At 48.0% G+C, this 1,016,958-nt stretch overlaps 346 protein-coding genes, 1 non-coding gene and 4 pseudogenes across 351 annotated transcripts; 167 read left to right on the top strand and 184 right to left on the bottom strand.

Moving 5' to 3' along the window:
• Positions 1-7,372: 7,372 nt before the first annotated feature.
• Positions 7,373-8,165, top strand: EV420DRAFT_1476890 (uncharacterized protein; the record flags this gene model as incomplete). Its single annotated transcript, XM_060469365.1, has 4 exons — positions 7,373-7,496; positions 7,581-7,736; positions 7,799-7,894; positions 8,011-8,165. The coding sequence occupies 4 exons, from the start codon at positions 7,373-7,375 to the stop codon at positions 8,163-8,165; spliced, it is 531 nt and encodes a 176-aa protein (XP_060334628.1).
• Positions 8,166-8,429: 264 nt separating this feature from the next.
• On the bottom strand, positions 8,430-8,718 carry EV420DRAFT_1523120 (uncharacterized protein; the record flags this gene model as incomplete). Its single annotated transcript, XM_060472277.1, has 1 exon — positions 8,430-8,718. The coding sequence occupies one exon, from the start codon at positions 8,713-8,715 to the stop codon at positions 8,485-8,487; it is 231 nt and encodes a 76-aa protein (XP_060334627.1). The 3' UTR covers positions 8,430-8,484.
• A 12,705-nt stretch (positions 8,719-21,423) lies between these two features.
• On the top strand, positions 21,424-21,857 carry EV420DRAFT_1264702 (uncharacterized protein; the record flags this gene model as incomplete). Its single annotated transcript, XM_060467240.1, has 3 exons — positions 21,424-21,510; positions 21,606-21,707; positions 21,759-21,857. Coding segments are annotated over 3 exons (288 nt in total), but the record flags the coding sequence as incomplete, so codon positions are not given.
• A 4,380-nt stretch (positions 21,858-26,237) lies between these two features.
• On the bottom strand, positions 26,238-28,238 carry EV420DRAFT_1639258 (uncharacterized protein; the record flags this gene model as incomplete). Its single annotated transcript, XM_060476950.1, has 9 exons — positions 26,238-26,433; positions 26,482-26,627; positions 26,675-26,699; positions 26,763-26,803; positions 26,855-26,993; positions 27,042-27,241; positions 27,292-27,445; positions 27,493-27,615; positions 27,673-28,238. The coding sequence occupies 9 exons, from the start codon at positions 28,236-28,238 to the stop codon at positions 26,238-26,240; spliced, it is 1,590 nt and encodes a 529-aa protein (XP_060334625.1).
• A 347-nt stretch (positions 28,239-28,585) lies between these two features.
• Positions 28,586-29,416, top strand: EV420DRAFT_1639257 (uncharacterized protein; the record flags this gene model as incomplete). The annotated part of the gene is made up of 2 exons (XM_060476949.1): positions 28,586-28,798; positions 28,856-29,416. The coding sequence occupies 2 exons, from the start codon at positions 28,586-28,588 to the stop codon at positions 29,414-29,416; spliced, it is 774 nt and encodes a 257-aa protein (XP_060334624.1).
• An 11,941-nt stretch (positions 29,417-41,357) lies between these two features.
• EV420DRAFT_1476887 (uncharacterized protein) lies at positions 41,358-41,834 on the top strand (the record flags this gene model as incomplete). Its single annotated transcript, XM_060469364.1, has 2 exons — positions 41,358-41,672; positions 41,697-41,834. The coding sequence occupies 2 exons, from the start codon at positions 41,358-41,360 to the stop codon at positions 41,832-41,834; spliced, it is 453 nt and encodes a 150-aa protein (XP_060334623.1).
• A 10,460-nt stretch (positions 41,835-52,294) lies between these two features.
• Positions 52,295-53,860, top strand: EV420DRAFT_1639248 (uncharacterized protein; the record flags this gene model as incomplete). The annotated part of the gene is made up of 1 exon (XM_060476948.1): positions 52,295-53,860. One exon carries the CDS (start codon positions 52,295-52,297, stop codon positions 53,858-53,860), a length of 1,566 nt encoding a protein of 521 aa, XP_060334622.1.
• Positions 53,861-54,880: 1,020 nt separating this feature from the next.
• On the top strand, positions 54,881-56,268 carry EV420DRAFT_1476885 (uncharacterized protein; the record flags this gene model as incomplete). Its single annotated transcript, XM_060469363.1, has 3 exons — positions 54,881-55,172; positions 55,368-55,578; positions 55,605-56,268. 3 exons carry the CDS (start codon positions 54,881-54,883, stop codon positions 56,266-56,268), a joined length of 1,167 nt encoding a protein of 388 aa, XP_060334621.1.
• Positions 56,269-67,150: 10,882 nt separating this feature from the next.
• EV420DRAFT_1523107 (condensin complex subunit SMC2) lies at positions 67,151-71,577 on the bottom strand. Its single transcript, XM_060472276.1, is given in 16 exon segments — positions 67,151-67,417; positions 67,446-67,587; positions 67,641-67,793; positions 67,847-67,977; positions 68,056-68,119; positions 68,139-68,180; positions 68,281-68,477; positions 68,531-68,646; positions 68,701-68,794; positions 68,849-69,013; positions 69,066-69,803; positions 69,854-70,318; positions 70,365-71,072; positions 71,120-71,269; positions 71,320-71,459; positions 71,515-71,577. 16 exon segments carry the CDS (start codon positions 71,540-71,542, stop codon positions 67,274-67,276), a joined length of 3,477 nt encoding a protein of 1,158 aa, XP_060334620.1. The 5' UTR covers positions 71,543-71,577; the 3' UTR covers positions 67,151-67,273.
• Positions 71,578-71,722: 145 nt separating this feature from the next.
• Positions 71,723-73,678, top strand: EV420DRAFT_1304193 (epsin domain-containing protein). The gene is made up of 6 exons (XM_060468447.1): positions 71,723-71,920; positions 71,971-72,049; positions 72,106-72,623; positions 72,674-72,845; positions 72,902-73,065; positions 73,121-73,678. The coding sequence occupies exons 1-6, from the start codon at positions 71,766-71,768 to the stop codon at positions 73,515-73,517; spliced, it is 1,485 nt and encodes a 494-aa protein (XP_060334619.1). The 5' UTR covers positions 71,723-71,765; the 3' UTR covers positions 73,518-73,678.
• Positions 73,679-77,340, bottom strand: EV420DRAFT_1523105 (uncharacterized protein). The gene is made up of 6 exons (XM_060472275.1): positions 77,081-77,340; positions 76,419-77,058; positions 76,172-76,369; positions 75,198-76,126; positions 73,974-75,148; positions 73,679-73,919 (listed from the first exon to the last, which is right to left on the bottom strand). The coding sequence occupies exons 1-6, from the start codon at positions 77,181-77,183 to the stop codon at positions 73,686-73,688; spliced, it is 3,279 nt and encodes a 1,092-aa protein (XP_060334618.1). The 5' UTR covers positions 77,184-77,340; the 3' UTR covers positions 73,679-73,685.
• A 78-nt stretch (positions 77,341-77,418) lies between these two features.
• On the top strand, positions 77,419-78,428 carry EV420DRAFT_1523102 (peptide methionine sulfoxide reductase). The gene is made up of 4 exons (XM_060472274.1): positions 77,419-77,685; positions 77,735-77,974; positions 78,027-78,089; positions 78,141-78,428. The coding sequence occupies exons 1-4, from the start codon at positions 77,607-77,609 to the stop codon at positions 78,359-78,361; spliced, it is 603 nt and encodes a 200-aa protein (XP_060334617.1). The 5' UTR covers positions 77,419-77,606; the 3' UTR covers positions 78,362-78,428.
• On the top strand, positions 78,429-82,276 carry EV420DRAFT_1627970 (uncharacterized protein; the record flags this gene model as incomplete). The annotated part of the gene is made up of 17 exons (XM_060476052.1): positions 78,429-78,618; positions 78,666-78,801; positions 78,854-79,125; positions 79,176-79,299; positions 79,356-79,844; positions 79,894-80,031; positions 80,082-80,169; positions 80,217-80,318; positions 80,368-80,693; positions 80,747-80,846; positions 80,901-81,007; positions 81,062-81,185; positions 81,237-81,659; positions 81,710-81,834; positions 81,890-81,989; positions 82,041-82,114; positions 82,187-82,276. Exons 1-17 carry the CDS (start codon positions 78,470-78,472, stop codon positions 82,274-82,276), a joined length of 2,967 nt encoding a protein of 988 aa, XP_060334616.1. The 5' UTR covers positions 78,429-78,469.
• A 540-nt stretch (positions 82,277-82,816) lies between these two features.
• EV420DRAFT_1618940 (galactose oxidase) lies at positions 82,817-83,935 on the bottom strand (the record flags this gene model as incomplete). Its single annotated transcript, XM_060475414.1, has 5 exons — positions 82,817-83,016; positions 83,072-83,221; positions 83,271-83,581; positions 83,616-83,733; positions 83,788-83,935. 5 exons carry the CDS (start codon positions 83,933-83,935, stop codon positions 82,817-82,819), a joined length of 927 nt encoding a protein of 308 aa, XP_060334615.1.
• Positions 83,936-84,505: 570 nt separating this feature from the next.
• Positions 84,506-87,816, bottom strand: EV420DRAFT_1639232 (uncharacterized protein; the record flags this gene model as incomplete). The annotated part of the gene is made up of 7 exons (XM_060476947.1): positions 84,506-84,614; positions 84,665-84,972; positions 85,027-85,321; positions 85,364-86,169; positions 86,219-86,515; positions 86,565-87,428; positions 87,478-87,816. 7 exons carry the CDS (start codon positions 87,814-87,816, stop codon positions 84,506-84,508), a joined length of 3,018 nt encoding a protein of 1,005 aa, XP_060334614.1.
• A 400-nt stretch (positions 87,817-88,216) lies between these two features.
• EV420DRAFT_1158643 (uncharacterized protein) lies at positions 88,217-89,087 on the top strand. The gene is made up of 4 exons (XM_060466132.1): positions 88,217-88,264; positions 88,325-88,617; positions 88,672-88,770; positions 88,817-89,087. The coding sequence occupies exons 2-4, from the start codon at positions 88,347-88,349 to the stop codon at positions 88,990-88,992; spliced, it is 546 nt and encodes a 181-aa protein (XP_060334613.1). The 5' UTR covers positions 88,217-88,264; positions 88,325-88,346; the 3' UTR covers positions 88,993-89,087.
• An 80-nt stretch (positions 89,088-89,167) lies between these two features.
• Positions 89,168-90,843, bottom strand: EV420DRAFT_1264919 (hnRNP A1-gamma isoform; the record flags this gene model as incomplete). The annotated part of the gene is made up of 5 exons (XM_060467247.1): positions 89,168-89,644; positions 89,693-89,944; positions 89,989-90,114; positions 90,166-90,190; positions 90,509-90,843. 5 exons carry the CDS (start codon positions 90,841-90,843, stop codon positions 89,168-89,170), a joined length of 1,215 nt encoding a protein of 404 aa, XP_060334612.1.
• A 102-nt stretch (positions 90,844-90,945) lies between these two features.
• On the bottom strand, positions 90,946-93,537 carry EV420DRAFT_1523086 (uncharacterized protein). Its single transcript, XM_060472273.1, has 9 exons — positions 93,436-93,537; positions 92,927-93,389; positions 92,762-92,879; positions 92,673-92,709; positions 92,455-92,623; positions 92,343-92,404; positions 92,011-92,289; positions 91,661-91,957; positions 90,946-91,612 (listed from the first exon to the last, which is right to left on the bottom strand). Exons 1-9 carry the CDS (start codon positions 93,493-93,495, stop codon positions 91,043-91,045), a joined length of 2,055 nt encoding a protein of 684 aa, XP_060334611.1. The 5' UTR covers positions 93,496-93,537; the 3' UTR covers positions 90,946-91,042.
• EV420DRAFT_1523074 (glycoside hydrolase) lies at positions 93,538-95,461 on the bottom strand. The gene is made up of 4 exons (XM_060472272.1): positions 95,180-95,461; positions 94,986-95,127; positions 94,770-94,942; positions 93,538-94,723 (listed from the first exon to the last, which is right to left on the bottom strand). Exons 1-4 carry the CDS (start codon positions 95,415-95,417, stop codon positions 93,585-93,587), a joined length of 1,692 nt encoding a protein of 563 aa, XP_060334610.1. The 5' UTR covers positions 95,418-95,461; the 3' UTR covers positions 93,538-93,584.
• Positions 95,462-96,341: 880 nt separating this feature from the next.
• On the bottom strand, positions 96,342-97,519 carry EV420DRAFT_1761443 (P-loop containing nucleoside triphosphate hydrolase protein). Its single transcript, XM_060480659.1, has 3 exons — positions 97,316-97,519; positions 96,732-97,259; positions 96,342-96,678 (listed from the first exon to the last, which is right to left on the bottom strand). Exons 1-3 carry the CDS (start codon positions 97,408-97,410, stop codon positions 96,537-96,539), a joined length of 765 nt encoding a protein of 254 aa, XP_060334609.1. The 5' UTR covers positions 97,411-97,519; the 3' UTR covers positions 96,342-96,536.
• Positions 97,265-98,838, bottom strand: EV420DRAFT_1732696 (uncharacterized protein; the record flags this gene model as incomplete). The annotated part of the gene is made up of 7 exons (XM_060479944.1): positions 97,265-97,744; positions 97,806-97,925; positions 97,973-98,182; positions 98,232-98,264; positions 98,308-98,375; positions 98,429-98,535; positions 98,587-98,838. 7 exons carry the CDS (start codon positions 98,836-98,838, stop codon positions 97,677-97,679), a joined length of 858 nt encoding a protein of 285 aa, XP_060334608.1. The 3' UTR covers positions 97,265-97,676.
• A 375-nt stretch (positions 98,839-99,213) lies between these two features.
• EV420DRAFT_1232451 (uncharacterized protein) lies at positions 99,214-100,352 on the top strand (the record flags this gene model as incomplete). The annotated part of the gene is made up of 4 exons (XM_060466551.1): positions 99,214-99,344; positions 99,396-99,435; positions 99,482-100,016; positions 100,069-100,352. Coding segments are annotated over 4 exons (990 nt in total), but the record flags the coding sequence as incomplete, so codon positions are not given.
• A 274-nt stretch (positions 100,353-100,626) lies between these two features.
• On the bottom strand, positions 100,627-100,960 carry EV420DRAFT_1264955 (costars domain-containing protein; the record flags this gene model as incomplete). Its single annotated transcript, XM_060467250.1, has 3 exons — positions 100,627-100,698; positions 100,756-100,805; positions 100,861-100,960. Coding segments are annotated over 3 exons (222 nt in total), but the record flags the coding sequence as incomplete, so codon positions are not given.
• Positions 100,961-101,969: 1,009 nt separating this feature from the next.
• Positions 101,970-103,910, bottom strand: EV420DRAFT_1618935 (phosphoribosylaminoimidazole carboxylase; the record flags this gene model as incomplete). Its single annotated transcript, XM_060475413.1, has 5 exons — positions 101,970-102,161; positions 102,215-102,957; positions 103,006-103,448; positions 103,477-103,780; positions 103,877-103,910. The coding sequence occupies 5 exons, from the start codon at positions 103,908-103,910 to the stop codon at positions 101,970-101,972; spliced, it is 1,716 nt and encodes a 571-aa protein (XP_060334605.1).
• Positions 103,911-107,823: 3,913 nt separating this feature from the next.
• On the bottom strand, positions 107,824-109,969 carry EV420DRAFT_1639223 (uncharacterized protein; the record flags this gene model as incomplete). The annotated part of the gene is made up of 5 exons (XM_060476946.1): positions 107,824-108,424; positions 108,473-108,567; positions 108,634-108,745; positions 108,813-109,857; positions 109,909-109,969. The coding sequence occupies 5 exons, from the start codon at positions 109,967-109,969 to the stop codon at positions 107,824-107,826; spliced, it is 1,914 nt and encodes a 637-aa protein (XP_060334604.1).
• A 357-nt stretch (positions 109,970-110,326) lies between these two features.
• EV420DRAFT_1639222 (uncharacterized protein) lies at positions 110,327-111,017 on the top strand (the record flags this gene model as incomplete). The annotated part of the gene is made up of 5 exons (XM_060476945.1): positions 110,327-110,390; positions 110,467-110,478; positions 110,533-110,541; positions 110,591-110,762; positions 110,819-111,017. 5 exons carry the CDS (start codon positions 110,327-110,329, stop codon positions 111,015-111,017), a joined length of 456 nt encoding a protein of 151 aa, XP_060334603.1.
• A 1,694-nt stretch (positions 111,018-112,711) lies between these two features.
• Positions 112,712-113,305, top strand: EV420DRAFT_1476873 (uncharacterized protein; the record flags this gene model as incomplete). Its single annotated transcript, XM_060469362.1, has 3 exons — positions 112,712-112,814; positions 112,892-113,054; positions 113,104-113,305. 3 exons carry the CDS (start codon positions 112,712-112,714, stop codon positions 113,303-113,305), a joined length of 468 nt encoding a protein of 155 aa, XP_060334602.1.
• An 879-nt stretch (positions 113,306-114,184) lies between these two features.
• On the top strand, positions 114,185-114,686 carry EV420DRAFT_1639220 (P-loop containing nucleoside triphosphate hydrolase protein; the record flags this gene model as incomplete). Its single annotated transcript, XM_060476944.1, has 3 exons — positions 114,185-114,326; positions 114,380-114,420; positions 114,489-114,686. 3 exons carry the CDS (start codon positions 114,185-114,187, stop codon positions 114,684-114,686), a joined length of 381 nt encoding a protein of 126 aa, XP_060334601.1.
• A 3,510-nt stretch (positions 114,687-118,196) lies between these two features.
• EV420DRAFT_1618934 (uncharacterized protein) lies at positions 118,197-119,384 on the top strand (the record flags this gene model as incomplete). The annotated part of the gene is made up of 6 exons (XM_060475412.1): positions 118,197-118,302; positions 118,324-118,394; positions 118,449-118,493; positions 118,550-118,808; positions 118,865-119,028; positions 119,082-119,384. 6 exons carry the CDS (start codon positions 118,197-118,199, stop codon positions 119,382-119,384), a joined length of 948 nt encoding a protein of 315 aa, XP_060334600.1.
• Positions 119,385-120,543: 1,159 nt separating this feature from the next.
• On the bottom strand, positions 120,544-122,978 carry EV420DRAFT_1732692 (uncharacterized protein; the record flags this gene model as incomplete). Its single annotated transcript, XM_060479943.1, has 9 exons — positions 120,544-120,847; positions 120,945-120,991; positions 121,093-121,149; positions 121,285-121,469; positions 121,541-122,170; positions 122,228-122,347; positions 122,511-122,610; positions 122,769-122,792; positions 122,857-122,978. 9 exons carry the CDS (start codon positions 122,976-122,978, stop codon positions 120,744-120,746), a joined length of 1,389 nt encoding a protein of 462 aa, XP_060334599.1. The 3' UTR covers positions 120,544-120,743.
• A 16,291-nt stretch (positions 122,979-139,269) lies between these two features.
• On the bottom strand, positions 139,270-139,367 carry EV420DRAFT_t88 (annotated as a pseudogene). The gene has a single exon. The product of its transcript is annotated as a tRNA-OTHER (tRNA).
• A 2,416-nt stretch (positions 139,368-141,783) lies between these two features.
• On the top strand, positions 141,784-141,881 carry EV420DRAFT_t91 (annotated as a pseudogene). Its single transcript has one exon. The product of its transcript is annotated as a tRNA-OTHER (tRNA).
• A 4,341-nt stretch (positions 141,882-146,222) lies between these two features.
• EV420DRAFT_1234959 (uncharacterized protein) lies at positions 146,223-146,558 on the bottom strand (the record flags this gene model as incomplete). The annotated part of the gene is made up of 1 exon (XM_060466573.1): positions 146,223-146,558. A coding segment is annotated over one exon (336 nt), but the record flags the coding sequence as incomplete, so codon positions are not given.
• Positions 146,559-148,985: 2,427 nt separating this feature from the next.
• EV420DRAFT_1745638 (uncharacterized protein) lies at positions 148,986-150,115 on the top strand. Its single transcript, XM_060480142.1, has 5 exons — positions 148,986-149,155; positions 149,186-149,283; positions 149,459-149,622; positions 149,647-149,819; positions 149,867-150,115. Exons 1-5 carry the CDS (start codon positions 149,126-149,128, stop codon positions 149,876-149,878), a joined length of 477 nt encoding a protein of 158 aa, XP_060334597.1. The 5' UTR covers positions 148,986-149,125; the 3' UTR covers positions 149,879-150,115.
• A 432-nt stretch (positions 150,116-150,547) lies between these two features.
• EV420DRAFT_1732682 (uncharacterized protein) lies at positions 150,548-152,203 on the bottom strand (the record flags this gene model as incomplete). Its single annotated transcript, XM_060479942.1, has 3 exons — positions 150,548-150,724; positions 150,851-152,062; positions 152,096-152,203. The coding sequence occupies 3 exons, from the start codon at positions 152,201-152,203 to the stop codon at positions 150,548-150,550; spliced, it is 1,497 nt and encodes a 498-aa protein (XP_060334596.1).
• Positions 152,204-154,163: 1,960 nt separating this feature from the next.
• Positions 154,164-155,207, bottom strand: EV420DRAFT_1639210 (uncharacterized protein; the record flags this gene model as incomplete). The annotated part of the gene is made up of 4 exons (XM_060476943.1): positions 154,164-154,540; positions 154,595-154,888; positions 154,952-155,046; positions 155,101-155,207. 4 exons carry the CDS (start codon positions 155,205-155,207, stop codon positions 154,164-154,166), a joined length of 873 nt encoding a protein of 290 aa, XP_060334595.1.
• Positions 155,208-155,830: 623 nt separating this feature from the next.
• On the top strand, positions 155,831-157,268 carry EV420DRAFT_1618933 (ras family-domain-containing protein; the record flags this gene model as incomplete). The annotated part of the gene is made up of 7 exons (XM_060475411.1): positions 155,831-155,842; positions 155,901-155,946; positions 156,003-156,077; positions 156,129-156,210; positions 156,383-156,576; positions 156,625-156,769; positions 157,181-157,268. The coding sequence occupies 7 exons, from the start codon at positions 155,831-155,833 to the stop codon at positions 157,266-157,268; spliced, it is 642 nt and encodes a 213-aa protein (XP_060334594.1).
• Positions 157,269-158,212: 944 nt separating this feature from the next.
• EV420DRAFT_1522995 (uncharacterized protein) lies at positions 158,213-159,345 on the bottom strand (the record flags this gene model as incomplete). The annotated part of the gene is made up of 2 exons (XM_060472271.1): positions 158,213-158,764; positions 158,820-159,345. Coding segments are annotated over 2 exons (686 nt in total), but the record flags the coding sequence as incomplete, so codon positions are not given.
• On the bottom strand, positions 159,346-164,980 carry EV420DRAFT_1522991 (uncharacterized protein). The gene is given in 7 exon segments (XM_060472270.1): positions 159,346-160,238; positions 160,276-160,317; positions 160,337-160,363; positions 160,413-160,523; positions 160,558-161,012; positions 161,050-162,914; positions 162,973-164,980. 7 exon segments carry the CDS (start codon positions 164,658-164,660, stop codon positions 159,396-159,398), a joined length of 5,031 nt encoding a protein of 1,676 aa, XP_060334592.1. The 5' UTR covers positions 164,661-164,980; the 3' UTR covers positions 159,346-159,395.
• A 199-nt stretch (positions 164,981-165,179) lies between these two features.
• EV420DRAFT_1618930 (permease for cytosine/purines, uracil, thiamine, allantoin-domain-containing protein) lies at positions 165,180-167,388 on the bottom strand (the record flags this gene model as incomplete). The annotated part of the gene is given in 11 exon segments (XM_060475410.1): positions 165,180-165,350; positions 165,404-165,532; positions 165,588-165,668; positions 165,730-165,733; positions 165,872-166,231; positions 166,434-166,540; positions 166,560-166,679; positions 166,822-166,823; positions 166,877-166,932; positions 167,015-167,116; positions 167,174-167,388. 11 exon segments carry the CDS (start codon positions 167,386-167,388, stop codon positions 165,180-165,182), a joined length of 1,347 nt encoding a protein of 448 aa, XP_060334591.1.
• Positions 167,389-168,330: 942 nt separating this feature from the next.
• Positions 168,331-170,316, top strand: EV420DRAFT_1618929 (kinase-like domain-containing protein; the record flags this gene model as incomplete). Its single annotated transcript, XM_060475409.1, has 7 exons — positions 168,331-168,366; positions 168,424-168,481; positions 168,537-168,655; positions 168,763-169,249; positions 169,290-169,520; positions 169,557-170,130; positions 170,187-170,316. The coding sequence occupies 7 exons, from the start codon at positions 168,331-168,333 to the stop codon at positions 170,314-170,316; spliced, it is 1,635 nt and encodes a 544-aa protein (XP_060334590.1).
• A 291-nt stretch (positions 170,317-170,607) lies between these two features.
• EV420DRAFT_1627961 (Thioesterase/thiol ester dehydrase-isomerase) lies at positions 170,608-172,557 on the bottom strand. The gene is made up of 12 exons (XM_060476051.1): positions 172,366-172,557; positions 172,286-172,313; positions 172,022-172,234; positions 171,847-171,972; positions 171,653-171,795; positions 171,498-171,605; positions 171,402-171,448; positions 171,257-171,372; positions 171,161-171,209; positions 170,947-171,105; positions 170,755-170,887; positions 170,608-170,696 (listed from the first exon to the last, which is right to left on the bottom strand). The coding sequence occupies exons 1-12, from the start codon at positions 172,517-172,519 to the stop codon at positions 170,614-170,616; spliced, it is 1,359 nt and encodes a 452-aa protein (XP_060334589.1). The 5' UTR covers positions 172,520-172,557; the 3' UTR covers positions 170,608-170,613.
• Positions 172,558-172,965: 408 nt separating this feature from the next.
• On the top strand, positions 172,966-175,493 carry EV420DRAFT_1157501 (uncharacterized protein). Its single transcript, XM_060466131.1, has 14 exons — positions 172,966-173,212; positions 173,261-173,554; positions 173,615-173,635; positions 173,687-173,823; positions 173,878-173,907; positions 173,968-174,039; positions 174,090-174,258; positions 174,309-174,377; positions 174,431-174,493; positions 174,552-174,704; positions 174,759-174,782; positions 174,833-174,945; positions 175,005-175,126; positions 175,179-175,493. Exons 1-14 carry the CDS (start codon positions 173,162-173,164, stop codon positions 175,328-175,330), a joined length of 1,470 nt encoding a protein of 489 aa, XP_060334588.1. The 5' UTR covers positions 172,966-173,161; the 3' UTR covers positions 175,331-175,493.
• A 4-nt stretch (positions 175,494-175,497) lies between these two features.
• EV420DRAFT_1522957 (DUF89 domain-containing protein) lies at positions 175,498-177,900 on the top strand. Its single transcript, XM_060472269.1, has 17 exons — positions 175,498-175,599; positions 175,650-175,655; positions 175,706-175,906; positions 175,955-176,065; positions 176,115-176,123; positions 176,172-176,281; positions 176,342-176,447; positions 176,505-176,517; positions 176,564-176,735; positions 176,792-176,802; positions 176,856-176,926; positions 176,978-177,305; positions 177,356-177,366; positions 177,419-177,427; positions 177,480-177,532; positions 177,581-177,707; positions 177,761-177,900. The coding sequence occupies exons 1-17, from the start codon at positions 175,550-175,552 to the stop codon at positions 177,795-177,797; spliced, it is 1,425 nt and encodes a 474-aa protein (XP_060334587.1). The 5' UTR covers positions 175,498-175,549; the 3' UTR covers positions 177,798-177,900.
• Positions 177,901-178,002: 102 nt separating this feature from the next.
• Positions 178,003-179,896, top strand: EV420DRAFT_1618926 (uncharacterized protein; the record flags this gene model as incomplete). Its single annotated transcript, XM_060475408.1, has 11 exons — positions 178,003-178,052; positions 178,089-178,259; positions 178,320-178,423; positions 178,470-178,556; positions 178,608-178,714; positions 178,767-178,823; positions 178,873-178,998; positions 179,024-179,251; positions 179,301-179,405; positions 179,457-179,718; positions 179,766-179,896. 11 exons carry the CDS (start codon positions 178,003-178,005, stop codon positions 179,894-179,896), a joined length of 1,428 nt encoding a protein of 475 aa, XP_060334586.1.
• Positions 179,897-180,239: 343 nt separating this feature from the next.
• EV420DRAFT_1476860 (uncharacterized protein) lies at positions 180,240-181,425 on the bottom strand (the record flags this gene model as incomplete). The annotated part of the gene is made up of 8 exons (XM_060469361.1): positions 180,240-180,278; positions 180,337-180,353; positions 180,379-180,610; positions 180,689-180,761; positions 180,786-180,853; positions 180,913-180,990; positions 181,074-181,127; positions 181,261-181,425. 8 exons carry the CDS (start codon positions 181,423-181,425, stop codon positions 180,240-180,242), a joined length of 726 nt encoding a protein of 241 aa, XP_060334585.1.
• A 90-nt stretch (positions 181,426-181,515) lies between these two features.
• EV420DRAFT_1157426 (uncharacterized protein) lies at positions 181,516-184,496 on the top strand. The gene is made up of 12 exons (XM_060466130.1): positions 181,516-181,827; positions 181,878-182,204; positions 182,259-182,374; positions 182,427-182,502; positions 182,555-182,743; positions 182,798-182,866; positions 182,913-182,975; positions 183,023-183,175; positions 183,229-183,252; positions 183,305-183,407; positions 183,457-183,588; positions 183,643-184,496. Exons 1-12 carry the CDS (start codon positions 181,762-181,764, stop codon positions 184,155-184,157), a joined length of 1,833 nt encoding a protein of 610 aa, XP_060334584.1. The 5' UTR covers positions 181,516-181,761; the 3' UTR covers positions 184,158-184,496.
• A 159-nt stretch (positions 184,497-184,655) lies between these two features.
• EV420DRAFT_1639201 (uncharacterized protein) lies at positions 184,656-185,359 on the bottom strand (the record flags this gene model as incomplete). The annotated part of the gene is made up of 4 exons (XM_060476942.1): positions 184,656-184,688; positions 184,745-184,870; positions 184,921-185,160; positions 185,210-185,359. The coding sequence occupies 4 exons, from the start codon at positions 185,357-185,359 to the stop codon at positions 184,656-184,658; spliced, it is 549 nt and encodes a 182-aa protein (XP_060334583.1).
• A 65-nt stretch (positions 185,360-185,424) lies between these two features.
• EV420DRAFT_1732633 (uncharacterized protein) lies at positions 185,425-186,558 on the top strand (the record flags this gene model as incomplete). The annotated part of the gene is made up of 5 exons (XM_060479941.1): positions 185,425-185,628; positions 185,686-185,703; positions 185,754-185,880; positions 185,930-186,174; positions 186,238-186,558. 5 exons carry the CDS (start codon positions 185,425-185,427, stop codon positions 186,556-186,558), a joined length of 915 nt encoding a protein of 304 aa, XP_060334582.1.
• A 105-nt stretch (positions 186,559-186,663) lies between these two features.
• EV420DRAFT_1157285 (phosphatidic acid phosphatase type 2/haloperoxidase) lies at positions 186,664-188,514 on the top strand. The gene is made up of 7 exons (XM_060466129.1): positions 186,664-186,980; positions 187,031-187,155; positions 187,204-187,301; positions 187,353-187,679; positions 187,731-187,943; positions 188,003-188,125; positions 188,176-188,514. Exons 1-7 carry the CDS (start codon positions 186,768-186,770, stop codon positions 188,262-188,264), a joined length of 1,188 nt encoding a protein of 395 aa, XP_060334581.1. The 5' UTR covers positions 186,664-186,767; the 3' UTR covers positions 188,265-188,514.
• EV420DRAFT_1639198 (amino acid/polyamine transporter I) lies at positions 188,480-190,729 on the bottom strand (the record flags this gene model as incomplete). The annotated part of the gene is made up of 14 exons (XM_060476941.1): positions 188,480-188,623; positions 188,679-188,786; positions 188,837-189,081; positions 189,133-189,178; positions 189,228-189,249; positions 189,310-189,451; positions 189,513-189,620; positions 189,673-189,735; positions 189,790-189,881; positions 189,935-190,036; positions 190,093-190,219; positions 190,278-190,425; positions 190,477-190,578; positions 190,634-190,729. The coding sequence occupies 14 exons, from the start codon at positions 190,727-190,729 to the stop codon at positions 188,480-188,482; spliced, it is 1,545 nt and encodes a 514-aa protein (XP_060334580.1).
• Positions 190,730-191,236: 507 nt separating this feature from the next.
• On the bottom strand, positions 191,237-193,673 carry EV420DRAFT_1639197 (uncharacterized protein; the record flags this gene model as incomplete). The annotated part of the gene is made up of 13 exons (XM_060476940.1): positions 191,237-191,456; positions 191,512-191,646; positions 191,706-191,899; positions 191,957-192,018; positions 192,073-192,204; positions 192,260-192,389; positions 192,446-192,606; positions 192,654-192,730; positions 192,786-192,842; positions 192,897-193,302; positions 193,359-193,385; positions 193,434-193,510; positions 193,561-193,673. The coding sequence occupies 13 exons, from the start codon at positions 193,671-193,673 to the stop codon at positions 191,237-191,239; spliced, it is 1,791 nt and encodes a 596-aa protein (XP_060334579.1).
• Positions 193,674-195,035: 1,362 nt separating this feature from the next.
• Positions 195,036-198,228, top strand: EV420DRAFT_1522929 (laccase 3). The gene is made up of 23 exons (XM_060472268.1): positions 195,036-195,535; positions 195,591-195,711; positions 195,765-195,814; positions 195,867-195,941; positions 195,993-196,060; positions 196,114-196,155; positions 196,207-196,291; positions 196,346-196,359; positions 196,414-196,448; positions 196,503-196,683; positions 196,741-196,804; positions 196,852-196,886; positions 196,938-197,044; positions 197,104-197,130; positions 197,178-197,225; positions 197,278-197,388; positions 197,443-197,448; positions 197,502-197,556; positions 197,605-197,619; positions 197,673-197,759; positions 197,813-197,847; positions 197,894-197,922; positions 197,984-198,228. Exons 1-23 carry the CDS (start codon positions 195,417-195,419, stop codon positions 198,132-198,134), a joined length of 1,560 nt encoding a protein of 519 aa, XP_060334578.1. The 5' UTR covers positions 195,036-195,416; the 3' UTR covers positions 198,135-198,228.
• A 32-nt stretch (positions 198,229-198,260) lies between these two features.
• EV420DRAFT_1618923 (uncharacterized protein) lies at positions 198,261-202,451 on the bottom strand (the record flags this gene model as incomplete). The annotated part of the gene is made up of 21 exons (XM_060475407.1): positions 198,261-198,683; positions 198,738-198,988; positions 199,058-199,195; positions 199,249-199,541; positions 199,569-199,612; positions 199,706-199,793; positions 199,847-200,106; positions 200,155-200,212; positions 200,262-200,412; positions 200,545-200,707; positions 200,758-200,829; positions 200,882-200,916; positions 200,966-201,000; positions 201,052-201,134; positions 201,188-201,241; positions 201,294-201,425; positions 201,477-201,508; positions 201,562-201,621; positions 201,670-201,738; positions 201,792-202,174; positions 202,216-202,451. The coding sequence occupies 21 exons, from the start codon at positions 202,449-202,451 to the stop codon at positions 198,261-198,263; spliced, it is 3,060 nt and encodes a 1,019-aa protein (XP_060334577.1).
• Positions 202,452-204,277: 1,826 nt separating this feature from the next.
• EV420DRAFT_1156955 (PIN domain-like protein) lies at positions 204,278-206,036 on the bottom strand. The gene is made up of 3 exons (XM_060466128.1): positions 204,592-206,036; positions 204,475-204,538; positions 204,278-204,415 (listed from the first exon to the last, which is right to left on the bottom strand). Exons 1-2 carry the CDS (start codon positions 206,002-206,004, stop codon positions 204,488-204,490), a joined length of 1,464 nt encoding a protein of 487 aa, XP_060334576.1. The 5' UTR covers positions 206,005-206,036; the 3' UTR covers positions 204,278-204,415; positions 204,475-204,487.
• A 3-nt stretch (positions 206,037-206,039) lies between these two features.
• EV420DRAFT_1732575 (heat shock protein 70) lies at positions 206,040-208,547 on the bottom strand (the record flags this gene model as incomplete). Its single annotated transcript, XM_060479940.1, has 8 exons — positions 206,040-206,347; positions 206,403-206,716; positions 206,770-206,973; positions 207,025-207,299; positions 207,351-207,901; positions 207,954-208,076; positions 208,176-208,373; positions 208,427-208,547. The coding sequence occupies 8 exons, from the start codon at positions 208,545-208,547 to the stop codon at positions 206,247-206,249; spliced, it is 1,887 nt and encodes a 628-aa protein (XP_060334575.1). The 3' UTR covers positions 206,040-206,246.
• A 263-nt stretch (positions 208,548-208,810) lies between these two features.
• Positions 208,811-209,457, bottom strand: EV420DRAFT_1618921 (uncharacterized protein; the record flags this gene model as incomplete). Its single annotated transcript, XM_060475406.1, has 3 exons — positions 208,811-209,036; positions 209,059-209,204; positions 209,230-209,457. The coding sequence occupies 3 exons, from the start codon at positions 209,455-209,457 to the stop codon at positions 208,811-208,813; spliced, it is 600 nt and encodes a 199-aa protein (XP_060334574.1).
• A 534-nt stretch (positions 209,458-209,991) lies between these two features.
• On the top strand, positions 209,992-210,855 carry EV420DRAFT_1639191 (uncharacterized protein; the record flags this gene model as incomplete). The annotated part of the gene is made up of 3 exons (XM_060476939.1): positions 209,992-210,193; positions 210,490-210,542; positions 210,604-210,855. 3 exons carry the CDS (start codon positions 209,992-209,994, stop codon positions 210,853-210,855), a joined length of 507 nt encoding a protein of 168 aa, XP_060334573.1.
• A 198-nt stretch (positions 210,856-211,053) lies between these two features.
• EV420DRAFT_1639190 (Alpha/Beta hydrolase protein) lies at positions 211,054-212,210 on the bottom strand (the record flags this gene model as incomplete). The annotated part of the gene is made up of 5 exons (XM_060476938.1): positions 211,054-211,348; positions 211,406-211,889; positions 211,941-211,953; positions 212,016-212,032; positions 212,084-212,210. The coding sequence occupies 5 exons, from the start codon at positions 212,208-212,210 to the stop codon at positions 211,054-211,056; spliced, it is 936 nt and encodes a 311-aa protein (XP_060334572.1).
• A 916-nt stretch (positions 212,211-213,126) lies between these two features.
• Positions 213,127-214,809, bottom strand: EV420DRAFT_1156568 (uncharacterized protein). Its single transcript, XM_060466127.1, has 4 exons — positions 214,455-214,809; positions 214,139-214,402; positions 213,638-214,066; positions 213,127-213,582 (listed from the first exon to the last, which is right to left on the bottom strand). The coding sequence occupies exons 1-4, from the start codon at positions 214,684-214,686 to the stop codon at positions 213,269-213,271; spliced, it is 1,239 nt and encodes a 412-aa protein (XP_060334571.1). The 5' UTR covers positions 214,687-214,809; the 3' UTR covers positions 213,127-213,268.
• On the bottom strand, positions 214,739-215,531 carry EV420DRAFT_1732556 (uncharacterized protein; the record flags this gene model as incomplete). Its single annotated transcript, XM_060479939.1, has 3 exons — positions 214,739-214,866; positions 214,916-215,323; positions 215,375-215,531. The coding sequence occupies 3 exons, from the start codon at positions 215,529-215,531 to the stop codon at positions 214,739-214,741; spliced, it is 693 nt and encodes a 230-aa protein (XP_060334570.1).
• Positions 215,532-217,572: 2,041 nt separating this feature from the next.
• Positions 217,573-219,259, top strand: EV420DRAFT_1522895 (membrane bound O-acyl transferase family-domain-containing protein). The gene is made up of 3 exons (XM_060472267.1): positions 217,573-218,360; positions 218,410-218,437; positions 218,486-219,259. The coding sequence occupies exons 1-3, from the start codon at positions 217,660-217,662 to the stop codon at positions 218,891-218,893; spliced, it is 1,137 nt and encodes a 378-aa protein (XP_060334569.1). The 5' UTR covers positions 217,573-217,659; the 3' UTR covers positions 218,894-219,259.
• Positions 219,260-219,474: 215 nt separating this feature from the next.
• On the bottom strand, positions 219,475-221,723 carry EV420DRAFT_1522892 (uncharacterized protein). The gene is made up of 10 exons (XM_060472266.1): positions 221,646-221,723; positions 221,546-221,592; positions 221,407-221,489; positions 221,231-221,322; positions 221,114-221,169; positions 221,026-221,049; positions 220,800-220,960; positions 220,240-220,745; positions 220,092-220,182; positions 219,475-220,035 (listed from the first exon to the last, which is right to left on the bottom strand). The coding sequence occupies exons 1-10, from the start codon at positions 221,664-221,666 to the stop codon at positions 219,950-219,952; spliced, it is 1,167 nt and encodes a 388-aa protein (XP_060334568.1). The 5' UTR covers positions 221,667-221,723; the 3' UTR covers positions 219,475-219,949.
• Positions 221,724-223,884: 2,161 nt separating this feature from the next.
• Positions 223,885-225,465, top strand: EV420DRAFT_1732548 (uncharacterized protein; the record flags this gene model as incomplete). Its single annotated transcript, XM_060479938.1, has 2 exons — positions 223,885-224,722; positions 224,785-225,465. 2 exons carry the CDS (start codon positions 223,885-223,887, stop codon positions 225,294-225,296), a joined length of 1,350 nt encoding a protein of 449 aa, XP_060334567.1. The 3' UTR covers positions 225,297-225,465.
• On the bottom strand, positions 225,353-226,357 carry EV420DRAFT_1639184 (uncharacterized protein; the record flags this gene model as incomplete). Its single annotated transcript, XM_060476937.1, has 9 exons — positions 225,353-225,496; positions 225,555-225,582; positions 225,632-225,698; positions 225,752-225,759; positions 225,828-225,975; positions 226,030-226,052; positions 226,109-226,230; positions 226,282-226,292; positions 226,339-226,357. 9 exons carry the CDS (start codon positions 226,355-226,357, stop codon positions 225,353-225,355), a joined length of 570 nt encoding a protein of 189 aa, XP_060334566.1.
• Positions 226,324-227,568, bottom strand: EV420DRAFT_1156069 (uncharacterized protein). The gene is made up of 10 exons (XM_060466126.1): positions 227,346-227,568; positions 227,151-227,291; positions 227,041-227,093; positions 226,973-226,989; positions 226,856-226,921; positions 226,786-226,799; positions 226,698-226,726; positions 226,556-226,639; positions 226,424-226,506; positions 226,324-226,368 (listed from the first exon to the last, which is right to left on the bottom strand). Exons 2-9 carry the CDS (start codon positions 227,239-227,241, stop codon positions 226,429-226,431), a joined length of 432 nt encoding a protein of 143 aa, XP_060334565.1. The 5' UTR covers positions 227,242-227,291; positions 227,346-227,568; the 3' UTR covers positions 226,324-226,368; positions 226,424-226,428.
• A 463-nt stretch (positions 227,569-228,031) lies between these two features.
• EV420DRAFT_1265093 (uncharacterized protein) lies at positions 228,032-229,047 on the top strand (the record flags this gene model as incomplete). Its single annotated transcript, XM_060467254.1, has 4 exons — positions 228,032-228,126; positions 228,176-228,285; positions 228,333-228,720; positions 228,780-229,047. Coding segments are annotated over 4 exons (861 nt in total), but the record flags the coding sequence as incomplete, so codon positions are not given.
• A 586-nt stretch (positions 229,048-229,633) lies between these two features.
• Positions 229,634-231,194, bottom strand: EV420DRAFT_1155988 (uncharacterized protein). Its single transcript, XM_060466125.1, has 2 exons — positions 230,176-231,194; positions 229,634-230,126 (listed from the first exon to the last, which is right to left on the bottom strand). Exons 1-2 carry the CDS (start codon positions 231,134-231,136, stop codon positions 229,735-229,737), a joined length of 1,353 nt encoding a protein of 450 aa, XP_060334563.1. The 5' UTR covers positions 231,137-231,194; the 3' UTR covers positions 229,634-229,734.
• A 96-nt stretch (positions 231,195-231,290) lies between these two features.
• EV420DRAFT_1522819 (surface antigen-domain-containing protein) lies at positions 231,291-233,251 on the top strand. The gene is made up of 9 exons (XM_060472265.1): positions 231,291-231,322; positions 231,370-231,505; positions 231,560-231,889; positions 231,940-232,164; positions 232,226-232,314; positions 232,362-232,560; positions 232,618-232,753; positions 232,810-232,941; positions 232,994-233,251. Exons 2-9 carry the CDS (start codon positions 231,371-231,373, stop codon positions 233,176-233,178), a joined length of 1,431 nt encoding a protein of 476 aa, XP_060334562.1. The 5' UTR covers positions 231,291-231,322; position 231,370; the 3' UTR covers positions 233,179-233,251.
• On the top strand, positions 232,948-234,148 carry EV420DRAFT_1155923 (uncharacterized protein). Its single transcript, XM_060466123.1, has 2 exons — positions 232,948-233,434; positions 233,484-234,148. The coding sequence occupies exons 1-2, from the start codon at positions 233,337-233,339 to the stop codon at positions 234,118-234,120; spliced, it is 735 nt and encodes a 244-aa protein (XP_060334561.1). The 5' UTR covers positions 232,948-233,336; the 3' UTR covers positions 234,121-234,148.
• A 79-nt stretch (positions 234,149-234,227) lies between these two features.
• On the bottom strand, positions 234,228-234,979 carry EV420DRAFT_1639179 (uncharacterized protein; the record flags this gene model as incomplete). Its single annotated transcript, XM_060476936.1, has 2 exons — positions 234,228-234,841; positions 234,892-234,979. The coding sequence occupies 2 exons, from the start codon at positions 234,977-234,979 to the stop codon at positions 234,228-234,230; spliced, it is 702 nt and encodes a 233-aa protein (XP_060334560.1).
• A 504-nt stretch (positions 234,980-235,483) lies between these two features.
• Positions 235,484-235,928, bottom strand: EV420DRAFT_1155965 (uncharacterized protein). Its single transcript, XM_060466124.1, has one exon. The coding sequence runs from the start codon at positions 235,830-235,832 to the stop codon at positions 235,539-235,541; it is 294 nt and encodes a 97-aa protein (XP_060334559.1). The 5' UTR covers positions 235,833-235,928; the 3' UTR covers positions 235,484-235,538.
• A 26-nt stretch (positions 235,929-235,954) lies between these two features.
• On the bottom strand, positions 235,955-236,955 carry EV420DRAFT_1155878 (uncharacterized protein). Its single transcript, XM_060466122.1, has 3 exons — positions 236,578-236,955; positions 236,364-236,529; positions 235,955-236,313 (listed from the first exon to the last, which is right to left on the bottom strand). The coding sequence occupies exons 1-3, from the start codon at positions 236,869-236,871 to the stop codon at positions 236,078-236,080; spliced, it is 696 nt and encodes a 231-aa protein (XP_060334558.1). The 5' UTR covers positions 236,872-236,955; the 3' UTR covers positions 235,955-236,077.
• Positions 236,956-237,092: 137 nt separating this feature from the next.
• On the top strand, positions 237,093-238,535 carry EV420DRAFT_1155820 (high mobility group box domain-containing protein). The gene is made up of 6 exons (XM_060466121.1): positions 237,093-237,283; positions 237,536-237,569; positions 237,925-238,069; positions 238,121-238,179; positions 238,230-238,292; positions 238,343-238,535. Exons 2-6 carry the CDS (start codon positions 237,543-237,545, stop codon positions 238,394-238,396), a joined length of 348 nt encoding a protein of 115 aa, XP_060334557.1. The 5' UTR covers positions 237,093-237,283; positions 237,536-237,542; the 3' UTR covers positions 238,397-238,535.
• Positions 238,536-238,897: 362 nt separating this feature from the next.
• Positions 238,898-240,959, top strand: EV420DRAFT_1639176 (uncharacterized protein; the record flags this gene model as incomplete). Its single annotated transcript, XM_060476935.1, has 4 exons — positions 238,898-240,065; positions 240,116-240,242; positions 240,298-240,415; positions 240,465-240,959. 4 exons carry the CDS (start codon positions 238,898-238,900, stop codon positions 240,957-240,959), a joined length of 1,908 nt encoding a protein of 635 aa, XP_060334556.1.
• Positions 240,960-241,074: 115 nt separating this feature from the next.
• On the bottom strand, positions 241,075-242,278 carry EV420DRAFT_1155207 (uncharacterized protein). The gene is made up of 2 exons (XM_060466118.1): positions 241,423-242,278; positions 241,075-241,369 (listed from the first exon to the last, which is right to left on the bottom strand). The coding sequence occupies exons 1-2, from the start codon at positions 242,219-242,221 to the stop codon at positions 241,191-241,193; spliced, it is 978 nt and encodes a 325-aa protein (XP_060334555.1). The 5' UTR covers positions 242,222-242,278; the 3' UTR covers positions 241,075-241,190.
• Position 242,279: 1 nt separating this feature from the next.
• Positions 242,280-244,130, top strand: EV420DRAFT_1155408 (cysteine proteinase). The gene is made up of 9 exons (XM_060466119.1): positions 242,280-242,423; positions 242,486-242,563; positions 242,625-242,668; positions 242,732-242,891; positions 242,952-242,975; positions 243,030-243,367; positions 243,423-243,546; positions 243,607-243,757; positions 243,813-244,130. Exons 1-9 carry the CDS (start codon positions 242,390-242,392, stop codon positions 243,847-243,849), a joined length of 990 nt encoding a protein of 329 aa, XP_060334554.1. The 5' UTR covers positions 242,280-242,389; the 3' UTR covers positions 243,850-244,130.
• On the bottom strand, positions 244,008-249,109 carry EV420DRAFT_1732498 (RAD26-like SNF2 family DNA-dependent ATPase; the record flags this gene model as incomplete). The annotated part of the gene is made up of 30 exons (XM_060479937.1): positions 244,008-244,303; positions 244,353-244,433; positions 244,486-244,718; positions 244,773-244,912; positions 244,965-245,004; positions 245,054-245,182; positions 245,239-245,338; positions 245,398-245,569; positions 245,620-245,631; positions 245,684-245,707; positions 245,760-245,852; positions 245,904-245,948; positions 246,005-246,116; positions 246,167-246,265; positions 246,320-246,342; positions 246,395-246,488; positions 246,538-246,681; positions 246,735-246,759; positions 246,813-246,865; positions 246,918-247,240; positions 247,298-247,388; positions 247,439-247,656; positions 247,841-247,973; positions 248,030-248,223; positions 248,276-248,347; positions 248,401-248,601; positions 248,660-248,707; positions 248,760-248,924; positions 248,973-249,002; positions 249,058-249,109. The coding sequence occupies 30 exons, from the start codon at positions 249,107-249,109 to the stop codon at positions 244,213-244,215; spliced, it is 3,237 nt and encodes a 1,078-aa protein (XP_060334553.1). The 3' UTR covers positions 244,008-244,212.
• Positions 249,110-249,264: 155 nt separating this feature from the next.
• Positions 249,265-250,488, bottom strand: EV420DRAFT_1522744 (ubiquitin-conjugating enzyme). The gene is made up of 8 exons (XM_060472264.1): positions 250,296-250,488; positions 250,197-250,245; positions 250,129-250,146; positions 249,978-250,075; positions 249,888-249,922; positions 249,758-249,835; positions 249,611-249,707; positions 249,265-249,556 (listed from the first exon to the last, which is right to left on the bottom strand). Exons 1-8 carry the CDS (start codon positions 250,396-250,398, stop codon positions 249,498-249,500), a joined length of 537 nt encoding a protein of 178 aa, XP_060334552.1. The 5' UTR covers positions 250,399-250,488; the 3' UTR covers positions 249,265-249,497.
• Positions 250,489-250,526: 38 nt separating this feature from the next.
• EV420DRAFT_1522735 (uncharacterized protein) lies at positions 250,527-254,997 on the top strand. The gene is made up of 15 exons (XM_060472263.1): positions 250,527-250,795; positions 250,849-251,390; positions 251,443-251,925; positions 251,985-252,466; positions 252,532-252,803; positions 252,856-253,296; positions 253,350-253,429; positions 253,497-253,909; positions 253,964-254,037; positions 254,085-254,138; positions 254,192-254,317; positions 254,373-254,379; positions 254,431-254,467; positions 254,526-254,799; positions 254,856-254,997. Exons 1-15 carry the CDS (start codon positions 250,703-250,705, stop codon positions 254,901-254,903), a joined length of 3,426 nt encoding a protein of 1,141 aa, XP_060334551.1. The 5' UTR covers positions 250,527-250,702; the 3' UTR covers positions 254,904-254,997.
• Positions 254,998-255,050: 53 nt separating this feature from the next.
• On the top strand, positions 255,051-255,951 carry EV420DRAFT_1265180 (ubiquitin-conjugating enzyme/RWD-like protein; the record flags this gene model as incomplete). The annotated part of the gene is made up of 8 exons (XM_060467257.1): positions 255,051-255,126; positions 255,178-255,204; positions 255,266-255,283; positions 255,337-255,386; positions 255,442-255,474; positions 255,527-255,608; positions 255,641-255,781; positions 255,839-255,951. 8 exons carry the CDS (start codon positions 255,051-255,053, stop codon positions 255,949-255,951), a joined length of 540 nt encoding a protein of 179 aa, XP_060334550.1.
• A 140-nt stretch (positions 255,952-256,091) lies between these two features.
• EV420DRAFT_1618910 (L-gulonolactone D-arabinono-1,4-lactone oxidase) lies at positions 256,092-257,756 on the bottom strand (the record flags this gene model as incomplete). Its single annotated transcript, XM_060475405.1, has 5 exons — positions 256,092-256,350; positions 256,401-256,612; positions 256,664-256,852; positions 256,918-257,397; positions 257,466-257,756. The coding sequence occupies 5 exons, from the start codon at positions 257,754-257,756 to the stop codon at positions 256,092-256,094; spliced, it is 1,431 nt and encodes a 476-aa protein (XP_060334549.1).
• Positions 257,757-258,206: 450 nt separating this feature from the next.
• On the bottom strand, positions 258,207-261,968 carry EV420DRAFT_1154681 (uncharacterized protein). Its single transcript, XM_060466117.1, has 21 exons — positions 261,928-261,968; positions 261,859-261,867; positions 261,070-261,804; positions 260,993-261,012; positions 260,861-260,941; positions 260,639-260,812; positions 260,482-260,584; positions 260,161-260,426; positions 259,991-260,098; positions 259,887-259,938; positions 259,781-259,834; positions 259,613-259,721; positions 259,537-259,558; positions 259,376-259,483; positions 259,174-259,314; positions 258,937-259,118; positions 258,863-258,886; positions 258,793-258,815; positions 258,584-258,742; positions 258,456-258,531; positions 258,207-258,405 (listed from the first exon to the last, which is right to left on the bottom strand). The coding sequence occupies exons 3-21, from the start codon at positions 261,536-261,538 to the stop codon at positions 258,381-258,383; spliced, it is 2,196 nt and encodes a 731-aa protein (XP_060334548.1). The 5' UTR covers positions 261,539-261,804; positions 261,859-261,867; positions 261,928-261,968; the 3' UTR covers positions 258,207-258,380.
• Positions 261,969-264,418: 2,450 nt separating this feature from the next.
• EV420DRAFT_1154455 (Noc2-domain-containing protein) lies at positions 264,419-267,281 on the bottom strand. Its single transcript, XM_060466116.1, has 12 exons — positions 266,964-267,281; positions 266,843-266,912; positions 266,715-266,793; positions 266,428-266,663; positions 266,265-266,370; positions 266,125-266,215; positions 265,888-266,074; positions 265,724-265,837; positions 265,480-265,668; positions 265,260-265,426; positions 264,608-265,202; positions 264,419-264,549 (listed from the first exon to the last, which is right to left on the bottom strand). The coding sequence occupies exons 1-12, from the start codon at positions 267,164-267,166 to the stop codon at positions 264,514-264,516; spliced, it is 2,073 nt and encodes a 690-aa protein (XP_060334547.1). The 5' UTR covers positions 267,167-267,281; the 3' UTR covers positions 264,419-264,513.
• A 594-nt stretch (positions 267,282-267,875) lies between these two features.
• Positions 267,876-270,014, top strand: EV420DRAFT_1154324 (uncharacterized protein). Its single transcript, XM_060466114.1, has 3 exons — positions 267,876-268,202; positions 268,264-268,685; positions 268,740-270,014. The coding sequence occupies exons 2-3, from the start codon at positions 268,312-268,314 to the stop codon at positions 269,839-269,841; spliced, it is 1,476 nt and encodes a 491-aa protein (XP_060334546.1). The 5' UTR covers positions 267,876-268,202; positions 268,264-268,311; the 3' UTR covers positions 269,842-270,014.
• On the top strand, positions 269,990-271,106 carry EV420DRAFT_1154375 (ER-to-golgi vesicle protein transport Sft2). The gene is made up of 8 exons (XM_060466115.1): positions 269,990-270,090; positions 270,140-270,304; positions 270,357-270,428; positions 270,483-270,509; positions 270,562-270,588; positions 270,640-270,757; positions 270,810-270,851; positions 270,908-271,106. The coding sequence occupies exons 1-8, from the start codon at positions 270,038-270,040 to the stop codon at positions 271,016-271,018; spliced, it is 615 nt and encodes a 204-aa protein (XP_060334545.1). The 5' UTR covers positions 269,990-270,037; the 3' UTR covers positions 271,019-271,106.
• A 12-nt stretch (positions 271,107-271,118) lies between these two features.
• Positions 271,119-277,987, bottom strand: EV420DRAFT_1732312 (nucleoporin Nup186/Nup192/Nup205; the record flags this gene model as incomplete). The annotated part of the gene is made up of 11 exons (XM_060479936.1): positions 277,770-277,987; positions 277,275-277,718; positions 272,887-277,230; positions 272,668-272,832; positions 272,350-272,621; positions 272,161-272,302; positions 272,009-272,110; positions 271,846-271,950; positions 271,509-271,823; positions 271,273-271,460; positions 271,119-271,214 (listed from the first exon to the last, which is right to left on the bottom strand). Coding segments are annotated over exons 1-11 (6,345 nt in total), but the record flags the coding sequence as incomplete, so codon positions are not given.
• A 469-nt stretch (positions 277,988-278,456) lies between these two features.
• On the top strand, positions 278,457-282,789 carry EV420DRAFT_1639164 (P-loop containing nucleoside triphosphate hydrolase protein; the record flags this gene model as incomplete). Its single annotated transcript, XM_060476934.1, has 5 exons — positions 278,457-279,945; positions 280,010-280,877; positions 280,932-281,503; positions 281,563-281,899; positions 281,955-282,789. 5 exons carry the CDS (start codon positions 278,457-278,459, stop codon positions 282,787-282,789), a joined length of 4,101 nt encoding a protein of 1,366 aa, XP_060334543.1.
• A 376-nt stretch (positions 282,790-283,165) lies between these two features.
• On the bottom strand, positions 283,166-284,590 carry EV420DRAFT_1153980 (uncharacterized protein). Its single transcript, XM_060466113.1, has 3 exons — positions 283,889-284,590; positions 283,699-283,835; positions 283,166-283,646 (listed from the first exon to the last, which is right to left on the bottom strand). Exons 1-3 carry the CDS (start codon positions 284,163-284,165, stop codon positions 283,542-283,544), a joined length of 519 nt encoding a protein of 172 aa, XP_060334542.1. The 5' UTR covers positions 284,166-284,590; the 3' UTR covers positions 283,166-283,541.
• EV420DRAFT_1476827 (uncharacterized protein) lies at positions 284,354-286,260 on the bottom strand (the record flags this gene model as incomplete). The annotated part of the gene is made up of 19 exons (XM_060469360.1): positions 284,354-284,509; positions 284,558-284,585; positions 284,637-284,703; positions 284,757-284,764; positions 284,815-284,843; positions 284,893-284,975; positions 285,027-285,049; positions 285,103-285,169; positions 285,218-285,277; positions 285,338-285,371; positions 285,422-285,435; positions 285,483-285,512; positions 285,574-285,605; positions 285,662-285,691; positions 285,747-285,748; positions 285,804-285,897; positions 285,957-286,022; positions 286,077-286,146; positions 286,203-286,260. The coding sequence occupies 19 exons, from the start codon at positions 286,258-286,260 to the stop codon at positions 284,354-284,356; spliced, it is 951 nt and encodes a 316-aa protein (XP_060334541.1).
• Positions 286,261-286,859: 599 nt separating this feature from the next.
• On the top strand, positions 286,860-287,452 carry EV420DRAFT_1304115 (uncharacterized protein; the record flags this gene model as incomplete). The annotated part of the gene is made up of 3 exons (XM_060468446.1): positions 286,860-286,970; positions 287,024-287,311; positions 287,366-287,452. The coding sequence occupies exons 2-3, from the start codon at positions 287,186-287,188 to the stop codon at positions 287,450-287,452; spliced, it is 213 nt and encodes a 70-aa protein (XP_060334540.1). The 5' UTR covers positions 286,860-286,970; positions 287,024-287,185.
• Positions 287,453-288,108: 656 nt separating this feature from the next.
• EV420DRAFT_1639161 (uncharacterized protein) lies at positions 288,109-288,582 on the bottom strand (the record flags this gene model as incomplete). Its single annotated transcript, XM_060476933.1, has 5 exons — positions 288,109-288,168; positions 288,221-288,244; positions 288,295-288,347; positions 288,398-288,420; positions 288,473-288,582. The coding sequence occupies 5 exons, from the start codon at positions 288,580-288,582 to the stop codon at positions 288,109-288,111; spliced, it is 270 nt and encodes an 89-aa protein (XP_060334539.1).
• A 67-nt stretch (positions 288,583-288,649) lies between these two features.
• Positions 288,650-289,384, top strand: EV420DRAFT_1153757 (ATP synthase complex subunit H-domain-containing protein). Its single transcript, XM_060466112.1, has 4 exons — positions 288,650-288,710; positions 288,769-288,823; positions 288,880-288,935; positions 288,995-289,384. Exons 1-4 carry the CDS (start codon positions 288,678-288,680, stop codon positions 289,229-289,231), a joined length of 381 nt encoding a protein of 126 aa, XP_060334538.1. The 5' UTR covers positions 288,650-288,677; the 3' UTR covers positions 289,232-289,384.
• On the bottom strand, positions 289,306-294,143 carry EV420DRAFT_1153744 (DNA/RNA polymerase). The gene is made up of 11 exons (XM_060466111.1): positions 293,420-294,143; positions 293,081-293,369; positions 292,257-293,032; positions 292,004-292,206; positions 291,600-291,949; positions 291,277-291,549; positions 290,759-291,223; positions 290,390-290,705; positions 290,245-290,336; positions 290,055-290,192; positions 289,306-290,002 (listed from the first exon to the last, which is right to left on the bottom strand). Exons 1-11 carry the CDS (start codon positions 294,019-294,021, stop codon positions 289,538-289,540), a joined length of 3,969 nt encoding a protein of 1,322 aa, XP_060334537.1. The 5' UTR covers positions 294,022-294,143; the 3' UTR covers positions 289,306-289,537.
• Positions 294,144-295,405: 1,262 nt separating this feature from the next.
• Positions 295,406-297,295, top strand: EV420DRAFT_1522643 (uncharacterized protein). Its single transcript, XM_060472262.1, has 3 exons — positions 295,406-296,709; positions 296,760-297,142; positions 297,203-297,295. The coding sequence occupies exons 1-3, from the start codon at positions 295,854-295,856 to the stop codon at positions 297,215-297,217; spliced, it is 1,254 nt and encodes a 417-aa protein (XP_060334536.1). The 5' UTR covers positions 295,406-295,853; the 3' UTR covers positions 297,218-297,295.
• Positions 297,296-297,715: 420 nt separating this feature from the next.
• EV420DRAFT_1304107 (histone 2A) lies at positions 297,716-298,792 on the top strand. The gene is made up of 4 exons (XM_060468445.1): positions 297,716-297,793; positions 297,850-298,165; positions 298,219-298,348; positions 298,407-298,792. Exons 2-4 carry the CDS (start codon positions 298,052-298,054, stop codon positions 298,601-298,603), a joined length of 441 nt encoding a protein of 146 aa, XP_060334535.1. The 5' UTR covers positions 297,716-297,793; positions 297,850-298,051; the 3' UTR covers positions 298,604-298,792.
• Positions 298,793-300,085: 1,293 nt separating this feature from the next.
• EV420DRAFT_1522633 (CAMK/CAMKL/Kin4 protein kinase) lies at positions 300,086-304,231 on the top strand. The gene is made up of 4 exons (XM_060472261.1): positions 300,086-300,672; positions 300,736-303,303; positions 303,364-303,692; positions 303,749-304,231. Exons 1-4 carry the CDS (start codon positions 300,169-300,171, stop codon positions 303,768-303,770), a joined length of 3,423 nt encoding a protein of 1,140 aa, XP_060334534.1. The 5' UTR covers positions 300,086-300,168; the 3' UTR covers positions 303,771-304,231.
• Positions 304,232-304,870: 639 nt separating this feature from the next.
• On the bottom strand, positions 304,871-309,028 carry EV420DRAFT_1153347 (putative aminoadipate reductase). Its single transcript, XM_060466109.1, has 13 exons — positions 308,615-309,028; positions 308,213-308,564; positions 307,860-308,161; positions 307,584-307,808; positions 307,425-307,528; positions 307,173-307,373; positions 306,955-307,116; positions 306,744-306,905; positions 306,138-306,693; positions 305,805-306,083; positions 305,603-305,752; positions 305,317-305,553; positions 304,871-305,261 (listed from the first exon to the last, which is right to left on the bottom strand). The coding sequence occupies exons 1-13, from the start codon at positions 308,912-308,914 to the stop codon at positions 305,052-305,054; spliced, it is 3,240 nt and encodes a 1,079-aa protein (XP_060334533.1). The 5' UTR covers positions 308,915-309,028; the 3' UTR covers positions 304,871-305,051.
• Positions 309,029-311,037: 2,009 nt separating this feature from the next.
• On the bottom strand, positions 311,038-312,977 carry EV420DRAFT_1153076 (uncharacterized protein). Its single transcript, XM_060466108.1, has 13 exons — positions 312,721-312,977; positions 312,650-312,662; positions 312,546-312,600; positions 312,439-312,492; positions 312,244-312,390; positions 312,106-312,188; positions 312,006-312,050; positions 311,903-311,959; positions 311,792-311,851; positions 311,576-311,736; positions 311,499-311,519; positions 311,210-311,444; positions 311,038-311,161 (listed from the first exon to the last, which is right to left on the bottom strand). Exons 1-13 carry the CDS (start codon positions 312,759-312,761, stop codon positions 311,066-311,068), a joined length of 1,068 nt encoding a protein of 355 aa, XP_060334532.1. The 5' UTR covers positions 312,762-312,977; the 3' UTR covers positions 311,038-311,065.
• A 663-nt stretch (positions 312,978-313,640) lies between these two features.
• On the bottom strand, positions 313,641-316,357 carry EV420DRAFT_1639153 (GMC oxidoreductase-domain-containing protein; the record flags this gene model as incomplete). Its single annotated transcript, XM_060476932.1, has 18 exons — positions 313,641-313,721; positions 313,776-313,807; positions 313,859-313,949; positions 314,002-314,021; positions 314,081-314,307; positions 314,359-314,444; positions 314,496-314,556; positions 314,605-314,742; positions 314,799-314,847; positions 314,910-314,999; positions 315,051-315,277; positions 315,324-315,400; positions 315,449-315,470; positions 315,532-315,548; positions 315,601-315,795; positions 315,852-315,970; positions 316,023-316,259; positions 316,309-316,357. 18 exons carry the CDS (start codon positions 316,355-316,357, stop codon positions 313,641-313,643), a joined length of 1,818 nt encoding a protein of 605 aa, XP_060334531.1.
• A 1,187-nt stretch (positions 316,358-317,544) lies between these two features.
• On the bottom strand, positions 317,545-318,666 carry EV420DRAFT_1618899 (sure-like protein; the record flags this gene model as incomplete). The annotated part of the gene is made up of 5 exons (XM_060475404.1): positions 317,545-318,013; positions 318,064-318,100; positions 318,151-318,273; positions 318,321-318,456; positions 318,505-318,666. The coding sequence occupies 5 exons, from the start codon at positions 318,664-318,666 to the stop codon at positions 317,545-317,547; spliced, it is 927 nt and encodes a 308-aa protein (XP_060334530.1).
• Positions 318,667-319,084: 418 nt separating this feature from the next.
• On the bottom strand, positions 319,085-320,983 carry EV420DRAFT_1745596 (uncharacterized protein; the record flags this gene model as incomplete). Its single annotated transcript, XM_060480141.1, has 6 exons — positions 319,085-319,195; positions 319,279-319,457; positions 319,507-319,557; positions 319,620-319,801; positions 319,850-320,126; positions 320,179-320,983. 6 exons carry the CDS (start codon positions 320,978-320,980, stop codon positions 319,085-319,087), a joined length of 1,602 nt encoding a protein of 533 aa, XP_060334529.1.
• Positions 320,984-321,838: 855 nt separating this feature from the next.
• Positions 321,839-323,516, top strand: EV420DRAFT_1618896 (glycoside hydrolase family 5 protein; the record flags this gene model as incomplete). Its single annotated transcript, XM_060475403.1, has 6 exons — positions 321,839-321,930; positions 321,982-322,001; positions 322,054-322,136; positions 322,186-322,282; positions 322,332-322,496; positions 322,552-323,516. 6 exons carry the CDS (start codon positions 321,839-321,841, stop codon positions 323,514-323,516), a joined length of 1,422 nt encoding a protein of 473 aa, XP_060334528.1.
• A 133-nt stretch (positions 323,517-323,649) lies between these two features.
• Positions 323,650-325,142, bottom strand: EV420DRAFT_1152794 (uncharacterized protein). Its single transcript, XM_060466107.1, has 4 exons — positions 325,099-325,142; positions 324,482-325,046; positions 324,270-324,428; positions 323,650-324,220 (listed from the first exon to the last, which is right to left on the bottom strand). The coding sequence occupies exons 2-4, from the start codon at positions 324,962-324,964 to the stop codon at positions 323,783-323,785; spliced, it is 1,080 nt and encodes a 359-aa protein (XP_060334527.1). The 5' UTR covers positions 324,965-325,046; positions 325,099-325,142; the 3' UTR covers positions 323,650-323,782.
• Positions 324,834-326,579, bottom strand: EV420DRAFT_1152744 (uncharacterized protein). Its single transcript, XM_060466106.1, has 11 exons — positions 326,292-326,579; positions 326,213-326,236; positions 326,057-326,123; positions 325,925-326,008; positions 325,792-325,869; positions 325,655-325,735; positions 325,350-325,383; positions 325,219-325,296; positions 325,099-325,167; positions 324,986-325,046; positions 324,834-324,933 (listed from the first exon to the last, which is right to left on the bottom strand). Exons 1-10 carry the CDS (start codon positions 326,535-326,537, stop codon positions 324,986-324,988), a joined length of 822 nt encoding a protein of 273 aa, XP_060334526.1. The 5' UTR covers positions 326,538-326,579; the 3' UTR covers positions 324,834-324,933.
• An 802-nt stretch (positions 326,580-327,381) lies between these two features.
• On the bottom strand, positions 327,382-328,194 carry EV420DRAFT_1522590 (uncharacterized protein). The gene is made up of 2 exons (XM_060472260.1): positions 327,670-328,194; positions 327,382-327,614 (listed from the first exon to the last, which is right to left on the bottom strand). The coding sequence occupies exon 1, from the start codon at positions 328,052-328,054 to the stop codon at positions 327,815-327,817; it is 240 nt and encodes a 79-aa protein (XP_060334525.1). The 5' UTR covers positions 328,055-328,194; the 3' UTR covers positions 327,382-327,614; positions 327,670-327,814.
• A 480-nt stretch (positions 328,195-328,674) lies between these two features.
• EV420DRAFT_1639149 (uncharacterized protein) lies at positions 328,675-330,210 on the bottom strand (the record flags this gene model as incomplete). The annotated part of the gene is made up of 2 exons (XM_060476931.1): positions 328,675-329,519; positions 329,577-330,210. 2 exons carry the CDS (start codon positions 330,208-330,210, stop codon positions 328,675-328,677), a joined length of 1,479 nt encoding a protein of 492 aa, XP_060334524.1.
• A 530-nt stretch (positions 330,211-330,740) lies between these two features.
• Positions 330,741-332,001, top strand: EV420DRAFT_1476814 (sure-like protein; the record flags this gene model as incomplete). The annotated part of the gene is made up of 5 exons (XM_060469359.1): positions 330,741-330,881; positions 330,939-331,074; positions 331,125-331,247; positions 331,303-331,339; positions 331,425-332,001. 5 exons carry the CDS (start codon positions 330,741-330,743, stop codon positions 331,999-332,001), a joined length of 1,014 nt encoding a protein of 337 aa, XP_060334523.1.
• Positions 332,002-333,110: 1,109 nt separating this feature from the next.
• EV420DRAFT_1152681 (uncharacterized protein) lies at positions 333,111-334,873 on the bottom strand. The gene has a single exon (XM_060466105.1). The coding sequence runs from the start codon at positions 334,559-334,561 to the stop codon at positions 333,245-333,247; it is 1,317 nt and encodes a 438-aa protein (XP_060334522.1). The 5' UTR covers positions 334,562-334,873; the 3' UTR covers positions 333,111-333,244.
• Positions 334,874-335,341: 468 nt separating this feature from the next.
• EV420DRAFT_1152461 (pectin lyase fold/virulence factor) lies at positions 335,342-337,463 on the top strand. Its single transcript, XM_060466104.1, has 11 exons — positions 335,342-335,695; positions 335,754-335,848; positions 335,901-336,020; positions 336,072-336,239; positions 336,293-336,309; positions 336,373-336,414; positions 336,477-336,672; positions 336,727-336,824; positions 336,876-336,985; positions 337,041-337,133; positions 337,196-337,463. The coding sequence occupies exons 1-11, from the start codon at positions 335,494-335,496 to the stop codon at positions 337,435-337,437; spliced, it is 1,383 nt and encodes a 460-aa protein (XP_060334521.1). The 5' UTR covers positions 335,342-335,493; the 3' UTR covers positions 337,438-337,463.
• A 1,017-nt stretch (positions 337,464-338,480) lies between these two features.
• EV420DRAFT_1639145 (pectin lyase fold/virulence factor) lies at positions 338,481-340,219 on the top strand (the record flags this gene model as incomplete). Its single annotated transcript, XM_060476930.1, has 11 exons — positions 338,481-338,592; positions 338,645-338,704; positions 338,761-338,918; positions 338,969-338,992; positions 339,047-339,407; positions 339,460-339,716; positions 339,773-339,845; positions 339,895-339,939; positions 339,997-340,019; positions 340,072-340,106; positions 340,159-340,219. The coding sequence occupies 11 exons, from the start codon at positions 338,481-338,483 to the stop codon at positions 340,217-340,219; spliced, it is 1,209 nt and encodes a 402-aa protein (XP_060334520.1).
• A 614-nt stretch (positions 340,220-340,833) lies between these two features.
• EV420DRAFT_1639144 (galactose oxidase) lies at positions 340,834-342,333 on the top strand (the record flags this gene model as incomplete). The annotated part of the gene is made up of 4 exons (XM_060476929.1): positions 340,834-341,341; positions 341,401-341,874; positions 341,931-342,080; positions 342,134-342,333. The coding sequence occupies 4 exons, from the start codon at positions 340,834-340,836 to the stop codon at positions 342,331-342,333; spliced, it is 1,332 nt and encodes a 443-aa protein (XP_060334519.1).
• A 743-nt stretch (positions 342,334-343,076) lies between these two features.
• Positions 343,077-344,839, top strand: EV420DRAFT_1522526 (fatty acid desaturase-domain-containing protein). Its single transcript, XM_060472259.1, has 5 exons — positions 343,077-343,880; positions 343,931-344,146; positions 344,201-344,367; positions 344,418-344,565; positions 344,613-344,839. The coding sequence occupies exons 1-5, from the start codon at positions 343,229-343,231 to the stop codon at positions 344,675-344,677; spliced, it is 1,248 nt and encodes a 415-aa protein (XP_060334518.1). The 5' UTR covers positions 343,077-343,228; the 3' UTR covers positions 344,678-344,839.
• A 3,960-nt stretch (positions 344,840-348,799) lies between these two features.
• On the top strand, positions 348,800-350,654 carry EV420DRAFT_1522512 (delta-12 fatty acid desaturase). The gene is made up of 5 exons (XM_060472258.1): positions 348,800-349,651; positions 349,708-349,863; positions 349,918-350,088; positions 350,142-350,243; positions 350,298-350,654. The coding sequence occupies exons 1-5, from the start codon at positions 348,968-348,970 to the stop codon at positions 350,457-350,459; spliced, it is 1,275 nt and encodes a 424-aa protein (XP_060334517.1). The 5' UTR covers positions 348,800-348,967; the 3' UTR covers positions 350,460-350,654.
• A 4,470-nt stretch (positions 350,655-355,124) lies between these two features.
• Positions 355,125-358,315, top strand: EV420DRAFT_1152216 (GMC oxidoreductase-domain-containing protein). Its single transcript, XM_060466103.1, has 18 exons — positions 355,125-355,257; positions 355,307-355,543; positions 355,592-355,710; positions 355,765-355,959; positions 356,009-356,019; positions 356,077-356,113; positions 356,171-356,247; positions 356,300-356,526; positions 356,576-356,662; positions 356,717-356,765; positions 356,818-356,955; positions 357,008-357,068; positions 357,120-357,205; positions 357,261-357,487; positions 357,541-357,560; positions 357,616-357,706; positions 357,762-357,793; positions 357,851-358,315. The coding sequence occupies exons 1-18, from the start codon at positions 355,209-355,211 to the stop codon at positions 357,929-357,931; spliced, it is 1,824 nt and encodes a 607-aa protein (XP_060334516.1). The 5' UTR covers positions 355,125-355,208; the 3' UTR covers positions 357,932-358,315.
• Positions 358,316-359,056: 741 nt separating this feature from the next.
• EV420DRAFT_1522484 (uncharacterized protein) lies at positions 359,057-360,851 on the top strand. Its single transcript, XM_060472257.1, has 10 exons — positions 359,057-359,166; positions 359,221-359,348; positions 359,396-359,449; positions 359,507-359,653; positions 359,703-359,830; positions 359,881-359,937; positions 359,989-360,048; positions 360,104-360,264; positions 360,316-360,336; positions 360,389-360,851. Exons 2-10 carry the CDS (start codon positions 359,306-359,308, stop codon positions 360,663-360,665), a joined length of 948 nt encoding a protein of 315 aa, XP_060334515.1. The 5' UTR covers positions 359,057-359,166; positions 359,221-359,305; the 3' UTR covers positions 360,666-360,851.
• A 2,197-nt stretch (positions 360,852-363,048) lies between these two features.
• On the bottom strand, positions 363,049-364,893 carry EV420DRAFT_1732172 (uncharacterized protein; the record flags this gene model as incomplete). The annotated part of the gene is made up of 14 exons (XM_060479935.1): positions 363,049-363,244; positions 363,303-363,570; positions 363,624-363,644; positions 363,695-363,782; positions 363,832-363,847; positions 363,910-363,969; positions 364,031-364,087; positions 364,138-364,182; positions 364,237-364,319; positions 364,372-364,518; positions 364,567-364,617; positions 364,674-364,728; positions 364,782-364,794; positions 364,853-364,893. 14 exons carry the CDS (start codon positions 364,891-364,893, stop codon positions 363,182-363,184), a joined length of 1,008 nt encoding a protein of 335 aa, XP_060334514.1. The 3' UTR covers positions 363,049-363,181.
• Positions 364,894-365,976: 1,083 nt separating this feature from the next.
• Positions 365,977-368,887, top strand: EV420DRAFT_1745584 (adaptin N terminal region-domain-containing protein). The gene is made up of 10 exons (XM_060480140.1): positions 365,977-366,143; positions 366,193-366,581; positions 366,642-366,923; positions 366,974-367,266; positions 367,319-367,484; positions 367,545-367,736; positions 367,792-367,968; positions 368,096-368,274; positions 368,339-368,413; positions 368,442-368,887. Exons 1-10 carry the CDS (start codon positions 366,020-366,022, stop codon positions 368,809-368,811), a joined length of 2,247 nt encoding a protein of 748 aa, XP_060334513.1. The 5' UTR covers positions 365,977-366,019; the 3' UTR covers positions 368,812-368,887.
• Positions 368,888-368,962: 75 nt separating this feature from the next.
• EV420DRAFT_1152125 (glucan endo-1,6-beta-glucosidase) lies at positions 368,963-372,017 on the top strand. The gene is made up of 18 exons (XM_060466102.1): positions 368,963-369,408; positions 369,456-369,609; positions 369,671-369,705; positions 369,755-369,878; positions 369,933-370,043; positions 370,091-370,189; positions 370,250-370,548; positions 370,603-370,653; positions 370,706-370,718; positions 370,774-370,791; positions 370,841-370,866; positions 370,914-370,930; positions 370,987-370,994; positions 371,047-371,202; positions 371,265-371,444; positions 371,500-371,570; positions 371,620-371,665; positions 371,727-372,017. The coding sequence occupies exons 1-18, from the start codon at positions 369,340-369,342 to the stop codon at positions 371,864-371,866; spliced, it is 1,617 nt and encodes a 538-aa protein (XP_060334512.1). The 5' UTR covers positions 368,963-369,339; the 3' UTR covers positions 371,867-372,017.
• Positions 372,018-374,430: 2,413 nt separating this feature from the next.
• Positions 374,431-375,293, top strand: EV420DRAFT_1265217 (uncharacterized protein; the record flags this gene model as incomplete). Its single annotated transcript, XM_060467258.1, has 3 exons — positions 374,431-374,557; positions 374,612-374,968; positions 375,022-375,293. 3 exons carry the CDS (start codon positions 374,431-374,433, stop codon positions 375,291-375,293), a joined length of 756 nt encoding a protein of 251 aa, XP_060334511.1.
• Positions 375,294-375,785: 492 nt separating this feature from the next.
• On the bottom strand, positions 375,786-379,682 carry EV420DRAFT_1522446 (Na+/solute symporter). The gene is made up of 26 exons (XM_060472256.1): positions 379,226-379,682; positions 379,146-379,175; positions 378,998-379,092; positions 378,921-378,941; positions 378,844-378,866; positions 378,712-378,789; positions 378,557-378,653; positions 378,410-378,500; positions 378,311-378,355; positions 378,208-378,259; positions 378,092-378,158; positions 378,025-378,041; positions 377,779-377,974; positions 377,689-377,727; positions 377,544-377,627; positions 377,363-377,487; positions 377,262-377,315; positions 377,200-377,208; positions 377,037-377,145; positions 376,955-376,984; positions 376,884-376,897; positions 376,687-376,832; positions 376,523-376,627; positions 376,215-376,463; positions 376,077-376,149; positions 375,786-376,023 (listed from the first exon to the last, which is right to left on the bottom strand). Exons 1-26 carry the CDS (start codon positions 379,257-379,259, stop codon positions 375,903-375,905), a joined length of 2,004 nt encoding a protein of 667 aa, XP_060334510.1. The 5' UTR covers positions 379,260-379,682; the 3' UTR covers positions 375,786-375,902.
• Positions 379,683-380,690: 1,008 nt separating this feature from the next.
• Positions 380,691-383,703, bottom strand: EV420DRAFT_1639134 (uncharacterized protein; the record flags this gene model as incomplete). The annotated part of the gene is made up of 14 exons (XM_060476928.1): positions 380,691-381,023; positions 381,066-381,074; positions 381,133-381,331; positions 381,394-381,611; positions 381,669-381,768; positions 381,819-381,979; positions 382,037-382,172; positions 382,295-382,497; positions 382,547-382,726; positions 382,782-382,973; positions 383,054-383,070; positions 383,131-383,436; positions 383,490-383,634; positions 383,695-383,703. The coding sequence occupies 14 exons, from the start codon at positions 383,701-383,703 to the stop codon at positions 380,691-380,693; spliced, it is 2,208 nt and encodes a 735-aa protein (XP_060334509.1).
• Positions 383,704-384,428: 725 nt separating this feature from the next.
• EV420DRAFT_1639133 (uncharacterized protein) lies at positions 384,429-385,971 on the bottom strand (the record flags this gene model as incomplete). Its single annotated transcript, XM_060476927.1, has 2 exons — positions 384,429-385,363; positions 385,419-385,971. 2 exons carry the CDS (start codon positions 385,969-385,971, stop codon positions 384,429-384,431), a joined length of 1,488 nt encoding a protein of 495 aa, XP_060334508.1.
• Positions 385,972-395,862: 9,891 nt separating this feature from the next.
• EV420DRAFT_1639127 (uncharacterized protein) lies at positions 395,863-396,328 on the bottom strand (the record flags this gene model as incomplete). Its single annotated transcript, XM_060476926.1, has 2 exons — positions 395,863-396,212; positions 396,268-396,328. 2 exons carry the CDS (start codon positions 396,326-396,328, stop codon positions 395,863-395,865), a joined length of 411 nt encoding a protein of 136 aa, XP_060334507.1.
• Positions 396,329-398,911: 2,583 nt separating this feature from the next.
• On the top strand, positions 398,912-401,630 carry EV420DRAFT_1732137 (uncharacterized protein; the record flags this gene model as incomplete). The annotated part of the gene is made up of 7 exons (XM_060479934.1): positions 398,912-399,127; positions 399,178-399,474; positions 399,525-399,795; positions 399,837-399,929; positions 399,955-400,823; positions 400,930-401,070; positions 401,118-401,630. 7 exons carry the CDS (start codon positions 398,912-398,914, stop codon positions 401,628-401,630), a joined length of 2,400 nt encoding a protein of 799 aa, XP_060334506.1.
• A 344-nt stretch (positions 401,631-401,974) lies between these two features.
• EV420DRAFT_1639124 (uncharacterized protein) lies at positions 401,975-403,745 on the top strand (the record flags this gene model as incomplete). Its single annotated transcript, XM_060476925.1, has 6 exons — positions 401,975-402,034; positions 402,088-402,117; positions 402,148-402,564; positions 402,617-402,877; positions 402,929-403,054; positions 403,101-403,745. The coding sequence occupies 6 exons, from the start codon at positions 401,975-401,977 to the stop codon at positions 403,743-403,745; spliced, it is 1,539 nt and encodes a 512-aa protein (XP_060334505.1).
• A 1,528-nt stretch (positions 403,746-405,273) lies between these two features.
• On the top strand, positions 405,274-406,347 carry EV420DRAFT_1151393 (uncharacterized protein). Its single transcript, XM_060466101.1, has 6 exons — positions 405,274-405,587; positions 405,641-405,654; positions 405,706-405,841; positions 405,901-405,938; positions 406,061-406,072; positions 406,239-406,347. Exons 1-6 carry the CDS (start codon positions 405,530-405,532, stop codon positions 406,311-406,313), a joined length of 333 nt encoding a protein of 110 aa, XP_060334504.1. The 5' UTR covers positions 405,274-405,529; the 3' UTR covers positions 406,314-406,347.
• Positions 406,348-407,828: 1,481 nt separating this feature from the next.
• EV420DRAFT_1761372 (uncharacterized protein) lies at positions 407,829-409,523 on the bottom strand (the record flags this gene model as incomplete). Its single annotated transcript, XM_060480658.1, has 7 exons — positions 407,829-407,942; positions 407,997-408,164; positions 408,213-408,560; positions 408,608-408,775; positions 408,831-409,159; positions 409,208-409,277; positions 409,329-409,523. The coding sequence occupies 7 exons, from the start codon at positions 409,521-409,523 to the stop codon at positions 407,829-407,831; spliced, it is 1,392 nt and encodes a 463-aa protein (XP_060334503.1).
• Positions 409,524-410,545: 1,022 nt separating this feature from the next.
• Positions 410,546-412,283, top strand: EV420DRAFT_1639121 (uncharacterized protein; the record flags this gene model as incomplete). Its single annotated transcript, XM_060476924.1, has 5 exons — positions 410,546-411,146; positions 411,204-411,350; positions 411,406-411,682; positions 411,731-411,912; positions 411,976-412,283. 5 exons carry the CDS (start codon positions 410,546-410,548, stop codon positions 412,281-412,283), a joined length of 1,515 nt encoding a protein of 504 aa, XP_060334502.1.
• Positions 412,284-413,412: 1,129 nt separating this feature from the next.
• EV420DRAFT_1151361 (uncharacterized protein) lies at positions 413,413-415,470 on the bottom strand. Its single transcript, XM_060466100.1, has 6 exons — positions 415,107-415,470; positions 415,003-415,056; positions 414,438-414,947; positions 414,334-414,375; positions 414,218-414,278; positions 413,413-414,163 (listed from the first exon to the last, which is right to left on the bottom strand). The coding sequence occupies exons 1-6, from the start codon at positions 415,300-415,302 to the stop codon at positions 413,611-413,613; spliced, it is 1,416 nt and encodes a 471-aa protein (XP_060334501.1). The 5' UTR covers positions 415,303-415,470; the 3' UTR covers positions 413,413-413,610.
• Positions 415,471-417,475, bottom strand: EV420DRAFT_1151255 (uncharacterized protein). The gene is made up of 7 exons (XM_060466099.1): positions 417,228-417,475; positions 417,149-417,172; positions 417,039-417,089; positions 416,472-416,984; positions 416,375-416,416; positions 416,263-416,326; positions 415,471-416,206 (listed from the first exon to the last, which is right to left on the bottom strand). Exons 1-7 carry the CDS (start codon positions 417,334-417,336, stop codon positions 415,639-415,641), a joined length of 1,371 nt encoding a protein of 456 aa, XP_060334500.1. The 5' UTR covers positions 417,337-417,475; the 3' UTR covers positions 415,471-415,638.
• A 1,362-nt stretch (positions 417,476-418,837) lies between these two features.
• On the bottom strand, positions 418,838-419,584 carry EV420DRAFT_1522398 (uncharacterized protein). Its single transcript, XM_060472255.1, has 3 exons — positions 419,446-419,584; positions 419,355-419,388; positions 418,838-419,300 (listed from the first exon to the last, which is right to left on the bottom strand). Exons 1-3 carry the CDS (start codon positions 419,574-419,576, stop codon positions 419,187-419,189), a joined length of 279 nt encoding a protein of 92 aa, XP_060334499.1. The 5' UTR covers positions 419,577-419,584; the 3' UTR covers positions 418,838-419,186.
• Positions 419,585-420,598: 1,014 nt separating this feature from the next.
• On the bottom strand, positions 420,599-422,300 carry EV420DRAFT_1151186 (uncharacterized protein). Its single transcript, XM_060466098.1, has 3 exons — positions 421,157-422,300; positions 420,738-421,104; positions 420,599-420,676 (listed from the first exon to the last, which is right to left on the bottom strand). The coding sequence occupies exons 1-2, from the start codon at positions 422,010-422,012 to the stop codon at positions 420,791-420,793; spliced, it is 1,170 nt and encodes a 389-aa protein (XP_060334498.1). The 5' UTR covers positions 422,013-422,300; the 3' UTR covers positions 420,599-420,676; positions 420,738-420,790.
• Positions 422,301-423,867: 1,567 nt separating this feature from the next.
• EV420DRAFT_1639117 (uncharacterized protein) lies at positions 423,868-426,151 on the bottom strand (the record flags this gene model as incomplete). Its single annotated transcript, XM_060476923.1, has 5 exons — positions 423,868-424,541; positions 424,592-424,899; positions 424,948-425,183; positions 425,221-425,651; positions 425,707-426,151. 5 exons carry the CDS (start codon positions 426,149-426,151, stop codon positions 423,868-423,870), a joined length of 2,094 nt encoding a protein of 697 aa, XP_060334497.1.
• Positions 426,152-428,493: 2,342 nt separating this feature from the next.
• EV420DRAFT_1151037 (uncharacterized protein) lies at positions 428,494-429,344 on the top strand. Its single transcript, XM_060466097.1, has 3 exons — positions 428,494-428,648; positions 428,694-429,015; positions 429,064-429,344. Exon 2 carries the CDS (start codon positions 428,698-428,700, stop codon positions 428,992-428,994), a length of 297 nt encoding a protein of 98 aa, XP_060334496.1. The 5' UTR covers positions 428,494-428,648; positions 428,694-428,697; the 3' UTR covers positions 428,995-429,015; positions 429,064-429,344.
• Positions 429,345-429,749: 405 nt separating this feature from the next.
• On the bottom strand, positions 429,750-431,837 carry EV420DRAFT_1476790 (uncharacterized protein; the record flags this gene model as incomplete). Its single annotated transcript, XM_060469358.1, has 7 exons — positions 429,750-430,399; positions 430,450-431,095; positions 431,323-431,379; positions 431,431-431,452; positions 431,526-431,581; positions 431,739-431,760; positions 431,794-431,837. 7 exons carry the CDS (start codon positions 431,835-431,837, stop codon positions 429,750-429,752), a joined length of 1,497 nt encoding a protein of 498 aa, XP_060334495.1.
• EV420DRAFT_1522358 (uncharacterized protein) lies at positions 431,711-433,917 on the top strand (the record flags this gene model as incomplete). Its single annotated transcript, XM_060472254.1, is given in 6 exon segments — positions 431,711-431,931; positions 431,966-431,975; positions 431,983-432,009; positions 432,112-432,985; positions 433,038-433,369; positions 433,599-433,917. 4 exon segments carry the CDS (start codon positions 431,983-431,985, stop codon positions 433,914-433,916), a joined length of 1,551 nt encoding a protein of 516 aa, XP_060334494.1. The 5' UTR covers positions 431,711-431,931; positions 431,966-431,975.
• A 386-nt stretch (positions 433,918-434,303) lies between these two features.
• Positions 434,304-437,350, bottom strand: EV420DRAFT_1745575 (uncharacterized protein). Its single transcript, XM_060480139.1, has 3 exons — positions 436,527-437,350; positions 435,342-436,472; positions 434,304-435,291 (listed from the first exon to the last, which is right to left on the bottom strand). The coding sequence occupies exons 1-3, from the start codon at positions 437,293-437,295 to the stop codon at positions 434,591-434,593; spliced, it is 2,601 nt and encodes an 866-aa protein (XP_060334493.1). The 5' UTR covers positions 437,296-437,350; the 3' UTR covers positions 434,304-434,590.
• A 1,552-nt stretch (positions 437,351-438,902) lies between these two features.
• On the bottom strand, positions 438,903-441,016 carry EV420DRAFT_1150872 (uncharacterized protein). The gene is made up of 7 exons (XM_060466096.1): positions 440,731-441,016; positions 440,624-440,677; positions 440,500-440,568; positions 439,896-440,444; positions 439,799-439,837; positions 439,691-439,751; positions 438,903-439,632 (listed from the first exon to the last, which is right to left on the bottom strand). The coding sequence occupies exons 1-7, from the start codon at positions 440,876-440,878 to the stop codon at positions 439,380-439,382; spliced, it is 1,173 nt and encodes a 390-aa protein (XP_060334492.1). The 5' UTR covers positions 440,879-441,016; the 3' UTR covers positions 438,903-439,379.
• Positions 441,017-441,445: 429 nt separating this feature from the next.
• On the bottom strand, positions 441,446-443,235 carry EV420DRAFT_1639111 (uncharacterized protein; the record flags this gene model as incomplete). The annotated part of the gene is made up of 7 exons (XM_060476922.1): positions 441,446-442,007; positions 442,065-442,128; positions 442,181-442,219; positions 442,277-442,735; positions 442,793-442,825; positions 442,877-442,948; positions 443,001-443,235. The coding sequence occupies 7 exons, from the start codon at positions 443,233-443,235 to the stop codon at positions 441,446-441,448; spliced, it is 1,464 nt and encodes a 487-aa protein (XP_060334491.1).
• Positions 443,236-443,912: 677 nt separating this feature from the next.
• On the bottom strand, positions 443,913-446,517 carry EV420DRAFT_1150815 (cytochrome P450). The gene is made up of 13 exons (XM_060466095.1): positions 445,904-446,517; positions 445,716-445,848; positions 445,624-445,659; positions 445,419-445,571; positions 445,288-445,364; positions 445,165-445,240; positions 445,001-445,112; positions 444,809-444,943; positions 444,583-444,749; positions 444,420-444,524; positions 444,258-444,365; positions 444,057-444,200; positions 443,913-444,004 (listed from the first exon to the last, which is right to left on the bottom strand). The coding sequence occupies exons 1-13, from the start codon at positions 446,163-446,165 to the stop codon at positions 443,959-443,961; spliced, it is 1,554 nt and encodes a 517-aa protein (XP_060334490.1). The 5' UTR covers positions 446,166-446,517; the 3' UTR covers positions 443,913-443,958.
• Positions 446,518-447,447: 930 nt separating this feature from the next.
• EV420DRAFT_1732074 (cytochrome P450) lies at positions 447,448-449,863 on the bottom strand (the record flags this gene model as incomplete). The annotated part of the gene is made up of 15 exons (XM_060479933.1): positions 447,448-447,507; positions 447,563-447,706; positions 447,761-447,865; positions 447,919-448,023; positions 448,079-448,245; positions 448,303-448,437; positions 448,492-448,603; positions 448,659-448,734; positions 448,794-448,870; positions 448,921-449,073; positions 449,123-449,158; positions 449,208-449,340; positions 449,390-449,545; positions 449,615-449,627; positions 449,705-449,863. The coding sequence occupies 15 exons, from the start codon at positions 449,861-449,863 to the stop codon at positions 447,465-447,467; spliced, it is 1,614 nt and encodes a 537-aa protein (XP_060334489.1). The 3' UTR covers positions 447,448-447,464.
• A 1,909-nt stretch (positions 449,864-451,772) lies between these two features.
• On the top strand, positions 451,773-452,780 carry EV420DRAFT_1761357 (uncharacterized protein; the record flags this gene model as incomplete). Its single annotated transcript, XM_060480657.1, has 1 exon — positions 451,773-452,780. The coding sequence occupies one exon, from the start codon at positions 451,773-451,775 to the stop codon at positions 452,676-452,678; it is 906 nt and encodes a 301-aa protein (XP_060334488.1). The 3' UTR covers positions 452,679-452,780.
• A 1,148-nt stretch (positions 452,781-453,928) lies between these two features.
• EV420DRAFT_1304042 (uncharacterized protein) lies at positions 453,929-455,248 on the bottom strand. Its single transcript, XM_060468444.1, has 5 exons — positions 454,839-455,248; positions 454,770-454,780; positions 454,565-454,710; positions 454,310-454,507; positions 453,929-454,262 (listed from the first exon to the last, which is right to left on the bottom strand). The coding sequence occupies exons 1-5, from the start codon at positions 455,001-455,003 to the stop codon at positions 454,102-454,104; spliced, it is 681 nt and encodes a 226-aa protein (XP_060334487.1). The 5' UTR covers positions 455,004-455,248; the 3' UTR covers positions 453,929-454,101.
• A 2,225-nt stretch (positions 455,249-457,473) lies between these two features.
• EV420DRAFT_1150360 (uncharacterized protein) lies at positions 457,474-458,225 on the top strand. Its single transcript, XM_060466094.1, has 4 exons — positions 457,474-457,579; positions 457,632-457,706; positions 457,761-457,823; positions 457,888-458,225. The coding sequence occupies exons 2-4, from the start codon at positions 457,635-457,637 to the stop codon at positions 458,080-458,082; spliced, it is 330 nt and encodes a 109-aa protein (XP_060334486.1). The 5' UTR covers positions 457,474-457,579; positions 457,632-457,634; the 3' UTR covers positions 458,083-458,225.
• A 313-nt stretch (positions 458,226-458,538) lies between these two features.
• EV420DRAFT_1228626 (uncharacterized protein) lies at positions 458,539-459,646 on the top strand (the record flags this gene model as incomplete). The annotated part of the gene is made up of 7 exons (XM_060466527.1): positions 458,539-458,590; positions 458,646-458,843; positions 458,894-458,976; positions 459,026-459,130; positions 459,181-459,240; positions 459,291-459,378; positions 459,435-459,646. Coding segments are annotated over 7 exons (798 nt in total), but the record flags the coding sequence as incomplete, so codon positions are not given.
• A 3,118-nt stretch (positions 459,647-462,764) lies between these two features.
• On the top strand, positions 462,765-464,770 carry EV420DRAFT_1476779 (uncharacterized protein; the record flags this gene model as incomplete). Its single annotated transcript, XM_060469357.1, has 6 exons — positions 462,765-462,786; positions 462,871-462,908; positions 462,960-463,161; positions 463,339-463,456; positions 463,669-464,447; positions 464,703-464,770. 6 exons carry the CDS (start codon positions 462,765-462,767, stop codon positions 464,768-464,770), a joined length of 1,227 nt encoding a protein of 408 aa, XP_060334484.1.
• A 1,164-nt stretch (positions 464,771-465,934) lies between these two features.
• On the top strand, positions 465,935-467,225 carry EV420DRAFT_1149910 (uncharacterized protein). The gene is made up of 3 exons (XM_060466090.1): positions 465,935-466,006; positions 466,065-466,167; positions 466,221-467,225. The coding sequence occupies exons 2-3, from the start codon at positions 466,117-466,119 to the stop codon at positions 466,854-466,856; spliced, it is 687 nt and encodes a 228-aa protein (XP_060334483.1). The 5' UTR covers positions 465,935-466,006; positions 466,065-466,116; the 3' UTR covers positions 466,857-467,225.
• A 427-nt stretch (positions 467,226-467,652) lies between these two features.
• On the top strand, positions 467,653-468,673 carry EV420DRAFT_1639103 (uncharacterized protein; the record flags this gene model as incomplete). The annotated part of the gene is made up of 4 exons (XM_060476921.1): positions 467,653-467,742; positions 467,801-467,917; positions 467,971-468,150; positions 468,215-468,673. The coding sequence occupies 4 exons, from the start codon at positions 467,653-467,655 to the stop codon at positions 468,671-468,673; spliced, it is 846 nt and encodes a 281-aa protein (XP_060334482.1).
• Positions 468,674-471,479: 2,806 nt separating this feature from the next.
• On the top strand, positions 471,480-471,725 carry EV420DRAFT_1233935 (uncharacterized protein; the record flags this gene model as incomplete). The annotated part of the gene is made up of 1 exon (XM_060466562.1): positions 471,480-471,725. A coding segment is annotated over one exon (246 nt), but the record flags the coding sequence as incomplete, so codon positions are not given.
• Positions 471,726-472,535: 810 nt separating this feature from the next.
• EV420DRAFT_1522263 (uncharacterized protein) lies at positions 472,536-473,973 on the top strand. Its single transcript, XM_060472253.1, has 2 exons — positions 472,536-473,830; positions 473,879-473,973. Exon 1 carries the CDS (start codon positions 472,612-472,614, stop codon positions 473,785-473,787), a length of 1,176 nt encoding a protein of 391 aa, XP_060334480.1. The 5' UTR covers positions 472,536-472,611; the 3' UTR covers positions 473,788-473,830; positions 473,879-473,973.
• Positions 473,974-475,540: 1,567 nt separating this feature from the next.
• On the top strand, positions 475,541-477,269 carry EV420DRAFT_1149858 (uncharacterized protein). Its single transcript, XM_060466089.1, has 11 exons — positions 475,541-475,652; positions 475,707-475,956; positions 476,014-476,047; positions 476,095-476,157; positions 476,207-476,260; positions 476,316-476,389; positions 476,449-476,507; positions 476,566-476,675; positions 476,790-476,824; positions 476,875-476,912; positions 476,971-477,269. The coding sequence occupies exons 1-11, from the start codon at positions 475,628-475,630 to the stop codon at positions 477,009-477,011; spliced, it is 783 nt and encodes a 260-aa protein (XP_060334479.1). The 5' UTR covers positions 475,541-475,627; the 3' UTR covers positions 477,012-477,269.
• Positions 477,270-477,680: 411 nt separating this feature from the next.
• EV420DRAFT_1149808 (uncharacterized protein) lies at positions 477,681-480,485 on the top strand. The gene is made up of 3 exons (XM_060466088.1): positions 477,681-478,504; positions 478,559-479,689; positions 479,740-480,485. Exons 1-3 carry the CDS (start codon positions 477,736-477,738, stop codon positions 480,396-480,398), a joined length of 2,559 nt encoding a protein of 852 aa, XP_060334478.1. The 5' UTR covers positions 477,681-477,735; the 3' UTR covers positions 480,399-480,485.
• A 304-nt stretch (positions 480,486-480,789) lies between these two features.
• EV420DRAFT_1639099 (uncharacterized protein) lies at positions 480,790-482,822 on the top strand (the record flags this gene model as incomplete). The annotated part of the gene is made up of 4 exons (XM_060476920.1): positions 480,790-480,904; positions 480,960-481,104; positions 481,158-482,048; positions 482,180-482,822. 4 exons carry the CDS (start codon positions 480,790-480,792, stop codon positions 482,820-482,822), a joined length of 1,794 nt encoding a protein of 597 aa, XP_060334477.1.
• A 924-nt stretch (positions 482,823-483,746) lies between these two features.
• Positions 483,747-485,463, top strand: EV420DRAFT_1149802 (uncharacterized protein). The gene is made up of 11 exons (XM_060466087.1): positions 483,747-483,926; positions 483,978-484,028; positions 484,077-484,175; positions 484,230-484,234; positions 484,284-484,369; positions 484,427-484,569; positions 484,622-484,664; positions 484,720-484,746; positions 484,796-484,865; positions 484,920-484,985; positions 485,047-485,463. The coding sequence occupies exons 2-11, from the start codon at positions 483,987-483,989 to the stop codon at positions 485,375-485,377; spliced, it is 912 nt and encodes a 303-aa protein (XP_060334476.1). The 5' UTR covers positions 483,747-483,926; positions 483,978-483,986; the 3' UTR covers positions 485,378-485,463.
• A 570-nt stretch (positions 485,464-486,033) lies between these two features.
• On the bottom strand, positions 486,034-487,834 carry EV420DRAFT_1149756 (uncharacterized protein). The gene is made up of 4 exons (XM_060466086.1): positions 487,591-487,834; positions 487,469-487,523; positions 486,551-487,409; positions 486,034-486,498 (listed from the first exon to the last, which is right to left on the bottom strand). Exons 1-4 carry the CDS (start codon positions 487,623-487,625, stop codon positions 486,152-486,154), a joined length of 1,296 nt encoding a protein of 431 aa, XP_060334475.1. The 5' UTR covers positions 487,626-487,834; the 3' UTR covers positions 486,034-486,151.
• Positions 487,835-487,884: 50 nt separating this feature from the next.
• Positions 487,885-489,025, top strand: EV420DRAFT_1149655 (uncharacterized protein). Its single transcript, XM_060466085.1, has 2 exons — positions 487,885-488,077; positions 488,129-489,025. The coding sequence occupies exon 2, from the start codon at positions 488,132-488,134 to the stop codon at positions 488,837-488,839; it is 708 nt and encodes a 235-aa protein (XP_060334474.1). The 5' UTR covers positions 487,885-488,077; positions 488,129-488,131; the 3' UTR covers positions 488,840-489,025.
• Positions 489,026-489,887: 862 nt separating this feature from the next.
• On the bottom strand, positions 489,888-493,207 carry EV420DRAFT_1149611 (MFS general substrate transporter). Its single transcript, XM_060466084.1, has 23 exons — positions 493,031-493,207; positions 492,677-492,977; positions 492,613-492,621; positions 492,488-492,555; positions 492,423-492,437; positions 492,341-492,369; positions 492,255-492,284; positions 492,184-492,202; positions 492,108-492,127; positions 492,034-492,057; positions 491,909-491,983; positions 491,702-491,855; positions 491,602-491,650; positions 491,475-491,546; positions 491,351-491,427; positions 491,259-491,301; positions 491,181-491,205; positions 491,117-491,131; positions 491,008-491,066; positions 490,757-490,949; positions 490,573-490,706; positions 490,334-490,515; positions 489,888-490,268 (listed from the first exon to the last, which is right to left on the bottom strand). Exons 2-22 carry the CDS (start codon positions 492,924-492,926, stop codon positions 490,340-490,342), a joined length of 1,536 nt encoding a protein of 511 aa, XP_060334473.1. The 5' UTR covers positions 492,927-492,977; positions 493,031-493,207; the 3' UTR covers positions 489,888-490,268; positions 490,334-490,339.
• A 1-nt stretch (position 493,208) lies between these two features.
• EV420DRAFT_1149552 (uncharacterized protein) lies at positions 493,209-495,239 on the bottom strand. The gene is made up of 6 exons (XM_060466083.1): positions 494,656-495,239; positions 494,331-494,602; positions 494,105-494,273; positions 493,744-494,052; positions 493,509-493,684; positions 493,209-493,456 (listed from the first exon to the last, which is right to left on the bottom strand). Exons 1-6 carry the CDS (start codon positions 494,887-494,889, stop codon positions 493,408-493,410), a joined length of 1,209 nt encoding a protein of 402 aa, XP_060334472.1. The 5' UTR covers positions 494,890-495,239; the 3' UTR covers positions 493,209-493,407.
• Positions 495,240-498,293: 3,054 nt separating this feature from the next.
• Positions 498,294-500,081, bottom strand: EV420DRAFT_1522208 (uncharacterized protein). Its single transcript, XM_060472252.1, has 3 exons — positions 499,469-500,081; positions 499,244-499,259; positions 498,294-499,195 (listed from the first exon to the last, which is right to left on the bottom strand). Exons 1-3 carry the CDS (start codon positions 499,814-499,816, stop codon positions 498,396-498,398), a joined length of 1,164 nt encoding a protein of 387 aa, XP_060334471.1. The 5' UTR covers positions 499,817-500,081; the 3' UTR covers positions 498,294-498,395.
• A 648-nt stretch (positions 500,082-500,729) lies between these two features.
• EV420DRAFT_1522207 (uncharacterized protein) lies at positions 500,730-502,914 on the bottom strand. The gene is made up of 4 exons (XM_060472251.1): positions 502,634-502,914; positions 502,436-502,582; positions 502,268-502,411; positions 500,730-502,108 (listed from the first exon to the last, which is right to left on the bottom strand). The coding sequence occupies exons 1-4, from the start codon at positions 502,649-502,651 to the stop codon at positions 500,843-500,845; spliced, it is 1,575 nt and encodes a 524-aa protein (XP_060334470.1). The 5' UTR covers positions 502,652-502,914; the 3' UTR covers positions 500,730-500,842.
• Positions 502,915-503,065: 151 nt separating this feature from the next.
• On the bottom strand, positions 503,066-504,662 carry EV420DRAFT_1522201 (uncharacterized protein). The gene is made up of 5 exons (XM_060472250.1): positions 504,428-504,662; positions 504,218-504,326; positions 504,090-504,169; positions 503,307-504,039; positions 503,066-503,266 (listed from the first exon to the last, which is right to left on the bottom strand). The coding sequence occupies exons 1-5, from the start codon at positions 504,559-504,561 to the stop codon at positions 503,222-503,224; spliced, it is 1,101 nt and encodes a 366-aa protein (XP_060334469.1). The 5' UTR covers positions 504,562-504,662; the 3' UTR covers positions 503,066-503,221.
• A 431-nt stretch (positions 504,663-505,093) lies between these two features.
• Positions 505,094-506,410, bottom strand: EV420DRAFT_1761340 (uncharacterized protein). The gene is made up of 7 exons (XM_060480656.1): positions 506,346-506,410; positions 506,021-506,280; positions 505,795-505,970; positions 505,627-505,734; positions 505,434-505,563; positions 505,334-505,384; positions 505,094-505,276 (listed from the first exon to the last, which is right to left on the bottom strand). Exons 3-7 carry the CDS (start codon positions 505,957-505,959, stop codon positions 505,251-505,253), a joined length of 480 nt encoding a protein of 159 aa, XP_060334468.1. The 5' UTR covers positions 505,960-505,970; positions 506,021-506,280; positions 506,346-506,410; the 3' UTR covers positions 505,094-505,250.
• Positions 506,411-507,484: 1,074 nt separating this feature from the next.
• EV420DRAFT_1149181 (plasma membrane proteolipid 3) lies at positions 507,485-508,266 on the bottom strand. The gene is made up of 2 exons (XM_060466082.1): positions 507,947-508,266; positions 507,485-507,892 (listed from the first exon to the last, which is right to left on the bottom strand). The coding sequence occupies exons 1-2, from the start codon at positions 507,983-507,985 to the stop codon at positions 507,740-507,742; spliced, it is 192 nt and encodes a 63-aa protein (XP_060334467.1). The 5' UTR covers positions 507,986-508,266; the 3' UTR covers positions 507,485-507,739.
• Positions 508,267-511,070: 2,804 nt separating this feature from the next.
• On the top strand, positions 511,071-512,830 carry EV420DRAFT_1149170 (uncharacterized protein). Its single transcript, XM_060466081.1, has 11 exons — positions 511,071-511,478; positions 511,534-511,584; positions 511,641-511,739; positions 511,802-511,806; positions 511,862-511,947; positions 512,001-512,143; positions 512,195-512,243; positions 512,300-512,326; positions 512,380-512,449; positions 512,499-512,565; positions 512,633-512,830. The coding sequence occupies exons 1-11, from the start codon at positions 511,413-511,415 to the stop codon at positions 512,735-512,737; spliced, it is 768 nt and encodes a 255-aa protein (XP_060334466.1). The 5' UTR covers positions 511,071-511,412; the 3' UTR covers positions 512,738-512,830.
• Positions 512,831-513,499: 669 nt separating this feature from the next.
• Positions 513,500-515,869, top strand: EV420DRAFT_1148894 (uncharacterized protein). Its single transcript, XM_060466079.1, has one exon. The coding sequence runs from the start codon at positions 513,800-513,802 to the stop codon at positions 515,501-515,503; it is 1,704 nt and encodes a 567-aa protein (XP_060334465.1). The 5' UTR covers positions 513,500-513,799; the 3' UTR covers positions 515,504-515,869.
• On the bottom strand, positions 515,527-517,338 carry EV420DRAFT_1745552 (uncharacterized protein; the record flags this gene model as incomplete). The annotated part of the gene is made up of 12 exons (XM_060480138.1): positions 517,177-517,338; positions 517,101-517,116; positions 517,029-517,051; positions 516,959-516,972; positions 516,772-516,900; positions 516,663-516,711; positions 516,585-516,611; positions 516,459-516,528; positions 516,334-516,399; positions 516,075-516,279; positions 515,967-516,020; positions 515,527-515,604 (listed from the first exon to the last, which is right to left on the bottom strand). The coding sequence occupies exons 3-12, from the start codon at positions 517,030-517,032 to the stop codon at positions 515,527-515,529; spliced, it is 696 nt and encodes a 231-aa protein (XP_060334464.1). The 5' UTR covers positions 517,033-517,051; positions 517,101-517,116; positions 517,177-517,338.
• An 817-nt stretch (positions 517,339-518,155) lies between these two features.
• EV420DRAFT_1148977 (uncharacterized protein) lies at positions 518,156-520,116 on the top strand. Its single transcript, XM_060466080.1, has 4 exons — positions 518,156-518,613; positions 518,671-518,951; positions 519,004-519,406; positions 519,459-520,116. Exons 1-4 carry the CDS (start codon positions 518,449-518,451, stop codon positions 519,993-519,995), a joined length of 1,386 nt encoding a protein of 461 aa, XP_060334463.1. The 5' UTR covers positions 518,156-518,448; the 3' UTR covers positions 519,996-520,116.
• Positions 520,117-520,190: 74 nt separating this feature from the next.
• On the bottom strand, positions 520,191-522,396 carry EV420DRAFT_1522154 (uncharacterized protein). Its single transcript, XM_060472249.1, has 14 exons — positions 522,261-522,396; positions 521,960-522,204; positions 521,842-521,892; positions 521,691-521,789; positions 521,630-521,634; positions 521,513-521,575; positions 521,435-521,457; positions 521,244-521,386; positions 521,142-521,184; positions 521,060-521,086; positions 520,934-521,003; positions 520,811-520,876; positions 520,467-520,749; positions 520,191-520,403 (listed from the first exon to the last, which is right to left on the bottom strand). Exons 2-14 carry the CDS (start codon positions 522,158-522,160, stop codon positions 520,302-520,304), a joined length of 1,176 nt encoding a protein of 391 aa, XP_060334462.1. The 5' UTR covers positions 522,161-522,204; positions 522,261-522,396; the 3' UTR covers positions 520,191-520,301.
• A 1,981-nt stretch (positions 522,397-524,377) lies between these two features.
• EV420DRAFT_1522147 (uncharacterized protein) lies at positions 524,378-525,817 on the bottom strand. Its single transcript, XM_060472248.1, has 6 exons — positions 525,502-525,817; positions 525,194-525,443; positions 525,111-525,144; positions 525,010-525,066; positions 524,907-524,960; positions 524,378-524,859 (listed from the first exon to the last, which is right to left on the bottom strand). The coding sequence occupies exons 2-6, from the start codon at positions 525,433-525,435 to the stop codon at positions 524,668-524,670; spliced, it is 579 nt and encodes a 192-aa protein (XP_060334461.1). The 5' UTR covers positions 525,436-525,443; positions 525,502-525,817; the 3' UTR covers positions 524,378-524,667.
• Positions 525,818-526,882: 1,065 nt separating this feature from the next.
• On the bottom strand, positions 526,883-530,772 carry EV420DRAFT_1522136 (potassium transporter). Its single transcript, XM_060472247.1, has 22 exons — positions 530,646-530,772; positions 530,245-530,585; positions 530,154-530,197; positions 529,348-530,107; positions 529,187-529,299; positions 529,077-529,136; positions 528,987-529,024; positions 528,892-528,932; positions 528,827-528,834; positions 528,752-528,766; positions 528,611-528,688; positions 528,547-528,561; positions 528,447-528,497; positions 528,356-528,387; positions 528,176-528,305; positions 528,089-528,119; positions 528,028-528,036; positions 527,947-527,975; positions 527,740-527,897; positions 527,530-527,684; positions 527,415-527,476; positions 526,883-527,361 (listed from the first exon to the last, which is right to left on the bottom strand). The coding sequence occupies exons 2-22, from the start codon at positions 530,530-530,532 to the stop codon at positions 527,205-527,207; spliced, it is 2,274 nt and encodes a 757-aa protein (XP_060334460.1). The 5' UTR covers positions 530,533-530,585; positions 530,646-530,772; the 3' UTR covers positions 526,883-527,204.
• On the bottom strand, positions 530,773-532,313 carry EV420DRAFT_1522134 (mitochondrial tricarboxylate transporter). Its single transcript, XM_060472246.1, has 10 exons — positions 532,126-532,313; positions 532,045-532,077; positions 531,943-531,997; positions 531,736-531,894; positions 531,655-531,685; positions 531,540-531,600; positions 531,371-531,491; positions 531,153-531,319; positions 530,966-531,104; positions 530,773-530,916 (listed from the first exon to the last, which is right to left on the bottom strand). Exons 1-10 carry the CDS (start codon positions 532,158-532,160, stop codon positions 530,848-530,850), a joined length of 870 nt encoding a protein of 289 aa, XP_060334459.1. The 5' UTR covers positions 532,161-532,313; the 3' UTR covers positions 530,773-530,847.
• A 738-nt stretch (positions 532,314-533,051) lies between these two features.
• On the top strand, positions 533,052-533,729 carry EV420DRAFT_1264878 (uncharacterized protein; the record flags this gene model as incomplete). The annotated part of the gene is made up of 4 exons (XM_060467246.1): positions 533,052-533,332; positions 533,380-533,443; positions 533,510-533,621; positions 533,674-533,729. 4 exons carry the CDS (start codon positions 533,052-533,054, stop codon positions 533,727-533,729), a joined length of 513 nt encoding a protein of 170 aa, XP_060334458.1.
• Positions 533,730-534,695: 966 nt separating this feature from the next.
• EV420DRAFT_1522115 (uncharacterized protein) lies at positions 534,696-536,242 on the top strand. Its single transcript, XM_060472245.1, has one exon. The coding sequence runs from the start codon at positions 535,182-535,184 to the stop codon at positions 536,160-536,162; it is 981 nt and encodes a 326-aa protein (XP_060334457.1). The 5' UTR covers positions 534,696-535,181; the 3' UTR covers positions 536,163-536,242.
• A 2,426-nt stretch (positions 536,243-538,668) lies between these two features.
• EV420DRAFT_1148175 (uncharacterized protein) lies at positions 538,669-539,349 on the top strand. The gene is made up of 2 exons (XM_060466076.1): positions 538,669-539,094; positions 539,148-539,349. The coding sequence occupies exons 1-2, from the start codon at positions 538,706-538,708 to the stop codon at positions 539,167-539,169; spliced, it is 411 nt and encodes a 136-aa protein (XP_060334456.1). The 5' UTR covers positions 538,669-538,705; the 3' UTR covers positions 539,170-539,349.
• Positions 539,350-550,353: 11,004 nt separating this feature from the next.
• On the top strand, positions 550,354-552,796 carry EV420DRAFT_1147754 (uncharacterized protein). Its single transcript, XM_060466074.1, has 7 exons — positions 550,354-551,114; positions 551,169-551,609; positions 551,660-551,756; positions 551,806-551,935; positions 551,984-552,459; positions 552,532-552,675; positions 552,724-552,796. The coding sequence occupies exons 1-6, from the start codon at positions 550,481-550,483 to the stop codon at positions 552,584-552,586; spliced, it is 1,833 nt and encodes a 610-aa protein (XP_060334455.1). The 5' UTR covers positions 550,354-550,480; the 3' UTR covers positions 552,587-552,675; positions 552,724-552,796.
• Positions 552,797-552,848: 52 nt separating this feature from the next.
• On the bottom strand, positions 552,849-554,058 carry EV420DRAFT_1618876 (alpha/beta-hydrolase; the record flags this gene model as incomplete). Its single annotated transcript, XM_060475402.1, has 6 exons — positions 552,849-553,081; positions 553,132-553,234; positions 553,285-553,403; positions 553,426-553,504; positions 553,568-553,670; positions 553,742-554,058. 6 exons carry the CDS (start codon positions 554,056-554,058, stop codon positions 552,849-552,851), a joined length of 954 nt encoding a protein of 317 aa, XP_060334454.1.
• A 675-nt stretch (positions 554,059-554,733) lies between these two features.
• EV420DRAFT_1147723 (uncharacterized protein) lies at positions 554,734-555,914 on the bottom strand. The gene is made up of 5 exons (XM_060466073.1): positions 555,797-555,914; positions 555,652-555,743; positions 555,391-555,575; positions 555,321-555,338; positions 554,734-555,274 (listed from the first exon to the last, which is right to left on the bottom strand). The coding sequence occupies exons 2-5, from the start codon at positions 555,733-555,735 to the stop codon at positions 554,938-554,940; spliced, it is 624 nt and encodes a 207-aa protein (XP_060334453.1). The 5' UTR covers positions 555,736-555,743; positions 555,797-555,914; the 3' UTR covers positions 554,734-554,937.
• Positions 555,915-555,979: 65 nt separating this feature from the next.
• On the bottom strand, positions 555,980-557,593 carry EV420DRAFT_1147761 (uncharacterized protein). Its single transcript, XM_060466075.1, has 3 exons — positions 556,461-557,593; positions 556,330-556,408; positions 555,980-556,272 (listed from the first exon to the last, which is right to left on the bottom strand). The coding sequence occupies exons 1-2, from the start codon at positions 557,234-557,236 to the stop codon at positions 556,405-556,407; spliced, it is 780 nt and encodes a 259-aa protein (XP_060334452.1). The 5' UTR covers positions 557,237-557,593; the 3' UTR covers positions 555,980-556,272; positions 556,330-556,404.
• Positions 557,594-557,674: 81 nt separating this feature from the next.
• On the bottom strand, positions 557,675-559,263 carry EV420DRAFT_1147720 (uncharacterized protein). The gene is made up of 6 exons (XM_060466072.1): positions 559,171-559,263; positions 558,746-559,045; positions 558,265-558,694; positions 557,938-558,215; positions 557,750-557,884; positions 557,675-557,697 (listed from the first exon to the last, which is right to left on the bottom strand). Exons 2-5 carry the CDS (start codon positions 559,031-559,033, stop codon positions 557,765-557,767), a joined length of 1,116 nt encoding a protein of 371 aa, XP_060334451.1. The 5' UTR covers positions 559,034-559,045; positions 559,171-559,263; the 3' UTR covers positions 557,675-557,697; positions 557,750-557,764.
• Positions 559,264-559,793: 530 nt separating this feature from the next.
• EV420DRAFT_1761324 (CHAT domain-containing protein) lies at positions 559,794-563,747 on the bottom strand (the record flags this gene model as incomplete). The annotated part of the gene is made up of 10 exons (XM_060480655.1): positions 559,794-562,423; positions 562,482-562,707; positions 562,758-563,006; positions 563,055-563,177; positions 563,228-563,314; positions 563,369-563,401; positions 563,460-563,513; positions 563,568-563,579; positions 563,632-563,688; positions 563,736-563,747. The coding sequence occupies 10 exons, from the start codon at positions 563,745-563,747 to the stop codon at positions 559,794-559,796; spliced, it is 3,483 nt and encodes a 1,160-aa protein (XP_060334450.1).
• Positions 563,748-564,041: 294 nt separating this feature from the next.
• Positions 564,042-565,149, top strand: EV420DRAFT_1476750 (uncharacterized protein; the record flags this gene model as incomplete). Its single annotated transcript, XM_060469356.1, has 6 exons — positions 564,042-564,146; positions 564,201-564,394; positions 564,429-564,664; positions 564,716-564,950; positions 565,003-565,048; positions 565,105-565,149. The coding sequence occupies 6 exons, from the start codon at positions 564,042-564,044 to the stop codon at positions 565,147-565,149; spliced, it is 861 nt and encodes a 286-aa protein (XP_060334449.1).
• Positions 565,150-565,176: 27 nt separating this feature from the next.
• On the bottom strand, positions 565,177-568,377 carry EV420DRAFT_1745537 (uncharacterized protein; the record flags this gene model as incomplete). The annotated part of the gene is made up of 6 exons (XM_060480137.1): positions 568,202-568,377; positions 567,945-568,143; positions 567,729-567,892; positions 567,452-567,680; positions 565,375-567,411; positions 565,177-565,301 (listed from the first exon to the last, which is right to left on the bottom strand). Exons 2-6 carry the CDS (start codon positions 568,138-568,140, stop codon positions 565,177-565,179), a joined length of 2,751 nt encoding a protein of 916 aa, XP_060334448.1. The 5' UTR covers positions 568,141-568,143; positions 568,202-568,377.
• A 420-nt stretch (positions 568,378-568,797) lies between these two features.
• EV420DRAFT_1147599 (uncharacterized protein) lies at positions 568,798-569,743 on the bottom strand. The gene is made up of 4 exons (XM_060466070.1): positions 569,646-569,743; positions 569,420-569,569; positions 569,161-569,361; positions 568,798-569,108 (listed from the first exon to the last, which is right to left on the bottom strand). The coding sequence occupies exons 1-4, from the start codon at positions 569,646-569,648 to the stop codon at positions 568,893-568,895; spliced, it is 570 nt and encodes a 189-aa protein (XP_060334447.1). The 5' UTR covers positions 569,649-569,743; the 3' UTR covers positions 568,798-568,892.
• EV420DRAFT_1147617 (uncharacterized protein) lies at positions 569,744-570,636 on the bottom strand. The gene is made up of 2 exons (XM_060466071.1): positions 570,508-570,636; positions 569,744-570,449 (listed from the first exon to the last, which is right to left on the bottom strand). Exon 2 carries the CDS (start codon positions 570,367-570,369, stop codon positions 569,914-569,916), a length of 456 nt encoding a protein of 151 aa, XP_060334446.1. The 5' UTR covers positions 570,370-570,449; positions 570,508-570,636; the 3' UTR covers positions 569,744-569,913.
• A 1,592-nt stretch (positions 570,637-572,228) lies between these two features.
• EV420DRAFT_1618874 (protocatechuate 3,4-dioxygenase beta subunit) lies at positions 572,229-573,373 on the top strand (the record flags this gene model as incomplete). Its single annotated transcript, XM_060475401.1, has 5 exons — positions 572,229-572,249; positions 572,296-572,583; positions 572,645-572,764; positions 572,785-572,910; positions 573,068-573,373. The coding sequence occupies 5 exons, from the start codon at positions 572,229-572,231 to the stop codon at positions 573,371-573,373; spliced, it is 861 nt and encodes a 286-aa protein (XP_060334445.1).
• A 698-nt stretch (positions 573,374-574,071) lies between these two features.
• On the bottom strand, positions 574,072-575,445 carry EV420DRAFT_1147550 (uncharacterized protein). The gene is made up of 2 exons (XM_060466069.1): positions 574,707-575,445; positions 574,072-574,653 (listed from the first exon to the last, which is right to left on the bottom strand). The coding sequence occupies exons 1-2, from the start codon at positions 575,335-575,337 to the stop codon at positions 574,211-574,213; spliced, it is 1,074 nt and encodes a 357-aa protein (XP_060334444.1). The 5' UTR covers positions 575,338-575,445; the 3' UTR covers positions 574,072-574,210.
• Positions 575,446-577,908: 2,463 nt separating this feature from the next.
• EV420DRAFT_1639066 (uncharacterized protein) lies at positions 577,909-580,119 on the top strand (the record flags this gene model as incomplete). Its single annotated transcript, XM_060476919.1, has 11 exons — positions 577,909-578,156; positions 578,211-578,264; positions 578,321-578,390; positions 578,442-578,736; positions 578,797-578,821; positions 578,876-578,964; positions 579,009-579,167; positions 579,229-579,479; positions 579,528-579,713; positions 579,767-579,858; positions 579,921-580,119. The coding sequence occupies 11 exons, from the start codon at positions 577,909-577,911 to the stop codon at positions 580,117-580,119; spliced, it is 1,668 nt and encodes a 555-aa protein (XP_060334443.1).
• A 521-nt stretch (positions 580,120-580,640) lies between these two features.
• EV420DRAFT_1147412 (CHAT domain-containing protein) lies at positions 580,641-584,131 on the bottom strand. Its single transcript, XM_060466068.1, has 3 exons — positions 583,905-584,131; positions 581,356-583,849; positions 580,641-581,294 (listed from the first exon to the last, which is right to left on the bottom strand). Exons 2-3 carry the CDS (start codon positions 583,845-583,847, stop codon positions 580,877-580,879), a joined length of 2,910 nt encoding a protein of 969 aa, XP_060334442.1. The 5' UTR covers positions 583,848-583,849; positions 583,905-584,131; the 3' UTR covers positions 580,641-580,876.
• EV420DRAFT_1731858 (caspase domain-containing protein) lies at positions 584,035-586,309 on the bottom strand (the record flags this gene model as incomplete). Its single annotated transcript, XM_060479932.1, has 5 exons — positions 584,035-584,360; positions 584,408-585,300; positions 585,355-585,764; positions 585,815-586,250; positions 586,299-586,309. The coding sequence occupies 5 exons, from the start codon at positions 586,307-586,309 to the stop codon at positions 584,035-584,037; spliced, it is 2,076 nt and encodes a 691-aa protein (XP_060334441.1).
• Positions 586,310-588,428: 2,119 nt separating this feature from the next.
• On the bottom strand, positions 588,429-589,621 carry EV420DRAFT_1476743 (Alpha/Beta hydrolase protein; the record flags this gene model as incomplete). The annotated part of the gene is made up of 4 exons (XM_060469355.1): positions 588,429-588,806; positions 588,857-589,075; positions 589,127-589,250; positions 589,305-589,621. The coding sequence occupies 4 exons, from the start codon at positions 589,619-589,621 to the stop codon at positions 588,429-588,431; spliced, it is 1,038 nt and encodes a 345-aa protein (XP_060334440.1).
• Positions 589,622-590,182: 561 nt separating this feature from the next.
• On the bottom strand, positions 590,183-590,779 carry EV420DRAFT_1521988 (uncharacterized protein). The gene is given in 4 exon segments (XM_060472244.1): positions 590,183-590,343; positions 590,354-590,375; positions 590,444-590,516; positions 590,554-590,779. 4 exon segments carry the CDS (start codon positions 590,571-590,573, stop codon positions 590,198-590,200), a joined length of 261 nt encoding a protein of 86 aa, XP_060334439.1. The 5' UTR covers positions 590,574-590,779; the 3' UTR covers positions 590,183-590,197.
• Positions 590,780-591,609: 830 nt separating this feature from the next.
• EV420DRAFT_1745531 (uncharacterized protein) lies at positions 591,610-592,503 on the top strand (the record flags this gene model as incomplete). Its single annotated transcript, XM_060480136.1, has 5 exons — positions 591,610-591,826; positions 591,858-591,938; positions 591,982-592,044; positions 592,173-592,211; positions 592,266-592,503. 5 exons carry the CDS (start codon positions 591,610-591,612, stop codon positions 592,349-592,351), a joined length of 486 nt encoding a protein of 161 aa, XP_060334438.1. The 3' UTR covers positions 592,352-592,503.
• A 246-nt stretch (positions 592,504-592,749) lies between these two features.
• EV420DRAFT_1618872 (FUN34 transmembrane protein) lies at positions 592,750-593,671 on the bottom strand (the record flags this gene model as incomplete). Its single annotated transcript, XM_060475400.1, has 5 exons — positions 592,750-592,879; positions 592,936-593,037; positions 593,090-593,243; positions 593,299-593,471; positions 593,529-593,671. The coding sequence occupies 5 exons, from the start codon at positions 593,669-593,671 to the stop codon at positions 592,750-592,752; spliced, it is 702 nt and encodes a 233-aa protein (XP_060334437.1).
• A 1,713-nt stretch (positions 593,672-595,384) lies between these two features.
• On the bottom strand, positions 595,385-596,300 carry EV420DRAFT_1476740 (Gpr1 family protein; the record flags this gene model as incomplete). Its single annotated transcript, XM_060469354.1, has 5 exons — positions 595,385-595,514; positions 595,572-595,673; positions 595,723-595,876; positions 595,929-596,101; positions 596,158-596,300. 5 exons carry the CDS (start codon positions 596,298-596,300, stop codon positions 595,385-595,387), a joined length of 702 nt encoding a protein of 233 aa, XP_060334436.1.
• Positions 596,301-598,129: 1,829 nt separating this feature from the next.
• EV420DRAFT_1521951 (Endonuclease/exonuclease/phosphatase) lies at positions 598,130-600,771 on the bottom strand. Its single transcript, XM_060472243.1, has 9 exons — positions 600,436-600,771; positions 599,868-600,387; positions 599,689-599,815; positions 599,510-599,636; positions 599,187-599,458; positions 599,035-599,136; positions 598,772-598,985; positions 598,468-598,719; positions 598,130-598,417 (listed from the first exon to the last, which is right to left on the bottom strand). The coding sequence occupies exons 1-9, from the start codon at positions 600,577-600,579 to the stop codon at positions 598,340-598,342; spliced, it is 1,836 nt and encodes a 611-aa protein (XP_060334435.1). The 5' UTR covers positions 600,580-600,771; the 3' UTR covers positions 598,130-598,339.
• A 321-nt stretch (positions 600,772-601,092) lies between these two features.
• EV420DRAFT_1476738 (uncharacterized protein) lies at positions 601,093-602,344 on the bottom strand (the record flags this gene model as incomplete). The annotated part of the gene is made up of 6 exons (XM_060469353.1): positions 601,093-601,235; positions 601,354-601,426; positions 601,638-601,712; positions 601,909-601,943; positions 601,979-602,205; positions 602,271-602,344. The coding sequence occupies 6 exons, from the start codon at positions 602,342-602,344 to the stop codon at positions 601,093-601,095; spliced, it is 627 nt and encodes a 208-aa protein (XP_060334434.1).
• A 575-nt stretch (positions 602,345-602,919) lies between these two features.
• On the top strand, positions 602,920-605,780 carry EV420DRAFT_1521942 (velvet factor-domain-containing protein). Its single transcript, XM_060472242.1, has 7 exons — positions 602,920-603,037; positions 603,232-603,296; positions 603,352-603,560; positions 603,613-603,776; positions 603,944-604,023; positions 604,075-604,163; positions 604,213-605,780. The coding sequence occupies exons 1-7, from the start codon at positions 602,976-602,978 to the stop codon at positions 605,461-605,463; spliced, it is 1,920 nt and encodes a 639-aa protein (XP_060334433.1). The 5' UTR covers positions 602,920-602,975; the 3' UTR covers positions 605,464-605,780.
• A 1,221-nt stretch (positions 605,781-607,001) lies between these two features.
• Positions 607,002-610,176, top strand: EV420DRAFT_1521937 (uncharacterized protein; the record flags this gene model as incomplete). The annotated part of the gene is given in 19 exon segments (XM_060472241.1): positions 607,002-607,082; positions 607,126-607,161; positions 607,190-607,372; positions 607,428-607,528; positions 607,580-607,787; positions 607,834-608,253; positions 608,305-608,320; positions 608,340-608,599; positions 608,687-608,793; positions 608,878-609,010; positions 609,032-609,175; positions 609,221-609,361; positions 609,395-609,474; positions 609,499-609,529; positions 609,566-609,634; positions 609,674-609,808; positions 609,836-609,865; positions 609,887-609,949; positions 609,983-610,176. Coding segments are annotated over 19 exon segments (2,364 nt in total), but the record flags the coding sequence as incomplete, so codon positions are not given.
• A 74-nt stretch (positions 610,177-610,250) lies between these two features.
• Positions 610,251-611,927, bottom strand: EV420DRAFT_1146894 (uncharacterized protein). Its single transcript, XM_060466067.1, has 9 exons — positions 611,812-611,927; positions 611,608-611,751; positions 611,352-611,549; positions 611,211-611,290; positions 611,086-611,153; positions 610,897-611,036; positions 610,753-610,841; positions 610,589-610,701; positions 610,251-610,535 (listed from the first exon to the last, which is right to left on the bottom strand). Exons 2-9 carry the CDS (start codon positions 611,629-611,631, stop codon positions 610,393-610,395), a joined length of 855 nt encoding a protein of 284 aa, XP_060334431.1. The 5' UTR covers positions 611,632-611,751; positions 611,812-611,927; the 3' UTR covers positions 610,251-610,392.
• A 479-nt stretch (positions 611,928-612,406) lies between these two features.
• On the top strand, positions 612,407-613,466 carry EV420DRAFT_1146874 (uncharacterized protein). The gene is made up of 3 exons (XM_060466065.1): positions 612,407-612,488; positions 612,543-613,358; positions 613,422-613,466. The coding sequence occupies exon 2, from the start codon at positions 612,556-612,558 to the stop codon at positions 613,213-613,215; it is 660 nt and encodes a 219-aa protein (XP_060334430.1). The 5' UTR covers positions 612,407-612,488; positions 612,543-612,555; the 3' UTR covers positions 613,216-613,358; positions 613,422-613,466.
• Positions 613,358-615,033, top strand: EV420DRAFT_1146884 (uncharacterized protein). The gene is made up of 3 exons (XM_060466066.1): position 613,358; positions 613,422-614,437; positions 614,499-615,033. The coding sequence occupies exons 2-3, from the start codon at positions 613,654-613,656 to the stop codon at positions 614,933-614,935; spliced, it is 1,221 nt and encodes a 406-aa protein (XP_060334429.1). The 5' UTR covers position 613,358; positions 613,422-613,653; the 3' UTR covers positions 614,936-615,033.
• A 382-nt stretch (positions 615,034-615,415) lies between these two features.
• EV420DRAFT_1521926 (uncharacterized protein) lies at positions 615,416-616,607 on the top strand. The gene has a single exon (XM_060472240.1). The coding sequence runs from the start codon at positions 615,491-615,493 to the stop codon at positions 616,433-616,435; it is 945 nt and encodes a 314-aa protein (XP_060334428.1). The 5' UTR covers positions 615,416-615,490; the 3' UTR covers positions 616,436-616,607.
• A 331-nt stretch (positions 616,608-616,938) lies between these two features.
• On the top strand, positions 616,939-618,327 carry EV420DRAFT_1521925 (uncharacterized protein). Its single transcript, XM_060472239.1, has one exon. The coding sequence runs from the start codon at positions 617,040-617,042 to the stop codon at positions 618,258-618,260; it is 1,221 nt and encodes a 406-aa protein (XP_060334427.1). The 5' UTR covers positions 616,939-617,039; the 3' UTR covers positions 618,261-618,327.
• A 129-nt stretch (positions 618,328-618,456) lies between these two features.
• EV420DRAFT_1521924 (uncharacterized protein) lies at positions 618,457-620,214 on the top strand. The gene is made up of 4 exons (XM_060472238.1): positions 618,457-618,503; positions 618,560-619,407; positions 619,456-619,839; positions 619,894-620,214. The coding sequence occupies exons 2-4, from the start codon at positions 618,564-618,566 to the stop codon at positions 619,899-619,901; spliced, it is 1,236 nt and encodes a 411-aa protein (XP_060334426.1). The 5' UTR covers positions 618,457-618,503; positions 618,560-618,563; the 3' UTR covers positions 619,902-620,214.
• An 857-nt stretch (positions 620,215-621,071) lies between these two features.
• EV420DRAFT_1745520 (uncharacterized protein) lies at positions 621,072-622,500 on the bottom strand (the record flags this gene model as incomplete). Its single annotated transcript, XM_060480135.1, has 2 exons — positions 622,301-622,500; positions 621,072-622,273 (listed from the first exon to the last, which is right to left on the bottom strand). The coding sequence occupies exons 1-2, from the start codon at positions 622,476-622,478 to the stop codon at positions 621,072-621,074; spliced, it is 1,380 nt and encodes a 459-aa protein (XP_060334425.1). The 5' UTR covers positions 622,479-622,500.
• A 1,274-nt stretch (positions 622,501-623,774) lies between these two features.
• On the top strand, positions 623,775-626,978 carry EV420DRAFT_1521921 (uncharacterized protein). Its single transcript, XM_060472237.1, has 7 exons — positions 623,775-623,891; positions 623,959-624,067; positions 624,120-624,798; positions 624,857-625,506; positions 625,558-626,109; positions 626,160-626,441; positions 626,497-626,978. The coding sequence occupies exons 3-7, from the start codon at positions 624,125-624,127 to the stop codon at positions 626,697-626,699; spliced, it is 2,361 nt and encodes a 786-aa protein (XP_060334424.1). The 5' UTR covers positions 623,775-623,891; positions 623,959-624,067; positions 624,120-624,124; the 3' UTR covers positions 626,700-626,978.
• Positions 626,979-628,829: 1,851 nt separating this feature from the next.
• Positions 628,830-631,761, top strand: EV420DRAFT_1639049 (uncharacterized protein; the record flags this gene model as incomplete). Its single annotated transcript, XM_060476918.1, has 22 exons — positions 628,830-628,941; positions 629,000-629,030; positions 629,082-629,188; positions 629,242-629,257; positions 629,315-629,343; positions 629,400-629,457; positions 629,508-629,720; positions 629,778-629,894; positions 629,951-630,047; positions 630,101-630,167; positions 630,218-630,310; positions 630,368-630,399; positions 630,458-630,537; positions 630,597-630,609; positions 630,657-630,694; positions 630,747-630,949; positions 631,006-631,135; positions 631,183-631,262; positions 631,321-631,343; positions 631,392-631,464; positions 631,516-631,619; positions 631,672-631,761. 22 exons carry the CDS (start codon positions 628,830-628,832, stop codon positions 631,759-631,761), a joined length of 1,806 nt encoding a protein of 601 aa, XP_060334423.1.
• Positions 631,762-631,975: 214 nt separating this feature from the next.
• On the bottom strand, positions 631,976-633,538 carry EV420DRAFT_1146679 (uncharacterized protein). The gene is made up of 6 exons (XM_060466064.1): positions 633,271-633,538; positions 632,848-633,212; positions 632,714-632,790; positions 632,635-632,658; positions 632,370-632,577; positions 631,976-632,307 (listed from the first exon to the last, which is right to left on the bottom strand). Exons 2-6 carry the CDS (start codon positions 633,124-633,126, stop codon positions 632,215-632,217), a joined length of 681 nt encoding a protein of 226 aa, XP_060334422.1. The 5' UTR covers positions 633,127-633,212; positions 633,271-633,538; the 3' UTR covers positions 631,976-632,214.
• Positions 633,539-633,756: 218 nt separating this feature from the next.
• Positions 633,757-635,849, bottom strand: EV420DRAFT_1521877 (uncharacterized protein). The gene is made up of 2 exons (XM_060472236.1): positions 635,376-635,849; positions 633,757-635,179 (listed from the first exon to the last, which is right to left on the bottom strand). The coding sequence occupies exons 1-2, from the start codon at positions 635,404-635,406 to the stop codon at positions 634,107-634,109; spliced, it is 1,104 nt and encodes a 367-aa protein (XP_060334421.1). The 5' UTR covers positions 635,407-635,849; the 3' UTR covers positions 633,757-634,106.
• Positions 635,850-637,531: 1,682 nt separating this feature from the next.
• On the top strand, positions 637,532-639,103 carry EV420DRAFT_1146595 (uncharacterized protein). Its single transcript, XM_060466063.1, has 3 exons — positions 637,532-637,677; positions 637,736-637,950; positions 638,002-639,103. Exons 2-3 carry the CDS (start codon positions 637,746-637,748, stop codon positions 639,045-639,047), a joined length of 1,251 nt encoding a protein of 416 aa, XP_060334420.1. The 5' UTR covers positions 637,532-637,677; positions 637,736-637,745; the 3' UTR covers positions 639,048-639,103.
• Positions 639,104-639,524: 421 nt separating this feature from the next.
• EV420DRAFT_1146527 (uncharacterized protein) lies at positions 639,525-641,133 on the top strand. Its single transcript, XM_060466062.1, has 2 exons — positions 639,525-639,617; positions 639,674-641,133. The coding sequence occupies exon 2, from the start codon at positions 639,856-639,858 to the stop codon at positions 640,918-640,920; it is 1,065 nt and encodes a 354-aa protein (XP_060334419.1). The 5' UTR covers positions 639,525-639,617; positions 639,674-639,855; the 3' UTR covers positions 640,921-641,133.
• A 213-nt stretch (positions 641,134-641,346) lies between these two features.
• Positions 641,347-643,412, top strand: EV420DRAFT_1639045 (uncharacterized protein; the record flags this gene model as incomplete). Its single annotated transcript, XM_060476917.1, has 9 exons — positions 641,347-641,568; positions 641,623-641,737; positions 641,784-641,936; positions 641,985-642,124; positions 642,174-642,238; positions 642,298-642,370; positions 642,425-642,578; positions 642,633-642,778; positions 642,843-643,412. 9 exons carry the CDS (start codon positions 641,347-641,349, stop codon positions 643,410-643,412), a joined length of 1,638 nt encoding a protein of 545 aa, XP_060334418.1.
• An 896-nt stretch (positions 643,413-644,308) lies between these two features.
• On the top strand, positions 644,309-645,236 carry EV420DRAFT_1146462 (uncharacterized protein). The gene is made up of 2 exons (XM_060466060.1): positions 644,309-645,064; positions 645,129-645,236. The coding sequence occupies exons 1-2, from the start codon at positions 644,549-644,551 to the stop codon at positions 645,153-645,155; spliced, it is 543 nt and encodes a 180-aa protein (XP_060334417.1). The 5' UTR covers positions 644,309-644,548; the 3' UTR covers positions 645,156-645,236.
• Positions 645,235-647,372, bottom strand: EV420DRAFT_1146475 (uncharacterized protein). The gene is made up of 4 exons (XM_060466061.1): positions 647,179-647,372; positions 645,950-647,128; positions 645,738-645,885; positions 645,235-645,676 (listed from the first exon to the last, which is right to left on the bottom strand). The coding sequence occupies exons 1-4, from the start codon at positions 647,191-647,193 to the stop codon at positions 645,318-645,320; spliced, it is 1,701 nt and encodes a 566-aa protein (XP_060334416.1). The 5' UTR covers positions 647,194-647,372; the 3' UTR covers positions 645,235-645,317.
• A 722-nt stretch (positions 647,373-648,094) lies between these two features.
• On the top strand, positions 648,095-648,559 carry EV420DRAFT_1639042 (uncharacterized protein; the record flags this gene model as incomplete). Its single annotated transcript, XM_060476916.1, has 3 exons — positions 648,095-648,121; positions 648,170-648,415; positions 648,467-648,559. 3 exons carry the CDS (start codon positions 648,095-648,097, stop codon positions 648,557-648,559), a joined length of 366 nt encoding a protein of 121 aa, XP_060334415.1.
• A 303-nt stretch (positions 648,560-648,862) lies between these two features.
• Positions 648,863-650,344, bottom strand: EV420DRAFT_1639041 (kinase-like domain-containing protein; the record flags this gene model as incomplete). The annotated part of the gene is made up of 7 exons (XM_060476915.1): positions 648,863-649,036; positions 649,085-649,105; positions 649,158-649,502; positions 649,556-649,594; positions 649,648-649,941; positions 649,989-650,231; positions 650,279-650,344. The coding sequence occupies 7 exons, from the start codon at positions 650,342-650,344 to the stop codon at positions 648,863-648,865; spliced, it is 1,182 nt and encodes a 393-aa protein (XP_060334414.1).
• A 534-nt stretch (positions 650,345-650,878) lies between these two features.
• On the bottom strand, positions 650,879-653,112 carry EV420DRAFT_1521804 (uncharacterized protein). Its single transcript, XM_060472235.1, has 4 exons — positions 652,974-653,112; positions 652,849-652,925; positions 652,617-652,798; positions 650,879-652,567 (listed from the first exon to the last, which is right to left on the bottom strand). The coding sequence occupies exons 3-4, from the start codon at positions 652,641-652,643 to the stop codon at positions 651,185-651,187; spliced, it is 1,410 nt and encodes a 469-aa protein (XP_060334413.1). The 5' UTR covers positions 652,644-652,798; positions 652,849-652,925; positions 652,974-653,112; the 3' UTR covers positions 650,879-651,184.
• A 3,362-nt stretch (positions 653,113-656,474) lies between these two features.
• EV420DRAFT_1731822 (uncharacterized protein) lies at positions 656,475-659,541 on the bottom strand (the record flags this gene model as incomplete). Its single annotated transcript, XM_060479931.1, has 18 exons — positions 656,475-656,937; positions 656,995-657,098; positions 657,150-657,222; positions 657,275-657,297; positions 657,344-657,423; positions 657,476-657,605; positions 657,668-657,870; positions 657,927-657,964; positions 658,021-658,033; positions 658,090-658,249; positions 658,308-658,400; positions 658,455-658,521; positions 658,575-658,683; positions 658,721-658,837; positions 658,889-659,101; positions 659,149-659,205; positions 659,258-659,352; positions 659,401-659,541. The coding sequence occupies 18 exons, from the start codon at positions 659,539-659,541 to the stop codon at positions 656,848-656,850; spliced, it is 1,806 nt and encodes a 601-aa protein (XP_060334412.1). The 3' UTR covers positions 656,475-656,847.
• Positions 659,542-660,884: 1,343 nt separating this feature from the next.
• Positions 660,885-661,667, bottom strand: EV420DRAFT_1639038 (uncharacterized protein; the record flags this gene model as incomplete). Its single annotated transcript, XM_060476914.1, has 1 exon — positions 660,885-661,667. One exon carries the CDS (start codon positions 661,665-661,667, stop codon positions 660,885-660,887), a length of 783 nt encoding a protein of 260 aa, XP_060334411.1.
• A 191-nt stretch (positions 661,668-661,858) lies between these two features.
• EV420DRAFT_1146133 (uncharacterized protein) lies at positions 661,859-665,318 on the top strand. The gene is made up of 23 exons (XM_060466059.1): positions 661,859-662,084; positions 662,142-662,386; positions 662,447-662,477; positions 662,537-662,632; positions 662,688-662,703; positions 662,757-662,785; positions 662,840-662,897; positions 662,954-663,166; positions 663,227-663,343; positions 663,397-663,493; positions 663,549-663,615; positions 663,659-663,751; positions 663,803-663,834; positions 663,883-663,959; positions 664,012-664,024; positions 664,082-664,119; positions 664,173-664,375; positions 664,428-664,557; positions 664,614-664,693; positions 664,753-664,763; positions 664,824-664,896; positions 664,943-665,046; positions 665,101-665,318. The coding sequence occupies exons 2-23, from the start codon at positions 662,348-662,350 to the stop codon at positions 665,182-665,184; spliced, it is 1,701 nt and encodes a 566-aa protein (XP_060334410.1). The 5' UTR covers positions 661,859-662,084; positions 662,142-662,347; the 3' UTR covers positions 665,185-665,318.
• Positions 665,319-665,417: 99 nt separating this feature from the next.
• On the top strand, positions 665,418-666,254 carry EV420DRAFT_1521772 (uncharacterized protein). Its single transcript, XM_060472234.1, has 3 exons — positions 665,418-665,757; positions 665,808-665,983; positions 666,036-666,254. The coding sequence occupies exons 1-3, from the start codon at positions 665,443-665,445 to the stop codon at positions 666,214-666,216; spliced, it is 672 nt and encodes a 223-aa protein (XP_060334409.1). The 5' UTR covers positions 665,418-665,442; the 3' UTR covers positions 666,217-666,254.
• Positions 666,255-666,919: 665 nt separating this feature from the next.
• Positions 666,920-668,897, top strand: EV420DRAFT_1639036 (cytochrome P450; the record flags this gene model as incomplete). The annotated part of the gene is made up of 10 exons (XM_060476913.1): positions 666,920-667,080; positions 667,131-667,364; positions 667,421-667,546; positions 667,600-667,752; positions 667,806-667,899; positions 667,950-668,178; positions 668,233-668,354; positions 668,402-668,448; positions 668,501-668,623; positions 668,675-668,897. The coding sequence occupies 10 exons, from the start codon at positions 666,920-666,922 to the stop codon at positions 668,895-668,897; spliced, it is 1,512 nt and encodes a 503-aa protein (XP_060334408.1).
• Positions 668,898-669,612: 715 nt separating this feature from the next.
• EV420DRAFT_1476717 (cytochrome P450) lies at positions 669,613-674,464 on the bottom strand (the record flags this gene model as incomplete). Its single annotated transcript, XM_060469352.1, has 21 exons — positions 669,613-669,942; positions 670,000-670,017; positions 670,135-670,144; positions 670,490-670,761; positions 670,821-670,845; positions 670,958-671,003; positions 671,027-671,147; positions 671,197-671,210; positions 671,276-671,396; positions 671,450-671,711; positions 671,769-671,893; positions 671,932-672,141; positions 672,299-672,351; positions 672,820-672,945; positions 672,996-673,143; positions 673,221-673,244; positions 673,566-673,765; positions 673,805-673,813; positions 673,867-673,902; positions 673,947-674,047; positions 674,322-674,464. 21 exons carry the CDS (start codon positions 674,462-674,464, stop codon positions 669,613-669,615), a joined length of 2,394 nt encoding a protein of 797 aa, XP_060334407.1.
• A 1,281-nt stretch (positions 674,465-675,745) lies between these two features.
• EV420DRAFT_t92 lies at positions 675,746-675,843 on the top strand (annotated as a pseudogene). Its single transcript has one exon. The product of its transcript is annotated as a tRNA-OTHER (tRNA).
• EV420DRAFT_1731804 (cytochrome P450) lies at positions 675,756-680,594 on the bottom strand (the record flags this gene model as incomplete). The annotated part of the gene is made up of 22 exons (XM_060479930.1): positions 675,756-676,153; positions 676,207-676,269; positions 676,343-676,533; positions 676,581-676,594; positions 676,655-676,775; positions 676,831-677,095; positions 677,147-677,282; positions 677,336-677,388; positions 677,436-677,457; positions 677,537-677,620; positions 677,680-677,896; positions 678,030-678,053; positions 678,626-678,878; positions 678,932-679,013; positions 679,072-679,261; positions 679,314-679,327; positions 679,380-679,500; positions 679,548-679,736; positions 679,866-679,890; positions 680,058-680,147; positions 680,250-680,358; positions 680,408-680,594. 22 exons carry the CDS (start codon positions 680,592-680,594, stop codon positions 675,973-675,975), a joined length of 2,631 nt encoding a protein of 876 aa, XP_060334406.1. The 3' UTR covers positions 675,756-675,972.
• Positions 680,595-693,991: 13,397 nt separating this feature from the next.
• EV420DRAFT_1521732 (uncharacterized protein) lies at positions 693,992-695,211 on the top strand (the record flags this gene model as incomplete). The annotated part of the gene is made up of 1 exon (XM_060472233.1): positions 693,992-695,211. A coding segment is annotated over exon 1 (928 nt), but the record flags the coding sequence as incomplete, so codon positions are not given.
• Positions 695,212-695,475: 264 nt separating this feature from the next.
• On the top strand, positions 695,476-697,439 carry EV420DRAFT_1145930 (L-Aspartase-like protein). Its single transcript, XM_060466057.1, has 8 exons — positions 695,476-695,739; positions 695,806-695,856; positions 695,908-696,085; positions 696,138-696,162; positions 696,214-696,618; positions 696,675-697,009; positions 697,059-697,197; positions 697,248-697,439. Exons 1-8 carry the CDS (start codon positions 695,652-695,654, stop codon positions 697,389-697,391), a joined length of 1,365 nt encoding a protein of 454 aa, XP_060334404.1. The 5' UTR covers positions 695,476-695,651; the 3' UTR covers positions 697,392-697,439.
• On the bottom strand, positions 697,440-699,679 carry EV420DRAFT_1145936 (uncharacterized protein). Its single transcript, XM_060466058.1, has 3 exons — positions 699,506-699,679; positions 699,300-699,444; positions 697,440-699,242 (listed from the first exon to the last, which is right to left on the bottom strand). The coding sequence occupies exon 3, from the start codon at positions 699,228-699,230 to the stop codon at positions 697,488-697,490; it is 1,743 nt and encodes a 580-aa protein (XP_060334403.1). The 5' UTR covers positions 699,231-699,242; positions 699,300-699,444; positions 699,506-699,679; the 3' UTR covers positions 697,440-697,487.
• A 68-nt stretch (positions 699,680-699,747) lies between these two features.
• Positions 699,748-701,969, top strand: EV420DRAFT_1521727 (uncharacterized protein). The gene is made up of 4 exons (XM_060472232.1): positions 699,748-700,460; positions 700,516-700,650; positions 700,698-701,000; positions 701,055-701,969. The coding sequence occupies exons 1-4, from the start codon at positions 700,193-700,195 to the stop codon at positions 701,831-701,833; spliced, it is 1,485 nt and encodes a 494-aa protein (XP_060334402.1). The 5' UTR covers positions 699,748-700,192; the 3' UTR covers positions 701,834-701,969.
• A 746-nt stretch (positions 701,970-702,715) lies between these two features.
• Positions 702,716-703,583, top strand: EV420DRAFT_1145805 (uncharacterized protein). Its single transcript, XM_060466054.1, has 4 exons — positions 702,716-702,828; positions 702,887-702,935; positions 702,991-703,094; positions 703,151-703,583. Exons 2-4 carry the CDS (start codon positions 702,906-702,908, stop codon positions 703,179-703,181), a joined length of 165 nt encoding a protein of 54 aa, XP_060334401.1. The 5' UTR covers positions 702,716-702,828; positions 702,887-702,905; the 3' UTR covers positions 703,182-703,583.
• Positions 703,584-704,099: 516 nt separating this feature from the next.
• Positions 704,100-705,191, bottom strand: EV420DRAFT_1639022 (uncharacterized protein; the record flags this gene model as incomplete). Its single annotated transcript, XM_060476912.1, has 3 exons — positions 704,100-704,254; positions 704,310-704,643; positions 704,700-705,191. 3 exons carry the CDS (start codon positions 705,189-705,191, stop codon positions 704,100-704,102), a joined length of 981 nt encoding a protein of 326 aa, XP_060334400.1.
• Positions 705,192-705,675: 484 nt separating this feature from the next.
• On the bottom strand, positions 705,676-707,691 carry EV420DRAFT_1145841 (P-loop containing nucleoside triphosphate hydrolase protein). The gene is made up of 7 exons (XM_060466055.1): positions 707,560-707,691; positions 707,400-707,511; positions 707,187-707,349; positions 706,796-707,131; positions 706,510-706,740; positions 706,049-706,461; positions 705,676-705,997 (listed from the first exon to the last, which is right to left on the bottom strand). Exons 1-7 carry the CDS (start codon positions 707,581-707,583, stop codon positions 705,981-705,983), a joined length of 1,296 nt encoding a protein of 431 aa, XP_060334399.1. The 5' UTR covers positions 707,584-707,691; the 3' UTR covers positions 705,676-705,980.
• A 494-nt stretch (positions 707,692-708,185) lies between these two features.
• Positions 708,186-709,854, top strand: EV420DRAFT_1639020 (uncharacterized protein; the record flags this gene model as incomplete). Its single annotated transcript, XM_060476911.1, has 3 exons — positions 708,186-709,262; positions 709,312-709,465; positions 709,517-709,854. The coding sequence occupies 3 exons, from the start codon at positions 708,186-708,188 to the stop codon at positions 709,852-709,854; spliced, it is 1,569 nt and encodes a 522-aa protein (XP_060334398.1).
• Positions 709,855-710,419: 565 nt separating this feature from the next.
• EV420DRAFT_1745502 (uncharacterized protein) lies at positions 710,420-711,347 on the bottom strand. Its single transcript, XM_060480134.1, has 6 exons — positions 711,217-711,347; positions 711,087-711,166; positions 711,012-711,034; positions 710,887-710,959; positions 710,730-710,833; positions 710,420-710,672 (listed from the first exon to the last, which is right to left on the bottom strand). Exons 1-6 carry the CDS (start codon positions 711,339-711,341, stop codon positions 710,583-710,585), a joined length of 495 nt encoding a protein of 164 aa, XP_060334397.1. The 5' UTR covers positions 711,342-711,347; the 3' UTR covers positions 710,420-710,582.
• A 696-nt stretch (positions 711,348-712,043) lies between these two features.
• Positions 712,044-713,508, bottom strand: EV420DRAFT_1639018 (uncharacterized protein; the record flags this gene model as incomplete). Its single annotated transcript, XM_060476910.1, has 10 exons — positions 712,044-712,126; positions 712,186-712,252; positions 712,310-712,406; positions 712,466-712,582; positions 712,635-712,847; positions 712,899-712,956; positions 713,008-713,036; positions 713,087-713,102; positions 713,161-713,268; positions 713,406-713,508. The coding sequence occupies 10 exons, from the start codon at positions 713,506-713,508 to the stop codon at positions 712,044-712,046; spliced, it is 891 nt and encodes a 296-aa protein (XP_060334396.1).
• A 991-nt stretch (positions 713,509-714,499) lies between these two features.
• EV420DRAFT_1145387 (uncharacterized protein) lies at positions 714,500-715,521 on the bottom strand. The gene is made up of 2 exons (XM_060466053.1): positions 715,002-715,521; positions 714,500-714,951 (listed from the first exon to the last, which is right to left on the bottom strand). The coding sequence occupies exons 1-2, from the start codon at positions 715,428-715,430 to the stop codon at positions 714,721-714,723; spliced, it is 660 nt and encodes a 219-aa protein (XP_060334395.1). The 5' UTR covers positions 715,431-715,521; the 3' UTR covers positions 714,500-714,720.
• On the bottom strand, positions 715,420-716,095 carry EV420DRAFT_1521692 (uncharacterized protein). The gene has a single exon (XM_060472231.1). It carries the CDS (start codon positions 716,086-716,088, stop codon positions 715,573-715,575), a length of 516 nt encoding a protein of 171 aa, XP_060334394.1. The 5' UTR covers positions 716,089-716,095; the 3' UTR covers positions 715,420-715,572.
• Positions 716,096-716,464: 369 nt separating this feature from the next.
• EV420DRAFT_1145291 (uncharacterized protein) lies at positions 716,465-717,643 on the bottom strand. Its single transcript, XM_060466052.1, has 4 exons — positions 717,369-717,643; positions 717,067-717,318; positions 716,813-717,019; positions 716,465-716,761 (listed from the first exon to the last, which is right to left on the bottom strand). Coding segments are annotated over exons 1-4 (585 nt in total). The 5' UTR covers positions 717,371-717,643; the 3' UTR covers positions 716,465-716,637.
• A 4,894-nt stretch (positions 717,644-722,537) lies between these two features.
• EV420DRAFT_1761276 (uncharacterized protein) lies at positions 722,538-724,737 on the bottom strand (the record flags this gene model as incomplete). The annotated part of the gene is made up of 11 exons (XM_060480654.1): positions 722,538-722,675; positions 722,728-722,828; positions 722,884-722,903; positions 722,959-723,090; positions 723,142-723,238; positions 723,289-723,462; positions 723,520-723,810; positions 723,870-724,150; positions 724,208-724,286; positions 724,336-724,496; positions 724,556-724,737. 11 exons carry the CDS (start codon positions 724,735-724,737, stop codon positions 722,538-722,540), a joined length of 1,656 nt encoding a protein of 551 aa, XP_060334392.1.
• A 4,133-nt stretch (positions 724,738-728,870) lies between these two features.
• EV420DRAFT_1521647 (uncharacterized protein) lies at positions 728,871-732,148 on the top strand. The gene is given in 15 exon segments (XM_060472230.1): positions 728,871-729,182; positions 729,232-729,427; positions 729,483-729,550; positions 729,605-729,820; positions 729,913-730,216; positions 730,236-730,261; positions 730,328-730,431; positions 730,466-730,530; positions 730,584-731,131; positions 731,166-731,172; positions 731,224-731,374; positions 731,431-731,499; positions 731,568-731,610; positions 731,670-731,763; positions 731,813-732,148. The coding sequence occupies 15 exon segments, from the start codon at positions 728,952-728,954 to the stop codon at positions 731,920-731,922; spliced, it is 2,232 nt and encodes a 743-aa protein (XP_060334391.1). The 5' UTR covers positions 728,871-728,951; the 3' UTR covers positions 731,923-732,148.
• Positions 732,149-733,283: 1,135 nt separating this feature from the next.
• On the top strand, positions 733,284-735,133 carry EV420DRAFT_1731756 (regulator of chromosome condensation 1/beta-lactamase-inhibitor protein II; the record flags this gene model as incomplete). The annotated part of the gene is made up of 6 exons (XM_060479929.1): positions 733,284-733,299; positions 733,347-733,481; positions 733,554-733,723; positions 733,775-733,978; positions 734,031-734,482; positions 734,535-735,133. The coding sequence occupies 6 exons, from the start codon at positions 733,284-733,286 to the stop codon at positions 734,716-734,718; spliced, it is 1,161 nt and encodes a 386-aa protein (XP_060334390.1). The 3' UTR covers positions 734,719-735,133.
• A 1,710-nt stretch (positions 735,134-736,843) lies between these two features.
• Positions 736,844-737,281, top strand: EV420DRAFT_1639011 (uncharacterized protein; the record flags this gene model as incomplete). Its single annotated transcript, XM_060476909.1, has 1 exon — positions 736,844-737,281. The coding sequence occupies one exon, from the start codon at positions 736,844-736,846 to the stop codon at positions 737,279-737,281; it is 438 nt and encodes a 145-aa protein (XP_060334389.1).
• EV420DRAFT_1144962 (uncharacterized protein) lies at positions 737,206-737,970 on the top strand. Its single transcript, XM_060466050.1, has one exon. It carries the CDS (start codon positions 737,342-737,344, stop codon positions 737,810-737,812), a length of 471 nt encoding a protein of 156 aa, XP_060334388.1. The 5' UTR covers positions 737,206-737,341; the 3' UTR covers positions 737,813-737,970.
• On the top strand, positions 737,920-738,988 carry EV420DRAFT_1144992 (uncharacterized protein). Its single transcript, XM_060466051.1, has 2 exons — positions 737,920-737,938; positions 737,990-738,988. The coding sequence occupies exon 2, from the start codon at positions 738,077-738,079 to the stop codon at positions 738,875-738,877; it is 801 nt and encodes a 266-aa protein (XP_060334387.1). The 5' UTR covers positions 737,920-737,938; positions 737,990-738,076; the 3' UTR covers positions 738,878-738,988.
• A 1,215-nt stretch (positions 738,989-740,203) lies between these two features.
• Positions 740,204-740,745, bottom strand: EV420DRAFT_1639009 (uncharacterized protein; the record flags this gene model as incomplete). Its single annotated transcript, XM_060476908.1, has 2 exons — positions 740,204-740,606; positions 740,660-740,745. The coding sequence occupies 2 exons, from the start codon at positions 740,743-740,745 to the stop codon at positions 740,204-740,206; spliced, it is 489 nt and encodes a 162-aa protein (XP_060334386.1).
• Positions 740,746-741,724: 979 nt separating this feature from the next.
• EV420DRAFT_1761270 (uncharacterized protein) lies at positions 741,725-742,965 on the top strand (the record flags this gene model as incomplete). Its single annotated transcript, XM_060480653.1, has 2 exons — positions 741,725-742,020; positions 742,324-742,965. The coding sequence occupies exons 1-2, from the start codon at positions 741,979-741,981 to the stop codon at positions 742,963-742,965; spliced, it is 684 nt and encodes a 227-aa protein (XP_060334385.1). The 5' UTR covers positions 741,725-741,978.
• Positions 742,966-746,254: 3,289 nt separating this feature from the next.
• EV420DRAFT_1745492 (uncharacterized protein) lies at positions 746,255-747,483 on the bottom strand (the record flags this gene model as incomplete). Its single annotated transcript, XM_060480133.1, has 4 exons — positions 746,768-747,483; positions 746,665-746,711; positions 746,353-746,520; positions 746,255-746,301 (listed from the first exon to the last, which is right to left on the bottom strand). The coding sequence occupies exons 1-4, from the start codon at positions 747,334-747,336 to the stop codon at positions 746,255-746,257; spliced, it is 831 nt and encodes a 276-aa protein (XP_060334384.1). The 5' UTR covers positions 747,337-747,483.
• A 796-nt stretch (positions 747,484-748,279) lies between these two features.
• Positions 748,280-750,851, bottom strand: EV420DRAFT_1144895 (uncharacterized protein). The gene is made up of 4 exons (XM_060466049.1): positions 750,839-750,851; positions 750,284-750,784; positions 749,949-750,232; positions 748,280-749,899 (listed from the first exon to the last, which is right to left on the bottom strand). Exons 2-4 carry the CDS (start codon positions 750,650-750,652, stop codon positions 748,435-748,437), a joined length of 2,118 nt encoding a protein of 705 aa, XP_060334383.1. The 5' UTR covers positions 750,653-750,784; positions 750,839-750,851; the 3' UTR covers positions 748,280-748,434.
• Positions 750,852-752,299: 1,448 nt separating this feature from the next.
• On the bottom strand, positions 752,300-754,114 carry EV420DRAFT_1476697 (uncharacterized protein; the record flags this gene model as incomplete). Its single annotated transcript, XM_060469351.1, has 9 exons — positions 752,300-752,343; positions 752,387-752,403; positions 752,429-752,626; positions 752,765-753,004; positions 753,127-753,212; positions 753,262-753,441; positions 753,651-753,732; positions 753,793-753,974; positions 754,037-754,114. The coding sequence occupies 9 exons, from the start codon at positions 754,112-754,114 to the stop codon at positions 752,300-752,302; spliced, it is 1,107 nt and encodes a 368-aa protein (XP_060334382.1).
• Positions 754,115-754,187: 73 nt separating this feature from the next.
• On the bottom strand, positions 754,188-755,039 carry EV420DRAFT_1144818 (uncharacterized protein). The gene is made up of 2 exons (XM_060466048.1): positions 754,671-755,039; positions 754,188-754,619 (listed from the first exon to the last, which is right to left on the bottom strand). The coding sequence occupies exons 1-2, from the start codon at positions 754,888-754,890 to the stop codon at positions 754,390-754,392; spliced, it is 450 nt and encodes a 149-aa protein (XP_060334381.1). The 5' UTR covers positions 754,891-755,039; the 3' UTR covers positions 754,188-754,389.
• Positions 755,040-756,218: 1,179 nt separating this feature from the next.
• Positions 756,219-760,817, top strand: EV420DRAFT_1639005 (RNA dependent RNA polymerase-domain-containing protein; the record flags this gene model as incomplete). Its single annotated transcript, XM_060476907.1, has 29 exons — positions 756,219-756,315; positions 756,354-756,493; positions 756,543-756,596; positions 756,641-756,678; positions 756,747-756,927; positions 756,983-757,268; positions 757,319-757,349; positions 757,391-757,523; positions 757,561-757,631; positions 757,686-757,746; positions 757,797-757,873; positions 757,924-758,051; positions 758,102-758,204; positions 758,254-758,361; positions 758,420-758,528; positions 758,579-758,875; positions 758,929-758,962; positions 759,018-759,036; positions 759,092-759,198; positions 759,247-759,370; positions 759,417-759,439; positions 759,487-759,523; positions 759,577-759,683; positions 759,722-759,826; positions 759,879-760,017; positions 760,064-760,180; positions 760,232-760,319; positions 760,377-760,670; positions 760,725-760,817. The coding sequence occupies 29 exons, from the start codon at positions 756,219-756,221 to the stop codon at positions 760,815-760,817; spliced, it is 3,201 nt and encodes a 1,066-aa protein (XP_060334380.1).
• A 525-nt stretch (positions 760,818-761,342) lies between these two features.
• Positions 761,343-762,730, bottom strand: EV420DRAFT_1144732 (uncharacterized protein). Its single transcript, XM_060466047.1, has 3 exons — positions 762,235-762,730; positions 761,365-762,177; position 761,343 (listed from the first exon to the last, which is right to left on the bottom strand). Exons 1-2 carry the CDS (start codon positions 762,612-762,614, stop codon positions 761,547-761,549), a joined length of 1,011 nt encoding a protein of 336 aa, XP_060334379.1. The 5' UTR covers positions 762,615-762,730; the 3' UTR covers position 761,343; positions 761,365-761,546.
• Positions 762,731-763,001: 271 nt separating this feature from the next.
• EV420DRAFT_1639003 (uncharacterized protein) lies at positions 763,002-763,691 on the bottom strand (the record flags this gene model as incomplete). Its single annotated transcript, XM_060476906.1, has 3 exons — positions 763,002-763,333; positions 763,373-763,484; positions 763,548-763,691. The coding sequence occupies 3 exons, from the start codon at positions 763,689-763,691 to the stop codon at positions 763,002-763,004; spliced, it is 588 nt and encodes a 195-aa protein (XP_060334378.1).
• Positions 763,692-764,066: 375 nt separating this feature from the next.
• On the top strand, positions 764,067-765,723 carry EV420DRAFT_1476694 (uncharacterized protein; the record flags this gene model as incomplete). Its single annotated transcript, XM_060469350.1, has 8 exons — positions 764,067-764,286; positions 764,340-764,477; positions 764,513-764,695; positions 764,907-764,959; positions 765,002-765,164; positions 765,210-765,262; positions 765,334-765,569; positions 765,627-765,723. 8 exons carry the CDS (start codon positions 764,067-764,069, stop codon positions 765,721-765,723), a joined length of 1,143 nt encoding a protein of 380 aa, XP_060334377.1.
• Positions 765,724-766,187: 464 nt separating this feature from the next.
• On the top strand, positions 766,188-768,788 carry EV420DRAFT_1521574 (uncharacterized protein). The gene is made up of 16 exons (XM_060472229.1): positions 766,188-766,264; positions 766,317-766,572; positions 766,630-766,655; positions 766,784-766,826; positions 766,999-767,132; positions 767,354-767,379; positions 767,434-767,468; positions 767,700-767,717; positions 767,773-767,814; positions 767,861-767,916; positions 767,977-768,036; positions 768,086-768,116; positions 768,165-768,245; positions 768,338-768,448; positions 768,498-768,563; positions 768,614-768,788. Exons 2-16 carry the CDS (start codon positions 766,534-766,536, stop codon positions 768,668-768,670), a joined length of 825 nt encoding a protein of 274 aa, XP_060334376.1. The 5' UTR covers positions 766,188-766,264; positions 766,317-766,533; the 3' UTR covers positions 768,671-768,788.
• Positions 768,789-769,328: 540 nt separating this feature from the next.
• On the bottom strand, positions 769,329-773,000 carry EV420DRAFT_1144460 (TKL/TKL-ccin protein kinase). The gene is made up of 11 exons (XM_060466046.1): positions 772,308-773,000; positions 772,102-772,257; positions 771,102-772,044; positions 770,784-771,047; positions 770,591-770,724; positions 770,478-770,540; positions 770,234-770,419; positions 770,152-770,182; positions 770,057-770,094; positions 769,770-769,997; positions 769,329-769,721 (listed from the first exon to the last, which is right to left on the bottom strand). Exons 1-11 carry the CDS (start codon positions 772,689-772,691, stop codon positions 769,482-769,484), a joined length of 2,667 nt encoding a protein of 888 aa, XP_060334375.1. The 5' UTR covers positions 772,692-773,000; the 3' UTR covers positions 769,329-769,481.
• Positions 773,001-773,309: 309 nt separating this feature from the next.
• EV420DRAFT_1618859 (ubiquitin-conjugating enzyme/RWD-like protein) lies at positions 773,310-774,297 on the bottom strand (the record flags this gene model as incomplete). Its single annotated transcript, XM_060475399.1, has 3 exons — positions 773,310-773,989; positions 774,042-774,119; positions 774,195-774,297. 3 exons carry the CDS (start codon positions 774,295-774,297, stop codon positions 773,310-773,312), a joined length of 861 nt encoding a protein of 286 aa, XP_060334374.1.
• Positions 774,298-775,130: 833 nt separating this feature from the next.
• Positions 775,131-777,026, top strand: EV420DRAFT_1521563 (uncharacterized protein). Its single transcript, XM_060472228.1, has 6 exons — positions 775,131-775,530; positions 775,576-775,764; positions 775,819-776,272; positions 776,328-776,502; positions 776,552-776,771; positions 776,822-777,026. Exons 1-6 carry the CDS (start codon positions 775,303-775,305, stop codon positions 776,873-776,875), a joined length of 1,320 nt encoding a protein of 439 aa, XP_060334373.1. The 5' UTR covers positions 775,131-775,302; the 3' UTR covers positions 776,876-777,026.
• On the bottom strand, positions 777,023-779,262 carry EV420DRAFT_1521559 (uncharacterized protein). Its single transcript, XM_060472227.1, has 6 exons — positions 779,218-779,262; positions 779,041-779,165; positions 778,579-778,991; positions 778,505-778,525; positions 777,735-778,454; positions 777,023-777,682 (listed from the first exon to the last, which is right to left on the bottom strand). The coding sequence occupies exons 3-6, from the start codon at positions 778,781-778,783 to the stop codon at positions 777,333-777,335; spliced, it is 1,296 nt and encodes a 431-aa protein (XP_060334372.1). The 5' UTR covers positions 778,784-778,991; positions 779,041-779,165; positions 779,218-779,262; the 3' UTR covers positions 777,023-777,332.
• A 70-nt stretch (positions 779,263-779,332) lies between these two features.
• Positions 779,333-780,327, top strand: EV420DRAFT_1521557 (uncharacterized protein). Its single transcript, XM_060472226.1, has 2 exons — positions 779,333-779,894; positions 779,943-780,327. The coding sequence occupies exons 1-2, from the start codon at positions 779,351-779,353 to the stop codon at positions 780,170-780,172; spliced, it is 774 nt and encodes a 257-aa protein (XP_060334371.1). The 5' UTR covers positions 779,333-779,350; the 3' UTR covers positions 780,173-780,327.
• Positions 780,328-782,539: 2,212 nt separating this feature from the next.
• Positions 782,540-785,621, top strand: EV420DRAFT_1627897 (uncharacterized protein; the record flags this gene model as incomplete). The annotated part of the gene is made up of 15 exons (XM_060476050.1): positions 782,540-782,556; positions 782,669-782,797; positions 782,851-782,908; positions 782,957-783,103; positions 783,162-783,231; positions 783,281-783,300; positions 783,346-783,477; positions 783,526-783,859; positions 783,907-783,985; positions 784,034-784,256; positions 784,312-784,351; positions 784,401-784,570; positions 784,621-784,792; positions 784,841-785,181; positions 785,232-785,621. 15 exons carry the CDS (start codon positions 782,540-782,542, stop codon positions 785,247-785,249), a joined length of 1,950 nt encoding a protein of 649 aa, XP_060334370.1. The 3' UTR covers positions 785,250-785,621.
• Positions 785,622-785,995: 374 nt separating this feature from the next.
• On the bottom strand, positions 785,996-787,891 carry EV420DRAFT_1638995 (uncharacterized protein; the record flags this gene model as incomplete). Its single annotated transcript, XM_060476905.1, has 5 exons — positions 785,996-786,197; positions 786,251-786,735; positions 786,788-787,113; positions 787,164-787,248; positions 787,301-787,891. 5 exons carry the CDS (start codon positions 787,889-787,891, stop codon positions 785,996-785,998), a joined length of 1,689 nt encoding a protein of 562 aa, XP_060334369.1.
• A 1,753-nt stretch (positions 787,892-789,644) lies between these two features.
• Positions 789,645-790,755, top strand: EV420DRAFT_1521524 (uncharacterized protein; the record flags this gene model as incomplete). Its single annotated transcript, XM_060472225.1, has 3 exons — positions 789,645-789,958; positions 790,011-790,501; positions 790,554-790,755. The coding sequence occupies exons 1-3, from the start codon at positions 789,776-789,778 to the stop codon at positions 790,753-790,755; spliced, it is 876 nt and encodes a 291-aa protein (XP_060334368.1). The 5' UTR covers positions 789,645-789,775.
• A 2,768-nt stretch (positions 790,756-793,523) lies between these two features.
• Positions 793,524-794,873, top strand: EV420DRAFT_1521510 (uncharacterized protein). Its single transcript, XM_060472224.1, has 3 exons — positions 793,524-793,837; positions 793,890-794,374; positions 794,429-794,873. The coding sequence occupies exons 1-3, from the start codon at positions 793,655-793,657 to the stop codon at positions 794,628-794,630; spliced, it is 870 nt and encodes a 289-aa protein (XP_060334367.1). The 5' UTR covers positions 793,524-793,654; the 3' UTR covers positions 794,631-794,873.
• A 260-nt stretch (positions 794,874-795,133) lies between these two features.
• On the top strand, positions 795,134-796,299 carry EV420DRAFT_1618857 (uncharacterized protein; the record flags this gene model as incomplete). Its single annotated transcript, XM_060475398.1, has 5 exons — positions 795,134-795,204; positions 795,253-795,322; positions 795,375-795,416; positions 795,475-796,212; positions 796,273-796,299. 5 exons carry the CDS (start codon positions 795,134-795,136, stop codon positions 796,297-796,299), a joined length of 948 nt encoding a protein of 315 aa, XP_060334366.1.
• A 93-nt stretch (positions 796,300-796,392) lies between these two features.
• Positions 796,393-797,969, top strand: EV420DRAFT_1143745 (uncharacterized protein). Its single transcript, XM_060466044.1, has 2 exons — positions 796,393-796,692; positions 796,745-797,969. Exons 1-2 carry the CDS (start codon positions 796,486-796,488, stop codon positions 797,852-797,854), a joined length of 1,317 nt encoding a protein of 438 aa, XP_060334365.1. The 5' UTR covers positions 796,393-796,485; the 3' UTR covers positions 797,855-797,969.
• Positions 797,970-798,083: 114 nt separating this feature from the next.
• On the bottom strand, positions 798,084-799,540 carry EV420DRAFT_1476683 (uncharacterized protein; the record flags this gene model as incomplete). Its single annotated transcript, XM_060469349.1, has 5 exons — positions 798,084-798,283; positions 798,341-798,604; positions 798,656-798,928; positions 798,978-799,271; positions 799,318-799,540. 5 exons carry the CDS (start codon positions 799,538-799,540, stop codon positions 798,084-798,086), a joined length of 1,254 nt encoding a protein of 417 aa, XP_060334364.1.
• Positions 799,541-801,681: 2,141 nt separating this feature from the next.
• On the top strand, positions 801,682-806,176 carry EV420DRAFT_1329569 (heme peroxidase; the record flags this gene model as incomplete). The annotated part of the gene is made up of 19 exons (XM_060468797.1): positions 801,682-801,724; positions 801,785-801,978; positions 802,039-802,389; positions 802,449-802,733; positions 802,810-802,931; positions 802,990-803,086; positions 803,138-803,218; positions 803,268-803,440; positions 803,494-803,927; positions 803,978-804,317; positions 804,370-804,421; positions 804,472-804,569; positions 804,622-804,706; positions 804,769-804,981; positions 805,048-805,216; positions 805,274-805,542; positions 805,598-805,810; positions 805,866-805,934; positions 805,995-806,176. The coding sequence occupies 19 exons, from the start codon at positions 801,682-801,684 to the stop codon at positions 806,007-806,009; spliced, it is 3,303 nt and encodes a 1,100-aa protein (XP_060334363.1). The 3' UTR covers positions 806,010-806,176.
• Positions 806,177-806,704: 528 nt separating this feature from the next.
• On the top strand, positions 806,705-807,907 carry EV420DRAFT_1618855 (MAGE-domain-containing protein; the record flags this gene model as incomplete). The annotated part of the gene is made up of 4 exons (XM_060475397.1): positions 806,705-806,776; positions 806,972-807,152; positions 807,203-807,804; positions 807,827-807,907. 4 exons carry the CDS (start codon positions 806,705-806,707, stop codon positions 807,905-807,907), a joined length of 936 nt encoding a protein of 311 aa, XP_060334362.1.
• Positions 807,908-807,984: 77 nt separating this feature from the next.
• EV420DRAFT_1143650 (kinase-like domain-containing protein) lies at positions 807,985-809,306 on the bottom strand. The gene is made up of 5 exons (XM_060466043.1): positions 809,152-809,306; positions 808,764-809,100; positions 808,581-808,708; positions 808,343-808,532; positions 807,985-808,164 (listed from the first exon to the last, which is right to left on the bottom strand). The coding sequence occupies exons 1-5, from the start codon at positions 809,215-809,217 to the stop codon at positions 808,127-808,129; spliced, it is 759 nt and encodes a 252-aa protein (XP_060334361.1). The 5' UTR covers positions 809,218-809,306; the 3' UTR covers positions 807,985-808,126.
• A 27-nt stretch (positions 809,307-809,333) lies between these two features.
• Positions 809,334-810,364, top strand: EV420DRAFT_1143504 (uncharacterized protein). Its single transcript, XM_060466042.1, has 3 exons — positions 809,334-809,547; positions 809,603-809,653; positions 809,703-810,364. The coding sequence occupies exons 1-3, from the start codon at positions 809,476-809,478 to the stop codon at positions 810,051-810,053; spliced, it is 474 nt and encodes a 157-aa protein (XP_060334360.1). The 5' UTR covers positions 809,334-809,475; the 3' UTR covers positions 810,054-810,364.
• EV420DRAFT_1143498 (uncharacterized protein) lies at positions 810,138-812,068 on the bottom strand. The gene is made up of 12 exons (XM_060466041.1): positions 811,828-812,068; positions 811,723-811,773; positions 811,564-811,664; positions 811,407-811,506; positions 811,228-811,356; positions 811,129-811,174; positions 811,048-811,074; positions 810,921-810,990; positions 810,801-810,866; positions 810,545-810,743; positions 810,416-810,493; positions 810,138-810,364 (listed from the first exon to the last, which is right to left on the bottom strand). The coding sequence occupies exons 1-12, from the start codon at positions 811,879-811,881 to the stop codon at positions 810,269-810,271; spliced, it is 1,017 nt and encodes a 338-aa protein (XP_060334359.1). The 5' UTR covers positions 811,882-812,068; the 3' UTR covers positions 810,138-810,268.
• A 1,360-nt stretch (positions 812,069-813,428) lies between these two features.
• Positions 813,429-814,704, top strand: EV420DRAFT_1265229 (SEP-domain-containing protein; the record flags this gene model as incomplete). Its single annotated transcript, XM_060467259.1, has 7 exons — positions 813,429-813,541; positions 813,598-813,681; positions 813,731-813,858; positions 813,905-814,037; positions 814,091-814,402; positions 814,456-814,515; positions 814,572-814,704. 7 exons carry the CDS (start codon positions 813,429-813,431, stop codon positions 814,702-814,704), a joined length of 963 nt encoding a protein of 320 aa, XP_060334358.1.
• An 870-nt stretch (positions 814,705-815,574) lies between these two features.
• On the bottom strand, positions 815,575-817,015 carry EV420DRAFT_1521483 (PUA-like domain-containing protein). Its single transcript, XM_060472223.1, has 9 exons — positions 816,955-817,015; positions 816,814-816,909; positions 816,642-816,767; positions 816,575-816,591; positions 816,501-816,523; positions 816,388-816,450; positions 816,267-816,337; positions 816,181-816,217; positions 815,575-816,124 (listed from the first exon to the last, which is right to left on the bottom strand). The coding sequence occupies exons 1-9, from the start codon at positions 816,963-816,965 to the stop codon at positions 815,927-815,929; spliced, it is 642 nt and encodes a 213-aa protein (XP_060334357.1). The 5' UTR covers positions 816,966-817,015; the 3' UTR covers positions 815,575-815,926.
• A 1,696-nt stretch (positions 817,016-818,711) lies between these two features.
• Positions 818,712-820,401, top strand: EV420DRAFT_1638982 (kinase-like domain-containing protein; the record flags this gene model as incomplete). The annotated part of the gene is made up of 11 exons (XM_060476904.1): positions 818,712-818,719; positions 818,775-818,797; positions 818,863-818,868; positions 818,921-819,077; positions 819,128-819,254; positions 819,603-819,773; positions 819,829-819,842; positions 819,869-819,997; positions 820,054-820,195; positions 820,256-820,292; positions 820,349-820,401. The coding sequence occupies 11 exons, from the start codon at positions 818,712-818,714 to the stop codon at positions 820,399-820,401; spliced, it is 867 nt and encodes a 288-aa protein (XP_060334356.1).
• Positions 820,402-820,774: 373 nt separating this feature from the next.
• Positions 820,775-822,370, bottom strand: EV420DRAFT_1761248 (uncharacterized protein; the record flags this gene model as incomplete). The annotated part of the gene is made up of 12 exons (XM_060480652.1): positions 820,775-820,913; positions 820,967-820,992; positions 821,042-821,082; positions 821,142-821,151; positions 821,215-821,331; positions 821,394-821,473; positions 821,536-821,667; positions 821,724-821,760; positions 821,892-821,983; positions 822,049-822,184; positions 822,236-822,249; positions 822,310-822,370. The coding sequence occupies 12 exons, from the start codon at positions 822,368-822,370 to the stop codon at positions 820,775-820,777; spliced, it is 885 nt and encodes a 294-aa protein (XP_060334355.1).
• Positions 822,371-823,614: 1,244 nt separating this feature from the next.
• Positions 823,615-824,478, top strand: EV420DRAFT_1731635 (acyl-CoA N-acyltransferase; the record flags this gene model as incomplete). The annotated part of the gene is made up of 2 exons (XM_060479928.1): positions 823,615-823,674; positions 823,721-824,478. Coding segments are annotated over 2 exons (633 nt in total), but the record flags the coding sequence as incomplete, so codon positions are not given.
• A 160-nt stretch (positions 824,479-824,638) lies between these two features.
• On the top strand, positions 824,639-824,710 carry EV420DRAFT_t93 (annotated as a pseudogene). Its single transcript has one exon. The product of its transcript is annotated as a tRNA-OTHER (tRNA).
• Positions 824,711-825,156: 446 nt separating this feature from the next.
• EV420DRAFT_1264920 (uncharacterized protein) lies at positions 825,157-825,945 on the top strand (the record flags this gene model as incomplete). Its single annotated transcript, XM_060467248.1, has 3 exons — positions 825,157-825,585; positions 825,637-825,740; positions 825,795-825,945. 3 exons carry the CDS (start codon positions 825,157-825,159, stop codon positions 825,943-825,945), a joined length of 684 nt encoding a protein of 227 aa, XP_060334353.1.
• A 128-nt stretch (positions 825,946-826,073) lies between these two features.
• On the top strand, positions 826,074-828,120 carry EV420DRAFT_1521460 (uncharacterized protein). Its single transcript, XM_060472222.1, has 8 exons — positions 826,074-826,251; positions 826,308-826,392; positions 826,484-826,627; positions 826,681-826,753; positions 826,801-826,962; positions 827,011-827,080; positions 827,138-827,519; positions 827,573-828,120. The coding sequence occupies exons 1-8, from the start codon at positions 826,166-826,168 to the stop codon at positions 827,975-827,977; spliced, it is 1,407 nt and encodes a 468-aa protein (XP_060334352.1). The 5' UTR covers positions 826,074-826,165; the 3' UTR covers positions 827,978-828,120.
• A 1,530-nt stretch (positions 828,121-829,650) lies between these two features.
• On the top strand, positions 829,651-833,221 carry EV420DRAFT_1329560 (translation initiation factor eIF3a). Its single transcript, XM_060468796.1, has 6 exons — positions 829,651-829,757; positions 829,817-830,349; positions 830,401-830,973; positions 831,026-831,895; positions 831,952-832,447; positions 832,506-833,221. Exons 2-6 carry the CDS (start codon positions 829,822-829,824, stop codon positions 833,060-833,062), a joined length of 3,024 nt encoding a protein of 1,007 aa, XP_060334351.1. The 5' UTR covers positions 829,651-829,757; positions 829,817-829,821; the 3' UTR covers positions 833,063-833,221.
• Positions 833,222-840,802, bottom strand: EV420DRAFT_1745469 (Ion transport protein-domain-containing protein). Its single transcript, XM_060480132.1, has 26 exons — positions 839,938-840,802; positions 839,717-839,887; positions 839,039-839,669; positions 838,903-838,985; positions 838,640-838,850; positions 838,498-838,587; positions 838,270-838,445; positions 837,775-838,216; positions 837,432-837,717; positions 837,110-837,381; positions 836,881-837,056; positions 836,723-836,831; positions 835,775-836,691; positions 835,490-835,720; positions 835,399-835,442; positions 835,073-835,337; positions 834,846-835,022; positions 834,760-834,789; positions 834,599-834,710; positions 834,521-834,545; positions 834,315-834,472; positions 833,962-834,260; positions 833,757-833,911; positions 833,483-833,708; positions 833,359-833,432; positions 833,222-833,300 (listed from the first exon to the last, which is right to left on the bottom strand). Exons 1-26 carry the CDS (start codon positions 840,762-840,764, stop codon positions 833,260-833,262), a joined length of 6,228 nt encoding a protein of 2,075 aa, XP_060334350.1. The 5' UTR covers positions 840,765-840,802; the 3' UTR covers positions 833,222-833,259.
• Positions 840,803-842,656: 1,854 nt separating this feature from the next.
• EV420DRAFT_1142985 (uncharacterized protein) lies at positions 842,657-845,741 on the top strand. Its single transcript, XM_060466040.1, has 10 exons — positions 842,657-843,368; positions 843,423-843,569; positions 843,622-843,879; positions 843,936-844,020; positions 844,070-844,255; positions 844,308-844,371; positions 844,422-844,583; positions 844,630-844,699; positions 844,757-845,129; positions 845,183-845,741. Exons 1-10 carry the CDS (start codon positions 842,788-842,790, stop codon positions 845,585-845,587), a joined length of 2,331 nt encoding a protein of 776 aa, XP_060334349.1. The 5' UTR covers positions 842,657-842,787; the 3' UTR covers positions 845,588-845,741.
• A 1,810-nt stretch (positions 845,742-847,551) lies between these two features.
• EV420DRAFT_1142950 (uncharacterized protein) lies at positions 847,552-849,147 on the top strand. The gene is made up of 4 exons (XM_060466038.1): positions 847,552-847,603; positions 847,653-848,091; positions 848,140-848,959; positions 849,015-849,147. The coding sequence occupies exons 1-3, from the start codon at positions 847,589-847,591 to the stop codon at positions 848,898-848,900; spliced, it is 1,215 nt and encodes a 404-aa protein (XP_060334348.1). The 5' UTR covers positions 847,552-847,588; the 3' UTR covers positions 848,901-848,959; positions 849,015-849,147.
• EV420DRAFT_1142951 (uncharacterized protein) lies at positions 849,148-850,212 on the top strand. Its single transcript, XM_060466039.1, has 2 exons — positions 849,148-849,428; positions 849,486-850,212. The coding sequence occupies exons 1-2, from the start codon at positions 849,339-849,341 to the stop codon at positions 850,080-850,082; spliced, it is 687 nt and encodes a 228-aa protein (XP_060334347.1). The 5' UTR covers positions 849,148-849,338; the 3' UTR covers positions 850,083-850,212.
• A 664-nt stretch (positions 850,213-850,876) lies between these two features.
• On the bottom strand, positions 850,877-852,574 carry EV420DRAFT_1476666 (uncharacterized protein; the record flags this gene model as incomplete). Its single annotated transcript, XM_060469348.1, has 4 exons — positions 850,877-850,881; positions 850,930-851,085; positions 851,140-851,936; positions 852,042-852,574. 4 exons carry the CDS (start codon positions 852,572-852,574, stop codon positions 850,877-850,879), a joined length of 1,491 nt encoding a protein of 496 aa, XP_060334346.1.
• A 140-nt stretch (positions 852,575-852,714) lies between these two features.
• Positions 852,715-853,668, top strand: EV420DRAFT_1142937 (uncharacterized protein). Its single transcript, XM_060466037.1, has 4 exons — positions 852,715-852,796; positions 852,852-853,172; positions 853,223-853,240; positions 853,287-853,668. The coding sequence occupies exons 2-4, from the start codon at positions 852,973-852,975 to the stop codon at positions 853,468-853,470; spliced, it is 402 nt and encodes a 133-aa protein (XP_060334345.1). The 5' UTR covers positions 852,715-852,796; positions 852,852-852,972; the 3' UTR covers positions 853,471-853,668.
• Positions 853,669-853,865: 197 nt separating this feature from the next.
• On the bottom strand, positions 853,866-855,196 carry EV420DRAFT_1265287 (dehydrogenase; the record flags this gene model as incomplete). The annotated part of the gene is made up of 6 exons (XM_060467261.1): positions 853,866-853,910; positions 853,962-854,129; positions 854,203-854,556; positions 854,607-854,803; positions 854,852-854,989; positions 855,043-855,196. The coding sequence occupies 6 exons, from the start codon at positions 855,194-855,196 to the stop codon at positions 853,866-853,868; spliced, it is 1,056 nt and encodes a 351-aa protein (XP_060334344.1).
• A 2,232-nt stretch (positions 855,197-857,428) lies between these two features.
• On the top strand, positions 857,429-859,049 carry EV420DRAFT_1142781 (uncharacterized protein). Its single transcript, XM_060466035.1, has 8 exons — positions 857,429-857,685; positions 857,738-857,810; positions 857,862-858,093; positions 858,146-858,307; positions 858,358-858,430; positions 858,487-858,594; positions 858,647-858,748; positions 858,802-859,049. Exons 1-8 carry the CDS (start codon positions 857,584-857,586, stop codon positions 858,838-858,840), a joined length of 891 nt encoding a protein of 296 aa, XP_060334343.1. The 5' UTR covers positions 857,429-857,583; the 3' UTR covers positions 858,841-859,049.
• A 540-nt stretch (positions 859,050-859,589) lies between these two features.
• Positions 859,590-861,325, top strand: EV420DRAFT_1142787 (RTA1 like protein-domain-containing protein). The gene is made up of 9 exons (XM_060466036.1): positions 859,590-859,767; positions 859,824-859,931; positions 859,987-860,131; positions 860,184-860,296; positions 860,354-860,376; positions 860,432-860,549; positions 860,599-860,809; positions 860,858-860,928; positions 860,982-861,325. The coding sequence occupies exons 1-9, from the start codon at positions 859,752-859,754 to the stop codon at positions 861,122-861,124; spliced, it is 948 nt and encodes a 315-aa protein (XP_060334342.1). The 5' UTR covers positions 859,590-859,751; the 3' UTR covers positions 861,125-861,325.
• Positions 861,326-861,956: 631 nt separating this feature from the next.
• On the bottom strand, positions 861,957-863,145 carry EV420DRAFT_1618842 (kinase-like domain-containing protein; the record flags this gene model as incomplete). Its single annotated transcript, XM_060475396.1, has 3 exons — positions 861,957-862,097; positions 862,191-862,528; positions 862,584-863,145. The coding sequence occupies 3 exons, from the start codon at positions 863,143-863,145 to the stop codon at positions 861,957-861,959; spliced, it is 1,041 nt and encodes a 346-aa protein (XP_060334341.1).
• A 943-nt stretch (positions 863,146-864,088) lies between these two features.
• On the bottom strand, positions 864,089-865,172 carry EV420DRAFT_1618841 (uncharacterized protein; the record flags this gene model as incomplete). Its single annotated transcript, XM_060475395.1, has 2 exons — positions 864,089-865,012; positions 865,062-865,172. The coding sequence occupies 2 exons, from the start codon at positions 865,170-865,172 to the stop codon at positions 864,089-864,091; spliced, it is 1,035 nt and encodes a 344-aa protein (XP_060334340.1).
• Positions 865,173-867,409: 2,237 nt separating this feature from the next.
• Positions 867,410-868,479, top strand: EV420DRAFT_1476660 (uncharacterized protein; the record flags this gene model as incomplete). Its single annotated transcript, XM_060469347.1, has 3 exons — positions 867,410-867,792; positions 867,858-868,139; positions 868,278-868,479. 3 exons carry the CDS (start codon positions 867,410-867,412, stop codon positions 868,477-868,479), a joined length of 867 nt encoding a protein of 288 aa, XP_060334339.1.
• On the bottom strand, positions 868,386-869,336 carry EV420DRAFT_1142361 (uncharacterized protein). Its single transcript, XM_060466033.1, has 2 exons — positions 869,097-869,336; positions 868,386-869,046 (listed from the first exon to the last, which is right to left on the bottom strand). The coding sequence occupies exon 2, from the start codon at positions 868,950-868,952 to the stop codon at positions 868,503-868,505; it is 450 nt and encodes a 149-aa protein (XP_060334338.1). The 5' UTR covers positions 868,953-869,046; positions 869,097-869,336; the 3' UTR covers positions 868,386-868,502.
• A 5-nt stretch (positions 869,337-869,341) lies between these two features.
• Positions 869,342-870,229, bottom strand: EV420DRAFT_1521386 (uncharacterized protein). The gene is made up of 3 exons (XM_060472221.1): positions 869,898-870,229; positions 869,596-869,843; positions 869,342-869,531 (listed from the first exon to the last, which is right to left on the bottom strand). Exons 1-3 carry the CDS (start codon positions 870,173-870,175, stop codon positions 869,467-869,469), a joined length of 591 nt encoding a protein of 196 aa, XP_060334337.1. The 5' UTR covers positions 870,176-870,229; the 3' UTR covers positions 869,342-869,466.
• A 94-nt stretch (positions 870,230-870,323) lies between these two features.
• On the bottom strand, positions 870,324-873,089 carry EV420DRAFT_1142267 (general substrate transporter). The gene is made up of 12 exons (XM_060466032.1): positions 872,643-873,089; positions 872,347-872,592; positions 872,130-872,295; positions 871,994-872,081; positions 871,613-871,945; positions 871,506-871,557; positions 871,342-871,456; positions 871,169-871,283; positions 871,061-871,115; positions 870,848-871,008; positions 870,714-870,793; positions 870,324-870,661 (listed from the first exon to the last, which is right to left on the bottom strand). The coding sequence occupies exons 1-12, from the start codon at positions 872,657-872,659 to the stop codon at positions 870,473-870,475; spliced, it is 1,617 nt and encodes a 538-aa protein (XP_060334336.1). The 5' UTR covers positions 872,660-873,089; the 3' UTR covers positions 870,324-870,472.
• On the bottom strand, positions 873,083-874,221 carry EV420DRAFT_1142715 (mitosis protein DIM1-domain-containing protein). Its single transcript, XM_060466034.1, has 6 exons — positions 873,649-874,221; positions 873,553-873,596; positions 873,445-873,492; positions 873,359-873,386; positions 873,236-873,305; positions 873,083-873,186 (listed from the first exon to the last, which is right to left on the bottom strand). The coding sequence occupies exons 1-6, from the start codon at positions 873,859-873,861 to the stop codon at positions 873,161-873,163; spliced, it is 429 nt and encodes a 142-aa protein (XP_060334335.1). The 5' UTR covers positions 873,862-874,221; the 3' UTR covers positions 873,083-873,160.
• Positions 874,222-874,985: 764 nt separating this feature from the next.
• EV420DRAFT_1521375 (uncharacterized protein) lies at positions 874,986-878,497 on the bottom strand. Its single transcript, XM_060472220.1, has 5 exons — positions 878,341-878,497; positions 878,019-878,285; positions 877,792-877,956; positions 875,499-877,741; positions 874,986-875,443 (listed from the first exon to the last, which is right to left on the bottom strand). The coding sequence occupies exons 1-5, from the start codon at positions 878,440-878,442 to the stop codon at positions 875,176-875,178; spliced, it is 3,045 nt and encodes a 1,014-aa protein (XP_060334334.1). The 5' UTR covers positions 878,443-878,497; the 3' UTR covers positions 874,986-875,175.
• A 220-nt stretch (positions 878,498-878,717) lies between these two features.
• EV420DRAFT_1521367 (Prefoldin subunit-domain-containing protein) lies at positions 878,718-879,594 on the bottom strand. The gene is made up of 5 exons (XM_060472219.1): positions 879,402-879,594; positions 879,247-879,349; positions 879,085-879,191; positions 878,830-879,033; positions 878,718-878,773 (listed from the first exon to the last, which is right to left on the bottom strand). Exons 1-4 carry the CDS (start codon positions 879,477-879,479, stop codon positions 878,866-878,868), a joined length of 456 nt encoding a protein of 151 aa, XP_060334333.1. The 5' UTR covers positions 879,480-879,594; the 3' UTR covers positions 878,718-878,773; positions 878,830-878,865.
• Positions 879,595-879,721: 127 nt separating this feature from the next.
• EV420DRAFT_1638961 (uncharacterized protein) lies at positions 879,722-881,798 on the top strand (the record flags this gene model as incomplete). The annotated part of the gene is made up of 7 exons (XM_060476903.1): positions 879,722-879,752; positions 879,806-879,877; positions 879,925-879,994; positions 880,044-880,362; positions 880,414-880,744; positions 880,796-880,989; positions 881,052-881,798. 7 exons carry the CDS (start codon positions 879,722-879,724, stop codon positions 881,796-881,798), a joined length of 1,764 nt encoding a protein of 587 aa, XP_060334332.1.
• A 380-nt stretch (positions 881,799-882,178) lies between these two features.
• On the top strand, positions 882,179-883,218 carry EV420DRAFT_1618836 (DHS-like NAD/FAD-binding domain-containing protein; the record flags this gene model as incomplete). Its single annotated transcript, XM_060475394.1, has 5 exons — positions 882,179-882,275; positions 882,324-882,367; positions 882,432-882,514; positions 882,575-883,025; positions 883,048-883,218. 5 exons carry the CDS (start codon positions 882,179-882,181, stop codon positions 883,216-883,218), a joined length of 846 nt encoding a protein of 281 aa, XP_060334331.1.
• Positions 883,219-884,040: 822 nt separating this feature from the next.
• EV420DRAFT_1521359 (caspase domain-containing protein) lies at positions 884,041-886,798 on the bottom strand. The gene is made up of 9 exons (XM_060472218.1): positions 886,678-886,798; positions 886,516-886,545; positions 886,437-886,466; positions 886,349-886,384; positions 885,863-886,283; positions 885,465-885,802; positions 884,546-885,399; positions 884,264-884,489; positions 884,041-884,235 (listed from the first exon to the last, which is right to left on the bottom strand). Exons 1-9 carry the CDS (start codon positions 886,740-886,742, stop codon positions 884,172-884,174), a joined length of 2,064 nt encoding a protein of 687 aa, XP_060334330.1. The 5' UTR covers positions 886,743-886,798; the 3' UTR covers positions 884,041-884,171.
• A 73-nt stretch (positions 886,799-886,871) lies between these two features.
• EV420DRAFT_1521353 (CHAT domain-containing protein) lies at positions 886,872-889,411 on the top strand. Its single transcript, XM_060472217.1, has 4 exons — positions 886,872-888,246; positions 888,293-888,428; positions 888,493-889,094; positions 889,147-889,411. The coding sequence occupies exons 1-3, from the start codon at positions 887,102-887,104 to the stop codon at positions 889,033-889,035; spliced, it is 1,824 nt and encodes a 607-aa protein (XP_060334329.1). The 5' UTR covers positions 886,872-887,101; the 3' UTR covers positions 889,036-889,094; positions 889,147-889,411.
• On the bottom strand, positions 889,285-891,094 carry EV420DRAFT_1521346 (uncharacterized protein). The gene is made up of 10 exons (XM_060472216.1): positions 890,898-891,094; positions 890,677-890,837; positions 890,601-890,623; positions 890,464-890,546; positions 890,293-890,406; positions 890,187-890,233; positions 890,104-890,134; positions 889,875-890,049; positions 889,707-889,830; positions 889,285-889,655 (listed from the first exon to the last, which is right to left on the bottom strand). The coding sequence occupies exons 1-10, from the start codon at positions 890,944-890,946 to the stop codon at positions 889,416-889,418; spliced, it is 1,047 nt and encodes a 348-aa protein (XP_060334328.1). The 5' UTR covers positions 890,947-891,094; the 3' UTR covers positions 889,285-889,415.
• Positions 891,095-891,368: 274 nt separating this feature from the next.
• On the bottom strand, positions 891,369-894,438 carry EV420DRAFT_1521340 (general substrate transporter). Its single transcript, XM_060472215.1, has 18 exons — positions 894,293-894,438; positions 893,940-894,233; positions 893,826-893,884; positions 893,698-893,763; positions 893,631-893,642; positions 893,472-893,576; positions 893,357-893,419; positions 893,190-893,306; positions 893,104-893,140; positions 892,812-893,042; positions 892,661-892,760; positions 892,590-892,604; positions 892,420-892,534; positions 892,192-892,365; positions 892,112-892,132; positions 892,000-892,058; positions 891,838-891,949; positions 891,369-891,784 (listed from the first exon to the last, which is right to left on the bottom strand). Exons 2-18 carry the CDS (start codon positions 893,986-893,988, stop codon positions 891,602-891,604), a joined length of 1,518 nt encoding a protein of 505 aa, XP_060334327.1. The 5' UTR covers positions 893,989-894,233; positions 894,293-894,438; the 3' UTR covers positions 891,369-891,601.
• A 306-nt stretch (positions 894,439-894,744) lies between these two features.
• On the top strand, positions 894,745-895,548 carry EV420DRAFT_1638955 (Chloroperoxidase; the record flags this gene model as incomplete). Its single annotated transcript, XM_060476902.1, has 2 exons — positions 894,745-894,887; positions 894,942-895,548. The coding sequence occupies 2 exons, from the start codon at positions 894,745-894,747 to the stop codon at positions 895,546-895,548; spliced, it is 750 nt and encodes a 249-aa protein (XP_060334326.1).
• Positions 895,549-895,615: 67 nt separating this feature from the next.
• Positions 895,616-896,564, bottom strand: EV420DRAFT_1141969 (inosine triphosphate pyrophosphatase-like protein). The gene is made up of 6 exons (XM_060466031.1): positions 896,501-896,564; positions 896,347-896,442; positions 896,234-896,298; positions 896,001-896,184; positions 895,833-895,944; positions 895,616-895,780 (listed from the first exon to the last, which is right to left on the bottom strand). The coding sequence occupies exons 1-6, from the start codon at positions 896,514-896,516 to the stop codon at positions 895,684-895,686; spliced, it is 570 nt and encodes a 189-aa protein (XP_060334325.1). The 5' UTR covers positions 896,517-896,564; the 3' UTR covers positions 895,616-895,683.
• A 581-nt stretch (positions 896,565-897,145) lies between these two features.
• Positions 897,146-899,224, top strand: EV420DRAFT_1521327 (uncharacterized protein). Its single transcript, XM_060472214.1, has 5 exons — positions 897,146-897,204; positions 897,255-897,289; positions 897,353-897,629; positions 897,686-897,986; positions 898,037-899,224. The coding sequence occupies exons 1-5, from the start codon at positions 897,180-897,182 to the stop codon at positions 898,905-898,907; spliced, it is 1,509 nt and encodes a 502-aa protein (XP_060334324.1). The 5' UTR covers positions 897,146-897,179; the 3' UTR covers positions 898,908-899,224.
• Positions 899,225-899,315: 91 nt separating this feature from the next.
• Positions 899,316-900,572, top strand: EV420DRAFT_1264721 (ribonuclease H-like domain-containing protein; the record flags this gene model as incomplete). Its single annotated transcript, XM_060467243.1, has 6 exons — positions 899,316-899,372; positions 899,422-899,645; positions 899,698-899,891; positions 899,941-900,029; positions 900,085-900,234; positions 900,288-900,572. The coding sequence occupies 6 exons, from the start codon at positions 899,316-899,318 to the stop codon at positions 900,570-900,572; spliced, it is 999 nt and encodes a 332-aa protein (XP_060334323.1).
• A 1,542-nt stretch (positions 900,573-902,114) lies between these two features.
• On the bottom strand, positions 902,115-904,753 carry EV420DRAFT_1521306 (extracellular triacylglycerol lipase precursor). Its single transcript, XM_060472213.1, has 13 exons — positions 904,598-904,753; positions 904,390-904,537; positions 904,157-904,350; positions 903,988-904,106; positions 903,834-903,931; positions 903,695-903,773; positions 903,481-903,642; positions 903,348-903,434; positions 902,960-903,290; positions 902,701-902,910; positions 902,527-902,649; positions 902,288-902,472; positions 902,115-902,237 (listed from the first exon to the last, which is right to left on the bottom strand). Exons 3-13 carry the CDS (start codon positions 904,278-904,280, stop codon positions 902,130-902,132), a joined length of 1,626 nt encoding a protein of 541 aa, XP_060334322.1. The 5' UTR covers positions 904,281-904,350; positions 904,390-904,537; positions 904,598-904,753; the 3' UTR covers positions 902,115-902,129.
• A 624-nt stretch (positions 904,754-905,377) lies between these two features.
• Positions 905,378-906,410, top strand: EV420DRAFT_1521305 (uncharacterized protein). The gene is made up of 2 exons (XM_060472212.1): positions 905,378-906,204; positions 906,250-906,410. Exon 1 carries the CDS (start codon positions 905,433-905,435, stop codon positions 906,201-906,203), a length of 771 nt encoding a protein of 256 aa, XP_060334321.1. The 5' UTR covers positions 905,378-905,432; the 3' UTR covers position 906,204; positions 906,250-906,410.
• Positions 906,411-906,635: 225 nt separating this feature from the next.
• On the bottom strand, positions 906,636-909,304 carry EV420DRAFT_1745448 (uncharacterized protein; the record flags this gene model as incomplete). Its single annotated transcript, XM_060480131.1, has 11 exons — positions 906,636-906,749; positions 906,827-906,953; positions 907,196-907,274; positions 907,562-907,610; positions 907,817-907,900; positions 907,927-908,105; positions 908,387-908,466; positions 908,900-909,004; positions 909,114-909,152; positions 909,198-909,231; positions 909,278-909,304. The coding sequence occupies 11 exons, from the start codon at positions 909,302-909,304 to the stop codon at positions 906,698-906,700; spliced, it is 855 nt and encodes a 284-aa protein (XP_060334320.1). The 3' UTR covers positions 906,636-906,697.
• A 1,199-nt stretch (positions 909,305-910,503) lies between these two features.
• On the top strand, positions 910,504-912,221 carry EV420DRAFT_1141726 (uncharacterized protein). Its single transcript, XM_060466030.1, has 4 exons — positions 910,504-910,635; positions 910,690-911,943; positions 912,004-912,095; positions 912,180-912,221. The coding sequence occupies exons 2-3, from the start codon at positions 910,700-910,702 to the stop codon at positions 912,056-912,058; spliced, it is 1,299 nt and encodes a 432-aa protein (XP_060334319.1). The 5' UTR covers positions 910,504-910,635; positions 910,690-910,699; the 3' UTR covers positions 912,059-912,095; positions 912,180-912,221.
• Positions 912,222-913,592: 1,371 nt separating this feature from the next.
• EV420DRAFT_1521290 (glycosyl transferase family group 2-domain-containing protein) lies at positions 913,593-917,754 on the bottom strand. Its single transcript, XM_060472211.1, has 16 exons — positions 917,442-917,754; positions 917,170-917,369; positions 917,012-917,120; positions 916,541-916,958; positions 916,372-916,481; positions 916,279-916,316; positions 916,086-916,226; positions 915,552-916,026; positions 915,429-915,498; positions 915,121-915,362; positions 914,947-915,055; positions 914,511-914,871; positions 914,362-914,455; positions 914,134-914,306; positions 914,044-914,074; positions 913,593-913,986 (listed from the first exon to the last, which is right to left on the bottom strand). The coding sequence occupies exons 1-16, from the start codon at positions 917,487-917,489 to the stop codon at positions 913,948-913,950; spliced, it is 2,658 nt and encodes an 885-aa protein (XP_060334318.1). The 5' UTR covers positions 917,490-917,754; the 3' UTR covers positions 913,593-913,947.
• Positions 917,755-920,505: 2,751 nt separating this feature from the next.
• Positions 920,506-922,840, top strand: EV420DRAFT_1638947 (GH16 beta-1,3-glucan recognition protein; the record flags this gene model as incomplete). The annotated part of the gene is made up of 10 exons (XM_060476901.1): positions 920,506-921,308; positions 921,373-921,759; positions 921,810-921,816; positions 921,876-921,936; positions 921,992-922,043; positions 922,098-922,247; positions 922,299-922,462; positions 922,516-922,608; positions 922,664-922,745; positions 922,810-922,840. 10 exons carry the CDS (start codon positions 920,506-920,508, stop codon positions 922,838-922,840), a joined length of 1,830 nt encoding a protein of 609 aa, XP_060334317.1.
• A 123-nt stretch (positions 922,841-922,963) lies between these two features.
• Positions 922,964-923,813, bottom strand: EV420DRAFT_1264969 (uncharacterized protein; the record flags this gene model as incomplete). Its single annotated transcript, XM_060467252.1, has 3 exons — positions 922,964-923,139; positions 923,200-923,416; positions 923,484-923,813. 3 exons carry the CDS (start codon positions 923,811-923,813, stop codon positions 922,964-922,966), a joined length of 723 nt encoding a protein of 240 aa, XP_060334316.1.
• Positions 923,814-927,277: 3,464 nt separating this feature from the next.
• EV420DRAFT_1265279 (SAC family polyphosphoinositide phosphatase) lies at positions 927,278-930,430 on the top strand (the record flags this gene model as incomplete). Its single annotated transcript, XM_060467260.1, has 14 exons — positions 927,278-927,554; positions 927,603-927,810; positions 927,858-928,051; positions 928,103-928,203; positions 928,254-928,394; positions 928,442-928,511; positions 928,573-928,804; positions 928,864-928,980; positions 929,031-929,242; positions 929,300-929,431; positions 929,477-929,747; positions 929,796-929,862; positions 929,939-930,120; positions 930,172-930,430. 14 exons carry the CDS (start codon positions 927,278-927,280, stop codon positions 930,428-930,430), a joined length of 2,463 nt encoding a protein of 820 aa, XP_060334315.1.
• Positions 930,431-930,513: 83 nt separating this feature from the next.
• On the bottom strand, positions 930,514-932,596 carry EV420DRAFT_1627869 (P-loop containing nucleoside triphosphate hydrolase protein; the record flags this gene model as incomplete). Its single annotated transcript, XM_060476049.1, has 8 exons — positions 930,514-931,058; positions 931,110-931,227; positions 931,280-931,401; positions 931,450-931,645; positions 931,697-931,941; positions 931,995-932,313; positions 932,365-932,441; positions 932,572-932,596. 8 exons carry the CDS (start codon positions 932,594-932,596, stop codon positions 930,514-930,516), a joined length of 1,647 nt encoding a protein of 548 aa, XP_060334314.1.
• Positions 932,597-934,694: 2,098 nt separating this feature from the next.
• On the bottom strand, positions 934,695-936,914 carry EV420DRAFT_1521261 (uncharacterized protein). Its single transcript, XM_060472210.1, has 2 exons — positions 936,866-936,914; positions 934,695-936,817 (listed from the first exon to the last, which is right to left on the bottom strand). Exons 1-2 carry the CDS (start codon positions 936,866-936,868, stop codon positions 934,871-934,873), a joined length of 1,950 nt encoding a protein of 649 aa, XP_060334313.1. The 5' UTR covers positions 936,869-936,914; the 3' UTR covers positions 934,695-934,870.
• Positions 936,915-938,809, bottom strand: EV420DRAFT_1521260 (uncharacterized protein). The gene is made up of 3 exons (XM_060472209.1): positions 937,787-938,809; positions 937,280-937,726; positions 936,915-937,228 (listed from the first exon to the last, which is right to left on the bottom strand). The coding sequence occupies exons 1-3, from the start codon at positions 938,547-938,549 to the stop codon at positions 937,185-937,187; spliced, it is 1,254 nt and encodes a 417-aa protein (XP_060334312.1). The 5' UTR covers positions 938,550-938,809; the 3' UTR covers positions 936,915-937,184.
• Positions 938,810-938,847: 38 nt separating this feature from the next.
• Positions 938,848-938,953, bottom strand: EV420DRAFT_t87. Its single transcript has one exon. It is a non-coding gene; the product is annotated as a tRNA-Cys (tRNA).
• Positions 938,954-940,534: 1,581 nt separating this feature from the next.
• On the bottom strand, positions 940,535-941,698 carry EV420DRAFT_1638942 (terpenoid synthase; the record flags this gene model as incomplete). Its single annotated transcript, XM_060476900.1, has 4 exons — positions 940,535-940,870; positions 940,922-941,210; positions 941,265-941,321; positions 941,373-941,698. 4 exons carry the CDS (start codon positions 941,696-941,698, stop codon positions 940,535-940,537), a joined length of 1,008 nt encoding a protein of 335 aa, XP_060334311.1.
• A 3,459-nt stretch (positions 941,699-945,157) lies between these two features.
• EV420DRAFT_1140551 (major facilitator superfamily domain-containing protein) lies at positions 945,158-947,895 on the top strand. Its single transcript, XM_060466029.1, has 20 exons — positions 945,158-945,412; positions 945,460-945,489; positions 945,538-945,555; positions 945,615-945,640; positions 945,696-945,746; positions 945,805-945,874; positions 945,927-946,008; positions 946,059-946,089; positions 946,138-946,161; positions 946,219-946,353; positions 946,404-946,430; positions 946,483-946,567; positions 946,627-946,698; positions 946,750-946,915; positions 946,974-947,048; positions 947,105-947,232; positions 947,282-947,335; positions 947,388-947,517; positions 947,572-947,589; positions 947,640-947,895. Exons 1-20 carry the CDS (start codon positions 945,257-945,259, stop codon positions 947,813-947,815), a joined length of 1,554 nt encoding a protein of 517 aa, XP_060334310.1. The 5' UTR covers positions 945,158-945,256; the 3' UTR covers positions 947,816-947,895.
• A 79-nt stretch (positions 947,896-947,974) lies between these two features.
• On the bottom strand, positions 947,975-949,636 carry EV420DRAFT_1476633 (uncharacterized protein; the record flags this gene model as incomplete). The annotated part of the gene is made up of 10 exons (XM_060469346.1): positions 947,975-948,125; positions 948,182-948,244; positions 948,298-948,498; positions 948,549-948,613; positions 948,661-948,696; positions 948,754-949,028; positions 949,081-949,097; positions 949,152-949,222; positions 949,273-949,436; positions 949,495-949,636. 10 exons carry the CDS (start codon positions 949,634-949,636, stop codon positions 947,975-947,977), a joined length of 1,185 nt encoding a protein of 394 aa, XP_060334309.1.
• A 655-nt stretch (positions 949,637-950,291) lies between these two features.
• On the top strand, positions 950,292-953,447 carry EV420DRAFT_1521231 (major facilitator superfamily domain-containing protein). Its single transcript, XM_060472208.1, has 20 exons — positions 950,292-950,966; positions 951,016-951,045; positions 951,102-951,119; positions 951,172-951,197; positions 951,254-951,304; positions 951,353-951,422; positions 951,483-951,564; positions 951,616-951,646; positions 951,702-951,725; positions 951,777-951,911; positions 951,963-951,989; positions 952,038-952,122; positions 952,181-952,252; positions 952,300-952,465; positions 952,517-952,591; positions 952,636-952,763; positions 952,815-952,868; positions 952,926-953,055; positions 953,107-953,124; positions 953,179-953,447. Exons 1-20 carry the CDS (start codon positions 950,787-950,789, stop codon positions 953,364-953,366), a joined length of 1,590 nt encoding a protein of 529 aa, XP_060334308.1. The 5' UTR covers positions 950,292-950,786; the 3' UTR covers positions 953,367-953,447.
• Positions 953,448-953,556: 109 nt separating this feature from the next.
• Positions 953,557-954,875, top strand: EV420DRAFT_1521227 (BAR domain-containing family protein). Its single transcript, XM_060472207.1, has 6 exons — positions 953,557-953,740; positions 953,798-953,858; positions 953,910-954,344; positions 954,396-954,516; positions 954,566-954,696; positions 954,752-954,875. The coding sequence occupies exons 1-6, from the start codon at positions 953,587-953,589 to the stop codon at positions 954,768-954,770; spliced, it is 921 nt and encodes a 306-aa protein (XP_060334307.1). The 5' UTR covers positions 953,557-953,586; the 3' UTR covers positions 954,771-954,875.
• A 1,911-nt stretch (positions 954,876-956,786) lies between these two features.
• Positions 956,787-958,056, bottom strand: EV420DRAFT_1140473 (Alpha/Beta hydrolase protein). The gene is made up of 4 exons (XM_060466028.1): positions 957,728-958,056; positions 957,536-957,672; positions 957,467-957,477; positions 956,787-957,410 (listed from the first exon to the last, which is right to left on the bottom strand). The coding sequence occupies exons 1-4, from the start codon at positions 957,899-957,901 to the stop codon at positions 956,872-956,874; spliced, it is 861 nt and encodes a 286-aa protein (XP_060334306.1). The 5' UTR covers positions 957,902-958,056; the 3' UTR covers positions 956,787-956,871.
• Positions 958,057-958,621: 565 nt separating this feature from the next.
• EV420DRAFT_1476630 (uncharacterized protein) lies at positions 958,622-959,173 on the top strand (the record flags this gene model as incomplete). The annotated part of the gene is made up of 4 exons (XM_060469345.1): positions 958,622-958,698; positions 958,757-958,790; positions 958,916-959,069; positions 959,118-959,173. The coding sequence occupies 4 exons, from the start codon at positions 958,622-958,624 to the stop codon at positions 959,171-959,173; spliced, it is 321 nt and encodes a 106-aa protein (XP_060334305.1).
• A 1,820-nt stretch (positions 959,174-960,993) lies between these two features.
• On the top strand, positions 960,994-962,556 carry EV420DRAFT_1476629 (uncharacterized protein; the record flags this gene model as incomplete). The annotated part of the gene is made up of 6 exons (XM_060469344.1): positions 960,994-961,464; positions 961,493-961,629; positions 961,859-961,916; positions 962,066-962,260; positions 962,329-962,364; positions 962,407-962,556. The coding sequence occupies 6 exons, from the start codon at positions 960,994-960,996 to the stop codon at positions 962,554-962,556; spliced, it is 1,047 nt and encodes a 348-aa protein (XP_060334304.1).
• A 505-nt stretch (positions 962,557-963,061) lies between these two features.
• Positions 963,062-965,084, top strand: EV420DRAFT_1521214 (uncharacterized protein). Its single transcript, XM_060472206.1, has 11 exons — positions 963,062-963,259; positions 963,318-963,465; positions 963,525-963,686; positions 963,739-963,786; positions 963,841-963,981; positions 964,033-964,122; positions 964,197-964,238; positions 964,292-964,423; positions 964,483-964,560; positions 964,620-964,700; positions 964,766-965,084. Exons 1-11 carry the CDS (start codon positions 963,137-963,139, stop codon positions 965,014-965,016), a joined length of 1,296 nt encoding a protein of 431 aa, XP_060334303.1. The 5' UTR covers positions 963,062-963,136; the 3' UTR covers positions 965,017-965,084.
• An 879-nt stretch (positions 965,085-965,963) lies between these two features.
• EV420DRAFT_1761209 (uncharacterized protein) lies at positions 965,964-966,894 on the bottom strand (the record flags this gene model as incomplete). Its single annotated transcript, XM_060480651.1, has 2 exons — positions 965,964-966,592; positions 966,643-966,894. The coding sequence occupies 2 exons, from the start codon at positions 966,892-966,894 to the stop codon at positions 966,161-966,163; spliced, it is 684 nt and encodes a 227-aa protein (XP_060334302.1). The 3' UTR covers positions 965,964-966,160.
• Positions 966,895-969,887: 2,993 nt separating this feature from the next.
• Positions 969,888-970,614, top strand: EV420DRAFT_1521208 (uncharacterized protein). Its single transcript, XM_060472205.1, has 2 exons — positions 969,888-970,055; positions 970,111-970,614. Exons 1-2 carry the CDS (start codon positions 969,961-969,963, stop codon positions 970,376-970,378), a joined length of 363 nt encoding a protein of 120 aa, XP_060334301.1. The 5' UTR covers positions 969,888-969,960; the 3' UTR covers positions 970,379-970,614.
• Positions 970,615-971,076: 462 nt separating this feature from the next.
• EV420DRAFT_1140296 (uncharacterized protein) lies at positions 971,077-972,359 on the top strand. Its single transcript, XM_060466027.1, has 2 exons — positions 971,077-971,252; positions 971,317-972,359. The coding sequence occupies exons 1-2, from the start codon at positions 971,241-971,243 to the stop codon at positions 972,178-972,180; spliced, it is 876 nt and encodes a 291-aa protein (XP_060334300.1). The 5' UTR covers positions 971,077-971,240; the 3' UTR covers positions 972,181-972,359.
• A 17-nt stretch (positions 972,360-972,376) lies between these two features.
• EV420DRAFT_1521201 (uncharacterized protein) lies at positions 972,377-972,779 on the bottom strand. Its single transcript, XM_060472204.1, has one exon. It carries the CDS (start codon positions 972,749-972,751, stop codon positions 972,539-972,541), a length of 213 nt encoding a protein of 70 aa, XP_060334299.1. The 5' UTR covers positions 972,752-972,779; the 3' UTR covers positions 972,377-972,538.
• Positions 972,780-973,253: 474 nt separating this feature from the next.
• Positions 973,254-974,747, bottom strand: EV420DRAFT_1521198 (uncharacterized protein). The gene is made up of 4 exons (XM_060472203.1): positions 974,331-974,747; positions 973,890-974,285; positions 973,677-973,841; positions 973,254-973,622 (listed from the first exon to the last, which is right to left on the bottom strand). The coding sequence occupies exons 1-4, from the start codon at positions 974,622-974,624 to the stop codon at positions 973,518-973,520; spliced, it is 960 nt and encodes a 319-aa protein (XP_060334298.1). The 5' UTR covers positions 974,625-974,747; the 3' UTR covers positions 973,254-973,517.
• Positions 974,748-975,383: 636 nt separating this feature from the next.
• On the top strand, positions 975,384-976,401 carry EV420DRAFT_1140288 (uncharacterized protein). The gene is made up of 4 exons (XM_060466026.1): positions 975,384-975,969; positions 976,021-976,192; positions 976,258-976,331; positions 976,380-976,401. The coding sequence occupies exons 1-3, from the start codon at positions 975,556-975,558 to the stop codon at positions 976,263-976,265; spliced, it is 594 nt and encodes a 197-aa protein (XP_060334297.1). The 5' UTR covers positions 975,384-975,555; the 3' UTR covers positions 976,266-976,331; positions 976,380-976,401.
• A 1,049-nt stretch (positions 976,402-977,450) lies between these two features.
• On the bottom strand, positions 977,451-978,928 carry EV420DRAFT_1140194 (uncharacterized protein). The gene is made up of 4 exons (XM_060466024.1): positions 978,450-978,928; positions 978,022-978,402; positions 977,803-977,973; positions 977,451-977,745 (listed from the first exon to the last, which is right to left on the bottom strand). The coding sequence occupies exons 1-4, from the start codon at positions 978,723-978,725 to the stop codon at positions 977,620-977,622; spliced, it is 954 nt and encodes a 317-aa protein (XP_060334296.1). The 5' UTR covers positions 978,726-978,928; the 3' UTR covers positions 977,451-977,619.
• Positions 978,929-979,470: 542 nt separating this feature from the next.
• On the bottom strand, positions 979,471-979,967 carry EV420DRAFT_1140200 (uncharacterized protein). The gene has a single exon (XM_060466025.1). It carries the CDS (start codon positions 979,903-979,905, stop codon positions 979,564-979,566), a length of 342 nt encoding a protein of 113 aa, XP_060334295.1. The 5' UTR covers positions 979,906-979,967; the 3' UTR covers positions 979,471-979,563.
• A 1,457-nt stretch (positions 979,968-981,424) lies between these two features.
• EV420DRAFT_1745430 (uncharacterized protein) lies at positions 981,425-983,723 on the bottom strand (the record flags this gene model as incomplete). The annotated part of the gene is made up of 8 exons (XM_060480130.1): positions 981,425-981,615; positions 981,664-981,827; positions 981,879-982,043; positions 982,098-982,547; positions 982,599-982,722; positions 982,904-983,000; positions 983,056-983,266; positions 983,322-983,723. The coding sequence occupies 8 exons, from the start codon at positions 983,721-983,723 to the stop codon at positions 981,474-981,476; spliced, it is 1,755 nt and encodes a 584-aa protein (XP_060334294.1). The 3' UTR covers positions 981,425-981,473.
• A 1,060-nt stretch (positions 983,724-984,783) lies between these two features.
• EV420DRAFT_1745429 (uncharacterized protein) lies at positions 984,784-986,350 on the bottom strand (the record flags this gene model as incomplete). The annotated part of the gene is made up of 4 exons (XM_060480129.1): positions 984,784-985,361; positions 985,419-985,589; positions 985,638-986,018; positions 986,075-986,350. 4 exons carry the CDS (start codon positions 986,348-986,350, stop codon positions 985,227-985,229), a joined length of 963 nt encoding a protein of 320 aa, XP_060334293.1. The 3' UTR covers positions 984,784-985,226.
• Positions 986,351-989,688: 3,338 nt separating this feature from the next.
• On the bottom strand, positions 989,689-990,759 carry EV420DRAFT_1140094 (uncharacterized protein). The gene is made up of 3 exons (XM_060466023.1): positions 990,515-990,759; positions 989,775-990,464; positions 989,689-989,714 (listed from the first exon to the last, which is right to left on the bottom strand). Exons 1-2 carry the CDS (start codon positions 990,649-990,651, stop codon positions 989,780-989,782), a joined length of 822 nt encoding a protein of 273 aa, XP_060334292.1. The 5' UTR covers positions 990,652-990,759; the 3' UTR covers positions 989,689-989,714; positions 989,775-989,779.
• A 2,530-nt stretch (positions 990,760-993,289) lies between these two features.
• On the bottom strand, positions 993,290-994,080 carry EV420DRAFT_1745427 (uncharacterized protein; the record flags this gene model as incomplete). Its single annotated transcript, XM_060480128.1, has 3 exons — positions 993,290-993,518; positions 993,572-993,632; positions 993,662-994,080. The coding sequence occupies 3 exons, from the start codon at positions 994,078-994,080 to the stop codon at positions 993,438-993,440; spliced, it is 561 nt and encodes a 186-aa protein (XP_060334291.1). The 3' UTR covers positions 993,290-993,437.
• A 1,742-nt stretch (positions 994,081-995,822) lies between these two features.
• Positions 995,823-997,169, bottom strand: EV420DRAFT_1139939 (uncharacterized protein). Its single transcript, XM_060466022.1, has 7 exons — positions 997,122-997,169; positions 996,956-997,063; positions 996,805-996,899; positions 996,429-996,746; positions 996,218-996,382; positions 996,054-996,169; positions 995,823-996,004 (listed from the first exon to the last, which is right to left on the bottom strand). Exons 2-7 carry the CDS (start codon positions 996,966-996,968, stop codon positions 995,971-995,973), a joined length of 741 nt encoding a protein of 246 aa, XP_060334290.1. The 5' UTR covers positions 996,969-997,063; positions 997,122-997,169; the 3' UTR covers positions 995,823-995,970.
• Positions 997,170-999,386: 2,217 nt separating this feature from the next.
• Positions 999,387-1,001,287, bottom strand: EV420DRAFT_1139860 (uncharacterized protein). Its single transcript, XM_060466020.1, has 5 exons — positions 1,000,775-1,001,287; positions 1,000,540-1,000,723; positions 1,000,223-1,000,489; positions 1,000,077-1,000,171; positions 999,387-1,000,026 (listed from the first exon to the last, which is right to left on the bottom strand). Exons 1-5 carry the CDS (start codon positions 1,001,195-1,001,197, stop codon positions 999,592-999,594), a joined length of 1,404 nt encoding a protein of 467 aa, XP_060334289.1. The 5' UTR covers positions 1,001,198-1,001,287; the 3' UTR covers positions 999,387-999,591.
• EV420DRAFT_1139890 (uncharacterized protein) lies at positions 1,001,186-1,002,890 on the bottom strand. Its single transcript, XM_060466021.1, has 7 exons — positions 1,002,872-1,002,890; positions 1,002,268-1,002,817; positions 1,002,039-1,002,210; positions 1,001,896-1,001,988; positions 1,001,718-1,001,840; positions 1,001,460-1,001,658; positions 1,001,186-1,001,405 (listed from the first exon to the last, which is right to left on the bottom strand). Exons 2-7 carry the CDS (start codon positions 1,002,682-1,002,684, stop codon positions 1,001,318-1,001,320), a joined length of 1,092 nt encoding a protein of 363 aa, XP_060334288.1. The 5' UTR covers positions 1,002,685-1,002,817; positions 1,002,872-1,002,890; the 3' UTR covers positions 1,001,186-1,001,317.
• Positions 1,002,891-1,004,996: 2,106 nt separating this feature from the next.
• Positions 1,004,997-1,006,030, top strand: EV420DRAFT_1745424 (uncharacterized protein; the record flags this gene model as incomplete). The annotated part of the gene is made up of 3 exons (XM_060480127.1): positions 1,004,997-1,005,309; positions 1,005,359-1,005,768; positions 1,005,831-1,006,030. 3 exons carry the CDS (start codon positions 1,004,997-1,004,999, stop codon positions 1,005,873-1,005,875), a joined length of 768 nt encoding a protein of 255 aa, XP_060334287.1. The 3' UTR covers positions 1,005,876-1,006,030.
• A 2,087-nt stretch (positions 1,006,031-1,008,117) lies between these two features.
• Positions 1,008,118-1,008,885, top strand: EV420DRAFT_1618817 (SH3-domain-containing protein; the record flags this gene model as incomplete). The annotated part of the gene is made up of 2 exons (XM_060475393.1): positions 1,008,118-1,008,735; positions 1,008,832-1,008,885. 2 exons carry the CDS (start codon positions 1,008,118-1,008,120, stop codon positions 1,008,883-1,008,885), a joined length of 672 nt encoding a protein of 223 aa, XP_060334286.1.
• A 977-nt stretch (positions 1,008,886-1,009,862) lies between these two features.
• On the top strand, positions 1,009,863-1,011,807 carry EV420DRAFT_1139600 (uncharacterized protein). Its single transcript, XM_060466017.1, has 8 exons — positions 1,009,863-1,009,904; positions 1,009,952-1,009,989; positions 1,010,049-1,010,597; positions 1,010,653-1,010,824; positions 1,010,877-1,010,969; positions 1,011,020-1,011,142; positions 1,011,202-1,011,400; positions 1,011,455-1,011,807. Exons 3-8 carry the CDS (start codon positions 1,010,178-1,010,180, stop codon positions 1,011,540-1,011,542), a joined length of 1,095 nt encoding a protein of 364 aa, XP_060334285.1. The 5' UTR covers positions 1,009,863-1,009,904; positions 1,009,952-1,009,989; positions 1,010,049-1,010,177; the 3' UTR covers positions 1,011,543-1,011,807.
• EV420DRAFT_1139700 (uncharacterized protein) lies at positions 1,011,527-1,012,474 on the top strand. Its single transcript, XM_060466018.1, has 2 exons — positions 1,011,527-1,012,067; positions 1,012,119-1,012,474. The coding sequence occupies exons 1-2, from the start codon at positions 1,011,645-1,011,647 to the stop codon at positions 1,012,326-1,012,328; spliced, it is 633 nt and encodes a 210-aa protein (XP_060334284.1). The 5' UTR covers positions 1,011,527-1,011,644; the 3' UTR covers positions 1,012,329-1,012,474.
• EV420DRAFT_1139731 (uncharacterized protein) lies at positions 1,012,475-1,013,582 on the top strand. The gene is made up of 6 exons (XM_060466019.1): positions 1,012,475-1,012,632; positions 1,012,684-1,012,778; positions 1,012,829-1,013,152; positions 1,013,199-1,013,327; positions 1,013,383-1,013,411; positions 1,013,460-1,013,582. The coding sequence occupies exons 1-6, from the start codon at positions 1,012,620-1,012,622 to the stop codon at positions 1,013,491-1,013,493; spliced, it is 624 nt and encodes a 207-aa protein (XP_060334283.1). The 5' UTR covers positions 1,012,475-1,012,619; the 3' UTR covers positions 1,013,494-1,013,582.
• Positions 1,013,583-1,016,958: the final 3,376 nt, after the last annotated feature.

Genomic DNA, 1,016,958 nt, shown 5'->3' with positions numbered 1-1,016,958 from the left:
AATAAAGATGTTAGTGCATGCCAAAAGACCTAGAGTGTCAAAGGACATGGGATAGATGAAAGAGAAGAAAAAAAACAAAGATTAAAAAAGAAGTAAAGTCATGCAACATACACAGATGAATCTTAATGAGTAAGAAAATGTGAAGAGAGTGCACAGTCCAATTCATGAAGATGTTGATGTTGAACTAAAAATAATTTAATATTGATCACAGCTGTCAAACCCTGAAAATCATTACATGAAATTGTTTTGTAAGATAAACTAATGATACCTCATGAGGATTTCAAACATGAAGTACAAGTACATCTAGAACTTGAAAGAATAAAAAAAGAAAGTATCATTACACTTCACTACTAGGTCATGACAAGACACATCCTTAAGATCCTGTGCAAACTGCAGTATTTAATGGAATACTGCATAGTGAGTTATACATATAGAATAAGGAGTCCCTACAGACCATTAGAGCATTCCTTAACAATAGAATAATCTCTAGCTGTTTTGTCAAACTGAATAGAAACCTCAGAATGGTGTGATCCTTGTAAAATAATTATTTATCATTTATATTGATACCCAAGCTTGTACCATAATCACATTTAGATATAAGTTCCTATATTTAGACTATGAATTATATAAATTAGCAGCAACTAGATGCATAATGGCAGGAAAGCATTCCCCTGCATTTGTGCTAGTAGTCTGTATAGCTACTTAATCAATCACTGGTTTTATTGCATATGTCATCCCCACATTTGCATCTTGCTAGTTAATTGAACTGCTCTGCTGTTAGGATCATGCCAATAGAAATGTGGCAGAGATTGCACATAGCAGAAAGCCACAGAATGCATTGGGCATAGGCAAAGCTATTAGCAATGCCACCCCTGAGCTGAAGCCCTAAGATGAATACTGATGGAAGTCTGCAGAGTGACAAAGATGAGGTAAGAGATAAGTCCAATGGATTGGAGTTCTGTGGACTGGAGAATGAGAGTTTTGACTTAGAGTCAGAGAGAGAGATTAGGCAGAACCAAGTTGATATTTGAACTGAGTATCTATAGTGTAATTCTAAGGCTTATATACTACTTAAGAGTCTGATCTAGTTCCTACTCAGAGTGGTCTACATTCTAGGGTGGTCGATAGTTGTAGTTTACTGGTCGGTAGCCTATATATGAAATAGAAACTGAGAATAGGGATCTATAGTATTCTGAAATGCAGTTTGTTGGAGTTGCTTGAGATTAGATTCTGTCAGCATGCATATTACAGTATTCCCCTCTTAGCATTCTTGTCCTCAAGGATGCAGATTCTGATGGCCAAGTGTGACCACATGAAATTTTTTGAGGCTGATCATGTGAATTTTCACCTCTTGACTTTTAACCACCATCATCTCCATTAATTCCTTAACTTTGTCATCATCATTGATCATGTTTTCCATAAATGAATACCATCTTTCTGTATCTTCTGAGCCATACAAGACTCCACTGATGCTGACTGATGCTGCTCCCAATGAGCTGAAGTCCTTTTTTGAGCAATGGGATGCTGAGATTGAGGCATATAACAAAGCTGTGAAACACTGCAGTGAATATAAGGTGAAGCAAGATAGGGAGACTAAGTTAAGAGTTATAGAATTGGCGAAGGAGGAAAGGAAAAAGGAGAGGGCCTTGAAGCTTGAGAAGGTGAAGCAGGTGGCTGCTGAGAAGCAGCAATTAGAGGAGGAGAGAATAGCCATGGAAAGAAAACAGCAAGAGGAAGAGACAGAGGTGAAACCGTTGGAGAAAGAGAGGAGGGCCATGGAGAAAGATGAAGAGAATGAGAGGTTATTGGAGGAGACAAGGTTGGCTATGGAATCTGAGGAGAAGACCGAGAGTGAGACTGAAGGGGATGACAAGGAAGAGAAAGAGGGAGAGGAGGAGCAAGAAGAGGAGGAAAATTCTAAGGCTGCAGCTATAAAGCAGTTGGTGGAGAAACAGAGGGAATTGAAGGATAAGAGTAGGGCAATGAGTTTAGCACCCATGGAGGCTTCTAGGAAGCAGAAGTTGAAGTCAGATTCAGTCATGGTGACAAGTGGTGATGAGAAGGTAGTGAGGCTATCATCAAGGCCCATAAAGAAGTTGAAGATGAAGCCTGAGATGCAGGCAGATGATCAAGAATACAAGGACAATGGTACATATTCCTATGGGTTTTGAGTATTTGCTGACTTGTAGTTGTATAGAGTGCTGTGGACATTGCAAGATTGATGATGTCAAATATTTTATTAGGAGTGGTTGTACTTGCGAGCAGTGCAAGTTAAAGAAGACAAAGTGCATATTCAATTATGGTGAAAGATCAGGAACTGCAGGGTCTGATGAGATCTTGGACCTCCTGCAGAAGATGTATGACAAGATGGAGATGTTTCAGGAAGGGTTGGAGCATATAGAGGGAAAAGTGGATTTTCTCAGAAGCCACATTGATGACTTAGTCAATGATTTTTATCCTGACAATGAACTAAAGTATCTGCAGGATTTTTTCACTGAGGAGTGCAAGTGTGAGATTCAGTCTTTGAAGGTCAAGTTGGAAAAGCTCAAGAATGTCAATATGGAGGCCCTTTGGAAGGCCATACAAATGCGACTTGACAAGGATGTCACACAAGTATGGCATGCACATGTTATGGGCCCCAATACTTTTGATGGTAGTGACTCCTTTGAATTGGCCAACATGCATTTTTGGTATGGTTACTATGGTGAGGATGGTCTCAAAAAAGCCTTGGAGGCATGTGCCAAGTTTTTGGATACAAGAAGAAAGTATTATGAGCACAGTGGCCAATGGGGCAAGTGGGCATTGTGAAAGTGTTATTTGCAGCATGTGAATGGGTTTTTAGTAGAGGATTCAGAGGGAGAGTTTGATGAAACAGAGGAAAAAAGGCCAGCAATGTTACTAGAGGCACGTTCTACCAGGATTCCAATCTTAGATGAGTTGGAGTTGATTGAGATGCTGGTAGAAGGAGAGGAACAGCAAGGTGGAGAAGAGGATAAGGTGGATGAAGACATGGTAATGGATGAGTTGGTGCCCACAGACTCCTAAATCTTTTGGACTTGGATAATTTTTTATACACAGATTTTGATAGCACAGGCCCCAATGGGCAATATATATATATCTTGACTTGTATACTTGAGTGAGTGAGAGAGGAAAGTAAGGAAAATCAAGAAATAGATGTCCATTAGGCTCTGTTCCCAATTAGAATTCAAGGAGTGAAAGCTGTAGGACACCAATAATTTAGGGATAGTTTAAGAAGTAATGGATGAGAGTTTAAGGGAGACTTTGTGGATAGTGACTTTGGATAACAGACCTGGTTTGTCTGGGTAACGATGGTGGAAATCTTCAATATATTTGTCCATAGAGAATTCTGTAGTGAGGATCCAGGCAAACTCTTCATCAGTACCTTCATAACCCAACCATTGGACTTGGTATAGGAGGGGACAATGGAACTAATGGTCAAGCTTTGAGTCAAGAATTTGAGTGATCTTATACTGTTCTTCACTGTCAACTTTGACTGGAGATGGAGGAGATTTGTCATGAATCCACCCCTATTTTTTGCTTTATCTTATCTGATCTCATCAACTCATCATTCAACTCTCGTCATCATTTCTCATACCTGATCTGCATCATTCATGACCTGATTGATCACATGCATGATCCATTTGATGGCCCATAGATCCGATCACACAACTATGGGCCCAACCCTCCTTTACCCAGTCACGCTTCTTTAGGTTGACTCTGATCACATCCTAGGATGGATAGGGTGCCATGTACGCTCATCAGAAGCTAGCATCACCCCTCTGACTTGCAGGCTCGCTTCTACCATATCAATGCTATACGATACAGAGGACCTAGAAGACAGCGCTGCATTGGGACCTTGCATGACACGGGGAAGGTACAACACTAGTAAATACTATAATGTATTTAATGAGCCTCACTGTGGTCTTATACCTCAGCTTCAGCTAAAGTTATACACTCCTAACTTTTCATGCAGAAACTCCTTGCTTCAAAAGACTAAGGACTATTGTCCCTAACCTAGTGTTTGCAATGCCCTCCATCATACTGAATCACTGAACGTGAGTGACAGTTTGGAGGTAAATGTCCAGCAATCCAAGTTAGTGCATTACAAGATTGAGTATGGTTAGGAATAGTGTTGATCTCCACAGGTTCGAGTTGAGAGACTGGGAAGACTGAGTGAATGGAATGGAGGTCTGATGGGAGTTTGAGAGTGAAGGAATGGGATCCAGGCTGAGCAATGATATTGAATGGTCCTAGGAATTTTTTAGCAAATTTCATGGTAGGGCAAGTAGTTCTGATATGTTTAGAACTGAGATAGACTTTGTCACCTACTTTGAAGTCAGAGGCTGAAGACCATTGCTTGTCTGCTTGGAATTTGTAATGAGACTGAGCATGAGTGATCTCATCATGGAGGATTTAGTGAAGCTCATCAAGGTTAACAATGAAATCACAGGCCTGAGTGGAGACAATATTGTGTTCAGGATACATAGTAATATTGGGGTGGTAGACTTTATTAGCAAAGAATGGAGAGATTCTGGTGGAGGTGTTAGAAGCATTGTTGTAGGCAAACTTGGCAATAGGTAGTAAGGTATCCCAATTGTCTTGTTGATAAGAGCAGTAAATGTGGATGTACTGTTCCAGAGTTTGGTTAGTGCATTTAGTTTGTCTGTCAGCCTCTGAGTGATATCCAGAAGTGAAGTGAAGTTCCATATCCAAGACTTTAGCAAGAACACACATGAACTCGGAGACAAATTCAGAGCTAAGATCAGAGGTTATATGATTGAGGACACTATGCTTAGCAAACACATGGGTAACAAATAACTGGGCAAGCTCCTCAGAGTTGATGGTGTTGTGAGTGGGAATGAAAATTGCTTGCTTACTTGCACAGTCAACCACTATGAGAATAGTGGTGAATCCATTGGAATCCAGTAATTGTTCAATGAAGTCCATAGAAATGGAATCCCATGGATGCTCCAGGACTGGCAAAGGTTTGAGTAAGCCAAAAGAGCAGTGTCTAGGTGCTTTGTTACATCTGCAGGTAGTGCAAGATTTGATGTAATGGTGAACATATTCATGCATCTGTGGCCAGGTGTAATTCCATTGGACAAGTTCAAGAGTCCAGTTTTGACCAAAATGACCTGCCAAGATGTGGTTGTGTTTGTTTTAGAGGACACAAAGATGGAGATCATTGGAGTCCAGGACATAGATGCAGCTGTCAAGATGTAGTAGTTTTGATTCATCCATGAACCACCAAGAGGGATTGGAAGGGAAGGATGCAAGTTGAAGGCCTCCAATGGCAGTGGGGTCTGATGACTGTGTGTTCTTGATATTAGAGTGGAGTTTGTTGATGTCCATGATAGCATGTAAGACAGGATCTTCAAGGAATGTAGTGCAGAGGGAAGCAGAGAGTTATTCTTGAGTGAAAACAGGTCAGAAATTATGAGGCATCCAGTTTCCCACCAAGTTTACCTGGTCAGAACCAAATAACAAGGTTGAATTAGGAGAGGAATTTAGACCAGTGCACTTGATGTCAAGTAAGGATCTTAGTTGTAGAAAAGTATTCAAGGTTCTTGTGATCTGTAACAATGTCAACAGCTTCCACAGAGTCTTTGAGATAATGGCACCAATAGTTGAAAGCTTGAAAATAGCTAGAAGCTTTTTATCATGCATATTGTAGTTGAGTTTGGTGCCATGGAGACTGCAGGACAAGAAGGAGATTGGATGAATCTTGCCATCATCAAGGTAGATGGATAGGATGGCAGCAATAGCATAGTCAGAAGCATCAGTTTCCACAACAAATTGGCAGTTGAGAAGCCAGTGGATAAGGATAGGTGCATGAGTAAAAGCCTGTTTTAACTTGTTGAAAGCAGATGTAGTAAACTCTCATATCTATATCACACTAGGAATAGCTGATGTAACTGGCATCCGAGTTACAACATCATTAAGTAGCAGTAGCAGTAGCAGGAGCAGGTCAAGTACAGTCATTGGTGGAGATGCTAGTGCAAGCAGTGAAGTGGGTGATAGTCCTATAAATGTCAATAGCAAGAGGCAGATAGCAGTGAAGATAGTGGATCTACCATGGGGGCAGGTGAGTAGTCATGAGAGGCTTCAGTGCTGAGTAAGTTTTACTCCCTCTTGAAGTCTCATTTCCATCCAATCCATGGCTCTGATTGCTACTCAACCCAGCATGTCCTGTCCTTTCTCCTCAGCTTCAGTCAGAGATCTGACTCTTTTTCTACGAACAACATGATCTCCTGATTTGACCACTGTCCCATTCACAGTTTAACAACCAGACTGTCAAGCCATTCCTCTCTCCCACACCTTATATCCTGCTCTTTCATGGGCCTTCGATGCTCCAAAAGGCTCGCTCCCCTGCCCCCTCCCCCTCCTCCTCCCAAGCCCAAAAAACCAGCACCTGCATGTATCCCCCATCCATTCGACACTCTCAATGACTTGCCACCCAACCCTCTCCTACTCCTCCTGCTCCTCCTGCTCCTGCTCCTGTTTCCAACACTAAAAAGCCCCAAGCATGGCCACTGACACCCATCCTACCACCTTCCGTTGGGCATGACTCATCGTTCCACCCTCCTGTTTTTGACCAACTCAGTGCAGAGACCTTCGCTGCAGAACTCGACCTTGATGCCCCACTACCAGAAGATCTCAACTAGGCTCTTCTCATGCCCTTGGTCATCATGCTGCCAGAGATCTTTGACTACGATATCATGTGGACTCTCATCATTAATAGTCAAGCATTTTGACAACTTGTCTCATATGATCCAGAGGATCACTGCCTTATAGCACATCCATAGTAAGATCCCCTTCTATGCTTTTATTCTGCCATCCTCATTCTGTGTATAGTCCTGGCTCTCACAATGTCAATGGTGACCTCACTTACCTTCCATACAACTCTCTCATCAACTTTTTTGTAAGCCCACACTATGCATTTACAAAGTTCTCAACACTAATTAGCTGCAGACCAAAAACAAGAAGCTAGGCCTTAAAACTCCTTCCTGTATATGCAGCCCCCTCGCAGGTGATTGGGACCAATACACTCCCACTAGATTGCTATAGATGTCTCAAATATGTGAACAGGCAGAAAACTGTGGACAACTAGCCTTCGTGTGTGCTAAAGGGCAGAGAGGCTGTTGTTGGTGGTGTATGATCCAATTAATTCTCTTCCTACATGCGCTAACCATGTTCATCAGAACCCATTGTCCATCTCTTTGCAAACAACCAAGGACCTGCAGATGTTGTGCCCTGCAGCCTCTTGCCCAACTAAAAAAGCCCAGTTGTCATCCAAAGCATCTTCTCATTCTAAGGCCACCGCTCATGGTATATTACTTTTCATAATACCATGCCTCTGCCTCCCTTGTTCAATGATGACACAGAAGACTGTCCACCCCCTCGGACAATTGTGCTATCCCCATTTTCTCTCAATTCAGCATCCCCTGACCATATCCCTGAGCACCAGGAGGATAGTCATTGATCATCAGTGGATTTTCAGCCTGAGTGTGAGTGAGCACTTTAGGACTGGTCATCCTTCCTCATCCTATGTTCCGCAGGCAATGACCAATTATCCTTTGGGAACATTCAAGATCATACCCCAAGCAACCATGGAACTCCTTCAGATTATTATCTAGCATCACTCCAACTCACTGCATCCAGGTCGACAGTGACTCATATGCAATCCATGCCTACTCACTCATCAGACTTACGATGTAAGTTGACAACCCTCCCCCCTCTCCTCACCCTAATCTTTCTCCACCTTTCCCACTTATAGGTCCCACCTCAGAATTCTCCCCTGGAAATTCCAGTTCCAATGAGGTCATTGAGATTTCGAGTGACTTCAAAGAGGAACCTCCAAAAGAAGGCTTTGGTATGTCATTTTTCCATGAATCCCCACTGGAACATTTGCAAATAACCTCGCAGTCATTCAAACCTGGTGTTATGGCAAATGATGTGTACATATGAAGCAACCTGCTACTGAACTAGCACACCTCAAGCATGTGCTTCTGTTGCCTGATGGGATGACCCTGAAAATTCTGCAGTGCATAGTGACTATGTGTGATGGGTGCAAGTTCTATTACCTGACCATTTTCTGTGGGGGAGAACATCAGTGTGCAGCAGTTGATCTCACCTTGACCTGAACATGTCACTTCAAAATGTACATACACCAATCTCATGTTCTCAGGCATATCCCCGGCCACCTCAAAAATGTAAATACAGTTATTTACCGGTCAATGAAACAGCAAAATTGGATATTTACTGTAGGTTCCAATTGGTTGGGAATTTTGACTAGGTTTGAATGTAAGAATGTGTAATACTATGCAACAATAAGATACAGTAAAAAAAAGATGCTCAAAGGTGCAGGTACAAGTCCGCTTTCACAGCATTATTGTGGCGTGGGTATTCTGGGCTATTTTGAGTCATTGAAACAGTCCGGCCCATGTACCCAAACCTCATTAGTCAGCAACTTGGAATCACTCGAGTGCTATAAGAAAGCGAGATCTCCTTTCCAGTCTCCCTCTGATATACAGCCTCGAAATCTTTGCAGATTTTTCTTGCATCTTTCTGAGGAGCACCGGGTAGTTTGGCAAGCTCATTCTTGTGTGCAATGACTGCCTTTTCCATTAGCTGGTCATGGCATTTGCGAGTAATCTGGCACTTTTTCAAGTTTGATTTAGCATGTCCAGGCATAGTAAAAAATTGAGCAAGAGGAGAAATAAAATTCGGAGGCAATGGGGCAATAATAGGCGCATTGGACTGTCAGACTGTCCATCAAAGGCAATAGCTTGGCAGAACCACACTTTTATCTATGCCCTAGACTCCTCAGATAATGGGCGCCTGGTCTCAAACTTGTCATACAGGTTCTTCAGAAGGTCATTAACATTATTGAGGCCTTTGTGGGTGATTACATTCAGATGGAGGACACACATTTCTGGGTCAGATTTTGAGTTCATGAGAAAATAGATATTTTTAGAACAGAAGCCTCAATTTCTCGGAATATTATCCATGTCACATATGAAGAATTACTGTAGAACATGAAGATACAATACACATCAGCAATGCAATACAAATTAATGATGAAGGATGAAGGGAGGGAGAGCAAGAGGCTAAGTGTTTCATTGAACCATGGTGTTGCAATGACCGGTAAATAACTGTACATGATGTTATCTTACTATGTAATTGAACACTTCTTGAACCTTTTGGACTTTTGCATGACGGTTGTCAACCAGACTCAGCAGAAAAATTATTTTCATTTCTACAGTCACTGTAACCTGACAGTGACTGTGAGACACCATGTCATCACTTGTATTCCCTCACTACTGTACACTTAAACCTCTCTATTAGTGCCTCACGCACTATGCACCCACCAATGCATGTCTTTGCCCTGCATGATGACAATTTAGAGGTCAGATATTTGTGATTCCTCATGATCACTTTCTCATAGGGAGGATACAGGACCTTTTGCAGCTTTTACTATTTGAATTCATTGCTGTTGCATGGGAGGGATTAGCATGTTCTTCCCCCCATGATCCCAGACATAATCCTTGCTCAAAGTAGTCTTTCCATTGTTAGTGGGATTCTCATTTTCCACACTCCTTGGTGTCCTTCTTTGAGGCTACTATGACTGACTCAGAGCTTATGCACGCATGAACAGGAGGTAAGACTCTATCCTACACCTCATCTTAGTGTAATCCAACCAACCTCTCCAGGCACCCACATCTACTACCATCTTCAGGTGGCTGTCACAGATCTAGCAACCCACTGAGAATCTCAAATCTATTCCCAGTTGCTGGCTTGGCTGTTTGCTATCAATGGCCCTCAAACTCAACTCATCACTTCCTCCCAGCCCAATAACAGTCCATATCACTCTTATCAGGATCTACCCATGGAACTGCTCACTGAAATATGCAACCACATGCAACCACAATCACTCTTAAATCTCCAGCATGTGGACCAGGCCTTGCAGGCTGCTGCATCACCTCATACTCATACTCATCTCAAGCTCAGTCTGCCTGCAAATTGGCAGAACAACCCTACCATATCCTTAAATGACTATCAACTGAGCTGTTTAGATGAGCAGCTTTCCATTGTGATATATTATCTTTTGGAACATCAGGAACTGGGCCATATCCCTTCACCTCATCAATTGGCCAATGACTAGCCTGCCCTTCTTTTACCATCTTTTACCATGACTGAAAAACCTTGTGAGTGAGTCATGTTAAGGGCAGGATGATCTCACTGTACTTGTGAATGAAACAGCAGTAGAAATTAGTGAAGCCAAGGAAGGATTGGATGTCAGTTATTACTCTCACCACTTGACCATTGATGATGCCAATCACATTAAGGGCATTTACCTTTTTCAGAGCTGCTGGTAGTGCTAACTCCTCCCCACATTCAATGCCTGAGCCTGCACAATGTGACCTTCTTCTCATTTGGTTGCAAGGCACACACTCTGGAAGCTATGATCTGCTCAGGGACTCATCTTGTTGCCATCAATCTTGTTACTGCTCTTCAGCTAGATCCCAATATCCAAAGGGCCAATATTGAGCAGCAATGCTGGAGATGTGATGAATTTTGGTAGCACACTAAAATAGTTGCATGTGACCTTGTACCATAGTACTACAATCATCTTGTCCCTTACTTACACAATCACTTTTGATGTCCTCTCCTTGATGTTTGCTGTCAGTCTCGTGTGGGAACGACCACTCAAATCACATTAGTGAGGTAAATACATTGCAACCACATGATAGTGCTACTGTAGTGCTTTCAAATTATGTACCTTCAGGCATGGCACTGCAAACAGTCTCTGGGGAACTCATACCAACCCTTTGACAAATCTCAAGGGTTCTGAGTGGGTCCTCTTCACTGTTCTGGAGCTGGTGCTAGCATCTGACCCAACTTATGCTTCTGTGCTGCCCACCAATCCTCTCTACTCAAAGCTCAAGCTTTAATTGGAGACCTACCATTGTTAGTGATCAATTACACAAACAAGATCAAACAGTACAGCATGACTCGCACTTTGGTCAGGTGCTAATACTGAAGCAGGTTTGTGTGCAGGAAGCATGTATGCTTAGTATTTGAGAGTGAGTTTCAGACTAGTTATCAGGTGAATAAACTTTAGTTCGAGACTGAGGTTTAGGACCTACAGTCGAGATACTTATATACACTTTTGGGTATTCTAATAATACTACAAGAGTCCTCACATGTGTTAATATGCAGAGCTCTGTGCGATTAGCATCAGACATTTAGCATAGCAGCATTATGATGAGTAGATAAGATAAGGGTGAAATCATAATAACCATGGACCTCAAAGAGTTCTTCAGGGTTATAGTCCACGTGTATGTCCCTGCCCCAGTCTTCCTGATCCTCTTGCAAAGCTGGAAGGTTCTCTCTCCCCAAATCAACCTCAGTGTCTTCAGGAACATCTAGCAAGACCATGTGAGCAACATCCTAGGCCAACTATAAGCACGACTCATGCTTCCACAAGCAAATCTCGAACCCCGGGGACCAGAGGAGGAGTGGGCACTCAGTTATCTCATCTCCCATCGCATCAGCAACATCCAGGTCCAAGTTTTCCCTGAATGCCTCCATAAAAGCCTGACAAACATCACCTTGTAATTGCTGTTCATTCATTCTGTAGGCCTTTGAGACCTGGTTGAAGGTCTCCTTGTTCTGCCTCACAACGTCCTTATAAGCCAGTAGGGCCTTTCCGAATCATCTCACAGACTCTGAACTGATGTGTTGAGCCCATCAGATCCTCAAGAATCAGGTTACCATCCATCCACTTCATCAATTCACCGTATGCAGCCACACCCAGCTTGACCTCCATGACATTTGAGTCTTCATGGAGAGCCAGAGCATGACCATAAATGAGAAGATTTCTCATGGCGACTATATCCAGGAACCCGTCTCGGAAGGTGACTTGAGGAATATGTTTGCCTATCATGTCTCATTATTGCACACCCCTTCTGTCAGGATGATCTCATGCACTACATTGACTGTTGTGTATCCTACATGACCAGATGCACATCATACGTATAAGTAAATGGCGCATATCCCTATGCTCTGCATTGGTTATTAAGGTGCTAAAGAACTGAGTGCATACCCAACCGACCAGGTATTCATCATCAAATTTCCATGGAGTACCCTTGTGAGTGAGTCATGTTAAGGGCAGGATGATCTCACTGTACTTGTGAATGAAACAGCAGTAGAAATTAGTGAAGCCAAGGAAGGATTGAATATCCTTGACCTTCTGCAGGACTGGCCAGTCAGTAATAGCTTTGACCTTGTCTTTGAACATGTGTAAGCGTTTGGGTGAGAAGATATAACCAAGATATTTAAGGGAATCCTGATGAAATTTGCACTTTGAACCCTTGCAGTAGAGGCCATTGGCTTGGAATCTGCATAGGACTTCACATATGTGTTTTCAGTGTTCCTTGAGATTGTCAGAGTAGATAACAATGTCATTGAGGTATACGACAATGGATACATTGAGCATGTCAGAGAAGATGTTGTTGACAAAGTCATTGGTGAGTCCAAATGGCATGACACACTATTTGAAGAAACCATAGTGGATCTGAAAAGCAGTTTTCCATTCATCACCCTCAGCTATGCAGACAAGATGGTAGGCATGACAAAGGTCTAGCTTGGTGTAGAGACAAGCAGAATGCATGGAGTTGAGGAGGTTAGAAATAAGGGGCAGAGGGCAATAGTCTTTTTTAGAGATTTTATTAAGTCCACAATAATCTACAGAGTCTAAGTTCACCAGTCTTCTTCTTGACAAACAGTACCAGAGCTCCATGCAGAGAACAGGAAGGAGTGATAAAACCATTATGGACATTATCATCAATGAATTCACATAAGGCTTTTAGTTTGGATTTGGAAAGAGAATAGATGGGACTGAGCAGAGGAGTGGAGCCTTCCTCAATGTTGATCTTGAGGTTGTAAGGGTGATGCTCAGGGAGTTTTTCAGAAAGGGAATCACTGAATACATCAGCAAATTCATGGTACTCCAGTGAAATATCAGGTAAATCAGCAGAAGCCATAGAGATAGCCTTGCCACTAACACTAAGCATAAAAGGCTGCAAGGTGAACTGCTGAGCACCTTCTTCTGCACAAGCTCAGACATCCAGAGCAGCAGCATTGAGAGTTATAATCTCTAATGCACAATGACAGTCAATGCAACATTGTCCCAGTGTGGAGGATACAGAGTTGCTCTCTAGTTTTCTGATTCTGAAGAAACCAGTTCAATAGAGGTGGTGGACTTGGGAGTAGAATAAATGGTAGCAGCATAGCCCTTACTAAATGATGGGATGTCTACCCTAAAGAGGGGGATAGTCAATATGCTCAAGTCAACCATGAGTGGAGGCCATAGCTTTGCATTTGTTGCAGTCTTCAGTTTTGTGCTTACCTCCATGGAACATGCAGAGGTTGTTCTTCTGATAGCAGTTCTTTTCTTCTTGAGTAAGACAGCTATCCTTGCCTAGCTTGTCAGCATAGGGCTTGGGGTTGGAAGAGGAAGATGTGTTGTTGGAGGAAGATGAGGATAATCCTGCAGAGCCTGAATTAGAGGACTTTTGGCCCACAGAGTTAGAGTTGGAAGATGAAGAGTTAGAACCCTTTAACTTGTTGCTGTTGTTAGAGGAGGAGGGATTGCTGTGATTTTCTCAGGAGATTTCAGCCCTCTGAGTCCAGTAGTGAGTGTTGAGCTCCTGAGTGAGATTCTGCATATCACAGAGATTATCAGGTTTCCTGTGGTGAGCCATATCATCCTTGATGCATGAGCAAAGACCATGGTAGAAGGCATTATGGAGGGAGTTGTTGCCATAGCTGATAATGGCAGCATACTGATTGATTTTGACAATATACTTCATGATGCAGTCTCCATTGTGCATTTGAAGATTTTCGAGTTCATCTTCAGCATCACTGACAGTGTCAAAGGGGCTGAAGTTGGTTCAGAGTTCTGAAAGGAAGGCAGTATAGGAGTATACCCAAGCAGAGGGGTTGTGGTGATTAGGGTGGGAGATATCTGGTTCCAACCAGTTGAGAGCAACACCAGAGAGGAAGGAGATAGCATAGTTGACCTTTGCCATATCTGATCAGAATGTGTCAGGACAATCATTGAAGTTCAACTGGAGGGAGACAATGAAAGCTTTAAGTTTTTAAGAGTCCAAACCATTGAAGGTATCTGGTTCCTTGACCTTGGTGCATACAGCATGCTGATAGTTGCCATTGACAGCATTGGAGATGCCACAGAGGATGTTCATGAGTTGAATGAGAATCTGGGCATCATTATTAAAGGGGTTAGGATTGTTACCAGGATTGTTGTTAGGTCCTCCCCCAGGACCACTGGAACCACCAGGGCCACCAGGATTGGGTGAGCCACTGCTAGAATTGCCTGACAGGCATCCTCAGTCATTTATTGGGGTATGAGGAGTGAAGTCCCCATCTTCTGAACCTTGGTTGTCTTTCTCATCTCAACTTGAGATGTCATTGAACAAGGACATAGGTGGATTCCATGGAGGATTGTTTCAGTACTCGTCCCAGACATTGGACTCTGATTGCTGGGCTAAGAAGGGGTTAGGTGATCTGTTAGTGTCAGATTGGTGAGCAGTGAAACCACTGTGCAGGTAGGTTTCCCTATGAAAGTGTTGGGAAGGAGCAGAATCTAATCCAAAGGAAAGAGGACTCTCTTTTAAGGCAGAGGCAGAGATACCTTCCATGGTGTAAGTTCAGTTGTTGGCCATGGAGTTGCAGCTGGTCTCTGGAGGAAGGGTAAAAGAAAAAGACATGATTTTAGAAGAAAATTTTGACTCAATGGTTTGAGTTTGAATATACTGTTAGGATCATGCCAATAGGAATATGGCAGAGATTGCATGTAGCAGAAAGCTGCAGAATGTGTCAGGCATAAGTGAAGCTATTAGCAACATCACCCCTGAGCTGAAGCTCTAAGATGAATATGGATGGAAGTCTGCAGAGTGACAGGTGAGATAAGAGATAAGTCCCACAGATCAGAGTTCCACAGACAGGAGAGCAAGAGTTTAGACTTAGAGTCAGAGAGAGAGATTGGGCTGAACTAAGTTGATATTTGAACTGAGTATCTACAGTGTAATTCTAAGATTTATATACTAGTTAGGAGTCCAATCTAGTTCCTACTCAGAGTGGTCTACATATTAAAGTGGTCAGTAGTTATACTGGTTGGAACCAGATATCTCCCACCCTAATCACCACAACCCCTCTGCTTGGGTATACTCCTATACTGCCTTCCTTTCAGAACTCTGAACCAACTTCAGCCCCTTTGACACTGTCAGTGATGCTGAAGATGAACTCGAAAATCTTCAAATGCACAATGGAGACTGCATCATGAAGTATATTGTCAAAATCAATCAGTATGCTGCCATTATCAGCTATGGCAACAACTCCCTCCATAATGCCTTCTACCATGGTCTTTGCTCATGCATCAAGGATGATATGGCTCACCACAGGAAACCTGATAATCTCTGTGATATGCAGAATCTCACTCAGGAGCTCAACACTCACTACTGGACTCAGAGGGCTGAAATCTCCTGAGAAAATCACAGCAATCCCTCCTCCTCTAACAACAGCAACAAGTTAAAGGGTTCTAACTCTTCATCTTCCAACTCTAACTCTGTGGGCCAAAAGTCCTCTAATTCAGGCTCTGCAGGATTATCCTCATCTTCCTCCAACAACACATCTTCCTCTTCCAACCCCAAGCCCTATGCTGACAAGCTAGGCAAGGATAGCTGTCTTACTCAAGAAGAAAAGAACTGCTATCAGAAGAACAACCTCTGCATGTTCCATGGAGGTAAGCACAAAACTGAAGACTGCAACAAATGCAAAGCTATGGCCTCCACTCATGGTTGACTTGAGCATATTGACTATCCCCCTCTTTAGGGTAGACATCCCATCATTTAGTAAGGGCTATGCTGCTACCATTTATTCTACTCCCAAGTCCACCACCTCTATTGAACTGGTTTCTTCAGAATCAGAAAACTAGAGAGCAACTCTGTATCCTCCACACTGGGACAATGTTGCATTGACTGTCATTGTGCATTAGAGATTATAACTCTCAATGCTGCTGCTCTGGATGTCTGAGCTTGTGCAGAAGAAGGTGCTCAGCAGTTCACCTTGCAGCCTTTTATGCTTAGTGTTAGTGGCAAGGCTATCTCTATGGCTTCTGCTGATTTACCTGATATTTCACTGGAGTACCATGAATTTGCTGATGTATTCAGTGATTCCCTTTCTGAAAAACTCCCTGAGCATCACCCTTACAACCTCAAGATCAACATTGAGGAAGGCTCCACTCCTCTGCTCAGTCCCATCTATTCTCTTTCCAAATCCAAACTAAAAGCCTTATGTGAATTCATTGATGATAATGTCCATAATGGTTTTATCACTCCTTCCTGTTCTCTGCATGGAGCTCTGGTACTGTTTGTCAAGAAGAAGACTGGTGAACTTAGACTCTGTAGATTATTGTGGACTTAATAAAATCTCTAAAAAAGACTATTGCCCTCTGCCCCTTATTTCTAACCTCCTCAACTCCATGCATTCTGCTTGTCTCTACACCAAGCTAGACCTTTGTCATGCCTACCATCTTGTCTGCATAGCTGAGGGTGATGAATGGAAAACTGCTTTTCAGATCCACTATGGTTTCTTCAAATAGTGTGTCATGCCATTTGGACTCACCAATGACTTTGTCAACAACATCTTCTCTGACATGCTCAATGTATCCATTGTCGTATACCTCAATGACATTGTTATCTACTCTGACAATCCCAAGGAACACTGAAAACACATATGTGAAGTCCTATGCAGATTCCAAGCCAATGGCCTCTACTGCAAGGGTTCAAAGTGCAAATTTCATCAGGATTCCCTTAAATATCTTGGTTATATCTTCTCACCCAAACGCTTACACATGTTCAAAGACAAGGTCAAAGCTATTACTGACTGGCCAGTCCTGCAGAAGGTCAAGGATATTCAATCCTTCCTTGGCTTCACTAATTTCTACTGCTGTTTCATTCACAAGTACAGTGAGATCATCCTGCCCTTAACATGACTCACTCACAAGGGTACTCCATGGAAATTTGATGATGAATACCTATCCGCTTTCAACAAGTTAAAACAGGCTTTCACTCATGCACCTATCCTTACCCACTGGCTTCCCAACTGCTAATTTGTTGTGGAAACTGATGCTTCTGACTATGCTATTGCCACCATCCTATTCATCTACCTTGATGACGGCAAGATTCAACCAATCTCCTTCTTGTCCTGCAGTCTCCATGGCACCAAACTCAACTACAATATGCATGATAAAGAGCTTCTAGCTATTTTCAAGCTTTTAAATATTGGTGCCATTACCTCGAAGGCTCCGTGAAAGCCATTGAAGAGGCTGGCTGTGGGCACCTGTGGAATAGTGAGCAGGCTAAAAGGTGAACCTCAAAAACCCACACACACACTCACACAACTACACAAACTACAATCACTCTCATAAATTCTAGAGGGAGCGATTATTTCTAATGTGATCTGACTATACTTCAATATCTTGAAGAGTTTCTCTTATTCTCAGTGCTCTTAGTGAAGCTAAGCTTTCTCTAATGAATCCCTAAGTCTAGGAACTTTTACAGGAAGGTCGTTCACTGGCACAACGCAACCTTCAAGGCAGATTTGAGTTATAATACACAAGGGACACTGATCCCAACAGAAACAGAGGCAATACATGCCGAAACTTCAGTGAGCTCACTAAAAGAACATCACAGGCAAGCACTGACTTAGCCCACTCACTACACAACTGTATGTAGGGGTTCTCCAACTAACTTCAACAGATGATCTCGACTCAAGAACACTTCAGAAGTGCTTGGAAACAGATTCAGAAAATGGAAACTCGAAACAGAACTGATGCAGAACAGACTGAACAGAACCAGAACAGAACAGATCTCACTTTTCCTCTTCAGAACATACTCCGAACAGACTTATCAACACTCAATGGAACAGAACAGCTTCACTGATTCTTATTCTCTTGGAACTAAGTGCACAAAAAGTCTTTTCTCAAGGGTATCTCATATTTCTCTGAGTGAGCTCGCTAACTCTATGCAAAGCTTGAAGTCACAAACTGATCCTTTGTTACAGTACCACCTTCAACATGTGTATGGGAACTCGGGGGCTCAAAACTTGGCTTCTACCTACTGTAACCAGCCTACTTATACTACAGGGGAATTAGAATTACAAACGTCATGCAGTACCCAGACTCCTACATGTATAGCATGTTGCCACCACCACCTTACTGAGCATCTGGGTCGGACTTCCCAGTTTTAGTCTCATTTCTATAGTGAGCTCACTAAATGCATGCCAAGAGGTGCTCTCCCGACACCCACGGGCTTGTTCTCTAGCGACCAACAGGTCTAGGTGCACAGAAATATCAGTCCTGGCATATGTTGTTCAAGACTTCTTTCTTGGATTCACAGAGGCTTCTTGTAGACATGGCAACAAGTGAGTCTTCTAACAATGGGATGTGGGCTCGCAGACTTCAGCCGAAGCCTATTGCCCAAGTTTGTGCCAGTGATATCTGTCATCTCGCTTAAGGATTTCCCCCAATTTTCAGGTATGACGTGTCACAGTTAGTGAGCACGCTATGTATTCTCAGTGTCACTGCAATCTTCAAGGTTTTATCTAGCTCCTACAAGCATGCTTGTAAGTTAGAGCCTAAGGCATTGGGTATAGGGTTTGGCCTTCTCATCATGCATGCCTGTCAGGTATAGTGCTGTGACTAAGTCCTGTTTAGAATCCCATTGCTTCTTATGCCATAAGTTATATTCCATATCATTGCACTGTGTAGCATTAGTGTTGATGCATAGTTTTAGTCCGCTTGCTCACTATATCTCAGTATGCGTGTAAAACACGTTAGATTGCAAAATTTCATGCGTAAATAGGCTGCAGTCGCAACACCGTTGATGAGCCTAAACTTCCATGGCAATAGCAAAAACCAAAACTCTAGAAGAGTTCATGGCAAATGGCTTGTAGCAGCAATAAAGGCTTTAGTTGTTGTGTGAGTGTTTCAGTGCACCTCCGTGCAATGAATTCCTCAAGAACACAAGTATACACTGCGACTTTTCAGTCAGCGAAGTAGTACCCTTAATGAACAAGTACTAGAAAGTGTTGGCTGTAAGCCGGGAAAGGTCTTGATGTACAAGAAGGAACAGAATCCAGTATAACTGGGAATACTGGCAAACTGTGAATGAAGTGGTGGCAATTAACTAGTAAATGCCATTGGCAATGTTGGTGGAATTAGAGAAAATGCCATCAAAGGGAAATACCAGCAAGATAACAAATACCATGATGGCAATAGATGAAGACTGTAGTCAAGAAACTGGCAGTAAAATGAAGAGAGACTGGCTGGCAGAAATATGAAGAGAAAGCTAGTGGCGGTGATGTGCTCAATAATGACAAGTGACAAAAGGCTGATGAATGGATATGAGCACCACAACACCAAAACCTCCTACTACTCTACACAAATCACCAAATATATTGAGCTTAGGATGTTTCGAGTACAATAGAAGCACTCTACAGACTTCAATAATCAAGGGAAGTTGTGATAGAGACGTTTATTTGTTACTAGTGAGCTATACAAAAGTACTACTCGCACTAGTGAGGTTGTTAAGACACAATTGAATGAAATAGTGACTTGTTTGGAGCTACTGCACTCGCTCTGACTGAAACTGCTTTGAAACTAGTGGCTCTCTTGGCTCTATACTGCTTCCTACAAGTGATAGACACTTGACTAGTTGCTCTCTCAGCTGACTAGTGGCACTCTGGGCCTAAGAATAATACTTTAAACTTTGAGAACTTGCTTAAACTAACTTTGAAACACTCTGGGCCTATGCAGGATGCAACAGTGGACTCTAACACACTTCTATTCACTCAATACTATGGGATAACTCAGCGACTAGTCACCGCTTTGTTGAGGTTAAGCATAAAAGCCTTTAATTGGGGCACTAGTTACTGACTAGTAGATCACAATCATGGGGATGGCTTGCCTGCCTGCACATGCACCTACTCTACTACTTATATGCTGACTAGTAAGGTACAATTGAAGTATAAATAAACTGGATAAAGGGGTATTATTGATAAGAATTTCTTGGCTAGTCATGAGTAAATGGTGAATAATCATGCAATAAGGCAGTCTAGAGGTAGTTTCTTGCTTACTAGTGAGCCCAGGAACTCCACAAGTGGTCCTGCTTCTGCATCCCTCAGCCCAACAGTGCTCCACTAGTGTCATAGAATAAGCTCCTGAGTCCAGCAGTTCATGCCTGTAGCAGCTGTTTGATCATGATCAAAGGTGGAGCCCTGCTATACTAGTGCCAATCATAATAGATCTCAATTGCACTAGGTCAGATCTAGGCTGCTTTGCTTCTTTTGCTAGTTCATCTCTAAGTCCCATTAGAGACTGCCACATGACTAGTCGACCCGTCTTAGGCAGTCTTGGCTTGACTAGTAGCTTCCTGGCCTGACTATCAGCTTGAAGCCTCTGCTATAGTCTTCTAGTTATGACTAGTCTGGGATAGATATACATTAGTATTACTACAAAATCGCAAAATCAAGGTGTGAACACATGGCTAGTGTATCAGCAGCAAAACAATGACTGATACTGGGCAAGGCTGAGACTAAAACTGGGCTGAGGTTAACTGTGGTAAAATGAAACTGATCCTGATCCTGAGTCTGCAGACCAGGCTTACTGGAATGTGTGAGGTGTTGTGTCGCATGTCACCAGTGTATGCTGTTGCACTGCATCAAGGTATGGTTATTGCTTTTCGAGGTCAAGTTGAATTAACTTTTTGATGTAGCATTGGACTGGATAGTACTTCAAGAAGAAGAGCCTCAAAAAGCTGGGATTATGCATACAGCTGGGTCACACTGATGACCTGCATCAACCCCTAATAGGCATCTGAAGATTTCACTGTCTTACATCTGAATGGCATCCATAAAGTGGCAGTCAACTTCTGTGGATGTGAATTCCATACTCCTTTTTGAGTCCAATGCTTGCAGTTTCTCTGGTATCTGGTGACAGTGCACAGACCACAGATGTGTGCTTTGTTAGCCTTGTTGAAACATTTTCATATGCAAACACTTGCTGAAAAGATATTGGCTTATGAATACTATTGCAGTCTGTGCCATGCCACAGATAATACAGAGATAACACTACCCAAGGTGCATCTTTGCCATGAATAGCTGGCAATATGAATCTGACAAATAACATAGACACAATATTGTTTCTTCTTCTGCATGAGCTGGCAATATTATCATCTGCAGCTGATGAAGCATGCTGGATGTGGGCACATCTGCGATGGAATCAAAATGATGGGACTGGATGCTCTTGCTATCTGATGTCTTGCTTGTCCTCATCCAGGAGTGAATTTTCCAGATGGATGGAAAAATGCCTCACAGGAGAAAAAGTTCATAGCAATTCTTTGTGTACTTGGGAGACAGATCTCATCATCAGAAGCAGGTATATTGAGCAATTGGTAGTAGCTCTTGATGCAAATTTCAGAATGTGTAGCTGGGATAAGTCTGACAATGTCAAGGATCCTGGTTTGCACACTGGCAAGGTGTACTTTGTGGAGCATGATGGATATTTGACTCACATGCAAAAATACATGACCCAAAAAGATGTGAGTCTCCAACCTGGATATGCTTGGCAATGGAGCTGATTGTGATGCTAGATCAGTAGCTGTAGTGGTTTCCAAACTTTAGCACATGCAGAAAGCAAGAATAACAAAGGTCTACATGTGACAGGCATTGGCATATGTGTGTGTGCGTGACATGAAATGGTTCTCCCTTTGGCTGTTGGAGATCTATAGATAGGAGAAAGGTATGAGTTTCTTGGAAAGATATCAATGTGGCACTGACTATAACACCAGGTATTGTAATATAGATTACATCACTGGTTCAGCTCTGAAATGCTATGATGAGTGCCCAGAGGTTTTTTTTTCATATGATATCGCCTGTCAGTGAAAGAAGAACCTTCATGATTGGATGAAGAAGATGTCTGCCAAAGCACAGATAAGGCTGAACCTGGTACTTGATTTCAGGGTGCCAAAGCTGCACTACAAAGGGCACAAGTATGCATGTCAGTGCCAATTCTCAATGAATTTAAAACCAGGAGTTGGCCAGACTGATGGAGAGGGAATTGAACATACTTGGGATGATATTAATCTGTGTGCTTCTTCCATTGTTGGAATTATTGCAGTGGGAGGCTTGCAGTAGGAATAATACCTAATTGTTAGCTACTAGAGCTCCTAATGAGCTCTTTATATACTACGAAAAATATCTAGAATATTCTACCTAAAGTACTAAATATATCCAAGTATTGTGACAAATGAGTAAGCCGAAGCTTCGGGAATCTTCTAGTACAAGCTTGAAGTTGTAAATCCCAACATCCATAAAGGAGATAGGGCCAGGAGCAGGACACAATACTATAGATGACCAGTTCAGCAGTCATAACTGGAGGAAAACTGTATGGTTAGGTGAGTGAAGTTTGCATTTGGTTTGGAGGCATGGTGCTTATGATTATGTTTTCCTAGGCATGCTTTTGCATGAGAGATTGGCAGTCACTATCAGGCAGGCTGCTCATCAAGCAGAGATGTATACTCTATTCATGGAGGCTTTACCATCAGACTATAACTATATGCAGGAGTGGTTAAAACAGGTGGTAGCATGGAAACAAAATTCAGAGGTGCAGAATCCTTATTTTTGGGAGGTCAAACATATGTTTGGCACCAACTTGGCTATAGTTGAAGTTTACAATTTGTTTCAAATGTCTTGGAGGCAGTTGTAAAACTGTGGCTGAAGGAAAAGGATCATCAGGCAGCAGCAAAGGGAGCTGTGGCTCTACACACATGTGGACCAGGTGCAGCAGTAGGCATAGGCCTGCTGATTGAAGAATCACAGTGAGTGTGCTTGTTACTGTCTGGCTGCAGGTAACTGATTTAGTCTGTGATAAGATGACAGCTGTTACAGGATTATAAGGATACTGCTGAGGATCCATTATCAGTTTCTGACTATCAAAATTTACAACACCATCAGACAACACTGAGAAGACAATTAGTGCAGTTCAGGGAGATGCAGGCTGCATACATGCCTTGCATTGTGCCGTTGATCAAGGAGGCACCCATATGTGTCAAGGATTTATTGGATATTGAACATGAACAGCTGTGGATGCTGTCTGCATTGACACTGCTGCAATGGTCAGAGGGATGCAAGGCAGGTGTGGATTCAATAGAGAAGCAGTTACAGGAGGCTCAGTGCCTCAATGCACTCAATACAATAAGAGAAATCACATGATCTCAGTGGGCTTTGTGGGCATATCATGATGCCAACATGTGTGGTCAGGTTCATATGACCAGTGCAGTGAGTTTTATGGAACGTCTGCAGCATCAATTGGACATGGCCATGGTGAAGTACAATGCTGCTCATGCTGTATTGCTGAAACTATGGGGAATGGGTGATTGGGAGAAGACATTGAAAGTGCTTAGAACAGCTGATGTGACAAATATGAAGGGGGTGGTTTTCAGCATTGACAACAACAAGGAGTCTGAACAACATTGAAAGAAAAGGAAGACACTGCCACAGCAAGTCATGGGCACAGCTGAAGATTATCGAACAGTTTCATGGATATCACTGCTGTGATGTACCAGTCTTTTGGTCCAAAATTCTGTGCAAAAAAACCAGTACAGTTTTTATACAAGTCTTTAGTCTAAGATTTTTTGGTCTCGAATGCATTAACAAAAAGAGCTAATTTTTGTATCAGTCTTTTTATGAATCTTTTAAAATGGTTTTATACTCCCAAAGACCTATATAAATACATCTAGGCTTTGTCTTAATCTTTTGGTTGGTTTTTCGCTGCAAAAAGACACCAGATCTTTCGGACTAGTTTTTGGTTAGATCTTAGATTTGATCTTTGGTAAGGAAACACATGTGAAAAAACCCTGATCTTATGACAGGTCTTTGGACTGGTCTTTGGATCAGTTTTTGGATGCAGTCTTTCGGTTCCAACATGTGGACCAAAAAACAAAGGAAAGACCACCAATTTTTGGTTTGGTCTTTCTGTCCAAAAGACCAGGTGAGTCACAAAGTGATGCACCTTCAAGTCACTCAGTGACATGCCCTCGAGTCACAGGTGAGGCGCTCTTGATTCCAGACACTCTCCCCGCCTCCCAGTCACTGTTGATCACTTTGTGACTCACCTGGTCTTTTGGACAGAAAGACCAAACCAAAAATGGGTGGTCTTTCCTTTGTTTTTTGGTCCACATGTTGGAACCGAAAGACCACATCCAAAAACTGATCCAAAGACCAGTCCAAAGACCTGTCATAAGATCAGGGTTTTTTCACACGTGTTTCCTTACCAAAGATCAAATCTAAGATCTAACCAAAGATCAGTCTGAAAGATCTGGTGTCTTTTTGCAGCGAAAAACCAACCAAAAGATTGAGACAAAGCCTAGATGTATTTATATAGGTCTTTGGGAGTATAAAACCATTTTAAAAGATTTATAAAAAGACTGATACAAAAATTAGCTCTTTTTGTTAATGCATTTGGGGTCAAAAAATCTTAGACTAAAGACTTGTATAAAAACTGTACTGGTTTTTTTGCACAGAATTTTGGACCAAAAGACCGGTACATCACAGCAGTGTATGGATCATGGAAGGCACATTCAATAAGGCAGACAAGAAGGAGATGAAAGGTAGTATGTTGTTTTTTGGTGACTGCCACAGATGTATATGCTGATATGTCAGTTTCTCAGTTCATGTTGAATGATTGAAGAGCTGGGCACATGTAGAATATGGGCACAAACAGGTGGCTACAGTGAAGGCTGAGATAGATTGATCACTGATATCTCTGGAATACCATGCAAAACAATGGGAGTCCCTATGCATTGAATGCAGGAGTCTCGGTGGATCAGACCAATTAGCAGAAGGCAGAGACTTACCATGCATTGGGAGATTCTTTCAAGTTAATGTGGAGTCAGCCTTGGGTGGAAAGCAGACGACTGGCATGGAATGTGGATGAGGCTGCAGCATTAGAGGAAGAGGATGAAACAGCAGCTGATACTGCCATTGATGATGCTGATGCTGTAGCTAATTTGTGAATATAGAACTCCCTTTTTAGAGCTGTATTTGGATAATCTGTAAATTGTATCATTTTTGAACAGTGTGCAAAAGTTGGTAGGACAATTAACCATGGAAACTCATGGTTATTACCTTGAGTGAACTCAAAAGGATCAGGTTTGAGTGGGTTATTGGTCCATTTATGATCATGGATATTATCCATGCTATTGTCCTACAGTAGTACAGATATAATCATGTGGTTAGGGCTAGAGATGCAGCCACCTGTGTGAAGTAGTACCCTTAATGAACAAGTACTAGAAAGTGTTGGCTGTAAGCCAGAAAGGGTCTCAATGTATGAGAAGAAATAGAATCTGGTATAACTGGGAATACCAGCAAGCCATGTAAGAAGTGGCAGCAATTAACTAGTAAATGCTGTGGGTGATGTTGACAGAATTAGAGAAAATGCCATCAAAGAGAAATACCATTGACAAGATAACAAATACCATGATGGCAATAGACAAAGACTGCACCACAGAAAAAGCGCATCATATACTAACACATATATACCAGGAATACTCTTCGGAAAGGCAAATAATCAAGGGATACCATTATAAACGCAGCCAACGATGACTTAGGTTATACAGCTATCCCACATAACTGCGATTTTTTATAACCATTATATATGCCGCAATATTATCACTTATAAACCCAATGAACAACAGCATAGCCTTATAGCCTGACCTGCAGGGGACTTGAGGTAATATCCATTGATCAATGTTCAAGCAGTTTACAAATGTATTGCGACAGATGGTCTTCTCTTATGAACACTTGCCAAGAAGAGGTTCTTCAGTACTCTCAATTCAATCATGGTCATAGACAGGCCAAGCAAATACATTATGAACTACAGTGAGACAATATTCAGTACAGTAATGTGAAGCAATACAAAGAGCAATACAGGTACAATGAGCAAGCGATTGAATGCAGTCAAAACGGGGCTTGAGGATATGCAGCAAAATAAACTTTAAGATGTCAATCAGAAATAGACTACAGCAATGAGTGAAAAAAACGTACAAGTCTAAGTGCCTTAGCATCAGTGTCTAGTTGGTTTCCATGGCATTATCATCATCGTATTCAAGGGTAGCATCTTCAATGGCAGCAGCAGTGGCAGCATTGACCCAGGCTTTAGCACGAGCCTCTCGACGAGCAGCCATCCTCACAACTGTGCTCTCGGGAGGGTGGATGTCCTCTGATTTGTCCGTGTCTGTACATCCGTTAGGGTCCCCAAACACTTGCCTAGATAATGTAAACTTGCGAACAACAAAGAGAGCATGCAGTACATACTCATTCCACCAAGTGAGAGTCTCGAGCGCCCACTCATCATCAGGGTGACTCTCAAACAAATCGACGATACTATTGTAGAAAACAGGAAGGTCGAATGCACCGTCTTGTTCAGTCCATCCATCCTTGGAAGATAAGGCATAGTGGCCCTATGTCAATTCATCAGTGCTGGTTGGTGGTAGGAAAATGAACTCACTTGACAGGCCACATAGGCAATTTGCCTACCCGTGACTGTGGATAGGCCATTGATCTTGGAAATACTGCCTCACTTGGGGCCATCTCACTTTGTTGGGTCGCCGTTGCTGCAAAAGATGTGTAGATATACCTGTGGTGGAAGGTTGGCAGTCAGACAAGATAACAGAAGAAAATGACATACATGCAAAAGGAGGAATCCTCTCATCAGCCTCTTTTCCTCATCCTCCGGGTCGTACAGAGCCTGGTCATACAGAAAAGAGGGCCATTCAGAGGCGGTAACTTTGACCTTTCCATTTGCTAGGTCGTAAAGAAAACGGTCACTGTATTCAATCAAGTAAGCATTTGTCTGAACAGAATAAGAAACATACCTTTTGTTAAATTTCTCGAGATAGATTTGGGGACAGAGAAGGTGCCCTGTATCTATATGGTTAAAGCCTTGTCCTGTCTTATGCGCTGGTTTTGGAAGTGTGAGAGCGTTGTTGACCAGGTCTTCGAGGCAGAGTGTCAGAATGTTGTACTGAACCTTGTTGGTGTCGGTGCCCCGAGATTCCTTTATGCCAAGATGAAACTAGGGGAGAGACAGAAGTAATATTCAATGAAAAAGCCCATAGGACTTACCTCTTTGATCATTGCGGTCATTCCAATCTCAGTCTTAGGAAAGCATCCTAGGGCCTCCCAGATCGTCATGCCATGCTCTAAGATTTCAGTGAGAATACTGAATGACTTCTCGTTCGGAGTAGTGTACGGAAGGTCCTTAATATCTATTTTCAGTCTAAGACTTTGTCAGTGATGATTAGCGGAGAAGAAACAAGTACACACACGATAGCCTTATTGGAGTGCTTGGCACCTGCCCACATAATATCGTCTACTGGAGTGAATAGTGATATGGTGCGAGGAATAAGCTTGCCAATTGTGTGACACATATTGAGGACCCAATTCTGTCTGAGAGGCAAAGAATTAGTGTGATATATGCACATATATCCTGTAAAATGCATGTACCTCTTGGAGTATCCATGGCGATACCTCTTCTTCCTAGGGCCCACTTGGTTCTTCTTGCGGCACTTCTGTCCAACTTTGTTGCCATCCTCATCATCATTACCACCCTCTCCTTCATTCTCACTCTTGCTCTCATCTCCAACATCATCCTCACTCCCGAATCCTAGCTCATTCGCACTCTCGTCACCCTCCTCGAAGTCTTGACCTTCATTCTCAGATACTTCTTGTGCATGATCCTCCAGGTCTTCAGGTTCGATAGCGTCAGATGTCTGAGGCATTGGAAACCATCGTCCGAGTGATTTGTTGGTATCCTTAGGTGCCAATACTCGTTGAAGAGGTACTGCCGCTCCCTGCTGGGCTTGTGGTTTTGGCACTGCATGGACTGGTCCCTTGCTTTGAGCTGATTTCGCCTGCGCTGTCTTGCTCGATGGCTTGATGTCCTTGGTTGATGACTTGACAACATTGCTCGATGGTTTGGTGGCCTTGTTCAATGGTTTGTCAGCCTTGCTGGAGGGCTTGATAGCCTTGCTGGAGGGCTTGGAGCGGGAGGAGGCAGGAACCACAGGCATAGCAGCAATGGGGGAAAGGAAGAAAGATTATTGAATGTGACTTTGTGATGCATCAGTCGCATCAGTCACAGCTGTCACAGTGACCGGCCAGTAGTCACAGCATGACTCTCCCGCTTGCACCTTGTGCACTCATCGTTGTTACTGTTGACGTGCACTGTAGCACGTTTTCGTGGGGCAGCACTTTATAGCAGGTATGTTTTAGCTTAAAACTACTATTCCCGTAAAATGTGGCTCACCATACTGCATTGCAGGTCATGCAGCCTTGGCGACACCCTCTTTTCTGGGTTCTCCTGATCTTTGCCATCAACATCATGGTATCCTACGTGTGCAATTCATGTGGAAAGTCAATGGCCAATAAAGCACACATCATCAATGGACACAAGTCAAGATGTACGAGGCATGCATCAAGAAACCGGAGTATTGCAGCGAGGCTGGGAGAGATTGGGGTAGTGAAGAAATGGTCGACTAGCAGTGGACAAGGGCTTCAGGGCTTGGCTCTACGGTCAAAGAAGGGTAAAAAACCGAGCTCATCAACCCGAGGAGACGATATTCCTATGACTGTGAGCATTGTTCTACCCTTTTTTCTTGTTAGATATTAATTTTCCGTGTTCTTACAGAGTAATACAGCTGTAATAGATGACGACATCGAAATAGAAGACCATGACATGCATCCACCACTGCCTGAACCAGAAGAAGAACCTGCGCAACCCGAATACTTGGAACGAGGCCAGCGAAACCGCATGATTCCCTGTCATTTTCAAGATTACCTTCCTGCAGCTTGTATTGCTCTCTTACAACAGTATGCTGCACTCAGACCACCAGCCCCTCCTCTACCAGCTGCTCCAGCAGTGATAGCTACTCACTCTCAGTCAACCTCTCATGCTTCTACACCCGAATCGCTGCCAGGCATTGAAACAGAACCAAACCTGTTTGGCCTCTATTGGCAATACAAGACTCTGCCTTCGTTTGACCCTGACGATGCTACAACCATCACAAATCTCTGTGACGCACCTACATTTGCCATACCTCCAGATACCCTACAGCAGCAATCGCCACTCAGTGTATATGGTGTGCACAGTCTAGAGCCAAATGCAGCTAATCTCTCCACCGAAACAGAAGCCCTAGACTCTGGACCATGGTTTGCGCCGTTCATGAATCCCACCATTGTTAGCCACTAACTCTATCGACTTAGATCGTACTAGGGTCGCTACTCGCACTTCGGTAGACGACGCTCTAGCAAGTCAAAGGTGATGAAAGTCGATGGGACAGATAGTCACAAAGGACGGAGTTCGATGTTAGGTAGATTAAACCTTAGCCGAAGCTGAGGTTTAGACCAGCTGAGGCTCTACTTAAATACAAATGGGTGTGCTAATAATAGTACTGTGAGAAACAGTCCGTGATGATCATTCTTGTGTAATCATGCTGAGTAAGAAAAAGAAAAAGAAAATGAATAATCCATAACATTACCCCCTCCCTAAGACTCGTTTGTCCTGAATGAGTTGTTTGAGTTCTCTCCGTCACTTGAGGTTGATTGTCGTGACTGTGAGTAGAAGGACCAGGTATCGGAGTCTGTGTCCTCATCCTCATCGGAGTCTGTGTCCCAATTTTCCCGTATACGCTCGAGGTTTTGGAGATTAACTTCTTCTTCCTCATCAGGGCAGTCGTCGGGAAGGTCAATGTTGTCAATAATTTCGGAAGGGGGATAAGAGTCTTGTTGGGCGTCGGAATGTTTCGGGTTCGTACAGTCAGATGAGTATACCGTTTGGATGTCGGTGACACATGGGGTGTCAGGATCATGGTATTCGACCGGCAAGTTACGAGGTATTTTGTCGTCGAATCCGATTGTTTTCCCCTTTTCGTTTACTGTCCACACGACTTTTCGAATTCGTGCTTCATAGTCGTTGACGAGCTCTTCGGCATTGGCCATGTCGGAACGCTTGACCCACGAATTCTCCTCTATTGGGTATCCTCTCCATTTCACCAAGTACTCGGTGATGGTACGACGGGTTCGCCCGCGGCCGACGGCGCGGTCTCTCTCCCCTACTATCTCCTCAATTTCGTACTCCTCCTCATCATCAATGAGCTCGGGAGGCAGTCGTTCAGGACATGGCTGGTCGGGAAACTCAGGGATGTGATATGGAGTGAGTAGGGACTCATTGAATCGATTGTGGATCCGCCATTTTGCGGGAAGTTTCAGCTCGTAGGCTGAAGCCCCCTTTTTGGCAACGATAGCAAATGGTCCTACTCGTCTATCCCCTAGTTTCTTCGTCGGGCAAGGGAGGTTGAGATGGGTAGAGTCTAGCCATACCCTGTCGCCGACTTGGTACTCCAAAGCCTTTCCTTTATGCTTGTCATATGCTTTCTTCATCGACAAAGCCGCTTGTTCTAGCGATTCCTTTGCTTTCTCCTGCACCTCCTGGATTCCTTCGACCAATTTGGACGCCGCTGGTACCATGTTTGGGTGTTGAGCAGTTTTAATAACTTGCCCGTCGCGCCCGAAGACAACTTTGTATGGAGAAAAGCCCGTAGCGGAATGCTTACGGTTGTTGTGGGTGAACGCGGCGAGTGGTAGCCATTCGCTCCAATCGTCTTGTTGGTAGCTGACGAACATTTTGAGATACTTTTCGATCTCCTGGTTGACCCTTTCTGTCTGTCCATCGGTCTGAGGGTGGTAAGCCGTCGAGGGATTCCCGGTCACCTGGAGGAGGGCGTAGAACTCTTTCATGAATTTCAATACAAAGACGGCACCCCTATCTGAGATGACTTTTTCTGGCATCACGCCGTATGGTACGTAGATGTAATCTCGCAGGATCTTGGCGAAGCCTAGGGATGAGAGTTCCTCAGTGCATGCAAGGGGTATGATGGTCTTTGAGAACCTGTCGACCAGGACAAGTATGGAGTCATTCCCTCTCGAGTCCAGAAGCTTGGTAATCATATTGACCAAGATGTGCGTCCATGGTCGGTCCGGGATTTCATTCGGGTGAAGGGGGGCCTTCCTGGGACGACGATCCGCCTTGGTCCTTTGGCAAACTTCACATCCTTTTACGTAGGCCTCCACTTCTGAACGCATCCGAGGCCACCAGTAGTCCCGTAAAATGAGTTCTTTCGTCTTCTCGATCCCTGGGTGTCCTGCCGTTACATGATCGTGGCGTAGGGCAATGATTTCGCCTCGTAGCTGCTTGTCTCGGGGTATATAAATACGCCCATCGTACCATAATAGATCCTGGACTCGGGAGATCCCCTTTTCGTGATTAAGGGAATCGGAGATGCCTCGGTCCCACTTACAGGGGTCATGAGTGGCCAGCTTGATCTTTTCGTGTAGCTCCTCCACGGTGGGCATGATAAGGGCTCTAAAGTGAGCAGGCTTCAGGACGATCACGTCTCTGTTGTCGTCCTTCCCCTGATCGTGATCCGCTCATCGGGACAATAAGTCAGCCTTGCGATTCTGGGCCCCAGGCTTATGGTGCAACGTGAACTGGTATTCGGCCAGCTCCGTCACCCACCGGGCTTGTTGTCGATTGAGCTTCTGGGGCTTTCGGAAATATTGAAGGTTGGAGTGATCAGTCCAGATTTCAAAATCCTCTCGTGCACCCATGAGGTATTGTCGCCATTCCTCTAACGCAATCATGATAGTGAGGAGCTCCTTGTCATAGATCTCATAATTGCGTTCCGTAACCGATAGTGCCTTGGAGAGAAAGGCCACCGGCCTCCACTTCTGCTCCTGCCATTGGGATAGTACCACACCAATTGCTCCCTCACTAGAGTCGGCCTCTACTCGGAACTTTCTGTCATCGAGCGGGATGGCTAGAACCACATCCTCACGGAATAATTCCTTGATCCTCTTGAATGCCTGTTGCTGAGCTTCTCCCCATTTCCACTCCACTTTTCCCGTAAGGGCCGTAAGGGGCCTGACGTGCTTGCTGTAATCATGGATAAATCGTCGGTAAAAATTGCAAAAGCCTAAGAAGGACTGTAGCTCTTGTTTCTTTGTTGGAACAGGCCAGTCCAACAGGCCGGCAATCTTGACGGGGTCCATGCGAATTCTTCCTTCGCTGATGAGTACGCCCAAGTACTCCGTTTCTTCTACTTCAAATTCGCATTTCTCCGCTTTGAGAAATAGCTTGTGCTCACGGAGAATCCGGAGTACCTCTCGTATGATGCGATAAGGATGTCGTCAAGGTAGACGGACACCTCCCCAGCGGTGATAAGATTCTTGAAAATGTCGTTCATCATCCACTGGAAGGTGGCCGGCGAGTTCGTGAGCCCAAAGAACATCACTAGGGGTTCATAGAGACCGCGATTGGTTCAAAAAGCAGCCTTCCACTCATCCCCTTGCTTTATTCGGACATTGTTATATCCCCACCGTATGTCCAACTTGGTGAAATACTTGGCCTTTTTCAGCCAGTCCATGAGTTCCCCGATAAGTGGCAACGGGTACCGATTTTTGATGGTCATCTCATTGAGTTTTCGATAGTCCTGGACCGGACGGAGCTTGCCGTCTTTCTTTTTGACGAAGAAAAACGGAGAGGCCATTGGGGACTTGGAGGCCTGAATGCACCCAGTGGACAAGTTCTCATCCAAAAACTTGTCCAGCTCCTCCTGCTCAGTGGGATTGAGAGGGTAGACTTTGCAGTCTAGATTGGCATTGGCATTGGGGATTAACTCGATGGCATGGTCCCACGGTTTCCGTGGGGGTAACTCATCAAAGTTCTCCTTAGCGAATACGTCCTCGAAGTCCCTGTACTCGGTGGGTACTATCTCTTCAAAGGACTTCGTTCCCTTACGAGCGTTGGCCTGGGCAGCTAACTCATTGGCTTTAGTACCCATTGCTCGTACATGGAACGCTTCTTCAAAATCGACCACTAAAATCGTGTCCCCTTCCTCATACTCATCCCATCAGGACGAGGGGTCCGTATCAGGGAGGTAGAAGGGTATCTTTCGGCACGTGCAGCGGGCCAAGGTGACCGCCCCAGTGTCCCAGTCGATCAGCGGGTTATGCCTCTGTAACCAATCGTGTCCGAGGAACAGGGGGGTGGAGCCCAGATCTACTACGGCTAGTTCGATCCGCTCCACGTGGTCCCCGATGCGTAGCCATACCTCAGCATACTCGGTGATGTCCCCACCTTTGTTTCGGGTGCCATCAGCGTTATAAACCGGGATGGGCCGGGCCGCCTTTTTGAGGTTGAGGGCGTGTTTCTGAGCCCAGGCACGGTCTATGGAACTGCCGGTGGCTCCACTGTCCACTAGCGCCTTCACCGCATGCACCTCTCGGGTGTCTAGGGTTTCCAATTGTACGGTAATTGATACATTGCGTCCTTTTCTCCCTCGTATGTACATGGGTGGCTTCGTGAGATCCTCCATCCACTCCCACTTACTTCTGGCTTCTGCGGCCGTCTCGGGCTGCTCTCGGAGTGCCTCCCATAGCTCTACCGTTACTTCTTCCTTGCGTCGAGGGTGCACCCATCGGTTAAGGGTGGCGAAGGCGGCCGACTCGTTAGTAGCGAGTCGCAGGGCCCTTCGGGTCCATCGCAGCCCGAAAGGCTCGTAGTACGCGTCTGGAATGGGCTTCTGTTCCTCGACTCGTGGGGTAACGTTAGGGGTCACAGGAGACTTCCCTCGTGGCAGGCAGACGGGAATGTCGGACCGTAGATGGGCTTCCTCATCCTCGACTTCTTCCACCGAAACGTGGGATTTCGTACTCATGAGTGGCATTTGGTCACCGGGCCGGTCGATAGGGCCCCTCGGCGGCACTTGGTCACCTTCCGATGAGTTGGTGGAGGAGGGCTCGCTGCCCTGTGTTCGGCCCTGGCCAAGGGCGTTTGCGCGCGGCGTTGTAACCTCCACGGTGATTCCGTACTTAACCTCATTCCTAACACCGGCGGTACTCTTGGAAACTCGAGGCAGACGCACACATATTGGCTCGTCAAGGGGGTCGGCATCGTTTGCGGATGAGTCCACTACTAAATGTAGGTGGTCCCCTTGAGTCCTGGCCTCAGCTGCTTTTCTGCCACTGATGAGAGGAACAACCTGGCCTACATATGGACAGGAAGGCCCTGTCGTCAGAGTCGTCGGCCGATTCTCCCTGCCGGGGCGACGACTACCACGTCTGGCATCCATCTTGTCCTGACCTGAGGCGCTCGCTGGGTACTCCAGAGCTTTCCCCGTTCGGTCAGGCGGGGGTGTCAGAGGTGGACCGGCCCCTAGGGGTTCATTGCCCATCGCTGACTGCGTAGGGCGGCGGGAATCCCCTCCTACACCATCAGCGTTTTGCGATTCTTCATCCTTAGTTTCTTCCACAGGTAACGCGGCAAAAATATTGGTATATTGTTCAAATGGAGTACCTACATACGTAGTATAAGTCCGACTAGAATTACATGAGTGCGCACCCTTAGAAACTAAGTCCTTTGCCGACGCCGTCGAATCGCTTACTTCGACACCGGCTCGTCTTTTGACGACTTCTCCTCCTTGACCTCCTCAATCTTCGTTTCCTTCCCGTTCTCTTCTTTCTCGGCTTCCTCGAGTAATTGACGCAGGCGTTGGACGTTGGGCTTTTTGCGAGGTGGGAGTTTGATGGGGAGCCACTTCGACTTGTTGTCGGGGCATTTATGCTTCGGGCTCCACCCGGTGTTCCCACACTTGAAGCACCGCTTGTCGGATCGAAGCTTGTCGATCTCCATCGGCTGACCCGCGCCACCATATGTGGTTCCAGTGGCGTCCTTCTTATCGCCACTAGATCCACTTCCCTTCGATTGGTTTTGATTGCCTCGACCGGAACCGCCTTGGTTCGGGGAGGTCTTACTGGCAAGGCCTTGGGCCACGTCGTATCGATAGTTGGCGTCGATCCTTAGGACTCGTGCCTTCCACTGTGCGTAGGTCGTGGGGCGCTCGTTGTTCCCATGCATAACCGTCTTGCGCACTGTTGGCCTGATGGCCGCTTCCACTGCCTCAAACATCTGCTTCTCATCTCCGAATTCTCCGCACTTGTGGGCTAATCGTTCGAACTTGGTGAAGAACTCGACTGTGGATTTGAACTCCGACTGTCGAACCTTCTTCCATTCCGCCTTCCAGATCGCGACCTCTGCTACTTCTCGGAATTCCTGCGTGAGATCGCGGGAGAATTCCTCCCAGGTGGGGAAACTCCAGTGTCCTTGATCGTCCCAGTAGCGATAGTATTGGTCACCCCACCACTGCTTGGCCTTCTCCCGTAGATACCCTTGCGCGAAGGTGATGCGGTAAGGGTTTTGGCCCTGGTCGTTCATCGTGAAGTGCAACGGGAAGACTTGGAAGTACATTTCACAGTGATGGAGGAATCGATTGATGTCCTCAGATTCCCCTGTGAAGTACTCGGGCTGCGTGATCAACTTGGGCTTCACGTCATTCCACGGGTTGTTATCTTTTCTGGCTGCTAGCATCCATGGAGGTATAGGGTCCGGGGGTGAAGGTGCTCTAGGTGGGACTGGTGGATTTGGCGGTCGTGGGAGCGATCGCAGACGATAGTTCTCTCCGGGCGGCGGATAATCGCCCTGGATACGCTGGTCGATGCGGGGGCTGACTCGGCGGTTGTGGTGGGACCATGGACTGCTTTCCCTTGTCCGAGGGTCCTGCACCGGGGTTATCCATGTCGTCGTCATTGGGCCCCGTGCCAGCCCAGAACTGCTCAGTTTTGAGCGGGTTGGGCATCGGTTGGGGTCGACGGTAAGGCGCGCAGCCCGGCTGGTTAGCGTTTGGGAACACCAGGTTCCAAACCACGGCGGCCTTGTGCCACGTCTCCACTTCCAGGATGTTCTTCATGAGGTAGACGTCCCCCATGGATTTTGCATATAGATAGTCCTCCCCTGCCTCGGAGAGGAGCCACTGCGAGTCTTTCTCCATATCCTCCATCATTATCTTGTATAATCTGTGCCATGGTAGGATATTAAATATTGTTGGGACCGGAGCCGCGGGGTCGACCAGAACCGTTCGGACCACCCTCATCACCTCGGTTTCGAGGGAACTGTTTGGCGGCCGACTCAGCATCTGCGGCCTCCTTCCTCTCTCGGGCGATTCGGTCGATCTCCTTGTTCCTTCTCCACCTCCCGATGTCGGAGTCGGGGTCGCTAATTTCGGCCTGGTAGGCGTTCCAGGCTCTTCTTCTGGCCTCAAGATTGGTACCCGCTCTTTGAGCGGCTCCTGAATATCAGACGGCGGCGGCGCGGATTCGGTTTTCCACCTCGGCGTCGGTGGCGTCAGGCTCGAGGGGTAAGTCCCACCAGCCATCGGGTCCGAGGAGGGTGTCCTCTTTGGCACGTCGAATGCGTGCGTCATGCGCTCTACCTCGCTCCATTCGGGCCTCGATCTCTGGGGCGAGCCAGGCATTTCGAGAGAGTCCGAGGGACTCGACGTACGTGTGATAGAGGAGGGGCCATGGATGCTGAGAGGCCGGTACCGGATCGGTGAAGGCTCTCGACGCGACAGATGGCTCCCAGTTGGAGACTCCAGCAAGTCGCTCGGAAGCGGTAACTGTTCCAAGTTCCTCGGCGTCATAATCTGGGAACTCGCTCCAAAGCTCCCCACTCGTCGGCTCAGGCAAGGAGACGGTGGAAGGGAGCGCCGGTATCTCCTACTCTCACCTCGCCAGACGGCATCCGTCCACTTATTTCCTGACCTTCCGCTGTAGTTGTCTCCGGTATAGGTCGCATTTTCCTCCTCGTTCGGGTAGAGGTCATCGAGTTGGGTTCTCTCCCACTCTGTGAGGTCATCCCCTTCGAACTCGGTGTCAGGGCTTTCTTCGCCCTCGTCCAGAGGCCTGGTGCCTTGTCCTCCGACTCGGTTGGGACTTGACTCGCCTTCGACTGGAGACTGATCGAAGAGGCCTGGTATGGGCGAGTCTCCTCTGTTGAGGAGTACGCCCCGGGTATCGGTGATGTCGACTGAGTCAGCTGACTCGTCGGTAACGCTTCTGTAGGAGTCGGTGCTCGACTCTGAGGATCGCGAGCTGGGTCGCGACGATGTGTAGAGGGATCCTCCAGGTTCCCTGGAGGCGTTGGACTCGACATCTCCTATCGTCTGCTGAGATGCCACGGGAATGTGAATTATTGGCGGGGGATACGCCGGGGTGCTGGGAACATAGTGGAATGGAAGTTGTGCGCGTACTTGTCTCTGTTGAAGACAGCGGCGAAGTCGGTACAAAATAATGGACAAGAAAAAGAGTATAAAAGTCGCGAAGACGGCGAGAATGGAGTCAGACCAGGGCATCCGTGAGTGGATCTATCCTTGGCGTAAGTCGACGATTGACCATGCAAGCTGATAGACAGCGAGTATGGTAAGGACAATAAGAAGGGCGATAATCAGACTGAGGTCGGTCTCGTAGTTGGAGCCGTTCATCAAAAGGATTTCGCAATTTTCGGAGGTGCTCGTCAATATCAACAATAGGATTGTCAATATGGAGGCGAGCTGGAGGGCGAGAATAAAGGGTTTCGTGTTTTCAGTAATGGTGCAGAAATCCGACCCAGAATAACAGGAGTAATCCTGCAAACACTGGGGATGGGATGTATGCGCAAGCGAGAAAGACTCGGAGGATGGTCACTATGACCAGTCTGAGTGGGTCGTTAAGAAGGAATCACAGCACGGAGAGTGTGACGACAATTAGAAGAATAATTGGGAATATGTTGGGCAACGGTGAGTCGTTGGGCAACGCAAGACGAGCTTCGGCTAAATGTTAGCCACTAACTCTATTGACTTAGATCGTACTAGGGTCGCTACTCGCACTTCGGTAGACGACGCTCTAGCAAGTCAAAGGCGATGAAAGTCGATGGGACAGATAGTCACAAAGGACGGAGTTCGATGTTAGGTAGATTAAACCTTAGCCGAAGCTGGGGTTTAGACCAGCTGAGGCTCTACTTAAATACAAATGGGTGTGCTAATAATAGTACTGTGAGAAACAGTCTGTGATGATCGTTCTTGTGTAATCACGCTGAGTAAGAAAAAGAAAAAGAAAATGAATAATCCGTAACAACCATATGCCGACTAATGCACTGGTTCTATTCGACCACAACCAAGATGTTAAACGACTTGAACCATCTGGTGCAAGAAGTTATTCTGGCACCAGACTTTTCTTCTTCAGATTTGCAGAACTTTGATGCCAACCGAGAGGCTAAACGTCTAGACACAAATTCTGTACCCATGGATGGCACCGACAGATGGTTTCATGATCACATTACACTCCATCTTCCTCAGAAAGATGTTTGCCATAATTCTGAGCAGGAGGCACCGACTCTTGATATTCCAGATGTCTGGCACCATTCTATGCTTGACGTTGTTCGCTCAGCATTTCAAGATGAGTCGTTTTCCCGCTTCCATTTGAAAGGGTTCAAGCAGATGTGGCTGTGCCCTGATGGCAGGACAGAGCGGGTGTACGGCGAGGCATATACATCTGATGTCTTTCTCGAAATGGAGGACGAGATCACCCCAGAGCCGGGATGCATGTTGGAAACGGTAGTGGTGCCAATGATGCTTTATTCCGATTCGACATGTCTCACAAACTTTGGCACGGCGTCACTTTGGCCTGGATATCTTGGCATCGGGCTAATGTCAAAGTATTTTCGAGTGCTACCTTTGTTCTTTCAAAGCCATCATCTCGTGTACTTTCCTGTGGTTTGTATGATTCATTTCTTAGTTATTTTAACTTGCTAACATATATCTTCAGTTGCCGGATAATATTCAAGACATGTACATGAAGACATTTGGTTCGCCTGCCTCAAAGGAGCTCCTCACTTTCCTGAAGCGTGAGCTCATCCAAAAAATATGGGAGCTACTCTTAGATGCGGATTTTATGGAGGCTTATGAACATGGCATCATTATTGTGTGCAGATGGCATCCTACGTCGTGTCTACCCACGATTTTTCACATATTCTGCGGATTACCCTGAAAAGCAAACAGATTCGTTCTACTGTCCCAGGGATTGACTTCAAGTTATGTTAGAGTCCTGCTTGCGAGTATCAAATCCCTCGGGCGGTGTCTCTGTCCCTGGTGCCTCATTGTTAAGGAGAAAGTTTTAGATATGGGGATGAAATGGGACCTCTCTAGTCATCAAAGGAATGCTCATGTTGATTGTGAACAGCACCAGCAAGAGGTCAAAATGGTTCGTAAATGGATCTTTGAACGAGGATATGCAGTTTCCAGTAAACGAATTGAGAATGTCCTTGGTAAGAGATCAAACACAGCAAATCGGGTAAGAAAAACATTTAACTTACCATTTCAAACATATCGCTGACTCTCCCTTGCAGAATGCATTTTCAACAGCTTTATTATGACACGGCTTCAACTACTATCAAATGCTTGTATCGGATCTGATGCATGAGTCTGAGTGGCAGCTGGAAATCTTTATTCACTCACCTTGTTCACATTTGCCATGAGATCCCAGGAGCCATTCAACGATTGAACAAACGGTATGTATACATTAATCATGAATCTCGTTGATGCTGCTGCTAACTATTGAATAGATTTCGCTCGCTACCAACATTTGGTCGTTCAACCATCCGGAAATTCAGCAATGATGTTTCAGGGCAGAAGAAGTTTGCGGCGAGAGATTATGAAGATGTTCTCCAGGTATCTATTTCATTCTGGTTCGAGGTACATTGACTAATTGTGTGTTCTCAGTGTTCTTTTCCCTGTTTTGATGGACTCCTGCCTGATAGCAAGGACAATTCGATTGTTATGGACACCTTATTCATATTTGCGACGTGGCATGCCTTTGCAAAAGCTCGCATGCATACAGACTCAACAGTTCAAGTTCTACGTGCAGTTACATCATTACTTGGTTGTCAACTTCAGCTCTTCTCATCCAAGGTTTGCCCAAACTTCTGAACAAAGGAGACACCTTCAGAAATGGCCGTGCGTGTCCGTCGACTGATATGCACAACCAAGAAAAAAGCAGCAGCCACTTCTGTCACTGGTGGGATCTACAAGTCAGTCAAAGCCTTCAACCTCTTCACATACAAGAACCATGCTCTTGGCGACTACCAGTGGACAATTCTGAGGTTTGGGACTACTGATTCATATAGTACTCAGATTGTAAGTGATAACTATGAGTTTCCCTATGTGATTATTATTAATATGCTCTCTAGGGTGAGCAAGAGCATCACCGAGTCAAACTGTTCTATGCACGGACCAACAAGTGAGGCCATGTAAAGCAAATAGCCATTCTTGAGTGCCGCCAGCGATGACTTCGACGAATTCTTGCTGGGCGTATATCCAATCTGAAGGCTTCATCTAAGATGTCTCCTAGGATGCATCCAAATGAGAAGGACCCGCTTCCCAAAGGAGATCCAGAAAGCCATTATCAGATGTCGCTGTCCAGGAACTACCCCCTTGATCTTCACCGATGGCTTGCCGAGAATGAAGGAGATCTTGCCGTGGTTGTAAGAGGCCTTCTTTGTTTCCTCTGTACATTCTAATGGTAGCTTTTTACTACAGGACTTCATCCCGAAACTCAAAGAACATATTCTTTGTCGACTGTTTGTTCATGAGATTGACCTGGGCAATGAGATTACCCCAGAACAGTTAAGCCGACTACACATCATCAACGACTGAGTATTCTGCCACAAGGTTCTTAGGATCAATTATACAACATATGATGTTCGTCGCAACCAAGACTCCATCAATCCTCACACACATTCTGATGTTGTCATTCTCGCTAATGACCTGGAAGCAGAAACAGTACATCCATACTGGTACGCTCAAATCATTGGACTTTTTCACACCGATGTTCGCTACAATGACCCTGACGGTGACTATGAAGACCAACAGGTGTTTTATGTCGATTTTGCCTGGGTTTGTTGGTATGGGTTTGATAGTGACCATCGTTCTGGCTTCACTGCAAAGCGTCCCCATCACATTGGATTTGTTGATGGAAACGACCCAGGTGCCTTTGGTTTCCTGGACCCAGATGATATTATTCACGCAGTTCATCTACTTCCAGTCTACAGGCTTGGTCAAACTACGGAGTTCCTACCACCATCAATTGCTCGAAGACCTGAGGAAAATGATCACGACTATGAGCGGTACTCCGTTGACATGTGCGTGACTTCATTTCTTTTTGACTATCATTAATCTTTGGTTTCAAGATGGGTGGATCATGATATGACATTCCGTTACTGCGGTCTTGGAGTTGGCCATCAGAGCACCTGGGACGCAACTCGTCTCTTTCGTGATGATCTCTGCAAAGCATACAATCTTCCACGCGATTTATTCAGTACAGAGGACTCGGAGGATGTAGAGATGGCCTGTTCCGATGATAATAGTGATGGCGAGGCTGCAGAGGAGGATGAAGATGATGACGAAGACGAAGATGAGGACAGACCTGGATCAGATGAGTTGGAAATGGTCAATATGCCAGATGAGGAGGCTGAAGCAGATGGGGACCAGTGCGAAGATGCTGAAGAAGAGGATTCAGATGTTGATGATGATGATGAATGAGAGACTGATGAGGAGGCTGAAGATGAAGACGTGGTGGATGCAGAGCTAGACAATGATGCTGAGGCAGAACTGGATGACGTTTGTGACGATGATGACAACGAGATGGGTCTGGAACTAGATTTGGGCTTTGCTGCATTGTAAACTAGTTGTCAATTCATTATGATTCTAAATAAACCTTACTCAAGATATGCTGTAGTTAAAATGCCTTGTAATCCCGACTGAGGACCCTTGAAATACATAATAACCTACAGTAACCCTACACCTTGTTTATTAACATATACCACTTCGCTTAATATTTGTATTGGGATATATACAAAGCAAATGTATATAAAGGTAGGTAAACTTTCCTCGCTTTTTGTGGTGTGTAGTTGAGAAACTGGCAGTAAAACAAAGAGAGACTGGCTGGCAGAAATATGAAGAGGGAATTAGTGGCAGCAAATGATGGACTGAACTGAGTGATGATGAAAACTAAAACTGGACTGAGGTTAACTGTGGTAAAATGAAACTGATCCTGATCCTGAGTCTACACAGAGACTATTCTATACTGAAACTGATGGCAAGATACCAAATGCTGTGACTGACAATCCTAGGTCCACATGGGGACATAACTGTACTGAGCTGAGCTGGGGTAAAACAATGGTGATGTAGAAAGTGAAAGCTAGTAAAACAATGCTGACTGGTGAAAGTGAAACAATGCTGGCAGAATAAAAGATAAAAGCAAGTTGTGGACACAAAATTCCATGTATTGGTGCAATATGAGCATACACCAATACCATTAGAAGAAAAGCTGTGACAGAGAGTATAACTCAGAGTGACTATGTTGTTATTGTCTGTCTCCTAGTGGATACTGGTATAATAGCCATAGTAAAGACTGAGGAAAGGTCATGGCATTAGAGCTAATTGTTAGGATCGTGCCAATAGGATTGCGGCAGTAAGTGCATGTAGCGGAATGCCACAGGATGCGTCGGGCATAGGCGAAGCTATTAGCAACGTCACCCCTGAGCCGAAGCCCTATGATAGATACGGACAGAAGTCCACAGAGTGGCAGAGACGAGGTAAGAGATAAGTCCAACAGATCGGAGTTCCACGGACTGGAGAACGAGAGTTAGACTTAGAGTCAGAGAGAGAGAGATTGGGCTGAACCAAGTTAATATTCGAACTGAGTATCTACAGTGTAATTCTAAGGCTTATATACTAGTTAGGAGTCCAATCTAGTTCCTACTCGGAGTGGTCTACATTCTAGGGTTCTTGGAGGATGTAATCTACTGGTCGGTAGCTGATGGGGTCCGATGACATGTTTGCTACTGATGTCGGCTATTGATAAATTGTAATGGAGAAGTGAAATATAAAAAGGAATATGAAATGGAATATGAAATAGAAACTGGGAATTGGAATCTGTAGGATTCCGGGCTGTGGTTTGTTGGATTGAGTGGAGGTTGGGTTTCCGTTGGCATGCTCATTACAGTATCCCCCCTTAGCGTTCTTGCCCTCAAGGATGCAGATCCTGATGGCTGGGTGTGACCGCGTGGAATTTTTTCAGGTTGGTCAAGTGGCTTTTCACCTCTTAGCTTTCTACCACCACCATCTCCTCTATTTTCTGAATTTCATCCTCATCGTTCGTCATGTCATCAACCATCGAGTACCGTGTTTCCATGACACCTGAACTGTACGAGCCTGCCCCGACACCTGAAGATATTCAGCCTGAAGACCTGGAAGCCTTTTATGACGAGTGGGACGCCACAGAGAAAGCTAGGAAGGATGCCGCAGAGGCTCATGAGGCCTGAAAAGTGCAGAAACAAAAGGAGGAAAAGAGGCGGGCTCTGGAGTTGGAATGGTGAGAGAAAAAATTGGGGCAGGAGAGGAAGGTTGCAGAGGCCAAAGCAAGGAGGGAGAGGGAGGAGTGGGAGGCCGTGGAGAAGAAATGGCAAGAGGAGGCAGAGGCAGCCGCCACGGAGCAGCAGAGGTTGGAAGAGGAGGCCAGGGCCTTGGAGGAAAGGAGGGCCACAGAGAAGTTAGAAGGTGAGGCCAAGGCCAAGGCTTTGGTGGAAGCTAGCAAGGCTGCGGAGGCAGAGAAGGAGAAGGAAGATGGGAATGAGGGGAGCAAGGTTGGTAGCGGGTCCGATGGAGATGACAAGCGGAAGAAGGCCCTGAAGGAGAAGGCGTTGAGAAAATTGGTAAAGCAGAGGAAGGATAGGAAGGGTAAGGGCAAGGCGACCGATTCGGAGGCCGCAGATGTTTCGAGGAAGCGTAAGATCAAGTCTAGTGCGGTGGTGGTCAGTGGGGAAGAGGAAGTCACGGGGCTGTCGGGAAGGCCTTTGAAGAAATTGAAGACCGAGCCTGAGATGCAGGCAGACGACGAAGAATATAAGGGTAACGGTAAGTGACTTCCATAGGGTCCCGTCGCTTATGCTGACTTGCTCTGTATAGAGCGTTGTGGACGTTGTAAGACAGACAACGTAAGATGTTTCATTCGCCGCGGGCGTACTTGCGAACGGTGCAAATTAAAGAAGAACAAGTGTGTGTTTCCACAAGGTGAAAGTTCAGGATCCATGGGGTCCAGTGAGGTCATCGACCTCCTACAAAAACTCTGTGACAAGATGGATGATTTCCAGGAAGGCTTGGAGAGGGTAGAGGGAAAGGTGGATTTTCTCGGAAGCCACGTCGATGACTTGGTCGATGATTTTCATGAGGGTGATGCTCCGGAATGGCCGTCAGATTTCGTCAAGGAGGAGTTTAGGGAGGAATGGGCAGCATCTAAGGTCGAGCTCGGAAACCTCAAGAACGTGAACTCAGAGGCCCTACGGATCGCAATGCATATGTGACTTGACAAGGACGTTGCCCAGTTGTGGAATGCTCACGTGATGGGTACCAAAACTCTCGATGCCGCAGATCCCTTCGAGGTCGCCAACATGCAAGTTTGGTACAGCTGCCTTGGGAAAGACGGTCTTCGATTGGCCATCAAATGTCGCGACCATTTCTTGGACACAAGGGACAAGTTCTATGCGCTTGGAGGCCGTCGGATTGAGTGGGCATTGTGGAAGAGGTATTTGGAGGATGCGGATGAGTTTTTGGTAGAGGATTCTGAAGGGGAGTTGGATCCCGAGGAGAAGAAGAGGGATGAGATGTGCCCGGGCGCGGGTGCCATTGGTGTTCCGGCACTGGATAAGCTGGAGCTTATTGTTATGAGTGATGAGGAGGAGGAAGGAAGTGGAAGGGAAGATAGGGTGGATGAGGATGTGATGATGGGAGAGTTGGTGCATGCGGAATCCTAGGCGTGGTTCTTGGACTTGTATATATTTTTTGGATGTTGTCTTGTACACAGATTTTGAAGCGCAGGCCCTGATGGGCATAAATGTAGGTCAAGAAGCAATGGGTGAGGGTTTGAGGGAGACTTTGCGGATGGTGACTTTGGATAGTGGTCCTGGTTTGTCTGGGTAACGTTGGTGGAAGTCTTTGATATATTCGTCCACGGAGAATTCTGTAGTGGGGATCCAGGCAAACTCTTCATCGGTACCTTCATAACCCAACCATTGGACTCGGTATAGGAGTGGACAGCGGAAATGACGGTCGAGTTTAGAGTCGAGGATTTGAGAGATTTCATACTGTTCTTCACCGTCGACTTCAACTGGAGGTGGTGGAGATTGGGTATGGTTAGGGATAGTATTGGTCTCCACGGGTTCAAGTTGGGAGACATGGAACACAGGGTGAATGGAGCGGAGGTCCGACAGGAGTTTGAGAGTGAAGGAATGGGATCCTGGCTGAGCAATGATATCAAATGGTCCTAGGAATTTTTCGGCAAATTTTGCAGTAGGGCGAGTAGTTCTGATATGTTTGGAACTGAGGTAGACTTTGTCACCTACTTTGAAGTCAGGAGCCGGGGACTGCCACTTGTCCGCTTGTAGTTTGTAATGGGACTGAGCATAAGTGATTTCATCTTGAAGGAATTGGTGGAGCTCATCGAGGTTAACGGTGAAGTCACGGGCCCAAGCGGAGGTGATGTCGTGTTCAGAATGTACGGTGATATTGGGATGATAGCCTTTGTTAGCAAAGAATGGAGAGATTCCGGTGGAAGTGTTGGGAGCATTGTTGTAAGCAAACTCGGCAATGGGTAGTAAGGTATCCCAATTGTCTTGTTGATAGGAGCAGTAGATGCGGATGTACTGTTCCAGAGTTTGGTTAGCATGTTCAGTTTGTCTGTCGGCCTCCGGGTGATATCCGGAAGTGAAGTGAAGCTCCATATCCAAGGCTTTGGCAAGAGCACGAGTGAACTGGGAGACAAATTCGGAGCTGCAGTCAGAGGTTATATGATTGGGGATGCCATGTTTTGTGAACACATGGTTAACGAATAACTGAGCGAGCTCTTCGGAGTTGATGGTATTGTGGGTAGGAATGAAAATTGCTTGCTTACTTGCACGGTCGACCACTACAAGGATAGCAGTGAATCCGTTGGAATCCGGTAATTGTTCAATGAAGTCCATGGAGATGGAATCCCACGGGTGTTCTGGGACTGGCAATGGTTTGAGTAAGCCAAAAGGGCGGTGTCTAGGTGTTTTGTTACGTCCACAGGTAGTGCAAGATTTCATGTAGTGGCGAACATATTCACGCATCTGTGGCCAGGTGTAATTCCATCGGACGAGTTCAAGAGTCCTATTTTGACCAAAATGACCTGCCAAGATGTGGTCATGATTGTTTTGGAGAACGCGAAGACAGAGATCATTGGAGTCCGGGACATAAATGCTACTGTCAAGATGTAGTAGTCCTGATTCATCCATGGACCACCGAGAGGAGTTGGAAGGGGAAGATGCGAGTCGGAAACCTTTGGTGGCAGCGGAATCCAACGGCTGTGCATTCTTGATATCAGAGTGGAGCTTGTCGATGTCCATGATAGCACTAGCATGTAAGACAGGACCTTCATGGAATGTAGCGCGGAGTGAAGCAGAGAGTTGTTCTTGAGTGAAAACGGGTCGGAAATTGTGAGGATTGACTTGAGCATATTGACTATCCCCCTCTTTAGGGTAGACGTCCCATCGTCTAGTGAGGGCATCCGGTTTCCCACCAAGTTTACCCGGTCGGAACCGAATAACAAGGTTGAATTGAGAGAGGAATTCAGACCAGCGCACTTGATGTCGAGTAAGGACCTTGGTAGTAGAGAAATACTCAAGGTTCTTGTGATCTGTAACGACATCAACGGCTTCCACGGAGCCTTCAAGGTAGTGGCGCCAGTATTTGAAAGCTTCAAAGATGGCTAGAAGCTCTTTATCGTGCGTATCGTAGTTGAGTTCAGCACCGTGGAGACTCCAGGACAAGAAGGAGATTGGATGGATCTCACCATCCTCTAGGTAAATGGATAGGATGGTGGCAATAGCGTAGTTGGATGTGTCGGTTTCCACAACCAGTTGATGGTCGGGAAGCCAGTGGGTGAGGATAGGGGCATGAGTAAAAGCCTGCTTCAACTCATTGAAAGCGGATAGGCATTGTTCGTCGAATTTCCATGGAGTTCCTTTGCGAGTGAGTCGTGTTAAGGGCAGGATGATCTCACTGTACTCATGAATAAAACGGTGGTAGAAATTAGCAAAGCCGAGGAAGGATTGGATATCCTTGACCTTGCGTGGGACTGGCCAGTCGGTAATAGCTTTGACCTTGTCTTCAGACATGCACAAGCCTTCGGGTGAGAGGATGTAACCAAGATATTCAACAGAGTCCTGATGGAATTCACATTTGGAACCCTTGCAGTAGAGGCTATTGGCTCAGAGTCTGCGAAGGACTTCGCATACGTGTTTTCGGTGATCCTCGGGATTGTCGGAGTAGATAAGGATGTCATCAAGGTATACGACGACAGATACATCAAGCATATCAGAGAAGATGTCATTGACGAAGCGTTGGAAAGCCGCAGGAGCGTTGGTGAGTCCAAATGGCATGACACGCCATTCAAAGGAGCCGTAGCGGGTCCGAAACGCGGTTTTCCATTCATCACCCTCAGCTATGCATACGAGATGGTAGGTGTGACAAAGGTCTAGCTTGGTGTAGAGGCGAGCGGAACACGTGGAATCGAGGAGGTCGGAAATGAGGGGCAACGGGTAACGGTCTTTTTTAGAGATTTTATTAAGACCACAATAATCTACACAGAGTCTAAGTTCACCAGTTTTCTTCTTGACAAACAGTACCAGAGCTCCGTGCGGAGAGCGGGAAGGAGTGATGAAACCATTACGGACGTTATCATCAATAAACTCATGTAAGGCTTTTAGTTCAGATTCAGAAAGGGAATAGATGGGTCCGAGTGGAGGGGTGGAGCCTTCCTCAATATTGATCTTGAGGTCGTAAGGGCGATGCTCAGGGAGCTTTTCAGAAAGGGAATCACTGAATACATCAGCAAATTCATGGTACTCCAGTGGGACATCGGATAAGTTAGCGGGAGCCACGGCGGTCCCCTTGCCATTGACACTAGGCATAGAAGGCTGCAATGTGAACTGCTGAGCTCCTTCTTCTGCACAAGCTCGGACAAAAGCGGCAGCCGAAATAATAGATATCTTGGGGGCGGCCGAAGCACCAAAGGAAGGAATGGTAGGATAGGAATAGATAGGTTCGTAAGGTGGCAGAGCCCATCGGGATCTCGATTTTGGGGTGGAAGATGATGATTGGGATGGTTGGATTGGACTGGAAGAGTCCAAGCGGACTGGCACATGTGTGTTGGCAGCCGCAGAAGCGCTTGATGAAGAAACAACCGATAATGGTGAACGGAAAGTGATACTGTGCTTTACCCAGTCAATTGATGGATTGTAGCGGGAGAGCCAGTTGTATCCCAGAACGACGTTACAAGATGAATCTAGACGAGTGACGTAGAAGTCAATAGGAAGGGTGTCTCTGGAAGGGAAATGGATTGGGAGATCTGAGATCTGATGGAGCCATCGAGAAGCTGAAGTTGGACAGGTGGGATAGATTTGGTAAGGAGATTGTGATCCTCAACATACTTCGAATCAACAAAGCAGTGGCTAGAGCCAGAATCAATGAGTGCAAGAAAACGAAGGATAGTAGAAATGGGAGAACCATCGGACTCCGATCCAGAGCTGACTTCAGATGAGAGAGAGACAGTTAGGGAATGATTGGACAGAGCAGCAGCATTGAGGGTTATGATCTCTAGTGCACTGTGACAGTCAATGCAACCCTGTCCTAGTGCAGAGGATACAGGGTTGCTCTCTAGTTTTCCGATTCCGATGGAACCATTTCAATAGAGGCAGTGGACTCGGGAGTAGGGGCTGGAGTAGCTGCGGCTGCATGACCCCGAGCGGAGGCCGCGGCTTTGCGCTTGTTGCAATCTTCGGTCTTGTGCTTACCTCCACAGAACATGCAGAGGTTATTCTTCCGATGGCGGTCCTTTTCTTCTTGAGTAAGACGGCTGTCTTTGCCTAGCTTGTCAGTGTAGGGCTTAGGGTTGGAAGAGGAAGAGTTGTTGGGGGAAGATGAAGATGATCCCGTGGAGCCCGAATGGGAGGACTTTTGGCTCGCGGAGTTGGAGTTGGGGGACGAAGAGTTAGAACCCTTCGCCTTGTTGCTGTTGCTGGAAGAGGAAGATGGGTTACTGCGATTTTCTCAGGAGATTTCGGCTTTCCGAGTCCAGTAGCGAGCATTGAGCTCTTGAGCAAGATTCTGCATATCACAGAGATTATCAGGTTTCCCGTGGTGGGCCATATTATCCTTGATGCGAGAGCAAAGGCCACGGTAGAAGGCATGACGAAGGGAGTTGTCGCCATAGCCAATAATGGCAGCATACTGATTGAATTTGACAATATACTTCATGATGCGGTCTCCGTTGTGCATCCGAAGATTTTCAAGCTCATCTTTGGCATCACTGACAGCATCGAAGGGGCCGAAGTTGGTGCGGAGTTCTGAAAGGAAAGCGGTATAGGAATATGCCCAAGCAGGGGGGTTGCAGTGATTAGGGTGGAGGATATCTGGTTCGAACCAGTCAAGGGTGACACCGGAAAGGAAGGAGATAGCGTAGTTGACTTTTGCCGTATCCGATCAGAAGGCATCGGGACAGTCGTTGAAGTTCAACTGGAGGGAGACGATGAAGGCCTTAAGTTTTCAGGAGTCCGAACCATCAAAGGTATCTGGTTCCTTGACCTTGGTGCGTACTGCATGTTGTCGATTGCCATTGACAGCATCAGAGACGCCACGGAGGACATTCATGAGTTGAATGAGGATCTGGGCGTCATTATTGGGAGGATTAGGGTTGTTACCAGGATTGTTGTTAGGTCCTCCGCTGGGACCACCAGGACCACCAGGACCTCCGGGGCCACCAGGATTGGGTGGGCCACCACCAGGATTTCCCGATGGGTTTCTGTGGCCATTCATTGGCATGTGAGGGGGGAATTCCCCGTCTTCCGAACCTTGGTCGTCGTTGTCATCGTGACCTGGGATGTCATCGAACAGAGAGGTAGTTGGGTTCCACAGGGGGTCACTTCGATACTCACCCCAGCCATTGGATTCTGATCGCTGGGCTAGAAAGGGGTTAGGCGATCGGTTAGCATTGGATTGGCGAGCAGTGAAGCCACTGTGAAGGTAGGTTTCCCTACGGGATTGTTGGCGAGGGGCAGAATCCGATCCGAAGAGAAGGGGACCCTCTTTTGAAGCAGAGGCAGGGATATCATCCATGGTGTAGGTTCGGTTGTTGACCATGGAGTTGCGGCTGGTTTCTGGAGGAACAGTGAAAGTAGAAGACATGGTTAGGAAGAAATTTCGACTCAAGGGTTTGAGTTCGAATATACTGTTAGGATCGTGCCAATAGGATTGCGGCAGTAAGTGCACGTAGCAGAATGCCACAGGATGCGTCGGGCATGGGCGAAGCTATTGGCAATGTCACCCCTGAGCCGAAGCCCTATGATAGATACAGACGGAAGTCCGCGGAGTGGCAGAGATGAGGTAAGAGATAAGTCCAACAGATCGGAGTTCCGCAGACTGGAGAATGAGAGTTAGACTTAGAGTCAGAGAGAGAGAGATTGGGCTGAACCAAGTTAATATTCGAACTGAGTATCTACAGTGTAATTCTAAGGCTTATATACTAGTTAGGAGTCCAATCTAGTTCCTACTCGGAGTGGTCTACATTCTAGGGTTCTTGGAGGATGTAATCTACTGGTCGGTAGCTGATGGGGTCCGATGACATGTTTGCTACTGATGTCGGCTATTGATAAATTGTAATGGAGAAGTGAAATATAAAAAGGAATATGAAATGGAATATGAAATAGAAACTGGGAATTGGAATCTGTAGGATTCCAGGCTGTGGTTTGTTGGATTGAGTGGAGGTCGGGTTTCCATTGGCATGCTCGTTACACTAATGCCATGAAATTGCTATTTGAGCTGCAGAATTGTGGCTGTGCTAGGCAATCAGATGGGTTCTGACCAGGTAAACTTGGTGGGAAACTGGATGCTCTTACTAGATGATGGGACATCTACCCTAAAGAGGGGGATAGTCAATATGCTCAAGTCAACCCTCACAATTTCTGACCCGTTTTCACTCAAGAACAACTCTCTGCATCCCTCCACACTACATTCCTTGAAGGTCCTGTCTTACATGCTAGTGCTATTATGGACATTGAACACTTCTAAAGTGTTCTTGAATCAAGATAATCTGTTTGAGTCAGTTGGAGAACCTCCTACATACAGTTGTGTAGTGAGTGGGCTAAGTCAGTGCTTGCCTGTGGTGTTCTTTTAGTGAGCTCACTAAAGTTTCAGTATGTATTGTTAGGAGGAGAGGACCTTATTCAATAGACAGAGTTGGGTTATGCACATGGGATGCATGTGATCCCTGCCAGACATATATGTACTTCGTCTTCCTTTCCTTTCTCCTCAGTTGCTACTACATCATCCGTGCACTGAGGAGGTACATCTCTTGTTTATTCTTTCATATCACCTTTCATACTTACCTTGGTACCTTAGACTTACGTTCGTGTATTCGGTACAGGTACCTAGGGCTGACAGGTTATGGGTTTTTACTTAGCCTGAACCTACCGGATCATGACACAGATACTTTTCTTGCGACTCGCCATTGTCTATTTCCCTGCTAGCTTCGTTTTTACGTCTGCAGCACCTTATTCTTTACTCTCTTGGCATCAGAAGAACATTCCTCTTGCCTTGGCTGCTGTGGAGGACCATACCTATGAGCCACCTACACCTGTTTCTGGGTCATTCTCAATGCATATATGCACATATACTCTATGTATCAGACACCGCCAGCTCTGCAATGGCCCTCAGTTGCACCGGATGTATTTTGGCCACCGGTGCCTCCTGGCTCCTTGTCCTCTCAACATTCTGCTCACACATTCCCGCCTTCTGGTTCACTATCTAGTCAATCATCACAACTGTCATTTCAGCACTCCCACTCGTCATGGCTGCATGTGTACCCACTGGTTGCTCTACCCTCGTTTCCATCATTTCATTCTTGTCCTGGTCTATATGTAAATAATTTGTTTAATCTGTCTCATTGCACTCCTTCATCCTTGAATAATCCTTTCTGTCAATCACCACATATTCCTGTAGTACCACATCTCCCTCCTCCTGTGCAACCTTCCTATAACGTACCTACTTCTTTTTCTTTTCCTTCTAGTATGCATTCTCAAAATCAACAGCCATCCACGAATATACAGAATAATCACAATAATACTGTCAATAATAACAGTCATCTGATTCAAAATACATATAATTACTATCTCCTGCATATCATTGAGGACCTGTTGCCTGGGGTTGTTGTCCTTAATCCTATGCGAGTGCCTTCATATCCTCCTGTTCTTCATGATGCTTCGATGCAACAGGATTGGGATGCGTTTATGGCTTGGCATCGTAAAGATGCAGCGATGATTCACATCCTTATGTCTAGACTGTCAGCCGATGTCTCTGCCATACTCCCCATGGTCAATGATCATGGTGGTGCTGGTAGTGAATACACCATGCGTACCCTGCTTGCCATTCTGCATAAGCATTTTGGATTGGGTCAGCCGGTGCAGGCTCATGCGACATGGGAAGTGCTGCGGACTTACACTGTGGATATGCAAAATGTGGTGAAGTATGTTCAACGCTGGCACTCCACTATTCTTTCATTACATGCAGAATGCTATCCTATCATTTATTTCGATGCTGCGTTGAATTTCATGCATAACCTGCCGGAGGAAGGGGGTTGGTATCTCCCGATTCATCAGGACGTGACCAGGGACTGTGGACAGTCCCCAGATGTGATAGACTTTGGCTATTTCGACAACTTGTTGGATCGTGTCATTGATTTAGACATGCAGTGGCATTTGTCTAAGTTCTCCAATAGAACCAGTTGTCGGAAATGTGATATTTGCAGCCAACAAAGTCATTCGACAGACCAGCATGATCCATCCAAGCAATGTGCAGTAGATTCGATGTCAAATGGTCACCCTCCTCCATGTCCAGCAAATTGTCCTCCTGACAAGACATACACCACTCCTCACGCAAACCTTGCAGATGCAAACCCCAACTCCGATTCTTCAGAGCAGCACGGCACAACCTCAGAGGAGGAAGTACATGCAGCTGTTAGCAAAATACCTACTTCCGATTGTACAGTCGATACCTACAATGCAGACAAATTTTTCATTTGCACGAGTGCCTCCTTCTTAAGTCCTATCGATTCGGCTTCAACCTGGTATCTGGACGTAATGCATGAAATAGCTTATGTCCTTCTGGCTCAGTCTGTGAAGACTTTGTTTGATTCCGGTTGTACCACACATCTCTTCAAGGAATGGTGCTACTTCTGGTCATATCACACTGATCTGGCTGTGGATGTCAAGACTGCGAACTGCGGTGTCCTCAGCACTGAAGCTTGTGGGGAGATTAGAATTCACATACATTGTGTTAATGGTGCACATGTCATGATTTGTCTTCTTGACTGTTTGCATGCCCCAAGTGTTCCAATGAACCTGATCTCGGTCAGAGCACTGATAGAATGGAACATATTCCTTCTCTTCAGGAAAAACTGGACTACTGTTATTACAGTTTTACCCCTATTTTCCTTATCTTATCTTATCCTTATCCATCGGAACCCTGGACCTGCCTATCTTATCTCTCAGACCCATGATATTCCACCGGCACACTCTTTACCCGGTTACCCAGCTGCCATCACCCCAGTTTATGCTGCTGCCCCCCCAGATGACTAGTGACCCACATGTGCCATCACACTTCTCTTGATGGCATCATGCTTCTTAGTAGTTGGACAAGAGTCGACCACCAGTCGAGGGCGGTCTACGGGATGCAGCCTATTCAGATGGAGTCCCATGCAGATGCAGGTGATATGCACTCTTTACTCTCATTTGTCGAGAGTACACTTCTTTTAGTGTCCTCACTCCTCATTTGTTGAAAGGCGCACTTCTCATTGCACGTGCCCTTGTAGATACTATTCTTAGTACGAGTCTAACATGTATTTAAGCTAGCCTACGCTGTGGCCTTAGACCCCAGCTTCGGCTAAGGTTATATACTCCTAACTCTTACAAGCTCCTTGCTTTTGCTATAAAGTGACGCCTAACTTCTTGCAATCTACCAACGCCTCTCTAACACTGAATCACCAAATGCGAGTGACAGGATAGAGACCAGCTTTGGCGAAGGTTCGAGTTAGTGCTTAACAATTAGCCGAAGCTTGCCCTTACTACCCTTACCATTGTCAACGGTAACTGTACCGCTTCAAGGCAGTCACTGTTATACTTCCAAAGAAAGGACATCTTCAGCCCATTATCTAAAACGGCACCCACCATACCTTGAGATTGTAAAATACTCATTGTAATACAATGAACTTTACGCCTCTCACCCCTTCAGACCGCACCGCCATCATCTTCGAAAGTACCTTCAGTATTTTGATACTATTAACTGCAGTCGCAGTTATCCACATTCTCCGACCAACCCGTACCCCACAAAGAGTACCAACCCCTGCTAAGTGGGCAAGTAATGGGCTCTACCTCAAAACTGCACTTGTCATTTTCATTAACAAGTACAACTGCAGTAATCTGGAGCATTCAAAAGGGAATCCTTGTCATTATACGACAAGTCCTTAGGTTGCTCACCCCTACAGAAACATTTCGTACCCTCGTCATTGTTCAACGATGGTATGAACCCAACAGGCTCCATCACATGCCAAACCCCCATTCTGGAAACTTTACTATCCCTAGTAAAGCACCCCCTGCACCATGGTGCTCGATCCTACCCGCAATCACGAGATGGATCAATTTCCATTCACCCCATCACAGGAGGAGACCGCCAAGCTCCATCTAATGGATCAGAGCAGGACCTTCAGACCCACTACCCTGGAAGTCCACAATTGGCAGCAGGATACTGGGAAGATACTGAGGGATCCTGGGATGATCCCAACACCCCCATCACCCCCAATGTCTAACAGTTCTACACTGATGAGTACAACTGACTCATCAATGAACAAACTCTGGAAAAGGATGATGGGAATGTCGCTGATGGAACAGAGTGGTGAAGAACCACCTTCGAAAGGATCAACAATCCTTTCCTCCCTACCTGGGGAGTCAATCAAGAAGGCAGACAAACCATGATCAGGAGAACCGACGCAGGAGGACATCGAAGAGATGAATCCCCAGAATCATTTGGAGATACCGGACTGATGCTCCACACTTCAGAGCATGACAGGGGAATCTACTCCTCTCTCAGAACTCCAAGGGAGGCATGAAGAGTCCACACTCGGTCAGATACTTCTGTCGGAGACTCCTATATCCAACGGGACGTCTCCGGTTGGAGTCCGAACACTAGTTCTCTATGGGGACCAGAAGTCATCTGGCTCGAATCCGAAGTCACCTCAAAGAGATCCACTGGCCTCTGTAGCCAGATATATTGACGGTACCATCAAGTCGCTCTCCAAATTGTGGGCCAAATCCACAACCTGGCCAGGAAAGAAAGAGGAGTGGCCGAGGAAAAAGGGATACTGGGTTGGGGGACCATCTTTCCAGTGGATTTCTGGATCACCCCCAAAGAGGGATCCTGGGATCTACCCCCCATGCCCTCCAACTCAACTGCCGACAACACCTGGCACTTCGTTGCTGGGGACAGTTGGGAATCTCCCTGGCCAGAAACCTCTTATGAGGCCTTTCCATGGGAGAATGAGCAGTATGAGGCCATCTGGCCCAACCCGATGGCCAGAACGCACATTGATGAAAACCTATGGGACTCACTCCCCACCCCCTGTTCATGGAGGAAGAATACTGAACAGTCCCAGAGGCAGAAGAAGGCAGCCATACCCTCACCGACACCCCCTCTGATGAGGATGAGACCATCCGCGTCTTTAGTGCTGAACTTCAGCACTGAAGACATCTTCAATACGAAGAAACCTGGGAGAGACTGGACTAAACCACGCCTACCATCCGAAGTGTTTTGGACCACGTCTCTGGACCCAGAACTAGGAAAGAGGGTCCCCTCTCTTTCCCAGTACAGGGGCACATCATGCCCTGAAAGGATGGACACCGATCGTCTCAAAAAGGAGAGCGCTCTGCTTAGAAGGCAGAGCAAAAACCCCTCAGCAACGAACGCTGAGGGGAGGGTGTCGACAAAGAACTAGGCCAATCTGCCTAGGACTAACGCCTTTCCAGCCAAAAGGAATTGACAACAGACTGGGCAATCTGCCCTTGTACACCAAGACTTATGAATCCTTCGGTAAACATTTATCCAAGAATTGTTATATTAAAATCGTATCTGTAGGTACCACTATGGACAAATCTGTCATATGAACACAGACAATAAATCCCTTTTGTCATGACTGTATAGGAAAGGAGAAAACCTTTAAAAATCAGAAGACCAACCATCAAGTCCTCTGAGGAGTTCGAACAGTTGACCGTGGAAGACAAATGCTCCCACAACAACGGGAAAATGGAGGAAGTCGTCACCCTCGTGATCTGGCCCAACATTATCATGGGTGGAGACAATATGCAGCCTACCACCTACTGGGAGTGGAGGTGCAGGGTCCTACCAATGGACGAGAACCACCGAGTTCATCTCGCTCAAGGTGGGAAGTATCCCAGTGAGACCACTGGTTCCAAGCCTGGAACAGCGGGGGGCTCTTTGAGTGGCTCGAAGGGCAGAAGAGATGCCACTGAATTCACCTACGGTGGTGAAGGCGAACCTATGGACATCGATCGTCTCAAAAAGAGAAAAGCGATGTTTCCAGTGCGGACACACCAGATACCAGAGGCAGGACAATAAATGCCTGCCTGACAAGTCGAAGGGGCTAAAATTCCTGAAGAAAAAGCCATCGACTTTGTAACCCCTCTCCAAGCCGTTCTAGCAGAAATAGAGGAAGAAGACCTCGCTAGCTCAACAGAGATCAAGGAAATAAAGGAGATGCCGGCGTAGGACTTTGTGATTCTACTTCGTCAGCTGGGGTTTATCATGGTGCACCTTATGACACGAATGTTTCTACTTATGCTGTATCTGTAGATACTTGTAACAATACATCGCATTCATCTCGCATTATGAAGGAATCACAAAACAAGAATGGTGTATCAGGGGATTACCACCGCCCGTCGGGCAACGAACCCCAAGGGTTGGGCACGAATGAACCCCACCAGCCAAGTCCTAGTGCTGGTGGTACCTGCTGTGTCCAAGCCACTGCAAATACCCCTTTGGGGCGCACATACGACACAGAGGAGCCTACCGGTTCGACAGGCAACCAAGGGTGGAACCTTGGGGGTGCGACGTCATTGTTCCCTGCAGGTGATATCTGCCATACAGGAGGTCAAAACGAGGACTATATAGTCCAACTCCCAGGAAAGTTGCATATAGCAGCAATGGATCCAGACGATGGTGAACTGGCATCTCCTCTGTGCATCAAGGTTCTCCAACAACAGACCACTTCAGTGATGGTGAGGTTGGAGAATCCAGGCGAGCCTAGGGACGGAGCCGAGGGCTGGTGGAGCCCAGCGGACCCGATAGCAGACTGTTGTAAAGCCTCTGGAGATAACCCAGCACCACACGTGGAACCAAGTAGAAAGGATAACCCAGGAGCGGCCACCTCTATCACAGAGGACACCGGCTGAAAAAGCTCAATCGCCCACAAGGAACAAGTGGGTCGAACAGGAGAGAGAGACTCCCCCTTTCAGGTATGTCTCCCCTTTAAGGATTGCACTAATGGTGAGAGCAATCCTAGTTATTTAAAGAGTTTATGGAACTCTCCAAAATCCAGTGAAGTCCCAACTAACCCGAATGGGTGTCCGCACCGAGGTGAAAGGGAACTGACTGGTCGCATGGTCATAGGAGCAGGGCCTTTGCGGCCTATGGACTGTGACGATGAGAGGAAGGCCCTGATGCCGCCAGCGTCGGTGGAGTACTCTCAAGACTTCAAATGGCTGAAACCCTTCGGAGCCACCTGGACTCGGCAAGCTATGCAATTCGCCAAGACCCCAGGAGAGAAGGTGTCACTTCTCAAACAGTGGGTCCACCCCCGACGACTAGCGGAGGTGGATGAGCCACTGGCTGCCGACTTGGAACACCAAGTCGGGGAGTCCTATCTGGACAAATACCAAAAGCTGGAACATATGGACCAGCTTACCAAACCACCCCAATATGTCTGAGGAGTGAAGGGGCAAAATATCACAATCACCCTACAACTGGAGACCTTTGATACTATGGCCCATCACTCTGCGAAGGCCCTGATCAGACGAAGATCCAGAACAGCAGTGGGGAACCGAAGTCGAGGATGGGGATACCATCCTCATCATAGACTTTGAGGAAGCCTTTCATATACAAGCGGTGGAGCATAAAGCCAATGACTTAGCAGCCAAGGCCAACGAGGGAAAGAAGATAAAATCATTTGAGGAAATTGTCCCCGAACATTATCGGGACTTCATTGATGTCTTCGCTAAAGAAAACTTCGATGAACTTCCCCCTCGCAAACCTTGGGATCACGCCATTGAGCTGATTCCCAATGCCAATGCCAGTCTGGATTGCAAGATATACCCCTTGAACCCAAGGGAGCAGGAGGAGCTGGACAAGTTTCTGGATGAGAACTTAGCCACTGGCTGAATTCGACCCTCCAAATCTCCAATGGCATCTCCTTTTTTCTTTTGTCAAGAAAAAGGATGGAAAATTGCGGCCTGTACAAGACTACCGCAAACTTAATGAAATAACCATTAAAAACTGCTATCCTCTACTGCTTATCTCCGACCTTATGGATAAGCTAAAGGATGCGAAGTATTTCACTAAGCTAGATGTCCATTGGGGATACAACAATGTTTGAATCAAGAAAGGGGACGAGTTCAAAGCTGCATTCCACACTAACCGAGGGCTCTATGAGCCCATGGTTATGTTCTTCGGGTTAACCAATTCACCGGCCACGTTGCAGTGGATGATGAATGATATCTTTAAAGATCTCATTGCTCAAGGAAAGGCCACCATTTATTTGGATGACATCCTCATCTTCACCAAGGACAAGGCCAAACACCGAAGAATCATGCGGGAAGTCCTGAGGATTCTGCACAAGAACAAGTTGTTCTTGAAAGCAGAAAAGTGTGAGTTCGAGGTACTTGAGACAGAGTACCTCGGAGTCATTATCAGTGAAGGATCCATTAAAATGGATCCAGTAAAAATCGCTGGTATCATGGACTGGCTGGCACCCTCCAAGAAACAGGAACTACAATCCTTCCTGGGGTTCACCAACTTCTACTGGCGATTTATCGGGCACTATAGCGCAATCGTCAAACCAATGATGAAACTCACAGGGAAGAACCCTTGGACATGGGGAAAGGAGCAACAAGAGGCGTTTGAGGAACTCAAATGTCAATTTGCAACGGGAGTTGTTTTGGCGATGCCAAACGACTACAACAAGTTTCGCTTGGAGGCGGACTCCAGCGAAGGGGCAATCGGGGCTGTCCTGTCACAGGAACAGGAAGGAAAATGGTGCCCGATTGCATTCCTATCAAAATCTCTTTCCACGACAGAACGGAATTACAAGATTTATGATAAGGAATTGCTAGCAATAATGATCACCTTGGAAGAATGGCGACATTACCTTATGGGTGCCCATCAAGATTTTGAAATCTGGACAGATCACTCAAATCTGCAATACTTCTGCAAACCCCAGAAACTCAACTGCAGACAAGCGCAGTGGGTTACTGAATTAGCGGAATACCACTTCATGCTCAACCACAAACCGGGAGCATCTAATAGGAAGGCTGACCTTCTAAGTCGACAGGCCAACCATGACCAAGGCAAGAAGGACAATGACAATATTGTCCTCTTGAAGCCAGAATTCTTCCACGCCTTGATAATGCCCACAGGGGAAGAAATTCATGGCAAAATTCGGAGAGCAACCAGTGATCACCAACAGTGGGACCGAGGGATCGCTTCAAGCCTCAACCATGAGAAGGGGGTCGTTGAGAAAGACCACCTTCTATACTATGATGGATGAATCTACGTTCCCCATGACCACACCCTACGAGGAGAACTCATCTCCCATCGCCACAATCATATCTCTGCAGGACACCCAGGCATTGAAAAAACCAAGGAACTAGTCTTAAGAGACTACTGGTGGCCCAAAATGCGAAGAGACGTGGAAACCTACATACGAGGATGCGAGGCATGTCAAAGAACAAAAACCAACACGCAGCGGAAGGCAGCACTGCTACATCCCAATGCTGTACCATCTCAACCTTGGGAACACATCTCAGTCGACATGATCACCGGATTTCCAGAATCCAAAGGCTATGATGCAGTGCTAGTCATCATAGACCGATTCTCAAAATACATCGTGCTGATTCCATGCACGAAGGAACTCTTGTCAAGCGGATGGGCTAAAATCCTACATGACGAGATCATTTGTTGATTCGGGGTGACCCCCTCTAAAGTCATCTCCGACCGGGGGCCTCAATTCGTATCAAAATTCATCACTGAGCTGTACGTAATGATGAATATTCAAGGAAATCCGTCAACAGCCTATCACCCTCAGACAGATGGGCAAACGGAACGGGTTAACCAAGAACTCAAAAAATACCTTTGAGTCTTTGTTAACCACAAACAGGATGACTGGAGCAAATGGCTGCAGTGGGCAGCATTCGCTCACAACAACCGCCAACACTCTGCAATGGGCTTTTCCCCCATCAAAATCATCTTTGGACGAGATGGGGAAATTCGCCCAACCACGGTGAGGCAGTTGGAAACACCGTCAGTAACTGACTTCGTCGAAAGCCTCCAGAGAGTGTGCAGGCAAGCGGAAGACTCTCTGAATAAAGCTGTCGAAGTTATGAGAAAGGCTTACGACAAACACACTCACCCTGCGCAGGAGTACCAACCAGGAGATAAAGTCTGGTTGGACTCAACCAACCTTCACCTCCCCCGACCGGCAAAAAAGCTAGGCGACAAACGTGTCAGCCCCTTTGAAATAGTTTTCAAAAAGGGGCCCTCCACATACGAACTAAAGCTGCTGCCAGGATGGAAAATCCACAACAAGTTCAACAAATGATACCTAACTCCATACGTCCCCCCGGAGTTTTCCAACCAGAAAAAACCTCCGCCACCCGAGCCGGAACTCGTGGAAGGCGAGGAAGAATATGAAGTAGAAGAACTACTTCAGGACCGCGACCGCATCGTCGGTCAAGGACACAGCCGGAGGACCATAACAGAATATTTGGTCGAATGGAAGGGATACCCAGTGGAGGAAGCTACCTGGGTCAAGAGGAGCAATCTCGCCAATGCCAAAGAACTCATCAAGGAATACGAAAACAAGGAAGACTGCATACAGGATCACGATTTGCGACACTTGGAAAACAAAGGAGGGTGCATAACCATATCATCTCCTGGCTCTTCAGCAACTGAGAGCTCAACACTCTTTCCAGTCTCGAATAGGAATCATACTGATCCATTATCCTTGGACGAGCAGGACTTTTATTCATCAGACACAGATGAAGACATCTTCGAGGACGAGCATTCCATGTCTCCTCTAACAACTCAGACAGACCCCAGCTTCCTCCTAGAAGAATGGGGCATGTCTGCTTGGGAACAAAACAAAGACTATGAATCGGATATGGAATCTACTAACTCCCTCAACTTGGGGAGTGAGTACATCTAAAGGACTGTTGGGACGACAGTCTTAGTCGGGGGGTATTATTATGGTTTTACCCCTATTTTTCTTATCTTATCTTATCCTTATCCATCGGAACCCTGGACCTGCCTATCTTATCTCTCAGACCCATGATATTCCACTGGCACACTCTTTACCTGGTTACCCAGCTGCCGTCACCCCAGTTTATGCTGCTGCCCCCCCAGATGACTAGCGACCCACATGTGCCATCACACTTCTCTTGATGGCATCATGCTTCTTAGTAGTTGGACAAGAGTCGACCACCAGTCGAGGGCGGTCTACGGGATGCAGCCTATTCAGATGGAGTCCCATGCAGATGCAGGTGATATGCACTCTTTACTCTCATTTGTCGAGAGTACACTTCTTTTAGTGTCCTCACTCCTCATTTGTTGAAAGGCGCACTTCTCATTGCACGTGCCCTTGTAGATACTATTCTTAGTACGAGTCTAACATGTATTTAAGCTAGCCTACGCTGTGGCCTTAGACCCCAGCTTCGGCTAAGGTTATATACTCCTAACTCTTACAAGCTCCTTGCTTTTGCTATAAAGTGACGCCTAACTTCTTGCAATCTACCAACGCCTCTCTAACACTGAATCACCAAATGCGAGTGACAGGATAGAGACCAGCTTTGGCGAAGGTTCGAGTTAGTGCTTAACAACTGTTCACTTCCCAAAGGATCACCCAAAATATGGTGGACTGAAGTTCTCTGCTAAAGTACTGGGTCGTTTATCTTTCCTGGACTGCGAAATCCTAGAGCCTCCTGTGGATCAGTCTTCCCCTACTGTGCCTACTCCTTCCTGCACAATGGCAATGCTGACTCCGTTCAAATGAACCAAACCTACATGGCATATCTGGCATTGTCGCCTAGGTCACCCTGGTCAGGATACTATGACTGAGGTGATAAATGGAACCGCTGTCACTGGTGTTGTTTCCCATAGTCTGAACACGAAACTTGTCTGCCCTTCATGCCTGATTGGCAAGCATCCTCAGCATCCTTACGATCATAATGGTCACTGTGCAGAGGACGTGTGTGAACTGGTACATATTGATATGTGTGGGCCATTCCCCACAGCTTCTCCCCAAGGAGCAAAGTATTTTTTCGTGGTGCTCGAAGACATGATGATGGCTGCAGAAGTTCACATGCTGAAGCACAAAAATGAGGCATTCAGTCATTTCCAGGAGACTATCACAAAGTGGGAAAAGGTGTCTGGTCATCCAGTCATGTTCATATGGTCCGACAACACTCCAGAGCTCATGGAAGGCAAGATGAGGGAATATATCTCCATAAAAAGGGTATTTGCTGTCAACTGTGTGTTCCATATGCACATCAGCAGAACGGGAAGATAGAGCACTTCATATGTACCATTGAAGATCGTGCACTGGCTCTTCTGGCTCACTCTGGACTCCCTGCTTCTTTCCTAGCTGATGCGATCCTAATGACTGCTTATCTCTATATGCGACTTCCAAACTCCTCCATTCCGAAAAACATGACATCCTATGAACAAATGTACAAGAAGAAGCCTGATTTATCACACCTCCATGTCTGGGGGTGTCACTGTTGGGTTACAATACCTAGAGAGAAACATATCAAGGGAGGTGCAAAGATGTTTGAGGGGATATTCGTTAAGTATGAAGAGGATAGAGTTGGATGGTGGGTCCAGAATTTGAAAGGAAAGTACCATTTCTCGCAGGATGTGGAGTTCGATGAAGAAACACTGGGAAAGTTGAGTTCGAAGAAGAAGATGATTGATACTGGAGTAGACGAGGTCACAAGCTCTCAAGATGGTACACAGGTTTCCACAGAGGTACAAGACTACAACGAGCCAACTGCATGTCCAACACGGGTCAAGACAGCCACGGAGAAAGGTGAAGCATGGAAGACCCAACTTGAAGAGACAGAACGATGCCTTCAGAAATGAAGAACAACAGCAGCGGCAAAGGCAGTGGCAGATGCTTCAGCACTTCTGGCTGCACATGAAGTCGATCCCCCCAAAGATTACTTCTCTATAGGCTCGCTAGACTCCTTGGTGGTAAGTTGTGATGGAAACAGAGCATACAGCGATGGTGGAGAAAGGAGTGTTTGATCCAGCACCTGTGATTGATCTTCCTAAAGGAAAGAAAGCCATTGGTCTTTGCTGGGTATTTGTTTGGAAAGATACTGATGACAAAAAGATTGCAAAGGCTAGAATCGTGGTGCAGAGACACACACAATGTCCCAATGATTGCGGCAACACCTATGCACCTGTGGCAAAGATGACGAGCATCCAAATAGTTCTTGCATACACGGCTAAAGAAGATCTCAACCTATATACCTTTGATGTGCAGACCGCCTTTCTGAGTGCACCTCTCAGTCAAGAAGTCTATGTGAAGCAAGTTCCTGGTTTTCCCCTTGCAGATCCTAAAGCCTTCCAACGTCTTCGTAAAGCAATCTACAGACTAAAGCAATCTCCTCATGAATGGTTCTGTGAATTCTCCTCGGCGTTACAGAGCCTGGGTCTGTCATCTTGCCCTGTTGACGAAGCAGTGTTCACAGCCAGGTGGTCAAAGTCAAACCCTCATCCTGAAGTACCCATGCCATTAGATGGTTCCGACATTTTCATAATAATTCCAGTTCATGTCAATGATGGTCTTTCTGCTACCAATTCACCTGCACTTTACTCTTGGCTCATCTCTGCTCTGAACAAGTGATTCTCCATCAAAGATCTGGGACTGGCATCTATATTCTTTGGGATACACATTGAGAGAGATAGGTCCACCAGAAAACTATGGTTATCACAAAAACACTTCATCCAGGATCTACTAGCCTCAAACAACATGTTACAATGCACGCATTCATCCGTTCCCTTACACACGAAACTAGATAAACTCCCAACACCTGCTGACAACACGCTTCCTGACATCGCCGACAAGGATATCCAACTCCTCTATCAAAGTCTAACTGGGTCATACATCTACCTGGCAGTAACTACATGCCCAGATCTGGCTTATACTATGATGGCTCTGGGTCAGTATAATGCTCATCCTACTCGAGCTCTATTGGCTGCAGCAAAAGGCATACTACGATACCTCAATGCTATGTCAGATTGGGCTATAGAGTATGGGGGTGCATACTTGCAGGAGAAAGTGGGGCCAGATGCCGTTGTTTGGTCTGACCTTGCACTGGTGGATGCTGATTGGGTGTCCGACGAAAGGGATAGGAAGAGTATCACTGGCTACAGGATTTTCCTCTATGGGGGACTTGTATCGTGGTCAAGCATAAAACAAAAATCAGTCTCCTTATCATTGATGGAGTCTGAATATATGGGACTTACACACATCTTGAAGGAACTCCTGTGGATCCACATGTTCCTACGTTTACAAATGCTGCTGATACCCTGCCCTTTCCTTATCGGATCTGACAACCAAGCCTCTCTGGAAGTCGCGTCCTCATATAGCTCAACTGCTCACATGAAACACATCGACATACACTATCACTTTATTCATGAACACCTATGAACAGACAAATTTCATACTCATTGGATCCTGACATTGGAGATGACTGCAGATATCTTAACAAAACCACTTGCGCCACCACTACACTTGAAACACTGCATCTTCCTAGGGCTGATCAAACAGTGATGGTCCATCGAATGGGGGTGTGTTAGGAGGAGAGGACCTTATTTGATGGACAGAGTTGGGTTACGCACATGGGATGCATGTGATCTCTGCCAGACATATATGTACTTTGTCTTCCTTTCCTTTCTCCTCAGTTGCTACTACATCATCCATGCACTGAGGAGGTACGTCTCTCATTTATTCTTTTATATCACCTTTCATACTTACCTTAGTACCTTAGACTTACGTTCGTGTATTTGGTACAGGTATAAAAGTCACTACTACATCATCCATGCACTGAGGAGACTTACGTTTGTGTATTTGGTACAGGTACCTAGGGCTGACATGTATCATCTCTGTTTCTGTTGGGATCAGTGTCTCTTGTGTATTTTAACTTGAATCTGCCTTGAAGGTTGCATCACACCAGTGAATGACCTTCCTGTAAAAGTTTCTAGACTTAGGACTTCATTTGAGAGAGCTTAGCTTCACTAGGAGCATTGAGAATAAGAGAAACTCTACTTGATACTGAAGTATTATTGGGTCGTACTAGAAATAATTACTCCCTCTAGAACTTATGAGAGTGATTGTAATTTGTGTAGTTTGTGTGAGTGTGTGTGTGGGTTTTGAGGTTTGCCTTTTAGCCTGCTCACTATTCCACAGGTGCCCACAGCCAGCCTCTTCACCAGCAATCACCCAACCTGGCAACCCAGCATGACCTGGCCTACCTGGGCTGTACACTATCTGCCAGTGTGAGCTTTCTGCCTACTTAGTCCTCTCATCCTCAATCTAAATACTGATGGTATACAATTTTTCTGCTAGCAATGACACTTTCCTACTGTACATGACTGACACTTCCAATTTTGAATCTGTCAAACTTGACCAAATATTTTTATAACCACTAACTCAATTCTCACTAATCCTGCCAATATCCAGCAGCATGCCATTGGTGCTTTGAGCCTTTGACATCATTTTGACTGCTTTTCTCAAGGAGAACGCGGAATTAAAAATTTGGATATCAGGTATCCATGGGAAATAATTATGTGATCAACATATATGGTGTGTCACGCTCCTTTTATGGAAAATTTGTGACTCGGTCGGTCGGATTTTTTGAGAACAATTTTTTGAAAAGTGCTTGGAATGTTGTAAAACACCTAGGAAAATAGTCAAAATTGGGGGTCAATTTTTTTTGATGAATTTGCTAATATCGCCATCCTCAGTGATAGTTAGGCACTCAAAATCATACTTCAAAGCTTTGTTAATGTGTATCTTACATCTTAGGACCCGATATCCAAAATTTTAATTCCACATCCCCCTTGGCTTTTCTGGCACTCTTTGGGCCATGTGAGGTCATTACCATACATATATCAGCTGAAATAAACATCTCTAGGAGCATCTGGGTCTCTGGATGCTATTTTATAAGAGGGGGGCAAAAAAATTTTAAGGACCTTTTGGACCAACCAACCAACCTGATGTGCTGACTTGCCAGGCCGCAACCCCCTTGGGTTGATCATTGATACATATTTACCCATAGCCTCTCACTTACTGATATTGACTGCCTCTGGTTTCCTTTCTCCTCAGTAAAGGAAAGAATCAGGGACCAGCATGGAACTGTCACTGCTATAGGGATATGGATAGGAAGTTTCAGGTTGGGTAGACCATGCTTACCAGCAAGGTAACACCTGTCAGAAACAAGTGCCCTCTATCTTAGCAGGAATCCTTTCACTTGTCATTATCATGGTACAAGAGCAATGTTTTTCCTTTTGCCTGGTATAAGTCTAATACTAAGATGATGACCAAGATTGCAATACTATGAGCGATCCACGTTTGAATGTTATGGTCAAATCATACAATACACCAAATACATATTACCTAGTAAATAACTTATCCTGCAAGCCAAGAATCATCTTCTCCTGCCTCCCCTTCCCTCCTGCCCCTCCTCCACATACAGTGTCGATCCACTCCTACTAGCGGTCCGCTCCACAATTGATGTCCCATCCCTAAACCTTGCCCTGAACAATACATTTGCATTTGTAAATAACCCTTCCTTCAATGACACCACAATAAACTGCGACCCCTTTGAACCGCGTCCGGAATAGATGCCCAATATGCTGCGTATGTGACAGATCTAGCGCCGCATCAATCTCGTCGAGGATGTACATTGGCGCTGGTTTGAATTGGAGCAAGGCCATGATAAGCGACAGTGCAATGAGGGATCTAGAAGGGTGTCAGATCCACGTAAACGAGGAATAGCCTTGGTCCTCGCGTACCTCTGTCCTCCACTCAATTCCGTCAAGCTCTGCTTCCACACTGTGCCAAGCTGGACTTTGACTTCTAAGCCTTCAGTCATGTCGAGGCCTTCGGGCGGTTGGAGCTTGGCATAATTTCCTGGCAGGAGTTCTCGGAAGATTTCGCCAAAGTCTCTAGTGTATGATGTCAACGTTGTAAATCAAACAAACGTAGCCAAAAGACCTACTTAGACACCTTTGTCCACGTATTCTGAAGTGCATCCCTCTTATATCGATCGAGCTCCTCAATAGTCTGCTCAATCTTCTTCTTGTCCCCCAGTACCGTCTCAAGCATCTTTTGTAGAGACGACTCCTTCTTCTCGACGCTACAAGTTCCCAATGAGCCAGCCGTAAGGAGAACAAATACGAAGATGCTAACTCAGTCAATCATATTCACCACCTTATAATTAACCTTCTTCTTCTGCACCTTCTGCTTGTTCTCCAGCTCAATAACCTCCTCCCTGAGCTTGCCCATATCACACTTGCCGAAAGTCATACTTGCCTCCAGGCCTGTTGAACTGACTAAAACGGGAGACATATTCAGCCCGAGCTCTCAGAGAAGAAGTAAGGCCTACTCGTGCTCTTGCAAAATCCACTCGTAGTTCTTCTCTAGCGAATCAACCTGATGGATCCTGCGGCTTTCCGCTCCTTATCCAAATTCTGTATCGCATGGTCCAACTTGGTCAAATCAGCATCAGCGTCAACGAGAACCTTCTTCTTCGCCTTGATGACCCCTTCGAGCTCCTTTAGTTGGCCGTCAAACCGGGAAAGCGTCGCCCGTTCCTGTTCAAGCTCCTGGTATGCCGTCTCATACGACCTCTATTTACGACGCTGAGTCAGTATTGGCCACGAAAGCAACATGATCAAAATACCTGTTCATTCGCGACGCGCTGTACGAGTTTCTCGAGCTCCTTTCGTAGTTTAGCACCCCCGGCGACAACATCCTCAAGTGTGGCCTTCGCAGTGTTGATATCGATTTGCATTTGCTCTGAAGTGACCATCAACATTTCTTCATCTACGGCGGAAAATGGAAATGGCAGACCTAGCTCCAGCATCGCAGTTTGCAGCTCCTTTTGCGTTTCTTTCACCACTACAGCATGCTTCTGTAGCGCCGCCTTTTGCTTCTGAATACCGGTCTGAAACAATGCATTAGCAAATACCCAACAGCAAGCAGGATTGCAGCTCAGCACCTTTAGCTCATCGATCTTGCCATCCTTGTTGTTCTTGAACTCGTCCATATCACGTTGAAGCTTCTTGCATTCCTGTTCGGCCGCCTTTTGCTTCTCCTTCGCATCATGGATGTTCTTCTGCAGCACTTGAATGCTCTGTGATAGTGTCTTGATATCGTCCTCGAGCTACATATAGTCAGGAGCAGTTCGTACGAGGATGAGAAGTATGAAATCTTACCCTACCAGCAGTACTTCCCCCAACTTGGCCTTCTAGCAACTGTAACTCATGCTCCTTCATCTCAATCTGCCTTTCCAAAGCCTTCCAATCATCCCTCTTCTTCCGGTTCTTCTCTCCGCCTGTTTCATGTGCTACCAGCTGGTCTTGGACATCAGCTAGCTTCACCTCCGCTTCAATGAGCTCCTGCACCCTCAACAACACACCACTACTCTGCGACGCCGACCCTCCACTCAAAGTTCCTGAAGGCTCGTACACATCACCCTCCAACGTCACGGCGCGCGCTCCGATCTCCCTGTTGAACGTCACAGTCTTCGCTGTCTGAGCGTCCTCGCAGACAAAGGTGCTTCCAAACGCGTATGCCATGGCATTCTTCACCTCGTCAGGGTAACTAACCAACGAGAGTGCAACCTTGGCTTTTCCCGGCACGAGCTGTTCTGCCCGAGAGACCTTTTGGGGAGGGACTGAGGAAGGCTGGATCTTGTTGAGAGGAATAATCGTCACTTTCTTTCGAAGGTTCCCGTTTGTCAGTAGGTCCTTGCCGACTTTCTCGTCCTTGACGACGACGTTGTACAGTCGTCCACCAGCTGTAGCCTCTAAAGCGGTGGCCTTGTGGTAATTGTCCTTGTCGAGAGAGACAAGTGTCGCTAGACGACCCTTAACGTTCCGCCGGTCGAAATTAAGTGGTGCCTGATAATCAAAGTCAAGTCCTCCTAGATTCTGCTTGACGTAGTCGCGTCTCTGTTCAAACGAGGTCACAAAAGTATGATTCGCAGAGAGAGGCGACTTACCTCGATGAGCTGGCGGACAAGTGCTTTCAGCTCCTTAAGTCGGCCCTCGAAAGTCTCCTCCATTACTCTGTTCCATCCGCATCTTTCGACCTGCAGCTTATATCGTTCGAGGTCAGTCTTGAGCGCTTGGATCTTCCGCTTGCCTTCCTCCGCATCACGTTCGACCTCCTTCCACCGATTTTGTCGATCCTGGAGGTCCTTCTCCTGCATCGACAGCGTAATTTTGCCCTGTTCTTCCTCTGCTCGCGCCTGGGCACCCCTGGCTCGCGCCTCCGCAATCTGGCCCAAGTATCCTCCGCCGTTAGTATTCGTATTGCTGGAAGAAAGCCCTGTCAGCAATGACTGCAGCAGCTCTTCATCAGATGTGAGTTTTTGCTGAATTTCTAAGTGGACGTCCTTGACGGCAGTATGTTCGGCCGTAATCTTCTCCACTTCAACCTGCTGCTGGGCTAATGAACCTTCGAGCTGGTAACCGTAAGCTCAACGTCTCGCAAAAGACTGAAAAACGTACCCGCCGGATCTCAGCTTTGGCATTTTCGACACTCTTGTCATCGTCCATGATAGAGCTCTCCTTGAGCTGAACTTGCATTCGTAACTTTGTGAGCTCCTTGTCCAGCTCTAGCACGTCTGCCTCCAACTTGCTTAGCTTGCCGCCCTTTCGCATCTCAGCATCCTTCTTCTTCTGCACCTCTGAGGCATCATCCTCGGCGGCCTTCAAATCCCGTATCGCCTTCTTTTTCTCATCCTGCCTCGTCTTGACCTCTTCTCGCTTTTGCTCGGCCTCTTTCTCCTTCGAGTCGACCCTCTGCTTCGCGTCGTACCACTCTAACGCGTGCAGTTTCTTCCCGAGAAGCTCTAGTTGCGCTGCAGCCTTTTGGTAGTCCAGGAATGCCTTTTTCTCCTTTCGAAGCTTGTCGAGCTTAGGTGCAATTTCTTCCTGCAGCACCGCAGTGATTTCGTCAACGCGCTTCTCCTTCTTTGCCATTGTCTTCTTCGCCTTGTCCTTTCGATCCTCAAACATCCGCGTTCCGGCGGCTTCCTCGACCATGCCCAGAATCTCCTGAGGCTTCATATTGAGCACCTTGGTGATACGTCCTTGCATGATGACGAAATTAGGGTTGTTGATGTTGAGCTGAACGGACTGGAAGAGATTTTGGATGGTTTGCTGAGGAGCTTTGTGGCCGTTGAGGAGATATTTTGAAACGTTAGGAAGCGCCACCTAGTTCTCATTAAAACGGCCGATATCCTAAACAAAAAGTCACACACCTGACGAGTAACGGTAATCTGCTTTTGATCCTCCAGCCCAAGGGGGCTCTTGGAGCGATCTGAATTGTCGAAGACGATAGTGACACTTGCCTTGGTGACCCCGGCCTGTCCGCGCTTATATATGAGGTCTTGTTGGTTTGCCGCACGCATCTATGGCATTGTTGGAACACAAAGACAACAAAGAACGCCGGTCTACGCACCACGGACATGTTGGTTATCCCAAGTACAAATGCAATCGCGTCAAGAATGTTCGATTTTCCGGATCCATTGAGCCCAGTGATCGCGTTGAAAGACGGGTCCCAGCCAGTAATTTGCGTTCGAACAGGGTATGACTTGAATCCTTAACGGGAAGACATCAGAAAGCACCACAAGACTGACGGGGGAAATCTCCCCACCTTCCAGGACAAGTTCTTCTATCCTCATCGTTGGTGGTCGCGAAAGGTTGAAAGGTTTGAAAGGAAGGGGTCGTTACTGTCACTCATCACGGTTGTCACTAGCGGCACTAGCGCGTCAGTCATGTGACTTATGCGGGGTCATGCCGGAGCATAGGAATCTGCCGAGCCCCGACACGGCATAGGAGAAGCACAGCCACCCGCAGTGAGCCTGACGCCATTTCGCTCCCACTGGACATCTTCCTACAGCCAACATGCAACACTTTGGAAAGAGTGTTATCCGTGTCACCAAAAATTATACGAAAGGTTACTCTGATACACAAGCAAAAGTCCGCGATGCGACTAGCAATGATCCTTGGGGCCCTAGTGGCACGCAAATGAACGAGATAGCCCAATTGACATACAATCAGTCAGTGAATCTGCTGTCCGTAGGACCTGCGCTTAATATCAGTCATACAGGAACGATTTCGTGGAAATAATGGAGATGCTTGATAAGAGGCTGAATGACAAGGGCAAGAATTGGCGGCATGTGTTCAAGGTGAGAGGACCTTCCGGCATCTCCTTTTGCTCGCAGCTCGCTAATGCGATGGCCAGAGTCTCACCGTGCTTGACTACTGTCTTCACCAAGGCTCCGAAAACGTTGTCATCTACTTCCGCGATAACGTATATATCATCAAGACCCTCAAGGAATTCCAATACCTTGATGAAGAGGGGAAAGACCAGGGCGCTAATGTGCGTCAGAAGGCGAAGGACATCACTAGCCTGCTGCTTGATGAGGGTCGACTTCGTCAAGAAAGGAGGGCTCGGGCGAGCATGCGGGACCGGATGATACGCGGTGCTGGAGGCGACTACGACGAACCTGACAACGATGCCGACGAAAACCGCCACCGCCGTAGCCTGAATGGCAACCTGCCGAATAGGAGGACTGGGGATGAGGACGATTTGAGAAAAGCCATCGAAGAGAGTAAGCGAACGTTGGCGCAGGAGCGAATCACCGCGGAGGAGAGGGACCTTCAGGAGGCCATCAAGCTCAGCGAAGAGGAGGAGGCGAAGCGGCATAAGGCTGTTGAAGACTCTAATTCTTCTGCTCTTTTCGATGACCAGAATCAGCTGTTAGCACCCCTTTCTTATCTTTCCTTTCGTTAAACTCACTCTGGCCCAGATCTGCGCCTATCAGCAACAATCCCTTCCCAATGAACAATATGAGCGACCCTACGCCGTATGCTGTCGGCCTTCAACCGCAATTCACGCAGGTCCAACCACAATTCACTCAAATTCAACCGCAATTCACTGCGTTCAACCCATATCAGCAGCAGGCACAGGCCGAGCAGGAGGTAAGCGACCTTTTCCTGCGTCAATCTTAGTCACATCTTTGATGATACTTATCTAGATGCTTATGCAACAGCAGTTCCTATTGCAGCAGCAGCAGCAAGCGCAGAACGACGAGTGGATGAGGCAACAATTACTATTGCAGCAGCAACAGCAACAACAACAACAACAGAGTATGTTCTTGCAGCAACAGCAGTCAATTATGGCGCAGCCGACGGGTCTTGGGTGGGTTCCTTAGTATACGTTGTGGCGATTGGACCACTGATGAAGAACGCTTCAGGTCGAACAATCCCTTCGCACCCTCTCCTAGCCATTCTCAGCCTGGATCTTCGCCTTCTCCTCATCCTACCCCTCAGTTTAACCTTCAAGGCACATATGCCAACAACAACCAGAATGTCGACCTTTCCTCCTTCAATCACCATTCAAACTACTCCTCTCCATCTCCCGGACCATCACCTGTCAACAATAATCCCACTAGGCCTGTAGTCAAAACACGGCAGGATGAAAACGAGCACTTGGCGAACCTTTTCGCAAACCGAGACGATGGCCAAGACACGTTTGGTAATGTAGGCGCGTTGAGATACGGTCAGACAAGGGTGGTGCCAAACCAGATGACGGGGCATAATCCGTTTGCGAAGCAGCAGCAACAGAACGAGCAGCCTTTCTTCAGTGTTTGAACCACGAGATAACTCATGACGATTGATTTGTGATGCAACGGATAGTGGATGCTTTTTTTCTTTCCCAACTGTTGCTATCCTACTAGGTTACCTTTATTTTAATTTTAAAGCACAGTTGGCTCTCTTGAAACAGGGAATCGAACTTCTATATCATTAAATCTACAGCCCCTATACATTCCGATACTCAAATGCTGGGCATCCTGGCTCCGACGACTCTATTATGCTCTTCGTGAAGCCAGCCTCCTCTTGCTTCTCTAGCGCCTCCTCAACGCTCAAAATATCAACATCAACTAAGGAAAGGGTTTTCTTCAGATATGACAACATCTCTGCCAGGATCGCGCTCTCAGAGAATGGCAAGGTGCGATGGAATGCTATCTCTGCGCCAAACTGTTGTATGCGTTTCTAGGTGACAATGAGCAGGCATTAGACCAGACTTGTAAAATCCAGAAACCTTACCTTGAAACCCTGTATGAACGGCATTGCCCTCTTGTCCTTAATCAGCCCTTTTTGTATTAACAGTTCCTTGACCTTAGCATCGTCGAACTTGTCCGACTTTTCGTCATAGACCTCCCGCAAGATGCCAACACACGTGTCCTGCCACTCAGGGAAAGATTTCGCCACGTAAATCCTAACACTCTTTGGCTTCTTCGGGTCAAAGGTTTGCTGCTGAGACTTGCCCCCCTTCCCGCCCTTGTTCAACTTGGCAAGCATCTTCAATAAACTCGTCTCAGCATCTCGAATCATTTTGGTTGTGCCGCGCATGTATTGCCCCGCTTCGATGAGAGTCCTATCAACAGGTTTCGAGGGAGTAGGCCACAGGGCTAGCTGTATGGACGTCGGGTTCTTGAGAATCGCAGAGTGGATGTGTTCAGCGAAGTGAGGTGCAATGGGAACGATGAGCAGGGAGGCGATTTTAATCCAGTACTTGACAAGATCACCGTGCATTCCCGTGTCGACGGTGACTTCTCGATACCAATCCCGCACGCTTTGGAGCTCGTAGAAGCCATATTTTAGGGCGTCTTTGTAGTTGGTTGCTTCATAATGACTTCGTGTAATGTTGATCAGCTCGTTGATTTCTTCTTCGAACACCTGGTCGTGATACAACTTCTCGCCGTGGCGTAGGTTCTTCTCCTCCTTTATCATTTCCTCGCACCATCCTAGTAAGGTGTGCACCCTCAAGATGTTAGCGTTCGCTGTCTTCTCTTCGAAGTTCGCATCTTCCATACTATCACCAGCGTCCGCCAAGCTGAGCCGTGTCGCATCTGCGCCAAACTTTTCCGTTGCCTCCCTGAGAGTCAGAGAGTTTCCGGTACTCTTACTCATCTTCTTTCCATTCAGCATTAGATGACCATTTGTGCGCATGCTCAAAGGCCACTTGTCCTCGGGGAAGATTGCGACGTGATTGTACAACGCGAAAGTCAGGTGATTGCCAATAAGGTCCTTCGCAGACGACCGTATGTCGAAAGGATAAAAGTAGTTGAATTCGTGCTTTAAGGCGTCGGCTTTTTCCTGGGGCATAGGTGCGGGGTTGGGCCAAGGACCGTCACAGAAGACGTACTCCCAAATCTCGTCTGTCATCTGGTCGGGTTTAATGCCTAGAGGACCCGGCTTCGAGCCATCGATACTGTTTTCTACGCGATGGTCAGATTAGCTATGTCTATCTCCAAAGAGCACACTTACCATGCAGCAACTGCGCTACAGTATAATAACTCATGTAGATAGTGGAGTCACTTAGACTCTCGACCATGAAGTGAGGATCCCAAGGCAAATCCGAACCAAGTCCGTACGTCCTAGCGCAAGCCCACTTGTTCAGCCAGGCCAATATCTTTTCAAACGCGTTCCTCGTCTCGTGTGTGTACATCTCCATTCTGGCGACCAGCCTCTCCGTCTCGGCCCGCCAGGCAGGTTCACCATAATCGATATACCACTGGTCCATCAGCGCAACAACACAGTCGTCACCACTCCTCGAGATAACAACACCTTCGGGCTCAGCGTACGCAAACGCAAGACCCTCAGCAATCATATCCGCCCTCACCTTTGGCTTAGCGTCCTGGACCGACTCGCCCTTATATTTACCGACGAGCATGACACCGCCATAAAAGCCCTCCTTGTACGCAATTTCCTTCGCCTCGGCGAGCTGCTTCGTATCCTTCTGGCTATTAATCTTCAGCTTCTTGACAACCTCGGCAGCAACCATATCACCGTAGCTCGTCTTAATTAGCGGCACGGCTTCTCGACCTGCTAGCCAGTCAGGACTGACGCCATAGTACTCGGGCTTTTTCTTGAGATCGGCGACGGTGGCCCAGTCATCAGGAGAATCGGAGGGGACGCTGGTGACTACGCCAGTACCTTTGGTGGCTAGGACGCCGTCCATCGGTAGGACATAGACACCCTGGGTGTAGACGCTGTACGGAGCGCTCACTTTGGTGCCAATGAGATCCCGACCTTCTACTTCTGCAAGTTGCTCGAGAACGCCATGTTCTTTGGTAATTTTTTGGAATATCATGTTCCTCATAGCGCGGTGCGTGCATAGGAATGCTTCTGTATCGTTGACTGCATACACGCCGTACTTGAGGGCGGTACCCACGAAGCAATTGGTCTGGCCGTACCTAGTCGCACGTGAGCAAGGAAGACTGAATAATAGCGAAACGTACATCGTCTCCGGTCTCAAGGTCGCCGCTACCATATACACCTTCCTTCCTCCAACCTTGCTTTTAATGACCTCTGTATTCGGTGCCCACTCTAGGACCTCGAGCTTGATGCCTGTGTACTCCTGCGGGCCCACACCCTCGCCATCTTGACGATCATGATCCATACATGGTTGGCCATCCTTTTCGCTATATATGGTATACCTACAAATTGTCAATACGTACTCCGTTCGAAAACATCCAGGTGTCGTACCTCTCTCCAAATTTGATTCTATCCTGTTTATGCAGCTTGTTAACTTGCCATCTCACGAATGCATCATAGTATGGGTTCGCCTGCGTCGTCAAAAAACGGCGTCTCCAGTCGATCCGCGAACCAAAAGCATTGTTGTCCTGGATTGCAATAGGAGGGAAATACTCCAGCCAGTACAATGGATCCGCAAACTTGCTGATCTCAGATTTGGGTACTCCAATACTCTCCATTATCTGGAACTGATATGTATGGCCAGTGGATTTTGCCTGCAGCTTGCCCTTCTTCGCCTTGGACTTGTCGGCAGCAGCGGGATCCCTGACTTCCTCCTCCTTCTCTTTAGCCTCCTTCTCGGCCTCTAATTTGGCCTGGACCTCTTCAAAGTTTTCAAATTCCGTGCCAAAAAGGCTCATCTCCCGGATGATTTTGTCCGAGCTAGCCTTGATGGGCATACCGGTGACATGGAAACCATGGGGGAACAGGACGCATTTTCCAAGCATACGCTGATAGCCAGCAGCGAACTCGATTTTGCTGATGGTGAACGCATGTCCGAGATGTAGAGAGCCATTCATGTAGGGATAGGGAAAGTTGCCGAACCACTTGGGGAACTTTTCATGTATTTGCTCTTTGGACAAGCCGGCAAGTTCTTCAGGCGACGGTGCGTTGACCTCGAAAAGCTTTTTCTGCCTGCCATTTTCCCTGGTATTTTTTCTCGAGGTCGATGAGGTAGTCTCGTTTCGCAGTCTGTGCGAGCTCGATGGTATTGGACATGGCAGAGTAGGTGCGAGATATAAAACAAGATCGCGTCGCCAATGAGCAGCGTCGCAGGAGCGTAGTCGAAAGGGTATCGCCTAAATCAGGAGAGCCTGATCGTCGGCGTGCAGAGCAAAGATGAATCGATCAGCAAAAAATTCGAGTCAGATCAATGTCCTTTTTCGGCGACTCTGAAAATATCAGATTAGATAAGATAAGATAATAAACGCTTAACAGTTAACGCTGATTGATTTACAAAGTTGACATCGTACACTGGAGACATTGGCGAGAGCTTCCGAGACTGCTTAATTTAAAAGCGCACACTGGATTGAGTAGCCCAATAAAATCTTGCAAGGAACGGCCATATATGGTGTCGTTGGGAAACGTGTAGAACAAAGATGAAGAATTCGATCAATATAGGTAATCTTATCTTCCTCTTCCATGCTTGGTCGGTTACAGGCCTTGTTCTCTAGCAAACCCTTCGACGATTCTTTGTATCGTGCATTTGGATCCATGGGCGGTTTGTATACTGCTCTATTGCCTTCAATATCATACTCACTTTTGTCCAGCTGCGACCGAAATAGCCACATTTGCCTCTGGATGCTTCTGGGGAGTGGAGCACATCTTTTTGAAGCACTATCCCCCCTCCCAGGGTAAGGGAATTATCAAGACTAGCGTTGGATATACTGGCGGCAAGGAGGCCTTTCAAAATCCGGGGTATAGGGATGTGTGCTCTGGCGAGACGGGTCATGCAGAGGCGGTAAAGATTGAATTCGATCCCGCCATTGTCAAGTACGATGAACTTGTCGGTGCGTTGAAGATATATCTGCCAACTGGCGCCCTCATGACCATAGCTCACAGAGTTCTTCTATCGCACCCACGACCCTACAACGGTGAACAGGCAAGGCGCGGACACCGGTACTCGTATGTGGCTTATACCGCCTTTCCCTCTCTTTTCCTCTGACCCTGTCGTAGAGTATCGCTCGGCCATATTCACACACTCGCCTGAGCAAGAGGAAGTTGCGAAGCGGGTAACGGAGCAAATGCAGGCCAAGCACTTCACTCCGAAAGGAAAAACAATTGTCACGGAGATTCTCGAGGCAGGACCGTGGTGGGACGCGGAGGAGTATCATCAGCTGTACTTGTTCAAGAATCCCAGCGGGTACCAGTGCCCAACCCACCGTCTTCACTGGTAATGTATGTATATACGTAAACAGAGTGTACCAATAGGTTTCGAATTTCAATACATATGTACGCGATCCTTATTTCCTTTTATTACCATCATCACTTCGTCCTCTTCTACTATGTTCGACGAACATGACGGCGAAAGCGATGCTAGTGGCTCCTATGACTCGGACGTGAGCAGCTCTGGTGACGAGAGCAATGGAATCGAACAAACCGTTCTCAGTCCAGAGGAAGCCTTTGCCGAAAGAGAGATCGAAGGCGACTTTGAGTGCGTCCACCGTTTGTCACTTTCTCATCTGTACTCACGTCTTGCAGCCGTCTAGTGAAGAATATTCAACGGAGCGATGCTCCTGGTCTAACCAAAGACTGGGATTTCAATATCGAAGACCGCGATGCTGAATTTCGCGATGATTTGAGAGCAGCTTCAGGCATTGGTCGCAGACATAAAAAGGTTAGTATCGCCTTTTACTTACTTATACGCTGATGAGCGACCTCGCAACCAGAAAGGACGCGCTGCAGGCCCTGCTTTATCTCAACAAGTTAGATCTCTCATTGGGGACGGTAATCAGGCCTATGTTGACAACAACCTTCCTGAGGCTATACGTATCATGCAAGAAGTCATTCGTATCGAACCGCGTGCAGTCTCTGCCTGGTCCGTGTGGGCCCAGTGCTGTGCCGACATGAATCAAGAACATAGAGCTCTTCAGCTTCGCATCATGGCTGCTCATCTCAGACACGACGCTGAAGAATGGGATCGATTGGCCCGGCAGTCCAAGTAAGTCGCTCTCTTGTGGACGTCCTTTCCTTGTTACTTATTCCCTGCAGAGACCTTGGTTACAACCAGCAAGCATTGTACTGTTTTCGAAAGGTGTACAGTCTTGACCCATCAAACATTGAGGCGCTATGGGACCGCGCCACGCTTGCTAAGGACACTGGAGATTTGAGAACTGTTGCGTCCTGTCTTATTCTTTCCCTGCTCCATGACTAACGACTAACCATGAGTAGGCCCGTATTGCATACAAAGCTATTCTCAAGCGGTTTCCCCACGATCTGACAGTCCTGTCAGAGCTCAGGACCATCCTTATCGAACTCTCCGATCTTACAACATGCGCATCTCTCTTTCAACAAGCATTTGATCATTACCAGCAGTTATATCCCTCAGGTCGCGGGCCTTCGCCTTCATCGACTGGCGAAATACCTGGTGGTGGATATGGCTTGATGGAGGTGCTCGTACTCGCTGATCTATACAACACCCTTGGAGAATACGAGAGCGCTATTGATGTTATCCGGAAAGGATGTCGGTGGCTTCAAGGACGTGCTGATCAGAGATATTGGGATGTCTGTGACGACGATAGGGAGTATGATCTACCAGACGTCGATATCCCACGACGAGCAGGTGGTACCATAGATCCAGGAAGGTATCCTCTCGACGTGAATGCCAGACACCGTCTTGCTATTGCCAGAATCAAGATGGGCGAGGTAGAAGAAAGCAAGGCAAGACTCCCTTTCTTTTCCAGTGGTGCATTTCTGACTCGCAGACCAGATGCACGCCGATATCATTCTGAGCGAAGACGTCCTTGATTACGCTGCCTTGTTTGTAGAGATTGCTGACGCCTATTTCGAACGAGAGTTATATGCTGATGCTCGCCCTATCTATGAACTTTTGGGCGCAGACGCTAGTGTAAGTTGATATTCTTCATTCGATCGTCTTTCTTTGACAGCCTTCTCTAGACAAGCAGTTTATATATCCTGCTTCAAACAGCCGCTTGCCTTCGAATGCTGGACGAGTTGCGTGAAGCGGCTGAAGTATACGAACATAGTATGTTACGTCGCACTGAAATCCAATTCAGAATTAACGCCCAGCAGTCAAGCTTGCTGATCCCACACACAACGAAGCCAAAATGAAGCTCGCTGAGATCTACGAAATCTTGAATGAACCGAGGAAAGCACTTGAATTGGTCTACGAAGGTACAGAAATCAAGTAACTCGTCGGTAATAACACTTATCAGTACCCAAGTTATTGATTCGCGGAAAAAGAGACCGAAGGACAAGACTGCAACACAAGCCGAGGACACAGCAACCGCCTCTTTGTTCCCTGAAGAAAGGACGCAGCCAAGAACCAAACCTCCCACTGTCAAGGCACAAAACCGATTGACTCATGCACAATTGCGAGAATTGGAGGTCGAAAAGGAGAAAGAAATTGTCAGGGGATACCGAAGATTGCAAGAGGTATGGGCGAAGATGATGGAAGGTGACGAAGTTGCGGAACGGGAATGGGTGGTTGAAGCGGAAAAAATGGTCGAGACATTTAGGGAGACACGGAATTTGTTCATGACTAGTAGGGTGAGGCTGATGTTCTACTTTTCGTGGCTTTACCAGCTCAATGATGATATTAGAACAACCCCTTCCGAGGAATGTTCCCACGACGCCCCAAGAAACAGAGAGACCACGAAGAAGACGAAGACCGTATGGTTTCGCGTCTTCACCTTGATCTAGGTAAAGTAGCTTTCCTTCTGATGCTCTACGCGAATCTAAGACTTCCATGCCCAGAGAACGATAGCATGGCCAAGAAGGCGTCAAGGAGCGACAAGAAGGACGAAAAAGTAGACATATTTCGAGGCGTCTCCTTTGATGATTGGTTGCGTGTGTTCATGCAGGTTGGTTGCTCGCTTATACCAAGAAATACATAACGATAATTATCATGTTTTCAGTATTGCTTCATACTAACGAAGCGCGGACAGTATGATCTAGCCGACGAAGTCCTTCGCCACATTCTCCTATCAAATGCATATCAGTCCAAAGAGCTGCAATCCACTATTCGGCTTGCTTTACTCGGTGATATATTTTCTCTCGATAATCATCCCTCAAGCACTAACCCCCAATAAGCATGCGCTATCGCGTCGAAAAATTATGTCGTCGTTGTCGAACTCTGTCGCAAGTTGATCAACGTCTATCAATTCAATAACGAGCCCTTGCGTCTACTTCTTGCCACGTTGTCGAGCGGTCTGCGCCCAACCGATGCTTTCATCACATCCACTTTACAGAAGCATCTCTTCCGGGAGATGAAGTTGGGAGACGCGGCTGTGAAAAATCCGGAAAGTCTACGATGGAATCAAACCAATAAACGTTATGCCACTATAAACCAGGCCAAGGCAGATGATGATGACGTTGAGGATGAAGGCGGTGGTAATGCTGAGACCGACAATGGGAAGGGGCCAGTACCTGAGCTGCCCACAAAACAAAACCCCGTCATCGTGGCCATTTATGGTCAGATATGCATTGCAGCCAAAAGCTATCAGAGTGCGATCTGTAAGCTCTTTGTTCCTTCTACATGGATTTAATGCCAACTGCTATTTCAGTTTATCTCTTACATGCGTATGACTATTGCCCCGACGACCCTATGATTTGCTTGTCTCTAGCAATCGCATCTCTGGGTCGTGCCATGCAACGACAGTCAGATAATAGGCACCATTTGATTGCACAGGTACCAATGCTTGTGACTGTACAGCTACCCCTTAGTTAATCCTCCTGTTCTGCAGGCCTTAGCCTTCCTATCACGGTATAGGATCATTCGAGGAACCAACCTCCAAGGACAGAGCGAGGTCGAATATAACTTTGGCCGTAGTTTCCATCAGCTTAGTATGTGCCGGCGGTGTTTATTCGGATGCCTTCTCAATTATCTTTTCTTAGGCCTGTATAGCTATGCTGCAAAACATTACGAACGAGTACTCCAGCTCGCAGAGCAGCGACCATCAGACTCGACCGTAAGTCGTTAGTACAGGGTATATACTGCTTCTTTCTTATAACTTCACTCTAGGAGGAAACGTTTTGCAAAGGAAGCTGCATATAATCTTGCATTGATCTATGTTATGACTGGCGCGACTCCACTTGCGGCTGCGTTATATGACAGATGGCTATCGCTTTGATCGTGAACTGGAACCAAGACTAGCTTGTAGTGGTTATCTCTACTACTGAAATGTAAAATAAGTAAGGTCCTTGTTCAGAGTTGCAAGTGGCGCATTAGCGTGTTAGACAGCATGTGATCGCGCGATGAGACCCCCACCTTTCTGCTCAGGCGAGACTACTATAACTGCGTCTATCCTTCCTCTTTCCTGCAGATACCGACGCCTTGCTATCATGTGCATTTATAAGACCCTTCTCCTGACCTGACATTCTCTCTCCGTAGAGGTGCAAACCCAATCGCTTCAAATTGCCATGATGGCGTGGGTATGTTGCGCACGAGGTATCACTGAAGAAGCAAACCGTGTAAACCATATCAGCCTGTACGGAAATAGAACACAATTGCAGTCACCACCTGTAGTCGTTGAAGCTTGAAGCGTCGAAAAGCTAAGGGTAAGAAAGATATTCGAGGGCTTCCGTCAACACATATGTCGTAGGATAGAAGCTCGTACATGCAATCGAATTAATCGAAGATAAAACAGACCTTGCTACAACCCATACGTAGACTACAGAACAATATCAAAGCTCGTTACTTGAGGTAGAAATGCTGAGCCAGCCAGATCAATCAGATGGACATCATCAAAGGCCGTCATTCCGTTGTATCCACCAAAAAAGAAGAGTCGACTGTCGGCAAGCACAGCAACATGATATCCTCGCTGACTGGGTGGTCGACCATATATTGGTCGACTCTCATACTGAAAGTTCACTGTTAGAACAATGTTAATATCCGTAATAATAGGCAGAAGAACACTTCAACTTGCCAAGGCTAAAGCATTTCACGTCAGACGTGTATTCTGATCCGTCATGCCCACCTTGAACGTAAAGATAAGTTCCCACTTGGGTTGATGTATGAGATAATCGTTTATAGGATTCGTTTTCAGGGAGGTCTATTAGAGTCCACTCAAATGTTTCTGTGGGATGTTGAGAGGTCCATGAAGTACGACATTCAATCGCACTCACTGAGATTCAAAAACCATATTTCTGCAAAACAGTCGGCTCCGTCACTTCCTCCAATGATGATCATGAAGTGGTCAGCGAGGTTTGCAGTGTGGTATCCCCTGGGCGTTGGCTGCTTTTCTCCATGTGTCGTTATCTTCTCCCAGCGCATTTCGGTCATATTGGAAACATCTAGTGTCCAGACATCATTCAATGCAGTCATGCCGTTTCCGCCACCAAAGATCCAAATCTTGTTCTCGTAAAGAATGGCGGTGTGTGCTCTTCTCTGCGGCGGTATATCCCCTACAATTGTAGGGCGTGACCACGTTCGAGTTCTTGTGTCAAAAACATAGACAACCATCGTAATACGTGCCGCCTTGTCCGCCCCCATATACAACGATTTGACGGTCGACCATGACAGCTGTGTGAGCCCGTGAAGGAGGAGGTGCGTCGCCAATGGTGTCTGGATGCGACCACTGCATCGTATCTACCGGTTGGACTCAGTCAACAGCGTCCGTGCACCAGAACAGCCGCTACACACCAATGTCAAAGCAATAGATATCCCGTGCCGTATCCTTATCGTCACATCCACCAAAAATCCAAGCGACATTATCCAGCAGTGTCACGGTATGGCCTCGCATATTTCTTTGAGGTATGGCACCGTAGACCGGGGCACGACTCCAGTACATGACAGCACTGGGAGCGTCTTCTGCATCTCGCTCATGAGGTAAACGGGGCGTGCTTCTTATTCTGGGGATATTTCCGCTCCGGCCAGCCTTGCCATCCTTCGTCGCTGCAACCGATGCCGCCGACACATTTGAAAGTGTTCGCTTCGACGTCAGGTTCTCAGCCGACACTCGCCCAAGACGTGAAGACGACTTTTTCAGACTTGCCGAACGAGACGACGACTTGCTGTTCGAGCCTGTGGGGTGCAGAGTAGATGTTGAGGCTGTTGCAACACTTGAGGAGTCGAAATAAGGAGAGGTCGAGGGTGACGACAGGTACGGTTCCTCTTCGGGTACATCGTGAAGGCTGCGAACCGTGCTCATCGTCGTCGTCGTCGTCAGGGTCGATGTCAAGGGGCAAGAACGAGCAGAACGGCTGTCAAGGGTGATGGTAGGACGGACAGACGCGTACAGGTTATTGTGCCCACGTGCCCGGCCCTATACAGCGATCAGAACAGCTACTACCCTGAGTCGAACTAAAATACAATTATCCCAATCGATACAATAATATATACTATAGTGTAGGAAGCATGGCTATCGTGGGGAATTACTGCCAGGAGAACCGGCGGCCCTATTAGCATCAATAACATCGTTCAACTGGTGACTCCTCCTCTGTGCTAGATCCAGCTGCCGTTGCAGGGCCCTGTAACCATTCATCAGAAAGATCAGCAAAGAAGAGGATAATGAACTCACTTGATACTACTCTCCAGCTCCGCAACTCTTTCCTTGCCGCCCTGTCTTTCTCTCTTCACTCTCTCTTCAGCAGCCTTCAACCGCGTCTCATACTCTTTCACCCTTGCCTCCCACTTTGAATCCGCTGCAGAACTCTTCTGGCTCATCTGGGCCATCTTCTCCTCTGTTGCTAACAGCTGGTTCTGCGCATTGTTAAGCCGTCGTTCAGCGTTCACCGCGCGCGTGCTCAGCGACCGGATTTCCATCGAGTCAGTTTGACCCGGACGCCTCATACTCGCCAGCTGTGCCGCCATCTCGGCGTTCGTTGTCTGTTGAGGATACATTAACACCATCAAAAATAAGCCGACGAAGAAAATACAAACCTTGATTGCTTCCAGCTCGCCTTCCTTTGCGCTGAACTTGCGCCGCCAACCAGCTTTGACCTCGGCATACGCTTTGACACTCATCTCGAACTTATCAATCTGCTTCCACCGTGTATCGAGCTGTTTCCGCATGTCCGTAAGTTTCTCCATATACCGTCCTTCTACCTCCTTACATCGCTTGTCAAAGTCCAGCTGGATTTGGCTGAGTGCCTTTAGCCGAGTTATCAGATTGTCATGGAAGACGCTGAAATTCGTGAACGGCTTTGTCTCTGCATGCCCGCCTTTTTCTGCGGCACTGGGCATCAATAAAGAAAGAAAAACGGAGAGAAGAACTTACAGGTGTCTTATCGACGCCCATATCTTGTCCATATATTGGTAGATCGTCAGTAAAAGCGTGTTTCTTTCTGTGAGCTGATCCCGGTATTGACTCTCGGCATTCAACAACGACCGCTGGTCCTTCCCTAACCTCGCCTCCAATTCAGTAACTCTTGCCTTGAATGTGGCAACCTCTGCCTCTGACGCGCGTAAATTACTTTGGACCGTGTCCAATTTCTCAGACAGATTCAACCGCGCCTGCGTCTGAGCAGCAAGCTGCATCGACAGCTCCCTATTTTCGCCGTGCAACTTATCCAAATCACTGTCTCTATCGCGACCCTTGCTCTCCCTATCGTTAAGTTCCTTCCTCGCCCGAGCCAACTCATCCTCAACTCGCTCAAGGTCTCGTTTGAGACGATCAACCTCGAGTTGCAAGGAGAACTGTGCGGTTGTGTGCGTCTCTCCGGCACGCTTGGACTCAGACTCCAGCGTCCGCAGAGCAGTCTGAACAGCCTGAAGATCCGTTTCCCTCTGGCTCAAGAGGGACTGTGCGCGTGAAAGATCATTCAGCGCACTCTGGAGCGCACTTTCTTTCGCTTCCAACACTCGTCGCTCACGTCGAAGATCAGCTTCACCTTTCTTCTCGACTTCCTCCAACGCATTTTCCGACCGTTCGCGCGCTTCACGTTCACGCTCTACTTCTTCGACTAATTCTTCGACATGTTGCGCGAGTTCCTCTTGTCGTGCACGATGCGCATGTATTTCTCGGCTGCATGTCTCATATGCTTCGGTCATCTCTTGAAGTTGAGCTTTCACCTGGGATAGTTTCTGCGGCGAGTGAGCAGATAACTTGCAGTAAAGAAAAGAGGAGACGAACCTCTTTGAGTGCGGTCTGAATAGCCTCCAGACGCTCCTTCTCTGCTTCGTCGTCCTCTCGTAGCCGATCTGCTGCGTCACGTATGCGATCCCGCTCATCCTCCAAATTGTAGACCTGTTCACCAAGCTCCTTGACAGCCTCGGTCAAAGTCTCAATTTCGTTATCCTTCTCCTCTGCTTCTTGCTCCAGATGACCCAACGCAGCCTCAAACTTGGTATGCAGATCCTCGGTATTGGCCTCCAGTTCGTTGATATTGAGTCGTAGATCTTTCGATTCAGCATCACGTTCAGCGAGGACCTGCATGTGAATCGAGACGCGAGAAAAGGATAAAAAGAAAAGTGCTCACGTCCCGTAATTCTTCCACTTGACTTCTCGTCTCCTCTACCTCTCCTCGCCACTGCTCAACAATATTCTCGTGTTGAATGACCAAGTTGTCCAGTTCCTCGTTTTTCAAGTCGATTTCGTCGTCTTTTTGCTGAAGCTCGATCAATGCAGCAGCCAGGCGATCTTTGACTTGGTTCAAGTCGTCCTCGACAGCCTCTCTTTGCTCTCTTTCATCGAGCATCATGGCGCGGCTCTCACTCCTCTCCTGCATCTGCGCCTCGTTCCTGTGCTGGAGTTTCTCGATCTTCAAGCTCATCGACTCTATCGATCCAACCAGCTCCTGCTTCTCTTCTTCATAGTCATCTGCCATGTTCTGCATCCGCTGTTGCCACTCTTCATTCGCTGCCTCCAATTCAGCAACGCGCTGCTTCAGCTGGCTGTCCCCGGGATCCCCACCAGACTCCACCATATCCCTTAGACGCTCAATCTCCGCGTTGTTCTCTTCCAGCAAATCTCGGGCGTCCTCCAATTGCTCTTCCAGCTCAGCAGTCCGTTCGTCATGTCCGTGACCATTCTGATGCTGTTGCCGTCGCCGTAATTCTCGGATGTCGCGATCTCGTTCCTCCAGTTTCTCTTCCAACTCTCTTTCTCGACCACGAGCACCACCTGCACCGCGCTGCATCCTCTCCAGCTCTCGCTCGAGTTCAAGTAGGAGTTTCTTCAAACGCTTAATTTCCTGCCCACGCGCCGACAGCTCTATCTTGAGATCGATATTCTGCTTCAAAGCGGCATCCATCTGGTCGGGAGCGAGCTGCGCGAGGCGTTCCTCAAGAAAGTGGCACTTTATCTTGATATCAAAGTTCTCCTTCTTGAGGTGGTCAATGTGCTGCCCCAGTATTAGCAGTACGTCGCGTACATAGGCGCATACCACGGACCTTTTCCTGATCTCTGAGAGTCAGAGCACCCTTGGCACCAGATTTGCGTTTTGCGCGTAGCACAGCTGGCGTCTCGGTGGCGTCCTCACTCCATCGTGGCTTTGAGGTACCTGGAGTGTCCATAAAATCGGCATCCGTCTCATCGAGATAAGTTGACGCGCCAACATTTCTCCGTGAATAATCACCCTTCTGTTGAACAACCGGAGTGGCCAAAGGATTCGCGTTGGACGTATTAGATGGCAGTCGAGGTGGAGAGAAACTGGAGTCGAGTGATCCGAGAGAGATGTCTGGTTGTGATCCAGTGGATTGCAGAGAAATGTCGACCTTGTCGGTCGACATGTATGTCTACGTTGTTGATTAACCTGAACAAGGTGAGATGAGCCGACTTGTGAATATCAACAGAGCGTACCCTGCTACTTGAGTAAATAATATCAGTATCAGTATGTTGCTGTTACATCAAGCAAACGATGGTAAAGGTTAAAGACAGCAAGACAGCCTCATTGAACATGCATGTGTCGCCGGCTTCTGTTCCCAATATGGACAAATAGCTCCTATCCGATTTCATGGGAGCACCAAACTGGTCAAATGGGAAATGCCGGATCAATTCAAACACCGATCGTTCACGGTACTCTGAGCTTAGTCATCGCCTTGTAGGCTCGTTTACCAGCCGGCGTTTCACCCACGTGGCTGCGCTATCACTTTTTCGCAAGCTCACCTCTTCACGTCAAAACATGTCAAACTTCACCAAACAACCAAACAACCGTATACGGAATTTGCATTACGAGGTGTAAGCTTGCGAACGTCGACTGGCTAGCGAGTCTAATCGCCTTGGTGTTGGCTTGTACAGGTCCAAAAAAAATCGCTCTACCATGATAACGACAAGGACGCACTCAGTATTCCGTTCGCTCTCCTGGTCCATCCGATTTAAATCGTCCTCGGCTAGACCCGAAAATTCCTCTTTTTACAAACCCCTTCTTGGGCGATATGATTACTTACCATGCGAACTCTTCCGGATAAACGCCTCCAAGAAAATTATCTTGCGGGACTACAACAAGCAAATTGAGTCGGGAAGGATTTCCTACGATCTGCGTACACACGAGGATGGCTTGGTTCATCCTAAGCCTGGTCCTATGTTTGAAGGTGCGTCACAAGCTTTTTCATCTTCGGTGGTGACATCAACACACTATTTACAAGGTCCTAATGGTGCATCTGTTCGACCCAATGGTGCTTTCTTACAAGAACTTGTTCGTACCTTCCGAGGGAAGAATACCGTGATATATCGCCTACCAGAAGGTATGCCAGAGTCAATCTTACTGGCCGTTTTTTTATATTATATCAGGTACAAAACTTCCCTCGGACCTTGTTTGCCTGCACGAACATACAGATCATCACTCGATACAATGCGCCGTACCCATGACGCTCCGTGAACTTAATGCCAAAGTCACTGAATTTTGCCATAAGTATGGAGAGGCGATGACCAAGGAGGAGTTCGTCGAGCGTTATCCATTCATATGATCTGTAGGGATGCCTTGCGTGTACATGGATTGAGTTTCCATAGCTCCTTTCTCCGTTTTGATAAACTTGGTTTGTGTACTCGATGCTGCGAGTGATATGGATTACTCAACATAGGTATTGGGGGCTGTTCTCAATATTCGAATCGTGAGAAATAAATTCACAGAGGGTATCAAAATCACCGCGCATAAGGATGGAAACTATGCTGTCCTCTCGTCATCACCCGCGACGGCCCGACCCCCCCACCCGTCGTCACCATTCTTCCCACCGGTCCGGCCACCCGATTCATCCCAGGCATGCCCCCGCGAACGCCCATCCCGCCACTCATCCCGCCCATTGGCCCCATTCCGAGCCTCATCCCGCCCATCCCGTTCATCGCCCCCATTCCCATCCCGCCCATCATCCCCATCCCCGCCATCGGGTGGAACTGGCCCATCATCATTGGGTTCATGCTCATCATCGGCATTCCACTAGGGAGCATGGGCATCCGCTGATACATCATCGACATTGGGTTTGGCTGCTGTGAGATAAAGGGCATCGGCGGCCGCGCCTCCTGAGCGTTTGTAAACGACATATTGCCCATGTTGCCGACCCCTGCATTTGCATTGCGTGCTTGTTCGCGCTGACTCCGCGGTTGCGCCGTCTTGACTTCAATCTAACATGCCTGTTAGGTCAAGTCCAAGAATAATAATTATCACTTTACCTGCTTATCGTCCAGGACTAGGTTTTTACCCACCAGCTGATCCGAATTGGCTGCGTCCTCAAACGTCACAAAGCCAAACCCTTTTGACCGTCCGGATTCACGATCAAGCATGACCGTCGCGTCCACGACTTTACCATAAGCGGAAAAAAACTCCTTCATCGAATCCGACGTTGTCGACGGGGCTAGACCACCAACGAAATAGCGTGTGTTGCGAAGGTGTTCTTCACGTGGGATCGCGCGTTTGGGATCAATCTAAAAGGTGAATACCTGCCCAACGAAAAATTAAACAAACATACCGCTTTCCCATCCAAAAAGTGGTCTTGCGCCGTAACAACTTGTACTGCTGACGGATCTTCAAAGGTCAAAAACGCAAAACCCCTCGACGTCCCTGACGGGTCTCGCATAATAGTCACCGCATCGACCTCAAAGACGGCGGGGTAAGAACACGAGAAACAACGGGTGCAGCTAGCTACCTTTCCAAACTGAGAAAAGTAATCCCTTAGCCCTTCTGAAGAACACGCACAGAGTAAAGGGATCAGCACTGTATAGCATAGATATGTATAAAGATAGAAATAAGTACCATCTGTTGTATCCCAATTCAGTCCTCCAATGAACATTTTGCTACATGTGCCACCACGGTATTGGAGAGTATAGTGATCGTAGAATAGACAGAGAGTAGAGAGGTAGTAGCGTGAGCATAGGCGAATAATTAGTACACAAAAAAAAACAAGGAATGAGGAGGGGAGTAGTAATATGTACGACGGCGTGATAGTATCATAGACCGTGTCCAAGTAACAACAAAGGAAGCAGGCTTACCCCGCATCATGCATTTCGGAAGGCTTTTTTCCAAAGATACTGTCTGTCATAGTAGGTATTGACGATGGACCTGCCTTGGGCGCAGGCTGCCTTTCTTGGCTGGGAGTCTGCTGATACGACGAGAACTGCTGTGCTATCTGGGCGGAATACGACAGTGACCCTGACGAGCTTTGTGGCTTGGCGGGAAGAGAGCTCGATGTGGTTGGTGAGGGTTCATCTGGTATTGTAGTTATTGTCGTCGCCGTCGTCGCGTTCGACATAGGCTGATCCTCGGGTTCTTCCATGGGAATGACAAACTCGGACTCCTCATCTCCATAAATATCTACAATTTCCATCAGACACCAGTAGATGGCATACAAGGAAACATACCGCCATAGAGGTCCGAGTCGATGGCAGCTATCTTGTTCGACATGTTGGTCGTGAAGAAGGTTGTGTCAACTGTCACGGTCACACTTAGCCTCGATGCATTGTTCGGTTTCGGCATGGTTGAAATGTTATTGTACAGTACGATAGTCTCTCACTAAATCCTCTTATCTAATGTACACCGTTTACAACCAAAGCATGTCCTTTTTCTAGCCTTTGCCTCGTCCTCTCGGCTGCTGCATCGTACACAAAATGCACCGGATGAGCATTATGCCACCGCACATCGCGACTATCGTCCGAATCCGAGTCGTTCCGGTCTTCAACCGGAAACTCGTCCCTGTTCTCGTAAAAGAGGTCGTCTGGATCGAAGGGGTTATCCGCTTCTTCTGCTTCTATTACTCTCCGTTTCCCAAGTGCTTTGGCGCTAGGCTTGACGGGTGTCTCCACCGAGTCGTCGCTTGACGAAGAATACGAATCTGATCCATTGGCCAGTGTCGCGATAGTCAGTTCCACATTCGGTGAAGAAGTCCGAGAATGCACAGATGTTTGGGTTGGGGACCTTGGGCCATGAGGCGCGGGTGGCGGAGCCAGGGTCTGTGCTGCTGAAACATCAGAATGAAGTAGCGATACTGGTCGAGAACGCGATGAATGAGCCGGAGATGGACTGCGTGATGATGACCCGCCGATATGGACATCAGCCATAGCCGATAGCAGTTCTTGCTGTTCCAATAGCTGCTTTTGCTGCAAGAGACGTCATCAAAAAGTCATCAAACAGGTGCTAAACCTTACTTTAGGATCCATCCGTACATCTCTACGGCTGTTTTCTTCCGCCTCGCGCTCCAACCCTACTCTTTCAAGGTCATCATACTGTTGCAGAGCATCTGCAATCTCTTCATTGGCTCCAAGCAAGGCTGCTAACAGTTGCTCCTCCGTTGTCAGCGGTACTGGAGCGTCGTCGAGGAGAGAGTTATCTGATAGTGTGCGCTTTCGTTGTTGCTCTGCCCTGGATCTTTCGGCACCAGCGGTTGCCCAAGGAATTTGAGCGTAAATGATTTCTTGGGATTGCCGACATTTCAAATAAAATTCCTAGCGTGGCTGTTAGCACGGTTTCGGTCGGCGGTCGTGAGGGGCGACCTTACCTGTATGACATCCTTCTCGCGAAGATCTTCGGGGCGTGCAAGCGCCAAAGCCTGGGAAAGCAAGCTGGCATTACCCTGTCCGATTTTACATTCTTGGAAAAGACGTTTAATATCTTCCTCTGGTGGTATGATACGATTCCGCGTGGGTGATTTGCGTTTCCGGTGATTATGCGTTGTACGAGGCACCGGGTCTTGAGCAGAGACTGGATTCTCATAATGAGAAAGTCTATTATTGACGGGAGGGCTGAACATGGCGTCATCGGTATCAAACGGGATGCCCTGCAAGATTCAAGCTTAGTTTCGAAAATATGAAACACAGTCAAGACACGCGCCTCGTCGGGTTTTTCTGGGGATTTGACCTTTCGCCAAAGTGCCCTGAAACCAGTGTCCTTTCCTAGGGGAGACAAGAGTGAGCCCTGAACGAGTGGATTGGTAAAGGCTCACTTGTTCCGCTGGCGTATGCGGCAGCAGCAACAACGTCCATCACTCGTTCACGAACGACAGGTGACGTTCTCGGAGATGTTATAACATCTTCCAGTGTGTCGAGAAACTTTTTTGACGTTGACTGTGAGATGAATGTGTCGGTAGAATTGCGTAGCATGATGGCCCATAGCTGGAAAGGGATGATTGGATATAATTGAGAGACAGAAACGAAAACATACCCTTGCGGCGGATAATTGGGCGGAAGGTTCGCCATACCTAAAGACGAATTGATGGATGGGAAGAAAGAAAGAAGAAGCGAGCAACCGACTTGAATTCTCGTCTTAATGCACGGACAGCCTCTTTCGCATTGGTGTCACTGGCTGAAGAGCGCTCACAGACTTCAAGTACCATGCTCCAGTCCTCCGAGGCGGTAGCAGTGAGGAAACCTAGACATGTTAAGTACGAGATGAATACGAGAAACAAGCTGGGTAACCTATCATCCTAGTGATAGTGGGCGGGTCATCGTCTCTTAGGCTTTCATGATGCTTGTCCTTTGTCCAAAAGCGATTTTTCCTGTCGGAATGGCCGTGGTCAGAGACCGATGAATCATTGTTGTTGTGAGCGGTGCCATCGAGGCTGTGAGGATCAAGAGCTCTGAGTATGCCCAAGGCTGGTGTCAAGGCAGACTGTTTCTTCTTCCCTGCTGCAGTGAAAGGTGAAGGGGATCTTGGTGCCGGTATTGGAGGTGAAGCGCCGGGTGGTAAAGAACTAAAGGACGAATTGCGAGAAGGAGATAGGCCTGGAGCGCGTGGCTGGTCATTAGTGTCGACGACCTCCCAACGGTCTTCGTCAGAGGTCGGATGCCTGCTATCCCTCTGATTTTGCAGAGACGGGGCGCTGTGCTGGTATAATGCATGCTGCTGGTGAATCGGAGTCGAAATCGATGGGTGCTGGTCCTGTTGTAGATGAGTATTTGGCTAGTCAGAGGTAGCTGGGAACAACCTCTTGCTGGTCTTTTATCTTTGCTGGCTTGGTCTTGTCTCTTCCAAATAGTTTCTTCATGTCGTGAGCTCCGTGTAAGAAGGAAGACTGGTAAGTAGGAGACCAACAGAGGCTATGTTCAGCACGTGGGAGATTAGATCGAGTCTAAATTAGGTAATTACGGGCGAATGTCCTTCGGCACGTGCCTCGCCAAAAATGACACGAGCTGCCGCGTCGAATGCAGGCACAGTAAACTCAAACGTCGCCAAACATCCCTGCTCGACGTCGACTCCGTTCAAGTCGTACGGCGTGCAGCAAGATACCAGCACCATATTTATCCCTCTTTCCGCTACTTTCTTCATCCATTCCAGCTGCCAGCGCGACCTATCCGCGTTCCTCAAGACAAACACGATACCAGACACGTCGTTCCAATCGATTGGATCGTCACTAGGATACACGACATGCACGCATTTTGTTCTCTTGGAGATGGACTGAGCCAGTGCAGCAAATGATGGTCCAGCGGTGTTTCGGACTCTGCCAGCACCGTCCCTCAAAACTCCGTCAGCGTCATCGATGGCCTTGTTCAAGCTTTCTGGTCGAGGGGTGTAGCACACGACGGTGCCAGTAGCTTTGAGCCAGGTGCCGTTCTGGAGGATAGCAGTGGACTTCTGGTACGCCTCCTCGCTGAGCTTTTTACTCTCAGCCTTGACCGTGTTCCAGTCGTCTGCAGGAAGAGACCAGTCAGTGAACCGGTCCTTCAAGACCTTCACTCTATCGCCACTGCCCTTCAAGTGGTCGACGCTGATTCTTCCTGCCTGGACCGCGTCGTACACACGTTCAATGGTGCCCACTTGTCTCGCCATCGTATGACATATCATCACGATATCTGCACCTGCCTCCAGTGCGCGAACCGCGCCCTCTTCGACGCCACAGCCACCCTGGTTCGGTTCAGCAATAGCATCCATTTCCAGGCAGTCCGTCACCACCACGCCCTCGAAACCCAGATCTTCTCGCAGCCACCCCGTTGTAATCTGCCTCGACAACGAGCAAGGTATATCCCCGCCGGTCACCAAGGGCAGCGCCATATGTCCCGTCATTATAGTAGCACACTTCTCCTCAATCACCCTCCGGAATGGAATCAGTTCCGTCAGCTCCATTTCCTCTCGACTTTTGTTGATCCGCGGCAAGGCAAGGTGTGAGTCAACATGGGTATCACCATGCCCAGGAAAGTGCTTTGCAGTAGGTGCGACATTCGACGACATGATGCCCTGGGTCGCTGCTACAACATATTTTGCAACCTCCTCGGCATCTACAAATTGTTATTGCAATGATATCCACGACACATCATGACGCACCATTTCCAAAGGATCTCACTCCAATAACCGGATTTTTCATGTCGGAATTCACATCCACTACGGGACTGTATGCCCAATTGACGCCAAGCAATCTCAACTCCTTTCCGGATGCTGCGTACACATCTCTGGTCATCTCTGGCGAGCCCGTAGCTGCGAGAGCCATGGCACCGGGGCTAGGATGATCAGCTCGATTATCGCCAACATCAAATTACCTACAATTGCGTCGCTGCCGTGGACGAACTCATCGCCGACACCATACCATTCTCCTGATCCGTTCCAATCAGCAATGGCCTTTCGTGACCTGCCTCCTTCGCGATCGTTTGCAGCTCCGATACCATCCTCTTAATCTGCTCAGCATCTACGTGAGGCTAATGAATGGACGGACATCTCTGCAGCTCAGACACACCCACCCTTTACATTCCTTTTCATCAGAATCACGCTTCCCACAAAGTACGTCTGTATCAGTCTCCGTATGTCATCGTTCACTTCTTGTCCATGAAATCCCACTACGAAATGTTGCCCAATCTCCCGTCGGAGTGAATCTGAGAGCATTGTAAGGAAGATCGGTCCGAACTCCCGTAATCCTAGATGGCTAAATGGCACATCGTCACTGGTTTCTTCGTTCCGGATTTCCGAGCTCCTGCCCATCTTCTGAATCTCTTATATGCCACTGTAGCAAACATACAATATCGAACCACGGTAAAGAACATTATATGAAAGAAGCATCTTTGGTGAGTTCTTGAACTGCGTCAACGTCAATCCATAACTGAGTCAGAACGCAATTCTTCTATTCCTTTTCCTCCTCTTTATCCAATATTCCATCCTCGCGTTCTTTTTCGTAGTCTTCACTTTCCGCTTTGCCACAACCCTCTGTACTCCACTCCAGGATGAAAATTCTTCGTGATCTATCACTGTTTTGGCCTGCTGAGAAACTCCCATCTCGAAGCTGTGAAAAACTCGTCTGTTCCTCAGAATATGTGCTGGTTTCTCGATCCGGTACGTCCTTGCTAGCGAACGATCACGGGATGGGGACCTTTGTCCTCTCTTTCCTACTCTTCTTCGGGCGTTTGTCGGGCTTCGCGTGACAAGCGAGGACGAAGTCGCCTTTGGAAGCGAACGTGAGCTAGATCGACCCTGAGCCCTGCATGTCCTATTGAATAAGCAATTCTTTCTTTATGAAGAGTACATACACTGAAAAATCCCACTCGTTTATGACCTCCTTCCTGTGCTTGACTTGGCTCAATAAGACCGCCCTGGACGATAATCCATGAGCTATTTCACCGTCGTTATCTATCCACTTACAAAAGTGCGACAAGGGCAGCCAAGATTCCGAAGACCGTCACGTACACAGGATTACTCTTCATACCTCCCAGTATAGCCACAACGGTAAACAAAAATACTAAGATTTGCAGAATGTGCTGAGTTCTTCGTTGCCGACATAGAGTAGAAACGTTGATCTTCATGTCTCTAGTGCGCAGAGAGGTGGTAAAAGTAAGGAGCCCTTTGTCTTTCGGTCAGGAATTAATTAAATGCTGCGCCTCGCCGCCTTGCATTGTAATGCATAAAAACAAGCTGTGAACGGTTATCCTCACGCAATACACCTATCTCTCACGGTAACTTTCTAGATACAGAGGAGTCCCATGAAAACAAGACATCAAAATCCTATAAGGCTAAATCAATTACAGCACCGGCCATTCATGAAGCGCCGATCCACTGCTTCATCTGATAGTGGGCGCGTACACTAATACTAGATCCTATTTGCCTGAGTCAGAAGACCTCTGTCGAAATTCTAGCCTTCATGCGAGTATACCCCAAAACAGTGGGAAGGAGTTGTTGCATATTCACCCTTTGCACAACCACCACATGCATCCCAAACTTTCCAGACGCAAAACGCATGAACGTTCGGGATCTACAGACAAAGTATATATCAGGGAAACAGGGGAAAATGCGAATAAGACCTACGCCACGATTCTCTGTTTCTCACCACCCGAGAGCTGGAGGTTCTTATTGAGCCTTTCCAGTATAGCCTGTAACGGATGCTCCTCGTTCTCTGGAATGCCGAACCCATATGCCTCGGTCATCGCCGCTAGCATCGTGTCTTTTCCCTCTGTCAGTTTGGCCAAACAGTGCGCTGCTCCACCGAGCTCGGCAGCACGGTCAATCATCTCTATGTCTCTTACATGCTGAACACACCCTACACCAACATTCTCACCGAGCGAAACGGGGAAGAGCGAGTGGTCTTGCGTCAGTATGGCTGTCTCCTCTCGAAGCTCAGACATTCGGTACTGAGATATTGGTATGCCATCTACAATGAGTGAATCGGGGCCCGACGATGGATCATAAAGGCGCGCGAGGAGCTTGATAATTGTGGATTTACCGCTGCCATTAGCGCCGACGATTACAACGAGCTGTCCGGCTTTGATGGAGAGGTTGATATTTGACAAGGCAGGTTTGGTGGATTGCAACCCGGGGTAGGAGAAGGACAGATCACTGAGTTCGGAGAGTAATTAGGTACGGCGCCGCTCTAGCTGAAAAAAGGGGCTTACCGAAGCTCGAAGGACATTCCTTGTAACTTCTCCGAGGGGTAGGACAAGCTTCCATCTACGAGTTTATTACTGATCTTATCTGCTTCGTAAAGCATCCTCAGCTGTTCGCATTGCGTTCAAAACTGGGCTACGTTGCGCAGGATTCTCTGCAGTGACCGTTCCAAGGTTTCAGACGACTGAGTCAGGATGGCGATGGAGGATATAGAGAATTTTGATGGTTTCATGATCACTGCCAATGAGTAGTAAATCTAGAGGGCATGAGGTTAATATGGTCTAACCCATTTCTGAAAAGGATGCGATATTATACCATAGGAATATCCCCCATGACGGCTTCAAATATTCTCATCAAAGGGTCAGTGCGTCAAGAGTATTGGACTTCAGGCCAGTCATCAGATGTGAGTCCTAGTGATGACGTCGCCTTCTGATACTCTATGCGAAAGCAAGTATTAATATTGTGCGGAACAGGCAAAAATACATAGGACAGATGTACCTCTGATAATATAACTGACAAGGTCGCTTCCCAAGACTTCTGACCTATATGCATCGGAGGCCATCTGAACCAAACTTTTCATCCTCTGGAAGAACTTGTTATCCGTGTAACCGATGTGGGCTGAAAATTGTAAATAATCAGACGAAGTCATCAACTCAAAAGCATACCTTGGTTGTATAGTGATCTCGTACCAAAACCGTGATACAGAGGTTTTGCTATGCATAAAACCGCGAATAGCGGGGATTCGGTTGCGCGACAAGCCTGCACGATGAGAGCCAGCTCGCTCCCCGTGGTTACTATTTGCTGAAGGGAACACACCACGTCTTCGAATGCTCTCCATGCATGTTGTGCAGAGGCGTTGGATTTACTTTTAGTTTCTACGATAGAGTAAGATAGTTGTTATCGTATTATCGGCGACAAAAATACCTTGGGAGGTGGGATTGTCGATGCGCAAGCGAGCTAAAATAAACACATCTGTGAGATGATGCAGACACTTCCTAACTGCTTTGCATGAGGTGCAGCTCAAAATGTGTCGTAACACGAGTTCTCAAGACTGGATGAATACCGCCACTGGACATTATTCAGTACGCCGTCATACCAAGAAGAAACATCCGGAAGCATACCTTGCCCATGACAGGATTGCGGCCAGGACAACGCAACATAGACGCATTGCCACGGCACCCAGGATTGCAAAAGAATCCAAAGTCCCAGAAATGAGTCCCACCTCGGTCTGATAATTGGGATGAGCCACGCAGAATGTAGAGTATGGAATGATACGTACGATCCGCAAAAGACGACTGGAGAGGTAGAGCAAAATAGCAGATTCTACGCCCGACCATATTTTTTCCAAGATAAAGAGAATCGATAACGTCGGGTCTAAGGTATAAACGTCGATAGCGAGTCTTCGAAAGAGGGGAAACGCCAGCAATAGGTTGTTCCATCTGCTTCGATAATCCCAGCGCGCATTGTTCAACAGCACAACTTTCCATACGCCAAGCTCGACTGTGCGTGTTTCTGGCACTGCAGTCTTCATCATGGTAATGACATCACGGAATGCCTTTCTCTTCTTGATTGTCAATTGATATGTATCATCTTAAAATGTGCCGGTTTACATTTAAACTAGTGAAGTTCGAACAAGTTCGAGAATTGAGTTTGAAAGACTTAGAGTGATGCCGCACCGGCAAACCACGTGAGAGGACGCGTGGCGGAGTTTCAATTGAAAGTCTGTTTCTTTTTTTGGGCTTTTCACCTCCTACCACCACTTGCCAACTTTCCCCGTTTTCTCGTCATGCCTCTGCTTGCGCCGTCGTATTCTCCTTCGAATGTCGATTTACCTGTACCTGTGTCTACTCAGCGACCGATAACAAATACCCCAGCGGCGAAAACAGTCGAAGAGAGTGGGGGCAAAGACGCTGTTGTTGAGGAAAGCAAAATTCCATCGGTACAGCTCGACATGGACTCAATAACGGATACTCTTGCTGCAAGTATGGCCTGCAGTCTACTAGGGCATGTCCTTTTCCTGAAAAATCAGGTCCCTTTGTAAGTTGAGTGTGCTTGTGGAATCGATCGGTGACTGAAGGATGCTATAAGACCTGTTCCACAGCTGGCTCGGATATCGATCACGGGAAAGGTGTGCAGTCTTTTTATAAATATGCCTTGAACTTACAGAATGCTAGGTTAACGTCCGTACTACGAAATTGCGGACAGAGTTACTGGATTCTTTCGACACGTTGCTGTCGCATCTAGGGACGACGTTCACCGCTTTATCTACTGCTTTTGCTCGATGTTTTCCTCAAGAACAACGGCCTGGAACCGTACATACAAGTAGAGCGTACATGGCGATCTTGATGGGACCTAGCATCGGATCCGCAAAGTCAAAGGTCATGTTGGCAGTGGATGGTTTGGAGGCCAAGGTATGGGGACAGAGAGATGATCTACGTCTGGAGGACGAAGGTGGAAACAGTGAGAGCGATGACGATGAATGCGATAACGATGACGATCAAGAAAGCCAGAGCAGTGACGGTGACGCAGAGGGACCCTCCGACTCGGACGAGAGTGATGCGGACGACGACGAGAACGACCGGGCATCTTCGCCACCACCACCATCCGCCTTCGCCGAGGAGCAACGTATCCTTCGGACTGCTGACAGACTACTCTCGCGAGCGCTCGTATCGGCGGACTGCGATGGAAACGGATTGGCATCTGAGATCAGTAAGTCATTCTCTACGCCGCATCTTTTTGTCATTCACGAAGACCACTGTAGGTCCTACGCAGACACATATATTGATTCGCGCCCCAAGACGATTTGTCCATCCCTCGTGGATACCTCGACAGAATGTTACGGCCTCTATGGATAACTTTCTGGAGCAGTTTATCGGGGTCGCAGGGCATGGACCGAGGACCAGCAAGAAAAAGACGAAGGTCGAGGGTTTGTGGGTCGCGTGTCAAAAGCCGAGTACGGATCTGGGAACCGACGTGAAGAATGAGGAAGATGAGATGATATGGTGGAGCTGGGACGGTAAGCTTGTAGGGTTCGCTGGTTGGTAATGGTGTATATACTCATTGCGTTGATTAGTTGTACGGACATCGAGCATCATTATACCTGTATACATATACCTTTTTGACACTATCTGGATAATTATTCCTGCTACAACGGCTCGATGACATCTGAAGTGGAACTTCATAGTACATGTTGTTATTGTTACAGGCTCCGTTGTTTTGTTATGTCTTCATTTATTCTCCGGTGCTGTCGAGTCTTACTACATAACACGCTATATAAGATCCTGCTTCCTGGAATTGTAAGTGAATAAGAAACTATTGACTACGCCTCCAACAGAACAACTTGTACATCTTTATCTCTAGGCATCATCAGCAACTCGCCGTCGAAGGCAATCTATACGTGACCCAGTACCGCTAGAGTAAGAGTTTGAGGAAAGGCTTAGATTAAAACTACCTTCTTCTGGCGCTTTGCTGCGCGTAACGTTCCGTTCAATGCCTCCACTTTGAAAGCAAATCATGAAGACATTTTATTTCGACTCGGAAAAACCAGACATACGGGTATTGGCGGTCTTATCAAAGAGTACGCCGTAGGAAACACTGCTCTTCCCATCGGTGTTGAGAGAGCCATGCTCCTTTATGGCCTCTGCACATAATCGTCCGATACTTCAGGGTTATCGACATAATGATCATAAGGGAATATCTCACCTTGGAGGATTTCAATCTCGCCAGTAACGTTGACTAGAGCACATGATTAATCTTTTGCTGGTCATTACTGACTGAAGTCATTTCCTCACCCATGATTGTTGGAAGAAGGAAGGAAAGGAGGATTTTGACAAATCACGATCAGATCACGCCGAGATCTTTACTGCTTCTTTTCTTTTTGACTTGATAAGATTCTTTTGTTTATTTCCCAGCGATTGATAAGCCTGACAACTATTTCTACCGCGACGTGTCCTTTAGAACGAAAGAGTCTGGCCAGCGTTCGACTGGACGTACGACGCAACCTTGCTGGTGGCAAGGAGCGTGTAAGAGTACCCGAGGCTTGAAGCAGAGATCGTTCCTGTTGGGGCGGTATTCTACCGTCGTCACCAAAGTCTGTGTGATAGTACTGTTTAGACAAGTGTAGTGGGAAATGAAGGATTAACCTACCATTTCCAGAAGCAACGGCGTAGCCGTTATCAGTGGAGTAGATAGCATCTTCAGTGCCTGTTGAATCGTAAGTATGGATACTGCTAGCACTGGGAAACTGGATAGTTGCCGGTGAAAACCTTGTTCTCGATAAGGAGTTGTGCCTCATCTCGGGTGTTGATGCCGTCGTTCAGATCGACATAGCTAAAAATGATGAGCTTACATCTCGAACCTCATAAGAGCGGCTCACAGCGGGATCAATAAGGCTTAAGTCTGATGGCGTTTAAATGTTGCAAAGATGCACCATGGCAGTTCGCTGCGGACAGCAACGACTACATCCATACGGTTGTATCGCGGATAATCGAGGTGAAGCCAAACGCCAAGCTTTTGATATAGTCAAAATGGCGAAAACTAGTTTTATTGTGCCTCTATGGCGTGACAAGATACATAGACGTAAATTCACCTTGGATGAAGGATCAGGATGGGTGAAGCGAAGAATGGCAATGACACTCACGTTTCATTCTCTTTTGTCTTTCATCATGGCTTGTACGCCTCCCACCCTATATTCTCTAAGCGCTCAACTTTGCCTAGGACCTCCTTCTCCAACCCCTTTAGGTAGCCGTTCATCTCTTGAATCAGATGAGGCTGGCCAGCGGAGAGAATCCTCACGGCGAGTAAACCAGCGTTGGTGCCGTTGTTGATGGCTACAGTCGCTACCGGGATACCTCGCTGAGTGCGTATGAGGGAGAGGGTAATCAACCCAGGACAGGGCGAAAACTCACAGGCATTTGGACGATACTATGGAGAGAGTCAACACCATCGAGCGAACTGCCCTTGACGGGCACACCGATGACGGGCAGAGCAGTCATGGCAGCGACCATCCCGGGGAGATGAGCAGCACCCCCTGCTCCTGCTATGATTGCGCGGAGACCGCGTGACGAGGCCGAGCGGGCATATTCCACGAGTCTGTCGGGAGTACGATGCGCTGAGACTATGGTGAGTTCGTAGGAGATATTGAACTTGTCCAGGATGCGCGCGGCGGGAAGCATAACTGGGAGGTCTGAGTCGGAGCCCATGATGACCCCGACGAGGGGGTCCTTGTTGGAGTGGCCAGACCCGGGACTTGGAGGGACAGGAGTGTATTTTTCGAGCTCCTCGGGGGTGCTTCCTGGGGTGACATCAAGTAAGGGACGGAGTTTGGCACAGAGAGACGCGTCTGAGTTGGCGACGATGGTTATGTGACCCATTTTGCGGCCTTTCCGACATTCTGCCTTGCCGTAAAGGTGAGTAGAAGCGCCGGGGACCGTCAGGGCAACATCTGTGATGCAAGTGATACTGGACATGGAGGAGGAAGAACCGATCAAGTTTAACATCGCGGCAGAAGGGACTTTGAGGTCCGTGGAACCCAGTGGTAACGATAGAATACTCCGTAGATGGTTTTCGTATTGAGACGTTTCGCAGGCTTCTATAGTATAATGACCAGAATTGTGTGGCCGTGGAGCGATCTCATTGACGTATACATTACCTGCAAAATGAGATCAGGAAATCTCTGAGGAATCAGGTGAATGCTCACCATCTTCCATGAGGAACATCTCGACGCCGAAAACACCAGCGCCCTCAAAGGTCGCCACTGCAGCTTCGGCAACTTTTTGAGCTCTCGAAGAGAGATCAGGGTACCGGCTACGGAGAGGTGCGAATACCAGGTGACAGACGTTCTCTTTGTGAACGGTTTCTACAGCAGGATACGACCGAACCGTCCCATCCGCCGATCGTACCACCATGACAGCGATTTCCTTGATGAACGGTACCCACTTCTCTGCATATAGCGGCCGTCCACCTAGGGCGGCGAGAGCATTTTCCGCGTCTGATATGTTGCGAAGGACGTAGTTTCCCCGACCGTCGTAGGCCAGTGTTCGACTTTTTAGCATGAGAGGGAGACCGAGTTCGGTTGATGCAGAAGTAATAGCATCAACAGACGATTGAACCTCTCTGAAAGCTGACACCCGGAACTCCATGCTCCCGGAGATGCTCTTTTTGGCGGAACTTGTCTTGTATTATCCGGATCGCTCGAGGGCTGGGATGGATAGCCAAGCGACCACTTGTTGCAGCAGCAAGGTTCTCCAAGGCATCGACATCGATGTGTTCGATTTCTACGGTCAGGACATCTACTTTCGATGCGAGTTCGCGTATCTTTTGAGGATCGGTAAATGAACCATCGATATGCGAAAGATTGCCGCTGTGGGCGATGACTTGCTTGGCAGGTGCAGAATCTCCAACATCGAGAATAACTACAGGAATATTTAAAAGAGACGCCGATGCGGCTAGCATGCGACCCAGCTGGCCACCACCTGCGTGAAGTAGATATTTAGGGTTATTCCAGGAATATTGCAGAGAAGTCTGTGGAATGTTAAGTAACCTGCTGACAGATTAATAGTAGGACTTACTCCCACCAAGGATCCCGACGACTTTCTTCGACATTGTTACAGAGATGAAGAGGAGGGCGGGGGGGGGGGGGGGGGGGGGGTGGGGGGGGGGGGGTGGTGAAAGAATTAATGATGTCCAAGAATCGCAGTGACGGAAATTTTGTATTTGGTACCAAAGGTGATGTCATTGGACCCAAAGATAGATAGATAGATAATAGATAACCGGGCGAGGTCCCAAAAAGGAACGCCGGGGTTCTGTGCCGACACAAAACGTGCCACAGACTACACACTCTCATGCCGCTGTGATATCCTCAGTTGCCAGCCAAGAACGTCTCACGGATTTGAAGGAAATGCAGGGACAAGCAAATGCAATATCATAGGGAACAAGAAGAACATTGCATGTACTACCCAATGTCTGTTAACGACAACCACAATCTGTTGGGATTTGCAACTTCAGGCTCATACTAGAAGATTCCCGAGGCTTCAGCTTACTCATTTGTCATGATACTTGGATATATTTAGTACTTTAGGTAGAATATTCTAGATACTTTCTGTAGTATATAAGGAGCTCATTAGAAGCTCTAGTAGCTAACAATTAGGTATTATTCCTACTGCAAGCCTCTCACTGCAATAGTTCCAACACAATCAATACTCGAGGTGTTCACATATCTTCTGATGAAGTCATGCCAGTGCAAAGAGTCAGTGGTGGTATGTAAACAGGGACACTTCGGAAGATTTTGAAGACATGATGAACAAACTGTGCTAAAAGAGGCTCTACAGCAGGTAACTGCAGCAGGCAAGCCAAGCGGTCGTCTACTCCCAATGTGCTCCAAGCATCTCGCAAATGAGGACATATCTGAAAGATATCCACCAAAAAATGCTGTTGTAGGGAGGTGAGACCAGTTGTGACTTGACAGAAGCAGCATAAATGCCAATCCTAAGGAATGTATAGGCAGTAACACTCTGACCACTGAAGGACTTTGACACTGAGTACATGGGAGGACATGAGCAGACGTGTGAGTGCTTTCCAATGCACTGGGATCAGTACATTGAGATAAGAATGATGAGACAACTTGTTCTTGCGAAGGTGCAAGCCAATGACTCAAGGAATATACTTCATGGATAGATGAAGCATGGAGCCCTTTACCATGTGGTTGATGTCATCATTTAGACAATGCAAACAACCATTTTCAACATCAGTGATGAGAGATGATATCGATGATATAGACAGGTTGTGGTAGTTGAGGTTAATGGAGGGAGCCAACCATTTAAGGACATGCTGCAAATCTCCAAACCAAGAAGGCTTCCTAGTTGTGTGAAGGGCCAAGGACTCATGCAATGCAAGAGCACCAAGATGATCATCAGGCAGCTCCAAGGGCACTTGATTTATAGCTGTAGGGTTTTTGTGGGAGTTGAATTAATTAAATTAATTCAAAGAGAGGAGAGAGAAGTTAAATATTGGACTACTGAGAGGTCCCTATCCTCTGTCAGTGTTAGTATATGTCCTAAGACCCCAAATATACTGTCTTGTGAAGCCCTTTATTTTTTCTTTCATGCTTTGCACAGTAATACATCACAAACATTAAAATACGTGTTTTCAGTCTAATTATTAGCACAGATTAGGTCCTGATTAGACCTGAACTGGTCCCTCTTCTTATGAGCCAAACCTCACTAGAGAGACCTGTAAAACTCATGCCAATCATGGCATAGACATTTATGGGTGTTGCCGGTGTCTGAATTGGGAAGGTGTTTCTGGATTTGGGTTTTGGTGTAGCTATGATCATTTACATGTTGCATCGCATATATACCTCTTGTCTGTCTGTTGACAGCTTTGTATCTCATCATGGAGCCTCAGAAAAGGTACCAAGATGTATTTAGATTAGAAAAATTCACTCCCAACTTGAATTCCTTTCCCAATCCCATCCAAATGACCCCTGACTTGTTCTCCCAGCAATCAGTCTGTGCTGTTGTTGTGCCTGCAGCCTGTTTACACATGTAATTTTGCAATCTGACACATTATACATGCATACTGAGATACAGTGAGTGAGTGGGCTAAATGGATGCATTGACACTGAAACTATGCAATGTATGGAGACGATAACTAGTGGTATCATAAGAAGTATGTGAACATTAACAGGACTTAGCCATAGCATTGTACCTGATGGGCATGCTTGACAGGAAGGCCACACCATAAACCCAGTTGCTGCATGATACGACTAGAGCTCACTGTTATGGGAGCTGATAAACCAACTCAGATTGTATAAGGATTGATGATATTTAGCAAGCTCACTAACTATGATGCATCATACCTGAAAATCTGGGGAAATCCTTATGTGAGATGACAAATATCACCAGTGCAAACTTGGACAGTGGGTTTTGGCCAAAGTCCACAAGCCCACGTTCCATTGTCCAGAGTCCCATTGTTCAAAGACTCACTTATTGCCATGTCTATGAGAAGCCTCTGTGAATCCAAGAAAGAAGTCCTGAAGGACATATGCCAGAACTGATAGTTCCATATGCCTAGACCTGTCGGTCGTCAGAGAACAAGCCTGTGGGTGTCAGGAGAGCATCTCTTGGCATGCGTTTAGTGAGCTCACTATAGAAATGAGACTAAAACTGGGAAGTCCGACTCAGATGCTCAGTAAAGTGGCAGTGGCAATGTGCTATGCACATAGGAGTCTGGGTACTGCATGATGTTTGTAATTCTAAATTCCCTGTAGTATAAGTAGGATGGTTCCAGTAGGTAGAAGCTAAGTTTTGAGCCTCTGAGTTCCCATGCACGTGCTGAAGGTGGTACTGTGATAAAGGATCAGTTTGTGACTTCAAGCTTTGCATAGAATTAGCGAGCTCACTCAGAGAAATATGAAATACCCTTTTGATAAGACTTTTGAGAACTTAGTCAGAGTGAATATGAATCAGTGATGCTGTTTCTGTTCTGTTAAGTGTGATAAGTAGGTTTATATGATGTCTAGCGATGGTCTGTGGCCTGTGACCGGAATGTGACAGGGATGACAGGGAAGGCAAACAGGTCCTGCTGAGATGCCGAGACCAAGGTGGCATGGCAATGTGCTTATGTGAGATACGCATGACCCCCAAGACACACCCCAATGCCACACGCGACGCGACGTGAACCCGCCCGGAACGCAATCGACAGACTGGACTGACTGGAGAGAGAGAGGAGAGAGAGAGAGGACGGATGTGAAACACGAGAAAATAAGGTATAGAGAGAGAGAGACAATAAAAGGGAATGCGAGGAAAAAAAGGGAACGCATGTAGTATTAGTATGGACTATGGAATGAACGAACTCGACTGTACAGTACAATGTGAGAGAAAGGGAATGAAGAACTCATGAATCAGGCCAAAAAAACCGAGGTGCCATGAGGTAAAGGTAAAAACTGCAGAAAGAGTGAGTGAGTGGGACAAGCAAAGGGCAAGTGAATGAACAAAGTAATGCGAAGCCAAATGCTCTTTATACCATACCCTGCTACTGTACTGCTACCCTGGAGTGTGAGTGTGTGTTGTTGGATCTGGTACCCTGGTACCCTCTACCCTGGAGTGTATCTAGGGGATCTGCCATACATAGCTCAAAAATGTCTTTGATTTTCTCGGACCGCACCTGAAATGTCTTTATGTGCACTTCCTATGCTTCCAAACCACTGTCAGTCCCTGCCAAAGAAGATTGGAAGTTCTCTCGAGCCTGAAAAATGACGTTCACTACACCTCCACAAGACGTTCAGCCCAGCCTTGTGTCCTGTTGATGTCGTATTATATTTCGGTCATGTAGGTTCCTTCCCACCCTGACACCCTGACTGCCTGAGGTACAGTGACAATTTCTTTTTCACGTCCGCCACTTACAGTCCCAATCACTCTTGTGTGGTGTGTGTACAGTTCAGTTGTTTTTCAATCAATTTATTTATTTTGAATGTCTGTACATTACATCAAGAATACAAGAAGTGCATAAAATTTATTCAATGTGATTTATCTGCTGGCTTATGGCGGGGGAGCACTGGAGGTCGACCAAAGAAGTCAAAGAATGTCTGTGCATAATGCATGGCCAAAGCCTTCTCCACAGTTAAGCCACCTTCCGTTTCTGTTGGACCCATCAAGCCCTTGCACTCCATAGGCAATGGAACTGACCAGCCTTGCATTAGGTCCCATAGATTGCGGAGTCGTTCTCGTTGTTTCTCCCATTCGCCGCCAAATCCATCATCATCCAATAGCTCTCCTGCTGGTGGAATCAGTGAATTCCCAGAAAAGACCACCAAGATCGCATTCTGACAGTTAGAATTGGAATCATTGATAGCACCCATAGCAGTGGTGACTTCCATGAGTACCTCTGCCGCACAAAACACACGATGATCCAGAGCTAGAAGCTCATAACGGAAGTTAAGCTTGCAGAGCTCCCAAATGAGCTGATGACCACGTAGGACATTGAATGGCTGCTCATCAGAGGAGGATGGTGGTGGCACCAGCTGTACCTGGACTTCTTGGCCTTGCATGCACAAACCTAGCATCTTCTCAGCCACTTCAAAGGCCTTAATGGATGGAGAATGCGTTGATTTGCTTGAACTAGCATTACCATCAGCATGTTTGAGGGAAAGAGCCAACACATCTCACCATTGCTGAGGGCAGAGTGGTACTGCATCAGAGCCGATAGCAGTTGCCTGGAACTTGAGTGCATCAAGACAGTGGTCAAGTTGCCGAAGGTATGCCTTTTGTCATATCGGTTTTGCATTGGTTATCAGCGCTGGTCCTGGAAACATGTAAGTTTCGGTAACCGGCTCGGGGAATGATGCTGTCGCACGTTCAGATCTTTCATTGATCGACATTAATGCTGTCGACCAAGCAGGGAGAGCAGGAGGGGCATAATCACCACCGATGTCATTGAACCTATCTCAGCTCATATCTGTTCTGCCATGAGTATACAATGGATTGATAAAAAGAAGCCATGGCTCACAGCATGTTTTTTTTCAGGCGCGAGGATTGAAAAGACAGATTTGAACAATGGGAAATATTGCGCTCCAGGCATATGGGTCCAATGCTCGAAGATTTGGCTGCCGATGCAGACGAAGTATCAGTCTCGACAGAACGAATGGTACAGAAGTTGAAAGGATCACAATATCCCTGGAAAAGGTGTAGACATTGATGTTGGGCTACATATTTCCGAGGATCTGATGGTTTTCCAGTGAATACAGTAGGATATGTTCGCTTGGGATGTTTGGAACAGATATTGGGTGAGGACAGGTCGACAGCCTGCAATATTACTTGATTAGCAAAAGAATCGAGAGGATGGACAAAGAACACAGGTATCTGGGCTTTGAAAAAGAGCTGTACAGTGCCTACATCCCAAGTGAATGCTCCAATCCGATATTCAGATCTGTGGGCTGGGTCCAAGGACTTAATGCCATCCATGACTGGCTTGCACCAACCCATGTAGTCCAATGCAGCAACGATCTCAAGCCAGAATCGCTGAGCAGTCGTGACTAGAACTTGAATAGTGAAAGTATCCATCGCAACATGCCCTAGGCGGTCGAGTACCGCTTGCAAACAGGAAAGTAGTATGGTGAGCAAATCACGGTAGTCTGATGATTTCATCCTATCTGCTAGAACATCCTGACAACGACCATCAATGTGATTGAAGGCATGGAATAATTGGTCGCACCATGGTCGTTTCAACAAGCCTATTCCTTGGATGGATCCAGTCATCCATTCGATATCATTGTTGCCATCTATGTCGTCCCACATATATGTGAACTCCTGGTAAGGATGGCTGACTGTGAGCGAAGTAGGCCAGTGCGGGATGAGAGGGAGGTGGCAGTACGCTTCTTCATAGTACTGTGGGGTGCAGCCATAGTCATGGTCTCCAAAGTGACCATCAGCATACAGGCGAACTTCGTTGGTGGTTGAAGGTGAAGGAATGAACTTTGAAGTCGGCGACGTGATGAAGAACTGGGGGTCTGGGAAGAGAGCTCCTACGAGACCATCGTTGAAGGATATGGATCCTGTAGCATGTGTGAGATGTGGGTTTTCTATGAGAGCACAAGATTACCTACCAGAAAACATGCGTGAATTCTTCAGCAAATCATCCTTTCGAAAGGCATGGACAACATTCATTTTGCTAGAGGGGCTCTTGGAGGAGGAAGGGATATAGTGGTGCAACTGTCTTTACACCAGTAGTAGAAACAGAGGAAAATGTCAAGTGCACCAGTGCACTCGACGCGAGAATCAGAAACACCAAGAGTTTCTGTTGTCATTGTAGGCTGCTGTAGTTCTGAAAATTTGACAAAGGAAATTTGAGCTGAGAAAAGAGTTAGTTCAAAATGGAAAACGAAAAAAAAGATTTGAGTACTCACCGAGACTTTGAGGAGAGAGAGTGCAAAGGCAAAAACGCGAGGAGGGACTTTGGCATTATTTTGTTGACCACCTTCCTTTCTGGGCTGCCAGTGCCAGTACCGATTTCCTCTTGCAGTCATGTCCCTTCCTCGCTCGCAACATTCTGTCCTAAATGCCCTCTATCCTCAACCTCAGGTTCAAGGTCAGTGCTCGTTGTCATTGCCATTGTCATTGACATGCTCATTTACCATTTTTCCTCTTTTTCTTGCCGTTGTCAGCCATTCTGCAGGGTAACGAGTTTCATGGCATTCAGTAATCTTAACGATAGTGAGTCTCTCACCAAGACCTGGAAGGTACGCTTTTCTTCTTGGCCTGCATGAAGGTAAGCTCAGCATTGCGTAGGTCTGCACAAAGGTAGCCAGGTACCTCAAGCAGGGACAGCGTCTCGAGAATCTCAGTTGGTGGCTATAGCACCCCCAGATTCTTATGGTCGACACGACAATGCCAAGTCCAAGCGGGAGTTCAAGAAGCTTTCGAAATGTATGGGCGACAAGCTGGACAAGGAGAAGGGAAGGTATGTTGCACCTATCACCTGTTTTCTTTGACTGTTGCCTTACCGACCCTCTGTAGCAGCATTGAGGAGCTCGCAGCCCCAGTCTTCAAGTCCAGCCATTTGATAGAAATCTTCTGCCAGCGGGTGGAAGAGAAGGAGTGCAGTCGAGAAGCGAGTCAGAACGCGAAACCAGGCACCATTAAGCGCATGCAGCTCACCTTCAGCATTGACCAGCCTCCGCCTGTCACTGGAGCTCTCTGTACATGTCCCCGATAACCTTATGTGCCGAATTGCCGCCCTCTTCCACCAACAAAACCCCAGCCATCAAGCGAGCTCTCAATGCCCAGGGCAACTCAATCTTGGCATGAGACAATGCATTTTTGCCCAGGGAGTAGTATCTTGGGTCCTTAGAGGCAACACCATGCTCGTCGCTGATGGGAAACGAGGTTTATGGTGTGGAGGAAGACCCTGTGGACATCCCAAGTGAGTGTTTTCACATGCCAAGTGATGTGCACATCCTGACCTTCCTAGCACAGTGTTCCCTCCCTCCACTATCCTTGCGGTGACGAGTCGACGGTCCATCCAACTAGCAGCCCACAACAATGATGTCTCTGCCATCCCGAGTTTGCTTCAAGACAACGTATCGCCATCTGGCGAGCAAGCCTATGAGGCCAATAAGTTGTACTGTTACACTCGATGAGGAAGGGAAATGTGACCATTTGCAGGAGGTGTTGGAAGCACGGGAAGAGACTTATAAAAATGAGGGTAGGTTCTCTTTCTCGCTGATAGTCAGGGGTACTCACAGCGATCCAGATCTGTTGCCTCTTGATCAACGCAACCTTCAATGACATGCCGGCTAATGGTGAGGATCTCAAGTTTGCGCTGAGACAATGTATTCGGTGAGCAGGACCTGTATGAGAGTGAAATGGAGGTAGCAGGGACCATGAAGCAGCAGGAGACGTGCCAGAAATGGGTAAGTACCTCCCTTTTACTTGCATTTTTGGGTGCTTACCAATCTGTAGACCTATCTCAGGCAATTTTGCCTCGAGGCAATGTATCTTCATCCAGCGAGCAGACCCTTGAGGCGACAATGGCGGGAATGAGAGGGAGGATGGTGGCAGACCCATTGGGAATGGGCAGGTCACCTTCTGTTCACTTCACATGTGCACATATTAACCCCATCCTTAGCACGATCACTCTGGTATCTATCCACGCAACTCTCTCCTCAAAACCACGACCTCAAGCACCCCAAACCGGACCAAATGATGTATTGAGCCCCATCAAATATGAGCTTGGGTACGGTTGACTGGATTTGGTGCAAGGCATTTATTGCAGGAGTGCATTTCAGGCCCTTCAAATTTTAAAGAAGGTACATTTATCTCTAGTCCCTTGCTTAGACTTTTCGCTAAGTACTATTTGATACTAGAATCAATAAATGACGTGGGCATGAACTGTGGGCTCAGACTTCTGGTGTCTGGGTCTAGCATATGGGCTTTTGGTGCCCATGTGCTTCCACTAGCATTCTCCTTCTGGTGGAGATTGCTGTTGGTACAGCTTGTGTTTGTGGGCGCTTTGCTCTCATCCGGGGTCAGAGTTTTGTGTGCCCAGTAAAGTCGACACACTGGCATCTGATACAAGTGTCATGGCGAGACTCCATCCTTTCCCTTATACCACCATCAATGCATTGCCCACATCACTGATGGTCGATACTGTCACATCCCATGAGCTTGACCCGTCGCCATGCACTTCTGTCTATTCTGACAATGATGTCAAGCATGATTTCAGCAACTCGCCGGCCACTTCTACCTATGAGAACCCTGTCCCAGCATCCCCCATTATTAACCTCACCATTAAACCACCACCTCCGCCTTCTCTTTGAACACTGTTCTCTCATATCACCTCGCCGCCACTTTTGCCTCCTTTTTCCGGCTATCATTTCCTTGTTCATCTCAGGCGGCATTGCACCATTTATGACAGTTGTCATTGGTCAGGTTTTCAGTGTATTTGCCACCTATCCAAAGTCGAACTCTTCTCAGGAAGCCAAAGATACCCTCATGCACAGTGTCGGGATAGGTTCGCTTGAGCTGATTGGCCTGGCCATAGATTCATTGGCCTTAGAAGTCTTACTTCTGGCCTGTGTATCCCTACAGGTGAACACAATGTCATGAATCTTCGGAAACATGTCTATTTGGCCATCACATCGAAGAACATGACATGGTTTGACACGAAGATGGGTTCAGAGAGCACTGTTCAGTCTACAGATAACAAACAAGGTCCAGTTTGGGCTGGAGGGCTTATGGCTAAATTCACCAGGTAAGTATACTCTGAGTATGGGCTTATCCTGATACTTATCATTACTTAGGGAAACAGACGAAGTTCGTATGGCTTCATCTCTTGCCTCAGGAAGAATCATCCAGTATACAACCACCTATGACACATGCTTTGTTCTTGCATTTTCACATTCCTGGGCACTCACGCTCATCATCCTTGCCTCTGTCCCTGCTCTGGTTCTAGTACAAGCCTTCTCCCAAGCAGTAGCCGGTCCTCTCCTTTCTATCGAATGATCCCAAGAATCTGTCGCAGCCATGCTTATTGATCGCACTGTGTCTGCAACTGCTGCTGTCAAAGCGTTCAATGCAGCATCTCGGGAACGTGACTCTCTCTAAGCACTGTTCTCGACCACGTCAAAGTTGCCGACAAAAAACTCGTTGCAGTCTGGGGTTTTATGTCAGGCCTGTTGCAATTCATCATGATGTCCATGTTCATGCAAGCCTTTTGGTTTAGGTTGAAGCTAGTCAAGCAAGGCAAAGTGGAACCAGGGGATGTTATGGCCGTATTTTGGGCTTGCCTCATTGCGACAAGTAATTTGCAGATGTGCATTCCCCAGTTCATCACATTGACAAAGGGAAATTTTGCCATGGTGGCCTTGCTTGCGCTTGCTGGCTCAGAAGAGACAGGTCTTTGACCCCCGTATCTTCATTGTATCATTCCTGTGCATCGATCTTTCATGGTCACCCAGTAAGGTCAACACATTTGCATGGAATCATACTGTCCAAGTGTCATGGTGGAATAGCACTCCATAACATCACCTTCATGTATCTGTCATGACCTTCCATACTGGTCCTGTGAGACGTCTCCATCTATCTTCCCATTTCAGAAACCACTTTTGTTGTAGGTGGCTCCAGATCCAGAAAGTCGACCATTGTGTCCCTTCTCCTCCAGCTGTATAAACCCCGGAGCAGGCAGATAGAGCTTGATGACCAAGATATTGTCTACTTGGACGATAACTGGACGACTGAACACATATCTGTCATTTCCCAAAACTGCATCCTATTCGACATGAGCGTTCATGACAATGTTGCCATGGGACAAGCCGGAAGTGAAACTGGGAGAAAGCCGGAACACCGATGAGGGCAGAAGTCATGCAGGCTTGCCAAGCCACTATGATTCATGATTTCATCCGTGATTTACCTGATGGATACGAGACGAAGCTGGGCAATGGAGGTGCAAACTTGAGCGGTGGTCAGAAACAAAGGCTGGCTATTGCACGAGCACGATTAAGGAATCTTGCTGTGTTAATTCTCAGTGAGTTTCTATCCAACATTTGAATCCTGTCGTGTTCTTATCTTTATTACCAGATGAAGCTATTTCTGCCTTGGATCCCACTTCTTGTGTCTTGGTGTTTGAGGCATCAAGCAATGGCGGAAAAACTGCACCACCATTGTCATCACTCACGACCTGTTGCAGATCACATCGAAGGACTTTGTCTATGTCTTGAAGAATGGTACCATCATTGAGCAAGGCTATCATGCTGACCTTGAGCGATCTGAAGGTGAATTCAAGGCAATGGTGGGCTCCCAAGTAGTTGCAGATGTGTCAACAGTCGACAATGATGAGCACCCAGAATCGGCAACAACGGAGGAGGAAAAGGACTCAGTCTCCTGACCATTCTCGTATGTTCCAACCACCCTGGTGCTGAATAGTGCCATCCTTGGTCACTGGATGTTCAATGTGGTGGTGGACTTGACATCGAAAGACAGTGGACTTATGCCTTTCCGTCCCACTGTCGTTCGATCTCGAGAGTCTCAACGACTTAGTCGCTTTGTTCCTGCTGACACATTCACAGCCCAGCACTTCAGAGAGACAATGATGACCTTCCAGCGTTCAGGTTATCCCTGCATTTCCGCCACCCCCTTCTCAGACTCTCATTACTTATACACCCTGATACAGCCCTCGATTCACACCAACCTTGCCAGCATTCTCTCGCCATTCTGCAACCTCCTTGTTGATCAAGAAGGATAATTCTGCTGTGACAAGATGGAGGTTGACTAGACATTCTCGCATGAGCCAACATAGGGCAACTCTTGTCGACATGTACGGGTTACTGGATCTGGTCATAGATATCAAGGTGGAGAAGAATTTGATATGAAAAGAGTCTACATCTGTCTCCCGACAATGAGCGACCCCATTCTTTTTTGGCTTTAATGAGGGATGTCTATCCGACTGTACCCTACAAGCCGCTCATTGTATTTGGTCTGATCATTTGCTTGTTAGGCGGCACTGTCACACCTATTTTCTCCTTTGTCCTTTCTCGACTTTTCTTTGAGGTTTCTAATGGAGCCAAAAATACCTGTGTCATCAACACCTTTGGTGCCATCATTCTCAGCATCGCAGCTGTGGATGGTCTTCTCATGGGTTTGAAGTACTTTATCATGGAGACCTGTTAGTGTGACTAATACTACTACTACTACTATGATCTGGATTACAGAGTAGTTATTTTAAGTTATGAGGGCTCTCAGACAGCCCCTATAGTAACCTCTTCCTCTTACCATGGGTGTTAAAGGCAGCTGGGATGTACATTACTTTTTCTCCCATGATTTCTATGCTAGTTCTAACATCTTCTTTTGCAGCTTCTGAACCCTGTAAGCCCTGTATCATTCGTCAACTGGTCTTCTTAGAAAATATCTATGGGTACTGTACATGAGCTTGGTCCACGTATAGGTGTAGATGCTAGGTAGTTATATCTAGTGTATTCTACCTATCAAGTCTAACAAGTATTGACTCTTTCTAGTGGATGGATGTGCGCAGCAATGTTCCATCATGGGCAGACGAAGAGCCTGGCCCAAGCATCACTTTTCAAATGACTGGGACATCTGTTTCATCTCCCGGTCATACCTTTATTTGTGTTTGATGGCCCACACCACCCTGCTAATAAGCGTAAAAAGATGGTGAAGAAGATGCCAGTCTGGTTAACCAATGATTTCAAGCGGCTGCTTGAAGGATTTGGGTTCTCCTATTGGGAGGTATGGGCCTCTTCTTTTCATGTCATTTCTCTTCCTGACATGAAACACAGGCTTCAGGCGAAGCAGAGGCTGAGCTTGCGATGCTCTCATGCCTTGGCCAGATTGATGCTGTGATGTCAGAGGACTTCAATATGATGATATTTGGTGCTCAACAAGTGATTCGGATGTGAGTAGCAACAGCTTCTTCACTTTATCAGTGTAATTTCTAAGCATATTCATTAGCAAAGAGGAAAGTGACTCTAAATATTTGATCGAGATTCATGAGGCTGGATCCCAATTCTCCTGCAACAATCTTGTGATGATCGCATTACTTGCAGGGGGTGATTATGATGTAAGTTAAGCCATGTTCTCGGCTGACATAGACTCATCCTTATGTGATAGGATGGAATTCAAGGATGTGGCGTCCGAACTGCAGCTGATATCGCACAGTCGAGTGTCAGAGAATGACTATTTGATGCCCTTGAAGCATCCGAAGTTGATGAGTATGCTGCTGTTGTCTCTGCATGGCATCAGGATCTTTGCACGATGCTGGAAAAGCAGGGAGCTGGCCATCTTCATTCTCGGCACCATTTGCTAGCTTCATGTATCCCACTTGACTTCTCCAAGGTGTCTATTCTCATTCAATATATCCACCCAGTGACATCCCAGTTCAATGGGGCAGATAATCTGCCTGCCGCTCCATCGCTGCGTCAACCGAATATACCCCACCTTGCAAAGCTATGTGAGGAGCTCTTCGTTTGGGGACACTCGATGTGCATCATCCGCAATTTCTGTGATCATGTTTTCCCAGGATTAGCCACCCGTGAGCTGCTTCAAGACCTATGTAAACGATGGGGACTATTGCAAGCCAATGACACTCATATCTCCCAGCATTCCATAGTTTCCAAAGTATGTGCTGTACGTGCAAATCAGCGTGAATGATCACATTCAGAGATCTTTGTATCTCTCATCATTCCCAATGAAATCCTAACTCAGATCACCTCTGCAATTGATGGGACATATGATACCAATACCACATTAGACCAGTTTGATCAGTTTGTGAAGAAACCCGAAGTTCATGTATGGCTCTCTCGCATATTGGCCTTTCATGCGTGGCCAAACATCTTGGACAATATGCAACATCAGACTCTCAAAGCTGGCAAAAAACATAAGATGGTCAAACCACGCATCAAGAAAATGAAGCTCATCGAAGCGGAGCCAAGCCTCGCTCAGCCAGTTGGTATGTCAAGTATCCCTGCCTGTCAAAAATCTCTTACCATAACTTTTACGATACTCTAGCTTTGACTTCCGTCAATCTACCAAACACCAGTCAAGGCTCAGCAAAACAGAACAGGTCTTACTCAGTCTTAGAGATATCTAGTGACGAGAGTGGCGAGGAAATGACAGGCAGGGCTCATTTCAATGTCATGTGTGGCCCATTTCTTACAGTTCTTTTTTCAAGAAGCTGCTCCGAGAAAGCACCAGAAATGTGCCTCATCCCCAAAGTACCAAATCGAAGTTTGCTATTCAGCAAAAGGTGAGATCCTGGAGTTATGCACAGATGACGAGGGCAGATTCTAAATAGGGGCACCTACCCCTCTTCTTCATGTATATATATAGTGTATCATGGACTTTATACCTTGACTTGCTTTTCTCTCCTCCTCTTAGTATCATATGGACATGAATATGACCAACAATATCACAAATGCACCAGGAATTTGCAAGGTCCTGGAGACCCAATTCTCAGATTTAGAGATCATAGATGACATCGAGGGCAAGCAGGAGACTTGTGGTGTTTCCAATGACTATGGTGGTAGTACGCAGATGGACCTGAGTGCATCAGATGATGTTGAGGAGATTTTGGCCAATATTAGTGCAGCATCAAAGGGTGTTCAAGAAGGCACTGCTGCTGCATATGAAGGGTCAACTGCCGTTCCCAGTTTCTGATGTCCCTCGTTATTCTAACATGTTGGCACTTATGCAGGGTCATGACAATGTTCAACAACTTTCTCATCCAGGAGAATATCATCCAGCTGGGCATGAATATATTCCATCCTCAGAAGCTCAACTCAAATATTGACTACTACATTGTTGGGTTCATTATGCAAAAGTATATCTGTGTGTTTGGTCTCTATCATGTCTATCTGACTTGACAAGGTGTGACGATGTCAACATGCATGGCACAAGCAAAGGGCTCAAAGATGCCCAGAGGAGCTACTCACATGCTCAAAAGCTCAGGGCAGGCATCACCTATGGCTTCTGTAAGACTGGTCATCAAGGTAAGGTGCCCTGAGACAGAGCTACGGCACTTGGAAACCCTTCAATCTCTGATCTTGTATCGTCGTACATGCTTGGTCTTCACAAATGCAAGGTATGCTGTAAAACTCATTGGTAATATAAATATGTAGGCTGATGAGAAATGCAGACTGCCAAAGGAGAAACTTCAACTAGCGCTCAAGCCATTGGTCCTGTACGTCTCTGTTGCCAAGTCTGTTATCAAAACCCATTGCATCTTTTGCTTTCTAGGATACTCTGAAGCGGCTCTACATACATAATCATAAGTGTGAAAACTGGGATAATAATCAGCTCTCTTCAGGAAACTGGTGTGGAGGAAACACGCGGTGGCTGCTTCAGGCTATCTACCTTGTAGCATTTACATGCTTACTCTGCATTGATGAGGTGTTGAACATCCAGGCCCATGAGGTCAATCTCTACAAGGATGAAGTTGATGGTACTTCCTGTGCTTCAATCACTCTTCCTTTTCATAAAAATTCACCATTTGGAGGTAAACACATTGAGCTGCTACAGTGCCATTGCCTGCTGACTTATTTTGGATAACAGACATACCTCCGTTTGTATTACGGAAACTGCTAGAACATATGGTGCATCTCTGCCCTGTTCGAGCTCTCAGCATGTGGGTTGCTACTGCGAGGATCAACAAGGGACATCTTTTCCCCAACATCAATAAACGCAACCGTCCCATCACTGCCAAGAATGCTGCAATGGTAAAGTATGGGTTCTACATGAAGTCGTTCATGCTCATTCAGAACTTTATTAGAAACCAGAGGTGTTCCTGCAGCTCTTTCGGAATAACTTGTGGGACTTGGATATCACACCGTATCCCTATGGTACACATTCCTTTCACCGTGGGGGATGCCAGTGGTTCTCATGTGATCTTCATTGGTCAATTCGGCAAATCTGCGAGTGGGGCGGTTGGAGCTCAGACTTCTCATACTTGACAATTGTCAAGTATCTAATTTCATCAAATGACAATCTGACACTTCGTCGTGATGAGTTTGTTAAGCTTGACCGCCAAGTAGTCAAATGCCTGACCTGTGGACGAACTTGCCCATGTGCCTAATTTTAATGTTGTAGTTCTTTTACATCACAAATCAAATAAATGAGAAAGCTGATGATGAGCCTCAAGGCTCTGTATGCTCAGAATTCACAGATTTTAGCATTATAATAAATGCCTTGTCCACTTAGCAGACTTTCACTAAGTCAACAATTGCAATCACGGCAATACCCACTTTTACCGCCAACTATCCATCCCAACTCGTATTCCGCATCAATATGTGCCACTTCATTATTGCTGCCAGGCACCTGATTGCAGATCTCACAGAATTAGGACCATCATTGATCACCTAGCACAGCCATCACTGACATCAGCATCAAGCGTCACTTAATAGAATGCCGCAGCCAAAATACCTATTCCACAGCAAAAGACTTAATACCATGACCTTTCCACTAGCTTTACTAAGGCTGTTATACTGCCAAGAGATTGCTGCAAGCATCTACTTCAGTACACTTGCTTCAATGTACTTTGCCGCAGCAACATAGCAGCTCAAAATTCCGGAGATTGGTGGCATTCTTGCTAATCACTTCATCTATATGCGGTAAATCCATATGGATGCTGTTACTTTTGAACCACAGTACACAGTAAAACCATGTGGGTGCTGTTACTTTAGAACCTTGGGAACATGTGTTTGGCATCATTTCTTACCAATCTATGTACTATGGACTTACTAAGGACTCGCTTCAAGTATTCTAAATTTATTCCGGAATTGTAGTATAAAAGCTAGTATACACCACGGAAAATAGGGAGTTGCTAGACACACAGGTTACTGCACACTAGCCATCATCCACGTTATCGACCACCATTATTGCTTGTATTCGCTAGGAGATAGACAATAACAACATAGTCACTCCAAGTTATACTCTCTGTCACGGCTTTTCTTCTAACGGTATTGGTGTATGCTCATATTGTGCCAATACATGGAATTTGGTGTCCACAACTCACTTTTATCTTTTAATCTGCCAGCATCGTTTCACTTTCACCAGCCAGGATTGTTTTCATCAGTTTTCACCTTCTACATCGCCATCGTTTTACCCAGTTCAGTTCAGGATCATTACGTCCCCGTGTGGACTCAGATTAGGATCGTTATTGCTGCCAGCAGCATCTGTCACGGAATTTCAGTCAACAGCTTCAGTATAGGATCATCAGTCATGGTATTTGGTATCTTGCCATCAGTTTCAGTATAGGATAGTCTCCATGTAGACTCAGGATTAGTATCAGTTTTGTTTTGCCATCGTTAACCTCAGTATAGTTTCAGTTTCAGTCCAGCCCAGTCCCAGCCATCGTTTTGCCGTCACTAGTTCCCCCTCATATCATCACCAGTCCGTCTTATCTTCGTTTTACCACCAGTTTCTCATTTCTCGACTACAGTCTTCGTCTCTTGCCATCACGGTATTTGTTATCTTGCCAACGGTATTGCTCTTTGACAGCATTTTCTCTAATTCCATCAACATCACCCATGGCTTTTACTAGTTAAATTGCTGTCACTTCATTCACGGTTTGCCGGTATTCCCAGTTATACCAGATTCCGTTCCTTCTCATCTATCGAGACCCCTTCCGGCTTACAGCCAACGTTTTCTAGTACTCGATCGTTAAGGGTACTACTTCGCTGACTGAAAAGTCGCAGTGTATACTTGCGTTCTTGAGGAATTCATCGCATGGAGGTGCACCGAAACACTCGCACAACAACAAAGCCTTTATTACCGCTACGCACCATTTGCCGTGAACTCCTCTAGAGTTTTGGTTTTTGCCGTTGCCACGGAAGTTTAGGCTCATCACCGACGTAACATTTCAAAAGTACGACATGAACTATAAACTAGACATCATCATCATCACCACAACTAATTCCCATCTTCTTCTTATACAGTTGGACTATTGCTGGAGCATCCGTCATGGGAGTCAATACCTTTTTTTTTTATACCCGAAGTGATTGATAAAATCGTCACCATACTCCTTCCTCACTTTTTTGGCTAATTTGAAATCCACATCCTTTCGTCGATCCAAAAGAATCTTTTTGATTGGAGAATATTTCAGCCTCTGTCCTTGATAGTCAGAAAACTCAGCCCAGAAGGCTTCAGGCATCTCATATGCCTGATATGCTTCCATAAAATATTGAAGGCAAAGAGTGAGAAAGTGAACAATAGAAAGAAAAGTGGATGTACTTTCCAATACAACCAGTCATTTTTAAGTTTTTCCCATTCATTCCCAGTCTTCTTGTTGCGCTTGTAGAGATCTTTCCAGTACTTGATTGGAATCGGGTGACCATGGATGATGATTGGGTAATCAGCAGATGGGACCCAGTCTGGACTATGATTGTCCCAGCTCCGAATGAGATTTGGGAAATTTGATGCATAGCAGAAAGGTTTGGTCGGTGGAACATCGCCTTGATGAATGGCTAAGGTCTCACCATCAGCAAAGACCAACAAGCACTGGATTGGGTTATGGGCAGTACCATCAGATGATACCAGAGCATTCTCATCGAGTTCAGATGTCGGTGTTTGCATTGTCTGAGCTGGTGGACAGAGCAGCACGAATGGTGAAGTCATCCATGTAGGCTCAAAGGATGGTAGGGTCAGTGAATCTGGTAGGCCTGCATCACCAGAGAAGACTTCAGTAGAATTTGCGGTGAGCCCCATAGCAGTCATGTCAAAATCCATAGAGGGATGGGGAATTTTGGATGATAAGGTTGAAGACAGGGAAAAGGACCCAATGAAGGAGTTTTGATGAGCAGCCAACTGCTCCTCGACAATAGAGGTAACACACTGGACAAAATCTGGGTTTACAAAAGGATCCTAGGCCTTGAAGATGGCTGTTAGGTAGAATTGACATTGAAAATTAAAGACGCATACCATAGGTTGTTGCGCACCATGGTTGTGGATCCTGTTGACCCTCAGCTCTGGAAGATGGGTATGGCGGAGATTCTGCTCACATTCTTCTTCTTCCAATATCTGGGCCACAACATCCTCAGCCTGAAAACCATGATCAATAAACCGAGCCTGACATGATGAAAGGGAACAAAAACAGATGCACCCATGGTATGAAACTGTCTATCTTGGCCTGGCTACAGGTGTCCATGGTAGATCTTTCCATGGGTAAGAGTGCCTCTTGAGGGACGCTTGCTGGTATGCTCACATCATAGATGCGTTGTGCTCGACGTGTCAACTTTCTCTTCATGACACTGCCATCCCTCACCCTCACCCCCTTATGATGAATACACATCGGAGTGAGAAGACTGAGAGGAGATGAGCTCACATCTGTGCTTAGCATGAATGAACCTACTTCACCTTCCACCTTTCCATCCTGGCTTGACTAAACTCCACAAGCCGCTCTCATTGTGTCGTTTTGTTGCCTGCATGTCTGAGTCTGAAATGTTGGCAAAGTTCAACAAACCAAGGGTTCATGTGTTTTGGAGACCTGGAGAGAGAATGGAGAATGGCATCAGTCAAAACAATGCCAATATATTCAAGTAGCAACATACAGGTTGATTTCCTCTGTTTGAAAGTTGCCATTTTCATCAAGCCAATCTCCATCCACATGATGAGGGAAAACATATGGCTGCTGCTCTGGTGGCAGCATGGCTGGGGGCAGCAGAAATTCCATGATAAGTCCGAGTGTGTTGATGGATGCATGTTGCTGCTGTTTGAATAAGTCGCCTCCTCCTAATGAAAGCAAAAAAGAGGAAAGTGAGGACGACGATGCTGACACAGGACCCTGCCGGACAAGCGACAAGACTCAGGCCATGATTGGTGGCACTGTCGTTATCCTCCCTAGCAAAGTGTCCGATTTTAGTCAGGGATATGTGAGATGAACAAAGAGGATGGAAAGGGGATGGAAAGGGGAGAGAAAGGAAAACAGGAAGGGAGCCCAAAGTCCAAAAACAAAAAGAAAGAGAGGAGCGAGCGAGAAAAACCAAGCATCCGAACAAACAGGAAAGCACTGCACTGACATATGGGCGCCAGTAGCCCATATGTGGTGGGAGGAGGATCTCAGACACCAAGAGTCTGAGACGCCGATGTGCCCCTGTGCCCCCATGGAGGCAGTGGGGGAGGGAGCCAAACAGACTGTTGAGATGGTCGCAGAGGATGGGAAATGTCTGTGCAGCTGTGATGCACCATTGATCCCGGGAGTTGCCACATGATGGAACTGTCATTACTCAGAGAGAAGTCAGTTCAGAGAATGTGTTGAAGTGGAAATCTGAGATCTGTTCTGTTCTGTTCTGTTCTGTTCTGTTTCAGTCTGTTCTGTGTCAGTTCTGTTTGAAGTTCCATTTCTGAATCTGTTTCCAAGTGCTTCTGAAGTGTTCTTGAGTCGAGATAACCTGCTGGAGTTAGTTGGAGAATCCCTACATACAGTTGTGTAGCAAGCGGGCTAAGTCAGTGCTTGCCTGTGGTGTTCTTTTAGCAAGCTCACTATTGTTTCAATGTGTATCGTCTCTGTTTCTGTCGGGATCAGTGTCCCTTGTGTATTTTAACTTGAATCTGCCTTGAAGGTTGCATCATGCCAGTGAACGACCTTCCTGTAAAAGTTCCTAGACTTAGGAATTCGTTAGAGAGAGCTTAGCTTTGCTGAGAGCATCGAGAATAAGAGAAACTCTTTGAGATATTGAAGTATAGTTGGATTGCATTAGAAATAATCACTCCCCCTAGAACTTTCAAGGGTGATTGTAGTTTGTGTAGTTGTGTGAGTGTGTGTGTGGGTTTTTGAGGTTCACCTTTTAGCCCACTCACTATTCCACAGGTACCTACAGCCAGCCTCTTCACCATAGATAATACTTGACATATACCTTCTCAGCCTTCTTTCAGGGTGACAAACTATCACAGTAGTACATATATAAGATACTCTTGAAGTCTTATTCACTGCTATGATGTTCACATTGTTTTAGCGATAATTTAACCAGTCTAATGTCACCTCTCACCGAAATAGCATTACTGGAGCCATTCACTCCTTCTTCACAGCCTGAAAATCATTTTTCTGGTCTTCTACTCTCTGAAGGATACCCAACTTCTCTGCATGACCTGCATACAATAAGTCCTAAGCTCACCTTTCCAATATCACCACCATTGACAGATGGATTGCTGTCACCAAATATCTTGACTATTGAAGGACCAGAGACAATGCTAAATCATGCAGATGACTCTCCTGGGAGTTTCCATTCCTGATCCTCATCTCCAAATGATATCTCATCTCCTGTAGCAGCAGTCAAGACCCCAGATACAAAGTCAACATTTCAGTCCTATGTTCATGTGGAAAAGGCAAAGTCTGCAGTTGCTTTCCTTCAGGACCTGAACCTGTCTCCTTTTGATCTTCTTCTAACTCTTCTGGACCCTACAAACTCCTGCTTCTTGCTGTACCAGAATGGTTTCTACTGAAAAGACTCACATAAACTGTCCAGTCTCTTGTCAATGATATACTCGCACTCTAAAGGAAAGCCTGGCTTGTTGGAATGGATGCCATCCACCCTGGTACTAGAAACATTTTGCAAGAGTGTATCTGAGGATGTTGAGCAGGCAAAGCACCATTTCATGATGACTATGGGTGAAGTGGCTCCCAAATTTTTGGCAACTTTTGATCTTGAGTTGGACATTGGAGCATATGCTGACACCAATATGCCCAATTGGATGGCTGTGGACTACTCACTTTTCATCATCATTGAGAAGAATTAGAAAAGCCATGACATGAGTTTTGCCAGCACCTGTGCCTGGCCTGCAATGAGAAGAGAATCTTGTTCTACTGCAGATAGCACTGCTTGGAACTGTAGTTCTCTGGGAAATTTGGTCCTATGCATAGAGTACCAGGCCAATAGGCAGAGTCAAAATGCAGTAGTGCGATCCTGGTCATTAATGATGCAAAAAAATATTATGACTTCACCCTTATTTTCCTTATCTTATCTTATCCCTATCTCTCAGAACCCCGGACCTACCTATCTTATCTTTCAGACCCATGATATTCCGCTGGCACATCCCCTACCCATTTACCTGGTTGCCATCAACCCAATTTACAGCTGCCATACCCTGGATGACCAATGACCCTCATACACCATCATGCTTCTCTTGATGGCATCATACTTCTTAGTGGTTGGGCCCAAGTTGACTGCTGGTCAAGAGCAGTCTATGGGATGTGGCCTATTCAGATAGAGTCCCATGCAGATGCAGGTTGATATGCACTCTTTACTCTCATTCATTGGGAGTGCACTTCTTTTAGTGTCCTCACTCCTCATTCGTTAGCAGGTGCACTTCTCACTGCATATGCTCTTGTAGGTACTATTCTTAGTACAAGTCTAACATGTATTTAAGCTAGCCTATGCTGTGGCCTTAGACCCCAGCTTTGGCTAAGGTTATATACTCCTAACTCTTACAAGCTCCCTGCTTTTGCTATCTAAAAGTGATGCCTAACTTCTTGCAATCTACCAAATGTCTCTCTAACACTGAATCACTGAACACGAGTGATAGGATAGAGATCAGCCTTGGCTCAGATTAGAGTTAGTGCTTAACAAAAAAGTAGATGAAGGAAGCAGCTCTGTGGGTATATGTTGAATTTGAGCCTCAAGATCATCATAGAGAGCATTTCTGATGGTTCTGAGGGACTCTAAATGTCTGTGCCATGATCAGCACAAGTTTTACCAAGCCCTCTAATGAGGTTCTCCTTGTTAGAGGGCTTGGTTATCAGGCTAGGTCCTGATAGACTGAAAACTCTGTCAGGGGAGGTATAATTCCCCTGCTATGCTATGCATGGCATACAAGCATGAATTGTATGATATTATTTGCCATCACTGCTGTAGCAGGAGAAAAACTGCTCCTGCTTGGGTGAGATTTGCTTTTTGTTCATTTAAAAGGATGCATATTCTTGGAATGAATACATGCCAAGCATTTAGGCTATACAACCTATCATTTCACAACTTTGAGAACATGCAACCATGAGCAGCAGCTACCAGACAGGGCTGCTCACTCTGAGACATCAAGATAATCTTGCACATATGATGCACTCACAGATAAATTAAGGCCTTTGATGAGCTCAAACATTCAGAAATACATTATGAACTTCTATAGATACCCCTGCTGAGCTGAAGAGATGAAGGTGAGGCAAGCACAACTGCATAAGCTGCCTTGATGCTCATACAGGGAATTAATTAATTCAAACTCCAACATCTGAATTATTCTAGGACTTATTTGTACATAGTTAGGTCCTATTTAGGTCCAGTTTGGCCTACACCCATAAATCAACTGTCACCTCAAGCAGATAATGCAGATAACATAATGTCAGGATGAGGCAGTAAAAGTCCAGGGGCATAATGCCTTGAGTCAATTGATCAGGGTATGAAGACAGAGTATCATAGGGATCTCACCAGTCTCAGCATGCAAGAAGCTGACACCTGTCTTGGGATGAACACCCAGCAAGTGACAGAAATGTCAATGAGACTTGGCAAAGCACCTTCAATACACAAGGATCATCAAGTACAGATCCACTTTTACCATGTATAAGACAAGACCTTCTTTGACTGGCAGGGAACCAACATGGTTCTTGATGCAAGAGAATATAGCATCCTTTGTAAGGCATGCTTGCTTCACCTTCACTCTGTAATGTTTGTTGTACATATATGGGCATGACAAATTGAAGCGAATGCTGATGAAGTTATACTCAGTTGCATACAAAAGGGCTTGATTTATGACAAGTACATGTGGTATGGCATCAGGGAGAAGCATGAGAGAGGTCCAGATATGTGATTTCAGGACTGAGATTGTCATGAAGTTGTTGCAGCACCAAGAATTCAGATAGTTGAGAGCATGCTGGAGCCTCTGTGGTGAAAACAACATCAAGACAATGTCATCAGCATGCTCAATATGAGAGATGTGGACCTCCTCCCAGATCACATTGTCAGGATGATCTGGCACAATGAAGTCAGAGAAGTAAATATTCCACAGAGAAGGAGACAAAGTGTCTCTAGGGATGCCCACTGTACCTATATATAGGTATAGCCATAAGGTTTACAGTGATCTGACAGGTATGAGTCACCTGTATCTGTACCATATCCACCACATCAAGCAGGCTCGACAGTATGGTATACAGTATAGCCATAATATGGGTGTACAGTACATACGGCCACAAAGGGCAACCATTGGCATCAATTCATACCTGGAGATATGCTTAGCTGTTAAGCACTAACTCTAATCTGAACCAAAGCATGATTGTTAGTGACCAATTAATCCAAACAATAACAAATAAGCCCAGTCACTCACGTTCGGTGATTCTGGGTCTGTTGCCTTGCAGGACTAGCCACTAAGTTCTAGTTTGCGAAGAGTGAGCAATCACTGCTGTGGTAAGCCGGTATTTTGAGGGGGTCAAATACCTTTGTGTTTTTTGCACTGTATTTTAGTCGCAAATCCACCTGAGAAAAGATTGAGCCAAAACCTGACTGTTTTTGGAAAGAATTTACCTAAGAGGATTTCGGGGGTAAATCCCACTCAAAAAATGATGTGTATTTTGATCTGTATTTGGAAGGAAAGTTTTGGCATACAAAGACAGATAAAAATATGGACTGTCTTTGTTCTGGGATTTACATAAGGGATTTGTTGGGGATTTGGGCTCCAAATCCCAAACAAATACTCAACCCTTTGTCTGTTGGCTGACATAGGTATTTGGTTTGGGATTTGGAGCTCAAATCCCCAACAAATCCCTTATGTAAATCTCAGAACAAAGACAGTCCATATTTTTATCCGTCTTTGTATGCCAAAACTTTCCTTCCAAATACAGATCAAAATACACATCGGTTTTTGAGTGGGATTTACCCCCGAAATCCTCTTAGGTAAATTCTTTCCAAAAACAGTCAGGTTTTGGCTCAATCTTTTCTCAGGTGGATTTGCAACTAAAATACAGTGCAAAAAACACAAAGGTATTTGACCCCCTCAAAATACCGGCTTACCACAGCAGTGAATGGATATTGGGTGTATAAACTTTAGTCCAAAGCTAAGGTCTAGGATCATTGCTGAGGACTCTTAAATACATGTTCAGGTATTCTAATAATAGCTACTGTACATGTATTACAGTTTTACCCCTATTTTCCTTATCTTATCTTATCCTTATCCCTCAGAACCCCAGACCTGCCTATCTTATTTCTCGGACCCACAATATTCCACTGGCACACTCCTTACCCGTTTACCCAGTTGCCGTCACCCCAGTTCACAGCTGCTGCATCCTGGATGACCAACAAGCTGCATGCACCATCACACTTCTCTTGATGGCATCATGCTTCTTAGTAGTTGGACAGGAGTCGACCGCTAGTCGAGGGTGGTCTACGGGATGCAGCCCATTCAGACAGAGTCCCATGCAGACACAGGTGACATGTGCTCTTTACTCTCATTCATTGGGAGTGCACTTCTTTTAGTGTCCTCCCTCCTCATTCGTTGAAAGGTGCACTTCTCGCTGCACGTGCCCTTGTAGATACTATTATTAGTACAAGTCTAACATGTATTTAAGCTAGCCTATGCTGTGGCCTTAGACCCCAGCTTCGGCTAAGGTTATATACTCCTAACTCTTACAAGCTCCTTGCTTTCACTATAAGTGATGGCTAACTTCTCACAATCAACCAACACCTCTCTAACACTGAATCACCGAATGTGAGTGACAGGATAGAGATCAGCCTTGGTTCAGATTAGAGTTAGTGCATAACAATTAGCCGAAGCTTGCCCTTACTACCCTTACCGTTGATAATGATAACTGTACCGCTTCAAGGCAGTCACTGTTATACTTCCAAAAGAAAAGAAATCTTCAGCCCGTTATTTAAAATGGCACCCACCATACCTTGAGACTATAAACACTCATTGTGGTACAATGAACTTTATGCCTCTCACCCCCTCAGACTGCACCACCATTATCTTCAGAAGTACCTTCAGTATCTTGACACTATTAACTGCAGTTGCAGTTATCCACATTACCTGACCAACCCGATGCCAAAGAGCACCGACCCCTGGAAGAGGGAGAGTACATGGACTCAATGGCTCAGCAACAGGAACCTTGCAAACAGGAAGCACCATCCAGCTCAGGTCAGTCACACCATGGCCAAGGGGGGAGTGAGACACACTTCGACCTCCCTTATCCGATGGAGAAGACCAAGCCCCCACACTCAAGCTTCAGAGCGAGGATCAGCGAGACGGTGAAGGCGAAGAATCCCTTCAGGAAGAAGACCTCAGATGACTCAGCATCCCTCCAGATGACAGAGACGACCGAGTTGACCCCAGGTTTACTACCGAGTACTGGACCAATACGAACGGGTCCTGGGATGCCATGACCTGGGGCGATGACAATGACTCCAGGAAGCCATCAATCTCCTCCACAGAGTTATCAGCAGCCATCCCAGGGTTCGACAATGATGGAAGGCATCTCTATCGAAGGGGAATGAGTGGGTTCTACATCAACATATTCAACCGAATCGTCCATGGACGAACCCGGCGAAGAACCACCTTTGAAGAAGGTGAAAACCCATTCCTCCCTGCCCAGGACAGAGGAGACGTATGGGGAGTGGGTGACGCAGGAGGACATCGAAGAGATGAATCTCCAGAGCTGGAGTGGCATGACGCTCCAACCTCTCTCTTGTCATACACCCCCGATGGAACCTATAGAGTTGAAGGACCCCCTTCATGGTGGGACGACAATTCTGTCCATGAGTCAGACTTTGTCTGGCCATCTCCCCAACCCGATGATGTGCTCAGTAACGGGCAGCGCACAAATGAAACAAGCATCTAGATCGTCAATCTAGATATCAAATCACACACACACACTATCACTAATGTATATAAGTTCAAGGGTGAGTATGATAGAAGCACTTGCGATGTACTTAGATTTAGATAATCTGGTGGGGTTTTGTCTGAAACCAACTTCAATTCTTCTTTCAAAGTGTTTTACACAAAGTACACTAGTCCGCGATAGCAGGGTTTTATGAACTGGTTTTGTAAGGTATAGTCGAGCAAGTTATACTCATTTCAACGTCATCTAGAAGAGCTTCTAGCGGACACTTCAAATAATCAAACAACCAAAGACTCCGAGGTCTACAAAGAGTGCAAAATCACTCTACAAAGAACGCTCAGGTTCTGACTTCAAGTACAAGACTTGCAAAGAGTACACAGACTCTGGAGTTCCTTGAACTTGACGATTGTTCGAACTTAAAGTGTTCTAGGGCTTATTTTACTTCAACTAGATGAGGTCTTTTGACTTAAAGTCGACTCAGCACGTCTAGATCACTAATCTCGGAGAGAGAGAGCACGAGGCCTTTGTCCGCAGAGCAGTTCAATTAACTAGCAAGGCACAAATGCGGGGATGGCTCTACTTCCTATTTAACTCTTCTAGATTACTGTAGTCACCCTTATGGGTTGACTTTGGTAACTTAATTCACTTCAGTCGAGGATATGCAATAAAACCAGTGATTGATTAGGTAGCTATACAGACTACTAGCACAAACACGGGGGAATGCTTTCCTCCCGTTATGCGTCTAGTCGCTGCTAATTTATATGATTCATGTTCTAGGTATAGGAGCCCGTATCTACAGTAATTATGGTACGAGCTTTGGAATTAATACAAATGGTGAGTCACTATCCTACAAGTATCACGCCATCCCATAGTTTCTATTCAGTTCGACACGACTGCGCCAGGTTATTCTGTTGCCGAGGAGTGCCCTACTAGTCTGTGGGTGCTCCTTCTTCCATCTGCAAGGCTTGCCACGTGCTGTATGTATGAAATACTGCAGTATGCGCAGGATCTCGAGGATGTAACCACCAATCGCGATTGACTGCAGGTCCAAGATTATATTCTGTTGATCACTGCACGATCAAGATCGGTCATCTTGGTACCCAATGCGGCTATTCATTCTTCCAAGGTTATTCCTTTCCTAGCCTGAGTTGATCTCGAAGGCTGATCTGTTTCTCGACTTTAGCAATTTTTCTTGACAGGTTCTTTCTACTCGTCGAGGTGACGAGGCATCTAGTTCATTCCATTCTTTAACTTCTTGGTTTTTATACTCCATACAGACGAGTCCCCAAGATTTGACTGTAATAGTCTTGTTTAGGTGGGGCTTAGCTTGGCGTGTTGACGGCTGGTAGAATTGACTCTTCGAGACGTCGTTTCTAAGTCCGTTCTGTACTGCCGTGCTTTCATTCTTTATGTAGTATTTAGCTACCAGCGCGAAGCCTCCACTGTAGCTCTCTGTACTGCTTGTAGATTGCATAAACTGATGTAAAATCGCAAAATCTATGGGTAGCCTGATACCAGGCATATCACCGAGTCCGAAGTTCTCCCCCAGACTCTTATCACCATCGCCGACCTCAGAGATTTTGCAGAGCCACGTTTCGCCCACATCTCAGAGACTTCCACAAATGACGCCATCGAAGATGGACCCGACGATGTCGTATTCACCAAGTACTCTGACAGTAATAATGAGGAGCTCCCAGAGTACTACACCCACCCAGGATCCTCGATTAATGGGGGCCAGTGGGTCATCTTTCCAGGAGACACCCCAGAAGGAGACAGAATCCTCGACTGGTTTGCCAGAGACCAACCCTTTCTGGACCCTATCATCCTCCCGAACCGTGTCCCGAGAGAGCTTGACCAGACCCCTCCCCATCCATACCCCTACTGCAACTGCCCCATCTGTCGCCATCTCAGAGCCCTGGCCACGGTCGAGTACGAGGGAGCAAAGCCCCCTGCCGAGCTTGAACCCTTCCTTGCACCAGAGGGAGGATTCTTACCCGACAGTTATGATGGAGGTTTCCTCCCTCCCCGAGGACTATGGCCCTGGATCTGGAGATGTGAAGACGCCCTGGAGATCTGGGATGAGTACTGCTGATACTTCTGGGGCGTATGGCAGTGGAACGATGACTGGTATGCAGGATATATGATATTCTCCAGATACCAGGTCATTGGCTACCCGCCCAATCACGACAACAGGTCAGATCCCTGGACCAGAGCCGGGATGGTCATCAAACAATGGCTCCAGGAGGATGAGCCCAGTAGCCCCCATAGCGGAAGCCCCTCCGATGACCCACCCGAGTTCATCCAGGGCTCAAGCACAGGGGCTTATGGACCAGCAAATATATGATCTAACATGGCAGCAGATGTTAGAATGGACAAGCAGACAATTGCGGTACAATGTGGATTGGACCATGTCTGACCAAGGACAAGCATACAATGCTGCAGAACTAGGTTCCACACTGGAAGACAGGATACTTCACACCGAAACATGGTATCATGCCACCATTGACTGAAACAAATTACATCCCGACCACCCCGTAGCGCCAGGAAGGTGCTACGGTGAGGAATTGTTCCCTAACCTGGGAATAGTAGGCTCAGAAAACCTAATTCTGGACATTACCTGGGCACCTTCCAGCGCCTTAGGACTGGAAGTGGCAGGAGGAGGCACCTTCCATGCCCGTAGCATGGTCGGAGAATCCTCACAAACGGCGCCAATGGGAAAAACAGGTGAACCAGCACCTGCAGTTCCCAGAGGAGGTGGCAGTGGCCCAGGAGGACCAGGAGGAGGTGGAGGAGGACCTCCACCCATACCACCTCAACCTCCGGCGCAACCACCGTCACCCTGTAGTGATCAAAATCTCTGATCACTACCACGACCTACCAACCCCCCTCTGCCCCCCGACCCGCCAAATGGATGGGTTATCCCCGATGGACAACCCAACCCTTGGGGAAATGTAAAACTGACGCTGATAGAAGTCCCCAACAAATTCCATGGGAAGGCCAGTGACTTAGATCGCTTCTTTAATCACTGCGAATACTACTTCGAGGTCTTTGCCCAATACTTTGCACTTAACGAAGCATATGGGTATGGCCCAAGTCAAGTGGTCTTTGCAGCCCACCAATTTGGTGGGGAAGCGATGACCTGGTGGGTCCATCAGCAACGACACTACAAGGACCCACACAGCAGGAGACTTCGCCTCCCCTCCTGGGAAACCTTTCAGGAGAATGTCCGAGTACATTTCAGGGAGGTAGCGGAGGTCCAAATCAAGCGAATGCAATGGAAGAAACTGCAACAAGTGCAGTTCAAGACAGCCATCAAACTCTTCGAGAGATTCGAACAGCTGGCTGTGGAAGCCGAGCGCTTCCACAACGACGAGGAAATGGAGGAAGTCGTCGCCCTCGCAATCCGGCCCAATATCAAACAGATTATTATGGGTGGAGACAATATGTGGCCTACCACCTACTGGGAGTGGAGGCGCAGGGTCCTACAAGTGGACGAGAACTATTGAGTTCATCTCGCCCAAGGTGGGAAGTATCCCAGTGGGACCGCTGGTTCCAAGCCCGGAACAGCAGGGGGCTCTTTGAGTGGCTCGAAGGGCAAAAGGGATGCCACTGGATTCACCTACGGTGGTGAAGGTGAACCTATGGACATTGATCGTCTCAAAAGAGAAAAGCGATGTTTCTGGTGCAGACACACCGGACACCAGGGGCAGGACAATAAGTGCCTGCCTGACAAGTCAAAATGGTTGAAATTCCCCAAGAAAAAGCCATCAACTTTCACAACCCGCCTCTGAGCCGTTCTAGCAGAAATAGAGGAAGAAGACCTCGCTAGCTCAATAGAGATCGAGGAAATAAAAGAGATGCTGGCATAGGACTCTGCGATTCTACTTCGTTGGCTGGGGTTGATCATGGTGCACCTTATGACATGAATATCCACACTTATGTTGTATCTGTAGATACTTGTAACAATATATCATATTCATCCCACACTATGAAGGACTCACAAAACAAGAACGGTGTAGCAGGGGATTACCACCGCCCATCGGGCAATGAACCCTGAGGGTTGGGCACAAAAGGGTTGGACCTGACTAGCAACTCGAGGCTGTACCAGTGCGGGACAGATCTCGATCAGTCAATCGAGGATCCAGAAGCAACTCTTGATCATTCAATCAAGAACCCAGATCGAATTCTCGATCAACAGATCAAGAGTCCAGGTATGACCAGGAATGAAGCCCAGGATTGACGGGGCTCCTCGTGCCTGTCCCAGCCATCCGACGCTTACTTAAAAGCAGGAGGGGGACCCTCGAGTTTGCTCATCAACAGCATACATGGGATTTCTGCTGCTTTCACTAGCAATGAACCCCACCAGTCAAGTCCTAGTACTGGTGGTACCGGCTGTGTCCAAGCCACTGCAAATAACCCTTTGGAGCGCACATACGATGCAGCGGAATTTACCAGTTCAGCAGGCAACCAGGGTGGAACCCTGGGGGTGCGACGTCGTTGTTCCCTGTGGGTGACGTCCGCCATATGGGAGGTCAAAACAAGGACTATATAGTCCAACTCCCAGGAAAGCCACATATAGTGGCGGTGGATCCAGACGATGGTGAACTGGCACCTCCTCCATGCACCAAGGTTCTCCGACAACAGACCACTTCAGTGATGGTGAGGTTGGAGAATCCAGGCGAGCCTAGGGATGAGGCCGAGGGCCAATGGGGTCCAGCAGACCCGATGGCGGACTGTTGTAAAGCCTCAGGAGGCAACCCAGCACCATACGTGGAACCAAGTAGAAAGGATAACCAGGGAACGGCCACCTCTATCCTAGAGGACATCGGCTGAAAAGGCTCAATCGCCCACAAGGATCAAGTGGGCCAAACAGGGGAGAGAGGCTCCCCTTCCCAGGTACATGCCTCCTTATAGGATGATGCTAACGGCAAAGGCAATCCTAGTTATTTAAAGAGTTTACAGAACTCTCCAAAATCCAGTGAAGTCCCAACTAACCCGAGTGGGTGTCCGCACTGAGGTGAAAGGGAACTGACCGGTGTTGCGACTGCAGCCTATTTACGCATGTAATTTTGCAATCTAGAGTGTTTTACACGCATACTGAGAAATAGTGAGCAAACGGACTAAAACTACGCGTCGACACTAATGCTACGCAGTGCAATGATATGGAATATAACTTATGGCATAAGAAGCAACGGGATTCTAAACAGGACTTAGTCACAGCACTGTACCTGACAGGCATGCATGATGAGAAGGCCAAACCCTATACCCAATGCCTTAGGCTCTAACTTACAAGCACACTCGTGGGAGCTAGATAAAACCTTGAAGATTGCACTGGCACTGAGAACACTTAGTGCGCTCGCTAACTGTGACGCGCCATACCTGAAAATCCAGGGAAATCCTTAAGCGAGGTGACAGATATCACCGGCACGAGCTTGGGCAATGGGCTTCGGCCGAAGTCCGCGAGCCCGCGTTCCATTGTTCTGAGTCCCATTGTTTGAAGACTCACTCATTGCCGTGTCTACGAGAAGCCTCAGTGAATCCAAGAAAGAAGTCCTGAATGACATACACCAGAACTGATAGTTCCATGCGCCTAGACCTGTCGGTTGCTAGAGAACGAGCCCGCGGGTGTCGGGAGAGCACCTCTTGGCACGCGTTTAGTGAGCTCACTATAGAAATGAGACTAAAACTGGGAAGTCCGACTCGGATGCTCAGTAAGGCGGCGGTGGCAATGTGCTACGCATGTAGGAGTCTGGGTACTGCGCAATGTTTGTAATTCTAATTCCCCTGTAGTATAAGTAGACTGGTTACAGTAGGTAGAGGCCAAGTTTCGAGCCCCCGAGTTCCCGTGCACGTGTTGAAGGTGGTACTGTAACAAAGGATCAGTTTGTGACTTCGAGCTGTGCATAGAATTAGCGAGCTCACTCAGAGAAATACGAGATACCCTTTTGATAAGACTTTTGAGAACTTAGTCAGAGCGAATATGAATCAGTGATGCTGTTTCTGTTCTGTTAAGTGTGATAAGTCTGTTCGGAGAATGTGTTGAAGTGGAAATCTGAGATCTGTCCTGTTCTGTTCCATTCTGTTCTGTTCTGTTTCAGTCTGTTCCGTGTCAGTTCTGTTCGAAATTCCGTTTCTGAATCTGTTTTCCGAGCACTTCTGAAGTGTTCTTGAGTCGAGATAACCTGCTGGAGTTAGTTGGAGAACCCCTACATACAGTTGTGTAGCGAGCGGGCTAAGTCAGTGCTTGCCTGTGGTGTTCTTTTAGCGAGCTCACTAAAGTTTCGGCATGTATTGCCTCTGTTTCTGTTGGGATCAGTGTCCCTTGTGTATTATAACTCAAATCTGCCTTGAAGGTTGCGTCGTGCCAGTGAACGATCTTCCTGTAAAAAGTTCCTAGACTTAGGAATTCATTAGAGAAAGCTTAGCTTCGCTAAGAGCGCTGAGAATAAGAGAAACTCTTCGAGATATTGAAGTATAGTTGGATCGCATTAGAAATAATCGCTCCCCCTAGAACTTACAAGGGTGATTGTAGTTTGTGTAGTTGTGTGAGTGTGTGTGTGGGTTTTTGAGGTTCGCCTTTTAGCCCGCTCACTATTCCACAGGTGCCCACAGCCAGCCTCTTCACCGGTCGCACGGTCATAGGAGCAGGGCCTTTGCAGCCTATGGACTGCGACGATGAGAGGAAGACCCCGATATCTCCAATATCGGAGGAGTACTCTCAGGGCTCCCAATGGCTAAAGCCCTTTGGAGCTGCCTGGACTCGGTGAGCTATGTGACTCGCCAAGACCCCAGGAGAGAAGATATCACTTCTCAAACAGTGGGTCCACCCTCAATGACAAACAGAGGTGGATGAGCCACTGGTAACTGACCTGGAAAACCAAGTTGGGGAGTCCTATCTGGACGAATACCGAAAGCTGGAACATATGGACCAGCTTACCAAACCACCCCAATATGTCCAAGGAGTGAAGGGGCAAAATATCACAATCACCTTACAATTGGAAACCTTCGATACCATGGCTCATCACTCTGCAAAAGCCCTGATCGACAGTGGCTGTACAGGGAGCACTATTGACTGACAGTGGACCCATGATCATGGCATTACCACACATAAAGCAGCTCACCCCACTCTGGTCTATAATGCAGATGGTACCCAAAACAAAGGTGGTGATATCACCAAGTTCGCTGAAGTCCGACTCAAGATCAGAGATCACAGCGAACGTATCGAGTTAGCAGTCGTTGATCTAGGAACCACACCCATCTTCCTAGGACATGATTGGCTACAAAGGCACAACCCACTCATCGACTGGGACACAGGTTCAGTAACTTTAGCATGATGCGATTGCCGCAAGATACTGTTCCGCCTTCCAGACAAGGATCCAGAACAACAGTGGGGAACTGAAGTCGAAGATGAGGATACAATCCTCATCATAGACTTTGAGGAGGCCTTCCATATATAAGCAGTGGGGCATAAAGCCAATGACCTGGCAGCCAAGGCCCATGAGGGGAAGGAAGTGAAATCATTCGAGGAAATTATCCCCGAACATTACTGAGACTTCGTCAACGTTTTCGCCAAAGAAAACTTCGATGAACTTCCACCCCTCTAGACTGCAAGATATATCCCTTGAATCCAAAGGAACAAGAGGAATTGGACAAATTCCTCAATGAAAACCTGGCCACTGGCCAAATTTGACCCTCCAAGTCCTCTATGGTGTCCTCCTTTTTCTTTGTCAAGAAAAAGGATGGAAAGCTGCAGCTAGTACAAGACTACCGCAAGCTTAACAAAATAACCATCAAAAATCGCTATCCTTTACCACTTATTTCCGACCTTATGGATAAGCTCAAGGATGTGAGGTATTTCACTAAGCTAGACGTCTGTTGGGGATACAACAACATCCAAATCAAGAAGGGAGATGAATTCAAGGCCACATTTCACACTAACCAAGGACTCTATGAGCCCATGGTCATGTTCTTTGGACTAACCAATTCACCTGCCATGTTCCAGTGGATGATGAATGATATCTTTAAAGATCTCATTGCTCAGGGGAAGGTCACCATTTATTTGGATGACATCCTCATCTTCATGAAGGACAAGGTGGAACACCAAAGAATTGTGCGAGAGGTCCTAAAGATTTTGCGCAAGAACAAGTTGTTCTTGAAAGCAGAACAATGTGAATTCGAGGTACTCAAGACTGAGTACCTTGGAGTCATTATCAGCGAAGAGTCCATTAAAATGGATCCAATAAAAATTGCTGGTATCATGGACTGGCTGGCGCCCTCCAAGAAGCAGGAACTACAATCATTCCTAGGATTTACCAATTTTTACTGACAATTTATCTGGCACTATAGTGCGATTGTCAAACTGATGACAAAACTCACAGGGAAAGTCCCTTGGACATGGGGGAAGGAACAACAAGAAGCATTTGAAGAGCTCAAATGTCAATTCGCAACGGGAGTCGTTTTGGCAATGCCAAATGACTACAACAAATTTCACATGGAGGCAGACTCCAGCAAAGGGGCAATTGGGGCCATCCTGTCACAGGAACAGGAAGGGAAATGGCATCCAATTGCATTTCTATTGAAGTCTCTTTCTGCGACAGAATGGAATTACAAGATTTATGACAAGGAACTACTAGCAATAATGATCGTCTTGGAAGAATGGCAACATTATCTCATGGGTGCCTGTCAAGATTTCGAAATCTGGATGGATCACTCGAACCTACAATATTTCCGCAAACCTCAGAAACTCAATCGCAGACAAGCGCGATGGGTCACTGAGTTGGCGGAATACCATTTCACACTCAACCACAAACCAGGAGCGTCCAACAGGAAAGCTGACCTCTTGAGTTGGCAGGCTGATCACGATCAAGGGAAAAAGGATAATGATGATATTATCCTCCTAAAGCCAGAATTCTTCCATGCTCTAGTAATGCCAATAGAGGAAGAAATTCACAGCAAAATTTGAAGAGTGACCAGCAATCACCAATGATCAGCCTGGTCTGCTAGATTTCTGTTTGAAAGGTGTTAGTTGACAGTTAATTGTGATACATCAGGAGTGTCAGTTTACATCCAGCCCATATACAGTAATTCCATCAGGATGACAAAGTGGCTTAGTAAGCTTCCCAATCTGTGTCAATAATGGCATCATTAGAAAAGAGAGCAATTCCGGGAATTGAACCCAAAACCTCAAAAATAAATCCAATAATGTCACAGGACTTTCTCGAGCAGGCATGCTAACCACTACACCATACTGGCATTATATATCTTTTCATCCCTTAATATTCATGACCTCATATTGATGCCCTCCCTTTGCTCCGCTCTGGTGCGCTCTTTTGCCTTTTTAGGCTCCCCAAATCAGCCCATCAATTTTGGCTGGATCCAGTGGCAGTGCCGCATTTTTAATACCCAAAATAGGGGCTATTTTCCGGTCAAAATACCTATTGGGCTATTCTCAGGCTACTGGCTGGGCCAGGGGATGGCACTATAATCTGTATAGACATAAACAACATAAAATAGAGCCCTCTAATGATGCATAGGAGCCCTGTATAGTGGGATAAAAGGGTAATATAATGAAAATCGCATAAATATTCGCTTTTGGGGGCTGCTGCATGCATTGGATCAGCTGGAGGACTTCACCAATCGATTCCCTGACCTTGAAAACACCCAAACGACCCCTCCACAGTACTTTTGGCACACTTTATTCCTGGAGATAAACGAAAATATTCGCTTTTTAGGGTGCAGCATGCTCCAGATCGCTTTGAAAACATTACCAGTCGAATCCTATGCTATAAAAACCCTAGAATACATCCTCCTTCGTAATATAGGTCCAGTATAATACAGTATAAAAGGGGGTATTAGGGGGCATACATCGATTATTTTGTTTTTCGCACTTCGGATGGCCTGGGGAGCATCACCAATGGATTCCCTGGTATTAAAAACCCCAAAACAACTCCAGCCTTCATTTATAGGGTCTCAAAAACGACAGAAATAATGCAGTTTAGGAGGAGCACATGTAATAAATCCTATTTCTGGGCTTCGGACCACTTCTGAGTTTTGTCTATTGTGTTTATTGACCTAAATAACACTCAAATGACCCCACAGGACAAAGGAAACCATCAGAAATACATGATAAAAAGAGTAATAGGGGGATGGAGGAGACATACCTTATATTTCGCATTTCTAATAGTTAGAGAGGGTATTCTTGTTATATAACAGACTATATATATTGTACAATGGTGTGTACGAAGCCCCATGGATATCCGAAATGTATTGAATGAGATATGAGCAGATCATTCTGTAAAACAGGAGGAGCACATCCCATATTTCGATGTTCTGCTCATTCTATGGCCTGGGGATCATCAGATTCGGATTCCTTGACCCAAAAAACAGTAGGGCCACCTATCATCCATGGTATTCAGATGTTCAAACTCCGAAGTACAAGATGTTCTCTCATTTGTTACTTATATTGTCCTGTAGCTACATATGGCTGTATGTGTTATCTGGGTAAAATGGCTCCTATGGATGACAGGTGGCCCTACTGTTTTTTGGGTCAAGGAATCCGAATCTGATGATCCCCAGGCCATAGAATGAGCAGAACATCGAAATATGGGATGTGCTCCTCCTGTTTTACAGAATGATCTGCTCATATCTCATTCAATACATTTCGGATATCCATGGGGCTTCGTACACACCATTGTACAATATATATAGTCTGTTATATAACAAGAATACCCTCTCTAACTATTAGAAATGCGAAATATAAGGTATGTCTCCTCCATCCCCCTATTACTCTTTTTATCATGTATTTCTGATGGTTTCCTTTGTCCTGTGGGGTCATTTGAGTGTTATTTAGGTCAATAAACACAATAGACAAAACTCAGAAGTGGTCCGAAGCCCAGAAATAGGATTTATTACATGTGCTCCTCCTAAACTGCATTATTTCTGTCGTTTTTGAGACCCTATAAATGAAGGCTGGAGTTGTTTTGGGGTTTTTAATACCAGGGAATCCATTGGTGATGCTCCCCAGGCCATCCGAAGTGCGAAAAACAAAATAATCGATGTATGCCCCCTAATACCCCCTTTTATACTGTATTATACTGGACCTATATTACGAAGGAGGATGTATTCTAGGGTTTTTATAGCATAGGATTCGACTGGTAATGTTTTCAAAGCGATCTGGAGCATGCTGCACCCTAAAAAGCGAATATTTTCGTTTATCTCCAGGAATAAAGTGTGCCAAAAGTACTGTGGAGGGGTCGTTTGGGTGTTTTCAAGGTCAGGGAATCGATTGGTGAAGTCCTCCAGCTGATCCAATGCATGCAGCAGCCCCCAAAAGCGAATATTTATGCGATTTTCATTATATTACCCTTTTATCCCACTATACAGGGCTCCTATGCATCATTAGAGGGCTCTATTTTATGTTGTTTATGTCTATACAGATTATAGTGCCATCCCCTGGCCCAGCCAGTAGCCTGAGAATAGCCCAATAGGTATTTTGACCGGAAAATAGCCCCTATTTTGGGTATTAAAAATGCGGCACTGCCACTGGATCCAGCCAAAATTGATGGGCTGATTTGGGGAGCCTAAAAAGGCAAAAGAGCGCACCAGAGCGGAGCAAAGGGAGGGCATCAATATGAGGTCATGAATATTAAGGGATGAAAAGATATATAATGCCAGTATGGTGTAGTGGTTAGCATGCCTGCTCGAGAAAGTCCTGTGACATTATTGGATTTATTTTTGAGGTTTTGGGTTCAATTCCCGGAATTGCTCTCTTTTCTAATGATGCCATTATTGACACAGATTGGGAAGCTTACTAAGCCACTTTGTCATCCTGATGGAATTACTGTATATGGGCTGGATGTAAACTGACACTCCTGATGTATCACAATTAACTATCAACTAATAGTGTTTGATGCATCAAAGTAGCAGCTACAGGTGCAATGATGGGACAAAGGAATTGCTTCAAGCCTCAGTCATGAGAAGGGGGTCATCGAAAAGGACCACCTTTTCCACTATGATGGATATATCTACGTCCCTCGTGATCACACACTACAAGGGGAGCTCATCTCCCATTACCATGACCACATCTCAGCAGGACACCCAGGAATCGAAAAGACCAAGGAATTGATCCTAAGAGATTACTGGTGGTCTAAACTACAAAGAGATGTGGAAACCTACATATGAGGATGCGAAGTGTGTCAAAGGACAAAAACCAACATGCAGCGGAAGGCAGCCCTGCTACATCCCAACGCCATACCATCTTGACCTTGGGAACATATCTCAGTCGATATGGTCACTGGATTTCCAGAATCTAAGGGCTACGATGCAGTGCTAGTCATTGTAGACCGATTCTCAAAATATATCTTGCTGATTCCATGCACGAAAGAACTCTCATCGAGTGGATGGGCCAAAATCCTATGTGATGAGATCATTTGCCGATTTGGGGTCACCCCCTCCAAAGTCATCTCTGACCAGGGACCCCAATTCGTATCGAAATTCATCACCGAGCTATACGCAATGATGAATATTCAAGGAAATCCGTCAATGGCTTATCACCCTCAGACGGATGGACAAACGGAATGGGTTAACCAAGAACTCAAAAAGTACCTTTGAGTTTTCATTAACCACAAACAGGACGACTGGAGTGAATGGCTGCAGTGGGCAGCATTCGCTCACAACAACTGCCAACACTCTGCAATGGGCTTCTCCCCCATCAAAATAGTCTTTGGACGAGATGGGGAGATTCACCCAACCATGGTGAGGCCGTCGGAAACACCATCGGTAACTGACTTCGTTGAAAGCCTCCAGAGAGTATGCAAACAAGTGGAACACTCTCTGAATAAAGCTGCCAAGGTTATGAGAAAGGCTTATGACAAACACACTCATCCTGTGCAGGAATACCAACCAGATGACAAAGTCTGGTTGGATTCAACCAACCTTCACCTTCCCCGACCGGCGAAAAAGCTAGATAACAAACGTGTTGGCCCCTTTGAAATAATCTCCAAAAAGGGACCCTCCACATACGAACTAAAGCTACCGCCAGGATGGAAGATCCATAACAAGTTCAACGAACGATACCTAACTTTGTATGTCCCTCCGGAGTTTTCCAACCAGGAAAAACCTCTGCCACCTGAGCTGGAACTCATGGAAGGTGAAGAAAAATACGAAGTAGAAGAACTACTTCAGGACCATGACTGTATCATCAGCTGAGGACACAGCCAGAGACCATAACAGAATATTTGGTCAAGTGGAAGGGATACCCAGTGGAGGAAGCTACCTAGGTCAAGAGGAGCAATCTCGCCCATGCTGAAGAACTTGTCAAACAATATGAGAACAAAGAAGACCACGTAGAGGATCACAATTTATAACACTTGGAAAACAAAGGGGGATGTATAACCATATCATCTCCTGGCTCTTCAACTGAGAACCCAACACTCTTTCCAATCTCAAATAGGAATCATACCGATCCATTATCCTTCAACGAACAGGGCTTTTATTCATCAGACACAGATGAAGACATCTTCAAAGATGAGCATTCCATGTCTCCTCTAATGACTCAGACCGACCCCAGCTTCTCTCTAGAAGAATGGGGCATGTCTGCTTTGGAACAAAACAGGGACTATGAATCAGATATAGAATCTACTAACTCCCTCGACTCAGGGAGTGAGTACATCTAAAGGACTGTCGGGACAACAGTCTTAGTCGGAGGGTATTATTACAGTTTTACCCTTATTTTTCTTATCTTATCTTATCCTTATCCCTCAGAACCCCAGACCTGCCTATCTTATCTCTCGGACCCACAATATTCCACCAGCACACTCCTTACCTGTTTACCTGGTTGCTGTCACCCCAGTTCATAGCTGCCGCATCCTGGATGACTGACAAGCTGCATGCACCATCATGCTTCTTAGTAGTTGGACAGGAGTCGACCGCTAGTCGAGGGCGGTCTACAGGATGCAGCCCATTCAGATGGAGTCCCATGCAGACACAGGTGACATGCGCTCTTTACTCTCATTCGTCGGGAGTGCACTTCTTTTAGTGTCCTCCCTCCTCATTCATTGAAAGGCACACTTCTCACTGCACGTGCCCTTGTAGATACTATTATTAGTACAAGTCTAACATGTATTTAAGCTAGCCTACGCTGTGGCCTTAGACCCAGCTTCAGCTAAGGTTATATACTCCTAACTCTTACAAGCTCCTTGCTTTCGCTATAAGTGACGCCTAACTTCTCACAATCAACCAACGCCTCTCTAACACTGAATCACCGAATGCAAGTGACAGGATAGAGATCAGCCTTGGTTCAGATTAGAGTTAGTACATAACAACATGCGACTGTCTGTTGGTACTCGTCTATTAATGTGTTAGAGTGTTGCAGCTTGTAACGAGCCATAGTAAAGCATAGCAGTCCATGGTGTTCGTGTGGGACTGGTAGGACAAGCTCATGCTAGAATAACTGCTCTTCTCCTAAGCATGCAGCAAGATAAAGTATAAGCACTGTCAAGTCCAGATAAGATAAAGAAAAATTGTAACAATGATCTCTATCCTGTCACTTGCATTCTGTGATTCAGTGTTAGAGAGTGTTTGGCAGATTGTGAGAAGTTAGGGCATCACTTAAATAGTGAAAGCAAGGAGCTTATAAGAGTTAGGAGTGTATAACCTTAGCCAAAGCTGGGGTCTAAGGCCACAGCATAGGCTAGCTTAAATACATGCTAGACTTGTACTAATAACAGTGCCTACTAGGGTGTGTGCATTGAGAAGTGCACTCTGTAGCAAATGAGGAGTGAGGATACTGAAAGAAGTGTGTCCCCAGCAAATGAGAGTAAAGAGCACATATCACCTGCATCGACACGGGACTCCGTCTGAGCAGTCCCCATCCTGTAGACCACCTTCAACTAGCAGTCTGTATTGCTGAACCACTTGGAAGCATGATGCCATCAGGAGAAGCATGATAGCACATGTGGTACATTGGTCATCTGAGATGTGGTGATGGGGTGTACCCCGTTTTGAACTTGGATTATGTTTTCTTTATAGTAATATTCAGTTAGCCAGATTTAGTAGTTACAGATAGTTTAGTCCAAGTTTAGAAGTAGATTACCTCAGCAATCCACCCTTTGACTCATACTACCACCTCTTCCCGAAGTACTTGCAGGATGAGGCATTGCTCTAGCACCTATAGAGCATCTCATTCACATCAGCGGCAACTGGGTAAATGGATAGGAGGTGTGCCAGCAGAATATCGTAGGTCTGGGAGATAAGGATAAGATAAGGAAAATAGGGGTAAGGCCATAATATTAGCACTTCTCTTTGTCAAAAAAATTAAGGCTCTATGATCTTGTGCATATCTTAAGGCTTACCATCATACAAAAGGGTTGAATATTCCAGCAGAGAAGTTGAGACTTTCACACAGAAGAGCCGCAACAAAGCCATGTGTTAAGAACATTGCCATACTGCCATAGATGTCAAGCAGTGAGTTGAATAGGATGTCGTATAGCAAGACATGATTTAATACTTGGTCAGAGATATGCAAGGAGCATCTCCAGCATCATAAGAGAGAGGGTGTTAGTTGTCACTGTCACCACATTAGAGATAGTGGTGGTCAACAAATGGCTGCTTTGTGCCCCATACTTCCTAGTCATTTGTGTGTGGATATCATTGTCATACCTAGGCAAAATGCATGACCAGAAGAAAAAAGGAGGTGTCAGAATAAATCAGGATATCAACAATGTATAGTAGAACTTGAAATTACTGAAAATAAGGGTGTAAAATGAGAAGGAAAGATGACAAGAACCCTGCATGGCTAGGACAATGATGTGTACTCACCCGTTTTGGGAGAAATCTATTGCTATTCTTGGATGCCATATTTACAGCCATAAACCCGTATTATGCTATGGGTTATATGGGCCATGGCCATACCATACAACTGTTTTTAAGAGGTTCAACAGTACAGGTACGGGACCATATATATGGTACCCATATCCACCATATGTATGGTGACAGTGGGCATCCCTAAGTGTCTCCAGTGAGAACACCAATGGAGGAAGTGAAGATGGCATGGCAAGACCTGCCAATCTTGATGACATACTTTATATCTCTGTACATTTGCTGAATCCAGTCATACATGAGGCCTCCAATGCCAAGGCAATGCAGCTTATTCCAAAGAACAGATAGATCCATTGAAGAAAAGGCATTTTCAAGATCAATAAAGGTGACATATAAAATGTGGCCCTGAGTGTGGGCATGATCAATAGCCATGTGGAGAATGAAGGAGTTATTATGAGTGCAATTTCCATGACAGAAGCTATTTTGGGAGCAAGGAAGAATATTAGCATTGTCCATCCATTCTGTCACACAAAAGTCGATGATAAGTGTGAGGAGTTTCATCAAGCATGTCAAGCATGACTGAAGTCTGATAATATGGTAGTTCTCTGGCATGGTGAGGTCTCTATTCTTCTTGGGTACAGCTGTCAAGAGACTGAGAAGCCAGGCATGGGGAATCTCATTATTCTGCAGACAATAGTTGAAGAGGTGAACAAGTTCCTTAATGGGAATAGCAAGGACATCCTTTTGACTGATTTCATCAATCTCAGGGGTGGTGCTAGCCCTATTACTAATAAGATGGTCCAAACCATGTTAGATGTCATCAGTAGTGTTGTGAAAGGCCAGGCTTCAAGCCTTAAGCCCAGCCCAGCCCAGCCCAGCCTGACCTGGCCCTGAAAAGCCCGGCCTGCTAGTAAGGCTTGCTCAAGGCTTGGGCTGAGGCTTGGGCTTGAGAGGTGGTTAATACTCATTCTTAAAGTCAATTCTTATGAATATAACACATTCCAATATTATCTGATAGTTTGATTTACCATGCTTTCATGATAGAACTTATCTATGTGCAAGTTTTTATTGATTGAGAGTGGTAGTGATGTTATCACAGCATGTTTTCTTCATGATGACAAGTCCAATTGAGTGAAAATGGCTTCATAGATGCTCTGTGTGATTCAATAGATAGTATATTAAACTCACAAAATGATATCTTAATGGATACTAACATATAATGACTCCAATGAGCTGAAATATATTTTGAGTCAGAAGCCCAGGCTTGAGCCTGAGCCTTGTAAGGCTTGGGCTCATGAATGTACTGAGCCTGAACCTGCTCAAGCCCTGCCTGAGCCTCAAAAGCCCAGCCCAGCCCAGCCTTTCACAACACTAGTCATCAGCAACAAGTACTCATGAGAAAGAATGAAGTGGAGAGTGATCTTCTGTGTGGTCAGGCAAGCTCTCAGCAAGCAGATCAGCCACACTTTTGAGAAGAGGATCTATGTGAGAAGGTGGAGAAGAAGGTGGATTCATGTGATGATGAAAAGTATATTCAAAATCATCAACAGATATGGGGGAAGACCATGATTTTGGGGAGCTCCACTTACACACAAGATTCCACATCTGGGAACCAGAGGCACATTGAACTAACTGTTGCAAATTAGACCACATATGCTCTTGCACTTTGGCTCAGCCATGATGAGACTCAGAATCATCATCAATATCAGCTGTTAAGGGCAGAGGAGGGGAGTGTCACCATTTGCTCCCAGTTTCAGGTGATAAGATATCAGTACAGACCTTGGAAGTGACAGAGCCAGTTGCAACAAGATCTGCATATTGGTCAGGTGGGACAGGAGGAGGGACACAATCCACAGCTCCAAGAAATATGCTATGAGTTGCATTGTGCTTGGCAACAACGTTCCTGGCAAGATGGGCAGCATATGCAGACTGCAAATCTGTCGCTGATTTGCTGGAGGGAATCCGGAACTCAACCAGGCAGATACATTCCTTCAGTACAAATATGAGAATAGACAGTAAGTCATGGTCTGGGCAAATCACTCCATACAACACATTTTCAGGGGCAAAGGTACAAATGTTGTGGATCAAAGGTTTACAGGGGACATAAAGCAGTAGAGGGGATAAGCAAGGTGCATGACTAATTGCGAGAGATATTCCTGCTAATAAAGCCTGATGATGAAAGATCCTGTTACTTGGCTGAAACCTTGTGAGAATATTAGGGAGTGCTCGATGGTACAGTACAGCATACAGTACAGCCATAATATGGTACTACAGGTCATATGGGCAAATCCTGGTATAATAAATATAGTAGGCAAGGCAAAATTAGTGTAAACACTCATGAACAGGATCATGTTATTAACAAGTTCATACCAAAGGCTGCCAGCTGACAGCCCATGCATGGTTAGGCATGAATAATAGTGCAGCTCATCGAAAATGATCTGTAAAGGGTAGAGATCGTGTTTAGTCCATTTGCACATCAACACAAGCTGAATAACGCACCTTTCTTTGCCATAGCAGACACAATTTACCACCTGAAGAAAGGGACATTAATTTAGTTGTCACGGAATTTGGGTCCAAGGTTTTGACAGAGGCAAGAGGGGCTCAGTTGAATAATACTTGCATGAATGACCAAGAGGGAGAAGGAAGTGATCAAATTTGAATATAATCAGTACTTGAAGATCATTAGAACAGGCTTCTAATGAGTTGTGGGGTCATATTTGGGGGTAGAATAAGTAGAAATGTATTTTTCTAGTGTACACTTTGAGGGCCAAGGTTTTGAAAAGGTATTCAAAGCGAAAGACGGGAGGGAAAGCATATCAACATGACTGAACATGACGGAGAGGCAAAACAATACCCCAGTCATACATGGCAGCCAGGCACTGCTGTTGCCTAAATGAGATGCTGTATTTATGGCTGTAAAGCCATATTATGCTACAGGTTATACGGACCAGATCCATACCATATACCGTACCGTATAGCAGCCTCTGGAGGGCCTGATGGTATGGGTATGGGCCCGTATATACGGTACCCATATCCACCATACATACGGGTACGATGGGCATCTCTAGAGAATATAAGGTTGTCCTTATCGGTGATGATTGTGAGTACATGGATCATCCCTTTATTCTAGCAGCACCTTAATTAACCGTACATAACAGAGGTTGGGGCAATGACATTATCTCTTCAGTTCCTTCATGGTCCTTACCTGGATTATATCAACCCTGGTAAGTATGCCCAATAACCACTCTTTCCAGGCTATCATTCAATGTGGCACAGATATTTCTCACAAGAGCTGCATGATTGATGATGAGCCCACACTGATCGATGTATATCAAGTATCTAACAAGTTTGGGTGAGTCTTCCTGATCTAATTTTGACCCTTTCCCCATGCTTCAAGTCTCAGTCTCCATCCACCATTCAGCATACTGCCATCATCTGTTCTCATTCACACAACGAAGACATATTTCCTTCCATCATATCTTGTACCATCACGTTTTATGATCTCAGTCCTAACAGGGTGCTTTTAGCATCATGAGGGAACAGTGGATATGTGTCAGCAAAGGATTTCTCTTGGTCTACTCCATCACATCTCGAAAATCATTTGAAGAAATTAATGCTTTCTATGCATGGATTTCTCAAGTGAAGTTGGATGAAGACACCTTCCCTTGTATCATCCTTGTAGCCAACAAATGTGATTTGGAACACGAATGACAAGTTAGCACTAAAGGTACCCCTCCCCCATCTTCAACCCAAGACAGTACTCTGATGCCCATGCGTCGATGCAGAGGGCCGCAAGCTTGCCAATATATTGAAATGTCTGGAAAGCAGCAGATCAATGTCGACAAGGTTTTCAACAATCTTGTCCATGTAATCAGGAAATACGACAAGGTATGACATTTTTATATCCCCAAATGTATCAACTGAAACCAATGCAGGCTGAGGAATGAGCTCATCAACCTTACACGATATCGGGTCCTTCCCATAGCCAGCATGATACAAAGGTAAATGAAGAGTGAACCAAACACCAAACTGGTAACTCCTCACCCATCTGGTATGAAGGTAGACAAGGAGAGAACCCCAGAACCTCAGTGCATCGTAGCCTGATTCTTTTCTCCTGCATTGCATCCCCCATCTGTCACATTCAATTTGTCTGGTCATTGGTTTTCCCAGCCTTCGAACCCTTTATCGAGTTTCACAAGTTGATCCCTCTATGTGTCTCCAAAAACAGGATGATTGTATACTTATGCTTGACTGTATACTGCTATGACTATTACAAACATCTATAGTTTATTCATCTCATGTTATTCTCTTTCCTGACTTGGAAAAGATAGGATGCTAACATGAGGTTAATGATAAAATCGGTGTTCGATTTTTTTTTTTTTCCATTTCAAGGTTAACAGTACGATATAATCTGCCTGAAATGATGAAGCCCAATCTAAAACTGCACGATTTCCCAAACCAAGATAACACCCTTCTTCTTACTTGCTCTTCAATCTTTTCTTCAGCAAGAAAGAAGGCCCACAATTCGAGTCCAGCAAAATATCAGTATACAATCCAAAAGCAAACCAGAAATACAATCCAGACTGGGTATACCAAAAACGTGTACAAAATTAATACTATTTCTTCTTCATCCCCTGCAATAAAGACTTGCGACTCGGAGTCGAACGAGTGCTTTCCCCCTCAGCCTGAGAGGGTCCTCCTTTCGACTGAGAAGACTCCTTCCGAGTCTTAGCAAATGAGAGTAACGGCCGCCCCTCTGACTTTTCCATCCTAACCTTCCTGGGAGACGAGTCCTGCAACAAAGGACTCGAAATCAGCCTCACTCTCCAAAAAAAAACTACCAAGTCAAGTCACTCACCTCGTTGTCTTCCGCAGGCTGACATTTGCGCTTCGTCTTCTTTCCTTTCTTCTCCTCACACCTTTTCATATTCCTTCACCAATCCCACATCCGCGTGCTGTACCATTATTTCAGGTATCCAAATGCGCAAGGGTTGTTGTGGATGTATCCTCTTCTTCTTTCCACCTTTTTCTTGCTTAGACACCTCTTCTCCACCATCAACCTCCTCCTCCCCATCCCTCCCTTTCCCCTCTCTCATCCCCTCCAACCCAGCCTCTGTCCAAGCTATCAACATCCTCATATCAACTACAACTCGATACTCGCACGTCCCATCATTCAAATCATGACTCCTCTCACCCACAATCCTATCTACCACTCTCCCAGCCTCACTGTCCCCTCCAAAATGCCTGAATATCTCGTTATCCAAAAGGGAGGGACAAAGATATTTTTGTCGCAGAATCCGCAGAGCGATGGACCCCCAGATAGTGCTGTGGAACCTCACCAGGATTCTATCCTTCCAGCCCCACTCGAAGTACTTTTTGCAGATACGTGCGAGCTTGGGGAGGGATGGTTCTTTGTCCATCCATATCCTGGGAGGGTATGTTTCAGCTGGCTGGGCTGAAATGCATGGATGAATGAGGGTTGTGAGAAGGGACAAGTCCGGGAAGTCTTTTAGAACATGGTAGGAAGTGTCTTTTAGATGTGGACCAAGTCGAGTATGCCATTCAGGCAAGAATTTCTTCAAGTCCTTGCTCAGGTGAGCAGTCACTTCACGGTAGATCTCCTCTGTCAAGTCAGTCTTAGCCAGACGTAACAAGGTTCCTGCATCACACCAATGACCGTGATGGCAGAGTAGAATCATAAGCATCATGGAACAGTGCTTGTCCATAACAGTACCATCATAGAACTTGCACAGGTTCTGTTTCTCCAAAGGCTTCGCTTTCAGATGAGAGGACGAAGGGTTCCTCCAAACAGTCTTTGTGCCAAACACCCAGATGGCCACATTGTCAGTCATCACCGCATCAATAATCCCTTGCTCATTCAAATGCACTAATTCAGCAAGGGGATCCCCTGGGGCATCTCTCCACTCAAACTCAAATGCCTCGATAATATCAATGAACCCTTCCATCAGCTTCTCCATCTGGGGGTGATTATCCCTATGCCTCTTTGGATTCTTATCAAACATAAACAGAGGGAGGATAGGATATTCCAAGAGATGCTTGCACCGAAAGAAGAGGAGGCGCAATTGCAGGTTCTCTCCCTCCTTGGAACTATCACTATGGTGAAACCATGGCTGGACATCGATTCCCAGTCAAAAACCCTTCACAGGAGAATCAAACTTGGAGAGAGAAAGCGCAGTGAGGGACTTGTACTCTTGAATGTGTGCAAGGAGGGACCAGTCGTTGCCATTGTCATTGTCCGCCATGGGAGTCATGAAGAGGATTGTTGTGCGGCCATTAATTCAGGGAGGACAATAAATAAACCCATTATATTAAAATTAATCAAAATGTATACCACACTTCAGATCTGCCTTTCTCTTCTGTACTGCCTTCTTCACCTTGCGCTCTGGTCTGATGACAATAATAGGAATCGGGGAATGGATAAGCACATATCTTGACACAGACCCCATAGGACCCTTGCCTATATTCTGCCACGCCCTACACCATATCAGCCAACATCATTCACAAAGCCATATAATGCACTCACTTCCTGCCTTGGAGGAGTCATAAAGTCAGTCCATATGATCGTTGTTAGCAAGGCATGTGACATCATTGATAACTCTAGTGCTGGCCAGGGTTTTCCATCCATTTCACTGGGTGTCGGAGGTCCCAAAAGGAGAAAAATAATAAAAAAAGAAAGATTTCGCATGCCAAAATGGGCGACCACCGATGTTTGTTTGTTCATGTTATATTTAAAAGACAACACTGATCACTGTTCATTTGCCTCACTCTCTGCCTCGACATACACTAATTCAAGCCTGGGGGGCCATGCATTTTTTCCCTCCATCGATGCCCCGACATTCATCCAGTCTCCTGCACCATCGGCAAGGTATAGTGCATGCAATCTGACACCGCAAAATGTCATTACCTCTAGGGCAAGTCTCATTGCAGCAGTGTCGACAGCTATGGATATTACAGCATTTCCTCTCCTCTGTGGGTATGGTACGTCTTCTCTTGCTCTCTCTTTCCATGTCTATGTGCTGATGGCTGCTGGAACTGCCATTTCTAACAACTATGGACAGGGAATCCGATTGAGGCTCGCCTAGTGGCTGATTTTGGGCCAGTTCAGTACGGGATGCAGGAATTGGATGAGGACTTGTAGGAAGCTCATCAAATGTAGCAGGGATAGGTGCAGGGGACGGAGTGGATCGAGGTGTGCCACCGCTTGTGAGATGGGTGGATATCAGTGTATCAGTAAATCAGGAAGAATGCGAAGCAGTGGGAGCTGTCGAAATTGACAAATTCAGAGGGAGTGACTGTTCTGAATCTATTTCAACCACACCTTGACTTGGATGAGTGAATGATGCATCTCCAGCCAAATAATCTGGGAATGGAAGATCTGCTGCTGCAAATACTTCACCACTGCGACATACTTCTTCAAGCCCGTCAGACATCAAGTCCACCATTGCTCGGATATTGTTTGCTTTCTCCCATGATTTTGAATATGCAGCCAGGACCTCTGGAGAGACATAAACATGCTTAGTTCCATCTGCCATCTGGTTCCATTCCTGAGCAAATGCTTCATAATCAACTCTGCCTTTGCCATCAGCACTTGCATTCACAGAGAAAATGCGTATCTGAGCAAAGAAGTAGCGGCAAGCTTCTTGAGTGGTTGGAGGAAGAACAGGCAGAGCTAAGCCCTGTCACTGTCACAGCCAGTTGTTACTTGCATTGAGTTTATATGCCTTGGCAGACCTTGTGAGAGTCACCAATAGCCAGCTGGTCTGGTTCAAGTAAAGATGTATGCTGGTTGGCATCAGCTTCATCCCGTTCAATGGCTTTATTCAACATGGCAGTAAGATAGTGTTCACTGGGAATGAAGCCACCATAGCCATCTACATCACTGAAATTTCCGATCAAAGGGACTTTCATAGAGGCGTCAAAGTAATTGCGCAAATCAGCATTGGCTGATTCTCGAGTGTGAAGCCACTCAAAGATTGACTCTAAATACTGGAGCTGTATTACATTGAATCGATGGGTGTGCATTTCAAACAGTAGTGAGTGAACACCGGATGGTCCCATCTTATGCTGATTGCCAACACGGAGAGTCCTGACAACATTGCATGACAGGCCTATTTTGTGGGAGAGCACAGCAGGAAAAGCCATATGCACATATGGGGGTAATGAGTTTAGAAGATGCTGGCTCCACCCATGAAAATGTGAGCAGCAGTCCTGTCAGCAATAATATGCCCATGCAATGATGTAGAATGAATCTTCAAGGTCTACGACATGATGAGGTGGCAGCGCACCATTCTTTTCAAGTGGTTTTCCATATTGGGGACAAGATAATACATCGACAAAGAAATGTACAAGCCAAAGCAAGACATGTAGGCGGAAGAGAAGGGTGGGCTCAAACCGATGCACAGAGAGAGACATGACAGGTTCCGGAGAATGGATCCAGAGTGTTGGCAGGGCATAAGGTTTAGACTCTGTGAATGTTGGCGGTGCAAGCAGGATCTTGCCGCCATTTTTATTGTGGATAAGCGGGTGTATAACTGTAGCAAAGTACCGGTACAGCCAGTCTTGCATATATTTTGGCTTATCGAACCACACTAGTGAAAAACGTCTCAATTTTTTTACAAGGAAACTTCGAAGGTGCGACATACCTCCAGGTTCGTCATTTGCATTAGGTCTTTGCGCCGCTGGCTCATCCCCGGTATTGCGACTGACATGTAGTGTCTCAGCTTTGTTTTGGGAGTCCAAGTGCTCATCCTCGTCACTCGCCGCATCAGAGAGGGGTCCTGCAAGTGGATTAAAGAATGGTTCTATAGGAAAATATGAGTATCCCATGTTGCAATGAAAAGAATGGTTCGTACAGCTAAGCGGATCATTCACAGCCTCCTGCAGGTCTACAAGACATTTCTTGCAGGCGTCTGCTTCTGCTTTCAATCGCTTGAGCTCTGCATTAAGAGGCAGCCAGAAAATCAGGAAAAACTCCGAAATTGAAAGGAGAATCAACTTACTGGCTATGGCATTGCTTTCAGCCTTATCCAGCCTCCTCAAAAACTCCTCCGAGTACTCCTCATCATCAAATTCGTATTCGTCATTGCATCCGAGTCTACAGATGTCGCATACAGTGAGTAGAATATCTGAACTCCGGAATGAGACATACTGACCATTTTCCTCCTGGGATGGAATATCTCGTGGCTTTGGTGGCCATCCTCTCCTTGGAGCATTGTCTGGTCTCGGTCCATCCTTCACACTGCTTGGACATGCCATGCTGCAGGAGACAGAGCTTGAAAAATGAAAAATGCGAGCTATTTATGAAAAGAAGTTCTTTCAGCATGTGTACCCACATTATATCACAAAAAGAACATACCAGACTGACACAAACACGTCACTATGATAGTAGCAACTAAGCGACATGACTAGGGACAGAATACGTGACAGGAGTAGAGAAAGAACAGTCGCGCAGGTGAAACTCGGGATGATGGCAGATAACTATAGGGGCTGATGGCAGATAACTTTGGCGGGGAATTGTGTGTTGAGTGAATAGCGTTATCCTCATCGCGTTTTGAGCCACAAATTTTTACTGCATGGTTTATATGAATATATTCAATTTATATATACAAGACTTATGAGGGTCAATGAAGAAACGACCTCAAAATAAATTGTTGAATGCGTGGGGCCCACCTGCCCAGTATGGGCATGGCAGATAACTGGCAGGTAACATGGCGTGGGAACCCAGTGAAACCGGCGGTAAACCCTGGCCAGTGATGCACTGATTGTACTTCCAGCACCTGATACTCCCGTGGGTATATGCAGGCCTCCGAAGACCATGGTCCTATTACGCTTCCTTCCTTCCCCTTTCCTTCCCATTACACAAAAATTCTCAAGGAGGGATGGCGACTAGGGTGTGTAATGCCATTCTTGTCTTGGTCTCTTTGATCTAATCGGTACGGGGTCTGGCAGGCCCAATTCTTGCGAGAGTATAAGCTTGTCGTCGTCGGTGGTGGTGGTAAGCACATGGTCAGCCTTGTACTATTCTAGCCGCACCTTACTCAACCGTAACAGGTGTCGGCAAGTCCGCAATGACCATTCAGTTCATTCAAAGTCATTTCGTGGAAGACTATGACCCTACTATTGAAGGCACGTATTCCAATAGCCTCACCCTTTCCTGTCGTTTAATACAGCATACAGATTCTTACCGCAAGCAGTGTGTGATTGATGATGAGGTCGCACTGCTCGACGTGCTCGATACAGCTGGTCAAGAAGAACGTGGGTGAGCCTCATGTTTGATCATATTTTGACCCCTCCTCCAGGCCCCCAATCCCTATCCACCATTCAGTGCTGCCACCATCTGTTCTTGTTCATCCAAAGAAAATCTATTTCCTTCCATCATATCTTGCACCATCACGTTTATGATCTCGGTCCTAATGGGGTGCTTCTTTCAGTGCCATGAGGGAACAGTACATGCGTACGGGCGAAGGATTTCTCTTGGTCTACTCTATCACGTCTCGAAATTCGTTCGAAGAAATAAGCACCTTCTATCAACAAATTCTTCGAGCGAAGAATCAAGATACATTCCCTGTCATCGTTGTGGCCAACAAGTGCGATTTGGAATACGAACGACGAGTTGGCATGAACGGTACGTGACTTCCATCCACAGTACTCTGATGTTCATGTGTTGACGCAGAGGGCCGCGACCTTGCGGCGCACTTTGGCTGCAAATTCATCGAAACGTCTGCAAAGCAACGGATCAACGTCGATGAAGCTTTCAGCAATCTCGTACGTGAAATCAGGAATTACAACAAGGTACGGCGTTTTATATCCCCTCACTTGTATCAACTGACACCAGCGCAGGAACAAGCTCGTCGATCTGAGATGATATTGGGTTCTGGCGGAAGTACTTCTGACCCGAAGTTCGGTATGATCAAAGAGGGAACTGACCAGGGAATTGGTCACCCTGGGATGATGATGAATTCTGGCGGTTGCACCCCTGACTCGTACGGCACGAATGGAGAGGGAACTAAACAACAAAATGTTCAAACTGGGATGATGCCGGGTTCTGGCGGAATTATCCCCGACCCACCCGATATGAAGGTAAATACAGAGATAACTAAACATATTGGTGAATCGGGAGGGATGCCTGGTTCTGGTGGAAGTACCTCTGACCCATGCGGTACGAAGGTAAACGAAGAGGTAACCAAGCAACAGACTGGTCAACCTGTGGTGGTGCCAGGTCCTGATAGAAGTCCTCCTCACCCGTCTAGTACGAAGGAAACCGAACAGAGGACTCCAGGGTACCAGTGCACCGTAATATGCTGCGTCGTAGTCTGATTCTTTTTGGTTTCTCTTTTCACTCTGATTTTCCTTCATTGCATTCCCCATCCGTCACGTTCGATTTGGTTGCTCGTCTTTGCTTTCGAATCTTCACTGAGTTTATCTCTCTATACTTCCCCGAAAGCCAAATAAATGGTAGTGCATACTTATCCTTAGACTACTGCCATGATTATTATGAAATCTCTACTGCTTACCTGTCTCATATTTCCCATCTTCTGGATGGCCTTTTTGACCCTTGCGCTATGGCCAGGCGACGGTAATGGGGAATCAGCGGGATGAAAAACTAGCAGGAAATTGGTTACTGCGACAACTTGACGATAACTTGCTCATCAACAGCTCGAGGTCAGTAAAAAAAACGTAAAAGCACAAGGGAGGTGACTTTGAAAACGTGTATATCTAGCGTCTCAGGCATCCAGGTATCTACATCCATTATGTTTTTAACGTACGAATTGGCTGTCGAGGGGCTGGGATACGACCGGACGGTTATCGACCAAGAGCTATGCGAACTGTGCAAATAGTTGCTTTCATCAGCCAGTCGTAATGAAGTCCCTGCACCGCATCAACATGTCTGACTCAGAGTTCAGAGGGCTTCGTAGACCTCCCACGAGCCCCCTGCAATGGATATCTGACCTCTGGATGGAGCGAAGGCCGAGAAGAGTTCCTCCAGTGCGGGCTACTCTGGTCAAGTTCCACCGCATGTAGTAAACCACCATAAATCCGTCTCTCACATTATCCGAGAGAAATAAAACACCATCCTTTCGGTTTGAGACCGAGACAAAGGTAGCAGGCAATTTTGGAGACTCGGCCACAGATAAGCTCCTAGCTAAATATCAGAAACGGGTGAAGAATAACGACGCCCCCGCGTTTAGAATGAATCTAGAGCATGAGGTGTTCAGAACATTTTTCAGCAAGAAGGGATTGAACAACGTAAGAAGTGGGATGAGTTTGGTGATAAAACGACATCCCAGCATATGGACAGGAGACAGTTAACAAAGAACATTGCGCTCCAAGAGACGAATAACATACTCGAAGAACATCCAGAGAATGGGTCACACTAGCAAGATGATCCTCAGCGTGAAGAAGCAACTCAAGGCCGCCAACCACTCAAGGATCGAGCGCCTGAAATCCAGGAATCAGATAGACATTTGACTTGGCGGTTGAAAGCAGAACTGGAGAAACAAAACGACAAAGGCGATTCGAGAAAGGGAGTGATTGTAACTGCCCAGACACTCGGTACATTTTGATTTGAGATGGAAGTGTATTAGAGCGGTGCAAGTAAATCGACCTGCTTGATATAATAACAGTTCGCAAATATAAAGACAATACAATACGTTTAATCAAAATGTATACCGCGCTTCGGATCAGCCTTTCTCTTCTGTACCGCCTTCTTCACCTTGCGCTCCGGTCTGACGACAATAATAGGAACCGGCGAATGTATAAGCACATATCTCGACACAGACCCCATAGGACCCTTGCCTATATTCTGCCACGCCCTGCCAACCGCCCAATCAGCCAACATCACTCACAAGGTCAAAGCAAAGCACTCACTTCCTGCCTCTAGTCCCAACAACAACCGAATCCGGACGATACAGCGCAATAAGCCTATCGAGCGTATCCGTAATCCTCCCAGGGACATACTCCAAGATCAACGACAACTTCCTCTCAGGATCCACCTCGCTCGCCTTTTCCTGAATACGGCGCATCAGACTCCGCGCCTCGTGCCTCAGCACATCATGGTCCTTCGCACCTAGCTCGTCCTCGTCCACCCCCCGACACACGACAAACTCGTCCCCGTCCTGCACGAGCGACTCGAGGGCCCAGTCTAGCGCCTCGTTGCCCGTCTCGTCAGGCGAGGCCGCACACAGGAAGACGCGGGTACTCTTGGTCCGTCGATAGGCAGATGATTTAGCCGAGAGGGTGAACGAGAACATTGAAGCCACGGGGTTCTCGAACGTGTCAAAGGACACTTTCGGTGTGTAGGGTGACGGGGAGGGCGGCGAGGACGGGAGAGGAGACACTGACAAGGCAGGGGACGCGGACGCGGAGGGCTGTCTCATGGCTGAGCGAAGCATAGTGGCAATAAATAGACACAAATAAGTAATACAGATTATTAGTTTCAAGTTATTAAAATACAAGGTCATCCTGGTCAGCTAATACAGCCTTGTCCTTGAATCTGCCAATAGCTTCCAACCGTTCCTGCCAGTTTGTCTTCATCTCCACTCTCTCTGTATCCATCCCAGTCCGAGAAAACACAGACGCGTACCAGTCAGCCAGCAGACTCAACTGCCGGACCAACAAGGGCAGATTCTCGGCAGACACGAGCCGGTACTCTCCCACGGGTGCAAACTCCATCATCCCCTCCGCTCGCTGCACCGTCACCTTGAAATACTCATTCTCGTGTAAATTGTTTGAAAACGCCGCAATGGCACCCAATGAATGAGGCTCCACCACAATGTTCACAAACTGAAACTCTGTCGACAGAGTATCGAATCGGTAAGGTCGACCTCCGTCGTTCCACACAATGCGCACAAAGTCGTTGCCAATGTGCGCCTTTTTGTTGGTGCAAGCGGGATCCGTCGGACGCGTCGGCATCATCGTCGCAGTGTGATACAGGATCTGGCCAATATCGTCCCACCACGCATACGCGTACTCGCCATCATCATCCGCGTTCAACCCGCCCGCGTACACATCAATCTGGCCTCTCAACTCAATCAACCGCCCGATCCCCTCCAAGAACCGCGTATACGCAGGCGACCCATGCGTGTTTTTCAGAATCTCAACCTCGTTCACCTGTCCCGGCGCAACATACAAAATCCCGACCTTGTGCGTATCGATCACCGGCATCCTGTCAAAGGCAGATAGAAACCGCCGAAGTCCAGCTTGGTCCGAGACTAGTCGCGACGACGACCGAACTTTTGGGTATCCAGAAAACTGCAGCGCAAAGTACGCCTGGGTCAATAACCACCTCTTTTCGCCTCTGCGACGGTGCTGTCCGACTCCACACGTATCCAGTAACAGGATCTGGTCGAGGCGTCGAATCGTCGTCCTCTTCCTCCTTCTTCTACCGACACCAACTCACGAACATCCTCATACTAAATCATCGTAATCAGCAAAAGAAACATCCGCCAAGTTGTCACCCACCTCGCCATCCCTCAACTCCCACCTCTCGGAGGATTCCGCTCCTGCCAACACCACAGCCGGCACCGACCACACATCAGGCTCAACATCCCCAGGCCTCACCAACGGCGAATTCTCCAAGCGGCACAAAAACTTTGTAATCCCAGACTGGCCTCCTCGACACCACCTTCAATCCAGCCCCAACCTCAGTCAGCGTCTTGACCGTAACGACCGCATTGCCCACAATCCACGTCTTCTCACACGTCGTCGCCGGCTCACCACTCTTGCACGGTGTCGGGTTCATGATCATCTCGCTCAGTAGGGAATTCGCAGGACGAGGATCAGCACTCGCATACGTGTACCGCGCCAACCAGTCAAAGCACACCTCTGTCGCATTATTCACATCCTTCCTCCCCTCATTCGCCAACAAGAGCTGTCGAGTGATATACGGGATATGCTGCGGTCGATCCGGAAGCTTCACAGCCAAGAACCAGACATACACAAGATAATACGAAAGTATCCGCACATGCTGCGAAAGCGCCCACGACACCGTAGGACTCTGGCTCTGCTCGTTGTAATGCTGCAAATACTGCAACGCTACCCCAAACACCATCTTGAAATCCCCTTCCGTGAAATTCGAATACAGCGCAGGAATGAGAACCGATAATCGACAAGAACCCCAGAATATGAACAGCCATATCCGGATTGGACATGATCTGGGAGAGCTTCTCGAGGATACTCGACATGTACTTTGTCGTCGAAGACTGCAGTTCAAACGCCGTAATCGACAACGAGTGCAAACACGTCTTGACCGTCATCGGCTGCCCGTCAAGTCCCCCAAGGAAGACCTCCACGAGCGTATGCTTCTGCCGAAGATCAAAACACCGCCGATAACTGATAAGCACAGCAAGGACATGATACGCCAGCCCATGCGCATCCCGAACCTTCAACCCAACAGGCCACCGATCAACCTGCATCGCAAACCCTCCCTCCATAATCCCATTACACAAAATATTCAACATCCTCGAAACCACTCCCCGACACTTTGGTCCACAAAACAGGTGCTTGTTCGCTAGCTGCACAGGCAGATGACACAGCACATACGACAGGATCTCCCAGTTCTTCTCGTGCTCCAAGATATCGCAAATCGCAGCAAGGTACTTTGAAATCGGCAACACAGGAACGCGACCCGGACCCAATGGATCATACGTGATGAGGGCCTCACTCGGCGTATCCACCTCTGCAAACCCAAACGGGACGTCCTCAGGAACGTACCACAGCGGGTCCCTGGGTTTCACAGGGGGCGCAAGCGCAGGAGGGGGGACGCGACTCCGACTCCGACTGCCCGTATTCGTAGACGCCCCGCGGCCCCTCCTCTCATGGGGCATCCGCGCGCGCGCCTTCCGCAGCTCAGACACCGCATCAGCCACATACGGACCCACCCGCGCACCCTGCTCACTGCCCTCCCTCAGCCTCGCAATAGACCCGGCCAGCGTAGACACCTGTCCCTCCGTATCATACCCCGTCTTCATAAAATACACCCTATGATCCCGGTCCGCACGCAATCGCATAAAGAACTGCAGCACCGTCAGCCGCACCCTCGCATGTTTGACACTCCCAAGTATATCAATAAGAGTATCATACACAGAAAGCGCCTGATCCAGGTTCTTCGGCCTCAGTGAAAACGGTGTGAACGACAGCTGACTGAAGATACTAATCAGCGCAGTGACCGCCCCAACAGCCCTTGAAGCCGTATTTTCATGCGCCACAGGCCGAGTATCAGCAGCAGGCGCCTCTTCAATAGTCTGCGGATGAATAGACTGCGCCCTCGACACCGAACTCGAAGTCAACGAGGATATAATCGACAGGATCCCAATATCCTTACTATCCCGGTACTGCACATCGCTGTGCAACCGCGTAGGACCGATCTGCGGCGAGGGCGAGTGCGTGTCCACAGAAACCGTATCCGCATCCTCGTCGTCCTCATCCTCATCCACCGCCACACTGAACAGCAAATCTAAAAACCTCCCCACGCTCTCATCCTCTTCCACGATCCGCAGGACGACTTCATCTCCGAGGATCTTCCACATCGCATCACATTCCTCCGTCTCGCTCTCGCTCCCACGCTTCTGACGGTACTCGTACACAACATCCGCCAACGCTCGCCTATAACTCCGCATATCCCTCACACTGTCATACACATTCGCAAGTGCAGCCATCACAGACGCAGTCGTAATCGGCCGTCGAGCACTAACCATCACCGGGTTATTCAGCATCGTCCTCCAATTGTCAAGCCAATCAGGAGACGTCGGAGATATATCGTGTTGCTCCAACATCACAGTCGGAAGCCTCGATGCATCCAAATCAGTAAGATGATCAGAAATATGGAGGAGTGTCGAGGAAAGCAGCGGTCTTAGATGTGTAGAATGATCACGTGCCAATAGAGAGCTAAGAATGCGAAGAAAGGGTGTCGGTGCCGTGTTGGGCTGAGAAAGCGGAACCACAAATGGGGTACCGTCCGGGTTTCTGTGAACGAAAGAGAATAAGCTTGCACATCGGGGAGGGGACCCATGTAAAAACTCACACGAGGGGGTTAATATATCCCGCGAGACTATACAAAGTTTCGCCTACAGCATTAGCCTCCTCCTCTTCAAACGACCCGCTCCCAGGGTCTCGCTCATCAAGCTCCTGAAGAACATCCTTCAAAGTACCCGCCGCCTCAGCCAGCACCTTCTCCTTACCAACCTCCAGCCCCTGCAAATCACACCCAATCCACGACTCCACACTACCCGCCATAGCCCTCCCAACTCTCGACGCATCCCATCCATTCAGCGCAACATCGTCTTTCGGCCACGCCCGCTCCAAAAGGTCCTTCTCAATATCCATATTCCCTGGTGCACCGGTATGTGAATAACTCAACGAGCTCTGTCGAGATATATACGCACGCGCAAGTCGGGTGATGAGGGCTCGACGGATATGGTTCCGCAACGCGCGCTGCGCACCAAAGGACGTCTGGGTGGCCTTGGACATCTCACGCGGGTCGTCCTTGCGATTCGGGGAACCATTTTGAGCCTCTTCCATGCGACTTGCGTTCGATAGTGCCGGCGTAGGATACAGATGCTGCTTCAAGATCATCATACACGACGACGAGTAAGGTCCAGCGAGTAGGGAATCGAGCATCCCTTCAATCTTTTCCTCCGAAGGGTGTTTTTTGAGTGACTGCGAGTAGACCGTTAACCTTGGCAGAGGTGTCGCACAAAAGGCCAAGGCACGGAACAGAAGCGGGAGAATAGAGGTCAATGACGAGGGAGAAAGAGACCTCATTTGTGAATCGAGATGCTTCAGATACAGACCAATCGCGATATCTGCAGGCTGCTTTGAAGGGTGAGGCGTAGGTGGTAACGACGGCGACATTGAAAACGTAGGTGACGGCAGAGAAGATATCGAGATCGACGAAGCATGTCGCCTATGCGCATTGGGAGACCGCGATGGAGTATTAGTACGCGACACCTGATCCGAAACCGGTAGCACAGACGCCTCCCCCGGCGTGTCAATAACACGATCCACGAGCACAGCATAGAATTCCACCACGCCCTGCAACTCCGTCTCTGAAATCCTCGCCACAATCTCCGGCCTGTCCGCAATCGACGTAAGAAATTCCGACAAGATACTTATACTCCTCTCCCTCTCCAGCTCTTCGCGATGAGAAATAGCCTCCGTACCCAGTCCCTCGAAAGCACCCATGATCCATTTCTTGAGAACCTTCAGAAACTCCGTCTCAATCCCGACGATTTCCGTGCCGTATTTCGTTAGGGCCCGCAGGGCCTTGAAGCGGGGTTCCCAGAGATCGATACTCCACGCTACGCCGGGTCCGAGGAAGAACGAGAAGAAGGATATCCTATCCGCAGTTCCTAGCGTGGGGGCTTCGTGGTTTTCCCAGTACGCAGAGAGGATGTCGAATCCCGCGACCTGGTTCGCCTCAGAGGAAGAAGAGGCCAGGGAAGCCAGAACAGGGTTGAGGAGCGTGTAAGGAGGGAGAGGAGACAGCGTAGGCAGCATCGCCGCCAGAGCACGAGCATATTCCGTATTAGGAGCCGAGGGCGGGGTTAATGCCGAGATGAGCGTTTCCAGAGGCAACGACGGAGGTGAAACCGTAGTCGGTGTCTGAGTCTCCGTGCGTTGTCGCCGCCAATTGAAAGGAGCGAAATTGGTGTTTGCACGGGGCCGAGATCGTGTGGGGGGTGTGGTTGTGTCTGCATCCTGTCGGGACATTCAATGTTATGGGTTGTCGCCAGGACAGACGGTGGGTCGTGCGAGTCGTGATGGTCGTTTATGAGACTCCCCATCGAGTCGCCCAAAACGATGAGCTCCGGGACCAGTCATGTGATCGATTTGCCACGAGGTATTATTATGTAAATCAATTATAGTCCATGTCAATTTAGGATTTGCTTCCGCCTTTTCCGCGAAGCACTCCACCCCATACGCCCCTAATAAGGGTCGGCGCGCTAGTACAGATTTGATGGTGGTGACAATAGCGGTACCTGTACAGCAACTCGGAGCAGACCTCGGTAGTAGTGAAAACCTTGAAGCATCAAAACTATTTCAGGCTTTGGCAATCAAAGGCACACTCGCACGTTCTTGCATCACTTTCTTCTGCTCGCGAAACTTTCATTATAAAAATACATGCAACACCTCATTTCGAAGCCCCGCGCGTTTATGGAACTGATGTCTCGACAACGTGCTGATAATCACTATAAAGGTGACACCACGATGGTCGTGGAAAATTTAATATTATACATGACTCACACTACTAACTCCAACTTTCTCATCCCCAGTTCCATTTTTCAGATCCAAAGAAGCCGTAGCAGACACATCCAAATTCTCGTGATCTTCCTCCACGAACGTTTCGAGAGGTGGGAAAATCTTGCTGAGGGTCCAATACACAGTCGATGCCGTGAAGAACTAAGTAGGTGGCGTGAACAATTGCTTAGCAACACAGAGAAAGTTATACGTACCCCGTACAGCCATGCAATGTCAAAGACGTGAGAAACCTTGCCAGGATAGATGGATGGGTTGACACTGTATATAAGACCGGGGAAACTGGGCGGAACGGCGCATAAAAGGGCTACCACAGCCCTCCAATTCTAGATAAACCGCATTAGCATTGATATTCTGTTCTGGTGGATGAAACCACCATACAATTCCATTCCAATAGCGATACCGTCCATGCGGGTCGTACATGGCTCTCAGATCCACTTTACATTTATGCACGAACCAGTACTGCATTTCATGAATCAGAACATACCCGCACAAAAAAAGCGAAGAGACCAACATCTGTAACCATTCTGTACACAACCCATCAACAAGAGGATAGAGAAAAACAATCAACACCACACTCACATCCCAGCAAAAGGACCAAGAAACACGGTATACCTATCCACAAATAAGCCTCAAAGCCTCCAGCTCTCAAAAACCCCACTCACCCATTCATAAACGTCAAAAACCCCGGCGCAGACGCCAAAATCTCCCAGGGACACAGCGCCCACCCCCCCAAGATCGCACAAATAACCTGCCCCCTCCTAATATTGATATACCGCGGAAACAGCACAGTCATATCATTAGCAGCACTCAAACTATTCGCCGAAATGTTCGTGCCGAGAGTCGCTATAAAGAAACTAAACGCCGCGAAAAAAGCCGCGGCGCGATTATCCCACTTGTCGATGAGCTTGAGAGGGTCCCAGAGGGTTTCGCCATAGAGAACTTCTCCGGCGGAGGTTACTGCGATACCCACGAACCCGATGAGAGTGAATACGGTAGGAATAATAAAGAGTTGCACGTATTGACTAGATTAAAAGCAGTCAGTAAAGTTCAACGCTCCACTGGATAGACAAAAACATGTGCTGGTCCGTGCAAACCAGGAGTTGGTTTCGGTAACGCAATCGAAGACGACAACTTTGGACTTACGCTTGTACCGTAGTCGAATATCTTGAAAAAAACAACATCAGTCAACTTGCCCCTTCCAGATCCCAAGAACAAACACCCCACCTCGTAAAATCACTAACATTAACCGCAAGAGTCGCATAGATACCAAGAGCACTATTCAACGCGCTCAACCACGCCCAACTCAGCGCACTCCCGCTAACTTCCGCATGCTTCGGGTTGCAGAGATACACTCGGCGGCGCCTTGACCATCGCCCAGATCAGGATCGCGAGCCACGCACATGGGACAATGAAAGCCTTGGCCATGAAGAGATGCCGAATCTTCTGCGGAGAAACGAGCATGAAGGGGAACTGGAATAACCAGTAGAGGAAGTATGTCATCATTCCGACGGTAGGTTAATGTTAGCGCCCTCGGGGAGATGGTTGGGTATACGAGCGGTCCCTGGCCATATGGCCTTCAACATTTGGTATACGCATTCAGGAGCCGGTATACGTCTATCACTGGTGCCGTCAACAAGTGGACAGATGATAGAGTATGCAGTACGCACCTGTATCCCAGTACCAAAACATGGCAAGAATGACCCGACTGACCACGCTAAAGTAGCTGAACCAGAATCCCAAAGGACGAACGGTTTATCACTAGCGAGAGTCAGCACCTAGACGCGTCGTGATAGAATAACACGTACCTGGAAACTGCAATGTGTAAGCGCGCACCGATAGTCCCATTCAATACAGTGACTATTGCTATGATAACATGGCCGACAGCAATAGCAGGAAGAGCTTGACGCCTAAAGAAACAAGAACCGATAAGCTACGCTCCTCGGCCACATCAAAAAAAACCATACCACGAAAGCCCAACAGCCAACATAGAACTCGCAAGCTCCCAAACAGCCGTATTCGTCGCGTCCGATATCCAATAAGCCACATAATTCCGAGTCGACCAAGTACGTAAATGCGGGGGTACAGGGTCCATATCCTTGTTACTCCATCTCTCTTTCCCAGGGGGGGCCAACGACGAAGCTGCCGACTCCAATGCCCAGTGCGAAGGTTTGTACCACATTCTTGATGCGATGCTGATGGTGCGAAGCAAAGAGTGCCGCGGGAAAGACTTAGATAGAGCTTTTTTAACTACATCCGGATGCGCCGGGGGCGACCATATGCTTCTGTCGCACTGATAAGGACGATAGTAGGGCGCGGCCTACCAGGGGGGCCTAGAGATACGACGGTTATCACGATCAGAATGGAAACTGGCAGAAAAACAGGCCGGGGTTTGTGGACGACGATTGGGATACGATTGTTGCTGCAGCGTGCAAGACTTGCATTGGACCCTGCCAAGGTTTGTGCGATGGTTCCTGCCAGCGATAGCTATGACAAATAATAATCGTCTTTTTTAGTCAAGCGGAAATTGAAGCTTGTTACAGCCCAACCAGCCTTTACGAAAAGGGGTCTAGCGATCTCAGCAAAGAAAAGACACGAAAAGGTTTGATTGCTGGCTAAGGTTGGTAGCATTCAAGGTGTCCATCAGTTTGTGGAGGCCCGGTTCCCTTGTAGAGGTAACTCATGACGAAATTTCCCTGACTTTATGTGACAGCGTAGGACTATAGAATTAGTTGAAGTCAGGCAGACTGTATACGTTAACGTTGAGTTGATAAGAATAGATTTACTATTCATTCTTCAACATCCCAGGCGGCCCAGAAGAGGCAGCAACGGAGGCGCATGGGAACTTCACTAGCAACGGCTTCGAAGAGCAAAGCGAGAAACGAGTTGTAGTGTCAGAAGGAAAGAAATCCAAATTGAAAAGATGGAATCGTCAAATTGCATCAAGAAGGGAGGGTAGCCGCCGCTAAGTACCTCGAAATGGCCGCGGGCAAATCACGTGTATTGACGATCCGGAGGCGCTGACTACTTAGCGTTTCAAACCGCAACCCTCATCCCTGACTTGCTCATCGTTGTGGTCGGTCTCGCCGTCTTCGTTTCTTCACTTTCTCTGTCTTTACTTACGATGCACTCGGATGCCTTCGATGTGATTCCTTATGAGGTCGGTAGACGCTTCATGAGCCCTAGTATCCATTGCTCATTCAATTTCATCCATTAGGACATCAAAGGAGACTGGGTCAGACTGGGATCCGGGTCATTTGGGAACGTCTACAAAGGTATGTCCCGTATATCTCGGCGGATCAACAGCGACCTCACCGACGGTGATTGCAGGGAAATATCTGGGCATCGACGTAGCCATCAAGGAAGTTCTCCCATCCACCGAGTACGACGTCGGCAAATACTTTGAGCGAGAATGGCGGTTGATGAAGGAGTCTCGACATCCCAATATTGTGCTCTTCTTGGGTCTTTCGCGGGCGCCAGCGCCTGACAACCGAATCTTCATCATCTCCGAATACATCGACAACTGGAAACCTTCGTCTGTACATTCCACAACAAGTCCAAACCATTTCCCTGGCGCCTTCGTCTCTCCTTTGCTACCGACATCGCCCGTGCTCTCGCCTACCTGCACGCTCGCAAATGTATCCATCGCGATCTCAAAGGCGAAAATCTGTTAGTCACTTCCAACGGACGCCTCAAGATCACCGATTTTGGTTTCGCTCGCATCGCTGCTCGAAACGAAGAAGAGCTCAAGCGTCTAACCTTCTGTGGTACAGACTCGTACATGTCCCCTGAAGTCTTGCTTGGGGATGAGTTTGATCTGCCCACCGACATCTTTTCCCTTGGAATTATATTGTGCGAGATCGTGTCACGCCAGCTGGCGGATGACAGGCATTTCAAGAGGACCCCTCCCACATTCGACATCGATGTAGACGAGATCCGCAAACTCGCAAGCCCGGGCTGTCCTCCCGACATGATCGCCTTGTGTATCGATTGTCTTGCGACGGATCCCGCTGCGCGACCTGTTACCCGGGATATCCTTGAGCGTCTTCGCCTCATTGAAACGGAAGTGCTGGCACGTCCGAGCGAGGGATGAAGATGCTCATGTAGGTAGCATCAAGTTCATGACAGGTGGCAAGCGACCATCCGCCGGCCCGCGCATTCCCAGCTTCGGAATGGGAGTCGGGAAGGACATTCGATCCAGCGGGTCTTCCACTGATGACAGCGATGACGAGCTGATGGAAGCAGTCATGGGTCTATCCAGTGTAGGAGTCAACAGTGATTGGAGTGACTCGACTGGTGGTAAGTTTGCTTCTCGTTTGGAATCTGAACTGCTTATCTATATTAATGTAGGCGGTAATGAGCCTCTTCTGAACACCGGGTCATCCGAATACAGTACCACTGTTATCCGTTCGCATCCCTCGCAGCAAACAATGCCTCCTTCCCTTTCCTCTATCCTCACCATTCGTGCTTCCCCGAATCCAAACGAGACACCAGACCCAGTGCTACCAGCGTCAAACAGTTCATCTTCATCGCAACCTTCAACCATCATGGCCCAGCGTGCTGAAGGGGAAGATCTCCTGGGTACTTCATCCATTATGTCCATTGACACACTTGACTCGTACCACACGGCGGCCGGCGTGTCAGCCATCTCCAGCGCACTGGCGACAGAAGGAGGATCCACTATTCGCACTCTGAATGGCAACTATGTTGCCCCTCTTGTCCACCGCTTCACCCTTCTTAAGCCTGGTGGTGCTAAGCCCAAGAAGAACAGCATCAGCGGTACCATCTCACCCCCGGGTGAAGCTGTCACATGGAACCCACTTGACTTGATCTTCTCGAGTGGTCTCTTTGTGGCCAAGTGCGATGTATGTACGAAACGACTCGGATGGAAACCCATTTTGGAGTGCGATGACTGTGGACTGAAGTATGTTCTCTCACTCCTTTCCTATCGTCGCGGTGTCACTGAAGCATGCTGTATAGGGCCCATATCAAGTGCGGCGAGGTTGCTCCGCGCGACTGTGGTCTTCGACCCTCTTACCAAGATCACACCACAGGCACGTCTCCGGTTTCTAAAGTAAAGCAAGGCGGCAAGGCAAGCCCGACTAGATGATCGCGGCTCTAACCTTCATTTCCATGATAATCATTAACGACCTTTTACGACCATTCCTGCTGCAGACGACTTCCATCTCATCATGACCACGCATGGACAAATAATTATAAGGCATTATTTCATACTTGGACTCCCGGCATATTTTCAGCTTGTCATTAGTACAAACATCAACGTCTTGTATGTGATTATATTATTACGATAGGATTCATTTAGTTTCCCGTAGCGGTGTTGTATCCACTCGATTTACAGCGTTTCGGTAATATGATTCAGATATCGTTGATTTGTATCGATATCTGGTTATTCCTTGATATAATTCCGCATACCACGGATCTGATCTCCGAGTTCAAGTGCTCTCTTTCCTTCAAGCCAGAGCATCGCCTCTGGAAAGGTATGCTTCAGCATCGAAATAGTGACGAGCTAATACTTATAGGGACCGACCTTTATAGGTCTTTGGCACAACCTTTCGGGAGAGATGGTGTCCCTCTTCTTTAGCCCAGGTAAATCTAAACTCGTTCGTCGTGTGCTCGGAGCCGGTCTTCACATCTACGACGTTGGCTGTGACTCCGACGTGCTATGCGGTGGAGTCTAAGATAATCATAACAACTTTGAAACCATGATCGTAGTACTTACGGCGATCATGGGAAACTGGATTGATGTGGTCGAGTGTAAGATGTATGATGTCAAACGGAGGATGGACCCGATGGGAACAGGCTGAGCGAAGGAGATACCGTCCAGCGACAAGAAACGTATGGGGCCTCGGGCGAACATGCTGCAGTTGGCAAAGCCGAGCTACATCGCTCGTCAGTCACACAAACAAAAGAAATCAAACGCAGTGCGAGCTGACCTCATATGCCAATCTCATAAGGTATCCACCGAAGACCTTTTGATGAACACTACAAATGTTCAGAAGAAACCCGTCATGGAAGGCATAGGTACTAACTTCCGTTCCTGTGGAAACATGAGCATGCACTTTTCTACGCGAGTGTCTCCCATCCAGACACGATCGATAACCTTGGCTTCGTTTAGCCCATAGTTGAGATAGAACGAAGTGCAATGCTTCAGGCTTCCTCCGAGCTAGGAGGTACACGGTCTAGAGAACGCAGGGCTACTGACTGACGTCGCCGTTTCATGTCTATCGGGATGTGTTAGAGGATGGATTACGGCAAACTAAGCGCATCTACCTTCACCCATAGCATACAATGCTTCTTCTTCCGGAGTGCTGATAATCAGAGGGTTTACTTTTCGCGCTTTGTGGGTGTTGGCATCGCGGCATACCATAGAGAAACGGCCTAGAAAACGGGTTGGCTACCGAAGCGGAAGAATTCATCGAACATACCAAGAAGTACAGTTTTTTCAAACATTCCACCGCCAATACTTTCCATTTGCACAGCTACTTCCATAGAGCTCTTGCCGGTGTATATGACCTGACCGCTGAGACGAAGGTCTCTGGTGGGGTCTAAGCTGGCGAGCATATCAAGTCTAGGTATTGCCTGTCAGGAAGCTATGCATGCAATGTATGTGACTTCGAACCTGTCCACCGACGCAGTAACGATGTAGAAACCCCTTTCTTTAATGCGACCAAGGGTCTCAACGCCTGGTCCAAGCGTATGTTTGTAGGAAATTGACCCTGCCAGTGAATCGAGATGCTCCATGAGCCTAGATATTAGTCTTAGAATGTCTGCGGTAAATTACAGAGCATACTTACTTGCCGGTTCTTATCGTGCCATGGGCGTTTGTGTATTCTTCCAATAATTCCGGCGAAGACCCAAATGGAAGTATGAGCTCTGAGTAAGAGTCATGCATATATCTTGGAGTCAAATCGATAGGCGTTGACTGAACAGTAGCCTCTTCTCCAGGCTTAGGCGCAGTATTTAGCAATGTCTCCGACCACCTGACTGGGGTCCGCATGGGCATAATCCTATGAGTATAGTAGTTAGGACCGATCCACGAAGGTAGAAAAGGTGCATACGAATGATACGCAGGATCGGAGCGGGTCCCTGGAGTAATGAGTGTTATATCGAAGGTCAAACAGATAAAAAAAATACTCACTAACCACTTTCAATAACTCGTCCATGGTTGTTACATCATGTGTTTCTTCGGCAACGGAACGCAGTGGTAAAGCTGAATTAGAATCCCGAAGAGCAGCGCGAACCGAGAAAAGCCTTCTGTTACGAACTGCGCGTCTAGAAAATGTTGTGAACATGGTGACACTTCTAGCAAGTTGGTGGCGGATAGATGGTCGGAGGCCGGTTAATCAACAAAAGCATGTGATACCCCGGGCCAAGGATCCACCAATCACGGGGGAGTTAGTCACCAACACGCGGCAGCCAATCAGAACTTGTGATTCACCATCATTGCATTCTCGTACTGCCAGTGCTGGTTTCCAAGTCCTGGACCCCCTGTATCTGATGTACATATCAGTCAGTATGTACCGCCCTCGGATTTTGTTTTGACCCCCCGGACGGGACTAGTACACCTGATCATCCTGGGGGCGAACTGGAAACGAATTAGGCAGAACAAAATCCCAGTGTCGTTCAATGCGGAATCGGGCAAGCTGTGGATGCTGGCAGCGAAATGATGGCCCACTTCGCCTGTTATGAGACCAGAGTACAGCTTATATCTCTTGGATGGATACCATTCAAAATTGAAATCCGCCGGTCGTCTCATCGCGACTTCCGCTGGCAAGATCACTAGCTGGTGATCATCAGACGCGAAGCTGTCAATGCTACGATGTTCCAATTGATGTGCTGAATACCCCCCCGCATCCTTTCACGCACTGCTTACCCTTCCACCTCCACCTCCACTGATCTTTCTGACTCGCTATACCTCCTCGTGACGATTAGCCATGTTTTCGACATGGAAACTTGGAATTCTCAAGAGGAAAACTAAATCATTGGTTCGTGCCTAGTTTCTTCGTTGTTTCTGGACACTTACCGTAAGACAGTACACGCGCATCACACGCAATCGTTTAACGTTCACGTTCTTTCTCTTTGGTCTCTTCCACTGTTTTGCTCAAGGAATCATGCAATCGTTCCTCTTTACCATCGATTCGGAGTACAGCTCGTTTCTCTCCAAGATTGTACACGCGGCCGACGTCCCTGCAAGGAATCATACCTTCCTGGAAGGATCGAGCGGCAATTATCGGTTACGGATGTGCAATTATATTCCCCATTTCGACTCTAACTGCACGGACATCTTTGAGTCTCACCATAGTGCCTCTAACTTATCTGCTGAAGACGTTCGTGACTTTGTGATTTATCTTCATTCCCTTCGCTCTTACATTGTCCCTTACCAATAGTCAGCTACACGTGGTAGCTTGGTGCGTGTGATCTCTCCTACTGGAACACTTCACTTAGCTTCTCACTCTCAGCTACGCACTAATATCGGCAAAAACACGCCGCCAGTGCTGCTTCGCAATGAAACGGGCATCACGATCGAATTTCAGGATGGTAAAGAATTGTTATTGAACACCCAGTGTGTCAAAATCCTCGTATTTCCTTCTCAAGAGTACTCCTTTCCATTGCATATTGTTTTATTTGTAACTAACTGGCCCTTATGCAGCTTACGAGACTATGCGAGGGAGGACCTTGCGTTCGTTTCTGCTTCCCAAATGTCTCCCATGGTTGCGAACTTACAAATTGCGGGCATTAGATTGGTCTTCATTCAATTCTGGCTTTTCGTAATATCCGTAATCGCCATGGTATATGATTCTGTGCCTCACATGTAAGTGAGACTCGATATCAATGGCTGCTTTGCAATTTACACAAGCTTAGCGTTGCAGGATTTTGCGCTCGGGCACTTCTTTCTTCTTGGTCTGCATATGTTCTTTGGCGAACCCATTCAAAGAAATCCATCTACCAAGAGCTTATTGGTGATGCTCATACCCCCTGCTCAGTTGATCTCTTCAATGAGGATTACTTCCGAGTGAGAAATGGTTACGAGGTGAGGTTATCCCGCATTATGTCACAGTATCTCACACACCCATACTTCAGATACCGGATTTGATCCTCAATTTGACTGCCTTGTCTATTGCGTGTTTCTTGTCCTTGACACTTTTCAGGGTAAGTGTCAAGATTTATCGTGCTTCCACTTGCTCATGGGCCTGTTGCCTCAGGACTACAACAAACGGTCTTTTAAATGTGTTGGCGCCCCAAAGCGCATTGCAACTCTGTACAAGGTATGACTATCCATACAATCTATCATCTCATTTCTATTGCTGACATATACGGCACCAGTATTTCATGGCAGTTCAAGCATGTTTGCAGCTGGAACTCTACGTTCTCATGGCAAGTATGGGGCTCTGGATTGATCAACTATTCAATACATACATCGGAGCAATATCGGAACACACCTTTGTCTATGAGGGTGTGTTCATATTCTACACCGTCGTACGTCATTTAAATTCCTAACCTTATCATATACTGATCCATCAGTTCTTGCAGCTTGTTATTCCGTGGCTTGTTTTGGTCAGACTGTTGTTTTTTCCCCTTCTCGCTACCCCTGACAACTGCCGTAGGGATGGTACGCAATTCGACACGAGAGGAGGCTCTTGATGGCTCTTTTCATTTTCGCTTCCTTTGTTTTCCTATTCACTACGAGCATCATGTTTTATTCTCAAGTCTTCCGATGGCAAGCTGTGTTTTCCTTTCGAGTTAACCACGCGATCCGACCTCTTTCCCTTCATACAGGACGTTTGTCAGCTGGGCGAACTTGGCATGTTTTACTGTTGTCTCCATGATTCTTATGGGTGCTTGCATGATTCTAGGCATTATTTGCCTCCGCAATTTTGGCGAGGGTCTTGCCCATTATTGTGCGATTTTTGTCTACTACGCTGAAGAACACGGAACTAACGTTTTTCACAGTGCATGCAGACTCTACTCTAGAGTCGTTGAACTTTGCCCCGGCCGTTTTCGAGAACGATATGGATTACCATGTTGACTCCAAAGCGGAGCATGACAAAGCTATCAATTACCTCGAAGCCACTTTCAAGCTGCCTACAACCCGTGAACTTTAGTTTCAGCGCGGCGGGTCCGCCTGAACATGGATGGTATTCAGATTTGATATCCTCCATATATTTTTGCTTTCTATAAATGTAAAAGTGGACCTGTGTACATATTACCAGTTGATATTTTGACTCTTTGGATCTGAGTATTCCCTATATACGATTAAGTCCCGATGGATTTCAGTTGAGGTCGGGCCGGAGTCACCGGCCTCACCTTTGACCCAATCTTCAATGATGTTTCAAGCACCGTATCCACCATACGACCCCACTGACAAGGACGGGTAGGTGTTAAAAGTCTTCTTTTCCGATGAAGTCTGACCAAGTCTATCAGATTTTCGTGAGTCCGTCATCAATTTTATCTTTGAACGATCAGTCCAACAATCATAGCTACGAAACTGTACAAAAACGATGGCCGATCATCCTCACTGGAGTCGTGAACCAGCTTCATTTAGAGAACCACGACATTTTTGTTGATTCAGAACACGCCGATGGCAAGAATCTAGAGGAAGGAAAACTTGCTGAAGGGAAAGCTCTCATTGAGAAGGTTAGCAAACTCAAGTATGAGATGGCGCGAGATCGTGCATTGGAGTATGTTCTCTTTGTGGCCTACCATCGATATCCTTGACCAAGTTTTAGACCTCTCTCTCAAGACGGCGGTTCGCACATAGAGACGTATAACACGGAGTTGGAACGACTAGCATCCATCTCGAAGAATACGTGGTTTACTGCTCCATGGCTGTTCGCAGAGTAAGGCTCGGTTTTCTTCAATGTGAATGGAGAACTTACCACCTTCTAGATGTTATCTGTTTGTACATCATTCCTATCTATCTCAATACATCTAATGCGCGCCTAGCTATCGTCTGATCTGGTCTTACCTCTTGCAAACCACGCACTGGCGCCAATATGATCCTTTCCGTGCTCAGAAGATTGACGCATTTCAGAAATCTGGCGTCGCAATACATAGTGAGTGATCCTTGGGGTGTCACCTCAGCTCAGAATGTTGGGTTACTCAATAGAACGCAGAGATCGCGACCATTGTCTATGAATTAGACCACGAGAAGAAAAACTTAGAGGATAATGTCGATAACCTCAAGGTTTTGTTTCAAGAGATGACGCAGATGTGCCTATGGTAACTAAACCTTCTAAACTTTCCGTATCATATAGTGATAGTATGCTCGTTCTTCAGGGGAAACTCTATCGTTTGTGGACTGCTTTACGCCTTAGCCTCTTACTGACAGCTCTTAGGATTTATCTCTATTAACAAACCTATCCTTATCGGACATGGAGCATCTTCAAGCCGTTGGCAAAGATGCTCAAGCAGCTAGAGAGGCGTTCATCTTGAAAGACGATCAGGAACCTTTGTGGAACCATCTCAAGTCTCTGGAGGATGGGAGAATAGATTTTGTGCTTGATAACGGTTAGACGAAGGTCCTCTCCTTAATCCAATTGACAAACGTTGTGATCCCATTACAGCCGGTTTTGAGGTAAGTCTTAGTTGAGAATAACATTTCATAGTTGTACCAAATACCTTATCCAGCTTTTTACGGATCTGGTCTTCGCCGACTTTCTAGTCACTCATACATCATATGTTTCTAAGGTCGTTATGCAGTACGTGGTCTCTTTAATGCGTAAACATCCTTGTGTCTGATTTGAATAAAGCCCCAAGTTAATTCCATGGTATGTATCGGATGTAACACCGTCCGACTTTTCGCAAACCCTTGATCTTCTCCTTGACGACGCGTTTCTGGCTTCATCGTCACCGACCGAAGCAGAGAAAAAGCACCTTCAGTATATGACGACCAGGTGGAAAGATTATGTAGAACGAGGCATCTTCTCGTTGTCCGTACCGATAAGTACAGCTCTGGGAGCAGAAATAGGTTCCACAGCTGATTTTTGGACGACTCATTTACCCTACTGGGATATGAAGATCCATGCTCAGTCTTTGTGGACCGATCTGCATCTCAACAGTAACCTTGTTATTTTCAAGGTTTGTCTCCACTCGACCTAATGCTTCGATCAGACTGACACATCATCTAGGGAGACCTAAAGTAAGTACGATCCTCGTGCTACCACCTTTACGCGCTTATCTGAGCCTCTCAGTTACCGAAAGCAAGTGGTTTCCTTATCTTGGGGCGTTTCTGGAATTTGATTGTGCCTGTAGATTGACGGGGGATATAAGCTGGCCAACGTCGACCCCATTTCGGGAAGCCATAGGTAAGGTGGCTATTCATGATGCGAGTATTTTCTTTCACACTGTAATAGGACCTTTGGCGGGATCTTTCCCTCTATTGAGTCTTCGTACTAGTAAGGCTGATGTTGTTGCGGGAGTTAGTGATGAGGTAGCTGCGCAGCTTGATAAGACCGACAAGCACTGGCGAGTCAGTGGGCGGTAAATTCTAGCTTCTTTTTGACGTTTCCGGTCTCTCATCGGTTCCTTTCCAGGTATGCCTTGATATCCTTCGAGGAGAAGTCATGCTAGACGACTGCATAAATGTATTTATTGGGTCCGCGTGCTCATCAGTTCAAATACAATCCCGTCGACCCGTGTCAAGGAACCTTCTTCCGAGAAGCGCATGCTGAGCACACAGATATGAAGACTTTAGATCTTGCACTTGCCGTTTCACCGGCAGCGAAATACATATATAAGCTGAGTGCATAATTTCACTCCTTATCTCCTGTCCAGGATGATACTTGCACCCGCTTTGACTGCTTCCCTCGCCCTAGTAGCGAGCGTGTCAGGCTCTGCCATTCCTAGGGTCAATGAATCCAGTAACCCTCGAGTGCTCATTCTCGGTGGAGGCGTTACCGGTGTCATTGCTGCCCGGACTTTGCACGAAAACGGCATCGACAATTTCCTAATCGTTGAAGCTCGCGACGAGCTTGGCGGACGACTGAAGAGCCAAACCTTCGCCGGCTATACGATCGAACTTGGCGCCAACTGGTGTGTATCCAGGAATACCTTTAATAACGTCCAATGGGCTGATACTGCTATCGACCGAAGGGTGCAAGGGACGCAAACGGGAACAGGCCCGGCTAACCCAATTTTTGAACTGGCCCTGAAGCACAACATCACAACGCAGTACAACGATTTCTATGGAAGTTTAAGTGGGTGGCCGCGGCCGTTAACTTCTCACTGACTAACCGGTCATAGCGACTTATGATATTTCCGGCGAAGTGGATTATATTGATGTATTTAATGATGCTGTTGACGCTTATACTGCTTTGACCGTGACTGGAGGTGGGTTTAATCTTAGCAGATTTCACCTTCAGTGCTCAATACAGGTTGCAGGTGTGCGTGTCAATGGATCACTAGTGGATTTGACTTCAAAAACCGGTTATGCACTAAATGGAGTCAAGCCACGAGATTCGTATGAGATGGCAGCAGAGTACTATCAGGCGAGCATTTCCATAAAAATCACATGCAAACTTGTATAACCCTGAGACGCAGTTTGATTGGGAATATGCCCAGAAACCTGATCAGACCTCGTGGATTGCATCGTCTTGGGCACGTAAGAACACTCGCTAAAACAGTTCGAAAGCTGAAGTCAGTTTAGGCCAATAACTTCACCTTTGATGCGGACGAAGGCGGCTTTTCCGAGGACAATCTTCTCGCCATCGACCAACGGGGGTTCAAGGCTCTGATCCAGTTGGAAGCTCAAGAATTCTTACGGGCCGAACAAGTTGCACTGAATTCAAGCGGTCAAGGCCATTGCGTATTCCGGCGATGGAGTCCAGATAACGCTGACAAGCGGCGAAACGATTGAAGGAGATTACGCGCTTTGCACGTTCAGCCTCGGGGTATTGCAGGACGACGATGTGACATTCGAGCCTCCTCTTCCAGACTACAAAATAGAAGCAATCCAAAGTATGACAATGGCTACATACACCAAGATATTCCTAAAGTTTCACAAAAAGTTCTGGTTTGATACCGAGGTCAGTCCGTTTCTCCCGTCACATGCAAGTGGGCGTTGATGTCGTATAGTTGGCCTTGTATGCGGATCCCACTCGCGGCACTTATCCAGTTTGGCAATCGTTAGACCACCCGAACTTCTTCCCAGGCTCCGGACTGATCTTCGCCACCGTGACGGTTAGTATGCGACCTTGAAAGCTTGCGGCCCTCTCATGGTTTATTCTGTAGGGAGATTGGTCGCTGAGAGTAGAGGCGTTGTCAGATCAGCAAGTACAGGATGAAGTGCTAGACGTCCTCCAGAAGATGTACCCAAATATTACAATTCCTGAACCGACCGAATTCCTCTTCCCTCGATGGAATTCTGATCCTCTTTACCGAGGATCATACTCTAATTGGCCCCCATCATTTTTTAGTCAACACCACGACAACCTTCGGTCAAACGTTGATCGGTTATACTTTGCTGGCGAAGCGACGAGCCAGAAATATTTCGGTGAGCTTGGCGTGCTGTGGAGCAGACGCTTGATGCTTAATTTTCAGGCTTTCTGCACGGTGCGTACGACGAAGGATTGAAGGTAGCATCTGTCATGGCGGAATGTATGAAGGGCGATGGATGTGTTGCATTGCAACATGTAGAGGATGTGAAGAACGCATTTCCATACGAGATATGACACACTGAACAAGTATATCTTGTGTTGACTGTCAAGGACGGCTGATAGTATTCAAGGAGAATCGAGATGAGGTCGGATGGCGACGTGTCGAGAATGGCTGCCAAGCAATCGAGGACTACGCTCAATGTGCTACTTTTATCCCCTTCAAATTCCCGTCTACCAGGGGTTTATTTTGACCCAGGGATATCAAGCATAGTCTCATGGGAGCGAAAGCTCGGATCACCACGACCTGTAGGTGATTCTGCCTCACTGGACGGTCTGATCCACTAGTATATTGCTTGCTTCAAAGTAACGTGCGAGTGGTTCCAAATCAACAAACAAAGAACAACGCCTATGTACACGATCACAGAGATTTCCAGTCTGGCGTCCTGCGCTTCGGATGCTATATTTTATGAGCTGTCAGTACACGCGATCCACCGTGGGAGCGAGCTTTCACAAACCTCGTCCGGGAGACATCCTGCATCCGAGTCAATGGCACGGACTAGAACAGCTTTCAAGCTTGGGAACGACAGACGCCGCGAATGCGTTCATTGAAGCACTTGGTCGCTTTTGTCCTCGCACATCTTCGCCGTCAAAGCCCTTCGTTGGGGGAACACCATCGTCCAAAAATTCCACGCGAGTCGATTCTGCAGATTGCGGTCGAGGATGAGATACCTCCTCGACCAAGTAGAACTTTGCATCTATTTCTCGCCGATGCCGCCGCATGAGATGTTCCTAGTTCGCACCGCACTACAGAACTCCGGTGGTCCTTATTTGGGACTGCGTACGCAGGTTTTCTAAGATGTTGCTTACTGTATGGATACTCAGACGGACCATTCTTAGGAACGCGGCAGTTGGGAGAGGGGGTAACTTTTCGGTGAGTACTCTGTCTTGTTTCGTTCGCTCTCACCTCGACAAAGATGCTTCTCTCACAGTGTCACCCGTTCTCCAACGATCGCGCTCTACAGCACCTCTTTTCTTTAAGATAAATACCACCTCAAGAGCTCTGCCCTTGACACGCCTTCACTAGCACGTACCCTGCTGATGCCACCATCATCGATCGTCACATTCCCAAGCTTTCCCGTCGTTTTACGCGAGGGAAAAATGATGCCTCTCTATAATCGCAAAGTCATTGCATATAATATATTGTCAACTGTTCAAATAACTTATCTGAGGTGAGCCTTATATCCGTACGTACTGGGCCAAACTTCGTGCATGTGATGTAGTCCACGACTGCCGCTTTCACGGAATACTACTAGGAAGAGTTTGTTGCTATCAATCGTGGGTGTCTGTTAGGAATATCAGTACAATGTTAGTGCATGTATTAGTTGACAATCATTCAAAACAAAGCCCGATCTGTACAGGTTCATACTACGGTAATTGACCGATGTACGTCCGACTAGGGCAGGTGATCGACGTGATATTTGCACGGTGCATCCAATGAAGGTGTCAGCGTAGCGAAGGAGATTGGGGCATGCATCAAAGGCGACGAATGCAGTGTGTTGAATTGCAACATGTGAAGGATGTGAAGAACGTATTCCCAACCACATATGAGGCCTAGGACTGAGCCAGCCTGTTCTGTACTTATTATCGCAGTCGGATACGGCGGAAGTTGCGAAGGCGAATGATGGTCTATTTGATCAAAATGTTGTTGCCAAGCCGTTTTGTGCTACGGCCCTTCGTCTAGAATTTCAGATTCTAATTATGCCATCCCCACATGCACGCGACACGTTTATTACTTCTTTCTTTCTTACTTTCACCACCTTGCATGTATTTGCATTACTGAGCTGGTCTAATAACGCTCTGGGTGCGTTTTCTGACGACGTCGTGCTGCCATTCTTTTCTTCAAGTTCTTCCCCATACGACTGGTTCGTCGACGTTGAGCGATGCTGAGAAAATTGTCTCGTAAATTCGTGAAAAAGGCTCTTTGGTGGTCGAGGCTGAAGCTGGTGGTGCGTCTTATATTTTTTACTACATCCACCTTTTTCTAATTGCTCCACAGTATACTAGGATCACCTTGACCAAGTTCACATTGCTCTACTCCATCGTTGCTCTCTTGACTTGTATTGTTTTGACCAGTCTCCAAGGCCTGGCGTACCATGACAACTCCAATGCCGCTAATCTCATCTCTGACATTTTAAACACGGCCAATGTTACCAATGGTTTGACGATCCTATACGACAACCTGTTGCAATATTGCTATGATATTCCAAGCCAGCCTGATTCCGACTGCGTTCCTATCCGACCTGGTAACTCGACCTTTGCCGGTACTGAGAACACGACAGATGATTTCGTGCAGCACCATGTTTCGGCCCACTCTTTCGCCAAGGTGCGCAGTAGCTACTTACAGCAGCCTGTTATTGTTTCTAAATGGACGTACTAGCGCGATCACCCTGCTATCGTACCGATTATCATCAACGGAACTACGGTCGGCGTCAAGGTTGCGGACGGTGTATTACCTGTCCCATGTTTGAGAGCTTTCCATTGGCTTGGGGATGTGTGGGTTTTATTGTTCCATCGTTGTAACGTTGGACTGAACTCCGGTGTCAAGCTTTCAAGACTCAAGGAGAGAAGATGTGGTTGCCCTGCTATACCAGATATGGATGCTAAGCCTCTCAATCGTCGTCGTTCGTTATTGTCCACTACCAATTGTTCCCGTTTCGTGATACCAGTTTTTAGATATTGAACGAGTCCCTTCCTCATCTCGGAGCATCTTTGGCTGGTCACGTACTCGGGACGGCCTGGGCGGGTTTCCGCGTTTCAAGCTCGAAACATTTACAGGATCGATATAACCAGTTCATCGTACATGGCACCTGTGATGGTATCGATCTCTTGCAAGATTGGTGGCCTCTTCGAACGAGACATACGGTATGATCATCTACCGGCATGTCATCTAGGCCTCGAACTGAGACTTTTTAATAGGTTCCCGTTGTCATCCTCAATGCTATTGCGCTTCTGACACTGCTTTACTTGTCCGCTAATCTCTACAAGGTAGGAATCCGTCATGTAAGGAATGGTCCTTTGCTTATTGTTGTAGGTCTACGCGAATCAATCGTTTAGTCGTGTTGGTGGTTCACCTGAGATCAACAGAATGTACAAGGTACGTTGTGCTTTGATATATCTCAACTCCTCTGACATTTACTCTAGTTCGTTCTTCTGCTTTCCGTAACACTGCAATTGGCCGGGTTTTTCTCTCTTGCTGCCACTGGGATGTGGATTGACAAAATTTCGGGAGGCAGCATCCGGCGTGTTGCCAGACATCTTCATCTGTATCTTGCTGTTTTTGGCGTAACCGCAGTGGTAAGTACGTGAAAACATGTCGCGTACACATCGCTAATAAGTCTCGCCTGTAGTGTGAATTTCCGTGGGTAGTTCTGGTTCGTTACAAAAGGCTACTTTCCGTTCATTCTTTGACAAGTGAATCTCCAGGGGTGGCTTTCTGTGCGGCGAGAGTCTCGTCGCTTATTTATTATCTTCGGTGCCCTTTCTGTCTTTCTTCTAGGCGTTTCGACGTTCATGTTTGCCAGCGCACGTACGTACCCTTACATTCTCTATATCATCTTGGTAACATTGCGGTCCAGTTTATCGTTTCATTTTCATGGCTTGGCCCTTTTTCGCCACTATGACGGTGACCACTTATGTTCTCCTCGTCGCCACCTCAGCTTTGGGTGTGATTTGCCGCCTTCACTTTGACAAAGGTCTGGCGCAGTTTTGTACGTTGTCCTTTTCTCTCGATATCTGCTCGGATATTGATACCGTCGCTCCAGTGAGAGTCAGCGATGCCCTCGAGGGCATGGATTTCACACCGGCATACTTCTCCAAGAACGTCAACGATGTCGATGACATTGTCGGACTCAAGCGTTCTGCATCTGAAAAGTCATACACGTCGTCGAAGAAAATCCCGATAGACGAGAAGGAGCTACCTGAAATTGAGCAACCGGCGGCAGCTCATTTCGAAACGAGAGCGGCTCATTCACTTTCGGTGTATTCTGATACCAACCGTCCTACCATGAAATTCACCTCCACTCCGAAAGTCGCACGGAGTCAGCGTGCCTCTACTGTGTCGACAGCTACTGCTCTCACGACCTCCACGACATCGACTTACAGCAAGCAGCCACGTTCAACGACCAAGGCTGCATGGAAGGAGCACTCTAACAGGCCTGCGACTCCTCTAGGTTCCCGTTCCACAACAAGAGGACGCAGAGACCGCGCCTTCGGAAGGACTCTGTCACCACCCTTGTTCGCAAAGATTCGCCAGTTATCAGCGCCCCCAAGAGAATGAGATCTGCACAGGCTAAAGACACCGGTATCAAGTCGTCTGCGCCTGTTTCCCCAAGTTCGCCTGTCTCCAAGGAACCGACCCCACAGCCATCTCCAGGAATCCCGTCTTCTTTTCCCACCGGTATTCGTCAGGGCACCCCTGATAGTCTACGTGGACCGAGATTGCCGGCGTCCCCTCGCCCCTCGAGGCCTTCGTAGTTAAGAGTGGCTGCTATTCATCGTCGTGGAAACATTCCTTTTTTCACATTGACACTTGTTCCCATCGTTGTGTACTGGTAACACTGTTAGTATGGTTTACAGCATGTAGTGTATACAAGATAGATTCTTGTTGGATATCCGTGTCAACGTCACATCACTGGTGTAGCCTAATCCCAGGCTGCTCCTGAGAGTATCCATCCACATCGCTCTGATCCTGAAACCCCGGGGGCGCTCATTCAAATCATCCGCGGCATAAACCAGAATTTCAAGTTGAATTTAATTGGCACCTGCTGGCGGAACATTATCGACTCCAAGACAACGTTCGTATCGTCGCCTGTTACTATCCATTAGAAAAGTATCCGGACTCAAAAAAAGATAGAGAAAACATACTCTACTCCAAGATGACTTCCATCTCGTTAATAGCAGCTTTCGAAGATGTGGACTGTAAACACCTCGGCAGCCTGAGGCTAAAGAATCTATGAGTAGAGAGAGACGAGCAGCACCCAGGTTGGGTTCCTATTGCAAGTTAGAGCAGTTCTCTAGGGATGCAACCCAACCCAACATACCTTTCGTATTTCTTCCAAATCATCCCGGAAGCCATCAGCCACAGAGGCCATCCAGAATTTTCTGAACCTATCCTTCAACTCTTGCTCGTTGGCTGGAGCGGCCCCCGCGGCGGGTATGAAGGAAGGGATTTCAGTCGGAGGTGGCGAAGGCGAAGGCGATTGTCTCTTCTGCGCACGAGGGGGCCTCCGCAACGGCTTCAGGGCGTCCTCTGGTAGGGACGTCGCTTTCAGAGTCCGAGTCTGAGTCCGAAGAAGAGGAAGAAGAAGATTCTGATGATTCTTGGGGTACCGGAATGGGTTTTTTAGGCTCAGGTTCGTCTTCTTCTGAGCTCGACGAAGACGAAGATGAGGAAGATGAGGACGAGGACGCTGCCCGTCTTTTTCTTTTTCTGTTGCGCTTTTTTAGTGCCGGTGGCTTGACTGCTGCTGCTGCTGCCATCGCGGTGCGAGAAGAAATTGAAAAAGGTAAGTAGCCGGGTTAGATGCCGGACACCTCTTGACCAGATGCCATCATCTCCGTCTGCCAGCTCGCCACCAGAAGCGCAGCAAAATATCGATATTCAAACTGCGGTTCTGCACCTTCTCGTATCTAAATTTCAGCCTGGCGCTCTGAGGACCTTTGAGGACTACATCGAGACCTGTCAGCACGCCACCAACATCGTTTCTTTCCTCGATTTCCAAGCGCTTTCAGACGTGGAGCAGAATCTGGTTGGTTCGCGTCGTTCACGCGTCTTTGTTCATTTTTGCTCAGTACCTCTTTTCTAGGTCGTCGATATTCTGGAGGTACGTGAACGGCCGTCGTGTTTCTTGTCTGGTCGAATAGAACTGCCTAGGCTGCTGTCACCAACTTGAACAGCGTCTGTCTCGACTACCATATGCGAATGCTGGAAGTGCTGTTTTTCGACTTTTCTGCGCCGTGGAAAGACAGCTTGGGGAGTATTCCCACTACAAACTCTACCTGTGCGTTATATTTCTCTTTGAAAGGTACACAAGCTTGATATCGCTCTAGTCCGAGTCGCAGCCATTGAAGTTCTCATGACGGAACCGCCTTCGTACCTGGAACAACCTCCCGCTCTCACCTCCGATTCAATGCATGCTCTTTCAGCTACTCAAGCCCCTCCTCGAACTACAAGACCTCTTCTCGAATCTCAATATCTCCAGGACTCCTTCGCCGTGTCCTTTCAAGCTCTCCGCTTTCATCTCTCACAAGTCTCTTCCTCTCTGCGCAACTTTACATCGTCACCTTCAGAAATGGTCTTAGATTCGGCGGCATGCTCACAATGAATCCGCCCTTAACTGCATCGTCTCCAACGAAAGCCTCGCATGCCTTGGACAAGTACCCATCACCAGCGGATACGGACTCGTTGCATATGCCGCTTGCTGCTCCAGACACGGAGGATAGATACAGGACCGCCTAGTACAAATTCTCTGTGCCTCACGCTGTTTCCCACTGAAAACGTCCTCGCTGACGATGTCGCTTCCTTGGATAACTCTCAGTCTCCCACTGCCAGTGATGATGATCTGGAGAAGAAGAAGGTTCGGTCGCGGAAGCCTTCTGGCGTCGCAATGAGTCGCAGGAAGAGGGCTGTTTCAACGCGAGAAGATAAAGAGAACCTGGACATGGACATTGCTTTGTAAACGAGGCGGACGGTGCATACACCGTCTGTATAATATTGTATCCTTAGAGTTTAGAGTTATATGATCCCAAAAGTTTGTTGTCTACGAACAATGTCGACTAGTTTAGAAGACTGTTCGCTACCTCCGACTCCCATCAATTTCTAGAATTCTTCTCGTCTTTGCCGAATGCAGCAGCAGCGTCGTTGTAGATATCTTCCTCCTTCCAACTTATGCACGACACAGTGACTATACGCGAGCCAAAGGCCAATGGTCTCAAAATGCACCCTACAGCTGTAGAAGCCGATGAACATGCCACGCAAGTCGACATCAGCGCTTTGAAGGACAAGGACTACGTAAAGGCCTTGGCTCCCTGGCGTTATGCCATTAGAACCAAGCTCGTTGAGCGCGTCAAGGCTGAATCAAAGGCAGTAGCCCGTCTTCAGGTAAGTTCTTAGTACAAACTCGTGACGACGGTTGCCGATGACTGCTACAGAGAACAATACGCACATCTTGGCTCGATACTTACTTTGTCTACTCTTCGTACCTCGGGACTGACACCTTCTTCCTTGTCGTCCTCCCTGCATTCTTTTTCTTCGGATACGATGACTTTGGTAGAGGGTACGTGACATTTCCTTGCACACCGCGGCTTGTCTCATTTCTCCGCAGGTTGCTGATGATCCTGGCCCTCGGCGGCTACGCCTCTTCTTCACTCAAGGATCTTTTCTGCTCGCCTAGGCCATTTTCTCCGCCAGTGACGCGTCTTAGTACGTGATAACGTCTCGTCGTCGTGGCTCGTCATTGATGGAACTCGTCAGCTCTCCAAGACCATCATTTGGAGTACGGCTTTCCATCAACACATACCACGCAAAGTTCCTCAATCGCTCTCTACTTCCTTCTCCATGTTCCGCCTGCATATCGCCCCTACCTATTCATATACGCCTTCACCATCATCTTCGGCCGACTGTACACCGGAATGCACACCTTCATCGACTGCATTACCGGCTGTATGCTCGGGGCTTTGGCAGTTTGGGTACATAGTCTTCCTATGTTCCAGTACTTTGAAGCTTGGGTGTTCACCGGTGGCTTGGCCGTCCCACTAGTCCTCATTTCTCTGTTCTTGTTCCTTCTCGAGATGCACCCTCGTCAGTAATCCTCAACTCTACTGGAATTGCTCTAATCATATACGGTTATAGTTCCTGTAGATCCTTGTCCTTGTTTCGAGGATTCTATTGCTTCTGGGAGCGTCGCACTGGGAGCTCTGCTCGGGAGATGGGGTGTCAATTACTTCGGCATGGATGGCGCGCTGGAGAAAGTGATCATGCCCGGAAGCTCGTGGGCCTTTGCTTCCACATCAATAGACATCCTACAAAGCTCGTGGGTACCTGCCGCTTTGAAGATGTTCACAGGTTGGATATTCTTCGTTTTCCTATCTGGGCTTCATCTCAGCTGACGTTGTCTGGAAAAGGCATGTCGGTTATCTTGTCGTGGCGTTTGCTTGCCAAGGCGGCGTTAGCACCTGTAATGAGGTACGTTTGGAGGGAAGAGGTTGCAACAAGTAGGGCGCAAGTTAAACGCTGTAGAAGTTATGGTGTGTCATTATGTTGGTTTAAATCGGGGGATTTCGCTCACAAAATGCAGTTCTCACAAAGGTTGTCGTGTACGCTGGAATTGCGACACTGGCGTGTGATGTACTGCCTCCCGTCTTCGATTTTCTTGGCTGGGCGTAAGGCCAGACCTTGACGTCTCTAACACGCTCGATACGTTTTTATACCAAAGTAGCTTATCACGGTTCTTTCGACTTTTATATGATTCGAGTGTATTGGAAGCTTTTTGAGTTTTTGGAAGTTTGAGATCATGCTTCTATTACTTAGATGTCTACATTATTAGTTACGGAGGCCAAGTCAATTTCCCTTGGCCTTTTTCATAAGTAATTCATTCCAGTTTAACTATCCTCCTCCACAGGTTCTGTATGGACCCGCGACCTGACTTTTTTCAAGTCGTCAGGATCTGACGACTCTTGTGAGTCAATACCCGGAGCATCCGAGAGCGTAGCAACGGGACCCGTGAACCAGTAAACTCCGCCATACTTGGGGAAGTAATACCACACCAAAGAGAGAATAAATATACCGCCAAGTAACAACCACGGCGTAGTTCATATCTTGAACGGTCGTCACCGGCGTCGAAGGGAACATGAACACGACGCTCATGAACGTCATGAACGCGACGGCTATGATGGCAATCGGTAAACTCTACAGAGGTTGTTAGATGGTGCGAAATTCAGAAAAAAAAAGCTACTAACGAAAACACCCAAAGTAAACGGACCGGGTTCAAAGTCGTTGTCGCCTAAGAAGCGCGCGGCGATGGGGATGCTGTAAGCGACGTAAAGTGCGATGACTGATATAGAGAATACGGCGTTGATGGCTTCCGTTCCAGCGAAAACCAGAAGTCCGAGGATCAAGGCCCAGCCAGCATCGAACCAGACGGTGTTCACGGGAGTTCCAGTGAAGGTGTTCATTCTGTAAAGCCAGTTTGAGAGGGGGAGCGCTTTTATGCAACATGAGCACATAAAGTCTCAGCAAAATAGTCAAAGACAACCTTTATCTCTGCTGAAGGCGTATGTCTGCCTACTTGCGGCTAATAACTGGAAGACAATCTCAGAACAAAGTGGGTGACACCTGGAATGAACTTACCATACTAGAACCCATCATATACCTAGCAAAAAATGAAAACTCGTGAATAACGCGCAGTATTTCGACTGAACAGTCAACTCACTGCACCAGAACGACGATAGCCCAAATACCCAAAGTCCCCTTTTGCCCGAACCCATTGAGGAAAATCTGGGCCATGGGCTGGTCGCTATCATACAGCATCTGCAGATCGGTGCCCATGCAGAACGCCAGCGCCACATTGATCGCTGGGAATAAGACCTTGGAGTTAGCTCTTCTGCACGCGAAACAAAAGATCATCGGACCCACCCCAGCCAAGCACTCCAGCTATAGCGATTGCCATGACAATTGCCCAAGGAACAGCGGTCGCAGCATTTGCAGCCTCTTCACTAATGTGAACACTTGAATCGAAAGAGCCTAGCCCATGGTTACTTGCGAAATAAGACAGGCTGAAAAAGTGCAAGCGTACAGATGGTCCACAGGGGCGCTAGGAAACTCAGGATAAATGCGTAGCCATTGGGCCAACCGTCAACTGTCACGGGAGTGATGAGAACTGCGCTAAAACGTAAAGATAAAAGAGACTAACGATTCACGAATTCCCATAAGGCAAAGCGCGCGGTATTCTTATACTCCGCCGGAGTTACAATGGGTAGGGCGATGATGACAGCAAGGCATAACCTGTAGCACTTCAGGACAAGGGAAAGAGACTAGGGAATATAGAAGGCACGTACAGGACATTGAGCAGTACATATGCCGATTGTAGTCGCGCCAGGATCGTTGTACCCAGACAACAAACGACCGCGTGGCTGAGGACAACTGCCGCGTAAACACCACTATCGTAAAAGCATATTTAACGCACGACGCCTAAAGGATAAAATAAATCACGGACTAAAGTTGTGCACTCGTAGCCTCGAAACTCTGGTCTGCGGAACCAATCCTAGCAGCAGCCATGACTTGGACAGCACAACCCCAGTCGATGGAGGCTACGGATGCTATCGATCCGATGGTGTTCATGTCTGTTATGAAAATGTGTGAATTTGGCGAACACAAAAGCCCCTGGCTTGAGAAACTGACATCCCACGATCCACGATAGTAAATTGCGCCAGCGGGGCGACGAAAGGGAATGCGTCCAGAAGTAAAGTCCTCCCGAAGTGGGTGCAGCACTGGCAAGTTCCGCCATTGACATACCCACGAAGAGAATGAAGACACTAGCGACGGCCCACTGCAGCATCTGCTCAGTTGCGTCCCCCAAGATTTCGAGAATATAACGCACCCCCCATGTCATAGCAGGCCCGCCTCCATTCGGTATCGCGTAGAACAGAACCGATGATATTGACGGTAGAAGCCCGATAATAGAGAACGCGATGCCGAATACCTAGCAAACGTTGGTTCAAACACCATTCACTGGAAGAACCGGTAGCATTACGTACTTCAATGGGTGTGAAAGCACGGCGAAACTCTTGCTTGTAGCCCAGCGACGCTAGTAGTTCTTCATCAGCTCGTTGTACAGCCTCCCTCGTGCCCATGGCGTAGGATGTGGGTAAGAAGTGGGTTAGAGGCGCTTAATGACAGGAGGCTCCATGATATATCTGCGGCGCCGCGGCAGTCAAAAAAAGGTCATGCATGGCAGTAAGATAAGGAATAGAATCATCGGGGTAACTCACATTGTTCGGGGTCCAGAAATATCACACCTATCTTTGCTTGTCCAAATTGGATAGATAAGGGTGTAAAAAGGCACTGATGCGAGTAACAGTTGCGCATGACCACCTGGTCGGCACATACGGCAACAACGTCTGCCATAATGGAAAAAATAGCGCTTGTATCCTGCTAGACATTCAACGCGGTCATGCACTTTTCACCAAAAACGTCGGTTTGTAATTTCTTCTCAATGATCTGCATCTAAACGAAATACAGGAGGCTCTATTGTTAGAATCATCGTACCTGGGTCGATCATCATCCAGTCCGTCAGGGCGCATATGAGCAAATAATATGGCGGTTAGCTACCGCCAGAGGAGTTGGCCTCGAAACTGAAACTAGACTTGGGCGTTAACTGCGGCGTCCCTTGGCTTCGCCAGGTCGGACGCGAGTGACCGCTCCGACTCTCCCCTACTATGAGTCCACGCGGAAGAGGAACCAGACTCTCGCTTCATCAAGAAAACCTTGTCCATATCTACGAGTGACTCCTGTACGGCTGGCCGTTGACATGAACGAGACATATTCCGCGCGATAGTCCACACCGCGTGAGACCCTTGGCTATAAAAAGGCTAGTTATACGATATGGAATTCAGAAAAAAGCGAAGATACGCACATTTGAGTTGCCATAAGAACAGTGCAAGCGAGGACCAGCATGACACTGAGAGCGATATCGAAATCCTTGTGATATTTAGCCAGTTTCAAGCCCCACCACACCAACAACCACACGAGGAATACGGTTTTGCAGACGCTTTCCAAGGTAATGATCAGCATCTGGCAAGGGGGGAGCCGGTTTCAAATAACACATACAAGGATTGTACCGCGGCGAACTTCAACATGGGTTCTACTATACGCCTGGGGTATTTCAGCCGATATAAAAGAAGCCCGATGAAGATGGATTGTTCGGTCGTTGCTTGGAAGAGCCAGAGCAGTCCGGCGCTAATGATCTCGACATGCATGGACATCTGAAGCATGACTTGTAGGAAAACTATAGAGAACAGGGCCTGGAGTATTATGGCGTCAGAAATGATTCTTGAATAAAGATAGGACGCAGAGCGTACACTGAAGTGATGTGTGAGCAAAGGGCGTCGCATTTGTTTCCGATATGCAAGCTCAAAGACATCTTTCCCTCAAAGATCAGCTCTAAGTATAAACAAAGAGGGCAATGAAGACTCACACAGTCCAGAGATGACCACACAGGCTACTCGTATCTCATCGACGCGTTCAGAGGTATAGCGCTCTCCCAAGGTTGGTGATGCGAGTAACTGCAAGGCCAACGCAACGAACGTCCAGAAAGTATTCAAAACATCTTCGCACCAGCTGTCAGTTCTCATCTGACAGAAAAAATTCGGGAACTGGCTCACAGGTGACCGTGTTCCTCTGATTCTCGAAAGATAGTTTCACAAACTCTTTCGAGAAACGAAGCAGCACAAACTCAACGCAATTAGCACACATATAAAGAATAATCATGTAAATGAAGGTCGGTATAGGATACTAGAAAAACGACGCGTTTATCAATCGAGAATGAATAGGGGGGGAAGCAAACGTACAAAAGCAACAGTAGTTGGATAAACTATTGCCATGTTGATCTTCATTACTTCATCAAAGGCCTTGTCTGATAAGCCTGCAGTGCTTGTGGTAGAGACATTCGGCGCAAAGAAACTGGGCACAAAGGGATACTCGACTGTAGCCTCAGCGTAAGGCTGGGCCGCTGACGTCTATCAGGACAGATCTCAAGTCGATCTCGACATGGCTTACCGCAGTCACCTTCATTCGGTCCAAGGCTTGCACAATGTACATCGGGCTGGGACCGCACCAAGTTCTTGAACATGTATCTGTTTCGTCAAGCGTAAGTCATCGGGGTGCACTTATACTGAAGACTGAACGAACCGGCAGATGTTTGTATCGGTCTCTGAGCTGGTAAGCGAGTCCACACATGAGCTTTTACTACACAGACTTCAGTTCCCGGACTTCAGTTTCCTTGCGAAAAGGCCGACGTACGAATCATACTGCTGGTTATTTCCAGTGCAATATTCCAAAGCTGCCGTGCATACATCTTCGAAGACTTTTTGCGACATAACACTTGTAGCGTTATCCTTATCGTCTAATGGTATTTCCAAAGAAATCTGATCCAATAGGATGAGTGCTGCGCTAGCAAGGAATTTGTCTATCTTGCGGGGCATGAAATCGTAGGCGTCGATTTGCAAGTCTTCGTTGAAGTGCAGCCACATATCGACCTGCAGTGGAACGACCTGGGAAACGTTGCCATAGTACATGGAGAAAATGGCAGTAGCTGATACTACAGAGAGCTGGATTGCAAGCGCTTCGACGACGACATTCGTAGGATATCCGATCAACTGGGTGGAATTGGCCTTTGCTAGGGCTGCGGGTACGCCATAAATGAATTCTGATAAAAAGGTTGAGAACGATGAATCTCAGTAGTGCGAACAAGAGGCGACTGACCCGTATTGTTATCTGAGCCTCGCAAAACTGTGACAATATGTTAGAGCGTTCTCAGAGACACTGTGGGTGACTGACTGGTCATCGCGTTGATTCGTCCGATACAATCAGGTGCAAACACAGAAGTGCGTTCGTCATTTGTATGATCGATAAACCTTGTTAAGGAAACTGAGAACACGGCCTGTCAGAATTCAGAAGTAGATACCCTGTCAGGAAAGTCTCGAAAGCGTCGAAGAGCTCAGATGGTTGGCGTGCTTGAGCTCCGGTATACAGAACGAGGATGATGAGGGCAAGCAGACGGAACAGCATTGATCGCATGGAGAAGTATGGTGAAAAGTATTGATGGGATTCGCAATGGACGTGTTTTTTACTATCTCTGTCGGATTTTGAGCATTTTTATACTGTAACAAAAGTTCCCACTGGAAGAAATCGGATCCAAGAAGATGCTGTATAAAATCATGGGTACTCCGTTCAATGGACCAGGATAAATCTAGCGCAATGTTTAGGCCAATCTATTTGTGAAACAACTAGTATCATTGTATCATTCGCGCATATCATTAGTGATCCGATAATTACATAGGGCTAGAGAAGCGTAATTCTGCAGCAGCCGTTAGTCCGCAGTTCTCAGTGCATGCTGAAAAATTTGACGTACCAGCTTGAACAACGGAGAACCCAGGATAATATCGTGCTTCCCTCAAAAACTTGGAGAATCGGAGCACAATTATGTCTCGTCGGAGAACGGCTATGATTGGCGCCCCCATGGCAGATGCCATGGGCGCGAGGTTGATTCAATACAGGGAGGCCAGACCATTAGATGTACCACGACGCAGATGCACAGCGAGTGGTGTGCTTGTGGGAGATGGAACCTGATGTTCTTGAAACCTTTGGTCACTAGGGCTCGTCGACATCAGCAAGCGGCAAACACAGAGAGATCCGTTGACGTCAATGTCTAGTAAGCCAATCACTGTTCAGATAGCTAGACCAGGACCGGGGAATTGAGGGCCATTGGAACGCCGTTATGTGAATATCCTGATGTTGTCCACAAGGACGAGAACTCTGTGTGATAGAGATATTGAGGCGCGTAGTGTTGGTGGTGGTGATGGTGCCGGCGCCAACGTCCCAATAAGAGACGCGATAGCGTGGTAATTATTTTCTATCTTGAGCCATGCCACCCTCTAACCCAAATATTGATCTTCCGACGTCGATGTTACACGCAAAGAGCGTATCGAAATTTATGCAGGTCCTTTGGCCGTAAATCAGTGTGTCTATGGCTGTCAGCAGTGAACAATGGTGGGGTGCGTCACGTCATCCACTATGATATACTACTCCCTTCACTGACCTGCCATTCTACCAGATCGGAACTGTAGATTACCCAATGCTGCTCACTTCAAAGTTTGAATACTACCTAAATTCGCACTCCCAGCTTGGCAATGCGAGACTACATGGGAGTAAGCAGTGGATATTTGCTACAAATGACGGAGAAGACCATCTGGTAGGTTCGGGGAATTGAATGCCCACACGGGCCCAAGCAAATGTCACCAAGTGTCGCGGTCCATAAAAGCGAATCATAGCCAGTCAAGAACAATCGCCTGTGAAAATATGGGGTGCTGAATTGAGGCCCATCATTGTAAATTGCCAAGTAAGGCACTCCGGACATGATTATACTTCTTTATTCCAGCCAAGCAGGGGAAAAGGTCAAGTAGCGCCCCCGTGGGCATCAGAGCTAATCTCTTCCTAGTAAATGTTCTCGCCGTGGTGGGATTTCTACCACGGACAGAAAGCTTTACCACAGAGCTGCAGCAATGGTCCGCAATGTTCAATATCTATGCATTACACGCCGCCGATCACCTCGCCATGACTTCCATACGGCTCGGGAAACTGTTAATATTGGCCTCCCATCGAAGAGACTGTTCCACTTTATCTTTTTCCCAGTATTCGGCTATTGAACCACCCGCTTCTCACTATCTCGAGCTTTCGGTCTTGGAAATAAATGCCTCGTCTATATAACTCGGTTTTTCGATGCAATAATGCCTCGTCCCCGTTGTCCCCCCCACTTCTAAGATGGACTTCACAGTGGTCTTCTTACTTGTCTCCTTCCTTTCGTCAGTCTATAGCAAGACTCATCACTTCCCTCTCAGTATTGACACCAAAGTCATTGCTCCCGACGGTTTTGCTCGATCGTAGGACTCAGCTGCATTGATATGCTCCTTTTCACTAACAGTGTATACATTGTAGTGCCATAACACCAAACGGAACCTTCCCCGGGCCAACGTTTAAAGTCAACAAGGGCGACGATGTCCACATTGTAACCACAAATAATCTTGCTGACCCTGGGATGCGACGAAGTACCTCGATTGTAGGGTTCTATAGTGTCAAAGTATGCACAAGTTGACTATTTTTGTCCTCCAGCATTGGCATGGCTTCTTCCAAGCTCGTACGTCAGCTATGGATGGACCTTCGTGAGCGCGCCATCTCTTATATCAAATTTGAATCAATGCTCAGTAGCCCTAGTTTCGTTAACCAGTGCCCAATTCCGCCAAAATCCACTTTCGACTATGCTTTTAGCACCATTGGACAAAGTGGCAAGTACGTATAGTTCCGATATCAGAGTATTGGTGATCTCATAGGTTCGGTTAGCTACTGGTACCATTCTCATCTTTCGACACAGTATTGTGATGGTTTAAGAGGGGCATTCATCGTCTACGGTGGGTACGAAACTTGTGTCCTATCGCGGAGATTCTCAGCTCTCTATGTGCAGACCCGCATGACCCTCTTGCCCATTTGTATGACGTGGATGACGGTATGTTATCATCATCCTTTACTGGCGTGCAATATACTAATGGACGCATAGACAGCACTATCATTACGCTCGCAGACTGGTATCACGACCTTGCACCGGACGCTCAGAATAGGTTCTTCCAAACGGGTACTGTCCCGTAAGTTTTAACTGTCCAAGATTTGCGAGTTAGCTGACCTTTCCTGGTCTTTAGTATTCCTGACTCCGGTACGTAGCTACATTACACCTTTGCATTCCTTCATCATTTACCTTGAATCACAGGTCTTATCAACGGCGTCGGGCGCTACAATGGCGGCGTCAGTCTTGTAACTCATTACTTCTTTACCCTAAAACTCACTCAGCGTCAATAGCCCTTAGTCCCTTACTCCGTAATCAAAGTCAGAAGAGGCAAACGCTATCGTCTGCGTCTCATTTCGCTCTCCTGTCGCCCATTCTTCACTTTCTCAATCGACAACCACAACATCAGTGCAATGGAGTTCGATGGGGTTGAGCACGATCCGGTCACGGTGCAGAACGTTGATATCTATGCCGGTTGGTTCCCGTCTGGATATTTTCTGTGCACTCACTAACACAGACTTGGCCGCCCAGCACAACGTGTCTCCGTTATTCTCGAAGCAAACCAACCTATTGATAATTATTGGATTCGCGCGCCGTAAGTCTCGACTTTTATCGTACCGAACTCAAATTTATCATCGTTAGTCTCACTGGTGGGAACCCGGCTGGAAATCCCAATCGCAGGAGTCTACTATTTTCTACCTCTTTTCCTCCAACTCATTACCCTATAGTCAACCCTGACCTTACACGCGCTATTTTGCGGTACGAGGGCGCGCCCATCAGAGAACCCACCACAAACAATACGCCTGGTATTAAGCTGGATGACGCCGATATGCATGTTCGTTCCATCGCCCGATATTATCCAAGCAGATCCTGACCAGATTTTCGTAATTGCAGCCCATCGCTGAAGAAGGGCCCGGAAAGGTATGTACTACACGTATTTCGATTTGTACAGGCTAAAGTTTTCTTAGTTGGGAGATGGTCCCCCAGATGTTGCTTATACCTTAAGTATCACACAGGTTCGTAATATCCTCTTGCAATAGTCCCGTCAGTAAACGTGCCAAATACCAGCCAAATCCACCATTCTTTGATATCAATGGCATCTCCTACATTTCGCCTCCGGTTCCTGTCCTCCTGCAGCTCCTAAGTGGAGCGGCGCGGCCACAAGATTTCCTTCCTTCGGTAGGTGCTTGTGGTCTTTTACTCGTGTATCGACTAATATCTTTACGTGTTCAGGAACAAGTAAGTCTCGCACACCAAAACCGTGAAATTACTGTTATCAAGCCGTTAATAAGATCTTCCTTCTTCCACCCAATAAAACAATAGAAATTTCGATCCCTGGAGCTGGGGGTAAGTCTCATGCGCCTTTCCCATCTCCATGCTTATCTCTTTTGGCAGCTCATCCGTTCCACTGTGCGTTCCCTTCTGAATATTCGAGCATTCATTTGTCAACCAGTTATGGACAGTACACGGACACAACTTTGACATTATTCGTACGTCCAACTCCGCCGTGACGAACTATGTCAACCCGCCAAGGCGCGACGTCGTTCCCAGTACGTCACCTCCCTTTGAATGCTCTTTCATTGATATCAACGTAATCGCGCAGTCAACGGCGGAAACACCACATTCCGATTCTTCAGCGTAAGTCTACGCGAAAAACAAAATACATTTCTAACAGTGGAAACAGGATAATCCAGGAGCCTGGTTTTTGCACTGGTGAGAAGTCCATGCTTAATTCATCAAACTATAGACCATCTGATGACTGAAAATCTCGCAGCCACATCGACTGGCATCTGGAAGCCGGGCTAGCTATAGTTTTCGCAGAGAGTCCGGCCGACAACATTGAGGGCCCGCACGCCCAAATCACGCCTCAAGATTGGCTGACGTTGTGTCCGGAGTACAACGCCTTGTCGTCAGACCTGCAATAAAGAAGTGTGCTCGAGAGTCACTCCGTACCAATGTGCTAATTTCTGGCTGTCATTTTCATCTTCAACTTATTAATAATACATTTGAATCTTTACTACTGACATCAGACAAGGGTGAAATCGTCTCGTTCAGACAATGAAACCAACGCCTCGCCAGTAATCCAACCACTTGTCGACATCTTCTATCCCGAGCTGGCGTAGGTTCCCAAGAATCGCGGTTTGTCCCAAGTTCGTCGTCTGCAGACTCGGGAAACCGAAGGCTTCCCTATTATTCGTGTCGCCGCTACCCTGAAAACAGAAGAACTCTAAGAGCCGAACAGCTGGAGTCTCGGAAGTGACGCGATGAGACCCTTCCTCCTGAGGGGTTTGCTCAATAGCACCAATCCACTGAGAGTACGGTATGAGGGGAATACTCAACGCAGAAGAGACATGCTGGAGAATAATTGATGCCGCCAAAGGTTTGGGATGCAGAAGATGAATGTAACGGTGCTTGCTCAGGCGTAACTCGACAAGGGCCTTGGCGGCTATGTCAATAGGAATCCACGACGCAGACTAAAATGAATCCATTAGCAAAGATACAGGAAAGACACTGAAAAGTAAACGTACGCCCGGAATGTCAGGAAGACATTTCATATCCTGACTCGATTTCACCAGGGACGGGAACCACTCCTTGACATTCCATGCACCATTAGCACCTCCGGTGAGTTGTCCCGTGCGCACAACCACAGGCATTAGTGCCGTGCTTTTGGAAACCTCTTCCAAAATGTACTCCGCGACCCACTTTGACTCGCCATAGCCCCAGCCAGCAGAAATAGCAGGATCAGCAAGAAACTCTTCTACTGCTACGCAGTCAGAGCCTTTCGTGTCTATTTTGAATCCAACGCTAATCAACAAGTCATTCGTGTACGACAGACAGATAAACGTACTCCTGAAAACACCAGCTGAACTCGTGAAGACAAATCGTGGTACCACGCGACACAACAGAGCAAAATCAACCAGACATCTAGTACCACGGACCAGAGGCTCCAGAGATGCAAGTGAAACATTGAAGTCGACGTGCCAGGCTGTGAATCAAGTTCAGGAGAGAATTTTCCTTTCCAGCCCTTCCAGGACTGACCATTGTGGATAACGCATGTTATATTTTCGATGAGCTCGTGGTAGACCGAGTAGTCTAAACCAAACAAGTTTGCAGCCAGATCACAGTCCACAAATACAACCTTCGAGCTTGTAAGGATGTCTGAGTCCAATCCGCGTTCAATGAAAGCGTCAGTCTGCCGTTGAAGAGATCCAGAGGGGCCTGAACGATTCAACGCATAAACCTTGATGACATCGTCGGAACGGAGAAGTGCATCCAGAATATAGCTACCAAAGGCACCCGTTGAACCTGTAAGTAAGACGACCTCCCTGGAGCTGTCAGGGACCAAGCGACTCGCTGACATGGGGAAATCAGTACTGTACTTCCTTGCCATATCCAGCATGGTCTGTGTCTGGTGTTTGATATCCCGCAAATGAGACCCTTTAGCCACTGTTACTAAGTATTGACTTAATCAATGGATTGTGGGATTCGCGTAGACGAAATTGTGTGGGATATCACGGGTATTAATTTTAGAGGTCGAGCGCAAAGCATGAAGAATTGTGTTGCGGATCCATGTTGCTTGGAGGCTAATACCAAATCAGTAACAAAAAGGCGATAATAGCAAAATGAAAATCCACACCTGTCACAACCATTTTGGAAGAAGTCGTCATTGTCTTCGACCATGTTCGTCAGGACCTTCTCTACAGCCTCACGGACGAAATGCAAGCTGTTTGAGAGCTCCCATTGAACTGGCGCCACCAGATGAATCTGAGATGACTGCTTCACAGCCTCGTAGGCTGTGTCAATCTTAGCAGAATAGGCATTCAGCACGGCTTGTCGTCTTGGAGTGCCCTTAGGAGTAAATTCAAACGGCTTGGATATATCTGCAACAAGGATCATCTGCAATAGAAATTGAATGTAGTGAAAAACAAGAAAGAGCGCCTCTACCTCTTTGAAAATTCTGGAATGCTGAGGTGCAAGCTGATTTGCTTTTTCTACCGTGGGCCTGAATAAATATTTAGGACATTAGATGTTGATATAATGAGCGGAAGTACCAGATTGCATTTCGGTACCGGGAAAGCCAGTTCTCGTCATTTGGCGAGACTTGCTCTTCCGGGGCAGGCGTGATAATAACGCCAGCATGGAACCGACCGCGTCCGAACATTATGGAACTAGATACCCTAGGATTTTTATTCAGTATGTCCTCTGAACATTTTGGCGACATTAATCAACACGCGAAATGACGACGATATAAAACACATACCGATAGGGACAGGATTCGTCTACACCGCCAGAGGCTTTGATGAGTACAATCAATCCGATACATGCATATTTGACTCGCCTTCTCCCCAGATGAATGCATAATTTGGTCGTCTCCTCGTCCGTGCACTCGCCACAGTTCTGGGTTTGTGGGATGTCTGGCTATGAGATCGTTGGTATCCAGGGCTGGAACACCATCTATTTCGGTATTCAAGATGGCAGGCTGATGCGTCGGGGTTGTCTGTAGATCGATTAGAGTATCCTCCCGTCCTTTTAAAGACAATCACTTACCTTGAACACGAGACGGTAAACCCTACTTTCTTCTTCGAAAGTCACGAAGGTTGGAGTACAATGAGGGGAAAACTAGAAAGAAAAGATTAATTGAAATTTGATTTCTGTATGTCGTGGTCTTCACCCTCCAGTAATCCCAGCCTTCGGGGGGGAGCCGCTCTATGATGGACAAATTAGACAGGCCCTCAGAGAGCAGGAAAATACTTACTCGGAAGGAAAAGTGTGACGGTCGCGGTCTCGGTCCTGGTAACGGTATGAGTACTGCATGTTTAGCGTCCGCGGACAGGGACTTACTGTCCATACAGAGGAACCAAACAGACGCCTTGCTGAGTAAGCCTATCACCCACCGCAGATTGCAGAGGGCCGCCAGCAAATATCTAAGAAGCCATGTATTAGTAGGTAGGACATGCACTGTATTGTGACAACTCACGATTGTTTTGAAGTTTGCTAATTTTTCTACTCTTTGAGGAACCTTCGCCCAATTCTGCTCGAAATTCGAATTTAATCATGGGTGGAAAAACGGTAGTCATTGTTACATCCAGGAATGCCGGGACGCAGAACATCAAGTTGCATTTTGTCGCTATAGGCCCAGAAAAGACTCTATCAGGCGTCGGTATGATTGGAGGCCAGCCAGGGCGAAACACGGCCATAATTACACCAGTATAAGCCTTAGGACAGAAAAATTAGCTTCATCTTAAGGAGGTTACAGCCATACTTACGGTCCAAGCAATTTGAACGGCACCCATAAGATCTGGTACGGCGTTTCGGTGAGCGAATTGAGATCGAACAAGTTCATTGACCCACGAAACATTGGAACAGCATGTGCGGAAAGTATGTCTCCGCATATGTCGACCTCACCAAAATCTGTGTTTCATTAGTGAGGACGAACGTTTAAATACTCGACAAACTTACAAGGTAGAAGACCAGATTGCATCATGATCTTGTATGTAAAAGGGATAGGTTTCGGAAACGCCATGGAACCTAGAGAAAGATACGTCGGCCTGAGTCTTAGGTTAGAATAGATAGGGACGAACCAGATGAATGCATGATGAGAGCCTGAGCCTCCAAGTCGCTATTCTTGATTGAGGGGAGCAGGTCCGACGGCTCAACTGTCTCGGGGTAGAGAGTTTCGAACGAAGGCATTGGCATCATCCTGAAATCTTGTAGTCCTTCATTTTCTAATTTGTATAGTGCAGCGTCGGCAAGCTTCTGCATTCCAGGATCCTGACTCAAAAACATGTACTTAGCGCTAGTAGATCGAATTAGATGGGCGACTCCAGTGTCTGAATTCCGGACAGATATTGGGAAAGCGATACAGCCAGCGCGCATGATGCCCGCGATCGTCGTATAATATGTCACGGAGTCTATGGGCGTTTCAATCAATGTCAAATCCGAGGCAGTAGACATCCCACCGTACCTGCAGCAGCTAGGATAGCGACTACTGGACGCTCATTGGACACCATACTGACATTGTTCAGGACCATTTGAGCGACCAAATGGATAGCGGGAACGGCCCTTCCCCAGTTGATGTCAATAACCTTCCCCGTATCGTCTTCGTAACGAAAGAGAGGATGGTCTCGGCTCTTAACATAGTGATGATCAAATATTTGCACGAGGGTTAAGGATCCATCGATCGGAGGAGTGAACGTTGAGTTCAGAGTTCCTTGGGGTGTCGGAAGGTCTGCGGTAGCCATTATGTTGGCCTGTGCTGTCGTGATGACCAGATAGTGTATCAAAGACCCTCATTCATATAAGTACTCGACCTGTCTTGGATCAGTGGTTACCTTTCTTGGAGAGCCTTCCCGGGGAACCCTTGGCCGCCGTAATCTGATTCGACGTAATCGGCGGCGTCCTTTGCATGGGAATAATCCTCAACACGTCACGATGTATTGGTGAGAAGAGTGAGAAAGAATTAGAAAGAGATGGATGATGGATCTTTGCCGGAATTCCCTGTCGCAGATATCATGATCGCATGTTGACCGCAAACTGAAAAACCGCGATTAACCATGCGGCCATTATGTATCCAAACCGAGTGAATAGCCAGACTCCTTCCCATTCGCCTCTACAGAGAACAAGTCCAAAAGAAACAGCATATTGGAAATGGCTTTAGAGAAGTTTTTCAGAAGAAGCAGTCCAATTGAAGGGCCAGGAGTTTCGACATGCCACCGGCACCGACCAACTGTCACATTGAAAATTCAGCTCAGTAGATCTTGCAATAACAGCACGGTCGTGTTCCTTCTGAGACGACAAGAACACCGAGGTTCAATGTACCTATTTCACAGGTATCAGCAATGCGTCGAGGCCCAAATAGAATGTGACGTTAATAATGCCCTGTTCCGGCTAAGGCCCGTTATACATAACCATTGAATATGTAACTAAAGTCTCGAGCTCGCTCTTTATGGTGTTTCTGCATAGGGGAACTTCGCTGGGTTGGTCGGCGTTCTTAGAGTTTGTTCCGAGTCCGACCCGTGCAGGGTCCGGTTGAAGACCTAAGTATCGCTCGTATCATAATTACCACCCGTATAGCGGGTATTACGCCGAGTCTAGCGCGAGACCCACAGTACACCATCAGCACCTGGACACTACTGTAACTTCAATTAGATTCGGACCCAATCACAAACCTGAAAACGTTTTGGCATCAATGCGAGAAACGAAGCTCCAAATTGCTCAGCGATTGACTTACAGTTACCCGCTTGATTCTGATATTTTTCATCCTTCATACGAAGGCACCAAGCGTGTTTATAACACTCCGGCTGTACCCCTCTGAGTGTCTGTAAGCGTAGGGAGAAATAACATCAAGTAATACCTCACTAAAAATTTCCCCCATTTCTTGACCTCGATATGTTGACAGAAATACCACTCGACAAAGCTTCTGTGAGTAACCTGTGCACGCTCTGAGGAGAGGTTAATCACCATCTAGGAATTATTGTATTGCGCATCCGGTTCGGCTTTCATGCATGATGTTGTTGATGTTACTGCAGGTGCTTTCACTGTTATTCATTGAAATCTTGTGGTTGGAACAAACAGCCGCTACGTACCGATGCCCCGTTATTTGCCTCGTGGCTTCTGTAGATCTTGCGGTGACAGGGTTTGTCGCGACACATAAATTTACCTTGGTTAATCTAGGTAGTGAACGTGAACTCATGCGAGGAATTGAAGGAGCGCTTACCTCCGAAATATCCTGTAGTGGCCAACAGCCTCCAACAGAAGATAGGTCATGTTGCACACAAACACTGAGGACGATTTGTCTTCGATTCTTCTGAATCTCAGCATTGGACACGGCGTTGGCGGCGTACAAACCCCCTCCCCGAGACCGATTAATCTATATCCGATCGCCTGGTATGTTATCCAGGGAGTGATGCCAGGGTGATCAGTCTTCGCTTATTAGATACGAAGATCTCTAAGGGTAACACCATAACGACTGGGTCAGAGCATCTGGTAGCCAGCTAAGAAGTGTGAAACTGGAGATATCAATACCTTACTGTGAAGCGCCATTGTTGTAAATTATTCAGTCCAAATGAGCGCTCGCCGGAAATTATTGGGGCTCGGATAGACGCTTGCTCCTCTTTGCACGTCAAAATGATAGCAATGTAGTAGCATTCTCGTCATACACCAGCGCGTTCGCCAACCCTTCTATTAGTACATAAATAACCCAGATCTGTCAAAAGATAACCATTAACCAGAAGCACGAAATAGCACAACACGAACGGAGCGCACCGTATAAATATAACTAAGCAACCTTCAGAGCTTTTGTAGCTGCAGTCTTCCCTGTGGATCGACGCTTCTGAAAATTGGTAAGGATCAGTCTCGGGGCTCGTTCAATCCTCGTCTGACCTTGGAAACCGAGTCCTCGTTCTCACCCACCCTCTTGCTCTGTGCACGCGATTGCTTTGCCTTCAGGACAAGCGACTCTTCATACGCCTGCACCAAATCAGGCCGCGCCTCTCGCACTAACACAGCAGGGAGCCACATCTTCAACGGGGACATCGGATCCACAGGCTCCTTCGGGGCCTTCCAATCCGGCAACGGACGCCGCGTACCCTTCACACCCGCCTCTGCAAGGTACACCAACATCCTCGGATCCACCTCCACATAATACAACAACTCATCATTGAAAAACGCATCCTCCTTCTTACCCGTGACCCTCAATATCCAATCATTATCCACCCCTACGCGCTGGCTCCCCGCGAACATCCCCCCGAGCGTGAACACTGGCTGGTCAGGCGCCATCGCGTACCGCCGCATCGCCCGAATCACAATCGATGGCCACATAATCGTCCTAAACCGCTTCACGATCTCCGACTTCCAGCCCCACTCAAAGTAGCGCTCGCATATCGACGCGAGGGCGGGTAAAGACGGTTCGCGGCGGGACCATTGTATGTCGTGGGATATGGTGATGGCGGGGTTGATGTAGGCGAGGAGCATGTTGACGTCGGGGAAGAAGGAGGACACGCGGGCGAACTGTGCAAAGTGGGCTAGGGAGGGAGAGAAGGCGTCGGAGGGTGTAGTGAGCTCCTGGATGAGCTCTGCGCGCCAGGATGGTATGAAGGCTTCTAGTTCGGTTCGGGTCATAGTGGTAGCTGCTCTCAGGAGTGAGTCGGCGAAGCCCAATCGGGTGAGCTCAATCGCGATTTCCATAAAGTTGCAGTCGAATGCTCCTGTCTGTGTGCAAAGTCGTGATATGAATATAAGACTTGCTCTATTATATCCAAGGTCGGCAAGGCGATGGACGAGATACCGTTCTTGTTTGCCCTTATCGTTCGGTGGACCGCGATGAGTCGAGGACGGATTCTGAATGACAGTATGAGCACCGTACAGAAAGGCCTCAAAGTCATCGGTTAATATGCCATCGATTACGCCGTGCGCGTTGAGCAATGCGAGATCGACGACAGCATCACCCGACGCAGTCCTGTGTTCGATACCGAACGCCTCTGCCAACTCCTTCATGCCACTCGTCAACTCCTTCTCCATCGGATGGCGTTCCTTTGCTGCATGTGGTCCATCGAATACGAACAGAGGAAGAACTGGGCGCTTTAGAAGTGCAGCGATGCGAAAGAACAATACTCTTAGCTCTTTATTCTCGCCTGCCTGACCATATTCTGAGTGCTTGAACCAGGGAGATACATCAATGCCGAGTCGGAATGCACGTAATGAAGGGTCGCCGTGGCGAAGAGAGAAAGCAGTGAGCGAATTTATAATGCCAGAATTTTTGAAGAGCAGCCTGAGCCAGTCTCTCGACCTCAACATCACCGTCAATTCAAAGGCCACATCACTTGGCAACCGTGGAGAAGCACGACTACCTTCCAATCAGACGCGAGGGACAAAATTGCACTGGTTTCTAACTTTTTTTTCTCATTTTATATGCTTCAATGAGGGCCATGTATGCGCTGCTACTCAACAATAATTAATGCCGTCGAGCGCGTATCGTCTAACCGCCACCGCGCTACGATAATATAAAGTAAAGTATTGGTATGTATACAGAGAATCCTTTAGAGCTCATCGTGGTCTCGGAACGCCTCCTGGTCGTCATCAGAGGGTCCAGCAGCGTTATACAATTTTGTCGTTATGGGGTTGACGATGGCTTGGACCTCTGTAGAATACGTCATTAGAACTGATCATCACAAATCAAAGAGACGAAAACGTACCAGCCAACTTCTCTTCAAGGTCCTCCTCAGTCGCTGAAGAGCCATACTCATCCAACCAGTCAGTCGTGTCCTTGACGGCGTCAAGGATGGTTTTCTTGTCCTCATCGCTGATCTTTCCTCCTAGACCCTCCTGGTCACCGATCTGAGACTTCAATCCGTACACAAAGGCAGATAGGGAGTTCAAAGCTTCGATGCGCTTGCGCTGGGCCTCATCCTCAGAAGCGAACTTCTCAGCCTCAGCCACCATACGATCAATCTCTTCCTGTGACAGACGGCCCTTTTCGTTGGTGATAGTGATCGACTCTGACTTGCCACTATCGAAAATTGTTAGTAAGAAAAACGAACGAAGCATCAAAAGTCCACTCACGTTCCCTTGTCAGCGGCGGCGACCTTCATGATACCATTGGCATCAATCTCAAACGTAACCTCAATCTGGGGAACACCACGAGGCGCGGGAGGGATACCGGACAACTCGAACTTTCCGAGAAGGTTGTTGTCCTTGGTCAGGGAACGTTCACCTTCGAAGACTTGAATCAACACAGTGGGCTGGTTGTCAGCGGCAGTCGAGAAGCTAAGGCAAGCCGTCAGCCTGAGGGACTCGAAAACACATCAAAAAACTTACATCTGGCTCTTCCTGGTGGGAATGACAGTGTTCCTAGGAATCAACTTGGTGAAGACACCGCCAGTGGTTTCGATACCGAGAGTGAGTGGGCAGACGTCGACGAGGACGACATCGGCAGTTCCTTCCGCACCTGAGAGAATACCACCCTGGACGGCAGCACCGTAGGCAACAGCCTCATCGGGGTTGATACCCTTGGAAGGCTCCTTGCCGCCGAAGTACTCCTTAAGGAGTTGCTGGACCTTGGGAATACGAGTCGATCCACCAACGAGCACGACCTAGAACGATGATAAGTATGAAAGTGAAACAAGAAAAACCAAGGCACTTACTTCGTCAACGTCTTCCTTCTTAACACCAGCATCCTTGAGAACCTGCTCAACGGGCTTCATCGTCTTCCTGAAGAGATCCATGTTCAACTCCTCGAACTTGGCCCGGGTCAAAGTCTCAGAAAAGTCATTGCCATCCTCGAAACTCTCGATTTCGATACGGGTGCTCTGTTGGTTGGAGAGCGTCCTCTTGGCCTTCTCAACCTCCCTCTTTAGTTTACCCATAGCGCGGAGGTTGCTCGAAACATCAGTGCCGGTCTTCTTCTTGTATTGCTTGACGAGGTACTCGATGACACGATTGTCGAAATCTTCACCACCAAGGTGAGTGTCACCAGCGGTAGCCATGACCTCGAAGACACCGTCATCAATAGACAGGAGGGAGACATCGAAAGTTCCACCACCGAGATCGTAGACGATGATCTGGGACTCGCCACCTTTCTTGTTGAGACCGTAGGCGATGGCGGCAGCGGTGGGTTCGTTGATAATACGGAGAACCTGGAGACCGGCGATGGTTCCGGCATCCTTGGTAGCCTGACGCTGAGCATCATTGAAGTCTGCGTCAAAAAGTGAGAACAAGTCGCCGGAGAGTATAAAGAAAAGGCGCACAGGCAGGGACGGTAACGACGGCGTGGGTGACCTTCTCTCCAAGGTATGCCTCAGCGGTCTCCTTCATCTTAGTAAGGACCATAGGCGCTGATTCTCCTCGGGAGTGAAGTCGCGGGTTTCGCCCTTGTACTCGACAGTAATCGCGGGTTTACCACCCTTCTCCTGAACCTTGAAAGGCCAGTGCTTGATGTCCCGTTGGATGTCACCATCAGTCCATTTTACGACCAATGAGACGCTTGGCATCGAAGACAGTGTTCCTAGGGTTGGAATGGAAGGCGTTCTTGGCGCTGTCGCCAACAAGACGCTCGTCATCGGAGAAGGAGACCCAAGACGGTGTGATACGGTGACCCTGGTCGTTGGCGATAATTTCTACCCGACCGCCCTTCTGAACACCGACACATGAATACGTCGTTCCAAGATCTGTTCCACAAAAATAAGGAAAAGACATCACTCAAAAAGAAAAAAATGCTCACCGATTCCAATGACAGTTCCATATTCTGCGTGTGCCTCCTCTGCACGTACAGAGCAGAAAAGGGCTATCAAAGCGAAGAAAGTGAAAGAAAGAACGGATACCATCCGTCGTGTCGACGACATTTTGGGGAGGAAAAAGAAAGTACAGTTCGATGTGATGGCGGCTGTCCTTTATAACAGGGAAAGGAAACGGGTGACGTGTCGCTGCGTTGGCATCGACGTGAAAGGCACTAAGTTCCCACGAAAGAGACTTCGCGCATGACGATTCTCGCATACTTGCCGGACAATTAACTGGCAGTGCGTCCGAACACAGGATTCTGCCATATGGTACACAATACGTGTTTCAGTAAATCTGCTGGAATCCTTGGAATCCCAGGCCACCCTTTTCAGTGCTCCTTGCCAGTGTCTACGTGTTCTTTCAAGCTGGCTCTCTTCTGCAGCTCTCTCACCCCGTCGTCCAATATAAACCTCGCATACATACGATGTGCCCATTCTGCCCATCTGGGGAGAACCTTGTTGTCACCGTCGAGCACAGCATAGTTATGCGCACTCGAGAAACCAACAAGGACATCATCACCATCCCTTTCGACCGGCATCTCATGTCTTCCCTCCCTCCATCAGCCGCCACGGATACCCATATCTCGCGATGGTCTCGAAAAATCTGATGCTCCCCTCAGGAATAGCCCAACGAGTCGTCAACTGCGATGTCGAGCTGGGCGGCTGCACGACCTCCAATGCGCCACCAACCAGCTTAGCTCCTGGCTTCATCTCTAGTTGCTTCTTTGGCGCCGTTTATCCACCCAACCAACCTGCCTTCTAGACTTAACAAGCTGCCGTTCAAGAGCGCATCGGCCCATATCCTTCTCGCTTCTTCGAGGCTGAATGGCTGGGGAAACAGGCTGGCCGGCATGCGGGCGTAGTATGTAACAGGGGAGTCAGCGGGTACGTATGTCGGTCGACTCGCGTCCTGCTTATTGGGGACCCAGAGCTGCGACGTCGGTGGTGGTGTATGCGGAGGGTATTGCTCCAACATGCTTTTACATATTTGAGTGGACTCGTATACACCGTAGGCAGCCACCACCGCCCCAAAGGCTCTGATCCTTGTTTGCGTGATGAAAAGCATGTTTATCGTCGTGGTCGAGGTCCGCAGCCTTCAAGCCAAGTACCGTCCTTAGATTTCCAATACAGAGTCCGAATTTGTCCGAAACGTGCCGCGAACTGTGAGCAATTCAGTCCTTGTGCCCAAAACTTTCCCGCAGGGCCCTTAGAGCCAAGACTAATCTTTGATGGAATGACGAATGATGCACTGATGCACTCAATCAAGCTCCCGGCCCGGAATGAAGAGTCCTTACTTAGTGCCTCTTCCTTTTAGGCGCCCGGTAAACCCTATACGAAGTTTCTTTTTCACTGAAAACCTTCGCGGTATCCTCAAAATCCATATGTCCAACAACCAGCCGCCCAGAAACTTCGCGTTATTGAGATTTGTTGTGCAACACCCTCTACCACGTGAATAACGTCACGTTCCCCTCCCTGCCACGTCCAATCTATCTTCCTTCCCACATTCATCATGACCTCCGAAATTATGTACCGCCAGTATATCGGTGAATCCGACCTTCCCCACGTCATGGCGCTCGTTCAGAACGAGCTCAGCGAGCCATACGTTATATACACCTTTCGTTATTTCCTACACCAATGGCCAGTCCTCCATCCCTCTATCTATATCGCAACTAACACCATCCTCTATCTACAGGCCTCACCTATCCTTCCTGGTAAGCTCCTCTACCTGCGAAGCACTCCAAATACCTAACTTCATTATCCCAGGCCTACCCCAGCGATCCGTCCAACTCGGACCCAATAGGCGTTATCGTCTGCAAACAAAGCATGCACCGTGACACCTACAACTAGAGGCTATATCGCCATGCTCAGCGTCAGCAAATCCTGGCGGAAAGCGCGGAATCGGTTCGTCCACCTTTCCAGCTCTTTTGCTATCCTCACGTGAAATTCAGATACTTAAAACCCCTACCAATTTTTTTTGGTGCGGTTTTCTGTTTTCTCCTCTAGCTAGTGCGCTTGTCCGAAACTCTATTCGAGGCGATGAAGGAGGACGGAGTCGAGGAGGTCCGTTCTGTCTTTTTCGGTTCTCCCCAAACGTCATTTCTTATCAATACCCCTTCTACAGATCGTATTGGAAACCGAGTATGATAACCATGCCGCGCTTTCACTCTACGAATCCCTGGGCTTCATCCGTGAAAAACGGCTCTATCGCTTCTACCTGAATGGCAAGGATGCTTTCCGCCTGATTCTCAGCGTTCCGCCCAGTGATAATGTTGCTGCTGGCAAGGTTAGGAGGGGAAATGTGTATGGGGCTATCCAGGTGTCTGATTATACCGACGACGAGGATGATGATGACTCGAGTGTGTCGGAGCGTTAAATCTAGTTTGCTCTTTGGGTGACTACTGCTTTATCTTCCATCCTCTTTTTTTGGTTTGCTTTACTTTGGTCTTACTACCATTGTTGTTACCCTTTATATTTGTAGCATCTGTACTTGTACCCTATAAATCACTACTCAGTCTTGCTTAACGGTTTTTGCTACTACGATCGAGTTGGCATATATATACTAGTGCATAAATCAAAGATTACCAAAAACTCTATGTATGAAAATATACATATTCTCCATGTTGCAGGAGGGATCCCTGTCGAACAAATGATCCACACCTTCCAGCTCATCATACTGTACACCAGCATCAGGACCAGCAGCTGCAACAACATCTCTAGCCTGTCGGACAGTAACCTTATCGTCAATATCCCCATGAACGATATACGTTGGCGGTAGCGCAAATTCGCCAGACTTGAGAGTGGCAGCAATACTATACGCCGAAGGCTTAATCGACTCCCCCGCCAACAAAAGGTCCGCCAGAATCCCTCTAAAAACAAAGTCAAAACCGCCCCCAAGGCAAAGAAACAGAAAAGCCACGACGTACTCTTGTATCATATAATGATAGAACGCGTTTCTCGGGCTATCCAACGCAGACGAAGTCATGATCTCACCCTTATGATCAAGGAACGACCCCAGCTCCTCCTTATCTATGACGCGTTTAAAGTATGACACCGGGTACTGCTTCGTCGTCCAAAACGGATCCAACAGATCCGTAATAGGATACAATGCCGCGATACCCTTAACACGCCCCTTCCCAGGCGGGTCCAGCCCACTCGCCTTGAACCCGATTCCCGTCCCACACAGGAGCGACAACCACCCGCCGGCAGAGCTCCCACTGAGAATGAGCTTGTTGGGATCGACGCGGTTCCCCGTGGCAGAGGCGAATTCTGGGGTGAAGAGAAAGTCGATTGCGGCTTTGCAGTCCGAGAGGATGGCTGGGAACTTGACTTGGGGTGCTAAGCGGTAGTCTGCAGAGATGAAGCAGATGTTGTGGGACGAAGGCGAACGGAGCTGGTGAGACGAGGGCGCTGAGAAATGTATGAGTGACTGACTCTGTAACGGTCTTGATTACTTCTGACCTTTCCGTGTTCCCTAGATGTCAGTAGCGCGATGAGCATAAGCGAACCCTTCAAAGAAGTTCTGACAGAGCTCACCTGCAACAATCCCCCTCCTAGTTCTCTTATCAGCATACCAAATGACACCGATAACGGTAAAAACTCACCATGCCACCACAGAACAACCGGCGCAGGAGACTCAGGCGTAGCAGATTCCGGCACGTACACGTCCATGGCAATATTGAGGCCACCGACATGTTTAAAAACGATTTCCAAAGGCTTCACTGAATCCATAGCGATAGCGATAGTAGTGTGAGTCGTGCTGACTGAGCACGGGCGTCTTTATTTGAAGATTTCCCGCGTTGCTGAGATAAGTTAACATTCATGCATATGCGCTAGTTGCCGGTGTGAAACAGCGCGCGGTGAAAATAGCGCTGTACACAGTGCCCGAGCCGTCTTGGCGAAACAGAGACGCGAGCAGGAATAGCATTAGGGAGGACAAGGCAAGATATCAATGATCCTTGACCAAAGGAGAAAGACTTGCATGTTTCGGCGTAGTGACCATGAGGGATAGCTCGCTGCAACGCAATACGAATGGACTACAAGAAAGACCGCCCACCACGACGGAGAAAGAAAGAAAGAAAGAAGAAAGAAAGTGAAGTCACTCCTAGTGTCAGTAATCTCGGACTTGCGTGTGGCACGGTCCAATTACCAAAAACAGCCATGGTCCGTGCACCCACCCTCGGAAATACATAAACCCCATCCCGACATCCGAAAACCTTACCACTCTGGCCTTTTGGCTTAGATCAAGTGTAGTATCTGTTCTTAATAGTTTAACCACTATTACGGAGGCACCGCCTCCCGTATTGGTTATCTAATTTTTGCCGCCCTTGTCCTCTGTGCTCTGCTTGCAACGCGGAGGCGCGATGACCTTGCCACTGCAGTACTGGCTTGTGTTGTCGGGGGATCCCTTTTTTCTTTGCTGTTTATTTACGAAGACTTCCAGTTGGTGGTCTTCGGGTTGCAGCAAACTAATGGGGCATTTGTTGTGTTCTGAAAGTTGGAAGTTTGTTATCTGTATATTTTCGTATTTTGTTTTGGTCATGTCAGAATTGACGGTGCTGGTTATGCAGTTGTATCGTCCGTAAGTGACTGGTGTGGTGTTGTATTGGCTGGGCCTCTTGTTTTGTGTTTCGGTTGGTGATCATGTCAGTGATCCGTTAGCCAAGTACCAATGAATTCATGGTGATATCCGCAACCTTGTAGCCATGTATACAATTACAATGCCTAAGCAAAATGAATATGGTACATCAATGCTATGGTCCAAAATAAACAAAACTACTAAATCCACCTCAACGAAGTGTATACACCGGCGGCAGTTCATCCGGGACAAGTGTTGTCGTGTCAATATCCTCCGCCGACGGCCCACCAGCAGGATCATCCGTATACCGCAACCCACTATCCGTATGCACAATAGGCAGAGTCGACGCCGACATACCCTCTCTCGAAAGCGTCACCAGTGTATTCGGCCTTTTCAGATCATCATGATCAAGCCCCATGAAATTCTCGCCTCCGACTTTCCGCGTAACACGTGTGCCCTGAGACTGAGCCAGGAGGAAACGAAGACGAATGACGAAGATCCCTGGAATAGGTAGGGGACGGGGGGCTGCGACAATTCACGATCAGACTACCTTCGCTTGCCAGGAACTTGGAGGACTTACTACTCGGCATACTATGGGATGATTCTCCTCCATACGCCACCGATTCCCTCGGTGGTTGGTCTCGAGGGACTTCCGGTAACCGTCGCCTTTTGAGATCAGAGATCGACGGGAAATAATCGTCGGTATCTATCGTTGTGACGCTATGCAGAAGGTTTCGGCTAGACGGTTCGCCAGATGGTTGGTAGGACGACACGCCAGGGGACATGGGGGGCGACCTCAGCCCATAATCTGGAGGATACGACGGCCCACCATCTGATAGGATATGCCTATGTGTGTGGGATTTACGAGGCGAGGAGGAAGGGAAAAAGCGTGAAAATGCAGACCGTCCGGCAGGTGGGGATTCAGGTATGCTCGTGAGAAGAGGCGACGAACTGGTGCCCGAGGTGGGAGTTCTTGGTGTGGGTGGTTGAGTGGGAATGATATTGCGAACTAGGGGGATTGGAAGGGGGGAAAAGTTGATTGATATAACCGAAATTAATTCCAGAAGGCGAAAGGACTTACAGAGATCAACGGAAGCGTACTTGCCATGGGACGATACGATGGACGAGCCTATCGAGAAACGCGATACCAGCCGTCTCTCCGTTTTTGGGCCGGAGATATTATCAAAATCAGAATTACTAGGCGAAGTATGAACGCTCCGCATGCGCGTATGCTGGCCATGATGGGGAGACACCACCCCGGAGAGCGAATAACTCCCGTCTACGGAGTTCCTGACCAACACGGTGCCTCTTCTTCCGGTCCCAATCCCTGATGGCGGCAGGGTCACTTCCGAATAACGTTCAGATTGCAGACAGGGAATCAAGACAATCGTGCGTACGTGAATTAAGATCTTTGTTTTTCCCCGGTCGCTTCCCTCGCGTGAGAAGAAAGTAGATAATAGCAGCGACAGCTACGATGCCTACGACTGCACCAATCGTCCCTCCGACGATAGCTCCAGTACGATGTGACCTCCCAGAGGATCCAGCCGAGCTCCCTCCAGAAGAACCAGAATGTGTGGACCGAATAATAAAATAGTCGATATAAATAGCTGCGTCCGACAGCGCGGTCATTGTAAGAGTATGCTCCTGCTGGGGAAGTGTCCCGGACGTGAAGAACTGTTCGTTAAAAACAGTGGCGTTTTGAGCTGGAGCGTTGTAGGTTTCTCCAGCGCCAGTTGTCAATGGCGAATGCCGCAGAGGTCAAGGTGTTTGTGAGGTTGTCCAGCCGGCCATAAACTGTAATGGCTGAGCCTACAGCGGGATGTTAGGAGCATGAAACGACAGAAAGGAGGGAAGGTACCGGTGAACTGAAGTTCGAGAGAAGCACCCTTGCTACTCGCATGGGCAGTGACATTAAAGTCCCCGTCTACCCCAGTTCGCGACCAGTTGCCTGCCCATTTGATATCCGAGCTGGTGTCGTCAACAACGTACTTGGCGGCGGGGAGGGTACCGGGAGAAGGCTGATACAAGATATAGTCGAACCAGCCGTACGTCCCAGATGAAGTAGCATTGTTCCTGTGACACGAGTCGACGGAATAAACGAGTGTGTGGTTGCCATCGCTCAGCTGTGAGGATGCCCATATCTGCCGGTGGTGCGCTGTCGCGTTGATCTGTGGAGTATTAACCTCCGTTGACTTTCCATCCAGACTGAAAACCAAAGAACACGAGCCCCTTGGGTCGTAATCGCCATAGACAGAGATATATGTCCCTCAAAAATAATATCAGACAGGAACGTATTCCTCACACCGACGCGGCGCACCTGTGAAATTATACGACATCGACGCCCCCGTCTCATTAGAAGCGTGTATCGTCTGGCTGTACTCCATCGCAGACCCAGCGGACGTCCATGAACCAGTATAAGCTACATCCGCATCCTGGTCGTCAACTATGATCAAGCCGCCATCGACACTGGACATGAGCTAGAAGGAGTGACAGTGGTGGGTAGCGAGCGAGAAAGAACAAAAGAGCGAACATCTTCCCTCAGCCCTGGGACAAGGGAATTTTTAGTTTGATCTCGGCTCGTCGTTTCTGATTGGCGCTCATTGAGGAACGCCGATTAATGTTTTGGGGGAGCGTTCAATGTCCTCAAAAAGGAACGAGGACCCTGTGGTGTGGGTATTTTAATTCTGTCTATTGATGTATGAACTTCGATGGTGGACGTCTGGCTTGCTGGCCACTACTGGCTTCTGTGTGTGCCGTTGTACATACAGGGTCCTCCGAGTATTTCGTTTTCGATGCTTCAGGAGGCTGCTCGGTCCAGGCCTTCAGACATCTACATCGACATAATCAGCGATCGGGATCTGTGAAGGCGAGTGTTTGAGATCGGGAGTAGGAACTGCCTGCTTGCCAAGATGCACTTAGAAGAAGGCACCAGCATCGGTGAGGGGTGATGAACTTGAGGCCGAGAAGCTTTCAGCAAGTGTAACGTGTCGCTCATTGCCAGTATGCTTGCGATGCGCCGACATCGTGATGATGATGGCGCAGTCTAAATCAGATTAGAGCGCATGGGTTTGAGATAGGCAAACTAATATGAACCCTTTCTGACAGCTCACACGCAAATCTGGGGGAGAGCATGTAAGATGAAACACAGAGGAGGATAAGTAGTACCGAGTATTGACCGAGTTCGTCGCTCGAAGGGGGAAGGTCGGTCTTTGCCGTTGATCTGACTGAAGCTCAACAACAGACCGCGAGGAAATATCTCGCCTGACAGCCGAATCTTCAAAGGCCGCCTAGGGACGTTCAGGTGCTGGACTATCCTCCACGTCCTGCTGAACGTCATCGGATATCCTTTCCTCCCTCATACTCCTGGCGTCCGACAGGCTTGAAGTATATCTTGATGAACGGATCGGGAAAGACCTTGTGCGCACTGCAAGGTGTTGTAGACAGTTTCTTCGATTAGAGCCGTGCCAGGCACAGAGGTGGACATGCTTTCCATGCCACATCCTTCGTGACATGCTATTTCTGCCATGTCCTTATCAACGTGAATGAAAACAGGACCTATGGCATAGTAGGTCTTCCCCCCTGCTCCAGCGCACTGATTCTTTTCTCAGACTCAATGGATAAGGCGGTGGACAAGAGGTAGTACTTATCAGTTTCAGGGTCGATCGTGCGGTAGCTCATATTGAGGTTGCTGTGGCATGGGGAGCGGGCCAGGTCCAGATTATCTCCCTTTCAGCGTTAGGTTTCTGGCTACTAAGATGTTGCTTTTTTTTTCTGTTGCTGTCTTGACGGCACCACATCCTGTAGTGTCTGTCTACTCGAGACCAGCCACATCCGTGATCTGGACCCAATGGTATTCTTTGGATAGTCATGGACTCTGAAGTGTTTATAGTTGAGTATTTTTTCGTATCAAACCTCTAAGCTGAGATCTAACCTCCGTCGATAGCCTGTGATCTGCCAAACTTGTTGCGCAATCATGAACTCGATCCTTGACACTAACCAAAGGGACTGATGCCGTTGTATATTCTCCGCAGAAAATGCACTGTCATCTTCAAAAGTTCCCACATTTCCTTGGATAGATGGTCTGGGAATTTCTCTGGCGTATGCTATTTCAATGCTGCATTGAAGTCAGGCGCACCTCTGACATTTCCTCATCGCCGCTACCTGCGAGGAACGTATCGTAAGGTCTCGTCATCCGTAGCATCGTCCCCGGCGCTCGAGGCCTGGCAGGTCGATTTTCCTCGTCGCTGGGATGTTGATTTCTCTTCTTGCATCGTTTATTGCTGTTGCGACACTTTGTGCCTGGCTTAAATTAGTAGTGATCTGGTAGTTTGTTGTTGCATTTTTCTTCAAGCATCGTGAGAATAAGACAGGCGACTTCGTCCATTGTAACGGAAGCTTGGTGGGAGGCATGCACTTCGGTTCGTATTACAAATCGGGCGAAGTTACATAACTTCTCCATCACGTGTGCTAGTAGGAGTGGAGTTTTCGGCCTAAATTAAAAGTAATCGGACGACGTCTAAACCAAACATCCATCATGACATCCCTTGATCCCGAACAAAGTCCACTTTATTTCCTCTATTTTCCTTGTCGGGAACGTTCGCAATGGCAGACGAACGCCATCCATTTTCATACCCGCTGCATTCGCTCCTTCCCGTCCTCTTGCTTGTATCCATAACAATACGCCCAGCACCCTACCGACGCCTATTATTTCTACCCATCTTCAGTATCGCCTACTACCTCGTCTACCACACGACCACAGGCGAGATTATCTCCAACCTCTCCATCGGCGCGTCCATCCCACCCATCGTCGCCACAGCCCTCGACTACATCCTCCTCACCGACCCCCAAACCGAACTGTTCCAAAAAGGCCAGACCACCCCCCAGGCGTCCTTCCCAGACTTGAAATCGCGTCTCAAATGGAGCTTATCTCTCTTAACCAGCCAACGAGGCATCGGATGGACGCACGAGCCACCTAACCTCCCGCCATACACCACTCCCACATCCCGATGGTGCTTCGTCGTCAACCGGATAGTACAAAGTGCCGCGATGTTCATTCTCTGGGACGCCGCGGCAACGTATACGCGGTATCGACCCTCCTTCTACATCGACGGGCCCGAGGAAACGACTTTCCTAGGGAAATGCGCCTTCGTGTGGGGCTGGGCGGTGCCAGCTGTTGCAGCCTTGACGATGAATCACGCGCTGTTCAGCGCAGTAATGGTAGCTTTGGGCATTTGGGACGTCCAGACGTGGCGACCGCTCTACGGGAGCTGGTTAGACGCGTATACCATACGCCGGTTCTGGAGGTGCGTCGTCGAGCTGATTATTACGGTCACCGCTGAAAATTTATTCTAGCCTTACCTGGCACCAGCTCCTTCGAAAGGTACATCCAGTCTCTTGCATATATCAACCTTTTCACACCGTTATATAGAACATAACCACCCCAGGCGACCGCCTCGTCTCCCGCCTCTCCCTCCCGAAAAACTCCATCCTCGCCTCGTACATCAGACTATACATCGCGTTCTTCATCTCGGGATGGGTCCACCACAGCTCTGACTACATGGTCTTGGGATACCACGGTGGGGCACTCAAGTTTTTCATGTCCCAGGCGCTCTGTATCACCGTAGAGAGCGCCGTCATCGCCTTGGGTCGGCGCTTAGGGTTTACGGGCAGCCCTAATTTCTGGCGCATCGTCGGGTATATCTGGGTTCAATCATGGTTCGCTATGTGTTTGCCCATGTACATCAACCCTCAAAATAGAGCGGGGGTATCAGAGGCTGGTGTTAACTCGGGAATCATCGAAGGGCTCTGGAAATGGTGGATTACCACTTGGCAATAGATAATCTGGTATTCTTAAATTTTAAACTCGGCTATAGAGCGACTTAACTAGGTCTTCGAGATATACAGTAAATCCTGGGCACTTACTCTCTTCTCGTCGATAAACAGAGCTACGGCGGTCGTATGGCGGTCCCTATGTGCGCCTACGCAAGCATACTCCCACTGCCTACTCGAGCATGGAGGACTAGGACTAGGATGACCAACATCTTGAACAAATTCAGACAAATTTACTATTAACTTCTCTCTGCCAGATGTCGTCTTTGGACGCTATTTCTTTATTCATTGTTCGTGCAATGCTTCGTCCAAGGGACTTCGTCTAATGACCCCGTCTTTGCTGTCGTCTTTGACGCTATTTTCTTCTTTGCTCGTTGAAGACTGCTGAGCCTTTTCTTTGTACACAGATCGCACACCTCTTCATTTCATATCCTAGTATGCTATCCTTGTTGCTGCTCCCCACATCGTTCCTGATGTTACACTGGCAATACTCTGGGGACTGACTGTCACATCTTTCCTTCTGCCTACTGTTCATATACATAAGCGGGCGGATGTGAACCGACGATAAAGTGTAATGACGCGGGATGCCGGTAGACTGGCGACCGTTTCTCTGATCACAGTTCCTTGCTTGCAACGTCAAGTGTACAAAGGCGAGTCTAGGATGTCGGTGCCTTGTCTGTACATGGTACATATTATACATATTTTCTGTGATATATTCACTTGTCCCTGCAATTCCCTCAAATCCGTGAGATGTTCTTGGCTGGTGACTGAAGATATCACAGCGGCATGAGGGATTGTGGTCTGTGACACGTTCTGGGATTTAGACCGGTTATCTAAGTATCTATCCATCTTATATCTTTAACGTTAACTCGATGTTACAGAGCGACTTATCTAGATCTTCGAGACATATAGTAAATATCGAGCACTTACTCTCAAAAGATGCAATTGTACTTTCCTTCTATTATATGAGTAAACGACAGTCCAGAAAGGTATATAGAGCTCTCCAATTACAACGCCATGAATATTTACGCTAGCAGTAGAATGTACACAGCCTTCGAACTGTCTAACCAGATGCGGGCCAACTATCTTGGAAGACATATGCGTCTTCCGTGGGAGGACTGATCCTGGCAATCCTTCCTAGTCGTTCATCTACCAAAAAGATACGTCAGAATCGATACAGTCAGCAATCTCGGAAACGAGCACACATGTAGGATCATTATCGATATGCTCAAAATTCTTAAGCTTCCAGGTGGTCTGGGCCGCCACTTCGTCCTTCCTCCTCTGCCTCTGATCATTCTAAACATATCCATCCCATCATTAGACAGAAATAGAACAGATAAACACGGTACTCACCTCAATCTTCGTCTTTTCCCTGCTCGCCAGATCGAAATCACCTTCCCTAATACCCTTCGCCACAAGATTCCACAACTTTCTCGTCTCAAACTCGCCCATCTCCCCACCTTCCTCACCACCTATAGCCGTCACCTCCTCTTTGGGACCCGTGACGTCGTGGAACTCCTTCCCGGATCGAGGACCACCAATAAACTTGCTAGTCGTATGCCACAGCCCTTCGATGACGTGATCTTTCCCGGCCCCACCACATCCAGGTGCTGGAGTAAGAATGGCCTTGAACGAGTGAGACTTGCCAGAGAAGTAGCCCCGGCCTTTGTAATCGATCGTCGCGACGTAGTTGCCTCCGATGATGTAGGTATTTTCTGCAAGCTCGATATAGGGTGAGCCGTACCACAAGCCGTCTATTCGTAAACGAGGGAGCGTGATAAGATACTCTATGGGCTTTCCGGATGGAGGCGTTACGGTAAGGATGGCATGTCCAATTTGCTTGACGATGATAGAACCTCCTGCACGAACTCATACATTCAGTCGGCGACACAGTGTATGCTGTATACGCTTACCACTGAAGCTGGTCTTCTGGGCGTTGTGTCCCACAAGCTTGACACCCTTGCTCTTGTTCTGGATAACATACGCGGTTATCGGTGGATGGTGTGATACTTGCTCAACCAGTAGATCCGTCTGGCCACGTCCGTTTCGATCAGGCCATTGACCATAGAACAACCTGAATCGCCACAGGGGTCAGAAGCCGGTATGAGGAGGTATCATATGGAAAACGCGTAGACTGACTCTCCAAGAACCGGATTCAATGGTCTGCGAGGAGATTAATAGCTAGAGGATGAGTGATCGTTCGATGAATAAAGCGAGGACGAATCACTTTTTCTCAGAGCCCATGGATTCATTTCGTGAGGTATACTGGCCTTTGAGGGTGCTCTGTAGCAAGACAATCGTGGATTACCAGAAGCTTTAAGCATCAAGGAAGCAAGAAACGTACGACGAACCACTTGAGTACAGCAAGCGCGCGCTCTTCGTCTGTCGTCGCATCCGCAATGGCCGCAAACAATTCTGGTCGTTCACACCAGTATGCTGGAGAAAGCGTAAGAGCGAGAAACGAGAATAACGCCCGGATACATAAGTAACATGCAACCATCCCTATACTGAACCACGTACCAGGGAATTCAGTCAGGGACACGGGCGAGAGGATAAACGGCGGTGCAGTCATCGATGAGAGATCCCCAGAAAAAGAGGCGATCCTGTATACACAATTCCTCAGTTCGGCCTGCAACACGACACTCGATGCAGCACGCACGTTTTGAGAAACGATGTCCAGCTGCTGCGCTGGGCGGCAGGGACAGCCTAGAGACATCATTGTTCAACAATTTTGGCGACGGAGAGCAGGGAGAGCGTACTTCTCCAGCTTGGTCAGACATGGCAGCAGCGGTGATGATGATGGTGGTAGTGGTGGTGGTGGTGGTAGTGGCGTGAGGTGAGGTGCTAGATGGATGATCAGGTTGCCGGTTTTGGCAACCCCCGCTGTTACGTCATGCGTCGACGATGGATCCCTAATATCGTAGACGCTTTATTGTCTGCGTCGAGGGCCTTGTCGCAGTCGCCCTCGAGAAGAAATCCTATACTCAGCAAATTATAAACCATTCAGCCCTGTGACGATACATGGGTATAAGCTGCACAATCATTGTGGCCCATGGTACAGTTTAGCAGTATCATTACTCAGGCTTCCTTAGCCTTCCTACCGTTTACATATAGCCCATACAAATATCCCTCTGGGTTACGCAGCCACCAGAAATCCTCGGTTGATATTCATTGGGAAACATCGTAGACATTCACATCAGTGTCTTCCACGAAAATGACCTCTACAGTACTCGGCCGCGAGCACTGGGTCTAGCACATGTACATCTCTATCAAGACTACAACTGATCTGAACATAAGACTGGAGGTCGTTTGACCCTCAGATCCATCAGGTGGTCGGAGGGTAATATAGTATCACGAATCTCTGGCACTGGAATAGTAATGATAGAAGGCGAATCTGTGTTTTGATATACTAGACTTGCGATCGAAGTACTCAGACAATCTGGAGCAGGAGAATGCTGTATGCTCGGGGAGGGGAGGTTGCATCCGCAAGAGTTTTAGTAATCAACAGTGCATTTCCTGTGGATGGACGATGAAGCGGGAGAAACGGATCGATCGCCGGCTGCATGATCCTGAAGAGAGAGAGAACTTTTTTTTTTTAACTGACTGATGCCAAACATGGTCCGTCAAGACGAGGTGAAAAGTGGCCGAATCTCGAAGAGATCTGCCATGGGTGCTGAAAGAATCCCTCGGAGCGGATACTGGACACAAAGGCACGAGGCAGAACAGACATGAGAACGTGAAGGCGGAGTTAAGCACCTTCTGGCAACCGAATCTAGACAAGACAAGTACTTCCGTGGACCAGGAAGAGAGAAACTAGATCTAAGATGTGAGGTTCACATTCCCACACGAACTAACGAAAGAAAATAGACAATAAAGACCAACTCGGAGATAGTACAGCTGTTTCACACGAGATGAAATCTAAGAAGGGACAGAAGCGCGAGCTGCAAGTTGATAGGTTGACCGATTCTCATGTAGATGTTGGGAAACTCCAGACTCGTCCAGAGTCCAGACAAAGATGCCGTCGGAAGAGTAGAAGACCTTCCTCAATCAACGTAATAACTTGGAAGAGTGCCTTCCCTAGCGAAGATATTCAGCAGTTACCGCCTCCACCATCTGCACGGGGTGAACAAACACTGAAGCTGAAGGGTTGGAGAAGAAACCAGACCCTGCAGCCGAACTTAATCGGCTAACGGGACAATCGGACCGATGTGCCGGTTCGATGAACGGCCTCTCTTCCATCTACCACCACAAAGGCTTAAAAACGAAAGCAAAATTTCGCTATACGCTATACAATAGTCTCTACTCGGTGGATGGCCAGACAAATGGAACTCCTAGTCTAGCTTTTTGCTCTGCTTCATTTTAGCTTATTTAAAGTGATACAGTCTTGAATTTTCTTTCACCTATGACAAGGTTGCGCCCTCGACGAGATAGGCTAGTCATTGGTGATTCAGAGGGAATTCTGTCTCATGGATTGCTTCAGCCATCCCTTCAGAGCCCGTGTATATCCTACCGATGAAAGTGTATCCGTTACTGGGGTTGCAACGATGAATTTCGGAACTTCGACTAAGAAAAAGGGACTGCCTTCTCCTCTTACGCAGTCCATCGCTTCTTATATTTTAACAGTGAGTTGCGACTGGAATGCAGTAATTGGGTATAATTCAGCCTCTCCACGTTATACTCCGTAAGGGTAGGGGCTCCATGAAAAAATATTTATTCATCGCAAAGCATAGATTTAAGTATCACCTATGCTTTCTACCTAGACCCGTAAATACTGCACTCAGCACCGAATTATCATCCATTTTTCCCTCCAGATACCAGTAATGACAGCATTGTAATTAAATTGTAGGTCTCACCTCGGGCTCGGGCACCCGAGTGTTCATCACATACGTCAACGACGCTTCTCTACCTTTGTGCAAATCCCAGGAACACTTGAAGGTATTGTCTTATTTTGTAAACTACGGCATGTAATACCTCAATCCCCGCAGGTCTACCGCACCCATGCCCAAGATTGTCCATTCCCAGCTGCCTAACGAGACCTGGGACACGATTATTGATTTTCTACATTCGGATTATCCTTCCCTCGTGGTCTGCAGCCTTGTTTGCAGGTCATGGCTCCCCACGAGTCGATACCATCTATTCAAAAGAATAGTGCTTCGGTCTCAACATAACCAGCAAAAATTCTTGAGGTCGACCACTGGCATGACATTGCAGAATTGCACATTCGGGGGATACACCCACCGCCTCGAGCTGTACGGGAACTGCGCCAAAAGCCCCTGGGTCCCAGACAGAACCACGCTGTTCCCTTGGGATTTATGTGAGCCCATCATCTCACGCCTCCCACTCTTCTCCGCAGTCACTTCCCTCCATCTGAGCGGCATCAATTGGGACCAGATGCGCGACGTTGTCGTTCCTTCTGTGATGTCCATATTCTGGAACATCACAGAACTGGACCTGACTGACATGCTCTGGGAGGACCCCGTTTGTCTCATTCAGTTTCTGGTGGCGTTTCCCATGTTAGAACAGCTTCGCATATGCGCGGGTGGATTGATAACAGATGAACCTCCCGAGAGGGTGGCTTGCTATAGGCTAGGAACCCGTCTTCGTCGTTTGGTTCTTAGAGCTATTCTGATTGAAAGTCGCGTGGCAAATTTCGGCTATCTTTTCAAGTGGCTGTCGAGGCAGCGTCCTCCACTTGACTATCTCGAAATTGACATGTCCTTTCACTCGCCCATGGTGCACCCTGGCGGTCTAGCTGATTGCACAGGGTTCATCCGCAACCTTCGTGATGTCCGGCATTTTGTAGTGGCACCACCACAAATGGATAGGTCGATCACCCGTGAGTTTCCTGAATTCTGGAGTATATGAGGGTTTTGGTCTTGACTGATTACGGCGATGAAGTATCACAGCCAATCTTGGATCTGTCACATTGGACTAAATTGCGCGTATTGCATTATCGACAGTACCCCTCAGATGTGCTTTATCCATGGCAACATCATTTGCAAGAGTCTATATCCAAGATACCGCAGCTACAGGAGTTGAGGATACAACTGTCATTTGGATTGTACGACTCGACGTCTCTCGTTAGTGTCTTCCGCTGGGAAGACCTGGATAATGTCTTATCAGTTCTGCCGAATTTAATTATGGTACAATTCGCTTTGAAAGGGATAGAGTCGGAAACTGCAGACCTGAAAGGTGAAAAGCGGCTCCTCAGTTATAAACTCCCTCGATGCACTGCTCGAGGTCTCTTGTCCGTAACAGAGGTAGTTGATGATTATGGTACGTGGTCCCTCCCTGACCAACGAACTATTGTGCTTAAGGTTGCTGGCCTCAGTTTGAAGTACCGGGTATTTATCGTTGTTGAATACGTTGGATTTATTCCATTGCATCGGCCGAAGCCCCTTCGTTTATAGATAGCATAGTAAATCGACGGATAATTATAATATGAAATGTACGAACAACCAAATCTCTATACAGGGTTGTCGTCCAATGGCACATCGGCTGTTTGTGTTCTCTGGGAAACCGGATGTGCGAATTCAAGCGTATCATTCCACGTCGGAGTGGCGTTCTGCCCGAGAACACGCGACCGGAGGTTGAGGATGAGGTGTGCTCCCTGCCAAGTCAATAGTTAGGTCAATAAGGAAAACGAACCGCTCAGAATCGGTGCGCACGGAATAAGAATAAAATGCCATGGTCCACCTGCGAATCCGGTTAGTTTATGCATGGTTGTTGTAAAATTGAGACTTACGGTAGAAAAGCTGATTGTATAGGGCCACTAACAGCGAAGGAAGGGATCATACCAATGACAAGCGCCGCTATTGGTGATGAGATTTTTTTCTTTGATCGGCGATATAGAATTAAAACATACCGGCAATCCTGTCGATCGCGGAGAAAAGATTCAAAATGCGGAGACCTTTCAAATGGGGAAAGAGAAATTGACCCACAATGCAAAGAAAACGCTACCATCTGTAACAAAGGCCATCAAAAGTGGAGAAACGGACTCGAGCTCGCGCATTTTCTTCAACGTAATGCCGCCGTTCAAAGACCTATGCGTTTGGAATAATTTCCATAACGTCAGTCCCAGGAATAAGACTGTGAGATCGGTCAGTTCAGGTGCTCGGTAGATACAGTCATATTAATACGAACGGGCAAGAGTCAAAGCTGGAACACTTTTATCCCAGAGAATTAACAAACGCTTGTAGATAGGAAGAGAAATAAAACGAACTATGCCGATAGAACGAATTCAAATTGTGGAACTGGCGCTGCGCAGCCTTGCCAAGGGGCTGGTATGGAATATACCCCTGCAGCAAGATCGATGGCTAGCCTAGAACATGCATAGAGAGCACCCTATGAATAAACGTTCAGCGCATGACTAGTTCTCCGTTGATGAAGACCCACCGTTGCGTCACCTATCGGAAATTAAATTCGCATTCAGTAATGTGAACCAGACCGTACCGATAACAAAGAGAACCATGAAAGTCAGCACTAGTGCATGCATGTGAGCGTTGCAACACACACAAAGACGGACGTGTTCACGTACGCCATCTATTCCGGTTGTATAACGAAAAGACCCGAAGAAGCAAAATGATGTCCAATATTATGATCACGAAAGAGGGACCGCCGCTAGGATGGGGTTAGTTCACGAAGACGGCGGGAAGGCACAACCACTCACATTAAAGACCAATACCAGTAGGCCTGACAGCTGGATCGATGGCGCTAAGAAGTAAACCTTAAACGTAAACGCCATAACATACAACTACGCAGAACGGTATACATGTAAAGCCAAGTCAGTCAGGGTAGCTAATCGAACTCACTCTTTTTGGAATGTCAGTAGCAAGGGACACTATGACATATTCATATGAGATATGCGGAGATAGCAAGCGCTATGCAAAAGACCCGTACTGATGTTCGCCCCACTAGAACCAATGTCATTTGTTCGTCCAAGATGGGAAGACTCAACAAGATTACTGACATGAGATAGAGGAACGGGTAGTAACGTGCAAGGAAATACATCAACTTGGGTATCGACCATTGAGAGCTTTGGAGAATCATGGGTGATGCCAAAACATGTATCAATCACAAGACTTACACCCAGATGTAGTTAACCTAGAGAACGGCTATTCAGAGAACCCAATGGTAAGAATACAGACGGTGTACCTCATCCCCGAATGACACAATAATGTCCCATGTCAAAAAAGACAAGGCGGAAACTACGTTGTCACTATCAGAGAGAAAAAAAACACGAAAGGGGGCGCCACGACACGCACCATACGAATAACTGCTCTTTTTGTTCTCGTAAAGGTTGTTGACAAAGGCCTGGAACGCGGCGATGGCAGCGGAAGCATCCGCATCCGACATTTTTTAATCAATGTAGAAGTTGTGGGTGTGACGGTCAAAAAGCAGTTTATCTGTGTAATTTGACGAATCTTATACCTGCACTAAGGCTAATATAGTAAATGTACCTAGGTTCATCGGCGAAACAGCCCTGCATTCAAAGCAGGGATGATGGCCGTTTTGGGACCTTGTACATGTTGATCGGCTCCTGGGGGTGTAGCAGACTACCGCAAAAAGATGGAAATGATGATGGGATCAAAGCGACCAAGTCGTTGATAGTGGCTCATCGGAAGTCACAGACTCCTTTAGGAAATCGTTAGCAAAAGCAACGAGGCAGTGGGGATCCGCAACTGTGCCTAAGTACAGGGACGAATCAATATCAAGGCATGGAGCGATTGAAGCTCCTGGAGACGAATCAGAGAATCAGTTTCACATGCGCAGTAGTATATTGTACCTCTGGGCAATGTCCGAGACTCGTACAGGACATTTCTGCCGTGGCCAAAATTTTCGGGGTTGTAACCTTTCATCTTCAAGCTCACTGGAGGCCGTCGGAAAGTGACGGTTCCTGGGTGCGGAAATTTCGGACCGCAGAGACATTGCCAAATAGATACTAACCAGATACGAGTTCAAAAAATTTCTCTTCACGTCCACTCCCGGTAATCTCCAATGTTTTGTCGAAAATGAAATGAAGACAGCGCAAGCGGTGCGAAGCAGGGATGGTGGTTATGCCTATGTCTCTGGCTCAAGTTTCGAGAACTTCAGTAGGATAAAATCCTTTCTCTCCACCCGGACTTAGCTGAATGTGTCTTTACAGATTTCCGCGTTCTTCAGGGAAATATGCTACAATTCTAGAAATACACATAGAGCCCATCTAGAAAGAGTATATGATATCATTTTAGAACCATGTTTGTGAGAATTTCTCAAGTTACTCAGTGTGTCGAAATCGACCAATATCTAGGGCGAATAAATCCCACTATGTCCGTGGCACCCAAAACAGTCTATCTACAGTACATGTCCAATACCACGATCACTCCAATCTCGCTATTCCAGACTTTTTTTCCGGGCTTGGTGTGTCTAACATTATCCTTCTCTTCGCCTCAACTCAGTTTTGTCAGGATACGTCCTGGCCCACTTCCATCCATGCCAGTCGTCTCACGATCTGAAATCCCTCACCCAACTCCTCAGCCAATATTCCGAGTGGTGCCGTATTTCTGCAACCCTACTCGAGGTGAACCCGCCTACAGTCGTCCAGCTTCTCTGGTCCATTAAAGGTCGCAGATTCAGTTTTGCGTCAAGCGTATCGGCCGGGAAAGGCGACGGACGTGACGAAATTCGGGAGGAACGCGTCAAGTCGCTCGAGGCCGTCTGGCCTGAGCCTTTGATGACCCCGACTCCCGTGCAGCAGCAGCATGCACTGGCAGGGACGTACAAGGTGGTGGATTCATCTACGGAAATTTTTGGTACACCATGGGGGCACTGTGGCGAAAGTCTATCCTTTGCTTCGTGAGTATTTTCCGTTTGAAATCTCTGCTATCGTCGGCTAACGTTTTGAGAATATTCAGACTCTTTGAAGCAATCCATAACGCGTCTCCACTTGCCACTCTCGCGTTGAGTGTTAAATCTATGAACTCTATGATTCCAGGGACGAATATCGTTCCCGTTCAAGTCATACCGCATCTCAATCGCATGTGCGATATTGTCGAGGTCCTTCGTGTTTCTGGATCATTACGCCCGATGTGTCTTAACTGCCAACATTTGGCAAAAGGGAGAGTCGACGACTACGCGCACCATTTTATGGCAAAAGATTATTGCATCCACACTACGATATAATCGGTGTCCTTTGCATATCCGCATTAGAAAACTGGCAGAAGAGTCAAGAACATATTACTGGCGTGCCTACAGCTGATATCAGTTCTACCATCCAGCCTTTTCGCCCCTTCTCTTCCTCACACTGCGCCTCCAGCACCTTCGATGGAGTACTTAGTCCTCGGCCAGACGCCAGACACCCTAGGCACTCTCCAGATCCGACAAAGCTCGTCATCGAGGCCACATCACTCCAAGGGAGGTTTCTGAGGAAGACCCTCCCCGACAGCCTTTTTTTCGTGGCTGTTGAGCTCGTCAATGAGTAACAGGTATCCGAGACTAAGAAGTAGAACTGGTGTTTGTCAAGGATGGAGTTCTCTTGACGCAAGGAAGAGGAAGCGCCTAGTACTTAAACTCGCTCTCTCTAAAGCTCCAGGCAGAAATGTCGACCTCTCATGGCTGGGTCGTCGGGATTCCACTGTCGAGAATGCGATGAGGAACAATGCTTGCTGAAAATTAGGAATCCCTTTTGAGTACGTTTTGTGCAGGTGTAGGAAGAAAGCATAGATGATTTACAAATCTAGTTACGCGTGTATAATGTTAAATGAATAGTCCTGGTTTCGAAGTGGAGGTCAAGTATATATCTATATATCTGCGCAATTTTCCTGGAGTTACTCTGGAATATAGGAAAAAGAAGACACCAAACGGATCCTCTCATTCTGTGAATAAGCATGAATTCTGTACAGGAAGAAACTCGAAATGAAGGATTCCCTTGGAATCGCAGTCGGCGAGCCTACTTCGGTAGAATTCCTCTGAAGGTGTTAGCTTGTGATAGTAAACGGAGAATTTGATCGTTTGCAAGCCCGAGAGATACGACGACGCTAAAACCCGGGCGAGGGATTCCCACTGATCGTCACCGAGGCTATCTAGAACCCCCACACCAAGCGAGAATGACAGCGATTCCATGAAAGGCGAGCGGATCTGCGAGAGCAGCATAAAAGCGGTGGAAAGCTTGGCACAGTCACAGGCTTCCCAGCCTACTTGACGAAAGTGAAGAGACCGGAGACTCGCAAGACAAGAGAGATCAATATATTCGGATATCTGGCCTGAAGAGGATGAGTGAAATGGTCTGGTGTCGACTAGATATGAACTCACTTGCAAGTGTGAAGATTGTCAGGAATGAAATTGTCAAGGTCTCGATGCTGCTACCAATTGCCTGGAGCAGGCGACCGCACGACTCCAATTCGGCAGTAGTGATGGAGTAAAGCACTAGATCACGAATAGCTGGTGCGGGTAGAAAATAGGCCATCCAGAGAAAGATTTCCTGTCTTGAGGAGAGATTGAGACCAAAGACGTCGAAAAGATGTCCCTGGGTAAAATGCAGAGTAGAAAGCGAAGGCCAGAGAGGTGTGTCGGTTACACAACCAAAAGGATGGATCTCGTCCTCAATCATGACACCCCCTCCATCTACTTCATCGACAATCATTGACGTCAAATCCTCGTCTTCATCATTAGGGAGCAGGTCGTCATCGACAAAAGAAAAACAGATGGCGATAGACAAGTCTTCCAGACGAGGAAAACTGCGAAGAAATTGGATGACCTGAAGGTTGTTGTCAAAGGAGACATTGGACAAATGGAGAGTCTTGACTTCGGAGAAAGTGTGCAGGATGGAAGACGACCATTTCATATCATGCAGAAGTCCCCAAGAGACTTTGCTCAAGCGAAAGGAACGAACGCTGTTAAGACGTCGGCCAGACAGATAGGGAACAATGTTATCCCATCGAGTCCAAAACTTTTCATAATGAGTGAATTTAGTAAAGGCGTTTTCGATCTCGACGTTTTGGATGTACGGCAAGAACGTGGAAGAATAGGAAAGAAGGATGAAGAAGCCGTCGATGTTGCATGGTGCGAGTTTGAGAGTGTCCCAGAGGTGGAAGCGGCTTGCAGGGAGCCAAGATCTGCATACGAGGCCGCAGGACATAAGCGAGGTCCTGTCTGTGTGAAGGAAATCGATAACGATGTCGCAGAGTTCCGGTGGCAAGATCTGATTGGGCAGCCAGCACCCAACCGGCTCTTCGATTTGTGGAGGAATACTTTTCAGCAGCAAGGAAGACATTGAGGGATATCGCTTTTGTGTATCGCAGGGAAGAGATAGTGGTTCAGGTTCAAGAGTGGTCAGGACTAATTGAACTTCGTGCCGCTATTCCGATCCACGTGATCGCAGCCCTTTACGTTTTAAATTTCTGCCGAGCGAATTCCTTCTCTTCGCACTACGTATTTGGATAGTGCCAGCGGCCGACGCGTCTGTTTTTTCCTCTTTTGTTCCTGCGCTGACCTAACATATCGTAGAATGGCAGCAGACTCCGCAGCTGGCGCGGATGATGACCCAGATGATGCGAAAAAGCTGTTGAAATGGCAGGAAGAACGTATCGCCCGACGGCTACGAGGACAATACGAATCCGCTACTCTCCACCTCTCGGAGCTGGTGCGTACGATTTCTCTCCTCGGTGACTGGATAAAGTCAACAGCAACCTCCTAGATACACAACAACCTCTCGACCCCGTTGAATATTCACTCAGTACGGGTTGAAGGTGCAAATAACACTCGAGGATCGTTTCTCGGCTTTCTGATTAACCCCGTTCTGCTCTCTGAGCCTCACACCGATGTGCAGTCAGTCCTACACGCTACACGATCTATTGCCGACGTCCTCCTACGAACGGAAACATTCAGCTCTGTAGAAGCCCGCATAGAGCATGCAAGAGACGAGATAGCAGGCCCTAGGGATGTCGATCTTGTATTTAAAACCCGTGAAAGAGGGAGGTGGTTTGTCAAGTCGGCTACGGAGTTCGGGAATAACGAGGGGAGCGCGGTGCGTTGTCCTATTATCTTCCATGTATAGATATTTAACGTTATTTCCAGAGTATAACTGCCCGTATGCTCAACGTACTTGGTGGTGCTGAAACCTTTGAGGCAAACGTATCCGCCGGAACAACTACACGCAAATCTTTCCAAGGAACATTATCTGCCCCCATGACCTCTGACCTCAATTGTCGCGCTGACTTCACGGTGTTCGGACTACATAGAGATCACACAAGCTTCGCGAGCTGCTCAGAGATCTTACGTGGCGCGAAAGCTGTTGTCAGGGTGAGCTAGGTCAGCTTGGTGCCCCTCATGTGACCTATCGTTTTTATCGCGATTTGTCCAGGGCGGGAAACCAATTTCTGGGATGCACGAACTTGCCTACGAAGCAGTTATCAGAAATATCGGTGGGCTGACGCCTACTGCTTCGATGAGGTTCGTGTTACCCAGATTCCTAGCACTAATTCCTTACCGTTAAACAGCATGCGAGAAGCTGCTGGTACAACGTCCAAATCGGCGGTGTCATACACATATACACTCGATACGAGAGACGATCGCGTTATGTCAACGCGCGGAATGTATGGTAAAATATACCAGGAACTGGCTGGATTAGGCGGAGACGCGTCTTTCTACAAGGCTGAGGCCGAGAGTCAACTGTCACGGCCATTACTGCCAGGCGTCGTGAGTATTATGTCTTTCCCTGAGATTTTTGTTGAACTAGCGCTCCCTCTATGGTAGTCAGGATCGATTGCCCTGCGCTCGGGTATTATGTGGGCCCTCTCAAAGCCAACCCTGTTCCCCGATAGATTTCAACTTGGCGGACCTCTGTCTGTACGCTCATTTCAGTCAAATGGTTTGGGTCCAAGAGATGGACGTGAGTATTTCTGCTACTACATGGATAATCCTTCTGACGTTCAATCGACGTCACAGCCGATTCCTTGGGTGGTGATATTTATTGGTCCGCAGGCCTCAGTATAATATCGAACATTCCGAAGAAGGCACACTGGCCGGTTAAAGCCCACGTCTGGTTGAATGCTGGACGTCTGGATGCCATGAATCGATGTGAGGCTCGCTTATTTCATTCGTTGATAACTATTCACACCAGCCATTTTAGCCCGTTCAGTGGTCGAGAACATCAAGGACACTGTTACACGACCGTCCGTGTCTGCAGGTGTCGGTTTGATATATAAATTTGACCCCGTTCGTGTGGAGGTCAATGTCGGTGTGCCGTTGGTAGCGAGTCGGAGTGACGGGACTAGACGAGGCGTGCAGGTCGGAATAGGGTTAGAATTTTTGTAAAAAATCAAAAGGGTACTTGATTTTGACGCGATCTGAAACGGTAACCACCAAATATTTGCACCCTGCCGGCGGGTCAACGCTATAGATAGTTTCATCACCATCACTTCGTCTCACCATATGAATTGTGACACACTAAGTCAGGGCATCTAATCCATTCAATGGAATCGACCTTTCTACACAAACTACGAGTATGGTGCCTGTTCCAGCCCAGAGACTGGGTGATTAGGAATACAAGACTTGCACAGGTCCTGTGGATGTAGGCGACATACCACTCACTATTCATCCTTTTACTGATCACTTCGTAGGAGTGAAAACCGTCTACGAATCCTTGTGTATCTATTTTGGCCATACCCTTGGAAATTTCGTCCTTCTTTTCTCTCCATACCAGAGCTACAAGCCAGCCCGGGAATCATAGCGAGACGCAGGCAGGAAATGGAGATGATCGGTCTCAAATGGACCAGCCTGTTCTGCCTCCGCGATACCCCACTATGTACGCTTTATCGCCTCTATGAATGCACTGTCGACTTCAACGAGGACGAGATGATGATAGAATCTCAATACTGGTTCCACGACCAGCCAACATGGCGTCTCGCCGACATTCCAGATCCAAAGGATCCTGACGCCACCCGGTACGCTATCCTGGCGGCCTTGGCTGAAGCACTTGTGCAGGCGTTCAATTATAAAATTTCCCTTGGCTTACGCAGGGGGGTTACACGAGATGATCCTTTTCTCATGCGCAAGTTCAAGAACGATGCCAATCCACCCTGGGAGGAGTGTCCTTGTTGGACTAGCGATGTAGGCCCCCTCCCACAGGTTCTGCAATTATATCCTCCCCTTCCACTTGGAAACGGACTAGAGCCCGAACCCATCACTGCAACAGGCACAAACCCATTCTTGCTGCGCAACATCCGGGCAAACACTAACCAGTTACGAAACATATGAATTGCGTTTTAGAGTTCATAGCCATGAGTGCGTCCGACTAGTAGGTGCCTATTATTATTATATGGAAGTGTAAGTTACTCAACTCGAAAATTATAGATTACAACCGATTAACTTTTGCCTTCTTCGTTCTCCCCAACGCGATCTGAGATCCCAATACGCCCAAACTTCTGCCAGTACGCTTCATTGATATACTCAACTTCCTTGGGACCCATTCGATACCCATAATAATACCATTTCTTCATATCCGAACTCCTCTGGTTCCTTCCATCCTTCACATTCAGGATATGCAGTATATCAACTGCATCATACAAATCCTTCGGACTAGGCTCATGATCCAAATACGCGTCATATGCCCTTCGAATCTTCCCAACCAACTGAAACCTCCAATCCGCGGCGTAAACTTTGAAATTGCCCGACGAGTACACCATGATGCCCTGGGCGACGGAGTTTTGGAATAAACGCTCGCAGCCTTCGTTGTTCAGCACGTATGCCACCATCTCGGCATTAATCCAGTTAACAGGCCAGTGCACGCTGTTCGGACAAGCTCTCCCGGCTGCGAGGACGTCTTGCAGCTGAATAGCGTCGTCGCAATATATGTCGATGTCCCGTGTACTCGTCCTGTTCCTCAACAGAAGGACCGAGCACGTACCTCCAGATACGACAATTCTGAATTCCTTCCCCGGTCGGTATTCGTGTAACCACCGGGAGATAAAATCAAAACCTAGAAACGTCTCAGCATCGTCAGGATATACATGGAATATTGGAACACACCTTGCAGAATGTCCGCCACATCTAAAGTAGTTTTTCGGGACGGTGGAGGCTGGGGATGGGGCCCACGTTTAAAAACATTGAAGGGCATCTCTCGTGAGTCGCACTGCTACAAGAAGCCCGGCTCTATTTATGTAGAAAAATCAAGTCTCGTCCTATAGTCACACGACAGAGGGTTCGGCGTCCTCCTTGAAAAGGGGAGCGAGGCACGGCATCGAGGCGGTCGGTTTTGCAAAAGGAGAGAAAAATCCAATTTGCATATCCAGCGATAAATATCATATGGTTTGTATTACCGGCTGCGACCCATTTTCTCAATAGTAGAGCGTTCATCGCTGGCTTCCAGACCGAATGCTGAAGCGTGTGTCGGTGCTTTTGAACTAGTGATGGGTGCTGGAGGTTTTCGGTATGACATTGTATCAGTACTGACGCTGCGCGCGTTATTAGTCTAGATCAAATTAGTATCAATGTGCATGCCGTCGGAAACCTTCGTGATCGGGAGTTGTTGGCCTTGTCGGGATTATATTGCCATTGCCTAGGGCTGGGCAAAGGAATAACGGAGTATCTGTTTTCCGCCCGGGTATGATATGGTACAAGGTCCAGCCATTAGCTATCTACATTCTTAGAGACGCTGAGAACATCACCTATGCACCCTATAGTCTTTGAGAACGAGACATAGCTGAGAAGCGTCTTTGGGTACCTTGACAAATTTTTGCCAGGTATTTGCCATAAGTACCATCTGGATCAAGGTAGTACCTGGCAGTATCGACTCGGAAAGCACCGCTGGCCCTGCAAGATGGGCGCAAATCCAGATCAATTCGGAATTCTTCCCCAGTGCTGTGTATTCCCATTTGAATAAGGATGGAAAATCCTATGACGCCACGAATCGCTGTGAGCTGGAGAAGGCTGGAGACCGTCCCGTACATGGATGACAACCAGAATAGCATATCACAGCCTTTTCCCTGTCATGCGAAAAAAATACGCAAGAGGCGCAAGAATTTAATCCCGCAGTCTTTACGTCCAGAGTTGGCTAAATCTACACAGAATGCACATGAGTAGCGAATGTCCGCGATTTATTCAAATAATGATACATCCAGAGCATAGAACACGAAAGCAATCTGAGCTTTGATTAAACAAGAAGAATCAAGTGTAAGTGCAAAGAACGCGTACATATATACAAGATTGTCACGATTCATGAATCCAGATCCATATCAGGAAAACATAGTTGGGCAAGACCCAGATCGTATAGACGCGTCATGCGAACGAGCATGCTGAGCCCTGTGCTAAGCTCACCGTGCTGGTCGCTCTGAAGAGGTGCATTGAGCATGGACCACGCCGTGTCGTCCATCTCGTCCTCGGTATGACCCCATGCGGATTTGATGGCTTCGGGAAAGTTACACGAAGCAAGAATGAAGCAAACCGGCGAGCCTGAAACAGTAATCAGCAGGGGTGAAACAGGGAATACAGAGGCTACGCACATAATCCACTAAGCTCCTGTTCCCTTTGTAGCTGAGGAAGACGCCCTTTCTGCGAGTCCTCCGCTTCTTCGCCCATGAGATTGGGCAATGCGTCACCAAGATGATACAGCCGCTGACACGCTGGGCATATCCTACTCGTCGCCCGACTCTTGTTATACCACAATATCTAAGCAACAGTGAGAAAGACCTTTACTTTCATCGGACTGCCACGTACCAAAGCAGTCTCTTCCGGCAACACAGTAGAAAGCATCTGCCGTATCTCCTCCTGGGCAAACTCTGCGCACATTGGAATGTCCATGGCCGGCGCCTGTGCAAAGAAGGACGAGAGAAAGGAGCTGGTGTCGCGTACGCGAGGTCCGTTTCCTGGGTCGTAGATGAATGGCAATTTGGGGATGACATCGTGGTCAATGGGAGTAGGAGACACGGGTTTAGGCGGAGGGAGGGGCAGCGGCTTTTTTGCCTTCTTTTTTGCAGCTTTGTGCCTTCTGTGGTTGGACGGACCGGGCATGGAGGCATTCGATGGTGGATATTTCGTGACAGGCTGTGACCGGCGCTTGAGCCACGTGATCTTGTTTATTGTACGTCAGGAGGTAGCCGGGCCGCCTGCCGAGGCTTGACTTGGCCTGTTGGGTTCTCTACAAGGTAGCGAATAATCTCATCGATATTGACTGAGATTTTTCCCTGTGTGAATATAAATATTTTGGAGCCCTCTGGGGCCTTGTAGGACGTGTGGCTGACCGTAAACATACCCAAATTAATTTGATTTACAACTCCGCTCGGCAAAGGCCGATTGCGTCTGTGCGCAGTGCAAAAATTCGGTGGTCGCTCTGTTCTCGCAGCCAGCTCTTGCCCACCAGCCATCTGCCCACCACTTTTCTGATAAATTCTTCCTTACTCCCTTGCCCTTCCATTCGTGCACAGTAAGTTGCAGCTTTATTTTCTCATCGCTTATCATCCGTTATCTTTGCTGGCCGGTGTCGTCGTCGTCGTCCAGCTCGCCGTCGTCGCTCTCTGCCAGTGAGCGCGTTGTTTGTTTGGCCCCTAGACGCGTCGCGTCTCGTCTCGGCTGCGGCTCATTCGTCTTCCTCCCCTCCGTCGCTGCCTCATCGCCTCTTCTTTTTGCTGTCTATGCCTCTCTTCGTATCGATCTGTGCTGATCATCGCGTTTCTCGTCTTCAGATGCCCAAGGAAGCTACCAAACCCAAAGTGAGCATATCTCTCTCCGGCTTTGTGTCCTACTCTTTCTCTTCTGTTCTTGGCCTTCTTATGCGTCGGTATTGCGGGCATACATGCATATATGCGGCTTCATCGCCCTTCAGGCCGTGAACACGCCTTGTTGATACGTTGATTTTTCCCACATTTTACTTTGGATCGCTTTTCTCTCTTCGGGAGGCATCGCTTCTCTTCTTGCACTGCTAGATGATGATGTCTTGTTGGTGTCTCACCATTTTCGTCATCATCGTCACCGTTGTCGCGCTGGTAACCGCTTCGCTGGCCATCGTGTTCTCCTCCAGACTCTCTTCACATATCACTGGGGGGTTGCTTACCCAATGTTCGTCAGCGCAAAGCAGCGGAGAAGGCTGAAAAGGCCCCGCGTAAGGCTAAGAAGGACCCCAAAGCCCCCAAACGGGCTCTCTCTGCGTACATGTTCTTTAGTCAAGACTGGCGTGAGAGGATCAAGAACGAAAATCCCGATGCGGGATTCGGTAAGTGATCCCATGATCTTCGCCGCGATATTCGTCCTGATGTGTCCTTAGGTGAAGTAGGGAAGCTCCTTGGTGCTAAATGGAAGGAGCTAGATGATGAAGAGAAGAAGGCATGATGTGCTCTTCCCATTCACGTTTTGATGCTAACATTCAATCACAGCCTTACGTTGACCTCGCAGCGAAAGATAAGGCACGGGCCGAGGACGAGAAGGCGGCCTATGATGTATGTTGATTCTGCCATTGTTCCCTGTGCATATACTGATACGTTTGCAGGGTGGGAAGAAGAGTGCGGCTGGCAGTGGAGAAGACGAGGAAGATGAGGACTAGTTGTGCTATAGACCTACCGCTAATGCCCTTCCCTGCTCACCGTTTCTTTTTCCGACTGTACTCTGGTATGATACTATCTGCTCATTCGTTCGTCGTGATGTGTTTATCTATTGTGCTAGTATACTAGTATAGGACCACGACCTTTGCTGTAATTTATCTCGGCTTGTTCATTTACTATTTCTCAGTAACCTGGTGTGAGTTGGCAATACCGTGGTTCCCTTCAGCTTTTGTTGTCGCCCTTTCTCGTTCGGCTTTCTGTTGGTTTGCTTGTTAACAATATGGGAGACGCCCTTTTTGTATGCACTATTAGCCGTCCCGTCCGCTTCATCCTGTCTACGTCGCTATCATCGGCCACGGGAACATATTGGCAAACTATTCAGTCAACCCTTTCAGCCTCTCAATCGTCTCTGAAACAGTCTGAGCAGCGAAGGGGCGCACGGCGGGCGAGTCGCTTACTCTGTGCCATTGCCAAGTTTGGTAATCCCCCTATTCGACATCTTTATGGATCTCCTCTTCGACACTGTCTACCAATCGCAAGATCTCCCAGAGAAACTATGGTCGATATCCGCACGCTCTCGACGCGTATCCAACTGGGCGGAACGGCGTGCCGACGCTACGAAGGTCTCCACTGCTGGCGTTGCAGCAGACATCCTTCTCTTGAACGACATTCTGCGTCGCGCCCCGGCGGCCGCCAGTGATATATGCTTCAAAATTTGCGACAACGCAGAGGGCTCAGACAACTTGATTTGCGTCCAGGATAGTTGGTTTGAGTTGTTCGAACAAGCGGCGACATATGGGAACAAGCTGCTTCACTCTGGTCGATGGTACAGCATGGTCGTATGCTATCACAGTACGAAGCACCAGCTACGATTCTGCTTCTTCACTATACAAGGAATGTTCGTCACACCAGTGCTTCGCTTGGCTGTTCAATCTGAGTATGGCCAGCTTGTCGATGCCCTGTTTGCTTTTTGCGACCTAACGCCATACGAACGCGGAGTCCACCCACTCTTCATTGATCATCCTCAGAAGTATATTCTTCTTCCTTTTGATACCGGGGGATCTACTGCTTGGTGGAAGGTAGCTTCTGTACTCTCTGTGCGGATTGCATTTCGTGGTCGTAGGTCGATGGTCGCCGTCATCAATCAGAAAGACACGGGCCAGGCTATCCAAGACGAAGAGGTTTCGTCAACGCCCCGGAAGCCACTGGTGAATGATGAAGGCTTCCTTTTGGATGAGAGGCGACGATGGCTCGATAACACTTTAGCCAAAACCGAGTACTTACCCCTCGGTTTGGATGAATTTCTCACTGAGTGGAAATCCTTCGTCCGGCTGGCAGGCCCGCACATGCATTTCAAGGAAGGCATCCTCAAGATGGGATATTGCCTCCAAGAGGATAGCGATGTTCAAAAAGAGATTTTTCACTGCACGGCTGGCCAGCATGGAATACCGGATGTTCTTCCAATCATGGAGCTCAAGCATGGCCTGGGTATCTTTCGCGGTCTAACATGCAGTTCATGTCCAGATTTCGCTTCATTCCCTGGTCAATTCAAGATCGAGGTTGAGGATCGAGTCGAACTAATCTCCATCTGCCTTGACAATGGTCAAAGTCTTCTTGGAGAAGACTTGACGATGCGTGGCTGGATCAGATGCTTAATAGACGGGATCGTTGGTAGGTTCGCCTCACCAATCCTTTCTTGCCCGTCACTGAGGCAGACGTAGGCTGCTTTCATCTATTCTTATCTGGATATCTCCACCGAGATATATCCATTGGCAATGTCCTTTGTCGGAGAGTACCTCAGAGCCGCGACAAGTTGCGAGATAATAACCATCCCCATCTCCGAACAGAGTAACAGTTCTCTGTCAAGTGTTGCTTTTTGTGTTCTAGCTCACCTCAATTCTAGGCGCTTTGCATTTATGAACAACGTACTTGACTCTTGTTCTGGTTTTCTCATCGACTCAGACACAGCCATAAAGTGGCGAAGTAGCGGATACGCTCAAAGCGCGAACCGACGTTTCTATGTAAATGGATGTTCACCTGCCTTTGTTATTGTTTAATAGTCTCTACCAGGGCACACGACAGTTCATGTCTCGCCGTCTACTGTTCATGTGGATATACGGTAAAGATCCTGTTGTGCACACTGTCTTTGACGACCTAGAGTCATTCGCCTGGCTCGCGCTTTGGATTGCCGCATCTAAGGACCCAGACGGCCCGCATTCACAGAAGTATATCGATTTTCTTGACAGTGATGACTTCGAGATGCTGTTAAGTCACAAAATCACAACGGCACTATACTTTACCAATGACACAAGATGGTGTACTGCAGACCGGGGCAAGCCGGAGTCGGCTATCCGTACGATCAGGCCTTTGCTCAAGGAATGGTTCAGCATCATTGACAAGTATCATACTGAGTCAATAATGGCGAATTGGGATGAGGCCTACGTGGAGAATGGCGAGGGGAATGGGTTTTTTGATAAACTGCAGACACTGGGCGAACAGGTTTGCTGTGAGTACTTGGAAAAGGCTGTTGAGTTTTTAGATACTCTTCCTCTTGATCCCGAATAGGATGCTCGCATTTGTAACATGCTGAAAACTCTAACCACACATCATAAGCAGCGGTGAGAGGCGCAACGCCCTACTGCCATTGGATATTCCATCTTTCCTCACGTATAGGGCAGAATATGCAGGAACGGTGCCCTTTTGGCGGTGAAAATATGAAATGTGTTGGCATGCACTACTAGAATTATAGGTGAATACTGTGAAATGAACGAATATAGACACAATACTCTTCGTTTGTTATCCTATTACTAAGGCCATAGTGTTGCGGTTCACCCAGGTGCGGGTTTTAGTGTCTTGTAAGCGCCCACCATGACCGACTGCTAAGATGTTTATCCACACGCGGATCTCGCACCCAATGTGAGAATTGAAGCCCCAATACAGATCCTCATATATTCCCGAAAAAAAGGTCTTGAAATCTGATTACGAAGATAAATTAAGCAGAAAAGATCACCAGAAAACCGTTCCTTACTCATAGGCTTTCTGGCTGCTTTCGAGAACAGATAATTGATGTCCCATAGGTCACCTTTTCGTTCTGGACAATAGTTGCGATTTTGGAAACGACGAACCCCCTCACAACATGTTGAACCTCTCATCGCGGGGCTACAGGAGCCCCAACCATATATGTTACCTAACTCCCAACGCCATTGGATCATGTCGTGGGTGATATCCATAAGGAATCCCCCCCATGTATTGCGAATATTGTTGAAATCAACTTCATCGATATCTGGGGCATCACTGGCAGCTATGCACCAATCCACTGGTAAAATACTAAGTGCCGCCGCTTTATCGAGCCCGATGGAAAGTCGAGTTCGGATGAGTTGGCCACGATATAAGGAGGGATACCGATCAGATCTAATGCGAAAACTGATTTTGAGGTGGATGTGTTTCATGTTGGGGAAACATTTGCGAAATCCGATATAACTGGGCATGCTGCAGAAGACTGAGTATGGGTGCATGGCGGTGTCCTTGTCTGTTTCGGTGAGATCGACATAGCAGGTCATGGTAAGGGTAGATTCTGGGAGAAAATGGTGGTAGATTTTAGACCGTTTGAAGCGAATAACAGAGCTGAGATACAGAAGATAGGGAACTGTTGGAATGTAGATGTCTCGAGAAGTAATATATGCATATACGTCCCTCCAGAGGCGGCTGATAAGGGGGCACGCAGTCATAAATAATATACGGTCCTCTGAAGCGTGCTCAGAAAACCAAAACTCGGAGATGATAATCTCGACGAGCTCGAAGGGAAGCTGGGTGCTTGAATCATGCATGGTGGTAAGCAGTGATGATCCGAGCTGCCGACTCGGAAAGGCGAATGTTCGGACCGGTATACCGAGAGCAGTGGCTGCGTATCCAAACTGCTATTGTTCTCTATCTACCACCACCACGTACGCAAGGAAACTAAAATTTGCTAGGTATATTGCTAGAACAACGTACAAATGACAATGCCGCCACCCAGTCCACCTACAGCGTGTATGTTGTTCCTGACAGGTTGAGCCACATAGCAGCATTCTGATACTATTGAACTTTTACAGCGCGATTACGGCCTGCTGCTCTTCCGGAAATTCAAGGTGATCCTGTCCAACCACCGGTACAAGTCACCGAGGATACAGGTGCGAGCCTTTCCATCAATCCGGTTCGAATTCAGACCAAGTGGCTCGGTCTACTCGGTAGATATTTCGACTTTATCGACCGCCCAAGTCTTTGATTTGAACCAGGTGCATTCATAGTTCTTTTGATGTAAGGATAACATGTTTAATTACGCTCTTGAAACTCTTTAGAGTCTCCTCGACGAAGCTACAGGTGTAACGCGTCCGCTGATCGATGAGATTGCTCCGATATCAGCTCTGCGCGCCGAGTATGAGAAGGGCAACCCTGTATTCGTCGAGCAAATAGACTGGCTGGCTGCCAAGGGCTATCACTACATCAGAAGAACAAGAGGTGGGTGACGTGCCGCTCGTTGACCCACTCGGAAGGAGCTAACAATTCCCCGACAAATAGGCGACGGAGATTGTTTCTACAGATGTGAAGCTATACTTTGTATCATCTTTGTTGTTCTCACGATGTTTAGCCTTACAGCCGTGGCATTCGCATATGTAGAACGCATGATGCACGCGCTAAATCCGGAACAAGCCGTGCAAAAGGGTGTTGCAGCGCTAAAATCCACTCTACCCATGCTGGAGAACGTGGGATTCCAAAAATTGGTGTTTGAGGATTTTTACGACGTGCTTGAATCACTCCTTCTCAGTATTGTCACACCACAAACTACCGGCAAAACACTGAATGCGGTCGGGCTTCTTCAAGCGTTTCAGTCTCCCGAAGGTAAGCTGTATCAATCGGAATTAAAGAGATCTCCCCCTTCATCTTCTGGACCCATAGTATCAAACTCTATCGTGGTTTACTTGAGATTACTTACTGTGAGCATTTTTTTTTCCTGTGCAGCATGATGACACTTGACACCTTCCCAACTAGTCGGCCCAAATACGCATCGACCCTGACGCGTTCGCTCCGTTCCTTTTCCATCCGGAGCTAGGCGAACCAATGGAAGTGCGCGAATTTTGTGAACACTTTGTAGAGGCCGTTAATAAAGAAGCAGGTGAGTGGTTTACAAATTGCCTCGACATCTCGAATGCAAAGATAATTTAACACGGCCTAGACCACGTCCAAATGACTGCCCTGTCGAGAGCGCTCCAAATTAACGTGAATGTTGCTTATCTCGATGGCAGAAACAGTAATGGGCTAGTTGATTTTGTCGAGTTTCGGAGTGCGCCTGATGTCAATGAGACACCGCTCACGTTGCTCTACAGGTGGGTAGAATTAAGTTTAAGGGTCGTATGTTTCCGTTGATGGTTGTATGTTTAGACCCGGACATTATGATATCCTGGTGAACTCTGAATGAAGCAGGCGTAGGTGTGGGAGTGTGAAGAACGGAATGATATCTTTGTACAATGTCCTCTTAAACTTAATTCCCTGTCATTTTTATTCCCTAATACACGGAAACTAGGTGCACATTTGACCCTCGCTTGCAATCAACGTCACAATACTGAATTGGAACGTAAAAGAGTCCACTAAGACCTGCACCAAAGTGTATGGCAGATGGAATAAGTGCCACTACAGCACGCCGGTAAACATCGACGCCGGCTCGCCCTGAAGAAAATAATGTGCGGTTCAAGTCAAAAGGAAACCGGAATACACTAAGACAACCGGTTCATGTTGATACATAAGTAGAAATACTAATAAAAATACAACATGCTCTAAAGATCTAGTCTGAAGATAGATCCGGAGGGTACTTCATTGCATGCTCGTCCAGCATACGCAGAATGTTTGCTCGAGCGTCTTCGGGTTGATTTATCCTGAAGTCAACGTCAGCGCAGTATTCAGTATCAAAGTTAGCCGACACACAGATTAAGAGCAAAGGCAGGCATGTCATCAGGGGACTTGAGCCACCCAATTTCAATCAATGCACGCTGGCGATTGGCTCGCCTGCAACGAATTTTTTTTAGGTGTTATTGACCACGGGCAAAAGTGTACGTACGTCTCCTCGGGGGTCCAAGCAGGATTCAAGGTTGAAGGCTCATCAATTTGTTGCGGCCCAGGGGTCCTATCTGTGGTCTTTGGGGGTGCCACCAGCTTGGTGGTCCGGTGGTGCACCCCATGTCGAATGGGTGGCCACGAACTCCGTCGTTCCATGGCCTGTTGATCTTTCCGAGCTGTCCTGCCTGCCGATGTCCGAGGCTTAGATTTGACGCTGGCGCGTTTCTTCGTCTTCTAAATTGAACTCTAAAATAGTAGTGAACAGTGGAAGGACTGGTAAACACTTACGGCTAGTACATTTTTGGCGCGCACCGCTCCGATCTTGCTAGGGGCAAGGATATGATCATTGCGGTGGCTATATTGCACACCAGCGGCTGCAAGTATTTTTTCGGCCTCAGTCATTGGCTTCGCCGAAATTACTGGCATAGCTAAGGCACCGAGAATGTGAATTTGGTCCGTGTCGGAGAAGATCAAACTTACCCTCGTCATCGAAGAAGAGAGCGGCAAGACCACGCAAACCCTTCACCGGATCATTAGTGAACGGCAATGAGGCCATAAGGAGGACCCACATCGTCTTTATGAGACTCTGATTTCTCAGCGTCAAACAGTTTTTTCTGTTCGTCGGACATTTTCCGCTTTTTCTCCGGATTCATATTGGCGAGTGCCCAGTCCAACTCCGCAATATTAGCTTTTTCGATCTGATGCATGTATGCTCACAGCGACCGCGAAATGAACGAACGGATACAATCCTTACCGTCATTTTGGTCGATAAGCCTTCGTTGAGTTTGAATATGTTCTTGATACCAAAAAGTTCTCCTTGTCTTTGCGCGTCACCCTGAACACCATCAAAGTATCTAAACAAAGGTCGATCATAAGACCTAGGGAGATAAGGACGAAGATGGAGAAGAGTTACCTGGTTTGCACACTGGCTTCATAACCAATCGCCATTTGTTGTTGCTTATACAGTTGCCGTCCATAGATTTGCTCTTCTAGCGACCCACCCCCAAGCAGTCGATATACTTCAACATCTCGCGTTTGTCCCAAGCGGAATGCCCTATCCATTGCCTGGAGATCATGTGCAGGGTCTGTATATAAATGAGGGTCCATTTGACAGATAGGCGAGGGAAGAACGCACTCCAATTAGGATCTAGAAGCTCACGTCAGCCACGAAGAGGTACGCCACACAACTAGAAGCTCACCAAAGATAACTACTTTGTTCGCCTCTGCAGCAGATATGAGCGTCGGCAATATCACCATAAGACCAATGGAACTCACTAGTCAAGTTCAATCCGGTCCCACCGGCCAGAGTCGAGATGAGGAAGATGTAAACGTCTGGATCGTTTTGGAATTGATCAACGTACTCCATCCCTATGGCGCAGAGGTGAAAAAGCTGTAGTATCACAATTGTCAGATGCTTACGAGTTTCTTGCTTAGTGTTTCCATCGAGTTTGACGAAGGTGTAGCCTGGAAGGAAGATGTTAGAGATTATTCGATGCAAAAATAAGGTAAGGAGCACTTACTGCGAACCTTGAGCAGATGTTCCAGCATCTCGATGAGTTTAACTGATTTAGTAAAGATGAGGACTTTGTTCGTCGGATCCTTCCTCCATTTTCCGAGTAATAATTTCAAAGTCTATCCGGTCTTCAATACAGGTTGAAAAGGGCGGGAAAAAAAATACGTACAAGCCACTTCCCACAGTACTTCGGATTCAACGTCGCCTCGACGTACATCGGTGCACCGTCCGGAAATGCAATCTCCGATAGTTGGCGGTTGCGTAGCACCTGATATGTAAGTTCGGCCTAAAACGATTGTTTTGAAGTATATACCACTCTCACCTGCTCTTTGGAATCAGTTGGAGCTGCGGAACCAAACATAAGGTAACGGTCTCAGCCGAGAAGAAAGACACGTACAAGGCAATATAAGAGCCAGGTGATTTGACAGTTTCAATAGGATTGCCATGTATCGAAGGACATCCGCAGGTTCATACGGCACACAGCAATCTTTCTGTCTGAAAAAAGAGGTCAGCCAGATGATTCCAGCATAGATGAGGTACTCGCTTCTTCCCGGACCCACATGAACAGTCATCGTCCTTGTGTATCAGGTTCTGCACGGCAGGCGTCTCGAGAATCCGCTTATAAACACTGATCTGTATGTCGGACAGAGGGCAGAACACCACCTGATCAATTTTCTGCGGGAGCTGAGGGAAGATTGTAGCTCCTGATACACTCACGAATGACAGACACAACGTACTTGATCTTTTATGATCTCTTTTGTCCTAAGTAGTTGCTTAAAATAAGAAATTTAGGTTGGATGTGGGAAAGTACCGACCTTCGCAAGAAAAAGCGCGGCATGATCTTATCTCGGAGGGTAATCGCCACTTGCTACGAAACAACTGAGTATATACACACAAATATAGGTGTTTCGTCAGCTCACCATACTCTTTGCTATCTCCTCCTCAGAAGCCTTCGCAGACTGACCTACAAGGAGAGGCTTCTCGACGAAGCCCTTCCACTGCCTAGGTGTGCCTATCCGTCCGGGATTCGTCCAATCTAGAAGTGTGTACAACTCAATATAACCATTCTGGATGGCCGTCCCTGTGAGCCCAAATCTTCGTTGGGTAGTGAACTGGTGGTACGCCTGAGTAACCTTTGATGTGATATTCTTTACGCGGTGAACTTCGTCAACGAATAAACAAGTCCAAGCGAGCGTGTCGATGGCGTCGATATCCCTTCTTGCAAGGTCGAAGGAGGTGATGACTGCGTGAAACTGTATGAGAAGAACCTACAAGATAGACTGAAATGGTGACAACGTACCAACGTCAAGACGTCCCTTCTTGAAGTCATCAAGGACAACGCGTCGGTTTTCTTTGTTACCAATGTACAGGCCTACCTCAAAGTATCCCCACTGTGGACAATATATGAAGACATCGACAACGACAAAAACGGTAAACATACAGTTTTCAACTCTCTGGCCCAATTCAGCACGAGAGATGTGGGCGCAATAATTAAACAAGTCGGCCAGGTCGCATCGGCAGCTGGCAATTTCCTATGCTTTTTCCAGGCAGAGCCGTCTTGTAATCGCGAAACATGATCGCGTCTCCGGTGCTTGTCTGTGACTACCCCATCCTTGCGCATGATAGCGGCGAGGAATGATATGACTTGGATCGTTTTACCTGATGAATGGTATAAGACGCCAGGAGAGCTGATGAAAAAAAATTTGTTTACCCTATGATGATAATTTCTGTTGAGAAAGGCGTTAACGTAGAGATGAGTGTGCATTACGACATACCAGACCCATATCATCACCAAGTAGGCCGCCTCTGCCCTCATTGTATTGGCGATAGAAAAACTTTATACCATCACGCTGGTACTCCCGTAGGTACGTGTTGATAGAAGCAGGAACCTTAATTCCTTTAGCCTCGTCAAGGACTAATGGACCTAGGGGCTTCTGACCAGAAGCGAGTGGAAAACCAGGGCGAGGTTTCAAATGCTGATATGGCGGAGAATATTAGCAGCATAAAATTCAAGACAGGATATTGTCCATACTGGGCTAATCATCATGGGCTTATCATCCATGTCCGAGTCCTCCTCGGTCACTGATTCCGAATCCTCTTCAGTCACAGAATTCGGGTCGTAGGTTGGCTTCATTTGCGAGGTTTTCGAAGCGACAGGAGGAACTATAGAATCTGCACTTTCGTCCTCTGTATCAGATTCGGTCACTGAATCATCGTCAACCACAGCTATACATTCCGTTTGTTTCCAATAGGTCACATTCTATAGATGAACACAAACCTGGCATTGGCTTTGCAGCTACTATCTGTGACGGGGGCACCGGTACTAAATCCTCCTCGTCTGTATCCGATTCTAAACAATGTTACGATGTCAAGCAACAAAAGGGCCTAAAGGAGCAGGCAGACCTGTAACCGAGTCATCTTCTATCGGCGGCTGAGTAGGCTTCTCAGGTGTCGTCTTTCTTGTAAATCCAACCATAGATTTCAGAATGATGGGTGCGTCATCATCTAGTTCTTCTTGGTCTTCATCATCATCATCTTCCCTCTCTTCATCGTCATCGGTCTCGTCCTCAGACGCAGAATGGAGGCCGAGCTCCTCAGTATCATCTAGGGAAAAAAAGGGAAAGTAAGGCATGGAAGACGTTGCAGAGAATTGAGGTATTACTGAAGAACTCAAGTAACGGATTCTCACCCTTCACGTCAGGTCGGTATCCTATGTGGCGCGTCATTTACGCGAACACAAACAGAGCATTGACTAAACACACTTTTGCGAGCCTTCGGCACATCATAATCATCGTCCGAGTCGCGCTGTCGTTTCTTTCCTCTAGAGCTCCCTAATTTAGGATGACTGGCTCGTTTAGTTCTCTTGTTCTTCTTGGTATCTTCAGGAATATACACTCCGGGATTGAAGTCAGGATCAGAGTCGAGTTCTTTATCAAACACGTTAAATTGAGTAATTTAGGAGCTCGTTGACGTACCCAACGGTACAGCGGCAGATGCGTTGTTGCCTATAGTACTTTGTCAGAGGTAGCGCAAGTATGCAGTAAACTAAAGATGTCTAACGCTTAGCGTAGCCAGATACCTTCACCTTCGTACTGGCTGTTGCTGAAGCCATGATGGCAGAAGATAAGGAAGGGGACCACTTTAGTGCTGGCGAGAAAGTTCAGAGTCGACTAACAATAGGAGCGTGAGACCTGCTTCCGAATCCGACTTCCGAAGCGTGTCAGCCACGTGATGGAAATCTAATTAAGCCTGTCAGTGACACTGTCGCTCCCAGAGTGGACTTATTCAGACTGTAGGAGCTGTGGAAACAGAAATATACAAAATGCGGCAAAATGAATGTACAGCTAAATATTTAATTGTCATTTGTGAACTACAGCGAGAATGAAGTAACAGGATATCGACAGAACGGCGGAAGCTGGTGTATAGCACGGAGATGTAGCGCGTTGATTTGACATGATACCGCCATCCACAACCGCGTCCATATTCCAGCTACGCCACATTTAATCGAAAGCTTCTTCAGCACTTCGGCGTACCAGTCTTCGAACTTTCTTCTTGTAACCTGAGATCATGATACAATCAGGGCAATGGCTTACAAAGGAGCAAACAATCGTACCTTCAGGATCGGTCCTAACTTCCTTGGCGGCATCGACGTTGGCGGGACTGTCCAGATTTGGTGTGTCTGAAGAAAGAAGGGATATGACGCTAACAAGCTGTGGGGTGGTGAGTCACAACGCAGGCAGAGAGAGACAGGCAAGCATACGATAGTCTCAACGGTGTGAACGGGCATCCATCGCTCACCGGCGTCTTCATATCCATATTGATCCTCGCCAGGATTGTGCTGATTGACTAGATGAGATGCGATGATGGGAACGACGAGGAGACAATCTTACAAGGATAGAAATACAGACGCCTCCGTCGGGATAGACTGGATTTGGCGGTCAGAAGAATGGTAATTGTACTTGCACTGTACAGGTACTCACTGTTGGGATGCCACATGGGAGTCACGAAACGCATTTTGGGTGGAAGCAGAGGGTATTCAGGAGGAAATGTCAGCCGAGCCTTGAAGAAGCCACCTTCACTGAAGAAAGTATCCATCAAATGTACAGACAGAAGAAATGAGACTATATGCACTAGATTGTGTCGGCAGGCCTGTATACAGCGGTCAGAGATCAGTTCGAGATGACAACAGCACTACTCACCCAATGACCATGATTTCCCATTCAAACATGTTATCATCGTCAACCAATCCTGTGCATATTCCAACAGCCATAATTAACTCAGAGAACGGTGCCACTAACCAGCGGAGAATCCCTCTACAGGGTGCTTGGTGAGTTCGTTAAGCTGACGACGAAGAAGCAACGTATTGGAGGCGTGCTGTGTTGGTGTTGAAGGCTTGGACATGGTTCACTGCTGCGATCCGTTGCGATGAGTGAGGCGGGTGCAAAGTGCTGTTTCAGAGGAAAGAAGAGTGAAAGATCAAGATGGAAATTCCGTTTCCGCGCCGAGTCCCTTGGTCACCTGACTTGCATCGACGCGAGCGGGACGAGTACCGAACTGTGCCGGACGACGACGACGACCTCCCCAATAACAACGGCGACAACCAAGACCAGAGCATGCTATAGCCACATACAGCTCACATCTACGTTCCAGCTATCTTACATTCTCAAGCGCTGCTTTTTTCTTGCATCTGATTTTTTTCCCAGTCATGGATGTTCATGACGATGAAGAAGACTGGGACCAGCTCAACCGGTCCAATTGGCGAGGCCTGGGGCTCACGGATCCTATAAGGAGTGTCGAGGTGCGTCCATCTAGCCTTCTTACCTATCACCATCAACCAATGCTAACGTGCAGGACAAATGGTTATTGCTGCCTGCCTTCCTCAAAGTCAAAGGTCTCGTCAAACAGCACATCGATTCCTTCAATTACTTTGTCGACGTCGACATCAAGAATATCGTCAAAGCGAACAATAAAATTACTTCCGACGTCGACCCGCGCTTCTGGCTCAAGTTCACTGACATCAATGTCGGCTTTCCAGACCGAAACGAAGTCGAGGCTGTGGACAAGCGCGTTACTCCCCACGAATGTCGGTTACGCGACATCACATACAGTGCTCCTATTATGGTCACTATTCAATATGTTCGTGGCAAAAACGTTATCCAACGAAACGTTAACATCGGTCGAATCCCCATCATGCTGAGAAGCAGCAAGTGTGTGCTCACTGGGCGATCAGAGGCCGAACTGGCGCGCATGAAAGAATGTCCACTAGACCCTGGAGGGTATTTTGTTGTCAAAGGGACGGAAAAAGTCATCTTGGTTCAAGAGCAGCTCAGCAAGAATCGAATTATTGTAGAGACGGATCCTGTCAAAGGTGTTGTCCAGGCCTCCTGCACATCGTGAGTTATGTCCGCCCATCTCCTACTTTCCTAATACGCGTCCGGAGAAAAGGTCTACCCACGGCGGTCTCAAATCAAAAACATATGTCGCCACTAAAAAAGGCCGGATATACCTTCGACATAACTCTATCCATGAAGACGTTCCCATCGCCATCGCCCTCAAGGCTCTTGGTGTCCAGTCAGATAAGGAAATCCTTCTGCTGACCGCCGGTAACACGGAATCCTACAAAGCTGCTTTCTCCGCCAACCTGGAAGATGCCGCCAAGCTTGGCGTATTCACTCGCCATCAGGCATTGGAGTATATTGGCAGCCGTGTCAAAATAAATCGGCGTGTGGTGGGGCCTCGTCGACCAGCATGGGAGGAGGCGTTAGAAGCATTAGCCACCATTGTTCTGGCTCACGTCCCGGTCAACGGTCTCGACTTCAGAGCCAAAGCCATCTTCGTCGCCACCATGACTCGGCGCGTTTTGATGGCCATGGATGACGAGAAGATGGTAGATGATCGTGATTATGTGGGCAATAAGCGATTAGAATTGTGCGTGATGCTACACTGCCTGCAGCGCGATCTCGTAACTTGTTACTGATAGATCACAGGGCTGGCCAGCTTCTTGCACTTCTGTTCGAAGATCTGTTCAAAACCTACAATGCCAATCTTAAATCCGCTATCGACAAGGTTCTCAAGAAACCTTCGCGGACGAATGAGTTTGACGCGTTTACGACGATGCAGTTTCAAGGAGACCATCTTACCGCTGGCTTTGTTCGCGCGATATCTACCGGTAATTGGTCACTGAAACGGTTCAAGATGGAGCGCGCCGGTGTGACTCATGTCCTTAGCCGGCTCAGCTTCATCTCTGCCCTGGGGATGATGACCCGAATCTCTTCGCAGTTTGAGAAGACTCGAAAAGTTAGCGGTCCTCGGGCGTTACAGCCTAGTCAATGGGGCATGCTATGTCCAAGTGACACTCCCGAAGGCGAGGCTTGTGGTCTAGTAAAAAATCTGGCCCTGATGACCCACATTACCACTGATGTGGAAGAGGAGCCAATCGTTCGTCTCGCCTTTATGCTGGGAGTGGAAGGTGAGATCTAAAATAGACTTCTTTGGGCAATGTCCGTCAACCTCTAATTGTCTTTCCCCTCTCAGATATCACTCTAGCCACGGGAACGGAGATATACGGTCCTCATACGTTCGTAGTCAATGTCAACGGAACTATTATAGGCCTCACCAGATATCCCGCCCGATTCGTTGCACAGTTCCGGAAGCTGCGGCGCGCAAGAAGAGTCAGCGAATTTGTGAGCATTTATATTAACCATCACCACCGGGCTGTGCATATAGCAAGCGATGGGGGTCGCATTTGTCGACCTCTGGTTATCGTCGAAAATGGACGGCCGCGGGTTACGTCGGAGCATATTTCGGTAAAAGGGCTTCTATGCTCGTGATTTTCTCAAGTCTGATCGCAAATTCCAGTATCTCAAGAGGGGTAAAGCCACCTTTGATGACTTTTTGCGCAAGGGTTTGGTTGAATACCTCGATGTCAATGAGGAGAACGACGCGTACATCGCACTCTACGAAGCTGATATTGTGCCCACGACAACTCACCTGGAAATCGAGCCATTTACCCTACTTGGCGCCGTTGCGGGGCTGATCCCCTATCCTCATCATAACCAGTCTCCTCGGAATACCTATCAGTGCGCTATGGGAAAACAAGCCATTGGCGCGATTGGTTACAATCAACTAAATCGAATCGACACCCTGCTGTACCTATCTGTATATCCTCAACAGCCGATGGTGAAAACTAAAACAATCGAACTAGTCGGATATGATCGTCTTCCTGCAGGTCAAAATGCTACCCTGGCTGTCATGAGTTACTCCGGTTATGACATTGAAGATGCTCTCATCTTAAACAAGGTCACTTGCGGATTAATTCGGTCAAAGCGCATTATTACTGAACTTTTTTTCAGGCCAGCCTAGATCGTGGTTATGGCCGATGTCAAGTGCTCAGAAAGAACGCAACTTTAATTCGAAAATATCCTAACGGAACGTACGTGCTCCTCTGACGCATCATATTATTACCGGCAGTTTGATGATCCTCAACTCCTTATTTTTAGATTTGACCGGCTGGCCGATGCACCGCAGGACGAGACAGGACAGACTGCTAAAAAATATGATATCATACAACCAGATGGTCTTGCAGGTGTTGGGGAGCGTGTTGATCCGGGTGATGTCTACGTGAACAAGCAGTCTCCGACGAATGCTACAGATAACACGTTCACGGGTCAAGCGGCCTCGGTGCCCTACAAGAACACACCGATGACATACAAGTCTCCCGTCGCGGGTAATATCGACAAAGTCATGATCAGTGACACCGAGAATGATCAGACCCTCATTAAAGTGTTGATCCGCCAGACGCGGAGGCCCGAGCTGGGAGATAAGTTCTCGTCGAGGCATGGGCAGAAAGGCGTTTGCGGGCTGATCGTAAACCAGGAAGATATGCCTTTCAATGACCAAGGGATCAATCCTGGTGAGCGTCTAATTGGGAGTAGCGCAGAATGATACTCATCACGGTTCTTGACAGATACGATCATGAACCCGCACGGGTTCCCATCGCGAATGACTGTTGGGAAGATGATTGAACTTCTTGCTGGGAAGGTAAGACTCATTGTTGGGTTAAGCGCTGTATCCTGATCGGTAACTAGGCAGGGACGTTATGCGGGAAGCTCCAATACGGAACTGCCTTTGGTGGCTCGAAGGTTTGCTTGGCTGCCGCATCTATCCGAAATGAATTCTGAGTAATGATCCATAGGTCGAGGACATGAGTCGGATATTGATTGAGAACGGGTTCAGTTATGGTGGTAAAGATATGCTGACCAGCGGTATCACTGGCGAGCCAATGGAGGCGTATGTATACTTTGGGCCCATTTATTACCAGGTAAGCAAGGTTTCAATCGGAAATACTGAGGTTCCGTCCTGATCCATGTTGTTAGAAACTCAGTGAGTCTTCTATGCTAGACGCTCGTGTTTGTGGATTTGACGCAGATCTAGAGCACATGGTGATGGACAAAATGCATGCCAGGGCAAGGTCTCGTAGTCCCTGAATAGCTCATCGATTGTTGTTCACTTACCATGGTCCCTTGCAGAGGCCCGAGAGCGACGCTGACCCGGCAGCCTACCGAGGGACGGTCTCGTGAAGGAGGACTGCGCCTTGGGGAGATGGAGCGGGATTGCTTGATAGGTTATGGTGCAACACAGCTTCTGCTTGAGCGTCTGATGATATCCTCGGACAAATTTGAGGTAAACGCCTGCCAGGAATGTGGTCTGATGGGCTATAATGGCTGGTGCACGTACTGCAAGAGCTCCAAGAAGATGGCGCAATTGACGATTCCGTATGCTGCGAAATTGTTATTCCAGGAGGTGAGTTATGGCGTCAGCCATGACATTACAACGGATGCACTGATGTCCTCGAACAGTTGATGGCGATGAACGTGGTCCCTAGACTGATCCTGGCAGATGCTTGATGCCGACAGGGAAGATAATGTATTGCGTATTGCACATTTGTAGTTTTACCATTGAGTGTATCTTGTGAAATTTGTCATTAGCGGTGCAAAGTGTTCTTTACCCGTGACCACCACCATCATCCTGCGATTGCCTCCACAAATTGAAAGATGAATGCCAGAGGTTCTAACAGTGCTACGGCCTTGCGTCGACTGATGACTGAGTACAAGCAGCTCACCTCTGGAGGTAGATTTCTGTTCTTTTCTGGCTGGGGGACGCAATAAAATGATTTCTCAGGATCGCCAGATGGGATGTTCACGGCCGGTGCGTCCACGTTTCAGCCTTGCTTCGCATCTTCCGGTCAAGATGTAACAGCGCGCATTAGGTCCCATATCTGAATCAGGTCGGACCCCACCAGTTGGAGGCAACACCATTGTTAATCAGTCGCCTGTCCAGATTTCTTTACTTGGGAGGCTCTCATTGTGGGCCCGAAGGAGACGCCTTTTGTATGTTCCATACTCTTCCCGCTGCACAGTTCACAGATCTAGATTCAATTTCCAGGAAGGAGGAGTATTTTCTGCGAAACTGACGTTTGTGAGTCATTGGCACTTAGTCTCTTAGCATTTTCAATTAACGCTCATTTCAGCCAACCGACTACCCCTTATCCCCTTTCAAGATGAAATTCGAGCCTCCCTTGTTCCACCCTAATAGTACGTTCCCTCTCCGTGGTCCGGCCGCTGTTATCATTGGTGTATTCCAGTCTATCCAGACGGGAACGTTTGTATCTCGATCCTTCATACCCCCGGCGATGACCCTACAATGTACGAACAAGCATCGGAGCGATGGAGCCCTGTTCAGAGTGTGGAGAAGGTCATTCTTAGCGTCATTTCAATGCTAGCCGGTGAGTCTCGCCTTGCTCCCACTGTATGACCACAGCACCGATCGCTTCGCTCCCAAGAGCCCAACCTAGAGAGCGGCGCCAATATCGACTGTTGCAAGCTGTACCGAGACAACCGTCCCGAATACGAACGTCTCGTACGAGAATCCATCAGGGAACAACTAGGATTGTAATATTGCACAGTTTCGAAGGTGGTTCTTCGCCACGTAAAGCTACTATTCGTAATATGAGGTACTTAGGAATTATAAAAGCTGTACTTTGGAAATACGAAACGGAAAGAAAGCAAGAATCAAGACACATCCCCACACCACCATTACTGTCGCAATTTGAATATTCGCCCATCTGCTTGGCCATCGAAGAAGTGCCGTTGAATGTATTCGTTTCGGAACAGCCCGCATGGGTCCACGTCTTCCAGAACGCGAATAAAGTCGTCGAAGTGAGGATAGAGACTCCGCAGCTTTTCTCGACGTAGAGAATGTGCCTTCGCCCAATGTGGCCTGCCACCATGACGGGCTAGGATGGCTTCAAATCCATCAAAAAGCCTTTTGTAAGGGACATATAGCCCATAAGGTCTGTATACATCGTTAAGCAATAGATTAGCGCCGATAGGATCAGAACGCACTTGAACTGGACTATTCCAATCCAACACGTCTTCTGGCCCTGGCTGGGGCTGAGCCAGATGTCGTCGGCAGCAGAAAAACGTATCTCTATGGGGAAGTGGGGCCTCAGCCCGTTCGGGTCGCCATATTCCTGGCTCAACCAAGAATGCAATTCACGTAGACACTCCTGACTTCTCGTGTACGGTATAGCCCACTCGGTTGTATATTGCAGGAACTGTACACACAGATAGTGAGAGAAGCGCTGAAAACAGACCGATATACTCACGAGACAATCCAAATTAAAAACACGATGACTATCATCCACCCGAACCCCCCTCGACCCACCCAACCAACAAAAAAACAGCCCGGCAAAGTTGTTGATGGAGGCGAAGAAACGCCCAAGGAATAGAATAAACTCCAACGCATAGAATCCCAGGAACACTTCCAAGAACCAACTTCCCGCCGGCGTCTTCTCCTGAATTAGAAACATGATAGTTCAACCATGGTCGGCCGACACTCGGATAAGCAGAGCGAACGTACCTCTCGTGTCCGATTCATCAAGCCCACTCGTATCCGATCGGCTGCTGGAATCCATGCTAGTCGCACATGCTCCGCGGCGTGCGCAATTTCATCCAAGTTTTGCATAACATCTTCGAAAGGCTGAGTGATCGCGACCTCCTTGAGCCTAAATGCTGGCTCCACCTCCAACTCGACGTTCAGAATCAGACCCGTGGTACCCAAACCGCATATGGATGCGACAAATAGGTCAGGTCGCTCGTGCCGTGAGCACGTCACATAGGTGCCATCGGCCAACAAGAGCTTCAGAGACATTACATGGGTCGAAATGACACCATATGTCACTCCAGAACCGTGCGTTGCAGTTGTTACGATGCCGCCCACGGTTTGGTCAGAGATTGAGCCGACGTTCATCATGGCGAGTCCATGATCTGCCAGATGTGCATGTAATTCGTTGAGCGTTATCCCTGCTTGTACGGTAGCAGTACGTTTTTCGACATTGACCTACAGGGGGAACCCAGTTAGAATTTGAAATACCCCCATCAGGATGAAAAACAAATAGATAACCTCACCGATAACACACGGTTAAGCTTTTGAGTGCGCAACATAAATTCCTTTGTGCAGGCTATATCGCTGGGGCTATGGCCTATTCCAGCAGCTCGTACGACTTTTTTCTCGCGGCGCGCCAACTCGAGGATAAGTTCGCATTGATATTCGTTCTCCGGCTCGAAGATGGCTAGAGGGGCGCAATGAAAGGTCTGCCCCCAGTTGCTAAATTTGCCACGGGATGTCGAAGGGGGGACGGTAATCGGTGCGAGTAGAGTATAGAGGTCGTCCAGGGGTATGCTAGTGAGAAGAGCCATGACAGTGCGAGAGGCCGACGAAACTATTTGCCATGGCTTTATAGGAATCCTGACCGTTGATGTGATGACTACTCGATCGATTTTTATTGCGGATCGGGAGAGTTCATCTGGAAATGCCCGACCCGTTGCGGCATTGGCCGGATCCGACATCGCCAGAGCCTTATGTGTGTCGGGCAAGCCGACAGGCAGGCACCCTCGATAAAGCCAAGACATATAAGAAATTAAAAAAAATTCTAAAAAAGGATGCATCAATAATAGCATAGGAGCCGCTTAACGAAGCCGAATGGATGGACCCACAGCATGGAGTGTGGGACATCGGTTTGGTCCGGTGTGATCTGAGTCTCAGCATTGCGCAATATCATACGTGATCCAGGTACCCAGCCCCAACATCGACAACTTGTCAACATAAGCACTCTTCGGAATAAGTGTCGTCGTGCATGCGATGGCGACGGATGGATCAAAAACTCTCACCCGTATCATATGACGCTTTTGCATGAATCCGCGAAGCAGGTTCTCTGCCAGACTACTCCGGTATAACGCGTTACCGTCGTGCGAACAGAGTCGTACCATTCACCATAACATAGCTTGTTATATTTACATCTGTCCATCAAACCATGGCTTCTCCTAATTGAGAAAGTCGAATGTAACCCTTAAGACAAGTAAGCGCCACGATCTCCGGCCACTATTAAGCTCACTTACTGTCCCCAAACTTGATTATCATAAAGAAGTATACCCCTTACTTCCGCGCTATCCAATTCCAATCCCAGCTCAAATTCTGGCAGACTAACGTGAGTACGATGGATCTCGATAGTAATTGAGCTTCCCACCAGTGTAGAAACCACCACCCTGCATGGCGCCTTGTTGAAACGCCGGTAACGACGATAGATCAACGGTCCACTTGCAGAGTTCGGTGGTTTCTCCTTCATCTGTATACCGCATAATTTTGTCGGCCTCGCTTGTGAACATGACTGCCACAAACGCCGAATCTGCCGGATATGAAATGAATATAAACGTGTGTGGCAGTGAACATGCATACCCTGTACGGTCTGCGAGAATTTGCTGTTCGACGGTCAGGGTTCATTCATCCACAGCCACAGAGCGCTCACCAAAACTTCGTTGTCAGACGTTGTCTAGATATTGGATTTAGTGGCGCACAGAAAAAAAGCTTAAAATGCCCCACCCTTTCCGAAGGATGGCTCCTTTCTGCACGAGATATTGAAGCCTAGCCGCCGGTAACTTAGCGTCGCTATAGCGGGAAGAAGTCACAATGTACCTGTTTTCACAAATTGGAACACCTGCGTCATTGTTTTTGATGTATGCGGGACGCTTCTGCCAGTCTTCCTGGTCAGCGGGTAACTTGACCTATTCATGACTAACGTAAATCGTGGGTAACGATAATATAAGTAGACAGACGGACTTTCATGATGTAGGACCGTGGCGCGATCACGCTGGACACGAGGGGCCTACGAGCCAAACCATACCGAGCCGCCCCTCGTAGAGTAGCCGTATCAGCGTCTACGGGCCGAGCAATTACTCGAATACGGGAAGAAAATCGTTCCTTTACAGATGGTATAAAAGTTAATACTGATCCTCATACGGGTAAAGATCGACATAAATACCTCGACTCTCTGTTTCAAATACTCACTTCCCGCAAATCCTCCCACAAGTAGAAGGGCATCAATCCGTTGATCGACTTTCAGAGTCTGGTCTTCGATCAAGGCCAGAACCTGACGCGTGAGCGGTGAGTTACACATGAGGTAATGTTTAAATGAAAACGTACCTGTTCAACGACGGGATCAAAGCTTTACAAGATTGGCGTTAATACTAGAATGACTCCGAGTAAAATGTAAACATACACTTCACGCCGTAAAAGGGCTCCTGGGATCGAGAGTTGTCCATTAATCAATCCTACAGAGGGATCGTTGGGGTCCTCGACATTAAAACAGGTGAAATGGAACATGTTCTCTGTGTTCACCGATATACGTCAGTGGCGGAAAAAACATTTTGACCACCCGCTGACTTACCGTCGTCACGTACGCCCCCATAATCAAGTTTGTCAGTTTCACTGAATGAATGCACTAGACCAAACGGCCGTCAAAGAATGATACAGTAACCATAAAGACCACCGACTAAAGTTGGCAAGTGACGCTGCGTCAAGATGTGCGGGATGATCGGCGAGGAGCTATTCAATATTGCATTGGTTGGAGACAAAGAAAGAGCAGATAGTTGTTTACCGTCTTCACTAGCTCCCTGAACCGAAGGTCCAGGAAAAGACTACCACAATTCGCACCCGATCTTGCAGCAATTTCAGCGATCTCAAGATTGGTCATCTGGCCAATTATCTGGAGGGAAAAGCCGGTGAGATGTCTCGAGAAACAAAAGCGGACATTACTCGGGGACGTACCTTGTATACGGCAAGATCGACCGTTCCTCCACCGGCATCACAGACGATGAAATTCTGCGATGGCTTGAGTTTGTGGAGATCGGTGAGATGTGCACAGTGAACTGCCGCGGCCTCCGGTTCGGTGATAATTCTGAGACGATCTCTCCAATCTTTATCGCCTGCGCGCGCGCTTTGTACAAGACCAGCAGAAATAGCTGCGTCGCGCATGATGTCACATCCCTTAGCGTCCCATGCTGCTGGAACCGTCAACCATACATCAGCCGTATCTTTGAAAACCATCAATTGTCAGACTAGCGCTAGCGCAATTGAAATGGAACGTACTAAGATCAGCTACGGCGCCAATTTCCCGTGTTATTTGCTCCTTAGCATATTCCCATAAGCAGCTCAAGAAGTCAATGATGAGATCTATCGCCTTTTTGCCTGGCTAAGAGAATATTAGATTGATGTCAGGGCGACACAAAAGTGAGACAGTACATACTGGCAGCGGTGGAAGTCGTGGATCTACGGCAGATTCGTCCCGAAGTGCTCGAGGTTCCAAGAATAGTTTGAACCATTCACACTTGAGGGTATCAGGGAGTGGGCCTGCATTTTTAGCTTCCAAGCCCCAGGCCAGTACTCTTCCTTGTTCATCATACAGCAAACAGGTGGGTATCTAGTGATGCTTATCAGTACATTCAAGGAGAATGAAAGGGTGTCAAACCTTTCGAAACGTCTCGAATGAGCCGGGCCACGTTAGTATTTGTTGGACTTTTCCGCCTGCAATCCTCGACGAACCGTAGGCCTATGGCAAAGAGGTCACCAATCTGTAAACTAGCCGGGCAAAGGTACGCACGACGCCAGAGAAAGTGGTACCTTATAGGCATAGACCTATGAGACGACACAGGACGGTGAGGGGCAGGGAACACACACCAAAGTCAATCGATACAGACATTTTTCCTTCGTCCGGAGGCGGCGGAGCGACATCGATTCTGGCGACCGGTGATGCGGACATGGGCGGCGGAGACATGGGCGACGAATAGTGGCCTCCTGCTATCCCAAAAGACGACCGCCGCATGGACATCGATTCGTTAAATGAGTGGCCGATAGACCCATTCAATCCGTGACCAGAGGTTGGACGCGATGTGCCCATTGCCATTATGTTCGTCGGCGGAGGTGACGGCGTGGACGTCCAGGGAAGCTCTGACCCATATCCATTCTGGTTGTAGTGCACAGGCGGTGGGGACGAAATTGGAGTCGATTGGAACGGATTTTGGGCAATGGGATACGGAACCGGAACAGGGCCAGGTTGTTGAGTTACCACTTGCTGAGGTTGGTATTGGGATATTGGTCGGTTGTTGTGGTCGGCATTGTTATCCTTGGGCTCACCACAGCAACTCATGATGGTACAAGGGCAACGACCACAACGACGACCGACCACCTGCACGGTGTCAGTTAGGCGCCAAACAAGCGCCACGCGCCGTACCTTGTGGCAGTGCTGTTCATACTAGATTAAAATCATTATTATGGTACCAAGTCCAAAATTCGTTGTGTGCTACGAACTTAGCGAAATCCTTCGAGGGGAATCATTCGCTACCGTCCTCGTTATTGTTTTCTCCAACCTTTCGGGAAATCAAATGACAGTGATATCAAGATATATCCTTCTTTCTGGTCGCTGATGAGATTTCCCCAAACGAGAAACAACATTCCAGTGTCGCTCACGGCATTGACCTGAGAATAAACGGGTGTAAGAGGATCATGGTCGCAACATTCATGTTCACGGGAGCATACCGGCCCAAGAAGCCTTGATTAAGCACTGCTACCATGCACAGAATTCTCAACAATGAAAATCTGGGGGATCAGGCCCGGCCTTCTGGCAAGAGGGCAATCAATCTCAGCACGATCTGAGTCCAACAGGCGTTACTTTAACACCGAGAGTGAGATGAACTACATCAAACGGTTTCCTTGGACAAGATAAGTAGTTTTTCAGATATCAGATCGTGAAATTGTCCCATAGAAGATATGTACAACAATGACTGCACGACCATCTATCAGTGGAACAGCGAGTTCTCAAGAGGAAGGCAAGTCATAATAGTGCGGTAACCAATGCCCAGGAGCGTTCTCTAGAATCTCCTCTCGGGAGTTATACTTATCGTACCTGGTGTACTCCAGCTGCAATCATGCACAAAAGTGGGCACGGTCCCAACGATGACCGTTTAACCGTGAGAGATATTCTGCAATTCCCGAAGATGCACTCGAAGTTCAGTAATTGGTCGGCTCCATCCGAGAGCAAGTTTAGTCTTCTGGAGAACAAGGGAAGAGAATTAGGGTGGCTTTGTCTCACCACAAGAGCAGGCAACTTCCGGTCGGATACAGCGTAAATGCAGCGGAAGAGTGGTTCGAAACGCTCACGGCGATCAGTGAAAGACTCACGCGGTAGTGAGAGTGGCGGATTAACTTTCGAAATGTCCAGGTCAATTTCGGTACGTGCCCATTGACAGCGCCTCTGTCTCAAGGTCAATGGTCGTAATGGCCGCGGCCCCGTCATTTCATTGAAAAGGGTATGATGCGGAGTCACTTCCCTGAAAGATACGACTGTGAGACGGGTTGGGCCGGTCAAACCGCCGTCGCCACATTTTGAAGCTGGATGGTGCCGTAAACGGGAGGAGAAACAGTCTGGTTACATGCATGACAGCCATAGCATGGGATGCTGTGCGAAATTATTAGAATCCGCTTCATGGGTAAAAATGTTGCGTTCTTCGATCGGCTGGCGGCGGAAGGAAGACAACTCTGACTAAATAGGCAAATGTTTGCGAGAGAAGACGTATTGCAAAGCAGGGAACTTCGAGAATACAAAGCACAGGGTGCAGAACAGAGTAGAAGGAGTAAGCATGAAAAATAAGTCAATAGGCCTGCTTTGTTCCTTGATCTTTTCACCGGTTCCCTCGGGGGAATGAGTTCATGTTAAGTAGTGCCAGTGCACGAATGTCTGAAGTAGTCAGTACGAAGGGACTTGATGACGACAAATGCTCTTAACAAAGTTATTCGGAAATGAACAGCGTTTCAGATGTAAAAATTTGGTAAAAATCATTGAAACGATACTGATATATCTTAGCAACTTCTTTGCAGCTGTCCACGTAGCACTAGAACCACATTTCGAGCCTAGCTTGAAAGGCTACGTTAGCAGTAATATCTGGACAATAAGTCATCAAGAAAGGATACAAACGTTGCGAATTTTGTGTTTTCAATTGGCTTTAGGCCAAAGGGAAGACGGCTAAGGGACGTGGGAACGCTCAATTCACGCTGCCTTCGGGAAAGCGGCCCCCGGATTTCGGGCCGGTATTCCGTTCCCGGCTCTGCTTCGAACCACTACCACCTTTTATTTTTTTCTTTTCTCGCAGCCAATAACATCCAATGGCAGCATCACGAGTCGCATCTCAAGCTCAATTATCCCAGCGCCTCTCTACTATAGCAGGAAAATGGGTCCAGGATCCGTTCCGTCACATCCAGCTCTCGGCGTTCCTCGAGTCACTAGTCAAGCATCCCAGGCTAACGCCAAGGGCAGTTGAGGCTGCTAGTGCGCTCCAGAACAACGCTGCATTCAAGAAAGTATGCTTCTCCCGCGAACCTCTTGTTTTCTCATTGGTCTGCATGTCTGTTTCTATTAGTATCCATTGTCACCGAAAACCTTGGAACCGGCTTCGGTACCGCTGCACTATTCACGACTCGTTGAAGGAATGGAGAAAAGCGCACAAGGAATTGGTCGGCCGTGGTGGAAGGTTTTTTTCGGCGTTTGGTAGTGACGTGGGTGGATTCAATGTCAGGCCTTCAAGTCAGCAATTGTCTTACCTTATCCCCAAATGCTAGTACTGATAATCTTTACAGCTATTATGGTATATGGTCATGTTTCCCCGAGAGTACTGCAGCATATCCCCAGACCAAGTCTATAACTACCGGGATTTCGGAGGTACTCCTTGGGCTATCAGATCGCACAAAAAGGAACAAGTTACACGTACCACCGAAGTTCGGAGGACGAAAGTCACGGAACTGTTCATAGAAAATTTATTAACACTAATCCATGGAATTTGCTGCGTCCCTGAATCATATATGTATGCTTCCACGAACTTCAGGAGCTATCACATGTATTTTCAATGCCACTATAATTCGTGCCTGAGCAGTCACGGCTAGTAGTCATTAATGTTGGCATAGTTTGGCGCCTGTCTTTGAGAGTTGCAACCTTGACAACGATCGTAACCGCAGGTATTACAACTGCGTAGACAAATTATGATACATGTGGGGAACGATAACGCCGAAGCAAAAATCACCAAACTCCTCAAAAATTAAGTGTAATAATGATGAAACGTGTATGGTTGTCGACTAGTCTGATAGGATTTCAGCTTTGCCTTTGCGAGCCTGAGGATAATACACTGATTAACGGCAGATACATGGGCAAGCGGTAAGAAATACATACTTTTTCGACCAGCTCTCTTCTTTTTTCTCGGGCCTTCCGTTGGACCTTGACATATCGCGCCAATGGCGAGTCTCCAACCTTCCTTTTGGCTTCTTCCTGCCATGCATCAACATCGCCCAGTTGTGCGGGTGCAATTTTGAGATTCTTCCGCCGGGATTCAACCCACCTGGCACTCTCCTCCACACGCTCAATCAAAGTCTTGACGACGCCCAGATCTTTTCCAGAACCTGACCCAACCCTGGCGGCCTTCAAACTTCTTCTCAGCGTGACGAGGATGGGTATGACTATCTCGGGAAATGCGATGCTCCCTTGCACTGCAGCGGTCGATAGCCACTCGGCGAGTAGGAAGGATGACTCCTCGATCAACCCCTCGGCGTAGACCCTGGTTTTTTGGTATTGCTGTGGGCATCGTATTTGTACTTCAAAATCCAAAGGTCTCAGGGTGCTTGATTTTGATGAAGACGACAGGGTAGATGCGAGAATCGGTAGAAGGTATGGGGAGATGGGAATATAGATCTGTGTATGCCGTGTTAAATGCAGCAGCGAGCGAATGATATGCAAGTGAAACGGGTATGATCTGCTGCTGGAAATGAGTCTAGGGACGTTGTAAGAAACTGGTTCGTTGAATGTTAAATTAATGAGTTCAACCTACTTGATAGCGCCGAGGCTCACTTGGACAAGGGGGTAGATTAATGGTCTTAGTTCGCCCTCGCCATCTCGTCCTGACTCGGGGTCCACGTCGCAGGCGCGCGCAAGCACTAATGACCAAAAGTCGATCGAATGCACGTATTGCCAGTTGTACACCTGCTTGTATGACTCCTAAAGAGGTACATTTAGATCGTGGGACAGCAGAAAAGCAAAAATCCATGTACCTTGGATTTAAGTTTCATACTATTGCGCAGGTGAATAGCCAATTGTCGGATATATCCAAATGCAAGTTGATACGATGCCGCATGATCCAAGCAGAAGATTTCTGAAGCAGAATTCTTCATCAGATTGATGGCAGGGATGGTATATGCGGTGGTGGACTTTGAGGATCGGACGAGGGTGAGGTATGTTCCCTGGCTTCGGCTTTAACTTCCGAAAGGCTTGCACTTCAGAGAGAAAAAGAACTACCTTGAGCACATTGTCTAGGATGGAGTCATCCGTGGCAGAAGCAAGTTTTCGGATGGCCAGGAAGGATGCTATCCGTATGCTATCTTCGGCGCTCGACCATAATTCCAGGCATTTCTGAAGTAGTTATTAGTAATGTTATGACAAAGACCGCAAATTTAACCTGCCTTGAGATAAAGTTTTATAGTTTTGCGGCTGCTAACTACATACGGAATGATCTTGGCACTTTCAGTAACTGCGAGCTCGATGGTCTCATTATCAGTGAGCTGAGAAAGGAGGTGAATGATGTTATGGAAATAAGACAGTATGAGTTTCTGTAGCGTCTTGAATTTTTGAGTTTGTGTAGGAGGTTTACTTGAAATTCCGATTAGGTGACAAACACATGATAAAGACGAGGTCCTTACAATTTGCCGTTTGGAAGCTTCTTGTACGGCACATGATGTTCCAAGACCACGGGAGTAAACCTCAAAGCAGTGGCGATCAACTTGTTGTAGACTAGTTCGCATGTCAGCCCTGTTGGCAGAGGTAACATGTCAACACGTACCAGAAGAGCTATCTATGCTCCATGCCAACACCTGATCCTCCTCATTCATATGCACAGCCGACCTGAAAGCGACGAGCAATTTACGTAGGGCACGAAGAGATCGATGCTACATGACAGAATAGAATATCAATGATCATCAAGAAGCGGGAAGGATGCAATTTACCTCGAGGAGAGCCTTCTGCCACCCTCGAATGATATCGCTTGAGAGAACAGGACGCGAAACGGCTTCATCCATCGCGGCGTCCCCTTCGTTATCCCCGTCGTCACTGCCATTATCCACAGCGTCCGCGGAAGGATTGAACTCAAGGAGCTCCTTGTCATTCTCTTGCAAGTATTTATAGAATTCCGGGTCCGTTTCCGCCAGTTTGGCTAATTCCATAAGGTGATTTTGACCTTCATCTAAGGAGTGATGAATCAGAAGACTTCAGACCATCAGTGGACACAGCAAACCATCTTCCAAGTCGTCGACATCAGCAAATGAATCGTTGTCACTCGCGGCATTTTCCTCATCGTCGGAGTCGTCCGTACCCTGAGAAAAAGTATCAAAAGCGTTCAATCGGGTACAAAGACAGACGGACCTCCGACTGGTCACCGTCCGCGTCAGATCCTTCCATGAATCCAGCACCCAAAATGTCATCCACAGTCATTCTATTGTATCATGTTGTCAAATCTAATGTATTGAACGTGAAAATAACGCACCCTTTCTTATTATGTTTCTCTTCAGCTTCCACATCGTCATCCATGTCCTCATCGACATCCTCAACGGCTTTTGGTTTTGTCTTGCCGGATTTTTTCCCCTGCACTTTCTTCCGTATTTGCTGATGTTTCCGTCTAGCTTCGATAGTTTTCTTCAGTTGCCCGCTTGCAGCGAACTTTTTCATAGACTTTGAGGCCTTAGCCATTCTTCCTGTAGCACGACGCGAGGTGAAGGATATATAGGACAGTAACCCAGACCAAGGCGTCACGGATAGCGCCGACGAGTTCAAGAAATTTTGATCAATCACGTGAGGCCGATCATGCTTGTGTCTGTTTGACTTGGAGGCTGTAGGCCATAGCCAATTTAAGTTGTCCCAATTCCTGAGGAATCAGAGGATCAAGATTTCTTTCAAATTTCGACGAACGTTAGCAGATCTCTCAAGATCTGCATCTGAGCCCACGTTTATGAAAGGATATATTTGACGCGTAAAACTTTTCCCCCTGAATTGTTATTTTTCTCGCAGTTTGACTTGAATTTGACAGTTGTCTTATTCAAATTTTTAATTCACGTACTACTATACTGCTATCATATCGCACATTTAGACTCGATCGGTACCGCCGAAATGTACCGTCGAGGATATCTGCTGAAGACTCTTTGTGGGCTTTGACAACACTCCGGACACTCACCAGCTACCTAGGAAAGGGTGGTCCAACTTGCTTCCTCATTTCTACGGTACTTTTCGAGCACCGAAAGGCTGAAGAGACGCTCATCGACTAGGCGTAGCACAATTTTCATTCATACGTTCTACCGCGACACCGGCTGCGATCCTCGCGTCCGCTTTCCGGGTTTATCCCGAGCCTACTGCTGGACAAAGCCTGCAGCGTTAAAGCGTCGCAAAAGTTTGACGATACGCATTGTATTCACTAGGATCAACTGACTGACTTTGGCCATCGTTCTCAGACGTATAGTGCCGAACGGTTCAGCGTCAATATCGCGCATAGAATCGAATAAAATTCTCATCTGGTTCCATATTTTCTTCCTTGTATCTTTCTTTGAGCTGCGAAATATATCGAATCGAAAGTCGACGTGCAGGCTGCAGCAGTAGACGATGCAATTTCCAAGATAGCTAGGGGTTGTTGACCGTGAGAAGATTGGAGCTGAGCGAACAACGCGTATTAAAGACCCTATTGCCTTGTGGCTCATTGACGACCACAACAGAAACAAGCACGACACAGAAATTGGTCATTTTTTCGTTCTTTGTCTTTTTAGCGATAATTCTTACCTCCATTTGTTCTTTTGCAGAGTTTTACGGCCACTCAACGCGATTTTTCACCTACCCTGTCCTGTCTTATGCTTCCCATCCGGACACGCGAAGTCATAGAAATATCCGACAGCGAGTCGGACACCTTTACCGCCTCTTCACGCTCCAGAAAGTCGAGAAGTGCCACTCTCGTGCCCTCCGAGCACAAAGTCGCGTCACTGAAACGTTCTCCACGCTCTCATGGCCCCGGAAAGCCGTACGATGTCGTTTGTACACCTACCGGCGACTCAAGCAGGTTCCCAGAAAGTGTTCTGCGGTCATTTGTTGAGAGCCAGCCCGTTCCGAGTTCAATCACTATCTCCGGGCAAAAGCTCACGCCTACCAAAGGCTTCAACATTTTCTGGTACTGGTGCGCGGAACGGAAGCTAATTGATGATCGGAGGAGAGCTGGTTATCAAGCGCCGTACGTCCTAACCCAACTCGTCTTTCCATCAAAGATTGACTGATCTCCCCCTAGATGGACTGATGACACTATCCTTCGGGATCACTTCTTCTGCAATACCTTTCGCGTTCTTGACCAAGTGTCACAATTTATCATCAAGGAGGTCATCGAAAAAGGACCAAGCGAACCGAGGGAAGTACTCTTTAGAGTCTTACTTTTCAACCTATTTACCAAGCCGGCGACTTGGAAATACCTTGAAGAGCAGTTGGGTCCTTTGACGTGGAAGTCCTACAGCCAGGACAAATACTTTTCCGTCCTGTCGAAAGCGAAGAAGAGTGGAGTGACTCTTTACACGGGCGCCTTTCAGAAGCCTGCACCATCCTTCGGGTTGGGAGACAACTTCAAAAACCATCTTGCCCTGCTCGAGATCTGGATGACTAGAGACCATCTTCTCGACCATATCAACAAGGCACGCTATCTTGCCGATATCTTTGAATTCATCGCTTCATTCCCCGGCATGGCAGATTTTACCGGTTACCAACTCTTGCTGAACCTCGGCTACACCGAGCTCTTGCAGTTCTCCGGTATGGACTTTGTTGTACCTGGACTAGGGGCGCAGTCAGGTCTCGTAAAACTGTTTGGTGGTAGCTTGAAGAAGGCCAAGGCCAAGGTCCCTGGTATCGAGGTCGACATCATCGAGTGGATGACGAAGCATCAGAGATATCATTTCGAGCGCTTAGGGCTTCAATGTCCCGTATTAGGGCCGGACAACCTGACCATGGAACTTGCAGACGTCGAGCATGCCATTTGCGAGGTCGACAAGTACCTACGGATGTCACATCCATCGCTGAAGGGATTACACGATCGCACGCACAATAAGAGGGCCAGCTTCAAGCCCTCCAGTCACTATCCAGCGAAACCGACTCTTCCCAAGGCCTGGAGTCATCCGGCCCGTAAAATCACGCGAGTTCGGGTTGAGAGGCCCCAGATTGACAAACGTTACACGGTCGCCTACATCGGAGACATGATGAAGGATAAGAATGGCAAGGTTCTCTACAAGGTGTTTTGGGAGAACTATAGTGATGATCAGGCTACGTGGGAGCCGGAGGACGAGCTGAAGAAGGATGCTCCATTGAAGGTGGAGGAATTTCTGGAGAACCGAAGGCACAGGCACTAGACGTGTTATTGTGTGAGTTTTTTTTGCTGATTGCTGTGTTGCATTTTTTTCGTTGCTTTTGCTGTCTAGTCCGTGATGTATTCTGTATATAGTCTAGTCGTATTTCTTGTGTATAATGTACCTGTCTCGAATTGGATAGCATGGGAATCGCGCGTCAGTATCCGGCATTGATTCCCGATCTCAACGTTCAACCGCCATGGCTCCTGCGTCTTCGGAACAGAATTTCCGAGCAAACTTGCAACAATTCAGGTGGGCGACGGCATTGAGCATTTCTTGTTGGTTTCCTAACCTGTTGTAGGTGGTCGAGGGGTGTGACCGACGATTCACAGCCCCAACAAGCGCAGCAGTCCTCCAATCCTTTCTCGAGGTTCTACCAATCCATTGCCGGCGACTACGTACCACTACGCTCGAGCGAACGAAGCAATGAAGAAGAGGCCTGGTTTGCGTTGTCCAGCTGGGAAAGGTCCGTCTCCCGACGCTGTCAATATTTCTGAATTACTGAGGAGCTACATCAGGCTTCTTGGATTCGGGGCGTGTCTCATTGGCGCTGCAGTCTGTTTCTTCATTGCATTCCTGACCATCTTACGGTGCGTTCCATTGCATTCATTGGCGTCGTGCAGCTGATTCAACGGCATATCCAGGCCAACCAAATTCGCGCTATCATTTAGGCATGTTCGCTTGTTTCCTTGCATTGAGGTTATACTTACGAGGCCACGTCAGCCTTGGGAGCCTGCTGGTTATGTTTGGGTGAGTCTCTGTTTCTCAATTGTCGCCATTTTACCAATCGGTATCCTCCAGCTTTTCTGTTCTTATAGGGCCGATAAATCACATCAAGCATCTTGTATCCAAGGAGCGACTGCCGTTCACTATTGTCTACTTTGGCAGCCTGGGAGCAACCCTCTATTTCTCGTTAGGGGTGCGTCTCTTTTGGGCCTTTCTTTCCTTCAGGCATTGACTTTGCACTACAGCTTCATTCATTTTTGGGATCATTAATATGTGGTGTCGTACAGGTGCGTTCCCAACCATACACTCAAATTCGTCACCACGCCACTTACACTTGTTGCAGGTTGTAGCCTTATTGGCATACATACTCGCATACTTTCCAGGTGGAACCCAAACATTACGACTTGGTGGCCAAATGGCAGCTCGCGGAGCAGGAAGCCTTTTGCCTCTGTAGTGGTGGATTGTATTATTATACCGACACGATTAATTTTACTGATTACGACTCGGACAAGACCCAAAAATACAATCAATCAATAATCCATCTCATCGGCGTTACTTTCATGCAGACCGGCCGTGTCCCTCAGCCTACGATCCATGATCTCAATGTAGGCCTGATTGTCTCTCCACTCGTTACCCAGCAGATTTGGGCCCTAGCCAAAGACAAATCAACGATTGCAGTGTTTTCAGCACAGCAGAGTAACGTACCACTAATGACTTGAGCCGTTGCAGTACGGGCCGAAGTTTACTCCCCACGTCCTGCCGGAAAGTTTGGGGGTCAGGCATAGACAGAAGCCTTATGGCATATGCCTTTTCGGAGCTCTTTGAACGAGTCTCATCGCAATAGTACAGCATATGCCTCCACAGCAATAGAAGAATCATCTCAGTCGTATCTACCACTCTTCCTTTAGAACGAAGGATATACAAGGGTCAATTAATAAACTCACGTATGGCAGTCTTGACGTCGTCTTGAAGCCCGTCTCTCATCCGTTCCAGCTCGCGACAGATAAGCGACCGTTTCTGGCCAACATCAAGGTCACGAATGATCTCATTATCGCTGCTGCGGATAACCTGGCGATGGCCGCTCAGCTTTTTATTTCGTAAGATGTAATAGAAACTCGCCTCCTCAATGTTCTCAACACCAATATGGTCCTTCATGGCAAGTTCAGCGGAGATATCAGATATTTGCTTCAAGGTTTCGGCAAGATCATTGTAAACGCCGTTCAATGCCTCAATGGCGTCGCCAAGTGTTGGCAAAGTCGCTGTGGAATTGGAGTTCAGAACCAACCTGGTACTGGAGAGAAAGTGGTTCACCAATGAAGTGAGATCCCCGATCGTCCAACCTTGGAACAGTAGTTATCGGCGAGAACATGACATTAATTTCGGGTTCTGTATACCGTCAGTTCATTTAGTCAATTTGAGGTATGCTTCGAATGCGAACGCGAACCTGTGAATTCGCTGGCGCAGCCAATATATGCGACCAGCGCCTTTCGAAGCAGGCGCTCCTTCTGACGGACATTGACATCAAATCTGGTTTCTGAGCTGAAGCCTATAAGGAAGTCAAGCCGCTTGCCCCAAAGAAATATAAGAATAGCCTACCAGACGATAAAGCACTTGCACTAAGCATTTCAGCATCCGTTATCGGTCTTACATCTTGTGTCCAGCGTCCCGTGCCTAGGCATCGCGTAGAGAGACTCAGTATTGCAGCATGAATAGCACCAAATCCTGAATTTGTTGATGCCTAGTCACAATTAGAGATGAAAGTAAGGAAGGTTCTCCACGGCGCACCAGTTCAGTTTTTGGGACCAGCGGTAACACGTTGGTGCAGAGAGAAACGAGTAGATGGATCTCCTCCAACAAAGATAACGAGATATCATCAATCTCATTCTTCAGCAGAATGACGATGGTCGGACTATGTTTCGATAAGAAGTCCAAGGCTTGATTGCTTGCGGAAGAATGTTTAGAGCCTAACACAGCTACCACTGCATTCACGAGTTCCAAAGCTGGCATGAGCAACTGATGATACCGCTGAACAGCAGAGGGTAAGAAAGAATCTTGATCTGATGGAATGTTAGAACAATTCAATGAACAGAAGGGCACACAAACCTATAAATGCTTGATCCCCTTCAGGCCTCGCATCAAGGAAGTCGGATTGAGCCAACACTGTTACTACATTGGCTTCCAACAAGCGCTCGGCTCCGATTCTGCTCTGAGCAATACGGATGAACAGGGACATTTTTGATTCGTATACATAGAGAGCGTTCAGATCATCTAAAAAAACACGATTCAACAACATATACGAAAGGATCGAGTCACTTTACTTACCTGGGTCAGGTTTGAGAACTGATTGTAGTAGAAGATCGGATTCCGCAACACCATGAACGAAATTGGACAGGATACCGTGACGAACAAGACACGACAATACCGAATACTGCTTTTCAGCAGCCGAAAGCTGACATAGTGATGTGAGCAGCATGAAGGCCACAGTCTTCCAAACTTCTGTGCCATCGATGGCATCGCGAGATATCATTGTGATGACTCGCTCAAGATGGCCCTTCATCAAAGACAAACTGTTCACTTGTATCGGGGACGTCGATGAACCAGTCTGACCCGGCGAAGCTACGGAAGCACTATCACCGAGGAAATTGTTGCGTGTGGAGGCGGCCAATGACAATGACAAAGACGTTGACGTAGATAGGGCAAGAGAAGCCGGGCCCGGGGGCTGAGGCTTGCCAGTGGAAATGAGATGAACGTAATTGACAATAGAGGCGTAGAGGTTGCCACGGACGAGTTCTACGTGACTGTTCTCGAGGATGCACTCCAATATGTTCGTCAGGATAGCATAGAGTCGTTCCGCTGGAAGACTGCTAGCCTCATGATCCCCGGCAACAGTCTGGAGAATCACTTGATGGTGTCTATCCTCTCGTAACTTCGTGATTGCAGAAAGTGTCATCTCTGCGAGCAATACGGCGGTTGACTCCTGAAGATCGCTAGATCGTATGATGGAGGGTAGGATGTGCAGCAGATCGAATAGCATGCTCTCTCTGTGATCATGGGGTAGATGATGGAAACATTTTGTCAATGTCATGTCCAGCATCCTTCGCCAGGATTCAAAGCCGGTGGCGGAGGCATGAACAATTTCGCGCCGATGATTCTCCACAGCACAGCTCTCCAAAATGTACGCTGATTCTAATGCTAGTTGCGAAGCATCAGCCGCTGCCATAACCACATTACGAGAGTACAAGGCGCGTCTCGCAGTGTTTAAAAGCACCAACAGTGCGGACCGATCAATAATTTCACATCCGGAGACGTCCTTTCGTGTACAGGCCTGGAGATTCAGTTGTCCGAAGAACCTTAGTTCGATGTGTTTGACGGTCAAACTGTCTGTCCAGTCGAATGCAAGTGACTGGAGGAACTCGATAACCCTCATGTGCGACTGTCCCACTTCGTGGAACGTTCGCAGCATTCCGTCTTCCCAATCGGCGTGGTTATCGTAGGTGGGTTCGCTTCCGAATAATATGGAGAGAAGTTCAGCAATGCCCTTTTGATTGTTCTTGTTAGAAAGAACATGGAGTTCTAATGCCACAAGATCGAATATCCATGATCTTGACCGGAGGAAGGAGCTGAAAGACGAAACGGCTGTGGTGACGCGTGATCCATTGCCGTAAAGGACTTCGATGAAGGGGTCCGCCAGTGTCTCGGGTGCCTGTGAAGGAACAGCAGCAAGATGACGGGCAAAGAAATCTTCTCTCGTCCTTAGGTACCTCATCGTGAATTCTGCGGTAGACTGATCGGCTGACAGCTGGTATATGATTCTGTAGCACCTTTCCGCGAGGGCAGGAAGCCTGATGAACATCGGCGTCGCAAAGGGTGCAAGATCACGGTCTTTGCCTTTCCCTTTCAACCGTGGGACACCAGCATTCAATAGGTCAAGGATGACATGAACACACGTCTTCTGTGCGCCCAATGCGTGGGGGTCTTGAATCTGCTGATCCTTCTTCGTGCTTCCAAAGAGCAGGAAGTGTGCGATATTAAGGTGCGACTGAGGTGATTGTGTGTTCTGAATCAAGAGTTCAAGAACGGCCAGTCTCGTAGCCTGGCTCAAATCCATGGAGTCATCCATATCCGGGGCACCAGCTCCGGTGCTTTGTTCGGTAGCTGCTTCCGCCGCTATAACATCCTCTGTGGACTCCGTCTCCAGAATACTCATGAATCCCGCTAAGATACGCTCGGAATTATCGCTCTGCTCAATCAGGATGGTTAGATTGGGCAGAGAAGTTGACGATGAAAGGATGCCAATTATTCGGACTGAGAGCAGCACAAGTTCTGGGTATGCTGGATAGACAACATACGAGGCGAGAGCCGGAGCGTATTGGGGACCAAATGATAGCGATTGGTCGAACTTCGTGAAGTAGGAGCGAGGGTGAATCGTTCCAACAGAAGAGGCGCCCTCGAAATCAGATAACAGAGGGATGAGAACATCTAAAAAGATGTCCTGGATCTCGAGTACACGCTGGACGATCCGAAGGACCCTCACAATTGTGCTGGCAAAGAAGTGCTCTTCTCCGGCGAAGCCCTTGTCAAACCCTTCAACACCTTCAACAAGGTAAGACAGAATGCTGCGTTGGAGCCCTGAACTAGTCAGCATCCGGGTCATCACATCATACCCGGGATGTATGAGAAGCGGAATAAGGACATCGCCCTTGAGTTGACCATTCTCCGCTGCAGCAAGCAAAGACTCGAGATCAAAGCTAGCAAGACAGCGTTCAATGAAACACAGACAGAGGTCGTTCAACTTCCATCTATCTGAGGGACGCAAATATTCCCGCATCGGAATCTTGGCGAAGACGTTGTCTATAACGAAACCAACGAAGGGTCCAATACCAGGCAATCGGTATGGTTGGCCCAGAGTCTCAGGTATGGTTCCCAGAGTCCCCGTTTCGATAATACGATCCGTCAAAGACACTCGGCGCGGAGTGTGAATGAGCGTACTGAGAAGTTTCAGGAATGGGATAGTTGCAGGGTACAGTCCGTGCGCAGCTTCAATTTCCTCAAGCTCCACCTCAACGCCTTTTGTTGGCAACAGGCCTGCTCCAAATCCAACTTGCAAACTTGCCCTAACATTGATCACTTCCAAACGTTCCATCATTGTCCAAACGGCGCGACAAATCTCCACACCTGCCGGCCCTGCCCCGGGGTGACAGAAAGCCGACAGCGCCTCGAACAACGCGCCTTTGAGCTCAAGCGGGATGCTCAGAGGTAACAGAGACACCAAAGTAGGAATTGCTCGAAAGTGAACATGCGAGGAAATTGCCACCCGAACGGAGATCGAGAAAGTGACGACGGTAGAGAGTAAACGGAGGAAGGATTGTGCGAGTAAAACATCTTTGGGGGTTATTACCGGCTGCTGAGCTGGCTGCGGCGGCATGGATGCTGGTGCTCCAAAAAGGCTCTGACCGAGGGGCTGAACGGGTTGAGTACGGGCCGTATTGGCGCTTGAAGCCCACGTATCCAATACGTCAAAGACTGTAGCCCAGGAGAGTGCGGAGCCTGATGTAGACGAAGGTAGAGTGCTTCCTTGAATGACCTCACCTCCTCCGCGGGCCAGGAAATTGTATGCCAGTTCGCTACTCTGCTGTCCTTTAGCCAGGCCAGCGAGCATGTCATACAATGCCATCATCATTGTTGCGTCATGGACTGGCGTCGACCATACTGCCCATTGCAAAAATGCTGGCAACTTCCCCGCGGTTGACTCCAGGTATTCCATGTAACTCGTACGAGTAGAATCGACGGGAGGTCCGGAACCCCAAAATTGGAGTGCAGATTCAGCAGGCAGACTGGAGTACAGGATGCCAATGAGCGAATACAATACGCCGATGTCATTGCGCGGAGATGCAGTGGGCTCTGGTGCCGCTGTCGAGAACCGCGAATTGCCACGAGTACGATCCGTTCGCGCACTGGACAATACTACGTCCTCCTGCCGCTGCTTAATCTTCCGTAGTTCCGAGGAGGCGTGCGTCAACAAAGACCGTATGAGGGTCTCAAATGCATTGAGCACTGCTGGTTTGAAGTCGTCCGCTGGTAGGTCTCTCTGCTCTACTTGTTCCGTTGCCAAAGTAATAGATTGCAGCAGCGAAGGAACACTTGAGCTGCCCTGTTTCCTTTCTAAATGGATAATGGCGGCAGCAAGGTAAGGGAAACAATCCCCTTGAACCGCGCTCCATATTTGAGTTTCCAATTGGTCTGTCTTGAACCCATCCCGATGCTCTATATTTGGATTTCGATGCCTGAAATCTGTCAAGAATAAGGTCCACTTCAATAGCACCGTGGCTTTCAACCCCGGCTCTTTCCATGTCGTTGTTGGTCCCAATTTTTCCTTCATGTAAGACACCGTGGTCGTATCGTTGGCTAGTCCATTGCGTAGGTGTGCACCATAGCTTTTAGGATCAGCGGGATCAAAGGCGGCAAGAATGGTGGCGAGCATATAGTAAGTAATGGGGTGGTTGGGATTAGAGAAGAGCCATTCAACAACGTGCATGATTCCTGAGGGAGGAAGAAAGCCTAGGCGAGCCGTGATGTGAAGGGTTGCAGCAAGATGTCGTCGTTCATACTTGAGGGACTCGTAACGGGCGTTCAATATGTCAGCACCAAGACTTCCGGTACCTGCGTCTGCCATCAAGAGGGAGCATCTTTGAAGCTAACGCAATACTCACCTTGCGCTGACGGTGCTACTGTGTTACTCCTCGCACTCTTCCTCGCAGCATCCGTCTTTGACAGTGCAGTGTCCAGTGCCCCAAATTCCTTTATGATTTTCAGAGTCAACGACGCTTCAACACCTTCTGGCCCAAGGCCTTGAAGTTCCTCTTTGACGAAGCGATAGATTTGAGAGTAGACGAGAGTGTCATCGGGGGCTTCTGCAATAGTGGCTTCATAGAGGTATCGAAGGGAATCGACAAGATGGCGCCGCCTCTGGTGGTACTCGGATATCGCCAGTTCAATAGAGTCCACAGGCCCTACATTTGGATTTTCTGCGACAACTTTTTGAAGCAGTCCGGCAACATAGCGTTCAGAACAGTCCAGTTGCTGCGAGAGGAATATGACCTGTCGTGCAAATTCTGCATTCACTGCCACTTGCTTTCCGTTAATCAGAGCCTTACCTACGGCCATGGTTAGAGAAAGCATTTAGGATAGAAATTCCCGACACGCACCAGACTCGATTTCTCTCTGTTCTTGCTGATTCCTTGTCCCAACGTCAAAAAGCTTCAACAGACGCGGTTTGGCAACCATGAGCTCGTCAAGGAGAGCTTGGACACCATGGACTGCCTTTTTACCGCTGAGGGTATCAAAGAGAGCTTGACGGAGACGAGAAATAGACTCCATCGAGTCCAATCTGCCGCCACTGAGGACGTCGTTATTCTTCAACGCGTAGGCGCGTAGACACAAACAAGGTTCAATAACACAGATCCCGTTTCGGAAGTCCCGGTCCCTTTCACTCTCACTCAATATTTCTGCATACCCCCGATTTAGTGCCAGCCCAGATTCCTCTTCTGATTTACCCTCAATTCAAATAAGTCGCGTATGCAGAACGTGTTTCAAATAGTCCCCACTCAATAAGCACCAGCGATTCTGTGGGAAAATAACAGAAGTAAAAATGGCACACAGCAACTTTTCTTTCTTTCTGCAATCCGAAAAGAGTACTTTTGCGGAAAAGATAGCGTTTAGTCAGGTACCCTCCGTTTCCTATGGTATGAAAGTCGCAGCTAACAACATCCCAGAAATATTTCGTGATCACTGGCGTCTATTCGAAACGTAAAGCTAAATCATGAATCAGATAGCGCTATGACTCGTGTACCACTCACGGTTTTCCCGCCTCCACCCTTTTGGTTCGAAACATCATGTCCAACGACTTAGACGCGCGTACAGCACGGCTGTGTAGAATCTTCGACAATGTCCTACAAGGCAAACAGTCACTAGATAATCAAACTAGCTCCCATTTCCTTCAGGCACTATGTCTTCAAACAGATCCCCCTGCCTGCATCGATAGGATACTTGCAAGCAAGTCTGGACTTTCCTCCTTGCAGACTGCCTTTCAATCCAATACAACGACCAGCTTCCTCGATGGTCTCGCCACAGATGCCCTCATTTATCTCCAGAATCCGGATATCAGAACGATCAGCCGCGGCCAATTTCTCACAAAGGCTTTAATGGCCATCGTTGATCCCCCAAACTTCTGGGATGCATATGTCGAGGCATTCAAAGCCAATCAGCTCTCCCTGAAGGCACAGCAATGTTTTGCGTGGATGTTGCATCAGCTCATAGTCTTCGGAAGCGACGACGCATCCCCTTATGTTCCACTTGGGGAAGAGATGGTCCCCCTATTCGCATCTTCCCCTCATCTATGTATCCGCACCATGGCTCAAAAAATCCGTTGTATGATCTCCCTCGCATCCGCCTCTCCTGGTATCATTCCTTATGGCGACGTTCATCCTGGTGGCCGACATGACAATGATTTTCCAAACTTTCGTCAGATCTCTATCCTACCTACGCCTGACGAGATCGCGTCCACAGAAACGCCCTTTCTTCGCCCCAGCTGGGCACTTGATGCACTTGATGACCCTAGTATGGAAGGTCATCGGGAGTCGCTGTATCTAGACAACCAGTTCAGGTTAATGCGGGAAGACATGATCCATGAATTGCGGGGAGAGCTCCGGATCGCACTCGGGAAACAGGCAGGGCGAAAGCATCGAGGTTTGGTGGTGGATAGGATGAAGATAATCGGCGTCGACCTAGGTGATAGCTTTAAGAGGAAGAGTTTCGCGATCACCTTTCGGTGTGAGGATGACCTTCCTCAGCTTCGAAGGCTGAACAGTTACGCCGAGCGCAAGGCGTATCTGAAGAAAAACACCCGGCTGTTGAAGCATCAGTCGTTGACTTGCTTAATGGTTGACGAAACTGTTTTAACATTTCCTTGCGTCCGTCGAGACGAGGAGCTGTTGGCAGAAAACCCGCCGGAGATTGTGCTAGAATTTGAGGGAGAAGTACCGATCACCAGTTTACTGTTGAAGACGAGACCGTCTACTTTGTTCAAGATCTTGCAGATTGACACCGCTCTCTTCGCTTACGAGCCTGTCCTGAATGCTCTGAAACGCATGCAGGCATTACCGCTTGCTCGAGAACTGCTGTTCTGGAGGGAGGGTGATGCTCTGGACAGACCTGACCATCCCGTCGGTTTGCATGAAGCCGTCTCCATATTGGACAAGAGCACCAGTCGAGACTTGCGTGACGTAATGCGCTTAGATAAACCAATTGTTCTGGACCAGTCGCAGATGAATGCCTTACTTTCGGGTTTGACACAAAGGGTGTCTATTATACAAGGCCCTCCAGGTATGCTCTTCAGTACCAGATATGCAACCTCTCGTTCGGCATCTGACAATGATTAATCCCCTAGGAACTGGAAAATCGTTCATCGGAGCGCTCCTTGCCAAAATTATCCACGATTTCTCCGATCTGAAAATACTTGTAGTCTGCTACACCAACCATGCGTTGGATCAATTCCTTGAGGATCTCCTCGACGTTGGGATACCCATTAAAAACATGGTTCGCATGGGCGGAAAGCACACACCACGCACAAAGCCAATGGCTCTTCAATATCAGCAATGCCCAACTCGCTTTACTGGCGATGACTATTCTGCCATTGACCTGTATAAGCGTGAAATTGAAAAGTTATCGAAGACTTTGGAACGTTCCTTCTCTGAGAATAGGCTGTTGGAAGTCTCGATTGAAGATCTGATGCTCTATCTGGAACGCAGGCAGCAAGCCTTCCACAGCGCTTTTCAAGTTCCTGCTCCACAAGACGGCATGACAATTATTGATAAAAAGGGACGTGCAGTCAATGAATATTATCTTCTTCGTCGATGGAAGGAGGGTCGTGATGCAGGTGTGTTTCAGGACAAGCAGAATATCCGCGACGCTTCCAATATATGGACCATGGATGAGGAAACGCGCCAAATGCACCTTTCCAAATGGGAAGACAGATTGAAGAAACTGGTCAGCGGAAGGCTTTGTCGCCAGATCCTCCACTACAATGATTTAGTCAGTCGGCTGACCCGCAAGTTTCGAGAACGGGATGCTGCTATTCTCCGAAGCAGGCAAATCATTGGTTGTACGACCACGGCAGCCGCCAAATACGGCCTCGATCTACAGGCTGCCGCTCCTGATGTCGTGCTTGTGGAAGAAGCTGGGGAGGTTCTCGAGAGCCACGTCGTGACGGCCTTAGGGCAGGCGGCGAAGCAACTTATCTTAATCGGTGATCACAAGTAAGTTCATTCACGATCCATGACCATCGGGACAAAACGATAATCTTTCACTAGGCAACTTCGTCCTAAGGTGAATAATTATGAGCTCACGGTCGAAAAAGGTGAAGGGTACGACCTCAACCGGTCTTTGTTTGAACGCCTCGTCGTAAAAGGGTACCCGCACCAGACGCTTCATACCCAGCACCGCATGCGCCCTGAGATTTCGGCTCTTGTTCGCTATTTGACATACCCCGATCTTCTTGATGCTCCCAAAACCCAGGATCGTCCTCCTATCCGCGGCCTTCGCGATAACGTCGTTTTCATCAATCACGGTCACCTCGAAGATTGTTGTCCACAGATCTCGGATTGTCATGACCTGAGCTCAGCGTCTTCAAAGCAAAATCTATTCGAGGGCAGGATGGTACTCAAGATCGTCAAATACCTTGCTCAGCAAGGATATGGTTCCAGCCAAATAGTTGTGCTGACTCCATATCTTGCTCAACTTCACAAGCTTCAGAGAGAACTCAAGAATGAGATGGACCCTGTCTTGAATGACCTTGATTCTCATGAACTCATACGAGCCGGTCTTCTCACACCGGAAGAGGCAAATTCACGCAAGCGGTCCTTTCTTCGACTTGCAACCATCGGTATGAGCATCTCGATGAATCTGATATACCCTATTCCCTTCTAATTGTCTCTCCTCCAGATAATTACCAAGGCGAGGAGAGTGACATCGTCATCGTATCATTGACTCGAAGCAACCTTGATCATGATATTGGTTTCATGTCTGCCCCCGAACGGATCAACGTCTTGCTCTCTCGAGCTAGAGATGGTCTGATCATGATCGGCAATTCAGATACTTTTACACAGGCGCGGAAAGGAAAAGCGATTTGGCAACAGCTCTTTGCCATGTTGAGAGATAGAGGTCATATCTACGACGGATTGCCGGTCAAGTGTGAACGGCATCCATACCGGACTGCGCTAATCAGCACGGAGTCACAGTTTGAAAAGGAATGTCCCGATGGCGGATGCTTGGAACCATGGTAAGTCTCCAATACGCTCTGTACGCATTAACTTACGAACTCTGTGATACTTTAGTAACGCAAAACTGAATTGCGGACGACACGTGTGCCCATCCCTGTGTCATCGACTCCAGGACCATTCAAAGATGCCCTGCCGTCAAAAAGTCACGAGCCAATGTCAAAAAGGCCATATTCAGTCAAAAGAGTGTAGCGAATACTCCCTTGAGTGTTGTCACAGATGCGCGAACACCGGCGTCATACGACAGGAGAAGTTCCCTCGAAAACCGGACAGCGAGTTACGACGTTTTAGTCGACCCTCGTTGGATAGGAGGACTGCAAGACAGACACCAACCCTGGATGCTCGACGTCCCTTATGGCCTGCGGACCTTCCCAATCCTGGAACGTTAGAAGAGAGAATCAAAATTCCCTCCTCACATCGCAAAGTTCTCTGTCCCCGGAGCAAACCTTTGGGACCAATTTCTGAATCAGATGCCTTATCGTCTGATAGCGATGCTGCTGACTCTACTCCGACAGGAGAAGCGAAGACCAGTCAGATGAGTTTAGTCGATGCTAAGAAGAATATTGAATGGGGTGTAGACGAGCTGTTTGTCACTAGGACACTGGCGAAAGCAGAAGAGTATTTCTCTCTGCTTCCCTCAAAGTTTCATTGCCTCTTCGTTGAGAAGCTGGTATTAAAAGCCGCCAAATCAAAAAGAGCGGATGCTCATTTGGTAGCCAAGCTTTTCGCCCACGTCTCCAGCAAGCATCTTTCTTCTTGCAAAGCTTTCGAGAAGGGGTTTAGCAGAGTTGCTAAACATAGCGACGATATTGTTATTGATCATCCTATGGCACCGGAGTTAATGGCCCTCATGATACAGGCCCTCGCGTTCGACGACGCCCATCGAGCTTGACTCGATTCAAATACGAAAGATCGCAGAGTCCCTATCTTTGACACGTGAAGACACGAGCTGGTGTTCATTGAGACCGGACCCCCACATTATGATCACACTCCTGCGATGCCGATGGGATTATATTAGTCTATATACGTTACCTGCTTTACGAACTTCGTACCATACTTACTATGATCGCAAGCCCCAATTCTTGAGTGACGACTTTAGTCTATCAAAGTTTGGTAGTTTGTAATCATCAGCTTCGTCTTGACCTTAGTGACGATATCGTGGTGGGTACAGACCACAACCTACTGGGTACTGTGTGTCGCGAACAGCATTAAGATGTCATACACATCTAAGAAGCATAAGACCGTAGAGATTAGGCCCTCAAGAGCAGATGGTGAATTATTTGTATGTGACGAAATTTTATTCTAAACATGTGTCGGACTACGAAGTTACCATGGTAATGGTGTAGTTGACAGAGTTGGTGTGACTGTTAGTATAACCCGTCTTTTTTGGGCCTGGCCTGGCCTTTTTTGTCGCTTATAGTGGTTACTGCTATAGGGCATCCTACGTACTAGACGAGGAGAAAAGAACCCATCATATAATCCATGTGCCGAAAGACGGTATGAAAATGTTGTTCAACGATGCTCAAATTCGAATACCTCCCTCAAGTTGGTATTAGCACTGGATTTAGCAACATACTTCTGGTACTGAGTTTATACAAATACAAGATATTCATTTGATACATTTTCCATGACGGCTTACATTCTTCACATGCCGCTCTGTCCGCCCAAGCCCTGAGCGGCCTTGCCCCCAGTCTGACGTTGTTCTCCCTTCATCTGCATTTCAGTGTTGTCGGAGGCCTTCCCAATGATCTACTCGTAGAATTAAAACGATTCATGCACACAATGAAAATCGTGAGCAAACCTTTTCAGTCTTGCCAAGAAGTTTGTCAGTGGTCGAGACAGGCTGTTGAGCCGCTTGTTGCGCCGCCTGCTCTGATTGTTGGCCAGCATGGTGCCCATGATGGTGGTGATGGTGATGTCCTTCGACAGGAACACCGCCTATACGATAGACGATAAGCACATTTTAAGACATTGCTCTACGAAACGTCTACCTTGTGCCTGGCCTGCACCGCGTTCCCAATCGCCAGCACCAGCTCCCGAGCCCAAGCGGACATTTCCGCCTTGCTGTTGTCGACCACCACCCGATTGCTGATATTCACCAAAAGCCGACTCGGGTTGGCGCTGGCCGCCTTGACCTAAGTTGTCGCCACCCATGTTCTGCTCGTCCATATTGCCGCTGCGATCACCCGGAAGAGGGTCGTTGCTACCGTGAAGATGGTGCTGCGGCTGAGTAGACTGATTGTAGTTGTCGTCAGTGTTTTGAGACATGGTGAAGAACTGTGAGTTGGTAAGACATGTCGAGCAGCTTTTATACCAGATACTCAGTCCATGGTGACATCATGACAGGTCCAAATGACGGCGGGAATACCGTCACCATTCGCTCCCTGGAGCGCCGTCACCTGATTTTGCCCGATCGCTCCGCCTTTTGATAATTCAGAACTCCTCTGCGGCGTGCATCACGAGAGGGAATCAGATTCGTCCACGATGTCCGGTGCGTGTAAATGTCTGGGATATTCTGAGGATCCATGGCGTGTATTACGCGGTATTTCTAATTCTGAGCGCGAAGGATGGAGGTCGATCGCGATCCGAAGGTTTAGGAGCATACGGGAACCCTGCCGCAACGTTAGATATCAACAGCAGATACTCAACAAGTAGTTTACCAGGATGCAACTAGCCGCGCTTAAAGGACTATACAAACGTCAGCACAGATCTCCAATGATTGTGTCATAGGTGACATACTTGACCAGCAGGCTAGACAAGAAGGGCGGACCCAATAAAAACATGAGAAGATTTCCTAATAATAAAGCTGTGATCCAATTCAGTCGACGGTTCTGGTTAGACCGTAACTGTCCGACGAACCAAGTATTCTGGAGGTTAAGATCAGCTTCTATGTCAATTACGGGATGAGAAGACGTACATTGCGAAATAAATCATCGAATCACGAGCCTGTAACAACCTTTAGAAGTTAACTTCAAAGCAGAACAGGTTTACTTACCATTAGATTTAGGATGGTAGGGGCGGATTCACCTGCCTTCCAGTAAACAAAAGCTCGGGCGGACACCATGATGAATAGATAGCCTAAAACGATACGATCGTACGAGTATAACAAGCTGAGGGGAAATTTCTTACTCTCGATGGCCAGAGGTGTGATCCTAAGGACATCAGGTCAGAAGCTGTCAAGACTGCAGAACAATGAATAATTTACCAGTAGCCAGCAAGCATGGAAGGAAGACTATCTGCGTAGCAACCCGGTAGTGCAACCACCTTATCCACTACATTAAAAATGAGTGCCTGCAAATTGCATACGCAATGACGCGTACCGTCTACACTCTCCGCAAGATAATCTGTGACTGTCAGGCCAACCAAGGTTGCACAGACACCTTCAAAACATTCAGTTAGCAAGCCAGCACTACCAATAAAAATCAAAAGAAAACACATACCAAAGTAGAGAAAGAATGCAAACCCTATCACCGGCTAAATCGATAACTGAGTCTCAGCTGTCATATGTTCCTATCACCACCGACCTTATTGCCCCGATCTGGGATACTATGAGCGATATACGAGAGCGCTAAAAGAAACGCTTACAGAGTGCCCAGACACGTAGAACGAGGATCCCTATCGGAAGCAGTCAGAAAGACAAGAGGCCTAGGGACATCAGACCCGATGTCCGACGGACCTTGCACCACCGCATTTTGAACGGTCAAATTACTACATAGATAACATCAGTTGACGTTCAACTGATATGTTAAGGGACATGCGCTCACACGCTCAACCACCGAAGGTAGAAGGTACAGCTGCAGAACGCCTTCAGTGCCTAAGCAGAACTGATGGCATAAATATCTCACGTACAACTGCGCATGATATCAGTGAGATGGAGTAACATATTATTAATGAAAGAATACCCACTGAAGTTGACAGATTACCGAACCCTACGGCTATTTTGGGCCGGATCAGTTTTTTGGATGAGTGCACAGACGCGTCCTTACCGATAAAGGCGAACCTAACCCCAAGCGCCATGAGCACATAAACGTGGCATCGTTATCGGATAAGACAGCTCACAGTAACATGCCCTCTACGACGTATCGGTTCACGAAGAAAAGGACGCGAGCCAAAGTCATTCGTGCCCTACCGCGATGCATGAACACAGCTTGACGAACGCGACAGCGGATAAGTACTTACGGCCAAATATGATTACACTCTTCCCCAAAAGTAATAAGGTGGTCGTACACAATGCAAGTCGCACAGGCAGCTATAATCCAACTCGGTGTCAAAATTCACTCAACACAAACGTCGTATAGGGCTCACCTGCGACCCACGCCACAGCCCAAGCCTGTCCTGCCACCTCTTGGTCGCTTTCGGCCATTGCCAATCCGTTTATAGAGGGAAAGGGAGACCGGGCACACTTTGCGGAGGGTCCTAACCATCTCATGGAGAGACTTTATATTGTACCACTCCTCCATCAACCCGAATAGGCCATCATTATTCTCCGACCCCGATAACAAGCGTAGGCCGCATGCTTAGCTCAGGGGACCAAGATGTTAAGAGACACTGTACCCGTAGATTCTTTCATGGGCGCTGTTTGCTTCCAGAGCGTACGTGAACGGACAGAAGAACCCTCGTGTGAGCAGGGCCGTTGGTCGAAGGAATAGTGTCCTGGAGCTTAAGGCAGTCTTACTTCCATTCTCGAACAGAAATACGGACTTAGCCATGGCTATTGACTTCCGTTATTGTTGGTTCCCCACGACCCAACCGCGGGATCAATGGACCTTGTTGAACGTTGAAAGCCAACTCGATGTTGCTGCGCTATATTAAACCGGATATCATTTCAGGTTCGGCAATGGCCTAGATGTCTGCTTTTACTGATCGTACTGGTCAGCGGCTATTTGGATTTCTATAGGCACATTGCACTTCACTGCTATGAAGTTAAGATGGTTAAATAAGGAGAGAGAATAGAGTACGTACAGCATCTGCGCCAATTTCATAGAAGACCATCGAAACTCGAGTCTCGCCATCATCATCGTCATCATTCCAACCATCAGGGCAGGCTCCGCTCATCAGACCATAAAAAGTCATGTATGGTTCCTTCAAAACCCGAAGGGCGACATCCTCACTCACTTGAGGTACAGCCGAAAGCAAAGTCTAGGATTACTCGCTGCGTTGCACGGAGAATTGGCGGCGTTGTTCCGTGACGTAGACCAAGCACACGTTCTCGAGCTTTCTAACATTTCCCATGTGACGTTGACGGTCCAAGGTCAATCTCAATCGAATCCACGCGTTCTTCACAGAACATGACAGAGCCCCATACTCCACTTCGACTGCCCGCTCCATCAGACAAATCGGAGGCCACACAAGTCGGCATCGGCTCAGCGGTGAAGCTTGATAACTTGGGGCCGATGGTAGTAAATAGCGATGGCGTACGTGACTTACCTATCGGTTGCTTCGTCCAACATCACCGAATATGAACGCAGACGCTTTCTCGTGTTGCCAACTGGGCCAATATGACGGAGAAAGAGAAGGAGACAACTCTTAGGGTCTTGTCAGCCAGAAATAGGTGAGCAATGTCACTATTACCAGTTTTTTTGCTGATGTGGCGCAAAATAGGATCCGCCTACAAAATGAAGAGAAGTTACATGAGCAAGAAAGTTCAACTTGATTCCATAACTTCCTGTTAATGATGAGCGGGGTCAATAAGACCAAAGTACGAATCACATGATACTTGCGGGTTTAGAAATGTGATGCCTTGCGTCGACGGTAAACTTGAAACTTTGATTGTTGCTAGTACTTGGGGACCTTCTCCAATCCACTTCAGAGTACACACGGTGGCTCCTCAATATATCTTCGGAGCATCACAGTCGGACAGTAGTCACCCTTCTGCCCGTTCTACCTGGGAGGCTGGCTCTGAACGATGGATACGAAATGGCTTCGAGAATGCGACCCATAAGTTGTATACCGCTATGTCTCGCTCACGATGTCCCGCGTCTAATGTTAATGAACTCTCAAACGATGTCGGCTCACCAGCCTTTTATTCGGGCTATTTGCTATTAGGACGATTGGTAATATCCGCAACAAGTAGCGACGTTTGTGATTTGTGGCGGCTAGTAGATACACAATGTTTGTTCAACAACTGGTTAAGTCCACTTGCTACTCGTCAGCATCTAGACATGCGCGCTGTCGGGAAAAAACGCACTATCAAACGCACACAGAGCACCCTTCACTGCGATTTGCCGTTGGCCTTCTGGATGAGGTTATCCAATGTAGCTTCACTCTCGCTCTGCAAATACATTCAGAAGGGTTTAACAATGACAAAGAAAGATACAACGCACCAGCTTCTTCTTCTGCGCCTCAAGCTATGTTCCTGCATGAGATATGGAACACCCTGAAGACAACGAAAGCGTACCTCAGCTTTCAGCTTCTCGAGTTGCTGTACCTCAATGTTGTGGGCATATTGGTCTATCCCGCGGTCAAACTTGAAACTGTTACGGATATCAATGGTCGCGTACTCTCAACGGCCTTTTCCTTTGTTCTGAAGGCAACATAAGGTGACTGATAAAAAGCGAAGAGCAACAGATACATACTGGAATGCACCCTTTGACTGAGCAACAGCACCTTCCTTCAAGCTGGAGGTGTATCGCCTCTGTGCGACGGACAAGTTGGTGATGCGACGAGCAGCAGGAATGCGAAACATGATGTAGTTGTTGGTCAAGGTGGAATCCGGAGAGACTCGACGTTCCGGTCACGACTCTGTTACGTCACAGTCACACTTTCCTCTTCCTCTCCGCCATGTCAACAATTCTCAGGCAGGCAGCCAGCGCTGTACGTTTCTGTTATTTCCAGTTTTTTTTTCTCTCTGCTAAATAGCACAAATTTTCAGGCTCGTATTGTGTCGCGTACCCGCGCTTTTTCGTCGACCGTCGCTTCCCGCAAAGGTGCATACGTCGCCGCTATTCCGTACGAATGTTCCTGATCCCGAATACACCCGTAGACCTCGTCCAGGACTTATATCTCAAGGAACTGAAGAGCTACAAGCCAGCGCCTGTCGTGCGTCACTCTCTATCTTTACTTTTCCATTTTTACTTAGTACCATCTGTTCGTTGTAGGCCAAAGATGCCCATGTCGGCGTAGTCAAGACGTACTCGACCCCAGCGGCACCGCAACCACCCACCCTTCCCGCTGACATCGCCTCCGAATTGGCTGCATACGATGCGTCCGAACCAACTTTGGCTGAAGTAGAGGTTGCTGTTGCAAGCGAGTCGGCAGACACTACCAGCGGTGCGGATGCGTACCTCAGTTTCCTCGAGGCGGACCTTCCCAAGCCAGAAGTGCACCACCATTAGACGGAATACGCCTGATTGTAATTTAAAAAAATACAACACATGCCGCCAAGCTGAACGTGAACGTTGAACCAGACTTGTCTTCCAAGAGCCTCATCAATGGTTTTCTCAGTGGTACCCCCGTGTTCGTTTAAACTCCTAATATGTTCTCCTCTAGGTCTAATATATAGGGTACTGTACTTATTGATACATTAAGCAATGATGGTGCATCGAAAACCAAATATGAAGTGAAAGTTGCAATAAGATAACGACGTGAAGGCCACCAAGGACCGGATGGTGATGAAGTGGGGTGGGTGAAATGCGCGATGCCTATGAGAAGAAATATTGCGACGCCTTGATCGCCTCTACTCTGAAGTCACCTTTTTTCGGGACAGGCGGAAGGAGGTCGACAAGGTCCACAAACTTGCCCACCAATTTCAGCGCCTCTTTTTCGTTTATAGCTTTCCGTTTCTTCAGCTTCTTTTGACGGTCGGATAGTTCAGCTCCATCCTCTGAGAAATCCTCAATATCCACGTCCTCCTCATCCTCGTCTACCAGGGTCTCCTCGATCTCATCTAGTCGGCTGTTCACTTCCTCAGCCTCTGCAGTTGTAGCTGAATGTGTAAATGTCGAGCCCTCTTCGGTGACCTCCATCAGTGATCCCAGCATAGAATATTCCTGTGCTTGTTCTGCAGTGACTTTGAGCGAGGCACCCGCATTACGGAGAAGCTTGCCCATCTGGCCGCCGCGCAGACTGATGAGAGGAATCTTATAACCCTTATAACGCTCAACAAACTAGACATTACATCATTAGTAATGAACCGTAAAACTGTAAGAACAGACCCACCTCTTCACGAAGTTTGCCAAGCACATCGGATTGATGCAGAGCAATGAATGTATCTCGGATGATCACAGACATCTGATCGATGCTCGAAGCGTGCGTCCAATACGAGTCATGAACAGCAGCGAAAGTTAAGCCTTGTCGCTGCGGATACTTCAGTCAGACATAAACCATAAGAGAAAGCTAAAAGACTAACTTGACATTCCAAAGCAGACAACATCATATGAGTCGCATCCAGACTGTGGATGAAGTTGGGTGGGAAAGCAGAAGCTTGCTTGAGTGAATTGACTAGCAAGGGTTTGATCAATAACGATATAACCTCTTCGAGCACTAATGCTCACCTTCAGCAGGACTGAGGGGGTCGGAAATATACACCGTCTGCACGGCAGTCATAACTTGCTTTCGCTTCGTCTTCCGGTATGGCTGGACTATGGGCAGTCCGAGGGGTGTAGTCCAAACGACAGAAGTCATCAGCTCCTTCTTGATCTGTTCCGCGGGGAGCACTTTTGAAGGGTTCGCTCGCTTATTGTTGTATTCTTCCAAAGCCTCGGGTAGGCGGTCTTCGGGAATGGATCGAGAGATAAGCCGAGCGCACAAGTTTAGCCAGTTTTGGATATCTTTGGCACCACTGAAAAGATCTCCAATACACGCCAGCACCTGGCAAGAGAGTGAGATTCCATATTGTCATAACAATGGCCGGAAAAACTTACCACTTTAGCGAGATAAGCCGACAAAGTCCAGGTGTCCTCGTTCTTCAGACTCTCGACGTTCCTCAGCTGTTTCTCGATCTGCTCACGAGCGCCGACGTAGGTAACTCCATATACCGTCGTCATGACGGTCTGTTTCACGATCTTCCTGGAAATCTTGCCCTTCAGTATGTCTGCAAGTGGTTCTCCGGCAGCTGCATCCCGAGCCAAAATCGTTTCCACCATGTTTCCGACATATGTGTACACATCGGAGGGACGATCACCAGCAGCAAGGTTGACCTGTTGGGCACCACGCGAATCACCACCAAGGGCAGCATAGTGCTGCAGACCGTTACACGTGCCATCCTGGTGCACAGGTTGCGAAGACAGGTATTCCGTAGGATTTTCGGATGTGAGTGCAGCGTGAAGTTCCATGCAAGTTGCCAAGCACTGCCAAGGGTCGTCAGCATATGTCCACCAACGGGAGCCCTATTTACATATGATCGTCAGTCCCAACCATTGAATAAAGAGACATCACATACAGTTAAAGGCTTGGTAGCGCTGTCGAAGACTTCGTCTAGCCGATCCATGACGAATTGCTCTCGCTCATCGAAGTTGGCCTTGTCATATCCATACAAGTTAGAGAGATGAATTTTTAGCCAACGAAGTCCCCGCTCGCCAAGAGGTTTTCCCTCGGCGAACATTAACAATCCCCGACTAAGATCGTCACCGATATGGTTCAAATGAGGAGGAATAGGGTATGCACGGCCACGGAAATCCACGTTATGGGGTTGATAGATCTTGTCGCCCAGCAACTACAATCATTTGAGTATTCGATACATCGGGACGTAAAAGCTTCACTTACAGCACGAGCAATCTCGATCTTGTAATTGACGTTACATCGCGACGAATGGTTGTTGGCCTTCTCCTGGTTATAAAGCTTGAGGTTATACATGTACAGCGCCCGGTCCTTCATATTGTTGTCCGCAGGCGGCTGGGGTTCAGGATGCGGATAGACTGCAGGGGGCAATTTACCTAAACCATAACCAGCGTTCCAAACTTCAAGAACGACGTCGAAAATCTTCTTGTTTATCTTCCATGGCGTGGAACCCAAAACGTCTAGCCCAGCGTAAACCAATTCCACGTTGCCCTGTTCAGACGCACGCTTCATGTAACTTTGCTGTTCAACAGAGTCTTTGTATCGCATGGCAGAAGCTGTCACGAAAGAGGCGTCAGTGTGGAACCAAACATGCAATATGATATACATACATCGGTTGTAGAAATAGCCGCCCATTTCCGGACCTACCCAAGGCTTTGGAGGAACTAGCATAGGCAGGTGGCGAGGATGAAGTGTTTCCCGTAGACTATCCTTAGCTAGGCCCTCTGCAACAACGGGATTGAGCCTAAGAACGCCCAGTTTCTGACCCCGTATGTACTCGTACGAGTGATAGAATGCAGGCTGTTCCTCCGTTCTATAGCACACTTTGTAAGAGATAAAATGGAAATAAAATCCTTCACCCACATTATTTCTCCTGTTGTCTTATCAGTGGCCGTTCTGGTGACCTTTGAAACCTCCATCAAGCAATCAACTAATATTCCTCCGACCTGAGACCGAGTCGCTTGCGTCCATGAAGAGGTCCAGGCTTCTGCATCCGTCATTTGCCGAGCTGCAACGACTCTCCTCTGCATCAAATCTTGATATCCAAGACCGGTGAAGAAACCTTTGTCGGTCTTGAAGTTGGTGGGGACTTGAATGTTGTTCTTCTTGCACATTTGAGCCTTGTACTCCATCTCGACCGCGCGCCCCAATGTTATTAGCGCTCTTGTCGTCTTCATACCCTCCGCCACACCGCCCGACCCTTGTAGTCGCATGAGCTCAAGAATGGTGATCAAGGACAGCCTCTCGGGCTGAACCAAAGTCAGGTAGGGAGAGAGGAATCGCCTGTTCCTGGCCTTCTTCTCCAATGTTTGTATCGACTTGATCTCCTCTTTCAGCCGCTCCTGTAGCGCAACGTGCCATTCCCACATCCATTTCCGTATAGATTTTTGGTAGGCTCCTCCTATACCAAGGTTGTCAAATACGGTAGCTTCGTGTTTTAATCGTTCTACGGCGACGTCATAAACAGATTCTTCGAGAAGCTTTTGGCGAGCGGCCACATCCTCAGGAAGAACGCGTCGAGCATAGTTCACCTGAGCAAGATGCCGGCGTAGATTGTCCAGGTTAAAGGGAACGACAGCTTCCTGTTCTCCTTCTTCCATGTAGTCATCGTCGACACCATCGACCAACGGCTCCGAGCGCTGAAGGTCATCAGACAAGGGTTCACAACAGAGAAAAGAGGTACTTGCCTTTATCCGCGTCACGGGGACAATCTCTGGTATACTGTCGCGAATATCCGTATAAGTGGTACCAATTGCCTCTGCCTGCCCCAACTCAGCGACGATGTTGGACATATTGAGATCTACAGCGGCATGGGAGAGTTCCTTGATGACGGCAGCGGCTTCCTCAGAGTCGGTGAATACACGATCAGAGACCACAGCAGAAACGGAATGGCCCCTTGAAATAATGGAAGAGAGGAGTTCGTTATATTTGGGAAGATTGAGTTGGTCCATGGGCTTGGATGATCCAGGGCCACATCTTACAGAGAGTGAGTGATCAAATACGAAAAACAGTCGAGTAACACTCACCGTTTTAAAGCAAGAAGCATAATCGCATACGTGCTCGCACTGGATTCGATGCCCTCCTCGCCCTTTTCAATGTTTTCGAACAAATCCCAAGCCGTGTCCATCCAATACATGCTAGTTTCATAGTCGCTGTCGTATGTGGAATAAGACATGTTGGTATATGCCTCAAGGAGGGTATTGTATATGCGGGTCTCCAACACTGACTTGGCCGCTTTGCGACGCAAACGGTCAAATATGGATTTTGCTCGAGGAACATCGTAAAGGTTGTGTATGCAGGCATCCATCACTGCAAGTAGATCCTGCGTGGCCGAGTCTGCATACCATTCATTGTTGCTGGGTGATGAACTGTCGTTTGGGCGTACGCTGGGCAGGAACGTATAGTGTGTTCGCTGCTTCAGGTATCCAGCCAGTTCATTCGTGTATTGAGTGGTAGCAGCTTCCCTCAGTAGATTGGCGGGGAAATCAGGTTGCGGCGCCGGCATTGTTGCGAGTGCAGGTGCATTAACACGCCGGGTGGGAGTAGAATAAAGACGAGCTGGACGAGGCAGTCCCTGGCGAGACGCCAGTAAAGTCGTCTCTGCTCTGTGTGCCGTGCGAACCAGCATATCGTCGGTGTAGTCGTTGGCGAGAACCTCAAGTCGCCGCTCAATGCAAAATTACAAGCGGAATTTTCTCCATAGCAAAAAAAATAGATCACGTGGAGCGGATAGGTCCGGGTAATCCCAGTCGGTCCGGACACCGACTTCCAGAACTTGAACAGACTTTACCTTCAAGAAAGTTGAAGCGCGAAGAGCTTGGACAATATCAGGCTAGGTATGGTATAGTAATTCTCTCTGCAGCTCCTGACCTCTCAAATACTCAAACATTGGAGCCTCCAGCTTTCTATGAGAAGGACGACCACTGGATGTATTGAAGTCGTTACATCTGGCCCTTTCAAAGTTATAACGGATTATCCTAAACGAAGGATCTTGGGTGAAACTTGCTACCTAGCTCCAAGGGTTACTACTACTACTACTACTACTACAGTCGCGTTGACAAGCCTCTTGAAGCAGAACAACATAGGAAGGAATTCACCATCAGTGAGAGCCGGCTTCATATCCTAGTTCTTCGAGGGTACTTTACTAGCATCACAGATCGAGAAGTCCCGTGGCTTTGTGCATATGTTGAACGACCTGTACGGAGAAAGTTGGTTCCGTATCTGCCAAAAAGGAATGAGCGGTTATATAATCCTTTGACAATTGCCGGGGCCATGGCCTCAACAAGGTTCGAACAGGAGGTGGAGGTTAACCTAGAAGATACAGCCAGTGACACGATTGAGAATAAGAACACAGTTGCATAAGTACCCGTAGCACACAACCAATGTGTCGCCAAGAATCCTTCTCTTTCCCTACGAACCCATAAGTAGTAGAACCTTAGAAGTTAGTTCATCAGGCCGAGCTTTTTCTTGTTCAAGAAGGACACAACTCGTTCTATACAAAATGAATGGGTCGGGGAGTAGATATCTTCTGTTGGCGTATACGCACGAGTCAGTTAGAACAAGAAATCCAGGTGGCAGCTGCAGATTCTATGTGAAGTTTGACGTACATCTCTACGAAAGTCGGTCCCTGCGAAGTTTCGAGAACTTGAAATTCCTCATCAGCGGCGCAAGCACAGTTGAGAAGACGGGCTTCCGTGCCAATTCAACATACTCAAGAATGTCTATTTCGATGAGAATCTCAAGGAAGTCGGGCGTCAATGTTCAAACCGGGTGAAGGAAAATACACGTGCAGTGTAGGAGGGAGAGGCCTGATACGGCGTAATACCGTAATTAATGTGATCGACGACGCAATTCTGCCCGTCATCACTTCCAACACGAAGCACCTTATTCACGGAGGGCTCTCCTTATCTGCATGATTTTTTACAGATCAAGGTCATCATCAGCTTTATTTTGACTTCATTCAGTCATTAAGACATGGACGTTCAACGTTCAACTGTGAGCACTTCATGCTTCCTCCCGGTGCAAAGTTTTGATTGCAAAATGTTAAAAATTCCCAAGATGATAGGATCCGACCTACGACTTCTTCAAGTTCATCACAATCACAATGCCTCGAAATAGTGGAACACATGTCAGTCTCTCCGGGATATATGGTACCAAAAGCGGTTAATCTCAATATGTCCGACTCGGAGGACTCCCAATCTCCTCGAGAAGCTTCAGAAATATGCATGTGCACGGGACCAAATTCCGGCCTAAACGGCTATAAAGCAACGATAACATCGATATCCTATTACCCTAGCCATTCCCAAAGAGCCCCTGTCGGGGCCAGTCGTCGAGTCTTCAATTTGGTGATATTACCGTCCGAGTCGCACCGCGCCCTGTATTGTAACCCGAGCCTGACGTTGGCATATATAAAGACGTGCGGACACTTTAATTTACCCTGAGCCATCCTTTCAATCCTTCATGTCTGCCATCGACTACCCAGCCCTCCCTCCAGAAATCATTGATGCTATCATCGACCAGGTGCATCTCCTTGGTCCCGTGTCCCGCGTAAAAGACCAGGAAAGATATCACGAGCGGAGGGATACTTTGGGAGCCTGCTCTCTTGCCTCCAGATCTTGGCTTGCCCGTAGCCGCTTCTATCTTTTCGAGACTGTTTTCCTCCCCCCAAATGATTTCCCCCGATGCAATGCCTTTGCCGCTATGTTGACCCACCCACTGTGTACAATCACATCCTACGTCCGGACCCTCGTCATCCGCGAAGCATACAGTCTAAGCGGCCTGGGCACGTTATGGCTCAACGACGCTTTACCCCAACTCTCACTCCTCACTAACGTCAAAACGCTCTCAATCACCGGCGCGCGCTTCGATAGAATGCGCCCGGACACCTGGTCCGAGTCGGGCATTCCGTTCTTCGCGCACATGAAGAGCATGAAGCAGCTCCAGCTCTTGTCGTGCCAGTTCCGGACCCCAGATCAGTGCCTTGATGTGCTGTCGGTGTGTGATTGCCTTGAGGAGCTCACCCTGCGCCGCACGTCGCTGGATATGGACTTGCTTTTGGGACTGCACATCCGTTTGAGCCCGCTACCCGTGCCTCCGCCCCGTCTTACCAAACTCAGACTTGACAGTCATCGTTTGGGAAACTATGATGCTGTTTTAAGGTGGCTAGCGTCGACCCCGATCATAACAGACCTTGTTCTTGAACGTATTACCGACACCGAAACGCTCGCTGTTGCAGATTTCGTGGAGAAGTTAGGTCCTTCCCTCGAGGTGCTAGATCTGAATGTTGTTGATATCAACGAAGAAACGGCTACACAAGGTGTGTAACGTCGCTCAAGTGTTCCGTCAGCACAGCTGAACGATATATAGATGCTTTCTGTCGATATATCAACCTGAGCCACAACACACGTCTGCGTTCCCTCGCATTCGATCAACTTATTCTAGCCGAGCCTTACCAGGCCCGTCTCACCGCAGCAAAACATTTACCAGAGATTATCGGCCAAGTTTCATCAGAGATCAAAGAACTCGCCCTACGTGTGCAGATTAACAGCACAGATGACCTTGATCTCATCGATTGGGATATTATCATCTACACCATCAATTCCAAGCGCAATTGGGAATCGTTGGAGAGCATTGTGGTTTCCGGTCCGAGGAAAGAGATTCTGGCAGAGTCAGAACATTGGATGAAGAAGAGGCTGCAGGGGTTGAAAGGGAAAGTCAACGTGACGTGCACCCTTCTCCCTACCGTCATGGTAGGAGCACCAGCGTTCGTCTGGGAGTCGCCACAGCTGATGCTCATGCGTTTTTCTTAGGTCATGGCGGCGTAGATTGTGCTAATTATGTATTTTATACACGAATATAATATATTATATTGACACTCACCATTTAGAAAAAGCTCGCCACGAAGAACTGCGGTACGGCTTTTAGAGTGTTTAGGCTTTGCCAAGGAGAATCATTGTTTCAGCTCGTATCGATACGTTACGACCTCAGCTAAACGCAAAACTCCTACCTTTGATTCTTTTTTTTTTAGTTATCTTCTTGCTGCCTCTTGATACGTGACAGGGAGCAAGAAAACTAGAAAACTAGATTGACGCTCACCTGACTTACCTCCCGTCCCGAGTCACCTCCGCTGATACAGCTCATAAAGGATGTAAAATAATAGACCTCGGTAGCTCCTGACAAAAAAGGATTTGGATGCTCGATAGACGTCACAATGGAAGAGTTCAAAGTTGAGTGAACGCCGAACACAGCCTTAGGGCACATCGACACCGGGCCGAACTTTGCCGCAGTCGCGATCGTGGGATCACGTGCCATCGTTGATGTATGAGAATCTTAGTCAACAATCAACAACACGCTTCTTTCTTTGGAACCACCACGGTGCAGCCACTTTCGCGTTTCCAAAAGTTCGTGCCGCTCTCCTTTTCCCAGTTCCACAAGTTCTGACCTGAAATGTCGGCAGATACGTCTCGGGCGCGACGTTTGCGATATCATTTCCGGTGGATTTTTCTTGTGGCTCCTAAGCAATAACCCAGGCTGTGAGTCTGTTTATGATATTCTGATGAAATGTGTTGACAGGAGGTATGGTCTTTGAAAGAGACTACCTGTCTAGCTGCCATTATTGCCGTGAAACGTTGTCAACCTTTACCTGCAAACGCTAAATTATGGCCCCTGCTGCAAAGTCTGGTGGAAAGTCAAAGGCAGGCGGAGGTGGAGCTCCAGGAGGGCCCAATCAGCCGAAGAATGTACAGACAAGGAGTCAGAAAGCTGGGTTGCAGGTATATATCTCCTCTTGGTGACCTTGTTATGACGTCGCTCATGTCTATACTAGTTCCCAGTAGGTCGGATTCACCGTTACCTAAAACAACGTACACAGCACAATGTCCGTATCGGTGCCAAGGCTGCGGTTTACACTTCTGCCATCTTGGAGTACCTCACTGCTGAAGTTCTAGAACTCGCAGGTACGAGTCTAATTTTTGACGTCTTTTTTCAATATAGATGAAACATTAATTCATCTAGGTAATGCATCAAAAGATTTGCGCGTGAAGCGAATTACACCTCGTCATTTACAGCTTGCTATTCGTGGTGATGAGGAGTTGGATACGCTTGTGAGGGCTACTATTGCTGGAGGAGGAGTTCTGCCGTTCATTCACAAGAGCCTCACTTCAAATCCAAAGGCTATTAAGAAGGGTACGGAGCCGCCACCTGCTGCCTAGGACTGGACTTCAATTTTTAGCTATTCGATTCGTATCGTATGCGTGTTGTGTTGCCGTAGCCCTAGTATTTAGTATGTAGTTTGTGTACTCATTTATATATGCTTTTATGTATGTAGCATTAACACAATCTGGTTTGCGATATGGTATGGTTTACCTGAGCCTCGGAGCCTTGACGAGGACTAATTTAGCGCCATTAAGTCAGATCTTGCGCTGCGTCGGTGGTGGCGTTCCGCGATGGATTGAATATGTCAAAGATATTAATCACCGGGTAGTAGTCAATTCGTTTTGAAGGGCGAAGAAAGGATGCCGAACGTAGAGAAAATTTCGATGCGAGTAAAGAAGATGGCAACGAACAAAGCATTCAAATACAATTTTGACGTAGAATTGGTGTTTTTTTAAAGTTCTCCAATACGATAGCCTGATGTGGTGCAGCAGCACTCCGCTCTACAAGAAAATTAAGATCTCCGTCGGCCATAAGAATGAGTGGTTGATAACAGGAACTGGCGTACGCAGCACGTTGATACCAAGAGAAGTTATTCGGGATATTCAGCAAAAACGTTTAGAACGCTGCTACTTGGACGGTGCCTCACGGCGTGATATGTGCACTGGAGTATATTCGGACGCACAACAAAAAGGATCATGAGGAGCCAGTCGGGCTTCGGGCTAAGCGAAAAATGGTTAACGTTGAATATCGCGAAGAGAATGAGTAAAAATAGTCCGTGAAAACCAAACGTTCAAGGTCACGCAGCTGCCATCTACAAGAAAGAGAAGAGCTACGACGTTCTTTCTGTTATTGCTCGGATACTGGTACACAGATGGCTGATAAGTACCTCTCACGGTTCGGTCCCGGGGTGGGTATATGGTCGTTAAGCCGCCTCAAATAAACATCCAGAAGCCGAGCATAATATAGTGCAGCGCGTCAGCCGAAGTAGTGTACCTTACTGGATAGGGTCAGCGGTTATCCCGGACAAGGTGCGCAGATTTGAGGGATGAAACCGAAACGTTCGGTATTTCACGAACAGGGCCGCAATCGAATAGAACCCCGGATAGAAGATGGAAATTTTTCTTCCTTCGCGATCCCCAGAGTAAGTCATAGTGTTCCCAGTTCAAGACAGAAACAAGTACTCGACAAGGAAAATCGATATTGATGAAAGCATATGATGCGTCTGGCGGTATTAGCAACGCTGACGTTATGCGACGTCTGGACTTCGCGATGGACTGATTGTACAGAAAAGATACAACCTGCCAGCCGAAAAAGTGGATGCTTTGAATGATTGCGGCCCCCGCCACTGTCGTGGAAAATGCAGCCAGAGTGATTCTATAAAGCAATACCCTTATGAAATTTCAAGTAGTTCCCTGTTGATTTTTATCGACATTAAAAGCGAAGAGAAGGAGAAAATTGAGGGCGTTCGGGAAAGAAGAACTTTGTGCCCTGTGAAGGTACACAAGTGAGCCGGTTGTCAAGCAGGCACATGCACGTGTCTGGTTCAAAGCTCTTTCTGTTGGACTGCCACCACTTGCCTTCTTCGTCATCGTCCTCAGCGTCGACGACGCTCCCTCCAACAATGGCGCCATCGTCAAGCCTCAAAATTCCTACGATGGACGCTGCTGCAGGTCCTTCACGCCAGCAATACCCCGCCGGTAGCTCCCGTCCTGTGTCGGTAAATGTTCAATCTTCAGCTTCGGCAGCGGCACCTTCGTCAGCGGCCAGAAAACAGCGAGCGTCACACTCTGTCGTCTCCTCTTCTGCACAGAACCACCAGTCATCGTCGTCGAGCAGCCACCATCTCAATGGCGGTCATGCTCAGGACGACGGCCAACCTCCTTACACGGATGTTTATTCTCATCCGGCAGCAGTGGCATATGCAGCAGCACATCCACGGCGGACGATTCCAAAGTTTGGCCCGTACCTGCTCTTGCAGACTCTTGGCGAGGGCGAATTCGGTAAAGTCAAACTTGGCCTTCACAGCCAGTGGGGAGAGGAAGTAGCTGTAAAGCTCATTAGACGCGGAAATGTTGACACCACTGTTCGCATGTCCAAGGTAGAACGTGAAATAGAGGTTCTAAGGGTAAGTCTATGCATTTCTTTCTCTTTTCTTCTTCCTTTTCGGCCACTCATCAGTCTCTCCTAGACCCTCAAGCACCCCAACATCGTGCGCCTGTACGATGTTATCGAAACTGACAAATACATCGGTATCATTATTGAATATGCTTCCGGGGGTGAACTCTTCGACCACATCCTTGCCCACCGCTACCTGCGTGAAAGAGACGCCGCCAAACTCTTTTCCCAACTCATATCCGGCGTCTGGTACATCCATCAGAAAAAAATCGTTCATAGAGATCTCAAACTCGAGAATCTTCTACTCGACAGGCATCGCAATGTGATCATCACCGACTTTGGTTTTGCAAACCGCTTTGAGCATCGCTCAGATGATCTCATGCAGACGTCCTGCGGGTCCCCTTGCTATGCCGCTCCTGAACTGGTCATTAGTGAGGGGCTCTATGTCGGTAGCGCCGTAGACATCTGGAGCTGTGGCGTTATTCTCTATGCAATGCTTGCTGGTTATCTCCCTTTCGACGATGACCCCGCGAATCCCGATGGCGACAATATCAATCTTTTGTATAAATATATCGTTAACACTCCCTTATCTTTTCCCGATTATGTCTCCCAGGAAGCTCGCGGCCTTCTCTCCCTCATGCTAGTGCCAGATCCCGCTTACCGCGCTAGTCTCGATCAAGTTATGGCTCACCCGTGGCTCGCTGTATACAACAGTACACCGACCGATCCGACTCTACCTGTTCCCCGTGCGTTTGGCCGAACCGTAGAAGAATTGGAGCGCGCGGCGATGGAGCAACATCACCAAAAACGACTGGCTTACCAACGGCAGATGAAAGCCGCTGCAGTCGCCTCCGGATCGGGCTCACCTGATAGGATAGGCAGAAGTCACAGTCATCGTCCCACAGGCTATGAAACCGGAAGCACCTCCGCGTCAGCGAGCAAACCCTCCCGGAGTCACTCGATCCAGCCTGGTCTCGTCTATGAGACGTCTGTGGATCAGGGTGCTGGATACTCGGGCCCGTCATCACCACCGACGTCGGCGCCTGTCCCAGGAAGCGGCGGACGTTATGAGGGCATGGATAGTGAAGATCCGTTTGCTGCCCCCAGCGGCGTGGTTTCACCCGAAGTTACCAGCAAGCCCGGCGGAAGAAAAGGCGCCGCGAGGCCTCACACTGTTCAAGTTGAGTATGACGGCCCCCGAGATCGGTCCTCAAGGAAGGAGAAGGGCAAAGAGCCTCAAGACGATGGTCCTCGGGAACGTGACAGGGAGAGGAAGCAGAGAGAGCGTTCGACTTCCCGTGGCCATACTCAAATGCAGCCTTCCTCGTTCAACGGTCAGACTTCAGAGAAACGGCGACCTTCTCAGAGTAGCGGAGCGAAGCCCTTGCCTCCATCACCTCCTGCTCCCGCGCCTGTTACTCCTCGTCGTGAACGTACAGGTAGCAAGGCCGTGCCAGTACAGAACAGTGAGCCGGAACGTCCTAATATCACTGTGGCCAGTCCTCCTGATACACCTCTTGCCTTTGCTTCTCCGGAAGGTGGTGCTGATGATCAAGATGAAGAATCTTCTTCAAGAGGAAGCGGCAAGCGCAGGCGCGGTGTGTCGACAGTCGGTGGTTTAGCAAAGATATTCAGCAACGACCACACTGTCAATGGAGTATCTGCCTCCAATGCCTCCAATACCTCCGGCTCGTTACTCACTCCCGCCCCCAGCGAAAAGGAAAAGGACAATGTTTCTCACGTCGCCGCGACGGATAAGAAGAGCCGGAGGAGCTCTCTCACTGTCATCATTAACCGGACGATAAAGAGCCGCAAAGGCAAAATAGCAGCGACGCCAGTCTCTGCTGTGGACGATGCTCAGAACGAGAAGAGTGCTGTATCAACTCCTCAGGTTTCTGCTGCCAATGTTCCCGTGCCTGCTACTCAGGAGTTCAGCGAGGTGACGTCTAGACCAACTAACGATGTGTACGACGCGCCTGGTCCTGATAGAGACTCTGGTATGCCGGCCTCGACGAGTAAGGCTAGGAAGGTCATGCACTGGTTCAGGAGCAAGAGTAAAGGGCGCGACCCAGTGGAGGAGGAGGAAGAAGAAAAGCCAGTAGCGCCGGATAATGTTCGAAAGAATGAGTCAAGAAACAGGTCGTCGAATGCAGTCAACCAGACGCTATCATCCCCCCGCGCGGCGTCGGTTCAAGTGACGCTTACTGCCCCTTCGAGGACTCCTTCCGGTCATCAGGCGCCGATACATTCCCAACGAACGCCTTCTTCAGCGACAGATGCGTCCTTGACGACGCCGAGCCTAGTGACCCGCATCAGGAACTCTGTGACTGTTGGCGGTGGCGGCGGAGGAAGTGGTTCACATTCGAAGAATGTTGCAGGTGCCCTTCGTATTCATCATGGCGCAGTCGATCAGGATATGGTGACGACGCAACCTCCACCTGAGGTGATAAAACATATGAAGGAGGTTTTGATAGGGATGGGGATAGAAGTTCAGGTGGAGAGCGAGTATAAGTATCGCTGTATCAGGGCGAAACGAAAAAAGGTTCCAGGGGTGCCGGGTGTGATTGCCAACGTTGGTGCCAGTCCTAGCGGTGGCGGGTTAGCTGCTGTTTCAGTGATGGGCAGCGCGGCGTCGAATGGAGTAGGGATCTTTATTGCTTTGAGGCAGGCTGTTTACTGATTGTTTTGTCGTCTTGGATAGGTTGATAGGCGCGGTTTACCTGTACCCTCACATGCATCATTCTCCGGAGGAATGTTACGTGGCCTCTTGATGCGTCGACAGTCATCACATGTTTCTCAATCTGGAAATATGTCGGTCTCCTTTGAAGAAGAGCCAAGCGTGATGGTTCTAGAGCCTGGTGCGATACTGGACCCGGTGTATGGTGATCCTACTGAGGATGTTGGAGACGAAGTTCGGTTCTCGGTGGAACTCACTAGGATGGATCGCCTCAATGACACGTACAGTCTCGACATTCGACGTCTGAAGGGCAACTTGCGAAGCTACAAGTTTCTGTATGATACTATTAGACAGTGAGTGCTTTTCGCGGCTCTTTTTATATCATTCACTGACCTGGAGGACTTAACAGACGCGCGGATTTGCAGCGGTAGACTCTTTTCAACAGTACATTCCTTTTTTTATCACTCAAAAAACCTCCATGCTGTACTACCTCGTCAGTCTCTCCTTTAGTTTCCGATTCTCTCCTGTGTTCTCGATTATACTTACAGTCATACCCTAATACATCTCTATGTTTCATCTCATTCTGGGCTTCCTCTCGTTTCTACAATGTCAAATGACATTTGTGCCATAATAGTTTCTCCTCAATTCTGCTTTCACTTGTGTTATCCTTGTTTAAACATCCATATTTTTCATTGTTGGTATCAGTACACATACGATATTTATTCATTCAGTTGTCCCTCACTATCAAGTGCCGAGTTTTCAATCACTTATCTGACTCGTCATGTCAGACGTCAGAGATAGATGCCATGTACTCCCGATACAATATATTGGTTGCATGAGGAACCAACTACCGCGGTTAGCGATGAATTATACATAACATCATCGTATTCACCTGGATGATTTTATCTAAAGACCAAGAACAGGTAAATTGGAAGAAATCGAACTAGAAAGATATTGATGATCCATTTGTTTGCTGCAACCCAAAGACCGCCAACTGGAAGTCCTCGAAAGTACACAGCAAAGAAAAGGGGATCCCCCGACGACACAAGCCAGTACTGCAGTAGCAAGGTCATCGCGCCTCCTTGTTGCAAGCAGAGCACAGAGGACAAGGGCGGCAAAAATTAGATAACCAATACGGGAGGCGGTGCCTCCGTAATAGTGGTTAAACTATTAAGAACAGATACTACACTTGATCTAAGCCAAAAGGCCAGAGTGGTAAGGAATCTGGATGTCGGGATGCCCTTTTTGTACCGCGGAATTTTGAGTGCACAGACCATGTCTGGATTGGGGAAAGTCGGACTTCGGGCCGCTCCCAGCTAGACTCACCCTGATTCACCTTCCGGGTTCGCTTTACGCTTCCTTATCCTTACTACGCTCATAACGGGCTACTGAAGGGAATTATTTCATACTTATTTACCTGTGTTTCATCAACAGAGGTGTCCAAGCCATCCGGTCTTCAAGTTTTCGACTCCTTGAGGATCGACCACTGCATAGCGAACATAATTTTGTGTTGACGCTCTCTTGCGAAATGTCAGCTTTGACTGACTAATCACAATATCTGTCAAATCTCTAGTACAGACTGTATTCTATAGGAAAAATTCCCCATTTCATTAGTGTTGTTTGTAAACCCTAAGTGTTGCGATGACTACTATACATAAGAGATGATACAACAATCCTGCATAATACAGTCTCAGGCAAATAAAAATGCCACCTCACGCCCTTATAAACCCGACTTCTTTCCAATATCTTACCCAGCCCTCCACTTCTTCTGACCCAATCGACTTGACGTTGAACATCGTGGAGCTGCATTTTTTGGCCTTCGAAGTGGAAAACCTGGGCAGTCCACCACTTTCCTGGTCATCAACACTACTGTCGTCCCCCTGTATCATCTCACGAAAGAAGGCCAACAGTTTCAGAGCAGGCTATGTAAAGATTTCCATTCAGACACGACACGATGGACAGCATAGAAAGGCGCACAATACGTTGTATGTCCTCCGAAGAAGCCGTTTGCGACCTGCTCTCAAGGATCTCGAACCACTCTGAGGCAGGCTTCACTGAAATATCTTCTTTCAAAGCATGTCGTACTTGTGTAACGATAGATGCCCATGGCACCGGCTTTGGGTGAACAAGATTGATCACAGGCTCCGCTTCCGAACTGAACACTATATCCAGAATTATCTGCGCTACTGATTGCACAGTCATCCACGATACAACCTAGTTAGAACGTCAATATCCAGCACCCTTCTCCATAGGTGGAACTTACCCCAGAGAACGATGGTAGTGCATTGATCGCTATACTAGACTTAACGAGAATTGGGAACCATTCGGTAGTCGACCATGCGCCCACATGTGAACCACCACATAGTTGGCCGAGCCGAAGGCTCGTCCCTCGAAGACCGCTTCGACTAAGCAGCTGTTTGTGCAGGGTGAGCAAACGCCGCCAATGACACAGTGATTTTACATACTTGTTCGGCGACATATTTACCCTCACCGTATCCCCTTCCGACAGCTACCTTCCAGTTGTCAATCGTAGATTCAGGGACGACGCCAGCGTTTCCCGTCCAGGATTGCACGGAGGTTATTGAAGAAACGAAGACAAATCGAGTAGCCGTTGAACGTTTACTGTCAAGAGCGAAGTTGATGAGGTTCTGAGTGGCCTCGATGTTTGGCTCGAAAGACGATAGTTTCAAATTGAAGTCGACTCTCCACGCTGCGTGAATAATAACATTGACTGAGATAAGCATCTATATGGGCATATCAGTGAAGCATCTAGCTCAGTCGTGTGGCCCAGGGCTTACACTCCGGAAAAGATGATCTTCCAAGCCAAATCTTTCTTCCGTCATATTACCCTCGATTAGAAAGACCTTCGGTGAATCCAGTAAAGTTATATCAAGTCCCCGCGTCTTGAACATGCTCTGTTGTCGTTGTTTCAACGTTGTCTGGCTTGACGGTCGGTTTAGGCAATATATCGCTTTAACACTAGAAGAAGATATGAGCCTAGCCAGAACATGCGTCCCAAGTGAACCGGTGGATCCTGTCAGCAAGATCACAGAGGTGTCCAGAACATGATCTTCCTCTTCCGAGCCCATGGATATTGCACTATCGACGGGAGATGCCCTAGCAGCTGAGAATCCACTATATCGGTTAATCATGGATTCCAAAGCGTTTTCAGAGGCATGCGATACTGGAATCGAACCCTTGACGAGTGCATCAAAGGACGCGGAAAGTTGTCGGACGGAAGGGTATTTATATATGCAGTCCAACGTAAAGCGTTCCGCCTCCTGGCGAACAGCAATGATGGGTGAAGCACGCATTGCAGAGGTAATGTGATGCCGCAGGATAGAAGCGCTGAGACTGGGAAGAAGATGTGACCATGGGGTTAGCCGGAAAGAATACCTACATACCTATCGAATCCTTGCTGGAAGAAATCGACATCTGGTAAAATCGGAGACCCCATAACCTCAGTAGCTTGATCCAATATCCAGGCATAGACTTTGGAAGAGGACCAGTCTGATGGTAGTTTCACTGACGATGAGAGGCCAACGTCGGATTTGATACTCGAATATCTGGCCCAACGTAAGATTGAGATGTAAGACGGCTGAAGTAGAGACTTACAAGTCGGAGATCTCTTTGCCGAAGGCCTCCAGGGATAATTTCCTGTGAATAGATCCTTTCGAAGACTTAGGAAGGGGTTTCGTTAGTGGCGTAACTATGATCATATCCCTGTAAATTTTGCTGAAGGTCGGAGCTTGATGATTTGCTTCTTCTACTACCGGCCTAAAAAATAAATATAAATCAGGGCCATGTCAGAAGCTAGAAGCATGGACCATCACCAAATGGCATCTATGAACGCGTCAGCCCCTTCGTCGGGTACTGCGTTCTTCGGGTGTACAATGATTCCAACCTGAGGTTGTTCACGACCAAACATCACCGACCCCACGACCAATGGACTGGAGTTGATTATGTCTTCCATTGGCCCCGGGATAGCCTTCTCGCCAGATGAAAGAACAATAACGTCATCCATCCTTGCAGCTCTAGAGCAAGAACGTCAGAACAGAACACCAACTTAGAGCTGTAACACCCACATCTTCCACAGGTTTTTGGTAGGGTGCTTCTGAAATAAGTCCGCCGTCGCATAACCAAGACCGTCGGGCAAGTTGTGCACTGAAACGTGATGCTTTTCTGTATTCTGATGATATCAATGAATCATTGATTTTGGTATCACGGGAAATACCAAATCCCACCATAAAATGTGCCTCAAATAGACCATCACCGTGTGGTATCATCTGAATAGTTGCCCGGGAGTCGAACCGTATCCATGACCATTCGCCGGCCTTAACATCAGCAGCTAGCGGAATAGTGTGCGCTGGCGCTCCGAACTCAGTGGCCCCATACACTGACGATAGAGTCACGCCGCTTGCATGAAGCTTGTTGCCAACCTTGGCGGATAACGTTCCGCCCGAGTACCACTGAAGATATATTTATTGCATCGTCTCGTACATTGTGAAAGCCGAACGCACCACAATTTGCAATTCGCGAAGAACATCAACTGCAGCCGGGATGGAAGCCCATACTTCGATGATTGCAGGGATGGCGACCAGAGAGTTGGACCGCGTAAGGGTGATGTGCTCCAGAACACTTCCGGGGGAAGGCGTGAAGGGTTGGGAGGCGGGGGTTTTACACAGGGGTGGATAAACGGCGACAGTCCGTAAGCCAACCAGCGGTGTCAAGATCTGGAAGTATATTCCAAGCGTGTGGAAGGATGGTAACATGAAACCACCAATCCGAAGACTGGGTTGATGGATCAAGTCGCGTATAGACTCTGTTTCGGAATGCTCAATGAAAGGAACAGCCGCAAAAGAAGATGACATACGGAATGAGCACCAATGCAAGATAGATGTCTGGGTTTGCGGAATGGTCTTGGGGAGTCCTGTGCTACCGGAGGAATGCAGGTAGAAGGCAACATCAGTCAACAGGAATCGTGTAGGAGACACGTAGGGCGTAAAAGGATCCTCCCGCGTTTCCAAACCTAGTTTTGGGAAGATGCTATCGAGAGACGGCAATCCAAAGACCGAGAGGTTGACCAACGATTCCAATTCGAGCTCGAGCTGAATTTCCTGGACAAGCGCTTTGAATGACGATGACGCCATGAGATGGCGACTGCCGACATCCTGTAGAAGTTTGGCTGTGGCGGCAGCAGAATTTCTTGGTGACAGAAGGTAGGGCTAGAGGCCATGTCAAAAACTGGTCTAGGTTTAAGAAGCGCACAACTTACTGTATGACCTGCTTTCATCAACCCGAAGAATAGAGCGTAATATAAGATTGTATCCGTCAGCGCAAGAACTCCCACGGGTGTTGTTCGAGGGATATGGTCCACAGCATGAGCAACTCGATGAACAGCGCGACAGAACTCTAAATGGGAAATTTCACGTAGGACTTCCGCGTCATGCTCGGCGTATACAAACAACGGATGAGAGGGATTGTGGTAGAGATGGAAATCAGGAAGTTCGTGGAGCAGGAGGGACCCGTCTAGAGGAGGATATGCGAGAACTAAAGGGGCTGGATGGGTCTCCATGGTCCTGCAACTAGAACTCCATGTGGCCAGTTTTTGTAGTCTGGATATTTTGTAGAAGAAATTCGTACCGCCATATCAGTGTTTGATGCGAAGAAGTACCCCGATTTGACCGTGTTTTAGTTTCAATCTCTCCACTTCTCGGTGTCTTTCCGTTCAATTGTCGCGGGATCATTCGCGGTCACGAGGCCCGAGGTATGTAAAAAGAACGTTCGATTTGTGCTTGCATTTTTAAAACCCCGAACACATGTAAACCGAACCTTGGCACAATATTCTAGTGCCTTTGTGTACCGCGCGCGCAGAGGAAAAGACACAATGCCTGATTTTGATGCTGGTTCGGGTGAAATGATGATTTGTTGATATGAGCATGAGCATCAGTTTCTGCGCGGGAAGTTTGTGATGGTCCAAAATGATCTCGGCCATGACTAGAGCACACGCCGAGCGGCCTCCCACAATATCGCTCGGTCACTTGATTGGTAGCGTTAGACATTGTCGAGGTATGATGTGGATGGAAATGTTAAAGACGAAGCCTTGCACATGCGAGTGCAGAAAACAGCCTTGACGTGAGTAAAATTTGCTTGATGATGATATACATAATACTCGAAATATCTTTTGGGAGAAAGGTGGACCCTCGGGATTTGTCCCGAAAGATCATCGCAGCATCAATAGCCACAAGCACAACTGGGGACTCTTATTCACCATACACTTCCGTACAATGTGCATCATCACCCGTTGGGAGACCAGGTTACATGATGCAGCCCACATCGCTTTCGGGTTTGCCTGAGTTCCTTATTGCTTTGAATCCGCGATCGGGGAAAACGGAGGATTTTGTAAAACCGCAGAAGTTACCGAATGCGAAAACGGGATTCTTGTCATGTAAGGAGGAGTCGCAGTGATCTTGATTTGTATCCGTAAGGTCCCTTGACCCCAGCGTGCGTGATATTTGAGGGTGTACACACGGCATCACAGGAACAGAAATGCGGAATGGCCTCAATTGAGGTGTTGTCTGTTTTGATCACCTGAGGGTCGCCTTCAAGCATGTTGAATACGTTTTCAGCTGATATTGGCATTAAAAGGTGCACCTACCGTTTCCCGTGTGCACTTTGGTTATACTTGGGAAATGCTTCCTCTTGGCGGCCCGAGATCATCGTCAGAGCTGATTCTTAGTCGAACAACACCTGCGGCATACCACGAAAGGAATGTGTAATTGAGAATACCTTCTGTCTGCCTTAGAACGATACAGACGCCCAAACTTGAAATGCCCAGAGATCATAGAGTCAGAGCCGCAGGATATGCATCATTTAGATCCGAAATTGACGTGGAACAAGGTTCCGCAATGATATTTTCTCCTAGACTGTCAAATCGTACTCCCTTGATCCTTCAACTTGAACAATAGAAGACTCCTAGGACTGGGTCGGTCGAAGACACCGAGCCTCACGCAGAAACTGAAAGCCGGAGAGTTCGAAGACTGTAATAAATAGTAGTAGCCTTCCGAAATGTGGGGTAGGACAATTAAATGCTTATCTTCCGTCATAGCTAGAGATTCCGATTACCGCATGAGGACATCGGGGAGAAGCATCTTGAAAACAGATGACCTTGATAGACAGGCAACTCAGTGCTTCGTGTTCGACAGTGGGTGACACCGGCGGCCGTTTCATGACTGATCTTGAGTGTGAACCTTGAGGTCATCTTTACTTGCGGCATCAGTGGAACAATGTCAGCAGAAGAAATCTGATACAGTACGACGCAAAATGAGAGTAATGATAACCTAGTCTTCTTTCATCATGATTATAGCGGGTCCATGCCTGGCAGCCAAACTGCGTGCGAGCGGAGTAGATCCCCGTGTAGATCAGTAAGGGCGAAAAATCCAGTGTCATCTAGCGTAATAAAGTTATGAAGGCACACAGAGTGCGTCGGCCGGACTGAAAAGCGCAAACGACTCCACGTGGGGGCGGCTGTCAAATGCCGACTGGAAGTTGCCGATAAGTTCCAGTTAGAACATTCAACTCACATTAATGGTCGCAAGAAATATTTAAGCCCATTTCGGTCGCCTGTAAAATTATTATCGTCCCACGAAACAGACATACAACAAATATAAATTAAACGTAGTACATCTGACCCCCTACATGCTGTTGTCACCGTAGCCAGTTTTATTTACAGATGCACACGATGTCCGCCGTATTTTGCTTCATCGTTATTATGACCATGAGCTCCAATTTCCAAGTCGTCACCAGCTGCCCGCTTCAGATCCTATTATATTATCAGATGGTAATAGAAAGCAAACAAGTAAATATTCACCGATACCACGATCATTTCGTGAGAATCATCGTCGTGAACTTCGGTGGTCCTGGTGACATGCACTGCCTGAGATCGTGTGCCAATAGAATGGGTTTGACTTTTTGCCCCCTCGTCCCAGAACGGGTTCGAAGTGTGAGGACCGGCGGATCCGGACGAACTAGTGTAAGCACCAGTGTGCACAGATCCAAAAATGAGCGCCCTGGAATTCAAGGTAGCAACCAGAGCGTTAGAGTATCTGTGAAGACAAACTATCAGTAGTTATGGGTAGACGAATGGAGCCGCGACGAACAATTTTCCCAGAACGAGGAAACTAGCGGAATATGACGATTAGACGATTCATTCGTAGAGGTAACAGAAACTACTCACCCAATGAAATGTATGTTGTACTCGGATTGAGTTAACCACAGAATCAGCTCTACTACAGCCGCAGCAGAAGTAAGCAGGCCAGTTTCTACTGTGAAACGGATGATTTTCGTGACAGCGCTTGTCGTCTGACTGAAGTTGGACCGCGAATTTGCACGATACAACTACTCGTCGGCTTTAGTAACAGGAAGTAGAAGAAGACTCGATTAGATCACACACCACAAAGACAATCGTTGATGTAATCATCACATCACAGGCAGCACTTCCGGCAAGCCATGTCTGGAGTCAAGTCAGAGAAACGCATAAGTCAAAATCAGGACGAATACGCACGCTGACTTCAGGGGATAATCCTATGAGCTTTTCTACACCAAGCCCTTGAACCGATACCTGTTTGGATTGAGCCACTGCAGATATACATACGAAGGCCGCGTACAGCTATACCGAAATACCAAGCGAAAACACATTGGACAATAGCAACCTGGAAGAAATTCAAAAATGAGAATGATTCAGAGTGAACGCATTCATGTACTCACCACTTCAATAAGTAACGAGATCCAGATATTTTTTGTCAGATTATATATTCTCCAGACATAGAAAGTCTGAACCATAGCCGAAACTGTTGAGATACCATGAGTCTACCAGGAACGCAATCGGATCGAGCGAAAACTGACTCGTTCCATTCAGCGATGGAAGTGGTTCCCAAGACCAATCGATGAGCAGAATAGAGTCGACGTCACCCCACCCCGGACCATACTGATCCCATGCAGCAATGGTTGAAAAGATGGTGAATATGAGCTCAAGGAGGAATATAAACCAGACTGCGTCCTTATTAGAATGGATAGCAGAAGCGCAGCCGTAGGACCAACCATATAGCCTCATCTTCCAGTCGTCTTTAGAGTTGAAATGGATGTAATAGATATCTATAAGATCTGTCAGGACCATTTCGGCAAACATCTGTCAAGCTGATACGTACACATTTGCACAGTAAGAACACCAAAGAGGCCATACCCCCACATATAACCCAGGACCTAGAAAACCTTTGAGAGTCTGACGCATCCTGGGCCATAACCGGCATACCAAAGGGCCGGTGCTGCGTAAATCCATCAGTGTCCTTTCGACAAGACTTTACCAAGAGATCGAGAACTCACAGGAGGGGAACGTTGACACCGGGAATCTGTACGGGAGCCATGGTATGTCTTGAGGGTCGATGCGACTTACTTGCACTCTCAGACCTTTATGCGATTCACCGCGCTCCTCTCGGCGGCTTTACATTGGAACAAAACCCACAAGTGTATCAGAATTTGATTACTGATACAATCATTCACTACACCGCGACGTCCTGAGGTTTCATTGGTAGGTGCCGTGAGTTCCTGTAAGATACGATCAATGGGTTACATCAGAACCGTCGATCCAGGAAGACTGGGTCTTTATCACAGAATTGCAGAAGGACAGAGCCACTTCATTGCCAAGATGCCGCATTCGGAGGATTGTCCCAGCTGTATTGTTGCGGTACACCAGCGGAATTCAGATAACCTCCTCAGAATACATTGTTCCTGATCCCATTCATTCCTCCGGCTTCTGGGGCAGTCGACTAGACGTTCTAGGCATCCACGCCGTCTTGATGAACATTTACAGCTCTGTGATCGCTGGTTGAGACAAGCTGCAATGTGGTTGCAAATGATGCGGCGGCACTTACACTTGAAGTTGTCACTGTACATAATCTCCCATGACCAGGATGCTCAACATATACCGGTCTGCCCGACTTTGAAAGGTGACATTGGCAGTCAGCTTCTTTTTGATCATCCAGTCGTTGGCATCACCATCACCATCAGTTCCGAGTTTTGTGGTGTCCTTGACTTTTGGGGTTATTCTATCGTGAGTAACTTTCTTCCCATCCACTCGTCTCAGGCAATCCAAGGGCGCCATGCGACGCTTCGGCAGTTCAATGTGGGTGCGGAATTAAATCTGAACGACCAATCATTGATACTATTTTTTACACGCCGAAATATATACTCAACACATTGATTGTAAGGAACAGGGAAACCAAGGCACTATGAGGAACTCAACCTTAAACACCTTTAATTCCAAGATCATTTGCGATAATAAGGGCCGCTTTTTCACCAATCGCCAGGGTAGCGGAGTAAGTGTTCTGCGCAGAACCGGGTTAGAATCAGGTGCTAAGGAAAAAACTACCCGGACTTACGCAGTTGACATTAGCAGGCGGGATGGAGAGATCTACAGGTAACGTAAACATCAGATGCAAGATGGACAAGGGTGAGTACCTACCAGCGATCTTCAATCCCGTAACGCCGTAAACGTTGAGGTCCTTGTCGACGACTCCGCCTTGTTCTCTTGGCTTCATAGGGCAAGTCCCGAGCTACCACACGATGTCAGTATTATATTACGAAAGTAGATATGATGCGACCCACGGAATGCCAGGTTGTTGCAACTGAGCGCGTGATTTTTTATGATGAGGCTAAGATTGCTGAGCGAGAACCCGAAACTCACCAAAGTTCCTGACGTTTGCAGCGATGGCTTCGTCGTCTTCCTTGCTATAAGTAATTTTAGGCGCATCCAGTGCAACAGGGCCGTTCTCAGCGAGGGCCGCAGCTGCCGGGCTGCCCGCAGCGAACTGAGGATGTGCGGGAGCAAGTGGGCCACGATATACACCCATTCGGCGAAGTAACTCCCGACCTTTCTTGTAACCCCATCGAAGAGCGGCGACGTCGGCCGGACTGAAAATAAAATATTAGAAGACAGCGGAAACTCCTCTCCTCGTTACCCACTGGTTCAAAAATCCTGCATCAAAATCAGGATGGGCGTAGATATCATCGGAAGCAATGTGAAGATGTCCACGAGAGGCGGGATATCCCTGCGCAACAAATCGGGTAAGGTGAAAGCTGCTTACGAACAGAAAACCTACGAGGAAGCATCCCGACGCCATGAATTTGATCGGAGGCAACGCAGACTGATCAGCAGGAAGGCTAACCCGGGCGATGAGATTTGATTCGTGTTAGGGACATCCAACATACCCGGCCAAGGCGCTAAGCCAAAACAAGGGCTTATCCGGTTTGTCGGCGAAGCTCGTTTTCCAATATTCTTGGAAATCAGGACCTAATTCCTCCAGTTCGTCTTCCCGGGGCCGCATTTTAATGGCCGCGTCCACACCGCTGAGGGAAATGATCAATACCTGGAGATATGTGTGAAAAAAAATAGAGCCGCTTACTTTCCTCCCAATAGTCCAGAACCATCAGCGGCCCATTGAGGTAAAATTTCTGGTAAGAAAGTTAGGTCAGCACGATTAGCTCCCGCAGTTAACGCTAACACATTAACTTACTACCCCACTCCTCAGGCTCTCCACGGAAAAGAGGGTCATATGTCTCGGTATTTCCGTCCGCAATATACGGTGTTACAAGGAACGGATGATCTAAAGACCTGATATAGGAGCGGTTCTTTTGAGAGCATACCGTCCACTTACCGTCATAGTCCTTGCCCACGCCGGGGAGGTCTACAATCTGCTTGATACCGAATTTTTCCAAGATCGACGCAGCACCGATACCCGATCGCTCAAGGATCAGGGAGCTACCCATGGCACCCGCGGAGACGACCACAAGGCGACTTGCGCGAACCGTGTGCACAGTCTGCTCCGCATCGGGATAGACCTGCTTGTCGAACACATATTCGACGCCGACTGCCCGGGTTCCCCTACAATTTATCAGCTAATGTTCCAAAAGGGCACTCCATAACGCACTCGAAAATGACACGTTTTACCCGCGTTCCGTCGAACACGGAGAGGTTCTTGCTCTCAGAATTGTAGAGGTAATGATGCTGTTACCGCAATAAGCATGCTGTGAAAAACAAGTGTGATCAACATACGGCAGCATCGGACCGGCGTCCACTAGTTGAGATATATCTGATGAGGAAGATCAACTCAAATTCGGCAATTATAATGTCAGCACGCATACTTTGGCATTCTCTGTCAAGGAGGTCAGCGCGCCCTAGATAATAATCAACTGAGCTATACTCACGAAAAATACATTGACTGATTCAGGGTCGAGGTTGTTTCCTTCCTCAGATTCCGGTCGGTCTTTTTCGAACTTGGGACCAATCTCAAGGAACTGCTTAGGGATCTCCATCATTTCAGCATTCCCTCCGAAAGATGCCTTGATGGGTCCTGAGGAACCGTGGGTCTTCCTAGTAGGGTCGACCTCATAGGTTTCGGCCTAGAGCATGGAAGCATTCATCAACTGAGTCGATACAGGACCAGTGTTCAGCGCACTTTCTGGAGTAGAGGGATAATATCCTTGGATCCCCAGCCTTCATTACCGAATTCGGTCTCCCAGGAGTCAAAGTCAGACGCGGCAGGGCGGTTGTATAACATAAAGTTGACGGAAGAGCCTTGATCGCGTCAAGTCAGTGCATCTTCATGACTCAGGGATGAGATACTCACCTCCACCAATGCAGCGACCAGAAGGGACGACGACAGCCCTACCTGCGACGTGTTCGCTAGGCTTGGACTCGTAGAATTGCATTGTCTTGCTGGTTGGAACCAAATGGGTGATATATTGACCGGGCTGGACGTGCTCTAACTTGTCCTTGGTAGTAGGCCCAGCCTCAAGAATGAGGATCTTGAGGTTGGGGTCGGCCTTGGACAAACGACCAGCGATGATGCACGCCGCAGTTCCTCCTACGCATCATCAGTAAGCGCATAGAGGATGTTAGCAAGAGGCGCGCACCCCCAGCGAAAATAAGATCATAGTTCGATTCAATAGTATGAGGAGCCATTGTAGATGATGCTTGAGAAGGAGTAGAGATCCTAGGGGAAGAGAAGCGAAGACCGGAAGATGAAATACGCGCTCTTCAAATGAGAATGGAATTTCGAAGTTGATAGGAGTCTGTTTGGAATCAAGAATTGAGACCGAAGACCGAACGTGAGAGCAAGCGCCAAAAACAACGGAGATGTAAAAGCGAACAACCCACGTACACCGAGTGGTTGTGATTCTGGGCTTGATACAACGCTATGATAGTATCAGGCGAGACTGATGGAATGAGTGGTTACTGAAAATGCTTACCCGGCCAATGAACAACGGCGTTCATGATAATGCTGTACTGATCTGTGCTGTAGAAGAATTCGCCAAATCGTCAGCTGGCACTGAAACAGGCAAGGAATCAGACTAAACGTACCCCACCATCACCACAAGACTGCGATGAATGTTTCCATCAGTCCAATAATTAATGGCTCCCGTCCTTGATGTTCGGGACATTCGTATTTCTGCCATCCATTGGTACCCACATGGAACGGGTAAAAGCTACTTGCTTGACTGGTCCCAACAATCAGATGTCGCAAGGAACCTGATTCGTGTGCGAAAATGATGATCGGTCAGGGCTCAGAAGTTACTTCAACCAAGCCGCCTTGTGGCTTGCCGAAACAGCTTAGCCGTTGAATCTCTCCAAAACCGAAGTACTGAGAATCGGAACCCATTTCAAGATCACTCGGAATTGATGATACTGCAGTGAGGTAAAAGCAGCCCAAAAGGTGTGCCGCTACACAGTGCTGCAGAGCCCTTCTGTGCGATGAGGTCCAATCCTCTACAACAGATCCAGTGCAGGTCTCCGAAGTTAATTTTGTGGAGCTTATAACCCTAATCTGCTAAGGGATGATCAATAGCGTCGAAGAAACCAGTCGATCGTCGATCGCAGGGTCTTCACAATCGGCGGACGAGGGAATAACGAAAAGGTAGATTGTCAAAGCATTAAGCATCTGACTCTCAGATCTCATTTGTAGAGACGACCTTGAATGAACGAGCAGTTCATATATCATTTCGTACAATTGTAAATCTGAATCAAAACACGAAAAAGACGTTCCCGTGTAATGGCCCCACCCTCGTCAAGGAACAGCGGAGTATCTGGAACGGCTGTCAGTTTGTTTAAAATGACGAGGCAGTTGTACCAAGTTTTCAAATGGCGTACGGTCAAGGCAAACAGGACAAAATCCCACCAATACGATCCAACACAAATGCTTGCGTATCGGCGCCCACGTCCGCTTTCGTCGATGCATTGAAGACGCTTACGCTCACGAAACATCCCTGAGTCACCACATCCGCCTCTGCGGGGAGATGTGTTGTCCCACACCGTTCCACATCCGTTGCATCCTCATCCGCGTTGATCCTCGAAAGTATAAAGCTAAAGTCCGAGGGCTCTGGACACTTGGAAGTGGACGGATAGTTAACGTTGACGCTAATGCCAGGAGGAAGGATGGTTCCCTTTGCAGACGTCAGGGCTTGCACGAATTTAACGCTCAACTGGGCATATGTTAGTGCCGCAAGTGTGTTGGTGGAGTTGGGGTCAGACTCGAGGGTGGTGTAAGAAATCTGCGAACCCGTATTTGCCGAAAATGCTACAGAGGGTATACCTTCCAAAGCAGCTTCACATGCAGCGCCTCTGCAAACGATGTAAGATAAGGTGTAGTGATTACTACGAGGTGAGCTCACACTGTGCCGGAATTCAAAATGACTGGTCCCAAGTTGTCTGCATATCACGTCAAACAGCGGAATATGATGAACAGGTGATGTTCTTACTTCCTACATTCGGACCGCTAACGACAAAATCGGGTGCACTGCCGTCGAAGAATTGTGGTGCAAGTGTCTGGATCCCAAATCGGACAGAGTCAACGGGGAAGGAGTTGACGTAGTTCAAGCGCGCTGCAAACCATTCAGCCTAGAAAGTGTCGAAAGCGATAAGCACGTACGGTCAGATGCATTGAACCCTTCGGCAGGAGAGAAGATTGGACACGTATCAAATTCGCAGGGGATCAAGAGTATCGTTGGCGGCGCGCTAGACGAGCCCGTACCAGACTCATTTTCGGCCGGACAAGAAAGGACGACCTGCCTCCAGTCAGATACATTGCACTCCAAGAGAGAGGTGACACGTACATCGTACCCCGCCTTCTTCAAAGCATCATTCTGCGCTCGAACCGACGCAACTGCCCAGCCATCGTCGTTGGTCAAGACGACCTTATTTCGCGTCGTCGCCCAAGAGGTCTGGAAGCCAAAGAGGGCTAAAAGGGTCACAGGGAACGCGATATTGCTGAACATTCTCAATATGAAGGAAAGGAAGAGGCCTGTGGCGCCTTTTATGTCCTCGTCGGTGATGGTGATGATTGTATTATGTCCTCGTGCGTCGTGAGGTTTTTCTTTTCCTCTCACGAATGAAACATGTGCCACGAAGCCTTCGAACGTGCATAGATGTGATTCGTGGACATCCAAGGAGTCCCGGGTTCACCATCGCTGAACACTGGAACCGTGTGGGAGCAGAGGGGAGCAAGAAAATCATGAGCGCAGTCAGACAATTATTACAGCACAGCCCTCCGGTCAGCTCCGATCCGAGCTCCAGCCGCCATCGAAATGGCCAATCAATCCAGTTTTCCAGTTCTTGCCTCAAATACATCTTTCCAAGCGAAGTTCTAGGAAACGTCCTCAAGCCCCGCGCTCTTCAATTCAGAAAAACCATCTATCACCAATTTGTCCCTGATAGGAGGAGTCGGAATTCACGAGGGGCAGCACTTTCGAGGCAGTTCTTTAGATTGTGCATTACTACGGTGCTTGCCAGGTACATATGTGATTTCTTCATCAAAAATATTTGGTTTCAAACTAGCTCACGCTCAGGGAATGACAGTTGATTTCTACTGTCTTTGGCGACTGACCCACGGTGGAGACATGAACCCATGGATCCATAATAATCCAGTCAGAAGCATCGGAGTCGGAGTCGAACTTGAAGTCGTTTCGTCTCGGAGGAAATAGGAACTCTCCCCAAACGCTTCCATGGATGTTTGCAGCCAGCGGATTAAGTCGAAAGTAGACCTGTGTGTGGGTCTTAAGTAGTAGCACTGCAACAAAGGAGCTGAATAGTATCTACATATGGACCTGTACTTTTACCGTCAAGATCAGCAAGCCAAGCATACTGGGCAGAATCTACGGTGGTGGTGACTGCCATGCAGCAACAGATCAGCCAGAAGTCCTCGAAGAATTTTGATATTAAGACGATCTACCAAGGTCCAATCCCTTTCGGATATATGGGTGATCCTCTCTAAATACATCCAGAATCGTCTGTATGTGCTGACGAAACCAGCTGTCAAAATGTGTTCCTATAAGGTGCCGGGCAAAAGCTTGTCCCAAAGTCAGATAGAGCGTTGCGGAGGAACGTCCAAGTCCAACAAGGATATCATAAATCCTGAATCCATCAAGAGAAAGAATGAATAGAAGAGAAAGGCGCACGCACGATCTTTGCTCCATGAAAGCCCTAAGCGCATCTGTATTGATAAGTGTACGTTTGTATTCCCACCCCAGGACAGGAGAATAATTTGGGTCTACGATCAGTTTTGTCGTCTCGCCTTCGAGGAGGGAAGCTATTTCATGAATTCGTGGCTCCACGGACGATGTCGGATCAATGGCATTGAATAGTATGATAAACTTCCTCGTCAGAGGATCGATGTATCCCACAGAGCCCACTGGAATGACCTGTTCAAACATTGGTATATAATGATCAGTACTTTTTGCTAAAAAAAGCTGGTGATCAGCGTAATACAGCCAAGGAAGAAAACAACGGACTGGAACATGGACTGTAGTACCAGCGCGACCAGCCAGAGTTCCTTCGTTCGCCGAACATACAACGATTCACAAAATCAAGCCCAATATCCTGATCGGGAAAATCCCACTCTTCGATAAAATTAAGAGAAATCGAAGGGCAAACGGTAATTTCGACATCAGTAGTCAACGAACGTAGGTATCGCCACTTCTTGATAGGGTCTATCAGACGCTTTACGATCCCAGGCATGGCTTCCATGATGGTAAGATGCTGCACTCGTGGTTTTGTGTTTGGTTTTCTGCAGGAGCAGAAGCGATTATGCTCTATGAAATTCCTGGACCCGCAACGACGATAGTGGTAGATAATGGTTAGCCGTGTAATTTGTGGAGGAACCCAGAAACGGGGGATGTGGATTTGTGAATCATCAACATAGTCAACATAGATATGTGTTGCATGTGCAGGTGTATTAGGACCGCGGAATATCTTCCGAAGCGTAGATACCACTCCTCGGTTGGCTTCAATGGACGGTGTGCACTTGTCGGCAAGAAGTAGCGCTGGCACGGTTACGTAGTTTATCCCGAAAGTTATGGTGCGGCAGAGCATTGGATGAGAGATTGAGGATAGCGACTTGATGCTATACAATCGTCCTCCATTATAGGAGAAGGGAATGAACGAGTGCGTAGAATTCACTTCCTTCATCGCGGCAGACCACTGTTTGGATACAAGAGAGCAAACCAAGAACGTTTTAACTTGATCATCGATAGAATATTGGGCAGCCCAGAGTTCGGAAAGAATGCGCACGACGAGTTCGAACACAAGTGTCATGGGAGTACAGATTTGAGTGTGCCGGACCCGGTCCGTGTTCCAAGTTCCTCGGATTCTCCGGCCCGATTTATCCACCAACATAATCAATCAACAGTCTTCCAGTCTTGTAGCATGACACGACTGCTTTTGTATCACTCTGTCATTAAGGCCCAGGGGTTCAATGTTCAGTTGTCGCCGGCAGGAATCTGGATATCGCATCAATAATACTAGAGTACACATTGCAATTGGTGGTACATCCGGAACCTTCTTATGCCGAACCGTGGACGCCTTTGTAACGGAAACACCAAACGAAGACCTGGAACGATGGTAGGACGGAACTCCACACTGGAGGGAAAGCAATGGTAATACCCTGGAGTATTTGGCCCAGTCCAACTCAGTGGGATTTCGGTGCCTCCGCACGTATTCACAGGCAATTCAATACCAATGCCTTATGTTTCTACTTACGCCTCACGGAGTGAGCCTAACTTGACCAGCAGATTCAGTAGTTCCTGGATGACAAAGTCTTCACTGAGTGCTAATGCATGTCTTCTTACGCCCACGCCATACTACAGCCTTCAAGTTCTACCGTCTCACCCACCGCTCTAAATGGGGAGGCATACCATCCCTTACCGGCCTTCTTTTGCCACAGATCAGTTCTAATTGTAGATTCAGTCTCTTATCTCTTTGTCCTCGGCGGCCCGAGCCCTGTTCTTTCATTAAAAAACCCGGCTATCTCGAGCTTAACCGAATGAAACTCCACTTTCGACGCGGAAAAACTTCGGCATTCGTGGACCAGCTGCTCTCGCATTTGCGAAGATCGTCCGACCAGCATGATACTAAAGAGCCCCACGGCATAGAATCTCCTCATTGCCCCCTACTATGTCTCTGCTCAAAGTATCTGGAACAAAGATCGTCGATGAGGAGGGTAAAGAGGTCATTCTGCGAGGAGCAGGTCTAGGTGGTTGGATGAAGTGAGTGTTTCTGCTCCTCGCTTTGCCCAAGTCATCTCTAATCACTCGTAGTATGGAGAATTTCATTTCAGGCATACAATATTTCATTTCCACGAATGCATGGTGGGAACTAACTACTGCTAGGATACCCTGGCTGTGAATTCCAGATTCGCGAAGCATTGGCCGATACTATTGGACAAGAAAAATCCGATTTCTTCTTCGACAAGGTCCGTAGACTCGCTCTTCCAGAATTCCCCCTTTGCCGACTTAATACAGTTCTTGGAATACTTCTTCATGGACGCCGACGCAGCCTTCTTTAGCAGCCTCGGGCTGAACTGCATCAGGCTCCCTTTTAATTACCACCACTTTGAAGGTACGCACTGTCCGCAGTATACGTCACTTTCGTTGACTTTCCTTGGCAGACGATATGAATCCCCGCGTTTTGAAGGAATCTGGATTCAAGCACCTCGATCGAGTGATCAACCTCTGTGCGCAGCACAAGATATACACCATCTTAGATCTGCACGCCACTCCTGGCGGACAGAATACCGACTGGCATTCTGACCATGGAGGACATATTGCGAATTGTACGTCCGTTCTTTGTGCACCGTAGACGGACAGTTCTAACTGGAGATTTACTAGTCTGGAACCACAAAGACTTTCAGGACCGCACCGTATGGCTCTGGGAACGCCTCGCCGAGCACTACAAATCCAACAAATGGATCGCAGGCTACAACCCCATGAACGAGCCCACCGACTCCAAACACATCCGGGTCGTCTCCTTCTACGACCGGATCCACAAGGCCATCCGCGCCATCGACCCAGACCACGCCATCTTCTTCGATGGCAACACCTTCGCGTCCGATTTCAGCCACTTTGGCGACATCCACAAGCAGTGGGACAACACGGCCTATGCGATCCACGATTACTCCCTCTTCGGCTTCCCCGCCCCGCCGGAAGACTACGTAGGTAGCGAGCCGCAGCTGCACAGACTCAGGCGGAGCTATGAGAAGAAGCGAGAGTGGATGGACCAGCGCGGGCTTTGCGTGTGGAATGGCGAATGGGGCCCCGTCTACGCCAGGAGGCAGTACGACGGAGACGCCACAGACGCCATCAACACCATGCGCTACAAAGTCCTCAAAGACCAACTCGATATCTACAACAAGGACCGTCTCAGCTGGACTATCTGGCTGTACAAGGACATCGGGTACCAAGGGATGGTCTACGTGCCCCAGGAGACGCCGTACATGACGCTCTTCAAGGACTTCCTCGCCAAGAAACACCGTCTTGCCGTTGACGCCTGGGGCACAGACGATTCTGCCGTTCGACACGTCTACCAGCCACTGATAGACCACATCAACAAGGAGATCCCGCCCAAGTTCCGCGAGCTCTACCCCTTCCCTGTGTGGAAGCTCGACGCACGCGTGGGCAGGCTCGCGAGGAACATCCTCGTTGCAGAGTTTCTCGTGCAGGAGTGGGCGGATCACTTCATCGGGAAGGATAAGGATGAACTCGATCGCATTGCTGCCAGTTTCAGGTTCGACCACTGTGTGAAGAGGGAGGGGTTGAACAACATCTTGATGGAGAACGCGAAACTCTTCGAGTAGATGGACAGATGAAAAGAAAACACATGTACTATTAGCGATTGGCAGATGAGCTGCCACCAATTCATCTCAATTCCGATATAATGTTCAACGTCAATCGCATTCAGAAACTATGAAATCCGAACAAGGGTATAACAAATCAACTGCTAGAAAGTCGAAAATCGAGGGAATCATGAATAAATACGGTCTTCCAGCCCACTCTAAGAAACGACCGGTACCTCAACGGGCCCGACGTGAGGTATCTATGCGTGTAAAGTGCGGGGTATCACTCAGTTTTTCCCATTACCCTTGCTTTTCTCGGCAGCTGATGAGGTTTCTGCAGCGGCTGAGTCGCTTGCCGTAGCAGAAGCCGCATCGGTAGCTGAAGCAACGTCTGTAGCAGATGCGACACCTGATGACGCCGCGTCCGTGGCTGACACAACAGCCGATGCAGTATCACCCTTGCTCGTAGCCGAAGAATTCTTTCCACCCTTGGTCGAAGCAGCACTAGTCGCAGAAGCAGTGGCTTCAGATGCTGAAGCCGTCACTGAAGCCGAAGCCGAAACCGAATCGGAAACGGAAGCTGAATCCGTCACTGAAGCTGATGCAACGACACTACTAGTACTGTTAGCAGCCGCCGTCGCAGTAGCCGAGACACTTTCAGAGGCCACAGATGATGATGAAGCAGTACTGTTGCTTGCGGGCTGTCCATCATCAGTGACAGTGAACTAGTCAAAGAGATGAGCAGGGGCACAGCATAGAATTCTGAAAACTCACAAAGACAACATCATCCAAGGAACCATGCTGAGCAATTGCAACAATGACTGGCTGGTGGTTCGCTGCTGCGTTGATAGAACTGAGCTTGTAGACGCCAGCTGGGAGACCTTTGTCAACACTGGCGGTGACCACGCCGTTGACTGCCGCTCCGTTCACACCCTGTGAATGATTGCGTCAGCATCCATTTTCATATGTTAAAGAAACATAACTACCTTGAAGAATGCAAATGTCTTGGGATCAGTAGGTGTTTTCTGGTCGAGGGAATCCAACTCCTCGATAACAACATGTGTATGCCCAATAATCTGTCCCTGGGCATTCAGCTGTTGAGGCGCAGAGAAATAGTTCGCCGTTGCATTAACGAAATTGCCGGTCTGCATGTTCTGAATAGCCATCGTGATATCAAACGCCGTGTTAGACTTGAGGGTACCAAAGTTTTGCGGGTTCGTGAACTTGGAGCTCGGCATGTTATCGGTAGTGGGGATAGCGCCGATGGGGATGGGATTGCAGGAACCAGTCTTGATCTGTTCGCCATTGGTAATGGGAGCATCGACGGTAAGGCAAAAGTTGATGAAGTTGTTCGTAGTCGTGAGGGACGGAGACTGTCCAGTAACCGGTGGACTTTGGCCGTCATTGGAAAAGTTACCAATGACACGAGGGTCGAGCGCTGATGATGATATGAAGTGAGCGGATGTCATAACATAACAAAAAAAACTAACTCAGAGATGTTTGTGGATCACCATTATTTGCAGTGCTGTTACCAGAGGTACCTGTACTAGACTAGACAATAGCTCTTAGCAAGAAAAACAGCAGACGGGGAAATAGGACGCACTGATGCAGCAGAGCTAGAGGTCGCCGTTCCGCTACCGGAGTTATCATTAACGGCGGAACTCGTAGCAGACTATGAACGGCAACATTAACGGCAGGTTATAGATACCCCAGATGAACATACCGAAGCTGCCGACGTGCTTGCAGCGTTTCCAGAATTTCCGGTGTTGGATTTGCCGTTACCTGATTTGCCGGTGCTCGACTAGAGACGCCGTTACTAAGTTTCATGACAAGGATACTGCTTGTGACACGTACCGACGCAGCAGATGTCGTTGTTGCGCTTCCCGAGCTGCCTGATGATTGTTATCAGTTGAAGTACAAGGTGCAAGTAGGTAAGGTATGCCTCAAGCGGATTCCTTCAAGTTGACACCACGTGGCGGTCGGCTTGCTATGTAGCGGGAGAGCATTTTTGGGGAAAATGGCTCCGAGGCATCCTCCCAATTGTTATTTAGAACAATGCCTCGGATGCCGTTTTAGAGATTTTGCCTCTACACACCCATAGATACGATGCTGGATGCCACGTGGTTCCGCTTGAGGTATACCTTAGTTATTATCCTTACCGTTTCCAACCGTACTGCTTGCGGAACTGTTGGAGCCACTGTTACTGCTATTACCCGAGCTGTTGTTACCGGTATTGTTGTCTAAAAAGGGCTGAATGTAAGATCTCTGCAAGAATAAGCAACGGAACTCATACTGCTTCCAGAATTATTGGAACTGCCGTTTCCTGTGGAGCTATTGGAGCCACTGCTACCACTGTTGCTGTTGCCGGTATTGCCTAGAAAAGGTCAAATCTAGAAAATCCCCCAAAAGATAAGCAAAGAAAGCCGTACCATTCCCACTGCTAGTTGAACCAGAAGTATCGGAGCTGCCGTTCCCAGCTGCAGATCCGTCTGAGTTGTTGTTCGAACCATCGTCTGTTCTCAATGTGAGCGACTATCTAGCAAGGGATCGTGAAAACGTACTACTTCCAGAGCTGCCGGTGCTCGACGTCGAAGTGGCGGCGGCGGCGGTAGCGGTCACGGTTACAGTCTGAGTGATAACGCTCTGAGCCTATATATCTCGTCAACAATACGAAAATAACCGAACGCAAATCGTTCCAGTTTCAACGTTCAACGCACATCACAGGATTGCGACTGATCAGACTGTTGTTGAAAGCCATTGTGAGGCGCAGCTTCAACGGCCAAGGCAGAGAAATACAATCCCAGCAAAGCGATACAAAGAGCCTTGGAAAACATTTCGACAAAATCGCAAGCAAAAGAATGGATTTAAAGAACGGGATGCGTTGAGAGCTTGAAAGTGAAAACAGAAAATGAAATGAAGCAAGAGCACGACACCAGTGTCGGCAGTTGTATGCGCACTGGGCGATGGGAGGAAGGAAAGGAGAAAGTGGACCATCCATCGTTCGTGCCTCGGCTTTAAACGTCCGCGTGTGCCACCCTGCATCTTCGGAACGGCATCTCGGCGAAGCTATATTTGGATTGATCGTTCCTCGATCTCCTTCTCACCATTGTTGCCTATCCTTATCCCAGCGGGCGGTGCTGCAGTATACAAGGGATACGTTTATTTCCGAACAGGTAACCCTTTCTACTTGTCGTACAAATGGAATCTCTTATGCTATCTACCACATCACGGCCTTCCACAAGGCTTTTGGTATTGACAGATCTCACATCTATGATCCTTCATGTCAACTGAGAGGTAGAACGGTTTCTAGCGTCTTTGATTGGGCGGAGGTACCTTCATTATACTTAGCCCTGTTTCTGTGTGGCTACTGTGCGATATCTTACCTTGCACCAACGCTTGAAACCTGATACGGCTGCTCTCTCTCTCTCTCTCTCTCTCTCATCGACCTCTCAATACTTTCTCAAGGACTAGGGGCATAAAGCTCTAGAGTCTAGCCACCCTTGATCCATATTTCCTGGGAACGCACTTCTCCTCGACTGCCTTCTATCTTTAGCTTGGGAAATGGATTCATATCCTGTCGCCAACGTAGCTTGGTTACGACTAGTGCCTTGATCATTCTAGTACCATCGGATGTGAACCTATACTACCGGATCTTCACTGTTCAGCACCGCTTGACATCTCTATCTCACGCTTGTGGTCACCGCCGACCCGCAAACCGCATACTGCCATCTAATAATATCCTTACTCATTTGAATTCTGGACGATCTCATTGAACGACCGGTTGTCGATGGTTCAATTAATTACCGCGCATGCCAACTTCTTTCTTCATCACACATCGGTGTGTTCCTGCATGTGTACAGTTGATAGTTGGTATGGGCCAGCTTCCTAATACAGGTCCTAAGGACCTAGGCAAGTAAGCGTGTTACCTGCTCCGCTAGATGGGATCTCCTATTTCCCGAGATGGTGCCGACGCTGTGTCTCACGTACTTGAGTTGTGAACGCAGCGCGTTGATCTCGTCCGTTCGGATAACTCGCCAAAGAAGCAGCAATGATGTTGGTTGAGTAGGCCGGAGTCGATATTGCTACGTGCTGGAACTCCGTGTACTACTTTAATCAAAGGTTTGAACTGCCATGGTACTTCCCTGCTGAGTTTGATGATACGACACATGCTCAGATTTTCCTCCACGCGCAACCAAAAGTAATTCCGCGTATGACCAACAATCACCAGGAGCTTCCCATATCATGACGAGCATCAGTGAGAGCCTTTCCTTCTAGCATTGGATATTCTGAATTTCGGAACGTTGTAATATTCCGAAGGCTCAAAAGCACTTCCAATTCCTCGAAACCAAGACCTTCAAATCATTCTCATCAATTATTCCAATAATTACAACACATGAAAATATAAGTGCTACAAAAGGTCTACTGATCCTTAGAAAAATAAGCAAAGCCATCCATTTGTTTGCTACAACCCAAAGACCGCCAATTGGAAGTTCTCGAAAGTACGCAGCAAAGAAAAGATCCCCCGACGACACAAGCCAGTACTGCAATAGCAAGGTCATCGCGCCTCCGTGTTGCAAGCAGAGCACAGAAGACAAGGGCGGCAAAAATTAGATAACCAATACGGGAGGCAGTGCCTCCGTAATAGTGGTTAAACTATTAAGAACAGATACTACACTTGATCTAAGCCAAAAGGCCAGAGTGGTGAGGTTGTCGGGTGTCGGGATCAGGTTTATATACCTCCGAGCTTTGAGCACAGACCATGTCTGCTTTTGGAAAGTTGCACGTCAGACCGATGCTCCTGCTTCCGAGTCCCACCCATCGAGGACGTGAGGATTTCGCTACTATGTACCATAGAAGACCCAAATATACAATAGATAAAGAAACCAACGAATAGCAGTCCTGCATGTCCCGCTAAGTACTTTGTCGACAGCCTGGAAAAGCCGATATCAAAGTTGACGGAGTATCTGATAAAAAGAGCGACCTGACAAAAAGTCAAGAAGCTTGAAGACTCATTGCGGATAGCCGAAGGGACCATAATACACAAGCACTAGAGCCTCACTATGCGTATAACGACGCGTCGTCCACTGAATCTAATTCATAACTTCAGGTCTCTCGCAAACTTTGAACATCGGTAAACACAATTACCTTTCGATTCCTTCACTTTCTCCTCCTCTACAGCCTACCGCACAGCTTTTCTCACCGTCACAAACCCATCACTCAACGTATAATTTAGTCCAAAAGCAGTAGCCAGCTCACACAAAGCATCCCGTGTCTTCTCGCCCGTAGGCGGAATAGTCATCTCCGCAGGCGCATGATCGTCATCTACAAAGGTCTTCAACCATAGGCGCAGCACCGAAGGGTCGATATCGGGGAACTCCTCAGGGATTTCAGAAGATGCTGATATTTTCAGTTTCTTCTGAGACCCCTGTACGGAAATCACCTCTGTCGACTCCTTTTTAAACTTGGGATTCCTCACTATTGTCTGGCCTCCTTTGTGTGTGAGCTTTAGGTGCAAGCTTTTGGCAAGAGGGGCCAATCTTGGATCTGCAGTGAACGGGATGACAAAGCTGCTGACATCAGGGTCGTCCGCAAACTCCTGCAGACGCTTCTCAAGCAAGCTGATATCGGAAACTTGTTGAAGGTCAGGAATTTCTTTAAAGAAAAACTGCTTGGCCTCGCTACAACCATTCTTCAGTAGCTTCCCAGCCTCTTCATCGATATTAAACCCAACTTTTTCCTCGGGTGCCCTGAACGAATCGGTTAGGACTTCAACTTCTTCATCCTCCTCCCTTTGCCGTTTTCCATTCTGACTGAGTACGTCCGCCAGTAGCCTGTTTCCGACTACAATAGGGCCCTGGGTTCTCTTCGTCAAAATTACAACATCCGATTCCGGTGTAGCATCCAAGGAAAACACATCGGCAAGCTTCGCAGCCTTGGAGTTAAATGCATCACAGGGAATGGTCATGGACCTGGGACCATCAACGTCTGAAGTGAATTGACGGAGTTTACAAACGAGGGATTTCACTGGATTGACAGTTAGTTCTCCAATCTCGAGTGGACTGGGTTTTATCATCTACGTACCTGGACCATTCTTTGCTAGCTTCCTTAGACCTTTCTTGATTGAGGGTACCCTCCGTTGCCTCAAAACTAACTCTAAACGCCTTTCATCAATCACTTTTCCCAGGCGGGACTTCCGAGGCTTCGTCAATATCACCGTCATGGTCCCTTCTGGCTGCCACACCGCCAGCCTGAACAGACTAGCCAGTTGCTTTGCTTTTTCGACATTGGAAACCCGAACCGAGGTTGAACTCGTTGGGTCTAATATCCATTTCCGCAACTTTTTCGCTATGGAACGTATCGGTGTGTCCAAAAGATCTCCGCGGATGATACCTCTCAACTCTTCGTCGTCATCAACGACAGTAGGCGTATTCGACCGAAGTGTGAATGTGACGCATAAGTTGCCTCGAGAGTCAGAATAGTGAAGATCGAACACGATCCCGAGAGCATATACAGCGTCTTCGATCTCCTCGGTCTTGCAGCGCACCGTGAGACAGCCATCCAGGTTCGCATGACGGTTCTCCCCTGCTATGAAAGTTCGCATTTCATTGACGATAGAATCTAGTTCCGTATTGCGGTCTATAGGTGCGGCGGCAGACAGGACGTGCTGCGATGCAGTTAAAACGTCGCCATTGTCAGCATTAGATCCGTCTCCCATAGAACCTCAGGCTAGATAAGTACGTAAACACAGGTTGTGACCTTAGTGAAAATGACATTAGGAAGAATACTTGCCAAACCTATTTTCCTCTTTCGACGCTTTCAAAACTGCGAACTCTGAATCGTTGAAGAGACACTGCTGGACGCGACCACCGAGGTAGAAGACACGTAATGTTGTTGGAAATTTCACACGAGTCGGATTGTTATGTAGGGCGCCGAAATACCGGCAGTCAACGGTACGTTCGAATAGGATTATGTAGAGCTGCTGTTTGTGGTGGTTCTTCTTGTCTTTTATCATCTGACCTGACAACAGTTTTTGGGTGGCGCCCGTTGAGTATCGTAAACGAAGCCGGCTCTCAGTTTTCGGCCAACACTACGGCCTTATTGTCATGTTATCACTCCTCCCGGCCGCTCTGTTCCTCCAAAGCTTCGTATTTCGCAATGTTGCACGTTCGAGGGGCGAAGCACATGACTTTGCTGTGGTTATTATTAGCAGTGTTACGTCCCACCCATTCCTATTTCCCTCCTACAATGATCAGACTCGCATTAGTACTGGCTCTCCTCTACCTGCAGAGCGTCCACGGGAGCAACATCGTCCTGACAAACGACGATGGTTGGGCCGTGGCTTTGGTTCGAGCTCAGAATGACGCGCTAAAGGCTGCAGGGCATGACGTAGGTCAAACCTCCTTTGCAGGTGACAGCGTAAACGATTAAGGGTGTAACGAACAGGTCGTGCTTTCATGCCCTGCAGAAAATAAATCGGGTACAGGGTCTTCAAGCGCAACAGCCACGGTGCTTGCCTCCCCGTGCGAGTTTGATACATGCCCAGCTGGGTCTCCCGCGGAGGGCTTCAATGCGTCCGATCGTGAGTCGATACCGTTCCTCGAGGGTTCTTGGAGTTTAGATGAAACACAGCTCATTTGAACTACGTCAACGCATTTCCTGTCGACTCGGCCCGGTATGGAATCCAGACACTCGCACCCCAATTCTTCAACGGCAGCGCACCCGATTTCGTCGTCAGCGGTCCAAATGTCGGGAGTACGTGGGCATATTATAAGCACCTATTCATCTGCTAACACTCGTTTTTGCGCAGATAACTTGGGATCCACCGTGCTCATCTCTGGGACAGTGTGAGCGTGCCTTTCTCTCCAGCAGGGGACGAGCCGCAGCTGACCTCGTTTCCGTTAACTCTTCTCATGATCATCATTACAATAGCGGTGCGGCATGTGAAGCAGCACACGAGGGTATCCCTTCTATCGCCTTCTCCGCAGCAACAGGTTCCCAAGTGTCGTATACCACCCTCGAATCCAATCCAGACTCGGCAGACACCCTCGCGGCACGAACATATGCTGCTTTGAGCGTCCAGTTTGTGCAGGCGCTGACGGCGGCAGGGGGGACAATTCTCCCAACGAATGTCAGCGTCAACGTGAACTATCCTTCGACGAGCAATTGTCCAGACGTATCAAATTTCAGCTTTGTGTTGTCTAGGATCAATGAGGACACAAGCGCGACGGATGTGGAATGGTGTGGAACAACTAATTTGCCTGCAGAGTCGAATGTGGTGAAACAGGGGTGTTTCGCTAGCGTGAGCGTCTTCAACGCATCGACCAAAAGCGATGTAGATGCCAATACGCAAGCATTTGTACTGGGTAGGATCAACGGGAGTCTAACTTGCTTGCCTGATGGTAGTAGCAGCAATGGACAAGTCACGAACGATGGTGCGATAACGATGGAGACGACGACGAAGACGACGGTGGCAGCGGCGATGGTGATGGCGATGATGACGAGTTGATCCCTAAAACTATACTTATTGAACGTGAACTGATTGTGCCTCCCACACTTGCAAATTCAGACTCTCTAGTTAATCTGTTTCTGTCCCCACTTCATTGTTGACTGTTCTCTCAACCGTCGTATCTTCACACGTAGTGAGAAGTAGATCGCACACTCAAGACCAAGACCTGTATCTCGAACCGTGTTTTCTTCCAGCATCGCGACCCTCTGGCGGGCTCACCACGTCTATTGACATTCCGAGGCGCTGCTCCCGTGCAATTGAAACCGCATTGGTAGTCCTGTCGATGTTGAGAACGGTGTAATGCAAAAGAATTGTACAAATCTACCTGCCAAGAATTGATCTGAGTAAGGGTCAGCAATGGTAAGAGACAACAGATGTCTAAGTATTCCAGAAGGTGTCCTTGAAACGAGAAACTGCCTGTCTGTAGACCGGAAGTCCTACGGTGTTCAGTTACTTTAACATTAAAAACATAGCTAGTCAATAGACGCACAAATTTCCTCCTTTGTCCTCATATTAGTCCATTGTATGGATGACGGTGCGCAAGATACCTCTAAAAATCATTAGGAGTGGTTTGAAGGCAGAGAACCCTACTCACAAGGAGCGGCACCATTGCTTCTCTGCTCTAATTGTCGCAAGTACATCGTGTAGGTGAAGGTTATAAACGTAGCCAGATTTCAGCAAAGCTGGGAAGGGAAATTCAGCAATGTAGTGGTGGGAGGAAGAGGAAAGACGCGCAATATGTTTGTCTCAGCTTGACGCGCCTCTTCTCAGAACAGCCAGCATCGAATTCGCCCAATCCTTTGTCGTCGCCATGACTCTGATATTTTCAGCAGAATCTTGGTGGCCAGCGACATGTTATATCTATCTTCACTTTGAACGAGATGCACGCCCGTACCAACAGGCTAACTGCCGTTTTTTGTCTTAAGTACCCCAACAGCGCCATCGCCTCACGAACCTGCAATTCTGGACCTCAGGCAGTGCGTTTCTTGTCTAATAATGGACGAAGCTAAGATGCTGACGAGACAGATATTCTCCTTGCACTCATTTGGGGTGTTTCAGGACAAGGAACAGTCTACGAGGCGCAACAGCTTTTAGCTTGTCTGCGTTCACTTTGCTGAAAGGTACCTATTTCATTGATGCCTACTAAATACTACACAGGTGACTGATGATACGCTAGAGTGTCCTATTGTGTTCCATACACGGTCCGATATGAGAAAACGAGGGAAAATATGCAAGGTTCACACTAGGTTGGCACGATAATCGTCACCGAAATCTCGTATTCTTGATCATTCTTCCGGCACCTTGCTGGTAAGGCATCCAGGTATTCACGAGTCGGCGCTGTTATGACGTCCATCTTGTCAGTTCCAAAGAGCTGCCGACACCCGACTGCGACAGATTCCAAACGTTGCAGCTGACGACCCTTGTCACCTTCTGGCCGGAAACAACGAGACTCAATCATCTCCGTAACAAACCCCTCATACGCAATCATGTTCTGGACTAGATACATCGACTCTGTGTGCGGACCCTCTGGTCCCTCACCATCTCTCCAATGATACCCACTCGACCATACTAGTTCGAGGTCCTTGAGCCTCGGCAGCATAGGATATCTACGGCTGTAATCAGTTAGTCGGGGCACACGCGTCAGGTCTCGCAAGACACTACGTGACAGCATATACCCATCGTAACCGTCGAGCTTATCCGATGCTTCATGTACAACAAGCCGGGTGAGTGTAGGCAGCTCTGTGAGCACCCGCATCAATGTCAGATCGTCGAAAGGCATCTTGCTCAGGACGAGCGAATGAAGTCGGTGGCTCGCCAGAGAAGGCAGCCGATTGAATTCAGTCACTCGGCTTTGGATTTCCGAAATCCCGTAGCTCGCCACGTTGACTTCAAGCGCCAGATGACGCAAGAATGGCATTTCCAGGAGCCGCAGCAGTGTCGGGATATCCGTACACGAAGAAAGTTTCAAGGCACGGATACTGCTCGTGGCTGACACAGATTCAATGTCACTCGATGAGTCACAGTTCCCCGATATCACTGCACGGTGTATTTGAGGACACGTCAGATGCGCGAGAACGGCGTCTATCTCGCAATCATGGAACTCAGCAGACTTGATGTCGTGAACAGGCCATTGTCTAGGTCGTGGCCCGAACAGCAAATTGGCGGACGGGCAGGTATCGCGCACCTCGAGCCAATCCCTGTGGGTGACCGATGTGAGGAGGAGCGTCTTACTGGGGTTCTCTTCCGACTTCTGGACTAGGACCCCAATTGTTCGAGACGTTAGATGCTGCTCAAGGAAGAAAGGCTGGGGGTCGATGACGGGCTTATAATTGTCGTCTACAGGGCCAACAATACGACAGCATCTCTTCCTCAACTTCTCACATCGGCGGGCTAACTTTCTTGCCTGTGGAGATTCTTGAGAAAGCGCTTTGTACAGATCTTTGCAAGGTCCCGTCCAGCCTTTGGTCTTCGGCGGTTCAGACGGTGTGGCATCTTTCGGCCTGCTGTATGGACTGGGCCTAGCGCTCTGACTTTGCGTGATGGGGCTGCTCTTAGGCATTCTGAACTTCAGAGATGTTGATCGAAGACTTCTCGACTCCCAGCTGAGGACCTACTAGAATGAAAACTGCAGTGGCAACGGGGTTGAAACTTGAATCTTGGGGAGCTCTTGTAATGGAGGTTGATGATGGACACAATAAAAGAAATATGTGGCTCTTATATGTGCTCACACGCTATGACTCGTCTGAGCAACCAAAAACAATAACGCTTGGTGGTGGTGGGAGGGAAAGACGAGATGCGCTGGCCCACCCTGAGTCCACTGACGGTCCACGCGTTTGTGGCGCGGTTGATTGCCAAGTTGCCGAGCGCTGTGTGGCCAAATCGTCTAAGTCAAACAATAGGCGACTTTCCTTCGGGGCCGGTACTTCGATATCAACGACGTTATGAGTCACGAATATTCGATCGAATCCTTACAATGGCACCCTACAATGCGTATCGAGGGCAACGGCAACGGCAACATCACTGCATCTAAGTTTGGATCTGACTTCGTCTGGCTAGCGCTCGCCAAGCGTCGACGGTCTATCATTAAGATTTGGCTTGGATGGTGGTCTTTCAATTACCGGTATTTCTTTGGATTACTCGCCGGCCGCCATGAAACAAAGGTGCTTTGCCGTTCCATCTTCACATGATCTTCAACAGGCGTTTCTTCGATGATACTTGGTCAGGGTTACCTCCACATCTCCCTTCGTTAGCTCAATATAATGGCGCGGTTACTCGTGCGGACTTCTTATGTTCCTGGCTGTACGGTCTCATGATTCTTTTCCTCCCTCAAATCCCGACGAAGGTGTCCTCCGGGCCGCTCTCTCGTTTCTCAGGTGATGTTCTCTGTATGCTCTGTCTGCTTGTCCCAGCAGCCATCGCGGAGAATCTCTGGTCCTGTCGTTGAGGGGTATAAAAGATATCATTCATGGCATATGTTGAGAAACAATCACCATGTTCGTCTTCGCTGGAGTCGTCGCGGCACTTATCATATCCAGCAGCCGGGCCGCAGAATGCACGGTCGAACGTAGCGATAATGGCATGGATGACTCGGCGTTTATCTTGAAAGCATTTGCGGACTGCGCAGAGGATTCGGTGATAACCTTCACCGAAGCTAATTACAGCGCGTATACCCCAATGTCTTTTACGGACTTGAGTGCGTATCACAGTAATAGTTCTTTCCCCCAACATTTATTTCTGACTATCTTGGCAAGGAAACGTTACGGTGCACCTGAACGGAAACCTCAATCTCCCCAATAATATCTCCCAAGTCCAACAAGCCATCAACACCACGAATAACCCACCGAGTGTACGCACGCGGCTTTATCAAAATTCGCCGCTAACACCGTACCATCGCCCAGACTTATGCGACGCCATGGTTCTATTTCAGTGGGTCAGATGTACAACTTATCGGATCCGAGAGCGACGAATGGGGAAGATTCAATGGTTTTGGACAACAGTGGTGGGATATCGGAAACCGTGTATGGCCAAATTTCTCTCGATACCAAGGTGTTTCTGATGCGTTCTAACAGACACTCCGACCTCAGCTAGCGACGTTCAATGTTACCAATGGGCTTTTACGCGGTCTCAAGGTCATCAAGCCCGTAGCTTGGGGTTGGAATCTCCCTGGTCAAAATATACGTGTTGAGAATCACTTTGTGGATGCCAAGCCAGATAACGGTACTAGAGACGATACCACTGTAGGTCTCGAGGGTTCTCGCGTCGTTACTGCGTTTCTCAATACTTTTTGCAGAGCTTTCCTTTCAACACGTGGGTGATCTCGCTAGTATCTCACTAGCGATACTAAAGTGCACATGGAACCGGCTTATCCAGAGACGGTATTAATGTTTCAGGTCAGAATATAACCATTGATGGGTATGCGAAAGACTCTTTTATCTTAGATACTAAGCCATTAACTCCGCCTTTTCACTCGACAGCTATTACGGACATAATGGCGACGATTGTGTCTCGGTCGTTAATGGCGCGAGAGATGTCCTTGCACAAAATGGATTCTGCGGATTTTCGTCCCACGGATTATCTATTGGCTCACTAGGCAAAAATGGCGCCGTACAGACTGTAGAAAACGTCGTATTCAGGAATTGGACAATGGAGGGGGCGGTGTACGGTGCTCGCGTTAGTCCATCAGATTCCTTGATGATAACATCATCACTGACTGCCATCTCGTAGTTCAAAAGTTGGACTGGTGGCCGAGGATACGCAACGAACGTGACATGGGAAGACATTGCCCTCCAAGGTGTTTCAACGGGTATCTTGATCACACAGAAGTGAGGAAGACATCCTTCTTCTCCGTCGCCCCCTGATAGTGTCATGTATAGCTATTACGACCAAGATAAGGGCGCGCGGCCGGAGAATACCAACCAAACGAGTACGCAGATCTCAAACTTCACTTACAAAAATTTTACGGGCACGTTGGCTAAAAATTGGAGTACGTGTCTAATAATATTTCAAGTTATCTCCTGCGGCTGAGGATCCTGTCATAGCTGATGGCACCTGCATAAGTGATCCATGCTGGAATTACGTCGAAGGTGGCGACGCAACACAAGCTATCATATTCGATCTCTTCCCGGATACAGGTAAGCAAGTCACTCGAAAATTCTTTGTCATGTCCTTGTTCTTACCATCACCTCATGATTAGCACTGAACCTCAGCTTCTCGGGGATTAATGTCACCCCGAACGACACATCAAAGGAAACTACCGTCATATGCGACCCCGCCACGCTGGCCGAGGGAGAGCAGGATACGCTTGGATTTAATTGTACGGACGGGCCTCTGGTCACGACGACGATTGAACCTGCGGACGATTCGACAATGGGAGCCGGCGGTGTCAGCATGACTGGGGTGCTGCTGGTCGGAGTTGTGCTCCTTCTTGGCGTTTGAAAATTGCAAAAAGCGACGTTCTGGGCCCCGTTAGACCCTTTCGCACTAATCGTCACGTCTCTATAGTCCTCGTGTACATTGTATTGTTGAGTTGCATCTTAGCGAATAGGATAATTTTCGCCCTCGGGTCAATGCACCTCTTTATTACCACTGCTATTGCTAACGAAGATTTATCGATGGATTCTATTGGTGTTCTCCCGTCTAGGCTTACAGACATCTCATAGATAAGCATCTTGACGTGATGACGCTGCGAATTAAGGTCCATCATTGACAGTAGCAACTAAAAAGATAGAAGTGGAGCCTACCAATGCTACTACAACTTTCTGACTTGAAACCAGTAGCACATAACTGCGGAATTCGCTGTCCAAATTGTGGCCTAGCTTAAAGTCGTTCGGGTCTGGAAATGCAGTTTCCAAAACAGGTCTGCGATCTTACCTAAGCATCAAATTTTGCGCTTTGACCTCACTGCCAAGGATTTCACATCCATTGCTTCAGCAGCTTTGTTAATATTGCAGCCCTTCATCTTTAAGGAACTGTGGTACTATTCAATCTTGTTATATTTTCCTTGCTTTTAAAGCCTCGTGAAAGACTACTTCGTTATGCTATTGATGACTCACTGAATTCCCCCAGGCTTGGTGATCCATTTGGGGCTCCAGCTTTTCAACCATCAGTCGGTGGCATGGCTACAGTGTACCTGTAGTCTCTACTCCGGTTTCAAGTTGGCAGCCTTTGAAATCTGGCCACGAGGAGCACGCTCAACCTGGACCGCTGGTGCGAGCCCAGGGATACCAGCACCAGACCTGTTTTGCGGACGAGTCATTCTAAAGCGAGCTGACTTACTGCATGAATATGCCGCTAGGCAAAATCCTTGGTAGCTTTACCAAAAAGTGGCGTGCCATTCATTAAGTGCCATCTGCTTCACCTTCAAAAGGTCCAGCCCCGCGCAAGGCTCTAGGTTTAGCGTTTGATCTATAGCTCGTCTGCTCGTCTTTCACTTAAAAAAGCCTTTCAGGATCATAAATACTCCAAAACCAGCTGCAGCAATGCGTTTAGTCTGCTTGGTATCCCTTCTCGCTACGGCTGCCGCTTCCACTATCAAGCACGCAAAAATCAGGACCCGAGCTATCGATGATTATGGCAATATTCCTACTACTTGTGCGTATCCACCACTACCAATTCATGTGATTCTCCCGTTCACATTCAAAAGCGGACTACGTACCTCCCGGTGGCTTTCCAGACACGACTTGGTCAGACCCTTCGGATTGGGGTAAGTCCGTGCTCAGATAAGCAGCGAACTGATAATTTATTTAATACCTCCTGCAGTCGAAATTGATGTCACAAAAAACAGTCTGCCTGTGGATTACGACAGCATCGACGCTTCTGTAGCTATCGCGGACATTTTAGATACCGTATCTACTTCATCAAGGCGCGTGTTAGTCTTCCCGGCAGGAACCTATTATTTCAACAGTACGCTGAAAATTGTACGTCTTATGTTTCCGACCAATCGCACCCAATCTCACTTCTTCATCAGCGATCTTCCGATGTTATCCTTCGTGTAGGGCTTCCATAACTCTTACATGTTTTTAGTAACTCGTAGTCGATGCTTTAGGGCGCCGGTCTTTCAAAAACAACGTTCCTTATCACCGCCAATGGAAGTGCTAATGCCGAAATCCGTTTCGATGGAAGTTGGACTGCAGAAGGAAGGCCAGTGGATGGTTCTGTTTCTCCAGGCGCTACCTCTGTCAATGTCAGCGACGCTAGTGACATTGAGGTTGGTCAGATGGTGCAGCTCTATCTCAACGCAGGGCGTCAGGCGTGGGGTACTTTCATCGAATCGCAATTATTGCTCGTGAAGTCTGTTTCGGGGAATAGGCTGACCTTTGATTTCCCGGTTGATTTGACGTATTCAGAAAAGAAGGAGCCATACATTAGGCCGATAGATGCTTTGTTCAACGTTGGAGGTCTGCACAGTACTCACTGTCCCTCTGCAGAGTCATTCATTCTGACAAATGGTTTTCATAGTCGAAGGAGTCCGCATTGAGCGCGTCAATGAACCGGCGGCGCAGGATGTGAGCAATGTCGCTTTTAGAATGGCGTCAAACGTCTTCGACACCGACAATCACTCCATCAACAGCGGACGTAGTCACGCCGATATTGCGCTCGTCCTCGGTATGGTCGTTGAGCGTAACTATGCTCATGGTTTCTACATCAATAAAGGTGGATATGGCTATGGGTTCAATGTCCACCTGTCTACAGGCGTCCGTGTAACGGACAACAAGGTCGGAACAAATTTTTTACAATATTTGGACATTCTTCAGGTTTTTTTTACCGTCAGACCTGGGATCTACGCCACCACATACTTTTGCAACAAGGAGCGAACCATAATGTCATCTCTTACAATGCCATCGGTAATCTATGGTTGCCCGTCCATTTGATACCCGTCCTCATTAATTTCAGAGGAGCCTTGGCAGTCCTACAACGACATGGCATTCCATGCCTCGTGTTTGTTCTAATTTTATATCGTCCCGAATATCCGCTGACATGCCGTGCTGTGTTCAGATGCATACTTCAATTTGATCGAGGTTAGTCCGCTTGTCCAGATTACTCGGAAGGCTCTACTCTAACGCGTCCCAGGGAAATACTTTCTACGAGGACTGTGCAGACAATTCGTACGTAATTTGGGTCTTGAACAAAATGTACGCGTGCTCAAGAACGGCGTAGGCATGATAACGCTGATCAAGGTAAACCATTCATCACCTCACTCTCCGGCCACCAAGAGTAAATTGAATGCAGTTGATCTCCACGCCACGGGTCCTGGGAACGTCTGACTTCGCAACAAAGTGCAAAATTGCATATTCTCCGCAAACAACGAGACGCAAAAACAGACAGCTGTCGGTAACGTTATTTACGACAAAATGATCTCTGTTGGAGAATCGCACTTCACCGGAGCCAATTACCTTGCAGGAGATACTCAATGGGGGAATCTGTCATCGAGCACTGTGATCCCGGCAAGTCTGTACAGCGCTGAGACGCCCTCGTTCTTCGGATCTTCGGCTTATCCGCCCTTTCGTGGGATGTTTTTTCTCCTCTCTTCTATCACCAGTTTGATATTCAAGGATGAAACCTAGGCTTCCAGGTGGACGACTGGGGACGGTCGAACACGATTCCTGCCGGTAACCGAACAAGACCAAGCTGATCTGATGGTTCGAAGTAGTAGCTGTATCAAGTACTGAGTAATAGCCGACTATGTCGAATTCGGACAATTGAAATAGAAGGCAGTAAATGGAAAACTAGGGTTGGGCACGTGCGCAGGTGGGTACGCGTGTCGCTGCAAGACTTCTTTCAGGATGATTATCCGTCGAAGGCCTCATCAAGTTCTTTTACTCACGGCCCAAGATGCTTTCCCGCCATCTCTATGTCGTACCTGAACAAACATCATCCGACTTACCATCTCGGTCCTACCCTGGTTCCTCAAGGCTGGCAATACGCCCCTCACGTTTGAAAAACAAATCCTCCAGTCACTTCGGAAGTTCGCGAGGGCTATCTCCTAGCCCATCAACATCTGTAGCTCGTGTTTCGTCTGGTTCGTCGGAACCGATACATTCATCACTGACGGTGTCTGCTGTATCTTCTGCGGAGCCAGAGGAAGGGGTCGCTAGTAAGAACAGGACCAAACCTTGGAGTGGCTCTTATCCGAAAATGCAGAATTCTCCTCTCTTATCCCACGACAAAGATGCAAAGGATGCTCCGAGTGCGGTCATGCACTGGAGCCGCGCCCCAGTATACGGAACGCTCCCTCCGAAGATGCGAAGGCCTTCTGTGACCCTGTTAGATAATGTTGCATGGGTTTTTGGTGGCTACTATATGGGTGCTGGAACAAGCGATATATACTGTTTCGATACCGGTATGACGTTCACTGCCATACTTGTGCCTTGTCGGTTCAGTCGATCTGACCTTCTGTAGATGCAATGCACTGGTCACGACCCAATACAACTGGTAACCCTCCTCCGCCTCTGGGCGGGCATACCGCCACTCCGGTCGGTCGAAAGCTCGTCATATTTGGGGGTGGTAACGACGAAACGTGTTTCAATTATGTGTATGTCTTTGACACGACGCTACGTGAGTGGTCGCGTCCAATTGTCACGGGTCGTGAACCCTCCCCACGACGGGCTCATTCCGCTGTGTTGTACGATCAGAAGATTTGGATATTTGGCGGAGGAACCGGAGTTGGTGCACTTGACGATCTATGGACCCTGGACGTATCGGACATGAATAGCATGCGATGGGAACTGATAACAACAGATAGCTCCCAAGAAAAAGAAGAACCCTGTGCGAGGGGTTATCATACCGCTAACTTGGCGGGGAAGTATATGATTATTATTGGCGGGAAGTCCCAGTCGAGGACTTGTTTGTGGGATATATGGTTCTTTAGCTTTGGTACGTGGTTTTTCTGCGTCCGAGGATCGTTCGGTATCCATGAGTGTCGTTTTTAGTAAATCTGAAATGGCATGCCGCCGACATTTTGAAGAGGAATCTACATGTCCGTTTCGCACACACGTCCACGCTGGTTGGATCCTATCTTTTCATACAAGGCGGCCATGACGGGAACGACCACACCTCCGAATTGCTCACTTTCAATCTACGTGTGTTTCATTTATCACTTCCAACGCTACACAAAAGTCATTTGTATTTTTAGACGAAATGCGGTATGAGAAACGACTGGTGTGTGGAACTCCGCCAAGTCAGCGGGGATATCATGCAGCTGTTCTTGATGAAAGCCGGCTATTTGTCTTTGGAGGACACGACTCCGAGACTGGCTTTTGTGACGTGCATATTCTTGATTTGGCTGGTTTGGCTTATCTCCCACAAGTTACCGGGTTTGAGGTAGATTTATAGGCTTTTTTCGGAGGAACATCGGGGGTGATATGTTCGATGTACTTCACCTGGACATTGTATGTGATACGCAAATTTGTATTCTGTAATTTGCTTAACTGTAAACAACGCCGTCAACGAAGGGATTGAAGGTGTCGACAGCACTTGTCTGAACTGAAATGAAGTCAGAGCCTAGGTTGCCATCAAGCTTCGCACATTTTGGACCTCAAGTTCGGAGATCAAAAGGGTAGTAGTAAGGATGAACCGGAGCTGGGAAGATTCGAGTCCCGTCTTCGATTTGCCTTTTCTTGAGCATAGGCTTCCGAACGGAATAGCCTGCTTGAGCTTCCAATTGGAACCCGTTGATTTTTGGGGATGAAGGTGACTTGTAAAAGGGACTCAAATAAAATATAGCCAGGGTGCTGTTCGAATGCCGGGCATATCGAATGGACTTCGGATCCTTTCCGACGTCCCGGACGGTAGGCTGGTGAAATGGCTGGATGACATACGTACCACAGCACAAGTACTTACTTACTCGATGGTATTAAGTGTTGAGCCACACGAAATTTAAGGGATCGAAGTCGACGATGCCTGACACTTTCCGTTGGTTTTTCGCATCGTGACTTATGATGGCACGGAAACCGGACCCAGTCAGGGCTTCAGGAAGACTGTATTCGGGACGGAGGAAGACCACTTTAAAAAATTCGGAGATAAGATAATGGGAAGCATACACGTGGAAATAAGGGTCCATCAACTTTGCAGGACCCCGATCACCTTGTTCGTTCATTACGCTGAATTTCAGATATTCAAGGACCGATTTGTCTTGTCGAAAAACATGCATCTATGATCTATCAACATCCCTCACCGAATAAAAAGAGTACTTCAGAGCGAAACATGGATACAGCTCTCCCAGATCCAGATGGCCCCTTCGTTTATCAGTTTTTCTCCTACGAGCCTTCAGGCTAAGCGCTGTGAGCCAGAAGGAAAGAAACTCCCGGTTTTCAGCCCCTTTCCCTACTCCATCTCCGAAATTCGAGCAGCCATTCCCCCCGAGTTCTTCGTCTTCTCAACTTCACGTGCGCTACTAACTCTCGCACGCGACCTCATCACCGCTGCTTTTTTCTTCTATCTCGCACTGCACATACCTTCTCTCCACTTACCGGCACCGCTCGATATATATTCCCCCCTTATACGCGCCGCTGCTTGGCTCGGGTACTGGTGGTTCCAGGGCCTTGTTCTAACCGGATTATGGGTTATTGGTCACGAATGTGGCCATGGCGCGTTTAGTCTGTACCCGTGGCTTAACGACCTGCTGGGATATACGCTACACACGTTGCTATGGACGCCTTATTTCAGTTGGAAGATTAGCCATCATAGGCACCATATGAACCATGCCAGTATGGAGCGCGATGAGGTCTACGTTCCGAAGACACGGTCAGTTCTTGGGATACCGTCGAAGGAGCAGGAGAAGGAACACGGTATAGATTGGGATGATTACTTTGGTGATACGCCCATTTGGACTTTGATGATGCTCATCCGGCAGCAAGTACTTGCGTTTCCAGCTTATCTCCGTACGTTTCCCGAGGCTAAGTTTCTGACTATCATCTCACTTCTTACTTAGTGACAAACGTATCTGGGCAGCCAGACTATCCCGCGTATACAAACCATTTTTTACCGTCCTCTATCCTGTTCACACCCGAACAGCGCAATGCAGTTATTCTATCAAACATCGGCATTGGGAGCATGATCGTCGCTGTCTGCGCTGCCGTTAGGTGGTGGGGATGGTGGAACGTCGTGGCGTTATACGGAATTCCTTGGCTCGAAGTCACCCACTGGTGTACGTCTTGTTTCCTCCACGTTTTTCCGCTTGACCTATCTCATAGTTTCCTAGTCATCATGATAACATACTTGCACCATACTGATCCCGTCCTCCCGCACTATCGTGCTGCGCAGTGGACCTTTGCGCGCGGTGCGGCAGCCACTGTCGACAGACCATTCCTCGGCTGGATGGGTCGATGGTTCTTACATGATGTGGCACATTATCATGTTGTGCATCACGTACGTCCTCCTATCATTAAGTGTTCATTTGGATGCTCAGAAGCTTTCAGTTCTTTCCGAAAATGCCCTACTACCATACCGCTGCGGCGACTCAACATCTCAAAGCATTTTTAGGCGAGCACTATTGCTGGTCAGATGAACCGATCTGGGAGGCGCTTTGGAATAGCTACAATAAGTGTCAATTTGTGGAGGATGAAGGTCAGCTGAATGCGAGTCAACGATTGACCAGTACTAATTTGATGTAGGTGATGTTCTGTTCTACCGGGACAAGAAGGGGAATGCGGTCGTTAGGGCCTTGGACGAGGAGTAAGATGAACGGCTTGGAGGGAACAACTTAGTATTTGGATTCTACTTTACATATTCATGCTTTTTCTTGGATACATTACATAGTTATATAATGTCTAGACGAAACAAACGCGCGTTTTGCGTCATTCTCGAAGAAATGCCATGATGCAATGCTCATTTCGGAAGCTTTTAATTTTTGACCAACACATGCCTCCTGGCTGATTTACTCTACATAATGCATTGCGACCTAGTGGTAAGTGCACACATTCCTCGCTGGCGGCGTTTTGCCACTGACATCGCGTGGAATCACTCATCTCATCAATCTTGACTTGCCTTCTGTAAAGTCCCAACGTTACGCTTACCCGGGGTACATACTGGTGGCGCTCGTCGTCAAACATAAGCAGTCATTTCTCGACGATGTAACGTCAAAGCGGAACAGGTCATCTATGGGTCCAGATTGCCCGAGTATGCACTAAGCTAGCTCCAAGTACCATTAAGTAGTACCATTACTGGCGAAGTTTAGACTACTAAGTCAAGTTTCGAGCACGTCTATCTGAAGATTCGCACCTGCCAAACCAGCATAGAATCCACATTCCCACCCTCGAATCCTCTCTGTCACAGCGGAAGCAAATCAAGCGTAAAATGGCATCTGGTCCCCGTCTGCCAGATGGGATTCAATAAACGATGATCTCCCAATATGGCGGGAAGCGGGGATCACTAAAAAGCTTGTACGACTGGAGTGCCAAACATCGAGAAAGCAGTGGCAGAGGTCTAACTTACTGCCGCAACCCGATAACCATCGTAACCGTCTAATCGGGAATCATTGATGAGCCCTGTAACGGAATAAGCGTAGAGTGGATGGGCTGCTGCGTGGAGCTTGAGCTCCAGCGGCGTAGATTAAATGGGACGAGAGATAATATTGGCACCTAATAAATGTAAATGCTCCCGAAATCTATAGTATGGACAGACTTCCTTGCACTACTTTCGCGGGCTTCACACTAGGCCTAAATATATATCCATGAGTTGGTAACAGAGACGACCTTGCGGATGTATAAACTTGAATTAGTCCCAAGTATGTTCAAGGTCAGTAATTAAGTTCCCGTATTTGATCCAGTAGGTCTGATAAAGAGAGCAATCTACGAGCCGAACGAAAGTCACACGACAGAAGCGTTGCAAGAATAGATATCTAGCTGCAATAACGGGAAGGCGTACAGAGCGAGTTAGGCTTTGTGCCAATCTTCCTGAGAAGACGGCTAACATAGGAGTCCCAAACGCTAGTTGTCGTAGCCCTTGTGTGAATCACTGTACCACCTAACAGTTTTGAGCTCGGGTAATAGTGTACCTACAAGAATTCAGACTTGATTATGAGTCTTGGACAACGATCGATGATCATGAGAGATTCAGAGATACGACCAGCAATCAGGTGCTGAAGGTCAGTGAGACGAGATCATCAGGGCCTAACGCCAACTGAAAAAGGAGAAATTTCACATTGGCAAAGTAAAAGGAAGAATGCGACGAGCTTTAACGAGGAAATCGGAATACTCTCGCGCATATCTTCCACTTCTTAGAGGGAACATCCAGCATTTAATTAACTTGCTATGTGGAGTTACACGTTGAGTTTGCCACGTGAGGCTCATAGCAAATTTCAAAGCGGTCTCCAGTTTGCTGTGGTAGCAGAAGATCCAGGCCTCTGGGAGCGCAGCTGCAAATTGCCTTTTTGTGTGGATCTCTGCGGCGATTCGGTTCAATGCAGGTAGGCTATCATGAACCTCCGAATCGTAAGCTTCATGGTAAACCACTGTGATGGCGCGGCAGCGCTGAAGCGGCGTCAAACTGCTGATATTATTAGACACACGATTGGAACAAAGTGCTGAATCATACTGTATAGAACTCTCGGAGGCTTTGGCACATTACACGCACTGATTTTGTGCAAATGTTAACATTCATCAGAAAATGACTTTAGATTCTCCCGAGATCTATATTCGGCACGCGTGGGCTCTAATTATTATACTTTAAGTTGCTGCAAGAGCACTCCAAGCGATTTGATGATCAAACCAGTTGACGTTACCACAGTATAACATTTGTTTTCCTATATTGAGCAGACCCGCCTGATAGGTGTGGTCCTTCTAGCGCCCATACTGAATACGGCTTTACTAATTGTTTATGCAATCATGACAGCTCCTGATGCCAAAAAAAGGACAAATACCGTGATGGAACATCATGAGACTAAAGAGTGGCTTTTAAAGATACATTGGGTTGCAATGGGAGCGATGGGGGAGGGCTCGAGCAAGCCCAAGTTGTCTGGACTCTGGAAAGTCGCATCGTCCGGGTGTGAAAAAGTTGACGCATTTTTAATGACTAAGCACCTGAGGCTGTGGCGTGGCAGTGCACCAAGTTGACCGTCAATTTATCGGATCGTTTGAGTCAAGTTTACGAGACTGTCCAAGTCCACCATCATGTTTCGATTATTGAGCTTCTTTCATTATAGAGTCCTTTGATAATCCCGCTGGTATATTTCATCGCAGGCTCAATGTGCAGGCACAATGGAGTATCCTTTTTTCCATCAACGGTGCCACGGCACTGATCATGATTTCGATAGATTTTTGTGCGAATACATTCGCACAGAGCCCGCCAGACATTGAAACAGTTGTGCGCGTGTGAAGCTGGGGTTGATTTATGTGCCTGCGCATGCCATCTGTGAGGCTGATAGTACCTCCCAATGGGCATTGGATAGGCGTCCTCCGAACCGCATGGAACACACATGTGATGCATTTCTATGTCACTTATGCTTAGCATTGGACATGTGTATTGCGTTCATATCTGGATGCCACTCTTTTGACGGCTTGGGACCATTTGGGCATACAAGGCCGCTCCTAGCATCCATCCGGTCACAGTACCTTATGCACTGGGCTGTTGTCTACTATTTTCATTCCTTCGATGTCATTCATTTCCACAATCATCATCACCCATGAGGTCTTGTATACAGGACGCGTCTGAGGATGGAATATGCACTGAGAAGGATAAATGCTAGTACCCTGAAGTTCTGGACAGTCCGACGCACCAAGGCGCGGTCACGTGAAAACATGAATCTCTCCATGTTCAACACGTACTTTGGGTTGTTCCTGATCTTCACCCCTCCTTCTTTCCTGCATTTTCTTCTTGAGATCGTGTTCCGATCGGTGGTTGCGTAGTTGATTGTTGGACTTCCAGTTACAATTGGTACCTTACCGAGCCCGAAGCCGAGTGTTAATGTGTTAATTATGCGTCATCGACTTCAATTCGAGAGTGCAATATTAATGGGCATGATCTGTCGAAAGTTTGGATCAACGACTAGGGTGTGCCGCTCGAAAGGTGAGATAGCTTTCATCGGGGCGCGTCCTGAAGTACAAGATATAGCGAACTCCGAAAAGTGGTCGTGCGAGTGATCCGTTGACGTTGCCTCATCCGTGCACGCCCGATTAAAGGCAAACTCGAGGATACCCAATGGCGTAGCAATGTCCATCAATGAAAAAATGACATTAAGCAGAGTCGTGTTGTAGCGAATAGAACAGAAACGGAAGAACCGTGCACTTTTCTCTTGTGCATTATCGTGGTGCGGATCCCGGACGCGACTTCCCACTCACTATCGCGTATTCGCGACGGTAGGTGGCTTGTAGGTTACTTGAGATCGTTGTCAGGGAGATGGTCGGACCTGACGGGCTGGCGGAGGCCAGACTGCCAAGTGTCAGGCTTGCATCGTTACACAGGAGATTCGAGGGTGATATACTTACACGGGTACCGATGAGTGAAGAGGAAGCTGGATCGCGCGCCACCGATGATCATGCGACCAAAAGGTTCTGGGGACTATCATACTCCCGCCAGCAGAAAATTTAGAAAAATAATGAGAAAACACTACGGTGCTGAATTGAAATTGTACTTAGCAAAAAAAAAACCACCGAGCATGAGAGCAGGGTCAGGGGACGACTGAAAAAAAAATCGACCCACGAGTGATTCCGGTTTCCAATGGTATGATGGTTGATTCGTAAAAGTAGGCAAACGTGGCGGCCCTGAATTACCACAGAAGGAGGACACGAGGCGGAAACAAATGACGCCGGATTTCATCTGTTGAGATCAAAGAAAAGTGCCGCGGAGGTGTCCGGGGTACTCCGCGACGTTCGGTCTGCTATACTGAGCACTTGTGTAATTGATGCCAATCTTTGCTTCTGCCAAATCTATTTGACATCTCATGAATAAATACAACTCAGAATGCGCTTTCTTTTCTCTCGCAAACCGGGTCCTTTCCTTTCCCCCCCTGGGCATCAGCTAGAAACTCGTCATGTTGTCCACCTTTCTTATCGATGGGCCGGAATATGCTCGCCGCGTCAATGCTCCCTTCGTACCACCTAACATTACCCTTGCTGAACTCCATGCTGCCCTTCCCCCCCACGTTTTCAAAAAGTCCACCGCGAGGGGTCTTTCCTACGTTGCCCGTGACGTTGCCTGCGCTTGGATCCTTTACCGTCTTTCTTCGTTTATTCCATTCGCCCCCGCCGTGTTGAGGTTTCCACTTTGGGTTGCCTACTGGTGGTGCCAAGGTATAGTTCTTGCTGGTTGGTGGTGCCTCGCACACGAAGCTGGTCATGGGACGATCTCCGAGTACTCTTGGGTCAACCATGCCGTGGGCTTTACATTGCATACTGCAATTCTTGCGCCGTATTATGCGTGGAGGGAGAGCCATCGGAGTCACCATAGGGCGCCCATGAGTGTGGAGAGGGACGAAAATTATGTTCCGAAGTCCAGGAGCGAGTACGGACTCTGGCCCCAATCCCAGGACGATCGTAGTGGAGCGCCCGGTCTTTTGGTTGATGGCGAACGGAAATCCGGCCTTGACCCTCACGAAGTTTTCGAAGATGCTCCAATCTATGTCCTTTCGAGGATGTTGATCATGCAACTCATTGGATGGCAAATTTACCTGTTCACCAATGAGATGGGAAATCCGAGTTATCCCAAGGGAACGAATGTGAGTTCTAATCGCTGTTATCCGATATCTTCCTTTCTCATGTCTCGATAATCCAGCATTTCAGTCCCTCTTCGCCTCTTTTCAAGCCCCGGCACCGGCGAAAAATCATTGCTTCTAATGTTGGCCTCTGCGTTACTATTCTTCTTCTTACTCTATGGGCTCGCGAGATAGGGTTTTCGCAGTTTGTCAAAGTATACGCAGTACCATATCTGGTCCGTCATGACTTTTGTCGTTTAACCTTGGATCGTCTGATCGTGTTCTCTTAGCTTGCCAATCACTGGATCGTTATGTTGACGTACCTCCATCATTCCGACCCGACGATACCATACTATCGTTCTGCGGCATGGAGTTATGTCCGTGGTGCGGCATCTACTGTTGACAGACCCCTTCTGGGATGGGTTGGCAGAGTTTTCTTCCATAACGTTAGCCACGATCATGTGAGCTCACTATCCTCCCGTGTTTCATTTTTTTTCTCACTGACTCTATCTAGGTTGCCCATCACCTCTTCTCTTACATTCCGTTCTATAATCAACCCGAGGTCACGAAGCGTATCCGAGTTCTTCTTGGCGAAAACTATAATTATGATTCAACGGTACGGCTCAAGTGGGTTTTTTTACCACTCTTTTTACTCATCCTTTCGGATCAGAATACCTTCCGGGCGTTATATCGCACATTCACACAGTGCTGCTTCATCGAAGATGAAGGCGAGATAGTCTTCTATAAGAACCGAGACGGGAAGGCGGCACGTCGCGTACTTGTCGACGGGGAAATGAAAGTCGGACAGACCCCCACGAAGATAGTTATGTAGGTTCGGAACGACATACTTATTTAGTAATTCCTTGGATAATATCGGCTTTATGTATAACTATAATACTTGTAGGTTCTGTAGTCTTCTCGGCCAAGATGCTGTCGGGTAATCGGTTACTTAGTTATGATGACACTAGTTTCGCGTAGTAAAGTGGAGTATATTTTCACCAATATATCATCGTGCTATTATGATCAAGCGTTGGGGGACCTGAACTAGAAGTATCATGAGCCTACTACCGAGCGGTGTGGAAACAGGGCCTGCTGGGAACGTCCAGGCTCAGATGTAGTCTAAGTTGGTCTCTAGAGGTCGCACCGAAAACTCCCCAGTTATTCGTACCACGATCTGTTACCCTGATCCTTCATACCGGAACAACATTAAGCGAGGTGGGTTCTTGCGAGAGATGTACTTACTAACGTTTTTTTAACCGTTGAGCATCGACGCCTTCGTTATGACGCAAATATCCACAAGGTTCTTGATTGAGTATGGATGCACGAAGAGCGATAAAGAAGTTCTAATAACTCCGAGAGACGGCTTTGACATCCTAAGGTGTGAAATCGTGGGATCCAAGTGACCATAGAAGGCGTTTCCCGCTGCGTTCATGCCAGGACATCCGGCAAGGCCGACTTCGGAGAAGTACCGTGTTTTAACTCGGAATGACGGAAGAACGACCATGATGAATTGGAGTGACATCAAACGTGTACAGGACAAGTTAGGCCACCAAGAACCAGACAGCTGGGATACGGTACGACTGATTTACTATGTCCAAGGCCCCCACTGAGGGTAGAGTCGTTCTGTATAAACGAATGACACTGGTGCAGCTGTGAGCCATGACGTCACGGATAGAGAACAACTTACATAGGACCGCAGACTAGATGTACGCTGACTCAGTGTTAAAAACTACTAACCAGGTCGCTCAAAAAAATCAACAATGACGTCTTACAATCTAATCAAAGAATCTAGACGGCTAATTCAATCGGTAAATCATGCTATAATAGTATTGTAATACCGTCCATCATTGGATACACCATGGGTGAACGAGGTTATGCAAGGATCCGTTCGAGTCGACCCAATCTAGCGGTAAATACTATCAACTCAGCTGAGCCTGTATGAAACACAAGGAAATGAACACACAACGCCACAGCGAAAAGAGAAGGTCTTGCAATAACGTTGGCCATGAGGCAAACCACAACACAACGTCCGCTTGGGTAGGCACGTAGAGACCCACCCTGGAGAAACTATTGCATAGATCAAACCGAATAAAGAAGGGTGATGAGGATGAGGCCAGAGGACTCTTGGGCGATAGAGAGGCGTGCTTGCGACCCTGGAATACGCGGGCGTCTCCGTGACGCTCAGGCCCCGATATTAAAAGTTTTGCTTGCAGAGGTTCAATTTGTTGTTCGTGAGCTTCAGAGTCCAGGCCAGACGTGACATGATTCTTTGAGATCATGATGAACGGGAGAATATCGACGGAATCCGAACATGCATTAGAGCTTTGACAGTCCTGTAGTGGCTTCGTTCCACAATTGCTGTCGCGACAAATTCAAGCATGGTCAATATTGCTACCCTACCCAACAGAGCTTACGGCGGCCAAAGAAGTCGCAGAGCGTGGGCAGGACACTGCGAATTGAGATAGACATGAGCGCTTTTCGAGCTCTTCATTTGGAGACGTCAGGGTTGTCAATGTCATTTGGAAGCAACGGTAAATCCGCAAGGAGGAATATGAGCTTAAGCCTGCCCTCATGTAGATCCCAACTCTCAGAAGCGCGAGGACGAAACCATGAATCGAACATATCGTCGAGGTATCAGGGGGAGGGACTGAACATTAAAATCGCGCCACACGGGTGGGAGTAAGTCTTGGCAATTCTAGAGACCGCAGTCCGTCATTTCCATCCGGACATAGACACTAGAGATACCATTGGGCAAGAACCACTTCCGAGGAGGAAAGGATGCAGGACTTCTAAGAGCTGCCCACCGGCGCTCACCATCGTGGGGCGTTATTCACAGACACAGGGACAGAGACCAATCGTAGACGAATGGATTTTTCTTACTACGCTGGTCCTCCATGTTTCAAGAGGAAGGCGTACTATGAGCGGGAACTGAGACTTGGGATCATGAGGCTTCGTATCGTACCACAAAGAACCACATAAAGAGGATACCTGGCTCCCTGTGGCCCTACCTCCACTCTAAGCAAGATTGAAACGCATCTATCTACGGATTTACGCCTTCGACGGTAAGACCGGGTGCTGACTGGGAAATCCGTGTCAATCGTCGCCTTGAGGCGCTCTCAGGACCTCAGGCCTCACCGGTAGAAAGATGATCAAGAGAACAAGACTGTAAAACAAATTCTTGGCGCTCCAGTCTGCCGCAGTGTCAAAATTGGATGGTTATGAGCTTCGTGCTGGTCGTCGGAATTGCCGGAAAGCGAGTCCCGGATGATCGGACCGGTCACCGGCCATCAAGCTAAGAATGTACTTTACTTCAAGATTGGTTTTTCTTACTTTTTTTTTCTCAGCATCAGCATTATTGGGTACGTGGAGCTCGTGGCCCGAATGCTAGTAATCCGATTCTCGCATGAAGCGGATCCGGGGACTAAGCGGCGGTGAACAGTTTTTGTGCATCTCAGATATTAAAAAATTCATGTAGCCTGCCTTGGATACGAGGGGGAAAACTAAGCGGCATCAGATTCACTACTGGGTCTTGTGCTGTAATTTCTGTAGGTTCCTCGATTTTTCTTTTACTAGTACAGGCAGACTATGCTTCAGTGAGGTTGTAATGTTTCATGGCACAGCGATGACGCACGGATCTCTCTGCCTGTTCTTGATTCTTCCAAAATTAACCGGTATTTGAAAATCATAGGGCAGCGCACTCTCGGTGCCTCCTTTAGTCTATGTTGGACCATATCTGGGGCTCTCTAAAGTCGTTAATCTCCGTCGTCGTGCATTTCTGACTTGAGTATCCGGGTATTCGGGCCGTCAACGATGTGGCCACACAAGCGCATACATGGCTGCACGTGCCAAGAATTTGTCCTCTTGCTTCCTACACCCAAGGCTAAATTGTATCACTACGTTCGTGACGGGCACCCGTCTGCAAACTTCTAAATACCTAGGACATGGCCACTGATACGGCAGACCAGGACATTTGATCAAGAACATATTTGACTTTTAGCGAGCCGGATGTAGTCAGGCGACCCAACTGGACGCGGTATTGCAGGCGTGTCTGGATACTATATCTCGTTGAGGTAAAGGCAAATCTCATTTAAAGTCTAACTCTTAATAAATTTTATACAGTATGAATCATATTAATCGATCGGAGAGGAGCAGAGAAGGAACTCTGTTGGACTCTGATCACCAAAGAAAACTCGTAAGTGCAGTACAGTTAAGTAGGAAAATTGACCGCTCTGTTTGTTTGTTTGTTTTTTCAATATTTTAGCCCGCAGTTATGTATACACTTACGCTGAGTAGCCCGGTGATAACGAATGTGATGCGCCGTATCGCTGCGTTCCGGTTTGTCTCATGCTAATGATACCCGACATCTTGTTCTTGTATCGCCCATGGATTGGTTAGCCTTTTTCGGTTTCTTTTTGTTGTCCTTGCCTGATGGAAGCACATTCATCAATGATCAGACGGACGATGCGTGCAATGCAAACGCCGCACTGTATGGGTTCAGGCACGCGGGCGCAATTGGTTTCTGACAGAAGCCTGACCTCAAACGCATTCCGCAGTGATGCCCTGTCTTCCTTCTAAGAAACAGAGGGCTTGAGCCCGTAGGTATAGTCCAAGTATCACCAGGGCAGGCCGCAGGCATGCCGTACTACCTCACATTCTTTCTGCTCATTGGTTTTACTTACTCGTGAACTATTAGCAAAACAAGTATGGGTTTGTGACAAATCTGTAATGTCCCTTCCAGTAGGTAAACTTCGCCTATCTCGGATCGCCAGGATCAGCACAATGTGCTTCGCTGATTCTCGGGTACGAGCCATTGGGTCTTGGATACAGTCGAGCCAGATCCGAAGATTTTTACTTGATGGAAACTCTATTGCTTTCGGGACCTTGAAATCTGGTTCAAAGCAGGGTGACTTGTCCTCCCGTCTTTCGTAGAAACCTACGAAAAAGGCTCAGGATGTTCTTTCTATGTGCTCATCTCCCTTGGCTTGCGGTCCGAATCGTTTTCGTTAATACCATTTCTGTGTTACTCCGATGCCTGCATTTTTTCTAGTCTCATCTAAACCTCCAGGTGGATCCCATCAACATCATGATGACCTATAAGCAATCTAAACGGTTTAGTGGTTCTCTTCTATCGCCTCTTTTCGTACCTTAACGGAAGACATGGCCTTGAAAGGCACAGAACTTTACTTGACTGCAGCCAACACTTCAAGATCAAGCCAAAATGTCAGTCCAACAGATGGTCGAAACACTAGATGTCGGCCTGTTGATGATACATCAACATGATGTAATAACGCATTCTTATACGGCGCGATTCAGGAATCACAACATTGCGAATATACTTCTAGGCCTTCCTGTCATCATGGATTCAACAGCCCTGCGCCTTTTCAGTGATGTACATCAGACTGACATTCAATAGTATCATGATACCCCCCGGGTACATATCATCTTCCTGCCCTCAGGGCCTGGAATAAACGCTCCTTCGATGTATAGTCCCTGGGCCCATCGCCTGGCTTCATGATCTAGCTTTTTTCAAGGGATTTATTTGATCTCACCCTCAAAGCGCAACCCACCAAATCGCTGCACCATGGCTCCACACACGATCGAATCTATTTACGATGTTATTTTCGCTGGAGGTGTGTCTTTATTCAACGTTCGTTCGCCTCAGCCTCTAACGATGTGTAGGGGGAACGACGGCCTGTATGGTTGCCGGACGTCTGACGAAAGCTGATCCCAACCTCAAGATCCTCATCCTCGAGGCGGGACCGACCACCAAGGACAAAATCGAACACATACAGCCCGGTCGCTACATAACTCACTTGGCTCCCGACAGCAAGACCATGCAATTCTATGAGTCCAAGGCCAGTGAACACATGGCTGGTCGGAGTTTGGTTGTTCCCTCTGCTCGATGTGTCGGCGGTGGTAAGCACAGCGTGTTTTACTCGAGGAACTGAAGCGGATTTCAGCTAGGTGCATCGGTCAACTTTGTACTGTATAACCGTCCCGCTGCTTCTGACTTCGACGCCTGGGAGACTGAATACAGCAACCCTGGCTGGGGTTCCAAGGATTTGATTCCGTTGTTGCAGAAAGTAAGGTGTCGACATTAGTTATCGTTTCATCCTTTCTTATTCATCGTAAAATAGGCCGAAACATATGAGGTTGATCCGACCAGGAAAACCCACGGCTCGTCGGGGCCGATCAAGGTGTCTTTCGGTGGAAATCCGTCCATGATGGAGATTTGCAAACAATTCCTTGAATTAGGCCCTCAGTACGAGAAGGACAGACCTCGATCTGAAGAGGGCAACAATCTCGACCCTGAATCTCTCAACTGCTTTTTTGTAAGGAGAACTTTCTCCATTGCTCGCACGACACGCTAATATTTCACAGAGAATGCCCAAGTATGAGTATACGAATTATGTCCGAGTTATTGGACTCTAAGACTTTTACTCGTTCAGGTTTGCCTCAAGTAAAGGTCGCCGGTCTGACACAGCGGTATGATATGCTTCTATCTTGATATTTCGAATCCTTCCTGATGTTGATATTGTCGAGACTCACTATCTCTACAATCAAGACAGCAAGAATGTTACGCTTTGTGATGGAACCAGGGTTAAGCGTATCCTGTTTGAGTAAGTGCTGACAAGCAAAACCAGCACGATGCTTAATTAACGGGATTTTCAGGGGCACAAAGGCCATCGGCGTCGAGTATATTTTTGACAAGCAGGTTTATCCTGATGCGGAACAGTCCGTGCACACAGTGCTCGCCAGTCGTTTGATAGTCCTTTCCGCGGGTGCTATGGGCTCTCCGTTAGTTCTTGAACGATCCGGCATTGGTGCCGCCTCCGTATTGGAAAAAGCTGGAGTCAAACAGCTTGTTGATCTTCCTGGTGTCGGGAAAGACTATGACGGTGAGAGTATTTCTTATCTCACTGATTTCTTTTCTTAAATCTGAAACAGATCACCCTTTCCTCGTCACTCCGTACCTTGTGGACCCCAATGCTGCAACTTATGACAGCCTTTTCCGAGGGGATACAGGGACCTGGGGCAGTAAATCTCGCTTTATCATCCATCCTTCCGGCAGTTCTCATTCCTTGTTAGAAAATATGGCCCAGTGGGATGGTGATGGTTCTGGTTTATTGGGAGCAAAGTATACTTCCCTTCTTGCATGCTTAAGCTTCCATGTTAATCATGTTTCTTAGTGGAGTGGACGCATCCATTAAGTTCCGCCCCCTTGAGCATGAAGTAGACGAGCTGGGACCAGATTTCGAAGAGGTCTGGAAGAAGGACTATGCAGACAAACCTGACAAGCCACTTTTCTGGATGAGTGCATTAGCTGGGTAGGTTCCTGTGTATCTTTTCTTCCATGGCTCTTTCACAAAAGTACTGTAGACTTCCCGCAGATCAGTCTGCGTTGCCGCCAATCAGCTACTTCTGCTCCGGGGTTTCTCTTGTATGTCGACAGTCATGCCATTCATACTCAAATATTAACTTAGTCTTGTAGGGGTATCCCGTTTCCCGTGGACATTTGCACATCGTTTCTGATGATATCTATGCTCCCCCCGACTTCGACTGCGGGTTCTTATCTCAGTGCGTTGTGTATGTTGCTATCTGGTTTTTTCCCCCTGAAAGCGCACTTCTGTAGCCCTGCTGATGTCGCTGTTCTTCGTTGGGGCTACAAGAGAGGCCGTGAAATCCTTCGCCGGATGCCTGTGTATCGTGGCGCCTTTGCACCTGCACATCCCCAGTTCGATGCAGGCAGTCCGGCAGGAGTCGCGCTTGCTGAAGACGGCCCAGTTCCGTTGGATGCACCAAAGATAGTCTATTCCAAGACAGACGACGATGCGATCGATGCTAACATCAGGAATTTTGGTCAGTTTGCTTCGTTTGAATTTTGTGTTCTCATATCTATGACGTTTATGTAGTTGGTACAACGTGGCACTCCGTAAGTTTAGCCTGCCGCCCCAGATATCCCCAGTCCTGATGCTTGATCTAACTAGTTGGGCACTTGTCCTATGAAACCGAGAGAAGGAGGCGGTGTTGTCGATGCAAATCTCAATGTCTATGGCGTCACGGGGCTGAAGCTTGCTGGTTCGTATATATACTTGCTCTTCGCTTGATCATCGCACTCATTTGTCATTTGTAGATCTTTCGATTGCGCCCTCAAACGTCAACTGCGTAGGTTTTGTCAGTATCACTAACCGTATGCAGCCTGATTAGATTCATCTCCCACAGAATACGTACTCGGCTACACTTGCGATTGGCGAGAAAGCCACCCTTATCATTGCGAAGGAACTCGGAATTGAAGGAGTCTAGCTTTCAGCTCAATGGTTGAACCTAAATCTAAGCATTTCTACTCTTGTGGATATGATAGTACTAAACGTAAGTTTATGAATCAACATACTTGAATTTCGATTTTACCATACGATCGCGATTACATATGTGACTAGTTCTGAGTAGGCAACAAATGAGTATTTTCACTGTGTTTCAGTGGCAGTTTCACAGTACTTGAAGGCGTGGATGTTAGTAGTTAATCAGTGATGATCAAATTGGCGATCATTGAAATTTGACGATCTACCATGGCCAGAAATCCGAATTCCCTACCAGGAAATCAAGTACTACAATTCCAGTTTTGAGAGGTCATTCTAAGCCTCAGATAGCTTCAGAATTCTCGGGAGGAATGGCATGCTTACGCATTCGCTCTGGTGTACAATCATCAACTGGATCCCGATACATATATAGCCGAGTCCGGAGCTGAGCTGGGCTCAAAAGTTGCCGAAGCATTTTGAAATTCGCCATGTGTTTCTTATCCATCAAAATGGACTTGAAAAATCAGGTCTGAAACTTCATTTTCGAGTGCTGGCAAATAACACGACTTCCAGGGGAACAGAGTTGGATTTCTCAGCGAAAAGAACGAGACCTTCTACTGGGGATGCTCCACTGGGATAGATTTCATGATACCAAAGCCCCAAGCCTTTCCCTGCCATGGGCGCCGAATATCTGCTCTGGACTCATACACTACCTTGCCCTGAGCATTTTCATTTGGGATCGCGGCATCAGCCCACATTCCGATACTATTCTAGAGCTTAGGCATCAGGCGGTGATGGTGTTCACCGCGATGACCCTTATGGCGATCAATGAAGTGCAAGGACTACACTTAGCTGCCCTTAGGCTTTTGACATACTTGCTGGATACGCCGCCCGACCCGATATCATTGTGAAGCAATTTGTTTGAAATCACTTCCAATGACTCATAGAACTTGCCTTTGTATTTCTGCGCGCTGCTTCATACTGGCCTTTGATGTCTGAGCTATGAAACCTCTCGACAAAATGATCGTGTCATCAACATCTGATGCGCTACCTCGTTATCAGTAGAACTGACCGAAGGACGCACAAGTGGGTGAGAAAGCTCACCACAAGGTCCGTTGCTTAAAAGTGCCAGATCGACACTAGGAAGGGACAGCGTACCCGTCCTCTTTTTCGCCCCTCACAAATCACCCCGCCTATATCCATGGCTCCTATATCCGTCCCTGGTGTTAACGTACCTCTCGTGTAAGTTTTGTCGAAGCTTCCTTGTACTACGCTGATGATCCTTCGCCGAACCAGCACTGGCCCATTGGTGTGCAACTCGTGCTGCCAACATGTCTCAGTCCGTTAACCGATTGTGCATATTGCCCAGATACTTGGTTACATGTGGGGATACGGCCTTTTTGGCATTCTCACCGTTCAGATGTGTGCGTGTACGCTTTTTTCATTGGGTTTTTTTCTCATTTCCGAACAGATATTTATCATATCCATTTTAACCACAAAGACACGTGGAGAATGAGATTATATGGTGAGCGCCAAATTTTGAACTTGTTTTTTGGAGTCCTCACTAGCCGCACATTACTAGTGTGGTTCATATACCTTCTCGAGGTCATTTTTACCATTTTTTCAACTATCGCGGCTTGGGATCAATATGCTGATGGATGGGGAGACGTGGATTCGCTCTCGTATATCGACTGGTCCTGGGAACCACTTCCTGCACTCAATGGCACTAGTATGCGGCTATTTATCGTGAAATCATGTCCTTCTAAACTTCGCAACAGTTTCTGCCATGGTTCAAACATTTTATGTTTGGAGAATTTTCAACCTTACGAAAAACGTATGGATCTGTATCTTGATCGAAATTGTTGCTGTTGCGCAATGCGTGCTTGCCTATTATTACGGAATAGCGGTAAGATTTCTTTCGTTTTTAGCCTCTCTGAGTCCGAATCCTTTCGACAGGTATCTGTACAAGGTCTGAGTGTCACCAAGCTCGTTGGGTTAACACCTGTGGTTAGCGTACGTCTCGCTCTGACCCATTGTTTTGTTCGACGCTCACTTTCAACGTAGACATGGCTAGCCGGGAGTGCAGTTTGTGATGTACTGATCACTTCTGTGATCGTCTATGTTGTACGTGTAAAATAATGCGTTCGCTGGATTACGTATCTGACATGGACTGTAATAGCTATGGCAAGCAAATAGCCAATCGACCTTTAGTCAGACGACAAATGCAGTCACGAAAATTATCCGTTTCACAGTTGAGACGGGATTACTGACTTCCATGGCTGCTGTAGTAGAGTTGGTCCTTTGGTTAGTCCAGCCCAGGTATTACGTCCATTTCATCGGGTACGTCAGAGATCATCAGCGTGTGCCGTGTCTGACCAACGAATTTTGCAGATTTCTCGTCCTAGGAAAGCTGTGTGTTTTTTTCCCTTGTTATTTATACCCCGATGAGTGTTTAACTTAACAGGTATTCTAATGCCCTCGTCGCAACTTTGAATTCAAGAGCGCTTGTTTTCGGTACCATTCAAAATGGCGCTCTCATCACCTCGTCAGGATCGATACCGCACCCTTCGAGTTCTTTCTGGGACGAGGCTGGACCGAAAATTACAGCACCACTTGGAGCATTACGGTCACAGACCGTACACGTAACACGAACCACAGAAGTCCACGAGGATGGCGACTCTCATGAGATGATCGTTGTATCGGTGAGATTTAGAGAGAATTCACATGCGATGGCGGGCTGACATCTGAAAAGGATTTCAAGAGAGGTGAAAATGCCATAAGTCTGGGCATTGACGGTAACGGCGGACCAAAGTATTATGAACATCACCTGTAACGAGCCATAACGCACCCCAGTTTTAAGTTATTTATTTTTTATGCCACAACTTGTGTAACACAAGGCGAATGAAGTTGAAATAGGTATCCGTTACTCGTTGTTACCAACTTGAGTCGAACTTGCCTCGGATTCAATAACTGTGACGAAGACAAGACGGACACATGTAATACAACGCGACAGCGAGGGAAAATCCTCATATTATGGTAAATTACACGCAATATGTGTTGGTGGAGATATGACTAAGGCCAAGCTTCTAGGGCGGGAGAACACGGCCCCTATCGTGTATGCACGTGAGCGCGATGTCAAGGTCACGCAGAGCACGCAGTCGCCTTTCCTGGTCTAACACACTTTTTCTATCCTAGTCGCCGGGCTTGCAAGACTCTTATCCGATCTCCTTATGGAATCTATAGACCTATACGACTTGACTTCTTGTTCTTACTAGTCTTGTTGAAACTACGGTAATGCCTTCCATCTTCCCAGGCATCCCTGATCCTGGCTAGTTCAAGTTACTTGGTTCTTTAATTGCATACGTGGATGGTCCGAGTACCAGTAAACTGTCGTAAGGTATCCACTTCAGTGGTATGACATATTTCTTGGCTTAGGTGAAATTTGACCGGTGTCTGCAGAAAGCAAGCTTGCCATATGCAATTATGCGTGTCAAATGTTCTCCCTGAACTCGTAGAGCTGTAAGGCTAAAGGTAGACTAATAAGCCCACTATAGGGAATGTATAATGGTACCAGGCATCACTCTGCGTCTTCACATTGGCCTAGTACAAGGGATTCCACGAGTAAATTTGTTGAATCTGTTCTAAAGCTCACTGTCATCTGGGCTCTAATGAATCGTACTTGTATCAAGTTTGACACGGTCTATTATTGTCCATTCCGGTCCCGGCAATTGAAAGCCATAGCTTCAAGGTCTGTTCGCTACGGCCTGAGCGATGACGGGGTGGAAATTAAGAACCACCCATGTTCATTGGGAACTGGGAAAACCCGAATTTGTAAGGGACGGAGCGAATAGTTCGCTTGCTTTCCTTTCTTTTTTTTATGGAAGCAAATTTCCGGGCACTGGCTGTACACGCTAACAACCAAACCTCAGACAGTCTTCGCAATGTTTTCGTCTCCTTACGTATCGTTATACCCCGGGTGGGCCGTGCGGTGATGATGATGGTGGTGATGAAGGGTTACTTCCATTCTTCTGTATAAAGATAGTCCCCTGACCGTACCTCTATGATTCAGGTCGAACACGGAAGATATCCGAACTCTTTTTGAAAAACTGTCCGCTTAGCGCTACTGTTCCTATCATAGGACACGCTGATTTCCGAGTTGACAGTCTTTTAGCAAGTCCGAGTCTCGCGAAGTACGTGTGATGACGGACTCAGTAACCAATAATCGCTCCTTACTTCATCAGTTCCAGCTCCACGGAACGTCGTAGCACAATGGTGCGTCGTGACTTCGGCTGCTTTCCGAGTGGTTTATTCGAATTGTCCACCAGACTTTATCACTTTCCAAGGGTCTTCACACTGACGAGTCGGACTCACCCGACAATCGATCGACGTCTTTATTCATATCCCACAGGGTAGACGATATTACTCCGGGGATACGTAGTATTGTCACCTATTGCAGTCCATAATCGATCGCCGATACTACAGAACCTCCTTATCAAGATCGTCTTGTGGAAGTAGAGCGTCTTCAGTCAATACCGGCATTTGTGTAAAGATGAAGATGGTCGCGGTGGTCGCGTTGTACTTACGGTTGAGTCTCGACAGGATCCGATGGATATATTCTTGCCTCCGTGAACGTCGTCAGAGCCTTGTACTTAATATATGATTTTTGAGTCCAATGTCAAAGCCACTTTAGTTCTGAGCGGCCGGTGACTGTTTAGTAAGGGTTTTTTGTCTCTTCGATATTTGTATTGGGAGGGGTAGCGTTACGCGACGCGGTCCGTCGGTAGTGACGCCTATACGGACAGATTGAATACAGTGCCGGGTATGGGCGGGTCAAAGTTTCTGCATTTTGAAACCATTGATTGTAGTAGCCTTGTTGGCCTCAGAGGTCTCTAGGAAACACGACGCCATCATCACCTTGGTCAAATTTGCGACGGGAACCAGGTCAACCACCGATCCATGGACGGACCTCATTTCCTATCAAGTCAAGCTCAGATGTGGGGCACGATATAGAGGCACACCTTCCATTCGTAGCGGTCAAACTCGATGAGGGTGAGATACCAAGGGTATGAACTTAACGCTGTGCAAGTACACACATTCCATCACCTTACTCTTGATAAAATAAGCAAAAGTATAAACGTCGTACGTCATTGCATTATGGATACAGTACATGTCCAGTTCTCTTAAATTTGCGGTAATACAAAATGGGTCGTTAACCCCAAAACTTGAACACCGTGACAAATAAATAGGGCGAGTTCATTCAGTGAAATGCTCCAGCACTTGTGCTTGCAGCACTTGGCTGCTCGGAGTGATCTGACAAATTCTGTACGAGGAGGCCAGCAGTCAGAATCTGTTACAATAGAAAAATTTATAACACGTACTGAAACGACAACCGGCTTGGCGTCAAGATTGTCTGCAGATCCTACGGGGCTGATCTTGAGATCTTGTAAAGGTTGCAATATTGAAGGGCCGGGTTGGTGTCGGTATACTGAACTCGAATCGGTTTCTGGAGGTTCCGACTCGTCCCAATAGGTCGTGATATTATGAGGGGTCGTGGCTATAAACGTGCTTTGATGCTCGTAGTCATGTTGACGTCCACTAAACATGAGGGCACGCGAATTGAGTGTTGCTAGAAGAGTGTTCGAATATCTTAGTATTTTGGTTAGCACGATGCTTTGTTGAGCAACGAAAAAGACCCTCACAGTTTGCCGAGAATAAGGAATCTAGAGTCATGATTACGTTGTCATTTATCGCTGATGGGTAGAGAACGTACCCGATGAAATGGAAGTTGTACTGTCGATTGGTTAACCACAGTATAAGCTCACACAAAGCTACCACAGAGGTTAACAGGCCGGTTTCGACTATGTAGCGTATGAGTCGAGTAACAGTGTTCGTTGTATGCGAAAATACTGCTTTTGGTCTTGATCTGTAAAGCTAAAATCAAGGAACATTAATCATATGGTGGGTTTCCTCTGAAATCGAACACACTATGGTGACAATAGAAGCTGTAATCAGAATGTCGCATGCAGCGCTGCCAGATAACCATGCCTGTAACGACGGGGGGATTAGAACTGCGGATAAGAAGGGTGACACAAATGTTGACGCGTACGCTGACACTAGGCGTCAACGCATACGATTCGCTAATCCTTCGCCCTCTTACAGACAGCTGCGTACACGTCGGTTAACCGTACCTATGGGTTGAGCACGTGGACTTACAGCTATCCCGTAATAAAAGGCCAATGTACATTGCATAAGAGCAACCTATCGGAAATCACTGTCCGGTACCTAAGTAGATGAAAATAGCCGAAGACCTACCGCTTCAATGGTGAGCGCAAGCCAAGCGCTTTTAGTTAACGTCCATATTCGATAGACATAGAAACTCTGGACCATTGCTCCGACTGTTAATCGCAAAGGTAAAAATCGGCTAGAAGGGCAGGCACGACCACTCACTGAAACCGTTCAGTGCAGGGAGGGGTGCCCATGAGACATCAATTGTCGTGAGAGTGTCGGGGTCTCCCCAACCAGTTCCAAATGTGTGCCAGGCGGCAATGGTTGTGCAGATGGTGAAGACTGTCTCGAGAAGGAACAGTGACCACACTTAAGTCCGTTTGAGAGGGCGTGAAGGAGTGACAAGAACAGGCGCACCGAAAATCTTGAAGCCGATCTTGTCCTTCCGGAAAGTAATATGGTAAATATCTGCGTGAAGGAACCTTCTCATCAGAACAGTTTTTTAGCGTAGCGAGTGTCCTTACACAGCTGAACGAGGAGGACTCCATAGAGGCCGTACTCCCACATGTATGCCAATGCCTGTAAAGAGATTTCGTCCGGGCACTACGCTTGTATAATTGAATCCGACGCACAAGGGGCCCAGTCCTTTTTCCACCCTTGAGTATGTCCGATCAACCGGAAGAAAATGAAGAGTCCAACTCACAGCAGAGGAACGTTGACTCCCGGAACCTCAACGGGAGCCATGACGGTCGTGAAAAAAGAAGGAGGGAATCCGAGATGGCGGTGGTCGAGTTCGAAGGAAGAAGGCTTTAATAAATCCCTGTATCAGAAATATATGATTGTCACCATGAGAAGGCGCCATCAAACTAGCGGTCATATCTCCGAGCGCACGTTTGGCACTCGTAGCCTTCGAAAACGGTAAACGCTGTATACGTCAATCGTATCTCATTCAGTTCAGAGGGTCGAGTGCTTACAGCTAGCGCTGCGAAAGAATCATGCCTTGAGAAAGCTGAAATGTCCTTATACTAGTTGGAAGGGTAAGCAAGGTTTGTCTGATCTGAAAGGACTTTCACGTCGCGAATATTGATGAACCTGTACCGAAGGTCGACGCCACTAGCGGAAGGTACTATGGAGTCTTTCATTAGCTGGCAGAATTGATGTCCCTGGTTGAATGGCGGCTCTTCAAACACGCTGGTTAGGGTGCCCCGGAAACAGTGTATGGTCCAAAAAGAGGCATACAGCACGCCAATGGACAAAAATCAGCGCTCATGTTGACAGATTTTGGCCTCACCGGCGCTGGGGATGAGTGAAGGCGCGTAGACCCCACGACCGAGTTCGTCCCTGAGCATGTCCGAGCCGGAGGACACTGATAGTTTCGCTTTCGAAACAAAAGACGACACAGGCCTGATGAAAGGTCATCGCAAATGACAAAATTCTGTTCGCGCAGCTTGCTCCAGAAATTGCAGCTCTTTTCCACGAGGAACGGATAAAAGGACGAATGAATATTGTTGATTTCGCGTGACCGACGGACATGTACTACCCTTCCTCTAACTCAGTTGCGATCCAGTCATTCCATCCGTACGACTGATGAATAGGTGGAAAATATCGCTTCAGTGTCATGAAAGAGAGTAGATAGCGAGGAAGGCCCTCAGTAGTTACTAACCGCTCGCCTTTCGCAGGTATCAGGGGTTGCAATACAGTAGACAGTTCGTTGCTATCAGTAGTACCACAAAGGCGGAATTGTTGCCAGTTCACTGTCGATTAGTCGTCGCAATGGTGGTGGTGGTGGTGGTTGGTGAAGTGATGATCGCGTGGCACGGCTGTGACATCGCCGTCTTCCTCCACCGACCACCACCAATATCTGATCTTCATGAGCTTCAGGGCTCCTCGGAAAGGCGAGAACTACGAGCTCAGCGTCGACCTCAACAGTGAATACAGGGAGAAACGCAAGGATGCCATCAAGAGAACAATAGCGTCCATGACGGTCGGCAAGGGTGCGTGCAATCTGCTACATAAATTTCATTGAGCTAAATGATTTCGTAGACGTCAGTGGCTTGTTCCCTGACGTCCTCAAGAACATGCAGACCGACGACCTTGAGCAGAAGAAGCTCGTCTATCTCTATCTCATGAACTACGCAAAAACGCAGCCAGAGCTCGTTATTCTCGCAGTGAACACCTTCGTCAAGGACACCGATGATCCAAATCCTCTGGTCCGTGCACTCGCCATCCGTACCATGGGTGTTCTACGGGCAGAGAAGATCATCGATTACCTCTGCGACCCTCTTCAGAAATGTTTACGCGATGAGAACCCATACGTACGCAAAACGGCTGCGCTGTGTGTTGCAAAGCTGTATGATCTGAAGCCGGAATTGGTGATTGAGAACGGGTTTTTGGAACAGCTGCATGAGATGATAGCTGACAGTAATCCAATGGTGCGTCTGCTTTGCTCTCTTCTCCTTCTCCTTGTATGCTTGTCCTGACTAACCTTATAGGTCGTAGCCAATACCGTTGCCGCATTGACAGACATCCATATAGCTGCTTCTGCGCAACCTTCAACTTCTTCGTCCGATCCAGGGATCTTCATAATATCTGCATCTATTCTCAGCAAACTCTTGATTGCCTTGAATGAATGTTCTGAATGGGGTCGGGTGGCAATTTTGAACGCATTGGCTCGATATGAGGCTCAGGACGAGAAAGAAAGCGAGCATATATGTGAACGTGTCGTTCCGCAGTTTCAACACGTCAACGGGGCTGTCGTACTGGCTGCCGTGAAGGTAGATGCCTCTGTTGCTAGCCTATTATACGTTTTCTCATATAACTATAGGTGATCATGATTCATATGCGTGGCGTCCGACGAGAGGACCTCATCAAACAGCTGGTCCGCAAAATGGCACCTCCGCTAGTGACACTTCTCTCCTCTCCACCAGAGGTGCAGTGGGTTGCACTTCGAAACATTAATCTCCTTCTTCAAAAGCGGCCGGATATTCTACAAAATGAAATGCGGGTGTTTTTCTGCAAATATAATGATCCCTTGTATGTCAAGGTTGAGAAATTGGAGATCATGGTACGGTTAGCAGGCGAGAATAATGTCGATGCGCTTTTAAGCGAACTGAAAGAGTATGTCGACATCTTCATCTATCGCATTTAACTGAACCTTCATTTCGCATAGGTATTCATCTGAGGTTGACGTAGACTTTGTTCGCAAGAGCATAAAAGCAATCGGACAGACGGCCGTCAAGATAGATGCTGCAGCAGAACGGTGTGTGAATGTGCTACTCGAACTGATTGGAACACGCGTCAGTTATGTGGTGCAAGAGGCTGTTGTGGTCATGAAGGTATTGAGGCCACTTCATATTGGTGCTAAACTTGGATCATCTGATTACGTTTTTCCACAGGACATCTTCCGGAAATATCCATCGACGTATGAAGGCATTATCCCGACACTCTGCGCGAATCTCGATGAGTTAGATGAGCCAGAAGCCAAGGCGTCTTTGATTTGGATCATAGGGGAATATGCTAACAAGATCGACAATGCAGACGAACTGCTAGGCATATTTGTGGACACGTTTACTGAGGAATCTTACCCTGTGGGTTTTCGCTTTCCCAAGCGGTGTCTTTATAGCTTCTCTGACACCCTGCTAGGTCCAATTACAAACTCTGACCGCAGTCGTGAAGCTCTTCCTGAAGAAACCAGACTCGTCACAAGGAATCGTACAGCGTGTATTGAATACGGCAACCAAAGACTGTGATTCTCCGGATGTGCGAGATCGCGCGTATATCTATTGGAGGTTACTATCGACTGATCCAGGCGCTGCCAAGGTAAGCAAAGATTTCACGCGATGATGTTGTACCGGAATTGCGATTTCTCCATGTCTCAAGAGCGACCCCTGCTCCTCCTCTTTTCGCTCCTCATGCTAGCAATGAGGCGCTAATCAACTGATCGCAGGCCGTTGTTTTGACCCCACGACCTCCTATTTCAATACCGAGGACTACGGTTGCACCAGCACTTTTGGAAGAGCTGCTGGGAGAGGTGTCAAGCCTCGCCAGTGTGTACCATAAACCTGAAGAGACGTTTGTTGGTAGGGGTAGAGTCGGAGCCGACTCGGTCCAGAGGAAAGGTGTCGAGTGAGTGATATAGGCCTATGAGTTATTTCCATCCAACGACTGACTGCGTTTCTGTCCATTGCAGCGTGTCCGACGATCGGTTCTCTACACAGAAAGCTCTGCAGACTGTGGCAGCTGGACAACAAGCCGAGAACTTGCTGTAAGTAGTCGACTTAGCTGTCTTTCAGGGGGGGCGGGCTTAAGCATTTTAACAGCGATTTCGACGATGTGCCCGCGACGGATGGTCAGCCGTCTGGCTTGGCTGCAACGCAGGTGCTCTCACAGACGCCGGCAGCGGCGAGTCTTTTGGCAGGCACATCAAGCAACCCATTAGATGACCTTGTGTCTATTTTCGGAAGCGGATCCAATGCCCCGCTAGCATCTGCTGGAACGCCTCAAAATGCGTTTGGATTGGGAGGTCTCTCGCTTGGAGGTGGAGATGGCCTGGGAGCCTTCGGATCATCACCACCGATGATGGCACCATCTGCCCCGTCACCGTCTCAGCAACCGCAGCAGCAGCAGAGTCAACCACAGGACGATCTGCTCGGGCTGTTCTAATGCGGCATGGTCGCTATTTAGATTTGCTTTCGACGTGTTTTTGTGTGGTTCAGTGAATATTGGACGGGGCTTTTTTCTCAGCTGCGCATGTCCGTCGTAACTGAGTTTTCTGCGAGAACGGTATATCCGATTAAACACATGACGAGGCCTGATATGCTCTCTGCTCTCGTGAGTTACTTGGACGTAGAGTGCAGACTCGTGGACTCTGCTTTGATGCCTACTTAATAGATACTTATTGTAGGGGACAATTTGACTGCTTTTGATAGACGCTTTATTGCATTCCACGTCGCGTGAGCCGTGGTTGCACACGATCAGCGTCTGATATTCGGGGAAGAGTGCGGATTGCAGCAGGTTGCTTCTCATCGGAACTCTCTTTAGATGAGCCGTATGCTTGTACACGGTGCATATATATAAGAAACATTTATCAATGGAGCTTCTCCTAGGTTCCTCCTACCAGCTCAACTTTGTATTTGTATACCACCAGACGGCATTTATTTGCTCGGCCTTCCTTTCATATTTTAAACCGACATGCGTCGATTCTTCACGATACCCTTGCTTCTTGTCACCACGGTCGCTTCTCAGCAGATATGGGACATTGTGAGTCGACACGACTACGAATTTCCTGGGATTTATGCTGTTCGTAGTGGCAAACAACCTGGGACCGCTCCAAATTATTCACTTCGCTCGCCCCATCATCTCCTATTAATTTCGTCTCGCCTGGTACTATTGGGAGCGCCGATATCAGCGTGGACGACACGTCGACTTACCAGTCAGTGTGGGGATTTGGAGGTTCGCTCAGTGAGTAGCATAGCAATGCTCGTCATCGTTACGTACAACCCTGATGAAATACTATTTGCAGCCGACTCCGCCGCTTTGGTTTTGAACAACCTAAAGGTACATCTCACCATTCTCTTACAGCGACGACGAACTCAGCTTCCCCTAGTCGACAAATTCCAACAACTACTGGACATTATTGAACTACCTCTTCAATCCGACGGATGGAGCGAACGCTGCTGGGCTAAACTATATAAGAGTTCCTCTTGGCGCGTCGGATTTCTCAGCTGGACGTGCGTTGGCCGCGTTATATGCGCATATATGCAGGCTTTATTGACTCTACTTAGCGTACAGCTTTGATGACACCAATGGAGACACGTCTTTCAACGCTTTCAACATCAACGATGCACCATCCTACCTTTTCTCGGTTCTCAAGGACATCTACTCTATAAACAACAGTACGTCTCGTTGCCCTTGGGAACCTACCAGGCGTGACAGAAAACAGTCATCAAGGTGCATGTTTTGCCATGGTCCCCACCAGGATGGATGAAGAGCTCTGGATCAATGAACGGCGGATCCCTCCAATCCCAGTATGTCACCTACTGTAAGTCATTATATCGAAAGCACTCGCACGCATATATCTTAATAACCTTCCATATTCCAGATGCGAACTATCTTCTCAAATGCCTCCAAGGATTCAAAAATAACGGTATTCCATTGTACGCCATCTCTATCCAGAACGAGCCGGAGAACAGCAACCCAACCTACCCAACCTGTACCATGCCTGTCTCTGTAGAAGCTCAGATCGGTACAGCATTGAGGACCTTGATGAACAATAATGGTTTCTCCTCTGTCAAGCTCATCGGATATGAACACAACTGGGGCGATGCTGGCGCTTACCCCATTCAACTCATGCAGGCAGCAGGAGACTCGTTCGCAGGAGTATCTTTCCACTGCTATTCGGTATCTTTTTATAATTTACTCTATCTTTAAGACCGAGAGCTTACATGTACTTAGGGTGATGTCGCTGACCAAGATACATTCCACACCGCGTACCCCACCAAAGAGGTCCGTCCTAATTTGTTATATGTGGATTCTTTACGCTGAATTGGGTATTCAGATATACTTCACCGGTGAGTAAGAGTCGTCTCTGCGAAGTAAATATATTCATAATATATGCACCTCCAGAGTGCACCGGAACCATTGGTAAGTGTGTTCTGATTGTTTTACCACATTCCCTCATTATCAATTCCAGGAAGTGACTGGTGGTCTGATATCAAGGTCAGTCCTTGTTTCTTGGGAAGTTACCGATGCTCACCGACGTGCAGTGGTATATGGACAACATGTAAGTAATCGCGGTCTAACGTCATCGAAGATGCTGATCATTGTTCTCTTCTGCAGCTTCATAGGTAATTTAGCGAGCTACTTCTCTCACCTGCTCCTGACACCATAAATGTACAGGATCGATAGAGCACAACTCCCATTCGGCCCTCATGTGGAACCTGGCTCTGGATGGAAACGGCGATCCTCTGTACCCCGGAACTAACAGCTGCGGGGGCGGTTGTCGGGCAATTGTTCAGGTCAACAGTGACGGAACGTACAGCCTGAACCAAGAATGTAAGCACATCTTTGCTTCTGCCCTTCGGCCCCGAATATACTGAAGACGGCAAATATATTAGTCTATGTCATGGCCCAGGCATCCAAGGCAATCATTCCGAAGGACACGGGTGGGCCATTTGGAAAGCGAGTGGCGGTCACGGTGGGCGGCAGCTTAAGCTGGGCTCTCCGTGTGGGAGCATATGTCACAGGAAGAGTGTCTTCGTCTGACTGGCTAAGGTACTCTTTGGTTGTACTAAACTGTGGGTGGTGGATGCTATCGAATGATCGACAAACTGACAGTTCTAATGCACTTAGGGGATGACACACCCAATGGTTCTTGGAACCCAACGCCCGTGCAGACGACCATCGAATTCAGGGGTATGCAGGTAGGTTGACAATTTATCCTGTAAGTACCGAATACCGATATTATCATAGGCTACATACACTTTCCCCGTTGGTGTCACCACGCTCTGGTGGTATGGTGAGTGTTTTCGCAAGTTTTAGCCTTTAGAGGCCACCTTTGCTCACGATCTCTCTTGCAGCCCCGGCTACGTCGTCGCTAAATGGCACGGCTACGGAAGAACCCTTCGAAATCTTTGCGGAGACTCAGCCCTTGAAGCAGCAGACTTTTGCCCTTTATGGTTGGCTTCACAAGTTCGTGGGTCGGTTCGGGATCAGTTGAAGAATGATGAGAGGGCCCATATACCTGAATATTTATTTCGTTCACGTTATGACTACTGTATTCTTGTTCACGACACGGGATGACATCTAAGTATACGTCTAATAGCATGATTCATATAATACACGATGAACGTCATGCCAAACAGAGGCCTAGAGGGTAAGGGCGTACATAATGTACGACTAGACTATAAGTATGCCGAGCTTACAATCAACCTAAGGCTACTGAGGTAGGATCTCCATGCAGACCGTCCCCTCTCTGACTAAGGTCAGTTAGAGGCTCCGAGAATATGTGAGCTCTAAGGTCCTTTACTGGGGTCTTTTCGATTCTGTGATTGTTAACCACCATAAGTAAACTACCTACTGAGGCGCGATGGAAGTACAGGTGTCATACTCCCTTCGTTCGCGGATTGAGTTTCCTCTGGTGCGTCAGTGAGTGATGTGTAGGATAGTAACAGACTTGTAGTGTGGCTGATGGGCAGGCAGGGGGTATTACACGGCAGGGCCAACTGGGGGACGCTGGGCGTAGATAATACTTTTATCCCCTCAAACGTAGAGCTAAATAACGTGGCTCTGCGGCTGGCCGTGGTTCTGTGTCCTAGTGACTGTTCTGACTTTTTGCGGTGGCTAGTATCTGCTCACTGCAGGCTTGCCCTTTACTGGGCTCGGCGAGCACAACATACTCTAGCGGTTTTTGTTCGGGGCACACAGGAATTGAGGCGGCAGCTCCTGCCAAAAAAGCATAGCGTCGTCTATATAGCAGAACAGACTGCGGCGATGGGCCGGATACATTGGAACGACGACAGGAATGGATACAGGAGACAACCCGGAGACAGTCACCCGCTCTGTAGTACTGCTATCAGTTGCTCGTCATCAACGAGGTTGTGGCGACGTGCTTCTCTGGAACACTGTCAGTACCGTGACCATCCACCTACAGTCATTATGACGGAAGGAAGGAGGTGGCGTATGGTAAAACCTTGTTGAAACATGAACAATCCAGCATTCGTAGGAGACAAAGGTATATCGATCTTGCCTGTGTTTGGAAGGAAAAGCAGCTTTTAGCAGTCGAAGCCTTGGATGTATAGACTCGGACCAGTGATGACCGTTGAAGCAGCCTGATTTTCCAGCAAATTCGGGATGAAGGAGACTACGATGGAAGAAAATTATTGATCATGGGCGATCTTTGACTGCGCATTCGCCAAGAAATTTAGAGCAGATGTGGAAGGATGATTCAAATCTTGCGCTGGTCGTACGAACATCAATCGCAACAGTGGCACAACTGTTCGGAAAGTAATCGCTAGCGACGTGAGTCCCCCAGAAATTGTGACCCCCAAAAGTAAGCCTGGGCACGAGTTCTTTCTAATCATCGTGAAGGGAACTTGAAGCTGACCGAGACGTACCGTGCGACGGATTGACGGTCCCAGAGCGGATACATAGCCAAAGAGATAAGTGTGAAAGCAGGTCGTTGCTAGCTGCCGTTGGGTAATGACTCATTGGCTAGGGTCATGAAGCTTGTCCAAGGGTCCTAACAGCCTGATGGGTTTCCGCTGCCAGGGATTCGTCGAATTTGGGAATCCTGGTAACCGAAAGATGTTTCGCTAAGAAGGAAATGACTGCCCAGCAAGTAGAACTCCCTAGAATCTCCCCAGTTCAGACTAAAGGTAAGTTAATGGAGGCGAGTAATAGCAGTAGATTTCCGATTCATTGGGCTTGAAGCTTTAGAGTCTGCCAGCGCCTAGCATCGAAGAAAGATCAAACAAGCTAGAAGCACCCGAAAGTTCAGCTTGATCCACGAGGATACTGATCCTCAAAAGTTCGGCTACATCTCATTGCTCCACAAACTCCATGGGGTTTCATATGAGGCATAGAAACGCAGCCAGACGCTTCCCAGCTGAAGGCCACCGAGGAAGCTATTGAGGGCTCAAACTCAGTGAGGAAAAGCGGTATTCACCGCCGCAGAAGCCGCACCTGTCAAACTCGGCACAAATTGTCGGCCCGGCACAGGCACAGACCGCCATTGGCTTCAGTGTCGACGTCAACCGTTGGCACCGGGCCTTACTACTGTTCAAACTTCAAGACTTGACTAAGTATCGTGGATTTTCTCGTAAATAATTTGTTGAACAGGCCGTATTAATTGTTCGAACGAATGCCGGATGCGAATTTTGTGGTTCACTATATCGGAAAGGACTTGGCGTGTCTGAACCCCTGGAAAAAAGATTCTTTCATTTCCCTAATGCCCAGTAGCACTGTTCTCGAGGCACCCGTATACGCCAGTTTCCCATGCCTTACCCTTCTCAGTGAGCCCTTACTTTCCTTAAACGTTCTCTCTGGTCGTCCTAATGCCGTGATTTTCGACTTTTTCCCAGTAACGAACAACCAAATGTCTAAAGTCAAACGGTCGCCGAGATCGTGTTGAGGAAAGTCACAGCGGCGTAATATAGTACGCATCAGGGGCATTTCCGGTTGCTATCGAACCTGTCAAAAGAGCGTTCTAATCCCAAAGTGGGGGCATCGTCGTCAACGATAAAAGAGGCATTTCCGTGGCTACTTTTCCATTTCTCCTCCATCATGGTCTCATCGTGCACCTACACACTTTCTAACAATGTCAACATTTTCTTTACTGACAGTGGAGCTCCCCCTGGCTCTAGTGATTACACTACCGTTGTTATATTGCATGGCAGCGCTTTTACAGGCGGTGAGTTGTATCGTTGCGTCTGTCGATGACCGACTGATCATGTCGTCCTCGCAGACACATTTGAGAAGCTTCATGCGCTCGCCCATAAATCTAACCTACGCACCGTTGTCTGGAACCGTCGAGACTATCCTGGTTCTACTGGATACTCCGATGGCGAACTCCAAGAGCTGCATAATGGAGAAAAGACATTCCTGGATCGCCTTGCTATTCAAATGGTAGAATTCCTTCTGCTATTCATTGAGAAGGAAGCCGTACCCAAAATCAGTCCCGACCGCCACCTGGGAGGATTCGCCATCATGGGGTGGTCCATGGGCACCACAACCGCTATGGCTTTGTTTGCCGATGCTGATCTTCTGTCCTGTGCCCAGTATGATATGCTAGAGCTCTACGTGAAAGACCTTATCTTATATGGTGAGTTTTTTTTGTAGGTCAGTCAATCTGCGGTCTGAGCCAGTTTCATGTAGATCCACCACTCGTATCAATCGGTATAGAGGTTCCAGACGACGCAAAGCCGTATGATCCCTGGACTGACCCCGAATACAAGACCGCTGAAGAATTGTATGGGAACTTTTGCCAATGGGTCACTGGTTATTATGACCACCCCAGTTGCCCGACCATTTACAATATGGACTTTCGTAAACGAACAGATCGACGATCGTGTACTTCTTGGACATCGGGGCAGTGGGCCAGGTATTACAACGAAGGTGCCTCAGTGAGGTCCGAGATACATATGTAAGCATTTCATTCCACAAGTTTCTCCCCGCTTTCTCATGAAATACGTTGATAGGTATACCCCCCCGATGTCACCAAAGATTAAAGAGATGGCTCATAGCGTCTTATTCGACGAGAGCGTGGTCCGGACTTTCTTCCCTCACGTCCCCGTCACCTACATGGTAGCGACTCGGTCGACGTGGCAATGTATTTGGTCAGATATCGAGACCAAGCGATTTTACCAGCAACACTCGAACGAAGGACGTAAGATCCGGCCCATCCGTTTCGTCACGATTGAAGGAGGCAATCACTTTGTAAGTCAATATGATCGTTCCAGGCACCATTGGTAACCCTCTCCTCAGGTTCACTACGACGACCCCGAAAAACTCATTACTTCTGTTCTCGCTGGCATTCGAGCGTAAGGAGTGAGATGACGACTTGTACCACGACATGTGCACTCAGTACCCACGTTACCAGAAGGAAAGATATCCACCTATGCTACGTACAATAATCATATGTGTAACTGTACTGTATACGAGATATACAAGGATATTTACAGCGCTTCTAGACAGCCATCCTTTTCGGTCAAACGAACCGCATGAATGGATCCATGAAGTCTTTCAGTGGTGGTGCTTTACGGTACCTTTCCCCCTCTCATAGCCTGGTAACTCCTATATAGAATCTGCGTGATCTGGTCTTTGGATTCCCAGATGGGAAGCAAGACTGACCAGGTGCCACTCATCAAAGCCCATATACTGTTGAAACCATCAGTTTCATCTGCTGAGGGAGTAATGGCACCGTCACCTACATGGTAACCGAGGCCCAAAATTTATAGAATTGTTTATCATAGACATAATGGGAAAAGAACATAGGAAGGGGTACTTGACAGAATTTGTCGTGGCGTGAGCAGATAGTTACTGTTTGTTGAGGACAGGGACATACTCACCAACGATCGCCACAATCGAAGTCAATGTTAAGGAATAACAAGTCGCTCTTTTGAACGCAGCTTGCAGCGATTTCATGTCTATTTCGCCTTCACCGATCTGAGATTCTGCCTCGTCGGCTCCGACGACGGCAGTATCGACAGCATCCTTCTTGTCCTGTACATTCTCGGAGGCTCTATCACTAGTACTGTGGTTGAAGTCGTCCAAACGAGTGATTCCCCTGGTGCCTTGGAAATCATAGTTTGCCGGACCTAATAAAACGCCGATCGTCATTAGTCTGTAGCACACGACGATAGGGGAGGGTTCTTACTCAATAACGATGTACCAGCGGTGATGATCCCGGAAAACACAAACCCTGTGAGGCCGCTGCACACAGCCGAATATGGTTTCGCTAGGTTCGTGATGTTGATGGTACCTACAGATCCTCAGTTACCAAGTAGATAACGTATGTATCTAGTATGATCAATCCCATACCGTAAATTTTCCAGCACCCAATGATCCAAGCCGTCAGGCCCAAGACAGCACCCAGTATCGCACCAAGGCATACTGCAATCGCTGTCAGTTTCCGCCATGTCACAGTCAAAGCGATAGGAATGACGGCTGGACTCAAGATGACTCCTCTAGATATCGCTACAGTAAGTTGACGAAGAAGTCAAGAACAGGTAACCTACTGAACGTAGAAAAGCTTTCGTAGTCGTGTGTAAATCAGTGCTATTTTCATGGATGTACACGAGGTACTTACCCAGCCAAGATCTACGCCAGCCTTATTCAGCTACTCGCGGTATCTATTAGCTGGAAAAAGTGAGCACCAGAGTGTTGCTCACGATGACGGCCCAGCAGCCCATCCATACAGCCCAGAAGCAGATAAAGTAGTGAGAGACGCGAACAATTTGAGCTCCTTTGGCACTCGGTTTGAAGTAAGTTCGGTAAATACTGTTTTAAGAGGGTAGTGACGATGCTCGGATTGGATTTGAATGGCAGACCCACTCGTAAGAGCTACGGCAGAGACTTAATCGGGGTAAGTAACTAAGCAAGTGGATCTCACGTACAAGAGGCTTGAAACGGCAATAAGTTCTGCGCTGGTAGCGGAAGTTACGGCCATGCTAGGACATGATCAACGCATGCAGGATAACAGCATGGCGTGGCGTACAACACCACCAACAAAACTGCAACGGCCCCACCCTTTCCCATCAACACTGCTGCAGCTGCAGGAGCAGCCAACCCGGCACTCGTTTGAGAATCGGAGAGTGGGTTAGGGTAGGTGGGAAAATCCGGCTAGAGCACAATGAAATTGAATTTCCTCCCAATATGAATGTGATAAAGAAACCAACATGGTGCAATAATGCTCTTGCTGCTAAGCCTAGACATGAAGCGAAAGCAAAAGGGACGGCAAACCAGGAAAGGCCGCCCAGCATCTGAAAGAAAGGCGCCCTCTGAATCTCTCAACAGAGGAGCGGCACATGGAAGAACGCCTACATATGCCTTTGTAGTTGAGGAGGGGTGACTTGCGATTGCCTGCAGACGTGTCAGCATGTGTACAACAGTTTCTCGTGTCCGAAAGCTTACCCTTTGCCAGTAGCCTTGGTCACAGAACACTCCAGAGAATCCAGACAGAATGGTCGCAGCGCCGAACACCAGCCCTTGATTGCTCTTCATAGTCAAATAACTGCCATTTTGATTTCCCTCGACGGGCATCTCTTCTCCTGCTGCTACCAGGAGGTCGTACAAACCTGATAGCCCACCTGTCTCCGATGAAGTACCACTGATGCGACATTAGGCCCGATGCGACTCGAGTCGAATAACTTTACATACTAGGCCCGGAAGAGAAACTGGAAAAGAAGTTAGGTGATGGGAAACTCGAACTGAGAGAAAGATGTACAATGTAGATGATGATGAATAGAATCACGGTATGACTCCAATCACATATGAAAGTTGCACGAAGGCCGCTGTGAGTCGTTGGTCTTGAATTTTCACAATCATGACAGTATAACGTACCCGACAAGGACATATACCGCGATACCGATTGGAAGGAGGAAACATGCGGCCTCTGAGATAACTTGTCATCAAATAATGCACACTCAAAGAGATAGAGTGGTACCTGTGTTCATGCCTGTCAATGCAGTGACTGTGGTGGCCCCACCAACTAATAAAAGGGTCCAGCTGAGCATGGAAGCCAAGATATATAGCGTAGACGCACGTAATAGCGAGCCGCAAACGATCATGATACACATGAAAGCATAGAAGGTGAATAGGATGTGGGGACCGGTTCCAAATCGCGCTCGAACAATCTTGCGGAAACGATAATGATATGAGCAAGTCACTCAAGTAGATCGGATATTTATACCTCGAGAAAAGTATGGGCTCCGTTTGCGTTCATTTTGACTTTGGCAGCTACCATCCCGAAGATAGCCAGTTGGATAGTCCCTCCAACACCATACCACCTACGATTATCAGGAATCTGTAAGAAGATATTGGGAAAGTCAGGGAGTAATGAGTCACCAAGGTCCCGAAACTCCGAATGTATACGCCGCTGTACTCGATTGGAGTAAAGTTGCACTCCAAGTCCATGCGCTGACACTAATTATGTGGAGTTTCAGATCTTTTGATCCCCGACGCAAAGAGAAAACTTACATCCCACAACACACCAAGCCTGGCTGATGAAATGCGTCAGCTGGCTTGACTTGATGTATTCATAACCATGTGCAAACCTTTACACTCCGTGATGCGCTCTGCAATGAAAATGAGTGCTGACGTCACACAAACGGATATAAGGTGCTAGGCCTACCGTGAATTCCTCTGAAGAAGAGGGTGACAAGTCGGTGAACTTTGCTTGTAGGTACGTTAAGAGCAGCATGATAGCTGCAAAGAAAAACCCGACGCCTATCATGATGCATAAGCGCCGAAAACCTAGCGAATGAATGTGAATGACGTACCTACAACGACGCCATAGCCAACGCTTTGGTCTGGTAGCCCATCAACACGTGGATCATTAGAGCGCAAGCACAGAACTCACCAAGCAGTGGCCGGAATTCGGTTTCTGCAGACATAGTGGCAAAAAGTGATGCGGAAAGAACCAGGCCATAGATAAAGCTGTTTCTTAATCAAGGCCCGAGGCCGGCGAGGAGGGAGATAAGGGCTATTAATGGGAAAATTTTGACGTTTAGATTATAGTCTGATGGCGAGAGATAACGTTTCCCAAAGAAGAGCGTCTATACCCAGAAGGATACCGAAAATAGGTAAGTCCAGCGGGAGAGCATTGAATTGCCATTAGCCAGTGGATTGAATATCATTCTAGAAATAGTTCGAATGGAATCCAATGAAACTACGAGGAATTGTATAGCCAAAGTAAGGCTACGGATAGAGAAGAAGATGGAGCATAATAACTCTAACGGCGCACGGGTTGTCAACGACCAGACAAACACTGGAAGAAGTAAGGAAAAGGTTGGAAGAGAGTATGTCGGAGATTTGGTACTAGCCTTTTAAGGCAACCCAGTTTTTAAGCCCACTGATAAGATGATAAATCACGTAATGATCTGATTTTAGTCTGATTATCAGCGTTATCTGAGATGATAAGTAAAGATAAGAGTGCGATAAGATTTAAATCCCGTTTTAATTGCATTTCAAGTCGTATTTCATTGATTTGGGGCCATTTTAAGAGGTACGGGAGAATTGATAGGAAGCTGTTGCAGATAGCTGAGAGGCGCAAATGTGAGGTATGGTAAATGTGCCCGACTCAGTGGATGAAGAAGGTCGGCGCCAAGAATTAAAGAAGGCCCCAAACATGACTATGGGCAGTCTAATACTCTGGAGGGCCCAATCTCCTTTCATCTGACCGGCGCGGAGGCTAGAAAAGAAAAGAATAAACTCTCGTACAATAAATTTTGAAGAAGGCTTACCAACGGGGATCTGAGAAATGCTTCCAGATGTCTAACAGCGAGGAAAGACTAGTTCCGTCGACTGGCTGGTTTTCCTACGTATGCAAGGGACTGCATTCTCAGAAACATATCTGAATCAACCACATCAACCACAAGATATTCCTTTGCTGCATCTGCACCCCTGTTATTTTGTGCTTCCGTGTCTTCGATCAGCAGAGCGCCTCGCACAATGGAATATATGGAGATCAGAAGTGGTTGGCTGTTCAGTTTCATTTTGACTTGATACAGTCCCAGATCTCGATCCTTTCACATGTGTCCTCCTGCAGGTTGATTGAAGGGCAGAACAAGCATAAGGGGAAACGTCTTCCCATGCACGTTACATTCAAATATCATCGCCAGCTGTGCAAACAGAGGTCCTTTATCCGTCTTAACAAGGACAAAATCGTAATGAGGTTGATTGTTGAAGCTGGATGAACATCACAGAATATCGGTAGTGGGCTTCCAGTCAGCAAGACTGGTGTAATATGACTTGAGCATTCCATATCGGAGTATCTGAAGTGATGCTTCTTGTGAGGCGCAGTTATAAACAAGAGAAAGAGAGACTCAAACCAGATCTTCAGGCGAGAAGCCTTCAAACGCTGCAGCTGTACCATCGACCAAGGGGAGATCCTCTGGGTTATCCTTGAAATGATTTTGCATGTGGGCTGACAGGCGCTCTTGAAAATCTCGGTAGTTACGATTGTCGGTAGCTCTTCCTTCTACCTCAGCGATTGTCATTTTCCCTCCCCCTTTTCCATGATGGCCATGTACCGAAGCAGCCGTAGTATAATCTGGTTGCCCTACCGCCTCTTCTTCATCAGTAAGCGAGGGGTCACCCTCTTCCGCTTCTGCTTCTGCACTTTGAGCTTGACCGGCTTGCCGGTCATGCAAATCAATCTGCTGTCAGATGAATGATGTAGCACTATACCATTGGTCAACTCTGAGAATCTAAGGCAGACGCAACTTCAGTTAGTTTCACAAGTTATAGAATAAGCCGGCTATTGACCTGTTTTTCAAAATCCTTGAAGTTAGTGCATCGCTGATATGCCTCTTTGAACGATCCGTGCATACTTTCATTTGGCTTCGTATTGTAGTTGAGTGTTACACCTTTGGCTTCAATGTCGTTGAAAAGATGTTTATGCGAATGGATTTTTGGAAATTCCCACGTCTTGAATGTCTTTTTTGACGGTTGCTTGTCTGCATCCCTAGCAGCTTGTATGGCCTTGTTGAACTCTTCTCATGTGACTTTTTCGTATTCCTAACGAACGATGAGTCAAAGATCAGAAAATCAAGGGAAAGATATACGTCAATCAAAGCAGCAAATATCAATGGCTTGGTTCGTCCTGCTTGAAGAGTGCCAGACGTATGGAGAGACAATCCAGCATACATATCCAGTTCCATATACACTCGTAAGGCTCGGAGAAGAAGATATCCGATGGGATCTCTTTCTTGAGTAAGAATATTGTGGGCGATAAAGATTAGTTGCTATGATTAGGGCCAATGAGATCAGCCGAAGGATAGAATGTTAAAAACGATAGATACCTTCGAAAGGGCCTCGTACTTCTGTCCGTCAGTGAATGTCACATTCATAAATCCTTGTTTGAAATGATACAAATCCTTCCAAGAAGGAAATGTTTCTGACCTTGATTTTATTCGTGGATTCAGAACTGACAACATATTCGTTTGACGTACTGATTATCAGCTTGTTGACTAAATGAAGATCCTAATTTCTCAATTCTTGCAATAACTTCCTTGCGCAAGTGGTTGCCAAAAAGACCATTATGAAAAGCGTGCAAATGGTCGAAGGAGAGAGCACGATGAACATCACAGTGCTCAATGCTCCAAAAGACGTTCTGAACTGGATATCAATAAAATTTCACGCTAATATATTAATTAAGATAAATGATTACCTCCACAAAACGTAGACCGTACGGCTGAAGAAGAGCATTTCGATCAGAAGCAGAGGTCAGTTCTCTAGCCTCATTGTAGAGACCCTGGCTCCAGGCTGCAGTTCGAAGTCTGTATGCCTTATCCATTTTGCGCTGACTGTCTTCGTGAACAATGCATATATTGCAGAGGAAGTGGCTGCTGCCCCCTCAGATAAGAGACATCATGCATCTAGGAGAGAATTTAGGTGATTATAAGTGTATACAAGAAAAGAAACTCACTGCTCTTCATAATCTGCTGACAAAATCATGATTGTAGGAAAGACGTGCCAAGGTGTGGCATCTAAGGAAGAAGGTTGTACCCAAGTACCTAGTTTCGACCTATCCTTGATGGATGAAAGAATGATCTCGAATGCTTTATGCCAGACAGTCCTCTTGAAATCGGCATAGTAGGGTTTATTGTGATGCCGAGGCTCCTCTTGTACCTGAAGAAAAAGAATTAGTGAGTGTACCAATTTGTTAGCATAAACATACAATTGGTAGCCATCCAATTACCCTCCCACCTCCAATGCCTTGTCCGTTACAGATATGAGCCGGAAGATTTCCCAGTCTAACGATAACAGGATAACCTTGAACTGTCCCAAATGAAGAAAGGTGGGTTTTATCTGCATAGATAATATAACAAATGGGTTTCCCATCGTTGGGAAGCGCTGACTATTTATTTGGTCAATAAGCAGTAATATAGACGAGGACAGGAAGAAATACTAACCTGCACTTCCCAAAAGATATTACCTGTCCACGGTTCAGTATAGAATCGTTCAGATGTGCGGCCCTGGTGTCTAAATAGCTTCTGAGCATCCCAGACAAGATGAGGCACAAGGACGGGATCTTGGAGAATATCCAAGGTCCAGGACCAAAGATCTCGGTGATAGACATCAAAGCGATAATCTTCTCCTTTCAACTGGCACAGTAAAAGGTGACTTTAGGAACTAGATTAGAGATTTATTTTAAATCAAGATGAAATAGAATAATGATACGAACTGGCGTGCGAAGATACGCTGACTTGTCCCACAAGGCAATTAATTCCCGGTGGTTTCAAAAATCAGGGAGCTCTCCACCTTGTTTTGCGATATTCTTCAGCAGGCTATCGGTATCTCCCTCATTTAAAGCAGCCTCTAGAATGCATTCTGAAAGTTCGAAGTCAAGTAGGGATCGATATGGGCACCAGAGTGTATCATCAACTGGGATGTTTTCTTCGGATGACTGTTCCTGAACTTGAAATGCTTCAAGAGACTCCTCTCTGGGCTCCCGGCCGCTGGATGGGTGATACTTGGTACGAATATAATTGGCGGGAAGCTGAGATTGATCTGAAGGAATATGCGGAGAAGGAGGCCGGTCATCTTGCGGAATATTTTGGTCTTCGACTGTAACAGCCAATCAGGTTAATTTGGATGGAGAAACAACGTAAACAACATACCTGTCATACGGATTCTACCCTCCCAAAAACGTTCGAAGTTGTTTTCTGAAAAAGATACTGCTTCTTCCGATTCAGGAGAGAAATCTGACCAGGTCCCCAGGGGAGGGAAGATTGGCAGGTCAATGAGGATTGGCAAGTTGACGCGCTGGAGAGAGAAGGTCAGGAACTGTTGTAAGCTGCATTAATAAGGTCCCCTTAGACTCACCGTCTTCATATCGGGCCTCATACAAAGTCATACGCTGATTTTCATCGACCTTCCGAGCGCAAGCTGTCTCGTGTGTTTTGAAGCCTCGAGCCTTGAAAGCTTTCCTGCAATGACAACACGTTTTTGTTACGTTCTGCATGTTGGATGTGACAGGGGATTGGGTAAAAGTCTACTAGGTTTAAACAAGAGATGTTAGCAGCGTTCTACGGCAAGGCCAATGTCTTACCTTTAAATAGTCGGAGGGAGAGAGAGACACGTAGCTAAAGAGAAGAGAAGAACAGGTCTGCGGTTAGTAGTAGAGAGGGGGACAAATTCGACTGAGACGCGTATTGAGTGTAAATAGAAGGGTAGTTCTGTTCCCAACATCGCCGTGAAGAGACGGTAATATTATTGAGGTAGTTCTCTTCCTACTCTTGGGTTCAGTAACCCAGAGCACCTTAAAGGACTCATCCCACGATATCAGGGTAGTTTTATTCCGGCTCTTGGTTCAGTAACCAAGAACCCCGTTAAACGACTGTTGTGGATGATGTCATAGCCGGTAAATTCTTTCGCTCTGAATCTGGGATGACATCATAAAAGCCTTGAAGCTCTTTAAATAGTTTTGCATTTGCAGGAAGAGGGACTAAAAACATTAAGAAAAATCTGTACGGGAGGTCAGTAAAACATCGGCGTCTCAACCTTCAAACTTACATCTACTAGACAAGTGTTTATACCTTTCCTTTCCTCCCAAAAAATCAAATCTGCTGATGAGACGGCCTAATACGAGGTAAGACCGGTGGCCGGCCAAAGCAATCAAAGAAAGTCTGAGCATAATGAGCCGCCAAGGCCTTCTCAACCTTCAGTGACACTTTACGACCTGACGGACCTAGAAGACCCTTAGCCTCCACTGCGAGAGGCACGTCCCATTGTTGCATTATATTTCTGAAAGCCTTCAGCACTGCACACCTGTCCTGCCAAACTGAAGAAGCAAGACTACAACCGCAGGATCCTGTGGATGGAACAATGGATTCTTCTGGGAATAGCTTGAGTATTGTATTCTGACGCTGGAGTCGAAAGTCGGCATCATCTTGAGTAGAGGTGTGTGCAGACCTGGTAAGGTATGCATCGAGCCCTAGGAGTTCCAACCGAAAGTTGAGCTCACAAAGCTCCCAAACAAGATAACAACCTCTCTCAATATCGAATGGCTGGTCTTGAGTTGCCAGTGGTACTCGCAAAATAGTTTCAGTGCCTGACACTTGAAGGGCTGTCCCCATCATCTCTAACATGATGTCATGAGCTTTGGTTGTTTTGGTGCTTTCTTTCTTGAAAGGCATTGTTAGCAGTTCTCGCCAGACCTGAGAATGGACAGGTGTTGCATTCGAAGTGGAAGAAGAAATACGATAAATGAGACCGTCTCGGCAATGCTCCCACTGACGGAAGTAGGTGCTTTGACGAGTCACAGATGCAAAAACAAGGAGTGCCAGATCAGGAAAGGCGTATCCTTTGTTGTAGTCCTGGCTGGTGTTTGTATTGGGTTCGCTCTGTGAGCGACGGACTCGTTCTTCACGCTGTTGGGAGCGCTCTGAATTCTGATCAATGCTGTCATTGGCAGTAGACCACATAGGTATCGGCAGCAGGGCATATGGTCCAGACAGGTCAGCAAACTTGTCTCTAGTGCTTTGAAGAGATTCTGGTTAATGATATTGGTGAGTTTCTAAATCTGCAGAACAGAGAGTGTCTCTTACGAATCTTCTTTCTTTGTGAAGGCTGTTTGCTTGAAAGAGGACCAGATGCTCGGGTCTTGCCTCTGGTGTCGCATATTGGACCACTAGAACCTGAAGGAGGGGCTAAACAGGAGGGAGCAGAGGAGACAGTCGTTGAGGAAGATGCGGTTGAAAAGAGGAAAGGATTGCGATAGGTTTGGAAGATTTTCATGAAACAATGCATAGCATCAAATTTCTTGGGTTGAGATGGGTCGCCTTCAAAAACAATGGGAAACGAAGGCTCGGGAATGGTTTCATTGACGCTGAGAACGATTGGCTTCTCAGCTTTAAGTATGATCTGATTGATAAATTGTTCGGTTGGCCAGACGAGATAGACTGGGATGCCAGCTTTCATATGCTGCTCAGCGACATCAAGATTAAGAGTAAATGTGCCCATGAGACAATTGAAACCAAAAGTATCGTCATGCTGAGCTTTGCCATTCATCACGGGCTGATGAATTTCCATGTAGTCAAGCCCAGCAACGAGCTCCAACCAATACCACTGCATTGCCGCTACTTGCACGCGAATGGACATAGCATCTGTCATCACTGTTTCTGTCCGGTGGACCAAGGCCTCCAGATGGGTGCATCTAATGCTAAGAAACTCTCGAAATCCTTCAGAAAACTTCTGGTTATTCTGCACTGGAGAACAACGACCAGTAATGTATTGTAATGTGTTACGATTATTCTTTTCTTTTTCCTTTTCTTTTCTTTTCTTTTCTTTTCTCTTCCTTAGTCAGCCAGATTACGTGGTGCAGCGATCACCACTGGACTGACTGCGCAGTAGTATTTTTAGAATACTCACGTGTATTTAAGTAGAGCCTCAGCTGGTCTGAACCCCAGCTTCGGCTAAGGTTTAATCTACCTAACATCGAACTCCGTTCTTCGTGACTATCTGTCCCCTTGACTTCGTCGCCTTTGGCTTGTTACAGCGTCGTCTACCGAAGTGCGAGTAGCGACCTTAGCACGATCTAAGTCGATAGAGTTAGTGGCTAACATTTAGCCGAAGCTCGTCCAGCATCGCCCAGTGCCACGTCGCTCGACGCACTGCCCGACGTTTTCAGAAAAACTATTCTCCCAGCTAGACCGATTGGTCGCTAGGCAGCACTTAGACGATCTGTCGGTGCCTAATCGAACGTACCCGGATCTAGCCAACCCCCAACAACTCGCCGTTGCCCAACTACCTCGAACCCAACATTCAGCCGATACATTTCCTGATCGCAGTAGTCCTTTGGGTAATACCCTTCCGACTACTCCTTCAGTTATTCGTGCTCGACTTAATCGTTAACTTCGTCCTACGAGACGACCTTCTCCTTGCAGTCGTTATGACTGTACTCCTCACTTTTGTCCTACTTGGACTTGGAATATCGGCAGTGCTGCTAGCAAGTTTGCTGGTCGCCCTGTACACGCTGTATCCTCGCCTCATCTAAGGACACCACGTATCCCAACACGAAACCCTTTATCCTCGCCCTCCAGCTCGCATCTATATTGATAGTTTTGCTGTTAATATTAACGAGCTCCTCCGATTCCGACGAAAACTGTGAGATCTTGTTAATGAACGGCTCTAATTACGAGACCGACCTTAGCTTGATCATCACCCTCCTTATCGTGCTCACTATCCTTGCGGTCTACCAGCTTGCATGGTCAATCGTCGACTTACGCCAAGGATCGACCCATTGACGAATGCCCTGGTCAGAATCCATTCTCGCCGTCTTCGCGACTTTCATACTCTTTTTCTGCTCCATTACTTTGTACCATCTACGCCGCTGTTTTCAGCGACAAGAGCGAGTACGAGCACAGCTCCCGTTCCATTATGTACCCAGCACCCCGGCGTACCCTCCGCCGGTGATTCACATCCCCGCGGCATCCCAGCAGACGATAGGCGATGTCGAATCCAACAACTCCGGGGGACCTGGAAGGTCCCTTTACACATCGTCGCGACCCAGCTCGCGATCCTCAGAGTCGAGCACCGACTCCTACGGAAGTGCTTCCAGCGCAGCAGTCGATTCCATCGACATCACCGATACCAGGGGCGTACTCCTCGACCGAGGAGACTCGCCCTTACCAGGTCTCTTCGACCAGTCTCCAGTCCAAGGCGAGTCTGGCGACGACAGAAACCGAGGACAAGGCACCAGGCATCTGGTCGAGGGCGAAGAAAGCCCTGACACCGAGTTCGAAGGGGACGAGCTCACCGAGTGGGAAAGAACCCGACTTGACGACCTCCTCAACGACCTCTACCCGAGTGAGGAGGAAGATGCCGCCCATACCGGAGGCTCCTCAAACGAAAGGTCCCACTCAGGGTGGGGACACCAAGGCATGTGGGAAGAGGTCCGCGACAGAAGGATTGCGGCCGACGATGCAAGAGATCGCGCAAGGATTGTGCGCAACCGAGGTCGCCGAGACGACTTCTACGATGATCCCGGAGAGCTTAGCCTCGGAGCCTCCGCGGCTACCACCCGTCCAGCTCACCCACAGCCTGTTCCAAGGGCCTGGCCAACCGATAGAGGCCCTCCAGTCGCCTGGTACCCCGACACCAGTTGGGTCTACGCAGACAACGGGGAAGAGACTGCTGTGGCCGGAGTCGCAACCGGAGCAGAGCCCGACCAGGTCTCTGCAGGGACCGAGGCCCCAACGCTCCCTCCCTCCGTCCCCTCGATCGAGCCGACGAGTAGGGAGCTTTGGAGCGAGTTCCCAGACTTCGACCCCGAAGAACTTGGGACAATTACCGCAGCCTGAGCGCCTCGCCGGAGTCTCCAATTGGACGCCGTCCGTCGCGTCGAGAGCCTTCGCTGACCCTGTCCCTCTCTCACAGCGTCCTTGGCTGCTTCTCTACCACATGTACGTCGAGTCCCTCCGACTCCCTCGAGATGCCCGGGAATCCCCAGAGATCCAGGCCAGAATGGACCGAGGAAGAGCGCACGACGCACGCATCCGTCGAGCAGAAGAGGACGCCCTCCAGGGGCCCAACGGTTGGTGGGACCTTCCCCTCGAGCCCGATGCAACCAACGCCGAGGTCGACAACCGAATACGAGCCACTGCCGTTCGCTACACAGGAAGGGCAAGACGAGCCAGGGATCGATCTCGAGGCAAGGGCTCGAGCATGGAACGCCTACCAGAGTGAAATCACAGACCCTGATTCCGACATCGGGAGGTGGAGGAGAAACAAGGAGCTCGACCGAATCACCCGAGAGAGGAAGGAGGCAGAGGATGCCAAGTCGGCCCCTGAACCGGGCCCTCGAGCTGACCGTGATGGCGGCAGTGACGCAGGTCATGCTGAGGGGCCCAGTTCCTAGGCCGGACATTTTCAACATACTTCCCTGGCATGGGTTGTATGAAATTATCATGGAGCATATGGAGAAAGACCCGCAATGGCTGTTTACGGATGCCGGGGTCGATTATCAGAGCGCAAGGAACATGGGGGACGTCTACCTCATGAAAAATATCCTCGAAGTAGAGACGTGGCACCGGGCAGCCATCGTGTGGAACATGATGAACCCCGGGGCACCCCAACGGGGGTGCGAGCCTTATCGATGACCGCAGCCCATGCCTAACCCGCTCGAAACCGAAGAGTTCTGGGCGGGTGCCGGGCCCGAAGACGACGACATGGACGACCCAGGCGCGGGGCCCTCTGACAAAGGGAAACAGCCCGCTGTCCCGCCTCAACTACCGGTCCAGCGTCCGCGCCAACCAGTGTACCCCGGTGACTACCCGCCGCCGGGGGAAAACTATTGTCTACGGTCACTTCCACGGCCGCCAAACCCACCGGTACCACCGCATATGCCTTCGCCCCCCGACCCAATGCCACCCTGGACATTGGCCGCGGGGAAGGACAACAATCCCTGGAATGAAGTTAAACCGAAATTAATCACGCAGCCCGAGTACTTCACCGGGGAGTCCACCGACATTAATCAATTCCTACATCACTGCGAGATGTACTTTCAGGTATTCCCCCTCCATTTCACCATGAACGACCAAGGCCAGAACCCTTACCGAATTACGTTCGCGCAAGGGTATCTACGAGATAAAGCCAAGGATTGGTGGGGGGACCAGTATTACCGCTACAGGGACGATCAGGGGCACTGGAGATTCCCGACGTGGGCGGAATTCTCCAACGACATCACGGTAGAATTCCGGGAGGTGGCAGAACTCGCGATATGGAAGTCTGAGTGGAAGAAGGTCCGCCAATCGGAGTTCAAGACCGCCGTCGAGTTCTTCGCCAAATTCAAGCGACTAGCGCACAAGTGCAGGAGAGTTCGGAGACGAGAAGCAGATGTTCGAAGCGGTGGAAGTGGCGATAAGGCCGACGGTGCGGAAGACGGTTATGCATGGGGACAACGAGCGCCCCACAACCTACGCACAATGGAAGGCGTGAGTCCTAAGGATCGACGCCAATTACCGATATGACGTGGCCCAGGGCCTCGCCAGTAAGTCCTCCCTGAACCAAGGCGGCTCGGGTCGAGGCAATCAACAACAATTGAAGGGTTCTAGTGGCGATAAGAAGGATTCCACGGGGACCACGTACGGTGGTGCGGGGCAGCCCATGGAGATCGACAAGCTCCGATCCGACAAGCGCTGCTTCAAGTGTGGGAACACGGGGTGGAGCCCGAAGCATAAATGCCCCACCGACAAGTCGAAGTGGATTCCCGTCAAACTCCCACCTCGTAAAAAGCCTAACGTCGCCCGCCTCCGCCAATTACTTGCTGAAGCCGAGAAGGAAGAATTAGGATCGGATACCAAGATCGAGGAAGTGAAGGACGAGAAGGAGAAGGAGTCGTCAAAAGACAAGCCGGCGTCGAAGTAAGCGATTCGACGACGTCGGCAAAGGACTTAGTTTCGCCTGGTGCGCGCTCTTGTACTACTAGCCGGACTTATACTACGTATGTAGGTACCCCGTATGAACAATATACCGCTTTTTTCGCCGCATTACCAGGAGAGCAGACTACGAATGAAGAATCGCAAAACGCCAACGGCATAGGAGGGGATTTCCGCCACTCTGCGCAGCCTGCGCTCAGTACTGAACCCCTAGGGGCCGTCCGAGCTCAGGAACCCCCGGCTCACCGCACAGGGAAAGCCCCTCGAGGGCAGAGCCCCCTAGGTCGAGTCCCGACTGCACCCTTGACGAAGGGAGGTCACCCCGGAGAGGGAGAAAGGTCGACAACCCAGCCTGTTGGGCCTGTGTCCCCATATGTGGAGGCGTCTGTTCTAGCAGGAAGCGTCGGAAAAGCAGCTGAGGCTGGGAACTCGAGGGACCACCTGCCCCTAGTAGCCGAGGGCAGTCCGGTGGCCAACAGTGCAGACCCCTCGAGGGAGCCAATATGTGTGCCCCCGTGAAGGGTTACCCGAAGTACCGTCGGGTCCAGGAAGAGCAGTAAGTACGGATCAAATGTGGAGGTTACAACGCCGCGCACAAGCGCCCGAGGCCAGGGCCGAACACAGGGCAGCGAGCCCTCCTCCACCACCTCGACTACCAAAGGCGCCCAAGTGCCGCCTCGGGACCTTTCTCATCCCGGTGACCAAATGCCACTTCGAGGGAAGACGCCTTCGGTTTCTTTGGAAGAAGTGGAAGATGAAGAAGCCTATCTACGGTCCGACATACCAGTACGATCAACACGGAAGGAGTTCTCCGTGACCCCTGTTGCGGGGTCCGGATCTGCGAAACGAACCCCTGTTCAAGACACGTATTACGAACCTTTTGGACCGCATTGGACCCAAAGAGCGCTGCGCCTCGCCACTAGTGAGGCGGCCGCCTTCGCTACCCTTCGTCGATGGGTTCACCCTCGTCGAGTCGAAGAGATAACGGTAGAATTGTGGGAGGCCCTTCGGGAGCAACCTGAGACGGCTGCTGAGGCTCGAGATAAGTGGGAATGGATGGAAGACCTTACTAAACCACCCATGTACATACGAGGGAGAAAGGGGAGGAATGTATCCATTACCGTGCAGTTAGAAACCCTGGACACCCGCGAGACCCACTCAGTGAAGGCGTTGGTGGACAGCGGGGCCACCGGTAGTTCCGTGGATCGCGCCTGGGCCCAGAATCATGCCATCACCCTTAAAAAGGCGGCCTGACCCGTTCCGGTATACAATGCCGATGGAACCTGGAATAAAGGGGGCGACATCACGGAATATGCCGAAGTGCGATTATGCATCGGTGACCACGTGGAACAGATCGAACTTGCCATGGTGGACCTAGGTTCCACGCCCCTATTTCTAGGGCATGACTGGCTGCAAAGACACAACCCGATCATCGATTGGGATACTGGAGCCGTTACCTTGGCTCGTTGCGCATGCCGAAAAATCCCATTCTCTCTCCCGGATACGGACCCTACGTCACGATGGGATGAGTACGAAGAAGGGGACACCATCCTAGTAATCGATTTTGAGGAGGCCTTCCATGTACGGGCCATGGGGACTAAAGCCAATGAATTAGCCGCCCAGGCCAACGCCCGAAAGACTACCAAGTCCTTCGAAGAAATAGTCCCCGAAGAATACAGGGAGTTTGGGGACGTGTTCGCCAAGGAGAACTTCGACGAACTACCACCCAGAAAACCCTGGGACCACGCTATTGAGCTGGTACCCAACGCCAATGCCAACCTAGACTGCAAAGTCTATCCCCTCAATCCAGCCGAGCAAGAAGAGTTGGACCGGTTCTTGGACGAGAACCTTTCGACTGGGGCGGATTCAAGCCTCTAAGTCTCCCATGGCCTCCCCCTTCTTCTTCGTCAAGAAGAAGGATGGAAAACTCCGTCCGGTTCAGGACTATCGCAAGCTTAACGAGATGACAATCAAGAATCGTTACCCATTGCCGCTCATTGGGGAGCTTATGGACCGACTCAAGGAGGCCAAGTACTTCACAAAGCTGGACGTACGGTGGGGGTACAATAACGTAAGGATAAAGCAGGGCGATGAGTGGAAGGCGGCGTTTCGAACTAACCGCGGTCTCTACAAACCCCTGGTGATGTTCTTCGGACTCACCAACTCCCCAGCTACGTTCCAATGGATGATGAACGATATCTTTAAAGACCTCATCACGGCTGGGGAAGTATCCGTCTATCTCGACGACATCCTGATCGCTTCCAAGACCAAGAAAGATCATTGACGCATTGTACGCGAAGTACTCAAGATACTTCGTGCCAACAAATTGTTCCTAAAGGACGGAGAAATGTGAATTCGAGGTTGAGGAAACCAAATATCTAGGCGTACTCATTAGCGAGGGCAAGATTCGTATGGACCCGGTGAAGATTGCGGGGCTTCTGGACTGGCCAGTTCCATCCAAGAAGCAGGAGTTGCAGTCGTTCTTAGGCTTCTGTAATTTCTACCGACGGTTCATTCGGGATTACAGTAAACACGTCAAACCGCTCACCACGTTGACCGGAAAGGTGGAATGGAAGTGGGGGGACGCTCAGCAGAAGGCATTCGAAAAGCTAAAGGAGCTGTTTCGGGAAGATGTGGTGTTGACTATCCCGTTGGATCAAGGCAAGTTTCGTGTGGAGGCCGACTCCAGTGAGGGAGCAATTGGGGCGGTCCTATCCCAATGGCAGGAGGAGAAATGGCGACCAGTCGCCTTTCTCTCCAAGTCGTTGTCTATCACTGAACGGAACTATGAAATCTACGATAAAGAGCTCTTGGCGATAATGATCGCGTTAGAAGAGTGGCGCCAGTACCTTATGGGCACGCGGGAGGATTTCGAAATTTGGACAGATCATTCCAACCTTCAATATTTTCGAAAACCTCAGAAGCTCAACCGACGACAAGCCCGATGGGTGACGGAGTTAGCAGAATACCAATTCACCCTCCATCACAAACCCGGAGCCCAGAACCGAAAAGCAGACCTCCTATCGAGGAGAGCGGATCATGACCAAGGGAAAGGAGATAATAAGGATGTGACGATCCTAAAACCTGAGCACTTCCGTGCCCTGGTCATGCCCACCGCCGCAGAACTTCAAGAGAAAATCCAGTTGGCCACCCACGACCCTCGAAAGTGGGATCGTGGCATCTCCGACTCTCTTAATCATGAAAAGGGGGTCTTTCAAGACCAGGGACTACTTTGGTACGACGGGCGTGTCTATATACCCCAAGATAAACAATTGAGGGGCGAAATCATAGCCCTACGACATGACCATATAACCACGGGACATCCGGGAGTGGAAAAGACAAAGGAGTTAATCCTACGGGATTATTGGTGGCCTCGAATGCGTAAGGATGTGGAGGCCTACGTGAAAGGGTGCGAAGTCTGTCAACGCACAAAGATGGATTGCCGACCAAAAAAGGCGCCTCTCCACCCCAACACGGTGCCAGATCGCCCATGGACTCATATCTCCATCGATATGATCACTAAACTCCCTGATTCAAAAGGGAACAACGCCATTTTAGTCATTGTAGATCGATTTTCCAAAACCATCATCCCAATTCCATGCACCGAGGAAATCTCGTCCCTGGGATTCGCCAAAATCTTACGAGACTATGTCTATGTGCCGTATGGCGTCATGCCAGAAAAGGTTATCTCAGACCGGGGGACAGTTTTCGTTTCCAAGTTCATGAAAGAATTCTACGCGCTTCTCCAGGTCACAGGGAACCCGTCCACAGCCTACCACCCTCAGACGGATGGACAAACTGAGAGGGTGAATCAAGAAATCGAAAAATACCTCAAGATGTTTGTAGCCTACCGACAAGACGATTGGAGCGAGTGGTTGCCCCTTGCGGCATTTACTCACAACAATCGAAAGCATTCCGCCACCGGTTTCTCTCCCTATAAGGTCGTCTTTGGCCGGGACGGGGAGGTCATTAAAACCGCCCAACGTCGAAACGCGGTACCAGCTGCTTCCAAGCTAGTTCAAGGAATCCAGGAAATCCAAAACAAGGCCCGGGAATCCCTAGAACGAGCCGCGGAGTCAATGAAGAAAGCTTATGACAAGCACAAGGGGGAGGCACAAGAGTATCAGGTGGGAGATAAGGTTTGGTTGGATTCCACCAACCTAAATCTTCCTTGACCGACGAAGAAACTAGGAGACCGACGAGTAGGGCCATTCGCAATCGTTGCAAAAAAAGGAGCGTCGGCATATGAATTGAAGCTTCCCGCGAAGTGGCGAATTCACAACCGGTTCAATGAATCCCTGTTAACTCCGTACCATCCTCCAGAATTCATCAACCAACCGCGTCCTGAAAGGCCGCCCCCAGAGCTCGTTGATGACGAAGAAGAATATGAAATCGAGGAGATCGTCGAAGAAAGAGACCGAATCATCGGCCGTGGACAGACTCGCCGTACCATCACCGAATACTTGGTAAAATGGAAGGGTTACCCAATTGAAGAAAATTCCTGGGTAAAACGGTCGGATATGGCCAACGCCGAGGAACTCGTTAACGACTACGAGGCCCGTATCCAAAAAATTACCTGGACCGTGAACGCAAAAGGAAAGACGGTCGGAGTCGACGACAAGATACCTCGAAACTTGCCAGTCAAATACCATGACCCCGACACGCCATGTGTCACCGACATTGAAACGGTGTATTCCTCTGAGTGTACCAATCCCAGACACTCAGACGCCCAACAAGACTCTTATGCCTCTTCCGAAGTCATCGATAATATCGACATTTCCAGTGGCTGTCCTGACGAAGAAGAGGAAATTAATATACGAAACCTCCAACGCATAAGAGAAAATTGGGACTCGGATACCAATGACGACGATGACACGGATGACGACACCTGGTCATTCCATTCGAATTCACAATATTCATCCTCAAATGACGGCAACAATTCAAGCGACTCATCCCAGACGAGCGCAGCCTAGATAGGCCCTTTCTTACGGTGTAGAAGGGGATTTCCACTGCTCAATCACGAGCACTGAACCCTTAGGGATCGCGGATCCCGACAGACAGTCGAGGCCTAACTGGCGCAAGGTGGCTCTAGGTCCCAAAAGATACTAGAGTCCAGGAGGAGACGGGTCAGAGGCCGAACACAACGGGTGACTCTTAATGGTGTAGCGGAGGCTCAATCAATCCTGTTTTAAAGCAGAAGGGAGACCCTCGACTCGCTGGTGTGGAAGGAAGGAGATATATTCTCATTCGGGACAAATGAGTCTTAAGGAGGGGGTAATGTTACGATTATTCTTTTCTTTTTCCTTTTCTTTTCTTTTCTTTTCTTTTCTCTTCCTTAGTCAGCTGGATTACGTGGTGCGCGATCACCACGGACTGACTGCGCAGTAGTATTTTTAGAATACTCACGTGTATTTAAGTAGAGCCTCAGCTGGTCTGAACCCCAGCTTCGGCTAAGGTTTAATCTACCTAACATCGAACTCCGTTCTTCGTGACTATCTGTCCCCTTGACTTCGTCGCCTTTGGCTTGTTACAGCGTCGTCTACCGAAGTGCGAGTAGCGACCTTAGCACGATCTAAGTCGATAGAGTTAGTGGCTAACATAATGCCTGCTTGAATCATCCATGAATGCTTGCATGAAGTAGACCAATGTGAGAAACATATCCACGAGAGAACACGATGTCGTTCTGGGCAACGTTGTACCAGATTGTATCGAGCCATTGATAGTATGGGTGGGACGTATCGTGAACAGAGGGCCGATGAGGAATGGCAGGAAAGTGGCAAAATCTTTCATTGAAAAATTGAGGAACGTGGGTGGGATCGTGATGTCCAAATCGGCCGTCTTCGTACAAACACACTTTGTGTATATTCGGGGGATGGGGGATGAACGTATTGTTGGGAGTGGTAATGAAAACATGTTCTTCTTCCATGTAAGTCCCAACGTGACCATCATTGATGCTTAAATGCCCTGTAATTATATCAGAATAAGTGACAAATTTAGATGATAGTTTTAGCCCACGTACCTTTGTACTTTGAAGAAAACTTAGTGAGGTCGCCAAGTCGTAGCTCGGGGGAGAATGACATTGTGCTATATGTCGAATAGACCAAGCTTAAGAAATTTAGTTCATGTCCGAAGGTAGGAACACGTTGAAGAGGCTGGCTGTGGGCACCTGTGGAATAGTGAGCGGGCTAAAAGGCGAACCTCAAAAACCCACACACACACTCACACAACTACACAAACTACAATCACCCTCGTAAGTTCTAGGGGGAGCGATTATTTCTAATGCGATCCAACTATACTTCAATATCTCAAAGAGTTTCTCTTATTCCCCATGCTCTTAGCGAAGCTAAGCTTTCTCTAATGACCTCCTAAGTCTAGGAACTTTTTACAGGAAGGTCGTTCACTGGCGTGACGCAACCTTCAAGGCAGATTTGAGGTATAATACACAAGGGACACTGATCCCAACAGAAACAGCGGCAATACATGCCGAAACTTTAGTGAGCTCGCTAAAAGAACACCACAGGCAAGCACTGACTTAGCCCGCTCGCTACACAACTGTATGTAGGGGTTCTCCAACTAACTCCCGCAGGTTATCTCGACTCAAGAACACTTCAGAAGTGCTCGGAAAACAGATTCAGAAACGGAACTTCGAACAGAACTGACACGGAACAGACTGAAACAGAACAGAACAGAACAGAACAGATCTCAGATTTCCACTTCAACACATTCTCCGAACAGACTTATCACACTTAACAGAACAGAAACAGCGTCACTGATTCGTATTCACTCTGACTAAGTTCTCAAAAGTCTTATCAAAAGGGTATCTCGTATTTCTCTGAGTGAGCTCGCTAATTCTACGCACAGCTCGAAGTCACAAACTGATCCTTTGTTACAGTACCGCCTTCAACGTGTGCATGGGAACTCAGGGGCTCGAAACTTGGCCTCTACCTACTGTAACCAGTCTACTTATACTACAGGGGAATTAGAATTACAAACGTCGCGCAGTACCCAGACTCCTACATGCGTAGCACGTTGCCACCGCTGCCTTACTGAGCATCCGAGTCGGACTTCCCAGTTTTAGTCTCATTTCTATAGTGAGCTCGCTAAACGCGTGCCAAGAGGTGCTCTCCCGACACCCGCGGGCGTGTTCTCTAGCGACCAACAGGTCTAGGCGCACAGAACTATCAGTTCTGGCGTATGTCGTTCAGGACTTCTTTCTTGGATTCACAGAGGCTTCTTGTAGACACGGCAACAAGTGAGTCTTCGAACAATGGGACTCAGAACAATGGAATGTGGGCTCGCCGACTTTGGCCGAAGCCCATTGCCCAAGCTCGTGCCGGTGATATCTGTCAGCTCGCTTAAGGATTTCCCCAGATTTTCAGGTATGGCGCATCACAGTTAGTGAGCGCGCTAAGTGTTCTCAGTGCCAGTGCAATCTTCAAGGTTTTATCTAGCTCCCGCGAGTGTGCTTGCAAGTTAGAGCCTAAGGCATTGGGTATAGGGTTTGGCCTTCTCATCACGCATGCCCGTCAGGTACAGTGCTGTGACTAAGTCCTGTTTAGAATCCCGTTGCTTCTTATGCCATAAGTTATATTCCATATCATTGCACCACTGTAGCATTAGTGTCGACACGTAGTTTTAGTCCGCTCGCTCACTATTTCTCAGTATGCATGTAAAACACTCTAGATTGCAAAATTACACACGTAAATAGGCTGCAGTCGCAACAACGTACATTAACGATCCTTGATTCCTTGTTCTTTGTCAAGTTAGGTGGGCAGAAAAGATACACGTCTCATGCAAAATTTCCTATGCACCTGCCGATACACGTCTCGTGTATTGGCTACACAAAACACTCTCGTATTTTGTGCAGTAAGGTACAGCCCAGTGCCTTCATCATTTGGTTCTGAATCTGCTATAAACTTGGAGCAATTTAGCATTTAATAAAGGTGACAAGAAAGTGTAAAGGACATGAATTACCTTGTTAACGATACTTGTAGCCGATGCGGTACTTAGCAAAAGAATTGGACATGCAGTTGACTGGAGCAAAGCAATAAGACTAACTTAGCGTCAAACAAATCGATGCATCACGTGCATCTTCTGATGTCAGCACTCGGTTACAGGCGTTACAGACCCCTCGGATTGTCACTCGTCACTCTGCCCCCTTACTTGGCTCTCTTCGTCTTGCTCTATTTCTTATCCTCTCCTGTCTTCTCGATCTCTATCTTCGGTTCTTCTGTAGGGGTGTATTGACGCAATGTCAATGCGGAGGCAACGTTTTGCGTGATGCAAAATGGGCTCGGATTGTCTGACGTGATGTCAGATAATCCACCTGCAGAAGTGTCTCTGAAGTCCACTGCAGATTTCATCTGGTGGTGTCAAACGCCAAAGACGTCAATAATGCCGTGCTCGAGTAGATCCCCACAACTGTCGACACTGCATACCAACGACAAAAGCCAGTTCGAAACATGAGCACCCAAATTTCTCGACAAGAATGATTCAAATTCGACCTGGGGATAGAGGGCAGTCGCCCCAAAAGACACTGTGGTCCGTCTGCTCTGAGATGCACTGCTGCATCAACACTGATGTGGTCGATATAGGTTTAACCGCTTGACGTGGAGGTATGTCGAATAGTCGACCACAGGGCTTCATTGCGGCTGGTATGGAGAATGGCGAGCTGGCATTGTGAGATCCAGCGAAGATTCTTTCTGGTGCTGGGTGCGTTGCATGGCTGGGCTTTTTGTTTCCTGTTTCCTGAACGCGTCCTACAACAGCTCCAGCGAGTTCCTCATCCTGCAGAATACCACCATACCGGGCAGGTCAGAGCGTTAGACTTTAATCCTCTGCAGACTCACCTCTTGTCATCCGGTGCCATTAATGGAGAGGTTCGTTGTAGTTGGTCGATGTAGCTGCTTTCATTCTGATATTAGTATAGGTTTGCATATGGGATCTGAAAGATTCTATGAAGCCGTATGCCCCAACGCCTGGATCTAGGAGCACAAACTTGGATGAGATTACCTCGGTCGCATGGAATCAGCAAGTCCCATATGTCCTCACTGGGGCGAGCATGACCGGCTACACCGTTGTCTGGGATCTCAGAGGGAAGCGCGAGGTCGTTGCTCTGGCGTACGGTGGTGGAGCTGGAATGCTTGCAGGCCAAGTCAGTGCGACGAATGGCCTTGCTGTTGGTGGACGAAGAGGGATGAGCACCATTGCCTGGCATCCAGATAACGTGCGTCCTATCTCTGATTCCTTAAACAGTTTTCTCATTCTATGGTTTAGGCTACGAGACTTGTTACAGCATCCGAGGACGATTCTTCTCCCATCATCATGGTCTGGGACCTTCGCAACGCATGCGTTACTGGCCATGAGAAGGGTATCCTGTCGCTGTCTTGGTGCAAGCTACCGAGCACGTCAAACTGGACATTCCAAGTCGAATGGTGCCCTCGTAACCCAGACCTCCTTGCTACTGCCTTCTTCGACGGCACCGCCGGCACTCATTCCATCCAATCGAACAACGAGCCCGCCACTACTGCCACACCTGCACCCGCCGGTAACGGTGCTGATATATTTGATTCTGCCAGGTATTCACAGACTCAAAGCGGCACCCTTTCACTGAAGCAGCCCCCAAAATGGCTGAAATGTCCGGCATCCAGCTCTTGAGGTTTTGGTGGAAAGCTGGCATCGGTGTCTAATCTTCCTTCTGCGCAAGGGAAGCACCACAGTGCCATCATCCATCTCCGCAAAGTTGTCACAGAGCAGAACCTGGTTGTAGAGGCTACGAAGTTGAAGACCGCCATCGAAGGAGATTCACTGAAGTCATTTGCGCAGGAGAAGGCAGATGCGGTGGCTGATGGACAAGAGGCTTGGAAGGCGCTGCTGAGCCTTTTCCAGGCTGATTCTCGGGACGAGTTGGTCATGCTTTTAGGGTTTTCCAAGGCGGATATTGCAGCTCGTGTTGTGGAGGCAGTGGAGAAGCTCAAGGTCATGAAGCAATCGTCGGAGGAAGAGGTTGAGGCTGAGGAAGATGATGGCGAGCTGAAGACTCACGAACCCATGGTCTCGTTCGCTGAAGAGCATACATTCCATGTTGCTACCGACGACGATCCTTTTGGTGGGGCTGTTGAAAAGACCCCCTCAGAAATCAGCGCCGACGCTACCTCTGATGGTAACCGGCTGACTGATATTGAGTCTACTACGACGGCGCTTTCTCTATTTGGGGATGATGGACCCAGAATGCCTCAGCGAGATGTTGCAGGCGCAGACTTTTTCAGCAGCATCGGCCTCTCAGGAGAGAGCATACCTCCCATCGACGTTCCTCATACAGACTATGGAATCGACTCGTCGGTTGCTATGACCATCGGTTCTGGACCTTCATCGGTGACGTCTGAGACGTCGAAGAGCAATACCTTCAAGATCTATCCTGCAGACAAGTCTGAGACTGATCGTCTGGTCACCAAGGCACTCGTTCTTGGAGACTTTGACTCTGCAGTGTTGTTGTGTCTCTTCGGACCGATTCACAGATGCTATCCTCCTCGCACCGAAGGGAGGACCGGAGCTCTTACAGCAGACCCAAAAGACGTACTTTGAATGTCATACCAACATCTATCCCTACCTCCGACTTTTCCAGTCCATCGTCACCAGCGACTTGTCAGATATCGTTCAAAATGCCGACCTCCAGGAATAGCAGGAGATCTTTGTGGTTATCTGCACGTTTGCGAGCAAGGAGGAGTTCCCCAGCCTTACTGAGCAGCTTGGCCGGAGACTGGAGTTCCAGTTCGCAGTGTCCAATGCGTCAGGATCCTGCGCAGGTTTCTCAGTTCTGCAAGTATGCTATCTTGACGCTTGACGTATTTGGCTGTGGTGAGGTTGGAGAGGATTGCTAGTATTTGGTTGGAAGAGATGGCTGAGCAAGAGTCGGTGCTGTTGGTGGATGCAAAGCATCAGGAAGACTCGTATTATACAGATCATGCACAGGCACTGCAGTCCTTCATCGAGAAGGTTACGGTCTTCCGGTCGGCTACGAAGTATGTCAACAGTGACCTCCAGCAGAAATCGGATATCAAGACGTTCAAGCTTGCTAATCTGTATGACCGGTACTTTGAATACGCAGCGCTTCTTGCTTCACAGGGTCTGGCAGAGGAGGCGACAGTGTTTTTGAAGCTGATGCCTAGTGATTATAAAGGGCCTGGTTATGAAACTAATACGAAGTTGAAGGCAGTCATCGAAGGAGACTCAATGAAGTCATTTGCGCAGGAGAAGGAAGATGCGGCGCTTGAAGAGCGAGAGGCTCAGAAGGTGCTGCCAGGTCCGGATTCTCGAGATGAGCGGGGAGCTTTCAAGGCAGATATTGCAGCGCGCATTGCGCTGCGGTTGGAGATTATATAGGCACAAGGGATACTCATGTCCAAGTAGGGTACAGCAGAATCCGACGCTATTTGGAGACCGGAATTGGGAAGTAAGTAATTTTGAGGCAAAATTGAAAATCTCTATTAACGGTCTTTTAATTTTTGCAGGACTCCATAGAATATTTCAGTGAAATTGTAATCTATCTAGAAACAATAGTTCGATATCCTTTGGTACTATCCACGTCTGCATATGAGAGGATATTCCTTGGCCTTACCTTGACATGTGTCAGCGATTCTAGTCAGAGCTGATTTCTTGACAGCATAAGATTTTTGCCCGCGTGTCGGTTTTTTTTTCTCTTCACCTATCTTTTTTCTTCACTCACCATGTCTGCAGCTTCAAATGTCTCGACCACTAAACAGCAAACAATTGAACAGTTACTTAAGGTAACGCCCTTTCTGCATTGACAAGACTAAGTACTCACATAGTTTTGTACCAGACAATGCAGGCTCTCAAGCTTCAAAACCAGGTGTTGTCTCAAGAAAACTGAGAGCTCAAGGTCTCCTCCACCTCGTCATCTGCTGCTTCCAACTCTGTTTCTGGCCCTGTTGCTGCCGATTCCTCCATTAAAAAGGCTAAGGGCCTCGAGAGATTACTCACAGCTGCCGAGATCAAGGATGTGCAGTACCAGGCAAAAGCACTCGTTGTGACCTGCAACGTCTGGTGGGACAAATTCCTTCCATTTGGATACCCCCGGGTTGAGAGTGCTGCAGAGCTAGCTTGCTACCGTGAGGAACTAAAAGAGCTAAACAAGCTGGACACCACGAAGCGAAAGCTTGTGCTGAACTGGAGCTCAAAAAAAGTAGATGCAGAGAGACAGATCTCTCTGCTATGGATTGTCAAAGCCCTTTATAGAGTCATACCAGAGAAATTCCATGACATGCTGGAAAGCGGATACAGTGGAATGGAAAACATGGTGAGTCTACCTGTTATGCTCTTTTTTCATTTGAAAACTCATGTGAACTCAGATGAAAGCCGCTGCGGGCGGGTTAAGATCCACCATGATGCATCACATCCGACAGTCTGCCTCTACAATCTTTGAAGACATTCCCGTTCCCCATACTGTCTTCCATCCGGGGTATGCTCAAGGCAGCAATGAACTCTGTTTGTCCCTCCTGGGATATGACGAGGTTAGGCAGAGGTACAAGCAATGCCCCAAAGTCCTCTATCCTGTTGGAGAAGGTGATGAAGCCAGCGTCAGCCTCTTTCGTTCTCCAGCAATGGTAAAGGTATGCAAAAACTTCTCTCTTTGTATGTACTTATTTAACAATGTGTTCCAGGTTTTAAGTCTCATTCTGTATGGTCTGTCATCCCTTCGTGCTGGAAAGATGATCAGATCCACCAATGGCACACTCTGGAAAATCTTTGCCATCACGCCAGGCACTATAGCTTGTGCTGCGATCATAGTAAGCTCCTCCTCTTGTATATTAGACTCCGCTTACATCTGTTTAGCTTTGTTATCTTCTTACTTCTGATGGTAACTTCCTCGAAGAAGGAGACAAGACCGGCATTCCTTATTCTCAGGATTGCGACTATTACATCCGAATCATCGAGACGACGATATCTCTTCCGTCGACACAGAGGACAATTGATTTTTTCAATCAAAATCTCTTCACTCGAAGGAGAACTGGGGCAGGGCTGGTCATCTCAGAAGCCGGAAAGGATTCCGACTCAGAAGAAGAAGAGATCCTACGGGCTTTGCACCAACCAGAAGCAGACCAGGAGACAGAGGTCAACACATCATTGGAGGATGATAGGGAGAATAATATGTCAGCGACACTGATGCCGCTGCTGACACTCAGGGCAGTTAGGTTTGCTGACCCTCCTGCTACCGGACACAACTACGTTGAGATTCACTCTGATGATGAGCCTCACCCTACCAACATATTTGCTACTAGCTCTGATGACGAGCCCATCACTGCCATAACTGCTGATGCTCTTGGGCATCGCAGTAGCCTAGTTGGTCGGAACAGAGGAACTGAGCAAGGCAATGCCTCTGGGATGGGGTCTAATGCTTCTGATAACCCTTTGCCAGCTGCAGTGAATGCACCCAAACCAAACCGAGGAAGAGGAAGAGGAGGCAAGAAATTCACCTGAGGTGAAACTCGTGGCAGAGGAAGCAAAGCCGGAGCATCTGGTACCCACGGTGGTGTTGCCAATGCCGAGAAAGCCCCAGGGACTCGTCATCTTCGCTCCCGAAGACAGGTTTCTCCGGATGCTATGCCAGCAGCAGTAGGAGGAGAATATGATCTTGATGAGATGTTGGAGGAAGATTTGGAGTACGGTTCAGCGGCTTATGCTTAGTTTACCTGTCTTGGAGTACCTTTCCCCCAATACTAGTTGTTCTGTATTGTATCTACTTCCCCCTAACCGCTTGTGAGCCAGTATCTGTATTTCTTTGCAGTAGTTTCTGTGATTCATTGAAATGGTAGGAGTCTATTATATAGACTTTAGATGCCCACATATATAAAGACCTATTAGTGTAATGGTTAGCCCATGTATTTATTTATGTATTATCTAATATAACTGGAGTTTACTGGTTTGAATCTTGCTTCTTGTATTAACTTAAATGTAATTATTTCTTTGCCCCGTTTCCTCTGTAATTTCAAATTCCAGTTCAAGTCTTCAAAAGTGTAGGGTAATATGAAATAACAATAAATCTTTTTTAGGTTCGACAATAATCGACCTAACCAATTGTAATCCGATTGTAACTGTTTTATTAGGTTGTTAAATTTTAATTATAATACAATTTCAATAGCATAAAAAAGTCCTTTAAAAAAGTACCACTTAAGGCGCTGAGAAGGACAAATTAATCACATTATCAGGAAATGAAAAGCCAAGAGGGGGAAATTCGGCATAAAATAAAATCCCCGATCTAAGGGCCGCTTCAAATAGGAATAATACTGGCTTAGGATGGCCTTCCAATCAAATTCTAACTGAATTCTAATTCCGGACTCTTTTCTCATGATGCGTTAAATGCCTCCCGGCCCGATTTCGTCATTTTTAGCCTTTTAACGCCGTAAAAGGCCGATGCAGAATCTCCGACATAGATCACGTGGCCGTAGTCGCCGCTGCCGCAGATCTGGCCCGGTATAACCGATACCTCTTCCTACCGTTGCCTTAGGCCACGGCGCATGGCTTGCCATGTTAGGGCTGTGGACCCGGCCTTTCCTGATTGGGACCTGGCGCCGGTAACACCACCACCACCCTTGAAGTCGTTAGTGATGTCGTTCAAGGAGCTGAATACCTCACGGATTTTCCCCTGGTCTATTTCCTCTCTCACTCTGTAAAGCCAATGCAGTGTGACTGCCATATTTCTTGACTCTCGTTATCCCGGGTCGACATCATCTGCAGCTGATGTCAGCGAGGCGCAGCTGGTCTGCGACGATCAGGATCGCGGTGGTTTTAAAGGATCAGAGGGAATGTGCGTATTCGCCGTCATTTCGGACTCATGCACTAGTAGATACATAATGTTGCTACGACTGTCGTTACTTACAACGAGCCATCGAGGTCGGTAGGTTTTACTTTTATTTACCTGAGCTATCAGCGGAGATCGCCAATCTACTCAGTTTTCCAGTTTTCCCTCCACGGTCCATCAATCAATGCTATTCTCTTATCTAAAAGCATACTGAATAAAAGCCCAACATATCACTTCTCCGGAACGGCATCTTGCGACGAACTAATTCAGGATTATCTTCCCATTCTGCTGCAGCAACCATTCCATTCCATTCTAAGCGGCTTCAGGGTTAACAATGAATGCGGAATAAGCTCACTGTACCCGGCGCGTGCGCAGACTGAGAGCTGATGATCCGTGTGACCAGGGGTGATACTAATATGCAGGGCCCCAGAGCTGCTGCAGTCGCCGCTTGACTACGTCCTCCATGAACGAGACGGCGACTGAAATTGCGTGGCACGCCCAGGCTACTCGTTATTTAAGTGGTGAGCTCTTAATTGTCTGTGGCGCTCGGAAGACTCATGTGTAAACGTTGTAGGTGCTGGGCTCGTGGTAAGCCTTGGAGTTTTCCGGCCGAACGCTTTACTTCACTACCAATCCCAGGTCCTGCTGTATGACCACATCCTGACATTCCCCGCCGAAGTAGAGCTCATCTGGACAGCACGCTGGTCCGTCCCCAAAGTCCTCTTCCTACTTATCCGATACTTCGTCCCATCGAGCGTCATCATCCACATACACCGTACGTCCCAGCTTTCCTTTGGGTCTGGCTGTCTGTCAGCTCCTAATTGGCTCTCGCAGTATTATCGGGAATAGCCAACTCGCATGTGTCGAATAGCGTAAGTTCCAACGCGGTGCTTTCTCGAAGGTCTTTCATTACTAAGTAACGATTTTTTCCCAGTTGTAACTTTTCCGGCCTGTTGGGATACTTGGATTGATCACTGATGTCTCTCCCCTGAAGCTGCGTAATCTGGTATGACATCTCGGTGATTAGTTTCCGTTTCACATACCCACGCAGGAACCATAGCTAATCCCAAAAACCTTAGTTATACCTCGGCCAAATATCGGTCGCGATTTCAAATTGTACTTATCCCTATAACCACTCTCAAACGCCAACTCACTGCCTTCTCAAGTCCTAGTTCTCCTGCACCTATGGAATCTCTGGGAACGAACCCCGCGTTTCATTTTTTGCACTTTGGTGCTCTTCGTCCTGACTGTGATAGCCAATATGACGTGTACGACCGTCGTGGTCCAAGCAACGAGCCGTATGTGCTTTTCCTAGGCTTCAGACTCCAAACTCTGAATCACCATCTTCAGATCACGTTTATTTCGATCACGATCTCCGTGCCTGCGCGATCAAGGATAGAGCAAAAGCGCCTATGCTCTGGGCTTCATGTGTGAATAGCGGACCATTTTCCTGACCCATTTGACAGTGATTTCGAATTGTGCTATTACAGATATTCTTTGAAGTTATGGCTCTGACAGCTCTGGTGTACAATGCCTTGTCAAGACCAAGATCACAACATACGGACGTCGGGAGGCTTCTGTATCGAGATGGAATAATATACTTCCTCGTGAGTCTTCGAAATCAAGAAACGGCTCTATAGTCTTATACTATTCTACTCAGATATTGTTCTGTAAGCACCCGTATCGTCACAGGAACATCCGATGCTCATCTATACCAAGCACTCCGACTAATGAACCTCTTGCTAGCATCCGTAGCCCCAGTCAGTCCTTCGCCTCACTCCGTTCCCGGATTTTCTAACAAATCACCAATAGGTTTCTCTAGTCCTCTTAGGCGTATTGTAAGTTCCAAAACGACCATTATCGACAAAAGATACTGACAGACATGCAATTGAGCTTTATCTGGTGTAGTACGACGGTAACAGTAACAAGGTTGATCCTCAACCTGCGAGAAATGCGAACTCGAACGGTGAAGTTGCAGGACGGCTCCCGGGCGTCTTGGTGTAATTGAATGTAAACACTACTATTCGTTGATAGAGAATGAGCGATCCCGTTAGAACCTCTGGCTTCTTTCCCCGCCTGTAGCACGCCATTACGTGGGGTGTCTGAATCCATTTACGTTGCTCGGCCTACTTCTGTATTCTCAGCGGCTTCATCCAATTACTATTACGTGCCACGACGCCTCCGACTTTCAGTACATATTTCTCGTCTGTTGGCCGACAAATGGTTATGCTGGCCCGTGACCTGTACTTCTCCAGTGGTCCAAAGTCAGGTCTCTGGTGCTGTTGTTGTCAGAGCCAGCGGAGCGTCGTCTGGAGACTACAGCGCGGCTCGTCGATGATGGGACCGATCAGGTTATCTTCATTTATGCATGCACCTACACCGAGCAATAGACGACAAAATCTCATCTCGCCCCGCTGAGCGGGGTGAACGGAAATCAGGGTCAATTACTGTATTCTTTTTTCCTTCCCGCCACCGAACGTCAAACCAGCTGTTTATCTCTACGTTATATCCGACATTGGTTTTGTGCACATCCGTGGCTCTTGAAAGCTCTGGAGAATTAATTACTCGTCAGCCTGCGCCTTTCCCGAGATATTGCCAGTGAGCTCACCATTCCTACCCGCGCCATCATCTACCGCGTATACTAGCTCGACCACACTGTCCTGCGATGACGACTCGTCGCCTTGGGAACAACACTATGCTCGACGGTCTGTTTGTAATTTCTTGTCATTGTTCTCGGGTATCCAAGTCTACGTGCCCGATGTTCACTCTCTGTGAAGCAGCCACTTCAGTTCCCATACTTCCCAAGGAGGAAATTGTGGTGAAACCTGTTCAACCGCCAATTCGACATTCCCTTCAGTGGATGCCGTCCAATGTGCCTGGCGAATGTATGTGTTACAGACAGGCCGAGAAAGATAGGGAAGGTTTCTCACCTCCAGATGATACCCGTTTACATTCAGTCTCCGTAGTCGCGCCGACTTGAACATGATATCCTTTCCTGCTGACGGAAACCCTGAAGATAGACTCTGCTTGATGTTTCGAACATTGATTTGGGCAGTGTGGAGACATTTCATCTGTGGGATACATTGATCAAGCACGGCCTGAAGGACAGTCAGTAAATCATCAGTGGCAAGTCATCGACAACTGACTAGCACGTTCTTTCCCCCAGCCACCGAGAGTTCTTCCAACACCGAGCACTCCTTGCACAAAAGTCTGAGCGCATCCACGCTTATAAACGCATGTGGCATCTCAAGATGCCGCAGCCTACCGGCATGTTTACTCGCTAGATGATGGACAATACCATCAAACCGGACGTTGGAGGCTACAAAGTTGTTATCGGAGAGTAAGGCGAGATGCTCGATGGGAGAGCTCGTGATCACAGTGCGTATCCATTTGCCTAATCGATCGGCCTCGTCGCGACTCCATGCGGGTGAGTAGTAGACAGTGAATGACCGGAGGTTGGGTAAGAAGGGAGTAACAGGTGAACGGCGTAGTTGCTGTAAAAAAAATCAGCCTAAAGTCGCGAAGAACGTAAATGACGAACCAGATAGTATTGTAATGCCACAGATCGTAATTGGAGTAGCTGCGACAGAAAAGAAAAGACGTCTTCATCCGTAAGAGAGTATGATAGTCCGAGTGAAAAGGCGGTGATGTTCGCAAGCTGCGACACAAGGGACTTAAGCACGCCAGGTGTTATGGATCCACAATTGCCCTATGACAGGTATCAGCCTCGCGGGATCAGGTCGAGGTAAGATGGTATAACCTACCTTCAGGTGCAACTCAGTCAACGTCAAGTCGGCCAGCCATGATGGCAACGCGTCTAATATCGCTCTCGTTGGATCTTGTAGCACCAAAACATTAATCCCCGTGATTTGTACTAGCATCGGCGTCCTCGGTGCATCCATACATGAAGAATTGACCGCGAGATGAGATAGGTAAGGCAACGACTTTAGAGCACCCAGGATATCTGTGAAGAGGTCTTCATGGTACATTGTTGGTGTCAAGCGACAAGAGCGCATATTCACGAAAGACTGAATGGCGTTAAGTAATACCATCGGAAACTGATTCAGTGGTGGTGGTCGCGGAGAAAGGTATCCTGTAGAACGTCGATGCGTACACAAAGAAGACAAAGAGCAGAACTCACCACTAATTTCCAGCGACATGACTTTTGGCGCATGATGAGGCAGGCAAGCTGAGCTGAACATCGAGGATGGCTAATTCTGAATTCCTGAGATTTCACTACCGGGATAAAGAAAGATACGTACTGGGGGTAGTCCTTTGTCTTTCAAATTTAAAGTCGGACGGAAGGTGGGCGACCAGATGACCTTGGAATACAGAATTTTGGTGGCGAGCTGGTTAAGACTGCGACAGACGAGTGAACAGTTCCTAAGGGCGGCATATTCAGCATGGAGCTCGTCGAGTATACAGCTGAGGACGTCGTCGTTGAGGATGGGATTCATGGTGGTGGTCGAAGGGGAGGAATATCGGCCCGATGTCCGACTTTGGATATGGTCTGTGCGTCGTGGCTCGGAGATATATAAACCCAATCCCGACATCTGAAAACCTTACCACTCTGGCCTTTTGGCTTAGATCAAGTGTAGTATCTGTTCTTAATAGTTTAACCACTATTACGGAGGCACCGCCTCCCGTATTGGTTATCTAATTTTTGCCGCCCTTGTCCTCTGTGCTCTGCTTGCAACACGGAGGCGCGATGACCTTGCTACTGCAGTACCGGCTTGTGTCGTCGGGGGATCCTTTTTTCTTTGTTGTGCACTTGCGAGGACTTCCAGTTGGCGGTCTTTGGGTTGCAGCAAACAAATATGTGTCGAGTTGAAATGTGTTCAATCCAGTGGGAATGTTATTTCAGTGTGATCAGTTTGAAGTACAGTGGGTCACTATTCATGTTTTATTCTATCTGCTTGGGCAGACTGGTAACAGGACAAAGATTCAGAGACCGCAAAATTTTTGGAAGGTCTTGGAGTGTCCAGCCGTTCCGATTCGTAGTCGTCAACTCGGTCGAAGATTTTCCCATTTTTCAAGACGGCGCTTGCATTTAAAACTATTTTGGAGCGTTTCAAGTGCGTTTATCTATTTGACCTATGACCGCATACTAAGCCCGTTGCTAGGCTTACCGATTATAACTCGGGAAAAGAATCTTGGCCCATTGAAACGCAAGTCAGGAAAACTGGAAAACTGGATTGATCGGCCACCTCTGCTGACCTCGGTAGCTCGTTGTAAATAAGGTTACACGTATTAAGAAAAATGGTCAAGAAGATGAGATATGCGATAAAAAAGATGGTAATTGTATGGCTACGGTGTTGGCATTGTTTTTGGTTGAGGCTGGACGTACTCTTCGCAGATGACGATTCCGAAGGGGAGGCCGGGGCGGGAAGTCCGGAGGCCTGACCTGGGGAGTCACCTGATTGTCACTGTTCGGACGGCGTGTCTAAATTCATCGCGAAACACTGGTCTAACTGTCTCCATGGTGCCTCCAGTCGAGCTCGTCGTGCGCATTCTTGCCGAACTCTGGGCTGGCCAATATTCTATCGATGAACAAGTTATAATTTTCTCAGCTTGCTCTCTTGTATCCAAACAGTGGTCTGCTGTGATCAAGCAGGTGAATTCCACGCACTCGTTCATTCCCTTCTCCTATAATGGAGGACGACTGTATAGCATCAAGTCACTATCCTCAATCTCTCATCCAATGCTCTGCCGTACCATAACTTTCAGGATAGATTATGTGACATTGCCAGGGCTGCTTCGTGCCGCTAACGAGTGCACGCCGTCTGTCGAAGCTAACCGGGAAATAGTATCTACGCTTCGGAAGATGTTCCATGGCCCTAATCCGCCTGTACATGTAACCCACATCTACGTCGACTACGTCGACGATTCGCAAATCCACATCCCCCGCTTCTGGGTTCCCAGGCAAATTACACGGCTAACCATTATCTATCACTATCGTCGTTGCGTGTCTACTAGTTTCCGTCTACAGTATCCCCGCTCCTGCCACTGTGGAAAACCAACCATTAAACCACGAGTCCAGCATCTTACCGTCATGGGAGCCACACCCGTGATCGTGAAGCGTCTTATAGACCCTATCAAGAGGTGGTGATGCCTATATTCGTTGATTACTGATGTAGAAATTGCCGTTTGCTCTTCGATTTCTGTTATTAAAGAGTGGTACGATTTTCCGCGTCAGGATATTGGGCTTGATTTTGTGTATCGGTGTATGTTTGGCGAACGAAGGAACTCTGACTGGTTGCGCTGGTATTACGGTTCACGTTCCGGTCTGTTGTTCTCTGCCTTTGCTGTTTTATGTATGCTGATGACCAGCTTGTTTAGGAATAAGCACCGCTCATAACATACCAATGCTCGAACAAGTCATTCCAGTAGGCTCTGTGGGGTACATCGATCCCTTGTCGAGGAAGTTTATCATCCTATTCAATGCCATTGATCCGACGTCGTCCACGGAGCCACGAATTCATGAAATAGCTTCCCTCCTCGAAGGCGAGACAACAAAACTGATCATAGACCCAAATTATTCTCCTGTTCTGGAGTGGGATTGCAAACGTACACTTTTCAATACGGATGCGCTTGGGGCTTTCATGGAGCAGAGATCGTACGTGCGCCTTTATCTTCTATTCATTCTTTCTCTTGATGGATCCAGGATTTATGATATCCTTGTTGGACTTGGATGCTCCTCCGCAACGCTCTATCTTGCTTTGGGACGAGCTTTTGCCCGGCACCTTATAGGAACTCATTTTGACAGCTGGTTTCTTGAGCACAAACAGAAGATTCTGGATGTATTTGAAGACGATCACCCATATATCCGAAAGGGATTGGAACTTGGTAAAATGTTTTTAACATCGAAATTGTTCGAGGACTTACTGCTGATCCGTCACTATGTGGCAGTCACCACTGCCATAGACTCCGCCCAGTATGCTTGGCTTGCCCATCTTGCCGCCGAGGGTAGAGCTCAATATGTAAATACTACCCAGTTCCTTTGTTGCAGTGTTACCAAGACTCACCCACAGATCCGCTTTCGACTCGATCCGATGGCTGTAAACACTCATGGAAGTGTTTGGGGCGAGTTCTTACCTCCTCCAAGACGATACAACTCTGAGTCTCCTGACATTATGGCTGCATGGGTTCATGTCTCCACTGTGGGCCAATCGCCAAAGACAGTAGAAATCAACTGCCATTCCTTGAGTCTAGCTTGAGTCTGTGACCTGACATAGCACTATTTCCATGAAGGCCACGACTGTTACAATCACATGGTTGCGTGCGTCTCGCAGAGTAGCTCTCCATGGGGTACATCAAATGCATGGTAAAGATGAATGTTATGCAACGCACACTATCAACCAGACATTGGGACAAAATACATGCATGCAAATGAAAAAAAGAATAGTTATGACCCCGTCTTTGACGCCATCTCTTCCTCTTTGCCTGTTGAAGGCTGCTGAGTCTTTTCACTGTATACAGAAAGAAGGCGTTGCACACCTCCGCATTTCACACCCTAGTATACTGGCCCCACTTCTCCCATAACGGAGGACGTCTGTATAGGTCTATCTTGCTTTGGGACGAGCTTTTGCCCGACACCTTATAGGAACTCAGTTTGATAGCCGGTTTCTTGAGCACAAGCAGACAATTCTGGATGTCTTTGAAGACGACCACCCATATATTCCAAAGGGCTTAGACCTTGGTAAATCGTTCTAACATCAACGTTTTTCGAGGACTTTCCACTGATCCGTTATCATATGGCAGTCACCACCGCCATAGACTCTGACCAGTATGCTAGGCTTGCCCATCTTCACGCTGAGGGTAGAGTTCAATATGTCAATATCATCCGGTTCCTTTGTCGAAATGTTACCAAGACCCACTGACAGATCCGCTTTCGACTCAATCCGATGGCTGCAAACACCTATGGAAGTCTTTGGGAAGAGTTATTACCTCCTCCCAGACGATGCAACTCTACTTCTGACGTTATGGGTTCGTGAGGTCATGTCTCCATCGTGGGTCAGTCTCCAAAGACGGTAGAAATTAACTGCCATTCCCTGAGCCTGAGATGGTCCGAAGATAGTCAGGGAAAGAGAACAGAATAACGATATTTTCAAGGAAGCGAAGAGGCATCAGGTGCTCAATACGTACGTACATACGAGCAACGAGAAGAAAGCACTGGAGTTGAGCGAGAGGCTGTGGGCAGCATGAGAGGTTTAGGAACGTGGAACTGACGAAGAAGTCACCACAAAGAGGGCCGGGTACGTACCGTCGTTGCAGTTTTTCATCTGAGCAGTTAGGCTTCTTGTAACTATGGTAAAATCGCAAAGGTGACTTTTCAAGGTGAAAGAATAGCGGGAACAGGAATATAATACAACTCACATGTAATTTTTGAAACTCAGGCAAGTTCTTCTGTTGGTATGCACGTAGAAACGTAACGCCATAGATAAATGTACACATCGACAGAACGTCGGCTAGGCCTTAACGTGCGAAACAACAATCTGGAAGCATGTATAAATACAGTAGTTACAAACGGAGTCGAAGAGCTTTTCAAACGATTACATGACGCTTCTGTACCCCCCACAACCATTTCGGCCTAGTCCACTGAGGCGACTTCTTCATCAACTCCACATCCCTAAACATCTCACAGAGCGGTTTCCCAGCCGCCAAATTAGCCGCCCACAGTTTCTTCCCATACACCAGCGCATTCTCCTCGTCTTTTACGTACATGTACGCATTGAACAACTGGCGCAACGTCTGGCGGTACTCAGTCGAAGCCTGGAGTTCTTCTTCCTCTATCCTCGCCAGGGTCTGCAGGGCAGGATCGATCCAAGCCTGAGGGGGCTTCAGATCCCGAGGAGTAAACAATACCGGGCGGTTCTTCACAGCGGCGCGTATAGGGTCGCTCTTGGTGGGGTCAAGACAAGCACGGCAGGTGCATTCGATGCCATGAGGCAAGAGACATCTCGCACGCTCCGCAGCTGGCTGGAGATTGTCGATACAAGTGGTGAAGATCTCTTCGCCTGCTTCAATATCCCTAGCTGCGCGAAGCTGCATAGAGAATGTGGATATGTGGAACTTGTAAGATGCGTTCGGGGAGCAACTAGATTGGGGTAGATGTCAGTAACGCAGATTAATCACAAAGAACACATCTTACCTGTGGTTCACCCTAGAGAGATCCTTGTGGACGCTCGCATACCTTCCGAGCCTTCGCAGACCTGAATAATATCGACTTCAACCACATATATACAAGGGTGATGACTGGGAACCTACTTTCGATGTTCGGAGCCAGCGGTGATAAATACTTCACATTGTCTATCGTTGGCAGCATACATCAGCACCGGTTATCAACAGCAACAGTAGAGTCGACAACTCACCAGTCTCATCCTTCAAGTCATCAGCGAGATGAAACCCATTTGCGAAAATCACGCCCAAGAGTGGATCATCATGCAAACGGCTCTTACAAAGCCCCATGAAGGCCTCCCGACTCTCTTTAGACATGCGCTCAAAAATCGAACCAATAAGATCCTGTGAATACTTCGACTGGTTGGATCGCACCCCATTTGACATCGAGCTGAGATCGGTCGATGGACCAAGAGGGTAAACCATCAAAGGCCTCTCGTCAGCGATGAGGTCGCCTGTGTTGAACCGGCGTGCAGCGAACATGCCCAACCCCCTATGCAACGTGGAGGAAATACGGTAAGCCTTGTCTCCCGTATCTTTCACAGGTCGAGGAAAACCGGGGATGTGCTCGAGTCGTCGCTTGACATAGTTTGTAAGCAGACATTGCGAGTCCCCGACCTGTACGTGGGTCCTGACGTCGTCATTCGGATGAGGCTCGTTTTCGAATATACCAGGATCGTTCTCATCGGGAAGTGGGGCTAAGGCTACGATACGGTGGAATCAGACGAGCTCAAGTCCATGGCAAAGACCAATATGTACCTTTGACATCATCGTCAGCCACTCCAAACTTCCTTATTAGCTCTTCGTATTCCTCTATAAACAATGTATTAGCTTCTCCGTTAGTGCAAAGAGGGCATCCTTACCTCGCGTCAAATTGTTTACCGTTTCTGTATATAAGATAATAAATATAAAGGAGACGGATAATAACAGGGAAGGTGTACCAAACAGGTTTTTCATTTCGTCCACCTGACGCTTCAAGTTCGTGTTTATTACTGTTGGTTTCCGAGTGCTAGAAAGTCTCCAATTTGCCTTTGCAGCGTTGAGAAAACGATGTGCCATGGTGGTTTGGTTGAAGGGAGAACGCCCTGTAAGAAGTCCTGCCTGAAATTGAGCAGTTGACAGATGTCGAAGGAGATCCGCGCCTGGTAGCAACCGTTACCCATGACCCATGCTCATCACAGGTCCAGATACCAAAGGCGCAATGGATATACGACTGCGACCATCCGAGGAAAAAACGAGAGCATTGAGTACCCCGTCACCGATCCAGACTTTGTCTTCGACGTGAACCGGCCACTGACCAGCTGGTATGCACACCTCGAGCCGTCCAATGATGAAATTGTAAAGCCCGAGGCCCGAGGGATGAAGAAAAGCGACGTTTGCATATCTATACCACGTTTACAAAGAATTCCAGCACTCGATCGAGAGACTTTCAAACAAGGCGCCTCGGCGGCACAAACCATTTCGTCGCCATCCACTGCGGCGACTTTTCATCACCTCTACATTCCTGAACATCTCGCAGAGCGGTTCCCCAGCGGCCATTGTGGCCAGCCACAGCTTCTCCCCATACATCAGCGCCTTCTTCTCGTCGTGCACACATACGTATGAGATGAACAGTCGGCCTAGTGTCTCGCGATACGCAGCGGAGGCCTGGAGCCCTTCCTGCTCTATCCTCGCCAGAGTCTGCACTGCAGCATCGATCTTCGCTTTCGATGGAGGAAGTGATGGTGACGTTGAGCGATTGCGTACAGCAGCGCGTATAGGGTCACTCTTGGCGGGGTCGAGACAAGCACGGCAGCCACATTCAATGCTATAAGGCGCGAGGCTTCTTGCGCGGTCGGCAGCTGGCTGAAGAGTCTCGGTATAAGTGGTGAAAATCTCTTCGCCCTCCTCAATGTCCCGAGCTGCGCGAATCTGCATAGAGAACGTGGCCATATGGAACTTGCGGTGGATATTGGGGGAACAGCTAGTTGGTAACCCGAGTCAGTACCATCAACCACGTTTTAAAAGAACGCATCTTACCTGTGGTTCAGCCTCGAGAGATCCTTGAAGACGCCCGCGTACCTGCCAATCCTCGATTGCATATCTGAATAATCTCGTTTTCAGCCGCATACAAGAATGGTGAGCAACCTACCTTTATTGTGCGAGACCAACAGTGATAGAAATTTGACATTTTCTATCGTTGGCAGCATACATTAGCAACAATTACGATGGCAAAGTCGACGACCTACTAGTCTCGTCCATCAAGTCGTCATCGAGGCCATACCCATTCGTCCTAGCCACGCCAAAGAGTAGACCATCATGCGGATGGCTATTATGAAGACCCATAAATGCCTCCTGGTTCTCTTCAGACATGCGCTCGAAAACAGAACCCACAAGCGCCTGTGAGTACTTCATTCTGTCCTCCCCCGTCGTTTGTGCCATTAAGAAACCGAAATCGGCCGGTGGACCAATGGGGATGACCATCAAAGGTCTTTCGTCAGCGATGAGGTCCCCCATCTTGAATCGACGCGCCGCGAACATGCCCATCCCGCTATGCAGCGTGGGGGAAATACGATAGGCCTTGTCTCCCGTATCTTTCACAGGTCGAGGAAAACCGGGGATGTGCTCGAGTCGTCGCTTCAGATAGTTTGTCACTAGACATTGCGACTCGCCGACCTGTACGTGGGTCCTGACGTCGTCATTCGGATGAGGCTCGTTTTCGAATATACCAGGATCGTTCTCATCGGGAAGTGGGGATAAAACTAAAATATGGTTAACCAGACTAGCTCGAGTTCACAGCAAAGAAAAAGACGCACCTTTAATATCATCCTCAGTCAACATGTCCATGATCTTCCTCTGCATTTCCTCTGTAAAGAGTGCATTAGTTTCCTGAAATCAAGAGATAGCGCAAAGAGGGCACCCTTACCTGGCTTCATGCTGCCTATAATTTCTTCATATGACATAGATAAATACATAAGATAGGGATAAGAACATGCAGGACGTACTGTTCACTCTTTTCATTTTGTCCGTCCAATGCTTCAAGTTCGTGTTCGGTTTCAGGGTGCGAGAAAATCTCCAATTCGTCTTCACAGCGTTGAGAAAACGGTGGGCCATGGTGGTTTGGTAGATGGGAAGACGCCTCTGCTCTGGAAGAAGTCCTGTCTCGTTGGGCAGTTGACGGATGTCGAACGAGATCTGCGCCTGGAAGTAACCGTTGCGAATTATCCGTGCTCATTGAGGCCGTTCTTTCGTGGGCCAGATATCAAAATCCAATTCTGGATTTTCGATGGACATCTGACTGCGACCCTCACCCTCCGAAGAAAAACGACACTGAAAAAAGAGTCTTGTGTGGCCTGTTGACCTAAACTTTGGATTCGACAAGAAGTGGGCGTTTCATCGCAATCGAATGAGGACAGGATAGGATAATAAAATGCGAGATTTGAGGCTGAAGATTAGGTGCTCTGCGAAGAGTCTAAGTGAAAGGGAGGACTCTAAGATGTTCCCACGCCCTCAAACGGCCTTGGCTGATCACGGTCCGGCGCTCAGGCTGACATACTGTACTATGAAGAAAACAATACATATCACTAATAAGAAATCAGCCAGGAACAACGATAGGGAAAACCAATAGATAATTAATGCACTTAGTTCAGAGAGAACTTCGATACGCACTCAAAAGTGAGAAGCATAAATATGAAATAGTAATAAGTCGTGTGGTATATGCGCCTCAGTCGGTTACAGTGACGCTGAAGCGGTCAACTAAGGCTCTGGGTAACTACTGACAGATAATAAAGATTGTAGGGCTGTAGAAGATCCAAGGTTAGAAAGTGAACGAAGGATAGTATATAGGTAAAGATAAAGAATGCGAATAGGAATAAGGAACGTGCCAATCGCGACTCTCCTACGGCGAGAATTCTTCTAGCGCTGTTGCATGGAATCCGGTTGTGCTAGATGTCATTTCTCCAATAGTAAAAATACAGGATGTCCTGCAGTAGTTGTGAACAAACTCGGCAAAGAACCGAGGAAGTCATGGCGATTTACCTTTTGAGTCCCAAATGTTGCGATACCAACGAGTGGTACTGAGCTGGAATTTCGTAAAGCGGGACAGAGACTGAGTTGAATGACACACCTATGCCCAGTAGGAGATACCAGGATGAACCAGAACTGCCCTTGGGAGGGATGACAAGGGAGTAGATGGTCATGCTTTGCCCCGACTGGGAGTATTAGTACTATATAAGAATCCTTTATGTAGAGACTCACCCAACTGCAAGGCTTATAAAAACGGAGAAGGAAAATATACGGAGAAGAAGATGTTGTATTGGTATTTCAATGTTTGCGGAACCGGGTTGACGTCCAAGTTTCGCCTTGGTCTTCCAGATAATGATCATGACATTGACTACGTTTTGTAGTGTTATTGCTATTTTCAAAAATGATGAGATTCTCGAAAAAGAAAAAAAGTTTTGACCCGCCAGATGCCAGCCCGATCTCAGCCTGCACCATCTGAGACAACCCACGACTGTCGACGAAACAACCTATGACGTTGATCGTCATGGCCCCTGAGTGCGGACTCGGAGGTCTTTTTGCGGGGCCCAAAACTTTTTAATTTTTTTTTTGGATTCTCATCATTTTTCGAAATAGCAATAATTTAGTTTCGCGCTTGATCCCTCGAGTGTCTACCTTCTGCGATCATCATCGCTAAGGACAAGATGGCATCATGTGCACAGAAGACGATGTTACTAGTAGAAATGTACTAAGAATGTCAAACGCAGACGGCTGTGTACAGTACTTACGGTATTGAGGTAGTTATATAGCAATACAGGTGTGAGTCATTACATCGAACGTCATCGGGATTTCCAATGCCTATCTGTGCCGAGAAATATCAGAGTGTCATGAAAATAAAATATTCAAATACCACAAAAGCCTCCAATAACACGAGTAGGACTCATGAGAATCGACGATCCTAAAATCTAGGTCATTAAGCACAGCCCAAACTTGTCCACGTCAAATGAAAAGCATACGATCAAAGGAGTAGCTCGGGAAGGAGATTTCCCTTGGTAATTCAGGAAGCAACCAATGAACAGCTGAAGGGAACTTTGTCAGTTGGATAGCTTTTGGTGGCAAGGTCATACCCTGACTTCCAAAACAAAACCAAGCGCGGAAGAGACAACACTTCAGATGGGACCATTAAGTATAACATACGCAGATCAGGAGAATATCTGCACTTACAGAACGGGGGTTGAATGGACCAAGCAAGCCTGGAATAAACAGACGGCTACGGATGGTTCGGGACCATCCTGTTCTCCAATGAACATCAAGATCAAATAGGAAATGCCGCAAAATACTCCAGACATCATCATTCCAAACCACGTCTTCTTCCTTTTGATCTTCGTGGACAGGAGCGGAGGGGCAAGTACAGCCATGCAGAGCAATACCGCCAGAAAAAGCAAGGCATCAAAGGTCACAACAAGTTTCTCAGCGTTAGGATCTGTACTTGTCCGGTCAAAGACAGACTAAAGAGCGACATCGAGACACTTACGCACCTTTGTCAAGCTCCCTGACGTTCATAGTAGCCTTGCGATGATACGCCGGCCGCAGGTAGGTGTGGGTGATTTGAAAGGCATAACCCTAGTGCGTTGCTAGATATAATTATTAATACTGAACGCTGGTAATACGGCCCAAAGTAATTGAGATCAAATAGCTCCGCAGAGAAGATCAGAGAAAAAATCATCTCCATCGGAAACGAAGGATTCGATTCCAGCAAGAGGTTTCGGAGTCTTTGGACTAATGACTCACCGTCGCTAACACGTGTCGCTGAGGGCTGACCTCAGAGGAGAAGATGCGTATTGAGCTCTTCACGTATAGATAAAACGTATCGATGCAAATCCTTTTTGAATACAACTTTCCAAGTCTGATAGTCGTGGCCGCGTTGGAATTCACCGGCTTAGATGGAAAGTGTAAGCACATTGATGCAAGAAGAAGACTAAGGATAAGAGGCGAACAGATGCTGGGAGTAGCGAAGGCGTTTCCGAAGGAGAGTACCATTTGTCCAAGTCTGTGAATGTGCGGCGGTCTTGATCATTGCGGCAAGGGCCAGAAGCAACGGAGAATTTCTGTTTTAGGACCTGGATTCCAAAGTAGACACCGACTCATCAGTTCCCCGAACACGCGTAACCACAGCACTAGTTGACCGGAAACCATTCTCATCTTTTTCAGATCAGTTTGATATACAAATAAAAAAGAAAATATAACTGCCGAACAAGATCCTGAAAGTCTGTCGTCGACGAAGAATGGAAGAAGTTGGCAACTGTTAGAACTCTATACATATTACATAGCATCGCCTTCGTCGAGGTAACATACCGCGGTAACTCTTGGAGCTACATGCATGGTATTTGAGGTGCTTAATGACTCGCAAAGTAGATATTTCACCACCCCAAGAAATCATCAATTGTATTGAGGCCTTTTGAAATTGAGTAAATATCAGTCGTTGGAATTTCAGGACGAAATGCAGCAGTACGCACCCACATACCCAAATCGCAACACCGCATTAGCCATGCTTCTAGAAAGAAGTTGCTCAAATTGTAGCGGCCCAGCGACTTGCAAGGTCTCCTCCTCCGAAGAAACATCGTCCGGATACTCCATAAAAACCCCCCAATTTCACCACATGAGAACCAGCAAGATTATCGAGAAATATCCACTCGTGGCCGCATCGTAAGATATCCGCCGTGAAGTAAGGATATTTGAGAATCAAGGTCAAGGGCCCTGACGCGGAAGGCTTTGACTCGGTGAGAAGGTTACAGAGATTTTGAAGAGACTCCTTCAATTGGAGTGTTTTCATGGGCACTACAAGGGACCGCAGCCCGCAAAGAAAGGTGGGCGTGAGCAGTTCTAAAACTTTTCATGAGACGAGAATGAGTTTGAAAGCTGTGAGCGTACGTACCAGTTTGACCAGGCACATTATGCAAACCGATGTGCTGTACAACATTGTTTTCCTTCAGCAGGTGTCCGACAGCCCTTGAGGCCATACTCAAAGTGTCTGGACACGGAATACGGGCATTCGGGTCCAGCGGGTCTGCGATATATATGAGCTGATTGTCATGATTGTCGAACCGACTCAAGTGCTTGATGTTCACAGGGGACTGATCAAGTAGGAGAGTGTCGATAAGCGTCGCGTAAACATCGTTGGCGCATGACTGAATCACCAACGTTTTCAGTTGCAATGGAGGAGGTGTGTTCACTGGCGGACCCAGAGTCGACGGGAGAAATGTTATTCCTTCAAACAGCAAATCCTCCAAGGAACTGAAACGGGAGAGATCGAGCGCCAGTAGCCCGTTGGGCCCAGAGAATCTGATATTCGACAGTAGTAACTTCTGGACTTGTGCCATAGTCGCGCCAGTCATGGTAAGACTGGTCTGATCCAGCATCACCGTCTTGAGTCTCCTGAAGTCTCCGTTGTCGAGAATGACCTGCAGCTGCTGGAGAAAGGCATTGCCGGGAGATTGTAGGATACGGAGCTCCCGGATAAAGCCTTGTAATCTGAAGGTATGGAGTTCATTGAGAGGGATAAGTGGATGAGGTATGTCGTATGGATTGTGACGACGAGGCGGTGGATGACCACCGACGTGTACCACGGAAAACAGGTATAGCTGCGCAGTGGACTCCCAATCTCGGCAAACTAATGTGCAGCTTTTGAGGGTGTCTAGATCATGGACAAAGGAGAGTATCTCGTCAATGGCCTGAGGAGGAAACTTTCTCGTCTTGCTGCGTGCAAAGGTGCCAAAGTTTGAGGACGACATGGTGGTTGTTAGTGGGACAAAACGTCGGAGGAATTAAGTCCTGCAGCATCCGAGGCCTCCATCGAGTCCAGAACTGCATACTCGTGACAATCGACCACATGAATGCTTGGATACACCGAATAGTTGTATCGACAGATATACGTAAGAATCTTCAAATTCAAACATGGCCTGTTAACGCGTTAACAATGAAGACTCGAGACTTACTTTCACTTTGTATGTTGCGTAAGGTCATAGTAATGTGTGATCTGTTTTTAGAGGCTAGTATAGCGAGTAGCAAGATGAATGAATGATTACTGCGAGGTTGAACACTTCCCGGGTCAACGGTCCGAGTCCAGATTGCCGAGAGACACGTGGCCAAGCCGTCCAGCTCATCCGGGTTTCAGCAACGCAAGGACGGTATGGCACATTATGCACACTCGAATTTACACTCAAAAGCTTCTTGACCGACTGATGCTGCGGGGGTTTCTGATCAAATAGATTCGTTATTAAAGTCAACGACAACTTCTATTGGAATAGCTAGTGATGTGCGGGCCGGGCTTGGGCTCAACGGGCTCGGCTTTTGCGGGCTCAGGCTTCAAGAAATTGCAAGCCCGGCCTAAGCCTGAAAACAGGGCTTGGCTTGGGCGGGCTTGGGCTTGAGCCTGGGCTTTTAGTGCAGAGGGAAGTCATATCTAGGACCATTGTATGTAATGAAAGTAAGTCATAAATCAGCTCAATAACACATTTTATTGTTTGGAAGGTGTGCACAACTTGCAGGGAGTGAATACATGCCGATTCAGGATGCTGCCGTATTCGGCACAGTGATGATATCATCACTGTGCAGCTGGTGAAGCAATATATGGGTCAGCAGATATTCAGCATCCTGCCGAAATCATCAGAGGAGTGCCAGAATAGCAGTACATGGATATTTGCCTTGGAAATAGTAGCAGAAAACTCAACACATAGGCAGAGAAATTATGTACCAAAAGCCCAGGGCTTTGGGCAGGCCTTGGGCTTTTAAATCGTCAAGCCGAGCCCACTACAGTAGGCTCGGGCCCGGCTGGGCTCAGGCCGGCTCGGGTCAGGCTTGGGCTCAAGCCCAAGCCCGCACATCACTAGGAATAGCGAACATTTTCAACATTCTTCGAGCCTCATCAGGACGTCAAGCTCTAGGATCTTGCGATTATCCTCAAGGTTGAAAACGAAGACTGGTGGACACTCGTGGTGCTGTTCAACGACCATATGATGAGACGGGCTGAGTGTGGTTGCGAGCCAGGGCATCATTCCAGAACGGTTGAATGATTCATAGGAAAGAAGAGAGAAAAGGCGGCTGTGCAATGAGATAATAGGATATTCACATTGATTTCTTCGAAAAATTACAGTTATTTACCGGTCATTGGAACGCCGAAAAATGTTTTTTGTCCCATCCACCACACATCGTCTTTTTCCTCAAATAAAGTAGCTACAAATTTTTTAATATTGCTCAGTGATATCCATACAAAGTATGAAGTGGATCAAGGCATCTATTATTGAGATATTCGTAATTTACGGTGTTTCATTGACTGGTAAATGACCACGTGGCAAACCCCTGCCAAATTTGCATCACTGTTCGATTTTTCACGGGGTCAGCAGTCGCGCTAAAATCCCCAAAAAATCACTAAAAATCCATAACATCTATGCCTCCGATTATACAACACTGTCAGGCAGCGGAACTGGGGAGAAGGAGGCTAAATCAACTGTTTCAGTGACTGATGGTGTTGCAATGACCTGTCAATAACTGTAATAAAAATATGCTACAACAGTTATCGATAAAGATTCGTAAACAGACGCTACGCTACATACACGACTACAGTGTGTATAGCTACTATCTATAGTATTAGGCTGCCTCTTTAGGCTGGTCGTTGTGTACGACGAGGGGCGATCCAGGGAAGTGACGACAAATATCAAGGACAATAGAGTATGAAACGTGGCCCTGTGGAGTTTCGTCGTCATAGGGTCCAGTGGCTTTGCCGCGTCTTCGGCGGGTGATATGGGAACCTCGAGCATGATGTCCATCTCTGAGCTGTTGGTGAAGGTCACTTAACCAGGGCTGAAAGTCAGCGAAGCCATTGTTCACTGTGCGAGCGACATCCATGAAAAGATCGCCTTTCTCCTTTTTCAACTTTGGGCGGCTGAGTTTGTACCAGTCGTCAAAGTCAGAAGGGACTTTTATGCGTTTCAAAATCTCGGGTTCATCAGAGTCTGACGTAGTCAAAAGTTTGTAACGATAACAGAGCAGTGAAATGACGTAGAAAATAGATTCCACACCATGGCGATAGAGGTGCTTGGGCGGATATCCCTTCTTGTCGTTGATGAGAAGTTCATACGCCATGTAGGGCAGAGTTCCGGTACGCTGAGCCGAAGAAGGGCCAGTGGCATCTCGAAGAGTGGACAGGTCGAAATCGTTAAGGACTCCGCATAGGTCCCCGTTGGCATTGCGGCGCCATATGATATTCCCTGGACTGATATCCTGTTGGAGGATCCTCGGGTGATCATACAGCCATTTGTGAACTGGCATGACTGTAAATTATCTCATTGGAAAAGAAAGATGATGTACGCACTTTGTAAAATGTCGAAAAAGACTTGAGCATACGTTTTGGCCGTCTTCAGTTCCTCGAAAGGATACAACCTTTCCTGAACCGTGATTCGACAGACGCGTTTTTCGTAGTCGACCGTCATCTTGTCTGCCAATAGTGCATTTTCGAAGAAATTTGCTAGATTTGCCTGAGTAGAATCTGCGTCGTAGCCAACGTCTTGAGAAAGGAGAATGTCGGGTAGATGGTCTAGGGCCCAGTCTGGCTTTTTCCCTCGTGTCATCGCTAGCGCCTTCTCTCTAGCCGTCTTGACCAACTCCGCCTCCGATCTTCGACTACTGTCAGGTCAGCTGATCTTGACGATGATTTCTTTGCCCTTCCACCCTTCGTGTTCTGATGTTGCCTCGACTACGCAAGTGTTTCGACCCACGATGCCAGGTGCGCGCGATATAATTTGGCCGAGGGTGACCTCAACCATTTTATCATCGTAGAGCTTGAACTTGAGACCTTTTCCATCCTTGGGGTCGCCACATCTGTCCATATGGATGCAAGGGTTATCGATGAGAACCTTGTCGTCACAGAATGCTTCCAGGATATCCCATCGCTTGAGTGGGTCGACCTAATCCGATGAGCATCGCAGCGAACATATCCGTCACGTTAGTCCACTTCGGCTCGGCGTCCCGTTCGAACATGTCAATCGGGTCACACACAATAATGACCGAGCAATCGTAGTAAATGAGTTGTACTCGTCCCAGCGCAACGAGAACACCAATACAACGGGTACGAAAGCTAGTGCTGGAAACCATATCGAGGGCATAAAGACCACACTGGGGCCGTACGGCTGGACGCGCCTTGGATTCTTCTTCATCTCCGGCCGTAACTTTTGTCACAGAACTGAGTGTCACCAAATTTTCAGACGCTTTCCTGGCATCCGAAACTTCAGCTGCCATCCCAGATCGTGCATACTTGGAGAGGACACGAGAAGTGTCGTCTTCCGAACGATGCCGCTTCTTTGAGGTGGTCGACTTGTCGAGGGGTAGGATAACGCCAGGGTCTCGATGCGCTTTCTCCTGAGGATACCCCCTACCTGGACGCAAGAACTGCTCAGAAGGATATCAGAAAAAAAAAAAAAAAACCTTTACCAATTGTTAGAACTCTATAGATGGCGTCGGTGCCCTCGTTGAGGTCGGACACCTTGGATTTGAATTCCTGCCAGTGCATCGTCTGCACGCAAGAGAAGTTATGTTCCAGCTCATCGTCTACCATGTTGCCAACTACGTTTCTTGAACTGTTGAACATGGCGCGAAGAACGCCCACTGGAGTGTCGTGGTCGTCCTTTTGTAGCCCGTCATTTGCCGGCTTCACGTCTTGTCGATAAACGCCTGGACTTGAGTCGTTGGTGGCACATAGAGCATCGAAGGCACTTTTGCAGGGAGGGCCCTCTTGGCATAGTTCGCTGTAGGCCTTTACATGTTGTATGAATGCGGCGTCGTCTTTGATGGCTCTAATCAGAGATATTATCTTTTCGCTTGTTCGCCAGTCATGAGGAATATGGAGAATATTGGTAAAGAAATCGTCTGCAGGCATGCGAACGCGGTTTCTGAGATCTTCAAAGTATCTGTCGGATTCAGGAGTAGGGTGGTTCGGGTTAGCGGTGGGGTTTATAGCCTTGGCACGATTGCAGGGCGGGACACTCTGAGAAGATAAACGTGTCACCTCACCTAGAGGTCTATTTGTCGACGGAGTATTTCTCTCTGAGTTGACGGTGGAGGAGGTACAATCTGCATACTTTTGGTCACATGCCCGGACAATGCCGGTCCATCTCTGATCACCTCTGACCTTTTCATTCTACGATCATTATGAAGCGGTTCGCCAAGTTATTCCGCCACATTGACGCTAAGAGGACCTCGGACAACTTTAGTACTATAGGGATCGAATGCATGCACTCCCTCGGAAAACAGAACGACGCGTTTCCTTGTTACGAGCATCGTCTCGACCAAGAAGTAAACATTGGAGAATCGTTAAGCCAAGTCATAACTCTTGGGAAGAGACGTCGTGCGCTCTCGAATTCATACTCGGAAGTACTATGGCTGACTGGACTTTATTGCTGAAGTCTCTCAATAACCGTGGCATGCAAACCTTACTGGGATGATGGTCGACGACAGTTATGGTAACAATTTCGGCCCTCGTCCAGCCGTCAAGTATCGCATACTGCGGCTATAGTTAAGGCTGAAAACGGAGATTTGTTAGGTGCTCATGGCGCTATTTAATCAAACCTACGTGCCTTGGAGATCGTGCGCACTACCGTGTTTTGGAATTGAAATGCAGGAGGCCCAAAGAACGATGGCAGAAGATTGGCATAGAGAGAGACAGAAACACTCGTTACGAACCGGAGGTGAAGGATAATATGGTCCTGCATCCATACATGAACTGATCCTTCTTTCTTCCAGTTATCGTTGTCTACCGAGATCAATATATTGTATCATAAATAGCAGGCTCGGTGTTGCTGACGCCAAGTATTGCCAAAGCCAATATTATATCCATGAAGGGTCCGAGACACGGGGTCTAGCCAATTTCTGTTAGCCAATTCTTCTCGACACCAGCCTAGTTTCTCGACTCCAAAGGCTACGACGTTGAACTAGAGCCCATTAAAGCATCATCAAATTCCTGTGGAAGATGGTTTATCTTCGTTTGACCCTTGGATAACGGGTTCCCAAGCTACGAAGGCCCTTCCTGATGAAGAGATCAGCATCATACGGCGCCTAACATCGCCGGTCGTCTCACCGACTTTTATTTTGGAAACATGAGGCTCATGTTGTAACGGTATCTCTCCTAACAGCTAAGGAACATGCCGCATTGACCACCGAAGGTATATAATACCGTCTAGTTTCTGCCGTAACATCACACTAAACTTAGTCCAGACCCGAACGAAACGCACGCGGAGTGCCGAGACTGCGGATTTACGCCTCTGCTTCCGTCCAGATGTACGGAAAGTTGACGGCGAGATGAAAGCCGGCCATTATTGCTTGCTATGCATGTGAGTATTGACGCCATCCTTACTCTGGCTATGTCTAATGAGCTCTCTAGCGAAAATGGGGTAAAAGAGAGTACGGCATTCATGACCGGCAACGTTAGTGCTAGACGCAAGCACATTACCCGGTAGGACATTCCGAAATCCTACTATGATAGCGTTGACGACAACTGACAGTTGGATTGACGAGCTAATCCGCAAGAACTCGGCTTCAGTTCCTTCCGAGCCGGCGAGCCCAACAGCAGAGCTTGAGGAATTCATGTATAGCAAGCCAGTGAACCGGGCATTGTGTGAAGACATTATCGCGTGGTGGGGTGTACGTTGTGTCCTTGTATTGAAGTTCATATGACTAATTTGTGTGAATCAGATTCACCAAGACGAGTATCCGGTGCTGTCTGCTATGGCCCGTGATTATCTCGCCGTCCCTGGATCTTCTACATCATCGGAGCGTGCTTTCTCATATGCAGGGCGTACTGATTCTGATCCTCGCCGTCGAAACCTTGGTGCCGAGAAGTTTGGGACGCTGCAGCGTTTGAAGGAAGCTTATCGAGATGGACGCATAAGTGCGCAGAATGAAGCGTGGATGGATACTGGACCTTGTTTTGACGAGGCAGACTGGGACTTTTCAATGTAGTCGTCGATCCATGTAGTTTAGTGATTGTTTTTATATGCATGGTTTGTGATACACAATGAAAAAAAAACTGTTGGACCGGGTTCGAACCTGGACCGAACCTTGTGGACCTGAACCTGAGGTTCAGGTTTGAGGTTCGGGGGGTTGGGGAGCGAACCTGGAGGTGCGGGTTCGAGGTTCAGGCAAATGTGCCCGAACCTGGACCGAACCGGACCCCGGCCAGACTAGTTCCAGAACGGACGAACACTAGCATGACTCTGGTACAAATCAGTAGTGATGACCTTCCCGAGCGCCTATAAAACTCAATTACAACAGTTCTTCGGCGCCTCCGCAGAATTGCCATAGGCCTAATCGGTCTGGGCACCATAAAAGACGCTTCGACATGATCCTGACTCACACGATCCTTCCCCCGTTATCCTAGTGTCAGTCCCACCGCCTCAACTGCTCGTTTTGCTAACTCCTCGCAGAAACATGACCCGTTACACCATCGAACAGGGTGACATCGAAATCGCGTATGGTACCGACCGTGCGACAGGCTATTTCCTCGCTGTCGTGGACAAGAGACTTATGTGGAAGACAAGTGCCGATGCCGCAAATGAGGTTGCCAAGAAAATCGATGCTGGGGGCAATGGCTCGTACCTTGATCTGCACACTGGGGAGTCAGGATTTGGATTCCGCGTCAGCAAAGAGGTTATCGCAGAGTTCATGCAACGGTATGGCGTGCCAGAGGAGAAACTGAAACTGGTGAGAGCCGGGAAAGGGATCTGAAACGAGGATATGTTGAGAATAGTGAGTGGACTTGGCTGTTTAGCTTATGAGCTCGCTAACGAACTACAGAACAGAGAATGTGTATATTACTACTAAGATTTCTTGCGCGACTGGATATCTACCAATGTGAATGGCTTGTCTTTGTGTCCGCGCATTGCCCAATCTTTAACCCACTATCGATGCTCACTGCAAGAGAATTTTTCTGGTGCAGCGTAGCGGCATCCAGCTCACCTCCTTTTTTCTTGGCTACCGATTTCTGGGTTCCTGACAGCGTTTATTCCCTGCAGACAGATTAGCTCTCCGTAGCGTCTTCTCGTACATCAGTGTGGGTATATCCGTTTCTGATCAAGTTTGGATCTACTTGCGGCAGAAAAGCGTCAACAGCGATCACCCTTCGAAAATCCTGAACGTCCGTGTATCCATTGAAAAAGGCGATTTACGTGGTACTTAGCTGCCGCAGCTCTCATCTCTAGATGGAGTGTCCTATAACAAAGAACAAAATTGGTCGCAAGTAGTACATGTAGCTGCAATCCAGGATCAAGGGTGTTGGGTGTTCATCGAATTATTCATGCCGTGGTCCGTTCAACTGAAATACCTATGTTAGGTAGGCAGTATTACACAGCAGGGTCCACCAGCATCCCTGCGGCCCGGACTACAGCGCGAAGTTCAAGTTCAAACTGGGTGTATTACCGCAAAACAATAGATAGTAGCTACAGTTATATACATTATTGAGACAGACTGCAACGACTTCAGTACTAGGATTCCTCTTGGAGCTGATCGTTGTGTATTTCAAGGTTCGAACCTCCGAATTGGCGACAAATATTGACAATGGTCGGGTAAGAAACTTGGCCTTGTAAGGTTTGATCATCAAAGGGTTCTTTCCCCCCTTCTTCAAGTCTTTTGAACGCAAACCCCAGCATGAACTGTCGGTAAAGGTCCCTGAGCCACGGTTCAAAGTCAGTGAAACCCTTATTCACAATGGGTCGGGAATCTCTGAACCAAAAATTCCCTTTCTTATCATTCAAGGGCTCGCGGTCGGTCGTGCACCACTCATCGAAGCGGGAAGGGACTTTAATGCGCTGCGGAATTACGTGTTCCAATGTAGTCACAAAATCGTAACGACAACATCGTAGGAGAATGACATAGAAGATGGACTCTATATCATGTCGATAGAGGTGCTGCGGTGGGTTTCCGTTCTCGTCGCTGATAAGAAGTTCATACGCCATGTAAGGTAGAGTTCCGGTACGCTGAACCGAAGAAGGGCCAGTGGCATGTAGACGAGTGGACAGGTCGAAGTCGTTGAGGACCCCACATAGGTCGCCTTTGGCATTGTGGCGCCACATGATATTCCCTGGACTAATGTCCCGGTGAATGATCCTCGGGTGATCATAGACCCACTTGTGAACTAGGGCGATTATAAGACATCTCATCAGAAAAGAAAAACAATATACGTACTTTGCAAAATGTCGAAAAAGACTTGAGCATGCTCCTTGACCGTCTTCAGGTCCTCGAGAGGATACAACCTCTCCTGGACCGTGACTCGACAGACGCGCTTCTCGTACTCGACCTTCCTCTCCTCTACCAACAAGGCCTTTTCGAAGAAAGCCATGAGTTTCATCTGTGTAGAATCCGCGTCGTAGTCAAAGTCTTGAGAAAGGAGAATGTCAGGCAGATGGTCTAGGGCCCAGTTTGGCTTCTTCCCGTGCGTCATCATTCGCGCCTTATCTCTGGCTTTTTGGACCAAGTGTGCCTCTGATTCTCGATTGATGGCCGGCCAGCTGATCTTGACGATGAGTTCTTTACCTTTCCACCCTTCGCGTTCGGATGTCGCCTCGATTACGCAGGTGTTTCGACTGACGATGCCGCGCGCGCATGATATAGTTTGGCCAAGAGAGATGATCTCAACCATTTTATCATCATAGAGCTTGAGTTTGAGACCCTTGCCGTCCTTGGGGTGGCCACATCTATTCGATCTGACTTCTGAGTCACGGAATAGTGTGTGTAGGTGGCAGAATGGGTCAATCAAAGGAGAGCATGGGTAGTTTTCCTCGGGCAGAATATCCGCAGAAATGTCGATGGACAATGAACACAAGTCGAGTTCCTGCAAGAAATAATCTGGCGAATTTCCGTATAGAAAAGCTTGGAGTCGCAACAGGGCAGAACGCTTGCTGGAATATCGCCAGAGGGTGGAGCCATAGCATTGTCGTCAAACCGAGAAAGCGGGCGGCGAGAGCGCCTTGAACGCCTAAGCTTCTGGATAATAGGCAGAGTTGCCTTCTCCTCTGACAGCCCGACAGGTACCGTCCGTGTTCGCAGTTGTTGACTCACCACGGCGATGTTCTCCTTGTTGTCCCGAGATATCTTCCTTCTCGCAGGAGCCATTACCTGGAAATCTATATGAGAAACTCGTAGGAGCGGGCGAGATTAGATGCTTACAGAGGGTATCCCTTGAGGTGAACTTGGTTGCAAAATAAATACGATTTCAAGTAGCGATGATAATAGCAGCCTTGAGAGCCTTTCTCTGATGGTACCTTTCATGGTAGCCAAGGATCACAAAAGAGCTTTGTACGAAAATGTTAGAAAAGAGCTGAAGAGAGTCACAATAACAGGAGAACAATGTAGAACGGACGCAACGGACGCAAGATCGATTATAGGTCGGAGAATACCGGTCCGCGGGACGGAACCGGAAGACAATCGCCAGTACGCCCATTGTGCAGTGCATCCAATTCGTATCTCTCACTTACTTCAAGGTCACTTTCTATTATCCTTCCCATGACAATAATTGTCTAGCCAACGCACCTTCCTAGTCGAATTCCCAAAGTGTATCGGTATTTCCGAATCATGAACTCGACAAAATTTTCTTTTGTTCCTTCACGCAGGCTGTGAATGCCGTATACGTATTACTCTGATAGTTATCAAGTTCCATCTAGATGAGGAAACAGGAACTCCGTTCTCGAATCATTTCCTATATAAACAGCACCTATAGCGATGGCTGAAGCCCACCATAAAAGAGCTGTATTTTCCAGTTCCAGTTCTTCCTTTGTCATACTGTGTCTACGACTACGCAGGTGGGATTCTACGCTAGTTCATCTATGCGGGCTTACAGCGTGATTATAGGGACCTCAGGCGCTGTCCCAAGAGCTCATTGACAGTATTACCGACGAGGTATCGCACTTGGACGACGATGATCGTGTGCCAACCTTGTGCAGTTTATGCCTAACATCTCGGCAAGTGAGCATACGAGCCAAAGCACACCTCTTCCGAGTGATTTCCATCACTCTGGACTCTGAAACAATTCCTGCACGGAGAATCTCTGAGCTCCGCCGTCTCTTCAAATCGAACCCAGGTCTCGCGCCATTGGTCAAGTGCTTTATCACAGATGACGCTTGCACGCCCGACACTAGCATTTCAAAGTCACGCAGCTTCTCGTTTATCATGGAAGATATGAAAAACCTGACGCTTATCCAATTGGAAGCTATCGAGCTTTACAGCCTCCCCAGACGGGACGCCTTTTTTGCTGCCTTTTCCGCCTGCACCAAACTCACCGACGTTCGTCTGGAAGGAATTACGCTTCATTTTCAAGGGTTACAGACTATTCTAACCTCTGTGCCTCTTGATTGCCTTCGCTTGTCCGATGTATGTGTCCTTGAACTTCAGGGACCAAAGTTCCGTCGCGACGAGGCTTCGGATGAACCTTTCTTGGTGGACTTTCAAGATCCCAAGCGCAAAGTCCTCCAGCCGCAGAAAGATCTTAACCTATCAATCAAGCAATTAGTCTTGGAGTTGGTGACGATAGAAGACAACATTCTCATGGACATGCTAACAACTTCGCGATTCCGTATCCTAGCGCCGGGTGTCCTAAAAAGACTTGCCATCATCACCGCCTCTTGTAACGACTTTATCTGGAAGAGGATCCAAATTTTTCTAGAAATCCCCGAAGTCAGGGACTCTGTATCCGAACTGCACTTGGGCGAGGACTACGGATACTCTGGTGAATCCATAATATCTGCATCCTTTCGAACACATCTCACGCCCAGCTATAGACGGCAAGGGATCCCGCATGACCGAGGAACATCTCAACATTCGACTTCCATATTGTGAAAGTCTCGACTTGTCCCTCTGTGTTGAAGATTGGGCGCTCAACCAACGTCTGTCGGTATGGTTTGCGAAAGCTCTCCGGTGCATCTCTCCTCAGTATACCCCAATCAAAAAATTGTCATTAGTCTTCACGTTCAGGTTCATAGGAGTGACACTGGACAACATATCGGACGACCAAAGCGAGCTTTGGGCTAGCCTAGATGATGCGCTTTGTACCCATGAGCTCACTACTCTGGCGGAGATCCATTTCCGTTTGCAGATTAAAAGCAATTTCAACGTACCCCCAATTTCGATTGCATACTACCCCGATGACGAAGAGCGTTCAGAGGATGGTCCGCTCGAGACAGATGGCGAAACGTCGGATGTCTCGGAGGAAGGGTCTAGCGAGGACACTGAAGACGGCGGAGATGAGGCTGAAGATGACCTGGAGGAATCTGAGGAGGATAGCCAAGAGGCAGGATCTTCTTCCTTAGAAGATATTCTAGGAAAGCTGAATGATCCCCCAGTCCGACACAGAAGAAAAGGGCGACTATGAACGTGCAAGTGACGAAGATTCTCAGACCCAGGAGGACAGACGTCAAATAGAACAAGCCAAGCAAGACGAGGTGGAGCGACGTGAGAGGAGAAAGGCGGAGAGGAAGGCCTGGCTCGATGAGTTCAAAGACAAGGCTGAAGAATGGGTGTTCAGGGTCTGTCTTCCCAAGGCCAATGCCATGTATGGCTTCCATGGCTCCGGATCGGCTAAAAACAACATTGCAACCTCTGTGGACTTCTCAACCAACATCATCCCCGTTTTCGATATGGATGCTATTTTGAGGAATTAAATCACGAATACCTGGACAAGTTTTGGGGGCAGCCCTGCCGATCTGACTGACCTGAATGGCAAGGCCAGCTATATCGTACTATTCAATGATCTTTTGTTAGGAAAAAGGATGCTACAATAAAAAGAGGCTACTGCCGACGACGCATTGTTGGTAACCGCTTCGAGCGGGTTGTACGGCGAGAGCCGAACCAGCGAACTGGCTACAGGTTTCGGCTATGACTGAGCAGTCCTGCAGAGTTTCTTCGTCTAAAGACCCTGTGGCTCTTCCGTATCGTTTGTATGCCATATGGTGGTTCAGACCATCGGACCCCATCGTGAATTTTGAACTGTTGGTGAAGTTGATCTACCCAGTGCTGGAAGTCGGTGTGTAAGAGTCTGGCGCAGTCACGAGCTGGTAACGACAACGTAGCAGGGACATGGCATAGAAAATAGATTCCACATCGTGTCGATGCCGTGCAATGGTCCACAAGGATGGAGAGTGGGGTAAGTCATCGACGTACTAATTTAACTTGCAGTCAGCATCTCTTGGGTGAACGAAGCCAAGTTTTTAAACTTCAGTATTGAGGTACCATCCATCACTTCCCAGTTTCGCAAAGTTCAAGATATATGATAGCAAAAAAACGAACACAAGGTTACAGACACAAATCGTTACAGCCAAAAACGACTACTTCAGTACTACGGAGCCTCCTTGAGCTGGTCATTGTGTACTATGAGGGACGAACCAGCGAACTTGCGACAAGTTTTGATGATAGCTGCGTATGAAACCCGACCCTGCAGGGTTTCGTCTTCGAAGGCCGCCGTTTCGTCGTCGCGGGCCGCCGTCTCGTTGTCGGACTCCGTTTCTTCGTCGCCGGACTCATCGTGTAGTAGCTTAGAGCGGAATCCATTCCTGAACCGTTTGTACAGGCGCCTCACCCAGGGCTTGAAGTCGGTAAAACCACTCCTCACAATGGGTCGGATATCTTTCATCAAAAAATTCCCTTTCTTGTCATTCAACCCCGCACGGCTGGCGGTGTACCACTCGTCGAAGCGGGAAGGGACTTTAATACGCTCCAGAATTACGTGTTCCGGTGTAGTCACAAGGTCGTAACGACAGCATTGTAGGAGAATGACATAGAAGATGGACTCTATATCATGTCGATAGAGGTGCTGCGGTGGGTTTCCGTTCTCGTCGTTGATAAGAAGTTCATATGCCATGTAGGGCAGAGTTCCGGTACGCTGAACCGAAGAAGGGCCAGTGGCATCTCGAAGAGTGGACAGGTCGAAGTCGTTGAGAACCCCACATAGGTCGCCGTTGGCATTGCGGCGCCACATGATGTTCCCTGGACTAATGTCCCGGTGGATGATCCTTGGGTGGTCATACAGCCATTTGTGAACTAGGGCGACTATAAGTCATCTCGTTGGAAGAGAAAAACAATGCACGCACTTTGTAAAACGTCGAAAAAGACTTGAGCATACTCCTTGACCGTCTTCAGGTCCTCAAGAGGATACAGCCTCTCCTGGACCGTGATTCGGCAGACGCGTTCTTCGTACTCGACTTTCTTCCCTTCGACCAGCAAGGCGTCCTTGAAGAACGCCACGAGTTTTGCTTGAGTGGAATCCGCGTCATAGTCAAAGTCTTGAGAAAGGAGAATGTCGGGCAGGTGGTCTAGGGCCCAGTCTGGCTTTGCCCCTTCCTTCATCGTCCGCGCCTTATCTCTAGCTTTCTGAACCAATTCCGCCTCTGATGTGCGATCGACGGCCGGCCAGCTGATCTTGACAATCAGTTCTTTGCCCGTCCACCCCTTGTGCGCCGACGTCGCCTCGACTACGCAAGTGTCCCGACCGACGATGCCAGGTTGGCGTGCGATAATCCGGCCAAGGGTGACCTCAACCTCTTTATGATCTTTACCCAACTTGAGCTTGAGCCGGAGCTTTACATCTTTAAAGATGTCCCTCTTATCCTCCTCACATCTATTCAGGTACTCTTGATAATTCCTGATGAGATCCCTGTCAGTGCAAAATGCTTCTTGAATGCCGCGTTGCTTGAGAGTGAGTCGACCCAACCCGACAAGCATGGCTGCGAACTCGTCCGTTACGTCTTCGGTAGTGATGGCAGCCTTCCCCGGCTCGCGAACATATTTGAACATGTCGATCGGTTTGCAAACAATGACGATGGAGCGATCGTAGTAGAGGGGCTGAATGCGTCCCACCGTAACAAGAGCACCAATGCAGTGAGTACGAAAGCTAGCGCTGGACAGCATCTCGAGCGCATAACGACCACACTGGAGCCGCACACCTCGACGCGCTTTAGTTTCATTTTCTTGGTCCGTTGCTGCATCTCCTCCCACGACTCCTTCTCTGACAGAACTCAGTGCCGCCGAATGTTCTAACCCATTCCTGGCATCCGAAACTTGAGGAGCCGTCGCAGAGCGTGCATACTTGGAACCGCCACGAGAATTATTATCTTCCGAAGGACGCTTCCTCGAGGTGCTCGTCTTGACGGGGAGCAGGAGGGCGCCAGGGTCCCTGTGCACTGTCGTTTTCCCTCGCACTATTCCTTGAGGATCCTCGCCCTCTGAACGCATCGATTGGTCAGAAAAAAGTCAGAAAAAAGCAAGGTGACACATACCTGGTGTGAGAACTCTGTAGCGTACATCTGTCCCTTCGTCGAGGAAGTACTCCTTGGGCTTGAATTCTTGCCAATGCATTGCTTGTGCCCACGAAAAGTTATGCTCCGGCCCGGTGTCTATCATGTTGTCCACTACGTTTCCCGAACTGTTGAACATCGCGCGAAGAACGCCCAGGGTATCGGGGATAGTCTTTTGTACGCCCCCAGCCACGGGCTTCGCGTCTTGTCGATAAATGCCCAGATTGGAGTCGTCGGAAGCGCCTAGAACATCGAAGGCACTATTGCACATCACCCCATGGGGATGGTAGAATGTCTTTTCCCCAGGATTTCTCTGGTTACATATGGCGACGTAGGCTGTTACATTCTGTTGGAACACAGGATCGGTTTTGATATCTTGAATTCGAGATTTTATCTCTTCGTTTGTCCGCCAGTCACTCGGGAGATGGAATACGTTGGGGAAGAAATAGTCGGCGGGCATGAAAACACGATTCCTGAGATCTTCTTCGATGTATTGGTCGAAATGAGCCGTAAGGTAATTCGGGTTGGCTGCGGGATCAACGGATTGGGAGTGGTTGCTGAGCGGAGTACTCTGTACAGCTGAACGTAACTGTTCAAGTCGAGACGCGTTTTGCGGCGGAGTTTTTCTCCCTGTGATGGAGGGGGGAGCAGAGTCCTTCGATTCGTTCTTCGTAGACATAGCAATGTCAGGATAAAATCGAGGGGGGTAGAAAGAGAGAAGGGGGTCAAGGAAGAATACAGCGACAGCCATTTCGACTTGCTTTTAAGGACGCGTAGAACAATGGTAAGGCAAAGTAAGGCAAGTGGTGGCACTGGCAAAGTAATCGTTGTGAATGGCACGTGGTCGCGTGGCGTCAATTTGGTCACCACCGGACAATGCCGGCCGGGCCTTCTCTTGGATTACTTTGCTTGAGAAGCACGTCTTCTCATTATTTCCTTGTCCTGCTTCGACAAAGAATCTCCCATTTAAGTAAATAATCTGTACGTTCAAAATCTATCTAATTGGAGAGCTCATTGTCGCTCACTGCGGTGATGGCTGCCTAGGTGCACCCTCTGGAATTTTTTTGAGTACTTCTATCTTGAACTCCGTATACATCGTTGTCGTGGCTATGGGGATTAACCTATTTGGGGTGCTGTTCTTGTGTACTGCAAATTCTGGGCGCTCAACATGGGGAAAATCCGGGTTTCCTTCCAAGTAGGTACGGATTCTTTAGAAAACGTCTCAGTCGTCTGGTCTTCGACGAGGCCTCCGCTGCATGAGTATACTCCTTCGGAAGATTACGGGCCAGGAGAAATTTGCGAGTGACTCTTGCGAGCTTGCGTTTGCTTGCGTTTAACTTGCATGCATTTGCGCGCAGAGTGAATCACTCAGTTCCTCCTACGAACAGGGTTCATCACTTCGCTTCTCTCGTGCTTGCAGATATCCGATCCTTCCTCTTCCCGTTAATATCACTATCGACAATGTCTTCCTCCTGTGGAAGGAACAGATCACTCTCTGCTTAGACTTCTGTTGGACTAGGTGTCTACTTCACATATTCCCACGTACGGACAACGAAGTGTCCTCACCATATAGACAAGAATACACGTGACTCAGTCACCGTGTCTTCCTGCCCATCTCAGCCTATCACTCCATGAATATGGTAGTACTGTTACTGATGCCAGTAATAGCAAGTGGTCTGTAAGAAATCAACTCACCGTTTTTCTATCTCCAGCACCTCGATCGGACAGACATTTCTTTGCGTATTCCATATCCGTTGTTTTGGTGATGTTCGAGCCCTCTATCCAAATTAGATTTCCGCCACTAAGGTCTCTTGTACATCCATTCTAGTCCTGGTGAAGTCTTGGGTATAACATCGACAACAACGAACAGGGCTTCAATGAATCCGATGGCGTGCCTACATCCTTGTAAATGATCCGACGGTGTTTCGTGTCGCGATACCGACATCTAGGGTCTATCTCTGCCTCCGAAGGACCCCCGCCAGGTGCGCCATTCGGTCTCGCAAGGTTCACTAACACTTTGCGCTTAAAAATATCGCCGGCAGATGCGCTGATAGCAAGGACCATCTATGTACCATGCTTTCGTAGAATAACTTGGGGCAGCTAAGAATCAGAAGGGGAAAGGGGAAAAGAAGGAAAAACGCGTTATGTCACAGAGCACGTGAGTTGCTTGCATAGGAGGAGGGCCGTGGTCCGACGCTTCAAGCAATTTTGGAGTCGTACTGTTTCACTCAACCCAAGACCTTGCTAGCTCTACTGGGACTTGCGAGCCGAGAATTCCGTCAGAACCGGCGATGCTCATTCAGGACTCCACCGTGAATACTTGAGTTCCCGTCTCTTCTCAGTTGAAGGAGCGCCTCCGTCAAGGCTTCATAATTTGACGACGATGGCCTCAAAGTAGAGTATTTCTTCATCTCTACTTTCGTAAAGGAAAGTTACTAAATACATACAGAACATATGTAAAATTCGGAACGGTCACATCTCTGCAGTTCTCCAATCAGGGCTATCAACAGGTGGGCCACATCTCAGATGAACGACTGCAACACTGGTGCCCCTCTCATCATCTTCGCCATCATCCACTGAGGCGATTTCTTCGTAAGCTCTACATTTCCTAAAGGCCTCGTAGCGTTTCTCCCCCGCAGCCAAAGCAGCCACCCACAGCTTCTCCCCATACATCAGCGCTTTCTTCTCATCGTTCTGATGTATGTACGCGTTGTACAACTGGTGAAGCGTCTTATGGTACTCTTGCGATGCTTCCAGCCCTTCCTCGTGGATCCTCAGCCAGAGTCTGCACCGCAGGATCGATCCAGGCATCCGGACGCGCTCCCGCTTCCCGCTTCATCGGAACGGTGACGGCAGGACGGTTGAGCACAGGCAGCGCGAATAGGATCGCTCTTTCGCGGGGTCGAGACAGGCTCGGCAGGTGCACTTGATGCCATAGGGCGCGAGGGCTTCCGCGCGCTCCGCAGCAGGCAGAAGAATGCCAGTGTAACTGGTAAGAATCTCTTCGCCTTCTTCGATGTCTCGAGCTGCGCGAAGCTGCATAGAGAACGTGGCTATGTGGAACTTGCGATGGGTGTTCGGTGAACAGCTAAGTTGTCGTGATGGTGTTAGTGCCGGGGCAATCGAGCTGAGGAAGAACTTCTCGCCTGTGATTTACCCTGGAAAGATCTTTGTAGACGCTAGTATAGCGGCCAACCTTGGACTTCACTACTCATCACGGTTAGCCAGGTACAAAAGGTTCGCAGACAGCGTACAATCGTCCGGGCACTCCTCCAACAGCATCTCTGTCTCCTCTATTGTCGAGTAGGACACGTCAGAAATGATCATTCTCAAGAAAGTTGACAGCCTTACTAGTCTCATCCTTCAGGTCATCCTCGAGACCATATCCATTCGTGCGAACCAAACCCAATATCGGACCGGATCCATCGTGCAAGTGGCCATTATGAAGACCCATGAGCACCTTCTGACTCTCCTCAGACATTCGTCCAAAAACAGAACGCACAACACCCTCAGATTGATCCAGAAGGTATTGGTATTTTTCCTCCTGCGTAGCACCTTCTTTCAGAAGGGGAGCCACTCGAAAACCCTTGGGCGACAGAGACACGACCATCAAAGGCCTCTCGTCGGCAATGAGGTCGCCCATCTGGATTTTGCGCGTCGCGAACATGCCTAAGCCTTTTCCCGGGGCTGAAGAGATGCGATAGACCTTTTCTCCCGTCTCTTTCAGAGGTCGCGGAAACCCGGAGATGTGCTTGAGTCGTCGGTCAAGATATCCAGATATCAAGCATTGGGACCATCCGCCAGGGAAGGGGACCTGCACGTGGTACGAAATGTCATCATCCTTCTGAGGCTTATTTTCAAAGGTACCGGGGTCATTCTCGTCGGGCACCAAGGCGGAAGCTAATGCAGGATCGATAAGGCTCGTATCATAGACAATCACACACAAGGCGCTTACCTTTTTCAAAGTCGCCGTCAGTGTATCCCATCGTATCCATCATCTCCTGAACCCCCTTCATCGCCTCCTCTGTAAAGGATTTTATTGACCTTCCGAATATCGAGAGACGATATGAAAGAAGTACCTTTTGTAATGCCTTTACTTTCCAACATACGGTCGAGAAACTCTTCATGAGAAACTGTAGAACATCTTCAGTAATACATCGCGTACACAACCACATGCACGACATACCTTCGGTAAATTTCACGTCCTTCAAGTCATCCTTTGAGCCGGCTGGCAAACCTGTCGGTTTCTTTGTCGTCGGTTTTGAAGTATTCTCGGGATTCAAGGCAGAAAACTGGCGCTTGGCCTTTGCAGTGGTCAGAAAACCGCGCTTCATGGTGGTTGGGAACGAAGGGGAGCTCCATAGATGACCTATTCTTATATACGCCAAAAGAAGTCTGCCTGTCCAAAAAGATCTGCGCTCGGCAACAGTTGATCCCTTTGTTCACGGATTGCTTTGTGCTAATAAAGAAGGAAACTCTGCGATTGTAACGCGTCTGGAGAAGAGTAAATATGACTTTATCAAAGAAAAACGTTGAAGAGGCAGACCGACCTTTGATCGGATAGACTCTATTCAACAGGGCATCGAAAGCCAAACGTTCAAGCCAGCTCCACATCGATAGGGCACACCTATGAATAAACAAAATCACGATTAGGGGAGGAAAGCGGCCATAGGGAAAAAACATCGAGGCTCCGATAGACTAGCAGTACGAAGTAACACCGGCTCGTCCACACCGTTGCCCCCCCTCCCCCTCTTATCCCGGACGTTATTCAAGTACAAGTGGTCCGGAAAGGAACCAGAAACGAGTCAGTCCTCTCGCTCGCAACCGACAGTCAGAACCGATCAAAAAAGCTTAAATTTACACGTTTTTAGCACCACCGGGTAGCCTCGTTCCAGTGGCCCTCAGATAAACGACTGCACAAAGCGTATCCCCCTTGTCATCCCCGCCACGAGCCACTGCGGCGACTTCTTCATCAACTCTGCATTCCTAAACGTTTCGAGCTGCTTTTCCCCAGCCGCCAAAGCAGCAAACCACAACTTCTCGCCGTACATCAGCGCTTTCTTCTCGTCGTTCTGGTGCACATACGCATTGAATAGCTGATGCAACGTCTTGTGGTACGCAGACGATCCCCGGAGTTCTTCCTCCTCTATCTTCGCCAGAATCTCGACCGCAGGATCTATCCAAGCATCGGGTCGCATGCCCCGCTGTTGTATCATGGGGACGATCACGGCTGGACGGTTGCTCACGGCGGCGCGTATGGGGTCGCTTTTAGTGCAGTCAAGACAGGCCCGACAGGTGCATTGGATGCCATAGGATGCAAGCTCCTTCGCACGCTCGGCAGCTGGCAGGAGGACTTCCGTGTAAGTGGTAAGAATTTCTTCCCCTTCTTCGATATCCCGAGCTGCGCGAAGCTGCATAGAGAAGGAAGACATGTAGAACTTCCGATGTGTGTTCGGAGAACAACTGTATTATAATGTTTGTTAGAACATGAGACTGTGTAAGAACTTGAAGCGGTCTGACCTATGATTTACCCTAGAGAGCATGTTGTAGACGCTAGTATACTTGCCAATCATTTTCTTCAATTCTTCATAATGTGAATGTTAGTTACACCGGTAGAAGGATAACGGACAACCTACTTTCATCCGGGCTAGACTTGGATAGCAATTCCACAGTTCCTACCGTTGGAAGAATACGTCAAAATCTATCATCAAAGTGGCGATCTGACGACCTACCAGTTTCGTCTTTCAGTTCATCGCCAAGGCCATAGCCGTTCGTCCGAATCACGCCCATGGTTGGACCGCTCCCATCATCCGTGTGGCTATTGTGAAGCTCCATAAATTTCTTCCGACTCTCCTCATGCATAAACTCAAAAACGCGACGCGTAATCCCTTCGCTGTGATCCTGAATAGCTTGGTTCTTCTCCTCCTTCGTCATGCCTTCTCGTACAGGAGCCACCGATAGACCCACGGGGACAAGAGGTACAACCATCAAAGGCCTCTCGTCAGCAGTGAGGTCGCCCATTTTGATCTTGCGCGATGCGAACATGCCCAACCCTTTGCCCGGTGCAGAAGAGATGTTGTAGGCTTTATCCTCCGTCTCTTTCAGAGGTCGGGGGAACCCGGAAATAGACCCAAGTCGTCGCTTGAGATAGCCAGACAGCAGGCACTGGGACCACCCGCCAGCGAATGGGACTTATACGTCGCATCAGGCCTCGTCGTCGGGATAAGGGGTCTTGTCGTCGAATGAACCAGGATCATTCTCATCGGGAACCGAGGCCAAGGCTAAGTAGAGAACGTAAGACTAACTGAATATATAACGCATGCATATCCGACACATGCCTTTCAAATCGTCGGCAGTTAATCCCCACGCACTCATCATCTCATTGGTCTTCTTCATCAGCTCATCTGTCGACATTTATTAGCTTGCTTCATATCAAGAGGCGCAAAGAAGGAGTACTACCATCTGACATCCCCATAGAAAAGATGTCGTCAGGCATTTCATCTGCAGAAACTACATAATAGTAGTCAGTAAATTCGATGAAACGAGCAAACGCAGGTACGACATACTGTGAACAACTTGTATCGGCGAGTGGACTGGCGCGCGTCATTTGCTTTGTCACCGTTTTGGAGGCATTGGCCGGGCTTGCCAGCTCGCGCTTTGCTTTCGCAGTAAGCAGGAAACCACGCTTCATGGTAGTTGGGATCGATGGGAGGGACTATCGATGGCTCGTTCTCATATAGTCTAAACGACACTTTCCCAGGGAGATCTGCTCTCGGCATCAGTTACCAGTGGCTCTTGTTCATAGCTTTTCCTTTGTACCAGTACAAAAGAAATCTGTGGAGCCATGATCATCGCAAGGGCAGCACCTGTGAAGAATAATAGGTGAGTTCTTTGTCAAAATCAAAAAGGAAACATTAGTGAGGCAAGTCAACTTTCCATATCACAGGATCAGGTGCCGCTACCGAACTGGTTCTTTACACAATTGAACTCACAGATTCTAGGTCTTGGTCGGCGTGGAACGTCCATTTCCCTCGGTACCGGAAATGTATCATCGATAGGATCTGTGCGAAGAGACCCCGAAGCTTGTGGATCCAGGTAATGAATCACCATAAACCGAAGTCAGTGTCAGGCCCAGCCGATAACTGAGATTACGAACTCCGACAAAACCAGAACAGGTTGCCGGGACACGGCTGGATGAGCGGAACTCAATTTAGCACATATCGGCTGAAGCTGCCGCGTCTCAAATCGCCAATAAGTACAAGAGTCATGTGTACATTAGAATTTTAAGTACATCGTATGAATACACACATACATTTTGCTAACCATAATTTAGATGCGAATCAAGTCCATGTCCATGTCCGAAATAAAACCAACCTAACACTGACCGAAAATCCATAATTATAAGCATTGGGGATCATAGCGTCCTCGGAGTGATGGAGCATTTAAACGCCTTGGGATGCCTTCGAAGGCCTTGAGTCTAGATGCCAAGTAGAATGATATGCCTTCACATACCTCACAAAAGAAGATTCGAATTCCGGGACCACCGTTATGGTATTTCCGTCCGAGTCCTTGGCTTTTGTTATATCGAATGAGGAAACAATCATCGAAACAGCTATCCAAATCCCCGCGTCCGCATAATGCCTCCCGGGACATTTCCTGCGGGAAAACTTTTTAGTGTCAAGGTTACGAATAACAATTTGTCTTGAACCTTACCGTCTACCAAAACCAAACGCCACATCGCGAGGGTCGAAGTCTTCCAGTTCTTCTGTGTATCGTTCAGGACGGAAGACGTCAGGGCTGGAGCAATTTCTCATCATTGCGCTAGAATCGTGGTATTACTGAATAAATTTCGTAAAGCCAAAAAAAAGAACGTACTAGATATTCGCGAGAATAGTGCTGCCCTTCGGGATAAAACGATCTCTGAAAATATCATCCTCCATCACCCGATGGGGCAAGCCTAAGGGTACAGGAGGGTTCCATCTTCATCGATAAGCTGTTAGCTTTGTTGGACCAAGGCCTCGGCATAATTTCTACTGACCTGTAAACTTCCTTGATGACAGATTCAAGATATGGCAAGGACTCCCTATCCGATAGATCCGGCAGACGGCCCCGCCCCACAACAAAGTCCATTTCTTCCTGTGCTTTGGCGAACGTACTCGGGTAGAGAACCATCGCCAAGATAAAAGAAGTGAGCACACAAACAGTCTGTCCCGTATCAAAGTTTTAGCGCCCTTGTTTTAACAACAAACCTGAGAGAAGCTTACGGTATCTTCGGCCGCAGAATATAACGTCCCAGCCACACCTTTGATATCCTCGACATCTTCGTCTGAAATGGTACCCATAACGAGACAGTCTTTGATCAGCCTCGAGGTCAGCGAGGGCGACGCGGTTCCCATATTCTTTAACAAATAATCAATGATGAAATGAAAGATGGGGGTAGTAAATGAATTCATTACTATTTCTTCTTTGACCTGTTCGTATGGAATGGTCATCATCTGTTCTACTGCGGCTTTGACTTCTATCGCATCACGTTTGAATGCCGAGAAGGGAGCCCATGTGGGTATATACCTAAGTAAAGGTATCAGCACTATAAATTTCATTCCCAAGACGCGCCACCAACCTCATCAGCGGGAAGTAATCCACTAATGTAGCAGCCGGTGAGCCGGATTGTATCGTCATCTTCAAGGCCTTCTCAGCTAGAAGACATCAACTTCAAGCGACCAAGGAAGTAACCATAACTGACCTAGCTTGAGAGTAAGATCATCATTTGATTTGACCTCGGCACCATACGCGATTTTAAGAATACTAGCCGCGGCATAGCTGTTGATGTTGTTCATTCAGGCGAGATCATCATCCGTAATAAGAAGCACTAACCTTCTGATATGATCCAAAAATACCTCAGGACTGTCGGCTAGCCCCTTCATCAATGCTTGTGCTGACCGATTTTGTATGGGTTCAAGATCCTTAACGGCACGGTGGTTGAAAGTTTGGTGAATGAAACGTCTGTGTTTCCGGAAACGCGGTCCACTAGCAAATTTCCGTTCACTAGACGTCTCCAAGAGAACGGGAAGAAACTTACTATCGAATATGTGTAGTTGAATGGTTCCATCCCATCCTATACGGGGAAAAATGTCAGACACGGTCGAGGGTGAAGAATGAAGCATAATGTACATCTCTGCTAGTAGAACGAATCGTGGACGATCAGAGTATATAGCGCTCCTGCGCTCAAGTAATTCTTGAGCAGTTTGAATGCTGCTGAGGACAACTGTGGACTGGCTGAACACTTTGAAATGGACGACATCGCCTGCAAATGAGATTGGTCACGACATTCCCAAACGATGTAGGAATCACTGTCTAACCGTAGAGGGCTCCCCACTCTGTGAACGTTTCTTCAGGATGACTTGACTGAATTTGCAGGACGTTACCGATGAACCAAGTCGGTTTTGGTCCATCGGGTACAGAGAGTTTATGTGTGCGCGAATATCTCGCATACGCGACGATGGCGAAAGCGACGAGAAGAGGTATCACCAATGACGAGGCCTCTGAAGAAAACATGGTGGCAGGGAGTGAAGGAAGGATACATTGCATATTCTCGGCCTCGCTTTTAAACTTGGAAAACATGGCTGAATGCGGATCGATCACCGTAGCGGATGCATTGCAGTATGTATGAGAATTCCGGAACAGAGTAGAAATAGAAAATAAGACGCATCCACATGAAATACCCGATAAAAGGAAGCCACAGCAGTTTCGAAGTGCCCGAACGGAACATACACCCAGGCGACATAACGCGCAAGCTCTATCGAAAGGCGGTACAACAGTACTTGACAGGAAGCATTTCGATCGGATAGCCTTCTCGAATTTCTGATGGAAGATGCATCGGCTGGAAGCGTAGAACAATTCAATTATCGACTTTCGTGGACGTCGCAAAGCAGATAGTGGTCATCCGGGCCTTCCAATCCACGGGCCAGTGGGCACCCGAGCCAGGGTACGATGTGGAATCAAAGGGAATCAATGATAGAAGGACTGATCATGAGACGGGCCAGCTGGAGCTTTCCTGAGAGTAATTTTATGGACCTTATTGTCGAGCGGGAGTAAGTAGTAATCACATTCAGTCAAACCTGGGCCGAGGTGTAACCAAGAGCCTCCGAGCGCACATATACGTTAACCGGAGGCACATAGCGCGTCGACGGCATATCCACCTGTAACTGAGAGCGCGACCCGGGGTGCGTTCAACGGTAGCTCCAATTGGGTTCCTCTGTCAGGGACCGAGATGGAAGACGCCCATATTCTGGATGATTGTTTGGTTTCTTGAAGATGAGATGCCGGTCAGTAGGGTTGGACAAATGCTCCAGAATCCCTATCGTAGTCCATCATCGCGAGAATTCCGATCCGGCAAGCAGTCGCCTCAAGTAAATGACGGTGAGTAAGGAAAGTGATCGCACTCCTCGAAGTCAAGCTGAAACCGCGACGAGGAGCGCACCAAGGGTATCGATATGGAATCGATAGAGTTACGTTCTGTAAAGTTAGCTCAGTAATACATTTACTTGATGTCATAGGCAGGGGAGGAATGCCAAGGTTGGCATGGTTCACGGCGGCTGTGGATAAGGAAGAAGTTTGGAGAGAGCAGCACCTGCCGCCGGTCGGTGCTAAGTCGCGGACATTACGGAGTTTGAAAGTGTGGCGCTTGCAGCTGGTAGTACCAAGGTAAATAACGATACGAAAAAGTACATAAAGATTGACGGCCATTGAACACCGCATGGACAGTCATTGTCAACTTATCCGAAGATTTTTTCCACAGAGCGGCGAGCGCCAAAATAAGTTGGATTTACCTAATTATTCATAACACGAGTACGATATGGAACATTAATATCGACAACTTTAAGTAACAAATTAGCCCTCTCGTCGGGACCGAAGCCATTTTTACTTTCGGGGTCGGATGCAACACTTGAATTTCTTTGGGTGTCTGGAAAAGATATATCATATGTCATAGACAGCTTGAATCAGCGACGACAACGCACCGGACAAAAGCCGACTCGAATTCGGCAACAGGTGTAATCACGTTCCCTTCAGAATCCTTGGCCTTTGATATATCAAACCCTGAGATGATCATGGAAAGCACCAGCCACACTCCTGCATCAGCGAAATACCTTCCAGGGCACTTCCTGTCACCAACAGTCAGCTTCAAGAACAGAGGCATCTGAAATACCACCGCTGACCTTCTCCCAAATCCAAATATTACGTCCCGGGGGTTCAAGACCTCTGGATCCTCAAACCGCTCAGGAAGGAAGGTATCCGGATCAGGGCAATTCTTCAGGATCGCACTATGCACAGCGTAAATATCGCTGACGACATCGATGTACTCCAAATGACATACTAGGCGTTTGCCAGAACGGTGCTGCCCTTGGGAATGAAGCGGTCCCTGTAAATGTCGTCGCCCATCACTCGATGAGGTATCCCCAAAGGTACCGGAGGATTCCATCTGCAGTAATCTATGAGCCTCTTTTAATGTTCACTGCCTTTGATGACGCACGAACCTGTACACCTCTTTGATGACAGCATCGAGATACGGCAGGGCTTCTCTGTCATTCAGGTCCGGCAATCGTGCCCTGCCTACGACATCATCCATTTCATCCTGTGCCTTGACAAATACTTCGGGGTACAGGACCATGGCCAGGATGAATGAGGTGATCACACAAACAGACTAGAAGACATAATGATCAATAATTGAGCTATTTAGCGTTTTCAACGGAGACCTTACGGTATCTTCCGCAGCAGCGTATAATGTCCCTGCAACGCCCTTGATGTCTTCCTCGTCCTCGTGCGTGATACTTCCTGTGTTGAGATGTGCCTCTATCAGTCGGGAGGTCAACGACGATGCTGCGGTGCCCATGCTCTACAAAGTCCGTCAGAGAAGACGCAGAGACCCTCGATCATAAACCAGTAATACCATCTCTTCCTTGACCCGTTCATAGGGAAGTGACATCATTTGGTCAACGGCAGCTTTTACTTGAAGCGCATCGCGTTTGAAACGGGAAAATGGTGCCCATGTGGGAATGTATCTGGAAAGTGTCAGGCCATACGATGTCAACGGAAAGTCAAACAAGCGATACGCACCTCATTACCGGGAAGTAATCAACGAGTGTAGCGGCGGGTGTACCCGACCGTACAGTCATTGTGGCTGCTCTTTCGGCTACAAACGTATTCCTCAGGGCACCCATCACCAAAGTAAAACAAAAATGAATCACTGACCTAGCTTGATATAGAGGTCATCACTTGACTTAACGTCCGCTCCGTAGGCGATTTTCAGGATTGTGGCACCGGCGTATCTGTAGTGGAAAATATAGGCGACGGTATGCTCCGCAGCAATGGCACTCACCGTCTAATATGGTCAATAAATAACTCAGGAGTCGCAGTCAGTCCTTCCATCAAAGTTAGAGCCTCCTTTATCTGTATAGGTTGAAGGTCCGCGACAGCCTGTTGGTTGAACGTTTGATTCATGAAGCGCCTATGTTTTCGGAATCGGGCCCCACTAGCCGACATTAGCTTGGAGAATCCAGCAAACAAACTCGGCGACATACTATCTGACGTGCGTAGACGCGTTTTGCCATCCCATCCTGACGAAAAAAGTGAACGGCTGGAACAAGAGGTGGGTTGTAACTATACATTTCGGAGAATAGTACAAAACGCGGGCGATCGGAATACATAGCGCCACGTTGCTCCAGTAACTCTCGGGCAGCCTCACGGCTGTTTAGGACGATCAGAGACTGGCTAAAAACCTTTAGATAAATGACATCGCCTGTAGACCCGGTCAGTAGTTCTTAGAACTCCCAGAAAACGATACCCACCGTAGGTACGTGCCCATTCTGTAAATTTATGCTCCGGATTATTGGAAGGGATTTGTAAGACGTTCCCGATAAACCAAGCTGGGGTTGGTCCGTCTGGTCGTCGGGCTCTGCGAGCAGTAGCATACCAGCACACGATGAAGACGAAGAAAACGAGTACTGAGAAGGACGCAGGCAGGGGGGATGGCATATTAATTGAAAGTAAAATGAAAGATATCGACAACTGACCAGTACCGTAACCCTGCTTTTAAAGGCTGAACACGACTGTAGATGGATCAACATAAGCACTCCACACATCGTATACAAACCCCGATTTACAGTGTCCACGAACAAACCAAAAAATTGGCCGAAGAAGGCCAAGGCGAAAGTTTCATCGCAACCGATGATCATGAAACCCATTCGCGAAACCGTAACCTGACCGCTACCGCCTCTATCGAAATCACGTCTCAGGAGCCAATCTTGCTTTTTGGGTTGCATGACAGGAAGAATTCGAAGACACCTTTTCGGTACTAGGGCTGAAGATCAGGTGGGGACAGGCGGGCGTGAAGAAAATGGCTCGTGTGCAGTAACTGAATTGACGAATAGGGATGGTGGGTCGATCCACACCGACTCAACGACGCTGATAGGAAGTCTGATCATTGGGTAAAGACTTGTGCTGGCCGCAAATTTTTAGAACGAAGGAGCGCTCGTGTCATCCCTCTACAGCCGGGTGCAGTCAGCGTTGATGACGCACCAAGAAAAGCGTCGGCGACTATTAGTCTTGTTGGTTTGTTCCTGGCTATAAAGACCAAGAAGATTGATGTAAAGTCAATGCAAGAAGCACCAGGCGATCAGTAAGAATCGGCCAACACCATGTTACCATTCGAGGGCAACGCAAAAACCTCGTTGAGGCACTCCGTGAGACCCCGCCACTATTTTGGCGCCTTCTAGCTGAATATGAAGCTCTTTGCTTGATGCAGGTAGTTCCATAGTGCAGAAGTTTAATGTCAGGACGGGCGTTTGAAAGGATTGTGTGGCATGCACTACTAAAAGTTGTACGCGGAACGTTTGTATCCCGTCGGCTAGTGGTCCAACCTGGGATACGCTGTTCGGTGGTTAGTTGAGGTCTGAATAGTTGCAGGCGACCGTCAAAACAGACAGGTATCTCGGTTTCGATGAATAACGCATGGGGATCCACAGAGCACATGAGCATTCCGGCAACCGACAAGGTAGTCGGGTGGGCGGACGAGTCAACCGCGGTGCATTATCAGTATACCGAATTTCGACAGGCCGAATGGCCGGAAGGCATTTCTGTACAATACGTACATGGGATCGGCCAAAGTTGTCCTGCATGTTGGCAACAAATCAGCATGCACAGTGCCACTAACGTATGAAAAAAAATGCACGCCACACCTAATGCACCAGCTGCTCCGTCACTCCGAACTCGGAATTGGTATCTAGCATTGACATTTCAATGGCTGAACGCTGCATGATATGCGCGGCAATCGGGCGTATCAGTGTTCAGCCTCCGAGGAGGTATGCAGGTATGCAACACATTTCCCATTTTACGGGACCGGATGGGAACTGAATGCATCATTGCGACCTTGAATACAAATTTCTAGAATCTAGATAGAGACATGGCTTCTTCGCCCGAGATGTCCGTCCTCGTATGTCCATCGCGAAGGCTAGCACCGATGTCGCACTGGAATCGCTCGTTCTAAATATATGAACAAGGCTTGGAGTGGAGGCCACACGATTATGCTTACCTCTTTACCCTTTTTATCGGCGCTTGCTTTAGGTGTTACTACCATCGCGAGGGCATCGTTTTCTGAAAACGCGGAACGCGGATGATTCTAATTACTTCGACCCAGGTGGATCGATGAAGAGGTGCTCGCCTTTATTCGTCTGGGTCTGCTTGATGACCTCTGAAATTGCGGTGAGGTGCGGTGCGTCACTGGACTAGAAGACAGGCGAACCTTCGTTCTTCTGGAGAGGGTTCTCTCCACGGGTGAAGCTGAAGTCCACTGTAGACGCAGTTGAAATTAAAAGCGTAGCGGACTAGAAGACAGACATACGAACCTTCAGCTTCAGGCTTCTTGACGGAACTCATCCTTTCGCGAATTTGTCGCTGAGTCTCCAGGCGTGTGGTGACGAGGGCTATCTCCGCCTCCAAGTTATCGCATTGGACTACAAGCTTTCCATTCTGGTCCAGGTAACGATTCAGCTTGTGCAGCAAGTCCGGGACCTTGTTGATAATGTCGGATGCAAGTGGCGAGATATCTGGCATGGTTGGCAAAGGGCGAGGTGGTGCTGGTTCAAGTTCTACGGCCGGAAATCGATCGTACCAAGTCCAACCACCTTCTGTTTCCAACCACAACCATCCTACTGGCAGTACGATCCTTTCAACATGTCTAGCACCCGTATCGCCGTTACCGCGCCCGTTGCATTCGACGTTCTCGAGACTGCCCGTACACTGGAGGCCCAGCTACGCGAAATCGAGAGTCTCTGCCAAGAAGCCAAGTCTGCTCGCGACAAGAACAAGGCGAGAAAGAAGGCCCTGGAGAAACAGTTGTCGTCCCTCAATGCCCAGCTTCAGTTGGAGACGGCACAAACAGAAAGGTCCTGTGGCAGACTCGCATCAAGGTCGCTACCAACCCTTCCTGACCTCAGTCCACGCCCGCTCGATGCCCACTTTCACGTCTTTATTGACGGTCTCAACCGTAACAATGACACGTACACGTTCGCCAGCAATGCATGGACTGGCTATGCAGTATCCGAACCTACAGCCCTGGCAGCGTCAGCGTTCATCTCTCATCCAGAGTCATTCAGCGACACGTACGTCTTTGCCGATGGCACCAGACGGCAGACCGCGTTGCTAGCCTTCGACAGCCAGTCAGACTTCCAGTACACCCCCTCGCCACCTATTCAGGACCTCACATATCAGCCAATTGGAGTATATGCGCCCTACGACAGTCTGGCCTCCCTGCAAAGCCAGTTGTCTGCGTTCCCTAACACGAATGCCGCGCTTTCTCCACCTGTCCAGCTGAGCCAACAGACAACTGAGACCCCGTTCTCGTTTGAATCCGTCTATGGCTCCTACTACGACCTGTATGCGGCTAACGCATCAGCGGTCTCGATTGAGGGTCCTGAACGAAATGTACTGGGAGAGCTGCATCTTGTCAATGGGGATGACGATGAAGCAGATACAAAGCGTGTACATTGGAATACTGAGGTCACTGAGTATACCATCGAGCCACGCAAGAAGGTGAAGATGTCGAAGGTGGGTAGCTGGGCGCGAGGACTTTTGTCCTGATAGTTGCTTGCCGAAACGGGAGTTTGTCATCAATTTGTGATTATCTGTAGATTTCTTTTATCTTTGGAGTTTTCTTGTCCCATTTCAGAATATAACCATCTCTTCCACTACCACCGATATCTCTTGAGCAAGACGTTCACTGCCCTCTGATTAACGACTCCAAAATGTCCTTTTCTTCTCGCTACATTTCTCATTGTATCTTCGCTCTGAAGTCATTCCACCACCATGTTCGTATACCCACGAACTCTGCGTCGCGCCATTAGCAACGAGGACGACCCCATGGACAATATTTTCCTGCCTAGAGACCCCGTTCTACATAACCTACACCATAGACGACGTTCCCTGTGCTGGGAAAGGTATTTTTTCCAGACCTAGCACCAGGGGACCTCATCCTGCGAGAGCGCCTCGTCATCGTCTTACCGAGGTCATCCCAACCGTGAACGGCGACATATCTCACGCATCGCGGCTCCTTACCCTCGTGGTGCAGAACGCCTCACTTAAGGAGAAGGAGGCGTTTTTGCATCTCCACGATCGCAAGAAAAAAACGAGGGCATCATTGATACGAACATAATGAACATCGGAAAACTGTCAAGGCCGTTGGAAGAGCGTTTCACTAGCTCCGTCTCATATCAATCATAGGTTCGTTCTTTGCCTACCATCTTTTCCACCGCTCAACCATCTAATCGTTATTAAGCTGTGCTCCCAACGCTATTTGCGCTCGGCACACGTTTCATTCACTTTCGATATCACGGCTTTCAAACCGACTATCAGATCTTTATCTCTTGCTTGATGAAATCCTGAAGCACCGTACGGCGCGTATCGAGACCCTGCTGGATACATACGCGTTCACCTGCAAGTACCCATCGTGCAGCCTTCCCAAGGAGCCCCAGAGTATTGATGGGCGACGCGCCTTTCTGTGTGCAGGGAAGGCCTGGCGGTGATGGGATTGAATTGGAGGTGTGTATCAAAGATCGAGCTTTCCCTGACGATCATGTTATCAAGCGCAGCAGCCTGGTCGTGGATACGATGGAAAGAGAAGGCATATTTAATTACGGCTCTTGGTGCTACTATTATGTTATGGTCTGCAAGGCGTATTGTGCGCTGAAGAACGATGCACGCGGCTGAAAGAATCGTGGTTGGCATGCTGGCAAAGCATAGTACAAATAATGGGTGGAGCAAGGTGCAAGGACATCGGATGACCACAGGAATCCGATTGGCGGGGATTGAGGGCATGATACCCTATCCAGGGAATGTTATCACTCCGGAACTTTGGCATTGCAATACATAGGTGTATTGGACATCAAATCAGGAAAACAACGATGAATCAAATAAATACGGTCGGGTAACAATCAAAGAAAAGCTTCATAAACGGAGCTGGAGATAGGAAATGGTATAGCAATGTTCTAAAAGAGTGGAGGAGCATCTAGTTGCGGCGGAAGCGCTGCCAGAATGGCTTCTTGGTTGACGACATGGGGTAGCTAGGGTAGGAAGAAGCACCAGATAGGCGCTCCTTACGACGGCCAAAGCACACCGTGCATCCTGCAAGGAGAAGCAAAATGAGCGATACGAACGTGAGCCAGAACCCTAAAAATGAATTAATATCAATGCAGGCGCTTTAACAACATCAGTACCTGGGCCGGTTCTGGTGCTGGGATCCAAGTCGTCGAGCTTGTTAACCTGGTGCTTGAGATACGCGAACAGGGCGATGTCGCAGGCGAATGCGATGAGGGTGAGCATGGCGGCGAGGAAAGACGTGAGCGAAGCGAACAAGGTGACAGTAACATGCTGGGAAAACGACATCAAGAGGGCAATGAAGGTCACAGCAGTCGCTATTTACATGGTTATCAGAATTTTATATTGAAGGATTAAGAAGACTTGAGACTGACCAACGGGGTGAACGGCCAATCCTCGGGTCCACGAGCTCCCAATATCAACCGTCTCCGTACCCGCTGCGTTCTGAATAAACAAGGTATATCCATGTGAAGCATCTCCGCAGGTACGATCTCCATTTGTCTGGTAGTCGCACTCCGCCCTATAAAGCAACGAAAAATAAGCGCTGTAGGTCATGCCACTTTTGTGGAGAGCAAGTACCAAATCCCAAGCTAATAGTGCAACAAAAATCAGCCCGCCTTGCCGCAAAATGACATGAAGAGCACATACTCGAATCTCGACAACACCCTGACCTTGAACCCTTCCAGCGTTAGCCACAGAGGTACGAGCAATGTCAAGCCCAGTGAGATAGGGCAGCGAGATGGACGTCAAAAAGCTGAGAACGAATGCGCAAAAGAGGAATACGATTCCAGGGATACAGAATGCGCGACTCATGGTGCAATTCGGCGGGATGGGGGTATAGCGATGGTGGTGGTTGGAGTCAAGGAGAAAGTGAGGGGTATTCAAATTCGCCGTCTAATGATGACTTCACCAGGCTCCCACGCGTCTAAGGCGTTTGATGCACCGCCACATCACGTCTGAAAGATCGATGGAGATGAAACAACAAAAAAGAAAGAAAAAACCAATTAAACATGCGTATTCTACGAGCTGGCGAGCACAAGATACAGTGAAAAATGACAGAAAAACATGCGCTGTGTTGCCACGGTTTAAGCCCGCTACGTTATGCTGATCTAGACTCCCTTATACCCCGCAAAACCCGAGAACCATTACGGCATAGACTTTCGCTAGTACGTGTTTTCAGGCAAAATATGTCTTAAAATCACCCTTTTCTGAGGAGAAAGGATTTTGTATTAATATATTCATTTCCAGTTCGACGAGACATGGTAGATACGAAACAAGATATCGGGAGCGAAAGGCGATGGTACTCATTTTGAAGCAACTGTCGTAGCAACTGACCAGATTGTTATCAGAGGAGAGATGCACAGCCTACAGGACGATAAGATGACGAAATACGAACCCTCTTCGCTGTCGCCTATCCGCGAGGTGTCCTCAATAGCTGCTAACAGTACTAGTGAACGATTAGATCATCGACAGATCCCGACTCGGACGATGCACACTCATGGTGAGACGCTGTTCGAGATTCCCGTTCGGTACCGGTCCCATCGAGTCTCGGATTAATCCAGACGTGACACCTAAAGTTTCGAGGGAGGCTTTAGAACAATTCAGATGCACGGCTATCAATCATTCGCTCTTAATAACTACCGATCGTATCCCCAAGGACAGCGGAAGAGTCGGGGCTCCAGCCTTAAATTCGGTCCACTTTGACGTACGGGCTGGTCCCCCGCTTCAGGGAGAGGGCCGTGGACTCTATGTAACCGGGCGATAACAGGGACCAGTAAGTACTTCCACAGAATTTCGCATCGTTTAGATATGGAAGCTGTACCAGTCCCCCGTCCTCCAGTGACGTCGACAACAGCAAGACTTACGTTGGTCAATGGGCATTCATAGTTCTGGAAGTTACGGCCCCACACAGAGCTGAAGGCCTAGTGGCCCAGGTAAAGCCGTAAAGACTTCTAGGACAAGCATTCATGTCACCTAGCTTCTTCGACGCCAGATAAATGCAGCCATGGTAAGTCGTCCATGCAAGCCAAGATGATCTGCACCTGGCTGATTTCTGGCCCATTCGCATCTGAAAGGACGACAAAACCCCCAGCCAGCAGGGTACTGCTGGTAGTGTCGTGTTATCTCCGTATCGCCTATGCCAGGGGATGAGGGTAGTCATTGTGAGCCGTCTCCGTGACCAAGGGTGTCCGTATGGATTATCAACCATGGGGTACTCACTGATCAAATGGAAGCCGTATCCAACCCAGACTAGAGGTCGGCTCGCGTCCCGATAGGCTTTGGCGATAGTCGACTGAAGGTCCAGGGGTGGCGGGCAGCCAGGTGAAGGTGAAGAAGTCAAAAATTTAGACGCCAATCGGGGAATTGAGAAGGGCGTTCGAGGACTTGGCAGAGAAAAAAAGATATCTACAGCCAGGCCCAGGGGATCCTATTCTTAAGGACAAGCAGAGACGCGAATTTGTGCTCTAGATCCTCCCGCAGTCGCGGTGATCATGGACACTGCCTTCTCGTTCGAAATTTACTCACTGAACATGTTCATTGGTCAGTATTTTGGTGCAATCACGATAGGCACAGAAGTTTGCGATTGTCGACCCCACTCGGGGAGAAGAACTTGCCGGCGGAAAAGTATGCCCAAAGAGAAGTGTTGTGCGGATGTCGGGGGATTGACTTGGTCAGGATACAAATCATCTGAGCTCGTATCAATTCCAGCATAATTCCTGAGAGAGAGACGACCGATACGAACCAGATTAACGAAAACCGATGACTTTTCTTCCAGTACTACTGCAAGAGTCGAATTTCAGCTATCTGGGTAAGGTCGGTTGTGATCTGGGTCCGAAGATCATGTTTAAGCGGAGCCTCTTTCAAGTTGGCAAGGATCTGAGAGATGCAATGATGCAACATGAGTCTTCGTCCATCCATGCCCGCCGTTCCTCTCTGCTCCGGATTGTATTCGCAGCGCAACCAGAGCAATAACAAATGCAACCTGCAATCCCATTCCGTCAGATGCGGACAAGAGATATTTATTTCTTCTTTCACGAGGACTTACAAAGAGTCGCACCCTGTGCCCAGCTTTTGATCCATCGCATCTTCAATGTGCAATCTCGGAACAGAAAGATCCTCATAGTGTTGGACGGCGAGCTATTAAGTACCAGGCACGGTCATGATGCATCGTGATATCGAGCTAAATTAACTCGACAAGGCCTGATTTGAGTGGCGATGTATAAAAAGCCGAGGAGAAGGCCAATGGGAATATGGACAGGTGCGGCCCAGCAAGGGACCGAGAGGCACCGAGAAGTACAAGGACAAGGGGCGGGTGATGACAAAGCCAACTCTGCTTCACTCAATCACCATCCTTGTCCTCCAATGCTCCGATTGATCTCTTCTAGAGCGTATGTATCTTTTGCAAAAATATGTACGGGTAAATGATAATGTGTAATGCAGGAAATGTTTTCTGTATTTGGGATTTGTACTTTACTGCTCTGGCACTTTTTGACTCTTGACTCCGACTTGAGCTGTGTGCGTGCAATAGCTGCAGTCATGATTAAAAACTCCAAAGATTCGATTGGACAGTCCGACTTCTCAAAGCTTCACAGACTGGAAGAAGATATCACCAGTGGTAGCTTCCTAAATGAGGTGACTGATTATTCATTCATATCCTCCTGAGTCCTCCTCTTGGTTCCTCACTTTATTCGGATAGACCACTGCTGTGTTATTCAAGGATAGCTGGGTCACATTATCAATGATACAATCCTGCAGCATGAGAGTATCAGTCTTCAACGGAGTCGAATTCATTCCCCATTGGTACACGCAAGCCTCGTCCGTAGTTTCTCCGATGCCCGACGTGTCCAGCAAATATCCAAGACGTGTTTTCCTTGTCGTTTCTCAGACTTAGTCAATGTCGTCCACGTCAACCCCATACTTACTCAACTGGTTTGTGGCATTTGATCGGCACACGTATCCATCTCTCGAATGACCCACGGTGGCGGTCCGCTGTTCGGGTTGTCCTTATTCTCAGGCAGTCCTTCTCGATCAATGAATAAGGCCAGCCGGGATTCGGGGGGGCATCAGCTGTGCAGTCCGAAGGTCGCTGAATTGGTGCATAGATATGTTTACGCCCGCAGGTTTCCACCGGTTTGTTCTCTCGCCCATCCCTTCATTCCAGGGTCCTTTCCAGACAAATGTCCCAGGCTCCTGATCGTCCATCCGTCGTATCCAGTACAACGTGTGTCCTTACAGTTGCTCTTTGAGGTGTTATTGCTGACTGGTTTGATTTCAGTACTGGCCCCTTGGTATGAGCGTCTATCTAGGGAAAGGAAGCCCCGAAATTTAACCTTTTGCTCGCCAGTTCATAGGGTATACAATGAATTGGGCTTTATATGGCGCACTGTGTGTCCAGACCTGTGCGTGTATCTGTATTCCAGCAACACCGTCCTCTCACTTACTCTTCGGCGGCAGACATCTACTACATTTCGTTCCCCAAGGACCCAATCCTATCGAAATTCCTGATATACCTCCTTTTGGCTTTGGAGACGCTACAAACCGTCCTCTTCACTATAGATTTATTTGATATATTTGCTGCGAATTTTGGACAAACCGACGTCCTCAACAACGTCCATACGTTATGGTTTTCTGTCCCGATAATGACAGGACTTAGTGCGTCCCTTACTTTGAATTGCAAGTGAACACTTATGAAATTCTCGTAGTTGGTGGCATTGTACAACTGTTTTATTGCTACCGGATATCGGTTTTGAGCAAATCCCGCGTGCTGGCGGCCTCCATAGGGGCGGTATGTCAGCTTCTCTCGCTTGGGAATCATCTAAGCGCAAAATGTCTAGATTTCCGTGGCCCAATTTGTGGCGGCAATAATTGAAGGACATCTGCAATATACATACGGTCTCTACTCTGTACAATCCCGGCGGAATTCCCTGGTACCTTGTCTAGTAAGTGCGGTCGTCGCAGTATTGGCGCTATTTAATATCCTACCTTTTAGGTTTGGCTTGCTGGAAGTGCTTTATGTGATATCATCATCGCGACTATTCAGACGTACTACGTAAGTAGTCCCTCCCTTTGTTTTCTCAGATACTTGAACGTGTTAACCAGCTGATCAAAATTGACGCGTCGTACAAAGCGACCCGTAATATGATAACGAGACTTGTGCGTATCACCATCGAAACTGGTGTTCTAACAGGTTAGTGGGTCTAATCCATCTTTGTCTTCCGTCATTTCATCGCGTCACCTATTCAGCGGCGGCGGCAACGGTAGTAGCGGTCTTCCTTGTGACTGACACACGGATGTACAATACTGCGCCGGCATTCTGTCTCGGGAAGTTATATACCAACGCTTTGCTTATGGTATTCAATAGCCGCACTCGATATCAATCACGACGCGATCAAGTTACCGACGCTGGAATTTTCTTCGCAAGGAATGCCGACATAGGAGGGGACACCAGCTTTTCCTCGCCCGAGCAGCTAGACACGTACAACAGCACTCTCACTTTGGATCGTCCAATCATTCCAGTACAAGTGTGTCATTTGACAAAGAGGGAGGTTGAGCCTGACATTTTCTTTGGAAGATTTCGCGGAACGCCGAGCCAAGCCCTTCACGAGAGAAGTATGACATCCCACCTCTCAAGTCTCGTCCATTAAGCAACAGCACATCCCACTTGAGCCCCCTCCAAGAGCACTTTGATCTCAAACCAACTCGTCCTTATACTCAGAGGCGGTCCAAGGAGACAATGTGCACATTCGATAGCAGTTTGGAGAGCTTTAGCTTTCCTCCAGTGGTGTCCAGGGAACGTTCACGCGATCGTCCGAATACAACAGATAGTTGTTCTCCGTTGATTGCTAGAAAGGACAGGCCAGATCGTTATTTCTCAGGTCCGGGCTCTTCCGAGAGTGGTTGTGCAGGGACTTCGGAAAGTTCGAGTCCAACGACAGACGTCTTTGTTCTTTCTCCTCCGAGAAAGCCTAGCGTCGTTTATCGTGGTTTGTCCGAACGTCCACGGTCACGTCTGCCTAGGACGTCGAGTCTTTCTCCGCAAGATTCTCCAATACCGCAATATATAGACATCCCTCATGCTATATGAGAGGGAATTGTATGGTACATTCTTTTTATAAGCCCTGGAGGACCTCTTTCTGATTTTATTTATGTCAACAGTGTCCTCTAGGTGATATGAAATGTATCCACTCACTCCCTATTATATATTTGTATCTATTACTTCCAATCGATTCCCAGCATTGCACAACTTCAGAAATCTATGCTTCCGAAATTCAAAGATGATATCAAAGAAACCCTACAAAAAATAGCCTATTTGTTTGCTGCAACCCAAAGACCGCCAACTGGAAGTCCTCGCAAGTGCACAGCAAAGAAAAAAGGGATCCCCCGACGACGCAAGCCGATACTGCAGTAGCAAGGTCATCGCGCCTCCGTGTTGCAAGCAGAGCACAGAGAACAAGGGCGGCAAAAATTAGATAACCAATACGGGAGGCGGTGCCTCCGTAATAGTGGTTAAACTATTAAGAACAGATACTACACTTGATCTAAGCCAAAAGGCCAGAGTGGTAAGGAATCAGGATGTCGGGATGCGCTTTTTGTACCGCGGAATTTTGAGCGCACAGACCATATCTACTTTTGGCCTTCTCGGAAGTCGGGCTGGTTCCGCCACATCCTTTCGCCATAGCCTCAACTACACAATCAAAAGGTAAGAAGGATGCCTGCACTTATAGCAGTAAATGCCCTCGGAACCTTAGCTTCATCGTCGATGCATGGTTGGGAGATTGTCGCTCCATCCTAGTTTCAAAGTTCCGATTCCTTCCGGGGGGGGCGCGTCAACAGAATCAGCACGAACTTCGGGGCCGATAGATGGCAGTCGCCTATGTCATGCCTGGACGTCTAGAGCGTCTTTGTTCTCTTCCTGCGTCTTGCTCTGTCACCGCAACGCCACAAGCGGACCCAAGAATGAGTTACGGCTTTGGTGCAGGGATTCTCAGTCGCTTGAAAGGCCGCACTATAGTAATAAATAGGGCGTCGGCGGAGCACATGTGAGTATTGTTTTCTCGGGCATACTAATGGATAGCCTTTCTCACAGTTCTGGGAGGAATGCGCCTGTTCTTTGGTCAGTATTAGATCCCAACAACATAAAGCTCATAGAACAACGCCTCAACACATAGCCTCATTGCACATGAGCTTCGGTACAGCTTCTATAAGGTGGCTCTTTGCCCTGAGGTCTGTGGCACATCTGCGAAGAATACCGTGCTTCAAGTTTCAAGTAGCCTCACTGTCTACGTACCGCGTGATATGACACTTCTTGGGATCAAATCTCTCGATGGGTCCTTTTCTCTCTCTCCGTGACCGACTCTATTCTGCCCGTATGGTTTACGTCGCTCGGCATCACGCAGTTAAACGCGCCTTCCGATGGATTTTCATGAGAAAGACCTTTGCCAGGCACATAGCTTACTCCCGAACTCAACCCTTCCTTATTCGCTACAGTTCGAGTACGACATACTCTGGCCCCAGTCTGCGAACCCATTCCGAAGGCAGGATATGCCGACAAAGTCAACGTAACACCGTGGGCTTAGAACACGATATGGAACAGCTGGGCGAACCATTACGATGCATCCCTGAGGCGATACGGACCTCCTCTTCCGCGTCCTAAGCAATCATCTTTAACGGTCGAGTCTTTCTCCAGATGGAATTCCGTCCTCTGAGGAACCACTCTCAGGCGTTGCAGGGATGAAAGAGATTGTCCAAGGCTCCAGGAACGTCTGCGGTGTTATCAAAGGGTTCTGACGCTGTATGTCCCTGTCTCTGTTCTTTGTCGGGACAATTGAGAATTCTTCTGACATGGGTTTGAAATTTTCTGAGCTTCGAGGTAAACGTGTGAACAACGTTACGATGTTGACGGGGCGTGTACACCGGCCCTAGCAAGACGTCTTTGGTCTTCCTATTCTGATGCAGAAAACGGTGCATACAGTATCTGTGTTGAAAGCTAACTCCAGCACAGGATCGGGATTCTCTTAGGATGGAAGAAAGGATATTTTTGCCTTTTTTTCGCACTGACAGTTGTTTTCATTTGCTTCGCCGCCAATCTTCGGCGGTATCACTTCTCTTCCGCCAATGCTCTTCTTTTTGATTGTACCCTACCTCAGGCCCCATATCCCTCGAATTTCTTTGGAGGATAGAAATCTTTCCCAAACGTCCAGACGTATCGGGCATTCTTCATTCGGCCCGACCCAGGTTTATCTCACCTGCGCCCCTACTTAACCTGACTTCACTGTCAATGTCAAGTCATGCGAACGTCTTTCCAAGTCACTTGCAATCAACTTGCAATATGCATGTTTTGATTGGTATTCTTAGTATAAGCAGCCGAGGGAAGGATTTCAACAATATGGCATGCAGAGTTTGTTTTTAATTCGACTTCTGCCAAACAAGCAAAGGTGCGAGCTCGAAACTGAAAGGTTTGAAGCTACGAGTGCGATACGCGAGAGTAAGCCGGGCCCGGTGGAGGTACGTAATACTCACGTGATGTCTCGGCTGCCGGGACCGGCACGGCCATGATGGTCCAGGAAGCTCAACATGGCCCTTGTCCTCATTGCCAGTCCGCTCTCGCTCAAAAAAGCAATACACGATGCCTAGTAACTGTTGCCGTCGAACTGCTACTCTGCAACATCTACCGGGATAGCCGACACTGACGGTTTTGGTATCCTCAAGTCACCCTCAGTAAGTTTTACTGAGGAAAATAGTCCAAAGTATTTACTCAATGATTCTTAGGCATTGAACAATGGTGCCGTTAAATACTCGCAACTCAAGAATGGCGCATCCCTCTGTGGAAAATCAGTACAAAATCACTGGCTGATGGTGGAGCCTGAAGCGAGCTCCTCCCGCTCAATTTTTGCGAGCCATCACGCTTCTCGGCTATCTGTTCTGAGTAGAACACAATCAAGAGCAGTCTGGAACTATCTTAATATCATCAGTAAGTCTATTCCTTCGACCCTTCTCTGAGGCTCAGTTGTGCCGTTAACCGAGGGACGTTAAACATTACAGAATCTTGAGACGCTATTCTAGACAATCTCGTGATACACGGCGCTTTTATGTGCCCATCTGTAACATCTGTTAGATGACATCTTATCGCGTGACCTGCGAGCTTTAGGAATGGCTTGGAAGATAATCATCAGTGGCGATCAATGGCGTTTGGTGGGCGCACCTTACCCATTCCCCAACACCTTCACAGCGTATGCTTTGCCACCGCCATCACTGATACAACAACAGTACGTACCGCTCCCTGGACCGGCATTGCCTTATTGACGGACACACCAATTCATATAGAACATTCGATGCCAATCATGCCATCCTATCATTTAGTTCCGTATGCGCAATGCAAGCCGTGGCTCTGTATTCCACAGAGCCCTAGTAGTCGGCCTTCGTTTTTAATTTCCCAGACGCCAGACCTCCCTGCGGAACTGATACATTGTATCTTCAGGGAGAACAGAGGTGATGTTGGTACGCTTCGATCGTGTGCTCTGGTGTGCCGATCTTGGGCACCTATTGCGCAGAGTTATCTCTACGAAACACTACGCCTCATCATCAAAGTTTCCCCACCTTGTCGATTCTCTCCCGTACCCCGCATCACCCGAATCACCCCAGATGTTAGTTCCTTGCGTCGAATAAGGTCATCCCAACATCTCACCGCATTCATCAAGACCGTATCGTTAGATATCCATCCATCGAAGACCCCTTGGCCTGGTCTCTCAAGATCGTCGAGGGTCCACTTCCATCTGTCGGAACTCTTTCTTACTTTGACCAATGTGCGACATCTAATCTACGTCAACGCGATGCCTCAAACGCCGTTCCTCAAAATCATCTCGGCTCCTACGATCATCTTAACTTCACGCAAGCTCGTCTCTATCTCAGTCGCCAACGCCCCGTTTGATGACTTGTTCATCTTACTGTTGCATGCAACCAACAGGCCAAAATTGTGTCTTGGAAATATCACTTTGAGTGGACCTAGAGATGGGCTCCGCATCCTTCACCGCTTAACGTTCAAATCTCTAGCTGTGTACGGTGACCACATGTCCCTAGCGGACGTCGGCTCTCCCCTGCACTCGGTTCTCGAGTTCGAGAAGCTGACACAACTTCATATCGCATTTCGCAAGACAACGTCGTTTTTCGAAGATAGTGGTGCTATATCCACAGCTGAGACATTGATTCGACGATTCAAGGATACGCTGGAGACTCTTACTTTAAATATGTATCTCTATGGTAAGTGATTATCTGCAGCTCAATAATCAATCCCATTGACGCAGTGATTGCAGCGCCTCTATTAACACTCGTTACCGCAAAAAAGATCCGCCACCTAAAGTTCGAACTGTACTCGATGAAGTGGGAATTGTGGCTGAGAAATTGGCTCAACTGGCTCATCGACTCCTTTTCACCTTCGAACCTACCTGAAGACATCGAACTCGAAGAATGCACCTTCACTCTGACCGGATTCTCGCACAACAGTGACCTTTATAGGTACGCCTCACATTGGTGCCAATTGGATTCAGTTCTGGCTTCGCGCTGCCACATACGGCGATTGGTAGTACAACTTCAACCGGTCTACCCTGGGTTACCGTCGCCATCTGTCAAACTCGTCGAAGCATTATTTCCCTTTGTGCGCTCCTCTGCCACGCTGGTCGTAGAAAAATTAGGTCTACCGACGGTCTTAGATTTGACAGAACTTTCCTTGTCGGATGTGTGATGGTGATTTAAACACGCCTCAACGTCTAGGCATACATGTAAGCTGCAACTCTTCTGCTCTGCCTAACTGCGGTCATTGATGCGATTGTGCTCCAGCAAAAGTGCCGTTAATTATTCGTCCCTCCGGCAAATCAAAAGTTGTGGCCGGAGTATCATGTTCTCATTCCCTCTGTTTCGGTGTCTGCCACCTCGGATACCAAAATTCATATACATTCAAACATCTGACAACGCCATCGGTATAAAGAGACTCGGTACCTTAATTCCAGGATCTATGATCATTCCTCGTTTCTCCGTTTTACGCTGGCACTAGCACCAACTGGCGTCTTTCCGTGGTCAGTAATCCGTAGCTACAGAATTGCGATTTACTTACTCTTCTGCCAGCTCGGCAATGCACTCACAACTTTCCGCGCGCCGCTACATATACATTCTGACCGAACAATACTTGATGTTCTGAAATACACCTTAGAGCACTCAAGCGCGATTCATCTAGATGCTTGAACAGCGGCTTCGCCAAATTCTGATGAAGACTCATGCCATTGGCAATCCGGACATTTCTTCTCGGAAAATTTTGTCTGTCGGGGATTATCTGGTTATACGTGACCGTTATATGCCAACGACTGACACACGTCGCTCATGCCTCTATCTAAATGCGCCACGGTCTCAATCATCTTCGGAGCCTCAGAACGGGCCCGAGTCTCTCTCCAAGACCTTCTGCAGGCTCCGAAATTTGCGGGTGCATTTCGATGTATGTTCTTTACTCCCGCGAAGGTTTCTGTCTCTATCCTCTCATGCGCCACAGTTCATCCTAATATCGATAAGGCAACTGGGGTCGAGCTATCGTAAGGTGGGCTCTACGGCCTCTTTACCTACCTCATCCCGGTAATTCAGCCTCGTGTCTTGTATTCCTGTTACCACCTCGAGTCGAGGCCTTAGCAACGCTCTCGCACGTGATACCTGCTAAGCCATTCTTGAATGCGTCTTCCCACATTATGTAGAGACGTGATTTGCTACCGCCGCTCTGGGTCATCTATACTTTGACCCATTCCTTCTTTCTCTCGCGAGCTGCACGTCTCCCATAGGTATGTAGGCCGCTCGAATCGCATTGACCTCTACTGACACACTGCGTGTACATCACAGCAACTCTGTCCAGTGGATCTCTGCTCCATACTTTTCTTCGTACTCTATCAGCATGAACATGCTGCAATCTACAAGCTCTGCTACAAGACTGTCTTCATACCCGGTATACAGTGCTTTCCATGCGGTAGCATCCCTTCTAATTACCTCCACCAGCAGAGCTCCTCTACATGCCTAACGTCAGAAACCGACCGCAGGTGGTCAGAAATCGTTCCTCCGAAGAATGCGCTCACCTTCGCCGTTGTATGGGATCCAGAAGAGGATATGGTGGCTTTCTCCGGAGCTCACTTGCTCGATTCGGAATTTACAGACGTCGAGCCTGACTGTCCCACCGATGCCAGTTCGTTCGATGCTTCGAGTACCCTTGCATGGTTTAGGAATCATCATGACTTCCTCTTTGATGATGAAACTGATCGGCGGACGAGAGGCAGAACTCAGACTTCTTCTACAATTGGCGGGTTGGATGTGTACATCAGGAGCTCAAGAATAGGAATGGGATGCACGAGGACGAGCGTCAACAAACATTTCTCGTGTTTGGGCGAGCTCAACCGGGATATTAGATTTGATCCACGTACGGAATTTGCGAAGAGGTGGGAACAGGTTTTGGACCGTGATCAGGACACGGTTGTCGAGCTGGATGAAGTGGACGATGAAGATGAAGGGTTCTACGATACTGTGGATCCAGGTCTTCCGAGGGTGCGTTCGTCCCATTTATTCTTGGGACGCCCAAGAATGACATCCATCCTCAGTTGTCGCATGTCAGTGTCAATAGTGATGATAGCTGGTTGCAACTAGAGGCCCCAGAAGACTACGTCTTTCCTCCGGTGCAACGACACAGACTGTTGAGGAAACCGCGGCCTCGCCCAGTAAATCACACGCATGCTCTCCAGCAAGATGGCTGTAGTTGCGATCCTTCCATTCCACGTGAAGAAGGATGCCGCCTGTTCAAATTCCTGTCTAGGTGGAGGAGAGAGAAGGAGTCGTGGGTGTGTATTGAGGTGACGAAAGAGATCACCCAGACGTTCGTCTAACTCGCTCCTTTACGGTCATCAATTTATTCTACGAGGACCATTTTTTGTATCCCCAGCGGGGATCCTTATACTTATCATGTAGGATTAGTGTATGTTGAGTGTATGGCATTGTATTTTACCGCTTTGACGTTCCCCAAGCGCCTGCGGCACCGACTTTACGAAACAGGACCTATCACGTGTAAGTTTTCCGATTTCTCGTAGAACAATCCACGCAACATTAATTCGCATCCACCACGCAAAGTGTGTGATAGATTCATTCTTGCCACTCCGAATCTACGTATACTACTGTCGATCTCGTTCCTTCGTCTAAATCTATCACGACTCCATCCTTACTCGGAATGTTTCCGCCAATGGCCGAGTCTCTGACATGTCGCAACGTTTCCCACCAGTATCAGCGGTACCTAAGGCCTCATGCAGAAACACGACTCTTTATAACCTAAATGGAGCTTCTCTTTCGGAATGACCGAGATTTTTCGACTTTCTTTCCTTCTATTTTTGCCTACTACAGGGCAAGGGGCGCTAGGACTCCCTCCCTTCTTAAAGCCTAGAAATTCCGAGCGATGCTATACTCCCCAGCCCGCGACACCCCCAACACTCTTGATAGTCCAAAGATGAAGTTCCGACCTTTTCTGCCCAAACTCAACATCAAGGTATTCCTCGTTCAGAAAAAGTGTTTATATATTTAAGTCTCTAAACCTGGCCTCTAAGCGAGCGGCAACTGCGGAAAATGACGTCGATTCTAAATCTACAGGGAGCATCACTCCCACTTTGGCCTATTACTGTCCTCCACCTGAGGTCGATATTCCGGCTCGGACGCGGAAAGAGGTATGTAGCAGACACTTTCAGCCCAGGACTACTTCTGACGAGAAAACATCTAGCAACCGCCCCGTCCTCCGACTCCTACATCTCGACTAACCTTTCTTGCAATTTGGGATCCAGATTCCCAGCGGTATACCCTGCCTCATGTGCCACCTGAAGACCAAGTACCTGATAATGATGGCCGTTTTCAATTTGATTCACGCCTTGGTCAAGGGCATCCGGATTGTGAACCTCACCTGGTCTGCTATATTTCATATTTTTCTAGCTATTTTCAGAAATCTGATATGTTTTCATCATATGCAGTCCTCTCGTTTCTCAACTTCTACAACGTCGACTTCCAACTTCATCACTGTCTCTCACTCACAGACGACGCTACCATTCCCTAATCCTCGCAGCTCCAGCCTCAGACAATATACTGCCACACCGCCACCGCCACCCTCTTTTCCCCTTCCACGAAATAAACCGCGTGAACGTATAGGATCCAGCGCGGCTAGTACTGCTCATTCTACCATCTCTATCGCGTCCCTTTTATCGCGTCGTCCGACCCTTCACTCACGGCCTGGCACTCCAAGCTCAGTGAAGACCAGACCTTCAACACCGAAGAGCCGACCGTCGACCCCGGCTCGTCCTCGTACGTCTTCCGGTGCACACTCCCCTTTGAGTTTCATCAAACGGCGAGTATCTTCTGCCAAGGAAGCGGAGGACGCATGGGTAAGCTTAGATGTGGAATGTGTTATTCGAGAAAGGATTATACGCATCTGATGAACGTCAACCTATACAAGTAAATGTACGATTAGGATAACTTCCGAGTTTCTCTCTTTTTTACCAGTACTCTACCTGCATGTATACTTATTGCAAATAGAACCTTAATAGTCATTTTGAGTAACATCACTTTACAACCAATCGGTGGATGCATGTTTGAAGTTCTTTAATTTATGCAGGTGATAGGAATTCCTCCGTGCATCACATGAAAGCATTGCTGGGACAACGCGGAGTCCGGGACAATGAACTTCGACCATCGGCAATGTCCTATCGATTGAATATCGATTGATGGATATCGGATACAGTGCCTTATTATGCCTCGCCAACAGCTCGAGTTCTGAGTGTCCCGCCACCTTTACACCTCCGTCTGTTCGCTTCTTGATTACCCCTTCTTGACCAACATCATTGCCGCGTTCTGCTTGCCCCGCCCATCTGCGGATACTCTCCTCATCAAGGCACAACAACAGTGAGGCTTAAGGGACCTTCTCCATCCGCTGTCAAGCGAAATGCGCCACGGCCGCCGACGGATTGAATATAGAGCAAATAGCCTGTAAGCAATGAGCATTGCTGTCGTGGGCAGTGGAACGCCGAGTCTTCGCCTGAACGTCCTATACTCTGCAGCTTCGAAGCAAATTTACTATTGATTGATCCTTAGGCCAGCGCGGAAAGAGAGCATCGACTTCTCTGTCTAGCGACAAGCTAGCATCTCCACAGCACGATCGTAGGTCATCCATCGTCACATCTGGTAGGAATGCGGCACCAATAGAAGTCGGTCTTGACTGCAATCTGAGAGACCGTCATGATACGCCTATCATCAAATTTATCACCCGCCACATCCTTTCATCATTTTCTCCACTCTCGCCTCGTCCAAAGTTCTCCTCGTTTTCTGAGCACTGTTAAACCGTTATTCAGCGTGGTGTCCAAACCAGAGTCGATAGCCATCTGGTCTAGAATACTTCTGCGTCTTCTGACTCGTCGGCGGATTAGTACTTTATCTCCCTTCGACGTCCTTCAGCCGAAAGCTCAACTTCAGCGAATTCCTCAAGGGTGACAGGGGATGATGATATCTTCTGGTGGGAAGTATCTTGGGTTAACTTACGGCCGGTCAGCTTTGGCTTCTTCAACGCCATCTATCCCGCGCGGCGCTCGGTCCTATATTTATGAAAGTGACTGTCTGTAGTTCCATCGGTGAGGAAGAACAAAATAAGCATCGTTCACAAATCCCTGTAGTCGCTTGTAAGATACTCCGAATACAAACAACGGTCTTCAGGACGGACTGCTGACGGAGGCTATCCTCCGTCTCTGAGTGTTTGCATCGATATTGACCTATGCATATCCTTGAGTTGAGGGAAAGTCGGACCGCCCAGGACCTCTTCCGAGCTGAGCTTGATAAGGCGAGCATTAGGACTCTGCCGAAACAACGTTAATGTCGAATGGCCTTGTAAATGTGAGGCGGATGTTCAATCCGAAGCACTGGAATACTCCACATGTGGAGCAGTAGCTTCACGTCCTGACATTCCCCTCATCATATGCCACAAGCGAACCAGGGGCGACCATCCTCCTCTGACGGCCTTTCCCCATCCTGATTAGCCATTCTTCGCTGAACGCAAACGGGCATTGATGCTTCTTCCTCAGAATATGGTATGAGTGTATAGCAGCCAAAGACACCATGACGGTGGGCTGTGCATCGACAGACCAGACTTATTGAAAAGGGACTTTGGCTCGGCAGAAACTTCCACAGATTCGGCACAATAAGCTTCGTCCCTGAAGCGTGCTGTATTCTCAGCAGAGTTTTTCGCCCTCCCTCAGACGTTCCGTTCTGCCTCCAGCGTTTCGGTCCCCCGTCTCCCATGACCCAGGCAACGTCACAAAACGTCTTTGTGAAGGGGGCTATTACGCTCTGACTCCACGAAAGATTGGAAAGCCTTGGCCTCCTTTCTTAATCTTCGACATACGAATCGAGTCTGAAGTCAGGCAAGTACTTCGAGCATAGTGCGAACGCGACGGAACCTCTAAACTCGTCCTCATCCGAAAAAAAGGAAAGTTGTTGGGAAGGGTGAATCTGACTATATGGGCCATTGCAAGGGTCATTGAAGAGATCGAGCATGTTGCAAAGAGTGTAAGCGGCGGTCTTCAGCCTACTCGTTTTGCAATGCACTTTGAGACATCCGTTGATATTGACATTGGTTCTCACCGTCTGTCAAGATGCGTATTCTGTTGCTGATGGATCCCAGTTTGGCGAAGCAGTCGTATCGAACATGGGAACGTCGTTGTCATCATTCACAATAAATTCTCTATTTACCGAATCTATGCTGAACAAGTTATAAACTCAGTCACGGAGAGGAAGGAGGATACTCACTTGATTCCACTCTTCAGCTATCTCAAGGAAGAGGGCGACTACCCTTGACACGGCGGAGCGGATGATACAAATTGCTCCTCATTTGAGGCGGACGCGTTGTTTACGCGGTAACCAGTGTTACTCCAATCTCGCGCGCAGGAGCTATCTGGTCCTTAGCATAGGTCTTGGCTGCTGGTATCCCTTCGGTATATGCGATATAATCTGCGATTCCCCGCGATTTATGCTAGTTGCTATAAGTATCTGCTCTGGAGCGAAAAGCGAGCGCACGCCGCCACGTATACTTCCGAGTTCAAGGTTGTCCGGCTTCGCCGAGCTCCACGTAGACGACCACAGCCTAGGCGTTTATTTATCATATATATGTTGCCGTGTCCTACAAAGGTAGTTAGCGATCAGGTATCCATGAATACCAATGACCGGAGTCAGACTCGCCTAGTATCCTTCTATACACCAATGATCCACGTCGAGGTTGCTCTCCACAGGCGATGTAATCGCTGGTATATCGTCTATCCCCGCGCGTACGGCATGGCAGACGGCTGGAAGCTCTTCGCTCCTCTGAACCAACCCCAGCTCTCTGATACTAGCATTGCACTCCCAAAACAAAGTTTACGCCACCGTTTCTGGTTCCGCGAATCCCCCAACACCACGTTAGCGGATCTGCTTGCTGCAACGCCACCGATTTTGAAGGTTACGGGGACAACGAGAAGAGTGAAGGTTGAGGATAGGGAAATAGAAGAGCCACAGGTTGAAGTTTTGCTCAGCGAAGAGCAACTGTGTCAGAGATGTGCATATTGTGGATGCTGGGAATATTCGTATACTGGAGAAATCAGATACGAAAAGATCGCGCAACGAGGAGAAGACGGGGTCTACTGGTGCGGGGTGAGTAGCCTTTGAGAACCGGGTGTGACGGGTACTGAAGCGGTTGTCTCGCAGCAATGCTACAGAGCAACAAGTTTGCTTAACTCGAATTCTGCTTGGTGGAAGAATCCGTCACAAGTGACCGACTATCCTTATTTTCAGTATAAGATGGGGAAAAGGTAGTAGCACATACCTGGGAGAGTAGTATTTTCACGCCTCCAAGCCTGAATCCTGTTATCCTTCTATCATCTTGTCAGGTCCTTGGCTGCGTAAATTATACTTAGAATCCTCGATGTAATACGGTGGTAACAACGAAGGTCCATATTTTGTAGTGCTCATCACAAGAATGGCGCCAACAGCCAGTTTCCAATGATACTGTAGTCAAATCAAGCCGTCAGCACAGCAAGTGTTAATGAATGCTACACTTACGCTCGCCCACATCCAGCAGCCCACTATCGGACACTCTCCATGCTCCAGATTGTTGCATAGGACAAAACACAATATTCTCGTCGACGTTGAAGGAAGAAGAGGGGTACCGAAAGGATTTAAAATTACGTAAATAAATAATTTAATGAATAAAGTTGAATTTGTCAGCAAAGGCAAAATACCGGCCTCCTCGGACCGGCGGTCCACTTTCGAACGTTCACTTCTTACCACCATCCACTGCAATAACGCTCGGTCGAATTTTTGCCATTACATGGTATTTCACTGTCTACATTACTAAATGCCCTCCATAGAAATATATCCTTGCCCTACTTTGCCAGAGTCTCAGCAGCACGAGCTCGTCGCGCGCCCGGCAAGTCCAACATCTGCCCTATCTGGGACTGTATCCTTTCCCGATTGTCGTGACTTCGAGATATTTCTTGACAATTATGCGAACGCCCTTTCTGCGGATGCCAGGCCTGGAATTCAGCTGATGCAGGACAAATCATACGACGCTTTGGTCACACGACTTCGCAACAACGCTCGAGGAAATTTCTACTCTCGAGCATCTCTCGCAGACAAATTCTTCTCGCTAACGGCAGAAAATCCTCCCCGTCTAATCTACAAGGATCAAATCGTTATTAGGCGAAGCCAAATCTTCTCCGTTTTGCAGGAACATCATTGCCCAAACTCGTCTCGTCGGATGTATGCATCTCTGCGGAAAACTTACTGCTTTATTCCTCGACAAGTCGTCAACGAATACGTCAGATATTGTTCTTTGGAAGGCACTAAGACTTTTAGACGTAGATCTCTGCGTTCTTCCTCGTTCCTGTGCGACAATGATATCGCATCACTATCTACCTGTCCGCATCCTTCTCTTCCATCTCAATCTATTGCACTAGTTCCAACCGCTGCGCAGTCTGAAGTCGAATATCGTTCTACAGCACCTACTCCCTCTCCCGCTCGCCTATCACAAGGTTTTAATCTGCCGACGCCTGGTATCACCCTGCCTTCACCATCTGTTGCCTTTTCCTCTATTGTGCGCTCCAGGCGACGGTATTTGACGCCTAGCCCTCGCCGTCAAGACAAAGTTTCTTCTATCACGGAGCCACAAAATTCATGCTCTCGGGGCGCCTATTCGTATGGCATCGTACGAGGAACAGAACTTTTCATACACGAGACTCTCTCGGATTGTGAAGCCAAGGATGATGCCCTGCCTATATTCCCACCAACTGTGTCTTGCAACACTACGTCTACTTCTTCCTCTCTCTCACCGGCACCCAAGACGCCGCAACCCGAGTTATTTTCGGACGATATCCCTTCTCCGGCATTCTCCGATCTATCGTTCATATTTGCATCGCCGAGGTCCCCGCTGGCATCCAAAACTCTCCCTGTGCCATATTCCAACGAGCATGATCGTGATGATTCCGACAGTGACCTAGAATTGGGGGCACCACTCGATGTGTATGGCGTTTGAGACGCTTCTTCTATTTCACCGCAGGCTTGGTAGAGTGGTAGGTCTAACGTTTTTATTTAAGCCCTTGCTGACCCCTTGCCGTTAGGTTTACTGTACATCCTAGTTTATATGCCGATGTTCTTGTTCTATCAGTGTCTTTGGATTTGTATCTGTCTCATCTCGAACATGTACGATGTTTTTGTCCGGATGTGACTTCTAGCGTAAAGAGACCGAGGAGAACGATGCGATCGTTGAGCCATGAGTAGCACGTGGTTGTTTCTACATCCATAGAGTGAGTGATGATGAGAAACCCATGTCCGAGTCGGTCTGGATGGCTGTTTTATCCTCATCAAAATTTCAAGCATCTCGACTATTCTAGTTCGATGCGGGAAACAACGGTGGGCGCATTGTGTAGCAAATCACATCGTTCTCTTAGTTACTACTGATCGTAGGCAGAAATTTCTTCGACTCCGAAGGAGAGAGACTTCTGTGTAGATAATAAAAGGACTACCGGTTCCAGTTATTAAACGAGGAACTATATTGTTTCAAGGCAGCATTACAGGCTCATATCATCATTATCTCTGCTTGTACTATTTTGTAACGTCTTCTATCAGAGATCGCAGTCTCGCTGAAGCCGACGCATGTTGGGGTCTTTCGGATGTTGCAGATTTACCAGCACGACCTCTTCGGAGATCGTTGCATCAACACCTAGCCATCACCCAGGGGAGTTTCATTATGGCTTTTCGCACAGAAATCATGTTTCGTTAGTCAATGGTGCCCTCAGTAGGTACGCTTATGCTCCGAACGGCGATCCTTCGCACGACTACAGCTACAACCCACGATGCTGAGTAACATATCACTACAATATTGCACTCAGGCTCAAGGTTGGCTCATTAGCCTTTTGAATTTGAAGACGCCCTTAGGGTTGAAGTTCATGCTACCCGCCACTAGCTTGGACCCCCCGAGGAGTCGACTTGCCTATGATACCTGCGAGAAGAATTATCAGCGTTCACAAGTAGCCCTGCTGCAAAAATAGACCATGACAGAGGTCAGCAGCCTAGACAACACCGCAATTCTTGACAAAAAAATGATCTTTCCCCCTGGTACAGTCCACGACGGCCGAACAGAAAGATTTCGTATCCCTTCTATGAAGCTGAGTGCTGCTGCGAATGAGCCGAGTATGATCGCCTGATTATCTTCATGGGAGCTGTCGAATGATATGATATGCACACCTGATGTTGTGGTAACCGGATAGCTGACCCACCGGCGCGTGGGACTTTCGGAACGGATGGTTCCCAAAGTAGCCGTACTTCTTCGTACTTCCTTCCAGACATGCTCACGGTAAATTCATCTTCTCTATTCTCAGTGGACACTTGTATCTTGCCTGTTTCTTGTTCTAACTCCTTTTTATGCTCCACCCGAGATAGCATTTGCTTCACTGACTCCAACTGAGTTACGATATCTAGAAGCCCTGGATCTCAGCTCGACGGCGAACTTGAAAAGAAAGTGATTCATCTGATCAAGACAATGTTCCGTCCTCGCAGAATCTTTCTACGTGTGAATAGGATACATCTCTGTGCGTTTTTTTCAACGCAAATAGCAGCATATGTTGGTGATTATGACTCAATAATCTGATGTTGTCGCCGAGTTTGTTCCCTTCAAGAAGGTACAATTGGGCAACTCTCATCTTATGCTTAAATAACCATCTTCATTCAAGTCTTGTGGTAACGGAGTCCCTGTCCCGGCGGTCACGTTTGGCGCAATATAAAAGCTAGGTAGGTATAACATTGGGACCATACACCTTGCCCAGTCTACACACGGAATAAGGCCAACGCACCCGGGCCATCTCTCAAGGGCTACTATGGATTTGCAAGAGCACAGAGATGGTACGTCAGTAGCTCCACTTGACCTATGATCCCGTTTTGACATAGATTTCAAAGTGAAAACCCTTGTCATTGCATTCGATACGCTGCAGGTTTTGGGTTTTGTCCTTACGCTGGCTTTACTTGCTCCCGCCTTACTTTCGCCGAATGTTAAAAGGACAGTGACCTGGTTCGGAATGATTGTCTCTGGAATCGTCTATTGCGCTTCCTACTCGATCTTGATGTTCATCGGGGCGCAGGGTGACCAAGAACCGTCTACAGGAGTGTGTCTCTTTCAAGCATGCCTGGTTCATGCAACTCCTGTCTTGTAAGCATGCGTATTCTTTTATGCAGCTCACAGTATGTTCAAGTGTGTTGATCGAAGTTGCGTTTCTTGCGTACTTAGTTTCGTTGTGGAGGTTAGTGAATCGTATAGCACCGCCACGTCATTGACCCAGAGCATTAGCTCCTGGCATCTTTCCTCCTTACGTCTCTAGGGAAAAGCCCTCCTCGAGCTACTCCAATCATTGTAAGCTTTGTTTTCAATTTTAGATCAACATGCGCTTAGAACCACCTAGCTTCTTGTGTTGTCGTTTATCTTGTCCCTGTTTGTTCTTTTGGACACTCTTATGGTATCTGTATATTCTTCAGTCTTCATCGGCGTTATGAATAAGTTTGAATTTGCAGATGGGCCTTAAAGATCCCAAGCATGTTCGACGGAATGGATCACATTTATACTGTCATCTAACTACCTCGACACTGTGAGTGCTGTATTGATCCATACCACTTGTGAGCTCCCACATAACCGTTGTGGATCCAGAGTTCTTGTCTTTTGCGTCCTCGGAGTCATCATATCTTTAGCAACGATGATAGCTGAAGGTACCGGACGCTCCAACATCTACTGGTCAAGTTCATGTCCACTGACTTTACAGCGTAGTTGTCATCCTAATCATTATCCGGAAGACTATGATTAACCTTAAGCGTCAACCCAGTTCCCCAAGCATTGAGCTTCCGACGCATCTTTTCGTCCGCCTATTTTCATTCTCCGTATGTGTATGATTTATGGTCTCGTAAGTATCTATATTTATTTTCTCTCCCACGGAAGTAACATCTGCGGAAAAGTATTAACATCTACTCCGTTGTCGGCCCATCCAAGGACAGTGCGCTTTCTGCGTGGTATCTTCTCGCGAATACAGGTGCGGTCATTTTAAAGAATCATGTGCCCTGAAAAATAACTTCCAATCAGTACCAATCGGTGCGGTTGTGACTTTTGGCACCCAAAAAGTACGTCGCATCCCCGATTCCCCTTCTTTGTCAACATTGCCAACATTTACGGCGACAGGACATCTTGTGCTTTTTCTTTCGACAAGGGCAGGATCATAATGCCGGATAACAGCAGTGAAACAAGGACTGTAGAGTTGGGAAGAAAAACGTCCAGTTCTGAGTTTTAGCTCATGAGAGAGGAGCCAAGTGGCAGTTATAGGAACTATTACACACATCTAAGTGCACGATACCCCATACCCATTGTACAGAAGTCCGCAGGCGGCAGGTAGTCAAATTCAGTCACTCCTTAGCGATATAGATTATCGCCATCTATGCCTAACGCATGGTCCTCGGTGCCATTCTCACTTTCATTCGCAGTCAAAAAAAGGGAGTGGCCGACATGCCCCTACTATGCTCCACAGGGAAATTCAGCGTTGAGCCCGCTGCAGTATTTAAGGCCTTTTTTTAAGGATTCACCAATGTGCGACTACTAATAAACTCGACCACTTTAAAAGTAGGTACATAGCTGAGGAAAGGTGAGCGAAATGCATTAATGAACATCCACAGCGACAAAGGTGAAAGTTTTACAATAGATATAATCGGCACATACAAAGTATTTAAATGGCACATTCTTTGTCGAAGCAGGACAAGGAAATTATGAGAAGACAGGAGAAGACGTGCTTCTCAGGCAAAGTAATTGAAGAGCAGGCCCGGCATTGTCCGGTGATGTGACCAAATTGACGCCACGCGACCACGTGCCGTTCACAACGATTACTTTGCTAGTGCCACCACTTGCCTTACTTTGCCTTACCATTGTTCTACGCGTCCTTAAAAGCAAGTCGAAATGGCTGTCGCTGTATTTTTCCTTGACCCCCTTCTCTCTTTCTACCCCCCTCAATTTTATCCTGACATTGCTATGTCTACGAAGAACGAATTGAAGGACTCTGCTCCCCCCTCCATCACAGGGAGAAAAACTCCGCCGCAAAACGCGTCTCGACTTGAACAGTTACGTTCAGCTGTACAGAGTACTCCGCCCAGCAACCACTCCCAATCCGTTGATCCCGCAGCGAACCCGAATTACCTTACGACTCATTTCGACCAATACATCGAAGAAGATCTCAGGAATCGTGTTTTCATGCCCGCCGACTATTTCTTCCCCAACATTTTTCATCTCCCTAGTGACTGGCGGACGAACGACGAGATAAAATCTCGAATTCAAGATATCAAAACCGATCCTGTGTTCCAACAGAATGTAACAGCCTACGTCGCCGTATGTAACCGGAGCAATCCTGGGGAAAAGACATTCTATCATCCCCATGGGGTGATGTGCAATAGTGCCTTCGATGTTCTAGGCGCTTCCGACGACTCTAATCTGGGCATTTATCGACAAGACGCGAAGCCGGTGGATGGGGGTGTGCAAAAGATTATCCCCGATACCCTGGGCATTCTTCGCGCAATGTTCAACAGTTCGGGAAACGTAGTTGATAACATGATAGACAATGGGCCGGAGCATAACTTTTCGTGGGCACAAGCAATGCATTGGCAAGAATTCAAGCCCAAGGAGTACTTTCTCGACGAAGGGACAGATGTACGCTACAGAGTTCTCACACCAGGTAGGTGTTACCTTGCTCTTTGCTGAATTTTTTTCTGACCAATGCATGCGTCAGAGGGCGAGGATCCTCAAGGAACAGTGCGAGGAAAAACGACAGTGCACAGGGACCCTGGCGGCTTCCTGCCCCCCGTCAAGACGAGCACCTCGAAGAAGCGCCCTTCGGAAGATAATAATTCTCGTGGCGGTTCCAAGTACGCGCGCTCTGCGACAGCTCCTCAAGTTTCGGACGCCAGGAAAGGATTAGAACATCCGGCGGCACTCAGTTCTGTCAGAGAAGGAGTCGCGGGAGGAGATGCAGCGACGGACCAAGAAAATGAAACTAAAGCGCGTCGAGGTGTGCGGCTCCAGTGTGGTCGTTATGCCCTCGAGATGCTGTCCAGCGCTAGCTTTCGTACTCACTGCATTGGTGCTCTTGTTACGGTGGGACGCATTCAGCCCCTCTACTACGATCGCTCCATCGTCATTGTTTGCAAACCGATCGACATGTTCAAATATGTTCGCGAGCCGGGGAAGGCTGCCATCACTACCGAAAACGTAACGGACGAGTTCGCGGCAATGCTTGTCGGGTTGGGTCGACTCACTCTCAAGCAACGCGGCATTCAAGAAGCGTTTTGCACTGACAGGGATCTCATCAAGAATTATCAAGAGTACATGAATAGATGTGAGGAGGATAAGAGGGACATCTTTAAAGATGTAAAGCTCCGGCTCAAGCTCAAGTTGGGTAAAGATCATAAAGAGGTTGAGGTTACCCTTGGCCGGATTATAGCACGCCAACCTGGCATCGTCGGTCGGGATACTTGCGTGGTCGAGGCGATGTCGGCGCACAAGGGGTGGACGGGCAAAGAACTCATCGTCAAGATCAGCTGGCCGGCCGTCGATCGCACATCAGAGGCGGAATTGGTCCAGAAAGCCAGAGATACGGCGCGGGCGATGAAGGAAGGGGCAAAGCCAGACTGGGCCCTAGACCATCTACCCGACATTCTCCTTTCTCAAGACTTTGACTACGACGCAGATTCCACTCAGGCAAAACTCGTGGCGTTCTTCAAGGACGCCTTGCTGGTAGAAGGGAAGAAAGTCGAATACGAAGAACGGGTCTGTCGAATCACGGTCCAGGAGAAATTGTATCCTCTCGAGGAATTGAAGACGGCCAAAGAGTACGCTCAAGTCTTTTTCGACATTTTGCAAAGTGCGTCCATCGTTTTCCTTTTCCTTGGAGATAACTGACGGCCACCGAAGTTCACAAATGGCTGTATGATCACCCGAGGATCATCCACCGGGATATTAGTCCAGGGAATATCATGTGGCGCTGCAACGCCAAAGGCGACCTATATGGGGTTCTCAATGACTTCGACCTGTCCACTCTTCGAGATGCCACTGGTCCTTCTTCGGTTCAGCGCACTGGAACTCTGCCCTACATGGCATTTGACCTCCTCATGAACGACCAGAATGAAAGTCCACCTAAACATCTCTATCGACATGATCTCGAGTCCATTTTCTGTGTCATTTTCCTGCACTGTTGTTGTCACCAGATCGTGACTGCCTCAACCTCTCATGAACCCGCGATCTTGACGAGAGTCCCTGCCCCAATAGACGACTGGTTCAAAGCAGGCCGTTATGAATTGCGGAGTCTGAAAGCCAATTTTTGGCTCACAGGTACCCAACCCAGGGTGAACAGCGGCTTCGCTGACTTTCTGCCGTGGGTCAGGGACCTTTACAGACAGTTCAGGCTCGGACTACTTTCTAAGGCGCAACATGATGATGATCCAGATCCCGCCCACTTCGACAACGAAACCCTGCAGGGTCGAGTTTCATACTCGGCCGTCATCAACACTTGCCGCGAGTTTGCTGGTTCGTCCCTTGTAGTACACAATGACCAGCTCAAGGAGGTTCTCTAGTCCTCAAGTAGTCGCATCCAGCTGTAACAATTCGTCTCTGGCAGCCTTGTGTATTGATTTTTGCGATCGAATATATTGAACTTTGTGGATAATGCCTGCAGGGCTAGATACTGAACTTTGAAAACTCGGCCTTGCTCACACGAGAAGCGCTGACTGCGAGTTGAATTGGTACGTCCGTGACTTCCCTTATGGTTACTCATGGACCATTGAACTGCCATTGTGTGAATTCCATTGCGTACAGAGAATCGGTTTTGGGCGCTAGTCACGACTTTAGAGCACGAATCCTATTCGGACTTTGCCGAACTCGGACTCGGAGTTCTCGGCACGAGTCGAACCTGACCAGTTTGGTCATCACACCTTGCAAGATGCCTTCGACGTTCAAGTTTGCGCGATGTTCGACAATTCACGAAATTTGATCAATAACAGAAACAGCAATGGGACTGTGTACTGGCAGGAATTCAAACCCAGAGAGCACTACATCAAGGGCACCGACTCTCTAACATCTGGTAACTGTCATCTTTTCTATCTGACGTTCTTCTGACCACCAATTCCTACAATCAGACGGCAACGGCAAAGATCCTCAAGGAAACGAGCAAGAAAACACCACTGAACACAGAGACACTGACGGTATCGTCTCCCCCTTCAAGTCGACCACCTCGAAGAAGCGATATCGTTCGGAAGATGACACTTCTCGACTCCGTTCCAAGTATGCGCGACCTGGGACGACGCCTGAATCTTTGAACACGAGGAAAAGGTCAGAAATTCGGTGGCACTGTCTACCAGAGAGGGAGTCGCAACGGGAAACGAAGCGATGAATGAAGAAAATGAATCCAAGGCGCGTCGAGCTATGCGATTTCAGTGTGGTCGTTATTTCCTGGAGATGCTGCCCAGTGACGGCCTTCGCACACACTGTACGGGTGCTCTTGTCGCCATTGGACGCGTACAAACCCCCGACTACGATCCCTGTCTCTGCAAACCAGCTGCCACCTTCGAAGGGGATGCCGAGTCGAAGCAGAGTAGTGTGACAGACGCGCTTTCCACGATGCTTGTCGGGCTAGGTCAATTCACTTTCAATCAGCGGAGAATGCAAGAAGAATTCTGCGACGACAAGGCACTCACCGATGACCCTAGGATATACTTGGACGACAGATACGGCCACCCCAAGGATAAGAAAAGTTCCGATAGGACGGCTATCTTAGTTGGGCTGAAGCTCAAACTCCAGGATGATATAAAGGTTGAGGTCACCCTTGGCCGGATTATATCACGCGCGCCTGGCATTATTGGTCGAAACACCTGCGTAATCGAGGCAACATCGGAGCACGAAGGGTGGAAAGGTAAAGAACTCATCGTCAAGATCAGCTGGCCGACCATCGATCGAGAATCTGAGGCGTACTTGGTGCAGAAAGCTAGAAATAAGGCGCGAACGATGACGCACGGGAAGAAGCCAGACTGGGCCCTAGACCATCTGCCCGACATTCTCCTTTCTCAAGACTTTGACTACGACGCGGATTCCACACAGGTCAAATTCATGGCTTTCTTCGAAAACGCCTTATTGGTAAGGGAGAGGAAGGTCGAGTACGAGAAGCGCGTCTGTCGAGTCATGGTCCAGGAGAAATTGTATCCTCTCGAGGAACTGAAAACGGTTAAAGGGTGTGCTCAAGTCTTTTTGGACATTTTGTAAAGTGCGTGTACTGTTTTTCTTTTCCAATGAGATAACTTATAGTCGCGCTAGTTCACAAATGGTTGTACGATCACCCAAGGATCATTCACCGGGACATTAGCCCAGGGAATATCATGTGGCGCCGCAACGCCAAAGGCGACCTATGCGGGGTCCTCAACGACTTCGACTTGTCCACTCTTCGAGATACCACTGGCCCTTCTTCGCTTCAACGCACCGGAACTCTACCCTACATGGCGTATGAACTACTCATCAACGACGAGAACGGAAACCCACCCCAACACCTCTATCGGCACGACGTAGAATCCATTTTCTATGTCATTCTCCTGCTTTGTGTTCGTTACGAGGTCGTAATTACACAAGAATCTTCGACACCCGCCATTGTGGAACGCAGGAAAGTCCGGTCGCAATTCGATGCTTGGTACAACGACAGCCATGATACTTTGATGGACAAGAAAAATGCTTTCTTCACGCCAAGGAGCTCATTCTCTCCTCTGGTGAACAGCGGCTTCGCCGACTTTCAGCCATGGGCGGACCAAATTCACAAACGGTTCATCGTGGGGTTCAGTGCTCTGAACCACTATATGATATTTCAGCCATGCGAAAGAGCCACAGGACCCTTTGACGAAGAAACTCTGCAGGACTGGGTTTCTTACTCAGTCATTGCCGAAATCTGTAGCCAATTCGCTGGTTCCGCTCTCGTTGTACACAATGACCAGCTCGAAGAGGTTGCCAACAATGCCTAGCACCAGATACCAGTTGCCGTCGGTTTACAATTTCTTGTAGTCTCTATTTGTTGTAACACGCTTTTTACTAGTAAATGATTATTTAAACAGTACGGTATAGCTGGTGCTGGCGACAAAAACGCCTTGCCGTTCAGATCAGTCGCCCTCTCACGCGCTCCGACGTCTCGCACTTTACTGCATAACCGCATTTTCTCTCTTCTCTCCTACCCTTGTGGTCCACGGATCTTTTTCGTCTCTGTCATGGAACCTCCTGGCTCGCTACCTCACTGATTTTAATTATTTAGTAAGGAATCTGCAGGCTTCCCGTGATCGGTTTGCGCTTCACCCGTTACACTCATTGACAGATTTTTGAGTCTGAGGATGCTACGCAGCGGGATAAATGTCATCGGAAGACACAAAATAGAATGCAAAGACGATAGAAATAAGCAACTGTCGCGGCAGCAGCAACGAAGAGGTAAATTCTATGTGCATCTTGCTAGAGTGCCGTATTCATCTGTAGTGTATGGCGACGGTGCCGATACACAGCTCATCCTCTCACTCCAATAATGTATAAAGTGTTTAGTTCTTCCCGACTGAACTACACTAAAGGTAATGCGTGAGCTTACTCTCATTCTTATCGTTCACTTCTCTTTTGCGTCTCCTAGCAGTGGTAACATCTTTCGGGCATGTTGGTCTTCTAGCTCTCTAAGACCACCAACTCTACCTGATCCGGTCGCTATATTGGTTTCTCAGTGAGTTTTCCGTCATTATGGAGTGCGAAATTAATATACGTACCACACTAGCGGTTCGCAGCGTGACCACAAAGCCTGACCATGTGAATTTCACTTATCATCGACGAGTCCTTGTGGACTTGATACATTCTCCGATACACCCCATGCAATTTTCGTAGCGCATTCTGGATTTGACCCGGAGATGAGCATGATTGTTGTGGACAATTTCTTAGGACAGACAGAGAAGCCTTCTCCAGACTTCGCCTCACGAATATAAATAAAGAAGCAAAAAGTACTCCCGTCAGACTTCCCATATTTCTCTATGAACCAGACCCCTCCTCCAGATCGCCCTTCTCCAGACCACAAATCCATATACTATTCGCTAGGGCCATGAGTACGCGTATCTCGTCAATCTTAATTATACTGACCAACGTTCTCTATCCAGCTCGTCGGGATGTGCATTGACTTATTCCTTCAGGGAATATTGACGTCCCAAGTACGTCGACCATGCAAGCTGTACAATTTAAAGCTCACCATAAAACAGTTCTTCAATTATTACTCTTGGTACGGAAGAACGGACGGTCCGGTATTCACTATACCCGTTGGGATTCTTTCCATCATGACCACGCTCAAGTCTATTCAGGTACGTCCACGTTCTGCCCTTTTTTTCCCGGTTTCCTATGCATTTGTCATATAGGCATTGTCAGTCGTGGCTTCTCACGGCTCGAAGAAGTCTAACACATACTCGTAGTGCCATCGTTTGGGTGCAGCAAATACAGTATTTCAACGATGTTACCAGCGCTTTGCAAATGAGGTTTGTTGTCTGGTATCAAATCGGTACGTAAGTCATTTTGGAGTAGGCCTTGCCGTTTGTACCCACGGTGAGCGATGCAGGTAATCCGCTCATGGTTGCCCTGATCGCCTTCTACGTTCAATGTTACTTCTGCTATCGTCTTTGGGCTGTGTCCAAGACATGGTACGTTGCCGCGCCAATTGGGCTACTCTACATACTTTCGGTCAGTAGTGTTTGCGTCGCGGTATGTCCTGGCGTCTCTATCAACAATTGATCTATAATGAGCTTTTGGACAGACATATTATATAGTTCACTCTGATCCATTGCTGGCGCACTGGCGTACGTTCTTCCTTTTATCGACATCACTTTTGTGAAAATTCACAGCATTATCTAGTATCGGTGCATTATGCTACGGTCTCTAGTGCGCATACCGTTACCTTGTTAAAGCCTGCTTACTGATCTGTCTTCAGTTGGTGATCTTCTACTCGCGGTGTCCACCGCCTTCTTTCTCCTTAGAACGAAGAACAGCGTACTGCCTCAGTATGTTTGCCTTGAAAGACCAAAATTCAGAAAGCAATGACGCTCACACCCTAGAACCGTGGGTCTGATCAATTCACTCGTCCGGCTCACATTCCAAACCGCTGCGCCGCCTGCCATCTGGTACTTTGATTTCATTGTATACGTTTGGATTGTCATTTGACCCATTTCCGTCACGTGACAGCGTTCTTCTCAACCTCATCTTCATCTACCTACCCAATCCAAACGTCAAAGGTGTATCGAGTACGTTCGAACAGATCTTACCGAAACTGTACGGTGTCAGCATGATGTGGACGCTCAATTCAAGGAGGAACATCCGGCCGACGCAGATTACCTACAGCTACGACACATCAAGTCGCGATGCACCTTGGACGGGTTGTTCGAGGTCACGAAGAAGGCATGATGATATTGCAATGGGAGGCATATTAAAATTTTCCAATATATCGGGCATACAGGTGGTGTCACATATGGAGGCTTGTTTTTATTCTGGGTTCGTACAAACTGCGGAATGTTAATACTGATAGTTAGATTTCGGACATGTTTCACAACGACCTGGAAAAGCAGATTTCACCTACAATTGACGACGAGTCTCTAGTGATGGGGCGAATATAAAGAGGCGTCTTCACTCTGCTTCAGTTGAGCATTTCTCCTTTGGAACTAATGTCTCCCTTGTTGTAATCTAAAACTAAGAATACAATAAGTATGCAGATAAGTCTCGCAACGAGTCCACTATTCCAAGGTAAATCTGTGACACCCTGTTCAATTCCTCAAGACAGCATCCATATCGAAAACAGGGATGATGTTGGTTGAGAAGTCCACCGAGGTTGCAATGTTGCCTTTGGACGATCCTGAGCCATGAAAGCCATACATCGCATTGGCCTTGGGAAGACAGACCCTGAACATCCATTCTTCAGCCTTGCCTTTGAACTCATCGAACCATGCCTTCCTCTCGGCCTTCTCCTCTCCCATAGTTCCACCTCGTCTTGCATGACTTGTTCCATCTGACGTCTGTGCTCCTCCTGGATCTGGGAATCTTCGTCACTTGCACGTTCTGGTTCATCGTTGCCCTTTTCTTCTGTGTCGGGCTGGGGGATCATTCAGCTTTCCTAGAATATCTTCTAAGGAAGACAATCCGACCTCTTGGATATCCTCCTCAGATTCTTCATCTCCGCCGTCTTCAGCGTCCTCGTAATCTTCACTGGACCCTTCCTCCTCTTCATCCGACGCTTCACCACCTGTCTCTAGCGGACCACCCTCTGAACTCTCTTCGTCACCGGAGTAGTATGGAATCAAAATCGGGGGTACGTTGGAATTGCGTCAATTTGCAATCGGAGATGGATCTCCGCCAGAGTAGTAAGCCCATGGGTGCAAAACGCATCATCTAGGCAAGCCCAAAGCTCGCTTTGGTCGTCCGGTATGTCGTCCAGTGTCGCTCCTTCGAACCGGAACGTGAAAACTAACGCCAATTGTTTAATTGGGGTATACTGAGGAGAGATGGTCTGGAGAGCTTTCGCAAACCATCCCGACAGACGTTGGTTGAGCGCCCAATTTTTGACACAGAGGGACAATTCGAGGCTTTCACAGTGAGGAAGTCGAATATTGAGATGTTCCTCGGTCATGTGGGATCCCTTGCTGTCTATAAGTGGGCGTGAGATGTGTTCGAAAGGAAGCAGATACTGTGGAATCACCCCTGTACGCGTACTCCTCGCCCAAATGTAGCTCGGATACAGAGTCCCTGACTTCGGGGATTTCTAGAAACGTTTGGATCCTCTTCCAGATAAAGTCGTTGCAAGTGGCGGTGACGATAGCAAGTCTTTTTAGGACGCCCGGCGCTAGGATACGGAATCGCGAAGTAGCTAACATGTCTATGAGAATGCTGTCTGGTATCGACACCAACTCCAAGACTAATTGCTTGATTGATAGGTTAAGATCTTTCTGGGGCTGGAGGATTTTGCACTTGGGATCTTGAAAGTCCACCAAGAAAGGCTCATCCGAAACCTTGTCGAGACGGATCTTTCGTCCCTCAAGTTCGAGGACATGTAGATCGGACAAGCGAAGGCATTCGAGAGGCACAGAGGTTAGAATGATCTGGAACTCTTGAAAATGAAGCGTAAGTATTTCCAGACGAACGTCGGTGAGTTTGGTGCAGGTGGAAAAGGCAGCAAAAAAGGCGTTCCGCCTGGGGAGGCCGTAAAAACTGATAACTGACAATTGGATAAGCGTCAGGTTGGTCATACGTTCCATGATAAACGAGAGGCTACGTGACGTTGAAATGCTAGAGTCCGGTGCGTAGTAAGCGTTGTCTATGATCAAGCACTTGACCAATGGCGCGAGACCTGGGTTCGATTTGAAGAGACGCTGGAGCTCAGATCCTTGCCACGCTGGAGAGTTCCAAGTGATGGAGATCACTCGGAAAAGATGCTCTTTGGCTCGTACGCTCACTTGCCGAGACGTTAGGCACAGACTGCACAAGGTTGGCACACGATCATCGTCGCCAAAGTGTGATACCTCATCGGTAATATCGTCAATGAGCTGTTGGGACAGCACCTGAGGTCCCCAAAAGCACACTGTAAGCCCGAATAGGATGAACTAGCGTAAAATCTCACCTGCATAGTCGTAGACATAGTATGACAAAGGAAGGACCAGAACTGGAAAATACAGCTTTTTTATGGGGGCTTCAGCCATCGCTATAGGTGCTATTTATATAGGAAATGATTCGAGAACGGACCTGTTTTCCTCATCTAGATGAAACTTGATACTCATCAGAGTAATACGTATACGGCATTCACAGCCTGCGTGAAGGAACAAAAGAAAATTTTGTCGAGTTCATGATTCGGAAATACCGATACACTTTGGGAATTTGACTAGGAAGGTGGCTAGACAATTATTGTCATAGGAAGGATAATAGAAAGTGACCTTGAAGTAAGTGAGAGATACGAATTGGATGCACACAATGGGCGTACTGGAGGGCGATTGTCTTCCGGTTCCGTCCGGTATTCTCCGACCTATAACCGATCTTGCTTCCGTTCTACATTGTTCTCCTATAGTTCTCCTGTTACTGTGACTCCCTTCTAACATTTTCGTACAAAGCTCGTTTGTAATCCTTGGCTACCATCAAAGGTACCATCAGAGAAAGGCTCTCTAGGCTGCTATTATCATCGCTACCTGAAATCGTGTTTGTTTTGCAACCAAGTTCACCTCAAGGGATACCCTCCGTAAGCATCTAATCTCGCCTGTTCATACGAGTTTCTGATATAGATTTCCAGGTAATGGCTCCCGCGAGAAAGAAAATATCTCGGGACAACAAGGAGAACGTCGCCGTCCCGAGTCGACAACAGCGAACACGGACGGCACCTGTCGGGCTGTCAGAGGAGAAGGCAAATCTGCCTATTATCCAGAAGCTTAGGCGTTCAAGGCGCTCTCGCCGCCCGCTTTCTCGGTTAGACGACAATGCTATGGCTCCACTCTCTGAAGCAAGCGTTCCTCCCTGTTACGACGCTCAAAACTATCTATACGAAAATTCGCCAGACTATCTCTTGCCAGAACTCGACTTGTGTTCATTGCCCATCGATATTTCTACGGAGATTCTGCCCGAGGAAAACTACCCATGCTCTCCTTTGATCGACCCATTCTGCGACTTGCACACACTATTCCGTGACTCAGAAGCCAGATCTAAGCAACCTCCAGCCTCGCCCTTTTTCCTTATTCCATATTTCGTCGAGGGTCAAGTTCGCCTTGTCCCTCTACAATCCAGCACTCTCCCTCGTCGCCAGCGACCAACTCTAACCGGACTCAAAACGCGTCTCACCCCATTCTCAGACCCGTTTCTCTCGGACGCCCTTCTCGATGAGCCGTTACCTTTTGATTCGGAAATAGTAGACCCTTTCGAGGAGGTGGTCAAGATGTCGCCTGGCGCGTTTTGCATCAATATTGGCTTCGCGGTGCCAGATGAACGTGGTTATGACTTGGCGCTCTGATTCTTCGCATCTATTCACGTCCGATTCGTTTTGTACACTACATCGTTTCATTACTAGACTGCAGACTATCATTTCAACTGGAACAACATTCACAGCGCTCCCCACTGCAGCAAAATCCAACAGGTAAAGAGCTCGCCAGTTACTATTACACGGCTACCTTTCTAGTAGTTGTAACTTGAACTGTTTCGGCAAGGTGGAAGCTCGTAGCCACGGAGCTACACTGAAGAACTCGTTCACACAGATGTGCAAGGAACCAGCTCGGTATTCGTGAGACGACGGTACAGATGGTGGTGGTAAACTAAAGAGACGTGACATGGCAATCCCTCGTATCTATGTCACATCGGGAATAGCCGATGTAACCGGCATCCGGGTTACACAAGGTTAGTATTTCCACAAACAGGCCAGAGAAACCATGGCACCTCAACCTCGACTTTCTTTGCTGATATATCAAGTACATTGCATGTATGATCCCTCCGATCCAGAAGAACAGCGTCAGGACGATATTGATGAGGATTTCCGCAACGGAGCGCCTCATAATAATCACCGCAATTGGCGGGATGAGGATGCCTACCTGCAACGGTTTTCAATTCGATGAATGAAACTATTGTTCCAGAGGTACTCACGATGATGAGAAGAATCTCTTCGCTGGTAAAAGAACCCATGCTCCGCCCTTGATATGTTTACTCAGTCTGTTCGGTGGTGGTGGTGGTTGCGAGACAGGTATGTCGTCATATGCTTATGTCGGTAAGCAAACAAAGGAGAATGTGGTCATTTCCGGTTTCAGCTTCAGGCGTGGTTCAGAGTAGATGATCAAGAAATTCGATTTTTACTCGTGAAGGGATTTTATGTAGCTGGAAATTTTTTATCAGGTTATCCCCCAGTCCCTTCAAGAAAGTCAAAAAGTTCTGTCACCCATGCTGTGCGTCCACACCTCACGTCTGAGGATAGGGCGCACAGCATTGCTCTATCCAGGAATCGAACCTAGCATTCGAAGCATAGCTAGTGCGCTTCTCCATTAGGCCAACATAGAGCTAATTATCCCATGATAGTTAGCTTATGATGATAATCTGAGTCATATGATATGGTCCCTAGTAGCTCATACCCTTTCAATACCACCGTCTATCCTAGCCAGCGGCCTCAGAACATTTTTGCTTTCTACTTCAGGCCGTTCCTTGCTATATCCCCTGCTCTGAGCCGTCTACAGTCGAACTCTTAATTCAGTAATTAACCTAACCCTTTGGACCCCGATTCCCGGCCTGGTAACTTTCTGTGAAAAACCAATTTGAGTTTTCCACACAATCCTAGCCAGCGTATGAACTCAGGATAATGTATCTCGCCTATCGTCGTTGTCGCTGTGTACTAGATGGAGATAATGAAAAGACAGATCAGACAATTGAGTTGAACAAAAGTCCGAATATCGCCATCACCACTACCGAAGAATTTAGAAACCTGATGCCTTCCGTCATTTAGCTTGTGAGGCTACAATAAACGTACCTACGTCTACATCATGTACCTAAAATCAGGAGCTCTATCTCCCATCTTCTTCAATTCTTCACGAGAATAGTTCATTCCCTTCTGCATCTCCTTCTCCCGGTTCGCATTAATCCTTGTATAGCTGATCACCGCCACCGGTACACAGACGAGCCCTATACCCACAAACATCAATTCCAGGCCGTCTATACAAAAGCCTCTTTAGTTTGTGGCAAAGTGAGTCAACCAGCTTCGATACTCACGCCCCAAAATAAATCTCGGTGAATCTTGCGTCCTGTATATATTCGACGCGATGGCGCCTGCGAAGTTGCCAATACCAATCTGGGTGGCCATACCCACACCGCGCTTATACTGACCCGCGAGGTTGTTCCCAAGCCTAGGTTCAACGTGAGCAAAGAGTTTTAAAAAAGGGATTATATCACTTACCAAGCCACAACTCCTGGGAACGAGGCATAGCTTCCAGCGACACAAAAGAACGTCCCGAAATACTTCACCCCTGTAGCCACATCTGATATGTTAATAGCGAATCCCACAAGGAGCATCCCCAGCCCGAGATAGATAAACGGAGAACGCATTTTGAGTCTGTCGGAGTATCTAGCGAACAAGTACAAGACAATGGCTGGTATAAATAAAACAAATGAGCGTCTGACAATAGCTAATAAGCAATAATAACATACTAGCGAATATGTAAGGCGGCACAGTAAGGAGCTGACTGATAGCTGGAGTGTGGCCGAATCTAATTCTGCGCATTAACGGAACGCCGGGGAGGTGTAATTGTATACGTACGTGTTGATGATTGTTCTGCAAGAGATAAGCACCCGATATACCTGAATAGAAAGATAGAACTCACGGAAGGAACAAGGTTATGCCATATACTGGAAAACGATGTGAGTTTAGTCTTCGTGGGACATGGACGTGGAACGCTCACATGGGCCGATGACGGACATGTAAATGAGAATGTGGAGAAAGACCTAATATAGCATACATCAGAATGCCTCTTTTCCCAGACTGAGGGCATACCTGCCAGTCTGTGAGGACCTGAATGAGGTGCTGGATAGAAAAATGTTCCTCTTCCCCCACGGATGAATTGTCGTACTCTGCACAATCGGTCAATACAGATATCGAAAAGAAGAACGAAGCTTACTCTTCTTCCAAACAACAAACGCGCGCTCTTCTGGCGTGAGGAACTTGGCCGTGGCAGGGAAATCTACCAGGACTAGAAGGAGAATGTCATTGAGATACAGTGAAGTAGCGAAAGGCGTAACACGCACTGAAGAAAGACAACAACCCAACCACTACAGTAGCACTCCCTTCAATGATCTATAGAATGAATCGGTCTCCGAGGAGAATAGTAAGATATGAGCGACTTACGAAGATCCAAGACCAGCCAAGTAATCCACGAGTACCACTCATGAAACTGATAGCAAAGGCCAACAATCCGGAGAAGGCCCCGGCTAATGAGGCAGCACCAAAGAAGTACCCAATGCGGAGTTGAAGTTGGTGACGAGGGTACCAGAGGGTCAAACTTGCTTGGCGGGTAAGTATGATGGTGGCGCAGAGCTTCAGTGTCGGACGCACTAGTATACAACACCGGGAAACAATCCGGCTTCCGCAACGCCAAGACATACGCGGACGCCAACAAGCTGGGGATAACTTCCAGTGAATTAGCAAATGAGATAGGGTCAGATATTCACGATTCTTACTTTTTCACAAGACCCATCAATGTCCTGAAGGCGAGTAGGTGTTTGAAAGATGGTCATGCAAACAGGGTACTGACATGATAATGCCCCAGGTGACCTGTTACCGACCATTATGTTAACCCGGATGATGAGAGAAATTGCAAAATAACTGACGGTAATGCCCGGGAGCCATCTTACATGCTATATCAGCAGACTGTTCTTGTAAACGAAATTAGACGACGCACCGAGAAGGGCGAAACTTCTTCAAAACCAGACTAAACGAAGGTCATGTCCAAAAAAGCTCGAACGAAAAGAGCACAGATGAACGCACTTCGCAGGACACTCGAAAATGCAGTATGGCTGTAAAAAAAGACATGAAATTATTTCTAAGGGAGAAAGATGATCATACGCACTACAAAGTACATTGTCTGCAGGCTGGAATTCAGAGCGGATTTAAGTCACAAACAGTAACACCCACCAGCGCTATGTTATACTTGTTGCTATCCAAATGTAACTGTGTCGTAAGTCCTTGGAGTTTGGCGTTTCCTATTGAAAGCAAACGTAAGTGTAAACTCGTCATTCTATCAGTATGTCACTACGCACCAATATTTCCTATCAATAAGCTCATATCAGCATTTGAGCATACAGGGCAACGTAAAACGGAGACCTCTATCCAAGAACGAGAAAAGATACATCAGACTCAAAATCGGCATGAGCCTCAAATCAATCTTCCGCCAGAGCTTCTTCTCTTGCGCTTCTGTCAATGCCGGAGGCGGCGGCAGCGTAGCCTCGCCACCGAAATTGTCGATCACCTGAGTTGCGCTGTCTTTGGAGGTTTCGACGAGCTCGCATTTCTCTCCACCCTTTTCAAGAGAGGTCTTGGTAGGCGACGAGGACGAATATTTCTCTGACGACATGAGTGGACAAAAAGGAAGTGGGAGGTCCGGTTATGATGATGTTACGGACGTCTATTATATCATTAGTGTATTGCATGTACTGAAAGGATATAACGCGTTATCACCTGAGCTTCTTTTCCCCACACACACGACAATTCGTGGGGTCGGTGCTACCATGCGGGGTACGCCGGAGACCTTCGGTCTTCCTGCGCAGTGAGAGGATAGATACATGTAAAGTGAATTCGCATGAAAACGTCTGAAAATAGCACGGAGCCACTGTAGTTACTGCTCATCATGAAGATAAGTAGACGGCTTAGCATGCGGTTTATTTGGATAACACTTCCCGGCCCGACACTTCCGATGCGCTTGCCAGCTGATGATATTTCAATGTGAAGGAGGCTGTCGAGCATCTTGACCCTATTTACATACGTAACAGCGTGATACAACTGTAGGGCATGATACAACTGTAGGGTGTACTGAGATCGTTAAAGAGCAATAGTCTCTAACAAACGAAGACATAGGCAAAGGCAATTGCTTCTTCACTAGACTCACTATAACAGAGTTATCAGAAGTTGCAAACGCGAGGCTATAGAGAACAAGCACCTGCACGAGTTACTCCAAAGACCTAGTGCTGGCGCTGGAACGCCGCAGGATTCCTTCATTTCTCGCCAAGACGTACCGTACTCGTCTGAAGCCAATGTAATGACAGAGTCATGATGAAATGTAGGGAGTTGTCCAAGAAGATTTCTGGGCGCAATGACCGAAATGCGAAGAATGTACTGGACGAAAACACAAAGTCAGATACGAACCCAAGCGGGAGAAGGAGACTATAATTTACCTCCACGCTTACAACGCCGTTAAGGCGCCATGAATTCTCTTCTCCCGCACAACCTGCTTGGATAGACCCCTGGAACACAAGGCTACTCTGAGATCCATCCTTGCGCAGCACAGAACCGGAGGAAATTTGATACTCGGATGACACAGGCTTTGATGAACCCGATGATGACCAGAGCGAGACTCTGTTCACTAGCGCAACATGAATATTTTTGTCTGATACCTGATTTAGAACCGGGTGCTTAGCGGTGTCAATTTTGACGGAAAACGGTATTCCGGCGCCGGAAGCGAGATTCGTGGAAGAGATAGACACCTGTTAGGACGCTCTTTAGTCTTTGCTAAGAAATTCAGATAGAGGGACCCACATGAACTGCGTCATCGAAGTCACCAAGAGTGCCTGCCCTTTGACGTCCTTTCTTTGAACCCGACCACTGCGGTGTCATAGGCTTCAGAGACATCATCTCCGTTTTTGATTCTGCACTTTGGACCTGGCAAGGCTCTGACTTGGGAAGGTACATGATAGGTATGAGACGTCTAAGATGAAAAAGACGAGTGAGGATGATAAACTAAGACGACCAGTGAAAAACTCACGATTCATGCGTGTTGAAACCGTTCCTCTTTCGCACCATGCACACTTTGACAAAGTAAGAAACTTCGCACGTCGCATCGTAGCTGTGGTACGAGAACGATGGCGGCATAACCGAAATACCTCCGTTCGAGTAGATCTCGCTCGGGATAGGCAGCGAAAAAGCGCAGTCATCGTTCCATTGGGTCGAAGACGCAGAAAACGGAGTGTAGACGGGAACAGTACGGGACAAGAGTGTGAAAGATCGCTGCTCGGAGGTTGTAACCTGTACCTGGAGCTAAAAAATTGCTGTCAGGACGCAGTAGGCATCTCACATGCACGATAACTTACCGCAACGGTGACCTTTGATACGGTACTGGGATTGCCTGAGAAGCGAATGGATCCTTCGATGTTTCCATTCAAGCCGTAGCACGGGACATGCGAGCCCCACATACGAGTGCCGAGGTCAATTCTCATATGCTTGGTCGTGTAAATCCACTGGGGAAGGCTAGATGATGTCGAATCATCGTAAAGCGTTACTTCAGAGGAGGTCGGACTAAGGGCGTATAATGGAGTAGAGCACATTGTTCGCGTAGTGGAGAGACGCTGCTAGAGTATGATCTTCCTCTAGGTAACGTCCTGGTATTTATATGCGACAGACAAGAGCTTTCTCCATGTAAGGGAAACCGAGGGATGGAGAGGGATGCTTCTATCTTTGAAGAATGTAGGGGTTTGCCGAGGAGTCAAACGAACCCTGGGAGGTGTATGAGAGAGGGATCGTAACTTGTGAACGAAGTTGATGCCCGAGGAGTCAAAATCGAGAATAGATGCTGCATTCAAGGTGAATATCATGGTAACCACATGAAATCGGACCTCCAGCGAATCCAACAACAGCCGAACCTCAGAAAGTGCTATCGCACAATCTGGTAAGGGCTGAATGAGTGGAGTCGCGGGAGACCCGCTGATGATCAGATGAACAAGGTCAACAAAACCGCCAATTTGGCCCAGCTACCGGAAATGAAGACAAACACCGAGACATGTAATGCTTATAGAACAGCCGTGGAGATCTATAGGACACAGCGTTAGCATGCAGCCCTTGTACAGCATAGGCTCGAATATCGAATCCTCCAATTGACACGAGGTAGAAGTCAAAATTGAATGGATCCCGATACAGGTGCCACCTTCTTTAGGCTAGGTATTTTTGCTCTGCAGCAGCATGAAAATGTAATCGACGCGGAAAACGGCTCCGACATTGAGAAGGATTGGTGAGGTTCAAGACGGTTAATTAGGAAGTAACCGTCGTACCCTGGACCGATATTAAGTGAGCGAAATGAAGGTTGAAGGAGACAGAAACAAATATAGCCTAGTGTAGCAGCTCCTGAATTGGATGTGCCTATCTAGGAAAATGAGTAACCGCCGCCGATAGGCACTAACAATAGGCGTAAGGGCGTCTAACTTGAAGCAGAAATACGCGCACCCCTCGGGGTAGAATGCAGATAAGGTTTCGGATAGCTTTGTTCCTCACGAGGTTCATTTCTTTGATTTTGTTTCGGGGCTCGTCCGAATCAACTTTCCAAGGACCATTTGTTAAACCGAGCGTATGTAACAATAAGTGCTTCCTCGGCGCCGGAGCAGCACACACAGCTCTTGAATATCTTCTAGGAAAGATAAAATCGCAGTATAAAGTGATAGCCGGGATATGAGGCAGGAAAAGCAAAGATAAGAGGCGAACGAGCGAAACGTCGTGGTGATAAGTAGTACTGGGAATGTTTGAGCTTAGTAATACGGTCCGATCTCCGAGCCAATCGAGCAGCCGTGGGAAATCCTTCAACACTCACCTCCTTCTCTCTCCGCTTGCAGCGCCCAGCATTCTCTCAGGTCTGATAGGCGTGCGTTTTTTCTTCTAATATTTAGTAGTCTAGCTTGATTTTCGGGGGCGCCCTCATCAAAAGTCTGGCTGAATTCAATAATTAACCACCCGCAAGGCAAGTTCATCGCTTCGCGATATAATTTTCCTACAATTATCAGGATCTCTTCAGAACATCGGCATTGAAGGACGATGCAAAAGAGTTACCGCCAACTGTAGCTGTTTCAACACGCATGGCATACTAATAATGGCGATAATCCCATAATGTTTTGACCCCGAGGGTGTGAGGAAGACAATAAGCTGGGTTACCATCTAGGTAAACCTATCCTTTCCGGTGCCGACTCCCTCTAATCCAAGGGTTTAGTTTCCTGTACAGCTTGTAAGGCAGTAGCTGCTATAAATTGTTATGAAGTGTCTTTTCGTGTGGTCTATCAGCTAGTATTATTGTTTGAATGCTTTGGAAACCAGTATGATGCAAGGCTACCATGTATGTCCGGCATGGTGACCACGCGTGGAGTTCGCCTGTATGACGACATCTAGTCCCTTCGCTATAAGTATACACGCCAATACCATGAACATAACACGAACCGTCACTCCAAATTATGGCTTCCGTTACGACTGAAGATGTTCTCATTATCATCGTATGTACCCTCAACGCGGAATTGTATCACTTTACTGATCAGAGCACCTGTAGTTTTCCATTCTACTTCCGCCAATAGCGGTCATCTTGATGAAGCGGCCCCTGGCGGATATTCTCATCAACATCATCCTGACGCTTTTCTTCTGGATTGGAGGAGTAATTCATGCACTGTACTTATTATATCAGCGACGAAGGTCGTGGTGGTGAAGGTGCCGTAACTCGTCTATCGGCATTGCAGCCGCTGATTCAGGACAAACAGAAATGCTAACGTTCTATACTGTGATCTATTTAAATAAATTCATTGCCTGTCTATTCCTCCTCGTCGCAATGTCTGGAATGGAATGTGAAACACAAATCCTGTATCACGGCTGCTAGTATGGGAGGAATGTAACTTATGCTCATCAAAAAACCTAGTCATTCCCGGTCGATATAATGCTGTCCCAACTACGCTCGGATAATTGGTAAAAATGAAAACGCGAGATTTAAAGTTTCTGTCACGTAATTGTTGAATTGACGCGGTGATGCTCTTTCCTGCTCTTTCATTTACCTCCACTATGTCGCGATATTTGCACACCTTCATCGTTTCATCTCCGTCTGCCTCTCTACTTGCGCCAATGAATGGCGGTCGAAGTCGATTTGCCAGGTATTTCCATCCTATTTCCATCCCATCCATGCTCAAACAAAGCGATGATCAAGCTCATGACAGGTCGCTTCGTCGTATCCAATGATACAGGATTCTGAGGCTACTGCAATACTTCCTGACTAAGCTTTTTTAGCGACTCTTGGCACACAACACCTTTGATAAGTATAGTCTTAAAGACATGGGCTTCGACGCCATCCGAATATCAATACGTACAGCCATCTCTTAGTCTTTGGCTCCCAGGATATCAAATCACCGATAAAATCGTCATAGAACATGTCAAAATCCTGAATTCCGCACGTAGATTTGCCATTTTCTCGAACAACAGCTTCCTTACCACTCTAGGACGCCCGGGACTCTTTATCTTCCTTTTCCGTTAACGGCTGAGGGTCTACAGACGACATTTATACCTCAAGAAGGCGACAAACGATTTGTCCTCTCCAAGCCACCCCTGGTGACCAATGTTGGATGAACAAGTTTGCTGTCACGGAAAGGTCCCGGAGTATTCAACGCGAGTGAGGCGGTTATTGACGTGCTAACGTGCTATGGATACGCCTGAGATGAAAACACATCTTCAACGATTTCCTGTAACGACCGGTCAGCAAAAATGCGCCGATGAGTTCTCAAGCTGTGATTTGGGACTTGTTGGCTTTTGTATACTATTCATTCTGGACTTTACGTATTTCTGAGTTGTAGGACTTACTTCGGTGTCGTATGAGTTCACTGTTATCATAGGAAAACATTCTTGGAGACGTCTAAGCCGTTTCCTGTCTAAGGTGAGCGGCGAATGGCCCCAGTCTTACTACAGCAGGTCCATTGCCAAGGAGAAAGTCGATGCGGTAGGTAGGTAAAATAGATTTATATTGTTGGGACGAAGTCCCCAAGAAGAGCAACTATATCTGTACATGATACAGGGTCAAGAAGCAAAGATATACCGAATAGTACTAGGTCCGACGTAAAACCTCGTCTATATCGAAAATTAGCTCATTTTCGTTGGTTCTTTCTGAAAGACGGATCCAAGATTTGACTCCATTCTCCGAGGCAGAAACGTTGGTCTGGTCCTGTTGAAAATGATAGCGGGCGTTCGTCTTGGGAAGAGCAAATCCGAGAAGCCAGTGTTGGAGTATATGTCCAGGGGTGTCCTTGTGGTCCTGACCCTTTGCATTATCGTCTTCCTCCTCTTTCTTTTCGAGCTCTACATCATCCTCGTCTTCGGCATCCGTATATTCGCTCTGGTTCGGGATGTAGGTGCTGTCTTCTGGGTCGCTCTCTTCGTCGCTCTCCATGTCACTCTCGTCCTCTCCACTCGCGACGTCACTTTCCTCAACTTCACTCTCTGATCCGTCGCTCTCTTCCGCCTCTTCTTCTTCCACAATGCGTTCTTCGTAAGGATTATCAATTTCAAGTTCATTGTTTGGATCTTCGACGGAAAAAATTATATGAACCCCGATTTCCTCCAAGTCAAAATGATGCGCGCAGAGCGCATTATCAAGACCAACCCACAACTCATCTGGGGTGGGCAGATTGCTGACCATATGGCCCCTGAAAAAACGAAAGTCGAAGACGAGAAGCAGCTTCCTGACAGGAAACTGCGTATGGGAAATGGTTTCAAGCATATTTGCAATCCATGTGTCGTTGATCCCGAAAGTGTGCCAGTCAAGGAAGATGAGGCGCAACTCGAGGGCTTCGCAAAGCGGAAGACGGACAGTGTCCAAACTACGAGCAGGATCAAGGCCCCATCTGTCTGTAGTGCTGTTACAAAACTGGACAGAAAGAAACACATCCGACTCACGTCCATCCCCTTCATGCTCACCCAAGTGCAACCGCGACACAGATTGGGTCAGTGGAGATTCGAGAAAAGCAGCTATTCTGTCTGTTATTGCTTTGTTAAGCGAGCCTCTGACGTAGGATATTGCGAGATTTTTGAGGCGTCCAGGTACGAAGATAGGTAATCGAGAGGACATGAAAAGGTCCATTAGTCCGTAATCGGAGGATGTCGACAACCTCATGATCAAACGTTCGATCGGGAGGTTGAGAGCTTTTGGGGCTGAAGGCCATGATAGCGCGATTTGGTATCCTCCCATGCTACAGCTTCTGGCTTCATGACAACTGTGCCGCGATAATGTACGCTCCCATAAGACATGCTAGAAAACTCATCTATCTTAAGGTTGGATATCAGGAGGGAGGTGAGAGCTGGGCTTGAGCGAAGGATGGTCTCGAACTCGCGGTATTTCATGAACATGTCATAAAGACGAATGTCAGTGAGACTGGTACGGTTGGCGAATGTAGTGAAGAAAGAGACCCGGCCTCGTCGCGGGGGTCGCGATTCAATGCCGAGCATTTTAATGATAGTCAGTTTCTGCATCTGCCCAAGAACAAACAGAAGGTTGGGCGAGGAAGTATTTGAATTTTGCTCCGGGTCGTCAAGAACCAATACCTTGACCAACGTTGCCAGATTGCGGTTGGATTCAAAGAGGACGCGAAGTCTGGAGACGTCGTTCTCAAGGTCTGACTCCGAAGCGCCTCCTTTGAGCTTCACAACATGAAAAATCAGTGCCGTGGCTCGCTTGCCTACATCCCGAGAGGTCAACGACAGGTTATACAAGTCTTTTTTGCTGTTGTCCGAAGAATTGTAAACCTCATCCGTGATCCTGTCTACGAGCTCGGGAGCTAGCACTTGATGTCCCTGTAGATGAAGTGAGAATACACAACAGAGAATGGGTGCAGACGTACGTACAGGAAGAGTAGTTGTCATTGTGCAACCAGCTTTGTCGAGTCTGCCAGTGATATTTCCCTATGAGATTGGACGTTTGGCTGAAATGCAATAATTAGCCAGTATAAAATAACGTTAACCGGTAGGAACGTTGATGGTTGGAGAAAGTATAGTAGACGCGATCGAATTTAGGCAAGGACCCAGAAGCAAAGCCTCTCAGAACTGAATTTGAGAGACAACTCACAGCTATCACCACAAAGTATCAACACAGCGTTGGTTGGAAAATAAAGTATGATAACTGCAATGCGCTTGGAGCGTCGTGGGATGGAGATGGAGAAAAAGAGAGGCTTCCAACTTCACACGATGGTCGGCAATTTCCGAAATTCGACGTTGGCACCGCGCTTCTTATTGTGCCCTTCGCATAAACAGAAAACTTGAGTGTCGTCCTTTATGGATCCTGTGTAATACGAGCTGAGATCATTCACTCTTTTGTACGATAACGTTCTAGGTACATCTTTATGCCCTAACGTCCACGACAAGCGATCCAAGTCTTTCAACATATTGTGTTCTTCGCAAAATATCAAAATAGTATATTTTATTAGGATGATATCCCCCAAGACGAGCAAAGCCAATTACTTTTACATGATACAGGGTGAAGAAGGAAGAAACTGCATGACACTACTTCAGTGAAAATTCATCAATATCGAAAATAGGCTCAATTTTGCTGGTTCTTTCTGAAAAACGGATCCAAGATTTGACTCCATTCTCCGAGGCAGAAGAGTTGGTTTCGTCCTGTTGAAATTGATAGCGGGAGTTCGTCTTGGGAAGCGCAAATCCGAAAAGCCAGTGTTGGAGTATATGTCGAGGGGTGACATCGGCCTCCTTGTGGTCCTGGCTTTTTCCATCGCCGCCGTGCCCACCGTTCTTCCCGAGTTCTACATCATCCTCGTCCTCTTCGGCATCCGTATATTCGCTCTGGTCCGTGATATAGGTGCTGTCATCCGGATCACTCTCCGCATCGCTCTCCTCTCCACTCCCCGCCCAACTCTGAGCCATTCGTTTGTCTTCTTCGTTCTCCTCTAAGCCACTCTCTGATTCGTCAGTCTCCTCTGCTTCGCTCTCTTCGTCTTCATCAGGAAAGAATCTCTCTGGATCTTCGGCGCGAAGAATTATATGAACCCCGACTTCCTCCAAATCTAAGCAATTCGCAAAGAGTGCATTGTCAAGACGACACCAGAAGTCTTCAGGAGGAGTCATATAGTCGATATACCCACAATCAAACCAAAAGTCAAAGACGAGAAGAAGCTTCTTGACGGGAAGCTGCTCCGGAGTGAGGGTTTTGAGAATGGAAGAGAACCAAAGGGGACCTGCCGTGCACCTACACTCGTAATCCCTGATAGCAAAGTGCAAATCGAGAGTTGTACAAAGTGGTAGACGAACGGTGGCCAGATTCCTAGGAGCATGAGAGCCCGGCCAGTCTACAGTACCCTTTGAATAAAGTACAGGCAGACAGAAATATGACTCACATCCTTCCACTTCATGCTCGGCCAAGTGCAGCTGCGACACGGATCGGGCCAACGAAGAGTGGAGAAAAGCTATGATTCTGTCTGCTGTCGCCTTACAAACTGTACCTGTGGCAGTAGAAATTGCCAGTCTCTTGAGGCTCCCTCGTAGGAGGATAGGGAGTCGAGAAGACATCAAAAGACCCATTACTTTGTAATCCGAGGGTGTCGCCAACTTCATGATTAAACATTCGATCGGAAGCTCGAGAGCCGTTTTGGGCTGAAGGCCATGATAGCGCGACTTAGAATCCTCCCATGCCACAGCCTCCGGTTCATGGATCCGAAAATGACGCCCGAAGACGCGTGAAGATTCATGAAACTCATTTATCCAAAGGCTGGATATGAGGAGAGATTTAAGAGACGAGTTCGAGCGAAGGATAGTCTCGAATTCGTTGTATTTCATGGATATGTCATAAAGACGAATGTCGGTAAGATTGGCACGATTGGCGAAGGCAGAGAAGAAGGGGGATCGAGGGTATACCAGTGAAGGATCAACGCCGGTCAGTTTAATGATATGCAGGTGCTGCATCTACCCAAGGACAAACGGAAGGCTGGGCGAGAAGGTACTTTCACCTTCCTCCGGGAAGCCAAAAACCAATATCCTGACCAATGCTGCCAGGCTACGGTCACGGTTGGATTCGAAGAGGACGTGTAGTTGAAAGACGTCGTCTTCGGGGTCTGACCCCTAAGCACCTCCTTTGAGCTTCACAACACGAAAAATCAGTGCCGTGGCTCGCTTGCCAACTTCGCGAGAAGTCAACGACAGGTTATACAAGTCTTCCTTGCTGTTGCCCGAAGAACTATAAACTTCATCTGTGATCCTATCAATTAACTCGAGAGGTAATATTTGGTGCCCCTATGGATGAGCTGAGAATATGCAGGAGAAAACAGGTGCGGGTGTACACACAGGAAAAGTAGTCGACATTGTGTAAAAGTTTCGTTAAACTTGAGATTGTTTTTTCAGTACTGAAATGAAATGATAAGCCGGTATAATACTGCTACTCAGTCGAAACCTCGTCCTAAGCAATTTAGGGCAGAGTAAAGTGTAATGAACCCGATCCAAGATCATTAGACTCGAATGCGAACCAAATACACAGAAATGAGCATGAAACACAACTCACAGCTAGCACCAGGTGATTACAGAGTATCGCTGGGGCGATAATTAGCAAGTAGAGTATGGATAACTCCAAGCGCTGTGGGATGAAAAATGAAAGAAAGACCTGGACCAATTCCAACTTCGCACGCCGCTGACCCGGCAATTCCCGAAATTCCACATTCTCTAGGGTAACTTTATGGGACTCTGGAGCAGACACGACAAATACTGACCTCCACAGAGTCTGAAAATGAATGATCTGGTGGTTACAGGGTTGATATCGGATGCTCTGCCATATCAAGGCCACCGTTCCCTTCGGCTTTTTGAAGATACAATCTTTCCACTCCTTGAAAAAGTCTAGATTTATGAAGTACCTACTATGCATACAGGATATGCGATGCTTCACTTAAAATCCCCCCAAATATCTCCAAAGACATCATCCTTCTTCTGTGCGGTAGTTGTAGTTGTAGCTCCCGCACTAGCGAACGAGCCTGAAGAGATCATTCGACGTTTGGCTGATCCCGTTTGACGGCGCAGGCGTTCCCCAGATGGCAGCGCTGCTAGCAAATAAAGACGGCTGCGATTGTGGCTGCTGCGGGGCTGAGGCGCCCCAAAGACTTTGCTGAGGGGGAGGGGGAGGAGCTGCCGCTGAATTCCATCCTGAACTGACGCCCCACATTCCTGCCCCATTCGCGCCTATCATGCTTGTTGTCTGTTGCTGTTGTTGCTGCTGCTGAGGCTGAGGCTGTCCCCAAGGAGAAGTTGGTGTGGGCGCAGCGGACGGGGGGGAAGAGAACAGCGATAGTATGTCCTGCTTGACGTCTTTCTTTTGCTGAGTATCCTGCTGTGGAGGTGGTGATGATGAAACGGGGGAATGGAAATCGAGCGAAAAGAGGTCATCGCTCGGTTTCGGTTGCGGTGGTGGCGGGGCTGGAGCTGGAGCAGCAGCAGCAGGAGTAGGTTGTGTCTTGTGCTGTGACGCGTAACTGGCAGAGAGTAGGTGATGCGGCTGGGGTTGACGGTTGGTCACAGGAACGCGAGAAGGGCTAGCGCGTGCAGTTTGGTGCACCGGTGTGGCTGATTGCTGTTGCTGCTGTGGCGGCGGCGGTGGCGGCGTTGCGCTCGATCCATTTTCTAGCATCGATGGATCCTGTGGTGGAGGTCCTTCCATCGCCCACCGCCGTGATTCATATTTGGATCGTATAAAAGATTCCATTTTACTAGAATGTTCAAGATTAGGATGCATTCCTGTTCACTTAATGTCACGCACTGATCAGGAGGAATATGTCCAGCTTTGAGATGAGCTTCCCAGTAAAGATTCGCTCGGTAGTTTCCCCATTTTTGAATGGACTACGACTGTCAGTAAACATAGCTTTGGAAGGCGCGCTGATAGCATACCTCCATTTGTTCCGGGGTCCAGACGTCCAGGTCTACAGACTTGACACGACTAATATGGGTGCCCATGCCACGATGGATGCCTGAACATCGTATACAAAGAAAGACGCCACTTTGAGGTTCGTATGAGCTTCCAGTTCATTTCGACAGATATAAAAGCTAATACATATTCCAGGAGGCCCATCGAGGATCTAAACGAGCATGAATTTCGACTTCGAGATATCAGAGTGAAATAGGCGCGCACCATTACGCTTGCAGTCTGCACACAGCTTGTTTTCCGGTTTCTTGACAAGCTCTCGTAAAGTCTTCGTAAATCGCTCGGTGGTCGCTTTGTCCTGGCGGGACATGATGACGGTAAGTTATCAAGATAGCGATGCAACCGCGCCTTCACCTCGATGGCTGATGTTTGGCTCTGTTTCCTCTGAGTGACGACACCGGCGTCTCAAAAAGGAATTGAACACCTTAACAGCGTCGATCTACTTCGCGATCACCCACGGCGCGTGAACAGCCCAACTCCCGTTGTATTTCGTTATCTCAAAGCATCACTATGCATGAAAAAGTCTACTACATGTTAATATTGTTGAATAATTTCCTAGAACACCTACCGCGAGTCGCTGTGAACGTAGCATCCAGTCCCAGCCCCGATTCTCCGAGTCCAGTCTTCTCCGACTGAGAGCCTGGGGAGGGTTTCTCGTGTTATTCAAACGGTAGTATTCAGACTCTAGGATTTATTTATTTAAGCATTTCCAGTCAAATTTGTACTGTAATCTTTTGTTATGCCAGTGCACTGCACTTTATTTGAAGGACGTCCGATGACGAACGAAAGGGCGGTGTAGTCTCCTTTGATTTGGTGTGCTTGTCGTTTGAGAAATAAATGCAGTGACAAATTGAGGGGAAGCCATGTATAACAGGAGAACAATAAATTTCACTACGATACGGTACTAAATGTAACGGTCTTTATAAGAAAAGTCCCGAAATTATGCACAAGTCCGTCCCTAATCCTTTAACCCGACGCGATGTCAGAGATATGGAATATTTAGGCACTAGAAGCTTCGGTAGATGCTAGAAGATATGTCAACCGTGGTCCACAAGCTGGCAGAAAGCTAGAAAAACGCTCACCAGAAGATACGGTCGTGGTGGCTTCGTCAATGAATGACCAGGTGATATTCACTATATGGGGATGTTAGATCAGAAATGCAAGAAAAACCGAGTGACTCACAAACGCCAGCATCAAGCGACCCGGCAAGGGCTTCGAAGGCAGCAATGGAAAGGTAGGCATCACTATCGCACGAATCGCCGACGGTGACCTCGATGGAAGAAGAGCTGTCGTCAGTCAAGTAGACAGTGACCTATGAAAAACATCCGAAATGAGCACTGCGTTCGAAGATTGGGAGAGGCTAAGTGACACTCACCGACCTGCCGCAGTTGTCAGTATAGTCAGCGGTTACATAGTCAGAGCTCAATCCAATGATGTAGTCCGTATCGTTGAAATATACACCGCAGGCGGTAATGGTGCTGTTCTAATAAATCACGCAATGGGATGGTCAGCCTCTCACGTCAAACAGAAGTGAAATCCTTACCTGGAACCCATAGTAAGCTTCAACGGATTCGGAGCGTGCCTCGAGGGCTTGACTTGAAAGACGGCTCTTCAATTTCGCGTGCCTCTTAAGGCTGCTATCATGTGCAGAGCCAGCAAGGATAGCGGAGGCAAAAGAGAGAAGAATAACTTTGGCGGAGAAAAGCATGCTTGGAGAACCTATATTTTCTCAGCCAAAGAAAATGGATAACTAAAGGAGAGGAGCCTACAGAGAGAGTGGGCTGTTGAAAGAGTGACAGAGAGCACAACACTGTGGACAGAGAGAAAATATTCGGTAAAGACGGTTCGAGAAGGACCTGAAGCTTTTGTATTCCCGATCAAGAGCTGCGCTGCCTGCGCTCTCGCAGTAATTGCACAGGATATTTTTAATTACAGAGATCTGCCATCGTGCGTAGCAGTTACCGCAGGCATAGACTGGTCGTTTCTAAGGCAAATCAATCTAGGCCTAAAATGAACGTGGAAGATGGAACTGAGGCACCAGAAAGCATCCAATACATCAATACGCATATGGACATATGCCGGAGATGCACTCACCAGAAAAACAAAAGAACCACCGATCTCTGAGATATTTCAGTTGCATGGTGGACAGTGGGTTGAATGGAAGTTGCGTATTATATAATCGTGCCTTTTCTCTTATGAACGACGCCTAGGGATCTATTTATGGACGTCGTGCTCAAATTTTTGCTGCGTTTCTCTGAAAATATGTCAGGCAACATCGAAAAGGTGCCGAATAATTCCAAAGTTGCGTCCACCAGAATCCGACTAATTCCCTGGTCGGGTTGCTGTTCGAAATCCCGGGAGGACCTGAACGATAACAACAGCTTGGACAAGATCTTAGGAATACGCCGGGGATACGGACTGCGTCCATAATTTATGTCTCTGAGGAATCCGCAATTACGGGGCTTAAGGAGGTCAGAAGAGATCGATTCCGCACAATAGTTGAGTGACTGACGACGTTACAGGCATGATCCTGTCAGAGGATGAGCTATCCAGCACGAGCTTGACCATCGCTTTGTTTGAGGACGGACGGGATGGAAATACGAGGGAAATACCTGGTATAGCGACCTCAACCATCGTTCATGCGCAGAGGCAGACAGAGATAAAAGACGAAACGATGAAGGCATGCAAATATCGCGACATGGAGAGGTAAATGAATGACCAGGAAAGTGGCGTAGTCGCGTCAATTTAAATACTTCGGGCGAGTGAGTGATGCAAACATGGAGGTTCCTACCGATCATCCGTTCGGGCGTAGCTGGGGGAAACGAGGGTGTGAATAGGAAACCAAGACGACACAGACGACAAAAACACTGTCAGACAGAGATCCAATGTTTCCAGCATGATATCGGCTGGAAATACCCAGGCTTTTGGATGAATATACATTCCTTCCCATTCCAGCAGTAGCAATATATGAGTTTCACATCCCATTCCAGGTATTAAGACGACGAGACGTAGACAGGCAATGAATTGATTTAAATAAATAAATCACAGCATAGGATGTCAGCATTCCTGTTTGTCCTAAATCAGCGGTTGTAGTGTCAATACTGTACGTGAGTGTACAGTAGAAACCGTAACGCGTAACGCTGGACCTGTTTCGTTGCTTATTTTGCTCTCCGTAACGTGTAACGAGCACCTTGTTTCCTATTTTTTTGCGTTACGGTATGGAAAATCCAAAAAAATTCGAATAAAAAATTTCTATTCAGTAAGTTTAATTTGGGAATACATGCTCGAACACATTTCAGGCTATAAAACAGCAAATGGCAGAGACCAGGTGCCAAAATATGACTTCGAAGGCACTATGTCGTTGCCAAAAATGGGCAACGTAACGCGTAACTGTGGTGTTGTTTCCCAGTTCCTTTGTCTGCCACCCGTAACGCTCATATTGACGTTGCTACTGTACACTCACATACAGTAGACAAGTTACGGCACCTTCACCACCACGACCTTCGCCTCTGGTACAACAAGTAGAGTGCATGAATTACTCCTCCAATCCAGAAGAAAAGCGTCAGAATGATGTTGATGAGGACATCCGCCAGGGGCCGCTTCATCAAGATGACCGCTATTGGCGGAAGTAGAATGGAAAACTACAGGTGCTCTGATCAGTAAAGTGACTACAATTCCGCGTTGAAGGTACATACCATGATAATGAGAACATCTTCAGTCGTAACGGAAGCCATGATTTGGAGTGACGGTTTGTGTTATGTCCATGGTGTTGGCGTGTATACTTATAGCGAGGCGATTGGATGTCGTCATACAGGCGAACTCCACGCGTGGACACCATGCCGGACATACATGGTAGCCGTGCATCATAGGGATCCCCAACAAGGATAGTAGCTGATGGGCGACATGAAAAACGTGTCACAGTTCGTTGTAGTTATTCCCTCGAAATACGAGAAATCAGTCACCAGAGGAGAGTGCAGAGCAGGAAAAAGCTTACTTAGGTAATAGTTAGGAATATACTAGCCACCGACACTCTTAGGATCAACAATTATCGCTCACTGCTAGATAGGTTAGAGCCAGTATGCAATGTCTCGGAACAGCTACGGTCCGCGGGGCCTAGATACGACTGGCACTGGGGCGGCAAGGTCAAGGCAAGGTGCGGCCCGGCTTTGTGATTTTCATCGCGACCATCAGAATTATTGGAAGTAAGAAGACATCGAGTGTGAAGTTCATATCACTGGATCCAGGATTTTTCGTCAGTAAAACAGGGTGCTTCAAAAAATCGCGCCTCGCTGAAGAAGAACGCCAGTCGGGGAGAAGGATAGAAATTCCCACGGCAGCCCCGACTTGACGGAAATCGGACCGGATGATGACTAAGCCAATGCTCCTTGCTTACTGCTTGAAGGAAGAATCCAACAAAAAAACTCACCTCATTTTGGAGTTCCTTCCTATATCATTCCTGCTTCACTGAAGGAAAGTTTAACCATCCTTCGACCTCATCTTTCGCTGTAAAATGACATCTCTACCTTCAGAAAGGCTGTCACTCTTCAAATTCTCTTGAAAAGTTATGAAAACTTGGATTGGATGGTTTTGGATTCATGGAGGAGACTCGCGAATAAATGAACAAAGCTAGGAACTAGCCATTCTTCATACGTTCTCCTTGTTTTTTTTTTTTCGCAGGGGTGAGGGCTTGCTGTACGGTCAGAGTCATTCGGAGGACGGAAAGCAAAGAGAAGTACTACGTCTACCAAACACGATTTCTTGCTAAATGTTCAACCGACGAGTCGCTCTGGTAAAAGTGGGCACCTATCTATGACGTCCAGTATAACAAATCATCCACCGCCGTTATTCTATCTGGGTTCGAAATTCGACACTAGTTCACTCTTCATGTTGGTGGCGTTTCAAAAACACAAGAGATATTCCGTCTTGACAACCTCGTCGTGGGGTCGAAATCGGTACCGAGCTATGAGTGCATCCGACTGCACTAGCATCTGTTGGTATAGTCCATGAGAGCATGTGTCGATCCATTCCTTATAGCGTCAGGAACTCGGAGGACTAGCCAAATTACCGACGTGGGTTGAAGCTTCGGGTGCTGGAGTGGGGCCTATTCAACGCGGTAACTATGCCATGGAAGTGACATGCCTATCGAGAACGTTTTCCGATTCCTTTCAGGCGGCAGGCCTCCTTCCGAGCCTTGCGCTCATTGGCCGGCCAATAATGCATCCGTTCATTTCGCCACGGATCAATGACTTGATTGCCCATAATATAACGAGCATATTCCCAAACCTCGAAAATTTAGGTTTTAGAGTCTTGTGCTTGTATGTATCTCTGCTTATATGCCTCACAAGAGACTAACCATTCCATCTAGCCTTGATTGTGGATACAAGACAGGCACTTGCTGCCAGCGAACTTTCGTCATCCAGTGAAACGGGATTATCACATATCGAGACAGGTTTATCCGGAAGCAACACAGTGAGTCCAGATTCATTATCCTCGACAACGAAATAGGCCAGTTTTAGGGTTGGATTGTCCCAAACACTCACCGAGGCAGTCATGGGCATTTTCTCCATGGTAACGATGAGTACCAGGAAACTAAAACAGCGTCATCCTTCGGGTTTTAATTGTCGAGCGAAGAAATGTCTTCGGAGTTGCCAAGTATACACATATATAGGCACCGCGATACGGTTCCTAACCGCCAAAAGCTCCGTCAACATTAAGGGAAATCCGACATTCGGAGGACAGACCTGAAGAAGTGGAGAATATACACTGCGTGGGAGGCGACCTCTAATTCCGCGGTTAGTTGTGTCAATCATTCCACGCTGACGAAAATTATAACTTATGTACATTGAATTGCCTTCCTGACAGACGAACGTCGCATAAGGGCCTATTATATGCACACCTGCGCTGAATGTGATGGGGAAAACGATAGCGACACACCCCGGTTCAATGGTGCAAGACAGCCGCATACACGACTCTCGGTGGTCCAAGGGCGACTCTGGTACAGATACGGGTCTGTGAGTGAAAATTTTGAGCTCACGACCCTCCCTCAACAAGAGCGATACTTATATTACATGCAGGATGTTCGTATTGGCAATGGGGTGCTGCGCCGGCAATGAATGCGGGTTTGTGTCATCCGAGCGCGTCGAGACTTGGCATTCTCTCACGACCTTTCCATTCATTCTTGTCATTGGGAACATCACAGGCGCAGCATGGTCTGCTACGGATACGGATGCCTCACCTCGCCAAATCCCGGCCATATTACTTATATATGCCGAAGCTACATACCGTCGCTTGGCTTACGACAAAAGATTCGTATACAGAGATCTCTGGTGTTCAAGAGCAAATGCAACTCGGCCGCCTTTTTACAGCTACACAAGACCAGGTTCTGATCCTACTCTTCTACGAACATCAGACTCGTACTCATTTGCACTCATGCCAAGGAGAAGTCATAAATCCGCTTTCTTGGGCATACATGCTTGAAGCCTATCGCTGCCTTCTGGAGAAAATTTGGAAACTTTGTTCCAGTTAACTGTCCTTTCCGGTAAAGCGGACTTTACCGGACTTGCTTTTATATGGGAGGCTTTGAGTGCAGTGCGCAGCTCAAATTTTGATGAAGGGACCTGATACATTATGCTGATTTCCGTCATGGAGGGGAGCGGTGCCTTAGGAAACCGCTTGTCAGTAAGTTAAGTCTTCCTCGCCGAGTCCGAGCTTTATCGAGGGCTCCTTCTTGATCGATCATATTTCAGTGGCATTTACTCTGCTCAATGCATCTTGGACTACCAGTTTGCAACAGAGGTCCAAAGAATTTCGGCGGAAAGATTTGTGAAGATTCTTACCATCAGCGTTCTTGGCAACGCAACCACTTTGATCGGAGCACAAGAGGACCAGTCACGATGCAACTCCGAGTTGAAGCACTCAATTCTGGCACGGCCCGAGCGACTGCGCTCGAAACGACAGCTGCAGGACGGAGGCATTTCCCCCTTACAACCACTTCCACGACCAACCGCACTTACCGGTGTTTAGCTTCTGATTTCGCCATAAGATCATTGAAGGGATGATTTTCCGTTCACTTCCTTCGCCCTTTAATTTCCCATAAGTAAAGAAGCTTTTACTTAACATAACGGTTCTGGAGGCCTCTGGTACCTTTTCCTTTTCCCGTCAATGGCGTCGGACGCCCCCGCTAATCCGGACGGCAACAGTGACGCAGCTACAACTCTGGGTCCCTGGGTATGTGCTGTTGCGTTTCTTTCTGTCCGTCTCGTCGATTCTGACGTGGTACTAGCTGGTCGGGCTGTGCCTAGATCTAATTCTCCAGGGCGTGCTCACATCTCAGGTGAGCTGCGTTCTGAACTATACCAGTATGACAACAAGCCTAACGCTATGAACTAGTTCTCAAATTATTATTCGTGGTACGGTGGTACGGATGGCTATCGATTTACGGCGGCCGTGGGGATTCTCGCAGTCATCACGACACTAAAATCCATACAGGTCTGTCAGTTTGGCCTTTCTCAAATGTTTATTCAGTTACTTATGTTGGTTGCTACATTCAGTGTTTGTGAGAATCCCTCCCCTTCTTAAAGACCACAAGATTTTAAGCTGATGCCTACCAGTGTCATTGTTTGGGTGCAGCAGATAGTACATTTCGATGATTTCGATAGTGCATCCAACATGCGGAATACTGCTTGGTATGAAAGATGTGCGTCACGACTTGCTGACTCTCTGTATGCTCTGTATCTAATCGATGTACAGGCAATACCCTGTTCGTTGCACTCATCGCACTATATGTGCAGTTCTATTTTTGCTACCGACTGTACACAATATCGAAACTCTGGTGGATAGTTACGCCGATTTTGTTTCTTTACCTGTTTGCCGTTGGCTGTGTCTCCGCTGCAGTGAGGCCGACATTACGATTCTTCTCGAGTTAGAGCTGATCCACTTTGTAGGTTCACTATATATCCGACTCCCAAGGATCAGGCCAACTGGCTCCATGGCGTGTGTACTTACGTGTTTCGATGACCTCTGTCCAGGTCCTGATAATGTGCTTTCAGTGTCAGCGCATTATGCCATTGTGTTTGGTCGGTCTGATCTCGCGTTCACCATATCATTCTCTTACAATTTATTCCTTTAGCTGGTGACGTATTGCTTGCGGGCACAACAGCATATTTCCTTCTTAAGACGAAGAAGAATGTCTTACCGCAGTACGTAGTCTATTGCTTCCATTGCTTTCCATGTCAACGACTGGTACAGGACTGTCGGCATGATAAATGCGCTGGTAGCGGCTTACGTTTCAGACTGCTACGCCCGCTGCGCTGTGGTATGTGCTTTCTCCTTGATCCCAACCATCTACTCAGTGTAGGACCGGCCTCCGAATTATCCAACAGTGCGCTGCTCAACTTGATATTTGTCTACTTGCAAAACGCCTACCATTAGAGGCTTCTCTAATGTGTCTATTCAAGCTCTGCCAAAACTATACGCTATCAGCATGATGTGGACACTAAACGCGAGGAGGCGTATTCGGGTGGCAAACGGTTCTTCTAGTCTAACCGGTGGTACAAGTAATGAGCCTACTCGAATGGACTTTTCAAGATCAATGACGCGAAGGCGGGTTAATGTTAGCGACGATATTGCGATGAGCGGGATCCAGATTGTCACGCATACGGAAAGCCGGGTATGCCGTTCAATCGCACAATGGTCTACATTTACTAACGATGACCGCTCCGTCCAGTTTGATGCGGATATTGAATCTATGCCAACTAAAAAGGGTGACGACTCGCCTTCGGAGGAGGATACCAAGTCTTCAAGCGTGTACACTAAGCAAGTATGAATTTACGATGTATTTTTATTCACATACCCTATATTTCCGTAATGAATGTGGACAATCAGCCCAAGAGGTTGTATTGTGTCCGTAGGTACTCCGACAATGACGCGTTAATTGTTCATACAAGTGTCCTAGTAAAGGCCGCCTGACGTTTTTTGACGGCGGCGGCGGCCCACAGGTATGTACGAATCCCGATATAGACGGGGTAATCACAAGAGAAGAAGATAGCATTTATTAAGAAGGGTGGTGGCATATCTTCGGAATGAACACCTAATATTGGCAGGAAGGGCCTTCAAATTTTTAATGAGTGTTCAAGAAGTCAGATGACTCGGATCAAGCCGGAGAATAAACGCGTTTTGTCATGTGATGGGAATGTCCGCTCAATATGGTAAATGCATTATTTACTGTTTCGACAATTATTTGATTTGTAAATTGGTCCTCGACTCGGGCCCGGGGTCGGTTCGCCATTGCGACCCAGGCTCTCAAATTTCACTCTCGATAAAACGACGATACGCACAGGCCATTACACGGCCTCCACGCCGTTTGGCACAGCGAGCTCGACTGGTACAATATAGCATCGCATTAGAGACATGGCGACCTCGAAGAATCCTCAAAGCAGTATGCAGTATCGACAACGAGTGCAGCCCGTTACGGTTCGTTCTCTCCTCTCTTTGGGAGTCGCTTTGCTCATCTGGAGGCGTCGTTCTTTGTGGTGCAGACGAGCTATCCGATGCCCTCGTCATCGAACTCAACGATCTCACCAACACTCTCATCGTCGAACTCCGCATCCCATTCCTCCAGCTCACCTCCACAGCCAAAAACGCCGCCTCAGCGTACAGGACGTTCAAGGTCGCGTTATCCAGATCTTGGTCGCGTACCCCTCCACCGACGTGGTACGTCCCAGACCTACGAGCGGCTAGAAGATCTTCTGCGAGAAGCGGGATACAAGGAAACACGTGTATTTACGCCGGAAGCTGAGCGTATCGAGCACACTGAGCGGAAGCGTCGGGAGGGTAGTCCCCAACGGCGAAGTCTACGCGGTGTAGTGGGATTTTTTGCCGGGTTGATGCCTGGTGGCGCCAATTTGTCGCCGTCAAGTCTCCGCCAAGACACGACCGACGTGCCACCACGGCCAACCGTAGAGAGGCGTCGAACTTATTCACCACCTTCTTCACCGATACCACATCGTCTGTCGCAGAAACAGCGGCAGAGATCACCGTCGACCAGACCATCGACGCCAGGGAGCACTTCGTCCATGGAGTGTGCCGGGCCTACTCCCAAAGCCAGCTACCAAAGTCCTCGACAGATTTCACGGAATACCGAATTTACACAGCAGTCATCTTCAAGGTTATATGCATTTACCAATAATCCTTCGTACACTTCATTGCATTCTCAACGACTACCGAATTCACCCGCCTTGTCAAGGCGTAATCCTCACACTCCTTCACATTTACCGTCATCAACACAATACGCTCCTTCAAATCGTCTTGCTCACAAGCCATCTGAACCCATTATGCAACCCCAGCCTTCTCGTGCAGGCGCCTATCTCCGGCATATGGCTTCGGTTGCGAACCTGCCACAGCGCCCCAGGTCGACTCCACCCGCGAATCTTAAAGAAGTTAAAGAAGAAGATGCACCACCCCTTCCCCATACATGGTTAGAAACTGTTGCTCGTGCAGTAATGTACGGCGGCATAGGATACATTGGCGGGCCAAAAAATGAACCCCAGCCCTCACCTTCACGAGGAAGACCGCCGCCGCCGGTATATATGGCACAGATGTCGAAACGACGATCACGGCGCAGTGTGGGTGAGGTCAGTCGGACTAGAGTCTCCTGCCATAGCGCCCCATCAAGTCGGGCGACCTCGAGGACAAGGGATGGCGAGCGGGAAGAGAAGATATCAAAACCAAGGGAACGAGGCAGAAGGAAAAAGGGCGACGCGAATTTGCCGACTCTCGCCAGGACAAGAGTAGAAGGTGAACCTACCGAATGGACCATTGCCACTGCTCCTCCAAAGCTGGCCGTCAACGGGCACCGATACCACAGAGGCTGGAGCATGGATCCCGAAACAGACCATTACGAGAGCAGTGATGAAGAAGACGGCGAGCTTAATTTGGCACGGATATTGGTTCCGCCCAAACGACAACAATCGATACGAAGTCTAAGAAAGCACTTGGCCGGTAATCCCGAGCCAAGTCGGCGGGCTTTGAGTGGGCGTATGTATGGCTCCGTCAGCAGTAACTATGGCAACTGGGACGAGAGCGAGAGTCAGAGCCGCTGGGGATGGGTTACTCGACGCGAACCGACACGGCGTGGATCATTGGAAGAAGACGAGAACCCCAGTTTGTACTCTGGATTCCTAACGGCGGAGGGATCAACGAGATCCGTGGCAAGCAGTAAGAATAGAGTTGGACTACCATCGGGTTGGAGTTAAATCAAGCTATTTTTTCCTAGCATTTATAACATTGGCGGGGTAACACGGAATTTACTACTACCTCCTTCATGCATCTCCTTGTACTTATTCTCGACAGCCACCTTCATTTACAGTATCATCATGCTATCCTAGTACACACGCAGTTTATCATTGGAATCCTACAGCCGGTCATTACTACGCCACTACAACACGAAACCTAAGCTCATGTACCACGATAAATCGATTATGGCCTGCCCCCGCTCTTCGCACGGTGCGGCGCTGCGCTGGGTAGCTATGCGACCGCAATCGTCATATCATGATTCATGTCGCAGTAATAGAATCAAGGTTTTCTAACATATGGCTCGAGATCACAGAAGTTCCTGCAGCTTCCTATCCCATCTCGGTATCGCTATCAGGATGTGCGAACATGTCATGCACCTAAAAAAGGTCAACCTGGGGGTACTGACACAGAACAGGAGCGTACGGAGACGACTGCCGGCTTGACATGTGGATGCAGATTACTCAAGGGGATTTCATCCTGAAAACAGAAGAGTTGGAAGCTGATCCTAGTTCAAACATGGAATGGCAATACTCCTCTTGTCCTCGCGACGTTTCTAGGTACAGCCTCCTCATTGCTGGTACCATCGCTCCCTCTGCTTGAGAACGCGACCCGAATGGCCCGTCTTGCATTGAGCGTCCACATCATACTAATCGCATATAGTTTCGGAAGCGCCTGGATGAAAACACTGACGACATTCTTGCTTTGTACGTAGACGAAAATCAGATTGATCATTGCGCTATTCAACAATTAAAGGACAAGCCCAGACTTTGGAATCCCTTCAAGCACGTACCAAATCGCCGGGAGCACTGCTGTTTGGAAGGTGAGGCGAACTAGGGCGTTGAGGAGACTGGCAGTTCTGTGTGGGTCTCAGCACTTGAAGTATAAGATAGTGATCATGAGACTCGGGGAACGTACTGCGGCATGACGTATTTTCTGTTTTTGAGGAGGAACCATGCCGTTGATGATGACAGTAGGACATCAGCCGCTAGAGAAAAGCAGAGAAGTAGGCGCAGTGCTCTGGGTCACGGATATGAGCCGTACCGAAAGCGGTTGCATAATGCACGGAAACTAGGGTGGTGTTAGCATTGGACAGTATACATGCGGAATCACAAGGCTTACTCCAGCGTCGAAGTAGTTTGCCAAGCCTGGAGGTCGATATGTAGTAGGTCTATTAGTAAGTAACATATCAACAACACGAAGTTTTAGGCGTTATGAAAGTTCTACATACCGCAACTGCGGCGGCAGTTAGTCCCAAGACATATAGCACCATGATGGGTGCGGCGATCCACCACAATTTCGATAGGGCGTATAAACGATAGGAAAAGAAACATTGAACATAGAAGTTAATCACAGCCACCTGTTACCGCGCAAATCGAAGTTAATTTGCAAATTTCGTGAACTGGTGGTGATTTCACCATAAGAATGTTTCCTGCAAAGATTGTCATGAGCCAAGACGGTGAAATGGCCAAGTTAAACTTTGCATACCCATGATATACCACGCAGTAGTCCTAGAACGGCGTGAGAACACGGCTTGTGCGATGAAACTGGAAAACGTACGGCAGCGCAAGGATACCTTGAAGATCGTTAAAATAGTCAATATCTTGGATCCAAACAATGGAGCTAAAGGGAGTACTTAGTGTGAATGCGTCCTCGCGCCAAATTTGTTGAGGATATGGTTTCACAGCCACAGGGCTAACGGCTATGCCGTTTTTTGTTTTACCTTATTTTGATTTTCGTACCGATCATTACCGTTCCTTGGCTTCGTACCACCACCTACGTATTTGACCACGAATATACGTTTGTTCGAGCCATCCCCGTCACGTCCTTTGTGCCTGCCGACGTCTATTCCCAACAAAATTCACTTACAAGGCCTAAGGACCAGTCAGCAGCTTCCGGATACATTTCAAGCGGCGCACCTGTATAGACTTCAATGTCGTCAAGAGTGCCGATACGCCAATCGCGATCTTCAGACCAATTCCATCCTTGTTACCGTACCACGAATAATAATTGAAGAACTTAGTAACAGGGCTCGGATTTATACTTTGTACCTGGTATTCTACAAAATACTCACCTGAGCCGTCAAGATACCCAGGAAAAACAAATCTAGACAAAATCTAGAGACATCCCTACCAACTAGATCCACGGCGTATCAATGTTCATGATTCTAAAGGCAAGTATGCAGCAGGCAATCACAGCAGCAGCAGTAGACACCGAAGGGGCTATGTAGGCAGAATGGGGTTGAAATGACCAGTCCGGGACGCTGTCCGAACCCAACCTGTCCGGGTGGGGTAATTACGCTTGGATGGGTAATTTAGAAGCTTTACATCTTTGTACTTTGTATGTTATGTAGCTGGGACATTTGATTGGGTACAGTGTACATACTTTATATTGATTATTGTAAAGATGACATGGAAAAAAATGATGGGAATGCCGTACTTATATAGAACCTTCCCTCATATTCCGATGCTCCAAATTCTTGTGTGCAACCGACGGTGGGCGGGGGACTCCGAGGAGGGAGGGCGAGACTTGCCTTTCACTGGAGCTTAGTAAGGGTTTTCACATCACGTGATTGCATGAGTACAAGGGTTGTTCACAAGACGTCTCCACTCTTTCGGCGTTCAGACGTTCACGTCGCAAAACTTGCCAGGCGTTGCGTACGACCACCAAGTCCAGCAAATACCCTAAGCTTTTCCCTCTCTTCACGACTCCTGCTCTGTAGTTCGTTTCAATCTCGCCCATTCATCGAAGCAAAAATCGCCTCCAAGGACTTCCCCGCCTAAACCGGATTCGCCTACACAGACACCCGAATTGTCGCCAGGGACTGTATATATTGTCACTCTTCCAGCGTTCTCTCTGACGATAGTCGACCACACAAGAGCAAAGGTCTTAGAGGGTCTTACCAACTATGCCATCATCTATTACACCGTCGTCATTAGCGGGCACCGGGCGAACTTTTGAGAGATGGGCTGATGCCGCCATGGTAGATCCGTTCCTCGCGTCCGTTAGGCCTCCTGCAATCGAGGAGCAAACAGAAAAACTCCTCCGTCCCCAACTCCCAAAAGCTCTACAGGTCAATCTAGGTTCCATCTATCCACTTATTCGTCTAACTCAGTATTTTCATCCTTAGGCTGACCTCATCTCAGTCAAGGATAGTAGCAATGAAACTCCCAGGATGAAAGAGCTTGCTGAAGGTCTCTTGCTGTCATTCCAAGGACAATTTACATCGGACGTTGACGAATATAACCTCCGAGATGGATGGAGAGGGCTTTTAGATCTGCAGAAGAACCTTTGTTTCGTTGTCAGCAAGGAACCCCGTGTCAATGAGGCCACATCCCGCTGTATTGTAGATGGTCTGTTGACACAGATTGTAAGAGAGGTTGCGGAGAGGCAAGAGGCGGATACTATAAGGTGAGTTTCATGACAATCTATAAACGATATGCGCTTATCATGTCCTTTGTAGATATGACCACGAAGTAATGACTTCGATGAGCAAAACATACTCTATAAATGCGCCGGTCGGTATCTCCCCGAACATGATAAGCGACGGTCAGGCTTCCTATATGTTGCCCGAACAAACTAGGAGAGCTATTAAAAAGTTTGCAAACGATCACAATGTCCTGGAGGAGGTCACTAGCTCTAGCGATCGTGCGGCACATGTTTACCGAATTTTCCTATGTATGCTGGCGATCGAATTCAAGGCGAACAATGAGGAAGTTGCTTACCGCCAGATCCTCATGGATTTTGCCGCCCTTCTTCGGCACCAACGATTACTTGGCTTCACGCAGGAGTATCTTATGGGCATTACAGGCTTCCGTGCGACGCATGGTGATGCTTATAGCCTAAGATTTTTTCTTGGTACCCTAGTAAGCCTCGGCAGTCTTCATTTCAATTTAACCTATTCAAACTGGCTTGCAGGATGATCAGGGATACGTGCGACACTGGGACATCGGAGCACTGAACATCCTCAATCTAGCTGATTTGCTCCGGGCTTATTTCTGGATATCTAGCAACATCACTCAATTCGTCGTCAATGCGGCGGACTGGCACTTTGATGATACTACGCCACGCGATCTCGAGAAACTTGTTTGGAGAGCTCGACACACTAGTAAACAGTGTTCGCACAAACACCATCACAGTACTGGAGGCGGTGACAATGATATGAGTATGGATGAAATGATTGCCTCGGATTCTGAAGCTGAGTCTGAGTGGATGGAGAACGACTACGGAAGGAAGACGCATCAGAATGGCCGCCCACACAACGTCCCGTACTACACTGCATCTGAACTGATCGGTGCATCGACTAAGGATAAGGAACGTGAAAAGGCTGCTTTTGAAGCGAGAGAACGGATACGCGTGCAGCAGGGGGAAATGCCCCCTGATTTTGTGATGCGGCGATATATGGATTCCATATCGAGGGATGGTGGTACGTCGTTTTCGGTAGACGATGTTTGAGCTTTGCCCGTTGTGTCTTGTATTTCTTATTTATTTTGGTCTATGGCTGTCTAGCAACTTCAATGTCGAACATGCTAGGGCAGAATTGACTGTATCAAGTTGAGTCTCCTCAGGTCCATGTCGTTTCTGAAGCCATCTCGACTATGCGCAATCATCAAAGGTTAACGTCTTGAAACGGACAGAAAACATTTGCTTCCGGTGTACTTGTCTAGATAAATATCGGATATATTAAGTCACAGTGTAGCAGCGTACAACTGAACAGATATCGAACGTTGAAGAGTCCAAATGTTCTTGAGGAAAAGCCGTTCAATTCTTGCGAACAGACGACTTCAATGACTCTTCATCATCAATGACGTTTCCTATCTTCCCATTCATCGCTTGATTGTCATCGCCGAACATATCGGTAACCTAAAAACGGGTCGTGAGTGACTAGTAATCCCTGGTAGTAAGCCCGAAGACAGGGAAACCTACTCGGACGGTTTCAGTGTGAGTAACAACCTGAATATTACCCATGGCGATATCATCCGGTCCTCTGGTCCTTCGAGTGCGAGAATAATCCGTCCTTGGCCCAGAAGGTTCGTTACTAGTGCTCCCGCTCTTTCCGCTTCCATGAGAAACGCGGATACTCCTCCTTGAATTCAGAGTCCACATCATGCTGACGGCGTAAAGTTTGGGGAGAGCTTGGATAAAAGCGTTCGAGATGCTCTTAGTCTCGTCGCTATGAAGATACACGAATATCAAGTTGAGAAGGGCACTGAGAAAAGTCGGTTCATTGATGGATATTTCATGGGAGTGGGAAGGGAGCGGCGGCGTACCAAAGAACAGCCGGTGCCGCTGTCTGGAACGTCAGACGGACAAGTGCATTGATGAGCCCCACCGTTCTATTGTGCAAAGGACCAAGTGAGTACATTTCAGTTTCACCTGAAAATGTTACGTACTGCGGCAGAACGTTCTTCTTCGTCTTCAGAAGGAAGTAGGCAGTCGCTGTACATAATAACAAATCGGCAACTGATGAAATATGGAACGTCAGCGAAGCAAAGAGACGTATATCAAATGATGAATACCAAAGACGGTGGCGTAGTGGGCGGACACTTGAATTGCCATTTCTCAGCTCAGCTTATCACGCGATGATAAAGAAGACCGTACACCAGCTAGCCAATTTGGCGTCGAATATTGCGACATAGTGTGTCTAGAAATTTATAGGTTAATTAAAGCAGAAAGAACTATCGAAAAGGATAGTTAACTTACCACCACCATAGCGGCAATGAGAGCGAACAGGAATAGGAAGATCATCGGAAGGGGGACCCACCACAGCTTAGACACCACCCAAAGCCGATAGCAAAAGTACATTTGAACGTAGAAACCAATGAATGCAACCATTAGAGGGTTGCCTGTGTCACATAAGTTGAATGAGCAGAAACGACGACTTGAGACGCTACCTATCTGGTACCACGTAACGAACCTTGAACATGACGCGTCAGGGGACACACACCTAACGAAGAGGATTTGCGTCGTACCTCAGATTGACTGCGGTCTGCAGATCAAGGAAGTTCTCGATCAACTGGATCCATACAATGGCACTGTAGATGCGATCAGCTTGTTAATTTCTACTTTAGATGAAGACGTGGACAAACAAGCTCTATCATCAAGAAGTTAGTGGAAGAATAACGAACATATGGGTTACATATCACAGACTTGGATAGATTTGAGAAATGTGCCGATGGCCAGCACTCCAACAGCAACTTTAAGCTTGATGCTATCCGTCTTCCCATACCATGAATAATAGTTGGAGAACTGTACAATCGTTATCAACCATACCGTGGGGAAGTGCGAACTCTCGGCTCACCTGAGATGATAAAATTCCCTGAAGGAATAAATCGAGGCAAAGACCCACGAGCTACAGAATGCGCAGGCGGCCGGTCAGAACAGGAACCGCAGATGCGCAGCTGCGAACAAGCGCATACCCAGGGACCAAGAAAGAAGACAGCCTGTTGATGTTCTTCCTCCGTCATTGAAGCTATGATTCTGAGACCGCAAGTCGTTGGAAAAGTGAGAGAACGAAGGGTAAACCCGTATCTGGGCAACGCCCGGTCCTTTATAATGTATTGGCCATAGGAGCGATAGGTCAAGCTTCTCACGGCAAATTTTTTGAAGCAAATACGCATATTGATTATAGGCCGAATGTCAACCTATGTGATCGACGATCACCCTGATTCAAAATACGGTCAGCACAGAAAGATAACGCGCGGAGAACGCTGAATTTACGCATAAATAATTCTCTGACAGACGAGACCGTTACCAGGGTGTGTCATCATTGCATATACAACAAGAATACGGCAAGTTTTCGGTACAGAATTTTGAGGTACGCCGAAGGCGTTGTCAAGTATTTTGCCTCCGTGTGCGAGACAGCGCGACTGCGCACGCGGAAGTGCTAAATTAAGGTTTAGGAGGCACGTGCCTTGCCGTAACTAAAGATTTCCCACGCGCCGACGCGACGCACCGCACCGACAGGCACCAGTCGCTAGAGGGAACTTGAAATCAGTGAGTCTACCAGAGCCCGTCATGTAGTATGCAGAGCACTCACAATCAACAATTCTGAAAACAGGTTTCTTACTGTGAAAATAGCCACACTTTGTAATTGCATGCCACAAGTCGACAACTTTGAAAAAAAAATTGACAACAGCGCCACTCAGGTGATGGACCAGTCAGCGCCCAGTTGCTCTACTGCTGCTAAGTGCTATTACGACCATAGGATGGCTCCTCCGGATATTTAATGAGAACATCTCTATCCTCATTACCGCGACCATGGCTTATGTCCCACAAGCCGTCTTCTCCGGAGTTCCGAATCTTGCTTATCTACAGTGTGTTACTCCTTTATATGCAGTTTTCATGTTTTCTGTGACCTCCGTAAATTCAGATATCATCGACGCCATGCAATCATCAACACAAACAGCGATATGATTCATCCGCGAAACCTCTTCCCAAGGGAAGGGACAAATACTTAGTATCCGAAGATCTGTTCCTTGGTCGATCTGTACGTTATGGAGCTGCTAGAAAATTGAGAACACTTCAGCGTGGACTCCGAGCCGGCTTAGTGTACAAAGCATTGAATATTCAAGTTACCGAGGGATCGTGACTCGGGGGCTGTCCTAGCATTGGAAAATTCCTAGCACGAGTGATGGGCCCTTCCTCAGGGCCAAAATAATCACCCCTGCTCTTGCTCTTAAAGGCATGGCTTATCAGTAGAATCCAAAAATATGGTACCCAACCTGATATATTTATACACCAGCCTGGAGATCCATTGAATCATGCACAACGGAGGCGTTCAATATGAACGGAACTACGCGTTTCTCCGAGTTTGATGCTTGGAAATTCTGCCTCAGCGCTCAGCGGCTAAGCCGGACGCGATGAGATGCAAGAACAGCCGGAATATTAATCAGTCAGAACTCATGCCCGTGCTGTACAGCAAGGTCTTTAGAATCTCCTCCTCATTTGAATTCTGTCAGTCCGTCACAGAATGAGTCATAGTGATAAGTACTGTCCTCTAGTCACTTCCCATACTTCTTAAGCCCGGAATAGTATTAGCTGTGCATCTAGATGAGCTCAAGTGTTCACGCTGATTCTTAGTAGCGGTCAGGGTCATGATTTTCGGGTCGATCTAGCCTGAGTGAAGTGATTTGATCGGACTCTTTAACCTCGATTTTACAAAAATCGTACATTTACGAAGAGGAAAAGGGCAAGGATTTAACCAGAGAACCACATTTCGATTCATGAAAACCCTGTCAAAGGTCTTTTCGCGCATCGATTTTTGACGAAGTCGTGATTTAGCCCGAGCATTGAACTCAAATTGATCCGATCGAAATATCAGCCCGAACATTACGGCTCTGATCGTTGAATGCAAAATGGGATAATAAGGTGGTTAAATCCTCGCCGAAGTTTCTGAAACAAATTAACAGCGTCAAGAAACAGAAAAAGTAGTTGTACCCCCCCCCCCCCCAAAGAACCACTACCACCATGTCCGGGTAGCCCTTGTGGCCCGAAGTCGGAAGAACAGCCCACATCAGATGCACCGCGTGATATATCGAACTCGACAGTATGAACTTTGTAGTTGCCTGCCTGTAAAGAATGGAAGTACGAGCATGTTATGCGCTCACGGTCACAATGTACTTTACCGGAGCGTCTGTGATAGTGCTAGGTGACCTAGGACCCCAAAATCGTTCTCGTTGTGGATTGCAACGCCGGCGCTGGCGGGGATTTCGATGAAGATGAGGTAAAGTCAAGGCAGGAATATAGGCCCTGGGCCTCCAGACATAATAGCGGGGTAGAAGACACGGACGATTCCTCAAAGCTCCATAGCTCAGTCATCGGAAGAATTTGATATCCCCAGTTAGATAGGGTCGAAGCACCGTAAAACCTATGTATGCATACAGGGTATTCTGTCCTCTAATATATATGACATACATTCAAACCGAATCTAGAGAATTCTCCTCTACTGTGACAATGCCCGAACTTTGTGGCCAGTGACGCCAGTCTTTAGGTGGGACGGGTGGGGGTGCTGGTCTCCAAAACATATACACTCGGAGTATGTCCTATGAAAAAGTAAGAAGGAGGGACATCACTCACGAGAAGCCTACCGCTTGGGAACCAAAAAGAATGGCAATAGATAAAGGAACTAGAAATGAACAGTAGTATGGGTACGACACAAAAAAAATGAAGCCCGCCGAGACAAGGTATTTGCAAACAACGTTGGAATGGTATTACTATAATCTGGATAGCATAGAAGGTCTGACGGTGCAGGATGATCCACATGGCAGTAAAATCCTGTTGGACCTCGCTCAACCTTACGCACGTCCGACAGTCCAGACTAGCAAATTTAAATCGGCTGTACACACGTACGAAAGGATGACGCACCAACATAGCCACCCAAAATACGACTGCATGGACCACAGGTAGACACCAGAGCATCTAAGAGATATCAGAGCTGAAGGAAGTCCGACAAGGTAAAGGCATTCACCGTAGTCACTCGACTCTCGTTGATGTCGGACGTCGTCGAAGTCAGGCGTAAGTATAACTAGTGATGGTGAGTATGGTGCAGGGAAGAAGGCCTGGATGTACCTCCACAATCAAGATCAATCCGGCGGCGGCAATCCTGGCATACTGATAAGCATGAGATAATAAAAGAGCAGCGATAAACGTACAAGGGAGAGCCTGCGTACACGAGGCTAGCACTGATCAAGCACAACCACAGAGGTGGCTTAGGACCCGACTGATGGCCAAGGAGAAGAAAGAATGACAAGCAAAAGACCACGCAAGAGATGAGCAAGCTGAACCAGGTTTTAGTCCGATGAATCGATTTAACCGTAGCGGCAGGGATAATGGTCATTGCAAGGAAAAGCAACGCAAATGCCAGCACCACGTCTAAGGTAACAAAGAGCGGCATGGCCAATGCTGGAATACCAGCATAAGCACGGAAAGCCTTGCAAGGGGACGGAAAATAAACACGGACCTCGAGCAATGGCGATGGGTATCTTGACGCCGAGTGACTAGTGAACGAGAGGACCAGCCGTGTGTTCACTTCCCAGATACGTGTAGAGAAGCTCAACCGAACCAGACAGACTACCAGGAGTCATTCCAGAATAACTTTATAGTGGCTACGTAGTAGCTGAGGTCAGCGTTGATCGTTTCCTACGCAAGTCCATTCATGGGTAAAAAAAATTGGCGCTGGCATGGTTTTGAAATCGCATGTCGAAGCTTGATGGAGGCGCGGGGCATATGCGATTTTTCCACGCAATCTGCAGGATGCAATATAGTCAACGGTGTTGATGTACCATTGCATGGGTTCGCAATTTTCGGAGGCAGCAATAATGATAAAAGTATCTCAACCCGGGCGCCATAGTATCATTGAAAAAAAGGAAATATATACTTTACGACACTGTCGTCTTTACAGTCAGCCACAGTGGAGACGTAATCATGGAATGGGAGAAAAGATGCCGCGAAAGGGAAAACTAGAACCTCAACTCCCTGGTGCAGCTTGACAGAGTGTTTCGAATGATTATTCGAGTTTTTGATCTGTCTGACTATCTCGGACAGGCGGGCTATACCGTTGAGTCAGGAGCTGTAGAACTTGCGATGCCAGGAAAGTGGCAAGTTCCGAATAACGGGGTCTCTGGGGCTCCTTGAGAAATTTCACGCTGAGTCAGTTGGACGTGCCTGTTTTGTGAGTGCCTTGAGTCTTGATTGGAAAAAGCTAAGTGAAGGCGGGGTAGACAGAAGTCTTCCGTGGGAGGACGCCATAATTGGCGGATGGTCAAAATACAATATTACATGCAGCAAAGAGACTACCGTGTGCAGAAAGAAAGTTTGAAGGCAAAACGTCGAAGTAAAGTCGAAACTAAAGTTTCAACCAGGATCACCGGCCCGCAAGGGTAAACGTTCGTTTATATCACGTGGTGTCCGACCCGCGGCGCGGCGCGCCTCTTGACGCGTACAACGACCAGGCGGCCGACAGACCTAGGCAAGTAAGGTAACCAGGCACTACTGATATAATTAATGTATCCGGCATTAGTATACCGACCTTCTTTCTTAACTATGAAACTATCTCATCTCATTCAACTGAATTGTAGATGGCGAAGGTTTCCAAGCTGCTTTCTAACAAGCAACGAAGGATAATTTGTTGCTAGGCTAGGGCACAGTGCTGAGTGAGGTGTTAAACAACATGCATGCCTGCTTTCGAACATATGGACTGAAATTTCTCCTAAACTATTGATAACACGCAACAAAGCTTTTTAGTTCAAGTGACTATGAAAACAAACAGATCCCAAATTGGAACAACAGCCTAGGTAGGAGCCAGTTTCATATTTCCTAGTCGAGCCTCTGGGAATGATGTAGATCTTTCCATTGTACCAGACCACTTTCCGATCGCATCGTTAACAGAAGGACAAGCAGAACAAAAGGGTAAGGGCGAAATCAAATCTGACATTCGTGTCATCTGCTAATCCACTTTGATTCAGATTGCTATCCACATCCCGTCATGGGCATGAAGTATACAATAAGAGAATGATATAATGAATTGTACATCGGAGCCGCAGCATATAACATTCGGTATGTCAAGAAGTAGGTAGTAGTGTCTAGATGGGTCTATGAATTATATACATCGGTGAGGATATGCAACTCCAGAGGAAAGCAACAGAAACCAGGGTATTCAAAAAGCTATGACAATTCACGGGGAGTAACGGTGATCTCTTCCACCGGTTCCAAATTATTATCCTTCTCCTTCTCCGCGTTCTTACCTTTTGTCGCGAGCTCGGTGGGAAGCTTCACCGCCCGGTCAATAGCCACAGGAAGACCGCGATGTCGTCCACGTACCCTAACAGCCAGATATCAGTGACTTCTCATGAAAACTCGCAACGGGGATCGCACATCACTACGATAATGACCAACTTCGACAGCGGTCTCATCGCACCAACGAATGACATGTTATCCTGTATCCAGCATCAATACCGCATCACAATCGGGCCTGACGACAAAAATATACCGAAGGGAACCCCAGACTCAGCCCGATTCCACCGAATGCAGAGACTAGCTCGAAAAGCACTCTGAACAAATCGAACCACTTCTTATTATCGTCTATAATGTTGCCTCGCTCGATAATGGCAACAAGGAGGACACCCCAGACCATCCACCAGATATCTGTGTATACCGATGAGATATCCCTCTTCAGTATCAGATCCAGAAGCAGACTCACCATCAGACATCTGTCGACGTAAGTGCCACCCTAAATACCTCGCCACACGCTGTCGCGGCTCTCTGTCTTTGGGATCTCCCAGTTCCTTGTCTTTGTCTTCAAACTCCTCCTCATCCAGTGGCGGGGCTTCGAATACACCAAGTGATCCTTCTTCGTACCTGATGTCGGAAATTAGAAGTGCACTCCTCCAGTTGACCTAACACCTACGTATTGGTCGAACGAATACTCATTGCAACCTAAGAAGGGGGTTTCAGGGCTTACAGTATCAAAACCGGACGAGGGCCATACAGGGTACACCTAAAACACAGTCAGATAAGCAGAACAGACAGAATAAGATATAAAAACACACCGCAATATACATCATTACCACATATAAAAACCTACGGAACATCCGTTTCAGGATTACCGATATGTGGTAACTACAAGCAGAACGTACTGAACGGCAGGGGCAATTGAAGCTAAAGGGACGATCGAAAATCCGGATGCCCGTGCAGCCAGTCCCTGGAACAAGCCCGATACAATCTTAGCGCCAATCGACATAGCCTCATAAAACTCCAGTCCGGTATCTGAACGGTCATCAGAGGTGAGCGGAAATATGAGACAGCTCCGATCGTACTGAGCACCTCAAACGCGACCCATTCCACAACACTATTGCGAAAAAGATGTCAGCAAATGGGGCTTGCGCCGGACAAATGGAAGCGAGTAACCTCATCAAGAGTAGAACAATCACCAGAAACCAAGTTTGATGACTGGGGAACCTAGGTGGAGATATCAGGAGGACGCAAGCACTAAGAAACGCGTTCATACAAGTAGAAATAGCATCTGTCATCAAAGTTAATTATGTACAACTACACGATGAGGGCCGGTTTACCGTCGAGGGTGATGAAGAAGGAAGTCCCATGCTTTATCCAGATCTGACTCTGGTTTGGTAAATTTGGAACATATCCATCTGGAGGGTCATTTGTTTTTAGTACGTTTAGTGTTTGTGAATAAAAAAGGCATGAATACTTGCATTATGAGTCGCATACTTGTAGGGTATACGTAAGGAATAGCCACCAAGTCATTATTTTAAACCTCTGGAACTCACAATATAGGCTGGAGAGAATGATAGGGTGTCAGTGCATAGTTAACGACAAAGGTATGCGAACACACCAAGGCATGATTGCCTGCTAAGATGACAAACATCAAAGGAACTGTATTTCCGTTTCTCGTAAGAGCGACCAGTTGCACAGAAATGGAAAGCTCACAAATGATGAGATATGCGGTTTGGAAAGGAAGCATCCCTCTGAAAATGCGCAGTCAGCACCCGAGGCATGCATGGGTGTGGCTCGACTCACAGATCAACCAAGGATAAACCACCTCCGGTGTAGGCTCCCATAACTTGGAAGAGTGAGAACCTAGGAAGATTCTCATCAACACCGAGTATAATTTACGCACACTTCCATACCATGGCTTCTTGACGAGACGGGGTTGCGCCTCAAACACGCTGTCATAACTCGAAGAAGTGGATAACCAAGGAGCGAATATGAGATAGGTGAGAATCTGGGTAGCCACGAAGTACTAGATGAAGGTCAACAAAGCGTCTCTGATGTGTGCCGATGCACGCACCGTGGGCACAAGGTAACTGAGAACCCTTAGCGCCCGATATTCGGCACCTCCAATAGCCTCCAACTGTTCATCCGTTAATATCTCTGTATAAAAGTTTGAATTCGGCCCCACGTCCAGGTCGAAATTAAGCCACTTGGTCTTGCTGGCCTCCAAAGTAGACGTGTACGGCATAGTCATCTTGCGCTGAAACATCCTATATGCGCCTGGAGCCGAGCGTTTGAACAGTTTTTTGAAGACCTGTATGGGACCGGGAATATCACTCCATAATTCATGTGTATTTCCAGCTGTATCCTGGCTAACTAGCATTGTCATGCCCCTCGTCGGGAGCGGGACGCCAGCACGAGCGGCACTCATCCTTCTCTGGCGCATAGATGGCGTCATTGAAGTCGTGAGGTCAAAGTCTACGCCGCGGCGGGCCGAGGTGCGACTCTGGACGGGCGAAAGGTGCAGGGTGGCTGCGCGAGGCGATGAGGTGAATGTATGCACATCGGAAAGCACGTTATCACCGTCGCCCTCCTCGCTTCTTCGTCCGTTCACGAACGTCGGTACCATCTCGTTAGTGTTGGTTGCTGGGGACGTGGTCGCCACCGGCGTGGGCTGATGGAAATTGAGCTGCGGGGCGTATTTTCCGTTTACGGGGATAACATCGCGAGGTCTAAAGGCGGCGATGGGGGAAGAAATGGATGCAAGGAAAGCCTTGCGTGTAGGAAATATCTTCAACCTGTCGGGGAGATTTTCGCAGTGTGTTCGGAAATAGTGTCTGCAATGGCGTGAGATGAATAGAACGACAACGGAAGTTCACTCACTTTCGCACCAGTACCATGATCCACGATACCGTCGTGATATCGCCCTGTATCCATCAGTAGTCTATTGCTACATGTCGATGCACTTACTCACCACCATCATTAGCAAGTAGAGCATGACCTGCTGCCACACGGTCAGCGTTGACAAGTTCACCGTCGATAGCCCAGTCACTGTCATTGCGGAGTAGCATAGAAAGAGTGAATCCAGATAGCTGATACGGAACCTGCCGTTGCAAGCGTAGAATATTCCTGAGGATATGAGTGGAACGAAGACGAAGGCCGCCAAATGAATGCGATAGAAGGTCCACTCGATGCTCCGGATTGACGCGACAAGGTTCTTCAGCTTGAACGATTCTTTCATTTTCTTCTGCGTCCCATCCATGGTCAATGTAGTCGGTATCGATACCGTCTTCGCCGTCAGTTCCAAGTTAAGTACTGTATACCGCTATGCCATCAACGCAACAATCCGAGGCCGAGATAAGTAAAAAAACTGACTCTGCGGTTCCAATTCACTAGAGTGGGTATATGCGGAATAACGGTATAAGCTTCACCTGAAAGCAGGCTCTACAGGTCAGAAAGAGAGACGCATGCTGCTCGCGATGGTAGACGGAAACAAAAAAACGTGCAGGAATTGATCGCCGACCGTAAACATGCAATTTCAATTACAGTAAACAAAGCGTTATCTATGTATGTATTGTCATGAGCTTCTACCACCAAGAACCTTGATAATATTCTCGTATACAGTAAATACGATACCGCCACTCATCTATATGTACCTTAGTTACGTTCAAATGGAGAGTACTAAAATCACTTACCACCAGCCGTGCCAGCCTTGGTGTAGTCCCGGTCCAGAATCTCAGGATCCCCTCTTCTGTAAATATCCGATACGCACAGTGAGCAAAATTGCGATACTGCGAACGCGCTTCTAATGACTGCATGCGAGTCTTAATGACGCTGGTCCAGAATGAGTATTTCGATGAAAGGTGCAGTAGAAGAACGTACTCTAGAGGCATAGTAGTGTAGACTGTTACTAGCCCAGCAATAGCACCAATACCAAAGGTAATGGTACTAGGTAATGTTTGTCCGGGACGAGCTGTCCCTTGAACAAATTGCTTTAGTGTCGAATACGTCGTAAAGCGAACTGCAGAATTAGCGCCTTGTCGCATCATCTATGCAAACGTTATCCTCATGTCGCAGCACAGACAAATTAAACAACTTACTGTCGGCCATAGTCCACGATATATCCCCGTGATCCCCTCTTGCCGCACTATGGATATTGTTCCATGCACGAGACCGCGATATTGCGGATTCGGTCGATTAGCATCATCTATGAGCTTCGTTCTGGAAACCTGATAAGAATACGGTGGACAATATGACGGAAAACCTCACTTGATGGTTTCTGACGGCGTCACTGCGAATATAGCTTCCATCATGCCAGCTCCCAGACCAGCTACAGCAAACTACATCAGCATATACCACAGCGCTAACGCGCGACAAATCATACCAACAAGACTCCGCGGTGCGCTCACTTTGCCCTCCAATCAATATGAGATGTAACGATATCAACGACAGGACTGAAACATACCTGAGGGTCTGCCAATTTTTGCTTGAAATGATCATAACTCACGAACCGCACTCCAGCCTTGGTAGCATTGCCGACAACCAGTGCTGAACATCCAGAGTACAGCCCGGCGATGCCCCTTTTCTTCAGAGTCTCTTTAATAATCGTAATCGGCCCTTGTTTCTGTAGCAAATGTCATTAGGGCACCGCAAAAGAGTCGCAGGGACGCACCTTTCCACCGAACTGCGACCGTGTTTTAACAAATTCCGTAGGGTATGTAATGAAAACTATTCATCATTAGGAGTCGAAGCATATCATCTGGGGACGACATACGCCTCAATGGCACCAGCCGACCCGCCTGCAATTCTGCAGAAAGTCAGTACGTAAAAAACTGAACAAAGACGCTTCACATACAGCGAATGGACAGGCTTTTCTTTCTGGAACACCATATCTAGCTAGAAGAGCAGTACTGGGCACGAAAGCCAGGAAATAAGCCACCAGGAATGGCGGTAGAAAGCGGGATGACAGCAGGAGGAAGAGAGGTGGCGGTGCAGTATACTTTAGAGCTGCTTGCATCATCTTGGCGCAAAGCCGAGTTGCCGTCCAAAGTTGACCTTGTCCCGCGACTTGGAAGCCAGGCAATCCAGAAAATTCTTCCATCTTCCATCAGGTATGTATTCAAGTATCTCTCACGACTTCAAGACACAATACCTTGGCTATGTCCAAATTGTGTGCTCTGAATTCCAGGCATCGTCTAGAACCGGGATTTTCCAACATCCTAAAATTCAGACACGAGGAGAAGGCCATTTTACTGCGCCTAGACAAGGTCTGATGAGTCCGCGGTGATCTGCCATGTAAATAGCGCGCGTAAATCAGCAAATGTCGCTTATTAACGCGCTTAATGAATTCAACGCTTTTAGATGTTGTCGGCGAAGAAGGGGTGGCGAGAACTTTAGGCGACGTGGTATCAGCGACTCGGTCTAAAATTAACGCCTCTTGATTAGGAACTTTTTGGTGCTGAGGCACCAGAACTGTATCTGTCCACCAGTGATAAGTACCAGTTCGTTTCCTGTGGCGGTCCTATTCGCTGACTCGGCCGAAATGGAGTAGATGTGTATATTGAAAGACTATCAGTAAGTTCCCTTCCCTTATCTCGCAGTATTTCCCACCGAGTTACTATGAAGATAAGACGAATGATTCGCATGGACATTTCGTAGACGGGATATCGTTGACGGGCACCAACTAAAGTTGTCCACAGCGTGCCGCTCATAGTATGTACCCACATGCATCATTCCTAGATGGTTGAAAAGGCTTTCTTGCTCCCCAACTTTTGGGCACTCATGGACGGAACCGCTCTTAAATTGACCTTCACCACCAACAGCGTCCGCAACACCACCCTCGCCGTTGGTGAAGACCTCATCCACTACGAGATCGTCACCCGCTTCTGGCACCCCACCTTGACAAAGATAAATATCCTGAACCCGGAAACCCTCACACTGAAGACTGTCGCAGAGGTCCAGAAATCATATAGTGGCAAACACCGCGTTCGATTCTTGACAGGCAAATACATGGGCGAATGGATTCCTTCCGACAAATTTCTCAAGGAAGAGAAAACGAAAGTGTAAGCTGACAATTAGAGGCCGCCACGAAACTGATATTCTCTTGCAGTGGAGGATCTTTTATCATAAATGGCATCGAGTATCGCTGGAAAACACATAGACGGAGGCTTCAGGTAAGCGGAGTATGTTCAGTTGCCTTAATAACTTTTTTTCTCATGACTCCCCGTGATACTCTCTAGCTGGTGCGCAGCGACGACGAAATAAAGACACCATTAGTGGTCTATCGACCTTATCGACGTGCATCGCTGGAGGTGAACCTCGAACTTACAAGCTTTATGGACAGATTAATCGGTAAATCACGCCCAGTTTCCTAATTCCGCTTGATACTCACCGAGGCATACAGTAAGTTATCTCCTTGTCGAAAGACGCCGCAGGACACTTCGGAAAGATGTACTATGAAATGTATAGCCGTCTTCTGTTATATGGCGCAAGTCAATGGATCCTACGTACATGAAGGGAAAATTATATTGGAGCAATTTCTTCGAGATAGCGGCTTCTCTTCATTCAGTGCAAGGACTTGATCGGTGTCCACGCAGCCGAGTTAGTACCAACTGCTCCTGCTCATTGAAAAGCAGGAGATTGACGTGAGCACTATGCACTAATGGGTCTACTAGTGCACCGAGCATAACACATGAGTGTAGTATCATCATAGTGCTCCGAAGAACCGGAGCCACATTCCGTCTCTCGTAGACGCCCAAGTCAGAACATACGGACCGCAGGAGCTTCATGTCCTGTCGAGTAATGTCACCGTCTCGACGAATAGATTGAGACACCCCAGAGGCACATGTATCCCAATATTTACACAGTGCCACGACGCCGGAAAGGAAATTTTCATGAAGAATCTCCATGGGTACGAGCTGGACGTAGACGAGAATAATTCTTTTCTCTTTCTGAAATGAAAGTCTCGACTTCCTGACATATTCCGTCCTGCGGTTTTGAAGGTTCATCAGTCATGCAAATTGCTCCATAATGGCAGACCGTCCCTACGTGAATATTAATGTTCTCGGCGCAGCTGCGACATTAAGTGGTTGCTTCTGCTATCACTACGTGGATGGCATTGACCTCCCCGGAAAGATTCACGTCATCCGTCTCAGAGAGATTCACGAGTGATGGAGTTCCGGTAGACACAGATTCCAGTCCTCGAAGAGAAATTTAGCCAGGCACGTTGCGATTTGGACACATCAAGCGCAAGAAGCCCAACTGTGACTAAGATCGTTGGGATTACAGTTCGTATTGAGGCCAGAGCAACAGAGTGGTTTAAAGCTAGGAAACGGAGGATTCTCAGGAGGGAAACCCCAAAATCGTCATCTACGGGTGAAGGCTAGAGCCAGGAAGTGTCGCCGGCAATTTCCGGTACGCTTCCTCCCTTTCCACCATTCATTGGAGTTTACTGTTCCTGTTGCAAAGTGGCCGCGGTACTTCCATGGCCCTTGTTCTTCGTATGGACTTTTTGCTATACGATCAAGCTTCTCAGAGGCTCCCCCGGATGGGCACAAGGGCTGTAACCCTTTCACCAGCGCTTTTGTTCAAGCCAGGACTCAGGACTACCCAATGCGTATTTTATTTTGAGTGTTAGTATCCTGTATGAAAGGGCCCTAGCAACCGCCTAGATTCATATGAACGAATGAAGGGGTGAAAAGGAAACATTGTCCTTTTTTAATGGTTATTCTCCTTTCAGGCGCTTGACAAGAGGGTACTTGTGTTGCCACTGCAGCACCCATTCCTGTTCTCGACTATAAATTCGCGCAACCCAGGCGCACCAAACCCTTCATCATTCCACTTTAACTCTTACTCTTACTCTTACGGTGTGTTTATATCCTTCCACATCGAATACGATTAACAAGCCTTCAGATGTCCACCTTTACGCAATCCACTGAAAGCCATCCCCTTGGTGACGCGCCAACGCTTCCTTCTGTGAAGGACATCGATGGCATGCAGCCCTACACCCTCTTCTCCCAGGTCCTTTCCCAGGAAGGCGACGATGCTTATCCCGTCCGTGTCATCCAAGACCCCCGTGGTGCGTCATTTATAGCTTGGAAAATGGCGCAGATTGTCGTCTCTGCTCTCCAAAACCAAGTTCCTAACACTCTCGAAGACAAAATTTTGCACGACTGGATTATCGACCATTTCCAGCTTCTCGAAGAATCTACCCAGGATCCCTTTCACATCGTTTTGCCCACCAACGGATCTGTGCTCTGCTACCGTCACGAACCCGGCGCCAAATTCATGCCCGTCACGTGCCTTGACGCGATTGCGGAAGTAAACTACGTTGCTCACAATGCTGATCATGACCATCCGAAGGAAAAGGCTACATTCGTCGTAGTGAAGCCTCCCTTCTGGAACCCGGTGCAGACAAATCCCACCCCAGACTTTTCTCAGGAATGCCAGACATGCATGGAGAATTCGAGAGAGAATGATCGACCCTCAAACCAAACGGCACCAGTCGCAACCCCTGCAAGAGGGGGTCGACGGGAACAACAACGGCGAATGTTGTCGGTAGGAAGGAATGGTACCGGCGAGGATGAGGACGCAAATATCTACAAGAACAAGGTTATCTACCAGGAGGATATCGACGAGGGCAAGGATAAGGAGGACGATAACGACGGCGAGAACACCAAATCTTCGCCATCTTCTGGCATGACTTCAGAGTGGTCAGAGTGGTTGAATAGTAGGAGTGAGGACTGCTGTTTCGACATGGCGCCACCAACAACTCTAGATGAGGACGATGAGCTTCCGGCTAGTCAGGCCATGTTGGAAATCGAGAATAGCGGGTATGAGAGGAGGTATGACGACCCGCCAAGTGACGATGATCTCTGGGATTCTGAGTACTAGCCCTTACCGTGTTGTCTGACAGTGCATGTCTTTATATAGTTTACATTCAATAATCCAATGTTCGTCGACGACTTTTCCCACAAGGACGTGTCATCATAGTAAGCACCGTCTCAAGGCTAGCTCTGGCGCATCAATGCTATACACAAGAACCGATGCCTCCCCCGAAAAGTAGCCCGCCTCGTCCCTAAATTGTACGCTGTGAGGCACGCTTGGAGGTCCGAACACATATATTCAACTTGGTAGCAAAGTATGGAACTGGTATTTTTGATCTTGGGTTCATGGCTGGGAGATCTGAGGCACAGAAGGGTAGGCTTCCCACAGTGATTTTTGGCTGGTCGAGAAAGCTGAGCATAGCAATTCCATAATAACGTTCCGTGAGGTCGTCGGCATTGTAACACTATTTACAAGCTCGATGAATTTTACCGAGGGAACCCGTATCAGTATCTTCATGACAGAAAGCAAAACGGTATTGTATCCTACGCAAATCTGAAGCCTGAACAATGGAAGAAAAGAAAGGGTCAGCCTGGCCACCGACAGATCGATAACCAAAGAAGGGGAAAATCATAGGACGTCAGCCCCGCGACCGTATGATAGTAGTAGAAAACGGCCCCGTCTTGCATCCTTTGTGAAAACGTGCGTTGGAAATCCCAAGCCTGGTCTCGGTGGGGCTAGAGAAAAACGACAAGCCTTGTTATCTTTACGTGCATTGTTAAATTCATTTCACATGACCGTATAAAGATAGCGGGTCCTGACTGCCAACCGGAATAGAGAAACCTTTGTTCTCCAACCCTGGATCAACTGGCAGTGAACTTCGTGACTTCCGAGACACTATCCACAAGCTTTCATATATGATCAGGTCGCAAACGGGGTTAATCGTCGTGTGATGTCAGAAGTATAGTTGCGTTTCTGTAGATGATCTTCTAGGCAGATGCTAAGAAGAGGTGCCAGGGCAACATAGAGAAGTTCGAGCTTTCTGCCAAGTGGTTCTGTAGTTTCTAGCGTCCGACAGAGCTCTCGCTGAATTGCTATACTCCCTCGGAAGATTGACGATATGTCGAGCATACATGCAGCCCGCCCATAGAAACAGGGTGCTGGTGTTAGACCCAAGGAGTACGGAAAGAAGTCTTCGAAATCTGGCGTAGTAGATGGGCAATCTTTCCGGAGGCTTTGATAGAAGAGAAAAGGTCATGCTTCTCAATCCTCCATAGGGACTCTAGGTCATGGAAGAAGTTGTGGGGGGTGTAGGCAGAAGGAGCCTGGCTTTCAAGTGCCTACGAATTAATATTAGCACCTTCGACGAAGTGCGTCGTTGTTCTGTCGGGCTCGGAGATTGTTACCTGCCTCGTGTGTATATGCACACCGCTTCAGTAGAAGATATAAATATCCGAGGGTCTGAATTTATCAACTGACATAAAAGTGGCGGCACCGTGTCGTTGATGTCAGGCAATTAATCCGTCAGGTGGTCCATAAGACGTCAACTCACCTTTGTCCTAACCCCGACAACTGGATCAGATAAAAATTTCTTTGCGTATTCTATATCCGTTATTTTGGCGATGTTTGAACCCTTTGCGAACGTTCCACTGAACGGCGGTGAGTCTCTGTGAACACGACCGATAGTAAACACGCGAGACCTATGCAGGGAGATCATACTTGAGATCTAAGAACAGGTCCTCATCGACATGTAGTCGGCGATGATGCCACGAATGAATACACAGAGAGGACCATGGTGCGGCAATGTCCAGGACATTCCTGACGCTCCAACGCTTTGTACCGTTAGTCGAAAAAGCACTGGAGGACTGAGGGTACGTCACGCCACCTAAATCTCACAAGATCGCAGACCATGATTCCTACCAGTGGGCCGTGAGTTAAGAGGAGTTTACAGAATACGATGCTGCTTACACCGACGTCACTATGCAGCTGACTATCCAACTTCGTGGAATTGGTCATCACAGTACGAGCTTTCCTCGACGCATAAGTCTCGTATGCCTATCTGATTCGAAGCTGCCGTTTCGTTCTTCATAAATGTGGCGGGTGTCATCTGCAGGAAAACAATTCAGCGACCTGCATCAATGATACCCTTCTAGACATCTTGCATAAGCTGAGATATTGCGCTCTCGTTTATCTTGTTTTCTGAAGGAGCCTTTGGAAAGTGCTCCCATTTCCCGTTAAGTAAAAATTGACGCATCCCGAGCTCCTCGAAAAATTTAGTGGCGGCCTTTGATGATTACCCTGGGAAAGAATGATTCCTGAATCCTGATAGAGGTGAACTGAAAGTTATGACGACTGCAGACAGGTCCTTTATGACAGTACTTAGAACTCATTTTCGTGCGGCATGCCCCCATTCTATTGACCTCCCTTAGAGTCGTATATCAATATTGCAGAAATCAGAGGAGTTGTCGGTAGTGGGATTCGTTCTTTCTGGTGCCAAAAAAAACGTGGGCCGACGCGGGTGTCACCAACCTGTGACGATTGTCACGTGACTAGAAGGTCTCGAAGGTCTCTCTAGAAAGTAACGAGCTCTTCGTCTCTTGGTTTCATCCAACATGACAATGTTAACCGTTACCATGCCGCCATCGATAGCGACGACGGCTGGAAGCGCCGTGGAACTGACATTTACCTCAACCTCAAGTTCCATCCTTGATTTCCGAGTCGACGTGCATTCACTGGTGTACAACAGTTCTCACTCCAAGGTGTACCGCGCAAATGCAGCAGGCGCGAATATCGTTCTCAAAATTTCCACCAACCAACAGTCTTTCGAGGATCTCACCCGCGAAGCTGACGCCTACCAAGACCTTCTCGCTCCTGCACAAGGCTCTTTCATACCTCGCTTTCTAGGGTACTACAAGAACGATTGCCAGGGCTGTTTGATCTTGGAAGACTGTGGAAACCCAGCAGCATATCTCTATTTTTTAGAACTTTCTCGAGAGGAGCGGTGCGTCAACCTCTATTGAATCTCCTATTCATGCTCAACAGTGTCTTAAAAAGAAAATTCTTCACGTCCTCGTAGAATTCCATCGTCTAACGCATTATTATCCCGCCGATTTTTCTGAACGAAATGTTGTTTCTCTCGACGGAGAATATAAGCTCATCGACTTTCACGACCTCATCAAACACGAATGCTGTCCTGGGACCGTGGCCCAGATGGAATGGCCCGCAGACTTGGTATGCACCTATCTTTCGGTTGCTACTCTAGACATGGGCCTACTCCCCGATAGTACGTCTTCCCGCAGTTATTCTGTCCTGGCTGACCATGCATATTTTAGTCAAATTTCCTACTGTTACTATCGGCAATGAGTCATATTGCGCCTTATATTATCCTCCACAGCATATCATCGATGCCATTCTACCTGATTGGTTTGACCCTAACCTATGGTAGACCACTGACAAGGTTGTCCGTTGGCTCGAAGACGTGCAGAAAGATTACAAAGCTGGTCTCGTCGACTATCGAACAGAAGAAGGGAAGAGGCAGCTCAAAATGAGCGCGCCTACGCCTAAGCCGAAACCTGATTATATACGTTGAATAACATAGCTTGTTATTGATTGTGGGTTTTTTTTGGGACGACATGTACGGAAAGATTCTAACGAGGAGACAGATCTACCAACGTCACGGTGGTTCTTCTTCGATTTCATTAAAACTGGCAAGCAGCACTCTTGCTGCACACAGGACGGCGAATCTCATTTCCACTAGTGTGGGCAACAAGGTCAGGCGATGACCTCATGTCCACTCTGCTCTCCGCGGGAACGCATCTAACGTAGACCCTGTAGAAACTTCAAATGTCGTCCTTTACAGCAGAATTGGCTTCCATCGGACTTCTAGTCGGTGGCTATTCCCCTCTTCTGAAACGTTTAGGTTTTCAAGTGGCATTCTATCAACATGCATCAGGAGGATTACTGTCCATCTGAGCGACCTCCATCAGCCTACAAACTGGGAATTGGCGGCAATCTTGTGGCGCTATTCTTAATAGAGTCGGAGTGTAAAAACTGTCCAGCTTGCAAGCTGGCAAACGCTCCTTCCATTGCCGGTCAGTCAGTTCTTCCTGCCTGCACCTTGAAACGCGCTGACTGTCCTGGTAGCGTCTTATTTTTGTCAAAGGGATGTACTCAATACCCGCCGCCATCGCCGAACTTTTTCACAAGAGCCAGGCAGGTGCCTCTCACGGTTAAGACGGCCATGTCGTTCTTCCTGCGGAGGTGCTGATCATGACTATGCTCCTCCTCTGTCGAAATCAATTACCGTTCATCGTGGCTACCTGCTGGCTCCGGATTAAGGCGGTAAACAAATGCGGCGTAATGCACAGACGTAAAAGCTGGTCCAAAGAAGCTTGGCGTCACGGAGAAGAAGCTTTCGGAGTTTTCACAAGCGTGAAGGGAATGCCTAGCTTCGCTGCGCCTTGGGGTGCCCCACCGACTCCCTTCAACGCTTCAACTCCAACTACGGTTATGGAGGTCTATCCAGCATATCAGGGACCTCCCCCCCCCTGGCGGAGACAGCTCAGGATTGCGCCACAGTGATAGAACCCACACGAGAGACCGAAACATTTACACGCTCTATTGAATAGTTTCCATCCTAACAGAAAGGGAATACGATCGCCTATCTGTACCGGGCGTTACCATTACAAAAAATTAAATGAGACGACTGGCGTGCAAGCGCTGCTATGACCGGTGCATAACGTACAATTCCTCCAAATGTCACCTCCTTTTCCGGCTCGGACGTTCAATTGAATACTTAACGCCTCATGTCCCGAAACAAGCGGGAAGAACGATAGAAAAAAAAAAATGTCGGGAAGAGGAGAGCCCAGTTATCGCCCAATGACAGCGCCCAATGTCGGCGGATGTTGTGTCGATCCCTACAATCGATCTGATCAATGCGCGGGTTGATTGCAATCTGATTTTGTTGTGGGCACAAAGGGGCAGATTTTTTTTTCGATGTATGACTGGGATCGCTCTTGTCCTAATGACGCTATGAACATAGCACGTGTGGCGATGGCGATGGTTCCGCCGTCGGGATTGTTTGGGCGTACGAAAATTGACGATCAGTATAGAACAAAATACGAATGTTCATGGGTAAAACATTCACATTATCTTAGCCGAGTCCTCCACCTTCATGTTCAGTATTGAAGCTCGAAGACCTTGGGCATTCTGGGCCACAATTAGGGCTCGAAAAGGCGTGTCTGTCCAAAATTTCTTGAATACAAATTTTCGAAACAGTTGTCCACAGCGATTCACTTCCTTTGCTCTAATCCGACTGCTGGAATGTTAAGAGGGTTAAGAGACTCCCTAGGATCAGCTGTGAGGCCCCTAGTAAGGGCGGGAGTTGATATGAAAACGCGGGATAAGGCTGACCCAGGGACACTGAAGATATTGTATTATTGGCGGGTGCTGTCGTGTACCAAAGCATGTCGTTACGTCGGTGGGTGAAATATGTATTATGTATGACTCACGATCTGACGCCCACACCTGTTCATGCATTGAATAACAGACATTGGGCGTCGCGTATCGGCGTGTGCCTCGTATTTATTTAAATTTTCAAACGCATCTTTGATAAACGAATTTACCACTCGCACTAACAATTATTGCCTTATGGTCTCGGGAAAAAATAACTATTTTTCTTTTTCCCGCGCAAAAGTAATCCATGCGAACAAGTCCCGATTAAAGTTCTATTTCATGCTTGGACTTGGGACTTGGGTCGTCAAAGCGAACAGTCGCGACGGTCTTGGATTTATAGCAAATTTGTTACATATAGAATATCAGCTACAAACATAGAAGCTTTCGAGCCGCTCGTCCCATTGTTCTTCGGAAGCTCTAAGGAAAGCTGAAACACTGTATACATGAGGGAAACAGTTCGTGTATCTTCGGTGCCCTCTAGAAGGCAATACATCGTAGCAGTAATGACGCAAGTCCACGCCGCCTTCGAACCCTTCTGAACGCACTAGTCCTTTTCTGCCAATGACACACGCGTAAAGCATTCTTCAAACACAATCGATTGCATCCCTTCGGCCGTTGGTCAACGAACGACCCGACCTTCGTCGTCCAACCGGTCCGGAAGATTCATAACCATTGCTCCTTCTTCTCAAACTCAGCTGGAGCATTCAAGAAGGAGCTGCGCATCTCGTTCTGGTGGCGGTTCTCCCGGCGTCGTGTGAGAGCCGCGAAGGCCCAGGTTCGGAATATCCATACCGAGCATTCGGGATCGAGTTCAATGGGCTAGATAGAAGGGACCGCAGCTTGTCATGGACGCGCGCATCCTTAGAGTCCTTGCTCTCATTAATTTCGAGATCCGCATGAATGATGAAGTTTAAGCGTGCAAGTCGGATGAAAGCATTGGCCTAGATTTTCTATCAGAGACGTCCTAGGCAAGAATAATACGGATCCGTGGTCTTCGTCCTTCCCCCACGACCGAGTTCCCGGAAAGCGGTAACAAAGAGGCGATATCGTTTTCCCAGCCAGTCGCGGTAAGGGCTCGGCCAAGTGAAAGACAGCTGAATGAGCAAGTACGTAGTTTTCCAGATACTGAACCATTACTTACATCTTGCAGTTGATATCCTAATAGCCCCGAAGATGATCCATTCCGTGGGTATCAGGAAGCTGGAAAGAGCCAGCCGGTGTGAGTAGTCCCAAAGAAGACCAAAGACCTTTAGACTATTCAATTGCGCTTACTTTCCAGGCCATTCAGTAGCCTGAGCGCTTCAGCGCCGGTCCATCATTATTCAAGTATTGAATCGAAATCAGATGATGGCGGTTGGTTTTACGCCCCGTGTGGCTGTGCCTTATTGTGGCGTCCCGTTGCTCGAACTCAAGCAGCTCAGATAGACAAAGTCCGACCAGGAGTTTGGTGCATCATCAAGGTTCGAGCTGACATGATATCCATTGTGCAGCATGATAATAATCTAATGCTATCGTGTACTGTACAAGCTTTGATGCTTTCCGATCGTCCACCCAAAGACATGTCCTAAATAGTAGGACTAGAATAAAAAAACGGCGTGATAAATAAATAATATGGCCAGATGATACGATTCATCATTTAGTGATGAACCCATCTTGTGCCACCCTGCGCTAAAGGACACTTGTGATTGCCCAAAGTTTTGGCCATCGAAAAGAAGCGGCCACAGGCTTCGCATGAGAATTCGCACACCTTGTTGTGTTTGGCAACCTCATGCCTAAGGCGATCATGCTGCCTTGAGAAGCGTTCACCGCATCCTAGCGTACATAAAAACGAAACTCGGGGCTTCGGTTTATGCGCCTGCATGTGTACTTTGAGTGTATACTGGCTGGTGAAGCGCCGGAGACATCCAGGGATGAGACACGGATGCCGGCGGCGTGGGGAAGCCTGATCGTCTTGGGAAGGTGTTGCTGACTTCTTGGCCGTTGTTGTTGGACGAACGACCTCACGAGAGGGATATGACTTCGGAGAGACGGCAGAGCTCGGGGAAAGACTCCGTTCGAGCTCCTGTGATCGTGATTGCAACGAGTGTCCAAACTGGATATCAAACACGTTCGTGCAGTCGTCCGTTATTGAAGGGGAAGAAAAAAGAACTATATCACGAGTGTAAATATGCGAAATGATCGTGAAAAAAAGCTGAAAACACTTACGATCTGGGGTCGATTCAGCTGTCGTCGGACCAAAGGGTGTCCACGATTCCGATGAGGGAAGCGCCCCTGAAAATGACATGTTGTATTCTTGAGGCCAAGGTGAAACGGCAGAGACGTCAGCTACAGATGCTTGTAAGACCCGTGAATTGGAAATCAGAGGCGGGTACTTACCATATTCGTCGACCTCGTATTGTACTTGGGCCGTGTTAAGGGAGGGTGTGAAAGGTATATGCAAAGGGACTGATAGAAGCAAATGAGATGGAGATGGGGAAGCGAAGAACGATGGCAACGCGTACTGGATGTATTGGGCTTTACAGAAGGGCCAGGCTGGTACACGGAGCTAGATGCCCCGTATTCATCGACGTATCCTGTGAAGACAGGTCAGCGGGCAGCCGCGGCTGGTGCGAAGGAAAACATACCATTGGGGACGTAGTAGCTTTCGTGAGAGAGGAATGGCTCTGAAACGGGTACGTATTTATTAGATGCGACGGCCGTGGGGTATGTGTTGTAATATTCTGAACTGTTCTGTCAGCGAGCAGGGAGACAACGCAGAGCACAGGACTTACCATTGCCAAAGTGGTTGTAGTTCGACATGGCGGGAGTTTGAAAAGGCAATCAGGGTATCTTAAGGATTTATAGTAGCAGGCTAAGACAATTCAGGACGATCAGTACCAGCGGGAGCAATGATAGGGACTGTGTCACCTTATAACACGATCGATTGGATATAAAGGGCGGAATGACGAAGGGGATCGGATGAAGGGACTGAGAAAGGGGGGGTGAATGGGAGAAGTAAGTTCAAACGATACATGCCTTTATAGGCACTGGAATGCAGAGATTCATCGCCTTGTCAACTCTAAATTCAACCACGTCGGGTGAAAGTCAGGGCAACAGTGCCTTTGATCTGCAACTCCCATTGGCTGGCAGGTTCCGTCAGGGTCGATCAGGCAGGGCACTTTACGCGGCGCTACATGTACCGGTTCGACGTCGTGTTCGCACTGATCTTGGTACCTTGAGATCGACGAAGGAGGTATAATGTCGGCTCAAGATGTTAGGAGCATTCGTCCGGGCCTGGACCAATCTAGGGATCCATGTTCGTACGCCACATGATGGTTCTGACGGGGGGAATGTCCTTCTTCCTGCTAGCACGCTGCAGCGCCCGTGTCGGGAGCTCCAGGCCAATCTGTAATGTTTAAGATATCTCACACTTTCAGACGCGTGGTATTTCATAACATACCAAGCACCTTGGAGAATATCTGCCCATATTTCGGTCCTTCTCTGTCGCAGACGTCGTTTCCTCTCAAGTCTGGAATTTTTCGATTGAGTCTCGAATTTTGAGTACGTACGAACGATCTGCTTTGTCAAAACTGTTTCCCCAGGTCATTGAATGGTACTGGCCACGCTTCAGGTGATCCAGACCTCACAGTAGAGACAGGACGTATTTCTGTGGATTTGCCCCCGCTCGGTACCGACATTAATTATAGCACATGCTATGTGCCGACGCGTTTCCTGAATATCTTGGTAACCTGTCGGGCTATGCACGAGGTGCAAAAAGGGGCTTCTGGATCTCTGGTCTTTACACTCCGCCATCGCAATACAGTTCATCCCGGCCATCATGCTTCGCATTCGATGCTATTATCGCCGATAACGAAGAGTGAGAAGGGCTCTTCGTATAAGTACATGGCCTTACAACCGCAAGGGTGGCGGTCTTAAGGTGAGTCCAATGACCTCGCGTATTCGGTTCCACGGCGCGTCCCAAAATACGCGTCCGAGGGAGTACACGCCATCTTGGGTAGGTCAGATATATGGATCAAATAAGAGGCATGACGACAACTCACGTATATATGGATATCGTTACTTCATGATCATCGAATAAACGGTTTACAGGCCGCACAGCCGACGTGCGCCTATTTCATTAATGCTGCCCCAATGAATGATAGGCAGTTTTGAGACACCCAATGGATAAGGATTACTGCGGGTACAGCCTCAAAATGAATGTCGTGACCCAAAGACGCCTGGCTTGGAAGCTTGGGACACTTGATGGCGGAGGAAGGTACTGACGAGAACCCGAGGTTTGTCGTAACGGTAATAACAATACGCTGGATAAATTGGCGCCAAGGATGCAGTATAAAGTTCATCAGAGATACAGTAATTCGGCATCAGCTGGAAGATTCATATGTCGCTTCAGATCTATAGAGGCCAAGAGTTCCGTTCACACCGCAACCGTGCAAGCCAGTGCAGAAGGATCCAACATAGGAGCGGCTGAGACAAAGGACCAACACGGGTACAATGAATCAAAAATAAGAAACGATAAGACCAGAGAAAGAGCCGATTGTCGAATTTTCAAGTCAAAAAGAGGGGAAAATAGCGAAGAGCAAAGTGGCTGTGACGTCCGGTTCCGGTCAGGTTACCGGTTGCTGCCGGCCCGTTAGTCACTACTTTTTACCTCAACGCGTCCGTGAAAGACGCGGGTACAACGCAGAGTCAAGCAAATGGGCCTCTTTGCGAAGGGAATCTGTGTTACCAAATTCTAGAATACGACGGACGTTTCATCCACTCCTCTACGATGGTGCCAATTACCGTGCAACGCCACCGATTCCGGCTACTTCTCAGTGTTTCTAACCCCGAATGTTCTACTTCATAGATGAACACCATGGACCCATATTCGTACCGACAACCTCCCGAGGGCCCGTCTATCAATATCTCGTCTCTCCTGGTTAGACCCTTCTTGATCTTTCTCCATGGCTCTTCGAGCACTCTGACTGGAAGGATCAAATCGCTTACTCCGAAAAAGAATGGGGGTACCGTTTCATCGTACCGGAAATACTACAATATGGAGGAACATAGAAGTCCGTGGTTCCGGTGTACTACAGTTACATTCTGATGGCAAAGGATATCTTAGAGCTGCCTGGATACCGAGAATATCGATCGCGCTATCGCTATTGCACACGACCGGTAAGTCAAACTTGGATCCCAGCCATGGCTTGGGTTTACCTGAGACTTATTTAGCCGTTGGGGCTCAGCCGTTACAAGCCGAATAGCAAACTGCTAAGCAAAGATGCATCTTTACGTTCGGCTGTTTATCCTCCTCTTGGCCCCAGTACGAGGAGGCCTGCCTGCCAACGCTGTTTACTGTTTCAGATGACTATTCCGACTTTTCGAGCTTGGCCTAGGAAAAATCTGGGTACGGAGCTATTCGGATCCTGGGCTTGCCTATCTGAGAGTGATTCCTTGACAAAACCGGGAACCTCCCCGACTCTGTGTATAGTATCATCGTTTGCGAGGACGCGGTACACTGCAAAGAGCATCTTTGCTCCGCTGGGTGGTTTCAAATCATGGACAGAGAACCATCGAACAACTGCACCAGGTTCCTTCTTGATTGGTGAGGTGCATCGGATATGTATTGCCACAGAGGTGATTGCTCATCGCTGCTGCAGGATCAACCATAGAGTACAGATGGGGCACTACGTAAAGGTGGCCTTTCCTGTTTACAGTTTTTTACTGCAAGGTCATGACCTCGAGCATCAAGGCGGGTGATTCGCAAGGTAACTTCAATATCAAGAGATCAAATGGCTTGTGGCTCATATATCTAAAAGGATCCCTACCAACCCTGTCGAATTGACCATGCCTGTGCCCTTCGGTGGCGCATCGAAGGTCTATATGTGCCTGGAAATAATAATAAAGCGGCTCTGCTGCTGTGCAAGGACCCGACCATTCAATCGACGATGGCGGTTAATGTGTACCTCTTCAATCGAACGATGAGGTCAGTAACGATCTGTTGCGAGGATTCATACTGTCTATTAGGCAAAAAAAACAGGTTCGACCATTCGTTCAAGGTGTCATATTCTGTAAACATGACTAACATTAATTGACTTGGGGTCATCAAATGGCCTGGATCTCTCCAGCCGGTGAGAGACCTTGCGCCCTGGAAGCATGTCGGCCACTTCTTCTATTGACTTTTGTTCGACAATGGTGCTAATGAACCTACTCGGAATATCGGCCCGGAATGCGAAGCGTCTGCCGAGCTGCCCTCCTCTTTCTTCCCCAACGTACCATGCGTACAGTGCTTCCCCAAGCCCGCTGGAAGCTCCCCCAAATTACTCAGTGAGGTTCGAGCGCAAAATTATCACGGTGATCATACCTTGAATTACCAACTTCCCGTATTGGTTTCATGCGACCCTCCATGCTCGACTGTAGCGTATGGATGGCTGCGTTTGAGCGGTCATCCGACTTGCGCATCCAACATCAACGCGTCCTTCAGTCCTCTCTCTTCAGCCTGCATTCCTTTTGGTGTAAACTATACATCGGTAACCGTCTTGATCAATAGATTCCACTGCTAGGAAGGCCGTCTACATGTCCCTACCCTATTAGATCGCCCCCTATCTTTGTACCATCGCCATTATCTTCATACCTGCTCCCTAGTCCCGCCGGGCCAAGGCAGCGCAGCTCGTAAAAATAGCGCCATCGAGGTTGCAGTTCTCACCAGTGCTGCAGGATAAATTAATACCCCTCGGGCCTCGGCTGTCTAGCATTGATTAGCCCTAGGTACGCACCTTGGTATCTCTCTTGTCCGTGTTCCCCCTATACATCGACATCCGCCCCGTCAGTTTAAGAAGAGGAATAACGATCCACCACTAACGTCTCCTCTTCGTCGTAGCGTTATCACCGCGATGGAAGCGAACTCCAGGGCCGCTTCTAGCAGCCTCGAGAAGCCCTCTCTAAGTGGTGGGAAAGTTGAACCATCAAGAAAGCACTGGCATCGCATATGACTCTGGTTCTAGCATTGGATAGATTGCTGATGGACTAACTCGGCTAAATTATTCAGCATGCTAACTTGAATTGTACATTCACTTTGATGGATGGTCAGGAGCATACATTGCATGCATGGACGACGAATCTTCGAAGTAACTACCCTGCACAGTTGTCCTCATGAAATGAAAGCTTTGATGGATCTATTCCGTTTATAAATCAAACCAAGCATGGATAGAATCGTCAGATCTTCCCGAGTTGTCGTGAGTCCATATCTGAAAACTACAATCGTGTATACATGTACCACACAGCCGCATTTCAAGGTTTTGTTCCACGAGTATCAAGTTCTTGTCCCCTTACCCGCAGGGGCACCGTGGACAGAAAGATATCATCCAGACACATCCGCTGATTGCACTGTTAAGAATATCTAACCTCGGTGAATTTATCACGGCCCCTTCGAGGTACGTCGTCAATGTTGGGGATCACAAGAAGTACCGGCTCGCCGATGTGTCCCAGCTTGATGGGGAAGTGGAGAGAGAAGTATCCCTGATAATCGCCGACCACCTCCATATAACTGTAATAATAGATGGTCTATCGTCGATGGTGCTTCGCCAATTGGTTGAGGGCTGAGCGACTGAGATCACGAACGATTTATCATCTATCTGAGCCTTATGATTAGCTGGACATTAACGTACGAAACACTAACAGCTGACCTATAAGTAAATGGATGTCCTACTCCTCCCAAATGTGGCTTCCTCAAGGAATGGACTTAGTCCAGTGAAGAATACCTTGCCTTCTTCTTTCCGCGGCTGCCGGGTTACGAGAGGCATACAGTCTCTCGAGATGCCCAGACAAGGCAGGAAATCCCGTGTAATATCAACTCGATAATAACGGATAGTGACCAAGCCTTACTGCGGTACCACAGCCCGAAGTATTCAATAGCGGGAGAAACGATGCAATCTTAGAGTCTGGAATTATGGTTCCTCGTCGGACTGTTCCAAGTTTACAGCTTCGAATGATCATCTCTTGCCCGCAGAGCCTTGGGGACGACGTGGGAGAGATATGCAGGAGAATCAAGTTGGTAGAATGCAAGGGAAAACTTTGTAGCGCGGCTGTCAGAATAATTTGGCTGTTGGAAAGCAGCAATGAACGCGAAATGAAGGGGCCAGGGACATAGCTAAGGGCAACACTTTATGAAGCACCCCGAGTTGACAAGAATACAAGCGAGGTCTGGTGACCGGTAAATCTATTCAGCCATAGATGCCTGCGGAAGATAGAGAAGCGCTAGAAGCACTGAGTTGATTGGAGATGATACCGGGAATTATACAAGATACTGGAGAAGTTGGTGGAGTTCGTATCAAGGATGAAGTGAAACCCTCGAAGCGAAGCTTGATATTGTCCAAGAGGCAATACAGTCGGTATAACCTAAGGTGCTTGAAGATTGACAGATCAAATGTTTTCAGTAGAGAAACCCTAGCAGACGAATGAGAACGACAAGAATTTGTCTTAGAGAGGATGTGGCATAGAACGGTCAGAGAAGTTATGCTTCGCCTGTCGTCAAATGAAAACCTGAGAGGTAGGTTGCCAGATTGGACTCAGCTCGGATGAATATCAGAGAGTCCAGGCTTCTCAGATATCAGGCCTTCAGGTCTGGGAATGCCACGGAATTCGCATGGCGTTTCTTTACGCTGTCATTGGCCCAGCTGTAGGAGCCAGTCGCAGATGGCAACAGGGTACCGAAAGGAACCAGAAGAAATTGTCAAAATTATCTGACGCGTTCTGGTCACATGAGAGGGAAATCTTATCTCGGAGTCGGAGTCAGAGATTACAAGTGGCGTGGGAACACTGAACATGTCACGGTCTCAGTGTCTGCATTTTGATATTACATTCCAGTGTTGCAAAATAGTTCAAAGCTTGGGACAGTCCATTACTACCACTGGACAGAGACGACACGAATTATTTCCAGATTCTACTTGATTTCTATGCCGTCAAGTTTGAATCCTCCAGGTGTGCTGGGCGCAGAGGTCATCGACTGGCTTGCTTCTAAGCTTTTCCACACGAACTTGGAGGACTCTGGTAGCCCAGATATGCAACTGCAGGAAAAGAACTCAGTCGACGATATCGCTCAAGAACTCCAGAGCCATGCGCTCGACGACGATTTTTCGGACCATCTTATTCCCTCATATGGCGACCTTGATATAACTAATGCGACGACAGCATCGTCTTCTGAAGTCTTTCCTTGTGGCGCAAATGAGAGGACACCTACGCCCATCCGGCATCGCGACGCGTACACAGTTTTGTCATCGTTTCTTGACAATCTTACTTCAGTCCTCAAATCTTCAATTCCATACTATCCAAGAGGCGCATTGGTATGCTTCGATAATAAGCCGCAGCAGCGCCTTCGTGGCGTGAGTCAAAGTTTCCTGCAGTCAAAGCCTACGGTCTCGGATTCAGAAGAGACAGACGCAGTCAAGGCCTGCCGAAGTCTGGCTTGCCTTATACACACACGGACTGGTATCGACCCATCGCGTTCCAAAAAGTTCATCAAGTTACCTGGAAGATTAGGAGTCTACGAGATTGTGGGGAGAATATCTTGCATGTATAAAGTCATAAAAGGTGATACTCCTGCGTTTGCGTGTTTTCTGGTATGCTTATATCTTGGTTCGCAAGTAAAACCGAAAGTCGCACGCAAACTGGAGTCGGAGAACCGCGATTGGTGTACCACCGACCAGGCGGATGTTGACTGGGTATCTCTCACATATCGGGATACCAAAGAACTCAGTACTATGAACTTTTTCCCATCACTGATCATAAAAGACTCGTGGTTGAAAATGGATGAAGCTGCTGAGGTAGGCCAAAGCATGTTTCGGGGCGTTTCGTGTTTCTTCGGTGTACCGGAAATGCTCGCAGCATATGAGGTTAAAGATTGTCGTGGTGCTCCAGTTACCACGCGGCGTTTGCTCTCTAACCATGTCACATCGTCGGCTGTTTTTGGGAGAAGTTTCAAAGAGAGGGTTTTTCACAGGGAAATCATCAAGACCGAGGGAAAGGATCTGCGCGAAGCGGGTACTGTCCAGATCTTACTGAAAGCTATATTACACGCAATGTTAGGTGAGCGCACTTCTTTTGTGCCTCGTGCTTTTTTGAGTCAGTTTTGACAGGACTCTACAACGTCTACCTAAACGGATGGATCCACCAAGACGTAAATATCAACAGTGTCCTGCTGATGGTGAACCCAGAAGTGCGGCGTAATGATAAGTATGCTAAACTCTTGTTTGATCATCACGTTCAAACCCCGTAATGTTAGTTTGCTGTGTCTGACCCCTGAACGGAGGCAGATGCTAGGAAATTGTATTGGAATGCTCGTCGGTGATAACCAAGGCATCAAAGAGGAGACCTTCTTCGATACTACGAGGGAAGTCTCGGACTCTGGAACAGTGCGTCCTGTGAACACAGGAAGCGTATCGTCTGATGACATGTTTCAGCCTGGGACTTTACCCTTCATGTCGATTCGCCTTCTACAAGCCTTGGCACTTTCGACTCAAACGATCACCACTGCTATCGATGACCTCGAGTCGTTCATTTGGGTCCTTTGCTGGGCCGTCGTCGATGTTTGCCTCGGACATCGGAAGTTAAACATTTCTGAGGAACTCCTCGGTTTGTATTTGCATGGGAGGGACAACTTCGCCATGATGGCCGAAGACAAGAGAACATATACTAGCCACCTGTATGGGACCATGCTACCTCTCGGGCCATCATTTTCTTCCATAACGCCACTAGTCGAAAAATGGTGTGCCATAGCTACGAAATATCGCAGGAAGGTTACATTCCTGTTAACTGGAAGCGACTTCTCTTCAGACATTCAGCGATCCTTGAATGTGCTCAGCAAAGAGGCATTTGGGGAGTACTTGGATGAAGGTTTCAGAGCATTGGACGAATTAGAATGCACAGTGATCGATTGGTGAACTCCTGCTATTCGTTTGTAGCATCACGATCCAATTGCTGATTACAGAATGTTGTCGTCATAACGCAGCTACCGTCTGCAATGTAAAGAAATCGAGGAGTATTTTAGCCCAATAGGGCGCTAACTGCCTGCCGCTTGTTCCAAGTAGCAACGAAGTTGTACTGTCTAACATTGTTTTCTCTCTGCGGTACAAGCAGCACCCAGGAGACGTTTGTAAGTGATCGTTCCATGGTTTGGAAACACACTGACACATGGCGATAGTACAAGGTCGGGCAACCACACTTGCCCGAGAAGCGAACCATTGCTGCACCTACTTCACTTCAGTCAATCTTACCCTATCATGAAACATACACCCGATTATGATTATACAAATTCGTCGATTCGAACTAGCTCACCATCGTCTTGGCTTCCACATCCTGGATCCACGTCAACATATCCTGGTTTACTTCATCTTTGGCTTGCATTTGTACCCAATGACCCGTGTCATATACGTGAATGGTCACGTCCTCGCAGTTTTCTTTAGTGACTGCCTCGCTCACGTTGTACAAGGCGACGAAATCTCTCAAAGCACCACCAAAGAATACAGGCTTTGTCACCTTCAGAGCCGTAGGGGGGTTCGCTGCAAAACCAATAAGCAGTGACGAGGTAGAATGGCACAACGTGCATTACCTTGATAGTCGTCTGCTTCGATGGTGCTATATACAGCTTTGTAGTAACAAACGGGGGCTGCAAGTCCACCCTTGCGTAGCTCCTCTCTCTGAACTCGTCGGTCCTAGAGCAAGTTGTAAGTGCATTCCAGTTTCAGTGCAGTCATTAGCTCACCTCTTCGGTTAGGAACGAACCAACCGCAGTCGTCTTCTTATTCTCCACCCATGCTTTCATCGCTCCAGGGGGACCCATATAATGTTTCCAAAGCTCAGGATCATCGCCAGTACAAAAGGCTATACACTGATTCAATGCTACCGTCCAGTTTATCACGGGGACCCTCTTCAGAAAAGAAATCCCAGTAACCAAATAAGTCAATACCAAGGGTCGACTTGACCTAGATGTCCGCGTCAGTAGCCAAGACATGCCGGGATGCGGATCCTCCGTCACGGTGGCGTACCTGCTGCATCATGACTTCGTACGAAAGCGAAAAGGCTAGATAGTATCCAACAGCAAGAAATCCGAATGCGAGAAATCGATCGGGATAGTAGTTGGCCATGCGGCTGGTAACAACCGAGCCCTTACAATGCTTCGTTGCGAATCGATCAATGTGTGGAATGATTGATAGGCATACCAGTTATGTCCAATAACAATTGTACGGTGGACCTTCTCGGCATCCAAAATTTCTATCATGTCTTTCGCCAGTAAACGGTGCTTGTAATGGATCGGATCGATGGGTTTGGATGTTCCTCCATACCCGAGCATGTCGGGAACGATAAGAGGATAGCCTTTTTCTTCGAAGAAGGTGACCTGGTGCTTCCAGTCATACGAGGTACTCGGAAAGCCGTGGATAAAGAGCAAGACGGACTTAGAGGCATCTCCGGTGGAAAAGAGATAATGGTACACGAAACCACGAGAGGTGGTGAAATCTTTGTAGAGGGATTGATCCATTCTGATGTTGAGGGCCGATGCCATTCGAAATTCCAAGAGAAGTATAAATATGACCGCCTTACGCAGGCCTGGTTAGGTCATTGCCAGGCCCGAAGCAGACGATGGAACTCACCTCCGTTCACGTCAAAGCAACCCTCTCGGCGAAACTTCCAATCGTCAATTCCAATTTAATGATACTTCTTGAGGGTCTCGTTTACTACTTCGGTCGAGGGTAGGATTTCTAGCACAGACCCCCAATAACTTGAAACAGACTTGGGCGCTGACATAGCACAAGAAGCATCAGTTATGGTCTGTGTCTCCAAAGGACCAGTACGTCTTATGCAGTGACAGTCTTCGTGTTTGTTATCGGACCCCCCTCCGGGCCGCAGTGCTCTACTACTGATTCCTCAAGTGTTAACGGCCCAATAGAGTGCACTTCGAATGCCCGCTGGGCCGGAATGCTCTTATTATTGGTCAGCCCCTCAAAAACCATGAACCTCGTTAACGGAGCACTTCATTCGTCTCCTTCACTTATTATCTCTCAATTTCTTCGTCACTGTTGCTGATGTACAAGCACCTCCACCTTCCAAATTCATCATACAAGTAAATAATTAGGTATCATCATCATGTGTCCCTTCGTCGGTAGGTTATTTTCCGTGATCTTACGGATTGGCGCATCTATGCAAGAAATCAACTAAGCTGGCCAAAATGAGTCTCGTCCAAATCTGGTGTGGTTGGTATAGAATATTGGTCTGGGACCCGGAGCATAAACCGTGCCAATCTTAACCGTCTTCTCCACGAGGAAAGAAGCTCGTTCTGCAAGCACAAAGGTAGCAGCACTGAATGGCAAGACAACAACACTACACTGATCACCGCGATGTCAGCATCTACATGCTAGAATTATTGGGACTGACCTAAATTTTGAAGTTCCCAAACTTCAAGCCTTCCCAGAGCTTGATCTCGCCTTCCAGCCGTCGACACGCCCATTGATGACCAGAGGTCCACCATACGCAAGAGCCGAGTCTTGCACAACGTCTCTCCACCGGTGGTTATTTTTTGATCACGAAGCTCAATCGACGGATACGAAGGCAAGTCAAGCTTCCACCCTGTGACGAACCGATGAAGTCGCATACTACATAGGAACGCTAGACGGTGTCGCGAGCAAATCAAGGACTTCCTGATCAGAGTGCTTGATGATTGCGATACAGGGAATGGACCTCCCTCTAGTGTAGCATAGCTAGATTTGTCGTGAGATAGATATAAAGTCAGACTTTTGCACGTACGCGTTTAGCAAGATAGGACTGGAGGCTGGGTGCTCAATTGAATCTAATTGGCAAACAAAAAATTACGCACGAAACATTGAAGCTCGGCCTGTCTATCTTTGAATATATCGTCCCTTTCAGGAGGGCAGGCGGGAGTGGCTGCCAGCCATCCGGATCCACCTCGGGACCTGGAAGTGGACTATTTTCTTGATACGCAAGCTGACGAAAGATTGACGGAGGGTCCGGACGTATCACCAGCATATAGCCAAAGGTTGTCTGTAGAGGAATAGAATATAACAGTAACACGCGTCCCGGGCTTGATCGATACAAGCAAAGTATACTGAATACTTGCCGGTATGTTCATTTCACGGAAAGGTTGAGGAAGACGGGAGGGACCGAGATTTCCGGCGGTGGGGTATGGTGAAATCTTGAGCATAATGATGACTTCTTTAGAAATAGGGATAGAAAAATGCCATTGGTGTGTTCCAACGACTGACTTTCCTGCTTAACAAAGGGGATGCTTGGTGGATATCAGGATTTCCCGTGTCCTTAGACCATAAAACCTTAACGATGTCCAAGAAATTCCAAGAAGTAGACAGAGGAACGGTCGATATCTCCCCTTGCACCTTGTATGAGTCCTCAGGCAGGTTTCAAAGGATCAAAACGACGAAGCTGACCTTTATTCTAACCAAGTCGATGGCCTCTTCCTCTAGCAGAGAGTGAATGATCCCGAAATCTCATTACCCTCCAAGAACGTTGGAATCTGTTCCGAACTTCGCGCACGACTGTTAGTCAACGCGAGGGTCGCCCAAGGCTTCCCCTTGTTCGTGGATAACTCATACTTGTGTCTGGTAACCGGTCTTTGTCCTTGATTGGTTCTATTTCTCCAACTGGGCGACCAAGCAACCGCAGTGCTGTAAGTGAGAAGGTCTGGATATGTCGGAGGATTATCGAGGGCTCCGCCCATCTTGGACTGGAATAAAGACATGCCAGAATTAGTACCATTGCCAAACCGTATGAGAAAGCATACATAGTCGTCTTGTGATCAAGGTGGTTGAAGGAACAGGCACCAGAGTCAACAGGGACAGACATCCATACTTGCACGTCACCTTTCACCAAAAACGAATCGGTAAGGATATGTGAAACGAGAATGGAGCTCACCCTATAATGTCGTTGAGAGGCACATCGAGAGGATCATCAGGTATAACGCCAGGAGGTACAGACATATCTCCAGTACTACGCCAGAGTGCCCGCTCCAGTTCCAACCCCTTATCATAGAGGCCTTTTCCAAGAACACCAATGGCATTCCAAAATGTTTGCATCACGTCTGATCCCATACTCTGTCTTTCCGTCATCATAAACTCCCAGTACTCGGGAAACCACCCTGCGGCTTCCCAGTCGATGATGGCTGCCAACCGATTATCCTCACTGACGATAATATTCGTTTTATTAAGATCACAGTGGGAGAAACAAAGCCTGTGCGGCTTATCGTATACAGGAGCGGAGAGCTGGAGCAATCGAGGCATGCGGCTTTCCCATGACACGTCCGCGAGTAGCATGTCATGGAAAGCACGGATGTTTTTGAAAGGCTGCAGCACGCAACGATCTGTACAGCGCATGTAGATGAATGGTGAACCATGAGGTCCAGACACTTGACCCGAAGGAGGGGGAGGAATGGAACGAAATTCTGTGAGAGCCTGTTTCAGGTCGTCGATAAGTTGAGCACCGCCTGAAATATCGAGGGCCGGATTAAAAGTGCGAAGAATTTCCGATATTTCCTTGACGGTCTGGGTGCCTCGCATGTGGGGAGGGCCTTCTAGAAGCGTGAGATAATAGTGGAACTCGGGTGAGTATTTGGTCCTAGTCCACAACCAATCTTGAAGGGTGACTCCTTTGATTTTTTTCATAAGGATCAGCCCATCTGGGAATTGGTCCATGGAGATGTCGGGAAGGACGTCAAGAATAAGGGGAACGGGAATGGATGTGTTTTTGCGGATAAAGTTTATGTTGTTGGCTTCAATTTCTGGGGGCCTATTGTGGGTATATTTGAGGATCAGTCCAAAAGGAAGGTGTTGTATGTTCCATTGTCCAATGCCGTACCACCTTGGGAGACGGAGGTACACTGAAGATCAAATGGATTTAGGGAAACACAGCCATATCCGCCAAGAAAGTGAGGTGAGCACGGATAAGACTGAGGGACACGGATTCATCGAAAAATAAATGGAGATTTGATGTTCAAGTATTGAAGAAACTGAGATTAACTCTCATGGTGGTTCATCAGAAAGAAAATCCGGTATTCGGAACGATCATGTGACCTTCCGAGTTCATGTGTATTCTATTTATTCAATATTAAATTATTATTTCTTGAGGTTCTACAGTCACGACGACTTGCAGGCAAGTACTCTTTCTTCTGTTCTAATGCACACTGATTTGTATATCTAACTGTCTATAAGGTATAAGGTGATCTATGCTTCAGCGAACGGATAGTCTATATATCCCTCTGGGTGGTAGTCTGCGAGGTAGAACAACTCTCTCTTGTACGGGTTGAGAGGTATGTCTTTTTGCAGTCTGAGTACGAGGTCGGGCTGAAGAAAATTATTTAGGAATTTCAAGGAAGATAAAGGTCGCCGACACTCACGTTCGAAACAAAGTGTCTTCCAAATGCAATCAACTCGTTGGTCTTGTCGGCAGCTTCCATGGCAGTCTGTCTGTTGTACCCGCCTGCAGCGATGAGCGTCTTGGGAGCCCATATCTCCCGAATAAAGTCGTTCTCTTCGTCGGGTCCGACCGTCTCACGGTCGAAATTGCCAAACAAGCGAGGCTCGACGATGTGGAGGTAGGAAAGGTCAGGATGCTGAGACTTTATCTGCGGTACAAGGTGCGCGAACGTTGGCTTTGGCTCCTTCATGTTCATATCTGACTCTTATTCAGTTTTTCGCCTTCTTGAGTGAAGTCAAGGCCGTACCTTGGTAACCGTTCCATGGACTAATCCTATATGCCGTCCGCTCCGCACCCACAACCTTCACGACAGCGTCGATGACCTCTAGTGGGAACCTTATCCTGTTCTCGATGCTCCCTCCGTACTCGTCTGTTCGAGTATTCGCCCCGTCACGAGTAAATTGATCCAAGAGGTGTCCGTGCGCTCCGTTAATCTCAACACCGTCAAATCCTGCTTTCACAGCGTTCAACGCCGCCTGCGCATATAGCCCAGAGTATTCCTTGATCTCATCCACTGTGAGAGGCCGTGGTGCGCGAGAACGTCCGGTCAACGGAACGTCTGAAGCAGAAACATACGGGAACCCTTCCCTGTCGAGGATTTCAGGTATTCCTGCCCGTCCTAGGGCCCATAGTTGGCAATATATGAAACATCCTTTTTCGTGGACAGCATCCGTGATCTAGTGAAATGTAAGTGATGGAAATAAAGGAGACAAAGCATTGATACGCGCCTGTTTCCACACTTCTATCTGTTCGTCACTCCATATGCCCGGAGCGTGGTCCATTCCCCCGGCCTTAGCTGCGATGAACGTCGCTTCGGTGACCAGGAGGGTTCCTGGCGCGTGCGCTCGTTGGACGTAATAGTCCTTCACTATTGGGAGGTGCGGTACATGCTCCTTCGATGCTCTCATGCGCGACATAGGCGCGAGGACGACGCGGTTCTGAAGGGCCATTTTTCCGACCTTGGTCGGCTGGAATAGTTTAGAGGACATGGTGAGGTTGATAGTGATTGAACGCATTGGAGGGCAGTCCTTTATATGATGGTCAGTTATCTGCATATTTAAAAACTATAATACCTGATTGTTTGTTTCAGTGCATGATTGCTGGCTACAATCTACCCCAATATCCGTCGTCTATAAATAAAAGGCCTACTTACAGACCAAGTTGCGACGCGTCAGAACAGCAGTCGTTCCTGCGCTGACAGAAATACTCCAAAAATATCAAACATCACACCTGTGCGATCTAATTTAAGAACTGTAGGTGATCTTTATCAGTCGCTGCACAAGTGTGCTGATGATCCCACTCATGTTCTAGGATGTATCTCTTCATACCCTACCATCGACTCCGGCAGAGGTGACGAATCACGTTTCAATGTGTTGCAATGAAGGAACACTCTAGGTGAATGCACACCATTAACACGGAACTCGCCAGGAAGACGAGGATCAACGAACCCGGGACGAAGAGATGACCGGTAACTGAAAAGGGGCAAAGGTTAATAAATTTGCGGGAGTTTAGGGGGGGAAAGGGTTACTATCTGTTACTATGCCCATGGGTACTATGTAAAAATGAAATGCCGTACCGAGCTTAGTTGGAACCCAGTCAGCTCGGCGCGGGAGCAAGGCAGCACACATTTGCGATGACACGCATGTCCGCAATCAGCAAGTATTGGCCTTGCAATTGATCTATGAACAATTTGTGGTACTATTACTACAACATATAGCTAATAAAAGCCATATTCAAATCAACATCATTTCACTGCCCAATCTCAATTATTGATGGCTAAACTCCGATGTGAATATACGCAATCCACTTGCGAATGTCCAATTCCTTCCTCTCTGCCCACATCCTCCTTCTCAGCTCCAAGATGCTATCTTTTAGACTGTACGCAACATCTATCCAGCCTCTAGACCTGGCACTCCTGTAGAATTCCCGACAAACGTCGACGGCGAAATCGTCGTAAATGGGATACAAAGTCCCAATCACACTTCTGAAGCCACAAATTTCCATAGCCGAAGCAAGATTGACGACTTCACCAGACGTCTGATCTGGGGAACTTGCAGTATCGCAAGCAGAATAAAATGCAAACTCTCCTTTGAGCGAACGAGAACGCATGATTGTTGGTAGAGTGAGGCTCTGCCCATTGAGGGTGAAACACGATTGAAATGGTCTTTCGGGATCAAAAGAACCATGGCAACCAAAGTGGACCCACGGATGGGAAGGGAGGTTAACCAACACAGCGTCGACTGTCGCTTGCTCCCCGAAAAGGCAGGTACCTCGGTCCCCGAACTCTTTCGCGATTATGTCTCTTTCGATTTTCACATGAGGCAATGCTTCGACTGCTGGATTGCCTTCCCCGTCGTCCCCTATGAATAAAACTAGAGGAGGCTCATCACGCCGTACTAAAGTGCTCGACATTTTTGCCGATAACAGCATGCCAAGGGTCGAGATGTAGGAGATTGCGTATAAAGACGAAAGATCTGAAGGCTCGAATCCTTTGCTTTTATAAGGGCCAGCGGCATGTAGAGGGAAACGGCGCGCTAGACCAGTCGGTAACAACCAAAGTCGCGACCCAACTTCAACGCTCAACACCTTCAGTTCCTTAGTGACAGGTTCGACGGCTTTCCTCCACAGCGCCTTCAAAACTTTCTGAAGCTTCCCGTCCGATTCGACAGTATCATCAAGTTTCAGAGAGCTGTCAAGTGCACTGGCGAGCGATGCGAAATACTGATACTCCCTCTCTCCTCCCAGCGGGACTCGGACCGGCGACTCATTCCCCTCGACAATGATGAGAGCATCACATCCGTATTTGCTGAAATTGAATAAGACGATCGTTCCGCCATTTGCGGCCTTTTTGAGTTCGGCATAAGAGGGGGAAGGATTGATGCGTGTTTCAGGGAATTCTTTGCTCAGAAGCTCCACGGATATTTTATCCCTCTCCTGCAGCACATTACCGTGATTCTGAAGGAAATCCTCCCATGTCAACGGGGTCTTCACGTCCACGGCCTCGCCCGGAACGGACACTGATGACCATTTCCAACTGCTAGAGAGGAACAGTCCGTGAACGTTACGGTCTAGCTGTTTACAGACAGACTCAAAACGAGCTACAGCATCCGAATCCATACTTCCTAGGTTGCGAACGTGCTCGTCGTCCTGTCTCATGGCACGAATGTGGGAAAGGACAATGTCCCTTCCGTACTCGAGAAGCTCGACGGCCTGCGCGAGGTTCGGATCGCTGGATCCCATAATGGCAGCAGCGACGTCAGCAGGGGATATAGGTCTGAGGATCCCTGCTATGGCATATCTAATCTCGATTGCTGGGTTGAGGTTCATGCAATCACGAAGAATGCGCAATAGTATAGGATAGGCCACGACTACGAAATGGTGTTTCATCTCCAGAGCCTGCGAAACCCATATGGACGCAATCGACAGCTGGTCCATGATATCGCAGGTGGATGCAGACATGCTGGACGCCTGCTCGAGCGAACCAAAAGCTTGGTTAATCTGCTCCTTGACTGCCGCATCTTCATGATCATTATCATTCAGTTTCAAGACTTCCAAGCGCATCCTGGTCACTTCACAGATATCAAGAGGCGAAAATGAATATTGTCCATTGTGCAAATCCTGCAGGGTCTTCATGGCAGATTCACTGTATTGGAGGGCATCGACGAGGCGCTCGGGATCCTGTGTCTCGTTGTACCGCCATGTCGCAAGATACGCTCTGTGCTTCAGCGCGATCGCCACTGCTGCAGCGTCCCCTTTCTCAAGCTCCTGCAAACTTGATTCCAGTTTCTGCAGGTATGACTCCTGAAACATTGAAGGAGTCTGCAGAACCTCAAGCAGGCACCAGCTGTAAATAAGTAGAGACGATGGCCGGTGGGCGTGTGGGGATGGACGGTACTTTAAAGCCCTCTCTATCCACATGATGGCTTTGACAAGGTCAGCGCTACCTTGGTTGGAGTCCGGCTTTTGCGAGAAGAAATGGGAAATGGCGTGTCCAAGCGCAAGATTGTGGGCGATCAAGGGAAACGAAACGTGACCTTCGCCGACAAAGGTCGCTTTTTCAAAGCAATCAACTGCCCCTGCAAGACTCGGCGGACTCAGAGTTCTGAAGAAGTATCTGAGTTTGGCGTGCCCGAGAGCCTGCAGAGGACGTGATGTATCAGGATCTTCCTCACGTTCGCGCAATTGAAGGGCAGTCTGGAGATATGAAATCGCTTTTTCCAAGCATGCAATGTTACGCTCCAGGGATCTGTCGTATTGATGAATGAGTAGATTCCCTCCATTGATGAGGCAGATGGCACGCGTGTGATCGAGGGCAGGCTCATCCGAAGACACAAGGGCAAGGGCTCTTTTCGTTCTTGGCAATGGTAGATTGCAGGTCCTCAAAATCATGGGATGTTTCATATCGGCTTGCGAGAGCACGAGCAGAGCACGTTAGAAACATCGCCATGCTGCCTGGAGCTGTACTCCCTATAGCAATCGCAAGATCGAAATGTTTAATGGCGCGTTCGATATCGTCACCACCAGTGGTATGACTCCGTCGATAATATCCGTTTCCTACATTGTGATGGATGGCGGCTATATCCGGAGCTTCTGGAGAACACTGCTCTACAGCAGTAAATTGCAGACTCGCCGAAGTCAACGAGACGATCCAGATCAGTAGTGCGGTGCGAGTCGGAAGCCTTCTGAATGCCTGTACAATGCCATCGTGTATAGAGAGGCAAAGGACAAGTACAACGGCACCAGATCTTTTGTCAAACACGCAATGACCTGGTTGTTAACAGCATCGCAGTCTTCCATAAAGCTGGACCATCGGGCTTCGTCTAACGTGGCTTGTTTCATGCCTCTAAGCACTCCCCGAGTTACAGCAATGCCATTAATGAGAGTGTCGACATGAGCGTCGCCCTCGAGTTCTTGCGAAGCACTAGATGGGCCTGAGATATCAATTGAAGAGCTCCTCGATATTGACGAGTTTTCACTACTTTGTGATCTCTAAAGGGTCGTGAAATTCAGGTCGTGGAAGCGGAGGTGGAGACTGACCGTAAAGGCCTCCTCTTGGAGAGTATCGGTAGCATCAGTGCAAGGAGAGAGTGAAAAAAATTCGTCCTCGTCTTCCTCGCTTTCTTCTTCATCCTCCTCCTCCTCGTCTTCCATCAAGGCGAACTGCAAATATGATAAGCTGCGGGACTCGCCGGTTAAGGTCAGTCACTCACCTGAGTAGGTATCATTTGCTCGTCTGATGTCGACATTAAACCGCCAAAGAGACCGACCGCTCTCGGTGCATTCAAAATCCTATTAGCCTGGATATGGAAATGTGAGATAATGGAAGGCTGGGCGCGTATCGATAAACCCACATTTTGTTGCATTTCGTCCCACTCAGCTTCTGTCTATAATCAGGACAATCGTGTTGAAAGGTTGAGGTTTGATACATAAAAGCCAACCTACCATCCCTTGCGCGAGTAATTCTTGGTGAAGGCTCTCAGGGTATTGTATATTCCACTGGTGAAACCATCCCGATGATTAGGTGTGTATGAGCGCTCTCGAACGATTTACCTGGAACGTTGGCTTTTCATTTGTCAACATCAGCGGCCTTTACAGCGGGAAGAACCCTGCTCACTATGCCATCCTCACGAATAGTCAATACTTCGTTAACGAAGGCAGTATCCTCCGGGTCCTAAAGGTTACAGCTTCCGATTAGCAAGAGTTTGCCGTCAACAGTACGAGTCGCACCATGGTCGTAGCAAAAGAAACAGTTACAATTGCAGCAAGTTCCTGCGTGTAAAACACGCTCCTTGACAGTGATAACCACTGGGATAGAACAAGCGCCCATCACCTAAAGAATTCTCTTCGTGCTGTGTATGCTGTGGTGGTAGCCGCATAAAAGCAATACTACGGTTCACCGGTCCGATCGGCGATTTCGAAGTCAACCTTCAACAGCACTCCTCCGAGGGTGAAAATCAATGTCACGGCCTTTCATGTAGCACCGGGATCTACCGTACCATCTTTCACCTATTCCAACTGCCATCGATGAAGTGGATTCCTGGTAACTCTCGCACTGAACAAAGAAAGTGCATCGATCTCTTTTGGAAGATCAACCATGAATATCTGAATCCCAATGGTCTGCCTATCACGGTAAGCGATCTCATTGAATACTAAAACAAGCGCCTACTCTGATGCTGTGGTTAGATAGGTGACTTTGGAACTCTCGACAAGAAAACGGGAGGGTTTCAACGCGAAGGGAACATATTCGAGCACCTCGAATCTAGGGACATCATGGCCAAGCACGACTGGAAGGATCCTCGAAATACTACCTCCATGGAATGCATTTTCAGGTGCACGAGCAATGTCCGGCGATTTGACCTCCCCTTCGGTGTCGGAGGGTAGGTTCTTATCAGTTTCCTCCATCGTATCCAGACTAAGAGCACGCGACAGAGGATTAACTGGAGTAGTAGACGGCAATGTATCCGCCCAATTTCAATTTGACACTGAGCGCGGTGTTCTGCTGTGCATGCGCAGCGTCAAATATTCGATGCTTCCCATTGTCGAGACTTGGGTGCGGAAGCTCGAGAAAATACCCGTCTTCAAGGCTAAGGGTATCGTTACGGAAACGTATACTTGTAGTCAATATGACCTTTGCATGAACCACAAAGGTGAGCTGTGTGTACTGCATGATTTCCACGTTTCTCATAGTCCTCCTATAGGGAAGCGTGGTGTGGGTGTGACTACCAGCGCGAGCATTCCGATTCCAGTAGCACCAGCTATTAGTGCATCAGCCAATACTGGATTTAACATCTCAGGTAGCACGGCATCAGGCTCGGTGTGGCAAGGAACAAAGAATGCAGAGTCTGATAGCTTCGTCCCTATGTACCGTTTGAAAGCTTTACGAGGTGGTTCGGTCTCACGGGGAACACCATTGGAAGAAATTTTGGTTCAAGAGTACGCGCTTCTAATCTCAAAGCTTTCATTTAATCAATACTTATCTTCGCAGCTTTCCTCGACCATGGAACGAGCTCGATGACGATGGGAAAGACATTGTACGTTTCTTCATAAATTATGTTAACGTTCGTAAGGTTTTGAGCCTTCCTGGTAGTTTGACTCTGACTCTGACAACTCTGACGCCGACTCGGATGCATGAAGCAAATTATAAAAGTTATGTGTGTAATCATCTCTCCTCCCCGCGTCGCTCTGCGTAACAAATAAACCGTATTATCCATGGCTGCTCCTGGACGTGTGGCGAATGAAAATCTAAGCGGTAGATCTTCGAACAGAATAGTCCGAAACGCGTTTCTATAAATGAGGACAAGCAGTAAACGTCGTCGAAGAGCAACAAAGTCTTCCTCCAGCAAGTCCTGGGTCTAACCTTCCGTCCCACACCCCGACAAAGCCTTCTCGATGGGAAGCAGGCCATGAATCAGAGTAATACGCTGCTTCACGATGGCATGGTCTTCACTCCACTCCATCGTAAATGCCTCGTCAGACGCCCAGTGATCCATATTAATAATGTAACTCTCCCACATGGGTCCCGAAATGTCCTCCCGAGTTGAGAGCTTCTCAAGAAGATTGGCAATACACTCCCAGTCTATTTTGTAGAGAAGCAAACGGGTGAGGAATGATAGGGTTTCCGCAAATGAAGATGTTGAAGATGCTGAACCCGAAATGTGTAGGGGGTCGAAGATATCAGTGGTGATCATCCTATTTGTGATATGACCGGCAAGGTAAGTAGGGAGCTCCTTCTGCTTGCCAGGAAGAGTAGGCGCATCTCTGAATCTGGTATACAGAGAGAGTATCCCCCCTGCTTCTTCGGAAACCCTGATTAATACTCCATCGTCGTTTAGGGGATCGAGGCTGGTATGTATGCAGGTGTCATCACACTGTGCGGCCTCAGGGCGTAAGGTTGGGCACTGAGCAAGGAGAGGAGCAACCACATCCTCCAGCAGATCCCATTCTAATTCCCAGTATTGACGATGAAGCTTAGGGTGGTCGTCCGGCGGACGAGGCGACATTAAACACCGTATCGCATTGGTGTAGAAAGTCCTTGTGGGTGACGAAGCTGTTTCGATCAGCGAAGGTATGCCGTCATGGAGAATCTTTAATAGCGCCATTTGACCGACTGCCGTCAATGGGATGGGATAAGTACGAGAGGAAGACAAGGTGAAAGCCTCCTTCCGAGCTTCCGTCATGCAATTTGGTTCTCTCTTTTCCTGCGCTAGTAACTGGATGGCGGTAGCAATTCCATCTAGCAAGATATCGATATCCAGATCATCATCATGGAATCTACTGCGTAACAGCCGGATCATCTCTAAAAATACTTGACCCAGGCTCAAAAAGTTTGGGTGGAATAGTAGAGTTGGATTGTGCAGTTTTAGGAACGAACGAATCCAGCGGATGACTGACTGAGAGAGTTTACTTGTGAGTGATGACAAGAGATAGCTGATAGCACCACTTTCGGATGGCTGATATTCTATGCTAACAACCTTCTGGAGCGGAGGTTGATTGCGATGCTGTGGCTCCCGGAAATACAACGAAGGACGTTTCGATTTGTCCTTCCAAACTCTGATCAGCTCTACTGCTAATCGCAGCGCTGATGGAGACTTGAAGTCAGCGCAATCCACAATGGAGATCCAAACGTCCTCTGGTAGGTGAACACTATCCCGTAGTGGTGATTGGAGTATCGTAAGCAAGTTGGAGGTAGTATCCGTGAACGGCATAGCCAAAGGATTTGGAATCAAATGACGGGAATGCAGCTCCAACCTCGTGATGGAGTGCTGTATTCTAGGCTCTAGACGACCAATTTGATCGAATATCTCTCCCACGGCACTGTCAATGTTCGTATCAATTACCTTTCCATTGTGGATTCCGAGAATGGCCTGAAGTACGACTTGTTTAACGGATGCATTCAGCGACATTGAACTCAACCATAAAATGGCTTTGCTGTCAATGTCCTTCGCGGCATTTCGGGTGCCTTCTTGCTCTGCCTCTTTCATTGAGCGTGGACCGGAGAAGTGATCAGGCTCATGGCGTGAGTAGTGAAGATTAAGAAATGGAAGCCTATCGCGTGCAGAGAGATAGATTTTGAATAGATAGAATGTGAGCGGAGTTTTGTATGGACAGTTGTAGTAGAACAGAGGAAGGACGAGGCAGACGCCATAGGCGATATACACGCAACCCGAGACGAGAGCGACACCGTATGCGATACCCATATTGAGTGTGAATAGATAGACAGAATGACCGGCGAAAAATAGACCCAAGGAGACATGGAGAAGAACTGGAAGAAGTCCAATAACCATCGGAACCCGCCACTTCTCGAGGCCCATATACCGAGCATGTCGGATTCGACCACGGTCGCGAGACGAGCTTTCGGAGATGACGGACATGTACTGATGAATCCATTGCTTGACTAAAACAGCCACAAATGCAGTAATCAGACTGAGTCAGACTGATGAACCACAAGCTGTTCACCCAGATGTCCGCTAGAGATGGAGAGAAGACAACAGCAGGGTAGGAGGGGGAGGATGGGATTGACGAGGAGGAAGATGCATTTGATGCTGCTCTTTGGAACCCGACAAGCTCTATAAGTAAAGAGGCAGATACCTCTCCATAATCAGGCTGCAGATTTTGTGATGTTTGAACCACAAAGGTTGTGATGATGGCAGAAAAAAGACCAGTCTAGCTAATGTATTAATACAAGTAAGGTTAGGCAGAGAGACTACTCACAAAAATCAAAAGGCCGTCGATTGTGTCTTTATACACGCTTAACATCTCTTCATCAAATATAACAGCCTCATCCCCATATGTTCGCCAGAATCTTCCATTGAGCGACATTTCTTCACCGATAGCATCCCGGGGGTATCGCTTTGTATAGTCGTTTGGATTGTCACCTGCGCCTGTTTAGCCGCTAGCCATGGAGGTAGAGGTTATAGTTAGAAGTACCTGCCGCTGCCGTCGGCCGTTTTCGATACTGCCTATTTTGTAACCCAGAATGCATGCCAAGAGATGGAGCTCCTCTACCCCCACCTCTTGGAGAACTAGATTCTGTCGTATCATCCAAGAGATCAGCACTATCAAGTGCATTCTCCAGCACTTTGGACGCGGCGGGTGAATGTTTGTCGCCATGGCCGTTCGTCATCTCCTGTAATTTGGTCATTTCAGATCTGTGGGTGAATTGAGAAATGGAGGAAAACACCTACCAAGCAGTTACAGTATACGCAGACGTGTCCTGTCAGTCAGACTCCCAGGATCACGACTCTAGAACTTTGCTTAGCGCCCGGGAGGCAAAAATTTTCACAAACAGGATATTGGGCACCACGCTAAAGTGGAAGGACATCCCTCGGGTTGACACGTTTATGGCCCTCATTGATCTGGTCAAAAACAAGGGCGAAACGAGGAAAACGTATGTCCTTGGTGCTCTAGCTAGTCATCTCTGCTCCGAATCTCCGATATACCGACCTACACTGTCACTTGGAAACACTATAGAAATCACATTGCAGAATGGTGAATATTTAGCTTGGGCATCGTTGAGGTTGAAGGGAGAAACAAGTTACCCGGGTCTCAGACGCGAAACGCGACGCGGTACACGTGATTTGCCGCTGTCAGCTTTCGGCAGGCAATGGCATGTTGCATCCACAAGGTACTAAGGTAGATTACTATTAGCAATACCAGGACCCTGCTCAATAATAAGGTCAACAGCATCCACAGTTCGATCCGTGGTTACTGGAGTGTCTACCTAGATGTCAGAAATATAAAGCAGTGTCTCGACTGCATAGGTATATTCCAAAAGCACAGCAGTATAAACAGCTAGAAATCTATATTATTTCTAGCCTTTACGATAACAATGCAATACACATAGAATACATAAAACACAAGACCTAACTACTAACCTTAAGAGAACGGACCATGAATCAACGCGTCCCACGCGCTCTTTGACTGCAGCGTCTCAATAAACTTAGCCTTGTTGGGAGTACCCGTTCCAGGAGCTGGCGCATGAATAGCTGGCGAACCGGTATTCGTAGGACTTGGCGGCCCAAGCGGGGAGTCTGGACCGGGGCTACTGCGGGGTGACGGCTGGGATGACGAGATATAATCTGTCGCCGAGTCCTAAGTAGATAGCACTGTCAACTTTCAGCCAGCAGCAGCATGCGATACTCACCGATTGGCACAAACGCGAAGGCGTATGTGAGTGAGAGATAAGGTGTCCTTGCGGAGGCAGAAGAAAGTGGCTTGTCGACTCTGCTTGCGATGGGGTCGAATTCGGCGGCGGCGGCGGGTATGGTGAATGCGGATGGGTGCTGTAGTACATATGCGCAGGGCTCGCGGTGCCAGACGTCGAGCGTGAGTTCGGCGGGCGTTTCTACAGTTGATCAACGTGAGATAACGACGGTCAGCGAAAGAGAGAGAAAAAGGCTCACAGGTGAGAGAATGCTTCCCAGAGCAAGTCTCAGTGCCTCCCTGTGCTGCATGTGAATGATTTTGTTCGCCTGCTCGTTGTCATGCTGGAAACTATGAGCGTCGAGGCCCTCTGGCCCTCTCGGAAGGGTATCAGAGGATCGGGTCTGGACCTGCGTGGGCTTGGCCGCGAAGGAAACAGGTAAAACAGTCAGTGCGGCCGGTGAATGGACGCGAAAGTGGACTCACCATCGTCAGCAACGATGAGAGCGAGGGGCGGCGGCGACGTGGAAGACGGCGATGGCGGCGATGAAGGCAACTGCCCAGGACGTGGCAGTGGTGGTTGAAACCAGAAGAAAATGCGCATCTGCACCAGTATACTTACTGAATCACCCGGCACCAGCTGCCGAGGCACATGATCGAACCCCACAGATTACCAAATTGCCTCGATCGGAAAATCGCGGAAAAATGCGGGGAAAATTGGAAATTAAAGGAAGGGAATGTATACAGAGAGTTCCTAAGGTAGTAACAGGCATGCAAGAAAGTAAGAAAGAGACGGAGATGGGACACCCAGGTCAGCCATGATAGGCAAAAAAAACATAACGGCATTGATCCGACCGAACCAGAAGCCACGCTGCATCGACCACTGATTGCGGTTGAGGTTCATCCGATACCGACCATCAGCCGTAAATTGGCAGGAGCAATTGGTGCCGGTCCCGTTCTCAACCAACGTGGAACTGTATGAGAAGGTTTCTCCATGTTCGCGCGGTTGACGGTGCCCGTTGAATATCAAAGAAAGGGGATGCGAAAGTTTCGGTGCAGACACACCTGAACGTGCACCAGGGATCGAAGGTCCCCAGAACGGGTACCCTGAACTGAGATAGCTGGGCGGTATGGTTAGAAGAAGCACTTCCATATCTGCCTCCTGCATTCCACGAGCTCTCCGGTAGCAACAGTGTTCAATTTCGATCATGAATCTGTCATGGGCTTGATAGTGCTGAGTAAATGCCACCGTATTCCCAGCCTACCGACAATCGCTGGTAAACGGGACACCTGCGCGTGGAAAGCGAGTCAGAGGAGACACACCTAAGGAGAGAATGCAGTTACCAACCGGAGGGGCGCATATAATTATATGTACCATCCTCTTGGCTTGCTGTTTCTTCTTACGACGGATATTATCTTTGCGGTATCATTAACTTACTCTGGAAGTCATCGATGAAGAAAAATTAGAACGTGAAATGTCCGTTACACGTAGCATCATTCATGAACAAACAGGAGCTATTCATCTATCTGGGTATCACTTTTGAATCATCTCTATTAGCTGTGCGAGATCGGAGAACCATGGAATCTATCGTTTTGTTCATCAGCAATCTTTCGCGACTAGGCCAAGTTCGTCTTACCATGACTCATTTTGGTACATCCAACCAATGTGTTGTTGGCCTTCCGTCAGAAACACCTTTGCGGATCAGTTCATCCTGATTTCTCTGCGACAATTCCGGCCCTATCCAGGCCTATACCAAAAGCCGGTACCGTAGCCGCAGGCAAAATACCTCATGCAGATAAGCCTGTCGTAGCGCATCCCAGTACCTTCACCTTGGTTATATTCACAGCTCAGTATGCCATCCTGCAGGTTTTCGCCTTGACCTCTGTGCGTGGGGGACGGGCTGTAATGAAAATCCCCATTGTCAAGGAGATTCCAGATGGAAAACGTCGACCCCCAAGCCGCCAAAGAGTCTGCGGGTCTTGTAGGCGGATGCTTAGTAGCATTATCAGCAGAAAAATGAGACATAGCATCAAAAATCAAGAGCCAAAGGATTTCGACGGATCCCTTCAAGCGGCGACATGGGTGTCAGTGCCCAACCAACATTTTCATCAAGGCTTCCATATCTGGAATTCCGGCTTTTACCGAGGAGCTGGGAATCCGGGCCGTTGCTCGTATTCTCTCATTCTGACTTGCGCCCTCCCGAAAAGTCTCCATTAAAACCTAGAGATGTGTTCTCTTCACTCACGAGCACTTTGGATTATTATCAAGCCTCAAATGACCTTTACCCATGACTAGACGAAGGACCAATCAGCTAATCACTATTAGTCCCAATGTATTCCCTAACAAATGCCTCTCCGAGTCATCGTGTCAAAAGTAGGGCATGTCAAAAGCGACCGCCTGGCTTGCTTACGTCTAGCTGTGCAGCGCAGCTCTCAAGGACAGCATCAAGCATCATAATGCAGGAAGGCAGGAACGTGGACTTGGGGGGACAGAAACTTCCGACGATATACCCCCAGAGCTAAATCTCCGAGAAATCAACGTGAATACTATTCATATTGACCTCCAAGCAGATTATTAACAATTTTTTCTTGCCAGTGTTAGAATAGTTCACTAACCTGAGCTTTAACTCCCTTCTTCGTTGAACGAGTAAACGTCGTCACGGCTCCCGCTTTTCGACGCAAAAACACTTGGCAAGACCAGGGTTGGTGCGGTCATTCCGATCACATGGAGAAAATCATCGCTGCGCTCCCGCCCACTCGCATTTTTCAAGCTCGTTTCCGTCGATTATATTCTGATTTAAAAATTTCCTCCATCATGCCTGGTGGTAGATTTGCAATAATCTGCGTTCTCATTGGCTAGAAACCTCGTTGAACACCGCTAACAGGCTTCGGCTCCCCCACGGTACATATTCACCCCGCTTACGATGGGGCACTGAATCTGTCTAGCCAAGAAATTTTAAGACCGAAAGCACGCACTGGAATTTTCTTTGTTGTTTGCTCGTTGGCCTATAAAACGCGTAAATGCCTTGACAATAGGTTTCCCATCGCATCTTCTTCCCATTTGCGAACATGAAAATCACTGCTCTCACCGTCCTCGCCTTCAGCCTTACTCGCGGCTGCTCACGCGCCTCAGAAGCGTTCCGAGGAGCAATTGGCTCGCCGCGACCTCGCTTCGGCCAGGTGCGCACGTCATGTCGGCGAGATGCAACGACGACGCATCGAGAAACGCGCCGAGGCTTTGACCAAGCGAAGCGGCTCGTACTCGTCCGTCACAATCACGACCGAGTCTCCCTACTATCCTACCATCCAAAATGATACCTGTATCCTCACCCCGGAGATAACTACTGGTCCATATATCTGGACTAAATCCCAGACGTTGCGCCAGGATATGACTGAGGGTCAGCCCGGTATCCCCTTGATTTTGGTACGTCCTCTCCGTTAAAATTTCATGTATCTCGCTGGCTAACTTTTATTCCTGCATGTAGGATGTTGGCGTTATCGATATCAACACCTGCGAACCTATGCGTAATGTACTCGTCGATCTTTGGCACTGCAACGCCACTGGATCATACTCTTCCTTCACCGGACGTAATCCCCAACACGCCGTTTCGAACAACTGTTGCAGGAGCTTAACGTTACCATCGATGAGAACTTCGACATTCACACCGATGACACCACCTTCCTCCGAGGAATGTGGCCCACCGATGCCAACGGTGTGATGGAGATGAAGACGATCGTCCCCGGATTCTATGTGGACTAGAACCGTACATATACGTTTCGTCCCCTTTTCCTTCCCCGTTACCATCACATGTAAAGCTAACACTTGTCTTCTCCAGATGCTCAAGTATGTCGATTTCAAATTTCCTATACAAGATTCCGTCTAACGACGCGTTTGTCTTTCCCTCTAGGTGCACCAGAACTGGGTCCTTCAGCCTAACGGAACCATCCTGACGGACACCACGGCCAACACGGGTCAATTCTTCATTGCAGATGATATCACGGAGTATTTGATGTCGTACGAGCCGTACGTCTCACACACAGAAATTGAGAGGACCACCAACGCCGTAGATTCCATCTACTCCTCGGAAACTGTCAACGGGTGGTCTCCCGAGCTGGCTGTTATCCCGATGGACGGAGAGGACTACGCGAATGGTATCATTGGGTACATCACTATGGGTGTCGACTCGACTCGTTGGAATGCCTCCTCTTTTTAAATGCGAATCGGGTAGAGAAATGGACAACTTTTTTACGCGCTCAGCTTTCGGGTTAGGAGTACAGAGCAGTAATGATAATACCCTTGAATGTAAAACTGCTACTATGAGCCCCACTATTGTTCCTTCGTAGCTCGGTCAGAGCAGTCGTTCATGTTCTTCCTCGCGTCGACTGTCTGTTTCTAGATACAATGAGCTTGAGATTCCGTACAGTGATATGAGACCCTCACCTTCAAATCCTCGTCATCAAACCCTTCATGTAACTCGCACTGCTTGAAAAGCTCGAGACCTTGATAGTATTGCACCGCTTTATCCCACTGTTTCTGAGCATGGTAAAGGTCCCCGAAGCAGTAGCATGCTCTTGTGTAAAATTCCGTCGCAGCCTCCTTGATGATACCCCCCATCCCCCCTGGCATGGACTTATACTTCTTCTCCTGGTCAAGGAGAATCTCTTCTGCCTGGGTGTATTCTCCTTCTTTGATATGTCGGCGGACCTTCTGAATTAAAGTCTCGCCGCCCTGAGGGACCGGACCTGAGGAGAAGCTGCTGAAGAAAGTAGACATGGGAGTCGATGCTTGAGGAGGAAGGGACCAAAGATATCTATACTCGAGATATAAGAGGGCTGTCTGAGGTCAATGTAAGACATGCCAAAAGTTGAAGACTTGGTCTTACTCAAGGACTGATCTCTGCCCCTACCTCAAGTAGTCATTTCTACAAGCAGGCTCTCGACATGGTGAAATGCATCCAGCTACAAACCTCAGTTTCATTTTTCAACGTTGAACGCTCATGTTCGACTTTACATATTTTCGTAACTCCATAAACATCGTCCATATCGTGTACTCAATCATCATCATCATCGTCTTCAAGACTATCATGGACCCTTAGAGAGGCATTCTTCGTCTCCTTGGTGAAATATTTCTTGTATGTCTTCGGAAGACAAGTGAAAAACCAATTTTTTATGATTGGTTTCTTCCACTCAGTCAAGCGCCCCATACTGAAAACATCGATGACCAGACGGTCCAGTGCCAGGTTCCTGCCGCAAAGGGCGGCATCTAAATTTGGCCACACTGGCAATGCCACGTCCGGGAGGTCACTCATCTCGGAACTGATGAAGGTGACAATCAAACGCAACTTCTTGAGTGCGGAGCCGACGCGAACAGCACTCAACGAGTTCGCCCACCACTGGAACTCGGTTTCGTATTCATCCCAGTGGCGCGGGATAACAGAGCGTAACTCAACAGTCTTGAACCTGTCGAATATCAGCGGGTCATATTCGCTGCTGTCTGGAAGAATGAGGTTAGCGTGGTGGTCTTTTGGAAGGGACAGAATGACTTACCTTCTTCGGTGAAAAAATATTCGTCTGGGCTACCAAGATGTAGCTTTTGGGCGGATTTCACAGCCTTGCAGTCGAGGAACCGCTGGAACCGGGATACATGTTCATCAAGGCTCCATTCGCTGCTGAAGCTGACGTTGATCATAGAGCCCTCAGCGATGATAGGGTGTCGCGAGGTCGCGATCAAGTCCATAATCACAATATCAGATGTTGTGATCACATCCAAGCGGAAGTCCTGTATCGGGCGTTGCAAAGCGGATTGCGGCTGAGGAAAGCGGCAGTCAGGGGAAGTAAAGTCTATCCCAAGCTCCCCCTCTGATGAAGGGTAATCCCCAATGGTGAGCGCACTAAGCCTGAGATGGGTCAAGCAAGGAGAGCTGAGAAGGGTCATGAATTCCCGAAAGGTCATTTGAACACGCCTGATTTCGAGACTGGTGATCTGTAACTTTGAAGGGGTGGCAAACACATTGACATAGGGCCATCCTTCCACGTCGCAGTATGTGATAGACACCGTGCGGAGATTCTTCATACGGGCAATGAGTGCACCGAGGAAGGGCGTGTCAAGCAGGTGACTTTCGTTCATACTGCCAAGGATTAACGTTCTAGGATGAACTGTCAGCAACATGGGATTCATAGTGTGAATTTCGTTCAACAGAGCGATCGGACCCGTACGATCGATATCGAGGATCGATTGTTTCAAACATATGCGCTTTGGCCCGCTCTCCCATCACACGGGATGCTAGTGTGATGGCGGCGAGAGTAGAACCGGCTTCGTCCTCCTCTGCGACGGCATCAACGATTTTGTTCAGGAGCTCGGTTGGGAGTTGAAGCGAATCTTTGTCGTCCATCTATGCAGAGACAAGCAAAGAAGGTGGGAAGGATGAGGGTGAAGAGCGATCATCCTGGAAAGGCTTCTTTTATAGGGATTGGGAATGCACAAGAAGTGCGTCCACGGTGGCAACCATTGTTCACCACATTGGGGGCCATTGAGACCAGCTTAGGACGGCGGATCAACGATAAGCATCATACCCGAATACGAAGGGATACCCAAACTAACCAGATTACTTTGTATTCCTTTTGACGGCCATATGGACAAGCTGCAGTCTGGAGGCGGTAAGGGGGAAGAGGTAAATCAGAAGAAACCTGGACAAAGGAAAGAGACTGTGGCTGTCTCGGCACAGTTCAACGTGCAACAGGGTCGATTTCCGAGAGCAAGGGTTGCGTCTGAGGGCTATGCTAGGCTCCATAACTTACGTTCTCATGGAAAGTGTAATTGACGAAAAGACGACTCGTCAAGATTACAGGTATGAGTGCGGCTGCCTGCAATGAGAACCAAGGGCCGGTCTGGGTGCCAACGTAGTCTTCATCGGAGTTCTCCATATACGTCGTCTGAGTCAAATTCACAATCAAGGACAAGCCGTATTATTTAAAATAGACGGATCGTTTGGGTCAAGGGTGCCAGTGCGCGTACTCATTTTGATCCGTTTTCCTCTCTTCTGACTGATAGTCAACAAACTTTCCTCCTTCTGTACATTTTCGAGCCATTCAAGTACCTTCTCGGTGGACAACCATAGATTAAGGCCAAACTAATCAGGTAGTAGTACGTCGATGGTGTGCTTGTAGTTCCGGGCAGGTTTGGAAACATTGCCAATAGTAACTAGCAGATATTTGACTGCAAAACGCATGGTCAGCTAGGACAAAATAAGTGCGAGCAGACATACTGCCATCCGGGGGCAGATTCATGCCGATGGCCGTGGCTGAAAGATAGGTGCACACCATGTCGGTGCGCCATCTCATCTGAGCTACGGTTTCAGGGTGACGTTCGTATTTGATGAGTTTGTAGAAGTCGGCGAGCCTATACTGTCCATCGAAATGGACTACATTCCGCTCGGCAAAGTCAGCGAGATGGGAACCCGTGAGGCGATGGGACTCTACGAGGACGTGAAGAATTTTCTTCCTGTGTTGTTGTAACTAAGGATAACATGATACACCTCGACATCAACATACCGTTCTTCCCTATAAATTTCCGAAAAGTTTGGATATGCAGTTGGTTTTCCAGTCTTCCAAGATCAAGCAGCCCTGACGCTCGTTCTCGTAGTATCCATGGAAAAAGGGTGTCAGGGGGCCTTGTATAGACGCGAGGGGTCCTTGATAGGTGTCAGGCTCGCGGGTGCCGAGATCCTCGAAATCTTTAGGACGATATTTGCGCCTGCTGCATCTGCGCGGTACACGATAGAATGACGAATGACGATGAGTGATGCACGTCGACGAAATCAGCAGAAGTTGAACTGAAATGTCAATTTGACAGGGATTCTGGCCGTCGTCATCGTCGATGGCGACATGATAACGGTTAACATTGCCATGGTAGATGAAACGAAACAAGAACGAAGAGACGGACCTGGAGATTCAGACTCAGCAATGAGCATAGCCATCACGTGATGCGTCATTGCTCCCGGTCCGGATTGAGTCCGGAGACCTGTCCTTGCTTGGTCGCTCACCACCACCTTCTTCACCCAGCAATTCACGTCGCATATTCGACGGTAGAATATGTCACCAAGTCCCAACTGTTAACGACAGATGGTGTATCTCCGATGATTGTCTACGTTTTCGATACCAGAACCGATGTTTTGACGCTCAATACACTTCGGGTGGGCATGATTTATCTTATCCAGAACTACCAAGGAAATGCCATACAAAGCGGCCCAGATACCGTTATCAGGGCCAGAGCTATTCAGGTAGCTCACATAACATCACGGTATGTTCCATCAGAAACTAAAGATAATCTCTACAGCTTCCTACAGCGCTTCATCCTCATTGAATCAAAAGTACATGCCGGCTGCACCTCTCCTCTCACCTGCATCTTACTCGGTGGTATCGCAGTACAATGCTAACCCTCTCTGATCTGTCTTCGTTGATTCGTCGACTCTGGCTATCACTCAGGCAAGGAGGCGCCTCGAAACTTGCGCCATTGTATAATCGAATATCCCTCGACTCGTTTTGCAATTTCTTAGGGCGCCTCTTCAGTTCTCTCCCTTCCCGAACAAAGCAGCGTATATCGTGGTCCCTGTGTTTCTTGGGACAGAGGTGCACAGGCTCGACAACCGGAAGCCTGCAGACAGACATCCACGTTAGTTACGACTGTTCGAGCAGTCTACCCGCCCATGTGGTTCCTGTGCACATATCCAGTGAGGCTTTACACAATTCCATGCCTAGTCATGATCACTTGGCGGACACGACGCCGCAGTCTGGGACATTATCAGAAGCTGGGAATTCGAGTATCATGTCCCAGCCTGTTAAAGCTGTGGATACCGCCTTTCCATCGCCTGACACCGCAACACCGTTTAGCGAGTTGGAAAAGTCCGTGCAAATGGCTGAGTGGTGCTCTGTCATTGGGGAACTATTCTACCCCATTGCCCCTACGGACTTCGAGCGATATCAACGACCAGATACGGTGTAGGTCATTCTGATTATATGAATTATTTAAATACTGAGCACTTCTCTATCCAGAGAAGACAAACATATCAACTATGACATCGCTAGGTTGACAGTCTCATTCTCCCGGTATGTCTAAAACACATTTATTTTTCGCACGACTGAACCTCAACTTTCTGTGGAAGTGAACCTCCTCAACCGTGGACTTCATATATCCATCCTGAAGGGGGCCGTTATTTCCGCTGGGAACACGATGTATGTACTATTTTCTGCCTCGTCTCCAACATTGATTTAAGTGGCACACAGCTGTTTACTGTCTACACTGATGCGCATTTGTTTAACCCTGAAGTATTACAAGCTGTTCAGCAATTTGTAGACCAAGTCGATGGATATCTGACGCGCCATGATATCACAGAGGTGTCATTTGACGCAGAAAACGTGGATCTCGTCTTGGATGTTACTCTCAGCAAGTCGAACAGGACAATTTGCGGATACTACTTTGCCTATCACCCAAATCGAACAGTATTCTGGTTGGATGAATTTGAATCTTCAGAACGCCTTTGGCGAGACATCAATGGGGTTGCTTCGCAAGATCACATTCGTCAGTATTAATATGCATGTGGTGTTCTCATTTCGTGCGTTAATTGCTGAGTACCGATAGTACATGAAATACAGTCACAATACTGGTATGGGCAATGGGACTTACTATGAGCGTGCTTGTTAACGAGCTCCTCCTGCAGGCATCACTGCGCTCTCTTTCCGTCTCCTGGATGTGCATCGCAAGTAGTAATCGAAGAATTGAGAGATATCATTCTCCATGCCATCGGCGGTGCGTTATAATTATCCACTGCTATTCTCACACCCATGCACAAGAGTTACCAGATAGTTTGGTGTCAACGACGTCCACGGTTTCGTATAGTATGGAGGAGTTACGCGGAATGCTACAACTTCTTCCTTCGAAGAGTCGAGATTTCAACGACGATTCTGGACCCGGGGTTTCTCGAATTATTTACATCCTCATGAAACACTTTGGTGCGTTCTTTTTCTGCTGCCACATGCCATGGCAAAAGCCTTACATCTTCTTGTCGATTAGCCCACGACCGCTTTCTTCACTTTTACGGTGAACCTGTCGCACGTCTCAATCGCGGTACCTCCATTTATGACAAGAACAAGGTTCACAAATGCTCCTTTCTATTTCACGTGCTCAAATTCCTGCTCTTCGCCGCACCCTCTGCCTACCTTCATGAGATTGAATCCATGCTATCGGACGGGTTGCTCAGTCGGGTGGTCTGGAGAGACTTTGTCGATAAGATTTGCAAAGACTGGTCTCATCTGACTGTATACGTAAGTTTTCCGATATGAAAGGCTGATAGAGGCTGATGCACATACCAGTCTACAGTGCTCATCAATGTAGACGTCGCGTTTTTATCTATCCAATCGATCGATGCTGGTCCGACTAGTTCGCCTCTCAAGATTGCTGTATACCTTTCGGTTATTTCGTCCCTTGGAAGCATATTCTTTGCTTTGTTGTTTCTCCGCTGTAACAACACAAGGCTGAATATCTCGACCGATGAAGCTGTGCGTTTTTGTATAAATGTAATATCATTTGTTTCTTGACGATCTTTCAACAGGCGAAGATCATGAACTCGTACCAAGACACTTCTTGCAGGTATGAGAACATCGCAATCCTCTACAGTCTTCCGTATGCTCTGCTCATGTGGGGGTAAGCACTCTTTCCAAAACATTCAGATGGTATTTCTGATGGCCATCCCTACCTGGATTTAGGATCCTCTTTTTCGTCGCCGCGTTCATGATCTTGTGTTTGTGGAAGACTCCACCGGTGACTCTCGTGCTATCTAGCATGGCATGGGTTGCTTTGGGTAGTTTGGTCATCTTCTACGGATGGGTAAATTGCACCGGCGCTCGTCAATGGCTGTTATCGATTCGAGAAGACCTAAAGATGCACCGGCTGCTGGTCAAATGACTGATGTTCATGAACGTAGACAATAGTATCTCACGTCATCAGTAACGGTTCGTTGGCGCTTGTCCCTTATCATGTATAAGTGTGTCATGAAGAAGATCCACCGCACCTGGTTTATTACCGACGCTAGGCACCTTGCTACTTTTGAAACAACAGGCGCCTAACACTGTAGATAAAACATTGAAGAACCACGATGACAACCCCGTAAAAGTACCAGAGCAATGTCCACCGTAACGTGAGTACGCATTGCCCTCGTCCTACCATTCTACAAGATCTAAGGATAGAAGTGACACGAAGGGCGCCCAGAATTCCAGACTAGTAGCGCCAGATTTGACGCCTAGTCCTTCCGGAGGTATGCATCCAAATAGCTGTTGAGCTCCGGGTTTGGCGTCTCACAGCCAAACGTAGGGTCATCCTCTGCCACGACTCATTCATCAACCAGCTTGGAACCGCAGATCGTGCCAGAAGAATATGATTCCGAGTGAGTGTGTCATAGATGGGCGTTAATGTCAAACTGAGCTCCTGTAGTTTCGAAGACAGAGGAGAAGATAAAGTTCCGACAACGACTGTAAAGACAGCGAACGATACAGGGGGAACCAAACCGGTGAAGAAACCAAAATAAATTGTAAATGGAAGTTTTATCAATAGCGCAAACTGTACTACTACGGTGGGAATGAGATTGAAGTGAGTGTAGTGTGTAAAGAGGAAAGACTGCTGAATAACGAAGAGCATTGAACAATCATTCAAACAACGTCTACGACTATACACCGCTATGGATAAAGAGCGCCCATTGTTCTACTGACAATCCTTGGTCACGAAGCGCCCTCACAGCTGAGTGCAACGCGAAAGAGGCTCGTCTAACATCCATAATACCCTTCTCCGTCAGGTGCTTATACACATGCTCGGTGACAATTGGACCCTGCGCATCTCCCATTGGCCACAACGTTGCCACGACACTGCGATAACCCAGGAACTGCATCGCGGCTGAAAGATGAAGAGACTCATCTGGAGTTCTGTCGGCTGCAATCGCTGTGCTACACGCGGACAGAAACGCAAACTGAGGATCCTGGGGTGTGGCGCGCACCATGTCCGACAACGTGAGTACTCCGTCCCATAACTTGAACCCGCTCAGAAACGGATTTCCTTCGTTGAGATGTCCATGACACGCAAAGTGAACCCTAGAGAACAGAGAGGGACATGATTAACGAGGACGCATCTCCAGTCACGTAAGAAACCCACCATGAGTATGACGGCAGAATATCCCGTACCGCGGAAACTACTGCCTCATCATTCGACCATCTCGTTGTCGATCCGTCAGGTAGGAAACTTTGCACTAGCCGAGTCTCTACTTTGGCTTCCTGGAGTTCGTGCGACTGATCGAGGATAAGAGTCCTAGGTACGGTGATTGCTGTGTTACGTCGTCGCGCATTGATCAAAGAGGATAGCGTCGGAATATAGGACGATATGTAGCGGTCGGGAAGATTACAACCATCCTGGTCGTATAATCCTGCAGCATGCATTGGTAGGCCAACCCAGGCTCCAGTCAAACACCACCAGATCCTTTCTCCACCCAAGGAATCCAAGGTGGGAAGGAGATGAACAATAACATTATTCCATAAAACCTCCAAGACTGACTGCATCCCGCTCTTCTCTTCTTGTACCCTACCCATACGCCGTGGAACACTCTGAGAAACAGTGACATGCAAGTTTGTCACATCGTCGTGTTTGAAGTTGGGAATCGATACGTGCTTGTGAAAGCCCTTAGGACCCAATATTATGGCATCACAGTCGTATGGCGAGTGCCCTGAAGACGTGAGGAGGATAATGGGCCCTTCTTCTCCAACCGCCAACAGCTCAGAGAAGGGAAGCGTACGATGGAAATCTTCAAATCCCTTGTATTGCCGTATTTCAGCTATGACGGCTTCCCACTGCGTTGCGAGATCCATCCGCTCAAGCGTACTCCCTGAGTTCTCCCATTCTGAACGGTCCATCCTGTTTGCGACATCGATAGCACGCCTGACAAGCTCATCCGGCAAGGATTCCCGGACTACGTCGTCAAACGGTTGGCGAAACTGAAGAAGTTGCAGCCAGAGGATAGACCGTCCTTGTTCAAGCCATTCTACTGCCATTCCTATGTTCCCTTTACGTAACACCCATGCTGCGCCATCGCAGGCGAATACCGTAGCGATGGAGCTCAGCCGTCGGTATCGAGATTCAAGGTCCCATCCGATGAATGCTAGTTGAGGTAGAAGGCCTATGGCCATCTGAAAAGCTTGCTCGGCATCTTCATCATGCATGTCGGGATCCACAAGGGCATAGGTGCAGAGATGATCCAAGGCCCAAACGCGTTGTACGATGGGCGCACTAACAGATTTTGCTGTTTTCATGTACTCGCGAGGAATACGGTCATCCTGATATGAAACCCATTTGTCAAAGTGCTGATTGATTTCTTCCAGATGTACCATGAGAATATGCAGGTGCGGGTGGTCAGGAGGAAGGGATTTAATGTTTGCGATAGCTACAGCCTGCGCTTCGACGAGGCTGTGTTGCCGGGTAGCACGAAACAAGTGAAGGAGGGTATTGGAAAGATTAAGCATGTCGTAATACCGGGCTTCATATGGTAGTAGATACAGGGAGAACGCCTGCACATGGAACTCGATTGCGTCATAAAGCAATGTCTTGTCCACCTTGCCTCGACTTTGCAAATGTCGGAAACGGTAAAGCTGTATAAACCCTTTGTCGTGTAAAACTTGCGCACGATCCTTGATGTCTATAACATCAAAAGGTAGCTCGAGCAAGGATTCGTTGATCCCAAAAGCCCGGTCTAGTAAATTCAAAGACGGCACGACCTTGAATTTGCTCGAAAGGCATATTGCCAGGCTCATTGATGCTTCGATATGCACACCCTCCGTGGCAGCGCGTAGTGTTTCCAATACCATAGTCGCAAAGTCAATGTCGTCGATGTCACGTTTGAGTTCAAAGCGTTTTCTGAACGCATTGCCCACATCCAAAAGGTCGATTTCAGAAGGAAAGGAAGGCGGATCATGCAAATACAACGTATAGAGACGCCGGAAGATGTCGATTGATTTTTCAAGACCAGAAAAGGTCTCGTCAACATCAGCCCCGTAGTCTGCGATGTCATAGAGTGTGCGTGCTAGTTCATATTCAGCTATTGCATACTCTTGGAAGTCTGACTGTAGCTCTGCCACTAGCAGTGTTTGCTCGACGCTAAGAGCTCGCAGCTGTTCCACTTGCATACGAGGGCTGGTTTGAGCGTAATGTTCGTTCAATGCGCATCGGAGATTGAAACTGCACACCCTGCGAACCGTTGCAGGGAAATCATGCGTGGTAATGGCCTCCCATAACAACGCTATGGCTTCGTTGCCAGCATCCATGTCATCGGCGGAGACACGAAGGGCTTTGAGAGCGATGGCGAGGTTGTTCAGCGTCTGGATTCTATTTTCATGTCCTTTGGGCCTGTACTGGAGGCATTCTCGATGATAACCGATGGCCTCCTTCAGAACGCTGAGATCCGGTGATACGTCGTGCTGCGTCTTCAATGCACATCCGAGCTTATTCAGAGTGAGAGGACGATCGGGATGGGATGAGGGTTCCAGAGATAGTGCCTGCCTCAAATTGGCTATGGCTTGGAAAAGCATATTGGCATCATCATGTTGAGCAAACTGAGCGAGTAAAGAGATAGCCTCGTCGCGTAGCGAGACGTTCGCCATTCCTGGATGCAAATGCCAAGTAAGTAGGGTGGGACTAAAGCAAAGGTTATGTCATACCAAACTTCGGACTCAAAACGGTAGTTGAATCGGTAAAGATGGGCGCTGATTTGCCCCTTGGAACTTGATGACTTCGGCGCTTAAGATATGAACTATTCCATTCTGGGTGATTGCCTGGCCCCACTACATCTCAATACTTCCTCAACTGGACAACCGTCCCAGATACATCGCCCCAATGCTGCACGTAGTTCTCTGGATCTTTCACATCCGCCCTCTTCTTTCCCCAAATTACTTCGGCGCTCTGTCCAATCGAGCGCATATCTACACGATTCGTGGTCAGGAAAACCTTCCAGACTGTGATATCATGATCCATTCCCTGCAAAAGCTGGAAGCAAACGGGATTGCTCGCAGATCCACATCCAAAAGTCAATGATGATCCCCTTGGGAGCGGACAATCAACGGTGTCGGACCGCCCAGATACAGTGCTGAACTGCGGTTCGTCGAAAGCATGCGAAGCTAAGGGTGTGTTAGCGTGGAACTACCAGAGAAAGCACTGGACATACATATCGACAAATCAGACTCGAAAGCAAAAAAGTACGGATAATAATCAATACCGCTCCTGTTATGGAGCGTCACTCCAAAGGGCCTATTGGGGTTATCGATCTTGATGACTGCCTGTCCGCATTTATCAAACAGGTTGTGTCCAATTCGAGTGTAAGATGCATCTTTGTCGCGGGTTGTCGGGGAAACCTTCTCCAACACATGAAGCTCCAGTGAAACACCCGAAATGGCCGAGTGCCGATTCCGATGATAATGGAATCTATTGGCCCAGCGGAGGACGTCCATTACCCGACCTCTATTCTCCTCCATCCCGGCCGAAGTCCTGACCCATCTAGGTATCCGTCCTGATTCGCAGCTGTACACTTTGCTCCCTACAGGAGTGAGGGAGTAAAATGTAATCTCCCGATTATCAATGACGAGTTCCATCTGGGCATCCTCGCGATGATCAACCCAGTGTATATCATGTCTCCTTCCAATGGCATGTCGGATCCATGTACTATCGCTGCAAAACATGTTCAATAACGGAGAATTATGGGGGGCTCTCATAAATTTTGCAAAGGAAGATTCGGGAAAGTGGGAAAGTGGCATGCCGTGAAGTATCAGCTCTGCTTGGAACGTATCAATGTTAGAGACTTGTAGCACCACTCCTGGGAGTGCGCTCGAAGCTGTTGGCATATCCCTGTCCCGATGGGCGAAGTATTCGGAACCTGGGATGACTCCTTGAGCATATCCGGCGGAGAGAAAAATCCGACTGCCGTTCTTCGTCACTCGTACAAGCTCGTTATCAATGAAGACTACCCGAGGACTGAAAATGCCACGATTGCAGCTGGAGCCTTCGCAATGAGGAAACTGCGTACGGACAGTGCCACTGCGACTCTGTAGAAGCCGGCCGATTCTAGATAAACGTGTCAAATTCGTTGGATTAGTGACCGAAACAGCTGGTACATACGGTTGATGCAGTCCCTCTATGAGAGAAACATAACTGATACTTGAGATGTTTTGACCCCGAGCCATCACCGATTCCAAAACCTCTAAGACAGCGGTTGTGAATACGCCGCCCTTATGTTTTTTTGCTTGTGCTTTGCTATCCCTGCTGCAGGCCGCTAAGAGGACATGGGAATGGTTGTACATGACTTCGAAGCCTGACGGGTTTTTTGTCGGGCGTGATTCCGAAGGAGTTTGATCTTGGGTGAGGATATCGGTCTCATTGATGGGTGGTATACGAGACCAAATCTCGTCGCTGAAAAAAAGAGGCGGAGGATCGAAAATGGTACGCGTTTCAAACTCGTCATCATCACTTTGTCCTCCGTCGTCCGCCCGAGTCATCCCAGCAGAGTAGCAAGAATCCAGCATTAGGATCTGTACACTGTCAGATTGCTTAAATCCTCTACGCGCAAAAATGAACGTACGATGTTATTGCTTTTCTCTTTTGCCAGTTTGTTAAGCCAGGCGGCCACCATGCGATCTGGAATACCTGGCATTGAGCCGATATCTTGAGGGCATATCTGCTCAATGACATTCTCATTCCACCCTGACCAATAACCCTCCTGACTCTTTGGAAGAGCGGACTTGTAATCTGACGCGCCATGTCCGGAAAAATAAATGAAAATGGAGGAACGGCCCTTCTTTATGTCTCCACGAGTAACGAGGGCTTCGAATCCTTTCAGAATACCGTCGAACGTAGCGTCTTGATCATAGAGCCTGAAAATGTTCCGGTCTGGGACACCAATTCTCTTCAAAAAGGCGACGATAGCTTTGGCGTCCAGAACTGAAGCAGTGAGGGCTCTGCGTTCAGCATAGTTGTCGATTCCGATTACAAGGGCAAAGAGATCTTCGAACGTTGGCCTGTGAATGTGGTCAGTATACCATGGCGACACTGAAAGAATACTCAACCGAAAAGACATCGTCGTCGGTCGTCAAACCTAGCTAGCACTCGGCACCTTTCCCTGAAATTTCCAGATATGTGCAAGGCGGCTCTCTAGAGCTCCAACTTTGGATACGCTTAAACAAAAAAGGGCTGAGCAACACTGTACTCTTACCTTCACCTAGAAAATGCGCCATAAGACCTCCTACAAGTCCAATACAAAAGGCGATATGTCTATAGCTGAGCGGCATCACTGGACGAGCTGGATATATGCGGTCAAGTTGGATTCGGGAATACACGTCATTTCGTTCACAGATGCCTTTTCTCAAAGACAAGAGCGCTTCAGTAAATTTCTCTCACTTTCTTCCACTACGTCATCAAGAAATTCCTTGATTGTGAATAGAAGAAAAGTGCCTGGAGGTGTGAGTATCTATACCGAATTCCTACCATTCAGTGGCTATCGACCGCTTCCACAACTGCAGCCGCCTTCGAATTTATTCTGTCTTATATCTTGTCCGGTACTGGTGACCAGCCGCCCTGCGCGATACAGACGCCCATTTTATCAGAGAGCGGGGCAATACCAGGGCTTCCTGACTCGGATTACACCTTGCTTAGCGGCCGAAAAGTCTGGAAGAAGAGCGACCGGATCTCCGTGTGGAACGATATCCAACACTTCTGGCCTGTGGTACATGGAGTTATTTGCCCTTGCTATTGGATCCATATGGTTCAGAAATAGCCCAACTCGATGCATGCATCGCCAAACAACTGTCGAAGTATTCAACCAGAGGCTGGATAGGCTAAATGTTGAAAGGTCACCCAGGCTACCCCCGCCTGAGCGGAACTCCTAGAGAATCTCGGAGCTTAACTTGCTATATAATCGCGATTCTCGAGCCTCTTATGAAGATTGCATTTCAACACAGATCGCTCGGCTAGTCTACCTTTCATTTCTGCGCTTGAACTTTTAGGCAATTCAAAAATGACGATAGAACACCAGAGAATCGATAAGTACGCAAATTTATGATAGTTCTTTTCGCCTTTGACCTCGATTTAGGCCTTTCATTGAAGGAGCCCCCAACTATCATCACAGGACCCTGAACTCGACTTGCAAATGAGAGTTCAGCCAGAGTACGGTCAGGAGAATTTCAGTCGACATCACTAAATTTACTGCATTGTCGTAAGTAGCCTTCCATGCGTTTGCATGTCAATTGTGCAACTGATTCTAAATGTTCAGCTGAGCTTCTCTGGAAATGTCAAATACAAACAGCAAAGTAGTTTCTACCTATCCATTTATACTTGTGCTGGATAACGAATAATCCGATACGCCTTTTTGTGTGCACCTGGTCACCTACGTTCAACATGTCACCGTTGCGACCATATCAGACAGACATGCAAACATTCGAAACTAGTTTTCAGGTCTCCATACTCCGCTATCCAACATAGAAGCCTGTCATTTTCAGAAGGGTAATATAGAGGCTGAAATGTATCCGGAACTTTCCAAACGTCTTGTGGCTATACGCAATTCGTAGAGGTACGTTCTCAGGCTTCCGACTTCAATGTTGCTGACTATTCGTGCCTTACGAGTCCTTGAGCAGCGGTATGGCCCGACTTGTTCATCGATTGGCGATCAGATTAGTGTTGCCAGGTATTGGATATACATCGGCAAGCCTCTCTACGCTATCTTTATATTTTTACGTGAAATGCATTTGCATCGCAAGCGAACAGCAAAGCACGGTAGTGTTCGAAGGTCAGGGCTTGAAGATCCTACGTTTGCGAATAAATTGGACTGATACCAGAACACATACTTCTGGATCCGGACCAGGTCTCGTTTTTGTGGGACGGCTTCTCCAATGTGGCTTTGGCAACGGGTTCGAGCGAATTGCTACCTCTGGGTCGTCAAATCGACGTCGCGGGAGGTGTTGAATAACAATTCAGGGTCGAATCAGAGACGTCGTTACGCGATTGGAAAGATGGATGGCAAATGGTAGCCCGATCTTGGACGAAGATATCGCGTTTGACGAAGACGATAGCGACTGCGATGACTATGAGAGTACATGAATGGTCTGTGATGGTAATTTGCATACGGCTACAGGTGCTGGTCGTAAACAAGGAGGAAAGAAAATCGCTCAATCCCTGTTCTCTTGACTTCTTTGCGTTGGCTTTTACGCCGTCTTGACCTCAACGGCCTGAATCCATGCCAACAGATCTCGATTAACCTCGTCTTTAGCCTCCAACTGTACCCAGTGACCGGTATCGTAAACATGGGAGGTCGTATCTTCGCAGCTTGCCGTTGTGCCTGCCAGACTCATATGTGCCAGACAAACGTAGTCCTTCGAGGCACCGCCGAAGAAAACGGGCTTGCTCACTTTCTCGATCTTGGGGGGATTCGCTTCAGGAGCATGTGAGCACAAAGGACCAAGGGAATACTGCCGTTTACCTTTGGAGTCGTCGGCCATGATGCTAGTACGCACGGCTTTATAATAACAGAGTGGTCCCTTGATGCCTCCCTTGCGTAGCTCCTCCTTCTGGATACGCTGATCCTATATCGAACGATGAATATTTTCTTCTCAACACGCTGTAATCAGCTCACCTCTTCGGTCAGGTACGAACCAATCGGTGTCGTCCGGTTGCTCTCTACCCACAACCTCAGCCCACCGATGGGCTGCATATAATCTTTCCAGAGATCATGATCAGCACAATACAAAAGACTATACATCGACTCGAGGTTGTTGTCAATCTTGACGTCGGCACCGTCTTCAGCGAAGAGATCCCAGTATCCGATCAGCTCGGTGCCGATCATTGACTTCATCTATCGTCCGAGCGGTTAGCAAGGACGATTAGACCATCGAACGGAGCATACCAGCTGCATCATCGCCTCGTATGCCAGGGGCTGGGAGGCTGGGTAGTACCCAGCAGCGAGAAACCCGTATGCTAAGCATCTATCGGGATAATAATCCGCCAAGCGACTGGTTACGACGCAACCCCTGCAGAAACTTCACGTGAACCTATGGAGATCAAAGAGACGATGGAAACCATACCAATCATGCCCGACAGCAATAACGCGCGCGACCTTCTCGGTATCCAGGATCTCCACGATATCTTGTGCAAGCAATCTGTGCCTGTATTGCATGGGATCGACGGGCTTGGATGTACCCCCGTACCCTAGCATGTCTGGGACGATGAGCGGGTAGCCTTTCTCCTTGAAAAAAGCTATCTGGTGCTTCCAATCGTACGAAGTGCTTGGAAAGCCATGAAGGAAGAGCAAAACAGGTTTGGAGGCATCCCCCGGGGAGAACAAGTAGTGATAGATGAACCCCCGAGAGGTGGTGAAGTCCTTGTAGAGGGATTGGTCCATGGATGCAGACTCCGTCGCAACAAGGGCAGGTACTTATAGACAGACATTCAATTTACGCAGGCCTGCCTAGGTCATCGGGTCCGAAGTAGATGGGAATGGACTGCCTACACGTAAGAATTTACCTTATGGCGAGTGGCTATGATGGCTTGATCGAACAGAAGTAATGGAAGGAGGTGAGTTTGCGGGCCGGCTTACTCAACTCGTCTTTGCCCAGTATCCGGTGCTACTTATTATTCAAGATAAGTAATCACAACGATTTCAGGAAAACTTCCTTTAACCTTGACAGCAAATTATGATCGCTCGAAGAAAGCCTCGCGCAACCAACTGGCAGCTGCAGTTCGCTGGTAACGTAAATCAAAAGAAACGATGCTCCATTTCATGGCCGATGAGGCTACGGTGGACTCTGAAAGTCACAGTCGTCTCACCGGAAGAAAAAGGCTCACTGGCAGATGTCGAGTCAAAGAAAATTAGCAGACAGACGTGATGGTGACCAGATAGATAGATAACCGGTCGAGGTCCCAAAAAGGAATGCCGGGGCTCTGTGCCGACACAAAACGTGTCACAGACTACACTCCCTCATGCCGCTGTGATATCCTCAGTTGCCAGCCAAGAACGTCTCACGGATTTGAAGGAAATGCAGGGACAAGCGAACGCAATATCATAGGGAACAACGAGAATAATATCACATGTACTATGTGAACCACAAATGTGGAGCGACTGAGCAGTGAGGCGAGCAGATGGGAGAAGCCGAAAGGCAAACCGGCCCGGCTGACGGAGGACAGTATCAAATTGTATTGTTGGTTCACATGCACTGCTTGGCGGCTCAGTAATCAGGAGAAGGACAGACATTGGAACGGGCAAGACAATTGCAGTGCGGGAATGGTACCAGCGCCGTGTGTTGGACCTCGTCGTGGACAATGAAACGAACGATAATAAGGACGGGTGGTAGCATAGGAAAAGCGTGGAGCACCATAATTTCTCTACGTGGCTTGTCAGAAGGCTGTGGTGGTCCAATAATGTGATGCATGTGCGAATTGGTCAACCTTGCGAACGACGAAGATAGTCGTACTGAAGAGCAGACGGCTATGCGCGGCAGGGTCTTTGTACAAACGTCTGCCAGTAACGGAGCGATGTCACGACGGGGTCATTGTACGAACCAGAAAGCAGTCTCAGAACGGGAAGGAGTCTGGATGGTACTGCCGTCGTGCCGTTCTTGCCGAGGCGTTGACAAGGAGAAGCAAAGCGGAACGGGCCGATTGACATCTAGTGCTCTCTTCGTTGCAACTTCGTTGTTCTTCCAGTGCTTTTTCCTTGCCATTGCTATGACAAGAATTATGCAGTATGCAAGACAATCTAGACCTACGTTGACATTCTCTTCTTTCCATTACTCCCTGTCGGTATTGACGAGTTCTAGATACGCGTTTATGTCCTGCAGTTTAGAAACTAGAAGGGAAGCTAAAGCACTTCAAACTCCCGAGATCATTAAAAAGTAAGAATGTTTCCAATTCTATGGAAGCCTCGTATCAGCTGCGCGCGGACAAGATCCTATGATTAAGGCTTTTGCTCGGGGTCTCCTGCAGTCATATCAAGGACTCCGATTCACATTACGACTTAGAACAGACATGGATAACGCTTGCCTTCATGACACGCATGAGCAAAAAATACAATTTGAAAATCCCAGTTGCGTCGGTGACACATGATATGCGACGGACCAGCCTCCTACCAGTTCCTGTAAAAATTTGGAGAGCTATCTAAGGCTTTGCAGAGACCCAACATCCGGGATGAGGTTACCAGCTTCTGCTATCGGAGAAGTGTATAGTTTTTTTCATCTGTTTTGTATAATGGTAATCGAGTGCAAGAAGAACGACTCGAACGCTGCTCTCCGCCAAGTCCTCATGGACTTCGTGGCCATCCTACGACATCGCAGATTACTTGGCTTCGCACTGGAATATCTCGTGGAAAAAAATCACTAGGCGTATATCTGGATAATGAACAGCGTAACTCTGTCTGTTGATCAAGTCAATGACTGGGACTTTGACGGTACTACGGCACGCGATCTCGAGAAGCTTGTGGGGAGGGTTGATTATAGTGATCCAGATGACAACTTCAAGGGCCTTGGCGAACCGGAAAGCTTACAAATGACACCGTGCAAAAGCTATTTCAGTGATGATCAAGCACCTCGACCGTGGCCCTCTGAGCGTCTTGGTGAGAGCTATACTTACCAGCAGTGGAATAGATGCTTCAGGCTCCGAAGAGAGTAAAGAGTGGACGGAAAACGACTCCAGAAGGAAAATGGTGACGTTGCTGGATGAGGATGGTCGGCCATACCGGATCTCGCACTGCACCGATTTTCGAACCAGCCCTGGACGAGGAACGTGATAAGGCTACCTCTGAAGCTCGGGAGCGGATCCGCGTACAGCAAGGTGAAATGTCCTCCGGTGTTATGATGCAGCGATGTCTGGATTCCGTTGAGACCTAGTGAATGATCTATGCATCACACGGTATAGTTCTTTTTGAATTCTAATGTGGTGAATCTGAATACCGCGACCAGGCTCTGGCCCTCTCTGCTCGGGCACCCACATAGAATCAGGTGGGTCATTTAAATTATTGTCATAGCGCGCAGATATCTGAGACCTATTCGTAGTTGAATTTCAAAACTGGTCTCCGTCGTTTGAATGGTTCCTAGTCTTTGGGCCAAAGAAAAAGCGGCGCCAAGAAATCTTCAGTTGAGACGCGGGGTTGAAGGTCTACCTGCAGGAACCTGATTGTAGCACCTTTCAATCGGCATCAAGTACTACCGTTGGGAATCAAATTCGACTAGGCCGTTTTCTACTCGACGCTGAGGGGTGTGCTGGTTCTGAGCGACAAACCGATCAAACCGGGTAATGTTCTTGCCGTGGAATGTTGTCTACTTACTTACCTTGGTCAAGTCAGCTGAGAAGGCGCAGCGCCGAGGTTATAGCACTCTCCTTTTTTTTCACGGGTGAGGATCGTTGTAAAGCACCATTGCAGATGGTGGATATATTATTTAACAAGTGCCGCGAATGCGTTATTTTACGGCCTTCAGAATCGTGCTCTTTGTACGGTATTATCTATATCGGATTAGCTGTAGCGCCTCATCCCTAATCTTAGTGTTTTATAACACCCTGAGGCAAAAGGAAAGGTGGGAAGGGATCCGCGGCCAATAAGTCGGCAAGACCAATGTAAAATGCACCAAAGCCCGGGATGACACCCATAATGCCTCCCGCCTTTGCAACACTATGAGATCCAAAACATGAGCACAGACGACGCTTGGACGAGAGGAGGACACATACGCTGCATTTCCAGTGAACTCGGCTATACCGAGTAGAAGGAAGGTCAAAGCTAGGACAGCCAATACGAATATCAAGGCCACAGTTTTTCGGAGCGCGACAATCCTGGATAGATCTCAGCAATGAATGGTATCGTTCTTTGAGGAAGGCAACGTACAAGAACATAACGGTGACGATGGACCATACGACGAGGTAAATACCGAGGGCATCACCAAGCATGTCGGCTTCGCCTTCATAGGCGGCCGTAATGCCAGTTCCCGGAAGCAGGATAGCTCCATACGACAGCCAGAACGCTCCATAGATACAGAAGACTGCAGGGCAGTTAAGAAGGTTAAAGATACCGAAAATGCGGGGTACCGCACGAACCTGATCCGGTGAAGGTGCTCCTGCGGCAGAACTCGATAATCCCGCCTGTAAACTGGGATACACCACCAACGAATAGAGCCATGCTGACTACCACGTTGGGGATGGTGATTCCACTAGCATGGGCGTTGTATAAAGAAAGGATAATAGTTGTAGACCCGAAGGAGAAGAGACCTCTGCGAATTGATTGTAATAAATCAGTCCATCATCTGAGGCTGCGATGGTAAACTTACAGAACGGCGCCATTAGACGGAGGAGGCAGGGCAGTGATGGGTGGAGGCGGAGGATTGGCGTTAGCGAAGTGGCCTTGGATTGAACCAAGGTTGATATCCTCGGTGATGCCCAATTCGAGCTTGTCGATGCCATTGGATGACATTGTGGAGGTAGTTTATAAGGCTGTAGTAGTCTGGGGAGAAAACAGTTGAGATTCTTTCGTTCAATGTTCGGTCTTTTATAGCTAAGTTCCCCCAAACGAGATAGGGTCACCATGCTCAAACTAAATGCCCCTTCCCGCCGATTCCGTCGATTGATCTAATGATCAAATTCAAGAAGAGGGCCGAGAGCCTCGCTACAAGAGCTTGTCAAAAATAGGCTTGATGCGGGGAAATGTCAAATTCAAAATTCCCCACAGATTGGAGATCTAGACCTCGGGGGGAGTACTATGAGGAAGAATACATCCAGAGCAGCGCAAGTGGGCCATGTTAAATCAAGGAAAACCAGGCAAATAGCAGTGTCGGCGCTGATTGCGTTTACAGGCGACCACACTGAGATACCGAACGAACTAGATTCGGAATACGCTAGAGAGGCACAGAGAGAAGGGGTCTCTTTGATTGTTGCCAAGCTCCTGAGGCTGTAGCACGGGGACGAAGTCTACCGCGGCGAATCTCTGAGCCTTTGGCACCCGTACCTTTCAAATATTGCTGAGGGCCATTTCCGTGTAGGGGACTACGGATCGGCAAGTGTACAACTAGAAATGCGCCGCCCTGGACACACGGCCACGGTCTGTAGGCAGAAAAAAAGAGTGGCTCGTGTAACAGGGCGACGAATAATAAATATGAGGATAGACAAACGCGGTTCCAACGGTGATCAAGTGTACCGACAACCGACAGCCATCACCTGAACGATGGTACCGATCGAGGAGTCGACATCACGAGGGAGGCGGCCTCGGGCTCTGCTAGTAAAAACTAAGTGTGGATGGAAAATGATCATGGAAGGACAATTGAAAAAAATGGCGACAGGTGCGAAGGGCGGTCCCACGTGATAGCTTCACGCATCTGATGACCATTGACTCGGAGGAGCGCCGCGATACAGCAGCAAGGTGAACTGTCACCTGATTTTATCATGCAATGGCGCGCATATTCCCTTAGCTGTGTAGCTCTTGGTAGGTGATGTTCAGTCAAGCGATATGTTTTTTTGGACGGAGTCAAATTGTACCAGTTAATTCCTTCATAAAAGAGACTCGTTCAGTTCTTCAGGCACCAATACACATAGAAGAGAAGCGAATGGGTCAGTCCTGTTACTTATGTATCTGAGACTTATTCGTAGAATGCCAAAATTAATTTCCACTCCGACTCAAAGTCCCCAAGAAGTTCTTACTCTCTTCTTCGACCGGCCCCTTTTGAATGGGTACCTGGGATTACGCCCACCTTTGGACCAAAGAAAAAGCGGCGCCAAGAAATCCTTAGTTGAGATGCAGGGTTGTAGGCCTAGCACTACCAGCGCCTAGTTGCTGCGCGCGCACTAATACTTATTGTAGCACCTTTCAGAAAGCCACTACGTAGGCACTAGTATTGTTCGGAATCAAATAGACTTCAATCATTCCATCTGAATATACTTGACGTTCAAAACGTAGGCGCAGAGTATTTCATGTCGAGTAGTGAACAGGCTCACGTAGGAACGTGATATCACGATGCTGAACTTGTTCCCTACAACTTTCGTCGTCGCTTTCTTCAGTGAGGTTCGTTGTCAAACGTTGTAGTCATACTACATAATTTACTAGTGTCGTGAATGCGTCATCTTACAACTTTCCATAATCATTCTCGTTGCTACCATATGTAATTGAATGGCCTATAATGCCTTATCCATAACCCTAATGCTTGAAAACGCCCTGAGGCAAGAGGAAAGGTGGGAAGGGGTCCGCAGCAAGTAGCTCCCCAAGACCGACATAGAATGCACCAAAGCCTGTCACGACGCCGACAATACCTCCTGCCTTTGCAATACTATCAGATCGAGATATCAGCACGTACGATAACATTGACTAGACCAGGGAGACATACGTTGAATTTCCAGTGAATTGGGCTACAGAGAGCAGGAGGAACGTCACAGCAAGGATACTCAACAAGAGAATCAAGGCTACGGTTTTTCGAAGGGCGACAATCCTAATATGAATCTTAGCAATCGGTTGGACAATAAAGTAGATGAACCCACAAGAACATGACGGTGATGAGGGTCCATACGACGAGGTAAATACCGAGGGCATCACCGAGCATGTCGGCTTCGCCTTCATATGCAGCCGCAATCCCAGTTCCCGGAAGTAGGACGGCTGCATACGATAGCCAGAAATTTCCGTAGATACAGAAAACTACGGGGCAGTTGAGAAGGTTAAAAACACCGAAAAAGCGGCCCGTACGAACCTGATCCGGTGAAGGTGCTTCTGCGGCAAAATTCGATAACCCCACCTGTAAACTGGGATACACCGCCGACGAATAGAGCCATGCCGACTATAGCGTTGGAGATGGTGACTCCACTGGCCTGCGCGTTGTAAAGACAAAAGGTAATACAGGTAGCACCGAAGGAGAAGAGACCCCTGCGAATTTATCTTAAAACCTAGTCCCACGGATAACGCGATAACGATAAACTTACAAGACAGCACCATTAGATGGAGGAGGCAGGGCGGCGATGGGTGGAGGCAGCGGGTTGGCGTTAGCGAAGTGGCCTTGTATCGAGCGATGGGTGATATCCTCAGTGATGCCAGACTCGAGCTTATCGATATCAGTGGATGACATTTTGATAGCAATGATAGTAGTGGTGAGTGGTGGGGGAAACAGTTGACATTCTTTCACTCGAATGTCCAGTCTTTTATGGATACGTTCGCATACTGGATACAGTCACCCTATCCCACTAGGGGTTCCTCTCGCCGATTCCGTCAATTGATCTTACGATCGAATACAAAAAAAGGAGCAAGAACTTGTCAAAAATAAGTTTGGATGCGGGGAAATGTCAAATTCAAAGTTCCCCACAGATTCCTAGAGATCTAGAGCCTTCCGAGTGTATGCAACCAGAGAGAACACATACGGTGAAGCCCAAGCTCAAGCAGAGGATAACTCAAGAGGCCATCAATCCAACGTAACACCGGCCCAAAAGAGCAACTTTTTCGGGATCGTGACAAATTTTTCGTAGACAACGAAGCTGCAAACCACGATCACGAGTCACTGAGAGACGGCCTCCCGGAGTCCCGCAAGTTCAGGTCTTGGGATTCATCCTTGATTCTCTAGAGTGCCTATCCAAGTCAGAAGACAAACCCCTTAGTACCCCGCATTCTCCACTTCGTAATTCTGGAGATTTGTGGGGTTCGAATTTCAAACCGTCGATCGGGACCGCGCGGTTTTGAACTTGTATGGCTAAGTGTCTCGTTCATAGTTTTCTTTATATCCAAGTTGGGAGGCTTCTAGAAAGAAAGCAATTGAAAAGGGGAGCCGTCAGGAATCAATGCAAACCCAGCGCGGCCCGTTCGCGACTTTACCGAAAGACTCAGAAGTAAATCTACGACCTACGAGGTATCAACGTACACTAGGATGGTGAAAACCTGACGACAAACGTTTAAGGTTTGAAGGGGTCGCACGGATCATGAGTTATCTTGGTCAAGTAAGCGTGCGAGTATTGCACATCCAGACCTTCAAATTACATCGATCGCGATCGACGGCGGGGACAATGCTTGGTTAGGCAATTTTGTCTAATGCGAAGTCCCCGTACTACAACGTATATCAGAGGTGGAAACCACAATAGATTTCAAGCATTCCTACCTGGCAGTTGCGAAGCATCGAAAACCTACATGCACACCATCGTACTTACGAACATATTACAAGTTAGCCGGCGTCAGGGGCTCCGATCGAGAGTCATAACGTGCCTACAAACTCTGCCATCTCTGTTTTTGGCGACCGAAAATTGGAAATGCCGCGCCTTATAGGAGAAGAGGAGTGTCCCTCAAAGTCAGGACCAAATCCAATCACTCGAACTTTCGACGATGTTAGTCTCGGAGGCTTCATCTTGTGTCAACACAATACAGACCTTACTACAAATTCGAAGGCAGAAAAGAAATGATGAAGTCGTCGAGCATAGGCAACCAACGTCCGTCATGCACGCAAGAGCTCTCAAAGGTTAGAATCAGTGAGATAAGGGTGTTATCCTCTCTCTTAGTCCAGGGAATCTGAAACTTGCACACGTGTCACCGGTAACGAACTTCGAGAAGAAAGGTTGTAAACTGCTGCTTACTCTGTGAGAATTAACTTGCAGCTTTTTTGTCAAAATGTTCACTTTGCGTACTGCTGGAGGCACTACCGGGCGCAGTGCCTGTACTTGTGCGAGGATGATATAAATCATATAAATAGTAGTGGATGACTGATTCTGTCACTTTTGTCGTCCAGGATTCGGCATTTGCCGCCTGCACTTTGTTCTACCACGCACCAGTCCGCGGAAGAAGCTGTCGACAGGTGAGAAATCTGGTATTCCTGCTGGTCAAAGATGACAGGAGTTCTTGCTAGTCGAAGGTGACAGTCTTGATATAGTACCTCGCTCCCATTCTATCGACCACTTATATGAAGACTGAGAGCCGATTTTTTGAAAAGACAAAAAGACAACGCTTCAGTTCACGCTGCGACGCACATGTGATGTCAGGTCATGGCGAACGTTGTGTTGCCCATTGAATTCTCTACGTTGTTTCGATTTAGGTATACATTCATACACTCTGCTTCCTTTGGATATCACAGATTTGTATTCATTCGATACAAGCGGTATATCACACCACACACCTGGTACAAGTATCGATTTAGCACAACCGGATCTTTCCAACTGTGGGATCATGATCACTGGTCCGTTCGTCATAAGAGGGTGACCAGTTATTTACCTGACTGCGGTCAGATGGAGAAGTTCAATTGAGACAGTGCCGTTACTTACATGAATATGCTCCGCCTCTACGCCGCGTTTTGCGATAGCGCCAGAGATAAAGATGTGATCAAGCTGCTGTGTGTTCTGATCGTAAACATATGTATATCGCTCGACGTCAGCTATTCCAGCCACTTCGTCCATGTCTTCTAGAACCCCTTGAATGGACTCGAACACAGAACGAGTCTGGACGTATTCATTGAAGTCACCTGCAATCACAATATTGGCGGATTCGTCGATATCCAGAATGGACTTAATGAAAGACTAGAAAGGTCATTGTATATAAAGTCCATGCTCCGAGAAAGACGGTACTCACTGAGGTAACCCGAACTTGACTTGTTCGTTGTTCGATAGGGGAGTTCACTGGCGGCCGAGGATCTCCCTGGCTAGAAGTACTCCCACTCTTCGATGCAAAGTGAACGTTAACGGTGAACAGCTTTGCACCCGAGCTTGTCTCCCATTCAGCAACTAGAGGCTTTCGAGAATCTACCCAGGCATCGTTCGTAGGATCTATACGACCCGGATTTAAGCTTGCGAACAATCAGGAATGGGAAAGCGTATCTGACACCTAATACATACCTTAGGGTGGGAAGGCCATCCGAACCCGCGTAAACCTCCAGACTCTTCAGTGAAGTTCCTACGGGCATCCCCGAGACTAGTTTTAGTTTGTCGACGTTGTATCTAAGAATGCAATCAGAGCGTGCGCGCCATAGACGATAAAATGACGCTACAGATAAGCCTGCCGAATGTTTCCTCCCGGCTGTCCGCCATCCTGTCCATCTTCTGGGTTGATGTCGATGAACTCATAAGTGAACCCGCTGGCATCAGCAATGGCAGAAGCTAAAGTCAAGAGGGTCAGATTAGCATCAACGACGCCATCGTCGACAGCTCCGCTGTTATCTTGAATTTCCTGGAGGAACAAAATATCGGGCATCAAAAGGTGGTCGGATATCTGTTTTGCGACAGTAGGCAGGTGATCAGAGGTCGGCGCCATATTCTCAACCTAAAAATAATTTTGAGTAATAGGTGAGGAAACAGAGTTTACCACACCTACATTATAATCACCAAACGTAATAACGCAAGAATCTGTTTCCGACGAAATTGTTGTCGCAGGTACGTCATAATCAGGTGTAGCAATGACGGTTGGAGCAGTAAGTGGAAGAACGTAATAGAATCCGTATCTATATTCGAATAAATTGATTGAATAACAGAAGAATCCAAAGGACAACGTACTGGTATGTCACCACACCTACAATATCGCTCAATTTAACACCCAAAGCGACAGACGGATTTTTAGTTCCATCAGTCGGCGAACCGATGATCACAACTTCGGGATTGGCATCTGGGATACCATCAGGACCTAGCAAAAGAATCAACACCAGATTGTTAATTCATCTTCGGAAAAAAAGCACCAAAAGTGATGGTCAATCCCCCGCGTCCATTTAATCCAGTGACCTTCCAATCGCCGTACACCCAGAATTCTCCGTAACTATTTTCGAAATTAACAGCGACCGGACTGTTGATCTGCACGAGTTGTCCATCAAGACTCTGCCAAAAGTCCATTCCGTACACATCAGGCTGGAGAGTAGGATTTGAAGTGGACAGGAGACTCTGATTGTTGGGAACTGAGAGCCATCCGTCGTCACCGACATCCAATGACGATAAGTACTGGGTTGGGGGGATCCGGTCAACCCCGATGACGATAGGGTCGACACTGTTGTTGCTGGATAGGACCTCGATACTGGAAGGGGAGCTGATTTCGGTCAAATAAAGGTAGGCGGATCCGGACCGGTATTCAGCAACCTTTCCGCTAAGAGAGACACTATCTCCCACATCTACCTGCTTGACGGCCGAAGATCCATATACATAGATTCCGTTAGAGACACGAGTGTCATTGACAGGACCCCCACTCAAGAAGAAACCATAAGATGTCTACAAATCAGTCAGTATTATGCATATATAAGTGCCAAAAAGATGGACCTTTGCAGTAACCACTCCCGTGAGCCCGCTCACCGTTTGGCCGACCAAAGACGAGCGATAGGCCGTTCCTCGGATATCAGTGACCGACGTCGGTGTCACAGCTGGCGTCAAGGCCGCCAGAAAGAGGAGAAAGACTGAAAACATGTCGTAAATCCGCCTGTACTGGACAGATAACCATCCTTGCAGATTGCATATAAATGCATGCAGCGCCTAGGCACGAAATGCTTGAGCACATGTATCTACATTTTAGCACACCGTACTTCAAACTGTGCCTCGTGATGCTGGCCGCATGAAAAAGAAAAATCTGACGGGTGGTAAGAGAAGAGCAACATCAGTACTAGCCATGTGGCGTACCCGATTCGGGAAAGCTATGCCGCGTCGGCATGAGAGATTATCATCTTGTTATCTCTATCACTTGGTCAACTCTTGGTCCACAATCCTGAAAGTTCACTGTAAGGTGGCTTTGGGTAAAACAAAATTGAGGTGGTAATAACGCGCAACAGTCTAAATTTTACCCACGGGCCAAATTGATTCGTATCAGAACAGGGCCGTGACTTGGGAAACGGTGCAGAAGGAATGGTTGACCAAGAATGTCAACCAATAGACGAGACGGCATGGGCATTAGCACTGTTCAACATTGATGATACAGCAGAGATGTTAATCATTTTCCCATCCCACAGGGAATGCATCATTTATGCGGGCCGGTAAAGGAAAATCATCTTTGACGGTCAACGAACCGGAGATTACAAGAACAAGAATTTGAGCCTCCTGCGCTGTCTTCACGATGGACACACGCGAATCTGATTATACGTGACAGCCATCCAACAGTTGACGCAAGTCATCTCTTGCAGCTGCAAGGCCCTCGCCTGCTGTTTTCAGTTCACTCGGTATTTTCCACGGGAGCAGACGGTGACTTACCTTTCAATTGTGCTTTCGAAGAGATACGCATGTTTTCGACACCTTCGCTCTCAGGATCATCTCGTGGAGTAATCTACTGAACATGTGGAATCGAAGGACCGTCAAAAGTGACAGTCGCCTTTCCTAGTCACTTCGCCGCAGGCATTAATATAATATATCGCTGAAGCATAATCGCAAGGAAGCAAGGCAAGCCTGAGAAAGCTCGTATAAAGCGAAGAGAAAACTTGGTTCTCTCTCGCAACCTTGAGGTATCGAAAAGCTGCCTTAGCTGTTGTGCGGCGTACCAATAGTGCAGCTGGCGGTTGCTTACGCTCAAGTATGCAAGTTCGCGTGCTTCCAACACGTTGCACCATCAAACGCTTCGCGGGTCAATTTTAATGAATTTCACTCCCCAAAGTTCACAATCATGGAATGAGGAGGTAATTCATAAGTCCACGCGATTTACGACAAGCCGCAAAAGAGAAATACGCCTAACGGTGTTCATATAGTTTGATGAAAATCTGATTCCGTGAATACAATCAGCACATCCCGTTGCCGTACACAAGGTCAGCATACCTGGATGAATCCAATACAGCCATCCCCCCAAAGGGCTATTTTGCGGCTTCGACACGTCCGCTATACTGACTCCGAGACTCGGGGAACCATTGTGAGGTGAACATGTCCAGAATTCTATAACGAGCCATGCAGAAAAGGAAAGTCCGGATTGTGAAGTAGTTGATCGATATAGCCAAGTCTGCGATTTTGGTCCGGTTTCCTGGAGTGACGGTCTCTTGTTCGCACTGTCCGGCACCCGTCACCTTGGAAGCTGGGGCTGTATGTCCAAGAATGAAGACGATGCGAACCCGGTTCCATCTAGATGCAAGTCCTGTTCTTGGTCAGGGATCACTGTCAGCGGGGGCGGAAACAGGGTCACTTACGTTAATCTTGAAACATTCAGAATCAGAATAGTCAGTACAGTCACTATCATCAACGTTTGCATTCGCGGCGTCATGGACAAGTATGTAGGTTGATATGATCTCATTTAGCAAAACAGAACCCGGACATCCGCATCATGATCCAACATCTTGGGGCAGAGAGTGGCCGTTGCATCATCAAATTGAACAGATGCGCTGGAAGCGAAGAGTATAAATACTTGGTTGACGGCTTGTACCTGCTCGTACCTGGGGCTGACTATCGTGTAACGATAAAATTCTAATTCCTCCGCTGGCCAATTCCTGGATTTTCTTATTGAATGCATGAAGAAATCCGGAGGACCACACATTTTGGTACGCCAGTTGGGAAATTTTCGAATCTACAGAATCCGATTGAAACGATAGTAACGTAGCAAGTACCGTCATCCGGCCTGCCGGATTCCAGCAATTGGATCCGATGGGAATCTATGGACTAGAAAGAAAGCCCAGTAAAATAAGAAACGAGCAAAGAATAAGATCTGTACCAAGCCCACGGACCTGGGTCTCTGGACCCAACAGATTGGTTAGGTCCACCACGTGTTGGTAATTTGCCTAATTTAGTTGTGTTGAGCACAAAAAAGAAGCGGAGCAAATATATTTGGTCCCTACACAAACAATTTGGTTCTGAACATATTGCAAAAAAATCATTCATCTCTACCACTAACGCCCACGATGACGAGCACGATGTCGACGTTACCGCCGCCGTCGCACTATGCACAGGAGCGGGACCGCCTGTGAGTCTACCCTTCCTTCGATAGACGCGATTGCCTACCGGGAGTCATTGTACATGATCCGGAGTCCGAGTCCTTGGACTCGGACAGGCGCATGCATATTAACTTTCCTTGTTCGAAACGTTGTGCTGATTGTATCCTTCCTTCATGCTCCTCAAATACCCTGATGGTCCTCCATATCCCATTGTATACGACAGGGAGTACGATTTGGTAGTACGCCAGGAGCCGAAGCAGGCGCGGATGTGCGGTGTTGGTGGCAAAGGTAGCCTTGCTGCTATCTGTGATGAGAAATCATGATACTAAACTACGTTGCACAGCTGACAGACGGCCAATCGATCCACCACCAATCGTTCAGCTGCGCGTCATCGATCCACGACGACACCAACAACACGCCTCAGGTTCCGATGGCCGGCCGGCTTCACCCAGCGGCGGCAGTTATGCCCAGAGTTTTCTACAAAATCCTTATTACTTCATGTTCGCGAGTTTAGCGAAGCCAGACGATGATGCGGAGTTACATTGGTTAAAAGCAAGGCCGAAAACATCTACCCTCTTAGATTTGTTAACTAACCTGCTAGTAGGATGGCAAGACGCGATGTACGACGGGGTCTGTAGTTTCTTCCTTGTATCACCTCAAGGATCCTCAGCGGAACAACGAAGACGCGGGATTCTTTGTGTTTCCTGACCTCAGCGTCCGAACAGAAGGTAGTTACCGACTCAAGCTGAGTCTGTTCGAAGTCGTAGGGTGAGTCCATATGGTCTAACTCACAAGAGATTGGTTGGTCGGTATCTTTGTACCACTAAGTCGGAAACCTGCCTGTATGAATAGTTTGAATGCGTCGGGTTTCCCAAGCATCGTTTTCTTCTTCGCTAACAACCGTCTTCGAACACGTGCTGAACTCCTCTCTCCAGAAATAATGTACGACATTGCAAGTCTATATACTCTGCGCCATTCTATGTCTATACCGCCAAAAAGTTCCCGGGAATGGAGGGTGAGCCGTTTTGTTGCCGGGGGTGTTCATCGTTTCTCATGTTCTCATCAGAATCTACCCCCTTGTCTTGTTCTCTAGCTGACCAGGGAATCAAAATTCGTATTCGCAAGGACATTCGAGTTCGGAAGCGGCCGACCACGGTATTGGACACGAGTAGGCAAGAATCCGATCAAGAGGATGACGAAGAAGACGACTGCATCCGATGACGGAAGACGAGGGAAACATTCATCGAAGAAGAGGCAGAAAAGGACCAAAGATGGTGCAGAGCCGGCCGGGTACAGCGCGTATCAACAGCAACCTCTTGGCCCGCCGCCGCCTCCTTCGTCGCAATGGAACTCGTACCAACCTTCGCAATCCCAGTCAAATATCGATCCTTCTTTGGATGGAAACAATGTATCGATTCCGCCGCCTCCTGGAGCAACGTATACTGCAGCGCCACCGGTTTCGACTAGCGGTTCCAGCATCCCACCTCCCCAAGGCCCCCAGCATATTCCACCCCCGCCAGGTGCTACCCATATTCCGCCTCCAGTAGGCGCAACTCATCTCCCGACTCCGTCTGGTGCTACGCACGTCACATCTTCCACGCACGCTGCGCCTTCAACATCTCCTCCTGTTGCAGTCGCTCCGGCACCTGCAACTGCACATATTTCGCCCCCGCCAGGATCTCATGTTCCACCGCCCTCCCCTGCTGGTCATGTACCTCCCCCGACCCATGAGACCTACGATTCTCGTACCTATCACCCACCGCCTCCACCACCCCATTATGATCACCACTACGCGCCGCCTTACGGATATTCGCAGCCCCAACCGTACCAATATGCTGCGGGTTATCAAGGTTGGGGAGGACCGCCGCCGCCTCCGCCGCCTAGCCAGCACCCACCTCCGCCTCATCAGCAAGCGCCACCACCTCAATCGGCTCCTCCGGGTGCCTATGATCCCTATGCACATCAACATCCACCACATTATTATCCTCCAAGATACGATTATCCGCCTCCGCCTCCGCCGCAGGCACCACACCAGTATTATTACGATACTCCGTATGACCCGAGACAGCACCCACCCCCTCCGCCCCCACCTCCACAATACCAGCACCAACACCAGCATTACTATCCACCACCTCAACACAGAGAGTCGTGGGGCACTCCAGCAAGTGCTGGTGTCTGGAGTGGAAGTCCTTCCAATGCTAGTGCAAGTGGCAGTGGTAGTGCAGCGGAGTATCCGACCCCAACCAGCGCGACGAGAGAGTACAGTAGCAGTAGGCCAGCGGATTACTCTCCCGCGCCGCCGCCGCCGCCTGCAGAAGGGAAGATTCAGTTGGCGCCACTAAGAGGGCCAAGCGTTATTCAATTGAGTGAACGCGAGCGCGGAGAGAGGGTTGGGAGCACTAGCAAAGGCAAACTAAGCATCGGGAGTATTCTAAGTCGGGATGGTGGCGCTTGATGCACTGATGCATGATGATCAATCGCGTTTCTTTTGGTTTATTGTATACGTACTCGCTATCTGCTATCTGTTTTCGTTGCTACAAATGTATTATTTTCGAATAGAAGGGTGAATTGCTGTGACTCTCTGTTGATCAGACCGACTTCGTTGCTTCTCGGAAGCAGGCCTGTGGCAGCACCTGGGAAGATATCTTTCTGTGGTGGATGCATCTAGTATGGAAAGCTCAAAATAGAGTACAAGGACACGCTTATTACATTCTCATGTCAAGTCTTTGATAATGGACGATGCTTTGACACCTGAATGGGGTGAAGGAGAAGGGTGATTCCAGAAAGTGGTACATCACACATTCGGGAGTCGGGCCTGCATCGTGTAGATGTCGAAGGTCGGAAATATTTTCATTATTTCTCACTCACTGTCTGCTGATGCGGTTTCTCTTGGCGATTTGAATGGGCGTCGGTACCAATATTATCTGTGAGAAAGACGGAAAGCGCACCGGTGATGGTCTTACAAAGGGCAGGCAAAGAAGACATGAAATAACTTGTGAACTACCGCGATTCAGACGTCGAAAAAGAAAATTGCGACATGCGATTCCAAATGTTAACGTCCCAACTAGTATTGAAGAGGAATTTCTGATGTCCTTCGTTGCTCAAGTTCTGATAATAAGTAACCAGCCGATTTTCCGTGGCCTTCGACCAAAGTTGTGGCTCTTACAGGCACGGGGGTAAGCAAAGAAAGAACTAATGTCCGAGACTTCGACGACTTTTGCTGACATATTTTCTTTCGGGGAACTCTTTCATCTACTGTTAGGCCACCGGCAAAGAAAGAAATTAATATCGGAATTCTTTGGAAACAAAAAGTTCGAGATGGGATCTAACCTACCTTCAGCTTGGAGGAAATGATTTTGCATAGCAATATGCGGGTGGGATAACGTCGAACGAAGATCACATGAATCGCTCCGTCCAAAATAAGGCCCGGAGTCTTCAATAATTTCGTCGCGCTTGTCAATGTCGTCTTCTAGTGAGGAGCGTGACCAATATTGTACTTATATTAAGATAAGGTTTATTCTGTGGGGAAGCCGGCAATGATGAGACGGGCGTTATGTTGACACGGAGTAAACTGCCAAACTCAAAGGGAAAAAGTCTACCATGACAAGGTTCTGGGGGTGTTGGTGGGTTAGAGATAAGGATATTGAAGGAACTCGCATAGTGCGTAACTGCGAACATGGCAGTAGGGTAGTATACCTAGAACAAGTAAGTAATCATCCTCTCAGCGATTACTGTAAGTCAGCTTGCGACGTGAGAAGTTGGACACGCCGAGTGGTTTTCGCTTACCTTTGAAGATGACAAGCTTAGTCGCGTATATGATACCAGCCCTCCCACAAAAAAATAATGTACCCTCAAAGAACAAAAAGAGCGTCCGGAAAAGGAAAGCCGAGTGGCGCGTGGCGGTCAATTGAAATAGCTGCGATCACGTGGTCACGGAACCGTCGTTCGGCGGATTCCGAATCTCGACTCATCATTCACGACGACGTCCCTCAGCGCGTCGAGTATCCCCTGGCTGCGCGCAATGCCACCCGGAACGCCTACAACTCATTTCTGGTTGAATACCCTACCATACGCGTCGACGAATTCACGACACCGAAGGATGACCGACGAGCTCAAGCTTTATCTTCTCACCCACACCCACTCGGACCATATTGTAGGGTTGCAAGCGAGGGGATTTGGAGAAACTGATTTACTGTTCACACGACTCGAAGGAAATGCTGCTAAGGCACGAAGTATACAAAGAGCGTGCTCTACACGGTGCCGAGTTGCGGGCGGAGAAACTGAGAACGTATGGACATCTGAAAATTGACCCCCTGGTTGGCAAGGACGGTGAGGTGTACCACCAAGGCTCTAGGGACTTGTTGGTGAGTGCATTGTGCTCTATCCCTGAGCTGGCTGACGGTGGCGAAATCTCCGCAGAAAGTTATGCCCCTCAACAGCCCTGTTCATATTGAGCTTGATGCCGAAAACTCGGTAACCGTCACTGCAATTGACGCAAATCATTGTCCGGGCTCGGTTATGTGTGTTTACCTCCAATAATTCCCACGAAGGTGTCCCTAAAGCATTTGCAGGTATCTCATCGAAGGCACAAAAGGAGCCGTTCTTCATACAGGGGACATTCGTGCAGAGTCTTGGTTTCTGGAATCGTTGAAGCGCAATCCATTTTTGCAGCCTTATTTTTCAACCTCCGGAGGCACAAGGAGCAACATAATTAAACCACTCGAAGCAATATATCTCGACACTGCCTGCGTAATGAATATTGAGGAGGTTCCCACCAAGGTGTGTACTTTTTCCCAACATTATGACCTAGACTCAGCAAAAATAGGAAAATGCTGTCGATAGTCTCGTCGCCCTTATGCAGCTTTTACCGGAATCGACCCACTTTTTCATCAATTCCTGGACTTGGGGCTATGAGGACGTCCTGAAAGCTGTCGCTCGTGCATTTGATTCTCGCATTCATATGGACAGGTACAAACATGCGATTTATTCGCATCTCGCGAACGATCCCCTACTACGCTCGATTTGCACACGCGATGCAGGCTCGACTCGTTTCCACGCATGTGAGCGATTTGAACGGTGCGAATACGTTGATGTCCCTGCAAATCGTCCCCTTGCTGTAAGCACGAGTGGGAACCCAGTGGTATACATCAATCCCGTGAGTACGATGAACGAGGAACAATGGACTGCGTACCAGCATAACACTAGGCTACGCATCGTGGAACAAGAGGAACCTGTAACTTGTTTGGTGGGCCTCTGATACTGTCTCCATATAACATCTACTAATTATGGACTGCAGCTGGTGCCTCTCGCTCGTCACTCGCCCTTTGCCAGAGCTACAGCGATTTGTTTCACTTTTCCGCCCGAAGACCATCATTCCGAATACTCTTGATCCTTCCCTGAATGGTCTTGACTGGACTGGAATCCGTAATGTCTTCTCCAGCTGCCTTTCTAGCCGCGAGTCTTCGACGCCTGCAGGTGATCATGACATACGTCCTCTGAGCGACCTATCCATGATGAAGACGGAGTTGATGTTGCCCATAAGAACCTGGTGGGAGACCAAGCCGAAGAGGCTGCGAACAAATGGGCGGATGGTCGCGGGAAACGACGGAAGTTAGAAGTGCTGAGATCATGGCTGGGACTACCGCCACTGCAGGCAATCAATCCTATACACGTGGAAGAAGAATCTCAGGGCTACGATTCCAGTTCAGATGCAGATGATGAGCGAGGCAAAACTGCTCATCGGCTCTTTGCGCATCAGGCAGGAATCCAGCTGGTGGAATCACAGGTCAACTCTTCACCCCTACCTCCGTCATCGCCTCCAGAACCAATAACGCGATTTACCCCGCCCCAACTTTCGCAACATCCTCAGCTTCCTTCTCCCACCTCATCCTTCACTGCGGTCAAACATGCACTCGATCCGTCTCCGTCGTCCGCTGAACGCCCTGCCAAAAGGCCAAGATTTGAAGAACCTGAACCGAAAGCCCAACCATCTATACCTCAACGTCCAACTCCGCCTCCAGTAGCTTCGTCCTCTCGTTTACCTCCTTCAAGGCCGGCTTATACCTTCCGCGGAAGGAAGCCGATACTGGATGAGCCGTCTGATGATGATTCGTCGGATGATTCAGCAGATGAACGTGGACGTACGGCTCATTTTCTGTTCGGGGGAGGTGATATGAAATGGGATGATGATGATGATTTTGAACCATCTCAAGCGTGAGCCTCAAGAAGCACAGTCCGAAATTCCTTTGCTTGAAATTCAAAATGTTATGCAAGATAAAGATCCTCTCAAAACCCCGACGACGGCGAAGCCTCATGTACATTCAATTGATCCCATCACTCCTCAACGACCCTTAGTGGCGTTGTCCATTTCTCGGCAACCTTCAAAGCAACGAACAAGACGAGGTTCAAGTCCTACCAAAGAAGTACCAGAGTCTCCTCAATCGCCAGTGTTGTCCCCTATCAACATGTTCATGCATTCGTTTTCTCCAAGATCATCAACAAATCAACAGCTCCCGAACAACGTTAAAATCCACTCTGATGGTGCCTCTTTTTTAAAGTTGCAGAAAAAGCCATCAGCGCGCAACGCCGATGGGGATACCATCAGCGGGCAAATCAGAAGAGTTACGGTATCGACGCCGTCCCCACGACTCTCACCAAACGCGAAGCAATCCTCACCGTTGGATAGCCCTGTCAAGAGGCGGCGTACAGCACCTTTCTTCAAAACCTCAACACCAGAAGCAGCCCAACTAGCCGAACGTATTCGACTCGCAGAGCGAATCTCAAAGTCCAATCCAGAACTAGTATCACCAGCGTATCCAGGGAGACAGCTGAAATTGAAGAGTCGACATTTGCAGATGGTTGGGAGGGAACAAATTCAGGAGTGGCGTGCTCAGCAATGGAGGGAATATGATGAAAAGTTGAGAGAACTCGCAAAGAACGAAGTGATGCAACCGCTAAATTATGATAGGATCGAGAGGATAAAGAGGGGCATTGAGGAGGCGATGAAAAAGAACGAGAAAGTGTCAACGGCACTGCCAATGCTTATGTGTACGGCGACAGAAAGCCAGTTAGAGGATATGGATCCGCGATACATGTTTTAAGTGTCGCGTCGCCTGTTTGATGGCCACGGGTTGTTGGAACGTAGATAACTTATTATTATAACAGAACCGTAAGTTATAGTTATATATTTACAGTGTTTAGTATGTATATACTTCCTGTGAACTGTCGAATAAACGGTGTTCAGTTCCCCGTCCGATCGACTCGGAGCGAGTCAAATGGGTTCAAACATACTCCTGGCCGTCGATCCGGTGACTTTCACACCGTTTCCATCCATCACCGCCGTAGAGGTCACCGCAATCTGCCTCGAAAGGCCCATATACTGCCTTTACTTCCGTCCAACTCCCAATACTTCACCTTCGTAGCTTTCACCGCAGAGAATTGACCCTTCACCCCATATCCGCAGATACGACTGGATCGTTTTATCTCTTCCACTGAATTCGACCAGGTGTGGCTGCATCTTTTCCCAGTCTAATATGTAGAATGGGTAAGCCATATGCAATGGATCAGTGAGTGTCGCCTACTTTGATCAGTCAGCGGTTGAGCTCGTGCGATCAGTTTGTGTGAAGTCAATCGCGCGAGAGACATTCTGTCGATTTGATAGCCCCAGCCAAGAGCCCTTAGACGCTTGATGATCCTATTGACGGGCGATTAATCGAGGAAAGATGGAAAGCAATAAGGTGCTTACTCGTCGAGTCTCTCCTTGCGGATGGAAACAAGCTGGGCCTCTCGGGCTGCTTGTCGTTTCTCATCCCATTTCTTGTATTCTTTAGCATGCTAAACGTATCGTTAACCGTCTGAATTAAAACAGAATAGTAGCTTTTGGAAGTACCTGAAGCTTAGCAAGTGTGATATCACTTTGTTTTTGGACCCATTTACTCAAGGCGGCGACTGATCGATTCCGAAGCTTTTTTCTTTCCTTCTTCAGTCGCTCCAAAGTGGGAACATGATAGAATTTAGCCAAGCCTGAACCTGCTTTCATTCAGTACTTGAAATGCATAATGAAGAGGTCTTTAGGTACCTTGTTGCGTAACATATTCGTATGGAACAATTGGCATCAGCTCTAGCGGAGGGTGATTTGTCGTAAACCTTAAGAAATCTAACGTGAGTTGCGAAATCCTGTTTATGAGGAGTTTATTACTTTGCACTTTGTTGGTATTTAGGCATTTTGAACAGCAACGAATGCCTAATGCCCATTGGACAAGAGTCGTGGTACGGAGACAAAACTGGATACAATATTAGCAGGATATTCAGGTTTGTAAGAGGCAGAAAATTAATGAAATCTACCTCGCAATGTTTGTCGAAGAAAAGGCTGGCATATCGCGGCTCAGAAATGCCCGCAGGTTTTTCAGGCGAATCCGGTACATTGTATAGAACAGTCCGCCACAGATTTTTGGCCTGCTCTTCGCGAAGGAGAAGATCCCGTAGATATTTGTTTGTGCGGACTGTCTGAAGTAGGCTCCAGGGATCCAAGTTAGAGAAAATCTGGAGACAATAGATTAAGCGCTCATAGGTTAAGGAAAGTCATTATGATGAAGCGTACCAGAAAGAACACGTCCGAAGGCATCCTGGTGTCTGTCAATGGAAAAACATTTCTATTGACTCTTGGTCGCTTTTGACTTCTATCGGGGCTACCCGAAGCATCAAGGGTGCGCTTTTTGCCCCGAGTGAATATTACTGATGAGGGCTGGGAAGAAGACGACATGTTGTAGTCAATGTGAATGGGAAATAAAGATACGAGACATACTCAAGCATTTATATGGCCAACGATCCTCTGCTCTAGTAGGGAGAAGAAAGGCATCACTGATAATCCACAAAGGCATCATACTTGCATAGCAAGTGAAAGAACACATGTTGGGACATGTGATCAGCCACATCCACAGTATGAAAGAAAGCGGATATTTTCGTCTGATTGCCGCCTGTGATTGGAATGGTACGAGTCAAAAACACAAAAGGCTCTAGTTTCGGGGAACTGATGAGATCCTCTTTCTGGGTTTACTCATGGCTGGCATGAAGTCTTGACATAACCTTATCCCAGGGATCTCTCCGAAGGGTCCCGGCTGAGAGAAAGAGATCCCATGATGATAATTATCGCCCAGATCATTGGCTGATCAAAGTGAAAAGTGATTGGGAGCCAAAGACCCAGGATAGAGCTTGCGGTAGGCTTAAATTTTTAATCGCATCAAAAGCCTTCAGTACACGTACCGAAAGGTGCGTAACACGAAGGAAGGAAGGCTGGACTTTCAAGGCGATTTTGAAGAAAAAGAGAGAAAGCCGGCAGCGCGGATCGGGTGGGCGTTGATGCCCAAATCAGGTTCAACTTCCGATCGCCGAACGGCAAGTCGGCTTCCTTCCTTCTTACCATCACTACCGTCGCAACCTCCGCGGATACCTCCTTCACTGTGACTTCTACGTCCTCCAGCGGTCAGATATTCAGATAATTGTTGTACTGCTCATGCATATCTATATTGGATATAGCGTTACTTTCAAAATGTCCAGTCGCCGAGCTCAAACACGACGGAACACTTCAACATCTAGTACATCTATTCAACCGCCTAGGCAAAAGCATTCCACAATGAAAGGCGAACAAACTTTGCTTTCCAATTCTCCCGATTTAAATGACTTCTTGGACGAATACGCTCTGCAGTCTCCAACTTCATCTGGCGTCATGACCTCTACAAACTATCTCAGACTCCGCTTGCATCTCCAGCGCGTGCCTTCTTCGCGGATTGACTTCTTTGTTGAGCCTAGTTTGCAGGACCGATATTTCACTTATTCCCCGGACGTCGACGCCCTCTTGTACAAGGGAATCCGTGTTGCATCACAAGATGAGATACCCTATATACTTTCTCAATTCATCTTCAAGAAGGAATCGACACGCTCCGTGCATACCAGGATTTCAAAGGAATATTCTTTCATTCCGTATGAAGTTGTGGCGGAATACTACAGACGATTTCCTCGACCATCAGGCCGTAATATCAGAGTCTCGAAGAAAAAGAAGAGGGATTCGCTCATGGTCTCAGAGAAGGAGAACTACCCTCTTTCCAGGAAGGGCATGACTAAGCTTTCTCCCTCTACTGCTCTGTCTCTTTCATACCTTCCTTTTCCCTTCGCGAATTCTCTCGTCACCACTAATCTGCGTTATCTTTGAAGCACAGTCGTCGTCGTAGCGCCGGAGCCATTGGACGTCAAGGTCATTTGTTGCCTTTACGTTCAATTTCTAGGTCTTCTGTCAACGACTCAGAGGTTACGTCAGAGGTTGAAGTAGAGGAAATCCTCCTGTCGCTAGGCTAGGTTTGAATTCTCCTTTTCCCGTAGATTTATCGTTATCTGACTGTGATTTTCTGTTATCTATAGATTACAGTCCATATCAGAGACTAGATATTCGAGGGCATCGGCGTTATTTATGGACTGTCTACAGTCTATGAGCCAGCTTTTCTCGTGTTCGTAGTGCAGCATCATTGTATCTGTTTATTTTTCCACTAAAACGTACTACTACACACAAAGAACAAAAGTAGAACGGTCTGTGCCGGATCGGCAGTGCACAAACCTGTGTTCGGCATGCCGTGTAACATCTCAACAATCCATCATGGTCGAACTACCTCAAGAGCTCATCGAGAAAATCATCGACATCGTCAGCCAGCATGAGACATCGCTGCTACTCTCGTCAAATCCCATCAAGTCTTTGAAATCCTGTGCACTTGTCGCACGAGCTTTTCGCTTTCGATCTCAGTACCATCTGTTCCATGATGTTTCCCTCCTCAATACCCGACATTACATGCGGTTTCTCGTCATTTGTGAAGCTTCCCCTCATATTCCATCACTCGTCCGGTCCCTTCATCTCGCGCAAAGCGACAGGTCTTCGAATGTGGCGGAACGAGAAGTATGGGGTCTACGCTCTATTCTTTCAGGCATGGTAAACCTGCGCAGTCTCCGCCTCTTCGATTATGGCAAAATATATAGGTTTCCCTATTCCTCGCTACCACCTTCCCTGACATCAATCGAGATTCGGGATGTCGAGTTCTACGACATAGATGACCTATGCGCGTTGCTGAATTGTCATCCACGGCTTCGGACGTTGAAGCTTGGCGAAAACATCAGTATCAGGGCTTCGGGGGAGCAGGATAATATGGAACTGAAGCATAATCTTTATGTTTCCGGTCCATGTATCGAGACCTTGGATATCAGTGCCTACTTCAACTGGTATATATTGCAAGCCGTGATGGAAAACTCTTGCCACCGATTTCCTTTCGATCTACACCATCTCCGTAATCTCACTCTAGCAGTCACATCGCCGAATGTCCATCGCTTTGTAGCGGCCATTATGACGCCCGTTGCAAGATCGATTGAAAGACTGGAGCTGAATATTTTCAGTAAGTGCTAACATTACCCGATACCATTCATTTGATTGCTCAAACCACGTTATTTCTCAAGAACGCGGGTTCAGTCTAGGGCAGCATGGCTCTATCTCCCAATCCAATCCCTCCCTTCCTTCCTTACCCCGTCTCCGCTCCATCAGCATTTATTATGAAAGCCCCAATCGATCGCTACTGGGTTGGATAGCTTCAAACATTTTCCGCCGTGCGCCCACCCTACAAGAGATTACGCTGACCGTCTCTCTTCTCTCAACCCGCTTGACGGACGGACACATCATGATTGACGGTGAAGGCATATGGATGCGCCTGGATGTCGTTATCGCTGCGCATCCTACTATCCAGTCTTTCGTGATTGATTTGAGCGTGTTCAGATCGACGAAAGACTTGGACTGGAGAGAAATGATGACGCTGTCTATCCAGAAACTGCTTCCAGCCACGGTCGCTAGGGAGATTATGTTTGTTTCGTATGGGGGTCGCAAGCATAAAGTTCAGTAAACATTTTATTTCTACTAGGTCCCGACCTCTAGGCTAGAGGTCGGGACCTAGAACACAATGCACTGGCATGACAGATAAACCCCATCTTCTTTCGTAATTTCTTCTACAATGTCGTATACGTCTTGATTTACTTTACCTCCTTGTAGTTCGTGGAGTTATGGTCCTGTATTGTTCGCGTTTCTCGTTCTAGTGTCGATGTACTTGATCTGGATGATATTTAGACTTCCAATTGCCCCCGGGTCCGACAGTAAGATTTCAAACTACTGGGTTCTTCAAGTCAGACGTCTATGGCGTTTCCATCCGATATTTACCCTTTAAAAAATGGCAAATGACCTGTCATCCGATCTGTAGGGACGAGTAATTGAAGACGAACTAATGAAACGCCACATCGGAATGCGTCCCGATGCCTGCGTCTTATCAGCGAATGAAATACAGGATAACTTGCCAGCCGAATAAAAGCGTGTTTTCTTCATCCGGACCTGCCTTGTTCCATCCCACGCTTGGTCATCCTATCTAAACTCAAACGCCCCAACCTTAGGGTTCTTTCTCTCACCAATGTCCTGTTCCACGTATTGCGCTGAGTATGAAAGAGAGGCGTTCTTGGAAGAGCGCCGTCTCAAGGGACGCGTTTATTACCGCAATCGAAAGTTCAGACTCGAGACGCAGTGCAATCCTCAGTGGACGGATAAGGAGTACTTTGCAAAGACGCGCGACCACGACGCGTTCATCGCCCAGTACATCCGAGAGCAGCGGGAGCTCATCTCGCGTCGTCTAGAGCCGCTGAAGCAAAGGGCCGAACAAGAGAAAGCGCGAGAACAAGGGCAGCGGGAGGCGAACGGGGGATCGCGCTTTTATAAAAGAGGAGGTTCAGGATCCAGACAGCGACAAACCGAAGAAGAGCGGCTTAAGGCATGGTGGGAATGGATCAGCGAACTGCGGCGGAAAAACGAAGAGGAAGAGAAGAGGAAAGGCTTGGAGGAGATAAGAAGACGTCTGGAAGAGGAGAAGAGGAGACGTGCTGAAGAGGATGAGAGGAAACGCACAGAGGAGGAAAATGCGCGAAGACGGTGGCAGAAATATAAAGAAGCGCGTAGAAGGGCTCAAGCGAAGGAAAAGGAGAAGGAGCGAGAGCAGGGTTCCCAGCTTATTGAGAAGCGATACAAGATGTACGATGAAGAATGGTCCAAGTTGAAGCTGAAGACTCAGACAAAGGAAGGCCTGCGCTTCAGCGACATTCCCTGGCCCACGTTGTTCGATGCTACTCATCCAGCGGCCGTGACTCCGGCAGTCGTACGGTCTTTCTTCACGGATCCGAAGTATATCGCCGAAAAGCATTGGCTGTCGCCCAAAAAACGGTTCCATATGGAACTCTTGAGGTGGCACACTGACAAGTTTAGTCCGGTGGTGAAAAGCGTGGTAGACGGGGATCGCCAGGATGTATACGATGCCGCTGAAGTGGTTGTTAGGGTGTTGAATGAACTGAAGGCTCAGTACCAGTAATGGTTATGGCCGTAAAGAAGAGTGTTTATTTCTTGGATAGCGAACTTGAAAGGCGAAATAGATGGTCGAGGTGGGACCAAATGCTATCTTGTACTATAGTTGTCGGTGTGGTTGCGGGCGTTCGCGTGTATTAGTGCATTTTCAATAGGCAATGATTTACCCTTTCTGGCCCAAAGGCTTCAAGTATGTTTTGGTAAGGAACCTGGGTTCTTGCAGACCCCAGTGGATAGTGCATATGTCGATGCTTGCATTGGTCGACTCTCGTATAAGGAGCTTTACAGCCGGGTTAGATACCCAGCATTCACTGATATTGAAATTGTGACGAAAGTCAATTTCCGTGAATCAGCATGAGCGGCTCAACATCATCAAATATAAATAGTCGGGCGGCGCTGTAAGTGACTGCCAGGGATATCAATCCAAAAACTCACAAAAGCTATGACATCAAAGGTATACTGCCAATTTTGGTCACGTTCACCTCTGAAAAGCTTCTCGGGTGGCACTAAACTCGTATCGAATCAGATCGAAGCTCATCGATCTTCAAGAAGTAGGAGCCACTGATAATGAGTTGCCTCATTCTTGCCGCCTATCTCGATCCTTCGCTCTAATGTCTTACTACACCCAGTCCTCGTCTTCATACTCGCCATCAGCCGAATACGAGCACGAGAGGCTCGACGAATATAAAAGACTCCAGCAAAGAGTGTACTATCGCAACAAGAAGTTCAAAGACGAGGTCAAGTGGCACCCGTCCTGGACCCAGGAAGAACTCCTCGCCCGTCAATACGAACACGCCGCCTACATTAAGGAATATGTCGCCGGTCAAGAGAAGTTTATCAAAGAAAGGCTTGAGTCTCTCAAGCGAGCACACGAAAGATATTGGCAGCAGAACATGCATGACGGTACCTACACCCATGGGTTCGAGAGCAAATCTTCCGAGTACTTGCATCAGGAGTTTTTAGAAGACAGAAGACTCAAAGAGAGGATTCGCTATCGCAACAGCAAGTTCAAAGAGGAAGTTGCAAGGCATCCAGAGTGGTCACCTCAAGAGCTCCTTAAACGAACACACGCACACGAGGAATTCATCAGCGACTATACTGCAAAAGAGAAACGGGACATAAAGCACCGCTTGAAGGTGTTTGAGGAGGACGAAATGCGACGCGCAAAAGAGGAGACTAGGAAACGGGCTGAAGATACATTCAGGGACGAGCGAGCAGGGCAAGGGTGGTACCAACAACAACAGCAACAAGAAGAAGACGCGAAGAGACGTGACGAGAAAGCTTATGCTCGACAGCAGTGGTACAACTGTTTCGATGGAGACAAGAAGTACTACGAATCCCAGCAGAGCCGAAGGGAGGACGATACCCGAAGGCGCGCGCAAGACCGGGCCCAGGATAACAGGCGACAAACTTTCGAGAATGAGCGACAGAGAAAGGAGAAGGAATCAAAGGAAAGACAGCAGAAACAGGCGGAGGAAAGAGAGCGCCTTAAAGAACTGCGCTACAAGTCGTATGAAGACGGTTGGTCTTCTGGAGCTGCTTGGAAGACGAAAACAAACATTCTCTTCAACGATATTCCCTGGCCGACGCTGCATCACCCCCAATCCGCAGACGCTGTCACTTCCGAAGCAGTGACAGCTTTTTTCAATGATCCCAAGTACCTTGCTCCAGCACACTGGATATCGCGCAAGAAACGACTTCGCACAGAGCTCCTGAGATGGCATAGCGACAAATTCCAGGCCGTGTTGAAGAACGTCGCATACAGCGATCAGTTGGTTGTTCATGTGGCTGCAGAGGTGGTTGTCAGAGCGCTGAATGAATTGAAAGGGTAGATTAGAGTTGAAATTTTTATAATGCGCCGTTACTTTGAAACTTCTTGCTAGAAGATTCGCTTTTTTTTTGGGAAGAAAGTTAGCTTACTTGTCTGGGTTCATGTTGGTGTTAAGGGAGAAGCCGGGCCGCGGTGCGCGAGTGGCTGTGCTCTTTACCAAGGTGACGGTAGTTCGGTCCGGAGTCCGAACACACTCGCCGTCACTGCGGCGACCACAGCGAACTGGCATGATTGCGCTCTGAGGGTTCGTCCACAATGTTTTTATTTCGATTATATACACACTGACTGTTGATGCCGTAGACTGATGGACATGCAAGAAACATTCCTCAATCCGGGACAGCTGCCTGAAGATATCGTCGTCGGCGTTTTCCACGAGCTTCTGAAATGCAATGATGTAGAAACCTTAAGCTCTTGTGCAATAGTTTGCCGCTCGTGGTCGTGCATTGCACAAGATGCTTTGTTCTCTGGGTTCGACATCATCCTTGAATCTGCTTACGTTCCCGTGTACAAGCTTCTCAGTTTTTTACCCGTCCCTCGAAGAATTCACACTGTTGATAACTTTGTTGACTTCATCGGTGCTAACCCTCGGCTCGTAGACATGGTAAGGAACCTCCGACTTCGGGTTCCTGCTAGAACTGCACTCTTGGAGGTTGACACAAACGTCGGGCCTATCTTCTCCGTCGTTCGCCGCCTCCACAAGTTGAGGTCGTTGTCGATAGACGCGAAGTGTTTCTGTGGTATAGCACCAGACGCCGTTCTACCCCAGAGTGACACTATGACCAGACTCTTCCTCCGTGACGTCGCCTTTCCTCATGTCGGAAAGATCATGGAATTGGTATCTTCCGTGCCCAAGTTAGAGGATCTGTCATTGATCGGTAGTGGGCCAGCCGCTGTTTTTGAAGAGAACGTTGAAACTCCCTCCCATCTGACTCTTCAGCCGCCTCTTCGACGTCTTGTCATTCATATGGGTCATATGGTGATTGCCAGCCTCATAAACGGCACATTGCTCCGTATCAACGGTTTACGTCATCTGGATATACATTTTGTGGATGGTCTAAGCGAGGATGGTATACATTCTCTCGTGGAATTGATAGGCTTGAATGAGTCTACTCTCCAGAGTCTGTGTCTTCTAGATGGACTTCCACGTGGTGTGTTTGTTTTCTTCTTGAGATACTTACGGCTAATTCCTCTCGTAGATGTCCTCATGTCGCTCATTCCAAATCTCAGGCTACGTAGCCTCGAGGTTTATCCCTTCCGCGGCGCCGTCCTCGAACTACTGACCGTCTTGCATGACACATTTGATTGCATAGCTGACAATACTCTTGAAAACATAACCATAGTCATTGACGGAGACTACCTTCTCTACGAACTCGGTGACCACTCCGTGGCATGGGAACGTTTACAGACATCACTACGCAGCTTTCCGAGGCTCCGAATGTTCTGCGTTCTCTTAACGAGAGAACCGTACGAATATGCCATCACAGATCTGACTTCCTCTTATGTGACGGTGGAAGACTTCAAGGTACATCCAGCATTCTCAGAATTGAGGAAGGATGGCAAAATGACAGTAGGCGAGAAAGGTACAGCTGATAGTTCTTTTCTCTCTTCTTGAAAACTCATAGCGATTTTCTCAGTTTATTGATAACATTTTTGTCTACCAATGCAAACGCACTTGGAACTTGAAGCTCCAGGTGGCCTACTCTCTCCTTTCTTTTCGGGCGTTAAAGGTATTGATTCAAGGGCGGACATGGGTCGAGATGGATCATGTTTCATATATGCAGTCAGAGAGGCAAGGGCAATATACACGTTGTACTTTCCGCATCAAACCTCGCTGATTTAAATACCACCTAGCGGGACTAAAGTCTGGTAGAAATTTCAGATAGATAATAGCCTTTGTATCATGCTACGAGGCGAATATACGTCACTTGCAGTTATGGACCCAAATTGGGAAGTTTCTCTGCTCTCACTCCAACTACGACTCCTCTGGCAACCGAACACTCTACAGCGCACTCTAAGAAGCTATAGTAAGTACTTTCCCCGCTCTGAGTGTCTGAGTTTCTTTCGTGCTAATGATATTCAAAGCACCCCACCATGTCGCTGGCGACATCTAGCACATCCTACAAGCCTCACACACGAGAAGCAGAAACAGAAATCCAAGATGATTCTTGCGCCTCGCTCAGAGCAGATTTGCTGAAAGACGCGTTTGCTGGAGAACAACTTGAGCGACTTGAAGAAGGAATAAAAATGCATCACATCGCCCTTCGCCTCCGCTGCTGTCTAGCCTCTGTCATCTCGTCTCGCCTATCTCAGTATCAAAGTAACGAACAACTTTTCGAGGTAGACTACCTAGGCACTCCATCTAGCAGGAAAGACGACCTCGACGCCGTGTCTCCGTGTTCTCTCGGCGCCAATCCGGAACTTCCTCAAGGCGTTCGTTTTTTCGAAACTGTTCATCAATTGCGCGCAGGAACAATATCGCTTCCCGTCTGTTACATCTGCTCCTCTTCCTCGAAATTAGCTATTTCCTCTATACGTTCGACGATCCATTTCGAAGATGATGAAAAATCGCTGCAGTGTGGATGTTCGAAGGCATGGTCTGGCTAGTATTGTACCAGATAATCAAGGACACCTGCTCGGATGCTAGTATACTTTAATTTCTGCATGCGATCAATTGCTCATACCATTCACTCATTCTTGCTAAGCTAAATCATGATTTGAGTCGTAGGTAAACAAAGGTATCTTCTAAGCATTAAATAGATAGTTATACCCGAATCTATAGATGAGAGATATTGTTAAATTTCTAGAAATACAATTATGCCTTGAATATCGTGATAGTCGTAAGAGAATGGTGCCAGCTCATCTCTGATAAGTCATATGCCAATCCCATCGTTTCTCTCTTCGAAGTTCCAATGCCATCCTCTACCTTTCCACTCACGTCGTGGCTCAGCACCTTCAGGCCATTGAACATCACGTAACCGTCCAATAAATCGACTCTTAAATCATCCTCAACCTCTCCAGAGCCGCGCAGAAACATACGCTTGGACTTGGCAGCGAAAATCGTGTTCCGATCGTCCATAGTCAAAGTCTTCGTTCTCTTCTTGCTGATCCTGGCATAGAAGTAGCCACGTATTCCTTCGAGCAGTTCTTGTATCGTGGGAGAGTGTTCGAAGTGTATCTTGGAGAACCTAGGGTGTGAATGTACGACGACTTCCGTCGCGCCCAGGCATGTCGGTACGTCGAGCCTTGGACCAGCTCCGGAACTAATACATGAGAGCAGAGACACTGTTCTTTGGGAAGGCACATCGAGGATGGACCAGAGAAGCGGTTGAACAGTCATCAGGTCCGTGTGAAGCTGGTAGGAAGGGGCCTGAAGAAGTGAGGAAGCAAGGCTTCTGAGGTCAAACGAGTCACTTTTGGGCCGCTCCTTTGACGAGGATTTGGACTTGTGTGGGGTCACATTGAAGAGTTCTACCGGCTGGGAAGATTTTAGATCGAGAGAAGCTCTCTTTCGATGAGAAGGTCTTGTCGCGACGACCGGGAGAGGAGATAGTTCGACAGGAGTGAGATGCAGGGTTGGCTGAGTCGCTGGTTCATGACTACTACCTGAGGTTTGATTCCACTGCCACTGCCAGCCATTCCGAGTATTATGCCACCGTCCTCGCGGATTGGTCCACCTTTTCTCGTTCTGGTCCCATTCCCAATTGTTGTCGTCGGAGGTGCCTGCCTGAACATTTGACTCTTGCTCCGGCTCTAACCACGGGTTCGGGGGAGGTTGCCATCCCCCTTGAGGATCAATCCATGGCTCTCCATCGGCATTTAACTTGACCTTTCCGAAGGAGAATGCAGCGCGTCGATGTGTCTGACGCGATCCCGAACTGGAAGCATGCCGGTGGTGAGACTCCGACCATGGCTTGTACAATGATGCCACCGTTGAACCCCGACGGGGGTACGGATACGATCGAGAGCAATTTGTTAAGGATGATCCGAACGCTGTACCATGCTTGTCAATAATTGCTACAGATAAAGCAGACCAACGCGTACCAGGAGTCTCGTGAAGCCGCGCAGCCTGTGCTTGAACCTTCCGTAGGATAGATTGAGTAGGAAAGCGTGTACGATGGCGAGGTATGAATCTCGGAACGTGATTAGGATCTACTAGCCCATGGCACGGAATAGGAAAGGTGGTAAAACTGCCGAACTGTACACCTTTCCTGTGGGGCATTGGTCGATTTCGAAGAGCTGGCAGCAGAGAGAGGAAGGTGGAGGGCAGGAGAAAGGTAATGGTCAAGCTCTGGCCACCACCTTTCTGTCTCAGATAAATTGCGACACACAAAGCAAAATATCATTGTGCAAAAAAAAAAACAATTGTCGTTAGTAGACCAGTGGCGTTCTACGGTTCTAGCCGCTCTGGCGGTGGCTGTTGCTGTCACATCATGTGATCGTGGTCACACACGCGACCTCCCGTCGGTCCCGAGAATCGGCGGTGATCGGAGAAATCAGACCTGCTCACAACGTAAGCGAACGTAAGTCGTAAATGGGTTTGATAGCTAAACTAACCTAGTGGTATTTCATTGACGATCGTCCTGTTTGTGGATTTGTTAACCAACTCTGGTGCCTTCCGTAATGCATTATGCAGATGGGATCGTTAACTTGATGTGCCCCGTGGATAAAGGAGCTCGAGGCAATATATAGTAAACCCAACGATTATTGTCAGAAAAAATATACTTTCAGAGCTGGTGTTGTCTGCTTGATTGACGTTTTTAAATATATAACTGGGAGGGGTTCTGATATCCTGGTACTGGCATCTGACCACGTCGTCAGAGAATGATCAATATCAAATTAGAGAGGGGGAAAGGATGGATGATGACATCCAGAAAGATTATGTAATTACTCGCATGAAGATTGGTTGATTTCGCGGTTGGATGTTGCACTTCATGTTTGTCATAGCGATATTGTTTATACCAACATTCATACATTGCGTTGAGAAATTCCACTGCTCAAGCTGTAATTTTCATAGGCTGGTAATAGCTCTAGCCTGTGGGAGACATACCGTTAAGCGTGACGTTGCTGTACGTCCAAGCAGCGTGGTCAATCAAGTTAATTATAGATCTTTAGTTCCGCGAGGGTCTATGAAGCGGTTTGCCAGGCTAAATTTAGCTATAGGTACATACCCAGGCACCAATCCACAGCTGCCATTTAAATTCAGTCATCTGTCTTCCAGAAATGTTATAACTTTCTGTTAGTCCTTCATGTCAGATGCCCAAGTTGATAGAGACTTTTTGGCAAGAAATTCACGCAAGCGAGGTGAAGAAACTGTAGAGAGTCCGCGATTCTCAGGTGGAAGTAGGCAAAAACGGAGAATTTGCTCCAATGCCTCGCGCTCCGGGCGTAGTACGGTTCGGAGGTAAACATATCATGCCGTCCTCGGCACGCTTAAAATATCTGTCCCTGCGATCGTTGATCGGTTCTATTTCTATCTTTGACAATTGCGCAGCTATGGGCTAAAAACTGCGCTCCTCAAATCCCTGGGAAGACTCGAAAGGTCCTGTAACTCCAGCGTATTGAAATAGATGGCTGCTGTGTTGTGCTGTCTCTGCCTCGAACTCGCTGGCAGGAGTGAACAGTCGTCGCTATGGTCAGTTTCATCGAACTTCGTTGCTACTTTCTCCGAGCTGATAATCTTGATCAACTGCGCTGCGCAGATCTAGCAACACCGGCACACGACCGTCGCAGCTCACACGACCGCTTTTCTCCGGAAACATGTTATCCTGGTCTTGGTGAGGGTCGCTTCGTGGAAATACTCTCTACTCAGTACGTGTCATGACCTTTGGCGCATACCCACATTCCTCAGGCCACCCTTCAGACGAGATGGACACGTCAACCTTGCCAGCGACAGCAGGAGCTGCCTGGCGAAATAAACTGACCAAGACTATCCTAGGTCACGACTACTCTGTCCTCCCTCAGACCTCCTTCCCACCTCCCAGGCATTCCTTTAGACGTTCGCGGGTGTTCTTGTGCTCAGGACTTGTCATTTTATCCATCCTCGGTTTTTTCTACGTGCATGCCATATTACCGGACAACCGCAGCTATCCTACATTCTCTTGGACACCTTTTCATCATAATCACGACTCTCCTTCTGAGGATCTTGCGCCTCAATCCCCACCGCTGTCAGATCTCGATACATGGCAGACGAAATACTCTCCTTCATCCTTATGCACTCCTTCGAACCGGCCTGGAGCCCCACATCTAATATCAGTACATTCCAATTCCTACAGCTCCTTCACCTCCCATGACGATACCGCCTGGAAGCCCTTCAGTCTACTTCCCGTGACTCCAATACCAGCTGACTGCCTTGAAGAATACTTTCTTGGAAAGGTCTGTCCGGGTCCCGACGCCGAGAAGACGGATAATAACACGTCGACCGCAGCTCGTCTGGATATCGTGTGGTCGTGGGTGAACGGGAGCGACCCTTTACACACCGCAGCACTTTCTGAAGCCGAACATGAGCTTGGCTACGCCACTTCAAAACCCAAACTCTATCGGTAAGCCTCCCGCATTTTTCGGTCCTGTTGTACTCTTGTCCTACCTTTGTCACCATAGGGATCATGATGAACTTAAGTACTCTATGCGTTCCGCGCTTGCCGCCTTCCGTAATGGTGTCGGTAACTTCTATCTCCTCGCGTCGGATACTCAGGCTCCCTCATCTGAAGAGTCTCCATCCCAACTGCGATACGGTCAGATACCCCAATGGCTCTCTGCATCAGATTGGAACGACGGCAACGTCTCGCTTTCTGTACGCCATCATTCGCAGTTCTTTTCACCCGGATCATATGCTGGTCCTACATTTAACAGCTTCGCAATCGAGTCACAGCTAGGGCACCTATGCGGTGTATCAGAGAACTTCATATATATGAACGATGACTTCTTCTTCGGAGGGCCCGTGTACCCGGAAGACTTCTATACGCCACTCTTCGGTCCCGTACTGAGGTTCCAATATGATATCACCGTGTCTCCTCATAATCCTTCTACTGCGCCTGGCGATGGAGAATGGCGCCCACTAGATTACAGCAGTCACTTGCTGTCAAAGCGTTTCGGCTCGCGTCCAAGACTTTACGTTGTCCATGCACACAAGTCGATCAGCCTTCCCATCATGCACGAGATTGCTGCGGGAATGTGGGCAAAGGAGTTTGAGGCTACCGCCCGCAGACCGTTCCGTGGAATGAATGGTCACCCTGTCGCCACTAATAAGTGTACCTGTCCCTGATAAATTGAACTTTGGAACGTTACTGATTAAACATTAGCGCCCAAAACGGTACAAGATGGAGATGATGTTTACCCGGGTTTTTTGTTCAGCAACTACCTGATTGATCGGGCTCGGGAGGCGCTATTGTGGTCTTGGGTAATTGGGCGTATCGGTGGGAACGGAACACCATCTGATAACGGTGACGATAACGAAGACCTGTGGATACCAGACGTGCACGGCCGCCGAGCATGGCAGGAGATTGGAGGAGATTGGAATAGTACAGGGCTAAAAGTCCGGCAACCGATTCGGGAGACCCTTGATCAAGATCGCGTTGAAAACGCAATTCAGTCGAGCCGTGAAGATGGGATGCAGAGCCGGTACAAGTTTTCCTCTCAAGATGGGTGCCCGTTGCAGTATACTATCCCAAACCTACCCGGATCTCCGCCGCGCCTAGCCACAAATCCTCATTATAAGGGCCACCCAGCTCAGCCTGCTCCAGAATGTGAGATCATATGGAGCGAGTGCTTCGAGAAGGAAGGGCTGCCCATTGAAAGTTCTAGCGACATGTTCGTTCATGTTGCATTCGAGAAGGTTCGTTGCGGGGATTGTAGTAAGTGTATAGAAACGTCATTTCCAGAGTGAATATTGACACGTTTCTAGTCATTCGTGCGCTGTTAAACGCCTCGGGACCTCTGGGTATATCCGAGTTTCTTCCTCCACTCGATAGAAAGCTGTCTGTATCGAATAGTCTCGCAGACTATCTCCCGACGACAGCACCTCCGCATCTTCCATTAGCGTCTGACTACCATGATATCGACTTCTCGTTGGATTCTGTAATGGGGCCATGGCTGGCGGAGGTATCAATTCGCAGAGGACGTGGAGCAGCCGTGAGTGTCAGAGAATGGTCAATGATGGTGATACAGCGATATCGTTACGTCGTCGGTGAGTCGGTATCAACTACGGAAGTTATGCAGCCTCTTACCGAGAATCAATGTAGGAGAGCTGGCAACGAGATTTTTGTCGATAACCACCGTCGGATCTGCGCGTAGCCAGCTTAAAAGTCTCAAGGATAACGCAGATTTGAGGCTGGTATGTATCAATGACGATGTGGAGAAGCCATCGAGCGTGGATGAGGTCAATGAAATGTTGCACCAATGGTTCGATGAGAAGTGGCCCGTAACCGCTGGGTGGGAGGCGTAACTCATTTTCATGCTAATTTATATCGGTAGTTTGCATACCCAACCTGTATTCATAGTAGACACATACCCTGAAGAAGGAACACAAACAACTATAATTTGTACGGTAGTGATATGGACGGCGGGTTGAGACGGTGCCTTGTCTTTTGTCTTGCATCGAGGAGTATCTCACTGGATGGGCTTTTTGAAAGGTTGTTTGAGAACTCAGTAAACCAGAATACTTTTCTGGAGAGGGCAGTGCGGCGGTTGGCGGAGCCTTAGAAATGATGTCGCAACTGAAGCTGGTAAACTCGTTGACCGAAGTCACTGCCGTGGGGCCACGAGACGGCACGCCCATATTAGTACTGTTGCCGCTTCTCCGACTTGAGCTGGTAAGTCAGCCGAGATGAGCCGAAATTTTCCGACAACCCTATGCCGCTCGGCTTGACAATTTGACCGATTTGAATGCAAAAACTTTCCTGATACCTTATAAGCATGACAATGGAGTCAGACGAAATACTAAAGAGTATAGTTCGTCAAGTTCAACATAACTTTTCGTTGCATGCGCGAGAGGATTAGATAGACCAACAGGGTTTGTGACGGGGCAGTCACCGTAACAGATTGACTACTATTGACTAGTATGGTTCGCCATCCCGCTCATTCCTTCTGGCAACGGCTGTAAAGAGTAATTCGTCGATGTACAAGACATGTTGCCACTGAATAGATCTTGCTCTGTGTTGGGATTTTGCCGGAAAGTTCTAGAAGGAGCAATCCGGCATCATGCCGAGAGTCGCTGAGTAAGCATGAGACTAGTAGAAAAGTTGTAGTATATTCTAGATTACATTGCGAAGTAGTATAAATACAGGCTCTGTAGGAGCCTAGGAATAACAAGTTCATATCAACTGGCCTTATCAGCCAGGAGTCTACCCTGCGCAACACCGAGGATTCCAACACTCTGCACTAGTGATGGTTCTTGATTAGCTGGATAAGGTGCTGCTGAACGTCTTTAAGTATGACAATATATTTTCTCACGCCACTGACGCGTTTTTCATCCGCATACCGTCATGGGCAGGATCGTGTGAACTACTGGCTCCGTTGATATTTCTTGGAAAATAGTACGTTACGCCTTTAAGTAAAGCTTAGTATGTCATCGATATCATCCTCTCTCTGCTCATCCATTTTATTCAAGCCACCACGTGGAGCTCGTCGACCGACTACTAAGGACTACTGGTTAAGCATTTCTGTTTTTTATATCAGGTATGTGTCTATGCAACATGCTTAGCCTTAGTTTCTGATGACCCTTTTCCACTTAACTGCAGGTTCATGATTAAACAAAACATAACGTCGTCATCGTGAAGGGGGCGGCAAACCCCAAAGCTACGCGTCCGCATTGATCAGCTTGTTCCGGAATTTATCCTCTTTCTCTGCTGCCTCAAATTTTCTTTGAAATGACCTCCTTCGGGACGCTTCTTGTAGCGACTGAATCTCGTCGGCGTTCCTCTGGTGCCCCGTAATGTATGAAGCCGTGGAGCGCGGCCCGTGGTCGGTGAAACTGGTGTCGAACGAACCTGTTCTCGCCTAATGAGGATACGTTCCCTAAGTCTCCTTCAGAACCTGACGCCCTACCGTGACTACATCTCGGAGAATCTACTAAGCAGGTATGTTGATAAGTCCATGCAAATTGGTGCTTACAAGTCCCTTTAGAGCCAGGGAAGTGCTCTAACTCTCCACAAGGTCTCCATTGATCTTCAATTTAGGTAAGTACGATGCTTGAATACCTTGTTTCAGCCACTGATGTCTCCAATACGGATGGGAAAGTCTACGCGGGAGATGCTCCATGCATTAGTCATTCTCTTCGCTTAGCCTTTGCGATGGACGACAGAGAGTAACGAGTATTCACTGCGGCGATGACTACATAGATGCCTTGGGGCTACCCGAAGTTTTTGTGGAGCATATCTTGAAGCTTAATGCTGATTGGTCAATTTTGATATGCTCAAGGTATACTCCAGAAGACCGCACTGGTCTTATCTTCTCATCGCCGCAGTGATTCTTGTATTTGTCCTTGCCCATCGGACAACGTAAGTCTCTGGCACGGATATATATAACGAGGTGGTTGCAAGTTCGTCTTTCATCCGCATATCAATCTGTTCTCGATATGCTTCGTTTTCTCCAACACAACACTGACGGTAATATGGACTCTCTGAAGTCCAACTTGGCCAGCAATGAAACCTCCAGCCTGGGCGAGTGGAAATATCTCAAGAAACCAGGTAAGTCCTAATGCTTGTGATTATATTTGCAGTAGCTTTGAACCCATATCTGTTACAGGTTTTCAGCCACGGCCTCTGCGCCTTGCTATGTGAGTGGCCCCAATCGCTGTTAGCAAGGAGTCTAACATCACATATGGTAGATGTGGCGCAGGGGCGGCTGGTCTCTGCCTTGCGTACAAGGTTCTAGAAGCGCAGAAGAAGGGCGTGCTTGGACCTGTCAGATTTGTCTTGTTCGAAAAAGATGATGGTGCGTAGCTTCACTTAAGAGGATTCTTCGTTCATTGAGTTATCATTTCACAGACTACACAGGGACTTGGTGAGAACAGAAAATTTACTCTTGCCCGATTTGTTACTTCATCTTTATACTCAACAGGCATGCGAATCGGTACCCAGGCTGTCGATGTATGGTTTTTCTTCATCTACAAGTGCCACAAATGCTGACGTCAAGAATTCTGCAGGTGACGTTCCAAGTGCTGCTTATCAATTCTCGTTCGCACCCTACGCTGACTGGCCAGAGTAAATATCACATTTTTCCTTCTTAACACCCGCCTTGATTGTTAAACAAGGTTTTACTCTTACGCCGGAGATATCAAGAAATATTTCAAAACATTTTCCCAGAAATTCGGCATCGTTCCTCATATCCGCCTTCGACACAAAGTTACTGCAGCGATTTATGACGCAGTTTCTGGGACATGGGAAATAACTGTGCGGAACTTGGAAACGTCGGAAATGCGTACGGAAACGTATGATCTCTTCGCACCAGCAACCGGGGTCTTGAGGTAAGCGAATTCAGGTTTTTATTTGTTGGAACAACAGATCTTGAACCTCCCTTTCAGTAACGTAAATCGCCCAGCGATTCCTGGTTTAGAGTCGTTCACAAAGGCGCCTGTTCTGCACACTGCCGAATGGCCCGTCGATTTCGACTGGAAGAGTGCCTTCAAGGATGAGCACGTGTACGTCATCTATATTTCTGCTTTGTCAAAGAGCATCTTACAGAAAATTATATTAGTGCTGTGATAGGCGTTGGCTCCTCCGGCCTTCAGACCGTCGGCACCATTGCGCCTGTTTGCAAGAGTTTGGATGTTTATGCCAGAACGAAACTTTGGGTAATTCTCATTTGCCCTGCTTACCTCGCACTCCGATACTCACTAGGCACTAGATCATCCCCCTGATCATCGCGGTTGACTCACTGAGGGGACGTGACTGGCGGAACGAGAACTTCACCTGTAAGTATCACTCTTCTTTGGCTCAACTATTAAACACTAACTTCGTGCAGATTCAGAAGAAGAACGTGCAGCTTTCGTTGAGAAGCCAGAGATACTGTACGACCATCTCAAGGAAATTTCGGCCTCAGTAAACAGTCTTTACGGTCAGTGACCACTACTATATCTACGTTAGAGACAACTCACTAATACGGCATCTCCAGATTTTATGCGAACAGATTCCGAGGGACAAAAGGTGAAGCCCCTTCTCTTCAAATAATCATCGTCTCGTTGACTTATTTGAACACTGATAGGAACTCAAACGGATCACCTTTGAGCATATGAAATCATGTTTGGGGCGAGATGACCTTCTTCAGAAGTTAGTTCCGTCGGAGTGAGTACCCTTGTTTGCTTCTCCTTTAGCTGCGGACTCATACATCATTTTTCGAACAGCCATGGCATTGGAGTGCGTAGCCGAAATATCGCTGCTTGTTGTGCTTGACTTTCTTCCAGTGTCGCAGACCCACTCCTGGAGCTGCTTTCCTTGAAGCGTACAGTGTCTCTTCAATGGCGACATGCATGCTATTCACCTCTTCCCTCTAGGCTGAAACTCCCTAGTGTCGATCTCATCAACGATCCCATCAAGAAGGTCACTCCGACTGGTATTGTCACCGAAGGGGGCATCGAACGTCCAGTGGACCGTCTCATCCTCGCTACTGGTTTCGACACGACTTTCAAGCCAGGATATGAGCTACGTGGAAAAGATGGTGTCGACCTCAGAGATGTCTGGGCGCAACGGCCGAGAGGTTTGGTGTTTTTTATTCTTTGCCTTCGAGGGTAATGCTTATTAAACGCAATATAGCCTACTTTTCAACAGCGGTCGCTGGATTTCCTAATATGTTCCTCATGGGTTGCGGCCCTGGTATCACATATGCTAATGGCTCGCTCTTACCCTGTATAGAAGCACAAGCGGATTACGTCGTGGCATGCTTGTATGTTTGGATTTGAACAATTGACGCGCTGGGCTAATTATAACAAGGTCTAAACTGCAGAAGCAAGACTTGAAGGCCATGGAAGTTGTCCAAAATGCGCAGGACGAATATAACATTCAACGAGAGTGTACGTTCTTCGCTGGTACCTAGCCATATTGCTGATAATGATTGATTAATATCCGTAGCTCTTATGAAGGATCTTATATGGGTACGGGCATTCTTGACTAATCGACATTTTTCATGACCGCCGTCACAGACCGATCCTTGCGCTTCCTGGTATAAGGGTGGTAAACCAGACGGAGAACCAGACGCGCTGTACGCGGGGAGCAGTACGTTCTACATGCCATTACTAAACACATCACTGACTCAGAGTATTTCAGCTCTTCAATTTATGGAAGCACTAGCTTCTCCCCGATGGGAAGACTGGAACTTTGTCCCATTGTATCAGAACCGCTTCTCTTTCCTGGGAAATGGAGAATCCTCGGTATGTAACGCCTCCAGTGCTTGTCGCCTTGGTTCTTACTCGACGAGGTTAGATCGAGGCTGCTGGAGGCGACAGGGCTTACTACATCACGATGGAAGACGCGAAGAATGTGCTTAAAGCCAGTGACTATGCAGTCGATTAAATGGACCAGACGAAGCCGATAGATCTTATTTAACTGCTGGCATAAAGTTGATAAATAAACACACTGTATGCTACTGGAATAGTGGTATAGCTGCCAATTTGAACACCGCGTGTTTCTTTAGACCAAGTCTATCCTAAAGATGGTATAAAACCTCGATAATCTGCAATCATAAGGCAGTACATATCGAATGGTCAACCAACAAGGATAGCCATCGATATTACAAGCTTGAAGAATCTGACCCGAAAGTCTCTTTGCTAGTATGTAAACTGAGGTTCGCGTACTAGAAACTGATGATAGAAACAACACTAGTTCCACTGTTCCAAGTCGCCAGAGCAGTGAAATGTGCAACTTTCGTTGTGATTTTCTGTCCCTAAATGCGGCTTGGGACAAGGAAATCGACCAACATCTAATCAAACGGGGAATCTGAGTGCTTCTAGAAAAGACTGAATAAAGTCAACAGATGAACCGACTTCGTCGGTATGCAACCTGAACATTCGCTACTCTATCATTGAGAGGCCAGAATGCATCGTTCAGACGAGAGGGTTCCTGCACTCACTGAGTTAGATACGAATGTGAGATGATCCCATACTGTTGGTACAATGTCATACCTTGAGTACCACTGGTAGGATGAAGACTAGCGCGGCGCCCAAGTGACGGATCGTAGTTAGGTTACCTCCTTCGAGTAAGGGAAATATCGAAGGAACCCGGAAAGTCCATAGCATAAGGAGCGCTGGTGGCTCAATGACTGCGCTGCAGCTTTCCCGGCACCGTATCGGCGAGATGTTTTCTTGCTGGCGACATGGATATATGCGTACTCTGAAAGCGGATATATATCAAAAACGAGACTGTCAGCTCGTCGATAACGGAGCGAACTCTTCTTGAAAAACGTCGCCCGTTCTGTTTGTCACTCCTTCAGTGATGGAATCGGATGCTATAGGAAACTAAGTCGTACCTGCCAATGGGACAAGCAGCTTGAATGCTGCCATCGTCGCCCTGATGCCCTGCAGTCATGATTCCTGCTATCCCGGCCTAGTACAAAGGGCTACTGGTTTGACGAGGGAAGCCTGAAGTCGGTCAAGAACGAACACACTGAAGTAGATCTGTGGTAGTCCCGTGACAATACATTCTTGTTTCAAATACAGGATTGAAGTGTCGACGACGATTACAGCGACGGTGTCGAGACGGAAGGTAGGTCGGCACAGACGGCCCGAGTATCCCGATGAATGGCGCGCTTGAGGGCAAGCTCAGTGAACCTCTCTTGACCACAAATCTCGTCGCTTGGCAACCTAAATAGCCTTTTAAAAACGCGTAGCTTGGTATACCGCCTGTTTTCATACAAATTAGCGCAATTTTCCTTCTGGTCATCTTTAGAGTACCGTGTTGCTTTTACAGTCCCAGAGATCTCGAATCCTCCTTTTGTTTTTTGCATCAATTTGACACGCCCTGCAAGCCTGAGGGGATGTGGTGAAACTCGCGTACTTATCAGTGGTAGCACAGAAGATCCCCCACCTGACCGCCATTCCGTGCCTACTCTGCCACCGTCTCTGTCTGCTGCATTCGGACTGTCGAGGGATTTATTCAATGATTACAATCATTGATGAGTTGACTTCGTCGCTTGAAGCCAAGACCCGCCTGTATCAATGTCATACACGAAGAAATATAGTACGACTGAAATATCCCGCAGGATAATGAGCTTTAATAATTGAATCATCTGAGACGTTTCTTCCTCTAAGTCACCCCCTACTTGGTTCTAGCCGCAAGTCATAAAGCTAGGTATCCATTACTATTCGGATTCAGTCGGCATACATGGAGATGATCAAACCCACCTGTCGCGTCGCAAGTTCTTTTTCCCAAGGTCGTGGGATTACACGTATGCTAAATACCTTATCTTTAGTCAAATCGGGCGAACGTATCCTTCACTGATGAAGTATCATATACGAACCGGGCTAGTACGTGATTTGGGAAAATATACTTCGAGTGAATACTTACCTGAGAGGCACTTTCTGAAACATACTCGAGATAGACAGCGCTCCATTCATTGGAACATTTTGCCTATCAGATTCATATGTTTGATCCCCGTGCACTGTTCCATGATAGTTGAAGAGAATAGAAGAAAGCTGTACGTTATCCGACTTAGGTTGCTCTGTTAAAGCAAAGTAATGTAAGCTACTATTGTCCCAAGATCCATATGGTACCTACGCTTTACACGGTAATGTTTGTTTAAACAAAAAAGAAATCAGTAATGCAACAGAAAACGAAAAGAAAAACAGGTAATGAAACAGGCAGCCTGGCGAAGACAGACGTACACGCGCGCCTGCACGCTACAACACGAACGAGGGTGCCGGTTAACGATTCTCGTCTAACTGGACCAACTCCAGATAGCTCTCCGGAACCAAGGCATGCTGTTGTTGCGTACCCTTGTTCTTCTCTTTATCCACCACGACAACAGCCCAGCCTACTCCCCCTCCGCGACCTACCACCCTGACGATCTGGTCCTCCTCCAGTGCCATCTCTGCCGTTCCCTCTGGCTCAAAAGCATATAGCGCCTTATACAAACCTGGTAGCAGCGGCTCATCTACGCCGTCCTCCTCTCCTTCGACGTCGTAAAACTCGTCATCATCCTCGTTGTCATCATCATCCGCCTCAACGAAATTCCGTTCCAGATCCGATTTGCTCGGAAACCCATCGCCTCCAGACCCACCTGCTGAGGACGATGACGACGAAGGATGACTGGCACCGAAATTCCAGCTAAGCCGGCCGATACCCCACCTGAAACGCGACCAGCTCTCGTCCCCTTCCTCGTCTTCGTCTTTGTCCTCCTCCTTGTCGGTGTCCACCTCTAGTCGATTGATAACAGCCGGTCGATTAGGCTTGGGTACGTCTGGCCCTAACCCCCGGTGCCGCTCATCCGTCGCAGGATACCCAAAGTCACGTATACGGATCTCTGCAACGACGCGCTTCTTTGACGTCGAGGTCACAGAAGTCACAGACAACGCGATAGACTGCGTCCGTGTGGAGTTAGCCCGGGATAATGAAATGCCACTTGACGAGGGTGCACCTGAGGCACGGCGTGACATCGCCGGTGAGGGAGGAGCAGGTCGGTTGGATGCAAGTGAAGATACAGAATTTCGGCTCGCTTTTGGTGGTATAACCGGCATGGGCGTCGTTGGTGTCGTTACCGACGGCTCAGGTGCCGGCGGAGGTGTCGGCGTTATTGGGGAAAAGACACGGACTGGCGAGGCTGGCTGGGTATCTGATGGAACAGTATGTCTTTCCTGAGATTTTGGCTTGTTTTTTGGGCTTGGGATGGCGAATTCATGGACGCTAGGCATTGGAGGAGGTAGAAACGGTGAGCCTGGCGATGGAAATGGCGACGAGGACGGGTGACCGTCAACAGACAGTGATACTGGGCGCTCGCCTGGAAAGTGAATCAGCAACGTACGATGAAGATATTCAGACAATAAGAGACAGATGGCATCAACGCTGCCGGCTTCGTGATGCAGCCCCTGGCAATACCGTTCTCCCACTACATATATAGCTTTGCGGCGCCGGTAACCCATTTTATTCCTCGATATTCGGCCTCGCTCGCTGTCCTTTTCAAGAAGGAAACTCACCTTTTGGTTCCGGAAGAACTGCAGATGCCATGGCGAGATGTGATCCCCGACGTAACTGCGCGAGAGATGGCTTGGTGCTGAACACACTGCTGGTCTCCGATGTTCGTTATATAGGTCTCCTGGGCCTTTGTCGTCCGGGTCGTTACCCTCGATGGGCGATATCCGTGGAATGGTGGTAAATGGTAGTAAAGAGACGTTTGCATTTGTGCCTGTTTGGATGTCATGTCGTTGCTATGGTTGCCATGGCACCTTGCCGTTTTTAGCCACGACGTCCTCCGTCGTTTTCTGCCTTCGAGCATTATACCTGACAGAATATTCATGTGTCGTTGTGATAGGATCTTTTCTCATTCTATCATTCCATGATTCGATGCCAGCAGTTGCCTATGTTGTGTACTTCACCTCTGCAACCACCCCATCTCTGTTCCGCGCAGAAGTACGGATTTCATCAAGAAATTAATATTGGTGACATGGAAGCATTCAAAAAGATTTGCATCCGTACCCCTTGGCCGACTTTAACCGGGCACTGGCATCACTGCCCCATAATGAATTGCGATATCGATGCCAGCACCTATACAAGCTTTCAGAAAGAAAACAACCACGGGAACTCGACCCTGACAAACTTCGTCCCTAAAACCTGTGCAAGATCGTAGATTTGGCCTCCTTGAGGTGCATGGTTGTGCAAATTGCTGGGGAAAAAAAGGACGGCACATCTAACAGAGACCTGGGACATGGCCGGACGCCAGGTGGGCAGTACGATTACCTGGGACTTGGTCGAGACCATCAGGACAGAGAAGTACATATGGACCTACAACCACAACGTCACTCCCGAAGACCGGGCTCGCCACTGAGACTAGCGGTCGTCGGTTGACCCTTGCTTTAACGGTTCTACCCTGCTAACATCTCGTCTACAAACAATTATTGAGTCAACTATCATATCATGTACGTTGACGGCGGACGCTGGACGGTCTACACTCGAGTCTTCATGTTCGAACCCAGTCTCTGTCGCTTTTCGCTTGACTTTTACTCCCACATCCAATCCCTCTTTTTCGGTCTCATTGTTCGTTCCTTCACCTGCTAACAAACTAATCAGATTCAATGCATCGAGTGCAGCTTGACATCACTCACCGCCGGCTCCGTTGGATTGGCCAGATCCAGAAGAACTTGCCTCACCTAAATGGTATGTTCAACCGTGAGCTGATGAAACTGAGCGAAATAAGAGCACTCACGAGGTCACATCTTTACCATTTCGCTCTCAGGTACTGTCTTTTTGACAGGTGTCGTATTGTCAAATTTCACGACCGCTGCAGGCCCCGAAACCATCCCTGGAATAGGGCATTCACCCATCAGCCAACACAACAATGCCAATGAAAACACTGACCAGGTCCCACCTACATGAGGAAGGTGGGTGGCATAGATGGGTATCATACACATAGAATCTGCAATCTGGCATCGGCTCAGACATTGTAATTCATGTCCAACATTTGTAACATCACAAAAGATTGGGTCATGGGTATGCAATCATCCATGGATAAGTTGAAGGATGTGGGGGTTCCAAGGCACAAAGATAATTTGTAAACTTCTGTCTGTTGTATGTCTGCCTGAGACTGTTTCTACAAAGCTATGAAGAGAGCATTAATGAAGGAGTTGCATGAATCATACCTTTGGTCACATGTTTCAATGATGAAATTTAGGATACCCTTGGTAGTTGTTTCACGATGTCTTCACCAATGGTGCTATAGACATGGGCACATTTCTCCCTGAAGGCATCTTGTAGGGATGCATTACATATAAAGCCTGGTACCCAGGGCGGGGGGTATACTGGTAGGGTCCGAAAGTTCTTCGCGCCTCTTCTCCTCGAGTTGTTTGTTCATTTGTTCACTCAGCAATGAGTCAGACAAGGACACTCGTAGATAATAGTATGTTCTAGAAGTACTCACCTTGTACTTAGTATATATGCCGGGGGCCTCAGCCCCCAATAATCATTGCTTTTAGAATCTCCTAACTCAATCTCTCTCAAACGGTCGAGTCTCTCGGTTTACCACTGCGCTTATCACCTTCATTACACTTTATTTTACAACAGAACGGGATCAAAAAACGCGTTGGTAAACGAAACGCGATCGCGGTGGATATGGATCACATGCAAGTGATATTCAAGCGGAGTTTCAAAATGTCCAACTTTCGGACCCTACCAGTATACTCCCTGCCCTGGGTTCCAGGCTAGCGCTGGTAATAGCCCCGGAGAGACCTTGGCAAGCAAGGTAAATAAAGGCGCACCCTTATCTTTCTTCCCTTCAGCATCCAGGTTTGTAAAGTTCTATCCTAAAAGAAAAAGAATGCTGATACACACGGAATTCTCACAGTTGATATAACATGGCGAAAAGAAAAGAGGATCGGGACCTTGAACCGGCACCTAATTCCCTCGCTGGCCTTCCTACCGAACTCCTCGTAATCATCGTCAGTGACCTTGTAACCAGACGGGACCTCTTCTCTCTCGCTCGGGTCTGTCGAAGACTCAACGACGTTGCCATGACGTGTTGGCTGCGTTCCCGGACGCTGAAACGATACAGCACTTTCTGTAGTCCTTTTGAATATTCGAGAAAATATTCGCCACTGATCTACTACCCAGCCCCAGGCTGGCCGATGCCATTTTCCACCTTTGCGGACCTTCGCCTATGCTTTGCCACAAAACCCCATATCCCATCAATGACCCTCACATTTGGCACTCAGTATATAAAGGAATACGAGGAATTCTCTCGATACGTCGACACGATCCCAAGCGACCGAACGTGCCCAATCCTTCATATCAAGTTACATATGCCTCGCTTCCCAATAGATACTCGCGCATTCAATGCCTTCTGCACTGAGCTCACAGAATACAACAGTGTCGCATCTTTCCAAGTAATTCAACAATCAGGCGAGCGTGTCCACATGAGCCTCCGGGATACAAAGGGCCCAAACCACCAACCTATCTTCCATCCACCACCATTTACAACTCTCACTGAATTGCATATCCAATCTGTATCTAAGCAGCTCGATGATTGGCTGCTCCGCTCAGTAGCCGCCTCTCCTATTTGCAACTTAACCATTCTTGACAACGCCAGTTTACCATACGGTCGTATCTGCCTCCCTACCATTCGCAAATTAACCTTGGGTGATCGGACTATGACAACGTCCCAGTTAATCCAGTTCCTCTCGGATGAAGCGCATTCCTCACTACGCGAGCTTACCTTCATGCCGAAGGCAGAGCCGTATTGGGAGATACCTGTAAAGGGACGGTTGATCCCTCTTAGCATGAACGCAATGCCCAGCCTTACTAGCCTCGCCGCCGAATTCAAGGTTTTAACCAATCTCCTTGTTACACCAGAAGCTTTTCCGAAATTAGAACGCGTGGAAGTGTATGGCATAGGTAGTAACGAGTCTAGTGCAGCGGAGGATGGTGCAGAGCTTCTAACAAGGATAATGTCCCTGCCCAGTGTGCATTGTGTCACCTTTCCTGTCGGTGCGTTGGAATCGGGGGACTGGGATAATCTCAGCGGTAGCGGGATTGTCTTGCCGAATGTGATCAAGTTGATAGACCAATGGAGTCTTCGAGCTCCATCGATACTATCTCAAGTTAGAAAGGTTTTTCCAAATGTCGTTGGCGTTGATAGTCCTAGTCAATCGCAAGCATAGACATAAATCGGAATTTTTCTTCCGACAGACTTCGGAGATTGAGACTGATTTTGGACCCGAATGACTCAAAAAGTTGGCCGGTCCAAAAAATGCGTGACGTGATGAGCGGCTTCCCGGCAATAGCCTATTCTGAGACCTCGACCAGTCCCAAGCCGAGTTGTCAACCAGGATCAGCCAGACCGCACAAACACTTTCTCAGTCTTTTATTAGCGGTAGCGAAATTTTCTTCAGGAAGGGGAAAAAGTTTGCTACAGTATTCTGGCCGAAATGTTGACCTCTTGACACCTCGTCCCTGGCCGAGTCTGACATCCCAAGCACCCTCCCAGGCGAAGTTGCCGGCTATAATATGGATCACATTGTACCAATCGGTGAGAGGGTACGTGTTGAGAGACTGCTCAGGTCTATCACCCTTCTAGTCTATCTTACTCCAATCAGCACCGCAACACACCGTTCGAGATAATTAGCCACAGGAAAATATAGGTACCAACGCCCCAAGTCTCACAAACTGAGGCTGTGTGCAAATATAGAGAATAAAGGGGCAGTCTTTCAACATTCATCATCTCCGAGACTGTAAGGTTCAACTTCGCGGCTGACATAAACTAATAAGCCTGACAGAAAATCTACAGGTACTATAACATGGCCGCCAAGAAACGTAGAACGAAAAGAAAGCAAGACCATTCCGACCCAGCACCTAACTCTCTCACCGGCCTTCCTACCGAACTCCTCTCAATCATCATCAGTCGCCTCGCATCCAAAAAGGGACATCTTTGCCCTTGCTTGTGTCTGTCGAAGACTCAATGACGTTGCCATGGCGCAGTGGTTGGGTCCCTCCGAAAGAATATCTCACACGATACAGTCAATTTTGCAACATTTTCCTCGTAAACCTGCAATCATCGAATCCAAAGCCACAGCTGTTTCCTCCTTTGCGGACCTCCGGCTATGCGTCGTCACAAAGCCTCGTATCCCGTCAATGACCCTTATGTTTGGCAAAGACTACGTAAAAGAATACCGGGAATTCTCTCGATACATCGACACGATCCCCAGTGACCAAAAGCCGTCCCTTCACATCAAGCTATACATTCGCGAAATAAACTACACTCCCATAAACGTCAAAGTATTCAATACCTTCTGCACGCGCCTTGTAGATTACGGCGCTGTCACTTCAATTTCATCTTTCCGGGAAGCCTTAGATCCGTGCAAGGACCTGGATGTGAAAAGGCCGGGCCAACCTGTGTTCCACTCGCCCCCATTCACGACTCTCACCGAATTGCATCTTGATTTTGTATCTAACCGCTTCGCCGATTGGTTGCTTCGTTCAGCAGCAGCTTCTCCGATCCGCGAGTTGTCCATTTCCCATGGTTTTCCAGGAGGGCGGATCCACATCCCTACCCTCCGCAAGTTAGAACTTCGCGAAGGCAGTACGACGACGTCTCGAATGATCCAATTGCTATCTGACAAGGCGCATTCGTCTCTCAGCGAGCTTGTCGTTACTGGAGAGCCGTATTGGGAGATGCCTGTGAAAGGACGAATGATCCCTCTTCGCGCGAACGCAATGCCCAGCCTCACTAGCCTCGCTTCCGATTTCAAGGTTTTAATCAATCTTCTTGTCACACCGGAAGCATTTCCGAAACTTGAACAGGTGAAAGTGTATCACATGGGTGGCAAAGACTCCAGTGTGGCAAAGGATGCTGAAGAGCTTCTAGCCAGGATATCGCCTTTGCCTAGTGTGCATTGCATCACCTTTCCTGTCAGTGCGCTGGAACCGACGGACTGGGATAATCTCAGCGGATGCCGGAATTATCTTGCCAAATGTGATAAAGTTGGTAGATGCTCAGAGTTCCTCGTCTCACCCAGTGATACTATCTCAAGTTAGAAAGGTTTTCCCGAACATTGTTGACGTTGATACTTAATCTTGAATACAGTCCGATAGAACCGGCGACGTGTCTGGATATCATAAGAACGGAACGCTTTCCGAAGGGGACTGTATATCTTTCGATGGGATATTAGTTCCCTTCAGCAATACAATCGTTTCTCCCGTCTTACTGTAGCGTTGCCCTGGATCCTAGTCTTTGCCGCATCGTGATTTAGGCCTAGGGCTTAAACAGCGAGTCGTCGAAGGATTAAAGGAGCAAGAAGACCTGGTCGAAGTAAAGCGTTCTTGGCATCAGAGTATTGGCGAATTTGATTGCAGTCAGGGACGCCATTCGCGTTTCATCTAGTGTTGCATCAAACATGCTGGAAACCAGGACCAAGCCTTCTTTATTGTCGCTCTCTTTTTTCCCTCATCTTCTTCGCTTTCATGCCAGCTGGCGAAAACGACGTATTTCTCGATGGTTCGTACCCCATGAAGGATTCGAGCCAGTACAACCTTGTCAAGTCGAAGCGAATGCCAGTCCTTCGAACATCCCGTCGACTATTCATTGTGCACGCTCTACACCTTTTCCTTTTCCTCATTACTCTTATCATTCTTATCGTTGGGATATTCCACTGGGAGTATAACGTGTACATCGATAGCAGCCAGGTATCTGTTCCGCTTGTACATCGTCTAGCTTTGATTGTCATTAATCCACACCAGGCAGGCAATGTAGCGAGTTACATAACACTCGGTTTTCAAACCTTCTTCACGGTATCGGTCATTTCATTATCCGTGCTTTCCAGGGCGGTTGCTGTGGATGAGGCTATAAGGCATCGTGCGTATGCTCTGTGTTTTCCTTGCTGGATTGTGACATCTTCCAGCCCGAACACTACTCGATCTCGACGCACATATTCAAGCATGGGGTGGCCTAGGAAACGTCTTCACCAACTGGCATGGGATGCGAAGCCTGGGCCTTCTGAGCAGCCTCATCGTAGCGGGAGCAGGGGTGCATTTGGCTGGATCCAGTGTTCTTGGTACACTCGTTTAGTGTCATTTACGCTGTCTACTGAAAACCAAGGTAGGAGTGGAAATCTACAACCAGACGAGGACATGGGATTCGGAGGTCGGGGTCACGAGCCATCAGGGACGGTATCTAGATCCGTTTCCGATGGGGTCGAGAAGCGTACAAGATTATTTCACGAATACGAGTTTGACATGGCCAGTGCGTCCCCTTAATACGCCTTATTTTTTTCAGCTGACAAACGAACCAGACGCGTGATATTGATATGTTTTTCTCAGGTGTGAACAATACGCGTCGGCCGGGACTGCAACGGACGTAAGTACTTGTTCATAGCTTCGCCAGACGCTGCGATTGTGACATGTCTTTCGTGACAGCCTTGTCCACGATCTACCCGGATACTTCATGTACTCCTACGATGTCATACACGTCAACTCGACCCGAATGCAAGTAACATGCGGACCACCTTCTGCCTAATGTAGAGGCATTTCCTCGTTCCATCAGGGAGCAATGATACTTCTTCTGCCACAGCATTCGATCCTGATTCGCTCGACGGGAACTATGGACATGTGGATTAGTGTATCGATGAATTCGATACCACCGTATTCTGACAGTGCAGTTAACTTTTCGACGTACTGGGATATACACAACAATCACTGTGCGTCCACCCATCTCGTCAGTTTCGGAGTTTCTTGATTGCTTCGTTTTCTAGCGAAGGTTGTCCTCCATCCATGGGCACTCAAAGACTCCCTCAGTTTCCCTTCACACCACCAAATACTCTTTGCATGGGCCACGACGGACGAGACTGCTATCTTGCTGGATACCACCGGGCGAAATGGTACTACATACAACTTCACAGTTGGATATGTCCAAGTTTTTGGATGTTCCCTCACCCTAAATCACACCGTTACCGAGACCTTAGCTCTCAGGCAGCGATACACCACCTCTTCATGTAGATGCGCGTAGATATGCCGAGTTTATATGGGAGGAATCGTCGGAGGAGAGGCTAGCCAACACATTCTTGACGGCATTCAGTCCTATACCAGATTCGGGAGATGGAATGGAATGGAGAGATCTTGGACACACAGTAGCAGAGAAAGTTCTGGCGATGGGTTTGGTCAATACGACCACTTGGGAGGCGAAGTATGTAAGAGTGACTGACTTGGAAGAGTGGATCGAGGGTCTTTTCGCGAGCTGGATCTGGAACATATGGCGAGACTGTGATTATCCGTACTTGTTGACGTCCGACTCGCGCGAGATATGCGGAAATTTTCACTCTTCATGGGGGTTTATAACACGGACGGAGGACCCTGGCGATACACCACAGATAGTGAAAGCCGGAATCACGCGTACTTTGGAGAAAGGAAGATTACAGATATTCCGATGGCGGTCGATCATTACGTTTGTGTGCTCCGCGGTGCTGTATCCTCTCCTTCTCGCTACTAGGAACCAAAACCGACTTGCCAAAGGGCGCGCCATTAAGGGAAGCTAGATTGGTTGAGGATGTGTATTTGATGGTTGATTCTGAAGTGCCGAGCACGGTTAAGAAGCATGGGATCAGTGGTATACCGTTGAAATACGGAGTCAATGAGGACGAGAGCCAGTGGATACTGGACATTGATAGCACGAAGGGGGGGCCCTGAAGTATGTATTCGTAGTATTTATAGATGAATTGGTGGTGTATCTGCAAGAGGCAAGATCCAGTCAACAAAGTCTACTGTTGTCAGAAAGAAGCTTGACGTGCACTATTGGCATGTTAGAAATGACGACAATCATTGACAGAAACGATAACTACCGTGTTACCTTACAGATTGAGCTCATACATAAGAATGAGAATGGAGTATGGTGATCATGATGGGCGGAGCAGGAAAAGTAGAGTATGTACACAGCTCCAAATATCAAATACTAATAGCACCTTCGGATGACGCGTTCACGTGTCCACTTTTCACTGGACCTCCACGGCAACGAAAAGACGCCCCGCGGGGAATATTGATACACTCTTCTTTAGATTATATGGCGCCTATTGGATTCTTCGCTTTGATTGTCATTCCAGGAACAATTTCGTTAATCAAAATACCTGGCAAGTTCAACAGTTGATCACCAGCACTTTGACTTCAGATGATTCGAACCTTCCTTGTCGTTGTCACGATGCAGCGCAGATTCTTTTCCACGAACACTCTGTAATAAATTTGGACAGGTTAGTTTCAACTATTTGACAGCATGAAGAATTTCTCATTCATTAGCATAGGCTACTCAAGGAACACCCTTTTTTTCTGGGGATAAAGAGAATTGTTCAATATGACACGAATCTGACAAGCTACTCACCCGGACCTCTTCCGTCAAGTCTTGGAAGTCTCCTAAATTGTCCTGAACCCGACTTCGGACCGACGTCCTTCCGAAGTCTCAGCATGTTTGACTCGGATTCTTTCGTTTTCTTTCTTTATCAGATAGCTGACCTTATGAATGTCAGCACCGCATAAATGTTCCTTTTGGCAATAAGTCTCGAGTTCAGCAGACTGTCTTGCTTGTCCTTGATTTCGTTAACCGGGCGCCAACAGAAGAGGTCATGTGAAAGCACGGCACGGATGATCAGTCGACTGTCAGGGACGTCGGAATCATCTCTTTACAATGTATCTCTACATCGCTCTCTTTGATATCGGGATGACAGGCGCCTACCATTGGGCCCTCGTTCCAACTAGTGATAAGAGGTTCACCCGTTCGCTGAAGACGTATCAGATCGACAACCCTAATGGGGATTCATTCTGGGAGCTAGCGCATACCGTCGAACCGAACCTAGCTAACACGGACAGGTTCAACTGCTGTATCCGTCTCCCCTCCATAGATCTCCCAATTTCCGACATGCATGCGTTCATGGAAGAACAAAATGCAGAGCAGGGAGATACGCCACTGTTATCGACACATCTTCAACGCGGTTGGACGTGCGCGCAATGGTGTATTCGAATACTATCCGAGCTTGTGGAGACGGGGTTCTTAAATATACCGTTGGATACGGACGAATTACAGAGTCGATTCTACCAGAGAGTGCTCGCCCTAGGAATGTTAGGAGAAAGTCCTGATTGGCCTGGAGAAACCGTTGACGGAATACGAGTAATTGATTACGATTATACTATGAAACGAGCAATGGTCTGTCCCGTTACTAGATACGCGTTTTTATTTTCACCAGCTGATTCTTGCCGCTTCTCTTTAGATTCGACGCAATGGAAATTCTAAATGAGGCACGTCAGGTTCGAGATACATTCACTAAAAGATTCAGTCGGGAGCAATTCATGACTAAAGGTTACATTGGAAGACTAAGAGAGTACATCAGGCAGTAGAATATGTCTACAATCCATTGCCTTGCCATATCAATATTCGCCTCAGCTACACGACTCTCTGCTTAAGTCACGATCGCGTTGAAATCAAATGGGTACATATCCAGCAACGCTTGCGCCTTTGTTCCTTGTGGAATCATAGAAAGAACCAAATCCTTGCCGGATTCCTTCGCGAGCTCCAAAGCAGCATCCCACTTCTCAGTAGGTAGGTTTTCAGATTTGCGGAACTCTTCATCCGTGATGACATACAACTTCCTTGGAACCAGCGTGTAATCCGTGACAGTGAGCAAGTCAGTTGGATCATACGCTCCCCTCATCTTTTCCAACTTCAGATCTTGGATGAGCTGAGCGTTAGCCTCGATATCTTTGTCGATAATGGCATAGGCAAAATGTCGTTCGCGCTTTGACATGAGCATGGGCAGGCCTTCTGTGAACGATAGTTACCAAAGTCGAGAGGAATATGTTCATAAAAAAGGAGAACCGACCTTTAAGACAAGATTGTATGGTTCGACAGACTTCGTTATGCCCGTCACGCCAATCCAATTTCTGACACTCTTTCGAGCAATAGTACTCGAAACGGCAGCCTTCGCAGCGTCTGAGTGCGCGCTTGGGGCCTTCATCAGGGGGAGGGCACTGGATAAGATCACAGAGTGATGATGAGCGACGGGACCTTGGAAATCACGATAAGAGGGCTTACAGCGGAGTACGAGCACCTTGTCAGTTCGCGGCCAGAAGCCAAGTAGTCCTTGAGTATCTCCCAACGCGTCTCTGTTGTCTCCTTCAGTATCTTCCAACCATTGCCAATCGGTCCCGCATCAGATATACCAGGTTCCAAGTCGGACATGTATACGACCTTCCAGACCTTGACAAGTACGTTGCGATAGAGTGTGTATGACGTTATCAAATGTAGCAACGGAACGAGAGCCGCCTCCCTGTCATCGGCGTCCAACCTTGACTGGACCTTTAAGAGCATCGGAATCACATCAGCGTCCAGACCTTCGATTATCCGGCCAGCACCCTCCTTAAGCGCTCGCTGCAAGTAGACTAACGAGACTTGAAACAGTTTGGCGTAGCCGGCCGGTCCGTCGGGAACACCGTCTCCTGCCGTCCTTGCTGGGATGCTGGCAATCCGTCGACAGATCCATGATACAGAGCCACACGAGATGAAAGCTCGGGTGAACGAACGAGAACACATCGTGCTGATGACCAGGAACATGATGCCCGCATCATAGTCCGGGTCTGGGTCTCGCTCACTGGCAACGACGCGAGCGCAGATTTCTTCTACGATATTGTTCGGAACCCGGTTCAAAGCATCTGAAACCTCGTTATCGAGAGTGCGCTTCTGAAGGATGTGTACCATGGTCATCCTAACAATTTCCTCGATTAAACCCCGTCCCGCTCGAATGCCGTACATCCACAACGTGGTCATCGAAAAAACGAAACCATTGGTATTTCGCATCTTATCGCAGTAATCAGGGTCGGCGGACAGGGTGTTGAGGAGCTCCACGATCCGAACCGCAGTTGCGGACACGGCCAGGTTAGAAACGGGGAGATTCGCGTCGATAAAATAATGATGGAGAAACTTGACAGCCCAGAGGTATATCTTGGGACAAGTGATCAGTAGTCCCGCCATTTTGGAATGTTCGAAAGCCTGAGGTGATTGAAGAGCGACATTAAGCCCATGGAAAAAGCACGTCGTTCTGTCCAACAATGTGAAGAACTCTTCAGGAGATGAGATGTCCGCGGTCCCTGGTAGACGCAAGTAGTTTAGGAACACGCGAATGACTTGAATGAGGTGAGGGAACACAGTAGGGTCATCGCGGGCGGTTTCTCCCAGTTGAACGAGGGCGTCGCCTGAGCCACTGAGAGCCGACTCCTATTCAATCGCGTTAAGCAAAAAATACCGTCGTCTAGTTGATCACTTGCCTTTAGTGCGTCCATTCTAAAGTGAAAAGCTAATCTTCAGCTCAATAGCAGATGGAATGAAGGTCAATGCGACTGAAGAACCCGTGGTGAGCGTGTTGCTGCATTCTTATCTACAAGAGCGTCGAACAAAGCAAGCTCAGAACAAGGGAAATGCCGAATTTAGCTGATCGTGTACACCGGCATTGGATTTAACAATAGCGCGGTATGCTGAGCCACTGATGTAGCAAGTAGATATCCTCTGATACTGTGGCCTTAAGTATTTCACGAACCTTCGTTAGCAAGTAGGGGCACTCTGCACGAACGATCCCGATAAGTAGATAGTAATGGAATTCAAGAATCAACGCCACATCTGTGACGCACTGCCTGCAGGAACCTTGAAGCTGCGAAATTGCTTCGAGGGCATGACATGACACAGAAGCACAGGCTGGTCCCACGTCCGAATTCTCGCAGTGGTCATAGACGCCGCATATCAAATCCTAAGTACAGCAATCCCGTCAATAATACAAAGAAGAAGGAAGCATGTTCTGCCGCAACCCTGTTAGAAAGACGTTGAACGACAAAGGGAATTTCAACAACGGCTGAAGTCGGGCTTCGTGTCTACGGAACCGGGCCGGATAGCCGCACCTTTTCTCCCGACCACGAAGATTCAAGATTTCGTTCTCGGTACTGCCTTCAAAGTACTATAACAAGTGAATCCAGATCCCTCGTAGCAACTTCGAACCATAATAGAAGATATGCGGCTTCTAGACCGCTGCCTTCTTCCCTACTAATGATGCGAAAAAGAAGAAATAACGCAGTGGCGTTAAATGATTCGGCTCCTACGAACAATACTTAATTCATGTGGGAGCCAACATGTAGCTCTTTGAGAAGGCGCAGCGCTACCCCCCCATATCCAGAGACTCGTACCATTGTGACAATGAACACATTTGATCCCGACCGAGCGGTGAGCCATCCCTCAGACCATCATTGTACCCGGTTTGACCGTTAACAGAAACTATCTGAAGAGGTCGAGACTATAGTCTACGCGCACCCAGGACAGTATGTCAGAGAAGTTGTTGTTGCCGGTGTGAGCGTGGGGACGAATCGACACCAAAAACTTCTCCGAGCGTGGGTTGTACTAAGCAAAGCTGGCGAGAAAGCGGGAGATCCAGCGGTCGTTGATGCCCTCAGAAGGTGGACCGAGAGAAATCTGGTAAAGTCTAAATGGCTGCATGGAGGTATCGAGGTTGTTGAAGAGGTAAGAATTGTGATGTATCGTGGACGCGGATAATCATTGTTGCGGGTTTAGTTGCCTAAATCGTCCTCGGGAAAGACATTACGGCGAGTTTTGGTAGATGACTACGAACGACGAGTTCGCGTGATGGTGAAGGGAAAGCTCTGAGACCCATATTAGGTGAGAGGTTTCGAATAGAAGTAACATTGATAGCTAATAACGGACATCTAATAATTTTGTTTTGGACAGTCTATGTACATTCTCACCAAAATCACGAATATAGTCGCCTAATTGGCTTCCTCGCATAGTTTGTCTTCGACATGCACATCTACATCTACATTTTACTAGAGTCTAGCTGCTGCTTCAAGTCCACCTTCCTGACCTTAAACCGACAGTCTCTTTCACGAAATCAGCATTCACGTCTCAACGTCACACGATTGGCATGTCTTGGGTCGGAACCGTGAATAGTATCTAGTGGCGAGGGTCTTCACCGACATATGCCTCGAGGATGTGTAGTTCTCTAGATTCTTCCTCAATGCGCTTGAGGGTAATGACTGTATCAGCTGCAGTCGGCCTGTCCCCCGCCTCATCGGCGAGCATATTCTCAAAGAGAGATAGCAGTTCGCGGACAAATCGGCTAATAGTCTAAGGGACGCTGTGAGCCTTCAGATGCGTTCTCAGAAAGGTGTTTACCTCATTGCTGTCCTTGCTCTTCTTTGGTATTGTATCAGCTTTGCAGGCACCTGGATATCTAAAATCTTCATACCGTTTCCAGCTCCAGATACGAATTCAATTCAGGCCCCAGGAAATCCTTCAATAACGTGCCCAAGAGAAAGACATCAGTCGGGAAGGGAGAATACGGTGCCGAAAGTAACATTTCCGGTGCTTTTGGACGGTAGTATCGCTCTGGTGGGCGACCCTCCGGAAGCCCAATCACCGTACAGTCGGACAAGTTGGCATCCTCATCGAAAACGGCAGCCCACTCAAAGTCGATGAAGTAGTAGCGGATGGGGAAATATGATCTGAAAGGGTAAACATGTAAGTTGTAGGTGTGCTCTGGACTGGTCCTGCCTCCGGCGAAGTTGCATAGGATGTTTGACAATGCAATATCCTATATACCACTGGCATCAGATTTGGTGAAGAAAGCAGAAAAGCAGAGCTCACACGGTGGGCCACGCGCAATTGGTGGAAGTATTCTACGCCCTGAAAGATTTCAAGGTGAGTAAGTAGAAAGAGCCCGGAGTACTTGGACCCACTTTGCAAAGCTGCATGACAAAATCCAGTATTTCCCCGCAATTGTAGAACCAAGGTAAATGTTTGGCTAAATAGACATACGGGAAGACGATGAAATGAAAACCGGAGAAGGTGAGCTGATTTAGGACAGGGAGAGTAGGGTTGCTGGCTTCATAGGTCCGTATGCCAGTAGAAAGACGTTCCAGCGCTTGGACATGCTGGTCGCCAGATGTGTCACCTTCGATGGCCACGAGGCGAATAATTACATCCTGGTTATGTATTGTACGGGCTGGGTGGGTGATGTTGTTCGGATAAGGCTAACACAATGGATGAGCAATGCACACTATAAAAAATTTGGACAGACTTGGAGGAACGAGAACCGCCTTTTTTCAGTCTCCCATCCATATGGCCCAATGTACGTGTGAGTGCAAACAGGGATGGTTTCGTCAGGTGGTGCGGCTGAGGTCATCCTGTAATTCCAGAGCTGATACCCCCGCTTCTCGAACAATGTCGCGAAGGATGGTATTAGCGGCCAGGAAACATCTTGAGGGTCACAAATTCTACCCTCAATGCGCCATTCCATGAGAGTACGCGGTAAAGACGCAAACTAGACAGGAATTGAATTTTCCGCCCATCAAGCAGGTAAAAACATACACTTTCTTCGTCGACGGAAGGTCCTGCTGTTGATGTATTCTCTTCTGCCACATGATTCGTGTCCATTATTGTGTCGAACAATTAACAAAGCTGAGAACAAGGAAAAGACTGGGCCGGTTTGAAGCAGTGGTAACGGAGCAGTAGTGAATATCGTGGACAAAGAGAATATGATAAAAAAGAGGGAAGAAAATAAAGTGTCACTTATTACATACTGGAACGACATGAACAACCTTGGCATATGGGCCCAACGGACCAGCCTCCTAAGGCAGGGTCTTTATTCGCCCCTTGCACTGCCAGGGTGCATATGATATGTTTCTGTCAAAAAGAAGTAGAGAGGCTCAACATACCAATAATCCCCGCTTCGGGAGGGAACACAAACGAGAATCATCTTTCGGAAGGGTATATCCTCACCGCCGCTCACTATGAAGGTCGGATCAAGCGTTACGATGCCGTCGATTAGCGACAGGTGGTAACATCGAGATGTCAGAAAAGTACTCTGGGGGCGCTTCGATATCGTCCATGATACGTTGTTCAAGTTCGAAGGACGGCCAGTTTCAGTCGTTGGAGGGATGTAAAAGTTTAGGGTCGACATAATCCACGTTCAAGCCAGAGGAAGCTCTGAGGTGCGAAATTTATATTCTGGAAAGGTTTATCGGGACTATGAACCCTTTTCCGAGTCCTATGTATATAGGATTCTCGTTCCCCTACCTGAGCTTTCGGTGGGAATTCAGGCAAAATAGTGGCGGAAAAATTGCGACTGGAAGTTGGGTCTCCGGAACAACTCCAGAAGTTAGTCAACCAAGGTGGGACGGCATCAAGTTTGGCGTCCATTTTGACCTGCTTCTCAGTCCTTGGTACCACGGCGTAATTGTACTCTTGGTCTGGTATATTCGTAGCAGTGTGCTATTAGCAGAGATTGATCTTGACATTCTGCCGAACCAAACCCAGTCCCTCTAGCCGCTGTCTCTCTGCACGATCAGGCATCTGGAAGATTGACATTTTCTCGAACTTGTCTGCATTTCGGCGGCCAACCACCCAGTAGTACATCTTCTTACTGTCAGTGTTGCCTATCAGTGTATACATGTCCTCTTGGATTGGGTGTTGGTGTTGCGCAGTAATTTTGAAACTGTGTTGGACACCGTTGCTGTCCTCTACACGCAGCTCTCCTTCCCGGTCGTGCCCATGTTGCGCTTCGGACAATCCCCGTATCAAGCCCTTCTCGATGCAGTAGCCCCGGTACGAGTAGCCTTCGTCAACAAAACCCCAGCCCCATTCATCTGGGAGAACATCAGACATAGCCTGCTGCCAGGATGGACGCCATCGAGTATTCTCGTGCCCTGGCTTGGGATACTGGAAGAACAGATCCGCCCAGACCCACTCTCCGAGCACATCTACCAGCGCCGACCATGCATCTTCGTCACTCTGTGCTGCGTAATAGGTGGGAATCGAGTTCGTCCTCAGAAGATAAGACAAGCCCGCTACACGGTCGACAGGATTTGTGGAGACTCTCTTCTGCATCTCGCTCAAGACGGCGTAGATGCTGAGATGCTGCATATTTTGAATGGACGACAGCTGCTTCTCAAATGCTCTTTGTGCATCCGGATTCAGACCCTCTTCTGTCTCTCCGCCAACGAGAGACTGCCGCAGAAGGTGGATTTCTTGCATCGTCCACGCACGACGGAACCAGCTCCGGTCGCTAGTCATGTCCACAGTGTCACTCAGTGGCCGTCCCAGCCCACTGAAGTAACAGAGCACTTTCTCGGCACGCTCATACACGTGTCCAATAGTGGGCACATCAAGCTTCCACTCTTCCGCACGTAGATCTTCCCTCGTTCCACCCGCCTGCCGCAGACAGAGGACGTCCTGCCAGACGTACTCAGCGCCCTTCCTCAACAGTTCAATCCGTATCCACTGGAGATCAATGCCTTTTGGAAGTGGAACGGGCCATGCCAGTCCATTCACCATTGTCCAAATAAGAACTCGTTCCCCCTCTGCAACCCAGGCATGGGACACGGTCCAAATCATAGTGAGGTCTATACCAGCAATCGCCCACGGAATAACCCGGTTGCTATACAGGTCCCAAAGATAGCGAGGTGGGACCCAACGGTTGAGGATGCGGTTGCCGTCCATAACATGCTGTCGCATATCTCTGTCTCGACGTTCACTTTGATCTATTTCATCCCTGATGTTCGTCCAATCCGTATACCACCTTGGTCGGAGGTAGGCGTAGGCGGCCCCAAAATCTCTGTTCGTTGCAGCATAATCATGAAGAAAGAAATACAGCCATGGTCGGTCCAGAGTGTACGTAGTACCGAGAATATTGTTGAGCTTCTCTAGGAGCCCACCTACGCCAAGGTTTACGCATGGAGTGTCGGCGAGAGAGGATGAGATGACGGGTTTCCTGCCAGTCCACACGCGTTGCAGAGGTACTTTAATCAACGACTCAGCTCGGGCGGAATCCTCGAAAGCTGAGATAGTGACTTCAGAAAGGTTCTCATACCGCCGATGGGCATCCTCTCTCTAAAATACTGTTAGTCAATGTATACTCAATCCATGCTGCGGTAACGCACAATTCTTAACCAACTCAGCTTCAAGATCTCGTCCTTATAACAATCGTACCATGACTCTCCATCCATTGTGAGTTTCCCTGGTTCTAAATATCAGATGATATTATTGAGCATCTGTCAAAACTTACTGATGCTGCGGACCCCTTCCGCCGTTTTCCAACAGACCAGTGTGCATGCTTGAAAGCCACGTAAAACGCTTGGGGATGGGTCACCCCGGTCCCTCCTGGTCCCTCTTTCATCATAACCAAGTAAGGCCGGCAAGCGGCAAGGCCCGCTACCTTTCTTTTTTTTTTTTGGATTCAGCATTTACAGGTACGCTATCTACTAATATAAGATGCGGTGGAGGTACAGGTCCTCAAGCTCCCTCCTTCCCTCTTGTCCCGGTCCCTCCGCTCATTAATCTGGTTTCTACTGGTAGCTCGGCATATGGTGGAGTATAGTAGCAAACATTTACGGTACTTTTGCGCCCTGTGTTGGGCTAATCAGATTATTTCTGCGGTTGGCCGTGGCCGTGGTGTAAGGTTCGAGTTGTCATTATGTGTCATGCTGGCTGTGCTCTTGTGTTGTGACGGGTGTGTGCCGCCTACCCATGTTTGTCGTCTGCGTTGTCGTCCTCCTCCCACCATTCTCTTTCTACTTCCTCCTCGGGTTCTGGGGCAAGCCTCGCGCTTCGCAGTTCCCCTGATCGAGTGAACGCTCCGGTGTTCTCAATGAATTCGCTCAGCGCTGCAATCCCCTCCTTGGTCCCTAGTATGTTCGGCAGGTACAGGGATCTTGATACATTCCAGAGTACCTCCCGTTGGTCCTCGTAGCAAGGGCACTCGCGAATGATATGCTCGCGTGTCTGAAATCGTTCGCCGCAGGGGCAGTCAACGCCCTTATCTGGCACGAATTGTGAATAGTACTTGCCCATGTACCCATGTCCTGTTCTGCATTGTAGAACTCGACCGAAGACCTCTCTTTTCCCTGCCAGATCCAAGAAGTGCTGTGTTGGCTTCAACGATGGTGGGAGTCTATTTGCCATTGCGAAGCGCCCGTGTTTCGGGCTAGCTTCCCATATTTTCCTCCATTCTTCCGTTGTCTTAGCCTTTGCTTCTCTTCTTGCATTGGCTCTCGTTCTTCCTGTATCTTCTGCTGATTTTTCCGCTCCTCTCTTTGCTAGATAGTCCGCCCTTTCATTTCCTGCAATGTCCTTGTGTCCTGGACACCAAGAAACTTCGACCGTATGTGACGGGTCGCTGTCCAGGAATTGACGTATTCATTTGTGGAAGACTATTGCGAACGTCTGTCCCGACTTCGGTAGAGGGTCAAAGATAGCATCAATCGCCGACGTGTTATCAGCAAAGAAGTGGAGGTGTTTCACTTTCTCGTCTCCTTTGGCGTGGTTCGTCGCCTTCGTTGCTCCCATCGCGAGTGCTGCCATTTCTCCGTCATAGACTTCCGCTTTTTCTCCCAATCCCATGCTCAGCTCAAAAGCTTCGGTTCCGTCTCTGAATCCTACTATCCCTGCGCCTACTCGCCTCTTTCCTCGTATGTCCCTTTGCAAGCCGTCTGTGTACACTAATAAGTGGTCGCGGGTCTGGATCCGTCAAATGTCGTTATTGTGTTGTTGCGCTGCCTCGTCTTTTGACTGTCCATTTGTCCCGCTTATTATGAGCCGTTCCCCGTAGTCCCGGTTGGTGTACCTCCATGGTGCTGCGAGCTTCGAGAATGGGTATAGACGTTCGTCTTTCGGGTCCGTCATTGTTGCGAGTTGCTGGAGCTGGGTCGTCTTTTTAAGTTCGTTGGCCGCCCTGGACGGCCTGTGCGTTGGGAGTGGAGGGGGATTTGTAGGGTTTCTGCCTGCTCTCTATCTGTTGTCAAGACGTTGCATAACTGGGTTGCGGGTACTTAGCTTGTTCAATCTCACTGCTGCACGTCTCGCACATTGGTGGCCCGCTACCTTACCGCACATGGTTCAGACAAACGGAAAGAGCCGAGGCTCATTCAACAGGTTGATAGCTCAAAAGAAAAGATTTCGGGCACTTTGTAGTACAATGGAATATACAATTTTTCATCACGAACTTCACGAGTAGCGGAGCCACGGCATCACTGCATACCGTAAACACCGTGTATTTGTCAAAGTCATGGGCACTCACACCGCAAATGGAAAATTTTCGGGTGTACTGGAAAGTTATGAAACTTAACCAAAAACTCGTCCTGAAACTGATCTTGCCCGCCATTTCTCCAATTTCGGGACTAGTTTGTGGTCAAGTTTCTTGAGTCACGTGATAATTTCAGTATAGCTGAAAATTTTCCGTTTGCGGTGAGGCCCCGGGAAACTCACGCCAAGGTTTGTCCAGAAATTAGCATATTTTAGACCCCAAAAATGCGAAATCTTTGTCCGCATTTAGCATATTTGAGGGGTCCAAGAGGGACACTTTTGTCCGGGTCTAGCATATTTGAGGGCATCAGGAGCGATGAAGAAGGGGACCTGTCGACCCCCTGTTTGTGCAGAGTGGTTCTGCCGATTTCTATTCCTATCGAAAACCGCAAAAATGACTATAAATGAGGAGGTATCTTCTAAAATAGAGAAAGATTTGCCAGATATTCGTCCAAAATTCTTATCGGCGCACTCCAGAAAGCCGGCCCGGAAGACCCTTGTCCGCGTTAGCATATTTTAGCCCTAAATTATTGCATATTTGAGGGCCAAAATTGGCTATTTTGCCGGACAAACCTTGGCGTGAGTTTCCCGGGGCCTTTGCGGTGTGACTAGTCACAAGCTTACGGAACTGGGAAACTTACTGCAGGGATAAAATGAACTAGCCACAGATCCCTGTCGAGTTTCACCAGTATTCCGTCATGAACAAGTGTCTGCTCTGGATCACTGAAAACTTGTTTTCACAGACACTTTGCTGGAATCATTGACGATCATGAGCCAGGTGTAGCAACTAGCACGGAAGAAGATGTGTTTACCGCAGCTGATTTCGCCGCCAATTAATCATACCCCAAGCCTCGGCGATGCTCCAGGTGTCGCTTAATCCAAAATAGATAGCTTAGTAGCTTTGGCTTCATTCTTGGGCTTCCGTAACATGCAGGTTACTTTTTTATGGTCTACCGTATCTACACATTTGTGAATATAATGTCTACCCCCTTTTCACACTATTATTATTGAGCTACGGGCAACAAATTCTGAATGCGGAGTAGCTGTGCCTGAAGACGCGAGCTGCTGATGAGATTTATTTATATTAACATGTCACCACGGCCATAGCGCACATAGCGCGATAGGTCCTATAGCTCCCTTCTACCATACCAACAGTGGTGCTATATGGGCCTACATACTAGAGGGTTAGCTAGGAGCACTATACGTGCTATCTACCCTATATATGGGTACATAGCTAGGGTGCATTTTCCAGATGCGACACCACAAATCCAGCCTCTGTCCCTCGGAAAATGCAGGATCTGATAGATTAGCTGGCTATCATCATTGCCTCACTTCAGCGTATATGCATGTTACATCCAGGCCTCTCACCGCTGGACTGGCGAGTTGCCATGTGGAAGTGGGATAACTATCAGATCTCCCATTCCTGCGGGTCGGTCGTTTTGAAATAGTATGCGTGGTAGGATGGATGATCATGAAAATCTTACATGCCGCTAATAAGAATGTTATTTTAGGTCAGGGCATTTGCAATCCGGTCTTGGTCTTGGCGAACACCTGAACCGTCTTCGGTGACGGGTATTATGAAAAATTCGACCATCAGGTTTTACGCAAAGGTCAATGATTCACCACGGTAATCCTTAATTCGCAATATTTATTCTTGACCAACTATAAAGTCCTGACGCGTCAGTAAGCGCCCACGGGTCCAGCAGTTGACCACATTAGTGTTACATTTTGATCAACGCGATACCATCGTAGAACAGGCAAATTTAGCAACTATGAATCATTGCGCGCGACAGCAAAAGTTGATCTGCGGGCAAAGTTTACATATCAGATGTTTAACGGAAAACTCAGGGTACCCAGTTTCAGTCGATTTGATAATCTGTTGCTGTAAGAGCGTTCTTAGCATCTTCCATCGTGATGTAATATGCTCTATCACCCCCAGTAGCTTCAATCTAATGAGATCAAGCTTGTCATGAGCTACAAGTCAAGCAGCGTGAAAGATTCCTCACCGAAGACGCCCCGTTACCTAGGAAAGAAAACCTATTCTTATATAGTGGCTCGAATTTCCAGTCTTCCCACCGAGGGGACGATAACATTTCCCTATAGTGGAGCGCTGCGAGTTGTTTTGTCAACGCATGCCAGATAACTAGAGACCACGACCTACTGCTACCCGAATAGAGTGCATAGGGCTCCCCATCGGCTTTACCGCCTTTGTACCAAGAAGTGCATGGTTCCGACTGTTTGAATGAATGAACATGCTTGAGGCCAAAACCGAGGGAGAAGACATACCCATATGAGATCCTTCATCGTCGCTTATCAAAGTCAATTGCAGGCTGAAGAGATCTAGAAACAACATACATGCTTGTTGAAAATTATATTCGTCTTGCGCATCCTTATCGACTTCCATGGTCTTGATATCTTGCTTCTGCATTTTCGACCTTGTACCTCTGATCAGTACCCTTAAAGACGTTGTCTAAAGGCCGCACGTACAAGCAGGCAACAATATAGTCCGCCTGTGCTTCCGTACCCGGTAGGAGCGATCCATTAGCATAAGTGATCCTCGGCCCACAACCCATAAGGAACATATTCGGAAATCCCGACACTGCTATTGACATGTACGCTAAAATCATATATGTTTATCCGTCATATATCGCAGTCTGAAGACGAAACAGGAAACTGCACCACTGGGTTTTTCTGTCCAAACATCTCTAAGGTCAAGTCCACCTCTACCACGAAACGGGTATCGTGGCCTGAACCCAGTATCGAATCCCGTCGCGAGTATGATGCGATCTGCGGGGCGCTCGACACCCTTGTCGGTAACGATAGAAGAGGAGGTGATCTTCTTGATTGGATCCACGACAAGATCGACATGAGGAAACTGTAGCCTGTAAGGATATCTTCTGAGTCATTCAGTAAATGTTAAAAAAGGAAAACATCTTACGCCTCTAGAAAGGCAGCTCCCGGGGTTAGTCTGCGACACTAATGAACGATGACTCGGTCACGAGAGGTTGTGCGACAAATGATTGAATATTTACCCCGACGGCGTAGCTTCGTTACGATGAGCTGAAAGATACCTTGAAGTTTGGTAACATGGGGAAACTGACTCTGGTATCAACTTGAGAAGAAGGTCCTCGCATCCCTTTAATGACGCCCTCATATGGTCAAGGGTGATCTTCCGAGTCATCTGAGACCTACTCAGATTGATACCAATGGACAGAAGAGGAAAATTGACCTTAGCCAATTCCGAATCACTTCGTTTAGATTCTACAAGTTGATATTCCAGTGAGTTTTCGAGTCTTCCTAAACCACAAGGACGGCATACCGAATCGGCTATTCATCGTGTCCGAAACCTCCTTGACATGCTTGTACAACGTTTCCGGCCTCGTCGCAAAGTCAGCCCTTTCTTCGTCCGAGTCTGGTATAAAGTGTGTCAGATCATCAACTCAGTCAGTGATGCAGGTTCACTCACAGCTGAAGTTGTCATTCTTCCAGTCCCGGTCTTTGAGCGAGTCAAGAGACACGATGGCCGGCACAATCTGGTACAGGATAAATCGCTTTCATAAAAGCACAGCTCGCAAATGAGACAGACCCAGAGCTTAGACCTGGCGTAGATATCGAGAGACTTGCAATATGGTGCGATATTGCCTATGATTTGAATCCCAGAAGAGCCAACACCCATCACAGCTCTGATAGGCTCTCTATATCAGTAAAGCGATATAAGCTAAAGCCACGTACACACTCTCCTCCTTGAATGCGTTCTGCCAATCAAAATCAACAGGCCACTCAGCTGTGTGGAGGACCGGCGTCCTGGCAAAGGACTCCAGGCCTGCAATGGCCGGGCGGTTCACGTTACTATCAAGACAGTGTCATCGGGCGAACAGTTAACACATGCTTACTACTTACTTCAAGACTCCAGTCGCTGGGGCAAAAACATCATATGCTTTCGTACTAGTCTGCGATGTCACCAAATCCTCCACTGTGACATCCCAAGTCCCTGACATCGCATCGTACACTGCCGCAGTGACCTTATGTCGCAGGCGAATAAAAGGAACGATGCCGTATTTCTGAGCAAATGTTTTGAAGTATTTCTTGATATCCTCAGCATACGAAAAAAACCTAGGGAGAAGACTTAGCTATCACTCAGACTAAATTGTGGGACTTACTCTGGCCAATCTGCGTAAGGAGCAAACGAGAGTTGATAGCCGGCACTTGGATGTCGCCTGCAGATTTCCCATGTTTTAGTCGCTCGAAAGGAAGAGAGGAGGGACATACATCGGCAACCTGGATAGCGATTCACATGCCTGTAATTCAGGATGAGTCAAACCGGCTGCCGAGGTTCCTACGTTCTCACCAAGTCCCCGTGTAATCTACATACGCATCGTTAAGCAAACGTTTAACTGAAAAGTGTCACCTACCATCCTCTTGCTCAAACAAGACAAACTCAATAGGTCCAAGCCTTCCTTCCTTTTGCGCCTCCAGAATTTTGTAAGCCAGGCATAATCCTGCAGCGCCTGCTCCACAGCTATGATATCGAGTGAGAAAGAGAGCCTCGCCATCTGAGATGACTCACATAGCAAGGCGCAAAGGCCGCGGCTGGAATCCTAGCACCGACGTTCGTTAAGTACAATTGGAGTCCGTAGATTTCAATTCCTCGCCTGGTTTCTTGATGTATTCCCATTCATCGGGCGTGCTGGTATTGCGTCGAAGGAAACGGAACATTGGGGAAAAGGATCAGCAACAGAGATGAAACAGTATTCGCTCGATAAGAATCGGTAGCAGGAGGTCACAGAGGTGGAGAAGCCCACGAGACCTCTGTTGATAAGCACCGGAGTGAGAGATAGATACCAGAAGCTAGTTACTGGGACAGATGACGTTCCATCAGCGACCGAATGTTCCAATGTCGATGAAAAATAAACGGTTGGGGTGACTTGCTTGTCCTGTTGTACCAATAAGATGTTGAAGCTAGATACCGTCCAGGAAATTCACTCCATTGTTGAATAGCATAATACAAGTCTATACAGTCGCCTCTGTAATAACCCATACCCCTCGGTGGACACCTGGGGCTATGGGTTACTACAGAGTATGGGTTCTGGCAGAGGCCGTTGTAGGGTGTCTCTGAAGGGTTTCAAAGGTCTCTACTACACGTAAATTGTATTCTAGACCTAGTTTGAAGTAAAACACATTTTAATTTCGGTATCCTTTAATGAATGAGCCTCTCTCGACCTGTTGAAGCCATAATTCTTTCAAGCTGGTGAATATAAGGGTCATCCAAGTTGCTAACATATTGTTGAAGGGTTGCAACAGCCTTCAGGGCCTCTTTACAGGAGGCGGATCGATACACTGACATTGATTCACATCAGCATCACTCATCTCTTCAGCTTCCTCCTCGCTCCGCACTATCATCACCTTAACATCCTTCCCGACATTGGCAATAGGGTCAGGCACGGCTGTGAGAGTCGAGGGAGCGGCAAGAATGGAGTGGTAGATCACATTTCTCCGCGTGCACCAGTCCGCGCTTGCCCAAAAACAACACGAATAGCAAGGTTCGAACCCACAACAACCCAAAATTCAACTTTACGTGCTAACAACTAAGCCATTTGACCTAATTTATTTCATGAGTATGTGGCTATACGGAGGGATTTTCAAGAAAGAGCTATGGGTTATGGGTTACAGCAAAGTTATGGGTTATGCACTCATTTTACCTGCGAACGAGGTCGGTGGACAGCAAAACCTATGGGTTACAGCAGAGTATGGGTTAATACAAGTATGGGTTACTTCAGAGGCGACTGTAGTTGGAATGCGGTGAGGTAATAGGGTAGTAGTGCGCAACACGGGTATCTAGATAGACATCTCTGAAGGAATATCAGGCAGGTTGGGGATAGACAGGATGAAATACTCGTCACGCTGATGAGCAAACGGCTTTGTTTTTTAGTCTCGACATCTGCACCAGAATCTCTGCCGCCTCGATATCCTCTGCAGTAATGGAAAGTGCCTGTCCGTTCGAAAAGGACCTCTGAGGGGCGGCACCGAGCGCCAGGATGTCATTGAACACTTCTGGGCAGGTCTTGCTCATAGTAGGCAAACCGCAGAGAGATAGGATCACTTTGGACTGTCCAGGTCGCGACGTCAGTTTCTCATATCCATCATTAGTGGAAGAGTGAAGTGGGAGCGATTTCTTGACCATCTCGGATTTCGAACGTGGCGGGAAAACTGTCGAGACGCTGATAGGATCCTTTAGTGTTCGTATCTGGCATGTATTCTCCTTGGTACAATCCGGACAGCTCATCGCCCAGGCAAGAACGAGGGAAGCAGGAATACAGGAGAAGCGTTTGTCGATAATGTAGTAGTTGGAAGCGCCATTGGAGTGCTTTTCAGCATGGGTAGAGATGATGATGGAGGCCAGCTCCTCGCGAGTAGCGACTGGTCGTCCTCGATGTAGCAGTAGGTCGACACCATGGCATCGAGTTTTCAATGAAAGCTCCGGTAAAAGCCCGACAAGGCGAGGATGTAACGTGTCCTTGTCTACAGAATCTTCGTCCAGCGTCCATGAAATTAACTGTGACCGCTCTTGGTTGGTCAAAGCGTAGTCTTCCAGTGATGCATCGATAGGTAAGGCGTCGAAGTAGTTCTTGTTAATGATACGGAACTGGGCGAGATGCAATGGAGGGATGAATGTGTTCATCTTTGTCGTCGAGCGTCTCGACGCGGTCACCGTCGACTCGGCCAGCGAGTAGGGCTTGCGAACATTTCTTGTTGACCTTGGAGTACGAATAGAGAACATAGGATAGGGCACGGTGTTGAATAAGGGAATCTGAAGTACTGAGGCGCAGATGATGGTAAGTAATAGGAAGTCAAAATAGTTTCGGCCGAAAACTTGACAAGTTCTCAGCACAGCCACCTATTATCCCGATTTTCTTTTTTGAATTTTCAGCAAACGCTTGCCAATACTCTTAGCTTGATACCCTTTGAAATGAATTTCCAAGACCTCTCTCATTCCTGCCGGCAACCAGTCGAAACTGCTCTTTTCCCAACTTTTAACGAGATGCTTGTTACGCCTTCTCCGGGACGAGGCGTCTCATCTGACTTTGCTGGTACCTAAGTATGAGGACTATAGCTGCTTCGTTTGACCACCTTCTTTTATTACCGCTGGGCTTAGGCTGGGCATTATCAATGCCATATACCACAGATATCCATGTGGAGTACCTCTATGTCAGCAAACGTCTCGTGGATTCGCTTCTTTACTCCTGTGACCCCCTGCTATCGGTACTTATAGAGTTGTCAGCCACTTCTCTCGTTGCTGCTTCCTCATGTTCGGTTTCCTCCAACGCAATACTACCGGAGAGGATGATGCTTTGAATAACAATGGCATATCAAGCGACTGGGATTACCTCAAGAAACCAGGCGAGCATTCGTATCATGAAGACTGCTGGCCCACCTAATGGATGTCCTATTTCCTATCAGGATTCCAGCCGCGTCCGCTGCGCCTTGCTGTGTGAGTCATTGCAGACTCTGGCAGTGTCTCTTTCACTAAATTCCGTAGCTGTGGCGCAGGTGCCGCAGGACTGTGCCTTGCGTACAAGTTACTAGAAGCTCAGAACAACGGCGTGCTTGGACCAGTCGAGTTTATCTTATTCGAGAAAGAGGCCGGTAAGTATTTTTTTCTCTTTGGAAAGTTCTAGTTTACTAATGGTAATGGATACAGACTACACGGGAACATGGTGAGGAGGCCGGGAACCGTACTACCGATGTTCCGACGACTTATCCATTATAGGCATGTGAATCGTTATCCGGGCTGTCGATGTATGTTCACGGTTTCCTTCATGGTACTTCTGCACTCCAACCGAGAATCGGCAGGCGACATTCCAAGCGCTGTCTATCAATTTTCGTTCGCTCCTTATACGGATTGGCCAGAGTAGGTACGATGTAGATTGCATGTCACTTTCTGCTAATGATCTCGTCGTTTCCCAGCTTCTATTCTTACGCTGCGGAAATTAAGAAATATTTCAAAACGTTCGCTCAGAAACATGGAATCGTTCCTTTTGTTCGTCTTCGGCACAAGGTCACTGCGGCAGTGTACGACGAGGTTTCTGGGACTTGGGCAGTCACGGTGGAGGATTTAGACACGTCGCAAACTAAAACAGACACTTATGATGTCTTCGCTCCGGCGACTGGGGTTTTAAAGTAAGTAAATGATATCCTCTCAGGATCAGTGTATCAGGGCGCCTGAGTCTGTGTCAATAGTAATGTGAACCGTCCTGCTATTGCTGGCCTGGACTCTTTCACCAAGACACCAGTCCTTCACACTGCTGAGTGGCCTGCCAATTTTGATTGGAAGACGGCGTTTAAGGATGAGAGTGTGTACGTCGTCCTGTTATGCTCCGACTTTTGGTTCGACTGACGTTGCTTTGAAGTGCTGTTATAGGTGTCGGATCTTCAGGTCTCCAGACCATCGGCACCATAGCACCGTACTGCAAGAGTCTCGACATTTACGCTAGGAGTAAAGTCTGGGTTCGACTTTCTGCCAGTTTCCTTCTAGCACTGTTGCTAACTTTTGGGGTGATAGATCGTGCCAACTATCGTGTCCCTTGATTCGCTCAAAGATCGGGACTGGAAGGATGATAACTTTAGTTGTAAGTATTCCGGCTTGGCGTGTGCTCCGCTGACCGTCTCTAGACTCACAAGAAGAGCGAGCCGATTTTGCGAAGAACCCAGAGAAATTGTACCGTCACATCAGAGAGGTCTATGACAAGATGAATACGCGGTTTGGTTCGTAACATTTGTGCACCAAGGGTACAAGTTTTTCATACCTCCCCGTAGAATCCAAGCGAAACAATTCCGAGATACAAAAGGTAATAACGGAGTACTCGGTCACCGTTATGAACCTCACCAGATATTAGATGTTACGAAATATTGCCCTTGAGCATATGAGGAAGTCCTTGGATCGCGAGGATCTTCTTCTCAAGCTTATACCAGAGTAAGTTCCCTGCCGCTCTTCCGCATGGTATTCCTCAGCTTCTCATATTCAGCTATGCCGTAGGGGTACGTACATACCAGAATCTCCATTATACAACTCTTCACTGAAAACTCCCCAACTAGTGTCGAAGGCTAACACCCGGAGCTGCTTTTATGGAAGCGTACGTTTCGCGCAAGTAAAAATAACATACCTATAACCATATTCCTTGAGCAGATTGAAGCTCCCTCATGTCAACCTGGTCCAGGATCCAATTGAGAACATCACTTCAACGTCCATCGTCAGCGGAAGCGGCATCGAGCGTCCCGTCGACCGCATCATACTTGCAACGGGGTTCGACACCGGGTTCAAACCACAGTATACCTTTCGGGGTAGAGGCGGGATTGACCTCAGAGATATATGGGCGCAGAAACCAAGAGGTACGGGTATCAGTTAATTATTTCGGGTCTTAGGTGTTAATGTATTTTTCAGCGTACATGTCGATTGCGCTGGCAGGCTTTCCAAATATGTTTCTGATGGGAAGTGGACCGGGGATCCCGTATGCTAATGGGTCGATCTTACCTGGTATGGAAGCACAAGCAGATTATGTTGTTGCTTGCTTGTGAGTACAGCTTTGAATGCGTGCTTTGGTGTGTTTTATTCTGATCGATTCAAAAGGTCGAAAATGCAGAAGCAGGACATCAAGACCATGGAGGTAGACAGGTATGCGCAGGATGAATATAACATTCAGCAAACATGTATGTTTTCTATTTTTCTTCTTGACTGAAATCTGACTAGGGAAAAGCAACTATGAAAGATCTTATATGGGTGTGACCGCTTTCTTACTTTTTGACCTTGACTACCCGTGCTTAAATTCAAGTTAACTAGTCGGAACAATGCTCTTCTTGGTACAAGGGCGGAACAGTCGACGGGGAGCCGTATGCCCTCTATGCAGGAAGTAGTACGTGCTTTGTTTCTGACTAAACAGCTATCTAAGAAGATTCCAGCACTCCAGTATAGGGAACTACTGTCTTCTCCTCGGTGGGAAGACTGGAAATTCACACCGATATATAAGAATCGATTTGCGTTCCTTGGGAATGGGGAATCTTCCGTGCGTGGCATTTTTCTTTGTGTTTTTGGCTTTGCCTCGACCCCTCATTACTAGATCGAAGCCACGGGAGGTGATAGAGCTTATTACGTGTCACTGGAAAATTGTGTGAACGCTCTTGGTGCGAGTGAATCGGATTGATTTTCAGGCTGACTCGGGATGCAAGCTGAATGAAATTGTGTTATATCTCGCTTATGGCAGCGTTAGCATGTACTAGAAATCTTGGGTATTTCGTAATTATTGAGGGTTCTTTCTCCCTGGATTATTCACGGCTCTTTCATTGGAAGCCATAAATGGGCTAAGTATTTTCTGAATTGAAGGTACCTGCAAAAGTACGGCTTTTGCCGAACAGGAATTAGATCGTACACGTGACGTAAACGCGCTTTGCGTACGACCATCATGACCATGTTTGCTGCTTTGGATCCCTCTCTGTTGCCTGCTACCACAATGGATACACGAAGGTGCAACATATGCAAGGCTCATATTTCATCAAGTTCTCTTTGGAAGCGATGCGACGATTGTAGGAGAAAAAGAACAGCAGAACATCGCAGGTGGCGAGAAGGGAAGAAGGGTCGTCTTTCCTTGTTTCCTGCCAGTTCAACGGCGGTCACGGTCCCTCTAAAGCGCAAGGCTGCTCAATTAGAGACTGACGGTCCTAGCAAGCGACCCAAAGCAATGACCCATGGCAAAGAAACCAAGCAGCAAGATTGCCAGGTGTGACTGCTCTATTTTGACTACCATAATCGTTTCCTGACAATAGGTAGTTTCATCCTACTTGGAAGCCAGTATCTCTTACACATATGCATGAAGAACTCCGCGACCTCCCGCAGAAACAGGACGCCTGCCTGCATGCTAGCCATTCTATTATCGCATCTGCAGACATTGATCATCTTCAGCGTGCTCGTCTAGTAGCACATGATTTGCGGGGATACCAGCTCATGTGCGCTTTTCTTCGTGTTACGCGTCTATATGACGGATACACCCTTCTCTAGATCTAGCAAGAGGAAGACATATATCACAGATATCCCGGGCGGTTGTAGCCTTCTGTTCAGCTGCGCTTGCTTGGGGCCAAGCATAGATTGCCTCGGAAGTACCAGAATAACGGTTGAAGATGATATGTCGCACCCTTTGGGAATCAAGGGACAGAAGATAAGCGTTGTCATTCATCATTAGCAATATGTTACTTTTTCAATGACATGGCAGTTCTGTATCTATTGGTCCACCCTGGGTGTCCAGTATCTGTCCTCTTCTCTATGAGCATCCCCGCTCCTGATCAGGGCTGGAAGAAATATCGTTGCGGTCGAATACCGTCAAGGCCAGGGTACAGACAGGCTAATTCATGAATGTAGCACCGCACTGATACCAGCTGCCTCGCAATGATTCCTCAAGATAGAAAGACGCAGAGTTCCCGTCTTTGTATTCTTATTACCTTGCCACTAATCACCAGGCCGAAGAATATGATGGGCAGAATCATTTCTACTTTCCGAGGAGCGGGAAGCTACCTCACCGGCCCGCTCATCCGACCCGACGTAGACGCGAGCTGTCAGGGGTCTCTACTTGTATTCTGGGTCCTCTTCCCCACATGATTCCCAGCCGTGTCCGTTGGCCTAGGACGACAGAAGAATTCTCTCTGTCTCTGCCATTCTTTTTGATTTTTCCTGACATGAGAAGTATTGTCTCTCGTGTCGCGCTAAGCGTTATCTTAATTATCTTGCTAATTCCAGTCAGGGAGTCCAGAGCGCGCGCTCACCGCGTCTCATTATGATTCCGTATTTCTCATGATCAGTGAATCTGATCATGATTAGGTCATGACGATCTTGTGTTTTTCCCCGGATCTTGCATAAAGGCAAAGTGTTATCCTTACCCCGCACTCCCCATGCCCCTCATGGAACCCCAAGCTATCCTTGCTGCCCTCGTCTTTGCAGCTACTCTTCTAGCTGTAGTATACACCCGACTACGACGTTCTCATTCTGGCCTACCCTTACCCCCAGGGCCGCCTAGCGACTCGATATTCGGGACATCGTTTCAATCTGAGTTGTACGTCCCCGCAATCTGCTCTCTATGTATCTCGCCTAACAGGTCTTAAGCTTCTACCGACATTTCGAACGATGGACACAGGAGTATGGCCCAGTATTCTCGTTCAGGCAAGGTTTGAGGACCATCGTCGTCGTCGGACGGTTTCAGGCGGCTGTAGACATCATGGAGAAGGAAGGTGCAGCGCTCGCTGACCGCCCTAGGTCCATCGCTGCTGGAGAGACGTTGTCTGGCGGGATGCGCGTTCTTCTTACTCCGGCCGGCGAGCGATTCAAGAAGATGCGAAGGTAAGCCTGCAATACAATTGCTCCTATTGTGCTAATCTGGACCATGCTTTCGCTAGGGCTCTGCATTCTCATCTCCAGCCAAAGAGCGTCGCCTCGTACTCACCGATCCTCATGAGAACCGCAAGGCAAAATATGTTGGACATCATCCAGGATCCGGAGAGGCACCAGGACCACGCAAAGCGGTGCGTAGCCCCCTCTTTCCAATTGGCTTATTCTGTCCTGACGTTCACTTTAGCTATGCCGCCGCCGTGGTGATGGCTTTAGCATACGGCAAGGTCCCTCCTTCGTACGAGGACCCCGAGGTTCAGTCCGTCAATCGATGCCTCACGCGACTTGGACTGACGATGCGAGCTGGAGCCTGGAAAGTAGATATTCTTCCATTGCTGAAGTGAGGTCATCGATCCTGAGACGTATATGAGTTGACATTTATTCTCGGTTTAGATTCGTACCGGGATATCTGAGGCCGTTGAAAGACGGCCATGCCGAGGAACTAGGTCTCTTTAAGAATCTCCTTCAAGAAGTTCGGGATCAGATCGTGCGCCTCATATCCTTTCTCTTTGTACCCTCTTGACGTTTTCCTTGTAGGCAAGAGGCGATGAAGTTCCGTCTTCGTTTGGGAAATACCTCATAGAGCGGCAGAATGAATACCAGCTCAACGACGATGAGACGGCCTATCTTGCTGGAAGCATGTTCGGAGCTGGCAGCGACACCACAGCATCGGCGATTAGTGTGGCTGTCATGGCTGCAACATGCTACCCTGAGACACAGAAGAAGGTCCAAGAGGAATTAGATGCGGTAATCGGAAGAGACAGACGTACGTTCGTTTGAGTTGCTTTCTGATAGGATTCTGATGTGGGCCTCTATTCAGCACCGACATTTGCCGATCAGGACATCCTCCCTCAAACGATGGCGTTCGTGCTGGAGAGTTTCCGATGGAGGCCCGTGACGTCTGGTGGATTCCCACATAAAGCAACGCGGGATATCATCTGGGTGTGTATTGTTCTCTCCATATGCCTCGTCCTCTCATTTCTGCATAGAATAACTACTGCATACCAAAAGGAGCTTCTGTGATAGGTAACGTGTGGTAAGTTGTGTCATCTTGTTATGAAAGTATCTAACGATCCATTACTTTCAAGGTCTGTGGGACGAGACCCTGCCGTCTTCCCAGATCCGGAGACATTTAAACCCCAACGGTGGATCGCGGAGGATGGGACGTTGCGAGATGACATTCGGTCATATCCATTCGGTTTTGGTCGAAGGTACGGCATTCCAGCATCTGTTTGTTTTCCCGGAACTAACACACGAGGCAGAGTATGTCCTGGACAACACATAGCCACGGCATCGACATATATCAACACAGCGCTGACGCTGTGGGCGTTTAACCTTCGCGAGGATGAGAAGGAGAAGGTTGATACCCTAGCGTTTACGGAGAGTGCGAATGCGCATCCGATGCCGTTCAAGGTTCTGTTTGAGCCCCGGCTAGCGGGTGGATGGGATGCTGTGAGGGAGGCATTTGAGACGTATGGGATGTGATTCGAAGTCGCATGTAAGGGCACATCTGTATTTTTATCTTTACCAAGGTTGAGCTTGGCGATGATTCTACGGTTGTGCAGGCAATTCCTGTCCGGTTATGAGATTCTCTCCTCCAACGATATCTACGACACAAGGTTCACTGACTGCAGTGGCTGGTGCGCTTGATGGCCTAAAACGGGATTTTAAAACGTTTCGATTTCAGCTTCAGTTTTTACGCCCTCGTTTTGAGTGCTGTAAAACGAAAAGTTATCTCAGTTACATTGGTCTCTAGGGGGCAAGGTTTTTCATACGTTTGACGGATGCCTTTTCAGGATTGACAAAGGCTTCGCTAAAACAAAACCTTTTAAGGTTTCTTATTTTACGAGCTAAAATGACCTGGCATCTGCTGTGACTCCTCTGTTTCGAACTCTATGTTACTTTATGTTGTCTATAGGACGCGACGGTATCCTTGTAAGGTAAGAACTCTGCAACTAGTACATGACAAGCCCGACGCTTAGGGTGACAGTCTTGCCTTCAGCTCAAGTTGACCTGTACACGACGACACCGCGACCTTCCCGCATGTGAGAATTCTTTAGGCCTTTATGTCGCTTGCCATTAATATCCCCTTGTTTCCAACCTTTCACATAGGCTTTCGCTGTATTACACAATAATAAAATACAAGACTGTTCCAAACTGTAAAGCGGCACAAGTTCCTTCCCCCAGTGAACCATCAGAGTCAATCGCACTCATCATCTGCTAATGAGCTGTCTTCTTCAGGCTCAGAGCGGGGCAGGTTCACCACTCGTGCAGCAATTTCTGGTGGAAGTGGCGTGCCCACCTTTGCGGGTCTGAGGCCTCTGGACCAGTTGCATAACACACCATCGTCGGACATAATAACGATGTCCTCCCGTAAGTCGTATCCAGCGTCAGCTGGTGCTCGTGGCGCTTCTTTCAAGGAAACCTCTTCGCAGTCGGACTCGGAAGGCTCAGGCGAAGCCAGTTTCTTTGCCACTGAGTTTTCAATCGCCTCTGGTTTGTTCTCCTTCGATTGCAATGGCGTTGATTCCTAGAAATGATATTCATGAGTGCATGCCGACGCGAAGGAAGGCACTTCTGTACGCACGGGTTGTTCCATGAGGTGCTTGGAAGGTAATATTGGACGTGAGTGATGGTTAGAAGTTGAGATTAGAACCCTCAAAGCCCTTTGCTTTTAACAAAGACCTGTGCCACTGTATGATGGAGCAGGAAACGAGGTTACCCTGAGCTCCCTTTCATTTCATAAGAAAATGGATGAAGAACAAGGTGCTATGTTCGAACAAGGGAGATCTTTCCAGGATATAGAACGGTAGGACAAGCATCCCCGTGGAAGCGGCTTGTAACGTGCTTCAAAAACAAAGGATATGGACAAGAGTTCAAAGGTTCATGGCACAAAATTGCTACTAGCGTTCTGAAACTACGCGACCAGACGTTGTTATGAAATGGTTAACAAACGAATTCTAAGCGTCTGCCCTAATCGGCGACTTCAGATCTTGGCCGTATCGAGCACTTAAACGGTGCGGGGTGACTATTGAAATGATTAGAAAAATACAAAGACTTATCGCTCAAACACTCACATTAGTGCGCCGGACAGATACTCCCTCGAAACCTCGATGACATTCCCCTCCGCATCAACAGCCTTACCAAAGTCAAATACCGCCAATAATGAAGCCATAACTATCTTTATGGTGTTAATGGCCAGATCTTTCCCAGGACAGATGCGTCTGCCAAAGCCAAAGGTTTCCATGGGGAATGGGACATTCAGGTTTAAAGCTCCGTCTTTCATGAACCTTTCGGGGTTGAACGTGTCTGTATCCGGACCGTAGATAGCTTCCTCGCGGAGCAAAGCCTTATCAGGGCGCCATGCCAGCCAACAGATGAAAAACTAAAAGATGATTCTGTGCTCACCATGCATTGCCCACCACAGTTGCACCTCTTGGGATGTGATATCCATTGTATTCATTATCTTCGGTGCAACGACGTGGGACACCTACATCGCAACTTTTCGATTATGACACGCGGGATACACCAGCATAATAACTGACCTAGAGGTAAAACGGGCGCCTAACGTAGAACTTCGTTCAAGATAGCCTGCAGATACGGGATACAAGTACAGTCATAGAAGTCTGGAAGTCGTCCTGAGCCAATGGCCATATCTATGGCAGCTTGGCCCTTCTTCTGCACATTAGGGTACAGCACCGTCGCCAGCACAAAAAAGCACAAGACGGATACTGTCTGGAAAGGACGTCGGCGTTGCTTAGGCACTAGTCATTTTGTTACACACCGTATCTGCACCACCTACCAGCCCATCAGGTGAATCTAAGGTGATCTATTGATAAATACGGAAAGAATCAAAGCCGTACCCGCATAAAACGTAGACGTCACATCACGTAAAGTGTCTTCGTTCTCCTGCGTTAGATTTCCGTCAGCTTCCATCTGGGATTTTTGCTTGTACACCACAGAGTGTTCCGCTGTGCCGTCTTCCTAGAATACGATAGTGAGGATGCAGAAACCGAGTTGAAGAGAAAACCACTGACTATCGATTGCTTAACAAAAGCCACGGGCATCACAGGCATAGCAGTGATAGCCTTGCGCCATTCTTTTGCTTTGTGCTTGAAGGTCCCAGAGAACCAATCGGGTACGAAACGTAAAATCGGGGACGCGTCGACAAGGAACGATCCAGCGTTCATACATGCTGCAGCCGCTTGCATAGCGGTCTCCGCGTTTCGGATGTAAGGGTCGCCCTCATGCTTGATGTCGATTCCGTAGGTAATGGCCAAGATCAATCGTCCGAACATACTGAGGAGGGTCAAATTAGAGTTTAATCGATGACAGGCTTGACTCACAATCGAATACTTCCGCGATAATTTCGGGATCATCCAAAAGACGTCGCAAGAGCAACCTTGTTTCACGAAGTTCACAGGGACGGTAGGCAGCAGAGCTATGGCCTTCGATCTCCTGATGAAAAATCCTTCGATGACCTGTGTAGCACGAGTCGCATCCAGGATCAACAAAGTACGATGCGGACAAAAGAAGTAAAGTTGCCTTTAGTGTTGCCACGGCTCGGCTCAGAGTCGCCGAGTCGTCGAGCGGAGCCGAAGTCGGACTGAGCCGAGTCACCAAAATGACTCGGATGCAAAACGGCTTGACTCGGCTTCGACTCGACTTTTGATGGCTTGAAGCCGGCCGAGTCAATGACTCCGTCCAATTTTGGAAGAGGTATCTCTACCTAGACCTAATGTACTCAGACCATATAATTGAATTAATATGATTTAGTCCATTTTCGAGGGATAGCCACTTGGTACCCTCTTTTTCTGTTGAATATATTGACCAGCGGCAGGTGGGTGTCGACATTAGGTAACGTGAGAAAATAATGCTTAAATGACCGGACTTTTGCCGCCCGACACCTCAGCACCAACAAGCTTCCCATCCCCGCTACCTGTATACACCAAAAAGTTTTAGAGAAAGGTTCCTATTGCAAACATCTGCATTAATACAGATATTTGGAACTATCTTTGCATATCAGAAGTCTGCTACTGAATTTTACTTTTTGCACCTTCCTATTTGGGTATGCAATCAACGACTCGGCAAAGCTCAGTGACTTGGAGCCGAGTCGAGCCGAAGTCAATGATTTCATTTGACTTCGGAGTCGTCCCGGAGCCGAGTCATCCGAAGTCGAGCCGAGTCGAGTCGAGTCGAGTCGAGTCGAGTCGAGCCGTGGCAACACTAGTTGCCTTTCCATCTCTCTTTGTAAGGTATGGAGGTAGTATTCCATTCAAAACCCATCCTTGAGGAGCCGTGTGCTATGGACAATCGTCACAAAAGAGAAGTAAAGATGAGCCTACAAATCAACTAACATGGAGAAATTCGGCCTAAAAGGGTTCAGCGACCACATAGTAAGAATTACTCATAATCTTAGCAAACTTGTCGGAGTATATCAAGGAGCATTTTTCAAAAAGATCCCTTGCGACGTCATGAGTATTGACAACGATAACCTGACTGCCCATGAAGTTGAGCGAAATGAGGCCTGAATCTGACAAGGATGGTCAAGCATTGTGATTGAGCAGGACACGAGTGCAGTACCATACTTCCTGCTCATTTTCATGTAGGCAATCCAATCAAATTTCCCTGGAATATCGTACACATTCCCAATGATAGGAAGCCCCGGTGGACCTGGTAGTAGCCGACGGTGTGATTTGGAGACCAGCTTATACAGGGCAGTATACGAATGCTAGGAAAAGGGAGGCATTTAGGCTGAGAGAAAGATGCATCGGAGCAGTACCACCTTAGAGATGCTCATCCCTTCACCTTATAGAACTGGGAAAAGGTCGGCTATAGTCGTAGTGAGTAGCCTAATGCGAGCCAGATAATATATGGAACTATTGGCTGAAAGGATGATGTCATGAGAGCGAACGGTTGAGTGGGGATCTCGTGTAGTGAGGAGCCGAAGCTTGTCATGCCGGGCGTCTACCAAACTCAATAGACAAGTATATCACATGAGGCCCTGTGGTACGCAAGTTCTGACAATATTGTAATGTAAACTTCTAGGCTGTCCTGTCCAAGAAAGGCAGAAGTTCAGCTGGCTAAGGTTGGAGACGAAGCGGGGCCGATACTTAACGTCATGAAGTCACAAAGATCCTCAAGCTAGTTGACCTTCTTCTCTTCGTACAATGATTTGAGGCGTGTCATTTTCAGAATCAGCAAATATGAAGCCAAATTGCTAGTGTCGTCCATTGAACTGCCTGTCCTGTTGCGGATTTCGGCAATATCGAACGATCCGACCTTGCTGAGCGCCATAAAGGTAATCAGAAGGGTGGTGTTAGATCCAGGGGACAACGGGCTTTGAGGGACATCTTGGATACATTATCAACATAAGTGCACAGAGGACTCACAGTGGACGTCTAAGTTTCGACACAGTATTTGATGGAAACAGAAAAGAGCGAACGAACAGTACTTATGACACTGCCGCACTCATTGAATTGTGCTGTGGCTGGACGATCATTCAGAGTGTGATGAGGCTAAGACTATTAGTACTGTGCTGGATTATCATGGCGACGGTGGTAGGTAAGGGGGAAAAGCGGAGAACAGATGTTGAAAGTGCACGGCCTGAATCGAGACTACACTGATACCAGTGCCTATAGCAAAGGCAGTTCTTCTGTCCTTTGGTTCAAGTATCCATATACTCTTATCACATTCCGGAGATACGGAATTTAGCACACGATACGTTTACCAGTTACATCTTAATTCGTCAATTCGATCGAAGCATATGTACAATCCTCCATTGGCTAGTCTTCCAGATTGATTAGAGAAATGACAGCATCCGACCTTGGTCGAATCGAACACTTGAACGGCATAGGATAACTTCCAAGTATGTCAGCAGAAGGGTTATGCTAACAGTTTCAGACTTACGACAACATCCCTGAAGTGTACTCCGCAGATGGCACCATAGTCTTCCCACCCTCATCGACAGCCTTTCCAAAGTCAAAGACTCCCAACAGTGATGCTATCGTTATCTTCACTGAATCGATCGCTAAATTCCGCCTAGGAGCCATTTTACCCAGATAACACATACAGCCATATGTAGCTACAGGACAATATAAGTAACAAATGAGAGAACATCTTGTACTTCGGAGTTTGAACATCTGAATACCATGGATGATAGGTGGCCCTACTGTTTTTTGGGTCAAGGAATCCGATTCTGATAGTCCCCAAGCCATAGAATGAGCAGAACATCGAAATATGGGATGTGCTCCTCCTGTTTTACAGAATGATCTGCTCATATCTCATTCAATACATTTCAGATATCCATGGGGCTTCGTACACACCATTGTACAATATATATAGTCTGTTATATAACAAGAATACCCTCCCTAAGTATTAGAAATGCGAACTATAAGGTATGTCTCCTCCATCCCCCTATTACTCTTTTTATCACGTATTTCTGATGGTTTCCTTTATCCTGTGGGGTCATTTGAGTGTTATTTAGGTCAATAAACACAATAGACAAAACTCCGAAGTGGTCCGAAGCCCAGAAATAGGATTTATTACATGTGCTCCTCCTAAATTGTAATATCATTATTTCTGTCGTTTTTGAGACCCTATAAATGAAGGCTGGAGTCGTTTGAGGTTTTTAATATCAGGGAATCCATTGGTGATGCTCCCCAGGCCATCCGAAGTGCGAAAAACAAAATAAGCGATGTATACCCCCTAATACCCCCTTTTATACTGTATTATACTGGACCTATATTACGAAGGAGGATGTATTCTAGGGTTTTTATAGCATAGGAATCGACTGGTAATGTTTTAAAAGCGATCTGGAGCATGCTGCACCCTAAAAAGCGAATATTTTCGTTTATCTCCAGGAATAAAGTGTGCCAAAAGTACTGTGGAGGGGTCGTTTGGGTGTTTTCAAGGTCAGGGAATCGATTGGTGAAGTCCTCCAGCCGATCCAATGCATGCAGCAGCCCCCAAAAGCGAATATTTATGCGATTTTCATTATATTACCCTTTTATCCCACTATCCAGGGCTCCTATGCATCATTAGAGGGCTCTATTTTATGTTGTTTATGTCTATACAGATTATAGTGCCATCCCCTGGCCCAGCCAGTAGGCTGAGAATAGCCCAATAGCTACTTTGACCGGAAAATAGCCCCTATTTTGGGTATTAAAAATGCGGCACTGCCACTGGATCCAGCCAAAATTGATGGGCTGATTTGGGGAGCCTAAAAAGGCAAAAGAGCGCACCAGAGCGGAGCAAAGGGAGGGCATCAATATGAGGTCATAAATGTTAAGGGAGGGAGGGTATATATAGAGATGAAAAGACATATATATAATGCCAGTATGGTGTAGTGGTTAGCATGTGTGCTCGAGAAAGTCATGTGATATTATTGGATTTATTTTTGAGGTCCCGGGTTCAATTCCCGGAATTGCCCTCTTTTCTAATGATGCCATCATTGACACAGATTGGGAAGCTTACTAAGCCACTTTGTCATCCTGATGGAATTACTGTATATGGGCTGGATGTAAACTGACACTCCTGATGTATCACAATTAACTGTCAACTAACACCTTTCAAACAGAAATCTAGCAGACCAGGCTGGCCCTGGACATTTGTGCTGACCGAAGCCAAAAGTTTCAGATGGGAACGGAACGTTGGGGTTCAATTTCCCGTCTTTCATGAACCTGTCAGGGTTGAACTTGTGGGTATCTGGACCATAGGTAGTCTCATCATTTAGCAGTGCCCTAATGATTGACGTTATCGGTAAAACTTTAACAAGAAGGTAGCTCAGACTAACCAAACGTTACCCACGACAGTTGCACCAGCGGGTACATCATATCCACGATACTTGTTGTCTTCGCTACAACGATGAGATATAGCTTTAAATACTGATAAGCTGGATGTGCGAAGACTTCCATGTTGGAGAACCGCACCTAAAGGCACTGACCGGCGCCCATCGCAAGACTTCATTGACAATAGCTTGAAGATAGGGCAGTGACTTGCAGTCACTGAAGTCAGGTAATCGCCCTGGTCCAGTTGCCTCATCCACGGCAGTTTGTCCCTTTTTCTGTACTTCAGGATACAGGACCATCGCCAGGATGAAGGAGCACAGCGTAGAAACAGTCTAGGACACTATCAGTAAGAACTTAAATACAGTGTTACATTACACACAGTGTCCGCACCACCTACCACATGCATCGGATGTCAGTGTTCGAGAGATAAGGGTTGAAATCACAAATATGTACCTGTGTAGAATGAGGCCATCGTCCCACTTATGATATTCTCAGCTTCCTTTGTTTGTGCATTGTCAGCATCCATTTGGGAGACGTATTTGTACGCAATGGAGGGTTCCGCAGACCCATTTTTCTGAAACGACCTCAAGTTCAGCTATCTCTGGTGTGGGGAGAAAGGCGAGGCTCACAATCGATTGCTCGACAAAGTCCATGGTTACTAGAGGCATCGCAGTGATGGGCTTTCGCCATTCTTTCGCTTTACGCTTGAAGCCTGCTCCCGGGAACCAATCGGGTGTAAACCTCAATATCAGGAATACGTCGACAAAAAAGGAACCTGCATTCGCAGCAGCAGCCATTGCCTTGAGAGATGCCTCAGCGATCCGAAGATAATAGTCATCAGCCATTTTGACATCGATGCCATACGTAATGCCCAAGATCATCCGTCCAGCCATCCTGAGAAGAAAATCAGTAAGTATAGACTGGAGGGCTGAGGATGTCACGCACAGTCGCACACTATCCATAAATATTTCTGGATCATCAAGAAGCCTTCTTAACAGAAATCTCGCCGAATCAACTTGTTGTTGGTTGTATTTTCCAGAATTTGAACCTCCAAACTCTTGATAGAAGATCTTGCGATGTGCTAATAAGACATCGGTTGAGATAGGAAGCGGCATGAAAGCAAAAAGAACAAACCTTTCCATGCCTCTCCGTAATGAGCAAAGGCAGTTTCCCATTCAAAGCCCATCCTTGAACCAATACAAATGGCTGAATGGGCATTTAGGCATGAACTCACAAGTCATTCAACATCGGAAAGTCTGGTCTACAGCATCGCATAAGCGACACGTGATAGAGCATTGGAAAGACAAACCTATCTGCATATATCGACGACCGTACCTCCAACAAATCCTTGGCGGCATCTCGAGCGTTGATAACGATGACCGGGGTATCCCACGAGGTTGAGAGAGATGATTTCGGAGTCTGATGACATATTTAGGTAATTGTAACCAACGTCTAGGAATTAAATCAGCCAGGCTCACCATACTGTCGACTCAGATCTCTATACGTGACCCATTCATACTTTTCTGGAATGTCGTAAATGTTTCCTATGATAGGAAGTCCTTTGGGACCCGGAGGCAAGTGTCGCTTGGGCTTAGATGATAGGAACCTGTTCAAGGTGTAGACCAGTGCAAGGAAGGCAACGATATCTACCAGTGAAAGATCCATCAGTGCTTGATGAAATTTTCGTAAAGTTTTCTGTTTATATGCACTTACCAAAGACAAATTGGGCCAGTCCATCCGAAGATGAAAGTGGTCACCAAACCAATGTGGGAAACCAGCAGAATGTGACGTTGAAATCCATGGCAGCGATAGATAATGTAGAACATACCACGAGGTCATCGGATGACAGAGCCTAAGAACCGAAATATGGAAGCCAGGTCAGGCGTGCAGATGATGAGTATGGTGCCATTCTGCTTGTCAAATGTTGCTGTTCCTTTGATCCTTGTGCCAGCTGGAGCAAATGAAGAAAACTTCGAATTTTGTTTAGATGATGTACATTGAGGCAGCATCGCGGGTATGTAGGTGGAAGAAAAAGGACATGATGGCAGAAGGCAAGAAACATCTATCGGCCCGGAATTTGCTGTCTCTGTTCCCACGCACTCGCCAACTTCATCTTTGTTCGATTATTTGAAAGGATCCTACTCTGATGTACAGAAGGTGACGGCCACACTTTAACATATATAAGATAACATGTCCCATACATAGGACCAAAGAATATGCAAGCTAGTATACTGAAACTTCTTGTACTCAACCCACAAGTGCCGCCTTAGGAAACTTGAACACCGGACTGAATCAAAAATACTGAAATTTGTGACCTGGGCTTGATCTCGCACTCGAATGGAACTGGATGGCTGTGGCAAAATGTACATTGGCATCCATTCATCAAAGGGAAGAAACCACCTGCCTTAGCATGCCCGATGTTACCTTGCCCGACGGCTCAATAACGTCGCCTTTATCATCGACCGCCTTGGTAACATTGAACACAGCTAGGATCGACGCAATCGACATCCAGATAGATGCTTCAGCCATTTCCTGGCCTGGACAGATCTGTCGCCCGAAGCCAAAAGCCTCGCTGGGATGTGGAATATCTGCATTTATCTTTCCATCCTTCAAGAAACGATTTGGATTGAAAACGTTGGGGTTTTCTCCATATACTGAGACGTCATTGACCATCGCCCTAGCAGAAGTATTACACGCTAAGCCATACGGAGTAGGACAAGTGATACAAACCACGCATTACCAACGACTATTGAGTCCTTGGGGATGTGATATCCTTGATATTCATCGTCTTGAGAGACTCTGTGCGGAACAGCTAGCACCCATATTAACAAAAGCTAGTTTATTCCAAGGCTTAATTAGATTAGACTTACCAAGTGGTGTAACTAGTTTCCACTGAAGGACTTCCTTGAGTAAGGCATTGATATAGGGTATTGTGTTGTAATCGGAAAATTCTGGGAGTCTATCGCATCCAATGGCATCGTCAATCGCCTCTTGCGCTTTCCTTTGGATGTCTGGATTTTGCGTCATGGCCAGTAGAAAAGTGCTCAAAGCGGAAACGGTCTAAAGCAGAGATTTCAGCATGACATGGCATAGTAGCAGGATGAACGCTTACGGTGTCTGATCCAGCTGAGAATAACATGAGTGAGATGAAATATCAAATAGACTCAGAGGCTCTTACCGGCATATGAGGATGCCAGTACATTGCGCAAAATCTCTTCCTTCTCTGATGAACGCTCTGCATTTTCCTCCATCTCATCAATACACTTGGATGCGATAGAATAATTTGATGTACCGGAGACCTGTCTATCGTTGAGTGCAAGTATGAAGCAAAGAGTGTATATTTTACCTTCGAATCATGGACGAATTTCATGGTTACATGCGGCATCGCCTTGACCGACAAGTTCCAATGCGCGGCTTTCCTCTTAAAATCAGCTCCTGGGAACCAATCTGGAACATACTGTAAGATAGGAAATGAGTCAACGAGGAATGATCCTGCGTTCCCCGCCTCGGCCATTCCTGCCATAGCAGTTCTCCGCTGTTTGAACAGTAAAAGTTGTCGTTATCCCGGACGTCTATACCATAAGTGACACCTAGTATAACTCGTGCCGCCATACTGGAGGTAGAGTGTTATAATGCAAGCTGTCGGAAAGTGATTTGGACTTACAAGCGTATGCTCTCTCAGAAATTTCCTGGGTTATCCAGAAATCTCTTCAGAAGAACCCTTGCTCCATCGAGCAGATGAGGATAGTGGTTGGTCACTGCAGGGGCCGATGAGCTCTTTGTGGAACAGTTTACGGTGCTCTGAGGAAGTAATATAATTAGCCCTTTTTTCTTGTTGGTTGTAGTAGTAGCTGACCTCTCCAGTAAGCGCCGTATCGATAAAAGGCAAAATGCCAAGTGAAACCGATTCTGTAAGGCAAATGAGCTTAATGAGACGCTGTTAATCCTAAAGGGTCAAGCATTACAATCCGTTCAACATAGGATAGGACGGCCTATATGGTCGCCGTTAGATATGGGTTTGTCGAGTAGACAAGAGCTCCCGACACACCTGTCAGAGTATATAGCAGAACGTTTGTCGAAAAGTTCGCGGGCGGCTTCACGAGTGTTGACAACAATAAGGTTGGTGCCCATTAAATCGAGGTGGATAATATCGGAGTCTAGAGCCATTATCAACACAGGAAAAGCGGGATAGAGATATTTATTTACTGTATCGTCGTGCCATGTCCCTGTAAGTGATCCATTCGTACTTTTCTGGGACATCATAGATATTCCCGACAATGGGGAGTCCTCTGGGTCCTGGCGGTAGACGAAGTTGAGGCTTCAAAAAGAGCCGGTATAGCACGTAGCTCAGCGCAAGAAACGCCGAGAGGTCTGCAGCCCGAAAGAAATCCATGATGGTTGGGTAGTCAAGGCTTGTCATCCAATATTTGCTGGGATTTATAGCGAGAGCAAGATTCTTCCAAGTTCAAAGCGAATAAACGATTGCATAGAGATAGTTATAGGAATGCTTGCGATAGCCGACCGCCACTCTTGCATTGCCGCGTTGGATACGCAATCTCTATATTGTTAGCCACTAACTCTTATCGACTTAGATCGGGTTAGGATCGCTACTCGCACTTCGGTAGACGATGCACTAACAAGTCAAAGGCGATGCAAGTCGATGGGACAGATAGTCATGAAGAACGGAGTTCGATGTTAGGTAGAATAAACCTTAGCCGAAGCTGGGGTTTAGACCAGCTGAGGCTCTACTTAAATACACGTTGAGTAGACTAAAGATAGTACTGTGAGAATGTCCGATCAAGACCGCAGCATAAAGCGCAGCATAGAGTAAGCATGAATACGTAAGAAAAGAAAAAGAAAAGAATAAACCATAACATTACCCCCTCCCTAAGACTCGTTCGTCCCGAATGAGTTCTCGCTCTCCGTCCCGCTTTCTGCAGACTGACTATAAAAGGAAAGGATGGTATCATCATCGTTGTCATCATCTTCTGAGTCGAAGTCCCAGTTTTCGTAGACCCGTTGTAGATTTTCGAGATCTAACTCGGAGTCCTCGTTGTCCGATGTCTTTTCCACTACCGGGATTCCATCTGCTTCTTCTGCGGTGACTTCCCGCATCGCTATTGACGACTGTAAATCGGAGTGTTTTGGGTTCGTGCATTCAGAGGAGTAAACGGTTTCGATGTCCGTGACGCATGGGGTATCCGGGTCGTGGTAAGCCGTTTCAGTGCCCGGTGGTATTTTGTCGTCTCTCCCCACCGTCCTTCCATACTTGTTGACCTCCCAATGAATCCGTTGGAGATGTGCCTCGTACTCGTTTACTAGCTCCTCCGCATTGGCCATGTCCGAACGTTTGACCCAGGAGTTCTCCTCCCTTGGGTAACCCTTCCATTTCACCAGGTACTCTGTTATAGTACGACGGGTGCGTCCGCGACCAATGACCTTGTCCCGCTGTTCCACGATTTCTTCGATTTCGTATTCTTCTTCGTCGTCAACTAGCTCTGGAGGTGGTCGTTCGGGGCGTGGTTGATGAGGAAATATAGGAGCCACGTAGGGCGTCAGTAGTGACTCATTGAAGCGGTTGTGAATCTTCCACTTTATTGGTAGTTTCAACTCGTAAGCAGAAGCCCCCTTTTTTGCGATGATGGTGAAGGGGCCAACACGGCGGTCCCCAAGTTTCTTGGTCGGCCTAGGGAGATGAAGGTTGGTCGTATCGAGCCATACCTTATCCCCTGGCTGGTAGTTCACTGCCTGGCCTACACGCTTGTCGTAAGCTTTTTTCATCGAGTCCGCCGCCTTTTCCAGGGATATTTTGGTCTCCTTCTGCGCTTTCTCGATTTCCGTCACTAACTTTGCCGCTGCTGGGACTATCGTTGGTTTGCGGGATGTAGTGATGACCTGCCCATCTCTCCCAAAGACTACCTTGTACGGGGAATACCCAGTGGACGAGTGTTGGCGATTATTGTGGGTGAAGGCTGCTAAGGGCAGCCATTCACTCCAATCGTCCTGTCTATCGTTGACAAACATCTTGAGGTATTTTTCGATTTCCTGGTTTACCCTTTCCGTTTGCCCGTCCGTCTGTGGGTGGTATGCGGTGGAGGGATTTCCCTCAACGTGAATGAGGGTATAGAACTCCTTCATGAATTTAGAGACGAAGACAGAACCGCGATCCGAGATGACCTTTTCGGGCATTACTCCGTAGGGCACGTAGACATAGTCCCTTAGGATTTTGGCGAATCCAAGGGAGGTGAGCTCTTCAGTGCAAGCGATGGGGATGATAGTTTTAGAAAAGCGATCGACGACAACTAGGATGGAATCGTAGCCCTTTGAACTCGGTAGCTTGGTGATCATGTCTACCGAAATGTGGGTCCAAGGGCGAACCGGAACCTCATTTGGATGAAGAGGTGCTTTCTTGGGGCGACGGTCTGCCTTAGTACGTTGACAGATGTCGCACCCCTTTACGTATGCTTCGACGTCCCTACGCATTCGTGGCCACCAATAGTCGCAAAGTACCAATTCCTTGGTCTTTTCGATCCCTGGATGTCCTGCGGTAATGTGGTCGTGCTTGAGGGCTATGATCTGTCCTCGTAGGTCGCGGTCGACCGGTATGTAGATGCGCCCGTCATACCATAAGAGGTCCTGTTCACGGGACACCCCCTTCTCATGATTGAGGGAGTCCGAAATTCCCCTGTCCCAACGGCGGGGATCATGAGTGGCGATCTTAATCCTTTCGTGCAGCTCTTCAGTAGTCGGCATGATCAGAGCCCTGAAGTGCTCTGCCTTGAGGACTGTTATGTCCTTGTTGTCCTCCTTTCCCTGATCGTGGTCCGCCCTTCTCGACAGAAGATCTGCCTTGCGATTTTGTGCCCCGGGTTTGTGGTGCAGGGTAAACTGGTACTCTGCCAGCTCAGTTACCCACCGTGCTTGTCGTCGGTTGAGCTTCTGAGGCTTGCGGAAGTACTGGAGGTTGGAGTGGTCCGTCCAAATCTCAAAGTTCTCCCTCGCTCCCATTAGGTACTGACGCCATTCCTCGAGGGCGATCATAATGGCTAGGAGTTCTTTGTCGTAGATTTCATAGTTCCGTTCCGTCACCGATAAGGCTTTGGAAAGGAAAGCTACTGGTCTCCACTTCTCGTCTTGCCATTGGGAGAGTACCGCCCCTATCGCTCCTTCACTGGAGTCCGCTTCCACCCTGAACCGTCCTTGATCGAGCGGGATGGCGAGTACCACATCCTCCCGGAATAATTCTTTGAGCCTTTCGAACGCCTCTTCTTGGGCCTTCCCCCATTTCCATTCTTGTTTGCCAGTGAGGGACGTAAGTGGCTTGACGTGCTTGCTGTAATCGCGAATAAATCGTCGATAGAAGTTGCAAAACCCGAGGAAAGACTGAAGTTCCTGCTTCCGGCGGGGAACAGGCCATTCCAGTAACCCAGCAATTTTTACTGGATCCATGCGAATCTTTCCCTCGCTGATGATAACTCCCAAATACTCGGTCTCCTCCACTTCGAATTCGCACTTCTCCGCCTTGAGGAATAACTTGTTTTCCCGAAGAATTTGTAGCACTTTGCGTACGATACGTCGGTGCTCTGCCTTGGTTTTGGAGGCGATAAGGATGTCGTCCAGGTAAACGGACACTTCTCCGGCCGCGATGAGGTCCTTGAAGATATTGTTCATCATCCATTGGAACGTGGCGGGAGAGTTGGTAAGTCCGAAGAACATAACCAAGGGCTCGTACAGCCCACGGTTGGTTCGGAAAGCGGCCTTCCACTCGTCCCCTTGTTTAATCCTCACGTTGTTGTATCCCCAGCGTACATCCAACTTGGTGAAATACTTGGCCTTCTTCAGCCGGTCCATCAGTTCCCCAATAAGCGGTAATGGATATCGGTTCTTGATCGTCATTTCGTTCAGTTTCCGGTAATCCTGAACTGGGCGTAGCTTGCCATCTTTCTTCTTGACAAAGAAAAAGGGGGAAGCCATAGGGGATTTGGAAGGCTGAATCCGACCGGTAGACAGGTTCTCGTCTAGGAACTTGTCTAGCTCCTCTTGTTCGGCGTGATTAAGAGGGTACACCTTGCAGTCCAGGTTGGCGTTAGCATTGGGGGTCAACTCGATGGCGTGATCCCAGGGTTTACGAGGGGGCAACTCGTCAAAATTCTCTTTGTCGAAAATATCCTTGAATTCCCGATACTCCTCAGGTACTATTTCCTCGAAGGACTTGGTAGTCTTTTTGGCGTTTGCTTGGGCCGCCAACTCGTTAGCCCTGGTTCCCATGGCTCGTACATGGAAGGCTTCCTCGAAGTCTATTACTAGGATGGTGTCTCCCTCCTCGTATTCATCCCATCGTGCCGAGGGATCGGTGTCGGGGAGCGAGAATGGGATCTTTCTGCAGGTGCATCGGGCTAGGGTCACCGCTCCGGTGTCCCAATCAATGAGCGGATTATGACGTTGCAACCAGTCATGCCCTAGGAACAAGGGAGTAGAGCCTAGATCGACTACCGCTAGTTCGATTCGCTCCACGTGATCCCCTATTCGTAGCCGTACCTCGGCGTACTCGGTAATATCTCCGCCTTTGTTGCGGGTGCCGTCGGCATTGTAAACCGGAACGGGTCGGGCCGCCTTTTTGAGATTAAGGCTGTGCTCGTGGGCCCAGGCCCGATCTATGGAGCTGCCCGTGGCCCCGCTGTCTACTAGGGCGGATATGGCATGGATCTCCCGAGTATCGAGCGTTTCCAACTGCACTTTTATTGAAACGTTCCGTCCTTTTCTCCCCCGTATGTACATTGGTGGTTTCTGTAGATCCTCCATCCACCGCCACCGCTCCCTAGCCTGTTCGGCCGTCTCCGTCTGCTCCTCTAGTTGATGGCATAACTGGTCGGTCACCTCTTCACGGCGTCGAGGGTGTACCCACCCATTGAGGACGGCGCGAGTCGCCGCGTCCCCTCGGGCGATCCGTAGGGCTCGGTGGGTCCACAGGATCCCATGGGGTTCGTAGTACATCGCCGCGAACACCTTCTTGTCGTTAGCGTTCGGGGTGAGAGACATGGCGGGGGACGTCGACCTTTTAGGGGTCACGACCGGTATGTCGGATCGTAGATGGGCTTCTTCGTCTTCTACTTCTTCCAACCGAACCATTGGGTTCTTCCCTCGAAGTGGCATTTGGTCACCTGGACGAGAAAGGTCCAGAGGCGGCACTTGGGCGCCTTTGGAAGTCGAGGTGGTGGAGGAGGGCTCGCTGCCCTGTGTTCGACCCTGGCCACGGGCGCTTGTGCTCGGCGTTGTAACCTCCACAGTCGATCCAGTGCTTACGCTCTCCTTGGACCCGGCGGTACTTCGGGTAACCCTTCGTGAACGCACACATGTTGGCTCGGACGGGGGGTCTACACCGTTTGCCGCAGCATTGTCCTTGGCTACTAAGGGCAGGGGGTCCCTCGTCTTCACGGCCTCAGCTGCTTTTTCATCGCCTCCCACTGGAACAGACGGCCCTAAGGACGCAGGCCCAGCGGGCTGGGTTGTCGGCCTTTCTCCCACTCCGGGGTGACCTCCCTTCGTCAAGGGTGCAGTCGAGACACGACCTAGGGGGTTCTGCCCTCGAGGGGCTTTCCCTGTGCGGTCGGCCGGGGGTTCCTGAGCTGTGGACGCCCCTAGGGGTTCGTTACTGAGCACAGACTGCGCCCAGTGGCGGAAATCCCCTCCTACGCCGTAGGTGTTTTGCGATTCATCGTTCTTAATTTCTTCGACTGGTAACGCGGCGAAAAAGTTGGTATATTGTTCATACGGAGTACCTACATACGTAGTATAAGTCCGACTAGTATTACAGGAGCGCGCACCAATGGAAACTAAGTCCTTTGCCGACGCCGTCGAATCGCTTACTTCGACGCCGGCTGATCTTTTGACGACTTTTCGTCCTTCTTCTTCTCTTCCTTTGCCTCCTCGATCTTCGTGGTGGGGGCAAGTTCCTCGTTCTCGGCTTCAGCGAGCAATTGGCGAAGGCGGGCGACATTGGGCTTTTTACGAGGTGGGAGTTTGACGGGAAGCCACTTGGACTTGTCATCAGGGCACTTGTGCTTCGGGCTCCACCCCGTGTTCCCACACTTGAAGCATCGCTTGTCGGACCGCAGCTTGTCGATTTCCATCGGCTGCCCGGCACCTCCATAGGTGGTTCCAGTGGCGTCCTTCTTGTCGCCCCCGGAACCCGACCCGCTTCCCTTCGATTGATTGCCTCGACCCGAACCGCCTTGGTTCGAGGAGGACTTACTGCCCAGTCCTTGGGCTACTCCGTACCTGTAGTTGGCGTCGATCCTTAAGACTCGCGCCTTCCATTGTGCGTAGGTTGTGGGGCGCTCGTTGTCCCCATGCATAACCGTGTTTCGCACCGTTGGCCTTATCGCCGCTTCTACTGCTTCAAACATCTGCTTCTCGTCACCGAACTCTTCGCACTTGTGAGCCAGGCGTTCGAACTTCGCGAAGAACTCTACTGCGGTTTTGAAATCCGCTTGACGGATCTTCTTCCATTCTGCCTTCCAGATCGTTAACTCCGCTACCTCGCGGAACTCGCGGGTAAGGTCCTCGGAAAACTCCGCCCAGGTGGGGAATCTCCAGTGACCCTGCGGGTCTCGGTAACGGTAATACTGGTCGACCCACCACTGCTGGGCGTCCCCTCGTAGATATCCTTGAGCGAATGTAACGCGGTAGGGGTTATGCCCCTGATCGTTCATGGTATAGTACATGGGAAACACCGCGAAGTAAACTTCGCAGTGGTGAAGGAAGCGCGTGATGTCCGAGGAAACTCCTGTGAAATACTCCGGCTGGGTCACCAGCTTGGGCTTGACGTCATTCCACGGGTTGTTTACTGCCCCCGGCGCAAGTTGCCAGGGTGGAATCGGATCCGGAGGAGATGGCACGTGAGGGGGTACTGGTGCCTTGGGTGGTCGCGACACCGACCGTAAGTGTCTGTTGTCTTCCGGCGGCGGATAGCCGCCGAAGTTTCGAGGCGGGTTCGGTTCCGCCGGTGGCATTGAGGGCACCGTGGACCCCTTCCCTTTGTCGGGGCGAGACGGTCCAGCGCCCGGGTCGTCCATATCGTTGTCGTCTTCTCCCGCTCCTCCGAAGAACCCTTCGGGGAAGAAGTCCGACGGGTCCGTCGGGTGAGGCATCGGCTGAGGCCGCTTGTATGGTTCACACCCCTGTTGGGGTGCTCCTGGGTTCACCAGGTTCCAGACGAGGGCCGCCCTGTGCCAGGTTTCTACTTCGAGGATATTTTTCATGAGGTATACGTCCCCCATCTGTTTAGCGTGTCGGTAATCCTCGCCTGCTTCGGAGAAGAGCCACTGCGGGTCTTTCTCCATGTCTTCCATCATGATTTCGTACAGTCCGTGCCAGGGTAGTAACTCGAAGATCCCGGGCCTAGGCGTGGGGCCCTGCAGAAGGACCTGCCTGACCGCTGTCATCACCGTCGGTTCCAGAGCCTGGTTTGGAGGTCGGATCGGCATTCTCTGCCTCCTTCCTCTCTCGGGCGAGTCTGTCGATCTCCTTGTTTCGCTTCCACCTTCCGATGTCGGAATCCTCGTTGGAGATTTCCTCCTGATAGACCCTCCACGCTCGGGCCCGAGCCTCGAGGTCGGTTCCTGCCCTTCGGGCATATCCTGTGTACCGGACAGCGGCGGCTCGGATTCGGTTGTCCACCTCGGCGGGGGTGGCGTCGGGCTCGAGAGGGAGATCCCAGAAGCCGTCGGGCCCGTAGAGGGCGTCTTCTTCAGCGCGACGGATGCGTGCGTCATGCGCTCGGCCTCTGTCCATTCTGGCCTGGACGTCTGGGGACTCCCGGGCATCTCGAGAGAGTCGGAGGGACTCGACGTACGTGTGATAGAGGAGCGGCCACGGACGCTGATTCGCAGGGACTGGGTTGGCGAAGGCTCGCGACGCGACTGAGGGTTCCCAGTCGGAGACTCCGGCGAGTCGCTCGGAAGCGGTAATTGTTCCAAGTTCTTCGGCGTCGTAATCCGGGAACTCGCCCCAAAGCTCCCCATGCGTCGGCTCGTGCGAGGAGACGGGGGAAGTGAATATTGGGGCCTCGGGCCCTTCAGAGAGCGGGTCGGGCTCACCTCCGGTTGTGACTCCGGCCACAGGAGTCTCTTCCCCGTCGTCGGCATAGACCCAACTGGTGTCGGGGTACCAGGCGACTGGGGGCCCTCGATTGGTTGGCCAGGCCCTTGGAACAGGCTGTGGCTGAGCTGAACGGGTGGTAGCCGCGGAGGCTCCGAGGCTAAGCTCTTCGGGGTCGTCGTAGAAGTCGTCTCTTCGACCCCGGTTGCGCGCCATTCTTGCGCGATCTCTGGCATTGTCGGCTGCAATCCTCCTGTCACGGACCTCCTCCCATACTCCTGAGCTTCCCCACCCGGAGTGGGTTCTCTCGCTCGTGGAGCCTCCGGAATCGGTGGCATCTTCCTCCTCACTCGCGTAGAGGTTGTTGAGGATGTCGTCGAGTCGGGTCCTTTCCCACTCGGTGAGCTCATCCCCTTCGTACTCGGTGTCAGGGCTTTCTTCGCCCGTGACCAGATGCCTGGTGCCTTGTCCTCGGACTCCGTCGGTGCTTGACTCGCCTTGGACTGGAGAGACGTCGAAGAGACCTGGTAGGGGCGTGTCTCCTCGCTCGAGGAGTACCCGCCCGGTATCTGCGATGTCGATGGATTCTGCTGGTGCGCTGGAAGCGCTTCTGTAGGAGTCGGTGCTCGACTCGGAGGATCGCGAGCTGAGTCGCGACAATGCGTAGAGGGATTCTCCAGATTCCCTGGAGGCGTTGGACTCGACATCTCCTACTGTTTGTTGGGAGGCCGAGGGAATATCGATCACTGGCGGTGGGTATGCCGGTGCGCTGGGAATATAGTGGAACGGTAGTTGTGCGCGGACTTGTCTCCGCTGGCAGCAACGGCGAAGTTGGTACAAAGTAATGGAGAAGAAAAAGAGTATAAAAGTCGCGAAGACGGCGAGAATGGACTCGGACCAGGGCATTCGTCCGGGAATCTATTCGTGGCGTAATTCGACGATCGACCATGCAAGCTGATAAACAGCAAGGATGGTAAGAACGATGAGGAGAACGATGATCAAGCTAAGGTCGGTCTCGTAATTGGAACCGTTCATTAACTGGATTTCGCAGGAGTCGTCAGAGGGGGAGCTTGTTACTATCAACAAGATAATTGTCAATAGCGATGCAAGCTGGAGGGTGAGTATAAAGGGTTTCGTGTTGGGATACGTGGTTCCTAAACAAGACGGGGATATAGTGCGTACAGGGCGACTAGCAAACTTGCTAGCAACACTGCCGGTATTCCGAGTCCGATTAGAAGGAAGGTTAAGTATACAGTCAAGAAGACTGCGAGGAGTAGGTCGTCGTAGATGATGATTTCAACAATCCACCTGGTCACTAACAACAGGAGGAGTAGCTGAGGGGGTATTAGCCACAAGGCTAGCGCAACGAAGTAGTGTATCGGATGAATGTTGGGTGGTAAGTGCTTTTCCGTCGGTCCACTCGCTGTACGTTGACAAGCACCGGGTTGTCCACACGAACGTAGGCGATGACCTCTCTGGTCAAGCAAGATGATATTTCGTAAAAGAGTTGGGCAGCGCTCTTTCTCGGAAGTGACGCTGAGCAACGTAGAGCGAGCTTCGGCTAAATGTTAGCCACTAACTCTTATCGACTTAGATCGGGTTAGGATCGCTACTCGCACTTCGGTAGACGATGCACTAACAAGTCAAAGGCGATGCAAGTCGATGGGACAGATAGTCACGAAGAACGGAGTTCGATGTTAGGTAGAATAAACCTTAGCCGAAGCTGGGGTTTAGACCAGCTGAGGCTCTACTTAAATACACGTTGAGTAGACTAAAGATAGTACTGTGAGAATGTCCGATCAAGACCGCAGCATAAAGCGCAGCATAGAGTAAGCGTGAATACGTAAGAAAAGAAAAAGAAAAGAATAAACCATAACATATATGCTCTTGTTCGGTGTCCGTCCTGTAGCCGCGTAGTATTTTAAGAAACTCAACTTGACGGACTTTTGTGGTCGATATGATGCCACTCTTTATTTCTCCGCAATCATAATTGATGGTACTGATGTTTTGGGACCTAAAACCTGCGATTTTACGTAGCACGAAAGCACAACGACCAGGAAGATGTCTACTTCGCTGTTCCCCAAGGTACAACTTTAAGAAAGGCCTTTTGCAAGTAAAAAAATTGGACAGATGGAGATTCAAAAGGGCATATTAGCGCATCATTGACGACAGCTTGAATGGTCACGTGTATGTAAGTGAAAAACCTGAATCAGTGAATCAGAATTGAGTTCAGAACAGAGCATTGAAAAGTACGGCACATATCGTGTTCCATCATGGATCCTATGGCTGTCAGAATCTGAAGATGCTTTGCTTATGGTACTCGCAACTTCATCTTCCAGTACCTTTCTGGAAAAAGCTGAAGCATCATGGCCATACTCTGAAAAACCGAAGGTGTAGTGGGAATGCCGACCCGACAGCCCGCGACATCCTTCCGGTCATCTGAACGTGACCCACATGATCAACGCCATTTTGCGTCTGACTCTTTGCGTGTTTTCACTTTGCGTGTTCGCTTTTTGGTGGCCATTCTCTTACTCTCCCTTAATTTTCATCTTATCCGGGGTTCCGTAACATGTGTGCATAGTATCGTGGGACTCCAGTTCATTTTTCCTCTTGACATCGTCTAACCCGCAAGCAGGTGTAACCACAATTGTAATCTAATAGATTGTCAAAGAATGAAATCAGCTCATACCGCGTCACAAAGAGAAGAACTTTCACCCACGATGACTTCGAACGCCGAAATACGTGGATCTCTTCAACCCTGGTTCGGTGGATATTGCAAATGGTGCTAGATGTCTGTGGAGGTGGTGCACCACAGCAGTCATTTAGGAGAGGGAATAGCGCATTGTCTCGACGCCTCCAAGTCCTCTCTTTACATCCACGATATCAGGAAATTCATGATGCCAAGGAACGAACAGTATGACAACCGCATATGAATGTTGCATTTTGTATCGGTATATTTCTCTGTTGATGCTCCTGCTTGATTCTCACCTTAAAAACAGGACAATAAAACCGCAAACCAGAAACAGGTATCCGGGTGGAGCTTCTCTGATTCGTCATGGCCTCCATTGTGTAAGCGTGACACCAGTAATACTGTTGCATCAAGGAATAGCCAAGTGTCCTGGGCCTGCGCTGTGCTCTAATGTCATAGTATCGATTCTATGGGATGTTCCTGAAGCCGCGTGGCAGCCATGTCTGTCTTGTTGCTGGGCGGGAAGATAAGGATGTCGGAGACCCAAGGCTTTTGACAGATCCTTCCGTCTTGCTCCTGGGCTGCTGGCGGAGATACATCTGGATGTCACCATGGACAAATAATTGGTCCGTGTTTTCATATAAAGCTACCGGGAACATGCTCTGATTCTTTGTTTCCACTAGATATCTGACCTCCCAAAGTTCGCTATACCGAGCTGGCGCTGACTCCGTCAAGTCGTTGCTCTCTATTATTGCTCTCATATACCTTGAAGCACCCTGCTCGCAGAGCTATCCATTGGTCTCAGATGTACTCAAGACCCCCGTAACGATGGGGATCAATCCCGTGTCTGACATTGGCGTTGTAGGACGTGGAGGCTGGACGTTGTTCCCATCATGCTTCTGTTTTTTTCCTCACTTCAATTATGTACTGGACTGGCAGGAAACTCCCACCTGACTGGTCGGAGTTCCAAGCGACTTTCATAAATACTTACCAGCATTTTGAAAAATTCCTCAGCATCACCAGAAGCTTTCTCTGTGGACCGGACCTCTCTGCATCCATCCAGTATGCCACCTCCTGCTACAAGAACAGGCCTATACTTACCATGTACTTGTACAGGCATAGATCTGCATATTCATTTCTCCGAATTGCTGGGCTTGGTTTGGATTCGGTGAGACAACTTTGACTACACTCGCTTGGGAAAAAGACTCAAATCTTTGACTCTGTTCTAGTTCGCATGCCACCTAATTTTCTTAAAGGTTCCACCATTCAGGATGATTACAATCATATGTATCATTGTATATGTTCTGACACTCTCCCGCCGATCCCTATGGTTGGCCATGGCCTAAAGGACCCTCAGCTGTGCTGGCCATCTGATCCAGAGTACTTCATCAGTCGCCATTGGGCTTCGAATACTATGCCCTACCAAGGGTTTTTGCCGGTCGACCGTGGTACGGTCTACAAATGTGAATTATTCGCACCATTGAACTACAACATCCAATCAATCCCTATCTGCTCTACGTCTTCGGGACTCTGGGCAATCGAAACAACGCTGATGGAGAAATGGAAGGTTCTGGAGGCTCTTCTACAATGCATGAGAGATTTTCTGCAGGAACACTTCGTGCCTATACGAAGTCCATCCTACGTGAATTTCCCGTTGCCATGGAAGTATGGATACCATCATGCCTGAAGTTAGTCGGGAGTCCATGGCGCACGCAGCTATACGGTCTCGAGATGCCTTCATCATCATCGCAGCCGAAATATCGTATCTCCTGGCTCTTGCATCTAGCCCTACAATAGATGGACAATTGCAACAGTGGTCGGCTTTGATGACAGAAGAAATTGGAGGAAATTGGGTGGACTTGGTTCGATCGTCATGGATGGCACAGCCTGACATCGGTTTTTGGGAAGGGGAGGAGCATCTTGCTCTTCGGGTTGGGTTCTTCTTAGACCCTCGTGAATGTGATTTTGCCAACTCCTTGCATGCCTATGAGCGTTACCATGTACCTGTGTGGATTGATTGGGGTACTTCCGATGCACCGTTTCAAGCGAAAGATGGAATATTCCTCTCCCGTTATCATCTACAATTGCCCTCCAGTCAAGTCCGGCCTCGAGTGGAAGCATCGCCCCACAAAGAAGGACGCACATTGGATCTAGCTGCGGGAAAGTACAGGGACAGAGTGGCGGGGGAGATGTTTCAGTTGGCTTGGACGGAGGAACATGGCCTGAGGATACCGAAGAAGGTGTCTGTGCTGAAGGCATCTTTATGGGCACTAGCTGGTCCTTCTGATGGCTCGGTGCCCGACAAAATCCTTTACGAGCCACCTCTGGCTCTTACATCATCAAAAATGAGCACCCAACAACGACTGGGTGAAACCTGGCAACAGTTTTTCGAACGCCGGAGCTTGGAGGGTCAGCGGCTATCGCAGGGCGAAACTGCTCAGTGACAAGCAACGCCGTCATGCGAGGGAAGCCCAGGCTGAGAGACGGTTGTGCTTGGCAGGGGATGCCGAGGTGTTCTATTGGTGCAGTGCCGAAGGCAAGGACTATCGCATTCGACAGCATATTCCGCATTCCATGGTCGCCGAGCTATGGGATAATTATGCCCCATCGCAGCGACGTTATTCTTCATTCTGGGACGAATGGGATTTAAACTCCGAATTTGACTTGGACTCTGAGGAAGAAATGCTCGCGACAAGTGAAAACGATCCTGGACTGGAAGAAGGTGAACTTGCCGAAGATTGTGGTCCGTCGAAGGGTCCAGCACCTGATATGAGGTGCCGTACCATTAGAGAATGGGAAACCGTTCATGAAAAGGTCTACGGAACACGCAAAACAGATCTCGTTGCTAAAAAGCTCACGAAGTCGGATGCTGACAGCATCTTACGTCTCCGCTTGGGAATCATACCAATCCCGTCACTCCTTCCATCGACAGATTTCACGTCTTCAGACACGCGCATCTACATGCAAGCTCTCAGGAATTTGGGCTGCTCAGTCACGCCACAGCAAATAGCCTTGCATTTCCAGTGGGACCTCCAGACGGCACTACATATTCATGAGTGCACTCAGTGGTTCTCGTCTCTTGCTCTGGAAGAAAACAAGGGTAAAAAAATGCCAGCATGTCCAATTTCCAGACGCTGGTGGGACATGAACCCGGAGGCCTCGCATTATCTTTCTAGATGCAGGAAGCCCGAGTTTGTCGTGCGCCTTGTCCGCTGGTGCAACACGAGCAAAACGAGTTATGAGATCCTACACATTCATGACACAAACCCTCCATACAAACTAATCATCTATCGTGCCACAGACATTTTACATTGCCTACGCCTACCTAATGCAACTCGTCTCGACGATCTTGTGGAAGAGCTGTGCCAATACGGCACTCGTTTCAATGTGTACGTGGATGAGAAAAACCTCGTTGGTCCACAACACGCCCGTTTTCAAGATGCCATTCCATATAGACCTCTCGGGTTCAAACCAGAGATATCTGACTACGCGTATTACGTGCGAAAAAGAGGAACACTACTTGAGGACCCCGCAATCGCAAGAGCAGCGTTGATGCATGGTGGCCTCATTTGGCGTATTGCTATGGAACATGTATCATCATCCGATGTCATTTTGTCTGGTCCCGGGCAAGACATGGGTCGCTATGGAATGCGGCATACATTGGAGCCTCAGGGAGGAAGCAGGGATAGATGTCATCTCTGGACAGAATCCCTTTCCGAGGACCAGATTGACATTATTTGTGGCGTGTATAGAATTTATAGGAGCACATCTGCTTCGAACTCCTTTACTCAAGATCTATCATGGTTCCCAAGACAACGCAGTTTCACGAGCTCGGGTCTGGACCTTGGGCATTGGAATGCTGATGCAGAGGATTGGTACCAACGCCGGGTACAGCTGTACGTGATGGGGGATCCCAAGGGTCGGTGTCTAAATCAGTCGCAATGGAAGGGAAACATTCGGTTATGGCGCACCACAATCAGGACGTTCAAAGGCATCGAAGCTGTTTCGCAAGGTTTTCTTAACCGGCAGCTTTTAAGCTGAATTCTGGTCTGCAGCCTAGTTCTTGACAAGAACCAGTGTAACATTTCTCTAATGTCATTTCTATGCTTGTCATGAGCTTTATTTCAGCTGGTTGTGCTTCCTTGCCGGTCGCAGACCCTGCATAGATAGGGTTAGAGAACTATCCACCATTGGTCCTAGTCCATTCACATTGTTTCCGAACTCTGTAACTTTTTTTGAGAACCAAAACTAGCGAAGTTCGAGCTTCTCAGGTGCTTAGAGGAAGATACAAATGGATGTTTTGACATTAGCATAGACTTGGCCGCCTATCTGCAAAAGTAGAAATGTAAAGCCAGTTTCTGAAGATTGCGACAAGACTCATGTCAATTCAGGGTGGGATGCCTGGCCCGATATCCCGGAACAACGTTGAAGCTGACCACCATTTACTCTCCGGGATCAGGAAACTGAGTACTATACCGCTAAAGATGTTTGTGGCGAATTTCAGTAACGTGAATCTGGAAAACTAATCCGGCACATCGTTAACCACTTAGAAGAGCGGCTGGACTGGCTCGTCACTCATGCTACGGGCCACGGCTTCTCGTTTCTTTGATCAAATGACACGCAGCAAACTCTCACGAACATTCCGTTTCTCGCAGCACCACCATGAATACACTGTACGCACCTGCAGTTGGAGTTTATGACTCGATATTCCGCACTGTTTTCACCGATGATGAAATGCGCTTAATCTTCAGTGCGTTTTCGTCCTTGTTTCAACTTTCCAGATCGGGCGTTGTACAATAACTTAACCTATCTGTAGCTGACCAAGCGTACTTTTCACGTTGTGTTCAAGTAGAGATAGCTCTCGCAAGTAAGTACAATCTTTTGCGTAGGGTGCAATTGGCTCATCGTCGATCCTCAGAAGCCCAATCCGTCCTCGGTGTTATCCCTCACGACGCGGGTGGAATCATTGAACGCGATTGCACCGCTGACAAGATCGACTGGGATCGTCTCCGAAAAGACACCGAGATAGTCGGCTATCCTATCCTAGGGCTTATCAGACAAATGGATGATATGTGCCCCGAGAGTGGAAAGTACCTGTGAGATGTACTAACACAGGAGTTTTGCAGTGTACTAATCTTCATAATTTAGACACTGGGGTGCTACTACACAAGATGCAAGTGATGCCTACGAAAACCTTTTGTCAGTCCATTCACCTCATTGACAGATCATGGACACTGCTAGCGTTCTTCAAATTAAATCGGGCCTCGAATTAATCTCTCGACAACTTAACACGGTCCGAGATATCCTCGTACGCCTCTCTTCTCAATATCGTGATACACCAATGGCAGGTCGAACCCATCTTCAACATGCCCTCCCCATTACTTTTGGATACAAATGTGCTGTCTGGCTCTCCGCTCTCGATCGGCATGCCGAGCGTCTGGAGCAGCTCCGTCCTCGCGCACTGTTCGTACAATTCGGCGGAGCGGTAGGTTCGCTAGCATCCCTCGGCACCAGCGACATCGGCTTGAAAGTTCGCGCTGAACTGGCTAAAGATCTAGGTCTTCACGATCCTCCGATTTCATGGCATGTCGCTCGTGATGGTATCGCAGAGACGATCTCTTTCCTGTCGGTAAGACTGTCGTCATGCACTTCCCCACGACCTATTCCTTATTAATTATACCCCAGATCGTCGGGGGAACTCTCGGCAAGATCGCATATGATATCCTCCTCCTTAGTTCTTCCGAATTTGGAGAGGTTCAAGAACCATTTGTTCCCCACCGTGGGGCGTCATCTACGATGCCCCAGAAACGAAACAGTATATCATCAGAGGTGATCCTCGCATGTTCGAAGCTCCTCCGCGCACAAGCCGCAACAGCGCAAGATGCAATGGTTTCTGATCTTGAACGTGCATCGGGCCCTTGGCATCTCGAATGGAGTTGTGTTCCCGAGGCGTTTTGCCTTGCAAGCGGAGCCCTTCATCAGACAGAATTCGTGTTGGGTGGACTACACGTTGATACAGGGTGCGTTAGATGATATACATTTACTTTCGACGCTTAGCACTTCGACTAGCCGCATGATCGAAAACCTTGACATGTCGAAAGGTCTCATTGTAGGTGAAGCGGTAATGATGGGACTGGCACCGTACTTCGGTCGCAATACTGCGCATGACATCGTATATGAAGCGTGTACGACGTGCTTTGAATCTCACGTATGTCTCTTTTATCTCGCTGTCTTGCCCTTACTCATAATTCTCTGAAGAAACGACTTTCCGAACAGTTGAAACTCATGTCTCAAGTGCGGGAGAAGCTTTCCGAAGAGGATATCGACAAACTGTGCGATCCGAAGAATTATCTGGGTGCGTGCACTAAGATGGTTGACGATGTATTGAAAGGCAGGAAATAACAAATAATATTGAGGTACGTAGACATCGTACATTTTTAATGAATAAGATACTAGGTCCATCCTATAGATCATACAAGTACAATTGATATTATGATCCTACCCTGCAATCTGAAAGACCTGAACTGAACTGACTTCAAGGCTCAAGCCACTCCTCTGATATGGCGCAAGTTCTTCGTGAATGTACTGACAGTGATCCAACTGGCCGGGTTCCAAAGCCCAAACTAGCTGAACATTCTGCATACGCGCTGGCGATTGATTACCTTCCTGCATGCATCGAGACGCGATCGTCTCAACGAATCGCTGAGGCCCAAAATTACACCTTCCACGGAGATGTAGCGTGTGTAAACTGGGGAGCGGGCAAATCGCGGGCTCGGTGTATTGTAAGCTAGACAGGAACCCGTCAGTGAAGCAGTCTGAGCCGACATTGGAGAGATGCAATTCCTGGAGAGCTTGATGCACGAACTCCAGGTGAAAAAGTGTCTCCATGTCGGCCTCGGAGACGCGTACGTCTGATAAGTCCAAGTATGTGATGGAACAATGAGAACGATGAAAGAGTCGGAAGAGGGAGGGAACGGCATATAGGGCGGGATTCTCAAGTTGCTCGAAAGCCTGCATTGTCACACGGGCTAGGGATGGCGTGGTCATGTGGTCAAGTAACAAGGGCAGCGTCTCAAACCCCTTGCTTTGTGACGCTAGCATACGTAGCGTATGGAGCTTGGGGAGGGTGATCATGTCGAGGAGTTCGGGTACTTGAACTTGATGTTGAGAAAGTTCGGTGCAGCTTATTTCATACTCTTCGACGTCGCTGAGGCGACTAGTTTGCCATAAGGCATCATGAGAAAGCGGCCTCCAGAATCCCTGGGGATAGCGATATTGGTGCTTGTAGCGGCGGATCCGTGGCCAGGATATGACAAATGCACCAGGCGACGACACCTGCCAGAGTTCTAACGACCGCAGTGGTGCGGACGAAAAGGCATCGAAAACACCAAGTGCAGCCACGTTGAGGCCAGGTATTGTGGAAATGATAGATAGATTTTGGAGGGATAGCAGAAAGAATCGAAGAGGGTAAAGATCCTGGAGGACGACGATCCCCAATGCCAATTGAAGAGTTACGATCCTATTGGCAAAGTGAACAAGGGTGGCGACAAGCAAGTCTGGAATACCCCGACGTGAGGATTGGTGAATTGACACGGATAATGGTCTTGGTTTTGATCTCTCGACCTGGCGCAGAAGCCCACGAAAGGCAGAACTATTGGCTGTTCTCTCGAACCTGTCGGTGTCCTTAAGACAGATATAGGACCACGCGTCGGAACATGACAGCAGGGCTGATCCCCAGGCCTTCGATACCAACTCCAAGTCCCACAGTGACGTTTTCTCATGTTGGATCTTCCAACAATGACTTCCTTCATCCCATACTTTTGGAGGGGGAAATTCGACCACAAAAACAAAGATATGGTGAAGAATCTCGACAGGTAGATGTCGGACCGGGTTGAAGAGATCTTTCGCTGCTCGAATGGAATCTTCAGTGTCACGATACTTCTCAACAAGGGCCGCTTTGGTCCCGGCAGCACTGAAACACGACAGTTGCGCACCGAGATTTTCGCTTGTTTCTGTGATGGAGTCGATCTCCTGCTGGAGTATCGCCAGGTGAGTCTCCGATTCTGAAATTATCCTTTTCAAAGCCGTCTCTTCAGCTGGCAAAGGGGGGTCGTTGCATTTGGCGAGACGTGCGAGATCAGGATAAGAGAAAATGGAAGGAGTTGGTCCAACATCGAAACTTGCCGGAAAGATGGAGATGGTATAACTGGAGCTTTCAGGGCTGATTCCTTGGGGCGACATTCGTCATATATCCTCCATGAGATGTCAGAGTTGAAAGCTAGATACATTGAAGGAATTTAATCGGCTTGCCTTCCTCGCGAATTGATGCGTTCGAGCTGAGGTGATGGTGGTCTCAAACAAGTTGTCAGATTCGATCGAGTCGTCTTTTGGGAAAATCTCCTTGAGGTCACATGCACCAAGAGCTGCCTTTTCGCTTGTGTATATCAGAGTGGCTCTGCAAGTATATCATATCAGGTTAACGCTGTTACAATTCAAAGAATAAATGCGTTAGCTACCAGGGCATCGAAACGCACGATCGAACGAATTCCGGAACTTTTGTAATGAATGGTATTCTTACGGGAGTATGTCTTGAAGGAGAGCCATCCTGAGTAAGCTGTTGTCCACAAGTGTTGATAGAAGCTATGGGGAGGTCGTGTTTGGTCATTGTTGGACGGCTGGATGGTGTAGCAGGCTTGACTTATATAAAGAGGAAATGCAAAAGGTTCAATATTTTTCATTCGGACCCCGGCCCGGAAGCCGTACCATATCCTCCCAAGCGGCCAACCCGCCATCTCATCCGTTCCGTCATCGCTGCCACCTGTGTATATACAGGAGCTTGAACACTTATCATGTCATTTCTCTAGACCGTCTTATAATGCTCCGTTTCTTCAGAATATCACTTCACGATCCAAACTGCATCTCGAAGAGATATTGGCAACTGCCAACATCAACATCCAACAGCAATATTAGGTTGACTCGTTGACTAGCAAGATCGGACCTGGTAACAGCTACTTGTATTTTGCTTAGGTTTCTCGCCGCTATCTCTCCGCCTTGCTACGTGGGTTCCCAGGGAACTAAGATGCCCCGGGGCACTGAGTAGTATCACCTGATGTATCATCGTCTGACTAAAACTTTGACCACCAGCGCCTCGAATATGTTTCCTATAAAGACTTCTTCCAGATCTCGAGGTCTCCGCACCCATCATGTCCTCCACACTCCTGCAGAACGGTACCCTTATTGTCTTTGATGACCATGACCACCCCCAGCCAGTTCGGGCGGACGTTTTGGTCAAAGGAAATGTTATATTTCAAGTTGGACCAGATCTAAGGCCTCTCGATGCATCTACACTGATCATCGACTGTACAGACAAGATTGTCGCGCCTGGTCTTATCGACACTCACCACCATATGTGGCAAACTCAGCTGAAGGGTCGGTTTGCCGATGCTACCTTGTTCGATTACTTCTACAAAGGTGGGAACGAGAGTAAATGTCAATGCGTTCCGGAATTATCTGATAAGGTGTAAAGGTTGGAGCCAGTGGGACTTTTTCACTCCCGAGGACATCTTCTGGGGGGAGCTTGCTTCGTGCATGGAGGCCCTGGATAGCGGTACGACTACTGTCGTAGATCCGCACACTGCAGTCGCACACCGGACCACGGTTAGTTTCGACATTGTCTGTGTCGTGGGAGGGGGCTAACCTTCTTTTTAGTTACTCAAGCAATTTCCGCCACTTTGACCTCTGGCCTGCGTTCTTTCTTTTGTTACACAGCTGTAGCGGAAATAAAATCGTGGTCTCCTCAATATGTACTGGGTAGCCCTCCGGCATGGGAAAATGATCTGCTCAAGACTCTGGCACAGAAAAGTCCCTTTGGTCCTAATGGACGCGTTCGAATGGGTCTCGCATTCGACCAGTTATATCTACCCAAAGACACCGTTCAAGAGATTATTGGCATGGCACGGCAACTAAATCTTTTCCCTCTCACTACACACGCTGCCGGCGGGGCGTTACAAGGTATTTTGGACAGAATCATCAACTTTCTTTCCTTTCTTACTGATACACTTCAAGGCTTCCTCCAACCCATCCAGCTAACGCATGATTATGGCCTTCTCGGTTCGGATTGGATTTTCAGCCACGCAGGATGGATCACTCACGCCGAGTTGGAACTGTTAAAACAGTCTGGAGCCACTATCTCTGTTACTCCAGAAACGGAGCTGCAGATGGGACATCCAATGGCACCCATCGAATCGTCAGAGTATCCTGGTTTGCAGGACTGTTGTTCCATCGGTGTTGATTGCTCGTGTGCGAACTCGGGCGATATCGTGACTCAGATGCGTCTGATGCTGCAGGCGGGTCGAGGTACCGTAGGTCGACAAGCCAAGGAGAAAGGAAAGATAGTAAAAGAATTGAGCGTCAAGATCGGGGACGTCTATGCCATGGCCACCGTCCGTGCTGCAAGATCTCTAAAGCTTAACACGGGTCAATTGAAGGAAGGCGCGCTGGCGGACATTGTCGTCTATGACACTCTTAGTCCGTCGATGATCGCAGGCGCTGCGGAGAATCCTGTTGCAGCTATCATGTTGCATTCGAGTGTCAGAGACGTCAACACAGTCATTGCGGATGGTGTCGTTCGTAAAAGGGATGGTAAGCTTCTGCCTGTCGAGCTTGATGCCGAGGCTTCGGTACAGGTGCAAGGAAAGGTACTTAGTTGGGATGATGTTGCTCAGCAAGTGTTGAAAAGCCGACTCGAGATAGAAGGGAGGATGAAGGATGCTGACTTTTCCGAATCCGTTGTTGCGCAAGGCATCAAAGATATCTTCCATCTATCAGACGATGTATTCTTATAGGGTTTCGCGAGAATGTATACTACCTGGCAGTTTCGGCACAATCCGCATTGACGCTCAGATCGTTCGAAGTACAGACTGAATCGTGGAATGCTTCGGTAAATAAAATTTCAAGGAGTACGTTCCTGCAATAGAAAGATACTTGAAAGCTAGAGTGAGAAAGAAGTCTCAGTGATGGGTTGGTTGGCGGCTAGGTTGAACAATCCCACCGGAAATGATTCTAAACTTCCCTAAACTTCCACGTCGACGGTCGACCGCCAAGGAAAGCCTTCATGTGATGACTTCGAGATTTCTAGCTCTGAGGGGAATTCTCGCTTCAAATAAGTGTCATGAAGGAGCGTCTAGGCCTGTATGAGAACCAATCAGCAACGGCGTATTCGCAGTGATCGGCGTTCGCAGTTGACGGCAACGGCCGTCACCTCATTGCTTCGCCCCCTTCGCATCAGGGATTACCATCTACTGGAGCTCTAGGCGCTCAATTTCGACGTTTGATGACTTTCATTTATGACGCGACGGGGATATCCTGGATAAATCATTATTTTGCCGTACCGAAGCGCATACTTCCAAGTTATTGCGCAGACAGTCTAAGCAACAGTAGTGGTCGTTCAGTAAGTGTTTCAAATAAAGTATAATTACACTGGGATTGCTACAATGCTACCCAAGGAAATTCGCCTTCAAGTTCCCATCCAATCAGATTCGTGGGTCAGGTTCGCGGTTCAATCAGCGACGCCGAATTCTATCCAACACCGTTGAAGGAAAGCGGAAAGACCGTGCGACTGACCGACTGTGACGTTGCATGGTGCTATGTTTTCGCATACTCCCCCCTTTGACGAATGGGTCTTGCCTGTCTCAGAATGTCTCCACATGAAAACATCCGAAGCAGCGTTGTGACGACGGTTTGTATTCCTTCTCATCAGATTGCATAGTCACTGGGTTCCGAATGAATGGAGGGTGCTGATGCGTGGAAATGCCTCATGATCCAGGCCCTCAGATGATAGGTCTGGTGACCCTCCGTGGACTTTAAAAGCCTCGTTTGCTTAATAAAGACTCACCCAGCAAAATCACCCACCCAACCATGAACCCACTATCCCGTCCCCCGACCTATGTATGCTCCACGTAGCTCTCAATCCTGTTCGCTTACTTACGGCCATGTTCCCTAGCACCTACCCTTTTCCTACACTAACAAGAGCGCCTTCAAATACAAGCTGATCCCCTTCGCCACAGTCGCTTTTGGGTTGCCCTGGTTGGCAATCGGGTGGAGGTGGTACGTCTCGCTGCTGCATCAGTGCCGCTTCACGGTGCTGACTGCGCTATTGGTAGGTATCGCCCCGGGGGTATGAAGAACCCGTAGACCCCATATGATGGGATGCAGCTAGCACTCGCATTTCAGATGGGATATCGACTCACCTATGGTCGGGAGCACAAACGGCACATTGTAATATAACCAGGCGCTCGGTATTGGAATGGTTACTGGGTTAGATTCCTTGAAATGGAAAGAATGAGCAGCTTAAGACGCGATAAATACTGTACAAGGTCTGGAAGACAGAACATGCTGACGAAGGCTTCATTTTATGGAAGTTTCTTGCGTAAAAGCCTCGATTCTTGCACTTGATCGCCTTCGTTCTAATGGAAGCATCTGATGAGTGCCTGTTGCTCGGGACTGCGAGTTATCAAGCTCGTACTGTTTCTACATATCGGCAGCGCAGTCGTCAATGGACGGCGAAGCAGCATGCCGAATATCAACAGGTAAGATAGTCATCGCGTATTAGGCGCGTGCTTTCGCTATTATTTCAGTCTGACACTAGTCTAGTGGAAGGAATAAGCATATACATATCACTAGAAGGGTGAGCTATCGTGCTCGCTCGCGTTGACAGAGCACTAACGATATAATAATCACTTGGCGGCAAGGAACGGCCTGCGAGCAGGCAAGACAAATTGTTGTTCTCTTGATTGGTTACACAGCATGTATGTAGTTGAGTAGACGTAGAGTAGTCGACGTGAGTAAGATTGATACGAAGAGTAGGGACCGGTCCGATTTGGGAGCATCATGGTCGTCGAAGTCTGTATACACCCGAAATTATCAGCCCCGACTCTCGTGGAAGTAAATTCCTCTTACAAAGACTCAAAATAAGGCATAACAGGCAGGCTATAGAAATGAAACAACGTCGTTATGAATCCTACTGTACTTCCATACCTATCATGAACCTATCCTCTCCAAAGCACAGAACGACTGAAACTATACCCGGGCCAATGGTAGGACGAACCGGTGTTACCATGCGGGACTTGAAGCCTGCCGTCGTATACATCTGGCGTCGACCGAGCCAATATCGCAATCAGAGAGTCCATGTTCGTCCAGAGTGTAGGCTGGCTGATAAATTCGATAGCTTTTGATTGAATTCACGGTCCTTTCCAGATCGTCTAATGCTGGATAAGTTTGAGTGAACATTCATAGATGGAGTTATAGATTGAGTAGACGTACCCAGCTTATGGATGGCAAATCCACCGTTGTGTTCCTCTTGCGATGATTGCAGGTATAGATCTTTTATCGTTCTCATACGGAGTTGGCGATTGTTGAAATCCGATCTCTTCCATTCGATGCACAAAATTCCATCAAACAGGATTCGTTCGATGACATCCCCTCCCTCGCCCTTTTTTCCACCGAAACACAGCCTCGGAGTGATAAGCGACCCGAACATCCATTTAGTAAGGCAGTGCGCCAGCTCGTGCAAAGTTGTCACTAGAATTACTATCTGGAGAAAGACGAGCACGTTTTTATCTTTGGGATCGAGGGATGAGCCACCAGACCTGGCTTTCTGAAAGGCAGCTTGAGCACGGTTGGCAAAGCCAGAAGGTTAAAAATCGTACACACCTCGAGACATATATAAGCCTCTACAAGCTCGGCAGAAATGAAAAACTCATTTTTTGCGTCATTGCCCTTTTCAACGCTCCCCCAGGAGTATCCTTGCCCAGCACATAGAGTACGATGTTCGAATTCAGGGGCCTGAGTATCGATCAACACAATAGCTGGTGGGTGGTCGCGAATATATGAGAGAATATTAGGCATGATTTCGTCTGATTGGTGCGCCTGTTGGTTCCAGGCGTCGATACCCTCTCCTGAAAGTCTCAATGCCATCAGCAGTACCACGAAACCGTCTACAGTCCCTCCTGGATGAAGACTTGAGACGGTTAGATGAACGAGGATATTTCGTATGAATCGAATGAAGATGGGGTAATCGCCTTGTTTGGATATGTCCTCGGTTCGTGTTCGTGAACGGTCCTCAGAAAAAAGAGCCAGTTGCTGGATCAGTGACTCATGAGTGGATCTAGTCGCCTGATCGATTAGCCCCGAGAAGTTCTTCATGAAAGCAAGTAATTTTGCGTTTCGAGCGTCAAGAAGGGCCTTTCCGGCATCGGAACAAATAAGTTTGCATGCTTGACGAAGAGAGAAAGTAAGAACGGACAGGGGCTTTGGTCGGTTCGTTTTTGGGGTGCCGGCCCGGGAGACCGGTTGCCTAAATGGCCAATTGTCATCCCAATTCATTTCACCTAACCACCAGCTTGACCAAAGTGGGGATCGGGTCCCAACATGAATGGGATGTCACGTCCCCCGTCCTCGCTCGCTTACGGTCATGTTCCCTGGCACCTACCCTCTTCCTATACCAAGAGCGCCTCAAGCTGATCCCCCTCGCCACGCCTGCTTTCGACCGGTTGCCCCGGTTGGCAATTAGGTAGAGGTGGTGAATACAGCTGCACTCAGTGCTACTTCATGAGGCTGGCGCTATTGATAATCCTGGTGGTGAACAACCCGTAGACTCCTACGATATGGCGCGATGCGGCTAGCGCTTGCACTTTCGGGTGAACTGTTGACTCACATATGGGCGGAAAGGATGTTGTAACATTCTAGGTGTTGATGCTTACTGTATTATGTTCCCCAAACTGGAAGGCATGCATTAAACTCTCGATTCTTGCCTTCACAAATAGAGGACTTTGTTCCTCGAGACTGCGATATCAATGGACCAAAACAGCGCGCCAACGGATCAGCAAGTAAGATAGCCTCTGTCCGACATGTACTGCTTGCAAACCATATTCAATGGGTATACACAGACCACCTTTAGTGATATATCGAATAAAATATACAATGTATATTTGACTAGGCGCCATCATTACCTTATCAAACGATGAGCTCGTGTCATAAAGGCAATAACAGACAAGACATACCTGACTCCTTCGTCCACTCGGCGTGTTGCCGCATATCAGCTTCGCTAACAGTAGGCCGCACTGTCTCCAAGGACTTCAAAAAGTCATTCAGCTTCAGCTGGGGCTCCTGGAGTTCGTGCGACTCCAACTCCGACCACGTCTTCTCCACAGCATCAGGATTACCAGGAGAACATGGCGTCCACTTTGTCTCAACACGCTTGAAGTGTGTAGCTGCAATCACCTTGCGCACAGGCTGCATTAGCGCGTCACGGACAACAACAGATATGTCAGAACCGGAATAACCCTCAGTCCTGTCGGCTAACATCCGGTAGTCTTTAGCTGTGAGATCGCAAGGTGTGGAACCGACGTGAAGTTGGAACATCCGTCGTCGTGCATCGGCACCAGGAAGAGGGATATGTATTCGCTTTTCAAACCTGATAGAACATGAGATACGAGGTAGACATGAACAAGAAGATACGCACCGGCGCTTGATTGCACTGTCTAACTGCCATGGGATGTTTGTCGCGCCCAAAATCAACACCCCAGTGTTATCTTGCCCAACGCCATTCATCTGCACCAGTAATTCCGTCTTGATTCGCCTTGAACCTTCAGACTCGCCCTCGTTTCGTGATCCAGCCAAGGAATCAATCTCATCAATGAAAATGATTGAAGGCTTTGACTCGCGCGCCAACTCAAACAGCTGCTTGACGAGCCTGCACAAGGATTAAAATACAAGCATTGGGTAGCCTTTAATGTGTAATGACTCACCTCTCGGAATCTCCTTGCCACTTGCTGACTAGATCGCTGGAGCTGATGCTGAAAAAGGTGCTCTTGGCTTCCGTGGCGACCGCCTGGGCGAGATATGACTTTCCAGTTCCTGGGGGACCATACAATAGGATACCTTTCCATGGAGTGCGTTTACCGGTGAAGAGATGGGGAAATTTGACGGGGAAAATGACGGCTTCCTTTAACGAATCCTTGGCACCTTCTAGACCGGCAATATCATCCCAATGGACGTTAGGTCTCTCAGAAAGAATGGCGCTAGAAAGTCCTGCACGCAGTTTCTTGACCTCCATATCTTGATCGTCCTCGTCGTTCTTTTTCCTTTGGAACATGATGAATGAGCTTGATGATACTGTAGCTGCGAATGTATGCGCACCTTTTCCCTAGAGCGCCAATGCCCCCGGAGCCAACGACACTAGCAGACGTTCCGCCTCGCCCTTCACCTTGCGATGCAAGATGTTTCTCCAATAGCTCTGCCCGAGAGAGATATTCGTCAACTTTAACTCGGATTATTGCTTTGGCCTTGTCATTCTTCTCATCTGTGTCACGGAGTGTAAGTTTTGCAAACAGAATTGCAAGGTAGACGCACATTTCAATGCCAACAAGAAGAATTCTAGAGCTAACATGTAACGCTTCAACGCTTCGGGGTAATTCCTATTCGAGTCATCCTCGACGGCTTTTTGCACAATTTCGATCGCTCGCTGGACGGATTTGAGTCTACTGGTGGAAAATATGTTGAAGACACGCACATTGAGGCTGCTTGAGTAGACCATTGGACTATTGGTGAGATAACAATGTAAAAAGTACGTTTTGTTGTTGTTGTCGTAGTGCCAGCAATGATAGGCATCTCAACGCCACCTACCGCAGTCAAATTCATCGGCGAGGCGGTTATTTGGTTATATTATTCTCTAACAGCCTTGCATCACGTGAGTGGTTAAGGGCCGGCGTTCTCGCGGATTCTGCCTCTACCTGTACCATCTTAGTCTTCTACTCCCATGAGTGCTGAGCTCCTACAGACCTCTGGCACTGTAGCAGGCTATTCTGCGTCTCGGTTACTTGCTCTAACTGAAATATAAAATTGCCGTATCAGCCGTCCCTTCCATTCTGTCCCTTCCAGCAGCTTCAAAATTCGCATTCTTGATACCCTGGGTGCCCTTACAGACATTTCGCCATTATTTTGTAAGGAAATACCCCAAAGGCATGGATGATATAAAGGCAAGTGTCCGAATCACTTCGCTCGGTCATTATTCAACTCTGTCAACAGAGATCAGCTCTGGAAGGGTGCCCATCCGCCACTAACGAGCTTGGCCGGATGGTTCTCCGCGAAACAAATATTTGGCCTCACCTTCTAGACGTTGTCAAGCATCATCTTCGTATGTTGCCTTCCACCAGCACATTGTATGACCCGGCGAAAGGGACCCTGTACAACACTTGCTTCCGAACCATCAATATTTGCTTAGATTCACCTGTATGGCCTCGAATCATCCATAATCCTTCCAACGTCCATGCCCTCCAATGCCTTTCACGTCCTCTCGGTCGTTGGATGACATCACTGTTCACTGTTATCTATTCTGAGCAGGCTGATGATCTGGACAGCAGCAATGTCTGGCCCATAGTACATGGCATTTCCGAGATCATTAGCAAGATGCGCACGTTTACTACTTTCATCGAAGGAATGGTAACAATACCTCTGGCACGGAACGTCATCCATCTCTGGATCAAAGCAAACGAATGTTACGTCCCTGGTGATACTCACTATCTGATTCGAGATATGTACGATGTAGTTGTCGGCGCATCAGAACCCATGACGCGTCTTTTCACCAAAACTGTCTCCGCTGTTCCTCGACGTGTCCTAGAGCGCTGCCTTTCACATGTCGTCGAACGAATCCAAAGCCCAGATTTTTCTATCTACGAATTTGAAGGAGTCTATACGTTTCTCTCCCTCCCTACCTTCTGCTCACCGGTCATAAACGGCATTTTCTTTGCTAATCGATCCATCTATTGGATGTGTTATGCCTTCTATCGGATTTCCCTGCATGTCCGCCCAGAAAACGAAAGCGAAGTCTTCAAGAACTACTTTCCTCGTCTTATGAATCAGGTTGCCGCTAGTTTCTCATTCGTTCCTCATTTACTCCCTCAGGCTATCGAAGGTCGTATTCTTGATTCGATTCTCAAAGGACAACTGTACACGGATCAATTATTCGACAAGGACGTTGCCGTCGGACACATAACTGAAACACTGGACCTGCTTAACACGAATCTCATCTTTCGCTCAGTTTCGCGATTAACATACAAGCATCTTCGGAAGATTGAACACTTTGGTCGTGAAACTGCTTTGCTGCCTGGACCGATTCTTGAAGCTTGGATGGCCATGCGAGAAAAGGCAATCCAAGTCAACAAATTTGACAAATTTTATGCGACGTTGGAAATACTTTCTTGTTCCAATTATCATGTAAGAGAACAATGCTTCTGCTTTCTATGCTGCTCATGTCATATTATAGTGCCAGTCTGCGAACAGGCACACACTGCCGCGCACAGAGGTCCGACGATGTGGAGGATGTGAGACAGTCTTTTATTGTTCTGTCGAATGTCAAAAGCAGGATTGGAAATATCACCGCGAGATTTGTCGGCTTTGCTTCCGAGCAGTAAACAAGGGTAAGCTTTGGGCTGGGTTCTATTACATGCCGAGGTCTTATCACTGTTCAGATGGGCTTCCACTACCCATGTCACTCCGCAACCAACTCTTCGTCATATTCTACGTTCAAAGTGATATAGACAAAGATACCCTGGCCAGCCTACGACAGAAGTATCTCGATGATCATCCCGGCGCGGAGGCTCACAAGCTTGTAGCCGCCCTCGATTACACCAAGATAGTGCCAGAGCTGGACATCAGATACGCAGATGAATATCGTCATGAGGATCACTTGGATCATTACGTGAAGGTGTGCAAGGATGGTGGCGGGAGGCTTTGCTTCGTGAGAACACCGTTTGTTGATCAAAAGAAAGGTGTGCTGGGCTTATTTACGTTACCAACACTCATGTAAGGGATACTGAAAGTTTCAATGCAACAAAGCATCGCTATGGGTCATAGTTGATGTTAAGGCACCTGCAATATGCCGTGCTATTGTGCTTGCTTAAATGCATGATTGTACGTTTCCATCTAAACAACCTGTGCCTTCGAAAATTTGTATGACCACCTCAATGTGCCATTCAGTGTCTTAAACGTCACATTGAGAAGCTGCGTCCAAGCCCTCTTTCTGTCATAATCGACTAAACATCGCTGAACGGCTTCACCTCGTCTCTGCTCTTTCCCTGTTTTCCGACAGTATTATAACTTTCCGCCTTTTGTCATGCACGAATAACGTCTAAGACTCCTCTAAGACTCCTCTCCCCCTTCGATATTCCTTCCAGTTCCTCCAGGATTTATTTGTTGGGTCGAAAAGGAGTGAAAAGGTTCGCAATGAGTAAAGTATCTTTAGGTACAGATCGACGGTTAATCACTGAAGTCTCCCCTTTGCTCGGTGGAGCTTTGGCAGGAATTGTCACCAAAAATATGATCAGAAATCCGCCACTATAGCTACTACCACCACTATCCCAATTGGTTACATTGCGCGGTGGGCGTTCCGATGCTTTATGACAAATCAGTAATGCAAGACATGTCGAGGAGTGCGTAATATAGGCATATAAACGCATCACATTTGCAATCTGTACCAATGATATGTATTCATAATGTTTGGACAACGAAAAGAAATCACTATGGATCATTACATACTCAGTCTGCTTGATAGTCACTGGCTTTCAGAGCGTTTCTCGCGTCTTGCATTGTGATGTAGTATGCTCTGTCACCTCCAGTAGCCTCGATCTAAATCACTGCATAAATACACGTGCCAAGTAGTAGCAAGCTGCATGACACACTCACCGAAGAGTCTCCGTTGCCCAAGTATGAAAAGCGATTGGGATGTAGCGAGACAAACTTCCAGTCCTCCCATCGGGGAGAAGCTAACATTTCCAAGAAGTGAAGAGCTGGAACGATAAGATTTAGTGATTCCTGTTTGGATCTATCCTTGGATACGTACTGCTACCAGCGTAGAGCGCATCCGGTTCACCGTCTACTTTGCCACCTTTATACCAGGAGGGACAAGGTTCAGTCTGTTCCATAGGTGTTTCAGAGCAAGCCCTTAAGTTTCGAAGACGCTCATACAAATACGAGATCCTTCATAAGCGCTACCGATACTCGTATCATTAACAGCGTTAGTTATATGAATGAAAAACACACCTTCTCGTTGGATATTATACTCGTCCTGCGCATCCTTGTTAACTTCCATGGTTTTGATATCTTGCTTCTGCAACTTCGACCTCGAATTCATTGAGTATATCACGGTTATCGTTAGATTCTCCGAACATACAAGCAAGCGACAATGTAGTCAGCTTGTACCTCTGTACAGGGCAATAGCGACCCATTGGCATACGTTATCCCGGGTCCACAACCCATCAGGAACATGTTGGGGAATCCGGTGACGGCGATTGACATATAGGCTGTATGGGGACGTTTCATAAGGCAATACGGCAGGAGTAAGGGGAAGCTCAAACCCTTGGGTCGCTGCGCCCATACATCACTGAGATCGACGCCGTCTCTTCCAAGGAACTTATATCTCGGCTTGAAACCTGTGTCGAACCCCTGTCGCAAGGATGATGCGATCCATCGGGCGCTCGATGCCATCATCCGTCATGATACCATTTGTAGTGACCATTTTGATTGGTTTATTGGTGAAATCGACAGTAGGAAGCCTTCAGCCTGGGAGGGAAATTAATTGCGCATCTATTATCAAGAAGGGGACATACGCCTCCAGAAAAGCAGCACCGGGGGTCGGCCTACGACACTACATTTTGCACCGAATTTGACCGTCAAGCCAAATAACGAACGAATCTCAGTATACTTACCCCAACGGCAAAGCTGTTTCATATGTTTAGGTTAGTCACTACTACCGAAGACACGACCTAAACTCACTCAGGGCATTAGCGCCAAGAGAAGGTCATCACTCTTTACAGATGACTTCATGTGTTCAATAGAAGCCTGCTTCATCATCTATATGGTATGAATTAACGGGCGATAAATTCAATTATAAATAATAATACCTTCTGAGCCTCAGACCCTTTTTTCGTCATATCTAGGGAATGTCGGGGCGAGTCTTAGGGAATGTCAAAACCACAAGAGAACAAACCAAAGTAGCCATTAATGGAGGCAGGAAACTTCCTTGAGATGGCGGTACAGGGTCTCTGGATTCTTGATAAAATCAGCTTTCTCCTCTTTCGTGTCTATAAGAAGGTAAAAACTGTCAGGTATAGATATGAGGACGAGTGTAAGATGGAGTTACAGAAGAAGTTATCGTTGTGCCATTCACGGCCTTGGGGAGTGCTAAGCGTAAAAAGGGTCGGAACGACCTAATAATAGGTGAGGATATAGGTTCAAGTTCGAGCATTGTTTCAGGTAAAACTAACCCAAAATTTAGATCTACCATAGATATCGAGATTCTTGCAATGCGGAGCAATGGCACCTATAGTCTGAAGACCGGAAGAACCAATACCTATTACGGCACTGGTAGAGATCTCGAGGATAGGCTGCAGGAAAGATCAAGGAGAGTGAAAACGACTTACACGCGTTCGTCTTTGAAAGCGTTCTGCCAATCAAGATCGACAGGCCACTCAGCAGTGTGAAAAACCCGCGCTTTCGTGAACGACTCCAGACCAGGAATCGCTGGACGATTTACATTGCTATGAACACGTCTCAAAAACAGGTGGTATGTCACAGAGATAACATTCGTACCTTAAGACACCAGTGGCCGGGCAAAATACATCATAAGATTTCGTCTCGACTTCCGACGTCCCCAAGTTCACCACTGTTATATCCCACGTTCCGAGATCATTGTTATATATCGCTTCAGTGACTTTGTGTCGAAGCCGAATGAAAGGTACAATTCCGAATTTTTGGGCAAAGATTTTGAAATATTTCTTGATTTCACCCGCATAGGAATAATATCTTTGAAACGGCGTGAGTGTGAGATGCCACAGAGAAAACTAAACTGCCCACTCTGGCCAGTCTGCGTAGGGTGCAAACGAGTACTGGTAGGCCGCACTTGGAATATCACCTTCATGATCCTCAGTCTTAGCGGGGGGGGGATAAGCAACGGCAGGCTTACATCGACAACCAGGATAACGGTTTGCGTGCCTATAAAAACGAGTTCATGACTAATTGGAGGATTGTATTATCTTTCCTACCATGTGCCGCTGTAATCTATAATAGGTAGCATCATAATCAAGTCGGTAGAATGTTTAGACACCGAAGACACTACCGTCGTCTTTCTCGAACAGGACAAACTCGATGGGTCCAAGTACACCCTTTTTCTGTGCTTCCATGATTTTATACGCAAAGCACAGTCCCGGCCGCTCCTGCACCACATCTAACATGTGAAACTTAAGATTTGTGGAGAAACATAAGACGCTGCAGCTCACATAGCAATACGCAAAGGTCGCGGACGAAAACCTGGAAAGAAGAGCTTTGCACTGCTGTAAATCCTGCGATATCGAGAACACTTACCAGGTTTGTTGAGATAGTTCCAGTCGCTCGACGTAACGTTGCTGGTATTACTTGTCAGAACGCCTTTTGTATCATCGGGTTTGCGTCTGAAAAATTGAAACATGGTGGAAAGAGGCTGATGTACTCAGAATTCTGCGACGAGAAGATTGGCTCCTTATATATGTACCAGTGGCGAAGCGTCACCGGATGTCGTATCGGTGGAAAAAGAATACACGAAACAGAGATTCCGTCTGCTCATTGGGAGATATTCGTGGTCCGACAGACGGATGTTGTTACTCAAAACGTAGCACATGACGTTCATCTGACATGAAATTTTGACGATAGAAGGTCCTTTTAGTAGTGTATGCTCCCACCTTGGCTCTGATGTCGTACATCCTGGGACTACGAAATGAGCACCAAATACTCGCCACTTAGCGATAGTCACCTGAAGCACAGAGAAGATGCAAACCATACTTGAAAAGGGCCTCTTAGTATATCTGGCTCGAAAAGCTGACTCAATCAGATGTGCAGACGGGGGTTGTGGGACTTAGCGGCGGCGCGGCTCTTGAAGTAAATCCATCAGCTGGACTACGCTGACTGATACAGTGCCTGAAGGTGGGGCCGAGCCGTGAGAGTTTACTGATAACGAAAGTTCAATTGCTGGGTTTCTGAGTCTTCAAGGGCCAGAGCGTATCTGAGTACGAATTTGTTTTGCCATTTCTCGCGACATAAAAAGGACGCATAGACGGAAAGCGATGTAAATCGCCTTGTTCCATGAACAAAGCAGCAAAACCAAGATTGATAAAGTGCTACTCCGACGGGAGCGGTCATCGGTCTAGTCATGTCGCTCTCGTCAGCATTTAATCAACTGGACTTGTACGGTGTTTTGTCTTGTATAGCAGACTGCTCCCGTGAAGACTGAAGGATAGCTGTTAGAATCCCAGGACCAGCTTGGCAGAGATGTCAGCACATATATATTGAGCATGTGCACACCTTAGGTACCTTCGAAACTGACACGAAAAGGTGTAAAACTGGATATTAGCAAGCGCCGACCAACGTAAAATAGGTGAAGGGATTCAATGCGCTCGGAACCCTGATATACACCAGATGCCCTTTCCGTGCCTTCGAATCATCCACCAGACGGTTCCAGTATGCCTTGCTCTCGCATTGGTCTATAAATTTGTCTGCGGTAGAGATTATGATAGCGTGCAAAACTGGAACGTAATCAAAACATATGACGAGCGAGTGCAGTAATGAGGTCGGGGACGTTCTGTTCCTCTTCAGGAAATCCGTCTGCAGCTTTCCGATTATTGAGTTGTTAACTCTGATGTCATATTCAGCCACCGCGTAGAAGAAGCTGATATCCCGGTCGGTGATGCGCTTGGCGTGGCCAGATGTGTGTTGTCAGGACTGGTTTGGTTTCATCCCAAGGAAATGCCATACCCCGACGCTCATGACATGATTTCTTGTGTTCAAGTCTCCATGCTATCCGTTGGCAAACCGGGTCGCAGAAATATGCGTTAGAGCAGCTCGAACATTGCCTCAATGCCCTCTCAGGGGTTGCACACTAGAAGATATAGATAAGAGACGGGAATAAACTGACAAAAGCGAACGAACCTCCGGATTCATACACTTCGTGACCTCTTGCGCCGCCAAATCCTCCCTTGCCTCCCATCTAAGACCGGCTACCTCCTTCAGCCGATCCCAAACATCCCACAGCAGGCCATTCTGGTCGAAATCATCTTCCAAGCCTGTCTCGAATATGTGCCTGATAGACCTTCTAGCACTTCGCAAAACTGGGCGGTATATCAGATAAAAGTTAACCGAGTTGAGCACTTCCATGAGCGACATGTGCAAGATTGGTTCCGCGTCATCGTCTTCGCGTACGGCCGCATCGCTGTCCAGCAGTGACTGGCATTTGAGGATTGATTCCGAAAGATGGTGATCCAAAGCTTCGACCACCCATGAATATCCATCATGGAAAGCTTCTGCCAATACCTGGCAGCAACCCGAGACGGAATCCCTAACCCAAATGTTGCAGTTCATCTATATCCACATGCCTTCGCCTTGACGTGACATGAACACCATTTCACCGACTTGGCCCTAAGGAAAGACCGACGAAGAGCATCGCTAGATAAAGTACATAGCGCCATGATGCTGATGTGACGCCTCAATGTGATAGCCCGGACTATAGGAATTTGGATGTCGACGATAATTCGCCGCATACAATTATATGCCACGACATTGAGACTCTTCCAATGCGACCATAACTTCCAAGTGGATTTCTTCCGATTGACAGCAGACCAACACATCCATAACTTTCCAGCAAGACGTGGCCGTTGCATAATCGACAGTCGAGTCGAAGTAAATCCAGACGCGTGTCATACATTTGATAAAGCCCGGAGGTACGCATCACAGATACAAAGTCAACAGAAAAGCTGTCGAGGAGTGACAAAAGGCTATCTTTGAACTGGTCCCGCAAATCCACGGTCTCTGAGGGCAACACGGTATCGGCGGTGGCGTTCAGGAAATATGACGAGTAGAAATATATAATCCAACGACAGATATGTGGGACTACCGCCGCTATTTGGTCAACGATAACTTTCACGCCTCGATGTCTCTCGTTAACACTGGCCTGGATCGCGCGAAAACATTCCTTGGTAATGATCAAGGAGTGATGCCGCACAGTGGCATCCCTATCCATGGAAGGTGTGTCGAGAGTGCGGAGATTGTAGCAAAACACGGAGAGCAGCCGGGGAAGTGTGGAGTCGTCTACCTCAACTATCTCTGCAAGTTTACCCAGAGCGTAGTGAGATCTGCGCATAGCAGCTCGCTGGTAATCCGGTAATCAAAAATATTGTTGGCATCGACAACGGAAACGAAATACCTTGAGCGAATTCATGCTCATGTTCCCAAGGATGTAACCAGGTCTTGAGGGTAAGTGGGTATTTAAGAATGCACGCTACAGGGGAGTCGATCGAGAAAGAAAGTCGTGGTACAGGTTCAAGAGTAAAATTTGAAATTACACATTACGGAAAAATAAAGTGACGGTCAGGTGATGCTCCGTTTCGCGCGCCTGAAGAGGGACACTACTGGTGCTAGGGTCGAATAGGTGTGCGGCTGTTTCAGTTGAATGGGAGTGAATGGGCCGCCGTTGATGGATGACAGCGGTCTGTCGTCCTTTATCACCGGCAAGTTGTCGAATTGCATTCCTTCCTCCAGGTGATTGATGTAATGTTTTAACCCTTGGTCCTCATTCCATATCCGCACTTTGCTCAGAAGACACAAAGTCCTCGGCTTCCCGGACCATTGCAGCAATATCTTCCTCCGTGAGAGGTTCATGCGGGAAGGGTATAATCATAGACGTTTGACTAGAACTTCAATTAAATAAGATACGGTCGCGTCTAGAGGAATGTTTGCGAACTTACATGTCACCCTCGACAGCAGTGAAATTCATCAGCCCATCCTCGTTGATGGCAATCGATATGATTATATCAAATGGCGCTGCGTTTCCCTCAACCACAGGTAGATACATCGTACCAAGTAATTGAGATGCAGAACTGTTAGTGTATTCTTGCTCCCAGAGCACCCCACTTCCGGTAAAGAATCGAATCTGTCTTTCCATAAATTTGAACCTAAAGGCCAATTAACGAAGTCTAGGCTAGCTATAGAAGATGCATACCTCCTCGACGCTTGCTCCGGCAATATTGAGTTCCTCATGATAACTGACCCAAAGACCCCATCGGAAAGCTGCACGCCCAGTCCGAACGGAATAATGCTCATGGCGCATGTCACCTCAGGCTCACTAAGCCATTTAACTTTCAGAGCCGCTCCACACACGATTGCGTACGGGTCAAAAGGCAATATCTTCCCCGAGAAGCTAACTTCGATCTCCTGCCGAAGTAATGGAGGAGGTTCATCAATTATAATGACCCTGATAAAGTCAGCGACGCTTATTCTTGAGTAAAAGACAGGTGTACCCACATGAAGGATGTCGCTCGCAAATATGCCTGCTCCCTTTAGCAGTTCTTCGAGAATGACCTCTCCATGAAGATCGTCAGCGATGGCGAAGATGCCATCGTATCCATCATCATAGAATTGAACGCCACATTGTTCTTTCATACATATGAGGAGATGATAATCGACGAATTCCTTTCCCTTAGAAGGATATCCATGTGCCAACGTGGCTGCTGTACCAGCTGGGATTATCTGGCGAACCTCCAAGTTTGAAGAGGCCAATGACTGTAATACGCCACGCTGAAAGTCGGTAACGTCTGGTGTATACCAATCAGCCGGGGAAGGATAAAGGAAAATAAACATGCTTACGGAAGGAAGGAATAGAAACGACTGCTCCACCAATGCTTTGTCCATAAACCGATTCAGCAGCAACTTGCAACTTTTTGAAGAGCAGGGCCAGGAGATATTCACGCGTCTTCAAAACTTCATCTGAGTGAAGTCCAATGAGATATAAAAGACAGACTTACGAAGGGGGCCCCACAGGGGGCAGGGTATCATATGGATCTAGCGGAAAGAATTCGGTCTGAGATAAAAGGAGGGGAACAACAGCATATACCCGCTCGAAAACGTTTCTTGGTCTCCCTGATGCTCCCTGATACTACCAGCTGGTTCCAACAGTGTCGTGAGGTCCTCTATATATATATTTGGTGCATTGCACGGCTCATGTCCGATTCTGAGGCAGGCGGTATTGCTGTTAGTGCTTATTCATCGGCATGTGCGTCTAGGAACCTACAGAATCTCATTCTCAGCAAAGCACAAGCTAGAGCGCAACTCAGCAAGAACTTCAAAGCTACCCAAATCCTGCCCTTGAATTCTAGTATGACGCTTCAGTGGCCGAAGTCGAGCGACCAGGGAACATAGACGTACGCCGCGCGAGAATAATTTTAGAGAATACAGATAAGCAAATAGACACAGTTCCAGCCATTTGAACGCACGGAAACCCAAACTCTGATAATTCTGATCAGCTGGAAAGACGAGTGCACGACGACGGACCCACCGATACCGATGATTGCGCTCTCATCTTCTGAGAGCCGTCCAGCTACAAAAGTAAACCATACTGGGATGAGAGATATTACAAGGAAAGGTATCATTGTCGTCAATGGAGGGTGGTGGCAACGAGAATGATACAGGACGACATGGATACATGGCGGTGCAGAGGAAGGTGTAACTCAGACATGTACCACCGCGTTGGTCCACCCTCAAATTTCCAAATTTCCGGCTACAATGGCGACACTACACAAATGCACTTCAATTCCTAATCATACTACGAATACAAGTCCTTTTTTTGAATTCTCGACGCGGGTCAACGCTACATCAAATCGCCAACACGGCAAAGGTAACACCCAACACCCCCGACAACAATCCGTTGTAGCCATTCCCTACGGCAGCATTGGAGGGTGAAGGAGATGCGCTGGTGGAGACAGCGGCACTTGAGGATGCAGCTGAGCGGCTGGTGCTTGACGTGCTTGATCTGGTGATACTCAATGACTCTGAAAGGGTGGTAGAATGGATCGAGAGAGGAGTCGAGAGACTGGTCATTTCAATGGAAGTGGATGAAGTCGTACTATCCGACGAGGACGTCGTCAGCGTCGACAGAATGGTGCTCTCCGTGGAGCTGCCACTCTCACTAACCGACGAGGATATCGGTATTGTAGCTGTCGTCGATGGAAGAGGGATCAAGGTCGTCGAGCTGTATGGTAGTGAGTTCTCATTCCTCTGCGCTTGTTTCATAAGGCTTACGGGGTAGGCAGCCCTGACAGCGTCGACGTCGTCCCATCATCGCTAGTTGTGATGGGCTCGATGGTGTACGTCTGTCCTGCAACTAGGGCTACGGGAATCAGCAATAAGAATGCTACCTTCATGATGGTCGACGGATAGCCATTTGATGGGGACGTTGATATATATATATACGATGCCCCGGTGGTCGCTCGTGTCGCTCCCACAATAGGTCACTTCTTACCTGGGCTATGCAAGAACGGCTTCAGTTTCCCATACATTTGCAGGAAACGACATGATCACTCCTTTTTGCGACATTGAACCAACTGAAGCGCGGTCAATCCTGACCGTGTTCACCCAGAGCAGCTCTGCCATTGGTACATAGGCAAACTCGAGGACCCATTTGGATTTCATTCCGCTGGGACTATTTGCTATCTCGACTGTGATCTGGATGCGCCCTCAATTGAAAGAAGCCCTGGGGCAACTGGGCTGTGTCGGACGGATCACCGCCTAGATGCAGCCATCCCTAGCAGGATTACACAGCACGGACATACATGTACATGCTAGCTAAAGTCAGGTGTTTACCGGCATATTCTTCTTTATACACAGGTACGAGTTCTACGAGTATCTATATAAAGCGGTTTGCCAGGCCACCCACTTCCGTTCCATGATCGCTGAAAATTCTTGTCATTGGCAAGGGAGAAATCTTGACTTGGGACCTCATGGAGGGGGAAGACCCTGTCAAAGAACTGGCGCCAACGTAGCGGCGGAGCTCAAATCGGCTAGAGTCACAACGGAGTAAACACCGCCCAAATCCTCGTGGTTTCTTCGACACCTCCAGATTAAGCAAAAGACCCCAGCGCTGTTCTCTTTCTGGGCGCCTCTCTCAAGCTGTATGCCACTGTACTCCTTGGTTGCAACGAGACATAAAGTTCTTCTGTGACAAGCTGACTTTGTCAAGCTGAAGGACGGAAAGAATATTGACTATAGTAAACCCCGCTAATTCGCGTACCCCTCTCATCAACGCCATTCCTATCAATCACCCTATCCCAAAAACAGCGTGGTCATCTTCAAAAACGCGTTTCATACGTTTGGACTACCACTTCGTCTTCTGACCCCCTCACCGCCGTCATCGCCAAATTCTACGACCCACTGTCTTTCCGTGACCTCTTCCCACCATTGCTCGGTCCCGGTCAGAGTGAAGTGAAAGTGTACGGGATGCTGAACGCTTTCCAAGGGACTTTAATTCCCCGGTGGTGTCTGGGTTCGCAGGATAGTTACGCCATATCAAGTACTGGAGTTTGTTCCGGGAAAGGCGTACGTCGCGTAGATATCCTGAACAAGAAAGAAAAGAATTACCGCTTTACATTTGCGAGAAGCACCGCCATGCTATGTTCACCATTCTTTCGTTTAGTTATGGTTTTGCTGCTATGGCCGTCTTTTCCTAGAGATTTAGCCCCAAGGACATCATTCCCATCCCACCTCTAACTAGTTGCCTGACTAGGCTTTTTGCCCTAACGAATGTTGTCCGGGCTCGCTCCGAATTGAATGCAGACGAACATTCCCGCAGTCGTGGTTGACTCTCAGAGGATTCCTCTTGACGAAGAGCGGCGCGATGAGGACGCGAATGACTGTGTTCGGGAGCGTTTTACGAAGTCGTACCCGGTTTGTGGCATCGGAACGTGCGTGAATATCCGTAGACATTCAGGTCAGGAGCCCAGGGTACTACGTCGACAATTCCTTCGAAGTTGTTCGAACACCTCGAATAACTCGAATCTAGCAAACCACGCTGCGGTAGCAGGTTCAAGGCATTCGGGCGGTCTCTCGATCCGCTATTGGTTACGTTTTAGACGATATGTCCGTAAAGGCTTTACAGCAAGTGCTTGATCCGCTATCGTAATTCTGACTCCGGTAAGCATTTCTCCCTGACAAGCGAACAAGTGAATGTTTACTAGTCGTTGACTAGGATGCCGTAGACCAGTAACAATTCGAAAATATACGAGAACGTGATGGCTAACGGTATATATCATCCAGGTGTGTCCGACAGCACTGGAGTTGAACATTTGAATACAGCTCATCACACGCAAGGACTACACAGAACGAGCGCGGTAGAATACCACTAGACCGATCAACTATGCCAAGAGATATGTGTAAAGTACACATCCACTTCTCCGACGCCATATCGACGGAAACAAAAGTAATCGGCTCCTACGGAGGTTCCTCATATGGCCGCACCGTTAGCTTCATTGTGGATTTCGACTATTGCGTGGTCCTTTCTAATTTGCCCGCTACTTACATGCGACGACACCGCACTTCTCATAACTCATCTCCGTGTCGAGCCCGAATGCACCATCGTGCATGATACGTACAGTGCAGTGCTTCCATGGCCTCTTTCATTTCAACGGGTTTCTTCTAAGGATGACATTGGACGATGATCCTAATCGGAAAAAGAGGCGATTTTTTCAAGGAGTCAAGAACATAGTTGTGTCTCGAAATATGCTGGAAAGTGATAAGCCTTTGTCTGAGCGCCAATCAAAGGGAGTCGCGCGTACCAGGGGTGACCGGCATTCAATATCAACAACTTACGGCTTGCACCAACGAACCCGAAGAGTCATGACACTTCATTATAGAACCATCGACAAACGGTAATTAAAGCACCTAGAAGCCCGAGCGTGATGCACTGATGGCCAGCGAGAGAAGGAGGTGAAAGTTTAACCAAGACCTAAATTTTTTGACGGGAAGTCTAAGTCGCGTGGGTAGCACTTGAGCAATGAACGCCAGTGAACGCCTTCAAGAACGTTAGATACTAAGATAGTGGCGCGACTCAGGGCGGGAGGATTATCAGCTGTACTCAGAAGCGAAGAGCAAAGAACGGGGCACCAGTGGTCGCCGAAGTAGCCTGGAGAATTAGTTTCGCCAAAAATGCGGAGTTTCCAGCGAGCAACTTTGAACTCAGCGGCCTCGTTTATTTCTCGTCACGCGACGAGAAAGACCTCTTCTCCTTATCAGAGGCGCGAAGACAATGCGCGAACACTGGTTTGCTAAAATTTCTCCGAAGCCTCCTGGGGTGACAATTAGACAGGCGTATTGGTTGCCTGGCGGTTTTAAGTTCAGGGTCATGCGATAAGACATCTTCCCCGGTCCCGTGTGCACCTCATAATAAGCTCATTCGTTACCAGACCTGGGTTTAGGAAGCCAATGCGGAGTTCTTTTCATGACATCAATCTACTACGGTCTCCTGTTTACAAAATAGCGCCCGACCCAAACGTCAAAGGTTAAATCGGTCAAAGATGGAGACTCGGACTGAACAATCCTCCGGTGTGCTATAAATTCCAGTAGTTTCCTGCTTTTCGGTACTATTACATGCCAAGTTTTTACAGATAATGATAAAACAGAGCCGGAGTTTACACCAAAATGGGTTTAAGAAGAAATTCGCAGTGCAGCAGCGTTCGCTATGTACTGCCATAACACCTTCGCGACGAGCTTGGGATGCATCATGTCGATCGAGGGCGCAAAGAAGTGTCTGTAATGGAATATCGCTGATCCAGCTTGCTTGTCCTGATGATACCAATGAAAAATACGCTTGCTTGGAGCGTAGAGAAAGGCTTACAGTGAATGCCAAAATAAATATCTGTTTCGTGTACCAGCGAGCCAAGGTGCCTGAGGAGAGTGTTTCTCCTGCCATAGGCACGGTAGTCGGATATCCATAGTCTATGATCGAAAATTTCCCGTCTCTCTCTCTTAGAAAAGGGCAGGTATCACGCACCGAAGCTTTTGGCTGCTTCCCTGCAGTGCAAGCAATCAAATTAAATCCACATATTCATAGAAGAGATATTCATACCAAAAAGGAGTTGTCTTGTCGGCCTGCATTTTGAAGAACCGCTCAGAAAAATCGCTCGTGATCGACTGTATGTTGTTTTGCAGCAATGTATTGAGACAGATGGCACCAATAAAAGCCTTCATACATCCTTGTCTGAAGGTGAGACAATTAGAAAAGAGCAATGAAGAAGGTCGAGAAACGAACCCGAAGACAGGGTTGACTCTCATGACACTATCTCCGGCAGCGATAAAGTTGGCAGGCAAGTTTGTAGCCTTCTCATATCGAATGTGGTTTGCGGTTACTATACCATCGGGTTTAAATTGGGGGCGTGCGAAGAGGTTGGAAACGCACAGAATTGAGTCTTGCTGCATATCGCAGTGTGCTTAACCTCGTCCAAGATATCCAAAATTTCCAAGAACCACTCCGGGATTGGTTTTCTTACGACCAAACTTCTCGTGTATTCCTTAAACTCGTCGAGTGTTTGAGGAAGGTCGGGACAACCCCAGGCTCCCGCGCACAATTGCACTGCAACAGAAACACATGTTCAGATATGCCGGAAGAACACGGCACAAGATAACGTACCGATATCACCTTCGATACGTTGGCAATATACTGCACGAGATTCGACCCCGGCCTCGGTGAGACAAACATAAATCGAACTGCACCGATCCCATGTCGTTGTAAGCCCGGGAAACTTGGCTCCAACTTCAGGGGGCACATGGAAGCGCAGTGTTGAGTAGTAAACATTCGGGTCGTACTTGATATTCAGCTGCTCAAGAGGAAGTTTTCCCCTTGGGTACTTGCCGGATTCTGACACGCCGAAGCCTTCGCGTCGTAGCCATTTCATCCCGGCACTTGCTGGACCAGTGCAGTCTGGACAGGCAGTATTAAATCGAGAAGCATTCCGTGAAGTGAAGGTAGATGTGACCCACCTACAACAATCACAGCGTCCAAAGTCCGCGTTCCTTCCTCTGTTCGCACAATAACCTTGTCGAGGTATTGTTTATTTGTTTCACTTCTAGAGACGCCGGTAACGGTGCCAATAATCTGGCGGACATGCTCGTGACGACCACCGAGGACTAACCGGCGCAGGAGCGTTTCGAGACCTACCCTTCCAACAAACGTCGAACTTGGAAGCGCTCCACCATATTCTTCATAGGGGACATACTGCCAATCACCGTAGGTTGAAAGGCGAAAGTCAGCCGGGTTGATGCTAAACAGCCGACACGTTACCGGGTAGATCTTAGGCACAGAACAGGAAGTCACCCACCGCACATCGGAGGCTTTGCATTCCTCGTCAAAGTAAGGGAACAGTTTGCGGTATACATTGTAAACGAGGGCGGGATATGCTTTGAACAGTGTCAATAGAGTTGTAAATATATGACAGTACGGACAAACCATGGAAAGAGTGATATTGCATCACTCGTGAACGTGTGTGTTCCTGGTTCCAAGCATCTCTCCGTTGGGCATCATCACTACCCAGCCATGGTTCGGCTTCGACGAGAACAACATCTTCAAAGTGATCGAGGCAAACGCGCGCGGCCAGGAGGCCTGAAATGCTGACAGACAAGGTGGTTTAGTAGCCGACTATGGGTAATTATATCGTGTATAATGTTACCTTCCACCGCAAATTACAGCAGTGCCTCGAATTTTCTGCGCAGCTGTACGGGGAAGACCAAGGGCGTCGATATCTTTGAGACAAGTCTGTTTCAGTAGAAAGTGACGCCTTAGAGCGTGCCCGAGAAGTAAGAGCAAGTAGTAGATGGCAAAGGAAGCTGCAGAAAGCCACAGAAGTCCCATCGCAGAGACAGGTATGTTGCCTGTAACAATTGCATGGAGCCACTACATATATAGGGATACGGCAACAGATAGCTCAGATCTGAACCCAGACTCGTCCATCAGAACATACATAAGTGCTGAAGAAGCAAAGGAACACGCTGAGATGGGAATTCGCATATATCATGTGCCCTCGTTGTGCTTCTATCAAAACCCACAGTAGAGGCTGCCGGCACCGGGGTAAGAAAAGCGCACAGGTCAGGGCAGAAGCGAAGACAAAATAGACGCAGATAGAAGAACGCAACTCAGAAAATTGCGATACTCCAATGATTTCGTTCGTCAGCAGTTGTCACCGGTGTGGTTAAGGTTAAATAAACAAACGTCGGAGCGGCAATGACCGGAAGAAAACTTTCCCATACTGTGGCTGTGCAGCCGCTCTCTAATGTTCTCGATTTGTTCAACTCGCGACCGAGAAAGGTCGATGATATGCGGATCCTTTCAAGAACTCCAAATATGTGGTGATGAACTCCAGGCCTGCAGGGCATGCTGGCGGCCAGGGGATATCATGAAGTGACTTTGTATGGACAGCGAAACAATTCAACCCCTTCTAGGGTATGATCCGGGTTGCCAGGTGCGCTACAACTCGTATCCTAATAGCAGGCTTCTGCCGTTGAAGATTTGATAAAGGTAGTCACCTATTCAACAAGCGCTATAAGGGACCTTAAGGGTTGTTTCTCCTTGCGACCTGGTATTCGACGGGCGAGAAATTTTACTCTATCATATGCTTCGAACCGAGTCGGTGTCTCATTTACATCTCTTCAAATGATCTCCTCACTCACCCAGCATCACTGTCATAGCCGCTCCTTGCAATACAGCGAACTTTGGACGTTTTTAGTTGGAATACAGGGATGACTTCTACTTTGTGGCGGAGCTTCTCGTTGGTGGATACGGAGTCTATTAGTTTGCTTCGGCGAAGTAACCTGTAAAGTAACTGGGGAGCGCCAAAAGTCCCGATCCTTTACCCGGGACTCCAGCGTTCTAGGAACAAAATGCTCCACGCATTGGGGTACTTCTTGGAGCATGCCTTTTTCGCCTCGTATCCGCTTCTCTTGGGCGCCCATGTTATTCGGCATCGTGTCACACTACTCTAAAAATCAATCATACCACCAAAGTTCTAGTTAGTATCCTTCGCAAAGACTCGCGGTGCTACTAACTATTTGTAGATTACAACAGTATCAGGGTACAGTTCTGTTGTAACCTGGCTCCTAATCGGCGCGTCTGGCTGCATTAACAGCTTTCATCAGATTTTCATCTCGCACGCTTCGAACGTACTTGATAAAAGGCATTTCTGATCCCGCAATGACAAAACATCTTTACTTGTTCTAGACCAAATCTCGGCGTCCTATACTGTATACAGGGCTGTTTGTATTTCCTTTCGCAGATTGTATTGGCGGCATGTACTCGAATAACCTTCCAGACTGTTCTGGCTTCTCTGTTTAAAGCGTTGCAAGGTCCAGTGGTGTCTATGCCTCATGTCCGATTCTTTCCTCGTTTCTGCACGTGAGCTTTTTCGCCTAGAGAGTATGGTTAAGTTCAGATCAGATTCCTTTGGCTAGATGTTTTGTTAACTGACTTGATTGCGTTGACAGTGCGCCACGAAGCAAGCGTCTGACTGCCATAATTGTATTGAATTCGATAGCATCGCGGTTCTATTTTCATCGACCCGGTACAGACGGCTCTCGCTATCGCCGACTTCATTGGTCACGTTTTATGTGTTAGAGTGATAGAATATTTTTAGCTGACCGGCGGTTGAAGATTGTTTTGCTACAACGTTTTAATTAATTATCCCTCCATTGCTGACAATACTTGATCTTACAGAGTGAGCACTTTGAAATTTCCCCCGGATACACTCAGCTAACGATATCAGTCTGCAGACTCCTCTTTTCCTTTCTTCCGATTCATATGCCTTATACTTGACATTGCTACGTTACCGGGCATAGTTCTAACTTGTGCGTGCAATAGCAAGGTTTCCGAAAGAAACCTCCAATATCTGAATAAATTATTACTGACTCCTTTGCTCCTCATGCTTTTCATAATAAGAGTCGAAATGATCCGTACGCACTGTTATCTTCCTTCGTGAAGAATCAAGTGGGTACGTCGGCCTTTCCCGCTGTACATATCGTCGACAACTCGAAGCTTATGTTATGTGCGCTCAATAACGAGTTTCTGATCCGAAGGTACTGATATCGGATCGTCCGCTTTCCATGCAGTGCTCTTGGTCTGATCTCTTCGAGGTTTTTTCCTCTATCACAGAGGTACGAAGAATGCCCGTCGTTCGTTCCTTTTCTTCTCATTGTACCATCCGACATAACATGGTACTCAATGTGAGCGGAATCATCGATTTTCATCGCAGGCATAGTATTTTCATGAAAATCCACAACTAGCAATGCTTCCTGGATTCGTCTTAGCTATTGTCTGTTCGTTCCGGTAACGTGGCTAGTTCAATATACTGGCATAGAATCGCTCGCAAGGCAGGCGATTCTTTTTTTGATTTAATTGCACTGTACTCATCGACGCGTAGCTCGATGACAGGACAATCCGATCTCGGTGTGGTACTCAGGTACAGTACGACATCACTGACCTGTTTTTTTTTTATTTCGCTTATTCACGGACTGTTGAGAAGAGATAAAGCCAAGGAGACGTGGGAGGCAACATCATCCTTTAAAACCATATAGGACTACAGTCCGCTGGCTTGTTGAGGACAGCGGAAGTAAATTACTCCGTTCTACAAGGTTGAGGGAGTACGACGTGTACCTTGATCTGGGTTGTATGCAAGGTAAGTATTATTTATTTCAGTCTACGGCCCCGAACAACCTTTCCCTCGGATACGATCTCTAAGGGAGCGTCAGAACTAATTGAAAAAAATCATTGTCCTCTATTCTAAGAGAATTGTGAAAATTTTGATCATTGCATTTGGACAGACAATCTATCTCTCAGTGTGCATCCCAGATTCAGGCAGAAGGGTTAATCGTCGGAGTCCGGACCGAATGGTTACTGAGGAAGCCCCGGCAATTGCCGTGTGATTTCAAGTTCGAACTATGAACGCTTTCATCCATTTCATCGATTATTTTGGTCTTCCTCCTCCTCAGAAGCCTGAAACTTGGCTTCAAAGATACATGCGCCTACGTAAAAATCCATTCTGGTGTATCTACTTCACTTATCAGGATTGGACATCTAAGGCCCAAGCAAATCTCTTTGCAGGCTTTTGGTCCTTATGGCACAGTACGTAGCCAACTATCACTTGATAGGGCACACTTTTCATCAAACAATTCTCAGGAATCTTTGGCCGCTGGCTGCACGTTAAATGCGATTTAATTCCCGAGTTGAAGTTGCTTCGAATTATCGTGGAGCAACTCGCCCAATACATCCGCTCAATCCGCTACTGGCCTGCTTCCGATGAAGCAAGCTGTCTCTATGGGCACTCGAATTTGTTCGGTACTTGGTGGACCCATTCGGAACTTCCGTATGCACGACGATGGGGACACAGGTCCATTTCGTGACAGGAACCTTAATCTGGCGTCGTCATCTTAAGATTGCTGCAGCTTTGCCGTTGCGCAGCCAAGTCATCCCTTGTTTTCACCAATCTGGTGCCTCAATCTGGTCAAGGGACAAAGTGACGTTCTCTCGTTGGGAAGTGGAGGTTGGTATCAGCTCAACAAGTACGTATGGCGATGAACTGGGAGAATTGGCACTTGGCACTTGAAGCTTGAAGAGTGGCGGCCTTGGGTCAGCATGTTTGTCCAGTGTACGAGCTTGAGGCTGAAGCAGATAGGGCGTTGCTGTCGCAGTATTTTATTCCGACGCAACATAGACACCGGGCAGCATGCGTGTCATAACAGAAGAACATGTGTGTAATACTACACACCTTGTATCTCGTAGACAGATGGCTGATACAGACCTATTGACGGGAGGGAGGGACGGTCTATATATTACCTATCAATTGTGGTGCACCGAAATCTTGTCGCTGTTCAACCGAAAATGGTATCCTAAGCATCAGCTTGGAATGGCTGTTTGTGAGATATGTTTGCAGAGAATAATTATGACTTACAAAAATGATGAGACTCGAAGCTTGACTACGAAATTCAGTACGTTTTCGCTGTAGATCCATTTTTGGTTTTGACGATTACTTACTACTTTCCCAGGGTTCCCCTAAGCCCTTGATTTACTTATCGTCGTGCATGATGACTGCCGCAGCCTTCGGTGGAGATCAGAGCTGGTCCAATCCAGAGGATGTGAAGCACATTTTCATGGATATGGTTCCAGCTTATGTGCGACCAGAGAAGTTTTTCACTGTCGAGGAGGTGTCTAATATTGCTGACGACCATCGAAAATCGTTGTTCGACAAGTGGGATAGTTTAGGATCCATCATGGCTATTCACGAGACCAGCATCCGAAAACGTTGGATCAAAGTTTGAGCACCATGTTTTATTTCAGATTATCGGCTAATCGCACTGGTAGAGGACACAAACGAAGCGGCGTTCGCTATTGAAGGAGCTTGGGATACCAATACCGGACAGGCACGCACCAGAAGTTGATTTATTCGAGAAGCTCAGCAGGGGTGGGGCTCGTGGAGGCCAGCTCTCTGATGCTCGAGATGCATTTCTTTCACCCTTCCTCAATGCCGAAGACCTGACGTCAGGAAATGGAGAAAACCGTGCGCTACCATCCTTGTACTCCATTCTGCTGCATCGAAATACCTACCTTTACAGTTCTTGGACTCCTTCATTATCGGTCACATTTGTTGCCGTCTGAATTCAGTCAATTCGATCTAGAATGTGTACGTGTTCTGAAGTTTTCTTTCAGTGGCAGATTTAGATATATACGTTTTCAGCTTAATTTTGGAATTGTGAGCGGAGCGATCAAGCGTGTATATGCTCCCGATTGTACGATGATAGGAATCGGCGGACGAGAAAGCTATGGTCAAGTCTTGCGAAACGACTGCGCCCTCCACCCTGGAGGACCGGATGGTTTCACGTTGGAATGGACATATGGAGCTGGGATGCAGATATCTGATGGCCTATGTGTTCTTGAAGCCCAAGTGAAATTGGTACGTTCCTTGTATTGTGAAATGCCGAATCTGTTTAACAATTTTATACTAGCTTTCTTTTCTCTTACAACTCGTATACCGGATTCTTATAGACCTTGACCTCACGTCAATACCGCCACCTCTGCCTCCCTGGCAACGTCGACGACATGATAGATCTTCTTTCAGAATTGTCTCTGCCTCAGGAGTGGTCTTCCTTTGCAAAAAAACATAGTCTTAGGGCATATTCATTGCCTCCCCGATTCTTGTCGTCTGATCTAGCAGTCATCACGAGTGCTCAATATGAAATCGTCAAGGATCATCTAATTGACCTCCGGACAGACCCAATGTACCTAGCCGAGCAACTCGCCCTCCACGTAGATCATCTAACTGGATCCTCGCCCAAGGAAGCTCCTCTTAGTCTCATCCATGATCGAAGTAGTTACGTCTCTCCTTGGAGGACGCGTATAACGCGTTCGCCGTAGGCTCTGCTTTTCTACGCCCTAGATTCACTACTTACCATCTTTCTAGTTCTGGGACATCACTCATACCCTCGTGCAGGAAATCATTTCTGAGGAACAGAAGCTGAAGCTTCCGTTACCTCGTGATCAGGACCTTCCCCTGACTTATGGAAGGTTTGGTGAAGGATCTTCGTCAACTTATACGTAGCTACAGGGCGAAGGCTGAACATCGTTATCGGACAACACTGTGCGGCTCTCCGTCTCTGAGACGCTGTACGCTTGTCATCAACCGTCATAAATTTCCTGTGCTCATTGCACCTTTCTAGACTTCCAAGTGCACTGGAAGGTTTCCGGTTCTAGTCTTACTCAGCATAAAATTCGAGGAACTCTACCCAAGGGTGATCGTGTCGTGCATATTCTTAAGATCCTTTTGGATACGAACCAGACTCACCTCTGGCAAGTATCTCGTGTCTTTGACGAGCTTGACCGGGCCGTAGCCAATAACCCTGAACATGTATCTCCCCTTCTCGCTGACGTGCTCTTTGATTATGGTTCATGCACAGATATCCTTGAGACTATCGATCGCCACCGGCCACTAATTGTCGAGGAACAAGAGGAAGACACCATCGAGCGATTAGGATGGCGCTGGTTTAGACTGGAGGAATTGCAGCGCTTTGAAGGGCAGGTTCTATCCCTTCATCGTGTAGCATTCCCAATATCAAAATTTGTACTTCCGAAAGGCCCAAAGACTGAGGAATGGGCCGTGAAGTGTGAAAAAGTGGACGCGTCTTTTGCCGAGTTTTGGAAAACTGCAGATGGGCTCATCAGGTCGAAGTATGGAAATGTTCTGTTTGCATTTGCCGAAGACATATGTGTCAGGTCATGAATGGGAAGCGACCGACTGGAAGGCTCAGAGTAAGCCATGTTTCTTCGCCGCTGTTCCACTGACCTGACGTTTTATGTTAGTCCGAAAAAAGATAGCTAGGTCAGCTCCTAGTATTTCTACGAAAATGGACAGGGCCATTCCTTTTGGGGGTGCAGAGCAAAGGTCAGCTTCGCCTACGCCCATACCTACAGTGCCCAAGACGAAAGTGAAGACTATTGGAAAGCCCCTGATGTCTGTCGTGGAACCTGAGACCATAACTGCAGGAGATTTGCCTGCCACGGATAAAGTAGACATACATTGAAGGTGTCCAAACGCGTTTTCTCGGCATTCGCAAGTATTTTCCGAACAGCTGACAAGTACGTTATTTGCATGCTCGTCTAAGTACTATGGCTTTCATGCTCACTAATCACTTCATCCTGTTCAGCTCTGACGTACATTCTCAGCAAACGTCGTTGGCATGGAAAGAGGTAAGCCTTTAGAGCATGCCAATCCAGGAGAATTGGCATGTATGTAAATATCATCGCAGGTGCTGCATGCGTTTGCCGCTATCAATTTTCGAGGGACTCAGTTGCATGGATCTGTATGGAGATTTGAGCATCCGGATGGTCGCAATATCAATTGTGAGTCGCACGACTTCCTGAGGATTAGTATTACACACAGGATGAACAGTTCACTCGCCGCATCCGTCTCCAAAATATACCTTTTGGCAACTACGGCGGATGGGGCGTCGCTTGACGCGAAGGTTAGGGTGGAGTGCAGAAACTTTTGTGCTTGCCTAGCTTTCCTGCACCTATTCTGACTGTTAATTCCGAATATTTAAGAGATCTATACTCCAGGGAATCTAGGTTACCGTATTAAGTGCCGTTTGTTTCACTGGATACTCTTCCAATCCAGAGATAATCAAGCCAGCACTAGGACTACATACTCTGGACATATTCCTTCTGAATTACGACAAAATTTCTCACCCTGTCCGATGAATAATGTAATGACGAGTCAAGCACGAGGGTATTGTTATCGCAGTACTTCGTTCCGATGATGCATGCACCCCAGGATCTCGACGATACCGATTTTGGGGTATCTGGTTTATTGATAAAGATTGGAGGCTCTCGGTAAATCTCTACCCCATTTCAGTGCATAGATCTTAAGCATTAGATAGGTCGGGACAAGGAGGCCGCTTTGATTCGCCTGACACTGACACATCGTTCAGTGGCGCTCCGACCTGGCCAACCACAGATCCACGAAGCATGGTAAGATGCATAGACACAAACTTCCATCTCATCTCGGCACTCAGTAGTACACATGTACCCATATCTCAAATCTGTAGTTCCCCACCCGAGATGTCCAAGATAGTGGGATGACTGTATCTGAAAGATAGAAGGGAAGCCTTCTACGAATAGCGATGGTCTAAGGTTCGTTGTTGTTGCCCAGGAAACTGCGTACAAATATGTTCCTTCTGGAGCCCGCGCTTCATGCCAGAACATCGATTAATCAAGCTCATTCGGCAGTTGCCACCGGAAGAAATGGGGATATGAACTCATGTCCCAGAAATATGCCTCGTCTAGCTCATGAAGCACCCAGTTTGTCCTTCTTCAAAATCGAACATCGGGAAAAGTGAAGGGCTGAGGTAGTATGGAAATGTACTTGTCGTGTGGACCTGTTTCTGCAGTGGCTCATAAGGATAGAGACAACATGGCAACACGATAAGATATCTCACAGAAGACGGTCATACATAGACCAATAAGTGTGCCTTCAATCTGCCGAGGCTGTAGAAGGCATCTCGCCTTAACTATTCGCATAGAGCGAAAACCTTCAGTTGGATGTTACGAATCCAACCTGAAGCGAATGGACACAGATTCGTACGAAGCAGAGAAAAATTGAGGTTAAGACAGGATTAAAGCTTGAGTTTGAGCTCTTAGTCTCGATACAAATATTTTACTACTTAGGGGGACGAGAATTAACTAGAAAAGGCCGGGACAAACCGGTCCGGTTAATTTCAATTTCCATAAATTATTAAACGCGAGAGTGGCACAGCACGTGATTCCGTACCTGAAATGTCACATCACAAAATGAAAAAAGCCTTTCTCATTCTTGTCCTCCACCTTAGGGAGAGCTTCTGTGGGCTACGGTGTTCGATTGAGTCATGGCGCCTAGAAAAAGTTCGCTGTCAAAATCTTTTCTTCGTTTACCACTGACATTTTTTTAGGAGCCAAGCCCATTGTTCGGACAGAAAGGACGACTAAATCGACTCGAGCCGCAAAATACGTCTCAGTGGTCCCGGAAACTAACGGAAAGAAACGAAAACTAGCTCATGAACCAGAGTCTCTTCAGCCGAAAGAAAGTTCGAACGGCGTCCGACGAACCAAGGCCCATTGAACCAACTTCCTACTCCTCTGTTCGGATGCACCATCAGCCTTGTTTGTTCATGGAGGAGGAGAATCTGGGCAACTCGGACTGGGACCGGACGTTTTAGATGAAATTTCTCGGCCAAGACTTCACCAGAAGTTCCAGAAATTAGGCGTAGGCATTCAATGTCTAGCGGTAGGCGGAATGCACTCGTTGGTCGTTGACTCGAAGGGCCAGGTGAGTCTAATATATAAGTAAAACTAACACATTCATGGATTCTCTTTACAGGTTTGGTCGTGGGGCGCCAACGACGAATTTGCTCTGGGTCGTGAAACGGAGAATGTGGCGGGAATAGATGCCGATGAATTGGAATCGACGCCGGCTATTGTCAGCGGTCTTGATGGCTTCACTGCTGTTTCTGCATCCGCGGGAGACTGTATTAGTGTTGTCATCAGCAAGGAAGGTCAGTTGCGAGCCTGGGGAACCTTTAGGGTGAGTGATTGTCCGACTTCTACCGTCTTCCCGCGAACCTATAACGACATAGACAGAAGATGGCTTATTGAGCTTCGATGGTGACCCTTCTCATCCCGCAAAAACCGTCTGGCCGCAGTCTTATCCTTCGCTCACTAAGGAAAAGATTTGCCAGGTCAAATGCGGGGCAAGTCATGTTCTAGCGCTCACCACTGAGGGGTACGTCTTTACCTGGGGCTTCGGTGGGCGCGGAGAACTTGCACGTAAAGAACAACATCATACGTCAAGTCTGAAGCCAGAGCGGCTCTCTTTGCGCAATATTGTCACTATCGGAGCTGGAAGCCACCAGTCCTTTGCGGTGGATTCAAACGGCTTGGTATATGGTTGGGGATTGAATCATATGTATCAGCTGGGGTTGAGTGCCGGGCGGATCGGGCCAGACACGAGCGTCTTCGTCCCGACGCTCGTTGATTCATTGCATCCCAGCTTACACGGCGGTGCCCGGGTGATTGCCATCGAATGCGGGTAAGTCTGTCAGCCTAATTTGGCATCTTTCCGACCCTTACTGTTTCTTCAGTGAATTCCACACGATATTTCTGTTCGATAATGGAGAGGTTTATGGATGTGGACGATGCGACGAATACGCCATTGGGCTGGCAAAGGACCATCCTGCAATGATAGCCGTTCAAGAAAAATACGAAGAGGAACTTCCTTTCGCTCCAGGAGGAGCTATCAAAGAAGTATGGGTGTCCTATCGATGATCCCCAACTGAAACGTCTAGTTGTTGACCTGCACATTCGTGAACCTGTTCGGATAGCATTTCCCCTCGCCACCAACCGAGGAAAACCCTGCACCCACATTACCCCCCTTCGATCAAGGGTACTCGTCGACTGAAGATTGCAACCATATCTGCTGGACTCCGATACAGCTTGGCGTGCTCAACAGAAGGGATACTGTACGCATGGGGCGTAGGGAGCACTGCGCAGCTGGGGCTGGGTAAAGAAGAGAACGTCGAAACGCCGATGAGGGTGCGTAGTAAAGAACTGAAGGAATATTCAGTCGTCGATGCGGGTGCCGGAGGCCAACATGTACTTGTGAGGTCGGACCCCCTTTCTCGCGTTTCCAACGTTTCCAATGCTCAAGCCAAAACCGTTGCAGTGCAACCCGGACAAGTTTCGCCGCGGCCGCCGCTTCTCAAAGTTCATCATGACCACGGACCAGATTTCGCTCCATTCTCATTCACAGATGTACCTAACTATTTAGACGAAGAACACATATTTATAGGTCTTCAATTTTTTTTCTCTTGACCCCATGGAGTTTCGTACGGATGCGGGATATCATACCACCTCCCATCACATCGGTGCAAATCCACCGCCACGAGGTTGTATATTCTTCCATGTTTCATCGTGCGCCATAACATCATCACAGTTCATTATGTCAAGATAGGCCGGGCCGTCAGCGATACAACTCGGATAAACTGCCTGCTCCAAAATGATCAACACTAGAAGCTCCACAGACGCGTTACAGTATAAAGCTTCTCGTTGTCTGTTGACCTCTCCTTCTCTTGCGTCCATGCCCATGAAGGTCTCGCTGCCCGTCCTCCTAGCTCTTGCGCTCTCGGTACAAGCGCAGGACACCACCCTTCCAGCAGATGTCGGGACCGCAACAGCACTCGCCACGGGTGCTCCTGTCCTCGGTAGCTCGGACAGCGATATAGGCACCACCGTCCCCGGAGTAAGCGATGGTGGTGGAACTACGCTCTCCTTCGAAGTTTCTGTGTGCGTCTTTCGTCCCTTCCTCTGGCGTCCGACATTATTATTGACGCGTGTACATGTCGTGTGTAGGACGGGCATAAGCGATGTCCCGTCGCAATCGTTCACAATCTTCAGCAACCCGTCAGGGTCAGGGACATTGACGACGGTGCCGTCAGTGTCAAGCACATCCACGTCGGCGTCGAGAAGCTCAGGGACGTCGACGGCAACTCAGAGCAGTGGAGCTGAGGAATTGAGGGTGGAGGGGCTGGTAGTTGGTGTTGCAGCGGTTCTGGTGGGATGGGGATGGGTGCTGTGAGCCGAGATGAGTAATGACGAACTTGCAATCATGATCCAAAAGACGTACTATTCTACCCATAGGCTGTTGAAAGCCCTTTTTTTCTTCTGTTGAAGCATTCGTGCCATCGTTACCTGTCATTAGTGTAGTAATATTTATTGTACTACTAGTACCATTCGAGTTGTCACTGTTTGTCCTTACATAAACCTGGAGGATGACGACAGGTGATGGCATCACTTCGCTTCTCTCTTTCGTCCCACGAGCATCAATTTCGACTTCTCCGTCGCTTGCCACCATTGGAGAATTACTGTTTACCAGCTTCAGTCATCTCCCCTGGAGAGCATGGCCATCTTGACTCTTCGCTTGGGGAGACCAGTACTTCGGTATTGGACCTCGTATGGAGCTGTGTCGTCTTCCAAGTCTGACTTGTTTGTCGGCGCTTGGTAAAATCGGAGGTAGCACAAGGCAGCAACCAACTACATTACACGTGCAATGACATTCCAGGATGGTGAGCAAAGCTGTGGACATTTTCCAGGGAGCCATATTTATGTAACATTACCAGATAGATACCAGAGACCTCAACGCCGTCTACATCCCAAGCGCTTGCTGCGATCTTTATCCTGCCAAACCCCCTCGATTTCTCAAAGGCGACAAGTGGTTCAATGCGATAAACGCTCTTGACAGTGTCAAAAGACGAATGGAATATTCGTTTGTATCTTGCCAATCTGATTCCTTAGACATGAAGACGGACATTCGAGCCGGCGCTCTGTATGCGTCCATCGTCTCGGAGTGTCGGACCGATCAACAGCCGTGTGCCAACCTCTGTTTCTTCCCGCCATGTCACCACTAGTACCGGACCTGCGCCTGATACAAAATGTACCTGCCAGTGAAGACCCCGACACCATCTACTTTCCCGGTGCTTGCTACCATCTATGCGCTGTCCAGATCCCTGACTTTCCCAAAGGCGACAGGTGGTGCGAGCATAACAAGCAGTCCCTGCAGTATCAAAGGATGAACGGCGTATACGCTCTGTGCCTCGCTGATCGCATACATCTCCCACCATCCCCGCCCTTGACCATCACCCTATCCCAACGCTTGTGCGGCGGAATTCGAGAACACGTTACTCACGTTTGGACCGCTACATCGTCTTCTTCGCCAAAGGACACACCCTCTACAATCGTCGCCAAGTTTTATGATCCCCTATACTTCTGTGACGAGTACGACAACGTTGATCCTCTTCGCCTTGCGGCATGGTCTGCCTGCGAGCCGAAGTGAGAGCATACGAGAAACTACAATCTCTCCAAGGAACTTGTATTCCTCGGTGCTTCGGTCTCTATGGGACAGCTCTTCCTGAGCAGGAAGGGAGGATCCGTGTACGTCCTCCTATTGGAGCATGTCACTGGGACGGATCTGCGGTACCTATGCGAGATGGGCGACGAAATGGGTGACATCGTCGCTGATTACCTATGCGAGAAGCACTGTGATGTTATATTTTCCACCATCTCCGGATTGGCTATGGATTTCATCCAGCTCGGTGTTTCTCAAAGCGACTTGGCTCCGCGGAACACCATAATCAGACCCCCGGCTCGTAGGGGACCTTTTTGCTCTACTGAGCATTGTCCGGCCCGCAATGAAATCGACACAGATGATCCTCAGGCAGTGATGGTTGACTTTGAGAGGGTCGTATTCTGTGACCCGATTCAACAGCTCACCATTGATTTTTACAGGAAGCGATTTGTGGATATCGCTCCCAGCAACTACCTTGCTGACTGGTTTCGCAACTTGTGCGGCTATCCACAGCCCTAGTGATCTTTATATTGGACGATTCAGACTCTGGTTGTGCCTCTAGTCATAGAGTTTAGAGTTTAGAGAACCGGTATATGTAATGATTTAGTTTGTAGAGTTAAATGGATCCGGTATCTCACCCTTCCGGTGCGTTTCTATATCGTTTGCTGCTCCCTGTCTTACTAAGACACAGCTCAGTCAGAGAAAATAATGCGTTGGTTGATGTAAGTCATTACGGCCGAATTTCCGGGAGCGCCCCCCAAAAGGGGCCACCAATGCGTTCTCATGTCTGAACCACTCGATGAAACGACGCTAGATCCCAACAATGCCTATTTTCCAGGTGCTTGTTATCAGCTACACACTGTAGCACCTCCTTGCTTTCCATCTGGCGACCGGTGGTGTCATCACAACGGTTACTCTCGGCAGCCCCAAAGAACGGAAGGGGTGTATGCTCTGTCCCTCGCTAATCATATACCTTTCCCCCCGTCACCATCATTATCCATCACCCTATCCGACAGACTCTCTGGCGGCATTCGGGAACACATAACTCACGTTTGGACAGCTCGCACTTCCTCTCCTATCCCAGAGAAAACGCCCACCACCGTTATCGCCAAATTCTATGATCCGTTGTATTTCCATGATGAGTACGAGTCTATCGACCCTCTTCGTCTTGCTACTCGGTCCGCCGCGAGTGAAGTAAAAGCGTATGAGATGCTTCAATCTCTTCAGGGAATTTCCATTCCGCGATGCCTCGGCCTCTATGCAACAGCTATACCTGAACAGGATGGAAGGACGGTTTATGTCTTGCTATTAGAGCTTGTGGCTGGGAAGGGCCTGCATTATCTCTGTGAGACGGGAGGCGTGGAAGAAGATAATTTGCTGATTATCTTTGCGAGAAGCACCGTGATGCTATCCTCGCAGCCATGTTCCGGTTGGCCTTGGAACTTGTCAGTCATGGCGTCTTTCATGCAGATTGGGCTCCAAGGAACATTATCATCAAATCCCCGGCTGGTAGAGGTCCTTTTTGTAGCGATGGACATTGTCCAGCTCGACTCGAAATCGACACAGACGATGTTGGGGCAATGATTGTTGATTTTGAGAGGGTTGCTCTTGAAGATCCGCCTGATCCGAAGCACATTCGCTTGGTTCGGAGGATGTTTACAAACGTTGTGCCCGGAGAATATTTCTTTTGGTGGTTTAGGAACCTGCATTCATACCCGTCCTTGACCTTGGATACGCTCGGTCAAGGATCCGAGTAATATTATTCACAGATAATATGTGAAATTTATAATTACTTCGAATCAGCGATCAGCGTAGTTTTGCCCCTGACATCTTGCAGTGTGAATTTCTTCTTACAAGGGTCCGCCGCGGCGCAGGCAACAGAAACCTGAGATGTAAAATTACTTGAAAATTATGGCCATCGATAGTATTCGCATTATAAGCTTTGAAAACATGGACACATAACGAACCATCTCAGACCCTAGTGCCAGAATAACCAAGTCAAGTTATATTGTACTATGAGTCCAATTTAAGAGACATGTAGTGTCGAGTACTCCTATATACGAGGAGTTCAAACAGAAAGGGAGAGGGTGAACGTTCGCACTGAATGCATGAGCTTTCGCACTGCTGAGTGTGATCTGAATGGATATGAATGTAAGAGAACTGGAACAAGGCAAGGTGGGTAGCATAAGATATATGGTTTATGAAGAGGAAAATGAAAGGTAACAGTAGATATAAGACATAAACAAGGACTTGACAGAGCGGAAGGAAAGGTACATATCACTGCGATGTAAGCATCATCTCTTGTTCTGCAACCAGCCATGTCAGATCCACACACAGACATGTAGGACATGCTAATAATGAACACCCTGAGTCACTCTGCAAACGAGGTGTTAGTGATGACTTTTGGAGAAAACTGGAAAACTGGATTGATTGGCCATCTCCGCTGATACAGCTCAGGTAAATAGAAGTAAACTACTCCTACCGACCTCGATGGCTCGTTGTGAGAAGTAATGACAGTCGTAGCAACATTATCTACTAGTGCATGAGTCCGAAATGACAGCGAATATGCACATTCCCTCTGAATCCTTCCGACTACCGTAATCCTGATCGTCGCAGACCAGCTGCGCTCGCTGACATCAGCTGCAGATGATGTCGACCCGGGATAACGAAGGGTCAAGAAATATGGCTGTCACGCTGCAATGGCTTTACAGAGTGATAAATGCCAATGGAGGTTGCAAGAATACATGAAACGAGAGGAAATGAACTGGGGGAGGTCCGCGGAATAGTCAGCTCCTTGAACGACATCACTAGCGACTTCGAGGTTAAGGTGATCTCCTCAAAGCCAAAGGAGAGTGATATCTTCCTTGACAAGGACAAGGGACTCGTGCTATAGGCGAAAATGGTGCAGCATCATGGAAAGACAGAGAAAGTCTGGCTTGGCTTACCCTTCGGCCCGATGATGCCCTCTTTCCGGCAACAATAAATAAAAACCGCCAACAGCAGCTTTCGAAAGGTCCAGAAAGTTCCCTTCTCATCACAGAATAAGAATTTGACCGGATTTTCCTTATTATCGTACACAGTACTATGCCTCCCGGGTTTGAAATCGAGCGCAATGATTTTGTCATAGTCGAATATGATCACGACACCAAGGCTCCTGGACGAAGTGCCATACTTTGCGACCTGGCATCCAATGATCTGTGCGTTGCGCATAAGCAACGGATCGATACTCGCCCTTTTGGCATCGAGAACACGCTTCATATCGGCGCGATTCTCCGCGAGAATAGATCCCCAATGCTCATAATGCAACATAAACCTATTTGAAAAGGTCAACTTGGTCGGAAACAAGATGGTATTCATAGAACTTACGTATTCTTGTACTCTAATTTGAGCAAATCAGACATGTCTTCGAGCATCACTGTGAGGGACTCGGAGGAGCGTAGTTTCCAGAGCATATCTGGTCGAGAACGTTCATCGATAGTATGTTGAGAGAGGCAGTAATGAGCTTTGTTTTTCTTGCGGAGAACTGCCTGTCATGATTAGATTTATCCCATGGATGAGATAGAGTGCCGACGCTCTTTCGACATCAGCCTCCGCAGAAAGGACATGGGCCTCCTCCACGACTACTGGTGGTATACTTGTCTCTTTGAGAGTGGACACAAGTAACAGGAGAAACGAGGCACTCTTTGAGCTCCTCAGGAGAACGGGAGGAAAACGTCGGGAAGGCGAGTGTTCTTAGTTGTGTCTGAGCTATACCCGGTTGATTTCCGGACACCGTCCTTCGACTTCGACGTGAGTCAGGCTAGGGAGGCGACCATTGACGAAATCTAGGGCGGGTATCATTGAGAAGAAGCCTGTGTGGATGATTAATGTGTTGGACTAGGTCTTGCTATGCAGCCTTTTGTAGCTCGAGCTTCACGGTTGAGTTTTAAAATTGATGTCGATTCTCGTGGCCGAGTCGTCAAAGGATCAATGATTTATCGCCGATGAATGCATCCTCAATCTAAATTCATAGCGGTTGCAACGCGCCGCCATGCTATCTGAGGCGAAGCCCAAAACCGAAGAAGCGAGTCATTTACCATGGATAGTGGTTGGTATCCACTTCTTGCGTCGTCGACCTGGACTGTGGAGAATCATCGAAGATGAGAATACCTTCGGACATCGAGGAGTAGTATACGCTGTTAGTGAGGTAAGTATCAACCCACGATGTGCCTTTCAGCGGGTGCCAGAAAGTCCCTTGGCCTTCCCTTCCGACTCGACTTCAACTTTGCGGGGTGCTGCTTTGATCACATTGCTGCCATGGTTGTTTGATATATCGCAGCGATAGTTACGCAGTACTAATACACATGTGAACTCGCACGACTTAACTTTGGTGCTGCCAAGAAGAAACTGAGGAAGAACGGAGTGTGGTAAAATCTGGCAAAATGAACTCACACAGTCACAGCGGAGATTGTCGGCCAACCAGTCAAATAAGCTCCGTACTCGTAGGCACGGCCTTCTATATGGCAGGTTCTCTTCGTAGCAGAACCTGACCGCTCGTTGCAAAGTGCTGCAGATAACTTGTATGTAATGGAGAAAGGCTCTGATACTTGCGCCCAGCTGAGACATCCAATCGTGGGGCGATAGCGCAATCACGTGAGCGAGCCCAAAAATCGCCTCACCCCAACTTCTCAGTGTTCCTTTCCGCCATGTCGACCACCACTCAGAACGAACAAACATTCCTCAAATTTGTACGTCTCCGCCCAACGCGAGATGATTTTGCAGGCCCCGACGCCATCTACTTTCCCGGCGCTTGCTACCGGCTATACGCCGTCCAGGTTCCTGACTTTCCTGAGGGCGATAAGTGGTGCCAACACAACAAGGACACTCTGCAACGTCAAAAGACGAACGGCTTGTACACTTTATGCCTCGTTGATCGCATACATCTCCCACCATCCCCATCCTTGACCATCACCCTATCCCAATGCCTGTGCGGCGGAATTTGAGAACACGTTACTCACGTTTGGACCGCCACATCGTCTCCTTCGCTAAAGAACACTCCTTCTACAATCGTCGCCAAGTTTTACGACCCCCTATACTTCCATGACGAGTACGATAACACTGATCCTCTTCGCCTTGCTGCATGGTCTGCTGCGAGCGAAGTGAGAGCATACGAGAAACTCCAATCCCTCCAAGGCGCTTGTATTCCTCAGTGCCTCGGCTTCTATGCGACGACTCTTCCTGAACAGGAGGGAAGGACCGTGTACGTCCTACTGTTGAAGTATGTCACTGGGAAGGACCTGCGGTACCTATGCGAGATGGGTGACAAAAGGGAGAAGATCGTTGCCGATTATCTATGCGAGAAACATTGCAATGCTATATTTTCCACCGTCTTCCGATTAGTTATGGATTTCATCAACCTTGGTGTTACCCATGGCGACTTGGCTCCGCGGAACATTATCATCAAGACCCCAGCTCGTAGAGGGCCTTTTTGCTCCACGGAGTGCTGTCCGTCCCGGCATGAAATCAACGCAGATGATGTTCAGGCGGTGATGGTTGACTTTGAGAGGGCCGTGTTCCATGATCCAAAGGATCAGTCCCTCATTGATTGTTATAGGAAGCGCTTTGTGGATGGTGTACCCAGTGAATACCTTTCTGACTGGTTTCGAAATATGTATGAGTACCCGCAGCCATGATAGTGGGGCAGTCATGGTACCGGGGATAAGTTGTAGTAGTGGTACTGGTTTGACCTTTGGTCGGCCGAGGAGATTTGTGTACATCAACATAACCGAGTATCCGCCGCATGTTCCTGCATTAAATCGTTCATTTAGTATTATAACTCTTGCGTGACAGCGCTTCCGTAGAGCCTACCCAAGAGTATACGACGTGCACTCCCGATCGTCTCATACCGGAAGCCTAAGACCAGGAGATGACCGTAAGTATTGTCCTCTCTTATACAGGGCAACTTGACATACGCTTCGCAGTTGGTAGGGTCAAGGTCACCTTGATAGCCTTGGTCTTGATCTAGACTATACTGTAAGGAAGCTGCAATTTCCGCTGTATGCCAAGAGGTGAACCGTAATAGAAACTAGAGTTCTATCCGACACGAAAATTTATGTCATGGCATTTTTGACGAGCTATGAAGGGACATCAGTCTTTAAGTGCTTCAGTGTCAGTCAGAGACTAGTTAAAAAATTCGATTGGAGCTCTGAAGCATCGTGGTTTTCAAGAAAATAACCTATCATGAATGAACCCTGCTTATAGGACCTCTGGGATGCAGAGGTGGCATTCACAAGACGAGAGAGGCCATCTCGCGACGAGATGAATGCCTTTAAAGTGAGAGCCATGTAGGGTAGTAGAAAACGCTATTGACGGCGTCTGCTCCAACATATACCGGGAAAAAAGGACACAGAACGAACACTTACAGGTGTAATTTGTTACAACGTTTGCATCTCTGCTATCTACCTACCATTGTACAATTAGTCGCGCATATACGGGTCAAACACAAGTAAACTGACCCTTGACTCGTCTGCCCCAGGATGGAGGATTGTGGCAAGGCTACAGTTTCAATCAGAAAACAGGCCGTACAAGAATAGAAGATGATGAACCGTTTATCCACTACATCAGCCGTTAGATACATGCCACGGCCATGCAGGGCAGAGGTAAGGTCGTTCAAGTCGTCTGGCGTACCGAAATAGGGATTTAGCTTCGAGATGTTTTTGTCCGGTAACTTTGAAGTAAATCAGATGAGTCAGACAATCCTTGGATTATGAACCCGTAGTATGCATCTCCGTAGAATAGGCCTCTAATGTTTTTCGGTGATATCCTGATGGCATCAAAGCCCATATCTTGGATAGTCGAAATGTTGTGTTATACCCGGCGTAGAGCCACCACAGAAGCGCTGATTATAACTATCGCAACATCCTCCAAATCTTCATTGAACACGGAAAAGCGATCTATCACCAGCTTGACATCTTTGTTTGAGCACGCTTGGTTGAGAATCGGAAAAACAGGAGAAATGGACTTCGAGATTGCCATTCATCTGCAAAGGCAGAGAAAATGACAGAGACGAGAGAGAACAACCCAGAGATCGCGACATGATGGAGGTAAACTGTCGGAAAGTGCGAGATGATTCTGGCAATCCGGCATCCCGGCATGCTGAGTAAGAGATTGGTAAGAAAATGATTGTACGGAAATTACTAGAATAGTCGTAGTTTAGTATAAATATGAGAAGTCAATGAGCAAACTCTTCACAAGTTTGTAACCCAGAGACCAGAGGTCTCAATAGCATTGTACTAGGCAGTCCAAAATACAACATAAACGAAACAGCAGGAAAGAGTAAAGCGCGTCGCGTCGATTTCGTGTATCAGGCATGTGATCAGCACGTGAAAAATCTGCGCAGTTCCGCGTCTCTCTTCTCTTCGAGTTCCGACGCTACAAAGTTATTTTTCCGCCGTCCCTCCTTTGCACACATTCAGGACGTCGGTATCTCGCAATGCATGCTCCTAGGAGACCTAGAAGGACGTTGAAGGGCCCACATATACCCAGTGATTGCAGGTGTCTTTGTCACGGGAAAATATTGTCCCATGTTACTGTCAGCAGGTTTGTTTTGTTCTTCACTCTTAGTTGAAAGGACGAAGCTCATGGATTCTAGAGGTTCCCACCGGCAGGCATGTCTGCTCTAGTAGGAAGCGTCGAGCGATGAACATCGAGGAACACGCATAAATGCAATTGGCCCTTGCACCCATTCACATGCTCAACAGCGTTCCGATGACGCCATGATGTACTTCTTTCGCTAGCTTTTGCACTGGACTGCATAATATTGTAGTCCGGACAGGAGGCTTACGTGTTGCACAATATTTCGATAATAGCCGTGCTATCTGGGTGGATGTTTGTCAAAAGAGGCGAAAACAAGGGTGATGCTACTTCTTGTACAAATATCTGAAGGTGAGCGAGTCGCACATATATTCTAAAAGCCGCCTTTGACAATGCCGGAAGATATCAGAGGTGCCAATGCCATCTATCACCCAAGCGCTTGCTACGATCTTTATCCTGCCACATTCCCTAGGTTTTCAAGGGCGACAAGTGGTGCCAACAGAATAAGCGCTCTCGGCCGCATCAAATGAAATATTCGCTCTGTACCTCAGTAATCGAATACATGCATGGTTGTCGCTACCGTTGTCCATCGCATCACCCCGGAAACCGCGCGGCGGTCTTTGAAAACGCGTTATCCTGGACAGTTGCCGCCTCGTTTTTTATACTGAAGAAAGTTCCTATCACTGTCGTTGCCAAATTTATGGCCTTCTATATTTCCTTGATCCCGATGGTACACACATCACCGACCCCCTTCGCTTCGCTGCTGGGTCTGCCACCGTCTTGCGGTTGGCGATGAATTACTTCACTGTTGACATCATTCAGCACGATTTAGCCCCAAGGAACATCATAGTTTGACTTCCATCCTGTCGAGGAACCCTTTGGTTATGCCTAGCATTGTCCGGTGCATCTCGAAATCGACACTGATGATGTACCAGCAATGATGGTCAACTTGGAGGTGTCCAGCTTGATCCGCCTGACTAGTGCTTGCCAGTTGAACTTTTTAAATCAAAGTTCATCCCTAGCATACTCAGCAAGCATTTCTAATGCTGGTCCAGGGTCCTTTGTCGTTATCCATAACGTTCTATTTCTCGGATTTCGAGGCATCTGCGTGGAATCGAACATGTTCTTAGCTTCAGTATCCTCTTTACCGCCCGGGTAATCTTATCAAGACCTTCAAGTATTTTTTTGGCGTCAGGTTCATTCGATATGCTCTGTCGTTCAATCGATGGCAGCGTATTGAAATTCTTTGGTTGTGGGCGTGTTAACCGGTAATCTGAAGATTTAGAATTTCCTCCGAGTCTCGCACAATAGTCCCTACTGATCCTTCGTACTGACTACATTCCACCGAATACATGAGCCTCCTTCATCAACCACTCCGAATCGTACATATTATTCAATCTCTCCTGACATTTTCCATTGCCGAATCATTCTACGCGCTGCACATTAATATTCGGAGTCAACCGCGGTCCATTGGAATACTTGCTTACCATGTGGGGCAAGGATGCCTTCCTTGCGAAAGGAGTAGATGATGACCGCTAACAAAAGCTGACGAAAGGTCCAGTTGTCATCGTCGCTGCTGCAGAACAGATACTTGACGATGTTGTCGTCATCATCATACACCTTCCCTCCGGGCTTGAAATCCAGAACGACCATACCTATCATAATCGAAAACGGCGACTACGCCACTGCTCGACGTGCTGCAACCATACTTGGTCGCTTGCCGACCGATGGGGTACCGCGTTGTGCTCGAGAAGAGTCAAGGACTCCTGCTGATTGACGAGCCTTCGTTTATCCTGGACCCGAGTTCGTGAATATGGGATCCCAGTCGGTCCCCCGCAACATCCGACTGGTTGGGAAGATAATAAATGAGCCGGAGTCTCAGATAGAACGATTTACACTTACGCGTTCTTGTACTTCAATTGGAGGAGGTCACGGTCGGGCGAGAACTGCCAGACAAGGTCTGGACGATCGCTATTCCACGGCGGACTGCGACATGTTAGGCTTCCTGCTCCGATGCCCTTTTCGTCGAGCACCTTCTCGATGATGAGGTTAACGTCGTGTATGAGGTACAGCGAAGAGGCTCCCCTGACATCGCCTTCGTTGGCGAGAAGACGACATCCCTCTATCGTCATCGGTACGAGAAGTAATTTCGCGAGAACTCGTTGAAGAAGAGGGGATTCATAGCACGATTTGAGATCACTACTGAATGTCTCGAAAACCTTTGGAAGTTTGGTAGCTGCGGTCGATGCATCGCCGTCTTCGACTAGACGGTACCCCCCGGGTACGTCTATTCGCGGGAGATTTGGAAGTTGTTGCTTGGTGAGGTCGATAGCGCGTATCATCTCGATGGTGGGAGCCAAGGAACCGTGGGGAGTACGGTGCAGATGACTATTAGTATTTACACGACTGATGGTCGTACCACGTGTTCGATCCAGCGCCATTTTTGAGATCCTAGTAATGGTAGCTATCATCGTATCGGATGATTGTCGATAATCGCACCTCAGAGTTCATTTACTGACCACACTACTTGACATGGAACAGTTACTTTACTTTATATAACAGCTTCTTAGTGACTGGATCTCAATTAAAGTCTAAATGAAGTTTCCAATCGTGACCCTATCGCATCGTATCTTTGAACACTTCGCGGGTCGATGCCTAGCAAGGCAAACCGGTCAAAGAAGTGCCATGGCCCAGGAACAACGTAGCGGAAGAATAGTCTCATCTTGTCATTACACGGCACGGCACTTTCGCATCACTGTTTGGTCCGTTCCAAGTGAAATGAAAGCATACAAGATGTTGGATGCGTTCTGGGTAGTCACATCCCCTAGGACCTTGGTCTATACGCAACACCTCTTCATGCTTAGGGACTTACACCCTAGTACTGGAGTCTGTCTCCGCCAAGGACATGCGAGATGCCTATGATAAGAAAGATAAAGCTAAACTCAGTGATTACCTTTGCGAGAAGCATCGTAATGCTATATTCACTACTATCTTTCATCTGGTTGTGGAGTTTTCCGAATATGATGTCTTGCCCATCGATGTGGCCCCAAGGAACATTGTGGTCATTCGACCTCGGGGCGCGTCTGACGAGTCTGGCTCGCTCCACTTCGACGCAGACGACATTGTAGTAGTTATAATTGACTTTCAGAGAGTTCAACTTGCCGAAGAGGATAATGAAGAAATATTGACTCCACCGGGGGCTCTTTACGAGGGCCGTGTCCAACGACTATCTTTCCTTGTCTTCGCGGAGCTTGTCTGAGTATCCAGCAGCCAGGTTTCGGCGGAGATACTTTGATAACTTTATTGATAATAATTACCATATACATAGAATTATGCAGGTTCTTCGTTCGTTGATACGATTCTAGCGATCTATATGGCCTGATAGTCATGATTCTGAAGTCTTGACTCCAGTCCGTTTGACTAATCCTTCCGACTTCGCGCCCCCTCTTGGATTAGGTTCGCCTGCGAAGAGGCTTGCCATGTGACGCTATCACTCTACAATCTTTACCCTTCTCACACTCGAGCGAATATGTGTCTTTGAAGAGGGAACCCAGTAACCGGGAAGCGTTTTACAATGTTTCTGGAAAAGACACTTTGGAAGTTGAGCCTGAGAGTCTCGTCAACTTCCGCTCGATGCTCTCAACTTTGAGGCTCCGTCTTCTCCTAACCACACCCTCTGCATCCTCTCCCTCATCTTCCACCATGACGACTCCCAGTTTCTCTGCGCGTGGGTGCTCGTGGAACATGTCAACAGCCGATGATTCCAACAACAGCTCAGGTCGTGCAGGATCTACAAATCGCTCGGCGATACTCGCCAATGGGTTAGTAAGGCGCAGCTGAACGAGTTCAATAGTCGTAACTCTGTGCTCCTTCCCGCTGTTCTTTGTGACTACGATCTCCCGGGAAGACAGAAAGACAGAGGATGCGGTTATTACGAGTGCAAGAAGGGCGTAGGTGTAGAGGATGGCCAGTACGGTTGAGAGAGGCGCCAAAGGATACCTGCTGGCGCTCATCAGGAGAATAGAATTGCCGCCGGTGCTGACGTCGCGTTCAAAGAGAGGCGACGCGAGGCCCATTGCGGCGTAAGACATATTTCGCGAGAGAACCGTATTGAATGTCTCTGTAGGAAGGGTGAAGGAAGTCTTGAAGGCGCTTTGTAGATAGTCTACCAGGTCTGCCTGATAGGCGGAGTCAAGAGCTGCAAAGAGAGCAGATGTGGTGTTGAAGTTCGACATGACCGGCTTGTCCACAAATGCATACCTGTTGTTTCCGTCGAGGGTACTATAGGAAATCGAAACGTTGTACGCAGTCATATTGCATGTACTCATGTACCAATATGAATCCGATTGTCCTAACAAGGATCTCTGATACCACCCAGGTGTATCGTCTGCGGGAAAGGCGATATTGTCGGTATCGTCATACCAATAGAAGATGACACGTGCTCCGTATGGGTTCAAGACAGAGTCGAGAGGGTATCCGCCATCTGACGACAAAGCGTTGTTTGTCAAATTGAGCATATCAATGTGGCTAGTGGCTGAACCGTCAACGAGGCTGCTAATGTTGTATGGAGGATTGAAAGAAGGGCAGTAGAGTATTGGGACAGGGTCGTATTGCATAGGATCAACTAAACAGTCGACCACGGGCTGACATTGAGCGACGAGTCCGAAAGAATTGAATGTGAGATTGTCGACGTTGTCAGGCATGGTGCTGGGCACAAGGATCGCTACGTCGTCGATCATGACAGTCCTTGATGTGGAACTACTGTTCCCAACGACAGCAAGTCCCTCATTGATCATACCCACATCACCCCATCGGTTGACAGGGTTTGAGGCGGATTGAGTAGCAAAGTGCGCACAGTTGCTGTAATTTTGACCAGCCGTCGACAAGCTCATACGGCGTATGGACACCGTAGGACCCGGACACGCAGTGAGGTTGAGTTTTGTGCCCATGGCAGGCATCGATTCTGCGGCAATCTCGGTTATGGAGGTGTGTAGGAAGGTACTTGCGGTAGTGTGCAGCCATAAGTCCGCGGCACTACAAGGTAATCAGTATTTCATTACTTCATTGGTCTTGGCAAACGTACGAGAGAAGGTGATTCAAAACAATGACTAGAATGAGGATAATCAATGCGAAAATCAAGCTAGGGGGGGCTGTTGATCGTCTTTCACGCCCACGCTTGAGGTACCGCACTGTCTCGTATGCGCTAAAAAGGTTCGCCGATCCACATAATTTGACAAGCAGTCCGTACTGTACTGCCGTTGGCATAGAACTTGCGTGCTCTTTTTCTTGTGCAAGGATCCACATTGAGGCTAGGCGATAACCCAGCAAACCTAGAAGAAATGGTAGGGTGAGAGCTACCAGTTGGGCCTAAAGGAGGTTTATTAGTATTTGACAGGATGAACGAAGAAATAAACGTACAGACAGAGATGACATAGCCAAACCGTACATTGTCGTATCAAGTTTCAAAGAACCATCGTCGAGCCTTTGAGGCACTGTTGTTCCCTCTATTGCAACAACGGCATCTAGAAAGTACGGATCTTCACGGGGTATGTGGGATTCTACGCGGCGGGATAGAAGCCATACCAATAGTGAGGATGCAAGACCGGCACTGGCAACGAAAATAAGGATGCCCGGGATGATGACAGCGATCGATATTCTTCTTCTACCGCCATAAGAGACGCGAGTTTGAAGTTTGGAGCTATCATGATCATCTAGGAGGCTAACGCCTAAGGAGTCGACGGAAGATACGGGAGCGATGCTGAGGGGAGAGTAATGGGATGGAGTCATCGTGTTGTCAGATGCTCAGGTAGAGAAGCTTGAAAATCGGAACCCATGCAGTGTTGTGATGTTTTTCCCTGAAAGATGACTATCAGCAGTGCATCGGTGACGTTAGTCTTGAAAAAAAAAACCATCATAAGGCTGCCGTACTGTTGTCAGTGCCAAGCCGTGCTTCTAAGAATACACGATACTGACCCAGGATTACGAGATTGCAAAAGAACCGCTTAGGAATGTAAGCACGTAGACGATAGTGACCACCAGAGGAACGTCTGGCGCAGGCACTGAAACCTAAAATTTGAGACAATTTGGGTTGCGTTCCTGTTCAAGTGCGTTATTGGGGATTAAGTAAATGGCCTAGTTTCGTTGAGCTTTCCTCGAGACGGTATCAGATCTGGAATCAAGTTTGCGGGATACCATCATCAAGTGGCAATGCCCTGATTCGAGGACACTATTGAATGCAAAGCGCCGGTTTGTCAGGGAGGGACAACAGAGTATCAACCGGGTTAAATCGTCTTAGCTTACTAGTTAGCTAGAAGAGACGGAGGCGATGACGTCCATGTGAGTGTTCCGTGTAACAAATGTACTTTTTGAGACGATACTGAATGGCTTGCTCGTTGCGGCGAAGACCAGACGGATAGAGTTGTTCGGAACGTAGGAATGTAGGAATGTAGGAATGGCATAGCAGAAGCTGAAACCGCGTGTTTGGGTGTGAAAGTCAGAAACGTCGAAACGATTGTACACCGCCTTTCCGAGACCTTGTATGTTTATCGAAGATATTGAAATCAAAGAAATCCAGGTTGAACGCTGACAACGCGGGTGACGATCATTTCCTAGCGACTTCGAGTACAGTATCAGTCAAGATTCATTCTGGTAACAAAGAAACGTATATTTTCTGATTTGATTAGAAGTGTCATAAAATACTGCGACCACATCATGGAATTCCGGCATGGTGAGGACCCTTGTTGTCGTGAAACTTTGACACGTGCCGTAGTTTCCGCGATACTTCTCCACTCTCCTGGACCCGTCGCGAGACTGTTGTCCGCGGCTCAATTCCTAAGTCATTGAATTTCCTTTCTCGTCGTCTCTCCCTTGTATAAAGTTGAGAGACCGGTATTTCGCAACGTATCCTCCTTGGAGATTAAGAAGGACGTAAACAGGGACCACATATAGCCTGTGTTTGCAGGTCCCATCGCTGGATTGTTGTCTGTCCAGGTACTGTTTTGTTCTACAACGCTGTTGAAAGGACGGTATTCGCAATATTCATGAGGTGCCTTGTTGGCCAAGACTGGCGAGCGGTAGTGACGAAGAAGGTACTTGCGGTAGTGTACAAGTCGTAAGTCTGCGGCACTACAAGGATAATCAGTATTTCCATCGCTTCATCTATCCATGTAAACGTACGAGAAAGGTGGATCGAAACTAGAACGAGGATAATCAAAGCGAAAATCAAGCTAGGGGGGGGGGGGCTTGTGATCTTCTTTCACGCCCACGCTTGAGGTACCGCACTAGTCTCGTATGCGCTAAAAAGGTTCAGCTGACCCACACGATGACCGGCTCGTTGCAACGAAGTCTGGATGGGTAAGTTGACTATATTCGCAATGTAAGAATGACATCGATAACGCCGATTTAAACAGCATATATGAGCGTGCAAGTGGTAGCCTATCGAAGCAAGGTCGCAGGGGTGATATTTGCTTCCTTACGATCTTGAATGTCAGTCAAGAATCGGTTCAGTAAAAATAAGCGTACCATCATTGTTGTACTTGCTGGCATTGGCGGAAATGTCGTGACCATGTCATGAAATCCCGTAGGACCCTCGTTGTCCCGGGACTTCGACAAGAACCGGCTGCGCCGGCTTGTATCCGCAAAAATTCTCCTCTCTCATTGACCGCTACCCAAGACCTCGTTTCCGACGGCAAATTTCCTGCCAGAGAGAGCCACTGTTGACGCGAAGATTCTGAGGCCACTGCGTTATGCAGTGCTCGGTCCCTATGAGAAACGGAAAGATAAAGTGTCTACGGTCATTCTCTGGAGAGTTTTGAGTATATATCGAGATACCGCCAAATAGAAACATACCCAAAAAAGCGCGTATACTCAGCTTTGACACGTCGGTGTAAGCCTGCTTACAGTTGGCGACATTGACCCCCCTGGAAATCTTCTGCAGCTGCTGCATCCTGAAGGATGACGTTCTGGATCAGTGCCTTCGGTATGATGTCCATGCTGTCCACCGTCATTCCTATTAAATGTGACCCTGAGTGTAGAGAAATGTCTACAGCCGCTATTTTATCGACTAGTGGGGTGAGGGCTGACGCATCCGCGCAGCAGGTCCGATTCCTATACCATTTTTTCGTATTCCGTTGTTTATGTCTGCAATAAACATCATATCATATAATAGCCGGCCTATATAAATACACCCCAAGTATCCAGACTGTGCATGTAATATCTATAACACATTTTTTAGAACAGAAAAAAGGGACAAGTGAGCAAACCTACTCCAGGAGAACTTGACACCATACTTGTTGCGCAGACGGGCTTTCCCATGTAGTAGTTCCGCATGAAGACGAGAACATATATACTAAAAATGGGCGACCGCACACATTGAATTTGTCGACACTCAGACACACAGTATTGATGTGAGGGAAATGTCCTTCGGGCACCGGTCTACCAACACGCTTCTGAAACATTTCGAATGCTGCATCTAAAGTAGCATGACGGTCTTCAGGCAGTGTCTCCGAAAGAAGTAGCGCAGCATTAAAGAGTGCCGCGCACTTGCGACCAAGGAGCAAAGCGCAAAACCAAACCAACTAAATGGCATAGTCAGCAAAGAGTGCAAAGAAGATGACATGTGACAAACGTTCTAAAAGAATTGTGAAAATCGATCGCTCGAGGGTTGAGTTATATGATGTCCTCTTCTGGACTTCCGAGTCTTGACTCGTCTAGAGACTCTGTGTCAAAGTCGTCCTCAGAAAGATTGGCGAGGCCGGATTTGAGGCTTGACGACTCGCGTCAAAACCTGCAGTTCCTCTACAGTCCGAATAGGTGTCATGGTTGGACCAGACAAGCACTGTGCAGGATAACTAGTAGATGCTAAAGACCTGTACAACAGCCAGTCAACATCCGCTGTATATGTCTTGATTAATTAGAGCCGAATAGACCTCGAATAGAGCCACAGCGAAAGTGGTGTTTCCCAGCCATCCAAATTCCCAGAGGGTAGAGGTAGATGTGGCATGGATGACGAAGCCCGAATAAGCTGGAACAACGAGTCAGGCAGGGCCAACAACGCCGGATAAGACGAGATAGAAGGCCCAGTAGCGAAAGTAGTGCTGAAGGGCGACCTCTGAGATATCATGGGCCATTCTAAGGCGGTAGAGAGGTCATGGAGGGTCGTAAGAAACGAACGAAATGGTTGGAAGGGCCAGGTCTATAAATCCATGAATCGGACCCATTATGATCTTTTCCTGTCTTGTCTCGCGTCATGTCGAGTAGTCGTCTTGCAATGGATGTCTTTCCAGGGCAATACCGTTGTTAAGCCATACTCTGTTATGTGGATCCACATACCGCGCAGTTAAGTGCCGCGAGCCATAGTACACAATATCTGCTAACTGATACTTCGTCACGTTTCCGGCAATAGGAATCCAGTGTGGGGAGGAAGGCAAAGACTGAGGGGAGACGGCGAAGAGAGAGAATGCGAAGGGGGAAAGGGAGAAAGAGAGGGAGGTAAAGGGCAGGTTATGGAAGTTACCCGTTACTGATTAGTTACACCGGACATGAAGCTTGAAGGTAAGGAAGAGAAGAAAACATGTCATGGTGTCGACCAATGTCAGAGTAGCGATTGTCAAAGCCCGGGCTTTTGTATACAGAAATAAATAGCATTGTTGTGGCTGGAACGAAGGCGACGAAATGAGAAATGAAAAGTTGCTAGTCATTTGAATCATTTCATGGGGTTTCGCGTGACAAGAAACAGGTATATGGTATGTAAATGCTACAAGAAAAATATAAGAAATAGATGCAGTGAGGGAAAAGTACGACATACCAAGTTCTATCGGCCTGACACAAAAGCCACAGCCTCCTCCTTGATGACCCTTCCCCCTTCTCCAAAGTGTCCCTTGCAGTAGGAAAGGCCTAAGTCGTATCACTCGTATCGCAGGTATCGGTAGTTGAGGCTTTGCGATGGTTGCAACGAGTATGGCATTGATGGTGGTAGAAGTAAGAGTGACCTCAGCAGCGTCCGGTACGCCAATTTGGGAATTCATACGGCCAAATTAGTCCTTAATGATGACAGTCGGAGAGGGAAGACAAAATGGAAAGTGTCACCATGAATGAAGCATGCAGGACAGGCGCACGGAATGGTATGGAGGGGAGAAAAAAGTGACGACAAGACCGAAGCGGAAAAGAACGGCAAAAGGACACGGATGAAAGCGGGGTCGGATAGAAAGGTTCCCACGGTAAGCTCAGGTAGGAAGGAAGGAAGGGTTGAAGACATGATTGGCGCAATTGAGCGGTATCCGGAGGGATCAGTACAGTGGGACGGATTCTATAATGCGAACATGTCATGCACAAAATGTGCGGTCGGTTCCAAGAGGTCTTTATTTTCAATCAGTCGATGAAGAAGGATTCACGATCCCGTCAGAGCAGGATAGGTGATCCGGATGATATTGAGAAAGGACGTTCGGCGCTCCCCACACGCGTCATGGGGGCACATGAATAGGACATGAATAACATCCTCAATGTCATCATGACACATTCTGCAGAGTCGCCACTAGTGAGCAAGGCCAACCCATTTACCTCTTTCGATGGCGAGATCATGTGTGCCGGTAAGGGCCCGTGTGAAGGCGATCTTATGGGAAGGTATGCGTATATTCAGGTAAGAGCGGAAGGTCGCTGGGACGGCCTTGGTGTGCCGGTAGCGAGTCGCGAGGAGGGCAGATGTAGGGGAACCTGTTATGAAGTCCACGATCTCATCTTTCCACATAGCATCTACCGATGTCATGATCTCATTGACTCGTTCCGGAGAGCACAAACCATCGATATCCACTGAGATAGGCCGGTACAAGCTTTGTAGCACGGCAGCGATATCCCCTAGCCAATTCGACTTATTCCGGTAACATAGAGCTTTGCACGCATCAATCCCAAGGGGAGCGAGCTTCGAGGTGGTCTGGCGTTCCGCAAGCAGCCTCAGCAGATAATATATCGAAGGGCGAGAATCACTCTGCGATATCGTATTGGCGTGAATCCGGATTCTGAGAACAAGACCGCAGTCAGGGAAATCGGCAAAGTCCGTTAAGGTTTGATACCTCGAATAGAATTGAGTCCCACGGATAATTCCCCCTGCATAATAACCGAGAATCCTATATACATAGGACTCGGAACACGGTGCACGGTGTACATTCGACTGGTACTAGAGAATGGCCTCCTGACGCGCCTCCTTTACAACAATCTGAAACAGGGAGTTTTAGCGGCAGCCTTACTGCAGCATGAGGAAAAAGATAGCCCACGGTCGTTGCAGGGAGAGAGGATCGACATTCGATTTGAAATTAGGCTAGCCGCGTTTTGCCCCTTTCTTCCTCTCCCTCATCTCGACATGGCTGACGAATTTTTAAATTCGATTCAGTTCGGTGGATATCATGCAGAATTCCAGAATCACAATACCGGCGGTGCAGGAGAAAAGCCGAGAGACGGTCAGCTAGCCAACCACACTCATGTTCTTCTCTAACAGAAATTCGCGCATTAGCCTTTCGGATACCGATATATACGTTCGGAATGGGATTCATTCGAGGTCCTCCGACTCAGTTTGTACCGGGATATCAAGCAGAGGACCTGGAACGTGCCCAACTTTCTCTGAACTTTGGGAAACAAGTATGTGGCTAGTCTCTTGCTTTCATTCTTTGACTTCATATCGAAACAGGAAATGTTCTTTAAAGCAAAATTTGACGCCGACGACATTCCTGGCAAGTCTCAGGTGCATCTGTTGACTGCCACTGCTTGACGCTCTGCATTTTCAAGGGCTACTCTGCTCCAGCAAACTCTGTGACATCGAAAAGGTCATATACAATAATGATCAGCGCAGCGGAGATTTCAAGCACGTAACTTTGACCATCACATTCTCTAGGCCTCCTCAAATCAAAGCCGATTGGAAGTTCCTGTATCCTCGCGACGAGCCGTTACCACCAGGAGTTCACATTCGGCGGGCTACTGAGGATGATTGGAATCTGCACATACCCAAAGATGAACATTGTTGCCAGGCTTTGTCCCCTCTCCCTAGCGGGGACCGGCAGCACGCCCTAATGAAGGTGTTTCTTCCCTTGTTTACATCTGAATGACTCAAGCTGAGGTTCTATCACTAAGTTTGGACACTGGAGGACATTTCGGTTCACTACGGTCTTGGACAAGAGAGCCAGAGACAGCGTTCTTCATACTCTCGACCGTCTACGCACCCTGGAGCGTGGGGAAGAAGCGCGGACAACAGTAGATTTTGACCCTATCGCCGTCAGCCGAACGTCTCCTTCAACTATCAATAGCATCGCGGAATACTTAAGACGCGAATACGAGGAACATCCGAACCCGTTCGAGTGTCAGTATTTGTTTCTTGGTCTCATATCGCATGGCATTCTCTTGCCGCACGTCGATTCTGGTGAGCATCTTGTATCTATTAGGGAGGGAAAGATAGACTCACCAATCTAGTGGCCGGCCTCAAACATTTCGTACACTTCTCGTATAATGTCTCCAGGGTCCTTCGCACTCTTTTTCGGCTAGAGTATCTGCGGCGAATCCCAAATGGAGCAAGCAAGTCAAGTCCGCAGAAGCTGTTCATATCACCCAAGCTGGTCATTTCAATGATGCTGGTTTTCCAACTGATCTCCCCTCCGACCGGATTTTCATGAGACGTGTACATGTTACCCCTACGAGAGTTTTACTCTTTCCAGGCGACCATTGAAACTAGTAACAGGGTCATTCGACGTTGGAAAGAGTTCCAGGACAACTTTTTGCGCGTGAGGTCTGCAATCTGCGGTGAATTTGTCTGATTATCAAATACTAACTTGCTTCACAGTTTTGGTGATGAGGATGGTAAACTTCGTGTTAACGGGCTTCTGCAGCGGAGCGACGACGATGTACGTATAACTACCCCTGCTCGGTAACAACTCGTCCAAACGCCTGACAGAACCCTCGGACTGGAGTTCTAGCACGGATACGAATTGCTCTTGAAGAGGGCATACAAATTGGACCGCGGCGTTACGTGTATGTTGCTTTGCATCTGTCTCGATACGAGCTTCTGATTACGAAAAAAGTTTTCTCGCTGCCGGCGAATCGCAGCTGAAGGAACACTCTTGTTGGATGATTTACGAAGAGCCGGACCGCGGATTCACAGCAGACATAGTCCGACAGCATATGGGGGACTTTGGACATATTCGTGTCGGTGGGTTCAAACATGAAATCGGTGTCGCCCGAATCTAATAAGGAGTCAAGTCGCCAAATATGCTAGCAGGATGGGGCTATGCTTCAGCGCCACAAGAAAGGTTTGCGATATCACATCAGTGGAAGAGGTAGAAGATATCCAGCATGGTGGATAGTAAGTTTTTTTTGGCATTCTTTCGGTGAAATCTCCAATGGTCTTGCAGTAACTATACGGACGGCGTTGGAAACTGCAGTGCCGAACTCGCCGACCAATGCGCTAAAGCTCTGGGGAATACGGCGTCTCCGTCCGCCGTTCAAATACGGATGGGAGGGTAAGTCGTGCGAATTGTTATAGTGCTCTTCGTCATCCTAAGATCCATTAACACGTAGGTACAAAGGTGTCCTATCTGTCCTTCCTCATCTTCAACCCAATCACATATGCATGCGACCCTCTATGCGAAAATTTGCCAGTGACAGCATTGAATTGGGGGTCATGAAGGTTAGCTATGTCTTTCACTTAACGATCCACCTTTTAGCTTATATCACTAGATATCAACGCACTCACATGCTCACCTTAATCGTCAAGCGATATCACTTCTCTCTCACCTGGGTGTTCCGGACGAAGTATTTGCCCGTATGATGAAAGCTCAGATTGACAATATCAGGAACATCGAGAGGCACATCCATCGTTTGGATGATTCTAAACACGAGGCAAGGAAACTATATAAGTCCTCGGAGCTGCCGATCTTGCAGATGCTCAAGGCAGGGTTCGCGAGAGAGCATCTGTTGAGAAACGTGCTGAAGTGCATTGAGTGTCAGTTGTTGCAGGATTTGAAGTACCGGGCTGTGAGTATATCCTTGCTGTCATATGACTTATCAGCCGGACTTACAGGCTATAGCGCATCCAAGTGAATGACGGGGCATTTTTGATGGGTGTGCAATGCTTCCTTTTCTCATGACCGTTACGGGTACTCATCATTTTCGCAAGGTATCGCCGACGGACATCGGTATGACTCGTTTCCTCATCTCATTGGGTGGCATTCTTTGACGTACGCTGGTAAGAGTCCTGAAACCTGGAGAAATCTATTGCGCGGTACATCCTCCTGGAGGTAAACGGCGTGTTGTCACCGGCCAATGCACAATTTTCCGTAATCCGTGTTTGCATCCAGGTCCGTGATTCTTCTTGTACTTCCTGGGTGTTACTAAATTTTTCTCAGGTGACATTCAGTTGGCAACAGCTGTCGATCATGAGATATTTTCATCGGAGCTCTGGCAGGGTCGCCCACCTACAAACGTCGTCGTCTTCTCTACGCAACCAGGAGAAAGGAATTTACCAAACAAGTTAGTATCGGTATCTTGCTATATTACGTCAACTCATCACGGGCAGGCTTTCTGGAGGTGACCTGGACGGTGCGTCTTTCATTTCACTTGACAACGTGTACCTCATAATCTAGTAGGAGACTTCTTCACTGTACTATGGGATCCGGAACTTCAGTGAGGCGTTGAAGACCCCCTGTTACGTGTAACGTTGCTCATGACTTCCCCAGAATTGAAGATCCCGAAGAACCGATGGATTACACTCCTGTGGACCCGATAGAGATCCCGGAAGAGCAGGAGAGCGTCGATGTAGAGGACATCTGCGAATTCTTTGTCGGTTCGTGCATTTTTGCCTCTGAATATTCTTTGCGACAGATGCCGATCACCTTCGTCCAGAATTCATGAAATCTGATGTCCTTGGCTTGGTTTCGCACATTCATGAGGCAAAATCCGATGAGCTCGACCCGTCTCATCCTCACTGTTTGGAGCTAGCACAGCTAGCCTCGAACGCAGGTTGATTTCACAAAGACAGGTGTACCCGTGAAGATACCTCTGCATCTTCAAAACAGCATAGCTCCAGATTTTCAACGCGAGGACGGATACATATCTCCCAAAGTCTTGGGGCAACTCTTCAGGCTCATCGAGCCTCCTCCAGAATACAGCCCTATTTCGTAAGTTCCAGTGCTTGGATCCTGAGTGTATTCTGAATGGTCGCAGTGGATCACAACACACGGACATCCGGCTCAGAATTCAGAATGTGTCCGCTCTATATCTTCAGAATGCAGGGAAAGCAAAACATGCCTATGATATTGAACTAGAGGGCCTCATGCGAAGGTAAGTGCTCTGCTATCGCACAAGATGACTCCAGGGACATCGTACGACCAGGCATTCTATGTGTGAAGCAGAACTATGGGCTGGCGTCTCAATCAATGGTGATCGGAAGAAGAGGCGTGAAAGGGATTCTGCCGTCCGCGTAAGAGGCCGCAATGCATTTTTTTTCGACTTCTTTTCACCGTTCTGTCATCTTTAGGGACCCGTCAAAGAGGTTATGGAAGCCCTACGGCGTACGTACCGCAATCACTGCGCGGCGACTTGTCAAGGCTCAGCGACGGCGATGAGATCCAAGGATATGAAGAAGTGGGCTATCGCTGCATATCAAGTGACGCACGAATCAGAACGAACTGCGCAGTATGTCAATGTACACAATGAGAGCAGGAGGGGGAGCACACCTGGTAGTATGTATGCCGATGAAGGGTTGGTTGAGGAGCCAGAGGAGGTCCCTCGGAGACTATTGATTTCGTTCCCGTGGATATGGGCCCTAGAGGTATGTGTATCGTTTCGGATACGCATTGGACCGTTCGCTGAGTGAGTACTGTAGCTGTGCCATGCTGTTACGGATGATATTATTAAGGAAGAGGAGGAGGAGGAAGATGACGCGGCGCTGTTGCGAGGTCAGGTGGAGGATGTCTGATTGTGTGTATCATTTTGTGTAATTCTTAAAGTAGCCAGCTGTATTCTTAGTAACCAGAATTTGAACTTTACATACTTAGACAACTTTGTTGGCCTCAATTAGCTCTCTTTGACGGACAGAAACTACTATCCTCCGGAGAAGCGCAAGACGGTATCATTTGGCCCTCTATCAACTGCTTGGCCATCCACTACACCTATGTCCTTAGCAGTGTCTCCACACCAAGTCCTCCAGCTTTTGCTGCATCAGTGTGCCGTGCACCATGAGCAAGTGTGGGCAACAAATGACAGCATGAGCATACCTTGTCATCCTGGCTGGGTTCCTTAACCCCATACTGAGCGTCATGACGGTCCTCCTCGACCTCGCGCCAGCCTTCCTCGACCTTGCGACTGTCCTCTTCAACCATACGCCAGCCTTCCTCTACTTCATGCCAGCCATCCTCCGCCTCATGTCTATGCCCCTCGATCTCGCGCCTGTCTGCCTCGACCTTGCGCCTGTCTTCCTCGACCTTGCGCCTGTCTTCCTCGACCTCACACCTGTCTTCCTCGACCTTGCGCCTGTCTTCCTCGACCTCACGCCTGCCTTCCTCAACCTCGCGCCTGCCTTCCTCGACCCTCGCGACTGCCTTCGCGACTGCGTTCTTCAACCTCGCGACTGCGTTCTTCAACCTCACGGCTCCGCTCTTCTACTCGGCGACTGCATTCTTCAACCTCGCGACTCTGCTCCTCGACTTCACGTCTGCGTTTGTCTTTTTTTCTCTTTCATGGACTGCAAAGTGGCACGGATGCCTGCAGAGAGGGTCTTGCAGGCGGCTAACATGTGTTGTACTGGAGGCTGTCCGAGATTTTCGTCCTTCATCGCCTTGATGTCTGCCTCGAGCACAGACTCAAAAAGAGTGATGATGTCCTTGTCAACACCACCCTGACCCATGTCTCGAATGATATCCTTCATGATGACACTGAGAGTCACGGTGTCAGCGGGTGGCAACGGGATTAATGAGCAGTCATCATCAACAAAGCGAACAGAGCCAACCATTCCCCGCAGGGAGTATAGTGGCCCTTGTTCGATTTTGAGGGCATGTCCGGGGTCGCAAAGGCGGACACACGTCTGAAAAAACATGGCAGCCCACCACATACACATGTAGTGGAAGAGCGAATAATTCTTCGCGCAGCAAGTGATGGAATTGACGAGAGCAGCAATGTCGATTACATCTATTATTCGGGGGGGTACGTCGAAGGCCTGAACAAGGAGGTACTTGTCTTCACCACGAATGACACCTTTGAGAGAGGACCCGATCGTAATGTAGTCGGCATTTCCGGTATTTTTGCCTTTGACTTCTCTCATCGAGCGCAAGACTTGCTCTCTTAAAATACCCCTAATCAGCAACGATGTATAGACAAGATTTGATAGTAATACTGACATGGAAGTCTCGGATGAGGTTTCTTGCTTGGAGCGTTCCAAGACCAATACCCTCGAATCTGTGTTTCCTTGATTAACCCTTTCATCATCGCCGGATATTACATGCACTGCGACAAGTTCGTGGGAGATGAGCCCCCGAGCACGATAGTGTTCCACCCGGACAACTTGGCATGATTGCAACGCGCCGAGACGATCACCGTCATCACCGTGGGATGGCACCGTCCCAGCAATAAAGTCAAACCAGCTTTTGATGGACCGGGGGAATGGGTCCGTCTCGATGACCCCGTGAATGTATTTGTTGGGTTCCGCCATATGGACGAAAGGCCTTTGTTTGATGCTCAACAATGCGTCGTGAAGGAAAGAGGTAAGAGAGAAAGGCATCGCGCTGGCAGGTGGTAAAAGAAACTAGTTGGCTTTGTAGTTATTTGACGTGCATAAGCCGATCGACGATCATTGAATGAGGGAGTTTGAGACTCGATGTCACTTTGTGATGCGCATCCACGAATTCAGAGAGAATCAAAGCGCCAGAACCAGAGCCCAAGCCCTAGAGGACCACAATGATAGATCAAAATGCTAAAACGGTGTCACAGACAAATATTTGTTCATTACTGCCTCAAAAATCTTTTCTTATCACAGATCCCGAAACAGGTATAATTCGTGCATCAGCCCGAGCTGAGCAAAAAGGTCCCGGACGAACCAGGGGTCTAATGATGATGTTCCTTTGGACCAAATCATCCTGACGGACACCAAGGTCTCTGAAATCCATTATCAAGTGGAAGAGCATGGCGAATATAGCTTGTCGCAAAGATGAGTCGACGACAATCTCCTCCCCATCTCTATCTTCACATGGGTAGCGTAGATCTTTCCCGGCGATGAGCTCCAATAGGAGGACAAAACTGTCCTTCCATCCGGTTCTAGAATAGGTGCTGCACAGAGACCCAGGCATCGAGAAAGGCAAATTCCCTGAACAGATTGGAGCATCTCGTATGCTTTCGCTTCACTCGCGACGGACCGAGCAGCGAAACGGAGGAGGTCGACAGACTCGTATACATCATGAAGGGATAATGGATCATAGAATTTGGCGACGACGGTTGCGGAACCTGTAGCGGTTCAAACGTGAGTAACGTGTTCTCGAATACCGCCAATCAAGTTTTGAGATAGGGTGATGGATAAGGATGGCGATGGCGGGAGAGGTATCTGCTGACACCACCGGTCACTCTTGGGGATGGCAGGGGGTGCGATAGCATATAGCTGATAACAAGAGCCAGGCGACGTTGAGGTCCAGTGTCATGGTTCCGACATAAGATTGCTGACTGAGTTGGTGGCCTCTTTCGTGCGCCGTTCCCCGACAATCCATCCGGCCGCTGCCCGTACTCGAACTGCCGTTGTCCATCCCATTGCCAAACCAGACCAGCGCGATGCGTTCCCTCTATCTTCGACAACGTCGTCATTGGTCATCATTGGTCCAGTGAGCGAAAGTGTTGGTCACAACCTGCATCTGAGAACTGTTGAATTTGTGAACAGCCAAGGGCCAATATTAACGCACCACCGAGTAGCATACAGTCCTCGCTCGTGGATTCACGACTGTCGCTACAACTTGTAAACATCCCAACATCGTTTCACGGAAAAAGATGACAGGAGAGCTGTTTGCCGGTCCTGGAAGATGGCCCATGAAGGACGGCAAAATTCGCCTTTTCAGCTGTGGTCGTAGCCAAAACGAAGGACCACAAAAGTTGGCTATATGCGATTACAACGGCTAGGTATCGGCCATCCAAATTCACTTCAGGGAACGACGACGACTCGATAATGCGCGACAACACCTAACAGTAATGGATGGATGGCAGTCATGATGATGGTGGTAAAGTAAGGGCATTACCGGATTTAGCCGGCTTCTTAATCGGATGGATCGACCGACGCTCAAAATGGCACTCATCTTCCTATATGACAGGCTTCTGTTTGGCTTCACTGCTGGTGGCAAAAGGTGACTATATGCGCACCAATCGTCGAAGGGAAGATCTCGTGCTCGTCTTCAACGAATGCTGTATACGCTTCTGTAAGTGTTCTCTTTTCTGAAGCGTTAGCTAGTCCTGACGGGGTTACTCGTAGTACTACTTACCCTGGGGGGGATCATATACCCGGCTCTGAGTGCTCTAGAATCTCAACCTGACCCATTCCCAGAATGTCTGATTATATTGGGCAGCCTGAGTGCCACCCAGTGCTTTAGCACCCATGGAACACTGAGGCGTACGTACCGAAACCATACACGCTTATTTGTCAAGGCTTAGCGCACAGCCTAGTAAATCGGCTTTGCGGAATACTCGCGGAGTTCATCACTGTTTTGCGTGTTACTCATATCGAAATTCAAAGTGCCCTCTGGACATCGCAAGCCGACCACTACTTCGGGAACGGAACGACAAAATCTAACGTGTCTGGTAAATTTCCTCGGATGCTCATGGCTTTAGGTATGGCAAGTTCCTCGGTGCAACGTCTGTTCCAGGGCATAATATGGATGTATTTTGGGCCTCCAAGCGCGCTTCATTCTGCAATTCGTTGCCTTTGGGGTACATGGTAGGTTTCCTCTCAGGGAGGCATCATACAGCCACGATGCACCGATGTTTATCGCCGGATAGCTAGCTGTTGGTCTTTGGTGATAAAACACCTTTGTGTGTAAAGGCATCGATCCTTCAGAGTGCACACTTGGTACTGAACGTATTTTTGGCTCAACCGTCAGTTCACTTTGAATAAAAGATGACGTGCTTTATTCTCAGACTAACATCCCCTTGTCTACAGAAGGGATACGCCCCAGAAGATCAACTCCCAAATATCCTGCTTCTCGTACTAGCCTAGGCCCACAAAACGCTATCCAAGCCGTCCATGTGGCTGTTCCAATTCCTTTCGAGGAAAAGTTTTCTTCAGAGTGGACGCTGAAAAGTTCGTACCGGATTCATTTCATCTCCACACTCGCCGGACTTGCAGGTATAGAAGCATATAATGCGGTCAGGGTGAAACAGATCGATGAACGTTACGGCGTACGCTCGTTCATCCTGTAGACGCCGGAGACTCATAATGATTCGATGAACGAACTTATAACGGTGCTGAGCACCCAATAGCAGAGAACGACAGTCCGATTCGGAAGAAAGCTAGCGTAAAGAATTCCCATTATGACCTGTTCAACACCAAATCCTCTGAAAGACTCGAGACGAAATGGTCAATAGGCGTATTCCCGATGCCGAGTGATAGGTTCAGAGAAGTCATCAACTTCTATCTACAGCTGCGGCAATGGCAACTGCGTGTGCGTTTCATTGAATGCTTCTGCAGTCAAATTTTTCGATTGAGGTAAAGTTGGGGGCCTACAATCTATAACACCGTGCACTGAACCATCGTGATTGTCAGGTTTAGTGAAGGGCATACGTCCCTCATAGCAGATAACGGCACTACCTCGGATGTTCTGGGTACCGGGAGAGAGATCAAAGGGCCTCAAGAATCCTGATGTAACTCTGTTTCAGGTAGATACCCCGCCTAAAAACTCTTCCGATAAGTAATGGGAATAGTCGAGAACGAAGGGAGTCGCAGAAAACCACAAAATCCCATCATCGAAGTATGGTGCACCACGCATTCAGAGCTGTGGTATACGATATTCTATCACCAGAAAGAGCTTGGCCAGATTCCAATCCAGGCTTTACTGCCCCATCAGATGTTACAAAGAAGCTGCAAGTGGTTGCTGAGGATCCCAAAGCATGTGTTCTCTATCTTGTGCTTCTATCAATCAGACCCACTGAAAAGAACCGCCCCGCTGTCAATAGAGCAAAATTAATTTTAGTGGGTTCGTACCATGAAGCAGAGACGGAGAAGGAAATGCTCTTTTGAAAGTTGCGGTTGGAAAATCGGGCCGGGTATTACCGGATTCTTTGCGGCCGTGCAGCCTTTTCAACGGTGAACGATTTGTAAGGTAACTGTATACCTCCAGTCTAGAACAGCGAAAATGGTTAAGCGACCAATGGTGCTCCATCGACTTAACCCAAACAAAAACGGTCCGAACCTCGCTTCTCAGGTTCTGATGCATCTGATGATCTGAGCTGCCAGGTGCACACTGCGCTCTGCACTCCAATTCATTCGTGTGATAATCAGAGGTTCTTTCCGCTGATGCTAAGTTTCGGTAGATTATCCAACCATAAGGGCTGTTGCTCTCTGCGACTTCCTTCAATAGAGACTGAAGTTTTCTCTGGATTCGGTCTATATAACCGTTCCGCTCAAATCGATGTGTAACTCTGCACTCTGGTAGCTCCATCCAACAACGAAAATGAGCGAAACTGCCTCTACTTCAGCTCCTGACAATACGGTGAGTTTTCGACATGCTCTGATCGAATTTCAAGCGGTGCTCAGTTGTTCGACACAGATGGGGGCGCTTTTTATATGCACAGTGTACGCGAGTTGTTCCTTCTGAAACCGGGGCATATCTCATTTCATGGTCTATTATCCAGTATTTCGGCGTGGTAGGCATTCCCGTGACCATGGAATATCGCAAAGCCTCACCAAGCTCGGCGCTCCAGTTTTCAAGGACTAACAGTGCTCTGTTCTTGGGAATACTTCGTAGTGAGCGTCTCTTATCGCCCTCCGGCTCAAGCGCATGCTCACTGCAGCAGGATCACACTAAAGATCGGGCGGTCATCAAAGCTCTTGTGAGGATCGATTGTTCAAGTTGTTCCCATTCAATTTTATTGATCTCCCGCAGGTTTCAGTAGTGTGGTAAGTACGGACGTATCAGCATGTTCTCAGTGACTCTAAAATCACCGCGTGTAGTTTTATCGATACGCTCCATCAAGTCTTCATCACGCATGCCCTCTATATGTACTTGGTGAAGGGATTCTCCGATCCGTCAATAATGATGCGACTACTTTGGTGAGCCTTTTCAATACAAAACTATACCGGTATCTCATTTCTGACGTGTGCGCAGGAGCTTCCTATCACAGATTGTCCTCACAGTAAGAATCCGCACATGATCTGATTTTAGACAGCGTTCATTCATCATTTTCTTTTTCTCAAGGCTTTACAAGGGCTTCTTTGCCAGGGGTAGGTGCCTATGTTTCATCTTAGATCATTGCCTCATTCGGTGCCGTTAGCTTTTTTACCTGGCGAGTATGGGTAGGCGCGTATTTGGTTTCTGCGAGTGAAACGTGCGTTTGCTGATCCCGGACTCCAGTGAGCCAGAAGAACAAGCTATTGAGCGCTATAATTGTGAGGATCTTGCAATGTGTATCCCCTGAGCTTTCTATTAACTTGGCGCAGGCAGCCCTGGTCGCTGGCAACTTCGTGGCTACTCTTTGTAAGTGATTTTCTATGGATACATATTTCCGGATCTTAACACTTTCCTTCCAAAGATTATTTTGGCAGAAGGTTTGCTTCTGTTCGAGTTCACGTCTGGCGATACTCATGCAGGATATAGCGTACACTTCAGATCATTAGCAGGAACTCTTGCAGCTGACGGTACTTATCATACATTCATGTTACTTCTTCACCAGTCGCCTGATTCACTGCATAGGACATTGCCAAGCTGCTTGTTATCGGATATAGCACCAACCTCGTATGTTTGCAAGGACACTCATGACGACATCCTAACGCTTCTGCAGCTTATCACGGCTTCCCTCCTTTTCATGCATTTCAGAATGACGGCTCCAGGCGAACAGTAAGCAATATATTGACTTGGTCGAGAGTTGGGTAATCGTGCTAATGTCTACTTACAAAGAACGAATCGTATCGTCGACAAGTTCACATTATGGGTCTTGAATAGCGGCTTGTTGATTAGGTACCTTTCATCGTGTTCAATGTGTCGCAAGTCTAATGTATGACCGTAGCCTTGTCGGGGTGTTTTGTTTTATTACAGAGGTCTGTCGAATATCCCTCATTAATGCTTGCTTTTTGACGTTCATATAGGCTGTTTGGCCCCAATCTCTGATTCCTGCCGCGATGTATACTCTTCTGTGTCGAAGTATGTCTCATTCCCTTTCACAGTCCGTAACTGATTGGGTCCTCAGTGTATAGTGTTTCCGTCCTTGTAAGTCATGATATTGTCGAAATCCAATTCGATTTGATAGACACGGTTCCAGGCTGTCTTGAATTCGAAGAAGCAGATTGGATCTTCGAGTTCGAACATGCAGAGATCGTCTAGTGAGATTTTGTCGAATAGATCTCGTGGGCCTCGCCTTCAAGTCTCCAGGGCAAGTATTTTACTTTTTTTCATACTTCGGTCTATTCATGGATATTTAGCCCGGTGAACTTGCAATTCATGTGGAATGTGATACCCAGATGCAGTACGACAATATGGAATCACCGGCACGTCCACACTCTATCTGCTTTTCTCAGCTCACTTATAATATCTATAGCAGAGTCATAAGGATGGAGAGACGTTCGAGTTGACACCCTATCCCATAAACAAATGAACTTACTTAGCTGTTAGTGTTCTTTCTCCCCTGTGGTATGTGATATCTGATGGGCGTTGAAGAATTTGTACTGACTGTGGGATGAATGTACGATAGGCGTATGACGAGATCTCCTCTATAAATATGGTGCATCCACTTTGTCGACTAAGAACGTCTAAGTGCAGCATCAGAGGATGCGTACTGCTTATCCACGATACCATTACAACTGATATTTGCAATGCTTGGTCGGACCCACGCCCATCTACCTTTTCGTGCCGATTGAAATCGGTCTGCCATCTTTTTTTTTCTCAGGCTGTTTGTTTCCCTTTCACCATCTCGTTGCAAATGTGAGCGACAGATGGTGATAATATCGTGGGTAAGTTGATGGGAAGAAACCCGTACTCAAGAGTTCGACATCATATTCTATCTCCAAACTGAGCATACATTTGTGATCACTATTCTGCTTCCTAACACTGCTGGGAATGACATAAACTAAGACTTGCGAAAGAGATCTATTTCCCTACGCAACCCCTCTTGAATCTAAAATTTGTGCAGCACCCAGAAGTACCGCACAACTTATCATTTTCTTCTGGCTTGATGGAAGTCATTTATTCGTACAGGATTTTGGTTGGTAAAATTATAATATTCTCTAGTTGAATCGATCACGCATTCTCCTCCGTTGTTGTCCTTCGCTGGTTCACAAATCATCAGTCCCGTTCATCTGCAATTCAAGGTATTCTACAGTACATGCAATCTCGTTGAAGATTCCAAGAAAATGTTATGACAATGATAATGATACAACAAAATACGGGTACATACAACATCCAGAGGGTCAAGCACTGTGTCTTCTGAAATCCAAGCTTGTGCGATACAAGCCTTGAATGGATGCCAAAACCTGTCCAACATCTGGCCTTTCCTGCGGATCATCAGCCCAACAGCGCTGAATGAAATCCCACTGCGCGTTGGTGACGAAGGACGGCGCAGGCCGCCGAGGTTTCTTGCCGTTATGCAGCTCGATGATGACCTGGGCGTCCGTGCGGACGTAATGATATGGTATGCGACCTGACAAGATCTACGAATGTCTGAGTTAGACTGATCTTGGGTTGGTACCTCCACTTACTTCTAAGGTGACGCTACCAAAAGAGTATACATCACTCATGGTTGTAAGTGATGGGACCCTATCATCCTCATCGTCTCCCAAAAGTTTGTACAACGAGGCGTCAGCCCAGCGTACAGCTCCACTGACTCCGGAAGTCATGCAGGATGTCTCATCGAACTCGGCAACAATGCTTGACAAGCCGAAGTCCCCTAGAAGTGCCTTCCCTTGATCGTTGATCAAGATGTTCGACTAAACGAATTGCGTTAAATTAATCCTCCTGAAAAGCAATAGGTTGTCTTTATACGTACTCCGGTAAGATCTCCATGTATGATATTGAAAGAATGTACTAGATTATAGAAATCAGTCTTCGGCATGAAAACATTCAAGGCAGGCAGTGACTCACAGTATCTTAACCCTTCCGCTACTTCGCATAACTATACGACATTAGCGCTGTATACACTCGAAGGAAAATATTGAAATCCCACAAGTTGCAACCGATCTGTCATGGAAAGGAGATCTCCACATCGTTCCATGTGATTGGTAACACTCCCATTATCCAACCATGGACAGATCATAGCGTCGTATCGGCCAAAATCTGATACGACCCCAAGTAACGGGAGAATATTGGGGTGGTCCAACTTTTTCCACATGTTCAGCTCCCTCCAAAGACGCTACACATATAATGAGCAACGCACTTTGAACAACTCGAGAAACAAAGTAAACACTCGCCAACTTCATCTTCTCTTCCATCGCCGGATTGTCCACACGAGAGCGCAGAACTTTGATAGCGACCTGTGACAAAGTCAGACTTATGCGGCGTGAGTGAAATGAATAAACGTTACCCTTCGTTCGCGTAGGCCGTCCATCCATAATCCCTTCCACACGTCCGAAAATCCTCCGAGAGCTTCAGGGAACCGACCTTCTCGCGTAACTTTGCCGGTCAAATCCAATAAGATCGATGGATCATGCTTGTCAACTGCACCGAGCAATTTATGGATGTCATCAAGGGTTTTGGTTGCAGAAGGTTTTACTCACGTGTATCCAACCCCGGAGGTGGTGTCGGTGGTGGATCGAAATGCAAGCTTAGAGGAGTAAAGTGCGTTTCTCCTGATGAAGGACTTTTGGGAGGATCCGAAGTGCCATTAAAGAGCGTAGGTAACAAGCCTGGACTTAATAAAATATCATTGTTCCCAAAATCCTGGCGGATGAACGAAGAAGACTCCGACTGAGGCCCTTTACGGGCAATGATGCTCCATGGTCTAGGATGCGATCTCCGTCGTCCCCCAGCATCTTCGTCTTCTGTTCAGAATGTTATGAACCCAATCTCTGACTTATGGAATGAACATAACATACCAGAAAGAAGGGAAGCATTATCAAGACTATCCCTGGAACACAATTCATTATCAATGGCTGCAGCGAAGAACCCCAGCAACGAGCCCCACTGCTCGTTTTGAGCGGAGCAGGTCGTATTGAGTTCCAAAGTACGAGCGTCCTTCCATTCAATTGAAAAGGACTGGTCACTTGTGATACGGACCACGCCAAGGCAACTAGTCGGAATAGCATGGACAAGATTCAACAACGACTTCTCCCTCAGCCCAGGACCCAACTCCCATGGCTTAGTAGGGTATCGTGCCGGTCGGCGGTCCCCGGCACCATCCAAGCAGCACAAAAGCATTGCTTCGAACAAGAAAACCGCGTATCGCGTCCCCGAGGCTTCCATGAGTATATCATCGAGGAGGAGCGAGCCGAGGGAAGCAGGATCGATCTCGCTGTCCCAGAGATATGCGCGCGCCTTGAGGATCCGTGCTGCCCTCATGGTGCGTATCTGGCGACTCATCTCGTCAATGGTCTCTGACGCCTCACGCATTTGAAATAGGACGGTACACAGAGTATCATAGGAGGGATGTTCGGATGGAGAAGAAACCTGCAAGATCGCAGCAAGGAAAGAACAATATTCAGAAATTCTGGAAGGCAAATGGCCAAGGATATTGAGAAGGGTTTGAGCGTGAATTTTCAGAGCCGGTTCGAGAAGCTCCAGTTGATTTTGGAGGAATTCGAACATAGGGAGATAGTTTACGCATATGGACCGATAGGCACTGACCGTTCTCGTTCTGAACGTTATGTGGTCAGAATTGAATGTTGTAATCCAGTTTTCCAGCCAAGGAGCAGCGACGACCTTCTCCAAGGACGATAGGACCCTGTCGTGATATTCACGCAGATGGGTACGATTAACAAGAAGGCACTCTAGGCCTGGGTCAATCAAGCCTGTCGTTTCTGACATCATCAAGACAGATTCCTTGAAATGTGACGCTTTCAGTAACGGATAACAACATGAACAGTCAGCGCAACATACTGCGACCATTCCCAAGCTGCACGCATGAGCCCGCTCAGTGTCCAGCAAATTTTGTACGAAAGCTTGGCGCTGATACTGCGACCGGTAAGGAACGACGAATAGTCCTGGATAGGACCCTTGTAATGCACACAGAATATTCTGTATTGTTTTCAACACCTGTTACATACGATGAGAAAGATCATGATGTACGCAAATTACCTACTCACCCTCGCAAACCCAGGATTCGACCTCCCAAACATGTCGTCAACACGAAGGACCTCTCCATACGGGAGTAAGCCCTGGATCTCCAGCAAGCGCACGCGTTCAATGAACTTTTCAAAGAACGCGACCCGCTCGTCCATCGACAGCTCAAACTCAAATGCGACGCCGTGATAGGGCGGCGACAAGAGGTTCAAGAGCGTGCACAATGGTGCCCCCAGCGAGAAACACTCCCACAGGATGCGATACGCCTGGTCGGGCTCGCTGCACCATGTTTCGCGGCAGAACCATGGCTTGAATTCGACAATCAGTAACAGTCGGCTTAGGATCCGAAAGCTATCAAGCCGTAGCTGCTCCGAAGGTGCCCTGGGTGGCGATAAGATGAAGCTCATCCAAGCATACGAGTAGGTGGGGAAAGTAGCTGGTAAAGCGCTACCAGACAAAAAGCGACATCAAAACCCGGTTGCTGGTAGCACAGCCTGCTTAATCAGACACGAAGGATCAGTCCCGGCTAGACTAATCGGATTTAGTATCCAGTAACAAGAAGAAAGCGAAACGAGCATAGCTTTATTGGCGATTGCGAAGATATCTATCATTCCATCGAAGTATCGCTCTACAGTGTCCCTACTAGAAACTGCTGGGGTCTCGGCTACTCAATCAATAGACGAAAGCATTTAACGACCGTACCGGAGAAGAAAGGGTGCTGCTCTTAGGATTGAATATTCCACAGCATCAGTGCGACGGCTAGAGCCAGACAGAGTAAGAGACTGACGCTTCTGGTGATTTAGCCGGGATACCATGGTGATGATAGATGGAAACCGAGGACTGACCTAGTCAACCAGCTCACAGGGAAATAGTGTACAGCATGTATAAATATCACCGGTAATAATAAGACAAATCAACAGATGAGGTGTGGAAAAGAGTGTAGTGTATCCAACGAAAAAGATAGGTGTACAGAGAGGAGATCCAGGAATCAATAAGTATATGGAGCAATACGTACCGCTGGAGGGTTACAACCTCTTCAGCGCCTTTTTTCTCTTCTCCGCACCTGTGGCACCTGGCCCGGTGGCAGCTCGCTTCACCGCTTTGGTCCCTGGTACAGGTGCACCCCCAGGCATGCCGACTCCAACTTTGGCGACATTCGCATCGGCCGTGCCTAGAGGCGAAGGAGAAGTGTGTCGCTCTTTGGTGGCTACTGGTGCTCCCAATTTACCAGCAGCGACGTTAGATGGTGATGCCGTCAATGGTCTGGGGTGGGGTACCGGAGCTGGTGAGGCTGATTTACGCGTAACAATGGGCAGGGTGGGCACGGACGTTGCCGCAGACGAGATTGACAAAGGTTTCGCTGGTGTTGATGAGTCTAGGACTGGTGATGACGGAGATGGGGATTCGGTTGTCGCTGCTTCTGAAACCGATGGGGCGTCGAACTCGGCTGGTCGAACTCGAGGTGTCGCATGGATGCTGGTGATGAGTTTGGCTCGGTCGCAGTAGCTTTGGTAGTTTTCAAGCAGAAGCTTGCCGGCCTCCTCGTCAAGCGCTGATTCGGGATTGGGATAAATGAGCAGACACTTGACGGTGACTAGTATATGGCCGATGCCATAGGTTGATTTCCAGTCTTTTTTGAGTGTGTTGACACAAATTTCGCCCGCCGCGGATACGTTGGGATGAAAGATCTTCGTCGCGAACCAGCCTAGAACGCAATTCGTCAAAACCTGTACCAACGCAGAGAATAAGTGACATACATTTGGGTGGCGCCGCTGGGAACTCTTCTGTAAACTTGAACTTCACTTTAAAGTATCCACCAGCGTACGGGGTACCCTCTGCGAGATAGAGGTCAGTTTCTGAGCCACCACAAGCAAATCCCAGAAAACGCCCAAGCGCATGAATGAGCTCACCTGGACCCTCGATGATACCGACAACGTCTAGCATATCGTCGTCGCTTGTTTGAACGCGAATTCCTTCTGGCGGGCTCTTCTTGAGCTCCAACAGCTCGCGCATGAGACGGCGCAACGCGGCAGGTGATACAGACTAAAATGGGTCAAAAATACTGAGTATTCCGAGAGAATAGAGGTAGAACAGCGACGTACCATGGCTCTCGACAACGAGGAAAGAGTAGAATGGAGGGACGTAGCAGTGGTTCAAGTCCAACTCACAAGCATTACCAAATCAAGGATGAATGGTTATTCCACGTGATCCGGCAATAGGTAAACCCGAAATAGCAGTCCACCTTCTAAATGGAGAATGATCACCCCCGTCGGTGGGATTGTGCTCAATTTCTTTCGACACGTAGAGCGATGAAGTCGCGTGCGCCACCCTTCAAAATCAACTCTTGGACACTTGCTTAGCTCTGAAGTGGTAATTCTGGATAAATGGCGCCGACAATGGTCAGTTAGTGCATACGTGTCATTTTCATTAACGGATACAGCTTCGGGATTGGCTATAATTGACCAGGGAGATCCGTAACCATAAAAAATGCAACAACGATCTCAGGCACTTCCTTGACAACAAGTCGAGCCATGGTGACGGTCACCTGATGGTCGCGACACACGTACACGTCAATGATAGGATTTGCGCCGGCAGCCAGGGGCCTGCCAGTGAAGCCATGAAGCAAGGCCTCATTACAACTGATTCGACAGTTTCCCTAATGTTTCGCCCATTGGTTCGAGGGTTGAAAACCTCGCCAGGTCTATTCAGCGTGACACAAGAGCGCGCTACAACTAGCAAGAATCGTTCTATCACAAGAAATTTTTGGGTCAAATAGTAACATCTGAAGGAAACAATTGATCTGAACGACGCCCATCTTCCACGAAGGACAGCAGAATTCGATAATCTGGAGTACAATGGACGGGCCCCTACATTCAATCAAGATTGATCCTCATTCTGCTTGAAGCGAGCAGACCAAAACCATCAGCTCAAGGAAAGAATCGGGGACCCGGCAAGTGCCGCTTACTGTCTTAGTCTAAATGCAGCTACTGGTCGGGCGGTTCCTCTACCTTAACTCTGATGGCAGAAAAGAGAGAACTCGACAGTAGTTCTGCAGAACATTCACTCGCAAAACGAATAAAACTAGCCAGGCCGGTCCTTCGAAATTACAAGGCTCTTCTCGAAGAGGTCAATATGTTTGGTCTAGGATCTCTGGGACTCCTATTGGGTGAAGAAGATGACGACTCAGAGGAACCCAGCAAAGATGACATTGCAGAAATAATCAATGCTTGGAAGAGGCCACAAAAAGTGAGGCACATTCGTTTGTAGATGCTTTTGTTAAAGGCTGTCTAGGTGCAACGTTCGTTCACATTCTCCGAACTACCTCTGTATGTATTGCAGAATCGTTTGGGTGTTCGAACGAGCGGTCGTAATTGGATCAAGAGTCGGATGGAGCTACGCCAGGGCTCCAAGTATTATTCCGTTGACCTCGAGCCCTTATACCAAGAACTCGAAGCCATATATGTGTCGTCCAACTTTTATGCAAGTAGCCGTACTCCGCATCTCTATCATTAACAAAAATCTTCCTTCATACAGAACCAGGTTGCATCTCGTTCGGTTGTCAATGCCTACCTCTCATTCGTCTCCACAACCATGAAAAAAGAGCGAGAAGCCAGCATCAAGGCTGCTATCAAAGCTAGAATCGAAGCTAGTCCCAGTTTCGATATCACACCACTCATTCCACCCCTCGAGTCTGACGATCAAGTACTGTCGTCTTTTCTGGAGGCCCCAGAAGGCGCAAACTCACCTTCGACGCTTGCCGAGTTCAGCATCGATGATAAAGTAAACCTTGTATGGTGGGGAAACCGGCTCCTGGCAGGCAATACGATTACAGCCTTGGAAGGCGTCAAGGATCTATGGAATCTTTATCTGTATCCAGAGATAGACATCGACTCTGCTGTCTTCAAAGATGCATCTCAGGACGGCCAGAGACTGACCCTGTCTGGGGTTATCGATTATGGAATGCTGGTATTCAAGACATGGGATATAAGTCTGTGATCCATCATTTCTCAGACCTTAATATTCTTTTGACTTGTTACATTCAGATGGTGTCTATTTTGCCGGTCCAGAGCAGGTCGTCAATGGGTCCTTGAAGGTCGGAGAGCTTAGCCTTCTCTATGTCGAAACCAAAATCGAAAACACGGGTAGTATACGATTTCTATACAATGAACCGCTGACCGAAGCATCAGCCCAAGCGCTCGCTCTGAGCACTCTGTCCAAGTGAGTATTTATGCCTTTGAAGGTTAGTTTTTAATTTTTTCCTTTCTAGCCGGCCAAACATACGATTCATTGTGACAAACTCGTCCAATTGGATGTTGGCTCATCTGCGTAACGGACCGAGCCCCGAGATTGTATACATGCCTCCTAACATGATCCTCAAATCTCAACATCCCTTTGAGAGGTCGTATGGATCCGTGCAGGAGCGGGAGTATCATGTGCAGCTTTGGCGGACAGCGGTGCGGGAAATTTTTATGACGTTGATGGAATGGGTGCGTCCCAGATAGCCCCTTGCAACTACTCAAACAAATCTCTTTTACAGTTGTTGCCGGAGAGTGATTCATTGATCAAGTCTCCGCCACCACTGTCAGCATAGGTAGCTGTTCGACCAGCCTGAGACTTATACTGCGATGCACGCGCGCACTAACCATCCATCGACTAACTCTAAGTTGGCCATCTCCGGATACGTTCGTTGATGCATGTACATTATGACGCCGAGAGTCCAATTTCAGATCATATTTTCCTTGTCAATAGCCATGGCTAAACTGCTGCTTATAAGTGCAAGGGATAGATTAAGTCCGATCTACCCTGCTATGTCCTAGCCTCAACTCAACGTTTTAATGCATTATTATATGTACCTAGGAAGGCACGCCATCCGCGGCTACTGATGCAAAGACGTCGTTTTTACAAAGTCACCTCGCATTCGAGTGGTTTATGTGATCGACTACTTTGAAATGGGGAACTTGGGTGCAGTCATGACAAGGACACTGAGGGTGTAAAATGCAAGCCATGGTTGAGCCATTCTAACGCGATGTGTGCTGATTGTACTTGATTCATGCTGCTTGAAGCCGACGGTCCAACATTCGGCAACCCTTCGAGAACGCTAGATACTTAGTGCTACTCGAAGGCAAGTAAAGGAGCTTTCCGTCAATCTTGACTCTCCTATATGAGCCTCGCTGTGCCTTGTATGCAACTCCCACATTACTATAGTCAACAATGGACATATGGCAGAGCTGCGTGCGATGGATGTTATCGACCCATTCCAAAGCATAGGAACCTTCGTTTTTTGCGAGAAAGTCTGTTACCCCGAGAAAGGGAGAAAGATTGTCGGAGCGATTGAAAGGGGAAGGCGCAAAAACACCTGCATTACTCAGGAATTCTTGGAGAATCTTTTCTTCACATCCTACAGGTACGGGCTTATCTAAACGAACACGGGATGAATAGAAGGAACTTACTATATACTATTCTGCCCCGGATCCCATCAATGGAAGAGTCCACTATCTCAGTTAGGTGTGGTCGCTCTAAGACGACGCCGACGATGTTACGATGATTCACGAAGTCCACATCATGTTGACCGTCGTATATAGCCTCTAATATGCCGCCGAACAAGGATGCTTCAACGACGAATCCTGATTCTCCATAGATGTTCCCAAATTTATCGTGATCCACGCGATTGTTGTACTGCATCTTTTCCGGAGTGACAAAGTGGTGGTCGCCGGAATGAAGATACGAGTTATATACATGAGCAAGCTCATGGTAGATAGTGGCGATGAAAATCAATGCTGCAGCACAGTCCTTGTTGCCGCTTTCTTCAGTGATAGCGTCTGTAGTAACAGCTAGATCGTAGCTGACGAATATGATAGAACCATAGCCAGCTCCGCGAAAGACTTCACCATAAACTCGTGTTGCTAAAGCCGTAGACAGATAGATCGCGGGAAAATAGTTCGAAAAGAACTCGAGCATTTTTTTGTCTTCACTATCAGTGACCTCTGGTCCATCCAGGGAGACTTCCTGCCTGAGGATGGAGACGTAATGTTTCCGCATGTTAGAGTCGGCGCTTTGGGTCAGTCCACGTTGGATGAAGCGAATCATTCTCCGCGCTACAGGAAGGGTTACTTTAGTGTATTCCAAGTCCGTTAAAGGGATGTCCGTATCGCGCGGAGGTGTACTGTGGCCTGTCATGCCATGAGGCAATATGTTAAAGATTCACTGCAGCAATACGAACCATCTTGCTCAGAAATTTTTCCTACGGCTGATAGTCAGCTTGAAAGATCACATAGACAAGGAATTGTGCCGTACGGGGAAGCTTCTTGTAAAGCCAAAAGTAACCATCTTGCGAGGCCATCTTGTACGAGACGATGCTACTGGTTTTTGATGGAGGAGACAAGAAACACTCGTAAATGTGACTTCTGTGAGAGCAGGTCAAGAAGGGACAAGTGCTTATCTTGATTCTCGAGGAAGCGAGGTTATATATCTCAGACGTTATCGAGTCATCTTTCGGCATCCGTCAAAAGGATGAAGAATTTGAATAACTGCAGTAAGTGAACAAGGGATGCCCCCAAATTGGACAATGAGTCCTGATGCACCCCTGGTGGCGTACGATTCACGGGCATGTTTCCCCCGTACCCGAGGTCTGCACAATGGACATTGTGGAACGCCTTCCCGTGTGTAGAGCCAACGAGTTGTCTTTTCACATACCTAAGTAGTTAGACCTGTGAAGAGCGTGAGATGATTATCACCGCTGCCAGTGATATTAAGTACTTAATAAGAGGCAGTATGATTGACATTTTGACATAATGCTCAGTGTTTGGTTGCCCACAAGAACGGAGTCGATGATACCCTAGTGCCTGCAAAAGGATGGGGAGGAAACATAATGGACAAGCTTTCTAGACTGCGAGGTAAGTTCAGTATAAGTCTCGGCGACTTTCAATGTCCCACCTTGGGCTTTGAACGTGATACTGTTGAACGACGAAGTGCCAGGAGTAAGCATTTTGATACGAATCAAATGGAGCAGCGGGCCGCTGGCGAGATACTGGCTTATGTAACGTGTTGGACTTCATTCCGTTCCACCATGGCCTTTGAACTTGAAGACCCATACCTAAACTCTGCCTTGTCTGAAGTGGCCCTTACTCTCAAAAATTCCCTTCTTTCTTCTGGCAATGTAGATGTATTTCTTCCTATAGTCACATCTCCGCGTTTTGCACCTACTATCCCTGATGTCACGAATTTCTTAACGAAGTCTTTCCCCAAAGTCGTGTCGGTAGACAAGACGCCTCACTTCATCGTAGCTCTCGATCCCAGTCTCGTTCGAGTGGACGCGCGTATTGCATCCTCCCTTGAGTGTAATTCCCCTGGCTCTTCATTTCTTGCTCTCGTCACAATTCTTCACGGCGTCGCTCATGCAACGCGTCATGAGTTCGTACCAGCTGCTATCCGAGGCAGCTGCGTAGTGAACGACAAAGACGAATGGTTGAACGATCCTGGGTACGAGGTGGAACATGCACTTTTCGGTGGCATCATAGGTGTCGCGTTCGCTGGCTCCCCCACCGATCCTATCCTTCCCGAAATTTCCTACTTCACATTGTTTACTGAGGACGGGTACTTGTATAAAATTGGTTCGTGTCCTTCGTTTCCTGTTGTCACCTGCTCATTGAACATTCCAGACCTTGAGAAGGCAACTTCTTGGATAGAAAATGATGAACTCGGTCCGTTTGATCTCGAGCAGTTGCCGAAGGAAGATGTTGCAACGGAAGAGGTGCATTTACAGACGTGTGCTAGAGTAAATACGCTATGTGCGAACGTCACTGGGAAGTTCGCGTTTCGCAGTAGTGAGCAGCGACGAAGGCCGCCAGGTCCGCATTGGATTTTCCCTCGTCAACGAGATAGATATTGAGCCCTTTGCTATGCTATATGTATATTTTATCACTTTCCTTGCTGATTCCAAATTATTCCGGAATAATACCATTATACCGATATGATATATTGATAAACTCCTCTGTAAGTAAGTAAAGAAGAAGTAAATTAACTGATGGTTCGATTCGAGACGGGTCGATCTCTGTCTCAGCTCGCAGGAAGCAGATATAGAAACTATAGTCAGGGGAATGGTACACCTGTTTGTGCTTTGAACACTGGCGCAAGCCAACAGATTGGTTATCAGAGGTACGATGAAGGACCGCCCTGCTTTGTTGGAGTACTCCCGTTGCAGGCGTAGGCATTATGCATTTCTGTTCCACAGTGGAGATAGAGATATTCCTAGTTTGGGCGTTCGACGTCTATGAAAGGAATTCTGAAATTTTTTGTACGGATGAAAACGAGCCTTGGCTTCGCGACTTGCGCGAGTCAGGTTTTGCGGTGACCGTCCAAGTCAGACCGCGGCGATGGGCTTGGGATGGCTGACATGTTTCTGGAAAGAACTGAATAGGTCTTCGTTACATGTGAATTTCAGATCATGAGTCTATTTAGTATTTTCCTTGTCAAAGCTACGGCTAAACTGCTGCGGGACGGATTACGTCCGATCTAACCTGCTATGTCCTAGCCTCAACTCAATTTTTTAATATATTATTACATGTAGACAGAAGTACTACAATTACGATACAGTGTTCATTCAAATCTCTGTGTATCTTCCGGACCAAATAGATTGGTACCTCTACTTGTGTGAATCAAGTTTTGTCCTAGCGGACGTCCGAGTCAGATCGAGGCGATGGGCTTGGGATGGCTGATATGTTTTCTGGCAATAACTAGAGAAAGAAAATGTGAATACTACGGTCATCATTACATGCGATTAGAACGTACCCATTCCATCAACATTCCGTAAACCGTTCGCACCTGGTTTTTCCAAAAGCCTATCATTCTGTCTCGCTCCAGGGGAGTTGAATACAGCTTAGTGTACGGGTTTCTCCATGTATATGTTGTCGCAAGGTCAGATACGACCTCAGGCGCCCCACAATCAAGAGGATTGTGCAGGTGAGCTACCACCCAATCCTCGGAATTCGTCACGATGAATCGAACATTTGGAATTCTTCAAGATATGGTAGAATTTGTCTGACAGCTTGAATCATAGCCACTCACTTGAACCGTGCACTGAAAGCAAGTGCTTGAGCGGATGTTTCCATCAGTGGTTCATCACAAATTGGCCGTCGATATCCATTTTCATCAATTTTGTTTTCGATGAACATGAGTCGGGCTTCCACGGACTTGGCCCGGGACAGCTGGGTACGATTATAATAGCATCTAGCTGAGCGGACATCGTCTATTGAAGGCCAGTGGCAGGAACATATTATGCAACTTGATAATCAACGGACCGTCATCGAACGTCTTGTACACAAACATTCCATAATCCACGACGCCATGCAGGGTGATTTTTTGGCCGTTCTGGTCGTGTAATGGGGCACTAAGGCCTTCATTAGGGTCGTTAGGATCGATGATGATACCTGGTAAAAGACGAACATGGTAAGAATCCTTGACCCCCTCTAGGTCTAGGAGTCCGCTTTGTTTTGTCAGGTCGTTGCTCCACCAGACAAACTCAACTTTGTCGTCGACACTGAGCTCAGAGAGTGACGAAGGTAGACCGGCAATCTCTCGCGAGTTGAGGTAAGTAGAGAGTGTCTGTTCACGATCCTCGGCACAGAGGCTCGATGGCATCAGTGACATGATATCGAAATCTATGTCAGATTCGATCTTGGCCTTGATAGCAGCCTCGATTTGGATCTCTCGTTTTGCCTTGATGGACGCAATGACAAAGAAGAGGTAGGTGCTAGCGACTATACGGCGTACTCCGTCACCCTTCAGTCCTTGTCAAGAAAGCTGAGATACGAAGATTATGGCAGGAGACTGACCTCGAACTCGGAGGTCACGGAAATTGTTTCGAGGTCACGGAACAATGGCTCGAGATTATCGTTAATATATTTGGACCCCATCGCAATGACCAGTATTCCCTGGGGAGTCCAATCGGTATGGTGGGAAAACCGAACGCCCAAGCGGGTCTCCAAGATAGTTTCTGTTACTTCCGAAAACTCGAAGGAAGTTTCTTCCTAACAATGTTCAGCCAAGTTTGAATAATTGTATATTGATGAAATTTACCTCTTGGTCAACATCGTCTTCATCTGTCCGTAGTATGAGTTGCACAGTTGCTAATTCGTGTTTGAACTGCCTTTGGGTCTCCTCGAGAACAGAGTTATATTTTCTAAGAAGAGGTTCAGCAAGTTTCAAGCGTTTTGCAGTAGAAGATGTAGATTCATCGTCATGACCCCTTTTCTGTGACATGGTAGCAGGAGGCAGGTGGTCGGAGATTTCGGCCGAGCTATACGGTCGATCATGTCCACCGAACAGGGCAAACTCCCTTTCAACCACGACGACGACAGCTTTCACGATGAGCGACCCGACAACCCAGTCAAATTACGATAAAATTTATACCTGAACATGTCGCGTTCATCTGGACCATCGACTGGGAAACAAAGATCATCAGTGGGGAGGCCATTCATGATCTTAGGGTAAAGGTTGATGGGGTGACGGAAGTAATGTGCGTTTATCCTGCTCAGAATACTGGGAAATGCTCAATTTCACGTTCTGAAGCTTCGACACGGCTGATCTGGATATCAGTTCAGTTTCCGTGCAAGGCGAGCCGGTTATCGTGGGTCCACCAGCACGTCAGTCGAACAGTCGTTGACGACCGGAGTAGTACGATGTCAAAGAAAAGCATCCTGTCATGGGCTCTGCTCTTCACGTCCCTCTCGGCGGTGGATTCGAAGCTGGATCAACAGTCAAGGTTTCAGTGCTATACAGGACAACCCAGGACTGCTATCGCACTCCAGTGGCTGGACAAGGAGTAAGCATTACTGTATAGTTGTTTCTAGTTCGTTACCCATTTCTTCAGGCAAACCAAGGGAAAACAGTTTCCGTACCTCTTCAGTCAATGCCAGGCTATCTATATGCGGACTCTTGCGCCTGTTCAAGGTTCGTAGCTTACCTCGGCTCGGCAGCATTCCTTCATCACAGTTCGCAGATACCCCGTCGGTTAAGATTGTAAGGGTTGTCAACCCTTGTTTCTCCCTCTAAAATTTCCCCCAGACATACACAGCCAAAGTTACATCTGTTCTTCCGGTCCTTCTCTCTGCCATTCGACAATCACCGCCCTCGGACGGCCCTGCACATGGAGGAAAGACAGTAGGGAAGGACCTTGTTGAATACAGTTACCACCAGGTACAATATCTCTCTTTCTGGCCCGAATTTTGAATAACCTTGTCTCAGCCCGTACCCATACCGTCGTACCTGATCGCCATCGCATCCGGAAATGTCGTCTATCGACCCTTCCCCAAGTATGAAGACAGGGACTGGACTAGCGGTGTTTGGGCAGAGCCAGAGATGATTGAGGCTGCTTATTGGGAGTTTTCTGAAGATACAGGCAGGTTTTTGCGAGCGGAAGAAGATATCGTCACGTCGTACAGATTCGGCGTATACGATCTCCTTGTCCTCCCCCCTTCCTTCCCTTATGGTGGCATGGTGAGTTCCCATTTGATTGTTTGTCCCGTCCGTCTTACTTGGCACTCACAGGAAAACGCTTGCCTTACTTTTTTGACGCCCAGTGAGACGTGCCTTCATATCCATTCAGATAAAGCTTAAACTGTACAGCACTCCTAACTGGCGACCGGACCCTCGTCGACGTCGTTGCTCATGAGCTCACCCATTCTTTCTTTGGTAATGGCGTGACGTGCGTGCTCTGCGAACATCTTCTCCTCATTTCTGACACAAACTACAGCCATGCTCATGCCACTCACTTTTGGCTCAACGAAGGCTGGACGACCTACATGGAGCGGCTACTTTTGCAGGTTATCCACTCTCCAGCCGACAGAGGGTTTTCCTTCCTTATTGGATACAAGGGCCTCGTCGATGATCTGGAGTTGTATGCGGACCGACCCAAATACCAGCGATTGGTCATCGAGTTTGAAAAGGGTGAAGATCCGGACGATGCCTATAGCAAGGTTTGGAGTCCCTTCGCGTCGTCAGGAACGGCATTTTGACGAATCTTATCTTCAGGTTCCTTACGAAAAGGGCGCCAATCTGATACTTCACCTTGGTGCGATCTAACACCTAGAATCTTTCTCCGCGTACCTCATACATCACAGAGCGGACTATTGGGGGCCTTGATGTTTTCCTTCCTTACGTTAGCGACTACGTCAACACGTTTATGGGCAAGAGCATCACTACTGATGAGTGGAAAGCACACCTATATGCTCACTATGAGAAGCACGGCGATCCAGAGAAGATTAAAGCGCTGGATAGTATTGATTGGAATGTATGTCCATTTCTTTACCTTGAGCTCTGCCTGATGTTCCTATCATACAGGCATGGTTCTACGGTGAAGGCACTTCTCTGCCTGTAGTCATGGAATACGACACCTCCCTGGCGACGAAGGCGTATTCCCTAGCGGAACGGTGGGATGCCTCACGAGCTATTGAAGTTTCGAAGCTCAGCTTCAAGTCCGATGATCTCAACGGCTTCAACTCCAATCAAACAGGTGCGCCTTCTTCCTTATAATGACCGGGAAGGTAATCAATATGCTCAGCGGTATTCCTGGAGCGCCTCCAATCATACCCTCCCTTCCCCTCTGACCTCCTCACACATCTCGGATCGCTCTACACCCTCTCAACAACTCACAATGCTGAGATCCGTTCGCGATTTTACCTACTCGCTCTGAAGGATGTTTCATCGCCAGCGACACGCGGTTTTGCTGCCTCGGCGGCAAATTGGGTCATCGGTGAAGAGACGGGTGCGGTGGTGGGAAGGATGAAGTTCTGCCGGGATATCTTCCGAGCTGTGTCCAAGGTTGACAAGGATATAGCTCTGAAGGCGTTTGAGAAGGAGAAGATGTCGTTCCATCCTATTGCGAGGAAAATGATTGAGAAGGTTGGTCATTGGTTGCTGTCTCGTTTTGCGATTGCTCATTGGTTTGCTAGGATCTTGGTCTTGTTTGAGAAGGTCGTGGTCGATATGTATAATGTACAACGGAAGAATCTTCGGAATGATGAATATCATAAATCGGGGCTTACCACTTGACCTCGCTGTTTCGATTAATTGAGGTTTCTTCAAATTCGAGTTGTTCGTTCTTTACGTTGGGTTCGTATCAAGCTAAGCTGGTGAGGCAGTATTGGCGTCGTGTTTGTATCCGTTTTGTACATCCCCCGATGTCCGCCGCCTTCGAGCTTTCCATCAATGTTTTCATTCGCAGAACGCTTGAAACTTACCACCCCTCTTCTTAGAAAGTACAGGTCTCTTTTGGAGGAGGCCGAAAACCCTCTGGAGCGCGATTTAATGATTGTGCAGCTCGATGAAGAGGCAGGCTGTCCAGCAAGACGTAAATCTCATCAGTCCATAATTCTTCAAACAGAGTATTTTTCAAGAACAGACTTCCAAGTTTTCGCATGTAACGCAAACGATCCTCGAGTCCCGCTTGGGCGTTCGGTTTTCCCACCACGACTGGACCCATAGGAAATCCTATCCACCGATGACATCTAAATATCGTGACGACAATCTCAAATCAATGTTCCATGACTCAAAATCATCTCTGTCTGCCAGGTCTGAGAGAACGATGGCCTGAAGAGGAAGAACCCTCTCGGACGAAGAAGCGAAATTCAGGTATACGTCAATTGTTATGTCTTGTATACAGAGAAAGACATCAACTGCAGTGTGTACCCGGATCGCGCATTTGATCAATGATATATTACCGCCACTCCATCATAGAGTCGAAAAGCTGGCCAAGTCCCTCAAGTTCGCCACAAGGACACGAGTTGTCTAGTAAAGATCGCTCAAAGTCGAGAATACGCAAGGTTCCATTCCGATCTTTCGCGATGTTCCACGGCTCAAGGTCGTGGTGATGGAGTCCTATCGAGTGAAGAGCATTCACATACTTCCAAATAGTTCGGCTACATTCCACGGACAATCAGGATCAAGCGAAATATTTAACCAAGACACTCACAGTTCTTCCGAATTCATCCCTGCTTCGTCCCACGAATAATAATGAAATGCTTCTCCGACGTCGCTCAAAATCACAGCTCCCCAAGATTCATCAGCCATTGTAAATGTTCCGTAATATACGGGGGCAAGGTTGTCCAATTCGTGACGAGAAAGAAGCCGATACGCACGAGTCTCCTTGTTCATAGCCTCAAAGTAGCGCTGAGAGTACATCTTGGCGACGACAGAGGTGACGGTTCCTTGGCTATCAGTAAGCGATCCTCGCCATACCTGTGCAAAATTGCCTATAGTAATGCGTTCGAAGAGTTGTACGCCTACCAAAGGAGGCGGTTGAGAGGGAGAAGGAGGAAGCTCAGTATCAAATCCAGTAGATCGAATCCTTGAGGGAGACAGCGGAGGAATGTCGTGCGGGGTGCTATCGTGTAGCATCTGGGGATAGAGGAGTCGAGGAAGTTGGGCCACATCAGGATGTTCGAATATCAACGAAACCTGGGGTCTGTGTCAAGCGTTTCGGAAAGATAGAGAAGACACAAAGGTATACCATCGACGCCTTAGTTACTGCCTCAGAGACCCCAGCTGAAGTCTCATCTCCTGTAGTTCGTGTCTCGGTTGGCGCTCGCTTCTCTTGAATAGTCTTGTCTTGTTGAGAGACTGTAACAGGATTCCGAATCGCAGGGTGGACGTCTTTACGAACAGATGCGTTTGGAAGCAAAATGAAGGTCATGATCGCCAATAACGGTATGCCTTTTTCACAGTGGTTGTGTTCATTGATAAAATCATACTCAGCAGTAGTGGGAGGATTGTCATCGCGGAAGACGTGGTAGTGAGGTGACACGTGCAAGGCGTGATGATTCAATGCATATAAGCCTGTGAAACAAAATTGAGTATTACAGCGCATGGGATCCAACGGTGTGTACCTCTTTCAACGACGACGGCAGACAGACCGCTAAATACTATTCCGTATTCAGATGCTGGATTGCATGTCGATAGTTGCAACCACGCCTGATACATGTGAGTGTTCAATTATTACACGAGAGTATGCATGAGGCGTCACCTTGCTACACATAGCCTTGGCGTTGTACTGTGCTATGAGCGGTTCATATTCATACTCCTTCTGCATGTCCGTTGCGTGATGAAACAGAACTCGAGGCTCCTTTGCTTCGATCCCTGTAGACTTGACAGGCGTCCCAGTTGCGATGGTCACGGTTTTCCAGTCTCTACCACCTTGTTGCGTGTATTGTTGAAGCGGGGCATGCTGCGTCACAGTGAAGGTCTGGTCGGTTAGCGCCTCGACAGCTGCCTCGATTATCGGGAACATCGAACTCAGGATAAATCCAACTGATGCTTCGATGGAGATGGTAGTTCTTGATAAACACCGCTGAAACCGTTCAAGAGAGTAGACAATTCCAACAGGGAGTAGCTGATGCAAAATTCCTTTCTCTTCTAAAAAAGTACGAAAAGAGTCGAGAATGCGCGGGACAATGGTCAGATTTAGGCCTGATTGGCGGAGATAGCTTCCTGCTGGAGGAGACGTAATAGCGGAATACGGGGTGGTACTACTGCTTGTAGGCGACTGTTCCTTTAGGCCGATGTGGTGCTCGAAATGGAAATCAAGGAAATCCTGCCAGGTAGGTTGTCGATCCATAGGCGTAAGACATGAAAGGAGGTAAGTTTAGACTCGAACTATTCGAGCTAGCGATCAGAGTCTTAACTGAGTTTGAATTGAACCAGCATACCCTATCAAATAGGAGGTGCAGGTTCACGTGTCTTCACATTACCAGTAACTGGAATTTGAAACGTTTCTACGTGCTGTGACGAATGGGGAGCGAGGATAAACTCGGAAATTTGTGGTTTCTGCTTCGACCTTCCGAAATACTCTTCTGATTTCATAGATGAAGGTATTGAAGATAGTGTCGGTGTTGGGGGGATAAGAATGGACCGTTGACGACGACGAGCCTTCTTGGAATGTAAGCGCCTCTCCCAGTTCTCTAGGAGACAGTATATTCGTTCGACTGAGAAATGACAGCGCCGCGTCGACATGATGGGGCGACGTCGGCGGCACCGGCGTCAGCGGAATGAATACACCCGGTGGAAACTGACGCGACCGAATCTTGATATACCACCCGCGCTTCGGTCGATGTATTGTCCAACATATTGTCGATGTAGGATTATGCTACAGTAGGCTGAATGAATAAGGTATCCGAGAGCATACAGTACCTGCAAACGCACCACAATATGCTCAACAATCTCGTCATCGGTGAGGAACCTTTCCTTCGGTGTGAATGAGCATTATACAGTACTGTTTCAACCCATAATCCCTTGCCTTGTACCAGATAACCGTGTTGGAGTGCTCTTCGGTAACATTGACCCGGGCATCCTCAAGAACGTCGGTACTATCGAAAGATTAGACAGCAATGGTGACCAAGTCGTGGGTGACAGACCTGTGTACGTGATACCTGTCTACCGTAGATAGTAGGAAGCACGGCGTGGCGGTAAATGATGAAGGGAAATAAGGTAGGGTTAGGGTTTGCAGGACGGACCCACTTGGACCCATAATGCACCTTCTCGTTTGCTTTGTCAGCACTTTCTCCTTTCCTCTCTTACCACCATCACCAATATCAACACCATGGGTCGACAGTCTACCTGGGAGGATTTCCTTGATATCCGTTTCGAACACCACATGGACGTAGAGGAAAGATCACCTACAAGCAGTACCACCCCGTATTCTGCTATTACGTCTCCTCCAGCAGGAAGCTATCTCCGCCAATCAGACCCAGATCCGACCATTGTCCCGCGCATTCTCGACTCTTTTCGTACCTTTTTAGAAGAGAAAGGAATTCTGGATCAGCCACTCCCCGCTGAACTTGCCACAGCCCTTACACTGTTTCAGTGGGATTTAACGACATCTACCATCTCCATCGAAACCACGGTCGAATTTATCCAGATAATCAAGAGAGCTGTCGAAGCACTAACCGACTGGGCCTTCACTGTGACGCAGCATGCCCCGCTTCGACAATACGCACAACAAGGTAATAGAGACTTAAAAACTGTGGCCGTCACAACGATGACGCTTGTCAAGTCTATGGGGGTGGAAGAAAAGCAGCCTCGGGTTCTGTTTCGTCACGCGAAGGACATGCAGAATGAGTATGAATATGAACCGCTCATAGCACAATACGACGCCAAGGCTATATGTAGCAAGGTGACGTCTCATGCATACTCTCGTGTAATAACTGAACACCCACACGCATCAGGCGTGGTTGCAACTATCGACATGCGATCCAGCATCTGAATACGGAATCTTATTCAGCGGGTTATCTGCCGTCGTCGTTGAAAGAGGTATACGCCGCCGGATCCTCTGTACTGGAATGCTCAAGTTTGTTTCACAGGCTTGTATGCATTGAATCATCATGCATTGCATGTCTCACCTCACTATCACGTCTTCCGTGACGATAATCCTCCTACTGCCGCTGAGTATGATTTTATCAATGAACTCAACCTGTGTGAAAAGGGTATTCCGTTATTGGCGGTCATGACCTACATTTTGCTTCCAAACACATCTGTTCGTAAAGACGTCCACCCGGCGATTCGGAATCCTGTTACAGTCTCTCAACAAGACAAGACTATTCAAGAGAAGCGAGCGCCAACCGAGACACGAACTACAGGAGATGAGACCTCACCTAGGGTCTCTGAGGCAGTAACTAAGACGTCGATGGTATACCTTTGTGTCTTCTCTATCTTTCCGAAACGCTTAACACAGACTCCAGGTTTCATTGACATTCGAACATCCTGATGTGGCCCGACTTCCTCGACTCCTCTATCCTCAGGTGCTACACGATAACCCTCCGAACGACACTCTTCCGCTGTCTCCCTCAAGGGTTCGTTCTACTGGATCTGGATCTGATGCTGAGCTTCCACCTTCTCCCCCTCAATCGCCTCCTTTAGTAGACGTGCAACTCTTCGAACGCATCACTATAGGCAATTTTGCACAGGTATGGCGAGGATCGCTTACCGACAGCCAAGGAACCGTCACCTCTGTCGTCGCCAAGATGTACTCTCAGCGTTACTTTGAGGCTATGAACAAGGAGACTCGTGCGTATCGGCTTCTTTCTCGTCACGAATTGAACGACCTTGCCCCTGTGCATTACGGTACATTTAAAATGCCCGATGAATCTTGGGGAGCTGTGATCTTGAGCGACGTTGGAGAAGCATTCCATTGTTATTCGTGGAATGAAGCGGGGATGAGTTCGGAAGAACTGTGAGTGTCTCGGCCAACGTTTTGCTTGATTCTGATTGTCTGTGGGATGTAGCCGAACTATTTGGAAGCATGTGAATGCTCTTCACTCGATAGGACTTCATCACCATGACCTTGAGCTGAGGAACATCGCGAAAGATCGAAACGGGACCTTGCGTATTCTCGACTTTGAGCGATCTTCACTAGACAAATCGTGTCTTTGCGGCGAACTCGAGGGACTTGGCCAGCTTTTCGACTCTCTGATGGAGTGGCGGTAATATATCATTGATCAAAAGCGTGATTCGGGTACACACTACAGTTGATGTTTTTCTCTGTATACACGACATAACAATTGACATATACCTGAATTTTGCTTCTTCGTCTGAGAGGGTTCTTCCTCTTAAGGCCATCGTTCTCTCAGACTGCAGACAGAGATGATTTCGAGAATAATGGAACATTGATTTGAAACTGTCGTCATGATATTTGGATGTGGTTCTCATCTCAAACCGGCACTAACATCAAGAGTATGCACGTCCCTCGTCTCCCTGCAGACATCGCTTCTTGCCTCCGCCTCTTCCGCCAACCCTCATCCTCTGTCTCTGTGGCTGCAACGTCTCACCAGACGGCCGCGTATCGTATCAGCGTGACAAAGTCAACATAGTCATCCCGGCCCAGAGACATGTCTTAAACTCTTTTTGTCCGATGCCATCCTCTTAATGCTCTACATCTTTATCTACGTCAAAATTCTGCCAGGATCCTAACCACTTATGGAATTATCAGCTGCTCCTTCTCTTGAGCCCTCTGCGCTAGCCAACAATACAAGAAAATTCCTGGCCTGGACTAGGTCTGCTAAAGTGAAGCCGCTACCTCAGGATATCACCCCCGCGGTGGAGGAGCAGAAATCCTTTATCAGACATTTCGACCTCCCCATATCCTTACAGGTGCGCTATACTGCTAAAGGCGAACATCTCTTCTACTAATGACAAGCTGTCCACTCTTTAGCAAAGTCTCCTTGCCGCAACGAACGACCCGCCAGAAGATCCGGTGATTCAGGCGTTTGCCCAGAATCTTCTGGAGTCGTTTTCTGGACAATTCACTTCGAATACGGATGACCAAGGATTCACTCATGCATGGAAATATTTGGCTGGCATTCATGCCAACCTTGTATTTGCTATACGACCTTTGATTTGTCTTCAACCCAAGAAGGCCACCCTGCGAAATCCGGCAGATTCGCTCATGCTTCTTGCCGTGAGGACATTGGCGGCGAAGCGAAAGCTGTCTTCCATCAGGTACGTCTTCTAATGGCCTAAGACATTGGTGTTTCTAATGTCTGTTTTAGATATCAGCACGAAGTTGGGATGGCGATGGCAAAGACCTACTGCTCTCCTCCATTCACTGTTTCTGAATCCCTTACATCTGATGGACAGGTGTCCTACAGGATGTCGGATGAGGATGAAGTCGCGATTCAAGGATTTGCACACAAACATGGCAATATACAGACGTTCCGAAAAACGTTGTCCACATTGCCAAACAAGGCAGGTAAAATCAAAAAATTAGATAAATACAAGAAAATCGTAGAAATAGCAAGCAGACTTCATTTGTGCGTGTCATTCAGTAGAAATATACGAATTTAATGATCCATTGGTGCTGCAGTGTGTCGTAAAGATAATACTTGAAATAAGAGCATCTGGCTGATGAAGGACTGTTGAGCGCGACCAGATTTACATGTTCAGGCTATCTCGCACCGAACAGCCGGTCACACCTTCGTTCTTGCCATCATTGTCATTCAAGAGACAAGAAAAGACAAGAAAGCTTTGAAGAACGATTCTGCATCCAGTCAAGCAGGCCGTCGCCGTGATTTAGCCAGTTTGGACTTGGACAGCTCCCGGCCTCCTGCTACATAATACCATAGCCCGCTCGCGCCATTTCACTGCGACCAAGACACCTGCAACTGGATATCCTGGCTTTATTTCGTCGATTTTCACGGTTAGGAATGGGCTAATGGGGGTTCGGGTGTTGTAGACTGGGAAACTTTGGAGAGGGCGCAGTGGCTGGTATGCTAAGCATACATCTTCAAGGGAAGTTATCCGCTCTCATTCGGAATGACTTATTGCTGTTTACAAGGGAGAAAACATCTCCACAGCCTCCCACACCACCCTAATTATGCTCCGCCGTTCCCTCCCATTACTGCTAACAGACCCCGCTTATGACGTCCTACCACTGACTTATTGGCCTCATACTTGTTACATTAACTCTATACACCTCGTACATCCTCGACGAATCTATTTATGATACATTACGCTCACGAATGAAGACACCATGCTGTTTTTACGATTTTCTTGCATTTTTTAATTTTTTAAATTTTACTTGCCTTGTTTGGCAGTGTGGACAACGTTTTTCGGAACGTCTGTAAGGGAGGTTTCTACCGAATCCGGTTCAGATATCTGCTTCTTCCTTCTAGCTATGCTGGCTATCGAGTATGAGAACTGTAGTTCAATCACTGCTTTCCATCGGCTCCTCCTTGACTTTGCAGCCATCCTCCGCCACCGTCAACTGCTTGGGTTTCCACTGAATTATCTTCTTGGAATAACAGCCTGCTGTACAGACCCATTTCCTTTAAAATTCTTTATCGGTGCTCTTGTGAGTCTGTATTTATCGTGAAATTAACGTCCACTTTCTGATGTTCTATGAAGGATGGAGAAACAGGATATGTGCAGTCATGGGATGTTGGAGACTACAGGATTCGAAGCAAAGGAGCCTCGGGTTCTGTTTCATCACGCAGCGGACATGCAGAAGGAGTATGAATATGAACCACTCATACCACAATACAATGCCAAGGCTATGTGTAACAAGGTAACGTCTCATGCCTACCTTCGTGTGGTAACTGAATACTCACACAGGTCAGGCGTGGCTGCAACTATCGACATGCGATCCATCATCTGAATACGGAATCTTATTTAGCGGTGCCGTTGTCGTTGAAAGAGGTATACGCCGCCGGATCCTCTGTGCTGGAATGCTCAAGTTTGTTTCACAGGCTTATATGCAGTGAATCATCATGCATTGCATGTCTCACCTCACTATCACGTCTTCCGTGACGACAATCCTCCTACTGCCGCTTCGTATGATTTTATCAATGAACTCAACCTGTGTGAAAAGGGTATTCCGTTATTGGCGGTCATGACCTACATTTTGCTTCCAAACACATCTGTTCGTAAAGACGTCCGCCTTGCGATTCGGAATCCTGTTACAGTCTCTCAACAAGATGAGGCTATACAAGAGAAACGAACGCCAACCGAGACACGGACCACGCAGGATGAGACCTCAACTGTGGTCTCTGAGGCATCAATCAAGGCGTCGATGGTGTGCCCTCGTGTCTTCTCTATCTTGCCGAAATGCTGAAACCACCGTGTAGATATCCTTGACATTTGAACATCCTAATGTGGCCCGACTTCCTCGAATCCTCTATCCTCAGGCGCTAGACGATAATCTCCCGGACGACACCCCTCCGCTGTCTCTCTCAAGCATTCGTTCTACTGGCTTTGATACTGAGCTTCCACTATCTCCCCCTCAACCACCTCCTTTAGTAGACGTGCAACTCTTCGAACCCATCACTATAGGCAATTTTGCACAAGTATGGCGAGGATCGCCTACTGACAGCCAAGGAACCGTCGTCCCTATCGTCTCCAAGATGTACTCCCAGCGCTACTTTGAGGCTATGAACAAGGAGACTCGTGCGTATAGGCTTCTTTCTCGTCACCAACTGAACGACCTTGCCCCTGTGCATTACGGTACATTTACAATGGCCGATGAATCTTGGGGTGCTGTAATTTTGAGCGACGTTGGAGAAGCATTCCATTGTTATTCGTGGGACGAAGCAGGGATGAATGCGGACGAACTGTGAGTGTCTTGGTTAAACTATTTCGCTTGATCCTGATTGTCTGTGGGATGTAGCCGAACTATTTGGAAGTATGTGAATGCTCTTCACTCGATAGGACTTCATCACCATGACCTTGAGCCGAGGAACATTGCGAAAGATCGGAATAGGACCTTGCGTATTCTCGACTTTGAGCGATCTTCACTAGACAAATCGTGTCTTTGCGGCGAACTCGAGGGACTTGGCCAGCTTTTCGACTCTATGATGGAATGGCGGTAGTGTCATTGAATATAACCGTGATTTTGTACTTGCGTCTGTCACTGGACTCTTCTGTGTATTGCATAACAAGGAAGATTCACTCGTGATCTCAACCTTGGATTGAATGAGACCCCCCATGATACCACCGAGAAGTGCACGCTCCACTTTGTATCCTGGATCGGAAGGCCATCGTCTAGTAAGCTGCTACTCCGAATAGCAATGGGAGCAAATTGATGGTACGTTGCGTGAGGAATGCCGCGGAGTATTGTGACCAGAGCGAGAATCGATGAACCTGGGTCCTGGTACAGGGTCAACAATATTCCAGAAAACGAGTATTGGGAGAAAATTATCTAAGTTCTCTAGAGAGATCAGAGTATTTTTGAGTCTGAGGATAACCTCGGTCGAGGCAGGATTTAGGTATCAGTTCTCCATGGCAGATGTTATAGGTCCAAGTAGGTCCGGACTTCAGTCCTGCCAACCCTAACCCTACCTTATTTCCCTTCATCTTACCCACCACTAAGGCCATGGCGACCCACAATGTCGATGCCGTGCTTCCTATCACAGAATGTACGGTAGACAGGTACCACGTACACAGGTCTGTCACCCACAACTTGGACATCATTGCTGTCTGATCTTTCGGTAGTACCGACGTTCTTGAGGATGCCCGGGTCAATGTTACTGAAGAGGACTCCGCCACGGTTATCTGGTACAAGGCAAGGGATTATAGGTTGAAACAGTCCTGTATAATGCTCATTCACACCGAAGGAAAGGTTCCTCACCGATGATGAGATCATTGAGCATATTGTGGTGCGTTTGCAGGTACTATATATGCTCTCGGATACCTTATTCAGTCAGCCTACTGTAGCATAATCCTACATCAACAATATGTTGGACAATACATCGACCGAAGCGTGGCTGGTATATCAAGATTCGATCGTGTCAGTTTCCACCGGGTGTATTCATTCCGCTGACACCGGTGCTGCCGACGTCGCCCCATCATGTCGACGCGGCGCTGTCGTTTCTCAGTCGAACGAACATACCGTCTCCTAGAGAACCGGGAGAGGCTTTTACATTCCAAGAAGGCTCGTCGTCGTCAACGGTCCATTCTTATCCCCCAACACCGCCACCTCCACCACCGCCAGCATCTTCGTCACCACCTTCATCTATGAAATCAGAAGAGTATTTCGGAAGGTCGAAGCAGAAACCACAAATTTCCGAGTTTATCCTCGCACCCCATTCGTCACAGCATGTAGAAACGACCGAAGACAGTTCAATTTTCGTTCGTGCCTTCGCAGCGCTGCGGAATCACAAACCGTCGCACTCAAATTCATTTACTCTGTCGCGCGTCTTACAGCCGCCGGTATCCCCGCCCCCCTATGCACCTGCCTCCGTAGATCCAGTGCCTGCACCTACTACTGAGCGCCCGAAATCAATTCTGTGTCCGCCTTTACTGGTATTCCATGATCGGACGCCCGTCTACTCAGTCGCATCCTTTACGGGCACAATTGAGATCGATAAGGCCGAAGAACGATTGGTTGGCGTAGACACGAGCTTCTGGATCGCAATCGCCTTGACGTATCTGGAATTCCTTGCAGAACGAGAGGTTGGTCTCCTGTCCTGTCGCTAATGTTGTTGCATTATTCATTGACTGGTCTCATCTCAGAGTTATCTGGCGGCATTGAGTGATTAATATATCTATACCCTCGTATCTCCTCGTATACGAAATATTCGTTCTCGACCAAAACCATTTGCTATTGCTAGGGGCATCCCTCCTAAGATTACTTAGATTAATACGTCGATCATTCTCCTATGCCACAACATCACCTATTTCCTCCGACAAATATCCTTTTCACCTTCTTTCCTTTCAGCAGCCATCATGGCCCTGAACCTCCATTCTGCTGGGTCTATTCGTGCACCCAGCATCGACAATTTCTTTCAGTCAGACGCCGGCTCAGCGTACCATGTAGTCGTTGGCAGTGACGATGCTTATCGTGTGGAATCCTTATCTGACGACGAGATCTCTCCTCCAGAAGAGGAATATGACATTTTTGACCTAGAGCTAGTTACCTCTGTTGGTGCGAAGGTACGGCACAGATTTCGTCATTTATCTTCTCACTAAGTATATCATCATTTAGCAAACCGAAATTAGTGTCCGTAGACGCAACCCCACACTCACATCCAGTGGGCGTCCCACTTACAAAGTTGAGAAGAAAACCGTCAGTCATTTTTTGGGCAAGAAGAACATGGCCGTCGTTATCAATCGCAATGAGGGTCTAAGCGCGGTCAACAGCAACTCGCGGTCACGAATGCACCCCAAGGGATACGCCCCCATTTTCGAAGCCCACGACGAGAATACTCGCCAAATAACGATGACTGCCACGCCTCAATGCGTTCTGTCTGGCACTGTCCGAGGTAATCGCGTCACCATCTCGCCCTCTTGTGGTTCCTACGACCCCCAAAACTCTAGAACCCATAAACGCGACGGCACCGCATACCATTTCTTTGCTCTCGTTATCTCAGATTTGAGCAGCAACCCTCCGGGAGTCGAGAGCAACGACCCAATGGGGATACCCAAGCCGTCATACCCCGGCGGCGGGTACTTTGTGTTCGACGCCAACAGCCAAGGGCGCAAAGAGCTCCTGTGCTCATTATACTGCACCAGATACGACAAACGACACCGCATACACCCGGATGACATCCTTGTTGCTGAACTCCGACTTCCAAACCTTCCCAACCCGGCGTTCTCCTCCTCTTCCTCCAAGCCACCGGTTCCTTCCTGGACGCGTCTCTTTCGCGAGCATCACGCCTCGCTGCACATCTCCAAACGCGCCATCGACGCTTGTTTTTCAGGCGAGGACGTCAGGATCCTCGCGTCAAAGCCCGTTCCTGGGAAACGCCATTTCTTCACGCGCGAGCAGGGATTAGAGATTATCGTTTCGGCGATGACGATGTCGTTATTGGCAATTGAACATGATGGGTTGGAGAGTAAGAAGTGGATGTGGTTGAATTCGCGAGAGGCGGTGGAACAGCCTGCCGCGCCGAGAAAGGTGGAGGTAGCCGCTGGAGCTGGAGCCGCGCCGGACAGGGTGTCTATCGCGTCGAGAGACACGCTGATGTCGACGGAGGAACCAGAGACAGTGAAGACACCTGAAGGTACGGATTGGGCGGTCATGACGTACAATTCTGAAATCAGCTTGAGGCGAGCAGCCTGGAGTCAGTGCGAGGGAGTCATCGTTCATCGATGACGGAGAGAACAGGGAACAGATGTACACGGCTAGTTACGCCCCAGAACCGTCAAGAGAGTCGTTTGACAGCCAGGTACGACACCCTGCTCAGGCCGTTCAGCTCGTCGGCTGAGCTAGACGCGTTCTTCAACTTTGGAATCTTCAAAAGTATACCCAAATCGTTTTGGTGGAGTGGGGTAATGAATATAATAGCTGGATATGTCTACTTTTAATATAGAATATATTATACTCAGAACATCTCATCATCACCAAAAGATCTTCGTGGTGAACGAGCCCTGTCTTCATCTCGACGACGAGCGTATTCCAGCTTGAGACTGGCACCCTCGCCTGTTCGCGTTCCATTGAGTTTCTCCAACAAGTCCGTTGCGCTCTCGATGTCGCTCATGTGAATGAAGCCTGCGTTTGCTTTTTCCGAGTAGTTGTTGCGCACTAAACAAACCATAATAATTAGAATATTTCACTAAAATTTGATACTGAAGCACTCACGGAAATACACGCTCACTACATTTGCCGCATACGGACCCAGTAGTTCACGCATGGCTTTTTCGTCTCCAATAAAGTCATAAAAATATAGTTTTTGGTTTGGATCTCTAGGTGCAGCATTCCTCGCCTCCTGGTAATCAATGTTCATCTGAAGACCGTCCAATACAAGCGGTTCTTTCATAAAATGTTCGAACGCTTGTTCAGCACACTCTTGCTGGGCAAATTGTACATGCGCAAAGCGTCGAGATCTTCCCTCTGCGTCATACGCTGCAAGGTATCAGAGATTCCGCAAAGAGAGAGATAGTAAGACTTGCTCACCGACATGAACCCGCATAATTCTCCCAAACTTGCCAAACGCCTCCCTCAATTCAGCCTCAGCACCATCAGGGAACCCACCGATGAAGATCGTATCCGAAGGACTCCGTTTCTCTTTCTCATCTTTTTTTGACGGTTTTCCATAGTCCATGATGGTCTGACGACCGCCAAACATGAAGGGCTGCTCTTCGTGAGCCTTGTAAACGCTTGTGGCCTGAGACACGTCTGCAAAATCAACATGAGCAAATCCCAGCGCGAGGCCGCGCGAGTTCATGCCTACAACTGCGTCAGAGGTATGACAAGAATGGAGAGGCAAGCTACGCACCCAGTCTTACACGGACGATCTCGCCAAAACTGCCAAGCTCATACTGTATGTCTTCTTCTGTCATGTTGTACGGAAGGTTTCCAAGATAAATAGTTCGCGTCGGGGTTGCTTTCGTGTCGAGAGATGCACGCGGCTCCCGTAACCTCGCCGGTTGTTTACTGAGCTCGATTCGTGCCTGACGAGTACCAAACACAAACGGCTCGGACTGGTGGGACTGGTATAGACGCTCAGCTTCTTCTGGGCTATCAAATGTAACATGTGCGTAGCCCAACGGTACGCCATTTGGGTTCACGGCTGCAAGTCATCAGAGACGGTCTTTGAACGTGAATTTCTAGCTCACCCATCTTCACGTCCTTTATCGTTCCAAAACTCCCAAGTTCATATCGTACATCGTCGTCTGTCATATTATACGGTAGGTTGGCCAGGTAAATGGTGTCGGTAGTAGTACGAGGACCATTTGACATCAGCCGTATGGCCAGTCGCGTCGGTATCGTTGTCCTGGGTAATGTTCGTGACGCCGAGAACAGCGCAGATGTGCTTGAACGGAGAAATCCGGCAAACATTTTGGAAAACGAAAGTGAAAGTGAAGGCGACAAGATGGTCACGAAATAAAAATTATGTTCCATTTGTCAGTATTTGTTACAGACGGCATCGGCTTTTCGGTCCGAGCATTGGTCATGCTCATGAACCCTGAAAAGGTTCAGCCTTTCGATACACCTTGTTTCCAGCACTGTCAAACGAAAAGGTACCTTTCCACTGTTCCATAGGGACGAAGGCTTTTATACCGCTCTAATAATGGCCTTTTCAGGGCCTGGAAAGCCTTCGTTAACACAAAACCTTTCGAGATTTCAGTTACGAGTTAAAAAGCACCAACGGCCTCTGCTATGAAGGCTCTTTCATGACTAGGCCTCGTATTTTGGAGCAAGCACACACACACAGAAGGGGCAATATGAGGAAAATATGGTGCCAGAAACACCTTCATACCTCGGAGATACTTCTGATTCTAGACATAGTCTAGGTAGTCCTCGTCGACACTCGCTACAGACTTGAGGCTTGAGCTTGATTATGGAAGGTGAAGCCAGTGGATGGGATAAGCAAAGCATAAACAAGATACATAAGAAAGCGAAATACTTACTTCTACAGCAGACGAAGCCGAGTAGCGAACACGTCAGATGCTGAGCGATGTGGACGGACTTGACAAACGAACCATTTTGGATCCTCAGCGTATGACCGCAACGGTTGACTCGAATCAAATTGTAGAAGGTTCGTGCTTTTCATTTGGGTAAAAGTGAATACTGATATCGTTACGTTAGATCGTACCTACTCCGTCATCAGAATTGTCTTTCAGAAATCAGTGTCAACAGAACCGAAGTAACTCTTATTTAAATGGTCCTCTGCACCAAAAGAGGCTTTCCGCTTTGCAACAAATTCCTGTCTTTCCTCAAGCGTCACCACAGGCATGACTAGCGTGACTGGAATGTCCCACCACTGATAGCGCCGACATCTACTACAACACCTCCATGGCCTGGAGGCCTAACAGGCTGTGCAAATTTGACGTTCGCCATACCTCCCGCTGCCTATCACGTTAATCCCTATCGCCTTATCATTCTCATCCCATTGCATCCATGACTCTTACGCGCATCGATTGTGGGAGTAGAGGGACCCTAGAAGAGTTTTTTTTGCTTGTAGGTGCGCAATTTCAATCCTCGATCGCCTTTATTTCACCACCAGCAGCCACCAGCTCATCTCCCCCGTACCCGGCCCTTCGATAGACCACTCCATATTACATCCGTACAGGCCCGAATGACTAGCTTAATCACGGCGCGGTTTTACTTGCGCGCCGTCATGCTCTTAATATCCCGAGGACAGAAACTGCCCTCAATTAAGGTACGCCCCACCATTTCTCCTCTTCTTCTCGACATTTGAGTGCGCCTCGGCGGCCGATCTCAAACAATCTTGTGATTCTCAATTCAGGTTCCGCATCGGCAATGTCAATACACCTCGACGGACTTGTGGTGAATGGACTGAATTACAGAATTTCTTCTCGCTCCCTTTGGACTCCAAGCCATCAACTCGGCATAGGTAGGTAGAGGTAGGTTTGAAATATTAGCCTGAAATTGATTTCTAATTCTTCTAGTGTGATAGGACGAGCCTCGGAGCGGCATTTATGGGCGTCGGAACACCGAGTAGTTCACAGATTATATCTCCGATGACAGCAAGAATTGAACTCAAAGACGTCCGTACTTATCTTGAACCTGGATATGTGACAGGGAGAATTTACGTTCCTGTCTCTTCTACATTCATATGTCACGCGATAAGTCGGATTGGTTGCCTGCCAGCCGCCTTTTCGACGCTACTAAGTTAACGCAAAACACCGGAAGTAATACTATCCGCCTTTCCAGGATGTTAAAGTCAACTAATCGCCGCAACATTCAAGATGTTAACGTCTTCTAATCTCAAAGAACTTATTCTTTAGTGCATGGAACCAGTCCCTGCTGACTGGCAATATGCTATTGGGGCCATGTGGGTTGATCAGGTGGGTTCTGCGAAGCGAAGTCTACTGTATTTCTTTACTCACATATTGCCTAATGTTCCTCCGGTGTAGGATTGGTCCTGTATGTCGTAAAGGGTAACAAGATTTCGTATAAACTCTACCTCGTAAACCGAGTGTCTCGTCCTATATTCCCTACCACCATCCTCTATAATGTCGTCGAAGCCCGACCTGACCCAAACTTTCGTCGTCGTGCGTTGTCCGTGGTACCAATGGTGGTGGACATATCACTGACTGAGCTTTGACTGACAGTCAGCTGCAGAGTTGCAATATTTCAAGGCCAGGCCAGCCCCGACGGCACCTGATGGTTTGTACGACTCGCAGATTATCGCGCAGAACGAGCAGAACGGGAAGGATGACCAACACTCGGTACTCTACAACATTGTCAATGATGCCTCAGCAGGCAGTGAAGCGAGGGCCGATAGTGCCAGACACGCTAAAGGCCTGCAGGTGAGTTCAGATTTAGCTGTTTTCTCACTTATTGACTGACACTGCTGCTGGGTAATTTAGCAAGGTGTTTTGGACGTCGTGAATAGCCCCGACGCGATAGACGACCGGAAAGGGATCTTCACTACGTCGTTGGCGGCCATCACCAGGCTTCCTCCAGGATCGTTACAGGACGGGCTCAACAACGAAGCTATAGCTTTGTTGTATAATACGTTGCCTCATCCACCAGCAACGTTCATCGGTCCTCAGTATCAATGGAGGAGCCCAGACGGGTATGGCAACAGCGTCGAGAACCCACAACTTGGGCGGGCGGGTACGCCTTATGCGCGTAGTGTTCAGGGAAAACATCCGCTTCCGGGTACATCACTGCCTGATCCGGGATTGGTTTTCGACACGCTACTTTGTGCGCGCGATGTGAAGTATTTCTTCTGCGATTGGATCAAAGTTTTCACTGCTTATGAATGATGGGACAGTGGCAACAACATCCCGGGAAGAACTCTTCGTTGACCTTCGCCTTCGCGTCGATCGTCACCCACTCACTTTTCAGGACAGATCCTTCCGACTGGACACGCAATAACACATCATCGTATCTTGATCTTTCGCCTTTGTATGGGTACAGCCAGGCCACGCAGGACCAGGTTCGCGATAAGGAGAAGGGACGTGGACTCCTCTACCCCGACACATTCAGTGAGGAACGACTCATCTTCGTACCACCAGCAGCGTCTGCACTGCTTGTCATCTTTAACCGGAACCACAACGTACGTTGTATACTCCGCCCTTTTTCGTTCGCGAAGGGCGACTTGAGGGAAGTGACATTCTGACTGTCCATTGCAGTACATTGCCAACATACTACTGAAAATTAATGAGTGGAAGCGGTGGTCCGACCCACCACCTGCTGATCCCCAGCAGCGTGCCTTGCAAGATGAAGAGATCTTCCAAACGGCTCGGCATGTCAAGTCAGTCCTTCCTTCTCAGAAGCCCTGTGGTTCTTTTCCATACTGACCGAACAATCAGCTGCGGACATTTCATATCCCTCATCTTTGGCGACTATGTTGCCGGATTCCTCGGACTCCCACGGGAAGGGAACACATGGAGCATGAATCCATTCGATGTCTGTCCGCTTGTATTCTGAGTTGTGCCGTCAAACTGATCAATCGTACAGCCCATTACAACAAAGAAAGGCGAGAAAGTCACTCGAGGACAAGGTAACCAAGTTTCTGTCGAGTTCAACCTCCTCTACCGTGTAGGAACGCTGTTATTTTGGAATGGATTGGAGCTCACAGACAATCTAGTGGCATGCAACGACTGCAAAAGAGGATATCAAATGGACGGAGGACGAGTTTGCATCCCTTTTCAGCTCAGCGGGAAAATCAACGGACCAGGTCACCGTCGACGATTTCAAGGTCGCTGCAGTTAGCGCATTCAGAAATATCGACCCGGAGCCAAGAAAGCGGGTGTTTGGCGGGTACAACATACCAATTGCTGTCCATTGTCTATCACTGATTTACTTGTCGACAGGATGGTGCGTCAGGCCGACGGCTCGTTTAACGACGACGATCTCGCACGGATCTTGCAGGACGCAACTGACAAGGCAGCCGGTGCGTACCGCGCTCGGGGGACGCCGGCGGCGTTGCGCACGATCGAGATTATGGCAATGGAGCAGGGGCGTCGGTGGGGGTGCTGCACTATGAACGAGTTCCGTGACTTCCTTGGCCTGGCCCGCTTCAAGTCGTTCTCGGAGTGGTCCAGCAATCCCGAGATTGCAAAAACTGCAGAGCTCTTGTATGGGCACATTGATAACCTCGAACTATATACTGGCTTGCAGGCAGAGGACTGTATGGCGTTGGGTCCTGGAAGCGGGATTTGTTGTGGGTACACGATGACGAGGGCGATCCTGGCAGATGCGATCGCGTTGGTGCGTGGCGATCGGTTCTACACTACGGATTATACACGTGAGTGCCACCTGCTATCTGCCAGCTTTGTGCTGACCGTGTACGTGTAGCTGCGAACCTTACCACATGGGGTATTCAGGATTGCGCCCGCAATCCAGACAATGGAGCCTTCGGTGCGGAGCTACCCAAGCTCCTCTTCCGCCATCTTCCCCGCCACTACCCCGGCAATAGCACCTACGGCCTCTTCCCCTTCTTTACCCCTGAGGCCGTCAAAGAGAATCTCACCAATCTGGGACTCGACCTCTCGAAGTACAACTTTGAGCGACCAAAGCCAAAGCCTATTCCCATCGTGCTTAATACGATCTCGGCTATTCGATATGTGTTTAATAATTATAACGTCTACAAGCAAACGTACACCGATGACATGGAATTACTGACGAAGGGTTATGGGTGTGTACTTCTTGATTAACGCCTTTTCTCTTGTGGTTACAATTTTGTTCAGATTCATGCTCTCATTCGACGAGAAAGAGAAACACGACACTGATCGTATGATGGTGAGTAGGTATAGTGCTGTTCCAATAACATTTTTTCATTGGCACGTCAGACTCTAAAAGCCCTCTTCCCTGACAAAGAAACCCAAACCCAATACGTTGCATGGTATAAGGCCAAGACTCTTGAGCTCCTCAAAAAGAAAACCTTCAAGTACGATCCACGTCCTCTCATGTTTTCTTTCAATCACTAATGATTTCTGCAGATATCCTGGTGTGCCAGGAAACTACGTTGACATCGTCAGCAATGTCATCAATCTCGTTAGCGCTCATTGGGTTGCTGAAAACTTGGTACGGCCTGGTGGCGTCTACCTTCGCCTTGTGCACTGACTGACTTGTCATTCTGTAACTAGATTGGCTTCCAACTGAAAACGGAGGAGGATCCATCAGGTGTACTCACAGAACAGGAGTTTTATCAGATGTTGGCAGTGCTCTTCACATGCGTCTTCATAAATATCGACTCGGAGCACTTTTGGGCACTCCGCTCCGGCGCATTGAAGGTCAGCGAGGTCGTGATGGGTTTGATCGAACAGGGAATTACCAACGCTTCTCCTCTAACTGCAACCGTAAGTATCTTTTATGAGGTTCTCGAAAATCCGTCTTCTGATTATGCACTCCCGTATAAATGATAGAATGTTGTTGTTGGCGTTTTCACAAAGCTCAAGGAGACTATCTGGCCACCATCACGTCAGAATTGTCCTGGCTTCCTTACCCGCTTAACAGCCTCTGGCAGACCAATGCGAGACCTTGAGGCTATCGTTGTTGGGTTGGCCGTCGGCAGTTCCGTCAACTATGCTCAAGGTGAGTAAGCTCAGACCATTTCTATTATGTTTTGACTGAGCACTTCGCAATATACAGCTGTTTCACAAATCGTCGACTTCTACCTGGACGACAGCCGTGCCGCAGAAAGAGCTGCGCTCATTGAAGTGTGCAAGCGCGATGATGCAAAGAGCGCTGAACTACTCAAGGGCTACGTCCGCGAGGCCATGCGTCTTAACCCGCAATTCGGTGGACTCTTCCGCTATGCTGTGAAGGACGATGTCATTAACCAGGGCCACGGCCTCCCGCCTATTAACATACACCCAGGCGATATCATCTTTGGAGGCTACAAGAATGCACACCGCAATGTATATTGATTTTTCTTGGCCTGAGGCTTCCTACTGACTGCATTTCTGTCCCTAGCCGGACGACTTCCCGAATCCCCTCAAGGTCGACCCCACTCGCCCATTGGACAACTACGAGATCCAGGGATGTGGTTTCCATGGCTGTCCCGGCGTCGCTTTCGTAGCAGAGGCTGTTCCGGCCATGATCAAAATCATATTCAGCTTGCCTGGTATCCGACGGGCTCCTGGACAGGCCGGAATACTTGACGGGTTCATTCTCAACCAATTCGAGGTATGAAGCCGTTCATTCTAGCTGTTAACTCGTTGGTTAATCTCCTCCTGTGCAGACTGATAATAGAATGTACATCACGTCGACTGGTCAGTTCGGGCCGTGGCCGGGTTCCCTCCAGATTGTGGTACGTATCACAATTTTTGATTAGCGTGAAAGTGGTGATCTCTGATGTATCGCTCTACAGTACGACGATGCTTGAAAAATCGCAGGCTGGCCTTGAGCCTCCTTCCACACTTCACTCAGGATGTCCGTGAAAAAATCACAAAATTTCAAAAGCGTTTTGACATGAACAGACTCGGGAAAATTTTTAGTGCACATATATTGTACTTATATTGATTCAATATTGATTCAGTAATGATCGAACAATGATGGACCGCAAGATGGCGCTAGCGTTTTATTGGGAGTATATTTTTGAGAGCAGCTTACGATCGGCGTAAGATAGTGGTTTCTGCCTGCAGGATTTCCTTCACGGGAACTTTTTGAGCGTAGGATATGCAAAGTTTGTTGCTGCCTCCGACTCCTGTGGCCGACCGATGCTGCATGCAGGCTCTTGAAAGCTTAGAATAGTGTTTTATAAGGAGACAGAAGGTTTCAAGCGTCCTGGGATGGGAAATGTAGGTTCGCTGCCACAAATACTTCTAGATGGAATGGTTTCATGGAGCGTACTCGAAGACTAAAAAGTTGGATTGGCCACCTCTATAGCCTGAGGCCTTGAGGGCCGGCCCGGACATGAAACGCGTTCCGTCACAGCAAAGTCACGTCACACCGTGTTTTCATTTCTTACGATATCATGAGTCGTGCAGGCACCCGTCAAAGACCTTCAGGCGCATCCCAAGCGCAGTCCCAGTCAAGGGCCACTCAGAGAACTCAGCGACATAGAAGCAGAAGATACCGATGAAGGAGGAGGAGGAAGGCGACGCATCCATGGATGTCGACGACGACGAAGAAAATACACCCAGAGACGACGTGCGTGATTTCAAAAATGCCTTTTCTCGCGTCACTGACGCGTCTTCAGGACATTGTACGGAAAGCTAATCAGCTGGTACGCCTGGCTCTGTTCGCAGAGCATAAACGAAATCCTTTGCGCAGGGAAGAAATATCAAAGAAAGGTTAATAAACTCAGGATTTCATGATTGTCGATCCTTCTAATGCTGCTCACAGTACTTGGCTTCGAGTACTCGCTCTTTCAACCAGGTCCTTCAACTCGCGCAAAGTACGCTGCAGAAGACGTTTGGGATGGAGCTCGTTGAGCTTCGCTCTCGCGCTGAACTAGGCAAGGACGGTGCAGGCGGGGACGAGGACCTTGAGGAAGCCAGGAAGGCAGCCGGAGTCAAAAAGAAAGGTGTGCTTGCTGCCCAGTCTCCTTCCTGCGCGCGCTGAGGTGAATGTTAGCTGCTGCCGCTGGGTCCAAGAGCTATATCTTGCGCTCGGTCCTCGACCCCGCCTATCATCGAGCACGCGGCTCAAGTCAACGAGAAGATCCTGGAGGAGGAAGCCTTGGAGGAAGACTGACAATGACAATGGCGACGACGAACAGGGCACACGGTCCTACTGGCAGCCTTATCTCCTGGAGTCACACAGACCAAATTGGTTCTCTGGGGATTCTCTATATCATCCTCGCGCTGATTCTCGTGAGCGGCCGAGTGCTGAGCGACGCGGAGCTCCGCGCGCATCTGAAGAAGCTACGTCAGCCCATGTCGGGTTCCGTCAAGTTCGACGCCCATGTTACACATAAAAGCGTGTCGATGGAGGCATATATGAACATGATCATCCGGCAGGGTTACGTGGAACGATTGGCGGTGGGCGATGCAAAGAAGGGAAAAGGCAAGCGCGTACGTGCGACTCAAGGAGACGACGACTCCGGGGCGACGTACGAATGGCGGTGGGGCAATCGGGCGCACAGCGAGGTTGGCGAGAAGGCGATTTCTCAGTTTGTGGCAGAGTTCATGGTAGGAGAGCAGGAGGCTGAAGATGACGAAGAGGAAGGTGGGAGAGTCGCGAGGAAGGCGAAGGCAGGACCAAGCACAGAATAAGGTGGAAAAAATGGCTGCTGGTATTGAAAGAGCCGCTGGTGGTAATTTATCTGATCTCAAGTAATTGGCATCGTTATCGTGGTCTTCTTTGGTTTCACTAGTGTACTGTTCATATGTATGTGCTACTGTACATGGATTTCATCCTTCTACTGCTTATTATATGATTCCTTCTACAAGAACTGTATTTTTGCTGGTATTCAAGCGTAAAGCATGCCTGGGAATATGGGTCTCCCATCGTCAGGCAAAGTTGTCTACCCGTAACGCACGAGCGCAGGCAGTTGTGTTAACCCACCATACTACGTTTTCTGCCCCGAAGACGAACTAAAAATTACTGTCAGCGATACCCAGGATACAAAGTAGGAAACAATTGCCAAGGGCCGTAATGGCGAAGGTAAAAGTTTCATATTTCTTCGAAAATACAATGGAAAACCCTTCAGGCAAGATACCCCCATGCCTTGGGCCGAAGATAACATACATCGATTCAAGGCAAAAGACTGACCATCATCTAACCGACGTTTGATAGCTGGCCACTCCTTGCCCATTCTTACTTCGTATGCCTGTAACACTGATGCAAACAGAGGTTCAGATTCTGGATGAGTAGAAGAAAATGCTCGTTCCAGAACGTATAGGTCAACCGCTTTGTCTTCAATAAGGGTGGAATGGTACGCAAGACCAAAATCCACGAGGAACTGAAAGAGAAATCAAGATCAAGAACATTAAAGTGGCAATAGACGCACCATCTGTGCAGGCAGTCCTGTACGGTGAGGATGTCGGAGCATCATATTCGATGTTGTAAGGTCGCCGTGGATGATATCAGCAAGGTGCATCTTTGCAATCTCTGTGCCGATGAGTTCCATTATTTCATCTGAAGAATATCGAATCAGCGACACATGATTATGGGGAAAAAAAAGAAAATTCACCGGCAGAAACGCCATATTCTTCCAACGGGTCTGAATTCACCGGCCCTTCATCGTTCTCCTCGTCATCATCTTCCTCTGCACCACCAGGTAGAAGCTTTCTGACGCTCTGGCCATCAATCCACTCAATTCCAAGAACACCTTCTGAAGCGTCCACCATCCGAATTCCTGGTACGCTCACTCCAGATCGTAGGCATTTCAATATGGCGCGCGCTTCCCCCGCTACTCGTGACCGCGTCAAATTCGCATCTAACGAAGGATGTCTGTATTGCTTCTTGAATCGGTATTTAAGCAATATTGGAGTTGCGGAATCGGAGTTGAGAAACGCCTTATATACTTTCTATCGGGTAAAATCAATCGTCGTCCATACATCGAGACTAAAGAGACTTGCAGCCTCTGCACCTTGAGATATAGGTTCCGCCTTACTGATAATGCTCTGCGAGGCGGACAGAGACATTCTAGTATCACGCAAAAGTACGATTGGCGAGAGGAATCCTTGGAACAGCGAACAGATGAATTTTGATGATGATAGTAAGAAATCAGCAGATTGTTTGTCTCTGTTAGAAAGAAAACCTAACAGCTTCCGGTCACCATCCTTCTCCCCTCCACTGCATAGTTTCCTTACCACGGCAGTTCATCCCATCTGTTTCTGTGCGGGAGGATGCAAGAACAATGTAAATTATTTGCGCGAGTTAGTTTAGGTCTCTGATTGACGATGATAGCACAATACGCTGCCGCTGCTCATGTCCCCCTGATAAAGTCTCCAAGTCTTCGAGTACCTCGACCCGTAAGTAGTTCCCCCCTCAAGAAAAATGCACTTGTCTGATGGACATGTATAACAGGTCGAACTACCCCAGGATATACACCCTCTGCCTGATTCTGTGACAGCTTATGTAGGTCAAACGTCCCAAGGACCACTGACATTGATTGACCCCGCTCTAGTTTGTATACCCATTCACACTCGAACCGCACATTCTCACCGTCGAGTCTTCACGTCGAACAACACTCGCTGCCCATACCGCACGTCGTGAAGGATTTCTTCGGGCGCGGGATGACGAGAAGGAACGGCGTAAGCGCGAGGCGCTGCGGAAGATTGCTCCCGGCTTCGAACCAGCCGGATCAGTCCTGGTGCCTACGAAGACAGGTTCTGTTAGTAACCCGCCCTCTTACTCTACCCCTGACCCTGGGCCTGAGCGGCCAAGTAGTGGTCACCAACAATCCAAGTCAGTCATGGACGATCTGGTAGATCAGTTAGCCGCCCTCGATTCCAAAGACGACTCCCAGTCAACGTAGCGTATCATCTAAGATACAGAGAATTTTATTGTAATTGGAGTTGGTGCTAGTTACACGGACTATCGTGAATATCATTTATGATTATTCACGTTTTCCGTAATTTGTACATCTATTGTATAGGGTACTGGTAGTCCCTCTATAAACAACCAATAAATCATCAAGAAAAACGACACATGAGGTGTCACAGAAGGAGACGAAAGGAAAGTTACACGACATCAGACTTTGTCGTAGGAATCGGAGTAATCGTCGCTACCGGTTACTCTATTTGTCCTTAGATCAGAAGCATCCTTCATCCGGCCGCTATCCTCCAGCTGTTCATACAAATGAGATCTTCGTCGGCCGCAGAAGGAGAAAGAACGTACATCAATGTGCTTAATAGTCTCTTGTACTGTCCTTACTTGAATCCCGGCTCCGCTGAACCCGCCCAAATCCATGTCAGTCTGCACACAGCCATCAGTGGGATCACTCGGCATCTGGACTTGACAACTTACCCGACGGCGCGATCGGTTATAAGACGACAGTTCGTGGCTGCTGGTCCCCCTGCTCGATGCCGCGCGGATATTCCGACGAGCATTCAATGTCCACATCATGGAAATCGCATACAATTTCGGAAGGATCTGATTGAAGGCAGTGGATACGAGTTTATCCTGGCCCGAGTATATTTGGGAAAAAATGAGATTGAGCATGGCACTGCAAGGTACGAAATGTGAGCTTCAAACGCGAACTAGTGAGATAACGCTGCCTCACCAAATCGAAGCCGGAGCCGCAGTCTGAAATGTCAAGCGCACGAGGGCGGTAATCAAACCAACAGTTCTACAAATTGTTTGAGCCGGACAAACGGAAAAAAAGTAGAGGCGTATGACGAACTGAGGAAGAACGTTTTTCTTTGAGCGGATCAGGAAGTACGCCGTGGCGAATGTCATTGTGAAATCGGCGGCTATGGAGGAGATGAGTTAGCGATGACACGCATAGACTACTGAGTCGAGAGCCGTACCAAAGACAGATCCAAGATGGGATGCGACTGTAATTGATTTGTCAATACGTGGATATTGGCAAATATGACGCCTTCACTTACACCATTTCCCGATTGCTGCCTCATCGATCTTGGTAATGTAGTAGCACTACAAGGACATCCTCAGGAACTGGATTGAAATGCAGGGAAATATGCACTTACTGCCACAATCATGGAGACATAAGCATACACGCACAGGATTGCGATTGGTGTAACAACCCAGGGTCCTTTGGATATAACATAGAGTCGGTAACAGAAGTAGGCTTGCACATATATGCCGATAGTAGCGACCTTTCAGAGTCTTAATGCGAGGAGAGAGGTCGACCAAGTCCGATACGCACGAAGAGGGAGTTGTACGATTGCCACCATGCGGTATAATTTAAATTGATGGCGTCGGCAAGATCGTTAACGTACAAAATGCTTTGGATCCATATGAGAGCGCTGGAGATACCCTGGGGTTAAGGGAAAGCGTAGCAACACTGATTTGTATGCACTCACAAGGATTGTATAGACTTGAGCGTTGTCAAAAGCATGAGACCAACGACAGACCACTTCAAGGCCCGCTTGTCATCGTGATACCAACTCCAGTAATGCGAGAACTAGGTGCAGAGCGCGTTGGTTAACGATCGGTGACAACAAGTTCAACGAACGGCGGACCTGGCAACACAAAATTCCTTGCAAGAAGATCTCTAGGTAGCAGCCAATGAGCTGTGTAGATCCATAAATTCGCGGAAAATGTGTAGAACAACGAATAGCACGTACCCAAGGACCTAATAGAAAAACTGCTTCGCTGTGTTCCTCGGCAGTCAAGGCCATCGAGATGGGAGTTATTTCACTACTTGCAGATTGGTATACCAGGTTTATATAACCAAACCGCCACCGGTTACTGTTGACCCCCTATCTCCATACAGTTCGGAGTAGGCCCGGGACGATTGATCGCACAGATTTGCGGACAAACTCCCACAAGCTTTACGTGCCCCTACCGTTGCCAGACCACAGCGATGTGTTGGCGAAAGAGAAAAGATACGAGAGAAAGGTATGCCTTAATCCGATGTCTTCAGCAAATTCTGTGGGAGGAATACAACCTCTTGAGCTCAAAAAATGATCTATGGTAACCGTGACCACATGAAATAAGGATTTCAAGCTGTCATTTATGCGAAGGCACCAGGGCAGCCAGATAAGTGCGCAAAATGAAATCGCCGAAAACGCTGTCAGGTAACCAAGTGAGGAAACATGATGACGTCGACTCGTATTGGGAGCCGTCTGGATATTTTGACAAGAGAGGAGTCGCGCCTAGAACGCCAGCGATGGAACTAGGACATGTGAGGAGAACGTTTGGCTACTGTGGCGTCTGCAGGGATAGTGCAGCCCTTGCCGCGGAGGTATACGATCGTAGCCGCGTCCGTCGTCGGTAGGCCTGGTTCAAAGCGACGGCTGGCGGCCGCGCTCCTCCGATGACTAACGGACAGTTCTACAAACGTTCAAGGAGGCCTGAGCACTCAGGCTCGGGGGGATGAAAGAAATTCATCGTAAGCCGAGTCGCTGTCCCCGTGCCCAGACAATTTGGAGTAAGAACGAATTTCATCTATATATTAGCAAATTTTGAATTACCACTCACATTTGTTGACTGGTAAACATGCGTGCATCATCCTTGATTTGGGTAGAGATTTTCTATCAAAACTGGCGCGTGCCCAAATCATCGGATAAAGCAATAAAACATTAGACAGGAATTACAGAGGGAGGAGGGCGGAATTCAGGCAGGGTCAAGAACGCGTGTCGACAACTCTAGAACGCCACATTTTCGAATTAGTGATTCTGATGTAGAATACTTGGTGGAATCGATGCAGCTGGATGGCTTCCGGCTTGGCCTTTCGGAGAAAAAAAAGTGACAAGCAAACAGAGGGCCGGCCGAAAGCTTGAAGCATGTCATGAGAAAGAGAAAATAAGCCTTTTCAGTTACTCTAACGGCCCCGAACTTAGAACTTGGAAAGCATTGGCGGATGGCGGAGTTCAAAGCGGAGGTTCAATATTGCGTGAGAAATCATTGCCATTGCTGACCGTGACGCGTCGCTTCTACATCGTTCACTCATCACCGCCATTTGGACCAGTCATGTCGGACGGAAACAACGTAGGATATACTCTGGACGGACGACCCAGTGAACCATTGCCAGAGTCATGGGCACGTCCTTCAGATACTCGCCGTGTTGGACGTGTAGGAGATTGGAGTAGTTCCAGGTAGAATCTCCTTTATCGGGTATCTAGTGAATGCTCATTATCCTGGCAGTGGGCAACCCAGTAATAGCTCAAGAGGTGGCAGTAGTAGCTCAAGATTTGGTACTCTTCGAGATATTAGCGCGCCATCGATGCCATCGCCGCAATCCTTCGGCGGCGGCAGTGGTGGTCGAGATTCGGATGAAGACGACGAGGATGGCCCAGGCGAAGACGGTCAAAGTTGGTTCGCCGGTGGAGAGAGAAGGTGTGTACTCATCGTGATCTCGTCGCAGTTTCAGTGTCTCAAATAGTCGATTTCAGTGGAATATCTATCCAGAATCCCGACCGGGGTAGAGGAGTTCCAGGCGGTAACATGGTGCGCGATTTGCTACGTCGGGCGGCCGAGTACGTCTTTTAGTCAAAAACTCAGTGCGTTTCTCATACCAAAGGATAGAGCCGGCCCGCCACCTGTGGCGATGGGATCTGAACAGAGAGCTCATGTATTTACTGGTGGCGGACACACGCTAGGAAGTGACGAAGTACCAAGTACTTTCATTCCTGACCCGGATGCTGAGGAGAATGGTATCACTTCTCCATCTTTTTCTTCCATAATGTCTCTGAAGGGAAGGCGTAGATGGTACAGAAGAAACCGCTATCCGTCACCTCACCTTTTGGAGAGACGGATTCACTGTTGAGGATGGCGACCTCATGCGATACGATGATCCGAACAATGAACAGATCTTGGCGGAAATCAACTCTGGGTGAGGATATCCATTTTCTGGGCGTCTGCATGTTCTAATTTATCACGTCTTAGCCGCGCGCCACCATCTATCCTTAATGTGCTCCCGGGCCAGCCAGTTGAACTCCGCGTTGCTAAGCACACCGATGAAGATTATGTAGCACCTAAACGTACTGGCTTTTTTGGGAGTGGTAACCGCCTCGGGGCTCCTGTACCGGGAGGGGAGGCTTCACATGCATCTAGTTCATCGATGCCAGGAAGCTTTCCGTCCTCGTCTTCCCCCGCTCCTTCCTCTGAGCCTACCCGTGAAAGTATCTCCACCAAGTTTGAAGTCGACCAATCAAAACCGACTACGAGTATTCAGATCCGTTTGGCTGATGGAACGAGGTATGCTAGTAAATTATCCATCAAAGTATTTTTTCATTTAAAAGGTTAAACAGAATGGTTTGCCGCATGAACTTGACACACACAGTCCTTGACATTCGCAATTTCATCAATGCGTGAGTGTTGTCCGTGTCAATAACGGCTGTTTTGAAATTTATGACACCACCACCAGATCTCGCCCTGAAAATCTCACAAGGCCGTACTCTATCGGGACGACATTTCCGAATCGCACCCTTGACGACAACGCACAGACAGTTGAGAGTGCAGGACTGTTGAATAGTGTCATCGTTCAAAGATGGGTTTAAGGGTAATGTCTTTGTAGCTTGCAAATGAAAGTGTATTGAGGACGTCATGTTAATGTATGAATATGGGTACAGGAGCGCGGCTTGCATCTGTAACGGTCTGAAAGTGATGATTTATAGGAGTAGCCTCGCAACCCTCAATATTAATGCGACTTGTCCATCACGACTGCCACATAGCGCCCCCATTCGTGCTCCGTATCGAGGCAATGATTGGACGGAAGAAAGCGTCCTGCGATATTATCGCCTCTCGTGACTTTTTTGAATCTTGTCCTGCACTACCTGAGCAGATCGTGGACGAAAATAACGCGATGCAGATGCCCACCTCTCCTTTTTCCTAGATTGGGTGCTATCGATCAGCTTCTCCCATGTTCAAATTTAATTTTGACACCTCTGCAAGAGTTGCTAACACCAGGATATCGCTTGTCTTGTTAGCAGACTCCCCACCAGCATCCGAAACAATTTTTGGAGGAGGGGTCCAAGCTTGCGCGCCTGCATTGGACCGCCATTATGCAAATCTTCCGAGTCCCGACAAGTCTGAATTTTAAAAGGACCGCATTTCTGTCCTGATCCAGCTGTGGCCAGACCCTTCTGTTTCAACTTGGCGGACATTTCATCTACCATCTTTGTTAACTATTATAGCAGTGCGCTCTTTTGGGATTTTTACCTGACTCTGGCTGAGTACCTTCCCCAGAACGGCAGCTTGTCAGCTTACGAAGACGATGAGTTTATCGCCGTCGCTACGCTTCGTTCATATAGACACCAATGATTTCGAGACGGTAGTGAATGCGTGCCAGCGATTGTTATATCAGCGCATGTTCTTCCAAGTCACCGCGCGCTAAATACTTCCGATGCAGGTCAAGTAAGCGTCAAAGCCGGCCGAGTATGAGCAGAGGCTTGCTACAACTTTTGACCTTCCACATCGTTTTGGTATCGATGGTACCACAGTGATCTAGGTCCTTCCGCCAGGATGCTATAGATCAGGTTTTCGCCGGTTATCTTTTACCGAGGTGTGACTCCAAAGATACTGTCAATTTAAGTTTGACATAGATATGTATGAGAGATGCAGACTGGACTGATGATGAGTAGTGAAAACAAGGTGAAGGAGGCTCCTCTCACCTAAGTAACTGAATAACGGTATTGCTACAAACTACAGTGACAACATGGGTTCAAATAATTATTATCCGCGTGGAAAAGATGGAGGAGAAATGGAATAAATGGAGTAGTATCATAAGGTGTTCCCATCATTGACTAGAATGTTCCTCGACCCTTTGGCAGAGGGCGAGGCTTGGGCAGAGGACGTTGATCCGGCTTGCGCTTCGGCAGAAAGATGAGAACAAGCGACGGAGAAAAGGGCGTGCATGTGACATACGACAAGCCTGAACTTGCATTGAAAGAATCCTTGAGGCCCTTTCTCGTACCAATACTTCGGAACGGAGATATGAGGATACGTAAACAGACACAGAGACAATTGTAACTTACATCTTCGACCGTGTACAGGCCGTCATATCGATACCCCCTTGAGAAGTATCAGTATCAGTGCGGGATGGTTATGACATATCACCTACTGGAAGGGAGCATAGATAGACTTGCCAGGTCCACGGATCACTCTCACTGCGTTGCGGATCTCTTTAGACCGCTATGGTTACTTTCAGCACACGAGTAGAGATGAGAAGAAGGCATACTTACTACGAGTGCTGCGTTGCTGGGGTGGTCAAAGGACTGATCTTCAATTTGTTCTCCAGTGGGTATCTATTATTATTTAGCAAAGCACATCAAAATACGAAGAACAATAGGCGCACGCCAAATTCACTTCGCTGTCCTCCTTTGTTACCCCGGTTAATGCGAGTTCCATTCACAGAGAAGTCTCACATACCGGTGCCAACGTAGATTCTGAAAGACGGAGTAAGCGTTGTAAGAGAATGCATCCGCGGAATGCTTACAGAACATCTCCATGATCTTCGTCACCGTAGTATTTGGAGGTGCATACCGAAGCAGCACCCTCAGTAGCACTACCTACTATTCCAGCGGTATTCTGGGTATGCACACCGGCTTCTGCGCATTCTTTCCTTCAAAGGACATCAGATGTTGTACTATCTAATGGGTATCACACACCTGGTATCCCAGTGAGAGCCTACTGGGTAACCGTCGATGTCTCCAAATTTGTCGTGCTTGACCCAGGGTGGCATTTCGGCCATGAATCGCTGGCGCCTGGCAGATATAAGCAAAACAAGTTAAAATGAGGAAATATCGTACATTGCCTCCATCTCTGTGGTCGTTGGTACGAATACGAGTAGCTAGATGGTGAGTGAAGGAGAATAAGGAGAAACTACTAATTAGGTAACGCGTCCTCCCAACGCGGTACCGCGCACATCACGTGCGCTTTGTCAGACAATGGCATTTTTTCCTTTGTTCTTGCTTTGTTCTCACCACAACATTGCGGCAGTCTATAGGCCTGCGTTTTGAGGCCTTCGGCATTCTGTCCTGTGGCGGGTATTCTTCTCATATATTTCGACTTGAAACACGGCGCGCGACTGACACTGACACGGAAATTCTTCCACTCCCGCTCTGGCGCCATGTACCCCTCCTTCTTAATTCAAAATAAGTATGGCTACGCATCCCGGCAGCTCTTGACTGGATTATTCTTGGCTCCGTCTTTTATTTCTGCTGCTGGTTTAGTATAAAAGTAAGGAATTGCCGTGTTGTTCGCGATGACCCTCTGTTCGAGTTGCGAGCGGGCTTTTCTTATCCCTTTGCTTTAAATCAGTATCATCTAGGCTTTACTGCGGTTCCATGTATAAACTGTGCTGCTCGGACGGACGGCTGATCCACACTTGCACTTGCCTCATGTCCGCCACGCCTGCAGAATCCACTTGTCTCTTGACTACGAATAGTTCTCAGGCGGTATTTGTTCTTGGAAGGCCTAATATATTGTGTATTCCCCCGGATGGATATAATATCGACTCAGCCTGTATTGGAACATAATGCTGTATAGCCCAGATGTGCGTTGTCAGCGACACAGCTCGTCGTTGAAAAGTCTCAAGGTCATGCTGGAATTTCCGTTGTTCCGGTATGACTTGGCTTCTTGGCTAACTTGTGCTTCTTTGGCTTCTTTGTGCTCGTACCTTGTGGTTCTTGTGCTTTATTAAAGAGGCCCCCGTCCCCGCCAGTTGTTGACGGTCATACGATGCTTGCCAAAGTCATAAGTGACACATTTGGACTTGAACATGACGACTTAGCCGGTGGGTCAATGCGGAGGAAAGGCTATGAACGATATGTCATTCGTCGTCGCCGTCGTTTTGAAATTCTCAGTCAGCAGCTGAATTAAAGTTCACAATCATGCAGGAGCAGGCGCGATTAGGCGCTAGACGACGCATCGTTATATTACTATGTTCACTGCTCTGCCGATGAACACGATAAGGCTTACCAGTTGTACATGCAGGTGAGTAAGATCCACGGATAAATGAGTGCCACAATTCTGATCACATCTATTTGTAAAATGTCAGTGATGAGCGCTGAGCGCAGAGGATCCGGAATCCGCGCACGGTGCAGGGAGACGAACGTAGTGGACGGATATTGTATGGACGACGGCATGCCAACGGTCCTTGAAAGGAGTTGATGATCCATCGTGTGGTGATATTAACCACGAGCCTGGCATGAGGTGCACTTTGTCGCACAGTATTGTACGTTTTGTGCCACAAATCGACGTCGCTATCTTGGTACGATTTTCGTGGCACAGTACACCGCTTAAGAGATGTAATCATATCGTACACAAGCGACCAACAGACGGCAGGAAAGTGAGGGTGCAACGAATTGAATACCCATAAATTACGTCATCAATCAAGATCCAATAATTTGACGCATAAAAGCGGTACACCACTCCTCCATGCACTTTCGGTATCTTTCTGCTGCTTTCCTTCCTCATCGTCCTCAGTAGCGCCCAGTTCGCTCTATTCCTCGCTGCCAAGCTCGACGTCGAGCTCAATACCAGGACTTACACTTGATACCAATAAATGGAACGGTGAGCAAGCTATGCAGCATCGAGACCGGGCTGGAGCTCATTAGAACACTGCCAGATACTCCAAGGTAGAGAAAGTCGGTGCGTGACGACCGTTGTCCTCATTTCTGAAGGTGCTGATGATTCCGGACTGGGCATTGCTGCAGGCGAAGGTACGGACATTGGCTCGATCGATGACGGTTCCGCTGACGACCTGACCGGCAGGGACGTACGGCGTCGTATACAAGGCCCGGGATACCAGCACCAACCAGATAGTTGCCCTTAAGAAAATCAGGCTCGAAGCCGAGGACGAGGGTGTACCCAGTACCGCCATCCGGGAGATTAGTCTCCTCAAGGAGCTCAAGGACGACCATGTGGTTCGGTACGTTTCAAGGCCACCTCATTCTTATCGGTTCTTAGTATCTTATCTAGTCTTCTTGACATCGTCCATGCTGACCAGAAGCTCTATCTGGTTTTCGAATTCCTCGACGTCGACCTCAAGCGATACATGGACCTTGCCAACAAAAATCATACTCCTATTACGCTGGAAATGTCTAAGGTACATTTACCACCCTCTTTCATGAATGTGTGAGCGCCCTATCTATCGAACACGCCCCATGCGAAATTCGCGACGCGTCTGACGCGAGATTTCGGCCGGGATGACTGTCCAGCGGTGATGGGCGCTGTCCTTGTCCGCCCATATATATTTCTTCCTTTAATTCCGGTACGACTCCTAGGCGCTTTGTCTTAGCTATATCTGGGGCTATTGTGGTACCCCTTGGAGTCTTCCTACGTCCACAAGCAGCTTGCTTTGTCTGCGGAACATTGTCACGTGATCGGGACGCGTTCTATCCTTTTCTTTCCATGCATCTCCCATCACGCGTTCTAATCTACTTTCTTGTCGTAGAAATTTCTTCATCAGCTGAATTCGGGATTGCTCTACTGTCATTCTCATCGGATCCTCCATCGAGATCTGAAGCCCCAGAATCTTCTCATTGACAAGCACAATAACCTCAAGTTGGCAGATTTTGGGCTTGCTCGCGCCTTTGGGATACCAATGCGAACATATACCCATGAGGTAAGTAGAGCGCTCTTCTCAATTGTCAAGTGTTCCTAACCATGCTACCCGTTAGGTTGTTACACTTTGGTATCGGGCCCCTGAAGTTCTCCTAGGGCTCCCGTCACTATTCAACCTGCTATCGACATGTGGTCCGTTGGAGCCATCTTTGCCGAGATGGCTTGTCAAGGACAGCCGCTCTTTCCAGGAGACTCTGAGATTGATCAAATCTTTAAGATTTTCAGGTACTCATCCCCTCGGTAATATGATACTTGCGAGTCTAACAAACGCATCGCCTTAGAATTTTGGGCACTCCGAATGAAGACATGTGGCCGGGTGTATCCAATCTGCCTGATTACAAGGCCACTTTTCCCCGTTGGGGCGTTCAAGATATCTCTAGGCTCGTCCCCGATCTGGATCCTGCGGGGATTGATATTCTTAGAGTTCGTTGATTCCTCCCTATCTCATCAAGTGTATCTTTTGATAAATTCTGAAACGATCAGCGCCTTCTCGCTTACGATTCTGCGAGACGTATCTCAGGTGTGTGCATTAATCGTAAGTTCCTTAGCCTGCTTTATATGACATCTCCCGCCCAGCCAAACGTGTCTTGCAGCACCCTTACTTCGCTAGCTATAATCCGGATGCCTAATATAGACATCTCGCTCTGTGAGCCTTGCCCTACTGTTTCTTCATTCGCATTCGTCGGTTCAACATATGTGACTTCCTCCTTTCCCGGAGTTTCTGTTTCTTTCTCATTGCATCACATTTGCATTCATTCATCAAACTTACACCAACTGTTGCTTGCCACCCATCCACGTACATCAGTTTGTAACAGTATCATTGTTCCACTAGCAAGTCTTTGCCTATTATCTTCATTCACGCATAATCGTCAGGCTAGGACCTCTAAAATACAATTTTTATCAATATATACCGAACAATACGGGTATTATTTTATGCTAACTGACAACTAAATACGTGGTATCATGTCCTGCTTGGTCCCTAGTCATTGAGTGTTTTCAACTTTATGGTTCACCGTCCTCATCATTGTATTCAAACCGTGTTAGTTCGACCTGGAACATATGTAAAGTCCTCTTTTCGGCCATCCCAGTGACGTCGAGAACCAGCCGCGTCACTGTCATGGTGGTCGAACACCAAATAAAACTGTTTTGATGATAGTTAGCTCGGCCTGTTACGCGAGGAGTAGAAGAACACACAATATTCCCAGAAAAATAAGGGAGAGCTGAACAGGGACGTGAGTACATAGAGCGGACCCGACGATGGTGTCTTACCGGTGCAACAAAAGATAGAATGAGATTCATTAATCGAAGAACTGAGGCGGCGCTTAGCATGGCAACGAAAAGACCCAGAGAGATGGCTCAGGGGACTGACCAAAGACAACCTAGGTGGAATGGGAAGGCGATTAGAACATGGTACTAACATGCGAATAGAGCCGAGAACTAACCAGAATATACGCGAATCCATCTCTGTAAAGGATTTTAGTGAAATCATCCTCTAGATACCGAGGTCGGGAGAGCGCGTTCCAGAATAGAGCGGAAAAAATGACAGCTTCGAACGCCACCTAAGGTAGCACCCGAAAGGGCGTCAGACCGAAATTCCAGGACAGTAAGAATATGGTCATACCCCTGGTGCCCAAATGATTCCTGCCGAGTGGCGATCCGTTAGCATGCACATTGAGAAAGTGGGATTGAAGTAGACAGATTCTGATAATGGGGCCGCAGGTAAGTTTGGGAGTCTAACCGCTCCGTGCTGGTACAGGACGCACCGGTGATATGTACAAGGGAGAATGTCAGGCAGATGAGGTTGGCTATCTGGGTTGCCACGAATAAACATGACGTTAGGATCATTAGCCGTCCGCCTCTCTCCCAGAGATTCCATATATGCATAAGAGCTAGGACTGCGTAGGACAGATGAGAATAGGATTAATACTATGTGATATGTCGGATGATTTACAATTTCCTATGGCGATGGTGATGATACCCATGGAAGCCTACAGATACACATCAGAGATAGCCCTGTTCAACGATGGAGACGAAAACTTACGGATACATTAAACCAAACTTTACAGCTAATCCATTACTAGTATCAAGTTCGGAGATCATGTAAACCGACAAGACTTACAACTGGGGAACCATCAGTATTATGATAGTATATATACGCTAAACCGAAGGAAAGACCCACTGTATCTGAGAAGGTGCTCAGTCCTGTCAGCTCTGCGAAATTTATCCACACGTCAAATCACCCTGAATGACCGTAGACTGATCCTGAGGAAACTTACGGCAGAGGTGGATAAGGACGAAGGCTGGGACGAAATAACGAATGATAAGAAAGAGTGTCTTCGGTAACGTCCACGGAGCCGCCCATATGAACCTAACCTCCTCGTCGAACGTTAATGTGTGGTCGTAGAGCATGAGCTAACCCGATGAGCATCTCATATGCCTCATAAATGGTAAAGTCTAGCTTACCACGTAGCCGGCAACTGTTGAAATATGAACATCAAAACGAAAATAGAACACACTTCAAGGGAACAATGACTTACTACTAGCATATCTCGACGCATATACATTGAACGCAACAGCGGTGTATTCCTGGACGTCCATCTTGGACAACGACGTCCGGAGCCCGTAGGTAAGCTCCTCACACGTAGCAGCTAACTAACCGAGAAGGAAAAACGGAAGGCCCACATGTCTGACAGTTGACAAACCCCATTTATGAACCTCGATGACAAAACTTTTGGTAATTGCTGGAATTTCCAGGGGTCGAGGGACTGGATTGTGGCGTACATGTATGCGGTTTTACGTCTCTCGTTGGCGTGCGCGGTTAACTTTGCATCACTGCGGAGATTTCACAGGGAAAAATACTCGGATGCTGAGAAGTAGCATCCTTTAAGAGTCCGACACTTTTGCATTGGGGTTTCATAGAGCATTTGCACAGGATCTGAGCGATGGCTTAGTGAATGTTCTGAACACGTATTAAGGAACTTTACTCACAATGACTCGGAAAGGTCTTCAGTTGCAGACAAGGAAATAGGTTCTGTGTCTGTAGTGATGACAACGTACGTGAGAGTCACGGGCCGAGCCTTCCGAGGGCTTTTTTCTTATGGAGTCGTCTGAAAGGTACATGAAGTCCCTAGCACTTTGTTGTGGTACTGATGACGATATTCCATGATCACCGAAACATCAAACACTTTAATTTTTGAAAAGGTGTTCCCTTGGCAGTCCTTTCACTGAAAAAGACCGGTTTCTGTCTATTTCACTGGGTGTCGCGCGCTCTAAAAGGAGCAAAAAGAATAAAAAGAGAAAGATTTTGGCGCCCCAAAATTGGTGGGCATTTACTGCCAACTCTCCCTCCACTCCTTATTCGATGGTACAGCAGTACCCCATCATCTAAGATCCTTAATTAACCAGGAGAATGTGAAGATTTCAAAACGATAGGACACTGCTGGAGTCGCCGTGTATGTGAATTGAAGACTCAAGCCCCCTGGATTTCCTCGTGTTTTTCATTCTTATGTGAACATGCCAAAGCACGAAATTCGAGCATTTTCTGTGCACGTTACTCTAGTTGGGTCCTGACGCATTGCTTTGACATAATTTGGCATTCACATCGGAGGTTAGTGCCCCGCTGTTCTTATATTTGAGGAATTTGCTTACGGACGTAAATCCAGCGTAGATCTAGAAGTTAGTACTAGCCACGATATTGCCTTTCAACCACTCGGAAGTCATCGGGAATCCGGATATCCGTGTCGCAAGGCTACTCCGCGACTCGAGTCAGACGGTTGTTAATCTATAAAGGTGCCTTGACATAAGTCTCTGCACCTTCCCGCGAACCAGATGTCTGCCACCAATTTCTGTTTCCTACTTCCCCAGTCTTGGAAAACGAACGCGTGAAACTCGTGCCATTTGATGTTAGTCTGATCCATCTATCACTGATCCACACTCACGCTATCTCAGATCTCCGTCCACCCAAAACTGCACGTCGATGCCGCTCCTCCAGCTTCTTTCTATGATTTCCTCCCTGTCGGCCCGTTTACCAATGAGCAAGAACTCATCACGTCGTTTTGGGAGAAAAGAATCAAAAACGGCGCGGGGGAAACCGCATTCGCCGTTTACGATAAGTCCAAATCTGAACACGCCTACGCGGGGATCATCACGTACAAAAACTCCTCCGTCGAGGATCTAGTGACAGAAATTGGCTTCGTGATGATCTTACCAGCATTTCAGCGGACTCATGTCACATCTAACGCTGTCGGGATCCTGATGAATTACGCACTAAACCTTCCTGCAGATGGTGGATTAGGTCTGCGGCGAGTTGTCTGGACGGCAAACGCATCGAACGCGCCTAGTATGGTAACAGCGAAGAGGTTGGGATTCCAGATGGAGGGCGTGATGAGGTGGGCCAACGCCTGGCCCGAAACAAAGATTCGTGGGTCTGGAGGGGTCAGGGTCAGGAAGGAAGATTCCAGGGCTGAAGAGTTCGCGTACGGACGGAATTTGGCAGTCCTGAGTGTCTGTTGGGATGATTAGGAGGCGGGAGTGAAGGCGAAGGTGAATGCGAAGATGGCGAGGACAAAGTGAAGTCACAGGATCGTTCGTATGAATAATATAGAAACACACGTTCGCAGCAACATTCGCTTTCTCTGCCATTTTTCCATCCTCAAACAGCCTTGAGGTTTGTTGGAGACATTGACCTTAAGATCAGTGCAGTCCGGCTAAAGCAGCTCGAGCCCGGCTAGAGCCGACGTAAGGCTCAAGCTCGGCAGAGTTCGGCTTGCTCGCTTAAGCCGCTTTGAGCCGAGCCGCGGCAACACTTGTGGTGTATCGGTCAGTAAACCAAAAGACCTAATAACATTGTCTCATCCACCCAACCAATCGGATATGGTATAACGGCTAACATTGCCGCCTCTCATTCACAGATACGCGGTTCGATTCCCCGTATCCGAAATTTCGTTCGAACTTCGAACTTCACACTCTTGACGTCACGATTGAGAGTGCGTCTAATTCCTTAGAGGCAACTCTGCTTTGCTATTTCCCACCCTTCCTCCCTCTTAACTTGGTTGGCTGTGCTCTGGCCTCTGATGAGACATCACATGTTCCCGGCTGGCCGTGCCCCAGATTCACCACCAGTAAGTGGAGAATAATACACTCACTGGAAGAAATCTGAAACAATGATCCAGTCATCACTCATTGAAAGATTCCGTCAGAAAGCGGGAATTGAAAGATAGGAATCTAGGTTCTCTGTTCATCATCACGGTTGAGTCAAAGTTGATCAATTGCACAACCACATCTGAACGGCACCGGGTCGCCATCATGATGTCTCCAAGGTATGAAGCGCTGGAAAGCATTCAAAAGGCAATCCAAGAGAACAACGTGATGCCGTATCTTCAGTCATGCCTTCTTCACCAACTGAAAATGCGTCTTACCCGCTCAAACTCGATCCGGGAGTACCGCGTCGTCAAAAGTCGGCACGTAGCTGCTGCAAATGGACCGCGGTCATCCTCGGACTTTTGATAGTTCTGCTTGTTTGCGTGACAATTCACAAGTTCGGCACCGCATTTGTAGATAAGGCGCGCCATCCTCACAGGGCACTATATCGGAATGGTTCGTTGGAGGAACAGGCGGTAGTGCGACCGCTGATTGATGACAATCAGCAGTTCGACATTGCTGTTTCTGTTTGGTTACGTGCGTCCAAGGAGGAGGAGGAGGAATGGAGAAGAAGACTCTCTTCTACCATAGAAGACGAAGAATATTTGGACAACATCACTTTCCGATTTCCTCTCGACATGGGGAACAAAGTCAAGGAAATCGTGTATCAAGTGGTCGACAAATATGATCCAAACTACGAAACATACCTTAAAGGCGACAAAAAGCTGCTCTACACCCCTCTCTATTCCGATATCGCCTTCCGCAGAGTTAGTTTCAAGGATAAAAATGTATTGGCCGACGTGAAATTCCAAATTCCTACCTCCAGATTGTGCGTTGCTAATTCTGTTTTTGATCGAGTCATGGATGCTCAATTCTATCATAGCCTAGATAAAAACCTTACAACTTCAGACTTTAGAGGTACTTTCGTACTCATCCCAAGCTCCAAGTCACTCCTGAAACACGTAACAAACTTTTCTTCCTGGATGCCTGATGCGGTTTATGACAATCTTCCGCCTGTCCGCCCTTGGCCGTAAGCATATGTATATCATCATCATGAATTACAACACTCAGCGTACAACCAGGTTTCCCCTCGGGTCATCTTTCTATGCTGACAAGACCGTTGCCGACCTTGCCGTGGATTCGTTCGGAATATCAGTACCCCTTCTCCAATTCTCTGAGATCCAAAGTCAATGTGGTAATTCTTCTGTCAATACTACTGACCAAGCTTCATCAACATCGGAGGACATTGCAACAATGGACCCCGACTCTGTCCGAGCGAAGCTGAAGCAGATGAAGGATAATATCCCTGCATACAAAAACCACCCTCACGTCGTGACAAGGTGAATCTATGTCTTCATTGTGGCGAGAAATCAATCATTCATCCACTCCAAATTAGAACGAAGCTTCATGTAGTAGACGAGACGCATGTCTTCGACAAGGAAGCCTACGACAAGGCCCACCAAAGTCTTCGCTCTACATCTGTCTGTTTTACTTTTGCTGTAACGAAACTGTGCTGACTATTGCGAATAGTGCGGATAATATCCTGGGACGTCTGCAAAACCAAGCAGAAAGTTCTGTAAGGATCTTTCATTTTCCGACGGTGGTGTCCTTCGGACATCTCTAGAGTTGGAGGTGCCCAATGAAGATGGAGAATATGAGAGATGCTGGGCATATGGACCGTTCATGAATACCGTTCCCGCTGCTGCTGGCCCAAAGGCGAGTTACGATCACAGCTTGTACAATTCTATTTTAAATTTCATTTAATACAGGATATCATTCCGATCCCGGTCAGTAGGGAAAACTGCTCTGTCGCAGCAGATGGGCTTGTAGAGGTTCTAGAAGGTGAGCTCAATGCGGATTCAAGGTTTCTATGGCTGACCTTTTGTTAGTACCGGAGTTGATGGACATAACGTGGCGTATCTCATTCTCTGGGCGATCGCCTGGAAAACACCTCTTAAGCACTGTCATTCCTCAACCATTTGGCGTCTACAACTACCACAACCGAACTGATTTTGAAAAGACCATGCTCCAAGACTTTGCCGAACAGATCAGTTCGTTTTTCTTTGCCTGAAGATTTTCATCCTACTTACTTCCGTCAGACGGCCTCCGAGGCGTTAGGTTCGATGACGAATCTCATCCAAGGCGAAGATCCTTTATCACTCTGACCCTGTAAGCTAGTCTGGTTTCTTAACGCCGGGCAGAAGGTTGACCAAGAGCCGATAACAGGGGTGTCGCGAAAGTTTCGCGTTACATTTTCGAGCTATTATATTGGTTCACTCGGAATCACACCGTTTCCATCAGCACCACCGGCGCTTTACTTCGAGCCTCTGCTCTAGCTATTGAATCATGCCTCGATCTGGGCCAATTCCTCAGATCCAGATCTGAGGTGTCCACCAAGTTCGTGCTTCTCATGACCGTAATGTTTTTCTTCATATCAGGCTTCCAACTTCCCCTCTATATATTCAAGACAGCTCTTCGTCTTGAGTTTGCTTTAACGAGAAAACGCATCTTCGGGATGTTGTTAACTGTTCCCATGATACGACGGATGCCGAAAACTCATAAGGAGCGTTCAAGTGAGCGCTTGGATAAGAGAACAAATTGGAAAATGGTCAGTAAATGTTTTGCTTTGCCCATGTTCGTCCTCCGATAGTGATTTCGCAGATCCTGTGCACCATGCTCGCCGTGTACTACATCGCGAGACCTCTGGAGCATCATGTAATCGACGCACTCCATCCCCCCATGCCAGAACAAGAGTTTTCTTACATCGCTGAATATGTTACTCCCGGCATACGTGCAACTGTCATCACAGCAATGATCCTCCAAATTATGCTAAACTATCGCAGCAAGGTCTTCGCCGGGAATTACAGGATTTCGGCATATCTTAACCTGTTGGTTGCGCTTCTTGGGTTGATCGCTTATGTCCCGGCACTTGTGGGAAGACCCGAATCGAGAACTGGTCTTTCCTTCGACTACTGTATTAGGTCAATTGTTTGTATGGTCGAGGCATTCCAGGCATTTATTCTGCCCAATGCGTCACAGATGGAGGATGACGAAGATGACGAGTAGCGAGCTTGTACTATTCCATGTTTTTGATAACGAACCAGACACATAATCATAGCTACAGCTGACTATAGTCAGTAGAATAAAGTGAATAATATAACTGTCACGCAATGACTAGGACGTACTCATTTCCTCAACATCGCATAAACGATCCATTCTCCAGGAGTCCACCGCCTGTCTTCGTTCAGCGGAGATCCTAGAGTAGAGTCACGATGAACATATTTCTTCTTATCATTTGTACACCGTTTAGACCGGCAGTTTTTGGAACTATCACAATTCAAGACCTCTTGGGCTTTCGCTTTTCAAGCTCCTGGTACGACTGGCCTTCCCGTGGGCCGTAGACTCTTTCTGATAGTAATTCGACAAGGTCGAGATGTTATGCTGATGACCTCGAGCCTTATACATCGAGCTTGGAAACATTTGCTCGGCCTCCGAATCTTTAAAGTGAGCACAATGGTCTTATTCCTTGAGCCACTCTCTCACAAGGTCAACAGTTTATGACTCACGTTTTCTTGCTAAAAGCCCGGCATTTGAATACACAGACGCTGAAGAAGATTCAGTATATGAGCCGTGTCACCAGAACACAGCGTTGATGATACTCATGCTACCATCCATCAGATGACTGCGCTAACAAGGGAGTCATTGACATCATAAACCATGGCGCTTGAAGTCGAAAATGGCATTTCGTTGAAATCATGCGCTCGTAGCACAGCTTGACTACCAACCTATGATGCTTTCTCGAGGGATTGCTAAGACCTGCTACCAAAAGGTAGCGAGCATGTTACGTTTGTTCCGCGATAAGGAATGACAGGTTAAATGAGTCCGGGGTTAGAAGGCACGGTGTTCCGTGCGCCTAAATAGCGTTTTGCAAGGTGTGGTGGAAAACGATACGATAGCTGGAGTCCTTCTTGTCGTGGACATAGAGCCGATGTGATGATTAGTTCAATGAAGGCCTGAAATGTTGCCAATATTCCGTGTCTTGTGTAGGATGAGGCTGATAAAAGATTTAGTACTAGTTAGAACAGAGATGGCCGGTATCCTACTGCATTGCTGACGCTTGAAGTATCTAAATTCGAAGAAAGTAAGTATCAGAAAGACGATGCGACAGAGCCGACCTACGAAGTTTCAAACACCTGAAATAGCACCCCCTCAATAGTACCATCTGTCCCTCCAGGAAGGTCTTGCCGTTTTCCCAGAATTTTACTTTGGTAGTCCAACCAAGTGGGGGAAGGGACATTGTAGGGGATACGATGGGAAGGGGTAAACGTATTTCCTGAGAATCCGGACATCTATTTAACAGGGTACCTGGCCGGTTAAAGCGATAAATGGCAAGCTCTTTGTTGGCTGCAAGGGGAAACCATATGGTTGCATTTAGGATCCGTCAGAATTGAGCAAGCGCTCATGTAGTGGGAATCAAGAGCCGACCGGAATTGCGGCGAAACAATAGGTGGAAGACGGAAGCCTCCCCGACTCGGAGGCACTTGATGAGCAAGCGTTAATGATACCAAGCTGGGACAGCGAATTTCACTCGAGATTACAAGTCCAGAGCCCATGAGGGGGCATTTAATCAATTTATCCACAGCTCGTGGCGCAGCATCATTCGAGGGTTCAAGGAGACGTGTAGATCGAGCAATATGTCGCGTTCAACGTGGCTGTGCCGTATGCTGTCCAGTGTTTACCAGAAACTTTAGCTCTCGGAAGCGACATGAGTCATTAGTCAGCAACCGAATTTTTTCGTGTCGCTGTCGTCGTACTCAAAAAGCCATCCGAAAGGCCCTTTTTACTTGTAATCTCCCCCTTTTCGCCCTAGTATCGAAATTGTGAAAGCTAATACTCCTTTCACAGTCAATATGGCACCGTTTTCCAAGCCAGAAACAGTGCTGAAACAGGCCGAAGGCCTGATTTCCGTAGGCCAGTCGCACGCAGCCCTACAATCATTGACGGAAATGTTCACTTCAAAACGATTTCGCTCGACCCCGATCACGACGTTGGAACCTATAATGCACCGATACATCGAGCTTTGCGTCGAGATGCGGAAGGGCCGTACAGCAAAGGAAGGATTGATGCAATACAAGAATATTGCCCAGAATACGAGTGTACAGAGCATCGAGGCGGTCATCACGCGTTTTGTGCAGTTGGCAGATGCGAAAGTTAGGGATGCACAGGAGAAGGCTGCGGTGCAGGTGGCCGTCGACGTCGACGATTTGGAAGCGAGCGAGACGCCGGAGAGTATCTTGCTAGGAGCCGTGAGCGGTGACCAGAGCAAGGACCGGACAGACCGGGCGGTGGTCACTCCTTGGCTCAAGTTTGTGTGGGAAGCCTACCGGACGTGTTTAGAGACGCTGAAGAACAATGCAAGGCTAGAGACGATATATCAGGTGCGTCTCGAATACTACAAAATATTATCCTTTCTTATATCTCGCTATTAGCAAATTGCCCAGCAGGCATTCAAATTCTGTCTTAAACACCAGCGCAAGGTCGAGTTCCGTCGTTTGTGCGAGACGCTTCGACTTCATCTTTCAAATGTGGCGAAATACTCGCACCAGCCACATTCAATAAATCTTTCCGACCCGGATACCCTACAACATCATCTGGATACACGATTTGCGCAACTCAACACGTCTGTCGAACTCGAACTGTGGCAAGAAGCATTCCGCTCCGTCGAGGACATCCACAACTTGTTGACGATGGCGAAGAAGGCTCCGCGTCCCGCTATGATGGCTAATTATTATGAAAAGCTGACCAAAATATTCCTTGTCAGCGGCAATGCCCTTTATCATGCTGCGGCATGGGCTAGATATTACGCCCTTGTTACGAGCATCGGAGGTAAATCGGATGAGGAACTGAGCAAGCTTGCCGGACAGGTGTTAGTGAGCGCCCTCGCCGTTCCAGTAGGTCGGCATACCGAGGAGCAGGATGAGGTGAAGGGGAAGCTTGGCCGACTCACTGCTCTTCTGGGTCTCGCAAAAATGCCAACGCGCGCAGGTCTACTCAAAGACGCGGTATGTCATCTCGGTTTCTAATTTCAAGCTTTGCCTTACACTTGCATCGTAGCTCTCACGAGACGTCCTTAAAATATCCCCACCCTCTGTCAAGTCTCTCTATGACATGCTCGAAGTCACGTTCGATCCGCTTGTTCTCTGCTCATCAATAGCGCCTCTTTTCGAAACGCTATCCTCCGACCCCCTCTACTCTTCTTATCTTCCTCTTCTTCATCAGGCTCTACTGTCGCGGCTTCTTTCCCACCTCTCTGAAGTTTACTCGTCGATAAAGATTTCTCACCTCCTTGAACTGGTTGCACCCTTGAAGGCAGCAGGTGTTGATGGTGCCTACGAACCCGAGCAAGTCGAGTCCTACGTGATGGGTTGTGCCCGACGAGGTGAACTCAATATCCGGGTGGATCATCTGGATGGATGCATTGTTTTCATCGATGAGGGCTTCACAGGCATCAGCGGCGAGGACACCGGCTACGTGCCTTCAGAAGGTGCCGTTCAGCCCTCCGTCTCGGAGCTTGTCAAGAAGAAATTAGGGAATGTCGCATTATGCTTGCATAATTCCCTCTGGGTCTTGGAAGGATCTAAGAAGGAATCTCTTTCGAAGGAGGAACAGCAGGCTAAGCTTCAGATGCTGGTCACTGCCGTCGAGTCAGAGCGTAAGGCTCTACAGTTACGCCGTGCCTTAGTCGCCCGTCGTAGGGAACTTCTGAGTGAGCTCAGCGTCAGGAAGGAGAAGGAAGAGACAAGTCGGTTAGCTGAGATCAGCCGTAGGAGGAAAGAAGAAGACGCTAAGAAGGAGAAGGAATCTGTTCGCGCCAAAGAGCTTGAGAGGATAGCCAAGGAGAGAGAGAATATCCAGAAATTGGAGGCTGAGAAATACGCCAAGAGTCTTCTCACCATGGGTACTATCAAGGCCGATGACATTGCGGTATGTGTTTTAATTTATCCTACTCCCTTGTTTTTTCTGACGTTTATCTTTGCTAGAAACTTGACAAGTTTGACACTGAGAACCTCATCACGATGCAAGTTCAACAGCTGGAGAAGGAGAAGAAAGAGACTGCTCAGCGTCTACGGGTAATTCTCAAGCGCGTTGACCATCTCGAGCGTGCGTATCGCAAGGAGGAGCGTCCTTTGCTCGCTCAAGACTACGAGCAACAGCAAGCGCGCGATAGGGAAACTTTCAATGCCATCCAACTCGCTCGTAAGGAGGCAGCCAAGATCAGTCATCAAGAAGACCTAGCTACAAAGAAACGGCTATCTCGGATGGTGTCAGACTACTCTGCCCGACGAGATGTACTGATCGCGAAGAAGGGCGAGGAGTTTGCAAGGAAGAAGGACGCTGCTCATCGGAAGATCGAGGAGGAGAAGGCCAAGCGAAGAAAGGCCTTTTTACAAGCCAAGGAAGAAGAAAGAAAGCATGCGGAAGAAGCAGAACGTATCAAGAGAGAAAAAGAGGAGGAAGAACGACGGTTGGAGGCCGGTACGTACCTTCTCCACTTGTTTTGCGCCGCTCTTACTGATACGAAACGAATGAGCAGAACGTCTGGCAGAAGAGGAGCGTCTACGCGCCGAGGCAGAGGCCAAAGCCGCCGCAGAAGAGCAGGCGAAACGCGAAGCCGAAGAGAAAGCAGCTGCTGTACGTAAAGCCCGCGATGCTGAGCGCGAAGCAGCCATGGAACAAGCACGACTGCAACAAAAACGAGAGGAAGAAGCCGAGGCTCGTCGCGCAGCTCGTGCGGCAGAGCGTAACCGTGGACCGCCGTCGATAAGTCGCGCCAATGGCACGAGCGACGCATGGAGGCGTACCACGCCTACTAACTCTATGCCTCCGACACCTACGCGTGCTGCCACCGTCGGTGCTGTACCTACTCGTCCCGAGAGCCCGAGCCCGGCTGCTGGCAAGTATAGACCTGGAGGTGGTCTCGCTGCCGGAGGAGGGTGGAGGGCCCGCGAGGAGGCCAGACTTGCTGCTGGCACTGGCTCAGGGACCAACACCCCCCGGCCTGCCTCGCCTGCTCCAGCAAAAGAGGCGACACAAAAAGACGACGATGGTTTCCAGACTGTGTCCAAGCCTGGCTGTCTGGCGTCCGCGTAGAGGTCGGGGTTAGTTTGTAGTATACCCTGTTTGATTGCTTTCGATTGCATTTTTCTTTTCCTCATTCAAATCCAGTTGCATGGTCCGATATTGAGCGTCATGATACTAATGTGCTGATAGTAATGTACACATGCTAATCTATGAAAACCGTCCTTAACGAGTCCGATCCAAATGAGTGTCTAGTTCATACAAACATATCATCGATTCCCCTCCTCTTTCACAGCCTCCGACATAAGATCTATCGTTGACAGAAACTAAGCACTGAGTTGAAAATACAGAGATCATGGACTACTGACCTCCCCAGATAGAATTTTGCATAGATGACGAGAAAGGGTTATCAGGATCATCCTCCAATATGGATGAATCCCTCCTGTGGAATAAATAAGAAAGGTTCAAGAAGACAGTCAGAGGCATCCATACGGTAATTTGAAACTGAAATCAGTCCCTAGCATGCTGATATCGCTGATCCTTCGACTGCTCCTTTGTAATCCACGTCCAGGACTACCACCAACAAGTATATCTGGAGGAGCGAATCGATGTTCCGGTGTTGGACTTCCTGGCGCCGAACCATATCCAAGGGAAGATATATCGCGGGATGACAACAGAGGCGTCTCCGGCATTGTATCCACAACGATAGACGGGATTTCTTTTAAACATCAGTTTAACGGAGAGTGCATCAATGTGTACTACGTACCTTTCGAGTCGAATCTTGACAGCCGTTTTTGTTCCATGTGTGCCAAGAAGCGACGTCGGTGTGAAATGGTCTTCAGCAAAGAACGGACACGATCCAGATTGACCAAGTCTGTCACAAGCTTATTGGTGCGCGTCCGAGTAACGAGATCTTGTAATCTGCCCAAGAAGGTTTTAGTGACCGTTGAACAAAAGACAAAGGGGCTTACACTAGGGCCTCATGATCAACAATGAGCTTATGGTGGGCTAGTAAAGTGAGCATCCCTGTGAACGAAATGCCAACACCTTGATGAGAGACACTCGCTTCGTGAAACAGTCGACTGTAGACCGCTCTCCGTTTTCTGACGGCGGCGTAATCGATCCCATCAAGCACTTTAGACAATTTAGAGAGATCGGTCCCCTCAACCTCTCTTGCATACTGTTCTCCGGTAGTCTTCGAGGCGTTCATGATATTCGGTATGTTATACTCCACAGGGTAGATCCGAACTTCGAAAATGCCGCTGAGTCTCTAAGGTTGGAGGTGAGAGGACGGACAGCTTCAGTAGAAGACTGAAAAACGAACCGAAAAGAATGCAGCGAAGCGGTTCCTCAGCAGATAACCCGTCTTTGGATCTGCAAACTCGGCCCATACCTTCTTAAAGGATCGCATTTGTTCTCTGGTAATGGACTTGGCACCGCCAGATGTTTGAAAGACGTAGGAAAAGTTGTCGACGACAACACCTGTGGAAGATTAATCATCAACAACATGAAACAGGATCTTCACAGTACCAGTAAACAGATTGACAAATATATACTAAGAATCTTAGTCAGAATTATAAGAAGATGAGGGAACCGAAGACAATGCACCATGCTTAGGACGTTCCATGCTATAAAGAGTGTAAAAGCCCATCCCACACTGCCACAATCCGAGTCCGAAAGAGAGGACGACGCATTTGTACAACGAGGGTATACAACAGCGCTGGAGCGATGTCAGAGCTATGTATAGAGTATGATATGAAATCACTCACTAGTCATGCATATATTGATTCCACCCTTCCCTAAGAAGAAATCGGGCGTCATTAGCGCTGCTGTTTGAGGTATACTAAGTGCTTACCCAGTGCTCATGAAAGCAAGCATGACAAGGGCATTCGCGACGGAGTTATAGTTCTGATTTCTGTTCTCAGCAGAACCCCACTTCGTCAAACTGAAGACCTCCACGTAGAGAATTGCGAAGAACCCGAAGAAGACGAGCCATAGAATGAGCAGGTTTACGATTGCTATCATACTCGCCCTACAGGGTTCGGTCAGTAAAGTAAGAAGGTCATGACAAAGCTCGTTTACATGACGGTTTTGAACAATTTGTTGAGACTGTTCGTCCGTTGCACCAGTTTGAAGGCGATACTGACGAGAAACAACTTTTGTAGCTGCTGGGTCAGGAACCCGCTTGATCCAAACCTAACGATAATCGTTGTGACGAAACTACCTCCCGCAGAAATTATGTCGAAGATGTTCCAACCGTTAGCGCGGAAACTTTGCCAGCCGAGGCCGAGAAATCGCACTGCGACATCGATGAGATAGACGAACGTCAGTCCCAGAAAGAAGTCGTCTGCGTAGTAAGGGTATCTTGAGTCATAGTCATAGAATAAGCATGGACTGTTAAAACCTACTGCGAAAAGTGTCGGCCAAATTTTGGTTGGTGAAGGTCTGAGTCCTGTGAAGGGTCACTACTAAATCTATCTCCAGCCTAGTTTCACATACATGAGTGCAATGATATGCAATATGTACAGCACAAGCATAACTCTCGCCCACCAGCCATGCTTGTGCACCGCTCTGTCATAACACCAGGCACGAAGTGCCCATGTTGGCCTTGACTTCGGTCTTTTCGAAGGCCTTTGACGAGTAATCAACTTCTTCAAGTCGATCCACTCCCTCTGAGGCTTTGTGAGAAGGGCGGTACCAGTCTTCGAAGTGAAGTTTCCGATGATTATCCTAATAGTGGCAATCGTCAGTGGCAGACAAGAAGACGAGCTAAATTGTTCTTACGAGACGAAGAGTGTCAAGATAATAACGCCTCCCAACAGGTTGTAGATCACAAAGAACAGCGCATTATATTCACTTGCATTCGTAGATGGTTGCTGATTCGGGCCTGTGATACTGGTGGCCACACCCATTGCATCAATCCAGCCTTCCAAAGACACGATTTCAAAGAGGATAAGTAGAGAAGACTTGAAGTTGTCGAAGGAAAACTTCGTTGATGGTGAGGGGTGGTCCCAGACTCGTGGAGCGACAAAACCGAATGCGTTTCCATACACTGTAGTGGTGTATTCGTTAATGCAGTCAGACAATCCCGATGCGTCACTGTCGTTGCAAGTATTCATCTTTCCAGCAAACAAGTTGAGACCCCACACGGCGTAAGGAATCATGTAGAGAATGGCCAACACAGCCGCATCGAAAATACGGGAGGCGCCGGAGATGATCAATGACCGGAAGGATGTCCTTGTGGCATCGAATAGTGTGATGAACCTGAGAACACGTAGCGCCTTGAGAGCGCGCGTTAGTCGGCTCAGTCCTCCGATGAAGATCAAAGTGGTCGTCACGTTGACCAGTAAACCAGCCAAGATGAAGAAATCAATGACGTTCCATACACTATGAACGTACGCGTTCGGAGTAAACATGAATCCGTCAGCGACAACTTTGATAAGAAACTCGACGAGGAGTGCGAATCCAAATGCAACTTCGGCCATGTCAAACCAGGCTCCACGGGAGAGGCCATTTTCGATGAAGTAATTGCGACGAAACTTTGGAGTAGCGATGATCTCCACTACAATTCCGGCCAGCACAATCATGAATAGGATCGTCTGGAAAATGGTATGCGCGACGGGAGAATGGGGTTGGCCAAATATGCGCTCTCCATTGGCTGGAAGGACAAGCCTCTGACAGGCCTTTCGAAGGGGGTTGTCCTGGGAAAAGAGCCAAAATGTCATGTCATACGTAGGGGTGATTACGGATGAAGTCCGCCCTTCGCGCCTTTCGCTCGTATAGCGCATCATTCAGATCCTCCGTCGCAGTAGCTTCAGGGTTCAGCGATGCCAAAAGTTCTCTAAGGAAGGACATTAGAAGGATGAATCCTTGATCATTAAAAAACATACAGATGCCGCTCTGTTTCTTCATCATCGAGAACATGCTCTTCCCGAGGGTATTGCTTCAAAGTTGCTAGTGGAACATCATTGGATTCCGCCTTTCCAGCATACAACTGATGCAAAGACTTCAAAGACTTCGTTGCATAATGTCTCGCACCCTGAGCTGTGTGCGACCCGGCGGTAGGCTGTGTTATAACAGGCTTGATAAGAGAAAGTATCAGAAGAAGAGGAAACGTACTGTAGTCGGGGACTCAGGCTTGGGAACGCTGTAGTCTTGAACAAGCGACTTCTGCATCGGAAGGATCAGATTAGATGGCAGATTTTCCACCTTGACCTTGATGGGGTTAGCCGGTACCCAACGATACGGGTTCAGTCGTTTAAGCCATCCCGCACTGCTCTGTGTTTGATGAGTTGTCGCGTAATAGTTGGTCACTTGTTTGTCCTTCTTGGATTCTTCCGCAACATCGAAGTTCTCGTTGATAACAGCGATGAACATTTGGAGAACGATGACTGAAGCATCCTTAAGCCAAAGATTTCCACAACAGACAAGTCGAGCTTACAATTGGCAAACAGCATCCAGGCAGAGATAAATATAACCACCACCACAGTTTGGCCCAGCGCGTCTTCCGCGCCTGCGGCACCGTATAAGACATCGGTCCAATTTTCCGAAGAAAACACTTGATAAACGTTTAAGAAGGCATTAAACAGGTTCGCAAAGTTCGCCGTCTCGTCTGAGGTATAATCTCCGCGTAGTAGCTGGACCGAGACAAGGGCAGCAATGTAATTGATCAAGATCAAGAACAGAGTCATGTTCAGCAAACCGTACATGTTCCCGAAGACAGTCAACTGCAGGCAATGACATTAGTAGATGAAAGTCGCAATCGCATTGCCAAGTAAACGTACCAAAAGAGGCCGCATCCTGGGAACCTCTAAGATGACTCTGTAGAATCGCAATAGCTGCAAGATAGTCATCCAGGGATAGGCGCCGGAGTTGTGGATCACAGGTATCTGGATGATACTCGTTCCAATAGCTAGGAAGGTATCCAGGTTATTCTGCGTTTCCTTGAAAAAGCCTCGCCAATCGGGGAGGGAAGCTAGAATCCGTAGGACGATCTCCAGGTCAAAAATTAATGTGATCGCTAGTTCCCCATAGTACATGACCATTTCGTGCACTTCTGAAACGTTTACAGTTCGCGTCGCTTGCAGTGTAAGGGAGACCAGGGCAAGAAATACCCAGCAATATCGTGTATGCTCGTAGATTACTTTGACGACATTTCTGTGTTGAACCTGGCGGCCATCTGCAGCAGGCCAGCCATCGTCTTGCTCGTCAGCGAGTTGTTCCATTCTTGGATGAAATTCAATACACTTCGACCATCAATGAAGGAGATCGAAACGCACGTTCCAGCGCCAAAAGCACTTGTTTTGGTTTCCTTTCTGATTGCAGAAAAGGTGTTGGTAATGACAGCGACAAATAAGTTGATGAGCCAGAAGTTGAGGATGATGACGCATATGATGAAGAACAAGCATGATATAAAGAACTCCGAATCAATCATTGAATACATCAGAGGCGTCCACTGGTGGTTGAAGTTAGAGCAGCGAGCCATCTTTGAAAAAAGCGGTACGTACTCCGTTAGCTGAAGCAACGATGATGACCTGAAGAGCCGCATTATAGATAGTGTCGAAACTTTCCACGTTGTTGTTTGGGTTGTCCTGCTCCTAAGAAGATTATCAATACATTACGGACCGGAAAGGGAAGACATCGGCATACCCTACAAACTTGCCCTATAGGGCATATGTAACCTTTACTCGTCGTCCCAGGTGTACCATCCAGCTGGATATAGTTGGTGACGTTGAGAGTATCCGGGTCAATATAGCCTCCACAATATTGATCATCTATCTGAATTTCATCTTCACCAAGTGTCGGACTTAGGTAACAAGCTCTCCGAAGAGAACCTTTGAAAGCTTGGATGCCAATGATACTAGTAATTATGGTCAGAAAATTCAGACAGAAAAAGATGCGAAATAGCTCACGAAAAGAGTATCATAGCAAAGAGAACAAAGTAAGCAACACTTGTTAGCAGGGGTCTCGCCGTTTTGAGCGAATGCATGATGGTCTGCGGAACCAAATTGATTGAATTTACATCGTTTGAGGAATCGGAGGACTCACAGTAGTGCCGGATGTGACAGTCAAGAGCCTCGCTGTCCTAATAACACTCATTGCCCGAAAGATGCCAATGTGCTTGGAGCCGCGTTCAACACCAGTAGATGCCAGAATGAATGATATCCAAAAGCTGACTATGGCCACAAAATCTATCCGACACCAGCTGTGTCGTAGGTATGGGATGTTCCTGTGCGTCTTATCATGGGCCTGCTTGAGACTGAGCTGAAAAGGGAGTAGAACGTAGTCCGACTTGGACGAATGGAACGGGTTGATCTGCGATAAGAAAGTAGCCTTCGGCTCGAGCGCAAAACTCTGAGAGAACTGAACGGCGTGTCTGAACTTTTCCGGTGCAGTTGCATCACTTTCGGGGGCATTTAAAGTGTTGTCATGCACGAGTGTCGCGTGGCTGGAAGACAGGGCGAATGGGCGGCTCAAATTATGATTCAAGTTGCGCAGCCGCTGGGTGATGGAGAGATTGCGGGAGAGTGAGGACTGCGGTGTTGCTGCAGAAGAAGAGCCCACAGCAGGTGTGGAATTCGTGTCGTGATGGGAGGAAAAGACGGTGAAGAGGGTGGTTGCAGGAATTTCGGGATCAAACAGGAAACCAGATACGCATATTCTAGCAAAAGCTTCCAAACTAAGCGATGTCAGTAGTGGTACCCAGGGCGAGTGTCAAGAACGCACGAAAATAAAATAAATAGAACAAAAAGCACATAGTCCTCCCATGTTTGAAAATAGCCTTTGATAGTAGGGGGCGTTGAGTCGCTGTCTGGCAATGTCAAGGAAGGTGCGGCTTGGATAGTGAGTATGATAGCATTGAGGATAATTAAGAGTAATATGACAGTTTCCGTCCACCTGAATCAATGGTCAGCCCAAGACGAACAAAAAAGAAACATTTGACGCACGGATACACGAGCATTCTATACAGCGCCAGCCGAACCCTGCTCTGCGGTCCAAGACAGCATATCGTTCTGCCACGTAGAGGTAGACGTTGAGTCAAGTCAGGTAGCTCCTCCTCCGTCTTGACCTCGTCTGGATCGTCGTCGGCGAGACGCATCTGTGTTTCCAGGCCGGCGCCAGCAAGATTGACGACGCGCAAGGACATACGGCGTATGTTCTGAGAGACAGACTTGATAGCTGTACCCGTCTTCCTCAAAGGTGAGGGCGTCGCACTGTATCTGACCGTTCTTCTGCGCGACCTTGGCGTGGCACCGACGCCGTTCTCAGGGTCATTCGCACGATACTCCGACCATCTTTCGTTTGGAGAGCTGCGCGACGTTAGCCCCACTTCATCGTCCTCCTTCCCTCCGTCCTTCTGAGCACCCTGGGCCTGTATTAATGAAGCAGTCGACGGCCCCGCCTGACCAGACATATACATGTCATTCTGTCCGTCATCGTAGTGGTTCACGATGGATGAATATGAAAAATCTCGCGAAAAGGGTGGAACATCATCCGTTGGCGAGTCGAAGGGATCGTCGTTGACGGTATATACGGCCGGCGTCGTCGTTGTATTGGCAGCGAAAGAATGCGTGTCAAATCCACTGAGAGGGTCCTGGCCTGCCTCCACTCTTCCCCAGCTTGTTCGTCGTCGAGTGATACGATCGGAAGTGTCGAGGGATGGAGAAGGACTCGGAGGCGCTGAAGCAATCCCCGCAGGGGTTCCTGTCAGGTCAATGGCAGAAGAAGATGAATTACGCGGTATTACAGGATGCTGGAGGTAGCTTTCTTCCATTCAAAGAGTCGAGGACGTCGACGTCGTCCGTGACGATGAGCAAAGGGATCAGGAAATACGTTAACGACCCAAGATTTCCGAGATCGAATATGTGGCTGTGCCAATGTGGGAAAAATGCACGGTGGTTCCGGTCCGTTATTGCGGTCGCCTTCGCTTCTCTAATTTTGCTTTCTCTATGGATTTTTTTCTCGCGTTCCTGGGGGTATATTAGTGTAAATTTAATGTATTCTCATCAATATGAAATACTTCACCCCCCATGAATGCAATGAGCGGTTGGTTAGTCCGACGAGGCCTAAACAAATGTAACTAAAAAGAGAGCCTGAGTTTGAGTGCTTCTTGGAAAAATGCCCTGTACTTATTACATCTCAACTTTTTCTTAGACTGTACTTATTTCGGATTGTTATTACAAGGAGACGGCCTGTCTATAATAGTCAAGTGTTACATGCAAAAAATGGATTTTCCGCGAATCAGATAGTGATATACGATGTCGACATGATGCCAGATGTAACCGTGTGCGAGGTGAGTTATATCGGAGGACATTCCCTATCGTAACTTCCATAAGACACCATATAGAGACACGAATGAGGTCATAGAGGTTGTCGTAGATTTCTCTGACATCATATTTTGAGAAATGAACAGCAAATGAACAGTTTGATGATAGGAAGTAGAGCATAACATCCCGCGACTCCTGCAGACATCGGACGAGGGCGTGGAATGGGAACAGTAGACTTTCCGATACTGAGATACCCGTCCAGAACGACCGCAAATAATTCCGGTTATACTGAGAAAAGGTCTGCAGCCGCTCAAAATGATATATATATTCCTCATGAATCAAAAGTCTGGAATTGAAGGAGGAAAGATATGGTTTGTGAATGCCGGAAAATGTGTAACCGCGTTAGCAATGAGAAAGCCGTCCCTTCCCCACCAGTATTCATGGAACCGCCACAAAGCGCTAATATCAGCCGGAGTCAAGATAGAATGCTCGTGAGGTTTCGCCTCTAAGATTGCCGAGATACCCCAGTTGCCTTAGAATGATGGAATAACGGACCGTCAGACTTCAGGACGCGTTGCCATAGCCGCTGTCTTATTTGCTGGTATCACGGTAAGCTGGAATATCATCTAACAATACGTACCATTGATTTCCTCCTAGTTACCGTTTCCCGCTATGATAATCATCGTAGGATTGAAAGACAATAGCGAGACGTTGTTGGAGATGAACAAGGTCTTGTGATATCGTATATCAAACCAATCATCTATATCCCCACTTTTTCTTGAGCATTGCCAAAGGAGTCGCAATGATGTCGACGGGGAGGGCTATATAGAAGCGATGACAAAAGGAGAAGGACCATCGTGGAATGCGTGCCGGCGGATCGCGTAATAGTATATTTTTGCAAAACTAAGAGATCACTGCGAAGAGATGGCTGTCGCAAGCTGGACTGGAGCACATCAGGAACCACTTTAACTCGTTGATTGACTGCCAGTGTATCCCGTTACATGTTCAAAACTGCCTCTATGATCTTTCTGGGGCCCCGAGAGGTAGTGTAGGCAATGCAGGAGGCCATGCTTTGCTTTTCATCGTTCCTGTCTCAAAGTGAAGCTCATGATCAGACATATCACGGAGGGATCAACAGACCTACAACTAACTGGCGTGGTCCCAGGAAGAAACCTGAAACAATGATCCAGTTATCGCTCAATGAAAGATGGGAATCTGTACAAGTTCTTTCAAGCTGACGGTCGAGGCAAAGTTGATCAACCGCACAGCCACATACCACAGCTGGGTGACGGCTATTTTGCACGAGTCAAAATGACATCAAAACGCACTTTTGGGATTTTGCATCGGTCAAAATTCTTCAGTATTTCCTTATTAGGGAGGTGCCGAGGATTTTGATTCCATTTTGACCCGCGCAAGATAGTTGCCACCCAGCTGTGATACGGGTTGCCATCATGATGTCTTCAAGGTGCAAAGCGCTGGAAGGCATTCAAAAGCAATCCAAGGGAAGAACACAATGCCGTATCTTCAGTCATGTCTTCTTCACCAACCGAAAATGCCTCTTACTCGCTCAAACTCGATCCAGGAATACCGCGTCGTAAAAAGTCGGCACTTAGCTGCTGCAAATGGTCTGCGGTCATCCTCGGACTTTTGATAGGGCTGCTTGTTTGCGTCGCAGTTTACAAGTTCAGCACCGCATTTGCAGATGTAGTGCGCCATCCTCACAGGGCACTATATCGGAATGGTTCGTTGGAGGAACAAGCGGTGGTGCGACCACTGATTGACGACAATCAGCAGTTCGACATTGCTGTTTCAGTCTGGTTACGTGCGTCCAAGGAGGAGGAGGATGAATGGAGAAGACTCTCTTCTACCATAGATGACGAGGATTATTCGGATAACATGACTTTCCGCTTTCCTCTCGACATGGGCAACAAAGTCAAGGGAATCGTGTATCGAGTGGTCGATAAATATGATCCAAACTACGAGATATACCTTAAAGGCGACAAAAAGCTGCTCTACACCCCTCTCTATTCCGATATTGCCTTCCGCGGAGTTAGTTTCAAGGATAAAAATGTATTGGCCGACGTGAAATTCCAAATTCCTACCTCCAGATTGTGCGTTGCTAATTCTGTTTTTGATCGAGTCATGGATGCTCAATTCTATAATAGCTTGGATAAAAACCTTGCAACTTCGGACTTGAGAGGTACTTTCGTACTCATCCCAAGCTCCAAGTCACTTTTGAAGCACGTAACAAACTTTTCTTCCTGGATGCCCGATGCGGTTTACGACAATCTTCCGCCTGTCCGCCCTTGGCCGTAAGCATGCCATATATCATCATTATGAATTACAAGACTCAGCGTCAACCAGGTTTCCCCTCGGGTCATCTTTCTATGCTGACAAGACCGTTGCTGACCTTGCCGTGGATTCGTTCGGAATATCAGTACCTCTTCTCCAGTTCTCTGAGATACAAGGTCGATGTGGTAATTCTTCTGCTAACACCACTGACCAAGCTTCATTAACATCGGAGGACATTGCAACAATGGACCCCGACTCTGTCCGAGCGAAGCTGAAGCAGATGAAGGAGAATACCCCTGCATACAAAAACCACCCTCATGTCGTCACAAGGTCAATTTATGTCTTCATTGTAGCGAGAAATCTTTCATTCATCCAATTAAGTTTAGAACGAAGCTTCATGTAGTAGACGAGACGCATGTCTTCGACAAGGAAGCCTACGACAAGGCCCACCAAAGTCTTCGCTCTACATCTGTCTGTTTTATTTCTGCTGTAACAAGGCTGTACTGACTATTCCGGTCAGTGCGGACAACATCCTGGGACATCTGCAAAACCAAGCAGAAAGTTCTGTAAGGATCTTTCATTTTCCGAAGGTGGCGTCCTTCGGACATCTTTAGAGCTGGAGGTGCCCAATGCAGATGGAGAATATGAGAGACACTGGGCATATGGACCATTCATGAATACCATTCCCGCTGCTGCTGGCCCAAAGGCGAGTTATGATCACAGTTCGCACAGTTCTATTCTAAATCTTATTAATACAGGATATCATTCCGATCCCGATCAATAGGGAAAACTGCTCTGTCTCAGTGGATGGGCATGCAGAAGGCAGCGCCCAGCAGTGTGAATGGTTTCTTTGGCTAACCTTTTGCTTTTAGTGCCGGAGCTGATGGACATAACGTGGCGTATCTCATTCTCTGGGCGATCGCCTGGCAAACACCTCTTAAGCACTATTATTTCTCAACCATATGGTGTCGACAACAACTACAATAGAACCGATTACGAAAAGGCCATGGATCAAAACAAGGCCGAATTAATCAGTCTGTCTCTTTGCCTGAAGATTTTCATCCTGCTTACTTTCATCAGACGGCCTCCGAGGTGTTAGGTTCCATGACAAATCTCATCCGAGACGAAGATCCTTTATCGAATTGATCCAGTAAGCCAGTCTGGTTCCTTAACGAAGGGCGAAAGGTTGACCAAGAGCTGATAACAGGATTGTCGCCGAACTTACAAGCTACACGTTCGAGCTATTATATTGGTTCACTCGGAATCACACCACTTCCATCAGCAACACCGGTGCTTTACTCAGAGCCTCTGTTTTAGCTATTGAATCATGCCTCGATCTGGGCGAAGCTCTCAGATCCAAGGTGTCCGCCTTCGAGCTTCTCATGACCGTAATGCTTTCCTTCATATTCGGCTTCCAACTTCCCCTCTATATGTTCAAGACAGCTCTTCGTCTTGAGTTTGCTCTAACGAGAAAAGGTATCTTCGGGATGTCGTTAACCATTCCCATGATACGACGGATGCCGAAAACCCATAAGGAGCGTTCCAGTGAGCGCTTGGATAAGAGAACAAATTGGAAAATGGTGAGTAAATGTTTTGTCTTGCCCATGTTCATCTTTCGATAGTGCTTTCACAGATTCTGTGCACCTTGCTCGCCGTGTACTACATCACGAGACCTCTGAAGCATCATGTAATCGATGCCCTCCATCCCCCCATGCCAGAACAAGAGTTTTCTTACATCGCTGAATATGTTACTCCCGGCCTATGTGCAACCGTCATCACAGCAAGGAACCTTCAAATTATGCTAAACTATCGCAGCAAGGTCTTTGCCGGGAATTCCAGAACTTCGACATATCTTAACTTGTTGGTTGTGCTTCTTGGGTGGATGGGGTATGTTCCGGCACTTGTGGGAAAACCCGAATCCAGACCTAGCGTTTCCTTCCATGAATGTATTCTGTCGGCTCTTTGTATGTTTGAGGCATACCAGGCATTTGGTCTGCCTAATGCGTCGCAGATGGAGGATGGCAAAGATAACGAATAGCGGGCTTGTATTCAATCAATGCCTTGATATTGCTTATCAGGGTAGGGGTTTGTATGATATGGTATTCTTGCTGGAAGGATGAGTTTGACAACCACATGTATAGATAAATGCCCTTATGGCAAAGATTTGTAGTCAATACGTTAGTTATAAGATAGGCCTGGAATATTATCCGGAGTAATGCTCGGCAACTAACTGTGAACAAGCATCCTAATTAGTAGAGATCGTAAACCTGGCAAGAAGAGTTGCGCCGGAATTCTTTCCGGTCATACCGAGCATCCTAATGAACCGCCATCCTTGTTGCAAGTGAATCAAGCGCGCACAGAAAACAACGATCTTGTCGTCTTTCCCAAATTCATCTTGCTTAATTTGGAGCCTGAAACAGAATGGGCTTTTGAGGTAGGACGAAAATAACCAGGAGTCGTACCTTACAAATGCAAGCTCATCGACCATCGAACGACTGCTTCCACATGATATCGGCGCCCTGGCCTGGTATGTCCTCGACTTTGATAGACTTGGACTTCCACTTCTTGTCCCCATTGCAGTGGAGTAGTTGTGCGCTGACGTACGCTTTGTATTCCTTTCCGTCGCGATCGTTCGGAGGGGGTAACGAACTAACGCCTACGATCTCTCCAATGAACTTGACTCTGCCGTCCTCTGGGCATCCTAGGCCTTCAGGCTTTTGGACCCATCCGCCAGTCCCGACGAACATGCCTTCATTGATCTGCATGCTACTGTCGTAATGCTGCCAGTTGAGAGAGGCGACGTGTGTGCCGTTACGCCAGCACTTGAGAACATCCATGTTAGTTGAGGTGACGCGGGTGCCTTTGGGGAAAACGCGTCGGAGATGGTATAGTCCATGGTCGACGAGTGTCGAGAGAGAGTGGGGAAGGAGGCTTGAGATGGATGACTCGGAAACGTTGATGAGAATGTGACGCGGGTTGGCGAGCCGTTCATGTTGCCAACCTGATTTAGGCTTCATGCTTCGAGTGTAGTATCCAAGTGAGGCGAGTTCGGAAGATATTTTCGTGCAGTCATCAGAGACACGCGAGCCTTCGTCGGAAGATAAATCGGATGATGAGGAGGACGAGGATGAGTCGCCGGAGGGAGGAGGATAGTATTCGACCATCAGGAGGATACGCCCACGAACGTCTCTGGGAGTAATTGTATCATCGTTGATCCCTTCGAGCTTTTTGTCGACAAGCTTGTCGCCCCAGGCACCTTTCATGACACGGACCAGTTCTTCCTGACCTTGGATGTTGACATGGCATTCCAGGTTGACCAAGACGGGCCAGTTTCCAGGTTGGACGGCGTCTCCGATAGCTACACAGACGCTTTGGAATGACACAGATTTGCTAAATGTATGGCCGTGGGTGACAATTAACCCGTTCGCACTAGGCCAGACGTCGATTTCTACACAACGCCCGTTCCGAGACAGGACGTGGGTATAGGAAGCAGGAGAAGAGCGACCTACTAGCTGACGGGATAGCAAGTACGTGTTGTGAGAAGAACTAGAATTTTATAAGTAACAGACCATCAAGTTATGTAGTCTGCTTACGAGATAAAATAATGGGTAAGGGGTAAAGAATCAGTAACTAACGGAGGCTTTACGACAGGAATTTGTAAAATATGTTTTGTAGACTGTCGGGACCGGCGTTAGCAACGTGTCCGAATATCGCATACAAGCTCACCTCTCCTTGATCTTCCAAGAATTGCCGAATTTCGGGACTTACACGGACTGCAGTATCCTGAGGTTCGACGTTGTGGTTGGAATCGACACGAAATATATGTTCAATTTGAAGACGCCATTCTTCGTCTGCCGGCTCCTCCACCGCGTATCCAATACAAGTTGTACAGGTATGTCGTGGTCCGGTGTCTCGGTGATTCCTAGAAGGTTATCGACCCATAAATGGAAATACACCGCAGCTGAATCATGTGACGTAATGCTGTGTCAGCAGACCTGAGCTCGTTAACGTCCTGCCACATTCTTGTTCTTGAACCACGATGACGGATGCAAAGGTATGGTAATTTCTAGCCGAAATTTTGTGTTACTCAATACTCTTCGCAGGGACCGACTGCTGCAGCGAACAAAGTAGCAATGTCTCGTGCCCTCGGCGCTGCATTCTTGAACCACCAGGTCGAACAGCTCGAGAAGACAGTCGTATCGAACGGACCTGCTTCTGGTAACTGGCGGGACAGAAAGCAAACATCACCACATTTGATGACGCCGCCACACAAGCGCGGCGCAAGCTCTCCAAATGGCAAAACCAACAATCGGAGGAGAGGTGGCGACACTCTGATTGCATCGAAGGAGAGAGACGCCGGACCTCGTGGTGGCAGGAATTTGGACTCTGTACCTCCGAAAAGGCGCTTTGCAGGCGAAGAAAAGCACGAGAAGGATGCCGACGTCGTCATCGTAGATGCCAGTGTTCTGGTCCATGCGCTGGACAACGTGAAGAAATGGTGTAGAAACGGCAGAGAGGAGGTTGTCATTGTGCCCCTTGAAGGTGCATTTACTGCCCTCTCTCGTTCTTCTGTAACTAATATTTTACCAGCTCTGAATACTCTCGACCTTCTGAAAAAAGGGTCTACTACGCTTGCTCAACGAGCCAGAGCTGCGTCCAGAATACTCGAAGCCCAAGTCGGTACCAACCCTCGCATTCGAGTTCAACAAGATGATGCATTTGTACTCTGGGACAAGATTTCCTTCAAGGACGGCGCTCTCTCCGAAGATTTGAGTACAGATGCCGCAACCCAAAGTCCCCACATTTCTCCGGAATGGGTCCGTCGAACGATTTGCAGTGCTCGCTGGGAAGTCGAACATGCCCAGAAGACTATTCCGTCTTCGAAAGTGACCGATCCGAAGGTAATTGTCGCAGTCTGCACGACGTCCCCAAGTCTCTCCCCTCAGCTGGTACCCGTGAAGCTCTCCGAGTCCCCTTCCGAGTCCGCTCTCACACCAGTTCCACTCCCAGCACCCACTCAACACAGCTACAACAAGCATGAACCCAGGTCTAGTGGATCTCTTGTTGCTCACTGGGCCGCACGCGCGGGTCTCGAAGTTATTGACGTCAAACCTACGGTCGTTCCTGCACCGAGTGGAAATACTCGTAGCTCTTCCGAGGAGGAACGTCCGAAGAGGATTGCTGTGAATAAAGGCCGTCGTGGTCCGGCCAACGGTGGCGTCATTGATTCCTCCAAAGGGGGACTGGTTGAACGGTCACCTGCTGTCTTGGCGATGATGGAAATGGTTTCCCAGCCTAGCAAAGTTGTGAGGGTACTCGCTAGAGGAGAGAAGTTAGAACCCGACCCGTAGGGGTACTCAGCGGAACCAATTCGCATTGCCGGAGCCGGTTTATAACTTTCCGTGGCCTGGTAAGTCCATAGCTACACCTGCATTTCAACCGGTTCTGACGAGTGCTCTTTCCAGCTGAAATGGATTATAGCGGTGTCTATCTTCTCTGTTCTTTTGCCTTCAAGGTTATGGCGTCGCTAACTCATACGATACGCAGCCGGAGCACCTTTCTCGGATCTCTGGTCGGGCCGTTTTCTCCATTGGAATTTGGTCTCATCAGAACGGAGGACCCACCACAAATGGATGATATAGCCAGCGATACATACCTCTCTACTCCGAACGAGTTTGCGAGTTGCATTCGACTCATAACGGGATGGATTTCTGGCGGACTGTGAATATGACTCTCCCACTAGTTACCTCCCAACCATTCCCATTTCCCTTTCTCGCTATCTTCCATCTATGCCAATTTTTTTGTTTTGTTTTCATCTATCTTGTATGCGTACGAATATTGATTTTATGCTTCTTGGGACGCTCTGGTGGAAGATTCTGGTGCGTAATTTGCTCGTTACAAAATATATTGGAAATTGATGCCTTTATCTACCGCAGGAAGCACATCACGTAAACACTGTCTGTACGACGAGCACAAAGGAATATATCTATACTTCTTACTGTCACTTTGTCTTCTTACCTCGTCCAGCTCTCAAGATCACATTGCCTTTCAATATCACTCATGAATTTGTCTCGACCCGTCATGGTTACCTTCACTGCCGCCTCAGAGGCGCCTCGTCAAATGCTTCCTACGCATTCATCGATGTCCCTGCAGACCATTCTGACATGCCAGGTGGTGGCACCATCTTTAGATACAAGGATTTTGATGGTGTCGTTTACAGGGAAATTTTCAATCCTCGAGATCCCGCTGCCTCAAGTGGGCTCCCACGGTACTCGCCTCTTTGTACGGTGGTGCCGACATTGGGCCAACCGACCACCATAGTCAAATCAAGAGACTTGCTAATGTTAAAGTATCTTGGGTATGCCACTACCGAGCAGCCTAGATATCTAGAAGATATACCGAGATGCCGTTACGTCCGAATTTCCGCTCACCCCGCTCAACGGGGCGAGGATGAGATTAAGTGCATCACTTTGAATTCATCGATCACTTGCCTTGTCTCCGATGATCAACATGCAACAGTAAAGGGGACATGACGATGAATCTACAATTCCTATCGCAAAACGCCTGTGATTTGCCGAACCTCTTCTTCGTCGATACAAAGCTCTTCTCGCGGACGACGAGGAAAAAATAAATTGGTGTACACTATTTTAAGTCGACATAAGCATAAATACTATACGTTCCTTCAAGTTATGTATAAGCATCGTATGTATGGCTCTGGCTGGGCTATATGTTTAACGATCATCAGTGTTGTCTTGTCAATCTACAAAAATGACTGCGTGGGGTGCTGGTTCGTATGGAGGATGAGGCCTTGAAGGACGAGGCAACGTTGAGACCGACATGCAGGGGGTTCAACGATAAAGGGGACCTCAGAGTGAAAGCTTGGCAGAAGAGGACAAATTACGCGGCGCCACAGGATAGGGCAGGATATAGCACTCAAATAGTAAAGATGAATACGGTAGTCGTGCCAATGCCTCGACAGTGGTCTTAGTAGACTGCGCTCAGTTCAGACCATTTATAAACCAAAAAATAGGTACTTTGCGGATCGATCAGATAACACTCGAGGTTTTGAAGGACTATTCTTCAGACATTGAAGAGTGCACAAGAAGAAAAATACGGAGGAGCACAAAAAGATAGGTTATATCAATGCGATAGAATCATGTATCCGCAGTGCAGGAAGTTTTGTCAGTGCGACAAGAGACGCAAAATATTGTACATGTTATAGTTTGAAGATAAGGATACAACGTCCTGCAGCGTCATAAGCAAGGATTTCCGTGTGATATGAAAGTCTGAAGTTGAACCCAGTGCCTACCAGCACACTGGTTATTTTTCAGTCTGCATTTAAAGTTAGCGTAAAACCCGAAAAAGAAACAAATGGCATACTAATTTCAATCGTCTGACAAAAGACTCTTCCTGGGCCCTTTTGAAACCAGCTCTGCGGCATTGTCCACTTGCACCTCGGGTCATCAGAGGGAAAGCAGAGAAAAGTGATGCTTGGTGCTTGCAGTGGTACCACCAAGAGGTAGATGGGCACGAGACCTGGATAACGACGAAGGATTTCACAGATCACCTCGACTCCCTGCTCAGACTCACTTCTGTCCTCGGCTTCCGTCGTTGTTCGCAATATATACAGGACCGTCGGGTCTGGGGTCGTCATGGTTCGGTATGGAAAATCGGTCAGCGGGTCGTGGCCAAAGAATAATCCGTCAAACATGAAGTCTTGAGTGATCTTGCGGGGAATATAGAAGGAGGTTGTGTTGCAAAGAATTTCCGTCGCGAAGGAGTAAAAGACGGGTGTCCTCTTGACGCCATTAACAGGAAGACACTGATAAGGAATATGTACTCCAGTGTCGATAAAGGTCCTTGTCCCTTCGGCCAGATCCATTTCCTGAAGAAGAGCCAAAGGTTTGGATTGTGTCGTTCCCCGGCATATCTGTTTGCGAGCAATGACTTGAAAAAGCCATCGGCAGGCCACAGTTTGATCGGGATGAAAGCTAAAGCGGGAGAAGTAGGACAGCGCATCTTCGTACTCGAGATGAATAAGCTGGTCCCACACTTCTTGTGCAAGACGAGGGGAGCGGAAATCGAAATACACTTCGTCAGTCCCCCCAGCATATGCAGCCGGTCGGCGAAACATTAAGGCCGCAGAGCAGGGCTTATCAATATTTACCCATGTAGAGCAGTGAAAGGTGGTAAGCACCCAGAGGAGGGAAGCGGGATTGGAAACGCGTGGATGAGGACCATATTTATGATCTATGATGGTAGTCGCTCCTTGGGATAAGAGATAACTCTGTATGTCCCGTATGATAGGCCCACAAAAGTTCAAAGCTTTGGGCAATAGCGATTGATACAGGACGAGCGTGGCTTGGTCCTGACTTAAAAGCTCAGCTCTGTCCAAGATGTCATAAATAGAATACAGAGACGATGGGTGGGAAGCACACCCTATGGAAATTTCCTCGTTGCTCCAAGGATTCATAACGAGCCGAGAAGCATACCTATCTTTGGCCCAGCCAGAATGCGCCTGCTCTGACCGCGATGAAGCGAGTATAGGGAGGATATACGCAAAGCTGGTGAGCGGTAATGGAGGTTCCTCCCCGCCATAACTATCTATGAGACACCATGTAGGGGAGTCAATGGAGTTATACTGGAAGTCATTGAGGCCGATGTCCTGGACACCATCTTTCGAGAACATGAGGGTTCGACAGTAGAAGTGAAAGATAACATCCCGAGACTCTTGCAGACATCGAATGAGGGCATAAAAGAGAAACATCGACTTCCCAATTCCCGAATGCCCATCCAGGACGATGCCCCGAGAATAACAGTTAGGAGTCTGACAAAAGCGCTGCAGCCGCTCGAAGATGTAAATATATTCCTTGAGGACCAGAAGCCGAGAGTCGGTAAAAGCAAAAATATGGAAGTTTGAGAAGGCCGGAAGGTGTATGACTGTGTTGGCATCGAGAAAGTTGTCCTTAGTTCCCCACCAGTATTCATGAAATTGCTGTAAAGCGCTCATGTTAGTTGGGGCCATGAGGGTAAGATGCTGGTTTGGTTTCACCTCAGGATTGCCGCGATGCCGGATAAACTTCGGTTCTAGACGTCATCGGATTTTTTTTTCACCACCTCCCTGTGTATTGTACTTGTTTGCTGACTTACTTGTCCTGCCGCTGTCGCAACTCTGTACAGTTATCCTATGCTATCCCTGGCAATCGAATAAAGAAATGGAGCCGGTCAATCGATTTAAGACCCGACAGTTGAATGGAACACTTTTTATGTAAAAATCTTTTGCGGATGCAGCACGTTTTTAGATCAATGTCACTAGCGCTATATATACGCGAGTCTAACTCGCGACAATCAAAAAAGCACTCTCCGATGACTGGTGACTAGCGGCTTGCCTGTTTCGTTTACGCGCAACGACAAAACTACGTCATGCAGAGTAGCATAAAATCTAAAAAAACCGGCCCAACCAGGTCTCACAAAAAACAACGTATGAATATACTCGCTGGTTTCATAGTCCTCGTCGTCCTCCCTTTCAAAGTCGGAGGGCAAAGCACCACCGAATCCATTACGATATCTGTACCGCCGGAGGTGACTTCCTTCCTCTCAAGTGTTTCCGTGTCTATCCCAAGGTAGAGAACACTGCGTTTAACTTCTTCGCCAGATCCTAACTTCTTTGTAGCAGCGGTGTTATCCCATTGTGCGTCCTCCGTAGGGCAAGAGCTCACAATAATAAATTATAGCAGTTTCCCGTCCGAGTCGAGCTTGATCAGTTCGGTCTCTTCCCTCGCGAGCGAGGCGTCGTCAATCGCAAGTGTTTGTGCAACCAGTACGGGGACCTGTACAGCGAATACTGGTCTCCAAAATGCTGTGTCAGGTGGGATGGTGATTGCAAGTGTAGGTGTGGGGCTGTTGGCGATGGTTATCTAAAAACGCGTCAGGATTCATTGACGAAAAAGATGATGACCAGGCAGTGAAGACTGCTGGGGGGTTGCTGATCCCATGAAAAGTATCGGATCGATATAACAAGATCATGTATCATTACCACATTTTTACTCACCTACGTCGATGAGGTTTGCTCTTGATAATGATTTGAGACGCGTTGTCTTCGGTTCTCTCACGGGTTGTACGAGCTGCCCGATTTAGGAAGTACAACTTGTATCCAGTGCTCAAGTGTCCGGTCGTCGAACGAATACCTGGTAGTTCAACGGATATCAGGTTCTTTCGAGGATTGAGACGGGTGTGAATTACTGCTACATTAATTGTGTTATACAGTTCCTGAATAGAGAAAGACAGTATATGCTGGCTTCCCTCTTAAATATCAATCATGGCGTGTCAGAAATCCGATAAACAATCTTCTTTGCACTTAGCTGTGCGCATCTCAGCAAAAGCGCGAGAAGGCAGTAAAACAGGAGACGAACCTTTCCCTGTTCATGATATTCAATCCATTGTTGCACATCCTTTAAACCATTAGGTACGATTTTGAGAGGATTCGGCTTCAATTTTCCCCTTGCTAAGAGTTCACTCATAGTCTTTCCGAAATGTTCGCCGGCGTGCACATGCTTGGGAACGACAGGGGTACTGGTAGGCTGGCTTGAAATCGATGACCTACAAAGATGCCGGTCAACGGTTGCACGTAGGCCAAAGATTAATACTACTTACCCGGCCAAGGAGGGTGTACACGAGCATGAATTCGCAAGTCACATCCGCTCGCGTTGTGGATACCGGCATGACAGTAGCTATGTGCCCACCGTTCTTTCCCAGAGATTGCTCGACTTGAACGATGGTATCCTTAGTAGATACACAATCGATAGCCTCAGACAGTTCGTCGCTCGTGAACTCCTTGATCTTGGAGCAAACGTCTGGATCCCGGTAGTCAAACACAGCATCGGCACCAAGAGATTTGACCAGATCAAAGTTTTTAGGAGATGCAGTAGCGATGACCGTGAGACCGGAGAGCTTGGCCAGTTGAACAGTGTACTGGCCAACGGACGATGCCCCACCCCAAACTAGTAGCTGATCTGGAAGATTAAAGAACTGTAACAAGACACGACCGAAACACGCACAGGAAAAGGCTTTTGTGTTGGTGCATCAGGCGTCGGGAGAGCACGATGGTTAAGCCAGAGGAGCTGGCACGCTGTAAACCCGGCGAGTCCGAGACTCGAAGCATCTTCAAAGCTAATCGACTCGGGGAAATTTAGCACCAAGTGGGCCTCGGCCAAACAGTACTCTGCAAAGGTGCCAGTCCACTCTTTTGTCCTGCCTTCGTATACGATAAATCAAGAGTAGCCTGTGAATAAGGGGTACTTACCACCGTTAATAAACCCAGCAACTCGCTCACCGACATGGCGCTGACCAGGAGGGACGTCCGAGCCAATATCGACTACTATGCCTGCATAATCGAGACCTATCACTAAGCCCGTAGTTACGTTCTGGTGGAGCGAAAAGCCTACATAGCGTGTCAGAGATGTATAGTCATCGATACAAGAGAGGACAGCCCACAGTCAGGAGGATTTTGCGCTGCTGCAATGACTTTAACAAGAAATTGTCCTGGACCGGGTTTTGGCACAGGAACATCTGACTGCAACGCTACCTTGGTATTGCCCAAGGTGACGGCAGCTTTCATATGTGTGGGGATTTCGTGAGTTTGAGACATGACAATGGGAACTGAATGAAACTCGTTCCTTATATATAGATAGGAAGCGCCGCTGACGTCGTACGATGACCTCTCTTAATAGAGTTTCGTGTGCGAAACTCCTTGATAAGCTGCATCACCGAGCAGGTCCGAGCCAGAAAATGGGGGAAAGGGAAAACGCGGCGTAATATGAAATGACTTACCGCTTGAAAGGCAAAGTTAGTCGGTCAAACAAGGAGTGCCAGATAAGATTCGAGCTTGGTATTACTACTGACGACACTGCGAGATTCGACCGTCATGCTATTCATTAGCAAGCGTACTCCCCCAGCGCCCATGACCCATGTTAAACCCATATTCTCTCCCAGAGGCGGAACAGAGTGAACCTATGGATATATTGGTAAAGATGTCGCTCGTATGGGAACAACATCACGTACGGATTGAATTGTCCAGTCAGGATCGACAATATATGCGCTCATGTGTCCTGGGTTCGTGACCCGTGTCTAGCCGGTATACGGAGACTAGACGAGTCCCATACATAAGATGACACCAACATCCGACTCAGCAGCGATTTTCATTTCGTTTTGCTTTCCCGAGAGATGGAAGGAAGGAGGAAATGGTCATCGAAGTACCGAGTCGACGCGTATGTCAAGGTGACCCAGGGTCCAAAGGCTTTGTCAGACCATTAGTATAACTTTCCGGAATGGAACAAATCGTATGAAGCACCTTTTGTTTCCAGGTCAGAAAATTCTAGCCGGCAAGTAGTCGGATAAAGGCGGAGGCAGAGGCGACAAGACCGTCGAGCGTGGCGTCCATATCTTTAGGCAGACCTGTAGATTTTTCCATTATCCGCGTTGTCGTCGGCCGTCTGTCATGGCCGTGTCGTCAGTGTCGACACGTCCCGGCCTGCCATGTGTGTCGTTGCCCTTTTCTTTTCCAGATTGTCAGCTTCATCCGAACAACAGCAAGGTGCGATTGAGGACCGGCAGTGACCTCATTGGCGAAAATGAAAGGATTGCCAGTCAATTTTGCGCCTGTGAATTGTAACAAGAGGATGTTGGGTGACGGTAGTAGGACAAGCATAGATTTGGCGGCCCACTACCGCCGCATCGCTCTTTACTCCTTACCATCATCATGTCTGTTGACCGCCGCTACGCCAAACTCGAAATACTACTTCCTTGACATTTAATTTTCTGCTTGAAGGGCAGATCACACTCGTTCTAGTGCAAAGCAGGGTGACAGGATGACACCAAAATGCGAATCACGGAAAGAAACAAGGCAATTTGTACGTTTGCTTGTTCCTTCGGCGCTTCATCCTCTAACAATGCCGCTCATTGGTGTATAGGCCATTTCGAATAGGGCATCGAGTTTGCCCGGGGCTCGCACATATTTTGACAGCGATATTGATTTGGGGTGAGGATTCGGCGGGCAGAGATATCTTCTAAGGCCTGCGTAACACCACGCGTAGCATCGTCGCGGCGAGAACTACCAAGGCCTTCCCATCGGCGGCCAGTAAAACAGCCGCTATACTACTGGGTACGTTCACAATTCCATTATAATCTGCATTGGCTGAGGATACAATTACAGGGTTTCCTCACGACCAGTTCAAACGCGGAAGATGTTCGTTACATAAGCTTCTTTGGACGAATTACGCGACAAATCTGGGTCCATTGAAGAATTTACACCAGAAGTTGGCCGTATCGAATGCCGAAAGCTACTATTTGACCACTGCTCCAAGGTCTTGTGGCAACACCCCAAATCATATCTTAGAATCTTCGTTCAGACATTTTGTGAAGTCCCAAACACTACCAGTTTTATGTCGTCAAAGGTCAGTCCGAGCTCTTCAACCGGCGAACAGAACACCGACTTGTTTATTCTAATAGGTCCTTCATGCGACCCGTTTTACTCCATCAAACGAGATCAGCAGATTGGATAAAGGTTCCGAGATCCATCACCCATTTCATAAGAGGCTATTACATAGGTCTTCGCATGTGGCGGAGCCTCCGGATTCCGTTATTCTGTTACATCCAAGTCATCCTAGTCTTCTCTGTCCGCGCGTTTTATACCTATCACGTCCATGCGCCGCCTCCTTCATCTTGATCAGATGGGGAGATCATCGCTGCCTTCTTCCTTATGTTATTAATTCCGCATGCTGGCCGCGAGGTACTACATTGATCCCGAAATCCCTCATAAAGAACGGGCAATTTGGACAGCGAAGACTTCTACCTTGCCTGCCTTCCCTGTACCATGATCGTCTTGCCTGCACTCGCCGTCTTCGCCACTGCTGCCTTCGCCCGTCCCTATAAGAGGTCAGATGGTCTAACTGTCGACGTCTCCGGACCTGGAAGCAGAGTTGGCTCAATCGAGGATCTAAAATTCACTGCAACAGATCACGAACACGAACCCAGGAGATGTCAAGGTTCCTCAAGTACGGGACCGTTCTCGATGGTCTCCCATCACGCTCGTTTAGCGTCACAAAAGATGGCGTACCGGTTGACTTCACCGGTGTCAAGGTGAGGTCAACTTTGAACCAACCAACTCCCGCCTAACGCCACCTGACTGTAGCTCAATGTCGCCGTGAGTGACAGCGCATATACCACCATCCCAAGCGGAGGAAATGTCACAGTCGAGCACAATGGTAGGACTTTCTTCGGATATGTGCTTTTTTTTCTTGACGCTATTACATCAGTGGCGGATCTCTACGACTTTGCTTCCGCCGGCAAGGGTACGTTTGCTTTTGAGCCCATCACCGACTTCCACGTGGTCGGTGCGGAGGAGCGTGTTGCTTCTGAGGTCTCCGCCTTCAAAGCAATTGCCGAAGTTATCGAAGTTGAGATCACCAGCGACGTCACCAGGCGGTCACTCAAGCGCTCGACGGACGTCTGCACGAATGAAACACTCTCTGGGTTCATTAATGCAAGGTGGATCTTAGCCGTTCAACGTCCAATAGGCGAACCTAATTTTTTTTTGTAGTTACGTCGAAGCAAAAGAACTCGCCTCAGTCTCGTTGGATTACATCAGCACCTTGGGCAACAGTACGAACAATACGATGACCGCCTACTTTAGCACCAACCCAGCCCAGAATGTCACTGATAAGCTCCAACTCGTTTTGGATGAGAACGACTCTTCGCGAACGTCAGTGGATGTCACCCATACCTCAGCTCTCCGGCTAATATCTTTACTAGTTTGAACTGCTTAGATGAATACGGGGTATGCGACGGAAACGTCATCGCATATACGGTCATCGACACTACGGACGTGAGCAAAGGCTGTTATAGTATCAAACATTCTTTTTTTGCTAAATATTACCACAGATCTACTTCTGTGGCATCTTCTTCGATGAGGTTCCTTCCACTGATCTTTGCAATGGAGTCACTACTGTCGCGACGAGGAACATTCGTGGTGGGACCCTACTTCACGAGGTGCGGCGTCTCATGCCCCCCGCTTCGAAGTGTTCTCATTCATCTCTTTTAGCTCACCCATGCCGTAGCTGATACGGAGGACGTCACCTACGGATGCGCTACTGATCAGCGTCTCACCGCAGCGCAACAGATTATAAATGCGGATAGCTTCAATGTATGTGTAAACCCTCCTTGTTGCTTTTATATAGATACTTATTTCTCGGATAGTGCTTTGTGACACAGGTCTACAGTGACACGCAGTGTTGAATACGGAGCCGTCAAGCCCGGGATGACTTATTCTTGTACTTATGCTGAAACGAACAGTTTATATATGAAAAGAAGTGCTCTCTTCGCTTTTTACTCTTAGCCATTCTGAGGCTTGTCAAATGTATGCTCATTACTTCTATTAACCCTAGCCTTCGTGCCGGTGGTTCTCACAAAATAACTGCTGGTTTCATCTGCTTCGTCGCGAAGTGTGCCCGAATTCATCAACGCTGGGATGCTGCTCGCTCGACTAAGGTGTGTAAAGTGGTTCAAAACCGCCCGCCACGGTACCGTGACCACTTAATCTAACCATACAGTCAATACACTCATCTTCTTCTTCAAGAAACGCAAGTTTGTAAAGCCCCCGGATTTTGCGATTGGTCCACAAAGTACCTTGTGGAGCGAAAGTTAGGTACACAGAACCGTATGATCCAATCTCTGGAAATTGGAGCCTTGAATAATGGTGGAATAATGAAACTTCAGGGTGCGATCCATATTTAGAAGTATCAGCCGCGCATCCTGCATCCTTGACTACTCTTCCTGAAACCCTTTTGCTACTTGGCATTGATGAACGATGTCTCCTTCGGCTGTACGGTTGTTTAGCCTGTCCTGTCATACGAAATTGCTCACCCCGCTTGCGTTTGCCTTTTATAGCATTAACATCCGTCGACACGACCCTCGGCAGTGTATGTTTCTTGTGTCTGCGTGCCCTGGGATACGAAGAAACCTTGGCCGCTGTGATAAAATGTGGCCGCGTTGCCCCCAGAAGGCGATGCAGATAAACATCGTTGGCAAAAGGTTATTCGCTGCGCCTCGGAATATCCGAGTTGCATTGGCGGACTATAAAACCTGCTACATCTACGTCGATTCCAGAACAACTGATTAACCTTCTGTCTTCATCCCTAGAAACTCCAATGATTCTTGATCAAGGTCAGCTTATCTTCTTTTCCTTCTCGAATGACATTTCAGCTGACCCTTCTGAATAGCACTAGTAGTGGCTCGTGCCTCGTCAACAGGCGACGACTACCGTTACGGCTATACTCCCACAGAATATGTCACCATAATATTCGTTGCCTTGTTTGGGGGGTCTACCTGTGGGTATTCTTCGTCGCATTCTTTCGGCTTCTCTAGCTAAAGATACCTCTAAAGTCGCACACACGGTCCAAAGCCTACACTACCGCCTATGGTGGCCGTTCCCAACCATCATCCTCGCCGGAACCTTGGAGGTCCTCGGATGGAGCGGTCGGCTTTGGTCGAGCTTCTCGCCAACGTTGAGAACGCCGTATATGATACAGTAAGTCCCGACAAAGAAAGGTTCTTCCAAGAGTATGCTGATCCCTGCTTAGAATTGTCACGACAATCATTGGGCCAACTCCTCTTGTTGCGGGTAACTTCATCATTCTCGGCGGCATTATCAGCCTACTAGGGCCAGCGTACAGCAGATTGAGCCCGAAATATTGTCCGTTGTTCCCTTCCTTCCGATAATCTACATACTGATAAATCTGTCATATAATAGACTCGTGGATTTTCGTTAGCTGCGTACGTGAACCCCTATGCCTACAGAATTCCGTCGTTGAGGATATTCACCATACAGGACATAATTTCCCTCATCGTTCAGGGCGCCGGAGGCGGTATAGCCGCCTCTGCAAAGGACGCTTCCGGCGCTACCCTGGGCGGTAATATCATGCTCGGTGGTATCGTCTTCCAACTAGGTATGCCCTCCAACTTTAATCATTTATTAGCGTATTCAACTCTACACAGTCGTTATAACTTGCTATGCAATCCTCGCGACCGAGTTCCTCATCCGTTACCTCCAAAACCGTCCCATATACGCCAGAATCGGGTCCACCGCAGCGAGACAGAGTGAAGTAACACTCCCTAGTAACGAACAATACTTCCGCGGCGACCTCTCCCGGAAGATCAAGCTCATGATGATAGCCCTGTCATTCAACACCCTTTGTTTATATATCCGGTAAACTTCTAGCAGGCATTCAAAACTTGGGCACTCATCATATCGCAGGGCAATCTACCGGACGATTGAATTATCTGATGGGTGGAACGGGAGAATCATCACCACTGAGGTGTACTTCAGTGCGTCACTTCAATTTATCCTCCATGCCTCGGTGCTACAATAGAATTGATAGATGTTCTCGATGGTGCTATGGTCGTTTTGGCAATATATGCTATAAACTTCGCCCATCCAGGATGGCTCCTAGGACAGTACCCGGCCAACGTCGACACAAAGTCCAGCGAGAGTGTTCTCGAATTGGAGAGTAGGGCCTACTAATTGTCGGCGAACGTGAGGGAACGGGATACTATATCTAGCGTTAATAAGTAGACAAATGGACACCAATTTCCTGTGCCTAATAGAGATAGACACATAACTTTCATCTGGAAACCCTCGATAATTAATTACTACGTTCTTTCTGAAAAGCGGGTTTAGCTTTGTAACCCGTAGCTAAAGGGAAACACGATATCAGACGCCATGTTGGGGGCATTTGCGGTTTGCTACTACGTGTGAACACAGCTCCCAGAGGAATCGAACCCCTGTAAAGACCACAAGAGCATGGAAAAAAGAAGAAAATAAAAGAAAGCAAGGAAACCCAGAGAAGACAGAAATGAAGACGAAATAAATAAATCAGAAAAGGCGAGTCCAAGTCCAAGACAACCGCAATCCCAAACCCATAGTCCCAAGAGTCCTGAAGAATGAAGCAAAGAAAGAAGAAAAAAGTCCGAGACGAAATCACAGAAAAGATGAAAAAGCAGTCGCTGTCCATGCAAAGTTCCCCCAGAACCCAAGAGGAAGAAAAACATGATGCAGAGAAACGAAAAAAGGTCCAAAATAGAGCAGAAGGAAAAAGTCGAGAGAGTGAAGAAGAAAAGCATAGTACGTGAAGGAGAAGAAAAGGAAAAAGAAGTGAAAGGATAAAGTCCAAAGTTCGGGAAAAGCAAAGCAAAGCAACAGACGATACGCAAGGAGAAAGAACCGAAAATGTCTGTCCGAAATCCAGGCAATCAAGTCCGAGAGAGAGAAACGAAGTAAAAACACAGAAGATTAAACTGAAAGGAGGAGAAAAGAATAGAAACCTACTCCAAAGCATCGTGAGCAAGCAAGCGGATCATGAGGGTGTTCGAGCAAGAGGAGACATGGCCAAGCGAAGCGCACCAGCAGTTGCACGAGTTCGAGTCATCACCGGCGGCTGCACTGTGACTTGTTGACGCGCGAGAGTAGCCGAGCTTTGAAGGACCTTCGAAGACGGCTGCATAAGGAAGCTGAAATCGATACCCAACCCTAATCCAATCGGCATTGCCCGAGGAGGAGGCAGCGTCGGAGCAAGGAAAGATTGATGGACCTCCATGACCCTTGCAGGCGCATTGACCAGTTCGGCGTCCGTGAGGAAGAACCTATCAATGTTAGTGATCTCGGCGCGGAGTTCTGGAAGGGTGATGCGTTTCGAAGAGCGTAGGTCGAAGACGCGGAGCAGGATCTGGTTGACGGACGGTGTAATTGGAAAGATCTTGGTAAAGTAGTCGGGATTGCAGAGAAAATAGTTGAAGCATGGATCTGAAATCTTAGCGGCGAGCCAAGGACTTCGCCCAGCAATCATATTGAGGAATACGACACCTAGAGCCCAGACATCACTGCTCCTCGTCGAATAGGTTGGTGATTTGAAATCCTCGCCGAGGCATTCTACATGACAAACGTGATAAGGTGGGTGAAAGACATGATCAGGAAGGAAGCTCACCAGGACTCTTGTACGCCATGGTGCCTGCCCCACGACGGCTATAGTCGTCTTCGCATGTTGCTAGACCAAAGTCAGCCAGAAATACCTGTTCTCCATCTTCCGAGCAGAGGATGTTCTCAGGCTTGAGGTCGCGATGGAATATTTGATTGTCATGACAATGCTGAACGGCATCGATGATCTGGAGAAAGACCTGCTTCACCAGTGAGTCGTTGCGATAAAATACCTTCTGTTCCCGGATAGCCTTGTGCAGTTCGCCTCCTGGGCAATAATCCATGACCATGAAGATGTAATCCTCTTCGACCCATGTAGCACGATACGTGACGACGTTGGGATGGCGCGAGACGGCGGCATGCGAAGCAATTTCCCTGTTGACTGCTGTAGGGCCTTTCAAGCTGTCAGTCTCGATACATTTAACAGCAAAATAAACAAAATCATTAGTGGCCTCTACGTCCAGTGCCTTGTACACCTGCCCGTAGTTACCAGAACCGAGTAGGTCGACGAGGATGAGCCTCCCGTTAGCGATGGACCGGCCGACGAGGTGAGGAACCCTGCTGAAAGGCATAGTAGTATGTGCAAGAAGAAAATATGTGCGGGAAAGCAGAAATATAACACGACTTTCAAAGTCGAGAAGGTGGTGGCAAGAAGGAAAGAGTATTATGGGTGGCTCCTATTCACGAGAACGTGATATCTTCCACGCTCCAAGACCCCCAAAACTAGTCGGTGAGACCGGACCGGACCTGGAGGATGCTACTTGGCCAAGCATTGCTTTTCCTTTCGTTACTCTAGGTATCCTAATCAGCCAAAGTAAGCCTAGCCTTGCGCCTATCCCAACCTCGACCATAGGCCTTCATGGCAAAGCGTCCATCATTCTTCAGCTACTGGACATACAAAATCCTTTCCGAGAGTAATTTTCGACGCGACCTTGCGAATTCAAGGATGGCGGTGGTAAAGATACCATAATGGATTCGGTGGTACTTTTGCCCTCCGATTTTGAAAGGGAGAACAACGAGGACTACGAAACCAACGAGTGAATTCATGTCGTTGTTGTGAGATCTGGTTGGGCCAGTTGTTAGATTTTATGCTATTCTGCATGGCATAGTCTTGCAGTCGCGCGTAGGCGAAACAGGCATGCTCATAGCCACCGGTCACTGGAGGAAACTCTTTTTATTATCGTGAGTTCGACTCGCATACATAGAACCAGTGGCTTTGATCTAAAAACGCTGCACCCGCAAACTGTAATGGGAGTGACACCGAGTCGGAATAATAGCCTAGACAACCAAGTTAAATTTTCAATAGATTGTCATCATGTCCAGTACTCACTAACCATCTTTAGCTTCTGCAGCTTCCGACTTTTGGTTCACACGAAAGTGAAGAGAGTCAGCTACGCAAGTCTCAGCCATCTTTACTAACGAAAACAGGATGAGTAGAACCCCACCACTAGCTTTGCATAGTCTCCAGAAGTCACAACAATTTCTGATAGTACTCAGAACTAGTACCTACAACTGTCAGGTAAAGTTCCTTTCAAGCATCACCATATCATGTTCCTTCTTTATCAGCTGGAAATCTCCGGCACCATCAGGCCAGACTACCCGACTAGACAGTCCCCTGGGATACCGCACCTCACCCTCCTTACCCGCCCAATCGAAATCTATGAGCATCACCTTCGAGTCGTGGGTAAACATAACATTAGGCCGACGCAAGTCTCCAAAAACAAGTCCTTCACAATGAAGCTGTGTGACTGCCGCCTTGACCTGACTATATGCGTCAGCCGGCCAGACATCCAGAGGAATCTCCTGCGCGCTGGTCCCGTCGATGTATTCCATGACGACCATGCGCAAGGGCCCCAAGTACAAACCACCGGATTTAGTGGCGCCGCACGCACTTTCGACACTTCTGGCGTCGTCGACACCATTGAGGAGGCCACAAAAGAGCAGCCTGGGGGCCATGCCGTTTTCAGCAAGACACACATGGGCATTAACACCATAGCGGTCAACAAATTTGACGATAAGCTTCCGTGGGACCTCTGACGTCGTCTGCGCGAGGAAGGTGACATTGGTAGAATCGCTCTCAAGCACGTCAAGATACTTGAACTCGGTTCTGGTCTCAGAGTCGTACTCTGTGAAACTAGCGGGGTAGGGGAAGTAGCGGGGGTGGGGCTGGTTGGGAATCAGCTCAAGATCCGTTCGTTTTAGGATACCATCGTAAAACAAATTCAGCGTCCGCAAGCAGTGGCGGAGGGACGTAAAGATCCGTGAGAGGCGATACAAGTGGGCTTCTTCATGGATCGTAGCTTCACCAACGCACATGACGTTGGTGAGTCGCTGGACGATGAATCTATCGGTCCAGACAACACCAAGTACGGAAAGATAAGGGCCACCGCCAACGAGAATAAAGGTCGGACAACAGCATTTGTCCCGGATGTATGACAGCTGTTCTGTCGATTAGACAGTTTGAGGGGAATGGGTGAGGATTACGCACCTCGGAATCAGTCCACAAGTTCAGAACGGAGTATGATGCCTGCGTTATGGAGTGCTTGATCTCCATGACAATAAGTGGGATGACACAGTCATGCAGCTGCTTGAAGATCATGCCGTCGGGAGTTCGACCGTCGTCCGAGGCGAACTTCCCCATGAACTGGCAAAAGATGTCGGTGAGACGCCTACGCAATACATTGGCACGGTTGCCTTCATATGTATGTATGGCAGCTGCAGTAGCCATGAATTCGGCGACAGAAGGGATGGCAGCCTCATCGGGCTCGAATGTAGGGTCATTGATGTTGTCCAGGAACCGGCTGAAGACGGGATGAAATATCTCGATAGGCGGTGCAATAGTTACATGCGCTGGCTCGTCGCTTCGACTAATGGGAGCGCAGAATCCGTCGTAGATGGCCGTGAAGTCGCAACTGTTCTGAAGTCTCAGGTACTCTGTGGATTTGGCGGATTCGTGAAGTGGAAACGACTTGACACGCTTGATAAGTGTGCTGTATCCTAAAACAAGATCAAGCTTGGATTACACGCAAAAATGGGTAGAGACACACGATGATAAAGACCGTGTAACGGCAACTCTGACACAATGTCAGCGTTCTCATGATCCCGGACGGCCGCTTCTCAGCTGTGACGATAAGATGCAAGCATTCCTCATCCCCTCCCCCTCCAAGGGCTCCCTGAAGATGCCCGGGCAATTGTTTCCGTTTCGCCACATTTGTGAGTTCGGTGGTTGCGATCCAATCTTCCGGGAGTGACTCTACACTGAGATTCTCTAACGGCTTAAAAGCAAAAATGTGAGGTAAACACAGCTAAGATTTAGATGCTTACCGTCCAGAAACGTATCGACACTGGGTCAGTGCGGAATCTGAATTCCTTTTCAATTTCATCGGCCCATGAATTTCGGTGATGCTGCAGGATTTTCTTCAAGTCGTGACCAGCTACTTGCAGAGAGTGGATATCGCTATATGTGTTGACATGATCGAAAAACAACCAATTGATAGTCATTGAGGGAGTACCGCGGTCGCGGCTCATGATCATGATAGTTCAAATTAAACCAATGATACGCTCACGTGGCATAGATGCTTAGTCATAAGTCAGCCTGATGCTTCGCTCATAACGCTTATAACCCATGGCCTTCGGAGCTATATGTTATGCGGGAGTTTCTGGATACTGGAAGAGCACTGACGGGCGAGTCTGACTTAGTCAGAAGTCTCGCCTTCCGCTTCCACCTGGAACGACTTTGGCATGCACAGTGCACCTCAACGCGTTGGTTTGGATCAGGGCCTAGTATTTCTCTGGGTAAAAATGCTTGCATACTGTATCCCCCTGCAATGTAACAGATTAGGTTGTTACGGTCTATTCAAGAGAATGTATGGTGAAGCCGCCAATTTATGAGAGATCGATCCACGACATAGTCAAGTTGGGTTGCCACAGCTATACGTCGTGTTAATACCATGTCAAATAAAAGCATTGTAGCAACTACCGCGAGCAGAAACAATATCAAAATTTCCTGGAGAGCTGTCATGGTGGTAGCAAAACTGGAAAACTGGATTTTTTGGCCACCTCTGCTGATACAACCCTCAGACCGATCTTCCGTTCCAAAGATCACTAGTCCGCTTGGCTTTTACCATTATCAGCTGGATATTTCCTCTCGATTTCTGATGCAAAATCGAACAGCAGTTCCGTGTATTAGAAATATGACCGTAGAGATAGTTTTTTGAGGACCAGGATTTTTATTTTTAAGAACCAGTATTACTTATCGACCTTGCATATTTCTTCACGTGCGACAACAGTAATCAATCCGTCTGGGAATATCGTGTTGGCGATTGGAGACAATGAACAAAGCCGATCACCGTTCATGGAACGTTGTATGAGGAGCGCAGCGGTCGTAACGGTACCCTCGACCGATCGCTAAAGGATCAACGGGGTGTGCTAAACCAACTGTAATTTCTTGGCTTGTCATTGACTTGGGTGAATTCTAGAGGCATTGATATTTGCGCTCTGACCATGACTGGACACACCTGTATAGTCGCTTCTGAAAAAAAGGGACGTTACCTCTGCCTCCACTGAATCTTGAAGCCAATTTTTAGGTTCGTTTAATATTGAGTGGACTTGCAGGTACCAGCGCAGCGGACGATTTTGCCTATGAACAGTGGCACTTACACTGGTCTTTGTCGCCCGCCGTCTTTGGCCAAGACCCGCATCCCCTATCTTTCTATCTTTGTTTTCTCACCATTTATCTATGCAAAAAATGACATTGTTCGTCTCCACACACCGAGTTAAAAGCAATCCGGACCATGACCATCGTTCACTACATCAATTCCCGCTCTCACTTCCACAATGAACGGACTCAGCTACCCTACCTACCCATACCCATATCATGATGGCGAGAGCCAACCATACTTCCCGACTCCTCCTCCCTCAGCTTCCTTCGCTCCTCCAACCTATGAAGCAGTCACGGGCGTCCAAACTCATTACCAACAGGCTCTTACCAGTGGTCTTCAAACGCCCGCTTCGTCTCCGACCTCAACGCAATCTACGCCTCCCGCAGAATCTTCGAGGCGGATTCCTCCACCTTTAGGCTGGAGCGCACCATCGAGACAATTGAGTCGCCCGTGCCGCTGTGGCCACGGAAGGTGCAGGTGGCGGTTCTTCTACCCTACCCGAATGATGCTCGCTGTCCACGAAGTTCTCCCGTTCCAAATCCAACCCCAAGGACCCTAGTCAGTATACCCTCATCGAGTCGAGTGTGAGCTCAAACCAGAACTTATTATTATTTTTTGCATAGCACTACCATCCGCCCTCCGCGAGAACTCAGCAAGTCCCAAATGGAAACGTTCCTGGTGTCGCTGAACGGTTCCGAATATAGCTTCCTGAAAGCTTTCGCGAGCCCGCTCTATCGGTACTGCCGGGACAGCGCGAAGCGCAGACGACTTTTCCTCCAGTGCGAGCCTTGGATTGATGTAGACAGAATCGAATCGGGCAAAGTAGTGTGCTTGGGATGCGGGTGTGATGTCTCCCTTGGGGACGTCGAGTACAATCCTGGTAACTGGATGCGCCACCGGGATTGGTGTGTTGGTATCGAAAACGCGATTTTGAGCTCTGTGGTGGATGCTTGGGAAGCCAAGAGTGCGAGGTCGTTGGAGGCGAACACTTGATGTACACTTGTGCTTCCTGCTGTATTTTTAATTGTATGCATTTCATGGAGCGTGCTGAGTCCACAGGCTCATAAGTTGATTTCAGAGACAACGGTAGCCTGGGCATTTGAAGATCGTTTCGCTCCAGCCTGGGACGGCATTCATTATGCGTTAAACGGTCACGAGGCCGCCAAGTCCTGGAAAGCTCCTGAATTGTTCGCCCCTGCTAGAATGGTACTAGCCTGGATGGTCTATTTGTTCTTCGAGGCATAAACGATCCCAAGAAAGTTTCATCGTCACACCCTGTCTGACCGCACAGAAGAGCCCTTGAACGTACGCCTCCCCGACAAAACCCTAAACCCGTCTTGACACTTCTTGACAAGTGCAGCAATCACCAGGCCTGGTGAGAAACTGATGAACCACAATCCGTTGACCCACGATGCCATGCCGGTAGGATCAAAGATAGCAACGAGAGTTGTACGAGATTCAGGAACCGAGTCCATACTCGCGCCACTTGCAACAGCACGCTGTATGAAAACGAGCTCAAACAGCAGACTCGGAGATGATGACACCTCTACGAAGTCAAGCCGAAGGTTCTGCGACGCCTGAACCGCAAAGGTTGTCACGACGGCAGAGAAAAGACCAGCCTGTTCAACGATATCAGCACTCTTCATCGACATATTGTGTCGCCGTTGACTTTCAAAGACTAGAAGCACGTCAACAGAATACCTGGGATCTTCAACCATTGTTGTATCATGAGTCTGGGTTTCATCCTGGTATGACCGTCGGGCTCCGGCGTACGAACTAGTCTTCGAAGTTTGTAGTCTGATATGTTGACACCTAAGAGAACGGTGAGAAATTTATGATGCTGGGAGCGGTGTTATACATACCATAAGACCGAGCATTAACCGAGCATAGCGTCTGCGTGAACGCGATCCGAAGCGCTTAGTTTTGCGACGCCAACCTTTAGTAGCATCGTTCGCTGCAACATAGGGTAAACTACCGTCGTTCGAATTTCTGTCAGCCGTGTAATAACTTGGCTTCATTGTATCTGAGCTGCAATCTTGATGCTCGCGAAGGTGTCCATACATAGGATCAGGATCGTAGGAAGGACACGGCATGTTGTTGGTCGGCAAGACCATATTCGGCAATCGGACCGATAAGCCGGACCGATTCATACCCTTTGAAATTGTCGTGAAATTTCGTAAAAACACCAAACACTACATAGTACAAAACCAAGCTTCATATTGGTACAGAAAGTCATCCACGATAAGCGGGAGGCGGTTCTTCATGCCTGACATCCGTACTCGACGATCCCTCATTTTCTGCTTCGAAAACGTTGATAAGCGCCCTTCCAATTCAATATTACAATGCCACAATCCCACTTACCGAGTGAAGGCGGAGGAGGATCCAGCCTAACCGTATTCTTTCCCACGACCACCATATGCTCTTGTGTTGAGGCACCCCCACGAGCGCGACGGACCTCAACTACGTCCTTCTCTTCTTCCAAAACCACCGGGCCCTTAGCAACCTGTCGTCTTCGCCTTCGGCGTCGAAGGAACCAGAAGGCCAAAAGTAGGATCGCTATCAGCCCCACCCCACCTACGACGCCTCCAATGACGGCCCGGCGTACGACGCTATGCAAGTTTAATTATGGCGAACACAAACTTGATTGAAGGGGTGGACCTTACCTTGCCCGCTCGGAGCTGGCTAAGGAATTGTCGGCAATGGTAGTACCGTTGGGGTAGGTGCCGTTGGGGTAGGTACCGTTGGGGTAGGTACCGTTGGCGCAGGTACCATTGGGGAAGGGATGATCTGTATCTGGGCCCGTATGGTTCATGCCATCACCTCCCCCGAAGCGCTTATGGATACTGGTATGTGGAGCGCCGACCACTTCGTTCGGGGACCATCCCACCAAAAAGAGAGATTTGACAAAGTGGCAGAACATGAGTAGCACTGACGACTCCATGATTTCCCGGTACTTATCGGGATCTTCTCTTATGTATCGACCGGACAAAGATCCACATATTCATCCGAGGCTTAGTCTCCCACCCTCGTGTCGTCATATTCACTTTTGGGGCGTAAAAGTCACCATGACTTACTGCGATCAACGGGAACTTCTCATAACAATATCAATATTAACGTGTGTGGCTTACTATACAGCTGCGTCTACCTTCGCCAAGGTCATTAAGAATACACCTACACCACGATTGATGAGGAAAAGACATCAACGGCATCAACGTCATAAATAGCATTAATGTGTACGTTAGACCTTTTCCGCAGCATGTTCATTCGTGCTACTGGAGGGCGACACAGTTTCCTTGTGCTCCGCTGTAGCGATAGTCTTGTTAGACTCAGCTGCGCGAGTCTGTTCAACAAGATCACGGCGGTTCTTGTATCCAGGAGGCGCCCATTGACGAGAAGTCCACGGCTTGCAATTAGGATCGTTGTACATCTAATGCCGCAGTAAGCACGAGGTGTCATATTTCATAAGCCAAGCACTATACCTGATCAACGCCTTCCAAGGATAGCTCAGATGACTCGTACAAGAACAAGTAAACGATCACAGCTCCAGCGAGATTGCATGCTGCGATAAAGCATAAGCGAATATGTCATGTATGGGAGAAGATGATCCACTCACAAGCAAAGACGAAACCATATCGGAATTCGATAGCGCTGACGATAAAAGGCGTGAAGAAGGCAAGGAGGAAATTCCATAACCAATTCGCAGCAGTAGCTAATGCACCTTGCTTGGCTCGGGTCCTCGTGGGGAACGTCTCTCCGATTAATATCCACACACCGCTGCAGCCAAAGAATGAGTAAGCAATGGACGAAGGAGGTCGGACAGACGTACGGGGCCCATGTCATGGCATAGCCAAGAATAAACATACATGCAGAGACAATCATGACTGTACAACGACCATAATCAGCATCAATACAACCCAACATCGCGATAACACACGCTTTCCAATTCCTGGATTGTCTGCAGGAACTTTTGCAGTACCAGCTGCCCCGAATACGAACAACCATGCTGCCTGCCAAAGACCTCCTACAATAAGAGGCACACGACGTCCGAACTTGTGTAAGAGAAAGCTATCAGTCTTCAGTGACAATCCTGAGTTGGATATGATGCACCTTCTCCATTACATATATGCCTCCGAATGTGCATACGAAGTTGACAGCACCAAGAATAATTTGGGTGACGTAAGAGTCCTCGATACCAACTGATGAGAAGATGGTTGCTCCGTAACTGAATATAAAATGAGATCAAGGTGGGTCAAAGAAGTTGGAGAGCGTACTAGAAGAAGTAATTTGCGCCAGTTAATTGTTGGAAGCTTTGCAGGGCCATACCTGTAAAAAGGCTCGATCAGGAAAATGCATTAGTCGTGCGAACCAATCAGCTTACCGAGGAGAGTTCGATACAAGATCTTGTTACCAGGCTTGAAGCAGTCAAGCCAACCACCCGCAAAGTTCTTTTCGTACTCCACATTACTCCTAATTTCTTCAACCTCCCGTACCACGATCGGATCTGTCTTGACTTCTGAAAGCGGGATTCCGCGGGTCCTCGCAATAGCTTCTGCAGCCTTTTCAAGGTGTCCATGCTTTGCGAGCCACCGAGGACTTTCAGGCATGAAGAGAATTCCAATCGCGAGAATAAAGGGCCAAGCGATACCAATCCCCACAACAGCCCGCCAAGAACCTGCACCATTGACATCTCGTGTGCCGATAGATATGCAATCTGCAAATTAATGAGACGGTAGCCATATAATATGAGAAGATCACGAACATGCAACGAGTATACCGAACGTGATGAACAGCTGGTATGTTGCCGTCAGACTTCCACGGATTTGCGGAGGAGCAGTTTCAGCTTGATACTGGAATGGAAGTCAGATCGGAGCAATTTATAGTGCAACACGACTGACCATAGGAACCGCAGCACTCAGTGCCCCGACAGCCAGGCCGCTAACGAGACGACCAACGGCAAATTGTTGCCACACGCTGGTACTAGATATCTGGATGATGACGCCGACAATAAACAACCCGCACTCTACAACCATGGCATAACGCCGGCCGAGGTAATCAGCAGTTCTGACTCAGCACATAAGTATTGTAAGAAGGGTAAAGAGTAAAAGAGCGTACGGTGCACCGAAGAGAGCTCCAAAGAGGGTACCGATGGACAACAGACCGACGATCAAACCGGAGCGTACATTGCTGAAGTGACAGGTGGAGGCATCGCCAGGGATTGAACACGTAGCAAACCGCAGCTTGAAGTCCTCCATGAGCAGGATGTCTGATATCTGACCTGTGTCGTAACCAAAGATGAAGCCTCCCATACTTGCCACAAGGGCGAGCATAATGGCCACCGCGCCAATGGGCACTCCTTGCCTAGATTATCATGTAAGTAGCTAGAAACACCTTGGACGGAGAAGACATACACATAGAAGAGCGCCATCGCAGTCGACTTTCGATTTTTGTGGGGTGATGGATGTTTCAAAAAAAGGTGAAGTGGGGACTGGAGAACGGGACGATTTATAAGACGGGATCGGGGTTTTGGATGATGTCATTTCTGGGGAAAGGGTAAACAAAGCTGCGTCTCACCTAGGCAGTCGGTGGCAAACGCAGCGACCATATGGAGCCGCGCCCAACGGAAATCGGACCATGAATATGCGGGGGGAATTACACCGAAATGTTTCGGAAGAAGGTTTTTTAGCAGTTATTTTTGGAAGTTCGGACCGCGTGAAGATGTGACGACGCCAAGTCGATCGGAGAGCATTTGCAAAGCCTCGGACGATAGTTGATAACTCAGGTAGTACTGGCACCGTAGAACAGGGAAAAAAGCTGTATTCGTATAGAGAAATAGGCAGACAAAGGTGGAAAACTCAGCGGGACTATGCCCTCAAAGATGTAGCGGTACTCAAACCCGGGCATCATTCCGGGGCGCGCATATGAGCGCCTAATACCTATAGCGAGTGGAGTAGTCTGGAGATCCATTAGTAAGTGACTAACCGAAAAATGAATTGTAACTGACCCTTAGGAGACACGACGAGACCACGACCTTTTGATGCACCCCGATACACGGTCTCAATTATATCAATTAACTATATCAAGATAAGGTGATGAGATATCGCAAGGCGCATAAAAGGTTGATTACCTCTTGCTTATTATCCATAGCCCAATTTCTTGAGAAGGTCGAGAACTGTCAATTTCAAAGCTGACTGAACGTAGCGACCAACTCACATTTTGTTGTTATTACCAGTGCCCAGATCAATCATAATGTGCTTGTTTCTGTGATATTGGACACAATCAATCCAACGAATGTTCCGATATAATCAAACGAGCACTTACCGGTAAAAGAACATTACAGTGCATGGATCATACAGTTCGTACATCTGTCATATCCATCAGCTGCGCATCCGGCTACTATTGCAAACAACCACGGACCTTGTTGAAGTCTGGAACATCCGTAATATCGACGAGGTATATCACCGCAAAGTTCTGCACTTTCTCTGCGACCGAGTAAAGCGTTTCGTCCATGGTCATGCATTGGCTATCCCAGTCATGTCCAAATCGAATCACCACGACACGATCTTCCTCAGATTTGATGGCCTCATCGACATGCCAGCCGGAGGGAAGGTGCGGAAGGAAATAAGACATAACTGAATGGTAGATGAAGAGTGAGGAGGCTCTCTATGGTGGCAGCCACTGGCATTCGAATGTAACAAAGCCAAACAACCGCTTTTCATCGCGAACACGTGAACACTGAACACCAAGGCTTCAACTTAAAGCTTGAAGGAACGACTACAGGCTTAGCTCTAACTCCTCGGAGTCCTTGTATTTCTAGTAACATCAGTTTCCACATTGTTTCTCTCGTCTCCATTTGCCTCGCTGCCCCCATCTCTTATTTCTCCGAACTAGGGGTTTCTTCCATTACCCAACTCCATTCCAATTTCTATTGACACCTTTTTTATTAGCCCGGTTAGTTGATTCCATCACTTCAATCGGTCTCTTTATTCTCGGGCCCAAATCTATCCACTCTTGAATGCAAAACCGTGGAAGCAATCGAATCGGAGAAAATACACTGTTATTAACCACCCCTTTCGCAGTGTATAGAAAATTTGCTCATCCGCGAAAATTGCGCGCGAATAATACCTCATGGCACTGGAGGGAATCGTCGCCATTTATCCGAAAAGTCTCGGGGCGGAACTCGTTCAGGAACATCCTTACCCCGCCCTTCAAGTAGGGGTTGCGGGGTAAACTTCCGAGTCGGGAGTGGCTAATGGGACCGCATACCGGTTTTCTAACCTCTAACCTCTTGGAGAGTAGATATTCTACTAGCTCATCGTCCTGAAGACCCGTCAGACTTCACTGGCCACGAATGCAGAAGGTAATTCCAGTGCGATTTTGTGCACACGCCTTATGTGCTATCAAGCGACTCCTGGCCAGGGCATCAGTCTTGAATGCAGCGCACAGCGTCAATCAGTCTTCTTTACTCCCCCAGCGAATTGATAGCCTAGAGCCTACCCCTTATCGGCTTAGAGCCTGTCACCGCAGTTAGCAGGTGCTACATTACCGGGGGTCCATGCTTTCCTTTGTTCTGTCGCACAGCGGCAGTATCTCGCCGGTTAAAGGCCACTTATCATCATTCCTCCATATGCAATCGTCCATTTCGTTTGGCCGGATCCGGCCAACCCACGGATCTCTGTACGCTGGGAATGAAAGAAAAAGTGTTTCGGCTTGAAAACCAATACCTAGGCAAATGCTGTGAACAGCGAGTATGTATGCTCATCGTGCGCGGCTGACGTGCTATTAGTAAGTTGTGACGGATCAAGTGGGCTCATACAGATAAAGATACGCCGGACCTTCCTAGCTCCCAGGTACTCACTGCAAACCGTCTTTCTCGAGGTTAGTCAATATACATATTGATATAGGTGTTTCGGCATATGGAGGCTTGTGCACCACTACTTACTATTACATCACAATACAAAACGAACCCTGCCGTCCGCGATTCATACGCCGCTGCCGCTCCTGCTCTAGTTGTCGGCGAACCTCCACTTCACGTAGGAGCCTCGCTTGTTCACCGTAATCAGCACCCCGGAAGGGGTTGACGGGTACATGGTTATTAGCGTTGGGAGTGGGATTGGTAGTATAGTAGCCCCCATGCTCGGCATCCATATGGCGGTAGATGTCATGTCTCGGAAATACACCCATGCAGTGCCAGCAGATGTGGGACCCGCAGCTGAAATGTAGTTGTCAGTCAAAGCTTGGGCTTCATAGAATTTCGGAGCACGAACAGCGGGCATTTTATGTGGTTACAACCGGAAATCTTGTCTAGTAAACACGAGCACGTCGGACATTTCTTGATTCCGCTCTGCTGCATGATCCATTCCTCGCTTAACCTCTCCTGTTCAGCTGCACTGTTAGAATCTCGAGCCTCTTCACAGCTCTTTCCTACGTGCGAATCCTCACCACAGGATGAGCATACTTCAGAGAAACACGATGGACAGCGCAAAAGAGATGCAGATTTCGACTTGCGATAGATCTGGGTGCAATCTGGTGTCTTGCAGTACCCAAAAACTTGAGGCTGCTTGTCAACATATGATGTGAACACTGGCTTGAGAAGATGCTCGAAAGAGCTCTGAGGCAAGAACTTCTGGATGACAGGAATGGATATCGGAGTGCCACAGGTCGCGTCGTTGCCCATGCACACCAAAGGGAATATACCTGTCTCCGCTGCGGACGTCAAGAAATGCCGGATGCATGCGGTACAATAGACATGCCGACAGACTAGCTGGAACGGTGCGGAAGCCTCATCATAACAGACGGGACAGGTATGAGTTCCTGGAACAACTTGGACGACAACCTTCTTTAGAGACTCAGCGATGTGGTTGTTGAGGTGGAGCCTGACTTCTTCGCCACCTCGGATGGTGATTCTCGCTAAGCGAATATCGAGGGTAACGCAGTCGTCTCCAAATACCTCCTTCATCGCACTGAGACCAGTACGGAGGAAATATCCCACCGATCGACGTTCCAACTTTACTGAAAACTGCAGCGACATAAGACGGTCGAGCTCTTCCTTTAGGATCGTCTTGGCCTGTGTGATGGCTACCGAATTTCCGTACAGTTTAATTGCATGCTTCCTGAAATCTGCTCGCATGAAAGCGCCCACATCCGTAATCCTCTTCGTCAGTTCAACTGGCGGTCGTACCAGATGCTGGTGCCATTGGTCGATCTTTTCACCAGCAGCAAGACTCTCGACGCGTACTTTGAGAGCACCGATGGCTGCTCTGACAGCTCCCGATACCTGGATGCTGTAGTCCCCACGTGGCATTTGACGAATAAAGAGTTCACATGCTTTGTGATCTTTGATACTCTGCTGCAATTTCGTCCAAAGGCTAGCTTGGGCAAGATACTGTTCTGGCGGGATGATAATGGTGTAGAGCTCCTGTGGTGGTAGTTTGAACCAGAACATGGAATCATCAATGAAATCAAAACGTCGGTTGATCAAGGCATCTTGGACTTTTTTGGCGCTTTCCCAGCTTTCGAAACGAACACGCACGGAGAAGTTTCCAGCTACGGTGTCGCCCCAGGAGGTCACATCGAATGACTGAACCTCAACACCATCGACGCAATTGATATGCGATCGTAGTCGAAGGGAGGCGACACTGACGTCGAAGCTATGAGACTCGAGAAGTTTGACATTCCCACCACCATACCGGATGTGGTCGAATATCCAAGTAGGAGGGCTATCAGGGAGATTGGAAACCTTGATAGCCGGTCGGAAATTGGGAACTAAGCGGCTTTGAGGTGGTTGGTTCATCTCAACCTTCACCCTCCTGCCGGAACATATGCGACCATTCAGTTCCGCCACCTTTGAACGACAAGTCGCCACATCTGGATACTCGACGATGCAGGTCGTAGACGGAGCACGGCAGAAGATGGTGAGAACATTCTCATCCCGAGGCGCCAAGGCACCCATACCACCAGGTTGATTGAATACGCCAATTTCAAATTCTAGTATTTCGTCTCTGAATTCCATCCCTTCAAGCGCTGCGGCGAACGTCTGGGCGACTGCAACAGATGTGACGACATCGACATCCTGCTTCCCTTTGCCGGTACTGTGTACGGATACGACGTGGAACTCGGACACATCGAGGCCTTGCTGAGTGAAGAGATCCCCGATTTCATTCGGGTGGGCATCGCGAGGAATATCCTTGACTCGGATTCTGCAAGAGTCGAAGCCGGCGATTATATTCTGAATGGCGAGGCCGGAGCTGAAGGTAACGATGGACCCGAAGACGATACATTGGTGGGTCCGCTGAGCATCTATTGTGCGCTGCTCGTCATCAATTCGACGTTGTTCTTCTTCCTGACGGATACGGATCTCCTCTCGTTGGCGCCGCTTTTCATCTTTTTTCCTTTGGGCTTCCTCTTGGCGCAGTCGTTCATTTTCCTTTCTAACTTCTTCGGCTTTCGCTTCAGCTACTTTGACATGATTTTCCCTATCGAGGCGGCGCTGTCTGGAAAAGCCTAGGGCCTGTGTTAAATGTTAGTGGTTAGGTTATAGTCTCAAAGGGAAAGGTGTACGTTAGCATCGTGGGCAAACCGACACGTCTCCCCTCTGGTGCAAGTTCCTTTCATCCACGCATAGCATGGATTTTTGTTCGCCTGTGGAAGAGGAACAGCTGAAAACAATGGTGTACGATTTTCTCCTTCCGGCATCTGATTCTCTCCAACCGATTCGTATCTCATCTTGAAATCGTTGATCAGTTGATCAATATCAAAACGCGATTGAGAATGAGAAGACGACCCACTTTCGGACCATGCTCAAATCTGCATGCCTCTCCTTTGGCACAGCTTCCCTTCTGCCATGAGAAACACACGCAGCTCTTTGAACTGTTAACGGCTCGGTGATCACGAGGTTCTTGAGACGAGTCCGTATTAGCTTGACCACTAACAGCATCAGTGGCCGTATTGGTGTGACGATGGTCAACCGGCCCAGCGATACCTGACCGTCCACCTTTCTTACGGATTCGAGCCCGATTCTTATTCGGATTCTGTCCTTGATTCTTGTTGGTTTCCTGTTGGTTTGCATCAATACGAGTCATAGTGCAATTGTTGGTCACCAAGACGTACAGAAACAGGGCTCGGGTGTTGGTTCTTACATCCAGAGCCATATTTGCAGCTGCCTTGTTGGTAGAAACGGCATATAGGAGCATTTGGACTCGTGGTCGACATGAGTGTACAGAGCAAGATCGATGGAGCAATTAGACGCCCGGGTGGGCATGCGTAGGCAAGGTTAGATCCACCTGACTGCACTGGGGATTTAATGTGAATGAAGAGTAATAGTATCGCCGTGCAGGTCTGGCTGGGTCCTGCTTTGATCAGTAGGTTCTTGTGTGTCCCTGCAGCACAGCCCGGATGATCTTGTGCGACCAGATCAGGGAGGCTGGACACCTCAGAAATCGACAGATCGACAGATCTAGGTTTATGAGTGGAACAGGTCCAAGCCTTGGTGATTTAGCAGATGGTGTGGTATGCATTGAGGCAATATAATAGTACAAATAGCCTATGACGGATTCGTTATAAGCTAGTCTATTACGGAGAAATGAGTGGGCCACTCACAACGTACATACATGCAATGACAAGTCGACACGTCGGTCATGATTTTGCAGCGTTTTTCGCCTCTGCTTGTAGTTTGGACTGCATGACGTTCAAAAGGTATGTCATATTCTCCCGCTTTTTGCCAATGGTATCCTCGAGGACAACGAGGTTAGTATTCAAGTATTCCACCTTGTCGGAATAGTGCTTCACAGCCTCAACCCGCGACTAAACAGCATCATGAGGTTCGATACGAGCCGATATGGTAAAGAAGCGCACCTTCTGCACATAATATCCGGTCCCGACATCAACTATGACACTCTCGGTATCACAAATTTTACCAGGAACGTAGAGAGAGTTCGTCAAAGGCACTAGTATAGTTTTATCTAGACCGAGTCTCGCGTCAATCTCGCAAAGGAACGAGGAGACGCCCATACTTACCTTTATTCTGAGGCTTTAGGTCGCCGATGTTTTCAATGCAAGTCTTGAATTTCACTTGCGCTTGCTTCAGCTGGGCGAAAGAGCTGGTAAGGTGGCCGAGTTCCTACAAATTCAGTGTTAGGGCAACCTTGCAAGCTAGTAACCTTTTCCCTCACCTCTTCAAGCTGCTTCCGTACATCACTCAGCTGGTTAAGATCCAAATCCGCGACATTTACTTGCTGAGCTTCGGACATATTGGATGGGAATCAAGGAGGAACAGCGGAGGAACAGCGCGTCGTCGTTTGAAGGCAAGATGTAATCGGCTATAATTTTTGCGCTGAATTTCTCGATCGCATCTCCAAATCGGGCATATTATGACGAAACCACGTCAATTGTTTTATTTTCACCCCTAACTTAATCTCTCTCTTCCTCCGCTGCTTATTTATTCTCGTCGTCGTCGTCGTCGTCTGCGTAGTCACCATTATCGAGGGCCTCAATGTCCGAACTGAGGTGCCCTCAGGATATAGGTACTTTACTTCCTGTAGTAACTTCCGACCTTCACTAACAACGACCCTGGCAGTTGCTATTTTCCACGCTTCGTTCCATCCGACTCAAGGAAACGTTATTGATTGGAGCATCAAGGCCAGTGATGGTGCGTGCACAAAACCAGAAAGTGGTCGTCTTCTAATCGCCTGCAAGATGTGTCGCTGGATAGCCTCGAGTTCAGTGCGTTGCCTAGCGGTCTTCATTTGGTAGAGCAGGATGTCATGTACGTTTCCATTTCACTTTCTCGTCGTCATCTACTCATCTCTACTTAGTTACTTCACCAAGGATGAGCGGCATGGTGTCTGTGTCTTTCGTCGGAGGAAAACGACCGAGCAGGGACAGCGAGGCTTCCGGCTGTCCTCTCTTGGAATTCTGCTAGCCAAATCTGTGCGTTCAAAACCGTGGCGACATCTTTCAGCCCTGAAGGACCTTGTTGCGACTATATATACCCGCTTGGAGATTTCTGAGATCCTTGAGCCCACTGACGAGGACTGGGAACCAGCCCGGGTCTTTTTTGAGGAACGCAAGGTCAGGCAAGACGACCTCGGGGGCGCTGGGCAATGGAACGGATGGAGCTACGAGTTTGACGGGGTACGTTGTACAAATTTCTATCCATACAGACTCGGTGCTTACTTTTGACAGGACGAGCATGAAGGGCCTGTCGGTAACCCCACTCTCCATCTACCCCATCTCCTAAGGATACTAGGGCCGTCGTCGCTGACCCTATACAAACACGTCATAGGCAGAAAGCGCATCCTTATTTTCACGCTTCCCCCGGTTCAGGCCGCCTGCATCCTTTGTCACGTTGCCGCAGACATGTGTTATGAGTATCAGGAAGCTAGTAGCTCCACCAGTACCGCAGGGCGTCTGCCAGGCAAATGCAAGGAGGGCATTAATGTGTTGGGAATGGTAACTCTAAGTGATCTAGCCAGGATGCAGAAGGAAGGTGCTTCCGGTCGCGGATGGATTGCATGTATGCAGCCCACTCCTTTCCTTACTATTTACTTATTCATCGATCTACCAGGCACTACGGACGCAATATTCCTTGAAAAGCCTTCTCATTACGACCTCCTTATTGACTTGACTGCATCTACCCCAAACAAAGCGACTCGTCCAGCGTTCTTTTCGTCGCAGCCGATTCTGCCTTCGGGAATCTCTTCTCGTGGTCCTACACATCGACTATCATCGGTCAGATTCGCATGGAGTGACATCAAGCTTGTATGTCATATCTTCAATTTAATATTGAGTTCCCATCAAGGTACTGACTGCTTCTTCCATAGTGGAATGAGCTTGACCGGATACTTCAACTTGATTCGTCGCAGTGTGCCGACACATCGTGCTGTTCGCCATCATTCTCTGCTTCTTCTCCTGATCCGAAATCGAAGTTCATTACTGCGTGGACGGATGTGTGGCGAGTTTACGAAGATGTCTGTATCATCTGCGCTGGACTATGGATAGGATCATGGAGAGGGAGCTCGCCTTCATCATATTCCACCGCAAACGGGCCTGCAAACTGGGGAAGCGTACGGTTAGAGGGAGACGATGACCTTACTCTCACTGCAATCAATGGGTCTGATCACGTCCGAAGTTTAGGCCTGGGAATCGAGGGCCGCCCCTCTGGGTCCAGCAATAATAAGCCGATGCGGAGATCAAGTGGTATGTCATGGTCTAGTGGAAGGGCTTCTGGTTCTGGTTCCACGTCAGAGCAACAACAACCTGGGAGTATCGATGATGCAGTACGTACAGATGGACAACTGTTAACGACCCTGGCGCTGCTCCAGACCTTCCATGCCCACACTTCGTTCCAGGTATCCACGCTGGAGACATTTCTCCCGCCACTTCCGGATCGCCCGAAAAGTATTGTACAGCTTACGCCAAAAGATGTATTACTCTTTGAGCTGGGTCCACTCAGTGGTGTTGATGCCAAATATCTCGAGTGGTTGGGGGAAGAATACGGTGGGGGTGCACAGATTGTTGTTAGGCGAGGTTGGAAAGATGTCTTCGGGATAATCTTTGGTTACGGTTAGCCTTTAGAGGCCCGGTTTCGACCGATCCAGACCTGTCAGCTGTGATGATGCCTGCGGCTATAGCGCTGTTTATTGTATACCACATTTGTTTAATTTTCATGTCTTTACTTATATCCCGTAAAAGCTTTGTCCGTCTCGGCGCGCCACGTATGTACACCCTCCAACTTGCAATCATATATGCTATCGTTAACCCACGTTTCCCCAGAGCAGAATTATCGTACGATCACGTTTTATCCAAACATGATCCGTATACGCGCGTCTGCGTTAACATTGCGCCGCCGACAGGCCTGGGACCCCACTTATATGTGGCACTATCAGTCACGCTCACATATATTCTCCACAGTATAAGTTAGGGGGGCGAGATCTGTCTGAACCACGAAATGAAGGCCACTAATGACTACGAAGGTTTCCGCACAGCGGTGCGTGAAGCCCGCCATATCGTTGTCCTTGCTGGGGCGGGACTATCTGTTGCCTCTGGTGAGTGTTTTGGAAACTGGAGTACATCAAGTGCTCATCTTATCGCAGGTGTTCCAACATTTAGAGGGGAAAAAGGATTGTGGAGACGACACGTGAGTGCTGAATGTTATACTTGCTTTAGCAGTGCAGCTCATCTATTGCTCGCCTATATTCCAGGACGCTACCCTCCTCGCAACTCCGGAGGCCTTCCATAGAGACCCATCTCTTGTCTGGCAGTTCTATCATTACCGTCGCGAACTGTAAGTGCGAATGCGAATTCTTCCGACTCGGGGGCTCAACATGAACCCATGTCTTGGCAGAGTAATTAAAGCAGAACCTAATGCCGGACACCGTGTTCTTGCACTGCTTTCTTCATCGCCGGAAATACTCAAACGCGTCGCACCTTCCGCGACATTCCGTCTCGTCACCCAAAACATCGACAACCTTTCCACACGCGCCTTACCTCCCAATGCTCCACTATCCGCCCGCCCCATGGAGATGCACGGAAATATATGCCGTACCCGATGCACTCGGTGCAGTCACATTGAAGTGAACACCAAGAGCCCCATCTGCCCCGCTTTGGCTGGGACAGAACGTTCTTTCGAAACCACCGTAAACCACGCCAAGGACCCTGTCATTGACGAGAAAGATCTCCCACGATGTGCACGGTGTGGGGGCCTATTGAGACCGGACGTGGTTTGGTTCGGAGAGGGCGTGCGCGACTTGGAGGAAATCGCCAGTATGGTCGATAAGGAGTGCGATTTGTTTTTGGTCGTCGGGAACTTCGGCGGAGGTCCTCCCGTCGGGTATTTTTGGCGATATTGTTCGCGGTAATGGCGGGAGAGTTGCGGTGTTCAATATCGAAAAGACGTATACGGATCGGATTGCCGAGTTTTCTTTTCAGGGTCCTTGTGAGGAGACGTTGGTGAAGGCGTTCGGCTTGGAAGATGTCGTTTGTCAGTAAGGGAGTCGGATGCGGAAGGACATTTTTATGATTGCTATCAAATTGCTACTGTCATGGGTAAATGTGATTTCTGTGTGTACTACAAATGCGCTGTAACTTTGGGTGTATTTACGGCATATCTTCAGCGACTAGGACAACACTTTTAGCGATATTCTGTCCGTCTGGATGCGTCGGATGGCCTCCCCGGTATGTTCAAGCCCGTTGGTGATATTTTCGGAGTACTTAAACTCCCCTGACCCAACCTTCTTTAGAATGACAGGGTAAAACTCGTCTTGTAGACTCGAACCAGTCTCCCCACCAGTTGATGACAATCGATCAACTCGAGCAGGCGGATAGTTGATCAACTGTCATCAACCGAAGTGGGGACTGGCTCGAGTCTACTCGTCTTGCCACTTATCTGTCAAGTCCCCTTTGATGAAACCGTTGATAGTGAGATGCTTAGGGACAATTTCGAAACATTCTATAAAGCGGCGCCAGTGGGGGATGGGGAAAGTGATGAGCATTGAATTAATGTGCATCATTATTATACCGTATTCCGAGAGTCCAGCATGCTTGTTGACAGATATACAGGCAGCATCAAGGTTCACACCACCGACGCTATCCCAGGACCTGACATACAATGAGATAGATACCATGATGCCAAGAAACATGGTCCAACACAAATCCTACTCAATTGGCTCAATTGGTCCCTTCTTTCTCAGGACGGAGCCTGGGGTCAGCCCTGGGTTGCTCTACCTAGACCTCTCTCGAAAATGGACAATCATTGGACAAACGAGTCTGGATCCAAACTTGGTTCCTGACAACTTCGACACAGTTCAAAATGGAGGCTAAAAGCAATTTTGCTTCAAATCTACTAGTGCTTCGATTGTTCAACATTTCATACTCATACACTAATACTCGTAGGGTACCCGCGTTGGACACCAATCCGACATCCGATTTCCACAGTTCTACATCTATGCACTCTTTCCCTTTCGCTGAACGACTGTGATCAGTATCGTGTCCCATAACGCTGGAGGTCTTTCCGACGGATGCACCATATCTACACGACGGCCTTGGGGGAACGGTGAAGACTGTTTCAACTTCGAAGTAGTCAACGTATTCCGTCGAAACCAGTAGTTTCAGAAACCCAATATCGACGTCTTGATTCTCTCTCAAATAATATTCTCGTGGCCTTTCGCCACCCGACCCATAACCGATCGTCAGGGAGCCTTCCGCCGGAAGGGGTTCATCCACCAGATTCGCTTTCGCAGTTGGAGGCAGGAAATATGGGGCTGCGACGGAAAATGCGTCAAGTTTATCATACACTCTACGGACAAGGAAAACGTACTGATGCTCAGATCACTTGCGTCAAGATAGAACAAGGCAGCATGAAGTGGTATTTCCCAGTTGTTTGTGATCTTGAAGCCATAGACGTTTTTGTCGTCAACAAAGACGTTCATTACACCATTATCTTGAATCAAGTTGGCTCCGAAAGGAGCCAGAATCGGCTTCAGTTTCTTGTCTCGCTTTCCCGTCTTTTGGAGACAGAAACCCTCGAGCTTGACGTTCTCCGCCAAGGAGCCTTCATTGCTCGTATGATGGAGAAGCCAGTAGAAATCCGCAGCACCACGAAGGATGGGGTAAATGATGGAGACGTCAGCAGAAACTTTAAATGGCATGCGCTCCAAACCATATTTCTTGCAAGTAGGTTCAGTAATATTGAACACCACCTGGTCGTGTTCGACTGCCACAATCAGATCTGGATTTTCATCTTCCTCGACGAGAACGATTCCTCTCTTCGAAGCATCTTTTTTCTCCATCTCTTCCTTAACACTCTGGAATACATCGAGAAGCTGTGAGTTCAACTCGATGAACAAACGTAAATCATCGCCCTTCGCCACCAGGGTCTGTAGTGCAAAGCCCTGTTTCTCAAGCTCAAAGGAAGGACTATCTGACGCACGCCGCATGACGGTGGTGAAAGGCGACGTCTCATACGCAACTAGAGTACCGACAGGCGTAGAGTCCACATTCAGGTCCTCGAAGACCGCGAACTGGGAGCCTTCCTTTATTCCAATGGCCTCTCCGGCATCCAAAACATACGCTTCCAGAGTCTTCCGACGACCTTCGAAGTGGATACAGCACGCGTTCGGGTTTCTGAGCCTTTGCGTCGAACAATATTCGTGACTGGTTAATGCCTTCACACTGGGGGTGTTGACTAGGGCATCATGTAAGTTAATGGCTTGAACCAAAAATCAAAATTTACCCACGCGACTCCGAGATCGGGCAGACGAGCAATGAGGGCCTGGTAGGTAATTTTGTCGACGCTGCCCAAGTTTTCCAGTTGGTCAAGCAACGCTTTGGTAAACAGGCCACGTCTGCCTCTCTCTTGCGCAAATTCCTGCTCTTTGCAGGCTGAAAGTAATACATGAGAGGCAAGGCCTGCCGTGGCCAAATTTTCAGGGACCTTCGTGGTGCGCGCATTGGATATGATGTGGTCGGGGATCGTATAGTCTGGAGGAAGTTCAACGCTACGTACCGCGTAGGTAGGGTCGTATTCGTCGGTTCGAGTTCCCGAGCCGGAATGGCAGCAATCAAAAATCACAGTCTATGCAGGAACATAATGAATGAGAGGGAAGTATCACAGAACAGAAGCAATAGGACTCACGATGTTGTCGCCCTTCTTTTCTGCGAGATTCGCAAGGAGTCTTCCTAACGTGATATCCAGCACGCCCTGCCCCTCCTCCTCCGTGGAAGCAACTTTAAAGCCATAAGGAACGAGCATAGAGATTTTCTCGCTCGAGCTTTCTGCCTTGCCAAAAGCACCGTGGCCAGCGAAGAAGATGAGAATAGGATCTTCCTTCTTGATTCGAACATCGTTTGCCATTCGATGGATCTCTTCAACAATGACGTGTCGTGTGGCCTGTTCATCGCGCAAGTTTTTAATGTTTCCAGGCTTGACGCGCACAACTTCAATCAAGAACTTTTCTACGTGATCCGCGTCGGCAACAGCGCCCGACAGATTATGGACTCCTGGATCGCTATACTTGTCAATGCCAATGATGAGTGCAAACAGCGACGGTGCTGGGCTATGGGCAGACGGGATACAATGATGAGTTAAAGATGATTATCATGGTTGAAGGGTGTCACAAACATCGGGATAACAATCTCTGTGGGAGGAGGCGGAGGCCTACAAGTAGTGCGTCAGTGCCACGATCTCAACAGGAAAAGCAAGGTTATACTTCTCCTGAGGTACTTCAGATGGCGAAGAGCTACATACAGATCATGGCAGTGCGATGCCGATGATGGACGGATGCTTACGCCTGAGGATGATCCGATAGCGGTGAAGGCCTAAACGAAAAGTTGCATAGCGTCAGAGGAATTTACTGAACGATTAGCTATAAACCAACTTCGGAGGAGGACAACTGTGAGCAAAATTATTTAAACAGCACTGATATCGTCGAAATCGGCGAGACAAATTACGTTTGGAGATACCAGAGCACTTCTTTGGCAGTGCTCACGACGATATTAATCCACCACAGAAGCATTTTCGAGATTCTACAGAAACAAAGGGACAATGGTGGGAGATCGGATTATTGCCAAGTTCAAAGTTGCCTAGCACTGTGCCTTTTCTAGTTGACCGTGTTTTTTCGCACACGTGACATATTGAGGAAAATCTTTTCTATCTTAGCCTTTTAGGCTGTCGTTTGTCTGTCGCATCTCACTCAGTTCTCATGCTATACCATATGAGCAGATCAAACTCATAAAAAATCAATGATACTCGATAAATTTTGAGTAGGATACATGGCCGAAAAGCGTTTTCTGCGCTTGTTTCGCGCCCTGATCGATTACTGATCGACCAAAGAAGCAATCCTTGCCTGCCTGGTAACCTTTACGACTCGCTCTCATGTCGCAGAGGAATTCTATAGCTGACACTGTCTTTAAAGGCCGAGAAATCCTGAAGCTTTGCCCGGGTGACCGTCTGGAGCGTGTCTCGCATCTTCACAACCTCTCTGTCGCTCTCAAAACCCGTTTCGGACAGGATGGTCGGACAGAGGATCTTGAAGAAGCAATTGGTCTCGCTGAGGAGGCTGAAGTGCTTGCGATAGCCATCGATCATCCTTACCTACTATGGTTTCACCACTGTGTCGCCGCTTCTGATCCCAGCGTCCCCATTGCCGACAAGCTATCCGCCTATCCCAACGCGAGCGCTGAGGAGAGGTTTGAGGTAGCACTCGAATTGGCTAACATTGCTCGCGTGCATTACACATCTCTCGGTATACGGGCATACGAACTTGCCATGATGCTCATTGAGCGGGTGCTTAATGTGCGCTTCACGGGCGAGTCCCAGCACCGTTTCCTTTCACGACCAGATGTTCGTCAACTACCGTCTCATGCAGCCTCTTTAGCTATCCAGCATGGTGCATTAGATACCGCAATCGAGATGCTGGAGCAGGGTCGGGGCCAAATATGGGCCAAGCTGCGAGATTACTCGTATCCTTTGGGCGATCTCCCTGCGATATCCGATGAGTTGACAGAAGCTTTCCGAAATGTCTGCGTAGGGTTGATGCTTCTTTCTATTAACCCAAGCAATGACGTTGAGGTTACCGAGGATCGTCATCTCAAATGGATACAATGGGCGGACACGCTGGAGAAGATCAGACAGCTAGATGGATTTCAGGATTTTCTCCTCACCAAGCCGTTTAGCAGTCTCCAGGCGGCTGCGAGTGACGGACCTGTCATCCTCATCAACATTGACAGTCATCGCTCCGACGCGATTATCTTGCGAAGTGAGGGTGCACCTAACTTGGTTCCCCTTTCGCCAGACCTTCCGCAGATACTTCCCAGTATTATCGAGACACTGGATGATGTGAAGCAGAATGCGCGGGGGAGCAGACCATGGAATGATGACGATGATGGACCCTCCAGCGCCCTGATCAAGATTCTTCGTGTCCTTTGGGAGGATGTCTGTCAGCCTGTCGTTGGGCATTTGCTTGCTACAGGTGTCGCGGAGCAGTCTCGCATCTGGTGGTGTCCAACGGGCGTGCTTTCGTCATTGCCTATCCATTCCGCAGGGCCATATATCGAAGGAAGAGAGAAATTTGATGGATATCTTCGTCTCTTCCTACACACCAACTTTGTTTGCCCTGATTAAAGCTCGTGCGAGTCTCCATGACCTATCTACGAAAGGTGTGAAGCTACTTGCCCTCGGTCAGTCAAATACCTTATCCCAGGTAAGTATCAGTTCAGCCACTGTTTCCAGCAAAGAAATGTTCTTTGACATACTTCGTGATACAGGTCAAATTGGAGTTTGAGCAGCTTCGAAATGTGTTTGGTGATGCGGCAAACCTGCTAGACGGCCATGAATCCAAACCTGACGTGTTCCTCACAGGCGCATCATTTGAAGTCTGGTTACATTTCGCATGCCATGGTTTTCTGAACGCAGAAAACCCTTTAGAATCATACTTTGCCTTGCACGGCGGAAGTCTATCAGTGAAGAGTATTATGGAAGGCGCCACCGCCTTACACGGCGAGCTGGCATTCCTGGCAGCTTGCCATAGTGGCGCGAGCGACTCCGAGCTAGCTCCAGACGAGATGATGAGCCTTGCCGGTGTGGTCCAGATTATTGGCTATCGCTGTGTCATTGCAACCCTGTGGGCAATGGCAGATGTAGATGGGCCAGTCCTCACTCGAGATTTCTACGGTTATTTACTGCAACATGGCATTGCTCACGCTGATTTCCGGAAGTCAGCAATAGCACTACATTTTGCCATCAAAGCCATGCGTGATAGAGGTATCCCCATTGAACGTTGGAGTACGTTCATCCATATCGGCATCTGATGCATCTGCACGAAGTCAATGCACTATTATCAAAACGGATTTATGATGATACAGAACGCGTAAAATCCCCACATTCGTTCGCGATCTCATCAGTGACGAAACTTGTTTTAGAGTTCGCAGGTAGGACCATCGGTCCAGTCTCCTCCTCCAAGACCCTCCCGAGATTGACGCGCGAAATCCGATAAAGAGACGAAAGAACGGGGGAAAGAAGTCATCTACCGAAGCTCATTAACACCACTGGCACAAAAGACCATGCTTCTTCTTTCACTGCATCCTCTTTAACATCAATTTCGGCCTCTTTGTGATTGCTATCAAATTGCTACTGTCATGGATAAATGTGATTGTGTGTATACTACAAATGCGCTGCAACTCTGGGTTTTTTATAGCTTATCTTCAGCGACTAGGATGACACTTTTAGCAACATTTTGTCCTGTCTGGATGCGTCTGATGGCCTCCCCAGCGTGTTCAAGCCCGTTGGTGATATCTTCGGAGTACTTAAACTCCCCCGACGCAACCTTCTTTGAAACGACACGGTAGAACTCGTCTTGCCACTTCTCCGTCAAGTCCCCTTCGATGAAACCGTTAATAGTGAGACGCTTAGAGACAATCTCGAAGATGTTCTATGAAGCATTATCAATGATGAAAGGATGGGAACGCGGAAAGCGACAAGCCTTGAACGGATACCCCTCTTTGGAATTGTATGTGGTTATCATACCGCATTCCAGGAATCGAGCGCGCCTATTAGCAGAGCCAAAGGCGGCATCAAGGGTCGCGCCACCGACGTTATCCCAATATCTGCCAGACAATGAGGTACGTATAAGAGACGTAGTTCAACTCACACATCGATGGGGCCCTCCTTTTTCAGGACTGAAACGGTATCAACTTTCTTGTAGTTGAAGGCAATGTCTGCACCGAGCTGTTTCATGGATTCGACTTTTTCATCTGAACCAGCAGAAGCGATGACTTTAAGCCCGTCGAGCTTTGCGAGTTGGATAACCAGGCTTCCAACGGCACCTACCAGGCAAACGTGTTAAAATGAATGTAATTAGTAACTAGATAGTGGCTTGCCCGCTCCGGAACTAACGAATGCGACTTCGCCCTTTGTGGGATCAATAATTTTAATACTCGAATCTGAAGGGTGATATCCTTACCTTCTTCGCTTTGGAATATTCTCTCCACGCGTAGAAAGCCGTTTTACCTTGAGTTGGGCAAGAATCATTGTCTGTGGGTTTTCAAAATGCATAACGCGATACTCGCCTGGCATGCCCAGTACTCCGACGTAAGCTGACCATGGGATAGATTCTTCTGTCTTAGTTATAACCCTGGCCTTTGCAAGCTTCAGGTCGGTAATGACACTGTATTGCTGAAAATCTAGTTTCCGAGGTCAGAAACATGAAATAATGTAATAAGTAAAAAGATATTGCTCACTGATGACTCCGGTGATATGTTTTCCAGCTTTGATGTTCGGATTCTCGGAACGCAATACCAAGCCCACTCCATGGTTGGTCAGTCTGTATATGATCGAGATAGCTCCAAGCGAGACCTGAATGTATTCGAGTACTTACGGCTGGCCTATGTGGAATGCCGCCTGTGTGTATGCATTCAGTGAACCAGTTTGTTATACGCCAAAAGAGAACTCACGGAATACGACTCTATAGCGGGATCACGCATTTTGCCTCGTAGATACGGATCAACTGATAGCACGAGGGTCTTGATCAAAATCCCCCCATTCAATGGAACATTTTCTAGATCGATTGTCTGTGTCGTGTCATAAATCGTCGTTTTCCCTGGTTCTGGGTAACCTAAAATATACGGTATATTTAGACTGATCTGATGAAATTTGAGCATGACGTTGTATGTACCTTCAGGAATTTCGTTAAAGAGAAGAGTGCTGTTGGGGATTGGTGACATGGAAGTAGAATTGGGTGAGTGCTGGCTGGAGAAAACAGGAAAACAGGATTAATTGGGGGTCTTGGATGATTAATACAGCTCGGACCGGCAGAGGGAGGCATCCCGGCGTACGATCTGTTTGCACAGCGGTATCTACGTCATGGTTGTGTCTACGTTGGAATTTGAAATAAGGCTTTAATGTCCGTAAGAAAGGTCCCTGACAAAGTACTCAGTGTCCGCAATTTGAGGGAACACGAAACGCGTATAAGCACCCAGAAAGATTCGGATACCAGGCTAATAGGACACAATGAAACCTGCTCAGTGCTCAGTGGCCAAACCAGAAATGAACGATCTTTATGCGCGCTTGCAATTGATTGGCGCTTTACCGCGACTCTTGACAGCACAAGGTCAAAATATTGGTATCCAAACCGATTTTATAATGATACGGAATATGGGAAAAACACTTGTATTGTTCTGTCGATCTCAATACAGCATTCTAATCATCCCTGGATTTAGAGTTTTCAGATGCACCGGCCCATCCTTCTTTATGAGTTCGCAGTGACTGAGATGACACGTAGAAATTGGTGAAGAGCAGACTTTGTCATGACAGAAAAAGAAATCATCTACCAAAGCTCCGAGCAGTAAGGGACACCCGTGAAAGGAACTGCCGAAGTTCCTATGCGTCTTCCTTCATCGCGTCCTCTTTGACATCAACTTCAGCCTCCGCTTTCACCGCTTTGGCCACAGGGTTGCCTACAACTGTGCGTCCACGGCTGCTCCAAACCCCACCGGTGATACCTCCCTTCTCAAAGATATGATCTATAGCTTCCAACTCTAGGCCCCGCGTTTCAGGGAAGAACTGCAGTACGAGGATAAAAATGTCACCCAAAACAGCGAGAAAAGTTTACTCACGAAATAAACAACTGGAACCCAGCAAGCGTTGAATATCGCGAAGATGATGAAGACACGCCAATTGATATTCTGGATAGCAGGTGGTGTCATTTCAACGACAGCGAAGACACACCTGTATGGGCGATGATGAAAGAATCAAGAAACAAGTTGAACGAAGCTCACATCCAATTGAAGAAACTTGATATCGCAGATCCTCGAGCACGAATACGAGTGGTGCTGATCTGCGCCCATCAGTCTCAAAACATTCCTGACATGCAATCAAGTCTACACACACCTCCGCTGGATAAAGCCATGGCTGAAAATGTGCGCGTCAGAAACCAGAAAGCGGGACTCGATGTATATATATAGGCTTACGATAGGGAGGAACCCAATTCCTAGGAATATCTGGAATATGAATACCATAGCTGTGGCACCATAAGCCGCGGATCTACTTCCAGTCGACAGAAGGGCAGAGGCTATGATAAAACATGTTGAGAGGCCAGTAGCAGATATCATGAGCAAAGGCCTGCGGCCATAGCGATCGACGGTCTGGTTAATGAAAGTCAGTATGGAGGTGGCACACAGAAAGTCGAGATGACGGACCCAAAGAGGGATGAATGAAGCGAACATGTAGGTGATCGAAGTGCATCCCCCGAGGATTAAAGAAAGGTTTCGCGAAAGGCCCATCGTGTTCTGGTATACCACGGGTGCGAGGTAGCTAATAATGAATAGTCAGAGAGAAATGGAAGCTGATATGGTCAGATTTGACAGACTTGATCATATTCGAACTAGCATCCTCAAGTTAGGATTGTACTGTCAACAGCAGCAGACATCAAGAGCATACCCGGTAAACTGTTGCATGACATTTATACCTATACAGAGGCATATCCGGCGAAAGTTGCCAATGGGACCGTTCTCCAGCAACTCTTTATACCTAAACGGTCCTGAAAGAGGTGTCAAAGAAAAAGAACGCAGAGGCCCAAAATTCGGTGTACCTCCAGCGCTCTCCTGCTCCAAAGACAGTTCTATCTCCCTTTGTGCTCTCACGACGTCAGGATGGTCTGGACTATCACGATCTTCAAGCATGGCTATGACTCGAGCGCCTTCTTCCTTGTACCCATGGGCAATGAGCCATCTAGGCGAGTCGGGAAGTACCATGGCTTGTAGAAGAAGGCATAGCGCGAAGACGGCTTGGAAACCGATCGGTAGACGCCATTGACTTGGTCCTTGAGATCCGAGTAGGTAAGAAAAAGTGAGCGAACTTGCGAGAATTAGAGCGGACCTCACCTTCCACGAAGCTCATACCGTAGTCCAGCCAGTAAGCCTACATGCTCGTCAGTTCGATGATAAGCAGATATGACCAAGAGCCATACTATGACTAGTCCTACGATCGTAATCGTAGAGTTTAAGCAGACTAAAGCTCCTCGGATATGCCCGGCGCATGTTTCTGATTGATACACCGGAATTGAAGAAGAATTAAAGCCATTACCCTGTACCGTGATATCAGCGACGTAATTTCTCACACAAATTCCACACGCACGAAGCCGGTCACAATGCGCCCAACATATAGCTGAGCTCTCGTCGTCGAGCTCGTGAGAATGGCCTGAAAAAGGGACCTCAGAAGACGATGCGAGAAGAACGATTGGCCGACCTACGGTACCGATAAGCATGATGGTAGCACCTGACATGATCATTCGTTTTCGTCCAACGGATTCACCCCAGAAAAAGACCACCAAGCTCCCGACTGCACAGCCGATATCCTACAGAGCATGATGAGTAATTGAGAGGTGCTTAATACAGCAAAGGTTACGCACATAGATTGCTACCTACAGAGACGGGATACTCAGGATTTGCTAGGCATGGTATAAATCAACAACTCACAATAGTTCCTTGGGCTGTTGCATCCGGACGGTTGAAATCCTGTCCGAACTGGTTGTCGGCACCGATCTACAGAGAGAGCATATGTTTATGCTGGCCTGTTGCTGGACAGGGCTGACTTGGCTACTCACAATTCCGCTCATAACGCCTTGATCATATCCAAGGAGGAGGAAGCCTTGGCAGCAGCAAGCTAGAGTACCCGGTGATGAGCTAAATACTATGTTAAACAACACGTATCAGCGTACCCGTTATGGCCCACACCATATATTTCCCTCGCAATGGCATAATCCACATGTTGATTGTGGGGGTGGGGTAGTGGGGGAATGCGGGGAAAAAAGGAAGCGGGATTAATACTTCCAGTGCACCTAGGGCCACTGTTTTTCTACGGTCCGTGGGATGTCTTTTATCATTATGGGCGCCGCGAAAAGTGGTGCAGGAGGTCATCTGAACGCTCTAGCTCTTGTAACGGCCATTTTTTATCGTAAGAGCATCACAGGGTTAAGGTATGAGAGAACCGTAGCGGTCCGGTGGACCGGTAACTGTAACTTCTTCGTAAATGTTGTATTAAGCTTCGAGAAGGCGGAATGATACCCGGTACCTGTTTGGTACTGATCTCGAGCGACTAGCCTCGTAGAATTAAACTTGAACGTAGCGGCCCAGATTCCACGCATGACGCTTATAATGCCCAAGCATAGATCTATTGCAGGTGAAAGGACTATACTTACGATTGAAAGTTGATTGAAAGCTGAGAAATCTTCGATGACATAATGCCTTCGCGTCGGGTACCGGATCGGTAAGCCGAAGAGCTTAAAACACGCTGCGGACGCGTCTTGCTCCTTGAACACGAACATCCTACTCCCTCGTCTTGTGTCCATCCTATTCTATCTCGCTCTTTCTGTTTCTACCTCTTGGTTTAATTCTCGCCGGTCGCCCTTTTACTGCTTGAATACTCCACGAGTTGATCTCGCGGTCGTCTATTCTTTCTCTCTGGCAGGCATACAAGTTTACAGCTATCTCAGGCAGCACACATCTCCGATACAGCTCTTGACAATGTCTATTTCTTCTTCTCGCTCTTCTCGAATTGCTGCAGAATCATCCAAGGTTCTCGACCATGCTTACATTGCCGCAGCATCCTCCAGCCGGTGCAGAGCGCCTTGCCCCGCCTTGAACGCCCTTGCAAATCATGGATATATGTAAGCTCTATCATTTATTAACATCGCTTGTGGCTCATTATCGTGGTACTCTAGCTCCAGAGACGGTCAAGGCATCGCTTTTTTTGACCTCATCAGAGCTCTTGTACATGTCTACAACCTTTCCATCCCGCTCGCCCTTCTTCTTGCCCTCCCTGGCTACCTTCTTTCTGGAACCTTCCATTTCAAAGGCTGGCCGTGGCAGTGGACTTGGGTGCTGAGTCTGGCGGCCCTTTCAGACTTTGGCGCCTCCAAACTCGCGCACCGAGCCTCTCTCGTTCACGTAAACCATCCTTCTCACTGTCCTGACTCTGAGCTCCTCGACGCCTTGCTCAGTGTCTCTCCTTCCGGACTGTCCATACGTGACTTTGCGATGGTCCGTGTCAAACGCGAGGCCGCGCTTGATAAGCCGATGAATTGGTGGCATGAGCAGGTTGCCCTAGGCGAGAGTGGACTGTCGTGGTTGTTATTCCGCGATGGTAGCGATGGCACGGCTACTGTGCCGGTGGAGAGGTTGAGGCAGTTCTTTGGTCAAGAAAGGCTTCCTGACGGCTGGTGGGAGCATGTCAGGCCGCAGCAGCCAATTGGCCTGCTTGCGGCGAGGAGAGTAGCAAATGAGGTGCAGAAGGATATGACGGTTATCCGAGGCACCGAGTCAGACTAGTCTGTTACGCATCCTATATTGAGCACATGGACTCGCTACATTTTACTATACAGCTAGCTACTCTAAATGACTCATGACATAATTCGACCCTATTATTTACCGGATTTCTGGCATACTCTATGTCGATTGTACGGTTCACTGGTCTATGGATTGAAGGTAGACACGAAGCTTTTCAAGCGCTCTATATCGATGTGAAATCTTGTTCTTCACATCGGATGGCATTTCAGCGTAGCTGCAAGAAATTGGTTGGGTGGGATAATTGGTAGGGAATAGAACGTACTCACGTCAAATCACTGCCGTCGGGCTGGAACACGGGGTCCCATCCGAATACTCCAGGCCCTCTTGCGTGCACGATGGAGCCGTCCGTTCGTCCTTCGAAAAGGTGCACCTCCTTCCCTGTGATTGGATGTGAGGAAAGTGAACATGACTGACAAGAAAAGAAAATAGATGACCTGGTCCTTCGCAGTACGCAAAAGTGCACAAGGCCCACGCAGCTTTTGTGGGGAAGCCAACCAGGAGGTTGTTCAAGCCTTCGTGGCCGAGATCAGCAAGGAAGTGCTTGATGTATGGACCTGGGAGGCCTTTAAGAGCCTCAAAGCAGAGAGCGGTGTCTTCTGTTATGCATGGTCCGTTAAGCTGGTAGACAATCAGCGTACTTTTTTTTTGATATCCTGGAAAGGTTCACCAGTTCTGCGGCTTTGCTACATTTGGCTCTGGCTACCTCTTGAGTAGTGCCTTGTATTTCTTCGACTGGAAAAGGTCGGTTGTTATGACGGATAGCCGAAGGATATGACGCACTGTCTAGACTCCTGGAGTCAATCTCGACTGGCACAGGGCCGGATGACAGGATGGCCTTGACTTCCTTGAGTTTGTTGGCGTTACCGGTAACGAATACTAACGACGCAATTACTATGCGGTATGTTTCAATCTTGAAAAGTATAGCAATACGCACTTAGAGGCTTGGACATTTTTATGAGTCAGGATGAAATGATGGTGAGATTGATCGGCCTAGACCGATTCATCAAATAAAAATTTAAGATTTCTCGAAATAGACACACACGCGTTCATGGCGTGTCCCTGCCCCCGTGCCGTATCGATCCGCGACAATACACGATGCTGGTCCTTGCATGCCGGGGGCTGTATTGTCTCTCCCTGAATTTTCGCGTCTTGTGCGTATGACCGCGACATTAAATCACGACCAGATGACGACGGAAAGATTTCATCTTGGAAACTGTTTCCGCAGTTTCAGATCGACAGATAGCTTGTTCAAAACAGAGACATAACGCCCACATGAGCTATCCGAAGTCCTCAAGTCATCATTCATCATGATGTAAATAGATCAATCTGTCACAGGCGGCTCACGTCTTCTAGGTCTCGACCCCGGAAAACTGTGGGGCACTTAGGGGAGCTACAGCACCTGGAGGCTCCATGTACCCTGGGCACGCTAGCTCCGAAATGGAGAACAGAGCTGGAGGGGTAGCGGGAGAAGGTGCCGAGTTCCGGCAACGGAGGTTTTCCAACAGAAGCACCGCCAAACATTGCCACCGATGGAGTATCCGGGGTCTGTCCTGATCAGGCGAGACCCCGATTTGAGAATCCCCTCTTGAACATTTACTACCATCACCTCTACCATGGGCTCTGCAAGGCGAAGTAACTGTCAGTTTTCCCTTCCTACAGGCTGTTTTCAGCTAATATCGAGCTCGCAGTACGCTCTCGAACGACTCGCTCGTCGAAAGCCAAGGTATGTCTATTCAGCTGCTTTTTAACTATGATGAGCCAAGGATCCTAATATGGCAATTTACAGCTTTTGACCGATCCCACTTCGTCTACCGCTGAATTACAGAGCCAGCTGCGGTCACTGGGTCTCTATGCGGCGCCGACGGTTGGGGATGGGAATTGCCTTTTTCGCGCTCTTTCCGATCAATACTACGGCTCTCCGTCGCGACATGCGCAAGTGAGGCGCGATGTGTGTGATTGGATTGCTCAACACCGTGAACGGTATGAGGGCTTCGTCGACGTGGACGAATTCGGGAGTGGGAAGGAAGGTTTGGAAGGGTACTTGAGGGGCATGCGGGAGAATGGTAAGTATGCGATTTGTTTACGTCCGTCTTGGATTATGTCTAATTTACGTTTGCAGCTACTTACGGCGGCCACATGGAACTTTCTGCGTTTGCGCATCTTACGAAACGGAACATCAAGGTCGTCCAGCCCGGCCTGGTGTATGTCATTCAGTGCGAAAGCCCCAAGACGCCGCATACTTCTGCGTCCATCATCAAGCAAGAGGAGGAAGACCAGGTGATGGACCTCGATGGATTGAACGATCGCGACCGTAGAAGGATAAGACGGGACAAGAGGCGCGCCGATAATGTTGAGGAAGAAGGAGATCCCCCGGACGGTGAAGACGAGGACGGTACTAGTGGTCCAACAATTTATGTTGCGTCAGTCACCATTTCCATTCATATCGCTTCAGCGTCCTTATACTTCTTAGATACCATGACTGGGAACATTTCTCCTCTATCCGTAACCTTCGGGGTCCCCATGTTGGACTGCCATGTATTCAGGAAACACAGGCCTCCGATGAAGACGGCGATATCATTCCGTCATCTCCAGTGATATCGAAGAATGCAAAGAAGCGGGAATTAAAGAACGCAATGAAGAGGAAGACCGTAGCCAAAGTTAGACTGCGTCTTTCACATCCTTCACCAGCCGATCCCAGTCAAGTCCCTCTACCCGTCACGCCTGCACGCTCGGTTTCTCCTGCTTCAACGTATACACCACCTCCACCCTCGACTTCGCCTACCCCCGCTCCTCCTAATCTTAATTCATTACTACCCCCTACCAGGCTGCAACGGTCACCCAAACGGTCATTCGACGAGACGTCAGCATCGGGCTCATCCGAAACCACAGACACCTTCAAGTCTCAAGAAGAGGACGAGCGTGAAGGACGAGCTAAACGAACACGTACCAACGCCGCTATCCAAGCGATCATCGATGATTTTGACGAACCATTGTCAGAGCTATCCTCCTCCGAATCAGAAGACGATGACGACGATGAGCAGTCACCACCGCGCACTACGCCCTCGTTATCACCTGCCTCCTCAGCCGCTTCGTCCTCGGAGTCGTCGTCGTCACGAGGTTCTCCAGCGCCTGTCATTGCGGAGAAACCGCTGACACGGCGACAACGGAAACGATTGGGGTTACCCAAGAGCCGTCCGAGTGCTGGAAAAATCATCATCCCTGGTGGACGTTATGTCCCAAGTGGTGTCCAGGTGACAAATGCTGACGCCGATGACGAGGAATGGCGGCGTAATGGCAGCGGACGTGTCGATGTAAGAGGATTCCGGGAACTCAAGATATAAGACCTGCGGGCCAGGCCGCTGGTATATCTGCGTTTTTTCTTCCAAGTCCTGTCCAAGTTTTCGTTCCTCATCATTGCATTTGCATTGCATCGGACTTTTTTCTAGCACATTTGTTACTTATTTGTCAATTTGTCCATACATTTACAAGTATCATCAGCAGTACAATAGTATTTTTAGAGGCACGCAACAATCACGACTTTCATGAGCAGTGTAACCTTTTGTGCAGAGAGTGGATTTTATTTGGTGCGAGTATGTAAGAGGATTAGGTTATTTTTATTGTTTATTTATGCAAATGCACACTTTGGTTCTGTACCGCCATCTCAGAGCATACAAGCTCTTTTCTTTCGACCGCTAACACCGTGTAACGAACCGGCGACTTATTCAAACATAATGGGAGGCGGAGCAAAAATGGTAACGCAGAAAAAACGACCGTCGGCGTCGTCGAATTGGCTTGCGCTTCAGAAGGTACTGCTAGGCCAATTCTTACAGTATCGTCTGCTCATTGAATAGGAAGAAATTACCTAGCTCAACATCCCACGAACAGCCCAGAAAGCGGCGGAAGACAGCGCATTCCCGGTCTCCCAGTGTCAACTCATTTGCCTCACTTGCGATTCCTGAAGAAATGCCAGAGCATCCGCCACCTTCAACTTCAACTTCAGATTTGAAGAATGGGGAATCGCTGTCTGCTCTGCGACGTATGGTCGCAGGTGAGGTCACGTATACTGATGCGCAGAAAATGTGAGTTCTGTAGGCCTGTCGTCTCTGCATTGATTGATATTGAGGGAATCAGGCCAGGCAAATACCTCTCGATAGATTGCGAGATGGTGGGTATAGGCATTGATGGGTCCGAGTCGTCGTTGGCACGGGTGACGGTGGTTAATTTCTATGGGGCGGTGCAGATGGATGAGTTTGTGAGGCAGAAGGAAAGAGTGGTAGATTATCGGACGCGGTATAGTGGAATACGTCCATCGGATATGGTCAGAGGTATGTCTGTTGCGTACGTTCTGATCTTTTCTGGGCTGACGGTAACTAGCAAAACCGTTCGAGGAGGTGCAAAAACAGGTATCGGACTTGCTGCAGGATAGGATATTAGTGGGACATGCAGTATACAACGATTTGAAGGTGCGGTGCTCAGTGTTGCAAAGCAAGTACTTAATCTTAACACCCGCCACCTCAGGTTCTCCTTCTCTCACATCCACGAAGTCAACTTCGCGATACGCAGTATTATGCTGGAAAATTCAAGGTGGTAAAAAGCCGTTTTGTCGCTCTTCGAAATCTAGTAAAGCAGGAGCTGGATATAACTATACAGGATGGAGAGCATTCAAGTGTATGTTCGTGTCTCTTTCTCCTCCGGCTCGTCTGACGCCTGCTCTGTTATAGCTGACTGATGCGCGAGCGACGATGGCGGTTTACCGGTTGCATCGTAAAGAGTGGGAAAAGGGCACCGTGCAGAAGAAGCCTGAGGGCAAGAAGCGGAAGAGACAGGATGCCAACAATGAGGAGGTACAGGTGGATGCGTTCCCCGGCGGTGGGAGGAAGGGTGTGAGTTCGGGTTTGGCAACGGTGGTTCGACGTAAAGATGAGGGCGGCGGCTCAAAGAAGACGCAGTGGTGGAAAGAGCTTGGTGCAGGCGCTAGTGGCTCGAAGGGAAGTATGAAGGTTTGAGCATTGCGTAGAGTAGTATTTCATTTCAAGGTACTTATCTTTCCTCTGGAGCTTTGAATAATTAACCGATGTTTCTGGTAGCCTTTGTATGTGTGATCATCTCAATACTGGTGCTTCGGTCGTCGTGGCCACTCCCTCCGTTTTGGTCGAACGGATACTCACCACGATGATAAGAACTCTAGTCGGCGTGCTTGCCAGGGCGCGCTAGTAGCAGCGCAGACTTGTTACTTTTAACAAAAGCAATCGTCAGTACGTAGTGATGGTTTTGCCATGAGACGACCTCAATGAGATGTTTCAGCGAATTTACTGTGCTATCGGCACCTTAAGCTGTCACCATCACGAGAAAGTCTCGAACTGGTTTCTGCTCCCGGTAATTGCTACAACACTTCTCTTCGACCGGATGTTAACACGAGAATATAGTGGTGACAATTCAACCTGACTATGTCGTATCAACAAAACTCGGTGGCGACTATGTGTCTGGACAACTAAGGTAGCAGGAGGCATCGGTGCCGGCGACAATATCCAAAACGATGGCAATTGCGAAGGAGATGATGAGCTTGAATCTCATTTTGTCAACCCTACACTGGAGCTACTGGAACTATTGATAGAAACCCCTCCTTCGGATCTGACGGTGAAGGTATTGTTTGATTTCGGGCCCGAAAACCCTCAGTCGTGCACGGCTTGCCAACTTCGCTACTGTCTGATAAACTTGAAGACAGGCTGGAGACTCGTGGCGGCGCGTGGACGACCTTCCCATCTGGACTAGGCCAGTCCTCGCCAATATGCGCTCCGTCTCAGACCCTCCAACATCCAGCTTGCCACCCTTTCTGCCGTCGTCATCGCTTCGCAACCCGACGACGGCCAGTGATCTCGACGATGATGAGCCACCCACCCCGCCGAGACGCAGCGTCGTTATCGCGCCCATCACCATTCCCCGTTCGTCCAGCCCCGTCACTCCAGACGCTCCCCTGACACCGCCCAATGCTATCTTTTCTTTGTCTTCTTTGACCCCTTCCCCGGCTCCATCCGTGACGCCTCGCGTTTATCGCTGGCCTGCACCACCCTCTCAGCATGAGAGCTCTGGCCCTCTTACCAACCCCATCACTCGCATGTCGCATGCTCGAATTGTGCCTCAGCCTGCTCGTATCCGTCTTCCCACCTTTAAAAGTATCGCTAGTCATAGATTGGGTCGGTCTGTTTATGCAGTATACTATCATCTATCTATCTTCTCATATCTGAACGCATCGTCCCTTCCTTTGTTGTACTTCGGGTGGATTGTGTTTGGATTTATGCTGTCATTTTTCACTTGTATAGATTGCGTTCTGTTTATTTTTCCCTACGCTCCCATCCATCGGCACACGCTCCATCCATCTTGTATGTAACACGGTAGTCTCTTTCGTACTTACATTACTATCTGTGTATCAAACGGAAATGCATAGCCAATTTTGATTTCTCGTGAGTTAGATTGGAGTTAGATCGAGAGTCCATTCTCAAATAACTCCAAGACAGCTTAGGTGTCGAAACATGAAAAGAACTACTTATATATCTATTGGCCTCCTAACGATATCGGAAAGCGACTTTCTGGCTAATGATGAAGTCTATCTTCTCCTTGTTAAAATCATCGGGTACCATGGTCAAGTTGTCGGCACTAATTTGTAGCAGCGCCTACTTGAAGTCAGAGACTTCAGTCCTGCGAAGACAGTGGAATGCATTACCTGATCGCTAGCCGTATACTGAGCCCATGTTGGGCGCTGCGAGCCGAAGCCGTCGTTGGGATCCAGACTCGTTGCGAATGACAACCAATAATCAATCATCACAGTACTCAGGGCAACTACTGACGCTGTTTCATTCATAGCTGCTACGTCGCCGAAGACGAATGGAAGCTCTCCCCCATGGGGCACTTCGTGCGGAATGAGCACTTGGCTTTGTAACGTTCAAGTAAAACAGGACTTACCCCCGAGGTAAGCCGGTATAGAGGAAAGTCGTTGTGCGAATCTATACGCATACGACTTCACGCCCACATCCGCGGTCGTTTGGCTCCAGAGGCGTCTTTGGGAGTTGAATGCCAGGTCGCCCACTGGATTCGGGGTTAAAAATGTAGGGCAAAAAAAGGGAGGCTCGCTCATACAGATTGCAGATATCCTCTTATTGCCAGGAGACAAGCCAAAGGTCTCGTTTCCTGTATTATACGGAGACCCGTCTGCTGGGTCGTCCGGATACAGATCCATCAGTTCATTCATGACATCTGTCGGGACAGCAGGGGGCGAGTAGCTTGCATTCACTATTGAGCGAATCACTTCTTCGGTATAGTTCTGCGTCGGCGAGCTGAACAGGGTTCCTGTGAGCTGGGTTAATACAGGTACAATACATTTGAGGAGCGTCCTTGCCTTCATCTAGATTTGTACCAGCAATGAACGGTAAACGCGCGAACTGTCCCGTGAGGAGCAGGCGCGAAGGCAAGTCAGGAAAGAGACCTGAAGGCCCATCGAGAGTAGGACGAAAAATAAACTTCTCCGTTGTGTTAGAATACGCCTGTAAAAATCCTTCGTAGACTTCAGAAGAGCTCGCATTTTGCACGCAGGAAAATGTTGGAGATGTTCCGACGTAGCTACTGCACTCCGGTATGGCGGCCACGAAATTATTCCAGGCATCTTCTCGATCTTCTCGAGCAGTAGCATTGAATGGGGGTGGGGTGCTTGCAGTCCCGGACTCGAAGATCTGGGATTCGGGTTGAGTACAGCAAGCACATATGAAGCTGGGAGTATTTCAACCCACCCCCGCCCATGCCAGGTCCGAAATTGACGGATGTAAGAAGAGAATGGATGTCATACTAGCCCCTACACTCTCTCCGAAAACAGTCACCTACTCACTCTTCAGTCATCTACAAACGCTAAAAAGAGCATCAAACCTTGTTCTTGTCGCCACCAAATGCACCGATATTGTGTTGGACCCATTCTAGTGCTGCGAGCTGGTCTTTGAGCCCAAGATTTAGTTTTTCTCTGTCCGTGGCCTGTGGAAATCCGAGAGGCCCGAGACGATAGTTAAAATTGACGTAAATGACGGGTGTGGCCTGGATTAGGTGCTCAGTATTAGTGCTACAGGATGCAGATAATAACACCTACTCTTAGGACACTTTGGGTCACAATTGTACTACCGTCATAGAGAGAAGCTGAGCCTTCATAATAACTACCACCGTGGATCCTAAAAGAATTTTGAACAAATATTAGCGGGCTGTTCACCTTTTAAACAGGGATGTCAGACCAAAATAACACTGGCAGCGAAGCGTTATGGAATGTCCCAGATGGTCGCAAAACATTGATGGTCAAGCAATCTTCCGAGATTGCGTCGATAGGCAAGCCCTATATTGAAAGGCTCAGCCTTTGAAGAGCACCACAAATAAAAGGGAAACACCCACGGCCTGGAGGCAAGCCAGATCAAACTCACTGGCATTGAAGGTTTCAACTTCGAGATCAGTTTTCAGCACGGGAGGCTGCAAACGCAACGCTCCAAGAGGTGGTTCAGCGTATGGAATGCCTTGATGCTTCCGATAAACAACAGTATTTAGACAGCGGATGATCACAAACCGCCAAAGAACTCTAGCTGCGAGAGCGATAGGTCACTCCCTACAAGCTTCGTTGTACCCAGTTGAACCTCAGGCAGAGAGAGCGCCAAGGAGGCGTAGCAGAGAAACAAGAAAAAGGCCAACATGAAGATGGTCTAAGTGAAGTCCATCACCACCAGGTTAAGTATCAACTTGGATGCCTGAGGGCGGTGAACCCTGCCGGGGATTTGCAACAGTGGCAGCGTCATAAGCCCGAAAAGACTGACGTCCGTCGGCTAGTATAACCGTTAACGTTAATGAAAGACATTGGCCCTTGAATAACCCCAAGGTCTATTATGCCTAGTCGTCGCGTGTCGCATGCCTTGACAAAACCGAATGACGCTCAGGCTTAGAACGCCCAGCGCTGAAATGAGAACAATTTAATCGACGCTTAAAAATCAGTACGAAGGCGGCGGCGGCTTACAACTCTCCGCAATGGGTGGGGGGGGGTACTTAAAGTGCCAAGGGAGTAGCGATTGACAGGGCCTGGCTCAAAAGCCCTAAGCCTAGCCGAGCCGAGCCTAGCCTGAGCCTGAGCGGGCTTGGGCTTGTGATTTTACAGGCCTGAGCCTCTTCAAGCCGAAAACTGGAACTGAACTGGATTGATTGGCCATCTCCGCTGATACAGCTCAGGTAAATAGCCCAAGCCCTCCAAGCCGAGCCGGGCCGGGCTTTGACAATCCTCTGGTCAACAAACGATAGGGGTCCGGTTGTTCGGGCCGTACCACTTCCCTGCTCTTTCAGTTGAGGAAGATGGCGAATTTTGAGGAGGAGGAGGTGAGTTGTATTGGTGTATTGTCGATGCTATCAGTCCATATGTCTCACCGTGATACTAAACCCAGGCAGAAGTGCGGAAGAAGTCAAGATTAAGAGTTAGGGAAGAGTGGTATGAGATAGAGGAGAATGTAATGGAGCGTTAAGTTCGTAGAGAGGGTGCGGCAGGATTCATGGAGGCGTCCGATACGAAAAGTTGAGGAATGGATGTGGGAAGACGAGTAGACGATGGAGCTCGCACCAGCTTACATAAACAGGTGCCGGATTCGGATGACCCTTGGCCACAGCGCATGGCTTGCCATGTTTGGGCTGTGGGCCCGGCCGTTCCTTATTGGGACCTTGGGCCGGTACCAACACCAACACCAACAAACGATGAGACACACGTTGCTTTTTTTTTTCGACGACGACAGCACTTAACTCCTCCTAGAACACGAAATATCTGATAAGACTTTCATAAGCAGCATCAACTGTCTTCTTCATCAATCATGGCCAACTTGACCCGGAACGTGAAATCAGGAAACGAATGGACTCAGAGCGAGCTCTCTGCCTACAATATCCTAGTAGAAGAAAAGAGTTTGGCCGAGTTCTTCGGCGTTGATGAGCTGCCGCCACTCGCCGATGGCATGAGCATCTTCAGTGAAACTGAGGATCGCTGTTCGGCCCCCGACGATGAGACTTACAAGTTGCTCCTTTATCTCGATCTGGCCAATCGCCCCAGGCCAGGGCAAGAAGCTTCTGTTCAAGTTTTTACAAAGGAATTTCTCCAAAAGCTGGGATATGATGCAGGACGGCGCATCGTCATGATCCAGCAGAAGCTACCTTTTATCGTCTGCGGTACAAAGTGCAGCGCTCAGACTGATGTCTGCATCCTCGAAGAAGACGAAATCCTCCTACTGGTTCAAGAAAATAAGCGCCTTGATATACCCGATGATCCCGAACCACAGCTGGTAGCTGAAGCTATCGCTTCCTTCCAGCATAACAATATCGTTCGTGAGAGGGACCTGCATCTTCCAGCCCTTGATGAGGCGATCTTCCCAGCGATCGCGCTCTACGGCACTTTCCCTATTTTCTATAAGATAAAAGTTACCTCTACTCTTGTCGTCGCCGTTGGCACCGGTACTTATCCTGTTGATACCACCATCGTCCATCGTCACGTTCCCAAGCTTCCCCTTCGCCACAGCGACCCGGGAATGAAGCCGCTCGATAATAGAAAAGCCCTTATACGATATTTCCAAGTATTCAAGCAATTTATTTGAGGTAAGCATTTCATCTAGGCCTAGCTTATCAACTGATGATTTCAAGGTGTCGCGTGTGTGAAGATGCAGTCCATATAAGCCTGAATGCCGACTGGGAGAGGAGACTTTGTTTATGTAGTTGTCTTCCTTGGTATTGTACAACTAATTGGCCGATTTGTGAGTTGACACTTGAATTATAAAGCCCGATTAGAATTTTTTCGCACAGCCTACGCTATACCTCTCCCAACGGGATTTAATGGTATACTAACAAGGTCTCGGTCCACTTTCCGACTTTGAAAGTCTCGTTATATTTCTGCCTGACTTGGGTCTAGCAACTTCATGTGAAGACAACTATAAGTGTCGCAGGAAAGGCACCCTAGCGTACAAACGTCCTAGTGAGTGTCCTTCTTGATTAATTCTTTCGCCCACTCAATCGCATTTTTCACGTTGAATGCCTCGGTGAAGATTCTCAATCTCTAACCAAGTATTCGACGAGTAGCAATGACGTCGGAACTCTAAGTGTCGTACTCCTCAATGCGATTGTCAGGCGAAGTCCTTGGCTCGCCGCTAAGATTCAATCAGATCCATGCTTCAACTATTTCTCTGCAATCCCGGCTACTTTACCAAAATCTTCCTAATCACACCACCCGTCAATCAGGTCCTGCTCCGCGTCTTCGACCAACGCTATTCGAAACGTATCATCCTTCCCGAACTCCGCGCCGAGATCACCAAAATCGATAGATTCTTCCTCACGGACGCCGAACTTGTCTCCTACAAGATTCAAGGATGTCAATCAATCTTTCCGTGCTTCGACGATGTCTCCTCCTTAAGCTATGATGCCGATTGGACTAGGGTTAGGTATCGATTCCAGCTTCCCTGTGCAGCCGTCTCCGAAAACCATTCAAAGTTCGCTTCAAGGCCCACGTCGGCAAGTCACAGTGCAGCCGCCTTTAACGAGCAGCTCGGGCTCGGGCGACTGCCGGTGCGCTTCACTTGACAATGTCTCCTCTTACTCGTACTCTTCCCTGATTTGTTTGCTTTCTCGTGACGCTTTGGCGCAATTTCTGTTCCCTTCTCCATCTCCAGTTTCATCTACTGTGCCTAGATTTCGGACAGATATATTCAATTTCTTTCACCTTGTGTTTCTCTTTTGGCTTCGTTTTGATTCTTGTTGTCCCACTGTTTTCCTTTCCATGAACTCGTCTGTTCACTTCTTTATTTCGTTATGCTTTATGTATCATGCTACAGCAAATACGAAGGTCACCCTTTCGGTGTCTAAACGAGGAATGAGTTACTTGCAACGGTGGTTTGGAAATGTTCAAAATTGGACGTAGAATTAAGATGCATGGAATGGTGCTTTCCCCAGGATTTGGGCTTACCACTTCCTCCGCTGTTCTCTGGATCTCGAAAGGTGCATTAAGTACACATCTATTTTGTACAAAACTAATGTTCAGATATACTTGAACACGTCGAGATTCACCGTGAGGCCAGTGTCTTCTCTAGATGTTTTCGTGGCTTCAATTTAGCGGCTTGCAATACAAGCACACTTTACAAACCATAGCTTTCTTACAGCTTTTCGCACTTCATATCTGATATTTTCATCGTGCCAACCAACCGCCTCCTCCCTAAATTACCTAGCCTCTACCAATTTCTCCACGACCTGGGCTCGGTCATTTCTTCTCTCGTCGAAATAGTCGGTGGTCCGTGTCTTCCTCCAACTACCGTAAGGTTCTTTTCAGCATACCACGGCCCAAACACTCCCCTCTCTAAAATCAATAATCCTAAAAACTTGGCCTCTCCAGCGAACGCTCCGATGGTCGTATGTCGAGAGGACCTAGCTGTCGCAGAATGTTGCGCGTGTAAAGCGAGCTCTGCACAAAGTCCGCATGGAGAAGGCGGAGCATTAGCGAGAAGCATTCGGATCTGAAGATGCGCCATCAGCACGGTATAGAAGCAACAACAGAATGAAAAGCAAGAATACCTCTTGTCTTCCGAGAACGGTTCCGGTTCGATAGGCGTCCTACACTCATCTAGCAGAAGATGGGGAAGAGAACTTCCTTGCCCCGTAGTCATAGTCGTAGAAGTCACCACCATCATCCTCGCCACTGTGGCCGCCCTCTTCTTCTTCCGCTGATTTCGCGTCTGCATCGACAGCTTCGCCAGTCTCTACCGCCTCATCTACGCCCCTCTTCTTATCTTCTCACCTCGTCTCTAGTGCCCGTCTTCCATCCACATGTTCCTTGATCCTCCTCAGTGTGTTTCGCTTCCGCTTCGCTTCTTCCGCCTTCCACACTAGTAGATAATAACTAAAGACTTGGGCACGCAAGCATCCACGGGAACAGTGTGGTCCGCCGTATCTATCAAATTGCAGTAGCTCTCTTGCAGATGTTCGGGTAGCGCGTCGTAGATCAGAGTCTGTCCCTCATTCTCAAGTAATTCCCGATCTTCATAATGGGGAAATGCCAACTGCAGCTACAAAAATGCGTGGGTCACCCGTCTGTGTCGTTAGAGGCGTCGGAAGTCGGAACCCAGCCTTCGGCTACCAGAAAATGACTGGTCTTGATGAGGCAGTGCATCCGAAAGATTGAGTGTAGCAATTCACCTAAAGTGCTTTCTCTCCTTCTTTATCGGTGTCCGATAAAGCGCTGAACAGCAATGGAAGACATTGTTAAAGAGCGTAGCCAGTTCGCGATTACGCTTCGGCTTCGGTCACACACGTTTATACCGTACAGGTGGCCTACGCGGCTGATGCCTAGGCAGTGGAATACTGCTTATAGTGGCGCCGGAAGGGTCGTTGACCAGAAGTATGTCAGGGAAGTATTCTACGGGGACGCGTTTGTCAAGTTTTTTTGAATTGCTTCATAGTCCGTAGTTTTACAGGACTAAAATGTTGATCTTTAGATGCCAAAGACGTAGTATCATGTTACTGACCTTCATTACCCGTCACACTACGGGTACCATCGATGTTAACTATAATGGCAGTTAGCAATGAAACAGACAGAAAAAGACCCTCACCTTTAGGGGACGTTTGCTCCATTGATGTCATTTTCTGCAGTTATCGTCAGATCCCGCTCAGGAGACAGTTGAAAGGAAACCTTACTACCCGTTGCCAGATTGGACATGTCTCCAGCCCTCTATTCTAAGTTAGAATCTTCGACGCTGTGTCGCCAACGGAGCATTATCACTCAGATTCACTCTCAACGGAGATTATCATCAAATTTAGACATTAAACATAGCACCAAAAAGTCTGTTCACTTTTGTGGGGATCATTGCCCTGAACACTGTTCTCGTCAAATTTATGTCAGAGAGTATAACTGTGGAAACATACCTGTTGGTAGACTATGTCGGCGTCCTTCTTTTCCTTCTACGAGTCGGGTCGCTTGTCATATCATCTTGACGAGAACTATCGTCCAAGTTAGACACGAAATGCGACAGAAACCAATTCTGATCACCTCCGAGCGTCTGTCTCTTCGTCCTTGATAACATTTTCTGCTTTCATCATCAGCGGTCTGTTAACGCAAAAAATAAGCCTGTATGACCCGTTGGCAGAAGATGCCTGTCCTGGCGCTTCACGATCTCTTCTGCGGTAGATTCGATTGGGATAGTTGTGTCATTGTTTCGTCGGTGCTGGTTCCGAGGGTCAGTCTGCTTTCTTCTCTGTGGATTATGAGTGTCTATAGAGGACAAGGACTTTCACAACGAACCAGTGTTCTTGACACCATCAAAGAAGTCGTGGACAGAGAAAGCGATTTCCTTCATACATCTCATCTGCCAACCCCAAGATAGAGTCGTCTTTCGGGACTTCGAGCACCGGCCATGGCCCCAAGCAGTTCAACTCGTGTAACTGCAGATTCTTTACCAAGGTACTAGCACAGAATTGATCCGGAATGCTTCGAGTCCAATTTGGCCTTACAGTCACGTCAGGCAGACCACCAATTCTACGATACATTGTATTAAAACCATGGAGTTGAATGAGTTTACGTACAAGTACAAATCACCCATTGCATGCCACCAAAGGATACTACTGAACGTACAGATGTCTTTCGGTGATTCTGGAAGAACTGGTCCATGAGGCCATTCACACGAAGCACTCGCCGTCGTCACCCATCGTAGAAGGAAAAAAATGCGTGCCCAAAACCCATATGCATCAGTTTTTACTGCAAGGCAAAGTAAGATCAGCGCCATCGTTGCGCAAGTGGTAAGGATAAGAAGAAAGAATGTAAAGAAAGAAAAATGGAAACAAGCCCATTTAGTGGCCTCCATTTAGTTCGTGACTGAGAGCGTAACATCACTAACATCGCGTGATATATGTCACAGTGACACCTGCTTGGGCAATGCCTTTGCGAATTCAACTTGCGCCTCAAAAACGCCAAAGAAGCAACGCGAATCTTATCGTGGAGTCGGAGTCAGTAAAAAATCAGATAATCTGTATAGAGGTTCTGCTGGAACGCTGGTAAGTTATTGAATTGACTCCAGTGATCCATAAAGTGAAATCCTTTACGTATAGATAAAATTTCATGGCTTTACTATCTGCCTCGTCAGGCTTCCCCCTACCCCAGGAGCTGACGAACATGATCATCGATGAGCTCGAAGAAGATTTTTCTTCTCTGCTGGCCTGTTCTCTTACCTGCCGCTCCTTCCTTTCCCCGTCGCGTAGGCGAATATTCTCTGGCGTTGCCTTCGATAACGCAGCCGACATCCGAGGATTCTACGCTATATGCTCAGAATCCCCAGAAATATCCTTTTGCGTAAAACGCCTATACCTGCAGGATTTTTCCGGTTGGATTATCACCGAAGACGATCTTTTAACGTCCATCGTGAAAGGCTTAGTTAACCTTGGGACTCTATCACTGCAGAACATGTCATTCCATAATCTTTCAAAGGAAGTTAAGCTTTGCTCATACCGACTAAAGCTCCTAGTCCTTGACGATATAGCGGTTGATGACATCCAGGAGTTTTGTTCGTTTCTTCGCGGCTGTCGTCAGCTCCATACGTTGTCGATATGTGGCAATCTTATCTTTACGGGTGGCCAGTCTGACACCTCTCTTCATGAGGACGATGATGATCCCTCTCCCGTATCTTCCCTCCGAAACCTGATCATTACATGTACACCCGGTTCCCGACGACTACTGAACACGATTCTGGCCTGGCCTACACCACCCGTCCGCATCGACGGGCTTGAGCATCTCGCCATACACATGCAATTCGACGGTGATCCTTATGACCATTTAAGCGTAGAGAATCCTTCGCTTCTGAAGAGAATCGTAGACCTTAATCGTGATAACGATAAGCTAGTCCGTGTTTCAGCCTTATTCATGCAGGCATGCGTCGATGGCCGCACCCCTCCCCCCTTTGATCTTCCTGTATCTCACCTACGTGCGATATCCATGGACCTAGGAGATTTCCCAGATATATTAGAAGTCAATCCGCTTCCTATCCTGGAGTGGTGGACAAACGCACTCAGACCGTCGCGTAACGTTCCGACCCGCTTGGAGTCTCTGAGAATTCAGCTGTATCTTGATGACAAGAGTACCCAGTGCTGTTCCGCCGCGGGTAGAGAGGCTTGGGCAAACCTCGATTCAGTTTTGGGAGATGAAGGTCATCCACTACGGAGATTAGCGATCTGTTTAATTGGAGGCGAGGATTCCCCTCTTGGAGAAATATCAGAGATATTAGATGTGACGGAGAATGTCATCAGAGAGTCCATGCCTCGCCTCGTCCAGAAGGGAGCTCTGTCTTTCAGTAAAGACTTTGGAGACAGGTAAACGTGAATTCTGTGGCTGTATCTTATTTTGATCGCCTTCCTAGTGAATCTGATGAGGAAGATGAGTGGGGTATTGTCTACTAAATCGAATTTGTGGCGAGATGTATTGTGACAATCAGTCTCATACTGACACGATATGGGTGTAATTTGTACGTCTATCTCACTGGACACACATACGTCCTTCTTCTCCTTGTCGCGGGTCCCGGACTATTGATGGAAACCCAAGCGAATAGCTCGCAGACCCTCGAAGACGTGCACTGAGGCGCTGTGAAATGAGAACGCCAGAAAGGCGGTCCTTGTTCAACGTAAACGATGTCGGCGGTGGCTGAGAATGTCCGGTTATCCGAGAGATATCAATGGGGCGTTCTATTGGCGGTGATGCCGACGATCCCCGCGCACGACGACGAATGTAGGTCCTTGGATGAACGTTCCAGGCTGAAGAGACGACATCGGAATGTTATGGAAAACCGTAATGGACGGGTCACCTTTCTTTGCTTGGCGATACGAGGAATTCTCAGGCAATAATTCATCTCCGGCGCGAACGAGAATTCCATGCCGTCATACTGAACTGGTGGTTGTGGCCCTCATGTCCGCTGCCCATCGCTGGCGAGAGAAGGGTTAATCCAACGAGGCATCTTGCAGGAACAAGAAGCAGGTGGTTATATTTACATGGATCAGATAAGTCTTGAAGAGTGACAAGGAGATAGATGCATCGAGGAGAAAAGGTACATGTTTTGCCCCCCCTTCTTTGTGCAGTTGGCAGGTTATTTGACCTTATGCAGTTGGTGAAGACTCTTCTGTGACGCGAAAAATCATTGTCGGCCTCCACGGAGTGCAAAATCGCCAAATAATATTACGTTTTTCGAACACGCTACCTGAGATCTCATTGCGACTAATCGTCGAAGCCTCTACAAGACCCGCCACATGTCTAGAGCGACACAATAAACAGGTGAAACAAGGATTCGGGAGCTTGGAATCAGCCCCAGTACGCTTCGAAGCAGCGGATAGGTGTGGCTAAGTAGGATGCTTGCAATGAGACAGTGCGATCTCCGCAGAAGCGTACCTTGTCATATTGACTTTGTTCCTTTATGCGACGTCGCTCCAGATCTTGGGAAGGGGGCTTCGTTAAAACCATCCTAAGCCATTTTTTTTTTGCCATAGAAATTAGAATAGTAAAATAAAAGGAGACCAAGGCCGGTTCCTTTGTCGCCACGAGGATCCCCAAGTGGCTATACCCTTTCTATCAGATCTGCGTTCTACATCATCATTGTACTCGGATCTACCAGGTATCCCGACGAAAAGTAAGCTATGAATACCATTTGATGAACCCGAACGTCGCGTCTGGGCGCTCAAAACCGATTTATTATGCGGCGGAGGCGGTTGAAGGTGGGGGCGAAGGAGGAAGATGAGAAGAAAGGTACGCAGAAGCAAGAATACGAAGCGACTCATTACCGGTACATCTCCTGCGGCGGCTTGCTGTAGCGAATCTGCAGAGGGCGCTCAGTATGCATCATCGAATGCTTGATCTGAGTGCCTATCAGTGTTGCTTCGCCTTCATGACGCCAAACTGCCCTTCGGGTGGCGTGATCATCGAACGCCCGAATGAGTTAGGATTGTTGTCGCACCGAACTTCCCGAATTCATGTCAAAGTGTTTTCACAAAATATGCCCATTGCATTTACATAATATAATGATCGTGAAAACAGAAGGCATCTAAAAAATCATTTGTGTGTACCAGTGTCCACGTTATGCTCCTGGATCTTCAAATAAAATTGTAGAATATGCGGTATGTGCGCGAGAGAGGGAAGAAAAAGAAGGCAAGCTATAAATGAGCGCACAACAGAAGATACCGGAGTCTACTATATGTACTACTGTACACTTGAGATTATAGATAAAGGATGAGAATAAGTCTATCGACACAGGAAGTCCAAAATCGTCTAACCAATAGTAATATAATTTGCAGGATGTTGTCGCTGACTCGCCATTTGGGGGAGGGAGTATTTCAGTATGAGAAAATCATGAGCCACGGGTTGAGAACGACCTATGAGGGCCTAGATCAGTACGGTGTAGCGACGTCCGGCTCAATGGAAGTACTCACAGGGAATAGCAAATGCCCTGAAATTACAATGCTAGAATGAATGTCATGAACAACGGATCTTAACCATGAATGTCAGACCGGAGCACTCACGCAAGAGGGAAGATAACAGCCCAAGAAGTCCCCGGGATACGCCATCCTTCTGGAATAAACGACAGAGACAGGACGATCATCGCAGCGATACCAATGATACACAGAAGTATAACGGGCCAGTAACGCTTCCAGATCTTGGGGACCTCGAGGAAGAAGTTGGATCTTTCGACTTCCTGTGGTCGCCGTCAATCACGATTCGGTCATACAAAGAAATTGAAGATGACTAACCTTAGCAGTGGCCCCCCACGTAATATTATACGAGAACATATGAGCGAGTAGTGCAACAGAAAGGTGGATGCTGAGACCTCCGAAGAAGAAAAAGCTACATGACACAAAATCTCAGCCAGGAACAAAGAGGTTAGAAGGGGCGCGCTTACAAGAAGGGTATCCAGGTGATATTTTCGAGGAAGGAGGACAAGATGCTCCTCTTCCCGAGACGGTATTCCAACAACGTATACCCAAGATTTCCGGCTCCTGGGAAAACAACAGTACAAGCCAACCAAATTTCGAAACTGTGCATGTAGTATCCATCGACGTCGAGAGCCCAGCCAAGGAGGAGATAGTTGAGCACCGACAACATGGCCGACGCTGCAATTCCATAGTAGGAAAACATATACGCCATCATACTGATCTTGTAATGGACCGGCGCAGCCGACCAGATGAAAGTTCGCAACTGCTTCGTGATAGGTCCAAGTCGCCACCAGGTAGATAACGGGTTAAACAACAGTTCGTTGCAGCCTGTCAGAACAAAGAAGTGAAGGCATGAATGAATGAAACAATCCGGACATCGGGAAACAGAATCAAGGCACGCACCATAGGAATATTTCTGCCAGCGATTGAGCTCATCATCGACGGTAAGCGATACACCCTCTTTGAAACCGTTCTCCGAGTATGTCGCCCATCGAATGATGTATCCTTTCAACTGTGTGATCTCAGTCAGTTCGCGAACCAACAATAGAAAAAACCAGACAACGGGTCCGGGCGTACCTGGAGTCGAAGTGCCATGTCAAAGTCTTCGGAGACGTTGCTTTCCGACCAAATCTTCTTGACGCCATCATCTGGGTCTACGAAAGCCGCATCTTGGATCGCAGACCACCTCAAGAAGGCGTTGTGTCCCACAAACGGGGCCACTTCGCCGTTTGCGCAAGCCATGGAAATACATCTATTCACTCGGCGCGTGAAGTGTGTGATGCCATTCTCGAAGTAATGGTGTGCGACTTGCATAACGTCTATGGAGAGAATGGAGAAACTTCGTCAAAGACCGGCCCGACTTCGGAGATATCACTCTCGCTCACCTGACTCGTGCTGGATGATGGCGACCTCGGGACACTCAGCCAACTCGCGTGCGGCATCTCTGAAGCAATCCTAGAGGAGAAAGAATTAGCATTGTCGACACCCCAAACGAGCGCCGCACGTACCTCGGGAACAATAGTATCAGAGTCCACGATCAAAATGACATCGCCCATTCTAAGCGATTTGCCGTTAGATGCCCAAGGCTTCCACTTCCTACCATTGGCTTCGTAGACGTCCTCGATCGCAAGCTTGAGTGCCTTGTCCTCCAAACATTCATCCAAATCGTCTGAGATGGCCCCAGCCTTTTCCGAGGCCTCGAGTTCAAGGAGCTTCTCCTCTAGCTTAAGGGACAGAGCTAATCCGTAGTTCATGTTCGAAGCCTTCTTGAAACGACCTGCCCGCTTGTAGCCATCGGGTTCGTTCGAGTGTCCAGGACGACCGACCCAGCCAATGTTGTGGTTGGCATAGAACGCTATTCGCTTCTGCCTCTCCGCTTCGTTAATAAGCTGAATACCATCATCGTGAATAAAGATGGCGGAGGTGCCACCCTGTCGGGCGTACGTCTGCATCGCCTTCTTTAGGGACATTACCGACGGAGCGCTATGATAGACAGGCCGGATCAGAAGACTAAATCAAAGACAAGAGTTCTAGTGGCTCACATGGTCTCTTCGAGACTTTCTTTGTAGACAGGCATCTCAACAGTTACGTGAGGAAGCTTCGCGTCTAGCTCCGGGTTAGGTTCGGGTACCACTGCAGAGTAATAGCGAGAGTTTTCATGGTATTGCGCGACGGGGCCAAAGCTGAGAAAAGGTCACTTGAGAGATTGATTAATAATAGGCCAAGATTACTTACACCATAGAAAGGTTCGTAATGACTTGAAGGGCGAAGAACTAAATGAGAAAAAAAATAAGTACTGAATTGGAGTAATGAAAAAAAGCCACTGACCAGCGACACACAAATGAGAAACGGTGTTGTAGCAACCAACGCGAATCTTGTGTAGTCAGAGTCAAGCCGGGCCTCGGAAATCATCGTCGAAATACCGCTTCCAATAAAGTCTAATCCCAATTATGTCAGGAACGACCAAAATTAAATTAAAAAGGTACGGATAACTCACAAAGAGACAATCCTGCACCGAGACCTCCATAGAAAGGTCCATAGAGTTGAATAGGCCGAGCAGACTTGCCAGAAGCTTTCTCCGGATCCGAATGTTTTGCTGCCTTTGACTTGCCAGACAACTTCCAGCTCCAGAACCCAGTCGACGTTTTCTGTCCTGGTTGCTTTTCGCGCTCTTGAAGAACAGCGACGGCAACAGCTTCCGAGGCCACGGCAGCGGCTTCTGCGGCCTTGTTATCGGCGTTGAGATTATCGTCGGATGCAGTAGTCGATGGGGCAGCAGATGTTCCTGTAATGGACGAGGCAATAGTTCCACGGGACCGCCAGACGAGCTTCATCAATTTCTCTTCGAAATCTGAACACAGGGGAATGATATTGTCGAGATCGTCGGACCATACGACTAATACACGCTCATCACGCTGAAATTGAATCGTTAGATGTCAGTTGATTCAAGGGCGAGGGTACAACACACCAGAAAGGCACCGCACTGTTCCTTGTCCGCACGGACAAGATGGCTCATTGTATCGAGCACTTGAATTCGCGTGTCTGAATCGAGGTACATGCACACAGCATCTTCGGCCCTAATGCGACATGTGAGCCAAGAGAACAGATAATCATTCCAGGACGTACACGGTGGACAAGGCAGCATTTACGGCGGCGCTCCTGACTTTGACAGCGACGAGGGGGTTGAGGATACGGACGGCTGCCTCGAATGGCGCCAGAAAGCGGTTTTCGTACGGAAACACGCGGAATTGGCCAGGCGCGACACGGAGACAGACTCCGGCTGCCACATTTTCTTCTGAGGGCTTGAACCAAGCGTCTCCTTGAGTCTAGAAAAAAAGTTAAGGTTAGCACGAAAGTAAGGATAACGGGGGGATAGTCAGGGATATGTAATAACTTACACGACCCCAAACATAATGAAGGACGGCATCATAGTTATCGTAGTCCATGATACCCAAGACGTTGGGGGGGGAATGTAAAAGAAAGTGAGTAGAGTAAAAGCCGGAGGAGCAGCAACTCAAGAATCGATTCCGCGAAGGGACGAAGTCTTTAAAAGCCGATCAGGTTTGGAGCAGTGCAGGGATAGTCCACCGACCGCGATTACGGCTGAGAAGACGGAAGAGGCCATCGCAGTGACAGGCAAAGTGGTGACAGGCCGATCCACAAGCATCATTCGGTACAAAAAAAGCCAGGTACCAGTACGACCGCATGCACAAATGTACCTCGCCATCCTGATCGAATCCACCGGCCCATCCCACCATGGGAAAAAAGTGGAAAGAGAGCGGTCGCAACATTTCTGCCAACACTCAGCCCTCTTGCGTCAAAGAAGTCTGTCACAGTGTAACACTTCAATACTACTTAGGGTCTTCAAATTCAAACACGACACTGTCTAGCACCATGTCGAGAATCATTATCGTCGAGCACTCGATTATCGAACTGCGAACGGTGGCTACAATGAGGCCTTCATGTCCACTAAATCCTCGCTCCGTATCAGGAGCCGAACATCTACAGGCTCTGGGCGCTCCGCACAACCTTTGAGCCTGGAGAAAGGATCTGGAAGAAATGACAAGAAAAAAGTGGAGAATGGAGAAAAAACAAATTTTCGGTGGTTTGGACTTGTTTGTAGTTTCCAAAATGGGGTGATCGCACGATCACACGATCGCCACGACGCACTTAACCGTTCACTCAACCGACACCCAGAGTCATATGGCTGTGCTCAGTGCGGCCAAATACGGTCTTCCTCGAGACTCAACCGAGGCTAAGCGACCGTCGGCGGCACTGACTGACTGCGTACGGCAACCTGTTTATCGTATTCATACAATCTATGTATCCCAGACGATACATATCTTCCTATCTGTATCATCCTGATACTTCCGTAACAGCCCCTCATACCCTTGGCTAGCTAAATATGTGCAACAGTTCACGTTTATTCAATCTGGCGCCACTCTGATCATGATCGATGCGTATCCCTCGACCGGATGCCGTACTCGTCGAGCTTGATCAACTTGTGTTGTCGCCGCTATTGCGGACACGCAGGTCTTTCGATTCCGCCGTCGATATACAATGATAACACAGAAGCGGCTCTACTTGGTCTAGAAATCAGGTTGGGCCACTGATATGCAACCCTAACGCATCATTCTATCCGTATACAGCGCATATGTGTAAGTGAAATCCTTCCCGATGGTGTATCCGCGCTCCCGGAACGCGTTATCTCTTCTCCACTAAACTCAGCTCATTAAGGCCTTATCTTTTCAGAACATTTCTCTTCGAACGCTACTTTTTGAGTAGCGCCTTCCCATTCGTTCTGTCAATCATTAACAGGCAACAGGCCCGGTGCCTACCTTCATGGCGCGCTTCCCGGCACCCCTGCCTAAGATTCTTTGTACACGAGTGTCACAACGTTCGTTTCTCTTGAATTGGATTCTATATCTGTATTGACGTTCCTCTGTTGATTCCAGGATCTGCGTGACAACCCCCAATCTCCTCTCGGTCTTCTCTTTGATTCCCAAGCAGGTATGACTTAACTCACTAGCGTCATCGTTCTGATGAATAGGTACTCTGTATCCATCTAATTTCCCTTCAATAGTGGGAAATTCTACAGAAACTTCGCCATCGAATCAATCTGCCGTTGGACTGTGTTGATTTTACTTGCTCGGGTTGCAACCAACAGATTCTCAACTATTCTTGACACGAGGCTTGCTATCGGGTCCTTATCTGTCTCTACCATTGTCACTAATTCCCATGAGGTTACCGCGGCTACAAATTCCTATCTCTTCAATTCACTCAGACTGAGTTTAGTTCTCCTTTTGAAAGTTTTCAGTGCCCCTATGCGCGCCTTGTACAAATGGGGTAGGAAGCCGTCCACCGCCATATGCTTCCGGAATAAGGTGCTTAACTTTTTTCATTGTCCTTGTTTTTTTCCCTGCGTTGATGCCCTGTATGAGAGTTATCAGGCCTCGGAGGATAGGATGTAATTTTCTTTCCGACGTTTCTTCCCATGTGTTCCACATGGGTGCGATCCGTTGTTCACTTCATTAAAGATTGATGTCTCGGTGCACCTGGATTCTGACCTGTGTCAGGGCGATGCCCAGGAATCCATAATTTTCGATGACAGGTCCGTACCAGGGCAAGAGCGCAGCAGTCATCGCTTGCTGACAAGACGCCGACACTTGGTCCTTTTCATTGTAGATAGCTTATTCTTTGGCGACTTATCATCTACTTGTCGGTGACATACTACGCCGCACACTAATAATGCAATGTCCGCTTGGCTCCGACATCAGCGGCCCGAGACGTAGAATTTTGTTATACGTGCTTTTTGAACGACCGTGACTAGTCGTGTTTCGGGTTGGCAGTAGAGCGACTTCTCGGTATACCTGGACGGTATAGTCGAGAATTCGGCTTGACACAATAGCTTTTTGGCTGTAGCGACGAGCGGGCCTTATCTCCTTGAATCACAAATTAGCATCAAGCTAACTGATCTACATATCCGTGTTGGGGCAACGATATCTCCGAGCCCTTATGTCGGGCAGGCGTGGCCGGATTTGCACCACGGTGACCTTGCGACTCAATTCTCCGGGAATTGCCATTGGCTGTTGAGAAAGTATCTTCGTCAAATCAATGATCTCCACAGACCGACGGGGTACGAACTTTGCGTGTGAGTGTTGCTCATAAAAGAGTCATCGCCATCTAATTCAAGCTGATGACGGCGTTACACCATATATACCGACGTCTTCGAAGCTGCTTTGACAGGGCGTGGGTATACGTACACAAGCGAGATCGGTCCCTTCGAGGAACGAGATCATCAACATGCTCATCGGAGTTGATGATGACACGACCTGGCTGGAAAAGTTCGGATAGAACCCCTTGATGCGGACCTAGGCATCCGCTAACCCGTGGTTTTATAGCGAATCGTAATTCTTAATAGGCAGTTGAAGTCTCGGTTCTCTGCCTCGCACGATACCGACGATGCCTCCTTCAGCACCATCCTCATCTTCACCCATCGTGGGATCTAACGACGAAATGTCTGTGCCTCGTGCCCATGCACATTTTATCATCGAGTCTGATGGCGAGGAAAACGACACGTTCCCTGAGGTGCCGACTCCTCACCGCTCGACCAGCAACGGTCACGGAGCTATGGACTCACCCCCCCAGACGCCTCGTACCAATAGCTTCGGCCAGTCGACGGCGAAAAACCCCTTCTCACCGCCAGCCAGCGTACTTAGCTTCAGTACGCCAACAGAGTCGCCTATGCAAACCCCGGCATTTCTCCCGACCCAGTACCCGTTCCCGGAAACTGCGCCGAGAAGCGGCATTACGTCGCTCGCCACTAGCATGGCTGATTTGCGCCGTACCTCCTCGTCCCTAGGTAGTCACCCTCAGACGGCTGAATCTCAGAGGGCAAGCTATCTTCGTTCGCGGGAAGCTTTTACTTCACCCCCTACACGGCCTCTCACTTTGTACAACACTCCCCCCGTCACCAAGGTAGCCAGGGAACGTCCCAAGTCGACGATGCTCACCCCCGAAAACGCCCCGGAGAAACCATGGGTGGTGAACAAGGATAGACGTGCTACCATTTCATACTTCGTAACCTATGGCGTAGCCTTCCTTGGAATTGTCGCCAGCGGCCTCAAGATCTACTTTGACTGGAAAGCTCTTCCCGTCCTGACCGGCAACTTGTGCTCGATCCTTGACGAAGATTTCTCAAGCGGAAATGACGTCTTTGGTGACAATGGTGTCTTCTTCCGAGAGGTTGACATGAGTGGCTTCGGGTAAGCATTTCTAATATAGTATGGTCCTGCGGCACTTCTAAATCGCGACGTTCGCATCCTTTAGCAACGGCCAATTTGAAATGACGACTTCTTCTCTCAATAATTCATTCGTTCAGAACAACCGTTTGTATATTCTCCCCACACTGACCGAAGACAGTATCGGCAGGGATGCAATACTCAATGGGCACGTTTATAATATTACCGATTGCACGTACAACATTACTCGCGGACAGTCTTACACCGATTCCTCCTCGTCGGTCAACACAGGTACCACCACAATTGGTAGCGATGAGGACTTTGATGCCGAATCCTACTACGCTGCCTGTTCTGCTGTGAGCAACTTTACAACAGGACAGATCATCAATCCTATTCAAAGTGCAAGAATAAGCACGAGGAGCAGCGCTAACATCCGGTATGGAAAGGTCGAGGTTAGGGCTAAGATTCCAACTGGGTAAGTTATCTTTTTCTTCGTGCTGCTTCGAAAACTGATTGGCTTCCTAGGGACTGGGTTCGTACCTCCGCCCGCTTCCTGCTCTGTACCTCTCTATTTACTGACCGCTGGTGCAGATGTGGCCTGCTATTTGGATGCTTCCCGTCGATAATACGTACGGCGACTGGCCTCTAAGCGGTGAATAACTTGCTGCGCTTCACTCTATTTTACGTCTCATCCGTGATCATTACAGGTGAAATTGATATCATGGAATCTCGAGGAAACGGGATTTCATATCCTAGACAGTATGAACTTTTCCTCGTTCTTTCCTTGCTGCATTCATTAATGTCGCCTACTAGGGGATCCAACTATGTTCGTGGTTCACTCAACTGGGGACCTGTCTCTTGGTACAATGCTGTGGCCAAGACGTACGGATGGTGGACTCTCCGGCGAGGAAGCTACGCCGATGATTTCCACACGTATTCCATAGAGTGGACCGATAAGTTCATGTACGTTCGAGTTCTTATTCAACTATCAGCGTCCCTGACTTCCCCCTCTAGGCGGATTTACGTCGACACTCGCTTGCATCACATGTTCCAAATGAGCATAAAAGAATCCTTCTGGGACCTCGGAGAATTCCCGTCGACTACCACGAATGGCTCAGAGACCATCGCGCTACAGAACCCGTGGGTCAATGGATCCACATCAGCACCGTTTGATCAAAGTAAGCTTCTTTTGACATGCTCGGCGCAGCCCCTGACCCTGTGTGTTTGATAGGGTTCTATCTCATATTGAATGTTGCTATTGGCGGAACAAATGGATGGTTCGAAGACGGCTATGGCGACAAGCCGTGGCTAGATGGGTCTTCGAGTGAGTGATGGGCCTGGTTGGATAAATGATTTACATGAACTGATTGATGGATCAGCTGCGATGAGGGACTTTTACAACAAGAAGGACACCTGGTATGCGACCTGGCCGGAGGATGTGGAACAGCGCGCCTTTGTGATGTACGTGCCTTTTTTCACATGTTCATTGTCTGCCCCTGCTGAACAGAACATTCTTTCCATTTAGTGACTCTGTCAAAATGTGGGAACGGTGTTAATATCCCCTAGTCTAATTTATACGCACGTGTATTTGGTCCGTGACACGGACATCTGTTGGCATTGGCAGCTTGATTAGAGTATTACTTGATGATATAAATTAAATAACCACGATACATAGACTTTTAAATCACGTTTTGACTATTCGACATGTATCCGATGCTTGCAATCATTATACGTTCAATAACAGCGAGCTCTTCATCATTTCGCGGTGCATAGATTAACAGATACTCCTTTGGCATTGGAATCCATTGGCATACTCCACTAAGAGGATGTCTCTCTCCCCAGCCCTGTTCGATTACTGATCGGGAGTATAGCAGTTAGAAAAAGCGCCACCTTATTTCAGACGGTATGTACTCACCGAGTTTGCAATCTCTAGGCGACAGCATGAAATGCATAGAAGAATCTTGGGGATGAATGTGTCCCATCTCAAGCTGTGCTTGCAACGCCGGACCGTGTGGCGCAGGGACAGAGGAACGCAGATGCATACCATCGCCTAATCTCTCGTGACGCGACGTGTAAATTTCCACCACCCCCTGGTTAGCCTCCGCGTGCTTCGCGAATACCGCTTCGAGTTTCTAATCGACGGAGGTGTGAATTTAAAATTAAGAAATAACCGGTGACCCTGACAAGTTAAGTACTAACCTTGCGGGTAAGATCGTCGGGGATCCGATCCAATTGTCTGTGGGGTGCAAAGTGCCATCCCGTAAAGGGTCTCGAGCCCCGGCGCTCAGGGATCGAGGCGGGGTCGAGCCAGGCGGCATTGTTCGGGTCCTGGGAGTATTCGATGGTGGAAAGCGTTTCGCGGCCGAAAGGTTTGAGCGAGACGGCGAGTAACCAGCCTATGGGGTTGTACGGTAGGGCGGCTTTCCCGAGCCTAAGCCATCGATGGTAGTCTTCGACGAGCCAGGGAACGGAAAGCCCGATAACACCAAGGAGTATTGCGCTTCGAGGGTGTGTATGGATGGCGTTCATGAAGATGCCAAGGCGGTTCATTGTCAGGGCAGATGTCTAGTTTTCCAATTTCCTGTGGTATAAGAGCAACGACCAGTTCTAAATGCCGCTCATTGCGTATACCTTCGACTCGTAAACAGTGCCACTTGCTGCGTGCGCCGTAGGGACGCGTGTACCACACTGAAACTTTTATTTTTATTAGCCGGCGGCTACGTAGCTGCGCGGCAGCAACAACTAAATTCCATGAGCGCCCCTCTAAAAAAAAGAAAAGGACACACATAAGGAAGAGTTACATGGTTTGTCGTTTGTCCAAGCGAGCACGGCTACTTAGCTAGTGAAAACCGCGTGCTCTTTGCATGATCTTTACCTGCTTGGAAGAAAAGGACAAGCGGACCCACGGTGCGTCGGCCCTATGGCTGTGGCTGTCAAAAATTTGCTTGTGCCTTATGGTCCATGTTTCTTCTCAGTTCAAAGTACCTTGCGGACCTCGAAATTTCTCCGTCTCTTGGTACCACCTGTGTGATGCGCGGCGATCCTAGAATACAGTAAGTGGGTAGACGATTTCCCAATGTTGACGTCGTTTAGCACCCCAGAATAGAAGGCACCGGAGTCACTAGCCCTGAAATTAAGATTCAGGAAACGCTCGGTCCCCGACATAAACGTTAAAGCTAAAATCATCCGCCGCTATCAATGGATAGTCCTAATTCAGCGCTCCGACGTAGGAAAGATCATAAAGAAAATTCGAGCAGATTTGTACGTACATATTATGTGCTGTAGGACCAATAATATACAAGGTTATTGAGCAGACGAGCCGTGACATCGTGTGCGAGAGGTCTCGGAAAAGTGTCGGGGCCGCGCCTCCCTCCACGTGGAGTAGCCCACTGTACCGGTGACTCCCGGACATTGATTTTGAATTTCTGACTCTTACCAGTGCTTCGTCGACCGTCTTGCTAAATATCACACATCCATTATGGCCATCCATCAAGGTATACTAGAGGAACTCTTTGACAACCATCTCTCCGATTTCGCTCTTAAAGCCTGTTCATCTTTTCTTCCTCCCAGTCAGACTCCTCTTTACGATTGTTTCAATCTATTATAATCGTCACGAAGTCGACAGTCGTGTCGAGTTTTGCCAGACTGATAGCTTTTTTTTTTTTTTTAAATCCTAAGTATATTGGTTACGCATGCGTATGGTCCAATTTAGCTACTTGTGTTACTGTGTGTATGATGTCATCGATTAAGTCAGCTTAACAAGCTGTGCACTTATGTTATGGCACGAAATTATCCCTCGCCCTCGATAACTTGGTGCAACTCGGGCACTGCCACCTTTTCCCACTTTGGGAAATCCTGACCTCTGCCGAGAAATGGCCGCAATCTATCCGTCACCGTCGTTTCTTCACCAGACCCTTCTCATGGCCTAGTCCTACTTCCCACCAAACTCCATCAATCCCAGTCCTTCTCCGGTCTCTCTTTCCCAGACCTGCCTTACTCGGCCAAGATCACCAACACAGTGTGATCAATTGATGCGGGGGCGATGTGCCGGGCCGGGGTGTGCTTGGATCACCACTCCATTTTGTTACACCTGGGTCCCAACCAGGCGGCAGCCTTGCGGCACGCGACTCCGTTTCCCTGTCTTATTCGAAAGATCACTGGAAGGGCCTCGAACCGATGCCCAGAATGGCAAGGAGAGATAAGATTTGTCGTGTGATTTTAGAGGGGGTAATGTGCGTGACTTGATCATGTTTTAGAAAGGGAGGCTGCGTTTCACGTGATTCGGATATCGGAAGTGGTAGAACCCGGAAAGTGTCTAGAGTGTTACTTTCTGGGGGGTGGGGGGCTCGAACTCGCGAGTGCGAAAATAAATATTTTCTGTGTGGAACGAGGTACAATCGAGCAAGCAGAGGTAACCACTACACCATCTGCTCCCGACTGATAGCTTCACAGTGCATATTATCATGAATTCGCTATCTGATCTTGGATTACTGGTGTCCGAACCAAGCTGATGAAAAGTGCATGTTTCTCTCCCACCTTCAGCTTCTTCCCAACCCTCAACGTCCAATTTTCTCGCTGAACAAGGCAACTATGCTCAACATTGGCTCCTTTCGTTCGTCCCATTCAATTTCCAATGTTCGACATCTCATTTTGAATCATATGGGGTTTGACACCTTCGCTCATTGTTTATCGTATTCTCCAGACAGCTCGGTACACTCGCCACGCATGGAGCAGTTGCTGAGACATCCGTTCTCCGAATTCTCTGGCTGTCTCATTGATGTCGCCCTTCCGCGCTGGATATACAACTAGCCGACCCCATCAGTGAAGTTTTGTTCTCCTCGCAGTCTACGATATCTTCAAGCGGTTGATGTGTTCTCTCGGATGTCATGACATTCGATGCAGTATCCTTCTTACTATTGTCGGCCCTGCTTTGCAGAGTCCTAGCTCTCTGTTCTGCGGCTGATTCCATTACTATTAGGCGGGAAGGCGTTTTCTCCCTATGGTTTGCGTGGGTGTGTTCGCTTTATAAACACTTACTGTTAGGTAGATTGATGGGCTTGAATGTCTGGGCTAAATCGAAATGTTTCGGTCTTTGCCAAAATGTTCCCGGAAGTTCATGTCAGTAAGCTAAACGAAAAATGAACTTGTACAATTCAAGAGACATACGTCTTTATCATTCTGATCACTCGCAAAGAAGTATTTCTATCTGTACTAGTTCTGATCATGACTGTGAAATCTGCTAATCAAGTTCGTACAGTGATGGTTAGATAGTGTTGAGATGAGCGATAATTCTCCAGCTGTTCACCCGGATATAGCAGGGAAGGATGCAAACAGGCAAGGGTCATTGTTGTTCAATGTTACCCGAGAGTTTTACATACCATAGAGTTGACAAGTAGATTAGTATTACAACGAGTAGCGGTACAGTCATACATAGCAGTAGAGTACTGTACCCCCGCGTCTTCGCCCACTACGAGGCGTGTTGCGGGTCACCAATCCAGACCTTCATCATCATCATCATTGTTGTTCATCTACCTATTTGTCTACTTGCTGTGTACACTAATAAAAGCATGCCATAATAAAGAAATCCGAGGAAACGGGTAAGTAACTGTGAGTCGTGACTTCCTAGCCTGATGCTGCTGATGTTCAACAACTGAAGATCCCAATGTTGACTGCGATGTGATGTGCGACACTTGGCACTCCAATGGATGGGTTTGTTGAGAGTCTTTGTAGCAGATCATGATGGAATGGTGACCGACTCGTAAAACGTCTTTCTTCAAGTCCTGCACTCTGGAGACTCCGTCCCGGAGCGGGCCGATGTACATGTGATGACCGCGACGTCACAGGTCACACACCGTCACGGTGCAGCGCGACGCACGCTCCACCGTCCTGTTCATCTCTGCTCGCTCCATCACGACTGCCAGCACGGAATCAATGCGCCTGTGAGCGTCGTTTTCTGTAAGGTTTTAATCTGCCAAACCTGGCCGACGTCTACCATGAGCGACCCAGCACCCGCAATACAACGCTCAGCAGCATTCAACAAGTACATTTTGTACGAGAACAGACTGCGATTCTTTGTTATTGCCTCCAATACCGCTGACTCGAGGCATCGGATTATCAAGATTGACCGTACCAGTCCGGAGGAACTTTCCCTGATTGAGGATGAGGCAGAATACAGTGGAAAGCAGATGAGCGCCATGCTCAAGATGCTGGACGACGGAAACAAGAGTTCTGGAGGGCTTGGGAGGGCGAAGATGTTCTTTGGGATCGCTGGTGAGCGATATTGTCCTGCTCACTGACTGTGATTACAATGAAACCCAGGATTCGTCCGTTTCACTGCAGGGTGGTACATGGTTATCATCACAAAGCGCTCTGTAGTCGCCCTACTTGGCGGCCACTATCTCTATCACTGTGAAAACACCGAGATGATTCCTGTTTGTTTCAACCAAAAGATTGAGAAGGCGGCGGAGGAGCAGCGACTCATTAATATCTACAAGCAAGTCGACATGTCAAAGAACTTCTATTTCAGGTATGCTGTTGGTCGCGTCGGCACTACAGAAATTAATTATTTCCCAGCTATACCTATGACCTGACTTCGTCATTGCAGCATAATCTCACTGGCTCCAGCCGCTCTGTTCACGGGAAATGGGCATTTAACGACAGATACGCCTGGAATTTCAACATGATGGCTGCTCCTTTTGAGCACTCGGGAGGCCCTGCGAGTCCGCATTGGCTTCTGCCTCTGGTCCACGGACACGTAGACCAAGCTAGTACGTGATGTATTGTGTGTCCGCACGTCAACTTTCTGAGCTGTCGTATAGAACTCACCGTTCTGGGTCGCGTCGTTTTTATTACGTTGATCGCGAGGCGTTCACGCCACTTCGCAGGGGCACGTTATCTCAAACGCGGGGTCAACGATGAGGTCGGACAGCTCACTGTCAAACAAACCACTTATCTCTTACTCTCTCTCAGGGCAATGTCGCAAATGAGGTTGAAACCGAGCAGATCGTGTCGGAGGCACTCACAACGCCGTTTTATTACCCCGCCCCAAGGAACTCGTCAGGAGACAAATGTAGCCGCCGTCCTAGCCCTAACTACACCAGCTATCTACAGGTACTGTTTTTCCTATCTATCTCTGCCTCATTGCTCATGATACGCAGTATCGTGGGAGTATTCCTATCTATTGGACACAAGAAACAAACAGCATGACACCGAGGCCGCCCATTGAGAGTAAGCCGTTCTATTCTCCCTGTCACGATTGTGCCTCAACTTAATTATGCTGCGTCCCTAGTCAATGTTGTAGACCCTTTTTACACCGCAGCATCTCGCCATTTTGATGACCTTTTTAAAAGATATGGCGCACCCATAACGATTCTCAATCTCATTAAAACAAGGGAACCTGTACCTCGAGAGTCCAAGTTGCTGGAAGAATACACACTTTGTGTCAGATACCTGAATCAGTTCCTTCCGAGGGATAAACAAATGATTTATAGGCCCTGGGATATGTCTAGAGCATACAAAGAGTCGGTATCCCTTCCAAGCCCTTTCATTTCATTGGCGTTTCTGACCGGGAATGCCACAGAAAGACGCAGGATGTCATAAGCTATTTGGAGGATATAGCGGAAGAGTCTATTCAAGTTACAGGTTTCTTCCATTCAGGACCGGAGCCATATTCGCATTATTTGCAGAGCGATTCAGAGTAAGAACAACCGCCGTTCACGGAAACTGTTAATTAACCTGATTTTCAAGAACTTGGCGAAGCACCATCTCCTTACAGAATGGGATCTGCCGAACAAATTGTGTTGATTGCCTGGATCGTACTAACGCTGCACAGTTTGTCTTTGGGAAGCGTGCTCTCGGGCACCAGCTGTACGCTCTCGGGGTTGTAGAGAATCCGAATCTCGCATTTGACTCTGATGCAGTTAATATGCTGACTGAAATGTATCACGATCACGGCGACAGTTCGTCCTGCGTTATGATTACTTATCGTATTGCCGCCGTACTAACTTCCGGTTTAGCTATTGCACTCCAGTATACTGGAAGCGCCCTTGTGAATCGCGTGGAAACATACCGACGTATGCCTCACTGGAACAGTCACTCCCGGGATATCATTGAGAATATCCGCCGATTCTACACCAACTCCCTGTTAGGTGGGCGCTTCTTTGTTTCATGTATACCAGCATCTGATGTGCCAGCAGATGCTGATAAGCAAACAGCTATCAGCCTCTTCCTGGGCGTTCAGAGTGAACGTGCCATCACTCACCGTCCTGTGCGGAGCGGCTACAGGCAATGGTTCAACCCTGAGCACCTCAAACCTGCCTATGTGATCGATGACTGTGACAAGAAGCTACGAGAATTTGTGAAAACGAAGGGTGACTTTTGGATCGAGTATTACCGACCTTTACTGTTCACATCTCTCGGGAAGCACTTTGCGTACTCGATGAACAGCACATTGAAATTGCCAGGGTATGTTTGATGCCTGAATATGTCATTTGATCTGAAACGGCGTGCTAGGAAGACTGCGAAAGACATGAACCACAGTCCGTTTGAGACGAGTTCACGTCATAGACCCTCTAGGCGAGTCTGCTTATCTTTTCTCACCCTTATCGTTATCCATTAATAATCGTGCGTGCAGTGTCGTACAAGGCGTTAGGAAGTGGATAGGATCACAGAACGTCGCAGCCCCGAAGAAACCAAATGGGAAGCCGACCGCAAGGACCGAGACTCGGAAAGCTTCTTTCGAGCCCGAATTTGATCGTCATTCGTTGTCAACAGAGGCTATTGCGAAGCAAATGCTCGAGCCTTTCGTATCAGAAACAGAAGAGGCAGAATATCAAGGGTCTGTTCTATCTGTCACTTTCCTGATTGTGCTTTGTTGATGTAATTGTAGATATATTGATCAGTATGAGGAACTTCTTGATGCCCCGAGCACGAGAAGTGAGAGGAAAGATTTGGAGGTGTACACGGCAGCTGTACGTATGGCCACGGGTGATGTGACAGAGTTGCAGGATATCGATGACGAATCCAGCGAGTATTTTGGTTACGTTGAATATGGTTCCGTACAGTATCATGAGGGACAGGGAAGGAAAGAACCACTCCCTATCTCCTTCAATTACGAGCGATGGTTGAATAGTCACACCATTGTGTAAACATAGAATAACCTACACTAAGTATCGTTATATGTACACGCATAACTCTAGCTAATACAATAATCATACGAAAGACGGCCATTTCACGCCATGAACGTAAACTGGAGGTCCTCACCGTCTATCTCCATGCCCCCTCCCCGTTCAGCGGCAGTTGCTCTGTCTTTCATTCGTTGTAGCTTACGCTCCCTCTTCCTTTCCCGTTTGAGAACCTTCCTGTTCAGGGGATTGCTCTTCCCCATCCTCTGCAACACATGCTGATCCGGGGGGTCGTCATACGACGGAACCAACTTGGATTTGCGCTGCCGCTTCGGCTGGCGTATGTTCTTATCACGCTCCGAGTCCGTAAGCATTGCGTTAGGCGTTGGGGGCTGAGGAGACGGGGATCGCGGTCGCTTGAGTGATTGCCTCCGGCTTTCTGGCGTTTCGTCTGTCTGCATATCGAATGACTCGTTAGCATCCCAGAACATCTCTTCTGCGTCATCGTCTTGGTCCATATTCACATCACCCCCAAAAGCACCCGCGTCGGCCGCGCCGAACAGACCTTCGAGCTCAAAGGGTTTGGAGAATGCATTCACAATCTGTGCCTGTCCAACGTTTTCGGCGCCGGGTGCGATAGTTGTTGCATTAACTAGATGGGTAATAAATACTAACGATAGGCACTGGGAAGGAGTGAGCTTACTGGTGGATGGTATTGAAGAGGGGTGGATTGTGGGAGGAATGGTAAAGTACGGGATCTTTTGATGGTTCCAGTCGGTTAAAACTTGACGAGCTGCAGCGAGAAGATCTGGTGTACCGCCCTGGGAGAGGAGTTCACACAGGGACAGCGGATACCCCGAATTGGGCACTAACCTTGAATAGCCTTCCGCTCTTGAGCGCTAGCATGGTTAAAAATTCCAGAGTCTGAGAAAATTCCGGTAGATCGTATATCCTCTGTATAGTTTCCTTTGGAGTTCTCGAAAGGATTTCTTCCACTGCAATTATAGTTAATAGATGCGATGGGGTTATCAATGAGGTCATACCAACGGCGACAGGATCGTCGACATCCTCCACTTTGACAACATTCCTAAGGAGTACGCTTCCTTTCTTCTGCCCTTTGTCTATCAGATCATCTTCGTCAAACACAACCCCGGGAGAGTCAACAATGCGCATGCCACGCTCTAGCTGCACTGACTGGAGCTCCTTTGTATGACCCGGTTGAGCGGCCACGGCGCATGCCTATGAGATACATTAGGCGAAAGGAGGAAAGACGAGATGAAGTGTGGATACCTTGCTTCGTTTTAAGCTGTTGATCAAACTACTCTTCCCGACATTAGGGTAGCCCACAACACCGATGGTAACACTGCTCGCTTTTGGCTTGTAGGCCTTCAGGAGTCTTATTAATGCAGGTGCGGTCCCAGAAGATATATTCGTCCGTTGATGCTGAGCCGAGCTGGGAGACAGAAAAGGAAGCGTGGGTGTAGAATGCCGTAGATGTTTAAGCCAAAGTTGGGCATTATCTTTCGGAATAAGATCTGTACAGTACTCCAGTAAGGAACCCAAAAATTGATTGAACACGGCCACGCACCCACTTTGTTGAGAACAAAGACCAACTTCTTACCCTCGCTCTCGCGCCTCCGTACTTCCTCCTCCACTAATCGGCTCCTGCATCCCTCTGGGTCGCGTGCGTCCAACACGAGAATGACTATGTCGCTCTCGTCGATGACCTTGTGCAATGTACGGACGTAATGCTTGTGCATCTGTTCCTTTGTCTTTCCACCGCTTGTCGATGACGACGGATCTTGTATACTGTCTGCTGTTTCCGATGCAAGACGTGCTAGTGATGATAATGTCGGTTCCGAGGCCATTATTGAGTCATCGTCTGGTCGTTGCGGCGGTGGCTTTGGCTGGATAGATAATCCTCAGTTCTGGATTCTCCAAAGACTCTCGCAACCTACACCATTGAGAAGCTGTTTAGCTGCATTTTTGGCTTTGAGGTCAGGTAGACGGGGAACTCCCGGGTCTTTCTTTAATTCTGAGATGTATTAGGAACGTCGAACTCTGGTAATGTACTACTCACTCGATTTCAATGGGACAACCGGTTTTTTTGATCCTATACATTTCCCATTGCAACAGTGAGGTATCGAGAAATAGACACAACGTACTGGTTCGTCCCATGGCGTTTGTCATGGCAGAAAACAAAGAAGATAAGGAAATTTGAAGGTCTTTGTGACACGTCACACATATGTGACTCATTTCGGACCGGTAGATCCGGACAGCGCTTGAGCTTGCATTTTTCAAACCAGCAGTTGTATTTTTACTAGTTGTCCTACTGATCATCGATCATCCATCTAACTCTTAATTTTCTCTCGACGGTGCGAAATTGTCATTATTCAGGCCTGTAATACGAACTGCGAAGGTATGGTTCCCGTGCCAATCGTGTACTCAAGCTCTAATCCTTAGATGTACATATTGCTTTTCGTTCATAAATCGAAAGGTAGAACTGATGATATACAAACCGGCTTAACGCTTTTTTCGTTGACGCTGATACAAATGTCAACAAGTTGACGCGCAATAGTGACTCAGAATTTAGTGAGTTGATGTCCGTCGGAAAGGTCTAATGTTGACTCGACCTTACCAAGGATGTCGATGGACACTCGAAACTGCCCCACGTCAAGTGTCGATACACTCAAATCTCGCCTGATATTCATCTGCGAACAGCATCTTTTGTCCTTCGCCGCGTGGCAGAACTCCCATTATTGCTGTCCGAGAAGTATTTCCTTCACATTCATTTCGACCTCGGAAAGCAGGTGGGTCTCAGTGGTAGCGTCGCCTTTAATTTTTCTACAGTATTGCGAAGGCCCGATAATTGACGTGGAAGATCTATCCGGAAGCGCCCCGAAGGCCAACGGTTCCGTCGACACGTAGAGGCCGGGGGTGTTATGGCATGGAAGCGCGTCATCCCGTATGCCAGATTCACGACGGCGAATCCTGTTTCATTCGCAGCTGGACCTTATCATGGTGCTGACCTGCTAAGGTTTAGTGTCTCGGGTCCAAGTGGCTACTAGTATGGTGTCTTTCTATCCATCTATGAGCCTGTCGACTTCCTCCTGGCTTCTGTTTCGGTGGCTCAGCCTGTTAAAAATCATCTGGATGAATTCCAAAGACTGTAGCGATTTAATAATCTAGATCTTCGGAGGTGCTGGAACCCGGTCACCCCAAAGGATTTGGAAGTATTTATTGGATGCTCGAAATCTAGCAAATCTCCGAATTCGGAAACGAGACATTGCTGCAGTCAAATGTCAAAGGGAGAGATAATCATGGGAACTTCCACTCTACGCCACAGACGAGGTTGACGACACGTAACCATTATCGTATATCTTTGGACTCTTGAATCGGACAAGGATATCGACGTCAGAACCCATACGATATTGAGCATGGAAGGCGCTAGCCTTGTCCCTTACTATATTGACTTCCTTGCCGTCTGAAGAATAAGGAGGTGATCATGCATCCTCGGCTTTATAGCCATGCCGCTTAGCTCGGTCCCACTACATACATTAATACAGTTTTCAACATCGCGACTTGGAAGTCCTGTGCTTGGAATAGCTGTGCTCGTCGTTAGACACGATCAATACAAGCGGGGTTTGGCGAGGAGTCGTGAAGGGAGAGCTAGTCTGAGTCTCCAGCCTGTCTTCAAGTTTATCAGACAGTAGCGAAGTTGGCAAGCCGTGCACGACTGAGGGTTTCCGGGTTCGAAATCAACAATACCTTCACCGTCAGATCTGAAGGAGCGGGCTCTATCGAAGTTCCAGTAACTCCAGTGTATGATTGACAAAATGAGATTCAGTCTCTTCATCGCGTCCTGAGCAATTGTCATTGTCCTGGATACTGCTGTCAGCTGATACATTCCCCTAGTGCCTCCTGCTACCTTGGTTGTCCAGACACACAGTCGCCACGTTGGGCTAAGCAAAAACAGCGCGCAAGGAATGTATAGCCCAGACGGGTATCATCAGGACGCTGACAGTTCGCCTCAGTGACGACTCCGACGTGCGTCACCATCCTCTTGTTGAAGATCTCCGTACACGCGACCTCCTTCGTCTGAATACTGACTAGCAATTTTAAGCAGGCGGTGACTTCAAACTGTAAACGGCGAGCATTTTCGGAACATGGTTCGTGAACTCTGGCAATTTACTACTCATTGGATTTCAACGGGACAACAGATTTCTTGGATCCTATGCGATACTTATTTCCATTCATAGATGGAAAAGTAGAATTGACGGTAAATACAACTGGATTAAGGCCATTTTTCAATTGACGCTGAGACAAGATGCCAGCTTGTTGACTCATTACAATGAAGTATGTAGTAAATTAATCCATCAGAAAGGTCTAACGTTTGACTCGACCTTACCAAGGATGAATGCTCGAAGCCTCCCTACGTCAAGTATCAGCGCACTCAAGTCTCGCCTAATACACATTGGCCAACAACATTGTTTGTCCCTTACCGCCTGGGACACTCCCGTAACTGCTGTCCGAGAGGTTTTGCTTTCGTTCCATGACGAAAGGAGCTTTAATTTCGACCTCAGAAAGTACAGGCGGTCCCCTGATGATGGCGTCGAACAAAAGGGCCTTTAATTTTGCAACGATACCGCGAAGGTCCGAAGTTGATATGAAAGATTGATCCGGAAGCGCCCAAAGAGCAAATGGTTTCGTTGACCCAGACGATACGAAGAGTTCGGGGGCGAGAAGGGGGAGAGTCATCCCGCATGCCAGACAGGGTCTTTTCGTAACTCCCAGAGTGTTTTCCACGACGATGAAGCCCATTTCAGAGCAGCTGGCTAGCAGTCGGAGCTCAGCATGGAGCTTGATATCCCATTTAGTTTCTCGGGTCCAAGCGGATAGTGTGGGTGTGTCTTTCCATTCATCCATGAGTCGGTTGACCTCCTCCTCCTGTCTCGGTGGCTGGCCCTGTTGAAGAATCGACGTGATGAATACAAAAGGCGACGGCGGTTGAGAGACCGTACAGTTGATCTGCGGAGGTGCTGGAGTCTGATCAGCCCAAAGGATCTGGAAGTATTTATCAGATGTCAGGAATTCGTTTTCGAATCCAGGTCGATTCCACGTTGGGGCATCGCTGCAGTCAAAGGAGGAGATGATCATGGGAATCACAATATCGGCTACATTCCGGGCGCCACGGACGAGGCTAACGATACGTAACCATCGTCGTCGAAAGCGACGAAGCCGTACATTTTTGGGCTCTGAGTCGGACAAAGAGACTGACATTGGAACCTGACCGATATTAAGCATAAAGGCGCTGTCTCCCAAGACCGCCATAGCTTGAACAAGGCTAACGAAACAATGATCAGAAACTTTCGCCTTATCCCTTGCCAGATTGACACTCCTGGGGCCGTTCTGGTATCGAAGAATGAGGGAGACGATTGCCCGAAATAGCGAACAGGTAACTGTATTGCCCAAGGTGGCGCGATCAACGGATGGAAAGTGAGAAAGTAGCTGGGCAAGCGCATCCTTCTGTTTTGTAACTATGCCATCTAGTTCGGTCCCGCCTCTGCGAGTCCATTCATTAATACAGTCTTCAACATCGCGACTTGGAAGTCCTGTGCCTGTAATAGCCGTGCCATCGTCTTCAAAAGAAAGGCTCTGCAATAAACGGAAGAATCTCTCGTCGAGCCACGATGAGCAGCATTCCCGCCCTAGAATGATGAAGGAGAACCACTGCTCTGTGATATCAGGATGCAAAACGCCGTGCAAGAAAGCTTGTTTCACAAGCTCGGACGTCGATTTGAAGTAGGATGGAACATTCTGAGCCTCGTTGTTAGACAAGATCAATACAAGCGGGGTTTTATGAGAAGTCGAGGGTGGGATATCCTGAATCTCCAGGCCGTCTTCAAGTTCAGCAGATAGTAGCGCAGTTAATGAGCCGTGCAGCGACTGAAGGTGTTCGGGTTCGAAATCAATAATAAGGTCATCGTCAGATCCAGAGGAGGGTGTTTCTATCGGTAGTTCTAGTAGGTCCATTGCGGGGTTGAAAAAATGAGATCCAATCTCTTCATCTCTTTCGCAAAAGTTGCCGTCGTTTTGGATATCGTCATCAGCCATTACGTTCTCCGGCGCCTCCTGCTGCCCTGGCTGTCCAAACACAGCCGCGACGCAGTCGCCATGTATGCCTTGACAAAAACAACGCGCTAGGAATGTCAATGCCATCAAAAGGCCCAGACGAGTGTCATCAGAACGCTGCCGATTTGCCTCAGCGATGAGTCGGTCGTGGGTGGCCATCCTCTCGTTGAAGGTCCTCGTACACGTGAACTCCTCCGTCTGAATAGTGAGCAGTAGCTTCAAGCAGGCGGCAGCCTCAAACTGTAAATCGGCGAGTATTTTTGGGTCGCGGATCGTGGCCTATGTGAAGAATGAGGATTATAGATAATGAGAGGCGTTTACACTTACCATAGAAAAGAGATCCAGTCAACTACTAGATAAATATCCAAACGAGCGTGGTTCAAAATTCGTACAGGTAGTGGTAAGGTGCTCAGGTTGGAGTTCGAAAGCGCTGAGTAGCGAGTAAAACACGTGCCAGCTGCCAGTGTGTTTGTTTGGTCAAAGTAGCTTTCCATAGTCCTCGGGTACATGCATGTGGTGGGAGCTAAACGTTGGTAATGAAGTCACCGTCAATAGGAACTCTTCTCGGACCTGGCACCTCATACTCAATTCCATCGCGACAATAAATCCATTATGAGCCGTTGGGAAAGCGCGAGTGCCGTCAATGTCAAATTTCTCTTATTTGCATATGAGCAGAGAACTCTGCTGGTTCTAAATGTAAATCTATTAGCCCAAGAGTATTATTGAAAAATGCCAACGCACTTTTCTTAATTTCACAATGCAAGCGTCCCATTCTGTTCGTTTCGGGCATACCTTCATGCCACAAGAAATTTCGAAAATGTTCTTCGAGTTCACCAGGCTCTGACCACTCATAGTAACAGTAGTCTTCGATTCCGGGATATCCCAAGTTGTAATCAACGTATATATCGAGCCGAACTGCTAATTTCCATGGATGGCTAGCAAGAATACGATCTAGCTCTTGCCAATCCGATCGAAAATGAGGCAAAAGGATGGCATCGTAAGGGCAAAAAACGACCCTGATAACGATATCTTCCATGGACGAGGGAAGCGCCTTGAAGAACGGGTACGCCCATGGAAAAGGCCCTCGCCAATCAGTTGGAATCCTATCAATGGAAGCCCATTGACTCTCAAAGTAAAGGCTGGTGTGGATACTGCGAAGTCGGCTGAAGGGCCTTAAATCTATGAGTTCTATGACGAGATATACCATTAGTTGATCAGACAAGAGAAGACACAACTTGAGAGATTCACCACATTTTGTGACATGCCGGAGGAACAGTGTCAGAACCTCCAAAGAGGAGCTGGCAGAGGAGAGTATAGACGAGGTTGCGCTGACTTCCCGGACTGAACTTGCCAAGATGCTGAGAACGCAGAGGTTCGCTACGGATACTGTGGACTGTGGGGAGAGCAGAGCTTCCGTGACGGACCCATCCACATTAAGTTCTAAGGTGGAAGGGCAACAACTAAATTGACGGCTTGGAACCAACTCGGTTGTAGCTTTGGCATCATTGATCCAAATTGCGTCCATAGTGATGACTTCGAGGTCATTGAAGCTGACCAGTAGGGAATGTAGTTGAGATGCGGTGTCAAAAACTATCCCATACAAGATAAGGGTTCGAACACTGGAAATCGAACGAGGTGCAGGAAAGGAACCAGCGTTGAACCTGGAAATGTTCGCCTGCGACAAGTATAAGAAGAACCGGTGGAGGTTAGGGAGGAGCTGCAATAGGGACGGAAATATGCCAGTACCACTCTCCTCCTGATACCAAAAAAAGCTGATTACGAGAGAACGAATCGATGCCGCCATATATTTCGAATCCACAAGGACTTTTTGGAGCTTGAAGCAGATATCTGCTGGAGGTCCACGAGAATCCCGGACCTTTAATTTCGCAAAAAGGAGCCTGTTGCTCGGAAGAAGAAAGGACGAATGTGTCAATGAGCAGGCCTTGAGGGAGGGGAAATCGAAGCGGAGATGGCTTAATATTTCTTCTAGTATATCTTGAGGGAGAGTCATGGTCGAATCTATCAACGTGCGAATCAGACAAAGCGCATGCCCATCGCCAGACTGCGGATCCTGCCCGGGCCGTCCGACCTGATTGAGACCACCATGTCTAACTATTCCTTGCCGTTGAGGACCGTGGCACAAGCTAAACACAAGACAGCAGCAGACTGCAACTCCGCCAACGTCATGGGCTGACTTAGCATTATTTTGGAAAAAATAGCTTCAGAAGACATTCGCTTCTGAACGCCCTTGTCCTTGTCTGATGATTCAAGAACAAAGAAAAAAAAAGTCACAAAATGTGACAAAAAATAGACCCCAGCGTGACTCGAACACGCGACCCCGAGATTACATAATCGCAGCGTCATGTGTGACGTCACAGCTGCAATCTCATGCTATAACCACTTAGCTATGGAGCCTATTTAATATTTGAGTCAAATAATACTAAGATGGCTCAACCTCCGTCAACTTCCGCTTATGGTTGCCTCTGATTGCTCGCTCTTTTGACTCGATGCCTTTTGGTCCTACAGGTGTACCTTCTGGCACCAAAACCACGCTGTCTGGTAACTGGCTTGCGAGGAACGCACACTTGTCTCTAAACTGTTTTTTTCAAAAAGCGGTCTCCAAATTTTACTGAATAACGTGTCTGCCCGCAGGGCGCGCTTGCAATGCGGAAATGCCCAGGACCTCAGTGAAACTGTCATACCTCTAATAGTGCCTCGAGAATCACACTGGTCGTTTCGACGAACTCTATGGCCTCTAACTTCATCGGGTGCGACTTCCCATCCTGATATCGTCCGCAACGTGACAGTGTTGCACTGGGGCGGCCCATAACCGTGACTGCACACTGTGCGACAAGACTGGGCCCATCGACCGGTTGTCGAGTATCGAGTGGCTGTGTTTGACCTGTATGGTCACCCCTGGAAATACCGAGGTGACCATTTCGTAGTTGCCTTGGATAATGGCCAAGACTCGGAGGAGAGCTACAGCGATCCTGCGGGAAAACTGGAAATCACTCTGAAGCTTTGAAATCAACTCGAAAAGGTCTATCTTCGGTGGCGCTGATCGCCATGGTCGCCTCCAAAGTATTCATTTTGCATCACCGCTCCCTAGCCCATTGCCATAACGGACATTTTGTCCAAATCTCCGGTGTCCACATTTCGTCTATATCTCCTTGTGAAAAGCATGGGTGCGCTTGCTAACATCGTCCTACACGCTAGCAGTCGAGTTCCTTAGATTCGCAGAACGTCACCATCCGCCGTCCCTCGCGATCGAAAATTACACCATTACTGTCGTCAGACTTCGATGATGAATCTCCTGTTTTGTCGTACTCGTTACGACCTCGTCGGTTTTTGTCAAGTCTTCCATATGTTTACAATCTTCACTGAAGTCCGCATCATCAAGTTCGGATATCATTTGGATCGTTCTTCTGGAAGGAGAGAATAAATATATACTGCGCTGGACCCTCACTAAGTATGGTCTTCGATGTCCTTTGTATGTTTCAACATCTACCTGTATTTCGTCTCCCTACTGCAATGGTACACGCTCTGGACGGTAATATCGACGTACTCCATGGAATGTCTCTACTCTACGAGACGTATGCAACTGTGTAGTCACAACAATATGAGCTTTCATGGCCACAGCACCGTACATGGCTTGCCATATCAGGGTTGTGGATCCGGTCGTTCGCTATTGGAACCTGGCACCGGTACCAGCACCCCCACCCCCACCACTTCGTTTGGAAGATGCCGAAACGCTGTCACCCCAACATCGTAAGAGTCATAACGCATCAACTTGAATTGTTGTCGGTCACTGAGGCAGGCAAATAATCCTTCCTTAAATAGAGGATCTTTTATTACCCTCATCATATATACATACGATTCGTTAGACATCTCCAGTTTCTAGTATGATACTATAAAATACATTTCAGACACACTGTAACGAGAATACTTAGCACGAATACCCGTATTCGTACCACTGGCACAAAGGGTACGCCTGTTCTAGCTGCGCTTCGGAAGAAGCTGAACTACCCGATGGACCTGAACTTCTGCAGCACTTTCACCAAAGTATCGAGGTGTAATGAACGACCAGTCATCATCCGTGCATACCCAATATGCCATGCCGAGAACAAACTTCTGCACGTATGTCCCAATTGGCTCAGGAAATACGGGCACGCGCTTCATATCCTCCAGAAACTCTTTCGATACCTGAGTGTAACGTTCCGCAATGAAATCAATAGCCTGCTGGACTGTCATATCCTTTTCGGCCATTGTAACAGATACGATATTGTGGTTTTCGTCACCATAAGACTGTTCGACGTTGAACGAATAAATATCCTTAGTCACCCAGTAAGCAAGTAACTTCCCCTCAATAAGAAGAGGACCTACGTTCGCAAGGATACACATGTCGATGACACCCAACACCAGCTTTTCTATCTGTGGATGTCGTATAGCTTCATCTGGCACATCTTCTGAGAGAAGGAAGAACTCCAGTGAAGGTCTAACGCCAACGGTTCCGCGTCGCATAACAAGATATTCTTCGATAGGACGGATTATCCCGAGATCACGATCCTCGGCCTGCTGAACGACGGCATCTGTGTACTCCGCAAAAGTCTCTGTGAAACGTTTTGCGGTCGATGGACTGGTGCGACCTTCCTCGAGGGCTCGGATCCAGAAGCTAAGTTAAACTTAGTCAGCAGACGAAAGATGGAGTCTTAGATCTAGGTCGTACTCTCGTGCCATGATGCCAAGAATGTGTTCATTCGGAGGAGGAGGTGCATAAGGATTTCTGAAATGCAAGGAGTCAGTGAATGAATATCAAAGACGAAGAAACTGTTACTTTAGTGAGTTCATGATGGCATCAGCTTGCTTCCGTACCGTAGGGCCGTCCGCCTTGTCGCTCAGCTCGTCGAAAACAAAATAAAAATTGATCAAGTCCACGCCAGCGCGGTATTGCGCCGGCTCAGCTTTCGAGTACGCCAGTGCAGCGAAAGCGCCAAAATTCCAACGATCAAAAGTGGCTTGATCCCTGGCACTGAATGCATCGTAGCTTGCAACCCATGCAGCGCTTTCAGCGTTAATCTTCGCGGCATGGGGGTTGGGAGTAGCTTTAAAGGGCCACCCGGACAACAGATTTGGTACAGTATAGGTCTGCGGTGTCGACATATTCAAGAACGAAAGGCGGGGATTAATGTGCTATGTCAGCGCAGAGGCATAATCTTTTATACAACTCACCACCCACACAAAAAAATTTCATCGCACCGATCCTCCCCGCAATCGAGGCGGTCGGCAGAACTGACATGAATCACAAAGAAGGGTCAGTGGATAAAGACCGGTAACACCCTGAGCACAGGTCCTAAAGCCAGCGCCAAAAGAGCATGTTGTGGTATATTCACCATACTCATGGCGTTTGATAGATCCTTCTCAGAAAAACCGCATGTCCAGTAGCAGAGTCGACTGACCTTCGCATTTATAGTTAGTCTCATTGGAGGACCCTTCTTCAAAGGCGCCAGGGTTTTGTTCTATGCTGCTAAGCATCGGACTCAGCGCAGTCAGATATGTAATATAGATACCGAGAACTTCCCGTTTTGACCTATGTCGCGTAGTTTAGGTTGACCTTGGGCCTCCATTCTTCGGAAAATTGTTCCAAAGATCAGCATGTTAAATACATAAAAAACGGGCATCACGTACACTGCGCCATGCCGCCTCCCTTTTGCCGTGGTCTTCACGAGGGCACTACCTATCTGGAGCAAGCGGCGGCTAAACTAGCGCTTAGCTAGGAGGTGAGGTGTTAGAACTTGGTAAACAGAGGAGCCGGGGGCCATGGTCACGGGCGTTGAAAATCGTAAATCATGAATGCTATCAAGACGGGTTTGAGCAAATTTGCCTTCATTCCACCTCGCACCAGTCGAATGAGACAAGGAAACTTTCTCGGACACTTATCTCAGTCGACTGGCGCGAGATGGATGGAAAAAGTATCAGGCATGAGACAGAAGATACCTGGACCTAAGGGCTCGCATTGATTACAGACCATAAAAATGTCTTAATTGGTGCACTTAATTGATGACGAAAGAGAGTAGCATTCACAATCAAACCGCCGTGGTTTCCTCGGCTTTTCAAATCTCCAGAACTAGTACAAAAGACGGTCAGACACTGAATAGGGATCGGGGTAAAGGAAAAATACTTGCAACCATGCCCAGATATTTCAGTAATGGTCTGCGCATCCAACACGGAAGTTCTTCTTCGCTTACCATCGGTAGTTTGGTGTAAAAAGACGGGTTAATTCATCGGTAGGCAAAATCTAGGCGCCAAGGGAAAGAACGTAACCTACCCATGCAGCGCAATGGATAAATCTAGCTCAGGCTCCACCTTACGCGATCCGAAGTACAATGAGATGGTACCGCATACGAGAGCAGGTTATATTTTAATAGGGTCTTTTCTTGAATTAGCGAGCCCTTTCTGGACCTCGCAGTTAGATAGCGCATTCCTTCGGCAACGGAATTAACGAGGACTGTCGAAAACATACCGGTGATGCTTGCTTGACAGTCATAGTTATACCGATAAACAAACATGACAAGGCCCCAGTGGGCGTCGGCATTTGTGGCCGACTAGCGGTGCTGCGTTGAAGACGTTTATCGAGTTTGTCTGTGACCTGTAGCAGCATTAGAAAACGAGCATAGCGCGAAGACCCATGGTGAATTGACGACACTGTTGGATGCTATGCACTGATAGGCCCGTTTCCTCCTGTCTGAACGCAGTATCCTATGAATGTCTCTCATTGAGCGCATGCCAACGAGAACAGAGCTAAAAATACAATGTATATGGAGGCGTCGATTTGCTTCTGCATTGAAATTCCTCTTTGGAAGGGAGGAAAGAAGCGAGTAGATTTTGAGTTTGGCGTGACTGATTCCAGTTCTGGCGCATCCGCCCTCTGCTCGTCACCACGCAAGTTGGCATACTCCTTTGGCTGGCCACTATAATACTGTCGACAAACATGAGTGAAAGCAAACTGGGATAATTCACGCAGAAACCCCTGGACCACAGTCCATATGACACCAATGTGATCAGAAACCCAGAATCTGACCCATGGTGAATTGACGACACTACCGGGTGCTATGCACTGATAGGCCCGTTTCGTCCCGTCTGAAGGCAGTATCCTATGATTGTCTCTCAGCGAGTGCATGCCAACAACGAAAATAGAGCCATAAATACATTGTATATGGAGATGTCGATTCGCTTCTACATTGAAATTCCCCTTTAAGCTTGGCGTGAGTGCTTCCAGTTGAGCATCACGGGAGCTGGTATACTCCTTTGGCTATACTGTCAACAAACATGAGTGAAAGCAAACCGGGATAATTCACGCAGAAGCCCCTAGACCACCATCCATATGACGACCCGCTGATATACTTACACTGAAACGTATTCGTTTAGCTAAAAAAAAAGACGGTAAGATTGACTTTTTCACTGCTTACTTTCAACCTAGCTGCCTTCAGCAACTCTTCAAACCCTATACATGGAGGCTACCACCACTATAATAAAAGCTTGCGGATATTTGTCAAGTTCGACACCAATGTGACCAGAAACCCAGAATCTGGCTTCCTGGCCCTCATGATCATGCCACTGAATGGAAAGAAACATCGTTTGGACGGCAGCGGATTCTGCTGCGACGATTGTGACTCCGCCTTGACTCCAAATGTACTCATGAGCGAGTCCAGACAGTAATGATCAGGCGGGCATTGGTCCGAGGCCGCGTCCGAGAAACGGCTGAACTATGCATCAGAGCTTCTGAAGGCTATCCATGAGCGATGTAGAACGAAGAATGAGCCAGAGCCTGCCGTTCAAGCTCCCGAAAGCCGGGGGGTTGCCGTTCTGATACACAGTAGTAGCGATGCAACAGGTATTATTGGAAGGCATCTTGTTGAGCAACGAAAGCTGCGTCACTGTAGCGGCTATTTCACAGATTTCCATCTTGTCGATTCGAAGTGCAGTGTGCACTAGTGAGCAAGCTGCACATTCGTTGTTAAATCCTGGCCGTTTTGGTGGTTGCTTGAAAAGATTCCGCTGCTCCGCATTTTGGAAATTTCGCCGCTGTGCGGCTACCGGGCCGAGTGCCCGCTCTTGAACACCAAACAATCTCGAGTTTCTCTTTCCTGACATCCAGCTACTTTGGTAGACGTTTTTTTTTGTAATCTTGGACTCTGAAATCAAGGTTCATCACAACATGAACCAAGAGTATTGGTCTACTTCTAGTTCGCGATGCAGAAGCAGCGCCGCAGAATTCCAAGTTGGCTTTTCGACGGCGACACTGTCTTTGCAGTGACACCAGGTAATTGTCAACGTCTCTGTTTACTCTCTGAAAATCTGATACATATGAGCTACTACCAAAAGGATTTCAGTCAATTTCAGTACCGTGCCACCTTACATCCCCTTCTTTTGGTAGTAGAGCTTTGGGCAACCATTTGTGCAAGGACTCACGCATTACGACGTCCAGCACTTATTTCGTCAAACATTCGAGGGATACGTAACCTTCTCATATGCACCCCCAAGTTTGACAGAAATAAGTCTTCTCAGCGGTGCGCTCTCTCGCCCTTATGGATGGATGCTCCCGGAAGCGACCAGAACCTATGGAATTAGCACGGGACGACACCTGGGCACAACTGACTATCGATTGCGGGGGAGTATAAAACGAAGGGCAATCGATGCTGTATTCTTCAGCAGCTCGACATGGCTTCAAATACCACCTTGGTAGGGTCCATACCTGAAGTGATTGACAGTGACAAGCAGAAAAAGTCATTCCTTCAGCGTGTGTCGCCCTCGTCATGCTCTGCAGAGAGACGTCTCTTACTCAAAATTGACGCTTCTGTCCTCATATTTGCCTCGGTCCGTCATTTTCTCCATGTTCTCAGACGGTTCTGACGTTCTCAAAGTTGGGATACTTCATCAAAAATTTGGACCAAGTGAGTATAGTATGACCTTGCGGGTTCCGTCGTTAATCCTTCATGCAGAGCAACGTGTCAAGTGCAGTGAGCCATACGCTTCGCATGGGTCTTTTATCGACACTGACTTTTGAATATTCATGCAGTTCTTTGCCGGCATGCGCGAAGACTTGTAAGCCAACGGTCTCCTTCGGTGTCTCGTCTCTCACTGGCAGGTTATAAACCAGATCTATGTATGGCAACCAACTTGTCCATGTTACCTCTTGCTGGGCTGCTGGGTAGGGGCACAGTTCAAAATTAACTTTTCAATCTGGCTGATTATGTCGGCCTTGGCAGATATGTCGTCGGACAAGTCCCGTCAAACTTACTGCTCACAAGGGTCTCTCCTCGCTACGTTATCCCTGTTGTCAGTCTTCATCCTCCAATATACCACGTATACTTATAATGTCTCTGATAAGCTTGAGCTCGCATGGGGACTAGCTACCCTGGGAACTTTTGCAGTCAAAAACGTGAACCAGCTCTTTGCCATCAGATTTCTAGGTTCGTTATGATCAAGTCTTTCTTGTGCTCACTCTCACATTTGGTGACAGTCGGTCTGTTTGAGAGCGGATTCTATCCTGGGTATATTTATTGTGAATTCGAATGCGTTCCTGCTAATCTCTATATCAGTATGCACTTCATTCTCGGCTCATGGTATCTTTTTCGTATGTATCGAGGATATTAAAGTCCTGAGACTTGCGGTTGCTTTAGGTATACTCCCCGTGAGCTGGCTAAGAGAGCAGTCGCTTTTGGCATCGCCGGGACCCTTGGAACTGCGTCTTCAAGTTTTCTGCAAACTGCCACTTACAAGACCTTGAATGGAGTAAATGGGCTGGCTGGCTGGCGGTAGGCTTGTTGAATCAATTACATTTCTCTTTATTCTTACACGTTCACAGATGGCTGATGATTGTAGATGCCGCCATGTATGTTCTTCTTTGCTGCTATAAACTTGGCAAGTATTGAAACAAAAGGAAGTACGTTCCCCGTTGCTCTTCTCGGCTTTTTTTGCCTTCCGGATCTCCCTTACAATGCAAAACCTACCATTCTTCTCAATCAAGACGTACGTCTCTATTTAGATCTAAGTATCGCTTGATCAAACTTCTTTTTTTAATCATCCAGGATATAGGTTTGGCACGAGCCAGAATGAGAGCTATAGGTCGTAAGGAAACTGAACCATGGTCGCGAGAGAAGGTTCGCAGCATCCTGCAGCCTTCTGATGCTTATACTGACAGTAATTGGCAGCTACGCCGCATCTTCAGCTCTTGGTATATCTGGATCTTGCCCATTGAATACGTTCTATGGCTCAACGGCGCTATTTCATCACCTATACAATATTGGCTTAAGAGCTTCAACACGACTCCTCCGCCGGTCCCAGGTAGGAGATTCAGCGTCACCCAAATCCAGCTACGTGCGTCAATTTTACTCTCCACCTCATGGTTGCTTAGCTGGTTACTTTCCTCATCCAGTACCGCTTCCTACAACCGCAATTGCCATTGTCTGCGCCTTTACTTTTGCTTGCCTAAGTGATGGCCCCTTCAAGGGTATGCAGAACACGGCCTCCTCCATTGTCTTGGTGCCCTTTTGAACTTCTTGGCAGGACGCAGATATCCGTTTGTCTATTTTGGTGCCGTGATACACCTCATTTTAAACACTGTTTGGCTTTTAATGCCGTTATACAAAAACATTCCTAGTCATTTCGCCTACTTCTATTTGACTGGACTCAGCGTATGCATCTACACACAGCCTGTCTGGACAACTAACAAGAATGACTTAGTCAACCGCTGGCGCCCTGATCCTGAACTGGATCAATGAAATAACGGGGGGAGACGTGAGAATTTTACGTTTCGGTGCACTTGGTAGTGTCACTCACACTGTTTCAGACCGAGCTCAGAGCCCTCTGCGTAGCACTCGCGAATGATCTTGCCTATGTGGTTCAAGCAATTGCTCCCAACTTCGTCTGGAAAACCGCAGATTTTCCTCGTGCACAAAAGGGTTATCATTATTCTCTCGGTATGTCGTAGCACATAACATTTGTGCGCCGGCTTCTAACACTTCGTTTCCCAGTTCTCCAGACCCTATTGAGTATGTCCACATTTTATCAACAGGACTTGCGCTCTTACTATCGCACGTAGTCCTTTGGACGAGTCTCATACTATTCCTTCTCCGGCGAGACCAAAGGAAGGCTGCTCGTCGTTTCCAACGGCCCAATCTCGAGGCTGGCCTTGATGCCTCAGACTCAGATATTTCATTAACTGACATAGGATATCCTGGAAGGGCGACAATTAGGCCACAATACCGTCCAGGGTGAAAAAGAATTGTCATGATTAAGAGGCTTGTTTAAGAGGTATTTTTTTCTTTTAAAGGTTATGGCTCTGAAAACTTCAACGAAACGATGACACATAGCAGGCTCTGTGGCCGCAACTTCTTTGCTTATTTATACATGTTGCATTTGTGTATTTACAATGAATCAATCACCGAGTTTTAATCCCTCCCTTCTAGACTTGGACGATGGATCGAAGAATGGCTTCTCAGCAAGCGAACTGACCCGCGTGCCGTGGCGTTCAGGTTTTCCTTCGTAGTCGTAAGAAACCGTGTGGATGGTGATACGGTTGTCCCAGCTAGAAATAGTCGAGTTTCAGAGAACACTCTAAATTTGGATTAAATAGACACTTACATTGCAGAAGTTCCGGGAGTCCAGTGCCATCTGATCTGGATGTCCGTCGACCTTTCGTAAACACTATCGTATGTTAGAAGAAGATCCCCGCAGCCAAGTATAAATTAATCGCTCACTCGTGAATATGGTTCAAGATCGCATCACTCTCCGCCTTGTCGAAGCCCTCAATACCAACGGTCATGCTGCGGTTGGCGAAGACGGTCTTGAAACCAGTCACAGGGTGGGTTCGCACCAAAGGATGTACAGTTTCCACATGACGAGGAGGAGCATCAGGGTCATTCGCATCTTTGTACTGGTGTGCGGATCGGTAGATGCCACTAAATATATGATCAGCGGTAGTCATGGAATCACACTTAGGATAACTGACTTGAGGCCATCAAGAAGCTTCCTGAACGCCGGGGAGAACTTATCGTATGCGGAGTAACCAGAAGCCTACAAATCACTCAGTTTGACATCACTGACATGAGCTTTTATTATACCCAAAGCGTGTCCCCTCCAACAGGTGGGACGGTATCCTGTTGAAGTAAAATGGTTAGGTTCATCGACGTAGTATAGATGGGCGAACGCTTCACCTGGTGGAGATGGGTGTAGCCCGGAGGGAAAGCCAGGTGAACAAGGTCCGTGTGCCAACCATAGCTACCCGAGGGGTAGGCGTGCCTAAAGCCTCTTGCACCGGCCTTCGAGAACTCCCTGTATTCTTTGTCTTTGCGACCGGGTTCCCAGATGAGGGAGACGCCCGGTAATCCGGGAACTTGAGCGACCTGAGGATGAACTTCGATTTCGCCCTGGCCAAGATAGAGGCCTAGTTCCCTCTGCGACTGAGGAGAGAGATCTTGGTCACGGAAAACTGCAAGGACATCAGTCTGGACTGCGTGTGAAAGTAAGGACTTCGAACGAACAGACAACGGAGCGTTCGCTAAATAATTGAATCGTAAGCTTCACTTGAAATCGATCGAGAGCACAAACTTACGCGACCAAAAGGGCGAGCTCATCACGTTGTTGGTCAGTAAGCTCCGAGAGTTGCAAGCCAATAATCTCAGTCTATGAAGATGAGCGAGAAGGGCCAAAGGGTATGATTGATAGGTACGTACTCCGATGTGGATGGAAAGGTCTCTAACTTCCTTCGCGGCTCCGAAAAGAGCCTTCTTCTCAGGGTCCGCCCTGGTTGCTGGGTCAACGTAGTCTCGAAGGTCGGTTTGCAATTTTGCTACATCTTGGAAGAATTCAGGCTTGGGCGGGTAGAAGGGGTAACCCTCTGTGAAGAAAACCGGTGAATAAAACAATCGAGCCATGGAGATGGTACCAGAACATACGAGAAATGTCGACACCTGCCTTTTCATACCGTTTAAGGGTGTTGGCAGGGGGGAGCTTAAAATTGGCATCTTCCTTCGGATAGACGGGCTTGATAGGTTGGTTGGAGATCACGGGAGTAGGAGTTGTAGCGACTGGAGCCATTGTAGCAGCGTGAGTACTGTGTAGAGACAAAGAGATGTAACAGGTATAATATACCTCTTCGAATGCTACCTTACAAAGAATGATTACAGAGAATAGATAAGGGGTTGCACGCAATCCAGTTAGAAATGATCTGTTATGAGGCGACCGGCTGTGGAAATGACGCATACCAGGAAAATTGCAGCCAGCTGCCAAGATTAGAAGAACCCCTGGTCCCATGACTTGGTCAACCGTCAAATGACGGAAAGATACACAATGCGACCATTACTCACCTCCCTAAATAGGCGTTTGCAACAAGGAAACAGATGTAGACTGCATAGAGGGATTTAATGTCTGCTGAGCATCTAATAAACCAGTTAAAAACTAGAGCTCCCAGGATCCCAAGGTCTAAATGGTAAAATTTCTGATACAAGCGACAATTAGCGATCAGAACATCGACACTGAATCAACGATGATCTCACTTTGTGCGGTTGGACAACGGCGTATTCTTGGGTTCGAGTCTAGTCCATGCTGATACAGAAGAAACTGATGAAGTCCGCAAGAAGGAAGTTAAATTCCGTCATTCAGATACGTCTTTTGCGCGTCTCTCAGGGTTTCTGGCGCGCATTACCTAGGTTGACAATCGGGTCATAGTGGTTGGTTGGTGACTGCGCGTCGGGCCGGCATCCGACCCATCCGCCCTTGGTCCGAACCTCCGAACCGCCATCATTTCCTCCACTCTGCCGCCACCATTTCTCCAACTAGACGCGGGATGTCGCACTTTGCAGCTGGATTCTACGCAAATTGACCATTGATAGGAAAACTTGTAGAGAAAATGGAAAACGAATATCAGGCTCCTTACCTACCAAGAAATCTGTGGACTGGCGAACAGGTGTCTTCGGAGCAGCTTCGAGGCTTTGTTTGAGAAGCCCTGCCACACACAATAGCACTGCCAACAGTCACTGATATGGACCTACAGAACCAAAGTTTACCCCATCTGTACTAATCAATCAGCGTTCTCGATGGCGCGTTTTCTCGCCTTCATTTCACTAAACCACGGAAGCAACCAGGCCGACCGCACAAACTGTAATCCCCTGGTATAAGCACGCAAATGATAACAGAAAGAGATAACGGCATTCCATAAGTTGGAGGCCTTTGCTCTTTCGTTGCAGACATGGCGTCCAAACCCGACGACGCTACTGTGGTGGACTCTCTTCCTGAACTTCCCAATGTCGTCGACCAGAAGAAGCAAAAGCAGTCTCTTCTAGGGTACTTTTGGGATACTGCAGATCTCAGCCCTGAAGAGAGGCGTCTCTTGTTCAAAGTAGATGCTTCGGTGCTTATTTTTGCTTCAGTGAGTATTCTTTTCTCAGGATCTAATTACTAACCTAATCTTGTGTTAGCTGGGTTACTTCATCAAGAATTTGGACCAGGTAGGCATTCTGTGGTTGTTCCTGATATGGATCTTACTGTTCAACCATTTCCCCAGACCAATGTCACCAGTGCGGTACGTTCCACCCAGTACTCGGTGCGATGGATGTTGATCTTTGTCCTCACAGTATTTCGCTGGCATGCGCGAAGATTTGTACGTTGGCCTAGACAACTAATTCACTGATATCTGTATCTGACTTTTCTCTAAAGGGGAATGTACGGAAACGAACTTGTTCATGCTACATCTTATTGGACGGCTGGGTAAGTAAGAGGGACCAAATCTGCAGTCGTTGTTCAAGCCGCCTTTAGATATGTCATCGGTCAAGTGCCCTCAAACCTACTTCTTACCAGAATATCTCCTCGCTACGTTATCCCTGCCGTAAGAGGCTTCGTTCTATCGCAACTCATAGAAAATCCATATCTTACCTTTTCATTCCAGCTCGAACTTGCGTGGGGACTGTCAACTCTCGGCACCTATGCAGTGAAAAACGTAGAGTCACTCTTTGCACTTCGCTTCCTAGGTACGTATTCTCTGTTAATCTCTTATCTTCTCGTCCTGATCATCGTTCTAGTTGGTCTCTTCGAGAGCGGATTTTATCCGGGGTATGCTTCGTCTACTTCCAATGTCACCTAAGCCTGAGCTCCTCTTCAACAACAGAATGCACTTCATTCTTGGGTCATGGTCAGTCTTGCGACATCTCATTATAATCCACCACCCATTTTCTCGATTTAGGTATACCCCGCGGGAGCTGGCAAAGCGATCTGTTATGTTCTGGAGTGCCGGATCGCTCGGTCAGATGTTCTCGGGTTTCTTGCAGACCGCGGCATACAAGAATTTGAACGGTGTACACGGGTTGAGTGGATGGCGGTAAGTTGAGGCATGTACCGTTGTGGCTTGGTCTAAATAGCTTGCTTCCAGATGGCTGATGATTGTAGACGCTGTCATGTGCGTCTCAAAAACTATTTTTGCGTTATGTGCTAAGAACCACCACAGAACACTTCCGATCGCCCTGCTTGGTTTCGTTTTCCTCCCAGATCTCCCGTTCAACGCAAAGAAATCATTCCTTCTTAGTCCAGAAGTACATATCTATTCCATTTTCCCTTCCAAAACATCTAACCAACCAGGAACACCTGCAGGATATTGCTCTAGCTCGGGCCCGAATGAAAGCCATAGGACGGAAAGAAGCAGAGCCATGGACCCGTGCAAAGGTCGGAAAATAGCCTTCATAATATCTTTCTTCTCTGACACGGCGTAGCTTCGTCGGATCCTCACCTCGTGGTACATCTGGGTCTTGCCTATAGAATACGTCCTGTGGAACAATGGCATTGCCCAATCACCCATGCAATACTGGCTTAAGGGCTTCAACAGTACCCCCGCTCCCGTTCCGGGAAAGAAATACACCGTCTCTCAAATACAGTTATGTACGTTGACCTATACCCTTCTTCCTTTTCTCCTTTCTCAAGCTATTTTAGTGCCTCTTCCTGCGACTGCCGTCTTCGTCGTCACAGCATGGTTCCTAGCTTGGCAAAGTGACGGACCATTCAAAGGTTAGTCATCCCTATCATCCATGGTCAACGCTTATTTCTCGAAGGTCGAAGATATCCATTTATATATCTCGGCGCCGTGATCACGCTTATATTCAATATCGCTTGGCTCGCCATGCCTCTGTACAAGAACATTCCAGGCCATTTTGCCTACTTCTACCTTATGACTACTGGGGTGTGTCTTATTTTCCTCAGCTCCTAATCAATCTCTAAGCGATACATTTAGACCACAGCTGGACCGTTGATCTTGAACTGGGCCAGCGAAATAACGCAAGCAGATGTCAGCACTTGTTCTTCGTTTTGATTATACAACTAACTGATGATTTCTTGAATATAGACTGAACTTCGGGCCCTCTGTGTCGCCCTCGGAAACGATCTTGCGTATGTAGTACAAGCCGTTGCACCCAATTTCGTCTGGAAGACGACGGATTTCCCACGAGCCACCAAGGGCTACCATTGGTCTATCAGTACGTTGAATATGTTATATTTTTATATCTGTTTCTAAACGCCCTCGACAGTTCTCCAAGTACTTTTGAGTAGGCTTTCCCTCTCGTTTCGATTCGGGATAAATCACTGACGTGTCTGCGTAGTTCTTTGGACCCTTCTGATACAATTCCTTCTTCGAAGAGACGAGAGAAAGAAGAAAGGACAACTAGAACAGACTATCGAGGCTGGCGAAGCTTCGACTTCAGCACATCATGATAGAGCCGACACTGACAACGACCCAGTTAAAGTGAGCGAGGGTGATCCACTGGAGGAGAGCAAACATAGTCGATGACCTCTACACTTTCACGAGCTGCCTGCTATAGATAATTCGGGCATTTTTGTATAATCTTATCATGAAATTTTTTTCTCTTGACCAAGGTTGGACCAATGACGAGAAGAAGCCATGAATATCTGTCTAAGAATAGCAAAAATGGAGCAAAACAAATTCACACGCTTGAGCTTCGTGGCGGTGCAACGCAGCTGCGAACACTCCTTGTACCTCAACCACCACCATGGAAGGCTGGAGCAAGCTTCAATCGAGCATCGGCAGCCTCAACCTTGGCCAGAGTGCAAACAAATTCGCCAAGGGCTTCAATTCGAGCGTCCAGGCAACAAGGGAGCGATTGGGCCAGGTAGCGCCAGAGGAGATTACCGAGCTTCCACAGGGTGAGCATCTGTGTTAGTGACACGATAGGACCACGGCCAACCAGCGACGCACTGCAGAGTACAAGGATCTTGAGAACCGTGTCGACTCCCTGCGGAATGCCCATCTTGCCTTGCTCAAGCGAGTAGTCATTCAACATCCATTCTTACCTTGATGCTGATTACCGTGCAGGATAGCGAAAGTCTACGATCATGAAGGTTATGACTACCCTACTCAGATCCAGGAGTCCATCTCCGAACTGTCAACGTCCATTGGCGCAGGCCTGACCAACTTTGCCGCCAACAACCTCAAGGGGACTAATCTGCCTACGCCTGCACCTGTCGTAGCACCTCAAGCTCAGCACAAGACCCTTCCGCATGCATTGGGGCGGGCAGCCACGAGTGCGGCGCAGGGACTGGGTTCCGACGACAGGTTGGGCAGAGCGCTGGCGCTTTATGCTGGAGGATACGACAAAGTTGCCACGGCGAGGCTACAGCAGGACGAGAGCATCCGTGTGGGATTCCTCCACCCATGGCAAACGACCTTGAGCACCTCAATTCAGGTTGCGATGAAGGCGCGCCAGGCGGTCAAAGTTAGCCGGTTGGAGTTGGATGCTGCTAAGCAAACGTGCGTCGTCATCTTGTCGTTTTTTGCACTATATCTGACTGGCATCTGCAGGCTGAAGAATGCCAGCCCGTCCAAGCAGGAGCATGCTAGACTGGAGGTCGAGAATGCGGAGGACGATCTGGTGCAGAAGACTGAGGTGGCCATCACTCTGATGAAGACGGTATTGGAGAACGTCAGTCTTGTTTTTACTTTGCTTTTCTCTTTTGCTCATTGTTATGCAGCCGGAGCCCCTTAAGAACCTCAACGAACTCGCCAAGTCGCAGCTGATGTTTCACGCAGCCGCAGCCGAGGCACTGTCGAGCGTGCAAGGTGAAATTGAGGAGCTGAGCGTTGCAGCAGAGGGAGAGTATAGGTGAATTTTGTTGCTACGAAGTACTTATCGTCTATATCTGAAATCCTCCCCCTAGGAAGTCCCGTGACCACTGAAGTCCCTCTAAATTAGTTTATGCTTGCTTCGGTCAATTCTGTTTTTTGCTTTCTCACACCACGGACGTTCGGAAGATTGTTTTATTTCGTCTAACTAAACATGTCATTTTTTGCTCAGCGACCGGCTGGACGGTATCGTATCCCCCTATTGTCAACATGCAAAGAAAATAACAATAACGGCTTCGGTAACGTTCTTGTGGAATGGAACGAGAGTGACGAAGGGGCCTGATAGCAAATATAGCCCTCAAGACGATGAGGGTAGGTCTGTATAATCAAATCCAAGCAAATTTGGGAAGATCAAATCAGTTACTTCGAAGCTGAGATACTCTTCTGTTTGTCAGGATAAAGAAGTGAGCTCTAGCCGCGGACTTCGATGGCGTGCGAAAGGATTTGAGAGAAAAGGAAAGTGGTTGACTCCGTGACTCTTCTTACTTTTCAGGACCTACTATCAGCTGAGTTCTGGCTGCGATCCTTCCATCGTCTCTACTAGTCAAACTATTCATTCCGTCTCGGTTCTCAGACTGTCATTACCTTGCTTGTCAAGGTCTCTCTAGGTCTAAAATCTTCGCTTACACAAGCCAGGGTCTTCCCGTGATATGACATCATTCTCCACACGTAATCAAAATCCTTGCCGCTGACGATTTCACCCTTTCCATCACGCATTGAATGTCTTTTCACAACGGATATCAAATCGCCAACATATTAAATCCTCTAGATCTACCGGTCATTGTAGATATAGTATAGCGTTACGGGGTAGGTACATTAAGTCAAATAAAACTGTATGTTCACTCGGTGTGTACTCAGATCAATGTGTCAACGGTGATATCCTGTCATCGAAGTGCAGTGTATTGTTTCATTGAACAATGCAATATTCCTCTTCAAGATAGCATCCAACGGGTAGCTCTGCAAGGATCTAACCGAATCAATGAAAATTGTGGACATTGAAAGAGGTGAGGCGAAGAAAGTTCGTGCTTAAATGTAATGAGTTCAGGTAACTAACAGTTCGATTCTCTTAAAGGCATGTATGTATTATTATGGCGGTGTATGATTATTTTCAAAGTGTGCCTGACATAAATTGGATTCTGCAAATTTGGGATGGGGATGAACTGTTTGATATTCGAGCTCACATTGTCACCAAGCGACAGCGCTGATCATTAACTGTCGAGGTGCTCGTCATTCCAGTTGCCGCTTGTTATTATTCTCTCATTAGTTCTACGTATTCGTTGCTTATACCCGTGGCCTTTAGTTAGAACTGTCGTATAAAGGGACTGTACTCACGTAGTATCCACCATCTCGTTTGCAACGGATATATACTCCCTTTTCTCTCGCTCATTTCGCTGTCCTGAGCCTCGCGATTCCAATATGAACACCGCCTAAGCAAGGTATGATAGTCGTCGACCGACGACCGCTAGTACCTAGATTAGCCCCTTCCGAGACATGTGATCACAGGGTCTCACTAAGTGCTGAAGCAGGTACGTCGAAGTCGGAAATTTCTTAGCTGACTCTTTAAAGTTAATGGTGAAGGGCACATTATCATAATAAAGAAGGCCTGAAACTCCGCTTTCTAGCCAAAAAGATGTGGACCTTACAACTTTACGTGCACTGTTTGTAACCACGCTGGCATGCGAACTCTAGAACCTTTGAACAACCCACGACACTTGTGTTCGCTTTCGGTAGTAAGCGTCTGGTGAGTGGAGTACAAAAGCTACCTCTCTTCGAATAAATATCTAACTATCTCTGAAAATATGGGATTGATTGCCTTCCCTGCCATCATCTATGTAACCGAGCTGCTTGCATTGATATCGAAGGCACTCAAACAGGAAGCGAAGAAAATGAGAGTCCAGTTAGAGTCAGGAGGCGTCATCGACTCGAGCTCGCGCTTTTCGATTCTGCACACCTAATTTTGTCATTTTTTGAATCGGCCTCGATCAACGCACATACGACTGTTGCTGCAACCTGTGAGGGAATCTTTGGAGAGCTGGATTCTTTACATCATGTTCATCATCCTACAAGTGTCTCGGGGAACCTAGTAAAACGAGTTAAAATACATATTCTTCTATGGCATCCAAACAGCATGACAAAATCGTAACTCTGACCGCTACTATTTACTAATACAAACACGGGATGCAAAGGCAGAAATACTATCTACCACTTCGGCTTCATTGTCATAGAAAAGTGCATGACTACCGCCCTCAACCATGTGAACCTCCAAGTTCTTGTAATAAGGCCTCATCTCTTCGGCTACTATGTTCCCTCGAACCTGTTGATCAGCAGTACCATTCAAAACCAACATTGGAAGACCCTCCTTCCCGAGCTCATACAGCTTCTCTGGATTCTGCGGTCGCGATAACACATTTTTGAACACCTTCGGTGGTTGCAGTAGTGCGCTCCCGATACAAGACGTCTTGAAGCTGAACGGCACATTTTTGGGGTCGGCGAAAAGGGAGTCGACAAAGTCGATGGTAGTCTTGGCGTTGAGATTGACGTCGTCGGTGTTGAACAGGCCGGGGAGGAGGCCGAGGACGGTCGAGGTCCCGACGTGGCCCATGATTGGCCCGATGAAGGGAAGTGCCGCTAGGTAGACGACTCCGGTGAGAGTATCCTTTGGGAGGTGTGCAGCGATGTCACATACGATGGTGCCTATATGAGTAGATGAGAATGAGGACTTCCCAGGAAAGGGGGAGATGTAACAGTACATCCAAAGTTCCTGAAAGGGTTGCTTAAGTTCGAATAATTGATTTCAACTAGGATAAATCACTCCATACCATCCGACGAAAATTGGCTTTTCGATCTTAAAGGCGCGGGCCACAGCCTTGTAATCTTCTGCAAAGATCTCAGAAGAATAGTCGTCCAGTGACTCTGGCATCGTGCTTCGCCCATGGCCACGAATATCATACCTAACCTAGTAGAGGGATGGATACGTTTAGAGGGTCCCAGAGAACGAGAGAACGACGAACCAGATAGAAATTTTCTGTCAACTTTGATTTGGCGAAAATATTATCGAAAACAGCGCCACTCAAGGCAAGGCCGTGGACGAAGACGAGGCATGGTTTGGTTGGGTCACCCGAAGCATTGGCGTAGATAAGCGCGCCGTCTTTGGAAGGAACTAGCTGCGAATTGGGAGTCGACATAGTAGTACTGGGGGAATAACGCAGTCTTGGATCAACTCGCGTAGGTATATGTGAGGAAAGTAGATTAGTAAAAGCCGATCTTCGATCGAAGCTGATAAATTTCAGTCACACTGTCCATAGTAGATGCTCGTGGGGCCTATGTTTTCTGATAGAATAGCGGTATTAGTGCTAGCCTGAAGTGCTTGTGCGGCTCGAACATATAAAAAAACCCGAAATTCCCGGGATTCCCGAACCATCAGCGCCCAGCGCTCAGAGAGCTATCTTTATCATAAAGCTTCAAACGATTCCCAGATTTATCTTCTTACCAGAGACTACATTCCGAGTCGGGTAATAAGCAATATAAAGTCATACTTGCGAGCATAACCAATCCTCAATTGGCAGTAAAATTTCAATCGGGAGACTCCTTCCACGGCAAAGATGATGAACAGAGACGCATCTGCGAGTATCTTCTTGATTTTCCGAGTACAGCAGTGGTGGTGGTAGGAGAAACAGGCCGTTGTGACTTGATCACGGTGCTGGCCAAAGGAGCCTTGATACCGTAAGAGCTCTATGCCTAGTCGCAGACAATATGTCGACGTTGAATGAAAGAGATAGAAACGCTGAGAATAAGGGAAGAAACGAAGAGAGAGAGTCGCCGTGATCGTGGTAAGAATCCACGCCATCAAGGGTTGGCTTCTTACCATCACCATCACCTCCGCCTTCTCGATTGTCACCACAAAAATGGTAGCTCGGCACATCAATAAAGCATTCTCTCAAGCAACTGCGTGCACTGGGATGCTTGGAGTCGGGGCTGGTCGGTGCGTAGTAAAAACATGCCTATGCCGAGCCTTTTTACTGATTTTTTTTTCTAGCTAGAGCCGCTGATATCTATCACTACCCTGACGAGGACGTACGCCGGGTACACAAGGCGTTTTTTTTTTCATCGACTGCCGGAACATGTGTAATGCGGCGACCAGGTTTCGACATTGCTGCCAGCTGGTCCCATGCTTTCATATCTTCGGGTCGAGGATGTAGTTTCCTCCTGTGCGTCTGGAAACCAACGAAGACAGGATCTCCGGAAACGATGCTGCCTTCTTCAAACGGCATTGGGTGAAAAATATCGATATGCTTAGAGGATTGAGGTCTGGACTAGACACTGGATGTACTGATGCCAATGGTCTTCATAGAGGTATGTATTGAACTTTCTTCTTCGTCGCTTTGCCTGACTTTTGTCTAGGGATGAGAAATACAGACTACAAAGTTTCATCTCGGTATCCAACCTCTGGCCAGTAACTATAACTCCTCACGACGCCCATGGCCAATCCCAACGTTACCCCGGGCAACGGTCAAATGAAAAGGAGGGACAAGATGGTAAGAAGATGCAGGCAAGTCGCTGCCCTGCCTATTCCTCTTGCATGTCGTATTTGTGGGGATCGAGCCTAGGCTAACGGGACGGCCCAGAAGAAGAACCCCACCACTACAAACAAACCTCGGACCACTCGCGCGTGTTTCGGGATATACCATTCTTCGCGGTAAGCGCTTTGTTTTTGAGTCATGCTGTACTCATACCAAACCCCCAGGTATATGCATTCTATTGCGTGATTGAAGGACTGGAGAGCATCATGTGCATGAGGGCTTGATGAAGTTGAGATTGATCAAAACTAGCTATATCAGTGAGCCTCGCCTGTTTTCCTTGCCATGTTCACCTCCTCAAACCCAACAAGGAAATCTAACATCTTGTCGTCAATCAGAATGGTTAACGAGTCAAATTTCAAAGGCTAAAACGACGGAGCTGCCATACAATGTTCTTACGCTCTCAAGCCTCCCCTGAAAAATTTCGAGCAACAATGAAATCCAAGCCGCGTCATCTGTCAGATGCCGCAGGATGATACTGCTCGTCGGGCACACGACCCGACATCGGTCTCGCTTGCCAGAGGACGCCCATCTCAGACAAAGACGCGACACGTCACAGTCACATGAACAGAGTGACACTCTTTCCCTGATTGATGTAGGGTCTCGCTCTTTGGACCCAAATACGAGACGCCTTCCTTGACATCGGCTCCACCCTACTTTATCAACACGACGACGGTGTTACCAACCAAGCACATTTCCCGACTTTTTTCGCGGCCCCATCGAACGGACCGGTCACGAAACCCCCAGACTCACCACCCTCAGCAAGCTTTTAGTCTCCCTCTCCGACTTCGACACTATCGACGTTTTCCATAGAATCTTTATCCTCTCGTTTGCCTTTAGGCTGGAGCGCTTCATCGAGACAAAATGACCGTGGAAGGGCAGGTGGTTCTATCCCATCCGAATGATGATCGCCGTCCACGCGACTCCCGGAATCGTAGTCGGTATACCTTCATCGAGTGTAATCACAAGCCAGGACTCATATTTTGCACAGCACTACGGTAATTCAGCCTAAAGGGAGACGTTCCTGGTGTCGCAGAACGGTCCCGAATTTCTGAAAGTGCTTGAGTGCACTTTATCGGGACAGCGCGAAGCGGAAGCGGCTTTCCCTCCAGTGAGAGCTTTAGATTGATGTGGACAGGATCGAGCCGGATAAGGCGGTGTGCTTGGGATGTGGGTGTGACGTCTCTCTCAAGAGTCTTGTTAAGTGCAATCTGGGAAGTTACCCGGATTGCGCTTAAAAAGCTTAGCACTCCACGGGGATTGATGCAGATGCGTTGTATTGAGAACGCGATTTTGAGTTTCGTTGTGGACATTTGGGAAGTCCGGGCTGTGAATTTTTTTCTGATAAGACCGTGACGCGCTCGGTTGAATTGGTAGACAACCAGGCTTTCTATGTCGTATTCTGGATTATGTCGGGGCTGCTATTGTTAACAAATTTGTTTCGTGGACCGTGTTAATGATATTCCTGATCGTTAGTTGTCGCTACTGTGGAATGGATGGATGGATCACTATTAGCATGACCCCTCGACAGCAGGTGCCTGGCGGCCAGCATCGATGATCAAATGTTTGTTTGTTCTGAAAGGAGCCGCCGGGCTTTAGTGCACTGGCTTGCCGGAAGCCATCATGGCTGTCAGTACCAGTAGTTCCACTCATTTCTTCTTCCAAAACCTTTCTGATTTAGCTACGCGTAGACCGCCAACATGTCTACATTCTCGTCGCTCACCATCCACGACTTTTGTATCGAGCGCGAGCCAATCACGATGCACCGAGCCCCGTCCTTCCCGTCCCTGCGTTACACAAGCGAACCTACAATCCCTATTCCGAGCGACCAATGGCCCCCACCCGATCCAGTTCCCATCACTGGACGCTCCCTCGAGATCCGACTCCTTGACAAGGTCGCAGAGGGCCGAGCTGGACTCGTTCATTCCGTGCAAGTCTTGACTGAGGCCTCTCCCAGTCTTCCGGAGCTGTGTATCAAAGTCGCGAAACCCCGGTACTGTCGCAGTCTCGCGCGAGAGGCATGGTTCTACTCACGACTGGAGACACTGCAAGGCAGCGCCGTGCCCCTCTGCTTTGGGTTTTTCACCGCGCCAATAGCGGACTGTATCCCTTGGAACCGCATATCACTCAAAGAGACCAGCGCAGAAGTCGATGATTGGCTCCCGGACGACGTATACGATTATTGTTTCGATCCCGAAGATGGGGGTTACAAAGCCAATTCACCATGCATGGGATAGATGGAAGTACGCTCCTGATCAGCCGCTCGTCGCCGTTCTGGTGATGGAAAAGCTCGGTGAGCCGTCCTATCAAGATTGTCGCGATCCGTCACATGAGAGGTATGTACGCCCCGCCAACCAATCCCCGCGTTTCCCGTTTTCCCTTCTCATGCGATCCTGGTAGGGACGACCTCCGCAACGTTGTCTATGACTTGGGAAAAGCCAGCTTCATCCACGCCGACATGCGGTTCAACAACGTCCTTCGCGCTGTCAACCCAGGCCCTTTTTGTGTCCGGCATAGCTGCTATCATAAATGACGTCTCATCGATTTTGACCGATCGCGGTGTAGTGTGTTCACTCCTGAGGCTGAAGAAGATCAAGAATTTGCAGAGTCGAGGATCGAGGAGGTTGGGGCATCTCATTTTTGGTATGGGTTTCCGTAGTTGTTTTGGCAGTCGGTGTGTAGGTACACCAGTCCCTTGTGGGTGTTGTAAGATTTCAGGAATTTCAAGTTTACCCCCCTCGTACTACGTCTCTAGTTCTGACTGTTTTGCAGAAAGGGTCCATTGCCTACCTCAAGAAAAAGTTGTTGGATATTCACTGCACGTCATTACAAAGTCCAAATACGCGCCCTGCAATCTGTTCCGAGTATGATAGAGCTGAGACGCGGTCCCTCTTCAATGAGCAAGCGTACAAGACGTGGCGGTGCATGGCTGGTCACGAGCCTAGCAAAACGTTTCTGCCGTCGGCTGTGTTTTTCCCTCAGTGTATAGGATGTTGTTCCCTATGCTAGCATCTTTTTCTTCACGTCATTTCTAGGACCATCAGGAGCAAACATCTCGTCAGACTGAGTCGGTATCTTTTAATGATATTAGCGCGTTTGGATGTAGTTTACAGCGTGGTATGAGACAATTCAACATCACCCGTGTACGGCTCTTCATCAAGGAAGCGTCGATGCATTCGTCTCTGCTTGAGAATGATGAGCATGATGCGGCTGGTCAGGATGGAATGAAGGTTGAAGACGGGTCAAAGAGGGCATTTTCCTAGATCGGGGCATCCCTGGAGTTCGTTGACTGAGCCTCGGAGGCGTCATGGGAGGAATAAATGTCGGCATGGCATGCAGGGGTGATGGTCCAACAAAGACGCGTCGAGTTCATGTGCAATGCAACGAAACTCTGAATAAAAAAGGAGTGTATGTCAATGACAATATGTAAGATAGTAGACTGAACGCGTCACAGCTTACCGGCAGCTGTAGTTAATGAGCCGTGAAGGTTTCTTTGCCAAAGGTACTACACAAATGAGCGAGAGTGGACTTAAAGGCCGCGATTTTGAGATTTCTAGGTGGGAAGTCGGGCCGAAATAGTGCACACAGGCAGAATAAGGTATGATAAATAAAATTCCAGATAAGCTAAGAGAGCGGATGAAAAACGTGGGGACGAGAAGTGTACGGCCGTCTTGCAATTTGGACGGACTCAAGACGGACTTGGCAACAAAGCGTTGCAAACAATATCAGCCAATCCGAGACTTGGAACGAACCTAGGTAATCGCGTGACGCTGACCGTCGCGTCTTTCTCTCTCTCCCATTCACACTCTCACTGCCCGGTTATTGTCAAGAAAGCCCCAAACAATGGTGACGAAGGAAAACCCCGATAAACTTTGGAAGCAGCTCAGTGACCTAGTTGGTGCTCATAACATGTCAATGGTTACCCCGGAGACGATACAATTGTTTAAGTCGGTCGATAAACTTTATGTGGGGTTGTTTTTTTGTCCCTCTTCCAGTACTCAAACTTTTATCCGTCATTTTTCAGCGTAATACGGAAAATTCTTTCCCTGAGGGCTACGTCTGCGATGACCTTCTTGTTTGCCTGAAAGCTGTCGCTTCATCCGACGCATCGTTCCTGCAAATGTTAATCGAACACAAGACTCTCCGTGCTTTCGTGGAGAAATACCGTCTACGTAAGATTCAACGAATACTGTTTATCTTTTTGCCATGAAGCAGTGTGTGCATTATCTAGGTCTGAACAGTGCGGCGTCCCTGGAAGACGTCAAGGAGCTGTTGTTGGAAGTCCGTACTGTCGGTGATGCTGCCGATAACAGTCGTGGTGTTCGCACTGGTGACGTCAACGTTAGACCTCTGGAAGCTCCTCCTGCCAGAAAAATCCTTGAGAGCGTCAAAAGTGAGTCTTGACAATTTCCCTTTAGTTTTGTTCTACATCATGCCCCTTACAGATTCCAAGAAACGTGTTTCCAAGGAAGACGATCGAGGCCGTAAAAAAGGTAGAATTTATTGTGAAATTCCCACATTTGATACTTATTTGATGGATTGTTCAGCGAGGAGGGAGGTCTCTTCAGAAAGCACTTTACCGGGTCCCAACCTTCCAACGGAGACAGGACATCCGCACGAATCTTTGTCCCTCGATGGTAGAGCTCGCCAACCCACGGTTCGAGAGAATCCACTTGTGATGAAAGATGGTAAGCAGTACCGGTATACTCCGCTCTTTCATTTGTTGAGTGGAATTCTAGTCCCAGATGGGACGTTGCCATCGGACGGCCACGAACGTACGCTGACGTCCTCACTGCCACCGGTCGGGACTCCGCCCACAGTGCCATTCCGTAAGTGGATTGAGAACTTTTTGTCTTCATGAAGTGTTTACTTATACTTTTCTTTTCTTTACCATATGAAACAGGACGGATACTTGTTTCTAGTAATAGAATATTGCCAGAATCAGGTATACGTGCACAGTTTTGTCGTTTCAAGCACCTCTGAGCAGTGGTGTATTAGGATCATTATCTCAGGTTTTGTTGGGCAATCAAGTCTCCGGTTCTGGTCAGATGGGTGTGCCACCGGTTTTGCCGTCAGATGCTGCGTCTGGATTGGCTTCGACGGACCTGAATATCTCTATGAGGGCATTACGTGAGTGAAAACAAACTTTATGTCATTACTTGTTTGACAATCCCCCTTATAACATCCAGAGGAGAATGATAATGCTCTTTTGGCAGTTAGGGCATCTGGTTCCAGTGTAGTGCCTGATGATCCTGTTGGTAGCAAAGGTGAGGCATTCCAGCACCTGTGGTCTATTTATGTGATATGAAAGGGTGCCAATATGAAGTTCCTCTGGCTGCTTTGCAACCCACAAATGTGGATGGACACTACCTGGTAAAAAAGTCAACTGCATTTACGCCAAACAAAGGTGATGGTCCTTATACCTGCTTTGTTGACTGATCATTACTTATTTATTCTCTCTCTATTCCAAAGATGGATTTTCTGTTGCACTTGGTCTGTTTGCGCCAGGCAGTGACAATGACCTTTGCGGAGCTCTGGACAGTTACACCAAATTTTTCTCTGGTCGAAGTCATACAATCGATTCTAAGGATGACGTATTGTTCAATCTCCTGAGCCGAGAATATGAGGAAGTATGCCAGAGATCCGTAAAGCTTGCAAAGTCTTTGCTGGCAGCAGGTCTAACGCGCAAACATGTTGAAGCTATGATATCGAATGAATCATAGGCATCGCAATATACAGTATACCACTGTATGTAGTTATTTAAAGGTTGAATACATATCTCAAGGCCCTTTAACTCTATTACCGATGGTCAATCCTGCAGATCAAGGACGTAGCCGCAGAGGGGATTTTCAAGGTTGGCCTGATGGCATTGGCGGAATACGCGGCTATGACAGCGCACGCACCGCTTAATATCTAGCCCTGCTTACAACCTCTTCCCGAGGGTCTGCACCTTCCTCGCCTCCATCCTCTTTTCCTCACGCATAAACCATACCTGTCTACTGTTACACAGAACACCCTTGGTATCAGGATGTGTTACAGTCTACGAGCACCACTGACACTCGGTCAAGAAACGACGCCTCTTCTAGTTCCGCATTAAATGACGTTCACTACTGAATCACCGTAAACGTCTCTCAACGAAACATTGTTGAGCTAGGCGTGCCGCGTGATTCCACGGTGGCTCGGATGGAGAGCAGGAGAGCATCAATACCAGGGCGGAGCAGCTGGGGAGGACAATTTGGAATGGAGGGAAGTACGGGCGTGGTTCAAGTGGATTGCGGGCCGTCGAGGACGATGTCACAGGAGGAAAGTGGTCTCTAAAGTATATGGTCCGCTCTGGATTCGGGCCTTGTCTTGAATGCTCATCGTAGTGGCCAACAGAGTCTAGGACACAGCGCATCGGTGCACAAGGGGAATCATAATTGGCGCGTCCTCTTAGGACAATAGTAAAAATGCAAGCTAAAGCGCTAGTCGGGTTTACCGGTCCGAAGGCGGCCACCTATGTAGGTGTGACGTATCACAATGACCTTAAAATTTTCTTTCTTTCTTTGTTATAAGAATTCAAAAATTTCCAGTGTAACAGCCAAAAGCCTCGTACTGCATCCCTAGTTCTGACTTTTGAGGAGAGGTCGACTACCTACCTCAAGGAAATCATTATCGAATCCTACACTGTACGCCATTACGAAGTCCAGTTACATGTCCTACAATTCATTTCGAGTATGATACAAAAGAGTGTACACACAGAGAGAAACAGCTAGATTGTCAGGGCCTGTCGCGCATTCCGCTCCTGCCAATCACTTGTTGAGTTGCCAAATACGTCGCACATCCGTTATCATCCCCCTCTTTGATACCATTTCCCCTATCCGTAGTTTACAGGAGTATATAAGTAGAGTACCTTATAATCGAGCCCCTCGCATGTTTGCGAGGGTTCCCTGCTAATCCCGGAGTCCCGCTTATCTGAGCTGAACAGCGTACTTCAACATCACTAACGACACGACAGCTCCGTCGCACCGAATCTTGCACGCTGGTTGAAGAGAAGAAGAAACTATTGAACCAGTCCAGATCACCTTCCCCTTCGTCATAGTCTTCGACGTCCCAGTCTTCAACCTCATCGCCGTCTCCTCCGAATACCATGTGGGGACTGATGCTCTCAGCATTGGAACCTCCCTCGCCTGAGGAGAGTTCTTGAGCGAGCCGAAAAACCCTCTGGACGACGGGGAAAGACGCTTTGACACCTATGACCCTGCGGATCGGCGCATAGAGCATCAACATCGTGCTCAAACGTATGGTTAGAAGACAAGGCTGACCTGCATCTCAGAACGATACAGCCCTTCAACTTTTTGCGCGATCACCCAAGACAGCCTAGTTATGGGACTCCCTACTTCGCAGTCGAACACAACCTGGTGGGGGAAAGGATCCGGAGCCCCGTCCTCGCTATGTGCTATAGGAATGTGATAGTCGCCAACTCGGTGTCCGCCGTCCAATGGAGCCTCCATGTCGGGATACTCCCCCTGGGAATAGGAGACAATGGGGAAATAGGTGACGCGGTAGGCTGTCCGATTCGATGTGGGAAAGACCACGGGGTCGACATCGATAGAGAGCATGATGGCAAAGTGGGCGGGAGATTTTGTGTTGACGCAATCCGAGGCGGAACTTGTATTGCTAGCTGTGTGTCGAATGGCAACTGTTGGATGGGAAGGTGTATGAGGGTGCCGGCGACGGAGTTGAATAGGTCGTGGATGCGGATCTGCTCTGTGGGAATGTCGAGGAAGGACATGGTGGTCTGGGACAGGTTTTGACGTTGTCGAGACGGGGCTAGTAACGTGGTTTCACCCGCCATGGTGGAGAAGTCTCACTTGATTAAGACCGTTAGCAAGGTGCGAGGCAACTGAAGATCTCTTGCTCGAGGTTGAGAAGATGGGACGTGCTGAACAGGGATATCGGGACTGGAATGCCTGCGTTCAAACAGCAACAAAACAAATGCATCTGAAAGGTTTCGTTTGAGGATCGACAGCAGGTCTGCCCTAGTGAAATCCCTCGGGGCTACTCCCATGCTTCACTAACCCCACAAATGCGACCTGTACGAGAGAGAGGCAGCGCGGCAAACTATCCGCGCCTTCGCAAGGAGCTGTCGTCTCCATGATGTTCGTTCCCCAATCACGGCCGCAAAGAAGAGAGAAGGGTAGAGCAATGCTGGAGTGTCACTGGGATTAGCTTGGTCTATTGCAAGAAAGTTATGTCAGAGCAACGCGGAGGGAAACCAAGCACATACCTTGGGCAGCCTATACCACGACTGTTGGATCCCTGGTATCCAGACATTGATCCTTCGCCACAGACCACGCATCAAATTGCTGCGAGAGCGCGTGCCACGGACGCAGAGGAGGAAGGCCAAGTTTTTGATCCCATAGAACGAGCCTTGGTGAGGGAGGCTAGCTGATATTGATATACACAGGACTGGTCGTCGAAAGCTAGTCGCACATCATCGACATCTTCCGTGTTTCAGTAGTCGATGATTCAAGAGAGAGATCACCCTTCCGTTAGGCCGGATTGCACTAAACATCAACGGACGAGAGTGGGATGATGGTAAGAAGCCAAGCTTGATCTCGTGCCATCATTTCTCGCATCATAGTCCAACGTCGACTCCGAGTCTTTGACCATTTACTCCAAGACACTGTAGCAAAATGCAGGTAGAGGAACCCCAGAGAGGAAATAAATCGCGCGGCGACGACGACAGGACGGCGCCTTCCTCAGACAACGACCATGTCAACGATTTCGCGTCTCACTCCCTACACCATCCTTCGCCTGTAGCGTGACCACCACCTCAACATCGAACAAGCAGGATGGGCGTCGTCTACTTGGTAGCATCGGTACGGGTGACGGAACGAAGCATCGAGGTCATAAGGAGGATGGAGTCTGGCGCGAGAGGCACGGTTCTACGAGCGTCAGGCTGCAAAGTAGCACCGTACCTCAGTGCTTTCGGTTTTTCACCACGCGCGTCGCCGTCGGAACTATATATCGAGGGAGGGAAATGGCGGGACAGTTTACCAGGTGACACATACAAGCATTGATTTGACTCTAACATTGGCGGTTACAAGGCTGGCTCTCCATGGAAAACTCTTCGTTGGCGCGCTCCTGAAGGAAAAGCTGGGGGAACAGTATTATCAAGATACGAGCGACACTTTGTTTGGATACGGTGGATAGGTAAGCCGGATTCTTCGTTATGACACCTGCCCACCAAACTTCAGGCCGTTTGCTCACGAAATGGTGTAGACGTGAATCCAACGCATCTCGCTTATTCCCCTGACCTGCCGCCTCTTATAGCTCGAAGGTGTTCAGATACACTCACTGGAGAAAAATATTCATTTACTTGGCGATCTGCACGCTCGCTGCCGCCGCTCCTAGTCATCTAGGAAATTCGAGCGATCTACCTACAACGTACGTTCACTGCTTCAAATTCCACTCTGGGTACGACCGAATATCATATGATAGGTCATCTTTTCCCCTGCGCTACAGGCTTGAATACCTAGCTATTCCAGCATCTCGGGCTGAGCAACAACAGTGGGAATGGGAATAATCTGGACCTGATAGTAAACTTATGGGACAACGGGGAACGACTTTCTGATCCACTCGGAATTTCGAATGGGCACGCATCTTTGTGCTCTGGCGTCTTCGTCAAGGAATTCTAGGCATTGCAATGGCCTATTATACGTTACGAAATTCGGACCGACCAGTCTTGGATCGATCTTCATCCCAGAGGACATTACGCGTTATACGAATGTCCGGTCGACATACTACAGCATGTAAAGATGCTTGGAATCTTTCTCGAGTCTCTCAGTTTCATCTCTACCCGTATCATCATCTGGTAAACTTTGCTTCTCGTGAGTCGCATCTCCTCTTCAACGACCTCTGCTCACAGTGTACCCTTACCAGATATACGATGTCTATTTCAGCTGTCCGTTATTGACCTGGCGGTTGGCAGCCCCTCGATCATCGAATCATCGAAAAGTGGCTCGCCGACCAAATTGCTTCCTGTCCTAGAGGATCTGAGCTATTCCAGCCCGTCATCAAAGATTTCCAAACACTGATCGAAGATGACCCCGAGCTCTACATGGCCTTCTGCCAGATGTTCCCCCTGCAACCTGTCGATCAAGATCCGCCGGAGGTTCCAACGGTATTTACCTGATTTTCCTGACCATTCAGCGACTTATCTGTTACTCTGTTCCTCTCGCAGGTTTGTGGTTACATGCAGATGTTGGAATTGTTCAACAAAGTCATCACCGAAGTCCCCTCCTTCAAAGTATACGATACCTTGATCGGCCTCCCAATCGCCGTCATCCTTGAGCGGCCTATGATGACACCCGCAGGCTTCATGGTGTTCCTCAACCCAAAGGTGAACGCACAGTTCAAGAAGATGTTCGACGTCTGGGCGGATCTTCTCACCTCGCCCCGAGCCGCGCAATGTCCTCAACGACAGCTCAGAGGGCTGGTTTAGCCTCTTTTAATTCGTAGTCATCGAACCGCCGTTTGATCTCCCTGGCTGCTTGAGCATTTCTCCAACCACAGCCAAAGTGTTCTTTGCCCCTGTACTCGTTTCAGAGACAGTCATTGCTTCACTCACGCCCTTCAAGGGCGTTCTTCCCATCCTTTTATCAGAGCTTTATGTCTCTGGGATGTTCTTCTATGCGTGCCTCCTTCTCATGACTCTCACAAATATCCTGGTCCCCTTATGGGCGCACATCACACTCGGTTTTCTCGTTTTTTTCCAGTGGGTCCTCCACTCTATCCTGAGCAGCCGCATCATGCTACTCATTCGCAAGCAGAAACGGATACGTCTCTACAGAAGAGCTGTACATGGATGATGTTGAACTATCTCATACCAATGTGCTGAAAACCATCAAAGATGCCAGTGCTGTAGAAAAACGCAGCCACGGTAGTGGATACTTGTACGCTTTCAGTCCGTCCTTATACCAGATAATCATGGCCCCCAATGCTCCTCTGCATCACATGCGGAACGTTTGTCTGCTACCTTTTGGCCCTGACAGTTTTACGTGGAACTGTGTAAGGGCAGGGAATATTGTGCAGTGTTAACGTAGCACGGCAATGGATCTCCGAGTCGTTTTGCAATAGCGATTTCTACTGCGCTACGCAGCCAAAGTGTGTTTGCGAGGCATGTGGTTCGTCATTTCAAGGTTTGATCAGGGACTCGGAGAAAATTACCCCGGCGTCACTGGATCCTGCTGCGGGCACGAAGAAAGTACGAGATCCGTGCTTGGAATCTGGTAGCTATCATTGACTTGTGTCTCTGTCTGCTCCGTTCTCGGGTGTAAGTCTTCCAGTTTGATTGACCTACAAACATGCTAGCAACTAACACTGTGAATCATCCAGGACGGCAAAGGTTTCTGTTCATCACTTTTTTACTCTTTTCTAGAAAGGCGGTAGCTTCTCGCATGTTAGTACCTTCGTTTTATGTATAAGTGAGCTGAGGGGAACTAATGTTTGCTGCTCACAACTTAGGACTGAAACATTGCGAACAGATACAGAAAATGAATGCTCCTCGGTTTGGAATGATAGCACCGAGCACCGGCAGGGAACTTCACGGTGAGCGAAAAATTTGTCCCACATTTTGACTACAACAAAAAGGCCTCGATGTTTTCAGTGGAATAATTCTCGAAAACTTCAGCCGTAATCATAAAACACATCCGTTCGCCGAACTATTCCGATTTGGTTTTCCTTGATCACCGCCCTGTAACCAAGAAATGCTGACGTTGAGGTTACAGGCCGTCGTCTGTAAACCATCTCAGGGCCACGGGTGCTAAAAGGACCGATACCCCGCTTGAGACCATATATTCCTCTTTCTCTCCTCTTCACGCTCTCGTCTCACTTGTATACATTGAATCAGAATTGAGAATCGACAGTGACCGGCGGGATTTATAGTGCTTCTGGCAGCAGGATGTCATTAACGGTGAGTAGCCCTACTTCCCTCATCCGCTCTATCCAGTTACTTTTCCTGACTTCCCTCCTTACAGGCATCCCCCACGTCCTACTCCTTCACCGCATGCGTGACTGTGATCCTCTATGACCTGCTCCTCTTCCTTCCTACTGAAATCGATTATGTCTGGCTTTCCCGACCCGTACATCCACTCTTATTGCTGTTCGCACTGAACCGCTACTTACCCTTGGTCGATATGGCGATAACCATCAACTGGCTCTTGCACGAGCCTGCTGCGACCCAGTGTCACCTCCTTGCCTTCATCATGGGCCCATTCGCGGTTATTGGGATTTTCACGTCACAGGTTATCCTCATGATCCGCACGTATGCGATATGGGACCGACACAGAGCGGTATTCTGGTGTTTTATTGGAACTGGAGTATTCTGTTTCCTACCGGGGGTAGTTTGCCTTGTTATACAGCTCAAGACGATGCAATGTAGGTTGCTTGTCATTCGTGCTTTTGAAGCTCGCAGAGAGCTGAGGGCTTTATTCGTAGTCATCGAAACGTCGTCCAACTACCCTGGCTGCTTCAGCGTCCCTTCAATCATGGCCAAGGCATTCTATATCCCTGTAGTTGTTTCAGAGACGATCATTGCTTCGCTCACATTCTTCAGGGGCATACAACACCTCCGCCGTTCTTCTCATCCTTTTCTCATCGAGTTTTATGTCTCCGGGATGTTCTTCTATGTGTGCCTCCTCTTCATGGCCCTTGCAAATATCCTTGTCTCCACGTGGACCGACAGCATCACACCCTTCCTTAGTTATTTTCAGCGTATCCTTCATTCCATCCTGACCAGCCGCATCATGCTCATCATTCTCAAGCAGAGACGAATACATCGACGCTATCTTGATGAAGAGCCGTACACAGCTGATGTTGAATTGTCTCATACCACCCCGTAAACTACATCCAAACGCGCTAAAATCATTCAAAGATACCAACTTAGTTTGACGAGATGTTTGCTCCTGACGGTCCTGGAAATGACGTGAAGAAAAGATGCTAGCGTAGGGAACAACATCCTATACACTGAGGGAAAAACACGGCCGACGGCAGAAACGTTTTGCGCCTGAATGGCAGCCAATTCAGGGACCGCCAATATTGATTGGAAAGATGGCGTCTTACGAGAACATCTCTGACGAATTGGATTCTATCGACAATGAGACCGGGTGCAAGAATGCATTCACCCAATTGAATACAGAAGGTCGCCGTCGACAGGTACGTTACACTGGATGACCTTCTTGTGGTGGCGGTGACTGTAGGTCAAATGAATTCAGACGCTGAGTAATCAGAAAAACTAAATAGCACCGGAGAGACGTAACGAGGTGCCTCATTCAAATTCCCTCGACCAAGTCCATTCAGCGGATTTTTATCACCGCTTCCAGGCGGCCCACTATGATTGCACCTATGACCAGTACTGTGGCTTATATCTAGGAGAAGGAAAAGAAATTCCGCGTAACAGATGAATTTGTTCATTGTCAGGACTCGGTAAATCAAATGAAAGGATCGCAAATAGAATGACACCGTTGGCCTAGCGCACTGTGTACTCGAGGATACGAAGAGCATAGAAGTCAGTAGAAGCACCCATGACTTCGTTCCTCCGAGCCGGACACCGAGGGCTTGCGCGACGCGTCAGTGCGGCAGAGTCCTGATCGCGGCCTTTGAAATTTCTGGAAATGTTAACGCTTCGACGACAACCCTTATCAGTTCTCTGATTCTGTACGTCAGAAGGAAGAGAGTTAGTTTAATTGCATGTTGTACGAAGCACTCCGCTCATCTATAAATAAACAGACGAAGCTCTGGCCAGTGGATCTGGGATGCTCATTTAATGTTGTACCTAGTGATTGATCCAGGGTCATCACTGAAATCCGCGCCGACCTTTTCTGGGCGCGTTCTGCTTAGTTATAGGGCTTCATGCTCCCATGCTACGTGACAGTCCGCCGCATTTTGAGCGTAGACACTTTAGAGCTACTTAAACATACAACGGCGGGAATATTTCGCCTCTGTACTCCCCAATGCCCACGTTATCTAGTACTCCGGTGGAAGAGGCGAGTACAGCACCCTCAGATCCATACAAGATGTCAGTGACGCTTTCGTGCTCTCAGACTAGTCTCTGTCCTAATTTTAGTACCTCTGAATAACTAGTACAAGCAAAATTTCCGACTGTAAGATGTATATTAATTTTGTTATATCACCACCTTGAAGAGGAATCCGCTGGAAATTTCAGTATTTCGGCTGGCGCTCACTCCTCCCGAAGGTCCATCTCCAAGTTCGTCTCCTCGAGAGATTCTTGATGTGAACTTGGCTCAGGAGGGGGATCGGTGGAGCCCACATCTGGATAATTTTCCTATATAAACTGCCTGTGAGCCATAGATCACAGCCTCAGCGTTGCTTTACGTACCTGGATGTTCTCCCACAAAGGCTTCAAGAGATTCTCATGCATCATCTGTACAAATTTCATGAACCGAGTTGCGCTCTTGAACCCCGTGTCCTCAATCTTGTCGAACTGGGAAAGAAATGCCACATGTTCATCAAGAAAATAGGCAGAGTTGAAGCCCCATGAGACCTAGTAATTATGAGATTCAATAGTCAAAGAAAAAGATTGAGCACGAACGACTTGATTCGCTTGATCCATAGAACCATGCCTCCAGCTGATTGATGTACAGACATTAGGAACTGTCAATGCTAGAGAATCGGGAACTTTGCCACGCATTATCTGTACGACAAAGTCGAACTCGAGTGGTTCGATGGAATATGGAAGGTATCTTGAGCATTTAGTTGCATCTTTTGACAATTTGAGTTTGTTCGTTGACGTCTTGTGCTCGGGGGTAACGTTAAATCCAACAAATGACAGCAGGGTATGGCAAATGGCAGTGACAAGCTGTTCGCGTCGGTGCAGTATGGCATTTGAATTCTCTGCTGTGTCTCCTGGATATGGCTCTGGGAGTTCAACCTCGCTCTGAAGACGTCTCATAAATTCAAAGACACCAATCGTTTTCGAGGCTGTAACGTGGAATACAGGTTAATAGACCTCACTCCCAAGGAGAGTACTTATTTTGTTTTCTTGCAAAGCCAGTGGTAGATCAAGGAGATGACCAACGACATCCCACTGGCTGGGATCAGGCAAGGAAGGATAAAACCTTCGTATGCCTTTGACGAGGTGATGATCCGCCCCGACGGCAGAACAGACTCGAATCCAAAGCAAGAGTTGGTTGTCCCATTCCTCAGGAGGAGCATCCCTTCCGAACACTGTACAATATGCATTCCGCACGGCATTGATTGCACAGTCGGGTGGGGGTGGTGCGAGGACAGCGAGAATGAAGAAGGGATTAGAAGCAAGGTCATGCATTAGGTAACCTAAACCAACAATAAGTTCGGGAGATTTGGCAGGGTTTTATGGATTGTTGATTGACGAGGAAGTACGGATCAAGGTGCTTGTCTCAAATAGGCGGGTGGCAGTTAGGAACCATGGTGGCTGTGCGACCCACTCTGCCCTCAACAACGTCGATAATGGTCTTCCGCCATGACATCATCTCCAGGGACGGGACCTCGGACGAGCAAACGCATTTCAAGATTGGAATATGCCTGCCAGGGTGACACGACAAGGACCATTTTCGTTTGCAGACAATCCAGAGCGATAGAGTACTTGTGCGATGGAATCTTTGTTCGATATGGGGCGACGTCTTCTTTGGTATGGTGTAGGTTTCTTGGTACGTTATCAAGAATAGCTACTTTTTGTCTTCTAATCCAGCTGTACAGCTTCCACGATATATATGATCATCAGACGAGCAACCTTTGCCCTATGGCCACCTTCAGCTTTTAAACCCTTCTTTGATCTCCCCTTTTCCGATGACTCTCAAAGCCTTTCCGCAGACTACCATATATCTGGCGTAGCAAGGGCCCATACACTACAGAAATACGACAGCGATGCGTGATCCCTAGCCTATGTCCGTGTTGTATCCCAGCGCTATTCTCGTCCCGGATGCCGCCTCGTAGCGATGATCCTGAGTGTTTGGGTTCGTCATACCAGACCAAGAGCATGGTAGGCCTAGAGGGAGAACACAAACGAGCATCCATTTCCGTGCAGGCGTCCCATTTCCCTGCTATCGAACGTGAACGAGCGTGGGCTTTCCGGAACAGGACTGGTTCCGTGGTTTAGCAAGAGCATATTTGTGCGTTGTACTTTCCCTTTTCCTCTGTGCTGATCGCCACAATTGCCGAGACCTTCGTCCATCCAATGACGGCGGGCGAAACACCTTGATCTGAATCAACCATCAGAGATGCCTCCTGTTACTCCTTTGTTCAATCTCGCCGTCATTGCGCCCTCCTCCTTCTCGCCCTCCAATGCGATTGAAACCGTGCAGAGAGCATACCGCGCGGTATTTGGACGAGACGTCCTTGCCGAGGACAGTGAAAACCATCTCCTGCTTTGGACCCAAATCTGTTCTTCCCCTGGGGTACCCGATAGCGTCGTCGAAGAAATACGAGAGGTCCTACCGTACCTGCCTGATATAACCTGGCGAAGTGTCGCCCGAGTCGTAGGCCTTGACCCCTCACAAGGAAACGAACAGCTACCAGTAAAACCTACGCAAACGCTGTACCTTTCTGATAAGTTTGTCGACGAGCTTCTGTATAACGCTCGTTGGATAAAATACCGACACAAGAAGCGAAAGTATGTCCAACTCGGTTCATTTGTGAGTGTTATCTCTCTTCAGCACTGCCTGTTTATGACTAGTGTGGTGAAGGCCGTCAAAGCAGTACTGGACCAGATGTACTTCGCCCGTGAGGTTTTTGTGGATGAATCTTGTTCCGAATTCGAGGTGAAGATCGTACGCAATGCTGCCCTCCTCATGATGGAATCCGAGCGATGGCCTAACCAAACGCAAATACTTGCTCAGGCCATTGCTGAGGTGACATGTATGCTCCTTTTCAACGTCCAAAGTCCCGCTCTAATCTCATTCAGGCCTGGCGGTGTCGAATAGTCGTCTAGGATATTCATTCCCAATCCACATCGTCATCACGGACCTCTACGAGACGACATTTTATACTTACGATCGTAAGCAGCACTCCAGTTTCTCCAAGCCGATCTCATATCCCCTGCCAGCTTCCGCAAAAAGGTTTTACATCCGAGGACACTTTAGCGTCGAACGTTTTGGCTCCGAGGGTGATATCAATAGAGACCCAACGGAAGTCCAGGAATTGCTGCTTACACGAATGACTGCTGTCCGTCCGTCTACTTGTTTTCTTCTGCCTTCTTGTTTCTTATATTGACTCGGGCCCTAGTCGCACGGGAGTTGTTCTCTTTGTTAATGGAAGGATATCACGACTACGTCCAGGCAAAGATATCCCTTTGCCCTGATACAGAGACAGAAGCATCCAAACGGGCGCTCGAACTAATCGAGGAAGGCCGAACACTCCTGTCAAATCAAAATGGAACACAGGAGGAGCGACAGAACGGCCTAGAAAAACTGAGAACGAGGTGTGCTGAACCTTGAACGTCTGTGGAGAATTTTACTGATTAGCCCCAGTCCAGTGTTCTCGTGTTACCATGGGGAAGCGGAGTGTTCACCGAGGAGGAACTGTGCGCGCTTCAAGAAGAGGTTAGGAGTAGTGCGCGCAATTATGTCTTTTACATGAGTGTACCGTCAGCGCTAGGATGAGCACAAGTCCCAGCAGAAGTAGGTGTTAATAACAAGATAATAAGAATATTTCGTTCGTTGGCTGTCATCAACGAAAAGGCTATGTGTAGGCAGTATGTCTATATACAAGCTCAAAAAGCCGTACCAAAAATGCAAAGCCCCTTCCTCTATTCCTGGGCCTGATTCATCATCGCTTGCTTTGACAGTGGGTATGCTGTACCACGAACGATGAACTGGCCTCTGTGGTAACAGGCATGATTACTCGAAGGGCAGAGCATGTCTTCCCTGACGGCGCATAAAACGTTGTTGAAGTGCATATGGGTGGACGAAACCTGCCCTGGTCCGCGGCCTTTGCTGATGGAATCATATCACTACTAAGTACCTCTCATCTGGATAATCGTCACGGTTTGTATCCTGTAGTACAACGCCAACAAGCGAGTCTATTCCGTGAAGAGCTAGCCTCCATCATTAGGGCGCTTGTACTATATACGTCGCCTCTGCCGTTTCTCTTCCTCGATACGTGGTTCCGTCGGCGCAAAACCAAGACTCCGGCTTTGCGCCGATGCTACATCTGCCACATAAGACAATGCCAATCCTGCCTTGTTCATATGGGTCGTGGTGATGGAGAGGATGTCCTTTGGTGTGATCCGGTCAAAATCATATGTGCTAGTATTCCAGGTAGTAAGATACATCTACTGCTGAATGTCAGACATCCTGCGCCGTGGAGCCGGTGTCCCTCTTTCTAGTCTGTTCCTCTTCTCCGTCGTGCGGGGCTGTCTTGGTGTACTGTTCGTGCGACTTTTGATCGGTGCATACATCTGGAGCTTTTTCCTATATAAACCGTCTGTGAGCCATTGATCACAGTCTAGTTGGCATTCCTCCACGCACCCGGATATTCTCCCACAACGGACCCAACAGAATCTCCTGCATTATCTGCACAAAATCCACGTAGCTAGATGAGCTCTCGAATCCCACGTCTTCAATCCTGTCGAACTGGCCCGAGGACGGGAACACCGTAGGTTCGTTGAAAAAATCAACAAAGTTGATGACACAGCAGACCTACTAGATTTAGCAGGAAGAAACAGAACCTTCACTAAGTGAACGTACAGGATGGGTTCGGCTCTTGACACTGGCATGCTTCCACCTTATCGAGACGAGGACATCGGGGTCGTCTGGGTCTGGAAAATCGGTAATCTGCACGGTGAGAGTGAACCACCACGATGAGTCAATGGAATAGGAGAGGATCCTGGTGGGTTGAGCGGTCTCTTTTGAAAGCGCAAGTTTGTTCGTTGTCGGGTTCTTGTGTCTAGATGCAAGCTCGAAACCGACAAATGATAGTAGGGTATGGCAGATGGCGGTTACGAGTTGTTCACGCCTGTGCAGCACCGACTTATCTCCTGTGCTCAGCTCTGGTCCGGGAAGTTCAGCTGAGCTCTGAAGGTGGTTCATAAATTCGAGAGTATCGATCGATTTGTAGGCTGTAACGTTCTATAAAGGGGATCAATAGAAAACCCTTCCAAGGAAAAGTTACTCACTGTTCGCAAAGCCAAAGGAAGGTCAAGAAGATGACCAACGACGTTGAACCGGCTGAGATCAGGCAAGGCAGGAAAGAACCGTTTTATCGTTCTGACGAGGTCATGATCCACCCCTACGGCAGAGCAGATTTTGATCCAGAGTAGGATTTGGTCGTCCCGCTCGTCGGGAGGGGGGTCTCTTCCAAAGACTGCACGATAGGCTCTCCGTAAGGTGTTGGTCGCATAGCCGGACGAGGATGACATGGTAAGAGTGAACAAAGGCTCCGAGTCGGACATTTAGGTAGGGCCGGTGTAGAAGTCACAAGGTACAAAGAGTAGCAACAAGTCTAAGAGAGCTAACAGATAATGGTTTTTGAGTACGAGCACTTTTGAACGATGGACGTTTGAGACAGTCTCGCCACAAAATCTTACCGTCATATGTCGTCATCAGAGACAGCGTGTAGAAATAGGGGGATCGGCCTGAATCGAAGATTTGATATTGGAGATAGATAGATAGATAACCGGTCGAGGTCCCAAAAAGGAACGCCGGGGCTCTGTGCCGACACAAAACGTGTCACAGACTACACTCCCTCATGCCGCTGTGATATCCTCAGTTGCCAGCCAAGAACGTCTCACGGATTTGAAAGAAATGCAGGGACAAGTGAACGCAATATCATAGGGAACAACGAGAATACCACATGTACTATGTGAACCACAAATGTGGAACGACTGAGAGCAGATGATGGGAGAAGCTGAAAGGCAAACCGTCCCGGCTAGTATCAAATTGTATTGTTGGTTTACATGCACTGTTTAGCGTCTTAGTAATCAGGAGAAGGACAGACATTGGAACGGGCAAGACAATTGCAGTGCGGGAATGGTACCTGCGCCGTATACGAGAGACTAGAGTGCATTGGACCTCGTCGTGGACGATAAGGACCGGTGGTAGCATATGGAAAGCGTAGAGCACCGTGATTTCTCTACGTGGCTTGTCAGAAGGCTATGGTGGTCCAGTAATGTGATGCATGTGCGAATAGGTCAACCTTGCGAACGACGAAGATAGCCGTACTCAAGAGCAGACGGCTATACGCGCCATGGCAGGGTCTTTGTACAAACGTCTGCCAGTAACGGAGCGATATCACGACAGGGTCATTGTACGAACCCCCGCCGAAGAAAACACGCAGTGACAGGGTCTTTGTACGAACCCCTGCCAGCAACAGAGCAATATCACGACGGGGTCATTATACGAACCCCCGCCGAAGAAACACAGAAGAAGAAACAGACGTGGCGAAGAGAGACTTTGAGTAGGAGGGAAAGGAACAGCGAAAACATCGAAATTCGAGGGTGTTAGAATGGTGAGAAAGAAAGTTGAGTAAGTCAGAGAGAAGTGACTGAAAATGCGCAAAGTCCTACCATCGAGGACATGATGGCAAGTACACAGATGTTCTCCAGACTTGGTGGACCACCAGTAGTGCAACATCGGAATAAACACGCTGTGATCTCTCCAAGAAAACAAGAAAGCCCCTCCAACATCGCGGCTCGCCTACAGGCCGGGATGAGAAAAGAGCACGAGAAGAAAGTTGAAGCATAAACGCACTAGGGCTTGTAGCACAGTGCCCTCTCTCCTTCTAGATGGGGGAGAATCGACCGTAGTGGTAAAAAAGCGAGTTGCATGATCCATTGGAAAAGAGAGAAGGTTGGAAGGATTATGCATTTATGCGTTTATGGCTGACGAACAAAACGGACAGATACTTGTGTGGTCGCTTCCCTCACATCCCGACTGAGGGGTGGCTAGGTGACGGAGGGTCTTGGCAATGGCATCTACACTCGCCACAAAGTTATGCTAACTCTCTCCCTGTGACAAAAGTCTCCTCCAAGACCAGAAAAAACGGCACAAGAAAAGGGCTGCTCGTCTGTACAATCGAATTAGAACTTGAAGAGAAAAAAAGCAGATACTAGCATGGGATATGCAACAAGAAACTCGCGCGATGCGTGTCAAACAAGTCCACACCGGCCTAAAGGCAACGGATTTTCCATCGGGAAATGCTCCATCTTGTCAGACCGCGTCTCTTCATTCCTTGGCCGAGGACGGACAAGGCGCGACACTCGCAAATGTCTGGTGCGACACGACAAGAAATCTTGCTGCCGCTGAGGCATCCATTGACGCTTAGTAACCACCCTGCGCTCACCGCAGTTCCTCGACACACAAGGTAATCCTAACGTTACTGAGGGCCGTGGGCCATGTCATGGTGAGATGGGAGTTGAGGATGCACAGCCACAATTCTCTTCTGCCTGTTATACCACCACCACTTGAAGCTTGCCATGATAAATGTTCTGGATTCTTCACGAAATCTCCTTCGTTGTCTGCATCTGATGCTATCTTCTGGTTATGGAAGACCAGATCTCGCTTTACATCCTTCTCCCGCTCAAGTCGTGTAAATGTAAATCCTCGTTGTCCAACATATAGGTCTCGACGTGCATTACAACAAGCCCTCTGACTGTCAAAAGGCCTTCCACCCAGCCTGCCACGGTTTCTCCCTTGATCACAAACAAATGTCAGCTCGCCAGCTACTCCTTCCATCTTCGGCGCACCCCGCGAATCGAGTCCTCGTAAGGGACGGTATTGGAAAGCAAGAAGAGGCTCTTGGATCTCAATTTGGAGGTCCAGGCCAAGGCAATGGGGAAATCACGCTTCTCGCTCCTTGAGTTGGGTTTGCTGGCATCGGTCTGATGGGATATGTGTAGAGCGTACATAAACATATAAAAGCTGTATTTTTTCCCCTCTTGTGTGTGAAAGAGCAAGAGATATCTTCCCAAATGATTGATTTGTCCCGCTACTAAACTTATATTACCTGTCGAAGCGAAAAGAATATGACATCATTGGTATCCGTCTAGATGTGCTTCTCATAGAGGATGAACCTTGGGCTTGATCAATCTCGTAGTTGAGCATCAAGGGAATCTTTGTTAGATGCAAATATACACAGATTGTTTAACATCTACTGCTATATCCTATTAATTATCACCTCGGGGAGGATCGGGGTTGCCAGGTCAGGCAGCCCCCTCGTGTTCGAGGCGATCGGCTCGGGTGACCGGTTCAACATACTCGTCGTGAAACTTGTACCCTTCTTCATCTTGCTGGAGTACTTCCTCTTCTGAGAAGATCTTGCTGTCCCATATCGGTAACCGGACACTGGTGCAATCTATTAGCAATTAGTGAAGCTTATGAGGTTCGGCCTACCTCGCGTGCAATTTTTCCATACCACGGGCTCGCTGCTCCTGTGTGGAGTCTGGGTTTGACAATAACATTTTGGCCTCCTCGACGAGTTCGAGGGATCGTTCGTACAGCTTCTTAGAATGAGGGTCGTCTCCGGGGTCAGCGGAGCCGACCTCCCTATAGTTGTTCTACGTAGACTGGCTGTAAGCGCAAATCAGTTTCCACATTAGTTTACATACATGGATGTTCTGCCACAATGGCTGCAATAGAGTCTGCTGCATCATGTGTACAAACTCTTTGTACAGAGCTGGGTTGTGAAACCCACTGTCCTCCACCTTGTGGAACTTGGAAGGAAACAGCATATGCTCGTTGAGAAAATGAGCAAAGTCGAAGCTCCATACGACCTAGTACTAGATATAGTAAAAAAGAACTTCAAGATGAAAATTATTAACACATACAGTTCGGTAAGCCCGTGTCGCTCGGGCCACTAAACTATTCTTCCAGCGTATTGATACGAGGACATTGGGATCATTCTCCTCGGGATCAGGAGCGCTCGCTTCAGATTCGCTAGAATCAGGAACTCTACGAATAATCCGTACGCAAAGTCTGAATTGTAGTGGCTTGATGGAATAAGTAAGGTGCCGAGTCGCGCGTTGAGATCTATCCTGGGAAAGTTGAAGTTTCTTCTTTGATGTGAGGTGTTTTGGGGCTATGATAAACCCGACGTGCGATAGGAGGGCGTGGCAGATTGCTGTCATGTGCTGTTCACACCGGTGCATCTGATTCGTTGCTTCTGCTGTCGAGTCTTCTTCAACTTCGATAGGTCCTGGAAGCTCTGCATTGGCGCGAAGAATCTTCGTGAATTCATTGTCCTGGAGGGCATGAATTATTTTTGACGTTGCAATGGGCTATAAATGTGATACAAGTTAACGGAAGGCATTTGAATCTGAGGTATTTACCTTTTTCAGAGTTGCTGGTAGCGCTAACTGGTTCAATTCTTCCTTGATGTATTCAGTATATCCCTCCACCACCACGGAAAAGAGCGACCGTGTCACTGTATACGAGCCATCAAGATAAGAAGTGCTACAACAAAGGGGGTCTTACAAACAGGGACCATTCGAAGGAACGCTTGTATGTCTTCTATATCATCAGTATGCGCGAAATCTGCACATTGGAGATTTGTTTGTATGTTTAATGTTTCTGTCGATGCTTTACAATATAAGACAGGCTTAGACACAATGATGCAGTTGAGAATTTTGATTACTCATGGTCCCATGTATACACCGCTGTTTCTTCGAGGTCGGTAGTGATGGCGTGGATAGGAAATGTGTATCCTAGGAAGCGATTGTATTGTTCTACACCTAAAGAAGATCATAAAGTCACATAGAGATTTGTTCATACTAAAGGGAAACATACAAGTAACCTCAGCCACCGCCTGGGCGAGGACCTTATGATTGGGATCCCCCCTTATAAGCTTCTTGAATTCTGCGACGAAGATGATAATTTTATTCTTGATCCTTAACTCGACTTCGACAGATCCGCCGGATGACGTGTTGCTAGCAGGCAAACGCTCCTCTGATGTGTCGCGAATAACACCCCCAAACACTTTCAGGATTGCCCTAATAATCTTTCCAGGCATCCCGGTCAGAGGCAGACATGCATATGATAGAAATTTTACTCACAAAAGATGCTAATTGTATATGTTGTCTTTCATTTTTGTGCTCTGTAGGATGGCCGTATGCCAGGAGAGAGGTCCTTGCATCATCAAGCAAAGTTTTGATGAAGCTGTGTGGTAGGTAGAGGTTTTGGATGGGTTTTCCTGAAAATTGTTCATTGCCACGTAAAGGGTCTAAATTGAGTTCCTTAGTGACGTCTTCCCAAGTGACCTTGGATAAGGATGGCAAAGCCTCCCGTAGTTCATCGATGAGCTGCCCATTTATGCCAAGGCCCTTACAAGAACATCTCCACATGAAGTAGGTGTTGTCTTTATCCTGTGCGGGAGGTTCTTTCCCACAAGCGATGACATAGATTCTTCGCAGCTTTTCGTTCTGAGCGGCATCGACTTCAGCTTGTGTTGGTGCCATGACAGCGACAGTGAAAAAGCAAGGAAGCGGAGTCACACATCACGAAGCCTGTCACACCAGTGGTAAGTTTGAGAGCTAGCAGCTGAAGAATTTAAGTAGTTTGAGGACTCGAATTTCCGCACTCTTGAGAATGGTGATCGTACTTGACAACATCCGGATCAAAGTTGTAGCTTATATGTTTGATGGCCGCAACAACATGCCGTCATATGTCGTCATAGGAGACAATATAAGGAAAAGGTGATCGGCCGGAACGTCGGCAAAGTCTGATCTGTAGAATACAGATGCGCATCGGCAGCACCATTGTCCTGTACTATGAGGCTCGGAACATTCCAATTTTGATCAGTAGAACACTTTGCTTTATTCCATGTTAGATTTTTTCATCTCTTATCGCAAATATGCAAAGACCGAATCTGAATGGAAAGATAACAATTTCTCTATGTAGTATGTACTAGGTTCTACGAACGCTCTTGGCTACTAGTAACAAATTAAAACTCAGTAGAGTCAGCCATGGATAGAGTCTTAGGTAAAAATCATATCCTGCCGTATACATTTAATTCAAAGTCGTGAGGACGACCTGGCTGACTGTTGTTCGAGTGTAGCTTCCTCTCTTGACACCACACTTCCAACCCATCAATACAACGGTATTGGGAACGTCTGGGTCTGGAAAATCGGTAATCTGCACGGCAAAAGTGAACCGCCACGACTCGTCCTAATCGATAGAATAGGAGAAGATCCTGGGGGGTCTGGTGGTCTCTTTTGAACTGAGCGCAAGTTTGTTCGTTGTCGGGGTCTTGTGTTTAGACGCAAGCTCGAACCCGACAAATGATAGTAGGGTATGGCAAATGGCAGTTACGTGCTATTCACGCCGGTGCAGTACCGACTTATCTCCTGTGCTCGGCTCTAGCCCTGGGAGTTCAGCTGTGTAGGTAGCACATATTTTATGTTACGTGATTAGCAACGCAATTGTCAGGAACCAGTTCATAGAATATTTGGTTTTTCTCCATAGTCAATGGATTGGTGGTATGCGTAGGGGATGTATTTGATTGTCCATACAGAAGCTGTACCAAAAATGTGAACACCCCCGCTGCTTCCATCCATGACGCGTAGTCCAGCATCGTTTGCAAACGAAAGGGAGAGAAAGTGTGCACCTCTCATCTGTTACGGTTTGCATTCTGGTGGTATAACACTTTCAGGCCAATGACCCCGTTTATTCCATGACGAGCTAGCCTCCGTCGTTGTATGTGTCGTCCGGTGAACTGTCCCCGCCGTTGTTCTTCCTCGTCAGCGTAGAACCACGCTTCTAGTGCCAGACTCTGGTTTCGCAACCAATGCTACATGTACCACATGAGACAATGCCAATCCTGTCTTGTTGACTAGCTTGGCAGATGGGTCGTAGCGATGGACAGGACGGTGCGGTGTGATCCGCTGGTCAAAATCAAATGTGTGCTACTAGTATCGAGTAAAATTCCAGGCGGTAGGATACATCTAGGCTACTACTCAATGTCAGACATCCTCCGGGTGCATCGTGGAGCCTGTGCCCCTCTCTCGCAACGTTCTGGTTTGCTCCTGTAGGTCTGTCTGGGTGGATTGTTCGTGCGAGCTGTGCTCAGCAGGGGGATCCACATCCTGAGCCTTTTCCTGTATAAATTGCCTGTGAGCCATTGATCATAGTCCAGTTGGCATTCCTCCACGCACCCGGATATTCTCCCACAAAGGCCCCAGCAAACTCTCCTGCATCATCCGTACAAACCCCACGTACTCCGCTGAGCTCTCGAATCCCACGTCTTCAATCCTGTCGAACTGGCCCGAGGGCGGGAACGCCGTAGGTTCGTTGAAAAAATCAACAAAGTTGATGACACAGCAGACCTACTAGATTTAGCAAGAAGAAACAGAACCTTCACTAAGTGAACGTACAGGATGGGTTCGGCTCTTGACACTGGCATGCTTCCACCTTATCGAGACGAGGACATCGGGGTCGTCTGGGTCTGGAAAATCGGTAATCTGCACGGTGAGAGTGAACCACCACGACGAGTCGATGGAATAGGAGAGGATCCTGGTGGGTTGAGCGGTCTCTTTTGAAAGTGCGAGTTTGTTCGTCGTCGGGGTCTTGTGTCTAGACGCAAGCTCGAAACCGACGAATGATAGTAGGGTATGGCAGATGGCGGTTACGTGCTGTTCACGCCTGTGCAGCACCGACTTATCTCCTGTGCTCGGCTCTGGTCCGGGAAGTTCGGCTGAGCTCTGAAGGCGTCTCATAAATTCGAGGGCATCAATCGATTTGTAGGCTGTAACGTTCTGTAAAAGGCAATGAACAGCCTGAAAAACTATCCAGACTCGGGGAGCGTACTCACGTGTCGCAAAGCCAATGGAAGGTCAAGAAGATGACCAACGACATTCAACTGGCTGAGATCAGGCAAGGCAGGAAAGAACCGTTTTATCGTTCTGACGAGGTCATGATCCACCCCTACGGCAGAGCAGATTTTGATCCAGAGTAGGATTTGGTCGTCCCGCTCGTCGGGAGGGGGGTCTCTTCCAAAGACTGCACGATAGGCTCTCCGTAAGGTGTTGGTCGCATAGCCGGACGAGGATGACATTATAAGAGTGAACAAAGGCCCCGAGTCAGACATTTAGGTAGGGCGGCAATTGGGGACAGTGAAAAAAGGAAACTTGAAGGAGCAGAGCCGCGTCACGAAGGTTTTTTCACGCTCCTGTACCTGGCGACAAGTCTAATAGCTGATGATTTTGGGGTGGTTGAGCACTTTTGAACGATGGACGTTTGTGCTTTGAAGACAGTCTCACGTTTGATACAGTAGCCGCAATATTACGCCGTCATATGTCGTCATCGGAGATAACATGTTGAAGTTGAAATAGGGGGATCGGCCTGAAGGGTCGAAGAAGATTTGATATCGGAGAAGAGGCTAAAATGCGTAATACCATTGAGGACATGCTGGTAAGTTTCGAGAGTCTTGGTAGACATTCGGTAATGCAACATCGGAATAAACACGCTGTGATCTCTCCAAGAAAGCCCTCCAACATCGCCTGCAGGTGAGCATGAGAAAACGATGCAAGAAAAGGGAAGCATAACGCACTCAACACGGCGCGCGCATTTGGATGAGTAGGGAAACCTGAACATCCCCCCTCATTGGTACTAAGGACCAGAAGCACCCCTCTCTCCTTCATGGTTAGAGAAGTCGATGGAAGGAAATAACTGTGTATTGGTCGATCGACGGAGTTCGGCCACATAGAACGCACAAATCAAACGCCATGCGCCGAGAGGCATGAAGAGTTTGCTGCTAGCAAAAATATAGAAGAGGAGATACGTAGAGGGCACAAGGGCTAGGTAGATGACCGCTAATACTTCATCCAGCAGCCCTAGTGAGAGATTGACAAAAATTTGCCCGAAGAGATGCGTATAGTCAGATAATCTGGATACGCAGCAACAAACTCGCGTGACGCCAAAGAAGACATGCCTAACATTCATTCGTGCTGCAAATATTGTCTTGTCCGTCCAAAGTTCCCGTGATTCTATATCCCCTCGGGCATGTAGTTGTTGAGGTGGTAAGAAGCGAGTCGACGGACCACCGACCCTTCCCACGACCTCGTTCAGGAACGCTGCATAAGTGAAAGGTTGGGGAAGGCGTCGGTACCCTCTCTCCTTCTAGATGAGGAGAATCGATGGTAAAGAAGTGAGATTGGGAAAGGAAGGATTATGCGTTTATGGCTGACGAACAAAGCGCAGACAGATACTTGTGTGGTCGTTCCCCGAGTCATGGGTGACGGAGGATTTTGGCAATGACATCTACATTCGCTAGCTACCCTACACGATCATGAGAGGGCAGTCCAAGAAAAGGAAAGCGTGCATCCCGACATGCGCACGCCAGTGGGGGAAAATGCCATTGGAAGACGTTGGCTTGAACGTCCTCCCCCGCTAAGTTCCGGAAACGGGCGCTAGATCTCTCTTTCTCCCACACGCCAGGAGAAGCGCGTTGGGGGGGTAAGGGAAAGAAAAGATTGTTCGCATTGGTTGGTGGATGGAGTGAGGTTGTTGTTCGCCAGAATACGTATGTAGCTTCTGCCTCATTCCTTTGAGCCGATTTCGCATGGTAAGCGACAGAAAATTTGCCCGAAGAGAAGGGCTGTTCGTCTGTACAGTCGAATTAGAAAAGTGCAGATACTACGCACCAAGAAACTCACATATGCAACGCGTGTCAAAGAAGACGTATGGCCTCACACTGACATAGAGGGTAACGACCACTCTATAGCGAAGGGCTCCATCTCATCCTTTCATTCGTGAGCGCAGGGGTCGTTACGAATCGCCTGGATTGCATTATGTAGCGTCAGCAAGAGGATATGTCGTGTCGCATCAGACATACCCAAATATACGCATCTGTTTGAGGTGCTGTGGTTCCATATCCTTGTTTTGGGTGTCATTGTCGACGTTGTTGAGGGTGCGTAGTCGCACAGAGGTCGTGATGGTGGTGGTGGTGTTACCGGCGTCAGGTCCCAATAAGGAACAGCCGGGTCCACAGCTCTGACATGTCGAACCATGCGCTGTGGCTGCGAAGGCTCAATATACCGTTGTAACCACACTATTGAGTGCGTCTCGCGGGGTAGAGGTGAGAAGGGAGTTGAAGGTGCACAGCCACCATTCTCTTCTGCCTCTGACTTATTTCGGCAACCTCGGCATAATTCGGGCCTTGATGCCTTTTCCATCCGCCTGTTTTCAATAGTTCTTCGTCTTTTTAAATTTCTGAAAATCTTGTGTCGCTCAACCATTATTCATATTATCGTGTTTTAACAGCTACGACTTCGACTCTCAGTACTCAGTACTCAGCACCCAACTTTAGGCTTCAGAATTCTGTTACCGCCGGTTTTTTTTTCGCTTCGCCGTCATTCTCCTTGTTCAGCCTTCTCCTTCAGAGTCTCATTGTGCATCGTTCGCTCTCTTTCCTATTATCCCGCTACTATACCCACTTACATGCTCTCAGGGCTTGCCAATACTGTGTTGTACGGCATCTTACATTTGGTATTTGTCCTCCAAAGTTTCGTCCGCCGTTCTTGCTGAGTCGGTCTGTTGCCTTCCTTCTAGCGCATGCTACTGCGAGTACATTCTTATCACTCTGAAGATGCTCTCTTTTTGAACAAAGCTTTATCCTGCCAGAAGCAGCTGTTAATGTCGCCGCCGATACAGTCATCCGTCTCATCTAACATCCATTTATCGAATGCATCGTCTGAGAACTATCTCTCGAAATGTATGTTGTATGGGTCTCCAAGACCGTCAATCAGACATGCTGTTGGAGGAGGATATAGTTATCCCTCCTAAGTCGCGTTGTGAGTCTTTTGTGCATTTATGACGTGTGTTTAACTTATGCCAGCATATTGTTCACCAATAACAGAACTTTCCTAGCAATTATTGATTGTCCCTTGAATGGTGATGACCATTTCTTTAAGCTGGATTTCTTCATTGTCCCTTTGGCACCCGAAAAGTCTATCCGCTTCATCGATCTGTGCTCCATAGTGAAGAAATCTACCCCACGACTATACCTCCGCCTCCCCGAATCGATCTACGTAATGAGGCTTTCAAGCGGGCATCGCGAAAGTCCTTTCTGGGAACATCAATGTCAGCGCCTGTCCTTATTAAGGACCCAATAACTCTGCTTGGAAAATCGCTAATGCGTAGCTGGATCAGACGATTCGGATTGCCTGAAGATCACGTAAGGAAAGTGTGGGAAGAGGTGTCCTGGAATGATAACACAGGAAAGCACCCGCAGTGCGTCTAACACGAGCATGAGAACCTACGAGAAGGGTCAAGCAGAAATCCGTGCCGAGGATGGATATCGATGGGTACGAGCCCCCGTATTTGTCCATCACGCACAGGTTTGCGAAGCTATCCAAGCAAGGGAGAGAAGGAAGTGTTGGACCGAGACCTACATGATACATCCTTGATGCCTCTAAGCACAGGCAAGAATTTGTATTTGGCTTGATGAGTGCCTATATTTACGTTTGTTATTTACACGTTTAAACATCGAATATATGATAAATAGACAGGACCTATTCTACGACGCTCCAGAAGAGGTCGCCGCTTCTGGGTTAGAGAGGATCGGAGTGAAATTGCACCTTGACTGGTTTACGGTGGAAGTTAGTGGCGGAAAGTGGGACGAATTCGCCGCATTAGAAGTGCCGTATGAAGGTGGCCCGGGGATAGAGACGTTTGGAGTGAAATTACACGCTATCTGAACAGTATGCACTGCGGAAGCTGCATTGGCGCCGTTATATGAAGGCGGGGAGGAGATATTCGGAGCGAAATTGCATGCATACTGGATTATAGAGTTATTATTCGTCGTGTTGGCACTACTGAATGGAGGTAGGGCTGAGATGTTGGGAATGAAGTTGCACTCCGTTTGGGATGTAGTAAAAAGTGATGATGGCAGTAAGAAGGAAGCTGACGGGGACGCCTCGCTGCCAGGCAAATTAGCCGTGCCAGATGTCCCCTCAGTTCTATTTTGCCTTGAAGATGTGTTGGAGGGGTCGGTGCACCTTACTTGGGGTATAGTACGCGGAGATGCAAGCTCTGGATCTTCTATCTCTTCAGAGGATTTATCGAATCGACCCGTACGACGATGTGCAAGAACACAACGCTCGACCTCGCCATGAACGTTCGCTAGTGGGCCATCTCCGGATGACCTTCGAACGCTGGTAGCTCGAGCAGGTTGTGACAGTAATCCTGTATTGGTTTCGAAACTGGCAAATATAAGTTTCTCTGTTAAGCATGGAAATTGGTACATGCGCACCCATCTTGGTAGTTCTCATCAACTCGAACATTTCTCTCCGTGGAACTTCTGATATCGTGTCCGTGTCCTCCTTCTGATGTACAAGTAGTTGAGGCACCGTTAGAAGCCATTCTGGAAATGATATATACATGTGTCATGACCAGGATGCACCTCTGAATAGTAGCGCGCACATACCGATCGTCCTCGTCCACTCGAACTGTATTCGGTTGGTCTCCTCGGACCGTCAAAAAAAGAGACGATATGAATAAGAAATGTACCTACAGGACCTGTGTGTTGATAACTCAGGATTTAAAACTGCACTGTCTAATAAGGATCGTGAGGATTGGAAGGAAACAATCCACAGTTCGCATGAACTTACTTGGTGCCACGGTCAACAGGTTACCATAAGGTGGGGGCTCACCGGATTCTACCTTTTTGGCTGCCACGAGTTTCGTTAACGGTTTAAATTGGGTGGCTTCTTGAACGATGTCGGTTGGCATCGACGACGATGACCCAAGCGACCCTCCGGCGGCATTAGATCGTGGGTCGGACAGGCGTGTGATTTGTTTTTCCTGTGGAAGCGGTGGTGAAGGCATGGCTAACGAACTTTGGACAGGCAGAGGATTTTTGAGTGTCAGAGACTAGCTCAATAACCCTCAAGTGATCACAATGATGGCATGGAAGAAAAAATATGCTCAATCAACTCAGCGCTAAGAGGTGGTGGTTAACAATTGTTACAGCCCGGCGCCTACGGCACCGTTCCTTAATACTAGCCTAGACCCGATTCGTAGTCGCTATGTGCAAATTTTTGATGAATGATTTTCTGCAGCTCTTACCTACCATCCGTATCCTTTAAAAAAATTATGAGCATATTTCTAGGTATTCTTCGATGCTGTGGTAAATATTAAGGGAAAATCTGTAGAGTAGAACAGATGTCGGGCGGTGGCCGAGGTGGAAGGTAAAATTTCATCACAACGAATGTCATGCCCAAATTGGAAGTCCGTTGTGATTAGAGTTTCCTCCAATACCAACATCAGGCTAGGGCGGCACAAGAAAAGGAAAGCATAACGCACTCAAACCTGCATCCCGGCATGGCATGCGCATTTGAATGGGGGATAGCCTGGATACCTTCCCTCCTCGTTGGTACTAAGGACCAGAAGGAGCCCTCTCTCCTTCATGGATAAGAGAAGCCGAGGTCCGCGCTGGAGTCCCGTGGTTCTATATCCCCTTCCTTCGTAGCAGAATGTCGGAGGTGGTAAGAAGTGAGTCGATGGACTATATATTTCTACTGACCCCACCACGAAAAAGTTGGGGAAGGCGCCAGAGTCCTCCTTTCTAGATGGGGAGAATCGACCCGTGGTGGTGGTGGTAAAGAAGTGAGGGTGCATGATAGAAGGAAGGATTATGCGTTTATGGCTGACGAGCAAAGCTCAGACAGATAATTATGTGGTCATTCCCCAAGTCATGGGTGACGGAGAATTTTGGAAATGACATCTACATTCGCTAGCTACCCTACACGGTCATGAGAGGGCAGCACGAGAAAAGGAAAGCGTGACGCACTCAAGTTTGCACCACGACGTGCGTGCGCCGGTGGGGGAAAATGCCACGGAAGACATGTACAAAGCTTGGCCTGAACGTCCTCCCCCGCAAAGTTCCGGAAACAGGCGCTAGATCTCTCTTTCTCCCACCCGCCAGGAGAAGCGTGTTTCGGGTGTAAGGGAAGGAAAAGATTATTCGCATTGGTTGGTGGATGGAGTGAGGCTGTTGTTCACCACAATACGTACGGAGCCTCTGCCTCATTCCTTTGAGCCGATTTCGCGTGGTATGCGACGGAAAATTCGCCTGAAGAGAAGGGCTGCTCGTCTGTACAGTCAAATTACTAGAACTTGAAGAGAAAAAGCAGATACTACGCACCAAGAAGCTCGCATACGCAACACATGTCAAGGAAGACGTATGGCCTCACACTGACCTAGAGGGTAACGGACACTCCATAGCGACTCGTCTTGCAGGGAGGTCGTTACGAATCGTCTGAATTGCATTATGTAGCGTCAGCAAGAGGACATGTCGTGTCACACCAGACATAGGTGCTGTGGTTCAAGATTCCTCTTTTGAATGTCATTATCAATGTTGTTGAGGGTCGTGATGAATATGTAGTCGCACAGAGGTCATGGTGAGAAGGGAGTTGAAGGTGCACAGCCACCATTCTCCTCTGTCTGGTTACCACCACTACTTGAAGCTTGCTATGATGAGTGTTCTACATCCTTCGCGAAATTTCCTTGGTTGGCTGCATCTGATGCGATCTTCTGGTTAGGCAGTGTATAAGGAACGGAAGACCAGACCTCGCTTTGCACCCTCGTCGCGCCTTCTCCTGCTCTCGTGTAAATGTAAACTCAGGCCTCATTGTCCAACATACAGGCCTCGACGTGCATTACAACAAGCTTCTCTAACCACCAAGAGGCCAGCCACCCACAGCCAGTCCCTCTATCACAAAGAAACACGTCTGCTTGTACCCCTACTCCCTCCATCTTCGCGAGTCTGTCCCGGTAGCTCGGAAGAGGCGTGTCGGAAAGCAAAAGGAGGCACCTTGGACCTCAATTTGGAGTTGGGGATTGCCATTCAAACCGAGGTCAATGGCGATATCACACTTTCTCTCCTAGAGTTGGGTGTGTGTGGGCCAGTCTGATGGGATATGTGACGGTTATTTTTAGTGCAGGCGTTGGCTGGGTGGGCGGTGCGTGCTTTACGCGTTCTGGTTCATAGTTTTGATGCTGATGCGTCTGTAGGATGCTCGTTTTTGAGTTTCGTACTAAATGGGACGAGTTCTTGTTCTGTTCGAGCATAGTCGATAGTACAAGTATATGAAATCCTTTGTTCAATGAGGTATAGGATCAATAATAAATAACACGATGCATCACGTCGGAATAAATACCCGCTCTCTAATGAATCAGAATATCACTCTAACAAGACCACCACCAATAGCCACACCGGCACCGATGCCTATACCACCCGCAGCAGAATGGGCCATCTACGCAACACGTCAAAAAAAGTCACGCGAAAAAGAAAAGGGAGTGGACGCACCGTATTACCGTACTTTCCAAATTTGCTCTTCTTCCCATCCTGGCCGGGGTCCTGCTGGAGCCTAAATGGGCAGCCATGAAGGGCTTGTACTCTTTCTTCTGCGTCGTCGCGGGAGCGGGAGCTGGAGGCACGGATCGACTACCCGTAGGTGGGATATACACTGGAGGGAGGGTCCTAGCTGCAGGTGCAGGCGCGGTGATCTTCTCGACATAATTCGCGGGGAAGAGGGCCCTGCAGCCATTATGCTCGCCAAGCCACCAATCCGCGTTGGTCTCCTCGATGACGGTGATGATGTCGCCTGCTGCAAAGGAGGTCGTCGGGGTCCGAGGCGTCAAGGTTGTACGCCCAGAGTGCTTTGGCTTGGACGACGGTTGGTGCGGGTGCTGGTGGTGAAGGGATAGAAGGCGACCTAACGGCAGACGGACGAACAGGCGCTGGTGTTGATGTTGACTGGAGGGAGGATAGTTTTCGCTGCAGACCGGCTGCTTCTGTTTGGGTGACGTACTCATTGGTGATGAGGAAACCGATGTTGGAGGCGGTCTGCGAGGCAATATGGGTTATAAGGAACGTCGTCGACGTGTTCTAAATCTGGACCCGCAGAGAATGACTATCAGCACGGACCAGTCGCCGAGGGTAACACTCACCAGCACTATCCAATTTCAGAACACGTTCACCCGTTCACACCCTCCCTCTCCACGAGCATGCACCACCTTCCCCGACCCAACCCCATCCGTGTATGCATCACTCGCATGCCCACCCCTCGTCTCGTCTCATCTTTGTGGCCTTCCCTTCATCCGCTAGCGACTATCGTTGTCAGCCTGCATGGCGGCGGCGTCGTCGAGTACAGCAGATAGCTGCGTAATCGTGTCGGCACCAGACGAGGTAGGTGAAGGTCGCTCGTCATCGTTGTGCAGAGCCGGGCAGTGTACACCAGCACGCCGGGGGATCTAGGCTTTCGGAGTCTTGTGGTGCGAAATCCGAGTCTTGCTGTGATCGTTGGCGCATGCGCACGCATTCTGCACAGACTGCTTAGTCTTAGAATAGAGATACAATGTTTACTAGTAACGCACCTTCAACAACCCTTCAAATCTTCGTTTACGTCCAGTAATTCAAACACCAGGAACGTCCGCGTCATCTTCTAAGACCAAAGGACTTGAGTTAACGTCACCATAAAATGGGCCTGTTTCGCATACCTTTTCCATTCCTTCGTTGGGTGGTAGTCAATTCTTAGCGTGTCAAGTTGGCAGGAGAAAACAACTTGAGAGCGCCATACTACGCACTTAACCAAACGAGACCAAGACCAAAAATCCTGGAGAACCAGAAAGATGAGAACACCAAAAGAAAAGGGCTAACCATCGCCCTACAAGTTGATGGTGGTAGTAAAAGAAAAAACCTGCAAGCGTGACTCATCAGTCACAAAATCAGCCCGGCCCGGAGACTTGCCTGCTAGAGGTAAGAGACGTAATTTCGGGTTCGAAGAATATCAACATCTCCTGGCGTGTAGAGTATCTGTGAGTGGGGGTGGGCATTTCCACCTCATTGACGTGCGTGATGCTTGAAGTTGCTGGGAGTAAGGACTCCTTACCCGACGGGAAATTTGGCACGTGACCGGCAAGTCGGAACCGATCAGCCAAAGTTCAAGTTTTCAACACCAAGTCCGTCGCACAGACACCTCCGTGTCATATGAATATAATGCTTTAAAGGTTATAAACTCTTACCTATTATTTTACAGGTCTACCTCGATTTGTTTTGGAGAAATCTTGCATCTGAAACTATGCAGATACATTTGAAAGGTGATTGCAATGCATCAGATCTTTGTAAAATTTCAAGTCTATGCAGAGATCCATGACAACCCAACTAATGTTACTTTAAGATCGGGTAGTCAGACTCCATTCAATGCTCCCTGGTGATTGTGCACAAAACTTTCTTGATGCGAGTTATTGAGCGCAAACCTAGCAAGGACTTTCAGCTCCAGTGCCCCCTTCCCAAGGTTATTCAGGGACATGAAATCCGCAGGCATCCAAGGGTCGATCACCCTGGCTTCTCTCAGGATGCAGGACGGGGGAGATGGAAGTTAGGTCGTGTGTGGATCACGTCCTCGAGAAACATTGCAGTGTTCAATCCGCTCGCTGTCCCTACTGTAGAGACCAATTGACCGGAGGAGACAGAATGACGGGGCATTACGTTAGCTTTTGTAGAGCGCTCATTGCTTATCGACACAGTCTTGAATGGCTTCAAAGGGACTTTGAAACTGAACGTCAACTTGAACATCGCGTCTTAAAATACAACCATAATCATTCTATCCAATGGCACAAAATACTCTCGTCAATCAAAAACTTGTACCACCCCTCGAATCATGTAAAAGGCAAGACATAACTAAGCTGGACACTCTGAGCATCTTAGAATTGACTTTCCCAAGGCAACACTCGAACACTTGAATCAAAGAAATCAGTGATGTTCGAGGGGTTCAACTGCAGCTTACCTTTCTCTCAGTTTCTCCATGCCGTCCTCCTGTGACTTCGACATCAGCATTTGGGCTTCCTCAATCAGTTCTAGCGACTGTCGGAGTGCTCCTGTATCTATACCACAGAAATTTTCCTATACAGGCTCATCACAGATTGGGGTCTAAGGTATCGGTTTTCTTACCTGTATCCTGTCCCACAGTGGCCGCAACAACTCTACCTGCATCGAATCCCTGAACTCCGCATACAGAGTCGCGTTGAGGAATCCACTATCTTCTATCTCTTCAAAATTTGAAGGGAGCACCACATCGGTACGGAAGAAATCCTCAAAGCAAAATGACCAGGAACCCTGAATCTGGCGTTAGGAAAGTTGAATGTGTGAACACAGCACTTACACCCGGTTGCCAATCGCCGTTAGGCCGTCTCCATTGTAGTGTTACCATCGTGTTGGGAGTAATTGGTTCTGTAGAAGGAATAGCCATTACTACCCGCAACTTGAATTCGAGGTCAGGAAAGTTCGGTATGTGGTAAAATATAGTTCGCGATTTGTCGTCCACATCGAACCTTTCGTCTCTTCTGGTTTCGAAGCCGATAAAAGAGAGCAGAGCATGGCAAACAGCCATCTCATGCTCGACAGTAACGCCGATTGTGCGAAAATGACGCATGAAAGTGTGTTCGTCGTAGACGCTGAGTTGTTCTGTCGCCATGTCGAACTGTCTTAGAGATGAACGACAAGGAAAGAGATTATGGTTCGAGCTTGAGAGTACTCACCCGTTGCAAAGGCAAGGGCGAGTCTAAACGACGTATCGTTGCCTGGATAAAGTCGTGATACCCTTCCACCAACAAAGAGAACAATGCTCGGGCCACTGTTATGAATCATTCATTACAAGAAAGCAGCCGTTTGAAAAGGAATTAGACGTACGAATAGCAGTCATCCATAGAAGCTGTAATCTACGAACCTCCAGTGAATCTTGCTCACCTCGGAAATCTTCGACTTTGAAGTGTCCTCGCCTGTAAAACTTCGTGGAAGCTAGCTCAGAGAGGATATGAGATTGGCTTTGGAGGGATTCGGCTCAAGTCCTGCTTACGATGATAAGTATAAAATGTCGTCTCGTAGAGGTCTGTGACAACGACATGGATTGGGAACGAATATCCCCGACGACTATTGGACGCCGCCAAACCTGACTGAGATTAGAGGCGAGGTTTGGACGATGAAAAGGATCATACATATAGCCTCGGCGACGGCCTGAGCACGTACTCTTGCTTGGTCGGACCATCGCTCGGATTTCACGAGAAGAAGGGAGCGCTCACCAATGAACCAAGTTGAGAATAGTGTCGCTCGCCCTTTTTACGATATTTGGCAGAACACCGAACATTACCTAAAAGCTCGTGTACGAAAGTAGCAGGTAGGTACAGTGTTTGGATAGGTTTCCAGGATAGTTGTTCATCTCCTCGTGTAGGGTCAAGGCCTGCAACTCGAGCAACGTTACGCCAGGTAAGATCGGGTAAGGACGGTAAATCGATCGCAGTTCTTCGACGACGCTTTCCTTCCAAAGCAGGAGATGGCTCTCCTGGTCCCTGGTAGGAGCAAACACTGAACGGTATGCTCTCTGCAGGATGTTGACAGCATTGTCCCGGGATGAGGAGGGCACAATGACGGTGACGGTGAACAGAGGAGTAGAAGTCATCACTAACTGAGCTAGAGGACGGTTCGTACTGGTAAAGTAAACTTCATGGACTGGAGTATAGCATTCGGTACTGAGAAAGGATCAGAATAAGACATCCTAAGACATCTGGCATCGTGGAAGGATGCAAAGAGGGCTAAAGAGGGGTATACGGCGGCCCAACGCATGGTATGCCGTAACGCTTCATTTCTGACCACCATCATCACCGTCGGGCTCTCGATTCCTTGCGCACGGATAGTAACTAGGAGAAAACCGAAGACAAGCTTTCAGGATACCTGCAATTGGTGAGGAGCAGAATCGTTCCCAACACGAACTCTTGTGCTCAATTTTCGTAGTTTCTTAAGCCGTCGTCAAGAAGAGGATAACTAGGGGGCCAAGGAGAGAGGTATTAGGCGCGAATCTTTGCTGACGATTCGGCGGGCGTGAACGATAATCACGAACAGGTGTTTATGTCGAGCTTTTACCATTGGGCATTCTCCAGCAACGAGCCTTCGAGTTGTCATATTATGGTTGCGGTTACCTTCCTCGCTTGTGAACGCAGTCTGCAACCAAAAACGATATCTTCAAGTGACGCTAGGCGGTTAGGCCTAGACTCCGAGTGGTCCAATAAGTAGAATGGACATGCTTTTGGTACGAACCTTTCCCTCCAATATTCGTTTTTGGCCAAATTGTCACTGTAGGGAAGAGTCGGCAACTCTCGTTGAAACCGAGAAGATCCTTGTGTCGAGTCGAGGCCAGCAACTACTTATAACCGCAACTTCTCATATCGCCCACACATTCACCATGGACAAACAGTCGATGGATGGGACCATAGCCCGCTGATTTTTTCCTTGTTATATGTCACGGGCTGTGCAGATCCGTCAAATCGACAATAACATGGAGGCGGCTTCGAGGGATTTATCAAGACCAGCAAGTGACGGCCTACGAGGTTTTTCGTGGGGTTCTATGCACTGTTCCATGGCCTGCGGGCACCAAATACGCCACCCATCGAGTCAGAACTATCGGGCGCGTCCAAGGCAACCTTCAAGGTATTATTTATTCTCACATGTGCTCATTCATTAGTAGCTTCGGCAGATCCACGGAGAAGGCAAGGCATCCTCATCTTTCAAGCAGAAAAGTAATAATACCGCTGGTTTTGTTACCACGACGTGGACGGTGGCGAACAGTCTCGCATGTATCCTTACTCCATGGGTGAGCTAGACCCGGCTCCCCATCTCGATCCATATCTTGACGTGTGCTCCCTTGAGATATCGGCCAAGTCTGAGCTACGATGTTGCACAATGTGTATGCTGCAATTGTCGAAGAACACGACGACTATGAATGTCCCTTCTGATGCTGAAGGGAAAATAACTTTCTTTCGTCGAGCTCTCCGGTCTTGTAATCCTATCCGTGAGGACAGAAAATTAGTACTTCTCAACTCATTGTGGTGCTCACGGCTCTATCGTGAGGTACGTATAACATAGCTAGCTTGGGTACGATATACGTCTTCCATAATCTCTTCCAGGGAGAGCGATTGACTTGCCCACGGCAACACTCGAACACTGGGGCACCATTTAGTGAATTTTCCACGGACGTTCGAGATTCAGCTTACCTTTCTCTCAGTTTCATCTTGCCGCTTTCCAGTTCTTCCTTTATTCCAAGCGTATTCGACATCAGCGTTTTGGCTTCCTCGATCAATTTGAGTGACTCCTTTAGTGCTTCTGTATCTGTACCAGGGAAGTCTTCCTATACAGACTCAGAACAGATCAGGGTCTAAGGTGTTATTTGACGTACTCGTATTCTGTTCCACAGCGGCCGCAACAACTCTACCTGCATCGAATCCCTGAATTCCGCATACCGAGCTGTGCTGAGGAATCCACTATCTTCTATCTCTTCAAAATTTGAAGGGAGCACTACATCGGTGCGGAAAAAGTTCCCGAAGCAAAATGACCAGGAACCCTAAATCCGACGTTAGCGAAATTGAGCTTGTAGACACAATACTTACGCTTAGTTGCCAATTTTCGTTAGGCCGTCTCCACTGCAATGTTACCATCATGCTCGGCGAGTCTGGTTCTGTGCGGTGAACAGCCTCTACCCGTAACTCGAATTCGAGGTCAGGAAAGTTTGATATATGGTAAGATATAGTTTGCGATTTGTCATCCACATCGAACCGCTCGCCTCTGATTTCGAAGCCGATAAAAGAAAAGAGAACATGGCAGACAACCATCACTTGCTCAGCATTAGTTCCAGTTGATTGAACGGTTGTGCGAAAACGCCGCATGAAACTATGTTCGTCATAGACGCTCAGTTTTTCCGTCGTCACGTCCAACTTTCGCAGAACTAAATAGATAGAACTATCGTCTCAGAGTATTTACTCACTGGCTGCAAAGCCAAAGGCAATTCAAACGGTCGTATCGTCGCCTGGATGAAGTCGCAGTATCCTTCAATTATTAACGAGAACAAATCCCGTCCCACTATAAAGGCCATTACAAGAGGGCAGCAGTTCGAAAGAAGATTAGACGCACGAATACAGGTCATTCGTAGAAGCTGCCATTCCCGAAGCCTCTCTGGACTTTCACCAAGAACACTCTCACGCTGAAAATACTCGATTTTGAGGTCGCTTCGCAAGTAGAACTGTTTCGCGGATGCTGGAAAGGAGATATGGGAGAGTCGGCTTGGAATTGGAGGGGGCTGCTTACGGTCGTAAGTATAGAATGTGGTCTCTTCTCGGTCGGTGATGACGACGTGGATTGGGAGTGAGTATCCCGAACGGCTATTCGACGCCGCTAGACCTAGCTCCGATTAGATATCAGATGTGAGATGATGAAAAAGAGCACTGTACATGTCGCCTCGGCAAGAGCCTGAGCGTGTACTTCCGACGACGCAGATCGCTTGGCTTCCACGACGAGAAGGACAGCATTCCCTACGATCCTCAACTCAAAGTCAAAGTAAGACGCATCCAGATCCTCCCCTTCGTTGTCGTAAACGAATCCACGTAATAGGTCGAGTAATATACTTTTAACAGCCTTCAAGTTGAATTAGGAGATCCGAGAGAGAGAAAGAGAATTAAAACTTACCGTCGAACCGAGGTGGACATACCCCTGCCTGTCCCTACGATATCTAGAAGAGCGCTGCGCAGTGCCTAGAAGCGAATTTACTAAGGTAACGGGTAGGAATAGCGTTTGGATAGGTTTTTCGGATAGCTGTTCGTTCCCCAGAGAGGGGTCAAGGCCTACAACCCTAGCGACGTTTTTCCAGGTGAGGTCAGGCAAGCGGGGTAGAATCTCTCGTAGTTCTTCCACGACGGAATCGTTCACCCCTAGGGCAGAACAGGTTTTCATCCAAAGCAGGAGATGATCCCTGGCAGGAACGAAGTTTCTGCTGAACACTGTACGGTATGCTCTGTGCAGGATTGTGATTACATCGTCGGACGAGGAAGGAAGGATGGCGGCGATAGTGAAGAAAGGAGCAGCAGACTCGGGGGTAAGGTCGCCCATCATGATGTCTGTCTATAAGTTGAGGATGCCTCACTCTGAGTCCCGTCTCGAGAACGAAAATATTCCTACTTGACTGCTTCTGCTGCGAGTGAGACCTCTGCTCTGACGATCCAATCACGTAAACTAAATCATATATCTGAGAGCTTCTTCATTCTGCACGCGCATTTCCTCTTCGGTGAATCTCATGCATCCCCATGGCAGCACCAGAATACTAGTAACCAATAAATTCTCCATGGCAGACATTCGAAATCAAAGTCCAGCTTACCTCGTTCTCAGTTTTTTAAATCCACTCATTCCCTCCTCCTGTGTTCCACGTCGATTCGACAGGAGCGTCTTGGCTTCCTCAATCAGCTCAAGCGCACGTTCACATGCCTTGGTATCTTCCATATCAGGGCAAGAAGGTATCTTTGCCTTGACATAGTCGTGATATGCTTCCATCAACAAAGAGAAGATATCCCGTGTGACTTGTGCCACCTCGAATCAATACAAGACGGGAACAATTGAAGCTTGAAGCCAGACGTACGGACAACGATCATTCGTAGAAGCAGGGATTCCCGAACCTCGGTTGGATCCCCACCGATATCACGTTCGCACCCAAAATCTTCAACTCGGAAGTGTCTTCGCATGTAGAGCTTTTTGACGGAAGCTAGCAGAGGATATGAGATTGGTTTGGAAGCAGGGACTGGAATAATGCTGCTCACGATCGTAAGTATAAAATGTCGTTTCGTAGAGGTCCGTAATGACGATGTGGATTGGGAATGAGTATCCCAGGCGGCTGTTCGATGCTGCAAGGCCTGACTGAAATTAAAACGAGACTTTGGACGATGAAGGAGCAGCAGCATACATGTCACCTCGGCAACAGCCTGAACAAGCACCTGAGTTCGGTCAAGCCATCTCTCGGACTCCAACATGAAGACCGCAGCGTTTCGTTGGATCCTCAGCTCAAACCTGGATGCAGAGGCACCCAGAATATGTCCGTCGCTGAATCCCAGCTTGTTCAGTATGTATTTAACGGCCTTTAGCATCGCGTTGGTTAGAAGCAGGGCAGCGTGCCGGGGGAGATGAACACTCACAGACGAACCGAGTTGAACATACTCTCCCCTGTCACTCCAGTATTTCCTCCACCGAGCAGTATCCAGAAGCTCGTCCACGAATTCATCGGGAAAGTACAGAAGTTGTATGCGCTTCCGAGTCCCTGAGAGCTGTTCTTCTCCTTGTGAGGGGTTGAGGCCTACCACTGGAGCGACATTCTGCCAGATGAGGTCGGGCAAGGACGGGAGAACCTTTCGTAGTTCTTCGACGATGCTATCAGGTACCCCAGGGGTAGAACAGACTTGTATCAAAAGTAGGAGATAGTTTTCACCCTCGGCAGGGATATCTCGACCGAATACTGTATGGTATGCTCTCTGCACGGTTTCAATCGCATTGGAGGGTGACGAAAAGGAGGGCTCAATGACAGCAACATTGAACAAAGGAGTGATAGGAAGCATCGATAAATACGAAGAGTTGGTCGTTTTGGATCAAGGTGTTTCGCTCGACGTCATTGGATCGGAAAAAGTCTCATCTATTCAACACTGTCATTCCTACTGACCCGCAGAGGTCATCAACAAGTGCGTGGATTGTCTGTAGGAGAAGATGCATCAGCGCGAGCAAGCAGTCGTGTTACCCCAGACATACCCGGATATTTGTGAACGTCGCGTCTTGTCCATCGAGGTGCCGCGCAGCAGAATTCTAACGTTGCTGAGGACCGTAGTAATGGTAATGAAAGCGGATAGACGTATCCCATCCTGACTGGGGCAAGGCAGTACTGGGTGACAGAGGAATGGCATCTACGTTCGCCACCATGCCATGCTACGGACAATCACAGCTAGTTGGGACTAATCACACAACGTAAAAGAGGAGATACGTACAGACGACTTTCAGTGGGCGGAGAAAACAAGGTAGACGGCTGCCACTTCAAGCTGCCTGGTTCCTTGAGCCATTTCTGGTTATCGGCTTCAAGTCGCGTGCAAGATTCGCTCAAAGGACTGCTCCGAGTCGTCTGTATAGTCGAATCAGAAGAAGAGAAAAAGCAGATAGCAAGGATACGCACCAAGAAACTCGCGAAAGAAGACGTACTGCCACATACCGTGACGATCATGTTCTCCGTCTCATCCCTCGATTCCTTGTGAAGCTCATTGTCATCGAGGATTGTGGTGAGCGCAGAAATTGTGGTCAAGCGGGTCGCAGTACAGCTTGTAAAAGAAGATGCAAGATAGCGTAGCCGCGTGCGCAGAAGTCACGGTGAGAAACGAGTCGACGGCACACAGCCACCGTACACTTTTGCCCTGCGGTCTGCCGCGGCAAAGAGGGGAAGTGCCGGCGACTTGATCATATCACAGATCGTGTCAACCACGTGCTCCCGTGCCTTTCCTCTTTTGCTCGTTCACCCATCGTCTCTCGCTGCTTCGATTCTCTGTTAGTGATTGTTCACCCTCTAGATCTCAAGGAGGACAGCCAATGTTCAGGAATTCAGGACAACGGAATTTTTGATGGAAGGCGTCGCATGGACTGCGGTCTGTCAGCTCGCTCGGGTAACTTTTGAACGATGGATGTTTGGACTTCAAAAGACTCAAACTTGCTTCCCAACATGCGCGTGCTGGTAAGGAGAATGCCATTGGAAGACCTGCACGAAAACGACCTCCCCTCTTGTTGGTGCTATGGACCAGAAACAGGCGCCGGATCTATTCGTATTGGTTGGTAGATGGAGTAGGGTGATGAAGGGTGGACCTTTACGTCCACGTTTGCCAGATACGTATCGAGGCTTTAAGCTCAGGTAGATGGCTCGTTCCCCAGGCATTGTCAAGTCGAGCGCCAGATCCTAGGCAAGCGACCAAAGCTTCGCCCGAAGAGAAGGCCTGCGCGTCTCTACAGTCGAATTAGAACTTGAAGAGAAAAAGTAGATAGCCTGGATACGCACCAAGAAACTTGCAAGAAGACTTATCGCCCCGCACTGACCCAGAAGGTAATGACCATTCTATCACAAAATACCCCATCTCGTCTCTGCGTTCCTTGTGAAGCTCATTGACGTCGACTGTGGTGAGCACAGGGGCCATTACCAAGCGAGTGCTGGATTGTCTGTAAAAGAAGATGCATTAACACTAGCAAGAGGACTTGTCGCGTCGCCCCAAACATACCCTCAATCAATGAGTTTTGGCGACTGTGGCATCTTGTTTGTTCGAGGCGCTGTGGTTCCGTAACTCTCTTTTGAATGACATTACCGGGGATCTGGGTGTACACTGCACAGCCACTCCCACTTCTGCACCGCTTCTGAATCTCAATGCTTTGTTCTGGATCCTTCACGCAATATCCTTCGTCTCCATCGAAATTTATTTCTCGCCTTCATTTCTGATGAGGCGGCGTAGGAATGGAAGACTAGTAGACCTCGTTTTGCACCCTCGTCGCGTCTTCTCCCGTCGTTAAAAAGCCAGCCATCCACGACACAGCTACTCCCTCCATCTATAGCACAGGGCGGTGTCGGAAAGCAAAAGGAGGCTCTGAAGGTCCTCAATTTGGAGGTCCTAATGATGATATCTCCTTGAGGTTAGATTTGCGTGGGGTAGTTTGATGGGTATCTGTGTAACGAGTGATTGCGTGAACGGCTATTTTCGGTGCAGGAGTTGGGTGTACGCATTCTGGTTCGCGGTTTTGATGCTGATGTGTCTCTAGGATGGTCAATCTTGGATTTCGTACTCGATGGTAGAGCGTACATGAACATATAAAAGCTGTATTTGTTCTCTACCTCGAGTAATTATACTATTTGATGCCTTTTGTGTGTGAAAGACCGAGAGAACCTTCTCCAGATGATTCGTTTGTTCGGCTGCTATATACAACTTGCACCGCAACCGGCATCCAAGTCAAATGGCGGAATCTGAAGCTGATGAAAGCCTGTACTGCTCTTTCCTCTCTTTCACCCACAACGACGACGACGACGGAGACGACGCTCCTCACCCATATCGCCTCCCAGACAGCTTCCAACATCGACCTTCTCGTCGCCAACGGGTACCTCACCCAAGCAGAAGCAGCCAGTGCAGCGAAAACTATCCCCTCTCCAGTCAACAACAGCACAGGCGCCTGTTCGTCCATCCGCCGTTAGGTCGCCCTCGACGCCCCCACCTCCACCAGCACCATCCGTCGTCCAAGCCAAAGCACTCTGGGCATACAACCTCGACCCCGACGACCTCTCCTTCGCAGCAGGCGACATCATCACCGTCATCGAGGAGACCAACGCGGACTGGTGGCTCGGCGAGCACAACGGCTGCAGGGCCCTCTTCCCCGCGAATTACGTCGAGAAGATCACCGTGCCCGCGCCTGCAGCTAGGACCCTCCCTCTAGTGTATATCCCACCTACGGGTGGTCAAGCCGTCCCTCCAGCTCCCGTTGCGACGCAGAAGAAAGAGTACAAGCCCTTCATGGATGCCCATCCAGGCGCCAACGTCCCTCCGCCCCCTGGATCGAGTACGAACTCTGTTGGGCTCCAGCAGGATCCCGGACAGGACGGGAAGAAGAGCAAGTTTGGGAAGTATGGGAATACGGTCCGTTCATTCCCCTCTTTTTCATTTTCACGTGGTGTTTAGTGAATTCTCTCCATGGCCAGACAGTCGAAGTGGAAGTCCAGCTTGCCTCGTTCTCGGTTTTTTGAATCTACTTCTTCCCTCAGCCTCCTCCTGTGTTCCATGTCGATTCGACAGGGACGTCTTGGCTTCCTCGATCAGTTCAAGTGCCTGTTCACATTCCTTGGTGTCCGTATCAGAGCAAAGGCGTGTTTTTGTCTCGACGTAGTCGTTATATGTTTCCATCAACAAAGAAAACATGTTTTGTGTGACCGTCCGAGTCAATACAAGAAGCTAAAGCAACAGCTAAAGAGTTAGACGGAACAGCGATCATTCGGAGGAGCAGGGATTCCCGAACCTCCATTGGTTCGCCACCGATATCACACTCACACCCGAAATCTTCGACTCGGAAGTGTCTTCGTATGAAGAGCTTTTTCGCGGAAGCTGGCAGAGAATATGAGATTGGCTTGGAGGGAGAAATTGGAACGCGACTCACGATCGTAGATATCAAATGTCGTCTCGTAGAGGACGATGTGGATTGGGTATGAGTACCCTAGACGGCTATTCGACGCAGCCAGACCTGTCTGAGATTAGAGCGGGACTTTGAATCTTGAAAAGAAGCATATACCTGTCACCTCAGCAAGATTGACGTGCGGTGAGCACAGAGGTCATTAACAAGTGTCTGGATTGTCTGCAGAAGAAGATGCGTCAGCGCTAGCAAGAGGACTTGTCACGTCACCCCAGACATACCCGAACATTGCGTATCAGGCCTCGCTTTGCACCCTCGTCGCGTCTTCTCCCGCCCTCGTGTAAATCCTCGTTGTCCAGCCCATGGTGAATTACGACTCCAAGCTACTCTGACCGTTAAAAGGCCGGCCATCCATGACCTGATTCCTAAAGCACGGACAATTCCTTCAAACAAGACTTCTCGACTTATCCACGTCTTGAATGCCCCGAAAATTATGGGAGACATCGAGAGATACGGGCCCCATTAGTACCAACGTTGTAGATTTGGTGACAATGCATGACGAAAACAAAAAATGCAAGGCGGACTTTATGTAATATCCAAAAGAGAAAGCGAGACATACGCACGGACCACAAAGGAACGGACGTGACGATACCAGAGACTCGGAGTGACAAGATATGGGCAAGGGAAGGGGAAGGGGAAGATAACATTCGGGAAGGAAGCGCAGGTATCAGGCGAACATGGTGACAGACGAAGCACACCATTTCACCGAACAGTGCGCCTGTACAGCAGAGCTCTATGGAAACCAACGAACGCAGGTGTCGAACAACCACACAGGACCAAGCCTACCATTTGCATAACAAACAGCGTGCCTGTAGCGGTGCTCGAGCCTACGAAAACCACGAAACGCAGGTATCAGGAAACCGCAAATGATCCGCGAGGAGCCAAGGACACCATTTCGACAGGAAACAGTGAGCCTGTAGCAGCGCCAAAGCCTACGAAACCAGAAACATACTGTGGCGGTGGTCGGGAATAGTGACGGTCAGTCCGTGTTGTTGGTGGGAGGTGAAGGTGCACAGCCACCATTCTCTTCTGCCTGTTACTACCACCACCACTTGAAGCTTGCCATGATGAATGTTTCTGGATCCTTCACGAAATTTCCTTGGTTCTCTGCGTCTGATGGAATCTTCTGGTGAGGCAGCGTAGGAATGGAAGAACAGACCTTGCTTTGTACCCTCGTCGGGTCTTCTCCTGCTCTCGTGTAAATGTCAACCCTCGTTGTCCAACATACAGGCCTCGACGTGTATTACCCCTCGGACCGTCAAGAGGTCAAGGCAGCAAGCACAAGGAGGCTAGATTATTTGAAGGTGGAGATTACCATCTAGGCCAAGGCTAATGGGGATATCACGCTGTCGTTCGTGTGAGTGCGTGAGTTGGCTCTGCGTGGGTCGGTCTGACGGGATATGTGTAGGGAACTAGTGATTGAACGGCTATTTTCAGTGCAGGTGTTGGCTGGGCGGGTCCCGGTGCGTGCTTTACGCGTTCTGGTCCGCGGTTTGGTGTCTCTAGGATGGTCAATCTTGGATTTCGTACTTGTTGTAGAGCCTACATCATTGAACATTATAAAAGCTGTGTTTGTTCCCTACCTCGAATAATTATTTGATGCCTTTTGTATGTGAAAGAACAAGAGAACCTTCCCCTAATGATTGGTTTGTTCCGACGACTCTCAGTCTAGTAGACGAACATGTCCGACCCGCAACCGGCATTCAAGTCAGATTGCGGGGATCTGAAGCCCGAGTTGACCGATCGGGCATGATGAAACGCCGCACTGCCCTTTCCTCTCTTTCACCACAACGACGACGACGATGGAGACGACACTCCTCACCCATATCGCCTCACAGACTGCCTCCAACATCGATTTTCTCGTCGCCAACGGGTACGTCACCCAAACAGAGGCAGCCGGCCTGCAGAGAAAACTATCCTCCCTCCAATCAACATCAACACCAGCGTCTGTTCGTCCGCCCGCCGTTAGGTCGCCCTCCATCCCGCCACCTCCACCAGCAGCACCTGCACCAACCGTCGTCCAAGCCAAAGCACTCTGGGCATACAACCTCGACGCCTCTGACCCCGACGACCTCTCCTTCGCGGCTGGGGACATCATCACCATCATCGAGGAGACCAACGCGGACTGGTGGCTTGGCGAGCACAACGGCTGCAGGGCCCTCTTCCCCGCGAACTATGTCGAGAAGATCACCGCGCCTGCACCTGCACCTGCAGCTAGGACTCTTCCTCCCGTGTATATCCCGCCTACGGGTGGTCGATCCGTCCCTCCCGCTCCCGCTGCGACGCAGAAGAAAGAGTACAAACCCTTCATGGCTGCCCACTCAGGCTCCAACGTCCCTCCGCCTCCTGGGGCAGGTACGAACTCTGTTGGTCTCCAGCAGGACCCTGGTCAGGATGGGAAAAAGAGCAAGTTTGGGAAAGTACGGTAATACAGGTGCGTTCACTCTCTTTTCTTTTTCGTGTGACGTTTTCTGATGTGTTAGATAGATGGCCTCATTCTGCTGCAGGTGGTGTAGGGCTTCGGTGCTGGTGCTGCTATTGGTGGAGGGCTTGTTAGAGCGATATTCTGAGTGGTAGAGAACGGGTATTTATTCGTGCTGCATCATGTTATTTATTGATCCTATACCGCATTGAACAAGGGATTTCATGTGCTTATACTATGGACTATGCTCGACAAGACCTCCCTCCCCTTGAGTACGAAACTCAAGATTGCACAACCTCGAGACACGTCAGCATCAAAATCACGAACCAGAACGCGTAAAGAACACACCAAGACCCGTACAGCCAACATCTGCACCAAAAATAGCCATCTAGGCCATTCAATCATTCATTATACATATCCCATCAGAACAAGCTACGTAAACCCAACTCAAGGAGCGAAAAGCGTGGTATCGCCGTTGACCTTGGCCTGGATAGCGATCTCCACCTCCAAATTGAGGTCCAAGCGGAGCTTCAGAGCCTCCTTTTTGCTTACAGACACGCCCTTTCCGACCTATCAAGGGCGCCTAGGCTCATGCATGGGATGCACCGAAGATGGAGGGAGTATCTGTGCGAGTAGACATGATTGTTTGTGATGGAGGGACTGGTTGTGGATGGCTGGCTTTTTAATAGTCAGAAACCTTGCACGACGCACGACGAGGGTGCAAAGCAAGGCCTAGTTCCATTGCTTATACTCCGCCTCGCCAGAAGGAATGGTATCCTCGCGTCAAACGCAGGCAACCTGAGGGACGGCGAGATTTCGTGGAGGATCGAGTACGAGTTCATCTTTAATTTGCCGCGGCAGGCAAGGTGTACGGTGGCTGTGTGCCGTCGACTCGCGACTACGCTATCATCATAAGGCTAGAATTAGTGCCCAAGATGGCCAAAACGCGACTTGATTGAAGTTTTATGTCTGGTGCGACGCGACATGTCTTCTTGCATCTTCTTTTACAGGCTGTACTGCGAGCCGCCTGACCACAATTTCTGCGCTCACCGCAATCCTCGATGTCAATGAGCTTCACAAGGAATCGAGGGATGAGATGGAGCATTTGTCGATGGAATGTTCATCACTAGGGTGAGGCGATACCTCTTCTTCGACACCCGTTTCTTGGTGCGTATCCTTGCTATCTGCTTTTCTCTTCTAATTCGACTGTACAGACGACTCGGAGCAGCCCTTCTCTTGGAGCGAATTTCTGGTATGTCTGGGGTGAACTGACAAGTCCTCTTGCTAGCGCTGACGCCTCTTCTTTTACAGACAATCCAGACACTTGTTAACGCTCGCCGCACGTCGACATTATTTAATGAATAGATGAGACCTTTTCCCGATCCAATGACGTCGAGCGAAACACCTTGATCCAAAGCGACCAACTCTTCATATTTGTCGATGCTTCCTATTACTCCTTTGTTCAATGTCGCCGTCATCGAGCCCTCCTTTTCGTCACCCTCCAATGCGATTGAAACCGTGCAGAGAGCATACCATACAGTATTCGGTCGAGATACCCCTGCCGAGGACAGGGAAAACTATCTCCTACTTTTGACACAAGTCTGTTCTACCCCTGGGGTACCTGATAGCGTCGTTGAAGAACTACGAAAGGTTCTCCCGTCCTTGCCCGACCTCACCTGGCAGAATGTCGCTCCAGTGGTAGGCCTCAACCCCTCACAAGGAGAAGAACAGCTATCAGGGACTCGGAAACGTATACAACTTCTGTACTTTCCCGATGAATTCGTGGACGAGCTTCTGGATACTGCTCGGTGGAGGAAATACTGGAGTGACAGGCGAGAATATGTCCAACTCGGTTCCTTCGTAAGTGCTGTCTCTCTATCCCCCAGCACACTTCTAACCAATGCAACGGATGCAGGCCGTTAAATACATACTGAACAAGCTGGGATTCAGCGACGGACATATTCTGGGTGCCTCTGCATCCAGGTTTGAGCTGAGGATCCAACAAAACGCTGCGGTTCTCATGTTGGAATCTGAGCGATGGTCTGACCGAACACAGGTGCTTGTTCAGGCTATTGCCGAAGTGACATGTATGTTGCTACTCCTTTTCATCGTCCAAAGTCTCGTTCTAATTTCAGTCAGGTCTTGCAGCGTCGAATAGCCGTCTGGGATATTCATTCCCAATCCACATCGTCATCACAGACCTCTACGAAACGACATTTTATACTTACGATCGTGGGCAGCATTATTCTGCCTCCAAACCAATCTCATATATCCTCTGCCAGCTTCCGCCAAAAAGCTCTACATGCGAAGACACTTCCGAGTTGAGGATTTCGGGTGCGAACGTGATATCGGTGAAGAACAAACGGAGGTTCGGGAATCCCTGCTTCTACGAATGATCGCTGTTCGTACGTCTGGCTTCAAGCTTCAACTGTTCCCGTCTTGTATTGATTCGAGGTGGCACAAGTCACACGGGATATCTTCTCTTTGCTGATGGAAGCATATCACGACTACGTCAAGGCAAAGATACACTTTTGCCCTGATATGGAGGACACCAAGGCATGTGAACGTGCGCTTGAGCTGATTGAGGAAGCCAAGACGCTCCTGTCGGATCGACATGGAACACAGGAGGAGGGAATGGGTGGATTTAAAAAACTGAGAACGAGGTAAGCTGGAATTTGATTTCGAATGTCTGCCATGGAGAATTTACTGGTTACTAGTGTTCTGGTGCTGCCATGGGGATGCATGAGATTCACCGAAGAGGAAATGCGCGTGCAGAATGAAGAGGCTCTCAGATATATGATTTAATTTACGTGATTGGATCGTCAGAGCAGAGGTCTCACTTGCAGTCAAGTAGCGTTCTCGAGACGGGACTCAGAGTGAGACATCCTCAACTCATAGACAGACATCATGATGGGTGACCTTACCCCCGAGTCTACTCCTCCTTTCTTCACTGTCGCCGCCATCCTACCTTCCTCGTCCGACGACGCAATCACAATCCTGCACAGAGCATACTGTACGGTGTTCAGCAGAAACTTCGTTCCTGCCAGGGACCATCTCCTGCTTTGGATACAAACCTGTTCTGCCCTAGGGGTGAACGATAGCGTCGTGGAAGAACTACGAGAGATTCTACTCTACTTGCCTGACCTCACCTGGCAGAACGTCGCTCGGGTTGTAGGCCTTGGCCCCTCTTTGGGGAATGAACAGCTATCCGAAAAACCTATCCAAACGTTATTCCTACCCATTACTTTCGTAAACACGCTTCTAGGTACTGTGCAGCGCTCTTCTAGATATCGCAGGGACAGGCAAGGGTATGTCCACCTCGGGTCGACGGTGAGTTTTATCTCTCTTTCTCTCTCTCAGATCTCCTAATATAACATGAAGGCTGTTAAAAGTATATTACTCGACCTATTACGTGGTTTCGTTTATGACAACGAAGGGGAGGATCTGGATACGTCTTACTTTGACTTTGAGCTAAGGATCTTAGGGAATGCTGTCCTTCTCGTTGTGGAAGCCAAGCGATCTGCGTCGTCGGAAGTACACGCTCAGGCTCTTGCCGAGGCGACATGTACAGTGCTCCTTTTCATCGTCTAAAATCCGACTTCTAATTGCAGTCAGGTTTGGCGGCATCGAATAGCCGTTTAGGATACTCACTCCCAATCCACATCGTCATCACAGACCGAGCGGAAACGACATTCTATACTTACGACCGTAAGCAGCCCCCTCCAATTCCAATTGCTCAAAGCCGACTCTCTCTCCCATATCTCCTTTCCAGCATCCGCGAAACAGTTCTACTTGCGAAGCGACCTCAAAATCGAGTATTTTCAGCGTGAGAGTGTTCTTGGTGAAAGTCCAGAGAGGATTCGGGAATGGCAGCTTCTATGAATGACTTGTATTCGTGCGTGTAATCCTGTTTCAAACTGCTGCCCTCTTGTAATGGCTTTTATAGTGGGACGGGAATTGTTCTCGTTAATAATTGAAGGATACTGCGATTTCATCCAGGCGACGATACGCCGGTTTGAATTGCCTTTAGCTTTGCAGCCCGTGAGTAAATATTCTGAGACCATAGTTCTATCTATTTAGCTCTGCGACAGTCGAGCGTGGCGACGGAAAAACTGAGCGTCTATGACGAAGATAGTTTCATGCGGCGTTTTCGCACAACCGTGCAATCAACTGGAACTATTGCTGAGCAGGTGATGACTGTCTGTCATGTTCTCTTTTCTTTCATCGGCTTCGAAACCAGAGGTGAAAGGCTTGATGTAGGCAACGAATCGCGAACCATGTTCTACCACATATCGAACTTTCCTGACCTCGAATTCGAGTTACGCGTAGAGGCTGTTCACCGCACAGAGCCAGACTCGCCGAACATGATGGTAATATTGCAGTGGAGACGGCCTAACGAAAATTGGCAACTAAGCGTAAGTATTGTGTCTACAGGCTCAATTTCGCTAACGTAGGATTTAGGGCTTCTGGTCATTTTGCTTCGAGAACTTTTTCCGCACCGACGTAGTGCTCCCTTCAAATTTTGAAGAGATAGAAGACAGTGAATTCCTCAACACAGCTCGGTATGCGGAATTCAGGGATTCGATGCAGGTAGAGTTGTTGCCTCTTTTTCTATGACTTCTCTATAAATCTTGCCGGTCGTTATGTTGTTGTCCCCTGTGGAACAGAATACGAGTACGTCAAATAACACCTTAGACCCTGATCTGTTCTGAGCCTGTATAGGAAAACTTCCCTGGTACAGATACAGAAGCACTAAAGGAGTCACTCAAATTGATCGAGGAAGCCAAAACGCTAATGTCGAATACGCTTGGAATAAAGGAAGAATTAGAAAGCGGCAAGATGAAACTGAGAGAAAGGTAAGCTGAATCTCGAGCATCCGTGGAAATTTCATTAAATGGTGCCAGTGTTCGAGTGGTGCCATGGGCAAGTGGATCGCTCTCCCTGGAAGAGATTATGGAAGACGTATATCGTACCCAAGCTAGCTATGTTACACGTACCTCACGATAGGACCAGCGCTGCGGTGAATTGAGAAATACTAGTTTTCTGCCATGGCTTGAGAATAATAACGAGTATTTCATTCTCTTGCTGCCAGAGTACTGTCGTGAATAGAATAGTGCCTGGTCCCAAAGAATACACATATTGGCACCGATTCACGTCCTACTGGATCCACGCGTGCCGAGCAGCCATCACTACAAATGAGTTATTAGCTTGTGACAACTGGAAGGACAAGAATCACGGTTGGGACTCCAAGACCGGAGAGCTCGACGAAAGAAAGTTATCTTCCATTCAGCACCAGAAGGGACGTTCATAGCCGTCGTGTTCTTCGACAAGAACAGCATGCGCGTTGTGCAGCATCTTAGCTCAGAGTTCGCCGATACCTAAAACGCGCACATGTCAAGATGTGGATCGAGATGGGAAGGTCAAAGCTCACCATAGACCTTTCGCAGCGTAGCAATCGAAGAAAAACTGAAGTGGGATATATGGTGTAAGGGTACATGGGAGACTGTTCACCACCTGGCACGTCCCGGTAACAAAGCCAGCGGTATCATTATCGCTCTTCTGCTTGAAAGACAAGGATGCTTTGCCTTCTCCATGGATCTATCGAAGCTATGAGGAATATCATTAACAGGCGTATGTGAGAATAAATAGTAGGCTTGTAGCGGTCGGAGTCGCAATTTTCAGGTTGATGTTTGTCACTGATTTGACGTCGATTGATCGAGGTGATTTTTACTTAACTCCCCGCAGAATTGACAAGATGACTTTAAAAATCATCCTCTGGTACAGCAATCGTGAAAAACTGCTCACCGATTTGTGACGGTCAAACGTGCATTGATTTTGGAAGTCGATTAAATCAAAAATAGGCATAAATTCGGACGAAAAGTGCGACTCTGACCGCTAATAAAATACCTTGAAGGTTGACTTGGGTGCGTCCGATAATTCTGGCTCGACAGTAGTGAGTTTGGTGACAGCTCACTATGAAGCGGCGTACGAGAACCTCGCGAAGAGCCTCATCAGTCTGTCACCTGTTTGCCCTGTTGCGCTGGCCAGTAGGCACCACACACTGTTTGCTAGGATAGAGCGTCACTAATCTGCGTCCTTCATCGACTAAAATCACTGATGATGGTCTCTCGTAATGTAGGTACGTCTATGTAGACGAAATAGTTGGAACAAGTAGTGGGTATAACGAGTACAAGTCACGAACCAAAGGCTATCAAAGACGCTGGTAGGGGATAATGCAAAAGTAAAATCATGAATGAAGATGCGGACGCTGGATAGAATCTACCTAGTTACCTGGCGCGCCGATAAGGACTAAGTACTGTACAAGAAGACATATGGTGTTGCGTTACGTTGTCGTATCCTCGGGTCAACTGCTTTCCACAGTAGGCGCAGCAACAGGTGGAAACACCGCAATGTGCCTCGAGGATATGATCCACAAAAAATCTAACTTCCATCTTCTCTGTTTTACACTCAGTACATGCCACCTTGTCGTATCTGCCGTCTTGAGAAAAGCCCGGGTGATCGACCCTTAGGTGCTTGCGGAATTCACATCCCTGGATAAGCTTGGCGCAGCGGGGAAGAGGGCATTGGAGTCGAAAGTCCCCGGTGGGTTTACGCTCATAACAAAAGTTAGAGCTGGCATCAAGAGTCAACTTTTGTGACCAATGGCCAGGGGGCTTTGAATTGGGTCTGACTACCCGATATCCATCGGGTCTTAAAGTAACATTAGCAGAGTTATCACGGATACGCGGGAAAATAGCTTGTACTGACACTGATTTTGGATTTGGACGCGTCGAATTGGCATAAGTTCTGTAAAAAGAGGTTGTGTAGAGGTTTTGTCAGGAGCCGATCAACGTAACATAATCCATCACGTCGCACTCAATATTTGAAGTATCCCTTCCACCTTCGCTAGAAGCCTGCCAAACTCGAGCAGAGGTGGGCGTGAAAGGGACTCGGCCACTGTGACTGCTGGGAAACGTCAATTTCGTAGCATGAGCGAAGCTTCAAAGCAAGGGAACGAACATGCATGGACAAACGCTTTGGAAAGACATGATACCAAAAGATATCCCCAAGGGAAGAGGTAAGCTTAGGTCTAGAGAAGAGCCTTTACTGCAGTTCTTTGTACTTTCGTGGTTTAAAGCCCGAGCCGTTATACGCCAATGTGTGAGAGCCAAACGTTGCGGCTCTGAAGTACACCTCAGAGACACATATCAACGGCGTCCCGACTCCGAGCCTCTTAAAGCGATAGTTACCCTATAACTTGAACTGTGCAGTCAAATCTACAGGGTCCAGGGGCTGCAGTGTGCGGAAGTAGCACATTGTGTCTTCGTCTCTGAACTGGAGATCAGAGGCACTTCAGATCTTGATCCTCAGAAGGCCGCGGTGATCCAGGCAGCAGACTGGCCTTGAAACGAAGCTATTGCCACCCCATCTGATCTCATCATTACACAGCAGGGTACGTTCAGCACGCCGGCATTGAGCAATCGTAGGTTAAAAATTGTTGACGATTGCTCCGCAGCAGCGATTGCGGTTGATTACAGCTATTCCGATTCGATATCCCCTACACCAGCACTCAGCCGCGATGGAGATGAGAAATGAAGGCAAGTAAGCATATCGACAACGATCGGACACAGCTTGACAAGCCTTTGAGCAACGCCGAATGCAGAAATTAAATGCACACACAATTAGATGTGATGGAGTCACATCAGCGAATCGGACAAAAATATATACGCCCATATAAGCCCGTGGCAAGGCTCAAAATGCTTGGCAACGTCCGAAATAATTGCGTGAAGCTTATATGCCCATATGAAGCATGGAGGATTGATAATTGTTCATGTATCATTATGAGTATTTCATATGTCAGTAATGCATATCAGGCTTCGAAAGGTATCAGTACCATTACTTGATGCCATAGGCAGGTATAACATGAGCTCATATTATAGTGAGTCTGTAACATCGTAAATGTATTGTAACAGTTTTTGGTACTATGCTTATTGTCATTCATGGAGAAATTCACAGAAACTTTTGAGAAACTCAGAAACAGTCCATTTGTTATCATGGCACAGAATATTGGTACATCATTTATATAAATTGGTCTCGAACTTTATACTGTATGTTCTCCTCGCTCTTGCTCTTCTCTCTTCACTGCTAATCACTTGACAGAGCTGCCATTAGGAAGGGACTGGGAAAGTCGAGTCTTTCCAGTCTTGAAAACACTGCTAGG

Source organism: Desarmillaria tabescens (assembly GCF_030435595.1).
Source record: "Desarmillaria tabescens strain CCBAS 213 chromosome Unknown EV420scaffold_8, whole genome shotgun sequence".
Lineage (NCBI taxonomy): Eukaryota > Fungi > Basidiomycota > Agaricomycetes > Agaricales > Physalacriaceae > Desarmillaria > Desarmillaria tabescens.
This window is presented reverse-complemented; position numbering and strand designations above follow the sequence as displayed.

Bases quoted from the DNA above. Each gene is read 5' to 3' on its own strand.
- EV420DRAFT_1522819 (XM_060472265.1), top strand. From the start codon at position 231,371: ATGGCAGCAGACTCCGCAGCTGGCGCGGATGATGACCCAGATGATGCG. The intron at 232,165-232,225 runs GTGAGCTAGGTC...CGATTTGTCCAG, and splicing joins GCGCGAAAGCTGTTGTCAGG to GGCGGGAAACCAATTTCTGG. The intron at 232,942-232,993 runs GTGAGGCTCGCT...CAGCCATTTTAG, and splicing joins TCTGGATGCCATGAATCGAT to CCCGTTCAGTGGTCGAGAAC.
- EV420DRAFT_1521942 (XM_060472242.1), top strand. From the start codon at position 602,976: ATGACGAGCACGATGTCGACGTTACCGCCGCCGTCGCACTATGCACAG. The intron at 603,561-603,612 runs GCAAGGCCGAAA...ACCTGCTAGTAG, and splicing joins CGGAGTTACATTGGTTAAAA to GATGGCAAGACGCGATGTAC. The intron at 603,777-603,943 runs GTGAGTCCATAT...TCCTCTCTCCAG, and splicing joins AGTCTGTTCGAAGTCGTAGG to AAATAATGTACGACATTGCA.
- EV420DRAFT_1149802 (XM_060466087.1), top strand. From the start codon at position 483,987: ATGTGCATTGACTTATTCCTTCAGGGAATATTGACGTCCCAA. The intron at 484,665-484,719 runs GTACGTTCTTCC...AGCATTATCTAG, and splicing joins TCCATTGCTGGCGCACTGGC to TATCGGTGCATTATGCTACG. The intron at 484,986-485,046 runs GTACTTTGATTT...GTCACGTGACAG, and splicing joins GCTGCGCCGCCTGCCATCTG to CGTTCTTCTCAACCTCATCT.
- EV420DRAFT_1144895 (XM_060466049.1), bottom strand. From the start codon at position 750,652: ATGACTCCATCCCATTACTCTCCCCTCAGCATCGCTCCCGTATCTTCC. The intron at 750,233-750,283 runs GTACGTTTATTT...AACCTCCTTTAG, and splicing joins TGGCTATGTCATCTCTGTCT to GCCCAACTGGTAGCTCTCAC. The intron at 749,900-749,948 runs GTACGTTTGCCA...ATTACCTTGTAG, and splicing joins GTTTTGAATCACCTTCTCTC to TGCCGCGGACTTATGGCTGC.
- EV420DRAFT_1147754 (XM_060466074.1), top strand. From the start codon at position 550,481: ATGCCGTCAAGTTTGAATCCTCCAGGTGTGCTGGGCGCAGAGGTCATC. The intron at 551,757-551,805 runs GTATGCTAAACT...CCGTAATGTTAG, and splicing joins GAAGTGCGGCGTAATGATAA to TTTGCTGTGTCTGACCCCTG. The intron at 551,936-551,983 runs GTGCGTCCTGTG...GACATGTTTCAG, and splicing joins AAGTCTCGGACTCTGGAACA to CCTGGGACTTTACCCTTCAT.
- EV420DRAFT_1523105 (XM_060472275.1), bottom strand. From the start codon at position 77,183: ATGTCCAATACCATCGAGCTCGCACAGACTGCGAAACGAGACTACCTC. The intron at 76,370-76,418 runs GTACGACACCTG...GACAATTTGTAG, and splicing joins AGAATCAAATTTGGAGAGAG to GTATACCATATATAGCGAAA. The intron at 76,127-76,171 runs GTACGTTTCGCT...ACGTGCGACTAG, and splicing joins ACCTTGAGACCGGAGACGAT to GTACGGCCAGACCAATTGCT.
- EV420DRAFT_1522957 (XM_060472269.1), top strand. From the start codon at position 175,550: ATGATGTTTCAAGCACCGTATCCACCATACGACCCCACTGACAAGGAC. The intron at 177,533-177,580 runs GTAAGGTGGCTA...ACACTGTAATAG, and splicing joins CCCATTTCGGGAAGCCATAG to GACCTTTGGCGGGATCTTTC. The intron at 177,708-177,760 runs GTAAATTCTAGC...GTTCCTTTCCAG, and splicing joins CACTGGCGAGTCAGTGGGCG to GTATGCCTTGATATCCTTCG.
- EV420DRAFT_1522744 (XM_060472264.1), bottom strand. From the start codon at position 250,398: ATGTCCAAGCCTTCAACACCAACACAGCACGCCTCCAATACGTTGCTT. The intron at 250,246-250,295 runs GTTAGTGGCACC...GAATATGCACAG, and splicing joins TGTAGAGGGATTCTCCGCTG to GATTGGTTGACGATGATAAC. The intron at 249,923-249,977 runs GTGAGTACCTGT...CGCCAAATCCAG, and splicing joins TCCCATGTGGCATCCCAACA to TCTATCCCGACGGAGGCGTC.
- EV420DRAFT_1521951 (XM_060472243.1), bottom strand. From the start codon at position 600,579: ATGTTTTCAGTCTTTCTCCTCTTTCTGGCGGCCTTGACGCCAGCTGTG. The intron at 599,637-599,688 runs GTACGTTGTCCT...ATTCGAATATAG, and splicing joins GTAGGTGTGGTGACATACCA to ATACGGATTCTATTACGTTC. The intron at 599,137-599,186 runs GTAGCGTCATTT...TTGCATTCTTAG, and splicing joins AACATTCGGCAGGCTTATCT to ATACAACGTCGACAAACTAA.
- EV420DRAFT_1146133 (XM_060466059.1), top strand. From the start codon at position 662,348: ATGGCATATCAAGCGACTGGGATTACCTCAAGAAACCAG. The intron at 663,344-663,396 runs GTACGTCGTCCT...GTTGCTTTGAAG, and splicing joins GCGTTTAAGGATGAGAGTGT to TGCTGTTATAGGTGTCGGAT. The intron at 664,376-664,427 runs GTACGGGTATCA...TGTATTTTTCAG, and splicing joins ATGGGCGCAGAAACCAAGAG to CGTACATGTCGATTGCGCTG.
- EV420DRAFT_1522208 (XM_060472252.1), bottom strand. From the start codon at position 499,816: ATGCAGAAACTGACTATCATTAAAATGCTCGGCATTGAATCGCGACCC.
- EV420DRAFT_1141969 (XM_060466031.1), bottom strand. The intron at 895,945-896,000 runs GTCATCTATTTT...ATCCAATCACAG, and splicing joins TGCGTACTGCGAAGGACCAG to GGAAGGAGGTGCACCTTTTC. The intron at 895,781-895,832 runs GTGAGTACGTTC...AATTTCTTGCAG, and splicing joins CCCGACGGCAGTGATTTGAC to CTACGCTGAAATGCCATCCG.
- EV420DRAFT_1142787 (XM_060466036.1), top strand. The intron at 859,932-859,986 runs GTGGGTATTCTT...ATACCTCTAAAG, and splicing joins CTTGTTTGGGGGGTCTACCT to TCGCACACACGGTCCAAAGC. The intron at 860,132-860,183 runs GTAAGTCCCGAC...ATCCCTGCTTAG, and splicing joins AGAACGCCGTATATGATACA to AATTGTCACGACAATCATTG.
- EV420DRAFT_1521460 (XM_060472222.1), top strand. From the start codon at position 826,166: ATGGACCCCGACTCTGTCCGAGCGAAGCTGAAGCAGATGAAGGATAAT. The intron at 826,754-826,800 runs GTGAGCTCAATG...ACCTTTTGTTAG, and splicing joins GCTTGTAGAGGTTCTAGAAG to TACCGGAGTTGATGGACATA. The intron at 826,963-827,010 runs GTTCGTTTTTCT...TACTTCCGTCAG, and splicing joins AGACTTTGCCGAACAGATCA to ACGGCCTCCGAGGCGTTAGG.
- EV420DRAFT_1304107 (XM_060468445.1), top strand. From the start codon at position 298,052: ATGGCCCCTGCTGCAAAGTCTGGTGGAAAGTCAAAGGCAGGCGGAGGT. The intron at 298,166-298,218 runs GTATATATCTCC...TGTCTATACTAG, and splicing joins GTCAGAAAGCTGGGTTGCAG to TTCCCAGTAGGTCGGATTCA. The intron at 298,349-298,406 runs GTACGAGTCTAA...TAATTCATCTAG, and splicing joins TGAAGTTCTAGAACTCGCAG to GTAATGCATCAAAAGATTTG.
- EV420DRAFT_1521647 (XM_060472230.1), top strand. From the start codon at position 728,952: ATGATGACTGCCGCAGCCTTCGGTGGAGATCAGAGCTGGTCCAATCCA. The intron at 731,611-731,669 runs GTAAGCCTTTAG...ATATCATCGCAG, and splicing joins CGTCGTTGGCATGGAAAGAG to GTGCTGCATGCGTTTGCCGC. The intron at 731,764-731,812 runs GTGAGTCGCACG...CAGGATGAACAG, and splicing joins GGATGGTCGCAATATCAATT to TTCACTCGCCGCATCCGTCT.
- EV420DRAFT_1153757 (XM_060466112.1), top strand. From the start codon at position 288,678: ATGTCAACAATTCTCAGGCAGGCAGCCAGCGCT. The intron at 288,711-288,768 runs GTACGTTTCTGT...ACAAATTTTCAG, and splicing joins TCAGGCAGGCAGCCAGCGCT to GCTCGTATTGTGTCGCGTAC. The intron at 288,824-288,879 runs GTGCATACGTCG...ATACACCCGTAG, and splicing joins GACCGTCGCTTCCCGCAAAG to ACCTCGTCCAGGACTTATAT.
- EV420DRAFT_1150872 (XM_060466096.1), bottom strand. From the start codon at position 440,878: ATGAAGCGCGGTTTTCTGACCACTGCAAAGGCCAAGCGCCAGTTTTCT. The intron at 440,569-440,623 runs GTACTTCTTTCA...AATCCTTTACAG, and splicing joins AAGTAAAGGCATTACAAAAG to AGGAGGCGATGAAGGGGGTT. The intron at 440,445-440,499 runs GTAAGCGCCTTG...ATCCTGCATTAG, and splicing joins TGACGGCGACTTTGAAAAAG to CTTCCGCCTTGGTGCCCGAC.
- EV420DRAFT_1147550 (XM_060466069.1), bottom strand. From the start codon at position 575,337: ATGAATCCCATGTTGCTGACAGTTCATCCTAGAACGTTAATCCTTGGC. The intron at 574,654-574,706 runs GTAAGTCATTCT...TCATTCTTCCAG, and splicing joins ATATTTTTTCACCGAAGAAG to ACAGCAGCGAATATGACCCG.
- EV420DRAFT_1141726 (XM_060466030.1), top strand. From the start codon at position 910,700: ATGGCTTTACTATCTGCCTCGTCAGGCTTCCCCCTACCCCAGGAGCTG. The intron at 911,944-912,003 runs GTAAACGTGAAT...GAATCTGATGAG, and splicing joins AGTAAAGACTTTGGAGACAG to GAAGATGAGTGGGGTATTGT.
- EV420DRAFT_1522512 (XM_060472258.1), top strand. From the start codon at position 348,968: ATGTTGTCCACCTTTCTTATCGATGGGCCGGAATATGCTCGCCGCGTC. The intron at 349,652-349,707 runs GTGAGTTCTAAT...TCGATAATCCAG, and splicing joins GTTATCCCAAGGGAACGAAT to CATTTCAGTCCCTCTTCGCC. The intron at 350,244-350,297 runs GTACGGCTCAAG...CTTTCGGATCAG, and splicing joins ACTATAATTATGATTCAACG to AATACCTTCCGGGCGTTATA.
- EV420DRAFT_1146462 (XM_060466060.1), top strand. From the start codon at position 644,549: ATGTATCTCTACATCGCTCTCTTTGATATCGGGATGACAGGCGCCTAC. The intron at 645,065-645,128 runs GTCTGTCCCGTT...GCTTCTCTTTAG, and splicing joins ATACTATGAAACGAGCAATG to ATTCGACGCAATGGAAATTC.
- EV420DRAFT_1155408 (XM_060466119.1), top strand. From the start codon at position 242,390: ATGACAATGCCGCCACCCAGTCCACCTACAGCGT. The intron at 242,424-242,485 runs GTATGTTGTTCC...GAACTTTTACAG, and splicing joins ACCCAGTCCACCTACAGCGT to CGCGATTACGGCCTGCTGCT. The intron at 243,547-243,606 runs GTGAGTGGTTTA...AACACGGCCTAG, and splicing joins GGCCGTTAATAAAGAAGCAG to ACCACGTCCAAATGACTGCC.
- EV420DRAFT_1146679 (XM_060466064.1), bottom strand. From the start codon at position 633,126: ATGACCAGAAGGAAAATTGCGCTAATTTGTATGAAAACAGGCGGTATA. The intron at 632,791-632,847 runs GTTCGTTCTTGA...CCTTTGTACTAG, and splicing joins CCACAGATCTACTTCAGTGT to GCCGGGATAGCAGGAATCAT. The intron at 632,578-632,634 runs GTTCGCTCCGTT...ATCCGCTTTCAG, and splicing joins GGCGACGTTTTTCAAGAAGA to AGTACGCATATATCCATGTC.
- EV420DRAFT_1304042 (XM_060468444.1), bottom strand. From the start codon at position 455,003: ATGAGTCGCGCATTCTGTATCCCTGGAATCGTATTCCTCTTTTGCGCA. The intron at 454,508-454,564 runs GTCAGTCTCAAG...CCATGTAAATAG, and splicing joins ATTGGCCGTTCACCCCGTTG to CGACTGCTGTGACCTTCATT. The intron at 454,263-454,309 runs GTACTGATGTTG...ATTCATTTTTAG, and splicing joins CAGCACCAGAACCGGCCCAG to GGTTCTGGCTCACGTTCGTA.
- EV420DRAFT_1521305 (XM_060472212.1), top strand. From the start codon at position 905,433: ATGGCCAACTTGACCCGGAACGTGAAATCAGGAAACGAATGGACTCAG.
- EV420DRAFT_1521359 (XM_060472218.1), bottom strand. From the start codon at position 886,742: ATGCTTCTGTGGTGGATTAATATCGTCGTGAGCACTGCCAAAGAAGTG. The intron at 886,284-886,348 runs GTTTGTGACACC...GTCTGCCCATAG, and splicing joins ACAGAGATTGTTATCCCGAT to CCCAGCACCGTCGCTGTTTG. The intron at 884,490-884,545 runs GTACGTTTTCCT...TTTCCGTCGCAG, and splicing joins CGCAAGTGATCTGAGCATCA to CCCCATATTTCCTGCCTCCA.
- EV420DRAFT_1521925 (XM_060472239.1), top strand. From the start codon at position 617,040: ATGTCTTACTACACCCAGTCCTCGTCTTCATACTCGCCATCAGCCGAA.
- EV420DRAFT_1521306 (XM_060472213.1), bottom strand. From the start codon at position 904,280: ATGTTGGCCTTTTTCTTGTTTCTCTGCTACGCCTCCTTGGCGCTCTCT. The intron at 903,435-903,480 runs GTTTGATGCTCT...AAGAGTGAGTAG, and splicing joins TTGGTGGCGACAAGAACAAG to GTGACTGTTTTCGGAGAGAG. The intron at 902,650-902,700 runs GTATGAGCGAGC...CCCCGAATCCAG, and splicing joins TAAGAGGATATCTGCAATCT to TGGGCGACCTGGCATTCAAC.
- EV420DRAFT_1152461 (XM_060466104.1), top strand. From the start codon at position 335,494: ATGTTCGTCTTCGCTGGAGTCGTCGCGGCACTTATCATATCCAGCAGC. The intron at 336,825-336,875 runs GTGAGGAAGACA...TGTCATGTATAG, and splicing joins GGTATCTTGATCACACAGAA to CTATTACGACCAAGATAAGG. The intron at 336,986-337,040 runs GTACGTGTCTAA...ATCCTGTCATAG, and splicing joins CACGTTGGCTAAAAATTGGA to CTGATGGCACCTGCATAAGT.
- EV420DRAFT_1155988 (XM_060466125.1), bottom strand. From the start codon at position 231,136: ATGTCTTCCTTGCTGCTGAAAAGTATTCCTCCACAAATCGAAGAGCCG. The intron at 230,127-230,175 runs GTGAGTTCATAT...CATCCTCTTCAG, and splicing joins GACAATCTTCACACTTGCAA to GCCAGATATCCGAATATATT.
- EV420DRAFT_1523074 (XM_060472272.1), bottom strand. From the start codon at position 95,417: ATGGGCAGGAGCTCGGAAATCCGGAACGAAGAAACCAGTGACGATGTG. The intron at 95,128-95,179 runs GTGGGTGTGTCT...AGCCTCACGTAG, and splicing joins GATGAAAAGGAATGTAAAGG to ATGCTGAGCAGATTAAGAGG. The intron at 94,724-94,769 runs GTGCGTCATGAT...AACAATTTGTAG, and splicing joins AGTGAGATCCTTTGGAAATG to ATGCCGAGGAGGTTGCAAAA.
- EV420DRAFT_1522136 (XM_060472247.1), bottom strand. From the start codon at position 530,532: ATGGATGGGACGCAGAAGAAAATGAAAGAATCGTTCAAGCTGAAGAAC. The intron at 530,198-530,244 runs GTGAGTAAGTGC...TGATGGATACAG, and splicing joins TCTACTTGCTAATGATGGTG to GGCGATATCACGACGGTATC. The intron at 528,306-528,355 runs GTACGATCGGAG...ATGACCGTTCAG, and splicing joins GGTCGCGTTTGAGGTGCTCA to ATACCGGACTGGAGTTTTAT.
- EV420DRAFT_1150360 (XM_060466094.1), top strand. From the start codon at position 457,635: ATGTTTTCTGTATTTGGGATTTGTACTTTACTGCTCTGGCACTTTTTG. The intron at 457,707-457,760 runs GTGCGTGCAATA...TCGATTGGACAG, and splicing joins TTGACTCCGACTTGAGCTGT to TCCGACTTCTCAAAGCTTCA. The intron at 457,824-457,887 runs GTGACTGATTAT...TTATTCGGATAG, and splicing joins GTGGTAGCTTCCTAAATGAG to ACCACTGCTGTGTTATTCAA.
- EV420DRAFT_1151361 (XM_060466100.1), bottom strand. From the start codon at position 415,302: ATGGCACATCGTTTTCTCAACGCTGCAAAGGCAAATTGGAGACTTTCT. The intron at 414,376-414,437 runs GTGAGTTGTCGA...TGCCAACGATAG, and splicing joins TGACTTGAAGGATGAGACTG to ACAATGTGAAGTATTTATCA. The intron at 414,164-414,217 runs GTAAGATGTGTT...ACCCCAATCTAG, and splicing joins CTCTCTAGGGTGAACCACAG to TTGCTCCCCGAACGCATCTT.
- EV420DRAFT_1521574 (XM_060472229.1), top strand. From the start codon at position 766,534: ATGAGCGAAACTGCCTCTACTTCAGCTCCTGACAATACG. The intron at 766,827-766,998 runs GTGAGCGTCTCT...CGGACGTATCAG, and splicing joins GTTCTTGGGAATACTTCGTA to CATGTTCTCAGTGACTCTAA. The intron at 767,917-767,976 runs GTAAGCAATATA...CTACTTACAAAG, and splicing joins ATGACGGCTCCAGGCGAACA to AACGAATCGTATCGTCGACA.
- EV420DRAFT_1522590 (XM_060472260.1), bottom strand. From the start codon at position 328,054: ATGACCTTGCTATTGCAGTACTGGCTTGTGTCGTCGGGGGATCTTTTC.
- EV420DRAFT_1147720 (XM_060466072.1), bottom strand. From the start codon at position 559,033: ATGCGTTCAATCACTATCAACCTCACCATGTCCTCTAAACTATTCCAG. The intron at 558,695-558,745 runs GCGCGTATCAAT...ACATTTCACTAG, and splicing joins AGATAGAAGTGTGGAAACAG to ATCACGGATGCTGTCCACGA. The intron at 557,885-557,937 runs GTGAGTGTCGGC...AATTTTCTTCAG, and splicing joins GAAGACACTTTGTTTCGAAC to CCCGACCTCGTACTCAGACT.
- EV420DRAFT_1147761 (XM_060466075.1), bottom strand. From the start codon at position 557,236: ATGGACCAATTCCCAGATGGGCTGATCCTTATGAAAAAAATCAAAGGA.
- EV420DRAFT_1158643 (XM_060466132.1), top strand. From the start codon at position 88,347: ATGATAACGACAAGGACGCACTCAGTATTCCGTTCGCTCTCCTGGTCC. The intron at 88,618-88,671 runs GTGCGTCACAAG...ACTATTTACAAG, and splicing joins GCCTGGTCCTATGTTTGAAG to GTCCTAATGGTGCATCTGTT. The intron at 88,771-88,816 runs GTATGCCAGAGT...ATATTATATCAG, and splicing joins GATATATCGCCTACCAGAAG to GTACAAAACTTCCCTCGGAC.
- EV420DRAFT_1522398 (XM_060472255.1), bottom strand. From the start codon at position 419,576: ATGATGATGTCTGGAGTATTTTGCGGCATTTCCTATTTGATCTTGATG. The intron at 419,389-419,445 runs GTAAGTGCAGAT...TCCCATCTGAAG, and splicing joins GTCCATTCAACCCCCGTTCT to TGTTGTCTCTTCCGCGCTTG. The intron at 419,301-419,354 runs GTCAGGGTATGA...AGTTCCCTTCAG, and splicing joins CGCTTGGTTTTGTTTTGGAA to CTGTTCATTGGTTGCTTCCT.
- EV420DRAFT_1745638 (XM_060480142.1), top strand. From the start codon at position 149,126: ATGGTCCTTACCTGGATTATATCAACCCTG. The intron at 149,156-149,185 runs GTAAGTATGCCC...CACTCTTTCCAG, and splicing joins CCTGGATTATATCAACCCTG to GCTATCATTCAATGTGGCAC. The intron at 149,284-149,458 runs GTGAGTCTTCCT...GGGTGCTTTTAG, and splicing joins CAAGTATCTAACAAGTTTGG to CATCATGAGGGAACAGTGGA.
- EV420DRAFT_1139600 (XM_060466017.1), top strand. From the start codon at position 1,010,178: ATGCTTCCTATTACTCCTTTGTTCAATGTCGCCGTCATCGAGCCCTCC. The intron at 1,010,825-1,010,876 runs GTATGTTGCTAC...AATTTCAGTCAG, and splicing joins GGCTATTGCCGAAGTGACAT to GTCTTGCAGCGTCGAATAGC. The intron at 1,010,970-1,011,019 runs GTGGGCAGCATT...ATCCTCTGCCAG, and splicing joins GACATTTTATACTTACGATC to CTTCCGCCAAAAAGCTCTAC.
- EV420DRAFT_1149910 (XM_060466090.1), top strand. From the start codon at position 466,117: ATGAACATGCTGCAATCTACAAGCTCTGCTACAAGACTGTCTTCATAC. The intron at 466,168-466,220 runs GTATACAGTGCT...CTCCACCAGCAG, and splicing joins CAAGACTGTCTTCATACCCG to AGCTCCTCTACATGCCTAAC.
- EV420DRAFT_1144962 (XM_060466050.1), top strand. From the start codon at position 737,342: ATGGGACAGCTCTTCCTGAGCAGGAAGGGAGGATCCGTGTACGTCCTC.
- EV420DRAFT_1745575 (XM_060480139.1), bottom strand. From the start codon at position 437,295: ATGGCTGTCGCTGTATTCTTCCTTGACCCCCTTCTCTCTTTCTACCCC. The intron at 436,473-436,526 runs GTATGTGTCACC...CGATGCGTTCAG, and splicing joins CTACAGAGTTCTCACACCAG to AGGGCGAGGATCCTCAAGGA. The intron at 435,292-435,341 runs GTGCGTGCATTG...TAGTCGCCCTAG, and splicing joins CTTTTTCGACGTTTTACAAA to TTCACAAATGGCTGTATGAC.
- EV420DRAFT_1154375 (XM_060466115.1), top strand. From the start codon at position 270,038: ATGGCTCCTGCGTCTTCGGAACAGAATTTCCGAGCAAACTTGCAACAA. The intron at 270,510-270,561 runs GCATGTTCGCTT...AGGCCACGTCAG, and splicing joins AAATTCGCGCTATCATTTAG to CCTTGGGAGCCTGCTGGTTA. The intron at 270,758-270,809 runs GTGCGTCTCTTT...TTTGCACTACAG, and splicing joins CCCTCTATTTCTCGTTAGGG to CTTCATTCATTTTTGGGATC.
- EV420DRAFT_1148894 (XM_060466079.1), top strand. From the start codon at position 513,800: ATGCCCTCGTCATCGAACTCAACGATCTCACCAACACTCTCATCGTCG.
- EV420DRAFT_1151037 (XM_060466097.1), top strand. From the start codon at position 428,698: ATGACCCGTTACACCATCGAACAGGGTGACATCGAAATCGCGTATGGT.
- EV420DRAFT_1627961 (XM_060476051.1), bottom strand. From the start codon at position 172,519: ATGTTCACAACATTTTCTAGACGCGCAGTTCGTAACAGAAGGCTTTTC. The intron at 172,235-172,285 runs GTATGCACCTTT...CTATACTCATAG, and splicing joins TCCGATCCTGCGTATCATTC to GATTATGCCCATGCGGACCC. The intron at 171,449-171,497 runs GTAGATGCGCTT...ACATCCCGATAG, and splicing joins ATTGTATGCTATGGGTGAAG to ACATGAAACGGCGACGTCAG.
- EV420DRAFT_1142950 (XM_060466038.1), top strand. The intron at 848,092-848,139 runs GTGCATTTACTG...ATATTTTACCAG, and splicing joins TGTCATTGTGCCCCTTGAAG to CTCTGAATACTCTCGACCTT.
- EV420DRAFT_1140094 (XM_060466023.1), bottom strand. From the start codon at position 990,651: ATGACACATGTATATATCATTTCCAGAATGGCTTCTAACGGTGCCTCA. The intron at 990,465-990,514 runs GTGCGCATGTAC...TATATTTGCCAG, and splicing joins GATGAGAACTACCAAGATGG to TTTCGAAACCAATACAGGAT.
- EV420DRAFT_1142715 (XM_060466034.1), bottom strand. From the start codon at position 873,861: ATGTCTTATTTCCTTCCGCACCTTCCCTCCGGCTGGCATGTCGATGAG. The intron at 873,387-873,444 runs GTGAGTTGGTCG...GACCTTCTCAAG, and splicing joins ACTGGTAATAACAACAAAAT to AAATTGGGCTATGGATAATA. The intron at 873,306-873,358 runs GTAATCAACCTT...ATCTTGATATAG, and splicing joins CTATGGATAATAAGCAAGAG to TTAATTGATATAATTGAGAC.
- EV420DRAFT_1145841 (XM_060466055.1), bottom strand. From the start codon at position 707,583: ATGGTCTACTCAAGCAGCCTCAAT. The intron at 707,350-707,399 runs GTGCGTCTACCT...TCCGTGACACAG, and splicing joins CTTCTTGTTGGCATTGAAAT to ATGAGAAGAATGACAAGGCC. The intron at 706,462-706,509 runs GTGCGTATCTTC...ATGTTCTATCAG, and splicing joins GACAGTGCAATCAAGCGCCG to GTTTGAAAAGCGAATACATA.
- EV420DRAFT_1521201 (XM_060472204.1), bottom strand. From the start codon at position 972,751: ATGAACAAATTCATCTGTTACGCGGAATTTCTTTTCCTTCTCCTAGAT.
- EV420DRAFT_1521772 (XM_060472234.1), top strand. From the start codon at position 665,443: ATGACCATGTTTGCTGCTTTGGATCCCTCTCTGTTGCCTGCTACCACA. The intron at 665,758-665,807 runs GTGTGACTGCTC...GACAATAGGTAG, and splicing joins CCAAGCAGCAAGATTGCCAG to TTTCATCCTACTTGGAAGCC. The intron at 665,984-666,035 runs GTGCGCTTTTCT...ACCCTTCTCTAG, and splicing joins TTGCGGGGATACCAGCTCAT to ATCTAGCAAGAGGAAGACAT.
- EV420DRAFT_1146527 (XM_060466062.1), top strand. From the start codon at position 639,856: ATGGCGCAGTGGTTGGGTCCCTCCGAAAGAATATCTCACACGATACAG.
- EV420DRAFT_1761443 (XM_060480659.1), bottom strand. From the start codon at position 97,410: ATGCTTTACGAAGCAGATAAGATCAGTAATAAACTCGTAGATGGAAGC. The intron at 97,260-97,315 runs GTAAGCCCCTTT...CTCCGAACTCAG, and splicing joins GGAATGTCCTTCGAGCTTCG to TGATCTGTCCTTCTCCTACC. The intron at 96,679-96,731 runs GTAGGTCTTATT...CTTTGTCTGTAG, and splicing joins GAGAAACAGAGAATCGTGGC to ATCCCGAACGTTCATGCGTT.
- EV420DRAFT_1521921 (XM_060472237.1), top strand. From the start codon at position 624,125: ATGGACACGTCAACCTTGCCAGCGACAGCAGGAGCTGCCTGGCGAAAT. The intron at 624,799-624,856 runs GTAAGCCTCCCG...TTGTCACCATAG, and splicing joins TCAAAACCCAAACTCTATCG to GGATCATGATGAACTTAAGT. The intron at 626,110-626,159 runs GTAAGTGTATAG...ACACGTTTCTAG, and splicing joins GGTTCGTTGCGGGGATTGTA to TCATTCGTGCGCTGTTAAAC.
- EV420DRAFT_1139860 (XM_060466020.1), bottom strand. From the start codon at position 1,001,197: ATGATGGGCGACCTTACCCCCGAGTCTGCTGCTCCTTTCTTCACTATC. The intron at 1,000,724-1,000,774 runs GTAAGTTTTAAT...TTCAACTTGAAG, and splicing joins ATGTCCACCTCGGTTCGACG to GCTGTTAAAAGTATATTACT. The intron at 1,000,490-1,000,539 runs GTACAGTGCTCT...AATCGGAGCTAG, and splicing joins GGCTCTTGCCGAGGCGACAT to GTCTAGCGGCGTCGAATAGC.
- EV420DRAFT_1149611 (XM_060466084.1), bottom strand. From the start codon at position 492,926: ATGTCGTCAGAGAAATATTCGTCCTCGTCGCCTACCAAGACCTCTCTT. The intron at 491,547-491,601 runs GTGCGTGTTACG...TTCTCCTTCTAG, and splicing joins TGGGTTGTTGTCTTTCTTCA to TCCTGGTAGATTTCCCTGCC. The intron at 491,302-491,350 runs GTATGCCCTCAG...ATGCTATATTAG, and splicing joins AGGTCCTCACAGACTGGCAG to GTCTTTCTCCACATTCTCAT.
- EV420DRAFT_1139890 (XM_060466021.1), bottom strand. From the start codon at position 1,002,684: ATGCTTCCTATCACTCCTTTGTTCAATGTTGCTGTCATTGAGCCCTCC. The intron at 1,001,989-1,002,038 runs GTATGCTGCTGC...AATTTCAGTCAG, and splicing joins GGCTGTTGCCGAGGTGACAT to GCCTTGCAGCATCGAACAGC. The intron at 1,001,841-1,001,895 runs GTGAGCAGCATT...ATCCTCTGCTAG, and splicing joins GACATTTTATACTTACGATC to CTTCCGTCAAAAAGCTCTAC.
- EV420DRAFT_1140473 (XM_060466028.1), bottom strand. From the start codon at position 957,901: ATGTCGACTCCCAATTCGCAGCTAGTTCCTTCCAAAGACGGCGCGCTT. The intron at 957,673-957,727 runs GTTCGTCGTTCT...TCCCTCTACTAG, and splicing joins TGACAGAAAATTTCTATCTG to GTTAGGTATGATATTCGTGG.
- EV420DRAFT_1149808 (XM_060466088.1), top strand. From the start codon at position 477,736: ATGGCTGTCGCTGTATTTTTCCTTGACCCCCTTCTCTCTTTCTACCCC. The intron at 478,505-478,558 runs GTAGGTGTTACC...TGCATGCGTCAG, and splicing joins CTACAGAGTTCTCACACCAG to AGGGCGAGGATCCTCAAGGA. The intron at 479,690-479,739 runs GTGCGTCCATCG...CGGCCACCGAAG, and splicing joins CTTTTTCGACATTTTGCAAA to TTCACAAATGGCTGTATGAT.
- EV420DRAFT_1143498 (XM_060466041.1), bottom strand. From the start codon at position 811,881: ATGGCCTTGACTGCCGAGGAACACAGCGAAGCAGTTTTTCTATTAGGT. The intron at 811,665-811,722 runs GTCCGCCGTTCG...CTCTGCACCTAG, and splicing joins AAGGAATTTTGTGTTGCCAG to TTCTCGCATTACTGGAGTTG. The intron at 810,365-810,415 runs GTACGTTCTTTC...TTGTATGAACAG, and splicing joins AGACTATTAAGCACATTGAT to CTGGAGGATAGCGGCCGGAT.
- EV420DRAFT_1304193 (XM_060468447.1), top strand. From the start codon at position 71,766: ATGCAACACTTTGGAAAGAGTGTTATCCGTGTCACCAAAAATTATACG. The intron at 71,921-71,970 runs GTCAGTGAATCT...TCAGTCATACAG, and splicing joins GCCCAATTGACATACAATCA to GAACGATTTCGTGGAAATAA. The intron at 72,624-72,673 runs GTTAGCACCCCT...ACTCTGGCCCAG, and splicing joins TTCGATGACCAGAATCAGCT to ATCTGCGCCTATCAGCAACA.
- EV420DRAFT_1522134 (XM_060472246.1), bottom strand. From the start codon at position 532,160: ATGGTGTTCCAGAAAGAAAAGCCTGTCCATTCGCT. The intron at 531,601-531,654 runs GTATGATTTGTC...AGTTTGCTGTAG, and splicing joins CGCACCGCGGAGTCTTGTTG to CTGGTCTGGGAGCTGGCATG. The intron at 531,320-531,370 runs GTAAGTTGTTTA...ACGTTTGCATAG, and splicing joins ATCGTGGACTATGGCCGACA to ATGATGCGACAAGGCGCTAA.
- EV420DRAFT_1521327 (XM_060472214.1), top strand. From the start codon at position 897,180: ATGGGCTCTGCAAGGCGAAGTAACT. The intron at 897,290-897,352 runs GTATGTCTATTC...GGCAATTTACAG, and splicing joins CTCGCTCGTCGAAAGCCAAG to CTTTTGACCGATCCCACTTC. The intron at 897,630-897,685 runs GTAAGTATGCGA...TTACGTTTGCAG, and splicing joins GAGGGGCATGCGGGAGAATG to CTACTTACGGCGGCCACATG.
- EV420DRAFT_1147617 (XM_060466071.1), bottom strand. From the start codon at position 570,369: ATGATCGAAATTGAACACTGTTGCTACCGGAGAGCTCGTGGAATGCAG.
- EV420DRAFT_1153744 (XM_060466111.1), bottom strand. From the start codon at position 294,021: ATGCTGGTTCGCACGGCACACAGAGCAGAGACGACTTTACTGGCGTCT. The intron at 293,033-293,080 runs GCAAGTACCTCT...GATGACCTTCAG, and splicing joins TCCCCGTGACGCGGATAAAG to CGCTCGGAGCCGTTGGTCGA. The intron at 290,706-290,758 runs GTAAGTTTTTCC...CTCTCTTGCCAG, and splicing joins CGGCTTATCTCGCTAAAGTG to GTGCTGGCGTGTATTGGAGA.
- EV420DRAFT_1521346 (XM_060472216.1), bottom strand. From the start codon at position 890,946: ATGTCACCAATCCCCAACAGCACTCTTCTCTTTAACGAAATTCCTGAA. The intron at 890,234-890,292 runs GCGAGTATCGCG...GCCCAACTCAAG, and splicing joins CGGAGTACTGGGCATGCCAG to GTAAAACGGCTTTCTACGCG. The intron at 890,050-890,103 runs GCAAGCCACTAT...TTTGCCTGGTAG, and splicing joins ATTCGTTAGTTCCGGAGCGG to GTGCCGTTGGAAGCCTGGTT.
- EV420DRAFT_1146874 (XM_060466065.1), top strand. From the start codon at position 612,556: ATGTCCAGTCGCCGAGCTCAAACACGACGGAACACTTCAACATCTAGT.
- EV420DRAFT_1521290 (XM_060472211.1), bottom strand. From the start codon at position 917,489: ATGGACTACGATAACTATGATGCCGTCCTTCATTATGTTTGGGGTCGT. The intron at 916,959-917,011 runs GTGTGTTGTACC...ATTCAATTTCAG, and splicing joins AACAGTGCGGTGCCTTTCTG to CGTGATGAGCGTGTATTAGT. The intron at 916,482-916,540 runs GTGAGTTATCCG...AATTGGGATTAG, and splicing joins CGGTGCAGGATTGTCTCTTT to ACTTTATTGGAAGCGGTATT.
- EV420DRAFT_1145291 (XM_060466052.1), bottom strand. The intron at 717,020-717,066 runs GTATGCATCTTC...ATTGGCCTTTAG, and splicing joins CCGGAGCAAGCGTCGAGGAG to GTTCAAATTTATGGAAAGAC. The intron at 716,762-716,812 runs GTAAGTTCGCAA...ATTTAATTGAAG, and splicing joins ACTGCTGTCGAGGGTGACAT to TTCTAGTCAAACGTCTATGA.
- EV420DRAFT_1521214 (XM_060472206.1), top strand. From the start codon at position 963,137: ATGGTGACGAAGGAAAACCCCGATAAACTTTGGAAGCAGCTCAGTGAC. The intron at 963,982-964,032 runs GTAAGCAGTACC...GTGGAATTCTAG, and splicing joins TCCACTTGTGATGAAAGATG to TCCCAGATGGGACGTTGCCA. The intron at 964,701-964,765 runs GTGATGGTCCTT...TCTATTCCAAAG, and splicing joins TGCATTTACGCCAAACAAAG to ATGGATTTTCTGTTGCACTT.
- EV420DRAFT_1153076 (XM_060466108.1), bottom strand. From the start codon at position 312,761: ATGGCTCCCGTACAGATTCCCGGTGTCAACGTTCCCCTCCT. The intron at 311,445-311,498 runs GTTCGTCGCGGC...TTGTCTTCACAG, and splicing joins TTCCTCGTTCTGGGAAAATT to ATACTCTAACGCTCTGGTTG. The intron at 311,162-311,209 runs GTGAATATTTAC...ATAATATAATAG, and splicing joins ACGAAATGATCGTGGTATCG to GATCTGAAGCGGGCAGCTGG.
- EV420DRAFT_1522633 (XM_060472261.1), top strand. From the start codon at position 300,169: ATGGCGCCATCGTCAAGCCTCAAAATTCCTACGATGGACGCTGCTGCA. The intron at 300,673-300,735 runs GTAAGTCTATGC...AGTCTCTCCTAG, and splicing joins GTGAAATAGAGGTTCTAAGG to ACCCTCAAGCACCCCAACAT. The intron at 303,304-303,363 runs GTAGGGATCTTT...CGTCTTGGATAG, and splicing joins GCAGCGCGGCGTCGAATGGA to GTTGATAGGCGCGGTTTACC.
- EV420DRAFT_1521260 (XM_060472209.1), bottom strand. From the start codon at position 938,549: ATGACTCTCCCTCAAGATATACTAGAAGAAATATTAAGCCATCTCCGC. The intron at 937,727-937,786 runs GTGAATCTCTCA...ATCTCGTCATAG, and splicing joins CCGGCATGTCACAAAATGTG to AACTCATAGATTTAAGGCCC. The intron at 937,229-937,279 runs GTGCGTTGGCAT...ATTTACATTTAG, and splicing joins GCATTGTGAAATTAAGAAAA to AACCAGCAGAGTTCTCTGCT.
- EV420DRAFT_1139939 (XM_060466022.1), bottom strand. The intron at 996,383-996,428 runs GTAAGTGCTGTG...CGCCAGATTCAG, and splicing joins ACGGCGATTGGCAACCGGGT to GGTTCCTGGTCATTTTGCTT. The intron at 996,005-996,053 runs GTAAGCTGCAGT...CTTTGATTCAAG, and splicing joins ATGGAGAAACTGAGAGAAAG to TGTTCGAGTGTTGCCTTGGG.
- EV420DRAFT_1521924 (XM_060472238.1), top strand. From the start codon at position 618,564: ATGGACATGCAAGAAACATTCCTCAATCCGGGACAGCTGCCTGAAGAT. The intron at 619,408-619,455 runs GTGTGTTTGTTT...TTCCTCTCGTAG, and splicing joins TCTAGATGGACTTCCACGTG to ATGTCCTCATGTCGCTCATT.
- EV420DRAFT_1145936 (XM_060466058.1), bottom strand. From the start codon at position 699,230: ATGTCGCCCCAAGGAATCAGCCCTGAAAGCTCCAGTTATACCATCTCC.
- EV420DRAFT_1143504 (XM_060466042.1), top strand. From the start codon at position 809,476: ATGATAGCACAATACGCTGCCGCTGCTCATGTCCCCCTGATAAAGTCT. The intron at 809,548-809,602 runs GTAAGTAGTTCC...CATGTATAACAG, and splicing joins GTCTTCGAGTACCTCGACCC to GTCGAACTACCCCAGGATAT. The intron at 809,654-809,702 runs GTAGGTCAAACG...ACCCCGCTCTAG, and splicing joins CTGATTCTGTGACAGCTTAT to TTTGTATACCCATTCACACT.
- EV420DRAFT_1522735 (XM_060472263.1), top strand. From the start codon at position 250,703: ATGGATGTTCATGACGATGAAGAAGACTGGGACCAGCTCAACCGGTCC. The intron at 250,796-250,848 runs GTGCGTCCATCT...GCTAACGTGCAG, and splicing joins ATCCTATAAGGAGTGTCGAG to GACAAATGGTTATTGCTGCC. The intron at 254,139-254,191 runs GTTTGCTTGGCT...AATGATCCATAG, and splicing joins CTGCCTTTGGTGGCTCGAAG to GTCGAGGACATGAGTCGGAT.
- EV420DRAFT_1140194 (XM_060466024.1), bottom strand. From the start codon at position 978,725: ATGTCCGACTCGGAGCCTTTGTTCACTCTTACCATGTCATCCTCGTCC. The intron at 977,974-978,021 runs GTACGTTCACTT...TAAATCTAGTAG, and splicing joins TCAAGAGCCGAACCCATCCT to GTCTGCTGTGTCATCAACTT. The intron at 977,746-977,802 runs GTGCGTGGAGGA...CGGTTTATATAG, and splicing joins CGTTGTGGGAGAATATCCGG to GAAAAAGCTCCAGATGTATG.
- EV420DRAFT_1522201 (XM_060472250.1), bottom strand. From the start codon at position 504,561: ATGTCCCGCCAGGACAAAGCGACCACCGAGCGATTTACGAAGACTTTA. The intron at 504,170-504,217 runs GTATGCTATCAG...TGACAGTCGTAG, and splicing joins GGACCCCGGAACAAATGGAG to TCCATTCAAAAATGGGGAAA. The intron at 504,040-504,089 runs GTGCGTGACATT...TGAACATTCTAG, and splicing joins GGACATATTCCTCCTGATCA to TAAAATGGAATCTTTTATAC.
- EV420DRAFT_1522115 (XM_060472245.1), top strand. From the start codon at position 535,182: ATGTCCACCTTTACGCAATCCACTGAAAGCCATCCCCTTGGTGACGCG.
- EV420DRAFT_1149170 (XM_060466081.1), top strand. From the start codon at position 511,413: ATGGCGTCGGACGCCCCCGCTAATCCGGACGGCAACAGTGACGCAGCT. The intron at 512,244-512,299 runs GTGTGTACTTAC...ATGTGCTTTCAG, and splicing joins AGGCCAACTGGCTCCATGGC to TGTCAGCGCATTATGCCATT. The intron at 512,327-512,379 runs GTCGGTCTGATC...TTATTCCTTTAG, and splicing joins GCATTATGCCATTGTGTTTG to CTGGTGACGTATTGCTTGCG.
- EV420DRAFT_1142951 (XM_060466039.1), top strand. From the start codon at position 849,339: ATGCCAATTTTTTTGTTTTGTTTTCATCTATCTTGTATGCGTACGAAT. The intron at 849,429-849,485 runs GTGCGTAATTTG...TATCTACCGCAG, and splicing joins CGCTCTGGTGGAAGATTCTG to GAAGCACATCACGTAAACAC.
- EV420DRAFT_1521227 (XM_060472207.1), top strand. From the start codon at position 953,587: ATGGAAGGCTGGAGCAAGCTTCAATCGAGCATCGGCAGCCTCAACCTT. The intron at 954,345-954,395 runs GTGCGTCGTCAT...TGGCATCTGCAG, and splicing joins TTGGATGCTGCTAAGCAAAC to GCTGAAGAATGCCAGCCCGT. The intron at 954,517-954,565 runs GTCAGTCTTGTT...ATTGTTATGCAG, and splicing joins TGAAGACGGTATTGGAGAAC to CCGGAGCCCCTTAAGAACCT.
- EV420DRAFT_1154681 (XM_060466117.1), bottom strand. From the start codon at position 261,538: ATGAGTTGCTGTGGTGAGCCCAAGGATAACAATGCCGACCACAACAAC. The intron at 259,484-259,536 runs GTACGTTTTCAT...CTCACGCGTCAG, and splicing joins TTGATCCCGTCGTTGAACAG to GTTCTGGCCTTGATCGAAGA. The intron at 258,406-258,455 runs GTAAGTGAGCTT...ACTTGTCTTAAG, and splicing joins GATAATCAAGTTTGGGGACA to GGTTACATTCGACTTTCTCA.
- EV420DRAFT_1152216 (XM_060466103.1), top strand. From the start codon at position 355,209: ATGGCTCCACACACGATCGAATCTATTTACGATGTTATTTTCGCTGGA. The intron at 355,711-355,764 runs GTAAGGTGTCGA...ATCGTAAAATAG, and splicing joins TGATTCCGTTGTTGCAGAAA to GCCGAAACATATGAGGTTGA. The intron at 357,069-357,119 runs GTATGTCGACAG...TTAGTCTTGTAG, and splicing joins TCTGCTCCGGGGTTTCTCTT to GGGTATCCCGTTTCCCGTGG.
- EV420DRAFT_1143650 (XM_060466043.1), bottom strand. From the start codon at position 809,217: ATGTCTCTGTCCGCCTCGCAGAGCATTATCAGTAAGGCGGAACCTATA. The intron at 809,101-809,151 runs GCAAGTCTCTTT...TTTACCCGATAG, and splicing joins TATCTCAAGGTGCAGAGGCT to AAAGTATATAAGGCGTTTCT. The intron at 808,165-808,342 runs GTCAGTCTTTTG...AGTAATTTTTAG, and splicing joins CAAACGTCGGTTAGATGATG to TTCGTCTTCGGGGCAGAAAA.
- EV420DRAFT_1150815 (XM_060466095.1), bottom strand. From the start codon at position 446,165: ATGTTTTCCAAGTTTAAAAGCGAGGCCGAGAATATGCAATGTATCCTT. The intron at 444,750-444,808 runs GTAAGCTTCTCT...GATACGGGACAG, and splicing joins ATTCTGCGGCCGAAGATACC to ACTGTTTGTGTGCTCACTTC. The intron at 444,525-444,582 runs GTCAGTAGAAAT...TTATCGATGAAG, and splicing joins GTCATCAAGGAAGTTTACAG to ATGGAACCCTCCTGTACCCT.
- EV420DRAFT_1521727 (XM_060472232.1), top strand. From the start codon at position 700,193: ATGTCCTCCACACTCCTGCAGAACGGTACCCTTATTGTCTTTGATGAC. The intron at 700,461-700,515 runs GTGGGAACGAGA...TAAGGTGTAAAG, and splicing joins GTTCGATTACTTCTACAAAG to GTTGGAGCCAGTGGGACTTT. The intron at 701,001-701,054 runs GTATTTTGGACA...ATACACTTCAAG, and splicing joins TGCCGGCGGGGCGTTACAAG to GCTTCCTCCAACCCATCCAG.
- EV420DRAFT_1144992 (XM_060466051.1), top strand. From the start codon at position 738,077: ATGTCTGAACCACTCGATGAAACGACGCTAGATCCCAACAATGCCTAT.
- EV420DRAFT_1521386 (XM_060472221.1), bottom strand. From the start codon at position 870,175: ATGGAGTCGTCAGTGCTACTCATGTTCTGCCACTTTGTCAAATCTCTC. The intron at 869,844-869,897 runs GTAAGGTCCACC...AAACTTGCATAG, and splicing joins GCCAGCTCCGAGCGGGCAAG to CGTCGTACGCCGGGCCGTCA. The intron at 869,532-869,595 runs GTAAGTGGGATT...TTTTCGAAGCAG, and splicing joins TCCTCCTCCGCCTTCACTCG to AAAATGAGGGATCGTCGAGT.
- EV420DRAFT_1142361 (XM_060466033.1), bottom strand. From the start codon at position 868,952: ATGGTTGAAGATCCCAGGTATTCTGTTGACGTGCTTCTAGTCTTTGAA.
- EV420DRAFT_1152125 (XM_060466102.1), top strand. From the start codon at position 369,340: ATGCGTCGATTCTTCACGATACCCTTGCTTCTTGTCACCACGGTCGCT. The intron at 371,203-371,264 runs GTAAGCACATCT...CAAATATATTAG, and splicing joins GTACAGCCTGAACCAAGAAT to TCTATGTCATGGCCCAGGCA. The intron at 371,666-371,726 runs GTGAGTGTTTTC...TCTCTCTTGCAG, and splicing joins CACCACGCTCTGGTGGTATG to CCCCGGCTACGTCGTCGCTA.
- EV420DRAFT_1521804 (XM_060472235.1), bottom strand. From the start codon at position 652,643: ATGCGTAAACCTTGGCGTAGGTGGGCT. The intron at 652,568-652,616 runs CCTAGAGAAGCT...ACTCTGGACCGA, and splicing joins AACCTTGGCGTAGGTGGGCT to CCATGGCTGTATTTCTTTCT.
- EV420DRAFT_1146884 (XM_060466066.1), top strand. From the start codon at position 613,654: ATGGTCGAACTACCTCAAGAGCTCATCGAGAAAATCATCGACATCGTC. The intron at 614,438-614,498 runs GTAAGTGCTAAC...TTATTTCTCAAG, and splicing joins ACTGGAGCTGAATATTTTCA to AACGCGGGTTCAGTCTAGGG.
- EV420DRAFT_1745469 (XM_060480132.1), bottom strand. From the start codon at position 840,764: ATGGAAGAAAGCTACCTCCAGCATCCTGTAATACCGCGTAATTCATCT. The intron at 837,057-837,109 runs GTACGTTTCCTC...GTTATAACACAG, and splicing joins AGCCTGAGTCCCCGACTACA to CCTACCGCCGGGTCGCACAC. The intron at 834,790-834,845 runs GTAAGCACTTAG...ATTTCTTCTTAG, and splicing joins CTTGCTTTCATGAGCACTGG to GGAAGGGTGGAATCAATATA.
- EV420DRAFT_1149655 (XM_060466085.1), top strand. From the start codon at position 488,132: ATGGCTCCCGCGAGAAAGAAAATATCTCGGGACAACAAGGAGAACGTC.
- EV420DRAFT_1142985 (XM_060466040.1), top strand. From the start codon at position 842,788: ATGTCTTCTTCACCAACCGAAAATGCCTCTTACTCGCTCAAACTCGAT. The intron at 843,369-843,422 runs GTGCGTTGCTAA...ATTCTATAATAG, and splicing joins CAAATTCCTACCTCCAGATT to CTTGGATAAAAACCTTGCAA. The intron at 843,880-843,935 runs GTCAATTTATGT...AATTAAGTTTAG, and splicing joins CACCCTCATGTCGTCACAAG to AACGAAGCTTCATGTAGTAG.
- EV420DRAFT_1329560 (XM_060468796.1), top strand. From the start codon at position 829,822: ATGGCACCGTTTTCCAAGCCAGAAACAGTGCTGAAACAGGCCGAAGGC. The intron at 831,896-831,951 runs GTATGTGTTTTA...TATCTTTGCTAG, and splicing joins TCAAGGCCGATGACATTGCG to AAACTTGACAAGTTTGACAC. The intron at 832,448-832,505 runs GTACGTACCTTC...ACGAATGAGCAG, and splicing joins AGAACGACGGTTGGAGGCCG to AACGTCTGGCAGAAGAGGAG.
- EV420DRAFT_1142937 (XM_060466037.1), top strand. From the start codon at position 852,973: ATGCAGAGTAGCATAAAATCTAAAAAAACCGGCCCAACCAGGTCTCAC.
- EV420DRAFT_1521198 (XM_060472203.1), bottom strand. From the start codon at position 974,624: ATGCATGACCTTGCTTCTAATCCCTTCTTCATTCTCGCTGTCCTCGCA. The intron at 974,286-974,330 runs ATAAGTACTCTC...CCTGTATTCCAC, and splicing joins TGGCTTTGCAAGAAAACAAA to GTTACAGCCTCGAAAACGAT. The intron at 973,623-973,676 runs GTACGTAAAGCA...CAGTTTATATAG, and splicing joins CTTTGTGGGAGAACATCCAG to GAAAATTATCCAGATGTGGG.
- EV420DRAFT_1522526 (XM_060472259.1), top strand. From the start codon at position 343,229: ATGGCCCCTTCGTTTATCAGTTTTTCTCCTACGAGCCTTCAGGCTAAG. The intron at 343,881-343,930 runs GTACGTTTCCCG...CTTCTTACTTAG, and splicing joins TGCGTTTCCAGCTTATCTCC to TGACAAACGTATCTGGGCAG. The intron at 344,566-344,612 runs GTCAGCTGAATG...AATTTGATGTAG, and splicing joins TCAATTTGTGGAGGATGAAG to GTGATGTTCTGTTCTACCGG.
- EV420DRAFT_1522929 (XM_060472268.1), top strand. From the start codon at position 195,417: ATGGACTTCACAGTGGTCTTCTTACTTGTCTCCTTCCTTTCGTCAGTC. The intron at 195,712-195,764 runs GTAGGGTTCTAT...TTTGTCCTCCAG, and splicing joins TGCGACGAAGTACCTCGATT to CATTGGCATGGCTTCTTCCA. The intron at 196,449-196,502 runs GTCAGTCTTGTA...CAGCGTCAATAG, and splicing joins TCGGGCGCTACAATGGCGGC to CCCTTAGTCCCTTACTCCGT.
- EV420DRAFT_1523102 (XM_060472274.1), top strand. From the start codon at position 77,607: ATGCTTGGTCGGTTACAGGCCTTGTTCTCTAGCAAACCCTTCGACGAT. The intron at 77,686-77,734 runs GTTTGTATACTG...ACTTTTGTCCAG, and splicing joins TGCATTTGGATCCATGGGCG to CTGCGACCGAAATAGCCACA. The intron at 77,975-78,026 runs GTGCGTTGAAGA...CATAGCTCACAG, and splicing joins CAAGTACGATGAACTTGTCG to AGTTCTTCTATCGCACCCAC.
- EV420DRAFT_1149858 (XM_060466089.1), top strand. From the start codon at position 475,628: ATGGATTTGCAAGAGCACAGAGATG. The intron at 475,653-475,706 runs GTACGTCAGTAG...TAGATTTCAAAG, and splicing joins TTTGCAAGAGCACAGAGATG to TGAAAACCCTTGTCATTGCA. The intron at 476,158-476,206 runs GTAAGCTTTGTT...AGAACCACCTAG, and splicing joins CTCGAGCTACTCCAATCATT to CTTCTTGTGTTGTCGTTTAT.
- EV420DRAFT_1523107 (XM_060472276.1), bottom strand. From the start codon at position 71,542: ATGAGGATAGAAGAACTTGTCCTGGAAG. The intron at 68,795-68,848 runs GTGCTGAGCTGC...GCATTGTTTCAG, and splicing joins GCAAGATCGATGAGCTAAAG to ACCGGTATTCAGAAGCAAAA. The intron at 68,181-68,280 runs GTTGATTCGCTA...CTCCCGTTTTAG, and splicing joins AAAGCCGCAGGATCCATCAG to TCAGTTCAACAGGCCTGGAG.
- EV420DRAFT_1143745 (XM_060466044.1), top strand. From the start codon at position 796,486: ATGGCCCTGAACCTCCATTCTGCTGGGTCTATTCGTGCACCCAGCATC. The intron at 796,693-796,744 runs GTACGGCACAGA...ATCATCATTTAG, and splicing joins TTACCTCTGTTGGTGCGAAG to CAAACCGAAATTAGTGTCCG.
- EV420DRAFT_1521208 (XM_060472205.1), top strand. From the start codon at position 969,961: ATGTTCTTCTATGCGTGCCTCCTTCTCATGACTCTCACAAATATCCTG. The intron at 970,056-970,110 runs GTGGGTCCTCCA...ATTCGCAAGCAG, and splicing joins GGTTTTCTCGTTTTTTTCCA to AAACGGATACGTCTCTACAG.
- EV420DRAFT_1522991 (XM_060472270.1), bottom strand. From the start codon at position 164,660: ATGTCCCGACAGGATGCAGACACAACCACACCCCCCACACGATCTCGG. The intron at 162,915-162,972 runs GTGAGTTTTTAC...TTTCGTTCACAG, and splicing joins GGATATATTAACCCCCTCGT to AAACCCGGACGGTACCCCAT. The intron at 161,013-161,049 runs GTTCTCATTCCT...ATTTCACGGAAG, and splicing joins GGGGTTCTTGTCGATTATCG to GGGATTTCAAGATGGTGTTT.
- EV420DRAFT_1521231 (XM_060472208.1), top strand. From the start codon at position 950,787: ATGGCGTCCAAACCCGACGACGCTACTGTGGTGGACTCTCTTCCTGAA. The intron at 950,967-951,015 runs GTGAGTATTCTT...ATCTTGTGTTAG, and splicing joins CGGTGCTTATTTTTGCTTCA to CTGGGTTACTTCATCAAGAA. The intron at 952,253-952,299 runs GTCGGAAAATAG...GACACGGCGTAG, and splicing joins AGCCATGGACCCGTGCAAAG to CTTCGTCGGATCCTCACCTC.
- EV420DRAFT_1139731 (XM_060466019.1), top strand. The intron at 1,012,779-1,012,828 runs GTGAGTAAATAT...GCTCTGCGACAG, and splicing joins TGCCTTTAGCTTTGCAGCCC to TCGAGCGTGGCGACGGAAAA. The intron at 1,013,153-1,013,198 runs GTAAGTATTGTG...CGTAGGATTTAG, and splicing joins ACGAAAATTGGCAACTAAGC to GGCTTCTGGTCATTTTGCTT.
- EV420DRAFT_1151186 (XM_060466098.1), bottom strand. From the start codon at position 422,012: ATGTCGTCCTCAAACTTTGGCACCTTTGCACGCAGCAAGACGAGAAAG. The intron at 421,105-421,156 runs GTACGTACGCTC...GAAAAGTTTTAG, and splicing joins TAATGTGCCTGGTCAAACTG to AACTGCTCACGCCCACCTTT.
- EV420DRAFT_1145387 (XM_060466053.1), bottom strand. From the start codon at position 715,430: ATGAACTGCAACATTTGGGTTAGGGATTCCGTCTCGGGTTGCTGCCAG. The intron at 714,952-715,001 runs GTTCGTTCGCTT...TATATCTTCTAG, and splicing joins CGAAGTGTATGAATCCGGAG to TGTGCAACCCCTGAGAGGGC.
- EV420DRAFT_1152681 (XM_060466105.1), bottom strand. From the start codon at position 334,561: ATGCCTAAGAGCAGCCCCATCACGCAAAGTCAGAGCGCTAGGCCCAGT.
- EV420DRAFT_1521877 (XM_060472236.1), bottom strand. From the start codon at position 635,406: ATGGCATCTGCAGTTCTTCCGGAACCAAAAG. The intron at 635,180-635,375 runs GTGAGTTTCCTT...TTCACTTTCCAG, and splicing joins AGTTCTTCCGGAACCAAAAG to GCGAGCGCCCAGTATCACTG.
- EV420DRAFT_1147599 (XM_060466070.1), bottom strand. The intron at 569,362-569,419 runs GTGAGCCTTTTT...GATCAACTGTAG, and splicing joins TGGGAAGCATTCTCTCACCT to AAACGCCCGCCGAACTCACG. The intron at 569,109-569,160 runs GTGAGTATCGCA...CTATCTACTTAG, and splicing joins CTTCGCGTTTGTGCCAATCG to GACTCGGCGACAGATTATAT.
- EV420DRAFT_1521510 (XM_060472224.1), top strand. From the start codon at position 793,655: ATGACCTACATTTTGCTTCCAAACACATCTGTTCGTAAAGACGTCCGC. The intron at 793,838-793,889 runs GTGTGCCCTCGT...ACCACCGTGTAG, and splicing joins CATCAATCAAGGCGTCGATG to ATATCCTTGACATTTGAACA. The intron at 794,375-794,428 runs GTGAGTGTCTTG...TGTGGGATGTAG, and splicing joins GGGATGAATGCGGACGAACT to CCGAACTATTTGGAAGTATG.
- EV420DRAFT_1522484 (XM_060472257.1), top strand. From the start codon at position 359,306: ATGTGGGGATACGGCCTTTTTGGCATTCTCACCGTTCAGATGT. The intron at 360,265-360,315 runs GTACGTCAGAGA...CGAATTTTGCAG, and splicing joins TATTACGTCCATTTCATCGG to ATTTCTCGTCCTAGGAAAGC. The intron at 360,337-360,388 runs GTGTGTTTTTTT...TTAACTTAACAG, and splicing joins TTTCTCGTCCTAGGAAAGCT to GTATTCTAATGCCCTCGTCG.
- EV420DRAFT_1522895 (XM_060472267.1), top strand. From the start codon at position 217,660: ATGGCAGACGAACGCCATCCATTTTCATACCCGCTGCATTCGCTCCTT. The intron at 218,361-218,409 runs GTGCGTCGTCGA...AATTTATTCTAG, and splicing joins ACCATACGCCGGTTCTGGAG to CCTTACCTGGCACCAGCTCC. The intron at 218,438-218,485 runs GTACATCCAGTC...ACCGTTATATAG, and splicing joins GGCACCAGCTCCTTCGAAAG to AACATAACCACCCCAGGCGA.
- EV420DRAFT_1523086 (XM_060472273.1), bottom strand. From the start codon at position 93,495: ATGAAGAAACTATTTGGAAGAGACAAGACCAAGCCAGCAAAGATAAAA. The intron at 92,710-92,761 runs GTCGGTTGCTCG...ATTCGTCTTTAG, and splicing joins GCATTAAGACGAGAATTCAA to GTATGGCGAACCTTCCGCCC. The intron at 92,624-92,672 runs GTATGTTTTCGT...ATCCCTTTCCAG, and splicing joins CCCAATTATCCGCCGCAAGG to CTATGGGCCATCATGCTACG.
- EV420DRAFT_1155965 (XM_060466124.1), bottom strand. From the start codon at position 235,832: ATGCTATTCTGGTTGTCATCCATGTACGGGACGGTCTCCAGCCTTCTC.
- EV420DRAFT_1139700 (XM_060466018.1), top strand. From the start codon at position 1,011,645: ATGATGGGTGACCTTACCCCCGAGTCTACTCCTCCTTTCTTCACTGTC. The intron at 1,012,068-1,012,118 runs GTGAGTTTTATC...TATAACATGAAG, and splicing joins ATGTCCACCTCGGGTCGACG to GCTGTTAAAAGTATATTACT.
- EV420DRAFT_1153980 (XM_060466113.1), bottom strand. From the start codon at position 284,165: ATGTCTCAAAACACTGACGACAACTACAATCAGTCTACTCAGCCGCAG. The intron at 283,836-283,888 runs GTAGACGTTTCG...TCTATCGTATAG, and splicing joins CGGTGCAGGCCAGGCACAAG to GCGGTGTTCCTGTCGAAGGA. The intron at 283,647-283,698 runs GTTTGCTCACGA...TTCTACGAGTAG, and splicing joins TTCTTGGCAAGACTGAAAAG to ATCATTGGGAAGGCCTCCGA.
- EV420DRAFT_1521563 (XM_060472228.1), top strand. From the start codon at position 775,303: ATGGCAGAAAAGAGAGAACTCGACAGTAGTTCTGCAGAACATTCACTC. The intron at 775,765-775,818 runs GCAAGTAGCCGT...TCCTTCATACAG, and splicing joins ATGTGTCGTCCAACTTTTAT to AACCAGGTTGCATCTCGTTC. The intron at 776,503-776,551 runs GTGAGTATTTAT...TTTCCTTTCTAG, and splicing joins GCTCTGAGCACTCTGTCCAA to CCGGCCAAACATACGATTCA.
- EV420DRAFT_1522154 (XM_060472249.1), bottom strand. From the start codon at position 522,160: ATGCGTATTTGCTTCAAAAAATTTGCCGTGAGAAGCTTGACCTATCGC. The intron at 521,087-521,141 runs GTACGGTCTTCT...TGGCAATTCAAG, and splicing joins CGCCAAATTGGCTAGCTGGT to TGTCCGCCCACTACGCCACC. The intron at 520,877-520,933 runs GTACGTAACATT...TTTGCACAATAG, and splicing joins AAGAAGAACGTTCTGCCGCA to AACGGTGGGGCTCATCAATG.
- EV420DRAFT_1153347 (XM_060466109.1), bottom strand. From the start codon at position 308,914: ATGGAGACCCATCCAGCCCCTTTAGTTCTCGCATATCCTCCTCTAGAC. The intron at 307,809-307,859 runs GTGCGTTCGGCT...ATATATCTTCAG, and splicing joins TTCGCGAATTGCAAATTGTG to TGGTACTCGGGCGGAACGTT. The intron at 307,117-307,172 runs GTGATGGTCCAT...TTTATTTTTTAG, and splicing joins GCGTTCATAGATGCCATTTG to GCCGGTAGTAGAAGAAGCAA.
- EV420DRAFT_1156069 (XM_060466126.1), bottom strand. From the start codon at position 227,241: ATGTCGGATGCGGATGCTTCCGCTGCCATCGCCGCGTTCCAGGCCTTT. The intron at 227,094-227,150 runs GTGCGTGTCGTG...GTGACAACGTAG, and splicing joins AAAGAGCAGTTATTCGTATG to TTTCCGCCTTGTCTTTTTTG. The intron at 226,507-226,555 runs GTGAGTGGTTGT...ACCCCATCCTAG, and splicing joins TACTGGTATTGGTCTTTAAT to CGGCGGTCCCTCTTTCGTGA.
- EV420DRAFT_1149756 (XM_060466086.1), bottom strand. From the start codon at position 487,625: ATGAGTATCAAGTTTCATCTAGATGAGGAAAACAG. The intron at 487,524-487,590 runs GTCCGTTCTCGA...CCCATAAAAAAG, and splicing joins CATCTAGATGAGGAAAACAG to CTGTATTTTCCAGTTCTGGT. The intron at 487,410-487,468 runs GTGAGATTTTAC...TGGGGACCTCAG, and splicing joins CTATGTCTACGACTATGCAG to GTGCTGTCCCAACAGCTCAT.
- EV420DRAFT_1521340 (XM_060472215.1), bottom strand. From the start codon at position 893,988: ATGTGGATTATGCCATTGCGAGGGAAATATATGGTGTGGGCCATAACG. The intron at 893,885-893,939 runs GTACGCTGATAC...CGGGTACTCTAG, and splicing joins TATGGTGTGGGCCATAACGG to CTTGCTGCTGCCAAGGCTTC. The intron at 892,059-892,111 runs GTGTGTGTAGAC...TGATGGGCGCAG, and splicing joins CATGGCTTTATCCAGCGGAG to ATCAGCACCACTCGTATTCG.
- EV420DRAFT_1142781 (XM_060466035.1), top strand. From the start codon at position 857,584: ATGTCAAGGTTCCTCAAGTACGGGACCGTTCTCGATGGTCTCCCATCA. The intron at 857,686-857,737 runs GTGAGGTCAACT...ACCTGACTGTAG, and splicing joins TTGACTTCACCGGTGTCAAG to CTCAATGTCGCCGTGAGTGA. The intron at 857,811-857,861 runs GTAGGACTTTCT...CTATTACATCAG, and splicing joins TGTCACAGTCGAGCACAATG to TGGCGGATCTCTACGACTTT.
- EV420DRAFT_1146595 (XM_060466063.1), top strand. From the start codon at position 637,746: ATGGCGAAAAGAAAAGAGGATCGGGACCTTGAACCGGCACCTAATTCC. The intron at 637,951-638,001 runs GTAGTCCTTTTG...TCTACTACCCAG, and splicing joins GAAACGATACAGCACTTTCT to CCCCAGGCTGGCCGATGCCA.
- EV420DRAFT_1140200 (XM_060466025.1), bottom strand. From the start codon at position 979,905: ATGTTGCACTACTGGTGGTCCACCAAGTCTGGAGAACATCTGTGTACT.
- EV420DRAFT_1145930 (XM_060466057.1), top strand. From the start codon at position 695,652: ATGAATACACTGTACGCACCTGCAGTTGGAGTTTATGACTCGATATTC. The intron at 696,086-696,137 runs GTGAGATGTACT...TTCATAATTTAG, and splicing joins CCCGAGAGTGGAAAGTACCT to ACACTGGGGTGCTACTACAC. The intron at 696,619-696,674 runs GTAAGACTGTCG...ATTATACCCCAG, and splicing joins AGACGATCTCTTTCCTGTCG to ATCGTCGGGGGAACTCTCGG.
- EV420DRAFT_1152794 (XM_060466107.1), bottom strand. From the start codon at position 324,964: ATGACATCCGCTCACTTCATATCATCATCAGCGCTCGACCCTCGTGTC. The intron at 324,429-324,481 runs GTAGTTATGTTT...AATCATTCACAG, and splicing joins AGACATTTGCATTCTTCAAG to GGTGTGAACGGAGCGGCAGT. The intron at 324,221-324,269 runs GTGAGTTTTCAG...CTCTTTGACTAG, and splicing joins CCTTGGATGATGTTGTCTTT to TTCACTGTCACTGATGATGG.
- EV420DRAFT_1521353 (XM_060472217.1), top strand. From the start codon at position 887,102: ATGTCGCAGAGGAATTCTATAGCTGACACTGTCTTTAAAGGCCGAGAA. The intron at 888,247-888,292 runs GTCATTGCCTAT...GAAGGAAGAGAG, and splicing joins TGTCCAACGGGCGTGCTTTC to AAATTTGATGGATATCTTCG. The intron at 888,429-888,492 runs GTAAGTATCAGT...TTCGTGATACAG, and splicing joins AGTCAAATACCTTATCCCAG to GTCAAATTGGAGTTTGAGCA.
- EV420DRAFT_1151255 (XM_060466099.1), bottom strand. From the start codon at position 417,336: ATGGCCCACCGTTTTCTCAACGCTGTGAAGACGAATTGGAGATTTTCT. The intron at 417,090-417,148 runs GTAAGGGTGCCC...CACTCTTTACAG, and splicing joins TATAGGCAGCATGAAGCCAG to AGGAAATGCAGAGGAAGATC. The intron at 416,327-416,374 runs GTAGGTTGCTCA...GAGATTATTCAG, and splicing joins GTTGGTCTCGCACAATAAAG to ATATGCAATCGAGGATTGGC.
- EV420DRAFT_1152744 (XM_060466106.1), bottom strand. From the start codon at position 326,537: ATGCAGGGTGGCACACGCGGACGTTTAAAGCCGAGGCACGAACGATGG. The intron at 326,124-326,212 runs GTGCGTTGAACG...GTTATCACTCAG, and splicing joins ATCAGTCGCAATCCTGTGAT to ACTGTAACCGTGACCGCTAC. The intron at 325,736-325,791 runs GCAGTATGAGTT...AGCCCTTTTTAG, and splicing joins CAGTTCCAATAATTCTGGAA to ACAACAATACCGGTAACAAC.
- EV420DRAFT_1155878 (XM_060466122.1), bottom strand. From the start codon at position 236,871: ATGCCCGGTCCGTCCAACCACAGAAGGCACAAAGCTGCAAAAAAGAAG. The intron at 236,530-236,577 runs GTACGTGGCAGT...ACTGTTGCTTAG, and splicing joins TGCCGGAAGAGACTGCTTTG to ATATTGTGGTATAACAAGAG. The intron at 236,314-236,363 runs GTGCGTAGCCTC...TTACTGTTTCAG, and splicing joins ACAGGAGCTTAGTGGATTAT to GCTCGCCGGTTTGCTTCATT.
- EV420DRAFT_1521926 (XM_060472240.1), top strand. From the start codon at position 615,491: ATGTCCTGTTCCACGTATTGCGCTGAGTATGAAAGAGAGGCGTTCTTG.
- EV420DRAFT_1157426 (XM_060466130.1), top strand. From the start codon at position 181,762: ATGCTGAGAAAATTGTCTCGTAAATTCGTGAAAAAGGCTCTTTGGTGG. The intron at 182,205-182,258 runs GTGCGCAGTAGC...TGGACGTACTAG, and splicing joins CGGCCCACTCTTTCGCCAAG to CGCGATCACCCTGCTATCGT. The intron at 183,408-183,456 runs GTACGTACCCTT...ATTGCGGTCCAG, and splicing joins GTTCATGTTTGCCAGCGCAC to TTTATCGTTTCATTTTCATG.
- EV420DRAFT_1157501 (XM_060466131.1), top strand. From the start codon at position 173,162: ATGTTTTCGACATGGAAACTTGGAATTCTCAAGAGGAAAACTAAATCA. The intron at 173,908-173,967 runs GTTCGTTTCTGC...TGCGGGCATTAG, and splicing joins TATGCGAGGGAGGACCTTGC to ATTGGTCTTCATTCAATTCT. The intron at 174,705-174,758 runs GTACGTCATTTA...CAGTTCTTGCAG, and splicing joins TGTTCATATTCTACACCGTC to CTTGTTATTCCGTGGCTTGT.
- EV420DRAFT_1521559 (XM_060472227.1), bottom strand. From the start codon at position 778,783: ATGCCGAAAGATGACTCGATAACGTCTGAGATATATAACCTCGCTTCC. The intron at 778,526-778,578 runs GTACGGCACAAT...TATCAGCCGTAG, and splicing joins GCTTTACAAGAAGCTTCCCC to GAAAAATTTCTGAGCAAGAT. The intron at 778,455-778,504 runs GTTCGTATTGCT...ATGGCATGACAG, and splicing joins AAAAATTTCTGAGCAAGATG to GCCACAGTACACCTCCGCGC.
- EV420DRAFT_1148977 (XM_060466080.1), top strand. From the start codon at position 518,449: ATGCCATCATCTATTACACCGTCGTCATTAGCGGGCACCGGGCGAACT. The intron at 518,952-519,003 runs GTGAGTTTCATG...TGTCCTTTGTAG, and splicing joins CAAGAGGCGGATACTATAAG to ATATGACCACGAAGTAATGA. The intron at 519,407-519,458 runs GTAAGCCTCGGC...ACTGGCTTGCAG, and splicing joins GATTTTTTCTTGGTACCCTA to GATGATCAGGGATACGTGCG.
- EV420DRAFT_1761340 (XM_060480656.1), bottom strand. From the start codon at position 505,959: ATGCTTTTCTCCGCCAAAGTTATTCTTCTCTCTTTTGCCTCCGCTATC. The intron at 505,564-505,626 runs GTGAGTGTCACT...TGTTTTTCATAG, and splicing joins CTGACAACTGCGGCAGGTCG to GTCACTGTCTACTTGACTGA. The intron at 505,277-505,333 runs GTGAGCGTTTTT...CATATCTTCTAG, and splicing joins CACCACGACCGTATCTTCTG to CATCTACCGAAGCTTCTAGT.
- EV420DRAFT_1155923 (XM_060466123.1), top strand. From the start codon at position 233,337: ATGGAATCGACCTTTCTACACAAACTACGAGTATGGTGCCTGTTCCAG. The intron at 233,435-233,483 runs GTAGGCGACATA...ATCACTTCGTAG, and splicing joins CTTGCACAGGTCCTGTGGAT to GAGTGAAAACCGTCTACGAA.
- EV420DRAFT_1522643 (XM_060472262.1), top strand. From the start codon at position 295,854: ATGTCTGCCATCGACTACCCAGCCCTCCCTCCAGAAATCATTGATGCT. The intron at 296,710-296,759 runs GTGTGTAACGTC...AACGATATATAG, and splicing joins CGAAGAAACGGCTACACAAG to ATGCTTTCTGTCGATATATC.
- EV420DRAFT_1140551 (XM_060466029.1), top strand. From the start codon at position 945,257: ATGGCTTCAAATACCACCTTGGTAGGGTCCATACCTGAAGTGATTGAC. The intron at 945,747-945,804 runs GTAGGGGCACAG...CGGCCTTGGCAG, and splicing joins ACCTCTTGCTGGGCTGCTGG to ATATGTCGTCGGACAAGTCC. The intron at 946,431-946,482 runs GTATGTTCTTCT...AACAAAAGGAAG, and splicing joins ATGATTGTAGATGCCGCCAT to TACGTTCCCCGTTGCTCTTC.
- EV420DRAFT_1521557 (XM_060472226.1), top strand. From the start codon at position 779,351: ATGGCCTTTGAACTTGAAGACCCATACCTAAACTCTGCCTTGTCTGAA. The intron at 779,895-779,942 runs GTTCGTGTCCTT...TGAACATTCCAG, and splicing joins CGGGTACTTGTATAAAATTG to ACCTTGAGAAGGCAACTTCT.
- EV420DRAFT_1521988 (XM_060472244.1), bottom strand. From the start codon at position 590,573: ATGCTACCACCCGTCCTTAT. The intron at 590,517-590,553 runs TATCGTTCGTTT...GAGGTCCAACAC, and splicing joins ATGCTACCACCCGTCCTTAT to ACGGCGCTGGTACCATTCCC. The intron at 590,376-590,443 runs CCGCCAAGCAGT...GGGCCGGTTTGC, and splicing joins TCCTTCTCCTGATTACTGAG to CTTTCGGCTTCTCCCATCTG.
- EV420DRAFT_1144460 (XM_060466046.1), bottom strand. From the start codon at position 772,691: ATGAGCTTCATCTTATCGCCACCCAGGGCACCTTCGGAGCAGCTACGG. The intron at 770,541-770,590 runs GTAACGTTTATT...ACTTTGTCACAG, and splicing joins ACGGCCTACGCGAACGAAGG to GTCGCTATCAAAGTTCTGCG. The intron at 769,722-769,769 runs GTAAGTGGAGGT...AGACATTCGTAG, and splicing joins TTGGTAGCGTCACCTTAGAA to ATCTTGTCAGGTCGCATACC.
- EV420DRAFT_1144732 (XM_060466047.1), bottom strand. From the start codon at position 762,614: ATGCCTTTCTCTCTTACCTCTTTCCTTCACGACGCATTGTTGAGCATC. The intron at 762,178-762,234 runs GTCAGTATTACT...GGGTATTTTAAG, and splicing joins ACCTCATCCGAGACTTCCAT to AGAGCAAGTCTTGCGCTCGA.
- EV420DRAFT_1151393 (XM_060466101.1), top strand. From the start codon at position 405,530: ATGAACGAGACGGCGACTGAAATTGCGTGGCACGCCCAGGCTACTCGT. The intron at 405,842-405,900 runs GTACGTCCCAGC...TGGCTCTCGCAG, and splicing joins CGTCATCATCCACATACACC to TATTATCGGGAATAGCCAAC.
- EV420DRAFT_1745584 (XM_060480140.1), top strand. From the start codon at position 366,020: ATGAGCTTCAGGGCTCCTCGGAAAGGCGAGAACTACGAGCTCAGCGTC. The intron at 366,582-366,641 runs GTGCGTCTGCTT...CTAACCTTATAG, and splicing joins TAGCTGACAGTAATCCAATG to GTCGTAGCCAATACCGTTGC. The intron at 367,267-367,318 runs GTATGTCGACAT...CATTTCGCATAG, and splicing joins CTTTTAAGCGAACTGAAAGA to GTATTCATCTGAGGTTGACG.
- EV420DRAFT_1142267 (XM_060466032.1), bottom strand. The intron at 872,082-872,129 runs GTCAGTCGTGTT...CTTCCATTCCAG, and splicing joins TGAGTGCTGCGGTTCCTATG to TATCAAGCTGAAACTGCTCC. The intron at 871,558-871,612 runs GTAAGCTGATTG...GCCTTTTTACAG, and splicing joins CTTGTATCGAACTCTCCTCG to GTATGGCCCTGCAAAGCTTC.
- EV420DRAFT_1146475 (XM_060466061.1), bottom strand. The intron at 645,886-645,949 runs GTAAGCCCTCTT...GATCTTATCCAG, and splicing joins CAAGGTGCTCGTACTCCGCT to TGCCCTCCCCCTGATGAAGG. The intron at 645,677-645,737 runs GTCGGTTCTCCT...CGTTCACAGAAG, and splicing joins CATACAATCTTGTCTTAAAG to GCCTGCCCATGCTCATGTCA.
- EV420DRAFT_1156955 (XM_060466128.1), bottom strand. From the start codon at position 206,004: ATGTTGAGGTCGAGAGACTGGCTCAGGCTGCTCTTCAAAAATTCTGGC. The intron at 204,539-204,591 runs GTCAGACGAGGA...AATTTTCAGAAG, and splicing joins ACGAGGACTCGGTTTCCAAG to CGTCGATCCACAGGGAAGAC.
- EV420DRAFT_1521367 (XM_060472219.1), bottom strand. From the start codon at position 879,479: ATGTCCGAAGCTCAGCAAGTAAATGTCGCGGATTTGGATCTTAACCAG. The intron at 879,350-879,401 runs GTGAGGGAAAAG...CTGAATTTGTAG, and splicing joins TACGGAAGCAGCTTGAAGAG to GAACTCGGCCACCTTACCAG. The intron at 879,034-879,084 runs GTGCGCTTCTTT...GATGCTGTTTAG, and splicing joins CCGGATATTATGTGCAGAAG to TCGCGGGTTGAGGCTGTGAA.
- EV420DRAFT_1522263 (XM_060472253.1), top strand. From the start codon at position 472,612: ATGCCCTCCATAGAAATATATCCTTGCCCTACTTTGCCAGAGTCTCAG.
- EV420DRAFT_1155820 (XM_060466121.1), top strand. From the start codon at position 237,543: ATGCCCAAGGAAGCTACCAAACCCAAA. The intron at 237,570-237,924 runs GTGAGCATATCT...AATGTTCGTCAG, and splicing joins AGGAAGCTACCAAACCCAAA to CGCAAAGCAGCGGAGAAGGC. The intron at 238,070-238,120 runs GTAAGTGATCCC...ATGTGTCCTTAG, and splicing joins AAATCCCGATGCGGGATTCG to GTGAAGTAGGGAAGCTCCTT.
- EV420DRAFT_1522446 (XM_060472256.1), bottom strand. From the start codon at position 379,259: ATGTCTGCAGAAACCGAATTCCGGCCACTGCTTG. The intron at 377,628-377,688 runs GTAGGCGTTCTT...CCTTTCTTTCAG, and splicing joins CCTCAACTACAAAGGCATAT to ATGCTGGGCGGCCTTTCCTG. The intron at 377,488-377,543 runs GTTGGTTTCTTT...ATTGTGCTCTAG, and splicing joins CAAGAGCATTATTGCACCAT to CCGGATTTTCCCACCTACCC.
- EV420DRAFT_1147412 (XM_060466068.1), bottom strand. From the start codon at position 583,847: ATGGCGAACGTCTCGCTACGCGACGAGGCTATCTCTTTACTCGCTCAG. The intron at 581,295-581,355 runs GTGGGTTTCTTA...TCTGTTCTCTAG, and splicing joins ATTCTGCCGTCATACTCATG to GGTTCACTTTGCGTGTCATG.
- EV420DRAFT_1140288 (XM_060466026.1), top strand. From the start codon at position 975,556: ATGCCTCCTGTTACTCCTTTGTTCAATCTCGCCGTCATTGCGCCCTCC. The intron at 975,970-976,020 runs GTGAGTGTTATC...AGTGTGGTGAAG, and splicing joins ATGTCCAACTCGGTTCATTT to GCCGTCAAAGCAGTACTGGA.
- EV420DRAFT_1522892 (XM_060472266.1), bottom strand. From the start codon at position 221,666: ATGTCTGACCAAGCTGGAGAA. The intron at 221,490-221,545 runs GTGCGTGCTGCA...TTGTGTATACAG, and splicing joins TGGACATCGTTTCTCAAAAC to GATCGCCTCTTTTTCTGGGG. The intron at 220,746-220,799 runs GTAAGCGTATAC...GAGTTCGTGCAG, and splicing joins CCAGAAGACCAGCTTCAGTG to GAGGTTCTATCATCGTCAAG.
- EV420DRAFT_1145805 (XM_060466054.1), top strand. From the start codon at position 702,906: ATGAACCCACTATCCCGTCCCCCGACCTAT. The intron at 702,936-702,990 runs GTATGCTCCACG...CATGTTCCCTAG, and splicing joins TATCCCGTCCCCCGACCTAT to CACCTACCCTTTTCCTACAC. The intron at 703,095-703,150 runs GTACGTCTCGCT...CGCTATTGGTAG, and splicing joins TTGGCAATCGGGTGGAGGTG to GTATCGCCCCGGGGGTATGA.
- EV420DRAFT_1522207 (XM_060472251.1), bottom strand. The intron at 502,412-502,435 runs GTGAAGCTCAAA...GGAGGTGCTTAG, and splicing joins CGGCACTGATTTTTCGTGTT to GGGTCAGACCCCGAAGACGA. The intron at 502,109-502,267 runs GTCCTTGGGTAG...AACGAATTCGAG, and splicing joins TCTCGCCCAGCCTTCCGTTT to ACTATCCTTCGCTCGAACTC.
- EV420DRAFT_1154455 (XM_060466116.1), bottom strand. From the start codon at position 267,166: ATGGCTAAGGCCTCAAAGTCTATGAAAAAGTTCGCTGCAAGCGGGCAA. The intron at 265,838-265,887 runs GCAGGTTAAATT...TAACTACTTCAG, and splicing joins CTATAAAACTTTATCTCAAG to AAATGCCTGGAATTATGGTC. The intron at 265,669-265,723 runs GTAGTTCTTTTT...AGCCGAAGCCAG, and splicing joins TCCTAGACAATGTGCTCAAG to GGAACATACCTCACCCTCGT.
- EV420DRAFT_1149552 (XM_060466083.1), bottom strand. From the start codon at position 494,889: ATGTGCTCTACTCCATTATACGCCCTTAGTCCGACCTCCTCTGAAGTA. The intron at 494,603-494,655 runs GTAAGTTATCGT...GCAATTTTTTAG, and splicing joins TATCAAAGGTCACCGTTGCG to CTCCAGGTACAGGTTACAAC. The intron at 494,053-494,104 runs GTGGGTCCCTCT...GCGTCCTAACAG, and splicing joins ACTTCGATGACGCAGTTCAT to GTGTCTATCTCTTCCACGAA.
- EV420DRAFT_1157285 (XM_060466129.1), top strand. From the start codon at position 186,768: ATGCACGACACAGTGACTATACGCGAGCCAAAGGCCAATGGTCTCAAA. The intron at 187,680-187,730 runs GTCAGTAATCCT...ATACGGTTATAG, and splicing joins CCTTCTCGAGATGCACCCTC to TTCCTGTAGATCCTTGTCCT. The intron at 187,944-188,002 runs GTTGGATATTCT...TGTCTGGAAAAG, and splicing joins CGCTTTGAAGATGTTCACAG to GCATGTCGGTTATCTTGTCG.
- EV420DRAFT_1144818 (XM_060466048.1), bottom strand. From the start codon at position 754,890: ATGAATTCCCAAATTGGCGTACCGGACGCTGCTGAGGTCACTCTTACT. The intron at 754,620-754,670 runs GTATGTCGTACT...TTTTTCTTGTAG, and splicing joins TGTCAGGCCGATAGAACTTG to CATTTACATACCATATACCT.
- EV420DRAFT_1521375 (XM_060472220.1), bottom strand. From the start codon at position 878,442: ATGTCGACCACGAGTCCAAATGCTCCTATATGCCGTTTCTACCAACAA. The intron at 877,957-878,018 runs GTGGGTCGTCTT...AACGATTTCAAG, and splicing joins GATTTGAGCATGGTCCGAAA to ATGAGATACGAATCGGTTGG. The intron at 875,444-875,498 runs GTTCGTGCTCCG...ACTACATTTCAG, and splicing joins AACCACATAAAATGCCCGCT to CTGCGGGTCCCACATCTGCT.
- EV420DRAFT_1147723 (XM_060466073.1), bottom strand. From the start codon at position 555,735: ATGCTCAAGATTTCACCATACCCCACCGCCGGAAATCTCGGTCCCTCC. The intron at 555,576-555,651 runs GCAAGTATTCAG...ATTCCTCTACAG, and splicing joins TCCGTGAAATGAACATACCG to ACAACCTTTGGCTATATGCT.
- EV420DRAFT_1745502 (XM_060480134.1), bottom strand. From the start codon at position 711,341: ATGTCAATCGCCGTCACCGGATTCCCCAACATGTTCCTGATGGGTTGT. The intron at 711,035-711,086 runs GTGTGTTTTTCA...GAGTATCGGTAG, and splicing joins GTATAATATCCAACGAGAAG to CGCTTATGAAGGATCTCGTA. The intron at 710,960-711,011 runs GTATGAGCGTCT...CCTATGGAACAG, and splicing joins TTATGAAGGATCTCGTATTT to ACTGAACCTTGTCCCTCCTG.
- EV420DRAFT_1156568 (XM_060466127.1), bottom strand. From the start codon at position 214,686: ATGACCGCGCTGTCGGACGCAGCTATTTATATCGACTATTTTATTATT. The intron at 214,067-214,138 runs GTAAGTCCTTTC...CAATCCCCCTAG, and splicing joins GTACGCTTCCGTTGATCTCT to TTCGCAATATCATTCCCACT. The intron at 213,583-213,637 runs GTAAGTCCTCCA...GAATTGTCGCAG, and splicing joins ATCCCATAGTATGCCGAGTA to CCCCCCGTCCCCTACCTATT.
- EV420DRAFT_1146894 (XM_060466067.1), bottom strand. From the start codon at position 611,631: ATGCCTTCGGACGTGTTCTTTCTG. The intron at 611,291-611,351 runs GTAGATTTCATT...TATTGTATCCAG, and splicing joins TCTTCGACAAACATTGCGAG to TTTTGTCTCCGTACCACGAC. The intron at 610,702-610,752 runs GTAAGCACCTTA...GCCCGTCAATAG, and splicing joins CGCAAGGAGAGACTCGACGA to GATCATCAAGCGTCTAAGGG.
- EV420DRAFT_1522147 (XM_060472248.1), bottom strand. From the start codon at position 525,435: ATGCCGCTCTTTGTTACCTTAGACGTGGTGCTGGCATTTGCGTTGCTT. The intron at 525,067-525,110 runs GTACATCCAGGC...CACCATCACTAG, and splicing joins GATTGATCTTGATTGTGGAG to TTATACTTACGCCTGACTTC. The intron at 524,961-525,009 runs GTGAATGCCTTT...GATATCTCTTAG, and splicing joins ACGAGAGTCGAGTGACTACG to ATGCTCTGGTGTCTACCTGT.
- EV420DRAFT_1148175 (XM_060466076.1), top strand. From the start codon at position 538,706: ATGACAATGTTAACCGTTACCATGCCGCCATCGATAGCGACGACGGCT. The intron at 539,095-539,147 runs GTGCGTCAACCT...TGTCTTAAAAAG, and splicing joins GAACTTTCTCGAGAGGAGCG to AAAATTCTTCACGTCCTCGT.
- EV420DRAFT_1154324 (XM_060466114.1), top strand. From the start codon at position 268,312: ATGCTTCCCATCCGGACACGCGAAGTCATAGAAATATCCGACAGCGAG. The intron at 268,686-268,739 runs GTACGTCCTAAC...ATCTCCCCCTAG, and splicing joins AGAGCTGGTTATCAAGCGCC to ATGGACTGATGACACTATCC.
- EV420DRAFT_1155207 (XM_060466118.1), bottom strand. From the start codon at position 242,221: ATGCATGATTCAAGCACCCAGCTTCCCTTCGAGCTCGTCGAGATTATC. The intron at 241,370-241,422 runs GTAAGGAACGGT...CTTCGTAATCAG, and splicing joins AGCAGCCAGAAAGCCTATGA to ATTTCAAGACCTTTTTTTCG.
- EV420DRAFT_1521483 (XM_060472223.1), bottom strand. The intron at 816,768-816,813 runs GTGTGTGATACC...TGTCCTTTGAAG, and splicing joins GGCTCTCACTGGGATACCAG to GAAAGAATGCGCAGAAGCCG. The intron at 816,125-816,180 runs GTAAGTTACAAT...TCCGTTCCGAAG, and splicing joins GCCTGTACACGGTCGAAGAT to TATTGGTACGAGAAAGGGCC.
- EV420DRAFT_1521692 (XM_060472231.1), bottom strand. From the start codon at position 716,088: ATGGATAGGGATGCCACTGTGCGGCATCACTCCTTGATCATTACCAAG.
- EV420DRAFT_1149181 (XM_060466082.1), bottom strand. From the start codon at position 507,985: ATGGCTTCCGTTACGACTGAAGATGTTCTCATTATCATG. The intron at 507,893-507,946 runs GTATGTACCTTC...GAGCACCTGTAG, and splicing joins AAGATGTTCTCATTATCATG to TTTTCCATTCTACTTCCGCC.